At 38.6% G+C, this 1,153,433-nt stretch overlaps 10 protein-coding genes, 1 non-coding gene and 8 pseudogenes across 45 annotated transcripts; 9 read left to right on the top strand and 10 right to left on the bottom strand.

The window, feature by feature from the left end:
• The first annotated feature begins 40,754 nt into the window (after positions 1-40,754).
• LOC147828936 (calcyclin-binding protein pseudogene) lies at positions 40,755-41,394 on the top strand (annotated as a pseudogene).
• Positions 41,395-93,344: 51,950 nt separating this feature from the next.
• Positions 93,345-208,277, bottom strand: Col12a1 (collagen type XII alpha 1 chain). 3 transcript variants are annotated; one of them, XM_013065254.3, is made up of 66 exons: positions 208,138-208,277; positions 205,399-205,504; positions 198,340-198,456; positions 196,383-196,526; positions 195,902-195,961; positions 193,799-194,062; positions 193,461-193,625; positions 192,621-192,794; positions 190,213-190,503; positions 189,263-189,865; positions 187,865-188,137; positions 181,414-181,686; positions 179,533-179,805; positions 170,123-170,395; positions 164,069-164,335; positions 160,524-160,716; positions 159,267-159,388; positions 157,395-157,544; positions 157,193-157,312; positions 156,930-157,094; positions 156,193-156,339; positions 153,494-153,633; positions 152,849-152,978; positions 150,943-151,085; positions 150,515-150,644; positions 148,487-148,623; positions 147,277-147,406; positions 144,473-144,612; positions 144,122-144,254; positions 144,005-144,031; positions 143,169-143,311; positions 140,955-141,084; positions 140,419-140,558; positions 139,977-140,106; positions 138,499-138,641; positions 137,135-137,264; positions 136,090-136,232; positions 134,117-134,246; positions 132,228-132,347; positions 130,997-131,143; positions 130,023-130,139; positions 129,713-129,859; positions 129,175-129,249; positions 127,464-127,603; positions 125,567-125,690; positions 125,259-125,402; positions 123,764-123,928; positions 122,458-122,496; positions 122,224-122,362; positions 119,929-120,071; positions 119,539-119,648; positions 115,491-115,640; positions 114,192-114,269; positions 112,585-112,671; positions 110,931-110,984; positions 110,296-110,391; positions 109,726-109,779; positions 109,354-109,407; positions 106,056-106,109; positions 104,583-104,654; positions 100,054-100,089; positions 99,881-99,947; positions 98,487-98,675; positions 97,518-97,586; positions 96,391-96,561; positions 93,345-95,455 (listed from the first exon to the last, which is right to left on the bottom strand). In XM_013065254.3, exons 2-66 carry the CDS (start codon positions 205,469-205,471, stop codon positions 95,445-95,447), a joined length of 9,198 nt encoding a protein of 3,065 aa, XP_012920708.1. In that variant the 5' UTR covers positions 205,472-205,504; positions 208,138-208,277; the 3' UTR covers positions 93,345-95,444. The 3 variants fall into 3 exon arrangements, with proteins under 3 accessions (XP_012920708.1, XP_012920707.1, XP_087063888.1); XM_013065253.3 differs by having other exon boundaries at positions 93,345-94,282; XM_087207762.1 differs by lacking the exon at positions 208,138-208,277 and having other exon boundaries at positions 93,345-94,282; positions 205,399-206,018.
• LOC147828935 (sex comb on midleg-like protein 1) lies at positions 161,076-162,324 on the top strand. The gene has a single exon (XM_087207763.1). The coding sequence runs from the start codon at positions 161,343-161,345 to the stop codon at positions 162,309-162,311; it is 969 nt and encodes a 322-aa protein (XP_087063889.1). The 5' UTR covers positions 161,076-161,342; the 3' UTR covers positions 162,312-162,324.
• Positions 208,278-257,554: 49,277 nt separating the features above from the next.
• On the bottom strand, positions 257,555-263,664 carry LOC101723434 (uncharacterized). Of its 2 annotated transcripts, XM_004863958.4 has the most exons (4): positions 263,160-263,664; positions 261,834-261,923; positions 259,258-259,342; positions 257,555-257,754 (listed from the first exon to the last, which is right to left on the bottom strand). In XM_004863958.4, exons 1-4 carry the CDS (start codon positions 263,544-263,546, stop codon positions 257,696-257,698), a joined length of 621 nt encoding a protein of 206 aa, XP_004864015.3. In that variant the 5' UTR covers positions 263,547-263,664; the 3' UTR covers positions 257,555-257,695. The 2 variants fall into 2 exon arrangements, with proteins under 2 accessions (XP_004864015.3, XP_004864016.2); XM_004863959.4 differs by lacking the exon at positions 259,258-259,342 and having other exon boundaries at positions 263,160-263,603.
• Positions 263,665-263,799: 135 nt separating this feature from the next.
• Positions 263,800-279,880, bottom strand: LOC147828934 (uncharacterized). The gene is made up of 2 exons (XM_087207582.1): positions 274,844-279,880; positions 263,800-270,978 (listed from the first exon to the last, which is right to left on the bottom strand). Exons 1-2 carry the CDS (start codon positions 275,543-275,545, stop codon positions 270,973-270,975), a joined length of 708 nt encoding a protein of 235 aa, XP_087063708.1. The 5' UTR covers positions 275,546-279,880; the 3' UTR covers positions 263,800-270,972.
• A 699-nt stretch (positions 279,881-280,579) lies between these two features.
• On the bottom strand, positions 280,580-336,070 carry Cdc50a (cell division cycle 50 P4-ATPase accessory subunit A). Its single transcript, XM_004863960.4, has 7 exons — positions 335,636-336,070; positions 293,033-293,140; positions 290,466-290,573; positions 288,760-288,847; positions 287,538-287,687; positions 285,797-286,003; positions 280,580-283,265 (listed from the first exon to the last, which is right to left on the bottom strand). Exons 1-7 carry the CDS (start codon positions 335,870-335,872, stop codon positions 283,069-283,071), a joined length of 1,095 nt encoding a protein of 364 aa, XP_004864017.1. The 5' UTR covers positions 335,873-336,070; the 3' UTR covers positions 280,580-283,068.
• LOC101724046 (low molecular weight phosphotyrosine protein phosphatase pseudogene) lies at positions 286,318-286,804 on the top strand (annotated as a pseudogene).
• Positions 336,071-336,223: 153 nt separating the features above from the next.
• Positions 336,224-693,427, bottom strand: Filip1 (filamin A interacting protein 1). Of its 11 annotated transcripts, none has more exons than XR_015449838.1 (9): positions 616,356-616,422; positions 474,736-475,017; positions 417,963-418,136; positions 409,488-409,666; positions 383,501-386,207; positions 380,357-380,414; positions 353,368-353,543; positions 346,540-349,653; positions 337,792-338,280 (listed from the first exon to the last, which is right to left on the bottom strand). XR_015449838.1 is itself a non-coding variant. In XM_087207570.1 (9 exons), the coding sequence occupies exons 4-8, from the start codon at positions 475,009-475,011 to the stop codon at positions 380,208-380,210; spliced, it is 3,543 nt and encodes a 1,180-aa protein (XP_087063696.1). In that variant the 5' UTR covers positions 475,012-475,017; positions 501,414-501,752; positions 561,149-561,771; positions 562,196-562,352; the 3' UTR covers positions 349,871-353,543; positions 380,191-380,207. The 11 variants fall into 11 exon arrangements, 9 of the variants coding, with proteins under 9 accessions (XP_087063696.1, XP_087063697.1, XP_087063698.1 ...); XM_087207570.1 differs by lacking the exons at positions 337,792-338,280; positions 346,540-349,653; positions 616,356-616,422 and adding exons at positions 501,414-501,752; positions 561,149-561,771; positions 562,196-562,352 and having other exon boundaries at positions 349,871-353,543; positions 380,191-380,414; XM_087207571.1 differs by lacking the exons at positions 337,792-338,280; positions 346,540-349,653; positions 616,356-616,422 and adding exons at positions 481,269-481,318; positions 561,149-561,771; positions 562,196-562,352 and having other exon boundaries at positions 349,871-353,543; positions 380,191-380,414.
• Positions 353,552-369,260, bottom strand: LOC110345629 (serine palmitoyltransferase 2 pseudogene; annotated as a pseudogene).
• LOC147828933 (mitogen-activated protein kinase kinase kinase 7 pseudogene) lies at positions 451,368-453,407 on the top strand (annotated as a pseudogene).
• LOC101719692 (transmembrane gamma-carboxyglutamic acid protein 1) lies at positions 571,860-572,943 on the bottom strand. The gene has a single exon (XM_004864015.4). The coding sequence runs from the start codon at positions 572,737-572,739 to the stop codon at positions 571,972-571,974; it is 768 nt and encodes a 255-aa protein (XP_004864072.3). The 5' UTR covers positions 572,740-572,943; the 3' UTR covers positions 571,860-571,971.
• LOC101720044 (protein ILRUN pseudogene) lies at positions 603,902-604,911 on the top strand (annotated as a pseudogene).
• LOC110345641 (ribosome production factor 2 homolog pseudogene) lies at positions 677,809-678,978 on the top strand (annotated as a pseudogene).
• A 121-nt stretch (positions 693,428-693,548) lies between the features above and the next one.
• Positions 693,549-806,807, top strand: Senp6 (SUMO specific peptidase 6). 10 transcript variants are annotated; one of them, XM_013065221.3, is made up of 24 exons: positions 693,683-694,022; positions 716,473-716,566; positions 718,733-718,793; positions 728,813-728,958; positions 729,765-729,869; positions 734,545-734,565; positions 744,234-744,304; positions 750,571-750,713; positions 753,040-753,427; positions 759,983-760,212; positions 765,331-765,501; positions 770,226-770,259; positions 770,806-771,000; positions 771,974-772,197; positions 773,789-773,898; positions 774,009-774,125; positions 780,809-780,928; positions 782,366-782,458; positions 791,638-792,053; positions 797,745-797,848; positions 800,050-800,138; positions 800,916-800,984; positions 801,091-801,241; positions 805,391-806,807. In XM_013065221.3, the coding sequence occupies exons 1-24, from the start codon at positions 693,971-693,973 to the stop codon at positions 805,601-805,603; spliced, it is 3,417 nt and encodes a 1,138-aa protein (XP_012920675.1). In that variant the 5' UTR covers positions 693,683-693,970; the 3' UTR covers positions 805,604-806,807. The 10 variants fall into 10 exon arrangements, with proteins under 10 accessions (XP_087063706.1, XP_012920675.1, XP_021099454.1 ...); XM_021243790.2 differs by lacking the exon at positions 693,683-694,022 and adding an exon at positions 694,247-694,533; XM_087207579.1 differs by lacking the exon at positions 693,683-694,022 and adding an exon at positions 704,962-706,906.
• LOC147828932 (U6 spliceosomal RNA) lies at positions 706,766-706,872 on the top strand. Its single transcript, XR_015449978.1, has one exon. It is a non-coding gene; the product is annotated as a U6 spliceosomal RNA (small nuclear RNA).
• Positions 806,808-832,978: 26,171 nt separating the features above from the next.
• On the top strand, positions 832,979-997,436 carry Myo6 (myosin VI). 13 transcript variants are annotated; one of them, XM_087207756.1, is made up of 37 exons: positions 832,979-833,127; positions 851,509-851,540; positions 893,522-893,664; positions 897,930-897,999; positions 903,451-903,524; positions 905,864-905,993; positions 907,694-907,799; positions 911,635-911,690; positions 913,833-913,930; positions 914,733-914,897; positions 919,677-919,757; positions 922,399-922,579; positions 925,812-925,956; positions 929,297-929,454; positions 931,554-931,645; positions 937,905-937,977; positions 942,381-942,508; positions 942,615-942,710; positions 942,996-943,169; positions 946,902-946,940; positions 948,785-948,878; positions 955,903-956,033; positions 956,265-956,342; positions 964,075-964,204; positions 966,032-966,122; positions 967,014-967,164; positions 974,337-974,545; positions 978,223-978,301; positions 979,071-979,231; positions 981,458-981,484; positions 981,878-981,907; positions 984,479-984,517; positions 987,679-987,782; positions 988,782-988,913; positions 992,034-992,060; positions 994,501-994,719; positions 995,325-997,436. In XM_087207756.1, exons 3-37 carry the CDS (start codon positions 893,548-893,550, stop codon positions 995,522-995,524), a joined length of 3,885 nt encoding a protein of 1,294 aa, XP_087063882.1. In that variant the 5' UTR covers positions 832,979-833,127; positions 851,509-851,540; positions 893,522-893,547; the 3' UTR covers positions 995,525-997,436. The 13 variants fall into 13 exon arrangements, with proteins under 13 accessions (XP_087063882.1, XP_021099433.1, XP_004864024.1 ...); XM_087207755.1 differs by having other exon boundaries at positions 833,003-833,127; positions 851,509-851,599; XM_087207753.1 differs by having other exon boundaries at positions 833,003-833,127; positions 851,509-851,614.
• Positions 867,114-867,785, bottom strand: LOC101726727 (large ribosomal subunit protein uL16-like; annotated as a pseudogene).
• LOC106007692 (large ribosomal subunit protein eL21 pseudogene) lies at positions 872,460-873,074 on the bottom strand (annotated as a pseudogene).
• A 2,904-nt stretch (positions 997,437-1,000,340) lies between the features above and the next one.
• Impg1 (interphotoreceptor matrix proteoglycan 1) lies at positions 1,000,341-1,146,360 on the bottom strand. Its single transcript, XM_087207761.1, has 17 exons — positions 1,146,145-1,146,360; positions 1,122,604-1,122,837; positions 1,115,721-1,115,887; positions 1,115,455-1,115,483; positions 1,105,485-1,105,549; positions 1,100,930-1,101,033; positions 1,098,657-1,098,809; positions 1,092,914-1,092,972; positions 1,089,377-1,089,397; positions 1,087,813-1,088,060; positions 1,078,973-1,079,049; positions 1,078,056-1,078,134; positions 1,026,994-1,027,541; positions 1,024,336-1,024,555; positions 1,007,492-1,007,591; positions 1,003,205-1,003,274; positions 1,000,341-1,001,580 (listed from the first exon to the last, which is right to left on the bottom strand). Exons 1-17 carry the CDS (start codon positions 1,146,209-1,146,211, stop codon positions 1,001,503-1,001,505), a joined length of 2,319 nt encoding a protein of 772 aa, XP_087063887.1. The 5' UTR covers positions 1,146,212-1,146,360; the 3' UTR covers positions 1,000,341-1,001,502.
• Positions 1,146,361-1,153,433: the final 7,073 nt, after the last annotated feature.

Genomic DNA, 1,153,433 nt, shown 5'->3' with positions numbered 1-1,153,433 from the left:
CTTCCCCTTTGTGTTTAATTTTTTGTTGTGGCCCAATGGACTCATTCTGCTGGGCTTCCTGGGGTTTGGATCCTCATTATCTTTTTCTATGATATTGTTTAAAATTCTTCAGAGTGCTGGTTTTGTATTTGTGAAGTTCCCAAGGTTCTCTTTGTCTTGGAAGTATCTTATTTCTCCATCAATTTTGATAGATAGTTTTGCAGGACACAACAGTCAGGGTTGGATGTTGTTTTCCTTTAGGGCTTGAAATAAGTCACTCCAAACTCTACTTGCCTTGAGAGTTTGTGTTGAGAAGTTTGCTGTGATTCTGATGGTCTTTCCTTTTCATGTGATTTGCTTCTTTTCTCTACCTGCTTATTTAATTTTGTTCTTCTGTTGCATTCTGGACTCTTATCTATTATATGCCTATGTGTAGATTTTTTTTGATCATGGCTAGTTGGAGTCTTATATGCCTCACTTATCTCTATGTCAAATTCTTTTCGAGTGCAGAGGAGGTGAACCACTCCACGCACCCAGGCCATTGTACCACCCCCCTCTGTGCAAAGGAAGTGAGCCAGATGTGTGCCACATCCCCTGCCCCCCATCAAAATCAGAAGACATGCTAACAAGTCTCAAAACCAGACTTTCAGATCACCTATAGCAACCACAAAGGGAAAGGAGATGGAACAATCTAATACTCAACAACCTCAACTCCCTGAACTGGCAACAAAAGAGGATCTGGAAAAAGAATCTGAAATAATTGCTAAGATAACAGCAGAGATTGTACCCATAGTGCAAGATACGATTAACAAATCTAGAGAGGACACATAAAAAAATAGAGGAACTGAGGAACATGATGGAATCCCAACATAGGAAAAAAATGGAATCCATAAAAACAGATGCAAACAGATTTCCAGGAGATTAAAAACTCCATTGAAAGCTTATGCAGCAGAATGACCCAATGTGAGGACAGAATTTCTAGTACCATTTGCTGAAAACACTATCTTTTCCTCTGCTCTTGTGTTGAGTTTATGTTTTATAAAATGTTAATGGTAAATAATCTTTCAAAACTCAGTGGACCATATATGTGTGGTTCTATTTCTAGATGCTCTGTTTTATTCCAATGATCTATATGTCTTTCCTTATGCCAACACTGCCTTGATTACTGTAGCTTTAGAAGAAGTCTTAAAATTAGGTAATAAATGTCTTCCAACACTGATCTTTTTCTTTTTTTTCTTTCTACTTTTCTAGGTCCTTGTACTCCTACATAACTTTCAAATTTCAATATCCAATTCTTCATTTATGGCAAGTATACATAGACAACCATTCTCCAAGACCAAACATTAACTAAGATAAACTAGGTGGCTCATTAGCTATGACCTGCAAGATGACACAGGTGCCTTGTTAACTGTGACCTGTCCTTCACAAGCATACATAGTTACTCCCCTTCTACAGCCTGGCTCATTAGTATACTAGTATATTAGTATACTAGTTCTGCTATTCCTTACATCTGTCTTCTTCCTACCTGTGGGATGTATCTTCACTTTTCTTGCATCCTTCGCATTTCTTTTCTTCTTCACTTTTTACTTTACTTTAAATAAAAGTTGTGTTTACCTCTTCATCAGTTGTCCTGTCAATTCTTTGGGCAATACAGAAAGATCCTGAAACCACCAGACATTGCACCTTCCAGTAACACTTCCTAATCAAGCATTGTGTTAACTTTTGTAAAGCCATTGACATTGAAACAAAAACTGCAAAGATTCATTTCCTAGGTTTTATATCAATTTCAAAACCTATTGTCTTTAAAATAAATATATTTTGTTTCTTTGACCCCAAATCAAGAGAACATAGTTCTGGATAGATGGTCTGTCCTTACTCTGCCTGTCAGAAGACAGAATAAGCCTTCTTATGGGATATTTTATCATCCTAAACAAAGATGGGATTTACAGTGGCTGGCACCCAGTCAGAAATTATCACTTCTCCTAAGAAATAAGACCAAGAAATAAACTAAAACTAGACTCTTAGCTAATTCACATTTTAGTTATCAGACATGAACTTTAAAATAGGTTTGACTGATATCTTTAAGATAAATTGAAACCAGATAAACAAAATTTAAGTCCAAAATTGAAATATAAATTCTGGAACTTAAAAATAAGTATATTAGGAATGTAGTGCATGAGTTTAACCAATAATATGTCTGTAGCTGGAGAATGAACCAGTGAACTGGAAGACAGATCGGTAACAACTTTTAAAACTGAAACATTAAGAGAAAAATACAGAAAATGCAGAATAGAATGTAACTAATGTATATTTTAGTGAACATGTGTATACATGTGTCATTTGAGTCCCTGAGGGTAGGAGCAAAAATGGAAAAGAAAGCAGAAGTAAGAGTTAAAGAGTAGTAGTTTTTATCTAGGTTAACCAAGAACTAAAAAAGTGGAGAAGAATCAAATTATTAAAATCAAGATTGAAAGAGGAAATTTCCAAAGAATTTAAGAAAAGAAGCAGATTATATAAAAAATATTATTAACAATTATATGTTGAAAGTAGAAACATGAAATGATGGATTTCTAGAAAAACATAAATTTCCAAAATTAACTGAAGAAGAAATAGAAAATATGAGTAGACCTATAACAAGTAGAGAAATTTAATTATTACCTTTCTTTCTTTCTTTTGATAAGGTCTCACTGTGTAGTTCAGACTGGCCTTGAACCTACTATGTAGTTCAGAATGGCCTCAAACTTGTAGCAATTCTTCTGCCTCTACTTCCCAAGTGCCACCAAGCCTGACATAATTATGAACTTTATAACCTCCTAAACAGAAAATCCTAGGCCCCAATTAACTCCCTGGTAAATTCTACTAAGCACTTAATAAAGAATTAATACCAATTTTCACAAACACTCGTATAAAATGAGAAAAAATTACTATCTCATTATATGGTGTCAATATATTTCCCTGATGTCAAAAGCAGATAAAGATATACCAAGGAAAAAATTCACTACAGACCAATGGCTCTTACAAATATATAGGGGAAAAATCCTAGACAACTGAGTCTAGCAAAATATAAAATGGATTGCATATCATGATCAAGTGGAATATATTGTAGGAGTGAAAAGTTGGTTTAACCCTTATAATTATATAATATGACATATTAATAGAATAAAATACAAAAATGTTATTATCATTTCAATACTCACAGAAAAATATTTAATAAAATGTAACACTCTTTCATAGTGTAAGCATCCAAAAACTAGGAATGAAAAGAAACATTTTGGGCATGATAAAAACTACCTGTGAAAACCAGCAGCTGACATCATACTTGTTGGTGAAAGACTGAACACTTTCCCCCAAGGTAAGAAACAAAACAAGGTATTTGCTCTCTCCACTCCCTTTCAACATTGTATTAGAATTCACAGCTAGCATAAGCAGGGAAGAAAAATAAAATGTAGGTTTGATTTCCATATTTCCCAATTGGAATGGAACAAATAACACTATTCTTATTCACAGAGGAGGATGCCATATAAAGTTCCAAGTAATTTATTAAGAGATAATGAATGAGAATTTTCCAAAACTAATAAAATATAAAAATCACAGATTCAGGAAGTACAAGAATCTCCAAGAAAGATATAAATAAAACTATGCCTAGGTACATTATTTCAGCACAAAACAGCAAGAAAAAACCATGGACAAAGAGAAAACTTTATAATAAACTATACATAAAAGATATTTAAAGAAGCTAAATTAAGATCCCACTGACATCTGACTTCTAAGCACAAAGTATGGAAACCATAAGAAAAGGTAATCACAGCTCTAAAATGCTTGAAGAAAAGAAAACAATTGCCTAGAATTCTATACCTACCAAACATACCCTTTAAAATGAAAGTAAAATACAGATGTTTGCAATACAAACTTGAAAGAAGTATTTGCTAGAAGGTCTAAAGAAAAAAATTATTTAAAAAAATTATAGATGAATTCTTCAGGCAAAACCAAAATGATCCCAAATAAAACAGAAGTACAGAAAGGAATGAAGAATAATGGAAAGTACAAGCTGGGCATAGTAGTGCATGCATATAATCCCAGAACTCAGGAGGCTGCAGCAGAAGGGTCTCTGTGGATTCCAGGCCAGCCTGGTCTACTGCTTGGGTTGATAGCCCTACCAGTTACTGGGGATTCCCAGTCACCTAATGAGGGTACAGCAGGAGATGAAAGAACAATATACAAAGAACAAGGAATGAAGAATAACGAATGATGGGCTAGGGATCTAGCTCAGTGGTTCTGGCGCCTGCGGTGCAAGCTCAAGGTCCCAAGTTTGATCCCCAGTACCAAAAAAAAAAAAAAAAAAGAATAACAAATGATAGTTTATTACTTTGGGGGGCTGGGAATTGGTTTTTAGCTCTCTCCTGGCTAGACTGCCTGATCTTAGTGCCTTTTTGGCTAAGACAACAGGCCCTGAATTAGTCGGTATTTATGATTATACAACATAGCAAGGGGATGAGAAGGCAGATGTAAGGAATAGCAGAACTAGTATACTAATGAGCCAGGCTGTAGAAGGGGAGTAACTATGTATGCTTGTGAAGGACAGGTCACAGTTAACAAGGCACCTGTGTCATCTTGCAGGTCATAGCTAATGAGCCACCTAGTTTATCTTAGTTAATGTTTGGTCTTGGAGAATGGTTTCACAGAGTCATAATTCCTCAGCTGCAGTGTTTCCTTGCTATTTGAGGCATCACAACTGCATTCATCACTGAGACCTCATGTGTGACTGTTGGCACAGGGAAGCTTATCTCTGAACTCCAGCCAAAAGGTCAATTAGTGAATCACACTTAGGCCTTGAAGTGACTCATAATTTTAATCAATAGCTGAATTATAAGCCAAATCAATAATATCTAAAGCCTGCTCTGTGTGGTTTTAAGCTGTTCAAGCCCAGCCTGGGGTACATAGCAAGACCCAGTCTCAAAATCAAAAAATGCAAATATTTACTTGCCCTTCGGGCACAGTTACTAGAGTGGAACAAACACCTACTCTGTAATTAGTAATTTCAACTCTAGGTGTAACTGTCTTAAGAAATGCAGGCTATATGCATCAAAAATCATATCCAAAAATGTAAAGATTGCCACTATTAAAAATAAACCAATACTGAAAAGCTCTGATAGAAGTTTCCCAATTGTCCTTGCAAACCCTATGCGATGCTCCTATGCTATCCCCTTGGTAAATCTTACTAGTAAGTGGACTTTAAGTTGTGTGAAAGTATTAGATCTTAGATCTTTTTTTCCCTATACTGAGGATTGAATCCAGGGCCTTTGCACTGAGGTACAGCACCAGTTCTTTTTTTTTTTCAATGAAAGGCAAGATCTTGCTAAGTCTCTCAGTTGTCAAGGCTGGTTTCAAACTTACGATCTTCCTGCGTCACCCTTCAAGGGCACTGGGAGAAAGTAGTAGACTTTGATGTCTACTTCAAACACCTCTTTGGGAAGAAAGGGCCTGGAAACATCTTCTCCAAAAACAAGGTTCAGCCCTGCTCAAGATATTCATGTTTCAAAAAATATCTAAAGTGTGATTTACCTTATATATTTAATGTAGCAACCTCTTAAGCTTGATTGTACTCCATTGGAGAAGATAAGAAATAATGATCTTTTTATTAAAATTGTGAAATAGGGTTATATAATTATAGATACTGTCTTTAGGAGAAAATAGTCTATCAGTGAGGATTACTATTCTTATTGCACATGGATGTGGCTAATATTCATGCCAAAACCAGTTATTGTTCACTTCCTTTGGATCTGTGTCCTGTCTACAATAGATAGGGTGGTTCCTCACACCCCAGGGCTTTGCAGGTAGGCACAGGCCTCTGCTGTCTCTCAGCATGCAGATGCATTATTTGTGCCTTCCATTTGCAATGACTTTCTACACATTCAGATTCACACTGGAAGAGAAAAGAGAGATCCAGAACTCATAGGCCTCTCCTAGGAGCTGATCAGGTGTGTTGCACAGGCAGAGAAACCAGGGAGCCTACAGAAACCATTTGTTCTGCTCAGATCATCTTCTTGTTACATAGTGGATAGGAGTCATAGCATCCCCTTCAAGCTAGTTTGTTTTGGCTACAGAAAATAAGTTCACACTCTTCCAAGAGAGTAAGTGAAGGAAAAAACATCTCCCTTTTTCCAGTGTCAAAAGAGAATCAAACACTGGGCTGCCTCTTTTTGACATGTTCTGTTTGCACAATTTATTATATGTCAATTACACTTCAATAAAGATATTTAAATAAAATTGTAAATTTATTTCATTAAAACCCTTCTTCTGCCCAGGCCCTGTAATTATAAGAGTTTGCAATAGAAAAACATATGATATATTAGAAAAAATTACAGAAGACAAAGGGGAAGGATTTGCGGATATTCTTTAGTATCAAGTTCAGGAATTTGCACTTAATCCTTGGTAGGCAATGAATCACCTATAAAGGATTTTTTTTTCTTTGCAAAACATTGTATAGTCAGACTTATATTGAATACTAAATTTGGCAGGAGTATTTCTCATTATATTCAGCCCCTAAATACATGAAGACTGTTTCAGACACTTTTGTATTATCTCTAATTAATGGAACAAAAGTTGAACCAAAGTGCTGCCTGTAAGATCTGCAAAGAGGAGAAAGCATTCTTGCAGAAGTGGAGGAGGTAAAAGAGGATGCAGCTTTGAGCTTCATGATAAAAATGGAAATGTTCTGAAGAGAAATTTTCATAAGGAGTTGATTTGGGAACAGGTAATATTAATTGGTTTAAATTCATAGAAACACCTTCATTCATCTAGGAGTGATTTACATTTACACCAGTGTGGCTTATCTGAGAAGAGGTTCAATAGAAATGTACTGGTAGATTTCTAAAGGAAAATTGTTTCTCACTTTGCAGAAATATAATTTATCCCACCAAACCACTGTCTTACATAAAATATTCTGTATATCCATTATTTGTAGGTTCATCCAAGACCTCTCTCATTCCAAGTTCCTATTTTTGCTATCCAGGCCACTTTTTAAAACCAGAGCTGCCAAATATACATAAAGTGTCCATTGAGAATTTTATAGTTTCACTGTGAAGTTAAAGGAACTGGAGTACTTTCCATGCAGAAACCTCATATCCTGCCAGAAAAGATTATAGTCAAGTGCAACAGATGTCATCATGAAATATTATTGTCAATCAAAACAAATTTTTAATTTAAAAAGGCTGTATCACTCTCAGAAAATAAGAACAAGGTATTATTTTTAAGGAACATTAAGAAATGAAAAATGAACTTTTGGAAATTTAAATTTAAAATACCATAGCAAGGGCTGGGAATTTAGCTCAGTGGTTCTGGTGCCTGCCTTGTAAGTGCAAGGTCACAAGTTCAATCCCCGGTACAAAAAAAAAAATGCCATAGCAAAAATTAAAATTATGAATATGAATTAGAAGATATTTCTACAACTAAAAAAGATAGGCAGAAGGAAAGAAGATAATAACATTAAGGAATCAAAGTTGTCAAAATTTATCAGAGTTTTAGAATAGATGGAAAAAATAATACAAGAAATTTTTGCAAAACTATGAAGCATGTATTTCCCAATTGAACACATTCAGGAAAATAATGATTTCAAAAATCATTCTACTAACCTTCACCATGAATTTTTAGGGAAAGAGAGAAGATTCCAGAAGCTTCCAGAAAAAATAGAAGTAGGTCACAAGCAAAGAATCAAGAGGAAAAGTGTCAGTGAACTTCTCAACATCAATGTTGGAAGCTAGAAAGTAAGAGTGGTATCCTGAAAATTCTTGGAAAGAATATTTTCTATTTAGATGTCTATTTTCACCAAGATAAAAGTTAATATAAGGATAAGATTGAGACAATCTCAGATATTCAAGGTTTCTAATTATTTATTTTCCCTGCGCTCAGTATCAAGAAGCTAGTGGAGAATGAGCTTCACTAAAATGAGGCAGGGAAGACAGAAGAAAGACAAAGAAAAGGAACTGAGACTCTAACATAGATGTGAGGCACAGTGAATTCATGGAGCTTCAACAAAGGAGAGTTCCTGAATGACAGCTGTCACTCCACAGCAAACCCAGACTCAGCAGGAGACCAAGGCACCTGGGGATGGTGGCTCCAGAAAGAAAAAAACCAGAAATTACAGGCAACCTGATGAATTTGACCACTGAGGAAAGTGTAAAGAGTGACAAAGCAATTGTATGAGTGAGGAGGCTTAGTTTTAGGTTCAAAGAAAACTAAGTAAATGAAATTATTATTAACTCCAGGAAATATAAACAGAAGTCAAAGAAAAGAAACATAATCATGTCCATTAATTGGCTGGAGGATGATTAATAGGTACTATCATAATAATGAAAATACTGAATCAAAATTTGTGATATAATTATGCTGGTAAAAGTGATATGCAACAGTTAAAATCATTATATACCACAATAGGAAGTCAATAGATGATGTCTAAAAGTGCTGAATTCAAGAAAAGCTCTAAAAATGTACTGTTATCCAGAACTATGCTTCTTGAAGAAGCAGTGGAGTAAGTTAAAAATATCTGTGTCCTAGAAGTAGGAAGGGATGAGAAAATAATTGATTGGGACCTATATACATTGTTTTCACTATAAGCTTTCAAGCACTAGTCAAATGTTTAAATTACCTTTGAGTATATAGTTGCTTCATTGTTTCTGAATGCTTCTGAAAACTCCCTTCAAACTATATGAACCATTATTGATTAATAATTAATTCTTAATTTCTTTCCCAACTTTTGCCTAGTATACATTGAAGAGTTGCTTTTCTCACTCCATAGAAGTCTAATTTGCAAATTCATACCTTTCTTAAATTCTTTTTCAAGTTTTTGTTCACATGAATTTTCTGGTTTTCTAGTAATTTCTCCTGAACTATTTAAATTTCTGCTCTGTGATCACTGTCATATTTGGATTTACCCAGAAAGCTCTACTGAAGAAGTTCCACAATTCCATTGATCTTCAAAGCATCAACAGGAAAATTTATTTTAGGTACAGATAAACTTCAGCAACCTACCAAGGAAATCTGATTATATTTAGGGGCTTTGTTTTGCTTTGTTTTGTCCTATTTTTTGTTGTTTTGTTTTCCAGTTCTAACCAACTAAAATTTCTTGAGTTGACTCAGCTTGAGATCATCTTTTCCTTACAATTACTAATTCACACAACATCAGAAAACTGAAATTATGTCTACTAAATTTTTTTAATATAAAGTTACATTTTGTAAAAATTTGGGGCTGGGGATTTAGCTCAGTTGTTCCACTGCCTGTCTCACAAGCACAAGCTACTGAGTTTGATCCCTGGTACCCAAAATAAAAATCCCCTAGAAGTCACCCTCAATTTTTTACAATTCTTTGGTGGCCTAAACCCTTACAATGTTAACCAATACTGTCCACTAGTAGTGTTTTTACAACTAAAGACATAACATACCTTGTATTCAACTCAAAGAGCATGCTCAATTCAAAGTTTCACCTGAATTTAAGAGAGGGTATTTTACATTTTTGTTGTCTCTTGAAATAGAGATTTTTTGAGAGACTTGCTAGTGTACCAAAAGTCAGCAATGGATGGGAATGTGCTTTCCCCCACAGATAGAAAGATGTCTTAGAACAATCAGAGAGCTTAACATATATTTCCTGGAATCTAAGGGAAATCTTGCTATATGATGCTTAAGAAATCTAAACGCAAGTGACTATAACTATCAACTTACAGCAGTAAGTCAGAAACACTACAATATGTTAGAAACAAGTTACTTTTCACTGACAGCAAAGCCAAAGATTCTGAGTATCTCTCAAGAAGATGTGAGATATTAGACAAAAGCCAGTCTGAGCCACGTTGAGTTCTGCCAAAGATGAATGCAAAGGAAGGCAAGGACTAAATAAAAAGTCTATCATAAAATCAAAGGATGAGAGTAGAGTGGTCAGTTGAAGGAAAATACACCAGTGAATGCCAGAAATGGCAGGAAAACATTTTCAGTAGGTTCTCCCCAGAAGAACCTATCAAAATGCCCATGAGAGAAAGAATCAGTTTAAATGGCTATAAGATCCAGGGAAAATAAAATCATTTAGCTATACTATCAAGTAAGACTTTACATGTTCCCTTTATCTCCACTGCCTCATCATTTTGGCAGTGAGCAAACTGGGGGGCAGGGAGGAGGACTAAGGCAGGAGAACTCCACAAAACATAGGCACAGCCTGCAGCAACACCAGCTAGGGCTACTGCAGTGAAAGAGGGGCTACCATGAGATATAACTTAGAAAGGATTTCAGAGAGGACTTCTGCTGGTGATAAACTTCCTTGTAGCAGACTAATCCACTCACCACTCAAACAAAAATTAGAGAAGGCAGAAAGTGCATAAGTACAAAAATACATATTTGGAGTCATGGCTGAGACATCAAGGCCTCTAGAACTTAAGGGGTTAATAACTTAGATAAATGTAGGATACATGAGGTTACTCAAAAACTCTGACCTGCTTTTCCCACAAGGTATCCTGTTAAGTGAAATGACCCAACAACAGCAACACCAATACCTGAGAAGGGAAGCAGCTTCCCACAGGCTCATAGCACCAAGCAGACAGTTGGAGTTTCAGATCGCCAAGGCTGGGGAGTCTGAATTTAAAAATCCCAAAGATAACAGTGTGCAACTCTGCACCTCTTTCATTAGCCCATATTCTCATTCCTAAGTGGTGCGCAGGACCCTGCTAAGCACCCAGAATGTCTATTAGAACTTGTTAAGGACGGAATCGTGAGACGATGTCCTAACCAAACTGATGAGGCTTAAAGACTGAAATTCAGACTCAAGTGGCTGCATGTGTACAAATGGACCTTCTGCTACTCTAACAATCTGGCAGAAGCTGAAATTAATCCAGTCAGGAATAATAGCCTCCAAAGCCTCTATAATTCTTACACATATACACACACAAAATCAGATACCAAATTTTAAAATTACCAAGAATACATAAAAATGTGACCAAGAAAATGAGCAATAGAAATAGAGCCTAAAATGAATTATGTATTAGATTACCAGCCATAGACTTTAAAATAACCATGATTAACTTGGTAGCAAATAAATGACAAGATAGAGAAGCTTGTCGTAAAACTAGGAGTATAAAAAAATGAAAATTCTCTAACTCAAAGACAAATTAAGAAAATAATATATTTGATGAGTTTCAACACATGTTGGATTGAGCTAAGGGAAAAGGGAAGTGAATCAATTCAGCAGAAACTATGGGATCGGGCTGTGCTGAAAGTGGAGGGCCAAAAATAGAGATATTCATGACACCTAGGGAACAACCTAATATATGTGAAAGGAATTCTAGAAGAGGAATGAGTGAGTGAGGAAACAGCAATATTGAAGACATAGTATTTAATTTTCCAAAACTGATGAAAGTCTTTAAGCAATAGTATGAAAAATTCCACAGATGCAAAGCAGAGCACAAAGAAAACATATGTCCAGGAACATCAGAGTAAAACTTCTGGGAAAAGATCATCTTAAAAGCAGCTGTACATTAAAAAACAACAACCACAACAGCAACTAAACAACAACAAAAAACTCCTACTGCCTTCAAAGAACAACAATAAGACTTAAAAACTGATTCTTCCTTTTTTTTTTTTTGTACCAGGGATTGAACTCGGGACCTTGCACTTGAGAGGCAGGCGGTGGAACCACTAAGCTAAATCCCCGGCCTAAAAACTGATTCTTAAACAAAATGATGTAAGCTAGAAAATATTAGAATCATGAAGTTTGAGAGCTAAAAGAAAATAGTTGCTAACTTTAAATTCTGCACATTGGAAGATTTGCCCTCCAAATATTATGATAAAGCAAAAAAATGAAAGAGCCCTCAAGCAAAGGGAAAATAATTTTCACTAGAAATATGCCAATAAAGGAAATGAATAAGTTTAAATCAATATGGTAGCAGAAAACAATAATAATAATGTCATATGGAGTTTAAACTGTATGTAAAATTTCAAAGACAATAATAAAAATAGTAGGTGGTAGCTGGTCAGTGGAGTTCTAAGACTGTAACATTATACAGAATCTGGGGAACATGCTCTAAATATTAGACCAGCAATTGAAGGAAACATGTTTTAATCCTGAGTTGACAACTAAAAGAATATATAACTAAAATCTAATATAAGTAAATATGAATTTTTAAATAAATATTTATTCAGTAAGAAGTACACTGCTAAAAAAAATTGGCAAAGAAGAAGTCACAGTGGAAATGACAAAGCAGAGATAATTGTGATGGGTATAAAACAAGGGAAATTCCAAGTGCAGCGAAAAACTTGTTAGAGGGAATTTATAACCTAAATGCATATATTTGAAAAAGCTGAAAGGCAAAAAGCCAGTTTCCTTCTATTCCTCTCAAAAGTTAAAAATAACAGAAAGCAAACTCAAGGAAAGTAGAAGGAAATAAAAAGAGCAGAAAGTAATAAAATGGATAGCAAAACATAGAGAAAAATCAACAAAAATAAAGATTAGTCCCTCTATAGACTACTAAAATCGAACAACCATTAACAATTCTGTTCAAAAAACAAAAAAGGGAGAAGCACATCTGTCAATATCATGAATGAAAATAAGAAATATCACTACATATCTTACAGACATTAATAAATAATGAGATATTATGAATGACTTCAGACCGATAAATGTGACCATTCAGATGAAATGGAGAAGTTTTTTAAAGCAACCAAATTTTATGGAAGAACTAGAAAATGTAAATATTTCTGTTTCTATCAAAGAAGCTGAATCTATACAACTAAAAACTTCCAGACAAAGAAAAATCCCAGCTCCCACGAAACACCCATGACAGCCAGAAACCAAATAGATCATTCAAGTAGTTAGGCTGCAAAGAGTCCAAGGAGGATAGAGCAACAAATTTCCTGGCAAATGTAGATAAAAAGAAAAACAAAGATAAATTGTGTTTTGAATATGCTATTATTAATATCAATTAACTTGTGAAAAATATATTTTTCTTCAGATTCAGTAAAGATAAAAATTATTCTTAAATCGTTTCTATTTCTCATCTAGCACACAAATGTCATATTTTTCGTTCTTGTGATCTGGCTTATAGCTAGCAAACATGTGATGTTGGGCATGATTTCTTCTTTAACCTTTTTAATTTGTGACATTCTTAAAAACACTCTCATAGGACCTCTGCTTCACCATGGGAGGGATTGGTGCTGTGGGGGTTGCCAGGGACAACACACACACGCGAGTATCTCCGAGGAAGCAAGAGAACAAAAAGAAATGTTTGTGTGAAATGTTAGCTAGTTGCATTTGAGAGTCTTCAGATGGATTTGCAAAATGTTCCATTTTTACCTACTGATTTCCAGCTACCATTTTGTGGTAAAGTAATACAGTATGGATGCATGGACTAATTAAGCCTCAGATTCAGCTGGCTGTTCAGCTGGCTGTTCAGCTGAATTGAAATTCACACTTTTTTGCAATTCTTTGATCCTGCCTGGCTCCCATTTCAACAGTGGGCATGAGTTTACATTGGCAATCACTTGCTCACCACCAGAAGTACTGGAAATCACACTTAAAGACAGGAACTTTGGATTAAATTGAAGCCACTGATTCTTTTATACTGAAAGTTAGTGTCTGGATAAATCACAGTCCTCTATCCATTAATTCTTGAAACTTTAATCTTTACAGCAAAATACGTATTGCTCACCTCACTATTCACTACACTTATGATCTGGATTTAATAAATCCATTTGATTTGAAATGCTTAGGTTTTTATGTATTCCATCTCTTTTACAAGAATCAATAAAACTACATCTGAGAAAAAAAAACCCTGTACTCTCTCTATATGTATATATCTCAGAAAATGTGAAAGTAATTGACATTTAATTGATGGTATCAGTTAAAATGCTTTGTTTTTTCTGAAATTTATAAGGTAGTACACATTGGATTATGAGAAATAGTTGGATTCTCTTTAAAGGGCATAATGAAGTATTCCTTGGTTGCAACTGATAGGTAAAATTTAGATTTATAAAAGAATGGAGAGTGATACTCAGTACAAAACTGGCCAAACAAGGGGACCTGATAAATATCTTGTTCCCATTTTTCTTTGCAATATGTTGGAATTTAACAAACTGTGATTTATTTACTACATTTCTGAAACAAATATACTCCCATATACTGCATTATGATGTTTTGGTCAATAATAGAAAAAAAATTATATATATATATATATATATATATATATATATATTCCCAAAGGATTATAATGGAGCTGAAATAGTCCTATTGTTTAGTCATGTTGTAGCCTTTGTAGCACCCTAGCACAATGATTTCCTCACCTGTAGATGGGGGTGCTGGGTCAAACAAACCTAGCGCACTGGCAGCTGTAGAAAATACAGCACTACGGTTATGCATAGCACATATTATAATTGGGTTACTGGTCTATGAATGTACTATACTATATGCTTTATCATTACTTTAGATTGTACTCTTTCTACTTATTCAAAAAAAAAACAGTTTGTGGTAAAGTAGTGTGATGTGTTTTATCAGGAGTAGCTTCAGGAATTTCATAGTTACCACATCGCCGACTGGCATAAAGAGACCAGGCTGAGTGAGTGATATCTGCTAGGTTTGTGTGATGTCAGCTCAGTGGAGAATATCCAGCAACACATTCCTCAGACATATCTGTGACTCCCTGTGACTGTGTATGTGTGTGTACATAATACTGTTGTCTCCCTCACCATCATAACTAAATAACTGAAGAAAAGCATTAATACACTAAGTCTAAACTGTGATAAGTTTCATAACAGATACTATAATGATGGAAGTGGATTACAAGAAATATTCTAAAATTTTAAATACTTCCCTACCCTGGAAATCAAAAGAGTACTGAATTCCAAATTTAAAATAATAAAAAAATGAATAAATATGTCATAATCAGAAAAATACTTTTAATTATATGTAAAATTTTTAACAAAGATACAGAACAAAACTTGTTTTTAGGAGAGGTTGGTAAGGAGGAGGAAATGGAAAGGTGTAAGTCAGAAGATACAAAGTAGCAAATATGTAGGATTAAGAAGTCCGGAGATCTAATGAACAACATGAGGATTGTAGATAATGAACAAGTACCGTTTTGGGGATTTGAGCTGCAAAACAAAACAAAGTGAATAACTATAGTAGGTGAGGGGTATTTTAATGTGTTTTAATATAGTAACCATTTTACTATCTCTCCCTGTCTCTCTCTGTATATATGGAGAGATAGATATATGATATATATATATATATATATATATATATATATATTAACATCACATTGTATGACTTAAGTATACACAATAACATTTATTTTAAAGACAGACTAAAATTGTTTAAACATTGTTAATAAAAGCTTTGTCCCATACAGATTTAGGTATACATGTTGGGAATCTTCCTCTCAAACCATCTGAGTTTAATATGACCTGGAGCAGTATCAGCCTCCAACATATACCTGTGCGATGACTTGTAGGAGTGGAGGAGTAGAGATCTATCTCTCTTCCCCAGTCATTGCCTTAAAGTGAACACTAATAGAAACACAGAGGAATTCAGATGGTCAAAAAGAAAAATAGGATTGACCTACATTTGGAACTTCCTCTTCTGATTAATCCCTCAGCCCTCCCTGCCCCCTCCACCTCCAAGATGAACGCTTTTTGGAATATTTTCCCACCCTCCCCTCAGCTCCCATCGCCTCGGTGTGCTGCTTTGACACCCACCACATGCCATCTTCACAGGTTTTAAGACTCTGTGCTGGCTAAGGTGAGACTCATTAGGCTGGAGGCCAACTCTGTCTCCACCTATACAGCGTCTGGCACCAGGAGCATAAACACAAGCCCTGTGTACTCCAAACACATCAAAGTCAGACTCAGAGAAGTGTGGAAATGTTGTATTGGCTGCAACTGAGTTAAACACTGGGGCAGCCCAGACAAATGGAACCTGAGCAGGTCCTGTGAGGAGAAGGGAGCACGGAGAACACCTCACTTGGGTATGGAATAAGAGAAGTGTGTGGCTCTGCTTCATGGATGAGCACACGCCTCTCAGTGCCGATGAGAGCTTTGCCTTGGGAGTGCATTGAAAAGTTAGGTCAGGGTAAATGTGACCCCAAGAGAGAGTTCTCATGGTGTCTTAGTCCAGGCTGCTAAAACAAAGTACCACATATTGGGAGTTTAAGTGCTTGTCGCATTTATTTCTCACATTTCTAAAGTAGATTCAGAAGACCAACATCAAGGTGTTGGCAGGTCTAGTGCCTGGTGAGGGCATTCTCTCTGGTTTGCAGCTGGTGTCTTCTTACAGTATCCTCACATGAAGGAGAGCAAGGAGCAAAAGCAATCTTTTATGTTTTTCCTCAGGAGGGCTCTACCTTCCTCATCTAGTTGTCTCCCAAAATCCACCTCTCAGTATCATCACACTGGGGGTCAGGATTTGATCACATGGATTTGGGAGCACACATTCAATCTGCAAGCATTTATAAGAACTCAGGACAATTCAATAATTGGATTTCTATTTTGTTCTAATTCTACTCATTTGTAGAATGATTTTTAACATACATTCCTATGTTCTGTATTTCAAAATTTTGTTGCTTTAAACTTTTGGCTTTGTAATTTTAATAGCATATTTTGTATTTGTATAAAAATTTCATTGCTATATATTCACAATCTAAGGTATTGTCCAAATACCAGCAAAAAATAACTTCAGAAAGAATTCAGAGGTAAAGAAAGGTTGAGTATAATTCTAAAATTGATTGTACCTATTTGAACCATGTCTGGCCCTACAAAATCACAGACCCTAATTTCTCAGAGCTATGTGAGTGACACCCTTTTAAGTAAGGTTAGGAAGAGCAGAAAGAGATAACACTTCAAGGACTTCTCAGGCCCCATGATTCAATTTCAAAAAAGTTTTAATTTCTCATCAGATTTTCCTCACTCTGCCTGAGAAATAGATCATCCTAGCAATCAAATTAAGAAGCAAGTGAAATAGAACAAGTGCATTGTTTCCTGTGAATATATTTATAATATTGATTGTGAATGTAAAGACCATATGTTTAATTATTTACTACAGTTTACAAGCATGTTATTTTAAAAATTAAAATTGTGAATCCTTTGCTTACATGAAGAGACAGAGCCAATATCCAGTTTGTATGTTGCTTGTTAGGCCTGCAGATTCTGAGCTCTTCCTGTTAGCAATGTGAGACATCACGTGAACATGAAACAGCGGCAGGTATTAAGTAAAAAAAAATTTAAATCAACATGCAGTTTTTATATTCTTAAAATTTCCAGCATGAAGTGATTCCCATTTCCAAATATGTACATGATAGTTAAGACAAGATTCACACAATAATTAAGAAGACAAAGTTCACGCTAATGGTGTAGGCAGAGTTCAGTAGGTCTTCTTTGGAAAACTGAAGTATGATTTCAATGAAATCCATGCTTAGCATCTAGGAATTCAGAGAAGGGGAGACCACCAGGACTCAAACTATAAAGAACATGTCAACGTGGAAGAAGTGTGACCAGGTCTTAGTTAAGATAGGATTTTGAGAAGGAACCAGAATGAGTGTCACAGTGTGAAGAACGACATGGCTATCTGAACTGCTGTGCACACAGCAGCCAAGATCAGCAGCTTGAACAGAGGTTGCTCAAAGTCCGGATTTCCTGGTCTGTCTTCCCTGGAAGGATAGGCCCCAGGAAGAGGAGAGATGTGAACTTTGGCGGTACTAAGACAGTCAAGCTTGTGGTCATCAGAGACAAAATGGCAATGGCAACCTTGTACAGGATATTTACCTCGCTCATAAGATGAGAACACCAAAGGTCTGTAATCCACAGAGTTGTTGTGAATATGAAGTCTATTAGGACCTGACACATTAAAATCATGTAATGTATCTTATCTCCTATTAGCTATTTTATTTTTCTGAAAAAAAGATTGTATAATCAAATAGATTTAGGAAGACATATTAAATAAAAATCCACAGGATTATTTTTACATGATTTCCCAGAGACTCTGATATAATGATGTGTCTTGTGAATCACAATACATGCAGTTTCCTAAATTGATTAGGTTATGATACCCTTTTTCTGTACAGGTTTTTGGAAAACTGTCTCATATGCAATATAGCTAAGTGTCCTTATACATACACATGCCTGACACTTAAAGTATGTAGTCACAGCCTAACATATGGAATTATTTAATGCTATTTATAATAATAACTAATATGTGATAAGAATCATACTTGTAGTTCCCCTGGCAGCAACCCTGCATGGTAAGACACTGTTAACATCACTCTCTCTTTCCACTCAGTGAAACCAAGTCAGACATGTCACATTTTCTGGTCACTGATCTATTCAGGACAGAGCACAAATTCATGTTTAAAGTTCATCTGTGTAACCCACACCATACAGTGCGGTTCTGTTTCCCTTTGGTTTCCTGTAGTCTGTTCTTATACCCCAACCTGGCCTGTATCAGAGACTTTCTCCTGAAAAGTACAGAAAACAGTTAGGTGGTTACAATTTTAATCTCCATACAAGAATGAGAAATCACATTCCCAAAGCACACATTGTAGCATGTTTGGTGTGAGAGTGTAGTTCTCTCTTCAGCCTGAAGGAGGCAGGTTCTCACTGCTGTCTGCCCACTCCATGGATTTTTGAGAAGTGGGCATGGCTAAATTCTTTTCTTTCTACTGCTAACGTTCTACTCCACATCACAAGGGAAAAAATCTTTTCTCTTGGAAATTAAAAATACACATGGGAAATATGCCGATGACTATTCTCTTCAAAGTATGGCCCACCTTGTCTGGCACCACACCCTGGGCTCTTTGCTGCTATGAGATAAAATCAAGCTAGGTGTGGTGGCTCATGCCTGTCATCCCAGCACTCTGGGAGACTGAGACAGAGGATCACAAGTTCAAGTCCAGCACAGGCAACTTAGTGTCTTACAAGACCCTGTCTCAAAATAAAACATAAAACGGGGAGAAGGATGTAGTTTAGTACAAAGGCCCTAGGTTCTATCCTCAGTACCATAAAAAAGAAGAAAGGAAAAAAGAGTTTTCATCATATTTTACAAAGATGCTGGTCTATAGAAATGGGAGGGAACTGCTAGCCCTTTACTGTAAATAGTTTGATAAACATCTATCTACAATGCAGGAAATGACTTCAGAAAAAAATCTGCTCATTCCAGGCATTTTGCTGCAGTAGAATAGCCCTTTAGTATGCCCAGTTCCTGTCTGAAACTAACTACACAAAAAAAATTATGCAATCTGGAAAGCTGAGAGAGAGAGTCGTGCATGAAAGGAAATTAGATTACTTTTTATTTTGTTTTTTCCTCTTTGCAGTTTCAGTAGTTTATCCATATAGTTTACATAATATAATGAATATTCTAGTTCTAAGGAGTAATATTTAAGAACAAGGTTATTTGGGGAAACAGGTTTAGAAGTTGCATTTTTAATCTTTTGATCCTAGTACCAGCCCAGGAACCATGACTTTCTACAAAACACCCTTTGACCCTGCTACCACAAAGAGGATTTTGAGTGGATCAGACAACCGTCTGAACCAGGACACCAGGGCTGTCTTCTGTATCTCACCCAGATCGAAGTGTAGTCTCCAGAAGGAGGAAGTTCAAAAGGGTGGAGTGTGAGTGTTGCACACTGAGAGAAAAGGGCTGGCAGGGTGCAGGTCTGAGAACTAGGTGTGTGGCTGTGTTACATATGCATAGCTGAGGTGCAATAGCAAGCCAGGGCAGGGAGCCAAACCATCCTGGAGGGAGGAAAGCCAGAAGCAGTCATAAGAAATATTCCACTGCCCTCTCCTAGAAAAAAAGTGCCATAAAATAGTCAAGGAAATTCCTTCAAAATTACGTATTAAAACCAATTGTTCATTCTGGGAAATTTTAATTGAGAATACAGTGTCACTCAAGACTGAAAAAATTGAGGGTCAAAATGCTTCTTTCTTTATTGTTGCAGAATGAGATGAATAAGACTTGAGGGAATTCCAGAACCTCATTAGGTGCATTCCAGTATCAAAAAATAAAATCTGTTTTTGTGTGGCTTTAAATTTACTCAATTTTTCATTGGCCCATGAGTGGTTTGGCCTCTTTATTGTCAGTGAAATTGTTTGTGGATATTCATGTGCAATATACATCTCTACAAACTTGATGTATCATCTGCCTTTCTTTCTCCTGTTGGCTTATATGATGAACATATATTATTTTTTCTCATCTTATTCATTTTAAAATTAGCATTTCCAGTTTCTTCCAAGTCTAAAACAAGGACACAATACATATGATATAAAAATTTATACAATCCCAATTTTGAACAAATTACAGTAGCATTGCATACATGGGTCAAAAATATATCAAGTTTAACCCATGCTATAGTTTCCCTTTATGTAGTGTCTTTACCATAAATTACTCCCTTAAGGGGTTTTACTTTGAGTTCCCCTCTTTCTGACTGCTGTGTTTATACAGAGAATGTTCTTGTCAAATTATTTGTTGCCTTTTACTGTCCAAAGTTGCTTTCTTGTTAATTCAGAATTTCATGTTCTGATTTAATCTTGTGCATTCCTATAATTCCACTTATAGCTTCTATTTTCCTAACATTGCTTTTTGTTTGGACCATTCTGATAAGTTTTCCAGGGCTCTAAAACAAACAGAAATTACATTTAACTATATTCTTTCTTTTAGCAAAATCATGTTTGCCAGGGGCATTTAAAACACCCCTATGCCTCTGCTATCAAAATGACATCCTGTCTCTTTTCCACACAATCTTCTTGAAGCCTTCTGCCAAATGCTCCTCTTTGAAGCACAGCTTTCTGTCACTTTTCTAAGAGAAAATCTGTACTGTCTGGCTCTTCCCTTTCATTTCGAATATAAATCTCTCTCCCTTATGATGATAGTTAATGTAACGTCCCCCACCCCAGTCTAACAATATTTCTCCCGTTGTGTTTTCTATTCCAGACCTAAGCATCTTGCTGTTCTAGAAAACTGGTAACTGCATCCCTGCCTCTGTGAGGTGTTTGGGTTGTCTTCCTCTGGAATGTCCTTTGACTTCCTTATATTTCAAGAGCTGCCTTCTTCTTGAAAATTCTGTTACCTTCAACTTAATTTTTCTCTTGTTTATTCTGTTACTCACAAGTCATTTCAAGTGCATAAATCGTATTTCTTTAATTAAATTGAGAATCCATAAATTTAGAAAAAAGGAAAAGTAAGATTACATAGAGTTGAGGAGGGTCCCCATCAGCAGGCAAGGTGATTTTTTTGTTTTTTTCCAGTACAGGGATCGAACTCGGGACCTTGCAGTGACTTTTGCTGGTAGAAATGTAAATTTTTTTGCTATAACCTTAGAAATTACTTTGGTGTAGGGAGGGATGGAGGGTTTGCAGGGAGGGCAGGGGAAGGGAGAAGTTCTTCCCTATGGTGAACATTAGCATTATGCATATCTAAAATGTATCAATACATTTGTTAAAAAGAGTAAAGTTCTAATATGGAAAGATGTGAATGTAATTCATTCATTGTTCATTGTCTGTGACAAAGTCCGGATACTTCCTGAAATCAGTGGGTTGGTTAAACCGCAATGCACCTGGGCTCTATTGGGTAGTGAGATCAAAATAATGTGACCTTAGAGAATCCCGGACCTGCCCTGCTACTAACACCGGCAAGGTCAGGGTAGGCACACAGCGCGACGCGACGCGGGGCTGCGCCTTTACAAAAGCACGGGGGTGGGGGGGGAGAAGGGCAGTCCGTGGAGGACAAGTCTGCTATCAGGATCAGAGGAGGAAACTGACAGCTGAGAAGCGCGGAGCAGAAGACAGCGGGAGCGGAGCGGCCCGGCGACCCGCACCCTGGCGCGGCCCAGCTCGGGTGCCTGGACGGAGACCTCGGACTCCGGGGTCAGCGAGCACCGACCAGCGTTCGGCACCTCTGGGCCGGGCCGCGGTGGCCGGCAGATCCCCGAGTCCCGTCCCACGGCCGGGCAATTCTGGAGGTGCCAGGGATCAGAGAGCCAAGGACGCCAAGCACCTGCAGGCCCAGGCCGTGGGGGCTGAGAGCACACAGCCCTCCCTCCCACCCTGCCGCGTGCAACACGCGTGCTTTGAAATGTTTTCACATATTTGTAAATGTTATGTAGGTACACGGTTGAAAACTTCCTCACAGCCCTAAAAATCTGTTTAAAAAATAATCTTGCCTCTTACTGAATCTAGTTCCGTTCCGCAGAAGCAACTAATTTCATGCTTTTAGCAAATTTTATGGTACTCAGCTCTGTAACACTGAACAACTTCTGCCGCTGTTCCTTAATTTATCAGTTTTGAATCAAGTTCCTTCCTACCTCAGAAATCAGGTTTCTCCTCTCAAAAACCACAAGTCCCAGTGCCACCAACAATGTTAACTTTACTACACCTTCTCCCACTCTCCTCATTTAACTATGTCAAGTTTTTTACTAAAACGATCACAGTCTATTACACGCTCAGGAGTATAAAATAAGTGTTTACAAAAATATGTCACCCTCCAATATCCCATAGTGGCCACCCTGAAAACATTTACCTCCTCATGCCCTCTAGTTCCACACTTCTATTTCTTACATCCGCTCATGGTTTTTAAAAATTATTTATTAGCACACGTTTACACTACATAATGACTATTTTCATTATGGGTATTTGGTACACAACATGACACATCTTAATTCTTTTTATATCCCCTTCCCTCCATGTCTTGGTCCCTTCCCACTTGTAGTAGAACTATCTCACTGTTTCCTTTTATCTATCTTGTATTTTGATTTTCACTTTATTTATACTTCAGATGTGTCATATGAAAGAAACTATATAGTATTTAAGCTTATGTGTCTGATTTATTTCACTTAACATTATATTTTCAAAGTGCATCCATTTTCCTAAAAATGACTTTCATTTATCCTTCTTTATAGGAAAGTAGTATTCCCTTATTGTAAATACTGTATTTTCTTTATCTATTCATTTATTGATAAACATATAGGCTGCTTCCAAGATTTAGCTATTATGAATTGTACTGCTCTAAACATGGGCATGCACGGATTACTGTAATATTATGTCTTTAACTCTTTCGGGAAGATATCTAGTAGGTGAATAGAATGGGTCAAATGGAATTTCTATTTTTAGTTTTTGGGGGGATCTCATTATTGATTTTCATAGTGTTCATATTAGTTTACATTGCCACCAAGAATATAGGAAGTTTCCTTTTTCCCTACTACCTTGTCAGAATTTGTCATTATTTGATTTCTTGATGATGACCATTCTCTCTGGAGTAAGATGGCATCTCATCATTGTTTTAATTTGTATTTCTCTAATGGCCAGATATGTTGAACATTTTTCATTTATTTACAGGTCATTTTCATTTTCTTCTTCTGAAAAGTATCTATTCATTTTGCTTGCCCATTTTTTATCACATCTCTCACTTAGGGGTGTCTAATATTTTAAAGTTTTTCATTGTTGTTTTGTTCTGTTCTGTTTTGTTGAGGCAAGGTCTCACTATGTAGTTCAGTCTGGCCTTGAACTCACTATGTAGCCCAGGCTGGCCTTGAACTGATGGGGATCCTCCTGCGTCAGCCTCCCAAGTGCTGGGAGTACAGGCATGCACCACCATGCCCGGTTAATGTTTTTAATTTCCTAATATATTTTAAATATTAGCTGGCTGAAGTGTAGCTGACAAGAAATTTTTCCCATTCTGTAGGTTGTCTCTTCACTTGGTTGTTCCCTTTGCTGTGCAGAGGCTTTTACATATGATATAATACTATTTGTTAATTCTTAATGTTATTTCTTGTACAACTGGGGCTCTATTCAGGAAGTCCTTCCCTATTCCTATAACTTCAAGAGTTTTACCTATTTTGTCTTCCAGGAGGCTAAGTGTTTCTGTTTTAATACTTAGATTTTTGATCCATTTTAATTTCAGTTTAGTACATGGTGAAAGGTATGGGTCAAAGAACCCAGGGAAGATGACTTTTCAAGAACTTGAACAATCCAGTACTATAATTTCGAAGGAGGATATAATATTCCATCCTAATTTTGAAAATATACCCATGTCTTTCCAGCTCACAGTTCCTCTGAACAGTCTATACCATTCTGAGCTTGAATTGAAAATATGACATGCTTTTCAACCTAGATATTTTCAGGATGTTTTCTTTATTTCCTAGTAAATCTTGGTGTGGGTACTTTTTTTATTCTGGACATTTGACAGACTTTTTAATCTGAGAATGTGTGTTACTATATATTGATTATTTGAAATTTTGTCCTACTCTCTGTTCTTTTATCTCATAAGTGAATACTGCCTTCTAAGGACCTCTTAGGACCAGCACTGAGCCTTGATATTTTATTTCCTTTATCTTCTCTTCTCTATGTTCCTCTGCCACATTCTTCTTCCTTGGGCATTTTTTCAATGTCACCTTTCAACAGTTCTATTTAATTTAAATTGGACTCATATTTTTTAAACCCATGAATCTTCTTTGCTTCTCAATATTCCTCTTTATAGCATCCTGTTGTAATCCCATGGATGTGTTTTTTCTTTTATCTGCCTGAGGATGTTGACTCAGGTTTTTGTAAAGTTTTCTTCCATTCCTTTACTGTATTTATTTCCTTTTCTTTACTATGGTCTCAGTTCAGTGAACGAAGCTTTTACTAAGTGTATCTTGGTAATCCTTGGATGTAGGGATGAGGCTAAGGGAGGAAGACTAGATGCTGCTATCTGTGCAGGGGTGGAGCTGAACAAGGACTAAGAGGTTGGGGAGGAAGGGCTCTCTTAATAAGTAGACTTCATTTTATGGCAAAATGGGCTTCTTACTGAGGTTTCTCCAAGGATCAGAATGCCTAGGTCATTTCACTTCTCCTCAGTTTCCTGCCTGGCAACCATGCCAGGATTAGCAGGAAGACAGACAAGACAGTGTGACTTGCCATTCAGTGTAAAGACTTGATTCCTTCCGTCAGCCTGGCAGCTCACTCTTGCTCTCTTCTCTCCCTAAAACTAGAGCCACTCTGATATAAATCTTTCCAGAGAAACAAATTGCTTGGCTTCCGCACTATTCAAGGAATGCTCACTAAAGCTCTAGAAAGTGGAGAGACCTGGAGTTCATGTCTACAGAAATTTTCAATTGACCTTCTCAGTTTTAGCTCTGTGACTTTCACTGCACTTTGTTTTCACTACACTTTCCCTCCATCTTCTGAGCTTTTCCTAGGATCTGCAAGGAAATTTTAGCTCACTTTTCTGTGGAATTTTTGCTGTAGACACTGTCAGGTCCATCTTGGTTTTTTTTTCGGTGCTGAGCATGGAAGTCAGGCCCTGGCCTATGCTAGGCAAGCACTCTGCCATCCAGCTACACCATAGCACTACATCTCTTTTGAAATCAGTTAGAGTCCTCTAATTTCCAGCTTCCACAAACTTGTTGTCATCTTTCACTTGCTGCTATCCTGTCCCTTCAGGTTTATGCATGTTTTGTTCCCCTATTTTAGTAGGATTTGAAAGGAGAAAGATATGAACGTTTGTGTTACTTCTGCTATGGTTATTTACATGACAAATACAAATTTCTAAATAAAAAAACTAAAAAGAAAATTTCCAGCTCCTTGAGGACAGGCTCCTCCCCAGTTGACCCACTTGACTGTTTGAAGCAAGAGGCAGCAGGCATTGCTCAGCAGGAGCCCTGATGTGTCAGGAGGAATTAACAGGTTAGACATTTGCTACTGAAGCTGGAGCAGAGTTCTCAGTCACTGCAATGGGGCCTCTTCCTGGAGACATTTACAGTAAATTTGACCAGATCATTCTCCCACTCATTTTTCTATTTGTTTTCATGCAGGATAAAAAAAGAACATTTTGTTTAGTCTTTGGGAAATGGAAAAGGGGTTTGGTTACCATTACTCACGTGGGCTTACATGGACTGGAATCCCACACGTGTGTTCTGCCAAAACCACTGCCAGCAACCCACGGAGCACAAAGCTGCCTTTTCCAGTGTACCCAGGACCAGGTACATGCTAAGGATGTTCAAACTAAACCATTTTAAAGGACAGTGGTAGAAGAAGAAGGGCACATGTTTAAATCTGTTATTTGGCCCTATCACCACAGCATTGGCATCTTGGAAAAAGAAACCACTGAAGGAGGAATGTGGTTTTAAACTAATTGTACTTTGCTTTACGTCACAGCCTTCAGATTTAGATATCAAAGATGTCAGAACTTTTTATCTAAATAAACAATGAGGTATTGCTGTTTTATATAAGAACCATACAAAGCAATGTCTAAGAAATCGATCTCTCTATTGAGTGCCAGTTCCACCACAAAGCTTGTATATATAATCCTATTCTTGGGCTTATCATATTACAAGATGTAGAATTGATATTACATATTTCTATATAAACAAAAATCTTTTCCAAAAAAAGTTTACAACCAAATTTAATCAAAAGAGCATTCTTAGATTTATAATTAAAATTCCCAAAACAACCACAAATTAAGCTGGTTTCTTCCTCAATTCTAATCCCTTATTATCCTACCATAAAAACATCACTATCAGGGAGTGGAGGCAAAGGAAGAGTGAAGGGAGGAGAGAAAGATTCCATCATTTTATGTGCTCACAGGTAACTTACTCCCCTTTTCTCTACAATAATTTAAAAAGATGGGAGAATATGTAACCCACCTTTTATTGAATATTTTAAGTAGGTTAAGGTTTACCTTAAAATTTTTTAAATTCCATTTCAATGGGAGAAAGGCCAAGCATTTATTTAACTCTCTACTTTATGCTAAACGTTTGCACATTTTTCACTAAATCTTGCTCTTTTTATTTTATTTCATTTCATCTTCAAACCAATCCAGTAGAATAGGCATTAGTGTCCCTGTTTCAAAAAGGACAAGACACACCTGATTTCCAGAGTTACTCAGGGTCTAGCCAGGATTTGAATCCAAGTTCTTTTTAGTTTGAATTATGTGACAGACAGCATGTCACAGTGCTGAAAAGCCTGTATTCCAGATAAGGATGCCTGTATCTGAATCTTGATTGCATCTTTTCTAAATGACCTTAGGTAAGTTATTTCCCTTCTTTGTGCTTTTGTTTTCTGTTACATAAAATGGAGATGATCAAATTAATAATCTCAAAGAAACTCTGCAGAAATTAAAAGAAGGAAGTTCTGTAAAAATCCTTAAGAACAATGCTTTACAAATAGTAAGCTCTATTTCTTAACTATTGTTATTGTTGTAGTATCTATATCTATGAAAATATTTTTGCTTATTATTCCTAATCTATGAAAAAAGAATTTTTGTAGACAATTTAACCTATAAAAGAGCAGCAATTTCCTAAAAAGTCACTTCCTACATAATTGGAATTGAATTTGTCCAGGTACCTAAGGAAACTGCAAGTCACAAAGTCAATTTAAAGACATTATGTTAATTTCTGCATCCCAAAGGACTTCCAATATCTCTTTCACAAAATTTCAAATATTTTTATTGGGTCCTGAGGCACATATTTTGATATTTTAGGATTTGAACCACAAGATCTAGTTAGGAAACAGAGTTGGCAGACATTGGGGATAGAAAGCATTTCTAGTTATCCATATTAAGGAAAAAAAAAGGTTAAAATCTCAAGTATTGAATTTTAGACTTAAGAAGGACTATGATAGACAAAATAGTATAATGAAGCTCCATTTCTTAAATGCTTCTTTGACTAACAAAATCCAAATGTTTTCACACACATATTTGAAGAGATCTGTTATATACCTGACATCACTGTCTGTTCCCTTTTTGAATAATTCTAATTATGTGGAACTCATGACTTTGGTAGAAGAGGAGAAATTGATATTTCAAACACCATATCAAAGAATCAAGCAACTTATCAGAGACATTAAAGAAAATTTAATTAAATGTACCCCTCTCCATGAATCTAAGTTTTCTTGAAATTAAATAAATTGCACATTTATACTCTGAACACTATTTTTTCAACACATAGACTAGAAAATTAGTAGTACTCCCAGGATCACATAAATAACCAACATTGGCTGTATTAATTAATGTAAATCCAGTTTGATTAGCATCCAGCCAAGGGAGCAATGTAATAGATGACATGAAAACTTTGGAGAAAGAGGAAAGAAAGAAAGAAAGAAAGAAAGAAAGAAAGAAAGAAAGAAAGAAAGAAAGAAAGAAAGAAAGAAAGAAAGAAAGAAAGAAAGAGAAAGAAAGAAAAAGAAAGAAAGAAAGAAAGAAAGAAAGAAAGAAAGAAAGAAAGAAAGAAAAGGAATAGTTTTGGAGGGTGTCTTCCAACAAAAAAGTGTGTACATTTATATCAGATCAGATTTGTTTGTTAAAGTTTTCAAGAGAAGCAAAACAAATAAAATATATTTCTACTTGTATTTTATTTTCATAAAACATCTTCTTTGAAATTTAAAAAAAATGTAAATAACTGACTGTTTTGTATCTTATTTAAATATTTCCTGTTTGTATATCTATATGTTTGTTGTCAAAGTCAATCAAAGTATAGAGGCAAATCTCCATCCAAATAAAAGTTATTCAGAGAATAAAACAGAAGAAGTTTTTAATCCAGGACACATGTGCTCAGCCTAGTGTTTTGAAAGCAAAATTGACTCAAAAGGAACTAGAAAATTTCTTAGTCATAGAGAAAAATGAAATCCTGTCATTTGTAGGAAAAAGGATGGAACTAGAATCCATCATGTTAAGTGAAGTTAGCCAGACTCCAAGTTAAATATTACATGTTTTCTCTTATTTGAGAAACATAAAAGATGAGGGAAGGAGGGAGGGAGAGAGAGAGAGAGAGAGAGAACAGACAATCAGGAGTTACACTGAGAGAGAGAGGGAGAGAGAACAGACAATCAGGAGTTACACTTTTGGAGACAAGGAAAGCATTCAGTGGGGTGGGAGGAAGAAAAGGGGAAGGGGTATGGGAAATGATTGAGATATATTAAGTGCATGTAACAACTCCCCAAACAAATCTCACAACCCCACCCCTCTGTAATATTAACATGCAGTAATAAAAGGGGGGGAGAGATAACAAGAAAAGGAGACAAGGATATGCTCCTTCTTTGAAAAATCTAGTAGGGCTGAGGATTTAGCTCAGTGGTTCCACCAACTGCTTTGCAAGCACTAGGTCCTGAGTTCAATCCCCAGCACCAAAAAAAAAAAAAAGTGATAGCTGCCTCCAGCAAAGAAGAAGTGAACCTTCCATGCTGCCATACCACCACCCCCAGCACAGAGGAGGTGAGACAAGCCAGTACCCACAGCACACATCACCCCACCCCACCTCCACCACCTGTTAAACTGAGAAGACATGTAAACAAGTCTCAATACCAGACTTCCAGATCAACTAAAGCAACCCCAAGGGGAAATGAAATGGAACAATCTGATAGTCAACCACCTGGAATCCCTGAACTGGAAATGAAAGGGAAACTAGAAAAAATTAAATCAGAAATAATTTCTCAATAACAGCAGACATTGTGCCCATAGTACAAGACAGGATTAATAAATCTAAAATGGACACAGATAAAAAAAATAGAGGAGCTAAGGAACATGATGGAATCCCAACATAGGAAACAAATAGAATCCATAAAACAGATGCAAACTTATTTCCAGGAGATTAAAAACTCCACTGAAAGTTTACTCAGCAGAATGAGCAAATGTGAGGACAGAATTTCAGATATAGAAGATAAGATTGCAATAAGTTACCAGGAAAAGAAAAATTGCTTTAAAATAGTAGGGGTCCATGAGAAATCAATCCAGCAGCTGGTAGACAATGCAAAGAAGAATAACACAAGACTGATCAGAGTCAATGAAGAAACAGGAGAGAGTGCAGAGGACATTAAAAAACTGTTCACAGAAGTGATGGCAAAAAACTTCCCAAACAGGGAAAAAAAATTGATATATAGATAAGTGAGACATACAGACTCCAACTAGCCTTGACCAAAAAAAAAAAAACCTACACATAGGCATGTAATTGTTAAGATTCCAGAAACACAACAGAAGAACAAAATTCTACAAGCAATTAGAGAAAAGAAACAAATCACATACAAAGGAAAGCCCATCAAAATCACACCAGACATCTCAGGACAAACCCTCAAGCCAAGAAGAGTGAGGAGTGATGTATTTCAATCCCTAAAGGAAAACAGCCTCCAACTCAGATTGATGTACCCTGCAAAACTATCTTTCAAAATTGATGGAGAAATAAGATACTTTCATGACAAAGAGCACCTTAGGAACTTCATGAATACCAAACCAGCACTCCAAAAAATTTTAGACAATATCCTAGGAAAAGATAATAAGGATCACAACCCCAGAAAGCCCAGCAGAATGAATCCATTGAACACTACAAGAAATTATACAAAGGGGGGAAATCCAACAAAAAGAAAAAGTCATGACAATGATAAGTCAGTACGTATCACTTATAACCATCAATGTTAATGGTCTCAATTCACCAGTCCAAAGAAAAGAACTGGCAGAATGGGTCAAGAAGCAAGATTCAATAATATGCTATATACAAGAAACACACTAATTCAAAAAGACACTCATGGACTGAAAGTTAAAGGGTGGAAAACAATGCTCCACATGAAAGGAACCCAAAAAAACACAGGAGTAGCTATCCTTTTTGCAGATCAACTGGATTTAAAACCCACACTGATTAAGAGAGACAAAGAAGGACACTACATCCTTGTAAAGGGAACAATCCAAGAAGAAGAGGTGACAATCATAAATATCTATGCACCAAACACTAGTGCACCCAACTATGTAAAACAAATACTAATAGACATGAGAAACCATATAAGCACTAATACAAGAGTAGTGGGGGACCTCAATACCCCACTGTCACAAATAGATAGATCAACTATACAAAAAATAAACAATGAAATACTAGAACTCAATGGAACTCTTGAACAAATGGACTTAACAGATGTTTACAGAGTCTTCCACCCCACAAAATCAGAATATGCATTCTTTTCAGCTGCACATGAGTCATTCTCCAAAATAGACTACATACTCGCTCATAGAACATAGTTAGGTAAGTGCAAAGGAATTGAAATTATCTCCTGTATATTATCAGACCATAGTGTGACGAAATTGGAAATCAATAGCAAAAGAAACTGCAAAAATTTCATAAACACATGGAAACTGCACAACACACTTCTGAATAACCAATGGGTCACAGAGGAAATTAAAGAAGAAATCAGACAGTTCCTTCAATTAAATGATGATGACAATACAACATATCAGAATCTATGGGACACAATGAAGGTAGACTTAAGAGAGAAATTCATAGCAGTGAATACTCAAATTAGGAAAACAGAGCAAGCTCAATAAAACAACCAGATGCTAAACCTCAAACTTCTAGAAAAAAGAAGAGCAGGACAACTCAAAGCTCATACAAGGGAGGTAATTATAAAGATCAGAGCAGAAATCAATGCAATAGAGACTAAGAGAATGATACAAAAAATCAATGAAGCCTAGTTGGTGCTTCAAAAGAATAAAAAAAATTAACAAACCTTTAGCCAACCTTATCAGAAAAAGGAAAGAAACAGCCCAAATCCATGCAATTAGGAATAAAAAGGGTGAAATTACAATGGACCCAGCAGAAATCCAGAGGATCATCAATACCTACTTTGAGAACCTATACGCCAATAAGATGGAAAATACAGAAGAAATAGATAGATTCCTAGACACGTATGAATTACGAAAGTTGAACAAAGAAGACCTAAAAATTCTAAACAACCCAATATCAACCAATGAAATGGAAAACGTAATTAAAAACTTTACAACTAAGAAAAGCCCAGGCACTGATGGCTTCACTGCTCAATTCTACAAGACATTTAGAGAAGAACTACTGCCACTACTGTTTAAACTCTTTCATGAAATTGAAAGGGAAACAATACTCCCAAATTCATTCCTGGAAGCAAACATCACCTTGATCTCCAAAGCAGAGAAAGACCCAACCGAAAAAGAGAACTATAGGCCAATCTTACTAATGAACATAGATGCAAAAATCCTTAAGAAGATACTGGCAAATAGAATGCAGAAGATCATCAAGAAGATCATACACCCTGACCAAGTGGGATTTATCCCAGGGATGCAGGGATGGTTCAACATATGCAAATCAATCAATGTAATACACTATATCAATAGAACCAAGGACAAAAACCTTATGATCATCTCAATAGATGCAGAAAAAGCATTTGACAAAATCCAATGCCAATTTATGATAAAAACCCTACAAAAATTGGAATAGAGGGTCTCTGCCTCAATCTGATAAAAAGCATCTATGAAAAACTAAATGGTCAAAAACTGAAATCCTTCACACTAAAATCAGGAACAAGACAAGGATGTTCACTATCACCACTCCTGTTCAGTACAGTTTTGGAAACATTAGCCACAGCAATTAGACAAGAGAAAGAAATAAAAGGAATAAAGATAGGAAATGAAGAAGTCAAATTGTCATTATTTGCAGATGACATGATACTCTATATAGAAGACCCCAAGAACTCCACCAAAAGTCTTTGAGACTTAATAACCAAATTCAGTCGAGTAGCTGGATACAAGGTCAACACACAAAAATAAAAAGCTTTCCTATACACAAACAACGGACTCACTGAGAGAGAAATGGGGCAAATAATTCCTTTCACAATAGCATCCAAAAAACTGAGATATCTAAGAATCAACCGAACAAAAGAAATCAAACACCTGTTCTCTGAAAACCATAGCACTCTGAAAAAAGAGATCAAAGATGATATCAAAAAATGGAAAGATATCCCTTGCTCCTGGGTAGGAAGAATCAACATAGTGAAAATGGCCATACTTCCAAAACTGCTATATAGATTCAACACAGTCCCAATAGAAATCCCAGCAGCATACTTCACAGACCTAGAGAAATCAATCCAAAAATTCATTTGGAACAAGAAGAGACTTAGAGTAGCAAAAGCAATTCTAGGCAACAGACACGACTGGGGGTAACACAATCCCCAACTTGAAACTACACTGCAAAGCCATTGTGATTAAAAAAAAAAAAGCATGGTACCGGCAGAAACAGACCTGAGGACCAGTGGAACAGATTAGGAGATGCAGAAACAACTCCAGACACACTCAGTCACCTCATTTTTGACAACGCAGCCAAACACCCTCACTGGAGGAAAGATAGCCTCTTAAATAAAGGGTGCTGGAAAAATTGGGTTTCATCTTGTGAAAGATTAAAACTAGACCTTTATCTTTCATTGTTCACTAAACTAAAATCAAAATGGGTTAAAGATCTAAATATTAAAACAGAAACACTAAAATGGCTGGAAGAGAGGTTAGGTAGAATTCTGGAAGACATTGGTGTAGGAAAAGATTTTATGAACAAAACCTCAGTTCCCCTTGAACTAGCACAATCAACAAGTGGGATCTCTTCTTATTAAGAAGCTTCTGCACAGCAAGAGAAACCACCAGCAGTGTGAAGAGACAACCCACAATGTGGGAAAAAATTTTCACCAGCTGTCCCTCAGACAAAGGTCTACTATCTCGAATCTATAAAGAACTTATAAAAATCTGACCTCCCAAATTTAAAGATCCAATCAAAAATCTAAGCATCTGAAATGAACAGACATTTCTCAGACAAAGAAGTAGAAATTGCACATAAACATGAAAAAATGTTCAATATGACTGGTCATTGGGGAGATACAAATGAAAACAACGCTGAGATTCTAATTCACTCCAGAAAGAATGGCTGCTATCATGAAATCGACCAATAACAAATGCTGGTGGGGCTGTGGGAAAAGAGGAACCCTGCTCCACTGCTGGTGGGAGTGTAGACTGCTGCAACCACTGTGGAAGTCAGTGTGGAGATACCTCAAAGAACTAGGACTAGAAGTTCCATTTGACCCAGGTATTTTCCTGCTGGATATCTTCCCAAAAGCATTAAAAGAATCATACCACTGTGATGTATGTGTGCCCATGTTCATAGCAGCACAATTTGTAATAGCTAAAACTTGGAAAAAGCCCAAATGCCCATCAACTGGAGACTGGGTAAAGAAAATGTGTTTTTTTATAAAATGGAATACCACTCAGCCATAAACAATGAAAAATTAGAGACATTTATAGATAAATGGATGCACACTGAGGCAATACTCAAGTGAAATAAATAGAACACACATGTGTAAATACTGAATAGTTTTTCTAGTGTAAGATACTGAAAGTGTAAATAGAACTAAAATGTATAATAGTTAATGTGCATTAGGAAGAAAAGGGGTAAAGGGGAAGGGAAAGTGGGAGGGGTAGGGATGAAGAAGGAAGGAAATGGAATTAATATTGAGAAAATGGAAACAAAGTCTTTGTAAATAGGGAGGGATGGAAGGGTTGAAGGGAGGGCAGGGGAATGGGAAAAAATAAGAACCAAAAGAGATTATGTAAAGGCGTAAATTTCCAATGATGAATGTCATTATATTGTATACCTAAAATGTACCAATAAAATTAATTTTAAAAAAAAAAACCTTGCTTAAAAATAATCCAGCCAACTCAGGTAGTCTTATGGGAAATTTCTACTAAATCTTTGTGAAGTCAGTTATGTATCATATAAACTATTGCATAATGATTAAAAGATATAAAGTATCTTAAATCATTATATACTGGGTACCATAACCATTATACCAAACCAGACAAGGAGAAATATTCCATGCAAAAAGACAACCCATTCTCACTATGAACATTCTTAAAAAATTACTATGGAGAATAAGAGATTAAATTCAAATAAATATATGACATAAAGAGTATATCCATAAATTAAATTAAAGGAGGAAATATCTAAATATCATATCATCTTAATAAAGGCTAAAAATAATTAGACAAATTGGTAAGCCATATTAACCAATCCTGTTTTTAAATTTGAAAAAAACTAAGTTCAATACTAGTAGAAATGCCTTTAAATTCAAACTTAACTATAATAAACCCATAGGAAATATTACCCTTAATAGCAAAACATAAGAACCAATTCTAAGAAACCTGGGCTAAGTAGACTGCTGACTCTTACCTCTTTCATTTAAAAATCTAAAGAAGGCTGTAGCCCTTGAAGTAAAACAAAAAGAAGTAACAGGTACAATATTGTAACAGAAAAGACAACATGTCACTATTTGCAGGTAATTTCACTACCTAAAATAGGTAAAACATAACATAGGAAAAACATAACAAAGGAAAATTTGTCCAGCATAATGACAAAGAGAGAACACAATTCAGCATTTTCTTAAACGTGGGCAATGATTTACTAGAACATTTAATGAAGAAATAAAGTGCATTTAGCAAGCAATAGCAAGAAATGTATACAATAAAACATAAAACAACTAAAAGTCAAAAAAAAACAACTAAAAGTCATCTTTAAAAAATTCATGGGTAAATCCAAATAATATTTTATGTTCTCTAATAGAATCAATAGTGTAAAAATGTCAATTCTCCTCAAATTACATATGAAATGTACCAATGACATATTAATTTAAAATATATCATCTCAGTATCAACATTTTTAAAAAGAAAAAGAAAGATCAATGTAATGTAATAGTCTATAAGCAACTCTGTAATGTGGGTAGGTGGACTTTCTGGAGGCAGAAGAGTCACTCCCGCGTCCCTGAGCTTTGATCCTGCTCCCCCTTCACTCCTGTTCAAGGAGACTCCTGGCAGCTACTAAAAAGAAGGAGCTGCATCTGTTTCCATACATAAAACACTGGCAGCTCTTTAAAGACACATTGTTAACTACAAACTCGAGTCACGCACTAATAGATGCTAACAGGATTTTGATTGGATTTTAAATGAAAAACTTAGATTTTTTTAAATAAAAATATAAATATGCATGCAAACAAATACTCAGATAAAAGACAGATAGAAAACTGGTAGGGTGGTTACCACTGGGAAAGACAATCAAATTGGGCAGGAAAATGGAAGATGACTCTTAACTTACATACAACATATTTCAGTAGTATTTAAATATTTTAGAATTAAATGTAATACTTTATTACAATTGTCATTTGGGGGGAAAATACTTGAATTATTTGTTTTTGAGGCCTCCTTTCCAGAAATTCAAGAAAATCAGTAGCAAGAAGTACAAAATCACCTGGCTTCTGTTCTCCCTGTCTATTCCCTCAGGATTTGGCAGGTCTGACCTGGCTGGAAAAGTTGTGACACCTCTGATTATAGGGATTAAAATTCACTTTCCGTTCTTTGCCTGGCTTTACTTTAGTACAATTTCTGGGATTTTCAACATTTCAGACTTTCTATCTCTGTTGCTTCTTGAACATTTGTTGCTTCTTTGCAAAGACAAAACCTCAGAATATGAGGATCACTAAGAAATTACTTTTCCTTTTCATCCAGCCAAAGCAACCAAAGTGTTGCCCTTACTGGGTGTCATTATTTTGATTTGTTGAGGGAGGGGCTCTGGAGACCAATTTTGCTCTGCTGGAGGGTGAATCTCAAATGAGTTATGCTCTCTAAGGAGATAAACAAATGACTCTGTATTAAATTTAAGAGTAGAGACTTCTGGGAAGATGGTGGAGTGATGAACAGCAGAGAAAGAGCTTCCGAGATTTGGTGGACACTGGAATATAGTGGCCTGAGGGTGAGAAGAAACAGGGAAGTGGGTCCCCAGGACCCAGGAAAGATCTGAGGTGAGAATTGAAGTCTGAGGGAGAGCAAAGAGGGACTTTATTTAACAGAGGAGGGAGGTACCAAGGAGCGCTCTCTCCCAGAGCCCGGACTCTCAGCAAGGGAACAGCAAGTCAAACCTGCAGAACCAAAGTGACTATTAGGTACCCCAGAAGCCTCCACCAAGAAACACACCGGTGGAACTGAGCAGTAGATGAAGTAGACTGCAGTGGCTGGTGAGTTATCTGGGTTCAGATGTCACCCAAGAGAGGGTGATTGACCAGTAGCCATCTTGGAAAAGGCCAGCTGAGCTCAGAACTCAGATTAGCTGTAGGCTATTCCATCTAGTGGCTCCCAGTGCTTCAGTGTGGTTGCACAGTTCAAGTCAGTAGGAAGTCAGGGAGCAGAATTCAAGCCAGCAGGAAACACATAGACTGTTGTAGGCTCAATGAATCTGGTTCCAGCTTCATAGACAGAAACTGGACTGAACTTCAGAGGGACTAAAGAGACAGACTGGCTGGGATTGTCTGCTACTCCATCCTGAATCTGCAGCTGATTTGCTGGGATTAATCATTTCAGCTCTGGACTCTGTTTGCCTGCACTGCCTACCAGTCAGAGCAGAAACACACCTTGAATTGGATGTGGTTTTTTAAAAAAAATTTACCATGCAAAAATGGATCTTTGGGATACAAGTAGTATACAATTCTGTAAGTGTGATATACCACCTTAAAAAAAGGTTAAACTTGTTAAAATATCTACACTGTTGAATTGGAGGTTTTTGTTTTCTTTTTTTTCTTTTTCCTTTTCTTTTTTTTCTTATTTATTTCTTTTTTTATCCTTTCTGGTTCTTGTTTTGTTTTGTTTTTCCTTCATTGTTTGAACACAGTTTTTAGTTTGTTGTTGTTCTTGGTGTTGTTGTTCTGTTCTTTTTTTAATTTTTTCCTTTTCTCTTTCTCACCTGTCTTCTTCACCAGTTTCCTAAAGTTTGTCCTACAGCCTTGCTTCTGATCTCTTCCTCTTCCTCCTCTATTTCTGTTTTTATCCCCTAATTCCTCTTAAATCTTCTCCCCTAAAGGTAAAAGTTTAGTGCTTCTGTTTTAATATTTAGAACTTTGATCCACTTCAATCTTAGTTTAGTGCATGGTGAAAGATATGGGTCTACTTTTAATCTTTGATAGGATGAAATCCAGTTTTTCCAGCACCATTTATTAAATAGACTATCTGTCCCCCAGTGAGGGTGTCAAAGATAAGGTGGCTGAGTATGTCTGGAGTTGTTTCTGCTTCTTCTAATCCAGCAGATTAAAAACTCCATTGAAAGTATACACAGCAGAAAGAGACAATGTGAGGACAGAATATCAAATCTAGAAGACAGGATTGTGGTTAGCAATCATGAAAAGAGAGATTTCTTAAAATAGCAAGGGATCATATGAAATCAATCCAGCAGCTGCTAGATGATGCAAAGAATAACATAAAATTGATCAGAGTCAATGAAAAAGCAGGAGATAGTGAAGACATTTAAAAAAAACTGTTGTCAGAAGTAATGGCAGGGGCCAGGGATTTAGCTCAGTGGCACTGCACCTGCCTTTCAAGCACAAGGTCCTGAGTTCGATCCCTGGTACCAAAAAAAAAGAAGTAATAGCAGAAAACTTCCCAAATAGGGAAAAAGAATTTGACATACAGATAAGTGAGTCATATCTGATTCAAATTAGCCATCTTCAAAAAAATAATCTTCTCCAAGGCACATAATAGTCAAGATTCCAGAAATTCAACACAAGAACAGAATATTAAAATCTATTAGAGAAAAGAAACAAATCGCCTATAAAGGAAAGCCCATCTGAATCACAACAGACTTCTCAATGCAAACTCTCAAGTCAAGGAGAACTTGGAGTGAAGTATTTCAAGCCCTAAAAGAAAACAACCTCCAACCCAGATTGGTGACCTTGCAAAACTGTCTTTCAAAATTGATAGAGAAATAAGATACTTCCATGACAAAGAACACCCAAAGAAATTCCTGACCATGAAACCAGTCCAAAGTATTCTGAAGGATATTCTAGAAAGATACAACAAGGACTACAACTCCATGAATCCCAACAGAATGAATCCACCAGGCAAGGCAAGAAATTAAACAGAAAAGGAAAGAGGCATGTCAACAACAGGAAAATAACATGACAGAAATAAGACAACACGCATCAGTTATAACCATCAATGTTAATGGTTTCAATTCACCAATCAAAAGAAACAGACAACAGAATGGATGAAGAATATGCTGCAAAAATAAAAGAATATGCTGCATACAAGAAACACATTTAATTCAAAAACAAATTCATAGACTGAAAGTCAAAGGATGGAAAACAATATTCCATGCAACAAGAACCCAGAAAAAAGTAAGGGTAGCTATTTTATTTGCAGACAAAGTCGATTTCAAGCCAATACTGATAGAGACAAAGAAGGTCACTACATTCTTGTAAAGGGAACAATCCAAGAGGAAGAAATAGCAATCATAAATATATATGCACCAAATACCAGTGCACCCAACTAGGTAAAACAAATATTACTGGAAATGAAAAATCATATAAGGACTAATGCAATTGTAATGAAGAACCTCAATAAGCCACTGTCACAGACAGATCAACAAGACAAAAAAATCAAAAATGAAATATTAAAACTGAATCAAACTTTTGAATGAATGGATCTAGTAGATGGCTACAGAGTGTTCCACCCCAAAACATCAGAATACACATTCTTTTCAGCTGCACAAGGGATGTTCTCCAAAACAGACCACACATTAGTGTATAGAACATGTTTAAGTAAATCCAAAGGAATTGAAATTATCCCATGCATATTGTCAGACCATAGTGCAATGAAATTGGAAATCAAAGGCAAAAAAATCAGAAGAACTTCATAAACACATGGAAATTAAATAACACCCTCCTGAAAAACCAATGAATCACAGGTGAAATTAAAGAAAAAATCAGTTTCTACAATTAAATGGTAAGACAATACAACCAACATACCAGAACTAATGGATGCAAGGAAAGCAGTACTATGAGAGAAATTTATAGCAGTGAATACCCATATCAGGAAAACAGAGTGGTCTGAAATAAAAAACCTAATGTTGAACCTCAAGCTTCTAGAAAAAGAAGACCAAGTCAAGCCCAAAGCTCATAAGAGGGAGGAAATTATAAAAATCAGAGCAGAAATTTATGCAATGAAAACTTTAAAAAGTACAAGGAATCAAAGAGTTAATTCTTTGAAAGATTGCATAAAATTGATAAACCCTTAGCCAACCTTATAAAAAAAAAGGAAAGAAAAGACTCAAATCCATGCAATTAGGAATAAAAAGGGTGAAATCACAACAGATAATTCAGAAATCCAGAAGATCATCAATACCTACTTTGAGAACCTGTATTCTAATAATATGGAAAACACAGAAGGAATGGACAGATTCCTAGATACATATGAATTATCAAAACTGAATCAAGAAGATATGGAAATTCTAAATAAACCAATATCAGCCAATGAAATTGAATATGTAATTTAAAAACTACCAACAAAGAAAAGTCCTGGCACTGATGGATTCATTGCTGAATTCTATAAGAAATTTAGAGAAGACTTAATACTGCTACTCCTTAACTTCTTTAATGAAATTGAAAGGGAAGCAATACTCCTAAATTCATTGCTGGAAGCCAGCAATACCTGGATTCCAAAACTAGAAAAGGACACAACCAAAAAGGAGAATTACAGGCCAATCTCCCTAATGAACATAGATGCAAAAATCCTCAAAAAGATACTGGCAAACAGAATGCAGCAAATCATCAAGAAGGTTGTATACAATGACCCAGTTGGATTCATCCCAAGGATGCAGGGATGGTACAACACACTCAAATCAATCAATGCAATACACTATATTAATGAAACCAAGGACAAAAACCATATGATCCTCTCAATAGATGCAAAAAAAGCATTTGACAAGGTCCAGCACCTATTCATGATTAAAAAAAAAAATCCTACAGAAAATTAGGATAGATGGTCATTATCTCAATCCGAGAAAAGCCATCTACGACAAACCAATAGTCAACATCATACTAAATGGGCCAGTCCCCCAGCCCGTGCTGTTGCGGTCCACGCTCGCAGAGAGCGCGCTGGGTCCTGTCCTCACGTGCATGCCTGCAACTCTGGCCTCTGGTCTGATCCAGCTGCCATGGCTTCAGCTTTGGAGGAGTTGCAGAATGATCTAGAAGAGGTAAAGGTGTTGTTGGAAAAGGCTACTAGGAAGAGAGTACAAGATGCTCTGACAGCTGAAAAATCCAAGATCAAAACAGAAATAAAGAATAAGGTGCAACAAAAATCACAAAAGAAACCAGAATTTCCTGACAATGAAAAACCAGCTGCTGTGGTTGCTCCCATCACAACAGGACATACTGTGAAAATCAGTAATTATGGATGGGATCAGTCAGATAAGTTTGTGAAAATCTACATTACCTTAACTGGAGTTCATCAAGTTTCTGCTGAGAATGTGCAGGTGCATTCCACAGAGAGGTCATTTGATCTTTTGGTAAAGAACCTAAATGGGAAGAGTTACTCTATGATTGTGAACAATCTCTTAAAGCCCATCTCAGTGGAAGGCAGTTCAAAAAAAATCAAGACTGATACAGTTCTTCTCTTATGTAGAAAGAAAGCAGAAAACACGCGATGGGAATACTTGACTCAGGTTGAAAAAGAATGCAAAGAAAAAGAAAAGCCATCCTACGATGCTGAAACAGATCCTAGTGAGGGATTAATGAATGTTCTAAGGTAAATTTATGAAGATAGAGATGATGATATGAGGCGAACCATTAATAAAGCCTGGGTGGAATCCAGAGAGAAGCAGCCAAAGGAGACACAGAATTTTGAGACTTTAAAGTCCTTTTGAGAACTATTATGTGGAAATACTGCTATTTCCAATAAAGGAATGTTGGCAAGCTGCACATATAAATTTGACAGATAACTGCAAAGCCTTCAAAGTAAAGGCAATGAATTCTTCAATTCTTATTGGAGGATTTGTTTAAATAAGATATGCATATTAAACATTTCCTCCAAAGATGGTTTCATTATACCCTGGTTATTTTGTTTATGGAAGGGTTATATGTTATTCTCATTGAAATATAAAAACCAAGTCTTGAGGCCGGGGATTTAACTCAGTAGTTCCACTGCCCACCTCACAAGTGCAAGGACCCGAGTTTGATCCCCAGTACAAAAAAAAAAAAAGTCTTGTCTAAAGAAAATACATTATGTGTGTTTTTGTTCAACCAGGAGGTAGAAAACAAAAGTATTTGCTTGCCTGTAAGTTTCAGGTGTCAGCTCCCACTAATGTAAGAATAAGAGTAAAACTGAAATTTTGTATAAAATTAAAATTTGTGCCTGTGTGTAAAATTTGCTGTAAAATGGATGATCCCCTATTGCCATCTTGAGCAGTGCATATACCAGGGATTACCATGCATTAATAACCCAGTCACAAATGTTTCTCTCTAAATTTAAATATATTTGTTTATGAATATAGAAGAAAGAATAGACAAGAATCTTCATATAGTAGCAGTTCGTAAGTTCTACCATGGATCAGATACTAATAACTATAAAGCAAAAATAATTAATTTGAAAATCCATCTATGCCTATGTTCAATAAGGTTGGATTTTTATGTAACAGAAAAAAAATCATACTAAATGGACAAAAACTGAAAGCTTTCACTCTAAAATCAGGAACAAGGCAAGGATGTCCACTGTCACTACTCTTTTTCAATGTAGTTCTGAAAACACTAGCCAGAGCAATTAGACAAGAGAAAGATTTTTTTAAAGGAATAAGGCTAGGAAAGGAAGAAATTAAATTATCATTATTTGTGGATGACAAGGTATTCTACATAGAAGACCCCAAGAACTCCACCAAAAGTCTTCTAGATTTGATAAACAAATTCAGTGGCGTAGCTGGATACAAAATCAACACTCAAAAATAAATAGCCTTCCTGTACACGAATAACACTTTCACAGAGAGAGAAATTAGAGAAACAATCCCTTTCACAATACCATCTAAAATAAATACACAGGAATCAACCTAATGAAGGAAGTAACAGACCTCTACATTGAAAACTACAGTACTCTGAAAAAGGAGATCAAAGGGGATATTAGAAAATGGAAAGATATCCATTATTCTTGGATAGGAAGAATAGAGTGAAAATAGCCATACTTCCAAAATTGTTATACAAATTTAATGTGATCCTGATCAAAATTCCAACAGCACATTTCACAGACTTGGAAAAAACAATCCTAAAATTCATTTGGAACCAGAAGAGATCTAGAATAACAAAGTCAATTCTGGGCAACAAAGGCAAGGCAGGAGGTATCACAATTCCTGACTTTAAATTTTACTACAAAGCTACTGTGATAAAAACAGCATGGTACTGGCAAAAGAACAGACCCAAGGATCAATGGAACAGATTAGAAGATGCAGAAACAATTCCAGACAGACTCAGCCACTTTATCTTTGACAAAGGAGCCAAACATCTTCACTGGAAGAAAGATAGCCTCTTTAATAAATGGTGCTAAAATGACTTTCTACACTTGGAAAATTGAAACTAGACCCACATCTCTCACCACACACTAACCTAAAATCAAAATGGATCAAAGATCGAAATATTAAAATGGGAACACTAAATCTGCTGGAAGAGAGAATAGGTAGACCATTTGAGGACATAGAAATAGACAAAGACTTCATGAACAAAACCCAGACCACACAGGAAATACCACAAAGAATCAACTGGGATCTCATCTTATTAAAAAGCTTTTGCACAGCAAGAGAAACCACCAACAGGGTGAAGATACAAACCACAGCATGAAAAAAAATTTTTACCTGCTATTCATCAGATAAAGATTATTACTATTATCTAGAATATATAAAAAACTCAAAAACATCTGACCCCCTCAAATTTAAAGGCTCAATCCAAAAATGGGCATCTAAAATGAGAAGACATTTTTCAGATGGAAAATTAGAAATGGCAAATAAATGTTTGAAAAAATGTTCAACATCACTGGTCGTTCATGAAATGTAAATTAAAACAACACTGAGATTCCATCTCACTTCGGAAAGAATGGCTGCTATCAAGAAATCAACCAATAACAAATGGGGAAAAAGGAACCCTTCTCCTCTGCTGGTGGGATTGTAGACTGATGCAACCACTGTGGAAATCAGTGTGGAGATTTCTCAAAGAATTAAAACTAGAGGTTCCATTTGACCCAGGTATTCCTCTTCTTCTTATCTTACTGAAAGAATTAAAAGCATCATACTATAGCAATATATATATATATATATATATATATATATATATATATCTCCATGTTTATAGCAGCACAGTTTATAATAGCTAAATCTTGGAAATAGCCCAAATGCCCATCAACTGAGGAGTGAATAAAGAAGATGTGGGTTTTTTTTATACTATGCTGCCTTAAAGATGGATGAACTTCAGACATTTATAGCTAAATGGATGGACCTTGAGACCATACTCTTAAGTGAAATAAATCGGACATACATGTTTAAATAACACATTGTTTCTCTGGTGTGAGCAACCAAAAGTGGAAATAAGGACTAAAATGTGTAATAGATATTGGAAAATGGGAAATGGGAAGAAAATATTCAAACGGGAAGGGGAACAAGGAAGGAGAGAGGGAGAAATGAAGGAAGGAAGGAAGGAAGGAAGAAGAAAAAAGTGAAAATAGAAGGAAAAATGGAAATAAAGCTTTTGTACAGAGAGGGGAAGGGGTTTAAGGGGGAAATGGGATAAAATAAAATTTATTTTAAAATAAATTTAAAAGTAGAAATGAAGAACAGCAGCATAATTTTAGAAACAACCTTAATTTTCATCTAGTCAAATATCTCTATGTTTTATATTTTCTTAGGTTCCAGTTTGAGTTTAGGAAGTTTCCTCTACCTCAGGATAATACATGTACTCCAAATAATACATGCACCAGATTGTCTTGTAAAGTTTTATTTTTAATTGATAATCTATTTGAAATTTATATTTGCTTGTGCTCTAACATAAAAGTTTGATTTTTTCTTTCACATGAATAGTCAATTATGAAGTTCCATCACGTAGAAACTAAGGACTACTCACCTATTGTCTTGAAATAACAGTTTTATGAAATACCAATTTGATATTAGCTTTTCATACATAGTGGAAAATATTTTACTGTATCTACTTTATTCTTTCTACTTATTTTGTATTTTGTATTAATTTTTGATCATGAAGATTTTTAGCATGGTGAGCAAATCTAGGAAATGAAGTAAACAGTTAGACATTTTTTTCTGTATTTTCTGTCTGTACCAGGTATTGATGGATTTGGTCTAGGTTCTTCATTATTAAAATCCCTAAGTATTCCACACATGCAAAAGTTAATAACTAAATGTTTTTACAAACAATTGACAATCATGAGATAGCTTCAAATAACTAGAATCCCCAAGCCTGGTATCTGGTGATGTGTTGTATGGAAGGACTTGATACATCTCCCTGTGCTCACATCCCTGCTACAATCTCTGCTACAATAACATTAAGTGTTTACAGAAAAGAGGGTCAGGAAGAGAAACCCCACTCTGAAGGAAGCTTTTGGTCTAGTAGACATCTGAAAAGTTATTGTTGGGACTAATTCCATAAATGAGTCCATACGAAACTGAAATTGAAATATTATTTGTCCATGGATCCTATCTCCTAAAATAGTGGTTCTGACGAAAGCCAGACCTCTCCACACTCTCCTCTAGCAATGTATTCTGAACCAAATGATTGCCAAGTTCTAAAACCGTGCTTTGCCTTAGAGAGCTGGGAAGGTCCCAGCAGGCCAGGTCTCCTCACTCACATAATTAGACAATTGAAAATTGGCAGTGAGACAATTCAATGATTATTAAAATTGGCTTAATCTAAAGTACATTGTGTTTCAAACAATGTTATGAATAAACATAGATTTGGATAATGTTGGCTAAATCTTTCATCAATTAGGCATGTAATGGTTTTAAGGGAAAAATTTTGCAGCATGGTACACAAATTGAATTCGTCTTCATCATGAAATGTATCCACTTAGGACAGTCTGAGGCATACTCTGTAGAAATAAGATAGCTTCTACAGCTTATCTTCTTCTTTGCTGTTCTGCAATTTAAACTCCAAATTAAACACCAAAAGCACAGGCAACAAAATTTTAAAAAATAGACAAGTGAGCCAGGTGTGGTGGAACACACCTATAATCCCAGCACTCTGGGAGGCTGAAGCAAAAGGATTCCAAATTTGATCCCAGCCTGAGAAACTTGGAAACCTAGCAAGACTCTGTCTCAAAATAAAAAATAAAAAAGAGCTGGTGATGTAGCTCAGTGCAAAAGCCCTGGGTTCAATCCCCAGTACCACACACACACGAAACAGACAAATGGGACTACATCAAACTAAAACCTTCTGCACAGTAAAGAAAATAATTGGTAGAGTGAAAAGCCTATGGAATGAGAGAATGTTTGCAAACTAAGTATCAGAAATTGAGTCAGTTCCCAAAATAGGTATGAAATTTGATAGCAAAAATTGGATAATCAGATTTTGAAGTGGCCCAAAGACTTTAATGGACATTTATCCAAAGAAGATGTACAAACGGCCAACAAAGATGTAAGAAAAGAGTTCAGTATCATTAATCAGGAAACTGCAAAGCAAAACCACCAATGAAGTGTCACCTTCTACCTATTAGAATGGCCATCTCCAAAAACACAAAAGACAGCAAATGTTGGTGAACATGTGGAGAAATCAGGACCCTTCAACACCTTTGGGGGAAATGCACAACAATGTAGCCACTAGGGAAACAGTATGGAAAATTAAAATAAGAATTACCATGTATCCAGCAATTTCTTTTGGAGATATTCATCCAAAAGACTGAAAGCAGAGTCTTAAATAGACATGTTTTCACTCCAGTGCTCATTACAGCATGCCTCCCATGGCTAGGATGTGGAAAAACCTAACATCCACCAACAGGGGGACATAGAAAATGTATACATGGGACGTGGAACAATATTCAGCCTTAAAAACGATGGCACTCTGCAACGTGTGGCAACATGGATAAACCTTGAAAATGTGACACTTCAGAGTCCCAACTCTAACATTCTATGATTATGTGTTTTAAATATTCTGTATCTGTTGACATGACTCTCAGCAAGATTCTAAAGTATATCTTGTATACTTCATACAATTTTCAGATGGAAAACAATAAATTAGGTTTTTCTCTAATGTGTTCAGTCCCCTGATGCTCATTTGCCTGACAATTACAGAACCTAAGAATTTCCCAAGTTTTTATAATTGACACGCAAAATAACTGCAAAGTCAAAACAGTTTCTCTACTTCAGTAGCCAAAATATCCAATATATAACAGATATTATTATTGACAAGATAGCAATAAAGTATTTTAAGGAGTGTTTAGGTTTTGTTGATAACTTTAAAAACAACCCAAGAATAAAAACATTAATGAAAGTAATCAAATGCGTAAAAAATGTAAATAAATATATCAAGCCAAGATAAAGTAAATATTATGTCAAAAGCATAGAAAATAATGTTCCAAGTGAAAAAGAATTAATATCCAACTAGAAGGGCAGAACTCTTGATGGGATAAAAATAAGAAAGAGAATCTGCATTTCATATTAAAAAGATGAAAACTAGAAACTTTGAAATTTGATCTAAATCCTCTTATATCTTAAATCGTTCTCAAATCTCACTCTCTGTTGAAGAATCATAAAAGTTAGGGTAACATTTTTCCCTTTGACGAATACACTTAAACATTCATCCTTCACAAGACAAACAAATCTATGTTCTAAAATTAAGTATGACACATCGCCCATGGGAACCCTCCTTACCATGCCCCCTCTTGCTAGACACGTCTGTGAGACAGTCGCCCATTGGCACTGACTCTTAGTGGGAGGCTGGCACTCTGAGAAACCACTCAGAGTCAAGGCAAAAGGAATTTGGGGTTATTCCGCTCTGAACTCCTCATTGTCAGGAAACTAGAGTCAATGAGTTTGAAGTGCTGGTTTACACTGCTGCCAGGTAGCAGAGCCTAAATGTGAGCCTGCATTTCTCAGCCTTTGGCCTATTCCTCTTTCCACTTTGACCTTCAGCATTCGGGCTCCATAGAAAGAGTTTCAGACAACAGCTCATAAGTGGCTGCCAGCCATACTGTGATCATCAGGATTGAAGTCTGTGCTTCTAGAGAAAACGTGGGCACAGCAGTAACCACGAGCATACAGGTTATGTTAGTTTTCTATTTCTTTTGTAAGAAATCACCACAAACCTAGTGGTTCCAATAATATGATTTTGTTATCTTATAGTTCTACAGGTTAGAAGTCTAGCACAGATCTCACTGGCTACCAACAAGGAGTTACAGAGCCTCACCACCTCCTGCAGGGTCTAGGGAAGAACCAATTCCTTGCTTATCAGCTCCTGGAGATTCCCCGCATTGCTTGGCTGGCGTCCCCTTTCCTGTATTTCCCATGCCTGACCTGATACCTCTAACCATTCTCTCACAGTTGCACCCCCCTCTTGTTTTGACTACAGCCTAGAAATATCCTCTGCTTTTAAGGATTTTTGATGATTACATTGGACCATCTGAATCACTCATCTTCAAAGTCCCTTCTGCAACGTAAAATGCCATATTTTCAGGCTTCAGGATTAGAGCATAAGCCTCTTTAGGAACCATCATTCTGCCTATAACATAGGAATTTGGCACAATCATGCACACAGAAAGTTTGTTTTTATTTTAGCTTTTCTTACTTCCTTTTCTTCCCTTATGCTCATGACTATTTCTCATTTCTCTTGTCCCTAGCACCTGAAATCCCAGTAAGTGTTTTATTAAAATTTGGCTGGGAGGAAGGTAAGAAAAAAAAGATAAAAGGAAAGGAGGGAGGAATAAAAATTGCTACAATTCTATCTACGTTTTAATTTTGCATTAGAAGTGTTGAGACTCTGGCATCTGAAGATCAGGGCTCCTATGGAATTGCAAGCATCAACACTGGGACTTTCTTCTTTTGTTAGGTTGAATAGTATATTCAACTTTACATACATGTTGGACCTCGTCCCCAGATTAGATTAGCGACGAACTCTCAAAGCAAGACACAGTCCTGGGATCTTACTGGAGAACTTTATTTTCCGGCTGGGACCCATGTACACTCCAACCAAGTCAGAGGACAAAGGCACCAGCTGAAATGAGGACTGCATATTTAAAGGGAAACACCACAGAAGAAGTCCCTCCTCCCATTCCCCTCGGTTATGGATTGTTGCAGAAGCTGGTTACAGAAGCCAGGATAAGCACAGTTAGTTCTTCCCATTCCCCTGGGTAATGGTTTGTTGCAGATCACCTGAAACGCAGTTTCTGTTTATTTTACATGCATTGATTAAGGGTGGGGTTTTCTCCCAGGAGACAGAGTGCAGTTGGAAGTCACACATTTGCAAAATGGAGGAGAATGTTCTCAACATGGTGCTGGTATTGCTAAGTTGCTAAATTGGGTCTCGCAATATATATCACATCTTCTTTTTTGCATATTTCAAAACATATTGTTCATCATAAATACATATGATTTCTGTTTGTCAGTTTTTAAAACTTTTTTTTAAATTGGAGATGACTTGGGTGTATGGGAAAGGTAGCACAGTGGAATGTACCAGCTTGCCTGTGAGTGTTCCTACATCCAACCCACTAGTGGACGTAAGGCCATTCTAACCAGAGTTGGCCAAATTGTCTTTATTCCCCTTCCAGCTTCTTTAGCATCAGGAAAAGTGTTTTCTTCAGCCACTGAAGTGAGACTGCGCATTTCCAAATCCCAGAGAAGGGGTGCCTCTGTGGGAAATTGAAGCACATAACCACATATTCCTGCCTACCTATCTCTCCTGTCATGGAACTATAACTGGAGCAAAGAGACAGTCTTTAGCTCTGCCAGATGCTCATGTCTTTCAGATACTATTTTCAAAATCAACTGAGGTTCCTGGATCTCCAGTCCTGAAGGCCCTGCTGAGCCTCCATCATTCCCACATTTCACCTTCCTCACTCTATTCTTACCACTCACAGAGCCTGAAGAGTCACATCCAACCAAAAAAGAAAAAGGAAGTTGAAATTCAATAAAATCAGTAGATTCCAGGAATGTTAAAACTCAAACATAATGAAATTAATCCTTTCTCCTCTCTCCCCCTTTGTAGACAAACTCTTAACCCAGAAGTGTAGAGTTCCTTCCCAAGGTGAGTGTGCAAGGTGCTTAAAGATCAGCTTTTACATTTGCCCACAGTTACCTTTGGATACTGAAAGAAAGGGCAGGGCCCATAGCCTGCAGCTTAGTAAACCCCACCTTAGGGTCAAGGACTGGGGTGGGCCAGGGGATAATCTCATCCTCAGGCTCAGAGACAAGAGGATGCTCTGGAAAGGCTAAAATGGTGTCACCTTTAAGCCACACATTCCTTCATCTCTTTGGAACCTTTGTTTAGTCAGATAAATAAAATCAGGTTTCTCTGCTAATAAGAATTGTATGTTCTCTCCTCATGTTCAAAACCAGGCATTTGTTTGTGCTTCCGAGCCAAGCAGCATCTCGGAAGGCTTATGAAAGGAATTAACTTTAGATAACAAAGCAAACCAGTCATCTTGGGAAACAACCTGCTGTCGTACATTATTTGGCTTCAGAATAGAGGTCAGCTTTGCCTGACAGCTTCAGAAAAGGGAAGCTCTTGTCTTTTGGTGAAGTGGCTTGGAATTGTTCCATGAAGCTTGCATACATTCTTTACAAAGGTGGCTAGGCATTTGTGAAAAGTGTTTTAGTTTTTGCTAGAGGCGCATTCTCATATGTTGGCCCAAGACCACTGATATTTAATCAGTTATGTGATCTGCAGTGAAAACTTAAGTTAACTCGTACCAGGTTTAACTTATGCTAATAATTTATCACCTCTTAAACTAGGTCTGGTTCAGATTGCTGATGATTTGAGCCTGTGAATTCTGAGTGTTCTGGCTACATTCAGACCCAAATACTTTCTTAAATAGTACAGTATTTGATAAATAAAACAAATGTAAGCCATGCTTTTCATAAAGGTGTGTGTCTACAAAAAAAGCAGTTTGGTGTTCCCAGGCAAGAATATCATTAATTTTAAGTCAAAGTAGATGCCTTTTCCCAGGAAAAAGGAAACAAGTGTCTAGCTGATGTTTGCCTTGCATGAATCTAAAAAGAATCCCTTAAGGACTCCAGACAACGGTCTAACTTTAAGTTCTAAGTCTCATAAAACAACTATTTTAATTAAATACAGAGATTCTCCACCAACTTCAGTCCCCAATTATTTAAGATTTTAAGAAAAAGGCATTAAAATAGCATTAATAAAGATGTTGACAAACTCATGACCATGAAGAGCAGAAAATGAGTTTTCAATGAAAGTGGTGGTTATTGTTGCTATTATAATAAACGAGGTCCTGTGACAGGAAGGTCTAGGCTCTTCCCTCATGCTGTTTAAATTAATCTGTGAAACTCAACATATGCAGTTCATTCCACACATGCCCTGAAAAATGTAATTGCAAAAGACAATGTAAGTCCATATGTCTCTGGTAATAAAGAAGGCTCACTTAGGAATCTTTTTTAGCTGCCTGGGATATGCACAATTTAAAATTCATAATTTGAGATTTTAAAAAATCATGGATGCCTCTTGGCAAACTTAAGTGCTCAAAAACTCTCCTTGTCTTACATCTGTTGAAAGTAGAAGGAAAACAAAAGTCTATGCTCAGTAATGGTTTTCACAGGGAGAATTTCATTTCCTGGTTGTAAGAGCTCCTGTCACCTGTGTATATTATAGCCCCTGCAGGCTCTAATGTGTCTGAGGAAGAAATGGATGTCATTGTATGTAAAAAAATTATATTAACTTATTTGTCATTTTTTATTTTTAATCCAAACTTCAAAAAATTTACTATAAGTAGCTATTGAAAAACATTCTTTGTATCCAAGTAATACTAACTGGTAAATAAATAGAGTATGCTGCTTTTTAATAAATGTACCCCAAAAATTATTTCAACCAGGCAGGAAAAAATCCTACTGAAAGGAAATGATGTGGAAGAAATTCATTCTTCTTCCAACAAACACACATCAAAAGTTGGCATTCTGTAAAACTTAGGGAAAACTAGCATTCCATTAGGAATCAGAGATGCAAGCATTTTTTCCAAATAAATGAATTCCATTTTTGGTCTATTGTTTTGAAAAGGCTCACAACTTAGTTAAGTATATGCAGACTCATCCTAGTACAAGTGCAGGCTCAGTATCATCTAACAATCTCCACACCCCAACATTCTGAAGGAATAACATCAGTCCTTCTTCCCAATGTATTTTAATTATAACAAAACCATGAATTTTCTATTTCATTTCCAGGTCATAATGATATACTGCAATAACCTTATAGGAGCTATTTGAACATTTTAAAACAAAACTTGGGTGATTAACAGGAAGGACATACTATATTCCTAAAACAAGAGGGTTTCCTACCATTAAAATAATTTTATATGAATTATAAGATTTAAGACAATTCCAATTAGGATATCAGTGTTGCTTTGTTTGGAATTGACTGAAATAATTAGATACTTCCCATGACTGAAATGTGTGTGAATGAATAAATGAATGTGTTTGCCAATAAGTGTTTAAAAGGAAAGAGAGGGATGAGAGAGAGCAGCAGTTAGACATATGGGCAATACTTGGTACTAAAACTGACTGTGAAGCTGCCATAATCAAATAGTATTTTATCAAAATAAGAATGAACAAATAGATAAGCAAGGTTAAGGAGAAAGTCCAAATAGGGTCAGGGATTTAGCTCAGTTGTGCCATGCCTGCCTTGCAAGCTCAAGGTCCTGGTACCAAGAAGAAAAAAAAGTCCAAATAAATCTTAATACATGACAAACGTGGCGTTTCCATTCTTAATGGATGAGTTATTTAATAGCACAACTGTCATCTATCTGGAACATATAGTTGCACCACTTCCATAAATACATTTCAGATGGATTCAAAGCAATTGAGACAGAGTCTCACTGTGTGCCCTATGTTACTCAGGCTGGTCTGAAACTTTAAATCCTCCTGCCTTTACCACCCATGTAGCTGGAGCTATACGTACCTACCACCAGGCCTGAGTAGAAAATATTTTTTTTAGCCCATAAATATATTAAATTAAAGTATAAAAGATGTATGGAGACTTTCTTCAGGAAGACAGAAAACCTAGAATTCTCAAAATAAAAGATTGGCAGTTGTGACTTCATTAAAAAGCAAAATGGCAGCATGTGGTGTTGCATCTCCTGCTGAGGCAGGAGAGTCACTAAGAGGTCAAGGTCAGTTTAGGCTAATGCAGTAATGAATTCCAAGGCCAGGCTGAACTACATAGCAACACCTTGTCTCAAAAAACAACACAAAAGAAAAAACTAAAATGTTTCCATGATAATGGATGCATCTTTTTTCTCACTAGAAAAAAATATTTTCAATCCTTGTGTCTAACTTTCTTAAGTTCCTACATACACAAGAGCCACCTGAATTGGACAATGAAAAAGTATAGACAAAGGATAAAATACAGTATCCAGAAGAGGAAATTTGAATTACAAACATAAAACAAAAAAAAAGTGTCCTGCTTTGTTAGTAATCCAGAAATAGCAAAGGAAAGAAGAAGGAAGGAAGGAGGGAAGGAAGGAAAGAAGGAAGGAAGGTGGGAGGGAGAAGAGGAGGGAGGGGGGAAAGAGAGAGAAAGAGGGAGGAGGGAGGGTGGGAGGGAGGGAGAGAAAGAGAGAGAGGAAGGAAGGAAGGAAGGAGGGAGGGAGGGAGGAAGGAAGGAAGCTGGGAGGGAGAAAAGGAAGGAGGGGGAAAGACAGAGAAAGAGGAAGGAAGGAAGGAAGGAGGGAGGGAGGAGGGTAGGAAGGAAGGAAAGAAAGAAAAAGAAAGAAAGAAAGAAAGAAAGAAAGAAAGAAAGAAAGAAAGAAAGAAAGAAAGAAAAAAGAGGTCATCTTTTTTTCTTACCACATGGACAAAAAGTAGAAGTGGATAATGCCCAGTTGTAATGGAACTCTCACATACTGGCAGTGCATGAGTTTATATATTTCTAGAAAGTAATTTGGCACATTTATCAGAATTGCAAATGTTCATAATCTTCTATTCAGCAAGTCTGTGTCTAAATTTCTGTCCACAGAAGTGAGATGACTGTAGCTAAAAGGAAAGCCTAAATTCTTTTTGTAACAATGAGTAACAAAAGGTGGTAAATTACAACTCCACCAGCCACAGAAGAGCTGGATAAACTACCATATAATGAATATATATATATATATATATTTTTTTTTTTTTTTTGTACCGGGGATCGAACTTGGGACCTCATGCTTGTTAGGCAGGTGACAGAACCACTAAGCTAAATCCCTGGCCCCATATAATGAATATGGAATGACATTAAAAGATATTCATTACTTACGTTTACAGTAAAACAAGAAAATTAACAAATAACGTGTGTAGAGTGATTTTTTTAAAAGTCTTTATGTGGACAAGGGATATAGCTGGGTGGTAGAATTCTTGCATTACACGCACAGGATCCTGAGTTTGATCTCTGACACCATGGACAAAAGTTCCTTTTGTGTGGATATACTTGGATGTAAGCAGAAAAAAAAGCATGAGATAATATGTCCAAATGATTGGCATTAATTTCAGAGAGTAGGGCAATAGGTTCTGTAGACTGGAAACAGGAGGCAGAAAGCTAATTTTGATATGCTACATTATTACTTGGGGAATTTAAAAACACAAAGATATGTTAAAAGCAAAGGGGTTCGATTGTTTTCTGATACTCTTTTCATATAAAACTTTTCACAATGGTCAGTTTTACATGTCAGTTTGGCTGAGCAGAAGGATACCCAGAGAGCTGGGAAAACATCATTTCCGAGTTGTCTGGAAGAGGTTACTGTTTGAATGAAGAGACTAAGTTAAGGGAATCTGTCCTCACCCATGTGGTGAGCATTGTGCTATCCCTTCCAGGCCCCTAATAGAACAAAAATGTGGAGGAAAAACAAATTCCCTTCTCCTCCCTTAGCTGGGGCACCCTTCTCTCCTTGGCTTGGACATTGGTCTTCCTGGATGTCAGACCTTCAGGCTCAAGGGGGATTGACACCATGAGCCCCACAGTCCCAAGAGCTTTCCAGCTGGGACTGAAGCTGCCCTGCCAGCTTTCCTGGCCCCAGCCTGGAGGTGGCAGAGTCTGTACTTTCTCAGCCTCCAGGACCACGTGAGCGAGTCCTTCTCAGTCAGTCTCTGTGTGATGTATAAATCATATACTATATACACATACGCCCTTATAATGTATAGCAACATCCCACTTGTTGTTTCTGTGGAGTACCTGGACTCATACACTCTGCCTACCCCTTTGGCTGACACACGTCCCCAACTCTGTCATCTCATAGGTAAACCAGGTCATCATTTTAGAATCTAGTGTGATTCAAAACATTTTATTTAGTGAAATACTAACCAAGTCTGACCCAGTAAAAGCTCCCTAATAATTAATAGTTAAGAGGAAATTTCAACCTAATTTTCCTTCAAAGTATTTATTAAAGTGGGAAGGAAATATAATTCAGATATCTGATATCTTAGCTCTCAAAAATTGTGAAAAGCAATCTCTGATCTGAGATTTCTACTTACTGTAAAATTTGGCCTATGTAGAGAGTACCTCACATCAACTAACTAATAACCAAAGTATTGTTGGAAAGTATATCCATTGATACATGAGAATTTTTCTGCATACATACTTAAAAAGTTTTACTTACCAAGGTATAGGTATAATTTTCAAAAATTTAAGTACTTTTGTAATTAAAAAAAAACCAAACATTTATTGAAGGTTTACTTTGTATTCAGGCACTGACTAGTATACTGTAGGCACATTTCATTTCATTATCATAACAATTCCATTAGGTAGAGGTTATTACATGCTCCATTATACAAATGAAATAACTGAGGTTTGTAGGGACTCTAAGTAATCTATAAAAAGTACACACCAAGATGTTGGCGGAACCATTACAGAAGGCACTTTTCCCCATCTATAGCACAAGAGAGGTCCCAACTTGAACCTGACCTCCCTCAAAGTATCCTGAGAGCTGCTGATACAGATAAGCATCGAGTCTATCATTTAGACAGTACCTACCGTAGCTATTACAATAGATCCACTCATTGTTAGAGTGAACAGGCTTTGCTCAAGGACAATAAACCACCTGTCAGCCAATGAGTTTTGACTTTCTTACATAAGTTCTGGATCAAAGGTGCTGTGAAAAACAAGCAGGCAAACATATAAAGATGGAAATACGACTATTCCCACAGGACACTATGAGTAGGAAGCATCAGCAAACCCTCTGCATTTTGTGTCACCCCTAGGAGTGAACCAGTAGATACCAGAGACTTAGTTAGCAGGAGTAAGAAGTGTTATCCCAAGGACCAGAGCAATGAGAGTGGAGAAATGACCCCATGAAAACCCAGACTGTAAGCTTGTCCTATACCAAGAATAAACAAATTTCCCATTCAGCGGGAATGGTACACAAAAGTGTTTCATTGTAACTGTGGCATTTGTCTTGCTTTGAAAATGAGCCTCACCTTTTCTAGCTTTCCTAGACCTGACTATATTTTCCTACATACAGGATTCTAAAGAAACCTTCCTCATTTTTTAATTATTTTGGGGAATCAGTCTTTAAGGAAAAGGTTTGTTCTATTTAGAACATGTGGGTCAAGATGACGCTAAGTACTTCAGATTAACACATAGCTACAGCAAAGAGAACTACAAAAACCTATGGAGCAGACTCTTGGGACAAAGTTCTTTACCTTGTTCATGCTCAATGAACTTTGCAGATATGCCTAACTACTAGAAACACAAGTGCCCACGGGAAACACACGGGGGACTTTCCAGCTTTTTTATTCCCCTCAAGGATTAGCTGGTGAATTGATTTCAGTCTATGGAAGTCAAACTAAGAAGTATTATGGTGTGACATTGGAGAGATTTTCTTTTAAAGATTCGTTGATCCTTCTGTACCAGTTCAGGTCCCAGCAGAAAACGGAAGGCATTGTGAAAAGAAAGGGAAACACAAGCACAGTGTAATAACAAGAGTATTTGTGGAGGTACGGGAGGAGTATAGGGAACCACAAAAGCCTGAGGGCTACTAGTCCTAGTTACCACTCTTCAGCCTGAAGGGGGACGAGAAAGCAGTGGCTACAGAGAAAGCTGTGGGGAGAAGCCAAATTGAGAAACACAGAGAGCTAGGAACAGCAATTCTTCCTGACTGAGCGTCATCTGGTGCCTTCCTATTAGCCAAACACAACTGGTTCCCAAAAGGTCAGAGCACTGATGACGCTGACGGAGGGAGAGGGACTCTGAGGGGCGGAAGGTAAGATGCCCAGGGCACCATCTGACTTACAACGCAAAGTCTGTAGCAGTCTAGATTGACAATGATTTAAAACTAAGGGAACACACAGTATCTTTGGTCCCAGTCTGTGGAACATAAATATCTCATTCAGATAACAAATAGAGCAGCACAAACATGCCTTTGGCAAGGAGGTCAGAGGACAGGGATTCATTCACTGCTGGGGAATGTATCCTTCCCAGGAAGGAAAAGACCATTCATCTTGGCTTTCGCTTCTCCTAATCTGTTTGTAAGAAGCAAGTATACTACACGCATACGCATCTGTGGGGTCAGCCTAAACCTGTGACCCTATTTCCTCTTCCTCTTTTAAGTAAAACGAAGGGAAAATTAACTGTGAAGGGACAGAGAACATGGAAGATTAATGTCTTTAGGGTGCTTACACGCTATATGCATGTATTTTAAACATGACTTGTTTCCAGCAGGTCAAGAACATCAGTGAGAGTGTGTGATGGTCAGTAATCCTCCGCAGAACTCCTTCCCTCTCATTAGAGTATTCACGAGTAATCTCAACTCTCAACTGATGCCTAGGACTTGTGACTGTACAGTAGGTCACTGTAAGGTTTTAACATATGGTTCAGTTCAGGATGCTAACCTAGCTGTCGCGTGCATTAATATACGTGTGGTTAAATGTATGTCAGATTATATTTTTCATTAAGTTCTTCCCTACCTTTTTAAAATTAAAAAAATGAATAAATTTGTCTCACTTCTTATGCTAAAGGGATCTCAGTTCCATCTAGGCATTGCACAGAAAAGTTCACACTGTACCAGAAAGAATTCTTTCTCATTAATCAGATATGTACATATCTGCACAAACTAGTTCAAGAAGGCTGAATTAGAGAGGTCTTACCAAGCCCTTCTTCTGACTATTGTTATGCACTCCTGGTCCCTGGAGACTGGTTTGTGAAAGAGTTGTCAAAAGTGGACTGATAGAGAACTTCAGTTGATTTCACTGGAAAACTCTTCACAAACTGTTGTTTACAGTTTTGCACAATCTCTTCTAGGAAATAAAGAAGTATGAACACTTCTCCACTTACATTATCAAGCCAGTATTGCGCTGATACCAAAATACCCAAAGGCATTACACAAAAAGGAAAATTATAGGCCTTGTAAACATAAACCAAGGCTCAGCACACTAGTCTGTGGGCTCCCATCTGTAAGTAAAGTTCTGCTGGGACAGAGCCACATCCATCCATTTGCAGAGTTGAGCAGCTGCAGATGGGACACCAAGGCAACCACACCTACCATGTGATCCTGTACAGGGCTTTCCATCTTCCAATCCAGTTGCAAAATCCCTCAACAAAATAACAATGTGTGAAGTATAAAATACAGAGAAGCATAAAATATATGCTGACCACGTTCACACAGGGGAGCATGCAGCAAGGCAAGTACTAGAGCCAAGCAGAGTGAGGAAGGCACCTGTGCAGGTGACCAGTCCCACACGGGGTGCACAGGGCCTGAGCAGATGAGCATAGTTTTCCACAGGCTGTGTGGGGCTGCAGGCGGTGGCTGTGCTGCGGGAAGCAATGGCAGTAGGAAAATGGTCATCATCATGGGGAATGGAGACAGTATGTGCACATACAGAGAACGATTTTCCAGAAACTAATTGAAATTCCTAAATTTTAAAATCCTTAAAGTCCTAAAAGAAACATAAGCATGAGTCAAAAGGTAACAGACACCAGCATGAAGGACCTTCCACTCAAACTGAATAATTTGAGCATCAAAATAAATGATATTTATAGGTTATAATTTATGAAATAAAAAAATAGTTATCAATGAGTCCATACTAAAATACACACACACGAGCACACACACACATAAAAAGAGGCAAAAGCTCCTCTTCAGGATAGAATGTGAATTAGTAAGAGTAGGAGGAACATTAAATTATAAGGGGATAGAAAAAAGAAAAGAAGGGGGAAAATGATAAAAATAGAGCTTTTTCAAATGGGCCTGAGCAGGGAGGGAAAGGAGAAATAGGGGCTGAAAAAACAAGATGAATTAAAAGATGTATTATGTACGTGTACCAACTCCTCATGATAAACGTAATCCTTACGTACTGTAAACAGGTACTAATTTAAAAATTAACATTTGGCAGCCATCAAAAGAGGCAAGAAAGAGCAGCCATTCAGGAAGCAGAAATGTAACATGCTAAGGACATGAGAAACCAGAAAAGAGTTTCAAAAAGCAGAGAGAGGTTGAAAGTATTTATGCAGCAAACACCAAAGAGAATATTCAGGGAGGGAGCCTTTGTATTTAGGTTTGGGATCCTTACAAGAGGCATCTGAGCAAAGCTGGGGAGGAGGTGCCAGCCATATTCCCAGAACTCTTGACATAATTTTTGGAAAGGAGGTGGAAGCAATTGGTGAAGACTTCATATTTCAGGAAGTTTGATAGTAACAGGGAAAAGTGAGATATGGTCTGTAGGGGTATATATTTTTTTCCCCATTAATTTTATTGGTACATTTTAGGTATAAAATACAGTTACATTCATCATTGGGATCTTGTACCATTACATGAGTCTCTTGGTTCTTATTATTTTTCCCCTTCCCTTGCCCTCCCTTCATCCCCTCCACCCTTCCCCATTTGCAAAGACCTTGTTTCCATTTTTTTCCTCTTCTCATATTTTTTCCTTTCCCTTTTTCCCTTCCCCTATCTCTCCCAATTCCCCTGCTCTTTTAGACCTTTTCTTCCTGTTACACAATATCAGTTATACATTTTTTAAATTACAATATTAAGATCTAGGAGACATTACCACAGATTTTACAGAATTTAAAAGGATATAGAAAGCATATTACAAAAATCTTTTTTGAAATAAATTTGACAACTTCTAAGAAGTAACTTAGAAGACAAATTAATGAAACTAACTCTGGAGGAAATATAAAATTTGAATAGCACCTATTAAAGAAAGTATATTCCTAGCTTGAAAACCTACCTATATGACAACAGCAGGCTCATAAACATTTTAACTGATAAATTACATCAAACAATTAAAGCAGAAAAAAGAAGGAACACTTCTTCCCTCATTTTAGGAACTCAACATTGTCCTAATTCTAAAACTGGATAAAGATAATACAAGAAAAAAGTACAAACATAGATAGAAATTTGTTTAACAAAACAAACTATTACAAGTCAGATCTGGCAGTATGTAGAAAGTGGTTTTATTATAGGGATGGCAGTGTTGGTTCAGCATTGGAAGATCCACCCCCAAAAGTAATCATTTTTAACAGAGGAAAGGAGAAAGCCATATGATCCTGTCACTAGTTGGAGAAAGGGTATTGGACTAAATTCTACAGCTGTTCATGGTAAAAGCTATCAGGAGAATAGAAGTAGAACAGAACCTTCTCAACAGATCAAAGACATGTACTCCCTACTTCCAACAAAAACTCCTTCTATGAATGGAAACGATACAATGCTTTCTCCCTAAAGTGGGGAACAAGGGCATATATGCCTACTCTTCATCTGTCCATTAGACTTTGAACATAGGTCTAAACCAAAATAGTCTGGCAATAAAATGACACACTTAGGATAGGATTGCCACAGCAGAAGCAAAATCTTTATATGTAGATGAAGTGATCATCTACAGAGAAAATACTAAGAAATCTCTAGGAGCCCCTAGAACTTGTACTTGAATTCAACAGGATTAGAAAACACAAGGTATATATAAAAATTCAGGTCTGTGCATACTTGCTATAAATGAAGAACTGGATATTGAAATTTTAAAGGTATGTAGGAGTACAAAGGACCCAGAAAAGCCAAAAACAAAAACAAAAACAGTGTTGGAAGACGTTTAGCACCCAATTTTAAGACTTCTTCTAAAGCTACAGTAATCAAGGCAGTGTTGGTGTAAGGAAAGACATATAGATCATTTGAATAAAACAGAGAATCTAGAAATAGAACCACACATATATGGTCCACTGAGTTTTGAAAGATTATTTAACATTAGCATTTTATAGAATATAAACTCGATTCAAGAGCCAAGGAAGAGATAGTGTCTTCAACAAACGGCACTAGAACACCTGGTATCCATATATAAAAAATTAACCTCAACCCTTTATTTCCATACATGAAAATAACTTGAAGAGATCTATGAACCTAAATAAGAAAGCCCAAAAGTATAAAACTTTAAGAAGAAATTATAAGGGAAAATATTGATGAATTCAGGGCAGGCAAGAACTACCTAGGATACAAAAACCATGATGTATAAAAGAAAAAAAAATTGATGAGATTCCATCAAAATTTAGAACTTTAAATGACATCATTAAAATGAAAAGTAGTCCTTAAACAGACCATATTTACAATGCATATAACCTATGAGCAAAATATATAAAGAATTCTTAGAGGTCATTAATAGACAACCCAATTAAAATGTAGACATAAGAAGATGATAGCCAGTATAGCACAAGGAATGGTGTGCAACTCTAGAATCAGAAAAATAATAATCAGTACAATAACAAGACTGAATTATACACTCATTAGGGAGATGAAGTCAAAAGTTTTAAAAGCCTTGTCATGACTTTTTTCTTTTTGTTGGATTCTCCCCCTTTGCTTTTAATTTCTTGTCATGCCTGGTGGATTCATTCTGCTGGGTTTCCTGGGGTTGTGATCCTCATTGTCTTTTCCTAGGGTATTGTCTAAATTTTTTTGGAGTGCTGGTTTGGTATTCATGAAGTTCCTAAGGTGCTCTTTATCATGAAAGTATCTTATTTCTCCATCAATTTTGAAAGATAGTTTTCCAGGGTACATCAATCTGGATTGGAGGCTGTTTTCATTTAGGGCTTGAAATACATCACTCCAAGCTCTTGTTGCCTTGAGCGTTTGCATTGAGAAGTCTGCTGTGATTCTGATGGGCTTTCCTTTGTATGTGATTTGTTTCTTTTCTCTCACTGCTTGTAGAATTTTATTCTTCTGCTGAATTTCTGGAATCCTAACTATTATATGGCTATGTGTAGATTTTTTTTGATTAAGGCTAGCTGGAGTCCTATATGCCTCACTTATCTGTATATCAAGTTCTTTTCCCCTCCTTGGGAAGTTTTCTGCCATCACTTCTGTGAAGAGTTTTTCTATGTCATCTGCACTCTCTCCTCTTTCTTTATTGACTCCAATCAGTCTTACGTTTTTCTTCTTTCCATCGTCTAGCAGCTGCTGGATTGATTTCTCATGTTCCCTTACAATTTTAAAGCAATTTTTCTTTTCCTCCTCACTAATTGCAATCTTATCTTCTATATGTGAAATTCTATCCTCACATTGGTTCATTCTGCTGCGCAGACTTTCGATGGAGTTTTTAATCTTTTGGAAATCTGTTTGTATCTGTTTTATGGATTCCATTTGTTTCCTATGTTGGGATTCCATCATTTTCCTCAGATCCTCTATTTTTTTATCTGTGTCCTCTCTAGATTTATTAATCATATCTTGCACCATGAGCAAAACCTTTGCTGTTATCAGAGTAATTATTTCTGATTTCATTTTTCCCAGATCCTCTTTTGTTGCCAGTTCAGAGAGTCCAGGTAGTTGAGTATCAGAGTGTTCCATCTCGTTTCCCTTTGGGGTTGCTGTAGGTGATCTGGAAGTCTGTTTTTGAGGCTTGTTTATGTGCCTTCTCATTTCCATGGGGGGGGGCTTCTGGCGCCCACTTGGCTCATCTTCTGTGCCCTAGGAGCTTGGGATGGCAGCAGTGGAGATTCCTTCTGGGTGCTGGGACCAGCTGAGCTTCACTGCCCTAGGAGCCTGGGATGGAGGCAGGGAGCTTCCTTCCATGTGCTGGGACCAGCTGAGTTTCACTGCCCTAGGAGTCTGGGATGGAGGCGGGAGCTTCCTTCCAGGTGCTGGTACCAGCTCACCTTCTTGGCCCTAGGAAGGGGGTATATATTTTTAAGAGGGCAATCTGATCTACTCTCAAGCAGACAAGAAGAAATCAGTCAGTTGTTTGGCAATTGATAATCCCCTGGATTGTATTAGGCTGAAGAGTCTAGACAGTTAACTGAAAACTATTTGAGCTATGTTCCAAGTGATGTTACTTTCATCCTGTATGAGAAATTGTCTTATTCTGTAAGCTATGAATCTGTGAAGGACAGGGAGTGGCTCACTCATCAGTTTACCAAAAGAGGCTGATACAGTGTCTCTGAATAAACTAATTCATAATAAGAACATGTTCTACTTGAAACAAGGAGTTGGAGGTTTGCAAATTGCCCTTGGAAATCCTCAGAGCTCAAATCTTGATTATCAAGCAAACAGAAGCCAATAAAAACAAAATCAAAAGGAATCTCACCAAAGCTGGGAACATTCCATGGAGACACATATTCACTTAGTCCAGTCTTTCTAGCGGAACATCATGTTTATGTGTCCTATGACTTATTGAGTCACTCAGTTTTGAAGAGAACATTTGTCCAATCATTTACTCAACAAGCATCAGAATACCTACTGTGTGTCTCAATAATAACAAGCAACTGTAATGTAAGTTTCAAGAAGTACTTACACTGTATTTGTTTTTCAGCTAACTTTTTTGATTTGTTAGTGAATACTAAAGATATCAATAACTGGGAGAAGAGAGGAGGCTTCCAGGTCAACATGCCCCAGCTCGCAGTACAGAGTAAAAGGTCTCCCGGCCAACCTACCAAGGCTCCCAGCACAGAGGAAATGAGCTGTGCAGGCACCACCAGGACCCCCCACCCCGTCACAATGAGAAGCCACATAAACAAGCCTCAGAGCCAGACTTCCAGATCACCTAGAGCAACCCCAAAGGGAAATGAGATGGAACAGTCTGATACTCAACCACCTGGACTCCCTGAACTGGCAACAAAAGAGGATCTAGAAAAAATGAAATCAGAAATAATTTCTCACATAACAGCAGAGATTGTGCTCATAGTGCAAGACATGATAAATAAATCTAAGGTGGACACAGATAAAAAAAATAGAGGATCTGAGGGAAATGATGGAATCCCAACATAGGAAACAAATGGAATCCATAAAAGAGATGCAAACAGATTTCCAGAGATCAAAAACTCTATGCCAGAGAATGAGCCAATGTGAGGACAGAATTTAAGATATAGAAGATAAGATTGCAATGAATGACCAGGAAAAAAAAATGTCTTCACAATTGTAAGGAACCATGAGAAATCAGTTCAACACCTGCTAGACAATGCAAAGAAGAATATCACACTGATAGGAGTCAATGAAAAAACAGGGGAGGGTTCAGATCACATTAAAAAACTGTTCACAGAAGTGATGGCAGAAAATTTCCCAAGCAGGGGAAAAGAATTTGACATACAGATAAGTGAAGCATATAGGACTCCAACTAGTCTTGATCAAGAAAAATGTACAAATAGGCATATAATTGTTTAGATTCTAGAAACCCAACAGAAGAACGAAGTTCTACAAGCAGTTAGAGAAAAGAAACAAATCACATACAAAGGAAAGCCCATCAGAATCACAGCAGACTTCTCAATGCAAACCATCAAGGCAAGAAGAGCTTGGAGTGACATATTCCAAGCCCTAAAAGAAAACAGCCTTCAACCCAGATTGATGTACCCTGCAAAACTATCTTTCAAAATTGATGGAGAAATAAGAAACTTTCATGACAAAGAGCACCTTAGGAACTTTATGAATACCAAACCAGCACTCCAAAAAATTTTAGACAAAATCCTAGAAAAAGACAACGAGGATCACAACCCCAGGAACCCCAGCAGAATGAATCCACCAGGCATGACAAGAAATTAAAAGCAAAGGGGAAGAATCCAACAAAAAGAAAAAGTCATGGCAATGATAGGTCAGTACGTATCACTTATAACCATCAATGTTAATGGTCTCAATTTACAAATCAAAAGAAATAGACTGGCAGAATGGGTCAAGAAGCAAGACCCAACAACATGCTTCATATAAGAAACACACTTAATTCAAAAAGACATTCATAGACTGAAAGTTATAGGGTGGAAAACAATACTCCATGCGACAGGAACCTGAAAAAAATCAGGAGTAGCTATTCTCTTTGCAGATCAAATGGATTTCAAACCCACACTGATTAAGAGAGACAAAGAAGGACACTACATCCTTGTAAAGGGAACAATCCAAGAAGAAGAGATGACAGTCATAAATATCTATGCACCAAACATTAGTGCACCCAACTATATAAAACAAATACTAACAGACATGAAAAATCATATAAGCACTAATACAATAGTAGTGGCAGACCTCAATACCCCACTGTCAGAAATAGATAGATCAACTATACAAAAAATAAACAATGAAATACTAGAACTCAATGAAACTCTTAAACAAATGGACTTTACAGATGTTTACAGAGTGTTCCACCCCAGAAAATCAGAATATGCATTCTTTTCAGCTGCACATGGGTCATTCTCCAAAATAGACTACATACTAGCTCATAGAACATAGTTAGGTAAGTGCAAAGGAATTGAAGTTATCCCCTGTATATTATCAGACCATAGTATGATGAAATTGGAGATCAATAGAAAAACAAACTGCAAAAATTTCATAAACACCTGGAAAGTGAGCAACACACTTCTGAATAACCAATGGGTCACAGAGGAAATTAAAGAAGAAATAAGATAGTTCCTACAATTCAATAACAATAACAATACAACATATCAGAATCTATGGGACACAATGAAAACAGTCTTACCAGGGAAATTCATAGCAGTGAATACTCATATTAGGAAAACAGAGTGAGCCCAATTAAACAAACTGATGCTGAACCTCAAGCTTCTAGAAAAAGATGAGCAGGACAAACCCACAGCTCATACAAGGGAGGAAATTATAAAGATCACAGCAGAAATCAATGCAATGGAGACTAAGAGAATGATACAAAAATCAATGAAGCAAAAGTTAGTTCTTCGAAAGAATAAACAAAATCGACAAACCTTTAGCCAACCTTACCAGAAAAAGGAAAGAAATGGCCCAAATCCTTGCAATTAGGAATGAAAAGGATGAAATTACAATGGCTCCAGCAGAAATTCAGAGAATCATCAATAGCTGCTTTGAGAACATATAAGCCAAAAAGATGGAAAACACAGAAGAAATGGACAGATTCCTAGACACATATGAATTACCAAAGTTGAATGAAGAAGACCTAAAAATTCTAAACAACCCAATGTCAACCAATGAAATGCAAAACATAATTAAAAACTTACCAGTTAAGAAAAGTCCAGGTCCTGATGGCTTCACTGCTGAATTCTACAAGACATTTTGAGAGGAACTACTGTCACTACTGTTTAAACTCTTCAATGAGATTGAAAGGGAAGCAATACTCCTAAATTCATTCCCGGAAGCAAGCATCACCTTGATCCCCAAAGCAGAGAAAGACCCAACCGAAAAAGAGAACTATACACCAATCTCACTAATGAACATAGATGCAAAAATCCTTAAGAAGATACTGGCAAATAGAATGCTGAAGATCATCAGAAAGATCATACACCCTGACCAAGTGGAATTCATCCAAGGGATGCAGGGATGGTTCAACATATCCAAATCAATCAATGTAATACATGGTATCAATAGAACCAAGGACAAAAATCATATGATCATCTCAATAGACACAGAAAAAGCATTTGACAAAATCCAACATGCATTTATAATAAAAACTCTACAAAAAATCAGAATAGGTGGTCTCTACCTCAATCTGGTCAAAGCCATCTGTGAAAAACCAACAGCCAATATCATACTAAATAGTCCAAAACTGAAATCCTTCACACTAAAATCAGGAACAAGACAAGGATATCCTCTATCACCATTCCTGTTCAATATAATCTTGAAAACATTAGCCACAGCAATTAGACACAAGAAAGAAATAAAAGGAATAAAAATAGGAAATGAAGAAGTCAAATTTTCATTTTTTGCAGATGACATGATACTCTATATAGAAGACCCCAAGAACTTCACCAAATATCTGCTAGGCTTAATAACCAAATTCAGTAAAGTAGCTGGATACAAGGTCCACACACAAAAATCAATAGCTTTCCTCTACACAAGCAACAGACTCACTGAGAGAGAAATAGGGCAATCAACTCCTTTCACAATAGCATCCAAAAAACTGAAATACCTAAGAATCAACTTAACAAAAGAAATCAAACATCTCTTCTCTGAAAATGATAGCACTCTGAAAAAGGAGATCAACAAGGATATCAGAAAATGGAAAGACATCCCCTGCTCCTGGGTAGGAAGGATCAACATAGTGAAAATGGCCATACTTCCAAAACTGCTATATAGATTCCATGCAATCCCAATTGAAATTCCAGCAGCATACTTCATGGACCTTGAGAAAGCAATCCAAAAATTCATTTGGAACAAGAAGAGACCCAGAATAGCAAAAGCAATTCTAGGTAACAGAGACATGGCAGGGGGTGTCACAACCCCCAACTTGAAACTATACTACAAAGCTACTGTGATAAAAACAGCATGGTAATGGCAAAGAAACAGACTTGAGGACCAGTGGAACAGATTAGAAGATGCAGGAACAACTCCAGACACACTCAGCCACCTCATCTTTTACAAAGGAGCCAAATACCCTCACTGGAGGAAAGACAGCCTTTTTAATAAATGGTGCTGGAAAAATTGGGTTTCAACTTGCCAAAGACTAAAACCGGACCTATATCTTTCACCATGAACTAAACTAAAATCTAAATGGATTAAAGATCTAAATATTAAAACACAAACACTAAACCAGCCGGAAGAGAGTTTAGGAAGAACTCCTGAACACATTGGTATAGGAAAAGATTTTATGAACAAAACCTCAGTTGCCTGTGAACTAGCACAAATAATCAACAAGTGGAATCTCTTCTTATTAAAAAACTTCTGCACAGCAAGAGAAACCACCAGCAGTATGAAGAGACAACCCACGATGTGGGAAAAATTTTTCACCAGCTGTCCCTCAGACCAAGGTCTACTATCTCAAATCTATAAAGAACTTATAAAAATTAGAGCTCTGAAATTTAAAGACCCAATTCAAAAATGGGCATCTGAAATAAACAGACATTTCTTAGACGAAGTAGAAATAGCAAATAAACATATGAAAAAAATGTTCAACATCACTGGTCATTCCAGAGATGCAAATGAAAACAACACTTAGATTCCACGTCACTCCAGAAAGAATGGCTGCTCTCACAAAATCAACCAATAACAAATGCTGGCAGGGCTGTATGGAAAGAGGAATACTGCTCCACCGCTGGTGGGAATGTGGACTAGTGCAACCATTGTGGAACTCAGTATGGAGATACCTCAAAGAACTAGGACTGGAAGTTCCATTTGACCCTGCTGTCCCCCTGCTGGGTATCTTCCCCCCAAAATTAAAAGAATCATACCACAGTGATATATGCTCACCTATTTTCATAGCAGCACAGTTTCTAATAGCTAAAACTTGGAAGCAGGCCAATTGCCCTTCAACTGGAGACTGGATAAAGAAAATGTGGTTTTTTAATTAAATGGAGTACTACTCAACCATAAAAAATGAGAAATTAGAGATATTTATTGCTAAATGTGTGGATGTTGAGGCAATACTCCTAAGTGAAATAAATAGGACACACATGAGTAAATACCGAATACTTTCTCTAGTGTGAGAAAATGAAAGTGTAAACAAGGACTAAAAGATATAATAGATAATGTGAAATAGGATGAAAAGGAGAAAAGGGGAAGGGGAAGTGGGAGGGGTAGGGGAAAGGAAAGAAGGGAATGGAATTAATATGAGAAAATGAAAAAATGGAAACAAAGTCTTTGTCAATAGGGAGGGACAGAGGGGTTGAGGAGGGCAGGGAAAGGGGGAAAAACTAAGAACCAAGAGATATTGCATAAAGGTGCAAATGTCCAATGATGAATGTCATTATACTGTATACCTAAAATGTACCAATAAAATAAAATTTTAAAAAATAATAACTGGGAGAGTAATCTAGTCATGAACCTTGATATATTGTCAAATGAGAACATGCTAGGCCTAGATCTGCCACTGAACCTCTTTTCTGCTGTCCTTCCTTAAGGATAAGGCTGGCTTGGAATCACCACTGCCCATTTGAACAGTGAGCATAGCTGCTTGCTCGAGGACGCCCTTGTAGGTCTCTATCCACATAATGCTCATGACAAAGGAGAGAAAAATCCCCTCATAACACTGTGAGGTTCCATCAGGAGGACCTGAGTTTCCATTTAGTCCGAAATGGATAGAAAATTCGAGTGTGTCTTAAATGATACAACGGGCATAAAAACAGATGAACAATGAGGAAGGGCTGTGGCCTGTCTGGTCCACTGATTCTACACAAACATTTGAGAAGGTCAATGCAGAGAAGTGTTATGGTCAACTTTAGCTTCCCCTGGAATTCCGGAAATCAGCTGTCAGCCCCCAACAGGGATCGCACTCCAAGTACCTTGGAGCCCAGTCTCATGCTCTCCCTGCCCACTCCTGCTTGCTTTCCTGCTTCCCAGCCAATGTGGCTGGAGAAGGGTTCCTGCCTGGCGGGGGGATCATGTGTGCCAGAGACAAGCCCAGATTGAATAAACAGGCACCCCTGACCAAGACACACTCAGTCACATCTGTAACCCTCTTCCAATCACTTTCAAGCTCATCCTCAAAATGAACCTTTCTGAGCAGGACAGCTAGACCTTTTTCTGGGGGATCTGGAGCCCTTTTCTCTCTCCTGCTCCATGCTATTTCAGACCTTTGTACAAATGCTCCCACTGCCCAGCATTACCCTTCCTCTAGGAAAGGTGAATCTCTTTGTTATATTGCAATGTGCTAACTCAGAAAATAGTAAAATCCCAAAGTAAAATTCCTCATTAGGATGTCTTGCAAGGTACAAAATGAGCCTGAGTTTAACTGCAGAGCTTTATTTCGGGTCCTGTTCAGGTAAGCTGAAACTCTTATCTTCATCTACTTTGAATTAGTAAACCACTAGAATTCTACGGGAACAGGACCACAGAGTCCTGAACCACCAGGAGCATTACTTACCCTCATATGTACTGGATACAATTTGACCTCCAGCTTAACTGTATACTGGATTACATTATTATATCATATGTGAAGCCTCATTGCTGGCTTCTTTTGCTCAGATACATATTAATATCAATGAGTATAAAAACATAAAACATCATATAAATGAAAATAAAATCCCATTACTTAAAAGATCTTCTTTAAATGATACCTTAAGCTTCTGAGGCACTTGAGAGGTTTAAGAAAATTCATTTCAGCCCCCATGACTTTCACAAATCATTTCCATAAAGGCAAATAGAGCAACAGAATAACTGAAAAATATTTAAAGTCTATGAATTAGTAGAGCTAAGGATTCTAATATTCTAGGGAGACAGAAATTACTAGACATCCCCTCTAATCTGAGAAAATTATAAAGAAAAAATAATAATATTTATCAGAAGTCAGAGAATTGGTCCACTACTCTGTGTTTCTCTCGCACGCTTTCTATCCTTGCATCCCCAGGTTTTGATGGCTTCAACACTTAAAATCAGACTTTCTATTCACTTCCTTAAGCTAATTTCTTAGGGTTTTTAGAGAGGGGAACATGACCTATGAATAATACCACAAAGAAAGTGGAGATGTCAACAGAACAGAGTACCATGAATAATGAGTGTAAGTCAGTTCTACACACCAGTGAATCACATAGCCATGCATTCAACCAATCACGGGTTAGAGGGTGGAGGGTAATCTGTGCTGAACATGTACAATTTTCTTTCTGTCATTATTCCCTAAACAATGAGGTGGAACTACTATTTACAAAGCATTTGCCTTGTATTTGATATTATATTATATTCTAGTTATATTAAGTAATCTAGAAATAATTTAAAGAATATGGAAAGAGGTGTGTAGGCTATTTGCAAATACTCCACTATTTTATATAAAAGACTTGAGTAACTACAGATTTAGGTGTCTATAGGGGGTCCTGCAGCCAAAGAATAACTACGCATGCCAAAAGATGACCTACTAGTAGGATGGGACTTTGGTCTTGCTCCATTGTGCCAAAACTGAATTGATTCAAGCTGCTCTTGAAATGAGGGACCCTTGGATCCTTAATGTGCAGAGGAGGCTAAGTGGGAAAGCACCCCAACTGATACAAACTGGCAGAACTTCAGAGAGCAATCCACACATCACTGGTGTTATCAAGTTTCCCTCAGTCTTGGGAGCCTAGAGAAGCTATTCCAAGCATGGACATCAATTTAATTTCTGTTCCTTTCAGTGAGAATGCCTTTGCTCATTTCAACTGAAGTCCCTTCCTTGCTCTTGATGAATGGAAAAGAACGAAAAAAATCAGATGGAAAATATTATTCTTTTCTGTTCATATTTTCAAAACTCACCATGCTAAACAGCTATCCTTGAACCTCCTTCTAAAGGCATTCACCCAATATTCATATGAACATCATATTTTTTGTGTCGCCATCTTCAGGACTGGGGATGGGGGGGCTCTTCCAAAGTAAACATTCAATAAAAAGTTCTCAAACTATCACTAAGAGAGTTTTTCTTTCTGTTACATTGAGCCAGTGACCTAACATATCGTAGCCATAATTTTTTTGCCATTGTTAAACAGAATCCTTTTCTGTCTCTCTCCTCTCCCTCTGCCTTTCCCCCTTTCTTTCTCCCTCCACTGCCTCCCTCTTCAAGTATACATCTTTTCTCCATCAATTTCTTCATTTATTTTTCTCCACTTGCTCTCTCTCCACATTCTCCTCTCATTCCTATACCCAACAATCAGGGAGCTGGACTTCTGAGAAGTAGTCATACATTAGAACCTCCAGGGAAGCAGAACTCTGTAAGGACAGTAAATAAATCTGGTTTTATTGAAAATGTCACTGCTTGTCTCATGCCACATAAAGTATCATTGGAAAAAAAAAAGTATCATTGGTTTGTTTGTTTCTTCTTTCTGAGCCTGGGGACAGAACATATGCTTAGGAAGAGGTCCTCGGGAGTGGGACACTGGGATTTGGGCCTGAATGCATGACAGCCTAGGAGAGGGCCTGGAGCCTGGAAAGCAAGAGGCCGCTGGGACTCAGGGGCCTCAGGTGCCACTGCCAACACACTTCAGGGACACCTAGTCACTGACTCAGTTCTCCTGAGTTACAGCATTTGGGAATCTGAGAAAGGGCCAGATTCTTCCACAAGAACTCCAGACAGTTTCAGTTCTTCCAGCGCCCTGCACTCTGTGTCCGTTCTCCTCACCCTTGGGGAGCTTGGCCTGAGTTTTGGATGGCTAGGAAGAGTCTTCTGTGCTTCTCTCTCTCTCTCTTTTTGTTTTGTTAATAGGATTTTTTTTTCTTTTGTGTTAGTAAATATCTGGCATACATAATGATGACATTCATCCTGGGGAATTTGTTCTGTACAGAATACACATTTATTCTTTTTTTTTCCCCATTCCCCTGCCCTCCCTTCAACCCTTTTCCCCCTCCCAATTTACAAAAGCTTTGTTTCCATTTTTTCTTTGTATTTTCTCTCTTTTTTAAAATCCCTTTTCCCTTCCTTCCGTTACCCTTCCTGCTCCCTTGTTCCCCTTCCCATTTGAACAACTTCTTCTTACTGCCCAATATCTATCCTCCATTTTGCTCCTTATTTACTCTTTGGGTTTCTCACACAGAGAAATACTGTGATATTTAAACTGTGTGCCAAATTACTCACTTAAGAGTATGGTATCAAACTGCATCCATTTACCTAAAAATGTCTCAAATTTATCCTTCTTTATGGCAGAGTAGTGCTCCATTGTATACAAATACCAGGTTTTCTTTATCCATTCATCTGTTGTTTCCAAGATTTAACCATTATAAATTGTGCTGCTATGAATGTAGGTATGCATATATCACTGTGGTATGATGCTTTTTAACACTTTTGGGAAGATACCTAGAAGGGGCACAACTGGATCAAATGGAATCACTAGTTTTAGTGTTTTGAAGAATCTCCATACCGATTTCCATAGTGGTGGTACCAACAATGGAGAAGGATCCCTTTTTCCCCACAGCTTTGACAGCGTTTGTCATTGTTTGGTTTCTTGATGATACTGATTTCTTCTGGAGCAAAATGGAATCTCAGTGTTGTTTTAATTTGCATTTCCTGAATGACTAATGACGTTGGACATTTTTTCATATATTTATTTGCTGTTTGAACTTCACCTGAGAAATGTCTATTCATTTCAGATGCACATTTTAGAGCTTGCATCTTTACCCTCAGCACTGAAGAGGTGGCAGAAAATGTCCTTGTGAGAGTGGAGGAAAGACAGGAAGTACCAGCATGAGGTACAACGCAGAGGATACTGCCACCGCAGAGAGACATCAAAGAACAGTTGTCTCATCTCCCCCATCTCCTGTGGTGCTTCTAGTTGCCTGAACCCAAACCAAAGCCAACCAGTAAATGATTCCAAGTGATTTATTCCTAAGAAGTCAGTTTCTAGAGTCCAAGAGTAGAGAATAAATTTGAAGAGTAGGGTTGGACAGTAGGAAAAAGGACAATAACCAGCACATTTTTAGCCACATTTGAGAACTAATGATTCTATTTTTAAAGATCTAATTCATGAGTCAAGAAATGTGAATTGTTCTATTTGAGTGCACTTAATACTTAACTTGAAATTTCATCCCTGTGTAATCTGACTTACAAAAAGAGCAAATGACAGTTTGCTCCTAAGAGCGTAAGACAGTTTTCTGACTAACAAATTCTCTAGCATCCGGAATTTTGTATTAGTAAGACATGCACTTTCTAAAGTAGAGTATGAGCTTCCCTAGGAGTATCTATGGGAACCAGGCAAGAATTTTTAATGACCCTTCTCTCAAGAGGCTTCATGGGAAAAGCTCTGGAGAGGCCCAGACATGCAATCAACACCAGGGTTCCAAATACCAAAGTAACATTTCCCCAGCACCCCCAGTCTCTGAAGTCTGCATCTCCACTACTCAAAAAACTCAAAGGACCTGTGTGTCATCAAAGAGGGACATCCTTCTTTCCAAGACCTCTTTGTATCCCACTGGACTGTACCACGATTTATCTACATTTTCTATCCTACATCTCTAAGAATGCTTCTCATTCTATCCCCTTCATTTTTTCATCAACCAAAAGGAATATCACCTCCTGTGTCTGTCATTGATATATTGCTAACAGAATAATTACTCTGAACTTGCACTTTCAAATAATCGTGCACTGTCATCTCCCAAGTTCTAATAAGATTTTCACTCTTCCTCTGGGGGAAAATCCTCTCCCCACTAATTGAGAATCATTAACCTAGAGTCCTTGGGGAAAGCACTCAAACTGAATATATCTAAATTATGTTTTGTTTGTTTGTAACTTTGGAGATTGCATCTCCCTATGTAGTTCAGACTGGCCTTGAACCCATTATGTACCCCAGGCTGGCCCCCAGCTCACAGTGACCCTTTTGCCTCAACCTACCAAGCGCTGGGATTACTCTTTGCAGCCTGCTTTGAGCATAATCAATATTGCAGTCTACTGCACTGGATGGAATAAAAAGGGAAAGCAGTAGGAAGTCTTCCCTTTTCATTTCTCCAGAGGAGCTCCAGCCTTTGCCATTGCCTTTGGACATTTGTCTGCAGATCCCTCAGGCTTTGCTCTACAGCTTTCCAATGCAAACTCTTCAGCTTCCCAACACGAACTCATACCAGACTGTATAGTAGGCTCCAGGACTTTCCAGCACGCAGACAGCCATTTTGCATTCTTCCTCCCCTTGTTTCACAAGGAGCCATTTTAATATTACTTAGTAAATTCTTTATATGCTAAGTAGACTGCATTAGAAATGTTCAATTTTATTTTTTTGAAAATTTTGTTTTAAAACATAACATTAACTCTTCTGCATTGAAATCATCCGTGCCTAGGATTTTCTTTGTGAATAGCTTCTTATTATTAATCCAATCTCCTTACATTACCTAGGTCTATTGATATCATTTTTTCTTGAATCAGTTTTGATAGTATGTGTTATAGTTTCAATCTAAAATGTCTCCTCAAAGTCTCATGTATTCAGAGGCAGAATTTTTGGAAAGTGATTGGATCATGGAGGCATTATATCCACCAGTAGACTAATCTATTGATGAGTTTATGGCTAGATGTGCTGTTAGGAGGTGAGGCCTGGCTGGAGGTGTGTCCCTGGGGATAAGGCCTAGAGGAATATATGACACTTCCTGGCTTCTCCCTTCTCTCACTGCTCCCTGGTTGCCATTACATGAGCAGCTTTCCTCTGCCATGCTTTTCTACCATAATGTTTCTACCTCAGAGTCAACCAACCATGAGCTTAGTATCCCGAATTGTGTGAGTCAAATTAAATCTCTCTTTTACGTTGTGTGTGTTGAGTATTGTGTCTCAGCAGTATGTGTCCTTCTAAAGATGTATCTATTTCATTTAAATTTCAAAATTTGTTGACTTGCCATTGTTCATATTATTTCCATGTCTAATTCCTGAAAGTCAATAGTACTGTCTCTGTTTCAGTCCTGATATTAGTAATTTTAGTCTTTTTTCTTGATCAATTTAGCCAAATGTTTGTCAATTTTGCTGATATTTCAAAGAACTAAGTTTTTGTTTTATTTTTTCTCTCTTTTTTTCTACTCTTTATTAGTTTCTTCCATAATTTTAATTATTTCCTTTCTTCTGCTTGACTTTGTGTTTAGCTTTCTGTTCTTTTTTTAGTGTCTTTATGATGAAAGTTTAGGGTTTTGATTTGATATCTTTCTTTTCTAACATGAATACTCAGAAATACAAATTTCTTTGGAAGAACTACTTTACTTTTGATATACTTTACATTTATTTTCATCCATCTCAAAATATTTTCTGATTTCCCTTATGATTTTTTTCTTTGGTGATTTGATTTCCACATACTTGTGATTTTCCAACTTGTTGACTTCTAATTTCATTCCATTTGTTTTGTCAGAAAACATACTTTGTGTTTTTTTAAATCTTTTGAATTTATTGAGGCTTTTCCATGGCCTAATATTCCTTTCTATCCTGAGGAATGATCCATGTACACTTGTGAGTGTTTTGTTTTTGTTTTGTACCGGGGATCGAACTTGAGTCCTTGCGCTTGCGCAGCAGGCGGTGAAACCACTGAGCTAAATCCCCGGCCCAACTTGTGAGTGTTTTATAGATACCTGTTAAATCCAGTTTGTTTATAGGGTTATCCAAGTTTCTATTTTCTCAGTGACCTTCTTTCTAGTTCTGTCCTTCATTGAAAGTGGGAGCTGTTACTGTTTAATTGTCCATTTCTCCCATTATTTCTAAATTCTTGCTTCACATATTTTGGGGTTCTGTTCTTTATATTAATTAACATATTAATTAATATATTATATAATATATTAATTAATATAGTATTACTATATCTTTTCAATATATTACTATTTTCATCATAATGTATGTTCCCTTTTATCTCTGATGACACTTTTTTATTTTAATGTATTTTGTTCAATATTATTTTAGCCACCCAGCTCATTTCTGGCTGATGCTTGCATGAGTTATCTTTTCCATTCATTTGCTTTCAACTTATTTGTACTTTTTAATCCAAAATGTGTCTCCTGGACACAGCATATAGTTGGATCTTGTTTTCTTTCCTACTCTGACAATCTTTTTCATGGATTGAATTGTTCAATCATTCCCATTTAACATTATTTTTATTGTATTAGATTCATATCTCCCATTTGACTTTTTGTTTTCTGTATGCCTTTTTCATTCCTCTATCCTGTATTTACTTCTTCCTTTTATGTGTATATTTTCAAGTGTAATATTTTAATTCCTTTAATGATTTCTTCATTATATTGCTTGGACTATTTTCTCAGTGGTTACTCTAGGGCTTTACATCTTAGTGTATTAGAATCTGCTTTATATTTGTAATCGCTTAATTTCAATGATATATAGAAACATTACTCCTATATAGCTCTATTTCCTCCTCTCCCTTTTTTTTTTTTTTTTGTTCGTTTGTTTGTTTTTGGTACAGGGGATCGAACTCAGGACTTTTCACTTACGAGGCAGGTGGCAGAACCACAGAGCTCAATCCCTGGCCCCTCTCCCTTTTTGATACACACACACACACACACACACACACACACACGTATACATATGTATATGACATTAACAAACATTTATAATTCATTGCTGAAGTTATTGTTTCACATCCATGTCCTTTAAAGAAACTGAGATAAGATAAAAGAATAATTATATATTTATAATTTGTTATATTAAACATATTCATCATTTTTACTTCTCTTCATTTTTTGTGTAGATTTGAGTTACTATCTGATGTCAATTCTTTACTCTAGGACAGCTCTCCTCCCATTTACCTCTTTCGTGTATATATTACATTTATATTATATTAATAATATATTACATTTCTGTTATCCACCCAACAATACAAATACTGTATACTCATATTGCATTATACATTTATTTTCTTTCAGTCAAAAGAAGAAAGGAAAAGAAATAAGCATAGGAAATTTATGCTGTCTTTTAACTTCTATAGTTACTTTTATCAGGGCTTTAATTTTTCATGAAGATTTAAATTACTGTCTTAGAGTAGTTGCTTTCAGCCTGAAGAACTTTCTCAGCATTTCTAATAAGGTAGCCTTCTGCTATTGACTTTTGGATCCTGAAGTGATTTTGGGGGGCCAGGTTCTTGGTGTCCTGAACAAAGAACTGGACAAAATATACAGAAAACACAGCAAGAATTTCCATTTATTGAAGGTGGAGAAGTAATATGGTCTGCAGAGTAAGAGCAGACTGGTGAAAGGCTCACAGTGGCCACAAAGACAATGGCAGAGATCTTTTATATCTCCCATTCATAGATTGCTTCTCCCCATCTGAACAAGGGACTGGGAATGGTTGTCCTATCAGAAACTCACTTGGTCTAGACATCAGAACTAAGCCATCCCATCAAAGGCCCACTTGGTTTTGAGCCATAGGTAAATGAAGAATTGGACATAACACTTTCTGTACACACACACACACACACATACATACAATTTGTCTATTGCGCACAGATATAGTTGGATCTCCAGTTAAATCTGCAGGCCTTGGGATCTTGCATAGCCATTGCAGGTTCTGTGTTCTGCATATGTGTCCTGGGTCTCTATGACTGACAGGTTACTAGCACTCAAATAGTCAGCTCTGCTCTAATGCCCTACCTCAGAGCTTCTATTTTGAAATGTCTTTATTTCACCTTTATCCTTGAAAAAATAGTTTTGCTGCACATAAGGCTCTTCATTGACAGGATTGCTTTTCTTTAAGCAGTTAGAGTTTGTCATTTTACTGCTATGTGGCTCACTGTTTCTAATGAGAATCAGCTGTTGATCCTGCTAGAGTTCCTTTGCACATGTTTTTTGTTTTGTTTTATTTTTTACCTGGCAGGTTATAAAATTTTATTTTTCTCTTTAACTTTCAACAATTTGGCTACAATATGTTTTAGTGTGAATTTCTTTGCCTTTATACTTCTTGTAATTTGTTGAGTTTCTTGAGTATGTAGATTATCAAATTTGGGAAGTTTTGCTAATCCAATTTCTTCCTTCCTTTCTTTTTTTCTCTTTGTTTCTTTATGGCTTTCTTTCTTCCTTTACTCCTTTTTGCCCTCTTCTTCTGAAATTTCCATTATGTTACCCTTCTACACTAAATGGTGTTCCACACTTCTCTGAGGCACAACTTTTATTCTGCTGCTCAAAGAGCTTGCAATTTAAAATGTATGAATTTTTTTGTGTACCCGGGATTGATTGAACTCAGGAACTTGCTCTTGAGAGGCAGGTGTGGTGCCGTTGAGCTAAATGCTAGGCCCAAAATGTATGAATTTTTAACTTCTAGAATGTTCCATTTCATACTTTTGAACCATTGGATAATTGTAGGGAACTGAAACTGCTGAGAGAGATACTATAGATAAGGGGGAACTCCTCTAAAATCTGTGAGGTTTGCTGTTAGCTCTTTCCCCATTTTCCTCTGGTACACTAGCTGGCCTAGTGTTTATATTCTTGATCTAAAAAAGCTATGAGACTCACCTAACTTACATGCACCGAGATCTCCATCATTTTGGAGAGCATCTGTAGGCTTGAATATCCCTACAGGCAGGCAGTTCTAAATAAAGCCAGCTCCTTTACAGAGAACTGGATGGTCTCTTCAAAATGCTTGTTTCTGCTTCTGCTCCCACACCAGGCCAAGCTTCTGCATTACTGGTCTGGGGTGATGACAAACCCAACACACTTTTCCTGGAGTGGAATCTCTGCATCAGGCCCCAGTACCCCTTCTAGACTGCAGGAGATCTGCAATGAGGGCAACTTGCTGAGTGTGGGATGTGGTCCTCATCTGACCAGTGAGTCACCAGGAGACTACATTTGCCTAGAACATAGCATCTGCAACTTAGAAGTGGAGTGGAAAGGAAATTTATGTGGCTTGATGCTCCCAGGAACCTGCCTTAGTCCTTGACTGGGAGCTGGGAGATAAAAGCTTCCTGTCACCCCCGTCTGAAATATCACCCATCTAACTTGAGCCCAGAGAAGGTAAAAGAGAAGCTCCTACTTCAACAATCAACTCTTGCCATTCTAAACAAGATGAAGTAAATTCTCTTGAATGCTTGTATCTTCATTTCCTGTATGCCCTTGGGGCAATTTGCAATGATATTAAATGTTTGAGTTTTTAAATAATTTTTGTTATTATTATTTCACTGGGCAGCATAGCTAAGGCACTCCTCACACAACCACTCAAGAAGTGGATCTTTTCCCTACTTTGTTGTCATCTGTGCTGGAATATCCTTTCCCTCTATGTAAGAGAAACCATGAGACAAGCAACTAATGCTAGAATTTTAGTTTGATCAGAGCAGATTTGATGGCAAATATTAGAGATAATTTCTTAAAGCCCTAGAAATGAAGTAGCCTGAGCCCAGAACATTGTCTAAAGAGAAGCCTTCCATTTTCTAAGTTAAACTTAGTTCCCAAGGCTCTATCTCAGAGCATGACCTGTCAGCAGGAAAATATGGGTTATACTTTTCAAAAAAGATTTTTTGATTATTTTTTGACTTTCAGACTGAGTTATTGTCTGAGATTTTATTAATGCATCACAGGAACTGAAAAAGAAAAGAGTGAAGGAAAACAAAAGTGACTGAGGGCCACAGATTTAGCTCAGTGGTCCCTCCACCTGCCTCGCATGCGCAAAGGCCTGAGTTCGATCCCTGGTACCAAAAAACAAACAAACAAACAAAGTGACTGAGAGCTAGAGGGGCAAGTAAACAAATAATCAAAAATCCAGCACATTGGTTTTTCTGGAGATTGATAAACGTGGTCAGTCAGTTAAACTGCTTCAAGCTCCTCTGTCCCAGGATAGCCAACTGGCCCCTCTTTATCAAAAGGTGCTTTGGGTCCTAGTTGGTGCGTGGTGGTGTTTTTCATTGAATTTTTATGACTTGGATGCCCAAGGATGGTCTGCTCAGGTATGTACACAATTACTGAACTTCTCAGTGCCAGGGGTGTTGTATACTACATTTGAGTCCATTTGCTGTATTTACTAGGAGCTGCTGTTGTTTGCTGAGAGCAAACTGTTTGCTTTGTCCGGTTTGTTTGTGAAGGACTCACTTAAGTCAGACCTGACGTGAAGCTCTGAATTCATTGAAGTAACTTGTAGATATATGTTTACTCATCTTTGAATCTGAATATTTGCACATGGGATATCCTGGAAATCCAAAGAATAATTTACTTAATATCCACTTAATAGCCCTATTTGGGGGGCCTCTCAAAATATTCAAAATAATGTAAGAGGCAGTTTAGCTATTTACCTTATGAGTCAGCAGCTAGCCAGGGACAGGGCTTAAGGTGAAGTTTCTCTGGTCAGCATTATGATGGAAACAGTAGGTACACACGCACTGAGTTAAGCTTTAATTCAAGCTGCACAGATAGTTAAACTTAGAAATGTAAAAGCAAACACAGAAGAGATGATAAAGAGTTGAGATAAGGACAGTTCAGCACTCTGACTCCCAGGAAGGAAACTTGAAAGAAACTTCTCAGGCAGAATGCACCAAGGTAGCAGACTTCCCTACATCTGGGCTGAGGGTTGGTTTCAAGGAATTCAGGAACACTGAGTAACTGGTTTTTCTTTTGAACTCTACATTTAAAAACCTGAGTCTAGTAATAAAGGTAGATATAAAAAGGGGCTCCAGTCACTGGCCCCTTCTGGCAGTTTCTAGCTACACTATTAGCTGATCACAGTTATGGATCATTAGGAAAAAACTATTGTAGAATCTGTAAGAGCCAGCAGGTTACAATCACTATATCAATTTCTAAGTGTGACTTCCTTCCCAACCTGCCCTTCCATTCTAGTGCGCTCATGCTTAGATTATGCATGCTTTGATTTCTTAAAGGTTTTGTTTATGCTTGCCTAGAGGCTACCATACTACAGTCATACAAATGGAACCAATAACAAAAGTGCTAGAATTCTTTTACCGCGATCTACCAGATCAACCTTGTAAACAACTCATAACTGCTAAATTACTTCTATGATGGAGTCTGAAGTTCCCTGGGACTTCTCCTTATCCTCCCTGTGGAAGGCTATTACTAGCTCTTCCTGGTGGAAACATCTGTTGGCTATACTCATAATACTTCTGTTGGCTATACTCATAATACTTCTGTTGATCTTATTGTTTGGTCCATGTATACTTAACTGTCTTTCTGGCCTTGTCTCCTCCAGACTCAAAGCTATACCCCTACCCATGATGAAAACTCGTGATGCCTATCAAGGACCTTTTAGATAGACCTTCTGAAGGGTATCCCTGACTGCCAACCACAACTATGACCCCCTTCAGCCTGAAGTAGTTCGAGGAGTCATCACCCCTTGCCCCCTCACGGCAGTTCAGGATACTTCTTTAGAGTGGAGAATATTATAGATCGATGAGCTAGGTAGGAATATTATAGGCAGTCAGATAGGGCTAAGTCCTCGAGAAGGCCAGGACAAAGGTGAAACAAACCCCAGCACCAGATCAATTAAATTTCCTGGCTGTGCGCACAGAAAGGGACAGACCAACCTAAGCCAAGGGGGTTTGCTGGAAGGTTATTGGGGCTCTTGGTATTGTAGACAGCTAAGTTAGTTATAGACATTACAGCAGCTTATACAGGGCTGGGCCTTCAGCACAGAGGACAGTTGTGGCCCAAATCATATTCACTGAAGACCAGAATTGTAAAAGGAGAGAAACTACACACCATCGTGCTTCCCCTGGGGAAAAATAGCAGTGATTGATATTCTAAATAGGTATCAATCACCTGGGTGGAGGGTCAAGGTCTTAACCCAGCCTCTCTAGGAAATATCCCTGACCACCACCCTTAGTGAAAATCTTTGTAAGCTTGCTACATGACTTGCTTCCCAATTGGACACCATTACCTAAGTGACTATACTTGTAAACTTACTGGTTGTTCATGGCTGTGGCCCACGTTGTACCAACATGGGTTTCACCCTATAAAACTTCTCTGTGAAGTGGGATCCTTAGCTACCCACTCAGGACCCCTCCTGCCCCTCAGGAGCTTTTCTATCAATAAATATCTTCCTACTTAAAAAAAAAAAAAAAAAAAAAAAAAAGAACTGAGTCTCAGCTGGTTGTTTTGGACCCATGAGGCTACTTTTTTTGTTTGTTTTGGGGTTTTTTGGTACCGGGAAATCAAACTCGGGACCTGTGCTTGCGCTGCAGGCACTGGAACCACTGAGCTAAATCCCCTGGCCCCCATGAGGCTACTTTTGATGAGTGATTTCTGGGCACTAAATAGATTCCCATTCCCTGCTCATCCATAAAAGATTCCAGACAATGAGCCTGTGCTGCAAACCCACTCTTTTGTACCTACCAGGGGCTTTCTCTCTTCTTATATTTCCAATAAACAGTTCCTCCTTAACTACCTCCTTGCTGTCTTCAAGTTCAAAGACTTCATAAGACAATAGGCTCAGTTTCTATGGTGTTACTTACTATTTCAATAATATCACAGTGAAAAACAGATTGCATCTGGTTTAAATAGTAGGTGAAATTAACCCCTTGATGCCATTATCTTAATTATATTGACTTTATCACTTAGAAGGGTCTTATGAGGTATTTCCACTAGTAAAAACATCTAGCATTTCTTGAACACATGACTTTATCAATGTGATGGCACCTGATTCTTACATCACTTCTAGAAGTTAGCTTCCTTAACAGTCCTCCAGACTCGAGATAGATCTCTACTAAGAAATATGATATGATGTCTTTTTTATTACTAATACACAGCTGAGTTAGATGGAAATTAATATGCAGTCAGAGAGGGACTGGGCCCTCAAGAAAGTCAGCACAAAAAATGAAGATATCAAATTTGTGGCTGGAGGCAAATCTGAAGAGAGCCAGGCCTCAGGATGGAGATGCAACAGCCAGGTCTGTGAGCCTCCCCAGAGATAAAGAGAAAATTGAGATTATTCTGTAATTAGCACCATTTTATCCAGTGAGCGCTGACACCATCAGACTTAGAGGTTGGTGACCCAAACATCTGGACCCATTGCTTTCCAAGAATGCCTTTGCTCTTCCATGTACCCTTGCTACATGACTCCTTTCCCTATTGGATCAACATCAGCTAAGCCACTATGCATACTTGTGATCCTACAGGTTGATTGTAGTGTGACCCACATTGTACCCACCTTCTGACTTTGCTGTATAAATTACCCCTGACAAAGAGCCTCAGTGGCTATCCACTTTTGGGACCCCTCTTGTTTCTCAGGAGCTTTCTCTCAATAAACCTTTCCTATTCTATGGTTCTTGAAATTCACTCTTCCAATATTTAGGAGACAAAAACTCAGCATATCTGCTATCTAACAGGTTGGGAGTTATTTTTTTTCCATATTTTAGCTGAAAGGCATTCCATTGCATATATATAGCACATTTTCTTTACCCATTTATCAGATGATGGACACTCGATTCTGTATCTTGGTTATTGGAAGTAATGCTACATTAAACATGAGAGTGCAAATGTCTCTTCAACAGACTGATTTCATTTCCTTTGGCTATATACCTAGTCAGGCAATCACTGAATCATATTACAGCTCTAGTTTTAATTTGGGGCTTCTGTACTATTTTCAAAAAAATCCTACCATGGGCTGGGGATTTAGCTCAGTGGTTCTGGTGCCTGCCTTGCAAGCACAAGGTTCTGAGTTCAATCCCCGGTACCAAAAAAAAAAAAAAAAGTCCTACCATTTAAGAATCTCAGGCTGGTGCACACCTGTAATCCTAGCACTCAGGAGGCTGAGGCAGAAGGATTACTGGGAGTTCAAGGCCAACCTCGGCTACATACTGAGTTCAAGGTTGGCCTGAATTACACAGTGAGACCTTGTCTGGGTGAAAAAAAAGAATCTCTACTGAATTAAAAATTAATTATTATACTTAAGTGCTTATAAATGTGATATCTCTAATGCAACAATGCAAGGGTAGCATTACCCCCATTTTACAGGTTAGAACAGTTAAGCTCGGAGAAATTGAGTTGTTCCATCAAAGCAATTAGTAAGTGGTATATCCCAGCCTCACACCCTGGTTCTCTGGCTCCAAAGCCTGGCCCTTTTTTCACTATTCTACCACCAATCCACAGATGGGTTGCTCCCTTCACATTTTATTCTTAAAATATAACCTTTGGCTCCACAACCTAAGAACACAAAGTTACATGTAAAAGACATAATTCTAATGGCTTTAAAAATTGTGAAGCTGTCTTCATCAACAAATTTTGATAGGTGTTAAAACAAGCTATTCCAAGAATTTTCTTGGTTTATACGTCCCTTCCATTTTCCTTGTCCACATTCTTCCATCTGTTAAAATCAAGGAAAAGAGTATTAAATGTCCCTGGTGTAAACTCCTTACCAAAACCCAACACAACTCTTCACTGTGACTCCCAAGAAACACCAAGAAATCCAGCCTTGGTGCACCAAGGCCAGAGTCCCTGGAGGGCTGGAGGGGGAAAAGAAGGCAGCAGTTTCTTTGTAAGCAGTGTGTTCTTCATGGTCACATAATTGTCACCCCTCATTCTACTGATAAATGAAGAAGACAAGACTATACTGCTAAAAATGTAAAAGAAGAAACAGATGCTAAAACTCAAAATAATAGAATGAAAACTAAAAAGAAAGAACAAAGACTTCAGCTGGACATTGAACTGCAGCGACATTTTCATGGGTAGGGATAACTACTACAGAAAACCTTCAATGCCTTCATTCCAGATTTGTATGGAGCTTGATTTCTATTTTATTTTTTAATGTAGTAAACACTATTGTAAATACTGGCATTAATCTCCCCACATTCTAGAGTTAAGTATGAAATTCAAGCTTTCAGGACTTGGAAATAAGACAGATTAAAACACTTCTTAAGATCAGAGAAAACATCCACAGGAAAGTTGGAAGCCAGGCCCATGTGAGAGTGGTTTGCACCCAGGATTCCCACAGCAGATTCTATCCACATCACTCTGAGTAGCAGGGAAGGCAGCTAAGTGCAATAGAAAGAGGTGGATTAGAGTTTCCTCTCCTTTTCCACTGCAAGATATAACTGTTTAATTTTCTTGAAACTCTTATCTCCTCTGCACAATAGGAATAATAATACTTAAAACAACACTTAAATGACTGCTTACATGTCAGGCAGAAAGTAACAAAGCAGGTTTACAATTCTGTTTTTTTCCTGTCTTTAAAAACATGCATGAAAAAAATTTTATAACTTAATTAAAAGTTTTCTTAATGTAGACCTTAATATGATTTTGTATTGATTACATTTTGCATTCTGTTCCGAACATAAATTGAGAAACTAAGAAATGAATATTTGAAAATAAGCAAGAAAACTTTTGCTTGTTTGGGGGTTTTTTTGGTACCGGGCATCGAACTTGGGACCTAGCGCTCGCAAGGCAGGCAGCAGAACCACTGAGCTAAATCCCTGGCCCACAAGATAACTTTTATAAGAAAATCTAGCATTAAAGAGGGTATATAGAAGACAAAAATGTGGAAATTGTCTTTGTTATTTGGGCTCCACTCAAACAAACTGAAGTTAAGCAACATATTTCAGAAGCATTTGCATTGAGGATGCTAAACAGCAGAAATTTAAACTGATAAATACCTTTCATCCTCTTTAATTTGGCAATCTGAGGAAATGTTCTCATTAAAGGTATTTCCCATTTGAGTGGTTGGCTTTATCTTGTTTGGGGATAACTTTAGCTACAATCAAATGCCCCAGTGACTAACAAAAGTTTCCACCAGTACCTCTCTCAACAGAACCAATTTTTAAAAAGCTCCATTGTCTAACCATCCTGCCAGCTGTTACCTTCCATGTGGTTGGACAAGTAAACTCTTTTTATGAAGGAAGAGAAAACATACTTTCTTCTCAGTGGCATTTCTGGAATACCTCGAGCTTCTTTTATTAACAACTCAAGTTTTGGAGCAGCCTTGTATGTTATTTTCCAAGTCTCTACCATAAGAACAGAAGGTGAAATTTGTCCTGTACTCTGGCCAATCCCCCCCACCACCAAGTCGTCTTCATTCACAGTGCCTTCAATTCCCAAATATAGGGTAATGCCATTATAAGAAGCACAAGTGTATGGCAGCCCAAAGTAAGGAATAATGGAGCCTTCCTGTCTTTAAGGCTCACACTCAGAATAAAACCCCCCAGTGGTCCACTCTTTCATGCTGTGCATAAAAAAGTCCAATTACACTTGAATTACTCAACCTTTACACAGCATTTTGATGTGTTTTGAATTGAACTAAAAAGAAATAACAAAGACTTCAGCTGAACATTGAACTGCAGCAACATTTTTCATGGGTAGGGATAACTACTACTAGTATATCAGGGAAAAGAGTTTGTTTCACCTGACAATACTCATTCAACCTAAATGCCAGGACTGTGATGGATACTAGGTGTAGTAGGTATACAAGAATGAATAAAAATGAGAACCTAGATACATCACGTAAAGGTACAAGATCCCAATGATAAATGTAACTGTATTGTATACCTAAAATGTACCAATAAACTCAATGGGAAAAAAAGAATGAATAAAATAAATGTAGTACTTGTCCTCAAAGAAACTTGCCACCCAGCAGGGAAGACAGATATTGAACACAAATTTTCTAGTGTATGATAAAAGAGGTCAAAGGAAAGGAAGTAGTATTAATATACAATGCAGGGATCTTGGACTTTGCGAGCAACAGAAAAGGAACCTAATAAGAACCAATGTTACTGTAGCAAATTAAAGGATGTATAAAGCTTCACCAGATGAAGCTGTAGAGTATCCAGGAAAAAGAAACCGCACCTGTGAACATGGAGTTAGGACAAGATAGGACAGGAAGTGTGCTACAGTCAGAAAATTCATCTGAAAAGATAAGTGAGGTATCATGATATCAAAAAATAGGAAGAGCCAAATCTTGATGGTATATGAGTCTTCACAGGGCTTCTCAACTAGACACCACTGAAAAATTTTCAAGTATGCAATGACAAGATAACATTTGCATTGTTTTGGGAGACTGAACTCCAGGCATTTGCACTAAGCTACATCCTGCTCCCTTTGTTAATGAGACAGGGTCTCACTAAGTCTCTAAGTTGTCTGGACTAGGAATCTTCCTGCCTCAGCCTCCCAGAATACTAGGATTATATCCATGTGCCACCACACCTGCTGACATTTGTATTCTTAATTATTATTTTGGTGGCTGTGTAGTATGGAAAGAAAGGTAAGGGATTTCACTTGGCTTACATTAAATCTGAAATGCCTGTAAAACATCCAACTGGAACTATAACTAGGTAGATAGATATACACATGTAAAGGTTCAGACGAACATATTGGGCAGAAATATAATTGTCTAAGCATAAGGATGATATCAAAAGTAAAAGAAAAGAAGTGTAAAGTTCTCCCTCCTGGCTGATCACATGACTCACCTAAAGAGTATATTCTTAGGCCTCTGTCTCTACAAAGCTCTAGATAGTAATTTGGCACCTTGGCTGTACATTATGATACCTCAAGAGCTTTTAAAAATCCTCACCAACAGTCCTCACCCCAATAAAATTAACCAGAATTTATGAGGATGAAATTCAGATGTGAATATTTTAAAAATATGATTCCAGGAGATTCCAGTGTGCAGGGAAGGTAGAGATCTGCCATTCTAGCGGTTTAATTAATAACCCTTATAACTGCAAAAACATCCGCGTTATACAACTGCTGAACAGACTGAACCTCCTGCTTCCAGCCATACTTCTCTCAGATCTTCACTTAAGCATTTACTGACCTAAATTAGTACATGTACCTCACGCACTTGGCTCTGACTCCTGCCCTGCTTTATTTCCTCCATGGCTCCTATTGCCTTTTGACTGTATATGCTTTGCCTCTTTGTGTACTGTTGTCTGCTTTCCATTCCAAAAATGCAATCCTTGTAAGGAAAGAGGCTTTGTCTGTGTTTCACCAACTGAACAGCACTTAATGCTTGGTGGGTTTTTAATTCTTCCTTGTGAAAGAAAGGAATGAAAACAGAACTGGAGTTTTAGGAGTAGAGATGCTCTTTTTGTTAGAACAGGAGAAAAAGACAGATACAGAGGCAGGTTATTTTGTAGTGAGGTGTAAAAAGGTAAAGTTCTAATTCAGTTTCTCATTCCTATGTGAAATACTTCCATGAGAAGTAGCACGAAATCTTGTGATTGGGATGAGGTACAAGGTTGGAGTTTCAAATTTTAGAAGTAGTTGAGAGTAGCTTTTGGGTGTAGTTGGCAATATGGGCAGATTACTGAGTTGTGTTGTCAGGCAGGTTGAGGTTGGTCATCACAGATTTATAGACACAACAAGCTGTCCTGAGGGTGATTTCCTTCCACTGAGCTGTTCCTGGGATCAGCCACGGAAATGACAATCAGAGGGCTGAGGACATGGGAATGGTAGAAGGATAATAGAACAAAGGAGTTTGGCTTGTTTAGGTAACACAATACTAAATGGAACTTTTTTCTCTTGACTCAAAATCAGCAAATAGCTATAAATATAAAAGCAAAAACTACCACCCACATCCTAAAGAAATCCACAAATCACATATCCATAGGTCTCCCAAGAATTGGAAGAATTCTTGGCCCTGTCACCTGAACTATCACTCCATCATGCCCAACTAGCCTGTATCAGCAAAAGATAGAGAATAGAGAAGCAGCTACTGAATCAGGTAATCACTGCCATAGGGCAGGGTTGTGCTTTTACTTTTCACTGTAGGAAGAACACTTTAAACCCTCACCCACATGATTCATGTAAGGGTGGTTCTCAGAGAATCATCCCCACAAAACAAAGGGATGCCTACAAGACTGGTATGCCATCCCATGGTGGATATCCTGTGACACAAGAGCTGAGATTTCCTGACACAATTTACAGATTTGTGTGTAGAATAAGGAAAATAAAGGGGTCCCAGAAAGGCAAAGAGAAAGGCACTGATGGGAGGGTATCTCTTTCATTTGACTTCACAAACAAGGCTCCCTGAGTCTCGTGTGGTTAAATGGATACTCAGGAGGCATCCAGACTTGGGTCATGGACTCCCTCCTAAGAGGATTTCAGAGGGGATGAGGTCCTCAGCAACAAGTAGTTGTGATGTATTCCAAGAAAGAAAACCTGAGTAGACATTGAGAGATGTTGTGTTTTGGAAATAAATGGACAGTGGGCAGGGCTCCTGCAGGTCTCTGAGAAACATTCACAGACTCCTGAGAGAGGAGCAGAATCGGGCACCCACCTTTTGTGAGCACTGTCACCTGAGAGGACCTAGTATACAGGTCACATAAAGACACTGTTGGCTAGGGCTGAGGATGTAGCTCAGTGGTGCCCATGCCTACCTGGCAACCACAAGGTCTTGAGTTCAATCCCTGGTTCTGAAAAAAAAGACACTGTTGGCTTCCCTTTGCTTTCCCTTTCCTCTTCCCCTATCTGAACCCTAGAGAAGCTTAAGTGAAAAAGCTGACAGGCCACTTTTGTGCTCCACATCCTCAAGTGAAAGGTCTGGCTCTAAGATAAAAGGAAAATGAATGCTAAATTGGAATTGAGAATAAAGTTATCACATGGATTAAACCGGATTAAACTGAATTAGCATGTTCATTCTCAAAATGACCCCCACAAAAATGAGCTCGGTCTTCTGTATGATAAGAAATAGAATATTCATAGAGCACAACTAAAGATGGAAGTTAAAGAAAAACAAAATTAGTGTTGTATCCCTTTGGAGTTAAGGCTGTCCAATAAACCATATGCTGCTGCAATATGGAATCTAAGGAAGATAAAGAAGAAGTAAAGACAAGGAGAGGCTGATGGACGGGAAGAACATAGAAGGTTCCCTGCATTTGGTATCATGATGAAGCCACAGAACACTTGCAATTGACCCCTTGAGCATGAGAGCTGGAAGCCCGGAAAGGGTGGACGGTCTTAATGGTTGATTTTATAGTGGCAATTCATAATGAATTGACATTAAATTCATGGAGAGATTGAGTCACCAAGGCTGAGTAAAAGGAAAAGTGTGTGAAGATAAGAAAGTCAAGTAATTGAGAAGTTGGATTTATTCTAACACGGATGCTGAATCTCCCCAGAAAAATGGCAGACACTGGGGTGGAGAAGATCACTAAGGAGCAGACACTAACTATTGCACTGAATGGATGGATGTACTGATGTCAGGCACAAGGTGAATGGGCTGTAGCAACAGAGAGCTGAGTAGGAGCTGCCAACTGGAAAGGCTTTTTGTCAGAGAAGGAAGGATTACTGGTCAGCAAACACTGCCAACAAGTGAAGAGGATACACTCTCACACACCCTACTTCCTTCATGAGGATTTCAAAGGGTGTGCCACATCTTCAAAGCCTCTCTAGGAGGTGCTGGGGCTCATTCCTGAAGAGGCTCTGGACAAGAGGATTTGGAGGAGTTTGTTAACAATTGCAATGGGAATTTCAGATAGTCCGGGCATGGCTTGTGAGAATGGAGAATCAGGCGACTGGCAAAGTCAAGATTTATGGAGAAATGTGTTCCACACAGGAAGGATGTCATGCAGGGGATGTGTTTGACCAGGCTTGTGTTTTAGTTTAAAGACTTTAAGACATACAAAGACTTTCCTGAGGAAAGTCAAGTGTACAGGAAGGGAGATCATCTAGGAGACTTTATTTAATCATAACAAGAAATCCCGAAGGTCTGACATTGGATAATAATAAGACTGTTCAATATATATAGGAGCTCAAGATTGATTGGATGTGGGAAGTGAAAGAAGAGGTGGTTTACAATGACTCTCAGGTTTCCATCCTGAGTAACTGGATAGATGGCAGTGACAATGGAGGAAATCAAAGTTATGGGGAGATATAATCAGATTTGGACATTGTGTCAAAAACTGGAGACTTGAGTTGATTCCCAGTTGGCACTTTCCTTCTTCCATGGTAATAGCGTAGCTGATTTTAACTGAACACATGGCCAGCTAAAATAAAGATAACATTTCTCACTTCCCTTTATAGGTAGATGTAGCCAAATAGCTAAGTTCTCGCTAATGATATGTGGCATAAATTGTTTGCAACTTCCAGGAAGTATGTATAAAAGTGGGATGTTTTCTTCATAACTTTCTTTTTCTTCTGGAAAATGGATGTAGTAACTATAGTTATTTTAACTGTCATGGATCATAAGCTTAACTTGGCCACGAAATCCATGAAAAGCAGAGCAGCAAGTCAAAAAGATCCTGGGTCCTTGCCTTCTCAAACATGAGACATAAGGAAATTTCTATTTCTTCTAAACACTGTTATTTTGTAGTTCTCAGTTGTAGCTAAACTGAATCTGAATAAATACAAGATATATTAAGTTTAATGTTTGTGGAACTTTGAGGAGAGACCTGCAGTTAGGTACTGATGTGGAACTGAGCATGGAGTTGGAGACAGGACTAGAAGTCATTTCCCAAAATCAAGTGCAGGGGATTTTCTTTCAGTAGCCTTCAGCAGCCTGATCTTGAGGTTAATATTTGTTTGGATAGATATTTCCATGTAAATCATAAAAAGGAACTTAGGGGTCAATATTACTTTGTTTCTAAAAGGCTACCTTTTAAAATAAAACATTTATAGAGATTCTCACTGCCTAGTCTTTGTAAGGCACTTAGACCATATGAGCTCAGTCTAATAAAAATCCTTTCTGTTATGGAGAATTATGTCTAAAACCAAATAAGGGCAAATCTGATGTGTCAAATACAAGGTATGGGACATAATGGATAGTAAATATTTAGGAAAAATTATATTGACCTTATTTGTACAGAATGTAAGTTTGAGAAACTATATAGGCAGCATAATTTCTCCTAGACCCAAGAATGAACGCTAACATATTAGGGGAAATATGCATGCAACCTCTTGTTACACTAAGTCATTAATTTTATTGTACAAAATATTCTGTAAATGTACTCAGAAATTAGGATCTATGTAAATGTTATTTGTAAATCTTGCAACTTTTCCCCCTGTAGACCTCATTAGAAGCTCCAGCCTCCTCTCCCAGTAATTTCAGGTTGTTTTCTTAAAAGTAAAAGACTTACTTTCAAATATGTTATATATAGTAAATTTCTTTTAATGCTTCCAAGTTAAAAGAGCTAGGAAAAGTGTCCCAAGTTGTACTGTATTCTCCTCAGAGAACATTTAAATAAATAAACCAGCACCTCACATTTGATTTCTGGGATTTTTACCACGAGTCTTTGAAGCCAGGCTAACTAAACCACAAGACTCAGTCTCAGTCTTGATCTGATACTTCTTTTTCTCCCTACTGTTAGCCAGGGTTCGGATGGGGCAACATCTGCAGTCTCTTCTAGCTTTATAGTGCAAGCGTTGAGACTGAGGTTAGCAATCTGACGGAAGCCTCCTACATTCGTGTAGGAGTAAAGTACATCTGTGCTTTTCTGTCTCGGCCTCCAGGGACTACTTAATTCAGATATTTAGCTCTGTGGAAAATGTCTATCAGTCTCACTTTCCTTCTCTCCCATTGATGCTGAGTCTTTCAAACCAATGTTTATATTGTTTTCTTTGATGTTCAGAATCATACTACATTTGTAAGTGGGAAAAGGAAGGTATTGCTAAATGTAAAATTTTCCATTAAGGAATTTTCCTTTTTGCAGTGAAACTTGCTATTGGGCAGAGAACAGTATAGGAAAGTAATTAGATGCACACAAAACCCTGTGGGTTCTTAGAGATTGTTTGGTTGTTTGGGGTCTCCTAGGATACCTAGTTGTTTTCCCAACCCATACATCCTCTATGTTCCTAATAAAGCTTTTGGAATCTGCTGGGCTTTTTAAGGCTCTCTCCACTCTCTTCCAATGACTTCACCATATCATTAAAAATCTAAAGTTATTTAGCATAATTTAATAGCATTAGAAAGATTTGTAACCATATCCAAGGATTTGAACTTGTTTGTTGTGACAACTGCCTGAGCAGTCCAAAAGGCCCTTCAAAGAAAAAAAATGCCATGTCAAATTTTCAGTAGTTTTATTGAAAAATGCCTCTTTTGTTTCAGAAATAAATAATATAAGGCAGTGAAATTCACAATCTGCAGTTAAAATATAAAAGCAGCAATTCTATGTTCATAGTCTTGCAAACATTTTCCAACTGCTTTTGATAACTAAGAAACATTATGTTCTGGGGGGGGGAAGTTCATACTAAATATACAACACAAACATGCAATTCCATCTCTGCAGAGTAATATGCAATTCGGCATAAACGTTAGTGTGTCTAGAACAAGGAGATTTAAGGGGAAGTGGAATTGTGTCCAGCTGATACAATAACCTCAGCTACATGGCTTAAGGTCTGTGGTTGTCCAGGGAGATGCATGAGCGGGGTTTAGGGCCTAACATGTAACAGAAGAGAGAAAGGGAAGATAGGAAGTTGCATGGGGTGCCGCTTCTCTCCCGTGTGATTTTAGGAGGGAATTAACTTGTGGTGTAACTATTTGCAGACAAATACTGGGAAAGATAATCTGCTCTCTGGAAATGCACAGCAGCGCTGAGTTCCAGTTTAACCCAAGCGTTTCGCTGAAGCTGCCCTGCAGGGCACCTTCTCTCTGAGCAGCTTTAGTGAGCAGGCATTCGTTAAGCGAGTGGAGGCTGAGGCAAGTATATCTGCGGGCTGCACCTCGAGCTGGGATCCCGCAGATGCAACGCTCTCTGCAGTCAGAAACGTACCCGTGGGTGAAGCAACGCCTGAGAAACGTCACCGAAAAGTGGCACACTGCTCTCTACCCTGAACGCGACCCCCGACCTCCCTGCCACGCTCAGGCCCACCCAGGGCCCGGACGCGGCTCCTCGGGCTCATCGGCGCCGTAGTCTTCCTCGTAGTCCGCAGTCCGTTCGGGCTCCACCGGCAGGACGAAGGGCTGGCTCTCGGGCAGGTAGCCCTCTGGCACGAACGGCTCTGTGCGACCAACAGCACGGTTACAGCACTATCAGCATGGCGGGGACAGGGCCCAGCCCCAGCCCCTCACCCTAAGAAGGGTGCCAGGCTCAACCCAGGACCACAGACAGGTGACGGTGCTCTGGTCAGGTCCCTTTGCAGAGATAATTCGGTGATCAAATAATGAAATGGCACTTTTAAAAAAAAACCTTCAGAGATCCAGCAGTAAACACAATCATTGCACGAATACCTGGGAAGGATCAGAGACTGGGCCAAGGACCTGCAAAGGCAGAGAACCAAGGCCGGGTTGCACACATCCCCTCCAGACAAAGAACAACTTGGACAGAGGAGGAGGCAGAGGCGAGGAGTTTTATTGGCTCCTGGGAACTGAACTCGAGGTGGGAAGTGACTGTCACCAGGTAACATACAGTACATGACATTTCCTGTGGCCTCCCTCACCTGCCGAGTCACAGCTAGTGGGTGAAGGACACCAGGGACTACACCAAAAAAGGGGAAAAGGGGTGGTTTAAACTTTTGGTTGAAAATTGCAGTTACAAAACCCAAATGAGAGTACATGTACAAAACGAAACAACAAAAAAAACCACTGAAAGTTGTAAGCCCTGAATCAGCCACATCGCATCGCACATCGCTCACAAGCAAGGCAGGAGGAGGCGCCTCTGGGAGTTGTTACTCTGCAGAGCTCACAGCCAGCAGCTTTGAGGCAGAAGCTTATGGTAGAGCTGTTAAATGATTTTAGTGGACAGGATCACATACAAACCATGTACAAGCCACATTAGTTTATTATTTACATAAGACACCTCTTTTTAACCAGGTTAATTGCTTTTCTTAAAATGGCATGGTCTCCACTGGTTAGTAGTTTTATTATGCACCTCTTTCACAACAGAGGCTCTTCATGGCTTTGTGTTTGAACTTTAAAAATATATATATATGCTTTCTGCATTATTACTGAAATGCAGCAGACTGACACCACTGTTTTTGTCTCATTCAAGTTAGTATAAAGAGTCTCCACCCTCCTTTATGATGTTGACCCGGCTCGTTAACCATATCTGTGGTGAGATTTCCATACAGACTCATTTCCTAATAAGCACGTGCGCAAGACATCTCAGAAACAGGATTTTCATGTATTCAAACTGTAAGCAGCACTGGCGACTTAGAAAATTTGTTAGCCGGAACCTGAAACAGGTCAAAGATGATAGTTTTTAAAAGTCAAATTATTATGCAAAAAATATATACACATCCATCTACCTATGTAATGGTTAAAGTATATACATATATATCCATATATTTTCATCTACCCACACATGCCATAAGGCAGTGGTAATTTAAATTTACTTTGTACAAATTGAATAGTAATTTTCCAAATGGGTTGCATATGAAAAATACAGGAAAATTCATTATGACTTTTGGTCATAGGTGTACACATAAATATATAGATATATAGATATTTAGATATTCAACTACTCATGCACTACTTGCTAGTAGCATACCATATCAAACAGCAGTATCATTTTTTAAATTTGCAAGATGCTTGAAGGTGCACTAATGAAAAAGTCACTGTTGACCATAGCATTACTGTTTTATAGCCCCACGCACTTCTCTGGTCCTCATATCCCCCAGAGTCAGGCAGAGGAAACTTCTGTCCTCTATAAATGCCAAATAGTAGAATTTCATTAACAACACTTTAGAAAGAATTAAACCTCAAATTTATTAAGTATTCCACGGACAATGAATTTTTCATTTACCTGCACTATGTTATTAGTTTATCTATTCTGGACATTCTATAACTGTATTCAACAAATCCCTGTTCCTTTTTGGATTAAAAAAAAAAAAAGTTAATTGGCAGCATTGCTTGGACTCCCAGGAAAAATAAGAACAGATTTATGATGTGATTTGATAAATGGAGAAATACAGGAAAATACTGTAATTATTTTAAATCCTAATAATGAAACATTGTTTTATGCTTTAGAAGATAGATAGCACTGTTAATATACAAACAAAATACAAAACTGAAAGAGCTGATGTCTTCATGAAATCCTTAAACCAATCTTCCTATATTTGCATAAAGGTTCTTCAGCTGGATTTGGGTTCCTACAGTGGCAACAACGTACCTGGATAGCCTTGCCCATTGTATGGTATGCTGGTGCACTGGGACGAGTCACAGTATCCAGGAGGACCCGGGGGTCCTCGGATACCTGAGTTTCCAGGACGACCAGGGGGCCCAGGGGGACCTCTTGAACCTGTGGACCCTGGTGGACCTGTTCTGGATTCTCCTTGAGGACCTGGTGTGGAGTGAAAACAAATGTATTTCCCCTCTGGTTAAATATACCTCGAGAGGCAGTCAGAGACACTTTGAGTGGCACTGCACCATAGCAAGATGAGACTATTCACAACTGTGGTAAGAACTTGTTTCCTTAGGGAGTCCCCACTATGAGTAAGAGTATGGACCAACATGAGTGAGAGAACTTTCTAGCCAGTCACTCAGCAAGAGTTAATTTCAGAAATCTATTTTAACAATTCTTACCAAGGGGATACTGATAGAGCAAGAATTCAGCCAAAGTAAACATATCAGGGAGTTCTGTGCTTTGCCCCCTGTATCACAGGCATGGGAGGACCTGAGAACTCAGCTCCCATGGGACCACCATCAAGACACATAGGTGTCTTCCCCCCATCTCCAGATTACCTGAAGCGAACAGTGTTATTTCTACATCAAGTGATGCTTACTTATGATTAACATAAATGTAAAGATTTAACCATAGGGCTGACCTTGGTTCTTTATAATAAAGAAAAAAATTTGCTTTCAACCTACCAAAGTGCATAAAAAAGTGGACAATTGTTATTTCTTTGCAAAATATCATAAGAGGCTATAAAGGAAATTTTGCAGTATGTCAAGACTTTTAATACATTTTTTCAGCCTACAAGCCCCATATTGAAATCTACTAGAAAAAATAAGGAATGTATCCATCCTTAAAGGATTATGAAGCCAAACAAAACATGCACAATTCCCTAAAAACAAAAATAGCAGCCCTCTTTCACTAATGAGACATATTAAAGTTACAGTAAATGCCTAACACAAGACATTTGTTTTTTTGAACAGAGGGAACATAAAAATGATCTGCTAAAAACTTACTGTCATGGTATGGATGCCCCACAGCAAGATAAAGTTGTGGCTCCCTTGGGGACTGGGTGCTCTCTTACTACTTACACCATTACCTGTTTCTTATACTGGCAAACCTACCTGGGGGCCCAGGCAGCCCTCGAGGTCCTGGGGAGCTCATGCCCTTTTCACCCTTCTCTCCTGGCAAGCCTAAGGAAAGGCAAGAAGAGAAAGTACAGGGCAAGATTATCTGCAAACATGCAGTTCTGTCTGAAATGACAATACTCAATACGAGTAATTCAGTTCCTTAGTGAAAGCAGAAACTAATTTTTCACAGAAGTTCACTTTTGGAGCCAAGTTCTTTCTAGACATTTGTGTAATTCCAGATTCATGGCCAAGAAACAACTCTGGCTACAAATCAGGGGGAAAATTATTTGAAGGACACAAATGTATAATATATTTTAAATAGTAATTAGGAACAGAAATGTTGAACAAATAGTAATAGTTATTGAAAAACAATCTTAAATGGACCTTGTCTTTAGTAGCTCCATTAGTATGGCATCCAAAATATCCAAATTATAGAAATAGCTAAGCTTTCTCTTAAATATTAACTACTCTTTTGACCAAGATGGCCTCCTGAGTCCTAAAACATCTGGAATCAGAAAATTCTATTTTTCTCTTTTCCTTCAATTGCACTTATCTACCATGAAATTAAAGTCAAACAAACATACAAGACCCATGCCAAGCCCCAGAAAGAATCTGGATCTGAAACTACAGGGCTGCTTAAGTGAATTCCATTGCTGTTCAACTCTTGCCATGGTCACAGCAAGATTTTGGTGCTGGCTTTATTTTGCCAAGATTCAGTATTTCCCACTAACAAGAACAAAAAAATCAGAAAATGGCAACACATCTTTACTGGGAGCTGCGCAAAGCATCCTGGTTTCTAAGATACAGACCACTCTGGCCTACAACTCACCTAAAGGAGTCAGGTTGGCAGACAGGTGGCTTTAGGGACTGTCCAAACAAGACTAAGGAAAGCAGTCAACTGGCCTAGTTCCTCCACTTGCAAACTTCTCCCTGTATCTCTGTGTAGCAGCCAGAAAAGCCTACCTCGTTCCCCAGGAGGCCCCTGCATCCCCGGCGTGCCTGGGAAGCCAGGCCGCCCTCCGGGCCCTGGTTCTCCTCTTGCCCCGACGCTGCCAGGTGGCCCTGGAGGACCTGGTGGGCCTGGCTGGTTGCGGTTGGAGTGGTAATCATTGGGAATCTGATTCAGCATCTGATTGAACCTGTTCATCTGTCCTGCAAATGGAAATGAGGCTTGTGAGTAGGAGGCCCGATAGGCAGGGGTTAGAGAGTGACCCCTCCATGTCTAGTAAAACCCATCTCCATGCCTCTTCCTGCCACGAAACATTCTGTGATTAGCATCCCCCAAATTAAAGAAGACCCTCCAGTGACCAAGGCCTGGATCCCTGATAAACAGTCTCCCACAGAGGGATGACCTATAAGCTACAGGCATTGTTGAAGTGTAAGGTGGCTCGGAGATCATCCTGAGGGATGCCAAATAATGTGGCTTAACAAAGAACCTTTTTATTAAATTAAAAACTGTACCATTCTTCTATGTACCTAAGGCAATAATAATCAGATTTTGATGAATATTGGAATCACCTGTGGGTACGTTGGAAAATACACATCGCTGGACCCCATCTCCAAAAACAAGGACTTATCAGCTTCAGGCATGGCCTACAAACTCATCCCTAACAAACCACATAGGTGATTGTAGGTCAAGTATTCTTCTGGACCACGCTTTGAGAAACACTGATTAAAACTTCTTCAAGGAGTGGGCCTGAGGGTAAGGCTTGCACTCAGTCTGTAGGCACTGGGTGTTATTTTTAATAGGCCTCATGGAGTAAGACGAATCTGTGAAAAATAAGGAGCAAAAGATCCCCACCAAAATTTCTTTTTTCTTTTCTTTTTTTTTTTTTTTTTTTTTGGTACCGAGGATCAAACTCAGACCCTGAGTTTGCAAGGCAGGCAGCAGAACTACTGAGCCAAACCTCCAGCCCCCCCACGGAAATTTCTATGACCCAATTAATTATGGTGGTCCTCCTTCCTTTACATCATAGAACAGCTTAAAGGTCATAACTTGAAGGACCCAATGTCCTAGTACTTAAAAAGTCTGCTGCTTCCAGCCATACCTGATGAAACTCATTAAAAATCCTAATATGGAAATTGAAACTCTTTTTAAAAGTATGATTTTTGTACTGGATTGAATATAGAAATAACAGGCCATTATAGTGTCCTGGGTTATTCTTTTACCTTAGCGAAAATCTTTAAACTATCATTAGTTTTGTAGAATCAGATAAAAAACCAACACTGTAGAAATGCAAGCACTCACCAAGAGTGAAATAGAAATAGAATTCTTAGAAACTTTTTGACTCAAACTCTCCATTTCCCTGCAATTGATTTAAAAATCATTTGTGTAGTAAAAAGAAAGGAAGCTTTACCATTTATCATTTGTTCACAGACTTGTCTCGCAACTGCTCTCATCATGTTCTGGGAAGCGATGTCTCCCTGGTTAATCAAAGCGAGAGAATCGTCAGCACATTACTGCTGTAGCTTCAGACTTCAACATTTAATACAAAAAATAAATAAAAGTCAAATTTTAAGAAATACATACCCTATCGCCTTTCTCTCCTTTTAACCCTGATGGGCCCTGAAATACAGGAATTTCATATATCACAAACTCACAAGCTGAAACAGTCCTGCTGTCTAATGAACTAACAAAATGACACGTCACATTTATATCCATATTATTCACACTTTGCTTTTCTCTTACAAGGAATCTAACCTCTCCAGCTCTTTGGAGAAACACATGCCTTCCAAAATATGCTCAGACATGAATTTTATGGCCACTGCTAGAGAAGTTCTGTATCATGCATATGTCTTGTAATGCCATATACACAATGCAGGGCTGCAGCCAAGACACAAATGAAGATTACACCTTTGCCATCATGCTTCGCAGCATAGGGCTATTCAGATCGGGCTATCACTTGGTTATCATGGAATATCCAGGAAGTTAGTCTGCAGTCAGCTCCACTGAGAACCAGTGGGCTTTTTGTCAGACCCTTTGCTAAATATGTATCTCTAACTTCATCCAGGGAATCTTTGTGCACCAGGTAGCAAAGAAACCAGGTGTTCCCCTTATTAAATAACTCAACCCAGATGGTTTCACATCCTAACACAACCACTGAGTCTTTGTCTCTGCTCAGTCACAGGCATCTCATGGCCACAAGAGATCTTTGGTAAAGGTTTCTATATACGAAGGAAGTTTTTGTCTTTCGGTAATACAGTTCCAGGCTGCCAAAAGAAGGAACATCCAAATCCCTGACAAATCTGATGTTCAGACAGTATCTCAAACCAAAGCACCTCTTACCATCTTCATGGAAACCACTGTGAACAAAACCAAGATGCTTACCTTAACGATTCCAGTGTCCTGCTTCTCATTTTGCCCCTCCCTAGTTATCCACACAGAAGCCAGAAAGATTTTTTTAAAGCAAAAATTAGATCATGTCACTCCTCTGGCTCACCGGGTTTTCTACCCTACTTAGAATAAAGTAAAAGTTCCTTATCGTGGGTCAGATTGTCCACTCGGTCACCTCTGCCCAGCTATCTGACCCTGCTCTTTATCCTCCTCCCCTTGGTCCCCGTCCCTTCAGGTGGCCATGCTTCCTGGATGTTCCCTTCATCGCCCAAGCACACTCCTTACACAGGGCTTTAAGTCATGCTGGTCCCTCTGCCTGAACCCTCTTCCTACAGATCTAACAGCTTGCTCCCTTCCTCACTCCAGGGACACTTCTTGGCAAGGGCCCCTGCCTATCTACGGTGTCTGGAACCTTTTTGCCACCTCACTGCTGGCAGCCCTGTGCTGCCTCTCTTGTTTCTTCTTGCAGCATGTCCCCCTCACACTGGGATGCTCTGCTGTTCACTTACATTGTGCTGACTCTTAGGCCCCTCTGCGAGCTCTGTGAAGGCAGGGACTTGTCCTGCTCACTGCTCCATACCAAATTACAGTTTTCATAAGAAAAACTTGAGTTTACTATCTCCTTGCAAAAGTACTGGGAGTTTGTGGAAATACCAGTATTATTTAATTTGGAGTTTTTAGCAAATTGCAGGGAATATTTTTGATACTTGCTGCTATTTTGAGATTTTTCTCTTTTTTTTTTCTTTAAATTCTTTTATTGGTACATTTTAGGTATAAAATACATTTACATTTATCATTGGGAACTTGTACCTTTACATGATGTATCTTGGTTCTTATTTTCTCCCCACTTCCTGTTCTCCCTTCACCCCCTCCACCCTTCCCTATTTACAAAGACTTTGTTTCCATTTTTTCATTTTCTCTTAATTTTTCCTTTCCCTTCTTTCCTTTCCCCTTCCCCTCCCACTTCTCCTACCCCTTTAGACCTTTACTTCCTATTTCACATTATCAATTATTCATTATAATCATTTCAATCCTTATTTACACTTTCAGTTTCTCACACCAGAGAAACTATTTCATATTTACACATGTATGTCCTATTTATTTCACTTACGAGTATGGCCTCAATGTGCATCCATTTAGCAATAAATGTCTCTAGTTTCTCGTTCTTTATGGCTGAGTAGTACTCCATTTTATTAAAAAAAAAAACAAAAAAACCCCACATCTTCTTTATCCACTTTTCAGTTGATGGACACTTGGGCTGTTTCCAAGCTTTAGCTATTATAAACTGTGCTGCTATAAACATGGGAGCACATATATCACCGTGGTATGATTCTTCTAATTCTTTTGGGAAGATACCCAGCAGAAGAATAGCTGGGTCAAATGGGACCTAATTCTTTGAGGTATCTCCATACTTATTTCCACAGTGGTTGCACCAGTCTGCAATCCCACCAACAATGGAGAAGGGCTCCTTTCTCCCCATAACCCCACCAACATTTGTTATTGGTTGATTTCTTGATAGCAGCCATTCTTTCTGGGGTGAGGTGGAATCTCAGTGTTGTTTTCAACTGCATCTCTCGAATGACCAGTGATGTTGAGCATTTTTTCATATGTTTATTTGCTGCTTTTACTTCTTTGTCTGAGAAATGTTTGTTCATTTCACGTGCCCATTTTTTAATTGGGTCTTTAAATTTGGGGGGGGTCTCATTTTTTTAAGTTCTTTATTGATTCTAGATAGTAGTCCTTGGTCTGAGGTACAGCTGCTAAAAAATTTTTCCCACATTGTAGGCTGTCTCTTAGCTCTGTTGGTGATTTCTCTTGCAGTGCAGAAGCTTTTTAATAAGATGAGGTCCCAGTTGTTGATTCTTTTTGCTAGTTCCCATGCTACTATTTGTTCATAAAGTCTTTTCCTATGCCAATGTCTTCAAGAGTTCTACCTACCTTATCTTCCAGCAAGTTTAGTGTTTCTGTTTTAATATTTAGATCTTTAATCCACTTGGATCTTAGTTTAGTGCATGGCGATAGGTATGGGTCTAGTTTTAATCTTTGGCAAGTTGAAATCCAGTTTTTCCAACACCATTTATTAAAGAGGCTATTTTTCCTCCAGTGAGGATGATTGCATCTTCTAATCTATTCCACTGATCCTCAGGTCTGTTTCTTTGCCAGTACCATGCTGTTTTTATCAGACTAGCTTTGTAGTTTAGTTTAAAGTTGGGGATTGTGATATCCCCTGCCATGTCTCTGTTGCCTAGAATTGCTTTTGCTATTCTAGATCTCTTCTTGTTCCAAATGAATTTTTGGATTGTTTTCTCTAGTTCTGTGAAATACATTGTTGGGATTTCAATTAGCATTGCATTAAATCTATATAGCAGTTTTCGAAGTATGGCCATTTTCACTATATTGGTTCTTCCTACCCAAGAACAAGGGATGTCTTTCCATTTTCTTATATCCTCCTCCATCTCTTTTTTCAGAGTGCTGTAGTTTTCAGTGTAGAGGTCTTTTGCTTCCTTTGTTAGATTGATTCCTAGATATTTCATTTTTTTGGATGCTATTGTGAACGGAATTGCTTTCCCAATTTCTCTCTCAGTGAGTCTGTTATTTGTGTACAAAAAAGCCATTGATTTTTGAGTGTTGACCTTGTATCCAGCTACTCTACTGAATCCTTCAATTAAGTCTAGAAGTATTTTGGCAGACTTTTTGGGTCTTCTATGTAGAGTATCATATCATCAGCAAATAATGACAGTTTAACTTCTTCCTTCCCTATCTTTATTCATTTTATTTCTTTCTCTTTTCTAATTGCTGTGGCTATTTTGACATTTTTCTAATTTTTAAATTTATGAATACTCCATAATTGCCCTTTTGTAGAAATTATTTTTATTGCCAGTGTTTAGAGATTACACTGAAGTAAAAGCTGCAGATGCTGCCTTCAGGGATCTAGCAGCATCAACTTATCCATAAGTGTCTTAGGTGAAATAAATACATACAAATAAGGTAAGTGTGTAAAGGATATAAAGCCCAATAGTCATTACAAATAGTTCTGGACATTTTAGAAACTTTAAATTCAGTTTTGGAGATATTAATTTGAAAACCTGATCTCTACAGTACTATCTCAATTTTCAACCGAAATATCTGAGCAAGAGAAATTTAAATTGAGTGTAAATTGAGGAAGGACCATTAAAAAAAAGTTAAATGACCAACTAAAGTTGATAAGTCCCTTTTTTTTAAAGTGCTGGGAATCAAACCAAGGGACACACTAGGCAAGCAGTCTGCCTCTGAGCTGCAACCCCAACCCAGTAAATCCTTTAATTCTGGGATTAACATCAACTAAAGAGAAAAGAACAGACACTTGCAAAACAAGGATGGAGGCACCACACAACATTGTCATGTGCTTTCTTTTCTTAAACAGCATGCAACTTCTAAATAAAACGAATCATTTTGTTGATCCAGTTCTGAAGCACTGTTTACACAGTGCAGACATGTGCATCTTGGCTCATAATCCCATTCTCCTTTGAAAGAAACTCAATGACCACATCCCAGAATATGACATCAACCCACAGAGAAAAGCTTTACAACTGTACCAAGTCAGATCTGTGGCTTTAGGATAGGCTCAACAAATGTTTCAAACACATCCTCAGCAGATAGACCTACACATGCCTCCTCCCTGCAGTTCTCTTTATTTCTCAGTGCAGGGAAAGGAAGGTAGGTAGACAAGCAAGTTGCCCACTTACCGGTCGGCCATGGTCTCCGGGTTTTCCTGGTTTCCCACTTGGTCCTGTGACGCCTGGAGAGCCAGGGCTTCCCTACAACACAAGTCAACAAAGGCAATGACCAAAGGACATTATGACCAAGGGAAAATCCTGCATAGTGAACTAAGTAACTGTAGCCAAATTTAAAAGCTTTTAAAGGAAACAACATAATTACACATTAAAAAAAGAGTAAAACCAAATTTTAAGGTAACACAAAGGGAAAAAAAAAGTCTTGAAAGTTCCAGTTCAAGTTTTATGGACTGTGAAGTTCTCAAATATATCTTGAGACCAGTTGAAAAATTACTTGCATATTTATGATCAGTTTCACAATTTACAGATTCTGATCCCAGTAAATTGGTTACAAAGTGAATCTGCAGAAACCAATTCCTATTTGATAGATTGCTTCTACTTCAAAGCCAGAAAGCCCTTCCAAAGCCAGAGCGTGAACTCTGCTAAGTTAGCACAATGGAGGCTGCCTTCCCTTGTTTTCTGGTAATTTTGCTTGCAGCCTAGAAATTCCTTTTATTCTTAGGCACTTCTCCCTACTCCAGTTCTCTCCTATCAGGTCTGCGTTCTTTGCCTCCACAAACCAAAGAATTTCTCCCTGTTGCTTTCAATACAACTTCCAGACATTTTAACCATATCCTCAGTAGAATGTTTGTAATATATAATATATAATAGCCAATATATCATGTAATAATGCCTAAATTTTCCTTAAAATGGAATCATCAGATTTTATAAAACAATCCTGATCCCATTGATTGTGTATATTTTAAACTCTGTAGCAGATACCTAAAATGAAAGTTTACTATGCATTTAAACCTCCCTTACCTGAAAACATAGGTAATAAGCATAAATGATAAAAGTATTCTAATGTATTTCCTCAAATCTTAATATACTACCATATAGACATGGCTAGTATCCATCACCTCAAACAATTTAATTGTAGTCTCTCCTGAATGCAGACAACACCAATGCCAGTTTCACAGTCACTAGCTTCAGTGATTTCCCACAGATTTATATGAGAAGACTCTTTGCTTTAGTTGCAGATGAAACTTACTTCCTCAAAATGACTGATGGTTGCTCACTAATAAATGTACTTGATATTCAAATATCATAGCCTCGGAGTCTTAAAATTCTAGAAGAGGAGGCAGCCACAGAGGTCACACTACCCAACCATTTGCTATGAGGCACTCACTAATCAGTAGCTAAATTCGTTTGTGGTTTTTTCTTTTCTTTTTTTTTTTTTTTTTGCAATATAATTTGATTAAACACATCTGTTTTCTAGCACGTTTTTGATTTAGCAAAATGAAAACAAATGCCTCCCTTGACATTATGCCCCCAGCACAGATGCAATGCACCTCAGATTAAGCTCCTTGGCTCTTCTCTACCAAGATGGAAGCAGGGGTAAGAGGTTGAGGGACAGGAGGATGACACAAGCCATTCAGCTCTTACCGGTGGCCCAGGGGGGCCCCTGGGCCCCATTGCACCATCTTTTCCAGTGAAGCCCTATTGTAAACATAAAATTGATTACAGATTAGGGAGGTGATGATCAAATGACAGAGAGAGAAAAACAGATGATCCACAGGTCACTAAAGGTAAAAGGATGGTGAGAAGAATCTGGCCCAATTTGCTGTCAAATAGGTAAGCTTTCAACACAAAGACACGCATATCAAAAAAAAAAATTACTACAATTTACTTTACGCCTTTTGCTGAGTGACTAATTTCTATGTTCATTCGTGTATTTATCAATAAAACTATTTTAAAAGCCAAACTAATCTTCTCTGAAGAAGGCATTTCCTTCCATGAAGATATTGCCTTTTGCTTTTGTAAGAGTATAACAAAGGCTAAGGAAAGACTGACCCTTTCTACCAAGAAGTCACCATCTTGGCCCAGGAAGGGTCAGGGTTGGGTGACAGGAATGCTGCTGAGAAAAGCATGTGTGTCAGACAGGATGCAGGAGACCATGCTTAGAAAACACTGTTCTTCATTTCTGGAGCAGCTGTGAGACAGCCCGGGCAGGGCAGTTTGTCTCCAACCTCAGGAATGTGTCTCCTCCCCAGAGAGAAGCAAGGCTGCCTTACCTGCTCTGGACCCAAAGACAGGGAAGCTCTGTCCTCAGGATGAGCAAGTTCAACTTCCCAGCTGCCTGTTCCCACTCATCTCACACAAAATGCAGCCCAGGGCTGCATCTGCATCCCCCAGCTCACACTGAGCAGTCTCCCCACCACAGACTCTGGCCCCTGCACATGCTTTACCTGCAGCTTTTTATTTCCTCTCCCCACACGGTGCCAAATGCCCTCTGCCTGCAGGGAGTCACCTCTACCTAGTTAGCTTTCCTGCCAACTTCGGGTCTCTGAAATTCAGCCTAGGATTTCTGAGTCAGGTTATTGTTTTGGTTGATGCATTACTCAGCCAGAGGAGATCTGTCTCATTTTATGCAAAGAAGTGTGATCATTTCACCCATATGCTTGGTTTCTAGCCAAAATAAGTATTATATGGATTCCTGACTAATATCCACACTTCTTAGTAGTCCATTGATTTTACATAGAAGTTTAAATTAGTTCTTTAAAATTTGTTACAAATTTTCCACTATCCCTTCACCAAAAGATCTTTTCAGAAATGTCTAGGGATAAGATTTCAGGCTGTCCTCTGAAAGATCTAGGCCTACTTAACAAAAAACAGACCCGAAGTCCACCCACTATAGCATCAGCATTGCTTCTGAGAGCCACTTAAGGGAGGAATGTGCAGTAGTACTGCTTGGAGGGTTTGGATGGCATTTCTTCCATCTAAGTTTCTCCAACTGCTGCACAGTACACTTCTCTTCATTCTTTGGATAAGTATCATATTCCTGAATCACCTTTCTCCAGTTACCCAAGGAAATTCCCAAGCAATCATTTCCTTTAGAAGAAGCATGTCTAACTTGAGACGAGGAGGATTTGATTCTGGTGTCCTCAGAAGGTCCATCCACCCCTGCAGACCTTTGTGCTATAATTTAAATGGATTATTCTTTTATTTTTTCAAAGCCACCACGATGAGAGTCATGTCCTCCTGTGCGAGAGTAGCCACAGCCAATGATCACTTTCACATACAAGCAGATGTCTCTAAGTGTGGTTCTGTTGTTACTTTCTAACAGTCCCAAAGCAGTTCCTCATCTTGAAACTCATCTGTGCTGAAGACGACCCATGCGTCCTGCCCGCACCTGCAGTCATGGTGACACAGCCATGATCTTTCCTCACAGTGCTCCTGTACCCTTCTTCTCCCTTCCACCTCTGAGCCCAAGTTTCTTTCTTTCTTTTCCAACTGAGACTCCTGTTCCCAAAACCTAAAATCTGTGTCCCATAAGCTATGCGCCTCCCTCCAGGTTTCCTGGTGGTTTACTAAGCCTCAGTAGATACCCTGGCTGTGCGAGAAAGGGGAGAAGGGACTCCCCTCTGTATCCCAGGAGACCTGGGTGCTCTCACCATAGGTTGAACACAGATTAGAGAAGAAAAGCACAGTCCCTCCTGCTGCATCCTCTCCAGGGATGTAGGGGCCATCATGACAGCAGCCTGAGCGCTGCTTCCAAAGGGCTGTGTTGCATGGAAGGGTGTGACAAGCACTGGCAGCCTTGGGTCCACCCACCATCACTTCTGGGTCCTAGTATTTTTAGTGCCACCCTTTCATTCTCACTGTTGTCTTTTATTGTCAAATAATTTTTTGAAAAAACAGAAGTACCACTCTCAGAGAATAAGGAGAATGTATTCAGCAGTACCACTTCCAGGTTCCTGATCTGAGAGTATAATTTTCTCTTTGACCTCATCTCTCCACCCCCACCACTTCCAAACTCAAAAGAAGGCAAAGAAGTGAATAAAGTTCACTGGCATATCATCCACTGTTTTTCATTACCTAGGAAAATCTTCCAGCCCTCCGAATTACCTCCCCTCTCTCTGCCCATGGTGTCTCAGAGATACTAAGATTAACAAATCAACATGTTTAGTGACAGCTATTATGGCTCGGGCACCTCCAGGTACTGTCCCTACTCACTGTTATAATATGATTGGTCAAAAAAAACAGATGAATTTTAGACTATTGTCTCAACCATAAAATGCTAAAAAGCCTTTAGTTTTGTTTGTCTTGTTTTCTACTCTTTCAAGCAGTTCTAAAAGGTCTAGGCTGTTCTCGCTGAAGCCTCATGGTCTCCTGTGGAACCAAATGTTTCCATAACACTGTTGAACAGAATGCAGGGGTGATGGTCACTGAGCTTCTTATTCCCTTGTCCAGAAGAGACTAGGTTCCTCCCCTCACCTTTCCTCCTAAGTCACGGAGAACTTCCACAGCTGGACGGAGTACCTCCCAAACACCAGCTTTCTACCCATCGTCAAGGACCTAGGAATGATTTGGGAGTGCTTAGAGTGTCCAAACTTCATAGAAAATGTCATGGAAGGCAAGGATACTCTCCCAGTACATAAAATCTGCTTCACAATAAAGATTTTAATTTTCGGATTTAAAACAATTTGCTAAGGTTCTTGAATTTCTTTCTAATCAACAAAAATTCCTTTTCTGGACTTCTTTTTCTAGATCTAGTAAAATTTTTTAAATTCCCCAAATTAAAATTTTGCTAGAGTCCCATCAATTTCTTTCATAGGGCTCAAGATGGATCTGATGTTGGGCTTTGTGGCCTTCTACAACATATATGAACTCCATATTTGCATCCATAAAAACTGTGTGATATCATTTCCAATATTACTTCATCCTGCCCTAGAAAACTTACTCTGTCTCCTGGAGGTCCCATTGGTCCTGGTGGGCCAGGTAATCCTGGGGTCCCCTACACAGAAAGAAACAAGAGGAATGCTGTAATATATTGCCTTTGTGTGAAAGAATTCTAGTTATTTTCCAAGATGTTATTTTAAAAGTAATGTTCTAGAGACTCTGAAAAGAAACAGGAAATCAGAGCCATGCATAGTGCCCAGCATACAGGTATTTGGTTAACACAGAGATACAAACTGGAAGACTAAGACCAGGTAAGAAGCAAAAATGACACATAGCACACATCCAGGCTCTGCCCTGCTGCTGAACCCTGGTTCACCTTTCAGAGTGGCTCAGACACAACTTTCAAACAATGCATGACTAGTCAACAACTCACCGTCCGGCCTGGGAGTCCTGGCTCACCAGCATCACCCTTCATTCCCTGGCGACCCTGGAGAGAGCAATGGGAAGACAGTTCTCAGACACGGCACAGAGATGAAGTACAAAGGGGACGATGTTCCCATCACTTCATAAACACAATAAAAGGCTCAGTGATGGGCACATGAGAGAATTTCTGAAGGTAGATGAATAAGCCATTTTTTGGACTGATGCTCACTTTTTAAACTATAAATGTTGCATGATATTGCCACTCACATTGTGATATATAATTTTATGTAACTGTGGGATGATAATATTTCTTCTTTGAAAACTTAGCATAGTTTAACACAAGAGATAAATGCGTTACTTATAAGAACATGTCTAAAAGGTCAAGTCAGTAGCAATAATTATTTCTACACAGATAGTATTACACACATGATTTACACATCTAAAATACTCATCATCATAGACATCATCTCATTGACTAACCTTGGTGAATTATCTGAGAAAACATTTGAGCTTGGCAAAATGTAGAAAATGTTCCGGTTAAATTCAATTCCCACATACTAGACAGAGCCTTTGTGCTTACTTGTTCTCCCGGAATAGAGAGCCCATTGGGTCCCTGGGGGCCTGGAGGACCCTGGGGGCCTGGAGGACCTGTATCTCCACGAGGACCAGGAGGCCCCTATAGACAAGAGAGAGACAACCAAAAATGAAGGAGGGCCCCTAGTGCAAACAGTCAGAACCCTGTCTTCATAACTCTAGAACTCAATCCCATAATCTTCACACACATTTTAGACATCTGTACATCTGTGAAAGCATTTATTCATGCCAGTCTTTCCTTCCCTGTACTATTCATTAAAAAGAACAATTGGAAAGTGCAATAAATCACAGGAGCACTTAAATTTCCATAAAAGTCCTATTAAAAGCAGATTTTTTGAAAAATAAAATATATTGAATATATTAAATTCATATATTTACATTCATAGATTCATAGGAGCATAAAGCTCAAATATCATTGGATCAGATTTACAGTGTCCCTTTATGCTAAGGAGATATGATGCAAGACATGAATTCCTGAAACCAAGGAGATGAAGCAGACTGTCACCTGAGACACTCTACACTGGAACTGACTTGCTCACATCACATAGACTTTAGTGGGAATGTAAGCAAACAGACTTCAACAGATAGATGAACATGTAAATGAGCTCTAAATATACTTACAATTGCCCCATTGATACCTCTTTCACCTCTGGGACCTTTAGCACCAGGTCCTCCCTAAAACACATAGAATAATACATTCAGTGTGTTCATTTAGTGTGAGAATAAGAAAAGCAGAAAGAAATTGATTTACAAAAATTGCTTCAAGGAATGCATAATCCAGACAATTAATACTTTCTTGCAAAATATTAAAGTAAAAATTTCATGTCAGGCCTGAGGATAGAGCTCAGTCATTCAGCACTTACCTACCATGCACAAGGCCCTGAATATGATCCCAGCATGGCAAAAATATCATGCCATCCAAATATGGGGGGAGAGAGGGGTGTTCAAAACTTTGTACCTTCTAAGTGTCTTGTTTTTACCTTCTGAATTTGTAGTTAGCAAAATTTGAAGTTCACTTGAAAATGTGAAGTTTATTAGGAAAAACAGGCATAAATTGAATATAGTGAGGAGAAAAATGTGAAGTACATTCTTTAAGAAAAATAATATCCAAACTAAAGACTATCTTGAATCTCTCAGAACCTCAGACATATACTTAAATAAGAGAAATTAAAAGACTACTGAATAAAGACAAAATAAATAGGATAGTGACATCCAGTAATGTTACTTCACAACTAGAGGGAAAAAACTTCTCAAAATGTTGACAAATCCAGGATATAATTTTGATTATACACCTAAATCAGGTAAGTCACTGTTACTAAAAGAGATGGCAACCACAGTGACATTTCGATTCTGTATATAAGAAGCTGCGCCATAATTAACCCATAATCATTTTACATGATTTGCTGTCTCCCAAGTATAGCAAAATTTGGTATTCAGAGTATCCTTGAGCTGCTCCACTGATGCTGACCCATTTTCTTACAGAAATCCAGTAGTGCTTAGACAAGAGCTGTCTTGCTTGCACTCAAGAGGCCCTGGCTGGTCAGACGCTGGGCTACCTGGATCAAGAAGTTATACACTGATCCACAAGCTCTGTCATGGAAATATCGAAATCTTTCTTTCCACTATGAGTAGACTTGGTCTTAGCCTTCTCGCTCAAATTATTCTAAGCTCCAATACTCTCACCCAGAGTTTGTTTGTTTGTTTAGGTTTTGTTTTGTTTTGTTTAGACAGGGTCTCACTATACAGCCCAGGCCAGACTCAAACTCACAGTGGAACACAGGTTGGCTTTGAACTCACATTTCTCCTGCCTCGACCTTCTGAATGCTGCACAAGTAGGTACCACCATGCTCAGCTGGCTCAGCTATCATACATGCCAGAATCACCTTCTCTCTATGCTATGCTCATGATGAGGTACACGTATTCTAGATTCTAAGCAAGTTGTTCTTGGGTCAGCCTCTTAACTGTGCCTCTTTCGTTCATAGAAGAGACTTTCAGGAGACGTAAGGAATTTTCAAAGCCATGGAATTCGAGACAGAAACCTAGATTTGTATTCTTAAGAGAAGTCCAGCCAATGTCATTTTTCCTGTGTAGCTGGAATAATGTGTCAAATATCAGAATCAAATTTCCTTCTTGATTTACTCCAGTTCAGATCTCTAAACATACTATAAAAGATGGCTGAAATTTAGCTTGCACTATCCTAGAAAACACGGATGGAGACATCTTATGAACTCTATACTGGCAAAGATTCCAAAATAGCCAATTTCAGTTTCCTTACTGCAGGGCCTGGGGGTCCTGGAGGTCCAATGCTGTCCTGTGTACATGTGCAAGCATTTGGAAGAGCAGGGCATTTTGCTTCATCTCTCTGAAATTTTAAAAAGAATATTTATTTGGGCTGGGGATTTAGCTCAGTGGTTCCACCGCCTGCCTCACAAGCACAAGGTCCTGAGTTCGATGCCCAGTACCAAAAAAAAAAAAAAAGAATATTTACTTAAGGATTTGTGGGGGGAGATTTTCCATCCCCTACCCCACCTACACACAAAAGAAAGTCTGTTTTCTGGCTTGAAAAAATCATTACTAATTATCATTATCAACAGTCTTGCAATGAAACTTGATTTGCTCCCTTTATGTCTTTTTTTATATTTTACTTTAGGAAACCACACACTACAAAGAAATGTTTACGAGACCACCAGGGACACTGGTAACTTAATCCAATTTTCTATAATCCAGTGTTAAAGCAATGCTGTATATCTTGAATATCAACTTCCATTTCATTAAGAAAAAATCTAAAACCCTTTCCAAGCCCTACATCTTCTGCGACCCAGCCCTCCCCGACCTTGCCCATCTCACTGCCCACTTTCACGGTGCTCCTGCCCCATGGATCTACTTCCTACTTCTCACAAGTTCAGGGCACATTGTGGCCTTCAGGCTATGGACGTCCCTCCAGCTGGAATGCTCTTCCTTCTTAGCCACAAAGGTTGCTCCCTCATTTCACTGTAGTCTCTGCTTGAATCTCACCTCATCTCTGAGAGCTGACGGTGCCTGCCCTGACTCACTATGCCTGCACCCTGACATTTTGCTGTTCTAGGATGCTCTACAGCATAGCATGATCACCCCTCAGTATCCGCAGCACTGTTTCCCAGGTCCCCTGAAAATTTCAAAATCTAAGGATGCTTAAGTCTCTTATATAAAATGGTACAACTATGTATATATAATCTATACACATCCTCCTGTTTATTTTAAATCATCTCTAGATTACTACTAATAAATACTAATACAATGTAAAATGCTATGAATAGACACTATACTATACCATCTAGGGAATAATGACAAGAAAAAGAAAGCCTGACACAAACACTGTGTGCTATAACCCTAGCACACAGAATAAAAACTTGTTGACTCTAAAATGCACACTCATTTTGTGGGTGTATGTAGTTCTTTGAGAAAATTCAAACCCATTATCAATGTTCAACTTTGCAAACACAGATACTACAGGGGACAACCATCATCTCAAAAAGAAATGTTATTTCTAGCATCTAAAAAGCCTTAGATATCCAAAAAGGTGACTGTTTATTCTGTAAAGTGCTGATATTTTATAAGCAGTAGGAAGGTATTGCAGTGAGTATATTAATCAGACACACCGACTCAGCAGTACTTTCTGACTGCTGGAGAGAGCTTCCAGATAAGTTTTGTACATTCCTCACTCAAGAGCGAGGGAAGCCCAGGAGCTGCCCTGGGCTGTGGTGGCTGAGGAGCAGGCACACATTTCTGTCCCTTGGCTCCAATCTGGAGATGCAGCTTCCGAGTGCTACTTCCTGTCCCAGCCCATCTGCACCACAAAGGTTCTCCCTGTTCAGTCCCACAGGACCGTTCAGCTGCACTTACCTTAGAGGGAATATCACAGCATCTGTCTCTACTGGTCCACACGGGGCTGCAGACAATGTCAAAACTCTGGATTTGGAACTGCAAAGAAGCAACGGCATCATCAACTAAATATTCACAAAAACCATTTCCTTTTAATGTCTCTCCATTTAACCTTTGTTGATTTCTCACACAGACTCTCAATGAGAGAGCCCTTGAGACCAATATGACTTTTCCTTCATAAGGAAAGAACATAAAAATATACTCCTAAGAGACACAGTGAGAAGTGCGTGGGTGGAAGTCTGACTCCTGATTCATCCCTTTGGTTAAAATGAAATGTTTGAATGAATTTTGTTTTTCTTAAGAAAACATTAATTTTTATACTGAAATGAACTTGAAGCCTAAGCACATTTAAATCAGTTTTTAAGATACCATACATTGTAGAAAAATAATATTAATGAATCCGTTCCTCACTTAATCTACAATTGATGCACTTTTGCTTTAGAAGTTGTTACCTAAGGCCTGATGAATAACTTATCTCATGGTACTCAATTTAACTATTTCAATACAGCATACACCTTCATTCTCCAGTTTAAAAAATCACTCTTTTGACAAAAAGGAAAGGGCTGTATAGACATAATCATTCTTTTTAAAAACCCGATATAATTGTCCTATTTTCTTATCAAGTTCAGTATTCAACCAAAAGTTTGGGTTATAATCACAATCATATTAAATTTGAACTTCCTCTATATTGTAAACGAAAAACCTTCCTTTTTGAATCTAGAAGAAAATCCTGCCTATGGAAGCAAGCTAAATTAAATAATGACATAAAAAGTAGTAAGAAAAGCCAAAGAAATTAGGTTAGCTTATTAACATTCATTAATTGACATTTAATGTGAACTTAATTAGTTTGGTCCCATGAAAGCTTTACACTTTTGAGTCTCCATGACTGGATCTCATTGTGAACACAATTGGTGAGTTCCTGCCTTGAACTTGAGTTAAGCATCAGCTGTCTGCCCAGTGACACTGATCCTCCTGGGACAGACCAGGGACTCCCAGGTGACTGGAGAGCTGTAGTCACCATCACACTTCGTGTCCATATGACATACTTGCATTACCAAATACCATCTTTGAAGAAGAAACAAGCAACTGTTTTAGATTTCACTGGATATGGTGACAATTATTTGTGTTGTTTCTGACCAATGAATTTGACAGCTTAAATCTCACTGAGTAAAACATAAATAAAACACACTGAGCTATTTCAAAAATTTCATGTCAGTTCTTAACACAAGGTACCAAGAAATACAAACATCCATTACTTACTGTGGCTGATTTCCTTTCCCCTTTAAGTAGTTTTCCAAGAATTTCATAACCATCAGTTGTGATATTTCCAGCTTCCTTGATGTCTTTTTCTATAATTTCATAGCAGTCAATGTAAATCTTAACACTTTTTGAAGTCACTACAATATGAACCTGAAAAGATAATTTGTTTCTGTTGTAAAATTTCTGCCAAAAAATTAGCCAATTTCTGCATATTTCAGATCACAGAATTTTTTAAAAGTATTTCTGAAACCATTCACAACCCAAATGAAGAGTCTTGGACTAAAAATCCAAGAACTGGGTTGCAATGTCAATGATGTCATTTATTAACAACAGGAAGACAGATAAACCGAGAACCTCCCAGGTCTGTTTCTATCATCCGCTCATACAACCATCATTCCTTATCTTCCCACTATGGAGCCTTAAGGAGATGACCAGAGGTGATTTGTAGGTAAAATGACTTTCTAAACTATGAAGACCTACCCAATCAGAGGTTTAAAAATCACTTATATATTATACTCACTACAAAAGAGCCTTGGGTGTTTTCTACTGATTTTGCTAAATTAAATGTTTACTTTGAATTTCCCAATGTAAACCAAAAATAACCTACATACCATATGGATACCTATCATGTAAAGAACTAGTGTGTCCTCTTTAATGTTTCAATTCTAGGAATCAATAGGGCTCAGGATCCAATTCTTTTCAAGGAGAGAAACTTATGCTGATTTATTTTGTGTCTGCTACTGAACACAAAGAATGTTAAGAAATCTATTTCATATAAATAATTAATAAGACATTTGTACTTCAACAATGTAAAGAATAGTTTTGGATAATCTTTGACTTTATGATTATGTTCACAGAGTTTCCACTTAGCACAAATACTCAACTAAGCAATGGATGATTACTTTGAAAAGTTTGGCAGAAAGTTAAAAGGAACAGATATTCTCTTAAATGTTCCAAATCAAGAAGAATAAGAAAAATTTCAAAAGTTTTTTTAAAACTAAATATTTTTCCCACATGGAACCACCAGCAAAACATTAGTTTATCACATCTATGATAAATATGAATTACGTATTATTTTTATATGAAAGTGATAACTAGCTTACTAAAGTTTAAATGCCCCCAGGGTAATCAATTAACACTGTATTCAAGATGAACATCATACAATCATTTTCAGGGCATTTATTGTCTAATAAGAGTTAGAACTTTTTATTGGCTCTTATATGAACAATCACAGAAACAAGCATTCACAAACTATCTAGAAAATCACAGAATGCACAAAAATAGTTTCAAAATCAAAACTGCTTTAATTTGTATCAAAATCATTCCAAATACATTTGTCATTCAATGCTAAGCATAAAGAAGCACATTCTAAAAACATATTTTGCTTTATTTATTCAGTGTGTTTTATTGTACTTTAAATATGTGCAGTCACAAATTCCTCTGTAGACCACTGTCTCCAGTACTTAGGGAAGTCATCTTAGGATGGTGACCCTCAAACTCTGGGGGTCACAGACTAGTAGAAGGAAATAAAGGCCTCCTTTTCACACCCTTCCAGGCTCTACCAATTCCTCAGACTATATTTTTCATCTCCTCTAGTTCTTCCCTTTACTGTAAATTTCCCACATGGAGCCACCTCATCTCTTAGCAATAGAGGGAGCCACCAAAAAAAAAAAAAAAAAACCTTTTCAAAAGAATTCACAGGAAGTGATGGCTGTCACCCTAATTAAACTCTTGGGTATCCTCCTCTCTCCAGGGAGTCCTTTCCCTACCATCATCACTAATTTTCTTCTCTTGGAATACTGCTCATTCTCACCCAAGATTGAAGAACATCAGTCCAGGAAATAGATGGAAAGTAAAAGAAGAGTATGTAAATCATTGGCTTGGTAAAGAATGCAGTTGAAGGTAGGATTCAATTGTTGGAATAAATGAAGGAAGTTTAAAAAAAAAATGGGGTCAGAAACACACAAAAGTGGCAACTATATAGAAGTAATGGATATATTAATTAGTTTAATTAAGATCACTTTCTGATTTTTACTTATGTCAAAATGCTTCTTCATATACCTTGAATAGATGCAATTTTTATATATCAATGGCATTTCAATAAAGTTGATTTAAAAAAAAGAATGAAGCCAGACATGGCAACACTCCTTGTAATCCTCGCACTCTGGGAGGCTGAGTCAGAAGGATTGCAAGTTTCAGCCCAGTCTAACAATTTAGTGGCTTAGAGAGACCTTGTATCAAAATATTAAAAAGAAATTGAAATGCAGCTCAGGATAAAGGCCCTAGGTTCAACACCCAGTACCACACACACATGAAAAAAATGAGGTTAAGGAATGGAGGAGGAAAAAAATAGTGAAAAAGAACAGAAGAAAGTAAAAGCAGATTATGGGGGTAAAAAATAAAGGAGAGACTTCAGGGAAAGACAGAGCTAGTGAGGGGAAAGAAGGATGACTACATAAAACCCAAAAATGCAAACAGCTCTTTGGGGAGACAAATAGTACAAAGAAAGGGATGTCAAAAAATTATATTGATTCAGAATAATTAATTACTATTATTCTAGACCTCTGAAAAATACTACCTTTTGGATTAAGTAAAACATCTCATAAAAGTTGGAAAGTTTTAAATTGCTACTAATGGTTATCAGTTGTTTAGTAAGATTAGATTCTCAGTATCTCCAATGGGTATGGAAGGAAAATACAATAGGCTTTCTCAGCATATTACTCAAATGTAAATTTAATAGGTACAAAAAGCTGTTAGCTTTGCCAAATTCATCTATTATCAGATAAGGATCAGTAGAAGCCAATAACATTCTCCAAACTAGAATTTGCTTTCCCACCACTACATGGAAATCTAAAATTTTAATCTCAAGTATATAGAGATTGTTACTTTTTTCTTTCTTCCCACTTTGGTTAGCACCAAAGTGAACCTCACAGTCTCTTTGAGCCGTATGAAGAGAGTTCTCTACCATCCTTACCAAGAATCTGATTCATGAATTAAAAATAATTTTGGAAAGAAACCAAGCTTCCTGGAAAGTAGAAACAGAAATCATGCTGAACCTACTCAAAGAGAGGAACGTTCTTTAACTTCAACTTCAGAATCAGATTGAACTGGAAATATTTGTCTCTTATGTATGGGGCTAATCTTTCTGCATGTCGTACTTGGGGAAATTTTAGGCCATTTGTGCTCTACCTGGTACTCCTGTTAACAAATCTAAAGCATGAAGAAATATCATTAGAAGTCTCCTTTTCATTTCTAATGCTCTGTCAATAATCATCTTTAGAAAAGTATCTGCTAGATGCTAACATACAAAAAGAGATCACCAAGAAAAGACAATCCCCTAGAATGGATCTTAGAACTTTAAATAAGAATGCTTAGAGAATTCTGTGTAAAAATTAATCTCACTAACATTTATCTTAATTATTTTGATAGATATTGATAATTTTTGGACTGATAACATTTCACTGACATGCTTGTAACTTTTCAATAAAAGAGCAAGAAAAATAAGGTTTCTGTTCTCTACAAAAGAATATTTTCAATTAAAATATACTCCATTAAATTATTAAGCTTCCCAAACTAAGTGACATAAATATCCACAATATAATGGTAAGTAGAAAAACAGGTCAACAATATCTGATTCATATTTCAAAATTATAAAAACATTGAAAATATGTAAACATGTTTAAAGTAGTTACCCTCTGATTAGTAGAATTATTGTTTTAATTTTAATTTCTGGGGATTTTTGTTATTATTGTTTGTTTTTTGAGACAGGGTCTTGCTATGTAGTTCAGGCTGGCCTTGAACTCACTGCGTAGCCTAGGCTGGCCTCCCCTGCCTCAGCCCCCTGAGTGCTGGGATGACAGCCGTGCACAGCCATACCTGGCTAATTTTCTGTTCTGAATTAATCAAATTATGTCAAATGAGATTTTAAAGACATAGGATTCCACCAATTTAACATGATATCCTATTAAATAATAAAAGAAATGAGTTTAATTTTTTAGTTGTACTCTTTTTTTCCAAAAGTAAAACTCAGATAATCTTACATTTTTACCTTATGAAAACTTCCGTAAAATAATGTCTTTACTTCATCCGTGTCAAACGTAACAGTTTGTACCTCACCTTGGGCATCCTTATTAAAGAATGATAATGTCTTGCTAGAAGCTGCAATCAACATAAGGTTGTTGTTAAATCACATGCACGGTAGACTTGTCACTGAAAGTATTAGTAAAAAATTCTTGTTGGAGGAATTTCTAAAAAATTCAATAAATGCAATTGTGATAAAATGCAATTAGACTATTTACTGATGTGTTATATTTGAAAAACTTAAAAGCATATACCAAGTAAATAAATATATATTTTTTAAGAGAAAAGAGGAGAAAAAGACAAAAACATAATCAAAACTATGCATGCATGTGCCTTAAAGCAGGATAAAAATCCTTACGATCTGCAATCACTCCAACTTGTGGTTTGTAGTCTCTGTCTGTAATTTGCCAAATTGCGAAAGGGTCGCTGGGGGTTTCTGGGAGAAGTCTGAACAATAGTATAATTGTATATGAAGATGGGAGTCCATTTGGATGTACATCTCTGTGGGATAAAATAAAAGAAATAAATAGTGATGATTTTTCTTCAGAAACTGAGATGGCTTTAAGTCTTTAGACCACAATCTCATTATGAGAAGTACTAGATGCTGTTTACAGGAGAAAATTTTAGGAAACACATCAGAAGACAAAATACTAAAGGCCTGTTTTGTCAGTAGTAATAGGTTATTTATAATTTGATACTATCACAAAAGTCTAGGAAGCTACCAAATAGTCTGTTATCCTACTGTTAGTGACTAATTTCCTCTGAGCACATAGAGGATTTAAAAACTATGCAATAATTTTAGAGTCATAAACATTATAATGATAGACATCATGTGAAGAGAATAAATCTTACCAAATATACTGTACTTAATTTCCAATGTCAGTGTTGTGCAATCATAGGTAAAATGACGTAAGGTTTTGATTCTCTCTCCCTATCACTAACAGTTTTTACACTTCCAAATTCCTCCCCGGAAATCAAATAAATCACCTCTGGAAGTTTACATCTACTCCAAAATAAAACCAATTATAAATGGTGTAAATGGTATAGATGGCCATTTATATGTGTAAATGTTTAGTGATGATAAACTGGGTGTGATTCAGTTAAAAGGAAATGCTTCTTGGATCTAAGGCTGTGAGGCACAAAACCCAGTCCACTGTGTCCTTCCAGAGTTGAATCAACCACTGTTCTTATGGAATCTTTGGCAAAAATGATGCTTTTCTGAGACCATGTACCATGTTCTCCTCGAAGGTAGGAAAAAGGCCTAGATAATCAACTCTGAGAGAAAAGAAGCTGTTCCTTTACAAATTTTGGCAGAGGTTACACCATTGTCTTTTGAACCCAACAACATCTCCAGGCCTTTTTTCATTTTTTATTTTGAGACTGAGGCCAAGTTGGCGATGCTGGCGTCAAACCTGAGATCCTCCTGCCTCAGCCTCCTGAGTAGCTGTGATTACAGCCATACACATCCATGTCCTAGCACCACATCACTTGTACAATGTTTCTTGCTTCTTCAAATAAGCTCTGAGCAAGCTGGCATGATGCCTTTTACATGTTCAAGAACTACTGCGTCTTTATAATGTTCTATAGTACTGTATTTCCTCCCTATTGCCGCATCTCTGACTTAGCCCATTTTCTTCTTCTTCCCTAGTTAACTAGTGCTTGTGAAAAATAGTAATTTGTTTGCATTTCTGCTTCTCTCCTTCCGGTCAGAAGTTCCAGTCCATGTGAAGACAACAGGCTGTCATAAGGCAACTGCAGGAGTCACACCTTGAGGTGACTGAAAAGGTTAAACACTGGGTGTGAAGGTTCACTGTGAACCAGGGAGAGTTGGGCCCTTACATTGTGGTCAAACTCCTCTGCAATCTGGGCCTCCTTAACACAAATAAGCTCTGGTTTTAAAAGTCTGACTTTTCCATTAGCTTCCCCAGAGCATTTCAAATTTCAGACATTGTTTTCTAACACTGTCCTGAGTTTCTGAAAGCATTATTTCTTCTTCTTCTTTTCTCTCCATAAATTGCCAAACTCATATTCTTCAACACACACGTTTTCATCGTAATGAATAAGAAAAACATACCTCAGTTATTGTACCCAGGTGCAAACTCTCATGAAGTGAAAGAACAACATCTAGGGCTACCCAACAGATTTTCTAGAGCATTGGCCAATAAAAACCACCCACCACCTGCTGATTCCGGACGAGCAAAACTGCAGCAGCCCTTCATTTTCTAGGGTCTGAAATGCTAAAAGGAAAGCCTGTTCTCATTCTTCCTTTCTTCCACCCAGTTCTCTGTGCCGCAGGGGAGTGTTCAGAATACTAAGCTGCCTTCCTGTTTTAACAGCCTCCCTTTTAGAAGAAGCATGGCTACAATCCTAGCCTTAAACTCAGAAGGGTCAGGAGTCTGTCTTGCTGCAGTGCCAGGCTGAGATTCTTGAGTATGGGGACAGCGAGGCCTGAGTACTAGTTTCCTGCATGCAAACTGCTACATAACTTAGTGAAAGATAATTAACCCATTGGTATTTAAGGAAACCAAACTAGGTCATCCAGAATCAGTCGCTGAGAATTCTCTACAGTTCCGCGATGCCAGGAAGTCTGCACAGATTCCAGTGAACCTCTAGCCCATTCTAGGAAAGGGGACCCTTCTGTGTTCTCACTTACATGGTGGGCTGGTGCACAAAGGCGTTCTTCTGCAGCCGGAAAGCTGAGTAGCTGGGGAAGGACCCCGACTCCAAAGAAACTCCCTGTACAGAAGCGAAATTCTTCTCTGTCAGGTTATAAGCTTCAAGCATCTTAAAACCTTTGCACCAGAGAAGAAATGACTAAGGTGAGTACATTTCAATTATCTTATTCCTGAAATCTTGAATAAATTAGCCCCAGAATATAGACTCATACCTGGTGAAGTGTATCCATCCAGATAAATGAGGGGACAACCTGCGAAGAACAGTGGCTTTAAGTAGAGCTCACCAGCACCACACACCAACACAGACACACTCGAAGTAGCGATGGCCACACGTCAAGTCAGGAAACTGCTCATCCAGAAACTTAACTCAGCAATTTAACCTTTACAAGTTATCTTTTAAAAGGCTTCTTGTATAGAGAAAACATTATACTAGTAACCAGTGTAACACAGGTTTTCTGAATACTCTCCGATCCGCTTGGAAGTTTGCTATGTGCTGAAGAATAATAAAACGGCATTAAAGAGGCAATTTTCACCCACATGTCACCAGGTCAGAGAACTTCTCTCCTGGAGAATTTTAGATTTCTGCCAAGAGTCCGTCCATGCCAGTCCTCTTCTCTGCCAAGCCCCCGTGCCTCATACCGGCTACCAAACATCACCTAACATGATAAGTACCTAGCAGGCCCCCACCCTTGACTTCCTAGAGCCAGGGTACCACAGGGCCACCTTCAGGGGCAGGGAGATGGCCCTGGCCCACACCCACTCTCCCCACAGCAGCTCTATGCTGGGGTTCAGCATAAGCTGTCAAGTGAGCCCCCAAATCTGTTTCCTCCTGCCAACTCTAACCAGAGTTTTGAACTTGTACTATAATGTTTCATAATTTGAAATATTGCACTTGTAAAGCATAGCCCTGCCTAGGATTAAAGATCTAAAGTAGTCACGTATCTGTGTCCATAATCCAGTACCCCAGGAGCTCGGCCGGGAAGGAGATAAATTCATTTAGTTTGTCTTCAATCCTTCATTGTAGTTTAAAAGCTAAACCTGAAGTTCTGACATACAAAGAATCAAAACCAAACAAACAAATGAGTGTCAGCTGAATTTCAGTGGGGCACATATGCACGAGCCAGTTTTCACTGTACCCAGGAAGCACAGTTCTGACAGAGAACATTCCGATTAACGGTTAAAAGGGGAAACCTTCATCTCACAGACATGCTTCTATACATGCAATGCTAAGCTGAAGATTAATTTACTAAATATCACAGGCACTGGGGAAATGGGACAAGGATATGTTCAAATGCTTTTCTCCACAGAAGAATTATTACATCTTCAGGGCTAAAAATGAACTTAGGATGAGTGTGTATTTAGCATGATCTCAGCAGAACAATGATTCATCAGGTATTGGGATAATCTCCCAGTATTTATTTCCACACAGACTTGATTCCATATAGAATGAGTAATTGTCTCTAAGTGAACATTTTTGTAGATAAGTGAAACTATATGTCTATGTCAACCACAACTTACTTGAAGTAGCAGTTTCACAAACAAATGTAATGAGGTTGTCCTCGATCTTCTCGAAAGACTCGAAGTCGTCCACAATGAACACATGCCGCTCGCTTGGTTTGCTGGCAATGTTGGCGAGCTCGTTGTAGTCGACATCAGCCACACCAACCACGAAGACACTGAACCCTGAAGAGCAGTGGTTGTTTGAACAATCCAAAATAAACTATTAGAAAGGATACTCTATTTTCTCATCGCATACAACAAATCCTTTTATTTGACATGCATTTCCAGGGTTAAGTATGTTCCTTTTAACAAACATGTACTTTTTCCAAGTCAACCTATTTCCTAGCTTATCCAATTCAACTCATTGGATCTCCCAACACAAAACCCTAACAATTACAAGGTGAAGCTTTTAATAGCAAAAAGACCTTTTGTGATGCACACTGCCTTCCACAGAGCCTCAGTCCTAATATGCACATGGATTATGTAGCTCTCTTTATGACTCAGACACCAAGAATTAGCTATTTTAAATTTGAATACTTGAAACTGAATTTTCTCAACAAACTTGGGCTTAACAGCAGTACTTTGACCACCTTCAAAATAGAATCTACAACTCCCACAGGCAATAAACATTCCTTTATTTAGGTCAATACAAATAAAGTTTTCATTCCAAAAATTTAATTTGACCTCAGAAAAAAATAGGCTATAAAAGGAATTGGGAAATATATATATATATTAGGGAAGTAAGCTTTTATACCCTCCAACTTAAATTGGCTAGGAGCCAGAAAATATGCAAAAATTGGCTCAAAGTACATTAACCTAGTGGCAATAAATTATGCAAAAAAGAATAATCTCCACTGAAAAAAGACAGAATGACATAGCACTAATCACAATTCATAATTTTAGCCAAAGAACTATGGTTGTGAAGATGATGAATTCCATGTAATGAAATACCTTACCATTCACTGCAATAGATCATGTGTAGCACAGAATTCTTCCTAAAATATGTCTACCTTGGACTCAGCATGGGGTAGTAGGGGGAGGGTGTATATTGGAAAGATCTAGTTTCCTCTCTAATAAGGAAAGATCTGCCCAGAGATGTTTCCCTGGGACTCTGATCCTTCTCATCTACCATGTACCTTTCAACAACCTACATCTGCAAGATTAGCTAGAGCTTCAGGAATCAGCTTCAAGATTAATTTCTGCTACAGCAAGAAGTCAACTCTAGGATGGTCCCATTATTCCATCATCATAGTTTTCTGTGGCCCTCCAGCCACACTGAGGAGACTCAGTTTACCTCTCAACAAACCCTGCATCACATCTGATACAAAGAAAACATCGTTATTCTTGAGCAGCTGCCAAGCTACCCCATAATTAAATGTAAACTAAGTACAGTGGTGTAGAGTAGAGAATAAACAGAACAAGAAAGTAAATGGGCACTTTCAGCTTTTGGAATCATTCCTGCACATTTAAAAGTTACAATCAGGAATGCAATCGAATTCATGCCTGAGATTACCTGACTGCTGGATGACAAAAGCCGCCTTCTTGACCTCATCTTGTGACCGACCATCTGTGACCACAACCAGGACCTTGGGGACGTTCTTTCTCATGCCGCTTTCCCATGTCAAGACCTTCTCCTTGATAAATGTGAGGGCCTTGCCTACAGAGGGTGGCAACTTAGTATCACCTCAGTGAAAACTATACAAGCGCAACTGGCCATGCCCCCTGATAAGCAAGCGTCCAGACAGAAAGTGAGAGGACGCGCCCAGCCTCCACCTCGCTGACTTGGCAACGAAGGTCTACAGATGTTCCCGTGAACCATACCTGTCCTTGTGTTTCCTCCTCTGTACCTAATATTCTGGAGGGCCCCAAGGGCCAGGGCCTTGTCATTGTATGTGTTCAACTTGAACTCAGACTTGACCTCGTCACTGTACTGCACAAATGAAACCTGAAAGGAAACAAGGGTTAGAAATGGCAGTCACCTCATTTTATATTTCAGTCTTGGAATGACTCCTCCAGCTGCATGACCAGGAGAGATCTGTCTCAGACCTGATGGAATATTATACCCTTTATGAGCAGTATGACAACACTGGTTGCTGTTGTCTCATTAAATTCTCTCATTTCCAATCCTCAGTGAAATTGTCATAACTAATATTAATAATGAAAATGAATTTTATTCATATGTGCCTTTCCTGATGATACAAAAAGAGATGGCTAAATCTGGAGAAGTGAGATCCCAGCACTAGAAATAAGAACACACCATCTTGAGCTCAAAGGTTGGTTGAACAGTTGGTTCTCAGTCAACTGCTCTTTCTCATGGACTACACTCACTCTTCACAGTAACATAAAAAGGCTGCATGTAGGCTTTATAGTTAAGATTCACAGGACTCAACTCCTAGCTCTGTCAATAGCTAAAAGACAATGGGAAAATTTACTAAATCTCTGGGCAGTAGAGATAATTTACCATCTAGGGTTCTTTTAAGGGTTAATAGTTATATATACAAAGTAACTGATGCATAGAAATTAATAAAATATAATAGCTACTTTTATTAGAAACCCTCATTTCTTAAAAGGATGAAAAACAACCATTGATCTATTAAGAATATAAGCTTTAAAAAAAGAGAGAATATAAGCTTTTTTACTCTTAGGTTGGAACAAGGTACACAGGATTATCTGGGTATTTGAAATTCAGTATATTCCATGAAGTACTATTCCCTAAAGAGAATGTGGTTTGTTTATGAAATTATTTGTCATTTATTTCAAAATGTCTTTTTTGTATAATATCCCAGAGATACATCACAATGATGTACAATTGGCCAGTATGAGGAAGAAAATTCACTAAAAGAGAAGAAAAGAAAAAGAGAATTCTTTAAAAGACATAATCTCTTGATTTGGCTAGAAGAGGGTCACGTGTATAATGACAAAGCATAGTGATATTGGCTGTAATAATAACACAAAATATATCAGGAGTGTAGAATGCCTTAAGCCATCGGGTAGCCTTTCCAGGATTGGTGGATCTTGAAATAGGTCTTCAAGAAATTATTAAAAACAATAATCAGACTCTCAAAACAGTCTTGGAAGACTCCCCAAAACAGTTTAGAGCCACTAAGCCTGAGTGCTCTTCAGTCCAGGGTATTTGGGACTGGTGGAGGAGATTCTCAGCTTTATAGGCAGGTTAACACTAAAGGATAAATTACGCCTTTAGACTCTCATGGAAGCATAAACTTCTCTGAGTTCCTACTATCATACAACTAATGCATTTGAAGTGATTCCACAGAAGTATAAATGGTAGTTACCATTTTTGGTAAACAAAATATCCCTTGGGTCAATAGTCACCAGGATAACACCTGCCACATAATATGTAGCAGGTTCCACTCACCTACCCCACTCACGCTACAGGACAGGACAGTCACAATGTATCTGGTGTCCAGAACTTTCGATGACCTTTTATGGAAATTATCATTGTTGGAAGTTTTAAGCAGGAAATTAGAATCAAAATCTCATAAATTCTCCAACTGGAATATCATCTAGCCAATAAGAAAAACTAAAGGAAGATTTATTTTTCTATTTATTTATCCTTCACACCCAATTCCTTCCCAAAAATACACATGTAAAGGAAATAGCAAATAGCAAATAGTAAAGATCAAAACACTTAGCAGGCAAGTTCAGAGGAAACAGCAAGATACTACACATAAGCAGTCACTGGTAAAATGACACTCACCTGGATACCAGCGGGGCTGACTTCATCAAAGGCTCCAACAGTGTTGAAGATGAATTTCACAACTTTGTTAAAATTATCATCTCCAATGCTCCAAGAGGCATCCGTCAAGAACACAATATCTGCCTTGGCCCCTTTGCATACTGGAAAGAAAAAAAAAAAAACAGAGGTCTCCTAAATTCCTTTACAAATGACACTGCACAGCTGAGAAATGCAGTCACCTCCCTGTCACCCACAGTGTTAAGTGGCATCCACACTGCCTGGCATGGGTCAGGAGGGCGGAATCTTGGGCCTCATGCAGACTTCCTGAGTGCAGCAATAAGAGCCCCAGGGACTCAGATGCAGCATAAATTCGAGGAGCACTAGTCTAACTGACCCTAGATTCTTGCTCCAAACTTACTCATCTGTTTAGATCCACTATGTAGAAATACTCTTGCTTCCTGAAGCTCTCCAGGTAGCTTCAGCCAATAAGTAAGGGAGAAATCAAATGAAAAGCAGTGATGTCCAGAAAAGAAGGGGCCACAATGGGTCTGGAGAGTCTGAACATAATTATGAAAATTTGGTGAAAATGAATTTTTTTTAAATTATGAGTTTGGCCACTACAATCATAAGTGGGGAAAGGGAGGATAAATAAAATAGCAAAACATTTTAAATTTGAATCTTTTTAGACTTAGAAGTTAAGAAAATTCTTTTAAAAAAAAGAACTGACAAAAATTTGGCTTATGAAAACTTATCATATAAAATGTACAGCACCAAGAGTGAACCCCAATGTGAACTGCCAGGCTTGGTTGGTAATGAGGTGTCAGTGCAGATGTACCAGTTGTGACAAAGGTACTGATCTGAGGAGAATGTTGCCAGCTGGATAGACAGTTTTGCCATGAACTTGAAACTACTCTAGAAAATAAAGCTTACTAAAAAATGCCCCTCAGCCAAGATTATTTACTGAATTTTCTTTCAGCAGCCTATTTTTTAAACCCACTCTTATTTTATCCTTTAATAATACACATTTAATTTTTAATTTTACTTCTATACCAAATTTAATGAAGTTATAACTATCTAGAGCCTTCTTACATGAGAGAAAAAATACTTCCAAAATCTGAAATGATTTCTGGAAAATAAAATGTGGGGAAAAGAATAACTGGGTGGCTGTTTCCTTTAAATTTAATTTATGCAGCACTGAAGAATACCCCCTGAATAGGAGAGAGCAACTCAGTCTGTCTTTTTCACTAGTTCACTGCAACTGACAATTATGTCTCAAACTTTGGTTAATGGAAATGTTTTAGCCTTGTATAATCCAGAGCCTCCTCCAGTTAGAAGCCAGGAATTCCAGTGTCAAAGGCCTCAGGAATTTAGTTGCAGATATAGCAAAAAAGGCTCATGGCACCTCTTAATGCCAGGGGCCGGCAGGAGGAAATACCCGCCACGTGACTATGGGCTGTGGAAAGTATCACTAGGTCTTAATCTTCAAAACTGAGAAAACAGAGTTCCAACCAAAGAGCTGGAATAGTTTATGACTGATTTTATTCATACCAAAATATGCCCTGAGAGAGAGAGGAACAAAATACTGGTGAGCTTTTCTTTCTACCTAAAAACTCTTGCATAGAAATAAAGGATCAGAAATGCCCCATACTGACTGTAAATGATGTATGCAGCATGACTAAGAAGTCTGTGAATCCTCAACAGCTGAATGTGTGGCCTGGAGAGCTGTACTTACCATCCCGGGCAGGTGGAATGGTGGGAGGAGGAGGTGGGGTCGGTGGTGCTGTAGGAGCTTCTGTGGGTTTCACGGCTAGAATTTAAAAGTAATAATTAGAAAAATACAACATGTGCACATTTCATATCCCACAAAGTAAATTGTCAGAATAAATTTAAATCCTCAGTAACACTAGGGATTGTGTTCTGACCAACCTTGGTATCTGTGGTCATTCATCATCCCCTGTAATGACAGTCACAGAGCAAAGACTCAAAGAGAGAGCAAGACTCGAGGTCTTCAAAGAGGGTCACATGAAAGTCACTGTGACAGAGGCACGCTCACATCATCACTGCCCACTAGTGTCATCTCACCCGCCTTCAGCCCCTCCTTAAGGTACCTCCAACCCTGTAGCAGGAGTTGTTGCAGAGCCAAGCTCCCCTGCCAACACCCACTGCCATCACCACCCAAGGGAACGAGCAGGCTCAGGCTCAGGAAGTCCCCTCCCCACAGCTTCTGATCCCAAGCCCTGTGGAGACCTTCCAGACCAGTCAAAACTTACTGGTATGCTCTTTGATGGGGACACCCGGCCCCTCGAGATTGGGTGTCTGCACAAAAACAGTGACACCGTACTCAGCGTCTGGTGAAAGGCCAGTGAAGCAGTGGCTGGTTTCTGATCCCCGCACTGTGATTTCCTGTCCTCTTGTTCCTGATCATGACAACAAAGGGAAATGCAACTGTTAGCATCTGTTATATCTAAAGGCATTTTATATGTAAAATGAAATCTTCACTGAGAGTCCAACTGTTCCCACCGTGTGCTCCAGTTCTGTTTTTGGTTTGTTTTGTTCTTCTCCTTTTTGAAACATACATACCATCTGCAGGGCTCAGCTTTAGCCTGTAGGAGGTAGCTGCTCGGTGAGGTGACCATTTGACACAGAATGTATCCCATTCAACCTGGTAAGTTTTCAGATCTGTGACATTTAAATACACTACAAAAGAAAGAAAGAAATAGATTCACTTTCTAAAGAAAAGCAAGAAGGCATACTTCTAATCATCACATAATTTTCAAACTTCTACTGCAGCTAAAAAAATAAAATGCTTAAAATCTCATGTTTCAGTAAGAAATATATCAAATATGCATGACAGTGTAGCAGAGCCAAAACAGACCTTCCTTCCCATCATTAATTTTTAAGGAAAGAGAATTCCATATAATCCCTGAAAGCTATGAATGTCAAAGACATCTCATGACAAATAGTAAATTTTTCTGAAAGGCTAAGTGCTTATTTATCAAGGCACTTGATGACAACAAAGTTGCCAGGCTTGGTGGTGCATGCCTGTAATGCCAGAATTTGGGAGGCTGAGGCAGGAGGAATGCCATGAGTTCAAGGTCAGCCTGGGCGATATAGTAAGTTCAAGGCCAAAAATCTGAACTACATGGTGAGACCTTATCTCAAAAAAAAAAAAATCTATCATGGGCCTAATCAGTGTTTCAAAGATTCAATCAAATTACATCAATGAAAGCAGATAATATATGCCTTAACACCGAATGCCAAGAAAACTACCTCATCATAGAGCTCCATATAGATCTTTCATGAACAAAATGACAAATTCTGTAAGTTTTGCCTTTTACAATTCAAACTACAATATTCTATGTCAAACAATTTCCTCATGACACATTTTCATATATTCAATTACTTATGGAATTAGACATTTTGTTAAACTGGACATGAAATGACCTACCTACATAATGCTAAAAAATAGGCATACATTAAAACAATAAAAACACACTGGCCTGGTAATTTTTCCTACATTCTTTCTTCCATCCACATAGAGACGCATGACTCACATGTAGTCCCTTGATCTGTGAGGGGAACGCTGAGTCCAGAATCATACTGAGCATAGACGTTCACATCATAGGTAGTGCTGGGATTGAGATTGTGTAACGTGTAGGATGTCACCTCCCCAACAAAGGCTTCCATGGGTTCATTGGAACCTTTAGTAATGATCACAAAAATACACAGAGATATGTAATCACTGGTCTCAAATTTTACTCAGAATTAAAGATCTTAACACCCAATGGAATGAAGAGCATCATTAAGTCCTGTAGCCTTCATACACTTCACTGTAGTACACACCACATAATGTGGGGAATATCTAAGGCAAGACTGAGCTCTTCACTCCCCTAGCCTCACAGTGTAGCACAGGACCTAGAATTCAGCAGGTGTACTATCCATGTTCCTTTGGTAAATAACATTCTCATGACTCTTTCCTGAGCCCTATTTTGCCAGCATAGTGCTCTCCATACAGTAGGTGCTCAATTAACATTTTTTAAATTTGTTGTGGAGATTACTTAAACATTTCTGTCTTGAATCTCAATTTACATATTTTGGTTACTGAACGCCCTTGGATGTCAATTTCCATTTTCTCATTAAGTTCTCTGTTTATTTCTTACACAGGTTGACATTTTTTTCTCTTGCTTTCTCTCTTTCATTTGTTTCTAGTCCACAGTCTTCCTGCATACAAGAAGATACCCTAGGAAATTTGGTACGAAGAGTATATTTCTTCCAATTATGGTGAGCATACAAGCAGAACATAGAAATAAAGATAACAAATAGTTCAATGAAGATATTGGTTTAGGTAAAAATGTCAGTGAGGAGTTGAAAGTGAGCTTATCCTGAGTAAACTAAGATGCATAAAGTCTATGCCCAAATGGAGTAACACTTGGACATGATGGGAAAGGTATGGAAGTTTGTATTTTAAAAATACATATTGTTTCATAGTCATAAATGTAGTATGTCTACACACAAGCAGTTTAAATGTGTATAATTTTATGGGCCAGGTCAAACTCTTTAATCATGGAGTTTAGTAAGAGTCTCAACTACATCCTTGTAACAGCCGAACTTTATATCACTGACTTAAAACATTGATTCCAGAAACATTACTCTCTCAGTGTTAAAAAACTTGGTGTGATAAGTGAACCAACAGGAGAATCCAGTAGTAGGGGATGCAACAGAAAATACCCTCACATGCACATAATTTTCCAATACAGTTCTGCTATGACAAAAATGCATCCTTACCTGCTGGCTTATACACAATTTTATATCCAAGAACTGGAGAGGGAGATGGGTCCCATGATACCCTGAACCTCGTGTACCACTCATCGGAGATGTGTATGTTCTGCGGAGGAAGCAGTCCCACTGGAAACAAACATGGCACCTGTCATTCACTCTCCTCAGCACATAAACAACACAGAAATGCATGGGCATTATTGGAGCAGTCCTATGAGAGCAGCTTTCTGTACACTATCCTGTAATTGCCTCATCCCCAAAACAAGTCAAAGCCATTGAAGTGATTAACAAAAGCTTCTAGTTTTCAAACTCAAACTGCAGGTCAAATGGATTCAAGAACTGATGATTTTCTGAAAACCTCCTAAGCAGGAGACAAGATTGAGCTGGCACATGACTGGGTTCAGGAATACGGAAAATAGAAGAGACTGCAGATCTGTTTTAAAATGCTGTAGATTACTCTCTTGGAAGTTAGAGACTGGTGCCCAGAGAACCTCAGTATGTAAATAAGAATTCACCCAAAGCACACAGCCAACTAATGACCAAGGCGATGTTCTTTCACCGCCCCTCCCTCGCTTCCACCAACACAACCCAGCAGGTAAACTTCACCCTGAAGAGGTCCTGCCCCAAATCTACCAGTTGCAAAGTCTAGGCTGTTTAGCTGGTGTGTTAAGTAGTCACTCAGTTTCCAAAATAATTAATTCAACTTGAAAAACTTGTTTTCATAAGAGAAACTAGATATGATTTGGCCCTTCCTGGATATAGCTCATAATATTCTTCCTTTTTTTAACGTTTTGATAAGCACAAAATTATAAAATATGCCATTTTCCCCCAGAAAAGTACTAAAATATATTTTAAATGTAAGAGAAAGTGAAAAAGGGGAAGTTGTTAAATTAATATCTTTCCTGAGTCCCTAGACTATTTCCACTGACCCAGCCCTGTTGGCAACAGTAAGTATGCAGATATTCCTGACCTCCATAGACTGGGCTGAACCTAGTCTAGTCTTGCTTTTCCCTTAAGAGCTTTCAAATGTTATCTTTCCCAAATGCAGTAATGTTTTCCAGGACATTCAAGCACAAAAAGATTTTGGACAAATGAATGAAGAAGGAAACCTAAAATCATGCAACCTAAGTAGATTTTTGCTGAATGAAGTAGAAAATTGGAATGCCAATATTTACCAGACACAGACCTAGAGCCAAGCCTGCCTTTCTGCCACCAGTGACTCAGCCCTGGCTGCACACTAGACCCTCACAGGCCAAGGGCATGCCTCAGGCCAGTAACAGCAGCATCCCTCCAAGTGGGTCCTAGCTCTTGTATTTTCCAAAGCTCCTCAGGTGACTCCAGGGCGCAACCAATTTGTAAAATCTTTAAACCATAAGAAATTGCCATTGGTATAAATTAGAAAAGGGACCTGAACATTGATAATTCTTTACAAACTATTTGGTGAAATAATCTTTCAAAATACAGCTAAATTTTTAGAAAGAAGATGAATGCTCATTATTTTGCAATTTTTTATGACTTAAGATCCAATCACACCAGAGTATTTTTTAGCTGATACATTTAGCCTCTAAAACCTTCAGTGATACCACAAAAAAGATAACTATTTAAACAAGATGCAATAGTTTTCCAAAAAACAAACAGAATTACAGTATATCAAATAAAGAAAAATATGCAAATTTGTGTCTCCTTTTTCTTCTGTTAGGGGACCTTTAAAAATAAATTGTGCTCTCATGCCATCACTTTTACAAAACTCAATGTCTAACACAAATCTTAGTGCAATATTAACGTAGTATTTGAGATGCAGTGGTAAAGACAAAATTTAAATATTTTTAAAAGTATAAGAAGCAACATTAAGATCTTGACAACATCAAAGTAAAAATAAAGTAAAAACAGACACTGACCAGTTCTCCCATTTCCTACTAGGTGACCGCCATCTCCGTCTTCATAAACAGCAATAACAGTAATTTTATATGGAGTATCAGGTTGCAAGGACTGCAGTATGATATTGTTTCTTCTGCCTGGCACTGTTGTCTGTAGATGAAGATCAATCACACAGTTATTGCCAGCTACAGGACTTCCCAATCAAAAGCTAGCATTGTTTTATGTTTTCCCATAAATGGTAATGGTTTCTTTATATTTTCTTTTTGTTTCGTAACACTCCTGAAAGACATCACCTATATTGCTTCTGTGTAGCATGGAAAAATGGTTTTTAAGTTTGATGGATCTGGGCTCAACTCCCAGATCAACCATTTAACAGCCTTTGGACAGCATCTCAAAGAAAATGTGAGGATTGAAGGCGACGAATACAGTACCTCAGAGCACATCGCTGAGTACTGCGCTCTCAGGCTGTTCGTGTCCATCACCTCTCAGCACTGCAGTTATGTTTCCAGGTAGTCCTTCAGCCAGGACACGCCAAGGATCCACTATGGACCTGGCAGGATCCACTAATGAGCAACAATGGACTCAGCCTATGCCCTCAAGAGAATCAGTTTAGCTGACACCAATGAGGTGGAAAAGAGGAAGTGAAAGAAACATGCCATGTCCTCTTCAAAGAGGAAATGAGCCAGTCAACTCAAGGTGTCTCTCCTAACAACGTGGATCATCAGTGATTCCTGGCCTGGGAGCCCTATATCTAAAAGCAGTCAATCAGTAGAAGAAATTATATTTTTAATGTTTTTAGAAAATAAAAAAAAAGTTTGTACATTTGTCTGTGGTAAGGCTGAACAAAAACTAAACATGAACCTTCCTACTTGGGCAAACTAATTGTGGTAAAACTGTTTCTCGATTTTTTTTTTTTTTTTTTTTTTTTTTTTGGTACTGGAGATTGAACTCGGGTCCTTGCTCTTGCGCAGCAGGTGGTGAAACCACTGAGCTAAATCCATGGCCCTATTTCTCAATTTTTAATCAGAAACTCTAAATGGTACTTCGTTCTTAGTAATAAAACAGGAAGGCTTCAATTAAAGCTTACTATACCAAGTTCAAGCAGATGAAAGACTTTATCCTATGGAATTCATGGAAAAAAAAGGATCTAAGAGGATGTGTGTACTAAAAAGGTTACAAACCACAGACACAACTCCTTTTCAATCAGCATGATGGGTAATTTTCTGAGGCTATCACAGCAATTCATCACTAAGCCTCAATAAAGTGGTTTTCCATCCATAACAAACATATATGTATAGGGAGGGCTATAAGGAAGCTATAAAAACTTGAACCTGGATTCAGAGGGACAAAGTATGACACTCAAAAAGTTTGAGGGGGCTGGCAGGGGACAGACCTTGGAGGTAGAGCACTTGCCTCTTATGCCCAAGGCCTGAGTTCCAAGGGAGTCAGTTCAGTTCCAACACTGAAAACACACACACACACACACACACACACACACACACACACACACACTTTGGAGCTAAGAGGAGAAAATATACATTCCAAAATAAAACTGCACCATAAAATGTTAAGTTTGGAGGAAAGATAGATTACTTACTTAGCCCTGGATTATTGAAGAGACAATTTGTAGAGAAATTAGATTTGAAGAAAGGATAAGATTTGGATAATCACATCATCTGACCATTAACTTACGTATTCCAAAATAATGGGTATCATATTTCATTAGATGTTCCTATGATATAAAGAAGTGGCTAGAAATATGTGTATGATCATGAGATGAGGCAGTTTTACAATCTTCTTTTAGAACAGAAATGAATCTAAATCATTGCTTCCCTGTGATGGGGTGGTCCCCTATGATGTCAGAGAAAGCCATGAATCTGTCACACAAATGTCAACACTTCCTCTCCAATCGTGGCACATTTTTACCAGAAAAGTTTAACTCTACCCTGCAAGCAGCTAAGATTATAAGCATGCCAGTGAGTGATACACTTACATATTCATCAATTGGATCCCCAACAGTGCTAGAAAAAATGATTCTGTACTGCTGAACTGGCCCGTCAGCATGATCCCAGGTTACAGAGAGGGTATTGGTTGTCTCATCAAAGACTCTAATATTTCTTGGTCCACTGCGTGGTCCTAAATAAATACAATAGAGTTTGTTGCCCACCTCATAGCATTACACAGGTCAGATGTGTGCAATTAGATGTTTAATCATTTCTGATGAAATACACATCTTCTATGGTTCTAACCACTCATTAGTTCAATTCCTTAAATACAGGATGACCAAAAATTACATATTTTTTCAATAATTTTTATAACAGGGAATATAAAAATGACAATTTTATCAAATTTATTCAATATAAGAATGGACTGGTTTCTGGGCCTGGTGGCGCATGACTGTAATCCCAGCATTCAGGAGGCTGAGGTAGGAGGATCACCATGAATTTGAGACCAGCCTGGGCCACATAGTGAGTTAAAGGCCAGCCTGAACTACATATTGAGACCCTGTCTCAAAAAAAAGAATCGACTCGTTGAAATGACACCTGCCTGACACTCGGGATAGTCAATAGGTAAACAAATCCGCTGCCTGAGTAATATTTAGGATAAACTGTTAAGTGGTTAATGTGAAGCCAGAAATGTAAAAAGTACTACATTTCAGAGCTCCAGTGACCTGATGAACTCTCAGTGACACAGAGCTTGGTTTGAACCTAAATATACAGACTGGGAAAGAAAGAGATTTTTTAACCCTCTGTAACCACATCAGCTAAATGAAACAAAAACCGAGCTCCCACACTTCCGAAGTGCCTACTTGGTGAGGAGAAGGGAAGAAACCTCTCGTAAACTTAGGTCCCAGATGAAAAACAACTAAGTAAAGTTCATTCAGCCCAAGGACAGTTGCGGGCCACAGCGTTAGCCCAGAGTGTGGGTGTGGGTGTGGGAAGGGGAAAAGCTCACAACCTCCCTCCCACCACCACTCGCACCTCACCCACAGGGGACGCCCAGCCTGTCTAATGGGGAATAGGGTGGGGCTGCCTCACGTGTTCGGCCCTGGCTGGGGCTGGGCAGCCCCTCTCCATCTGAGTAGATAGCCACGATGTTCACGGAGTAGACCATGTCTGGGATCAGCCGCTCCAGCTGCACCTGGCGGATGTTTCCTGGCACCACAATCTGTGGAGTGAGAAAATGCCACGTTCTGCCTGACAGTAACCCAAACATTTACTCCACGTCCAGGTAGTCAGCACAGTATTTCTAATAAAAGGCTGGCCCCAGACACATCAGAAGCTGAGTGTGTGTCCCCATAAGGCCTGCCTGAACCACACCATTAGTTAAAATTTATCCTCAAAAATTCCCTTTTTAAAACTGTTAGTTTATCGTTGAGCTTTCAATGCTCCAACTATCTTCCATTTATGTTTATTATCAAGATCTGCAAATACAACATCTAGAGCTCGTGTTATTTATCCAAAGAATATCCTGAATGTTAGGCACACAAGAAGGAAGTAATCACAATGGCAGGAGGGAAATTTTGCAGGAACAAACAAAGCAATCCCATGGGCTAGGTAAGAATAAATTGCCTGAATGTGTTCTACCACACAAGGACATGAAAATCAATATATTTAAAGGATATATACATTGTGTATCATTTGGTTATCTTTGTTCATTACCATTGTTAATTTTTGCAAAGACCTGTAAGTTAATCTATAAATTTATTTTCTCATAGGTATTCTATGCTACTGTTATTCATATTAGTGATGTCTGAGTTCTAAATTATTAATCTCTTACAAAACTGAATTGTAGCCAGGCATGGTGGTGCATGCCTGTAATTCCAGCATTCAGGAGCCTGAGGCAGGAGGCTCACCATGAGTTCTAGGCCAGCCTGGGCTACATAGCTAGTTCTAGGCCAGCCTGGGCTACACAGTGAGTTCGAAGCCAGCCTGAACTACATAGAGACTCTGTCTCAAAAAAAAACAAAAACAAAAGAAAACTGAATTGTATTATGAAGTGAAGATAGATTGCAATTTACAAGAGCCAGTAAAGGCAAATTTTCATATATTTCCATAATAAACACATTTGTACTTTGCAAGAAAGCCCTATATTGACAAAGCCTAGCAATGATCTGCATCCATGGCAAGTTTTTAATCTCATTTAGCTAATTTGAATTCTCCATCATTCTTTTTTGCTAAGGAAATCTATAATGCACTGGCCTTAACTCAGCATAAATAATTACTTAAGTGTGACATACAGGTGTGTCTGTGGCTATATTCTTACAGGCCAAAAAACGGAACACAAACGTGATTACATTCCTCAAAAGACAGCAATAGCAGGCTTACTGTCCCAGCCAGCCTGTGCAGCAGACACCACAACAGACGCTAAGCCAAGAATCTACGACGACAAAATGACTTACAGACTCCGAGGGCCTTGTGCCATCTGCAGGTGAATACACGATGCGGTACTGCAGCACAGGCCCGGGCGCAGGGTCCCAGCGCACGTCGAGGCTGTTGGGCGTGGGGTTGTACACTTCGATGTTTCTTGCCAGACCCCTCACCACTGAGGAAGTGAAAGTCAATGCCTATTTCTTAAGTTTGTTTATGCATGTCAAGCTTTCGTCACTTCTCCACAACTTATACTCTGTAATAGCATAAGATACCATCTCTTTCAAGCCTCTAATTATCCACACACAAAAGCATATTAAAACTCTCCAAATCTAAATTCAGTCAATTCATCAACTATGGCCTGTGTCTACACAGAAGCAATGCTGTTTTCAATAACAAGAAGCCACCATGACAAGCAGAATTGGACTGGCACAAAGGGACATAGGACATGGGAAAGAAATAGGAAGAAGGGTTTCCATTTCCAACCTAGGTAATGGAGAGAGAAGAGTTTTATGGTTTGCCTTCTAAGGTAAATCTGACAAAAGCTATGAGGTCCAATTAATTCAGCTGATTCAGCCATGCATCCCTTCATTCATTCTAGCTTCATTCAACAAATAGCTACTCAGTGCCTTCTGTGACTAAGAAAAAGTCAAAAATGAAGAAAGGTAAGAAATATCCAATTCCCAGTTAACCGACTCAATAGGGACTTAGAAAAACCTGCAAAGGAAATTCACATACTAACCCCAAACTCTAGTTTAGCCAGTAACATCATCTGTCTAGGCCAACAGCATTAATCTTTTCCCAAAAGAAGCCATCTATGCCTGCTGCCTCTCAGCCATCAGCAAATGTGTCTTTAGAGCCAAAGGAATATTTGTAAGTATGCACCCAAGCCTTCAAGCAATAGTAAAAATATAGTAAAACCATCAAAATTGATTTTTTAATTTTGGTACCAGGGATCGAACTCGGGACCTTGTGCTTGCGAGGCAGGGGGCAGAACCACTAAGCTAAATCCCCAGCCCTCAAAATTGATTTTTTTAAATGTTAGTTGCAAACAAAAGCACAGATTTCTACCCTCAAAAGCTCTTCATTAACAAGCAAGAGCAGTGTGCAGTGCAGTGCTATGATGGATAGATTGCAGCAGCTTTCACTATGAAGGCCAAACCCAAAACAGGGCTTGACACAGATGTACAGGGCACAACGCAATGCTCCATGGATTCTTGTCAGTGAAAGAGAATAATGGAAGTAGCATATTGATGAGCAGATACACATTTACAAATACTGAAATTATCATTTCAAAAGAATATTACTGGATTTCAAAAGAATATCACTATAGAATATCACTATATATATCATATATTAAGACATTAACATTTGGTGGTGTTTGGGAGATGAACTACGGATAATGTTTATTTTTTTTAATTTTCTCAATTTTCTTTAGTGGGCCTATAAGGCCTTTAAAATGGAAAGCAAAATGTATGATGAAATGTCAGTTTTTCTACTTTTTGCTTACATGTCCTTCCAGTATCTGATGTGCGGCCCCCATCACCTTCAGGATAAACAGGCACAACAGTAACGGTGTACAGGGTATCTGGCTGTAGATTCCTAAGAATGGCATAATTGGTATTTCCAGGGATCGGCACCTAAAATTTTTAATAAACATAAAGCATTTGATTTGCACAACTTGAACTGTGAACTGCTATGAAGACTTCTGAAGAACTTATGAAGACCTCCCTAACTTCCTGAAAGAATCGCCTCTTCCCTATGCCCAATTCCACCATCTCCCCACTTCCCAAACTCTAAAGCAATGACTCCATCCCCTCTCAAATCCTGTGACCAGAATATGCATGCCGTCAGCTCTAAAGAGAGTTAGTTAACTCCTTCACTTCTACTTTTAAGCCACTCAGATGCACTTGAACCGAACTAGCACTTTTTACTACTGGAGAAATAATTACCAGTTCCTCTGCACCGCCCACTGCTGGTGCATAGAAGAGCTTGTACTTGCGGGGGTTTCCCTCTGCGTGGTCCCAGCGAACACTCAAGGCGCTGGTGGAGGGGTCATACACTCGCAAGTTCCTCACAGCAGTCAGAGGTTCTGAAAAATACAGAAGTCACATCACAGTCTGGCCCTAGAATTCAGGCACACCAGAAACCCATATTAAGTGACGTCTCTCAGGCACCATGGAACCCAGCAAACACCCCATACATATTTGGTCAAGTCGTGAATAAAAAAGTCTGTGTTGGTTTGGTGCTTATGTCTCATTTATCCACAAGACATGTAGCCCCAGCACACACTTTTTAATCCTACAAAGTACCTCTTTCTTCACAAATAGAAGCAGGTAATTTCAAGCAAGGATGTTAAAACAATGAACATCATTTGTGAAATGATTAGTAAAACTCTGGGTTTTAAAAAATTAGTAAGACTTTGGATCAGCCCAGTGTTTCTGGACAAAGACATGATGATTTCATGACAACAGCAGGTTTCACTTACTGGTCTTGCCTCTTCCTGTCATCCGCCCTCCTTCCCCATCTGGGTACAGAGAAGACACTGTGAACGTGTACGGAGTGTCAGGCTTCAGTTTCTGCACCACCATGCTGTTCTGTCGTCCTCCTACTGTGACCTTGATAAAATAGGTCTTGGTAAGCATTAGCCTTATTACTGCCACTTCACTAATCTGCTAGAAAAAGTTCTTCGTACCAAGGAGCTCTTTGTACTTAAGACTGTGGCCAAGTCCTGGAATCATGCACCACGGAGAAGGATTAAAACATATCTCATGGAATAATTTTAAATGTAAAGTATGCACTGGAACCATAAAAATGATCCCAAGCTTTAAACTGATGACCTCAAAAAGATCTTTCAACTTGCTAGCTGCCAGCGCTGCAAATTTTCATCCAAAACACATTTCACAGAACTCTTCCCTCCAAAAAAAAGCATTTATCATAAGTGAGCTACAAAGGGACTCTAAGATACCAAAGAACTGTGTAATTTTGGAGGCTCCACACCATTCAGTATTATTCTTACTTTTTTACAGATGTTTTTTATTTGCTTTAGAAACACATTAAAATAATTCAGCAAAGATCTAAAGCTCTTGGTGTTTCCCCCGAACACTGCCACTCTAGCTGTGTAAATGACGTAACTGGACACTTTGCCAAGCCACACTCAGACAGGGGTCCCCAAGGTTCTCCATGACACTAGCCTCATGGTATGAAGCTTTTCAATTTCCTCCAATTATGGAGTTTGAAGTTTCTTATTCATTGCTTAAGGCCATCTAGATATCTTGTTGAAAGAAAATTTGTACGATTTGTTAACAGTCTACCAAATTCAGATGTTTATGCCTAATTAAAATCATATGAAAATGGCAGGCTGCCCACATGAGCACACACGGAGATGGCTGGATGTGCCAGGGTAGACCAGATGTCTCCAACTTAGCACCCATCCACCCTGCAATCTTGGTTCCAGAGGGAACTTCGGTGAATCACTATAGCGATCCTCAACATTTGAACCACAATGTCTAATTTCAAAAAATTTAATGTTTGAGGTGAAAGAAGAAAATATCAATATCAGGACAAGCTGCTTTTATAAATTTTTCATACACAACAAATCTGAAAGCATAAAAAGAAAACTAGTCTTATGATTAAGTAGAGGGATGCCTTCAACTTCTCCCATTCAATTCTCCAAAATATTTCCAGCATTCATGATTCACTACTTTGATTATTTCATGAACCAACATTAAAATGGGTGGGGAGGGTTTTGATCCAGCTAAGCCTATTCACCAGGTAGGAGCAAAGACTGTTGAAACACTGTCAGCCTCAACATCTGCTAGCACCTGGACGCTGGTAAGAGGTATGAGACATTTGGCTGAGCTCAGCACATTTGATGATTTAGTACTCCCCCCTCCAAAAACCACCAACACTCTGGATCTCACCAAAAGTGATGTCTGAAGTAAAGCAGAAAGTATAACCCTATCTGTGTAAAAATCATGGTACTTCCAGACCTAGGATACTGTGCATTTCTAGTCATGCATTTCACAAAAGGCAAAGCTGGAGAAAGTTTGAAAACAGAGAGCTAAAGTAAGCAAGGTAAATGGACAAAGAGGTTATTAAATAAATGAGTATCAGAAGATACAGAAAATGACAGCTGAGTTTACAGTCTTATCATCTTTCTTGGGTATCTCCATTTAGATAATATAAAAATGATAAATATTTTGAATTAGGTGAAAGGACTTCCATATTATTTTCTAATATTTTGAATTAGGTGAAATGCCATGTTCAGGACAGACTCTATGACATGCAAAACCAAACGGGTTAAGATACAGAAAAGAAAATAAACTTTCTAGGTAAGCTTAGCAAACTTTCAGGGCTTGACTAAGAGAGGTGGATTAAAGATGTACATGGACTCAAAAACTATCTAGACATCTTCATGCCTAATGCAGCACTACATGTATGTAAGGGAACTGTGAATGTACTGAGGTGCATGCCTAATGCTTTGAAGCAGCTATGAAGAGAACAATCATCCCGCATGAGAATACCAGCTGGGTCTCCAGGCCCGCATCAAACATGGGTGCCTGCTGAAGTTGGATGAAGCCATTCAATAAAGGAAATTGTAGAACCCTGATAAAATTATGTGTAAACATTGAAGCTGAAAAGAATTTGAAGATGAATGGGTAGAACTTGTCCAAGTTACAGTGTTTACAAAACAAATTACCGTTTGTTCACTGCCTTCTCCTGTTGAAGGCTGATAAGTGATTCTGTATTTCTGCACACGACCACTAGCAGGATCCCACTTCACAGTCAGGCTGTTAGATGTTGCATTGTATACCTGAAGGTTCCGTGGGCCACTTTTTGGAGCTGAAATAGGATTGTTGAAAACACAGTAAGCACACAGAGCAACCCCCACTCCTCCCACCACTCAAAATATGTACAGTTCCCAAGGCAAAAAAGAATGGTGTGCATTAGTTTAGAATTAAGTTTGAGCCCATAATAAAGATGATTACTTAAATGACTACTTCGTACTCCAACTGAATGCTGGAGTCACCCAAACCTGGGTGACTGTTAAAGCACTAACGTGTGTTAACGCACTAACCCCCAGTATGATGGAATTTGTAAATGGGCCCTTGAAGGTCAGTGAAGTCAGGAGAGTGGAGCCCTTATAATGGAATTGGCCCTTCTGAGAGAAGATACGGGAGAGCTCCATTTCTCTCCCTTTGCCTTGTGACAACTCAGCCAGAAGACAGCTGTCTACAGGCCAGGAGGACAGTCCTCAACAGGAACAGAATTGTTTAGGAATTAGACTTTCCAGTCTCTGGAATTATGAGAAGATAAATTTTTGTTGTTTAGGTCATCCAACCTGAAATTTTATCATGGCAGCTGAACTGACTGATTAATATACTCCTCAAAAAGTAGTAGCAAATCAAGGTTTTTTCCAAAAAAGCTTATTTAAAGGAGGTGCCAATCAATAATGTAAAGTTAAAAGATGTATTTTAGGGTACTATTCATTCATTTATTTGTTCATTCAAACAACTGAGCAAATTAAACTCTTACCTTGTGTTGTTAAGGGTATCAAACGCACTAAAAGAAAATAGAATTTGAGGAAACATTACTAATGCAGCTGTAGCTCTATTTTTTTTTCAATTAACTTTACAATAGCTGAACACCCACGTGTGCGCTCACTGCCCACCAGGTCCTCGCTCTCCGACTCATCAGGGTAGATGGCAGTCACAGAAACCTCATAGAGAGTGTTGGGGTTCAGGTTATCAAACACCATGGTGTTTTCATCTCCATTTAGCATGACCTTAGGGAGAGAGGACAGAAACATACCCGCACAAAATTAAGTCTCCATCAGTATCAGACACGCTCCATAGCATTTTAGTGACATTATTTAGGCAGATGCTTGCCCTGTTTTGATGCATGCTATGAGCTAGCATTAGGAAAGAATGCTCATCTGGCAACAGAAGAGATGTGTATTTCAAACAAGCAACCCTATGACTAAATGGGGGGGGGGTGCATTACCTCCATCTTATCTGAGCTCCCCATAGGGGCCACGGTTACTCTGTAGAGAGACACGTCTGAAGCTCCATGATCCCAGGTTCCTCTGAAACTCTCTGGTGTTACTTCCGTCAGCCTTAGGTTTGTTGGAGCTGGAACAGCTCCTATTAGGAGGAAAGGAAGGACTGAAGTTTTGAACATAAGCTGCAAACTTAGATATAATAAAATTACTTTGTTTCATTTTAATGGACATGGAGAACTGATTGAATACATGGCTTAGAACCAAATTCAGTTCACTTGAAAAATAAATGTACCATAAAGCAAGAACTGCGTGAGAATCAGAGATCACTGCTGCGAAGATACCACTCTGTAATACTTTTCTATATCAGTATCTCTAACTCTTTGAGAATCTAGTGAGACAGCAATACCCAAAGCACAAACTCTGGCATGTGCTATCATAGAGTCCAAGGCTTTGTCCAGTCTCTCAACAACCCCAGAGACACACATCATCACTGTGTGGTAAGAGGTCCTCTTCTTACCCCAGAATGTCACAAAACTACATGTGCTGCTATAATTTGCTTCAAGATAATTCTCAAGAAAATAAGTATTCACTCATTATTCAGAATTTTTTGCTCTAGTACCCAAAAAAACCAGTTTTTGTTTTTGTTTTTTTATACCGGGGATCAAACTCAGGACCTTGCACTTGCGAGGCAGGCAGTGGCACCACTGAGCTAAATCCCTGACCCTACATTTTTTTTTTTAATGCACTGAAGTTTAACTATCACTGCAGTTTAAAAATGAGATGTACACCTTGCTTTAAATAACACTAACTTATGACACTTTGTCATTGGAGTAAAGCAAACCTGCCCAAACGCACAGTAAATTCTAACCCAGCAGTGTCACCACAGGTGGGCTCTGAACATGGTGAGATCTAGGTAATCCAAGCACAAGTTCTTCCCTAATAATTACTAAACTTAAGCACCAAACTGACACTCTCCAGAGAGTGGGAAGCCTGGAGCCCTAGCCAGTTTGTGAGGTCCCCTTCATCACCCCTCCATCAACCAAACCTGGAATGTCTGCCAAACCCTGTGTTTTCATTGTCAATTGTTTCCTTTCCTCCTGGGAACCACAGACAACTACATAAAATGGAAGTTCATCAAAAATGTGTTTCTAATAATGGCAACAAAAAGTGTCATTGGGCTAACAAGAGTGATGGCACTCTAGCACGCGTGACTGCAGAGCAAGCCAACTACTAAGGACGCACTTTGTGACTGTTGGGAACTTATCTGAAAATCTTAAGGACTGAGGCATGGATTGAGACTATTAATCTAATCCGCTGAAGTACCTATTTGACTCGTGTTGGCCCTGACTTCTTTTCCTCTGTGCCTTTCCTGCTTAAATGAAGCCTCAGTCAGCCCATGTGCACCAACTCTTACCTTCTAGTCATGATCCTTACCAGGCAAAAACTGAGGCAACTGAAATTGCTAAGAAATCTCTCACAGCAGGAAACAGCAGAGTCAAAGAGAGAAGCAGAAATGACTGAAGGAAGGGACAGGCTGTGACAAGAGCCCTGATCAAGTACAGGCAACGACACACTAAAGAAGAAGCTGTGAGGAGGCTGGCCCCTAAATTCCGGGAGGAGCAGAGCTCCTCCCAGGCTCCACCAATGGAGTCACGGCCACGTGGGATCTCTGAACTCATCAAATGGTGGCTAAGTCTGAGTTGAGATGTGCTGCAAATATGAAATACATACTGCATTTCAAACAATTATTAAAGAAAAAAGTGAAATATCCCATTAAAAACATACTGAAACATGCTGGAATGATAATATTTTGGATACATTGGGTAGAATGAGACATATTATTAAAATTAATTTCTTTGGCTCTTTTTACCTTTCTTGATGAGGATACTAGAAAATTTTAAGTTAGGTAGATGGCTCCCATTATATTTGTTTCCAACACTGTTGAACTAGACTTCGATTTTTATACCAGTAGTTGGATTCAGTTCTCAGGAGTTGATCAATGGATTAGATAGTTATATTCAAAGGCTGCATTAAGTAATTATATGCCTGCACTAAAGATGCAAAATCCATCAAAATCAATACTTCCACTTTCATTGAAGGAGCAGAGGGAAATAGGATAGCTCCTAAAAAGAACAGCAGGCAATTTAATAACTAAATTAAATGCTATAAACACCAAGAAAGAGAGAACCAACATCCATGGAAGCTAAAGCAGAATGGAGCAGGGAGGAGGGTCCCCGGCAGGCTGCCCGTTCACTGCCTTTACTGAGCAAGGCTGTCACCTCCGCCTGCCCTTCATTACATGACCCCATGCATTCTTAATTAATGTTTTTATCTCTACCACTAAATCATGATCTGATGAGGGCAAAGTAAATCTCCAACATTTGTCAACAACATACTTAGCTCCCCTCCTTACTGTGCATGGGTGCTTGCAAACACAAATGCATACACATGTGTGCACACACACACACACACACACACACTAGCTGAGTGATAAGAGGAATTAATGGAGGTGGCTGATACTATTATAAAAGGGTACAAAGATAGAAAATAGGACCCTTTCTTTTTTTTTGGTACTTGGGATCGAACATGGGACCTTTCGCTTGTGAGGCAGGTAGCGGCACCACAGCTAAATCCCTGGCCCAGGACCCTTTCTGATGAAAATAAGTAAAAAGACAACCTATGAACCCAAGCCCTGTTAAACGCTAACAAATTGAGCACTAAGAAATGAAACTCCCTAGTAAGTTGAATTACACATGTGTGCAAAGCACTTTTTCTCAAGTATCAATAAAGCAGGGATACAACTCACGCGTCGTGTCCTGAGCTGTCACTGGTGGAGACTCCCCCTCGTCATACACTGCGGAAACACTGACCGTGTACAGGGTTTGTGACTGCAGGTCTCTGAGGGAGGTGCTGGCCCTAGACCTGTCCACCTCCACCTGCAATAATAACAGAGCAGTGTGACTATTTTTACAAAGGGTTCGATTTTGGTGGATCTCTTGTTTACTTCTCAGAACAAGAACATAGGAATGATGACGCAAACAAAGTAGCATTACATTTTTATCCTGAAACTGAACTCAATTTAAATGTTTTCAAAGTAGAAAGAAATGCACATTGAGCCAAAACTGACTCAATTATCTGGTCAGTGATGACTGCCTGCAGATTTAAAACCCTAGCCACTTTTCACCTGTATCTCTTTACAGTGTTTCTTTCTGAAATGTTCCCCTGTGCAGTCTTATTTGCTATGCACAAGAACCTTTCAAGACCCACTGGCCCCCTACCCCTTTTGAAATGGAAACGTAGAACGAAACAAATACAAGTACAAGCCAGCTTTTGTATCATCTACAAGTGACCAGCTTGTACAAATGACTGGGTATTCGGAGGAACAATTTCTATGTTCCTAAATGCCTCTGAGATTCTGATATTAAAACGCCCTCAAGCACACCCAAATTTCAAACTCATTCACTGGTGAGGCCCTTCAATTTGCTCCCACTTCGAGTCAGGTTATCAGGGAAAGAGCTCTCCGTCCCAACACCATCTCAAAAATGTTCACTCCCAAAGAGGCCCTCTCTAACCTGTTCCTCCTTTCTGTCCATCCTGCTCAACTGTCCTATCTTCCTACTGTCTGAGGAACTCCCCCTTTCTTTTGCTATATCCTCTTGCTACCTTTTATTTTTAGAAACATTATAGCATTTTTTGGTCATTGATTGACTGGGGAGTACCGTGTAAGAAACCTGGATAAGAAGGAAATACCATTTAGACACTAAAACCATTTATCTACTAAGGGATAATGTTTCTTAGATTAATATCACACAGCAAAACATTTCTAAATTACATCCAATGGGGTGCAATATATTACTGAGTTTCAAAAAGTACTTTATTAATATCCTAAGTGTTCAACCTTATCTTAATAAATGACAAGTATTCAAAACATGCTATCATCTACACTTGGTAAAGTTATCATGCTAAGCCTTCTAGAAAGACAAACATTTCCATATCTTTTCTAATCTTTAACCTACCTCTTTGAAATCCTCATCTGGTGTTTTGTATCGGACGACATATTTCCGCACTTTTCCCAGCACAGGTTCCCACAAGACGTTCATGGTGCTGTGTGTCACGTCTCTGAGTCTCACATTCTGCGGTCTGGGCAACGGCACTGGAGAAGTGGGAGACATTAGGTCCAGATGTGTTCGCAGCCGCACTGCTCAAAGCATCCACACGAGTTTCCAATTTGGAAAAAACTTGAAGGTGTGCAGCAAAGTAAGTGAAAAACGACTATGATACTAAAAGTACCATGATCCACGAGATAGGGCTAAATTCTTCTCAAGTAGGCTTTTAAAAGATAGATATATACTTTGTATCAGTGCACACTTGTTATCCAGATTAATGGGCTTCAATTTATCTGATTTAGGATATATTTTTATCACAATGCTGACTTCTCATCTACATGTTAATTTTCCACTCTATGGACAACATGCTATTCAGCTATAATAAATCATACCTCATCCTAAATGTACAGCTTATGTTTCTTCATTAGGTATTTAAAGCAGTTAAGACAGAAAACAAAATCAATAGTTATTCTCTCTTTAAAATGTGATGAAGAATAGGACATTGAAAGATAAAGATGGGAAAACATTAAGCATCCAATAAGATTCTAAGAAAAGTCACAGAGACTAAATGACTAGAAGAAAATCTAAGATAAATTTTACCAAATCAAACAAAAGTTTACCTTAGAAGTAAAGAGGAAGACAATGAAGAAATGGTGTCTTGATACATGAGTGTGGGCATCTCCGCCTGATGCTCTCACTTGACCATTTTCCTGTTCTCTCATTCCAACTCTGCACATATCTCTTCCTGAATCTACTTCCACCTTCATGTTCCTGAACCTCCAACCCTTCAATATTCTCTGCACCATTCCCTGCTTGTCTTCCTCCCCTGCCACACTCCAGCATCATACCCAAATCTGGGTCTATGTTTGTCTTTGATCCCACTACAAATCTCAGGTCTTCTCTCTTGGCAATCTTAGAACTCCTGTCTCCAATCTTGGCTGACCTTCTATTCTTTCCATTGGCTATTACCCCATTTCCACAGAACCACCAGCCCTGGACGAGGTATAAATATAAAAGGTGATTAATAATTATTCACTTGTTGTCAATGAATTTATACTACAAAGGTTCTCTCTCTTATCTGCCCCATCATGCTTATGTCTCTTCAATTCCTTTTCCCCTTGAAATTCTTCCCATCTTCTTAATATTTTGGGAACACGGACTAAGGCTTGTTAAATTTCTGCCAAGCCATCTATCCCAGAACATCCACCTCTCCAAGTATGAAACAAAATGCCAGCTTGGTAAAGTCCTAAGTGGAGCAGTTGTCACTTTTCGAGAAAAAGTACCTCAATTCTCAGAGATATAACCCAGAAGGGCAAGGTGCTGACCCGCAAACAAGGGAGCACGACTCAAAAGGAGTCCACACTGGTTTGTGTTATTTAGTGGCGCATTTCCGACACCCAGCTCATGACAGTAACATAAGCAATCACTACATTTGGGGATTGGATAAATTGATTAATTCATTTAATTGAAACAGACATTCATCTGTACCACAGAGCATCTACTTCAACAAGAACTTGAAAAACCTGGATCTTAAACCTAAATGTCTGCCTCTGAAATTACACTCACCAATTTTCCTATTCTCATTGATCCTACATACACCGCATTTCATGGATCTTAAAAAACATCACTTGTAAGATGTACCTTTATTTCATGTTCTATACCTTGACTGACATCTTGCCAAGAGCAAGAGTAAGACACCATTGATTGTAAAATATATCCCAATATTATAAATGTGGGGAAAAACGCACATTCTAGCATCGATTTAAGATGCTTCCATAGGAATTAAGATGTTTACTTTCAAATTTAATTTTAAAAAGCAATAACTCTTTAACTTATGCATGTGTTATCAAATTATTGTTAGCATCATGTGAAACAAATATTCAAATGAATGTTAGCTTTAGAGCAACAAGAAGGGAAGGATAACCAGCAGTGTCTTACAGGTGACTTCCCGAGCGGTGACAGGCTCACTGGTGAGGTCGTGCAGGACGGCCTGGACTGTGACTTCATACTCAGTGTTGGGAAGGAGGTCAGTCAGTTGCACCTCATTCACTGTGGGCCCCACGCGCATCTGCATATGGAAACGCCAAACAGAAACAAGACATCAGCCCAAGTGCTTCCACTTACTGGAATATCCAATTGAAGCCTTTCTGTAACCACTAGGCTATAACATGCTTTTCTTTTTCATTTAGAAGAATTGCATTTCTTTTTCATGTCAATGTTTTCTAAATGTGTTGCAGGCCACAAACCTAATTTTCTGTTTGTGACTAAAGTTATAAATTAGCTCCTCAGTGATTGCAGTCTAAAGGCAATTATAAAATTGTGAGGCCTCAGGAAGTCCCAATGGTAAAGAAACGAGCATCTCTTACCTCTTTGGGTTTTGCTGGTTTGGTGGCCTCCGTGGGCTGGTGCGACAAGGTGTATCCAGTAGCTCCTCCCACAGGCTGCCACTGCACACTCATGGTGGTGGGGCCAACGTCATAGATATTCAGGCTGACAACAGGGACTGGCACTGTCAAAACATAAAAGCAGACATTAGTCTAATTCTCTTCATCGTATTTATTTTTTAGCTGCTGTTTTCTACTCTATTTGTATTTGTATATGTACAATAAAGAGTTGCAGGAGAGATCAATGAGAGTTAATATAATACTTCCTCTCCCCACTCCAAAAATCCAATCTTATTGTTCACTGCACTTAATACTTGGAACTTCATGTGACAACTATTAAACAGAGGGAAAAAAATTAAAGTTCATTTTGCAAATGGCACTCCAGAGGTCTTTGTGAAAGCCAAATACATACTAACTCCTGAGAGTTTAATTTCTTTGTTGGAAAATCACTAGGTAGACTATTTTTATTCTTTAGTCAAAGAACTTCAGAAAGAAGTAACTAACATGGTATTTAATTTCATCTTTATGGAAGAAATACATTTAAATGACAATCTTATACATTAATAATTGGAACTTAGGGGATGCATGGGGTTTTGTTGAAGACAAGATCATGAAACATAGTAAAAAGTTTACAATCTCTTCATATATCCATATAATTTTCAATTATTTTTAGTTCAAAGATTGATTTTAAAGTTTTAAGGAATTATCACATCCATCCCTCCAATTACCGAAATAGATTATTTCCCATGTCCTGTGGTCTGACATGAAGGGGCAGAAGAGAAGAAAGAAGCACTGGGAACTGAGCAAGCAGCAGCAGCAGCTCTTACGCACTCCCTCCTCTTATAAGTGGTTTCCCTTCCTTCCCCAGGTGCCAGCCAAGGAACAAGAAGAGGGAAAGCAGACTTTCCGATGGTCTTGGAAACACTACCAGGACCCAGAGCAGTGAGCGTCTCCTCCCAGAGCTCCACTCAGAGCCAGTACCATTGGGTAGGAACATAGTAAAGTCCAGAGGCAGACTGAGCAGGGAGAGGTCATTGCCAACAGAGAGCCTGGCCACCAGCAGGGGTGAAACAGGTTGCTCTGTACAGTGTTGCTCCTAATGTGGGCCCCTCCCACCTGCACATTTCCGATGTTATACCGAGGAGAGCTCAGTTCTCTAGGTAAATGTCCTTATATAACAACCGGAGTAAGATCTAAAGTTTTACTCTCTTGAAATGTGTATTTGCATTTTAGGAGATTTTCTTGAAAGTCCTGAGACTCTAAGAAGAGATAATGCTCCTAAAGGTATTTCTCCTCCTAGTGGGGCCTAGAGGGACAGAAGCAGCCTGCGAGACTGGGTAACCACCAAGCATTTATTGGGCACTTACCCAAAAAAAGCACTTGGTAAATATTCATTGAACAGATATTGAATCAAGACATGATTTCAAAGGGTGACAAAAATCCCACATGGGCTATCCTCTTTTTATCTTGGAAAACAAAGCAATAAGAAAATGTATGTGCATGTGTAAATACTGAATAGTTCCTCTAGTGTGAGAAACTGAAGGTGTAAATAAGGACTAAAAGGTATAGTAGATAATGTGAAATATGAAAAAAAAGGGGGCAAAGGGGAAGGGGAAGGGGTAGGGTAAAGGAAAGAAGGGAATGGAATTAATATGAGAAAATGAAAAACTGGACACAAAGTCTTTGTAAATAGGGAGGGATGGAGGGGTTGAAGGGAGAGCAGGGGAAGGGGAAAAATAAGAACCAAGAGAGATTATGTAAAGGTGCAAATTTCCAGTGATGAATGTCATTATATTGTATACCCAAAATGTACCAATAAAATAAATTTTTTTTAAAAAAAGAAAATGTGCACGTGTGTGTGTGCATGCGTGCATTTAATCTGACTTACAAGTTTTTTCTGTGCCCTTCAGAGGTTCACTATATTCATCTTCCACCACAGAATACACGTTCACAACGTACTCAGTTTCAGGCTTCAGATCTTTCAGCACTGTGCTGGTTTCCAGTCGACTCACATAAAACTGGGTGAGGGGACAAATAACAGCAACACATGGTACAATTAGTTCCCTTTTTCTATTATATTTACAAAGTAGTTAACTGCACTGAGCTTAGAAATTATATTCCAATGAGGCCACTGTCATTTGTTTTTGCAAACTACTAGGTGTTGGACAATTCTCATAATTTATTCATTCAGCTGTTGTTTTCCTTGTAAAATGAATGAATAAAAGTAGATCATCTTTAATATCTCTTGCCAAATCTATGATTCTAGGACAAACTCATGAATAAATCATCATCCAAAAATTAATTTTAATTTTAAAAACTCATTGAGATCCAGCAATTCTTAGAATCTATAAGAACATAAGCAAAGCTCTTCCCCTTTCATTAAGCCCAAATGTGTGAGTCTGCCTCACAGGGCGCAGAAAGCCCTGTTCCCTGCTCAGTTCTGCCCTCCCCACGTCCCTCTTGCCCACAGCCCTAGTGAGGAGGACCCTGTCTCAGTGCAAGAACAGGGTGGGTGGAGGTGCTGTCTACTCACTTCTTGGCGTTTCCCTCCTGAAACGGGGTAGTATTCCACCTTGTATCTGTCCACACTGTCCGAAGGAGGTTTCCAGCTCACTCTAAAAGAACGGTGAGTTCGCTCAGAAATAACCAAGTCAGAAGGCGCTTCCAAGTCACCTGCATGTGGGAATAAAGCACATGCACTCTCATTACTGCACCAAGGAATGAAGTTTGAAATTACACTGAAACAGTACTGATCTGGAACACCAGTGAACGCTTGTCTCAAGCTTTCACACGCTGCCTTTCACATAAGTAGAAAATATGTCTGTACAGAGGCCCACTACCATGGGGCCTCTCTGAATGAGCAAAGGGTCCTTTAGCTTCGGAAGATTCGAACCTCAGCTCATTTTTCCTTAAACTTGCTTCTCTTCTTCTCAGTTAAATAGTCACCTGTGCCCAAAACCTTGACATCCTCCTTGGACATATTCTCCTCACTCTGTCCACCTATGTAACCAGTAAATAAGGATTTGGGTCCTGCAAGTTCAGCGTCTCTGTTGTCTCCCTCACTGTTGAGACACTGCCCCAGGCCTTCACTGTCATCTTGGTTTCATGCACTCATGTCTTATCTCCTTAACTGAAAGTTAGGTTCTGTGAGGGTAAAAGTGGCTTCTAACTCATATTTAGTTCCATTACAGAGTTGGTTTCTTATTATGTGTTTAGTTCCTTAGTTCAGGATTAAGAAAACAAATAAGTATTTTGAAATTTGGAAACCATCCCACTCCCCATGGTTGTGCTCTCTGTGGATAGACACAGTGAGATGACAAAGACATACCACATCTGTAGTAAATATCAATGAAAATAGAAATATTAAACTCAACTTGATCAACAGGAAAATGTTCCAAATAATAAGTTAAAGAGAAAAGTGTTAGCCCAATGGCTCCATGAGCATAGCGAATCATTTTCATATAAATCCTTTCTCCTTTGTTTATAAGCCAAAACTGAGGAAAGCATTTCCATTCTTAGTAGCTTAACCTTTATTGTACTTGTGTCATAATCAAGCTTGCAAAATTGTGAAGTAGTTTTACTGTCTGGGAAACAGAAATGAATGCAACTATTACATAGTTGATTAAAAAAAGAAAAACAGATAAAAGATGTTTTCATCCCCATTCAAATTCTCTCCAATTGAATGAAACTACAAGTCTCCCAACTAATCCAGACCCAGGAACCTTCAGATTCTGGCTGCCCAGCTGGTCTGTTCTCCAGGGAAAAGGTCACCCTATTGTTCAAAATCCAAAAGAGAAAATCTGCAAAAGTTTGGAAAGAGAAACTCAAGGAAGAGCATTCAAAAAAATGTATCCCCAGGCTCAAAAGCACATGAACTATTTCTGACACATTGTTAAACTCATTCTGACTTTTCCAGAATCAGAATAAATTAATGGGTAATCTTTATCATAATCTATGTGGATTTAAAATGAATTATTTCTCATACAATAGGAACTATAATTTTTATCATTAATTTTCTAAAAACCTTCAACTTGGGGGCTACAATTTGACACTACAAATCCAGTTCTATAATTTTGTTTCTATATCCTAATTCCTTATCCACAGTTACTCTCTTCCAAAAACCCATAAAAACATCTTTAACCATTTTGAACCTGAAAAACTAATTTAAATTCTCTGGATCACAATTTCTTCACTGGTAAAGGCAAGTTATATCATTTCTAAGCATCCAACCTCTGGAACTATAACTGCCCTTTATATTCAGAGTTATAAATGGAAATTCCCAGATCTGATCACCTACAATTGAAGGCAGAGCAAATCAGACATGAGACTCCTCTTCCAATTTTATTCATATTAGGAAATCAATAAAGAAGATATTACTTTAGAGGAGAAAGTCTGTAAGAAACCATCTGACAGCAACATAGTGATTAAAGTAGAGACACTTTACTAGAGAATAGAAATTTACCAGGAAAGTAAGCATCTCTCTCCCTGCTCCCATTTATAAATGTGTGTGTTGGAATAAGCTAAAAGGCATTTTCTAGTTTTGTGCCACCCAAAAAACAAGGACTAAAGCAATGAATTTCAAGTAAGAAAAGCCCCTCTCCTCCATTTTGGAAACTTGGCAACAATAAAGAGAAAAATCTACAGAAGTGTGGAGAGAGAAACTCAAAAAGAAACATTCAAAAAAAATGCATCCTCGGGCTGAGAATGTAGCTCAGTAGTAGAGTATTTGTGTAGCATGTGCAAAGGCCTGAGTTCAAACTTAGATACGCCAAAAAATATATAAAGAAAAGGAAGGAAGCAGAGGAGGAAGGAAGGAAGAAAAGGTATCCTCAGGACAGAAAGCAAGCAAACCATTTCTACTGCATTATTTGTTAGACTCATTCCAACATTTCCAAAACCAGAATAAATTCATGAAAGGCCATTTTTAGCACAATGTACATGCACTTAAAAGGAATTTTCTCATATAATAAGGACCATAATTTAATTATCAACTTTGTAAAACCCCTAACTTTGGGTGCTTTCCCATGTATACACATAAATATATTATAAATTATAAATCTACTTTTAGTTGTCATAACTCAGGGGATGCTACTGTATCCCAAAGGCAGAGGCCAGCGATGCCGGTAAACACCTTATAACACACAAGACAGTCTCACTCCACAAGCAAAAAAATAATTACCTAGCCCAAAATACCAATAGTGCTCATAGTAAGAAACCCTGGGCTAAACTCACCTGGACCTTTGACGCTGTTGCACAAGTTAATGGTGAGGTCGTCCACAATAGTGGAGAGTGACTCAAAATCTGCCACATTGTATGCGTGGATATCATCGGGATCAGTGGCGATCATCTTTAGCTCAATCTCATCAGCGTTCTTAATACCTTGAAAATGAACATTTAAAAATTCAAAACATTCTCAGAAAAAAAAACTAATGGAATGAAGTACATATTTTAGGGTTTTCTAAATTGACAGCTGCTTTAGACAAACATGAAAATCTAAGAACTTAATAACTGGGACATATATATTATTTTCCTCAAGAATAAAATGATTTCTTATTGGTAGTTATAAAATAGAAAAAAAAGAATAATCTAATGTGAAATCTAATTATAAATTGCCTTCTTCTAAATGCTTCTAGCACCTATTTCCCAACAAAAAGTGTCTTTTCTGGAAAGTAAAGATATCAAAAATAAACAAGGATCTGTGCAAAACAAAACAGGAATTTTTCCCAAATCCTATTAACAGTATGTGTTTCCTCTTACTCTTGTTATTTTTCTTCTTCAAAAAAATACAATAAAAACATGCAGCTGTGTCTCACTGCAAGGCGAATTAACTCCCTGGAACATCATTTTGATGAATTATGTCTTGAGAAGATACGTTTGTTGGTTTTCCCATACTTTCAGCAATATCTTTAACTACACGAATATCCTCACCATCTCTACCCCAGGGCACCGCTATCCTTCTCTGTGCTTACCAACAGCAAACAGCTCCACGCCTTCGTCCTTGAGTTTCTTGGACGGTGCCTCAACATCATCTTGCGATTTTCCATCAGTAATGAGAATGCCAACCTTGCGAGCGCGAGGCCGCATGCCAGCCTGGGTCTTGAAGTTCTGTTGGCGAATAAAATTCAAAGCCAAACCTAGGGGGAAGTTAAAAGGGAGTCAGTCTAACCTCTTCTCTGCCAGGGCCTGTGGAAGGCTCCGTTGAGCGCACAGAGCCCCAGGGCGCCCGGCTCACCTGTGAGAGTGTTGCCTCCTTTGTAGGGTAAGTTTGCCACCGCTTGCAACAAACTCTTCTTGTCCCTGTGAGCATTTAACTGCCACTCCGTCCTGGGGTCTCCGCTGTACTGAGCAAGGCCTAAAAGAACACCATCAGTATTAGGGTATATAGAAAATCACAATGAAAATGTCCAAATCTCTTCAATTTGGGGAGAACCTACCAATTTGCACTCTTTTGGGGCCAATCTCAAAGACTTCCACAATACGAGAAATGAAACTCCTCACAGTTCTAAAATTCGCCCGGCCGATGCTCCACGATCCGTCCACCAACAGCACGATGTCGGCTTCCGCTCTGGTGAGACACTCCATCCCTGTCCCGGCAACCGCAGACGGGCCGTGAGGAGCAGGTTGCTGGCAGGTCGCTCCCTAGCCATGCCGCTGCCAACCCCCAACCCTCCGGGCTCAGTGTTTGCAGCTCGACTCAGTGACTCAGAGCACCAGACTCTGAAAATCTGTCCATGTGATTTATCACCCTCTAATAATATTCCTAAGACTCAGTTCTCCCAAAGAGTAATTTAGTAGCAAATCTTTCCTTCACCATTGACTATATTTCCTAGCCACAGGAATAGAACCTGGGGGCTAGAGTTAGACCATCACTGCCTATGTGAGAGGCTCACACATACAAAAGCTCAGCTAAATGAGAATGCTTAACTGTTTAACAATAAGTATTAAAATTTTAATAAAACTTTAATGCAATCTAAAGATAAAATGTTGTATTTTTCTATAATATTTATTAGTCATTAGCAGACAAGTGGACTAATTAAACGTATAAGCTAGAAATGGTTTTAGTGAGCCAATATATAATAAATAATTAAAGCTTAAAATAATTAAGCTCCCAGGTAACTATTACGTATATTATGAAGAATTAGATACACGACTCTTAAAATTAAACCTTTATAATATAAAGATACATTTTAAAAACCTGATGCACTATTATTTAATTATTGAACTTTATCACCCGCTATGTATAAAAAATCAGATAATACAGATGATGAAATTTGCACATGTAAAGAATCAAGAAAGAAGAAAAACAATTTAGGAAAGTATGCAAACAAATAAACTGAGAGGCTGTGGAGCCAACAAGCACAGACATGATACAAAGCGAGGGTGCTTTGGAGAGAGAGAAACAATCCCAATATCCTCAATGTACAGGCTACAAAATAAAAATACAAATCGGTTAATATCACCATAAGAGAAACAATCAAACATCAATGCGAAACAGCACAATTTGACACTATTTTATCCACATCCAACTTTTTAAATGTTCTTTCTTCTATGAGCTTGAGTTACCAGCTATGAATTTTCCAATGCCTTACACTGTCACATCTGATGAAAAAACTGGTCAAAAACTAACCAGTGCTCATCATGCTGCCGAGCGCAGGTGCCCGCTCTTGTTATGCATGTCAGGGCAGAGCATACCTAGGTGCTGACCCTCGACCTCAAAGTCTCCTCAGTGGTCTACTGGTTTCAATACATGATAAAAACACAGAAGCAAGCTCTTCCCACCCCTTCCTCCTCTAAGAATGTTAAAAACTAGCTGTGTTTGCACCAAGGCTGTCATCACGCAGGGCAGGAAATCTAAAGGCCTCATGTCATCTGTCGCTTCCCTAGTCAGTTTGCCCATTTTTCCTGTAACCTCACGCTGAGGTTCCAGCCCAAATGAACCACTGAAGTAAAGATACATAGCTCCCTTAACAGAAGAGAACTGCAACCTCGTCACTAAATAGAAGAAAAATGTTAGAAAAGTGTAGATATGGTAATCTACATTTAGAAAAAGCTCTTCTTTAAATAATGTATACTATGTAACTAATGCAATGCTAAAAAGAGAAGCCTAAAAATAAATATTATCAAAAGTACAGTTGACTGTCTTGAAGCAGTTTTCTTAAACATCAAACTATGCTAATTATTTAAATAAATTTTAGTGAAAACAATTGATAGCTACTTCTCACTCTATATAGTGACCTAAAAGTTCATATTTGAAATAGTTTCATAATGCTAAGTTTCTCCCAGGGGAATACAGTTCAATTTCTTACCGGAGGATAAAATAGGCATTACAGTTGTGTCAGAAAGGGTTGTCATTTCTTGTCCAACAAGAGGTGAACTTTCTCCTCCATCAAACATTCCAAAAACATTTACTTTATAGGTGGTGCCTGCCCTGAAATGGTAAAGTATATTGTCTGTATGGACCATTAGCTAAAAGGGTAGCATTTTTGCTTTGTTAAAAACACTCACCTTGATAAACTTTCACTCAGAGAAACTTAGAATGTATGGTATTGTAAGAGAAGAAAAATAATTTCCACCACATTGTAGTGTATGTTTACCGTGAGGACGCAAGAGAAAACGGCCTCCAAACACCCCAGAGCATTCTGCTCCGGGACGCACAGCCCCCTTGCAGCCTTGCCTTTCTACCAAGGGCAGAGTCCCTCCCTCACGATGTGTGTCCCAAAAGGGTCAGGAACGTGGCACTTGATGAGCCATGGGCTCTAAGGTCACGACTGAAGGGCTGCAGTGTAGACGGAGGGCAGAGCCCTGGCCTAGCACTCACGAGGCTCTGGTTCCACCCCCAACCCCACCACAAAAAAAGAAAATGATGCAAACGTTGCGCTTTACAAGGTGACATAAGGCCCCGTGCACAGTGCCTGGCAAGTAGCAAGTCCAGTATCACTCACCTCCCTACTCTGGGAAAGTAAATGCCGAGAGTGTATACAGATTTCAGGGCTATGGGACCCTAGGTGAGCACACTTCCCAGGAGGCCATGCTCGGGCTCCCCTCTTCCCACTGCCATGAATGTGGTGCTGGTCAAACTCAGGCGCCCTTGTTTTCCCACACACAGTCCTGAAGTGAACCTTCACTGGGCTCCCGTGCCCTTCCTGGCACTGCGCACCGAGTCCGGCCCGGCCCCTGGTGTCGCATGGGAGGAGGCTCCCGTGGGGCCTCAGCCTGACTCACAGGAGCCCCGCGTTTCCACACCACTGGAGTTTGGGGGAAATCGCGTAATACGGATTTTTTTAAAGCAATATTATTGAAAAATGTAATTCCTGATGACTTATAATTAAAAAATTATTCCAACATTACAAACACTTTGCCCAGGCTTAAATTCTGCTGCTGGCCTCTGAATTCTCACTTCTACTCTAGCAGCACCAAGCAAAGGAAGGAGATTAAGTTGATATAAAATACTCTGCTGGTAGACATATACAGATTTATTTGTATTAGGCTACTGATTTGTATAAATTATTTAACTTTTAACACAAATAGATTTGACCTTTAACACAAATGTGGGCAATTCCTACCGAAGTTCCTCCAAAACAACTGTGTTGTCATACGGTCCAACGACTAACTCCCCCAGTCTTCTGTCATCTCCCGTAGGATGGAATGTGACTTTGTAACCCTTCACTTCCCCTGGGGCAGGCTCCCACGTCACTCGGAAACTTGACATAGTTGGGTCAGATGTTTTGAGATTTCTTGGCGACTTAAATCGAGACACTATAACAATAAATAGATTTGTAAAACATTATTCCTAAGTCTAAGATTTCAGGGTTTTCTATTAGCCTTTTCAAAAATGTACATTTAGACCTGAGTTCGATCCCTTGTACCAAAAAAATAATGTACATTTATAAGAAGGATTAAGTCTGATAGGACAAGATATCTTGTTGAATAAAAATCCTGGTAACTCGCGCCGCTCCGCCCCTCCCGCGAGGGCGGCCACACTGGGCATGCTCAGTCGCGGGGGCAGGTTTCTCGGTCGGAAGTAGGAAGCTTTCTGCCCTCGGCCAGAGAGGGAGCCGCCGATCCCACCCCAGCCCAACGGACAGTGAACGCGGGGCCTCTGGGCGCGTGGCGCAGCTGCTCCTGCGCACAACCCCGCCGCGCCGGCCGAGTCGCCGCGGAGCGCGAGAGGCGCCCGGCCCGAGCAGGAAGCGCGAGCCACGCAGGACCAACTGAAACCAAGTGCGGCCCCGCTGCGCCCGCCGCCGCCAGGGCCTCCGAGGAGCTGTACGAGGAGTAGAAGGTTTGTCACTCTTAGGTGGCTAAGCAGTTTCACAAATAACCAGCAACTTTACAGATCATTAGGCTCAACTCAGAGGAAGTGGAATTTCTCCTGGTGCACAATGTGTACCACCGCCAAAAAGCAGGAACAATTTCAACTGAACATACCCCACAAAGAAGAACTAAGACAACTGGTGGTCATTGGCCAATGTCAGGTCATATATGATGCCGTTCAACTGCTAGATAAGAAGTGTGATGCTATTGATAGAAAGGTGTCAGAAATTCAGTGTTCACACGCGAAACACGATTGGGACTCTGCTAAGCAACTCACAAGACAGAGCTTCTCAGATTTGGAAAGAGCTGAAGCCGAGGAAATGGAGAGAATAGAGCGTCTCTCTTCATTTTCTCACTCTAAAAGTTATAGCCCAACTTCACCAGTTCGCAGACCAGAAGATAATGGTGAGGAAAACATAGCATTGTTGGATTATGAAGAATCACAAGAAATCGGGCAGGAACCCCTGCAGGAGGAGGAGCCATTCTATGGTGGTTCACCAGTTCCTAACCAGTGCTGTGGCCGTACTCACTGTACATGTGTGAGATATTCTGATACGCCTGCCAGCCCCAGGTATCCTGGCAGCAACAACATGTCGCCTGCAGAAATTTCCCCAATATCACATTCAGCAACTCTGACCCAGAGATATTCCGGCCTGAAACGTAACTTGGACATGAGCAGCTGTTCCGGGTGCCCGGAGAGTAAGCATCCTAGTACATCTTTCCAATACTCAGCTGATTTTGCTACAAGTTCTCAAATTGAATCTAAAACTGATACTGTGAAACAAACCTTCCCTGAAAACCCTTTAAACTGGTCTGTGGAAGATGTGATCCAGTTTCTGAACAATACAGATCCTCAAATATCACGCCCCCTCACCTGGCTCCTGAGGAAACAGGAAATTGATGGGAAAGCCCTGCTGCTGCTCAATAATGACATAATCATTAAGTATATGGGTTTGAAGCTGGGGCCATCCCTGAAGCTATGCCACTACATTGAAAAGCTTAAAGAAAAACAAGGTGTTTTCGGAAATGTAGATTGAGCTTACCAATTCATTTTCTTGTCCTTAGTTTTTGTTTTGCCGACAGTTCCTCTAAAACTGTTATATCCAGAATTGCAAAACTATGTTATAGTTAAGTCTACTTCTTGAAAAGCCATTTAACATGTTAGCATTAACATATTCAAACTGGAAGTTCATTCCTTCTGTTTTTATTATTGTTTATGTATAGTTTACAAATATATTTCATGCAAAAAATATATATTTCAAGCAGCAAAACAAACAACAAAACAAAACCAAAAATTTTTGATTTGGGAGAGGAAATACCAGGGATTGAAAACTTCTATAATTAAATCCAAGAGAATTTTACCTCAGAAGAGAATTTAAAGTTAAATCTGTGGCTATCATATCTTTCTCAGATATTCTGATACTGTAGTATACTGTTCGTGTTCTACCAATTTCCACAAAAGCAATAGCCATGTAAATTATTTGCCTCTCTATTACTTCTTTGTATAGTTTTATTTGTTCAAATTTAGTAGAGAAAACCATTTTTAAAGCATCATCAAATGTTCTTACCAGTTTTCAGATAAATTGTAGGATATATGGAATGACCATTTTATGCAAGAAATATACTGGAAGAGTAGTCTGGATGGAGTCTTATTATAATTTGTTCAGAGAAATACCTATTATTTTAAAGTTTCCCATTTTAGTTTAATTGGACATTCAAATAAGAACTCATTGTTCACATCGTTCTATTAGGATATGTATATCCCAGTTTTTAAAAGATACGTTTTTATTGTATGTTTATTCCTCATATGGGTACTGTTTCATATTTATATTTTATTCTAAAACAAGTATACATGCAAGTAAATCTTTACTTTTTGAATTTAAAATGGCACTTTGCACTGTTAACAGAGGTAATGAGGAACTTTTTCTTACTGAGATGTTTTTATACTTTAAAAAGTATATATGCATCATTTGCCATCCCTGGTACCTTTCAACTTAACTCTTCAGGGAATGAGAAACAATCTCTAGATTGATTTCCTTATAAGGAAGCTCTCTGTTCTATAGTGTTCCTAACTTGGCTAGTTCTGAGCCATTTATCCTTTTAAACTTTGGAAGATACATTAGTTCTAACTTATTGTTTTGAGCTATATTTCATAATTTAAAAATTTTAAGAAATATATTATTTTGTTATTTATTACATTGTTTAACTTTTGGAACAATGCAAGCTATGAAAACTGTTGCTAATAGTATCAGCCATTTGTTATAAATAACAATAGAATGTTCACCAAGTGCAAGAAAACCAAATGTTCTTTATATACAAGTGCAGCTATTTACTGGATACGTGTGGTTTAAAGGATGACTTAATTTATGTTATCCATTATATAAAATGAGATTCTAACTTAAACTTGGTCTTCTTTCCAATTGTTTATGTGAAGATGCTGTACTATTTCTCAGGTGTTTGGAAACACTGTTTCACTCTTTCCAATTTTTAAAATACAATAAAATTAGATAAATTCAATAATTAAAAAAAAAATCCTGGTAACAGAGTGCTACCCAACAAGGATAACTAATTCTTACCATTCGGGTTACTTCAGCATTAGAACATTAACTGTTCGAATCATTTTATGAGGAACTAGATTGTCAAATATAATATGCAAATGATGAATCTCATCTAATTATAATTTAATATACTACAGATTTGATTTTAAATATTTACAAATGCAGTAGATGTATTAAAGTCTTCTTTTAACATACAGCATACTTTCGCCTCCACAAAAAAAAGTCAAGATTTGTACCTGTTGTTCCTGATCCCTGCCTCAGCTTCCCTTCTCCTGTCTTGTAGATGGGGAGAACTGTGATGTCATACGTGGTCTGGGGTTGAAGTCGCTTTAACACTGTTGAAGTGACTGTGGATGGCACCTTAGCAACCATTTGTCTCCCTCCTCCTTGGGGACGATACACAACTCGGTAATTGACAACTTTTCCTGGTGCTGGTCTCCACATAACTCTCATTGTGTTTTCTGTTTCTTCATCTACTTTCAAGGTTTTAGAATCTTGGGATACTGTGAAATAAGAGGAAAATTAAAATGTATATCATTTTGAAAGAAAGCATGTATGTATACCTCTTCATTTATGTGAAAAGGAAATGTGATTTATTAAATATGTCCACTATACTACTGCCTAGCATTGAAATCTCTCATAAACTCATGATGATGTGGAAGCTTCATCTCAGCAAGACTTCAGTAAATGTGTTCTCTTTATTCTACTCATACTAAAAAGTATGAGGTCAAAATGCAGATTTTCTATTTGCCTCCTAGAGACTTTACTAAAAAAAAAAATCCGTTTCTGGAGATGAAGTGAATTTTTATTGTATTTTCATCTGCAAAGAATCCACCTAGTAGCAATGTCATGGAGAATACTAAAAATAATGAATGAAGAGTTAGAAATTTTGCTTAGGCCTTTCCAGAAAAAGTTGGAATCTATAAATGACCAGCCAGAGGCACTATGGTTAACATTATTTTTGATTGTTATGTGCATACAAACAAAATAGGAAAGACAAAATAGGAAACTGTAACACATAAAAGTATCTCAAGGGCTCGAAAGATAAATTGCTGTATGTGTCCAGTATTTTAGAAAGCACTACATGTTAATAGAATTTATGTAATGTATAATAATTATATTTATTAGATTATCTTTTTAAATACTATTTCACAATTATTGATAACTATCAAAGACAAGTCAAACATCCACAATCAACATCATTTCTTTTCTTATTTATATTTAGAGCTTATAAGCAGGATTATTTCATTCAGTTCAATAATTCTGCATTCAAAAAGCCATAAGCATTTTTATAGGAAGAGACTAAGCTGAAGGAAACTTTAAAGACTCTACCCTGATTTTAAAGGAAATTTTCATGTTCAAATAGGCTAGAGCCATATGAAACAATTGGGGAAAAAAGCTTTTTAAAAAAACAAGAGTTTTTAGACAGTGGGCATGAGTCAGCACTGGACAGGAGTCCTAGAGAGATGAGGAGCAAATGAGAGTAGACTGTATGGCTGAACTGGTTTGTTGCCTGGAGAGAGTGTGTGGGCATGAGCATGGAAGGGCAGACCCCACACCGAGCCCAGAGGTCTCCCTTAACTACCAAGGGGGTGTTGTGAGTCCAGGAGTCCAAGGCAACTGGAATGCACAGAACAGAGTACGACAAAGTGTGCCACAAAGAAAATGTTCCAAAAACATCCAAAGGGTCCCCTGAGTCTCCCTCTCAGGGAGGACACATATGTGAGGAAACTGCCCAAATCAGGGACAGAACTGCTCAAAGGCAATAAAGGGAATAACTCCTATAGCTCACACAGGCCTGGAAGAGAACTCCTAGCTCTGGAGACATTACACAAGGTGCTCAAGAGGCCACCAACTCAATAACACAGCAAGTTCAGTTAAAACTAAAGCAGAGCTTAAAACTAAGCTTCAGAAGGCTCAAACTATTTCCAAGTAACATAAATGTATTCCAGGAAAAAAAAAAACTTAAGAATATTTATAAGAATGTAAAAATAGCCATCACCTAACAACAAGGTAAAACTAACAATGTCTGGCTTCTAATAAAAATTCTAAATTCCTTCTGCCAAGAAGGAAAATACTATGACCTAAATTGTGGATGGAATGATCATGCTCCCTCAAAAAATTCATATGCTGAAGCCTTAACCCTCACTGTGTTGGTCTTTGGAGATGGTGCCCTTGGTGCGGGATTTAGGGTTAAATTGGGTTGTATAGGTGAGACTGATCAGATAGGATTAGTGTCTCCATGAGAGAAAGAGATACTGGAGAACTCTCTCTTCCTCCCCATCCCCAGACAGAGGAAAGGCCACATGAGGACACAGGAGAAGGTGGCCAACTTCATGCCAGGAAGAAACTCTCACTTAAAACCAAACCCTACCAGAACCTTGAGCTTGGACTTTCTAGCCTCCAGAACTGTGAAAAAATAAATTTCTGTAGGTTAATAAGCCAATGGTATTTGTTATGGCAGCCCAGGCTAAGACAATCCATAAGAAAAAAAGCAATCAATAGAAACCCAACTAGAAATATCATATGTAACAGAACAAAAGAGACATTTAACAATTATTATAATTATGTCCCACATGAGAATAATGGTGGAAGAAAGATTAAGCATGTTAAACAGATAGCATACAAAAAAAGATTCAGATCAAACTTTTAGAGATAAAAAATACAATGTCTGAGATGAAAATGTAAGGATTGTATTTATAATACATAAAAAAAATTTTTTAAATAATCTGTGAACTGGATGACCTGACAGCAGAAACTTAAAACAGAAACACAGGAGGCCCAAGAATTTAGCTCAGTGGTTCTGCCATCTGTCTCGCAAGCACAAGGTCCCAAGTTTGATCCCTGGTACCAAAAAAAAAAAAGGAAAGAAAGAAACACAGGAGAAAAATTGATTGAAAAAGTAAACAGAGCACCAGTGCCTGTGACAACTTTACATAGATTTGTACATGTGTAATCTATATAAACTACGTATGTATAATGAGAATACTTGAAGACAGTAGGGATGGAATAAGTAAAATATTTATAGAAATGATGGGCTGAGCTTTTTCTCATTCTACAAAAACTATAAACTCACAGATCTAAGAATCTCAGTGAGTCCCAAGCACAAGAAATACGAAGAGAATTACATTCAGATACATAATAACCAGATTGCTTGAAAATCAGTAATAAAAAGAAAATTGTGAAGGCACTCAGATGTTTCATAATGATACATTATGTATAGAGGACACAGATAGGAAAAATAAAACAGGCAAAGAAATTCATTATAGGATTCTGATGAAAGTTTCTCAGAGACGTGAAAGTATACTTTTAACCAAAAATAGATTAGTTGAAATTTTAATTTTAGTGTTTAAAGAAACTAAGTGAAATCTTGGCCAAATCCATTGATTTCTGAAAATATTAAAATTTGTTCAGATTAATCCTCAGTTCTCTATTACTATTCTCTGAGTGAACTAATCAAAGTATATAAATTTCTGAACAAAATACATAAATACTTTGCCTAGAGTTTTGAAAATAGTATGGGAAAGAATAGAACATAGAAAAATAATCTACTTGGATAACAGTCATTACTGATGTTCACAAACATTAAATAAATTAATCAGACTCTAACCCTTTTCTAGAAGGCATTGTGCTAAAATATGTTTTCTGACCTCTTGGTTCCTTCTTAAATTTTTATTCAGTGGAACAAAATATTCCTCTATTATGAAAAATTCTCAGACCAATTTCACTTCAAAATTGAGAAAAATGGAAATTTAAATCTTATGAGTGTTGGCTTAAAAAGAAACCTACATTCCCAAAAGAATGGAATTCCAAACTTTAAAATCTTTCCACACTCAAATATGTTTGAAAAACCACTAAAACGCTGTAGCTCATACCTTGACTTATTCTGTGGATCTCATTCATATTCCTCCCTTTTCATTAACTCTTTACAATAAAGGAACTGAATTTAAATAAATTACATCACATCTCATCTTAGTTTTCATAGGAAACTTGATTTTAGGGAAGAAAAAAATGTCTTGTTTGTTCTCCATAACTCAAAAACAAGATTTTTGGGGTCATTGCTAGGTATGTCCCATGCTATAAAATACTGTGACCCCCTCACACAATGAGTTCTCATGTTTTAGGAGCTCTTATTGGGTCCTTTCAGATTCTCTCTGTACCTTTGCTAACTCAGTTGCCCTCAGGAGGCACAATAGATAGCTTCCCCTCTGCTGGCTTCCAGTTCCAACTCACTTATCAGCTCTGTGGCCCACTCCCTGAGCTTCAGGTGGAAGCAATCCGAAAGGCATGTCTAGGATGGCCCGTTGGAAGTGCCCATGAAGTATGCAAGCCTGACCTGGGGCTCGGCAGAATCATCCACGCCTCAGGACCCCGGTGCCACCTAGAAACCAGAGCTCACTCACGGGTGTGAAAGTCCTTTCTGCAGGGCTCTGCTTCCCACACAGAGCAAAGTAAAACACAACCAAACAGCACAGAGGAAGGTTCCTGTCTGCTCTTACTTCCACAGACATTTACGCAGTTTTCATACACTCTAAGAAATGAACCTTTCATTCCTTCCAAGTCTATTTCAAAAGAGGCTTTTTTGTTCACTAATGTTTAAGTCAATCAATCACCCCCCAAAACTGAAAAGTTCTCAGGTGCCCATCTTCTAAGACACAAAATTTTATTTATAGTTTCTGCAAACATAATTGCTTTTGGCTAAAACACATCCCTTGTGGAGATTTTCAACCCTGAATAATTATCTGAAGGCTAAGTCATTTTTGGAAAAAGATACACTGGAGAAGGAAAGTACTTAATTCTTTTAAATACATACAGTCTTATAATTTCTCAGCTATATGAATTTTGTATTTAGACTTATAAATAATTTCAGCTATGTGTGTCATCTCTCTGGCCTAAGTTTACAATGTGGCTTCTCTTATAACAAAATTAATTTCCATCAGAAATAAAGAACAAATTTCTGCCAGTTTCTTAAGCTACATCAGCAAATATATTCCAGGCACAGATTTCGTGTGCCCCCATGGAAACCAATCATACATGCCTTTTCACATATTTAAATTTCCTGAAGGAGTTTGATTTTTCTTTTTTGAAAGCTGGTTAACTCAGACAAATTTAAATTTAGACATATCCAACTGAGCTTGCCAGTGATAAAAAAGAAAATGAATTCCTCAGACAACTCAGGCCAAAAGATTTTAGCAAAGGACAATTTGAATCAGGATGTGGGACTTAACTGAAAATCCGCATGGCAATTTCCCCTCTTTTTTCCCCAGGAAAAATCACCAAATTCTTCAACTTCTTTCTAACAGAAGAAAATACAAGAATGCTCCATTTCTTTCCCCCTTTCCTAAAATCCTCTGAAAACAAAAGCAATTAAGGTTTTTCCTACAAACGCTTAGAAGTTCCCATGCTTAATAAATGATTTTTTTGTTTGCTTAGGTTTTGTTTGGGTTTGTTCCTAATGGAATTTACCATTTAGAGCAGTGTTAGGTTCATAGCAAAACTGAGCAGAAGGTACCAAGATTCCCCGGATGCCCTTCCCTGCCACAAGCAGGGCCTCTCCCAGTATCAACATCACCACCAAATCTCTGACCCTCTATCAACACATCCTTATCACTCAGACAGAATCAAGAAAGCTTCATGCAACCTTCACCAGCCATGTAGTAATAAATCATGACAGATGGATTATAATTATTCATGAAAACGAATATTAATGAAATAAAAGTACTTGAGCCACCACAAAATTGAGTGGCCTTTTGATTTAACCTTACTAAATATAATAGTAATAAAGAGGATTCATTTAGGATTAGCCTTGTTGCATGAAAATTATAATCTCAATAGCCACTTTTCACTTATCAAACATTTCTAGGTGACTAGGCCCTAAACTTTGTGATTCATGTGTTATTTCATTTAATCCTCATGGCAAATCTAAAGGACAAGAAGTATTATCTGCATTCTACAGAACAGGAAACTGAGATGCAAGGAAGGTTAAGTAACCTGACCAAGAAAATAACAACTACTGCATAAATGTGTCTGAATTCTGTCTCCAACGGTCCTCATTTTTACTAGTTGGCTACCCTACCTAGTTGCTCATCCACCATGTTAAAAAGAAGAGACAACTATAGGTAATTAAAAGGGATTCAATATCTCAAAAATTTGTATTTTTACACATTAACCATTGTTCAGTCCTCCTCACATGATGGAAAAAATTCAATCGGTTAAGCAACATGTCATTCAAGCTGATGGCTGTACAGTCGCTCCCACACACACCCAAACACACTTGTGGCATTACTTACATTCAGTTGTGGCATGTCCAGTCAGAGGTTCTCCTTCTCCACTGTTGTACGTTGCAAAAACTGAAATTTTGTACTTGGTCTCTGGCTGCAGATTTTCTATTACAGTATGAATTGCATCCTCAGGAAGATTTTTCTCTCCACTGTCAATATCATCATAAAGCGATTTCCATGAGACCCTGTATCCACGAACCATTCCTGGAGCAGACGTCCAGTAAGCTCCAACTGATGTGTCTGTGATGTCTTTAGTGACTAAATCTTGAGGTGAACCACGTTCTAGAACAGAAATTAAAGGGGAATAACTTTTAAATGTCTACTAGATGTTTAAATATTTATTCATCTTGGCAGACATCCTAACTTGCTACATTCAAACTAGATGTGGTTGTTGAGTTCAATTATTTGAACTTGATTGGGTTGGGGAATGAGTAAAGCATACTTCTGGATGTGTGTGGTGGGTCGTGGGGAAGTGACCTTGGGGTCTTTACCTGGACCCTCTCCCTTACTCTTCAGTGCTGTTCTCTTTCTCTGCTTCTTGACTGCCATAACTTGAGCATCTTTGCTCTACCATGCCTTTCTGCTATGATGTTCCTGCCTTGGAGCCAGCTGACCATGGACTGAATTCCCTGAAACCATGAGCCAAATTAAGTCTCTCCTCCTCTAAGTGGCAGCTGTTGGGTATTGTGTTCCAAAGACACGAAAGTGACTAATACACTGGATTTGTCAAACAACCCATTTCTTCTTTCTGAGCTTTGCATGCTATTTTCCTAGTGGAGATTGATGGGATAACACTTCAAAATTATATTTGATTCCTACCAATAAGTCTTGCCCTGATACACCCAGTCAGAGTACAAGATCCTCTAAGACAAGGGTGACATCTAAATTTGAAGGACTATGTGTCTAAACCCCAAAATTTTGTCACATTTTTGTCTGCCTTATGACGTAGCCCATTGTTGATATTTCCTCACCATAATTTTTTTTCTATGATCTAATTTAAGCTGTTTTGATATGACTTGCAGTAACTACAACAACCTTATATCACTTGCAAGTCTTGGTTCCATCAATCACATTCTGAAGAAACTTTCATTTTTTCATGCAATTTAAAAAGTAGAAGTGCAAGTTTTCAATATAACTTAACCCTAATGAAACTAAAACCACCAATTCTGGAAAACTTAAAAGTGATTAGTCATCAAAATAAAACACACCACTTGTTGTAGCTGATTGAAAACATATGCTACTAAAGTTTAGCTCTTTCATTTAAAAAAATACAATACAATCCAAATGGAAAAAAATATAGAAACCACAAACTAATAGGAGGCACAGATGTTTACTAATAAACCCTCCTTTTCATATTTGAAATGTAAGATAAATATACAGGTCACTTTATATCAGCTACCCTTTCTAGGGTTTAGGCCACAGTATAACACAGCTATAAAACTATCTGCTTTCTCATCATACAATTTGCCAGTAATTGTATATTTATGCAAATGATATATAAATTTTTGTTGTATATTATGCAAATAATATATAAAGAATTTTGGAGGTCATGATTTTACTTGACTCAAAGAGTAAGAATGAATATCTTAACATTACTTATACTTAAACTATGAAATTTCAGCATACACAGATGACGAATGAAAAAGAAATGCTATAGACAAAAACCTATCATATGTGGTTGAATTTAGAGAGAAAAATAAATAAAACAGGAGCTAAACATTCTAACAGAGCCCAAGATTAAGAAAACAAATTCTAACTGCATTATAAATAACTTTAATTACTAACAGGACATCTCATCTCTTGAAGGAAATTAGATACATATTTTACTGTGACCAAGAATAGTTATTTTCTCTGGGAAATGTGTCTTAGTGGTGGAATACATGTCTGGAATGTGTGAGAACCTGGGTTTTATCAGCACAAGGAAAAGGTAGGGAGAAAGGAAGAAAAGAAGGAAAGGAGGGAGAGAAGGAGGGAGCAAAGGAGGGGATAGGAAGAAGGAGGGAAGGAAGGAAGGAAGGAAGGAAGGAAGGAAGGAAGGAAGGAAGGAAGGAAGTTTACTTTCAAGAACTTCCTCACTTTCTTCCCCAAATGCCCAAATTCTAATTCTCATTTGAAAATCTACTTTAGGAAATATAAAAGTGTATTTCAAGTTGTTTCTTTGGTTTGGTTCAGTTATGGAGCTGGTTGATTTGGTTGATTTGGCTGTTTGGTTGGTTAGCTGGTTTTTATTTCCCTAGGTAATCAATATGCCAACAGCTAGTCTCTAAGTTTAAATGTGCAGTACATTTTTCCTTTTGCTTAATATACATCATTTTCCCACATATTCCTCTTCCTCTAAATTTTGTGAGTTGTGTTTAGGAATGGTTGCTATGAAAAAAACCTTACTTGAAAGTGACCTTGAATTTAAATAAGCTAAACAACACATTAATAACATTCCAAAAAAGTATAACTCAAAATTAGTTAAAAATTGAGAATTGTCTTCCATATTTGTTTTTGGAGTAGTTTACAAACAATAATTGCAGCTTCTATTTTTCCTGTTATGTTTTTTATCAATTTTCTCCCTTTCTTGCTACAAAACTGAATTTGTGACATTGTTTGTTTCCATGACAACAGTTGTCCATCTCACAAACAAGCTAATGATTTCATTATGACAAAAAATAGTTGGAAGAGAATTGTGGTTGAAGCAAAAATACATTCACAAAGACATTTCTGAGCTTAAAATAAAGGGATTCCAGATCTCTAGGCACATCTCCCCACAGATTTCAACCAACTCTTTTAACACTTTCAAGACCTCTAAAGCTGGAAGAAAATACTAGTAAAATTGTGATAAAGACCTTCTCAAGGTTTACCAGTGTCCTGAAAATAATCTGCAAAAGCACATTTTAAGATGCAAATGAAATATCAAATAAAAAATACTGGAGTTCTCATTAAATGGCATAACAACATCAATTTCGGTGAGTAGTTTCTCAGTCACAAAAAAAAAAAATTCCCTGGAAGTCATAGCTTCTGCCCATGGTGTGTAAAGTCCTCATCTGAAGGCACCGACATTACAACATTCCATGTTAAAGAAAACTGACTCCAGGAAAGCGGAAAGATACCTCAGTTCAGAAGTCAAAAGTTAAAAGAAAATTGCTTCATATGGTATGTTACATGTCCATCCATCAGGTTGATAAGAATATTCTCAAATAAGTTTATAGTTTTATTAGACATATTCATGAATTTGTTTCTCAAAAAAAAAAGTCAGCAGAGCTGAGTGGTCTGTCACATCATAGCAAATAATTTTGAGGAAACAATATACTCATGAAAAATGTGTTTTGTCAGACCTGTAACCCTTGAAGTTTTAAACGCGGGACCTTGGCTTGGCCAAATATCAGATTACAAGAAAATGAAGCAACCGTATGTCACCTTGTGGTACAACTATCAGGAAGCAGACTGGAGAGTGCCCACAATCCTCTTGGGCTAGGAGTGCAGTCGGATGTGCAGTACATCCACAGCTATGTTGCTTCCCAGGGCCCCAGCCCTCGGCAGCAGACTGGTCTGGACCTGATCAGTACATAGAATCACCCTGCCCACATTGATTAAATCAGGGTATTAGAGCTGTGCCAAAAAACGAATACATCTGAAATCTTTGTAATATGCCATGTGATTTTTCATTACTCTATGTTTCTCTATTCTCCACACTCCCTATTTTCTGCTGCTCTCTGAACCACACAGAGGCCTCTATTTGGAAAGTGTGCTTGGTCTGTGTAGGGAGGACTCCTCCATTTATGTTAACTCAGAAATGTGGCTCCTTAGCTGGGTATAATGATGAGAATCCCAGTAAACTGGGAGGCTGAGGCAGGAGGATGACAAGTTCAAGCCCAGCCTGAGCCACTTAGTGACTTAGCAAGACCTTGACGCAAAAATAAGAAATAATAAAAGGGCTGAGGATACAGCTTATTGTGAAGGCCCTGGATTCAATTCCCAGTACTAAAATAGGAAGGAAGGGAGAAAAGATGTGAGGGAAGGAGGGAGAGAGGGAGGGACGGAGCGGGAAAGAAAAAAGTTAAAATAAATGTGGCTCCTTAAAAATGAAGACAGCTGTGGCTGAAGCAGGGCCGTCAGGACCCATGAGCAGGGCTCTGGAGCACTGTGACGGACCACGTGGTACAGTCGCGTTTCCATGCACAGGGGTCACCCCTGTGGACAGCAGAGCAACCTCGAGGCTGGTGCTTAGACAACACAGAAGGCGATTTCACTTCACAGCCTTTCTGCCCTATGAAACACGGACCAGGGCTCACTCCCTCTCCCTCCTCCATCCTGACTCCTCCTGGCTCTCCGCACCTGCTGAACACTGAAGAGTCGATCACATTTTCAAGTGAAGGAGGTTTGGTCAGAGCCAGTTATTTTCTCCTTGGTTTCCTATCTTTGTCCTCGATCTGAGGAACTCCAATTGCCACTGTATTTGGCTTTTGGGATAATTTGATTAGACTAAGTCTGGGCAAGAGTGCCTTTTTAGCAAACCCCAAAAGGGAAGAGCAGGTTAAAGGAAATATAGAAGTGAGAAGACCAGTGGTCTCCAGCCTCTCCCAGCAACGATTCCTATTCCCAAGGGCGGCCCCGTGCACCTGCCCTCACCTTCCCCAGGGCCTGGGTCTACTTCCGCCTCAGCAGTAGCTCTCTCTCTCCCTCCCTCCCTCCCTCCCTGAGTTCTTCCGGTCTACGTTTATGGTGCTGGGTCTGTTCAAAGTGTTCCCCAAAGTGAACGTTTTTCTCAATGATACTTAATCTCCTGTACTCGCTTTCTTCTCTTCGGGACCGCATATCCATGTGTCCTGTATTATCTTTATCTCGGATAATAACATTGCTGGCAATTATCTCAAGTGAGTCTTCATCTATTACGGTGGTATATAGCATTTTTATCCCTTGGTTCCACCTCAGTAGTTTTCCCATCAGCTCTCCTCTTTCTCCTACCGTGCCAATTAAGTTCAAGGAATAACAATGTATTTGCATCATAGATTTGAAAGTTTAAGGTTCTATGCAGTTTTGAAATTGTAGCACACGGCGTTTCTGTCCTGCTTATAAAATATACTCACAGATGCGTTCCAAAGGCATTTTCCTCATGCTGAAAGTCACCCGGACAGGTGCATTTCTCATGATCTGAACACTGACAACAGGGTGACTTACACACTTTTTTTCCACATACTGAGCCAGAGAACCAATGCCTCATTTAAGTAACTTTCCTATGTTTTCTTAGCCCTTTTCCATTTGCTTTCTGAAAAGCAAGTAATCATCCAACTCAAATATAATTATAACAAAAATTAGCCAATGATGATAACTGAAAAATTAATCATCATGAAATGAAACTGCATTTGTCTTATACATTGTTCCAGCCAGCTTTCACTGTGTTTTCACATACCACTTTCAAAAATAGAAGTTAAATTGAAAATGTAATGTAAACTTTCCTCTAAATCAATTTGTCTTTTCCGTTAGAGCTCAGCTCAAAAGTCATCCAAATTTCCAGAGCAGAATACATAAGATCTGCTCTGGGTAACATTCATGTGGAAATACATTTGATTTACAACCAATGAATTGCAGCCATCATTCCAAAGAATGAAGTTCATTGTTGTCAAGTTAACTTGGTTACTTAAGTAATATGCAGTTCTTAAAAACCTCTTAACAAATTACCATTCAATTATGGAGTCCACACAAGCAAGAAAGATTTCTTCCATACTCATTGCTTCTTCAATTTGATTCACATTTTTCTCTGATGTATCATTAACTCACAGGAAAGGACTTATGAGTTACTGTTCAACAATGTTGCTGTTACCTGCCAATGTCAGTGTTGTTGTACCCAGAATGTATGATTTGTAAATGTGTAAATCACCCCTCGTTGATGCTCAGATCATGAGAAATGCACCTGTCCAACTGAGACAGCAGTAAATCTAAGCAAACCCAGAGGTCTGTGTAGCCAGCGCCTTGGGGAAGCCCCGTGTTCCTCGACACAATGCGGAGTCCCTGTGCTGTGACGACCAATGTCAGCTGAGCTGGCCTGGTCATCAGTAGGAAGCCCTTGGTGTGTAGGACACAGCAGGTTGCTTCCGCAACCGAAACAAAGGAAATTCTGAAAAGTCAGTTTTCCACTGCCAGAAAACAACACTCAAAAATTTAAGAGAATTATAATATTCCCAAACTGATATTTTCACTCATTTGCGGTAATTTTCTGAATAAAAATAAACATTATACACTCAGCGGTTTATAAAAGCAGGCTTTCTTCACTCTATGTACTAACAATAACTGCTAAAAAGTTTCCTTCAAGACTTCAAGTGCATTTACATGTACGTGCAGTGTTTTAGTCATTACACTAAGCCTATCTACTTTAGCAACAACAGGGGGAAAAAACAGCGTAAATCAAGCCTAATGATATGTGCTCAGGTTCCTATGAAGTTTGGATCTGAAATAGTAATAAACTCTGCCTTTGTGATTCAGTTGCCTACAGCACTACTCTGCTGTGACCTTCCCTCCCCAGTGCCAGGGCTAACAAATCTCCCTTCCAGAGATGCAAATTTTCTCATCATCAGCTGGATTTTTTAAAATTTAAAAAGCAGAAAACAGATTCAAGTCAGAGATTATTGTAGACCATACTAAATTTTTTTTTTTAAAGAAACTTTTTTGTTCTTTGAATTCAAAGCCACACACACTTGGGGAAATCTACCTGAAATTTTCAACCTACAGAAAGCTCTTGTGGGTTGACTTGGAGCATCTGGAGAGAAGAAATGCTCCTTCAAGGTCTGCTCTTACCACCTCCTCTCCCAAGAGGAAAACAGATTAGAAAAGCAGCAGCCTCCAAGGCAGTTGCTTGGCTCTGTTTCCGGGCTTTCCACTCCCTGCGTTTACCATCATATCCTATTCCTGTGTATGGTATGTGGATTTGGCTAAGTTAAAATAATAAAATGAAATGGAATAACCAGGGGCAAAAATCTTCTATTATTTTAATTTAGTCACAACTGTGCTTTCACATACTTGTCGAGTTTACCACAGATAATGCAATGGGGTAAATATGTTAATAAAATCAGGCTGGCAGAATTTGTGTGTGTGTGTGTGTGTGTGTGTGTGTGTGTGTGTGTGATCCTTCAATGTCAATGGAAAAAAATAACTTTTTTTGAGACAGAGTCACTATGTACTTCAGGCTGGCCTTGAACTCACTATGTAGCCCACACCAGCCTTGAACTCACAGATTCTCCTGCCTCAGCCTCCTGAGTGCTGGGATTACAGACACGCACCACCACTCCCAGAAAAAAAATTGACTGGTATAATGTAATTACAGATTAACTATATTTCTAAGCAAATTTGAGAATCATCTACCTGTGTGTGTACATTTTATCATATAAGATTTTTAATATACTATTGGCAAAAATACTTTCATTTTTAGAATCAAGAATATTTTGACTGAGCAGCAAGAAAGTATAGATGAATATCAGAAGGATAAAAGCCACAAACAAAAGAAAAACTATTGAATTATTTCCAAGATACTCCCTATGCTTAAGACTTGTGGAAAACATATGAAAAAGGGGGCTTAAGAAGGTCAAAAGAGAAAGAAAAACTCCAAAATTCTGAATGCTGCTGCAGATGTAAAGATTACATGATTTTATTATCTGGGTTATATCTCGGTAGTTAAAGCAACTTCCATTTCAGCGTCTTATTGGCAAAGGTTGCATGCAGCCAGTCAATATCTCTGAAATATTTATGAAAGCTATGTTCTTGGGATTCAGTTGGAAAGTTAGTAAGTTACTTCCTCTCGATGAACTTTACATACATGTAGTATTTTACAGTTCCCTAGCAATGTCACTCACATTCTCCTACTTGATCTCCATCACAACCCCTGGGAGGAGGATGCCTCTATTTACTGATGGAAAAACTGCAGCTTAGAGGCCCAAGGTTTATTTCAAAGTCACACAGCTAAGAAGCAAAACCAGGCTCTTCCGGTTATCAGTACCTACACATTGAAATTTAGTCTTTTTTAAAAATCCTCTCACAAGAACAGATTGCATGGATTATTGGTAATAAACTCTTGATCACAGTTGTTTTGATTAGAATGATTTTTCATGTATTTTTAATTCTTGACTAAGTCTCTAAGTGTCCAATCAGAGCTTCTAACAGGCTCTGCCCCGCCAGTGACAATGTCTGCAACCCACCAGGCCCCTGCATCCATCAAATTGAATGGGTATTTTGTTTAGTATCACTATGATTTTTCACCCCAAAAGAAATTTATATGACTGTATCAAAATTTAAATTAAGGAGAAGTTTGGCTTATGCGGAGTATGCTAGCTAACTGGAGTTTTCTTTTCCAGACCACTTTGTTCAATGTTGGTTTTGGGGATCTTTCTGAAACAAATCACATCCTCTGGTGTCTTGTTGGTACTTGAGATATTTTTTAAGGTACATGGAAAAATGTTTAAGTGCTTTTCAGTTTAGTTTTGGTTGAGTTCTACTGTATTTAAATATTATTGTAGTTCTTTTTCCCTTGCATTGTTCTTCTTTGCATGGTTTTAATTTCTGTATGTGTGTGTTTGATAATAAAGTTTTTTTAAAAAAATTGCCTAGAAAACAAACAAAACTTGGGCTCTCATATTTTCACACTATTACAAGTGCCTTTGCACAGGGCAGATGAAAAAGACACCTGGAGACTAAAGGACTAAAGGACACCTAAGGACTAAAAGGTATAATAGATGATGTGAAATAGGAAGAAAAGAGGCAAAGGGGAAGGGGAAGTGGGAGTGGTAGGGGAAAGGAAGAAGGGAATGGAATTAATATGAGAAAATGAAAAAATGGAAACAAAGTCTTTGTAAATAGGGAGGGATGGAGGGGTCGAAGGGAGGGCAGGCGAACGGGAAAAAATAAGAATCAAGAGAGCTTATGTGAAGATGCAAATTTCCAATGATGAATGTCATTATATTGTATACCTAAAATGTACCAATAAAATAAAATTTATAAAAGAAAAAAGAAAAAGACACCTGGGAAAGTCAGAAAATAGCTCCTCTCTGGCCTTGGGTGACAGAAATTCCTGCTGCATGACCTCGTGCAGCCTGGAGAACTCTTAATCCTCAGAGGCCCCTGAAAGGCCCTTAGCCTCGGCCATTGCACATTTACTCCCCTGCCAGTCACCCATTGCACTATTAACACATTTCTGTGCCCTTACTATGCATTCAGATCCCCCAGGCTATTTCTTCCTAATCAAGTTTAACTTTCCTCTGTTGCTTACAATCTACATCTCTGAAAAACAGGCAGTTTTATGCATATTCATTTTTTTCAGTATAAATTCCTTTCAAGAAAAAAAGGTTGTATATTGCTAGACTTCATGCTCGGAACACAGTTTAAGCTTTTTCAATGCAGAATCACAAGCAAGTTCAGAGATATCCATAAAATGTGACAGTAATTACCTTCAAGAGTTGTTCCTTGTCCAAAAAGGGCATCTCCAGCCCCAGAGGCATACAAGGCTGTCACAGATAAGGCATATTCCGTCCCCTCCTTTAGTCTCCTCAGCACAGTGCTAGTTGTGTCTCCCCTCAGAGTGACCTCTTGAGTTTCTCCTCCTGCCACTGGGGTGTACGTTAGGAGATACTGTTTCACTTTTCCTGGTGCTCCACTCCAAGATAGCTTCAGAGTCGATGTTGTAGGGTCTGAAACTCTTAAGTCTCTTGGATTCCCTCTAACTTCATTTGTAAAATGACAAGAACATCAAAACCATTATTTAATAAAATTACTTGAAAAATGCTGGGTGCATTCTATGGATTCATATGTTACATGAATCCATAGTAATTTAAATTGTTGACCAGCCAACAAAGTGTAAACATTTCTAAATCAGGCCTTGGGTATTAGTAGAAATAAAAAGAAAGACATTTGATTCCTTCTCTGAGTTTACACAGGTTAAGATCATTTGTGCTAAAATCTTTTATGTAAAATGCTTTCCCTAAATTTCCCCTAAAAGTAGAACAAAGCACTATAACATATAATCATGTTGATTAATATTACAATGTAGATTTTCATTCCTCCAAAGTCTTCAGTGAAAATACCTTTTCAGTGTAATGTTATAAACACTTAAAGATAATAACCAGGAAACAATGCTGAGAGGATAAAAATGATAAATTATAAAAATGATGTTGACTCTAGAAAAGAAAAGTAAGAGAAGAAATCGGCTAAGTGAGACCAAGCTTTGGGCACAACTCCCCTGGGGGGACTCTTCCCTTCACAATGTAACATCTGAGATTTGATAACTTTCCTAGGAGACTGGCTTTGTCATCTCTGAGGTGTCTCAAGGTGCCCAACCCTCCCCTGGCACACAGCACCCAGCCAGTCTTCTGGAGGGAGGAAGAGTTACTGGGTTGTTTCATGGTGCCCAGAACAACAACAACAAAATAATCCCAGATGACCAGCAAAACAGAGAAAAGTGAAGCAGTGGCTTCCAAGGGAAGAAAAAGGAGGAGGAACCAGGTGGATGGAGAGTGGAGGAGGCAGGAAAGGCAGCAGGGCTGCCCAGGGAGTGGCTGTGGAGGAGGATACTCCCTGAGGATGCTCCCTGGGGGGTCTGGGAGGACAGTGAAGTCCACGGACCAGATTCACAACTACTTAGCTACATCATGTAGAACTATGATTTAATTTCCTTGGCTCAATTCCCTTGTAAAACAAGCACAATGATAATAGCAGCAACAACTTCCTAGAGACTACATGGGGACAAAATGAGAGAACATCAGAAAAGCTTTGCACAGAACCTGATGGAAACAAATGTGAACAACAGCTCCCTATCACTACTGTGTGCTTAGCATTTCCTTTACTATTAAAAATTGTAAAGATTAGGGATGGGGATTTAGCTCAGTGGTGCCATGCCAGCCTTGCAAGTGCAAGGTCCTGAGTTTGATCCCTGGTAGTGCAAAAAAAAAAAAAAAAAAAAAAAAAAAAAAAAAATAAAGATAGGGAGTAAAATGAAAAGTACAAATGACTTATTTTTTCTCAATAAAATGATATATTACAGTAGTATAGTACAGTTTGCAAGAAATGTGAGAATTGATTGTAGGAACATACACAATCATTTAAATAATAACAAATAACATTTTAAAAATCTTCCCAAAGAAGTAAAACATGATGCCAAGCAATTTGATTTTCAATCCCTGGCCATCCCTCAAATTATATTAAGATATTTAGTAATATTATTTTTTAAAAGAATATTTAGCATGACTTATGTTATCTGGATAGCTGTCAAGCTATCACTAGATCACTCCCATCTAAGATTTAGGTTTTATCATACAATCAGCGATTGCCTCTACCTTCTTCAGTGGCTGCATTTCCAGTCAGTGGAGAGCCAGGTCCTGAGAAGTATTCAGGGATAACAGATACTTCATATTTTGTGTCTGGTGTCAGGTTCTCCAGGGTTCTCCTCCTCTGATTGGCTGGAGTGGTAACTTCTTTGCTTTGCCCGCCAGTAACTGGTCTGTATATAATTCGATACCGTAAAACTTTCCCTGGAGCTGGAGTCCAGGTAATTTTGAAACTATCTGTAGTCTCATCTGTCACTTTTAGATTTCGAGGTGCACCTTTTACTGAAATTAAAAAAATATATGTTCAAAAATTTAGCTGATTTTAGGTGACAAATACAAACACCAGCTTTTTGAACACTAAAATATAGCATTCCTTTAATCCATGAGCAAGTTTTTAAAAAACAAAAATTTCCTGGCTACTGTATTTATTTAGTCAGAAATTAAATAGATTGTGAAACCCTTCCATGACTAACATTTTATCTGTGCAATCATTTAAGTTGGAGAACAATTAGATCATATATATGATAAAGCAGGTATGTGACAGGTACTTAATGAATGCCCATTAGCACTAAATGTTGAAGTTCAGTTGCAGTGTGGATGGATGGCACACATAGAGTCTTTGATGAAATTTTTTAAGGATCAAAAGAGAATGTCATTTGGATTTGTGTTTAGTAAACATGTTTAAATGTCCTAGTCATTCAAGACGGCAAACTGTGCATGCAGACAACACTTGTAGAAAAGGTGAATGCGAAGTTATTGTGATCTCATCCATAGAGGGAAACTATAGATACAAACTATTAGATGCTTACTTGAAAATTCAACACATCGGCCATTCCACCACTTGCTCCTAGGGCAGAGGAGGTGAGCCGCATGCACGCCCCCCTCCAACAGGGTGGAAATGAGAAGACATGTAAACAAGTCTCAAAAACAGACTTCCAGATCACCTACAGCACCCCAAAGGGAAATGAGATGGAGCAATCTGATACTCAACCACTTGGACTCCCTGAACTGGCAACAAAAGAGGATCTGGAAAAAATGAAATCAGTAATAATTTCTCAGATAACAGCAAAGATTGTGCTCATAGTGCAAGACATGATTAATAAACCTAGAGAGGACACAGATAAAAAAAAAAATAGAGGATCTGAGGAACATGATGGAATCCCAACATAGGAAACAAATGGAATCCATAAAACAGATGCAAACAGATTTCCAGGAGATTAAAAACTCCACTGAAAGTCTACACAGCAGAATGAGTGCACGTGAGGACAGAATTTCAGATATAGAAGATAAGATTGCAATTAGTGACCAGGAAAAGAAAAACTGCTTTAAAATTGTATGGGACCATGAGAAAGCAATCCAGCAGCTACTAGATGATGCAAAGAAAAATAACATAAGACTGATTGGAGTCGATGAAGAAACAGGAGAGAGTGCAGATGACATAAAAAACTATTCACAGAAGTAATGGCAGAAAACTTCCCAAGCAGGGGAAAAGAATTTGACATACAGATAAGTGAGGCATATAGGACTCCAACTAAATTGATCAAAAAAAATCTACACATAGGCATATAAATGTGAGGATTCCAGAAACCCAGCAGAGGAACAAAATTCTACAAACAGTGAGAGAAAAGAAACAAGTCACATACAAAGGAAAGCCCATCAGAATCACAGCAGACTTCTCAACACAAACCCTCAAGGCAAGAAGAGCTTGGAGTGATGTATTTCAAGCCCTAAATGAAAATGGCCTCCAACCCAGATTGATGTACCCTGCAAAACTATCTTTCAAAATTGATGGAGAAATAAGATACTTTCATGATAAAGAGAATCTTAGGAACTTCATGAATACCAAACCAACACTCCAAAAAAATTTAGACAATAGCCTAGGAAAAGACAATGAGGATCACAACCCCAGGAAGCCTAGCAGAATGAATCTGTTGGGCGTGACAGATTAAATGCAAAGGGGGAGAATCCAACAAAAAGAAAAAGTTATGACAAGGCTTTTAAAACTTTTAACTTCATCTCCCTAATGAGGGTATAATTCAATCTTGTTATTGTACTGGTTAGGATTTTTCTGATTCTAGTGTTGCACACCTTTCCTTGTGCTATACTGGCTATTTATCATCTTCTTGTGTCTACTTTTTAATTGGGTTGTCTGTTAATGAGCTGTAAGAGTTCTTTATATATTCTGGTCATTGGTTATATGCATTGTAAATATGGTCAGTTTAAGGACTACTTTTCATTTTAATGATGTCATTTAAAGTTCTAAATTTTGATGGAATCTCATGTTTCAATTTTTTTCTTTTATAAATCATGTTTTTGGTATCCTAAGAAGTTCTTGCCTACCCTAAATTCATAAACATTTTCCCTTATAATTTCTTCTTAAAGTTTTATAGTTTTAGACTTTCATATTTAGGTTCATAGATCCTTTCAAATTATTTTTATGTATGGAAATAAAGAGTTGAAGTTAATATTTTATATACGGATACCAGGTGTTCTAGTGCCATTTGCTGAAAACACTATCTTTTCCTCGGCTATTGAATTGAGTTTATACTCTATAAAATGTTAATGTCAAATAATGTTTCAAAACTCAGTGGACCATATATGTGTGGTTCTATTTCTAGATTCTCTGTTTTATTCCAATGATCTATACGTCTTTCCTTACACCAACATTGCCTTGATTACTGTAGCTTTAGAGGAAGTTTTAAAATTAGGTATTAAACATCTTCTAACACTGTTTTTTTTTTCTTTTTCTTTTTACTTTTCCAGGTCCTTGTACTCCTACATAATTTTCAAATTTCAATATCCAATTCTTCATTTATAGTAAGTATACATAGATCTGAATTTTTATATATATCTTGTGTTTTCTAACCCTGCTAAATTCAAATACTAGTTCTAGGGGCTCCTAGAGATTTCTTAGTATTTTCTCTGTAGATGATCATTTCATCTACATACAAAGATTTTGCTTCTACCTTGCCAATCCTATCCTAATTGTGTCTTTTTATTGCCAGACTATTTTGGTTTAGGCTTATGTTTCAAAGTTTAATGGACAGATGAAGAGTAGGCATATCTGCCCTTGTTCCCCACCTTAGGGAGAAAGCATTGTATCATCTCCATTCATATAAGGCATTCTCACTGGAAGTATGGAGTACATGTCTTTAATCTGTTGAGAAGGTTCTGTTCTATTTCTAGTCTCCTGATAGCTTTTACCATGAACAGCTGTGGAAGAAGCATACTTCTTCTCCAACTAGTAACAGGATAATATGGCTTTTTCCTTTCCTCTGTTAAAATGATGACTTTTGGGGGTGGATCTTCCAATGCTGAACCAACACTGCCATCCTTGTAATAAAACCACTTTTTACATACTGCCAGATCTGACTTCTAATAGTTTGTTTTGTTAAACAAATTTCTATGTTCATACTTTTTTCTTCTATTATCTTTATCCAGTTTTAGGATTAGCACAATGTTGAGTTCCTAAAATGAGGGGAGAAGTGTTCCCTTTTTTTCTGCTTTAAATGTTTGATATAATTTATCAGTTAAAATGTATACAAGCCTGTTGTTGTCATATAGGTAGGTTTTCAAGCTAGAAATATACCTTCTTTAATAGGTGCTATTCAAATTTTATATTTCCTCCAGAGTTAAGTGTCATTACTTTGTCTTCCAAGGTACTTCTTAGAAGTTGTCAAATTTATTTCAAAAAAGATTTTTGTAATTTGCTTTCTATATCCTTTTAAATCCTGTAAAATCTGTGGTAATGGCTCCTAGATCTTGATATTATAATTTGAAAAATGTATAATTGATATTGTGTAATAGGAAGTAAAGGTCTAAAGGAGCAGGGGAAGTGTGAGGGGTAGGGGAAAGGAAAAAAGGAAAAGAAAAACTACGAGAAAAGGAAAAAAATGGAAACAAAGTCTTTGCAAATAGGGGAGGGTGGAGGGGGTGAAGGGAGGGCAGAGGAAGTGGAAAAAAAATAAGAACCAAGGTACTCATGTAATGGTACAAGATCCCAGTGATGTATGTAACTGTATTTTATACCTAAAATGTACTAATAAACTTAATGGGGGAAAACAAAAAAGAAAATTCAACACATCACTAGGTCACTCCAGAGAGAAAAAAGAAAAGGGTAGCTTACACCCTGATTCATCTTGTATGGCAAGAAAAAAGATTAAATTAGTCAGAACAAATGAGGCAAATAGACCTACAGGTTGGAACCCTGCCTCTGAAGCTTAATGGACAGGTAATTTTGAGCCTCAGATTATCCAGCAGTAAAACGTAACTACTTACTCAATTATTGCAGTGGCTGGATGAGAAAATCCATGGAAAATATTTACCATAGCATGTAACACATAGCAGGAGTTCCAACATTGTTAGTTAATAAAAGGTTTGAATCAGAAACTTCCTTATTGACCAAAGAACATATGAATCCCAGATTTATTTTTAAATAGTAGACTTGGAAAGGCATTATCAAATACTACTGTAGCAGCTCAATGGCCAATCTACAGTATATATGAATACAGTGTCCACTACTCAAAAAGCCTTTACATTGGGATGGGGGTGGTGCTTAATGTGTTTATTTCTACAGTTTGTTCTCACAAGATGTTTTGTGAGGGGGAAAAAAGGATCCTATAAATAACCAAAAGGAGGAAAGTGCACCATGGCCAAAAGCAAACTGTCAATACATCTGTAAACAAGGTAAACTTGCTCAGCTAATTAAAAGCACAAAAATAAAACTCATGACAGCACAACTATTCAAGGGTTGGGAGTGGGAAGTGTTTCTTTCCAAGTTCTGGTGCTCTAACATGGCTGAAGTTAGAGGTAATTCTCAGTTTTTAAGCTTAGGTCATCTCTGCCTCCGCCTCTTACAGAAACCCAGAGCCAACACTGCTAGTGACACAGCCCTCAGGAGGATTAGCAGTCCAGGGGGAACGTGAAACAGTCACCAACATCATGCTTTTCTCTATTTTTACAGGAAGGCAAAGAAGTAAACAGGGGTATGGAGTTCAACAGCTGAGTAGAGTGTTTTACACTCAGTTTCAGAAACCTTTATACTCGAGTTTCTTCTTGGGGCAGACTTCCTGTCCCCATCCTGAAGCCCTGAGGGAAAAGGGCCAGGCCTATAAAGCATCAGTGGGCATCAGGAAATCAACAAAACACCATATTATAGATGAACTTCTAGGCTACAGAAGCACAAAAATCGTAAGAGAATGACATTTTGTTATTTTCCAGCCCTCGGTCAGAATTGCACCCAACCATTCACAAAAGAAAGAAGATACCAATCTTACTTGAAAAATGTTTCCGATAAAAACAGATTCTCTAGCTTTTACCAATAAAGTATGTCAATGTATGACAATTTTGTCAGCAAAATACTTCTTAGCCAAAGTCTTAAACCCCTCCTGCTGCTCCCTCCCTCCTATCTCCAGTCATAACAGAAAGAACAATTTACATCTGCCCTAATAGTAATTGCTTCCTCTTAATCTCCCTCTAATCAGGTTAAGCTGATGTCCTTTAAATATCAAATGTAATGAATCATGTAAAAAGTACCCTGCTCTACCCAGTAAAGAGAACACATCTATACAAATAGTTATTAAAATATTAGTAACATTAGCACACCAAATTCATAACAATATTAATCACAACAGCTGAAAGAAGGAAGCAAATCAAATACCCATCCATGGTGATCAAATAAAATGGGTCCATAGATACAACAGAATAATATCCAGTCTTTAAAAGAAAAGAAGCTCTGATAGAAACAGCAACATAGGTAAATCTTGAAGACATTATATCAAGTAAAATGAGCCATACACAAAAGGACAAATAAGGTATGAATGCCCTCCTGGGGGGCGCGGAGAGCAGCTGAATTCAGAGAGATGGAGAGTGGAATGGTGGTTGCCTGGAGCAGGGGCAGCAGGAAATGGGACTTACTGTTTAATAGCTATGGAGTTTCAGCTTTGCACCATCTGGAGACAGACAGTGGTGATGGTAGAATGACAAATAAATATACTTAATGCCACTGAAAGGAACATCTAAAATGACTAAAATAATAAATCTCGTTATATACCTTTTACTACAGTTTTTAAAAGGAAAATATATATGGAGATAGATAGAGAGAGATATAAATATCTGCCATTGGCTCCTTCAGCAAAGTCGATAGCAACATTTAAAATATGATATCACTGGAATGTAAGTCAGGAAGAAGATGGATGAGCAATACTTCCAAAGTGAATTCCATAATTATCAACAATTCTCAATGTCTCTGAACCTCAAATTCATCCAAATAAATCTAGAGGTTGTATTTGAAAGTCTTTTCCATTTTTAAAAAAGATATATGAGTGACTATTTTAAAGATGCCAAATCTTACAAAGGCATTCACAATTCTGGACTATAAAGCAGGCAGTAAGGCACATTGGAGCGCTGTTCTACAATAAAGGGCTAGTTTCTGAAACCCTCGGCAGGAGCCCCATCCCACCTTCTTGGGTTGTTTCTTCTCCCGCTGCAGGAACGCTGAAGCCATCCTCATACTCTGCGGTCACATTCACCAAGTAGAGGGTCTCTGGCTTCAGGTTGCTGAGAACCACACTGGTGCTCGAGGCCGGCTCCACCACAGTGATCTTGTCATCCCCAGTGGCCTCTTTGTATGTGATGTGGTAGGAAAACACGTTCTCCCCGGCAGCGGACCAGTTGGCTTTGAAGCTATATGAAGTCACCTCAGAAAAACTCAGATTCTTTGGAGGCACATAAGCTATTAAAAAAAACAGACATGGTTTTAAATTTTTTAATCCATAAAACAAAATGACCAATGACAATATGTTTCTGAAATGACATCTATTCACTTGGCAGGACGGTCATTGAAACCAATGTACTTCATAACTTCTCCACACATGACCATTTTGAGACAGTTGCTCATTCAGAGCCTTGCAAAGAGCTCCTAATTGTCTGTCTTACCATCCCTCATACTGCTAGAGATGCCTATTTAAAAATGAGTTTAAATTTTGAACTTTTTAAGACAGAGCAGTGGTAGACTGGCCCTTCCCACAAGTGTAATATTTAAACAGTAGCAGATCCAAAAGGAACCATCCGAGTTTTCCACTCACCCCTGGTACTTGAGTATTAACTTTGGTGCTAAGTAAACAGCTATCTCAGAGTAAAACTAAGGAATTTTTCTTAACAGAAGAATATTTATCAAACTAAGCCTTTAGTAAACTAAATCACAGTGTGTTTAACACACACTGGCTCTCCTCAGGGGACCAGCCATCAAACTAGAGAGATATGCGAGCACAAAGCTATTAACAGAGAAAGCAGTATATAAGAATGCTGTGTGAGTGAAAATGAGAGTGTGTGTTAATAATGCTAGAGCTCTTAAGGAAGGCTGCTGAAAAGAGCGGTACTTTCAACAGTATTGTAAAACAGAATGTAGACAAATGAAGAAAAGAGGATAAGGAACTCCAGATGTGTGGAATGATGCCCAAAATTGATTCAGGAAAGGAATCAATAAAAAAGAGTCAAAGGCCCATGACTATGTCCTGGTCACCTTTGGTTCAAAGGGCAGAGCTCAATCTCCAGGACAGAGTAGACACTCAGTGAGTGGTCACTGGCTACGACAAACAGGCGTGATGAAGCTGGCTCCAGACCTGCTGGAGGATCTAGGAACAAAACCAGCTCTTGACTCTTATGAGGAAGCAGCTTGTGCACCAGCAAAGAAATGAACCATACACAGAAGAAAGTCATACCTCACAAACAAATTAACTAAGTTCAACAGTTTTCAATAACAGGAAAGTTTAAAGAATTGAAGAAGTACATTATACCACAATATTACAATCAAAATGCTTTGTTCATGGAGAGATTACTTCTTACAAACTATACTAACCTTTTTTCTTTATAGCTGCCAATTCTTGCTCAATTCTAAGACAGATAGACTGTGTGAGTTCAAAAGATATCCTCTGAAAAGCATCAAAGTCTTCCACTGTGAACACATGGGTCTCGGCAGGAGGAGAGGCAATAGCTTCCAACTCTGAGCGAACTGCATCCTTCACACCAACTGCAAAGATTTCAACATCTGAATTCCTCAGTTTTATGGCAGGGTCTCTGAAGGCGTCTGATGATTTCCCATCTGTGATGAGAATCATGACCTTTGGTACATTACTTCTCGAACCCTTGTTAGGCACAAATATCTTCTCTCTGACATAAGTCATTGCTTTTCCAGTGTTTGTAGATCCTCCTCTGTAGGGGAAGGTGTTTATTGCCTTAATTATATCTTCTACTTTGGTAAATTCTTTCAAAGTGAACTCAGTGTGAGGATCCCTGCTATACTGGACAAGGCTTATCTGTACCCTATTTGGCGAAATCTCAAAACTTTTTGCAAGAACTTCCAAAAAGGCTCTAACTTTAACAAAATTTGCAATCCCAATGCTATAGGAGCCATCAACCAAAAACACAATATCGGCTTTTATATCCACACCACGTGAGCATTCTGTAAAGAGAAAGAAAGTCTGGTAAGCTCCAACAGAAATGAATAAATCAATAAAACTGAGATATCTGCCTTTCTCAGTAAGCACGCTCCCTTCCTTTTATTATAAATATTAACCCACATTAATTGCCCAAATTCAACTCCACACATGCATATCTCATGTTTTCATCAAATCCACTCTCCCTACAGCCCTCTCTTTCCTTTTCCTCTCTACCCTCTCACCCCAACCATGCGTCTCTCAAGGAAAACTGTTGCAGATGTGTTGTTTAGAACAAAGTCTGAGCCCGGAGGGCATACTGTCAAAAAGTCCTACCCATGCCCTCAACTCAAAGTTGTGCCTATTAACTTACCCACTTGAACCTTCATGGGCTGAGTCTTTTCCATTATTGAAATGGGTTCACTAGATGTCAGTCCCTTCATGGCAAACACACTGATTTGGTATTCCATGTCTGCAGAGAGGTCACGGACACTGAGCGTGCTTGTCTGTGGCCCCACACTCAGAGCATGCTGTCGGCTACCCGCGGCCATTGGGGTGAGAAGGATTTTATATCCCGTCACTGGGCTGGGTGATGGGTCCCACCTTAGTTTAATGTACTTTGATGAAACTTCAGTAGCAACCAAATTTGAAGGAGGCTCAACAACTAAAAAGTAATGAGCAGACAGTAGTTAATAGCTACTAGATTCAACTCTATTAATTAAGTTGTAGACTTCTGAATGGCTGGCCCTTGAATTCTCTATATTTGAATTAATGATGAATATATCAGGCAGAGTTTTCTGACACCCTCTCTCCCCTAATTCCACCTGCACCTAACAAACCAAAAGTAACCACAGTCTGGTTTTACTCGGGTTGCTGAAAACGTTAAAGACAAAGGAAGTCTTAGGAAGAAACTAGTGCCATCTGATATCTAATCTTTCCCTGGAACTAAGATTTCCATTCTGGTGTTGGCATTTCTCCCAAACCTCTGTTTTCACATCTCAAAGTATGAATGACCTAGGCTGGACATGTAACTCAGTGGATGAGCACTTGCCTAACTTGCACTAAGGCCCTGGATTTAAACCTCAGCAACACAAGGAAAATACATGAATACAAGCAAGGATCCCAAAATAGGTACTAGATAAGTATTTGTTAAATCAATGAATCACTCCATTATTTGGGAAGTTTTTCTCTTTTAATGTCATTAAAAGAATGTTATCTTTAAAAGATACTTTAAATACCAAGAAAGAGTATTCATTTAGCAGTTATGAAATAAGATATTTTTATAATTTTAACCAACTCTAACCCCACTTAATTCAGAGTAAGAAAAAAAGTTCAACTATGTTCAAAGCACCACCAGAGGAGAAATAATGGTTTAGGACATGTATATTGATATGTAAATATTGGTAATCTAAAATTTTTTAATTCTTACTATAGAACATAGTCAAGTATTTAACAGTTAAGTTAGTTGAAGACATTTCAGACAAGTTTTCAAAATTCTAGATACATCAGTGGAATCAACTTCCCTGAAAATATAGTATGTAAGAAGTGGCTACAAAAACAGGCCCAAGTTCATTCATCATCTTCTAAAAAGCAATCAAATGTAGTACATGAAGTGACATTTAAATAAGAAGTCAAGAGAGCACCAGACATGGCAGCTGGGTGTTTGGCCAAAACCCACTCAATGACGCAGAGGCAGAGCAGGGAACAGGAGACTCAGGCTGCCACCTAGAGGACAGGAAGGCCCAGGAGACAGGTGTGAGCACCTGTGAGGTGACCTGCTCCTTTAAGAAGGTTCAGTGAGTGCAGAACAAAGTTCAACTTAGCTGGCCTACATGCAACTGTACCTCAGCAAGGACTTAGCACATTTAAAGGTTGAATATAGGAGGTAACCCCAGGAAACTGGAAGTGGGGAGAGACTGATTTTATAATACAGAGCAAAAATTCAGGTATCAGGCCATAAAGAAAAAAAGAGTCAGAGTCCATGAAGCAATGAGAAGAAGTTCTGAGATAAAATTAGAGCCGGTTAACACTGCCAGAATTCTTAGGGGTTGGAGATCAACAGATTTATGTGATTGAAGATGAAGCTATTTAGAAATTATCTTTAATCATTTGTCAGTTCTCAGAATGGAGAACAATCATGGAAAAATATAAAAGGCTTTGAACTGTGACTTTTAATGTTCAAAATGATACTTATAAAATGTCTTTTTGAAATGCTTCTTCTTTATTTCATGTATTTAGAGGTAATAACTGATAGAATTTGGAAAACTTTTCAGATGTGGGAGTATCAAAATGATCTTTGAAATATTCTTAAAAGCTTTGAAAACATTAAGCAGAGTATGATGATGGAAAAATCCTTGTAATAGCCGACTAATAGAAACAAGGTTGTTATTAAGTCATAGAATGGTGAAATAAATGTCTCTCCAGCCTACCAATGTTTAAATCAGAGAGTAAGATAATTAAAGTAGCAGAAGAGCCTGACTATGGATGGACAATATGCACAAAAGGGTCTTTAAAAAAAGAGGAAATCAAAACTTGCTACTCTCAATTTTTAAGCAATTTACAATGATAGAAATACTTTATTGAATCTTTCATGGTGAGGGTATTATAAATGGTATTACCAAGCTGAGTTCTGAAAAACCAATGGAGTGTAAAGTTGGGTAGTCCCTGGAGCATACATGTAAGTAAGCATGTCTACTTCTAGGATACCTGTAAAGCTACAAATGCCGTCAAAGAATGGCAAATGAGAGGGCATGAGAAACACTCAGCAAACAACACACTCACCTTCTTCTCCACTAACCAGTTCACCCAGCTGCTCATCAACACCTGAGCACACCTGGGAGATGATCTCATTCTGAATGTCTACAATTCCATCAAAGTTGGCCACATTGAAAACATGGTTCAGAGAAGGTGTGGATGCAATTTGTTTCAGTTCTTTTGCATCTGCAGCTTTAATGCCTTAAAAAAAAAAAAGGCCAAGGATCTATTGAAATGGGAAAGGTGTCATCATGAAGAGGTTCTTGGCTTTCTTAATCCTTCTCAACTGAACACATCTTCAAATCCTTATTAAGTCATGAGCCAGAACTGCTGTACTTCATAACAAAATCATAATGGTTCAGATGGCAAAGGTGCTATATCACTGCACATAAAGTGGCCAGCCAAAGAGGCAATGAATGGTGAGCACACAGAGTGAGTTCTCACTCCAACCATGTCATCATTTGTCTCTGCCAGCATAACAGAAATATTTTCTTCTGTAGAGTCCTGAGTGAGTGGGAGCCCTCAGAATTCTTCAAGTATTACGTAATATAGGAAATGCTTAAAAAACGTTTAATGATGATACAAGAAGGGTCTTATTAGAACCACTGGCCCAGGATTCTTTGAAAAGTAGAGAGCTGGCAAAAAATGTAAATATCACCTCTACTGATGCATATGCTAAAGGAATTTACATGAGGGAACTAGATAAGTAGAATTTTTACTCAAAGACAATTTGGCTTGATATTACACTCTAAAACACAGTAAACACTTCCAGTAGCATCCTTGTTGGAGAAATCAATCCTTCATCTTCCTAAGCATTATGCATTTCTAAACAGTTCTAGAATAAAATAACTAGGCAAGCTAACTTACCCAAAGAGAAAACTTCAACTCCAATATCACGAAGCTCTCGGGCTGGAATTTCCACCTCATCCTGGGATTTGCCGTCCGTAATAATAATTGCCACTTTAGGAAAGCCAGCTCTTGCTCCAGAAGATTCCTTGAAAATGTTTTTCACTAAATAATCAATAGCATCCCCTAGAGGGAAAAGGAACATGTTCATTTGCCTTATCCTATTCAATCTTGCCAAAGTCAAAAGCTATATGACCAATTTCAAAGATATTAAATAATGATAATTGAGCAATGTTTCATTTCTTTCCAAAACAGATATTTCATTTACAACAAACAATAATGAAATCAGTAAAACATACCTGTCATTGTATTGCCACCTTTGTATGGGATTTTTTTAATTGCAGCAAGAAGCTCATCCCTTTGATAGTACTGATTTAAGTTGAATTCAGTCCTGATATCAGAGCTGTACTGAACAACTCCAACCCTCGTCTTCTCCTCCCCAATGTCAAAAGCAGACACAAGAGCAGTGATGAAGTCTAAAATGTACTTGAAATTATTTCTTCCCACACTCCATGAGCCATCCACGAGAAAAACTAAGTCAGTCCAGGCACTGACAGAGCATTCTGGAATATATTTGACACACTCTTTAAATAATGCATTATTAAATCAACCCATCATTAAGAAATATAAGCTAACACTGCAAAAATGTTGTCTTTTAAAACCATTCCATTCATTAGAGTATACTTAGCCATTGTTCTTCATCCACACGCACAAAAGAACATAAAATTTTATTAGCACCCACAGAAGCATGTTCAGAGCCTTCACCAAGATGCACTTTGGAATTAACTGTCTTTACATCACTTTACAAGATATTAGGCAAGAAGAGAAAACTGGAGATATGGTCGAGGAGAACACAATTTAAGGATTTGTGCTATCAACCTATCTATTTTATAAACTGTACCCTCACTCTTCTCTCCAAGTAAAACTTATATAATGCATCTGGGAGACATACAAAAATACAGGCAAAGTGTTTTAATTCCTTGGTATTTGCCAACAAATAAATACAAAATAATTACTGTGCTATTAAAGCAAATGCAATTAAGTTGAAGAAAAAAACACTTTTTAGTATTCTACTACATTTTTCAACATAATTGTGTAATGTTTGCAATAGGGTTAAATTCTAGACAGTTAATGGAGTCCAGTAGAAGTAAATATAAGCAGAAAATAATGCAAAGTAACCAAAATATCTTATCCTAATTATCAATGTACTCAAATTTGACAACTAAAACCTGCTGTACAACGAAAGAGAGAAAATAATCATTTTATCCAAAAATTAAGAACCCATATGGCTTCAATGCAGTGATCAGCTTTTATAACCAAATACATTATCCTTCCTTCTCTGAATGGTGTTGGTGGATGTTGATTTTTCTGGAAATCTGTATATGTAAGACAACACTAAGTGGATTTTCTAAAGATATTTTTTCCTTGTAGCTAGTTAGTAGATAATAAAAGATGTACTTGGCTAGGAAGAGAAAGGGTGTCCTGGAAAGTTTTGCAAGCCAAATGCAAGTTGCATGCTTCAGTAATTTTTTGCACTATTTAATAGGCCAACTTAAGTCTATTAAAAAGTCTGTGTTTGGCATGATTCTTTGATTTAGAATAAATATTGATGGCTTGAGGAAAGTATTAGCAATGTAATTTCATATTATAAACTTCATTTCAGATTACATATTAGACATCTCAAAGAATGATAAACAGATCCAGATAAAGAAGTTTGTATTTATAATCTTTTTATTGTCATTCTGGGACATAAACCCAATTTTCACAAAGTGGCAAAATCAGAAGTCCAGGAAACCCCCTTAAGAGTCCATCTTAGTAAGTCAGATAAAGTCATGTGAGACAAAAAGGGGTCCGGCTGGGATTTAGCTTAGAGGCGCCGCCAACTGCCTCGCAAGCACAAGGTCCCGAGTTCAATCCCAGGTACAAAAGAAAAAAAAGGAGGCTAATAACCATGAAACCTGCCCTAAATAAAATTGATTTCATCTAATTTCATCAATTGTACCAATTTATCAGAGTTGTCTTAGAGAAACTGGAGAAGGCTGGAAAAGGTGCCATTGACTAGACAAAGTCAGTGCCCCCGAAATCAGCACAACACCCTGCTAGGCCTTAGAAAAGCGCCTTCCTGCTAGTTTAGTTTCCTCATTTTTCCAACTTTGTATTTCTCAGACAATCGTAAGTGCCATCTGTTTCTATCAGTTTGTCTTAGAATGAAAAATTAGCTAGAAAGTTAGAACTAACCACAGTGACTATTTAATCATACATTTCTCATACTGTCTCTGCTCCTTCTAGAAAAAACTTACACAGATTAATGGAAGAATAAGACGATCTTTGTATATAATTGGAACATCTCTACATGTTACTGACTACTACAAATTCAAGTCAAAATATTGGAAAACACTCACTTTGGATCTCTGCTTTTCCAAGTTTCTTCTGCCCTGGCTTTGATGGACCACCTGTTTGAACTGAATGAAAACCTAGTTGTTACAAAAGAAAATGAAACCAAACAAATATTTCATAAAGAGAAAATAAATATGTTGTTTCAGCCCATTGTCTTTCAAATGGTCATGCCTGGCTGGTCAGACTGCCAAGTGAGCATTCATTTGCAAATTGATTGTTATTAGTGAAAATTTAGAGATATTTCAAAAAGACTTTAACATTATTGCCTAGCAAAGTTTAAGTTTTTAAATAATTTTCATTCAGAACATTTCTGCTACTTCTAGAGACCTGGAATGAATTATTTATATCCACTAATAACTAGGATCACTGAAAGAATTATTAATGCTGGTATAAATTAGCTGCATAATAGGAAATTAAATGTGACATTGGAAAAATCTTCTGCAAAATAAAAATATAAAAAATATTTGAATATATTTGTATGCTTACTTGTTAGTTGACCTATAACTGGTACACTTTCTTCTACTTCATCATATGAAGTTATTGTCACCACGTACTCTATTTCAGGTATAAGGTCTGTTAACAAAGTTTCAGTGGTACTAGCTGCAAGGGTAAATTCTTTGGTGGGACCACCTAGAAATACAGAAAAGAAAAATATGAACATAACAAATCAATTTTTTAGTATAACACAAGCCAATATACTGTAATCTTCAGATGTATTCAAAATCTGAAAAATTTAACATATACAATTTTTCAAGTCATCCAAACATTATTTTTAACTGTTTTCTAAAACCAGGATCTTGAATTTTAGAAATGTGCTGCCATTGCCTTTATTTGTTATAATAATATTCAATACTTTTTGAAGGCTCAGATGTCTTCTAGATTAAAGGTATACCAGAATACCAAATCAAAAACATCTCACTATTTTTGAAGACTAATGTAGATAACAAAATTTTTATGAATAAAATAAAACAGAAAATAATTTAATTTTCTACTGTACTCTGGAGAACAAAGAAAATGAATAGATTTAAAATCAAGGAAAATAAACTTTATAGGTTAAAATTAACCCTTAGTGAGAAACAATTTACATGGAAATAATGTATCTTACATGCTTAAATAAACATAAAGCTTAATAGGCAACCATGATCCTCTGAGTTGACTTAATTCAGTGTCAAATATTTCAAGCTACAGTGTACTGTTTATTATATGGAAAAAACATAATTCCTTCTAGATTCTGCTAATTTTCAATTCAATCCAAAAATGCTGTAGTTCCGAGGGACTGTCTGCTAGTATTTGCAATTACATTAAAGTTTCATTGAGACATTAGGAAAAGCATCATGTGTAACAGAATACTGAGAAGTGCTCTGGATTCACATGTGGAACATGCAAAACCAACCAGCACCCCAGAAAACAGGTACCAAGACACTGGGTACCTGCTGTATTGGGTATACCCAGTCCCAAGTTTTTTGAGTCCTGGGAGCTAGTAATTTCCAATACCTGGAAACCGAATAGACCTACCTCATTTGAACTTCTTTTCTGCTTTGGAATAACTGACTTACTTAACTGCAAATATATTTGAGAAGATTCAAAGAGGAAAAAGTAAATTTTTGATCCTTTTGAAAGGCCTACCATCATATTTCTTTAAAAGTTCCCTGATGAACTTTGGTATTTCTAAAGGCCAAAGTATAAACAAACACAGCTCTAGTGATAAGTTATTTTGACATTATCCATCTCTACCATCAGCAAATGAAGACTTCTTATGCTTGGCCAGTGGAAATGGTTAATTTCCCACTCTGTCTTATAATTAAAAGTTAATCAATGGACAGTGTTCTCTGTACTTGAGCAATATCACTAACACTAAAGATAAAATGCTTAAGAACAGTCAGAACAAGTTTGGTTTGGTTTGGTTTGGCTTGTACCTTGGTTATTTTCCCAAGTCCTTGGTTTTCCAAGGACTCAACCCAGGATCTACAGAATCTACCCAGCCAAACTACATTTTTGTCTTCCATCATTGTCACTCATCGTCACCCTAAAACAATGTGTCTTGAGTACTAAAATGAACAGGATGCTGGGTAAGGCATAACAACTTCATTGCTCAGTATGGACACCACACTAAATACTGAAAATATTAAAGTAATTAAAAAAGAATGACAAAACTAAGAATTCTATCTGATAATATCAAAGATTACTAGCAATATTATGGAGGGGGGTGTCCATTTGTAAAAACAGCAGCTTAGCACAGAAAATCATATTAATAAAGCTCAAAACCACAAAAATAGAAGAGTGGATACTGGGCTGGAATGCTGTAGTCCACCAAATATCTGGTTATGTTAACCAAATCCCTTAGACTTGCTAAATCCCAGTTCCTTCATGATGAGATGGGAAGAGACAGGATTATATCATCTATGAGAACTGTGTCCTAAATCCCCAGTATTTTGAAAGTTACCTGTGGTAGGGTCCACTGTTATTCTGTAACCCACAATTGGATCACCTGGTTTTTCCCATGCCATATGAACAGTATTTTCATCTATAATTTTAAAATTCAAATCTGAAGGTGGGTCAACTGCAAGAAAGAGAGTTGATATTAGTTACATTTTTCCAATGTCACAAAATGGTCAGTATAATGAAGAATTGTGTTGAGCAAAGCTTACTAAAGTTGTCTTTGCATAAATTTGTTTCCAACAAATATAAAAGAGATCTTGTTGGATATGAATAAAATTAAAAGCTGACAAGATATGACGAAACATCAGAGAGTATACATATTACAGAAGACAGCACAAAACAATTTTGATTCTTGAGTTGCTAGGTCATTCAAGAATGTCCAGCAAAATCAAGCAAAATAGAAACATATTTGGTTACACGTAGATACAAGTGCAATGTAATCACATATAATAACCACATATGCAAACAATTCACACAAAAATTAAAAGAATCTCAATACATGCTGAGTGCATTTTGAACAAGCATGCCAAATCACAACCTGCTTACAACTTTAGAAGTTAATTTAGAACATTGACATAATACTTTTTCCATAATGTGGAAAGGAATCAATGATTTTTTTGGTTCATTCTCTGCATTATTGTCTCATACATCTCAGTCTGTGGCAGAGAGAAAAACCGTTTTAATTAAAAGGAGAAAGCATAGGAAACAGATATGTCTCACATGGAAATATACATTTAAATGTATATTCACATTCTTATAGACAAATTTTCAAAATAATAATAAGGGATGTTAATTTATAAACATATAAACAATGGCATACAGATGTTTATAAAACCAATATTCTGTCTGTTTACACCAACTTGCTTGTCTGTGTCCAAGGTGTAAACCAACACTGTTATTTCCTTTGCAGCAGGTATATACTATACTAACACTGGCATTTTAAATTAAAATGCCAGGATGGTCCTTTACAAAACAATGGTTAATTATGAAAAGACAACATCAATGTATATTTATGACATTTATTTACAGAATTTAAAGAAAACAGTGAAAAAAGGTCAGCCATCTGGAGACATGACTGCGTGTAAAAATTTGGATAAGTCAATGACAGGAATAACTGAGAAATACAGAAAGGAACAGTTTACATACAAAACTGTACAGCCTCATGCATGTGCCAATGAAATGCTGACTTGTTTTTAGTTTCCCACAATGAACAAAAGCCTCCATGTACGATAGTCATTACACAAAGACATTTCTGAAATATTTTACAATGATATTCTCTCTACAACATTCATGTCTCAGCATGCAGCACTGTACTGGTCACTGTCCGTGCATGGCCAATGCATCAAACATTACTACAATGGAAGCAGAGCCCTAAGATGATGTTCAGCCACACTCCTCTTAAAAGGTTTTTGTCTGAAAGTGTTCCTTGTCAGTTGGAATTTTAGCATTTGTTTTGAGAGACTACAATCTCCTTTCTGATTTTTACAAAGGTCAATTAAAATACAATAGTAGCCGGAGACAGGAGTCATAGAATTTAACTGGGGTTAGAGATTGATAAAATATTAATAGTATGTTTTAATGAAAATAAAACAAATTAAGAAAATATCTGCTGTAATGAACTGCTGCTTCCAACTCTAGGAGATGACTTTATTTTTACTGGGTATACTAGTACAGAAATGAATGTTATTTTCTTATTATCCATGAACAGGCAGTGAGATTAGATTATTAATCTACATGCATATTTCAACAATTCAATATTCTTCTGTCTGTAATCATATTGCAGGGTTTAGCTGAAATCATCACTTAGTATAACAGACATGCAACAGGTGTTAATAAGACAATGGTATGAAGAATATCATTATAAAATATTTCTCCAATAGCAATGGCTCAGGACAAATTTAATGCAAAGGCAGACGCAACTGGCCTGAGCATGCTTTGAAAAAAAAAACCAACACATGGAAAAACGGTACCACCAACCTTGGAAATTGACCTGAAGCAGCGGACATTAGGCTAAAGCTGCTGAAGGTCAGCAGCAGCCCACCTTGTGGATGTCCAAATGGCCAGGATTCCAGATAAACTGAAAAATTGACTGTGGGGAAAAGTCTTTAACATTTCAGAGGATTTTAAGGTGCTCATAGAAACTCAGATGTGGTGTTTTGGAATCGAAGTTAGGAAAAAATGGCCAAGCAGCATGTCTAAAGCCAACAGCCCACTCCCATTTTCTCCTTGCTGATTTTATTACAGATACAATCTCTCTGGATTGCCATTTTACTTATACATTTTTTTTGTGGAAAAATAATAAAGTTAGCATGAGTGTGTGACCCATGTGTATTTAAATCAATGCACAAATATATTTTGATTAATTTTGAAAATCCTTCCTTTTATATGAGAATAACTCACACCCATATTGCATTGCCAGAGTCTACATGTTCCCTAAAACAATGCTGATGCCAGAATATTTTAAATAGGAAATAGTAACATGTAGCTTATAATTGCAAAAAGCCAGAGTCACACAGGAGAATCTGAACCAAGAGAAACAGAACTAAAATCGTAAATAAATAACAGTCTATCAATAGTCATAAAACCTGAATAATTATAAAGACTAAAACTTCATATATTTATAATTCTCGTAGTTTAATTTCATAGTTATAAATAATGTTTTTATATCAAAACACTGCTATGAAAGTCTCATTCTGATGAGATTTTTATACATAAATTGGCAGAATTTAGGACACTTTAGGATGGTGATACTAGAATAACCTTGGCTGAGTGTCTTCTATGTAATAAGCAGAGAGCTAGTCACTTGATGCAGTGTCTATGTTACTCCTATGATAACTGAGTGGTAGTTGTTATTATCCTTGTCTTACAGATGAAATTCAAAAGAGGCTAACACAACTAATAGATAGCAACATTTTTATTTCATGCTCAGACTCTAAAGCATGGTTTCTACTGTACTAAATTAAATGTTAAAAGAAGATTTCAGTCAGAATTGGCTTGAAAGCCCAATTTTGTATGTTTGTTGCTTGTTAATATATACATACATATATTTCTAGTCTGTGAAAAACTATTGGAAGAATAACGCTGGTAAATAGCAAATATATGCCATGCAGACTTCTCCAATTCAGATATAGATAGAATTTGGTATATTAAATTTACACATTTGTTCAAGAAATTTTAAAACTAAAGTGTCTGTCTTGATATATAATAAAGAAAAAGAATTATTTTTTTTCATTAGGGCACCCCACAGGAGACTATGTCCAAGAATTTGCCAAACATTGCAGGCAGGGTTGGGTGGTTGGATGGATGGATGGATGGATAAATGGATGGATGGATAGGTGGGTGGATGGATGGATAGGTGGGTGAGTGGATGGATGGATGGATGGATCAATGGATGAGTGTGAGGGAAAAATGCTAATAAATATTACTAAGTGTATATAACATGTTAAACATAAAGCAATGCTGAGATTAAACGGTGGAATATCATCTTGAGGAACTAGTAAGACCCTTGGTCTAGTACTTGATATAACAGTGGAAAGACACTACCTAATGGATAAAATCCTTTAGAAGTGTGCAAAGTGTAGAGTTTACTACATTCCATAGGGGTTATCTATGTTTTCTGTACAAAGTTAATATATATTTAATGCTATTTGAAATGCTATCAAAATTCATTTCATTTATGCTTACAAAAGACCAAAAATAAATACTTGAAACTCCAACGTTTCAGGCAAGCAATGGATTACTTTACATATGTTAGAAAATTACAAACTGTACTTTCACTAAACTGACAGAGTTGGCCAGTTGTTGAGTTCAGTGTGCCCAAATCGGATTAAACTCATACTGGAAGTCTTGTGTCTTATCTGTGCTTTGTCCCCAGGTGCAATAGTGGATAAATGTATTCAACTTCTCTGGGCCTCATTTCCCCACTTAGAAAATAAGAAATTCAAACAGATAATCTCTAAGTTCTCCTCTAGTTCGAAATTTCTTTAGTAATATATGTTGGACATGGGATTATAGAAATATGTAGTAGTTAGTTTCTTAACAAAGATGAAAGACAAAGTTTATGACTTCAACTCTCTCATAAATTGATAATACTCACTTGTTCATTGCATACTATAAACTATAAATATGACTCAAAAATTAAAACTGTTTCACAAAATTTGTGTCCATCTAACATTCTAGGTTAATTGGAAAGGTATTCAATTCTCAGGAAATAATGGCCATTTTCTTTTAAATGCAGCGTTAAATTTTCTAAAAACTAATTTACATACTATATGACATAGGAAACAAGAATATTTCACACACTCTGCACCACAGAAAGCACAGGCCAAGTTATTAAAGTCTATTCTGTAGCTAAAGATTATAAATGCTGGAGGCAGAAAAATTATTTTCACCCATATTTTTATATAACAATATACCACAGTATGAAAAATATAATTCCTCATATAAGGAAATAGAAGAAAAACAACAGAACAAAGGTATTACCACTATGAAAACTAAAAGAGGTGCAAAAGGAGAATGGCAAACCCTTTCAATTAATATCCAAAAGAAGATATTGGGTTTTCAACATATTAAAAATTAAGTAAGTAGACTATCGCTTTCTCACCATTGTACCACAATGATATATGCACGCCCATGTTCATAGCAGCAGTTTATAATAACTAAATCTTGAAAACAACCCAACTGCCCATCAACCAATGAATGGATAAAGAAGATGTGGGGTTTTTTATACAATGGAGTACTACTCTGCAATAAAGAAGAATGAATTTGAGGTATTTATAGCCAAATAGATGCACCTTGAAACCATACTCTTAAGTGAAATAAATCACACACATATGTGTAAATATCACTTTGTTTTCTCTGTTGTGAGAAACTGAAAGTGTAAAAAAGGACCAAAATGTATAATAGATACTGTGAAATAGGAAGAAAAAGTTCAAATGGGAAGGGGCATTAGGGAGAGGGGAAAGGGAAAGGAAGAAAGGGAAAAGGGAAAAAAAGTAGAAAAGCAGGATAAAATAGAAACAAAGCTTTTGTAAATAAGGAGAAGAAGGATTGAAGAGGGGAGGGGAATGTCTAAAAAATAAAAATTAAGACACATCATGTACAGGTAGAAATTCCATAGGATGAATGTGATCATTATGTATATATAAACTGAATCAATAAATTTAATTTTAAAAAATACTATCCAAGTACCAATGAGCTCTAGACCAAATTAACAAAAAAAAATCAAATGGCATAGTACCAAGCAGAGGTGCGAGCTGCAATTTTCAAATGTTCCAATAAAAAGATTTCAAAAATTCTGTTTCCAGCCTACTGTCCCCAGAAAGGCTTTGACCACAAATTTTGTTAGGTTTTCCAGGCCCCTGGGGCCACTTAGTTGGTAGTTAACACCACAGCTGTGCTGTCCAACACTGAGCAACCACCATATGAAGCTCTCCAGGACCTGAAAGAAGGCCAGTCCAAAAGAAAAAGTGCTGCAAGTCTAAATACACGCCCACCTCCAAAGAGTTGGTACATGCAAACTGTAGCACTATCGACTTCTATACTGGTTACATGTTGAAACAGTCACATTAAATCAAATAAAATATATCATAAAAATTGATTGCTCCTGTTCCTGCTTCTTTTTTAATACTAGAAAGTTTTAAGTTACCTTTGTGGCTTGCATTTGTGACTCATATTTCCAAGTGACAATGCCAAACTAGAAAATAAGGCACCAAAAAAATGAATCCTATTAAAATATACCGACTTAAAAGGGTAGAAGACAAGAGAAGATACAGCTCAAGAAAACAAAACAAAGGACTATATCCTATGGCAATTAGTACAAATTCAAAAGAAAATGAGAATTAAAGAAAAAAATCAGAATGAAAAGAGTAAAATATTCTTTTTAACTGTAATTGGCTAACTAGCCATTGTCCAATTCAGAATTGATTTTTTTCCTCTTACATCATTTCCAACCTAATACTTCTCCTAAGAATTCGCAAATCTTTTATTTTCAAAAAACTATTTTCTTAATGAACAATAAGTAGGCTGCTCCGGTGAATTACCTAAAAGTATCCGTAGAGCTGCTTCCAGAAGTTCCTCTAATAATACTCCTTCCTAAGGAGACCAGAAAGTGTCCCTAAAGGCCACCTCACCTGAGAGTTGAGACAGAAGCCGCTCCGGGAGGTGACCAAGCCGGTAAGATTCTGCTCTTCCCTCACCGTGCCATACCTCCTGGAAACTCTGCTGTTCCTAATCTCAGCGTTTTGTACCTGCCATTCTAAACTAGAATTTTTTTGAAAAAACCTCTGTCGTGAAACAGCCCTACCTTCCCATCGCTTCTGTAAAAGTACAGCCCACCCTGAAACTTGTACAATTGCGCATACAGAAGTATTCACCCCTCACTTCCTACAGGAATTAGCTATCTTTGATAACATCACTGCTTTTATCTTGCAGAGTACAAGACCAGTTTGTCTGGTCTCCAATGATAACTGAGAGAAGTTCTCATAGGATCGACATATAGACAGGGCTTGTCGGTGACTACTGAGAAATTAGAGGATCCGGTGTGCACAACAAAATGAAAGGCATTAGTCGGGGCGTCTTTGAAGCCCCCTCTTTCTCTGGGGAGACCCGACTGCGTCCTGGATCTGGCGTGGAGCTCAGACGCCGGAGGTCCCAGGAGGGGGCGGACCCGGTGGCTCCCCGACCCCGCGGGGTCATCTGCCCGGACCCAGCGGCGCCCGCAGAACGGGGAGCCCGGAGAGGCGTGGCCTGGAGCTCTTCGTCCTGCGCGTCCCCAGGGAGGTCGCCGCCGGTGCAGCCGTCGCCCTCCCGGCGGTCGGTCCTCGGCAGGTGTCTGCGTGGGTGGCGGCGTGGACAGCACACCGCAGGGACAAGCGCAAGGAGACGACAGCGCTGCACGGGACTCAGGACCAAGCAGGAGACAGGAAGGACCAGAAGCGCTGGACACAGACAGAGCCCAGAGGAGGAGCGAGAGCGCGCGGAGCAGGAGGAGCCAGGGACAGAGCAGGACAGAGCGGTCCCGTCCCTCTCCGCAGTGCGGTGGGGAGGGAGGAGGAGCCTTTACCTTCCGCCTCGACGGCCGACAGGAGCAGGGCCGCGCCCAGGGCGGCGAGCGCCGGGGGGAGCCCGGTCCGCATGCTGCTGACTCTGCGCTGCGGCGCTCGGAGGGGCTGCGGGAGGAAGCGGGGCCTTCGTCACCGGCCGGCAGCTGAGCCGGGCAGACCCGGAGCACGGACAGGACAGGGCGGGCCACACCGCCGGCCAGCACGTGACGGGACCGTGGGGCCACGGAAGACCGGGCCGGCGCAGCCAGGAGGGGGAGCTCAGGTTGGGAGGGGGATGCTGGATCCCCTGACCCGGTTCTGCAGCCTCCAGGACGGGCTGACAGCCCCGCGCCCCTGTACCCTGCTGGGTGACGCTGCCTGGGTCATCTCACCCCCCACTCAACCGCCGGCCTCTCTCCGGCCAGGGTTTCATTTGGCTGCTTTTTCTTGCTGGTGATCTCTTCGGGTAACTGCGCTTTACTGGTCTCAGAGTAATTTGGAAAGGCATAATAAACCTCTTTACTCTCCGTTTCCTTCATTTTAGATGGAAAATTTCGACCTGCGAATATGCAGGTCTTCCAGGTCGGAAATGGGTTACCCAGAATTATGAAAGGCCCAGCTGAAACCTGAAACAAAGATGAAGGTAACAACTCTGAAATACAACATAAAAAGGCACAAGGGAATAGGAGAGGAAAAACAGCCTTGTCTGTTTTCTCAAAATATTTTTGATAAAAAGTCCTAGTAATAAATAATATTTGCATTGTATTGTTCATTTATGTTGGAAGACCACAGTTATATATGCTCCAGAGATGTTCTATTCTGACTTTTCCTGATTCTATGACTAGATTATGAAATCCTCAAAGACAAAGCATCTTACTCATCTTCTGTAGTTTCCCAACACACAGTAGGTGTTTAATCCGGGTCACCAGAATGCACTCTCCTAAAGTATTCTAAGGTCCAATCTAGAGACAAGAGCTACTAGCAGTGCCAGTAGCAAAACATAAAGAGAATTGACTCTGAGGTGGAGTGGACTCTGTCGTAGGGCCACAGGCGAGGCTTCGTGGAAAATGCAGCGGGGAAGGACTGGTGCTCCGGAATCCAAAGGTCAAGCCTCCCTGAGAAAAGGAACTGACAGTCTCCAACCAAGCCTTTCCAAATTGCTGGCGCAAAGCATCCGGGCAACTTTCCTCTACCTGAGTGCAAATTGCGCTTTAAACATCTGGTGAGCCGGCTGCTAAATTGCCCGGGGCTCCCTTGCATGAGGCCAAGATTAAAGTTTTGGCGCTGCTCTGGGGATCCTAGGGCTCTCGCAATTCCTCTTTTCCCAATTAACTGATCCACATTTCTAGCCCTCTTCTACACCCGTGAAGAGCAAGAGGCAAGACTGGGCCATTGTTTCCCCGTATTCCGGCCTTAACTTTGGTATAAATAATTTCCAATTCAATTGGCATTCGTGCTCAGGAAAAGCTGAAGGATGATGATCGACCCACTAAACGCTGCGCACAGTCCTTGGTTGGTTTTTAGTCGAACTCAACAAAAGCTTGAGGCTGGAAGCACTTTTGTCTAGGTCTACAGCGCCGCCCACCGGCTGCTTGTCTGCTCCAAGAGCGAATCCTCCAGCGTTGGGGTAGGTAAACGCCGTCAGCTCAACCTGCCAGGCATCCCGTCCATACGTATTTTTTAAAACAAAAGATTTTCTGTTCTTTTTAGCCCAGACATTTACCTGCCTGCTTAGCAGCACTTCACTGAGCATTCTCAGACACCGGCGTCTGAAGGCGCCCGCTACGTGGCAGCGAGTGGGGGTTTTCCCCATGAATGACGATGTCTGGGAAGGGGATGCTTCGGATCGGCTCCTCTCAGGCTCACTCACCCCACCCCACCCCCGGCAGAGACCGATCCCAGAACTCTCTCGTCCAGGTAAAAAAGAAATCACACAGGTACAGGTGCGTACACGCAGGTCCTCAAAGTACCAGGCATGTCCGTTGCCCTCCTCCTGTCCCATCAGACCCTACTAAACCCGGGAAGAACTGAGTGCTCTTTTCCTGTCCCGCCCCACCCCACCCGGAAATTCTTTAGAAGTCTGCAGAGTTCTAGACTTGGCGGGGGGGGGGGGGGGGTCGCCCTCAGGGGCGCAGAGGAAGCCGGTTCGTTCCCAGGTCTCGGGTCCCCGCTCTGCAAATGAGTCCCCTTCCCCGCGCTCTGTGGTCCTCGTTCTCTACGATTGGAAATGGCAGCAATCTCAGAGATCTCAGGACTCCATGAAGAAAGAACCTCGCCAATGCTTTGGGAGGGTGCGGAGCCTAGAAGAGGGGTTCCCTGGAGCCGACCTAAGCCATCAGCTCGAGGCCAGGAAAGGCAACGGCCAAGGGGCCAGATCCCTGGGCGGGAATCCGTCTCCAGATGCCACGCGCGCCCGCGCAGCCTGGGCGAGCTGCGGAGCGCTTGGCGGCTCCGAGGGCCCCGCGCCGCGCGTCCTCAATACTCCTCCCCTCTAATGGCAAAGCCACAGCCTCGGGGTCCTAGGGTTCGGGGCGATCGCTCTGCTTCTGGGCACTGTCGTCGACAGCGTCTGTGGACCGAAGTCTTTCCCCGGCCAGAACACTGAGCAGGGGGTGCTGTGCGAGAGCAAGTCCCTGTGCGCGAGTCTTCATTCAGACACCTCCACTCTCATCGATCTACGGCGCCCTTCGCTAGAAGCAAGTTCCCTAGCTGTCTTTGGGGAGGTGGGATAGAGGGAAGTCGACAGAAACTGGACTTACCTGGGGCGGTGGAGACAGAGGTAGCGGGTGGCTCCGCGCGCCCTAGCGACAGCGCAGGCTCGGGGGACCCCACGCGGCCGGAGCGCGGACAGCAGCAGGGAGGCAGCGGAGGAGGAGCGGGAGGAGGGGGTCCCCGGAGGAGCGCGGACAATCGGGGCTCCGGAGGAGAGTCCCGGGAGGAGCGCGGGCAAAGAGTGCGCCGAGGCAGGAGGACGGCCCCAGGAGCAGCGCGGACGATCGGGGCGCCCGCCGCCGAGTGGCACAGGCTCGGCGACCGGCGCCTTAAGAGAGGGCTGCTCCCGGCTCTCAGCTTACTGGGTTACGAAACGCCGGGAAGGTGGAAGGCTGCCACGGGTGAGGTCTGCTCCTCCAGCGGGAAGGAGGTCCGCTTTGGGAACGCGTGCAGACTTCGAGCATTCCTTCGGCGTGAGGTGGCGGTCGCCGCAGAAGCTGCCCCCGGGGGCGGGGAGAGGGGGAGGAGTGGGGACCCCGCTGCCGGGCTCGACGCCAGGGAAGCGAGCTCCTGCGCCGGGGGCGGGCGGTGACGGGTTTCCCCATCCCTGCTCGATTCTTTAATAGATTTATTTTTCTAAATTAAGAACAATGGGAAAGGGGAGGGCTTCCGTTTTCAGAACTGCAGGATTCGTAACCCATTTGCCCCCCCACCCCACCCCCTCCTCCCCATCTTCCCGCCCCTACCTCCCTCCCCCGGTCCTGGGTGAGCTTAAACTGATCTCCGGGGTTTCCATGAACTAACTGCGCGCGAGGCAAGCTGCAGGCTGTCCCGTCTGCAGGCCCCCCGCAGGCTCAGAGCCGGGGTGGCCTTGCCCGGCTGTCTCCCCTGGCGCTCCACGAAGGACTTGTGGAGCTTCCGGGACCCAAGAGGAAGGGAGAGGGGAGCTGTGGAGCTTCAGGGTCCTCAGAGCCGGGGCCACTCAGGAATGAGGTCCATCCAGCCTGAAATTCTTCGCCTGGTTAGAAGCAAAACCTGGCTCCTTTTTACAGGCCCCCTCCTTCCAGCACTCACCCCCTACCCCTGAGCAAAAAGTCTAGCCTTGGAGGTTGCTACGGGGCGCAGGGAACAAAGTGTAAGCGAGTAGTCACTCCGTGGTAGAAGAACGTCGCTAGAGGCCCGCATAGGCCTACACCTTGGCCTCCCAGGGCCAGCGGGTCCCTGCAGGTGTAAGGCGCTGCCGGGGATGGGGCAGGGGTGACGGCTCCTAACAGAGAGGAGGTAGCCTTGTCTCCTCAAAGGCTCTCACCTTGGAGCTGACCTTCCCTCCTCTGGGCGCCATCACCTGGGAACTTGCTTTTAAAGTGACAGACACAGAGTAGCCGCCCTTTCTGCCCTCCCGCACGTGGCCCAGAGAATTAGTTGTCTCCAGCCAGGGCCCGGGAGCCGAGGCCTGGAGGAAGAGGATCGAGAAAAATGCACATTCTCCTCTCGCGCCCAGCCCACTCAAAGGCAGCCGGCAACGTGCCCAAAGAGCCTACACAGTGCACAGCGTCCACTCCCCATCCTCTGGCCCAAACGCCCTGATAGGGGGGAAAGAATATAACTCCCAACCTGCTAGATGTGAAATAGGCGGAGTTCCTGTTCCCCCAAATCGAAGAATGAATTCTGAGGAACAACGGAGGTTAAGAGTAGGAAATATTGGGGGGGGGGGGGGTAGGGAGAGAGGGAGAGAACGCTCTCCTGATTGACAGGAGGGGGCCGAAGGCACCGCGGGGCTCCCCGCCTCGGCCACATCCGCAGGTTTTGGTCTCCCCAGCCTTTGGTTGGATGCAAAGTGCGGAGGCTGTGGAGACCGTGGGATCCCCTTCAGCCCAGCGCCTTTCGGGTGCGTCCGGATCTTAACGCGTCTGGGGCGCTTTGGGGTCGCGTTAAGTTGCCGGTGTCTCCGTGGAGAGAGCTGCACGTATTTATTGTATTGATTCCGTCTGGCTGTTGCCTGCGCCTCCCGTTCCTCACGGTCCGCTTCCCTCTCCGCGCTGCTCTCCCGCTCGCACCTCGTCCCCCCTGGAGTCCCGGGTTCCCGGCGGCTCCCGCCTCGGATCTCCGGTCCCACAGCGCGACCTGGCGGCCAGCGCGGGCCCGGGTCAGAATGACAGATGGGAGCCCCGCGCCGCCTCACAGATTTACAAGCCCCGGGTGGTTTCTGAAACCCGTGTCCCTCGTCTGTCTGATCCTCGAGACCGAGAGGCGCAGGATGGGAGGCGAGGGGAGAGGGACCCAGAATCTCTCTGTGGCTGTTCTTTAGCCGCCCATAGAAACCCCGCGCCGAAGCCGTGAGGCTCTGGTCGCTCTCTCTCCACCGGAGAAGCGCTGGCCGAGGGAAAAGACCCCTCCAGGAGGAGCTCAGCGCCGCCCTAACTTCCAAACAGGCCAACGTGCCTGGACCGGCTCTGCCGGCTGCTCCAAGACAGGCGAGACGTTTCCGGGGCTCCCTGGGGTTTCGGCCTACGGCGTCGAGGGGCGTCGTGGGGCAGGAGGAGCAGGTGTCACCCAGAGCGTGGTGCCCCAGCGAGGGCTGTGAGGACCCGGGCAGGGAAGCCCGGAGCTCAGCCCCGAGGTAAGGTGAGCAGAGGCGCGACGCTCCCCCTGCTGGGATCCTGAGGCGAGGCCTGGCCAGCGCGAGCCGGAGCAGTGCGTGCGATCTGCGCTCTTAGGCACTGCGCGCGACTGTGCAGCTCGGTGCTGAGCACTGTCTGCTTAGCGGCATGGGGCTGAGCTCAGAGCCGCTGACAGGCGAATGAGACAAAGCCCTGCCCCCCACCCCAACTCCGCCGAGGAACGCCTGGGACACCCCGAGAGTGTGTTCTCAAAGTGTTTCACATCGAAAGTGAGACACAGTCAACAACCACCCTCTGCACTCGTGAAGCAAAAAGCACAGGGACCCCGCGCCCAAAGCTGTCCCTAAAGGCAGGAACTGGGGTGCGCTGCACACCTTGGGCCTTCTTGACAGGTTCTGCTCTTAAAGCACTTTTCAGGGAAGCCCGCAGGCCTTGTGAGGGTTTCACCCAGACCTGCTGGCAGGGACTGAAACACAGCCTCCCACCGACCACAGTGTGAGCAACTTTGGAGCAAAACGCAGAAACTGCGTCGTGTCTACCGTGTTTATCTTGCTAGTCAAAGTGGCTAGCTCAAACTGCATGTGACCAAAAAAAATCATGATTGCCTAGGAAACCAGGAAGTTTCAAAGCTGACTGCATCCCAGTACAATACCATCCAGCTCACTACCTAGTAGGTTGAAATGCAGTAACGGTGAACTCATGGTCAAAGAGATCTCAATTCTCTCGATCAGAATGTCTGTGTAGGATGAACTGTGACTAAATGCTCCCATTTTCTAATTTTTTGAGGTACCTTTACTAATGCATTTAGCTACTATTTCAGAGCACTGGTACTCCTTATTCGGCCAAGTAGAGAGATCCTGGACTTTGGAACGTCCTAACTCTAAAGCAGAATGCGCCCTCTGGTGGGAACTATGAAAAAGACTACCACCCCCTGATCAGACTGTTTAATCTATCCTGAGTCCATTCGTTCGCAAATGCTCAGTGTTCCCTAGGAGCCATGGGAGATTTTTTAAGGCAAACCAAAAATTGTCCGTAAGAAACTTAGATGTACTAACAAAGACCAGAAATAAATATTTGTGAAAGTCCAATTCAAGAGAGGTCTAGAGGAGGCTGGAGATGGGCACTGCACCACTGCCAAGCACAAGGTCGTGAGTTCAATTCCTGGGAGAGAGAGAGAGAGAGAGAGAGAGAGAGAGACAGAGAGAGACAGAGAGAGATTGAAAGCAGAAGGAACAATGTGGAAAATAATTTGGAAGGACAAACACGGGATAGAGGAACAAAGCAAAGGACATCACAGGAAGCAGTCAACTCAACCTAGGATGGCGAACACTCTGCAGGAAAGAAAGACCCACTTTTTCCTCAAACTCATGAAAAGAGTAGATTGTTTTGGAAAATGTAGGAGTATAGGAACTGAATAATAACAATAATAATTGTCACAACTGTGAAGGGGCTGAGCTTCGTATCCTGCTTGCAAGCTAACAGCTCAGCTACTGAAGTTTCATGGGTGCTGGTAGAATACAGAAGGAGTCAAAGACAAAGGACTGTGTTGTAACGAGCAGAAGCAGGAGTCACAGGACCATGCAAAGAACCTATGCAAAGTGCTGCATTATAGGAGCAGAATCTGAGCTTGGGACCTTTTATAAGGGCAGTGAGCCTCTGCCCAGGAAGGACATAGGGCTGCTATATCAGACAGCAAACAAACCTGCCCTTTGCTCTAGAGAGAAATTACCTGTCTTCCAAAACCATTAGTATCCCAGCACCTGGGGGAAAAGTCATCTAGAACAAAGGCAGTCCATGCCTCTGCTCAGTAGACCTACAGAAACAAGAGACACCAGGAAGAAAGGCTTCCCCACAGTGAGGGTTGCGGGGAGTTCACCAAGGAAGAAGGCACCGAGGGTTGAAGTGGATCCCGAAGAATTTGTGAAATGAAAACTTTAAAGAGCTAGAACTGAGCATTTCAAGCACAGAGATCAAAAAGAGAAGTTGAAAAAAATACCAAAGGACAGGAAAGTCTTGGCCAAGGAAGAAAGCAGGGTAGTTTCAGCAGAAAGTTTGTGAACACAACTGGAATAGCAGTGGAGCTTGGAAACAGCTACAAATCTGAAATTTCCTCTAATAGTATCAATAATTTACAGAGCATCTATTATATTCCATATACTACGCATTTCCACACATCAGTGCATGAAATTGAATGTTTTTTATCCTTTCACTACAGATAGGGAATTGAGACTTGGAGGACTCGAGTGACTTGCTATGAAGTTTTGAAATGAAGATTGAACTCAGAGCTCTCTGACATCTAAGTCCATGGTATTTCCATTATATTAAAATAAGTGATTGCTAAATGTAGGACTACTAATAAAAATCTTGTAAAAAAGAAGTCTAACCTGGTAACAGGATTCAGGGTAATTTCTAGGAAAGCAGCCTGCAAGCAAGGAGAACAGAGATGGGGAGGTGGTGGCAGAGTCAAAGGAAGGGAAGCTAAGGGCTTAGAGCAAGGTGCTCACAGCAGTAGCTCTCAGAGCAGCCCACTGGCTTTAAGAAATAAGGATGGACAGATAGAAAATAAATATATGAAATAATGTTCAATACCACTGGTCACTAGAGAGATGGAAATTAAAACAATGCTGAGATTCCATCTCACTCCAGAAAGAATGGCTGACTTCATGAAATCAACCAATAACAAATGATGGCAGGGATGTGGGGAGAAAGGAACCCTTCTCCACTGCTGGTGGGAGTGTAGACTGGTGCAACCACTGTGGAAATCAGTGTGGAGATACCTCAAAAAAATAAAACTAGAAGTTCCATTTGACCCAGCTATTCCCTTCTTGATGTTTTCCTGCAAGAATTAAAAGCATCATACCACAGTTATATATGCACATCCATGTTTGTAGCAACACAGTTTGTAATAGCTAAATCTTGGTAACAGCCCAAATGCCCATCAAGGGATCAATGGATAAGAAAGAAGTGGAGCTTTTTTTATACAACAGAGTACTACTCTGCCATAAATAAGGGTAAATTAAAGACATTTCTAGGTAAATGGGTGCACCTTGAGCCCATATGCTTAAGTGAAATAAATTGGACATATATGTTTAAATATTGCATTGTTTCTCTGATGTGAGAAACCGAAAGTGTAAATAAGGACTAAAAGGTATAATATATGTTGGGAAATAGGAAGAAAATGTTCAAATGGGAAGGGAAAGAAGGGAGGAAGAGAGGAGAAGAAAGGAGGGGAAAATAAAAAATAAAAGGAAAAATGGAAGCAAAGCTTTTGTAAATAAGGAGGGGAAGAGGGGTTGAAGGGAGGGGAGAGGGTTGGGGAGAAAAAGAAGAACCAAGATCGATCCTGTACAGGTACAAACTCCCTATGCTGAATGTGATCATTATGTATATCTAAAATGTACCACTAAACTTAATTCAAAAAGAAAACAAAACAAGGGTTGGGACAATATCTTGTGATGACAGGGGCTAGCCATGTGGCTAAAACAACGGTGATAGTGCTGAGGAGAAAGTTAGGGCCATGGACCAGACAAGCTTTTCAATGGCATGAAATGCCTCATGTATGATCAAAATCTTTGGATCTTTTCCCCACTAAAGTAAGTTTATTGGTTACTGTGTACTGAAATAATAGAAGAGCATCTCAAATTCAAGTTTTTTGTGAAGACACACACTCTTTTCGGGATTTTGCAAACATGAAAAACTACCAAAGAGACAAATGTTCACTCTGCGACAGTCATTCACAGGGAAAGGAAGCCTTTGCTGATCCTCATGGGTGGCGGAAAGCACAATGCTGCGTGCTGTACAACAGAGTACCTGGGAGCTGCGAAAACAATTTCCCACCTCCCATCTGTCCTATTCCTACCGCTCTACTTGGACAAACAGGGCCACATCACTCCTTATTTACACTGAGAAAATCATTTCAAACTCCTGCTACCATCTACTCTTTCAAGGAAAGAAAATTGTAGCTTTATTTATTGAATAGCTTCTTTGGGGGTATTTTTGGCTTTTTCCCAGTATTAATAATTTTGGAACCAAAGTACAAACTATTCCCCTAGTAGAAGTCCCTGATTTCTGAGGTTAAGAACACACAAGGCCGTGTTCACAGTAGGGAAGTAGTTAGAAAACCAGGTACTGGATATCATGTTTACATTTTTATTTATAGTTCTGTGAAAGAAAGTCTTTGGGGGGGGCGGTACCAGGGATTGAACTCAGGACCTTGAGCTGTCGAGGCAGGCAGTGGAACCACTGAGCTAAATCCCCAGCCCAAAAGGAAGTCTTTTTGCCTTTCTTTTTTGTTCCTGCTTAGGAAAGCAAAGCTGGAAAGTCTGCTCACCCTGTCCAAAGTGCCCAGCGTGCTCTCGGATGTTTACACAGGAGCCAAGGTGCCAGCTGAGTGGACCTGAGTTTGTCCCTGTGAGATTCCTCCCTCCTGCACCCCACTGAAGGGGCACTGAGTGGCACCAATGGCCCTGTGGGTGTAGGGCAGTGGGTCTGAGCCAGACTGCAAGAAAACGTCAACAGGGAAAATGAAAGATTTCCCAACCCATGCCTCCTCTCCATCCTCAGACCTTAAGTCCCACTCCTGCGCAAGGCCTGGGGATCTGCATATTTTGGACATGCCAGTCTGTGCTGAGGCCCACTGGGGACTCAGCTGTCCTAAGACCATGAAGGTATGAACTCCTCTTGCCCAAGCTGCAGCCCAGGCCCCTTGCAAACCCTTGTCAGCACCAGAAGGGGACCAAGGCCCCTGTGAACAGCCGAGGAGGGGAGGGAAGGCAAGGTCCGCCCGGCCTTTATGACTAAACCACCTCCAGCTCAGCAGTGCACACTAAGCACAGGCCCTGCAGCTGGCAGAGGCATGAGCCTGGGGACCCGTGTCTCCAGAGGGCGGGGCTCTTGATTTTGTTCTCTGATGTGTCCCAGGTGCCTGGAACAATGTCTAACACACAACAGGCACTTACTGCATTCAAAACAACCCCAACCAGAGCAGTAGAGTAGCTTGCTCCAGGCCGGGCTCTGGGCGCAGCCTGACCAGTTGCCTGGCTTGCTTTCTTTTTAGTCATTCCTGTACCCGCTTCGGGAGTGTCACTAATGCCGCGCAGCATCGTTACCTCACTGCTGTAGAATGGGGCTGGGGTGGAGCCGGAGACAACGGCTGCCTGTCAGGACCTTCTGCTCTGCGATCTTTCCGATCTTTCCGAGTCAAGGTGAAGGAGAGTGGCCGCACATGAGCAGTGACATAGACAACCAGGCACAAGACCCAGTGCCTCCCTGGCCCTAGTGACTGCTCCAGAGGAAAGAGGTGGGGGACGTGGGCCGGGGTCTGTCTGTTGCAGACACTAAGCAGCACCAGAGCAGCTTCCACTCAGCGCAGGAGAAAGGATGTGGGACCCGGGACCCTCGAGCATGAAACCCTTGAGGACACTGCCCTACCCACCTGTCGCCGCCCTTCTCCTAAGAATGCCCACAAGAGGCCCTCAGGGTTTCTGCTATAGCAGCAGTAAACAGAAATAACAGGGGTGGAAACCCTCTGACAGTCTTGAGCTGAGCAGTCCCAGCTCAGGGTTCCCGAAGGCCGCAGGCACGCAACTCTTTCTACCTCTTCGGTCCAGTTTTCTGGTACACAGGGTCCGAGGAGGACATGGCGGATGGATTTCAGCTAGAAAGGCAAGCAATGGACAAAGGCATTGGGGGAGGGACTCAAACGGTGGCGCTCCCTCTCCTCTTATAAAGGCATCGATGCATTCATGAGGGCGCCACCCTCGGGACCTTGTCACCTCCCAAAGACCTCACCTCCAAACACCACCACTTTGAGGCTAGGATTTCAGCGTGTGAATGGGGGCAATGGGGGAGCAACATTCAGCCCATAGCAGAAACATGTTCCCTTCAAGAAAGAAATGCCTTAGAGGCTCTGAAGAGATTGCAGCCCAGGAGGAGAGTGCATGCTTGCCTGGCATGTGAGAAGCCCTGGGTTCAAGTCTCGGCTCCACACATAGAAAATAATAATAATAATCAATGCCTTATATGTATATTACAAATTAGACTGAGACCTTTTCACGGACCCTTTGGTCATCAGTTACCTTCTGGGGACCACCGTGGGGGCCCTGGGTTGCTAAAGAGCCAGCTCAGAGAAATTTTGCTCCGTTCTTCTCAGCCTGAGAAACAGCTGCCAAGAACACAGGAATCTCCTTTGCGCTGCTGTCTTCAGAAATTCCTGGCCCCACTTAACATCGTTTTGAGATTGGCTGGATTTGAAAATGAAGCTATCCCGTGAGCTAGATGGACCACAGAGAGCAAGGGGGCTGCGGGCCCGTCGGCGGTGACATCAGTGCTTGCTCACGGGTTTTCCCACAGAAGTCATTTACTCCATTAAACATTCCGAACAAACTTCATCTTGCCTATCATGAAGGGCACTGAAAGGATTACATGACATCTTTTCTAGAAACAAGCATTCTTCTAGAAAGCACAGAAGAGTACACAAATGCAGTTATAAATCGGGAATACAGGCTTCCGGGGAAAACGTGGGCGTTTTATAAATGGCCGTGACTGGACAGCTCTTGTGAAAAGATGCTGTGCTTATTTTCTGGACCACAAATAAATCAGTATAACTCACCCTCCTAAACATTCAGAAAGGTCCTACTGGCACTTAAAGTTCCCGGAAGTATAATTTGAGTATTCCTTGATATATCACAGAACCGGAACCTGCAGGCCATGGTCCAGTCATGTCTAAATCTTCACAAGTTAGTTCTCGGGGTCTGAAGGAGCCACAGTGGGAATAAATTTATTACAACACCACAGATTACCTACACTAAAGCATGTAGGATGTGGGAAGGGGCAGGAAAGGAGACTAAATGAATCCTGGAAAGGAATGCCATTGATAGGGTTGGGATACAATAAAAGTCAAAAAAGTGAAACAGAAGAGAATTGAAGGAAGGGAAAGGATTTTTAAAACTTGACCCAATATAGGAAGACACTCAAGAAATATATATATTGAACTTAAAACACATCACAATGCAAGATCCATAGTAATGATTTGATGCAGATGGAGTTAGTATTATTTCTCCAACATTCTATTTTTTTAAAAAACTGATGTGGAAACAAGTTGCATGATTTGCTTAAAGCCACATAACCAGGACATGGTGCAGAAGTCCTCAGACTCAGATCAGTGGCTGAAGCTGGCAGAGTAACATGGCCTTTTGCTCCAGTGTCCTGCTGGTATAGAAATGATGTCAGACCTAATGATATAAGGGAAATATTATAACTCCCAACCCACTAGATGTCAGGTACACTGAGTTCATGTTCCCCAAATTTGAAGAATGAATTTTAAGGAACAACAGAGGTTAAGAGTAGGAAATATATTTATTAAGTGCCTGCTCTCTTGTCAGCTTTCTTTTGTAATTTTTGGACCCAGACAAACTCTTGGGAAATGCATTAAAAGATTTAAAAGTTAGAACATTTAAAAAATTATTCACTCTTTGGAAGCAGCACTACATCAAGCATATTAGAAGTGTTTTAGGGTAAAAACAATAGTAATTTTTACCAACAGAGATATAAATCAGAGAAAGGTTGTTCCTCAGCAATAAACTGGGGGCAGGTAGGACTTACCTGGGATGGAAAGTGATGTTTGAACTTGGGGCTCCTGCCTCTCCATGCTGGCATGTCCAGGCTAACTTCTGTCTTGTGGCTACAGAATGGATGCCAAGCAATGAGGTTAATTCCATTGCTTTTACAGACATACACTGTGGTGTATACACATGCTAGGTGTCTTGGTTACTTTTGTCATTGCTGAGACAAAATACCCAATACCTAAAGTTACAGGAGGAACGTTATTTTGGCTCACAGTTTGTAGAGGTTTCAGTCCAAAATTGGCTGGCTCCAAGGCAGTGTGGAACAGCCCAGGGGCATCAAAGAGGAGAAATAGTCCATGGCAAGCAGGCAAGAGACAACAAAGCAGAAAGCAGCAACAAGCAACTCCCAGCAGCCCTTTTTCTGTCCCTTATATACTGTCCAGGCTACCCACACTTAGGGCTTCCCATTATCCACTCCCAGAACTGTGCCAAACCAATAAGCGGACTAATTTAGTCATCACACATACTTGATCGCAGCACCACACACTCTAGATCCAGCCACTTCTGAAAATCCTCCCCTATAACTGCATGAGACTTTGGGAGACATCTAGACATAACACTGGGAAAAGGGCATTTCAACAAATTTCCTCAGAAAGTCACCCTCCCCTTCATCAGGAGTGCAAACAAATTGCAGGATTTCCATGAGACAACTAAGCTCATCAGCATCCTGCTTCCAGAGTATCCTGCAATACTTTATTAGAGCTCAATCCACTCATCTCCTCTGCATAGTCACCCCCAAGCATGTTCATTGTCCACGTTTTTCATGGATCCTGGCTGAATGGAGTCAGCATGAGATATCTAGGCAGCTGCATTCTGGCAGTGGTTAGGACAGGGAACATATGAGTCTCCTCAGGCTGGTTGTCCTGCTTTCTCTTGCCTACTCCTGTCTCAGGGAGGATAGATAAACTTGATAGGCAGTTCTGGACCTTGTTGGTGCAGGACAGTTTTCTCCATTGCTGGTTGGATGTTTTTGCACTTTACTCATCCTTTGCAGAACAAAATGTGTGAATGGGAAATAAGGCCTACAGGTTTACTCATTTGAAATACTGGTTTTGAGAGACTTTGTCCTTGCAGGATAGATTTTAGCTTTATCAAGATACCTAGAAATTAGCCAGATGAGCTGGTCCTTTTCCACAAAGACTATATATAGCCTCTACCTCCAAATAGTCCATCCTTGGAAAAGAGGGCTATGAAGTGAAAGTGAGAATTATCCACAGAAAGGACAATGAGAGAGGAGGGACTGAGGTTTCAGGTGACCACATGAAGCAGGAAATAGAGTCACAGGTAAATCAAGGAATGACTCAGCTGATGGGAGGGCCAACCTCAAAGAAGTAGATGGTAGTGTTCAAGGATGTCCACAAATTCTCTGACATTCTTTTATCAAGGGATGTAGTCTATGTTCTCTCTTCTTGAACCTGTCTTCCCATCTCTTGGGGAACTTTCTCCAGGCCAAAATGATCAGGAACAGAAGAAATTCACATGGTCCAAAGGAAGGAGCAAGGACTCATCAGTCTGGCCTCCACATACCAGCACTAGGTTGAGGTCTTTCAGCCACCTGAGGTTAGGACTCAACCCATGTCACAGGGCTACCACAAGGCCCAAAGGACTGAGAGTAGGAGACAAGAGTTTACAAAGAAGGAGCATTAGGTACATTAGTAGATACAGTCAAATGTGAAGTAAATATTGTCTTCCTCATGTAATTCTTTCTACTATACATCAAAACTGTAAGCACAGTTTCTTACTCTGCTTAAAATAATTAAGAAAGCTTGTGAGATTTATGAGACAGCATAGAAAAGAACAAGTTGTAAGGATCCAAGAAGAAGAGCAAAACAAAGAATAGGAAGCTTGGATTGAAAGTTAAAGAATAGAAGAAAAATATTCCCTGCCAATAGAAACCAATAGAGACCAGGAGTAGTGCTGGGTCTAGAAAATAATACCCCAAGTATGGTGCACTGACAGGATGAGCTAAGGCAGCAGCCAGCAGCCCTCTCTGACTTCCCCTCACCCCATCTCTCAACTGCCTTTACTTCCTGAGACACAGAGGAAGCCTTCTCTAAAGTTCCCTTACCTGTCTGCAGCCAAGATATGACAGCGGAATGCAATTGTCCATATTCTGACAGAAGACCAAGGAAGACGACTCGACTTGTCTCATAGAATAAGAGGCTAAACATGAAACACAATACCTATGGCCCAGATTTTGTCCTTTGAGCCCATCCATCTCCTGGAAAAATCAGTGTTTACCCTTCTAAAAGTGTCTGCACCTTCCACTTCCCTATGATGAAGCTATTTAAACTCCAGCCATCTGACCTTTTTTGAGTTTCATGTTTTGTGTGGCTCCCATGCATATCTGCACATTAACAAATTTGGATGCCTTTTCCCCTGTTAATATGCCCATTCAGCCCACTCAATTATAGAACCTTCAGGGGAAATTCTGAACTTCCCTACAGTAGCTATCTATATCATAAGCGATATTCTGTAAGTGAAAAACTGTAAAAGAAAACAAAGAAGGTTATAATATGTGATAAAAGGATCAAGTTATCCAGACAATACAACGATTGTAAATATATATGCACTCAACATCAGCACACCTAAATATATGAAGTAAATATTAATATATCTGGAGAAAGAGAGCAGGGGAATTCAATACCTTGCTTTCAGCAATGGAAAGTTTATCCAGATGGAAAATCAATAAGGAAACATTGCACTTAAACTACACTTTGACCAAATGTACCTAACAGTCATACTCAGAAAGCTCCAACCAATAATCACAGAATGCACATTCTTCTCAAACACGCATGGAACATTTTTCAAGAGATCATATGTGAGACTACAAAATAAGTCTTAACAAATTTAAGAAAATTGAAATCACATTAAGTATCTTCTCTGACCACAATGGTATGAAACTAGAAATCAGTAAAAGGAAGAAATTTGGAAAATGCACAAATATGTGAAAATTAAACAACATTCTCCTAAACAACTCATGGGTTAAAGAAGAAATTAAGTCCAGGCCTGGCCTTTCCCCCACCCCACTCTCTGTTGCCATTTTCCTGTCACCACTGGGTCTGCAGCCATGGCCAGTGCTTGCAAGACCTGTCTTCTTCCAGGTGGGGAAGGGGGGTCTTCTGCCACCCTGCACCTCAGCTGCCTCTTCACAGAGCAAACAGGAAGCTCACAGGAGATCTCTGCTCAGGAACAATAACCACTCATCTGCTGTAGCCACTGAAAAGAAGTTCACCGTAACAGAAAAAGGAGAAGACACACTTTTAAATTTAAAGATCCCATCCAAACCCCTGAGTTGCTCTTCACCATGATCACTGCAGGAGAAAGCTTGTACAGGAGAGTCGATTCCCAAATTGGTGACTTTGTTTCTGTGATGGATGAACAAGACGGAAAGCCCTGCCAACCTCAGCTCAGGGGTTTTATCCAGGATGTGGCTTGTACCCACTCCTCCAGCCTCAGACACCTATTTTATCCTGCACTGCACACAGTGCTAGAGGAAGGTCTTCCAAGGAGTATGGATCCTTGAAACGTGTTTCCTATGCTCCTTCTCAGTATTTCAGGGCCACTCTCCGCAGTCCCCAGCGGGCCAGAGAACAGCTCCATGGACTCCTGTTGGGCCTGTCCTGCAATAACTGTTAAGGAAACCACTGCCAGCATCGCCTGGTTACAAAATTAAAACTGGGGGCTGGGAACATAGCTCTCAGGAAGAGAACTTACCCAGCATAGGTAAGGCCCTGGGTTTGATCTCCAGCACCACAAAAAGAAAAAACAATTAAAATTGTGTTTCCAGTTTCTTTTGCATTCATACTACTATGAAATGTGACACATGTTTCTTTCGCAAAATTCTTAAGTTGAAAAATGACTAAAAATTTTTTCCCTTCTATCTAGTATTCATTAGCTTTGTTTATTACTTGTCAGTTAGAAAAGCTCAAGGGGCCTGGGATTAGCTCAGTGGCACCGCATCTGCCTGGAAACCACAAGGTCCTGAGTTCAATTTCTGGTACTGGAAAAAAGAAAAGAAAAGCTCAAGAGATAGAAAAGATGAAATATAATGCAAAGTAAATATTACATTCTGTATGTTTATCTTCCCAGGCAAAGACTACAGGGTGCAATTTCCCCAGAGACCATTAAGAGCAGTTAGCATTTTCATCTTCATAAGGTATTTCTAGAAATTCATAACATAAATCATATTCTGACACGAGTACAAAATGTTGATTAAATTTTAGATTTCTGATCAAAAGTTTAATAAAATAAAATGTGGCTATAACCCACAGTATCTGCCACAAAGCTAAAGTCTTAGTTTCCTCATCTGGAAAATGCTATGACATTCTGGCTGCTTAAGCACAAGGAGAGGGCCTGGCGGACAGCTTTATCAGCCCAGGCTTTTCAAATTTTTCAGTTTTCTGTAGCCAATGCACACTGAGACCCATCCCAATGCTCACAGCAGAGCTGCTCTCACTGTACACACACACACACACACACACACTGTGGTCAGACTGAGCCTTTGCTGACACCTGGCTGGAGATCCACACTACAGACATTGCCTTCCCCAGATCACAGCTGAGACCAGGCCTCTCAGGCCTCTGCATGAGTTTCTCCTTCAAACAAGTGATAGTCATAACAGTGGGTAACAGGTAATGAACTTTGACAGCTAAACAAAGTCTCTTCTGGAGTTAAGCCAGCTGGCCTACCCTGGTGACAGCATGCTCAGGGCTGTAAGGCTTGCTTGTACGCTTTAAGCACAGGTCAGGTAAGTAAGGGAACACACTTCCCTCCTCTTTCCTGACTTAACCTGCATTTTTCAACCCCAAAAGAACTTGTGAGAATCTGATTTGATCGTGATTTTCACTGTAGCACTGTTAATTCTTCCCCATTTTACTATTTGTGTGTTAGAAAGAAGCAACTGTATGCCTGTGAACTAGCACAAACAATCAACAAGTGGGATCTCTTCTTTTTTTTTTTTTCACTTTTTTTTTTTTTTTTGGTACCTGGGATCAAACTCAGGTCCTTGTGCTTGCACAGCAGGCGGCGAAACCACTGAGCTAAATCCCTGGCCCTAGGATCTCTTCTTATTAAAAAGCTTCTGCACAGCAAGAGAAACCACCAGCACCATGAAGAGACAACCCACAATGTGGGAAAAAATCTTCACCTGCTGTTCCTCAGACAAAGGACTACTATCTAGAATCTATGAAGAAGTTAAAAAAATCAGACCCCCCTAATTTAAAGACTCAATCCAAAAATGGGCATCTGAAATGAACAGACATTTCTCACACAAAGAAGTAGAAATAGCAAATAAACACATGAAAAAAATGTTCAACATCACTGGTCATTCGAGAGATGAAAATGAAAACAACCCTGAGATTCCACCTCACTCCAGAAAGAATGGCTATTATCATGAAATCAACCAATAACAAATGCTGGCGGGGGTGTGGGGAAAGAGGAACCCTGCTCCACTGCTGGTGGGAGTGTAGACTGGTGCAACCACTGTGGAAATCAGTATGGAGATACCTCAAAGAACTAGGATTGGAAGTCCCATTTGACCTAGCTATTCCCCCACTAGGTTATCTTCCCCAAAGAGTTAAAAGAATCATACCACAGTGATATATGTGCACCCATGTTCATAGTAGCAAAATTTATAATAGCTAAAACTTGCAACCAGCCCAAATGCCCATCAACTGGAGACTGGATAAAGAAAATGCGGGTTTTTTTTTAAATGGAGTACTACTCAGCCAGAAAAAATGAGAAATTAGAGACATTTATAGCTAAATGGCTGCACACTGAAGCGATACTCTTAAGTGATATAAATAGGACACACATGTATAAATACCGAATAGTTTCTCTAGTGTGAGAAACTGAAAGTGTAAATAAGGACTAAAAGGTATAATAGATAATGTGAAATAGGAAGAAAAGGGGCAAAAGGGAAAGGGAAGTGGGAGGGGTAGGGAAAAGGAAAGAAGAGAATGGAATTAATATGAGAAAATGGAAAAATGGAAACAAAGTCTTTGTAAATAGGGAGGGATGGAGGGGTTGAAGGGAGGGCAGGGGAAGGGGGAATAAATAAGAACCGACCGAGATTATGTTAAGGTGCAAATGTCCAGTGATGAATGTCATTATATTGTATACCTAAAATGTACCAATAAAATAAAAATTAAAAAAAAAAGAAGCAACTGTAATTAGGTAAATAGCTCCAGGTAGGAGCCATCTCTGTTCAGAGAAGTAGTGGTGAAACAGTTTCTAAATATCATTATAAATAATTTTCTAAATGCTAATGTTCAAAACTTTCATATTAAAATGTATTTTTCACAATTCAAGAAAAGAAGAAACTAAAAGGAAAATTTTTAATGTCTTAAAAAATGAAACACTGCATATCAAAAATTGTGGGATGCAGCAAAAGTAGTTCTAAGAAGGAAAGTTTCACTACAAAATGCCTGCCTCAAAAAAAAGAAATATCTCAAGTAACAACCTAAAATTACATCTCAAGAAACTAGAAAAAGCAGAACAAATAGTCCAAAATTGGTAAAAGGAAAGAAATAATAAACATCAAAACAGAAATAAATGAACTAGAGGCTAGAAAAACAAGAAAAAATATCAAAAAACTCAAGAGTTAGTTTTTAAAAATATAGGAACCAAAGTTAGCTAAGTAGCTAAGAAAAAGGGGAAATAAATAAAATCAGAAATTAAACAGGAGTTATTTTAACTGATGACATAGAAATAAAAAGGATTATAAGAGACTACTATGAACAATTTTATGACAATAAATTGGAGAATCTAGGAAAAATGTATAAATTCCTAGATACATGCAACCTATCAACACTGAATCATGAAGAAACAGAAAACATAAACAAACCAAAAGTGAGCAAGGAGACTGGATCAGTAACCAAAAATTTCCCATCAAAGGAAAAGTCAGGATCGATTGGCTTTACTAATAAATTTTACCAAATATTTAAAGAATTAGTACTAATCCTTCTCAAACTTTCAAAAACTTGAAAAAGAGATAAGATTTGCAAACTCATTTAATGAAGCCAGTACTGCCTAGTGTTATGGCTTGTATCTAGGTGTCTTCCCAAAGCCTAATGTACTCATAGGTGGGGTTTTTTGGAGTTGGCTGGATCTAAGGTATGGGATACGATTTCAGTCAGGGTTTTCAAGGGAATAGATTGAATACAGGACACATAATTTATAGGACTATTTTATAATATTCATCCAAAAAGTCAAATCCAGAGGACTGCAAGAGATCTATCAACACACTAGAGACTGGAAGAATTCAGCCAAGGGCTTGGATCCCACAGCAGTGTCCTGCACAAGTCCAACCAAAGGTCTAAAGCCCATAGCAATGTCCTCCATGAGTCCAACTGGAGGCCAAGAGCCCATGACAATGTCTCATGTAAGTCCATATCGAGGATCTGCATCAAGAAGGCCCAAGGGCCAATGGTGGAAGCTAGAAGGCCTATGCCGGTGGGGTGAAGGGTCTGTGCCACCAGGCTGAGGAGTCTGTACTGGAGCCAGGAAGCAATGCTCAAGGGGAAGACCAGAGCTCCCCTGAAGAAAACAGCAGCCATCCCCAGTGACAGTGAGGACCCAAGCTCCTCTCTGACAATGAGAACAGCCAAGTTCGTTAGTAAAACCAGCTGCAGCAAGCTTTTCCAGGAAAATCAACAGCATACAATCATCCCCTCCAGTTCTTTTATGTCATTGGCAACAATTCTCAGGTGGGTCTTCCACGCCCAGAATCATGCCGACTCAGTTCAGCTGGGCTTTTCAAGTTGACCATTAGTCAATCCACCTCACTGGTTTAAGGATGTGCAGCACTAAATTTGTCCACTGATTGGAATTAGCATAGTTCTAGGGTAGCTGAATGGATTTACTGAAGACAGATCCCCACAATAAATGTGAGTGACACCACTCAAAAGTCTTGTAGCCTGGCTGGGATAAAAGGGAAAGGCAGGCGCTTTGCTTCCTTCCTGTGTCCTGCTTACCCTCCCATGGACTGTTTCTTTGCTGCGATGTTCCTCTGCCATGCTGCTCTGCCTTGGAACCAGCCAACTATAGATTGAAATCTGTACAAAATCTGAGCTAAAATAAACCTTTCGCCCTTTAATTTGTGAGTGTTGGGTATTTGTTCCAGCAATGAGAAAGTAATTAAGGCATCTAGTACCAAGGAGGTCAGTAAAGGACACTACAAAAAAGAAAAAAAAAGAAAGAAAATTACAGGCCAATATGCCTGATGAGTATGCATGGGAAAATCCTTAGTGGAATACTGCCAAATTAAATGTAAAAGCACATTAGAAGGATCATTCAACACAATCAAGTGGGGTTTATCACTGGGATGCAAGATGGTTCAACATACAAAAATCAGTAAATGTAATATGTCACCTGAACAGAATGAAAGACAAAAAATCTGATCATATAAATAGATGCAACAAAATTCAACATTTTTATGATAAAAAAAACTCTCAACAATTTAGGTATGGGAGGATTGTACCTTGATACAATAAAGGCCATGTGTGGCAAGTCCACAATTAACTTCATACTTAATGGTAAGAAACAGCTAAAAGCTTTTTCTCAAAAGGAACAAGAAAAGGATGCCTACTTTTGCCACTGTTATTCAACAAAATACTGGTAATTCTAGCCAGAAGTATTAGGCAAGAAAAATAAACAAAATCATCCAAAACAGAAGTGAAGAAATTAGATGTTGTGTTTGCAGATGATATGCTCTTATTTCTAAAAAACCCTAAAGATCCTGCCAAAAAAGTTAGAACAAATAAATTCAGTAAAACTGGAGGATACAAAACCAACATATAAAATCAATAGCATTTCTATACATTAACAACAAACTATCTGAAAAAGAAATTTTTAAAACCCATTAATCATAGATAAAAAAGAAAATGCTTAGAAATAAATTTAATTGAATAAATGAAAGATCTATACATAGAAAATTATAAAATGTATAAATTGAAGACACAGATAAAAATGGAATGATGTTCATGTTCATAGACTAGAAGAATTAATACTGATAAAATGTTCAGACTACCCAAAGCAATCCTCAAATTCAAGACAATCTATCAAAATTCCAATGACATTTTTCATAGAATTAGGAAAAAATCCTAAATTTTTTTTTTAAAAGCCACAAAAGACTTTGAACAGCCAAAGTAACTTCTCTAAACCAGAGGCATCATATTGCCTGACTTGAAAATCCACTACAAGCTGGGCATTGTGCACTCCTGTAATCCCAGCACTTGGGAGGCTGAGGCTGGAGGATCGCCACAAATTTGAGGCCAGCCTGGGCTACATAATGAGTTCAAGGCCAGTCTGGACTACACTGTGAGACCCTGTATATTGACAGCTGTCCTCCACAGTTGTTGTTCTGCCTCAAGAGTGCCAGGTTGTCAGCATTCTGCTAATAGCCAGGGGGTATCCGGCCTTCTATATACTTCCCTTCCCCAAAGATGCAAGATAACACTGACCTGTGAGATCTAAGTTAGGTAGGTAGTCTCCAACACAATACTGCATGTAAGAGTTATGCAAATAAAAGCAAAGTCATCAAGTTGGATTTTCCTTTGACCATTTCTTTGTTCTGAATATTGTAATGTACATACTATCTCCAATTCCTCATTTAGCGACCAGTTCATCTAACAGCCTAGCCACCGGAACTTTACTCGGTTGTTAAACAAAAAATGTCTGTATTGTATACTTGCAAATTGCTATGAGAGTTGACTTCCTTTTTTTGTTCTCACCACAAAAATAGGCATACACAATAATGTTTATTTTAAATACCTTGATTTAGCCACTCCATAATGTATACATATATGAAAACATCGTGCTGTACACCATCAATGTATACAATTTTACTTGCCATTTAAAAACAAAAAACTTCAAAATTGTAGTCTTATAAAATTTTTCTCAAACATTAAGAACTCAATATTTGTTCAGAGGATGCTCACTGAATATTCATTCCTTCAATAAATATATGCAACATACTAAAGAAACATGTTAGGCTTTATCTTCAAAGAACTTGCAATTGAATGGAGGGAAATAACAAATACAAAGCATACTTGTTATTACACGGACGTGTAAGCAGTGCTCTGCAGGCTAAAGAAGTGGATGGCTTCAGACTGGCAGGATCCTGATATTTTAAATTTAAATTTACTGAAATAGTTTTGCAACAGGAGCAATGTAAAGTTTCCTTTTCCTCCTTATCCAATACTGCCCCCTGGTGGTAATATGGCTCCCTTGACGTGCCTCCCAATTTTAAAGGGTACAGGAAAAGGAACTAGGAAATTTCTACATCAACAAACTGCTACCAAATCTGAACTTCTTTGTTAACATTACTTTCAAGTTGAACTGAAACTTACTTTAAAAAAAAACAACAGGTTTTCCCTTGTAGAAAAACTGTCCAACCATAAAGGAACCGAGGCTTATAGATCCTGGCCTTTTATCACAGGATACAGTGGGAAAAGGCAGTGATCTCCAAACAACAAAATCCAGAAGGGAAAAGTAGACCTCCCCTTTCCTATATGGAAGGGCTGGTTTCTGGATTCCTGTCCTCAGGCTGCAGTGGGCATAGCTTCCTTGTACAGATGGCTAAGGGAAGAAAAGGCTCACAATTCCCTGAGTTTACATCTGATTGAAACATGGTCCTAAGAACTTTGACATCCAGATGCGTGTATCAAAAGTCCAAACTTCTGTTATGTCAAAAGTATAGCTGGTTTCTGTTTTGCAACAAGTGACAGCTCAGATACTTTTGGGAGACAGGCTCTTACCTATTTCTGGTCAGAGCCCACAACAGGGTGAGTAACTAAGTAACAAGGAAAAGCCTGAGGCTCTAGATTCAGGGTGAAAATGGTCAAGCAGCAGGCAGTTATATCTTTGCGTGTTTTGATTTCATCAATAAAACAAAAATGTGGACTGCTTTACCAGCATGTGTTGAGGTATTGTGTGCTTACCATGCTTTCTTCTTTCAGTGGTACCTGAGGATTTTATTAGGAAGGTGCTAGCAGGAGCCCAAGCTTAAAAACATCTTCACCAGAAACTTTGTGAAACTCCAGGCCTCACTGAGGAAGCATGCCTCGGAATGCAATTCACTGAGAGTATGAACTTTATCTTGTCAATCAATGTACAGCCCAAAGCCTTATATCTTTCCAGAATCATAGCCAGCATTTCAATGCTTGTTGAATAAATACAAGAAGAAAAATTGCTCTTCATTTCTCCATGCAGACCAATTCTGCCCTGGGAGACAGAGAAAGATAAGGTGGGAGTGGCTGAAGACAGAACCTCAAGCAGAGCAGTACTTGGGCAACCTAATTCCTCATGGTACTGATAAAGTACAGTGGATACAAACAACTTAGGTTACAACTGGAATTTTAGTTTTAACTTACAGTCTTGAGTTATGTTCCGAATGCCAGCCACTTGTGCTTGCAGATGGTCTCAGATACAGATTTAATCCTTTAAGAGTTCTAGAAGGTGGATTACAACATCCTTTCCTGTGTGGGTTTAATTGAGAAATCCTGTGCTAATGTCTCTCTAAGGACACTGAGATCTGCCTGGAAGAAAGTGTGACCGAAAATTATACAGGAGAGAGACTTTGAAGGCAATTGACCAACTTGAGTTACAATCAGCCCTCAGGAATGAATCGAGTTCATAAGTCAAGGGTCCACTGTAGATGATAGAAGAGGAGAAAATACAACAAATCATGTGCCCAGACATCTGTGATGTGCCGGTGACCAAAATGGCGTGGCGTAGTTTGAAGAGTAGGAGTGTTGCTGTGTGGACAGGTGGGAACTCAGGTGCTAATGTGGATACCACCTCAATGGGCTCCCACCCTGGTGTAGTGCTATGGTTTATGTCTAGATGTCCCCCTAAAGCTTCATGTGCTCAGAGCTGGGGCTTTGGAGGAGGTGATTGGATTATGGGGATTAGTCCACTGATGAGTTTACAGCTAAATGTGATCTGGGAGCTGAAACCTGGTCTGAGGAGGGGGGTCACTGGGGCATGGCCTGGAAGGGTCTATCTCCCCTCCTCCTCCCTTGATCTCTCTCTGCTTCCTGCTTCCATTCCATAAACAAGCTTCCTCTTCCATGCCCCTTTGCCATGATGCCATTTCTTGGAGTCAGCTGACTATGGACTGAAACCTCTACAACCCTCTCCTCCTTTAAATTGTGGGTGTCAGGTACTGTGTCCCAGCAATGAGAAAGTAGCTAAGACATGTGGCCTGAGCACTAACCATGCCATGTCTACCAGGCAACTCTCCAGTTCTGCCATTCTCAAGTTCTTAGACCCAAAGGCCTTCAAAGACGCATCCCCTCCCTTTTTATTATTTTTATTGGTACATGTTTGTAGTACATAACGATTACATTCAATGTGAGGAATTGGTGCATGTACATAACACATCTTAATTCTTAAATCCCCTTCCTCTCTCCTTCCCCAACCCTAACTTCTCTTAGTCCCCCCTCCCATTTGGCAAAGATCTGGCTCCCTATTTCCTATTGTCTATCATTTATTTTGCTCATTTATACTTTGAATTTCTCATAGAAGAGATACTATGTGATATTTAAGTTTCTGTGTCTGATTTTTTTCACTTAACATTTTCTCAAAGTGCATCCATTTTCTGATAAATTAAATTTGTCCTTCTTTATGGCAGAGTAGTAATGTATTATGTGTAAATATCACATTTTCCTTGTCCATTTATCCACCATTTATTGGTGGATATGTAGGTCACTTCAAAGATTTAACTATTATGAGTCATGGTGCTATAAACATATGTATGCCTGTATCACTAGAATATGATGGGTTTAATTCTCTCGTGAAGATACCTAGAAGGCAAACAGCTGTGGATGGAATTTCCATTTTTTATTTTTTGAGGACTCTCCATACTGATTTCCATAGGGGCTGTAGTAGTTTACATTTCCACCCACAACGTAGAAGGGTTCCTTTTTCCTCATAGCCTGCCACATTTGTTATTACTTGGTTTCTTGATGCTAGGCATTCTTTCTTGAGTACAGTGGAATCTCAGTATTATTTTAATTTGCATTTCTCTAATGGCCAGAGATTCTGGGCATTTTTTCATGTATTTATTGACCATTTGCAACTTCTTTTTCTGAGTCATTTCTATTCATTTCAGTTGCCCATTTTCTGCTTGGGTCTTGAGGGTCTGATTTTTTGAGTTGTTATATATTCTTGATATTTGTCCTCTGTCTGAGGAGTAGCTGGCAAAATTTTTTTCCCAATCTGTAGATTGTGTTGCTTTATTGGTTGGTTCCCTTGCTGTGCGGAAGCTTTATATTTGATATAATTCCATTTCTTGATTCTTGATGCACAATTTCTTTTGCAGATGTGTTCAATTCAGAAAGTTCTTGCCCATGCCTGTATCTTCAAGAGTTTTACCTATTTTGTCCTCAGTAGATTGTTTCTTTTTTTAATATTTAGATTTTTAAGCCATTTTTATTTTATTTTAGTACATGGTGAGAGAAACAGGTCTGATTCATTCTTTTGCACATGTATATCCAGTTTTCCCAGCATCGTTTATTAGAAGCATTCCTCCAGCCTGGGCTTTTTGGCCCCTTTGTCAAAGATCATAATGCTCAATGTGCCTGGTGTTTCTGCATCCTCTATTCCAGTGATGGCGAACATTTTAGAGGTGAGTGCCCAAACTGCAACCCCAAACCACCTTATTTATCGGCAAGTCACAACATTGCAATTAAACCTGAATACTAAGGTTTTAGTTCAGAAAAACAACTAACACCCATGTCATACTTTTGCCACCACTGCATTCTGTTCCACTGATTATCATGTCTGTTTTTGTGCCAGTACCATGCCATTTTTATCACTGCAACTTGGAAATATAATTTGAAATACAGAACTATGATGCTTCCTGTTTTGCTATTATTCCCCAGAATTGCTTTTGCTATTCTGGGTCTCTTCTGGCTCCATATAAATTTTAAGATTGTTTTTTCTAGTTCTGTGAAGAACACTATGAATGATTCTTTCCATGATTCTTGTTGCAAATTCAGTTAGATGAGAACCAAATCAAATTCAATGATTAGGTTCAATGTTGGCTTTATAGGGAAATTTGATTTGGTTCTCATCCAGTTCAATTTGCGACCAGAAATCTTGGAAAGAATTGACTTCATGAACTGAGGTGACACTGTATTTTATTAGGATTGCATTGTTTATATGTCAGTTTTGCAAGTATGGCCATTTTGACAATACTTGTTCTGCCAATTTAGGAACAGGGGACATCTTTCCATATTCTGACGTCCTTCTTGATCTCCTTTTTCAGAGTACTGTAGTTTTCATGATAGAGGTCTTCCACTTCCTATGTTAGGTTAATTCTTAAGTATGTGTTTAATTTTTTTTGAAACTATGATGAATGGTATTGTTTTACTAATTTCTTTTTCAGCGGATTCATTATTGGTGGTATATAAGAATGCTATTCACTTTTTTTTATTTTGAGACAGGGTCTTGTTATGCCAGTTCAGGTTGGCCTTGAACTCACTATGTAGCCAGGCTGGCCTCAAACTTGCAATTATCCTGCCTCAGCCTCCCAAGTGCTGGAATTATAGGCTACAGTGCCCAGAAAGAATGCTATTGACTTTGTTATGCTGATTTTGTATCATGCTACCCTGAATTTGCTTATTAAATCTCAGAATTTTTGATGGAATTTTTTGGTTCATCTAAAAGATCATGTCTGTGAATAATAATACTTAGACTTCTTCCTTTCCTATAGTAGTCCTTTTATTTCTTTCTCTTGCCTGATTCCTCTGGCTAATGTTTTAAGTATTTTATTGAACAGAAGTGGTGATAGTAAACATCCTAGTGGTGTTCTTGACTTTAGAGAAAAAGCTTTCAATGTTTCCCCCATTTAATGTGATGTTAGCAGTAGGTTTGTCATCAATGGCTTTTATCAGATTGAGATAAGGTCTTTCTGTATCTATTTTCGTCAGAGTTTTTATCATGGCAGGGATTGGATTATGTCAAAAGCTTTTTCTGCATCTATGGAGGTAATCATCTAATTTTTCTCCTTGCTTCTGTAAATTGTAAATGATATATTACATTTATTGATTTGTTTATATTGAACCAGACTTGCATCCTTGGGATGAATCCTACTTATTCATGATGTAAGATCTTTTTAATGATTTGTTGCATTCTGTTTGTTCTTATCTTGTGAGGACTTTTGCATCTATGTTTATTAAAGGGATTAGCCTGAATTTTTCTTTGTTAGTTAAGTCCTTGTCTGGTTTGAGATCAAAGTTATGCTATCTTCCAGGAATGAGTATGGCAGTACACCTTCCCTTTCAATTTTATTAGAGAGTTTGAGGAGTACTGGCATTAGATCTTTCCTGAGGTTCTTGTAGAATTCAGTGGTGAATCTGTCAGGTTCCTGGGGGTTTTTAATTAGTAGGTTATTTTTATTACTCCCTCAATTTCAATGTCTGTTAGTGGATTATTCATAATTTTTATATCTTTTTGGTTCAATTTTGATAATTCTTCTGTATCTAGCAATCTATGCATTTCTTTTGGATTCTCCAAGTTACTGGAGTACAGGTTTGCAAAATAGTTGCTAATAATATGGATTTCAGTGATATCCATTGTGATTTCACATTTTTCATTTTTAATTGCATCAATATGTGTCTTTTCGGACTGGGGATGTAGCTCAGTGGTTCCGCCACCTGCCTCGCAAGCAGAAGGACCCGAGTTCGATCCCCGGTACCAAAAAAAAAATATGTGTCTTTTCTTCCCTTCTTTTGGGAAGATTGGCTAAGGGTTTGTCTATTTTGTTTATTCTTTCAGAGAACTAGCTTTTCAATTCATTGATTTTTGTATTTTTTGTCTCAGTGTCATTAATTTCCACTCTGATCTTTATAATCTCCTTCCTTGTACTAGCTTTGGATTTGGAATGTTTTTGTTTTTCTAGGACTTTGATATGTATCATTAGGTTATTTATTTGAGCTCACTCTATTTTTCTAATGTGGACCTTCACTGCTGTAAACTTCTTTCTTAAGAATGCTTTCATTGTGTCCTATAAGTTCTCATACATTGTCGGGCATTACTGTTTGAGTCTAGGAAATATTTTTCTTATGTGACTTTTTCTGTGACCCATTGGTTATCCAAGAGTGTATTGTTTAACCTCCATGTGTGTGCATGATTTCTGCGGTTTCATTTGCCATAGATTTCTAATTTCATTGCACTATGGGATGATAATATGCATGAGATAATTTCAATTTTTTAGTTCAAGGATGCTTTAAGGGCTAGTATGTGGTCTATTTTGAAGAAAGTTCTGTGTGCTTTTGAAAACATGTATTCTGTTGTTGGATAAAACACTCTGTAGATACCTATTAAGTCCATTTGTTCCAAGGTGTGGCTCAACTGTGATATTTCTTTGTTGATTTTTTTTGTCTAGTTGATCTATTTGTGATAGTAGGGTGTTAAGGTTTTCCACTATAATTGTGTTTATGCCTATTTGATCTTTTATGTCCAGTAGTACTAAATTTATTAATTTGAGGGCACTGTTGTTCTGTGCATGTGCATGTGTTCTGTGCATGTTGTTACCTTATCCTGTTGGATTGTTCCCTTAAACCAATATGTAGTGACCCTCTTTGCCTCTCCTGATCAGCTTTGGCTTGAAGTCCACTTTGTCTGAAAATAAGATAGCTATTAGTGCTTGTTTTCAGGCTCCCATAGCATGAAATAGTTTTCTATCCTTTGATTTTTAGTCAATAAATTGTTTGAATTAAATTTGCTTCTTATATATAGCATATAATTAGGGTTTTTTAAAAAATCCAGTATGCCAATCTGTATCTTTTGATTGGGTAGTTGAGACTATTCACATTGAAATTTATTACTGAAAGATATTGACTTACTCCTGTTATTTCATTATTTTCCTATTATCCATTCCTTTATTTTCCCTTCTGCTTCACTGCTTATCCTATCTGATGTACTCATTCCATTAGACTTTTTGTCATTGTTGGTTTGATTGTCTCTCTCAAGGATATCTGAGAATTTTTGGAGTATAGGTTTGATGGTCATGAATTTCTTAAGGTGCACTTTGTCATGGAAAGACCTTATTTCTCCATCAATTTTGAAAGATAGTTTTGCAGGATATATCACTCTGGGCTGGCAGTTGTTATTTTTTAAGGCTTGAAACACTTCAGTCAAAGCTCTCCTGGCCTTTAAGGTTTATGTTGAGAAGTCTACTGTAATTCTAATGGGTTTACCTGTATAAGTGATTTGCTGCTTTTCTCTAACAGCTTTTAAGATTCTGTTTTTGTTGTGCTCCCTTCAGCAGCACATATACTAAGATTCTGTTTTTGTGTTGGACTTCTGGGATTTTGACTATGATGTGTCATGGAGAGGTTCATTATTTTTTTAATATTGAGAGATTCTTTTTTCATGTCTATTTGGGGTTCTATATGCCTCACTTATCCATATGTTAAGTGCTTTTCCCATATTTGGATAGTTTGCTATTATTTTGGTAAACAGATTTTAATGCCCTTTGTGCTGTCTTCTGATTTTTCACTAATTCCAATTAATCTTAGATTAGTCTTCTTTGTGTCATCTAGCAGTTGTTGGATCAACTTTTCATATTCTCATTTTTTTAAGGTTTCTTTCATTAGTTCATTACCAACAACAGTCCTGTCTTCTAGTTTTCACACCTTGTCCTCACATTAGTAATACCTGTTGTCCATATATATTTATTTATTTATTTTTATTTTTATTTTTTTTTGTACCAGGGATCAAGCTTGGGACCTTCCATTTGCGAGGCAGGCAGCAGAACCACTGAGCTAAATCCCCGGCCCTGCTGTCCATATTTTTGATAGAATATTTAATCTCCTGAAATTCTGTTTGATATCTTTTCATGGACTCTAATTCTTTGCTAACCTGGACAGTCACATTTTGTATCATTTTGTTTAGCCAGCTACCTTTTTACTAGTGTTTTCTATAAACTTACTAATCATTTTTAATATTAAATCCATTTTTGGTTTAGTTATATCATCTTTGAGGTCCCTGAACACCTTATTCATCTGTTTTTTTCTCTTGTCTTCTCCTTCATCACTAAGTGTAATTCAGCTATTTAGCTTTTGATATTCTCCCCATTGATGTCTTGTGGATCATGATGGAATTGAGAGTTTTGGGAGGCATTTTGCTGCCTTTTTTTCATGTTTCTATTTGTGTGTGTGTGTGTCTGTCTGTCTGTCTGTGCTGAACATCAAGTGGAAAGACTTTGTTTCTGGTATTTAGATCTCTTTAGGCAGTGTCTGCTTTCTAGTGGTATGTTGTGAGCATAGCTAACTACAGGCCTTGGCCTCTGTCCCAAGATCTGACAAACTCCATTACTTGGAGAGGAGAGTGTGCAGTGTAATTGGCCCAGCACCTAGTTATCCAGAAATGAATCACAGTATTGTTGATGACACAAAGACAAACCAGGTATTGGCATACAGTAAAAACTAATTAATAGCAACAACTATGCCACCCTGGCAATAGCAACAAAATCAGTAATAATAGAGTCAAATACAGACTAAATATTGATGCGTCATATGCTCCAATAAAGGCTATCACTGTATCTTTAACAATAGGAAAGAGATCAGTGAGTATAATATAGACACAGACAAACCCAATACTAATGCACAGTAAATATCTACTAAATGCCTCTAATAGAATAGAATAGTATAAGACTTCTAACAATAGAATAGAATTCAACAATAATAAGATAGTCAGCTAAATACCTAAAAGCTAACAAAAGCTTAATAGTAATATTAATAAAAATGGAGGGGGCACGCCCTACCAAGGTCCTGAGTCACGCGGAAGACACCAAATCACCCCGCTGCAGACAGGCAGCCACCTGGTTCCACACTACAAAGACACAGAGGACAACAGACCACCAGACCAAGGTACTGAGTCCCGCTGTTCCTGGTCCAGAGATAGGGGCTTCTGAGCCACCATCCCACTGCTCTTGGTCCAGAGGACAGGGCTTCCTGGTCACCATTCCTGCTGCTGCCCCCAGCCCAGAGGAAAGGGCTTTTGGGCCACCTTCTGTCCCGCTGCCCCTGGCCCAGAGGAAGGGGCTTACAGGCTACCATCCCTCCCACCACTCCCGGCCCAGAGGGAGGGGCTTCTGAGCCACCATCCCACTGCTCCTGGTCCAGAGGAAGGGGCTTCCCGGCCACCATCCCTCCCACTGCTCCTAGCCCACAGGAAAGGGCTTTTGGGTCACCATCCCTACCGCTGCTCGTGGCCCCTGTCCCACTTCACCCAGCTCAGAGGAGGTAATCCGTGCAGGTGCTAACAGCCCCCTGGCCCAGCCAAAATGAGAAAACACGTAAATAAGTCTCAAAACCAGACCTCCAGATCACCTACAGCAACCCCAAAGGGAAATGAGATGGAACACTCTGATACTCAACCACCTGGACCCACTGAACTGGCAACAAAAGGGGATCTGGAAAAAATGAAATCAGAAATAATTTCTCAGATAACAGGAGAAATTGTGCCCCTAGTGCAAGACATGATTAATAAATCTAGAGAGGAGCTCAGGAACATGATGGAATCCCAACATAAGAAACAAATGGAATCCATAAAACAGATGCAAATAGATTTCCAGGACATGAAAAACTCCATTGAAAGTCTACACAGCAGAATGAGCCAATGTGAGGACAGAATTTCACATATAGAAGATAAGATTGCAATTAGTGACCAGGAAAAGAAAAATTGCTTCAAAATTATAAGGGAACATGAGAAATCAATCCAGCAGCTGCTACACGATGCAAAGAAGAATAATATAAGACTGATTGGAGTCAATGAAGAAAGAAGAGAGAGTACAGATGACATAAAAAAACTCTTCACAGAAATGATGGCAGAAAACTTCCCAAGCAGGGGAAAAGAGCTTGACATACAGATAAGTGAGGCATATAGGACTCCAAATAGCCTTGATCAAAAACAATCTACACATAGGCATATAATTGTTAAGATTCCAGAAACACAACAGAAGAACAAAGTTCTCCAAGCAGTCAGAGAAAAGAAACAAATCACATACAAAGGAAAGCCCATCAGAATCACAGCAGACTTCTCAACACAAACCCTCAAGGCAAGAAGAGCTTGGAGTGACATATTCCAAGCCCTAAAAGAAAACAGCCTCCAACCCAGATTGATGTACCCTGCAAAACTATCTTTCAAAATGGATGGAGAAATAAGATACTTTCATGACAAAGAGCACCTTAGGAACTTTGTAAATACCAAACCAGCACTCCAAAGAATTTTACACAATAGCCTAGGAACAGACATTGAGGATCACAACCCGAGGAAGCAAAGCAGAATGTACCCATCTGCATGACAAGAAATTAAATGTAAAGGGGGAGAACCCAACAAAAAGAAAAAGTCATGGCAATGACAAGTCAATATGTTTCAGTTATAACCATCAATGTTAATGGTCTCAATTCACCAATCAAAAGAAATAGACTGGCAGAATGGGTCAAGAAGGAAAATCCAACAATATGCTGCATACAAGAAACACACTTCATTCAAAAGGAAACTCATACACTGAAAGTTAAAGGGTGGAAAACAATACTCCATGCAACAGGAACCTGAAAAAAAGCAGGAGTAGCTATCCTCTTGGCAGATCAAGTAGATTTCAAACCAACACTGATTAAGAGAGATGAAGAAGGACACTACATCCTTGTAAAGGGAAGAATCCAAGAGAAAGAGATGACAATCATAAATATCTATGCACCAAACACTAGTGCACCCAACTATACAAAACAAATACCAACGGATATGAAAAGTCATACATGCACTAATACAATTGTAGTGGGGGACCTCAACACCCCACTGTCACAAATAGATAGATCAACTAGACTAAAAATAAGTAATGAAATACTAGAACTCAATCGAACTCTTGAACAAATGAACTTAACAGATGTTTACAGAGTCTTCCACCCCACAAAATCAGAATACACATTCTTCTCAGCTGCACATGGGTCATTCTCCAAAATAGACCACATACTCACATATAGTACATGTTTAAGTAAGTGCAAAGGAATTGAAGTTATCCACTGTACATTATCAGGCCATAGTGTGATGAAATTGGAGATCCATAGCAAAAGAAACTAAAAAAATTTCATAAACACATGGAAATTGAACAACACACTTCTGAATAACCAATGGGTCACAGAGGAAATTAAAGAAGAAATCAGATAGTTCCTTCAATTAAATGACAATGACAATACAAAATATCGGAATCTATGGGACACAATGAAAGCTGTCTTACGAGGGAAATTCATAGCAGTGAATATGCATATTAGGAAAACAGAACGAGCCCAATTAAAAAACCTGAGTCTGAACCTCAAGCTTCTAGAAAAAGAAGAGCAGGACAACCCCAAAGCTCATACAAGGGAGGAAATTATAAAGATCAGAGGAGAAATCAATGCAATGGAGACTAAGAGAATGATACAAAAAATCAATGAAGCCAAGAGTTGGTTCTGCGAAAGAATCAACAAAATTGACAAATCTTTAGCCAACCTTGTCAGAAAAAGGAAAGAAAAGGTCCAAATCCATGCAATTAGGAATGAAAAGGGTGAAATTACAACAGACCCAGCAGAAATCCAGAGGATCATCAATACCTACTTCCAGAACCTATACACCAAGAAGATGGACAACACAGAAGAAATGGACAGATTCCTAGATACATATGAATTACCAAAGTTGAAAGAAGAAGACCTAAAAATTCTAAACAACCCAATATCAACCAATGAAATTGAAAATGTAATTAAAAACTTATCAACTAAGACAAGCCCAGGCCCTGATGGCTTCACTGCTGAATTCTACAAGACATTTAGAGAGGAACTGCTGCCACTACTGTTTAAACTCTTCAGTGAAATTGAAAGGGAAGCAATACTCCCAAATTCATTCCTGGAAGCAAGTATCACCTTGATCCCCAAAGCAGAGAAAGACCCAACTGAAAAAGAGAACTATAGGCCAATCTCACTAATGAACATAGATGCAAAAATCCTTAATAAGATACTGACAAACAGAATGCAGAAGATCATCAAGATCATACACCCTGATCAAGTGGGATTCATCCCAGGGATGCAGGGATGGTTCAATATACGAAAATCAATTAATGTAATACACTATATCAATAGAGCCAAGGACAAAAACCATATGATTATCTCCATAGACACAGAAAAAGCATTTGACAAAATCCAACATGCATTTATGATAAAAACCCTACAAAACATTGGAATAGATGGTCTCTACCTCAAACTGATAGAAGCCACCTATGAAAAACCAACACCCAATATCATACTAAATGGTCCAAAACTGAAATCCTTCACACTACAATCAGGAACAAGACAAGGAGGTCCACTATCACCACTCTTGTTCAATATAGTTTTGGAAACATTAGCCATGGCAATTAGACAAGAGAAAGAAATAAAAGGAATAAAGATAGGAAATGAAGAAGTCAAATTGTCATAATTTGCAGATGACATGATACTCTATATAGAAGACCCCAAGAACTCCACCAAAAGGCTTCTAGACTTAATAACCAAATTCAGTCAAGTAGCTGGTTACAAGGTCAACACACAAAAATCAATAGCTTTCCTCTACACCAATGACAGACTCACTGAGAGAGAAATAGGGCAAATAATTCCTTTCACAATAGCATCCAAAAAACTGAAATACCTAGGAATCATCCTAACGAAAGAAATCAAAGACCTCTTCTCTGAAAACTATGGCACTCTGAAAAGAGAGATTGAAGATGATACCAGAAAATGGACAGACATCCCCTGCTCCTGGGTAGGAAGGATTAATATAGTGAAAATGGCCATATTCCAAAACTGCTATATAGATTTAATGCAATTCCAATTGAGATCCCAGCAGCATACTTCATAGACCTCGAGAAAACAATCCAAAAATTCATTTGGAACAAGAAGAGATCCAGAATAGCAAAAGCAATTCTAGGTAACAGAGACATGGCAGGGGGTATCACAATCCCCAACCTGCAACGCTACTACAAAGCTACTGTGATAAAACAGCATGGTACTGGCAAAGAAACAGACTTGTGGACCAGTGGAACAGATGAGAAGATGCAGAAACAACGCCAGACACACTCAGCCATCTCATCTTTGACAAAGGAGCCAAACACCCTCACTGGAGGAAAGATAGCCTCTTTAATAAATGGTGCTGGAAAAATTGGGCTACAACTTGCCAAAGATTAAAACTAGACCTATATCTCTCACCATGCACTAAACTAAAATCAAAACGGATTAAAGATCTAAATATTAAAATAGAAACTCTGAACCAGTTGGAACAGAGGTTAGGTAGAACCCTTGAAGACATTGGTGTAGGAAAAGATTTTATGAACAAAACCTCAGTTGCCCGTGAACTAGCACAAGCAATCAACAAGTGGGATCTCTTCTTATTAAAAGGCTTCTGCACAGCAAGAGAAACCACCAGCAGTGTGAAGAGACAACCCACAAAGTGGAAAAAAATCTTTCACCTGCTCTTCCTCAGACAAAGGTCTACTATCTCAAATCTATAAAGAACTTAAAAAGATCAGACCTCCCAAATTTAAAGACCCAATCCAAAAATAGGCATCTGAAATGAACAGACATTTCTCACACAAAGAAGTAGAAATAGCAAATAAATACATGAAAAAATGTTCAACATCACTGGTCATTCGAGAGATGAAAATGAAAACAATGCTGAGATTCCACTTCACTCCAGAAAGAATGGCTGCTATCATGAAATCAACCAATAACAAATGCTGGTGGGGCTGTGGAACCCTGCTCCACTGCTGGTGGGAGTGTAGACTGGTGCAACCACTGTGGAAATCAATATGGAGATACCTCAAAGAACTAGGACTGGAAGTCCCATTTGACCCCACTGCTCCACTGCTGGGGATCTTCCCCAAAGAATTAAAAGAATCATCCCACAGTGATATATGTGCACCCATGTTCATAGCAGCACAGTTTGTAATAGCTAAAACTTGGAAACAGCCCAAATGCCCATCAACTGGAGACTGGATAAAGAAAATGTGGTTTTTTTTTATAAAATGGAGTACTACTCAGCCGTAAAAAAATGAGAAATTAGAGATATTTATAGCTAAGTGGATGCACATTGAGGCAATACTCTTAAGTGAAATAAATAGGACACACATGTGTAAATACCAAATAGTTTCTCTGGTGTGAGAAACTGAAAGTGTAAATAAGGACTAAATGTATAATAGGTAATGAGAAATAGGAAGAAAAGGGGCAAAGTGGAAGGAAGTGGGAGGGCTAGGGGAAAGGATAGAAGGGAATGGGATTAATATGAGAAAATGGAAAAATAGGAACAAAATCTTTGTAAATAGGGAGGACTGGAGAGGTTGAAGGGAGGCCTGGGCAAGGGTGAAAAATAAGAACCAAGAGAGACTATGTAAAGGTGCAAATTTCCAATGATGAATGTCATTATATTGTATACCTAAAATGTACCAATGATTAGAATGAATAATCAATAATGTAAAATAGGAAGAAAAGGTCCAAAGGGGTAGGGGTAGTGGGAGGGGCAGGGGAAAGGAAAAATGATGAGAAATGGAAAAAATGGAAATAAAGTCTTTGTAAATAGGGAAGGGTGGAGGGGGTGAAGGGAGGGCTAGGAATGGGGGAAAAATAAGAATCAAGATGCATCATGTAAAGGTACAATTCCCAATGAGAAATGTAATTGTGTTGTATACCTACAATGTACCAATAAAAGAATTTAATACAAAAAAATGGAGGGAATGGGAAAAGGGGAAAGGAAAGAAGTAAAATTTGAAAAATAAAGGAAGAGAAGATTAGAAGGGGAGAAAAGTGAGATAACAGGTCCAATTAAGTAGTAAAAGAAAATTAATAGAATTAGATAAAAGTAACAAAAAAGAACAAACAAGCAAAAGAAGAAAATAGGAAACAAAGCAAATGAAGCCAGGCATGGTGGCCCACACCTGTAATCCCAGCACTCTGGAGGCTGAGGCAGGAGGATTGCTGTGAGTTCAAGGCCAGCCTGGGCTACATAGTGAGTTCAGAGCCAGCCTGAACTACAAAGTGAGACCCTGTCTCAAAAAAATAGAAAATAAAAATAATTTTTTTAAAAAACAGCAAATGAAGTGAAAAAAAAAAAAGAAAGAAAACCCATCCACGCACCCACCAAAAAACAATGAACAGAAAGAGAACTGAGTGCAAAAAATTCCTCTGCATGTTTAGATGAGTGATTTCTTTCCAAGGTCTGCAGTATTGGAATCACTATATGGGAAAGATATAATGAGTCACTACTAAATCCTATTTTGTTTCCATACTCAATTTTGTGTGTGTGAATGCTGAGTTCTGTCCTGCCTTTCCTGTTGGGCCTGGTCAGTCAATGATGTCTACCCTAGGCCTATAGTCACTCCACCCACTCCCAGTTCCTGTGTCTGTGTACCCCAAGTCACCACTTTCTCTTCCTTGCTTTATAGCCTGTGGGTTTGTGAGGTACACTAACCCCATGCTCCAGAGGTCCCTCTGTCCTTACACCCCAGGCTGTGGCAATTGTCCAAACCAAGGCATATCCCTGATCATGTTAGGAGATGAAGAAAGCAAACAGACCACTGAGCTGTGTGCTGGATATAGGCAGTTTGTATGTGGGGTAGGGGTGAAGCAGTCCACTGAACTTAATGCCAGCACCTTCAAACCAAGCTCCCTCCAAAAATCACACATAATGGGCCTGGCTTGTCACTACAGAGAGTGGGACCCTCATGTCCATTTTGGTCTAAGATTATAAACTTCTCAGGGGAGTCTATTCAGTGCAGTCTCTTTTGGCTATCTCCCACCCAGTCACTGTGGTAGGGTGACCACAGAAACCCTGCAGTCCTGTGGCTTCTAATTCCCAGAGTAGCTCAGTCTTAAACAATTAACCCCTTCCCAAAATGACTCCTGATTAATCACTCTCAAACATGGCATGTATTCCACTGGATTTCTATAGCTTGTTGCACAGAGGGAGTTCCTTTCTGAGTACAACCCCACTCTTTTTGCAGCATAAAATAACCATGGGCTTCTCTTGGGGCTAGTGTTGCTGACCCAGTCTATTGTTTCTCCTTGGGCCTGCTGATCCTCTCTGGGCTTACCTTGCGTTAGTAGAGCCAGGTCCCACTCTGCAGGAGCCAGGGTTAGTGTTCCAGACTTGCTTTGTTCTTTTTTCCACATTGTCTTCAGTTTCTGTAGCTTCTCTGTAATTTCTAGTTTTCCTGTCAGCCCTTTCTTGATTTCTGTAGATCTTATTTTCACTAAGTTGTTTTCCAGATATCTCAAAGGCTGTATTTTGCTTCTGGATTTTACTCTGTCATTTTTAATAATTCTCATTCCCTTCTTTAAGGAAAATATTGCCAGTGTAAATTGTAACTGCAGGCCCTTGGTCATCTCTGCTGTCAACTTTCCTTTGTCATCTGATTACTGAAGGGTAAAAATGTAAAAAAAAAAAATCGTAGTCTATCCTCTTTACGTTTACCCATTTCCTTATAAATTCTTCATGGCAGTTACTCTGCTTCTCACATGCAACATAAGTTATAAGATATTAAGTTATTGTTAATATCCATACTAGCATCTCCTAGCACCCTTACTCTCATCCAAGATGACAATGCACTTTCCTCAATATTTTAAAATTTGATTAGCCTATCACTAGCCATTTTATCTTCACCTCACTCCACCTTTTATACTACCATCTAAATTTTCTGAATTTCTCCAATACTTCTTCCTACCAATAGTGCCCCATCAAAAAATCAAGAAATGCTGTAATGAATCTTTGAATTCTAAAATATCATATATTTCAGATTTTGTACATTTCAGAATTTCCCTTTCTCCTTCCACCAAAGCACTGAGCACAATAATCTGTACATCTAGAATTCACTTTTTTCATCTACTAAAATATTTTCCTTTGTTTCTCTTGAAAAATAATATCATTTAATTATGCTTAACTCCCACTCACCCTTGGTTGAATATGCCAAGTATATATACTGTTTTAAAGTGGAAGTTTCATCTGTGAGAAACTCTTCAGAGCATGAGCTTCTCAAACAGAAAAAAGCATCAACTGATGAGTGAGCTCTGCAGCAAATTGCACGCCTGACAGATTCCTTCAGTTGATGGAACCTGAGCCAGATGGAGCTTTCCTTTAGAATTTTTGAAACTGGAACCAGACAGCTCTCATTTCCTTTCAAATATAACTGAATAAAATTCATATAAAATTCAAAGACCAGTGTGGCCATATGTCAAGAGAGAACCTATAAGGAAGTAATAAAGCTTAAATGAGGTCATCAGGGTTGAACCCTAAATCAGCATTATTGGTGTCCTCATAGGAAGAAGAAGCAACACCACAGAGTGCTCTGTCTCCACATGCCAGGAGGAAAGCCCACTTGAGGAGAGCATGAAGGCTGCCCCCTACATCCAGGAGGAGAACTGTCACCAGGACCCATGTGGCCCAGCACCTTAGTGTGGGACTCCTAAGCTTCTGAACCTCTGAGGAGATACCTTTCTGTTGTTTAAGACACCCATGTGTGACATTCTGTTGTGGCACCCCAAGCAAATTAATACAGCCTGTGAAGCTGGAAAGAATGAGTCACCAGAAGGCATAATGATGCAGGTTGAAAGAGGTAATGGAGAAATGAACTGAGATGACAATGGACATCTAAAAATACATTTGTGCTCTAGTTATTTACACAGCACAAGGAGCAGACCACCACAGGAAGTGTCCTTCCTTTATTCCCTGTATACCTATGTGCATAAATGAATGAGTTTCAAAATCAGAAAATGTTTTCACATACAGGCATGCCTCACGTTTTTGTACTTTGTATGTATTTATTGTCTTTCTTACAAAATGGAGCTTTTATGGCAGCCCTGCACAAAACACACCATTTTTCAATAGCATGGACTCATTTCAAGTCTGTGTGTTACATTTTGGTTTCATGATGTTTTCATTATCACCTAAGTTGCTATGGTGATCTGGGAACAGTAATCTGTGATGTGACTGCTATGATTATTTTGAGGGCCCACAAACCCAGCCCATATAAAATGGCAAACTTCACTGATGAATTTATGTTCTGACTCCTCCACTAAACAGCCATTCTACCACCTTTCTTTTCTTGGGCCTTCCTACTTCCTGAGAAACAACAATATCTTGAGAGTAGGCCAATTTACTATAAAACGGCCTCATCAGCATTCAAGTGAGAGAGAAGAGTCACATGTCTTTCATTTTAAACCAAAAGTTAGAAATTATTAACCTTAGCAGGATGCACCAAAAGCCAAATAGGCCCAAGACTAGGCCTCTTTACTAGCAGGTTAGCAGAGTTGTCATTGCAAAGGGAAAGCTCTTGAAGGAAATTAAAAGTGCTACTCCAGTGAATAATGACTCATAAGAAAGGGAAACAGTTTAGTGCTAAGATAGAAAAAAGTTTAGTGGCCTGGTTAGAAGATCCAGCCAATCACAATATCCTCTTAAGGCAAGACCTAATCCAAGGCAAGGTCCAAACTCTCTTCAGTTCACTTTCATGACGGCTGATATAAGCGAGAAAGCTGCAGAAGAGAAATTTGAAGCTGGGAGAAATTAGCCAATTAGATACAAGGAAAGAAACTGCAGTGATTCTCTGCCTTTGCTACCCAGGAGCTGAGATTACAGGCGTGCACCACCATGCCCAGCTTCTTTTGCTTTGTTTTTTTGCTCTGCTAGGGACTGAACCGAAGTCCTTGTGCATGCTAGGCAAGCACACTACCACTGAATTACATCCCCAGCCCTTTTTATTTTATTTTATTTTTGAGACAAGGTGTTGCTGAGTTGCCCAGACAGGCCTCAAGCTTGTGATCCTCCTGCCCCAGCCACCCAAGTAGCTGCAATTACAGCAATGTGCCACCATGCCCAGCTAATGTTACTTTCATGGCTACCCCAACATCCATTCTGTAGCCCATGGATCGGGGATAATCTTACTGTCAAGAAATACACTCAAAGTGGAACCTGAAAAATATGACTATAATTGCTGCAACCTCACGATAAAATTTTTATGGATGAGGAATTGTTTCTTAATGGAAGAGCAAAGAAAGTGCCTCCTTGAGATGGAATCTACTTCTGAAGATGCTGTGAACATTACTGAAATGACAATGGATTTAGAATATTACATAAATTTAGTTGATAGAGCAGCAGAATTTGAAAGGACTCCAATTAAAATAAGTTTGGTAGGTAAAATATTATTAACCACCATTTCATGCTTAAAAACTCTTTGTGGAAGCTCAAGCCAATCAATTGGCAAACCTCATCATCATCTTAATTTAGGGATTTGCATAGCCACCGAAGCCTGCAGCATCCAGCATCCTAAGCAGTCAGCAGCCATCAGCAAGGAGGCCAGACCCCACACCAAGAAAGGATCCAACTCTGTCAAGCCACAAACAATCTCCATGATTTTCTAGTAATAAAATATTTTTAATTAAGGTATATACATTGTTTTATCAGACAGGATGCTATTGCTCACTTAATAAACTACAGTATAGTGTAGACATACCTTTTATAAGCATTGGTAAACCAAAACATTTACTTTGTCAATAAATGCTTTCTTTCAGTGGTCTGTAATATAACTCTCAATCTCTCTGAGATATCCTCTAACCATGCAATCTATGGATGGTACTTATTAAATGTTCCATAGAAGTCAAGACAACTTAGATATGTTTCTCAACATATTTAATAATTATCTATAGTGAGAAAAAACATTTCTAAGGCTGGGGATTTAGCTCAGTGGTTCTGGCGCCTGCCTCGCAAGTGCAAGGTCCCAAGTTCAATCCCCGGTACCAAAAAAAAAAGAAAAAACATTTCTACCAACTAACAGACTTGATTTGGAAACCAGTTATCACAAAATCATTACTTCAGCTAGGCTGCTGCAGTTTTGGGAAAGAAGCAGAGGTAATCTTTCAAGACTAAGTAATTTAAAATTACTTCTTGAGAAATATATCTTTCTGTTTTATTTGCCTTCCTTTCAATCTTGTAGAGGAATTTTGTTTCTTGCTCTTTGTCCAAACTTTAGTAGATAAATATGGACAGAGGACGAAAAAGAGACTCCAGGCTCCTCATCTTTGACCAGGACTAATTTATTTCTGCTTAGTATGCTAGGGTGGGAAGAAAACTTTTTCTTAATCATTAAGATGATCGTTAGAATATAGAAGAGCGGACATGCATTAAAGACCATGGGCCATTTAGTTAATTACATTAATTGAGGTAAAATGACCTAGAAAGAGGAACAACAAGGTCAAGCAAGGACATCAACCTTTAAACATCAATTAATTAAATAATAATCATCAATTAATCAAATAATGTTAATTATTTTCAGCAATTCACCAGAAGAGGAAGACCTCCCATAAAAGGTCAATAAAAATATGACATAATCTCAGATCAAGAAACATCCTATTTTCTATTAATGGCACATTTATGATTGGAAATCAATGCTCAAATTCAAAGTTGTGTGTGTGTGTGTATTTAGCACCAAGTCTGCAAAATCAAGTTCCCTTAATTTTAGCTGATTTCATGTATGCTTTGAAATTATTTCAGTGGGCAGTTTAGTTTCCAAGCAATCTAACTGTAAATATTTAATCATTTTCCCTCCAGTCTATCACAATAGGATAAAAATTTAGAAAATGTCTTGGATTTTGTTTTTCCTTATTAGGTGAGTCCTTCAAAATGCCCTTGACTTGTAGCTTTTTTTTTTTTTTTTTAGGAAAATAAGTAGCAGCTTTAAAAGTATAGAGATAGACATCAAAGCAGATACAAGGCCAGATTCACAGGAATCTGGACGGAGAGAAAATAAAAAATTGCTATTTGTTCTGAACCCCATTCATTACACATAAACTATGATATAACAGTGTTCAAAGAGAATGAAGTCTGTGGGGGAACCAAGTAGTGAAATTGTCCTACGTACTATTTTTTCTTTTCTCCAGTAGGAAGTAATGTGGTGCATAGTATATAAACACTGGGCTCCAAAATGAGACAGATCGAGATTTGGAATAAAGTTCAAATATAACTATAGTGTATTTGATTTCTAACTGCATTTTTGCAGCTTCTAATTCTCATTGACAGTAAAAATGAACTTCTGAGATAGAACATCTACATATTAGAGATTTGTGCTAAAACAATATTATGATTATCAAACTGTGTTGCATACTATTATGAAACCAGAAGAGATCATTGTAGGGGCCTGGCCACCTGTTGTGTTAGTCACTGAGGAAGAGATAACAATGGTTGCTTTCTCCAGCCTGGTCTTCTTTCATAATTCAGCCATGCAAAGCACTCTGCCCTTCCCTGAATGCCTGCGCCCTTTTGGCTGTCTTTTTCTGGACTCAATCCAAATGAATGTCACTTATCTTTGAGACATTGTAACTTCACCATTTCTTCTACTAGATCTCCCTACTGATCTGTACTTCCCACTATAGCATGTTATCATGCTTATGAATTTACTTGTCATCTGTCTGTCTATCTTAATTAGAATATAAGCTCCATAAAGGAGCTTTCTGGTCTAGCAGACTGTTATGGTCTCTGAGCCTTGAACAGTCCTTCATACAAAGTAGACTTTCAGGAAGACTTGTGGGATGGATAGATGGATGGACAGATGGATGGGGAAGGATTAGAGCTGGGTGATTGATAACGATTCTGCTGTGCTCATAATCTAGTCACATTTCATCTGCTCTCAGCCTCCAATATCTTTCATGTAAATTGCTCCATGCTTGGGCCCTTATGATCTATTTCAACACACACCTAGGCCAATCCTCTTTACACTGGTAAGTCACTCTTTTACTAGGGTAAAAGCCAAAAATTCTTCCAATAGTCTACATGGCCCTCCTTGATGTGACCTCCTCACTGCTCCAACTCTCTCCCTTGTGTTCTTCAGAATTTACTCTCCCTTCCTATTACTCAAACATGCCAAGCACCCAGGGAATTTGCTCCAGGCCATTCCCTTTCCCTCCAGTGTCTTTTCCCCATGTATCTGACTGGTATTCAGCTTCTACAGTCTCTATTGGAATCTGACCTTCCCACAGAAGCCTACATTTACGATCTTATTAAATACTGCAAATACCACCCCAATCCAACTTCCCCCTTTGTTTTTGTTATCTTCTAACATCCTGTACAGTTTACTTTTGTATTGACTGTCTTTGCTACTCCTGCTCACTACAATGCAAATTCTGTGAGGACAGGAATCTATTACTTTGTTCACTAGTGATTCCCAGAAACTTAGAACAGTGGTACACAGTAGGCACTCAGTAGCTGCTTACACAAATTATCAATTGTGAAATACAGATAGAAGGGAAGTCCTGGGTACTAGTTCCTGAAATGGTGTACTCCATACTGCTCATACTCAGCCCCAGAAAGGGGGGGGGGGCGCCCACATTGGACATCATGAAATTGCCAGCTTTGTGCATAGCTATCCCAGATAGCAGGAAGTGTTCTTTGAACAATAAACCAAACTGCTGATAGCAGCACTGTTATTCTTGTTCTAATAATTCTTGTATTCTTAAAGCTCACTTTCATTTTATTTCCCCCATTAGATCTCTTTGAAATATTTCTGTCTCATATTGAGCACCTAACTACTGTGTAGGGTAACTGGTAGAGTTCCATTACATAGGACTGCTGGGGCATCCAGGAAGCCCTACCTCGGTTAGTTCTTGGCTACACAATCCTACCTGAACTTCCTGCAAAATATAAATTACTGGCCAAAGGAAACAACCAATCCCGAAAAACAAACATGGATCTGGGCACCAGAAACAATTATAGCTCATACCCCAAATGCACCAAGGTCCTGCCCCCTGTTAACTTCATGCTGCAAGAAACAAACTGGTGCCTGCCACCATTCCACTGCTCCTAGGGCAGAGGAGATGAGCCAACCCCAGCACCCAGGACAAGGATCCCCCACTGCCATTCCACCACGCCCAGGACAGAGGAAGTGAGCCAATCCCAGCACCCAGGAGGAGGCTCCCCAGCCACCATTCCACTACTCCTAGGGCAGAAGAGGTGAGCCGCACAGATGCCAGCAGCAACCCCACCCCCACCCCCCGGAAATGAGAAGACACATAAACTAGCCTCAAAAAAAGACTTCCAGATCACCTACAGCCACCCCAAAGGGAAACAAGATGCAACACTCTGATACTCAACCACCTGGACTCTCTGAACTGGCAACAAAAGAGGATCTGGGAAAAATGAAATCAGAAATAATTTCTCAGATAACAACAAAGACTGTGCCCATAGTGGAAGACATGATTAATAAATCTAGAGAGGACACAGATAAAAAAAATAGAGGAGCTGAGGAACAGGATGGAATCCCAACAGAGGAAACAAATGGAATCCATAAAACAGGTGCAAACAGATTTCCAGGACATTAAAAACTTCATCGAAAGTCTATGCAGCAAAATGAACCAATGTGAGGACAGAATTTCAGATATAGAAGATAAGATTGCAATTAGTAACCAGGAAAAGAAAAATTGCTTTAAAACTATAAGGGACCACAAGAAATCAATCCAGCAGCTGCTAGACAATGCAAAGAAGAATAACATAAGACTGATTGGAGTCAATGAAGAAACAGGAGAGAGTGCAGATGACATAAAAAAAACTGTTCACAGAAGTAATGGCAGAAAACTTCCCAAGGAGGGGAAAAGAACTTGATATACAGATAAGTGAGGCATATAGGACTCCAACTAAATTGATCAAAATTATCTACACATAGGCATATAATAGTTAGGATTCCAGAAACCCAACAGAAGAACAAAATTCTACAAGCAGCAAGAGAAAAGAAATAAGTCACATACAAAGGAAAGCCCATCAGAATCACAGCAGACTTCTCAACACAAACCCTCAAGGCAAGAAGAGCTTGGAGTGATGTATTTCAAGCCCTAAAGGAAAACAGCCTCCAACCCAGATTGATGTACCCTACAAAATTATCTTTCAAAATTGATGGAGAAATAAGATACTTTCATGATAAAGAGCACCTCAGGAATTTCATGAATATCAAACCGGCACTCCAAAAAATTTTAGACAATAGCCTAGGAAAAGACAATGAGGATCACAACCCCAGGAAACCCAGCAGAATGAATCCATTCGGCATGACAAATTAAATGCAAAGGGGGAGAATCCAACAAAAAGAAAAAGTCATGACAAGGCTTTTAAAACTTTTGACTTCATCTCCCTAATGAGGGTATAATTCAATCTTGTTATTGTACTGATTAGTATTTTTCTGATTCTAGTGTTGCACACCTTTCCTTGTGATATACTAGCTATTTATCATCTTCTTGTGTCTTTTTAATTGGGTTGTCTGTTAATGAGCTGTAAGAGTTCTTTATATATTCTGGCCACAGGTTATATGCATTGTAAATATGGTCAGTTTAAGGACTACTTTTCATTTTAATGATGTCATTTAAAGTTCTAAATTTTGATGGAATCTCATGTTTCAATTTTTTTCTTTTATAAATCATGTTTTTGGTATCCTAAGAAGTTCTTGCCTACCCTAAATTCATAAACATTTTCCCTTATAATTTCTTCTTAAAATTTTATAGTTTTAGTCTTTCATACTTAGGTTCATAGATCCTTTCAAATTATTTTTATGTATGGAAATAAAGGGTTGAGGTTAATTTTTTATATACGGATACCAGGCATTCTAGTGCCATTTGCTGAAAACACTGTCTTTTCCTCGGCTCTTGAATTGAGTTTATACTCTATAAAATGTTAATGTTAAATAATCTCTCAAAACTCGGTGGACCATATATGTGTGGTTCTATTTCTAGATTCTCTGTTTTATTCCAATGATCTATATGTCTTTCCTTACACCAGCACTGCCTTGATTACTGTAGCTTTAGAAGAAGTCTTAAAAGTAGGGTCTAAACGTCTTCCAAAAAAACGTGCTTTTTTTTACTTTTCTAGGTCCTTCGTACTCCTACATAACTTTTAAATTTCAATATCCAATTGTTCATTTATAGCAAGTATACACAGACCTGAATTTTTATGTATACCCTGTGTTTTCTAATCCTGCTAAATTCAAGTACAAGTTCTAGGGGCTCCTAGAGATTTCTTAGTAGTTTTTCTGTAGATGATCATTTCATCTATATACAAAGATTTTGCTTCTACCTTGCCAATACTATCCTAATTGCATCATTTCATTGCCAGACTATTTTGGTTTAGGACTATGTTTCATATTTTAATGAACAGATGAAGAGTAGGCATATCTACCCTTGTTCCCCACCTTAAGGAGAAAGCATTGTATCTTCTCCATTCATATAAGGTGTTTTTGCTGGAAGTATGGAGTACAAGTCTTTAATCTGTTGAGAAAGTTCTGTTCTACTTCTAGTCTCCTGATAGCTTTTACCATGAACAGCTATAGAATTTAGTCTGATACTTTTTCTCCAACTAGTGACAGGATCATATGGCTTTTTCCTTTCCTCTGTCAAAATGGTGACTTTTCGGGGTGGATCTTCCAAATGCTGAACCAACACTGTCATCCCTATAATAAAACCACTTTCTACATACTGCCAGATCTGACTTCTAATAGTTAGTTTTGTTAAACAAATTTCTATGTTCATACTTTTTTCTCCTATTATCTTTATCCAGTTTTAGGATTAGCACAATGTTGATTTCCTAAAATGCAGGGAGACGTGTTCCTTTTTTTTTCTCCTGTAAATGTTTGATATAATTTATCAGTTAAAATGTGTATGAGCCTGCTGTTGTCATATTGGTAGGTTTTCAAGCTAGGAATATACTTTCTGATAGGTCTTCCACTACCTCAGCAGCCATTATGTATAGTAGCTGCCCTCTTCCTATGGTGCCTTGCCCCCTCCCCTGTGTGATGTCATGCCAAGATGGTTGCTCCCACCAAAGAACAAACCCTTCTTCCCAGCATGCCCCTGGTCCGACCTAGAGAGTAACCTAATACTGGCTCACCTCCTACCACCTAGTAATGTCACCGGCTCCTCCACTCCCTGATCACTACCTCACTCAACCCCGCCTCAGCCCCTATGAACCACACCCGTTTCTATAAAAGACTCTCCCTGCCCCGGCCATGTTGCTTTTGTCTCTCCTTTGTTCAGAGACAGCCCAGCAGATCTATTCCCCTAATAAAGGCTTGTTATGGCCTGGTCTGGTCTTGGTCTTCAGCACTTTTACCTGACACTTTCTTTAATAGGTGCTATTCAAATTTTATATTTCCTCCAGAGTTAGTTTCATTAATTTGTCTTCCAAGGTACACCTTAGTAGTCAAATTTATTTCAAAACAATTTTTGTAATCTGCTTCCTATATCCTTTTAAATTCTGTAAAATCTGTGGTAATGGCTCCTAGATCTTGATATTGTAATTTGAAAAATGTATAATTGATATTTTGTAATAGGAAGTAAAGGTCTAAAGGAGCAGGGGAAGTGGGAGGGGTAGGGGAAAGGAAAAAATATGAGAAAAGGAAAACAATGGAAACAAAGTCTTTGCAAATAGGGAACAACGGAGGGAGGGGGTGAAGGGAGGCAGAAGGGGAAAAAATAAGAACTAAGATACTCCTGTAATGGTATAAGATTCCAATGATGAATGTAACTGTATTTTATACCTAAAATGTACCAATAAACTTAATGGGGGGGAGGGGGAATGACTCCACAAGAACTGCAGGATACAACCTATTTTTTTGGTGGGGGGTACCAGGGATGAAGCTTGGTACCTTGCACTTACACAGTACCACTGAGCTAAATCCCTGGCCCCTAACCTGTTCTTACAAGAACAAATCTCAAGTATGCCTGGCAATGTGCACAGGGCATATACTTCCTGGCCTCATCACATCCAAGTGTGGTGATAGTACACAGTAACAGCCACAGAGAAAAGGGCAAGTTTGTGTTGAGCTTTAAGAACTCACCTCATTAGCACACGCTCTTTACCTGTCCTCCCTTCCTCTTTCTGCTGGCACAGGAACAAGGAGCTGGAGCTCAAGTAGCCATCCTGTAAGGATGAAGACCATGCAGTAAAGACACCAGAGCTGAAAGACAAAAGACACCTAGTGCATGCAGGAAACTGACCTGTCCTACAGTACCAACCTGACCAGTTGATAGTCCGGCATGTGCCAAGGATATGAGATAAAGACAGGGTTCCTGCTCTCAGAAGCTAATAGAAGTATCAAACATTTACTGCACACTGGGTATGTGCCAGACAGCATTTCTTGTGCTTCATATGCATCAGAAACCAACCATGTGCATTACATATCACCCACTCACACAGATGAGGATTACAAATTTAGCAAGGTTGGCTATCAATGGTAATCCAAACTTTGAAGCTAACCATTTTAACTACAAGGCAATAATGGTTTCTGGCCTTGTGAAAAATTCGCATTCAAAGGGATGAAAGTTTTGGATGGAAATGAGCATCAGCAATATTTGCTATATGCTGAACAAGGGAGAAAATCCAAGGTTCCCACAGAATCTGAGCTTTTCCAGGTGTGTGAAAAACATGGATATGTATACCAGGAAGAAGTCTCAGGGATGAGAGCTGGATACAAACGTCAGGCAGAAGAGACAGATACAGCTAAGTAGATCGCCAACTATAAAGACAAAGTGAAGTTGAATAAAACTAAAGGCAGTACTAATCACTCTTCCCAGAAGCTTGGCTGCACAGGGGACACAAAAATCATATCTGCATATATCGTTATCAACAGTGTAGTTATCATCAATATAATAACCCAGTCAACATCTAATTGAACCGGTATGATGTACACTGAAGACCGCAAGCTTGAAACAAATAAAACTGGACTCAAACTCTTGTGCCATAATGTATTTCAGCCTTGAATAAATTGCAAGAGGTTTTTTTGTGGTATATTTAGTATGATCAGGAATTTCTTCGTTAATAACAGATACTACTCTTGCAAAGCACAGTATGGTGTGATAAAGATAGAAAAATATTGGAAGGATGGTCACTTTGTTTCCTGAGGGCTGCATTCTCAACACTTCTTATAGATTCTTTTTCATGGTTTCTGGGTTAATCTTTGAAATCTACCAGTAATAACAGTTCCTTTACAGAAACTTCATAAGGTGCAGCAGGTATTTTCATAGAATTCTATGTAGCATCCCTCCTCTGAGATTTTGCCCTTTAAAGTCATCTCCAACTCTACCCATGCTCACACTGCAAAATTTTAGGGTAAAGGGGAAGTAGTAAGCATAAATTTAAAATTGTCTTAAAGTCTATTAAACATTTAACCTTAGTTTATCTAACCCTGCCGTGTTAACATAGCCCAAACATTTTGGCATGAAAACCTTACTAGATCTGTTTTATATACGGCTTCATTAGGTAACCCAGATACAGTACAGCAACCTGTCACAATATCAAGAGACGAAGGTTGTAGAGGACATAATCTGTCTTTCATATCAGGTCATAGAAGCATTTTAAAATCACATTTATAAAAGTGAACTAAATTCTCTTTTGTAAAGTGCTGATACAGTTTGTTTCAAACTATTACCAGTTGTTACTTTCCTTTTGTGGTACTAGGGGTGGTTACCCCTGAGAAAGATTTGTATCATAAACTTCAATGTTTTGATACCAACAGGTTTAATACGGCAATTTCCAAATATGTCTCAATTTTTCCAAATATATTTTTATCTAAATTGGTTTATAAAACCCTCACTTGCAGATTTCACGAAGATCTGACACAGCTAGCCTACAATCTTCATACAGCATTACTAACATATCTTACAGAGCAACAAAGTTTGACTCCCCGTGTTCCCCCAGAAGATAACTTAACAACGAACTAAATAACTTACAGTTTATATGACGGACTAAGTAACACAGGAAAAGCCCATTTTGAGGATAGGGGGTGGGGATAAAAATTGTTTTACAGCCATTCTAGTAAAGCCTAATTCTGAACTGCAGATTACAACCAATATTTAAACATACCTTCACACAGCTGAGATGAGAAAAGAAACTTAGACCCAGTGGCCAAAAAATAACCTGTTTCCAACCTCCTCAGGTTCCAGCATATCCCAGAATAAAGTGCAAAGGGAGGAAGAGAGGAACAGGCTTTCAAGTGCCACACTCACCTGAAACTAAAGATGTCCATTGTTTAATCTCAGCTATGTACACTAAAACTTCACACAGTAATGTCACAATAATGGTACTTAAGCAAGGTTAAGGGCACTGTTCTGCTCCCACCTAAGATTTATAAGTCCTGACCAAAAGCTGGCTTATTGCTGTAATTTATCTTAAAGTAACAAAATAAGACAAAGCACGGTAAAGACTGCTTTATTGGTGGTAGTTAGTACAAGTCAATAAATATTGATCCCCAAAGAAGAGCTCAGTTATTTATCATATTACTGGTCCAGGGAGCTGACTGGAACTGAGCCACGTGACTGCTGGTCTGACTGAAGTCATTCCGGCTTCTTGGGAAATGATGCCATAGCCAACTGATAGATGGCATATGCAGTTCCTACAAAATACAAACAAGAACTTACAAAAACTGTGAGACTTAAATATATATTCCAGCTCCAAAGTTATACAATCAGAGCAAAGCTGGCATTGATTACCTTAGTGGAACACAAAAATGCACTGTGATAGATGCTGGCAATATTTTACTTTTTTTCTGGTACCTGAGATCAAACTAAGGACCTTGCGTTTTTGAGGCAGGTGGCAGAATCACTGAGCTAAATCCCCTGGCCAATATTTTAAATAAATATATGTAAAATATATTTCATGTAGTTTTAATATTAGTCAATTTCTACAGCAAATGTTGATATTACACAATAATGTACCTGTCAACTTAAAAGTGTCACCAAAATTTTTAAATGAGATTAAGAACACATACAAATAAGAACACATATTTCTATATTAACCTAAGATTCCCTGAGAAATACTAAGGGATATTCAAAAGCACCCTCTCTCCAAAGAATCAAAAAATATGTATGCCTCCCCTAAAATGTGCCATCAACATAAAACCAAGTATGAGAATAAGTAGCCAAATTTAATATTAAAAATAGCTAATTGGGCCGGGGATTTAGCTCAGTGGCATAGCTCTTGCCTTGTAAGCACTAGGTCCTGAGTTCGATCCTCGGTACCAAAAATGCTAATAAATGGAATTTTATTTTTAAAACTAATAACCAGCCTAAGAAAAGATTACACTGACTAAAAACATTATAGGACATTATCTTATTAAGAAAGCTGAGCTGGGCATAGTGGTGCACACCTGTAATCCCAGCATTCAGGAAACTGAGGCAGGAGGATTGCCACAAGTTTGAGACCTGCCTGGGCTACACAGTGAGTTCAACAACTCCATAGTGAGACCTTGTCTCAAAAAAACAACAAAAAAGCCCAAATGCCACTATCTGTTTCAACCCATAAATGTCCCTTCCACTTATCAGAAGTATGTGACATTCCTATCAATATGATGAGGACAGAGTAATTATGCAAATCCTGTTTCCCTTCCTTCCTCAGAGACCAATCACTCAAATTCTTATATTCCCACTACTCCAACGTGTGACATGCTTGCTAATACTGACTAATGGACCTAAAACACTGAAAAAAAAAATACAAGTATCTTTGCAGATGTAAAAACTAAGTACTGTTTGGTACCAGTTTTATGTTAGTCATAAATATGTATGTACAGGTTTTTTATGCAAAATGTGTTATTCTATATCAGAGTTAAAATGTTTAAAAAGTCTCTGTGATAGGAGGAAGTGGATGTTTTGGGCTGAAAAACAGGATCCAGGGCCATTAAACACTCAGAAAGTCAGCTCTATCACAAGATGTCAGAAAGACATCAAAATGTTCTTATAGCCTATGTTTCAACTACCCTCTTGAATCTTTCTATCAGCCACAGTAAGATGTCACATATTAGAGGCAGACTGCCCACATTAAAATACTGTCACAGCAAAAGCAATGAAGTTATCATTACCACATTACCATTATTTTTCTACAAACATGCCAAATGTCTTACCACCAACTGTAAGAACCATAGTGGCTCTATACAAGAGGGCATCAGCTAGCCCACCCTTTAGGTGCACTGGAATTTCACTGTTCTCCTAAGTTAAAAAAAAAAAAAAGACATTAATAGATGTGGCTCTTATTTCCAATTAAGTTTCAAAAGATAGTCATTCATATAAAAATTAAACAGCTTCTGAAAAACATTTTAAATATCAAAATTTAAAAGAACTGTAATTTTCTCCATTTATTCTCTACTACTATTTTTAAAATAAAAACTTCTTTTGAAGTTAATTTAAGATCCAGTAAAGATTCCCCCTCAAGGAATATATAAATATTAAAGCAATAAAATATATTTGAGTTGAACAACTTATATATATACATATAAATATATATAATCAATTACCATCACACTTTAGATTTAGTCCTAGGGAAGGGCCCCACCCTTAAAAAAAAAAACGAGGACAAGGGATTTTCATTTTTGACCCTAATCTATATGCCTGGTTCCTAATCCAGGATCTGGCAAATAGTAGATATTTAGTATATCTGTTAAATATTTTATTTTGATGTAGTATATATAGTATTTTTATCACCTAAAATTTTACATGGGAAAAATCAGACACCACAAAAGACAACCTAAATTCTACAAAAATAAATTGCTCCACTTTACTAGATCTCTACATTTTAACACAATTTTTGTGTGTGTGTGTGTGGTACTGGGGATCGAATTTAACACATAATTCTTCTAAATTACACATACTTCTTTAATACACAAAATAAGATTATGCTATATTGTGACCTTCCATATACTATTTTTTTGCTCAATAGTACCTTAAAAGCCATTTTATTAGTCCACTTAAACTTATCCTACTCTTTTCAATAGTATTCCACCATGCAAAAATATATTAACTGCATTAATCAATTTTCTAATATTGGATATTCAAGCTCTTGGGATTTTATTAAAATAATCTTTCCTGTTTTTATATTCTTAGGCAATTATTTCTGTAGCAAAGATGCTTAAAAGTAGGCTTCCTAAGTGATAGAGTGATTTTTTTTTTTTGGTACCAGGGATTGAACTTGGGACCTTGCACTTGTGAGGCAGGCGTGGGAACTACTGAGCTAAATCCCTGGCTAGAGTGATTTGTTTTCAACAATACTCTCAAATACACACCAAAACTTTGTACCAATTATACTGCCACTTAGCATGTTGTATGTGGATAAATGTACATACATCTCACACCTAGTAAACATACCTACTTTAAATCCTTCTACAATCTTGCCAACCAGGAAAGGGTAAAGTAACCTATTTCCTGTTCATCTTTGTTTGTTTTAATAAGACTAGTGTACAAGATAGCTTTTTTTGTTTGAGACAGGGTCTCACTATGTAGTTTAGGGTGACCTTGAACTCACTATGTAGCTCAGACTGGCCTTCTGCCTCAGCCTCCCGAGTGCTGGGATTACAGGCGTGCACCACCACACCTGGCCCAAAGATAGCATTTTTATAGAAGCTACAATTTTTTCGTTCCAGGAACAGATAAAGAAATGGCAGTCCCATGATCTATAAGATCAAAGGGTAGTGATTTCAGATCAGGACCATTTCTCGGTGACACTGAGATGGCTAAGTTGGCCCACAACAAATCTATGGCAGGAAAAGAAAATGCAAGAGTAGCTTGGAAGTGCTGGTCAACCTCAGGGCTGCAAAATGCCTGGGCCTCAGGTGCCAAAGCATGGTGTTGCTCTTACTCCACACAGGTAGTGCAAGCTCAGCCAGTAATCCACCATTTAACCTGCTTCTAAGCAAAAGCCACAGCCCATGGCCATCAGTGCTTCCAGAAATGAGGCAGAGGGCAGGGAGAGGCAGTCAGGACAGAAAACCAGCCATGGTCCTCAGGAATGTGCATCTCCTATACCTTGGCTGTTGACTGCGGTGAGCTTAATTTGAATTTCCAATAGATCTGTAGGAGTTCTTTGCATGAAGAATATTATACTTTGAAAATTTCCTTTGAATTTGCTCCATCTTTAATATCTATAAATTTCAAATTTTTACGTTATCAAACATTTCCTTAGGAGACACCCCCAAGCCTAAGATTATAAGAAATATTCTCTTTATATTTTAATATTTTGAGAAGGTAACATTTATATATACAATTTATTTTCTTAGTGTACTATATAATAAAGGATGGAACTTTACTTTCTTTAAAATAGCTATTTTTTTCCAATACTAATTTATTATATTCATTCACACTGATAGGCTGTGTCCTTTAACACATATTAAATGTCCACATATGTATTAGATCTGTTTCTGGGTCTTCCCATAGTTTGTCTATTCCCATACAGTTATTCCCTTCAAGAATGCCAGTTCATCATAAACATCTCCAAAGAAATTATCATTGATCTACACCCCTTTCCTTTTCTCAGCTTACCCAAGGTCTCTTAGATTCAGCAAAAATGCTCAAGCCAGCTACCAAGGATTTTTTTTTTACTGCTGATATAAGAGGCTCATTAACAAGCAAATATCTCTAGATTTACTTCCTATTTCCACCTCCTGGTACTCTATTACAAATACCAATCTCTTTTAAACTATTTCAGTACCTGAAACAGCTTTTGCTTCTGTGGAACTTTATTTTCAAAATGCCTGCGTGAAGCAGTGCTGATGGTTCTCTGGGCAATCTGTCGAAGAGCCTGAAATGGGAAAACCACAAACATTAAGCAGATTTAGAGCCTAAAGAAACCTTTTAAACCAGCCATTTTCAATCCTTCATGTTACAGGACACTGACATCTGGTTTGTCAAAAACAAATCTATGAATAAAACACAAAGATCATTTTGCTGCAAAAAAAAAAAAAACAAATCTATGGACCAGCATTCTAATTTTTCAATTTGCTGTCCTTCCTCTGCTATTCTCCTCATATTACATTTCGCAGTCTCCAAATACTATATTCATGACCTTTGCCTGAGCTGAACCAGCAGCATTTTGTAATCTCCGAGAAAAACATTAATATGCAGGTATTATAAAAATAAATGGGCAACCAAACTAGACTAAGTTCAAACGTTTTCATTTAATACCCCCCCCATATTTTAAAAAATCTATTACGTGACACTAAAACACACTAGCATGATTCCTATTTAATTAAAATGTTCCCCTCGTTAAATTTTTGTGGTGCTCAGATCAAGCCCACACCCTTGCATATGTTGGAGAAGAGTTCTACCACTGACCTACATTCTCAGCCACCTAAGGAAATTTTAATAGGGTATAAATCTTTTAAAAAGGACTTGTATTACATACTGAATTGAATTAAGTGATGAAATGTGTGCTCCACTTTCTAAAGTAAATGACATTGAGAAGCTTTGTAAAACGTTTGTTAAATACAGTAATACAAAAGAAATTGATCACTGTTAATTATCCTTTTTTTCCCTAAAATTCTAGGAAATATTTCACGTGCCCAAAGTCGACAGAGGGATAACTGGTAATGTAATATGGGCTCATGAAGACAACACTACACTTTATCCACTGACTACACCTAAAATTGATGGACTTCTGATGCTTGCCAGAACCACTGAAACTTGCAACCTTCAGAAGCCGAGGACAGCTTTCCACCTAGTGCTTCCGGATGTCAGAAACCCAGCAGGGCCGGACCTTTACTCATTTCGGAGGGACAAGGCACCAAGAACCCACTAGCTGTGGTGGTGACGGCCACGCCACAACTTTGTGATCGCTCTCCGGCCTCTCTTCTCTGTTCTCATTAGCCCGGCGGCGGCCAGGGGAGAAAAATGGGCGAAAAGTAGGGCCGCAGGAGGACAAGAACCAAGATGACTTCAGGAACCGCCTTCAGCCCTCTCAGGAGTTTTCGTCCTCGCCCCTTAGCCTGTGCTCCCGACCCCTACCACCGTCGCGAATATAAACCCAGAAACTCCTTACCAGCAGATTCCGCAGCATCTTGGCCAGGTTACGAAGCACCAACCTTGACAACTGACCGCCAGAAACGAACGCCACCACAGGCCCTGGAACCGGAACCGGAACCGGAGCGACTTCCTGGTTTTGCGCAAGCGCACACGAATACAAATCCTTCCCGGTGCGGAAGACACTTGCGCTGCCCACCAAAGAGAGCGGAAGGCGAGTGCAAGCGCTGCGGGGCTTTGGTGCTCTAGCTGCCCGCCGCTCGATGCCCGGCTCGCCTCCCGGGGGTGGGCCTTGGAGACTGGGAACAGCGAGTCTGGGAGAACCAGTATGAGACCAGGCTGTCCTAGAAAATTGGTGTTTTGACCGAGGCGGCGTGAACGGAGCAACCTTCGAGCCCCCGCTCATCCACGAACTGTGGTTGGTGACGCTGGGGACACAGATGACTCTGCGCACGAGGATACGCGAGTCCCGCCGCAGACGACTGCTGTGCGCGCTGCTGACGCTGAGATTGCCGGGAAGAGCTGTGTCGGACCCACGCCGCCTTCGGGACGGAACCCGCGCGGTGTGGGGAAATGCTTCTAAGGGGGCGCACATCCACGGCTCGTCTGGTGGGCGGCGCTGCCCAGATTGGCAGTGCAGATAGGCGGTCGTTGTGTTTTGCATTGGTCTGGACTTGCTTAATTCTTATGACAGAGGTCTCTGTTCCCACAGGAAGGATCTCCACCTTTCCACAGACTTTACAGAGTATTCCATTGGCACTTGCAGTATAAACTAATGGTCTATGGCGCGAAAAAAAAATGAAATGTGTGGATAAAAACTGGTTAGCATTAAAATTATTCTTTCTGATCCTTAGAGGGGTTTTTTCCTCCACCCTCTACTTCATGTTAATTGGTCCACCAAATTAGCTGTCCCAGTTCAAATTCTCTTCCTCACCAAGGTTTACGAAAACCTAGTTCGTGTCTTCCTTAAGAGACTGAAAGGATCTGGTTTTTCTTCTCTCTTCTGTATTATGTACTGTAGCCAAACCTTTATGCATAATTACCACGTTAGTAGCTATTGAATGAAGACTTCCAAGTCTATAATTTGAACTTGTTAAAACTGCTGTTGTTTTCTCCATTAGCAAACTAGATTGTAAACATCCTAAGAACAGACTGACTTTCTCACCAATTCCTAGTAATGCTTAAAGGGAGGACAGATCTAGAAAGCTATGACTCTGCCTCAAAAGAACCAAGAATTTCCATTTAGTAGATCCTCACACTGATCTCATGCTGATGCAGATCCTGATCCTTAGTTTCTGTCACTTAGCACAGTGCAGTATTCTTTACTGGGTCATTCCGTCAATAAACACATTCCCAATTTTTTTAAAATATCAATTTCAAGTTACCATCCCATTTCTGTCCTTTGGAAGAAAAGACTTCTTTTACACTTATCTTTTCCTTCCTACTTTATTCTTGATCCCTTTGGCCAAGTTTTTACTGCTGTTGTTAGGAACTCTCATAGCTTCCATGTTGCTGAATAAACTATCCATTTCAATGTTCAGCTTCTCCATCTGTCAGGACCATGTAACATGGCTGACCACTACTTCAAGATATACATTAAACTTTGAAATAAACCATAAATACAATATAACATGGTGTACAGTTTGGGCTGTGAAAGCACATATGTGTCAGTCCAAAGTGACATTTCCCTTCAACTCAAGACAGGATTACAGAGATAGCTAAGGAGCCTCTCAAACTTAAAACCAAGATGAAGGGCCCAGGATTTAGCTCAGTGGTTCTGCCGCCTGCCCAGCAAGCGCAATGACCTGAGTTTGATCCCTGGTACCAAAAAAAAAACAACCCAAAGTGAATTCTACTTTCCAATCTTCGTTCTTAAACCTCCTCTGTACTTTCCTCATCAAGACTCAAACATTGACTTTTCAATCATAACCTATGATCAAGACACTAGAAAATTCTATTTGCTGCAATGTGAATCTGACCACTTCTCATTATTTCTAACACTACGATCACTATACCAGGCCATCAACATCTCTTTGCTTGGATTACTGGAAAGGCTTTTGTAACAGGTTCTTTATTTCCACTCTTCTACTAACTACCATCCCCTCATCAATCTTCCACACCACAATGATCATTTTAAGAACTTAAGTTCGATAATAAGACTATGGTCAAAACTGTTTTGTTCACTAGTTTATCTCTCCCCAGCACCTAAGATAGTAACTGGCACATAAAGAATGCTCAGTAAATGTTAGATAAAGTAACTTGAGACAGAAAATGCCTGCTAAATACTGGTCAAATGAACAAATAGTGCACTGCACAAAATAATTATTGAAAACTCAAAAAACATCTTAATATGTGGACGCTTTTTCAAGTATCAGTCCCAGGTTATACTACTTCTTCCTGCTTAGACAGGAAAATATGGCTGGAATTTGCTTGAGTACTTATAAAGATCTTCCTGGCCACACTTGATATTACCAGATTTCTGAATTCACCTTCTGAACCATAAATTACCTTCAAACTAGACTCCTTTCCAAAACATGAGTTTGGTTTTTTATTTTTTGCTTAAATTCTTTTATTGGTACATTTTAGGTATACAATACGTTTACATTTATCATGGGGTGCTTGTACCTGTACATGAGGTTGGTTTTTTAAATCCTTGTTCTTTTATAATATTTTAGAATGACTCTCCTGAAAAACAATGCCTCTAAAAGGTTCTTGAACAGTGTAACAGAATTGGCAGTATTCTATGTAGACATAAGGAAATTCTGAGGCAGATAAAGGTCTTTTCAGTAAGATACCAGATGTGAAAATACTGATAGCCAACCCGACTCCATCTTGAGCCTCAACACCAGTTTGTACATGTGGTTGGACAAAGCCCCCAAAACCCACATCCTGCTTGGCAGTAAACTTGCTGCAGTTGCAGGGTGTTCTGTAGCTCACCTAGTGTGTGAAACTTCCTTGTATCCCCCATTAACCTGGCATGATTCTGCTTCTGTAAAATCCCACTTGCTCTCCCCTTGAGCCCTCCCCAACTGAAAGCATGATTTAAAAGGAGAAATCAAACCGCTTCCTGATGCAGAGAGAACTTGCTGGGCACTCACCCCCTTTGTCTGCTAGCTTTAATAAACGGACTCAAATCTGGTAGAGTGTAGCCCATCTCCATTGTTCTAACTCACTCATCCATAACATTAGTTACTAATGCAAAGTTACCAAAGTAGTTATCCAGTTTTCCCTTTAAAAAACAAATAACGTGACTTTGATCCTGCCTAAACTTTCTTTAAATCACCAAAACAGAAGTCAGAAAGTTTTGTGTGATTTGGATGGGGGGGGGGGTGATTCTGGAACCACACAGCACAACTAAAATCTGCTTCCAATTTGACAAAAATGTAGAACAGTCTCATGTGAAGTTAAATGTATACAAACTTCTGGTTAAATAGATAATTCCATATATTCTTTGTCACACAGTTCTATGGATCACTTATTGGTATTAAAGAGTATGTGTCCTTTATTGACATTTTTATTATTAAATAAATTATCTAATTGCAAGTCTTAGCTTTTATATCACTTAAGGAGTTGGGCTGATGACTTATCTCTGCTTCCTAAGTCCTTATCATAAGCAATTTCTCAAAACATGAGAAAATGAGTCACTCTCCCTTGTAAAATGATTAGCTACTTACTCTGAGTATTAGTACTTTGCAATATCCTCAGAGGCACATCTTTTAAAGTCCCTGACCTTGTGGAGCATACAGTCTAATTAGGAATGTAATACACACATAATTTGGTGCAGACATAAATGTCTCTCCAGGTAACTGGTACAAAAAAGTTGGTATGAGAAATTCAAGGAAAGTAGTAGTCATTTAAAAGATTTTGAAAAGTCAAAATCTTAGCAGAGTTCAGTAAAATCAGAATAAATGGAACAGAGCCTAAAAGCATTTCAGACTTAGATTAAGAGTATGATTAATAACCTGAATTTGGAATCAAGCATAATATACTGCAGGAACTGTAAAAACAGAGGACTAGATTGGGTCCAAAGAGAAAACTTGTAATTAAGAACTTGTAAGTCAGATCTGGAGGCTGTCATTTAATAGTGATATGAATGAGACTGGGATGTAACTCAGGATGACAGCATTTGCCTAGCATGCATGAGCCTCTGGGTTCAATCACCACCATAAGAACGATGATAATGACTGAAAGCAAATTACATAATCTATTTATACCTCAGTTTCTTTATCCTTAAAATGAAGGTAACAGAATCTACCATCATTAGGTGACTATAAGGATTAAATGAGATAACTCAAATATTAGCTATTGTGGAAAGGCTGGCTAAGGAGAAACACATCAAGAAAAGAAAAATTCAGGCAGTAAGTGTAGCATATGCAGAGGCAAAAATGAGAGGGTAAACAGGTATCTTCGAGAATTACAAATAGCTCGGTTTGGCAGAAGGAGGAGGATTATAGTAACTTCAGTGATAAATATTATCTTGAAGGTGCCTTAGAGCTATTCCAAGGATTAAACAGCCAACTGTTCTAATGAGAACCCTAGTTTATAAAAACCACGTTAGTAGTAATGAGAAGCAGGATTGGAGGTTGTAGGGAACAGGGAAAGGGGATGTTACCAGAATTCCTGCAATGAGCCAGCTCACAGTCTCCTGTGAGCCAGGACAGCACAAGGCGAACAAATGAATAAAGACAGGAAATGAGATTTAGAGAAGCTGAGCTTTGGGCCTGATCAGTGCTACTCTGGGCAGCAAGGACAAAGGCACCCTGAGCTTGCCACACCTTCATTCCAGACATCAGGAGTAACAGATGACTCAGAAGGCAGCTGCAATAATCCTAGAACAATGAGGAATTTAGATGAAGATCCTAGATCAAGAGGACTTTGTATTGATTAGGAATTTGTCCCTCCCCAGGATGTCTTCAATTGAAGTAATCCTGCCTTGGAGCATCACAGGACCACTGAGGTTTTTAGCTTTGACATGAGGCAAAAATGGAGTTACGTCTGGACATGCCATAGCCGGCCTGTAGGCAGGAAAACTAGGCCTAATCATAATTTAATTGTGAAATGACTTTTCCCCCAAATTATGTAGAATTGCTCCCAACAGGAGGTAAGTTATTAGCCAGAGAGTCAGATGGCTGCTACACTAATCCAAGGAAGAAAAACTTGAACTGAACAGCAAAAGGACGTATATAAGGATATGGATGAGAGCGCCAATAAAAAGGAAGTACCTTCAAAACTCAAAAGAATGTAATAATTAGAGTAAGGTGGCTGGAGAGAAGAGCTAGGGTTTCCTCATTAGAACTGCTCATACCTTTTACTAAATGGAAGAATATGAAAGCCCTCTGGGGCTGGGGTGGAGTTCAATAGGCCCTGGGCTCAAACCTGGGTCCACACCCACTCCTGACAACAAAAATAAAAGAAACCCCAAGCTCACATGGGGTGGTTCCAAGTCTTGCCTTATTAACCTAGATTAATTCAATATTAAGCTATCAGTTAACCTTCATTTCTCAAGAGATAAACAATGAGTTCAGGTAAGATAAGGAGGCATAAGAAAAGATAGTGTAAATATGGTAATAGAAATGATAAGGAATTTAAGATTGCTCAGGGAGTTACGTGTAAAGTAAGAGAGCACTGAACATAAATGTCCAGACTCCCAACATTTTCTAAGGTTCCAAAAATCAGGAGTTACAGCCAGATACTAAAAATGGACAGGGAAATAAAATTCCTATCAGATGGAACAAAAAGATCAAGGGTAAGTTTACTTGGTGTGGAAATTGTTCACTGAGTGCTGACTTTTATATACTTAGAGCTAAATGCTTTTTATTAGTCATTTACCTTATTTCTCAAGACAGTATCAGTGGATATTAAACTCCCTATTTTGAACCAATCTGAAGGTGCAGTTGGTAAATATAAAAGCCATGTCAGCTGACTTCTAATGTTTTTCTGAAACCTTTTGGACACTGTAAGACCGAGGGCCTTACCAAACGCTCTGAGGAGCTGACTACAGTGACAAACATCCGGGAAGGAACACACCGGACAAGTTGGAAAACAAAACAGACCTTTATTAGTCTGGCCAGACAGCACTCCCAAAGCAAAATAGCTTAGAGAGGCACTGGCTCAGAGTCCGAGGCTGTTTTTTATAGGGGGTTGGGGGAAGTTAACATGCAGATCTACGAGAAAAGGAACAAAGGTTAGTGGTCGACTGTCACGCACTGATGGTCAGCAGACACACACACTAATGGTCACGACCATATGGTCACGACCGTCACGTACTGATGGTCGGCAGACACACTGATGGATTGTTTTATTGACAGTGGGCCCGGGAACATTAGTTCTCCGGACAAACAAGGGGTTGAGTAATTTATTTAGGAACTTTGTTTTGTTACAGATTTTATCTATTATCCCAGAACTAACAAGCACATTTTAACCATTAATTTTTAAATACAATAGAGGCTAGGGGAGTAATTGAATTTGGAATCATACAGTCCCACATTCCCCACTGATTTTTTGTAATCTAAGTAATCTTATGCATAAATGTAGGCATCCATTGTATACAACAGTATGATAATAATAAGCATATACATATGATTATAATGGCAATGAATAGTTGTCTTAACCATTGTAAATTGGGCAGCCATTTAGTTAGCCATTTAAACAGATCTCTGTCATCCTCATCATGTACTTTTTGACCCAGATCTTTTAATTGTTTTTATTTTTTAATCTTTGGACCATTATTGGTTAGATTGAAGCAACACATATTTTTAATTTTTTTGTAACCCTGGTGATGGAAGAGCAATAAATAGTCTATTGTAGCTCTATTATCCAAGATCACCTGTCTCTGTTTTTGTAGCTCTTGGTTAATTAATGTCAAGGCTGATAAAGTAGCATTTAATCCTTTGACCACCTTGTATGTTAATTTTTGTACTGTCTTTTTAGCATGGACTCCTATAGAAGGCAAGGCAACAAAAGATGTTATCATAGTTATTACTTTAGCATCTGTTACCAGACCTATATCATCATCATATCCCGGCGCAGTGTAAGGTGACCAACATTTAGTTTTATTAGGCACAATCAAATCAGTTTTATCTGGCAATACTACAGCTAGACAACTCAAGCAGCAAAGAGTCTTGGTTAAATTTGTTGGGATATAGTTGAAGGTTTTTTTTTTACAGGTGTAAAACCATCCTATTGGCAGGGAGATATGGCAATTGTTATACACAATTTTTTGTTTTACATGGCAGGGCATTTTTAATTGTTTTATTTTTAGACATTTAGTTGTACATCCTTTATATACAGTACATTTAGTCTTATTTGACATGATCACTTTAGGTGTATATAATTCGACAGCATTTTTAGGCTTATGACATGTGACAGGTCCCCAATTATAACTATCTATATAAGTAAGTGTTTTTTTTGGAATATCTTTAAACAGGGTATAGGGCTGTATTAACTCTAAAGGGGTGTATATCGGGATAAGACAACTTTTTAATACATAATGGAAATTTATATCAACATTTAAACAGAATTTAGATAGATTAAGTGAGTTTGTCAATTGAATCCATATATTTTTTGTGATCTAGTCCTCCTGAGGGCAATACTGTCAATGTCCTAGAAAATATTATCATGAAGGCGAAGCATTTTTAACCCGTTCCAATTTTAGCTTTTGGTCACCCGGTTGGCTGATAATCTTTTATTTGTCCTTTTTGACATCCGCGGGGGGTCCTGGTTTTAGATGGTTGTGATGTATCCAGGCAGAATGTCCAGTCACCTTTATTGTCAAAGGAGTTGACAGGACAACAGGAACTGGTCCTTTTTAGCGAGGTTCCAGGGTCTTGGAATCAAACCTGTGAATAAAAACCAAATCTTTTGGCTTATAGGGTAAAGGTCATAAAGGTTTTTTATTTGGACTTGTCATTTTCTTTTGTAATGTCTCATGTAGCTCTGACTGAAGCTGATGAACTGTGTTTAAGGATTTAAGGAGGCAAAGGTGGGAAAAGTTTTTTAAATTTTATATTTATTAATGGGATGATTGGGGGAGATCATCCATAAATAATCTGGAAGGGGGACAGATTGAGGGGGGGCTTGGGAGTACACCTTATTTGCAGGAGGGCAAATGGGAGGTCTACCCAACCTAGTTTAGTCTCCAAGCATAATTTAGTCAGAATCTCCTTTAAAGTCCTATTTGTTTTTTTTAATCTGTCCTGAACTTTAAGGCCTATAGGCACAGTGTAGGTTTTACTTTATTTTAAGAATATTACTAATTAATTTAGATATCTTAGCTGTAAAGGTTGGACCATTGTCGGACCCCAGAGCTAAGGGCAAACCAAAACGGGGAACTATTTTTGTCAGGAGCTTTTTAACTGTCATTTTAGCTGTCTTTCTCTTAGTGGGGTATGTTTTTATCTATCCTGAAAACGTATCCACAAAAACTAGCAGGTATTTGTACCCATACATGTCAGGCTTTATTTTAGTAAAGTCCAATTTTTAATGTTTTCCTGGAGTTAGTCCTCTGTGTCGGACTCCAGGGGGCCCGGTTACCCGATTAGCATTTATCTTGAGGCAGGTGGGGCATCGTCTCACCATGTCCTGGGCCTTTTGGGCTAATCCCTTGCTGACGAAATGAGGTTTTAGGGCAGCCATCATCCTTTTTTTGCCGAGGTGGGTGGACTCATGTAGTTTTTGTAGCAATGTATCTGTTACAGAGGCTGGGAGCACCACCTTTTTATCTTTAGTCATCCACCATCCATGTTTTTTTTGAGTCCAACGGGTTTTTTTTGTTTTTTTTTAATGTTTGTATTTTGGTTTTTTGGGGAGCACCGGTGTGGGAAGCAGAACAATTTGTCTCCCCACTGATTTTTGGGCAGCTTGTCTGGCTACCTGGTCAGCAGCATTATTACCAATCATTTCGGGGCTAAGCCCCTTCTGGTGCCCACTGCAATGGATGATGGCGATCTCTCGAGGTAACCAGATTGTTTGTAGCAATGTCAATATCTTAGTCTTATTTTTGATTTTTTTTTTTTTAGAGGTCAACAGTCCTTTATTTTGATAAATTTTTCCGTGTACATGGGCGGTGGCAAAAGCATAACGGCTATCAGTGAATATATTTATCTTTTTTTTTTTTTTTTTTTAGAGCCTTGGTCAAGGCAATCAGCTCAGCTCTCTGAGCTGAAGTCCCTTGAGGTAGCCCCTGTTTTTATTTTATCTGTTGGTCCTGGTTGACTACCGTCGCTCCAGCATATCGTACACCATCCCGAACGAAACTGTACCCATCAGTATAGAAAGTTATCTCTGTGTGGGGGAGGGCTTGGTCCGTTAGGTCCAGACGCCCTCCCCTCAAATTTTCAAGTCTTGAGACAATCATGGATGGGCATTTGTTTGTCAGATTCCGGGAGTAGAGTAGCCGGATTGAGGCTAGCAGTGGTGGCAAACTTAATGTGTGGCTGTTTTAATAAGGGTCCTTGATATTGTAACAGTCTGGCATTAGACAGCCATTTGTTAGGTGAGCTATTTAACAAGGGCTCAATGGCATGGGGAGTGATCAAAGTTAAATCCTGTCCAAAGGTCAATTTGTCAGCCTCTCCGGTTAAAATAGCTGTTGCTGCTACTGTCCTCAAACAAGTAGGCCACCCTCGGGCCACTGGGTTGAGCCTTTTTGAGAGGTATGTCACAGGCCGCTTTTATGGCCCCAAAAGCTGAGTAATCACTCCCTTAGTTACCCCATTTTTTTTGGTCACATACAGGGTAAAGGGTTTGTTCAAGTCTGGCAATGCCAGGGCTGGTGCCGATGCAAGTGTAGTCTTAAGCATTTGAAATGTCTGTTGGCAAGCCTCAGTCCATTTGAGGGGTGTGTTTTTTCCCACCATGGCCTCATGTAGGGGTTTTGCAATCTCAGCAAAGCCAGGAATCCAAATCCTGTAATAGCCAACCGCCCCTAGGAACTCTTGCACCTGTTTTTTTGAGCCTGGCTTTGGAATCTGAAGAATTGCGGATACTCTCAATTCTGTCAGCCTCCTCTTTTTTTTTTTTTTTTTTAAGAATATAGCCCAAGTAGGTTACCTTGGTCCTGCAGAGCTGGGCTTTTTTTTAGGACACCCGATATCCCAGTTCCTGGAGGGCTTCCAGGAGGCCCTCGGTGGCTGTAATGTATTCTTTATCAGTTGAAGTTGTCACCAGGAGTGACATACTGAAGAATAGTTGCCTGGGGAAACATTTTTTTTATCTCTTGTAGATCTTTGTTGAGAGCTTTCCTGAACAGAGTGGGGGAGTTTCTGAATCCCTGTGGCAACCGGGTCCATGTCAGTTGTCCAGTAGTTCTGGTATCTGGGTCAGTCCATTCAAAGGCAAAGAGGGGCTGGCTCACAGGTGTTAGAGGCAGACTGAAAAATGTATCCTTGAGGTCTAATACCGAGTACCATACATGATCAGGAGGGATGAAACTCAATAGAGTATAGGGGTTTCGTACCCTTGGGAAAATGGTCTCCACCCGGCTGTTTATTTTTTGTAAATCCTGTACCAGTCTGAAGTCTGAGATGCCAGGCTTCCTCACAGGAAGCAGGGGTGTATTTCATGTTGACTGGCAAGGGACCAGGATGCCAGCTTCCTGGAGTCAGTGGATGTGTTTGGATATCCCCACTTTGGCCTCCAGTCGGTGGGGGTACTGATGTACACGGGTGGGGGTGGCAGAGGGCAGCAATTGAACCACCACAGGAGCATGGTGTTTGGCCAGACCAGGTGGATTTGTTTTAGCCCATACTTGGGGAAACTTTTTTTTTAAGATAGTCCCATTTTTATTTAGGAGGTTCTGAGCCCTCTTTTAACAATTTGAATTTATCTTTAAGGGGAACCGTTACCATAATGGCAGAGGGTGGGTTAAATTTGAAAGTCCCTCCCTCAGGCTCAAAGGAAATAACAGCCCCCAATTTTTGTAGCAGATCTCTCCCTAGCAGCGGGTACAGGCATTTTGGGATAACTAAAAAAGAATGAGTAACAGTGCCTTTTTTCAGATTTACAGTTCTTTTAGTGGTCCAAGGATAAGAGGCTGACTTCCCTGTGGCCCCAGTGATGGAGGACTTTAGGGAAGAAAGAGTACCAAGGGGGGTCTTTAAGACAGAATGGGCCGTGCCAGTGTCTACAAGGAATTGGACATCTGTTTTTCCTATTTTTAAAGTTACCATAGGCTCATTGGGGTCAAGCAGCCATGAGCCCTGGCCCCGTCAATCCTCTTTTTTTATCAAGAGAACCCCATCTCTTTTCTTTTGGTCTCTTTTTGCCTCTTTTTAAAAAACTTTTTATAATCCTTTTTATAATGGACCTTTTTTTTGTAATATGTACATTGGTCCTTTTTTAGTAAGGGCCATATTTTATTATTTTTTGTTGTTGTTGTTGTTTTCTTCTAGACAAAACCTCCATCTGCCAAGGCAGCAATGTTTCTTTCCTATCTTTTTGGCCATTCTATTCTCAAAAGGATCTCTGTTGTTAAACACCTTTATTGTCACACTCATCAACTTTAAAAAAATTTTTTTTAAACCCCTCCATTCGCTGTAATTTCTTTTTAATATCTAGGGCCGACTGAGTAACAAAAGCCAAATTAATTGTCTGTCGATTAGCAGGGGCATCTGGGTTAATTGGAGTATACATATGGTATGCTTCCAACAGATGCTCCAGAAAGGCAGAAGGGGATTCCTCAGGTCCTTGAAGGACCTCGCTTACCTTATTCAGATTGGTAGGCTTTCGAGCGGCTCCCCTCAAGCCGGCTAGGAGATGCTGACAGTAGTTGTGGAGAGCTTCTCTCCCGCCTGAGGAATTAGCTTGCCACAGGGGACAGGTGGATGGAAGTTGTGCCTCAATACGGGCCCACTGTTGTTCATCAAGTGGGGCCTCTGATCCTCCTAACACCGATTTTATGGCCTGTCCTCGAATTCTTTTTCTTTCTTCAGAGGTAAAAAGGGCTTGGAGAAGTTGCTGGCAATCATCCCAGGTTGGGTCATGGGTATGAAAAACAGATTCTAGGAGGGAGATCAAAGCCTGGGGTTTTTCTGAAAAAGGGGGATTTTGATGTTTCCAATTATACAAATCACTGGTAGAGAAAGGGATATAGACATGACGACCCTGTTCTGTTTCCCTAAGAGGCAGAAGAGGAACTGAATTAGTCCCTTCAGTGGGAGCCCTGCTGGGACCATAAGTGGCTCCTGTTAGCGTGTGAGAAGGGGAGGTTACAGAATCTGGAGATTTTTCTTCTTCAGGAAGAGGAGGATAGAAGGGGTTCCGAGATCTGAGGCCAATTTTATCAGAGGAGGATGATGGCTCCACATAAGGTGGAGGTCTTATTTCAAGATCTAAGGGGTCAGGATCTTGTGAGAGCACCATCTTGGGAGCTCGGGCTTTTGCCTCTCGGGGTTTACTTGGGGTCATAACCAAAATGCAAGAGCTTGTTTGTAGGGAACAACGCTGCAACCAAGCCAGAGGCTCCTGACAAGCCTGAACCCAGATATTTATATATGGAAACTGTTCAGGATGGCTAGGGTGTCCAGTGACCTTTTTTCATACCACCCGGCAGAGGCTCGGATCAAAGGAGCCCTCTGCTGGCCATCCAACTCCAAAGGCCAGCCATTCCAACTGACATAGGGAGCGAAGTTTTTCACGAGAAAATTTAACCCCATATTCGTCCTCCTGCTCAGGGGGAAAAAGCCAATTTAAAATTAATGAGAAAACAATCCAACGGAGTATTCTTGGAGCTGGATCCTCCCATCTCTGCCCTTGATGATTTGGAAAAGAAGTAAACACAAAACAGATAGGACATTAACATATGATGAACAAGATGAACAGGCACCACAACAGAACCGAAACTAAATCTTCCCTTGTTCCTCGTCAGGAACCTTGAGGTTAGGGGAGGCTTACCGGCTCATCAGCCACCTCACTCAACAACAAATGGTTGCAACTGGCCAAAAACTTACCTCCGGAGGTTTTTCTGAGGTCTGTGCCTATGAGTCTCCTGCTGGATCCTGCCACAGAGTCTCGGCCAAACTGGGGTTCCTTACCCGGGGATCTCGCTGGGGCCTCCAAAATGTAAGACCAAGGGCCTTACCAAACGCTCTGAGGAGCTGACTGCAGCGACAAACACCCGGGAAGGAACACACCAGACAAGTTGGAAAATAAAACAGACCTTTATTAGTCTGGCCAGATGGCACTCCCAAAGCAAAATAGCTTAGAGAGGCACTGGCTCAGAGTCCGAGGCTGTTTTTTATAGGGGGTTGGGGGAAGTTAACATGTAGATCTATGAGAAAAGGAACAAAGGTTAGTGGTCGACTGTCACGTACTGATGGTCAGCAGACACACACACTAATGGTCACGACCATATGGTCATGACCATCACGTACTGAAGGTCGGCAGACACATTGATGGATTGTTTTATCAACAGTGGGTCTGGGAACATTCGTTCTCCGGGCAAACAAGGGGTTGAGTAATTTACTTAGGAACTTTGTTTTGTTACAGATTTTATCTATTATCCCAGAACTAACAAGCACATTTTAACCATTAATTTTTAAATACAATAGAGGCTAGGGGAGTAATTGAATTTGGAATCATACAGTCCCACAACACAAGTGATGGTGAATGGAGAACAGCGCAGATGTAGGGTAAAGGTCTGACTGAAGTTGAAGATGACAAAATAAAAGCCAATGTAACAGTTTTGTTGTGAAAAGGCAAGACAGCATACTTGCAGACATTATTTTAGACCAGAGTCTCAAGGGCAGGAGAAGAGCTAGGAGAGCTCAAGTACAACTGACACATATTTGCAAAGCTATTTTTTCTGCTTTCTGGTGGTTGAAACAAACTGGCTTGTCAGGCTTGAAAGCCATGCATGGTGAGTTCCACCTTTCACAATCCCCTGAATAACAAAGCTTGTAATATACAGACAGCTCCTGCTCACATCACTTAAAGTACTTAAGTTTATCTTTTAAGGTTTTTTTTAATGTTACAAATCATAAAAAGGTGAAGAGTATATTTGCTTCAAGGTTTTTCTGATTTGAGTGTGTACTGGCCCCAAGAGTTCCCTTCCATTCAAACAAAATGAAAGCAAAAAGAAGAAAACTGGTACACACACCAACTTACATGAATCTAAGGCATTATGCTAAATGAAATAAGCCAGTTTCAAAAGGATAATTTAGAATATTCTAGAAGACAAAGCTATGGGGATGGAGAAAAATCAGTGGCTATCAGGGCTTCTCAGTGGGAAAGTGGGTGACTATGAAGAGATACTCTATGGGAGTTTGGTGAGGTGATGGTACTGCTCTGTATCTTCTTATGGTCTTAAAAGTAACAGAAATATGCATTACAGAAAAAAGTAAACTTTACCATATAATCTGTGAAGGGGTCTAAGCACAAAAGGATAGAGAAAGGAGATCGCAACTGGTAAATGTCTTCCACAAGTTTCTGGAAGATGAAAACCAGGTGTACTATGACTTAACCTGGACAAAAGCCACCACAACCTAAAGCCACTGAAGAGGGATATCACTGAGAAGCATCTCAACTGGTCCAGACCACTGAAAAGCTCAAATACAGAGGTGAAGATTATAACAAAGTGGAGTCAAGGACAGGTCTGAAAAGGACCAGCTGGAAACTGCACAACTGAAAGCTCCAAGCTCCACAATCTGTCTTACCCTCTCTGCCACACACATGGTCTCCCACATTCATTCTGTCTCTCACACGTAGAAGAAATAGAGAATTTTTATCTGGAGGAATTAATGGGAGACAACTAAGTAGCAGAGACACAGGGAAGTAAAGGAAAATGTCAAGTACAAATGAGAAGATGGAAAAGCAGTAAGAAAACAGACCCTTCCTCAACCCATTTCCTTCTCCAGAAGACAAGAGAATTCTTCCTTAGAAAAACAAAATAATCCCAGAGAAAAGGCTACTACTTAAAGGATGGACTCCCTACCAATCATTCCCTGGTGAAGTGCTTCACAAAGTGTGGTCTATATATATGAATGCAGACTTGCCAACTATTTATTACTTATCTAAACTTTTTATCAGAAACAAGGTAACAAATAATTTGCCCAGTGGGACTGCGCTAGTGAAATCTATCACTTGTTAAGCACTGGCCACAAACACAGAGCTTTCAAATACTCTTTTGGGGGGTCTATCAGTTATTGAGACTAGCCAGAAATACAAGAAAAGTTGTCAATATGAACAAAAGAAAAAAAGACTGACCAACAATAACTAAAAATCTTAAGTCTTAACAAGTGAGGAAATCAAAGAAATAATATATACATCCATAAGTACTCTCAGAAAACATATTCTATATATGAACAAAGACTAGGAAATTATGAAAAGCGCAGAAATGAAAGTCTTAGAAATTAAACTATTTTTAAAAAATATATTACTAATTCAACAGAAGGAAGACAATTTAGGAAAAAAAATTGAAAAATTCTAGAAAGAATAGACAATAACATGTAAACAACGAGAGGAAAAAGAGAAGGAAAGGAGACACCAATCCAGAAGGCCAAACCTCTTAAGATCAGATAAGATTTCTCAGAAGCAGGAATGGAACCCTTAAAAGTGGGGGTAAACGTCTTCAAAACTTGGAAAGAAAATTATTTCTGACAATAAAATGTGAGGCAGCAAAAAGGCACTTTAGACATGTTAAGAACTCCAAAAATTTATCTTTCATATATGGTGGGAGACCGGATAGAAAGACTGAGGCCTAATTGGTGAGCCCTAAAAAGAAAAGCAGCACAGAAGCATGTTGACATGCTAGAGGAAAAAGTAAAACCAGTTGAGATTCTATTGTGTACCAGGGAAAAAGTACAACGGAGGGTGGGAGACAGATAATCCTGTATAACTCTAATTGCTTGTACTTGTGTCTGAGGGAATAAAGCCAAGGTATGCCACTCAGGGCACTCTGTTAAAGGAAGACAAAAGCCCCCTGGTCCTCCATATTTTAAACTGATTCTATGTCTTTTTACTTTCCATCCTCATCACCTCTTGGTCAGGTTTGAGCTCACAGGCTGCTTCCTACAATATAACACTTCTAAGGCAGATGTATGTTTCAGAAGGACTCGGTAAACATGAGAGTGAATCAGATGACAACATGCAAGAGTAACAAAGGGAAGTAATGAGGTATCAACAGCACAGCAGGCCAAAGGCAACCCGTGTAGACTGGCACAGAACTACTGCATAAGAGACCATCCTAGTGAAAACACATACATTATTACCTGTTATTTGTGCACAAAAACCCTTTGAGACTAGTGATAAGACCACGGTGGACCTCACAGAAAAGTAGGAAAATTTTAAAGATGGGTTTACAGAAAAATACCTACGTCTTCAGACTGAGACAAATATTAATACCAGGAAAAATAAAATTACACAAAGAAATGTAATCATGGTACAGTCTATAGAATATTATTTTTATAGTCAAACAATAATCTGTTTATTAGTTAATAAGATATAACTATGTAAGTGAAGGCAAGAAATGTTAGAAATTACCATATAACACTATCAAGAAGCTATCTAAACTTACATCAAACAAAAGTGGAATAGACATTGTTTTGATAGAGATTTAAAAAAATACAATTTTGGGGTCAATGTAATGGTCTCTGGGAAGGAAAGATAAGCTCAGGAAGAGAGTACCGTTTCATTATCATAAAGCATTTAGAACTTTATTATTTGAACTTATTGTGTATACATATTTATTTTATAGATATATAAAAGCAAATAAGGTCACCACGGACTGATTTGTTTTTAGAAAATATATTTATTGTGAAATTTCAAATGATATTAGGAGAAATCTGATTTTAGTTTACTGAATGGTGCATAGACTAAAAAGTGGTTCTATAACATTTACTAGATCACCCAAACTCTACCGCAGACATTTATGAATCAAACATCTTGTTAACAGCATCATGTCCTTATTCCTTCTACCAGGCCCTCAAAACTTCCACATTCATGAAGAACAAAATTTTACAACTTAACCAACAAAGAAGTGCATGTAATAATTCTAAGGCAATATTCCCATGAAGGCTTGAGGCAACAGGCTCAGACAGCATTCATTAACCTGAAGCTCTCAGCCTCCCCTTAGTATTCAGCCTTTTCACTTCCTGTGTGATCTTCATTATTTTCATTATGCATGCCTGTTTACTAAAGCTGCTTCTTGATATAATACCAAACTTAGCCAGCCTGTCTATAGCTCAGATAATAACCTGAGCACTTCTTAGTAAGAACAGATATTCCTCAGTTATATATATATACATATATGTATATATATGTATATATATATATAGTGATTTAGTTGTCAGAGTAATGAATACAAATAGCCTAATAATGAACAGCATATTAAATCTAAGCATGAAGTTGAAACCTGAACTCAGTGACCTTGACTTAAAGCTGAATGTTAAACATCAGCAACACCACCAGAACATTATTTTAGCAAGACACCCGAACACACCAAAATTAATTTTGTTCATTTTTATTAATGCAGAGCATACAAACAGAATGTTATCTTTTAATATACTCAAGGTTAAAAATAAATTGTCACTATCCAATAAATCATACCCACTTGACTCTTTAGGGTGAATGATTCTCTATTAGGTAGTACAGTCATTTTTTTCCCACTTATTTGTAAATCACCTCAGGATTTCAATGAAATTTCTTAGCTTTTATTTACTGAATATCTTCAACTGGAAAACTTTTCACGATAAAATACTTCCTACAAATTAATGCATTTTCCAAATCATCTACTTAACCTGATTGCCTTAAAATGCAGTAGGATTCCTTGAAATTTGAGTATGACATCAATGTTCCCAAAATTTAAGCATAAGATCTGTAAGAAGGAAATGTTTTCCCTTCCCCATGCTTCACATGGGCCATATGAATATCTTCATATGAATTTTCTTCATATTTAGGAAGAGGAATCCCTCAGAGTTCAAATAGCAGGAGAGAGGAGGGCCTTAAGCCATCAATACACTTGTACAATGGATTAAATTGAATTATATTTTAAACTTCTCTGGCAATGTGAAAATGTTGGAAGAGCTCTTCAACTTTTTTTTTTTTTTTTTTTTTTCTGGTAACTGGGATCAAACTCAGGACCTTGCGCTTGCCAGGCAGGTGCGGCGCCACTGAGGTACATCCCAAGCCCTTCTTCAACTTTTCTTTTATCTAGTCCCCCAGTTTAAAAAAGGGGTGGGGGGCAATAAACAGAGAAACGGACAGAGAGAGACACAGAGAGATGGATGCAGGACAGCAGACCTCCTTAAACAGCACAGACTCAATCTAGAAAGAATGAAAAAATCTCCATCCACCATGACCCAAAAAACAAACACTATGTGAAAAAAGGACAATTTTCAGATAAACAGCATTCCAAAGGACTGGCAAAACAAAGACTGTATCTAGATAAAGAATACTCTCTCTACTCAGAAATTTTAGGAGAATCATATACCAGGTAACTCATGGAAGTAATATTTTTATGAGTTAAAAGTCATGATGAATTACAAGTTCTCTTAACTAAGTTTCATGTTATACAAAACTTAATCTGTGGTACATTTCTATTAACTACTTTTTTTATTTCTTAAAAAAATATATTAATCAAAATTGATATATTACCCAGACCTTCTAATTTCAAATATGACTGAATGAAATTATTACAAACAGGCATTCTTCTATATAAACATGAGTTTTTAGTTTAAAAAGATGCAATTAAATCACCTCTATTAAATACATACATTTTTATGTATGTGGAAAAATAAGTTTGCATTTACTTCAAGAATAAGTTCCATAGCAAACAATTACAGCATTTATTCAATAAGGAATATTAAAATAATCCCAGTTAGCAAATAACTTCAACCATACACATTGTAATTAATCATGTACATATTCCCAAATCCCCAGAAATAGGATATTTATAGAATATCTTCTTAAAGCATGTCTTGGAAAACCAACCAAAACAATTGATAAATTAACTAAAGAGGCAGGCGCAGCGCCACTGAGCTAAATCCCCGGCCCTTAGAGAATGTATATCCAAAATACACATCCATTTTTGACCTGTACATAAAAATTGAAGGAAATTAAACTTTCAAACATTCTGGAATATAACGTTAGCACTTAAGCCAAAATACTTACCTGCAAAAGAAGAATAGTTTGAGGTATTTCCAATGCTGAAGTAAGTTTCTGAACGTTAAATACCACAAGAACAAAAACAGCCTTCTCTGGGCATTGACCTCTAGTCTACAGAGGAGGCAGAGGATGAAGGTCTGCCAGGGCATTTGCCCGTCACACCTATATTCTTTCTCCCTTATTAAGCAAAAGCTTCAAGGGAAAAGACCACATGGAAAAACATTTCAAATGAGCTGGGGTTCCCGAGTGCAATGTTTTAACAAGTGAAAGGAAGAAATTTTAATTCTCCTGTCCAGGACATGCCTGCCCTCTTTAGACATGAGCATTACCTTCCATGCCTTACAGATAAGCATACCCTTTGAAATCAAAGCTGAGCTTCACTAAACACTAGAATGGACAAACTGAATAAAGGAACCAGCTAAATAAAGATGGTACTTTAAGCCTTTACACATGACACATGAAAATGATGACATATTTTGTTTACATTTAGTCTTTCATCTTTCTGTGACTCTTGAATCTGAAAGGTTAGCAAGTGATTACACTTCTAACCCTTCTTCATGTAATCAGCACACATGTACAGCATTATATGTCAATATGATATTGACACAGCATCAACATTTAAGCAGTACATAAATTTCACATGAAAGAAGCTCTATGTATCATGTAGACTGGCCTAAAAGAAGCAAACATAAAAATGCAAGTTTAACAGTTACAGTATTGATATGAATCAATATACCTAATATTTATATCCATCATATATTTTATAAGCCATCCATAGCAAAGAAGCAAAGGACAAAGACTGTTCTTAAAAAAAGTTTTATGAGCCAACCTCAAAATGCTATGGTGTCAGCAGTGTTACTACTGTTTCTATACTTATGATTAACTACTAGCAGAACAACTCCCAGAAGGAAAGCGATTGATCCAACGGTGATGTAAGCAATCCCCAAAAATGGATTTTTTCCTCCCATCCATGAAATAGTGCTCAAGATCATCCGTTTTCGTCCATCAAAAGAATGTACTGGATAATCTGAGGAGGGTATAGGAAGCCTTTTCCAGCTCTGGTTACTCAGTGTTTAAAATACAAATTTTAAAGTTGCTATTTAGTTGCTTATAATTCATATGTATAATTCTATGACACACAGGTATTTTACTCATGTTCTGAATCACAAAAAATATCTATTTTTAAAGGATATATATTATATTTTACAAAAAAATAGGAGTTACATAAGTAGTTTCTCAGGTGGTTTTGCTCTTATTACACAGGAGGGGTAAAAAGCTTCAAAAGTAATATAGTATGAAAAAAATACTTCTGATGAACACCAATGAAGCCCACACAGGAAGGGGAGGTTAACAGAGCAGGAGCAAATGGAAAAATTAAGAAAGCAGAAGTATCTGCAAGCTCAAAGAGCCTGTGTAACAAGAATGTAGCTAGGAGACTGAGAGGGCTCTGAGCACAAGGACAAAAAGCATGGTACTAAAGATTTAATTTGCTGATTTGGGTAATGGTAAAATTCACAGTGTGGCACAGAGCTGAAGACTAGAACAAAGTAGAAGTGAAAGGTGGCTATGTAGGAAATTTAAGAAAGGGAACACTAGTATATCAGATGTATTTTCTGCATGGACCTGTTCTAAGATTCTGGTAAGCAGGTACAGAGAAGACAGGACAAAAAAGTGTGCATTTTTTTCAAAAGCATCATATGAATCAAGCATTGGGCCCCGTCTGTTTCTATAGTTTCTGCAATTCTCCACCCTCACAGGTGGAGCCCTGTGACTCCAAATGGCAGGCTCAGTTCTACTGATGTCTTAAGTCAATTCTACACTGAGGCAGGAATAATTTCAGGTGCTTTGCACAATCCAACACTCTAGGGACCCAACACAGCATCAAATCATCCATGCTAGGCTGTCTTTGCCTTTAAAAGATGGGCTTCTGCCTTAATTCCAGTATCTAGTTCCTATTTTACAGCCCATTTTGATCATCAACACTGGATGTTCACAGGCCCAAATTCCTGTCTTGTTGGTCTTCAAGAAACCCTGCACTCTTCCTGACAGTTCCCCTTCCGGTGCTTGGGACCCTGCTGCAGACTTCCTGCATCTGAACTGTCTGTCAACTAAGAACTCCTGCCACCCCACAGACTTCCCTCACTGTGCTCTGCAGACTACCAGCTGCTATTTATCCTTACTCTCTACTAGACCTTTTAGATGCTGTCAGAGCTGCCCTCTGCTGTGGCTTCCTCCTCAGGATGTTCTTTCTGCCAGTACCGGAAGTGCGTCTTGCGTCCAAAATTGTTCCTACATGAGCCTAGCTTCAGAAACTTGTCACTTTCACTCTGCCACTCTCAGGCCATATTCATTTATGTATTCAGGTGTAACATCAAAAGTCCAGGTTCTAAAAATAATCACTATTCTGAAACGTGTATTAATTTAATCAGTTACTAATTCATTATAGCAACAAAACTATACCCTTATGGCTCATTTGGATTATGAAAAAAAATGGAAATATCACCAAATATTTAAAATGCTAATATTAGGAATCTTTTCATTTACTATATATATATATATATATACAATGGACTAGTGATTAAAAGATATAAGGACTTTCTTTAGAACAAAATATTTCCCCGCTAAGAAAGACTCTGCATCTATGAAGGTACAGATTGGTCTGGCATCCTGGTGACCTAGCCAGGATGCAGCCTGTGGTGGTGGCTGAGGATTGGGTCACAGCCTTTGGAGTCAATCCCTTGGTCTGAACCCCAGCTATTCTCATTACTACCTGTATAACCTATGTCAGCTACATAAGTACAACAGGTTCCAGTATTCTTGTTTATAACATGAAAACAATACCTACTTCATATTACTACTTGAATTAAATACATGGAAAGTATCTAAAACAGTGTTGAAATATAGTAAGAATGGAATAAATATCATTAATGAAAGTGAACCTGATTTATTAATGTAGAATAATACAGCTGATAAAATGTTTTGATACTATAAATAGATCAATTAAGCATGAACAATTATGCTCATGTAAATTAATACATCTGTTTTTTTCATTAGTGGTTTTTGTTTCGTTTCTTATTATATAGTCCAGGCTGGGTCCTTTTTTTTGGTTTTTTTGAGACAGGGTCTCACTATGTAATTCAGGCTGGCCTTGAACTAGATGTGATCCTCCTCCCTCAGTCCTGGAATTCCAGGCATGTACTTCCACATCCAGCCAGGCTGTTTTAATATAACCTGTTTAATATTAGGTACACTCACTACCCTTTGTGTCAAGCCCTATAATAATTATAGTCTCCCTTATAAAAATATCCAGCTTATCAATAAATAAAGCACCTACATTTTAAGTAATTTTACCAAGTGATATGCTTGAAATCCTAGTACAAATCCAAGTACATACAAATTTGAGACCTTTCTAGAAGATATATTCCCTACATACACACATACTCATAAAAATGCAGGAATCAAAACTAAAGCACAGAGTAACACACTGCAGCACTGAAATGACTGCAGTAGATTCCTTTCAAGTTCAATGACTTCGCATACACAACCAGAAAAGGATACTATATGTGATATTCAAATAGTACTGTCCAGCTGGTAATGTTGGATGTAAATCGTTTTTCCATTCTATAAGACGATACAATTTTCGAAAAGTAGGCAATGCTGCAGTGCGCATCCAAACAATAAAATCCTCATTTATGAAGCCATTATTATCCTCTTCAGAATCCAGCATGTACACTGGTTTGAGCCAGTTTACTGGCTTTGTTGTTCCTTAAGGAGTGGAGGGAGGGGCAGGGAAACAAAATATTCATTCTATTGAATTTCAGTAAAAAGTCACACACTCTACTAATACATATGTGCAATACACAATCTGAAACTCTTAATTTCAAAGGCATATATATATTCATCTTCTAAGGAAGTCTTAAAAGCTAAGAAACCAATTCCTTGTGTAACAAAAAAAACTGACGACTTGGTTGGTATCTCAAGAGACTACAAAAACAAGAATATTCAGCATATACTAAAAGGGAGGTTACTTAGTGGAAAAATATGTTAAGAAACATATACAAGGGTGACCAAGCTGAAATATGGCCGAGTCCGGGTTGAAGTCCGTGCTGTTCGTGTGTCTGGGTAACATTTGCCGGTCACCCATTGCAGAAGCAGTTTTCAGAAAACTTGTAACTGATTAAAACATTTCAGATAACTGGAGGACAGACAGTGCAGCCACATCTACATATGAAGAGGGAAACCCCCCCTGACTATCGAGGGCAAAGTTGCATGAAGAAGTATGGCATCCCCATGAGTCATGTTGCCTGGCAGGTCACCGAGGACTTCCCAACGTTTGACTACATACTGTGTATGGATGAAAGCAATCTGAGAGATTTGAATAGAAAAAGCAATCAAGTTAAAAACTGTAAAGCTAAAACTGAACTGCTTGGAAGCTATGATCCACAGAAACAGCTCATCATTGAAGACCCCTATTATGGGAATGAGTCTGACTTCGAGCTGGTGTACCAGCAGTGCATCTCGTGTTGCAAAGCCTTCCTGGAGAAGGCCTGCTAGGGCTGGCTAGGCCCCTCCGCTGGCCCACACTCACCCCAGCCAACTCTGCCCTCTCATTCCCATGCTCAAGCCCCAGGCCCCACCTGCTTCTCCAAATGACTTAACGTTTCTTCTCTTAAAAATAATTGCAGGCACAGATCTGCTGTATTTGCAGAAGAATAAATAAACACGCTTGAAAAAAAAACAAAAAACAAAAAAACATATACAAGTCAGTTATCCAAGCACTCTGGGAGGCTAAGGTAGGAGGATGGCAAAACAATTATTTTTATTTTTATTTTTTGGTACCAGGGATCAAACTCGGGTTCTTGCGCTTGCGAGGCAGGTGGCAGAACCACTGAGCTAAATTCCCGGCCCAAAACAATTATTTTTAAAAAGTGGGGATGCAGTGGGCTCAATCCTCAGTACTGCACACACACACAAAATTACACTGTTAAATTAAGGCAGCATTGAAACAAAAATAAAATTGTGTTATAAATAATAGTCTTGTTTAAAACAAATTTTGCTATAGGTATAAAAGATTATAGCTGAAATGCTTATAAGAAAACCCCAAAGAAATTGGACTCACAATTAAAAGAATGTATTTCCTTTACTATTTTAATACATCAGAACTTATACCTAAATTGGCATGAAGTTGAGGAAAGACAAATTTTCAAAGCAAACATTTTAAGATTCTAAAGACAAAAAGTTAAGATAGTTCACTAAAATATCTGGTTTATCTTTTGTGATGGATATGAGTGCTTTTCACCTTTAAACCGTTCTTGCAGGGCTCCTTCTCCAGGAGGATTTCTGAACTTCACGTATTTGTCTGTCCACCAAGCAATACCTTTCCTTTTCAAATGAATAGGGGTAGGGGTAGGATCAGATTTATTGGCGACCAGAAACAATTCTAATGTATCTAACAAGAAAAGGAAAATAATAGTTAACATCTGCTAAAAATCCACAGCATCTGTTTTACTCTATGAAAAAGTGAAGACGTGGTATTTGCTCCCCAGAGTGTTTGTGACAGAGAAGGCACATGATTTACGTCTGCTCTTTATTCAGACATGGATCGGCTATGTTAACTTTATAATTCTAGATGAACTTCTCTTCCCTCAATACAGATCTAAGTCACTTTCCTCTAGGGCTAGCTAGCTAATATGTGAAAAGGTCAAGTGTTTCAATATTTAATCAAATAAAATTAAAAGGTAAATCTCCCTTTCTTCCTTTCTTGTCAATAGCACATTCCTGATACCTTCTGGCATATTAATTTCTGTCTGCACAAAGGCCCACATGGCTACTGAACCCTTCAAATGTGTTTGGTACAAATGAACATGTTCTGTAACACACATAAAGGACTTAGTATAAAATATGTATTAATTGCAGTAAGTTTTATGTACTACTATATACCGAAATAGTAATATTTTTGGCATACTGGGTTAAATAAAAATATTAACATCAATTTCACTTGTTTCTTTTGAGACTTCTTAATGTGAGTAGTACAAAATTAAAATTAACTATTTGGCTCAGGTTTATGATCTACATATTTCCATCACACTCCAAATGATTAATGACAGCTCCTTTCAAATGGTATCAGTAATCAAAGTCAATGGGAATAAGCAGCCTGGCTTTTATTATATACGGATTAGAATATTAGCAAAACATCTTCACTTCTTTCTTCTCAGAGACAGAAATCTATTCTTAAATACAAAGATGCTCAAAAGGAAGTCAGGGGCTGGGGATTTAGCTCAGTGGTTCCACTGCCTGCCTTGCAAGTGTAAGGTCCTGAGTTTGATCCCTAGTACGAAAAAAAGGAAGTCAGTCACAAAGCATTATAAACCCTACTCAATACTTAATTAAGTATTTATTGTAAAGTTGAATTTCTCAGTTTCATTCATGATTACTAGACTATCAAATCTGTAGGAAGATTGTACAAAGTGTCCTAATTATATTTGTCTATATCTGTATCTATGTTTGTATCTGTACCATACCATTAAACATGCTGTTGGCAATAGCTCCACAAGGAGCAATTGGTAGGTCTTCATTTCTTCGATAAGGCTCACATTCCTTACTGGGATTCTGGTTTTTAAAAGGAAAAGAAGAGAGATATTGCATAAGCCTCTGGAGGAACTATGAGCTATCTCAAATTACTGATTAAAAATTCAAACCCTGCCTTTTTTCACTTGTAATACATGCAAAATCAATGTGTAACAAAAATACATTATAAATAACACTACATTTAAATACTCAAGAAATGTATTCCTTAATACGACTGTATTACCTTTTCAATGCTACTTCTACTTGCATATCCTGTTATATATGCATACATCAAATTAGTATCTTTTTAATCTTAATATCAACATAGAAATCATAAAGAGTTTTCTGCCTGATAAAAATTAAAAAATAGTCTATTGTCAAACTAGCTGTAACATAATAAAGGGAATCAGAAACTGGAAGTAAATAGACTAAAGGTTCTCATTTCTTAGACCACTCCCTTGATTAAACTGAGCCTCACATATAAAATGAAATGCCCAACTAATTAGTTTCAAATTTTGTTAATCCTATGTCTAAAAAAAAAGAAAGAGTCTAATGCAGACTCTTAGGATATAATAGTAATATAATTGTACATCAAGCACCACTTGTGGGTCCTTGAACACATACAATCTACAATCCCAATAAACAAATTCAGAAAGGTCTAGGAACTTAGTATCTCTCACAGTAGATATGAATCCTAAAAAATAGACTCTATGTAGTAAATCCTACATGGGTTACAAAATATTACAGACCTAACTAGAACCCTGTGCACACTAGGGAAGATCTAAATAGACTGGTACTGTACTTCTTAAATCCCAGTCATTAGAAAATAGCAATAAAACCAGTCAGGATAACTTAATTAAGGCAGTTGTAAGTTTTCCAGGCCCATTCTGACTGCAATATAGTTTTACACTGCATTCTAAGACAGTCACCAGTTCTGAGATCCAAAATTGCTCTGTGTTTTTGAATGTTTGCTGCATTGAGGAATAATAACATAAACTACTTAGGCACTAATCACTACTTGGAAAAGTTGAATGGTCAAGAAACTAAGAACTCTTAGTTAACATTCCCAAATAAGGCTAGGCATCGGAAGGGGAGCTTATTAAAAACAGACATTCTAGACTCCACCCCTGCAGACACTGACATATAGCCTCTGAGCAGTTCTGGAATCTGTATTTGCAAATAGCTGCATAGTTTGTCAGTAATCCACCTTTTGGATTTTACTACTCAGGCTTTCCACAAGTGAAAAAGAAAGAAGAGTATCCCATTCAATTTTAAAACACAAGCCTAGAAATTAAAAGCAGGTTATCTGTACACTTCTACTTAGCATGGTAATAATGAACAAACCCAAAGAGAGTACATTTATACATCCAGAATGCTAGACTCACCAAAATACCATTACAAGCAGAATAGTAAAGCCCAAATCCCAATGATGACTAGATGCAAACAGATGCTAAGATGTTCTCTGGCTGTAAGAAGTAATTAACCTATGCAAATTCCCAGAAAAAAGTTTTAACTAAAAACCCTCACTATTCAAACTAGAATGAAAAGGAATGCTTTAATTTCATCCTAACATTATTAAATACTTTTAACATTTCTAACTCAGTGGTTACTATGTGTTATTTTACAGACATCAATTTTCATATTTCATCATTTTACTTACATGCAAAGCACTAGAATCTCCATTTAGCTGACTATCATCTCGAGATTTCACATAACGCCGGTGATTTTGATAAAAATTAGACAGGCCATAATACATAAACACATTGCCCTAGAGGAAATGAAAAAGGAACATTTTTTTTGTTTAAAAACTATTATGTATTAACTTGTTTCAAGTGCATATAAAACTGAGTAATGTGGGCTTTACTACTTTATAATTGGTGATAACAAATTAAAGAAGGTATGCTATAAAAACCCAAGAGTAAACTTTCGAACTGTCCTTAAATACTTCCAAATGTTACATTAAAAACAACTCTGAAATAATTTATTAGCCTATTTTGAGCTTTTATTCTTTATTTTCTGATTCAGACTGGTGTTTACCCAATTAAATTTTCAGAGGGATAATAGTCAAATTGTCATTTGTTGTCCAAGTAAATTCTGACTGAATAAGAATATAAAATTTGTCATAGCCTATTAGCAATTAATAAATGTAATTAGTAAAGTATATTATATAATGAGTCACTTTGTAATAATAAGTACTTTAACGTATTTAGAGGAGTCAACTTCAAATTAACTTGGGAAGAAAGGGTAAACTACATATAGTACACTGATTTGTGAACTGTTAAAACGCTATTCTCTAATAACTAAAGTTTTCAGAAGTAGCAAATCTATTAAGTTACATTCTCATTTCTGGTTGCTACTGCTATTTTTAAAATTATCTTCAAACAAATCAAAAGAAATTTAGTTACATTATGAGTTCTTTATTTGATTTCCTATTTTCATATTATACTATCATTAAAACTTGATTTTCAACTACGTCTGGTGGCATCCTAGCACTCTGGGAGGCTGAGGCAGGAGGATCACAGTTCAAACCCAGCCTGGACAACTAAGAGACTTAGCAAGGTTCTATCTCAAAATTTAAAATTGGACTGGGGATGTAGCTCAAGGAGAAGGCCCTGAGATCAACACTGCTCTCCCAGAGTAGGAGGGGTTGATTTTCAAATGTCAAGTTATGTAAACGTTCCTATTCTATATAAACTGTTTACATGGAAATCTTTTTACAAAAAGAGATATCAAAATTATATCACAGAAATCCAGAGGATAAATATGCTTTTCTGGGAAAAAATAGTATCGTTTTAAATTAAGGATCAGTATAGGGCCGGATATGGTGGTGCATATTAATAAGCCTAGCACTCCAGTGGCTGAGGCAGGAGGACTGTGAGTTTAAGACCAACCTAGCTACATAATAAGATCCTGTCTCAAAAAAAAACACCAAAGGGGGTGGGAATGGGAGTTCATCCTGTGGATGTAGCTCAGTGGTAGAGCACTTGCCTAGTATATGCGAGGCCTTAGGTTCAATTCCCAGCACAGCAAAAATACCAAAACTGAAAATAAGAAAGGGATGCTTCAGTGAACACTGAGACAAAATAACCTACTTCAAGATCACTACAATCCCTCAAAATGTTTTAGTCTAATTCAATTTGTGAAAAAACAAAGAACCTACAAAAGAATGAATCAGAGGTTAATCACATTTACAGAGAAAAGTTCTGAAATAAGTGTTTTTGAATGGAAGAGGAGACCAATGGAAGGAGCTTCTAAGTCACTCTAAGTCTCATTTCTTCAATTTTACCTGTTCTGACAAACCAAAAGTCTTTTTCTAGTTCTGCCATCATGATGAAAAAGCAGACTTTTAAAGATACACTGAATGTATACGTTATTCTTTTGAAACAAAGTTCTTTCCCAAATTAGTTTCCCTGGTTTTTCCAAAGGCATTACCCTGTCCTTTATCTTAATTTAAGAGTAGCTACAACAACTAGATGGCAACCTTCTCTCAGGAGCTGCTAAAGTATCACTACCTTTAGACATCTGAAATGGAGAAAATCTACAATGCTGGCCTGTATTAAAGCAGTTTTTTTCCCTGAAGACTAATTCTTTAACCTCAATGTGTAGGTAAAGGCAAACTGGTCCTTCTATGCCTATTCTGAGTCTATATGTCCTTCAGCCTCTGCTCAGTTACTAAGAAAGGGAAATCACTGTCAATGCAACACACATACACACACACACACACACACACACACACACACACACAGAAAGATGATTCAATGACTTAGCAAAATACAAGAAAAAATGAAAGTTTTAGTGTGTGCATTTTTGTAATCCTTCATATCTCAAAAAAGTAATTCAATAAAATAATAAAAATATTACTATTTATTTTCTAAAATAAAATCTATTTTATAATTAAAAGTATGCAAGACAATTTGAGCAATAATTTTAAAAATACAAGTACATGGAGCTATAAGTGACATAAAAATTGTACAGCTATAAATTTTTCCGGTGAAAGGATAAAATTTCACCTTAAATATTGTCCACAAAGTACTAAGTAAACCACTCAAATAAATGTAATTATCAGACAGCAAAATACAACAGCCGAGCATATCTTCAAAAGTATATGAATCCAATAAATTAAATGGTCTTCTCTACCAAAAAAAAGTACCTAGCTTGAAAAAAAAAGTACAGTATTAATATTGTGTAAAGCACAGCTCTTCTAAGACCTTACTTGGAAACACAGACCTCAAATGCCTTTTCCACTGTGAAGTTAATGGTGCAAACGCATGGTGTCACATCCGGAGACAAACATTTATTGCAGGGACTGGAAGGCTCTGTTCCGGTATAATCAATCTGTAAAAGAAAAATATAACTAAGTACTTCCTCAGAGAAAGTGGATACCAATGACAATCTGAATTAACTTGTTATTAAAAGGAAAAATAACCAACAAGGCAACCCATAGCCCAGACCAAAAAAAAAAGTTTTTTGAGACAGTCTCACTATATAGTTTGGGCTGACCTTAAACTCACTACATAGCCAAAGCTGGCCTCAAACTCATGACAATCCTCCTGCCTCAGCCTCCTGAGTTCCAGGATTACAAGTGTGCACTACCACATCCAGCTCAAATAGTGTTTTTAAGGTCATCTGTTTATTTTGACAGTGGTTGGTATTAAACACTGAAAAGTATCCTCTACTGTTCTACCTACTAATCTTTTTTTTTTTTTTTGTACTGGGGATCCAACTTGGGACCTTGCATTTGCAAGGCAGGTGCTAGAACCACTGAGTTAAATCCCCGGCCCTCTACCTACTAATCTTTACAATCAAAATCTTCTCTCCTTCGCACCAAAAGAAATATGTAAAAGGATAAACACAAAACTACAAACTGTATGAATGTAGACATACCTAAATAGCTATTAAGTCTAAACCACTATAATACTGATTAATAGACCAATAAATCAGATTTTCCTCATTTTTTTTTTTTGGGTACCAGGGATGGAACTCGAGTCCTTAGCTTTTCCTCTTGAATCAGAGCCTTAGACACTTTTAGTCACCTAAGCTTTCAATGGTATATTTTCAAATTTAAAAACAACCAAACAATTAGATTTTCAAGAGCTATTATTTTTCCAAACCCTGGTGTTGAATCTGCCTTCTCTTTGTCCTGGGCTCCTAACAGTGAATTTCCCAGGTGACCAATCATCTCTGTTACTTATAAAGCCCTGGACTCACACCCGAGTTTATGCTAACAAGATGGTTTGGGATGGGGGTTGGGCACTAAAACACCAATCGTGTGGTTGGGGCTCCGGCCCAGCCCCACCTCTGGGGAAGGGATGTTCAGTGATTCCCAACCGATCCTGGGATCCTGGCTTCAGTCTGGACACTGAAGGGTGGGGGCTCTCTGGTGGGTGAACCACAAATAAATAACTAAATAGCTAACATATTAATCACAATTTGTTGATTTTTAACTTTAAAATGTATTTTCAAATTACATGTCTTTTGATTTCAGGAAAATCGGAAAAGAGTTTTAGAAATCATTACCATTAATGTATTAAGCCTTACAATACCCTGTACCTATGAAGTAGAAAACAGGTACAAAGGCAATCATACTTTGTATTTAATACAGTTTACTTAGATTTCTTTCATACTCTTATTTTATCTGATCCTTATCAAATACTATATAAAATCTCCACTTCATATTGAAAAAAACCAACCACACTCAGAAACCTGTCCAAAGTTATAGGAGTACAACAGCTGGTGCTAGACTGGAACTAAGGTTTTCTGACTCTAAGCACAATGTTCCTTCTAGAAAAAAGCTTTTTCCCAAGACTCAGTCTCCTCTGCCCTCCAGCAAACAACTTTATCAAAGACAGCAAATGAATACAAAGAAAACCACTATAAAATGTTAAGTGTCAAACGGGATGGCACAGAGGGACAATCCATAGTAGATGGAGAAGAAAGAGGAATTTGAACAGATGAGGGGAAAAAAAAAGACAGGGCAGAAAGAAAGAAGAAAAAAAGTAGAAAGCACAAAGCACATTTAAGGACAATGAGCATAAATATTTTGGATTTGTTGTTTCATATTGGAAAGATATGAGACAAGGCTAAGAAGGCAAGCTGGAACCACAATGATATACCATGTTTTACTGGCTGTTAACAAATGTGTACTAGTATGTATAGGCAGTAAAGCATTTAATACGCATCGTCTCACTTAAAAAGTGCAATGGGACTGCCAAGTTTGTTTTATTTTCCTTATCCTAAATTATGGCAGGGCTGAAGTGTAGCTCAATGGCATGTGGTTAGCAGAAGCAAGGCTCTGGGTTCAATTCCCAGCACCATCATCACCCCTCCTAGAAAGGCTAGGAAACTGTCATTTAAAAAGAGTTAGTTAGAAAGCCCCGCCCAGGGTCAAGCAGCTGAGCCTTTCAGGCTGCCTTACAACCAACCCCAGCCCAGAGGAGCAAAGCCCGCCCAGTGCCAAGGAGGTCAGCCTTTTGGCCTACCATATCACCATCCCAGCACAGAGGAGCAGAGCCACCCCCCACTGAAATGGGAACACAGGAAAACAAGTCTGAAAACCAGACTTCCAGATCACCTAAAGCAACACCAAAGAGAAACAAGATGGAACAATCTGATACTCAACCACCTGGACTCCCTGAACTGGGAACAAAAGAAGATCTGGAAAAAATTGAAATCAGAAATACTTTCTCCAATAACAGCAGAGATTGTGCCCATAGTGCAAGACATGATCAATGAATCTACAAAGGACACAGATAAAAAAATAGAGGAGCTGAGGAACATGATGGAATCCCAACACAGGAAACAAATGGAATCCATAAAACATGCAAACAGATTTCCAGGAGATTAAAAACTCCATTGAAAGTTTACACAGCAAATAAGCCAATGTGAGGACAGAATTTCAGATATAGAAGATAAGATTGCAATTAGTTACCAGGAAAAGAAAAATTTCTTTAAAATAGTAAGGGACCATGGGAAATCAATCTAGCAGCTGCTAGACGATGCAAAAAAGAATAATATAAGACTGATCGGAGTCAATGGAGAAACAGGAGAGAGTGCAGATGACATAAAAGAACTGTCCACAGAAGTGATGGCAGAAAACTTCCCAAATAGGCAGAAAGAATTTGACATATACATAAGTGAGGCATATAGGACTTCAACTAGCCTTGATCAAAAAAAATCTACACATAGGCATATAATAGTTATGATTCCAGAAACCCAACACAACAATAAAATTCTACATGCAGTTGAAGAAACAAATCACATACAAAGGAAAGTCCATCAGAATCACAGCAAGAGTTTTCAACACATACTCTCAAGGCAAGAAGAGCTTGGAGCAATGTATTTCAAGGCCTAAAAGAAAACAGCCTCTAACCCAGATTGATGTACCCTGCAAAACTATCTTTCAAAATTGATGGAGAAATAAGATACTTTCATGACAAAGAGCACCTTTAGGAAGTTCATGAATACCAAACCAGCCCTCCAAAGAATTTTAGACAATATCCTAGGAAAAGACAATGAGGATCACAACCCCAGGAGGCCCAGCAGAATGAATCTGTCAGGTGGGACAAGAAATTAAATGTAGCTGGGGATTTAGCTCAGTGGTTCCAGCGCCTGCTGCGCAAGCCCAAGGGCCAGAGTTCGATTCTCGGTACAAAAAAAAAAAAAAAAAAAAAGCTTTGGGCTGGGGATTTAGCTTAGTGGTTTCGCCGCCTGCTGCACAAGTAGAAGGACCCAAGTTTGATCCCCGGTACCAAAAAAAAAAAAGAAATTAAATGTAAAGGAGGAAAATCCAACAAAAAGAAAAAGTCATGACAATGATAACTCAATATGTATCAGTTATAGCCATCAATGTTAATGGTCTCAATTCACCACTCAAAAGAAATACACTGGCAGAATGGGTCCAGAAGCAAGATCCAACAACATGCTGCACGCAAGAAACACACTTAATTCAAAAAGAAACTCATAGACTGAAAGTTAAAGGGTGGAAAACAATACTCTATATGACAGGAACCTGAAAAAAAGCTATCCTCTTTGCAGATCAAGTGCGTTTCAAACCAACACTGATTAAGAGAAAAAAGAAGGGCCGGGGATTTAGCTCAGTGGTTCTGCTGCCTACTTTGCAAGCGCAAGGTCCCATGTTCAATCCCTGGTGCCAAAAAAAAAAGGCGGGGGGGAGAGACATAGAAGGACACTACATCCTTGTAAAGGGAAGGATTCAAAAGGAAGAGATGACAATCATAAATATCTATGCACTAAACACTAGTGTGCACAACTATATAAAACAAATATTGACGGACATGAAAAAACAAATAAGCACTAATACAATAGTAATGGGGGGTCCTCAATACCCCACTGTCACAAATAGATAGATCAACTAGACAAAAAATAAGTAATGAAATATGAAAACTCAATCAAACTCCTGAACAAATGAACTTAACATGTTTACAGAGTGTTCCACCCCACAAAATCAGAATACACATTCTTTTTAGCTGCGCATGGGTCCTTCTCCCATGTTATAGACCACATACTTGCTCATAGAACATGTTTAAGCAAGTGCAAAGGAATTGAAGTTATTCCCTGTATATTATCAGACCATAGTGTGATGAAATTGGAGATCAATAGCAAAAGAAACGGCAAGAATTTCATAAACACATGGAAATTGAACAACACACTTCTGAATAACCAATGGGTCACAGAGGAAATTAAAGAAGAAATCAAACAGTTCCTACAATTAAATGAAAATGACAATACAACATATCGGCATCTATGGGACACAATTAAAGCAGTCTTAAGAGGGAAATTCATAGCAGTGTATACTCATATGAGGAAAACAGAGAGAGCCCAATTAAACAACTTGATGCTGAACCTCAAGCTTCTTGAAAAAAGAAGAGCAGGACAAACCCAAAGCTCATACAAGGGAGGGAATTATAAAGATCAAAGCAAAAATCAATGCAACGGAGACTAAGAGAATAATACAAAAAAATTAATAAAGCCAAGAGTTGGTTCTTCAAAAGAATAAACAGAATTGACAAATCCTTAGCCAACCTTATCAGAAAAAGGAAAGAAATGGCTCAAATCCATGCAATTAGGAATGAAAAGGATGGAATTACAACGGATCCAGCAGAAATCCAGAGGATCATCAATACCTACTTCGAGAACCTATATGTCAATAAGATGGAAAACACAGAAGGAATGAACAGATTCCTAGATACATGTGAATTACCAAAGTTGAACAAAGAAGACCTAAAAATTCTAAACAACCCAGTATCAATAAATAAAATTGAAAACATAATTAAAAACTTTACAACTAAGAAAAAAGCCCGGGTCCTGATGGCTTCACTGCTGAATTCTGCAAGACATTTAGAGAGGAACTACTGCCATTACCGTTTAAACTCTTCAATGAAACTGAAAGGGAAGCAATACTCCCAAATTCATTCCTGGAAGCAAGCATCACCTTGAGCCCCAAAGCAGAGAAAGACCCAAGTGAAAAACAGAATTATAGGCCAATCTCATTAATGAGCATACATGCAAATATCCTTAATAAGATACTGGTAAACAGAAAGCAGATCATCAAGAAGATCATACATCCTGACCAAGTGGGATTTATCCCAGGGATGCAGGAATGGTTCAACATATGCAAAACAATCAATGCAATACACTATATCAATAGAGCCAAGGACAAAAATCATATGATCATCTCAATTGATGCAGAAAAAGCATCTGACAAAATCCAACATGCAGGTTTATGATATAAACCCTACAAAAAATTGGAACAGATGGTCTCTACCTCAATCTGATAAAAGCCATCTACGAAAAACCAACAGTCAATATCATACTAAATGGTCAAAAACTGAAACCCTTCACACTAAAATCAGGAACAAGACAAGGAGGTCCACTATCACCACTCCTGTTCAGTATAGTTTTGGAAACATTAGCCACAGCAATTAGACAAGAGAAAGAAATAAAAAGAATAAAGAGAGGAAATGAAGAAGTCAAATTGTCATTATTTGCAGATGACATGATGCTCTATATAGAAAACCCCAAGAACTCCACCAAAAGTCTTGTAAACTTAATAACCAAATTCAGCCAAGTAGCTGGATACAAGGTCAGCACACAAAAATCAATAGCTTTCCTCTACACAAACAACAGACTCACTGAGAGAGAAATAGGGCAAACAGTTCCTTTCACAATAGCATCCAAAAAACTGAAATACCTAAGAATCAACCTAACAAAAGAAATCAAAGACCTCTTCTCTGAAAACTATAGCACTCTGAAAAGAGAGATTGAAGACGATATCAGAAAATGGAAACACATCCCTTGCTCCTGGCTAGGAAGAATCAACATAGTGAAAATGGCCATACTTCCAAAACTGCTATATAGATTCAATGCAATCCCAATTGAAATCTCAGCAGCATACCTCATGGACCTCGAGAAAACAATCCAAAAATTCATCTGGAACAAGAAGAGACCCAGAATAGCAAAAGCAAGTCTAAGCAACAGAGATATGGCAGGGTACCCCCATGCCATGTTCAACCCCCAACTTGAAACTATACTACAAAGCTACTGTAGAAACATATTGTAAAAACAGCATGGTACTGGCCAAGAAACTGACCTGAGGACTATTGGAACAGATTAGAAGACATAGAAACAACCGTAGACACCCTCAGCCACCTTATCTTTGACAAAGGAGCCAAACACCTTCACTGGAGGAAAGATAGCCTCTTTAATAAATGGTGCAGGAAAAACTGGATTTCAACTTGCCAAAGATTAAAACTAGACCTGCACTCAAACAAAATCAGAATGGATTAAAGATCTAAATATTAAAATAGAAATGCTGAACTGGCTGGAAGAGAGTTTAGGAAGAACTCTTGAAGACATTGGTGTAGGAAAAGATTTTAGGAACAAAACCTCAGTTGCCCGTGAACTAGCACAAACAATCAACAAGTGGGATCTTGTCTTATTAAGAAGCTTCTGCACAGCAAGAGAAACCACCAATGGTGTGAAGAGACAATCCACAATGTGGGAAAAAATTTTTTACCAGCTGTTCCTCAGACAAAGGTCTACTATCTAGAATATATAAAGAGCTTTAAAAAAATCAGACTTCCCAAATTTAAAGACCAAATCCAGAAATGGGCATCTGAAATGAACAGACATTTCTCAAAAGAAGTAGAAATAGCAAATAAACATATGAGAAAATGTTCAATATCACACCGGTCATTTGAGAGATGCAAATGAAAACAATGCTGAGATTTCACCTCACCCTAGAAAGAATGGCTGCTACCATGAAATCAACTAATAACAAATGCTGGCGGGGCTGTGGGAAAAGAGGAATCCTGCTCCACTGCTGGTGGGAGTGTCAACTTGTGCAACCACTGTGGAAATCAGTATGGAGATACCTCAAAGAACTAGGACTAGAAGTCCCATTTGACCCTGCTATTCCCCTACTGGGTATCTTCCCCAAAGAATTAAAAGAATCATACCACAGTGATATATGTGCACGTATGCTCATAGCAACACAATTTGTAACAGCTAAAATGTGAAAGCAGCCCAAATGCCCATCAACTGGAGACTGGATAAAGAAAGTGTGAGGTTTTTTTTATGTAATGGAGTATTACTCAGCCATAAAAAAATGAGAAATTAGAGACATTTATAGCTAAATGGATGCACATTGAGGCAATATTCTTAAGTGAAATAAATAGGACACACATGTGTAAATACCAAATAGTTTCTCTAGTGTGAGAAACTGAAAGTGCAAACAAGGACTAAAAGGTATAACAGATAATGTGAAATAGGAAGAAAAGGGGCAAAGGGGAAGGGGAAGTGGGAGGGGTAGGGGAAAGGAAAGAAGGAAATGGAATTAATATGGGAAGATGAAAAAATGGAAAGAAAGTCTTTGTAAATAGGGAGGGATGGAGGGGTTGAAGGGAGGGCAGCGGAATGAGGAAAAAATAAGAACCAAGAGAGATTATGTAAAGATGCAAATTTCCAATGATGAATGTCAGCATACTGTATACCTAAAATGTACCAATAAAATTAACTAAAGAAGAGTTAGTTATTTCCCAAGTCTACCCAGCTGGTGATCCTGAGTAAGAGTTTGAACCCAGCCCTTCGAGTCTCCAACACATTCCACTCACACAATCCTTCTCACCATCATGGACCCTCTCACAAGATTGACATGTCCTTTCTGACATACAAACTCAGGACCCTCAGATTATAAGAATGAAGAGAAACTTCTGATGGACAATTCTCTGAAAGGTATACTTACCTGAGTATTAAAATGTCCTGCAGAAAATAAGAGTAACCGTATTAAGCAGTTGCATTTAACAGATTGTATGGGTCCAGGAAATGGGAATTACTTTTCTTCCTGAATGCCCCATCATGATGTAATCACTTACTCACCTAACATTTAATGAATGCCTATATATTCTAGGCAATGAGGATTCATTCTAGTATCTGTCTACCCAGAGCTCAGCATCACTATATAGAAAAGTCATTAAAATAGAATAGGGAGTACAAGTACCATGGAAACATAACCTAGTCTAGTAGTCAGCAAGTGTCTCCAAGAGAGCTGCTGAATAGATCTTACCTACAAGAGACAGCAGTGTATAAAGCCCTACATCTGTGAATGAGGACTTAGCACATAAATAGACCCAAAAGGTACATGAACTTCAAATAAAGTTCTGAATTAGAGGTAAAGATGTGAGCATCAATCAGGGGTTCTCCAGGTATCTAATCATTATTCAGTGTACATTTATAAAACTGGCCGTCGGTAAAAAAGAAAAACTTAAGGGGGGAGGGATGGAATTAGATTACAGAGTAGAAGCTAATGATTTTGTAACTTTAAATCACTGTAAATTAGAGCAGACCACTGTAAACTAGCCCAGAAACAGAGTGACAGAATGGATGTGACAAAATGGATACTGCTGGAAGGACCATTCCAGCCCTCTCTCCATAACGGAACACTAAAAGCATGCAAATTCCTAGTAGTGTCCAAAAGCAGAAACCTTCTCATACATACTGGTACCCATTCAAGGAACAGAACTGCAGCCACAACAAAGCTTATTCAAGATATTACAGACAGCTGAGTTAGGTAGAAATTTTACAGGCAGACAAATTCGGCTAGGTCCTCAAGAGTGTTGGGACAAAGGTGAAACACACCACAGCTGTGGCCAGAGACATATCTGTTGGAGACTGGGCTGCAAGATAAAGACAAGATGACCAGACCTGTATACTTCCTCAAAGGACAAACACTGGGCCTAAAGAAGTCTAGATAGACATCAATCCCTCACCCCCATGGCTGACCAGAAACCTCTGGATCCACCATTTTCTAGGAGAAATCTTTGTACTTTCCATCCACGCTTGTTATATGATTTGTTTCCCAATTGGACCACTATGACCTAAGCAACTATACTTGTAACCTTATTGGATGGTCATTATACCCAAGTGGGTTTTGCTCTATAAAACTCCTCTGTGAAGTGAGGTCCCCGCACTTCCCACTAGGGTCCTCTCCTGCCTCTCAGGAGCTTTCCTATCAATAAATACCTTCCTACTCTTAACCTCAATTGTTCCTATAATTCATTCTTCAAGTTTTTGAGAACAAGAGCTCGGGGTATCAGACAGCTAACAAGTTGGGAGATCCAATTTCATATTTCATCTCTAGTATTATTTCCTGTATCAGAGGCACCAGGTGCAGCAGATATCAGCTAGAGGCTAGAAAGAGCATAACATTACCTCTGGTCCAGGTGATGTATGAGTTACACTAATGCCACTGCTGTGATACTAGAGCAGTGAATTTCTCTGCTTTGTTCCTGAGAAATCTCTGGGATAAAGAGAATTAACTGTACATGTTCTTACATCAGAGTAAGTAATATAAACTACATTGTTTCCCAACCAAGACTCCCAACCAAGTGAGGCATTATCACTGAAGTTTCCAGAGATTGCTATCAATGGACACTAAGGAATTTGTATAATCTAAACAAGACCTGGAAAAAAGGAAGGTTAAGTATGGATTCTTAAGAGGAAAATAAGAGGGCCACAATAAGGGAGCAGTGAACACACAGTGAACACCTGGAATAGTGAACACATTTTTTAGAAGTATTTATGCTCCCTTTTTATTAAATAGACAATATATCAATGTCAAAAAATACACCTTTCCCAAATACAGATAAGCAGGACAGCATCCAGAGTAACCTAACTGCTCTAAAAAACAACAACAACTATAGTTTAGTCTCCAATAAAGGAGCAAAGGAAAGAAATAAAACAAAAAGCTAACAGGAAAACTAGAGACACAGAGAAACTGAAGACAACACAGATAAAAGAAGAAAGCAGTCTGGAACACTAACCTCAACTCCTAGGAGGAGGGCCTATCTCTGAAAACACAAATGGGGTTGGGGATCAAGCCTTCTCGTACAGATAACTGGGCCAGAGATTTGGCTCAGTGGTTCTACCACCTGCCTCCCATCACAAGGTGCTGAGTTTGATCCCTAGAACCAAAAAAAAAAGTATGGATACTAAGAAGACCCTCAAATATTATTATGAACAGACTAAAGAGGGGCATGAACACCAAAACATAACCAAGCCCAAGGACACATCACAGGGAGACAGAATCTAACTAAAGAGATCTCCACAATAGTGAAAGAACTCCTCTACCCTAACTGATGTTCAACCCACAGTGCAAAAATGATAGAAACATGAGAAAGCAAGGCAACAAGATGCCCCCTAACTCCCCAAAAGCAGATCTCACAGACACTGAAGTACAGAAAGTTACAGCCAAAGAACTCAAAAACCAAATGGTCAAAATAGTTGAAGAGATAAAAGAAGAAATATACAAGCAATGCAGATGTTTATCAAGCTGAAAGAGGATCTACTTGAACAGATAAAGGGTTTTACTAATAAAATGTTCAAGGAACCTAAAGAAGAAACAAACAATAAACTGAGTTATGTATGAGCAATAGAAGACATGAATGACCACTTCAGTAAAGAACTATAAAGTATGAAAAGAAAGCAAGCAAAAATAATGCCCTGAAAAATTCAAGGTGGACAAGGTGGATAAAGAAGATCATAAACTCAATGATGCCCTAAAAATAAAATTATTTTTCATTATAACAGAATGCTATTATAACAACAGCTGCTAGATGCTAGAGGACCAACAGCAGCTAGATGACCAAAAACCCTCAGAATTATAAGAAAAAAGAAACATTAGATGACTCAAAAAAATATAAAAATTCATTTATTGAACTCATAGCAGAATAATTTCCAAATCCAGGGAGATAACTCAATATTCAAGCATAAAAGGTATACAGAACTTCAAACAGCTACAACCAGAAAAGACCCTCTCCATGACACATCATAATCAAAATTCCTGAAATTCTCTAAAACCTGCTAGAGAGAAACAGAAAGCAACGTATAAAGACAAGCCCATCACAAAAACTGCAGATTTCAGCAGAAACGTTAACACGTTCCTGCTGGCTTGAGCCACCAGTGGTACATGCAAGACTGCCCCATCGGGTGGCTTATACCGGTGGTGGAACATGAAAGTGATCTAATCACTTTCATCAGTCTTTTTACTAAAAAAATTAATGAAAAGTCTATAAACAGGCCAAATCTAGCTAGTTGCTTGGATCTGAATAATTACTGCCCCAATATAAATACTATTTATACCAATTTAAAATTATTATAATCAATAAATTTATTTCATTTTATTAAAAAATTTACTTATACTTGTGAATAGTTTATCAATAATTCTCTAAATGTTAACATACAAGTACCTCATTGCTGCTATATATAATACGCATTTACCACTGTTACACCACAAATTATTATAGCAGCTAACTTAGGTAGAAATTAATAGGCAGTCAGACAGGGACAGGGCCTCAAAGAAGTCAGTGCAAAAGATGAGAACACATCAATACCGTGGCTGGAGGTACACCTGAAGAAGGCAATACCTCAAGATTAAAGTAACAATGGCCAGGACAGGGGATTTAGCTCAGTGGTTCCGGTGCCTGCCTCGCAAGCGCAAGGTCCCGAGTTTGATCCCAGGTACCAAAAAAAAAAGTGACAATGGCCAGACATGGATACTTCCCTAAGGTATGAATGGAAATTTGAGATTATACTGTAAGTGGTACCACCCAGTCCATTAAATTCAGATATGCATCAGACATATGGTGGGGGGGTGGGCGACCAGAACACCTGGACCCACCTCTACCCAAAATGTTCCTGTTTTAGAAGTCTAAATAAGCCAAGATGAATGATGTCAGCCATGAGCCCTTGCTACATACCCCACTTCCCTACTAGATCATTATTAGCTAAGCAGGTATACTTGTAAGCTATAGGATGACTGTCGTTGACCCAAATTGTGCTCACATTGTAATTTCTGCTGTATAAATTACCCCTGAGAAAGGGCCTCTGTGGCAACCCACTCAGGATACCTCCTGTCCCTCAGGAGCTGTTTCTATTCCCCAATAAACCTTTCCTACTCTTAACCTCCTTTGTTCTTTGGAATTCATTCTTTGATTTCAGGGGACACAAACTCGGCATACCTGACAACTAGCAGGTTGGGAGTTATATTTGTCTTATATTGAAATTTGCTATAATGTGACTTTTTATACCATTTTAATGTTTTCCTTAATGAACCATATGACAACATCTGAGCTACTAAATCAACACCTTTCTCTGCTTCACTGTAATCAAAGACCTGCTGAGAAGCAGCATGAGCCGCCTGATGGGACAGTCATGCATGTACCACTGGTGGCTCAAGCTGGCAGGAAAGACAATTCAAATCAGAGATGTCCAGCAGTGAGACAAACAAATTATGGCCCCATCATGAGCGTGTTTAAATAGAAAGATTGGCAGACTAAATTAGAAAGCAAAATGAAATCATACGCTGCTTACAGGATACACATGTCATCCAAAAAGAGGTACAGGGACTGAAAGTAAAAGAATGGAAAATGGCACTCCATTAAATCAGAGCCCAAAAACAAGAAGGAGTAGCTATCTTATTTTGAGACAGTACATTTCCAGCCAAAACAGATCAGAGACAAAGATGGTACATAATGAAAAAGGGAACAATTCAACAGGAAGAGATAACAATTGTAAATATCTTTGCACAGAATTTCAGCTCACTCAACTTAATAATAATAAAAAAAAACTACTGGATTTAAAAGGACAGAGACACACATCAATTCAATCATAGTGGTGTACAGAGACACGCTACTCCCAAAATTAGACAAGTCAACCAGACAAACAAATCAACAAAGAAACATCAGTTAAGCCACACCATTGTACAAACAGACTTAACAGATACCTATCAAGTGTTTTATCCAACAAGAACAGAATACACATTTTTTCTCAACAGCATACAGAACTTTTTCCAAAACACACCATATGTATGCCACAAAGAATGCTTAAATAAATACAAATTACTGAAATAATCCCCTATACACTCTCTGATTATAGTGAATTGAAGTGAGAAACCAACAGCTAAAGCCATAGAAACTTTGCAAAGACATGGAGACAAAACAATAATATTGAATAATCAACTGATCACAGAAGAAATCAGGGAAGAAATAAAAAGTTTCTAGAATCAAATGAAAATGGAAGCACAACATACTAAAACTTATGGGACAGAAATTTCTATAACTGTAAATCTACACATAAAAATAGAGAAGTCCCAAATAAGCTAAAGATGCATCTCAAGGTTCTAGAAAGACAAGAACAATACAAATCTGCAATAAACTGAACAAAAGAAATTAAAGATCAGAAGAGAAATTAATAAAATTCAAACTTAAAAATTAGCACAAAGGATCAATCAATCAAATAATTGTTTCTTTAAAAGGATGGGAATGGGATCTGGGGACAAAGGAAAACAGAAGGGTGACAGGAGGGAGAGAATAGGAGGGTGTAAGTAAAAATGATCAAGATTCAATAAGTATATGTATCACATCCCCCAAGATGAATGTATTTACTATTTATCCCAAATATATATACTACTAAAAAAAAGAAAAATAAGAAACCATATTTAAATTATTTAGAACAATGTAGAAGATAACAGTAAAAATTTTCAAAATTCATAATCATGGTAGATCATTGTATTTTTGAAAGTTCATCCAAAAGGATCATCAATAGTTCGGTTAACCTTTATATCCTCAAAGAGTTCCATGGTTCTTACAAAATCATTGTGTAAGTGGGAACTATGAGGCAAAGTTCTACTTCTAGTCCAATCAGTGCATCATAATCGCACACCTGGAAATGATCTGTAAAAATAGGTAATACGTGAGTATAAATTGTCTTTGAGGACAGCAATAGCAAAGACAGCTATTATATCCTAAATGCATACTCCATGCCAGAAATATTCTTAGTGTTTTACAAATGAAAAAATTAAATTCAGAGGCTAAATGTGACTGCCCAAGACCAAGCAATTGGCAAGATTCTACATTAATTTTTCAGGGCTCCTCTAACAAACTGCCACTAACTAGATGTTTTAGAACACGAGAAATGTATCCCCTCATAGCTGGAGGTTACAGACCACAATTCCAGGTGTCAGAAGGGCCATACTCCCTCTGAGACTTCCCTCCTTCTTTCTAGGCTCTGGCCACTGTCAGCATCTGGAAGTTCTTTGGTCTCCAGTGGCATCACCTCACCTTTCTCCCTGCTGTTACATGGTGTTCTCTCCCTCTCTGTGACTTCACACCATCTTCTCTATGTGTGTCTGTTTCCTCTTATAAGCACACCACTCATACTGGATAGGGCCCATCCAAATGACCTCATCTTAACATGATTACCACTGCAAGGACTCTATTTCCAAATAATGTTACATCACAGATACACAGTTAGGATTTTGACACAGTATTTGAGGGAACACAATTCAACCCATTCAGAATTAGATCTGTCTAGGTCCAAAATAGTTTTTCTTACCATTAAACTAAACATAATGCTTCACATAATCTCAAATAACATTGCACCCCATGATAATTTAAATATGGAAGTCAATTTAAAAGACATTATATTTTTAAATAAAATAGGTATCAATTACTAATATGCTAATATTTTAAACAGTACAACAGCCAGGCATGGTGGTGTATGCCTATAATCCCAGAACTCAGGAGGCTGAGGCAGGAGGATTGCTGTGAGTTTGAGGCCAGCCTGGGCTACATAATAAGTTCAAGGCAAGCTAGAACTACATAACAAGACGCTGTTTCAAAAACTAAGAATTTTAGGGTCAGGGATTTAGCTCACTGGTGCTGCTGTCTGCCTCGCAGTGCAAGGTCCTGAGTTCAATCCCCAGTATAAAAAAATAAATAAATAAATAAAAATTTAAAATAAAAAAGGACAATTTACTCTTCACTTTTTTATCCAAAATACAGATTTAAAACAACTTTGTTATGATAAATAGCCATCATCCCAAGACCATTTTAACTATTAAATCTGAAATAGAGTTTTATAATACATTAGTCCCCTCCTCCCACATTATCTGTGAGGGAAACATTCCAAGATCCCCAGTGGATGCCCAAAACCATGGAAAGTACAAAACTCTACACACACACTATCATAAACTTTAATTCACAAATTAGACACAGAAAGAAATTAGCATTAGAACAAACATTATAACAATACTATACACTGTAATAAGAGTTGAGTGAATATGGTCTCTCTCAAAATAGTATCTTAGTGTACTACAGAACTTAGCAACATCAGTATATGCCCCCCCCCTTTTCTTTAGTAAGTAAAAAACTTAACCTTTTCACTTAAAGAAACACTTTATGGCTTCTTTTTAGTATACAAATTGCTAGCATCACTACTTTCATGATTTGGAGCCACCATTAAGTAAAATAGGTTACTTGAACATAAGCACTGAGCACCACAACAGTCAATCTGATAACTAAACCACCTCCTAAGTAACTGTCTGGGTAACATATACAGTGTGGATGCTCTGAAAAAAGGGACGATTCACACACCAGGCAAGATGGTTCAAGATTTCATCATGCTATTCAGAATGGCATGTCATTTAAAATATATGAACTGTTTATCTCTGGAATTTTCAATTTAATAGTTTCCAACCAGAGTTGAACATAGGTAACTGAAATCACAGAAAGTGACACTGCAGAGAAGGGGGTAACTGTGCAATTTCTACCCACAAGTTTTTATATACAGTATTTTATTCATTTCTACAAACTAAAAAATTAAGGCTTCTATGATGAAGTTTTAGTTTCTGTCTTACTAAGGTATCAAGTTATAAAAACTGCTTAAGATATAACTGATTAAAGGGGCTTTATGTTTCTACTTATACATAGGGAGGATCAAAGAAATAGATAATTAACACAATAAAAAAGGACTTTGTATTCGAGATTCAAAAACTCCTGAACTCTCAGGAGTGCATTTTGCCTGCTGATGAGATAAGGAGTGGCTGGGGTCTCCCAGATAGACAGGTTCTCACTATCTTAATTCGGGCTGGCCTTGAACTTACTATGTAGCCCAGGCTGGCCTCAAATTCATGGCAATCCTCCTGCCTCAGCCTCCCAAGTGCTGGGATTACAGGCATGCATCACTGTGAGACCTAACTAACTCCATTTTAAAGTTTGACTCCATCTTAAATATAAGACAGTAAAGTGGCCTTGACATAAATTCCACTTCACTGAAGTCAACTATTCCCCTAGTCTCCTTTGTGCCCATAAACTAATGATAAAATGTCCTTGCTGTGGGACAACAGATAAAAGAGACACAGCTCCTAACTCAATCCTCTGTCTGCCCAGAAAACAGATGCTCCCGGGCCCATTATCTATAGAACATTCTGTCAATGTGCTAATTGTTCCTTTTTCCATAAACTCTACATGTAGCCACCCCTCAAGCCCCCATGCTTGCTAAATATCAACCAATCATGTAACTGCTAAATGGAACATCCCCAAACCTTGCGGTAGCCACAATAAAAACCCTGCTGATTTGGAATTCTGGACTCTCAATCCTGATCTGCTGCATCAGTGACGGTTGAGTGCCCCTGCTCGAGCTTGAATAAACGACCCTCATGTGTTTACATCGGAAACGGCTCCTTGGTGGTCTTTGGGGACTTCGTGACCTGGGCACAACATTTGGGGACTTGTCCGGGATCCCCAAGACCCTCAGGATTCCCGTACCGGAGGGTTGACGCCGGCTGTTGAGTGTTTCTGTGTCTGTAAGGTCTGGGGCCCATTTTCTGGGAAGGTCGGCAAACGGTCTAGGCAGACGAGCTTCGAGGGCCACCGACCCGGGATCCTGGAAGACATTCCAGGATCTTTCTGGAGGGGGCGAAGTGCCCCGTGAGTACGAGTCTGTGGGACTCCTAGGGGGACGATGCAGGTTGCTCCCGCGGTACGGCGTGAGGCCGTCATCCCATGCTTTTTGCTTTTCTGTTGTGTCTGTTTGTTTATTGTGTTGACTTGGACTGAGACGATGGGACAGACTGTGACTAACCCCCTTTCCTTGTTAACAGGTCATTTCGGGGAAATTAGAAAGCGAGCACATAATTTGAATTTAAAAATTAAAAAGAGAAAGTTAATCACCCTTTGCAGATCAGAATGGCCAACTTTTAAGACAAACTGGCCACCAGAGGGTACATTTGACCTAGAAACAGTCAAAAGAGTTAGAGAAATTGTTTTTTGTCCCCAAACGGGACACCTGACCAGGAACCATACATTGTTACCTGGGAAGACCTGGTGCAGAACCCTCCCTCTTGGATCAAGCCCTTTTTGGCTCCACAGAAGCAGCCGCCTGCAGCAGTCCTAGCGGTGTGCAAAAGAACCACCAGAGGAGACTACCGGAGAGGACAAACCGACATCAAAGCCACGGCGCCGCTTTACCCAGTTCTTCAAGGAGAAACTGAGAAAGATCTCCTTTTTCCCCCTCCCTACCGCCCGCACCCTGCTCCTCCACTCCCGCCGCCCCCAGCGGGGGTGGAGGGAAGAGCCCCAGTGGCGGTGGCAGTGGCCGGGGCCGAGGGAGGAGCCCTGGCGGGGGCGGAGGGAAAAGCCTCAGCAGCAGCGGTGGTTGGGTTGGAAGAGCCCCGGCGGCGGCAGTGGCTGGGGCGGAGGGAGGAGCCCTGGTGGGGGCGAAAAGAAGAGCCCCACCAACGGGGAGGAAATGCATGCCCAGGCGGGCATTGCTAGAGGGGATGGCCCCGCCCAAAACACCCGCAGCCGCCGCGCAGCCTCGCTGATGGCGGGGCTGGCGGATTCCACTGTCCTCCCATTGAGGGCGACTAGACCCCCTGATGAACATGTCAATCAGCCTCTCCAGTATTGGCCCTTTGCCACTAGTGACCTTTATAATTGGCACACACAACACGCCAAGTTTTCTGACAATCCCAGGGATCTAATTCAACTGTTGGAGACTGTTTTGTTAACCCACCAGCCCACCTGGGATGACTGTCAACAGCTCCTCCAGATCCTGTTCACAACAGAGGAACGTGAAAAGATTCAGAACGAGGCCAGGAAATTGGTTCCTGGCAACAGTGGTCAACCCACCCTCAATGTTGACACTATCAATACTTCTTTTCCTTTGTCCCGGCCCGACTGGGACTTCAACATGGCAGAAGGTAAGAAGAGACTCCGGGTCTATCACAAGACTCTGTTGGGAGGCCTAAAAGCAGCGGCTCGTAAGCCCACTAATTTGGCCAAAGTAGGAGATGTTCAACAGGGTAAAGATAAAAGTCCGGCGGCTTTTTTAGAAAGAATCCTAGAGGCCTTCTGTAGATATACTCCCATGGATCCAGAGGCCGCCGAGACTAAGGCAGCTGTTATTATCCATTTTGCCAACCAGTCGGCGCCAGATATTAAGAGAAAGTTACAGAAAGTAGACAGGTTAAGAAAAAAGAGTATTCAGGACTTAGTGGCAGTAGCAGAAAGAGTATATAACAATAGGGAGACTACAAAAAAAAGACAGGCAAAGGCTAGTGATCAGCAAACTAGGAACCTAGCTTGGATCCTTCTTGCCACCACTGCGGGAGAGCCAAAGGAACGTGAACGTTGTCTGAGAAAGATTGCGACAGAAGGACAAGGTAAGGAGGAACGCAGGAATAGCCGATTGAGAAAAAATCAGTGTGCTTATTGTAAAGAAGAAGGCCATTGGGCCAGAGAATGTCCTAAAAAGCCAAAAAGCTGCCCCAAGGCCCCCATCCTGGCTATGGATGAACTGAGTTGCTAGAGGGGATGGGGTTCGGCAACCCTCCCCGAGCCCAGGGTAACCCTAAAAGTGGAGGGAAAACCTGTCGAGTTCCCAGTAGATACAGGAGCTCAACATTCGGTTCTACTTGAACCTCATGGCCATGTCTCTGACAAAACTTCCTGGGTACAAGGAGCCACAAGTATAAAAAAATATTCATGGACTACCCGAAGAACGGTAGACTTGGGAGTGGGCCGGGTAACCCACTCGTTCATGATCATTCCCGATTGTCCGTATCCATTACTCAGGAGAGATTTGCTCACTAAGTTGGGAGCCCAAAATCACTTCCAACCAGGGGGGTACGGAGGTCCTTAATCAAAAAGGCAAACTGATCCAAGTGCTGACTGTAAACATAGAAAATGAATACCAGTTACACCAAGGGCCATCACCACCAAACCCTGAGATGGACAAATGGCTTGCAATGTTCCTGCAAGCCTGGGCTGAAACTGGGGGCACGGGGCTGGCTGTACGCAGATCACCCATATATATAGAACTAAAACCAGGAGCGGACCCTGTCTGCATCCACCAGTACCCTATGTCCCTAGCAGCCTGACAGGGAATAACTCTGCACATCAGGAGATTACTTGCTCAGGGTATTCTAAGGCCCTGTCAATCAGCCTGGAACACTCCTTTGCTGCCAGTGCGGAAACCCCACTCAAATAACTATCGACCAGTGCAGGATCTCCGTGAGGTAAACAGGAGGGTCATAGATATCCACCCTACGGTGCCTAATCCATACACCCTTCTGAGCTCACTTCCCCCGAGCCATCAGTGGTACACGGTCTTAGACCTCAAAGATGCCTTCTTTAGTCTTCCACTGGCACCCAAAAGCCAGAATATCTTTGCATTTGAATGGAGTGATCCAGATCAAGGCCTCAATGGACAACTGACCTGGACCCAATTACCTCAGGGGTTCAAAAATTCTCCCACCATCTTTGACGAGGCCCTGCATGAAGACCTGGGTGAGTTCCACCTCCAAAGCCCGATTGACTCTGTTACAATATGTAGATAATCTCCTCATAGGAGCTGAGACACAAGAGGACTGCCTAGATGGAACCAAGAAACTCTTAACGGTTATAGGGGAACTGGGATACCGGGCATCTGCCAAAAAGGCCCAAATCTGCAAACCTGAGGTAAGCTACCTGGGGTACATACTTAAAAAGGGGCAAGGATGGCTATCCGATACTAGAAAAGAGACAGTTCTTAAGATACCTACATCAGACTCTCCTCAAAAAGTTAGAGAATTCCTAGGATCGGCTGGCTTCTGCCGCTTGTGGATACCGGGGTTCGCAGAACTTGCGAGGCCCCTTTATGAGATAACTAAAAACAATCAGGCCTTTCGATGGACAGAGAAACTACAGAAGTCCTTTGATCAAGTTAAGGCTGCTTTGTTGTCAGCACCAGCCTTAGGCTTGCCTGATGTCACTAAGCCCTTCTACCTTTACATTGATGAAAACAAAGGAGTCGCCAAGGGCGTCCTGGTCCAGTATCTGGGCCCATGGCACCGACCAGTAGCATACCTGTCCAAGAAACTTGATCCTGTTGCAGCTGGATGGCCCCCATGCTTGAGGATGATCGCTGCCGTAGCCTTGATGGTCAAAGACGCTGATAAGTTGACCTTGGGCCAGGAACTACATGTGACCACCCCCCATGCCATTGAAGGGGTTCTAAAACAGCCTCCAGAAAGATGGCTCAACAATGCCCGCCTAACCCACTATCAGGGCCTGCTCTTAAACCCAACCCGAGTTGTCTTCCAGACCCTGGGTGCCCTAAACCTGGCTACTTTATTGCCTGACCCAGACCTAGAGGCCCCACTGCATGACTGTGCTGACATCTTGGCTCAAGTACACGGGACCCAAGAGGATCTGAAAGATCAACCACGGCCAGAGGCTGAAGATACCTGGTACACCGATGGGAGCAGTTTTGTTCAAGATGGCCGAAGGTATGCCAGGGCAGCTGTGGTCACTGAGACTGAGGTCGTTTGGGCTGAACCCTTGCCCACTGGAACGTCAGCACAGTGAGCAGAGCTCATAGCATTGACCAAGGCGCTGACTCTGGGAAAGGGCCGAAAGCTAAACATATACACAGAGAGCAGGTATGCTTTTGCCACCGCTCACATACATGGGGCCATCTACAGAGAAAGAGGACTGTTGACAGCTGAAGGGAAGACTATTAAAAACAAAGGAGAAATTCTTGCCCTACTGGCGGCCCTATGGCTACCAAAAAATTGGCTATTATCCACTGTCCCGGGCACCAAAAGAATGATACTCCGATTGCCCGAGGAAATAATTTAGCCGACCACACAGCTCAAAAAACAGCCTTAGAGGCTGATCTGACACTGCCCATTCAGCTGCCTGATCCATGGGGCACTGCTTTACCAGAAAAACCTGAGTACACTGAGGCAGACTTAAAATGGATGAAACAATTACCCATGCCCCAATGCCTCAACGGATGGTGGAAATCCTCTGATTGTAAAATCATCCTGCCTGAAGCACTGGGAGAACAAGTTCTCTCCAAAATACACCAAGCCACCCACATGGGTACCCGAAAGATGCAGGACCTCCTGAGACTTGCAGAGATAAAGATTCGAGATGCCAACTCCAAAATTGAACGTATTGTTACCACCTGTAAAGCCTGTCAATTAACAAATCCTACCCACAACAAAGCCAACCCAGGCAATAGGCTGAGGGGAAACTGACCTGGGACATATTGGGAAGTGGACTTTACCGAGATAAAGTCTGAAAGGTATGGCTATAAATATCTGCTAGTGTTTGTGGATACTTTTTCAGGATGGACAGAGGCCTTCCCCACCAAACATGAGACGGCACAGGCTGTGGCCAAAAAGCTGCTAGAAGACATCTTGCCAAGGTATGGTTTCCCAGTAATGTTAGGGTCAGACAATGGACCCACCTTCATTTCCAAGGTGAGTCAAATTTAGCACAGATACTGGGGGCAAATTGAAAATTACATTGTGCATACAGACCCCAGAGTTCAGGACAGGTAGAAAAAATAAATAGAACCCTAAAAGAGACCTTGACTAAATTAACCTTAGAGACTGGCAGTGGCTGGGTGACTCTCCTACCCTATGCTCTCTATAGGGTACACAATTCACCCTATAAAATGGGACTAACCCCTTTTGAGATCATGTTTGGGATACCTCCTCCCATCATCCCTAACCTTCAATCTGCAGTATTTGCTGAATTTAATGATCAAAAACTGTTATTTTCCTTAAAGAGCCTCCAGCTTGTTCATGAAGACGTCTGGCCTAAATTAAAAGCCCTGTACGAGTCCGGACCACCACCTGAGCCCCAACGCTATTGACCAGGGGACTGGGTTTTTGTCCAAAGATATTGACAGGAAAACCTTGAGCCTCGCTGGAAGGGACCCTATGTTACTGTTTTAACCATGCCTACTGCTCTCAAAGTCGACGGGATCACGCCTCGTGGATACATTACACTCACGCCCACCCCGCAGATCCACATGCTGTTCTAGAAGACTTCATCCCATCATGGAAGGTGTCCAAAGACCGAGACAACCCACTCAAACTCAAACTGCACCATAGTCAGTCATAATTATGGTAACTGTACTTTTAACATCGGTAATGGGAGGACAAAACCCACATCCTCCTCTAAACTTAACCTGGGTTATCATTAGTACCTCCACAGGTGACATTGTTAACAGTCCATTTAAAGTGGCACGCTGCTGACCTGGTGGCCTGCTATAGACTTTGACCTGTGCCTGCTAGCAACAGGAACATGGGATATTAGAGACTGGGAAACAAAATCAAAGGGAAAGCCTAAATGTGGACAAAATACCAATGATTGTAAGATAAAAATGCCGACCTCTTCTGCCCCCGGGTGTAGTCACCCAGTCCAGACAGCCATTTTACAAGTCACCCCGTTCTATGCCTGCCCAGAGGGAGGACGCAAACGAGCTCAAGCCAATAGATGCAGAGGTCCTGATAAGTTCTATTGTGCAGAATGGGGATGTGAATCCACGGGCACTGTCTCATGGACTCCACCTGTCAAAGATGATTTAATCTCATTAAAAAAGGTCCCCGGGCCCACTGGCCTTCAAACGTGCCGCGGTAATGGTAAATTCAAGGTTGTTAATGGTACATGCTCAAGGTTCCTCTGTAACCCAGTTAGACTTTCATTCACCGATCAAGGAAAAAAATACACCAGATGGGAATCGGGCCAAACATGGGGACTCCACCTGTATCAAGATGGTTATGACAATGGGTTACTATTCACTGTAAAACTAAAAATAGAACTGTATGTTGCGGGGCCTCCCCAACCGGTAGGGTCAAATTCTGCACTGGTCCCACTGGACCCCCTAATTCCTCCTAGACCCAAGCCCCCTCGAATAACCCCACCAACATCCCCTCAGCTCCCCACTCAGGCTGTCACTAAGAAAACTAGCCAGGACCTCCTATGGGGGCTAATAGTTCACACCTTCAAAGCCCTAAACACCTCTAGGCCTGATCTCACTCAGTCCTGCTGGTTGTGTTATGATATCAAGCCCCCTTACTATGAAGGAATAGCTTACCTAGGCAACTTCACTGAGTCTGATAGCCCAACCCGGTGTAGATGGCAACAAAAGGGGACAGCCAGACTAACCCTACAATCTGTGACTGGGCATGGAATTTGTGTTGGCAGTGTTCCGGCCACTCACCAACACCTTTGCAACCAAACCTATCAGTCTAGTCCAGAAAGATACCTTGTACCCCCTTCTGATGGATGGTGGGCTTGCTCCACTGGACTCACCCCTTGTGCACATGGAAAGGTACTCAACCAGACTGGGGACTTTTGTGTACTAGTACAATTGATTCCTAGACTATTATATCATTCAGAAGAAAATATACTTAGTCATCTGACTGAGACCCCAGCTAGAGTCAAATGAGAACCTATAACAGCTGTCAGTTTAACAGTTCTCCTAGGTTTAGGATTAGCTGGGGCAGGAACAGGAGTCTCATCGTTAGTGTTGCAAAACAAACATTACAGTGATTTGAGAACAGCCATAGATATAGACATCGAGAGACTAGAAAGCTCCATCTCCCACAGGCAAGAGTCACTAACCTCCCTGGCGGAAGTAGTTCTCCAGAACCAAAGAGGCCTAGATTTAATCTTCCTACAACAAGGGGGGCTCTGTGCTGCCTTAGGTGAAGAATGCTGCTTTTATGTAGACCACTCGGGAGTGGTCAAAGAATCTATGGCCAAAGTCAGAGAAGGTCTCGCTAAGCGAAAACGAAAATGAGAGCAAAATCAAGGTTGGTTTGAATCTTGGTTCAATTCCTCCCCATGGTTGACCACTCTGATCTCTACCCTGCTGGGACCGTTACTCATTTTGTTAGTCCTGTTAAAATTTGGACCTTACATACTTAACAGGCTGATATCTTTCATCAGAGAACGCATTAGTGCAGTACAGCTGATGGTACTTAGGTCCCAGTACCAACCAGTTTTTGAAGACCTAACAAAATTGGCCCGGAGGCCCATGATTGGTCCTCTATAGCTTCATGAGAAGGGGGGAATGTGAGACCTAACTAACTCCATTTTAAAGTTTGACTCCATCTTAAATATAAGACAGTAAAGTGGCCTTGACATAAATTCCACTTCACTGAAGTCAACTATTCCCCTAGTCTCCTTTGTGCCCATAAACTAATGATAAAATGTCCTTGCTGTGGGACAACAGATAAAAAAAAGAGACACAGCTCCTAACTCAATCCTCTGTCTGCCCAGAAAACAGATGCTCCCGGGCCCATTATCTATAGAACATTCTGTCAATGTGCTGATTGTTCCTTTTTCCATAAACTCTACATGTAGCCACCCCTCAAGCCCCCATGCTTGCTAAATATCAACCAATCATGTAACTGCTAAATGGAACATCCCCAAACCTTACGGTAGCCACAATAAAAACCCTGCTGATTTGGAATTCTGGGCTCTCAATCCTGATCCGCTGCGTCGGTGACGGCTGAGTGCCCCTGCTCGAGCTTGAATAAACGACCCTCGTGTGTTTACATCGGAAACGGCTCCTTGGTGGTCTTTGGGGACTTTGCGATCTGGGCACAACATCACCATGCCTAGCCCAGACAGCTTTAATAAGGGGCTGCTCACTGACAGACCAAGCCTGATTTAAGGGATGGAATTTTTAGTCCCACTTCCCAACTTTTGAGGACAGGGGAGAAACTGAGGGTTGAGTTGATGACCAATGGCCATGATTTAATCAATCATGCTAACATAACAAAGCCTTCATAAAGCGCAAATGGAGCGAGCTGGAAGACCCTCCAGAGCTGAACACACAGAAGTGCCTGCCAATGGTGCACTCAGAAGAGTTGGAAGTTCCTCACTCCTATCCTACACATCTCTTCCATCTGCCTGTTCCTTTGCTAGATCCTCTGTAATATCCTTTATCATGGATGGGTAAAAATAAGTGGTTCCTGAGGTCTGTGAGACTCTCTACCAAATAAATCAAACCCATGGAGGGGTCATGGGAACCCTGATCTGTAGAAAGTTGGTCACAGTACAGGTCACAACCTGGAACTTAAGACTGGCATGGCGGGGGGGTGGAGATGTCCTTATAGGGCTTCATCGTTAACCTGTGGCACCTGATGCCATTTCCTGCTAGAAACTGACAGAACTGAATGAAGTTCTAGGACACCTAGCTGGTGTGTACAGAAGAATCTGGTGTCAGAACTGCTTGGTGTGAAGGGAAACCCCTCACATACCTGGTGTCAGTAGTATGGTACTAATTGATGTATAAGAAAAATGCTTCTGTGATTTCATGTCAGAAGTGCTCAGCTCTACTCTTATTCCCCAAGTAATACTACCATGATGTGGCCTGAAGCATCACTCTTTAAATAATGAGATTTTGTCATCTATCTGCAAAACTGTTCAGTGGCTTCCCATCTCACCTAGCGCTGAACCTATAGTACTTACAGTGGCCCATATGACATGCACCTCAAAATTTCACTGTTCTGACCTCACCTCCTACTATTTATTCCCCCACTTCTTCCTCTACTTCAGCCATTCTGGCCTCTTTGCTATTCCTCTTTCTACCAAGAACACTCCTCAGGACCTTTGCTCTTACTATTTCTTCTTCACGCAATAGTCTTCCCTCAGATAGCATTACATTTTAATCCCTTAACTGTTAGGACTTTACTCAAATACCATTGTACTGCGTCCTTTGCTGTTTACCCTGTGTAATACTATAAGCCATCCTCAACTCTTCCTGAATTTCTCTTCAAAGCACAATGTATTGAGTGAATTAAGAAGCAGCAAATTACAGAGTTAGTGGGAGATGAATAAGAACATTATCAACAAGTGTGTACCTTTTATTTTTAAAAAGACTGTGTGGAAAGGAACAGACTAACCTAGAGGAAACAAAAGGAGAAAACAAAGTAATACCTAGAGGAAATAACATAAGAGGTCAGGGCATTGAGCTTATTTAAGTGTCAGCTACATGATAGTAAGCAAAAGATATAAGCTCAGACTCAATGTACCCATCCAAAAATTTTTAAAAAGGTAACAAAGACAAAAACTGATATAATCTACAAAAAATTCTTAGAAGAGTGAATTCTCAAAAAATGTTACTATTAATAGTTTTATTATCAAATAGAATTAACACAGGATGTTTTAAGAGAAACTAGAACACATTTATATATGAGCAGAGATGAAAACAGAGGTTGAAAAAATGAAGGTGATATTCAATATTCCTTCTATAACATATTAAAAAACTTACCAGGAAAGCCACATGCCTAATTTGCTCTTTATATAAAAGACAACAGCCTTTTATTATTAAAGTTCAACTCAAAATTATATCAATGTAAAAATACAGTCCTTATTAATTCAGTATCTAAACCACTAGAATCTCACATCCACAGGATCTCTCATCCTGCCAATGTACCATTTTATCACAGATAAATCTTCCTAGCACAGGGTTCCACCTCTCTATGAAATGTAAACTTCCCATCACAATTTCCATGCTACCTCTCTTCAACAGTATAAAACTTACCAGCTGAAAGCCTTGTTATCAGAATAAAAACTACCTTTGCCAACTTAACCTCCAGTTAGTGTGGCCTTGTAACTAAGTGGTGTGGTGTGTGGCAGCTTCCAAGAACTGTCTACAAGTCCCTTTGTTCTTCATCTGTTTTTCTACATGGTGCCCAGAAATGGCAATGAGAGCTGTAGCCTCCATCCTGAACCCTTTAGCATGAGACCAAATCCCTCAGAATGTCAGGGTAGTAAAGCAGACCCAGTGAGGACTCAGTAAAACACAGCCTCCCTATCATTCTTAAGGCATTTTACATCCTTAAGGCATTACGATATACATGATAATTGAAAGCTTGATGACTCACTGCTGAACTCAATTCCACCCAATATATATGTGTCAATCACACAACTTTGCTAGTTCAGTACACTTGCTATCAGATACACAAGACTATACACAGTCTGGAACCAGCTAATCTGCCCATGCTCTTGTTTTCTCTGTACACCTGTTGATTTCCTACAACTAAATCACTCATATGAATCTTTTTTATTAAATGCAATGCAAACGTCTCCTTTAAAGAGTTAGTTGCCCTTCAAATTCCAGCTAGAAGGCCAATTTCTACACAAAGTTTTTCCCCTGGTCATAAGAGATACATGTAATCTTGTCTTTCTTTGAACTACTAAGGCATATTATGTGTGTCCTATTCAACACAGCAAAACTTAGTTTTCCTGTTACATGTTTGTCTCATCTTCCTGAAGATTCCAGGTTCCTTAGAAAAGGCCTCTGCTGAAGAAAGGGCAAAAATCATCCATTCTCAAACTTTTTCCATCACCCACTAGGCCCAAAGAGACACTCTGTATATCGAAAATGCACAGTATTGAATAAAAACCTTAATAAATTGAACTCTTGAGTGTTTTACCATGAAACAACCACTGTATCCTTTGTCAACTAAAATTCAAGGGTAGCCTGACCTGATGTCTAATTGCAATAAAATGTGTTGGGTACTAATACTTCAAATTTTAAAAAACAAAATTTACGCTAAAGCAATACTTCCTACCAATCTTAGAAAGAAAAGAGGCTACCAAGTGGAATAGGGGTCAGAGTTCCTTTATTTTTATTTTTTGGTACCGGGGATCAAACTCGGGACCTTGCGTTTGTGAGGCAGAAGGCAGCACTGCTGAGCTAAATCCTGGCCCCAGAGTTCCTTTATTAATGTTTTCCAATGTCAAGAGCACACAAGGCACAGTTCACAATACATTAACTTAAATTCAAATGACAAAGAACCAGAGGCAACACAGAACAGACACAGATGAGTCCATTACTGAAGACTTACCATATTTCTCAGCTTGGTTTTGCTACCTCTGTATCTGTTTCCCTAAGTCAAATAAATTCTCATTTCTTCCTCGAAATCCTAAAAATACATCATATTCCTAAGAAACAGAATGAATTTAATTCAGTGGGAAAGGAGGAATTTGAAGGGCATGGGATTTTTGTACTGTATAGGAGGATTGGGAAACTTTCATTTTGAATATAAATTTATCTAAAAGGAAATCAATATAAAACCTAAACAGGTCACCCAATAAAATGCTCAGTAGTAAGATAAAATCATTTGAGGAATTAATCAGACTAAGTTTAAAATGACATTTAAAAACAATTTTTTTAAAAAAAGTGTGAGGCCTGAGTGACTCCATTTTAAAATTTGGCCCCATCTTAGAGTAAGGTGGCCTGGACATAAATTCTTGTTCTAAGAAAAACCACAAGATGTACTTTGGCCACCTGCCTATGATAATGTTCAGCAGTCCCCTAGCAATTAGCCTAGCAACAGCTAATCAGTAGCTGCCTCAATGTCCCAGATGCTCTTCTCGATGGCCTGCAACAGCTAATCAGTAGTTACCCCAATACCCCAGTATCTCAGATGTTCTTTTCGATGACTTGAGCAGCTGTTGGCAGTTCAGCGTGCAAGGCCCAGCCAATCAGGTTTAAACTTTCAAAACTTGCTAAATGCTAGCCAATCGTGTGATTTGCATGAGATTTGAAACTCCGCGCCTTTTTGAAACCCCGCCCCTTGCTGTAACCTCTACAAAAACCCCTGGTGTTTTAGAGTCGGGGCTCTCAATCCTGACCTGCTGCGTCAGTGTCGGATGAGAGTCCCTGCTTGAATAAACGACCCTCATGTGTTTGCATCGGAATTGGCTCCTTGGTGGTCTTTGGGGACTTTGCGATCTGGGCACAACATTTGGGGGCTCATCCGGGATCCCCAAGACCCCAGGATCCCCATACCGGAGGGTCGACGCCGGCCGGTGAGTGTCTGTCTCTTTGTTTGTCTGCAATTTGGAGGTCCCAATTCTGAGTAGGCCGGCAGACGGTCTAGGCAGATGCGCTGCGAGGGCCTCCAACCCGGGATCCTGGAAGACGTTCTGGATCCTCCTGGAGGGGACAGAGTGCCCCATGAGTCTGTGAGACTCCTGGAGGGATGGTGCAGGTCACTCCTGTGGTATGGCGTGAGGCCATCGTCCCATTTTCGGTATTGCCTCCAGTTGGGCAGAGGCCGGTTTTGTCTTGCTTTTTGTTTTTCTGTTGTGTTTGTTTGTCTATTTATTGTGGAGACTTGGACTGAGACGATGGGACAGACTGCGACCGGCCCCGTGTCCCTTGTGACAAACCATTTTAGAGAGGTTAGAGAGCGCGCTCATAGTCTAAATTTAGAAATAAAAAAAGTCCAGACTTGTCCTTCTGTGTAGTTCGGAGTGACCTTCCTTTGAGAAGGGATGGCCCCCCCGAGGGAACTTTTGATTTACAGATCATATGCAGGGTTCATGGAGCTGTTTTCCATCCCTACACCAGACATCCTGATCAGGTTCCCTACATTGTCACTTGGGAGAGTCTAATCTGCGACCCACCCCCATGGGTAAAGCCCTTTTTGCCTCCACAGAAACAGCAGCTGGAGGTAATCCTGACAGCTAGTGAGAAGACTCCCAGAGAGAACGACGGGAAAAGGCAAACCGAAACCGAGCCAACCGCGCCACTATACCCGGTCCTCCAAGGAGGAACTGAAGATCTCATTGTCCCCCCCCTTACTCTCTCCCTTCTCCTTCACGACAACAGGCAGAAAGAGAAGACCCGGCCCCAGCCGGAATTGGGGAGGGAAGCCTGGCTCAGGGTGCCGGCAGCGGGGATGGCCCCACCCAGAACACTTGGCACCAGCGTGCCGTCTCGCTGGCAGGGCCGGCAGACTCTACTGTTTTCCCGCTGAGAGCGATAGGGCCCCCTGATGAGCATGGTAACCAGCCTCATCATTACTGGCCCTTCGCCACCAGTGACCTTTATAACTGGCGTACTCAACACGCCAAATTCTCTGATAACCCTAGGGATTTGATTAACCTATTAGAAACTGTTTTGTTTACTCATCAGCCCACTTGGGATGATTGTCAGCAGCTCCTCCAGATCCTGTTTACCACAGAGGAGCGAAAGAGAATCCAAAATGAAGCCAGGAAATTGATTCCTGGTGACAATGGTCAACCCACCACCAATATTGATACTATCAACACTTCTTTTCCTTTGTCCCGGCCCAATTGGGACTTCAACACAGCAGACGGTAAGGAGAGGCTCTGGGTCTATCGCCAGGCTCTGTTGGGAGGTCTCAAAGCGGCTGCTCAAAAGCCCACCAATTTGGCTAAGATAGGGGATGTACAACAGGGGCCAAACGAGAGCCCTGCAGCCTTCCTAGAAAGAATTCAGGAAGCCTTCTGTAGGTATACTCCTATGGACCCAGAAGCAAATGAGACAAAGGCAGCTGTAATAATACATTTTGTCAACCAGGCGGCGCCAGATATTAAGAGAAAGTTACAGAAAGTAGACAGATTAGGAGAAAAGAGTATTCAGGACTTAGTGGCAGTGGCAGAGAGAGTGTATAACAACAGGGAAACCGCAGAGGAAAGACAGGTGAAAGCTGACAACCGCCAGACCTGAAACCTGGCTTGGATCCTTCTGGCTGCCACAGCGGGAGAGACGAGGGAACGTGAACGTCGCCTGAGAAAAATTGCGGCGGAAGGAGAAGGTAAGGGGGAAGGCAGAGAGCGGCCCCCGTTGGGGAAAAAATCAATGTGCTTACTGCAAAGAGGAAGGCCACTGGGCTAAAGAGTGGCCCAAAAGGCCACAGGGGGGCCACTCAAAGGCCATAGACAAAATAAGTGATTGGGGGGACAGGGCTCGGAGCCCCTCCCTGAGCCCAGGGTAACCCTTAAAGTGGAGGGGGAGCCCGTTGAGTTCCTGGTAGATACCAGCGCTCAACATTCAGTCTTGCTCAAACCACATGGCCATATATCTGACAAAACTTCCTGGGTCCAAGGAGCCACAGACATAAAAAAAGTATTCATGGACTACCCAAAGAACGGTAGACTTGGGAGTGGGCCAGGTAACCCATTCATTTATGATTATACCTGACTGCCCCTATCCTCTACTTGGAAGAGACTTGCTCACTAAATTAGGAACCCAAATCCATTTTCAGCCTGGGGGCACGGAGGTCCTTAACCAAGAGGGAAAGCCCATCTAAGTGTTAACCATGAGCCTTGAGGATGAGTATCTGTTACATCAAAAACAGCCCCCTCCTGATCCTGACATGGAACAATGGCTTGCCAGGTTCCCGCGGGCATGGGCTGAGACTGGGGGCATGGGGCTGGCCGCACACAGGACACCTGTGTTCATAAAGTCAGGAGTGGACCCTGCACGGGTTGGCCAATATCCCATGTCCCTAGAGGCCCGCAAAGGAATAACTCCACACATCAGGAGGTTACTTGCTCAGGGTATTCTAAGGCCCTGTCAATCGGCCTGGAACACCCCCTTGTTGCCGGTATAGAAGCCCCACTCAGATGACTATTGACCAGTACAGGACCTCCGTGAGGTAAACAAAAGGGTCACAGATATCCACCCTACAGTGCCTAACCCATACACCCTTCTGAGCTCACTTCCCCCGAGCCATCAATGGTACACGGTCTTGGATCTCAAGGATGCCTTCTTTAGCCTTCTGCTGGCACCCAAAAGCCAACACATTTTTGCATTTGAATGGAGTGACCCGGAACAAGGCCTCAATGGACAGTTGACTTGGACCCGATTACCTCAGGGGTTCAAAAATTCTCCCACCATCTTCGATGAGGCCCTGCATGAAGACCTGGGTGAGTTCCGCCTCCAAAACCCCCAACTGACTGTTACAATATGTAGATGATCTCCTCATAGCAGCTGAGACACAGGAAGACTGCCTAGATGGAACCAAGAAACTCTTAATGGTTATAGGGGAACTGGGATACCGGGCATCTGCCAAAAAGGCCCAAATCTGCAAACATGAGGTAAGCTACCTGGGGTATATGCTTAAAAGGGGGCAAAGATGGCTGTCAGATGCTAGAAAAGAGACAGTTCTTAAGATACCCACACCAGATTCCCCTCGAAAGGTTAGAGAATTCTTGGGATTGGCTGGCTTCTGCCGCTTATGGATACCGGGGTTCACGGAGCTTGCGAGGCCCCTTTATGAGGCAACTAAAGACAATCAGGCCTTTCAATGGACAGATAAACTACAAAAGTCCTTCGACCAAATTAAGGCTGCTTTGTTGTCAGCACCAGCCTTGGTCTTACCCGACATTACTAAGCCCTTCCACCTTTACACTGATGAGAGCAAAGGAGTTGCCAAGGGCGTCCTAGTCCAATATCTGGGCCCATGGCACCGACCAGTAGCATACCTGTCCAAGAAACTTGATCCTGTTGCAGCTGGATGGCCCCCATGCCTGAGGATGATTGCTGCAGTGGCCCTGATGGTCAAAGACGCTGATAAATTGACCTTGGGCCAAGAACTGTATGTGACCACCCCCCACGCCATTGAAGGGGTTCTAAAACAGCCTCTAGATAGATGGCTCAGCAATGCCCGCCTCACCCACTATCAGGGCCTGCTCTTAAACCCGATCCGAGTTGTCTTCCAGACCCCGGCCACCTTAAACCCGGCTACATTACTGCCTGACCCAGATCTGGAAGCTCCACTGCATGACTGTGCTGGTATTTTGGCTCAGGTGCATGGAACCCGAGAGGACCTAAAGGACCAACTGTGGCCAGATGCTGAAGACACCTGGTACACCGATGGGAGTTTTGTCCAGAATGGCCGAAGGTATACGGGGGCAGCTGTGGTCACTGAGACTGAGGTCATTTGGGCTGAGCCCTTGCCAACTGGAATGTCGGCACAGCGAGCAGAGCTCATAGCGCTAAGGCACTGACTCTAGGAAAGGGCCGAAAGCTGAATGTGTATACAGACAGCAGGTATGCTTTTGCCACTGCTCACACACATGGGGCCATATACAGGGAAAGAGGACTACTAACGGCTGAAGGAAAGACTATTAAAAACAAGGAGGAAATTCTCACCCTACTGGCAGCCCTATGGCTACCAAAAAAATTGGCTATTATCCACTGTCCCGGGCACCAAAAGAACGATACTCCGATTGCCCGAGGAAATAATTTGGCCGACCAGACAGCTCGCAAAATAGCCCTAGAGGCTGATCTGATGCTGACCACTCAACTGCCCGATCCAGGAGGCACTGCTCTGCCAGAAAAACCTCAGTACACCGAGGCAGACTTAAATTGGATAAAACAACTGCCCATGACCCAATGCCTCAAAGGATGGTGGAAATCATCTGACTGTAAAATCATTCTGCCTGAGGCTTTGGGAGAACAGGTTCTTTCCAAAATGCACCGATCCACCCACATGGGTGTCTGCAAGATGCAGGACCTCCTAAGACATGCTGAGATCAAGATTTGAGATGCCAACTCCAAAACTGTGCATATTGTTGCTACTTGGAAGGCCTGCCAACTGACCAATGCTACTTCAAATAAGGCTAACCCTGGCAACAGGTTAAGAGGAGACCAACCTGGCACATACTGGGAACTGGACTTTACTGAGGTAAAACCTGGAAGGTATGGTTATAAGTACCTGCTAGTTTTTGTAGACACTTTTTCAGGATGGACAGAAGCTTTTCCTACCAAATGTGAGATAGCACGGATTGTGGTCAAAAAGCTGTTAGAAGACATCTTGCCAAGGTATGGTTTCCCAGTAATGCTAGGGTCAGGCAATGGACCTGCTTTCATTTCCAAGGTGAGTCAGTTTAGTGCAGGTCCTGGGGGCAAATTGGAAATTACATTGTGCATATAGGCCCCAAAGTTCAGGACAGGTAGAGAGAATGAACAGGACCCTAAAAGAGACCTTAACTAAATTAGCCTTAGAGACTGGCGGTGACTGGGTGGCTCTCCTCTCCTTTGCCCTCTATAAGGTACACAATTCACCCTATAGGATGGGACTGACTCCCTTTGAGATTATGTTTGGAATACCCCCTCCCATTATCCCCAACCTCCAATCAGATGTACTTGTTGAATTTGATGACCAAAAATTGTTATCCTCTTTAAAAAGCCTCCAGCATGTTCATGAGGACGTCTGGCCTAAACTGAAAGCCCTGTACGAGTCCGCCCCCCCCCCCCGAGCCCCATCGCTACCGACCAGGGGACTGGGTCTTTGTCCTGAGATATCGACAGAAAAACCTCGAGCCTTGCTGGAAAGGACCCTATGTTACTGTCCTGACCACGCCCACCGCTCTCAAAATCGACAGGATCGCCTCATGGATACATTACACTCACGTCCGCCCTGCAGATCCACACGCCATTTTAAAAGACTTCATCCCATCATGGCAGGTATCCAAAGACAACAACAACCCCCTCAAACTCAGACTCATTCAATGTCCTCAGAAAAATATTTTGTATCCCCTTCAGATGGTTGGTGGGCATGTTCTACTGGGCTCACCCCATGTGTACATGGAGGAGTACTCAATCGGACTAAGGACGTTCGTGTGCTGGTGCAATTAGTACCTAGACTGCTGTATCATTCAGAGGAGGAAGTTTATACTCACCTAGCTCATTTAGTGGAGGGCCCCAGTCAGATAAAAAGGGAGCCCATAACAGCAATCACCCTGACAGTAGTCCTAGGCCTGGGCTTGGCGAGAGCAGGACCTGGGGTCTCCGTCTTAAGACGCCAAGCAATGACCCCAGGCTCTTATTCACCCTCCAGCTAATAGAAAAGCCACTACGGTCTCGCCCCATCGGGCCCCTACCTGTACCAATCTTCCCAGCTCTAAAGCCTCCTACTACTCTGCCTCCTCCTCCTACTACTACTACTACTACTCTGCCCATTCTGCCTACTGCCCAGAGTACACAAAGCCAGGTCCAGGACCCAAACGACCCCCTCTGGGAGCTTATGGCCAAGACCTTTAAAGCCCTAAATGAGTCCCAGCCTGACCTTACCCAGTCTTGTTGGCTATGCTATGATATCAAGCCCTTCTACTATGAAGGAATAGCTTTCCCTGGAAACCTTACTAAATCAAAAAATGCTAGTCAATGCAGGTGGCAACAGAAGGGAACAGGTAGACTGACTTTACAATCTGTAGTTGGGAACGGCACTTGTATTGGTAACATCCCGACTATTCACCAACACCTTTGTAGCCAGACTCTCCAGTCTAATTCTTCTGGAGAATACCTTATACCCGCCCCCCCGATGGATGGTGGGCCTGCTCCACGGGGCTCACCCCATGCACACATGAAACAGTGCTCAACCAGACTAATGACTATTGTATATTAGTACAATTAGTTCCCAGACTGATCTATCACTCTGAAGAAGATATTTATGCCCCATACTTAGGTAAAGCCCCAACTAGGATTAAGCGGGAGCCCATAACAGCCATCACTTTGTCAGTGCTCTTAGGTCTAGGCCTAGCTGGGGCTGGGGCGGGGGTCACCTCAATTTTGAAAAACAAACATTATAATGACTTAAGAACAGCCATTGATTTAGACATTGAGAGACTCGAGAGTTCGATCTCTCACTTACAAGAGTCACTGTCCTTCCTGGCAGAGGTAGTGCTTCAAAATAAAAGGGGCTTAGATTTGGTCTGCCTACAACAGGGAGGTTTCTGCGCCGCCCTGGGGGAAGAATGCTGTTTCTATATAGATCATTCAGGTGCGGTCAAAGAGTCCATGGCAAAAGTCAGACAGGGCCTAGCTAAACGAAAACGTGAATGTGAGCTGAGCGGGGGATGGTTTGAGTCACTATTTAACTCCTCACCATGGCTGACTGCCCTGATTTCCACCCTGTTTGGTCCTCTGCTTATTCTTCTGCTTCTTTTGATATTTGGACCTTGCTTACTTAACAAATTGGCTTCATTCATTAAAGAACGTGTCAGTGCAGTACAATTAATGGTTCTCAGGTCATGGTATCAACCTATATCAGAAAACCCAATAGAATTAACCCTCTGAGACCCATGATTGGGCCTCGATAGTCTCATGAGAAGGGGGGAATGTGAGGCTTGAGTGACTCCATTTTAAAATTTGGCCCCATCTTAGAGTAAGGTGGCCTGGACATAAATTCTAGTTCCAAGAAAAACCACAAGATGTACTTTGGCCACCTGCCTGTGACAATGTTCAGCAGTCCCCTAGCAACTAGCCTAGCAACAGCTAATCAGTAGCTGCCTCAATGTCCCAGATGCTCTTCTCGATGGCCTGCAACAGCTAATCAGTAGTTACCCCCAATACCCCAGAATCCCAGATGTTCTTTTCAATGACTTGAGCAGCCATTTGCAAGGCCCAGCCAATCAGGTTTAAACTTTCAAAACTTGCTAAATGCTAGCCAATCGTGTGATTTGCGTGAGATTTGAAACCCTGCGCCTTTTTGAAACCCCGCGCCTTGCTGTAACCTCTATAAAAACCCCTGGTGTTTTAGAGTCAGGGCTCTCAATCCTGACCCGCTGCGTCGGTGTCGGATGAGAGTCCCTGCCCGAGCTTGAATAAATCACCCTCGTGTGCTTGCATCGGAATCGGCTCCTTGGTGGTCTTTGGGGACCTCGCGATCTGGGCACAACAAAAGAAAAATGGCACTTTAAGTATCTCCCTTGAACTGATTATTCCACACTGATCACCTTATCTGGAGCCTCAAATAAAGACTAAAGATAACCAAACAAACTGTTTAAAAGCAACTGAGTATAGCCTGGTTGACTTTTACCTGTGACAAGGAAATGAAGAGTGATGTTACCTGAACCAAGATGAATGGCAAGTATTTTATAGCTACTAAATCCACAAATATGGTAGAATACAAGCAATTACCAGGGATCAGTACACTTACTTCTAACGATTACTGAAGATTAAGACATGTAACTTAAACACAGCTGTCTTTGTATCAAATGCTAAATTTGCCAGTATGCTTCTTTTTTCTTTTTTAATTTTTGTTTATTTTTGAGACAAGGCCTCACTATGCAGTCCAGACTAGCCTTGAACTCACTATGTAGTCCTTCCTCAGCCTCCCAGGAGCTGGGATTTCAGGCATGCACCACCAGTCATGGCTTTTGTTTTTTTCCAGTACCAGGGATCAAACTCAGAACCTTGTGCTTGTGAGGCAGGTGCGGTGCTAGTATGCTTCTTTAAAACTCTGAATTAAAGGCATTTCTTTTCTGTAAAGAGCTGGAAAATAAATACTTTAGGCCTTGCAGACCAAGAAGTAAGAGGGCCAGGGATTTAGCTCAGTGGCTCTGTCACCTGCCTCGCAAGTGCAAGGTCCGAAGTTCAATCCTGGGACCAAAAAAAAAAAAAGTAGTAAGGTCAAGGATTTTATGTAAGTGCTTATGTAACAAGAGAGAATAATTTCTGTTGTTTTATTGATGAAATTAAAAATATAATAATAGTTCTGTATAATTTTTGATAGCATAGGTCTATTAATGAGAAGAATAGAATTTTGGGGAGAGGCAAAATTCAGCTTAATTGATGACATTCCCTATCCCAAACAGACTGCAAACAATCACGTGCAAAATCACGTCAGTTCCTGGGCCACATAAAACACTCAACCAGGCCATATTTACTTTGTCATCCCTAGCTCTAAGTACCAAAGTTGTCTGAAAAACAAAAACACTAACACCACAAACTTCTTAATCAAGGTCCACTTTTTAGTATCTACTATCAATTTGAGTATTAAAATCTTTAAGCTTCACAACATAAAACACCTAATCTCAGCTGTGCCAGTGTTTAGTGGCCCACACCTGTAATCACATCACTCTGAGACCAAGGCAGGAGGACCACACATTCAAGCCCAGCCTGGGCAACATGGTGATTTAGCAAGACCCTGTCTCAAAGAATTAAAAGTGGTGCTGGGATGTAGCTCAATAGGAAAGCCCTGGGCTCAATCCCCAGTACCACAAAATAAAATAAAATAAAATGAAATAAAATGCCTAATTTTTAAACAATTGTTTCTAAAAAGCAACTTGTCCTTTCCTGACTCCTAAATAAAAAATTACTAACCACAGATGAGAAATTTAATCTTTAAAATTTTACAATCTAAGAATTCAAATTACACAGATGTAAAAATATATTTTTATAAGGTAAACAAAATAAACAGGATTAAACTGAAGCAGGAAACAGTGAGGGCCCTAGATAGATAACTCTTTAACACAAAGACAGGAGCAAAAAGCAGCTTTTAACGGTGCCGGCAGCTCAGCAAGTGACTCCTGTCAGTCTCGAGAGCCCTGAAGAGAAATTTGGGCTTCCTTATATACCTCTTTTTACATTTAAAAAGCTTAATTCCATTGGAGTTTCCCTAGAAATACAGCAAGCAGGATGTATACAAAGTAGAGCAGTGGAGAGGGGGAGAGCAAAGAGTTCTGGCAGGACTTTCTGAGTCCGTAATGCTCCTTTGGTGACAGATTACAGAAGGTGTCATGGCTACTCAAGTACATTTTACAAAAAGCATAGTTACCTAATTAACCCATAGTTGCCTAATAACACAGTTAACCCATAGTTGCCCAATTCCATATGGAGGAGTGGTCTCCTTTCTCAAAACAACCAACAGCAGAAAATGAAACAGTAACATGAAGAAGAGGAAAACTGGGAGTTACTCTGTCAAATAGCAAAGTGAAACTAATCCAGTAAGATTTCAAGAAAATGTATATTGGCCTGGGCATGGTGGCACATGCCAGTAATCCCAGCACTTGGAGGCTGAGGCAGGAGGATCATCGTGAGTTCTAGGCCAGCCTGAGCTACAAAGTGAATTCATGCCCAGCCTGAACTACATAGCGAGACCCTGTCTCAAAAAAAAAGTATCTTGGTAAATACTGAAGTAAGTATTTAGTTTAGTTTCTAAGTTAATCCTAAATATTACTCTAAATAACATCTTCATTCTGATTCTAATCATTAATGTAGTTATTTAATTTTGAGACATGGTTTCACTATGTGGCCCAACCTGGCTTTCAACTCCAGAGCTCAGAACCTTATTTTACTCTAGAATCCAAATGGGTTTTTTTTTGGGGGGGGGGGGAGTACTGGGGCTTGAACTCGGGTCCTTGTGCTTGCACAGCAGGCGGTGAAACCACTGAGCTAAATCCCTGGCCTAGAATCCAAATGTTTTAAAGAAAGTTAAATATTTATTTCCATACTATACTTGGTAAGTAGTATCAGACGTTTTCACATAATTCAATAAATATTCATACAAAATTCCAAATTATTGCTACTTTTAATATCTAAAAACTTTAAATAAGGTGATTCAAATTACTAACATTAAATCTTCTAACATTAAACCCTGCCTCAGCCTCCTCAAGTAGTTGTGACTATAAGCGCACAACATTGGGCCTGACTTCCTAAACATTAATCTAAAAATACATAACTTAGGGTTGGAGATTTAGCTCATGGTGCTGGTGCCTGCCTGGCAAGCACAAGGTCCTGAGTTTGATCCCAGGTACTGGGGGAAAAAATTAAATAAACAAATGAATAAAAATACATAACAACTCTAATAAATACTTTTGCAAAAGGTAAGAAAAACTTCACTATATTTTTCAAGTTAGCTCCGTATCTCAGCCTCTCCAAGGGCCCTATACTAGAAAATCATTACCTTTGTAGTGGAAACAAGTGCCTGACTCCTACAGTTGTTAAATTAAAGGAAATATTCTTTACACCCAATATTAAATTCTAGTATTAAGTAAAGATTTAAATATTTAAGATGTTTTCTCATGAATGGCAGATTCTAAAAGCTTCTTTAATTTTTAAAATCTAAAAACCAAACAAAATACACAAACCTAATAAGGGGAGGAATGTTACTGACTATAAACATTAAAACGTAAAGCACCCTTATGTTTACTTGTTTTACACATTTTTCAAGAGACTCTAAAAGCACTTAAGTATAATAATTTTTAAGTCAAATATTTCTGGGAGAATGTGAAAGGTCCACTGGTTTTATTCTAAAACTCTGGATCTCTGATCTTAGCACTGTAAGCTAAACATTTTGATTTATATCTCCTTTGTCCTAGTAATTTGAGCTAATACAGCAGTGGGGTTTTAAATTTTCAAAAATAAAGAAACAACCTAAAAATACTGTAAATGAGCAACTTTTAGTACAGAAATCAATGCTGACAAGAACTTCCCACTATCCATTTACTTTTAACAGCCTCAACATATTTTAATCTAAACTAGTGGTTAACAAAGGGTAGAGGGTTAAGGGAGGTAGCCTAATGGTACAGCACATGCTGGAGATCCTGCGTTCAGTCCCCAGCACAAGGAAAAAAAAAATGTAGAGAACAGACAAGAACAAGCACAAATATTTGGGGAAAATTCCAAGTTTTTCTAATAACTTCAGACCCAATACAGAGCCACTTTCCCACCTATTTAATACTCATACTTCATATATATGATACACACATATGGATTTGATCTGTACAACTACATGCCAGTGTTGGCACAAAATTCCTAGTTATTTCTAATCTTCATTTCCTTTAGTTTCAATGATGATACAAGGTGAACATGCAGCATTTTTTAAAAAGTCATATTTAAGTCGAAGTCACAGAATTACAAGAATTGAACAGTATCTTAGTGATCAATCTTAGAGATTAGACTGTCTCATTCTACTGATTCATCAAAGAAGAGAAACTAGACTCAAAACCATGCCTGAGATCATGAACCAGAGTGAGAGCCAGAGCTTCAGTGCCCTTCTGAGCAGCCAAGCTGCAGCACACCTTCAGGCAACCTGAAATTAGGCTTATGCATGAGAACTGTTTAAGAAATGTCCACTTTTAACTAGACAGTGTAAAGAACCTTGTTTTACTCTACAACTCGAATGTTTTAAAGAAAGTTAAATATTTATTTCCACACTATACTTGGTAAGTAGTATCAGAAGTTTTCACATAATTCAATAAATATTCATACAGAATTCCAAATTATTGCTACTTTTAATATCTAAAAACTTTAAGGTGATTCAAATTTCTAACATTAAATTATTTTCTTCTTTACTAACACTACGGTAAGGATCTTAGTGTAATGTGAAAGCTTAAAACTGGGACTTAAGAGTCTTGGGTTTCTGTCTCACTTTTATAATACTTTTAACTAATTTACTGCCAAATCTCAACCTATCACTCATTTCCTGCTTTAACTTACTGGCACATCTCTTACCTGTATTGCTTCTAATCCTTACATCTTAGAAGATATGCATTATTCTATTTACTCTAGAGATGAAGAAACTGAGCTTCACAGAAATTACATTAATTTTCCAAGAATATGAGACAGTTAAGCGTTAGCCAGAATTTGACCCTGCTCTATGTGACATTAGCTAGAGTACATGCATGCATGCTCTTTGCATTATTCCACTTGGCTTATGTACTGATATAATGTGATCCTAGTGTGGTTGAAGAATAAGGAGTTCAAGTTGAGTAGTCAAAACTTTGAGGACCCAAAGTGTTTCAGATTTGAGAGATTTTCAAATATTTTCATACACTTCACCCCAATCTGAAAATCTGAAATTCAAAACACTCCAAAATCCGAAATTTTTTGAGTGACCAACATATCACACTCAAAAAGTTTTGGATTTTGGAGTCTTTTGGACTACATGTGCTGGACTAGCAGGGAAACAAAAACACACCATGAAAAAATACACCATGACACTTTGTGTGGTCATGACCCTATAAAGTTTAAAAATCAAAGAGAAAAAAAATGAACAATGGCGAATGTAGGGCATAATCATTAACGCAGCCTAAAAGCAAAACCAGAATTGAAGCTTCCAGCAAGCTCTAACCTGTATCATGCCCTAAAACAGGTAAGTAGCTCAAACTGAAAGGCACTGTGCACGCTTTAGTCATGCGTCCTACTATGTGCCCTGATGACATATGACTTCACTACTTTACGTAATACTTCACTACTTTACATCAATACTTCTGGGACTCCGGATCTTTTCCCAACTATGGCCAGTGTGTTCATCTGTGTCCTGGGATAATGCCCACATAGGTAATGACACTATCATCCTGTCGATTCTTTGGCAGTTACATCTTGACACAACTATTTTGTACTACTGCTCTTTTCGTCTCGATGAACAGCACCCAAATCCCGGGGATCACACAAACCGCCCGTTCATTAAGTTCTCCACCCACTTTCTACATCATTCATCCCGTTTTGCAGCCATTTAAATCCCGGGCAAGAGGAATGCAGAACATTAAGTACAGAAGCCGGGCAGAGGGAGAAAGCAGCCGCAGAAAGCAAGGGGAGAAGGGAGAGAGAATGTGCTGCCTGTCCCCGGGGAGGAAGAGGGAGGTCGCCGCCGTCCCCGGGAGGAGGGCCCTGCCCGCCGCTCACCTCGATCTCGCGGATGTTGTTGGAGGTGACGAAGATGCCGATGCCGATGGGGATGAAGATGAGGCCGACGATGAAGAACGTGGGCAGCACGGTGCCCGCCGTGAGGATGGGCTGCCAGGCGGGCAGCCGCTGCTGCTTGAAGGCCGTGTTGTCCGGCCTCCGCGTCTTCGCGGCGCCCCCCAGCGCACACTGGGGCCCGCCGTCCACCTCGCCCTTGGCGTTGCAGTTCATCGCCATCGGTCCCCGGGGCGCGGCTCTACCAGCTCAGGCGTCCCGCACGGGGATCCCACCCCAGACCCTGAGGAGACCCGGGCAAGGGTCTCCGCCACCAGCGAGACGGAAGGGGCAGGACATGGATGACCGGAAGCGGGAGTTCACTGGCGCCACCTAGGAGCGGGAGACCGGAAGACTGGAAAGGCGGGCGGGACTACGGTAGGAGAAAGGGGCGAGGGGATGGAGACGGCGGACGCAGGGGGAGGGTCAGACAGCTCACAATAGGCCCGGAAGTGAGGGCGTAGTCTCGGCGCATGCGTCGTAGGCTTGTCTTCGTGCATCTAGCGGACGACCTTCTGCGCATGCGTTTAGTTTAGCGCTTGTTGTCAGGGCGACAGCGGGTCTTCAGGGCAAGCGGGACCCTCCCGCCTGGCCTGAGCCACAGCTGTTAGCGACGGCCCTAGACAGATTTTTTTCTTTTCACCCCGACGCCGTCTCTGGAGGGAATCAGAACGTTTCAAAGGCCACGGTAGAGATCCCAGCCCGGTGCACTTGGTGCAAATATAAAGATGATTGACATCTTTTGTTCTCCATGGAGGAATCAATGTGACTTGCCTCACACTGAGAGATTCTCCGTACTTTTTCTCCGTTCATGGTCTTGTTACTTCGCTCCTTTTCTGGGTCTGCCATTCTCTTCTGCACGTTGACACAGGAAGTCCTTTGTAATAAACTGTAGTTTTGGGGTCTTTTGGGGGGGCGGGTACCGGGGATCGAACTCGGGACCTTGTGCTTGCGAGGTAGGCGCTGGAACCACTGAGCTAAATCCCCGGCCCTGGGGTCGTTTTTTAATGTTGGTAATTTTTAAAATACAGCACTATATAAAATGAGATACTACATGTCTTAAAATTTCCAAGGAAATGCTCAGGACATAAAAAGTGACTAAGGATACCAAAGTAGTATGGAGACAAGAAATACAGAGCCCAACTAAAATATAATGGTAACCTCCATTGACTGGAGAATTTTTTTCTGTTTCTTCCCACTTTTCTGTGTTTTCCAAAATTTCAACAATAAGCATGTATTTGTAAAATTTAAAAAATATTCAATCCACATTATTACAGTCTTTGAAATCCAGACCAGAGAGGAAATCACATCATCTAAAAGCAAATACTCAAACTTTATTTTTTAAAGACTTTGTCTACAACTATGCCTTTTGGAAGGGACACCTACTTAAAGAGAAACTAAAGAGTGCTTGGTCTTCATAAGTTGCAATTATTTTATCTTTTCAAAATCACTAGTCTCAAGCATATGAGTCAGTTGAGTATTTTGTTGTTTGGAGGAATGTAGTAGTTGGTGCTTTGTAATAACTGACTTTCTTGGGTTTGCTATTACACGATATCCATTATCTCTGAAATTCTTACCACCACTAAAAAATTAGATTTCTATTTTATTTTGGCTAATAGAAGTTTACCTACAACCTTACACTGAAATGGAAGTTGTCAGTCTCAGTTAATGGAGAAGGCATGGAGTCCTTTTATTTTACTAAGCTCTATTTGTTCATAAAAATATATAACAGTGTTGGGCATAATCCAAAAGTGTAAGATTCCCCCCCCACACACACACACTGCTACCTGTATCATCACACTCATTAAATGTAATAGTGCTTTAACTGATTTGCAATTGCAGCATTCTGTATAAATGGTCACTTGAAGGTTAACCCTCCTTGTCCATGAATACTGCACCCACAGATTCAACCAGTCCTGAATCAAAAATAGGAAAATAGTTGCCTCTGTGCTAAACATGTAGACTTTTTTCCCACCATTACTCCCTAAACAATATGGTATAATAGCTACATACATTGCACTTGCATTATATTAGGAGTCATAAGTACTGTAATCTAGAGATGATTAAAGACATATGAGAGGATGTGCATAGGTTATATGTAGACAACTAAGCCATTTTATATAAGGGATTGAGCACCTGAGGATTTGGGTAGCCACTGGGGTCCTGGAACCAATCTCAGATACGGAGAGAAAACAATATTTCACTTCAGTTTGTTGTTCTAGTGATTTGAGTGATTATGATGTATTTATTTACTTCTTTTTTCTTTAGTTCGTTCATAGAAAAGAATAAGTACTTGTCCCTTTTTTAGAAATTACATTTGACTGAAACATAAGTTTTTAGAATAGAAGTCTTATATTCCTGTATAAAACTTACATTTTCATATCAGGTCAAAATGGGTGAAATTACTTTTCCAGATCTCATGATATTCTTCATTTACATTCCACAATGTCCTTCTTTACCCAGCTAACACATTTTCTTCAATGCTACATCATTATCTCAGAGACTTGGAATTTTATGATTTTCTTGGAAATATTTTGTTTTATCATAGACTGTAATGGGTAGTTTTTCACTAATCTTCTGAAGTAGGAATTCTGGAAAGAAAAAGAAAGTTGTTTGACATTTATTGGACAACAAAAGAATAGTTGTTCTTGCAGTGGATTGTTGGTGTGTGCCTCTCCTCCCCCAACACTAGGAACTGAACCCAGGGAGTGCTGAGCTAAATCCCAATCCCTCCCACCTTTTTAAATTGTGAGGCAAGGTCTAGCAAAGTTGCCCAGGGTGGCCTTGAACTTACAATCCTCCTGTTCAGCCTCCTGCAGCGTTGAAATTACAGGCACGCAGTCCTGCACCCAGTTATATATCTGTATATGAATTTTCAAACTGGTGGCTAGGAGTAGCTAGATGCGTGATGATATATTTATATATCATTTTGTTTAAATGATGTTCGCTTGCTGATATCTGATAGAGGTAGAATTTACATGTCTAACTAATGAATTCTGATTATCAGATCAACATAGTAAGTATGCAGGGAATACACACTCACAGATGTAAATCCAAAGTGATAGAACAGATACAAACTCAACAATTGAAAAGGTGAAGATTTTAGCTTTTGGAGGGAGGGGAAATTTGATAACAGTTCTCACCTTTGTTCAATTGCTATGCTATGCCACTGAGACAGACACAGAAGAAAAAAATAAAGGATAACTTGTGTGCCTTCGGGAATGAGGAAGAGAAAACTAAAACCAGTCTTTTTTTATTACTTGGGCAAAGTGCCACGTAGTCATGTTAGCCTCCTCTCATGTTTGATGCTGCTTTCCCTCAACTTTCCCCACATTCAAACCATTTCATGCATGTCTGTAATTGAGGTTGTTTAGTGAAATTAAAGGGCGTTGAGAAATGTGCCATAGATTTTATAGCATGAGTTTTCGAGAAAGTTTTTGGTGACTGGAAATAGTTTGAAATAACTTTTGTCTTTTTTTCTCCCCTATTCAGTTAACCATGGAAACTTAGAGAACTTGGTAGGGCTACATGACTTTACTTTTAATTGCCTCCAAGGACTTTTTAAAAAAATTTTATTTTATTGGTACATTTTAGGCATATAATATAATGACATTCATCGTTGGAAATTTGCACCTTTACAAAATCTCTCTTGGTTCTTATTTTTTTCCCCATTCCCCTGCCCTCCCTTCAAGCCCTCTATCCCTCCCTATTTACAAAGACTTTGTTTCCATTTTTTCATTTTCTCATATTAATTCCATTCCCTTCTTTCCTTTACCCTACCTCTCCCACTTCCCCTTCATCATTGCCCCTTTTCTTCCTATTTCACATTATCTGTTATACCTTTTAGTCCTTGTTTGCTCTTTCAGTTTTCTCACACTAGAGAAACTATTCGGTATTTAAACATGTGTGTCCTATTTATTTCACTTAAGAGTATCACCTCAATGTGGATCCATTTAGCTATAAATATCTCTAATTTGTCATTTTCATGACTGAGTAGTACTCCATTTTATTTAAAAAAACACATTTTCTTTATCCGGTCTCCAGTTGATAGGCATTTGGGCTGTTTCCAAGTTTTAGCTATTCTAAATTGTGCTGCTATGAACATGTGTGCATGTATATCACTGTGATATGATTCTTTTAATTCTTTGGGGAATATACTCAGCAGGGGAATAGCTGGGTCAAATAGGACTTACAGCACTAATTCTTTGAGGTATCTCCATACTGATTTCCACAGTAGTTGCACCAGTCAACACTCTCACCAGCAGGGTTCCTCTTTGTCCACAGCCCCGCCAGCATTTGTTATTGGTTGATTTCTTGATAGCAGCCATTCTTTCTGGGGTGAGGTGGAATCTCAGCTTTGTTTTCATTTGCATCTCTTGAATGACCAGTGATGTTGAACATTTTTTCATATGTTTATTTGCTCTTTCTACTTCTTTGTCTGAGAAATGTCTGTTCATTTCAGATGCCCATTTTCAGATTGGTCTTTAAATTTGGGAGGTCTAATCTTTTAAATTTCTTTAGAGATTCGAGATAGTAGACCTTTGTCTGAGGGAGAACTGGTGAAAATTTTTTCACACATTGTGGGTTGTCTCTTCACACTGTTGGTGGTTTCTCTTGCTGTGCAGAAGCTTTTCAGTAAGAAGAGATCCCACTTGCTGATTGTTTGTGCTAGTTCATGGGTAGCTGAGGTTTTGTTCATAAAATCTTTTCCTACACCAATGTCTTCAAGAGTTCTTCCTATACTCTCTTCCAGCTTGTTTAGTGTTTCTGTTTTAATATTTAGAGATTTAATCCATTTAAATTTTAGTTTAATGCATGGTGAGAGATATAGGTCTAGTTTTAGTCTTTGGCAAGTTGAAACCCAATTTTTCCAGCACCATTTATTAGAGAGGCTGTCTTTCCTCGAGTGAGGGTGTTTGGCTCCTTAGTTGAAGATGAGGTGGCTGAGTGTGTCGGGAGTTGTTTCTGCATCTTCTAATCTGTTCCACTGGTCCTCAGGTCTGTTTCTCTGCCAGTACCATGCTGTTTTTATCACAGTATCTTTGTAGTATAATTTCAAATTGGGGGTTGTGATACCCCCTGCCGTGTCTCTGTTGCCTAGAATTGCTTTTGCTATTCTGAGTCTCTTCTTCTTTCAAATGAATTTTTGGATTGTTTTCTCAAGGTCCGTGAAGTATGGTGGTAGGATTTCAATTGGGATTACCTTGAACCTATATAGCAGTTTTGGAAGTATGGCCATTTTCACTATGCTGATCTTTCCTACCCAGGAGCAAGGGATGTCTTTCTGTTTTCTGATATCATCTTCAATCTCTCTTTTCAGAGTGCTATAGTTTTCTGAGAAGAGGTCTTTGATTTCTTTTGTTAGGTTGATTCCTAGGTATTTCGGTTTTTTGGATGCTATTGTGAAAGGAATTATTTGCCCTATTTCTCTCTCAGTGAGTCTGTTGTTTTTGTAGAGGAAAGCTATTGATTTTGTGTGCTGACCTTGTATCCAGCTACTTGGCTGAATTTGGTTATTAAGTCTAGAAGACTTTTGGTGGAGTTCTTGGGGTCTTCTATATAGAGTATCATGTCATCTGCAAATAATGACAATTTGACTTCTTCATTTCCTATTTTCATTCCTTTTATTTCTTTCTCTTGTCTAATTGCTTTGGCTAATGTTTCCAAAACTATACTGAACAGGAGTGGTGATAGTGGACCTCCTTGTCTTGTTCCTGATTTTAGTGTGAAGGGTTTCAGTTTTTGACCATTTAGTATGATATTGGCTGTTGGTTTTTCATAGATGGCTTTTATCAGATTGAGGTAGAGACCGCCTATTCCAATTTTTGTAGGGTTTATATCATAAATGCATGTTGGATTTTGTCAAATGCTTTTTCTGCATCTATTGAGATGATCATATGGTTTTTGTCCTTGGTTCTATTGATATAGTGTATTACATTGATTGATTTGTGTATGTTGAACCATCCCTGCATCCCTGAGATAAATCCCACTTGGTCAGGATGTATGATCTTCTTGATGATCTTCTGCATTCTATTTGCCAGTATCTTATTAAGGATTTTTGCATCTATGTTCATTAGTGAGATTGGCCTATAGTTCTCTTTTTCAGTTGGGTCTTTGCTTTGGGGATCAAGGTGATGCTTGGTTCCAGGAATGAATTTGGGAGTATTGCTTCCCTTTCAATTTCATTGAAGAGCCTAAACAGTAGTGGCAGTAGTTCCTCTCTAAATGTCTTGTAGATTTCAGCAGTGAAGCCATCAGGACCCGGGCTTTTCTTAGTTGGTAAGTTTTTAATTACATTTTCAATTTTATTGATTGATATTGGGTTATTTAGAATTTTTAGGTCTTTGTTCAACTTTGGTAATTCATACATATCTAGGAATCTGTCCATTTCTTCTGTGTTTTCCATCTTCTTGGTATATAGGTTCTCAAAGTAGGTATTGATGATCCTCTAGATTTCTGCTGGGTCCATTGTAATTTCATCCTTTTCATTCCTAATTGCATGGATTTGGGCCTTTTCTTTCCTTTTTCTGATAAGTTTGGCTAAGGGTTTGTTGATTTTGTTTATTCTTTCAAAGAACCAACTCTTGGCTTCATTGATTTTTTTGTATCATTCTCTTAGTCTCCATTGCATTGATTTCTGCTCTGGTCTTTATAATTTCCTCCCTTGTATGAGCTTTGGGTTTGTCCTGCTCTTCTTTTTCTAGCAGCTTGAGGTTCAACATCAGGTTGTTTAATTGGGCTCACTCCAGTTTCCTAATATGAGTATTCACTGCTATGAATTTCCCTCATAAGACTGCTTTCATTGTGTCCCATAGATTCTGATATGTTGTATTGTCATTGTCATTTAATTGAAGGAACTGTCTGATTTCTTCTTTAATTTCCTCTGTGACCCCTTGGTTATTCAGAAGTATGTTATTCAATTTCCATTTGTTTATGAAATTCTTGTGGTTTCTTTTGCTGTTGATCTCCAATTTCATCACACTATGGTCTGACAATGTACAGAGGATAACTTCAATTTCTTTGCACTTACCTAAATAGGTTCTATGAGCAAGTATGTGGTCTATTTTGGAGAAGGACCCATGTGCAGCTGAAAAGAATGTGTATTCTGATTTTGTGGGGTGGAACACTTTGTAAACATCTGTTACGTTCATTTGTTCTAGAGTTTGATTGAGTTATCGTATTTCATTACTTATTTTTTGTCTAGTTGATCTATCTATTTGTGACAGTGGGGTATTGAGGTCCCCCACTACTATTGTCTTAGTGCTTATATGATTTTTCCTGTCCATTAGTATTTGTTTTATACAGTTGTGCGCACTAGTGTTTGGTGCATATATATTTATGATTGTCATCTCTTCCTGTTGGATTGTTCCCTTTACCAGGATGTAGTGTCCTTCTTTGTCTGTCTCTGTTTTGTTTGTTTGTTTGTTTGGCACCAGGGATTGAACTCGGGACCTTGCTCTTGCAAAGCAGGCAGCAGAACCACTGAGCTAAATCCCTGGCCCTCAGTGGAGTTTTTAATCTCATGGATATCTGTTTCCATCTGTTTTATGGATTTCATTTGTTTCCTATGTTGGGATTCCATCATGTTTCTCAGCTCCTCTATTTTTTTATCTGTGCCTTCTCTAGATTTATTAATCATGTGTTGCACTATGGGCACAATCTCTACTGTTATCTGAGAAATTATTTCTGATTTCATTTTTTCCAGATCCCCCTTTGTTTCTAGTTCAGAGAGTCCAGGTGGTTGAGTATCAGAGTGTTCCGTCTTGTTTCCCTTTGGGGTTGCTGTAGGTGATCTGGAAGTCTGGTTCTGAGGCTTGTTTACGCGTCTTCTCATTTCAATGGTGGGGGGGGGGTTGCCGCTGCTGCTGCCTGCTTGGCTCACCTCCTCTGTGCTGGGAGCAGTGGTAGGTTGGCCTGGAAGGCACCTACTCTGCACTGGGAGCTGGGGCATGTTAACCTGGAAGCTTCCTCTGTGCTGGGAGCTGCAGCACGTTGACCCAGAACTCTCCAAGGACTTTTAAGAAAAAGAATAATGTTGAATTTGTACAAAACATTTAATTTCCTATAGCTATTGCATAAGATTGATCCAAACTAATTTTGAAAATTTTCTTTTAAAAATTAGCCTTCTCCTGTTGAACTCTTTCAGTATACTTAGGAAACCTTTTCTTCTCATACTGAAAGATTGTCTAATTATCCTGAGGTCATTCGTGTGGTAATGAAAGATTTTGCAAATTTTTGAGTGACCAGACAGTACTCAGAAATAGCAAATGAGATATTTTAATGGTTAGTGTCATTAGAGGAAAGAACAATGACACCCAAATTTCTTAGTAGACGGTCTAAGAACTTTCTTTTAGGAAGGAAATAAGCTTTAATTCCTCTTGATTCCACACTTTCCTTAAATGAAAGAATATAAGTCTAATGAGGCCTCAGAATTCATGATTCTATTGTGTAGAAACTCAGTTCATTACACCCCCAGGATGCATATTTTTTTCAATAGGTGCCATCAATTATAGATAAGGTCTTATCTTAAAATATGTTGCCACCTGTAGATTGACAGCCAGGTGACATCTGTTACATGCATAACAGAGAAATTAATTATTTAAAAGAAGCATTAGAGAAGAGAAAACAGACTTAGCTTATTCCTGGAGAAGCATCAGTAGATACAGGAAAGTAGATCTTTAAAAACATGTACTTTCATATAATATTACCAGTATTACCAGTATTACAAGTATTAGCAGGCTATAAGTGGCACCTGCTTCTTGCTTTCCATAATTAGGCTATATTGTTTTATATTAAGAGTCAGACTGAAGCTTTATGTGACTCAAAAGGGCAAGTCAGATGGTGTACTGGGCAAGTATAGCTTCTCCCCCAATGGCTGCCATGAAGACCTAAGACCTGGTCTGTGAAGTGGCAGGGGTCCTCTGAGTTAACATGCAGCTAAGGTCAGTCTGACCTCAATTAAAATCTTTTCCCCTGAATTATAGCTTCTCACTAACCTGATGGGTTGCTAGTTAATTGTGACCCAGTTCCAGTACTGGTTTCTTCTCTCTAAGCAAGATAAGCAGTTCCTCCCTTTTACAGCCCCCTGCTTGCATATCTGCTATCACCAGGTATTCTCTTTCCCTCCTTCCCATGCTTGTTATGAATAAACACTGGATATCCTTGGTGCCTTTTGTCTTTGCTGCCCAGAGCAGCTTAGAGCAGCCCTAGACCTGGCTTCTGCTCTCAACTCTCCATCCTCTCTCTCAGCTTGCATTGTATTGTAATGACCCCCTGCAGGGGTCATTGATAATGTCTCCTATATACTTTGTAGCCAGACTTGATGGCACATACCTGTAATCCCAGCACTTAGGAGGCTGAGGCAGGAGGCTAGCCTGGGCTACGTAGTAAGTTCAAGACCAACCTGAAGCTTGAACTACATAGTGAGACCCTGTCTCAAAAGTAAAATATTTTTTAAAAACCATGTACTTTATAAGTCATATATTTGAACCATTTTTAGACTTATTTTCAATTTACATTTTTCTAAGTTTTAAATTATTGGAGGTCTTGGGAGAAGGAGGCACATTTCATCTTTCATTTGTTTGTTTGTTTGTTTGTTTTTTTGGTACCTGGGACCGAACTTGGGACCTTGTGCTTGTGAGGCAGGTGGCAGAACCACTGAGCTAAATCCCCGGCCCCAGGCACATTTCATCTTGATTTATTTTTTGATAAACTTGAGTCACTATTACCTACAAAATTTTTGATTGTTTTAAAATAACTTCAGTATATTCTTGCAGGATAACCTGTACAAAATGGACTTAAATGTTAAAGTTGATTTTGCTGAGCCTCAGAAGTTGTTACTTTTTTCAGACAAAATACCCAAAGTTAGGGCCGGGAATTTAGCTTAGAGGTTCCACTGCCTGCCTCTCGAGCACAAGGTATGGAGTTCAATCCCTGGTACCAAAAAAAAAAAAAAAAGTTAAAGGAAAAAGGGTTTATTTAGCTCACAGTTTGCAGAGGTTTCAGTCCACAATTGACTGGCTCCAAGGCATAGTGGCACATGGCAGAAGGGTATCACAGAGAAGAAAACAATTCATGGTGCCCACATGGTAGCAAAAGCAGCAAAGGACCTTAACAGTGTCTTTCTGCCCCTTTTATCTTAGTCAGCCTACTTAGAGTGGGTAGCATTCATGCTCTTAATCCTAGTGCCCTCAGACAGCCCCACCATGAATCAATCACATACTCTAGATTCGGCCACCTCTGAAAAAGCATGCAGTTTTTGAGGGGACATCTAAACACAAGCCATAACAGAAGTGAAAAGCTTTCTCGAGTCAATGGTACTAAATACTGGTGACAAAAAAGACCAATGGCCTCGTTTTGAGGAACACACCATGAGGCACAAGTGGAGGCCAACAAACTGTCCCACGGCACCGTGGAGTCCTCTGGGAAGAGTGGTCTGTGCTCGTCAGCACCATGTCGCTCAGCAAATCACCACTGTCCGACTTAAGACCCCACCTCCACAGAAGCTGCCTTGTTCGCTAATTCCCACTTACTCTTCAAAATTTAGGTCAGTAGCCAGTGTGAGGAATAGTTCTTTGATGCCTGGGATGGAGCTGAGAGCTGCTCTCTGAGCTCAGAGTGACCTGAACGTGCCTCCACCCTTGCACATACCATTCAGTGCTGAAAAATACCTGTTTACACATGGCTTTCATACTAGATATAAGCTCCTTAAGGTCAGAGACTGTGTTTATTCATTTCTAAAGGTCTAGTACATGGCAAAGTGCCTAGGACATAAAAGGTGCTCAGTAAACCTTGTTAAACTTACCTGACCTATCTCAGCGAACTCACATTTTAGTGGAGAAATCACTTACCAATACCAACAAACAATTGAAATCCAATGAAGTCAGTGCTCTATGAGTGTGGAAGAGGTTGCAGAAACTCCAAGGAGGCAGCACATCTTAACTCCTGTAAGATGTCAAAAAGCAAACTTTGAAGACATGGATCCTATGGTCAGAGTGATATGATAGTTTTCCACCTGGGAAAGAACAGAATTGAAAAGAAAGAAATCCAGAGAAAGTTGAACCTTATACTATACATATTATTAATGCCACGTGAGACTGTGTTACTGAGGGTGATCATATTCTTTTTCTCAAGCAAGATTTTGGCAGGTTGTGGTTACCATGGAAACAGACATCTTTAGTGCTCTCAATTTCGAGAAGATATTCTATTCATTAGTTTATGCAGTCCACTTGTCCCACCACCTGCTGGCACCAGAATTTCATGTGAGAGTCAGTACTTCTTTGTGAAGAAAAATGAATGTGTACCTTTGCTTGTCAAAGTAGTATAGACTCTTTGATGGCCTCTTGAGGGCTCTTTGTCCTTGCAGACAGTATATCTTCCTTTAGAATCATGATTATTGAGGATCTTTTCTTGTTTAGTCTAGTAATCTACATCTAAAACTTAAAGTGGGCACAGGTTTCTTGGAAAGGAGACATCAGCAACCAGAACAATTTGATGAACATGTGTCATAGCTGAGGCGCTGCTCCCAAAAGAGCAATCCTTTCAAATTAGGAATCAATAATTAGGTGCCTACAAAACATCCACCATTTGTCTAAACATATGACTTATCAAGAAGGTAAAAAAATTGTACACAAATAAACAACAAAAAGACCAAAAAAAAAAGAATGCATATGTAGTAATGGAAAAGATCTGGGAAGATTGGGGAAAAGAAGTAGGTGGTAAAAGGCCTCTTCCTAGCAGGAACTGCCTTTCAAATACATTTATCCAGGGGCTGCGGATGTGCTTCAGTGGTACAGTGCATGCTTAGCATGTGCAAGGCCCTAGGTTCACTCCCCACCAACACACATGCACACACACACACACACACACACACCATTACCCAGCACCTGGTATTCACTGTGAGGAATATGCAAGTCCTCCTTTAAGAAGCTTACAAACCGGAGAGATAGATTTGTAAACCAATACCAGTTGCTATAGCTCGAGTTTACAATGTCCCCAGGGGCTTAGGTATTGGAACCTTGACCCCCAGCTCATTACATGGTTGGAGGGAGGTGGAACCTTTAAGAGGTGAGGCTCAGTGGGAGGAAGTTAGGCCTTTCGGGGTATGAGCTTGAACAGGGTGTCAGGGTCCTGGCCACTTCTTCTCTGTTGGTTTCTTGGTTCCCATTAACAGGGCTCCTCTATCACATGTTCCTGTCATGACATACTATGCTGCCACAGACTCAAAACAATAGAGCCAAGTGACCATGGACTGAAACCTCTGAAACCATGAGACAAAATAAACCCTTCCCTTATCAAGGTGACCATCTTAGGTATTTTTATTTTGTCACAGTAATGGAAAGCTGACTAACAAGCAGTTAATATAATATAAAATAGGACAAATGAAGAGAAAAAGATTTTCACCTTAGAGATGTTTATCTCTTAAAGAAATACCAGGAATAAATCTGGGAAAACTAAGGGAGGACTAGTTTTCATGAAAAAAAAAAAAATCTAGCACTCAGGAGACTGAGGTAGGAGGATCACTGTGAATTTGAGGCTAGCCTACATAGTAAAATCAAGACCAGCCTAAACATAGTAAGACCTTGTCTCAAAAAACAAAAAAGAAAAAAAGTGAAGTACAGTTCAGAATTCCAGCACATTATCTGTAGATCATGTTGCTGTATCTGGGACAACAAAGTTAGTGAGGATTGCTCCAATTCCCTTGAAGGTAGGTCTTAGTGCTTGACATCTTTCATACATCCCTTGGGATATTAGTGTTCATTTAAAAATATTTCAATGACTTTTAATTTTTAAGAGTATAGTACAAAGTGCCATATTACCAACAATCAAAGGACCAAGGGAAGTTGCTCTATGTAGAGAGCCACAATACTGATTATGCCCAAAGCAGGCTGTAAGCAGTGTAGGCTGTGAAGAGTTAACCCCACAATTGACTTATTTTGAGAAGCAAGTCCAGCCGAAGGCTACATGCCAAGGTCAGAGTAACTCGCACCCAAATTCTGTACCCACACCTAAAACCTTCTTACTGGAAGGTTACAATGTTCTAATTACAACCATATATTTGTCTATTCTCTTCCTAATTCAAAATGCTTTGTCTTGTCCTTTACCAGCCCTGTCTCCATTAGTTTCCACAGAAACCACACTACTGCACATCTTTTCACAGAGTCCTGCCCTTGTACATAGCTTGTCTTTACTAATTTGATTACTAATAAAAATGAATGGCTTGGATAGATCAGAGACTTTTGCTAAAGCAGCATTGGCTATCCTGGTGCCCCACTTTCTTTCTCTCCTATTTCTGTCTTTTAGGGGTTTTTTTCCTCAGGCTTGCATTGTACACTGAGCAGGAGACTGGAGCCTACTCCAGAGGTTTCTGGTAATGTTTCAGGGGTTTTCAGTAGTTCTGGTTTCCCTACCCAAGGGAAAACGCTTTCTCATTAAATGTTGTTATTCTAGCCCAGGACTGGGAGAAAAATATGTAGGACAAATACAGTATACAGCCTGAGCCCTTTTCTCTTGGGAAATCATAAGATTAACAGATAATGACTTTCTCAGCCAGCGCTCTTAAACCAAGTGTACCAAAAGGCTTCTGTCCAACAAGCAAGGAGAACTGTTCTGGGAGGTAAAAGTCCCTAACATCTGCAACTTACCTGCAGAACCCATCTTGTTTTAGATGGTTTTGGTTTGCTTTGTGATGGATATGGCTAAATACCAAGAGGAACCCATTCTTTGCTTAGTTCCATTAGGGGAAGATAATTTAGGACTGGATATGGCCATGACCAACATTTCTGACAGAAATAATGTGATAAATAAAAGAGGTGAAACATAATCCATCCTATCTCCATCCCACTTTGCAGAAACCATTGCCCACACTGCCTCTGGAGAAGCAAACATACCTGCTGGCTCTGCCTCAGTTGTGTTTGCTCTACTGAGTATCTGCCTTAGACTGACTGCAGAAAGCAGTGGCATATCTGAATGTAGAAAAAATGGGTGAGAGAATCCCCTTAATTAGTTGTAATTTTCATCTTAATAAACATTGAAACTATGGTATAACTCAGAGTAAAAGCATCCATTTTGGCATACCCTACTATACCAATTCTGCTTATCCATAGTAAAAGATACCATATGAAATGCAGAATTTAAAACTATTTTAAGGCAAATGATTTAAATAAAAAGAATGTTGCATACTTATTTTAAGTGATTTTAATTTTGTTAATATTATTTTCCAATTCAAAAGAGAATATTGCACAATGCTTTAATATTTTAATTGTTTTTTTTCACACTGATGAGATTTCTGTGAACATAGTTGACTTTGAAAATAACACAGAGTTGGTTAAATAATTTCAGTCACCTGTGAAGAGCTAAAAACAGGATATTACATTCATATAAATCACAAGTACATAAATTCACTTAGCTTCAGTGAAAAATAATTAACTTCTCATGTAATTCACAAAACTTAAAGGAGACAAAGTTAAGAATGGTGTGAAAATAGAATGCATTTCCAAAATTTTTTCTTAAATGTACTCTTTTGCTTTTGAAAATCCAGTAAACCTATAATAATTCTAAAAATACTTGACTACTTTTGTAAGCCTCTTTATTGGAGAAGCTAACACCTGATACTTTTAAAACAAAATCTAGATTAAATAAATACATATCTGCGCTATTAAAATACACATCTGTGAAGGGTAAGATAAAATTCCCCAAATAACATAAACAACAAAAAAAAATCCCAGAAAATAAATGATTACATCATGGAATCTAAACACATTTCTGTTTAAATCTGTGACTATCACATTTTCTATAGAGAATGAATACAGTTGTTATTCAATAACTATGGAATAAATGCTGCAAATTATAATGACCAATTTCCAAAACTTTATAAACCTATTACAGCAATTTTTATTCCTTTCCCTTTTTCCCTTCTAATTAGTATTTTCAGTAACTGCATAGCACTGGGCATGAAGAGGAGGACATGTGCCTCAGGTGACAAATGTGTGTTTCTTTTAAAGTTCTATTTTGCACATTTGCTGTTTTTAATGTTGACCACACAATGTATGAACACACTCTACTTTTGCCACTTATGTTTTTTATTTATTTCCCGGAAAATTCAACCACAGCATTAACAGAAAGGGCAAAAACATTACATTCCTGATATGTCATTTACTCTTGCTTTGCTACTGATCTGGAGAAGGCATGAATTATTTCAGTGGTGTTTGTGTCTGTTAATTCTTGAACTAGATATTCCACACTGTGAATTTTTTTTATAGTAATATACAAGTTCTTCACATTCTGTGAACATTTTAGGCATCTGACATCTGGTGTATTTTATTCTATCCATGCCTTCATCAAACCTCAATGCTTTATGAAATACTTGGAAAAAGTCTGCAGAAGATACTCTCAAATAACAGTCCTATCAAAAAGAGAAACATAAAATAATGATTTAGTGGAATTATTGTTCCTTCACTTGGAAACACAGATTCTTTTATTATATTTCAGGAAACATTTGTAATTCTACTCAAAATGATTCTCAATATATTGATGACTGGAGATTTATTTATAATCAAAGTTGAATACATTATGTGGTTATGGTCCTAGAGTAGTGCCAGGATTGCAAGTGAAGGCAATGTTTTCTATGATATATCCAAATGTTTTGCCATCAGAGTTATAAACATTGAGAAATAGGGAACTTAACTGTGAGTCAAAAAATATAATGATACAAAAAAAGTCTTCTAATTGAAAATGTCGTTACAGTTCAACATTTTCACAAAACAAAACCCAGTAATAGCAATTAAAAACATCTTCACACATACATACTCTAGTTTTCTGAGTCAGTAATCAGAGCCACAGGAGGTTATATGATGCTTCCACAATTATTCAAGGTAGGGCAGCCTACTATAGCATTTATTTTATTTTATTTTTTAAAAAACCAAAAATAAGGGCAAGGGATTTAGCTCAGTGGTAGAGCACTTGCCTAGCTAGCATGAGGCCCTGGGTTCAGTCCTCAGCACCAAAAAAAAAAAAAAAAAAAATTTAAGGTGAAAAGCAAAAATAATTTTAACAAAACATAGTTCTTTAATTTATAACATGTTGAATATGATTTGACAATTCCACAAAGTATACTTTAAAACCTTCCAAGGTTACATAAGGAAGGAAATTTAGCATGAATTTTTCTACTGCAGAGACTTGGTGGCCCCGTGGGCTTATGCGCCTGGGTACAGCATGTGGACTGGAGAGATGACCCAGTGGTTTTAACTGTGTGGCTGGCAGATATCTGTAACACTCGGAAGCATTCTCTTTAATCTCACTAAAGATATGTTGTAAATGTTTTCTTCATTAAGAAATTGATGTCTCAGCTCTTACTTTATCTTTAAATTTGTTTTTTGTGGGTTTTTATTAGTACATGTTTGCAGTACATAATGTTCACATTCTCTGCAGGGAGCTGGCACACATATGTAACACATCTTAATTCTTTTTCATTACCTTGCCTGGCCCTCCCTCCTCTTCCCTCCTCTCCCTCTCTTGATCCCCTTCCCATTTGAGAAAGCTCTCTCTCCCTATTTCCTATTATCTAGCTTTTTTATTCTACTCTTTATTTATATTTTGGGTTTCTCTTGTAAGACAAACCATGTGATATTTTAAAGTCATCTTTAAAAACCTCATTGAAAACATGTCCACACTAACAGTCTTTTTTAAGGTACAGTTTTTAAAACCTGAATTAGTAAAGTTTCAAGTAGACTTTATTGTCATATAAACCTAAATTCAACAGCAGCTCTGACACTGAGATTTGAATAATAGATGTTGTGCTTTTTAAATCTTTAATGAATGTACTTTTTATCTTTAAAGAATATATTTCTCTACCTGCATGTAGCTACAAAAACCTATCAAAAACGGGGTGGGGTAGGGGGAATTTATCTATCTTTGTATTTTTCTAACTTTTTAACAAGACACTAACATTATCTAGGTTGGCTTTTATTTGCAAGTTTCATTGGAGCAGAATGTGAGAAATATCTTGGCATCACAGTTATTACATCTTGTACATATACATAAATAATGAAAATAGAAATAGAATTAAATTGTCAGTTGAAGTTGTTCCTGTTTCCCTTGTTGGTTAAACTGGCACATCTCCTTTTTATTAATTTGTTACGCATGAAAATCAGTCTATCCAGGGATTTTGACTCAGAACACCAAGAAACGCAACTTTAAAAACTGGTTTTAAATATTTAAAATTAAACTCCCAAATCAGAGCATTATTTGTTGGTACTGCACCATGATCAGAATGATAGCCTTGTACAAGTGATAATAAAAGTTCTTCCAGCGTCTCCAGTGCCTAGATGTTACCTCTTTCATTTACCCTGGGAAGTAATAGTGTTGTGCTTTCTTTTCATCAGAAACAACAAATTAACAAAAAAAATTATGTTATCATTTTGAGTGCAACAATACCAATACTTTGGAGAGCTGACAGTGTATTCTACTGATACATTTGCCATAAACTATGAAAAAAGAGAAATCACATTACAGTGTATTATAAAAATAAATTACATATTATGTGCCCATGGACCTGAAAGCTTTGCAAAAGGAGGAGATATTTCTCTTGACACAAAGATTCAATTGCTCTTGCTACCTATTTTCATGTTATCAGTAAGGCTATTTTCAGCTTTTACATTATATCCTGAAAAAAAAATCACCGGAAGTAGTGAAATATTTCCAGTCGTAATCAGTAGAATGGAGGATCTTAATGATGATGGAGGCTGCAGAAATACTTTCCACTCAACAGGGATTCACAGGAAGCCACACGTCCAGTGTGTGCTGGGCTTACCAGCTCATCTAGAGTTCATCCGCAACTGGTGAATGATGACGCTTTCTAGAAGGAGAGGAAAGACAGCATTTTCAATTCATGTGCAACTCGACCGGTAGCTGATGTAAGGATCTACACCACAGCACTTCGCCAAAAGACTGCAAATGTTAAATGACAAAACAAACAAAACCAAATATATGAGCCCAATACTATCTTTGCAGTACTTTGCTATCTGGGGGTAACTTCTCTATATATCAGCTTATATACTTTCACTCTAAGATTCTTAAAGGCCTTTGGAAACCATGTCTGCTATTTTGCTAATATTAGGAAAATATTATCTAAAGAGGAAGAACTGAACATAAAGATAGTAATTACCATATATAATCCTCATAATGGAAAAACAGACTAAGAGTGGAACTTCATTTCACAAACTCAATTCTCTCCATGATTCTGGTTGCAAACTGAACAGGATGAGAACCAAATCAAATTTTCCCATAAGGTCAACATTGAACCTAACCATTGAATTTGATTCAATTCCCATCCAATTCAGTTTGCAAACTGGAAAGAACCAAATTCCTGAACCGATGTACCAGTTATTTTCCTGACCAAACTCTTTCTGTTCTGAAAAATATTCACACCACTTTAATTACTTTTTTATGTATGTGGATTGAAGTTTTAACAAGAAGATACTCGTTCTCTGTTTCTAAGAAGTCTGTTGACACTGATGACTCACTTTTCCCTGTGGCTCCTTCTTTTTGGTTAACAGTATATGCTTTTAAATCTAAATTGGTTCTTACCAGTAAGAAACAGTTTGAGATAATTCAGATAGGCTGCCACATTATAGATACTTAATGTCTATTTGATTGTTTTTGCTTTATATTAATTTTTATGCCTACATGGACCTGTATCATCATTAGTTTTTCACTCAGTCATTTGAAAACCTGGCAGTGGGATGGTACCCTGTGCTAGACATGGAACATCAGTGAGAAAAACGAGACTGAGTTCTACCACACTGGAATTACACAAAGCAGAGGAAAGAAAATAAGACTCAGGTGATTTTTCCACCTGAAAACTGTATTAGCTCCCTGTAAACATATGGCAGTGTTGTGAATGCAGACATTTATACCAAGGTTTATCAATAGCATGCAGAAGGTTCCACCTGTTATTTTCACTTTAATTTCAATCATCTATTTACATTTTGCACTTGATCTTAGCCAAAAGGCCAAGAAGCGATTATTTACATTTTATATTTACTTCAGTAATTAATGTCTAAGTAAACATTAATTTAATCATAGCAACACGGACCTAGAGGTTCATGCTAATTCTGCACAGTGGATGATCTGACAAAAAGAAAATGTTTCCTCAATTTGGCTTCATTAGTTTTAGCTCACAAAGACCACTAGGTAGCGATGTTTCCACTCTTTTCCTCAGCTCTTTGGCTTCAATTTGAGCAAAAACATAAAAAAGCAAAGTGAAATATCCAAACGTCATATTTTCTTTTTTTATCTTTGTGAATGCTTTATTAGGACAAATCAATATTCCTGCACAAGATGATTCTTATATCATCTTAAGAAGTTCTTTAGTTCTTTAACATGTGTTCTCAAAACTGATACACCAATCCCCAATCCACTTCACAGTCATCCAATAAAAAATAAAAATAAAAAACCATCGTCTGTCAAGAAGGCAGGGTAATGCAGAAAAAATGACATTTTAACACATTACCAAAATTTAAAAAACTTTTATTTACATTTCCCCTTCACTCACTTTCCCAGATTATACTAACATTACAGCAATGGAAGGAGTTAACATCACAGCACACCTTGCAAAGTCATTGACAGGTTAACTTGGTCAGTGGAAAAATACAGACCAACAAAATAAGACCTCAGCTCTCTCATAAGCATTGCTCTCTTCTATCTCTTTCCCCCTTCTCTTATTGTTAGCTGCCTTTCTACAGAGAGGGATCATCAAGACTGGGTATGCAGACTGGATTGGCGGGGTGATTACCAGTTCCAGTTCCAGTTCTGTGAAGCCCCAGCAAGGAAGCTTTTTGTAATTCCAGCTACTGGGTAAATAATCCTGAGGTAACAAACAGCGTTAAGGGTGAAAATGAGTTATCATTCCACCCAGTCAGTGGTATGCCCCTCTGCTTTCTTGGAAGGCCTTGACCAGTGGTGACAAACCTATGCCACATGTGCCACAGCAGACTGGCTGCTCTCACTGAAGGCTCTAAAAGGTTTGCCATCCCTGGCCTAGGACAAGTAACCAAGCTTTGCACAGAAACCTGGGAACTGTGTTGGAAAAAGCAAACTCAGAGTTGGCTCAAGTCTCCTTGTGCATGGAAAGATTCACTTCTTCACACAGATGTCAATGAAACAGACATAAAGCACAGCAAGCTTTCATTCAACCTCCCAGAACAGCACTAGAAGAACAGAGCTTTGGGTTTTGCTTCATTAAGAACACAGTGACTGGAGTGTAAGAACCACTGTGTTCTTTAGGGTCAGTTTATTACAACTCATCATACCAGAAAGAATAACAGCTTAAGGCCATTTGTCATGTGTACTATATAGTAAATCAAACCTTGTCCATGGCTCCCCCCAGGCCACCTTGCAAAAGTGGACCATGGATGTGCAATCTCCAGATGCAAGACAAAAGACTAATCACTTCCATGAGGGGCTGAAGCCAGTCCCTTTTGTTTCTTTCCCAGAAGACTAAATCTATAGCAAACAGTTTCTTGGAAAACAAATCACTGGAAATCAAAAAAGGAACAATAGCATTTTGTACACAAGTAAAGCCAAGGGGTCACTGGATAGTCCTAGCATTTCTTTTGTGTGATAAAGGAGGGCGCCAGCCCTCTACTTCAGCTGTCTGGCTGGACACAGGCAACTGGCTTGGAGCTCGAGCGAGAATTTCATGTGGATAAAGCAGAGAAGAGGAAGGGACACACTTTTCTCCACATGGAAGGTGTTTTAACTAACTGCCTTAATGGATTAAGATGCTTGCTAGGCACTGGGCTTCCATGTTAAGCAGAAAACCATACATCTATAGATTTTGAGGTCTGAAAAAGTTTTAATAGATTCTTGGCTAAGCAGCTAGAACGAATCTTTGATTTTGCTACTTCTCCAGCCCCTCTGGGCTGATTTTACCTGTGTAAAATGCTCAACAATTCTGATCTTCATAAGTGTAGGTAGTTAGAAAAGGAAAACTTCAGTTCTCCCTCTTTTTCTAACCAGCAGTGGAAGCAAATACAGATTAAACCCTTTGTGGCTTACCTAGAAAACACCAGGAGAGGAAAGGCACCCTGGGAATTAGGTCACAGTAATTCTTTATACAACAGAACAATTGCATTTAGTCTTTTCAAGGTACTTTTGCCACAATGTTACAAATCCAAACAAAAAAAGAATTAGCCAGATTCTCATTCTTCATTGCCTAGGTGTGACCAGCAGTTCTACACTAATATGCCAATTCAGTATCACTGGGGACCAGACATCTTCACTGATTTGGAAGAGAAAAACAGGGAGGTAGTGGTAGATCACATCATTTTTCCCCCCTTCCCTGAGAAGTCAGGAAATCTTTCCAAGTGAGCCATTCTTCCTCCTTGTTTTTACTAGTAGGTAGGAAGCAACGTGTATTACACACTAGAAAATCTAGCTAGATCGTATCAGTCATGAGAAACTTAGATACAGGCTCCTTTAATTAGGAGGGAGGACATAGTGCTCCCTATCTCCTCCTGAAACGTAAGGCTGAATGCACAGAGAACCAGGGCTCTGAACTACTGATCCTTGAAGGACAGGGTCACCATACATCAGTTTTCTCTGGAGCTGAAATTCTAAAAATCAGTAATTGGAAGATAAAGAAAAAAGGGAAAGCGAAGGAGGGAGGGATTACAGAGATAGCTCACTGGGAAAAGTTCCTTAGCATCTGAAAGAGCCATGGGGCAAAAGCAGAGCCCTTAGCGTGGATGCAGGGTGCTCCTGTTCACCTGTGACTACAGATGAAGAAACCAGTTCTGACCATTTAGAACCCGCACCCTCTCACGAGAACTTAAGGTAGTAACTAAAAGATTAAGATGGCAGGACTCCTCAAACTGGCACCACACAGAGTTCTAGAGACTGAAATCTCCTTATGAAGGGGATTAAAAAACATCTGAAGCAAAGAAAAAAGTTTTAAAAGATGCCCCCAAATCCTCATACTGCTAGGTTAAAGCTTTTAAAATAAAGATTGGAGAAGAAACACAAACACCAGTTGATCCACTCTTTGTATGGGATTTTGATGTTTCCTAGCTATGCATTTATTGATGTGATCTACTGAAAGAGGTCTCATAAACTGGAAATGGAAAAAAGCAATGGTAAATAAAAAGAGTGAGAAAACGTGGTGAGAATTAGTCACATTTCTATTGATTCACTCAGATTATCAAATTTGGCAGTAATGATTGATATACGTCTTAATCTCACCAGATTCTTGAATCAGGCCATGTTAAACTGTACTAAACACATTTTATAATGTGTATCATTTTATTATATGAAAAGAATAATGCTATTTTTATTTTGAAAAATAAACTGCACTAAACAGTATTTTTATGCCTCAGGTATCTACTCATTCTCATGACTTATTCATATATTCTTGTATTTCCCTAAGAACTTAGCTAATGATTCCTATAATATGACTGGACTCAGATTTACATTACAGTTTCAAGAAAAGAAAACTGGCCATATTTATTTATAACATTTTCTCTTCTAGAGAGTTCAGAGGTCCTGGATGGTCATAGGATTTTTGTCCCTTCAAAATAAACTTGTAACTTAGCATTGATCCTGAAATAATTTTGCACCAATGAAATATATATATATATTTTAAATGTCCACCCTGACGTTTTAATTTGGAGTGACTTCATGCAAGTTAAAAAGACTAGCAGGTAAGTTTATTGCTTAAAATCTTTGACTTTTATAAGCCTATATCTACACCATTAAATAGTAACTGCAGTGCCAAAGCTACCTGGTATTCCAGTAGGATTCTGCAGTGGGGGGCTAGACACATGGGAAAGTTAGCCATCTATTTTATTTTATAGGACTAGTTACTTAGTTACCTCAGCCTAGTAACTTTAACATGTACATGCTAAATATAATCCCTGTATCTCTTCCTGGTTCTTTTTCTCGCCCTTTTATGTTTTTTAAAAAAGTGATATAAAACCTTGGAATATCTCAAGGACTTAAGCTCTTAGATGCTGAGAGTGACCAAAGATAACTTTTATATGCAGGACATGGAAACAAAATTTCACAAACAATATTGCTTTCAACCTCCACAACATGTATTTGCACAAACATTCCACAGCTGATGACAAGATGCCTAGGAGGATGTGGACTGGGAATTTTTACCAATGAAAGGTGCAATTCCAAAAACAGAAATGTGAAAAACTACTTTTATACATCTCTTTTTCACTCTGTTCCCAATCCTTCCCCTATAATACTTGATGGCCACTAAAAGACAAGCTGATCTTGGGTACAATAAAGCCAAAAGTTTGCTTCACTTAAACTTTAGTCAAAAGAAAGAAATAACTTCAAAGTGGTGATTTTCAGTATGTTCTTTGGTCAAGCAGTATAAAGCTCTCTGAAAAAGTCTCCTTTACCTGGTTATAGTATGAACATAGAATCCAAATAGAGGATATTCTAGTTTAGGAAAGAGAAATGTGATTGGAATTTCTCAGGGAAAAAACCACATAATGGAAGCACAAGGAGCCTTTAGCCCCACCAGCCAGGTCAAGATCATGTCAGGACATCAGAAATAGAAGAATTTACCATTCAGAAAGAGGTCAGTGCAACAGCTTCTAAAAGGACTAAGTTAACTCTAATCCTGAAATAGGAACATAATAAATTATTTCTGAGCAGAAGAATGACCATTATTTTCCCTTATCAGTTTGAATCCTAATCTAGACCCAAATCTCACCAGAAGCTATCATAATTTTTGAAAAGTAGAGACCGAAACACGATCACAGACATTCTGCAAATAATCAATTCTTTCCACAGTGCCCCTGCCCCTTACCTCACGAGGAATGCCCAACATTTATTGAGAAGCTTTATACACAAAATGGTAAGAGTGAGTTTTTAACCACTGATGTTTGACCTTGATGGGACGTAGGTACTTCTAAAATGTTGACTATTTCAAGTAGGAGGTTGGAAGTATTATGATTACAGGTTGGGAAGAACCTAAAATTTGGGCATACCCTCAGACTGTGAGAAGACATATTTGATAGCGAAGGAAGAAATCATCTGGTGACCAGAGAGATCTCTGGCCAGGAGGAGTTACACATGACCTGCTTGGCACTGTTACTGCTTACTGTTTTTCTTCAAAGGCTGAACTGAAGACTGAAGCAAGAATACTTTAGTTGATTACATGACTGGTTGAATAAGGGTTCCAAGATGGGCAACCTGACACTTGGATGGAAGTAAGTGGAAGGCACTTGCTCCCTGAGGAGGAGGGCTGGTGAGTCAAGGCTGGAGAGGGCTTGGCCAAGCCCTCGAGGTGGCTGAAGAGGGAAATACCTATGTGGTTAGCCAGATAAGATAGGGTTAGTGGGACTTCACAAGTAGAATAGCTATAAAATAAAATGCTTTTTAATGGGCAAAGAAAGTCACTTCTTTTTTTAAGGGTAAGATTTAGCGAAGGAAGGATGTCAAGCGGTTGAGTATTTACAAAATGTCATTTAGAGTACAGGTGGCCGCCTACAGTAGTTGAGGAAATGCCTTTGACGTGAGGTGGCCACAGAAGTGTGGTTCCTAGACCTGGCTCAGAAAGGCCATACACTGTCCTGGGTGAGGGAGAGCTCCTCTAAAGGAGCACCAGAAAGGCTCAGTCTTCCATTTCTTCATAAGTAGTCTCATAGAACAGTCTGTCCAGTAGAGGCACCAATCAATGACGATAATTTTCAGCTGCAATAGGTCCCCAACTTCATCTATCTCCTTTAAAGCCATATCAAGTATTTCTTTGGTATGAGCTGCTGACAAGCAAAACCTGGCTCTAGACTCAATAATTCGGGTGGCAGGAAATCCGACCACAACTACACCAATGTTCTGCTTCAGCACCTCCTGCCCAAAGGTACCAATTTTGGCTGGCATGTAGAGCATCAAAGGCACCACTGGAGAATCTTCATTTCCATAAATAATGAAGCCCATCTCCTTCAGGCATCTCCTGAAATACTTGGTATTTTCATATAACTGCTGCACACATTCTTTGCCCAGGCTGGTGCCATCCTGCCCCATGATGTGCTTCGTAGAGGTGATGATCTGCTCCACTACAGGCAGCAACAGGGACGTGGCATACACTGCACTATGGGAGTGTGTGCTCAGATAGTCTATCAGCTCCTTCTCGCCTCCAATGTATCCTCCAGCAGCACCGAAGCTCTTTGTGAACGTTCCTATCATAACTTCTACATCCTCAGGATCCAGCCTGGAGTACTCCACTACACCTCGACCTGTAGGGCCAAGGGCCCCGATGCTGTGGGCCTCATCAAGATATAGGCAAGCCTGGTATTTCTTCTTAAGGGCCATCACTTCAGGTAGACGAACAATAGACCCCTCCATACTATATATACCTTCCACAAGGATCAGAATTTTCTTCCAGGGCCTTCATGTGCAAGGCTGACCACAGATAATGGCATCTTTCAACAGTTTCTCTAAACTTTGCATATTATTGTGTTTGAAGATTCGAATAGTTGCTCCTGACAGTCTGGCTCCTAGAACCAGTGATGCATGGTGCAGCTCATCACTTGGAATAAGGCAATCTTTGCCAATAAGAGCAGGAATGTTCATTGAATTTGTTGCAAATCCCATGCCATTTGCCATAGCAGCTTCTACTCCCAAGAACCTTGCTACAAGCTTCTCTAGTTCTTCATGCTTGTCCAGGTTTCCAATTTCTTGCCAAGTGCTGCATACTCCAGCTCCATACTCCTCTAGGACTTTGGCAGCTTCCTCTTGACATGAGCCAGTGTTCCATGCAAATCCAAGATAGTTGTGGGAACCCATGTTTATGACACCTTTAATTATATTCCCTGTATACTTGAATGACCAGTTATAATAATGATACTCTCTCTATGATGTCCATTTTGGCTCCAGGCACACTACAGATTGGTCTATTCCACTTGTCTCTTATCCTCATGCAGAGGTTCCTTGCACAGAAGTTTTCAAAATCCTGATACAGTGACACAAAGTCCTTTTGTTCCTCTCTTTGTGCTGCATGGTAACATTTTTCAATTCTCCAGTGCCTTAAGGAATCTTGAAGATATCCAAAGAGGGTGAGGACACTACACCCCACCTATGTGAGCACAGCAACCAGCATGGGTGTTTCTTCAAAAGCTTCAATAAATGGCCTTTTATAAAGTCCTCCATTTTCTGTAACATGATGGATCTGGCTGGCGGCGGTAGCCCAAAATGTCTTATTTTCTTGAGAATATTTGGCTATGAAAGTTTTATAAAGCTTTTAAGATACGTATACAATTTTCACTATAGTAGGAACTTTAAAATTATCTCATTTTTTTTACAGTGAAAAGTTATCCTAGCTTCAACTTCTTTAAATGCTTAAAAATATCAAAATCTTCAGGCAAAAGAAAAAAATTAAATTAAATTAAAAGCACCAAGTATTACATAGTTAAAAATCAGAGTCTAAGATCAAAATGTTATTTCTACTGGATATTTTTTTAAAACTTTCTATAGTAGATATCACAAAATGCAAAATGAAAACACCTATCAAATTCCCTTAATAGAATTAAGGTGTCTTCCCTGAAAGCACAGGAAACAAATTACGAGTGCAATCCATAATTGTCCTGACTGTAGATGTAATTTAAAATGTTTGTGCATTTGTTTCCTTTAGACAAAATAAGGGTACTAGAAATCATTTCTAATGTCCCCTGCAGGGTTAACATTTTGTATTTTTATGATATCTTCTTTCTTCTTGAGCACACAAGTTTCTTAATTCCTAGGGCCATCTTCTCTTAGTCCCAGCATTTTGCAATCACCATAACAACAACTATTGAACATCAATATTTGATGAAAATACATATAGCAAAGGGCTCATACACAGAAGAAAAAAATGTTTATTTCACCATTACATTTCAATATTTAAATTATCAAACCAGTAATCCATATATACGGAGATATAGAAATAGATATCTCAGAAATAGTTAATAATGCCCAATAATAGGTTATTGTGTATAAATTCTACTTTGATAATAAAATACAGTATTTAATATTTATGTATGTAAACATTATTTAAAAGAATATAATTAAGCCCAAATTATCTTGTTTTATATACATGGAAACATATTTCTAGGAAGAAAGAGACAAAAGCTATGATAGTTTTATAAATTGAACCTTATAAAACATATGTGTTAACCCTATAGCTGCTTATTATGCTTTCCCCAAAGCTCAGGTGAACTTACTCAGATAAGAATCACTCAGTTAATACACAAAATTGCGAGAAATAAATGTTTTATACCATTGCATTTTGAAGTAACTTATTACACAGAAAAACTCTGATAGCCGGGGATTTAGCTCAGTGGTTCCGCCACCTGCCTCACAAGCGCAAGGACCCAAGTTCGATCCCTGGTATCAAAAAAACCCAAAAAACCTCCCTGATACATATATGGAAGTCGTAGTTGTCAAGAAATAAAATAAATAAATGTTTTGGAGATTAACATCATTATAGTTCTGTAAAACGATAGGAAGAGCAGAATTTCCAAGTCTCTTTTTTTTATAATTTAGTATAAGAAAAGTATATTTAGTACATTTTATTGAAGTTACAAACTTAGCAAATTTTATTCCCTCTCCAACTCTGTCTTCATCTCGCTTCCAGAACAAGATCAAGTACAAGTCCTTTGGCCCTCCAACATGAGCTCAGTACAATCAGGTATAATTCTACTGGTAATGACTTTCATCTTTTTCTAAATACATTTTTCTGACATTAGTAATTTGTAGGCCATTTAATAGGCAGATTGAGACTAAAGATTCCACTTAATTACCAGCTTTATCAGCAACCTCTTAAAAGAAACACTTAAATTTGGAGCCTTTAGATACACATTTTAAAAATATAATTTACTTTTAAAAAATCAGAACAAAAAAATCCCAAACTCCTAGTCAGAATATATGTATGAGGGACATTGAATTTTTATGTGCTTTTGACATTAACAATTATCAAGATGGATTTACAGACATTTTCCTGTACTGTATATGGTTCTCCCAAGTGTTATCTTGCTCCTTTTTCCTTCAGAAACTTCAGGTAACACATTAAATACATTAGTCATGATTATGACATTATTGTGAAATGAAGTTTATTAACTCATTCTTTTAGACAAATCCCATGTAAAGGGAGTTCAACATATGTTCGATTATTAATTGCACTTGATTTCTGACCTTACTAACTACTCATCCCCTGTGGGTGGTATCCCAAACTGCTGGCCAGCCAGAAGACTTGAGTTCCAAAGCTGTGTACATGTGACAGGATTTGAGGAGAAGCTTGGGGGATGTCTCTTGAGTGGGTGGGGCAACCACACAACAAACTGGAATTCTGTTTCTTCCCAGGAGAGCTCTTTGGGTATGGAGTGGGAAAGATGTACTCCCTGGAAAGTCAATACTTCCCTCCCAAGCACTGCATGTGTTGTTACTGTGCCAAACTCTCAGCAAGGGAATGCTTGAGATCGAATTTTAAAGGTCTACTCAGTAAATTAGACCACATCACTTTAATAATTAGGCTCTGAGCTCGCACACCAAAGACAAAATACTTTTATAGCAGAAGCTCAACTTATCTGCATCAGCTGAGGGTGGCTACTTCATCCACAGGAAACTGCACATCAAGTAACAGAAAACATTTCCTCTTAGATGTTGACTGGGTGTAGCCTGCTTCCCTCGGCCCACGGCTCTGAATGCTTTGCCTGGGAGACACTGGGTCAGCTCAGGGATGTGCTGTTCTTCCAAACCTCAGCATTGAACTTGCTGCTCTTGGGACAATTTATCCACATGCACACATAGCCTACCTTCCATATACCATATGCCATTTAGAAGCAATATCTTCACCATAGTGCTTACTGTAAATTTCTCATTTTCATAAACTGCTCCAGGATGCAGGCTTGTTATTATCACATTCAGAAATTAATCAGAGTTCTAATAAAACATCTGTTTTAAATAGGAAGTTCAACAAACTTCCTCTGTTGACTTGGATTTGTATTCCTTCTTTTGGATTCAGCTCAGCTAATTAAAAATACTTCCAATAATCAGTTTTGTCATTTGTTCCGGAAAACTTTGGAACCAGATGATATAAACTCTCTTGGGGTTTCTAAGCCACCAAATTGTCTGTTTGCTTCCTCTCAAAACATTTCCCACTCCATCATCCATCCAAAGCATCATTATCTCCCCAGATTGCAGGACTTACGGATAGTTATAGTTATGACCAGTACCTTCTTTTTTAGGCAAGATAATGGAATCTCCAGTATACAATGCTATTTCCAAGTTCCAGGCAAATGTGAACTGATTATCTCCTACATAACATCAACCATAAACTAAATGGTATAAAAATATTTGAGCCAAGGATGATTGGGTTCTACTCTTTGGACACAGATGCTAAGTGTTTTACATCCATCTTTAAATTTATAACTAATTTTTGACCCTGGCTTCATCAATAAGATGGTCAGATATCTTTAAGCCTCAGGATTTTTTTTGTTTAATTTTTATTCAGGGGGCAGGGTTTTTTGTTGTTGTTTTTCTTCTTCAGTAATAGAGATAATTGTCATCTTGATTTCTAAGGCCTGGTTCAGCTTCATCGAGCTCTGTCATTTTGCAATTCTGTTCTTCACGTATACATAATATTGGCACAATTAGAGAGTACATGTACTTTTACCATATAAGCAGCTGCTCACTAGGAAAATTCATCATTGGGAAAAGTGCTATAGTAGGGTCTTGTAAACTGCTTTCAAACAACAGAGAAGCATAGCATATGGTGACTAGGGAGGAATGCTAGAATCATAAAAGATTATAGTAAATGCTAAACCATAAGCCAAGATGATTTGCCAAAGGCTATACGGCTTTTTGGTGACAGGAGAGAGATTATTCTAGTCCCTGGTTTACAGTCCTCTCAGTGATCTAGTATTGTTTATCAACCCACCTGCTCTGGATGTTCACTACAATATCTGCTCTAAATATAAATTCTGTTATTGATGTTGGCATTTGGCCTTTTAAAATATGAGCCTCTCTGTCCTGCCTTGGAGGATCCTTCATGAAACTGAAGAGTATGATCAACTCTGAGATTTTCTCTTTCCTGAAGTACCTTTGCACTCCTCTGGGGGTATAGTTAACAGGTGGTGAGGGGTGCTATGTGGATGTTTACTCTTCATGGAAACGTTGCTGTCTTTGTTCTACACAGCTGTCATAGTTTCAGAAGCAAGAACTCCCTGACCCAGGATCCTAGCTATTTTGAATCCATTATTCTCCATTATGCCTTTGCAAGGAAACAAAAAACTCCCACAATACAGAATGCTAGCACCTGGATTTCCTCAAATCTCACCATCTCTTCACCCCCATGTTGTCACTCAGAACTTGCTACTCTTCCTCTGACTTCATTGTGGACAAAGGGAGGAACTAAGAATACCAATTTGCCCCATTTCCTGCCACCTGTACCATCAGTGCCAAGCTTTTCACAGCAATAGACAGACCGTGAAACTCCTGGGTAGATTCTGAGATAACAATTTATCTTTTTAGAGGAGGCAGTGTTGGTAAAAAAGTTTAAACATAGGAGGACACCACTGCCAGAAAGAAAAGCAGAAGAAAGGACAGTGTAGGGAGGGGGAACAACTGAGATATTCCACAAGCCTGGCAGAAAGGGAAAGGTGTGCCATGGAATGAAGAGCTAAAAAGTCCAGCCACAGGAGCCTCAAGCACCATGCCAGGAAGTGGGCTTGTATCCTGAACGTAATGAGAAGGGAAAACTAGAGGAAGGATATGATCCACTTGCACTTTGGAGAAGGGAATGAAAAATAAACCCAAGAGTTTTGAGGCTGGAGATTGTGGGACCAGTACGGAGAGTATTAGAGTAATGCAAATGAAAAGCAATTAAAACCGAACTTTAGGCAATGATGACAGAAATGAAGAAGTGGGTTCAGCTACTGACTAGTTAGGGGGTTAGCATAAGCAGGGATTGCTGAGCTTACTTGGAGGCTGCGGTGGAAGAAGGAACATAGAGGGTTTCTAGCTGAGGTGACCGGGTGAGTCAGGTTAGCCCTGCCGAGCTGGAGAGAAAGAGAAGCCTTGCAGGAAGGGTGGAGCAGTGCTGAGAATGGTTTTTCATACCGAATACACACAGAGTACCAAGTTGGATACACAGGTAGAGACAGAGGTTTGGTAGTCATCAGCACACAGGTATTAATTGAAGCTACTAGTGCACGGTATATAAAATAACCAGAGCAAGCATAAAGAACAGCAAAAGAGCTTTTGATGGGGATGTGGAGAACATAAATTCTTAACCTGTATGCATAAAATGAGGAACCAGCAAGGAAAACTGAGGCAGCGTACCCAGAAGGTAAGAGGAACCCTAGAGGAGATTAGATGTCTTGATCATGAAGACAGAAGAGTACAGCTTAACCTCACTGTCACCAAAAACTAGGGGTTTATTTTATGGAAAAACTGCCTAAGGATTTCTGAACCTAAGCATGAGAATGGATGTGTAGACCGAATGCAGGGGAGTGGAGGTTTAAATATGGCACCTTGAGAGTCTCATCTCAGCCACCTGACTATTCCCAGAATGCAGGGTTCCTGCTTCAGGGAAGTCCCAGAGGATTTGCTTCTATGGAAACTACTGGAAAGTCCACTTCAAATCACAGATAGGTAAGTACATAAAGAAGTAGAAGATAAGCAATCAAGGAAACAGGATTCAGTCCAAGCAAAAGGACAAGTTGTAGGCCTAGAGGATGACCTGTCCAGATAGAGCAGGGAAGCAGAGGGCTGCACAAGGAAGGCTTCCACGGGAAAATGTGAAACCAATGTGTTTAAGTGTTTGGAAAAATTACCAATAAGTTTTCATTCAATCTAGTTGAGCATGTGAAAAAAATGAAGACAGATACATAGAAAACCAAACATGAAAAATTAAAGCAATTATTCTTTTGAAGGGGGAAATGTGGTAGGAAGAGAGCTCGCTCATAGTATACTACTTGGCTCAGCAAGGAACAATACTTAAGTTTATATTGTACACATATAAATCTATAAACATATAAATACTGGCTGCTGATGTATCCAAAAAGTTATGATGTAACCATGTTTGGAAGATGAGTAAGAAGGAAGAAAGGGAACAAGTGAGAGCTGAATCTTTAGGCATCAAAATAGCAATGGGAAGACAAAATACCTGAAATATAGAAATAAAAAGTCAGAGTATGTATTAGTCACTCACTTTCCCATTGCTGGGACAAATTACCTGACCCCCACAACTTGAGGTGGAAAGGTTTGTGCTGGCTCACAGTTTTAGAAAGTTCAGTGCATGGCTGACTGGCTCCAAAGCAGAAATAGCATAGGGGAAGAGCCTGGTAGAAGAATGCTGCTCAATCCATAGTAGAAAGGAAACAGAGAGGAAAGAGGCAGAGACAGGAACAACAACCTTCCAGGTCACGCTCTCAGTGACTGCTCTCTTTTAACCAGATCCCACCTCTGTATAGTACGTTCAGCTATGAACTCATCAATGGATTAATACCCATTGATGCCCACATGATCTGCTCACCTTCCCAGAGCCCCACCTCTGAACATGAGACTTTTGGGGGAAGTTTTAGATCTAAACTGTAGCATTCTGCTCCTTGCCCTCAAAAGGCTCATGTTCATCTCATTATGTAAAATGAATTTAGTCCATCTCCAAGAGTCATCAAATTCTTAATAATTCCAGCATTGCTCAAAACTTCAAGTCCAAAGTCTCCTCTGAGACTCAAAAACTCTCAGCTGTGAGCCCCTGTAAAAATCAAAAGCAAAGTTAAATAGTTCCAACTACAATGCTACATGGTAAACATTCCATTCCAAAAGAGAGGAATAGAGGACTAGAAAGCAATCAGACCAAAGCAAGACTGAAACTCATCTGAGAAAACATTAAATCCTGAAACTCCATGACCAATATCTGAGGCATGTGGAAGCAGGATATGTGTTCCAAAAGGCTTGGGCAGGCCTGCCCCCTGGCCTTGCTGGTTACTGCTCACATAACCTTTCTCTTGGGCTGGCTCCATTTGCTGCCTGTGGCTTTCTTCATCAGACTTTCCATGTTCCTGGCATCTGCAACTTCCTGGGGTCTCCACTGTTCCTTTGACTTCACTTTCACAGCTTCACATATCACCCTCTCAGGGGCAGACTCCCAGTCCTTCCGTTGAAGTCTGAGTAGAAGCCTCCATGATCTCAAAACTCTTGCATTTTGCATCCCCCACTGCTTAAGCAGTAGCCTGGCCCCATTGGCCTATAGCTGCTGCAGCCACTGAGTGCCTGGATTCATGAACTCAGGGCAACAGTTACCAAGGCTTATGTGTTTCTGAATGAGAAGGACGCAAGGGCTCTCTTGTCAAAGAAAAGTATTTTACCCTTTTACACCCTTGAGCCCGTGATGGAGTGGAGCCTGGACAATTTTTGAGATGTCCTCAAGCTATCTTTCTTCTTGTCCTGATTCAAAGTACTTGGATTCTTTTCAATGGTGCTAATCTTTACAGTACACTCTCATTACATGTACTTCCTTTCTGAAAAAATCTGCAAAATCTTTCAAATACTTCACCTCTGCTTTCTGCTCAATTTTCATTGTAGATCTGATTAAAAGCAGCTAGCAGTACTCATGCCACAGCCTGAATGCTGGGTTGTCTTGAAATTTCCTCCCAGATCAATTAGATTGCCACCTTTAAATTTGGCCTCACATTAAGTCTTAGGACAGACAAAATACAGACAAGCTCTTTTCCAGAATGTAACACAAATGGCCTCTAGTCCAATTGCCAATAGAGTCACTGTTCCCATCTGAAACCTCCTGAGCCTGTCCTTTACTCTCTGCATTCCTATCACCATTCTGGTCTTTTGAGTTTCCCCCAGAATCATCCACTGAACTCTGCTTACAGCATTCTCTGGCTTCTCTAGTTCACAATGTTTCCAAACATCCCTTGAAAGCCAGTTCCAAAGGCTTCTGAACCACACAGTCAAGTATAGTCATAGCAATGACCCTAGATCTCTAGTACCAGTTTTCTGTATCAACCACTTTCCTGTTGTTGGGACAAAAAAACAGACAACCAAAACTCAGAGGAGAGGTTTATTTTGACTTATGGGTTCAAAAGGTTCAGTCCATGGTCAGCTGGCTCCAAGACAGAAATGGCATGGTGGAAAGGCGTGGTGGGGAAAAGCTGCTCAATCCATGGGAACTAGGAAGCAGAGAGAGTGGAGGAAGTAGCTGGGGAGAAGAACATACCCCCCCGGTACACAGCATCAGTCACCCGCCTCTTTCAACTAGGCCTCACCTCCTAATAGCATTCAGCTATGAACTCATTAATGAATTAATCCTCTGGTGAGTATAGCACTCCCATGATCTAATCACCTTCCAAAGCCCCACCTCTGGACACATAGTTTGTATATTTTAGATCTGAACAATAACCGAGTAGAAGTACATTATTTAGTAATATGGAGATAAATGCCAGAAAAAACAGCTAAAAGTTGAAAAATATTTTTTGGGGGGGACTTACAGAGTCAGGGGAAGAAGTAAGGAACATCTCTTTTCATTGACTTTTACCACTGGCTGATATTTTAATTATGTGTATAAATCCTTAAGAAAATGTAAAAGTTATTAAAGAATAGGCCGGGGATTTAGCTCAGTGGTTTTGCCTCCTTCTGTGCAAGTGAAAGGACCCGAGTTCAATCCCCCGCACACACACACACATACACAAAAGTTATTAAAGAATAAATGGGAAGTGTAAAAATGCAGGCAGAAAATGTTACTATGTGTTCTGTTGACAGCTTAGCTGAGCATGTAAGGAGAAAGCACTGTAACTATATAGGACTGAAGAGCGGAAGGAAAGATTTGCTAAAATGGAAGATACTAGACAATATTTCTTTCTTGTGTGGGTACAACAGATGAAACGGCAGAGAACAAAGAGATAAGCAATGAAATCCTGGAGGAGGAAGTAGAAAGAAAGCTGCCTTTACTGGGGAAATTTTAGAATCATTCATTCCTATGCACTGGAGAATATTCTCTCCTCTCTCTCTCTCTCTCTCTCTCTCTCTCTCTCTCTCTCTCTCTGTCTCTTTCCACTCTCTCTTTTCTTCTCTCTTTCCCTTCCTGCCTGTGACACAATTATGATGGTTCTGCCCTTCTTTTCCTTCTTTTGCTCCTGCTCCTCCTCCTCCTCCTCCCCCTCCCCTTTGTGATACTGGGAACTGAACTCATGGCCTTCCACTGCTCGAGCATTCTACCACTGACTTACATACCCAGTACTCATGTGCTCTTCTGATCTATAACCTTGTGGCTTTCCTACTCAGGAAAGTCTCATTCTTTCTCCAGTATTCTGCATCAATGAGGGAATGTGAAATTCAGGCCTTTGAATTTCTTGGATATGTTTTCACTTTACTGAAATGAAATGTTTTTATTTCACTCACACTGTAAATCAAAGCTATTTCATTTCCTTCTTGAAGGCATTCAAGTAGTAAGAGGTCTAGCAACCCCTAGAGATCTCATAATACCCTTGATGAATACAAGACAATCTCTAGAGAGAGCCCAGCTGCACCCATCAACTGTAACAGAAATGCCAACAGAAACCAAATAATTCTATTTAAGCAGATACCCTCGATATGAAACTCATGTTCTTAAGACATGGCAAACACTCTTCTGGGCATGGTGCATATTGGAGCATTTCTGGCACTATCAATGTGAGGGGGTCACTGTCACAATGTGCTAAAATAGTCAACACATTACAATTATTCTCAGACAGGGAAGACCAGAGTCTTCTCAGCAGCTCTGTAGATCATGCCCTGCATGTCCAGAGAAGGAATCTAACATGGAACTGTGGAAATGGCTCACATGACCCACCCAGATCTCCAGACCCATAGGTTTTCAGGGTGGGATCTGCGTAGCAGCTAGATATCAGCTATGGTGAAACTCCTTTGATTTTACTACACAGCATGTTTCTGACAGAGAAAAGAGTCTAAACTTTTAATTCAATTCCCCTCTACATAAGTATAGTAAACCAAGTATATTAAGAATGTAATCACAAATGGAAGCTGGAGTCGGAGTACATTTAACCCTCTACCTCCTATCCCCAGTGGATGTCATTTCTAATATGTGGTTTAATACAAAGCTATCCAACAAATGTCGATTTGGTTCCAAAATTACAAAGAAATATTGCTGCAATTGTTACTCTTCATCATTTTTGAAAAGCAACTCTGGGTTGTGATGCCAAGTTTTCCTAGAAGTTGTACTTTGTGGATGCTCTTTGCCCAGACATCAATGTATAAACATCCGATTGTGTGCACTGCTAACCCTTCTGGGGCACTCTTGAGTGAATGGTGTGGACTCCTAGGTGGGAATAATGTCAACATGTGTGAGCTGGTAAAAGCAGAAACACCATGAACTGACACTAAAATTATGGTGAAAATCATTAAGGAATGGCAGATGGAATCTAAGGAAATAGAGCATGGTCCTTTTGATAGCCTCATTTGCTCAAATATTTCACAAATGCCAGGTAGGTATTACTAAAAACAGTGAATGCTCTTGTCTTTGAAGAGGCTAGATGTCCAGATTTTGGAAGGGGAGAAATTCCATTAAAAAATACAATTCAAAATGGCAAGCTATTTTGTGTAAACTCATTTAAAATCGTATTTATTAACCCCCCCATTTTGTCTGCCCCTCTTTGACCTTGCATTCTCATTACCATGGCATTAATATGGTCATTCAACATTTTTAATACATATGCTGAGAATGGATGAATAAATGGTGACAGGTCTGAGTGAAGTGCATGTGAACAACACCATGAGGGGTCTACATATATCATCACCACAGTTCAAGTCCAAATTCTTCAAGGCATGCAAAATCAGGTGTGGAAAACAATGCAGAGGAGCTTCTCTGTCATGAAATAAGTTGATCTGTGGATGTGACTGTTAATCTTGAAGTGTCAACTTCACTGGATTAAGAAATGCCCAGCAGACACCCTACCAAGGTCCCCAGTCCCACGGGACACAAGCCAAATCAGCCCGCTGCAGACAGGCAGGTCTGTGCACGCCCTACCGAGGTCCTGAGTCACGCGGAAGACACCGAATCACCCCGCTGCAGACAGGCAGCCACCTGATTCCACAATACAAAGACGCAGAGGACACCAGACCACCAGAACAAGGTACTGAGTCCCACTGTTCCCAGCCCAGAGGTACGGGCATCTGAGCTGTTGTCCCACTGCTCCTGGTCCAGAGAAAGGGGCTTCCCGGTCACCATTCCTCCCGCTGCTCCCAGCCCACAGGAAAGGGCTTTTGGTTCACCATCCCTACGAATGCTCGCGGCCCCTGTCCCACTTCTCCCAGCTCAGAGGAGGTAATCCATGCAGGCACTAACAGCCCCCTGCCCCAGTCGAAATGAGAAAACACGTAAATAAGTCTCAAAACCAGACTTCCAGATCACCTACAGCAACCCCAAAGGAAAATGAGATGGAACACTCTGATACTCAACCACCTGGACCCACTGAACTGGCAACAAAAGAGGATCTGGAAAAAAATGAAATCAGAAATAATTTCTCAGATAACAGGAGAAATTGTGCCCCTAGTGCAAGACATGATTAATAAATCTAGAGAGGAGCTCAGGAACATGATGGAATCCCAACATAAGAAACAAATGGAATCCATAAAACAGATGCAAATAGATTTCCAGGACATGAAAAACTCCATTGAAAGTCTACAGAGCAGAATGAGCCGATGTGAGGACAGAATTTCACATATAGAAGATAAGATTGCAATTAGTGACCAGGAAAAGAAAAATTGCTTCAAAATTATAAGGGAACATGAGAAATCAATCCAGCAGCTGCTCCACGATGCAAAGAAGAATAATATAAGACTGATTGGAGTCAATGAAGAAAGAAGAGAGAGTACAGATGACATAAAAAAACTCTTCACAGAAATGATGGCAGAAAACTTCCCAAGCAGGGGAAAAGAGCTTGACATACAGATAAGTGAGGCATATAGGACTCCAAATAGCCTTGATCAAAAACAATCTACACATAGGCATATAATTGTTAAGATTCCAGAAACACAACAGAAGAACAAAGTTCTCCAAGCAGTCAGAGAAAAGAAACAAATCACATACAAAGGAAAGCCCATCAGAATCACAGCAGACTTCTCAACACAAACCATCAAGGCAAGAAGAGCTTGGAGTGACATATTCCAAGCCCTAAAAGAAAACAGCCTCCAACCCACATTGATGTACCCTGCAAAACTATCTTTCAAAATTGATGGAGAAATAAGATACTTTCATGACAAAGAGCACCTTAGGAACTTTGTAAATACCAAACCAGCACTCCAAAGAATTTTACACAATAGCCTAGGAACAGACATTGAGGATCACAGCCCCAGGAAGCAAAGCAGAATGTACCCATCTGCCATGACAAGAAATTAAATGTAAAGGGGGAGAACCCAACAAAAAGAAAAAGTCATGGCAATGACAAGTCAATACGTTTCAGTTATAACCATCAACATTAATGGTCTCAACTCACCAATCAAAAGAAATAGACTGGCAGAATGGGTCAAGAAGCAAAAGCCAACAATATGCTGCATACAAGAAAGACACTTCATTCAAAAGGAAACTCATACACTGAAAGTTAAAGGGTGGAAAACAATACTCCATGCAACAGGAACCCGAAAAAAAGCAGGAGTAGCTATCCTCTTGGCAGATCAAGTGGATTTCAAACCAACACTGATTAAGAGAGATGAAGAAGGACACTACATCCTTGTAAAGGGAAGAATCCAAGAGAAAGAGATGACAATCATAAATATCTATGCACCAAACACTAGTGCACACAACTATATAAAACAAATATTAACGGACATGAAAAGTCATATATGCACTAATACAATTGTAGTGGGGGACTTCAACACCCCACTGTCACAGATAGATCAACTAGACTAAAAATAAGTAATGAAATACTAGAACTCAATCGAACTCTTGAACAAATGAATTTAACAGATGTTTACAGAGTCTTCCACCCCACAAAATCAGAATACACATTCTTCTCAGCTGCACATGGGTCATTCTCCAAAATAGACCACATACTCACACATAGAACATGTTTAAGTAAGTGCAAAGGAATTGAAGTTATCCCCTGTACATTATCAGACCATAGTGTGATGAAATTGGAGATCCATAGCAAAAGAAACTCAAAAAATTTCATAAACACGTGGAAATTGAACAACACACTTCTGAATAACCAATGGGTCACAGAGGAAATTAAAGAAGAAATCAGATAGTTCCTTCAATTAAATGACAATGACAATACAAAATATCGGAATCTATGGGACACAATGAAAGCTGTCTTACGAGGGAAATTCATAGCAGTGAATATGCATATTAGGAAAACAGAACGAGCCCAATTGAACAACCTGAGGCTGAACCTCAAGCTTCTAGAAAAAGAAGAGCAGGACAACCCCAAAGCTCATACAAGGGAGGAAATTATAAAGATCAGAGGAGAAATCAATGCAATGGAGACTAAGAGAACAATACAAAAAAATCAATGAAGCCAACAGTTGGTTCTTTGAAAGAATCAACAAAATTGACAAACCTTTAGCCAATCTTGTCAAAAAAAGGAAAGAAAAGGCCCAAATCCATGCAATTAGGAATGAAAAGGGTGAAATTACAACAGACCCAGCAGAAATCCAGAGGATCATCAATACCTACTTCCAGAACCTATACGCCAATAAGATGGACAACACAGAACAAATGGACAGATTCCTAGATACATATGAATTACCAAAGTTGAAAGAAGAAGACCTAAAAATTCTAAACAACCCAATATCAACCAATGAAATTGAAAATGTAATTAAAAACTTATCAACTAAGAAAAGCCCGGGCCCTGATGGCTTCACTGCTGAATTCTACAAGACATTTAGAGAGGAACTGCTGCCACTACTCTTTAAACTCTTCAATGAAATTGAAAGGGAAGCAATACTCCCAAATTCATTCCTGGAAGCAAGCATCACCTTGATCCCCAAAGCAGAGAAAGACCCAACTGAAAAAGAGAACTATAGGCCAATCTCACTAATGAACACAGATGCAAAAATCCTTAATAAGATAATGCCAAACATAATGCAGAAGATCATCAAGATCATACACCCTGATCAAGTGGGATTCATCCCAGGGATGCAGGGATGGTTCAATATACGAAAATCAATTAATGTAATACACTATATCAATAGAGCCAAGGACAAAAACCATATGATTATCTCCATAGATGCAGAAAAAGCATTTGACAAAATCCAACATGCATTTATGATAAAAACCCTACAAAACATTGGAATAGATGGTCTCTACCTCAAACTGATAGAAGCCATCTATGAAAAACCAACACCCAATATCATACTAAATGGTCACAAACTGAAATCCTTCACACTAAAATCAGGAACAAGACAAGGATGTCCACTATCACCACTCCTGTTCAATATAGTTCTGGAAACATTAGCCATAGAAATCAGACAAGAGAAAGAAATAAAAGGAATAAAGATAGGAAATGAAGAAGTCAAATTGTCATTATTTGCAGATGACATGATACTCTATATAGAAGACCCCAAGAACTCCACCAAAAGGCTTCTAGACTTAATAACCAAATTCAGTCAAGTAGCTGGTTACAAGGTCAACACACAAAAATCAATAGCATTCCTCTACACCAATGACAGGCTCACTGAGAGAGAAATAGGGCAAATAATTCCTTTCACAATAGCATCCAAAAAACTGAAATACCTAGGAATCATCCTAACGAAAGAAATCAAAGACCTCTTCTCTGAAAACTATGGCACTCTGAAAAGAGAGATTGAAGATGATATCAGAAAATGGACAGACATCCCTTGCTCCTGGGTAGGAAGCATTAATATAGTGAAAATGGCCATACTTCCAAAACTGCTATGTAGATTTAATGCAATTCCAATTGAGATCCCAGCAGCATACTTCATAGACCTCGAGAAAACAATCCAAAAATTCATTTGGAACAAGAAGAGACCCAGAATAGCAAAAGCAATTCTAGGTAACAGAGACATGGCAGGGGATATCACGATCCCCAACCTGCAACGCTACTACAAAGCTACTGTGATAAAAACAGCATGGCACTGGCAAAGAAACAGACTTGAGGACCAGTGGAACAGATTAGAAGATCCAGAAACAACACCAGACACACTCAGCCATCTCATCTTAGACAAAGGAGCCAAACACCCTCACTGGAGGAAAGATAGCCTAATAAATGGTGCTGGAAAAATTGGGCTTCAACTTGCCAAAGATTAAAACTAGACCTGTATCTCTCACCATGCACTAAACTAAAATCAAAATGGATTAAAGATCTAAATATTAAAATAGAAACTCTGAACCAGTTGGAACAGAGGTTAGGTAAAACGCTTGAAGACATCGGTGTAGGAAAAGATTTTATGAACAAAACCTCAGTTGCCCGTGAACTAGCACAAACAATCAACAAATGGGATTTCTTCTTATTAAAAAGCTTCTGCACAGCAAGCCAAACCACCAGCAGTGTGAAGAGACAACCAACAATGTGGGAAAAAATCTTCACCTGCTCTTCCTCAGACAAAGGTCTACTATCTTGAATCTATAAAGAACTTAAAAAGATCAGACCTCCCAAATTTAAAGACCCAATCCAAAAATGGGCATCTGAAATGAACAGACATTTCTCACACAAAGAAGTAGAAATAGCAAATAAATACATGAAAAAATGCTCAACATCACTGGTCATTCAAGAGATGCAAATGAAAACAATGCTGAGATTCCACTTCACTCCAGAAAGAATGGCTGCTATCATGAAATCGACCAATAACAAATGCTGGTGGGGCTGTGGGGAAAGAGGAACCCTGCTCCACTGCTGGTGGGAGTGTAGACTGGTGCAACCACTGTGGAAATCACTATGGAGATACCTCAAAGAACTAGGACTGGAAGTCCCATTTGACCCCGCTATTCCACTGCTGGAGATCTTCCCCAAAGAATTAAAAGAATCATACCACAGTGATATATGTGTGCCCATGTTCACAGCAGCGCAGTTTGTAATAGCTAAAACTTGGAAACAGCCCAAATGCCCATCAACTGGAGACTGGATAAAGAAAATGTGATTTTTTTATAAAATGGAGTACTACTCAGCCATAAAAAATGAGAAATTAGAGACATTTATAGCTAAGTGGATGCACATTGAGGTGATACTCTTAAATGAAATAAATAGGACACACGTGTAAATACTGAATAGTTTCTCTGGTGTGAGAAACTGAAAGTGTAAATAAGGACTAAATGTATAATAGGTCATGTGAAATAGGAAGAAAAGGGGCAAAGGGGAAGGAAGTGGGAGGGCTAGGGGAAAGGATAGAAGGGAATGGGATTAATATGAGAAAATGGAAAAATAGGAACAAAATTTTTGTAAATAGGGCTGGAGGGGTTGAAGGGAGGGCTGGGCAAGGGTGAAAAACAAGAACCAAGAGAGAGTATGTAAAGGTGCAAATTTCCAATGATGAATGTCATTATATTGTATATCCAAAATGTACCAATGATTAGAATGAATAATCGATAATGTAAAATAGGAAGAAAAGGTTCAAAGGGGTAGGGGTAGTGGGAGGGGCAGGGGAAAGGAAAGAAGGGAAAGGAAAAATGATGAGAAATGGAAAAAATGGAAATAAAGTCTTTGTAAATAGGGAAGAGTGGAGGGCGTGAAGGGAGGGCTAGGAATGGGGAAAAAATAAGAACCAAGATGCATCATGTAAATGTACAATTCCCAATGAGAAATGTAATTGTGTTGTATACCTACAATGTACCAATAAAAGAATTTAATACAAAAAAAAAGAAAAAAGAAAAAAGAAATGCCCAGCACGCTCTTGCAAACGTCTGGGTGGGTAGTGGAGGTGTGACTTTGGGTACTTCATCTGGTCCCTGGCTTCTTCCTCCCTGGCATTGTTTCCCTGCTCTACTTCCAGGCTGCCATGAACTGAGCAGCTTTGCTCTACCACACCCTTCCACCATGACACTCCTGCCTTGAAGCCAGCCGACCATGGACTATACCTCCTGAAACCATGAGCTAAATTAAATCTTTCTTCTTTTAAGTTATGGATGTTGAGTACTATATTTCAGTGAAAGGAAAACAAACCAATGCAATGGACTAAGATCTAACCTTAGGTCTTTTTTTATATGCCTTTTCCCAAATGTCAAGATCAGAGGCTATCCATATAATTTTGAAACACTAACAATTCAGAAATATAAAAACAAAAATCTGTAACTGTTCAGTTATTGTATTTTGTAAAAGTTCACCTACTTGGTTCAAAAATTTTGGCAAAGCTACAGCCTACATGAGACTGTGGTATGCTAAGCAGTGCGTTACTAGCCTTGAGCTCATTTGTGCTTATATGACTACACAGCACAAAGTCTGACATGGTTAATCTCACATGGACTCTCGGCACTTTGCATTCACACTCTTCTCATGCTTATTAAAACATGCTTAAAAACTAAAGAAAATGATTCAAACATGAGTAAAACTGGCAAGAATACAAATGTACTCCACACCACACACACATCCACTGCAAATCATGAACTGGTTCTATACTTGCAAGTAAAGTCCAAAAATATGTGCATCCAATTAAACTATGAATAATGTCACACACACACACACCCCCGCCCACCGGCATCAATGTAGCTGAATTTACTTTCTGCTATTTTCTATCCATCACAATTTCTGTTCGGCTGTAAAATGCCACTTGGCAGTTCTATTCAAACTGCTCCACAATTTACATCAATTGCATACTTGAATGGAGCATGAGTCTGACATTATGATTCTAAATTTATTGTCTATGAAATTCTGGGAATCTTTTGGAAGTGTCCAAAACTTCGACAGTACACAGAGACACACAAAGAAGTCAAACTCTGTTTTTAGGATTCCACAGTTATTTCCATTTTATTTCACATTCAAATTATTTCCTGAAATCATATTAAAGACTTTCTTTTTCCTTTTTGCAAAATTTTAGTGCTCCAGGCCCTGGAATAGCTATGAGACTTTTTTTCCTCAGCACATATATCAAATTCAGGATTTGGTAGACAATTGTTAAACTGTGTCCTACTTCATATAGGGTTTTTTAAAAATAGAAAAATTATTGTAGAACAAAGTCTTTTAAATTTTGCTTATGACTAGAAAATATGAAAGCCAGTCCTTAAGAGCATGTGATTCAGCCCCCAAACCTACTGATGGGAAACTGAGGGGTTCCTGACTGGAGGGCTGATGGACAGATCCAGTTGCTAGAAGCAGAACAGAGACTAGCAGTTGGTTCCTTCCTCCAGCCCAGCATCTTCAGCCTACCACATGGCAAACAGCTAATTCTGTCCCCCAGCATCAAAACAAATGCACAAAATAGGAAAGACTCGCGGCTATTAGTTGGTTATTTTATAAACAAAAATCTTTAAAACTTAAATTAGTATGGATCAAGAGTTGGCACGAACAAGTGAAGTTCGTTTTCGCAGCAGCAATAGCATCTGCACAACATACCCCCTTGGCCACTGCCCTCAGCCCTTCCCCACTCCAAGAGACGTAGTGCTGCTGGCTGCCGATTTCTTCAGCTCTATTTTCATAGACTGAGTCTCAGCTCGAGCCTCGAATTTGGTCAGATTTCCTGCTCCTGGGGCTGCCACTACTGGCTTTCCTGCTTTCATACCTTTTGACATAGGAATGCGGGTGGGTGCAGGCCGCTGGGATGACCCGTCTTGTCCTGACTGGAAGAGAACACAGAGACACAAGGGAGATGCTGGTGAGTTTCCCTTGTACAGGTCATCAGTCTGAACATCAGATGTCTCCTGATACACAGGAACACCCACAGGTAAAGGACTACAAGAAGCTCAGAGTCTACTCTGCTCTCATTACCTCCCCTTTCACTTTCTGTGCTGCACTTTGGCCTAACACCTACCTCCCAGTGCAAATACAGACCACCAGGGGTCAGCTTTGCACCTCCTTCACCAACTTGGTCCCCTCTCCCTCCTATCTGCCAGTTCAGATGAAGCAGCTCCCTTTCACCTCCTAAGGACACCGACTCGACTCCTGTTTTCAGGGTCACTGCTGACCACATCTTCCTTCTCAAAATGCTCGCTTTCTCTTGCTGTGCTTTCTGAGGTGCATCTCACTAGTTCCCTGCCAGTCTCTCATGACCGTTTTTCAGTCTCTTGTTCTCTCCCTTTTCTGCCTTGTCTTTTAAATGTGTCAAGATATCCTCTTCTCAGGGATTTCTAAATTTTTTACCTTTCCCCTCAGAACCCCTTAGTTATTTCCCTACCTGCCCAAGACCTAGACCTTCTAGCTTTCTGAAATACAGATCTGTATCTCCAGCTACACAATGGACTTCACAGCTGTCCCTGGCATCTCAAAGCTTAGTCTCTTCCCCACCCAGTCCTCCTCTGCTTCCCATCTCACCCACCTGACAACTCAACCAGAAGCCCCAGAGCCACCCCCCTACTCAGTTTGTCATGAAATCTTTGCAATTCTATCTTCACTATCTCTCTCCTCATTTTTGTTGCCACGCTTCAAGCCTGCACCATCTCTAACCTAGAGAATCAAACAGCATCCCTCTTTATCTTCTGTCCCCTCTAATTTATCCTTTAGACTGCCTTCTTGATACAGTATATCTTTCTAAAGTAAAAATAATGTTACATATTTTCAGGATCATTACCTTTCAAGGGTCACCTTTATCTACTCTGTGAAACTAAATTGCTACTCTGTAGCAATTTCATACTAAGACAAGGCCCATCCTCAACAGTTGGCTCCAGTTTGCATCTCAGTATTTTGCACCCCATGGCCCTCAACACCCAGCCACTGAAAGACACAGGGTGGCCCAGTGCTCCCCACCAGGCTGGGCTGCTCCACTATGTCCCATGTCTTGACTTCACATCCGGTGTTCTGCTTGCACATGCCTCCCCTGTCCCTTCTGGAATCCCTCCTTACGGTGAAGCCTTCTCTGGTGGTTCCTTTGTGCATGTTTCTGTCATAGAACCCCATGTAGATCCCATTCCTTCCTCTCCCACTCAGTCAAGAACTATTAAAGTCCCCTTTGCACACCAGCACCATGGCTGAAGTGAGGCTGACACTGAACGCATGTTGCATGAATATATGCACATTTGAAACTAGCCTCGCTACACTGTAAGAAGTGTGTCCTAAACCTTTTATTCTCTTCAATTTTATGGGATCTGATTTACCTAAAGTAAATGGGCCACCATTCAGGCCTTGGAAATCTTAGTCGTTCTGAAATCCTATTTTTGTATGGGGTTTAATCAGCAGTCAAAAATATTGCTACTAAGGCTATCTTGATTGGAACCTGAATATGGAAATAAGAACTTAGAGCAGAAAATCTGCTGTAAATTACAATGATTTATGCTTCTATTTTTAAAAATAAAATGAAGCAAAAAGAAGCAAGAGCCTATGCAAGCTATTATGCTGTTCCTAAAAAGCAGTACTGAGTTATTTGAGAAGGGTGAACAATTTGGAATGTGATTTGGCTCCTTAGGAACCAATAACTAAGAGCTTTACTGGTAAAAAAAAATAGTAATTCACAATCTGAAGTTTGTCTTGAGGCTGTGCTTGTGCACAGGGAATTAATATGTTATACTGACCATATGGGAAAATAAGCCATCATTGGTAAATTTAAATTATTAGCTTCCTATCTTCTTAAGATATTTCAATGTATGCTAATTTGTTCAGAATATAGTAGTCATAATTTCTAGTCTATTTGCTTTAATTAATATCTAAACAGTTCATGTTCTATAAGAATTGTAGCCTGTCAATGAAAACAATCACTGGAAATATATTAAAAATATGATTACTTTCAAGGTCTAGATTTTGTACTTTAGACATACTTTCTTATAATCTTGCCAGCTAGTTATGGAAATACTTTGTAGCATTTGCTCTTTGTAAGATATGATTAAATATAGTTTTTAGACATATAAATTCAGTTTTTTAAAAGTTTTTAATATGAGCCAGCATGGTAGCACATGCTTGTAATCCTAGTACTCTAAAAGGCTGAGGCAGGAGAATTGCAAATTTGAGCCCAAACTGGGCAATTTGGCAACTCAATAAGACATTGTCTCAAAATAAAAGGTGAGGGAGGGTTGGGGATGCAGCTCAGTGGAAAGGGCTTGGGCTCAATCCACAGTACCACACACACACACACAAAAGTTTTTAATATAGAAACCTTTTCGTATTTTTGGAATAAAGTATGACTATAGATATACATAACCACATATTGAATAGTCTGCAGAAATATCATGTAGGAAGTTTGTTTTGTTTTTCAAGACCGGGTCTCATATGTAGTTCAGGATGGCCTTGAACTCACTATGTATCCCAGTCTGGCCACGAATTCACAGCGATCCTCCTGCCTCAGCCCCTGGAGTGCTGGGATGACAGGCATGTGCCACCATGTATGACCAATTTAGGAAGTTTTATATCTTCAACATATTAACCAGTTTCCTCAGTCTCCAGCCTTCCCCCCCGCCCCCCTTAAATTTTCAGACAGCGTCTTGCTAAATTACTAAATTGCCCAGGCTGGGTTGTAATTTGCGATGTTCCTGCCTCAGCCTTTTGGAGCGCTGGGATTACAGGTGTGCACCACCATGCCGGGCTAAAAATCAAATTTTAAACCTTAAGATTATTCTATGCTGCCCTTTCCAAGACACAGCCGGTGCAAGTAGTTCGGTGGGTCTCCTTACTTGGCATGAATAAATGAAAATTTCCCTCAAACCCGGCCCAGTTTGTCAAGGTCTGCCGCCCGGTTTTCCCGGGTCAGAGTCCCCGGCCTGCTCCGGGAACCTGTGCTCACCGCCGCCTGGGTGCCCCGCGTGGCCGCGGCTGTGGCGGGCGTGATGGTGATGGTGCTGGTCACCTTGCCTGCGCTGGGCCGCGCGGCGGGCGCCCCGCGGGGTGCGCGGAGGCCGGGGCTCGGGGCTGCCTCCCCGCCCGCGGGCCGCACGGTGATCACGGGGCCCGCGCCCTCGGCCTGCGCGCCCAGGTGGATGCGGATCCTGTTGTCCTCCGTGGTGATGATGCTGGCGTTGGCGTTGTACCTCCGCGGGGTCGGCGGGCCCGGCTGCTTCTCGGGGGTGACCCTGAGCACCGTCCTCCCTGCGGGCGCCTCCTGGGGCGCGGGGGGGAGCGCTGGGCCCCCCGGGGTCCCCGCCGTCTCCGCGGGCGCAGGCGCCGTGGCCACCGTGCGCACCTGCAGGGGCGACGCGCGCCCGTCCGCCGCCCGCTCCCGAGACAGCGTGGTGATGGTGACGGGGGAGGCGGCGCGCTCGGCGTCGGCGCCCGGCGCGGGGACGATGGTGATGCGGGGCGCCTGGCCGCCGAGCGTGGGGATGACGGTCGTGCTGGAGAAGAACTCCTCGGGCGTGGGGCGCGTGATCTCCAGCGTGGCCGCGCCGCCCCCGCGCTCCGGCGTGACGCGGATGTGCAGCGGCTGGCCGTGCCGGGGCGCCAGCACCAGCCCCCCGGGCTCGGGCCGCCCCTCCTGCGGGCCGGGCTCGGGCTCCACGCGCCCCCGCGCCCAGGGCACCCAGGCCCCGCGCCGCGCGCCCTCGCCCGCCGCTGGCGGGTACCGGTCCAGCACCGAGCCGCGGCCCGCGGGCCTGCGCAGCGCCCCCTGGCGCAGGTGGCTCATAAGGTGCTTCTCCTCCTGGAAGGACTTGCGGATGAACATGGCCGGAGACTCCTCCTCGGCTGCCTCGCCGCCCGCGGCCTCGGTCTGCACTGCGGTGGACGCCACGGGCACGTCCACCATCCGGCGCCCTGCCACGCTGGGCCGAAGCGCGCGGCTGTAACGCTTGGACAGCTCCAGTTCCTTGCTCAGGTGGAGCACCTCCTGCCCCATGCTCTTGTTCTTGTTTTCTTCTTCCACAAATCTCTGTTGGAGGACCGAGTAGTCCACCTGCAGCTGCGAAAGCTGGTCTTCCTTGTTCATCAGCTCATGGATCTTCTCTTTGAGGGCCTGCACCTCAGCCTTCAAATCTCGACTCTTGGCCTCTTCCAGCCTGAACCTGTGTCTCAGTTCGGCCTCCTGGCTCACTATCTCCCCTTTCTCTATCGCCTTGTTCTTGGCGATTTGGTGCTTGATCTCCTCTAGCTGCTGAGAGAGGAAGTTGGCCTTGTCCTGCTCAGTTCGGAATTTCTGCTCTAGCTGGTCGTACTCGTCCTCAGTCTTCATCAGATCCCCTTCCACCACCTCCAGCTGTTGAAGGCGCTTCTTCAGCCTCTCGATTTCCAGTGTTAGCTCCTTGATCTTGTTATCCTCTGGGCAGGTGAGCTCAGGCCCTTTTCGAGACCTTCCTCTTCTTTCTCGTTCCACTTCCTCTAGCCCATCGAGTCTCTTCTTTAACAAATCCACACTGCAGCTTAATTCAGAGGACTTTTCTTCTTCACTTTTCAGCTTACCTATCAGCTCATCTCTCTCTTTGGTCAAACTGTACACTTTCTCCTCCATTTCAGACTTCAGTTTTAAGAGCTTCTTACTTTCTTCAATTAATTTTTCAGTTACATCCATAACCTTTCCTTGTTCCACCTTAAAATTTTTATTGAGTCCATCCACTTTTCTCTCTTCTTGCTTTATTTTCTCCATCATGTTTTTCCTTTCATCAACCAGCATCACAGTAAATGACTTTAACTTTGTAAGATCATCTTTGAGGCTTAGCTCAGCCTTTTCCAACCTACTTTCAGAACATTCGAGCTCTTTCACTCGACTCTTGACGACCTCCAATTCATTCAGCAGGTCTTTGGTTAAGTTCTTTTCTTTCTCCAGATTCAAGTGGAGCTGGGAGCATTCTGACTTACTCTTGCTAAACGCTTCCTCCAGTTTCTCCAGCTCGGACATTCTCTTTTGTAACTTCTCCACTTCAAGTTTGAGCTCCTTGCTGTGGTGTTCTTCCTCCTGTAGCCTCTTCCGCAGTTCCCTGCACTGGGACTCGGTTTTGGTGATCTCCTCATCTTTACCCTCCATCTCCAGTACGCGCTTTCGGAGATTTTCCACTTCTGCCATGAGGCTGGAGTTGCCACATTCTCCTCTGGCGATTTTGTCTCTTAACTCCTGAAGCTCTTCCTCTGCCTTCTGTAGATTTTTGTTGGTCTCTTCTAGCTCCTCGATTCTTTGAGATAAGCCGACCAGCTTGAGTCGCAGTTGTCGATTGTGAGACTCCTGGTTAGCCAGCTTAGCGTTCATCTCTTCATGCTCTTGAGTGAATCTCGAGGCTTTGTGTTCGAAGTCCACCTCTAACTTGAGCAGTTTCTGCCTGTCTTCTTTGAATTTGGAAGTGACAGCTTTGAGCTTTTCTTCTTCCTCCCTCAGTTTCTGGGTAAGATCCTGCACTTTCTGGCTTTGCAGGCCCAGTTGCTCGATATGCATTTGTCTTTCATCCACCAGCATGAGTGCGAAGGACTTGAGTTTGACAAGCTCGTCTCTCAGTTTATTGAGCCGCTTAGCATTTTCCTTTTCTTTGCGGGCTTGGTAAGCCTTTTCTTGTTCAAGGAGCTTTTTCAACCTAGCAAACAAAATATAGCCATGTTAAAAGCAGTAATCAGCCAATATGGTTAAGTCTTAGACATTTAAAAAGAAAACCTTACCAAAAAAAACCCCTTATTGGTTGCTGTACTATCAATTACAAATAACCACTAATTAAATGAATCAGAAGTGAGGATACTGCTTAACCTTAGACAGGGTAGTAACTTGAAGGGGCATGAGGAGTTCTGCTAGGATACTAGTTTCTGTTATGTGCTCATTATATAGGATTTTTTACTTTATGAATTTTTTCAGTTCTAGGATGGAACCCCGAGAGCCCTGAGCTACATACCAGCCATTTTTTATTTTGAGACAGGGTCTCTAAATCCCATTGAACTTGCAATCCTCCTTTCTCAGCCTCCCAAGTAACTGGGATTACAGGCATGTGCCACTGCCTTTGTGCATGTATATAATACTTTCAGAAAATAACCAGTAAAACTAGGTTGTGCAGTAATAATGACTATTTACATAGTGCTTTCTGGATTCTGAGCCCTAGTCTCTCTGAGACATGTATGTCTGCTGTCATCCTCATGAGGAAAATGAGACAAGGTGACCATGTCACCTGCCCCAGTCACACAGCCAGGAAGGGGCAGTGCTGGGATTCCAACTCTGCCAGCAGAACCCTTACCACTGGGTATCGTACAACCCCGAGAGAAATTAGGTAAGGAAAAGGGAAGGCCCAGAAAAGAACCTTTGGGTTTTCTTACTTTGAACCCTTGAAATAAACCAATTAGCTGATAGGGAGAATGCGGGAAAGGCTTTCTGAATCAAAAGCTGGTCTACATAAATGCATTTTGGCTGACATCAGAACTGGCACAGAATTTGGTCTCAGTTCCTGATTTTTAAAAAAATTAGAACTAAATAGAGAGGAGATCTAAATTATCATCACTACATAAATGTGGCAACCATGGGAATTATTATGTTTCATGTTTATGAAATAGTTTCTCTATGGTATTTATGTACAGCTTTAAAAGTAAGGATATGTCAGAGTAACAATGTATCATTCTTGGGTTGGTAGTTAACTTGTATCAATTGTAATGGCTAGCCTTCCAGTTCTATAAACAGATTTAAAACTATATTCACTATGTTAGTGTAAAAGTGCATTTTAGTCAATAATATGTTTACAAGAGAAGCAAGTTATAAACAACCACTAACATGTATGTGTTTTAAGTATACTTTATTCCTTCAGTATATTTGGTGCCTTTATTATTTAGACTCATTTATTTCATGTTGATGACTGCATTAGCTTTTAGCCAAGTAAATAGAATTTGTATCACATTTCGCTGTGTAAGAAATGGTTGGACATACACATGGCAGCTATTCATAATTAAAGCCATTTTCAGACAAATTTACCATAGAAATGGTTCTGATGATGTCATCGAGTTTTTTTAATAGAATTTTTTTTTATACAACATATCCTTGCGTCTAAGGTTTGTGTGTGTGTGTGTGTGTGTGTGTGTGTGGTAGGTACTGGGGACTAAACTATGATGATTTTATGTCTAAAGGTGTAGGGAAAAACTTTTCAAATCCTATGGGGTCATGTGAGCAATACTTAGTAGTTTCACTAAACATGGTCCTCGTGTATAAAAGGGCATTTGTTGACCTGAAGTGATTTGCATGTGTAGAAAACATAAAATTGGTGAGCAATCTTCAGGCGGAGGAGGGCAAGTGGAGGTGGGGAAGATAAAGGGAAGGGAGTGAGCTGACTTTCCAGCTAGGGGTGGGGTTGCCAACAAGAAACCTTGTTCTGGGGAAGAAATGTTTGCCAACCTAGAGCCTCCCTAGTCTTACCTGATTTCAAGTCTCTTAAAAGCTCACCCCAAACTCTAATTTTTGCCAATACCTAATTCAAAATAAATAGAAAAAGTCTCCTCTGTAATGTGTTAAATGCCTTATTATTTCTTTTAATTTTCACAGCAACCCTTTGAGTAAGGCATTATTATATCATTATAAACAGGGAAGTTATTGGAATTAAAGGAAGATGATTAAGAAGGGGTAGGCTGGAATTTTGAACTGAATATTAATAACAATGTGATTCCTCACATGGATATTGCCTGGACAGCTCAAATTTGCAAGGCTTTATGTTAACTTCATCTCCGTTCAATTCTTAGAATTGCCAAGTCCTTTGGACTCTACTTTTACACCTAACATTTTAGCTTATACCTAACTTTGTGTTAAGGGTAAAATGACCCGAATCATTAATAAAAAGGCAGGTCAGTAATGTACAGAACCTGACATCAATCCATTCAGTGGCATGGACATTGCCATTCAATAAGCTGTCAACCCCACTGCACTGTTCATTCTTTATTGCTTCTGAGCTCCCACTCTTCCTCTATCCCATCACTTGTCCTATCATTCTTGCCAGTTTTGTGGGGGGGGGGAGTTTTGTTTTTGTTTTTGTTTTTGCTTTTAATTTTTGAGACACAGGGTCTCTCTCACTGTGTAGTTCAGGCTGGCCTTGAACTCACTATGCAGCCCTGATGCCCTCAAACTCACAGCGCTCTTCCTGCCTCAGCTTCCCAAGTGCTGGGATTCCAGGCATGAGGCCCAGCTTCTTGACACTTTGTGAAATAGTGCTGGAAGTGCTCTTCCATGAGTGTTTTATGAGGTGTGATAAAAAGTACAGTGAATGCTGCTGCCTAGTGCCATCCAACAGAAAGGCAGGCTTATAAAAGCATTATGGTGCGTCCTCCTCCACCTTGCTCACCAGACCTGGCACGGTGCGACTTGCAGTTCTTCCCCAAAGTCAAAATGACTACAAATGGTAAACATTTGGAATAAGTCAGAACATCAAGAGAACCACAAAAGCTCAACTAGACATGAAAGAGGGCATCTAGAACTGCTTCAGAAAGTGGCAAGAGTGATGGGGTAAGTGTGTTGGGAGCGAGGGGGAGTATTTTGAGAGGGATTAATGGCAGTGTGTCCTTTACTGTAATTTATTTTTTATAAAACTAAACATTAACTACTGTATATTGTTTGATCACACCTCCTATTTTGAATTCGGTTACATCTTACCTCCTCCATTTCCATCACCTTGTCCCAAGCCACCATCATCTCTTGCCCGGATTATTGCAAAATCCACCTAATCTGACTCCCAGCCTCCATTCCTGCCCACTCTCAGCCCACTCTCACCCATTCTTCCTTCCCAAAAGCCTTAGTGATAAAAAAGCAAAGCAAAGCAAAGCAAATACTTGAAAAAGAAAAAGACAGAAGTAGATACAGAAAACAGAGCAGGAATGATATTCTAATGCATTTGTACATATACACAGATGAGACAGACATGAACACACTCCCTCTCCATGTAAAGCACATTGTTTTTCCTTATAGCAGTCATCTGGTTAACAATAAAGAAATAATAATAGCATGTTGCTGTTAATAAAGAAGTGATTATGGAATACCACCAATCTGTAATCACCAGTGAAATAATGAATGTGAATAATGCTCATCAATGTCTCCCAAGAACAGAGAATGCTGGACAGTGTATACTTATCTCCACCCAGGAAATACTCTTACCTAAAATACTGAGCCTGAATCATAGTAAGCTCCTAGAGCTAATTGCACACTTCAGGAAAGACGGGGCAAGGAACTGCTAAATGACCTCACAATGATGAATCTGAAAAATCCAAAAGGTGGGCAACTATATGGGATGAAAAACCTTGTTTCTTTAATAAATAAATAGCAAGATGAAAAAAGAACAGGGAGGGGGCCTATAGTTTAACAGAAACTTAGAATACAAAGCAAGCAATTGTAATCTTTTAGATCTGTTTCAAACTAATTTTTAAATGAGACAATTGGAAAAATTATATTGTTGATGAATTATTATTAAAGTTAGGTTTGATAATGAACTGTAATAGTACTTTTTTAAGTCTTCATCTTTTAAGGATATATATATATATATATATACACATTTCTGAATAAAATTTATAGCTGGGATTTATATCAAAATGATCCAGGGCCAGGGATTTAGCTCAGTGGCTCTGCACCTGCCTCACAAGCACAAGGTCCTGAGTTTGATTCCCAGTACCAAAAGAAAGAAAAAAGATCCAAAGGAACGGGAATAGATGAAACTAGACTGGTCATGAGTTTACTGTTGAAGCTAGGTGATGGGTATATCCGGGTTCATTACATTATTTTCTTCAACTTTGCAAATGTTTGAAATTTTCATAATAAAATTTTTTTAATTCCCTTTTAGAATCTTTAATTTCCCTTTCTCTTCTGAGTTTCAGCTCCTTTTGTCTTTGGTCAAATTTTTACTTTCCTTATGGTGCCTTGTAACTCTTCTATTTGTCTGTGGTTGTGGTTGATTCTTTCATTCTTTTCCATGTTAAAAAAAAATTGTTAGAAACTTTTACTTTTTCTTTCTTATTGGGATCCATTTGTGATGTTTAGTCAAACACATGCTGGACAAAGTATTCTTACTGTTCTGCTCCACAGATATTTGTTGTTTATCTTTCCTTTTTAAAGTCTAAGGACAAAAAAAATAAAATAAAATAAAATAAAGTCTAAGGACAAACCATTTGGGAGATGAAATGGGCAGTGATAGATTGGTTTTCACTTGAGGGCCTGCCTGCCTGTATCCATCCTCACTTCTCCTTGGAAGTCAGCAGTATTGGGTTTCGTGGGTTCCCCCCCCCCCAACTTTCTAGACTTTCCCACTTTTCAATCATTCCTCTGAATTTATCAGCCTTAGTCACAGGGCAGCAATTAGCTGTGTGTCTTCAAAACATTGTCCCTAGTCACCGTCTTAATCTATTGGACCCCACTTTGAACACTGATGTCACTGCGAAGCCATCCTAGGCTTGTTGCTCAGCCAGGCAATGCTAATTTCCCTTCTCAGCACACTAGTTTTGCTTTTCTTCAACTCTCCCTGTATGGATATCTCGCAGTCTTTCAAGAGAAAGAGCAGGTTAAAACTAGCAAGGGCATGGCAGTAATTAAAGATGAATGAATCTCAAAAGAGTCAAGCTAGCATGCATCTTGGAGTCTTTAATCACAGTGCATTTTTCCCAGCTAGAGCATAGTACAGAGCTAAGCCCCTTGTTAACATGAGCGGGAGTTCACCAAAAGACTCAGGAAGAAGTGTTACTTTTTAACAAATTATCTCAATTCTTCAAGCTGGATAAATAATTATCCTGAAATAATCTAATGTTCCCAATATAGTGTACAAGACTGGAATACGGGAGAGAGAGATAAGGCAGGGTTGTTTTCAGCTGCAGTTAGGTCTCATCTTCGTTTGAAGTTTTAGTATTTTCTTCATCATAGTGTTTTTTGCATTAATTTTTATTTTTAAATAGTGTATTTTTTTAAAAAGACAGGATCTCAGTATATAGTTCAGGATGGCCTTGAACTCATGATATAGTCCAGACTGGCCCCAAACTCTCAGTGATTCTCCTGCCTCAGCCTCCCAAGTGCTGGGATTACATGTGTGCACCACCCACTACCAGGAATAGTGGGTATCTTGATACTGAGTTTTGTGACAGCTCCTTAAATGTTACACCCAAGGTGAGTCTTGCTTGCCTGACCCTAATTCCAGCTCTGATTACTGAGTGCAAGAGAATCATTTTTTATATGTAAAGACATGGTGGAACATTTATAATAGGACACAAACTTTGGAGCTTTGTTTTTGTTTTATATTTCTTAGTAGTAAGGATGAGTTTACAAAAGCCACACTTTTTCCTCTTCCTCCCTTGTGAACACCAGCAATATTTTAGAGTATCTGATCAAAAACATTTTGATCCTAAGCTAGCATAGAAGAACAGAAGGCCTATCTCACCCATTCCCACTTCACAAAAGAACTTGGCAATACAAAATTTAAAGAAAAAAAAATAGTCAACCTATTGCTAAAAAGTTTTGTGAACTACTCTCCTTCATCAGAAAAGCTCCTATAATGACCTGAAAGGTCCTGTTCAAGATTTTATATTATAAAACTATACCCTATAAATTGAGAAATAATTTAGTGATGTTATTACATTTACTTTGGTAGTATAAAAATTTGAGCAATACAAATAGAACACACACAAATCTCAGATTATCACAAATGAAGGTGTATGCTTCATCAGATTTGGAGGGGATTAGGTATAATTCTGCTTCAGAATAGGCACATTAGTGACATGCCTTAAGGTCCAGTTGTTGAAAAGTATAAAGGAAGTATATGCATATTGACCCTCTGTAGGTTAGCACTATGGACACAGAAATGGGATAAAGGACAAAAACACTCCTGGGCCCTTGACCTGTAACTCATTAAATCATGATTTGTGTTTTCTTCTGTGGCAGGCAGGGACTTAAAAGTGTTCTTTGCTGAAAGCCATGACTCTTCACCTGGGCCTACAAATGCTCAAAAGGTAACTAAAAGCAGAACAAAGCTTGACCTTCATTTTATAAAACTGGGTCAAATCCTTCCCAGATCTGCATAGAGCCACATCAGTCATTTAGGGAAAATTGGTCTAAGAGTTGGGAAAACAAGGTCTGTTAGTCCTAAATTTACCTAGTCTAGCTCATCACCCTTCAAACCTAAGGACCCCAGGATAAGAGATTTATAGGGCAGTCATCTCTGTTATCCTGAACCTAGGGTCACCTTGGATTCCAGCAAAGCCTCACGTGAACAAGACTGCCCTTCAAGCCATAAGGACTCCTCCCATGGGAGTAGAATTCCCCTCAAGTCATGAGAATTTCTCCAGATTCACAAAACTAGACCTGAGATAATGATAGTCTGGCCCTTAGCTCACAATAGCACCCCATAAAACTGGTCGCTTTTCTTCTTTAATGGGCCAGTCTGATCTATCTCTTCAGACCTGCACCCCATTCCATTTCTCAAACTGAGACCCTTTTCCTATCTTTTCTAACTTTCCTTTGTTAGGGCACTAACTTGGTCTTTGTCAGAGCTGTGCTTCCCTTTCTTGTCTCTTTGTAATTGAAGCTTTTTCCAGTAAACTCATGCTGAATGCTTCAGTTTTCATTTCCATCACTGCTGAAAGAAGGACCCATACTGGCCAATGATAGGACAACTCACAACAAACAAAACTGATTGTGAAGTTAAACCCAGAATAACTTATCTTTAAAATGAACATGTAATAGCAACTAAAAACTATGAAAAGCTCATGACTATTAACAGATTACCTTTCACATAAATTGTGACTTTCCTCATACTAGCAGAGCACATGCCCTGTCAGCAAAGAGTAGGTAGCACCCAGGCTACATTGCAAAACACCTATTTAGTCTTCAACAAAATCTAGTAATGTGCTAATTTAAATAAGTGCTCTATTTAAAACCAAATTACTTAGTTCATTACTAATCAATTACTCTTAGTCATGTTAAAAATTAAAATCCAGGGAATTGTTAGTCATTTGCTTGTGAGAACCACAGAAGTGGTTGGCATTTTCTTAGTTTTCTGCACATCAGAATGCTCATATTTGAGAATCACTGAGGGGGAAATATCTGATCATATACTCTAGTATGAAGCTCCCAGATTCACAGAAATATATGATTCATTAATCCACTCAATAACTCAGCAGAGACTGAATGCCCTCTCCTCTTTATCAGTGTATTAGAAATAATAAAAAGTACATTAAAAAGTAATTATAAAAAAGGACATGATAAGGTGATGTAAAAAGTACCATTTATACTTTAAGTATAGGATATCAAGGGACACACAAACCTGGGAGTGTGGATGGAGGAAGCCATTACTTGTGGCTTTTGCAATTATTCCCAATACTTTTCTCCTGCTGTCAGGACTACAGCACATAGGCACCTTCATGAGATTAGATAAAGGTCCTCCTTCTGGGGAACTTGTCCCAGACTAGAGTACCTAGCTCCATAAGTAGAATGAGAACTGGATTTCAGACCCCGTCTTTCATAATCAGGCACTCATACAAACTGCAATCTGCAAAACTACAGTGGTCTGAGTGTTTTTTTATCCTGCCTAAATTCCAAAATCCTGACCCTGAATATGATAGCATCAAGAGATAGAGCCTTTGGGAAGTGATTGTGTCATGAGGGCAGAACCCTAATGGATAGGATTATTGCCTGTGGAAAAGGGACTCCAGAGAGCTCCTTCTTCCTCTCTCCATCCTGAAAGGATGCAAGGGAAAGGAAGCGATCTGCAACCAGGAAAAAGATCTGCACAGGGGCATGTCCCTGGTCTTGGACTTCCAGCCTTCAAAACTGTGAGCAACATTGTATGCTGTTTATAAGTGTCCAGCTGTGCTACAGCAGCCTGAGCTGACTGTCCAACAGTGAGCCAATCAAACGGGGGCTCTTCTTTCTCTTCCTCCAGCTTCAGTGCATGTGTCCCCTCCCAAGAAGGAACAGCAAGATGCCCTTCCTTGTGTTCTCAAATTTCCTAAGTTGTTCAAAGTACTTGGCAAGCACTGTCACAGGTTAGTCAGATGAAATAGTTTCAAGATAGGAGAAGGCAGGTATAATTCTTTCTTTTGATGGCCATTATAAAGAATCAAGTAAGTGAATAATTTTACTTAATATTTTCTAGGAGAATCAAAAAAAAGCCATAAACCATGCAAGTTTGTCACCCAAGTGTGTGGCCTCGGTCTGCCCCTCCCAGGTGCCCCTTCACCTTCCCTCTCTTCCTGCAAGAGGACTTTCTCAGCCCATTCCCAAAGAATGAGTGGCCCAAGTTCCTAATCTCTAACTATCAATGCTCAGTCTGGAAGACCCTTGCGCATGCCCACAGAGAGCTCTCTCCCTCAGAAAACAAGTTACACGGAGGAATTGCCTTAAGGAAACCAGAGAGCAGGGAGGATATTCAGACTTGAGTAGATTCCTAGGTATCAGGACACCACGGTGGGAGGTCATTCCCCCACATGCTTAAGTAGAGGGGCCTCTCCTCAGTGTGATGTACTTGTGATCACAAAGAACATGAATAAAGAAGGTGGAAGCAGGCATGAGATTTCCTAAGACCATGCAGATAAGTTGAAGATGATCCATAAAGACACTGGACATCTCTTTTTACTCTTATACATATATAAAATGGGGCACAAAAGTCATGGCTATAAGCTATATCTTATGGGAGTTCCCAATAGAAAAACATATTCAGATGTACAGCTGTTCATCAAGATATTATTAAGCTAATTTATCACTTGGGAAATCTACCTTCACAAATAAGATTTGTTTAAAATAATGACTTAAATTTACTAAAATAAAAAAAAATCATATAGTACTATATTTCCATTTACTTACATAGAAAAGCAACCTTCTTTCTTTAAAATGGGTTGTAGAACTTTTAAATGTAAGTTTATGTGAAATTGTATGAAATAGTATGTCTACATTTATCTAACAATTATTTTACCCAGCTTTGGGAAAACTTTAAAGGTCAAGCCAAAAATAAACAAAACTCCAAACAATAAGAAAACTCTAAAACCCCAGACTTGATTTTGTATTGATCTTGAGTATTGATAATCTAGGAAAGAAGGGAAGCGAGAAAGAACAGTCTTCTGTTGAGGAACAGATATATAGTTTTGCAAGTGAACAGAAGTTCCTTCAGTCACATGAAATTAAGAATCCAGGCATTTCAATGTAGTAAATCCAAGATTTTCATCATGGTTGAACTCAAGATTTTCATCACTTTAAACACAGAGACAAAATATTATTAACAATCAATGCTACACAAATTAAATCTATACAAATGAAAACCATGCCACCTGGCCTCCTGTTCAAATTGAATCTGAACTCAAACTATAAGAATTTGGTTATGGTCAATGAAGTTATTTTGTGAAGCACTCACAGTACCCCACTGCCCTAACTACAAACTACAGGAGGACTAACTCCAAACTATATTTTTATATACTCTGCTGAACTCAGGCAATGTTTCTTCAGCATTTTGAAAAATTGCTTAGAGTCGAACTCTTTACACAATTGTTTAACATAGTACAAACTTTAATTCCATCCCCACTTTGAAATGAAACCTTCTATGTGCTTTTGTATTCTTGTTATCACTGCACACTGCGTGTTTCAGAACAAACACAGCTTTCTTTGGATCACTATGCATTTTAATCCACTGCCAATTTTACAGGGCTTTTCTACTACATAGAGACAGATCTGCCAAGGATCACATAATAACAACAACAAACCTTTGAAAACAATATTTTACCTCAAATCTGTTTTTTGCTCATCAAGAGTTGCAAATCAGAAGATACATTTACAGTCACAAGCTATCTATGAAAAGCCTTTCAGAACACATTAGTTGGAGTGAGGGTAGTAAGATTTTCAGTTCTGATACCAACTCCCCACAGTTTTTGCAGAATGAGCTTACATGTTTCCCCTCCATAGAAAAACAGCAGCCCTCCTCATACCACAAGAAGGAGCATCTTGGTCGTCCCAGTCAATGATTCTGAGGCATCAGGCAAAGTCACAATAAGCTGGTGATTTTCAAGGGTTGTCACCATCCACACTCTGTAGAACCTGTAGCCGCAAGCGAAAGGTTGTCGAGTTCTTACAGCCCTCCTCAGATTAGTCAGGACCCTACAAATGTCCAAATCCAGCCTCCGAGATGCTCTTTACAGTAACACTTAGAAATGAGTTGACTGCCAAGCCAGACTATTAACAAATGGAATGCGCGTGGACAAGAGGAAGTAACGTTGCTTAAATCAGAACAGATCCTGACTTTCTTACCTTCATACTAGGAAGCATGGTAGCTTTTTCTGTTTTTGTTTTTGTTTTTTATAAGGGAGTACTAAAATTTGCTCAACGGCAGCAGGCCCCTCTCAACCTCCCACTCCACAGGGAATTAACCGTCACATTCCAGTCCTGTCATCAGAACAATGAAAGGTGAATGTTGTGCAAAACAGCTTGGGACCACGGACTGATGATGTCATTCCTTCCTTATATGGCTCATTATTGTGCAGATTTACTTTGGTCTGTGAGAAGGGGTGGAGCTGGGCTGGACTGGGAGGGGAGGCAGCTCTCCAGGAGCAGAGCCAGTGAGCGGGAATTATGCTCCACACTGAGGGAAAAGCACTGGGGAGGGGGGCCAACTTGGGGAGGAAGAATGAGGTAAAGAAAAGATATGCATAAAAATATCAAATGGGCCTCACTCTTGATTTTTCAAACTAGCTAAACTCTGTACAATTCTATGCAGCGCCCGCCAGAATTTACCAGAGCCTCCTGACGATTCAACCAACCGGACAGAATACTTGTTTCCACCCAAGTGCCTGCTAGTTTACTATCCCTGAATGAAAACACATCGATGTGGGCTACAGAAGGCCAAGACCTCTTTAGTTTAAAGATCATCGAATGCTTTTTACCTGAATGTTCCCCCTAAAAGTGACTGTAAATGCAAAATGACTGTCCAGATAAACAAAAGCGGGTGAATACATTCAGCCAGATTTTGGAGCTTCCGTGTCATAATTCATACAAAATGTCTCCCAAATCTTCCAGCTTCTTCAAACTAGTTTCCTGTCTTCTCCTTTTTCCTCTTCTTCCTTCCTTTCTTTTTTCCTTTTCTTCGCTCCTTCCTTCATGACTTCCAGCATGCTAAATACAGTCCAAAAGTCATTAGGTAACTTGAAAGTTCCAGTGTAATTTTTTCCAGCCCATATGCATAGAATATCTGACACTTATGTTGTAAAATTCCGCTTTAATTTAAAAATTTAAAATATAATGGCAGATAAGTTAAGTCAGCTTTAAGATTAGAATTAAATATTTGCAGAGCATTTTTAAGCCCTCAGACATATTTTATGTTACATAAATATAAGCCATTTTATTATGGCATAAAAAGAACATGATGAAAAAACATAAGTTGGAGATGACTAGTTGCTTACATCCCCAGCGTTCAAGCATGTGTGGAGCCTTAAGAATACGTCTAACTTCTTAATAACAACTGAGTAACAGATGAATAAGACATGTTTCTCAAAGCAGGTGTCTGAGGGCTGAGGCCTGCTCTCAAGAAACCTACCTGAACACAATGGCATCAGAGGCTGGAGGATGAGAAGGAGCCATCATACAAAGCACAGAAGCTGAGACACCAGACAGGGTGCAGCAAGTGCAAAGGTCCTGAGGTAGGCAAGAGTGCGGGAGGTTTGAGACACCAAAAGAAAACCTGTATATGATCAGAGTGTGGAGGGAAAAGTGAGACCTGAGGTCCACTGAATGACCAACAAGGGTAGTTAGTTAACATGCAACAAATCTTTATCAGGAATATGGGCTTCAGAGGCAGATACAAGGGTTTCAATGTGCTCTAGAGGGTTTTCTGACATAGGAAATGTTAGGAGTCATTTCTTATTTCCCGATAGGTGGTACCTCCATCCCTGGATAGATGGGCATCAGAACTTGGTAACCCAACAGCCTAATGTCTTTGGGAGTAGAGCTGTAGGTCTAGGCCTCCATTTGGTCTCTTCTCCCCCCAACAAAGGACCACTCTTACCCCAACCAGAAAGTTAGCTAATCCTGAAGCGAGTGTGGTAGTTCCCTCCTTTTCTGAATTTTAACTTTGTGTGGTTTCATTTACCTGCAGTTAATTTGCGGTCTGAAAATGTTAATGGCAAGTTACAGAAATAAAAAAAATTCATAAGTTTTAAACAACTTCTATTATAGTATGTTGTTATAATTTTTCTATTTCAGTATCAGCATTGGTAATATTTTGCTGTCTAATTTATAAATAAAAATTTATCAAATGTATATTTGTATAGAAAAAAAATAGGGTTCAGCATTGTGGTTCCATGTATCCACTGGGTGCTCAGGACATAGCCAAAGTGGGTAAGGGGGGACTACCTTATTGCTGTATCTCTCTGATTCAACCTTTCATGCAAGGAATCTGCAGGTACATCTACAGACAGAGGGCTAAAATGTCACCCAGTTACAAGGACTCCTTGCTAATAACAATACCTGAGGCAAAATGCAGTTGATATAATGACCCATCACTTGCCAGGAGTTACAAATAACTTCCAATAAGATCTGACCTTTGGAAATAGATAAGTTGATCTGGCCTGATTTACCACAGGATAGTGAGGAGTTAGATTTTATTCTGATGGGTCTGATTTATCTGACTAATATGGAGAGAATGTACTTCGAAGCAGGGAGGACAAGAATGCAATGAGTTGCCTAAAGCAAGCTACTATAACAGCCCAGGTAATGTGAAGGCAGATTGCAGAGCACTTTGCCTTGGGCTAGGGCAGCAGCAGCTATTACCTGGAGCAGGAGCAATATAACTTACTAGTACTTATATTTGGAAGGCTGAGAGAGAAAGAATTAGGATTACTAGGATTTTAGTTTAAGTGAGAAGATGCAAGTAGTGTTCACTGAAAAGCCACACCAGGAGGTGTAGAACTGTAGAGTGAAACCAAGAATTCCACTTTGGACACACTAAATTTGAGAAGCTTATTAAACATCCCAATTGGCTGATCAAGTATAGACATTTACTCAATTATAATTTACTTCATGAATTAAATATTTTTATTGAAGGAGAATTACTTCTATTTTCTACAAATCACATACAAACAAGTAGAGGCTTTTCCTTGTTAAACTTTTTACTACATAGTAACTGAAATGTGTACTACAGCATGATGGCTCATTATGGGTGGAGACCTACAAAGTGTCACCATTTTTAGAGCACCGTATCTCAGAGACAGGGCATCCATCTGGTTGTCATTGAGTGTCATGACCTGATCAAGTGACTCAAAGCCAAGTCTCAGAAATGCTCCTTATCCAACAGGCTGTGAAAAGAAAAGCTAAGAGGGACAGGATTCCCTAATGTCTATGAGAAAGCCCTAGCTGAGCATACAGTTACATGGGAAGTTTCTCCGTGTGTGAGAGATCACTGAGTGTGCTTTCATTTCAGGAGACAGTGGTTGCAGCAGTGGAGCTGAGCTGCAGAAGTCTGAGTAGTACACATGCAGAGGGTAGAGGGAGCTGCTGGGAAGACGTCATTCAATGGACTAGAAGCCCTGCCCTTGAGTTCTTTAGTTGGGAATGGGTGTGTTCTTCTAGGGTCTCTCCCTGGGCATCTGGGGTGGTGAATTATGCCTGGTCAGTAGTTCTGCACATGGTTATCTCCTTCAGAGAAAAATAATCTAGAACTTCTAGTGTGACACAGATTCCAGGAGAAGAAATCTGAGAGCATTGGAAAGTGTGAACAAATTAGAATGTATTGGAGGGAGGGATAGTGGAAATAAATAAACAAGTGAAATAAGAACAATTCCCTGATTAGAATGTAGGATTTGGTGCATGTCTGTAATTCCAGCACTTAGGAGGCTGAGGCAGAAGGATTGCTGTGAGTTCGAGGCTAGCCTCTGCTATATAGTGAGTTCAAGATCAGCCTGGACTACATAGCAAAATCCTGTCTCAAAAAAAAAGAAAAAAAAAGGATTTGGTGACATTGTAACCAACGATGGAGACTCAATAGACCACAGTGTGCCTCCCTTCTATTAGAGGAAGACACTGGATGCGGACCAGCCATAGTCCACTATTTCCAATTTCTTTTGTGCTTCGGATCAGATGCATGCACTTCCTTTAGCATTTAAAAATAAAATAAATACAAGCAACTCTCCATGAACACTTACAGGATGTTAGGAGCTATGCAGAAAACATAAAGAAAATCCTTAAGGCACAGCATTCCTGAATTTAAGAGGAATAAGTTAAGACTAAGCAAAGTTGACCTGTGGTTTAGCTGTGACTGAAGCTCACATTCAGCCCCCGAATATTATTTGAATAGTTTCTTGGCTAAGAGTTTGCATCCAAGAGCTGAATATATTATGCATTGAGCACGAAAGACTCAACTTTTGATTAATCTTTTCTGTTCAAACTTTTCACCACCAACAAGTACTTTCCAAATGCAAGCATTCTTGGAAAGAGTGCATACGTGTTCAAGGAACCAGAGAAGAGCAGCCTCCAGATACTGAGAACACAACCTTCCCAAGTTCCAGGTCCCCCCCACCCCTAGTCCAGGATCTGTAATGCTAATCTGAGTACTTTCTTCCACTCTGGAAAAAAAGTAAAAATATAAAACTAACATAGTTATTTACTCTGGTGCTAAGAGAGAACACATTTTTCCAGCACTTTCCTTTCTTAACCATGTCTTGCTATATGACTTTGTACAAAAACATTTATCTGGTGTTTATTGTGGTGATAAATGGCTGCCAATTGAGAGGAGCATTCCCAGAGTTGAATAATTCACTCACTACTTTTCAATATATTGTTTTGTCCACAGTGCTGAAATAATCCATTAACTCAATTCAAAACTCAACCCACTATTTTCAAATTAGAGGTCAAAAATTCCCACTCAGTGGTTGGAAAATTTCACCATTAAACTAGTTTCTATTTGCAATCCAGATTCATTTATTCTCTCTGGAATTTATGCATCTTGCTAATCTTCAATTCATTTAAAAAATAAATAAAAACTATAGGAGACTTTGGTTTTGCTTTTTTTTTGACATAAGAATGTCTGTCAGAATCCATCACTTGTCTGGCATTACAATTGACTGGATTACAAGTGATAGTTCAGTGTATTCGTAGATCAGAAACCATAAAAAACCTGTCACTGCGAAGCATGACACACCGGCTGCATGTCCCGTGTGCAGACTCCGCGGCTGTGCTGCCTGTTTTGCTACTTCCTGATGATTTTCACTGTGTGTTTCTTAACATCAGCTCTAGCTCCTGCGGGATCTCTGATTACAATGAAAAATAGGCTTGGATTTTCATTTGCATATATTTGTTGTATCACTCATGATCAACTTTTTTATCCAAAAATTATAGGGTAAATCCATATGGGACTTTCTAAATAAATGAATTTGGATCTGGAATCCACTAATTAGTATACAAAACTTTAGTGAAAAATACATCCACTTACACCCCTTAATTTTGTAGATTTACATACAGCTTTTCAGATTAGTTGGGGTGTTTTACCCCTCATTTAAAGCAGTTTGTTTTATGCAGCTGCTGGGAAAAGAAAATTATTCTCCATGTTTTTCTAATAAGTCAGTTCAAGCTGTGTTTTAATTTTTTATTCTTTTCAAGATATAAAGTGTCTCCTATCACTTCTTTTGTTTTTACTTCTTTTTAACATATTAACTTTTTAAATATAAGAAGTTATAGAAATACTGTAGTAAATTTATGACCTCAGCAAAATTACTACAGCCATTTTTTCTTCCAAAGGATGTTTATCATTTCCACATATTTTACTTCTATAAAATTTTATGTGGGTAAAAGTCCTAATAATTGTTTTTTTTTTTAGAAAGTAAGTCATCATTTTCCAGCTATGTATTTTATAATTATGTCTTACTCCTCAAATATATTTTTTTTATTGCATAAGATTTATCTGTTCTTTGGAAACTTCTCCTGACATAAACCAAAACTGTTATACAATGGTTCTCCTAAAATAATAGAAACCAGATCAAGCTAAAGGGAAATGACCCTCACTAAAATACAGCCAGTTGTTCCTACATCCCAGAATGTGGTATTTCCATTCCTCTCCTTTTTGATTCTCTAGGTAGACTTTAAGATGTTTTTTCCGGTTGTGGTGGTTCATGCCTATAATTTCAGCACTTAGGAGGCTGAGACAGGAAGATCGCCTTGAGTTCAAGGCCAGACTGGGCTACAGAGTGAGTTCAAGGCCAGCCTGAACTGCATAGGGAGACCCTACCTCAAAACAACAAAAGCAAAAAATGTTTCTTTATGTAGATCTTTCATATTCATAAGTTTATCCCAGATAGTTTACATTTAATATAATTTGCATTATCTGGTTGTTCAAAAATATGAAAACTGTTGATTTTTGAATATTGAGTCAACGTAGGTTTGTACCTTGCCACTCATTTTCTTGACTTCTCTAAATGTTTGTAGTAGGTTTTCAGTTTTCCCGAGTGTACCTACAATTAAATACAAAAAAATTAACCCGAAAAAATAAGAGTTTACTTTTCCAATACTTTGCATTGTTTCTCAAATGGCTCTTTGATAAAGTATAAATTATGACTTAGTGAAACGTACATAATTTATCTCCAAGTGTCTAATACTCAAGGGGGTAAAACAAATGATCACTTTTGGAAGTGATATACCTTGCAGAATGGGCTTTATATTCATTCTCTAATGAGGATAACTATGAGATAGATCCTCAGTTGTCCCATTCCACAGAAGAAAAAACAAGAATCAGAGAAGGTAATTTACCCAAGGTCATAGACCAATAAATAGCAGAGTCCAGATTTAAATTCACAGCTATCTGATTCCAAAGAAAATACAGAAGATCAAGAGAAGGACTGCCTCTATGCTGTAGATTCTGAGGGGGGTTGGCCTTATGTAGCTAGAACAGCCCAGGCCAGGAGCAGAGTGGAGGTCACAAGGCATGTGTAAGCCACCATCAGTACCCTGGAACCAGCCATGCTAGCTACACTATTTCCCCTTAGCACATGTATGGATTATTTTACTAATGAAAGAGTGTTAGGGTTTAGATCTGAAATGCTCCCCCAAAGTCTCACGTGTGTGGAAGGTGACCAGATCATGGCAGTAATATATTCATCAGTGGATTTGCTGACTGATGAGTTCAACAGCTAAATGAGCTATTAGGAGGTGGGTTTGGTTGGAGGCAGGTCACTGGGGCTGTGACCTAGAATGGTGTGAGTTTATCCTTGCTGCTCCCTTCTCTCTCTGCCTCCTGGCTGCTATGAGCTGAGCAGCTTCCTGCAGCCTCCACCATGCTCTTCTTCTACCTTGGAACCTGCCATCCATGGACTAAACCCATTAAGACAAATAAACCTCTCTTTCTTTAAGTTGTGGATACCAATTGTTTTGTCTCAGCACAAAAAAAGTGACTAAGACAAGGGGGTACTAATTGCAGGCCTCAAACTCATTTGTAAAATAGAATTTTAAGTTTTCTGTATCTCTTATGCATCAATTCTATTATGAGCTCTCACTCTACCAGGAGACAGAAAACTCTATCTTAGTTAACTCTGGCTAAGCTCACTCAAGGCAGGTTTCCCTTAGTAAATCCAAAGACTGCTGAGCAGTCAGGGCTTCCTGAGAAATTCCAGGGATTCAGGATCCCATTTCTGGAGTGGAGACTAAGTTCCAGGACTATTAGGAAGGAGGCTGGAAGGTTCTTTGCTCATCATCCTTCCACACTGCACACTCTGAGATACACTCTACGGTTGCGCTTCTTAGCTGACAATCTGCAAGGGTTGCTGATCAAAGTCAGTCCCCTGTTCTGTCCTCGTGCCCAGCCCTGCCTTAGTTATTCCTCATATTTTGAGGGTAGGAAGAATTGGGATGTGGAGTTTGATCCTGGCATTATTACAGAAAATCAACTGTAAAACATATGCTGGGTAGGTTATTGGACCTCTGAATTCTAATTTCTCTATTTTCTTAAAAATTGTCTCTTCCAGCAATTTCCTTGGTCAGTGGGATACCTATAGTAGGTGGCATATCTCATGATCATCTTAAGGTCTGTGAATTCAAGTCACAGGCCCGAGTCTCTGGCCAACTTTCCCAGGAACCTTTTCTTCTTCCACTCATTGAGGAAATGAGTGCTTCATTTCATTCAGAGCATAAGAACTTGGAAGTAGAAAAAGTTATTTTTCAACCTTTACTCTGCCAACTAACTATTGGCAAAAGACCTGGGTGGAAGGAACTTGACCTCTCTGCCTCCCTATCTGCTGATGAGCACAGTAATGATTGAAAAAGATAGCATTTTGGGAGGTCAACAAAATCAACATAGTTATCGAACAGCTTTCAGCAGAGTGTGAACCCAGAGCAGAAAGCTCTGTTGCTTTCTGCCATGCCCCACTTATTGACTACTTTCTGCTTGGTGAGACCTGGCCACTTACACAGCATCCGAAATCACTTTCTGTAGAATTCTTTATTGTTACCCTCTGAGCTACCAGTGAGAAAAGTCAATTTTGCCACCATGTTGTAGAAGATAAGGCAACTCAATCTAAGAAACTTAAGGGCACCACGCCGGGGAAGCAGATGTGAATCTTTTTCTACAAAGTAGAAGGAGAATATTCCCAAGTATTCCAGTCCATTAGAACAAGTTTTCAGAAACAGCAGGTTCTGACTGTTCATTCCCCCACATAGGCAAGGATGTAGGACATGAATGCAGCCGTCCCAAGGGGTACCAGGCACATCCTCAGCCCCTCCAAATGACACACAGGGACAGGACCACGGTGGACCTTGAAGGCTTCCCCTCTGCTCAGGCCCATGCTCCTGCAGTCTCTTTTCAGAGGTTAAAGAATTCTCCCGAGGGCCGGGGATTTAGCTCAGTGGTTTTGCCACCTGCTGTGCAAGCACAAGGACCCGAGTTCAATCCCCGGTACCAAAAAACAAAAAGAATTTCTCCCGAGATGTTGATTTGTACTTAAACAAACAAACAAAATGACCTTACATTTGGAAGCCTTGCTGCAATATTATATGATGATGTCATTATTTGTGTAGTCCTAGCTGAGCCTATAAAATCCAAAGGCTTGACAATCTGTACTTACAGAAATAGATTTAGCATTTTCCCACATCATTTACACACACACATGCACACACACCACACAGGCACACACATTTTTTTTAAGTCTCAGGCCATTTTTTGATGTGACTATTCTATTTTGACATTCTTGGAGCAGCTCTGGTGAAGCTAAAGATTAAAATCACAAGTCTTGCAGCTCAGACAGGGAATAAAGTACACACAATGAAGGTGATCTCATGTACTCATGATTATGCCCTTAGAGGTCAAGTTCACTTGAGCTATGAACCAAACAGAATACAGCATTTAGACCAGGGAACTTTCTTTACCCAATATTAATTAATGAATTAAAGACATTTTCATATTTATTATTAACACGCTGATTAAACCAGACATTTTTCATGCTGCTTCTTTTTAACTGGGGACTATTTGTAAAAATAAATATGCAGTACATGATGGCAAAAATGATGATGATGGCCTATTGACTTAAAATGACAGAAGCCCAGAGCAACATATTGCCCATTTTAGGTACTTAATCTCTAGAACTTTTATGCAAGATGAATTTAAGAGACCCTGAAAAGTGAAAAATAATTTCTGAATCAATTGTTTTTATACTTATAGGATAAGGTCAGGGCAATAACAAGGAGGTGGCTCTCCCCTGAACAGTATCAGCCTCCTGGCACACCTATCCCCACTGTGTATGCCATTCAAAGCCAGCCTCCCAACAAGTCCCAGGCTTCTCCTTCCCACAGACAACTGTGCTGAACTTCTGCCAACATGTCCACACCATCGTCATTCTGCCTTTCAGGGCCTATTTCATAGCTGGGGCAGAAGAACTTGGTGGGACAGCCCTCCCCCTCCCACATGAAACAAGCCACTTTCAAACGAGGTTCCCATTTGTAAGACAGCGCTAGCCTGGTGGCCCACTTTTTGATCTTGGCCAAGCCTTGTGATTGCTGGGGCATCAGTGTCTCCACCTGACCACTGAGGGACCTGGAAGGGCTGCTCTTGGAAGTCTTTGCTAACGGGGGAGCCTGGGTTTCCTGTTTGCTCATCTGGAGTGCTTATCAAACCTGCAGGTGATCCTGTAAGCCTGGGTCCCTTTTCGTCCTTTTTGTTTTTCCAGAGGATGTGAGGAGCCCTTCCCGAGCAGGACCAAGATCGACACTGGAGTTCAGATGCTGCTGGTGCCAGAGTCCTTGCTCTGAGTCCGTGCACCACTGCTTCACCACATCCAAGCGTCGCCTGGGGTGGAGACAGCTGCAGAGTGCACACGTGGTGGGGCCTGGCAAGCCAAGTGTGGGGGGGGGGACAAGCCCACCTGGGCTTCGTCCCTTCCTCCCATCTCACAGGAGAAGCTAAGGGAAGTGGTTTCCAAGGAAAGTTCCTGGCTCTAGTCTGGCTCACAACAGGGGCTTTCTGGGCTAACAGAAAAGGAGTGGAAAACAAAGGCGCCAGCTGAGGACAGACTCCCCCCTGGGCTCAGAGACACTGCGTCTTTCCCAGCTGCAGCACAGCCTTCTTTACAGGCACCTGGCCACGATGGCCTCCGGGTCAGCATCCTGCCAGCTCCTATAAGCAGATCTCATTATGACTGCTTACTTCAAAAAGAGGATTTAACCCAAAGCAGATTTAGCAGGCAGTTTCCAAAGGGCAGTGAAACCCCAGGCCTGACCTCTGAGAAAATCTCAAAGGCTGCACTGCCTGGGAGCTGGGGGCGGGGGTGGGGGTGTTGGAGGTCATCAGAGAAGCCTCAGGTTGCAGAGGACCCTCAGATAGCCCTTTGAGTTATCCAGGTCCTCCCGGGGGTGTGCAGTGTGGAGAGAAAGTTGGGGCTTAGTTGGGTACTGAGCCGAGGAAAAACTCCTACCCACTCCTACCAAGAAAAATCACTAAACTTTAAAGTGCTTTTAAAAGCTAAGCAAGAGTCAAAGTTCTCAGCTAAATTCTTACCTAAAGCATAAAAGTTTGATGCTATATCCCAGTGGTACTGTTCAGAGTATCAAAAGCCTGGTAAGGTAATTGCTTTTATAAAAATTACTTTATGACTTTTAATACTTTCTGCATAGTACTTTCTTTGCTCAGGAGAGGTTGCTGTAGTTTAAATGAAATTAAATACCTCCCCCAAAAGGGGGCAAAAATTGGAATTGTTTATGTAGAGAGGACCAATGTAAAGTTAGTAAATAAATGTATCTGGGGTGAGCTCATTGTATCATGAACCTAACATTACTCTGTGAACTACAAAGCTCTCTATCATGTGTTGTTATTATTTCAATTACTCTTACAGTTCACAAAAATTGGAAAAAAAAAAAAAGAAGAAACCACGGGGATCAACAGTCTACCACCTATACATCAAGGAGACTCGCTCTAACTGAATGGGAGCCACCTCAGGCTCCATAGGAAATTGTAATAAAGACTGAAACCTGTTTCGGAATAAAATGCTTTACAAAGTGATAAAAAATAATCCCCATAGGTGCTCTTTAGCATGATCTGATTTCAGATTTTTTAGAAAGTTATTATCGGACCAGTTGCTATTCTTTTACCTGAGCACATTCCACCATAGGATAACAAGCTAGATGACTTATTGTAGATACATACAATTTTTATTGTCCTAGAAGCCTTGTTTGCTGTATTTGTAGCTTGGGGTTGAAAGTTCTCAGAGATTTAAGGGGTGGGATTTATTCTCATTGGTTACTCAAAAATGTCAAACCACATTTTCATCTATTTATTCAAATATGAAGCTGGTCAACTTTAACTTAAAGGTGCTTAAAGACAAGTACAAATAAGCAATAAGTTAACGTTTTTTAATTTTTCCCTTCTCCCTCTCTTCCTTCCGTCCCTCCTTCTTTTCTTCTTTTTTTCCTTTCTTCCCTCCTTTATTTTTCTTAGTACAACAATCATCTGGTTAGATATTCTGCATTAGAATGTGGTCAGGTAATAAGGCAACACTTGTTGGACAGTACATAACACTTCAGCCATTGTTCCCTCTTTCATTTCTCCTATGCCAAACCCAACAACAAACATGTTGATAAACATTACCAATAATGTTCTGATTCATCTTTTATTTATTCTTATTAGAAAAGCTTTCCCTAGTGCTAAACTAACTGAAAAAAAAACTGGATCTCTTTTCTGGTAACTGAATAAATCGTGAAGCTGGAACAGATAAAGATGTTTGCCAGTGGCTCTCAGTTGCAAGCCCCAAACACAGAAGCAGACATACTGGCGACTCAAGTCACTGGAGTTCAATAACTTTGGTTCCAAAGACTGGGAGTCACAGACCTAACCAGTCAGCTGAGGGAAAGGAGAGAGTAATTCAAAACATGGTACAGAAGAGCTAACTACAAAGTTTTTCACTTCTGCTTCATATGTGGCAGTTCTGGTGTGAGAACACCAAATGTCTGTGAGAACAGGCTTAGAGGCAAAGCACATTCGGTTTTTATGTGGTTTGGGCTTGTTTTTATAAGGAGTTTTAAAAGGTATGCGGCTCTTAAAAAGTAAAGCAGGCTGTAAAGTCATCAAGTCATTTATATGGAACCAAACACTAAGATTTTTCTACACTAGTATGAAGAATAAATACTGTAGGATTTGCTTATGATGGTTAAGTTTAAAAATCCCTGAAAAGTAGATTTCAACCCGAAAGAGAAAAAGTGGATTCTTTCAAATAGAAGGTAATTCACAGGGAAGGTTTTCAAATGTAGACGCTTCATTGATCAAGTTCAAATGCAAGCTCCCTCGGTTTCTTCCCTTGTGGGAGCACCCTTGTGGGAACGTGATATCCCACACATGTGCACCCCAAACACATTCACCTGATAACCTCAGGCAAGAAAGGGGAACCGGGCTGCGGCACGGAGCAGGACAGACAGGGACAGGTGCCCGAGCTACCTCTCGCGCTCCCGCTCCAGCAGGTTGGTGAAGTCGTCGCTCTTGCTCATGTAGTCTGAGTGCTTGTGCTTCTCCGTCTCCAGCTCGTACACTGTCCGCCGGTGACACTTCTCTGCCAGCAGCAGCTGCTCCAACATACGCCGGTATGTCTCCTTCTGCTTCTCCTCCAGCCTGTCCAGCTGAGGAAGCAAAGATGGGGAAGTGCGACATTTTATTTCACTCACACAGGACTCCAGGGAGTGGTTCACATTTGTCTGGTGACTGATTACCTGGAGAGGAGACCACTGAATGTGGTGTTCTCCTCCATTTCCACCATCCCTGCGCTTTATGTAACTGACTTCATAAACAAGCCACAATGTTCAATAAATAATAACAAGCTATAGTTTAACTTCTGGCCCTCGGGTCCTTTTTCTGTAAATACAGTCATGGTTCCTAATCTTTCAGGAGAACAAACTCTTCCACAGTTTTAATGAGATAGCACAAAGAAAGAAACTGAAAAACATCCCTCTTGACCTCAGAAAAATTAAGGTCTCAGCATGTACAGGTACCAAGCTTCTCCCCTGGCATAATAATCTTTTTTTAAGGCTTAAAGCTATATCCATTTCTAGGAAAAACCCTATGAGGGATCCAAAATCCTCTTCTTTCAAGCGATGCAAAAAGAAAAAAAAAAAAGAGAGATGCTAAATATAAGGAGGATTTTAGAACTTGTAGAAAGTATATAGCTCTACAAGAGGTCTAGCAAATACTATTACAGAGTTGTTTGTTCCATTTTCTTTGGTCAGGGTATCAGACCTTTAAGGGATCATGCCTTGATCATCTTTTTAGTCCCTAGTACTGTACCTAGCACAGTACCTGGAACAAAGTAGCTGTTCAGTAAATGCTTGTTAAATTGGGCCAAATCTTCACTGGACTAGGCTTTCTCATCATTGGCACTACTGAGGCTACATTATTCATAATATCAACTAATAGTCTAATTAAAGATCTAAATAATTATCGATATAAATAATTGAGATAATGGGGATACTTTAGATCAGATTATTTAGGGAACTTGCTGCAGTAGAGAATGGTTAGCAGTATCCCTGGCCTTCCCACTAGGTGCCAGTAGCAGCACCTCTAGTTGTGATGTTTTATCCTGACACTGTCACAGGTCCCTTGGAAGGAGAAATCCACCCCTATGCCACTACCTCACTGCTGCTATAGTCCAAACAGACATTTGAAATCCTTGCTCAATCCAACAACCCAGTGGGGCATCTCAGAGTGTCAACATCAGAGCCGTTTGCCCTTCAGTTGTAAGAAGGATTGGACTTTTTCTCTGTTCCTGTACAATTCTCATCACAAACGGATTGCTTCTGGGGCCAAAATAAAACAGAAGCTGCCCCATCATCCTCAGTACCTTCTTCCCACATCTCCACTGCCTTTATTTAGGAACCAGTGGCCAGATGGAGAAGCCCACATTAACTGGCAGCTGATGATATCTAAAATCATTAGGATTTGGTGAAATATATTTCTCTATCTTCTGATAAAGTTTTGTTTATACAGTCTATACGAGAAGTTTCCTATTGAAATAGGTCCCTATTGCAAACTATTCTCCTCAGGAACACTCCCAACTTTCTACAAATGTGATTTTTACCATATTTAAGGAATTCATCTAGTATTGCTGATGCATCATCTTATCAAACATGGGGAAAGCTTTAGTAACTTTCCCCCTTTCTCACCCTACCTACATCACCATAAAATAGGACCCTCTGTCCTTGGAAGAATCTGAAGAGAACCTGCTGCCTGTTTGTCCACACCCTCCCCATCTCCTCTCTAAAGAAGGAGGGGTGATTGGAACAGGAAACTGGGCATCTGCAACTCAGCCTATCCATTGTTCTCTGAAGGACCCAACCTTCCCCAGCACCTCTCAACCCATCCAAGGAATGGTGCAGGGAAGATGTTGGCATTATTAATTGGATGGTTGACTGAGAAATCCAAAGAGACAGATGGACAAATGGAAATATCAAGAATTGTGGGAGGCAGCCTCCGCCTTCCTACATTCAGTCCAAGTGGGCCCCTGAGACTGAGGGTTCAAAGCAGCTGCTGTCCTGGGAGAGGCCACTGAAGCAGGATGCTCTGTGGACAATGCACTCTGGACTCAGCTTGGCCCACCCAGAATCACGTTATCAGGAAGGCCATGTTTCTGTCTCAATGCCTATGCTGCTCAAACAGTACTCAGGCCCAAACTTTAAACTGTGGAGGCATTAGTGTAACGATTTAACTTTTAATTTAAATTCTCCAAATAAGAACTTAAGCTGGTAGCAGTAGATCAGCCATGGCAGATGCTATTTCTTGCTATTTTATTTGGAAACACTCAGACATCGCGCTCCTACAAGAGAACTGTGGTGGCCTATCCTCTTGGCTCTCTGTGGCTTATGCAGAGACTCTGAAGACCATCCACCATAACTCTGGACCAGAGAGAGATTCATGAATCATATATACTGTGTATCTGGATTTTGGTGTTCAGGATCCAAGCTGTGGCTCGGCACAGAGGAATGGGTTTTACTAATGAACAGTGAAAATGGAATGGGCATCGATTGCTTTGGAAGCATAATGTCCTCTTGGATAGAAATAAAGGAAAATTGAATGAGATCATCATGAAGCCAAAGGCCAAAATTTTCCTAGGGAAAGAGAGCACCTGGAAATATTACTCTAATGAATCAAGTTGTCAGAGCGTGCAAGGCCTGGAGGTGGGAAACAATTTCAGGATATTTAGTTAAAAGGATCATGGGTCAGGACATGGTCATAGCTCTGATACCTGTAGGAATTCAGCAAGGGAGAAATCAATTTAAGAGGAAATATAAAGCCTTGAAGAGTGGAATAAGGTTACAAAAAGGGAAATGGATCTAAGTGCTAACAATGATGGGGCCAGAAGAGAGGTAGGTGTTTTAATCATTGCTGAATCAGAATGGGGAACCAGAGGAATGGGGGAGAGGGTGCAGAGTACAGAGCAGTATGAACCCCAGGAAGGAGGAGCCAAGACCCAGGAAACACCTGAGGAGCACACTGCAGATCTCCAGTCTTTCATGAGATCAGAAAGGGGTCTTTCCCTTAAAGATTATAACAGCTTTTCAAAACCATTATATATAATATGGGCCACTTTAAGAAACACAATCTGGGAAGATGAGCATAAGATATTCAAAGGCTTCATTGGTGAGTTCCAGGGTGTCAACCATTGTAAGTAGAGGTGTTGGTATTACTCAGAGCCTAACTGAACATGCACAAAAAACTTTGGGACAGAGGCTTTGAAGGAAAGAGGAGACAAACAAAAGGGGATCCATGCAGGAAAACAGCAGAGAAGTCTAAACATGGATGTGCTACAACAGGAAAAGGGCCCTTCATGAAAGGCATCCACATCAAGGACACAAGAACAGACACAATTTGTTTTAAGCAAATGGTCTTGGCCAACTCTGAGCAGCTTGACCTTGCATCTGTCACCGAGGGAGACCACACAGTGAGACTATGGAAGCCATATTTGAAAATAAAGGTCAGGCCTGAAAGCATAGGGAAACAGAAGCAAAAAAAATTATATCCCTCTGAAATCCATAAAATAGGAATGGAGAAAGAAGGGGAGCACTCAAAGAAAATGGTTAAAATGCTAACAATAAACAAATAAAAACAACTCAGCTGACCCTTCCTACCACAGGAAGAGATATCAGTGGCAGGAAATATTTTTGTTGCCTGAATAGGATGGGTTATATTCAAATATAAGGGAAGACTTGCCAAAAGTGGTAGTGTACTTGGGAGGCTGAATCAGGAGGATCATACCTACATAGTAAGTTTAAGACCAGCCTAGACTACAGAGCAAGACTCTGTCTCAAAAACAAAAACAAAGCCAGAGAGAAGGGTTAGTTCTGAAGAAGCACAGTACCTGGCTCCTCTCAGGGCCCAAGTCTCACAGACTTCAGGAGAGCCTCTTTTCAAAGAAAAGGATTGCTTAAGCCTGTGCATAGAAGCTGAGAAAAAATAGGATTCAAGTGGTTTTAAATATACAAGTGGAAAAGGGGAGCAGCTAAAATAGGAGGTATGCTTTGAGGAAGACAGCCGTACAAGTCCCAAGACTTTGCCAAAAGACAGGTATGTTGGAAATGTCACTCACTGAAGGCCAAGACAGTGCCTGCACACAGACCCTCCAGTGGACGTAGGGCACAACATTTCCTGTCATTATTAAGCTTCTGATGGTGACAGGCCCTCTGGTGTGAACACCTGCCCCAGCTGTCCAGGGCTTACTGCAGCTGAAGACGTTCTCTATCCTCCCCTCAAAGGAGCCCAAGTCTCTGCTCTGATCTTGGTAAGAGTAACATAGACCTGTGCTACACCAGGTACTAGGGTCAAGGAATGTAATGGTGGTTGAAATAAATTGATCTTGGAGTGGAGGACTTTATTATATATATTTAAATTTGTGAGTATAAATCGGTACTATGATAATTACATGTATCCTAATAAATCTTTGGATTATTTTATTAAAAGGATACGGGGTCTTTAGGACATATTAATGCCACTGTGACATGCTAATGAGGCCAGCTCATTTTACTGAAGGGGAAACCAAAAAACAGTTTTCAGTCAATTGAGATCCCTCTGGTTGAGGATAAGCAGAATAAGAAATTAGAAAGTAAGAAACCAAAATTTTGGTTAAGAATTATGACCTATGATATTCTGTACTTTAGTATACAAGAAAGTTAGAAGGATTTAATATTTGCTATTTAGCTTCTTCCAAGAGGAAAGAGCAGTGGGTGTACTGCTTAACCTCTGGTAAATTCTATTGGAAAATCTAGCTGGGCCTAATTTGGTGTGGAAATGATAATGAGCAGTGATCTGGGGGCTTGAGGTGCAGAATGGATTTTAGGAACAAGAGCTAGACTACTTGCTTGTGGTCCCAGGAACTTCAGGGGACTTTGATATATTGGGGTTCCCAATTTGCAAACTTGGAAGCAAGACTGCTCCCACATAACAAGAACTTGATTGCTAATACCAAAGGATTAAGAGACCAAAATCTGTAGATGGTGAAAGAAAACCTTTTCTCTATCATTCTGTTTCTTTCACAAGACAGGCTTTCATTTCTAGTACTGGGCACTGTGCTGTCTGTCCTTCTCTCTACCTCACTTCTACCCAAGGGAAGAATGACTCTTTGGATTGTTGAGAGGAGAAAGGAAAAAAGAAGCTTGCCAATTCCAGAACAAATGGTAAGTGCTTCTGCTCTGCTCCTCTGCCCACAGGAGGAATAGCTTCCGAAGGTAGTTCAGAAACTCCTCTCTGAACTATCCACAGAACTCATGGGGCTGAGGCATGGAGGTTGGGTAAGTATGTCTGTTCTGTAGACCTGACTCTCCTTTTGGGGGTCATCCTAAGCTCTCCCCAGGAGAGAAAAGAATCAAGGAGCCCTAATGAGTCCATTTATCCAAGTTGAGTTGTCCGATCCAGGTTATTTATTATGTTTTTTACCTCTATGTGCCCTTTTTACTCCTCAAATCTTTCCACATTCAGAACCAATTAAGGCCATGAGCACTGATCATCCTCGAGTCCTAGAGAACACTGTACTGATGGCAAAAATTTTTTGAGTATGTAGCCTGTGCCTGTGCCATGCACTACGTTAAGAATGATGTAAGCCTTGCTCCATTTAAACCTTATTAACTACTCTGTGAGGTGTACAGAGTGGTTTCTCCCACCTCACACATGAACAATCTGAGAAATTAGGAGCTTATGTGACCTGAAGAAGGCCATACACAGCTAGTGATGGTAGCTACCAGACATGGAAGTGGACCCATCCTGCTGACTGTTTTCTGCCACACAATCATCTCAACATTTTAGAAAAAGATGAGACTAGAGCTCCAGTTCATCTTTGTTGCATAAATTAGAAAATTACAAAAGCAGCAGTCCATTTTGAATAGTGCCTAAATGAGATCTTGTCTCAGATCTGTCCAACTGAGCTGTCCCACAGGCTTGATATAAGTTAAGATAAATTTATACTAGGCTTTAATCTTTGGCAAGTTGAAACCCAATTTTTCTAGCACCATTTATTAAAGAGGCTATCTTTCCTCCAGTGAGGGTGTTTGGCTCCTTTGTCAAAGATGAAGTAGCTAAGTGTGTTTGGAGTCATTTTTGCATCTTCTAATCTGTTCCACTGGTCCTGTTTCTTTGTTTCTTTGCCAGCACCATGCTGTTTTATCACAGTAGCTTTGTAGTATAGTTTCAAGTTGGGGATTGTGATACCCCCCTATCTTGTCTTTGTTGTCTACAATTGCTTTTGCTATTCTAGGTCTCTTCTTGTTCCAAATGAATGTTTGGATTGTTTTCTCAAGGTCTGTGAAGTATGCTGCTGGGATTTTAATTGGGTTGCATTGCATCTATATAGCAGTTTTGGAAGTATGGCTATTTTCACTTATTGGTTCTTCTGACTAGACCTATATCTTTCACTAGGCACTAAGATAAAATTGAAATGGATCAAAGATCTAAATATTAAAACAGAAACACTAAACCAGCTGGAAGAGAGGTTAAGTAGAATTCTTAAACACATTGGTGTAGGAAAAGATTTCATGATCAAAACCTCAGTTGCACGTGAACTAGCACAAAGGATCAACAAGTGGGATCTCATCTTATTAAAAAACTTCTGCACAGCAAGAGAAACCACCAGCACCATGAAGAGACAACCCACAATGTAGGGAAAAAATTTTAGCAGCTGTTCCTCAGACAAAAGTCTACTATCTAGACTATACAAAGAACTTAAAAAAATCAGACCCCCCAAATTTAAAGACCCAATCCAAAAATGGGCATCTGAAATGAACAGACATTTCTCAGACAAAGAAGTGGAAACAGCAAATAAACATATGAAAAAATATTCACTGTCACTGGTCATTCAAGAGATGCAAATGAAAACAATGATGAGATTCTACCTCACCCCAGAAAGAATGACTGCTATCAAGAAATCAACCAATAACAAATGCTGGTGGGGTTGTGGGGAAAAAGGAACCCTGCTCCACTGTTGGTGGGAGTGTAGATTTGTGCAACCACTGTGGAAATCAGTATGGAGATACCTCAAAGAACTAGGACTAGAGGTCCCATTTGACTCAGCTCTTTCCTTGCTGGGTATCTACCCAAAAGAATTAAAACAATCATACCACAGCAATATATGTGTAACCCATGATCATAGTGGCACAGTTTGTAATAGCTAAAACATGGAAACAGTCCAATTTCCTATTAACTGGAGACTGGATAAAGAAATTGTGATGTTTTTAATAAAATGGAGTACTACTCAGCCATAGGGAATGAGAAACTAGAAACATTTATAGCTAAATGGATGCACATTGAGGTGATACTCTTAAGTGAAATAAATAGGACACACGTGTAAATACCAAATAGTTTCTCTGGTGTGAGAAACTGAAAGTGTAAATAATGACTAAAAGGTATAATAGATAATGTGAAATAGGAAGAAAAGGGACAAAGGGGAAGGGGAAGTGGGAGGGTTAGGGGAAAAGAAAGAAGGGAATGGAATTAATATGAGAAAATGAAAAAATGGAAACAAAGTCTTTGTAAACAGGGAGCAATAGAGGGGCTGAAAGGAGGGTAGGGGAATGGGGAAAAAATAAGAATCAAGAGAGATTATGTAAAGGTACAAATTCCCAATGATGAATGTCTTCATACTGTATACCTAAAATGTACCAATAAACTTAATGAATAAAAAAATTTATAATAAGGTGCTTCAACTTTTAATTTCTATATTTTTATTCATAATACTAATTTTGTAGCTATGAACTTTTACCTGAATTTTGAAGAATCAATGTGGCTAGATCCATAAACTGGTACCCTAAATTGGCATTGAACTTCTGTTACTATGTGAGGATATTTTAATGTGGTAGCATGGGTAATGAATAACAATAGTCCCTAGCTCTTAACACAATCTTGTATAAAAATGGTTAAATATAGCCCTAATAAAATTCTTTTCATCTTAAAAGATTGCCCTAAGTGTTTCATTGGGATTTTCCCTCAATTATTGTATTTTAGCTACTCACATAAAAAATTTTAAATTATGACAGTCTTTAAGATACCAGAAAGAATGACTTTTAAACCATAAATATAAAAAATAAAATCAATTTAATTGTAAGCTACCAATTTGATTATAATTCTGACAACTCAATGTTAAAATTGATAAGCACTTCAAATTTTTACATACATTATTTCTTAGAGAGTAAAATAAAAATATACTGCAAGAGCTTGCAACTATCATAATGAAATGGAAAAATATATTTCACACTTGAATCATATTTAAGGTTCTGAAATTATCATTAAAACTTATCCACTATAGCCCTTCAATTATTTATACTTTCATACTATAGAAGTATACTGTAAAAATTTTGCCTTTGGAAGAAAATGCTAAGCTGTAAGAATAGGCAGCTACCTCTCTGTTGTTTCCTTCTAAGGAGACTTCTGGGTGTCGTATTTTACCTCTGAGATGGGCTTCTCATAGACATCATCTCCTAGGGACTTCTCTTGGGCCAGGATGGCATCTCGGTGCAGGACCCGAAGCACTTTCTCCGGCTCTGCAGATCCATAATGAGCCTCCAGAACCTCGGGTTTGGTTTTCTCCGTCTTCAGCATGTGGATCACATCTTCTCTGGCCTGTGGTAGAAAGTGCAGCAAGGTCAGATAATTAGTCATCTAAATCACACACGAGGCACAGAAAATTGAATGGAGATTATTGAATTGATCCCCACCTCTTCACGAGTATTGGCAAATTCACTGAGTATTCTGCTCTTATTTTTTACCAACAGCAGATTGGCAAGCAGATATTCTGCTTCGGGTTGCTAGCAAGCAGGCAAGTAGAAAAGGGTTTGTGCTAATATTAACCACATAAAAATTGCCTGATCTGAATAGCAGTGATTTGGGAGAGGGCAGGATAGAGTTGGTCCTGGGATTCCTAATCTGTTTCAGTGCACACGAGCTCAATGACAATGTAAAATCTTCTAGTTTTCTATTTATGCTTTCAATGTTGTATCTAAATCTGGTTTAAAGGAAAACCCTGCTCTGTCCATTCTATATAGCTCCGTGCTAATTATAGTTAGCTATAACTCCATGTATAATCAACAAATGTCCTTATTAGTGATTTCCTGTTTCCCATCAGATAATTCATTTTTGCACAGAAACACATGGCTGTGAACTCACATTATGCTGGGCTGGGCTTTGTAATCTAACGTATTCACCCTGAAAGTGAAATTTTACTCTTTTAACATCCAGATTGCTACCATGTGAGTCAGGTTGGTGGGATTATGCCTGTTATTTTAATTTCTTAGCACAACTAAGATCTTGCTGAAGCTCCAGAGGAAAACCATGTGATTGTAGGTTTTATATGGCATTATCTTTGGTCCTCATCACATAATGCAAACACATCTGGATGCATTTTTTACTGGTTGGGTGCGAAGCTGTTTCTAGTCATGATGGAGCTGACATTTACTGAATGTACTCCCGGGATATACCAGAGCTGTTTTTCCTGCAATGGTGATGGCCTACATATTCTGACTTCATTCCAACTTGTACTAAAGAACAAACTGGCTGGGAAGAGAGTTTCAGTCTGTGACGGTGGAATACAGTTTTCTCCTGTATTAATGCTAACTACGTGTCTGAAACAATAAACCTGGATCATTATGATGGCTGCCTAAACAAGAGAGAAACCACAAGTACTATATTCACAATATGACCATATGAAGTTTATGTTTCTTGAGGTTTCCCACTTTTACTGCATTTTCAGTCTCCAAATTAATCTAATTCCAGATGGCTGAAGACTGCTTTATTTCTGAGACATCAATGAACTGAAATTTGCATATTTCAGCATCTCTGCCACATATACATGTGCTCATTTCAAGACAAAAATGGAAAATATGAATTTTGAAGAACCTATTGATATGGAATGGTAGAATATTGTTGAGGTCAGAAAATAGGTTAATGAGAGGCAATGTGTCTCTTTGCAGAAGGAAAGGACCTACCCATTGTCTCAGAGGCAGGTCCATCTGCACCATGTCTTAGTGCAAGTTAGAAAAGGGTACCTGCTTAATCAAGAAGCTACATCCCTGAATCAGGGTGCAGCTTACCTGGTGAGAGAAGAGTAGGCCTAACTCCCTACTGTACATGGCAGTCCTGTACCAAAGGAGCCTCAAGATGTATACATCACTACTGGGCTCAAGGAAGGAAGGATTCCTAAGTTCACAGCTCACACAAGTGAACACAGTCACATCTTCTAAAGAAATAGTTCTCAACCCTGGCTGCACTGGAGTCTCCAGAGGAACCGCAGAAAATCTGAATGCCCAGGCCATCCCAAACCACCTACACCCAAATCTCTGGGAGAAGGACTCATACACTGGTACCTTTCAGAAGTTCCAGGTGATTCCAGGGTTGAGATTACTGTGCCCATTGCCAGGTGTGAATGTGACCCCCAAGGATTCGTGTGCAGGGAGCTGGGTTCTCATTGTGGATATGAAGGGTAGTAAAAGTTTAAGAGCTGAGACCTAGTGGAAGTTAAGTAGATCCTTGGTGGGTAGTTCTCCCAGGACCCTGGCAAGTCCCTGAGAGAGCAAGCTATAGAAAAGAACAAGTTGGCTCCTGGATCTCTCTGGCTTCCTGTCACGTCTTATGATGGCTTGCTCCCTCCCTCTCACACACTCTTCTGCCATGGTGCCATCTGTCATGCTGTGGTGCTGCCAATACTCCTCTCACAAGAGACCAAGCTGATGGGCTTTGGAACCTTCAGCTCCAAAGCTGTCAGCTGAATGCATTTTCTTTCATAATAAAGTACCCAGGCTCCGGCATTTTGTTACCGACACACTAATTGGTTAAGATACAGAGTAACTAAATTGAATATGAATGTAAATGTATGGCATTATCCGACCTAAACTTTCTATTTTGCTGCAAGTGCTTTTTTTTTTTTTTTTAACTGTCTTTAGAATGGTGCTGCAGCCTTTCTTCTTTATGTCATGCTCACATCTGAGGTCAACCTTTTACTTTGACCAAATTTTATCTTGAAAGGAGAAACTGCAAATTCAGTAATTTATGGAACGAGGAGGAGGAAAAATTTAGAATCACATTTGAAAGTGAAAAAATGGTAATGACAGAAGGTTGTCCATCTAGAAGTTTCCACAACAAATCATTGTCTTTTTCCTCATCTCTAAATCAGAAGTATGTGCTGTTTTCTAAGACTCACATTTTAACATGTTAACTACAAAGACTTACAGGGAAGACATAAAATATACTGTCTTGTGAAAACAAGGAGACTATATTGGCATTTGTATAATAAATTGAGATGTTGATTCAAAGTGAAATGTAAATATTTCACATGTTCTACTCCCTGCTCTCTAAAAAAAATTACAGTGGATATGTAAAAAAAAAAAAAGAAGAATAAAAATAGAACTCAAATTCTTCAGAAAAGAAATCATTGTAGAATCTTAGAAAATAGATTGGACCAGATAGTACTTTTATAATTAAAAAGGCTTTTGAAACACCAAAAGGATAAACACTAAAATTTTTGGTGGTAAGATTAAGGGCTATTTTTATCCTCGTTTTTGTTGATATGTATTTTATGAACTTTTAAGAGTGATTATTTAATTAATTTTATAAAAAGAAACAAAGTTGTATTTTCATAATGAAAGAAGAAATACTTAATTATTTCTATTTCACACAAATGAGACAAAAGAAATGGTTTAGTAGAAAGTTTTATTTCATATGCCTGACGGTGAAAAAGCATCATTCTGGCTATACATAAGCCCATGCACACTGCTGTGGGAGTTAACTAAGGTTGATATAAAACCAAACATCACAAAGATTATACTATACCCTCTAGGCATTGTCTTGATATCTTTTAGAATATGAATCCAGAGATGAGACAGCCACTAAGGTGAGTAAATGTACCAACAACTAGGTGGTGTAGGGAATATAGGTTTTCCAACTAACATTTATTCTGATTTAGTCATTCTAAATGGACAGATGAAGGAATCACAGCAGAACTACTTGCATATGGAAGTAGTGAAAAAACTGCTTGTCTCTAATTATGGATAAAAGTAATCAGAAAGTGGCTTTCAAGTGTAACTGGTATCAAATAATCTTAAGAGTAGAACCTGGACTACTAGTTAATACAAGTTTACATGTCCTGAGCATAAAAGAACCCACATAAATCTTAAAGCTCTCAGGCAAACAAAATTTGAATTAAAACATGCATATAATCACATCATGGTATGGTAGAACAAGCACATGTTTAAAGAGACGCAGGATTAATTTCCAATCATAGCTGTGCTGTGAGGTTGCTAACAATGATTTGACTTAATTTTATCATCTATGAAATAGGAGCATATTAACTTTCTTACAGGATTGTTGTTAGGATGGATTCAGATATAAAATGCATGCTATAGAATTCGGACACAGTGAATGTAAATCAATGGTAACAATGTAGTTTTTGTTGGGTTTCCATCATTAGATGACCTTAGGCATACAGGAAGAAAAGGAATTTTATAAGATATATTTTCCCTCACCAAATATAAAATCTAAGACTGAAAGAGTTTAACCATCTATACATTTCACAATTTGCTCTTATGTGTATTTTTTCCAAAGGAGTTTTAAGACCAGAACAGCTTGTTTCCAAATGTTATTTAATCTCTTTGACTCTGTTTCCTGTAAAGTAGGGAAGCTAAGCCCTCTCTATCATAGCGACTTTGTTATGTTCTAATAAGGTAACACAAATAAAATGCTTTGAAAACTGTAAACAGGTAGCTATTTCAGTTAAATACTTTAAGCTATTCAGTTTAAAACTTTGTAAATATTATTGGCATTTATCTTTTTGATCAAATCTTCCTGATTCTCTTAGAAGATAGCTTCTACTGTTTCAACTGATATGAAACACATATTACCTCTTACTAAAAATCCACTATATTAACTGTAATGTGCTGCATATACCACTTTTCTTCTTAGTTTAAGTATCCCAGACCAGTGATGTGAACCTATGACATACATGCTAGAGCCAGCTGTTTGTTATCATTGAAAGCTCTAAAAAGTTTGTTGTCACTGTCCTAGACTCTAATTACCAAGGTAAAGAGTCTAACATGATGTAATACTGTGTGTTATTTATTTAGAACCACACTATTCAGCATAAACTTACTACTGGCCTTTTAATTGTGACAATAATAATCACGGAAGGGAAACAATACTGTCTTTAAATTCCTGTTACAGTTTTAAATAGTAAATCATTAATTAGTAGTCCTTTTAATCAATGGATTAGTGAAGATGACCATGTGATCACAATACATTTCTTCACTACTCCAAACATACAATTCAATCTATGTAAAAAAGTTGCATTTTAAAAAAATAAAACCACTTCACATTTCAAGTTTGAGAAACTTGTTAATTTTTCTACAAAAGAATAAAATTTCAATCTCAGAAAGCTTGGCATCCTTAAAGCTTATTTTCACACAGAAGTTTAATCAAAAGCAAGTGATTAAAGTTCTGGGATTCTGGGAAGCCCCTAAAGAGACCCAAAAAGAAGAACGCTTTGAAGAGGATTCTCAAACTGAGCTGCCTTCTTCTATCCAAGAGCAGGAAGAGAACTGAGCGAAGAAGAGACAATGAAAATGTTCAATTTGTGTACTCTTGCTGATGTGGGAGAACAGCTCAGAGATCAGGGCATAGGAACAGACACATCCTGTTATGGGACCCAGTTCCTCTTTGCCTGTGGAGAAGACCCAGTGCAGCAAAGGGTTGTCCCTTGGCCATATAAGGAGCTTATTCCAAACATGTGGGGGCAGCAAAGAGCTGCTCTGTGAGGGTCAAGGCCAAAGGTGAGCAAGTGATTCATCTTACAAAGTCCAGGGAGGGCATCCGGGCTTTGTTGGCAAAGCAGGGGTCAGGGGAGACAAAATGAAAATAGGTTCAAAAGGAGGCCAATCAGTCACTCAAATACTTGTACATGTTTACTTCGTGTGATGCATTGTATTTATTATTAGAGATATAACTGCATCCGCAGGAATTCAAATCTGGAGTGATATAGACAATGCAATGTGACTTAATAAGGGAAGAAATACAGGGGGCCAAGAAGTTCAGCTAGAACACCTGACTTGAATCTGAGCTAACAGAGGAGGCTTCCTGGAGGAAGTGATCTGGAGTCTCACAAGGAGTACCTGACCAGAGAAAGAAAGGATGAGGTAAAAGAAGAGCGTTCCAGGCCAAGACAGACTGTCTGCAAAGGCCAAGTAGTCTGAGATCCATGGAGTGTGCAATATGAGTGATAAACTCATGAAAAGCCCTTTAAATCATACAATGAATTTGCATTTGTCATGGGGCAGAGTGAAACTTTGGACTTTTTAAGCAGCAGGACAGGGGCATGGTCAGAATAGAGTGGTGGGATGATCATTTATGTGCTATGGGAAAAACACAGAGACTCTGAACCAGCAGGTCTGTCGGTACAATCCAAGAACTGTAGTTTGAAATATCTCGGCAAGTTGTTCTAAAGCACGGCTACCATTGGAAACCACAGGTGTAGGACACATAGGCCAGTTCAGCGTAAAAAGCACTCAAACGGTCTTGGGGTAGTTCAAGGTTCTCAGCAGCAACATCTGATTCCCTGTGTCACCAGTCGCACTGATCTTACTTCACCAGACAAGTATGGTTGATTCAGATCAGCAGGCTACACCAGGAGTCCTTGGGGACAGTGGGAAGTACTCACTGGTTATGGACAAACCAGGGCTACCAACTGTCCCAATTTGCCTGAAATAAGGGGAGCAGAGTCCTGGGAAGCTGGACTTTTGAAAACCAGGGACAGCCGCAGGCAAACTAAAACACTTCAGTCACCCTATGGAAAATATTGAGTAAGAAGGAGACTGGATATTCCATGTTCCATAATATCTCTACATGTAGTAGTGCAGCCACAAACAGTCTTGCTATGCACAGGAGCTGAATTTTATTTTATTATTTTATTGTTTTCCCAGTATAGGGGATCGAATTTAGGACCTCATGCTTGCCAGGCAGTCACAATGCCACTGAGCTACATCCCTGGCCCAGGAGCTAAATTTTAGAACAGCTTTCTTTAAAAGAAAAATGCCATTATTGATTATTTTGCCTGGTGATAATTCTCACTGTATTTTAAACTTGATGAATTTTTCAATATTTGAAAAAAAAATACTATTAGTAAGAAAGAATGCTTAGTTCTCATGCCCTCCTGACATAGCTCTTTCTATACTTCTAAAACGGGGATCAGTAACCCTGGCAGCTGGACCCCGAAGGGAAATGGTGCCTTCTGCTGCAGCACTGGGCTTACTGAAAGGCTTGAGGTGAATGCCAAGTAGTTTTAAATGTTTTCAGAATGATAATACAATTTATTCATTTTTCAATGACATAAAAATGTTCATATTTATGGGTACCATGTGAAGTTTCAACACATGTATGTGTTGTGTAATGTTCAAATCAGGGTAAACATATCTGTCTTCTCACACATTTATCATTTCTTTCTTATGGAAATATTCAAAATCCTTTCTTTTAGATTTTTTTGGAATATATAGTACATTTTTTAAAAAAATTATAGTCACCCTACTGATCAATAGAACACCAGAACTTCTAACTCCTAACTATAACTTGGTACCTGTTACCTGTCTTTTCTCATCCTAGAATATTTAATACAATTTTAGTGTTTAGGAAAAAGCACAGATAAAAAAAATTCCTGGAGGCAGATAGCTCGGGATAGACTCCTAGCCATGCTGCCACGGCCCCTGGCACGCTGGTCGCTCACTGGGCCGAGAGGACACCTGCCTCTGCCTAATGACACTGAGCACTTGAAACCATGCATTCCCGCCAGGAGCTGTTGACTTTCAGGAGAAATTTATCTTGAGGTAAAACTAAATCTGCTCCTCTGCTTATGAAAGAACCAAAATGACACAGTCCGCAAACAGGGTCATGACTTCGTATTATTTAGTTAACTGATTAAACATGGCTCCGCTGCTGTGGTGGACAAGGAGCCCTACCACAAGAGATGGTTCTGGAAGATTGGACATGCCTCTCTGTGAATGTCTACCCAGCCTGGGGACTCAATTGCTCTGTATCTATTTACAGAAGGTCATTTATTAGTTTACTTGTCTGTTTCCTTAGGCCACCGTGAGGACTCAAAGAGTGCCTGCCACATGATAGGTACTCAATAAGTATTTGCTAAAATAAAACAATGTAAAATTAAATGATGTGAAGTCAGAAAGGGATAAATTGAGAATCTCAGAACAATCTTAGCTACTTATCCTTGTTCAAAAGACCTAAACAATTACATTTTGTCAACCTCTTTTCTCTTTCATCTGACATTTTTTCCTACAGTTTAGAAGACACTTTGTTCTTCTTAAGTTTATTCTAGAAAGAAAATATGTAAACTGAAAAAGAAACAACAGTATATTTCACCAGAATGTTGAAACAGGAAATGGACTATCTTTAAATCTCATACAAATTGTATTATACTACTTACCCTAGTTACATAAATACTAATATTATAAATGGATTAAAAGAAAAAACATAATTTATAATGTTATTAGTTACTCTTACAGAAATTAAACTCATTTTCTCCTGAATGTTAGAAAGCAAAGTTAACGTCATTAGCAATACAGCATACAAGGAGAACACTCAGGCATGGTTAGTTTAAAAGGCCATTGATGCTGAAAATGTGACTTTCAGTTTGTCTGGAAAAATTTTCCTCTACAAGTATATGGTCAATAGTAGCCTAAAACTGTCTATAGATCCTAATCATTAGAGACTAGCACTTCACACCAGACAGTGTTACGCTTTATATGTAGATGTGCCCAAGAGCCTCATGTATTGATGGGTGGGGCCTTGGGAAGGTAAATGAATCAGGGGGTGCTGCAGCCCTCTTGCTGTGAGGAGGTGAGGCCTAGTTGGGGACAGGTCACTGGGGCAGTGATGGGGAAGTGTGCACCTCCTTCCCAGCCTCCTCCCATGTGATTGCCATGAGGTGAGCAGCTTTTCCTCTGCCAGGCCCTTCCACGCTCTCCTGCCTTAGAGTCGGCCACCTAGGAACTAAAAACCTGAACCAAAATAAACCTTGCCTCCTTTAAGTTGTAGGTACATATTTTGTCCAGTGATGAGGAAAATGACTAAGATAGATATCATCCACAAGAAATCTTTTATTAAGGTATCAGTAGATGCTATTTTTCATCTTAAAATTTGCTTTTATTGTCACCATAACAGTTTGAGTTTTTAAAATTAAAACACTCAAAATCTCAATGATTTTTTTATAAAAACATAAAAATTGACTCTAAAATTTATATGGAATCTCGAGAGATACTGAATAGCTAAATCAATCTTGCAGAAGAACAAAGTTGGAGGTTTCATGCTTCTGATTCCAAAATTTATGACAAAACTCAACTAATCAAAATGGCATGGCACTGTCATAAAGCTGGACATATAGATCAATAGAGTAGAATAGAGATCCCATAAATAATCCCTTGAATATGTTGTCAAATGGTTTTCCACATGGTTATTAACGACTCAATGGGTGGGCAGTGAGAAAACCAGATGTCCACATGCAAAAGACTAAATAAAGTCAGACCCTTACTTTACAGCATATAGAAAAATTATCTCAAGTAATCAAAATGTAAGAACTAAAGCTATAAAAATCAAAAAAATATGGAGAAATGCCTCATGATGTTGAATTTGGCAGTTATTTCTTATGCAATACCAAAAGCACAAGTAAAAGAAAAAAAGTAGATAAATTTTACTTTGTCAAATTTTAAAACTTCCATGTATCAAGGAACACAACCAACAAAGTGAAAAAACAACTCATGAATTGGAAGAAAAATGTCTGTAAATCATATGGTTGATGGGGTGAGTATCCAGGATATTAAAGGACTTCAAAAGGATATTAAAGGAGTTCAAAAATATTTTTAAATAGGCAAAGAATAGACATTTCTCCAAAGAAAAATAGACAAATGGTCAACTAGTGCATGAAAAGATGCTCAATATCACAAATCTTTAGAGAAATGCAAATCAAAATCACAATTAGATGATACCACCTTCATCCATTTGGGTCGCTATTAAGAAAACAAAACTGAAAATAACAAGTGCTAGTGAGGATGCAGAGAAACTGTAACACTTGTATAGTATTAATAGACATGTAAAATGGTGCAATCATCATAGAAAACGGTACGGAAATTTCTCAAAAGTCAATAACATTATCATATGACTCATCGATTCCAATTCTGAATATATACCCCCAAAAATTGAAAGCAGGGACTTGAATAGACATTCATACACCACACATAGCAGCACTATTTACAACAGTCAGAAAGTGGAGAGAACCCAAGTATCCTCAACAGATGAGTGGGTAAACATATAAATGTAGTAAAAATATATATCATATTTTTCAGCCATAAGTGGAAAGGAAATTCTGACACATGCTGTAATAGCAATAGTACTTGAACATGCTATGCTAAGTGACATAGTCAGTTACAAAAGGACAAAGTACCATGTGATTCCACTGATGAGAGATACCACAGTTGTCAGATTCACAGAGACAGAGAGTAAAATGGTGCTTGCCAGGAGCAAGCGGGAGGAGGGAGGAAAAAAAAATCATTATTTAATGGGTATAGGATTTTCCATTTAGAAAATTTAAAAAATTTTGGAGGTGGACGGTGACAAGTTGCACAACCAGGCCAATATACTTGATGCCCCTGAACTGTGTACCAAGCAATAGCTAAGACGGTAAGCTTTACATTATGTGTATTTTACTGCCATTTTTACTTTTTTGTTTTTGGAGGCAGGATCTCACTATGAACTTCAGGGTGGCCTCAAAGTCATGACCCTCCTGCCCCAGCCTCCCCAATGCTGCCATTACAGTCATGGCTTATCCCAAGTTGTGAAAGAAGAATAAGAAGAACTTGTTCACCTCCAAACGTTCAATAAAGAGAAGAAAATTAAAATCATCCCCAATCTTCTCTCTAGAGATTATCATTTTTTAAAGAAAAATAAAAATACCCTGTAATAAATTTTAAAAGTATAGTGGTATTTCCTTGAGATTAGTCATCTAAACATCACTGCCATTCATAGATTTAGGTGTAGTTTTATTACTTAAGTGGGTTCTTTCTTTTTTCTTCTTTGCACACATCGGGATATTAATAGTAAAACAGCTGCTGTGTCCTGGACTAGAAATTAGATAAGGTCACCCGTTCCCTCACGCTGTGATCCTACGGTGTTTAATTTCTTCAGTTCCAAAAGACTGCAAGCTCTTTGTTCGGGGTTGACTGATGAAGGCCCTATTACCAACTGGGCGCTTCCAAGTGACATCAGCAGACGGGGTCCAGCTTTCTGGAGTTAGGTAAGAAGCCAGGACGAGCTCCCGGGAAGAAAGGAGAAGTCGTTACTGAGGCACAAGCTGAGGAAGTCTGGTGGTTGTTTATCCAGCTCAGTACATTTAATCCTCAGCGTAAACCAGCAGAACAAGACCTGGGCCAGGCATCTCCGGCACAACCCTGCCTATTCGGCCAAGTTCTCCTCACCTCCTTACTTCTGTGCTCGCCTCCTTTCTGGCTGGTCACTGGAAGACATTCCAGCTTGGCTGAAATCCTTCTGTGCAGCCCCATCTGCGGGGCCTACACAGAGCGAAGGACTCATCCGGAGGGAGGAAGGGCACCGTCTCGGTGCAGGACAATGGAGCAGGGTCAGAGGGGCAGGGTGAGTCTCAGGGCAGCCCCGCGCCTGGCCCCAGACTCCGCCCGACTCAGCCGCTCCCCACGCCTGGGGACTGCGAAGAAAACCCACATCAATGCCTGGGGAATCAGAAAGTTAGAATTCAAGGCATCACAGCCCGCGGGAGGGGAGGCAGGCGGGGAGGAGCATTTGCTCTCTGTGTAGCCGCCTGAGCAGCCCCCCGAGGAGGCTTGGGTGACAGACCAGGGACAGGCCAGGTCCCTGCTCACGGACAGCCTGTGGCCGCGCGTGGGAGCAGGAGGGCGGCGACAAGGCGGGCAGTGTGGCAGGGGACCTGGAGAGGAAGGTCAGGGAGCGGGGCAGGAAGGCTGAGCTGGCCTTATAAAGCCTTTGATCTTATTTTTATCCTCAGACTGTGAGGGCTGAGAAATATGGGTAGTACTTTTTCAAAAGAGAGACTATTTTAAGCAAACAAGATAAAACTACTACATTGTCCACTACTACATTGTCCATTGTACAGAATTTATACGGGAGGCTTATCTGAATCACATAAAGTTGAGGTCCCTCGGGTTTATTGTGTTTTCTAATCTGTTCATGTTAGCTTCTAACCTAAAATAATTCTATATTTGTAACATACATCAGATCAACTTAGCAACACTGCAGCTTAGTTTTATTCAACAACCACCACCACTACCACCTCTGCCATTCTAAACACACAGGGAATTCACACTGGATATTGTAAAAAAAAAAAAAAAAAAAAAAAATCAAGAGTCAGTACTTTAAATCACCTTCAGGGTTTGGGAATAAGATGCATCCTCAAATATGTTATAAATTTTTTTTTCTCTACTTTAAAAAATATAACATACATAAGTTCACATCTTTTGAAAACCCAGGGTGATTGTTATAAATATCAATTTTCTGAGGTATTGAAGATGTACATTGTTAAGTAGTTATGGAGTCCAGTTATTTTTTTTAAATCACAATTTCCTGATATAAACTTAGAGCTAGTTTTCTTTTGTTTTTCTTTTTGTTTTCCTGACTTTTATCCCTAGTCAAGAGATGAGTGTGGTAGAGAAATAAGGCCCTATGCGGTCTTGTATGAGAAGCAGGCACATTCGTGCAGGTGTAGCCTTCAGTGAGCAAGTCTGCCTCTGAAGTCAGTCTCTTCTTTCCCCAACCCAACCCTTAGGAGTCACACACATTGTGGCTCTGCTGTTTTCTATAGCCATGGGACTTGGGTCAGTTGGCTCTGAACTTCAGTTCCCCAATCTGTATGAAAATGAAATACATGTGAAGTGATTAATACAGTGCTTGGGATACAGTAGATGTCCAATCAAAAGCAACTTCTTCTTTCTGTTTCTCCTTCATTACAGTGACTGGCTGATGTGGAACAGCTGCATCTACTGGGTAACATAAACAAACCTTTCCATAACCTGAATCAATACGTCAAAGGCTCAGAGCCTTTTTCTCATTCCTTTGCTGTCAATATCCATTGACACTGGAACCACTTATGACCATAACTGCACTTCCTGTGCCACAAGCCTCACAGACCCCTGGCAGTCCATGTCTGCTCACTCTGCACTTGTGAGCCTCTTGAACTATTTGTTGATGTGATTTGAAGAAGTAGCTCCAAGAATTTGGACTACAATGTTTAGAGTCTGTAGTTCCTTCACCACGGTCAAAAGATTATATTACAGAAAAGACATTGTTTTGTTTTTCTTCTAATCTCTTCTTGGTATTCTATTTAAAACCCAGTATCAGTAAGAAACAATGTTAAGTAACATATCTTGAACTCACTTGTGCTAAAAGAAGGCATTGCCCATGGGTGAAGAACACAACTGGCCGGATGAGCCCTCCAATTTAGGAACATAAATATTTTTAAATTGCTTTTTAAATATTTAACAACATTGTTAAGTTTGTTTAAATATTGTTAGTTCTTAGAATTCCTTTTACGTTCAACAAAATCCAACATACATTCATGATAAAAAAAAAACCCTACAAAAAATTGGAGTAGACAGTCTCTACCTCAATCTGATAAAAGCCATCTATGAAAAACCAACAGCCAATATCATACTAAATGGTCAAAAACTTAAATCCTTCACACTAAAAATCAGGAACAAGACAAGGATGTCCACTATTACCACTCCTGTTCACCACTCCTGTAGTTTTGGAAACATTAGCCACAGCAATTAGACAAGAGAAAGAACTAAAAGGAATAAAGATAGGAAATGAAGAAGTCATATTGTCATTATTTACAGATGACATGATACTCTATATAGAAGACCCCAAGAATTCCATCAAAAGTCTTCTAGACTTAATAACCAAATTCAGTCAAATAGCTGGATACACGGTCAACACACAAAAATCAATAGCTTTCCTGTACATGAACAACAGACTCAGGGAAAAAGGAACTGGGGAAAAAACTCCCTTCACAATAGCATCCAAAAAAAAGGAATACCTAGGAATCAACCTAATGAAAGAAATCAAAGACCTCTTCTCTGAAAAAAGAGATCAACAAGGATATCAGAAAATGGAAAGACATCTCTTGCTCCTGGTTAGGAAGAACCAATATAGTGAAAATGGCCGTACTTCCAAAACTGCTATAGAGATTCAGTGCAATCCCAATTGAAATCCCAGCAGCATACTTCATGGACCTTGAGAAAACAATCCAAAAATTCGTTTAGAACCAGAAGAGACCCAGAATAGCAAAAGCAATTCTAGGCAACAAAGACAAGGTAGGGGATATCACAGTCCCCAACTTGAAACTATACTTCAAAGCTAATGTGATAAAAAAAAAAAACAGCACGGTACTGGCAAAGAAACAGACCCGAGGACCAGTGCAACAGATTAGAACAACAAAAACAACTCCAAACACATTTAGCCACCTCATCTTTGACCAAGGAGCCAAACACCCTCACTGGAGGAAAGATAGCCTCTTTAATAAATGGTGCTGGAAAAATTGGGTTTCAACTTGCCAAAGATTAAAACTAGACCTATGTCTCTCACCATGCACTAAACTAAAATTAAAATGGATTAAAGATCTAAATGTTAAAACAGAAACACTAAACTGGCTGGAAGAGAGGTTAGGTAGAATTCTTGAAGACATAGGAAAAGATTTCATGATCAAAACCTCAGTTGCCTGTGAACTAGCACAAAGAATCAACAAGTGGGATCTCTTCTTATTAAAAAGCTTCTGCACACCAAGAAAAACCACCAACAGCATGAAGAGACAACCCACAATGTGGAAAAATTTTTTTACCAGCTGTTCCTCAGACAAAGGTCTACTATCTAGAATATATAAAGAGCTTAAAAAAATCAGACTTCTCAAATTTAAAGACCCAATCCAAAAATGGGCATCTGAAATGAACAGACATTTCTCAGACAAAGAAGTAGAAAGAGCAAATAAACATATGAAAAAATGTTCAACATCACTGGTCATTTGAGAGATGCAAATGAAAACAATGCTGAGATTCCACCTCACCCCAGAAAGAAAGGCTGCTATCAAGAAATCAACCAATAACAAATGCTGACAGGGTTGTGGGGGAAAAGGAACCCTTCTCCTCTGCTGGTGGGAGTGTAGACTGGTACAACCACTGTGGAAATCAGCATGGAGATACCTCAAAGAACTAGAACTAGAGGTCCTATTTGACCCAGCTATTCCCCTGCTGAGTACCTTTCCAAAAGAATTAAAACAATAATACCACAGTGATATATATGCACCCACATTCACAGCAGCACAGTTTGTAATAGCTAAAACCTGGAAACAGTACAATTGCCCATCAACTGGAGACTGGATAAAGAAAATGTGGGGGTTTTTATGAAATGTAGTACTACTCAGCCTTAAAGAATGAGAAATTAGAGGCATTTATAGCTAAATGGATGCACATTGAGGCAATGCTCTTAAGTGAAATAAATAAATATTCTGTAAATACCAAATAGTTTCTCTGGTGTGAGAAACTGAAAGTGTAAATAAGGATGAAAATGTATTACAGATAATGTGAAATTGGAAGAAAAAGTGCAAAGGGGAAGGGGAAGTGGGAGTCTCAGGAGAAAGAAAAGAGGAAAATGGAATTAATATGAGAAAATGAAAAAATGGAAACAAAGTCTTTGTAAATAGGGAGGGGTGGAGGGGTTGAAGGGAGGGCAGGGAAATGGAGGAAAAATAAGAATTAAGAGAGATTATGTAAAGGCACAAATCTCCAGTGATGAATATCATTATATTGTATACCTAAAATGTACCAATAAAATTAATTTTTTTAAAAAAGGAATTCCTTTTAAAATATTTAACAATAGTCCTACAGAGTTCCTACTTGGAATGTTCTTTTTTTAGAAAAAGGAGATCTCCAAAAGAAGCACCAACTAATTTACAATTTGTGATATGCTGACTGCTTTTCCCAGGCAACTGTTGGCCTTAGAAGGCCAAGTCTCCGTTTGAAAGATCAAACCACCTTTTCAAAGAAAAACACATAGTCAGTTGCATCTGCTCATAAAATTATCTTGCCTTTTCAGCACATTCAAAAAATTTTACACAAGAACAGTCAAATGTATTGTTACCTAAGAGTTATTGTTTAGAAGTTATGTGATATTCTTACAGATTGAGAATGGGCATAAAATTTGTAGAACTTCCATTTCTGATGCCTGTTACTTCTTTGATCACAGTAGGTACCACCATGTAATCACAATTGCTTATTTTCTCCCGCCCTGCAAGACTTCGAGCTTAGCCATGACAGGCGCCTCCTGTTCCCTTTGCAGTTGTCACACAATTATGGACACAAGTAGGTGCTCAGTGAACCTTTCTTCAGTGAATGAATTGTGTGTAGTGCACACACACCTCCCACTTTTCCATCAACACTTTCTTGTGGTTCTTTTTCAAAGCAGTACATTTGCCTGAGGACAGAACCACTTTTTAAAAAGCTACCTTTTACACCTTTCACTAGAGAAAGTTTAGATTCCAAAAGATATTGGCTTATTGCTTTCACTTATGTTCACAAAATCCCAATCAAATCTCCTCCATGGTTCGGCTTCCTTATTGTAGCCAAACAACAAATGGGAATTGATTCTCATTATTCAAAGCTGAGTCTCATTTTTCACAGTAGCTATGTTCTAGAAAGTTTCTACAAACACCAGGTTAGCAAATATTGAATCACTGCTTTGCGGGAAATAGGTTCCTATGAGCTTTCTGCACATTTTCATCAATCAATCAATTTTTAAATGTATTTTCTGTTTAAAATTTTATTATTTAGTATAAATTCTTGATTGATTAATATTATATTCCCTGTCAATAACACTATGACTGATGTCTGGAGGAAATTTATTTAAGAGTATTTTCACATCACAGCCTTCTTACACTTAGGAAAACCAGACTTGGCACGATGCCTGGGGCCATTTTGAACAGCAAGACTCCAATAAAAAAGCACAAAGTGTGGAAAATGTAATGCCAAACACACCACAAAAGACACTAACTATGATATGAGAGCTGAAATGGAACAGCAGAGCAAAACCTTAATTCAATCCTTGTTTGGGAACACGTACACCAGGCAGCTCACAATTTTTGCTTCTCTGCACATGACTAAGAGGGGCCTCAAAGTGCTGCAATTATTGATTTGGATATTATAAAGAAAATTTAGCATGTAGGAAAATTCAGAGTTACAGAATCTAAAGACAGTGGAGATCATCTGTATTTCAAAGCCAAAAAGATGACTGGATGGAGGTATGACAAAATTACTGCTCATTAAGTATCCATAGGGACCCCCATTTCCCTGCCTCCTTATACATTACAGGAAGTCCTGAAAATAATTTGTCAGTTGATACACATAAGAGTCCTTAAAATATTAAATTAAAAATATTAAAATATCCATATCTCTTAAATAGTTTGACAAATATTGGTCCACAAGCATGTTATTTTTAACAGAAGAAAAATTGGAAAAAACAAATATCCAGAAATATTTGAGTAAAATATAGTATATTGATAAGATAAAACATTATATGGGATTTGACATTAAAGTTTTAAGGGATTTGAATGATGAGAAATGTCTACAATCAATATTAAAAGTTATATATTCAATGTGCTTGCAATTACAGAAAAAATACATGTGAAGAAAAATAGAAAAATATTTAAAATTATCCTTTCAGGTTAGTAGAATTATGGATGACTTATATTTTTCTTTATAATGTTTTAATTTTTATATATCAGTGTTTTCAAACTTTTACAGTTTTGTCCCACTGAGATTTTTTAAATAATCTTTCTCTCTTTTTTTTTTTTTCGGTACTGGGGATCGAACTCAGGACCTTGTGCTTGGGAAGCAGGTCCAGTGCCACTGAGCTAAATCCCCAGCCTAGAATAATCTTTCTCTGATCACACTCTCCCTTATAAAATTTTAACATCACAGGCATGTGTATACTGTATATGTGTTTGTGTATTGTGGTTCTTTTGACCACAATTAACCATTTTCACATCTAAAAATTTCTTCCCACCTCTCTTCCGAAGAACTCATTTTCACCCTCTTGGGAACAATAGTGTTCTCATGAAAAATGCATGTTCTAAGTGATCTATATAGAACTGGGTTTATTTAGATAATCAAATAAAATATTTTTAAAAGAAAGTTCTAGAGTAGGTGGTTTCAAATCAAAGGGACATACTCTAATAGAATATGTGGTCCTCTGATACCTGAAGTTTTGAAACAGTCATTTTCTATTATGCCTAATATTACTCATGTAATTAAACATCTGTTTTATCTAATGTGAGTCTAGATATATAATATACAGCTAATATACTTTTCCAGGAAGGACACAGTTGAAGTAATACCAACATTGCACTCTAGTGTAACTATTTTTGAGAGTGTTATTTAATTTATTTCTCTTAGCTCTGTTCTACATATAAAGAAAAGTCTCAAAGAAATTCAGTTGCTTGCCCAAGTTCACATTATAGGTAAGAAAGAGTTATTCGATTCCAACATACGTGTTGCTGTGGGGTCAGTGCCTCCCTGTGAAAACATGAGGTAAGTACAAAGCAAGGGAAAGCTGGGGACTGAGGCTCTTGGGGTGCTGTTTCCTGTCCTTACATTAAGCCACCAGTGACACTTCCACCATCTGCTCCCATTTCCCCACACTACAGAATTTGATTGGCTTGCCATGAGCTTGCCAACATTTTTTGAGCATTGTCATCCTTTTAGTAACTTCCCTAAGAACTGCACACAGGGATCTTCAGGCCAGAGCATGTGAGGCACTGAACTCAGTCCAGTAAACTTCCCTTCCCCTGGGGGGAACTCCTGGCCAAGCCGCTGCTGCCGAGACAGCCCCCCCCCCATATGGGAGGGGCTGACTTCTTGCAGTGCACTTTGAAGTAGATAAAATATGCACTTGTGGACATCTGTCTGTTATTTCCCGCACTCACAGCTTTGTTCTTCTTTATTGCCAGAGAATTCTATGGATGATGTCACTTTTCTCTGAAGAGAACAGGCCATCAGAGCTTTTCACTGACATAATTAATTATCTGTAGCTTGATTCTGGGCCAAAAAATTCTCAAGGCACAGCCTCTGAGAGAATTAACTCTACTGTGCTGGCTATTCTTAAACTTTTAAAGGGATGGGGTACCATATCTTTTTTTTCTCAGACACTGATAATGGTATTTTTGTTCAGTGATATCAAGTAACAGGAAGTGAACTGAGGCACTATTCTATGATTGCACAAGGAAGACCTCGGTTCAATGGACAGCAGACTCCAAAGGTCGCTACAGATCAAGTACACAAAGCAGAGCTTTTAGGGCTTTATCTTAAAGGCTACAGGAATGCATCACAATTACTGAATAGACTCTTCGGGGGATCTTGTGAATCTGCAGCCAGATGAATGAGATTGAAACCAAAGCTAGTCATGTTAAATGGCACACAAAGTGGAAGGCTTAGTTTATCAACAACAAAAGTCTAAGATATCAACATATTTAAATCTTAAAAGAGATAAGAAATTACCAGAATACTGACTATATATTTTGAGAGTTTTCACATATGTTTTTATATAGATCTAGAAATGAAGTTGCCAGTACACCAGAAGACTTTTCTCCACTGGATTTCAAGATTATGTAAATGAGCTGTTACTTGTGTCTTTCAAACTGGGGATCTAGTGGGGTGATCCACATCATAGAGGGTATGGAGCAGTGGAAGGGCTGGTCAGGCCACTTGTCTGTAGTTCTGGCCTTGCTTGTCATGGGTGAGGATTAGGTAAGACCCAGGAAGTCTGTCCACTTTCTCAGCTTGGGTGGGAATAGCAAAGATCCATCTAACTCAAAGGAGTAACTAAGACCTACCATTCTGTAACTGAGGGATCTGAGGTAGGTGCAGAGAAGTTCAGCAATTTTCCTAGTCACGCATCTGCTAAGTGATGTCTAGGCAATGTGTCCCCACTGCAAGCCACTTAGTATTTGTTATGGCTTGTATCTAGATGTCCCCCCAAAACCTCACACAGTCATGGCGGGGGGAGCTTTTCTGAGGTAGCTGGATCTAAGGTTTGTGCTGCTGGGATCAAGGATATGATGCTGGGATTGATTTATGGCGTGATTCGAGGAGTATGGGTGTGAGTGGTGAGATATAAGAGGTGGAAAGAGCTGTGGTCTTCTCTCTTGTAGACTGGTGCCTTGTCTTTTGCTTTCTATGAACTGTTTCCCCTCTGCAGTGTCCCTCTGCCATGCCACCCTGCCTTGGAGCCAGCCGATTATGGACTGAAGCCTCTACAGAATGAGCCAAAATAAACCTTTCCTCCTTTACTTTGGGTTTTGGGTATTTTGTCTCAGCAACGAGAAAAAGTAACTAAGATAGTATTATGCAGTATGAGTTTTCCATAAACGTGTATCTACATAGAGCCTCTCTAAGATCTACCACTTCATCTTTTTTAATTCAACAATAGAATGGAAGTGTCAAGGATAATGAAATTCCAATGACAGTCATACTCATTTCACCATGACTGTTATGCCTTGCTATTTCTGTTTTAACAAATTAATTCTGGCCTCTCTTTGTACATATCCATCTTTAAATTAATTTCCTGTTTTCTCAGTTTATTTTCTTACCTGAATCTATAACCAAAAGTTTAGAACAAACTTTACAAAAAAATTTCCCCCCAAGGGAAAGATCAAATACATAGTTGTATTTGATTGGATTCAAAGTGTTGAATGTGTTTGAAATAAAGATCTTTGCTGTGATTTGGTTGTAATAATTAAATCAAACCTTTATCAACACCTCAGATTTGTACTGCTCCCTTTTTAAAATAAAAGTTGAAGCCATTCTCCTTCCTTTACCACTTGCCCAGCACAGATAGACCAGTTACTTATTTCCTTTCTCCCTCCTTTAGTTTTTTCCTTCCTTCTTTCTTCCCTCCCTTCCTTTCTTCTTTCTTTCTGTTTACTAATTTATTATGTGGAAGGTTTCCATTAATGGTCATAGTGGGTCCCTCAAGAGGAGGACATAAACCAATGCTTATATGACTTTACAATCTACAGGTGAGATCTGGGAAGAGAACTCCTGTAGATAATTGTTTATCAAGCCATCTTTTGGAAGGAAGAGTGGGAGGAAATTTGTAGAACAAGAGAATAGCTTTGTAAAGTCATCAGGAATGAGCAACATCAGTTCCAGTTTTTTGACCAACCTACACAGCTCCAGGACTTAGCAGACTATTTGATTCATTTAATCTGGAGAATTTAAAATAGGAAAGAACTTAAATCTCTTCAAGTTCTAAGGAAACAGAGGTTCAGGCAAGTCAATGATTTCCCCAAGAAATACAACAAATTGTTTTTTGATTATATTGTATATTAAAATCCAAGTCTCCACATTCTCAGACCAGAGATCTCTCTATTCTTCTAAATCACTACTAAATATACTGCAATGAACTCAAATAGGAACTAACTTATATGCTAACTAATGTTAAAATTGTAAAGTGAGCAGGTGTTTTGCTAAATCAATATTTTAATATGCGTTTTAGGTGCATTGTAAGGAATATTGGTGTGCATGTCAATGGCAGTTCACGACCATGAAATCAAAGAAGGGCTTACAAAAAATAGACATTTTATGAAAAACTGTGTATTCAAATATAACATCTTTCCATTAGCAACAGGAATGTAGTTAATGAGGTCAAAGTATTTGATTCAAGATTTTTACTTTAATTTTTAGATGAGCACATTACTTATAGCCCCTTTGGATTTTTTATCATAATAGTCTACACTTACACTTTATCTGGCCACATGACTTTGAGTATGATGTTAAACAATTTCTGCCATACTGGCTTGTGTATACATGCACTGCATCTGCTCTTTTCAAAGTAAAGGACCAAAATCCACTGCCCACAACTTACGTTAAAGTTCTTTAAGAACTTTCCCGACCATGATAGAGCTGAGAAAATGGCTCAAGATCCCCCTAGTTTACTTCTTGCCATTCATTTGTAGTTACTCAGCTAGCAGGCCAGACACTGTTGCTTAGATGAGTGACCTGCTGGGTCTCTGTGGTCAGGAGCCTTATCTGCACTGTCAGCATCATGCTTTGTCACCCACAAGTGAATGGTCAGCTGGCAGCATGGGGACAATGACTGAATAGAGGAGGTGGGTGAGCCAGCACTGCTAGATTTCTCTGCACTGACCTCATCACTTTACCAGTGGCTGGTCTTGTTAGGGAATAATATGGGAATATCCCTAGATTCCCTTTCAGTAGTCTCAGTGCCCTCCTTCTGCTGCCACTCTTCACATGTGCTTAGCCTGGAGAGCTGGGCCAGGAGGATGCCACAGAGCTACAGAAGTATAGGTGCATCTGTTCCAGGGAAAGCCTAGCAGCTCTCTCACATGTGGTATCACATTCATGGGGCTGATTCTGAAGGACTCAAGATGACCAAACCACAGCAAAACCATAGCGTCTTCCTGAGGTATCTGCCCTTGCTTCTCCTAACTACACCTCCTAAGGAGTCACCAAAGCCACAAATGAGAGAAAGAATCATGTACTCCTGATATTGCAACTGCTAATGTGGAGGCACTTGGTACTTTTGGTACTGCCAGTAAAACCCAGAGAAAGCCCACCCCCCACCTCCACACTCCCAAACTCAAACCTGTACTGGGCTCTGCAATCATCTTTTCTAATCTTATATTTCATCTATCTTCATAAAACTTTCCACTGTGCTTTCTGAAACTCATATTTAATTGGAAGCAAATTTTCCTACATTCACGAACTCTTCTGAGGATATTCCCTTCACTGTTTTGATTGAAGGCAGGAACTCAAATTTGGCAGCACTGTAGAATCACCTGAAGCTTTAAAAAAACTGATGCCTGACCCCTAACTGCAGATGTTATTTAATTGGTCTGAGATATGATTTAGGCATTTAGAGCCAAGTTTGAGAAACACTGCTCCAAGACAACCCTCGCTCTCATGAGAACATACCTTGCTCAGGAGCTCAGAAGTGAATAATTTCTCTCCTACTCTCTTGCACCAGTTGACTTGGAGGTGGTACACATTTCCTCCTTGCTCCTGTTAGTACTTTGAGGTCATTCTCTTACCTGCCCAAAATGTCCTAGCTTTGAGTCTCATGTCATCAATCTAATGTCATTAATCTCCTTTCCCTTTGTGGCATCCCACCCTCTGAGTCATTCATTCTCCTCCCTTCCTGGAAGATTTTAGCTTCCAGATCACTGTGATTCTAACCTGACTTTTGTCAAATTTCTAGGTGAGTTCAATATTCTCCTAGGTGATTATTCTGATTGGGTTTTTTTTGTTTTTTTAGTTTTTTGAGACACGGTCTCACTGTGTAATCCAGGCTGGTTTTGAACTCAGTATGTAGCCCAGGTTGGCCTCAAATTCATGGCAATCCTTCTGCCTCAGCCTACCAAGGGCTAGGATTACAGGTGTGTGACACTATACTTGTCTATTCTGATATTCTAACCCCTACATCCTGAACTTTCCTTCCCAATGATTCTGTCCTTCACACCACTTCAGCCCTTGCTTCTACATTCACACTCTAATCCTTGTCATTATTATAAAAAGTTACAACCATCTATAATTTCAGCTTTTTACTTCTATCTCCTATAATTCCAGCCCACTCTCTCTAGAACCTTAAATCCAGCAATGCTTTGATGATACTCCATTGATTTTACCATTCTTTCTCTGATCTTCAGCCTCTCCTTTTCAATACACTCATTTTCCTTTTTCAATTTCAACCACATACTCACTCATTTTCATGTCCCTTCCCTCTTTTGGTCAAACTACAGCTTTGACTAAATATAACTCCTCATCCTGAATGCTTGAACCTATAGCTAGAGAAAAACTTATCATGCCAACTAATATAATTTTGAATTCATGATCATTAGGCTTAACTGGCCTGGTAAGGCTGCCAAAAAAATCATACTGTAGTCCTCTCTATTCCTCTCTATTCTGTATTCCACTCTATTCCACTCTCAAATAACTCATGTTATTTTATAACTTATGCTCCCTTGTCAAATTTTTCATACATCTTCCCCTTGACTACCTTGCTCACCAAGAAAGATATAACAAACAGGGATGAGTTTCCACAATCTCCCACCACCTCCATATACCTACAGCATCTTAGTCCATAAATGTAACCTTCTGCTACTAGCAGTGAACTATTTGTGCCTCTAGTTAATGTTAACTCCTCACCTCATCCACTAGATCCCATCCTCTGTTGACTACTTAAGACACTGCTGTAGCCTTTCACCAATTATCACTGTGTTCCTCCCATACCAGATCAAACCTATCAGCAGGTAACTGTCATAACAAGACCCTCTCATAACTCTACTTCCCCCATAACTTCATTCCAATTCTCTTCTTCCCTCTACAACAAAATTCGCTGAAACAGTAATTTTATTATCTCCAGTACTCTCTTCTCCATGATGAGTGGGATTCATGTGATTCCAGTCCATCAGGCTTCTACTCTTACCACTCCACTGATGCCGTCTTATCAAGCCAAACCAGGGTTTTCCTGTTGCCAAATCCAATGGTCAGCTTCCATCCCACATTTCTCTTAGTCCATCAGCAGCATCTAACACTTTTTACCTTTCTCTCCACCTTGAAAACGTCACTCTGGCTCTGGGACCCCCTACTTTGTTGATTTCTATCCTATCACTCAAACTGCTCATTCTTGTTCTCCTTTGCTGATTTTCATGGCTGATTCCGCATTTTCCCACCTCACATGCTGGAATTCCCCAGGGCTCAGTTCTTTTGACCTCTTATCTTTTCTATTTCAATGAATTTTTTTCATGATTTTACCCTATTCCTTTTAAGTTTATCCTGTCTGGGCAGCTCACTATTCTTTCACTCTTTCAGCCTTTTAACATCTGTGTAACCAAATCCTATTACTAAGTTTTTTCTATTTGAAATATCAAGTGAGCTTTCTGTTTTCCTGACAAAACCATGACTCCTACAGTTGTCATCTACAAAAAAGTAAAGTAGCATAATTTAAACCAAGTTGAATCCTAGATGGAATAATATTTAAATGGGAAAACTTGGGAGGGGGGGATGCTAGAAGATAATTTGAAAGACATTTTTCATAATCTAGGAATCCAAAGGGATTTCTTTCTCATTTTGACCCACACCAAAAATCCAAATAAAAGAAAAGATGGATATCTGACTGCTAATAGTAATTATGAATTCTGAAGATTCTGAAAGCAAAGCCAAAATAAAAATAATTATATAAATTACATAAAAATATTTGGTTTACAGCTCACATGACAAATAACTAACTACTACATCAAGAACATTTAATTTTTAAAAAAACACCAACAATTCAAAGGAAGAAAAAATAAGAACATACTAGTGAAATTTAAGAAAATATAAAATCTCTAAAAATAATGAAGATATGCTCAACCTCATTCATAAAAGAGGTATAAATCAAAACTAGCAAGAGATATCCATTTCGCCTTTCAGACTAGCAGAAGAATTATAACATTAAATTGGTAAAACAATGGATGTATTGTGCCAGCAAGAGTGAAAAAAATGACTTATTAAGGGCAATTTAGCACCATCTAGCATAACTGTGTATACTTTTAGCTCACCAGTTACAATTCCAAGGGTTTAACCAAGAGAAATTCTTTTACATGTATGATAAAATACATATATAATGTGATCATGCAGTGTTGGTTATGACTGCAGAAATCTGAGTATAGCTTAAATATCCATCAACAGGAGACTAGACTATACATGTAACTATCATATATTCTAGTGTTAAAAAGAATGTAAAATTTCCAGAGGAAGAGGCTTCCTGGCCACCATAGGACCGCTCACAGCCCAGAGGAGGAGGCTTCCAGGCCACCATACCACTGTTCCCAGAACAGAGGAGGTGAGCTGCACTGGTGCCACCACCCCCAACCCCCCCAACCCCCCCAACCCCCCTTAGAAATGAGGAGACACATAAACAAGTCTCAAAACCAGACTTCCAGATCATCTACAGCAACCCCAAAGGGAAACAAGATGGGACACTCTGATACTCAACCACCTGGACTCCCTTAATTAGCAACAAAAGGATCTGGAAAAAATGAAATCAGAAATAACTTCTCGGATAACAGCAGAGATTGTGCTCATAGTGCAAGACATGATTAAAAAATCTAGAGAGGAGCTGAAGAACATGATGGAAGCTCAATATAGGAAACAAATGGAATGCATAAAAGAGATGCAGATTTCCAAGAGATTAAAAACTCCACTGAAAGACTATACAGCAGAATGAGCCAATGAGAGGACAGAATTTCAGATATAGAAGATAAGATTGCAATTAGTGACCAGAAAAAGAAAAATTGCAAGGGACCATGAGAAATCAATCCAGCAGCTGCTACATGATGCAAAGAAGAATAACATAAGACTGATTGGAGTCAATGAAGAAATAGGAGAGAGTGCAGATGACATAAAAAAAAAAATTGTTCATGGAAGTATTGGCAGAAAACTTCCCAAGCAGGGGAAAAGAACTTGACATACACATAAGTGAGCCACATAGGACTCCAACTAGCCTTGATCAAAAAAAAAATCTACCTATATGCATATAATAGTTAAGATTCCAGAAACCCAACAGAAGAACAAAGTTCTACAAGCAGTTAGAGAAAAGAAACAAATCACATACAAAGGAAAGCCCATCAGAATCACAGCAGACTTCTCAACTCAAAGGTTCAAGGCAAGAAGAGCTTGGAGTGATGTATTTCAAGCCCTAAAGGAAAACAACCTCCAACCCAGATTGATGTACCCTGCAAAACTATCTTTCAAAATGCATGGAGAAATAAGATACTTTCATGACAAAGAGCACCTGAGGAACTTCATGAATACCAAATCAGCACTCCAAAAAATTTGATAGTATCCTAGGAAAAGACAATGAGAATCACAACCCTAGGAAGCCCAGAAGGATGAATTCCTTGGGTGTGACAAATTAAATGCACAGGGGGAGAATCCAACAAACAGAAAAAGTCATGACAATGATAAATCAATATGTATCCATTATAACCATCAATGTTAATGGTCTCAACTCAACAAACAAAAGAAATAGACTGAGAGAATGGGTGAAGAAGCAAGATCCAACAATATGCTGCATACAAAAAACACACTTAATTCAAAAAGAAACTCAAAGGGCCAGGGATTTAGCGCAGCAGTTTTGCCGCCTGCTGCACAAGCGCAAGGACCCGAGTTCAATCCCTGGTACCAAAAAAAAAAAATACTAAACACAAAAAGAAACTCATATACTGAAAGTTAAAGGGTGGAAAACAATACTCCATGTGATGGGAACCTGAAAAAAAGCAGAAGTAGCTATCCTCTTTGCAGATCAAGTGGATTTCAAACCAACACTGATTAAGAGAGATAAAGAAGTACACTACATCCTTGTAAAGGGAACAATCCCACAGGAAGAGATGACAGTCATAAATATATATGCACCAAATGCTAGTGTGCCCAACTATGTAAAACAAATGCTAATGGACATGAAAAGTCATATATGCAATAATACAATAGTAATGGGGTACCTCAATACTCCATTGTCACAAATAGTTAGATCAACTAGACAAAAACTAAACAACAAAATACTAGAACTCAATCAAACTCTTGAACAAATGAATTTAACAGATGTTTACAGAGTCTTCCACCCCACAAAATCAGAATACATATTCTTTTCAGCTGCACATGGGTCATTCTCTAAAATAGACCACATACTTGCTCATAGAACATGTTTACGTAAGTGCAAAGGAATTGATTTCATTCCCTGTATATTATCAGACCATAGTGCAATGAAATTGGAGATCAATAGCAAAAGAAATCACAAGAATTTCATAAACACATGGAAATTGAATAACACACTTCTGAATAACCAATGGGTCACAGGGGAAATTAAAGAAGAAATCAGACAGTTCCTTCAATTAAATGGCAATGGCAATACAACATATCAGAATCTATGGGAGGAGTCTTATGGGGGAAATTCATAGCAGTGAATATACATATTAGGAAAACAGAGCGAGCCCAATTAAACAACCTGAGGCTGAACCTCAAGCTTCTAGAAAAAGAAGAGCAGGACAAACCCAAAGCTCATACAAGGGAGGAAATGATAAAGACCAGAGCAAAAATCAATGCAATGGAGACTAAGAAAATGATACAAAAAAATCAATGAAGCCAAGAGTTGGTTCTTTGAAAGAATAAACAAAATTGACAAACCCTTAGCCAACCTTATCAGAAAAAGGAAAGAAAAGGCCCAAATCCATGCAATTAGGAATGCAAAGGGTGAAATTACAACAGACCCAACAGAAATCCAAAGGATCATCAATACCTACTTCGAGAACCTATATGCCAATAAGATGGAAATCACAGAAGAAATGGACAGATTCCTAGATAAGTATGAATAACCAAAGTTGAACGAAGAAGACCTAAAAATTCTAAACAACCCAATATCAATCAATGAAATTGAAAACATACTGAAAAATTTACCCAACTAAGAAAAGCCTGGGTCCTGATGGCTGCATTGCTGAATTCTACAAGATGTTTAGAGAAGAACTGCTGTCATTACTGATTAAACTCTTCAATAAAATTGAAAAGGAAGCAATACTCCTAAATTCATTCCTGGAACCAAGCATCACCTTGATCCCCAAAGCAGAGAAAGACCCAACCGAAAAGGAGAACTATAGGCCAATCTCACTAATGAACATAGATGCAAAAATCCTTACTAAGATACTGGCAAATAGAATGCAGAAGATCATCAAAAAGATCATACACCCTGACCAAGTAGAATTCATAACAGGGATGCAGGGATAGTTCAACACACGCAAATCAATCAATGTATTACAGTATATCAATAGAGCCAAGTACAAAAACCACATGATCATCTCAATAGACGCAGAAAAAGCATTTGACAAAATCCAACACATATTTATGATAAAAACCCTACAAAAAATTGGAATAGGTGGTCTCTACCTCAATCCAATAAAAGCATCTATGAAAAACCAACAGCCAATATCATACTAAATGGTTAAAAACTGAAATCCTTCACACTAAAATGAGGAACAAGACAAGGATGTCCACTATCACCACTCCTCTTCAATATAGTTTTGGAAACATTAGCCAAAGCAATTAGACAAGAGAAAGAAATAGAAAGAATAAAGATAGGAAATGAAGAAGTCAAATTGTCATCATTTGCAGATGACATGATACTCTATAAAGACGACCCCAAGAACTCCACCAAAAGTCTTCTAGACTTAATTACCAAATTAAAGAGAGTAGCTGGATACAAGGTCAACACTCAAAAATCAATAGCTTTCCTGTACACGAACAACAGACTCACTGAGAGAGAAATAGGGCAAATAATTCCTTTCACAATAGCATCCAAAAAACTGAAATACCTAGGAATCAACCAAACTAAAAAAAAAAATCAAAGACCTCTTCTCTGAAAACTATAGCAATCTGAAAAGAGAGATTGAAGATGATATCAGAAAATAGAAAGATATCCCTTGATTCTGGGTAGGAAGGATCAACAGTGAAAATGGCCATACTTCCAAAACTGCTGTATAGATTCAATGCAATCCCAACTGAAATCCCAGCAGCGTACTTCACAGACCTTGAGAAAACAATCCAAAAATTCATTTGGAACAAGAAGAGACCTAAAATAGCAAAAACAATTCTAGGCAACAGAGACATGGCAGGGGGTATCACAACCCCCAACTTGAAACAATACTACAAAGCTACTATGATAAAAACAGCATGGTACTGGCAAAGAAACAGGCTTGAGGACCAGTGGAACAGATTAGAAGATGCAGAAACAATGCCAGACACACTCAGCCATCTCCTCTTTGACAAAGGAGCCAAACACCGTCACTGGAGGAAAGTAGCCTCTTTAATAAATGGTGCTGGAAAAACTGGGTTTCAACTTGCCAAAGATTAAAACTAGACCTGTATCTCTCACCATGCATTCAACTAAAATCTAAATGGATTAAAGATCTAAATATTAAAATAGAAATGCTGAACTAGCTGGAACAGAGGTTAGGTAGAACTCTTGAAGACATTGGTGTAGGAAAAGAGTTTATGAACAAAACTTCAGTTGCCCATGTACTAGCACAAACAATCAACAAATGAGATCTCTTCCTATTAAAAATCTTCTTCACAGCAAGAGAAACCACCAGCAGTGTGAAGAGAGAACCCACCATATGGGAAAAAATTTTTACCTACTATTCCTCAGATGGAGGTCTACTATCTGGAATCTATAAAGAACTTTAAAAAATTAGACCACCCAAATTTAAAGACCCAATCCAAAAATGGGCATCTGAAATGAACAGACATTTCTCACACAAAGAAGTAGAAATGGCAAATAAACAAGAAAAAGTGTTCAACATCACTGATCATTCGAAAGATGCAAATGAAAACAACGCTGAGATTCCACCTCAACCCCGAAAGAATGGCTGCTGCAATGAAATCAACCAATAACAAATGCTGGTGGGGCTGTGGGGAAAGAGGAACCCTGCTCCACTGCTGGTGGGAGTGTAGACTGGGGCAAACACTGTGGAAATCAGTATGGAGATACCTCAAAGAACTAGGACTGGAAGTTCCATTTGATCCAGCTATTCCCCTGCTGTTTATCTTCCCCTAATAATTACAAGAAACATACCACAGTGATATATGTGCACCCATGTTCACAGCAGCACAATTTGTAATAGCTAAATCTTGGAAGCAGCCCAGTTGCCCATCAACTGGAGACTGGATAAAGAAAATGTGGTTTTTTTATAAAATGGAGTACTATTCAGCCATAAAATATGAGAAAGTAGAGACATTTATAGCTAAATGGATGCACTTTGAGGCAATACTCTTAAGTGAAATAAATAGGACACAGATGTGTAAATACCAAATAGTTTCTCTAGTGTGAGAAACTGAAAGTGTAAATAAGGACTAAAAGGTATAATAGATAATGTGAAATAGGAAGGAAAGGGGCAAAGGGGTAGGGAATAGAAAGGAAGTGAATTGAAGTAACAGGAGAAAACGAAAAAATGGAAACAAAGTCTTTGTAAATAGGGAGGGATGCAGGAGTTGAAGGGAGGGCAGGGGAAGAGGGAAAAATAAGAACCAAGAGAGATTATGTAAAGGTGCAAATTTCCAATGATGAATGTCATTATATTGTATACCTAAAATGTACCAATAAAATAAAATTTAGAAAAAAAGAAAGAAAGCAAAGAGCAGGAACCTGATCCTAAGACAAAGTAATAGGTTGAGAGAATTCAAAAAAAAAAAAAAGAATGTAAAATTTCCATATGTTCTGATGGGAAAGATTTCTAAGACATACTTGCTATCTGAAAAACGGTCTAAGATGTGACATGTATGTGTAACAACTACCGGTGATGAATATATTCATTTTGTGTCACAAATATGTGCTAAGAAAAAAGAAAAAAGGCCAGTTCCAAGATGGGCATGATAGTGCATACCTGTAATGTCTGGAAGGCTGAGGCAGGAAGATCACAAGTTTGAGCACAGACTAGGCAATTTAGGAAGATCATGTCTCAAAAAAAATTTTTTTTAATTTTTAAGGGAATGAGTATGTATGTATCTCAGTGTGAAGGCCTTGGGTTCAACCTCCAGTAGTGCAAAACAATAAAACAAACAAGCCAATTCCAAAATAGTGTACATTATATACTCCCATTATGTAGAGAATAGAAAATATATACATATCATATTTGCATATATTATAACCTTTCTAACCTTTCAGCCATATGTGTGAATTAGCCATTTAAAATATTAAATAATAGAATTATATTTTCATGTTTTGCCCGATGTTTGAACTCTGACTCATTACTAAATTAGAACGTGCTCCATCTGTATGCTTGTTTTGTATTTACAACACGAATCCTGAGCATGTCATTTGAATAAGACTTCATATTGGGAGAGATATAGGCATGGCAAAAGATAAAAATCTCCAAATACCTGGACAGAAGGGAAGTCCTCTCCCCTGCACTCTTATAAAAACATGCCAGGAAGTTATAACAAATAATGGAATAAGCTTTTAAGCACTGGCTTAACTGTAGGTGTTTTTGTGGAGAATTACTTTCTTCCTTAATGACCTTTACTCTTTGTGGAAACAATGTTAAAAATAAAATGGGACAAAAATCAATACACTGCCCTCATCAGCCAACCTGGGACGTTGGAAATATGATCCTTTTCCTCCAAATCACTTTTATAATATATAATGAAATAAAATAATTTCCAATAAAGAAGCCTCCTAACATTATTTAGAACAGAAAATATTCAGGGGGTTGCAGAACAGTCAGTAAGACAAGACCACAGAGTTGGTGGATACAGAGAGAGAGAGATGCGGCTGGAGTGGTGAGCAGAGGCCAGCCCAGGAGAGTCCCTCAGGCTTTAGGGCACTTCTGCAGACTTTAAGCAGAAGAAAGACTCAGTGAATTATGTAATTTTTAAAAGGCTATTTTGCGGTGATGTGGAAAGCTGGCTGAAGGGCAACAAGACTACAGGAAGACCATGCCAGCTATGGGGTTATTGGGATGAACCATGTGAAAGGATGCCTGAAGTGGAGCACCAGTTGTGGAGATGATGTTTCTGCAGCTATGTGAGGTCAGGGGCACTAAGGGCTTATTCTCTCCCCAGTTCTCTCCATTGCCTCACCAGCATTCCACAACTGCCCCTCTGTCTTCCCCCGTCAGTTGAATCAACTGACACATGATGGGAGATAATCAGTGAGCACAACCAAGCTGATGAGCCTACTGCTGACCAGACAGCAGTGTCCTGTCTGTGAAGGTCACTGCAAAGAGGAGATATGTTAGAGTTTAGATATAAAATGTCCCCCCAAAGTCTCATATGTATGGAAGGTGACTGAAACATGGGGGCACTATACTTATCAGGGGATTCATCCATTGATGAGTTCAGTAGTTGAATGTGCTTTAAGGAGGTGGGGCTTGGTCAGAGATGGATCATTACAGGTGTAGGTTGGAAGGGTATATTCTACTCCCCAACTCTCCCCTTCACTTTCTGCTTCCTGGCTGCCATAGAGTGAGCAGTGTTCCTCTTCCATGGCCTCTGCCTTGGAGCTACCAAATCATAAACTGAATCTCTGAAAATCATGAGCCAAAATAAACTCCATTAAGTTGTGAGTGTCAGGTATTGTCCCAGTGAAAGAAAGTGACTAATACAGATTTTGGACATGTGTTCAGAAGCCTTTGAAACATATCCTGGAGGAGTTTGGACAGGTTTGAAGATGCTGGCTAGAGAAGGCCTAGAATGGTGGAAGCAGAGATTGATGAGAGATTCTGGTCAGAGCTCAGAAGGCCAGGATGCTGATAGGAATAAAAATGGTAAAGGCCAGCCAGGGATTTAGCTCAGTAGTTCTGCCGCCTGCCTCGTAAGCAGAAGGACCCGAGTTCAATCCTTGGTACCAAAGAAAAAAAAAGATAGTAAAGGCCAGGCTCATGAAGTTTCAATTGAGAATGAAGACTCTACTGGCAACTGGACTAGAGGCCAGGTATGCTACATTCCGGCAAAAAGCTTGTCTACATTTTACCCATGTCCTAAGACTTTGTGTAAGGTTGAATTTAAAGATGGCAGACTAGTCAATCTGGTAGAAAAAATTTCAAGGCAGCCCAACATCAGGCTGAGGCATGGGTACTGATTTTAGCCTCATCTGTAGTAAAATGAGGAAAAAAGAGAACTGAATTATTTGAAAAAATTACAGCTTGGCCAGAAAGAAAGAGCCTGCAAAGATAGGACCATGGCTAATGTGATTGCTGAAAAGATGAGCATTAAAAGGAAATCAAGTGCTCTGCATCAGGACAGTAGAAAAGATGGCTTGGAGGCCTCTCAAAAATCAGCAAAATCAGGCGGAGCCCAGCAGACATCGGAAAACCCTGTGGAGGTGGAGTGGGACACAGCTGTCATTGCTGTCCTGTCCATCCACACAGTGCACCTGGTGTCAGGGCTGCATAGCTCCAGGCTGAAAGTTGGCTTGGGGCAGGTGAGTGCGGGTCTCATCTGGATTGTCCAGGCGACACTATCCCGGAGCCCCCTAGGTGCTTCAAGGGGTCATATCTACAGCCTCTGGCACTTTCTTCTCCTTCTCCCCCTTATCTTGGCCAGTGAGATGATCCAAGTCCTTCCCAGGTCCTTACCTTTGAAGAGATTGACTACAAGGAGATTGAGGTGGAAGAGGTTGTTGGAAGAGGAGCCTTTGAAGTAGTTCACAAAGCAAAGTGGTGAGCAAAATATGTTGCTAGTAAGAAAATAGAAAGTGAATCACAGAGGAAAGCTTTTATTGTAGAGCTTTGGTGGTTATCCCACCTGAAGCACCCTAATACTATAAAGTCGTATGGAGCCTGCTTGAATCCAGTGTGTCTTGTGATGGAATACACCAAAGGGGGCTCTTTATATGATACGCTGCATGGTGCTGAACCATTGCCATATCACACTGCTACCCACACAAAGAGTTGGTGTTTACAGTGCTCCCGAGGAGTGGCTTAACTACACAGCATGCAACTTAAAGCTCTAATTCACAAGGACCTGAAACTACCAAATCTGCTGCTCATTGCAGGGGGGACAGTTCTAAAAATCTGTGCTTTTGGTACAGCTTATGATACACATGATCAATAACAAGGGGAGTGCTGCTTGGATGGCACCTGAAGTTCTCCAAGGTAGCAATTACAGTGAAAAATGTGATGTCTTCAGCTGGGGTATTATCCTTTGGGAAGTAATAATGCACATCAGAAAACTTTTGATGAGATTGGTGGCCCAGCATTCAGAATCATGTGGGCGGTACTCCACCACCACTGATCAAAAATTTACCTAAGCCCATTGAGAGCCTGAGGACTCTTTGTTGGTCTAAAGATCCTTGTCAGCACCCTTCAATGGAGGAAATTGTGAGAATAATGGCTCTCTTGATGTGGTATTTTCCAGGAGCAGGTGAACGCTTACAGTATTCTTGTCAGTATTCAGGAGAAGGACAGAGCAACTCTGCCATCAGTACAGGCTCATTCATGGGCATTGCTTCTACAAATACCAGTAATAAAAGTGACACTGAAATGGAGCAAGTTTCTGCTACAAATGATACTATTAAACGCTTAGAATCAAAATTGTTGAAAAACCAGGCAAAGCAACAGAGTGGATCTGGCCATTAAAGCCTGGGAGTGCCCCCTCCATGGCAGCAGTGTGGAGAGCTGGCCCCCAGCCTCTGAGGGCAAGAGGAGGAGTCCTGACAAGTCTGAAATAGAAGGCAGGATTGCAGCAACCACAGGCAATAGGCAACCAAAATGTAGATCCATCTAAGACTTAACTGTTACTGGAACAGAACCTGGTCAGGTGAGAGTAGGCCATCCAGTCTTCATGTCAGAATGATCACTACCTCAGGACCAACCTCAGAAAAGTTAATTCAAAGTTATACATAGACTCCTGATGATTCCACAGATACCAATGGTTCAGATAACTCTATCCCAATGGCTTATCTTACACTGGATCACCAACTACAGCCTCTAGCACCATGCCCATACTCCAATGAGTCCATGGCGGTGTTTGAACAGCATTACAAAATGGCACAAACATATATGAAAGTTCAAACAGATGTTGCATTGTTATTACAGAGAAAGCAAGAACTAGTTGCAGAATTGGACCAGGATGAAAAGGACCAGCAAAATACATCACATCTGGTACAGGAACATAAAAAGCTTTTAGATGAAGACAAAAGGCTATTTACTACCAACAATGCAAAAAACAATTAGATGTCATCAGAAGTCCACAACAAAAATGCCAAGGCACGTCATGATTCTCTGGGACTGTCACATTTTAGAAAACTTGAAGAAAGACTTTATTATTTTAAGAAAAGAAAACTCTTTATGACAACTCGAGTGTTAGCTTTTGGGCATGTTCTGAATGTCAGTTGCTTATTTTTGCTGCATTTGTTCCATCACTTATTTTCTTTTCATGGTGGATCTGCAGTTTCACTATCTTGTGGCATATGATGGGATCTGTGACTTGTTTGAATAGCACTTCTCAACTTCAAAATGTGGCAGACTGTGATTGTAAATGCATGCTCATTGTGTGAAGGCGAGCCTAACAGAACACGGAGTATCAAATAGCTGCTATGTGCAAACATCATCTTTTTTCCCATATTAGAGGTGGAAGCTCAAGAATGATTTGTTTTTGAATCTCAAAAAAACTAATATCTTTTCCCAAAAGATGATATGTACCAAGTTAAAGATAGGGCACTATAAATCTAGAATAATTGATGGTATATTACAGACACACAGAAATCTTTAGGGTTGGTTCAAAGTGAGGGCTTTTGATGCCAGCCCATCCTTGGATCAGTACTGAGCTTATTTTCATCTGTAAAATATTGAAAGGTATATGGTGGCAGCTGTATTTAACAAGAGCAATTTTATCCTTTTCACTAGAGTAAAAATTGTTTATTGAACAAATGGAGAGCTCTCTCTCTCTCTCCTTTTTAAAATTTTGGTGGTACTGGGAGATTGAACCCATGGCCTTCACATTGAGCTACATCTCAAGCGTTTTTTTCTTTTTTTTGAGACAGGGTCTGGCTAAGTTTCCTAGACTAGGCCCAAATTATGATTCCCCTTCCTCAACCTCCTAGACTTCTGGGATTATAGGTGTGTACACACAGTTTGGAGCTCTTTCTTTTTTTTTTTTTTTGCAAGGCATAAATATTTTTAATTTTGTATGTGTGTTAAAACTGTAAAGCTTTTATAACTCTCATATTAGTATCTCTTAAATGAAATTAAAAGGCACAAGATCATGATCTAGCTTAAATGATCATTCCTTCTTACAATTATTATTGGATTGTTTGGGTATATTTTTTTTTTTAAAAAAAGACTAAAGAGAAATAATGGAAAATGGGAGTACTTCAACTAAAAGGCTTGATCTTAGATTTCTATTTTTGCTATTAAATGAGGATTAAACCAGGCAAATCAGGAGAAATTAGTAAAGAAGATAAAGGAGCAAAAATAAATACCCTACTTGTCCTTGATATTGAAATAATTGATTTCCTTGTAAGACCATTCTGGAATGCCTGCTGCCTTTCAACACTTTTAAGAGAATTTCAACACTTAACAAAGAGAATATTTATATTGTTAATGATAATTTGTCTACCAACCTTCAAAATAACTTAATAATGTCATTGAAATAATAAACTACACAGATCTTTTTTTTCAGTGGTACTAAAATAAGTCACATTTTGATACCAGTAAAGGGATGTACTTTAAATAAGGATGTCATCGGTCTCATTTTATAGCATTATTGTTTTATGAAGAGAAAATAAAAAATGAAAATATAATTGCTCTGATTATTGCAATGCTGTCATGGTTGTATTCTCATTGTTGCTCTGTTTCAGATAGGGAAGCTGATCTAAGAAGTTACCAAAACTATGCTTAAAATGATAAAGCAGTACCTTTTTCTTCCACTGTTTTTTTCCCCACTGAGTTTTATAATGAATTTCCTTGTCTATACAAGCAATAAAGGTAAAGGACAATTTGTATTTTAAATAATCAGCAAAATCTCCACCTGTCACAGGCTCAGAGGTGAAAAAAAATGTAAACATTTCCTTGAAAAGAGAGCCTCTAAGCTTCTTCTTGAGAACTTAAAAATTTAGTTCCCCATAATTCATTACACCATGGTTCTCTGGTGCATCCTGGCAAAGTTCCCAGGCCCCAACAGAGGACCACCCAAGAGAGAGGCTATAAGGCCTGCAACCATCAATGACATAGGAGCTGAGCACCTGCCTCTGGTGCTGGATATAGAACTACAAGATTTAATGTTTGGCATGCTGGGTTTGAGTCTTACTTTGGTCCAATTCCTTTGTATTTCCCTAGTTCTCCTTTTTGAAATAGGAATGTCTCTTCTATGCCATTGTATGATGGAAATATTTTTCTCTTTGATTTTTATAGGGCCTCATAGGTAAGAGTTTGCCTTGGGTCTCAGAGGAGACTTTGGACTTGGACTTTTAAGCAAAATTGGAACTGTGGAGTCTGGTGACTCTTAGAAATGGGTAAAATGCATTTTTCATAGTGAGATGGATAGGAGTCTTTTGGGAGCCAGGGGTAGAATGTTATAGTTTAGATTTAAAATGTGCCCTAAAAGTCTCATGTGTTTGGAAGATGATTGGATCATGGGGGCTCTATACCCATCAGTGGGTTCATCCATTGTTGAGTTCAGTACCTGAATGTTCTGTTAGGAGGTAGGACCTGGTTGGAGGTGGTTTATACTGGACATGATCTAGAAGGGTGCACTGTTGTCCCTGGATCCTCCCTTCTATCTCTGCTTCCTGCAGCCATGGGGTGAGCAGCTTTCCTCCACCATGCTCCTCTGCCATGATGTTTATGCCTTAGAGCAAGATGACCATGGACTGAATTATCTGAAAACTGAGCCAAAATAAATCTTTCCTCTTTAAGTTGTGGATACCAAGCATTTTGTTTCTGCTACTGGAAAAAACTGATACAAGATGATACTCAAAATGGAATGAGATCTTATAATCATTACTCTTTATCTCATAGGTAATAAAAGTGAAGCCTACATCCTTCCACTTAAGCAAATATAGCTAGAGAGAGAAAGTGCCATGTTCAGAGACTGCCATGTGAAGTTCTTTGGTGGTGCTAGAAGTGTTTCCCAGTCAGAATGTATAAATTTCTTTACATAAAGCTCTTTAGTCATGTACTTTTTAGTCACCATCCCTGGCATTTCAAGCTGATATGTTAACAGCACAACCATCCAAGTTATGTCAGATATTACAAAGATACCAAATACTCAAGACTCATACTTCATATCCAACCTGGATCTTATCTGCACCCAAATGTGTGACTTTTATAAACTGAAAGGGAAGAATACACATCCTTTTATAGAAAAATGAATATTTTAATTATTTCAAAACACTGTCTTACACATTGCTTTTAGGTGAAAAAGTTTGTTCTCTAATGAAAGCAGTGCGTTGATAATATCTGTGTGTGTATATATGTATCTAAGCATATTTATACATACACACAATACACACACACACAAAACCTTCATACAATTTTTCATATTATGGGCTGGCAAGAACTATAGCATGGCATCTCAGGGAAGACTCATTCAAGGTTCAAAAACAGTAAATACTTCTTTTCAATGGTCATTCACTTTCATTGAGCTAAGTAAGGGCTTGAGACTGTGAGATTATTTCCTAAATCTATTTAGGAGCATACACCTGGTTTATCACTAATTTTCTTCATAAAGTAATCTAATTTACTTAGTTAACTAGTAAACTAATCCCCATAGAACCACAGTGCACTTTATTACTGTTGGTAAAAGGTAGGGGGAGAGCAGGGAGTCTGCTAAAATTCATGCACATTATTTTATGTTTCCTTCCATGCCTTTGATGAGGAAATGTTTAACATCGGTGTAAGTGTTCCTACTCATTCATGGCTGCTGTTTGGAAAGGCTAGAAACCCTTTTCCTGCCAATACCAACATGCACAGATGGGTTCACAGAATTTCATGTTAGCTGAAAAGGTTCAACTGACAGAACTCTTCTTTAATGAGAGTTTACATCTTTCCTTTGGGTTTTGTACTAATAGTACAGTAAATGATTTCAACCATTTTCATCAGTGCCCTGCTTTCTCTTTTAAATAGGGTCAGTTTAGATGCAAATATTGCTCTGTCAACAGCCATACGGTGAGTCCCCTAAAACTTTTCATTGTTTTGAGGCTGACCTATGGGCAGTTTCTGTGGTTCTTATAAAATCAAACTTTATTTTGTTGTTGTTGTTGTTTTGTTTTTTGGTACTGGGGATCGAACTCTGGACCTTGCACTTCCGAGGCAGGCAGCGGAACCACTGAGCTAAACCCCTAGCCCTAAAATCAAACTTTAAATGCCACTGAACCAGTTAGCTTTACAAAGAGAAATACTATCTACACTTGTAACCACTCTGTGGATACCCAAAGTGCCCCAGCTCACATGAGGTTTGGAACACACTTTCCATCACCACTTACCTCTGGAGGACCAATAGAGGAAGAAATTCCTAAGAAAGAACCATCCTTTATCTTCTGTCCCTACCCAGTGGTTTTCAAGGATGTCACTGAAACTGCTCAGAAGAGAGAAGAATCAAAAAGAAGTAAAAGACAGGCCCAGACTTCTGTCTACAATGTCCAGATACTACACACTGTAAGTGACGCCAGTACTAATTTGGTCACCATCAATTTAAATTCACCATGATCTAGACATGCTGGCCTGCATTTTATTTATTTTTTATTTTTGGTGGTCCTGGGGATCAAATCCAGCTCATGCTAAGCACATACTATCTTATATTTTATTCTTTAAAACATTTTATAGGCATAAAAATGTTTTACTACAAAGTGATAGTGTAAACCAATGGGAAAAAATCTACCTAAATTACAGTGAAGATTTTACTTTATAGTTCAATGTTTTCAATCATCAATCTGGCAATGACATTGGCATAAGCTACTATCAGATTCAGTACAAATGATTTCTATTGTTCAGATTGTTAAAATCCTACTAAGAAGCATTAAAAAAAACAGGACATAGTTGGAAAGCTGAGGCAACCTATGAAGGGAAACTAACCGTGAATTCAAGCTACAATTTAGGACAAAGTTACCCAAAATTTTGTAAATTTCAATATCTGTTGTTCTATATGGGGGGAAATCCCATTGGCAAATAACTTGTGCTTCTTCTCCTCCTCTGTGGAGTAGGATCTTTCCAATCAGTTTGCATTTCAACTTGGACTGCTAAAACAACAGTGGTACAGTATTTTTCTGGCATATAATTGCCTTTAATACATATTTGGTGATTTAAAATCATTAGTTCACAGTATTTAGTGCAATTTTTTTTTGATACAGGATCTCACTATACAGTTTAGGCTGACCCTAAACTCACTATGTAGCCTGAAACTCGCAGCAATCCTCCTGCATCAGTCTCCCAACCACCACACTTGGCTTTAGTGCAAATATTAAAAAGCAAAATGTTGAAAGAGTATGATACTACAGGCTTTGAGGAGGCCTCCAAAAAGGAGAGAGCAGGTCTTCAGGATCAGAAGGCACAGCACACCTTACCCATAAGCTCATATGGGAGTCTACTCAAAGCCCCATGCCTCTGTTTACTCTTCATATGGCCCTTTAGGGTAACGGTGATGAATAAACAAAATAATGAAAATCCTGACATATTAGGCAGCAAAGGAAGGGCAAGATGGACATAAAGGCATTAGTTTTCTTTTGCTATTTCATATATTATTTATTTGTTTTTGAGATTTGTACTGTGGAAAAGCTTTAAACAGACACCAAAGTAAACAGAATATAGTATAATAAACTACCTATGTACCCCTCAGTTACTTTTTAGGGAGGAGGAGTGGGAGGATATTTAAGGAAATCCCAGACCCCTTCTTTTTCCCACTCAGGAATCAAGGGAGGGAGACTCCTCTCCTCTGACTGGGGCTGAGACAGTTCTGCCACTAGTCACTGGGCTAAAAAAGAAAATGCATGATGGGGCCAGGGGCTGGGGCAGGTAGAAAACCAAGCCAGAGCACCCATCATGACCCCATGTGTCTTAGGAACACTTTGGTCACTGTGCTAAAGGCTCTCCCAAAAAGAAACCTGCATATTTAATATGCCATACTTTTAGAAAAAAAAATAAAATAGTAATTCATTTATTTAACAACCCCTTTATTTTAATTAATCAGCACTGCAAAGTAATTTTCAAAAAACATTTGTCAAGGCCATTACAGATAGATCTATCCTACAAGGAGTTTACAATTTACAATAATTCTTTAAAATAAAGAGAGGCACAAGCAGAGGTTTTGTTAAAAATAGTCAAACAATATAGGAAAAGATGGAGAGTGGCCTGGGATGAGCTTGGTGGTATAGTACTGGGTGGAGCACCAGCATGTGTAAAGTTTTGGGTTAGAAGGGAAAGACGGAGGAAGGAAGGAAAGGGAAAAGGGAGGGAAGAAAGACCCAAGTGAGCATACAGAGACCTGAATAGGATGAAGGGAGAATAGAGAAGTAAGCATGTAGTCAGAAGATGGCTAGAATAAAGGGACCTAAATATTCCATGTCCAGGTTCCCTGAGGGACAGAGACCTTGCTGATGGTAACTCAGCTAAAAGAGCTTTGATTAACCTGGCTCCCTTCATATGGAAACTTTCCAGCCCTCAGCCCCCAACGTGATGGTGATAAAGACCATGAGAGAGCTTAGAGGGACAGGAGAGAGGAAATTCAGGGACAGAGAGGAGTAAAGAGACCTGAAATTAGTTTAAGAAGGAAGTAGGATCCAATCAACAGAACTAACCTTGCCAGAAAGAAGTATGTATGTCAGTCTTAGTAAAGGAGGACAGGAGTACAGGGAAGGCAATGAATGGAGATTTGGGAGAAGAAAAGGGGTTAAAAAGACCTGAATCTCTTAAGTAAAGCAGAAAAGCATAGCACGTGTGGGGGACAACAAGCAAAGCTAGGGCTGGTGATTATGAGAGGAGAATGTGTATCTCACATTTCGGTGTACACTTTAAAAAATAAACAAAAAGGCTTCCCCACTCCTACGAGCTTCTCAGATCCAAAGCTGCCATCTTCTCCCACTCACAAACTTCTGCAAAGTGAAATTTTCAGAGCACTCTGGACACCAGTGGCTTGGTGTCAACGTCTCCACTCCCTTGAAGTCACAGCTAGGTGCCATCTCAGAGAGTAGCCAGCTCTGTTTCCATCTTCCAGCCCTGCAGCAGTGAGGACCATAAGTGTCTCCTTTGTGGAAGAACACATCATGGCATTGCTCCCCTTCCTTCGCCTCTAACCGCAACTTCTTCCTGCCATGTCTTCTTTCCTCCTTGGCCAGTTCTTTTTCCCCCCCTGCCCTTAGCCACTGATGTTCTCTAAGGACCTATCAAGGACAGATTCCTCAACTTCCTCTTCAGAAGTGTGCTGTGGCCTTTCCTGCATACTCTCACTGTTCAATACAATAGCCATCAACCACCTATGGCTATTTGGATTTCAATTAATTAGCATTCAGTAAAATTCAAAATTCAGCCTAATTAGCTACATTTCAATTGTTCACAAGCCACATGTGGTTAGTGACCACCACAAATGTCAGAGCAAATATAGACCATTTCTTGTTTGGTTGGTTTTTTCATAAAAAGTTCCATTGAACAGCATGGGTCCAGATCTGACCTCTTCCCAAGCTTCATATCTACCAGTGTAGATTCTGCCTGACATATGTGCTAGAAGTCATCCTGGAACCACAAGCTTATCATGCTCCAAATCTTACCCCATTCAGTATGCATTGCTTATAACACTTATCTGTACAAACTCTACTTTTATTTGAAAATGGCTGCATGTAGCAAAAGCACATTCACAAATAACTGGAAAATAGATACATAGATAAGTTGGAATATTTAGATATAGTTTTGTTCACTGAAGTAATTGAGGTCATTTTCACTGAGAAAAATGCAAGGCATAGTCATCAAGGAAGAACTCTCTATCTTTTGTGTATTACTCCTATATATTTTCCCACATCCAGAAGTCCCATAAAATAATAAAAATATTCTTTATTTTTCAATAAAACCAAGACTAATCCCTACACTGTCAATAAATATGTTAATCTTACTACAGAGAAGCTAAGTTTTTGATTCTATCAAGAACATTAACAATGTTCTGCCTGAAACAATGAAAATCAGACAATAAATCTTTGTCAAAATACAGACAATACTACTGGACACATGAAACTCTAAAGCATTGAGTTCAGCAAAAAATCAAATCTGGGCCATCCATCCTGCCTCTCCCAGCCCAGAGGAAGGGGCTTCCCAGCTGCCATCCATCTCACCACTCCTGGCCCAGAGGTAGGGGCTTCTGAGCCACTGTCCCACTGCTCCTGGCCCAGAGGAAGGGGCTTCCAGGCCACCATCCGTCCCGCTGCTCCTGGTCTAGAGGGAGGGGCTTCTGAGCTGCCATCCCACTGCTCCTGGTCCAGAGGAAGGGGTATCCCAGCCAGCATCCCTCCTGCCACTCCCAGCCAAGAGGAAAGGGCTTTGGGGCCACCTTCCATCCTGCCTCTCCCAGCCCAGAGGAAGGGGCTTCTGGGCTGCTATCTGTCCCGCCACTCCTGGCCCAGAGGTAGGGGCTTCTGAGCCACCATCCCGCTGCTCCTGGTCCAGAGGAAGGGGCTTCTGGGCCACCATCCCTACTGCCACTCCCAGCCCCTGTCCCACCTCTCCCAGCTCAGAGGAGGTGAGCCACGCAGGTGCCAACGGCACCCCCCGCCTCCCCAGTCGAAATGAGAAAACACATAAATAAGTCTCAAAACCAGACTTCCACATCACCTACAGCAGCCCCAAAGGGAAATGAGATGAAACACTCTGATACTCAAACACCTAGACCCACTGAACTGGCAACAAAAGGGGATCTGGAAAAAATGAAATCAGAAATAATTTCTCAGATAACAGGAGAAATTGTGCTCCTACTGCAAGACATGATTAATAAATCTAGAGAGGACACAGATAAAAAACTAGAGGATCTGAGTAACATGATGGAATCCCAACATAGGAAACAAATGGAATCCATAAAACAGATACAAACAGATTGCGAGGAGATTAAAAACTCCACTGAAAGCTTACACAGCAGAATGATCCAATGTGAGGACACAATTTCAGATATAGAAGATAAGATTGCAATTATTGACCAGGAAAAGAAAATTTTCTTTAAAATAGTAACCATGAGAAATCAATCCAGCAGCTGCTAGATGATGCAAAGAAAAATAACATAAGACTTATTGGACTCAATGAAGAAATAGGAGAGAGTGCAGATGACATAAAAAACTGTTCAGAGAAGTGATGGCAGAAAACTTCCCAAGGAGGGGAAAAGAACTTGACATACACATAAGTGAAGCATATGGGACTCCAAATAAATTGATCAAAAAAAAATCTACACATAGGCATATAATAGTTAAGATTCCAGAAACCCAACAGAAGAACAAAATTCTACAAGCAGTCAGAGAAAAGAAACAAATCACATACAAAGGAAAGCCCATCAGAATCACAGCAGACTTCTCAACACAAACCATCAAGGCAAGAAGAGCTTGGAGTGACATATTCCAAGCCCTAAAAGAAAACAGCCTCCAACCCAGATTGATGTACCCTGCAAAACTATCTTTCAAAATGGATGGAGAAAGAAGATACTTTCATGACAAAGAGCACCTTAGGAACTTCGTGAATACCAAACCAGCACTCCAAAAAATTTTACACGATACCCTAGAAACAGACATTGAGGATCACAACCCCGGGAAGCAAAGCAGAATGAACCCATCTGGCATGACAAGAAATTAAATGTAAAGGGGGAGAATCCAACAAAAAGAAAAAGTCATGGCAATGACAAGTCAGTATGTTTCAGTTATAACCATCAACGTTAATGGTCTCAATTCACCAATCAAAAGAAACGGACTGGCAGAATGGGTCAATAAGCAAAATCCAACAATATGCTGCATACAAGAAACACACTTCATTCAAAAGGAAACTCATTCACTGAAAGTTAAAGGGTGGAAAACAATACTCCATGCGACAAGAACCTGAAAAAAAGCAGGAGTAGCTGTCCTCTTTGCAGATCAAGTAGATTTCAAACCAACACTGATTAAGAGAGATGAAGAAGGACACTACATCCTTGTAAAGGGAAGAATCCAAGAGGAAGAGATGATAATCATAAGTATCTATGCACCAAACACTAGTGCACCCAACTACATAAAACAAATACTAACAGACATGAAAAGTCATATATGCACTAATACAATTGTAGTGGTGGACCTCAATACCCCATTGTCACAAATAGATAGATCAACTAGACAAAAAAAATAAGTAATGAAATACTAGAACTCAATCGAACTCTTGAACAAATGAACTTAACAGATGTTTACAGAGTCTTCCACCCCACAAAATCAGAATACACATTCTTCTCAGCTGCACATGGGTCATTCTCCAAAATAGACCACATACTCACACATAGAAGATGTTTAAGTAAGTGCAAAGGAATTGAAGTTACCCCCTGTATATTATCAGACCATAGTGGGATGAAATTGGAGATCCATAGCAAAAGAAACTCGAAAAATTTCATAAACACGTGGAAATTGAACAACACACTTCTGAATAACCAATGGGTCACAGAGGAAATTAAAGAAGAAATCAGACAGTTCCTTCAGTTAAATGACAATGACAATACAACATATCAGAATCTATGGGACACAATGAAAGCAGTCTTAGGAGTGAAATTCATAGCAGTGAATATGCATATTAGGAAAACAGAGCGAGCCCAATTAAACAACCTGAGGCTGAACCTCAAGCTTCTAGAAAAAGAAGAGCAGGACAAACCCAAAGCTCATACAAGGGAGGAAATGATAAAGACCAGAGCAAAAATCAATGCAATGGAGACTAAGAGAACAATACAAAAAAATCAATGAAGCCAACAGTTGGTTCTTCAAAAGAATAAACAAAATTGACAAACCCTTAGCCAACCTGATGAGAAAAAGGAAAGAAAAGGCCCAAATCCATGCAATTAGGAATGCAAAGGGTGAAATTATAATAGACCCAGCAGAAATCCAGAGGATCATCAATACCTACTTCGAGAACCTATACACCAATAAGATGGAAAAAACAGAGAAATGGACAGATTCCTAGATACTTATGAATTACCAAAGTTGAACTAAGAAGACCTAAAAATTCTAAACAACTCAATATCAACCAATGAAATTGAAAACATAATTAAAAACTTATCAACTAAGAAAAGTCCAGGCCCTGATGGCTTCACTGCTGAATTCTACAAGACATTTAGAGAGGTACTACTGCCACTACTGTTGAAACTCTTCAATGAAATTGAAAGGCAAGCAATACTCCAAATTCTTTCCTGGAAGCAAGCATCACCTTGATCCCCAAAGCAGAGAAAGACCCAGTTGAAAAGGAGAACTATAGGCCAATCTCACTAATGAACACAGTTGCAAAAATCCTTAATAAGATACTGGCAAATAGAATGCAAAAGGTCATCAAGAAGATCATACACCCTGATCAAGTGGGATTCATCCCAGGGATGCAGGGATGGTTCAACATACGCAAATCAGTCAATGTAATACACTATATCAATAGAGCCAAGGACAAAAACCATATGATTATCTCCATAGACGCAGAAAAAGCATTTGACAAAAGCCAACATGCATTTATGATAAAAAAAAAAAGTACAAAAAATTGGAATAGATGGTCTCTACCTCAAACTGATAGAAGCCATCTATGAAAAACCAACAGCCAATATCATACTAAATGGTCACAAACTGAAACCCTTCACACTAAAATCAGGAACAAGACAAAGATGTCCACTATCACCACTCTTGTTCAATATAGTTTTGGAAACATTAGCCATGACAATTAGACAAGAGAAAGAAATAAAAGGAATGAAAATAGGAAATGAAGAAGTCAAATTGTCATTATTTGCAGATGACATGATACTCTATATAGAAGACCCCAAGAACTCCACAAAAAGGCTTCTAGACTTAATAACCAAATTCAGTCAAGTAGCTGGTTACAAGGTCAACACACAAAAACCAGTAGCTTTCCTCTACACCAATGACAGACTCACTGAGAGAGAAATAGGGCAAATAATTCCTTTCACAATAGCATCCAAAGAACTGAAATACCTAGGAATCAACCTAACAAAAGAAATCAAAGACCTCTTCTCTGAAAACTATAGCACTCTGAAAACAGTGACTGAAGATGATATCAGAAAAGGGACAGAAATCCCCTGCTCCTGGGTGGGAAGGATTAATATAGTGAAAATGGCCATACTTCCAAAACTGCTATATAGATTTAATGCAATTCCAATTGAGATCCCAGCGGCATACTTCATGGACCTTGAGAAAACAATCCAAAAATTCATTTGGAACAAGAAGAGACCCAGAATAGCAAAAGCAATTCTAGGTAACAGAGACATGGCAGAGAGTATCATAATCCCCAACCTGGAACTATACTACAAAGCTAATGTGATAAAAACAGCATGGTACTGGCAAAGAAACAGACCTGAGGACCAGTGGAACAGATTAGAAGATGCAGAAACAATGCCAGACACACTGAGCCATTTCATCTTCAAGAAAGGAGCCAAACACACTCACTGGAGGAAAGATAGCCGTTTTAATAAATGGTGCGGGAAAAATTGGGTTACAACTTGTCAAAGATTAAAACTAGACCTATATCTCTCCCCATGTACTAAACTAAAATCAAAAAGATCTAAATATTAAAATAGAAACTCTGAACCAGTTGGAATAGAGGTTAGGTAGAACTCTTGAAGACATTGGTGAAGGAAAAGATTTTATGAACAAAACCTCAGTGGCTGGTGAACTAGCACAAACAATCAACAAGTGGGATTTCTTCTTATTAAAAAGCTTCTGCACAGCAAGCCAAACCACCAGCAGTGTGAAGAGACAACCAACAATGTGGGAAAAAATCTTCACCTGCTTTTCCTCAGACAAAGGTCTACTATCTTGAATCTATAAAGAACTTTAAAAGATCAGACCTCCCAAATTTAAAGACCCAATCCAAAAATGGGCATCTGAAATGAACAGACATTTCTCACACAAAGAAGTAGAAATAGCAAATAAATACATGAAAAAGTGTTCAACATCACTAGTCATTAGAGAGATGAAAATGAAAACAACACTGAGATTCCACTTCATTCCAGAAAGAATGGCTGCTATCATGAAATCAATCAAGAACAAATGCTGGCGGGGCTGTGGGGAAAGAGGAACCCTGCTCCACTGCTGGTGGGAGTGTAGACTGGTGCAACCACTGTGGAAATCACTATGGAGATACCTCAAAGAACTAGGACTGGAAGTCCCATTTGACCCTGCTATTTAACTGCTGGGGATCTTCCCCAAAGAATTAAAAGAATCATACCACAGTGATATATGTGCACCCATGTTCATAGCAGCACAGTTTGTGAGAGCTAAAACTTGGAAACAGCCCAAATGTCCATCAACTGGAGACTGGATAAAGAAAATGTGGTTTTTTAATAAAATGGAGTACTACTCAGCCATAAAAAATGAGAAATTAGACATTTATAGGTAAGTGGATGCACATTGAGGTGATACTCATAAGTGAAATAAATAGGACACATATGTATAAATACCGAATAGTTTCTCTGGTGTGAGAAACTGAAAGTGTAAATAAGGACTAAATGTATAATAGATAATGTGAAATAGGAAGAAAAGGGGCAAAGGGGAAGGAAATGGGAGGGCTAAGGGAAAGGAAAGAAGAGAATGGAATTAATATGAGAAAATGGAAAAATAGGAATAAAATCTTTGTAAATAGGGAGGACTGGAGAGGTTGAAGGGAGGGCTGGGCAAGGGTGAAAAATAAGATCCAAGAGACATTATGTAAAGGTGCAAATTTCCAATGATGAATGTCATTATATTGTATACCTAAAATGTACCAATGATTAGAATGAATAATCGATAATGCAAAATAGGAAGAAAAGGTCCAAAGTGGTAGGGGCAGTGGGAGGGGCAGGGGAAAGGAAAGAAGAGAAAGGAAAAATGATGAGAAATGGAAATAATGGAAATAAAGTCTTTGTAAATAGGGAAGGGTGGAGGGGGTTAAGGGAGGGGTAGGAATGGGGAAAACATAAGAACCAAGATGCATCATGTGAAGGTACAAGTTCCCAGTGAGAAATGTAATTGTGTTGTGTACCTAAAATGTGCCAATAAAAGAATTTAACAACAACAACAAAAAAGAATCAGATCTGATCCTGGTTTTAATCAGGAAGCAGCTCATCTCTTTCCTGCTACCTAAACTTAGCAAAGACATACCTTTCCCAGCATGCTGAGCATTTTAGTAGTGTAAGTTTTCACTGGCCAGCCTCACTTCCGGTGACCTCAGTCTGATGTTCTGAGGACAAGTATTAAGTGCAGGTGAGTGGTCAATTTAAAGGCCATGGAGGGTAACTAAAAGCCTATTCTTCAGAAGCAGAAGGATTCTCTGAGAGGCCTTATTGTTTGACAAATGGAACTCATTTAGGAAAAGAAAAGTCATTTCTGAAGAAAAAAGTGATAAATGATACTCCTATAGGATCAGCGTATGGTACTTGGTTGCATTAGGTAATACCATTTAAAATGATTCTCATCATCCTCAACGGAGGATCCTCTTGTTAAAAATGACAAAAAAGTAGAAACATAGTAGTGTAGTGGGAATATCGTTGTAAATATCTGTGACCATTACAAAGGTCTTGCGTGTGGTTTTGAGAGTAAACACGAAGCTAATTGGAATTAATTAGGAACAGTGCAATTAGGATATTGGCTAATCTCCCATTAATTGTTGAAACTGCCTAGGATAATGGCAGGATTTGGAATGCAGAGCAAGTATATATCATTTGACAAATATGAGCATTGGGAACTAGAAGGTCAGTGAATAACTGCTGCCAGACTACTTTTGCTAAAGTTTTGCTCCTGATCATGAAATTCTGTTGTTTAGAAACTTGATTGAGATCTAAATTGCTAAGACTGGTTTGAAAAAGCTTTTTATTAACTGGGTCCCCTTAGCTGTCAAAACTCATCTTTAGTGTTCCCTTAAATGACCATTTCTATCTAGTTGGACAGTCCTATGTTCTTCCCCGATCCTAACGCACTCACACACACAAACTTAGACACTATCAGCACTCTAGTGGTAATTTTTTTCTAATATTTCTTTATATTTCTTTTACCTTGGAAATCCCTAAAAGCAGAAATTGGGGCTTTCTAAGAAAATCCCCTTATTTATGCTTGTCTTATTTATGTCTTATGCTTGCTTATTTATGCTTGTCCATGTTTGTCTCATCCCCTTATTTTACCTTGTCCTAGTCAATATTTCTTTAGGGACTTCTGTCTTATGCTTGTCTTATTTATGCCTTATGCTTGGTTATTTATGCTTGTCTATGCTTGTTGCATCCCCTTATTTTTCCAGGTACTAGTCAATATTTCTTTAGGGACTTCTGAAGGTGTGCCTCCTTTGTGGAGTCCCTCACACAGAAGATGAAGGGTTTCCCTCCTTTATAAGGTTGAAACTGAGGTCAGCCCCCATATCATACCTTTGATTTCCTTCCTCCTGCTTCCTCCAAGATGCTGTTGTCAGAATTCTTTCTCTGTCCTTTATCCTTGACTCTGCTCCTTTCAAGTCCTGTAACCTCTTTGCCAATAAACACAGTAAAACCTCTCTGAAGGTTTTACTCATCACGAAAGCCCTCCTTGAATCTGCATTTTCTTCTAGCTACTCTTCTATCTTTCTCCACCTTTCTTATCCAAACTTCTCCAGATTGTATCAATATTAGCTAAGTTTAGTACTCATGACAACCTCAGAAGGTAGAAAATGGCCCCACTCATTATACATATGGGGAGTATATGTCAGAGGCCCAAAGTAAAAACTAATCAGGTTATCACCCTTTGGATTCTACAACATTTCCCTTAGCACTCACACTCACATCACACTGTTTCGTCCTTTTAAATAAAGTTAAAGTGGAGGAAAGCAATATGATAATTTCAATTGAAAGATCAAGAAATAAATCCTAAGGGCTCACTCTATGCAAGACAAATAATTTACTGCTCAGCTAAGAAATGGAAATTACACTTCTCTGGCTATGTTTGTAAAAATAATAAGTATAACTGACTCATACCAAAAAAAATTTTTTTCTAAATTCCTAGATTTTCAACAGAACTTGTTAGTTCATTTCTTTAACTTCCCTTTTGAACCCAATGAAAATGGGTGTAAACTTACTGAAATTGCTTGGCAAATACACCCAGTGACTCCAGATTTACAACCCCAGAAAGACAATGTTCAATCCCATCCAACTGGATCTTTCTGCCAATCTGAGCAGCTATCTTCCTTTTGACAGTCTTGAAGTCATTGACTTCTACATTACTCTCCTCCCTGGAGATCTGCCCACCTTCTAACTTTGTAAAAATTGGATTTCTTTTTGTAAGTCTCCAAATGAGGGTGTAGTTCTACTGCCACCAAATACTTTTCCATGGAAGCTGAACTATTTACTGATGAGCATGGCCTATACTTTCCCAACCACTCTCCCTGTTCTCAAAATTACTATTCTTCAAGGTTCAATTTTTGTTTGTTTTCTAAGACATAGACTCACTATGTAGCCCCAGTTGGCCTTGAATTTGAGATCCTCCTGCCTGACCTTTGCAAATGTTGGGATTATATACATGTGCCACCTCAATTTTAAGTGAGGCTTTCACTCATCTTCTGAGATTTTTATAATTTTTCCTTTCTTTGTACTCCCACACTTTGTATTGAAACTACCTTAAGGAAAATTCATTCCTATATATTACCTATCCCACAGGTCACAAGTTCCTTTTAATAGTTACCGTGGTACCTAGTGCCTAAACATACACACTTGTCATGTAGTAATAAGAACTCATCACATTTTAGCTACAAGTGTTTTTGTTCCTCTTTACATTACTCAAACCCCTTGCCTAATAATCATATTTCTTAAATACAGTGAGAACAGTCTATTTTAATCAATTAATTGTTAATTAAAATTCAAAGAATGAATGAACACTGTCAGTGAAAGTGCAGGGAGAAGGCTTACCTGTAGCAGGTAGTAGCGTGGAAGGAGAAAACTAGTGAACAAGATGAAAGAAAATAGCTAGGAACACCAAGAGGATGGAATAAAGAGGCTTTTAACAACCCACAGGCACACTATCTATTTTACAAATTACCTTTGAAATATAACATCTCTACCAGTCCCCCAGGATGGAGAGACTTAGTGTGTTAACGGCGTTGTTCCTGACTTAGCCTGGAGAATGGCAAAGCCCACGGAAGCATGGTGCATTACCCAATGATTTGCACCCTAGTTTTCCCCGTGCTGCCTCCTGTGCAGGAGAAGACAGCTAAACAACAAAGAATAACTAGAATGACAAAAGGAGAAACAATGAAACCCAACTTGAGATTGTTTTTTCTAAAATATATTCAAATGGATACATCAGGGGAATGTACTATACAAAAGGTCTATTTTTTTGCATCAAGAAAAAGAATTAAATTCTGTCTTGTCTTGAATCATTTTACAAGAGTCTACTTTCACTAGGTCTTCTGTGTTACAGCTTTTTGATATACTAAGTGCCATTTCCTTTGAAGATTTGTTGTTTTTAGTACAGCCATGTGGACTGCCTTATTAAGAGTGCTATTAATCAGGGTGGCCAAGTGACAGTGTGGGTATATGATTTCATTACTTTCAGTTTAGTCTGGGAAATATGCAGGCAGCTTTTCACCCAAAGTGTAAAATATTTCAATTTATTAGAAGTACTTGTTATGGGAAGCAGTCAATAACAGAAGTGTAATAATGGAAACCATCCAAGCTCTTTCAATGGCAACAAGTCATTCTGCTGATACCCGGGGCCTGCATCTGCCAAGGTGTGTTATGAGAAGTCTGGAAGAGGTCTCTGTCCAAGACAAGGTTCGTGGTATTACCAGTTCTAAACAAGAGTCAACATTCCAAAAACCCCGGGTAGGGTCAACTCCATTTCTTTTTCTTTGGTAGCGGGGATCGAACTCGGGTCCTTGCGCTTGCGCAGCAGGCGGTGAAACCGCTGAGCTAAATCCCCGGCCCCTCCATTTCTAATACATATCCATTAAAGATGTAACTTAAGAGTTCATGGAATACTTGGGTTGGCAATCAAAACAGCGAACTCACAAATTCTGCAAAGAGTCAAAGTTAACACTAGAAGTTATGCTGTTTTTAATTTTTCTTTTTTTGGAGGTGGGGAGGGACTGGAGATCGAACCCAGGACCTTTACACTGAACTACATCCCCAGTCATCTTTAAAATTTTTAAATTTTGAGGGGCCAGGGATTTAGCTCAGTGGTTTCGCCGCCTGCTGTGCAAGTGCAAGGACCCAAGTTCAATCCCCGGTACCAAAAAAAAAAAAAAAGTCAAAATTTTTAAATTTTGAGACAAGGTCTCACTGAGTTGCTAAATTGGCTTGAATTTTCAGTCCTCCTGCCTCAGCCTCCCAGAGTGCTGAGATTACAGGTGTGTGCCACTACATTTGTCTGTTCATAATATTGATTCAACAAATTCTCATAGATCAGTTAAAATATTCTAGAGGTGACGGGCACTGGTATCCCAAGAAAACCCACAGAACTGTCTACAATGTCCAAAACAGTGGATTGAATTTGCAGAGAACAAGAGAAATCAAAAAGAAGGCTGAGGAGAAACTTAACAAGGCAAGCCTGAAGGGGTCTCCACATCCCTGCGTTTTTCCCAAGTCACAGTGAAACCTGCTCTTGGTCCTACCTCCCCAATACTATACACCCCTTCTTCTGTGCTCTACCTCACCCCTATTGACCTTAGATGTGGTTCCCCAAGGCTGCCCTGTTGTACCTCTTCAGGGAATACCACCCAGAGAGTAGTGATGTGAAGCACCAGAGTCATGCACCCAGCGCACATGGCCATGTGGACCCTGTTTTCCTCCCTTCCTCACACTCTCTGGATCCCAGCCAACTTCCAGACTCTGGTCTCATTCCATCTCCCCAGTGCCCAAGACTTCAATTTGTCTTATCTAAAAAGTCTTGTCTTTTCCTCAAAAAGGCTTTGGCTTGTGAGTTTACAATGTGAGTCTACATGGAGGAAATTCTGGAGGCCAAGAATCAATAGGAAAGTCTTGAGGTCCGATCATACCTGAACATCCCCAGAGTGTAGCAGAGATATCGGGACAGATGTTAGAGGACGAGGACCAGGAATTTGGATGGAGCGTGATTGGAACTGTGTTGCCACACCACATGGGGCCAGTCACATGACCTGCTTTAATATAAGGGTAATGGAGCTGAGAAGTCATCTCAGAAGTGCCTGACCACCACAATATTTTATAGAACCCTAGAACACCGTCTTCAAAGAAAGGCTGAGTCACACACAGCCACTCTGTAAGAGGAAGGCAACAGGCAGCCAGTGGAGGCCTGAGGGGCAACTCATTCAGTGCTCCACATATGCCAAGCCAGAGTGGAGGTGGCCACAGCTGAAGTCTTCTCCTGCCTCTCCTCTCAGCACCAGACCTTTCAGACAGATTTTTGCCCTGGGCAAACTCAGCAGATGGCTGCCACCTTTGCCCCACCCAGCAGCCCACTCCCAGCTGCCAAAGTGAGCTGCCTCCCACTCCTCCCTATGACAGCTTCTCCACAGTGACACCACCACAGAGGACAAGTGTCTACTACAAAAATATGTATCTGCAGCTCTAAATATAGGCACACTCTCATCCGAAACAGATTTAATACTGCAAAATCTGCATTTACAAATGTGTGTGACAGAGTATTTGCTTTGCAAATGAGCTCACCATGAGATTCCTTAAATACTAGATCCTTCATTTATTTCTCTTTCTCTTCACTGCCTCCCCTACAAGTGATACTGTATACTTTTTACTCATTGAGAGCTGCTCAAGAAAACATCTGTCGTGTAAGGAAGGTATCCTGTATTTATAAACATTAATGAAAAGCAAAATGCACTTCTTTGGGGCCTTCTAGCTAACTTCTTCAATTTTCCTGATGTGTGAACTCATATCTTGCATGGCAAGAGTTTATCCAGCACCACTGGGTACCTAAAAGCCACATGAATTTTAAATGTGTCACACTATCCATCATGCTGCAACAGCCTTCTGCAGAAAGGAGAGTCTGTAGGAGCCATGGGCTTCAAAAGAGTTGACTGGGCTGCAAAGGAGTGGGCAGATGTTGCTTTGAGATGACTTCTACTACATCAACAGCTGAATCTTCACTAGTGTTCAGGTTGATAGCTGTCAGCTAGGGGCAGCTTAAAGAGCTGGAGTGATCCTCCCTGTAGACACAGTTGAATGTTCACAGATCAAACACTAACCAGGTTCCTGGGAGTGGTGAAGCTATTTTTAGAAACAGTGACACTCTGGAAAATTTCACCTTTTTGTTCTGAAATACAAGTATGATTTTCCTTAATCTATAAATGCTACACTTAATCATGCTTGTTTGTTTGTTCAGACTTGAATTTTGTCTGTTTCCTATTTCTCTTTCCCCAGGGGCTTCCCCATCTGGATGCACACGGCTGAGAAGGGAGCAGAGAGGCCTCCCTCATGTCGGGGAGGTTGTCCGGGAAAGCCAAGAAGGCTTCAGGTCTCACAATTGGCACCTGTCCCCTGAGGCTCATGCAAGCTAAACACCCAACAAAAACAAAAGGAAAAGCTCCAACTCCACTCTAAAATCATACTGTCTTTAAAAAAAAGTTAATGTTCCCTTACTGCCAGAAATACAATTGTATAGAACTCAGAAACTCAAAAGACTCTGAACTGGATCCCTGAAAACACAGACTTAACTAGGGGGGACTCCACTCGTGACAACTGAGATGGGGGCAGGCAGTAGACTGAGCGCTACAGCACGAGTCAGGAGGCCCAGGATGAGGGCAAGACAAATCACATTCAGCCCCAGGACTCCATTTCTTCAGTTATAAAATACATATAACGATGCCCACACTTTCATGAGATCAAATGAGCTAAGACCTGAAAATGCTTTAAGAAAGTCTTAAATTCTTCCCTGTATCATGTTCTCTTCCTGCTGTACATCTTAATTCCTATAATATTGTACAAAATTGAGGCCGGAAGTTATAAAAAACAGAACAGACTCAGCAATAATTCTGGCTTCAACAAAGCCTCCTTCCTCTCCTGCCCCTTTTTCCTGCTATCTTTCTTTTACTCTACCTTCCAGAAAAAAAGCAAAACTATTGATCTTAACAGTCTATTTTAATAATTACAGCATTTCCATATTTTTCAACCACAGTCAATATCTAAATTAGTTAATCTAATTGACTACCTTCTAGGGCAGGAACCTATCTTAAATTATTACCAAAATCGTATCATGAAGAAATGGCCTGCTTCTAGACAAGCTTGAGGTTGGGCTCAGTCTCTTTCACATAACAAATACATGTTTCGTTAAACAAATACAAGTACAAACTTGTGCCAGGCCTCATGTAGGGATTTTAAAATGAACAAGAAAGGTTTATCTCCTTTCCTCATGAAGTTTGCAGTGCAGTGAGGAGGACAGATTCATAATCTCATTTTCTATTTATTAGGAACCAGAAAAAAAAAATAATGAAGTGTGGCTCTACCTGCAACTCCCCTTCCATTATACTGAGTAGCTGGATGAGATCTTCTTTGGATAACTCCAGACGTTTCTTAGTCTTTTGTTCACTTTCACCAGATGGTTTCAGGTGTCGTTTGACTGTTCCTGAAGCCATGACATCCTCCTCCTTCCTATTTGATTTGTTCTTCTTTTTTGCCTCTTCTGAGAGACTTTTCTCATCGGCATTACTGGTGTTGGAGGTCTTGGGGCAGGAGATATGCCCATTCGATGAACTTTCTCCACCTTGGTTTCGGGATCTCATTCCCACCTACAACACAGAGGGAAAAAAAAGAAGATATTATTTATTGCCACCAAAAATAGTTTTGTTTAAATTCTTAGGAACTCATAGTGGCTTTCCAACCATGCCAATAAACAAAAACAAACAGAACAGCAGCAGCTTTCTTATGGCTTTCATGAATATGTTATTAAAATCTCCAGGAAAATGCTTGGTTGATCTTCAAGGAAACATAAAATGGAAACAAAGCTTTTGTAAGTAAGGAGGGGAAGAAAGGTTGAAAGGAAGGTAGCGGAACGGGAAGAAAAAGAATCAAGATATATCATATTACAAGTACAAATTCCCTATGATGAATGTGATCACTCTGTATATCTAAAGTGTACTAGTAAACTTAATAAAAAAAAAAGTGAAAACATGATTCTAAACCTAACAAATGCTTTAAACCAAATGATCAAGGTCAACACCAACCATGATGGTGTATGTCTTTGACACATTGTGGTAAGAATGGCAGTTTACCTTTGTGATTTTCTTCCCTAAAAACATTATACTCCAGGGTATTTTGAGAAAAACATCAGACAGATTCCATTTCTACAAAATTCTTAACTGGTAATCTTTAAAACTATCAAAGTTACCAAAAGCAAGGAAATATGAAAAACTGTCACAACCAAGTAAAGTCTAAGGAGACATGAAAAGTAAATAAAATATGGCATCCTGAGTGGAATCTTGGAAAACAAAAAGAGTACATTAAGGAAAAACTGAGGAAATCAAAATAAATCATGGATTTTCATCAATAACAATGTATCAATATTAGCACACTAATTGTAACAAATGTATCATACTGGTGCAAAATGTTAACTACAAAGGAGACTGGCTGTAAGGCATGTACCTTTGGCAAAATTCTGTGACTCTAAAACTGTTCTAAAATAAAAGGTTCATTTATCTACAAATTTAAACATCGAACTTTGCCAAGAATCAGCTGAGCATTATAATGTGCAGAAATATTCCCAAAGGATCAAAGAAGGCTTGAAATGGACAGAGGAAAAGGGAAGGGCAAGGAGAGGGAGAAGGTGGTGCAGTTTTTAGTGATAATGGAATTCTATTTTTCCATAGCCTATTTTTTCAATGTTGAGATTTTTTTTTTAAATGTCAGTCACAGTAAAAAGAGCTCTAAAAATTGGGACAAAACAGATAAATTTCAAAATAAAAAATTTAAACAATATTTTGAGGTACAATGAAGAAAAAAAGATAACAGCAGCTAGGATCCTAACGTCCCATGGGAAGCACACTGGAGCCATTCCATGATGTCAGAAAAACACCCGACCCACAGATACCATTGTGGACAGACGGACTGGGCTCAAAGGCTGGAACTCAGTGTGCCGTGAGGAGATCGCTGATATCCTGGGCCTGTACTACAAAATTTGCCTAAGCTCTTAAAAATAGTAGTTTAGCACATGGGCTTATTTAAAACTCTCAATATAAATAGGTTTTTCCCTGACCAGCTAAGCAGCAAGATTTTCATCTTTCATTCCAGATAAAATACAAGGACTTTGTTGTCTGAACCCAGCCATACTTAAGAAACTAGGAAAAGTTTTTTTTTAAACATTAGGTTTGTAAGAGAAAAATAAACACCGTGTGATGTTTCCTTTTAGCGAATATTCAACTCTTTCAATGAATCTTGAAATCTACATTCATGCTCCTGCTTTGAATTGAATTCTTATAACCACATGGTCGTGTGTGTGCGTGTGTGTGTGTGTGTGTGTGATGTGAACTTTCCACAGCACGCTAATTGTAACATAAACCGAAGAAGTGATCCCTGACATTGATCTCTCACACCCTGCTTCCAGTCCACTCTGCAAGGGGCTCTCTATTTCACCAGCTCTTCTGTGCTTTGTTGGTGAACAGAGAGTACCCATTCATCTGTGCAGAAGCCAGAGCACTAGACCTGCTGTCTTTCACCACAGTTGTTTGTGGGCCGAGTAAACCTCAAGACCAAAGGGGCAAAGAAAGAAAGAAGAAAGGAAAAAGAGATGTGACAAACAGAGAGTCATAAACTTGACTCATGATCTGCTACACACCACAGCCCAGACACATGGGTTTCCCAAACTAAATCTGATTTTCCACAGCTCCCTACACATGTGAATTCCTTTTATCTGAAATAATATTCTTTGTAAGACCCGAAGGCTCTTTGAGATTATGAATCAAATATTAATTTGACAACTTCAATTTAGATCAGGAGTTCATAGAAATCCCAGACCATATCGCCTCAAAAAACAGGAAGTGAGTTTAAAAAAATTTTTAAATGTGATACAGGGGTTTAAACCCATGGCCTAGCACATGCTAGGCAAGGGCTTTACCATTGAGCTACATCTCCAGCTCTTTTTATTTCATTTTGATATAAGGTCTCATCAAGTCACCCAGGCTGGCCTCCAACTTGCAGTCCTCCTGCCTCAGCCTCCCAAGTACCTGGGACTACAGGTGTTTACGTACCACCATACCAGGCTAGTAATGTTTTAAATTTAACCACAGTTGTAATCAAACATGGTATTTGTATCTGATTGTATCATGTATTTATGCCTCATCTTCCTGATTCTATCTTTCACTGGGCTCATAGCATTGGGGTATTCCTAAAAAAGAAGTGGGTGTGGTCGTGCACTCCTATAATCCCAGCACTTGGGAGGCTGGGGCAGGGGGAATCACCACATGTTTGAGACCAGCCTGGGCTACAGAGTAAACTCAAGGCCAGCCTACCCTACCTAGTGAGACCCTCTCAAAAAAACAAAAAAGGGCTGGCATTCTCAAGAAAGGACAAATGTGTACCTGTCTATATGTTACACATGCTTACTAATCACAACTGTATTACAAACATACAGAAAGTAGAATCTACTTTGTATTAACTCTCTTTATAATTAGTTCTTTCTAAAGAAATTAGTTCTTTCTAAAAATTTGAATCTGAAGTTAACATTTTAAAGTAAGTTTTATTACAGTACCATATTAATGGCTTTTTACAAAAAAACCCCACACATTTCAGAATTATGTAATTATTAATCAGGTCAAAAGCTTGAGCTCCCTATTTCCTTCCATGTTAATTAACTTCGGCCAGTGGAAAAATCTCATTTGGTAGACCCGTGATGTTAATTCTCCTTGCAAATATTTTTCTTCTGTGTCACTGATATTTCACATTAATTGCTTTTCCTTTGACATGGCTGCCTAGATTTTCATCCTTTCTTGGTAAGCCAAATAGGATCATCTATCTTTATCTCCACATAAAAGTCAGCAATCAGCACCCGTTCTATCTCTGGGATGCAAAATTACTCATTGATAACACACAAGTCCAGAAAATTTAGGAACAAATCAAGCAGCATCTATGAGGCAAAAAACAAAATTTCTCAATGCAGTGTTGAATGCAGTCATGTTAGGCAGAAAGTCATTAGAAGGCTGAGAAAGGTGACTGGGGGCTTTTTGAAAAGCAAAGAAAACATCATTAGCTCTAGATAAGACCCACATGAGCTTCTGGTTTCAAACTAGCTCAAGAGAATGTAACATCTCTAAGTGTGCTGATAGTGTCCAGGTCCATATAAAGCTCAGATCATTGGTGAGGGCCTGGGAAAATCACCAAGTCTCAAACTAAATAGAGACATCCAATTATGGAATAATGCAGACCTATTTCTCCCTGGAGTGGGCTGACACAGCCCTTTTATTTGTACACAACAATGGCCTTGGAACAAGGAAGAGATATTCCTTAGGGGACCCAGTTAATCATATAAATGTAAACTGAAACTTCATCATGTTAGGACCCAGCTTCCAGGTAAGAATAACAGCAACGGGGATCACTACAAGGATGGGAAACAGGCAGAATCCTGGGCTTTTACCTGCTATACATTAACAGAATGATTTGTGTTTTCTCCTGCGACAGCCAAGGACTTGAAGGACATTTTTGCTATGAACCAGTGTGATTCCATTTTGTGCCTCATCACTGTTCCCCCTCCATTTTGTGTAAAGTCAGGTGATTCTGGGTGCTCGGCTCTCCCCTCTCCTTTGGAGGCCGCTCGGTTAATGCATGACAGATTGCTGCATCCCATTTGGTAGAGCAGTCTGCAACTGTAGGTTATCTTTATGACCTTCCCATTTGTAGAGCAGAGCAGTCTGAAGCTATGTTTTCTTTATGGCCATGTGAACAAAATACTCCACACCTGGGTGACATTTTGTTTCAACTAGACTGTGTGAAACTTCCCCTGACGCCCCCCCACAACTAACTTAGCAAAGTTCTGCTTCTATAAAATTCTGCTTGCACTCCCCATCCATGAGCCCTCCCCAACTAGAAGAGCCACTTAAAAGAAACCCACAAGCCACTTTTTGGAGTCAAGAGATTCCGAGTGCTAGCTGCTCTAGACCACCAGCAATAAAAGGACTCAAATTTGGCTCAGAGTGTTAGCGATTCTCTATAATCTCTCATGATTGAGTTTAACACCAGGTCTCTTCACCTGGACTTATAAATGCTCAACAGGAACTAAAAGCAGAACAAAGTTTTATTATCATTTTGTATCCTTTGTTACTATAAGCCTTGGGTCAGGTGTCTTCTTAGCTCTGCAGAGGGGTATGTTGATCGTTCAGGGAGCATCTGCCTAGGAGTTGGCCTGCCAAGGTTGTATTCAGGATTTCATCCCTCTTCAAGACCAAGGATGCCAAGATAAAAGGTTTACAGGGATAATCAGGTACACCTGGGTGTCTCCATTCATTGTCCCAAACCTGGGATCACCTGCATTCCAAGAAAGGCAGAGCCCCATCTGACTGAGATCATCACAGATAAAGGCAATCCCCTTTCATGGGAACATAACCATCCCTTAGCCATGAGGATTCTAGAGTTTTGACACCAGCACTGAGAATGATCAACTGGACCGCAGTCCATCAGCTACTCCTTAAAAGCTGGACTCCTGTCTTTGAGAGCAGGACAGTCTGAGTCTGTTAGGTGCCAGAGTGTCCTCCCTCCAGCTACCTGAGCTGGAGTCCTTTCCTTTCTTCCCTCTAATTTTCCAATTAAAATTTTTCCTGTAGATTTGTGCTTTAATTTTAATTCCACTATGACTAAAAGCAAGGACCCAACCTAGCTAGCGACAGTGTAACCAAGTCTGCTATCAATAAAGTCCACTTTAAACCACTTTATTCTATTTTGTAGGAGGAAAATGTCCAGATAATAATGGATTCCATGTACCTCATTCAGTGAGATTAATGCTTTTCCCTATTTTCAATAGTTTCCAATTACTCTTTCTTAAGTGTTATGCAATGTTTGAAACATTTTACATACAGCATCCCATCTGATATTTACATCAACCCTATGAAGGAGGTGCTTTTATTCTCAGGTTTACAGATTAGACCAATGAGGTTGAAAGAGAGTAAATCTCTTTTTCTGGATCACACAGCTACTCCATGAGAATAGAAGAGCTGGGATTAGAACCCATGTCTGATTCCAAACATGGACTCAGTGTACAACTTTCCTCTGAGTTCTTAAACAGGTGGAGATTAGGAGGGGGGCACTTTGTCAATCAGAGGATCAAGAAAACTGTATTAATGTGCACTGAAATAATGTTTCCTCTGGGCTGGAGACTTAGCTCAGTGGTTCTGCCGCCTGCCTCACAAGTGCAAGGACTTGAGTTCAATCCCCAGTACCAAAAAGAACAAAACAAAACAAAAAGAAATAATATTTCCTCCTCCATAGACACTCTCATAAAATTCCTATAGGAAATGAAATTAAGTTATTAAGCAAAAATATTCTTTCTAAAACCATTAATTTGTGGCAGAACTTGTAAAATGATGTATCATTCAAAAACCTTCCTGAGCAGCAATGGGATCAGTTTTCAGGGGTAGAGGCTATGAAAACAGGATACAAAGTCTGAACAGGGACCACTACAAACCCACTGTATGAAAAGCCCCAGAGCTGAACAATGGTAAACTTTTCACCTGAGTTGGCTGACTCCTCCCTATTGTGCTCACGGGCACAGCAGGCAGGCAGGTAGCCAAAGAGGACTCTGGGATCCCTAGGCCTCCTTACAGTTGGTGGCCTGGCAGCCAGTGAGGGACACACAGGGTACTTTCTGAAAGAAGTCAGGGGTTCCCCTGCTTCATCCCCATGTTCAACCTTTGAAGAAAGCTCTCCCCAAGAAAAGAGAGTAATAAACTAAAGGTGCATCCCAGGCTTTGTAACTTCTTTTAAAATCAGTATTATCCGAGGCCCAGATTCTTTTCTCTCATAAGAAATTATCCTAATATAGTTCCTGAACCATACTTACGTTTCCTTTCACAGTAATCGGTCAGCAATACTTTGCATGAAATTTGTTGACTAGAGTGGGAAGAAAAGAAAGAGTAAATATTATTCTGAACCTCCTCATCACCAGGCTCCCCCTTCATCCCCCTCCCATGTGCGGGCAACACCAGAGCAGAATCTCATAGGATCGGTATGGCAGGAATCGGAAAATGTAGCCTTGAAGACATTAATGCTGAACTAACAAGTATTTCCAGAGCATTTGAATGAGCAAAAAGAAAAAAGGAAGAAGTCTGCAGCAATTAAATGCCCCAACACTAGTTCCCAAGCTTCCCTGGCTCCTGAAAATCTTAACCCTGAACTTGACCTAGCATGCTCACGCCTGCCCTTGCTCCCAGCAGATTTGTCTTCTCCTGTTATGATTTAACATTGGTCACAATGCTCTCCATCCCCACCACCATCAAAAGCTTCTCTTCTGCATAATTAGGTTGTGGCACCTTTTCTCAAGTACCCAACCCCTGTCTCTTTCTGGTTTTATTTTTCCTATAGGTAGTTTCAAAAGCATACATAGTATATAGGATTAGAAGTCATGATATCACATACATGCACACAATTTCAATATTTAAATTAATATTATAGAAACGCCTATATTTTTCAGTGTGGCCTGGCTGAAGGCCTGTGGCAAGGGGACTTCCAGGGAATTGTCCTCAGTTTTTCAGGCACAAATGACGTTACTCAAAGCATCAAAAGATAAAGGCAAAAGAAAACAACTATTCTAGTCATAGGTTATCAGTGAATTTTAAGATGTAAATGACCAATTAAATCAACAAATTTGTTGCCAGCTTTCTTCCTCTGTTATACCTTTTTTTTTTCCCCATTAACTTTATTGGTACATTTTAGGCATAAAATACAGTTACATTCATCATTGGGATCTTGCAACCATTACATGAGTCTCTTGGTTCTTATTTTGTTTCCGCTTTCCTTGCCCTCCCTTCACCCCCTCCACCCTTCCCTGTCTGCAAAGACCTTGTTTCCATTTTTTTCCTCTTCTCATATTTTTTCCTTTCCCTTTTTTCCCTTCCCCTACCCCTCCCAATTCCCCTGCTCTTTTAGACCTTTTCTTTCCGTTATACAATATCAGTTATACATTTTTAAAATTGCAATATTAAAATCTAGGAGACATTACCAGAGATTTTACAGAATTTAAAAGGATATAGAAAGCATATTACAAAAATCATTTTTGAAATAAATTTGACAACTTCTAAGAAGTACCTTGGAAGACAAATTAATGAAACTAACTCTGGAGGAAATAAATAATTTGAATAGCACCTATTAAAGAAAGTATATTCCTAGCTTGAAAACCTACCTATATGACAACAACAGGCTCATAAACATTTTAACTGATAAATTATATCAAACAATTAAAGCAGAAAAAAGAAGGAACACTTCTCCCCTCATTTTAGGAAATCAACATTGTGCTAATCCTAAAACTGGATAAAGATAATAGAAGAAAAAAGTATGAACATAGATAGAAATTTGTTTAACAAAACAAACTATTGGAAGTCAGATCTGGCAGGATGTAGAAAGTGGCTTTGTTATAGGGATGGCAGTGTTGTTCAGCATTGGAAGATCCACCCCCAAAAGTCATCATTTTAACAGAGGAAAGGAAAAAGCCATATGATCCTGTCACTAGTTGGAGAAAAAGTATTGGACTAAATTCTACAGCTGTTCATGGCAAAAGCTATCAGGAGACTAGAAGTAGAACAGAAACTTCTCAACAGATTAAAGACATGTACTCCATACTTCCAGTGAGAATGCCTTGTATGAATGGAGAAGATACAATGCTTTCTCCTTAAGGTGGGGAACAAGGGCAGATATACTTACTCTTTATCTGTCCATTAAACTTTGAAACCTAGTCCCCACCAAAATAGTCTGGCAATAAAATGACACAACTAGGATAGTATTGGCATGGCAGAAGCAAAATCTTTATATGTGGATGAAATGATCATCTACAGAGAAAATACTAAGAAATCTCTAGGAGCCCCTAGAACTTGTACTTGAATTTAGCAGGATTAGAAAACACAAGGTATATATAAAAATTCAGGTCTGTGTATACTTGCTATAAATGAAGAACTGGATATTGAAATTTAAAAGTTATGAAGGAGTACAAAGGACCCAGAAAAGCCAAAAACAAAAACAGTGTTGGAAGACGTTTAGTACCTAATTTTAAGACTTCTTCTAAAGCTACAGTAATCAAGGCAGTGTTGGTGTAAGGAAAGACATATAGATCATTTGAATAAAACAGAATCTAGAAATACAACCACACATATATGGTCCACTGAGTTTTGAAAGATTATTTAACATTAGCATTTTATAGAATATAAACTCGATTCAAGGGCCAAGGAAGAGATAGTGTCTTCAGCAAATGGCACTAGAACGCCTGGTATCCATATATAAAAAATTAACCTCAACTCTTTTTTTTCAATACATGAAAATAGCTTGAAGGGATCTATGAACCTAAATAAGAAATCCTAAAAGTATAAAACTTTAAGAAGAAATTATAAGGGAAAATATTTATGAATTCAGGGTAGGCAAGAACTACCTAGGATACAAAAGACATGATGTATAAAAGAAAACAATTGATAAATGAGATCCCATCAAAATTTAGAACTTTAAATGACATCATTAAAATGAAAAGTAGTCCTTAAACAGACCATATTTACAATGCATATAACCTATGACCAGAATATATAAAGAATTCTTAGAGCTCACTAATAGACAACCCAATTAAAATGTAGACATCAGAAGATGATAAATAGCCAGTATAGCACAAGGAATGGTGTGCAACTCTAGAATCAGAAAAATACTAATCAGTACAAAAATAAGATTGAATTATACACTCATTAGGGAGATGAAGTCAAAAGTTTTAAAAGCCTTGTCATGACTTTTTCTTTTTGTTGGATTCTCCCCCTTTGCATTTAATTTGTCATGCCCAATGGATTCATTCTGCTGGGTTTCCTGGGGTTGTGATCCTCATTGTCTTTTCCTAGGCTATTGTCTACAATTTTTTGGAGTGCCGGTTTGGTATTCATGAAGTTCCTGAGGTGCTCTTTATCATGAAAGCATCTTATTTCTCCATCAATTTTGAAAGCTAGTTTTGCAGGGTACATCAATCTGGGTTGGAGGCTGTTTTCTTTTAGGGCTTGGAATATGTCACTCCAAGCTCTTCTTGCCTTGATGGTTTGTGTTGAGAAGTCTGCTGTGATTCTGATGGGCTTTCTTTTGTATGTGATTTGTTTCTTTTCTCTCACTGCTTGTAGAATTTTATTCTTCTGTTGGATTTCTGGAATCCTAACTATTATATGGCTATGTGTAGATTTTTTTTGATTAAGGCTAGCTGGAGTCCTATATGCCTCACTTATCTGTATGTCAAGTTCTTTTCCCCTCCTTGGGAAGTTTTCTGCCACCACTTCTGTGAACAGATTTTTTATGTCATCTGCACTCTCTCCTATTTCTTCATTGACTCCAATCAGTCTTATGTTTTTCTTCTTTGCATCATCTAGCAGCTGCTGGATTGATTTCTCATGTTCCCTTACAATTTTAAAGCAATTTTTCTTTTCCTCCTCACTAATTGCAATCTTATCTTCTATATGTGAAATTCTATCATCACATTGGTTCTTTCTGCTGCACAGACTTTCGATGGAGTTTTTAATCTCTTGGAAATCTGTTTGTATCTGTTTTATGGATTCCATTTGTTTCCTATGTTGGGATTCCATCATGTTCCTCAGATCCTCTATTGTTTTATCTGTGTCCTCTCTAGATTTATAAATCATATCTTACACCATGAGCAAAATCTTTGCTGTTATCTGAGTAATTATTTCTGATTTCATTTTTCCCAGATCCTCTTTTGTTGCCAGTTCAGAGAGTCCAGGTGGTTGAGTATCAGAGTGTTCCATCTCGTTTCCCTTTGGGGTTGCTGTAGGTGATCTGGAAGTCTGTTTTTGAGGCTTGTTTATGTGTCTTCTCATTTCCACGGGGGGCGGGGTGCTTCTGGTGCCCACGTGGCTCACCCTCTCTGCCCTAGGAGCCTGGGACAGAGGCAGGGAGCTTCCTTCTGTATACCTTATTTACTTGGTTAAATCTGCTTATAAATATCCCAACTCAAGGAACATGCAAACATTTCTCATGAGTTTATCATTCATTCTAACAGCATGTGCTATCAAGAAATGTTTCTAGTTTGCCCCAAACATTTTTTAGTTTTCTTCAGTTCTCATCATTATTTATTTAACAAGCCATATTAAATGATTTCTTTACTTCTCATTATCTACATTCACTAAACTCTCAAAATAACCATGTTTTTGCTTATTTAATTGTTTTTAATTCTATTATGGCAGATCTACCCAAATTAAAAATTCCTCTAAATAATCTCACAATACTTTAGAATCCAAGAAAGAGGATTCTCTTAAGAGACCCTGCAGTCATATTTTAATCAAAAGGTCAAAGAAAATATTATAGCTGTGGTGAAATAAAAAATATTATTTTACCCCAGCCTAAAACTATGATATGAAGCTCTGTTTAATATCCTTCAAGGATGAAATAAGCAGACCTAGGAAGGTTTTCCTGAAAAAAAAAAGATCAAAAAAAAAAAAAAACCCACAAAAGAATAGATCAGAGAACTGCCATGAAATAAAAAATTTTATTAAGTTTCACAACTGAGTCTGAAAGAACATACCATTAGAGTTTTACCTTTGAATGGCAATGTTGAGCAATCTCTTTTAAACATTTTGATAAGATCCCCAATTCACAAACTTATCAGAGTGTCTTCTGAAGCTAGCTGCCCTGTCCTTCTGCTTTCCCCTGCCAGCCTTGTACACGAGATCTTTCAGTTTCAGAAAATTGTATTTCCAGTCTTGTCTCCTAGTACTTCGCACACAACTGCCACACTTCTCCATTCACTGGCTACAAATTATGTCTGGCATAATTTGTTTTTATATCTTTGGCCTATTCTGCCCCTGCAGTCATTAAGTCTCCTCTGACTCTTCCAACAAGCACCATTTCTCCTTTCTCAGCAATTTTATACACTTGTTCTTTATATTAAGTACTCGGCACTTTCAGACATGCTTATGTGACTGTTACTATCCCAAAGATACAAACTCCTTGAGGAGAAGTAACATAACTTTTTCATATCATAGCAATACCACCTAATAGGCTATTTGATCATCTGAAATTGTAACATTTTACATGCTGGAATATAGGTTCATAGAACTTAGAATATGATCAGATGATATTTTTTCCTTTCCCTTCTTAGAAAGGAAAAAATATGAGAAAAGGAAAAGATGGAAAGAAAATCATTGTAAATAGGGAGGGGTGGAGGGGTTGAAGGGAGGGCGAGGGAATGGGGAAAAAATAAGAACCAAGATATATCATGTACAGGTACAAATTCCCAATAATGAATGTGATCATACTGTATACCTAAAATGTACCACCAATAAACCTAATGAATTAAAACAAAGAATATGACTAGATGAAAATATAAATACAGTCATACCTTGGTTCAAGAACACTTCTGTTTGCAAACAATTCAGTTCTCAAACAAAATTGTTCAATAAAATTTTGCCTCCATTCGCAAACTCCACATCAGGTGACAAACACAACCACAGCCACCTTCCCCACAGGAACATGAACACAGCCATCCTCCCCTAAATCATAAAACAGCCAAGTGTGGTGGTGCATGCCTGTAGTCCCAGCACCTGGGAGGTTGAGGCAGGAGAATCACCACAAGTTCAAGACCACCCTGGGCTACATAGTGAGTTCAAGGACAGCCTGAATTACACAAGTGAGACCCTGTCTCAAAAAAACCACCAGAACTGTAAAACAAATTAAGTTCGTGATCTAACGAACCACTGTAGAACCAAGAAAGATTTAGATACATTTATACATACTTAATAGATGTCAAAAACAATTAGTGGTATTTAGAGAAATTCTTAACACAAAAAATATTTTTAAAAATAAAGTGATGCATGTACTTTGAGATAAACACAATACATTAAGTATTTGCATTTGTTCCCATTCCTTCCTGAAACACTAATATAACAATAAAGAAAAGAAGACAGAAATAAGAGTGCAAATGACAGTAGATGAGAGAGTTCAACATGATTTTGGAGACTGGGAAGTGGGTAGATGACTGGGTACTGACTTGGACCCTGTGGAATCCAAAGAGGTGCAAATAGCTCTAATTATCCCAATTGCCTTCAAGCTAGGGAGGCATCAGCTCCACCGCAAATCACAGGACCTGAGTGGTTGCAGTGAGATTCCATCCAGATTCCTCCAATTTGAAGCTGAACTTCTTGTACTTCACCTCTGTTAGAAGCCCAGCCTGTGGTCTGTGTAAAATAACCATCAGCCTCGCCCCTGGCTGCCCCTCCACAAGATCTCCCTTCCTACTGCAGGGCCTGCTGACTTCCTATTCTTCTGGTGGGTGGCACATTTCATCTGCACCACCCATATAGCACTTAATTACATACTTTCTGGTGTGGTTCTTAAGTAGTTTCTGGTGCTTGTTTTGGTGACCTATCTAGAATATAAAGGACTTTTAGTGAGGATAGTTTCTATTTTATCTCCCTAAATCCATGAGCCTGCTAGCACCTCCACTTCTCCCACTTTAAATCAGGGGAAAGTGAGGCCCAGAGTCACATGGCCAGTCCAGGAAAGGGCTGGGACTGAGGACCCGAGTCTCCTTGTGCAGCTCCTTACATCCCATGCACACTCTGCCTTAAGAATCTGTGGCCCTACAGCTTGGAATCACATTTCCCGCTTGATATTAATTTCCAGGATCTATGATAGGGACTTTTTGCTTTTGTTTTTGTTTTTTTTCTTTCTCCACAGAAATAATGTCACAGTCAATTATATAAAAGAGAAAGCATTTAACTACTTAGGGATATACTGATATACACAGTAATGACAACACAGTGACATTTTTCTGGCATTTATGATATCAGTGATTCCTTCTCCAACCTCAAATACATTTTAAAATGTTTACATTTATATTTTATTATTGTAATTCTGCAGTCATTATTCCACTAGACATAGAATGCAATCAATAATCACTGATCACATAAAGGCTTTCACATTTAAAAGACTGAAAGTTCTTCATTTTTCTGGTAAACTTTACCTATATTTTTCCTACTTGACCACTATAATTCTTTCATACATTTTTATAGTATTGTACCACATTGTCTCTGAGATAAAAAGAATGTTACCATTTAGTTTAATTAAACTTGCTAAACATCCAGAAAATTGCCAGACTCCTAGTAAACCATATCTATAATTTCTTCCTGCATTTCAATATCCCTAAAAAGGCCCAGCTGCAGAACTGAATAAGGGTCGGCCATTTCTCCATCACTAACCAAACAGGCCTACCTGTAGCAAGAAAGAAATACCTTAGACTTTATCTCAGACACCCATATTTTCTAAGTTATTCTTAAATGTTACCTTTGCTCTGAATACCAACAGCGATAACAGCTGATGTTTACTAGTTTCTTATGTGCTGGGTGGATGTATGTCTGTATTAGCATCCCATCAAATGCTGAGTAACATCCCAATAAATCAGATTCTATAATTACTCCTCATTTAAAGATAAGGAAAGCAAAGGTCACAGTGATAGCCATTTGCAAAAATAATATGGTCAGTTCCTGGGAAACAGTGATCTAGAACTCAGAGCTATCTGGATTCTCCATATGCTCCAAGACAGGAGTACTCCAGGCCTCATGAATTACTTCAAAGCCGCTGTTTCAGGGAGCTAAAAAAGTTTAGTCATGGGGTACCCATCCCCCAAACATCCTTGAAGAACAATAACCAGGATAAAATCCCACTCTCCCAGTAGACTTTTTTCTCTCATTTCTACTCATGTAAAAGCTTATCCTTCTCGGCCCACTTTCCTTCCCACTGTCCCCAGACTCTGTCTTCGGATCACACAGGGCATGAACAGAGCTGACAGCTGACTCTACCTTTGCAGTCTTGACTCTGGACTCTGAACTAGAAAAGTCACTGAGGCTGTAGATATGTAACAGTTGATATGACAACTGGATATGAGTTGAATCAATTTTTTTTTAGTCAGCCAAATTAAGAAAGATTCTAGTTTGTGGATTAGCTAATTATTCTATTAACCCAACTGGGCAAAATTACCCAGGAGAAAAAAAAAATTGTCTTTACATAGCAAATATTCTGAGATAATTTTATTGTATTTTCAAGAAACATGAGGCAGAAAAATTAGTGGTCAGCGTTAGTCTCCATGAGAGAAAGACAGGCAGTGGTTTGGATGACGTCACTGTTTTGTGCCGATAAAGGACAAGAATGAGACAGTGCAGAGCCCCCCATCTGTGTGCCCACAGTGACCTCATTTATTCCTGTGGCCTGCCGTATGTCAGCTGAATCCAGGTGTCCCATAAATACCTTTCCCTTCAAATCCCTAGACTATTTCTTAGCATAAAAGAATAACTTAAGACCAGCTGTAATGGGTGGAATCAGGTTGAACCTGTTTTGAACCCCTGCTGACATCTGTCTCTTCCACTTGGCCCTAAATGTCTCTTGTCATAGGTGAGATCAAAGAAGAGACTGCCTAAATTAAAAACAGAGCAGGGCTACTTTATAAACCAAGTAAAGAGAGAAGTAAAAACTATGCCTATTAAAATTCATACTTTGAAGGCAACTGAAACTACATAAGTGTTAGAGATATTCATCGGATGTTCAAAGATGTTTATCACTCTGATACTATATTAAGAGGCTGCAGTTTCCGTATCAATCAACTGATCTTTATAAACTTAATTGCTATGTGTACACAACACTGGCAAGAGTCATCAAGTTGGAGAACTTTGTGATGAGCTCACCAAGAAACACTAACAATTTAATTTATCTGAAATGCCAGGCACAGCTTTTGGACTCAGTGTGTAAGCAGGAATTATGTAGGGAAATGAGTCATCTTTAGAAATAACTTTTTTAAAGACATAATAGCCCCTTGACATTACTTTTCCCCACCCTGCAGCCATCCTACCTCAGTACACCACCACCCAACCCAACAGTGGACCTTAGGGTGTCCCACGGCCTCATGCATCAACAGCTTTAGTGTTTTCCTGGCTGACTGAACCCTCCTGGGATTAAAGGAAATGTTTGCCATTAACCATGTGGAATCAGGAAAGCTACATTCCAAATACTACACACTTACTCTGTAATCTTAGAAAAGTCACCTCTCCAACCCACCACATCCTCATCTGGAAAATGGGGACAATAATGCACAGAGGTACTATACACTGTATGTAGGCTCTACTCTCCATATGTGTGCCACACTAGCAGTATGAAAGCAGGAAGGCTTAATCTGTGGCAAATTAACTACTTTGGCCATCAGATAGCTCTCGATACCCCAACACAGCACCAGGGATAGAGTTGTTTTACTTTCAGCTGTGCACATTTAGCACAGGGTTGGCAAGCTTCTTCTGCAAAAGGGTAGATGTTAAATATTTTAGTCTTTGTGTGACAGATGTGATTGATAGATGCATTTAAGCTGAAAGAAATGGAAATGGTTTCTGCCCCTCCCCACCCTGTCCCCCAGTTTACAGTAATTAGAAAATGGCTGGAAAGCATAGAGAGAATAAACAGGGAGAAGAGAGTGTAGTGGCTATGCTGTCTGTCCACCCACCCTCTTCTTTTCTTCCCGGGAGGAATGAACATAAAAGGAAAGGAATTCCCACAAAGCCCAAGGGATCTAAAGTAGAACTTGACATTGTTGCCTGGCTGAAGTTTTTGAGCAGTCTTTTTACTGACCTTTGTGGGTACCACAGGCAGACAACAGAGATCTTGCAGTACCCAGAAAGCATGGGATGGCAGTAGTGCCCACAAGGTACACGGGGGAGACAGTCCAGCCACGTGCCCAGCAGGCGTGGGAAGCAGCTCAGAGAGGGGCCAGAGTCATCCAGCCAGGTCAGCCAGGGAGGTGGAGAGGAAGATGCAGCCTTTCTTGAGGGAGTGTGGGGCACCAGTAAGTGGGTGGGGGGTGCCGAGACAGCAGAGGTGCAGGGCATTCCTCAGATCCCACCAGAGAGCACCAAGGGCCCTCCTTTTCCTGTCACCTGGGCTGCAAGATGACCACAGGGTACATACCCAGATGGCTCTGTAAGCGTGGGACCCAGGCATTACCCAGGCCCTAGGCTTGGTTTAGTGCTGTGCTGGTGCTGTCTGAAATTCTTCATTATTTCTGAACAAGGAGATCCAAATTTCCATTTCGCACTGGGCCCTCTTAATTACGCATCCAGTCCCAGAGCAGGGAAGGCAAACTAAACCAGATAATGGAAGGCTCCCTGGTGCTACTACTACTGTCTCTCCCATCCCACCACTGACACCCCAGGATGCGGAGAGAGCTGGAAGGGAGGGAAAGACTGGCTGAAATGGGATTTTGATCTGGTCTAGGACTAAGCTATACATACTACATGTTACCAGGTAGTATTCGGTTACCAGGATATATCCAGGTGAAGTTCTGTCCATCCGCACGGATTGGAGAAAGGAATATAGGAAGGCTAAGCAAAGAGCAAAGCCGAAGTGAGTCACAAAGCAATCACATAGTAGTAGAGCTGTGCCTCTGAGCTGTATGGGCTTCTTTGCTTTGAAATATAATACTGGTTACAGCTTTGTAAACCCTAAAGTACTAGAGGATTTTCAGGCAATGTATGTCAAGGTTTCCTTAAATCTTATTCCTATTCTTCCTGCTCTGGCTTTTAAAAAGAGAAGCAAGAAATAAGACCCCTGGGCTCCAGAGGCAGTAGAGTCTCAGGACTTCGGCCCAGGACACTGAACAGCATCTCTCAGAGAGGCTGGTGAGCTTCCGGTGAGGAGATGGCACCAGGGTCCTGGCCCCAAAACTCTCACCTTGCTTTCTCGGCCCCGCCCACCTCTCTCCTCCAGGCACCTTTACTATGTTCCCATCTCTGCTCCTCTTCTGCTGTTCACTGAAATATAAAATTGAGACCCCGGTGATCTCACTCTACTTCAATATGGGCCCTCAGGCCCCAGACTCCCTCAGGTATGACCCTTGCTGACCCCACTGAACTCTTCCTGTTCCAGAATCTAGGATGCTATCAAGGAATTCAGTCGGTTAACTTTCAATCATACAGCAGCATCACTGCCCTAACCTTATACTTCTCAAAGACTTGGCTTATTAAACCTAGTGAGTCTTTGAAATTAAAACATAAGTAGCTGTTTACTAGGCTGGGTTAAAGGTTGGGCAAAGATGGTATTTTCTAACCATACCGCTAACCCATTCCCCTATGTAAAATATGCTCTTTGAGAATGAGGACAAGAAGAAATCTGGAGATGTGTGCTTTTCCCTCCTCTTCCCCCTCAGCACGGTTAACTCTCATATATCCTTTTCTCTGTGAAGCGCTGATTCCCTCTTGTGAGTCTCAGTCCAATATTTCTGTCTCAGAGAGCATGCAGAGCCCTGAGCTCATACCTCAAACACCTCTTGGCTCCTACACCTGATGTGGAGGGCCAGGTGCTCCAACTGCTGTGTGCATCAGAGTTGCTCAGATCTTTCCCACCCTAGAGTTTGCGGTCAGGCAGGGATGGGCAGGGCCTGAGAAACCATTTCTAACAAGTATTTATGCTAACATGGAGAAACAATGCTCTAGGACAAGTGGGACTCAGGTCCAGGAAATTGCAGAGAGACCCTTGAGTATGTACCTATTTCAGTCTGCACCTTACTTCCCACAACTAAACTGGAAATACTTCACTGGGCTGGATAAAAACAATTTTTAACTATAACTGTTTACATGAACTGATTACATGCCACATTGGCATTCGTTTTCCAGCATGGCCTACAAGTTAGATTTGTGGGTTACAAAATGATGCCCTACAAGCCATAACCTCTGTACAGAGGTAGTTTCTGTACGTGCATGAGTGTGTAATGAGACTATTAAAAATCAGATTTAACACACAATCTACATTTTTAGACTGGGCAGCACTGGACCCACAACCCCATGGAGCTTCACTTAGCTGGCATTGAGAAGTGACTTATGTGTGTGATGGAGCACTTACCAGCTTGCTCACCACAGGCCTTGCCACTGTCCACTGCCTGGAAGTGATGAGAACAAAACTCAGTTTTAGGTGTTTGTACAGTGTGTTTTGTTTTGTTTTGTTTTGTTTCCAGGACTGGGGATCGAACCCAAGGTCTTCCTACTGAACTACATCCCTAACTTGCTTATGTATGTATGTATGTATGTATGTATGTATGTATGTATTTATATTTTGAGACAGGGTTTTGTTAAGATGTTGAGCTGTCCAGGCTGAGCTTGACTTTATCATCCTCCTACCTTAGCCTCCCTGAGTGCTGGGATGACAGGTATGTACCACCACTCCTGGTTCCATGTTTTTCTCAGAATAGAGAAATCTTTCTCTGTTCCTAAGAGGAAAAAAGAAAACTGCACCAAGGCAGTTTCACATTTCAAGAAAAAACAAAAGGAGAGAATATTTAGTTCATAGGGTTTTAATCCACAACTGCTCCACCAGCTTCACCTGTATGTGACCCACCTGTGCTCTGTAACCCTGGGAGTCTACATCCACCAGAACCTACCTGGATGGGAAGGCAAAATTCATGGGGAGGATGGGCTTGGAGGTGGCAGGAACAGGCTGTGTGGGGGGCAGTCAAAGAACCTGCTAGAAAGGAGGTGTCCACAGGTGCAAAGCTGCAGGCTGCCCATAAGCCTGATCACTCTGCAAGAGCAGAAGGTGTGTGGTGCACTGAAGGGAGTGGCCCAGAAGCCCTCCATGAGCAGGCTCAAGGGCTCAGCTCCCTGCAGAGGAATCAAAACAGTAAACAATAAAGTAAATAAACAATCAAACAGTAAACAATAAAGGTGTACGTGGAAACTCACACCAGGGCAAGCAGAAACGTGCAAGGTCAAATAGCTCTAGATTAGGACCAAGGCACAAGCTGTAAGAACCAAGTGTTTCTGTGGGGTGGGGGTGGGGGACTCCAGTTAACCCATCTCTGGGGTGGGAGGAGTGGGCTCCATTCAGGCCCAGGGATGAGCAGGAGCAAAGGCCCCTGGCTACCCAGGACCCATGGTGGGGGGAGCTAAACAGGAGGGCCAAGTGCAGCAAAACAATAAGCTCATGTTACACACAAGCTATGTTAACTTAGTCAAGTTGTACACTGTAAGGCCATAGTTTGAGTTCACATTTTCAGCCTTGTTTGTCCCTCCCAGGACGCCATTGCCCTTTCCTATCAGGAAAGGAAATAGTGAGTCTGAGCAGTGGCCATGGTAACCAAACACTGGGCTCAGGGGCAGAGAGAACTCCAGGAATGTTCTATGGCTACACATCTAGAAAGTACAAAATACAGGTTATTTTTAATTTTGGATATGCTTCTATAATTTTAACATCTAAAAATTAAGATGTACTTAAATAGTAAAGTCTGTTTCTCGTGTAGCCATGAGAAAAAATACTTTCCCAGTAATTCAATACTACCTTGTTGTTTTGTTGACATTTTATTTTCATCAGCTGCCATTCAAGCCAACAAAAATCCCCAAAGTGAGCATTTTCCAAATTTGCCACCAGGGAGGGTACCCCTTTTCCTTCTTCCCCTTGTTTCCGTCTACCTCTGTCCTTAGTATACTAGCATGACTCACCAGCCACAGGACACAAACTGAGAATTGCTTTTCCAGGAGTGCCATGGTATTTGCCTTAGACCATCCATATTCTCCTTCCTAATGACACTTGCGGCCAAGGACAAAGATTTGTCAGGCAGATGACAGACAAGACTGAGGCATGCACAGCCAGCTCTCCTGGGCAGAGTCAGCCTGAACTGTTTGACTCCTGAGCCAACTGAGGTGGTGGGCCTGGTACCCTCTGTTCTCTGTGTCTCTGTTCTAAGGTCAAGTGCCCAACAGCTGATAGGAATATAAGAAATATAAAAGAGGAAAAAAATCACAACCTCAACAATGAGAGGAATGCTTTCAAAAAAATCCTCTTGCATGACCATATGCAAAACTTATTGACATATGTAGATTGTGTAAAAATAGAATTTTTCTCTTAACAATTGTGAATAGCAGAATTTTGCTTCAACCTAAGTCCTGGCCAGGACTACAGATTTAGGAGTTTCCTGCTTCTCTGTATATTTCCCTTTGAATATAAACTAATTATACACTGAGTTGGGGAGATTGTTTTGATTTTATCAGCACACTCCCATTGTTTTCATTAGTTTTGTCACCTGTGTATTTGTAAGTACCAAACACCACTCATGAGTGGATCAATGAAAAGGAAAATTTAGAATAAACTTTTCTTAGTCACTTTAAAATTTAGTGCTCAACTCTGAAGACAGAATTGATGTTACTATTATATGTGCCATTATTTTCAGGATGTACTTTATTATTTATGATCATTGTACATTCATTGAGTGATTTCAAAGTGCCAAGTGTTGGTGAAAAAGAAGGAAAAAGAGAAAGGGGAAAGAGAAGGAGAAGGAGGAGGAGAAGAAAGAGAAGGAGAGGAAGAAGGAGAAGAGGAGGGGAAGGGGATAAATGAGGAGGAGGAAAGTAGGTAGTTATGTCACTGTGTATCTCACCATCTAGTGACATTGTTCCAATTGAGAAGGTAACTCAGGGAGGGAGCTGGAAGATGTAGTGAGAGGTTTTGCTGATGCCAGACAATTGATGGAATGAATTATTTCAGTCACCACTAAGAGAGGCCAAGTGGCTCCCACATCCTCAACTCCCTGCTCCTACTTTTCCATGCAGATGTAATCAGAGAAATTTTCCTGACTTTAGTTCATTGTTTTAAAAATGAGTTTACGTTCCTGTCACAAAGGCAATTCCACACAAATGTTATGGAGCACCTTCCCCTTGCAAGGCAGTGTGGATCTTCGCCACCACAGTTCAGGGAGAGTGAAATTTTAACGTGATCTATCAAAAGTCGAAAGAATGCTCTGTGTTCTAGCTGTTTTCAAAGAATAGAATTATATCACATATATGGTGGCAATTCAGAGGCCTCTAGAGCTTAGCACACTTGTCTCCAGAGGAGGATTCAAGTCATTAGAGGTTCTTCACATTTTATTTGTTTTGGAAAATGAATGAATTTATTGTTGGGATTTAGTAGAGTCATGTCTGATTCAACACCAGATTCCACATTTTTGTGCCTCTGCTGTTTCACAGAATGAGAACTTAAAATAAGGTCCCTGGAATAGCGTAACCCAAAGTAAATGTGGCCTCAAAAACTCTACTCAAAGACTTCACACAGCAAGTTCTAGAAATCTTTGAGGGGGGAAAACAGCCAACTGTGCTCCCAAATGTAGTGCTGATGCAGCTACCAAGAGACTTTCCTACATTTCCCTGTCCCTTCCGCCAAGTGGCCTCTCTTGTTTTAACTGAAGCTTCCAAGATGCTATCAAGGCACCAACAAAGGGAATTTCCAGAAGATACAGCAGCTTCTGGGTTCAGCCTATAGTGCTCTTGAACTTTTCATACATCAAAGGCAACACTGGGGCCAGGGTTGAAGCTCAGAAGCCACAGAAATGGTAAGAGTTACAGAAGTAACTGCTGAAAAAACTCCTAGCGTGACTGCGGAGGTCTCAAAGTCAGGAAATGGAGCAGCTCCCAAGTGTCTGCTGGGCATAGGAGACCTAGTGAGAATAAGCTGGTAGAAAATTGGAACAAGAGATCATCAATGGTCTTAAAGCTGCATTTGTTTAGAAAATACACTTTCATCATATCATTTACTTGGTAGAGCTTTAAAGGGTTGCTCAGGACTATTCTGGGACTAAGAAAGTCTTATGTCATTTGATGATGACACAGGTGGAGCAAACTCATCCTCCTATTTCATTCTGTGTTGTCACCTTGTATTGTCAGAAGTGCAAGCCACTGGCAGAAATTCTCTAGGTAGAGTTTCAGAAGGCAAAGGGCAGTAATTCAACAGTAAGCCAGCTCCCCAGAAAAAGAAAAGAAAAACCTTGATGAAAGCTTGGAAACAGCCCAAGTGTCCATCAACTGGAAACTGGATAAAGAAGATGTAGTTTCTTTATAAAATGGAGTACTGCTCAGCCATAAAGAATGAGAAACTAGAGACGTTTATAGCTAAATGGATACATACTGAGGCCATATTCTTAAGTGAAATAAATAAGAGACATGTGTAAATACTGAATAGTTTCTCTAGTGTGAGAAAATGAGAGTGTAAATAAGGATTAAAAGGATTAATAACTAATAATTGATACTTTGAAATAGGAAAAGGTCCAAAGGGGTAGGGGTGGTGGGAGGAGATGGGTAAAGGAAAGAATGGAAAGGAAAAATTATGAGAAAAGAAAAAAAAATGGAAACAAAGTATGTAAATAGGGAAGGGTGGAGGGATGAAGGGCTCACAGGTAATGGGGAAAAATAAGAACCAAGATACATCATGTACAGGTACAAGCACCCAATGATAAATGTAAATGTATTGTATACCTAAAATGTACCAATAAAAGAATTTAAGAAAAAAAAAAGAAAAGAAAAGCCTTGATGGGTTTTATTTGCAGATTTCCATAGTGTGTGTACCCATCAACGTGACTTCATGGAGAACAGAAGGGATGAGCACAGTCACCACAGAGAGGGCCCACGTGGCTCCCCTGTCCTCAGCTCCCTGCTCTGACTTTCCCATGCAAACGGAATCATATTGGAGAAATTCTCCTGCACTCCTAAGTATTACGAAGACAGTGCATGGAAAGACAGACCGCAGGTCAACCTGGCATCCTTGCTGAAACTTTCACTCAATGCTCTACCCCCTGGGCAAGGGAAAGCGCACTCTGATGGGCCTTTGCAGTCCCACCAGTCGGCTGCTTCAGAGTGACAGAGAAAAGCATGCAGAAGGACAGGGAAATCAGAAGGAAATATTGTTTTTTCAGTATATGACAACAAGCTAGGGAAAAATAAGTGAGTATGTATGGACAAACTTAAAACGAATGGCCTCTGTTAAGAGAGCAGAGCTGAAGTCAGTGTTTTCCTTTTGCTTTTCTTAATTTCATTAGCAGTAAAGCACGGGTACTGGCTCTCTTGCCCTCCCTGACTCCTCATGTCTGCAGCCCTCTGGCCAGAGGCACCTCGTGGGAAAGCCTGGGCCTTTGGTGTTTCGCTGATGTATGGATACATTTCTCCCTGCTCATGCCAGGGAATGGCCTCAAACACGGTCCAAAGAAAGTATGTCAGAGATGTGTGCAAATAAATGGTGACCTTGAACACTCCCGCCACATCTCAGAGGAGGAAGCCAAGGGGGCTCACTGGTCAGATTTCTCATGGTTTGTGGAGAACACATTTGATCCAGGGAAGTACTGTTGTCAAAACAAAGGATTAGTCATCGGTAATGCTGGCAAGGGGACTATCTGGGCATTCCACAGAAGTTAACTTACTACTTGCTTTTCCTCTGTTTCTATATCTAAGGAGGAAAACCATGAACTGTTGTCTATTTCAAATGGCAAGCTATGAAGTTTCATTCATTAATTTGTTAAAAAGAAAAATGTAGCAATCGTCCCTGTGTGTCATGGCTGTCATAACCACGTTGCACTGTGACATTCCTGCCATCTCTGCTACACGCCATTATTGTGGCACAGTGGCAAGTGAAAGACAATGTTACAAATTCCAGAACATGCTTCTTCCAGCTGGGCTTATTTGCATGCCTTTTAGTGGATCCTTTGGGGCAGGGCAAAGCTTCATCATAGGATGTGCATAAATAGTAGAGGTATAAAAGGTATAGTACTATGTTTTTGTCCTTCACTGGACTATGGTATAAATTCACATCTGGACTTCATACTTCAAGGCAAGCCTATTCAACAGCAACTCATGAGTATATTCAGCTTGGAAAGTTTGGTATTCTTTTTTACCCTCCTTTATTTTGCAAGGATCTGATTAGAAAGCTTAAAATAAATTTAACTCAAGTATAAAAATGGAAACAAGTTACAGTTATTTTTGTCTGCATATTACAGCTTTGCTGTACCTTACCAGTTCTTTCATCCTTCAAGATCAGAAACTGCTTGAGGGCAAAAACTGTCTAACTCACTTTTGTAACTCCTATAACAATTAGCACAGGACGTAAACACAGTGCACAAGCAATACATCTTTGTGTAAATTTGAATTGGGCTAAGGAAAACTAAAAAGGCAAGGCATGGGAAAATACAATGGACATATTGTACTTGATCTCCTAGAAAAGGTGACCCTATTTCTGGCTGAAATAGATCGAAGAATGTAAACTATGTGGTCTGATTTCTCAACAGTGCTCAGAATCATAATGCCCCCACTAGAATGGACCTAGGAGAAGCTCTTGGCTCTTCAATAGGATGATGGAGAATTTTTGAGATTTCCCAGAAATTGCAGAAAAGTCAGGAAAGTCACAAGGTGACTACAAGGTTAATAACTAGCATAGGCTGCTGACCAGTTTATCTGCCAATCTCACATTCTCCCTAGGTAGCTTCTACTGAATGTCCCTGAAGCTCTGAATTCTCCTCTGCGTGGCAACACAGAGGTCCTACATGAGGACAACCCGGCCCTGTACGCAGTTGACAGGAGGAAATCTAAGTTGCTGAAAGCTCTGAGAAAAGGAAAAGTGTGTAGTAACAAATATGATCAGGACTGGAAGGTGTAAACCCATGTTCTCTCTCTCTCTCTCTCTCTCTCTCTCTCTCTCAATACACAAAACAATAGTTTCAATATGCAAACACAAACAGAAGCCTTAAAACGATGAGGAAGGGCAGATACAGGACTAAAAAGTAAGCTGCTCTTAACACTATAGAATAAATGGAATATATTCACCCCTTGGAATGAGTCAAGCAGCTCAGGTTTGATAGGAGCTAAATAAATAAATGGATGATCCATTTATGTAGGATACTGAAAAGAATTCTGAAATATTGAGGCCAACGCTAGCCTTAAGTATAATGTTCTACAGAAAACTGCCTGAGAGGGAGTAAGGGCATGAGGAAAAGGGACATAAAAATGAAGTAAGATGTGTTGTGTACATGTGGCAAATACCCACAGAAAAAGCAATCATCATGTATTACAAGCATGTACTAATAAATTTTTTTTTTAACTACAAGGTAGAGTTTTAGAGACAAGGAAGCAGTTCAGGGGAGGAAGGAGAAAAAAGCAGAAAAGGGTAACAGGATTGAAAATGATCAAAATACATAATATATGGAGGAATATACCAAAACAAATCTCATTGTTCTATATTATTAATATGAATCAATATGAACGTGCAATATCCTAGGGCCTAGGGAAAACTTTAAAAGTTCATCAGGGGTTCAGGGTGAAGCTTAATGGTATACTGTACATTTGACAGGTGTGAGGCCCTGGGTCTGATCCCCAGCAATGCACTTAAAAGGAAAAAGATCACTGGGACTCCTGCTAAAGTAAAATTCTAGGTCATAGGGACCACACATTTGAATTAATGCATGGTAAGTTTTTCTTAACAGTGAAATACAAAGTAAGCCATTGCTAAGAAGTAACTCTCAATTTACAAAGGAAGACATAGCAGCAAATCTTTCCTATTGTGGTCCATAAGCCAGTTAATAAATATTTCTGGAACACCTAGTGCATTCAGAGTACTATGGTTATTCTACCTCATCTGAGTTAAAAGGAAAATACATGCATTTTTGTGTCTATAGTTTATTACTATGATGGCCTCTCTTTCTTGCCAACAGAGAAGTATCTTAGGAGTTTGGATTTAATAAAGTAATAATAATAATAATAGCATTGAGTAGATTGTATACACAAGATAAGGAAATAACTTTAGCATTTTAAAAAAAGAAATCTTGAAAATATATAATGGATTCTTTTGGTATCTTTTTATAAATCTAAAATTATTTCACAGTAACCTTCAAAATACATCGTGGCAAATATAAAAATGAAAAGCAAATTTGCACCCAAGATATGAGCTGATTTTTTTATATGCTTCTCCCTGAGTCAATTAAGTCCTAAGAACCCAGTAATTCAGGATTCCATCTATCTCCTCCAACCTTGATAGCAAATCAACTATGTTTACTGCCTTGGCTATGATAGTGCAGGAAGTGAAGGAGAAGTTGTAGGTGAGAATTTTCATTTGGATGAGCTTACTGAAGATACTAAACAACAGTTGTACTATAAAAGCCATGTACTTTGCAACAGAAAATGCTGTGACCTACCTACAAAGTGGAACAGCAGGTAAGATTGGCTTCTTATGATGAACAATCACATGACTGCATGAGACCAAATAGGTGAGGGCACTGGGGACCTCACCCCAATTTGTTACTCTGGCCTTTGCCTCGACTGACTTCTCCTTAGATATGGGTGTGATATGAGTGAAACTGCCTCCCTGCTTCAACTTCATTTCCTTCTCCTGCTTTCTCCAAACACATATTCACATACATCCATGCCAGAACACAGCCAGGGTCCTGAGCCAGAGATTCTGGGGAGCAGAGCTTCCTGAGCCTTCAACACCCCTGGTAATGGGTGCAGAACCAACCAGCTCTCACAGGTCCAGCCTTTCAACATTAGAGAGGAAACAAAAAAGAAAGGGAGAAAGCGTTAGGAGTTAACAGTACAATAACTCTACAATTTTGGTTCACAATGCAAAACTTGGAGTGAAAGTGGAAAACTTCTTCAATGCAAAAATGATTTTTGAACTTATTTCTCCAATGTCTAAGGCAAATGAAAAATGAAGAGTAGAGCAAAATTTTAGATTTTATTTTGCTCCTGAAATATCTGTTAAATGAAAAGGGAAAAAGTTAACCCATAGATTGTTTTTTTTAGAAATTGTATTCCCCCACTGGACTGTTAAAAAAAAAAACAAATGGACTATTTAAAGGTCTTTATAAAATCATTAAAGTAAAACAATAATCAGTAAGAAAATATAAATATTTATGCCAATGCATTAGTATCAATCCATTTTCAGTAGAATGTATCAAAGAAATAATATTTTTAAGTGCGTTCAAAAATCTACCAATTTTCTTTAATTTTTATGGAAAACAAATACATTGGTAACTTACAAAATAATAAGGGATGACTTAGCATAGCACTTGCATGTAGAAAGTGCTTAGCAAACAGTGTAATAACAATAAAGGCAAATTATGTTACATGACAGACATGATTGAACGATGGTCAATCCAATATGAGTCAAAATTAGCATGCTGAGTCTTCCAAATTCAACACTGGTCCCATTCATAAGTCAACTATTTGCCATCAACTTTCAGATACACTTTGCTCAGCTGATACTACAAAGGTGTGGGATTCCTAAAGGAGATGCAGCCAGTGAAAAGCAGTGCTCCTTGAGTGTCTCTGGTTCTCATATTCTCCACTTCTGGTTGAACCAGCTATTGACACTTGACTTTGGACAGCTTTGATTCTACTTATCATACTTGCTGGGTACACAGTCTACCACAGATTATTCTTGCTAAACAAACAACCACGTTAATGGAGAGCACATGCTGAGCTTACTTCTCCTCCAAAGGATCCCTCCTGGGACCCCAGGGGAGTTGCTGTCATTGGAGTCCCAGCCCTTTCAGGGTGTTCCAGAACCCTGTCACATATCACTCACTAGCTTGTTTCCTCAGCCACACCTTTCACCTGTTAATTACATGGCTTTATTAAGCGGACTTGCTCTGGTGTGTGACTGTCACAGATTTGTTCACATTCTAAATGATGTGTTTTAAAGTTAAATTTGACTTTTCACGTTCAAAGTACATATATTTGTAGAGAAAAAATGTGTACATTCTAACCCAACAATGCTATTTGCAACACAATTTCAGAAAATTAAAATAATTTGCCAACCTTCTGGAGTTTAATTGAGAGTTTTACATACAATGATGTCAATGTTACCAGTGTCGCCTCAACACTTGCAACTGATTAAAGAGAATCAGAGTAAGGGTGTTTTGCTGACTTGCCCTGCATCATACGGGAGGCTGAGACAGGATGTGAATGGAACTGCTGGAGATGAAGGGGAGATGCCTGTGCAGCCTGTTGTCCCCCTGCTTCTATCTCCTCCCCTCCTGCTCCTGTGTCACCCCTCTTCCCCCAGTGCAGACCCCACACACATCTGGCAGGGGTCTCGGAGCACTGTCTTTAACGCGGTGCTTTTGTGTCCATCCTCTGCTCCAAATTCTTAAGTCCTTTGCTGTTACCCAAATCACCTCCACAGTCATACACGGCCCAGACCCGTCAAGCTCTCACCTCCTACAGATCCCACTCTTCCCCTCTAAGAACCTAGTGCTCAACCCGTGCCCAACGGTGCCCCAAACACCCATGCCTTCTCGAGGCTTCTGGAGACTGCCTTTCTTCTTCCACTGTTCTCCCTACTCTTCCTGTACATCTCCACTCAAGCATGGCTTTCCCTGCCCCATCTCCTTAGGAAAATTCTCTGCTTCTTTCTTCGCTCTCCCTGGACATTGTTCACATAGAAATGTGGCAGCTGTCACGCTTATTTGCCTATGTGTGCACTTGTAGAACACAGGAACCATGTTCTTAAATTCTTTTGCTCCTAGTACCCAGTACAGTGCCTAGCACACTGTAGGCAACTGAGTATTTTTTAAATATTGAATAAATGGGCCCACTGATTTCCTACATGCTATATATTTGTATCTTCCATTCTGCAAAGTTGTAACATTATTCCTGCCACCACTATAAACTAATTAACAATACATTTTTTTGTTTTGGGTACCGGGGATCGAACTCTGGTCCTTGCGCTTGTGAGGCAGGCGGCAGAACCACTGAGCTAAATCCCCGGCCCCGATACATTTTTACACATTTTTTCTTTTCAATACATTTTTTCTTTGTTTACTCCTTGGGACAGCCCATCTGTTTGTATTTGATTTCTACTAGCAACAAACTATCTGGATCCCATCAATTTCATGAGATTATTATTTTGCTGAATCCCACAATTTCAAAATATTCTAGTATATTTGTTATAAAACTTAGAGTGACCATACAACAGACCATTTTGAAAACTGATTTATAAATATATAATCAGACATCAGATTACAGAGATAAAAGTTACAATTTTTTAGTTTTAATTACCCAATTTTCAAAAATCACAAAATTTTCATTTTTTATTTTCTAAAATTATTGATATAGTTATATTCTTATGAGTACAAATCCCTCCCTTGTTCTATTCACTATTCAGATCCTCCTCGTCACAGCTAAAGGCATGTACTCTGCTAACCACCATGGAGAGGTAGTGTCTGCAGCTGCAGTCATTACAAAATATGACAAAATTTTATACTAAACGAGGTGAAGCCCAAATTTTCTACAGTGTTGTAACTGTGTTTCTTACCAACCAAGTGCTGCGGACGTAGCCACAGCCCATCCTAGTGAAATCTCCCTCTTGCATATTTGGCCCAAAACCCAATGAGCTAACTGCATGGCCCAGTCATTCACAGAGACTGCAGCTTGTACAATGGCAGCTCCCCATTAATGCACTCCACACCTCCGTGGTTTCACATTCATGGTGGCTTCTTTTGCGGTAAACATTTGGTTTACCGGGGGAACACACCCTTTGACTTTCACTTGGACAAATCTGAAAGCTCAACGAAACTAGAACTGCCAACTTTTGCATAGTTTCTTCCCATAACCATCAATCTCTCCCTGGCAATAAAAGGACACTAAACCTTGCTTTGCCCCAGTGTCACCTGGGAAGATGATGAATCTTTTGCTGCACTGGAGCCAAAGGTGACGTCCTGCAAAGGTAAACTGGTGCACAACGTTCTACCACTTCTATAATTCGGGGAGTCAGTCTTCATGCCCAACCTGGCACATTTCTTGGACTGGCTAATTGGGCCAGTTGCTTCTAAAACTCTGGTGCCAAAAATCTGCCCAGTTATTTAAAATACCTTTACTTTGGCTTTTAAATATTCAATATTCATTTCCTTGGTTAACACTGGTGTCACATAAACTGAAGTCACCAAACCTCAGGAGGAGACCATTACCCCAAAAATGTAGCATGTTATTCAGAGGAGGTTTTTAGTCAAGACCAAAAGAGAAATTGCTATGGCACAACGTTGGTAAGAAGAAGCCTATAAATTTGAGTGTTTTCAGAGTCTATACACATTTTCAGCTAAAACAAGGTCTAAATGGAGCTAGGAGAAAAGGTAGAAAATGGCTATAAACATTTTTTAAAATATCTTTTCTAGATTTCCTTTAAAGAATTATTTTCTTTTCCTTTGAGAAACACTAGTAATAAAGTTTAAAACTGAATTCTCCAAAAATCAGTTACAACATACATTTGTCTTCTTCCTTGGTTTTTCATTGGCAAGGAAGGATTCTCAATGAAAACTGTACCTCACCACACATGTTAACTTGAGCCAAGAGCCGATTTTTCAAATCCCAGAGGAACTTTGGATGATGTCAGGGTCACCTAAGGAAACTGTGTGGTGGGGGCTTGAGATTCTAATGGCAGTTTGAAGAGTAGAGAAGATCAGTGCTCTCTCTAAGTAGGTTTTTAGATATGACATTTACTTTCAGAGCTGAAAATGTTTTAAATATTCACAGGATAGAATGAAAAATGGCATCTATTTGTCATCTATTTGTCTAGGGAATAAAGAGCAAATTCTGAAAGCTAATAATGAAGATTAGAAGGCGCAGAAGTTATTTTTGCATTTCAGATGCACCATGTTTTGATAAAGGAAACTTTGTAAAGATTATTATTTTTTTAAGTGTGGTCCACTGGCTCTGCAGAGTCCTCTCAGCTGAATGTCTCAAATGAAGCTATATGCAGCAAGTCATCGTCTTAGACAAAAACTGTTTAAAAACCTACACAGGGCTGGGGATTTAACTCAGTGGTTCCGGCACCTGCTTCACAAGCGCAAGGTTCCGAGTTCGATCCCCGGTGCCAAAAAAACCCCAAAAAACAAAAACAAAACCTACACACACCTACATGCCCTCCAAATGCAAGTCAGGCCTCTTTTCCTATTCTTTAAAGACTGAGCTCTTGAAATCAAAGGAGGTGTCAATATGGAAGACAGAAATTCCTTAGGATTCTTCATGGGCATTTTTCAAATAGAAAAAAATTTTAAATTATAGTATCAAACTATTCCTACAGAGAAAGACTCTCTGCAAATAGTGTAATACCTTCCACATATAGGAGGGAGAAAGTCCATGTACTTCTGCCTCAAAGATAGTATATCAGACACTAAATAAGTTTGAAATTTCTGTTTGTATTTGAACTTTCAAATTAATGAAATTTACATTAACCTGGCTGGTAAATCTACTGCATGAATTTTGTTTCCCCCTAGCTCACTAAATTATGTTGCAGCCTTTGGCTGCTGAGCCTGAATATATTCTCAGGATCCTTAATCTGTCACTCAAGCCGCCTCTACTTACAGATCAGAGGTCCTATTCACAAGAATATCTGTTTGTTTCTGCTCCCTATTCTTCTGAAGTGAGACACGATTGTGTGTTACTACTATATAAATGAGAGAGCAAATAAATCCACTTAAAATAAATGCCCAGGACTGGGAGCTCAGCTGAGTGTAGAGTACGTGCTTCACATATGAAAGCCCATGTTTAATCCCCAGCACTAATAAATAAATAAATAATGCTAAGTAGTCTGACTAAACACAAAGTTGATCAAAGAACAAGAGTAGAACAGTGCATAAAATAAATTGGAAAAGTACCAATGCTTATTTGATTGCTGTGGCAATAATTCTGAGATATTTACTCCCAGTTTACATCTAATTTAATCTCTAAAGTTATGAGTGTTTATGACCCCCTCAAAAATAATGAATGAAATTTGAAATTTTACTCAGAATAATACAATAGCCATTTTAAACTATTATTATTCTAGGTTAAAATGCACATATTTCTGTGTACTAAGTTGATATATCTGATTTTTGTAAAAGAAAATTTATCAGTGGGCTTAATGAACTAACACAGAATATTTCTAGAATAATTCTTAAAGTCAAGAATTAGTTGATATAAGTAATATAATTAATTTTTATCATTTTGGAGGTGATATAAGTTCAAATGGCAGTGGACACTTGCTCCATGTTGGGGCATCAGGGATGAAGTGTGTGGCAGGGAGAGGTGGTCACAGATTCCAGGACAATTTTGCAAACTCCAGCCATGTGTGCAGGCTCAGGAAGTGCTTGGAAATGCTGATCTGAATAAACATTACAAACAAAATCCAAAGGCAAGCTACAAAGTGGAGCAGTTTCTCATTTGTAAGTACTATGTACTGATAAACATTGACAAACTGATGATTAATCATTAATCTAATAATAAAAATATCAATAATTATACTATATATTTGGTCTTATAAATTGATATAAAGCACTAATGTAGAAAAATAGGCAAAGGATATCAATAGGTGACTCACAAAGAAGATAAATTTCTACTCTAACATGAAAATATATGTGTAATCTCATCCATATAAAAAAGTGAATTTAGGGGCTGGAGATTTAGCTCAGTGGTTACGCTGCCTGCTGCGCAAGCACAAGGACCTGAGTTCAATCCCCAGTACCAAAAAAAAAAAAAGTGAATTTAGAAAAATCAGTGAAATTTCCAGTAAATTATCATTAACAATGTGTTACAAAAGTAAAGGCTGGAAAGGGTATGGTGAGAGAAGCACCGTATCACAATTCATAGAAATGTCAATTAGTATGAGGTATTTCATAAAAGAAATTCCTTCTTTTCTTTCTGCAAAAAAAACTATACACACAGTCTTAAAATTTTGGATCAAATAATCAGATCTCCTGGGACTTTATCCTTCAGATGTAATAAGAAATGTAATGAGAAATTTATTGACAAGGAATTTTACTAAATTCTTAATTACAGGTTTGGATTCCAAATTCTACCACCTTGGAAACAATTCAGATGACCAAAATGAAGGGATCATTACATAAGTTACTCATTTATTGGAAATTTGCACAGGACATAAAAATCAGATATAAAACTACCTTTAATATAATGCTACTTTTGTTAATATAATATCTAAGTTATTGGAAAAGTAAAGATTTGGAAAATAAACTATTCAGCAGTTACTTATGGGCAGTGAAAGTGTGTATAAGTTTTTCCTTATCTTTTTAATTTTTTTCCCAAATAGTCTATAGTGAACATGTATTACTCTTGCATTAAACTTTATTTTTAAAAGGTAAGATATGACACCATTCCATATGAAAGTGTCATATTTTTATAAGAGGAAGATGCAGAAGAATAAAAGCACTGGTGAATTAAACCCTGGAAAATGTTATGTACTGTAAAATGTACCCTATAATTCCCAAAAAGGCAAGCGGTGCTGATGTCTTAACCACCACATTCAGGCCAAGCCTAGTCCACACCCAGATGGTCATATGGAATGACCTTGTGCAGAGTTTTCAGGGGCTGTCGTCTCTCTTTCTTTTGTCCTCTGCCCTTTGATTTGCTTCAGTCATAGCCATCTTCTTACCCAAAAGCCCATATCTTCTATGAAGTATATCTCCAGTTCACTACAAGCTGTATCACCCCAGGAATCTGAAGCATGTATTGTCTGTAACTCTCATTTGGCACTTAAATTATTTTGTGTTATTTTGGGGTTTTTTTGCATTGATATTTTGATGCCCCAACTGAAGTTCTGAACTCCACTAAAGAAAGAGATCATGCTGAAAATTCTTTGTACCCCTATTCAGTCACTCTAAGAAATATGTACTGAGCACATAGTGTGTGCTAGCCACTGTTTGAGATATATAGGGAAATATAGGTAAAAATTTTAAAAGAAAGAAAAATAAATCCATGTCATTGATGGCTTAAAGTCTAGTAGCAGAGCCTGATATTTGGTGGTATGTCATATGTGATGCAAATCCACAATAAATTATGACAGTGATGGTGACAGTAGTGAAGACAGAAACAATGACAAACCCTGTACTAGCTTCTGCTGCGGCCATAACAAATTATCATAAGTTTCATGGCTTAAAACAACATCCACTTTTTATCTCACAACCTCCGTAGGTCAGAAGTTCGGGAGCAGTGTGGGTCTGTTGGCCTTTGCATTCAGAGTTTCACAGGATGAACTCCAGGTGTCCAGGTCTGTGCTCCTTGTTGGGACAGGATCAGCACCCAGCCTCCTTCAGGTTGTCAGCAGAAGTCAGGTGCTTGTAGTTGTAAGACGGAGATCCCTGTGCTTTGCTGAGTGTCTGCCAGAGGCTCTTCCCTCCTGGAAGCCTCCCTGGATGCTCATCCATGACCCTACATCTCAACACCAGCAACAGGGCACTCTGACTTCTTTTCCCACCTCTCCATTGCCTTGAGATCAGGAAATTCTCTGCTTTTAAGGATGCACTGGGTTAGATCGGACCCACCTAGATGATGCAGAAGAATCTTCTCATTTTAGGTTCATAACCTTAATCACATCGGCAAAGTCTATTATGTCATGTGATATAACACATTCTCTAGAGCCAGGGATGCAAGTGTAGGTATCTTTGGGGAGCCATTCTATCTACCATGAGCAGTAATAAAAAAAATAAAAAAGAACAACTGTTTGGAATGCCCCTAACTAAAGTTTTGGACTCAACTCAAGAAGTTCAATTGGATTCCAGGAAGCTCAATGTCTTGTCTTACAAAGAAACACAGACAAGGTGCTATGCAAATTGTGAAGCAAACAGATTTTTAAAGGTGGTACTACTACTACTCTCAATTTCAAATCCAAACATTTCTATATCAGGCCTGCTTCTCGATGATCAGATCTGGAACACTCTGACAATCTTCTGCTTGCCACTGTTCTTAATTAGTAGAGGCCATCTTGAGCCACAGATGAGTTTTCTCCTAGTCACTCCTAGTCCTTTTTTATTGGATCAATTAATTTCTTATCTCCATCCTTACATCGGTCATGCATTGAGAATCCCAGAAAACAAGAGACATTGGTTTAGAGGTAGAGGGGAGAAGACCTCATGATGCCCAGAATTATGCACTTCTCTACAGGACTAGTCCTCTATGAGGACCACTGTGGTAAATAGAAAAGCACCTGGAGGGGGCAGCATTTGAAAAAAGTCTGGCCTCCTTGGGAATGGAAAGAACACAGTGGTCAAAGACTAATACTCTGGCACCACAAACAGACTTTCAAGAGATTGTAGAGGGGACAATGCCAAATTGAAGTGACAGACAGCTTTTTAAACACTTATACGGTGCCACTTATTCATCTGAAGAACAAAAGGAAATGCTTTCAAGCCAGATTCCAGACATAGAAAGGGGCCCAGGCTCCAACGCCCCTCCCTGCCAGGGACAGACTGTCACTCAAGCGTCTTTGCTGTGAGGTAAACAGCCGCCCAGCCTGCTGCTGGCATTACATCGTAAAGGCTGAAAAAATAGAATTCTAGAGGTTTTCTTTTTCCCTTTTTTGTTGCATGACATATATTCAAAGCTTATTTCTCATTGCGAGGTCCAAGGAGTGGTGCTAGTTGGGAAGAAAAATAATTTTAAAGTCTTATGCAATTGATATTGGATGGTGGGGCAATCAAGTTAGAAAATGCAGGCCAAGGGCTTTGTAAATTGTGAAGCAAAAAGATTTTTTAAAGGTCACTGCTATTCCTATTCTGAATGTCAATTCGTTTATCTCACTGATGAGAAAACTGGACTCAGAACAGCTTGACTTTCTCATGGTTATGTCATTCCTTTGCCCCACAAACCTTCAAGGTTTCTCAGTTGCCCACCAGAAAGGCTTTCTCAGCTTGGCACATTTACCTTCCAATCATATCAACTATTAATTACCAAACAGTCCCTGAGGTCAAGACAGCACAGCCGTGCATCACATAACAGCAGAGCCATGTCTTGAGAAATGTGTTCTTAGGCAAATTCTTTGCTGTGCTGACATTAGAGCATAGTTACACAAACCTCGATGGTCCCTCACTTAAACCTTTTTGATGCAATAAAAAGACACAGAAAACACAAGATATATGAGATCCCCTGCAAGTATAACATAATAGATTGTCAAGAAATTAATGTTTTATAATAGGTGTATATTTTAAAATGAAAAATAGTATAACAAACAAATCAATAACACAGACACTTGTTACCATTGTCAAGTACTACTGTGGACACTGTACATAATTGGATATGTTAGACTTTTATACAACTGGCAGCACAGTAGGTTTATTGTTTTTTGTAGGGTTTTTTTGTGGGGGGGTACTGGGGATTGAACCTTATGCTTTCGAAGCAGGCGGCAGAACCACTGAGCTAAATCCCCAGCCCAGTAGGTTTCTTTATGCCAGCAAAGGTGAGCAATGTGTTGGGCTAAATCACTGCACTACAACATTGCTGAGCAATTTTTCAGCCCTGTGGGACCATCATCATTGCAGGTGTGAATTGAAACATTATAAGGCACATGACTGTGGACACAGGCAGAATCATAAAATATGTTCTATTTCTTAAAGAACTTTCTAATCCTGTTTCCTGTATGAACAGTAACAATATCATTAAACTCATCTGCCCACTACACCCTAACCTAGGGGTGGTGAACCTATGGCACATGTACCACAACCAGCTGTTTGTGATCATTGAAAGCTCTAAAAGTTTCGCCATCACTGCCCTAAACCAGCCTACCACTTTTCTGTGTGTGTGATCTCCCTCAGCTAAGGTGCTCTTGGCCATCATTACCTCTTTCTTTGGAAATCTCACCAGTCCTCCCAGGCCCTGTTCAAATGGAACCTCTTTTGAGAAGTCTCTCACACCCTAATAGAGAAGCAGTTCTCAACCACTGAGATTTTCCTTCCCATGAGAACATTTGGCAAAGTCTGAAACATTTCTGATTGCTACAAAGGGGTAGGGGTTAGTATGACATCTATGGTTAGAAGCCAGAGATGCTACTAAATATCCTACAATGCACAGAAGAGTCTCCCTCAGGAAAGATGTATCCAGCCCAAAATGTGAGTATTGCTGAGCTTGAGACGGCCAGAAACAGTATGTCCTTGAAACTCCCACAACGTTAAATGTGTGAATACTCTATTTTAGCATACACTTACATGGCATTTCACACAGGTTAATTCTGCTTGGTTAATTCCGAATCACAGATGAAGGACAAATAAGTTTTCAATATCAACTATGTCCCACAGACATTCTTATTTTGGAAAAATTCATTCCTTCTCTGACATTTTCTTCACCACTTTCTCCCTGTCTGCCTGCATTCTCTTTCTAAAACATTTGGAAGTTTGCAAAAGAAAGGAACAATTTTATGCTGCTTGGCCCATAGTAAGCATTGAGGGGAAAAAAACTTTACTGGTAATACTGATAACATAGGGATTTTGTTGTTGTTCTCTAGTACATATGAGCACTTCAGGATTATAGTTATCATTGCTATATTTTACCAGCTTCAACATCCTCAAGATTCCCTCATCTTCATGTTGAGTTTTCACATGCCTTACTCTCATGAAGACAGGAAATCCCATGAAGAAAATGCCAGATCCTAAATCAGACAAGTGAGTATGACCCAATTTTTAAAAAGCAACATGTCAAGTTTGGCACGATATGCCAATCCTATCCTAGTTGTGTCATTTTATTGCCAGACTATTTTGGTGGGGACTAGGTTTCAAAGTTTAATGGACAGATAAAGAGTAAGTATATCTGCCCTTGTTCCCCACCTTAAGGAGAAAGCATTGTATCTTCTCCATTCATATAAGGTGTTCTTGCTGTAAGTATGAAGTACATGTCTTTACTCTGTTGAGAAGTTTCTGTTCTACTTCTAGTCTCCTGATAGCTTTTACCATGAACAGCTGCAGAATTTAGTCCAATACTTTTTCTCCAACTAGTGACAGGATCATATGGCTTTTGCCTTTCCTCTGTTTAAATGATGACTTTTGGGGGTGGATATTCCAATGCTGAACCAACACTACCATTCCTATAACAAAACCACTTTCTACATCCTGCCAGATCTCACTTCTAATAGTTTGTTTTGTTAAACAAATTTCTATCTAGGTTCATACTTTTTTCTTCTATTATCTTTATCCAGTTTTAGGATTAGCACAATGTTGATTTCCTAAGATGAGAGGGGAAGAGTTCCTTCTTTTTTCTGCTTTAATGGTTTGATATAATTTATCAGTTAAAATGTTTATGAGCCTGCTGTTGTCATATAGGTAAGTTTTCAAGCTAGGAATATACTTTCTTTAATAGGTGCTATTCAAATTTTATATTTCCTCCAGAGTTAGTTTCATTAATTTGTCTTCCAAGGTACTTCTTAGAAGTTGTCAAATTTATTTCAAAAACGATTTTTGTAATATGCTTTCTATATCCTTTTAAATTCTGTAAAATCTGTGGTAATGTCTCCTAGATCTTAGTATTGAAATTTAAAAAATGTATAACTGATATTGTGTAACAGGAAGAAATGGTCTAAAAGAACAGGGGAATTGGGAGGGGTAGGGGAAGGGAAAAAAGGGAAAGGAAAAAATATGAGAAGAGGAAAAAAATGGAAACAAGATCTTTGCAAATAGGGAAGGGTGGAGGGGGTGAAAGGAGGGCAAGGGAAGGGGAAAAAAAAAGAACCAAGAGACTCATGTAATGGTTGCAAGATCCCAATGATGAATGTAACTGTATTTTAGACCTAAAATGTACCAATAAAGTTAATGGGGAAAAAAAAGTTTGGCATGATAAAAAGATGTGAACCTACTGTTTTTATTTCCTTTGATCATCCCTTTACCCACATGCATACTTCATTACAGAACTCTTCATTTATGAATTCTCAGGAGCTCAGAGAAGAAAGCGGGGAGTAAGCTACCCAGGGCTATCTCTTTACTTTCTGTTATGGCCCACAGGGTGTAACAAGTCCTAAAATCAGGACAGAGTGCTACTGTAAAGATTATCCTTCATCCTACTTCCATATGGCATTCACATTAAGCTCAACAAAGTTCTAACTTCCCCAGTGTCAACTGCACTGGCATGTTTTTAAAATATCTAATGCTAACGATGTCTGGCTTTCATTGTCACCTGTTTTATCAACGCCCTCAGTGCACATTTAGTCTCCCCAGAGGGAAATCAGCAGTGGCTAAAAAGAGTGGTCACTGTATGACATCTACATCCTAACCACATTGAAAAACATTATTTTTTAGACTAGCTATTTCTATGAATGCAAAATCAACCAAACTTAAAAGAACAGATATGTTTTTAGTATGCCATCATTAAAATATTTCTAACATACTTATAAAAAAATCCATTCCTTATCTAATATACAAATTTAATCAGGTATCCTTTATTTCATCCTTCAACCTATTCCTTGTGGACATTTGGCACTATCCAGAGACTCTAAGTGTCAAAACTAGGGAACATGTGGCTGCATCTCATGAGTGGAGACCAGGAATGCCATTCAACATCCTGCAATGCCTATGGCAGCCCACCTCAACAAAAATATTCAGCTCAAATTGTCAATAACATTGAAATTAAGAAATCAGGGCCGGGGATTTAGCTCAGTGGTTCCACTGCCTGCCTCACAAGTACGAGGTCCTGAGTTTGATCCCCAGTACCAAAAAAAAACCAAGAAATCTAGAACCACCTTTGAGAATGTATAAGTTGGTCCCTGAACACATATACACATTTCCTTTTTGTGGTGGAGATTGAACCCTATGGCTTCATGCATGCTGAGTACACACTACTACTATAGCTCCCTCTCCCCAGCCCTGCCCTCTTCCACTTATCAGAGAAAAACTGAAGGCCTGGGGGAGTTAAAGTGGTTTGCTCTGAGCTTCACAACTAATTACTTTTAAAGTTGGTCACCATGGAGGCAAATCCAGAAAACGGGTTCCATTTCTGTGTGGTCTGGAAACATAACCTACTAAAGCAGATACACTTAAGCTTCCAAGAGAGGGTCCCTTCAGACTTCTCCAACAGAGAACGTCAATCAAGCCTCTGAGTGGCCTCTGAGGAGAAAGAAGGTGTAGGGTTTGGGGTAAAAATTTTTGTTCAAGTATTTTTCCAAATCTTTTCTCTTACCCCTACTTTTATTTTTAGGAATGGAAAGAAGGGAAGAGTGAGAAACACTGGCTGGAAATGAATTCTGATTATGAAATGAATTCTATTCCCTCTTCCTCTCACTTTTTTCTTTGACCTATAAAGATGAATTATTGGAGTCTTTTGGTTTGTTTTTTTAAGGATCTCACTGTTCCGGGATGTGGGGAAATTGCTTAAATACAAATCACTCAAAGAAGTTATTAAGTATTACAAAAGGAAAATGAAAGCATTGATGAAACCTACTACAGATTGTCTGAGGGTGGCCAATGTCAGAGGCCTCTGAAATAACACAGAGTGGTGAACTGAAAATGTGTTCCTACGTCAATTCTTGCCACATAAGGTTTGCTCGGAGGCCCCAAAGCAAGCAGCATAGCTCATCTAAGTGAAGAGCTGGCCAAGATCATCTGATGACCTCAGAATCGAATGACACCATACCCAGTCTCTGATCCTGCTTGGTTTTATTTTAACAGACTGATTTTTATTGCTTCTCTTCTGTGAGTGTCAGCGATGATTCCCTGCCACTGGTTACTGAAATATTTTCTTAACTTAGAAGCTGACTTTTTAAAATGTAGTTTTAAAAAATATTCATTCTGTGTGTTATTAGTTACTAATATGAACTTCTGGTAGGACTGGCCTAAATGGGAATAATTGCTTTCACCACATTATCTAACTAAGAAGATGCTCATCCTACTAAAAGAATTTTTACATGAAACATAAAAATGAATTTCTAAAGGGCATACCCTATTAGGGAGATACTGAGTTTGCCCTTTTCCCCCTATCATTCAGTCATCATATACTTTTTAGAAGAAACAAGGCTTTACCATTAACACTGCCCTTACTAGATCAGGTATAGCAAATCTCTGAACAAACTGCTTTGTAATATCCTCTTGGAACATCCATTCTGCCATTGCTTTTATACTAATGTCCACATTTCATTATGGACACATAATTTGCCATTGCCTTTTGTTTTTAATCCACCAATTTAACAGGGATGCATTTCATTTGCAGTCTTTCCAATTCTCAAATAGTTCCTGTCTCTTAATATTTAGCTTATCCACACTGTGTTCCCAAGAGAATTATAAGATAATTTTCAAAATTTTGAAGGCCCTTATGTGTTTCCTGGGAGCCCGCTTTCCCAAATATTTACGTTAATCCCTTCGAGTAAGTTATCATAAGTAATTCAAATCAAATGTGACTTGGAGAAAGGAAATTCTACTGACTGCTGCCTCTAATTTTCAGTTTCTTTGGGAAAGCACTTAGTCTCCATCATAGCTGACAGAAGTAGCAATGATCCCATGACTAAGAGTCCCCAGGGTCCTGCTGTCATTAGCTGTTTCCCTACATTCAACAGAAAATCCACCTGGCCCTGAATGGTGGCTCATGTCTTAGGATTCTTTGGTTGGAGCACATTAAACACCTGGTATGGTCTCTGTAACTGCAGCCTTCCTCAGGAGCTAACTACAGCCATCAGAACATCACTGCTACCTCTCAGCGAATATACAAAGGGTGAAGAAAATCTTCCCAGATCACAGTAGCACCTTAGGAGAAAGTCACCTTCTGGCCACTGCAACAAAACTAAGCTCTTAGACACATGTCATGACTTAAGGTCATTTTATACACATTAACATACTGTTTGGGGCAGGGAGGAAACTATCATGTCCTAAAATGGATAGCTGAATTTTATCTAAGAATAATATAAGATATAAAATAATTTCTGTAGGTGAGAATTCAGAATCAAGAAATTAGTTTGCAAATTAACTACCTTGATATTTCAGCTGAGGCTTGATTTAATCCTCAGGTTGGGAATGGAACTTCCTCTTTTATTTTGAAATTTCAATGTGAGTCCCAGTCCTAATTATGCAGTTTTGTGCAACTAATCTTAGAAGAAAACCAATGTAATATGGCCAAAGACACTGAAACAGTCTGAACTCTTTTGAGTGTTGCTGAAGAAATACACTGAAGTAGATTGCTTGCTAGCTTTTTCTGGCTTTGGTGGACATGATTTGTTTATAAGAGAGATAAGACACAGTAGTGATAAAACATAACTGACCCAAACAAGCTGATTTATGAAGAAATATTTAATACTTCTGGCTTTTTCTGGGGCCAAGATGTTGAGTATATAACTCATGTGGAGTCTACTGCAATAACCTCAATGGACTTTTCTCTCTGTCTTTTCATCTTTGAACAAATCACGTCATCAAATCTGACTCTAAGAAATCTGGCCTCTCTTACTTCTAAAATATAGGGTATAAAGACCTTCATTTCACAAAAATATGTAATAATAACAATAGCTAACACATGTAGCCTGACTGTGTGCTAGCCATTGATCTGAATCATCTTGCATCACTGTCAGACATAACATAAAATACTATCACTATCATGTTCATTTTTCAGATCACATGTCTGAGGCACAGAAAAGTTAAATAACATAAAATACTGACCTACTAGAATTTGAGATCAAGCAAGTTGGGCTAAGAGTCTATTTTTCACTGCCTCTCATGATACCACAGAATAGTTTTTTGGCTTGGACACAGAATTTTTCCTTTGCCCAAAATTATGTTTACATATACGTTTCAGGTGGGATGGTAGGTGTTTTTTCACTCAATATAACATAGTAAATATATTTCTAAGTCTTCAGGGAATAAAGAGAAAAACTAAGTCCATTATTCTCAAGGCACAGAGCCAGTTAAGGAGTTCGTCCTGATTGTCATGTCATTCAAGAAACTTTACTGGGGCCATCTCTCCCTTAGAAGTCAATCTAAGGGGATGATATAAAGTGCAGTCACTTCTCAGAGAAAGCAGCTAGAACTGCCCCAGTGTGGCAATCAGCTCCATTCCAGCATTAAAGTAAAACAGTAGACTCTTGGTGAACCTTCCAGGCCACTAAACCACGCCCCCCCCCAGCGCCCCGGAGCACAGCTGCCCCCAGTGCAGAGGAGGTGAACTTTCTGGGCCACAGTACCAATGCCCCCAGTGGGGAGGAGGTGAGCCGCACAGGTGCGAGCAGCACACACCTCCCCCTCCACGCCATTGAAATGAGAAGACACTTGAACAAATCTCAAAACCAGACTCCCAGATCACATAAAGCAATCCCAAAGGGAAATGAGATGGAACAATCTGATATTCAACCACCTGAGCTCCTTGAACTGGCAACAAAAGAGGACCTGGCAAAAATGAAACCAGAAATAATTTCTCAGATAACAGTAGAGATTGTGGCCATAGTTCAAGACATGATTAATAAATCTAGAGAGGTTTTATTCAAATGATCTATATGTCTTTCCTTACACCAACACTGCCTTGATTACTGTAGCTTTAGAAGAAGTCTTAAAATTGGGTGCTAAACGTCTTCCAACACTTTTAGTTTTTGTTTTTGTTTTTGGCTTTTCTAGGTCCTTTGTACTCCTACATAACTTTTAAATTTCAATATCCAGTTCTTCATTTATAGCAAGTATACACAGACCTGAATTTTTATATATACCTTGTGTTTTCTAATCCTGCTAAATTCAAGTACAAGTTCTAGGGGCTCCTAGAGATTTCTTAGTATTTTCTCTGTAGATGATCATTTCATCTACATATACAGATTTTGCTTCTGCCGTGCCAACACTATCCTAGTTGTGTCATTTTATTGCCAGGCTATTTTGGTGGGGACTAGGTTTCAAAGTTTAATGGACAGATAAAGAGTAAGTATATCTGCCCTTGTTCCCCACCTTAAGGAGAAAGCATTGTATCTTCTCCATTCATACAAGGCATTCTCGCTGGAAGTATGGAGTACATGTCTTTAATCTGTTGAGAAGGTTCTGTTCTACTTCTAGTCTCCTGATAGCTTTTACCATGAACAGCTGTAGAATTTGGTCCAATACTTTTTCTCCAACTAGTGACAGGATCATATGGCTTTTGCCTTTCCTCTGTTAAAATGATGACTTTTGAGGGTGGATCTTCCAATGCTGAACCAACACTGCCATCCCTACAACAAAACCACTTTCTACATCCTGCCAGATCTCACTTCTAATAGTTTGTTTTGTTAAACAAATTTCTATCTAGGTTCATACTTTTTTCTTTTATTATCTTTATCCAGTTTTAGGATTAGCACAATGTTGAGTTCCTAAAATGAGGGGAGAAATGTTCCTTCTTTTTTCTGCTTTAATTGTTTGATATAATTTATCAGTTAAAATGTTTATGAGCCTGCTGTTGTCATATAGGTAAGTTTTCAAGCTAGGAATATACTTTCTTTAATAGGTGCTATTCAAATTTTATATTTCCTCCAGAGTTAGTTTCATTAATTTGTCTTCTAAGTTACTTCTAAGAAGCTGTCAAATTTATTTCAAAAACGATTTTTGTAATATGCTTTCTATATCCTTTTAAATTCTGTAAAATCTGTGGTAATGTCTCCTAGATCTTACACTTGATCTTAGCCAAAAGGCCGAGAAGCGATCCTAGATCTTAATATTGTAATTTTAAAAATGTATAACTGATATTGTGTAACAGGAAGAAAAGGTCTAAAAGAGCAGGGGAATTAGGAGGGGTAGGAGAAAGGAAAAAAGAGAAAGGAAAAAATATGAGAAGAGGAAAAAAATGGAAACAAGATCTTTGCAAATAGGGAAGGGTGGAGGGGGTGAAGGGAGGGCAAGGGAAGGGGGGAAAAAAAAAGGACCAAGAGACTCATGTAATGGTACAAGATCTCAATGATGAATGTAACTGTATTGTATACCTAAAATGTACCAATAAAATTAATAGGGAAAAAATAAATAAATAAATAAATAAATCTAGAGAGGACACATAAAAAAATAGAGGAGCTGAGGAACATGATGGAATGCCAACACAAGAAACAAATGGAATACATAAAACAGATGCAAACAGATTTTCAGAAAATTAAAAACTCCATTGAAACTTTTTGCAGCAAAATGAGCCAATGTGAGGACAGAATTTCAGATATAGAAGAGAAGATTGCAATTAGTGACCTAGAAAAGAAAAAATTCTTTAAAATAGTAAGGGACCATGGGAAATCAATCCAGCAATTGCTAGACAATGCAAAGAAGAATAACATAAGACTGATTGGAGTCAATGAAGAAACAGGAGAGAGTGCAGATGACATTAAAAAAACTGTTTACAGAAGTGATGGCAGAAAACTTCCCAAGCAGGGGGAAAGAATTTGACATACAGATAAGCAAGGCATATAGGACTCCAACTAGCCTTGATCAAAAAAATCTACACATAGGCATATAATTGTTAAGATTCTAGAAACATAACAGAAGAACAAAATTCTACAAGCAGTTAAGAGAAAAGAAACAAATCACATACAAAGGAAAGCCCATCAGAATCACAGCAGACTTCTCAACTCAAAGGTTCAAGGCAAGAAGAGCTTGGAGTGATGTATTTCAAGCCCAAAAGGAAAACAGCCTCCAACCCACATTGATGTACCCTGCAAAACTATCTTTCAAAATGGATGGAGAAATAAGATCATTTCATGACAGAGCACCTGAGAAACTTCATGAATACCAAACCAGCACTCCAAAAAATTTTAGACAATATCCTAGGAAAAGACAATGAGGATCACAACCACAGGAACCCCAGAAGAATGAATCCATTGGGTGTGACAAAAAATTAAAGCAAAGGGGAGAATCCAACAAAAAAGAAAAAGTCATGACAAGGATAAGTCAATATGTATCAATTATAACCATCAATGTTGATGGTCTCAACTCACCAATCAAAAGAAATAGACTGGCACAAAGGGTCAGGAAGCAAAATCCAACAATATCCTACATACAAGAAACACACTTATTTCAAAAAGAAACTCACTTATTTCAAAAAGAAACTCACAGGCTCAAAGTTAAAGGGTGGAAAACAATACTCTATGTGACAGGAACATGAAAAAAAGCAGGAGTAGCTATCTTCTTGGCAGATCAAGTGGATTTCAAACCAATGCTGATTAAGACAGACGAAGAAGGACACTACATCCTTGTAAAGGGAACAATCCAAGAGGAAGAGATGACAAACATAAACATATATCCACCAAACACTAGTGCCCCCAAGTATATAAAACAAATAATAATGGACATAAAAAACAAATAAGCACTAATACAATAGTAGTGGGGGACCTCACTACCCCACTGTCACAAATAGATAGATCAACTAGCCAAAAAATAAGCAACAAAATATTAGAACTCAATCAAACTCTTGCACAAATGAACTTAAAAGATGTTAACAGAGTGTTCCAACCCACAAAATCAGAATACAAATTCTTTTCAGCTGCACACAGGTCATTCTCCAAAATAGACCACATAATCGCTCATAGAACATGTTTAAGTAAGTGCAAAGGAATTGAAATTGTCCCCTGTATATTATCAGACAACAGTGTGATGAAATTGGAGGTCAATAGGAAAAGAAACCACAAGAATTTCATAAACACATAGAAATTGAACAACACACTTCTGAATAACCAATGAATCACAGAGGAAACTAAAGAAGAAATTAGACAGTTCCTACAATTAAATCACAATGGCAATACAACATATTGGAATCTATGGGACACAATGAAAGCAGTCTTACAAGGGAAATTCATAGCAGTAAATACTCATATGAGGAAAACAGAGCAAGCCCAATTAAACAACCTGATGCTGAACCTCAAGCTTCTAGAAAAAGGTGAGCAGGACAAACCCAAAGCTCAAACAAGGGAGGAAAATTATAAAGACCAGAGCAGAAATCAATGAAATTAAAAAGCTTAATACACAAACTTAATGAAGCCAAGAGTTGGTTCTTCGAAAGAATAAACAAAATTGACAAACCCTTAGCCAAACTTATCAAAAAAGGAAAGAAAATGCCCAATTCCACACAATTAGGAATGAAAAGGATGACATTACAATGGACCCAGCAGAAATCCAGAGGATCGTCAATACCTACTTCGAGAACCTATATACCAAGAAGATGGAAGAGACAGAAGAAATGGACAGATTCCTAGATATGTATGAATTACCAAAGTTGAACGAAGAAGACCTAAAAATTCTAAACAACCCAATATCAATCAATAAAATTGAAAACGTAATTAAAAACTTACCAACTAAGAAGAGCCCGGGTCCTGATGGCCACACTGCTGAATTCTACAAGACGTTTAGAGAGGTACTACTGCCACTACTGTTGAAACTCTTCAATGAAATTGAAAGGGAATAAAAAAAGAGAAATTGAAAGGGAAGCAATACTCCCAAATTCATTCCTGGAAGCAAGCATCACCTTGGTCCCCAAAGCAGAGAAAGACCCAACTGAAAAAGAGAACTATAGGCCAATCTCACTGTTGAACATAGATGCAAACATCCTTCCTAAGATACTGGCAAATAGAATGTAAAACATCATCAAGAGGATCATACACCCTAACCAAGTGGGATTTATCCCAGGGATACAGGGATGGTTCAACATATGCAAATCAATCAATGTAATACACTATATCAATAGAGTCAAGGATAAAAACTATATCATCATTTCAATTGATGCAGAAAAAGCATTTGACAAAATCCAACATGCATTTATGATAAAAAAAAAACCTACAGGAAATTGAAATACATGGTCTCTACCTCAATCTGATAAAAGCCATCTATGAAAAACCAACAGCCAATATCATACTAAATGGTCAAAAACTGAAATCCTTCACACTAAAATCAGGAACAAGACAAGGATGTCCACTATCACCACTCCTCTTCAATACAGTTTTGGAAACATTAGCCACGGGAATTAGATAAGAAAAAGAAATAAAAGGAATAATGATAGGAAATGAAGAAGTCAAATTGTCATTATTTGCAGATGACATGCTACTCTATATAGAAGACCCCAAGAACTCCACCAAAAGTCTTCTAAACTTAATAAACAAATTCAGTAGAGTAGCTGGATACAAGGTCAACACACAAAAATCCATAGCTTTCCTGTACGTGAACAACAGACTGACTGAGACAGAAATAGGGCCAACAATTCCTTTCAAAATAGCATCGAAAAGAAATGAAATATGTAGGAATCAACTTAACAAAAGAAATCAAAGACCTCTTCTCTGAGAACTATAGCACTCTGAAAAGAGAGATTGAAGACACTATCAGAAACTGGAGAGACATCCCTTGCTCCTGGGTTGAAAGAATCAACATAGTGAAAATGTCCAAACTTCCAAAACTGCTATATCGATTCAATGCAATCCCAATTGAAATCCCAGCAGCATACTTCACAGGCCTTGAGAAAACAATCCAAAAATTCATTTGGAATCAGAAGAGACCTAGAATAGCAAAAGTAATTCTAGGCAACAGAGATAAGGCAAGGAGTACCACAAACCCCAACTTGAAACTATACTACAAAGTTACTGTGATAAGAACAGCATAGTACTGGCAAAGAAACAGACTCTTGAAGACATTGGTGCAGGAAAAGATTCTATGAACAAAACCTCAGTTGCCCATGTATTAGCACAAACAATCAACAAGTGGGATCTCTTCCTATTAAAAAGCTTCTGCACAGCAAGAGAAACCACCAGCACCAGGAAGAGACAACCCATAATGTGGGAAAAAATTTTCACCTGCTGTTCCCCAGACAAAGGTCCACTATCTAGAATCTATAAAGAACTTAAAAAAATTAGACCTCTCAAACTTAAAGATGCAATCCAAAAATGGACATCTGAAATGAACAGACATTTCTCAGACAAAGAAGTAGAAATAGCAAATAAATACAAGAAAAAATGTTCAGCATCATTGGTCATTCGAGAGACGCAAACAAAAACAATGCTGAGATTCCACCTCACCCCAGAAAGAATGGCTGCTATCATGAAATCAACCAATAACAAATGATGGTGGGGCTGTGGGGAGAGAGGAACACTGATCCATTGCTGATGGGAGTGTAGACTGGTGCAAACACTGTGGAAATCAGTATGGAGATACCTCAATGAACTAGGACTGGAAGTCCCATTTGACCTAACTATTCCCCTGCTTGGTATCATCCCAAAAGAATTAAAACAATCATATCACAGTGATATATGTGCACCCATGTTCATAGCACAATTTGTAATAGCTAAAACTTGGAAGCAGCCCAATTGCCCATGAACTGGAAACTCTATAAAGAAAATGTGGTTTTTTAATAAAATGGAGTACTACTCAGCCATAAAGAATGAGAAACTAGAGACATTTATAGCTAAGTAGATGCACATTGAGGCGATACTCTTAAGTGAAATAAATAGGGCACACATGTAAATACCAAATAGTTTCTCTAGTGTGAAAAACTGAAAGTGTAAATAAGGACTATAAAGTATAACAGATCATGTGAAATAGAAAGAAAAGGGCCAAAGGGGAAGGGGAAGTGGGAGGGGTAGGAGAAAGGAAAGAAGGGAGTGGAATTAATATGAGAAAATTAAAAAATGGAAACAAAGTCTTTGTAAATAGGGAGGGGTGGAGGGGCTGAAGGGAGGGCAGGGGAATGGGGGAAATATAAGAACCAAGAGAGATTATGTAAAGGTGCACATTTCCAATGAAGAATGTTACTATATTATATACGTAAAATGTACTGATAAAATTAATTTTAAAAAATAAATAAATGGAAAACAGTAGACACTCGAGTATCTGCCTCTCTGCATTACAGATTTGTATAGCACATCTCTATGAGACTTCTATTGTGAATGGCAGTTTGCCCTAGAATGTGCCACACAATTCTGCTGCAAAGAAAGGGCTTAGAGAGCTGTAAACATTGTCCTAAAATGTACTTTAGATTAGAAGCCAAACATACTTTTCAGAATGGTTCTGCAGTTTGAAGTGAAGTTTTCACTCCAACATTTTCCCTGGGGCATTTTCTCCCATAGAAGTCAATGAAAGGGGATGACATAAAGTGCAGTGACTTCTCAGAGAAAGCAGCTAGAACTGCCGTGCTGTGGCAATCAACTCCACATCAGGAATGAAGTCTCAAGTGTCTGCCTCTCTGTATAACAGATTTGTACAGCACATACCTGGTAGGTTTTTATTGTGAATGGCAGTTTGGCCATTCCACCTGGAGTGTAGTGAGAGACTCATCCTTGCATCTAACAGATTCAAGGATGTATTTCATTTCTTTTGTATTTCATTTCTTTCTTTAGAAAGAAATTTCATTTCATTTCATTTCTTTAGTTTCCATGTACTGAGGTGCTTGGAGACAGATAGTAGAAAACAAACATTCCGGAGTTCTTACTGTGCACCACATCGACAAGGGTAAACTGTATTTGTGGGATATAGCTGCTCAGCAGAAGAGAGCACTAAGGCAGAAGGGTCAAGCAAGCAGCAGGAAATCTCCTCTCAAAGGCACCCACAAGAGCTTTCAAGTGGGGTGGAGGCTTGCAAAGACTCAGCCAGTCCAGAAGCAGTCCGAGGACTTGTCTGCAGTGATCTTCCCTTCCTCCTCTATCCTCTGTGTCTGTCCTCTGTGTCTGTCCTCTCTTCCCACACTTTGAAGTCTCCTTTTTTATGCACCATTTGTTTGCACACCTTCAACATTTCCCTTTCTTCCCCTCCCTGTGAAGCCCACATGCACCTGCTCTTTCTGCTTTCTCCTATCTTTAGGGCCCCATCTTTGGATATGTAACAGTCAGAGGTGACATGTTAAATATGTACCAATCAACAGGAATGAGTGCCAGGTATTGTGCTGCAGTGACGTTCTGAGGCTCCCTCTAGCACCAAGTTTGAACCCTGTGGCTTCTGTTTTTGTAAATAGAGGGGAAAAAATCCCAGAAGAGAGTTTCACAGTTAAGGTGACTGGGTCACCAGTCAAACAGAAGTGATACTGGCTTAATTATAAGCAACTAGTTTGCCCATCCTGACATGTACCATTTAATATAAATCCTGCTGAAAATAAAAATTAATCAAAAGTAAGATTAAAAATAAAGAATGAATGGGAGAAAATATTTGCTAGTTATTCATCTGATCCAGAATATATAAAGAACTCAAAAAATTCAACCACAAAAGAACAAGTAATCCAGTCAAAATGTACAACTCATCTAAACAAATACTTCTCAAAAAAGGAAGTACAAATGGCCAATTAATATGAGGAAGATATGGGGAAGAAGCTCAACATCTTTGCCATTAAGAAAATGCAAACCAAGATTATACTGAGATTCCAGAATGTCTAGAAAAGAAAGAAAGAAAGAAAGAAAGAAAGAAAGAAAGAAAGAAAGAAAGAAAAAAAGAGCGAGCTAGCAAGGATGTAGAGAGAAAGAAAGCCTTATACATTGTTAGTGTGAATGTAAACCAGTACCGCCACTATGGAAAACAGTGTGGAATTTCCTCAAGAAGCTAAAAATAGGGCTAGTACATGATCTCTTGGGTACATACATATATTCAGAGGAAATGAAGTCAGCATACAAAAGACAGACTTACACTCGTGTCTACTGAAGCACTATTGACAATAACCGGGATACACAATCAGCCTACATGCCCATCGGTGATTAATGAATAAAGAAAATATGGTTATAAATACACAGTAGAGTATTAATCAGCCACGATGAAGAGTGAAATCTGTCATTTGCAGGAAAATAGATGGAGCTGGAGGACTTCAGGCTAAGCACAATAAGCCAGACTGAGAAACACAGGTATTGTGTTTTCTCTCATCTGTGGACACTAATTTGTTTTTTTAAAGATGACTTGAAAGTTAAAGATGGACTGTTAGAGTAGGGAAAGGGAGCCAGGAGACGGAGGGAGAAAGGAGATGGTCAGAGAGGAAGAGGAGGGTGGCTATGATTAAATTATGATACGAGAACATCATCCATAGATGACAATATCACAGTGAACCCATTAATTTGTAAAATTAATGTGCATTAAATAATATAATAAAAGCAAGACTGTATCTTACTAAATCTTATAAGTTAAATCACATATCTATGTGTATAAGGCATAGAAATACATACACAGATAAAGCGAGAGAAATAGCAACTGCTCCAAAAAAAAATCCCCTTTCTTCCTCACTCTAAACTTTAAAAAATTCTCTCTCAAATGCAAGCTAAGCACACGGCCCAGTCTACTTACTCCCCTGTGACCCCACAGCTCTCTGGGGTGCAAGATGGATGATTCTATACCAGCTGCCCCAACCCTTCCCTTGGTCCAAAGAAGTCACTTTGCAGCCTCTCCACTTCTCTCTGCCCCCACCAGGACCTCAGCAGCAAGAGCAGTGTAGGTGGAGATGGGAGGAGAGTCTGAGGAAGGGGTGGGGCTCAAAGCCTGTGGCCGCTCATTTATTTTTCACTGTCACTTGACTTCATCTCTACCTAAGATCTTCACAGTTGTACTGGAATAAAAAGTGAGAACACTGTGAGGGGAAAATGTGAAGTTGAAATATTTGGCTCCTGTCAGAGAGTAAACAAAATGGATTGGTGAGAAAGTGTGGCGCTAAGCAAAGGGCCTTAAAATCTGGGCAGAAGGGTCTGCATCAGGACCCTGTCCTGGGCGTGTGAGAGTATCTAAGAGTTGCTGCTCTCCGTGTACAACTCAGGCTCACACTCTAACGCCTAAATTATAATTTTATTAAAACAGGGACAGAGATACTGTGCGGCACTCAGCATTCCATACACAGAAAGACAACTAAATCTCGAAATACTTGAATTATCTTGTTCTATTCTAACTTAATTGGTCACAGTGTGTGGGTGTGGATGAGGGGGTAAGTGTGGATATATGGTGGGGGTGACACTAAAGAGAAACAAAAATAACTAGCTGGTCATGTTCAAGTGTAAACACAGCAAAATATCTTTTCTTTTCATAGACAGCTTTGAATTACTCAACTTAGCAAATCAGCTGAAAATAAACAGACTGAATGCATTTCCTATGTTAACTCACATGATTCCTCTGAAACATGTTCTGGGAATCATAAAATAAGGGTCTCCCATTTAACACAGGCCAATATAATACATTTTACCAAGAAAACAACCAAAGAGTTTTAGCAGAGAGAAATCTGTAAAAGCCTTATCAAAACAATGTCATTCAACCCAGAATAAACTATATAAAGTTATTTAATCTTATTCACATTAATTTCCTTGGATTTCATAACCCTAACTCCTGAGTTGTAAACTTTTTTCATATCACATTATTTTCTTATTCAGAGATGTATGCAAATGTTCACATTTCTAAAGAAGGTGCTAGTTGAATTGTTCACATTAGGAGTTAAAAGGGGTTAAAAGCAAGGTATGAAAAGGACAGTTGAAAAAATTGCTGCACTTCTGTGGCTTTGAAAAAACTCATATTTTATGAATTAAAACCATGGAAAACTATCATGATGTCTAAATATTTAAACGGAAATATTATGCTTTACAGAGGTTATTCTGGCTCAGATACTGGACTATTCCACGTCTGGCCTTAAGAATCCAAGACATCAGACCCCTGATGTCATCCTTGTAAGATTATAAAGCTCCACGATTTTGATTAACTTGTTTTTATGAGCCAGTGGCCTGATGCTTAAGTACTTACATTTTATGATTTCATTCTTTCAAATTAGCACCCAGAATTTCTTTCCTATGACTAAGAAGAAATTATGTTGACATGCTAAATAAAATATATTTAAAGTACAGTAATTTGTGTTTAACTTCTAAAAATATTACAGGGCTGGGAAGAAAATAATACCAGCAGGTATATGTCCAAACAGAGCCTTGATTTGAGATTAACAAAAAAATCAGAAACAGTTTGCATACTAAATATCCATGCCTGTGGGAATTTTTCCTTTTTTAAAGCCAAAATTAATGCCTGAAGGTTTTTTGAATGTTTGCAAACCAACATTTAGAAACAGATCTCCTGGGTCCCCGTAAGAACAAAATAGTATTTTTACCCCACCTCATGGCCAGCCAATTCGCACCCTCTGATGTACAAAGACTTGCAGTTAATTAGCAGAAAATATATTTGCTTACCTATCAGCAACACTACTTCCATCCTGGATTGCTCTCCCAAATCTACACTTTCATATTCAGCAGTCCATTTAATTTCTCCACTCCTATGTTTAATAGACATCCCAAACTCAACATGGTCAAAGCTCAATCTCTGCCTTATCTTGAACTGCACCCCCTGTAGCTTTTCCCACCTTCAGAAGGGTGACTCCATTCTTCTAGCTGCCAGGCAGAAGCTCTGACTGCTCCCTTTCTCTCACAGTCACTTCCAATTCATCCAGAAATCTTAGCTGTTTTTAGAAAACACGTACAGATCCAGACCCCTTTCCACAACTGCCATTGCTCCCACCTTAGACCATCCACCATCATCTTCCACCCTGAAACTGAAACAGCCTCCAATGGGCTGTTCAGCTGGTTTCTGCCCTTGCTATACACAATGTCTCCCTAACATACAAGCGATACTCTCTTGGATAACCTAAGCAGATTAGATTCCACCTCTGCCCCCACACTTTCTGATAAATAACAAAAATCTTGGGATGGCCTACAAGACAACTTGACCTGCCCATCTTCTCTACTACAGCTCCCTTCCCTCTTTGCTGACTCCATTTCTTCCAACAGGAAGCATGGCCCTAGCTCAGGACTATCTGAGCTGTTCCTCCATATGGATCATTCCTTGCCCAAACGTTATTCCTGATCTCTTTCAAGTCTTTACTCAAATGTTACCCTCTATAAAAGGTGTGTTATGACCACCTTATTTAAAATTACAATCCTTATTTCCCTATCCATACTCCACAGTCCTGATCCCTCTTACTTTGCCTTACTTTTTATTTTTCATAGCATTTATCACCTTAAAACTTGTGCCATGATTTACTTACTTATTCTTATAATTTACAATGGCCCTCATGCCCAGTATGTAAGTTCCACAAGGAGTAACACTGTCTATTTACTGATAAATCCTAAGTATCTAAGCAGGACCTGGCATATGGTAGGTACTCAATAAATATTTGTCAAATGAATGGATGAGTGAATACAGCTGCTTATCAAATAGTGAGAGTTTGGGCTGGGAATTTAGCTCAGTGGTTCCACTGCCTGCCTTGCAAACACAAAGTTCCGAGTATGGTCTCCAGTACCAAACACAAATAGTGAGAGTTCACCACTAGACTCCATTCAGGCATCCATTCTTCAATTATTTTATCAAACGCCCAGTACCTATTCTGCATTCACTTCTGGCTCTTCTCCAAACTCAAAATGACTATGAAAGGTGAACATTTTTATTCCATTCAGGACATTGAAGCAGCCACAACACCATAACTAAAGACAAATAAAAAAAGACTTCTGGAAGAGTTTCAGAAAGTGACAAGAACAATGGGATAAGTGTGTTCGAAGTAAGAGGAAATGTTTTGAGGGGGGGAGTGTGTCCTTTACTGTAATAATTTTTATGTAAATATTCACTGTATTTTATGGTCACACCTTGTATTGAGAAGATATTAAATTCATAGGAAATAATCAGTTTGAAAGCACAGCCACTAAATTTTTGATGTTTTTAATAGAATGTTGCATGTGTAAGACAAAACAAAAAGAAAATAATGTTACACTATAACATTAAACAAAAAATCTTCCAGAATGCAATAAAAAATAATGAAGGCATATAAAGAATAAAATAAAAGTTAAGAATTATGTAAGCAGACTCAAGTGTAAAATAATCCATCTAATTAGAGTTACTAAAAGAAATGTTTAAAAGAATGAAAGGAAGATGATATACGCATTAGTTTAGCCACAATTTAAGGCCCAACCAAGTGCTCACAAAAAAAATTAAAATGACAACCCACACATAGATGTTATACAGTATTAGTATTTCAGAAAACCAAAAATAAAGGAAACATATACTAAACTCTTTGGGAAAGAAAAAGAAAAAAGTCTGCAGAATCTCCCTGATAACATATGAATGAAATCAAAGGAAGAAAAAATCATATTACACATATAATTTTACACCTAACCAAAGTATGAAGCAGAAGAACGCAGGAAAATTTATTTCCCACAATAACTCTTTGATATAATTACACCAGCCAAAATTCAAATGAATATAGCAATAAAAACATTCTGGAACCAATGGTGAACAAGAAAACCATTAAATTACACTATTAATTCTAAATAAGTATCAATCTTTTAAAACAATAATGATAGTGATTTTGGGGATAACATGTAGAGGGCTGATGATGTAGCTCAGGGGCAGAGTGCTTGCCTAGCTCACACAAAGTCCTGGGTTCAATCCCCAGTGCTGAAAGAAATAATAATAAATAGAACTAGGGCCAGGGATTTAGCTCAGTGTCACTGAGCCTGCCTTGCAAGCACAAGGTCCTGAGTTTGATCCTTGGTACCAAAATAAATAAATAAATAAATAGAACTAAAGTTCCAAATTATGTCAACATAAGACAGAATGGAAATCGGTGGGAATACTTTAAGTAAAATTGAAAAATATAAAGATTGTTTCTTTGTTCAATTAATGTAGAGAAATACTGATTTCTGGTTATTAATATTTAGTTATATGTGCTATAAACTGAAATACAACTACTAGAAAAACTAATATGTAATTTATAATTTTTATACCATCAAAAAATATAAGAAAATTAAATCAATTCAACAATAGCACAAAAAATTTACAACAGTATTTAAACATATAACCTCCTCACTGAAAAAAAATTGTCAGAGCACAAAATTTTGTACCTAATGCTTCCAACCTTTTATAAAAACAGAAATTCATATGTTAAACAAATAAGCGTAAGAATTACGAGAAACAAAAATCTTTTAAATATTTCATAATCTTTCTAAAAATTTTAAACAAGACTGCATAAGGAAAGAAAACCTTAAGCCAACTTCACAAACATGGATGGAAATTGCTAAATAAAATATTAGAAATTTAAATTCATCAAGGACTATTTAAAGGAATAATGTATTATTATCTGGTAAGTTTTATTTCTGAAATGCAAAGATTGTTTGTTTGTTTGTTTGTTTTTGTGGTACCGGGGATCAAACTCAGGACCTTGCACTTTCGAGGCAGGCGCAGCACCACTGAGTTAAATCCCCGGCCCCTGCAAAGATAGATTTTAATAGTGAACAATCATTGTAATTTCCATACTTAATCAAATGACTTAGGAGAAAAATATATTTGTATATAATGTCTGTGTGTGTGTGTGTGTGTGTAAACCAAGAACAAAAAACTTTTTAAATTTGAGAAAGCATATCTACCCCAAATACAGTGAACATTGTACTTATTAGAAAGAATTATCTAAGATCAGGAACAAGAATGCCCACTGCCACTGTTACTATTCAACATTAGACTGGATGCACCAGAAAAAAGGAACAGAATAAAACCATATTAAGTGGCATAAACATTGAAAAATAAGAGACAAACTGCTATTATTTATGGAGGACATCATGATCTATCTAGAAAATCCAAGGTAACCAAATGAAAAGCTACTAACCAAGAAGAGAGTTCAACAATATGGAAAGATAAAAAACAACAATTTTCTACACTTTGGCATCAATTTTTTAAAAATGTAAGTAGGAGGAAAATCCCTTCCCAATTACAACAAAAATAAGAATGTTCTTACAAATCAAACTAATAGAAATAACACTTCTATGAAAAAATTATAAAACTTAGCTAAAAAACCAAAATGTCTTGAATAAGAAATGTACAACATCATAGCTTAAAACCGTCAATATTTTTTAAATGTAGATTCTTTCTCAAAGTACAAGTATTATTTCAATGTAATATTATTCAACATACAAATAGAATTTTTCATGAAGTTCTAAAGTTTATAGAGAAGATTAGTTAAACAATGATAACTAAAATCACTTCTTCTAAAAGACAAGAAATTTGTCCTAATAGAAACACAATTTAGATGCCTGTGGTAATTAAAACCATGAGATAGTAATGTAACAACAAATAAGTACTTTGAAGAAACAAATAGTCCAGAAACAGATTCCTATAAATAGGAATTTTACAGAATGTAATGTCATTAAAATTACAGGCTCTATCTTCATCCAGTATTTCATTTTTTGTTCCACTACTTCTTAACTACATGTTGTTGGATAAATTACTACTTCTTAACTAGATATTGTCCCACTATATTTCAGTTTCCTTGTCTGTAAAATGGGAAATAATCATAGAATCAATCTAATATGTTTAGTAAAATTATATATATATATATGTGTATGCATATATAAAATGCATATTTATGACAGATGATAAAGTACAAGTTCAAATCAATAAAAAACAGTATAGTATCTCAAATCAATAAAAAGAACTAGTTAGCTATTTGAAAAAATAGCTTTTTATTTTATGCCTCTCACAAAAGTATAATCAATGATTAAATTTCCTTGATGATAAGAAATTATTAGAAGAAAACATAAGCGAATATGTATAACCTTGGAACCAGGAAGGATGTCTGAAATAATACATAGAAAGCAAAAGGCATAAAAGAAAATGATGAATTTAACTATATCAAAACTTAAAACATCCTAATGACCAAAGCACAGAAAAGTGAAAAAACAAGTAACAGACGATCTCTAACCTAAGTTAACAGAAGATTAGAACCAACAAGTTATTTAAAGAAAGAAAACAATCTAATTTTTAAAAAATGAGCCAAGAATATAAGCTGGTCATTCACAGAAAAAATTTTTCAAATGATCAAGATTTGAATACACTGGTACTCAACTTCACATTAATAGAGAAAATGCAAATTCAATGATTATATTCCTACACAACTAGAGAAAATATAGACACAAGCAGAGAACTTTGCAAACCTCACCACTCTAAAATTCTACTGTATCTACCCCAGAGCCACTTAACTGTATGCCCAAAAAGGCAATCACGAGGATCTCCAATGCAATCTTATTTGTTAACTGTAAAAAATTCAAAACAACCTAAATATTCATGAAAATAAGAATGGATAAATAATCATTCATTCTTTCTATGCTAGACCATGCTGCAATTTCTTAAAATGAAGTGAACCTACTTGTGCTGACATGAAAAACTGTCTAAGCCATATTGTTAAGTGAAATAATATCAATTTTTTAAAACACAAACACACATATATCCTTTCTATAGGCAATGCTATGGAAAAGTCTAGAGGAATATACACTACATTATTAATGGTGACTATTTCTACAGAGAGCACTAAGAAAGAGGACATTGGAGAGGGAGATAATCAAAGGGCACTTGTTTCAGTATGATCTGTAAAGTTATAACTTTTCATAAGGAGAATTTATTAAGGTAATTTAAAATTAATGTACAAAGTATTTTCATATGTCATAAATGTGGAAGAGAAGAAAATGATGAAGTTATAATACAGTAAATAAAGTTGCTTTAAATTGTTAGAATCAAAGAAACAACAGTCTTTATAAAATCTAAACTATCTCTTCCTTACATTCATAGTACTAGAAAATCCAAAGATACCGTAGGTCACACCATTGTAAAATAATCAGTCCTTCAAACTCAGGGTTTATTAGACAAAAGATAATCTTGGGTGGTGTTTTATTTTTTCTGACTGTTTTAAGAGTGAAGTTTGAATTGCCTAACCAGACTAAATTTTCCTTAATTTCAGATATGATTTCTCTGGAAATAAGAGTCATCCTATTGATATAAATAGATTTGAGTGCAAATGTAATAGAATTGTCTTTCTCAAGTCTTAGTTCAATATTCATTAAGAGAAGTATTTTATAATCTAAGAATTATTCATTTTTTAAATTTTGGATTCCCATATTGAACATTTTGTGATAGGATATAATAGGCCTAATTGAATTTGGCTTTCAGTGTGAAATGTAAGACTATGATGGCCAAACATACCAACATTTTTCTTGATAACCACAAATGGCCTATGATTAAGACAGAACCTGATAATTTAAGAAAAATTAACTTGTCTAAAGTGAGAACAGAGAATAATTCATGAAGGTACTCATTTTTTTCTCCTTCCCCATTAATCTACATTGGTCTTTAGCTGTGACATGTACTGACCAGTGGAAAAACATTAACTATGGCTAATGGACTGAATGGATTTATTTAAGAAGAAATATTTAAAGAACTAAAAGGATCAAATTATCTCCACAACACATATATTGGTCACAGGGACATAATGTACACTATGCCATAAATCTTACCTCTTCCAAAAATCCATTTTAAGCCCCATAATGATTGAAAAAAATCTTTCTATATTTCTAAATCTCAAAGCCTCTTAGCAATATTTTTACTTTTCTTTTCTCAGTTCCTATTTCAATATTTTCCTACCTTTCTAATTAAGGTCCATACTCTGGAGGGAAGATTGTGGGCTTGGGAGAGCAGTCAAGTCTGGATAGGAAATTCAACTCTGACTACTTTCAAACTAGTTAAATTTGAGGAGATCGAGTGTTCTTTTTTTCTTCATGAACAACCTCTGAGGAGGAATTATTTGCTTTGTTCCTCCCAAAGTGCCTATTAATGATACAATAACATGGTAGGTCTTTAAAAATATGTCAAATAAATGAATAATGAAAGCCAAATCCAAATGAAAAGTTACTGAATATTCAATAGAATATTTTAAATGGGAAACTTCTTCATTAGTAATGAAAAAGTAATAGAACATTGATCTTCTTAATTAAAATGGCAGCAATGAGTTCACCACAATACCATCAAAGAAAAATAATGGAAAAGTCATATAAGGCATAAGGAAGAACTGGATCATAGGTGCTTTCTATCCTTAATGTGAATTTTCTGGGAAAAAAAAATCCATCACTCCAAATGTGAAGGTGCTAGTGACAGGGGATCTCAGTAAGATTCACAATCCTGTAACTTCCATTGTGTGAGAACCAGGGGTGAAGGGCATGGAGACTGCCACGGAGCAGGCCCTGGAAACCCTGCCAGGCTCTGGGCCAAGGCTCCCAGTCAGCACTGCCCCACAGACACCCAGCCTCCTCAGTGCAACCAAAATCGCCCCGCTGGACACCTTAAAGGTCCTTATATCCTCTTGCCTTCACTTCCTTCTCATAGGAGAAATCACTTAAGAAAGGTGGGGAAATTTGGAATAGCTGTAGAAAAAAACTAAAACTACAGCCTAAAGACTGAGCTGGACAATATGCTGTTTCTTTCTGAGGTCTGTGTTTGGGAGTCTTGGATCAGTATTTACCTGTGTACAGGCGTGATTAGTGACAACCTTGGCCTGCTTCTCTGAGTTTATTCTATGAAGGGATAAATGTAATATAAGTTTTCCAGGAATAGCCCTGGCCAGGAGGCCCAAGCCCCAAACCTGCCCCCTTTCCACTGACAAAATTACTATAGCTTGTATATACTTCATGAAAATATTAAGACAAAGAACCAATAGATATTAAAACCAGAAAAGTTAAATATTTTAATGAAAATCTCCCCCCCCCCGTCTTTTTCTACAGGTAAGCTTGGTGGAAAACTATCATATTCTAAAATACCTAGGCCAAGTACAATGATATAAGCCTGTAATTCCAGCTACTCAGGAGGCTGATGCAGGAGAATGGAAAGTTCAAGGCCAGCCTGGGAAATTTAGAGAGGTCTTATCTCAAAATAAAGTTTAAAAGGACTGGGATGTACCTCACTGGTAGAGCACTTGCCTAGCATGCACAATGCCCTGGGGTTCAATCCTCAATACCACAAAATAAATAAATGAAAATAATAAAACACTCAGTTCTCAACCACTCCCAGAAAAAGCAATTCAACTGAATCAAACACTCATTGAGTATTAGTTTAGCCATTGTTCTGGCTGTAGGAAACTTAGCTCTTCCTTCAAGAGCTTCTAATTATACAGGAACACAAAACCACAAGGTGAAATGAGAAAATATACAAAAAGATATAAAATCAAGTAAAATGAAACCAATTATTTCCCAAAAGTATGGACCAAATATTTGATTTGTGTAGTGTTCATTTATATTAACACTGAAAGATGCTCTAAGATTGGCTGAAACAGAAAAGACGACAGAAAGAGAATTCAGAAAAGAGAGAAGAGATAAGAAAAACAAGAAATGCATGGACAGCTGACTAAGGGCCTAACTCCTAAGCAGGAAGGGCCCTGTGTCGGGGAGGCAAAAGATGTTCACATAGGAGGTCCAAACCCAGAGGGAGAGGGAGTGGGGAAAACAGAGTTCCCAAAGCCTCCTGAGTCTACGAGCCATAACAAAAAGCTGGGCATGAGAATATTGCTGGATGAGCTGCTAAAAAGAGGAGGCTATGATCCCCCCAGAAATGAAATATCTAGGAATCAGTCTAATGAAGGAAGCAAAAGATCTCTACGTTGAGAACTACAGCACTCTGAAAAAAGAGATCAAAGAGGATATAAGAAAATGGAAAGACATTCCCTGTTCCTGGGTAGGAAGAACCAATATGGTCAAAATGGCCATACTTCCAAAACTGCTATATAGATTCAATGCAATCCCAATTGAAGTCCCAATAGTATATTTCACAGAACTAGAGAAAACAACAAAAATTCATTTGGAACCAGAAAAGACCTAGAATAGCAAAAACAATTCTAGGCAACAGAGACATGGCAGGGGGTATCACAAACCCCAACTTGAAACTATATTATAAAGCCACTGTGATAAAAACAGCATGGTACTGGCAAAGAAACAGACCCAAGGATCAATGGAATAAATTAGAAGATGCAGAAACAACTCCAGACATACTCAGCCACCTCATCTTTAACAAAGATGATTTCCTCAATGGAGGAAAGATAGCCTCTTTAATAAATGGTGTTGGAAAAACTGGATTTCAACCTGTCAAAGATTAAAACTAGACCCCATCTTTCACCATGCACTAAACTAAAATCAAAGTGGATTAAAGATCTAAATATTAAAGCAGAAACACTAAACTTGCTGGAAGATAAGGTAGGTAGAACTCTCAAAGACATTGGCATAGAAAACGACTTTATGAACAAATCCTCCGTAGCACAGGAACTAGCACAAAGAATCAACAACTGGGAACTCATCTTATTAAAAAGCTTCTCCACTGCAAGAGAAACCACCAACAGAGCTAACAGACAACCTACAATGTGGGGGAAAAAAATTTTACCAGCTGTTCCTCAGGCAAAGGACTAATATCTAGAATATGTAAAGAGCTAAAAAACAATCAGACCCCCCAAATATAAAGACCCAATTCAAAAATGGGCATCTGAAATGAATAGATATTTCTCAGACAAAGAAGTAAAAGCAACAAATAAACATATGAAAAAATATTCAACATCACTGATCATTCAAGAGATGCAAATGAAAACAATGCTGAGATTCCACCTCACCCCAGAAAGAATGGCTGCTATCAAGAAATCAACCAATAACAAATGCTGGCAGGGGTGTGGGGAGAAAGGAACCCTTCTCCATTGCTGGTGGGAGTGCAGACTGGTGCAACCACTGTGGAAGTCAGTATGGAGATACCTCAAAGAACTAGGACGAGAGGTCCCATTTGACCCAGCTATTCCCCTGCTGGGTATCTTCCCAAAAGAATTAAAAGAATCATACCACAGCAACATATGTGCACCCATGTTTATAGTGGCACAGTTTGTAACAGCTGAAACTTGGAAACAGCCCAAATGCCCATCAACTGGAGACTGGATACAGAAGGTGTGGTTTTTTAATAAACTGGAGTACTACTCAGCCATAAAGAATGAGAAACTAGAGACATTTATAGCTAAGTAGATGCACATTGAGGCCATACTCTTAAGTGAAATAAATAGAACACACACATGTAAATACTGAATAGTTTCTCTGGTGTAAAAAAGTAAAAGTGTAAATAAGGATCAAAATGTATAATTGATATTGTGAAATAGGAAGAAAAGGCCTACAGGAGTAGGGGAAGTGGGAGGGGTAGGGGAAAGGAAAGAAAGAAAAAGAAAAAATATGAGAAAAGGAAAAAAATGGAAACAAAGTATTTGTAAATAGGGAAGGGTGGAGGGGGTGAAGGGAGGGCAGGGGAATGGGGAAAAAATAAGAACCAAGATACATCATGTAATGGTACAAGATCCCAATGATGAATGTAACTGTATTGTATACCTAAAATGTACCAATAAACTTAATGGAGAAAAAAGGTGGCGGCTATAGATGGACTACATGACAAGCTCATTAAATAATATGTTGTTGGCTAAAGTAAAGTAGCTCCTTTACCCAAGGAAGGATAGGATTCAACAGCCCCACTGAATACATGGAACCATCAATAACACCAAACCCTAAATATACTATGCTTTTTTCTACACATATCTATGATAAACTTTAATTATAAATCAAGCACAATAAAAGATTAGTAACAATAAATAATAAAATAAAACAAGTACAACAATATACTGTAATAAAATTATGCAAATTTATTCCTCTCTCTCTCTCTCTCTCTCTCTCTCACACACACACACACACACACACATAAAGGAAGCACTTTATGGCTTCTCTTTGACACATCCTAATTGCCTGCATCCCTACTGTTGCACTTTAAGGCCACTGCTGAATCAGGTTCATTTGAACCCAAGCCCTATGATTCTGCAGCAAACTGATGGCTGAGATGGGTCCTGAGTGCTCAGTGAGCAGAAAGCCTGTATACCTTGGAGACAATGGACAAAGGGATGATTCACATCGCAACAGGACCAAGCTGGGTGTTTCAAGATTCCACCACACTTCTCAGAAAGGCTCACAATTTAAAACTTATGAATTGCTCATTTATGAAATTTAATAGTGTTAGACCACAGTTTACCTCAGGCATCTGAAATCACAGAGAGCAAACTACGGATAAGGAGGGTTGTACTTGGTCTGGCAATCAATAAATAGAAGTTGGAGATAACGTACAGTTGTCACCATTATGCAGACTTTGTACTTAAGAGAATGACATAAACCTGGGCTCCCTCCTCTTCACCTGCGGGTATGAGAAAAATAGGAAAGAGCTCGTTTGCTTGTGTTCAGTATAAGACAAAGAACACTCAGAAGGACTGAAGGGATCAAACACACCATTCGTCACAGCACATGATTTGCAACACAAAACTGCAAAGGTGATCTGAGAGGCCTCCTTGGCTTCAGGTGTTTCATGCTAGCTTCAGACTGGACAAACCTGCAGAAGAGGCTTCTTCCAAAGCAGCAGAATGTGCCTGCTAGGTCTTGGCGGAGATGTCCCTCGTGTCAATGCTCCCTGCGTTCACAAAATGTACCTGCTCTTAGCACATCGAGCAGCTGGGAACCACATGGCCCACAGCACGCCCAGGACTCCACTCCCTAACAAGGGCTTGGGTCAGCCCTGGGCTAACAAGCAGGATAGATGGCCCGTATGGTGCCAGAGGAACAATAAGACCAAAACCGTGAGCTCTTACACAGCGCATCTTTGGAACACACCCGACAGATAGAGCTCCGGGTCCTGGGAGGGTGTGTGGTGCTATGCTGGGGCTTGTCTGTGCACTTCCTATACCGGAATTCCAAGCCACAGGCCTTTGAGAAAGACTTTCTGTATCTCAGCCTCTCTCTAGTCTCTTATATAAAGGAGTCAGAGCCCATGACCTCTCAGCATCTACAAATGTTATAAAGAAAGAATATTTTTCAGAGTAATTCATAAATTGAGCAGATGGCTTAAAACTTGAACTTGAGCAGCTCAGTTTAACCTGAGATGCCTGGGCAATTTTGCACAAGGAATGATCAAATCAAGGAGGGCCTTGCTCCGAGTCCCCTTGGCCCTTCACTCCTGTGACCCAGTCCTAACTGTGTGCCTTCCACCCATCAGCTTATGTTTCAATATTAACATTACAAATCAGTTGCCTCCAAGCTTTCCTGCCCTTCAGAGATGGGCAGAATGGCCTCAGCACCTTCTTTCATCAACTCTAATCCAGCAAGTTTCCTCCCAGGAAATCCTACCAAGCCACTGAGGAAGGAGTGTGCTAGCTTTTTAAAAAATAAGACTCCAGTTCTGCCAAATTTTTAGAAGTCAATAGGCAAGATTTGAGAACAATAGGAGGAAAAGAAAACAATGTACTCTCAAAAACACCACATGTGATTCAGACTCTTTTACTTTTCAGAATGGAAGTGCACTCATTTTTCTTCTGACTATGTAAGAACTTCTGCTGCATATTGTTGGACTGTGATTTTCCCACCACCACCTTGCTCCCCACCACACCAGGCATGGGAGTTTTCTGAGTCCTTTGTTAATGTGTTGGTTGAAATAATATTATCTTCTTTTAATTTGGATTTTTAATTATCAGTAAGGTTAAACAGTTTTTTCACGTTTCTTGCAAATTATTTATGTCATTTGTCCATTTTTCTGTTGTGTTTTTTTTCTTTACTCATTTAAAGAGCTCTGCATGTTAAGCATCTTTGTTCTTGTCACAATTTGCTTGAGCTTAACTTTGTTCATGTGGGTTGTTGGGCTTTTGTTTTAGTTTTTCTGTGTAAGTTTTATTCAGTTTTTAGAGTCAAATATATTAGTCTCTTTTGTTTTACTTGATTGTTGTTTGTTTGTTTTTAAATCTTGCTTTTTTTTTTTTTCAGTACCAGGGATTGAACTCAGGACCTTGCAATTGCCAGGCAGGTGCAGCGCCACCGAGCTACATCCCTGACCCAAATCTTGCTTTTAGAAAGAACTTCCCCATTCCATCAACCCATCTATCTACAAACACATATTTGAGTATTTCATTTTCTTTTTTTTCCTCTCTTATATTTCTGATCCATCTACTATGTATTTTGGTATGACAAAGAAATTTAATATGTATTTTGACATGACATAGAAACAAAATTTCATTTTTTTCAGTTATTTCAACTCTGCTCATTAAATAATCAATAGTTTCATTATAGATTATAAAATGTTTATTTTGTAATACTTCTTTATAATAGGTGTATCACTTTCTGGAGTTCCTACTATTTTCCTTTGATCTCCTCATCTGACGTGAACTGATTCTGATACCATAACAAAGTGTTTCAATCTGTACGCTTTCAAAATTCATTTTAGTATGTGGTAAGACAATACTCCCAACTTGGGCTTGCAAAATTTCCCTGCTGTTAGGCTTATTGCCTCAGTAGCATTTAGGCACTGGAAGGAGAATGTTGAATATATGTATTTTTTCAAAGTGCACAAACTTGTAAAAGTCCCAAAGTCAATACTTTCATAGGAAGCATTTATTGCCCCTTTTTAGACATCATGAGAGCAGTCACTGTTTGGAAAGCGCACTCAGTAGAGTGAATGGCAAGAGTCAGGGATTTTCCAGTCCACAAGACACATATTTGCTTGCCTTGCTAGGGCCACTGAAAACTGAAGTGTGGTGAACCTATATGCATATATCAGATCTGCACCACAATACTTTTAAAACATTAAAATGATCTTGTAAGTGAACAGGTTCAGCTTACTAGTTCCCCTTTATGGAGCTACATGAACTTGTTGCAACAGATCGGTTACTTGAGCCTTTTGGTCACATTCATTTCTCCCTCAGACCTTGTTTGTCAGGCCTTGTCTCATCCTCAGGTTCTGCAGTCTCCTTCCCCAAAGTAAGAACCACTTCAGCCTCGTCCCATCTCTGGGCTCCTCGCTGGTCCCCTGAGGGTACGGTCCAAGCTTCTGGCTCCCATAGCACCGTTTCCTCACTGGGTGTGTAGCACCGAAACTGCCAACACCTCTTGGAGAGTAGATGCTATTTACTGTTGTATCCCACTCCCTAGCTTGGTGCCTGACACAGGAGTCTCCACAAATATTACAGTATGCATACCGAATGTGAAGCAGGAGAGGCACACAGGCCTCCCACCCAGTGCTGGTTCAGCGTCATCTTCACTGTTGAATTCTGGCTTCTCACAGTCTCCAGGACCACTCCTCTCCACAGCTTGGGTCCCTCCTTGCACTCCTTCCTCTCCTGCTGACAAGCTTGCACTGTGTCAGAGCTCAGCCATGCCCACCTGCCTGCCAGAGGACCCAAGACACTAAGGTGCCCACCGGGATGACCGGGCCAGCCGCTTGGACCCCTGCTCTGCCTGTCCAGCTCCCCAGTCACCAGCCCAGACCCTTTCCAGCCCAGCCGGATCGCAGTCCCAAGATGAGCCAACTGGGTGACCCCTCTCTGAAACCACCTGCTCCCACATAGCCCAAAGCCCTTTCCAGCCCCACCCAGTAAGTGACAGCACTGTGGAAGTCCAACTCCTATGAAAGTGTCTGGAAACAGAAATGGAAATAATAATATAATCTAGTAGAAATCAAATTGTGGGATTCTGGTCTTTCATTAATATTATGTGGGGAAAAAACACTCTGAGTTTTCTCTAATCGCCCTCTCAAAAGAAGAAAGTTCTTTACTTTCTGAGACCTTCATCTGGCCCCTCCCCACCTCTCAGCCCTTGTCCTCTCTTCAGTTGAGCTCAGCATTTCACATGCTCCTTTTGGTGAGATTCCACCACAATACATCACCAGGAACACATGTGTTCCACTGGGACTTTATTCCCTGGAAGATGTGGATGTGGTGTAAATAACAGCATCATTAAAACTTGAAGGAAGTGATGTGAGAGAGAGTGAGCTATGGTGAAGTAAGGCAAAATAAAGCAGCTATGATCCATGGTGTTTCTTGAAGTAATGCAGATAGCATGGACACCGATAGGGAAATTCAATAGTGTTCATCAGCTGGAACTGTCAGCAGAAACATTAATTAAACTGCAGCTGTTGCTTTAGCACTTGTAGGGGAGTGGAGAATCCTAACGCCAAAATAGATCTCTGAGGAGGAGAGCCTTTCCAGCTAATGAACTACGATAGGAGCCTGGCTGGGCGCTTTATGAATTTAAATAAAAAGCTGAGGGGTGAACAGTTGTGATTAAGTTTGTATCTAAAGTTCTGTCTTAAGATACCATTATTTTAAAGAAATGGTTCTAGCTTGTTCATGGAAATATGTGCTAATCAGGGCTACAGATTCCTACTATGCACTGGTTATTAGGTAATAGTAGAAAGAACATTTAAAAGGTTTGTTGATATTTAATTTATATGATTAGAGTATAACCATTAAAGATTTAGAAAACTGAGAAGCAGGAGAAACAATCACCTGTAGTCACTAAATGTTATTCTCATGTCTGTCAAGAAAAAAATAGTTTTGGTTCAATCCATAAAAATTAGTCGGTAATGTTTACTTTCTAGATTTCACGACATTTAATGGATTCAGTTTAACAAACACTAAGCAGTTGTTTTGTACAAGATGATTCTAAAACTAGTTGCAAGTCATAGCTGAATTTATAGTATTAATTTCTTATTTATCACAAAATGATTATAATAATTTTTGTTTAGTTTCTGTTGCTTAAGAAATCTATGCTGTCGATTTTTATTTTAGAAAGGTTCATTTAACCAATCATGTGAATTTTCTAATTATGAAAAAACTGTTCTGTAAAACTTGTAATAAACAGAATTAAACAGAATATTAGTTTCTATATGCCACCTAGAAATGTGGATTTTAAAGGCTTTTCCGAGTATGCTGACCTACTGGCTTCTTGATTTCACAGGAGAAACCAGCATTCCCAATGAATCTGCTATGAAAGTAGCGAAATGATTAATCCTTTCCTGTTGCTGCTGATATCATGAGAGAAGTTAGGGAACACTACAAAAGTCCAGACTAAGGAATGACAGGGAAAGGGGGAAAATGGGAAGCCAAACCAGACTCACAGGGTCAGGGAAAAAGTCAAAAGTCTACGCAGGAGGGTACGGTTTGTGGCTAAAATGTCTATGGAAAGGTAAACAGAATCTGTGCTCAAAAGTAAGGCATACAATATTATAGTGCCCCACAAGGACACTATACAAAGACAGGACATAGGAAACAAAGTTACTGGGAGAAGGGGAGCACTTCACGCTCTCAGCAAGGGCAGGCTCCTTCCAATTGGCCCACTATGGAGAAGACAGAAGGGGAAGCAAGGACCCAAGCGCTCATCACACAGAAATCCTCATTACTGGGAACTAAGGGCACAAGAGCCACCTGGCACTAGGCCCCTGGAGCTGAAACTGGGGTGCAGCTGCCATTCATTCAATACCACACACTCTCAGAGTGAGCCCCAGAACAGCAAAATGATTAAGAGGTAATGACACAGGCTAAGGAGCCCACTTTTATGGACTCAACCCAGACCTGCCAAGGCCTGCAAAGGAACCAGGAGCCAATTCCCTCAGTTAACCTGTCTGTAAACTACGGATTACATGGCAACTTCCTCACAGAGTTTTCAGGACCGAAAATGTAGAAGACATTCATTGACTGTCAGCTACTGTGATGTTTATCATAATCCTGTGACAGAGTCATAGACTGCTCTACTTCTAGTTCCATCCACATGATGCCTACACAGCATTGAGATCTAGTCACAGAAATGAACCCAGGACATTAAAAGTAATGGCCCTGGGGTTCAGTTCACTTGAGACAAGAAAACAGGCCTTCCAAGGCATGGAAAGTGCTCACTATCAAGCACTTGGTCAGCTCAGTTTCAGACCCAATTCTGCCAGCAGAGCACTTGGTAGCTTCTGCTGAATGACTTTCCTCTGAGGTGATACTAGACGATGACTTCTCAACCCTGAAAGCAAATTACATTCCCCTGAAAGCTTCTAAAATAGTCCAATACCTGGACACCCTCTCAAGCCAACCTGAATCAGAACTCAGGGCCAAAGCCCAGCACCTGCAGTTTGAAAGCAGCACAAGTGACTGATGCACAGAGCACCCTGAGAGGCCCAGGACTAGATGATCTGACAGGCCCAGGGGAGCTGAGCAGAGATTTGCACTCCCTTGACTTTCCTGTTGGATGACAACAGCCCCATAGCTCCCATCCCTGCCGGCAAGCAGACCAGGGCATGCCAAGAGAACAAGGAAACCTTACCGATGACTCCAATAACTCTTGGAAAAATATGATAAATTGTTAATGTCTTCCATTGAAGAGGCATTAGCTGAACACTAATGTGGAAAGTATAACTCAGTTTGTTGCCAAGAGAAATTTAGAATAATTGAATGAGGGGGAAAAAAATACTTCCGGAAGCTTTTTGTCAAGCCTTTTGTCTCCAAAGGATTCAGCATTATTTTCCTCCTTTGACCCTGTTACTTCTTTTTGTCCATAAAGACAGGAAGGAACAAAGGGGGAATTCTGAGTTTATTGAAAGGAAATCAAGAAAGATCCTTTCCATAAAACAGAACCTTGATGAAGTGTAATCCAGCTCTGCCTTTAATTTTTTCCACTGGTTTGCATTACACAGGTCTATGAAACTCCACAAAAAGTATATTTGCTTTAGGAAGATGGTCAGCCTGTCAAGAAAGTAGCACAAGCCTTGTTTACTGGCCAGGGATGAACACGTGGGTGTGTCGGGGAGGGAGTGGCAATATAACGATAGTGTTGTGAGGAGACATTTTTCACCTCAGAGTGGAGATTCTTTCTGTTATACGTGTTCACTTCACATGAAACATTCAATTTGGAGGGGAGGGATAATCAAATACACCAGAAAAGTATAGTTATGTCTAAAGGCATAAGAAAAATCAAAACAGGGACGCCATAGCAATGTCACGAGTTGCACTCAACGCGCCGAATCAGCCTGCTGCAGACAGGCAGGTCTGTGGGCGCCGTAGCAACGTAGCGAGTCGCGCGGAACCGCACCAAGCCACTGGAAACCACCCACCCACCACCACCACCATCCCCCACCCCACCCCCCACCCCGCTCCTCTGTACAGCCACCTGGTTCCACACTACAGAGACGCAGGGGACACCGGGCCACCAGACCACTGTACTGGGTAAGTTGGAGTCATCTTCCTTCCCATCAGGACCGGGACTATCTTCAGGGGAAGGGCAGCTGGAACCTGCAATACAGCTCTGCAGAGATCAACCCTACAGGAGGACAGGGAGCTCAACTTGGGACTTGCAGCCAGAAATCTGCCTGAATCTCATGGGTCTGCGACTAGCTTGCTGAGACTTATTGACTTACATCTGCACACTGCAACCCACGTTGTCTATTGTGACAGCAGAGACATACCCAGAAAGAGGCCCTTCATCTTCATGGTTATTTTTTGTTCCCAAAATTAGTTTTACTATTTTGTTTTTTCTCTTTTCTTTTCTTTTGCTCCTCTTATCTCTAATTTTTTTCCCTACTCTTTGTAAATATTTTTCTCTCCTTTTTTCTTTTCTTTTCTTCTTTCTTTCCTCTTTCCTTTCTCTCTCTCTTACACTCACTCTCTTGTTCTCCCACATTGTACATCTTCCCTTTTTGTCCCTGTTTTGGTCCTCATTCAGAGTTCTTCTTTATTTTCCTATTATTCTCTTTTTCCTTCTCACCTGTGTCCTCTGGCCACACTGCTAACCTTCCCCTATCCTTCTTCCCATCTGTCCCTCCCTCCCCAACCACTTCTAACTCCCTATCCCAAAGGATAAAGTTGTTATATTGAAGAGTTTATTCATTATATGTTGGGTTGGTCCTCGATCTTGATTTAATTCACACAGCTAAAGGTGATAGATTAATAATTACCACAAAATGTCATTTTCAAAAATGTACTTGATGCAATGGTGTTGCTGATTGTATCACTTGGACTAAGGTGTTGGTATTGATCTAGTCAATGAACCTTCCTAGTATAAGGAAAATGAGATAGCCTTAGAGTCATTAGAGACTCAAAACTTAAAGACCACCTATATCTGGAAGACACCTCTGAGAAGCAATCATTCCATAAGAGTTCTAATTACAAGCAACAAAGATACCTACAATAAGCAATTTCAAACTATCAACCCAGGAGTTAAATCAAGGACAGTACCAAAAATAAAAGTGAGAAGACATTTAAGCAAGGCACAAACTCAGACTTCCACCCCACCGAGGGTAAATCCTGGGGGAAATGAGATGGAAAAGTCCCATAACCAACCACCTGGATGCCCTGAACTGATAGCACAGGAAGTAACAAAACAGGTGAATGAGGCTCTAGAAAAATTCAAAGCAGAAAGAATCTCCCAGATATCCGTAGAGATGGTGAGCAGAGTGAAAGACATGATTAGAGGATCTAGAACAGAAACAGATCTAGAACAGATAAAAAATAGATGAGCTCAGAAACATGCTGGAAGCCATGAATACCCAGCATAAGAAAGAAATGGAAACCATGATCGCCCAACATAAGAAAGAAATGGAATCCATGAAACAGATTCAAACAGATATTCAGGAGATCAAAAACTCCATTGAAAGTATCCACAGCAGATTACAGGAATCTGAAGATAGAATATCAGATATAGAAGACAGGATCATGGTTAGAGACCATGAAAATAGAGATTTCTTAAAAATGGTAAGGGACCACGAGAAATCAACCCAACAACTGCTGGACGATGCAAAGAAGAATAACATAAGACTGATAGGAGTCCATGAAAAAACAGGAGAAAGCACAATTGACATAAAAAAACTGTTCACAGAAGTAAGAGTGGAAAACTTCCCAGACAGAGGTAGAGAATTGGACATACAGATAAGTGAAGCATATAGAACTCCAACTAGCCATGATCAAAAAAAAATCTACATCTAGACATATAATAGTCAAGATCCCAGAAACCCAACAGAAAAACAAAATTCTACAAGCAGTTAGAGAAAAGAAACAAATCATCCACAAAGGAAAGCCCATCAGAATCACAGCAGACTTCTCAACACAAACCCTCAAATCAAGGAAAGCCTGGAGTGAAGTATTTCAAGCCCTAAAAGAAAATAACTTCCAACCTAGACTGTTGTATCCTGCAAAATTATCTTTCAAAATCAATGGGGAAATTAGATACTTCCACAACAAAGAACATCTGAGAAATTTCATGAACACCAAACCAGCACTACAAGCAATTCTAAACAATATCCTAGAAAAAGGCAATGAAGGTCACAAGTCCATGAGGCCCAACAGAGGGAAGCCACCAGGCAAGGTAAGACACTAAAGGGAAAGGGGGAAAAAAGAAGAAATAAAAGAGCCAACAAAAGTAAAACATCATGACAAGGATAAAACAATATCTATCAATTATAACCATCAATGTTAATGGCCTCAATTCTCCAATCAAAAGAAATAGACTGGCAGAATGGATTAAAATGGAAAATGCAACAATATTCTGTATACAAGAAACACACCTAACTCAAAAATAAACTCATAGACTGAAAGTAAAAGGGTAGAAAACAGTTCTCCACACCACAGGAACCCAGAAGAAAGCAGGGGTAGCAATCTTATTTGCAGACAAAGTAGATTTCAAACCAAAACTAATTAAGAGAGACAAAGATGGTCACTACATCCTTGTGAAGGGAATAATCCAAGAGGAAGAGATGACAATCCTAAATATATATGCACCAAATACAAATCCCCCCAACTATACAAAACAAATATTAATAGACATGAAAAACCAAATAAACACTAACACAATTGTAGTGGGGGACCTCAATAGCCCACTATCACAAATAGACAGATCATCTAGACAAAAAGTTAACAAGGAAATTCTAGAACTGAACCAAGCTATTGAACAAATGGACTTAATAGATGTTTACAGAGTGTTCCACCCCACAAAATCAGAATACACATTCTTTTCAGCTGCGCACAGGTCCTTCTCCAGAATAGACCACATGCTAGCTCATAGGACATATCTAAGTAAATGTAAAAGAATTGAAGTTACCCCCTGTATATTATCAGACCATAATGCAAAACCTCAACAAACACATGGAAACTGAATAACACCCTCTTGAACAACCAATGGATCACAGAAATAATTAAAGAAGAAATTAAACAGTTTCTACAAGTAAATGAAAATGCCAGCACAACATACAGGAATCTATGGGACATAGTGAAAGCAGTTCTACGTGGGAAATTCATAGCAGTGAATGCCCATATTAGGAAAACAGAGAAAACTCAGATAAATAACCTAATGCAGAACCTCAAGCTCCTAGAAAAAGAAGAGCATAACGAATCCAAAGCTTGTACAAGAGAGGAAATTATAAAGATTAGGGCAGAAATCAATGCAATGGAGACTAAGAGAACACTACAAAAAAATCAATGAATCAAAGAGTTGGTTTTTTGAAAGAATAAATAAAATCGATAAACCTTTACCCAACCTTATCAAAAAAAGGAAAGAAAAGGCACAAATACATGCAATTAAGAATGAAAAAGGTGAAGTCACAACAGATCCAACAGAAATCCAGAGGATCATCAATACCTACTTCAAGAACCTCTACTCCAATAAAATGGAAAACACAGAAGAAATGGGCAGATTCCTAGATACATATGAATTGCCAAAGTTAAATGAAGAAGACATAGAAATTCTAAACACCCCAATTACAATGAGTGAAATTGAAAATGTAATAAAATATTTACCAACAAAGAAAAGCCCAGGTCTGGATGGCTTCACTGCTGAATTTTACAAGACATTTAAAGAAGAACTAACGCTATTATTCTTTAAACTCATCAAGGAAATTTAAAGGGAAGCAATACTTCCAAATTCATTCCTGGAAGCAAGTGTTACTTTGATTCCAAAACCATGGAAAGACCCAACCCAAAAAGAGAACTACAGGCCAATCTCCCTAATGAACATAGATGCAAAAATCCTCAACAAGATACTGGCAAACAGAATACAGGGGGTCATCAAGAAGATCATACACCCTGACCAAGTCGGATTTATCCCAGGGATGCAAGGATGGTTCAACATTCATAAATCAATAAATGTAATACACCATATTAACAGAGTCAAGGACAAAAAACATATGATCATCTCAATAGATGCAGAAAAAGCATTAGACAAAATCCAGCACCCATTCATGATATAAAAAAAAAAACCCTACAGAAAATTGGAATAGAAGGTCTTTATCTTAACCTGATTAAGGCTATCTATGAAAAACCAACAGCCAATATCATACTAAATGGTCAAAAACTAAAAACTTTTACGCTAAAATCAGGAACAAGATAAGGATGTCCACTATCACCACTCCTGTTCAATATAGTTCTGGAAACAGTAGCCACAGCAATTAGAAAAGAGAAAGAAATAAAAGGAATAAAGATAGGAAAAGAAGAAGTTAAACTGTCATCATTTGCTGACGATCTGATACTTTACATAGAAGACCCAAGAAACTCCACCAAAAGACTTCTAGACTTAATTGACAGATTCAGTAGAGTAGCTGGATACAAGGTCAACACTCAAAAAACAATAGTCTTCTTGTATACAAATAACAGACTCACTGAGAGAGAACTTAGGGAAACAATTCCTTTTATACTAGCATCCAAAAAAATGAAATATCTAGGAATCAATCTAACAAAGGATGCAAAAGACCTCTACACTAAAAACTACAGCACTCTGAAAAAAGTGATCGAAGAGGATACAAGAAAATGGAAAGACATCCCTTGCTCCTGGGTAGGAAGAACCAATATGGTGAAAATGGCCATACTTCCTAAACTGCTACATAGATTCAATGCAATGCCAATTGAAATTCCAACAATACACTTCACAGAACTAGAGAAAACAATCCAAAAATTCATTTGGAACCATAAGAGACCTAGAATAGCTAAAGCAATTCTAAGCAACAGAGACATGGCTGGGGGTATCACAATCCCCAACTTGAAACTATACTACAAAGCTACTGTGATAAAATCAGCATGGTACTGGCAAAGGAACAGAGCTAAGCATCAGTGGAATAGATTAGAAGATGCAGAAACAACTCCAGACATGCTCAGCCACCTCATCTTTGACAAAGGAGCCAACCACCATCATTGGAGGAAAGACAGCCTATTTAATAAATGGTGTTGGAAAAACTGGATTTCAACCTGCCAAAGATTGAAACTAGACCCATAACTATCACCATGCACTAAACTAAAATTGAAGTGGATTAAAGATATAAATATTAAGACAGAAACACTAAACTTCCTGGAAGATAAGTTAGGTAGAACTCTTGAAGACATTGGCATAGGAAAAGACTTCATGAACAAAACCTCAGCAGCACAGGAACTAGCAGAAAGAATCAACAACTGGGATCTCATCTTATTAAAAAGCTTCTGCACTGCAAGAGAAACCACCAACAGAGCTAACAGACAACCTACAATATGGGAAAAAAATTTTAGCAGCTGTACCTCAGACCAAGGACTACTATCTAGAATATATAAAGAATTGAAAGAAAAATCAAGACCCCCCAAATTCAAAGACCCAATTCAAAAATGGGCATCTGAAATGAACAGACATTTCTCAGACAAAGAAATAAAAGCAGCAAACGAATATATGAAAAAATGTTCAACATCACTGGTCATTCAAGAGATGCAGATGAAAACAACACTGAGATTCCACCTCACCCCAGAAAGAATGGCTGCTATCAAGAAATCAACCAATAACAAATGCTGGCGGGGGTGTGGGGAGAAAGGAACCCTTCTCCATTGCTGGTGGGAGCGCAGACTGGTGCAACCACTGTGGAAGTCAGTATGGAGATACCTCAAAGAACTAGGACTAGAGGTCCCATTTGACCCAGCTATTCCCCTGCTGGGTATCTTCCCAAAAGAATTAAAAGAAGCATACCACAGTGATATATGTGCACCCATGTTCATAGCGGCACAGTTTGTAATAGCTAAAGCTTGGAAGCAGCCCAAGTGCCCATCAACTGGAAACTGGATAAAGAAAATGGGTTTTTTAATAAAATGGAGTACTACTCAGCCATAAAGAACAAAAAACTAGAGTCATTTATAGCTAAATGGATGCATATGGAGGCCATACTCTTAAGTGAAATAAATAGGACACAGATGTGTAAATACCGAATAGTTTCACTATTGTGAGAAACTGATAGTGTAAACAAGAGTTAAAATGATTAAAATTAATAATTGATAATTTGAAATAGGAAAAAATGTTCAAAGACGAAGGAGTGAAGGGAAGGGAAGGGGAAAGGAAAAGAGGGAAAGGAAAAACTATGAGAAAAGAAAAAAAAATGGAAATGAAATCTATGTAAATAGGGAAGGGTGGAGGGGGTGAAGGGCGCACAGGTAATGGGGAAAAAAATAAGAACCGAGATACATCATGTACAGGTACAAACACCCAATGATAAATGTAAACGAATTGTATACCTAAAGGGTACCAATAAAATATACCAATAAAATTAATTTTTAAAAAAAGAAAAATCAAAACATTATCCACTCCATCAAATTTTTATTAGAACTGTTCTTTTATTTCACACAATCTGGGAGTTAGGTGCCAGGTACGCAAATAGAAACTAAAAATCCTACTTATTTCCAAATAGACATTTAGCATCATGTAGGCAATTCTTGGATAGAAAGACAAAAGAATGAAATAAAATATTCAGTAAAATATGACTGCTCCTCAGTAGCAAACCACTAGCTGAAAAATATCAAGCAATTCTCCTTAAAGTATAGCAAGCTCTGTTTTGTTTTGTTTTTTGTCTTTGGTTTTGTTTTGATAGAACAACTTCCCACCAGATTGACAACTCACTCCCTAAACAAAGTTACTGGGGGCCAATAAGAACCTCTTATGTGGAAGAGACTCCTATCGTTTTCCTCACTGCCTCCTTGAACCAACACACACACACACCACACACACCACACACACACACACACACACACACACACACACACAAACCTTTTCAAAGGAATGTTGTTACCAACAGCTGGGATGAGTATTTTGAAGAACTCCCTCTTGAACCTACTTTACAAACTAAATGTTTATGAACAAGACAGAGACGTGAGGAGCACTTCAGGTTTTACCATAGAACGTGGGGCTCCTAATTGTCAATGGGAGCAAATATAAACCAAACCCCCCGAGGTATCAAAAGATGAGGCCACAACAGTGGCCACAATAAGTCATAAAATCAAATGTTCCATGGCCTCCTTTTCCAGGGAATTAGCGAGTACAGAAAGCAAGACCAACATTGCCCTATAGTTAACCCTATTACTTACCTCTCTGCATCCTAGTACCTCAGGCCTGGCTCTTCCTGAGTCATCCAAACTCACTAGCCATTGCAGCTCTGGCTTCACTGGGACCCTGGAAAAGAGCCCGTGCTGTCTCTTTCTCCCTAAATCTCTCTACTCTTTGCCCTCAGCTGCAGAATCAGCTGGCCTCCTTCAGAGTCACAGGCTACTGTCTCCATACACATCTCAGTCACACAGGTGGAGGTGTTCCTTGAATGGCTGCCTGCATCACAAAAGGTGATTGAGAACAAGAGCTACATAAGGTCAAATCAGATGCATTTGAATTTCAAATCTACCAACCGGGCAAGTTACTTCATATTGATAAACCTCACTGTCCTAATCTATAAAATAGGAATAAGAGCTAGTCATGGTGGCACATGTCTGTTACTCCAGCTACTCAAGAAGCTGAGGCAGGAGGATCAAGAGTTTGAATCTTGCCTGGGAAACTTTGCAAGGTCCTGTTAAATAAAAAATAAAGTCAGGGGGCCGGGATTTAGCTCAGTGGTTTCGCCGCCTGCTGTGCAAGTGCAAGGACCCAAGTTCGATCCCCAGTACCAAAAAAACCAAAAATAAAGTCAGGGCCAGGGATGTAGCTCAGTGGTGCCACACCCTCTTCACAAGTGCAAGGTCCTGAGTTCAATCCCCAGTAATAAATAAATAAATAAAGTGCTGCAGATATAGCTCAGTGGTGGAGAGCCCCTGGGTTTGATCTCCAGTACCGCGCGCGCGCACACACACACACACACACACACGCATGCACACACAGGCAAAAACAGTACCTCACAGGGTTGGGGATGTGGTTCGGTGGTAGAGTACTTGTCCTGGGCTAGCATGCATAAGCCCCAGGCTCCATGCTCAGCATCAATAAATAAATAGCTCACAGAGTTGTTATAAGAACCAAATAAAATCATCCAGGTAAAGTGCTTAGCACAATGCCCATACTCATATACATTGGCTATGATCACCCTCATTCACACATAGTAAATATATGTATCAACATATAATGTACCAATGAATTGCATGTTATTCTATATTATCTCATTATAACAGATTTGGAGTTGAGATGACCCAGACATTGCCGAGCAGTGACCTACGGAAAACCGAAGGCCTCGCCTAAAGCTGCAGGGCCCCTGAGGAATGGACAAATGTAGCTGGCTCACTGGAGGAGCCGAACAAGCAGCAGGCTGCGGCCAGCGTAGTTGGCTTGGTGATGCCAAAGCAGAAGGTGATATCTAAAAAGGCAGCACGTGTAAGGCCACTCCCACCTCCAAGCACCAGGCTGCCCCTCAAGCATGTGTCACTTGCTAAACAGTTCATGAAGTACAAAGAGCCTTGAATACCTCCAGTGTTACATTTCAGGACTTATAGAATGATCAGAAGTCTGAGCAGGCAGCTCCTACTGGCTGCCAAGTGAGCAGACCATCTTTGTTTTCCTCTGGTGTCACCACGGTATAACTGCCAGGCTCCCACCGCTGGCCTGGGTGTCATTTGCCAGCATCCTGAGGCCACCATGCTGAAACAGCATTATGATCTCAGCAGTGCCTCCTCCTTTCCTGTGCTACCTCAGTCAAAGAAGCTCTGAGATGAGTTACTTAAGACAAAAGTGTATTAAAGAAAGATCAAGTCTATTTATCTGTGTTACTGTATCTCCTGTGACTCACGTGGGTACATGAGTGTGTATGGGAAAATCTTATTTTTGCAAAGATCTTATAGATAAACAAGACAAGTTGGTTGTAACTTGATTGTCTTGATGATGTCAGAAGTCTACTGTTTTCCATCAAATCAACTTCTGGCCTTAAATCTTCAGTAAATATTTTTTTAAAGAACGCTCTTGGACAACTCTGATATGTCCATTCCAGAACTTTCTTACATCTTTCCTCCAAAAAGATAAGCAGCAGGTAATTCACTTCTCCATAGTAAAGTGGGAGGATTGCAGTTACAATGATGACCGCAGGAAAAGAGAAACTGTTTCCAAGTGCAGACACATATGATCCTCGTCCAGTGAAGCAACAATTGTCAGTTTCATCTGTGCTTTGGTGCAGAAGGTGGGTGACAGCATTTAAGAAAAAACTAAAACCACCAAATCTTTAAACCTTCAGGGTTCCATTAAAGTCAGATCATTTGAAATAAATTTTGCATTGGCTTTAAAAATTCTTTTTCAGTTTGTCTTTCACAGGCCTCAGAAACATATAAATCACCCAGTATTATGCTCAGTGACACCACTGCCCAAAAAGGAAAAGCAACACAAACCTTCTTTTGACTTCTCAGCTCCCAGGGACAGAGGAGCATGGAGGGGTGGGGTGCCACTTAACACCAATCTGAGAGTCTCTCAGATTCTGCAATCAGCTGGTTCACAGCCAGCTAAAGCTGCTCAGCTTGTGTTTGACTTTCCCCATTCTAAGTTCTTCCACAACCGGCTGCCTGGCCTTTTGAATTCAACTGTCTCAGCTGCCACCACAGAGAAAGCTGTTTTCTGCCCACAGCCTCTTCCCTTTTCTCATTAGCTAAAGAGTAAAACTGACCATTCAAGGAAAAAGGACATAATTCATGATATTCTCCTAAGCTTCCTGTACTTTTATTTTAGAACTTCTACAATGTATTCTGCAAAGCCAAGAACACTTCTTTATTTCTTTCACTTTTTTCTTCTTTCTCCCTTTTTTCTTCGTTCTTTCCTCTTTCTCTCTAGAAGGTCTTCACTAGAGAATGACAGTTCTGAAACTCAGTTTGTCTCATCTTTTACAGACTTCATTTCAACTGGAAAAAATAAAGTGAAACTGACAGGTCTAAACCATAGTTCTCCGGCATAAAGTTTATTGTCACTAAAGCTACTAAGTAACTCCCTTACTTTTTTATTACATGTTTGCAGTACGTAATGATTACATTCAACATTGGGAGTTGGTACATGTACATAACACATCTTAATTCTTTTTACATCCACTAAATGCACCCACTTATAAGGGTATTTCAAATATTTTGGTTACATTAAGTACACAGAATATTAAGTATCCCAGCATTTACACGTACATCTTTATAACGTTTTTTGTTTGTCTTGGAATGTATTTTTTGTCATGTTTAAGACTGAATAGGATTAAGGGCAATGAATAGCAAGAATTCATTTCTATTTAGTAAGGTTGAAATTAGCATGAGATGACCTTTTTGGTCTTCATTTTTATCTGTTACTAGGTTAGTAAAATAAAACAAATCATCTAAGGGAAAAAATAAGAATGGTAAATATAATACCATATCCCTCCATGGAAGACTCCATTGCTATACATTACCCAGTATAGTTGGCAGTAAAAGAGACACCCAACCACTATGTGTAAACACACTTTATCTTCGAGTGCAAATATAGAATCCATAGAACAGTCTCTGCTGTGGGTGATTTCTTAGCCATTTTAGTAACATTTCTATAAGGCAGAAGGCTGCTGCACAATAAGGAGGTTTTGAAACATAAATTCCATACTAAATTATTGGCTGCTGTTCAACCCGTGTCTGCTCAGAGTACCCAGCAGCAAAGTATGTCCCAAACAAGATTCCAGATTTAAACAATACCTTCTTCTGCCTTTCCTATGATCTATAAACTTGAGCTCACAAACTATCAGCACCAAGAATTTTGTGTGCAACAAACTTTAAAATAAACAAATAACTACATTTAAAGTGTGGTAATGAAGCAATAATAGATTAAATTTATTGGAAAATCTTAATGTTTTATTCCTCAAACCAACTATATGAACCTTCAACCAAGTGTATGAAGAAACAGCATTATAATCTTCATTTTGCAGTGAAGAAACTGAGGCACAAAGAATAATTTGCCCAAGGTGACAGTGAGCTAAAATCTGAATCTAGGCCATCTGGCTCGCCTATGCTACTAGCTTTTCCTGACTCCCCTTCCATGACCTTATCCTTGTTACATCTTCAACCCAGATTTAAAGAAACAAAATATACTCGTATCCGTTTATGATTTATTCTATTGCTATATGTATTAAAATAGTTAATGTATAAACAATTTTACATTGCAGACTTTTCAGTCTCATTTATCTAAGCTGTTATCAAGCTTTTTTCTCTTAAACCTTCTTTTGCAATAGACCTCAGCCTGTTTGACAAGGTGCTCCCTTCCCATATTGTTGCCTTTCTAAAACTCACAAGTTTAATGACATAAGAAGACTAAACAAATGAATGAAAGTGTATATTAAACAAGCTCAGCAATATTTAAATCTAAGGCAACTGTTTTACAAAGAAATGCTCCTCTGCCTGAAAAGGAAAACACAATTAGCGCTATTTAGAATGTGAAAATCTCACATTTTTACTTCTAAAGAATAAGTAAAAATTATAGCCATGGGGAAATCATTGCTTAGTGAATATATTTCACAAGTTCCATTAGAAAAAATCCATAGTGATTATTGCCAAATACCCACTTGGAAGAGTAAGTTTAACCTCCGTGACCATCTGAGAATATAAAAAGAATGTTTTTCTTTTGGTGGATACAGAACAAATTGCTTCAAAAGCATGAGTCATGCTTGCTCTCACACAGTGAGGGTACAGGTTTCATAAGTGAGTAAAGATAGTACTGAGAAATATCTCACTTTTAAATGTCTAGAAAAAAGAACAGAAAAAGGATCATAACATAGTTAAATGTTTCAAAATTCCAGAGTCTAATCCATGACCCCCAAAGAGAAAGAATTGTGATTTAGATGAATCATACCAAAGGTAACTATAAATAAAATCTGGTAATGGAGGATGATAAAAGTCTGTGAGTGTTTAGAAATGTAGAGGTATAGATGCATACCCAAAGGATGGATAGATAGATAGATAGATAGATATCCTTTCAATTTCATTTTTGAGAGCTACAATATCATCTCCACAGTCAGGTACATGATCATAGTTAAAATTATATCTTTTTTGTGCATAAGAAAACTCAGAAATCTCCCCAAAGAGTTTTTGAGATAAAAGCTAATAATCATACTTGATTTTATACTGATCCATACTTTTTCACATACTAGTCAACAGAAAACTAAAGCTACAAGAGTTAATAGAAACCCACAGTGTGAATGGGGCTAGGGAGCTCCAAAGTCAAGGGATGCTTAGGATAATGCATCTAAATGGTCCTGGATTTAATGAGATAAAGCCTACTCCAAAGCACCCTAACTCCTAAAGAGCATCAAATTGTCAAACTAGGAAGGAATCAATCACTTCCAAAAGGTACAGTCTGGGCAGGGGAATAAGATATAGTGTTGAAATAAATGTTCACTGGGCTTGTGTTTGGAGAATGGTCCATATCTGAAACACTTGAAGCCAAGGGACCTTGCTGCTAAGCAGTGGGAGCGAGACAGGAACAGTCAAGTAGGTGCCAGATGATGGAAGGTTTCAGAATACCCAGCCGAGATGTCTGGCAGAAAACAGAAGTCCCAGTAGATAGCTGAGGAGTAGATAGACAAACACAGCAATGCTACAGAAGCATTAATCCTGGGGTCACGGGCAAGATGACCTGATGACCTGAATGGCATTGAGGGCTGGGAGAGAGCAACAGTAATACATTCCAGACACAGGGTGAAGAGGACAGGCCTCATGTGGTGGGAGACAAGGCAGCAGAATAAATCTTACAGAGAAGGAGAAATAGAAAGTTGAGGAAATGGGAGAACAGATCTGCAGAGTCATGGAGTTTGTTCATCTACTGGAGGGAACCATGTGCTCCAACCTGAGCTCATCTCGATTTTCAAGATTAAACTTACAACCATGAAGACAATTAATAATACTCAAAACTCCACTTCATCAGCAAACATGATTTTCACTCAGGGCCACATACAGTGTTTGGTTATCTAAAAACTGTTCAAATAACACCGAAAGAAATTACATGCCTAGAACTAATGGTAGATTTTGGCCTTACACAGGCATTTATAAGCCAACAATGTGACCCCTTCCTAGGATAAAGACAAGAAAAATGTAAGGTATTTAGTTCTGAATTTTCAAAACTCCTTTAAGACAAAGATACTTCATCCTTAGCAAAGCTCCAGGAGTTTGTTCTCCAATCCCAAAATCACCAGAGTATATCTGTACGATTCTTTGTATATATTCATTATATATGATTAGCTTTGCTTACTTTGAAAACTACTCAAGTGATAAGAATTACAAAATAAAATACATATCAAAATATGTGTGGCATTTCATTTTCCTGAAGAAATAGTTTTAAAAAACTAATTGGCTTTCCTTAAATTAGGAACATTGACATTCTTATTTGTCAACAAACAATTTGTTCAAAACTGGTTGTGGATAAATTCTTTTTCTTGCATTGACAAAATAGTTTCAAATAATTTTTTAAATGTGCTTCTATATCTTCTTCGATATTATCCTGAGGTTAGAACATTCACTCAAATTATTATGTTCATTTAAAAGAATGTTCCTTTAAATGAAGAAATGCAGTGACAGACCAGTAGGTGTCGATGCCCACCACACCATGGACACGCAGCCATAACCTGCCAGATCCAACATGCAGCTGCCCACTCTGAGCAACTCTGACAGAACTGCATGGTAACTCATGAGAAAGAGACAGCTGACCATCGGACAGAACGAGGACTTCCTTCCCACTGCAGTGAACATACTCGTACACACATCCATGCAACCTGAGAGAGAATTTTTTCCTGATAAATTCAGTTTAAGTTTTGTAAAACAGAATCTATGTCAAAGTCATTAATCGATTTATTTTAAGCTATAGACAACTTTCTCCTGAATTCTTATATTCAACAACTGCAGAAGCAACGATTTAATACCAGACATATTTTGTGCCAGCCAGAAGCATGGGGCTGACCGGTGCAGTGAGGCCGGAGCAGCACAAGGTGTACTGGTGTAATCAGAGACTCAGACACAGGCAGTCCGTCAGAAGTACAGCAGCAAAACACCACGCGGGACTTTTCTCTCCTTCACACACAGGCTGCTCAGCTAGTTTCAGTAAATGAAAGTTACTTTGCTTCTAAGGAAACATTCCTTCCCTTGCCTAACTACCCTCACAGCAAGCAGAGCTGGGGAATTGTCCCATGTCATATTTCTGTTTCCTACTGAAGAGGGATAACTTGGCAGAAATATTTTGACAGCTATTTTGATATCAAAAATTCTTTGTATTGAAAAAGGAATCGATACAACTCTAAAAGCTAAAGCTTCTGGCTTTTTAAAAAAAGTTCACAATGACTACACTAATTCCTAACCATGTTATCACGTGGTGGAACAGGAAGAATCAAAGGACACAGACAGAACAGGATCAGAGAGAACTCTGAAATTTCTTAAGAAAGGAAGTAGCTGTTTGTTTTGGTCTTACCTGATGGCAGCTTGTTTAACCCACGGGATGTCCTTTAGGAAGGTGGCTTATCCTTTGAAGAACCCAGTGGCTTGTCCTACAGCCCAAGGCAGACTCAGGTCCTGGCAAACTATCCAGCCCCAAAGAATACAGAGGGAAAAGCTTTTCCCACTTTCTTTGCTAGGACCAGCCAATAGCTGAAGTCATGCAGGAAACAGTGCTGGGGGGCCAGCAGCTTCTCCCTGAAATCCCGATCAGCACAGATTCGTAGTCGTATGTCTCCCACCCAGACTTTTGTTTAAAGTTTTTTCAACTGTTGCTAGGTGTTGTTGGGTTCTGAGATTGGGTTTCTCTGCTCTGTTCCCTTCACAGCGCTGTCAGAGCGATGGCTTTGCTGAGGAGCTGAGCTCCAGCGTGCTATATTTATCCAGTGTTCTCAGCAAGTCACGCCTGTCAACAGCTGAGGAGTTTGGAGCCGGCTCCTCTCAGTTCCCAGGCAGCTGGGTTATCAGTGGATACAGCCCCACTCATCCTGGGAAGATTCGGTGAGGCAACAGACCCTTTCAAGGACCTCTGCTCCCCGCACAGAGGTAATTACTGTTGGAAGCTCTTCAGGCTGTGATTTGGGACTTAGGTTTTAAAATCTGAAAAGAAACAGAACTGCAGTTGTCCTGGGCAGAGCAATTTACCAATGCAATATTCTTCTCAATTAGGCTCTCTCAGATAAGTGTTCTTGAGGTTATTTTTTTTTAATGCTTTTAAAAATGTATCACAACTGTTGGGAAATTTTGCAGTTGGAGATCATTTCCAAGCAGCTTTTGACATTGGGGTGCCCTATTTACAGTGAGATCACTTACCCTGTCACAAAAGACTTAACCAGCTGTCTACCCGCATACTACTAAAAGAAGTCTACCATAAAGTAATGTCTACAATGCTATGATTTTGAAAGGAGTACAGTTAAGAATGTAAATCTCAGCATTCTCACTCGGTCATTCATTCAAAGTAACACATGGCAAACACTCCAGCAGAATCAGAACTTCAGACACCTCTAGTGGTAGGCACGCTCACCTCAATCTTAACTCTCCAGCCTCCAATCCAACGAAGGATCATTTCCACCCAGAGCTTCCACATAGAGAATGTCTCAAGATAATCTCTTTGTGGGCCAGGGATTTAGCTCAGTGGTTCCGTCGCCTGCCTTGCAAGTGCAAGGACCTGAGTTCGATCCCTGGCACCAAAAAGAAAAAAAAAAGATAATCTATTTGCTTCATTCTGTATTATAAAAGAATATGAATCTGCCAAGATTAGGAGATAAATATACAAATTGGGGAACTGTTTTACTAATTACATATATAAACAGTAGGAGGGGTGTTGAGAGGTCTTTTCATCCACAAGTATAGAGGGAGGGAAGGAGAGAAAGAGAGAGAGACATTGCTGGTTAGCAACCAGAATATTCCCCTGACAAAAATATCACCAACATTGTTATTGATTGATTCCTGAGATCAATTTATAAAAATATGTTTTGCAGTGCTAGGGATTGAATCCAGGGAAAGACACCCTCTTTTTGAATGCAAACACAAGATGGATCACAGAGATATGTGAAGGCACAGATTTAATATTTTTAAGAATTGCATTCTCGCAATATGCTGAGGAACCCTTGTGTCTTTCTGGGAAAGTTGACCATTTTATGCAGAAGAAGTGTGTGGGTAGGTGGTTGGATGTGTCCTTTATTTTTAAAGAAATGAGGGCCAGGGATTTAGCTCAGTGGTGCTGCCACCTGCTTCGAAAGCGCAAGGTCCTGAGTTCGATCCCCGGTACCAAAAAAAAGAAAGAAAGAAATGACCTTCACCTTTACAGTAAGTGGACCCCCACACCCCAAGCCATTGGAAAAGATCTTGGCTCTTCCCATCCCAGCCAACACACTAACAGCATGTATCTTTTCCCCTTAATTTACGTGTTACTACACACATGTAAAATTGCCTTTGTTCAGGCTCAGTCTTTCTGGAGCTAAGCCAATCTTGAACTTAATTTTTTTTTTTGTACCAGGGATTGAACTCTGGTCCTTGCACTTGCAAGGCAGGTGGCAGAACCACTGAGCTAAATCCCCGGCTTGAACTTAATTTTAAAAAGAAATTCTATTACGATGAAGGAGCACTGATGTGAAATGAACTGACTCTTCTGGAACACTAATGGATGCTTTTAAAACAACCTATTCCTAGTCCCTGAAAGTGGGTTCTGATAAGAGTAGGAAGTATGTGACTGAGCTATCACATAGTTCAGAATCACCAGGAGAACGTCTTCAAATATCATGAAGAGGTGGTGAGTGTATTATGCACACTCTTGCCCACACACATACCACATGCAACAGCCCAGGTGGGAAATAACGGAAGCCAACTATGAGAATATCACTTCTCCCCTGCTGACACTCACTCCATGAATGTATCCAACCCCAAACAAAGCAGGAGAATGGAGCCAAATGTCAAGATCTTGAGAGGAACAACCCTCTCTCCATTTATGGGCCTAGCTAATCCCACTGAAAGAGCAAGAGTTATTTCTTCTTTAACCTTTAGATTAGCTGTCCATTATTCCTGGTAGTTTTCTAAATGTGGTGACTAGCAATAGCATACAAAGTGCTGCATATAATTAGACACTGTTGTTACCTTCAGATCATGTTCTTTAATTGCACTAGGCATATGTGTATGACTGGCTAGTACACTATTCCACAGTAATCAGTGTTCTCCCTCTCCCGCAGTCACACACACACATGCACACACACACTATAAAGTAAAATTATTTTGAAGGCTTTCCTCTCCTGGGAACAATTATTCAGACTCAAGCATTTCCTACGGAATCCACAGAGGAAGTAGTGCCATTAAGAACGATTAGGAGTTTGTGTTTGGTGTACAGTAGATGAGGAACTGATTTTTCAACACATATTGTTAATATATTACCATTCAGCTGTACCCTTTCCCACAGCCTCAAGTGTGAGCATTCCGAGGACCTCTGGTAAACTGAAGCTCATTTCCCATCTCCAAGGATGAGTCATGATGAAATTTTTAAGCAAAAAGATAGATTAATGCTATCAGTGGGATGGGGGGAAGGCAAATGAATGAAAGTCATTATCTCTACAGCCATTTCTCAAACCAAACTTTCCCACCTTGTTCATTTCTTAATTCATAGTGATCTTTTAAACCAAAAGTTAATAAGTTTTTTAATTTACAGTAGAGAAAAATAGATATTTAATAGTTATTTACTTCAAAATAATGTTTACAGGAACAGTATTCGGGCCTGGGTATCTAAAGACTTGGATAGGAGTTCCTAAGTCACAGAGAATTTTTCTGTTTTTCCTTACCAAATGCCCAAGACTATAGTAACTGTTCAATAAATGGGAATGACTGAAAGAGCAAATTAACATACAAAAAATTAAACAGAAGCATACAGAAAATTCCCTCAAGCCCTCTCAAAACTTAGGTCATCATCACTTATGTATTAAAGTAGGAGAAAGAAATTCTTTGGTTGCAAATTAATTATCTTGACTTTATTAAAATTCTAAGTGAAAGATTGGATAACAATAAAAATGTTTATGCAATACTTACTAAAAGCCCAGCAGCATTCTAAGGCTTTGACATACACTAACCCACTTAATTCTCATACTCATCTTATAAGGTAGGTGTTATTATCATCTTTCATTTTACAGGCAAGAAAATTTAAGCACCCAGATGTGTGCTCAAGGAAGTTGGCCAAGGTCACATGTTATTAAGTAGCAGAACCAGAATTTGAACCAGAAAATCTGGTTCCAAAACTTTGCTATAACCACTTAGCTACTTCTGTATATTCAGTAGTCACAGTAGCCTATTCTTAGCGATCTTCAAGGTAGAGCAGGTGGACTCCATTCTTCAAGTGTATATCCTTCCAACCAAACGCATACCTTTTTTTTTGAGTGGAGGGGTGCTTGGGATTGAACCCAGGGCCTTGTGCATGTTAGGGAAGTGCTCCACCACTGAGTTACACCCCCACTCTTAAAAAATACACTGAAAGTTCCACAGCTTTGGAGGCAGATAGAAAAAAAGTGGAATAATTTTGTGTTGAGCATAACAAAATAAAAACTCAGTGGAACTGAAGTCCTGCAGAATATCAGAGAAGAGTATATTGGACTGAAAAAAGGATATTATTGTAGGGGAAAAAAGTTTTTTGGGGGGGGTTAAAAATAGCTTTATTCAACATACCAAAAACAGAGATATAAGAAAAATCCTACGTAGTATAAACATAAAAATAGTTAACATAATTTAATATAAACCAAGCATTTAAAAATGTGAACTATTATAATAAAACACATGCTATTTATACAGAACCAAGTTAAAGCTATTTCAGCAATTATTGGATCAGATCAATCTTCAAGAAGTCATTAGCAATAAAACAAGCACAAAATCTTTATTTGTATTGGTCAATAGGAAAAGAAAAAGTCATTTTATTTACTTTACACAAATACAATTTATTGTGACATTTAAAGCAGAGACGCAAAAAGTGCCAGTTCTAGGATTCCAGGCAACCACTTCATGCGGTGGTTTGTAAATCATTCTACTGAAAAACCACTGAGCCTATTCTTTTATTTAAATACAAACTGGTTGATTCAATTAAGTTACTGCTTAAGAAAGGTACTAAATATATACTGCAAAAATAAACTTTTATTAAAAATGATCAAAGGTAAATGGAATATCAATCAGGTAAGAAAGCCAAAAGCATAAAAATTTATATATTTTTCCAGACAAGCCCCATAGTTATAATAAAAGTTAAGAAACTCAGTTTACAAAACCAGATGGGATATCAAAAGAGATTTTAAAAATATAAAACCCAAACCATATCCAAACAAACAAACCTAAGATAATATTTCTTGAAGAAAGTGGTATTTTGTTTATTCTCTCATTATCATGCAAAGCTCCCAAGAGATCTGTGGCTGATGTAACTATTTCTATGGAGTAGTGTTATCTTTAGTCAATAATCTAAAAAATCTGTAGCTATTGATCAGTTAAACATTTGGCTTTTGTTTCAAAAGTCAGCATTCATTCTTATACTGTAATTCAGGTACCTTTATGAGGCAGCATTAAATCTAATATTAGGAGTTTAAAATGTAAAATAAAGTTGTAAGAATAGATACCTAGTTATAGAATTTCTTATTCCTTTGTCTAATCCTGCACTGCTCAAACTTTTTGTCTCCAGGCCTCCATCCCAGGCAACTAGGGCAGAGAAGCTTAGCCGGTCCCAGCACCAGGAAGGAAGCTTCCCCACCATCACCCCAAGCTCCTAGGGCAGAGAAGCTGAGCCAGTCCTAGAACCCAGAAGGAAGCTCCCCTGCTGCCATCCCAAGCTCCTAGGGCAGAGAAGGTGAGCCGCAAAGGCACCAGAAGCACCCCCTCCCCCCCCCCATGGAAATGAGAAGACACATAAACAAGCCTCAAAAACAGACTTCCAGATCACCTACAGCAACCCCAAAGGGGAACGAGATGGAACACTCTGATACTCAACCACCTGGACTCTCTGAACTGGCAACAAAAGAGGATCTGGGAAAAATGAAATCAGAAATAATTACTCAGATAACAGCAAAGATTTTGCTCATGGTGCAAGACATGATTAATAAATCTAGAGAGGACACAGATAAAACAATAGAGGATCTGAGGAACATGATGGAATCCCAACATAGGAAACAAATGGAATCCATAAAACAGATACAAACAGATTTCCAGGAGATTAAAAACTCCATCAAAAGTCTGCACAGCAGAATGAACCAATGTGAGGATAGAAATTCACATATAGAAGATAAGATTGCAATTAGTGAGGAGGAAAAGAAAAATTGCTTTAAAATTGTAAGGGAACACAAGAAATCAATCCAGCAGCTTCTAGACAATGCAAAAAAGAATAACATAAGACTGATTGGAGTCAGTGAAGAAAGAGGAGAGAATGCAGATGACATAAAAAAAAAAAAAACTGTTCACAGAAATGATGGCAGAAAACTTCCCAAGGAGGGGAAAAGAACTTGACATACGGATAAGTGAGGCATATAGGACTCCAGCTAGCCTTAATCAAAAAAAATCTACACATAGCCATATAATAGTTAGGATTCCAGAAATCCAACAGAAGAACAAAATTCTACAAGCAGTGAGAGAAAAGAAACAAATCACATACAAAGGAAAGTCCATCAGAACCACAGCAGACTTCTCAATGCAAACCCTCAAGGCAAGAAGAGCTTCGAGTGATGTATTTCAAGCCCTAAAGGAAAACAGCCTACAACCCAGATTGATGGACCCTGCAAAACTATCTTTCAAAATTGATGGAGAAATAAGATACTTTCATGACAAAGAGCAACTCAAGAACTTCACCAATACCAAACCGGCACTCTAAAAACTTGTAGACAATACCCTAGGAAAAGACAATGAGGATCACAACCCTAGGAAACCCTGCAGAAAGAATCCACTGGGCGTGACAAATTAAATGCAAAGGGGGAGAATGCAACAAAAAGAAAAAGTCATGACAAACTTTTTTAAAACTTTTGACTTCATCTCCCTAATGAGTGTATAATTCAATCTTATTATTGTACTGATTAGTATTTTTCTGATTCTAGAGTTGCACACCATTCCTTGTGCTATACTGACTATTTATCATCTTATGTCTACATTTTAATTGGGTTGTCTATTAGTGAGCTCTAAGAATTCTTTATATATTCTGGTCATAGGTTATATGCATTGTAAATATGGTCTGTTTAAGGACTACTTTTCTTTTTTTTTTTTTTTAGGTACCAGGGATTGAACTCAGGTCCTTGCGCTTGCACAGCAGGCAGTGAAACCACTGAGCTAAATCCCCAGCCCTACTACTTTTCATTTTAATGATGTCATTTAAAGTTCTAAATTTTGATGGAATCTCATTTATCAATTGTTTTCTTTTATACATCATGTTTTTTGTATCCTAGGTAGTTCCTGCCTACCCTGAATTTATAAATATTTTCCTGTATAATTTCTTCTTAAAGTTTTATACTTTTAGGCTTTCTTATTTAGGTTCACAGATCCCTCCAAGTTATTTTCATGTATGGAAAAAAAGGGTTGAGGTTAATTTTTTATATATGGATACCAGGTGTTCTAGTGCCCTTTGCTGAAAACACTATCTCTTCCTCAGCTCTTGAATTGAGTTTATATTCTATAAAATGCTAATGTTAAATAATCTTTCAAAATTCAGTGGACTATATATGTGTGGTTCTATTTCTAGATTCTCTGTTTTATTCCAATGATGTATATGTCTTTCCTTACACCAACACTGCCTTGATTACTGTAGCTTTAGAAGAAGTCTTAAAATTAGGTACTAAACGTCTTCCAACACTGTTTTTGTTTTTATTTTTGTTTTTAACTTTTCTAAGTCCTTTGTACGCCTACATAACTTTTAAACTTCAATATCCAGTTCTTCATTTATAGCAAGTATACACAGACCTGAATTTTTATGTATACCTTGTGTTTTCTAATCCTGCTAAATTCAAGTACAAGTTCTAGGGGCTCCTAGAGATTTCTTAGTATTTTCTCTGTAGATGATCATTTCATCCACATATAAAGATTTTGCTTCTGCCATGCCAATACTATCCTAGTTGTGTCATTTTATTGCCAGGCTATTTTGGTGGGGACTAGGTTTCAAAGTTTAATAGACAGATAAAGAGTAAGCATATCTGCCCTTGTTCCCCACCTTAAGGAGAAAGCATTGTATCTTCTCCATTCATACAAGGCATTCTCACTGGAAGTATGGAGTACATGTCTTTAATCTGTTGAGAAGTTTCTGTTCTACTTCTAGTCTCCTGATAGCTTTTGCCATGAACAGCTGTAGAATTTAGTCCAATACTTTTTCTCCAACTAGTGACAGGATCATATGGCTTTTTCCTTTCCTCCGTTAAAACGATGACTTTTGGGGGTGGATCTTCCAATGCTGAACCAACACTGCCATCCCTATAACAAAACCACTTCCTACATCCTGCCAGATCTGACTTCCAATAGTTTGTTTTGTTAAACAAATTTCTATCTATCTTCATACTTTTTTCTTCTATTATCTTTATCCAGTTTTAGGATTAGCACAATGTTGATTTCCTAAAATGAGGGGAGAAGTGTTCCTTCTTTTTTCTGCTTTAATTGTTTGATATAATTTATCAGTTAAAATGTTTATGAGCCTGCTGTTGTCATATAGTTAAGTTTTCAAGCTAGGAATATACTTTCTTTAATAGGTGCTATTCAAATTTTATATTTCCTCCAGAGTTAGTTTCATTAATTTGTCTTCCAAGGTACTTCTTAGAAGTTGTCAAATTTATTTCAAAAACGATTTTTCTAATATGCTTTCTATATCCTTTTAAATTCTGTAAAATCTGTGGTAATGTCTCCTAGATCTTAATATTGAAATTTAAAAAATGTATAACTGATATTGTGTAACAGGAAGAAAAGGTCTAAAAGAGCAGGGGAATTGGGAGGGGTAGGGGAAGGGAAAAAAGGGAAAGGAAAAATATGAGAAGAGGAAAAAAAATGGAAACAAGGTCTTTGCAGATAGGGAAGGGTGGAGGGGGTGAAGGGAGGGCAGGGGAAGGGGAAAAAAATAAGAACCAAGATACTCATGTAACGGTACAAGATCCCAATGATGAATGTAACTGTATTTTATACTGAAAATGTACCAATAAACTTAATGGGGAAAAAACCCCCAACTTTTTGTCTCCAGAAGTCCCTTTATACTTTTAAAATTTACTGGGGGTCTGGATGCCAAGAGCTTTTGTTTATGAGAGCTATATCTACTAAAATTTATCATATTAGAAAATAAACCAAAATTTTAAGTGTTAATTCACTTAAAAATTTATTATATGCCAACATAAATAAAATTTTTATAAAAAATAGCTACATTTTCTAAAACAGAAAAAAATGTGTGGGGAGACATTGTTTTCCATTTTCAAATCTTTGTTGAGAGAATTATAGTGAAAAGACAAATAATGTCCTAGTAGTATGATGAAAATATTTTGGCCTCACAGATCCTCTGGAAGGTTTTCAAGAATTCCAGGGCTCCATGGGCCATACTTGGAAAACTGCTGGTCGAATGTAAAGCCTGTTGCTACCGACCGAAGTCTACACAAAAAGAGCCTTAATTTTCATTTAAAAACAAACCAAAATTTCACATATACATAAATCATTGCTGGATCAAACACTCTCACTTTTAGGGTTAATTAGAAACCGAAGATCACCATGTATGCATGGCATAATTCAAAATAATTGTCATTTCTGAGATCATCATCAAGACATGACCATTTTTTAGTCTATGAAAGCTATGACACCTATTGTCTCAACTCACACACTTTAGTTTATTTTGCAACATTTCTTCACTCCACTTTTGCTGGGTTAGCAATCATCTCTAAATTGCCACAGCTATAGTGTACATTAGTGAATTGGAGGATTAAGTGAGAGTCCACCCACACAGATCAGCAATGTTAACCATTTATGGAGCAGCCTGCTCCATTTTTCACTATGTGAAAGCTCCACTCAAGTTTGGAGCAACAAGGAGAAAATTCCCTCTAAAGCACAATAATAACACAAGGATCTTACATTTGAATAGCTCTTAATATTTTACAAATTGCCTGCACACAAAATGTCTCATTTGATCCTTTTTTTCTTTCTGAGTCAGTTTATATTGGCAGTTCATTCATGGCCAGTTCCCTCTGCTCCAAAGAAAAAGTAAAACTACTGTAGTTTTAAGAAGTTTGATGAAAATTCAAAATGAAATAGCAACAATAATGAGATCTATGTGTGACTATAATTTAGTGTCCATTTGACATAACACATTCTTTACAATATTTTTGTACCAATTGAAGAGGATTAAAAAAAAAATCACAGCTCGTAATGTAATAGAAAATTGTCTCCTAATAATCTTTAGGCAAAGACTTCAAGAAAACAATCTCAAAGTTTTATTTTTACTAAAATCTTGGGTGACTGAAGATTGGGTGATAGGAGACAGTGTAAATAGGAGACTAAAAGGCAATAAAATGGGAAGAAGAAAATAATTATTACTCTCCCCAGAAGCAAAGAAATAATCCATATCTATTGCTTGTTATTAAAAAATATATATATATATATATATCCACTTAGAAATTATTCTATTGCCAGAAATCTTCCCTACTGAGATGTTAATATAAAGAGCATGAGACATTCAAAGATGCTAAGCTAAGCAAAGTGTTTCATTTGGGGGGGAATAAAAGCCCTAGCATAAAGTGAGGCACTGATCACACTTGACCAGTGATTTCCTTTCTATACACTATAATGAGTTATTCCTCACTGTGTGTATATGCTTTCTTTCTGAGACACTCCTAAAATCAAGAGTGACTCCACACATTTTTCCCTTTTTAAGGTAGATGAAGAAACCAGAGGTAAACAAAAGCCTATAAGAATTAGAAAACACACTAGGTACATGTGCTTGGCAAAATTCTGTAACATGTTGCTTGCTGTTACATAAATTGTCAGTGCCTCTTTTTTCCCAATTTTTGTGGGTTATGTTCTCTTTGAAAGTGGTTTAGATAGAAGTTAATAGATTTTTAGAAGTTGCTTGATGTATATATCATCACATGAATACACCCACTGGTGTGTTTTTCCTTTTCAGATATTCCCTCTACCAAAAATGAGCATGTATAATGATTTTATAATAGGAAACAAAATTTTAAAAAAATTAGACACGTAGGGGTGAAGTGGTATGCTGTGTTTAATAAAATAAGTCAATGTATATTTATGTAGTGGTAAAGTGCTAGAAAGTTCTTTCATTAGTATTTTAAAAATGATTAGAGTAAAACGTTTGTAGCTTCATTTGATGGTAGTGACCACAGGCACCATAACAATGGCACTGGCTGCCATTGGAGCTATGTCTTCATAGTCCAAGGGTGGATCTAAATGGGGTTCTGTTTCACTCCTCTGCAGGTTCACCTGGCCGGTGGCTTCCTCATAGGTCGGTGGTGGATCACAGTTGGACAGGCAAGTGGAGACAGAATCTGAGTGCCCAACTACATATTCCAGAAAGCCTGGAGACAGTCCACTGCTACCGAACACTTCATCTTGTGGTGGAGGAGGAGTGATAATATTAAGGTGCTGAGGGAAAGGAATGTGGCCTTCAGTCACTGTCTGTCTACGAGTTTTGTTTCTTAGGAAGCATCTCCAGATTAGGAAAATGACAAGGAGGATAATGAAGAGGCCAAAGATTAATGGAAAGGTAAGGTAAAACTGAAACCAGTTACTTCCTCTGTTAGTCCCTCCTTGGTGTGCTTTTGTGTAGGTGTTCCAAAACTCCTTAGTTTTTTCATTATTTTCAAAAGCTTCTCTGGCTTCTTCAAAAGTGCAGACTTCTTCTTTGCACTCACATTCAATACTGCCCTGTCTGATTTCTTCAAAAAGCATGTTAGCTCTTTGGTAGGGTTTTAATACAGAATTGGCCTTTTCTTCTGTGAGGGAAAAATTCTCCTCCAAGTAATGCATAAAGACAGTGACTGGTTTTGCCTGGGGCTTCTGTGTTCCAAGATAAACAGGTCTTGTCCCCAAAAAAGAATTTTTAACCAAAGGATATGAGTTGTTTAGCATTCTAAAACAAGCGATGCATAATGCTTTATGATGAATGAGTTTACTGCTTAATTAAATTTTAAAATTACGTTCTGAAAATATACTTTTGGTCTGTGATTTGATAAGCAATTTTAACATGTTTGGAGCTATGTATTCACAACCAAAACTTCTCAAAGATACAAGTAAAAAAAGAAACACACACCTACACAAAATGGAGGGAGGAAATTAGCAACTTCCTTGGCATCAAAATGATATTGTGTTGCATTGCATATAATCAGGTTTTACAATTTGAAAATATAGTGCTTGGATTTTCTACTAATATAGTTATACTTCTATTTAGGTTTTCACAACATTTTAAAAAGAAGCAGTGCTAATGCTTTGTAGTAACTATAAATATTCATAAAATAACTACTTGTCCTGCTGATAAATAAAATAAATAATATGACACAAATAATCACAAAATACTAAATTCTTTATTTTTTCAACTGCTTCAGAAAAAAAAAAGTGAGACTAGCTTAAAAAGTAGTTTTAGCACAATATTACTTTTGCATTTGCCTGAGCAAAGTAAGTACTTACATGCACATATTAGACATTAAATTCCCACAGTCCTGCCTGTGTGCTTGAAACTGGGTGATTAAAACTTAACCCTGAAAGTCATTATAGGCACTTGCAGGTCACAAACTTCCTCCTTTTCAATGGAGTTAAATAACATTCTCCTGAGTGTACTTTCTGCTTCCTTTCCTATGCCAAAGTCATGGCCCACTCTCACCTAATATTCTAATTCTTAATTGGAACAAATGGCTTTAAACAATTTTTCTAAAGAGAGTGAAACTTTTAGTCTCTAAGAAATGGGCACAGGATGTAAAAAAGTCAAGGCCACATGTGCATTTTTCTCCACAGCGTCTACAGGTTTGTACATAAATATCAGATAGATAACTATAGTTAATTCGGAAAAATCGGTTTTTATGAAAGTGTCGTCATTAAGATTTCTGCTTCTGCATTGGAGGAAAGATAGCCTATTTAATAAATGGTGTTGGAAAAACTGGATTTCAACCTGCCAAAGATTGAAACTAGACCCATACCTATCACCATGCACTAAACTAAGATCAAAGTGGATTAAAGATATAAATATTAAGACAGAAACACTAAACTTCCTGGAAGGTAAGTTAGGTAGAACTCTTGAAGACATTGGCATAGGAAAAGACTTTATGAACAAAAACTCAGCAGCACAGGAACTAGCAGAAAGAATCAACAACTGGGATCTCATCTTATTAAAAAGCTTCTGCACTGCAAGAGAAACCACCAACAGAGCTAACAGACAACCTACAACATGGGAAAAAATTTTTAGCAGCTGTACCTCAGACCAAGGACTACTATCTAGAATATATAAAGAATTGAAAGAAAAATCAAGACCCCCCAAATTCAAAGACCCAATTCAAAAATGGGCATCTGAAATGAACAGACATTTCTCAGACAAAGAAGTAAAAGCAGCAAACGAATATATGAAAAAATGTTCAACATCACTGATCATTCAAGAGATGCAGATGAAAACAACACTGAGATTCCACCTCACCCCAGAAAGAATGGCTGCTATCAAGAAATCAACCAATAACAAATGCTGGCGGGGGTGTGGGGAGAAAGGAACCCTTCTCCATTGCTGGTGGGAGCGCAGACTGGTGCAACCACTGTGGAAGTCAGTATGGAGATACCTCAAAGAACTAGGACTAGAGGTCCCATTTGACCCAGCTATTCCCCTGCTGGGTATCTTCCCAAAAGAATTAAAAGAAGCATACCACAGTGATATATGTGCACCCATGTTCATAGCGGCACAGTTTGTAATAGCTAAAGCTTGGAAGCAGCCCAAGTGCCCATCAACTGGAAACTGGATAAAGAAAATGTGGTTTTTTAATAAAATGGAGTACTACTCAGCCATAAAGAACAACAAACTAGAGTCATTTATAGCTAAATGGATGCATATCAAGGCCATACTCTTAAGTGAAATAAATAGGACACAGATGTGTAAATACCGAATAGTTTCACTATTGTGAGAAACTGATAGTGTAAACAAGAGTTAAAATGATTAAAATTAATAATTGATAATTTGAAATAGGAAAATATGTCCAAAGACGAAGGAGTGAAGGGAAGGGAAGGGAAAAGGAAAAGAGGGAAAGGAAAAACTATGAGAAAAGAAAAAAAAATGGAAATGAAATCTATGTAAATAGGGAAGGGTGGAGGGGGTGAAGGGCGCACAGGTAATGGGGAAAAAAATAAGAACCAAGATATATCATGTACAGGTACAAACACCCAATGATAAATGTAAACGAATTGTATACCTAAAGTGTACCAATAAAATTAATTTTAAAAAAAAGATTTCTGCTTCTGGAATCAAGCAAAGCTGGTCTGAATTTAGACTTCATTACTTACTAGCTTCAGACTATTCACAATAGCCTAAGACCAACAGCCCTCTAAATTCTGTCTGTAACTGAATGGTTAAATTGTGAGATAGTCCCACGATTGAGTCCTATGTAGCATTAAGCTTGACAGTATGGAGAAATCTCTGAAACACAATGTTAAGTGAAAGCACACTGCGTGATTTCATACGTGTCGCGCTCCAAACTAGACAAAGCTACCTGTGCGGTGAGGACAGGAGCCGCCGCGCCCCACCCCAGGTGAGGTGCGCACACATGGACAAGAGAGAGGCTCCACGGGCACAGGCACTGTCCTGTTTCTTGCTAGTTACACTTGTGTGTTCAAGTCCTGAAAATTAGTCTGAGTTACTTAGGGTTTGTATATTTTTCTGTCTGTAGGTCATAATTTAATGAAAAATTCATTAAAAGTAATTAAAATGTGTAATGCCTAAGGATCCTTGCCCTCTGAAATACTGACAAGTGAAGTAATATAAGGTCGGGGACTTGCCTCCCAACCACCCGTGGAGAGAGGCAGACCATGGGTGACGGAATGGACAGTAACACTGGGCAGCAGCTGGAAGCCGTTAAGCGGGAGACAGGTAAACAGTGCGCTAGCTTCCTAATTTCACATAGGCTTTAAGTTTCCTATAACAAAGTGTATTGACGCAGAAATCACATGAAATTCCATGGATGTCATGAGAGAAGTAAGAAGAGAACTGGATTTGTAATATTAATAGACACTGTTAGCGACTGAGATAAAATAAATAAATAAATAACAAGAAAAAGGGAAATTGGAAAGCCCTGTCTCAGGCAATTAGTTCACAAACCACTGGAAAACAAGCTTCTTCCTTGCTTTCATTAACAAAACTCATTGGTATATTGTTTTGCCTACCTCATAATCAAAAGGGAAAATGGAAAGAAAATGAGGCCAGAAGAAGCACTAACCAGAGGTAGCGTCACAAGGTCAGACCTGAAGATGAGAAGTTCAGGTGAGAAATGTTCAGAAACATTTGAATTCGGTGTTCATCTTATAGCTGAGTGAGCCTTCATTGCTTAATGTGTATTTCTTCTCTCATCTGATAATGTGCTAATACTTCACCTCCTACGAGGGGTGGGACCAATACTCAGACAGGAAAGTGCTTTGAAATGGGAATGATCTGAAAACTTCGTCCCTCCACATTTTTCTTCTGATAACCTACCTAGGAAGTAGCTCAACCACATGTTGAAATAATTTCTTTTAAAAGCCTTATGCTAAATAAATATAAAAATGAATGTAGAAATTGGAATCAGAGGACAAAAAAGTAAATGAAAGCTATAAGCAGTAAATTTTTGAAAACAAAAATAAGCTCCATAAGCTGATTACAAGTCCCTTGTTGACTCCTAGCCACAAAAATAACATTATAGAAGAATATTAAGTTATTTAGTGAATTGGAAAGAAATTCTCTGAAACTTAAGTGAAACAACAGGTCATAAAAAAGCATGGAATATATTATTGTGTCATCTTATTAGTAAATTGGTATAGGCCCAGATATTCCCTCTCTACCCCATGAACTGCATTTCTACAGAAACATGGGAATACCAAGATGGATAAGTAGGGGGTATGTGTATGTGTTCTGTGTGCATCTGTCTGAAATACATAAGCCATAATGATTACTATGGTTTTCTTTCCCTCTGTTTTCTAAGCTTTGTGTATTGACATTTTGTCCTCTTAATAGGAGAATAAAAGATCCTGTAAAATCATTTCTCATTGGGTGGTTTTCCCGTAGTTTGCTGGGGTGAACACTGGATTTATGCTTTGTATAGTTTGCCTTTTTTTTGTTACTATTTGGGATATCAGTGAGTTTGCCTCAGGGGAATGTAAAAATTAAGCAAATGAGCACAGTTGAATTTTGTCTGGTGTGGGTCTAGCATTCAATTTCACTAATTTAATCCTTCTTAATAATTGCTCACAGAAAAAAGAAAAAAGTGACCTCATGGTTCTTCAAAATGAACTAAGGCTGTTCCCTTCACTTCTGGGGATTTATATGGATTCTCCTGCTCTTTTGTCCTTACAAACATCTAAACATTACAGTGTTTCACTTCTTTGTGCAGCTTTCTCTTGTGACACTTTCTCCCTGAGCCATAAATTGGGTTTAAGTTCTACCTGGCAATTCTGCCTTGCGCGGGGAAGAAATATTTGCTCCATCTAGCTATTCTGTTGCTGTTGACCTCAAGTCAAAAGGAGCAGAGCAATCCTTTTACACTTCCTTAGCAAGAGCGGGAACATGACATCACTATCTGAATATGTCTTCTAGAAAGAACCCTGGGAAAAAGGAGACTTTGCTCTGACCTCAACCAGCAAGACGATTTTTTTATATGATTTAATCCCTCTCAGGCTATGTCCTCAATCGTCCAGTGAGGATAATGAAATTTAATCTACACTCCTCAAACCCCTCTCATCCCCATTGCTCCAGTCAGGGGACAGAGATGCAGGAGAAGCTGCACCATGCGTGCAGAAAGGGAGAGCCAGACAGAAAAGGTCACTGTGCTTGCTGCTGCGCTCACCCCACTCAACTCACTGTCTAAAATTCCCCTAAATTGAGTTTCAGTACCTAAAATGCGTTATTAGTCAAACTTTGTTTCTAGCATCAAGAACATATTTTATTGCTTAGGTTTTTCTACATAATTCTAAACTGTTGCAAATATTGTCAAATATGTGAACATAAGAAAGCAAGAATGTTTATTTTCAAAAACTGCTAATTTAATTAGTCGTAGCCTTGCTAAAGAGAAGAAAAATGTTACAGTTCCAAGGCCAAATTTTGTTTGTTTATGCCAACAAATAATATTCTAATATTTGGGGTCAGAGATTTAGCTCAGTGGCACTGCACCTGCCTTGCAAGCGCAAGGTCCTGAGTTCAATCCCTGGTACCAAGAAGAAAAAAAAAAGACTAAATGAGAGAATAAAAGATACGTGTGTACAAAAAAAACCAATTGTTTAAAAAAAATTCTAATATTTGTGTCTATGTCTGCTTGGACATGCTGTCATCTATAAAACAAATGCATTCAAATGGAAATTGATGAGCAGTACTTGTTGGAAAATGAACACACGTTACGGAAGCAATGAACTACTCACCTACTCACCGGTATCGTAAACCTCCAGGGAGCTGACCATGAGGAGGGGCAGAAGGGTAATCCTTGTCAGACCTACAAACCACAGGACTGGCCCACAGTGAGCCAGTTTTCTCAAAAATACCTGAGTCACATGTTTGTCTTTGTGGGATTCAGTTAAAATCTGCCTTAGAATTTGTGCAATGGACAGATGTGGTGCACTTATGCCGTGCCTCCAAAGCACTGTTTCCTGGTGGAAGGAAATTTTGCCCCCCATGGGACATCTGGCAGTGCCTGGAGGCATCTTCAGTTGTCATGACACAGGGCTGGACTTTTGGCCAATGGGCAGAGGCCAGGGATGATCCTTCCATGCGCAGGAGAGCTGCCCAAAAGGAAAGGGCTTTCCAGCCCAGGATATCAGTAGTGCCAAGGTTGAAAAGCCCTACATTAAAAGATTTTACAAACTATAATAATCAGACAAGACTCCCCTCTGGGGCGCAGAATTTGGCAATGACCTTGAGGCAGATACATAAGAAAATGGGAAAAGCCGAAAGAGGTATAAGAAATATAGTGACAGAATTACTTTAGGATCAGGAAGATTTTTGGAAGATAAAAATGTAAATATCTATCCTAACATTTTTCCTAAAATAACTAAATTTAAAGGAGCTAGTGATTTTTATAATTCCTTTTCAGTAAAGATGTAGCAACCACCAAACATTTATAGAAATATTTGTTTTACTCCTGCAACTGAATTAAATTCTGTGGGAAGACAAAACTGAGTGAAACAGGGCTGGGGATTTAGCTCAGTTGTTCCGCCGCCTGCCTCGCAAACAGGTTACTGAGTTTGATCCCTGGTACGAGAAAAAAAAAAAAAACTGAGTGAAACAGAGTCACTATTCTGTGCCTCTCAGAGCATAGTCATATCTCTCATTCCACATGAGAGCCGTTCCTTCAGTACGCACATTACCTACCCCATGTGTGCCGATGAATCACCAGCGCACTGCGAGGCACAGGAGCCAAGAGAGCAGGGCTCCTGCTCACTGCCTCTCAGAGCAAACAGACAAAAACTTCACAAGGGCATGATTTCAATGCAAGTTCTGTTTTCAAAAATATCAGACTGTGACCCAATAACCCTGAAAATCTCTCCTCACCACAAAACATCTAAAAATTCTAGCTAAAAATATCACATTATTTTAGAAACCCAGCTGAACATGAAAGAAACAACAGGGAACACATAAGGGCTCAAAACACAGAGAGAATGAAAAGCAGGTCACCACGAGGCAGCAGTGAGGTTCTTGGGGCATGGGTGATGGATTAAATCCAGGAACTCATGGATTTTAATGATCAAATGGGGGAAAGATATATATGAAGTGTCTGCCCAAAAAGATTTAGGAGCCGAGGGCTGCGGGCATAGCTCACAGGTAAGCACTTCCCTAGCACGTTGGTGACCTTAGGTTTCAACCTCAAAACTGAGGGGGGGAGGATCTGAAACAAAGATCCCTGAATAAAGCCAAGCTCTTAGAACCTTTAAAAAAAAAAAAAAAAAAAAAAAGCATAGGCCTAGGGAAATAAGAAGGAGACTTATCTGTCTTGTTCTGGTTCTGTATGAAGAAAACAAAATAACCTATGCTAAGAATTCATTATCACAAACCAAGTTTCAATAGATTTGATAAGCAAATAAACACTGCCCATGTTCTCTAAGACCCCCAATTCAGCATGTTAAAAATCAGAAGCACCAAATTAGTATTCAGCAGGGTATACCTAATGAAGAAAGCATCTATTCCTACAATCACAGCCTTGTGACCCGCTGTCCTTCCTGGCTTATCATACAGTAGTGGGCAGCAATGCCTCCCCCAACCCTGCTTCCCATCCTCTACCCCCTTCTGCAACTCTTTCACTGCCCAAGAAAAAAATTAGGACATCGTTTTTGTTTCAGCCTCTGCTTTCTAGGGAAGCTGAGCTAAATTAGAGACTCCCATAAAGAAAGCCTATTTGAAGAGCTGCTGTTCTGTCCTGAACCCTGAAGGAAAAGATGATTATGCAAAGGATGGAGGGGAGAGTGGTTCTGGCAGAGGGAATCATGTGCCCAAAGGCTCTGATGTGCAACTGAGCACAGAACCTTCAGGAAACACACAGAAGGCAACGGTGGGACATGGGAAGGAGTTGGCAAAGCTACCTAGGAGCCAAGTGATGCAGAGCAGAACTCTGCAGCCTGATCTGGCCCATGTGTATTCTTAAGATAACTGTCAGAGGTTGGAAATAAAGAGATATCATACAATAATTTATGGACTTTGAAAAGTTCAAAATATCTGTCAGCAATGGGCCTGCATTCTCACATGGCTGCAGTCAGGTGAGTCAACCCCCTTGATCCAAGACCTGACCTCATGTTCACCACTGTTTGGCCTCTGTGGACTCTTGAATTCCCAACTCTTGATTGAGGATAGCTATGGTTGAGGTCTAAAATGTCCCCCAAAAGTCACATGTGTTCAGAGGTGGGGCTCGAAGAAAGTGATTGGATCCTGAGGGCTCTAACTTCACCAGTGGATGGATCCACTGACGAGATCACAGGTGCTGGTCCTATTAAAAGGTGATGGAAAACTAAGAGGTGGGACCTAGTTGAAGGCAGTAGGTAATGAAAAATGGGTTGGGGACTACATTTGGTCCATGGCCCCTTCATCTCTGCCTGGTTTCTCTGCTTTCTGGTTTCTTTTCTTTCTCTGCTCCAGCATGAGGTGAGCAGCTTTCCTCCTCCATGCCCTTTCACCATGGTGTTTTCTGCCTCACCACAGGCCTAAAAGGAATGGAGCTAGTGGACCTTGGACTGAAACATCTGAAACCATAAGCCAAAATAAACCTTTCTTCCTTTAAGTTGTTTTTCTCAGGTATGAAAAGTGATGAAAAACTAACACAAGGATCTTACAGGTTCTGGTTTTTAAAAAAAGGAAATTGGACTTTTTCTAAAACAAAGAACAGCCTTGAAGAACTTTAGGCAAAGAAATTATATGATCTTATATATACGTTCCGTTCACTGTGTAAAAACTAAACTGGAGAGGACTAAGAATAGAAATAAGGATACAAATGATACCATTACATGAATCCAGTTGAAAGACTATGGTGGCTTAAAATAGAGTGGTAGAAATGAAAATGAAGTGATGTAAGTGTATTTAAAGTTTGTCTTCAAAGCAGAAAATATGATATTTACTAATAAATTGGATATTAAGGGTGAGGGAAAAAATAAAAATCACTTGAATTCTATTATCAATATCTGGAGTCTTCTATAATTGACAACTGAAGGAACAATATTAATTGATAATCCTCATATAATTAATGAAAAATTTGACACATGCAAGATGCATACAAAAGAAGCTCTGATGCCTTCAGGAGTGTGAATCCTATAAAGACTAATGTAAACATATGTACATGGGGTGATAAAAATATACAGTGAATAAATTTTTTTAAATTTATTATAGTAAAAGACACATTGCTGTTAATCTCCCTAAAAATACTCCTGGGGGTTTAACTCAGTGGTTTCACTGCCTGCTGTGCAAGCACAAGGACCTGAGTTCGATCCCCGGTACCAAAAAAACAAATAAACAAACAAAAAATACTCCCCCTCACATTGAGCACACTTAGCCCATCATTCTTGCTGTCAAGCAGTTCTGGAAGTTCTCTTTCATGAGCATCTTTATGAGATGTGATGAAAAATACAGTGAATCCTGCTGCCTCGTACTATCGATCAGAAAGGCAGGCTCATAAAAATATTACAGTGTGTCCTCGTCCACCTTATTCATCAGATCTGGCATCGTGCAACTTCTGGGACTTCCCCAAAGTCAAAAGGACCATAAAAGGTAAATGTGGTGAATCAATTCAGGACATTGAGGTACTCATGATAGTGCAACTAAAGACACAAAAAAAGACTTCCAGAACTGCTTCAGAAAGTGGCCACAACAATAGGATAAACGTGGTTGAAGTAGAGGAATATATTGAGGTGGATTAATAGCAATGTGTCTTTTACTGTAATAAATGTCTCAAAACTTAAACATTCACTGTATTTTTGGATCATGTCTCATAAGTGACCAAACTAAAAGATATACAATGGTAAATGATAATAATTGATAATAATAACTGACATTTGTGGAAGATGCATCATATATCCATATATTTCATTTAATTTTCATAATATGTAGAGTTAAGCATTATTATCACCCACACTTTAAATATGAAAATGAAGTCAGGGAAGTTAGATAACTAGCCCAAGATCATATAGGTTGTAATTGGCATTTGGCTCAAGCAGACCAATCCCACTGCCCATTTTTTTCAAATCAGTACACTAGATTGTTTAATACATGTAGTGGGATCACAAATTTACCTGCATACTGAAACTTAGATATTCCAAGGAAAACGTAATTCCTTTAACTTGGCTGAAATGCTTCAATCTTCCTCACAAATCTCCGTAAGACACGGAAATTAATTTTTATCAATATTGTTTAAAATTTCACCCAGTTCAGTAACTAAAACAGTCCCTACACGTAATGTTCAGACCTGTCTAGAAAAGAAATGCAGATTCTGAAGGTTTCTCAGCCTTGCACCAGACCTATGCTTGCAGTACCCGTGTACAGAGACTCACACCTGTACTCCAACATGGTATCAGGTGTGTGAAGAAAGCTATGGTTTACATGCATGTAAAGAATCATTCAATTTTTCCAGCCTGGGCTTGGTGTCCAGGCCCACCTGGTTGCTGCTCGCCCTGCTGGCTTTCATAACTGAACTCCTTTCCTTCGGTCATCCTTGACCTGGGCCCTGCTTGCTCAGAGCTTGGTAGCATTCCCTGGCTAGTGAAGACTCAGCACAATTCTCAGCAGTGCTGTGGAACTCCTGTGACATCTCCTATGTCCTGCCAGCCAGCCCAACAGTCCACTTCCTACCTCTGTGTCAGCACAACTTCCATCTCAACAGGCACACTGGCTGGGCTGACAATATAACCTAACAATCAATCAATCAATCAATTCATCAATCAATCAGGATATTTGTGTGACTGAGGGGCAGACCTATTATAAATACATCAGAAGAACAGGAACAAACCAAAACCATTTCCACTGGAACATAGAGTAGACCTGCTGGTTCTGAACTTTGTTGTCTTGCAAGTTCCCCTCCCAGAAGTTTCAAGAACTCCTGGATCCTATTTATGTCTCATAGGATTTAAAAGCAACCCAAGCGAGGTACTTTACAAACTCCCCCAGGCCACACTGCATAGCTGAGTTTGGTTTGTCGTGGCTGAGTCTCAGGGTGGTTAGGGTTGCCCAAAGGCTGTATCTTTCTGATCCAAAAGGAAACTAGCTTTCTGCACAACTGTTTAGTGCACCTCTTGCCCTTCAGGCCAGAGTCCAGAGAAGGAAATGGCTCTGATACCACAGGGGAAGGGATACCTTCTCTTTCTTACAGAAAACTCTGACACAACTTCTGCAGATTTTCCCTGTGACAGAAAAAATCTAAAAATAAATGAATCTGGGAGTGGGGTAGGGAGGTCGCCAACTCCATAAACCTTGCTTTCAACCTTACTGTCCTGTTAAAACAGATCCACTGCCTTTCTTCTCATTCTTAGCCCTATAAGCCTCAAGCCCCAGGTTTAGAAGAAGTCTGTGAATGAAAAATAATGTAAGGGTTGCCATAGTACCACTCCCAGCACAGAGGAGGTGAGCCAATCCCAGCACCCAGGAGGAGACTCCTGGGCCACCACAGCACCACTCCAGGAGCAGAGGAGGTGAGCCACGTGGGTGACAACAGCACAGCCCCCCCATCAAAATGAGAAGATACATAAACAAGCCTCAAAACCAGACTTGCAGATCTCCTACAGCAACACCCAAGAGAAACAAGATGGAACAATCTGATACTCAACCACCTGGACTCCCTGAACTGGGAACAAAAGAGGATCTGGAAAAAATGAAATGAGATAATTTCCAGATAATAGCAGAGATTGTGCCCATAGTGCAAGACATGATTAATAAATCTAGAGAGGACACAGATAAAAAAATAGAGGATCTGAGGAACATGATAGAATCCCAACATAGGAAACAAATGGAATCCATAAAGCAGATACAAACATTTCCAGGAGATTAAAAACTCCATTGAAAGCTCACACAGCAGAATGATCCAATGTGAGGACAGAATTTCAGATATAGAAGATAAGGTTGCAATTAGTGACCAGGAAAAGAAAATTTTCTTCAAAATAGTAACCATGAGAAATCAATCCAGCAGCTGCTAGATGATGCAAAGAAGAATAACATAAGACTTATTGAACTCAATGAAGAAATAGAGGAGAGAGTCCAGAAGACATAAAAAACTGTTCACAGAAGTGATGGCAGAAAACTTCTCAAGCAGGGGAAAAGAACTTGACATACACATAAGTGAGGCATATAGGACTCCAACGAAATTGATTTAAAAAAAATCTACACATAGGCATATAATAGTTAAGATTCCAGAAACACAACAGAAGAACAAAGTTCTACAAGCAGTTAGAGAAAAGAAACAAATCACATACAAAGGAAAGCCCAACAGAATCACAGCAGACTTCTCAATGCAAACGCTCAAGGCAAGAAGAGCTTGGAGTGATGTATTTCAAGCCCTAAAGGAAAACAGCCTCCAACCTAGATTGATGTACCCTGCAAAACTATCTTTCAAAATTGATGGAGAAATAAGATACTTTCATGACAAAGAGCTCCTGAGGAACTTCATGAATACCAAACCAGCACTCCAAAAAATTTTAGACAATATCCTAGGAAAATACAAGAAGGATCAACGCCCTACCGAGGTCCTGAGTCGCACGGAAGACACCTAACCACCCCGCTGCAGATAGGCAGGTCTGCCCATGCCCTATCGAGGTCCTGAGTCGCACAGAACATGCTGAATCAGCCCACTGCAGACAGGCAGGTCTGTGCACGCCCTATCGAGGTCCTGGGTTGCGTGGAAGATGCCGGGTGGCCCCGCTGCAGATAGGCAGCCACCTGATTCCACACTACAAAGACGCAGAGGACACCAGACCACCAGACCAAGGTACTGAGTCCCACTGTTCCCGGCCCAGAGGGAGGGGCTTCTGAGCCACCATCCCACTGCTCCTGGTCCAGAGGAAGGGGTTTCCCCGCCACCATCCCTCCAGCTGCTCCCAGCCCAGAGGAAAGGGCTTTTGGGTCACCATCCCTACCGCTGCTCCCGGCCCCTCTCCCACCTCACCCAGCTCAGAGGAGGTAATCCATGAAGGTGCTAGCAGCCCTCCACCCCAGTCAAAATGAGAAAACACATAAATAAGTCTCAAAACCAGACTTCCAGATCACCTACAACAACCTCAAAGGGAAATGAGATGGAACACTCTGATACTCAACCACCTGGACCCACTGAACTGGCAACAAAAGGGGATCTGGAAAAAATGAAATCAGAAATAATTTCTCAGGTAACAGGAGAAATTGTGCCCCTAGTAAAAGACATGATTAATAAATCTAGAGAGGAGCTCAGGAACATGATGGAATCCCAACATAAGAAACAAATGGAATCCATAAAACAGATGCAAATAGATTTCCAGGACATGAAAAACTCCATTGAAAGTCTACACAGCAGAATGAGCCAATGTGAGGACAGAATTTCAGATATAGAAGATAAGATTGAAATTAATGACCAGGAAAAGATAAATCACTTCAAAATTATAAGGGAACATGAGAAATCAATCCAGCAGCTGCTAGATGATGTAAAGAAGAACCACATAAGACTGATTGGGCTCAATGAAGAAACAGGAGAGAATAGAGATGACATAAAAAATCTCCTCACAGAAATAATGGCAGAAAACTTCCCAAGCAGGGGAAAAGAGCTTGACATACAGATAAGTGAGGCGTATAGGACTCCAAATAGCCTTGATCAAAAAAAATCTACACATAGGCATATAATTGTTAAGATTCCAGAAACTCAACAGAAGAACAAAGTTCTCCAAGCAGTCAGAGAAAAGAAACAAGTCACATACAAAGGAAAGCCCATCAGAATCACAGCAGACTTCTCAACACAAACCATCAAGGCAAGAAGAGCTTGGAGTGACATATTCCAAGCCCTAAAAGAAAACAGCCTCCAACCCAGATTGATGTACCCTGCAAAACTATCTTTCAAAATGGATGGAGAAATAAGATACTTTCATGACAAACAGCATCTTAGGAAATTCGTGAATACCAAACCAGCACTCCAAAGAATTTTACACAATATTCTAGGAACAGACATTGAGGATCACAACCCCAGGAAGGAAACTAGAATGAACTCATCTGGCATGACAAGAAATTAAATGTAAAAGGGGAGAACCCAACAAAAAGAAAAAGTCATGGCAATGACAAGTCAATATGTTTCAGTTATAACCATCAACATTAATGGTCTCAATTCACCAATCAAAAGAAATAGACTGGCACAATGGGTCAAGAAGCAAAAGCCAACAATATGCTGCATACAAGAAACACACTTCATTCAAAAGGAAACTCATACACTGAAAGTTAAAGGGTGGAAAACAATACTCCATGCAACAGGAACCCAAAAAAAAGCAGGACTAGCTATCCTCTTGGCAGATCAAGTAGATTTCAAACCAACACTGATTAAGAGAGATGAAGAAGGACACTACATCCTTGTAAAGGGAAGAATCCAAGAGGAAGAGATGACAATCATAAATATCTATGCACCAAACACTAGTGCACCCAACTATATAAAACAAATACTAACGGACATGAAAATTCATATATGCACTCATACAATTGTAGTGGGGGACCTCAACACCCCACTGTCACAAATAGATAGATCAATTAGACAAAAAAATAAGTAATGAAATACTAGAACTCAATCGAACTCTTGAACAAATGAACTTAACAGATGTTTACAGAGTCTTCCACCCCACAAAATCAGAATACACATTCTTCTCAGCTGCACATGGGTCATTCTCCAAACTAGACCACATACTCACACATAGAACATGTTTATGTAAGTGCAAAGGAATTGGAGTTATCCCCTGTATATTATCAGAACATAGTGTGATGAAATTGGAGATCCATAGCAAAAGAAACAGGAAAAATTTCATAAACACGTGGAAATTGAACAACACACTTCTGAATAACCAATGGGTCACAGAGGAAATTAAAGAAGAAATCAGACAGTTCCTTCAATTAAATGACAATGACAATACAAAATATCGGAATCTATGGGACACAATGAAAGCAGTCTTACGAGGGACATTCATAGCAGTGAATATGCATATTAGGAAAACAGAACGAGCCCAATTAAACAACCTGATGCTGAACCTCAAGCTTCTAGAAAAAGAAGAGCAGGACAACCCCAAAGCTCATACAAGGGAGGAAATTATAAAGATCAGAGGAGAAATCAATGCAATGGAGACTAAGAGAATGATACAAAAAAAATCAATGAAGCCAAGAGTTGGCTCTTTGAAAGAATCAATGAAATTGACAAACCTTTAGTCAACCTTGTCAGAAAAAGGAAAGAAAAGGCCCAAATCCATGCAATTAGGAATGAAAAGGGTGAAATTACAACAGACCCAGCAGAAATCCAGAGGATCATCAATACCTACTTCCAGAACCTATACGCCAATAAGATGGACAACACAGAAGAAATGGACAGATACCTAGATATATATGAATTACCAAAGTTGAACGAAGAAGACCTAAAAATTCTGAACAACCCAATATCAACCAATGAAATTGAAAATGTAATTAAAAACTTATCAACTAAGAAAAGCTTGGGTCCTGATGGCTTCACTGCTGAATTCTACAAGACATTTAGAGAGGAACTACTGCCATTACTGTTTAAACTCTTCAGTGAAATTGAAAGGGAAGCAGTACTCCCAAATTCATTCCTGGAAGCAAGCATCACCTTGATCCCCAAAGTAGAGAAAGACCCAGCTGAAAAAGAGAACTATAGGCCAATCTCACTAATGAACATAGATGCAAAAATCCTTAATAAGATACTGGCAAACAGAATGCAGAAGATCATCAAGAAGATCATACACCCTAATCAAGTGGGATTCATCCCAGGGATGCAGGGATGGTTCAATATACGAAAATCAATTAATGTAATACACTATATCAATAGAGCCAAGGACAAAAACCATATGATTATCTCCATAGACGCAGAAAAAGCATTTGACAAAATCCAACATGCATTTATGATAAAAACCCTACAAAAAATTGGAATAGATGGTCTCTACCTCAAACTGATAGAAGCCATCTATGAAAAACCAACAGCCAATATCATACTAAATGGTCAAAAACTGAAATCCTTCACACTCAAATCAGGAACAAGACAAGGATGTCCACTATCACCACTCTTGTTCAATATAGTTCTGGAAACATTAGCCACAGCAATTAGACAAGAGAAAGAAATAAAAGGAATAAAGATAGGTAATGAAGAAGTCAAATTGTCATTATTTGCAGATGACATGATACTCTATATAGAAGACCTCAAGAACTCCACCAAAAGGCTTCTAGACTTAATAACCAAATTCAGTCAAGTAGCTGGTTACAAGGTCAACACACAAAAATCAATAGCTTTCCTCTACACCAATGACAGACTCACTGAGAGAGAAATAGGGCAAATAATTCCTTTCTCAATAGCATCCAAAAAACCGAAATACCTTGGAATCATCCTAATGAAAGAAATCAAAGACCTCTTCTCTGAAAACTATGGCACTCTGAAAAGAGAGATTGAAGATGATATCAGAAAATGGGCAGACATCCCCTGCTCCTGGGTAGGAAGGATTAATAGAGTGAAAATGGCCATACTTCCAAAACTGCTATATAGATTTAATGCAATTCCAATTGAGATCCCAGCAGCATACTTCACAGACCTTGAGAAAACAATCCAAAAATTCATTTGGAGCAAGAAGAGACCCAGAATAGCAAAAGCAATTCTAGGTAACAGAGACATGGCAGGGGGTGTCACAATCCCCAACCTGCAACTCTACTACAAAGCTACTGTGATAAAAACAGCATGGTACTGGCAAAGAAACAGACCTGAGGACCAGTGGAACAGATTAGAAGATCCAGAAACAACACCAGACACACTCAGCCATCTCATCTTCGACAAAGGAGCCAAACACCCTCACTGGAGGAAAGATAGCCGCTCTAATAAATGGTGCTGGAAAAATTGGGCTTCAACTTGCCAAAGATTAAAACTAGACCTATATCTCTCACCATGCACTAAACTAAAATCAAAATGGATTAAAGATCTAAATATTAAAATAGAAACTCTGAACCAGTTGGAACAGAGGATAGGTAGAACCCTTGAAGACATCGGTGTAGGAAAAGATTTTATGAACAAAACCTCAGTTGCCCATGAACTAGCACAAACAATCAACAAATGGGATCTCTTCTTATTAAAAAGCTTCTGCACAGCAAGAGAAACCACCAGCAGTGTGAAGAGACAACCCACAATGTGGGAAAAAATCTTCACCTGCTCTTCCTCAGACAAAGGTCTACTATCTCGAATCTATAAAGAACTTAAAAAGATCAGACCTCCCAAATTTAAAGACCCAATCCAAAAATGGGCATCTGAAATGAACAGACATTTCTCACACAAAGAAGTAGAAATAGCAAATAAATACATGAAAAAATGTTCAACATCACTGGTCATTCGAGAGATGCAAATGAAAACAACACTGAGATTCCACTTCACTCCAGAAAGAATGGCCGCTATCATGAAGTCAACCAATAACAAATGCTGGCGGGGCTGTGGGGAAAGAGGAACCCTACTCCACTGCTGGTGGGAGTGTAGACTGGTGCAACCACTGTGGAAATCAGTATGGAGATACCTCAAAGAACTAGGACTGGAAGTCCCACTTGACCCCGCTATTCCACTGCTGGGGATCTTCCCCAAAGAATTAAAAGAATCATACCACAGTGATATATGTGCACCTATGTTCATAGCAGTGCAGTTTGTAATAGCTAAAACTTGGAAACAGCCCAAATGCCCATCAACTGGAGACTGGATAAAGAAAATGTGGTTTTTTAATAAAATGGTGTACTATTCAGCCATAAAAAATGAGAAATTAGAGACATTTATAGCTAAGTGGATGCACATTGAGGCAATAATCTTAAGTGAAATAAATAGGACACACATGTGTAAATACCAAATAGTTTCTCTGGTGTGAGAAACTGAAAGTGTAAATAAGGACTAAATGTATAATAGATCATGTGAAATAGGAAGAAAAGGGGCAAAGGGGAAGGAAGTGGGAGGGCTAGGGGAAAGGATAGAAGGGAATGGGATTAATATGAGAAAATGGAAAAATAGGAATAAAATCTTTGTAAATAGGGAGGACTGGAGGGGTTGAAGGGAGGGCTGGGCAAGGGTGAAAAATAAGAATCAAGAGAGACTATGTAAAGGTGCAAATTTCCAATGATGATGTCATTATATTGTATACCTAAAATGTACCAATTATTACAATGAATAATTGATAATGTAAAATAGGAAGAATAGGTCCAAAGGGGTAGGGGCAGTGGGAGGGGCAGGGGAAAAGGAAAGAAGGGAAAGGAAAAAATGATGAGAAAGGGAAAAAATGGAAATAAAGTCTTTGTAAATAGGGAAGGGTGGAGGGTGTGAAGGGAGGGCTAGGAATGGGGAAAAAATAAGAACCAAGATGCATTATATAAAGGTACAATTCCCAATGAGAAATGTAATTGTGTTGTATACCTACAATGTACCAATAAAAGAATTTAATACAAAAAAAAAAGAAGGCTCACAACTCCAGGAAGCATAGCAGAATGAATCCATTGAATGCAACAAGAAATTAAATGCAAAGGGGGAGAATCCAACAAAAAGAAAAAGTCATGACAATGATAACTCAATATGTATCAGTTATTACCATCAATGTTAATGGTCTCAACTCACCAATCAAAAGAAATAGACTGGCAGAATGGGTCAAGAAGCAAGACCCAACAATATGTTGCATACAAGAAACACACTTAATTCAAAAAGAAGCTCATAGACTGAAAGTTAAAGGATGGAAAACAATACTCCATGTGACAGGAACCAAAAAAAAAGCAGGAGTAGCTATCCTCTTTGCAGATCAAGTGGATTTCAACCCAAAATCTGAAACACTTTTGGACCTGAGAATTTCAGATAACGGATAGCCAATTTGTATGTACAAATCTATTGTGAACATGTGTTTTCATTCCTCTGAAGTAAAAAACTGAAGAACAGAACTGTTGGTTGTTAACAGTAACACAAGTAATTTCTATATTGTTTTCCAAAAAGGTTTTATCATTTTACATTCACATTAGCAGTATTCAAAAGGTCTAACTGGTTCACACCTAAACTAACATCTGTTCTTTTAAAACTTTTAACTTCATCTCCCTAATGAGTGTATAATACAATCTTGTTATTGTACTGATTAGTATTTTTCTGATTCTAGTGTAGCACACCTTTCCTTGTGCTGTACTGGCTATTTATCATCTTCTTGTGTCTACTTTTTAATTCGGTTGTCTATTAATGAGCTGTAAGAGTTCTTTATATATTCTGGCCATAGGTTATATGTAGTATAAATATGGTCTGTTTAAGGACTACTTTTCATTTTCTTAACAATGTCATTTAAAGTTCTAAATTTTGGTGGAATCTCATTTATCAAGTTTTTTTCTTTTATACATCATGTTTAGGAAATTCTTGCCTACCCTAAATTCATGAACATTTTTCCTTATAATTTATTCTTAAAGTTTTGTAGTTTTAGTCTTTCATATTTAGGTTCATAGATCCTTCCAAGTTATCTTTATGTATGGAAATAAAGTGTTGAGGTTAAATTTTTACATACAGATAACAGGTGTTCTAGTACCATTTGCTGAAAACACTCTTTCCTCTGCTCTTGAGTTGAGTTTATTTTCTATAAAATGTTAATGTTAAATAATCTTTCAAAACTCAGTGGACCATATATGTGTGGTTCTATTTCCAGATTTTCTGTTTTATTCCGATGATCTATATGTCTTTCTTTACACCAACACTGCCATGATTACTAAAGCTTTAGAAGAAGTCTTAAAATTAGGTAACGAGGGCTGGGGATTTAGCTCAGTGGTTCAGCCACTTGCCTCACAAGCACAAGGACCTGAGTTCGATCTGCGGTACCAAAAAAAAAAATTAGGTAATAAATGTCTTCCAACACTGCTTTGTTTTCTTTTTTTTCTTTTTTTTCTTTTTACTTTTCTGGTCCTTTGTGCTCCTACATAACTTTTAAATTTCAATATCCAATTCTTCATTTATAGCAAGTATACACAGACCTGAATTTTTATATATACCTTGTGTTTTCTAATCCTGCTAAATTCAACTACAAGTTCTAGGGGCTCCTAGAGATTTCTTAGTATTTTCTCTGTAGATGATCATTTCATCTACATATAAAGATTTTACTTATACCTTGCCAATCCTATGCTAATTGTTTCTTTTTATTGCCAGACTATTTTGGTTGGGCCTATGTTTCAAAGTTTAATGGACAGATGAAGAGTATGCATATCTGCCCTTGTTCCCCACCTTAGGGAGAAAGCATTGTATCTTTTCCATTCATATAAGGCATTTTTGCTGGAAGTATGGCATACATATCTTATCCATTGAGAAGGTTTAGTTCTACTTCTAGTCTCCTGATAGCTTTTACCATGAACAGCTGTAGAATTTAGTCCAATACTTTCTCTCCAACTAGTGACAGGATCATATGGCTTTTTCCTTTCCTCTATTTAAATGATGACTTATGAGGGTGGATCTTCCAATGCTGAACCAACATTGCCATCCCTATAATAAAACCACTTTCTACATACTGCCAGATCTGACTTCCAATAGTTTGTTTTGTTAAACAAATTTTTATCTATGTTCATACTTTTTTCTTCTATTATCTTTATCCAGTTTTAGTATTAGCACAATGTTGAGTTCCTAAAATGAGGGGAGATGTGTTCCTTCTTTTTTCTGCTTTAAATGCTTGATATAACTCATCAGTTAAAATGTTCATGAGCCTATTGTTCTCATATAGGTAGGTTTTCAAGCTAGGAATATACGTTCTTTAATAGGTGCTATTCAAATTTTATATTTCCTCCAGAGTTAGTTTCATTAATTTGTCTTCCAAGGTACTTCTTAGAAGTTATCAAATTCATTTCAAAAAGGATTTTTGTAATATGCTTTCTATATCCTTTTAAATTCTGTAAAATCTGTGGTAATGTCCTCTAAATTTTGATATTGTAATTAAAAATATATATAATTGATATTGTGTAATAGGAAGAAAAGGTCTAAAGGGGGAGGGGGAGGGGAAAGGAAAGAAGGGAAAAGAAAAAATATGAGAAAAGGAAAAAAATGGAAACAAAGTCTTTGCAAATAGGGAAGGGTGGAGGGGGTGAAGAGAGGGCAGGGGAAAGGGAAAAAAATAAGAACCAAGATACATCATGTAAAGGTACAAGATCCCAATGATGAATGTAACTGTATTTTATATCTAAAATGTATCAATAAATTAATGGAAAAAAATTTTTAAAAGAAAAATAATTTAAGGAAGGAACTGGAAATAAAATATTAATTTAATTCCTGCAAATAACATATCCCTTAGCATATGGAAGGCTGTTTACCCTTAGGGATGTTCTGACAACAATGAGAGAAGTATTTGATGCCACTCAAAATTAATATTCTTGACTTGATACACCAAATTGACATCTCTGTGAGATGTTAGGTCAGAATTATCAGATCTTCGGAGGTCAAAGTTCAGCTGTTTCTAGCTCTAATGTCCTGTTCTAAATATTATACCATCCTGTGATTTTTATCTTTGAAAAGCCAAAATCTATTATACATCAGGTTTCCACATAGGGCTTTTCTTACTCATTCAAGTGTCTTAAACCTAAACTTCGAGTCTTAATGTTTTACAGCAGAACTAAATGGCTTTCCTATATTGAGCAGAGATTATTTGAGAGGTCCCTAAAGCTTGTGATGTCCGCAAGGGTCTTACAGGTTTACTGTTCTTTCATTCCACTTAGTTCCAGGCAATGACAACAAATGCATCTCAGTGTACATCATTACCTAAGTTGATTTTTGGATAACCTTAACCAAAAAAACTTCTGCATTTCAAGGCAGTCTCCAAACACAAGCACATATATAAATGCTGAGTAATCAGGGTTATGAAAAGACCAAACAAAAAGAAGCCAGGTGGAGTTTGTCTGAAGAGGTTTTATGTTTTTACGATTAGCAAAACTAATGGAAACATCTGAAGCTTCTTTGCAATGTTAAGAATGAACTAGTGGAGAACAACTGTGCTTCAAAGAGTGCTGAAGTATGCAAGGGTCAGGGTGGGGGAACTTGTACACCCAATAAATTATTTAGAAAGGAGCAGAAGGTTGAGTTCAACAAGTTTAATAGAATTTCTGCTAACTCATCAAGCTAAACCACTTCTTCCAAACTCTAAATCCCTAAATTTCCAACATAGTTTCTTGGGAATTTGTATTGCACAATTGAATATTCTCAGAAATACAGCTCCTTATTGCATGTACAAACAAGACAGGACTTAGCAAAAGGAAACTGTGAAAATCTGGATAGTTCTATAAAACATCTCTAGACTTTTCAACTTGATGAAAATGGTCTTCAAAAGCCAACTAAAGAGCACCTGCCTGGAAAGTGCGAGGCCCTGAGTTTGATTCCCGGTACCATAAAAAGCCAAGTAAAGAAGACATTCTGCTCTATAAAGTACAACATTATCACACTTGAGAAAGAAGGAAAAGAGTATATCATCAATATACAGCCCTTGAGTACCAACAGAGAGCAAAGGATAGAGTTATTAGGCATAAAGAGTTTTAAGTCTGACCCTCCATTCAACAAATTTTATCTAATTGATGTGACAGACATATAATTAGTACATACACAAAATTATCATGAGGACAATATAAACAGTACAAGGGAAAAGATTATTAACATTCTCTAGTTAAAGAGCTTGTAAGGATGACAAACTCTTTTTTGGAAGGTTTTAGATAAATCTGAGATGTCAGAAAAGAATATTAGACAAAGAATATATGTCATATAAAGTACAGATTAGCCAATTCTCAATTTTTCAGGATTATAGAGATAGGAATTATGTACATGATTGAAATACACTTTTTTGAGACAGGGTCTCGCTGGTCTGGAATTTGCCGTGTAGCCCAGGCTGGCCTTGAACCCTCAATCCTCCTGCCTCATCCCTCCCTCCCAAGTGCTGAGATTATAAGTCTGCACCACCATGCCAAGCTGAAATACATCTGTGAGATCAGGTCTCACATATTCAAATTTCAGATACCCCAAACTTTTATACATAACGCATCTACCTAAACCACAGGGTCTAAATCAACCATTTATAAATCACTCGGCTAGAAATTATTTCACACAGTGACGTGGTAGTGCAGTGTGTAAGCTGTTACTCCTGGGAAAGAGGGCCTGGTCTCCAGCCACATGGCACGTGGGAGTTTGTTCATGAGAACGGGCCTATGAGTTTAGAAGCACCTGCCCTGGCCCCCCATGCTTCCTAAAAGTCACATACATCCCGAATAAGGGTTCTCCAAAGAAACAGAACCAGACAGATAAAAAGATAAGACCGACAGACAGAGATACATAGACACGCAGATCAGTGATCTATTATGAAAACTGGCTCGCACAATTACAGTAGCCAAGACCTCCCTTAATCTGCTGCTGAGAGGTGGAAAAACCAGCAAAGCTGCTAATGTAATTCAGTCTGGTTCCAAAGTTCTAGGAACCGAGCATGGGGAAAAGATCCTATAAATCTGGTCGGAGTCTGATGGCCCAGTAGCCAGGAGTGCTGATGACCCAAGGTAGGCAAAGATGAATATCCCAGAGTCACCTTGCTTTGTTTGTATTTGGGTGCTCCTCAGATGAGACAATCCCCTCCCACACTGGTGGAAGCGATCTTCTTTACTTGGTCTACTAATTCAAATGCTAATATGTTCCAAAGACACCACAGGCACAACCAAAAACACATTACCAGCTCTTCAGCTTTAGCACAGTCAGGTTGACACAGAAAAGTAACCACCTCACACCTCTCGAGTGAGCAGAAGACCCCTCAGCTCCTCCTTGGAAGCTCATAACAGCTCCATCCCAAAGCCCAGGGTCAAAACTGCTTGCTCTCCTGGTGCCCTGAACCATGGGCGACAACTTTCCATCCCACCCCTACATGTCACCCTCCTCTCCTTCCTCCATCTGCGAAGGCAGGACAAGCAAATAAGCACGCACCACCTTGGACAGAGGGGGAGAGCCTTACTGGGTTCGTCAGCACTCCCTTGCTATGAAAAAAGCCTGAGAAAATCAAGTTAAACAAGGAAAGGTTTACTTTGGTTCAAAGGTTCGGAGGCTTCCACTGTGGCTGGGGCCTGAGGCGAGGCGGAACATCATGGCGGAAGGGCGCGTTGGAGCAAAGCTGCTCACCTCACGGCAGCTGGGAAGCAGAGAGAGGGAAACAGCCCAGGAGGAAGGGTCAGGGCCAACCACTCCTCTCAAAGGCTGCTGTGCAGTGACCCACTTCTCCTAACAGTCCATTCAGCCACTGAACTCACTAATGGATTAATCCACTTGATGAAGTTCAGGCCCTCGTGACCCAATCACTTCCCCTTTTCTGTGGAGAGATTTACAAGAAGCTGCATCAAGCCTAAGATAGATAATATACTACAAATATGTGGCAGTTTGGTTTCACACAAAAACTCATTCTCCTTTTTCTTATAATAATTAAATTACATTTAAGTGCCTGATTGCCCAGATAGATGGTATTTCCCAAACTCCTTTGCAATGAGATTTGACCTTGTGAATAAATTCTCCCCATGTACACAGGAGTGTAGTGTGCCACTTCTGGGTCCCGGCCTAAGACAATGGTAGATGCAACTTGAATCTCTAAACTACCACAAAGAGCAGACCTGTACCACTCACCTGTAGACTGTTGTATGAGAGAGTAACTTCTCTATTCTTTAAATCACTATATGAAGTTTGATCAAAAGAATGCCTGTGGGGTTTTTTTAAATTTTTTTACAGTAAAAGACATACTGCCATTAACAACCTTCAAAGTACTCCCCTTCACTTCAAACACACTTATCCCATCATTTTTTACCACTTTCTGAAACAGTTCTGGAATTCCTCCTTTACAAATGTCTTTAAGTGTGTTGTCCTGGTTGCCTCAATGTCCTAAATCAATTCAAAATGTTTACCTTCCTTGGTCATTTTGACTTTGAAGAAGAGGCAGAAGTTATATGGTGCCAGATCCAGTGAATAAAATGGGACAAGGAGACACTGTATTGCTTTTACAAGCTCACCTTTCTCTTGGATGGCACTTGGCAGCAGCATTTACCATATTTTTATCACACTTCATGAAGACAGGAAAGAGAACTTCCAGAACTGCTTCAGAAAGTGACAAGAGTGATAGGAGAAGTTTGTTTGAAGGGGGTGGGGGGGGTATTTTGAGAGGAATTAATGGCAATGAGTCATTTACTATAATAATTTTTTTAATTTAAACATTCCTCCTATATTTCTATCACACCTCATATTTTTCAATCTCAGTAGCTTAGCCTTGTACTTACTAATTTGGAAAAGGAAATATGTTACAAAGGGAAAGATATAGTATTCAACAAGAGTATCTTCTACTAAAAGGTAAATTTACTTCTTTATTTTAATATGGGTTGAGTATACTTTCTTTAAGGTGCTTGGGATCAAAAGTGTTTCAGATTTCAGGAGTTTTTGTTTTTTGGATTTGGGGATATTTGCATATACATAACGAGAGACTCGGGCAATGGGACCCAAGTCCAAAACAAAATTCATCTATGTTTTGTATACATCTTATACATACAACCTGAAGGTAATTTCATACAGTTTTTAAAGTGCATTTGTGTTTTGCCAAGGTGAGGTGTGGAATTCTCCACTAAGGGTATCATGTTGGCACTCAAAAAGTTGTGGGTTTGGGAGCATTTGGATTGCAAATTTTTGGACTAGGGAGGCTTAGCATGCAGCTATCTTTTATGGAACCCTGGCCAACACCACTCATGTCAGAGACATGTTAGTGCCCACTCCATGTTCACTGAGCTCTCCATGAGGCTCTGGTGAAATCCCAACTGCCAAACCTGCCTCTCTGTGCCCCAGCATGCTTCTTCTAGCTCTGTGTAATTATGGACTAAATGCTAAATAATTCATATTTCCCAGAGTAGCCCCTCTCTGTTGTTTGGGTATAAATATCCCAGCTCCTTCACCCCTCAGGTGGAATGATTCCAAGGCATGTGCTTCCCACCAGTTTTCCAAAGCTTCAGTACAGAATTCAGCCCTAGTTGAGTTTCTGAGAAGGTAAGCAACTCCACCAAGGTCGGGGGGAGAACGAGAATTAGTTCCCAGTTCTATCTGCCTCCAAAGCTTTCACACCTTCCAAAGGAAGCAGACTTTCCACTGGAAGTGCAAGTTCTCCATTTCCTACTGGAGCAACTTTCAGGAGGTGGTGAATTTGGAAGTTTTATGACTGAAAGATATGTATAAATGAGACAAAATCTATATAAATAGGAGAAAATCAACTTACATTAGCCTAAACACTTTGTGTTAAATACAGCTCTAATATTACATTTTTTAGCCTGAAAATGGAAAAAAAGGTACATTTAGGCCATTTACTTATACAAATTTATTCAGTATTATCAAAACTAGCCAACAGAATCCTGACTAGAGCTGATTCTCCAGAACAAATCTGCTTCTCAAGATGGTTTGCACATGCTCTGATAGGGTCCCAGCTCTTCGCACTTCCCTTTCAGGACTTAAGTAGAGAAAAGGGTGACAGGTAAAGACACATTGGGGTGTGCACAGCTTATAAGGCTTAAAGGGATCAGCAATTTTTATATCTGGACAAAGAATTCGATCTACCTGGGAAACTCATGAAATTTTGGTTTTAGAGTTTCAGTGATCGGTCAAAAAACAAAATGTAGACATAATTGATGAGACGAAATTATCTCCTTTATGCTTTTTTAATTGTACATAAAGCAGAGTGGGCACACAGAGAGAAGAGTGAAAATCTTTATTCTTATTACTTTAGCAATTTGATCTGCACATTCTTTAATGGACTTTTTTGGTCTGTTTGTTCGTTGGTTGGTTGGTTTGAGACAGGGTCTCTCTGTAGTTCAGGCTGGCCTTGAACTCACTATGTAACCCAAGCTGACCTTGAATTTGCAGCAATGCTCCTGCCTCAGCCTCCCAAGTGCTGAGATCACAGGCATGAACCAACACGCTCTGCTTCTTTTATGTTTTAAGTTAATAACTTGCGGGGGGGGGGGGCGGGAATCCTACAAAGCTGTCACACATGGGCAATACACTGAGTTCAAATAATGATATTATAAATAGTGTGGAAGAATTTCAAAATGTTGAAGAAAAAAGGCTGTTTACACTTCAGTGGCTCTAGATATAATCTAAACATCACATTCCTAAAAGAATATGCAATATCACTCCCAGTCAGCCCAGGCAATTGCTTTCCTCTCCTGGTCAGCTGGACTCTGCAGCATGATCATCAGTTTTGGCTGTTTGAGGTGACAAGCCCTGTGGCCGAAGCTAATGTCAACAGAGGTGGTGATGGAGGAGGAAAGTAAAAAGCTAAAAACGCTGACTACCTCCAGTCATTTCTTAGTCTTTATGTCAGGTTTTAATAGGACACATTACACCATGTGAAGTCTAAAAATGTACGAAAGCCAGAATAACCAAAGCTGTGCATCAAAGCCTTCAGTCTCACAGCAGACATTGTCAGCTCATGTGGTCACACACAGTCATACTATTTTTTATTCAGGCAGACTGCAGTAACAAAATGGAAGTGTGCATGCTGGAGCTAGGCACTTACCTAGCTCATAAACTGAAATATGCACTTGTCTAACATATGACGGTGTACAAAATTTTACACGCACATACAAATAAAGACCTTGGCTGTCTTTCACTTGTCCCATGACCTGCCCAGGAGATACATACATTTTAATTAGGTCATGAAATGTAGACTATATACACAGTAAATATACTTCATCTTTAAAAATCTTCCTGCCTGTTTGAGTATTTATTCAAACTGTCACAGCATATCCTGATGTCGAGCTCTCAGGACTTTGTGTGACTTCACAGAGGCTGTCATACGGCCTCCAGTTCTCTTTATTGCAACACAAATGGGAGATTTACAGCCAAAATGATGAGAACTCCTAGGGTGGCTTTAAAAATATTCCAAATGCTTTGTAACACTAAAGAGAAAGAGTCTAGATGATGTAAAAATGCAGAATGGTGGTAATTATTAAATGTGCACAGGACTCCCTACATCATTTTCTCTTCTTTTGTATATAACTAGAAATTCCCAATAAAAGCAAGAACAAGGTAAGGGTGATATAATTTTGATTTTTCAAACTACCATCATAAGCATATTCTCTGATAGTATTCATTCAGCATAGATCTAAAAGATGTTAATGACATATAAAACTGCCGTTTTTCTTCAATGTGTTCAGATGCTATTTTCAAATACTTCTAAAAATTAATTTCGGGCATAACAATATGAACTTTGTAGAAAAGTATATCCTCAGACTCACCATTTTCCATATTTTGGAAGAAGTCTGGCAAGGTGGACAGTTTTGGGGATGAAGAGGAGACACACACACACACACACACACACACACACACACACCCAGTGATGCGCATCTCAATGAATGGGCACATCTCAACGGCCCAGGAACCGGGTCTGCAATCTCCTTCTTAGTGGAGAAACTCTGGTCATGTTTCTAACAGAATATTTGAGGCATCATTTATTGTTAGATGTTTTCTAGCATCTGGTCAGTAGAAACAATTGTGATAGTCCATCTATTTTGTAGCAGGTAAGGGAAACAAAACTATGTATTCATGGAATTTTACTTTGCTTCAGATGAATTTTAATAATGCGGTTTGTCGTTCTATATTAGAGTTCATCCACATATAAAGAAAAAATCTTAAAATTAAGTACTTTAGTTTTTCAACAAAAGTGGCTCTTTCACCATCATACCCTGACCTGAATACTCGCTGTTCTAACACCGATGGCGAATGGTGCGTGAGCGCCACCTGGTGGCTCCCCTGCGCTACACAGCATGAGTCTGATTCTGGCATGAGGAAACCCTGGATCATCACATCTGCCTCGAAGACAAGGGGTCCCCAACTTGGATTACACCTCCATATTATGAAATAACCAAACAGGAATAGAATTAATTCAAGTGACTTCTGAACTTATTATCATAACTACACATCCTTGGTGGGATATAGTCTCAGGCCAAAAAGAAAAGAAATCTTAAACTATACTTAGTAAATGCGTTGTTAGTATGATACTGTATTGAAATTTGAAAACATTCCATACATATTGTAAGACACTCTAAGTAAGTTAACATATTATTGCTACTGTAAGATGATATTTTGATTGTTCAGATAGATACATAAGTAGATACATAGACAAAGCCCCCAAAATTTGAATTACATTATTTTCAAAATTAAATTAGAAATAAGCAATCTCTAAGACACAAAAATAAATTGTATCACATTGGTGCTAAAGCAACAGAGAAATGAACTTTCACAAGAAACTTTAAAATATAAAACATGATTGTATATCTCTAGAGGGGTATACTCTGCAGAAAAAAAATTTTTTTCTTTCTCTACTGAAGATGGAATCCAAGGTCTTTGCACTGAGCTGCAACCCAATCCTTTTTATTTTGCAACAAAGTCTCATTGAGTCGCTAAAATTCCCAGATTGGGTTCAGACTTGCAATTCTCCTTCCTCAGCCTCCCAGAGTGCCAGGATTTTACAGCCATGCACCACCACACCTATCTGATAAAAATATTTTTGTAATTATTTCTAATAATCATATTGTGGGTAATAGTGTTTTTTGACATTATTCTGCATATAAACATGGTAAAGCAAATGAGTGATGTTCCCTGTAATATATTATTGAGAACCAGGATTCTTAGCGTGGAAGAGAAGAAATAAAGATATGAAACAGAGTGGTTGGCAAAAATCCTGTAGCCCTATATTTGAACTAGATATATTAGTAAAACAAGATGTAATCCATTTGAAAAAGAGATGTCTAGATCTCTCCATCTAAGACTCCTATACAATTATTATCCCATTATTACCCAATGACAGTGAGCAACCCTAGCACCTAGACTGTGTAAATTGAAAGACTATTTCACACTAAAAGAAACAAAGGCTTTTTGAATTAGTTGGTTCCAGATCTGGACAGAAAAAAATAAATGAGTCCAGAGTATTTTGTGGCATATGCAAGGAAGTGCTCAGTCCAGTGAGGTTATATCTTGATTTGAAGAGGATTCTACTAGCTAAACCTAGGGTAATCTGAGCACCAAGAAAGACTGAAAACAGGATTATAACATGTCCAGTTAAAAATGCAGTCCCTCCTGATACTCAAAGAACTTGGGGAGAGGGAGCTCTTGATACAAGAATGACAACCAATAATTGTAAAGAATAAAAGAATTTTTAACAAATAATCACTTTGCCTCCCCTCAATGTAATGACTGATTGAGAAATGAATCACCAATGGATGATAAATCCATTGGTTGAAGATTAACAGTGAACAACATATTCACACAGTCTATAAATATCACCCCATGATACCCTTACTAATTTCCAAAAAAAATATACTCTCAAAGTGGAGCCATCTGGTTGTTTGCTCTTAACTAAATAATTATAGTCTGCATCACCAATAATAAGACAAACTGACCTAATCAACTTCCTGATGCAATGCAGTAAGTGTACATCATTTATGAATCAGTCTTGCCAGAAATGCTTATTCCAAATCTAATCACAAGAAAATCCTAACTCAAGTCCAGAATTTGAGACATTCTAAACAATTAGTCTGTACCCTTCAAAAATAACAATGTCATGAAGATTTGAAAAAAATAGGGGAAACGTTCTAGGTTATGTATAATGCTGGGTAAAGTAATATGAGCTGTAGGTTAGATGATATTATGAAAGTACTGTTTTTTGTTTTGTTTTGTTTTGTTTTGTTTTGTTTCTGATTCTGAGGCTCAACCTCAGGACTTCACACATGGGAGGCAAGCAGTCTACCTTGGCTGCCTCCCAGTCCTGAACACATTGTTTATTTTAGACGTGATAATGGTAGTAAGATGTCCTTATTCTTAGAATATGCACGTTGAAGTGTCACAATGCCTTCAACTTATTCTCAAGTGGTTCATCTAAAAAGTGTGTATACTTTATATATGTGTATATACATACATAAATCTATCAATATATGTTGTCTATACTCATCTACATATTGTGTTTAGATAAAAATAGATAAAACTTTCTTTTATACATAATGTGTTTTATGTAATTTAGAGATAGATTGGTGTTTAGTTATACTTATCTTTCAAATTTCCATAGGTTTAAATTTTTCAAAATAAGAAGTTGGAGAACAAATGAACCACTTTATCTGCTAAAAATGTTATAAAATAGATGATATAGGTTTAAAAAACATAAAGCACACAAATATCATGACTCTTTAAGAATTAAGATGTGGGAGGTGGCGGCTGCGGCGGCGCTGGGGGGGGGGGGGGGGCGAGAGTGAGTGAGTGGCTGAGTAGTTTACCTCTGTGAGGCGGTGAGAGGCCGGGCCTACCTCCGAGGAGCGGGTCGCGGCGCCGCCTAGCAGCTGGCCCTCTCAGGGTTCCCGGGCCCGGTGGCGGGGCGGCGGCTCGGTTGTGAGGAGGCGGGGAAGCAGGTGTCCAGGCCCCGCCATGGAGGGCATGGACGTGGACCTGGACCCCGAGCTGATGCAGAAGTTCAGCTGCCTGGGCACCACCGACAAGGACGTGCTCATCTCTGAGTTCCAGCGGCTGCTCGGCTTCCAGCTCAACCCGGCCGGCTGTAGGCCTTCTTCCTGGACATGACCAACTGGAACTTACAAGCAGCAATTGGCGCCTATTATGATTTTGAAAGCCCAAACATCAGTGTGCCCTCTATGTCCTTTGTTGAAGATGTCACCATAGGAGAAGGGGGGTCAATACCTCCCGATACTCAGTTTGTAAAAACATGGCGGATCCAGAATTCTGGAGCAGAAATCTGGCCTCCAGGGGTTTGTCTTAAATATGTCGGGGGAGACCAATTTGGACATGTGAAGATGGTGATGGTGAGATCCCTAGAGCCCCAAGAGATTGCAGATGTCAGCGTCCAGATGTGCAGCCCCAGCAGAGCAGGGATGTATCAGGGACAGTGGCAGATGTGCACTGCTACCGCACTCTACTATGGAGATGTCATCTGGGTCATTCTCAGTGTGGAGCTGGGTGGACTTTTAGGAGTAACACAGCAGCTGTCGTCTTTTGAAACGGAGTTCAACACACAGCCGCATCGCAAGGTAGAAGGAAACTTCAACCCGTTTGCCTCTCCCCAAAAGAACCAACAATCAGATGAAAACAATTTAAAAGACCCTGGGGGTTCCGGGTTCGACTTGATCAGCAAAAACACATGGGCTCCTGCTCCTGGCCAAACCGAGCAAGATCAGGACAGACTCTCACAGAACTCTGTAAATCTGTCCCCCAGCAGTCACACAAACAACTTATCAGTAGTGACTTACAGTAAGGTAGGTGCCCTCGGAGAAGAGGACAAGGGGTAGGCGGTGGGCCTTGGGATCTGTGCTACCCTTCGTGGCAAAGTACACCCCTAGACTGCCACTCCCAGAGGTGCATCTAAGACTGCTTAGCTCTCCTGCCAACAACAGCAACACAAAACTCTCCCTCCTGCACCCCGTGCCTGTGGATGTCGCTTTGTCCACACTTGCAATTCACTCCCGTCTCTCTGCTTTGGTTTGGGTGTTGAAAGGCCAGGTTCTTTACCTTTAGCATTAAAAGAAATATCAAAATATAAAAAAAAAAAGAATTAAGATGTATTTCCAGGTGTGGTGGTACACCCCTGTACTCCCAGCACCCCGAAGGCTGAGGCAGGAGGATCGCCAAGAGTTCGAGGCCAGCCTGGGGTACATAGTGAGTTTAGGGCCAGCCTGAACTACAAAGCAAGACCCTGCTTCAAAACACCAAAAATAAAAATAAAAAAGAATTAAGATGCGTTACAGATACACACTAACTCTCCATGATGAATGTAATCATTATGCACTGCAGACATGTACTAATAAAAATTAAAATTAAAAAGACTAAAACATTATTTCCTGCTGCAGGCACCAGGACTTCCTTGGAGGAAATGCATTTTAAAATGTAAAGGCTTAGAAATCATCTAACTCAGCTCCCTCATTTTGTAGATGAGAACACCCACTTAGGAGGATAACTGGCTGGTCCAAATTCAACAAACATAGACTCCCCCATCATTTTGCATTAATCCACTTGTTTAGTAATTACTTACTGAGCAGCCTCCACAAGCCAAGCCCTCCTACTTCTCAATCGACCAAGAAGGATAAATTAAATAAGGAAATGTAGAAAGAACTCAATCATTTCAAGTTTTGAAATAAAATTTAAAACTGATTGGCAAAGAAGGCAGAAGAGCAACTCACTATAAAAATGGAGGGAGAGGTTCATGAGCCAAGATACCAGAAAATGCTACCAAAGCTGGAAACACCTGCAGCCAAAGCCAGCTAGAAAACACTTCATTCCCACCACTGCGAGGAACTGAATTCTGCCAACAACTTAAATAAGCAAAGAAAATGATTCACCCCATATTAGTCAGCTTTCTGGTTGCTGAACACAATTACTCAACACCCACAACTTAAAGGATGAGAAGTTTAATTTGGCTCATGGTTTAAAGGATTCAGTCTATGGCTGAGCTGGTCTCTCCTGAACTTCAGCTACACACCTTTTCACTGCTGATTTTAGCGTACATTCTTGCACTGTAATAAACCCAAATTAGGAATATGACAGTTTCTCTCATTTCTATGGGTCCTTCTAGTGGGTCATAAAGCCTGGGGACCCTGACATGAGAGCAATTCAACATCATAATACTTTCAATGTGATTGTAAATTCCACTAAGCTTAAGAATTGTTTAAGTTGACACTGTATTGATTTTTTACTGTGTTGTTTTTTGATCCAATATTTATTAGAAACTGACTATAAAGAAATAACATAAAATAAGAAAAGTACTATATGAATTTAAATATGTATTATAGTGTAATAAAAATTGAAAAAAGTGCCTAAATCTCAAACTTTATAGGAACAATTTAAAGAGTGATAAATGTCCACTTAGTAGAATAGTGAATAGCTATTACAATGTTTAATTAGGTCAGGTATGGTGGCACATGCCTATAATCCAAGCACGCTAGGGGGCTGAGACAGGAGGATCACTAGTTCAGTCTAACCTAGGCAACTTATTGACTTAGCAATAACCTGTCTCAAAATAAAAAATAAATAAATAAAATGGTGGGAGATGTAGCTCAGCGCATAGGCCCTAGATTCAATCCTCAGTAAAACACACACAAAAAAGTTTCTAAAATGTTTAATTAAGGAACATAAGTCTTACTGAATTGTGTATACATATGGACACGAAAGAGATGATTTATGGTAATGATTGGATATTTTTAAATTTTTTATTGTTGTAATGACATTGTTTGGAAATACTTTTAATAAGGAAATACTTTTAAAGGCCAAATTGTAGTCTATGGTCATACCACCCTGAATATGCTTGATCTCGTCTAAAGGCCAAATTGTAGATGTCATTCTTTGGTTTATGGGATTAATTTATGTCTTTTAAATTGGACTTCTTGCCAAGACTAAATCATGAAAAAAAGAAAACCTGAACAGACCAATAGCAAGTACTAGATTGGATCAGTAATAAAAAACCTCTCATCAAAGAAAAGCTCAGTACCAGATGGCTTCACTGCTGAGTTCTGCCAAATATGTAAAGAAGAACTTATGCCTATTCTCATTAAGTTATTATAAAACATAGAAGAGGAAGAAATTCTTCCAAACATTCTGAGGCCAGCTTCACCCTGATACCAAAACCAAATGGAGAGAGAGAGAGAGAGAGAGAGAGAGAGAGAGAGAAACTGCCAACATAGATGCACAAATCCTCAACAAAATATTAGCAAACCAAATCCAACAGGGCATGGAAAAATATTATTCACCATGATCAAGTAGGATTCGTCCCAGAGATGCAAAGAGGATTCAATATGCACAAACCAATAAATGTGATACACTATATCAAGAGAATGAAGGAAAAAACCCATTGGTCTTCTCAATTGAGGCAGAAAAAGCATTTGATAAAATAATTCTGAATTAATTGAAACAGAAAACAAGATAGCAGCCCAATTCACAATATCTACAAAAAATAAAATACCTAGGAGTAAATCTAATCAAAGAGGCACCACTGCTTCCAGTGCAGAGGAAGGGGCTTCCGGGTGGCTGTACCACCCCTCCCAGTGCAGAGGAGGTGAGCTGCTCAGGCACCAAAAGCAACACCCCCCGTTGAAATGAGAAGACACATAAACAAGTCTCAAAACCAGACTTCCAGATCACCTACAGCAACCCCAAAGGGAAATGAGATGGAACACTCTGATACTCAAATACCTGGACTCTCTGAACTGGCACCAAAAGAGGATCTGGAAAAAATGAAATCAGAAATCATTTCTCAGATAACAGCAGAGATTGTGCTCATAGTGCAAGACATAATTAAGAAATCTAGAGAGGAGCTGAGGAACATGATGGAATCCCAACATAGGAAACAAATGGAATGCATAAAACAGATGCAAACAGATTTCCAGGAGATTCAAAACTCCATTGAAAGTCTACACAGCAGAATGAGCCAATGTGAGGACAGAATTTCAGATATAGAAGATAACATTGCAATTAATGACCAGGAAAAGATAAATCACTTCAAAATTGTAAGGAACCATGAGAAATCAATCCAGCAGCTGCTACATGATGCAAAGACGAATAACATAAGACTGATCGGAGTCAACGAAAAAACATGACAGAGTGCAGATGACATAAAAAAAAACTGTTCACAGAAGTAATGACAAAAAACTTCTCAAGCAGGGGAAAAGAACTTGACATACAGATAAGTGAGGCACATAGCACTCCAACTAGCCTTGATCAAAAAAAATCTACACATACACATATAATAGTTAAGATTTTAGAAACCCAACAGAAAAACAAAGTTCTACAAAGCAGTCAGAGAAAAGAAATAAATCACATACAAAGAAGAGCCCATCAGAATCACAGCAGACTTCTCAATGCAAATCCTCAAGGCAAGAAGAGCTTGGAGTGATGTATTTCAAGCCCTAAAGGAAAACAGCCTCCAACCTAGATTGATGTACCCTGCAAAACTATCTTTCAAAATTGATGGAGAAATAAGATACTTTCATGACAAAGAGCACCTTAGGAACTTCATGAATATCAAAACAGCACTCCAAAAAATTTTAGACATTATCCTAGGAAAAGACAATGAGGATCACAACCCCAGGAAGCAAAGCAGAATGAATCCATTGGATGCAGCAAGAAATTAAATGTAAAGAGAGAGAATCCAACAAAAAGAAAAAGTCATGACAATGATAACTCGATATGCACCAGTTATAACCATCAATGTTAATGGTCTCAACTCACCAATCAAAAGAAATAGACTGGCAGAATGGGGCAAGAAGCAAAATCCAACAATATGCTGCATACAAGAAACACACTTAATTCAAAAAGAAACTCATAGACTGAAAGATAAAGGGTGGAAAACAATACTCCATTCAACAGGAACCCAAAAAAAATCAGGAGTAGCTATCCTCTTGGCAGATCAAGTGGATTTCAAACCAACACTGATTAAGAGAGACAAAGAAGTACACTACATCCTTGTAAAGGGAACAATCCAACAGTAAGAGATGAAAATCAGAAATATCTATGCACCAAACGCTAGCGCGCCCAACTATACAAAACAAATACTGATGGACATGAAAAGTCATATATGCACTAATACAATAGTAGTGGAGAACGTCAATACCCCACTGTCACAAATAAATAGATCAACTAGACAAAATATAAGTAATGCAATACTAGAACTCAAAAGAAATCTTGAACAAATAAACTTAACAGATGTTTACAGAGTCTTCCACCCCACAAAATGAAAATACACATTCTTTTCAGCTGCACACAGATCATTCTCCAAAATAGACCACATACTTGCTCATGGAACATGTTTAAGTAAGTGCAAAGGAATTGAAGTTATCCCTTGTATGTTATCAGACCATAGTGCAATGAAATGAGAGATCAATAGCAAAAGAAATCGCAAGAATTTCACACACACATGGAAATTGAACAACACACTTCTGAATAACCAATGGGTCACAGAGGAAATTAAAGAAGAAATCAGACAGTTCCTTCAATTAAATGACAACGGCAATACAACATATCGGAATCTATGGGACACAATGAAAGCAGTCTTATGAGGGAAATTCATAGCAGTGAATACGCATATTAGGAAAACAGAACGAGCCCAATTAAACAACCTGATGCTGAACCTCAAGCTTCTAGAAAAAGAAGAGCAGGAAAACCCCAAAGCTCATACAAGGGAAGAAATTACAAAGACCAGAGGAGAAATCAATGCAATGGAGACTAAGAGAATGATACAAAAAAAATCAATGAAGCCAAGAGTTGGTTCTTTGAAAGAATCAACAAAATTGATAAACCTTTAGTCAACCTTGTCAGAAAAAGGAAAGAAAAGGCCCAAATCCATGCAATTAGGAATGAAAAGGGTGAAATTACAACAGACCCAGCAGAATCCAGAGGATCATCAATACCTACTTCCAGAACCCATATGCCAATAAGATGGAAAACACAGAGGAAATGGACAGATTCCTAGATACATATGAATTACCAAAGTTGAACGAAGAAGACCTAAAAATTCTGAACAACCCAATATCAATCAATGAAATGGAAAACATAATTACAAACTTACCAACTAAGAAAAGCCCAGGTCTTGATGGCCTCACTGCTGAATTCTACAAGACATTTAGAGAAGAACTCCTGCCACTACTGTTGAAACTCTTCAATGAATTTGAAAGGGAAGCAATACTCCCAAATTCATTCCTGGAAGCAAGCATCACTTTGATCTCCAAAGGAGAGAAAGACCCAACTGAAAAGGAGAACTATAGGCCAATCTCACTAATGAACATAGATGCAAAAATCCTTACTAAGATACTGGCAAATAGAATGCAGAAGATCATCAAGAAGATCATATACCCTGACCAAGTGAGATTTATCCCAGGGATCCAGAGATGGTTCGACATATGCAAATCAATCAATGTATTACAGTATATCAATAGAGCCAAGGACAAAAACCATATGATCATCTCAACAGATGCAGAAAAAGCATTTCACAAAATCCAGCACACATTTATGATAAAATCCCTACAAACAATTGGAATAGGCAGTCTCTACCTCAATCTGATAAAAGCCATCTATGAAAAACCAACAGCCAATATCATACTAAATGGTCAAAAACTTAAATCCTTCACACTAAAATCAGGAACAAGACAAGGATGTCCACTATCACCACTCTTGTTCAGTATAGTTTTGGAAACATTAGCCATGGCAATTAGACAAGAGAAAGAAATAAAAGGAATAAAAATAGGAAATGAAGAAGTCAAATTGTCAGTATTTGCAGATGACATGATACTGTATATAGAAGGCCCCAAGAATGCCACCAAAAGTCTTCTAAACTTAATAACCAAATTCAGTAGAGTAGCTGGATACAAGGTCAACACACAGAAATCAATGGCTTTCCTGTACATGAACAACAGACTCACTGAGAGAGAAATAGGGCAAACAATTCTTTTCACAATAGCATCCAAAAATACTGAAATACCTAGGAATCAAACTAACAAAAGAAATCAAAGACTTCTTCTCTGAAAACTATAGCACTCTGAAAAGAGTGACTGAAGATGATATCAGAAAATGGAAAGACATCACCTGCTTAGGGGTAGGAAGGATCAACATAGTGAAAATGGCCATACTTCCAAAACTGCTATATAGATTCAATGCAATGCTAGTTGAAATCCCAGCAGCATGCTTCATGGACCTTGAGAAAACAGTCCAAAAATTCATTTGGAACAAGAAGAGACACAGAACAGCAAAAGCAATTCTAGGTAACAGAAACATAGCAGGGGATATCACAACCCCCAACCTAAAACTATGCTACAAAGCTACTGTGATAAAAACAACATGGTACTGTCAAAGAAACAGACCTGAGGACCAGTGGAACAGATTAGAAGATGCCAAAACAACTCCAGACACACTCAGCCATCTCATCTTTGATAAAGGTGCCAAACACCCTCACTGGAGGAAAGATAAATGGTGCTGGAAAAATTGGGTTCTACTTGTCAAAGATTAAAACTAGACCTATATCTCTCACCATGCACTAAACTAAATTGAAATGGATTAAAGATCTAAATATTAAAATAGAAATGCTGAACTGGCTGGAACAGAGGTTAGGTCGAACTCTTGAAGACATTGGTGTAGGAAAAGATTTTATGAACAAAACCTCAGTTGCCTATGTACAGCAAAAAGAATCAACAAGTGGGATCTCTTCTTATTAAAAAGCTCCTGCACAGCAATAAAAACCACCAGCAGTGTGAAGAGACAATCCATAAGGTGGGAAAAAATCTTCACCTGCTCTTCCTCAGACAAAGGTCTACTTACAAAGGTCTCAAATCTATAAAGAACTTTAAAAAAATCAGACCTCTCAAATTTAAAGACCCAATCCAAAAATGGGCATGTGAAATGAACAGACATTTCTCAGACAAAGAAGTAGAAAGAGCAAATAAACATATGAAAATGTGTTCAACATCACTGGTCATTCGAGAGATGCAAATGAAAATAATACTGAGATTCCACCTCACCCCAGAAAGAATGGCTGCTATCATGAAATCAACCAATATCAAATGCTGGCCAGGCCATGGGGAAAGAGGAACTCTGCTCCACTATTGATGGAAATGTAGACTGGTGCAACCACTGTGGAAATCAGTATGGAGATACCCCAAAGAGCTAGGACTGGAAGTCCCATTTGACCCAGCTATTCCCTTGCTGTGTATCTTCCCCAAAGAATTAAAAGAATCATATCACAGTGATATATGTGCACCCATGTTCATAGCAGCACAATTTGTAACAGCTAAAACTTGGAACCAGCCCAACTGCCCACCGACTGGAGACTGGATAAAGAAAATGTGGTGTTTTTATAAAATGGAGTACTATTCAGCCATCAAAAATGAGAAATTAGAGACATAGCTAAATGGATGCACATTGAGGTGATACTCTTAAGTGAAATAAATAGGAGACACATGTGTAAATACTGAATAGTTTCTCTAGTGTGAGAAACTGAAAGTGTAAATAAGGACTAAAAGTTATAATAGATAATGTGAAATAGGAAGAAAAGGGTCAAAGGGGAAGTGGAAGTGGGAGGGGTAGGGGAAAAGAAAGAAGGGAATGGAATTAATATGAGAAAATGAAAAATGGAAACTAAGTCTTTGTAAATAGGGAGGGATGGTGGGGTTGAAGGGAGGGCAGGGGAAGGGGAAAAAATAAGAACCAAGAGAGTATGTAAAGGTGCAAATTTCCAATGATGAATGTCATTATATTGCATACCTAAAATGTACCAATAAAATAAAATTTTTAAAAATTTAATCAAAGAAATGAAAGACCTGTTCAGTGAAAAGTGTAAAAAATTGATGAAAGAAAGTGAAGAGCATACACAAGAAGTGGAAAGCTATCCCTTGCTCAATGGTTGGAAGAATCAACATTGTTAAAATGTCCATACTACCCAAAGCTGTTTACAAATTTAATGCAATCTCCATCAAAATATCAATGGCACTGTTCACAGAACTAGAAAAAATGAATTCTAATAGTGATCTGGAACCACAAAAATTCCAAATAGCCAAAGCCACTTTAAACAAAAGAACAAAGCAGGAGACATTATGTTACCAAACTTTAAAATACACTACAAAGATATGGCATGTACAGGAACCTAATAACCTCAATAAATGTAAACATTGTATACCATCAATGGGAGCTAAAACTAATAATATCAACAAGAATGAAAACAGGGAAAGGGGAATTAGAGAAGCGGGGGAAGCAAGGGAATTTAAAAAACAAACAACTTGTATTATGCACCTGTACCCACTCCCCATGATGATGTAAATGCCATGTATTGCAAACATGTACTAATCTCTCTCTCTCTGGATATATATATATATATATATATATATAACAAAGCTATAGTAATCAAAAGAGCACAGCATTGGTATGAAAGACACATCAGCCAATGGAAAAGAATTGAGACTCTAGAAGTGAACCCACACATGTACAGCCAACTGATTTTCGGCAAAGGCACCTAGAACAAGTGTTGAAGAAAGGACTGTCTTTTCAACAAATGATATTGGCAGAAGTGGATATCCTTATGCAGAAGAATGAAGGTAGACCCCTGTCACTGGCCAATAACAAAAACCAGCTCAGAATGGATTCCAGACCTATGTGTAAGTCCTGAAACTACAATAAACTCTAAAAGAAGATACATAGGAAATGCTTTAACATTAGAATATTTTAAAGGAAATTTTTGACAATACCCCAAAACCATAAGCAACAAGGTCAAAAAATAGACAAATGGGATTAAGTCAATTAAAAAGCTATTACAGGCCGGAGATTTGGCTCAGTGGTTTCGCCACCTGCTGCGCAAGTGCAAGGACCCGAGTTCAATCCCCCGTACCAAAAAAAAAAAAAAAAAAAAAAAGCTATTATACTACAAAGAAAACACTCAACAGCATGCAGAGACAATATATAAAATGGTATTGATATCGAGACTATATAAGGATCTCTAGACACTCAATGCCAGAAAAACAAATGACCCAACTTTAAAATGGGCAATAGGGCTGAGGGTTTAGCTTAGTGGCACTGCACCTGCCTCACAAGTGCAAGGTTCTGAGTTTGATCCCCGGTACTGGGGGAAAAAAAGGGCAGTATACCTAAATATAGACATTTGTCAAAAGAACACATAGAATGGCCAACAATTATATTAAAAATGCTCAACATCACTATCAGGAAAATCAAAATCACTATATCACCTCATCCCACTAAGAATGGCAAATATAGGTCTGGGGATTTAACTCAATGGTTCCAGCTCCTGCCTCAAAAGCGCAAGGTCCCGAGTTCAATCCCCGGTACCAAAAAAAAAAAAAAGAGAGAGAGAGAGATCATCTCCAAGAATGGCAAATATAGAAAAGACTAAAGATAACAAGTGCTAGCAAGGATGTTGGAAAGAGGGGACACTTGCACACTGGTGGTAGGAGGGTAAATTAGTACAGTCATTACAGAAAACATCAAAAATAGACCTACCATATGATCCACCAATCCAATTACTGGTATATATCCAGGGAAATGAAATCAGTACATCAAAGAGACATCTGCACTCCCATATCTATTGCAGCACTAGTCACAATAGCCCAGGAAAGAAAACAACTGAAATGTCCATCCACTAACAAATGGATAAAGAAAGTGTGGCAGATTGTCATAATGGAATATCACTCAGCCATAAAAGGTGAAATCTCAACATTTGTGACAACACAGATGGAAGTAGAAATTATTATGTTAAGTGAAATAAACCAGGCATAGAAACACAAGTACCATATGAGCTCACTCATATGTGGAATCTAAGAAATTGACCTCTGAGAAATTGAGAGTAGAGGGTTGGTTTACTAGAGCCCGGACACACAAAAAGAAAGGGTTGATCGATGTGCACTCCTGTTTACAGTGAGACAGGGCCAAGGAGGTCTGGGGTGCTATTGTACAGTGGGGTGACTACAGGTTATAACAATGTGCTATGTTTCAAAAAGCTAGAAGAAAAGAATGTGAAAGTTTTCACCACAGAGAAGTGATAAATGGGTCTGGGGATTTAGCTCAGTTGTTCCGCCGCCTGCTCTGCAAGCCTAAGGACCTGAGTTTGTTCCCCTGGTACCAAAAAAAACAGAAGTGATAAATGTTTCAGGAGATAAATAACATTAACCTCACTTAAACTTTATGCAGCGTATGCAGGTATTGAACATTACATGGTACATTGTACCCATTCGTATGTATATTTTTATGTTTTGTTTATTAATTTTCAAAAAAGTAATAATAAATTTTAACTTCTGACATGCCCCATCTGTTAACAAAAATAGAAATTCTAGGCTTTATGTGGAACTAAGGATTAGGAAACAGGAGATGAAGCAATGGACAGATTGGGCTGGATTGGACTCAGTCAAACTCACCCAGGGTGAGCACTCACTGGCTTTATCCACTACAAGCTACACATCCCGAGCAATTTCCTTCACTTTGCAGATCTTGAGTGTATGCAGTGAGGACAATAACAACAATTGTTTCATATGGTTATTGCAACAAGTGAGTAAAGTATTTAATACAATGCCCGGCATTGAAGAAAAACTGAATATACATCAAAGATCCTATGTGCAGAGAGAAAGAGAGCAAGCGAGAGAAAGACGGAGACAGAGACAGAGAGAGTCAAAAATGTATACATCAGGAAAAGGAAAAACTTGTATAAATAATTTAATACTAAATTTATTGTGACATCATGAGACTAATACAAGTTATCTTTGGCCTCTACAATTACAAGAGGTACTCAAAGTGCTGGCCATTAGTTTCCAGACATTTATAGTATGGCAAACTGCTGAACTATGTATACATTCTTTGGTCGATTCTTATATAATTTTTTTAAATGTCATTTTTTTTTTTATACTGCGATCAAACTCGGGACCTTGCGCTTTCAAGGAAGGTGGTGGAACCACTGAGCTAAATCCTTGGCCCAAAAATATGATATTTTAAGTGTTACTGATCCCATGATTGCTAGTTAAAATATTATATAAGTTATAAAGCAATATCATCTCCATGGTATAAACATGAAGCAATAGATCCAAAAAGAAATGGTGATTGGTGTAAGACTTGATAAATATAAATATATATATATATATATATATATATATATTACATTGGTTCTTTTCCTTTTAGCTAAATCATAAATTAATTTTGAAAATCAATCACATCCAAACCTTTGCTATTAATTTAAAAGTCCAAAATAAAGCAGCATTTGCATAAGAAATATTATTCAGAGGTAATTCATTAACCAAAAACAACAATAATAAAAATAATAAAGTAATGGATGGAAAATCTCACCACAGCCACTGTCAGTGCCTTCCAAAAGCTTCTGGGCATTGTATTTTGCTAAAGAATTCAAAGGTGGAAAATGTTAGAAATCATTTCTCTATTTTTAAGTGCACAACAGAAAATTATGTTCAAATTGTTTTTCCTTAGTTCAAAAGCAAAATAAAAAATCGTAGATCATGTTTTCCTCCAGTTTCCAGCATTTCGCTGCACATCCGACCTCTCTGAAAGTGTTGCTTTGATTATGTGTGTGTGTAGGAGCGCTCTTTCCTACCAAAGCAGGCTCTGTATTTGGTCGGACGGATGATGGAGAAAAAACAAGTAAGACAATTTTCTTTTGCTTACTGGTGGGATTCAACTATGCATTGAGGAAATGTTTGTCATGCCCACCTCATTTTTGTCATATACTTGTCTCACAGAGCCAGGGTACAACCCAGAAGAAAGAAGAATGGCTGCTGTGTGCAGGGCTGGAGAAACCCAGCCTGCCGCCCGTCTCCCTCCTACAGGAGTGCCGGGACGCTCTTCCCCAGACACAGCCTTTTCTTTCTGAATCTTGCTCAGAATTTCATCAGGCCTCCTCCTTTGTCTCCTGCTTGATAGTCAAGTTCTCCAGCCTGTCTCCAAAGATCCTCCCCCAAAACACACCAGTAATGGGGCCAAACTAGCCAGACCTATGCTTTTGCTCGTCTCGCTGTCACTGCTTGTAGTGACACTTATCCAAACTCTCGTCATCTCTCAGGACCCAGCTCAAGCCATCACTCATTTATAAAAACTTCCAAGTCCACAAGGTCCGTACTCTCCAAATGGCCACAACAGCTCTTGTCTGAGTTCTTCTTTTGACATTTAATAAAATGCACCTTGGACTCTTGACATTTCAAGTAGCCATGTCTTTTTGTGACTTGTCTTCTACTCTAGTTGTCGGAAAGTAGTGACTACTGTAGGAGCAAAATTATTATATCCATGGCAGTTTGTATTATTATTTGCAATTATTTGTTCCTTTCTTTTTTTGTGAATAAAATATTTTTCCCTATCCCATTAACTTGTAGATTTGGATATGTGACCTTTGCTGAATGGAATATTCACTATATATCACTCCCAAAGAGAAGATTTTAGAAAGATTACAAGGTAATGAACGTCTCCTCGCTCCTGTGGCCTCTGCCATAAGTAAAGGAAGTGGCACCCAAGATCTTCCTTTAGGTCCTGGAAGAGGGTGATACACAGAGCAGGCTCGGCCCTCCTGTCTGAGTGGGCTCACGACAGAGGCAAGAAGAAAATACTTGCTATCATAAACCACTGAGAATTTGAGTGCGTTATTCAGTGAAAGCTGCCTGATCAAATACCTAATATTTTGCAGACGCTGTCATACACCTATATTTCATTTTATTGACAATCCTATGTTGTGTACTTTACTGTTCCCATTTCATAATTCTTCAAGGAAATTAGGATAAGAGGGGTAAAGGAAGTGGCCCAGAATACACAGCTCTGTAAGTCTTTTTGTTTTTTGGGTTTTTTTGCGCTCTGTAAGTCTTAAGAAATATCTGATTTAAAGTCAGATTCTGCTACTTATTGAATATGGTATTGTAGGCAAAACATGATCACACTAAAACTCAGTAAAATAAAGGCAATATTTGAGTTCTTCTAACAGTACATTTCTAAGATTGAATTAAATAGTGTGAGTCTTACTTTATGTCAGCCCTGAAGCAGGCCCTGAGACGAAATACTGGATCCGGAGAGTTCAAGAAGCATGTATGGGGAGTGGGAAAAGAGAAACAGAGAATCAAAATGTCAGTAAAATGACCAGGTAACAAGCGGAGGTAACAGGCTCAATCCCACTAAGATGACACATAGAAAATATCTCAGATGGCCAAGTAAATCCGATAAGGCCGAACCCTTTCAAAAATAAGGGCCCATGTTATTGATAAGCTCTGAATAAAAACAAAACCATGCAAAAGCAATAACCTGAAGTCACTGGGAAACAAATAAAAAGCAAACCAATTCTGGAAAAATAATATTAGGAAGAAGGAAAGCTTGGAAGAAGGACCAGAAAAGGATGAGTTTCTCACTGCTTCAGATTTTAGCCTGAAAGAATTCTAAAACCAGCATATATCATGTGGCTAAAATTCTAATAGAAAGCAGTTTTTCTGGCCCAAAAAACTATAAAACAAAACTCAGAGCAACTGCATTTCCTGGAAAGTGTGTAGGGAATCTGAGAAAGGAGAGAGACAGAAACTGAGAGAGGCCCGAATTCTGTTTATAAACCCGACCTAAGCCTCTAACCTATACAGTTGCAGCTGGATAAAAGTTTACAGCTTGAGTTTGACCTTGTTAATTTCCATTTTTAAAAAATTAACACTCTGGAGAAATAGGATAGAATCTAGAGTCTTAACTACATGCTATTTAACAATGTCCAGGACACAGTCCAAATGCTCAACATGTTAAGAAACAAGAAATGTGACCCATTTTCAAGAGACAAGACTAGGAACCAAGAGCAACTCCAAAATGATCCAAATGATCCAATGAGCAGACACAGATTTAAAAGTGGAGTATATAACTTTGCTCACTGAAATTAAAGAAAATATGTTGGTATTAATGAAAACATAAATGATCTCACCAAAAATATAGACACCATATAAATGAACACAAAAGAATTTCTTGAATTGAAAAAAACTTAACTTTGAAAATAAAAATCTAACCTAATAGGCATAAAAGCAAATTGGGCATGCCAGAAGATAGAATTGGTGAACTTAAATATGGGCCAATAGATGTCACCCAACCTGAAGTACAGATTTTTTAAGACTTAAAAAATATGTAACCAAGTATGGAATGCACACCTGTAATCCTAGCACTCTGAGAGACTGAGGCAGAAAGATAGCAAGCTGGAGCTCAGCCTGGTAACTTAGCAACTTAGTGAGACCCTGTCTCAACATAAAAAATAAAAAAGGGCTGGTGTAGCTCAGTGCAAATGCCTTGGGTTCAGTCCCCAGTGCTGGCAGGAAAAAAAGACTGGGTGATCTGTGGGATAATAATAGAGGATTTAAAATACATGTAATCATGGGCCGGGGATTTAGCTCAGTGGTTTCACCACCTGCTGCGCAAGCGCAAGGTCCCAAGTTCGATTCCCGATACCAAAAAAAAAAAAGTGCTATAAAATACATATAAAAAGATTCCCAGAAGGAAAGCAGAGAGAGAATGGGGGAAGAAAGTATTTTAAATACAATAACCAAAATTTTTGAAATTTTGTGAGATGTAATTTACTTACTCAAGACACTCAGAGGGATACAGAGGAAATCATACATAGACACATCAGAGTCCAACTGTTCAAAGCAACAATAAAGAAAAGATATTATAAAGAACCACAGAAAATGCCACATTGTATATGGAAGGACAACTACTCAAAGACACACTAATTTCTTAGCAGAAACTATGGCAATCAAGAACAGGGAAGTGTGTAAAGTGCTAGCAAGGAAATTTATTAACTCAGAATTCTATATTCAGTGAAAATATCCTTTCAAGTATAAAGGTAAAACAATTGTAAGGATATTTTCATGCAATAGAAAACTCAAAGAAGTGGGGCCTGGGGATTTAGATCAGTGGTTTCGCCGCCTGCTGCACAAGCACGAGGACCCGAGTTTGATCCCCGGTACCAAAAAAAAAAAAAGAAAGAAAACTCAAAGAAGTACACTGTAAGAACTACCAAAGAAACATCTATAAAATAAAAGAAAAATGAAACTAAGTAAAAACTCAGAGCTTTCATGGTTTCCATATTTTTACATGAAACACTCATGGAAATATATATATATATATATATGTATACACATAACACAAAGTGGTCTAGCTAAAAAGTCATTAGATAAATAAAATTATTTTTTTATTTAATAATATGGAATTTTAAAAAATATTCAAGTAATTTAAAGGATAATAAAGGAATAAAAGAGAGAACACAAAAAAAATATAGTATGGCTCTCTTAATAACTACAGTAAATGATAATGAATTGAAGTCCAGCCTGAACTTCATAGTGAGACCCTGTCTCAAAAAAAAACCAATGACAAGGACAGGCAGAGATTATAGAACATGTAAATACTGAAAACCTAACAATATTACCAGAGATGCGCTTTCAATATAAAGGCATAGATTAGAAAGAAAAGACACACCATGCAAATAGTAAACATAAGAGGGTTGCAGTGGTGGGACAGTTAAGCTTAGTTGTCAGCTTGAATGGATTAAGAGACCCAGAGAGGCTACTGGATCATGGGGACGACACATTCATTAGTGACTGACCCACTGATGTACACAGTTGAGTGTGCTGTCAGGAGGTGGGCTCCACTGGAGGAAGGTCACTGGAGTGAAACTTTGGAGGGTGTATCACTCCCTGGCACCCTTCTCCTATACCAGTGGTGAAGAACCTATGGCACATGTGCCACAGCCAACTGTTTGTTATTGCTGAAAACTCTAAAAGGTTCGCCATCTGCCATAAACTGAGTAGCTTTGCTCCAGCAGACCCTCCACCATGGTGTCTCCAGCTAACCATGAACTGAACCTCTGAAGCCATGAACCAAAAATAATACAAGTGACTATACTAATATCAGATGAAGTGGATAAAAATCATCCCATGAGAGAATGAAGAAGTTAAAATTGCCTCTGCCTTCAGTGGACCTAGCGTCTAGAGTGCAGAAAAAGCCCCCAGGCAGAAAAACAGCAAATGACCGTGGTCCCCAAAATTGTCTGCTGTTGTAATAAATTTATAGAGTCAAGAGAGCTAGGAAGACATCAGTTGCTAGCATCTGCTAAGGAGTGAATTCATAAATAGTGGCCCCAGCAAAATAAATAAGTAGAAATACTTCTGTTACAAGCACGGAACAACTAGGCAAATGTCACAAAAATCTCTTTTAAATGCATAACCAAGCTCTCAATAAAAATACCAAAAATAAAATCTGAGCCACAATCAAGTGATCTGATGCTACAACTGCAGGGGAAAGTGGTGACATCTGCAGGTGGATGAGAATAGATTTTGCAACTCAGCAGATCTCCAGCTCTTACATTGACCTATCGTGGAGCTTGGTCTTGTAATACTTATCTGCAAATGATTGCTTTCTGCTAAAAAAGACAGTCTGCAGCTCCTTCATTCTTGGAGGCTGATGCAATCTGAGAGAGATTCTGTGTCTGTTGTACAGGAAAACCTGGCTTGCAGTAGAGAGGATAATGTAGAGAAGAAGAGAATTCTTGGCTCGTTTAAATGAGGCTTTTTGGATATAACACTGAAATATCAGTGCTCTCTGCTCTCCCTCAACCCCTCCATTCATCTTCCTTCTGCACTGGCTTTCCTTATGGAAATCCAGTTCCCAGGGCTACGAGACAGTAGCATATCCAGCCTTAGGTCTTCATTGCTTTTTGTGCAGCAAATAAGAGAGTGTCTCTTTTACTGTAGGCAGGCAGAAGTCTTGAGCCTGACCCTAATCAATCCAGATAATGGCATGGCCCTTCCTAAGCCACTTACCTAGGAAATGTAATATTCCAATTTGCCACTTGAATCATATTCCCATTGTTGGAAGGCACAGTGAAATCAATATCACTTAAACTCCCGGAACAGACTCTCTGGTACCCTGTGTCACTTTTCCTGTCCACCTCTGATCAGCTGTGGCTGTGCTACAACATTCTGTGCACAACAAACCTCTCCCACCCAAGCACTCCAGAAAGCCAACCTCAATCCATTCAACAACTTCCTACTCCCCCAAAGTTCTACTGTACACTCCTTTGCTTAGTTATCGCTGTAAGAAATCACTTCCCCATGGAGAGAGCTCATCTTCTCCTTAACCAAAATAGTGTGAACAGTCCTTACTGTGCATACTCACACACTTTCTGGAGCATAGCCTAACCCATCAGAGAGAGATACACGGCAATATATAAGCTGTTTAGAATGGCTGGTCCTTGCTGGTTAGGCACTAGATCAACTCAAGGTCCCAAAAAGACTCCCAATGGGAACTGTTCATCTGCCAATCAAAGCAGGCATCCAGAAGCACCAAGATAATGCCAGCGTGGTTCTATTTTGCCAGAGACTCCTGCAATAAGTCTCTAGTCCCCACCTGCCCAGTGTGCAATGCAGGCCAGAGAAATACATACACTAAGAGACAGAACTAAAAGAGAGAAAGCGGGATACCAGGATGACCAATGCTAGCGCAACCGACAAGGTGCAGAACAGTCCCGGGCACTGACTGTTATTGTCAATCAATGGGTGTAAAGGCGACATGTGGTTTCTGTGGAAATTAATGTAAACAAGGTTTATAAAGGACAAGACAAAGCATTCTCAAATTAGGAACAGAATAGACAAAATATATGATTGTAATTAGAACATTGTGCTTCCAGCCTGAAGGTTTAGTTGTGGGAATGGAATTTGGATGCGAGTTACTCTGACCTCTGCATGTAGGCTTCAGCCAGACTCACTTCTATAAACAAGCCAATTGTGGGGTTAACTCTTTACAGCCTACCTTGGGCATAATCAATATTATGGTCCTCTGCACTATTTTATGTCTCAAAAGCTGCCTCAGCCCAGGTCTTGGTGTGTACTGTCACAGGCATATGACCCTTCCCTCCTGCAGTGGTCAGATAACTCCCACTGAAGTCAACTTACACAGGCATCTTAACTGTGAAATACCTGACACCCACAACTTACAGGAGGAGAAGCTTATTTTGGTTCAAGGTTTCAGTCCGTGCATGGTTGGCTGGCTCTGAGGAAAAGATGGTGGAGGGTGTGGTGGAGGAAAGGTGCTCAATCCTTGCCAAGCAGAAAGCAAAGAGAGAAGGGAGGAGCTGGGGACAAGACTACATCCCTGCAGGTCATACCCCAGTGACCTTCTCCAACCAGACCCCACCTCTTAACTGCACCCTCAGCTATTGAAACCACCAATGGATGAATCCCCTGGTGGGTATAGTAGTACCCTGTGATGCAGTCACCTTCTGCACACCTGAGAGCTCCAGGGGACGTTTTAGACCTAAACTATAATACTGGGTTTAGTGTGCATTGTGTTTGGTGGGGGTGTTTTGTGGGGTTTTTTTTTATTTTTTGTTTGTTTGTTTGTTTTTTCTTTTCGGTACCAGGGATCGAACTCAGGATGTTGCGCTTGCGCAGCAGGCGGTGGAACCACGGAGCTAAATCCCCGGCCCCTATTTTCTGTTTTGTTAGAGGTTCTTGCTAAGTTGCCTAGGCTGAGCTGGAACTGGTAATCCTTCCGTCTCAACCTCCCAGAATGCTGGGATTACAGATGTGGTTTAGTGTGTTTCATCTCAAGCATAAATGATACTTCTCTCCTCCAGCATTGCCAGATAAGTCGTACTTTGAGGGGAACTTCCTCCACACAGAGCACACAATTCCCTAACAAGCTTTCCTCAAAAAAAAAAAAATTACTTAATACAAAAGAAATATTTTCTGATTCATTTTCCCAGCACCTGGAACAAAGGTAAAATCATGTATCTGGTACAAATATACAATAAATTTATGTAAAATATTTTAACTTATTAAATAATGAGAGAATGATCAGGATGTTATAACCAGGCAGGTATGGTGGCACATACCTATAAGCCCTGTAATCTTTCTTATCACCTGTGAGCATGGGATCTCATAAACTGGACATCCAGCCAAGTTTCCTGGAAGGTTTTTAGACATTTGCTCCCTAAGTCAAGTCAAGTTTGTTTCCTACAAAGTGCATGATCAGGCTCAACTGAATAAGTATCATTCTCAAACATGATGCTCCAGTGAAGGTTTTGCTGCCTAATCAAGCTGTCTTATTATATTCTGGTAAAAAAAAAAAAAAAGAGGACAAATTCTTAGTGAATATATGCAAATAGTATATTTCCCTAAAGAGTAAGGCACCTCATACATTGCTGCTAGGAATATAAAATAAAGCAGCATCACTGGACACTCCCCATTCCTCCTCAAACAGTGAGGGTATTGACAAATTACCAGGAACTTACATAGCATAGAATTTCTGAATTATTTAATTTAACAAATTCAACCTAGGTAAAGTGATTCCTCTTCTGATTAAAAATTTTTCCCATGCAATTCTCATGATTGGAATACATTAAACAAACAATGATCTCTAATATCATTTTCATACAATTAGTGAAAGAGCAAATCTTTGTGACTTTCAAGGAGCCCTCTGATAAATCTCAAAGATAGTTTTAGATATAGAATGAATTACATAAATTGTATGAATACACATAATATGTGTATATAATTCATTTTATGTAACACACACATATATGTACATAAAGGAACACAACTGTGAAGAAGCTTAGCTCCTTCCTAAATGAAGATTTATTTTCTTTAAATAAGGATATATAAAGTCAATATAAAATACAGAAAAATGTTGGGCAAGGTGGCACATACCTGTAATCCCAGTATTTAGGAGGCTGAGGCAGGAGGATTGCTGAGAGTTGGACATCAGCCTAAGCTACATAAGTGAGTTACAGGCCAGCTGGACTACATACTAAGACCATTTCCCCACTTCCTCAAAAAAACACAAAACTGGCAGACAGGCAGGTCTGGGCACGCCCTACCGAGGTCCTGAGTCACGAGGAAGACGCCGAATTACCCCACTGCAGACAGGCAGGTCTGCCCACACCCTACCGAGGTCCCCAGTCCCACGGAACACATGCCGAATCAGCCCGCTGCAGACAGGCAGGTCTGTGCACGCCCTACCGAGGTCCTGTGTCACGTGGAAGACACTGAATCACCCCACTGCAGACAGGCAGCCACCTGATTCCACATTACCAAGGCGCAGAGGACACCAGACCACCAGGCCAAGGTACTGAGTCCCGCTGTTCCCGGCCCAGAGGGAGGGGCTTCTGAGCCACCATCCCACTGCTCCTGGTCCAAAGGAAGGGGCTTCCTGGTCCAGAGGAAGGGGCTTCCCGGTCACCATCCCTCCCGCTGCTCCCAGCCCAGAGGAAAGGCTTTTGGGCCACCTTCTATCCCACTGCTCCTGGCCCAGAGGAAGGGGCTTCTGGGCCACCATCCCTCCCACCACTCCCGGCCCAGAAGGAGGGGCTTCTGAGCCATCCCACTGCTCCTGGTCCAGAGGAAGGGGTTTCCCCGCCACCATCCCTCCGGCTGCTCCCAGCCCACAGGAAAGGGCCTTTGGGTCACCATCCCTACTGCTGCTCCCGGCCCCTGTCCCACCTCACCCAGCTCAGAGGAGGTAATCCATGCAGGTGCTAACAGCCCCCTGCCCCAGTCGAAATGAGAAAACACATAAATAAGTCTCAAAACCAGACTTCCAGATCACCTACAGCAACCCCAAAGGGAAATGAGATGGAACCCTCTGATACTCAACCATCTGGACCCACTGAACTGGCAACAAAAGGGGATCTGGAAAAAAAGGAATCAGAAATAATTTCTCAGATAACAGGAGAAATTGTGCCCCTAGTACAAGACATGATTAATAAATCTAGAGAGGAGCTCAGGAACATGATGGAATCCCAACATAAGAAACAAATGGAATCCATAAAACAGATGCAAATAGATTTCCAGGACATGAAAAACTCCATTGAAAGTCTACACAGCAGAATGAACCAGTGTGAGGACAGAATTTCAGATATAGAAGAGAAGATTGCAATTAGTGACCAGGAAAAGAAAAATTGCTTCAAAATTATAAGGGAACATGAGAAAGCAATCCAGCAGCTACCAGATGATGCAAAAAGAATAACATAAAACTGATTGGGCTCAATGAAGAAACAGGAGAGAGTGCAGATGACACAAAAAAATCTCTTCACAGAAATAATGGCAGAAAACTTCCCAAGCAGGGGAAAAGAGCTTGACATACAGATAAGTGAGGCATATAGGACTCCAAATAGCCTTGATCAAAAAAAAATCTACACATAGGCATATAATTGTTAAGATTCCAGAAACTCAACAGAAGAACAAAGTTCTCCAAGCAGTCAGAGAAAAGAAACAAGTCACATACAAAGGAAAGCCCATCAGAATCACAGCAGACTTCTCAACACAAACCATCAAGGCAAGAAGAGCTTGGAGTGACATATTCCAAGCCCTAAAAGAAAACAGCCTCCAACCCAGATTGATGTACCCTGCAAAACTATCTTTCAAAATGGATGGAGAAATAAGATACTTTCATGACAAAGAGCACCTTAGGAACTTCGTGAATACCAAACCAGCACTCCAAAGAATTTTACACAATATTCTAGGAACAGACATTGAGGATCACAACCCCAGGAAGTAAAGCAGAATGAACCCATCTAACCTGACAAGAAATTAAATGTAAAGGGGGAGAACCCAACAAAAAGAAAAAGTCATGGCAATGACAAGTCAATATGTTTCAGTTATAACCATCAACGTTAATGGTCGCAATTCACCAATCAAAAGAAGTAGACTGGCAGAATGGGTCAAGAAGCAAAAGCCAACAATATGCTGCATACAAGAAACACACTTAATTCAAAAGGAAACTCATACACTGAAAGTTAAAGGGTGGAAAACAATACTCCATGTGACAGGAACCCAAAAAAAAGCAGGGGTAGCTATCCTCTTGGCAGATCAAGTGGATTTCAAACCAACACTAATTAAGAGAGATGAAGAAGGACACTACATCCTTGTAAAGGGAAGAATCCAAGAGGAAGAGATGACAATCATAAATATCTATGCACCAAACACTAGTGCACCCAACTATATAAAACAAATACTAACGGATGTGAAAAGCCATATATGCACTAATACAATTGTAGTGGGGGACCCTCAACACCCCGCTGTCACAAATAGATAGATCAACTAGGCAAAAAATAAGTAATGAAATACTAGAACTCAATCGAACTCTTGAACAAATGAACTTAACAGATGTGGACAGAGTCTTCCACCCCACAAAATCAGAATACACATTCTTCTCAGCTGCACATGGGTCATTCTCCAAACTAGACCACATACTCACACATAGAACATGTTTAAGTAAGTGCAAAGGAATTGAAGTTATCCCCTGTATATTATCAGACCATAGTGTGATGAAATTGGAGATCCATAGCAAAAGAAACTCAAAAAATTTCATAAACATGTGGAAATTGAACAACACACTTCTGAATAACCAATGGGTCACAGAGGAAATTAAAGAAGAAATCAGACAGTTCCTTCAATTAAATGACAACGACAATACAACATATCGGAACCTATGGGACAATGAAAGCAGTCTTATGAGGGAAATTCATAGCAGTGAATACGCATATTAGGAAAACAGAACGAGCCCAATTAAACAACCTGATGCTGAACCTCAAGCTTCTAGAAAAAGAAGAGCAGGAAAACCCCAAAGCTCATACAAGGGAAGAAATTACAAAGACCAGAGGAGAAATCAATGCAATGGAGACTAAGAGAATGATACAAAAAAATCAATGAAGCCAAGAGTTGGTTCTTTGAAAGAATCAACAAAATTGATAAACCTTTAGTCAACCTTGTCAGAAAAAGGAAAGAAAAGGCCCAAATCCATGCAATTAGGAATGAAAAGGGTAAAACTACAACAGACCCAGCAGAAATCCAGAGGATCATCAATACCTACTTCCAGAACCTATACACCAATAAGATGGACAACACAGAAGAAATGGACAGATTCCTAGATACATATGAATTACCAAAGTTGAATGAAGAAGACCTAAAAATTCTGAACAACCCAATATCAGCCAATGAAATTGAAAATGTAATTAAAAACTTATCACCTAAGAAAAGCCCGGGCCCTGATGGCTTCACTGCTGAATTCTGAAAGACATTTAGAGAGGAACTGCTGCCACTACTGTTTAAACTCTTCAATGAAATTGAAAGGGAAGCAATACTCCCAAATTCATTCCTGGAAGCAAGCATCACCTTGATCCCCAAAGCAGAGAAAGACCCAACTGAAAAAGAGAACTATAGGCCAATCTCACTAATGAACATAGATGCAAAAATCCTTAATAAGATACTGGCAAACAGAATGCAGAAGATCATCAAGAAGATCATACACCCTGATCAAGTGGGATTCATCCCAGGGATGCAGGGATGGCTCAATATACGAAAATCAATTAATGTAATACACTATATCAATAGAGCCAAGGACAAAAACCATATGATTCTCTCCATAGATGCAGAAAAAGCATTTGACAAAATCCAACATGCATTTATGATAAAAACCCTACAAAAAATTGGAATAGATGGTCTCTACCTCAAACTGATAGAAGCCATCTATGAAAAACCAACAGCCAATATCATACTAAATGGTCAAAAACTGAAATCCTTCACACTAAAATCAGGAACAAGACAAGGATGTCCACTATCACCACTCTTGTTCAGTATAGTTTTGGAAACATTAGCCACGGCAATTAGATAAGAGAAAGAAATAAGAGGAATAAAGATAGGAAATGAAGAAGTCAAATGGTCATTATTTGCAGATGACATGATACTCTATATAGAAGACCCCAAGAACTCCACCAAAAGGCTTCTAGACTTAATAACCAAATTCAGTCAAGTAGCTGGTTACAAGGTCAACACACAAAAATCAATAGCTTTCCTCTACACAAATGACAGACTCACTGAGAGAGAAATAGGGCAAATAATTCCTTTCACAATAGCATCCAAAAAACTGAAATACCTAGGAATTATCCTAATGAAAGAAATCAAAGACCTCTTCTCTGAAAACTATGGCACTCTGAAAAGAGAGATTGAAGATGATACCAGAAAATGGACAGACATCCCCTGCTCCTGGGTAGGAAGGATTAATATAGTGAAAATGGCCATACTTCCAAAAGTGCTATATAGATTTAATGCAATTCCAGTTGAGATCCCAGCAGCATACTTCATAGACCTCAAGAAAACAATCCAAAAATTCATTTGGAGCAAGAAGAGACCCAGAATAGCAAAAGCAATTCTAGGTAACAGAGACATGGCAGGGGGTATCACAATCCCCAACCTGCAACTCTACTACAAAGCTACTGTGATAAAAACAGCATGGTACTGGCAAAGAAACAGGCTTGAGGACCAGTGGAACAGATTAGAAGATGCAGAAACAATGCCAGACACACTCAGCCATCTCATCTTCGACAAAGGTGCCAAACACCCTCACTGGAGGAAAGATAGCCTCTTTAATAAATGGTGCTGGAAAAATTGGGCTTCAACTTGCCAAAGATTAAAACTAGACCTGTATCTCTCACCATGCACTAAACTAAAATCAAAATGGATTAAAGATCTAAATATTAAAATAGAAACTCTGAACCAGTTGGAACAGAGGTTAGGTAGAACCCTTGAAGACATCAGTGTAGGAAAAGGTTTTATGAAGAAAACCTCAGTTGCCCATGAACTAGCACAAACAATCAACAAATGGGATCTCTTCTTATTAAAAAGCTTCTGCACAGCAAGAGAAACCACCAGCAGTGTGAAGAGACAACCCACAATGTGGGAAAAAATCTTCACCTGCTCTTCCTCAGACAAAGGTCTACTATCTCGAATCTATAAAGAACTTAAAAAGATCAGACCTCCCAAATTTAAAGACCCAATCCAAAAATGGGCATCTGAAATGAACAGACATTTCTCACACAAAGAAGTAGAAATAGCAAATAAATACATGAAAAAATGTTCAACGTCACTGGTCATTCGAGAGATGCAAATGAAAACAATGCTGAGATTCCACTTCACTCCAGAAAGAATGGCTGCTACCATGAAATCAACCAATAACAAATGCTGGTGGGGCTGTGGGGAAAGAGGAACCCTGCTCTACTGCTGGTGGGAGTGTAGACTGGTGCAAGCACTGTGGAAATCAGCATGGAGATACCTCAAAGAATTAGGACTGGATACCCCATTTGGCCTCACTATTCCCCTGCTGGGTATCTTCCCCAAAGAATTAAAAGAATCATACCACAGTGACATATGTGTGCCCATGTTCACAGCAGCACAATTTGTAATAGCTAAAACTTGGAAACAGCCCAAATGCCCATCAACTGGAGACTGGATCAAGAAAATGTGGTTTTTTTAATAAAATGGAGTACTACTCAGCCGTAAAAAATGAGAAATTAGAGACATTTATAGCTAAGTGGATGCACATTGAGGCAATAATCTTAAGTGAAATAAATAGGACACAGATGTATAAATACCGAATAGTTTCTCTGGTGTGAGAAACTGAAAGTGTAAATAAGGACTAAATGTATAATAGGTCATGTGAAATAGGAAGAAAAGGGGCAAAGGGGAAGGAAGTAGGAGGGCTAAGGAAAAGGATAGAAGGGAATGGGATTAATATGAGAAAATGAAAAAATAGGAACAAAATTTTTGTAAATAGGGCTGGAGGTGTTGAAGGGAGGGCCGGGCAAGGGTGAAAAACAAGAACCAAGAGAGAATATGTAAAGGTGCAAATTTCCAATGATGAATGTCATTATATTGTATACCTAAAATGTACCAATTATTAGAATGAATAACTGATAATGTAAAATAGGAATAAAAGGTCCAAAGGGGTAGGCGTAGTGGGAGGCACAGGGGAAAGGAAAGAAGGGAAAGGAAAAATGATGAGAAATGGAAAAAATGGAAATAAAGTCTTTGTAAATAGGGAAGGGTGGAGGGCATGAAGGGAGGGCTAGGAATGGGGAAAAAATAAGAACCAAGATGCATTATGTAAAGGTACAATTCCCAATGAGAAATGTAATTGTGTTGTATACCTACAATGTACCAATAAAAGAATTTAATACAAAAAAAATAACTATTCTGGCAAAAAACACAGAAACTCCGTTATCTAGGAAGATAAAACATAAGATAATGAAAAATCTTTTCTAATATAGGCAATAAATCAATAAATCAAGGAAGACACTGACACTTTAGGGTTCCCTTTTACATTCTTAACTTCTCATCAGTATACAGTGAAGTTCTCCAGGAGATACATAATATGTAATATCACAGATTGAATGCAGGAGGTGTGAGATGCTAGCTATATTCTGATAGCCAGATGGAGAACACAGACATTTTATTACAGATATTAATAAAATAACTCTGGGAAGATTTTTTTAAATACTAACTCTATCAGTTGTCTCTGGCAAAAGAACAGGGTAACTGGGGACCTGTGATAAGGAGAAACATTTCAGTATATGTAAACTGTGTTTTAGAATTTTTACACTTGAGATTATATTGTCTAGTCAATAGATTTATTTTTTAAAAAATGACATTGAACCTGAGTACCTCTGGCTTCCTATTAATCATGAAAATCTCCCTTTTCTTTTCTTTTCTTTTTTTTTTTTTTTGGTACTGGGGATCAAACTCAGGACCTTGCGCTTGCAAGGGAGGCACAGTGCCACTGCTAAATCCCCAGCTCTCCCTTTTTTAGAATTTCTTTTTCTTACCTGTTTTATAAATCTTCATGTTTGTTTTTAGATATATAAAATGAATATGATTGAATAGTCATATTCTTATAAGTCCACTTCAGTAAAATTTCATTGCAAAATCTTGATACTAACATGTAAATTCTTAATAATATCTTGAAAACTAAAGTGGTAAGTTGTATGTTATGTATGTTTTATCACACTTTTTTTTTAGTTTAAACTATATGTTGAAGCCAAACATGGTGGAATGCCTGCAATCTCAGCACTTGGGAGATTGAGACAGGAGGATGACAATTTGGAAACTAGCCTCAGCTACATAACAAGTTCAAGATCAGCCTGAGCTATATAGCAAAACCCTGTCTCCAAAAAAGTACCTTGAGTTTTCCAGGCACCAGGATGACTCTTTTCCCTGCAATATATCTACACTGAGTCTTTCTCTTCATAACAGGTAATTTTCTCCCTTATTTGTCAAACTCAAGGTGTGTAAGAAAAACTGGCATAGAGAGAAGCTCAGCGTGGACAGGGAAGAAAAGTAGGCTGATTCTAGAGAAGTCTTCCCAAACCAGGGCCTAGCACATTCGAGCAGATCAATAAATTCTTGTTGAATAAGTTAATGAGTCACTTTTCCTTAAGCACTGTTTTCCTATTTGAAATACCTGATCATTCATCCAGTATTTATCCTGGTTCTCTGACCATCAGTCAGAGATCAGGCTATCATAAATCTTGAGAGGTAAATCCTCGTGAATTCCATTTCGAGGGAGAAATATTCAATTAGTTCCTATAGAGTGGTCTAATCTGAGAGACTGACTTACTCTTCTGTCCTGTAAAGATTAGAAAAGGTCTTCTGAGCCTCCAGGAATTACCTCAAAATCCGTGCACATTTACAACAGTAACCTTCCTGCAAAGGTAGTTTCACCTAACAATACCAGAGGAAAACAAAGCAAATGTTCTTCTTAGTCATCTCTCAAAGAATGCAGGTATGTTCTAAAAAATTTCTTTTAACAGAGAATAAAGTGCACGAGACTCAGAAAGAAACCTCGCAAGAATTCCCAGATGGTACAACTCTGACACCAAGTGGCAAAAACTGGTATAAGCTCATTGCCTGTAACTGCTGTAGAGGATGAAGTTATGGACATCTGGTAAAAAATAAATAAATTATGGGGGCCGGGGATGTAGCTCAATGGTTTCACTGCCTGCTATGCAAGCCCAAGGACCCGAGTGGAATCCCCGTTACCAAAATATAATAAATAAATAAATAACAGCCTTTCAGTGTTAATTTACCATCTAAGACCATCACCATACTATTCTTCATCCAATCATTAAATAAAGACCATTAGCATGCATCCACACATACAGTTCCTGTGAGGATTAAGTGTGTCAATAAAAGAGTAAGAAATGCCTGGCACACAATAAGTGCTAAGTAAATGTTAGCTCCTGTTGCTGACTCATTTCACGTCTGCTGGGTGACAGGGACAGAGAGCCAGCTGTGCTTGTTCTCCAGATGCAGGAGCTCCTAGGGGAAGCAAAAAGGAATCACATGTGATAAAGTGCTAATAGGTACTATGAAAGATATGCACAGTAGATACAGGGAGGCCACACAAAAGGGAGGTTCAGTACTTTTTCCTCAGACACAGCATTAACAACTAGATTAGTAATCAGTACCCCCCATTCTGGCCATTATGATTGACCCCAGATTGGACACCTGTCTTAGGCTGGATCAATCAAATCTTGTCTCCTAGGAATTGGAATTTGAAATTTTGGTACATATATCAGTCTGAGAGGTTCAGCTGAGAGAGGATGTACACTGAGCTATAAGGTAGTCATGTGTACAGGAAAACAGGAAAGGCTAGCAGCTGAACATGGTGGGGCACACCTGTAATCCTAGCACTCAAAGGCTAAGGGAGAAGGATCACAAGTTCAAGCCCAGCCTGAACTACCTAGCAAGTTCAAGGCCAACCTGGACTACAAAACAAAACAAAAAACAAAAAGAGAACAAAAAAAGAAAAAGGTTTGCCTACAGAAAAAAAAAACAACAGAAGTTCAGAGAGAGACAGAAAGGGAGTTTATGTGTCTCCAGAGAGACACAAAATCTTCTTCTAAGGAAAAAGACCACCTAACCTTGTGTCCTGATGGGTTTTCTACTGCTTGGTATAAGACCTGAGACTCTCAGACTGCATCATTGCCCTTGAATGGTGACAGATAGCTCTGTAGCCTTAGAATAAATTTCCACTCCTTGCTAGGTCTTGCCCTAATGACTCTGTCACTTTCCACTGCAGTGATCTTGGCTTAGACACTAGGTAAACTCAAGCATTAATTTCTCAATTAATACTTATGCTGAACAATTAAAATTGTATTCTTTTTAAGACAGTATTTGGTGCTACTGTTACACAAGGCCATTTTACACAATAGGTGAGATACTATTTGTCACCAGTGGAGCAGCAATATTTTTATAGGATATAAAAGGCTATCAATTTTGAGCTTTTGATTAAGATGAAAACAGATTTACATGAAAGTACAAGGACCTCGGTTCCAAAAAAAAAAAAGAAAGAATGGAGTTGTTCTTTATGATTTGGGGCCAGGGATTTAGCTCAGTGGTTTTGCTGCCTGCTGCACAACCACAAGGACCTGAGTTCAATCCTGGTACCAAAAAAAAAAAAAAATGTGCAGGGAAAAGGACATTTGAATTTTAAACTCTACAAATATATAAATTGAACATTTTTCTTAATTAATAAAATTGGCATACTGTGCAAATGTATGACTCACAAATACAAATATATTAAGGTGAAATTGTAATAAAAAACAAATTTCATCTGGTGTAGAGATGAAGTAAAGAAAGCTGTTAAATTCCTGGTAAACCAGCTTATATGCATATGTGCCAAGGTCATTGTAATTTAAATATATATATGGTCACAGTCATATGATCATGACTATGTATATATGTATAAATAATATAATTACTATATATAATTTTGAAAGATTTATTTAAATGTAGAATATACAGAAACTTTTAAGGAAAAAAATCACTTAACAGCCCACCACCAAGATATCTCCTTTGTCTATTTTCCACTCAAGTATAATTTTTACTTAGATCATAATAAATTTACAATCTCCAAAAATATCATTTTGACAGCTGAAACATGGAGGTGGTAGGAGAAAAGAGGTTTGTCCATATAATCAGAGCTCTATTCAGCCACCCTAAATGTCTTGTCTTTAAAGTGCAGTACAAAAGTGTTTAGAGTTACATGGGACCAAGCATTGTGCCTCCAATACATTTAGGTATTCCTCTACATCATGCAAAAATGGGACCAACATGCAGGACCACATTTCTGAGTGGTCTGCTAATGACACAGGAATAGAAAGGTGAATACATCAAACCATTTTTCTCATCTAACTTTGTATTATGAGTCCCTCAAAAGTAGGGCCGTGTTTTATGATTGTACCCCACACACAAGCATCCACCCTAAATTATACATGAATGGAAGAATATATATCCTCAATTTAAAATAACTTATCTTAAAGATGTCTATTCAAGTCCTTCCAATCCCTTTACATCTAGATAACATCAGCTAGAACTGCTATTCCATATCACATGTAAGTTCCTAACCCTCCTCCATCTTTCTGCATATCTACGGTGGCAACTTTGTTTTGACATTTATTTCCACACAATTTATTACCATTTTGCACTAAGCAGAACTGGGGGTGAACTCTGACATTGCCTCTATTCGAAACACACATGCATGCATGAATTTCTACATCACATTGCTCATGATTCTAATAGAATTTACTGAGGATTAAGAGGAAGAATTTTCATAACATAAACATAAATTCAAGTAGCATAGTGGACGTCAGTCTTGTTAAAAGTCTTCAGCAATTGTTTTGCTCCTTTGTTCTTGATCCATTTCCATTATCTCAATACTATTTCTCATTTCCTCCTTTCCAAATTGCCCCAAGAGTTCCAAAATATTATCCCTCTATTATGGAATACTAGTCATAAACCTAAGAAGTGAATAAACGGAATAATAACTCCTTCAACTTAATAGGATTTAAAGTTCTAGTTTAAAGAACAAAGAACAAAGTTAATTGCCTCTTCTCCTTCCAAAAATCATTTTAAAACCTCTGAGATAAAAAGAAATACATAATTAACCTTTTATGAAACTAGAGAAATCTCCTATCTGACCTACAATATAGTTAGAAGAAAGGCCAAAACCAGAAAAGATAAAGAGGAAACAGAAAGAGGCTGTCTGTAGCTGCAAAGCTCAGAAATTATTTGCAATGTATATTTCTTTCCTTTTCTTTCTCTTTCTTTTTTTTTTTTTTGGTACCTGATATCGAACTCGGGAACTTGCACTTGCGAAGCAGGTGGCGGAACCACTGAGCCCTTCAATGAGCCCCAGCCTTGCGATGTATATTTCTTATAGGTGAAGGACATTGCCTTAGGGTTTTCTAGAGAAACAGGACACACATATATCTATATATTAATATATTACAGCTTTATATTAGTATACAAATGTTCATATTTTATATGTGTATAATAGAGAGATCCTACTAGTTTTATATATATATAGTTATGTATAGATATGTAGATATATCATTACATGTAGATTACTTGTAGATTATATCATTTTGTGCACACAAAAGATGTGTTATAAGGAATTAGTTTATAAGGTTATGGAGGCAGGTGAGTCCCAAGACCTAAAAGATGAGCTGGTAAACTGGTTACTCAAGAGAACTGATGGTTTAATTTCATTCTAGTCCAAAAGCCCGAGAACAAGGAGACCTGCTGGTGCACTCCCCATACAAGGGCTGGAGGGCTCTGGACCCAGGAAGAACTGATGTATTCATTCAAATTCACAGTCAATTGAGCAGGAAGAACACTTTACTCAGATACAGTCCGCCTTCTTGTCCTATCAAGCCATTCAGCTGATTATAAGAGGCCCACTCACATTACGAAGAATAATTTGATTTATTCAGTCCACTTATCTAGATATTAATCTCTTCCAAAAATGCTCTCACAGAAATACAAAAATATCTAGGCAGCCTGTGGCCCAGTCAACTGGACACATAAAATTAACCATCACACTGAAATATAAAATTGAATTCATTTGTCAAAAACAGTAGACATAGCATGCACAGACTAATAACAAAAACACTGCTTTTACCTCAGAAAGCAGAACAGGAAGAGCTAAATGATGAACAACACAGATAAATGATATATCTAGGACATAGCCTTCTCCTGAGCCAGTGGGACTGGTGAGAGGTAAAAACTAAAGGAGAGAATTGAGAGAGGAAAGGGAAAGAGGAGAGGAGAAGAAAGATTTGGTCTCAAAGGACAATGTTTTTAAACCTGGAATATAGCCCTAATGCCTTTACTAAGTAGGCCTCCCAAAAAACCTGGACCTCGAGAAATTCCCTTGCTTCACAGATCAAAAAAGAATCAAAAAAGAACCAGCCAAGAATTCATCTATGAGATATTGTATCTCAAAAAAGGAGGTTGAAGAAATGAATAGTAAAAATAGAGCATATGAGGAAAGCTTACCAGAAGATATTGCCATAGAGCATATAAGAATTGTAGTTAAATATTTTGTTATAAATTTTAAAACATATTGATGTAATTGTAGCTATTAAGCAAGAATACAAAGTAAAGATAGGAGAGCTCTGGAAAGAGATAGTGACATTATAATAAACTATAAAGCTTTGCCAAATAAATCACTAGCCAGTCTAATGAAAACAAGGAGATGGAAAAAAGCATATTTATAGAAAGTAAAATAAGAAGAAAATAATCATAGGTTGAAAAAAACTGAAACTAATTTGTTCATATCACATACATTTAAAAAATTACTATCTTCTAAGACAGTAAGATTAACCAAAACAGATCTCAGAAAAAATAGAAAATCTAAAAAAACCAATTATCATTGAAGAAAAAGAAAACTGTTAAAGAGAACTCTCAAAAGAAAGTGATGAATTCACAAGAAAATTTTAGCAAGACCCTGTTTCAAAATTTTAAAAAAGAAAATTTACTTTTAAAAGAGGAAGCTACTCAGTGTGAAGGCCTTTGTTTCAATCCCCAGTACTGAAATAAAACAAAAAACACTAAAGACATATTGAGAAAATATTTGCAACTCATAACATGAAAAAATAATTATTGTATTTGTACCTATATCATTTATAAAGAAATTCCAATAACCCTGTAGAAAAATAAGAAAATTTCTGGCCGGGGGTTTAGCTCAGTGGTTTCGCCACCTGCTGCGCAAGTGCAAGGACCCGAGTTCTGATCCTTGCTACCAAAAAAAAAAAAGAGTAGAAAATTTCATGAAGGGACAATTCAGTAAGGAATAAATACAAATAATTTTTCTGCTACTACAAAAAATTCTACCTGCCTTATAAGATAAAAATAAAACAACTCTGAATTATTCTTTCATCTATCAAATTGGCAAAGATAAAAAATTGACAAACTTCAAGAAGCTTGATACATTACTTCTGGCAATGTAGTTTGGTAAACTTCTGTGGAAGGCAATTTAACAATATGTACCACAATCATAAATGTTCCCATTCTCTGACCCAACTATTTCACTGGTGGAATTTATCCTCCAAATATACTCAAGTATTTGCAAAATGTTGAATATCCAAACTTAATCACAGAATTAGCCTCAGTATTATCTCATGATAACCTCAGGTTATCATGAGGTTAATGATAACCTTAATGTGTACCAATAGGGCCTAGTCAATAAATCATGGTGCGTTTATCTAATGCAATGCTAGGCAACCTGAAAAAGGTGGGATCCACCGTAACATGTAGCAGAGCATGTTGCATATAGGTCCTAAGTGAACAAATTACTGAGTGAAAGGAAGGAAAAAAGAAAGAAAGAGAAGGAAAAAGGAATCATTCTATGTGCTATTTAAGAAACCTCCAAAAAAAAAAAAAGAAAAGAAAAGAAACCTCCACTCTATATTGTTAAGTGGAAAAATAAGACAAATATATGTATTGTATGCTGTTTAAAGGTGAAAATGTCTTATAATTATTTTTGCTTTAGTAAGTCTGTGTTATCTCTAGAAGAACATAAAAAAACTGATAACAGTGGTTGCTTCCAAGGAAGGAACTCAAGGACTTTTGTATTGGAGTAGAAGAGATGCTGTTTTCATTTTGAATTTTTAACAACAGAGATATATACCACATCACCAAAAGACTACAATTAAAATTATTTAAATAATTTTTAAAAACAAAAAGACAAAATGTACATCCACTAGAAGGTAGTTTTGGTTATAAATATACATTAGGTCTAAAACAAACTAGTAGTCAACTCCCATTTGCCTAGATCTACCACTGAACTCCTACAAAAGTTAAGAGGCAGGTGAGCTGCTGCTTGCTTGTTTGCTTGTTTTCAAGTCAGTCTGTCCCTCCAACTCTTGATCCCAGGTGCAGGGCCCACAGAGGAGACCTGCCATGGCGATGAGCTTTGCAAGTCCTCTCTGTTAGGCTTTGCCACGGTTCTGCTGTGGAACTAACAGTGATGGGTACTCTTCCAGTCCATTGTGTACTCTTCTGTCCATGCCAGTGGGAGAGCTGAAGGGAAAAGCTTAGTGTGATCTGGGTATTTTCCTGGCCCCTGCCTTTCAGAGTCATATCAAAAGAGCTGCTTTTGCCTACCATGAGCCACAGGCCCTGTCAGGAGAGCCACTGTGTGTCCCTATTTCATATCAGCTTCTTCACTCCCCAACTCTACCCCACCACACCAATCACAGGGACAGAAGCAGTCCTCTTATGACCACAGAAAACTTCCCAGAGCATGGAATAAAAAGGCAAAAAATGTGAGAGATAAGACAGAAAAGAATACGAAAATTAAAGGATCAGGATAGAAGACTCAGCCTACAAATACAAGTTCCAGAGGGGGAGGGGGGGACCAGATTACTGCTCTTTTCCTTGTAGGTTCCTTGTACCCTGGACACAGCTTTGTAAATAACTTCTTTTTAAAACTTTCCTAAAAATTACACACTTTGAGGATGCCATTTTATGCCAAACCTTGACTGATAAGTCATTTCAACCTTTAACTTTATTTGTACTTTCTATTTAAACTCTTTGCTCCTTGTGATGGTTTATATTTAGATGTCACCCCAAAGCCTTATGCACTCATAGGTGGAACTTTTCTGAGGTGATTTAATCATGAGAGCAGGGGAGGGTGCATGATGCTCATCAGCAGATAGCTAAGTATGATGTTCAGAGGTAAAGCCTGGTTGGAGGAGATAGGTCGCTGGGTGCATGGCCTAGAAAGGCGTATCTCCCCTCTCTTCCTCCTGCCACCATGTCATTATTAGAGACACTAATTAAAGTAAAAATATAATAGGTAGTTAGATAGGGCTAGGCCCTCAAGAGAGTCAGCAAGTGTACACCCAGTGGTAAAAGGAAAGCATCTACGTTTATTGAAGATCATAGGAAGACATGTTCAGGGCAAATTCATGCTGACAAAAATGTGGCACAAACAGAAAAGTGGTGCCAGGATGACAGGAAAGTGAAAAGCACAGCACGGCCCAAAGATAAGTCAGGGTTTCAGATTTTAAAGGATGTGCACCCCAGCCCTTGTGCTTCCCGTTGGGTCTCTAGGTGAGATTGACAGAAATGAATGACAGGGTGCTGAATCATCTCAGGGGCTGTCAAAAAGCATGTGTGTTCCATAATTTGCTCTGATTACTTTACATGTGTGAGATGAGGTCCATATTTATGAACTTTTAACAAGGTTAGAGTGGGGAAAAATTATTGAAGGACAAGCCAGGAGCTCTAATACACATATGCTCTGGCCTGGAGTCTCAGAGATTTCCTGGGACTTTGCTATTTTATTTTCTGCCTTTCTTAGGATAGTGGAAGAAGGATTGGTCCTGAGGTGTTGCACAAATTTAAGTGAGTGGAGAGGAGTGATCTCCCAGCCCCCATTGTGTTGCCTGTACTAATTGGACACATAAAAAAATTCTACATAAATTATCTAGTTAGAATAATGAAGTCTGTACATAACCTTCAACAGCAGAGGCCTAATCTTTGGTGTAGATATTTCCAAATTTGAGCAATATTCATAGAATAAGTGAACTAAATTGCTATAACATCTTGAATGTAACCAATGAATATTTGCCCAGAAAGTGTTTCCTATTTTAATTGACTTAATAAAGTTCCTCTTCTTTGAAGATCTGGGGTGGAACAATAAGGAGAGTAAACTAAAAGTTTAGTAGAAAAATTAGACTATAATGGTGAGAAAATCTCCCAGGGCATGAAAGAAAAGAGCAAAAGAAGTAGAAAATAACAGAGAAAACATTTTTTTTGCTTAAATTCTTTTATTGGTATATTTTAGGTATACAACATGTTTACATTTATCATTGGGTGCTTGTACCTGTACATAATGTATCTTGATTCTTATTTTTTGCCCATTCCCTGTCCTCGCTTCACCCCCTCCACCCTTCCCTATTTACAAACACTTTATTTCCATTTTTTCCTTTTCTTACAATTTTTCCTTTCCCTTCTTACCTTTGCCCTTCCCCTCCAACTTCCACTACCCCTTTGGACCTTTTCTTCCTATTTCAAACTATCAATTACTCATCTTAATCATTTTAATTCTTATTTACACTTTCAGTTTCTCACACCAGAGAAACTATTCAGTATTTACACATGTGAGTCCTGTTTATTTCACTTAAAGAGTATGGCCTTAATACGCATCCATTTAGCTATAAATTTCTCTAGGTTCTCATTCTTTACGGCTGAGTAGTACTCCATTTTATATTAAAAAAAAAAAAACCCACATCTTCTTTATCCAATTTCCAGTTGATGGGCACTTCGGCTGTTTCCAAGCTTTCACTATTACAAACTGTGCTACCATAAACATGGATGTACATGTATCTCTATGGTAAGATTCTTTTGTGAAGATACCCAGCAGGGGGATAGCTGGGTCGAATGGGACCTCTAAGCCTAGTTCTTTGCGGTATCTCCATACTGACTTCCACAGTGGTTGCACCAGTCTGCACTCCTACCAACAATGGAGAAAGGTTCCTTTCTCCCCACAACCCCACCAGCATGTTATTCGTTGATTTCTTGAAAGCAGCCAGTCTTTCTGGGGTGAGGTGGACTCTCACTCAGTGTTGTTTTCATCTGCATCTCTTGAATGACCAGTGATGTTGAACATTTTTTCATATGTTTATTTGCTGCTTTTACTTCTTTGACTGAGAAATGTCTGCTCATTTCAGATGCCCATTTTTGAACTGGGTCTTTAAATTTGGGGGGGGTCTGATTTTTTTCAGTTTTTTATATATTCTAGATAGTAGTCCTTTGTCTGAGGTACAGCTGCTAAAAAATTTTCCCACATTGTAAGTTGTCTCTTAGCTCTGTTGGCGGTTTCTCTTGCAGTGCAGAAGCTTTTTAATAAGATGAGATCCCAGTTGTTGATTCTTTGTGCTAGTTCCCATGCTACTGAGATTTTGTTCATAAAGTTTTTTCCTAGGCCAATATCTTTGAGAGTTCTACCTAGCTTATCTTCCAGCAAGTTTAGTGTTTCTGTTTTAATACTTAGATCTTTAATCCACTTTGATCTTAGTTTAGTGCATGGTGATAGATATGGGTTTAGTTTTAATCTTTGGCAGGTTGAAATCCAGTTTTTCCAACACCATTTATTAAATAGGCTATCTTTCCTCCAATGAGGATGGTTGGCTCCTTTGTCAAAGATGAGGTGGCTGAGTACGTCTGGAGTTGTTTCTGCATCTTCTAATTTATTTCACTGATCCTCAGGTCTGTTTCTTTACCGGTACCATGCTGTTTTTATCACAGTAGCTTTGTAGTATAGTTTCAAGTTAGGGATTGTGATACCCCCTACGATGTCTCTGTTGCCTAGAATTGCTTTTGCTATTCTAGGTCTCTTCTGGTTCCAAATGAATTTTTGGATTGTCTTCTCAAGGTCCATAAAATATGCTGCTGAGATTTCAATTAAGATTGCATTGAATCTATATAGCAGTTTTCAAAGTATGGCCATTTTCACTATGTTGATTCTTCCTACCCAGGAGCAAGGGATGTCTCTCCATTTTCTGATAGCATCTTCAGTCTCTCTTTTCAGAGTCCTATAGTTTTCAGAGAAGAGGTCTTTGATTTCTTTTGTTAGGTTGATTCCTATGTATTTCCTACATTAGAAAAATATACGTGCCTATTAATAAATCACGGGACTCCCCTTGCCAGTTAAAAGGCAACAGGTTTCACTGAAACATTCCAGCTCAATCCTTCTCTATACTCTAGAGAAAATGTTGGGCCTATTTTGCCTCAGTTTCCTTTCTGTTCTGATCTTCCACTGGTGAAGAAGCAATCTTAGCTCTTGAGAGTCCCCATTCTTGCCTTTCCAGCTGAGATTGATGCCTCAGAAACTCACTGGGAGCATGAGAACAAAAGATCTCCTTTCCTGGTCTCATTTCTGATCTTTCCCTGCCACTTTACACTTTCCTTATAAAGGCATGTAAAATTAGAAAAAAGAAGGATCTCTAAAACTGCCCCAACCTTTCAAACTAAGGACTTTTAACTTGAGCCCATAAAAAACAAGTGTTTTGCTAACACCAAAGAAAGGAACATCATCTTAGATGGGAAAAACATTTAATTTAAGAGAAAACTCCAACCTTCTCTCTCTCCCCTTCTAGGTCTGGTTTTCATCATTTATGTGTATGTAGGGGAGGAAAATACCTTTGCTAATAAGTTCTGGATTTTAAAACCTCTACTATAAATTTGCAAAATGCTATGTAATGATGGGGGTGGGGGTGGGGGGGTAAGAGGCTTAGGCTTTTACTTCTACAACTTGTTGGAAGTTAACTTTAGAACCACCTTGTCAGGCTGCCCCTCCTTCCAGGAAGTCAGGCTAAGGCAACTGGCAACAACTGTTTTGTCTTACACGGAGGAAAATAGCAATCAGCTAGCAACTTGCATTTGTGTTTTTATATGCCACTAGAATAAAAAGGAATTTTAGTCAGCCTTTCTCTTCCTCCATGTGTGCATAGGAAACCGATAAATGTGCCTTTACTAACCACTGAATTGTGGTTGCTATGCATTGAATATAAGCTTAACCTGTGAGTTTCAGATAGTGATTTTAGAAGGGAACTTGAATGATGTGTAGCCTTGTCTTGCCATTAAGGAAAGTTACCTGAGTGAATTAAGTAGGCAATCAAAATGTCTTAGAGGCTTCTCTGCCCCAGGGCCCAGGGCAGAATCCCTCCAAGCCATATACTTGACTCTTCCTGTCTCTATAGGTGATCTCTTTTACAAAAAAAAGTGCTCTAATTTGACCACTGACCTATTTTCCTCACTCTTTCAAAGAACTAAAAGGTAGTAGTCTAGATTTCTTGATTATTGGTTTTGCTAGCAATGCTTCCTTATTTAAAAAGTGATCCGTTAGCGCTCAAATCAATTGTAATTTGTCCTTTGGGAATACTTACTGGGGTAGGAATACAAGATTCCTGGGAAGATAAGATTGAGTGCTGGTAAAAGAGTCAGTCCAATTTTATCATCTGACTCTCCAGATGGCAGCCTTGCCCTGGAGCGGAATCAACTTGGGGAACAACTCAGGGACATAGGAATCAAGTAGAAATTATAGGGATGCCATTCTTTCTCTTGGATTTCTTCTGGAAAACTCAATGTCAAAGTCACATGGTCTGCTTACCCCCAGAGCCAAAATGGAACACAGAGGGAAATATTGATTATGATGCTATTTCACAACTAGGATCATACTGTAAGAAAGATTTAAAAAATGGTCTAAATTGCTTAAGTTCAGGCTTTCTTTGCATTAAGAAGTAATCCTTGCTTGTGTTCAAAATGTAAGTGTAAGCCACAGGAAAACCAGGCACCAGGCCCTTAAGGCATTCACTACCACTGAGCCTGGGGCTACTCCTTGCCCTTTGGAACCTGAGGATGAGGTTTTGAGGACAACTTTCATCAAAGCCTTGATCACTATTACTGAGTCTGAGGCTTCCTCTTAGGGTGGGGTTTCAGGGGCAGCCATAATTAAAACCTCTACGAGGCTATATTCATCCTTAGCTAATTTGTTCAAGCCTCTCAAAGAAAATATCCCTTACAGGAAGTACATGGCAAACATGGGACTACTTGTATTCATATGTCTTTTCTTCTCAGTGACCTAAGACACATAAAACAAGACCTAAAAAAGTTTTCAGGCAACCCTAATAAGTACACTGAGGTCTTTAGAGGACTTGCTCAGACCTAAAAACTAGATTAGAAAGATATAATGTTACTCTTAAATCAAACATTGACTTCTAGTGAGAGACAAGCAGAATTATAACCTACTACTACATTTAGAGATGAACTTTATCTTAATTTTAGAATGTCAGAAGACAGGTAGCGAGGGGAACAGCCAGTTCCTACTGGAGACCAAGCAGTACCTATACAAGACCCACACTGGCTTGCCAACCAGACCAAAGACTGGAATAGAAGACACTTTCTTGAAGGTCTAAGACTGATGAGAATTAAGCCCTTCAGATATTTTAAATTGTCAACCATTTATCAGGAGAAAAATGAGAACAGTCCTAGCTCCTGATTTGATAAAAGAAAACACTATAGTTTTTCTCAAGTCACAGTCTTGCAATGTGTAGATAGTATACTGTCATGTGCCCCCTCAGAAGAGCTTGCTAGCCAAGGTATCTTTGCCCTGCTGAATTGTCTAGCAGACAAGGCTTATAAGCTTTCTTGATCTAAGGAACAACTTTGCACCCTTGAGGTAAAATATTTGGGCCTTATCATATCTAAGGGAACCTGAAGGCTAAAGGAAGAAAGAATTAAATCAATTCTTTCCTTCCCATAGCCCAAGACTGTAAAACATCTAAGGAGATTCCTAGGAATTACAGGCTTTTGTTGCCTCTGGATGATAGGATATAGTGAGATTGCTGACCTCTCTATCAGTTTATAAAGAGATCCAAAAGACAGATACCCATATTTTAACCTGGGAACCTGATTAACATTTTCATTTTCTCTCCCACTCTCTTTCAAGGGGTGAAAAATCAGCCATTCAGGTTCTTTGATTATTGGTCTAATTTTCTGCTTGGCAGTTGGGTCAACCATAGCTCTTGTCTCTAAAGACATGTTGTGCTAAAGATTAGAGATCCAGGTGTGGTGGCTCATACCTTTAATCCCAGCACTTGGAAGGCAGAAGAAGAAGAATTGCCATGAGTTCAAGGCCAGTCTGGGCTACACAGTGAATTCAAGACCAGCCTGAACTACAAAGCGTGACCCTGTCTCAAAAAACAAAAACAAAACAAAAAAGGAAAAAAGACTCAGAGATACATTTTGGGAAAAGCTTTTTGTCTTAATTTTCTTTCTTCACCTGAAGTGGTTAAGATTTAGTTCTTGTGCCATACTTAGAGACCCTCTTCTGTCCCTTCTCCACTGCCCTGCCCCTGAGAAATAATGCAATTTTCAACAGTATTTGGTTCAAGGCAATTCTCTCCTCTTTGGCTGCTGGATTTCAGGACCAAGCTTGCAGAATGGTGAGTTTCCCCTCCTTGGGACCCTTCCAGAGTGAAGCTGACCTTCACTTATTTCTGGGCCATACTCAAAAAACTGGTCTAGATTTAACCCTAAAATTCTCAAAAAAATAAATATAAAAGTTTTAGTCCAAGTCTTTTCAGTCCTTAGGCAGAACTAGAGATTAATTCCTCTTACTTCCCTCTCCCTCAAGAACGATGCTGACTGGTTTTTATAGCACAGAATAGACTGATTTTTTTAACACAGATAAGTATATTCATAGAATGAAACATTCCTAGGGAACTTTATAAGTTTAACAACAGTTGTAAACAAAAACAGAGATTAAAGAATAGGCACAGCTCCAGTCCCCAGAGGACTGCCTCTCTTGTCATGATTTCTCTCCAGGACATCTTGCTAGGATGGCCACTATTATGCAAGATATGCTAACTGACGCTCTAAAAAAGAAGGCCTAAAGCTAAGTATGGTCCGAGGGTCAGCGGTAAAATGTGAAAAACTGTCATAGGCAAGCATCTGCAGCAGGACAGGTTAGAACCCTGTTTAAAATACATATTTAGCTCCAATGGTACCACCTAGTCTCTTTCTACACCCAGACCTGGCTTACATACCTACCCCTAGAAATAGTTAAAATTACCTTTTAACAGTCTGCCCCTCTAGAAGGAACAATTACATGTGGCTCTCAAAACTGCAGTTTTGGCTACCAGCTGTGACTATCCAACAACTATGGGTATCAAAGCAACAGTGACAAACCTGAATAACTAGATATTCCAATCAGATAAACCGGCAGCCTAGGGACCATCTTAAAAACTGTCTTTGCTTTCACAGGTGTAAAAGATTTTTATTTCTTCTGATTCTTATACAAGAGACCTCTGTTAATTGACCTAAAAAATTTCTGGCTAGTCTTATTTATAGTTACAAACCTAAAAATTATAGAAGGGTTATTATAATTTGACTTGGTCAAATTCATCTGAGTGCACTCTGTTATTTTTTTTAAACAAATTGTCTTATGTGTGTTTGTCCTGTCTGTGTAATCCGTCTAACAGCTGTTTTGAGCTCAACAATTTGTTTTATTTTTTTTGCCTTTGGATTTTTTTTAATTTGCCTATAATTTAAGTTGGCTTACAGATAAATGTCATTAGAGTTAAAAATGTGCTTCTACCCAGGTGACCAGCTGATCAAACTGATGTCAAGACTGGTATTACAAATGCAATGAATATTGTTGCCTGTGTATAATAACTCAGAAATCTTTTATCAGTCAAGAATAATGTGTTAATTGTTTTTATCTGGTTCTCATAGGTCATCTAAAAATTTGTTAAGATAATTAAATGAGGACTCTTAGGATTAGGGAAACCACTGGACAGAAATCCCCTTGGCAAATAAAGGAGCAGCTGCCTGGAAATATCATTTGTTCCAGCCTTTGTTCACAAAGGGGACTCCAGTAATTTCCATAGCCTTATGGGAGACTCACTCCAATGAACATCAGTAAATGTATTATTGTGGGACCGAAGATTTAGCTCAGTGGTGCCACCACCTGTCTCGCAAGCAGAAGGACCCGAGTTCAATCCTCAGTGCCAAAAAAAAAGGGTATTATTGTGATATGTTTACATTGCTCATTGCCAAAAGGTTAAGTCTTCTGTGGGAAAAACACTAAGGTTTTATTAAAAGATACTCAGTACAAAACTAAATTAAGGGACAAAGGGCTTCATATAGTTGTGATACTCATTATTGCTAATTTCATGGTGTACTAAATGTATGAGTGCCTTCCAGGTGTACAGGTCTTCAAAGATATTGTTTATGGTAATAACTTTTTTTTTTTTTCTGGTACCAGGAATCAAACTTGGGTCCTGTGCTTGCTCAGCAGGTGGCGAAACCACTGAGCTAAATCCGAGGCCCTGGTAATAACCTTTTATTTAACTCAGGTATCTGTCTTTCTCTTGTGCTCCAGCTACTTGTGATAAGAGGTAAATATCAAGTGACCATTAGATCAACAATTAAATAATAGTTCTTTGGTTTTTGCTTTTTTAATGTAATTATATTTATTGCAACATATAATGTAATGCAGTGGTTTTCAAACTGTGTTCTAGGTTCCAACTTTACATATTTTTACACGTTATATTTCTAATTAGAGTTTTGGGGTTTGGGGGGGTTGTTGTTTTATTAATTTTATTGATACATTTAGGTATACAATATAATGACATTCATCATTGGAAATTTGTACCTTTACATAATATATTTTAGTTCTTATTTTTCCCCATTCCCCTGCCCTCCCTTCAACCCCTCCACCCCTCCCTATTTGCAAAGACTGTTTCCATTTTTTCCTTTTCTCATATTAATTCCATTCTCCTTTTTCCTTTCCCCAACCCATCCAATTTCCCCTTCACCTTTGGACCTTTTCTTCCTATTTCACATTATCTATTATACCTTTCAATCCTTATTTACATTTTCAGTTTCTCACACCAGAGAAACTATTCAGTATTTATGCATTTATAGCTAAATGGATGCACATGGAGGTGATACTCTTAAGTGAAATAATAGTTTTTTTATGCTATATATGTTATATGTGTCACTACATTTAGGGATGCTCAGGTACCAAACAGTCCAAACAATGTCACACACTAAAATTAGAGGCTAAACATTATAAACTTCTAAGGTACATTTATAGGCTGGTATATTCTCCTTAGATGACATCCTATGAAAGAATAACAATTTAAATGAGAATTTTCATGTGATTTAGTATCTTGTGATCAGATAGTGATCTTTGACTAAAAGGTTATTCTATACTAAGATACACATTTAAGTGTGTTGCAAAGATAATGTCATCATGATTATCATGCTAAAATACAATATGTGGGTCTTGACCTCAAGTTTACTCTATAAAACTATATAACTGGGCACACCCTACCGAGGTCCCAAGTCACTCGTAAGAAGCCAAATCAGCCCGCTGCAGACAGGCAAGTCTGTGCATGCCCTGCCAAGATCCCGAGTCGCGCAGAAGACGCCCAATCCACTGGACCCCCCACCCCCCGCTCCTCTGTACAGCCGCCACCTGATTCCACACTACAAAGACGCAGAGGACACCGGACCACCAGACCACGGTACTGAGTCCTGCTACTCCTGGCGCAGAGGTAGGGGCTTCTGAGCCACCATCCCACTGCTCCTGGTCCAGAGGAAGGGGCTTCCCGCTCACCATCCCTCCCACTGATCCCAGCCCAGAGGAAAGGGCTTTGGGGCCACCTTCTGTCGCACTACTCCTGGCCCAGAGGAAGGGGCTTCTGAGCCACCATCCCTCCCGCTGCACCCAGCCCAGAGGAAAGGGCTTTTGGGCCACCTTCTGTCCCGCTGCTCCTGGCCGAGAGGAAGGGGCTTCCAGGCCACCATCCCTCCCACCACTCCCGGCCCAGAGGTAGGGGCTTCTGAGCCACCATCCCACTGCTCCTGGACCACAGAAAGGGGTTTCCCAGCCACCATCCCTCCCGCTGCTCCCTGCCTACAGGAAAGGGCTTTTGGGCCACCATCCCTACCGCTGCCCCCAGCCCCTGTCCCACCTCTCCCAGCTCAGAGGAGGTAATCTGTGCAGGCGCTAACAGCCCCGCCCCAGTCAAAATAAGAAAACACATAAATAAGTCTCAAAACCAGACTTCCAGATCACCTACAGCAACCCCAAAGGGAAATGAGATGGAACCCTCTGATACTCAACCACCTGGACCCACTGAACTGGCAACAAAAGGGGATCTGGAAAAAATGAAATCAGAAATAATTTCTCAGATAACAGGAGAAATTGTGCCCTTAGTGCAAGACATGATTAATAAATCTAGAGAGGAGCTCAGGAACATGATGGAATCCCAACATAGGAAACAAATGGAATCCATAAAACAGATGCAAATAGATTTCCAGGACATGAAAAACTCCACTGAAAGTCTACACAGCAGAATGAGCCAATGTGAGGACAGAATTTCAGATATAGAAGATAAGATTGCAATTAGTGACCAGGAAAAGAAAAATTGCTTCAAAATTATAAGGGAACATGAGAAAGCAATCCAGCAGCTGCTAGATGATACAAAGAAGAATAACATAAGACTGACTGGAGTCAAAGAAGAAACAGGAGAGAGTGCAGATGACATAAAAATTCTCCTCACAGAAGTAATGGCAGAAAATTTCCCAAGCAGGGGAAAAGAGCTTGACATACAGATAAGTGAGGCATATAGGACTCCAAATAGCCTTGATCAAAAGAAATCTACACATAAGCATATAATTGTTAAGATTTCAGAAACTCAACAGAAGAACAAAGTTCTACAAGCGGTCAGAAAAAAGAAACAAATCACATACAAAGGAAAGTCCATCAGAATCACAGCAGACTTCTCAACACAAACCATCAAGGCAAGAAGAGCTTGGAGTGACATATTCCAAGCCCTAAAAGAAAACAGCCTCCAACCCAGATTGATGTACCCTGCAAAACTATCTTTCAAAATGGATGGAGAAATAAGATACTTTCATGACAAAGAACATCTTAGGAACTTCGTGAATACCAAACCAGCACTCCAAAGAATTTTACACAATATCCTAGGAATAGACATTGAGGATCACAACCCCAGGAAGCAAAGCAGAATGAACTCATCTGGCATGACAAGAAATTAAATGTAAAGGGGGAGAACCCAACAAAAAGAAAATGTCGTGGCAATGATAAGTCAATACGTTTCAGTTATAACCATCAACGTTAATGGTCTCAATTCACCAATCAAAAGAAATAGACTGGCACAATGGGGCAAGAAGCAAAATCCAACAATATACTGCATACAAGAAACACACTTCATTCAAAAGGAAACTCATACACTGAAAGTTAAAGGGTGGAAAACAATACTCCATGCAACAGGAACCCGAAAAAAAGCAGGAGTAACTATTCTCTTGGCAGACCAAGTAGATTTCAAGCCAACACTGATGAAGAGAGATGAAGAAGGACACTACATCCTTGTAAAGGGAAGAATCCAAGAGGAAGAGATGACAATCATAAATATCTATGCACCAAACACTAGTGGACCCAACTATACAAAACAAATACTAATGGAAATGAAAAGTCATATATGCACTAATACAATTGTAGTGGGGGACCTCAACACCCCACTGTCACAAATAGATAGATCAACTAGACAAAAAATAACTAATGAAATACTAGAACTCAATCAAACTCTTGAACAAATGAACTTAACAGATGTTTACAGAGTGTTTCACCCCACAAAATCAGAATACACATTCTTCTCAGCTGCACATGGGTCATTCTGAAAAATAGACGATATACTCACACACAGAACATGTTTAAGTAAGTGCAAAGGAATTGAAGTTATCCCCTGTACATTAGACCATAGTGTGATGAAATTGGAGATCCATAGCAAAAGAAACTCAAAAAATTTCATAAACACGTGGAAATTGAACAACACACTTCTGAATGACCAATGGGTCACAGAGGAAATTAAAGAAGAAATCAGACAGTTCCTTCAATTAAATGACAATGACAATACAACATATCAGAATCTATGGGACACAATGAAAGCAGTCTTATGAGGGAAATTCATAGCAGTGAATACGCATATTAGGAAAACAGAATGAGCCCAATTAAACAACCTGAGGCTGAACCTCAAGCTTCTAGAAAAAGAAGAGTAGGACAACCCCAGAGCTCATACAAGTGAGGAAATTATAAAGATCAGAGGAGAAATCAATGCAATGGAGACTAAGAGAATGATACAAAAAAAAATCAATGAAGCCAAGAGTTGGTTCGTTGAAAGAATCAACAAAATTGATAAACGCTTAGCCAACCTTATCAGAAAAAGGAAAGAAAAGGCCCAAATCCATGCAATTAGGAATGAAAAGGGTGAAATTACAACAGACCCAGCAGAAATTCGGAGGATCATCAATACCTACTTCCAGAACCTATACACCAAGAAGATGGACAACACAGAAGAAATGGACAGATTCCTAGATACATATGAATTACCAAAGTTGAATGAAGAAGACCTAAAAATTCTGAACAACCCAATATCAACCAATTAAATTAAAAATATAATTAAAAACTTATCAACTAAGAAAAGCCCGGGCCCTGATGGCTTCACTGTTGAATTCTACAAGACACTTAGAGAGGAACTGCTGCCACTACTGTTTAAACTCTTCAGTGAAATTGAAAGGGAAGCAATACTCCCAAATTCATTCCTGGAAGCAAGCATCACCTTGATCCCCAAAGCAGAGAAAGACCCAACTGAAAAAGAGAACTATAGGCCAATCTCACTAATGAACATAGATGCAAAAATCCTTAATAAGATACTGGCAAACAGAATGCAGAAGATCATCAAGAAGATCATACACCCTAATCAAGTGGGATTCATCCCAGGGATGCAGGGATGGTTCAATATACGAAAATCAATTAATGTAATACACTATATCAATAGAGCCAAGGACAAAAACCATATGATTATCTCAACAGATGCAGAAAAAGCATTTGACAAAATCCAACATGCATTTATGATAAAAATCCTACAAAAAATTGGAATAGATGGTCTCTACCTCAAACTGATAGAAGCCATCTATGAAAAACCAACAGCCAATATCATACTAAATGGTCAAAAACTGAAATCCTTCACACTCAAATCAGGAACAGGACAAGGATGTCCACTATCACCACTCTTGTTCAATATAGTTTTGGAAACATTAGCCACAGCAATTAGACAAGAGAAAGAAACAAAAGGAATAAAGATAGGTAATGAAGAAGTCAAATTGTCATTATTTGCAGATGACATGATACTCTATATAGAGGAGCCCAAGAACTCCACCAAAAGGCTTCTAGACTTAATAACCAAATTCAGTCAAGTAGCTGGTTACAAGGTCAACACACAAAAATCAATAGCTTTCCTCTACACGAATGACAGACTCACTGAGAGAGAAATAGGGCAAATAATTCCTTTCACAATAGCATCCAAAAAACTGAAATACCTAGGAATCATCCTAACGAAAGAAATCAAAGACCTCTTCTCTGAAAACTATGGCACTCTGAAAAGAGAGATTGAAGATGATATCAGAAAATGGACAGACATCCCTTGCTCCTGGGTAGGAAGGATTAATATAGTGAAAATGGCCATACTTCCAAAAGTGCTATATAGATTTAATGCAATTCCAGTTGAGATCCCAGCAGCATACTTCATAGACCTCAAGAAAACAATCCAAAAATTCACTTGGAACAAGAAGAGACCCAGAATAGCAAAAGCAATTCTGGGTAACAGAGACATGGCAGGGGGTATCACAATCCCCAACCTGCAACTCTACTACAAAGCTACTGTGATAAAAACAGCATGGTACTGGCAAAGAAACAGACCTGAGGACCAGTGGAACAGATTAGAGGATGCAGAAACAACGCCAGACACACTCAGCCATCTCATCTTTGATAAAGGAGCCAAACACCCTCACTGGAGGAAAGATAGCCTCTTTAATAAATGGTGCTGGAAAAATTGGGCTTCAACTTGCCAAAGATTAAAACTAGACCTGTATCTCTTGCCATGTATTAAACTAAAATCAAAATGGATTAAAGATCTAAATATTAAAATAGAAACTCTGAACCAGTTGGAACAGAGCTTAGGTAGAATCCTTGAAGACATTGTTGTAGGAAAAGATTTTATGAACAAAACCTCAGTTGCCCATGAACTACCACAAACAATCAATAAGTGGAATCTCTTCTTATTAAAATGCTTCTGCACAGCAAGAGAAACCACCAGCAGTGTGAAGAGACAACCAACAATGTGGGAAAAAATCTTCACCTGCTCTTCCTCAGACAAAGGTCTACTATCTCGAATCTATAAAGAACTTAAAAAGATCAGACTTCTCAAATTTAAAGGCCCAATCCAAAAATGGGCATCTGAAATGAACAGACATTTCTCACACAAAGAAGTAGAAATAGCAAATAAATACATGAAAAAATGTTCAATGTCACTGGTCATTCGAGAGATGCAAATGGAAACAACGCTGAGATTCCACTTCACTCCAGAAAGAATGGCTCCTATCATGAAATCAACCAATAACAAATGCTGGTGGGGCTGTGGGGAAAGAGGAACCCTGCTCCACTGCTGGTGGGAGTGTAGACTGGTGCAACCACTGTGGAAATCAGTATAAAGATACCTCAAAGAACTAGGACTGGAAGTTCCTTTTGACCCCACTATTCCACTGCTGGGGATCTTCCCCAAAGAATTAAAAGAATCATACCACAGTGATATATGTGTGCCCATGTTCATAGCAGCACAGTTTGTGATAGCTAAAACTTGGAAACAGCCCAAATGCCCATCAACTGGAGACTGGATCAAGAAAATGTGGTTTTTTAATAAAATGGAGTAGTACTCAGCCATAAAAAATGAGAAATTAGAGACATTTATAGCTAAGTGGATGCACCTTGAGGTGATACTCTTAAGTGAAATAAATAGGACACACATGTATAAATACTGAACAGTTTCTCTGGTGTGAGAAATTGAAAGTGTAAATAAGGACTAAATGTATAATAGGTCATGTGAAATAGGAAGAAAAGTGGCAAAGGGGAAGGAAGTGGGAGGGCTAGGGGAAAGGAGAGAAGGGAATGGGATTACTATGAGAAAATGGAAAAATAGGAACAAAATCTTTGTAAATAGGGAGGACTGGAGGGGTTGAAGGGAGGGTTGGGGAAGGGTGAAAAATAAAAACCAAGAGAGACTATGTAAAGGTGCCAATTTCCAATGATGAATGACATTATATTGTATACCTAAAATGTACCAATGATTAGAATGAATAATCAATAATGCAAAATAGGAAGAAAAGGTCCAAAGGGGTAGGGGTAGTGGGAGGGGCAGGAGAAAGGAAAGAAGGGAAAGGAAAAATGATGAGAAATGGAAAAAATGGAAATAAAGTCTTTGTAAATAGGGAAGGGTGGAGGCGGGGAAGGGAGGGCTAGGAATGGGGAAAAAATAAGAACCAAAATGCATTATGTAAAGGTACAATTCCCAATGAGAAATGTAATTGTGTTGTATACCTAAAATGTACCAATAAAAGAATTTGATTTTAAAAAACAACTATATAACTGTTGTCTGTTAGCATTCTAGAGGGACTGAACTACTAGAAATAACCATGGTTGACAAAAAATAACAGTCCTCTAACTGTATTTTATATTTCAAAAGTGCTTGATGTTCAGATAAAATTATAATAGTTAAGCTCACTGCTCTTCCTGTCATACTAATTTCACTGATCTTCTCTTCTGGGTGTTCAACAACTCAATTTTAGAGATCAGAACTATAAAAGTAACTGGGCTAAGAGAACAGACAATATTTTGACCCTGGCCCCCCAAAGTCAACAAGGATATGAGGGAACCTTTTCTACAGGATCCTACAACTGTGGTGAGTCATACAACCTCCTGACCAGGGAGATTGCTGGACCCCAAAGGATAAAAATCAACGAATGTAGTGTTCCAAAGAAGGGTCACCAAGAGGAAAACATCTTCCATGCTTTTATAGACAGCTACATGTTCAACCAAGCCTATGACCCATCCTGATGGCTGACACTGACAGAGGAGCTGACAGGCTCTATACGTGGTTCCAAAGTAATGCCTGAGGAGACTTAAATGACATTGATAGGTTAATTTTAATTGACACAGGTCTCATTTTAACTTGGTCTTGAACACCCAGTAGAAAAGTATAACTGAAGATATTAAGTCAAGGGCTGGGTATGTACCTCAGTGGCATCACACCTGCCTGGCAAGCGCAAGGTCCTGAGTTCGATCTCTGTTATGGAGGGAAAAAAGATATTAAGTCAAGACTATAGTAATAAAGCTAACTATAAAAAGGGGCTCCAATTGCTGACTCTTTTTGGCAGTTTACAGCTATACTGGTAGCTGACCACTGTTATGGGTTATTCTACTATGGTTATTCTACTACAGTAGAATCTGTAAGAGCTCAACAAGAGTTTTTAAATTTCTTAGCTAAAATTGTCCTTCAAAACCACCAAAAAACTAGAGAGACTTATGACAAAATATCAGAATTACAGATAACCTCCATCAGTAAAGGAGTGCAAGAACCAGCAGGTTGCAATTGCTATTTCAGTCCTTTAAGAACAGTTTCTAAACATAGCTCTTTCCCCAACTTTCCTTTCCATTCTGGTGTTCATGCTTTGATTATACATTTATACTCTTATTCCTTGAAAAATTTGTTTATTCTTGCCTAGAGACTGCAAACTCCAAGTGATCATACAGATGTTGGAACCAATGACAAATGTGCTAGACTCTTTATACCAGACTTCACCAGAACAACATTGTAAAGAAAGTTCGTAACTGCTAAACTGCAACATGATTTCTATCTGAGGCCCATTAGATTAGCTCTCTGGAGAGGGGCCCTGACTGTGGTCTACTCTACAATGTCCTTTCTCCCCTCAAAGCCGTTAGATAGAAATTACATCCCTTCTTCCCTAACTGCAGTTAGGGATACTTCTTCAGAGGGGAGAATATTATAGACAGCTAAACTAGTTAGAAAATATTATAAGGCAGTTGGGCCGGGCTGGGCCCTCAGCACAGAAGACAGTTGTAGCCTAAGGTTCATTTATTGAAGGACAGGATTCAAAAGAAGAAGTACACCCACATACTACCCCTAGGGATGAACAGCAGTGATTGATATTCTATATGGTATCAATCACCTTGGGTGGGGACCAAAACCTCCCTAGCCCATTCCTTTTGGGAAATCCTTGTTCCTTCTGTGTACACTTGCTAGGTGAGTAGCTTCCCCATTTGATCCCCATTTAATCATTATTACCTAAGGGACTATCCTTGTAATCTTATTAGTTGACTGTAGTTTTCTCCCACCTTGAACCTACCTCACCTTGTGGCTTTGCTCAATAAAACACCTTTGAGAAGCAGAGTGGGCAGGCAACCCACTTTCTGGTCTCCCTTCTGTCTCTCTTAGACAGAGCTATCTTTCTCTCAATAAATTCTCCCTACTCTTAAGCTCTGTTGGTCCTAGAATTCATTCTTTGATTTTAGAGAACATGAACTCGGCATTTTGGATATCTAGCAGGTTGGGAGTTATAATATTTCCCCTATATTATTTGGATTATTTGAAGAGCCTATATCGTACACTCTATATCAACTGTATTTGTAACCTTATTGGTTAATCACAGCTGAAACTCATATTGCACCCACGTGGGTTTTGCTCTGCAGAACTCCCCGGCTACCCATTTGGGACCCCTCCTGCCTCTCAGGAGCTATTCTGTCAATGTCTTCCTACTGTTAACCTCTGTTGTTCATAGAATTCATTCTTCGATTTTTAGAGAACATGAACTTGGCTTATCAGACATCTAACAGGTTGGGAAATACAATATTTTCATATTTCATTTCCTGTATCAATATCAGTGTAGAAGTTGCAACTACCAAAAAATTTCAGAAAGAACAGACAAAGAGAGAAAAGAATTTTTTCAAAGAAATAATTAATGAAAACTTTTTTTTTTGGCGGAACTGGGGATCAAACTTAGGACCTTGCACTTGCCAGGCAGGCACAGAGCCACTGAGCTAAATCCCTGCCCCTCTAATGAAAATTTTCTCTAAGTTTCTACATTGAAACAGACAAATTTATCCCCATAATAGCAAATGAATAAACAAACCCATACCAAAATGTATCATAAAATTTCAGAACACCAGAAAAAGAAGGTCCTAAGAGATTCTGGGATGGAAGAAAGACATACAAAAAGAATCAGAAACCAAGATGACTGATTAAATGCAACTTCAATGCTTTCAAAATTCAAGGTAAATTCATTTACATCACAGAGTATACACCTAGCCAAACTTCAAAATAAGTATGAAGATGTAACAAAATTTTCAGACATTTCATAGCCAGACAAACTTCCAAATAATTGTGAAGATAAAGCAAAATCATTTTCAGACATGTTATATTCTTTTGTTTTGTTTTGTGAGACAGAGTCTCACTATTGTAGTTCAGGCTGGCCTTGAACTCATTACAGAGCCCAGGCTGGCCTGAAACTCACAGTGACCTTCCTGGCTTAGCCTCCCAAGTGCTGGGATTATAGGCATGTGCTACCACACCCAACTTTTCAGACATTTAAAATCTTGAAAATTTATCATTCACTGTGTTTAAATTATCTATTGCTGCATAACAAATTCCCCTAAGGGCTGGGGATTTAGCTCAGCAGTGCCTTGCCTGCCTGGCAAACACAAGGTCCTCAGTTCGATTCCCAGTACCGGGAAAAAAATTCCCCTAAAACAGCTATTAAAAGCAACATTTGCTATCTCCCAGTTTCTCTAGGTCAACAATCAGAGGTACTTTAACTGGGGCTCTAGCTAAGCCCCTCTCACTTGATTGTAATTCAATTCATCAGCCAGGGACACAGCTTTCTCCCCAGAGGCACCCCAGGGACTAGAGAATGTGCATCCATGCTTAATTACAGTCTATGGCTAGTTGCAGGGCTCAGTCTCTCAGGGGCTCTTGGTGTGAGGCCTTACTTCTCAATACACAGGCCTCTTTGTTAGGGCAGCTCAAATCAAGGCAGAGAGGACTACAAACGCTGCTATGCTTATACTCTGATCTCAGAAATGAGATTCCTCACTTCTTTCATGTGCTTCTGAGAGAGGGCTGCACAAGGAAGGATGTCCAGCCTATCAGTAGGCAGGAATCAGTTGGGGTCATCTGGGAGCTAGTTTCTACAGTCTTATCCTGGGAGCTCCCAGAGGATGTATTCCACAAAAATAGGGAAGTAAGCCAATAGTTAGGAAGATGGGACCAGGAAAAGAGAGGGAAAGGGAATCTCTAAGAAGGAAGTGAAATGAAACCCCAACTTGACAGCTAAGATCAAAACAACATGTAAGCCAGGCATGGTGGTGCATGCCTGTAATCCCAGTGCTCAGGAGGCTGAGGCAGGAGGATCACCAAGAGTTTGAAGCCAGCCTAGACTATATCGTGAGTTCAAGGCCAGAACTACATAGTAAGACCCTGTCTTTAATTAATTAATTAATTAATTTTAAAAACAGGTAAAAATTGTATTGGGAAGAAACAGATCTCCAGGAAAATGGCTTAAGAAGATCACAGACTATTGAATTGGTGGTATCTAAACATAATATGCAAAGATTGCTTTCTACTTCTAACTACATGAAGGGGGATAGATGACATTTGTGAAAAATATTTTTAAAACTCAGCAACTAAAGTCAATTTTAATTCAAGGAAATATAATAGAAAGGAGGTATGGTTCTGATACGCCACATGAATAAAACTATACTAATTTAAACTCTAAACATTGAGCTAATAGACATCATATAACTAAAACTTGTGGTGGTATGAAAAAAGGGAACTATTTGTCAGTGTAAGGGTATATTTGCAAAAGAGACTAATCATCATCTTTCAAAGCTACAGTCCTGTAGAAAGCACTAATTCAAAATTTAACAAAAAAGGCTTAATATAATATTGAGATATATGGAGGCAAATGTCAAAAATAAAGACAAACACTTATTAAAAATATTAGCCTTTGGAAAGGAGAATTGTGTGTTGAAGTAGTTGGAAAATAAACTGCTTTCTTTTACATTATACAATTCTTTGATTTTACTAACTGCTGTATATATCTATAACTTAGATTTTAAATATAACATTTTTATTTATTGAACATAATTTTACATTCAATTCAATTTTAAATTAAGCACTAAATTAGGTAGTCATTGGGATTTTTTGTTTTATCCATAATAAAACAATTTTACTTTAATAAAATGTATTGCCAAACATAGTAACAAATAGGAAATTATCTTAAGGTGAATTATATTATTTATAGTAGTATTTAAAATATATTATTATACAGCATATACTATCTGAAAACTGATCATTTTTTAAATGGCATTACAAAACAAGCAAAAACAGGTACTATCATATTCGTTGTTCATGTAGAAGTTAAGAAAATATTAATTATGTTGATCCAAATCCTTCATTATATTATTAGAATATGATTCAGTCTTTTCTAAACTCCTTCCCAAGTGACAGTTTACTGAAGAAAAAAACCTTAAGTATGCGTTGCCTCTTTTATAAGTCAAACTTTATTTTATATTTGAAATAATCAGACATTTTGCTCATTTTCTTTGATGTAACAGAATTTTTCATTTATTTGGATACATAGAAAAATATCTGGAATCATGTAAAGTGCTTCTATGTAAAGCATAAAGAGAGAGAGGGTGGGGAGCAGGAGGGAAGGAAGCAGGAGGGCTGGATGGGAGGAAGAAAGGAGATGTTGTGGCTTGTGTCTAGATTTCCCCCCGAAAGCCTCATGCAGTTATAGGTGGGGCTTTTCAGAGGTAGCTAAATCATGGGTGTGTGATGCTGGGATCAAGGGTGTGTGATTACTAAATTAGTTCACTGATTGGCTTGCCATACTTCTGGGTAGGATTAAGGGTGCCCCACCCTGGGTGTGAGTGCTACCCACCTGGGCAGCCTGGATGAAATATAAGGGACAGAAAGAGAGTCATTGCTTGTTGATTGCTGCTTCTACTTTGCTGCTTACTGCTTTGTTGCTTTCTGCCCACCATGAACTGTTTCTCCTCAGCGATGGCCCTCTGCTTTGGAGCCAGCAAACTATGGAGTGAAACCTCTACAAACTATGAGCTAAATAAGCCTTTCTTCCTTTAACTTTGAATGTCAGGTATTTTGTCTCAGCAAAGAGAAAATTCACTAAGACAGGAGGGACAAGAAAATATTTCAGAGTATAAATTCTTGAGTGTAGGTCAGTTCATTCCCAAACAACTTAGAGAAGAAAGCTCTTGCTATCCTACCCTATCCAACTGTCCCCCCCCAACCACCTCAATCAAGCCTCAGTATATCAGAACACCAGCAGAAACCATGGGCCAAGAAGTAAAAATATGTATATTACCCAAAAGGTTCAATCAAGCAATAGAGTTGTCTAAGTCACCAAAATTCACACAGGTTAAGCAACAAGGCTTGCAGTTCTCTTATTTCCAGAACTTTTAGAATCATCAGGAATCTTGTTTATTTACAAATTGAATTATTCAGCCCATTGTTTTCTTTTTTATTTATTCATGTATTTATTTATTATTTTAACTGATACGTAAAAATCATGTACATATTAATGGGGTGCCATGTAATGTTCTATACAGTTATACCTTGCATATTTTTTAAATGAGGTTAAACATATTTATCTCCTCAAATATTTGTCAGTTCTTTGTAGTGAAAACTACCAGAATTCTTTCTTCTAGCCTTTTGAATTGTATAGTACATAAGTATCTGTAGTCATCATAGTATGTAATGGTACCCTAGAGGTTCCTTCTCCTATCCAACTATAACATAGTACACACCAATCAACCTTTCTCCATTTCTCTCCACCCTCTAAAATCCCCTGTCTCTTGTAACCACCATTCTACTCTCCAAGAAGATGAATTTTTTCAGACTCCACATATGAATGCGATCATGCAGAACTTGTCTTTCTGTGCCTGCCCTATTTTACTTAACATAATGAGCCATGTTCCATCCATGTTATTGTAAATGACAGGATTCCTTTTTGTGGCTGAATAGTATTCCACTGTGTATGTGTACCATGTTTCCTTTGTCCATTCACCAGTTGATGGACACTTGGGTTGTTTCTATTTCTTGGCTGTTGTAAATAGTATGGCAATGACCATGGGAGTGCAAATGTCTTTTCAACATACTGATTTTGTTCCCTGGAGCACATGGTCATTCTATTTTTAATTTTTGATCCTCCATAATGTTTTCTATAATGACTAGACTAATTTCCATTCCCACCAACATTGTGAAAGAATTCCCTTTCCTCTACATCCTCCCCAGCACTTGTTATCTGTTTTATTACAGCTATCCTACCTGGGATAAGGAGATATTTCACTGTGGCTCTGATTTGCATTTTCCTGATGGTTATGATGACATTATAGTCAGCTTATTGTTTCCTTAAAATCACATGAAAACCTTACTCTCTTCTATCTCATTTCTTGTCCCCTCCTTTTCCCTTTCTATTAGGTTTTGTTTCTCTTCTTCCCCCCTCCCATTCCTTCTCTTCTTCTCCTCTCCATCTCAGTTCAAGATAAGGATGAAGGGAAAGGGATGCTGTGCTAAGATACCTCAACTGTGGGACCCAAGGAGAGAGTGCAAGGCCGGAACCAGAGACAGGAGCCATTGGTGGTGAGCACACTGACCCCAAAGATGGGGTGCCTGGCACAGAGATGGTTAGGGAAAGGCTATGAAATCAGGAGAATGATGAAATGAGGAAACAAATAAATCAACATAAACAATGAGTAGTTACCCTGAAAGTAATGAGAACTACTTTCCCATGGGTAAGGTGTTTACAAAAACAGAAAGGGGGAAGACCAAAAAGAGCCTTCATATGTTGGACTGCAGTTGGAGGTGAGGGGGGTAAAGGTGTGGTCCTAGGATTGTTCGTAACAGAGTTGTCCTCTGTCTATTCTTCCCCCTGTGAGTAGCGAGCCAGAGGTCACTTAAGGTGATGTCTACAGAGATCTTAGTTACGGTAGAAGAGGGGTTAATGATATTTTTCTTCTTGTTCTCTCTCTCTCTCTCTTGCAACACCGGGGATTGAACTCAGGACCTTGCACCTTCGAGGCAGGCATGGCGCCACTGAGCTAAATCCCCACCCCTTCTTGTTTTCTCTTTAAAATCACTGAACAAAGTCAAAGAATAAGAAACAGAATATCTTACATAACATTTTTAAAAAGAAAATAACCTCAAAATGATAAAGCTTTTTAATTTACATTTTAATTATCCAGAGAATATGAAAATCAATGTGAATACAATTTACTTCAGAGTCTATGTAATACACATGTATAATTCAGTATATATGCAGTATGTAATAAAATATACATCAGTATATGTGCCATGCTGTGAAAAATGCAGGAGAAAAAACAGCCTGCAGATTGAGCACAAGAAAAAATGTCCAGGAAAGTTGAAAACAACATTTTGGCTGGCAGTAAAGTTGCACAGCTGGTGCCATTTGTGGAATAAAAGAGAAAAACATTTTTAAAGACTAGCAATTTTTAGAAGGCTTTCAAAAATTTACTCGAGTTCTTTAAATATTTTTTTCATTTGAAGCCTCATGTTCTCTATTTTCCCTGTAGACTTAATAATTCCAATCAATTTTCCAAGTAGATTTTTATCTTAAAAATTTGAAAAATATGATTCTAAAAATTATATAGTATGATTAGAGTAAAAATAGAAAGCGACGTAAGAGAAATTAGCCCTACCAATAATTTACATATATTACTTCTCAGATGAAGTAGAAATGGCAAATAAATATATAAAAATGTTCAATATCACTGGTCATTCAAGAGATACAAATTAAAACAACACTGAGATTCCACCCCTTCCAGAATGGCTGCTATCAAGAAATCAACCAATAACAAATTCTGGTGGGGCTCCACTGATGGTGAAAGTGCAGACTGGTGCAACCACTGTGGAAATCTGTGTGAAGATTCCTCAAAAAACTAAAACTAGAGGTTCCATTTGACCCAGCTATTCCCCTTCTTGGTATCTTACCAAAAGAATTAAAAGCATCATACCACAGCAATATATGCACATCTATGTTTATAGCAGCATAGTTTGTAATAGCTAAATTATGGCAACAGTCCAAATGCCCATCAACCGATGAATGGATAAAGAAGATATGATTTTTTATACAATGAGTACTACTCAGCCATAAAGAAGGATAAACATGAGACATTTATAGCTAAATGGATACACCTTGAGCCCATACTCTTAAGTGAAATAAATCAGACACACATTGTTCACATTGTTCCTCAGTCTGAGAATCCAAAAGGGTAAATAAGGACCAAAATGTATAATAGATATTGTGAAATAGGAAGAAAATGTTCAAATAGGAAGGGGAATTATGGAGGGAGGAAAGGGAAAGAAAGGAAGGGAAAATAAAAAAAGAGAAGGAAAAAATGGAAACAAAGCTTTTTTGTCTTTAAATTCTTTTATTGGTACATTTTAGGTATACAATACATTTACATTTATCATTGGGTACTTGTACCTATACATGATGTATCTTGATTCTTATTTTTTCCCCATTCCCTGTGCTCACTTTGGAAACAAAGTTTTTTTAAATAAGTAGAAGAGGGGTTGAAAGGAGGCTAGGGCAATGGGGAAAAAAAATAAGAATTAAGATATATCCTGTACAGGTACAAATTACCTATGATGAATGTTATCATTATATATATCTAAAATGCACCAATAAAATTAATTTTAAAACTTTTATATTTCATAATCATACTATTGCAGAAGAAGTAAAGAAAAACATTACTAAAAAATAACCAAAAAATAATATATTATGGCATGACAATAACCTAATAAGTATGGTAATAACACTGGAATAAAAGACCATTAATGGAATAAAATGTAGAGCATGGAAACAGACCTTGTAATAGTTTTGCTTGTAAGATAAAGGAGAACACACAAATCAATGAGAAAGGAGAAAAATGTTTAAAAAATAAGGGCAAATTATGGATTTTGGAAAAAAATCAATTTCAACGTTTACTTCACCTTGTAGTCCCAAACAGAATCCAAATAAATTGAGTATTAAGGCCTTGAGAAATCAAAACCAAAGGAGAAAAGTGAACATTTGTCACACATCCAATGAAATGTATTAAATACATAAGCAACATAACAATGACAATAAAAATGCTTCACATGTGCACTCTGAACAATTTACCCGAGAGATAAAAGAAAAAAATAAACTGGAGAAAGAAGTTTGTTAGTAAAGATGCCCCCAAAAGTAGGCTATTTCTCTACGAAAAGGTCATACAAATCAATGAGAAAACTGCAACTGAACAAATGATACTGGGCCAAAATCCTCAAGTGAAAAAAAAAATAGCCAAGCATACATTAGAAAAATGTTCTCGGGCCAGGGATTTACCTCAGTAGTGCTGCTACCTGCCTCGCAAGCACAAGGTCCCAAGTTCAATCCCTGGTACCAAAAAAAGAAAGAAAAATGTTCTCACAAGTAGTTACAAAAATGTTGTAACTTAAGTAATAACACTTGTATCTCAAAAACCAAGGATCCAGGAGTAGTCGTGCATACTTAGAATCTCAGCTACTCGGAGGGCTGAGCTAGAAGGAAAGTAAGATCTGATTTCAAAATTAAAAAATAAAAAGGGTTGGGTATGTAGCTCAGGAGGGTTCAATCCCTCCAGTACAGAGAAAATTTTTTAAAAATTTAAAAGGGCTTGAAGGAGCTCTGTGCACCTTCCAGACACCAAATCTGTTGGCATTTTAAGATTGGACATGGCAGAACTGTGGAGTTTCTCTTTGTATAAATTACCCAGTTTATGGTATCTTATTATAGCAGCCCAGACAGACTAAGACAGGACATGTCTTCTTGGAATATTCCTCTGGGAAGTCACTGCCATCCTCAAAAGTGATATAGACCTCACACGGTTGAACATTCAGCTAAACGGAGACACCAGCTACCTGCAGGAATTCAGCCAGATGATGTAGAACAGGACCTTCCAGAGATATAATACATTGTTATTGTTTTAAGTCACTGAGTTTGGAGATAGTTACAAAGCAGTAGATACCTGAAACAATTTTTCCCATATCATCAAAACAAAAATTAACAAAAAGAAACTAAATTCTGATGGGAGAATAAATTAGTACAGTATACTTTTAGGAAGTAATTTGGTAATAAGTTTCAACAACTATTCAAATGTTAATTAAACCCACTGAACTCAATAAATACACTTCTGGAAATCTATTTAGAGGGGGAGAAACACCAAAGATACTCATTGCATTATTATATGTTGAGAAACTATCTCTACATCATTTTACTGCTCACTATCTTCATTATCAAGATTTTACTAATCTAAGAAATTCTTGGAAGATAAAGTAGAAATAACATTTGCTTATTTTGGGGCATCCCAGAAACACATTCAAAGAAATATCAAACTGCTCAATTTTTTACTGACAGCACCAAACTGTTTTCTCTTCCAGTCTCTTTCTAAAAAGAGTGTAAAACCTTTGCCTTGCCTGTCCTCCAATTAATTGTAAACGATTGTATCATGAGTCTTAACCTCATCTCAGGCAAACTTGCTTTTTGAAAGACCTGCTTTAAGCCAGATCCTCCAAAGGACTTGTAAATATTCCAAGTTTGCCCTCATCTCTCTGAGATGCTACTGAGATGCTGTCAAGGAGTGATCTCCTTTACTGCAGAGAGCAATAAATTCACCAGATTATGTTAGCAGTATTGGGGGAAAGCAGTATTTGACAATATGAAAGCAAAAGACTGGAAATAATACTTATACTTAATGTCTAATTAAAGGAAAGGGGGTTGCTTTTGTTTCATTTTGTTTTGTTTGGTTTTGAGACAGGGTCTCACTATGTAGTTCAAACCGGCCTTGAACTCACTGTGTAGCCCAGGCTGGTTTCCCAAGTGCTGGGATTACAGGCACGGGTCACCATATCCAGCAAGGAAAGTTATTAAATAAAGTATAATATATTGTTTAAAAGAAATCAAGAAATACAGAATAAGCAAGAAATGCTTAGGTGATAAGTTGAAGTTAAATATAACAAAGTTATGACCCCAACTATGGGTTTCATAAAAGTATGTTAACAATAAAGGAAAGAAGGGCTGGGGATTTAGCTCAGTGGTTTGTTCCAGCACCTGCCTCGCAAGCACAAAGTCCCCAGTTTGATTCCCAGTACCAACAAAAAAAAAAGGAACAATAAAGGCAAGAGTGGGAGGGAGAGAAGGAAAATAACAGGAGAGAGAGAGCTATGTATCTGTGTAAAGCCACTGTGTGTGAGTATTGAATTATAGATGAGACTTTGTTTTGTTTTTCTTATTTTCAAATTTTCTTTAATAAAAAATGTAACAATGAAAAATTATCAGGAATTTAAACAGCTATTAGCTAAAACCAGGATTTGATGATCTTTCTCAGTTTTGTGTGCAAGGAGTACACAGAGTAGCATGGCACATGAATGCAAGGGACGTGAGTCATGTAGTAGTCCTCACAGGACCAGCAACAATCAAAAGTAAAAGATCCCTGGGCCGGGCATTTAGCTTAGTGGTTCCACTGCATGCCTCGAAAGTGCAAGGTTCGGAGTTTGATCCCCAGTACCAAAAAAAAAAAAAGTAAAAGATCCCAGGGAGTCCTAAAGGACTCCTCGTGAACTGAAACCGACAAGATAATGCAAGAAATTGGGGCCATTGAGGTCAAGCAGTTACCCTTCTTTGATTATAAATAATCATCATATTACACCCTCTAAAACCAAGGCCTCTCTTACTGTCTTGTCTATGTGACAAAATTGAAATAATTAACACAAGGGATGCACAGCTTTCTTACCCGCACTCAACCACCACCACAAAGGTCTCAGATATGTCCTGCTTAAGCTTCTTATTTCCTCTCTTAGGAGTAGAAAAGAAAGACCTAAAGAGGATCCTCCTTGTTCCCCAAGGGTTTGTGGAAATACACAGCATGGGGGCTTAGAAGGAATCAGGGAACCCAGACTGTTCTTTTAGGGAAGAGTAAGAAAGTCCTGGGAATTCCCAAGTGTTGGAGTTTGGAATGCACTGAGTGTTTTAATAAGTTTCCATAAACTAGGGAATTTGGAGCCCCTTAAACATTTGAGAGTGATCTGACTCAAGACCAGAACTGCTTTTGGAGCTGTATTTTAAGCGTAACACCAACACCACGGAGAACCACATGTGCCTTCTTTTGCTTCATTGCTATTATAAACATACTTTAAACTCTGAATTAGTAATGTCAATGATTTCCTTTTAAGTAGGTATACTAAAACAGAAAGGAAAAGCAGGATTGACTGGATTTGTATGTTTAGTTTATATGAATAGAAGAGAACTCCTGTGTCTGATACATAGGAGTACAGTGATGGTAAAGAAGAAAGGCTCCTTCATCTGGATCTACCATGGTCTGGATAAAAAAAAAAAATCTCCAATATCCAGGTTCAATTTATTTTTTTTTTACTTAGCTAAACAACATTATTTGGTTTCTTAGCTACATTATTGTGTCAACAAATGAGTGCTAGGTAACAGATGGATGTGATCCAGCTGATAGATTATTTGCCCCATTGTTTCTTGTGGTGGAAACTTACTCTTTTTAAAATTACTAATAACATGATCCTCCAGAGCATGCAGACACACACATACACACGCACACACACACACACACACCCCTATCATGTAGTTGTTTAAACTAGTTATTTGGAGAAATGTGATTATTAAAGTTTCAGAGCTCTGCATAAGAGAGACCGCATCCTGGCTCTGTGGTCATTGACCAGAACTTAATATCGGTCAATGTGGGTCAAAACATTGCTACAGATCTGCTAAAACATCTACCACTGATACTTTTATGGACATTACAAGACTACGAAATATTGATGTAAAATTCAGAGAATTGCTGTGGAATGTTGGACAATAATACAATCAAATTAACATGTAGCAAAGACTATGATTATTTCTTTGAAGAAATTTCATACACTGGGTGAGATAATGCTGGTATCTGCCAAACAAGCAACCCTCTTCATACACTAAAGCCTATTAATCAACTTTTGCATGGCACATGAATACTGTGAACAATAATCACATTAATATCAATTGCATCAATAATAAAAAGTCACATCACTATTCCTAGTATTAACAACCCCATCAGCTTGGGTTGAATAATATTTGATGTTTATGTACATATAGGTGTATTTTCATTATCCTCTCACATAACACACTAAACATGGACTAAACCCTATAACCGATTTAACTTGAACTTGAAGCTATTCAAATGTTTTTGTTTTGTTTGTGTTTGTTCTTATGGTACTGGAAATTGAACCCAGTGTGAAGCTAGGCTACATCCCCATCCTTATTTTAAATTTTATTTTGAGACAGGGTCTCACAAAGTAAGTAAATTGTCCAGGCTGGACTCAAATTTGCAATCCTGCTGCCTGTCTCCCAGGATAGTGGAATCACAGGCAGTGCCACAATGCCTGTCTGGGTTTGTTTAAAACAAACAAACAAAAAACTCTCATTCACTACTGTGTCATCTCTAATACTCTGGCTTGAATCTAGGATAATTTCACACATTTTTGTATATTTAAAGCTCATAGGTGACATACTAAATAAATATGGTTGAGTTGTTTTCTAAAAAAACAAAGACTGAATTATAATAAATATAAGCACATTAAAAGAAATTGTATATGCCAGGCATAATGTCACAAACCTGTAATCCCAGCAATCAGATTGCCTCAAACTCACAGCAATCCTCCTGCCTCAGCCTCCCAAGTGCTGGGATTACTGGCATGTGCCACCACACCCAGCTGTATGTTAAAATCTTGATCCCTGGGGTGATTAGAAAAGAGGTAGGCTCTAATGAGAAAATGTTAGGTCACTGAGGGCTGTGACCTTGAAGGCATTGTAGGACCCTGACCTCTTTTTTTTGGCTCATGATATAAGTGAGTTTTGCTTATTATAGGAAGTTTTTTCTTCTTTTGAAGAGAAATAAAGAGGCTTATTAGGCAAGATTTAAAGTATACACTCAAAGAAAATAGAAGCTGGGCCCTCCAGAGAGAGGTGTGTTACAGTCGTGAGACTATTTATGTGGTTTTAGTGGTGGACATGAATGGTTTCTTGTTGCTTAGTGATGGTTTTATCTCTGAAGAACATAGTCTAACACAAATATTGACTATTTTCTAAAGTTGTGTTTTTCCAAAAGCTGATTTCATGACCAAACCTTTGCCTACCATCCCAGTGACATGGGCTATAGTGTTTTCAGATATCATACTGATATAATAAAATAAGGACCAAAAGATGTATTTCAAGGATAGAGAAGTGATCAAATATATTACAGAACCTCAATTTAACCAGTGAAGCAGATCCATTTGTGTTGTTCAGGAAGGCATTTATGATTAATTAAAAAGAACATTCATTCAGCCAAGCATCCTGGTCCATGCCTGTAAACTCAGCTCTAGGAGACTAAGACCTGAGGATTCCAATTTCAAGCCCAGCCTGGCAACTTGGCGGCTTAAGAAGGCCTTGTCTCAAAGTAAACAATAAAATGGGGAGGCTAGGAACGGACCCCAGTGAGAAGGCCCTGAGTTCAATCAGTAGTACTGAAGAAAGAGAAAGAACATGGCACAGACCAAATTCAACCACATTTTATAAAAATAAATAGGTAATGTTAGAGGAAAAGATTAGAGGGTTGCCATTGAAGAATTCCATTTTTATGGAATTTTTAATCATTTTTTGTTTTTAGGTAACTTGCTTTTTCCTAATGTTTTTCACTATTTGCAAATAATTTTAAGCTAAGAAAGGAAGCAATGTTTTAGAGGTTTTCTTTGAAATACCAAAGTTTGATGGTGTTACCTTACACATTGTGAAGGGATTCAAATTTTAGGTATTAAAAAACACATGAGTTCTATAATTACAAAAATAGGAAACTATTTTATGTACCAATTAAAATTTAATTCTAGATAATTACAGTTGAGTCTTCTATCTTCTTTTTTATCATTGATTTTGCACACCTTATTCTTAAAATCACCATAGAATTTGGTGGAACCAAATGAAATTGCTGTTATTATGGGAGAAAATGGTCAATTATTGGTATTTCTCATAGTTCTACCTAATAATCAATAATTGTCTTGAATTAAATTATGTGACATCTTTTCTTGATCCTGGCAATTGAACCCAGGGCCGCATTCATGCTAGGCAAGAAATCTACTACTGAGCTACATTCCCCAGACATAAGTCATGTGCTGTCTTTTTTAAATTAGTACATGTTTATAGTACACAATGATCAGATTTTTCATGGGAAGTTGGTACATGTACAAAAGACATCTTCACTTTATCCCTTTCCCCTCCCCCCCTCCTTTCCCTTCTCTCTAGATCTCCTTCATATCTATCTTATTATTTCTTATTATCTATCTTTTAATTTCATCTATAATTATATTTTGGGTTTCTCATATAAGAGAAACTATGTGATATTTAAGCTTGTGTGTCCGATTTGCTTCACTTAGTTTATGATCTCAAAGTGCATCCATTTTGTTACCAATGACTCAAGTGTATTCTTCTTCATGGCTGAGTAGTACTCTATTGTGTATAAATACCACATTTTCTTTACCCATTCATCTGCTGATGAACGTATAGGCCACTTTCAGGATTTAGCTATTATAAATTGTGCTGATATACAAAAGAATGTTCATGTATCACTGTAATATGATGTCTTTAACTTTTTTGGAAAGATACCTAAAAGGAGAATAGCTGGGCCAAATAGAATTTCTTGTTTTAGTTTTTTGAGTACTCTTCATACTGATGTGCACAATGATGATACTAGTTTACATTCCCACCAACAATGCAGAAGGGTTCCATCCTCCCGTCCTCCCCCCCCCACCCCCCGCAGCCTCACAAAACTTATTACTGGATTTCTTTTTCTTTTTCTTTTTCTTTTGGTACGGGGGATTGAATTTGGGACCTTGTGCTTGCAAGGCAGGTGGCGGCACCACTGAGCTAAATCTCCGGCCCTATTATTGGATTTCTTGATGATGGCCATTCTTTCTGGAGTAAGATGGGATCTCAGTGTTGTTTTAATTTGCATTTCTCTAATGGCCAGAGATGTTGAGCATTTTTTATATATATATTGGCTATTTGCATTTTTTCTTCTGAGACGTGTCTGTTCACTTCAGTTGACCATTTTTTTGATTGGTTCTTTTATTTTGGTAGGGTCACTTTTTTTAGTTCTTTATATATTCTAGATATTAGTCCTCTATCCAAGGAATACTGGCAAAATTTCTTTTCCTATTCTGTAGGTTTTCTCTTCACTCTGTCAATTGTTTCCTTTGCTGTGCTGAATCTTCTAACTTTGACATGATGCAATTTATTGATTCCGAGTTCTTTCTTATGCAATTGGCATTCTGTACAAAAGTCCTTGCCGGTGCCTATGTCTTTAAGAGTTTTGCGTTTTATCTTCCAGCAGATTAAGTATTTCTGTTTTAATATTTAGATTTTGATCTATATTGACTTTAATTCAGTGTGTGGTGAGAGATATGAGTTTAGATTCAATCTTCTGTATGGGGATAGCCAGTTTTCCCCGCACCATTTGTTAAGAGGCTGTCTTTCCTCCAGGATAAGTTTATGGCACCTGTGTGAAAGATCTGCTAGGTGAACGTGCTTGGAGTTGTTTCTGAAACCTGTATTTTATTCCATTGACCCATAGGTCAGTCTTTTCTGCCAATACCATGCAGTTATTTATTACTGTAGCTTTGTAGTATAACATGAAGTCTAGGATTGGGATCCCTCCTTCCTTACTCTTGTTACCCAAAATTGTTTTACTATGCTAGGTGTCTTCTAGTTCCATAAAAATTTTAGGACTGTTGTCTGTAGTTCTGGGAAGAATCCTATTGGTATTTTTATTGGGATTTCATTAAATCTGTATACCAGTTTTGGAAATATGGCCATTTTGACTGTATTGGTTCTGCCTATCCAGGAATAAGGGATATCTTTTCATATTTTGATATCCTCTTCAATCTCCTTTTTCAGAGTACTATAGTTTTCATTATAGAGATCTTTCATTTCTTTGTTTAGATTAATCCTATTTCACTTTTCTCAATGCTACTGGGAAAGAGATTGTTTCCCTAATTTCTTTCTTGATGAGTTTATTATTGATGTAGGGTATAGTACTGATTTTTGAGTGTTGACTTTGTATTCTGCTATGCTGCTGAATTTGGTTATTAATTCTAGGAGTCTTTTGGTAGAATTTTTTGGATCTTCTATGTCATCTGCAAATAATGATCATTTGACTCCTTCCTTTCCTATTATATCCCTTTTATGTTTTTTCTCCTGCCTGGTTGCTCTGGCTGATGTTTCGATAACTATATTGAACAGTACTGATGATAGTGGAATGAATGTTGGATTTTGTTAAAGGCTTTTCCTGCACCAATTGAGATGATCATGTGACTTTGTCTTTGCTCTTCTTTACGGGATGTGTTACATTTATTGTTGTTCATTTATTTTTATATTTAGAGACAGAGTTCTGCTAAGGTATCCAGGTTGGGCTTGAACTTGGGATCCTCTTGCCTCAGCCTCCTGAGTGCTGGGATGACAGGCTTGTGCCACTACACCTGGCTCTTACTAACATTTGAACAAGAAGCCTTTCATGTTTATTTTGCACCAGGGTCCACAAATTATATGGTCAGACCTGCTTGGACTCATGATGCTTTCTGTGGCTATACCAGTGTGGGGACCCCAGCCAGGATGGTAGGGGTCACCAGTGTGCTGGGCATGGCCCCTATAGAAAGGACCTTACAGCCTGTGGTGGTGACACACATCTGTCATCCCAGTACTTGGGAGGCTGAGGCAGAAGGATCGCTTTGAACTTGCCTGGGCTACATAGTGAGTTCAAGGTCAGAGTGCACTACATAGTGATGATATAGGGCATATAACATAGGACCTCCAAATATGAGGGAAATATGACTCCCAACCTGCTCAATGGCCAATACACTGAGTTTGTGTACTCCAAAATCCAAGAATGAATTCTAGGAACTGTGGAGGTTAAGAGTAGGAATATTTACTGAGAGAGAGAGAGAAATGGCTCCTGCCTAAGAGAGACAGGAGGGGACTGGATTGCCTCTGTATTAGATTTATTGATTTGCATATGTTGAACTATCCCTGCATCTCTGGGATGACTCCCAGGGTGAGAATGTATCAACTTTTTGATGAGTTCTTGTATTCTCTTTGTCAAGATTTTGTTGAGGATTTTTACATCTATGTTCATTAAGGAGATTGGCCTATAATTCTCTTGTTTGGTTGGGTCTTTCTCTGGTTTCAGTATCAGTGTAGTATTAGCTTCCAGGAATGTCTTTGGGAGTACTTCCTCCCTTTCAATTTCATTACAAGAATTTGAGGAGTATCAGAGTTAGATCATCCCTGAAGTTCTTGTAAAATTTGGCAGTGAATCCATTGGGACATGGGCTTTTCTTAGTTGGTGTTTCTTTTTATTACTTCTTCAGTCTCATTGCCTGATATTGTATCATCCAGAGTATTTATATGTTGTTAATACTTTATCTAGGAGTCTATCCATTTTTTTCTGAATTCTCAGTTTTATTCGAGTACAGTTTCACAAAGTGATTACAAATGATCTTCATGATTTCTGGGCAGAGTCCATTGTGATTTTGACTTTTTCACTTCTGATTGTATTGATTTGGGTCTTTTTTCTCTCTTTTTGGTAATATTGGCTAGGACTTTGTCTATTTTATTTATTCTTTCAAAGAATCAGCTATTCAAGTCATTGATTCTTTGGAGCCTTCTTTTAGTCTCAATTTCATTAACTTCTGCTCCAATCTTTATAATTTATTTCCTTCTACTACCTTTGGATTTAGATTGTTCTTATTTTTCTAGGACCTGGAGGTACATAATTAGATTATTTATTTGGACTCAGTCTATTTTTTTGATTTGGGCATTCATAACTATAAACTTCTCTCATAGGACTGCTCCATTGTGTTCCATAGGTTCTAGTATTTGTACTGGCATTATCATTTGATTCTAGAAATTGTCTAACTTCTTCTGTGATGCATTGATTATTCAAGAAGGTATTGTTTAATTTCTGTGTGTTTGCATAATTTCAGTGGTTTCTTTTTCCATTGGTTTCCAGTTTCATGTCAGTGTAATCTGATACTATACATGGGATAATTTTGATTCTTTTGCATTTACTTAAGCATGTGATATGGGCTAGCATGCAGTCTATTTTGGAGGAAGTCCTATGTGCTGCTGAGAAGAATGTATATTCTGTTGTTGGGTGGAATACTCTGTGGATATCTATTGAGTCCATTTATTCAAAGTTACACTTTAATTCTCATATTTCTTTGTTGATTTTTTTGTCTAGATCTATTTGTGACAGTAGGGTATTGAGGTCTCCCATTATATTTGTGTTGGTGCCTATTTAACCTTTTATGTCTATGAATGCTTGTTTTATTAAATTGGGAATGCTCCATTTTGGTGCATACATGTTTATAACTGTTACCTCTTCCTGTTGAATTGTTTCCTTAACAAATATATAGTGACCTTCCTTCCCTCTTCTGATCAGTTTTGGCTTGAAACCCATATTGGAGACCCCTGCAGAGAATCCTGATTTCCTGCTTGGTGTTACAATGCAAAACAAAAAGAAAGACTCAGAGTCAGAATTAAAGAGAGAGACGGGGAACTGGGATGGGCAGTGCTGAGAAAACAGCAAAGGTTCTGAATAGACAGAACTGTAGATATTTATCGGTGACACAATCATTGTTAAGTTGGGGTAAGGGCTATGTGTGGTTGCTAGGGATATGTTGTTGATGTAGGCAAGGTTTGTAAAAGAAGAGACAAAGCATTCTTTTATTAGGAACAGAACAGAACAGATATACATTGTGGTTAACAATTAACCTTGTCTTTTTAGTTAAGGTTTTAATTCTGGGAATGGAATTTGGGTGTGAGTCACTCTGACATCAGCTGTTGTGTTATCTCATATTAAGCCTCACAATTTCATGGGCTGTTTCTCTGGCCTCTACTTTGGCTATTGATGGACAAGTTGTGGTAAACTGCACCCCATCTGTAGTGCTCTCATGAATCGTAGCCTTCGGTCAGACTCACATCTTAAACCAAGCCAATTGTGGGGTTAACTCTTTACAGCTCCCACTGCTTACAGCCTGCTTTTAGGGATGGTCTCCCAAAAACCCACTTTATCTGAAATTAGGATAGCTGCTCCTGCTTTTTGCCAGTTTCCCATTGCATGGAATGTTGCTTTCCATCCTTTTATTTTTAATCTGTGTATTTCTTTTTGGATTAATTGTGTTTCTTGTATAGTTGGGTTTTACTTCTTGATCCATTCTGACAATCAGTGTCTGGATTGGGGAATTGAGACCATTCATATTGTGAGTAATTACTAAAAGGTACTGACTTATTCCTGTTATTACATTATTTTCTTGTTGCTTAGCTCTCTCTCCTCTCTCTCTCCTGCTTAACTGTTCACTCTGACTGGTATAGGGGTTTTTTCCCCACTTTTGGCTTCATTGTCTCTTTCTAGGATATGCTTCAGCATTTTTATTTTGTAGTCCTGGTTTAGTGATCATGAATTTCTTGAGGTGCCCTTTGTTGTGGAAATCCCTTATTTCTCCATCAATTTTGAAAGAGAGCTTTGAGGGACATATAAGTCTGGAATGGAAGATCTTATCTTTTAGGACTTGAAACACTTTACTCCAAGCTTTTCCAGGTGAGGCTTTTCAGGTTTGTGTGGAGATCTCTGATGTAATTCTAATGAGCTTACCTCTATAAGTGATTTGCTGCTTTCCTCTAAACAGCTTTTATGATTCTGTCCCTATGTTGGACTTCTGAGATTTTGACTCTGATGTGAGGTAGTGAGGTTCTCTTCTGATTGTGGCTTCTTGGGATTCTATATGCCTCACTTATCTGGATATTTCATTCTTTCCCTATCTTTGGAAAGTTTTCCGTCATGGTTGCGGTAAACAAATATTTTATACCCTTGTGTTGTTTTGTGATTTTTCACTTATTCCAATTAATCTTAGTTGCTTTGTGTTAGCTAGCAGCTGTTGGAACCATTTTTTATATTCTCTTATTGTTTTTAAGGTGTCTCTGAGTAACTGGAATTTGAAAGCATCCCTATCTTCTAACTCTAACATCTTGTTCTCATATTAGTCACTTCTGCTGTCCATTCTTTCAATAAAATTTTTAATCTCCTGGAATTCTGTTTACAACTTTTTCTTGGACACTAATTCTTTGCTAAACTGGTTATTCACATATTGTATCATTTTGTTTAGCTTAGCTAGCTTTTTTTTCTTCTTTAGTACCAGGGATCAAACTCAGGACCTTGTGCTTGCCAGTCAGCTAGCTTTTTATTAGTATCTCCTGTAAGCTCCCTGATCATTGTGTTTATTACATCCTTTATCTGTTTAGTTATAGGTTCTGTGAGCCCACCAAGCACTTTATTGATCTATTTTTAATCTCCTCTGTTATATTTTCGAATAAATCAGCTCTGTGGCTTTTGTTTTCCTACTCCTCTCCCTATTACCTATGAATTGGCCTTTGGAAATTTTGGAGGCATTTTGCTACCTTGTGTCCTCAGGTTTATATTGTTTTTTGTTTGTGTGTTTGTTTTGTTTTGTGCTTAGGTTTGCCATTGTTTATAGTGGAAAGACGTGTTGCTAGTATGGATATTTCTTTAGTCAACTTTTCAGTGATGTGCTTAGGGTGTGGCTAACTGTAGTCCTTTGCCTGTCTCCCAAGATCTGACCACCTCTATGAATTTTGGAGGGAAGGATGCAATGTCATTGCCCCAGCATGCAGTTCTCCAAGACTGGACTACAGGATTGTTAATGTCTCAAAGATAATTTGGGTATTGTATTCAGAGAAAACCTATTAACAGCAATAAAAATGAGACCCTGGAAACAGCAGGTAAATCAACAACAATAATATTGTCCAAGACAAAGTGGATATTGGCATACCATAAGAACCAAAAACATATCACCTTTAGCATTAGGAAAAAAATATCTGTATCCACTACATACAACAATTATACCTCCACTAATGATAGAAAAGGATTCAACAGTAGTAACATACAATTAACTATAAAAAGATTAACAAATCTTAATGGTTATACTATTAAAGATATAAGGAGTTGGGAATGGCAGAATGCAAGAAGATGCTTTGAAAAAATAAACAATGGGAGATGAGAGGGAATAGTCTATTAAGGACTAAATGAATATTTACAGAATTAGATACAGGTAACAAAAACTGAGAGATATAGTAGTACCTTGGTTCACAAATGCTTTTGTTTGTGAATAATTTAGTTTATAAATGGAAGCATTTGGCAAATTTTGTTTTTGTTTGCAAACTCTACATTGGGTGATGAACATGACCACAGCCATCTTTTCTGGAATCATGTAATGAATTAAGTTCATGAACCAAAGTACCACTGTAGAAGTAAAGAAAAAAAGAGAGAGAAAAGAAATAATATGGAGAATAAAAAGTGAAAATATGAAAAGGAAAGAAGAAAGAATGCAGAGAAACAAAGAAGAAAGAAAGAATGGGGTAGCAATGGACATCTTGGACCGAGTTATAAAACCGAAAACAAAAGGGGCCAAGAGATTCCTTGAGAAGAGAGAACCGAAACTTAGTGAAAATAATAAAAATGCTATGCTGATCAAAGGGGGAAATGCAAATGCAACAGTGACACAAGTACTGAAAGACGTGGAAAAATATTACAAGACCATTTGAGGATCAGACATCACTGGAGTTCTTTTCAAAGAAGTCAGATTGTTCCTTATTCATGTTTGGATCCCATAATAAGAAGCGGCCCAATAACCTAGTAATAGGTCGTATGTATGACTACCATGTGCTGAATATGATTGAATTAGAGGCCCCACAGTAGCAAATATCCACCTGGCTGGGTTAGAGTATGTTCTGCACTTTGCTGCTCTGAAGGGGAAGGTTTATTTTCAAAGCTGTAAGTTGCTGTTGAAGAAATCTGGTTGCAGAACACCTCAGATTGAGTTAGAAGAGATGGGACCTTCATTGGATCTAGTTCTGAGGAGGATACACCTGGCCTCAGATGACCTTTATAAGTTATCTATGAAAATGCCAAAAGCTCTCAAGCCAAAGAAGAAGAAAAATATGTCCCATGATACTTTTGGCACAACTTACGGAGGGATTCATATGCAGAAACAAGACCTAAGCAAACTACAAACAAGGAAAATGAAGGGATTGAAGAAGCGACCTGCAGAGAGGATAACAGATGACCAGGAGAAAAAGTCAAAGAGACTTTTAAAAAAGTAATGGAACTTAGCCAACAGCTAGAGTTTTATTGTAATCTATTTACTATGGGAATCATCAAGCTTCAATACAATTCAATTTCTGTTTTTGAAAGAAAAAAAGAAAGAAAGAAAGAATGACAAAGGGAAACTCCCCACACCCCAATAAACCAATGAAGAAGAAAGAGTTAAGAACAATACTGAATCCAAAAAAACTGAAACAAAAATATTCTCTGTATTTTTAAATGAGTGGTTTCCTTTCAGGAGCCATAGTTTTAAGTCCAGCAAATCATGGTTTTCTCCACCTAGCCTTATGGCCTGTGGGTTTGTGAGATGTGCTCCTATTCTAGAGTGCCTTCTGTTTACCCCAGGCTGTGATGATGTGTATGCTGAGATGTGCCCTTGTTCACATGGATAGAGAGGGGAGGCAAACAGATCTCAGGTATGTGCTGGATGTAGATAGCAGGGCAAGGGTTCAAGTACTTAATGCCAACAGGCACTTTCATATCCAGCCATTTCTGAGTACAGCTCAAGCCAAGCTGGCTTCTCACCTTGGGATATTGGGCTCATGTCCTTCCCAGCCTGAGCTTCAAATTCTCAGAGGATCTCTTTCTAGCTTGCTCCTTGTTCGAAGCTGTCTCTCAAGACTTTTACCCAGTTACTATGGGAGGGTAACACTGGGAAACTGGTAGTGAAGTTTTTTGTTTTGTTTGTTTTAGGTGTTCTGAATCCCAGATTTAAATAATCAGTCCCTTTCTGAAATAGTACCTGAGTAAGTACTCTCTAGTGATATGGTGAGTGCCTGTGCTGGAATCCTTCGGCTGTTGCCTGCTGTGTGGAAGATGTCCCCATGGAGCAAGATCCCACACTGCTTTTGCATTTCACAACAGCTATGGGCTCCTCTTGGGGCCTGTGTTACCAACCCAGCCCACCTCCATTTCTCCCTGGATCTCCCAGCCCTTGGCACTTCCCCTGCTTCTGCAGAGCCAAACTCTTCTCTTCTTGAGCCAGTGAGAGAGTCCAAATTGTTTGTTTTCTCTGTGTTGTGGACAGATTCTCCAAATTCCCTGCAGCTTCTGCTTTCATTTCAGTTCCTTCCTGATTCCCAGTGATCTACTTCTCCTTTCCTCTTCACCAAGTTGTGGTTTTGCAGTGTCTGGATTCCAGATCTCAGAAAGGCTGAATTTTGGTGCCAGTCAATGCTCCACCATTTTCTCTATCATGTGATATCTTTACAAAGTAAATAATTATGGAAAAATTTAGATTTATCTTAACATTATATAATAAACACATGAAAACAATATTAGAAAGTTTAGTTTAGCAAAGGTATATAACTTACATAATGACTATTAAACCTATAATACACATGAATTACTCAGCTTCCCATCATTGAGACTCAATACCTAACACTCACAACTTAAAAGCAGAGAGGTTTAATTCAGTTCTGTTTCAGGGGACTCAGTCCATAGTCAGCTGTTTCCAAGGCAGGAACATCATGGTGGAACAAAGCTACTTCTTTCTCAGTGGCTGGGAGAAGAACAGAGGAGCAATGAAGTACCACAGAAGAAAGGATGAAAACTAGATATGGTAACTCAGGTCACACATCCATGGCTCACACAGACCCACCCAAAAGTGTGCTCCACCAATCCTCTGGGAACTTCCCAAGTCAATCAAGTTAACATTATCTTAATAGTCACATCCCACCTCTTGTCAACTTGACACCCAAACAAATCTCCTTAAGCCATACTTAATCTGCAAAAAACACAAGGACATAATTCTGCTTAACATGATTTAACTATCCTCAATACAGCCCAAAATGCAATAATCCCTTCTACAAAGTCTCAACAGTTCCAGCACTTTTAAAAAGTCCAAGTTAAAGTCTGTTCTGAGATTCAAGACAAACTCTTAGCTATGAAATTCTGTAAAAATCAAGAACAAGTTGTATGATCTTAAGGTACAATGGCACAGGGTAAACATTTCTGATGTAAAAGGAAGGAATAGGGTGAAAAAATTGGACGAAAGCAAGGCCAAAGAACAGTAGGGCACACATCAGATCCTATTCTCCTTATCCAGCATCCAAGGGCAGGTTGTGGTAGGTGCAGTGAGTTCCAGAGGGCTTGAACACCCCCACTTCTACGGCCTTGTGGTTTCAGCCCAAATGGATGCTCTATTAGGCTATCTTGGCTCACAGATTATAGTTTTCCTTGGCAAGACATTCCATGTTTCTGGCATCTTCAACTTCCTTTGGTCTTGTATTAGTCAGCTTTCCTGTTGCTAAGACACAGCTTAAAGAGGAGTTGTTTAATTTGGCTTATAGTTTCAAGGATTCAGTGCATGTTCATCTGGTTTCAAGGCAGGAATATCATGCAGAAAGTTGTGTAAGAGCAAAGCTCTTTAGTTCATGGTGGTTGGGAAGAGGAGCAGAGAAATAGCACTGGGGGGGGGGGGGGCAGGGAAGATGTAAACTCCAAAGTCACAAACCCATGACCCATCCAGATACACCCAGAAGAATGTTTCTCCAAGTATACTCCTTCCCACAATGAGTGGAGTATGGGATCCTCACCCGAATGGATCCCAAAACCAATCAAGTTGACACTCCACTCTAACTGCCATAACACGGACATACTACCAGCTAGGTTAGAAAAGCAAAAGATAAAATGTTATTAAGGATAGATACTTACAATTATCTGTAACGTGTCAAATCGGAGATGTACGTTTCTATGACACGGGCTTATTTAGGGAGATGAAAGAAAGGGAAGCTATATCAGAACTCTAATGGGAATTCCTTAAAGAATATTGTTTATGATTATTTCTTCTAGAGAAAACGAAGACAAGTAAAAGTTACAATTTAGTTTGGAATGTATTAGTGAATTAGTGTATATTTGGCAGTGATCAGGACCTTACGCTTATGTATTTTATTTTTCACATATTACTAAACTTTGTCTTCCTAAGTAAGAAAATATATTTTGGTATTTGGTTCTATGAATAGGTCTTCATTATACAAAAGTGCCTAGTTTTTGTTTTGTTTTGTTTTTTGTTTTTGAGGCAGGATCTTGCTGTGTAGTCCAGGCTAGTCTGGTCTTGAGCTCACTGTGTAGCCCAGGTTGGCATCAAACTTGCAGCAATTCTCCTGTCTCTGCCTCCCAAGTGCTGGGATTACAGGCGTGCACAGCTAGTGACTACTTCTGACAGAGAGGAGCAGACTGAACACATTGTACAAAATCTGAACTACATCTAAAAACACTGGTCCTAAGAATGTACCTTTCCTCTCCAGTCCTTTTCCCAGAGAGGGCTTTGTAAATAACACATGAAGAACCCATTGTCCTGCAGGAGTTTTTGATACAATATCAGCAGCCAGAGGAGGAGAGTGGATGGGAAGATCAGAGCATGCTGAGGCTGGGCTAGAAAAAACAGATGAACAGGAAATCATTGGTATTTTCTTCTTACTTGTTAATATCTCTAAACTGATGATTTATTTCTTTGCAATACTGAAATTGAACTTAGGGCCTTCACACTTAGCTACAGCCCTTTTTACACATTTCTGAGACAAGATTTCACTAAGTAGGTAAGTTGCCCAGGCTAGGCTTCAACTTGCAATCCTCCTGTCTCAGCCTCCCTGTAAATTGTTTTATTAAATAAGACTCAATGGTAAACAAGAATTAGAAAACAAAGTTGGGCATGGTGGCACATGCCTATAATTCCAGCACCCCGTAGGCTGGGAGAAAAGGATTGAAAGTTTCAAGCCAAGCCTGGGCAAATAAAGGACTTAAAAGACCGTTTTTTTAATTTAAAAAAAAAAACAACTGGGGATGTATTTCAGTGTGAAGGCCCTGAATTTGGCTCCCAGTACTGCAAAAACAAATGAATAAATAATAAGCCAAGTTACCTATTTTGTTTAAATCATGTAGGTAATTTAGGTTGCCTTTAGTGTCATTAACAGATTTTAAATCTATCTGGAATATGCAAGTTTAGAAATGAACTGAAAATATATGAGTTTATATTCTTCAGGATATCTTTTGCTAGGTGTGGTTTTCCTGCAGGGAAATTTTGAGTTCAAGATCAATTTGGACAAAAGGAAGGAAGGAGGGGAAAGGCAAAGAAAGAAAAAAGAAAAGAAGAAAAAATACCCATGGTGGCATTCACCTGTTGCTCAGCTACTCTAGAGGCTGAGGCAAGAGGATAACAAATGTAAGGCCAGCCTGGCCAACTTAATGAGACGCTGTTTGTCCTGGTCAGCTTCTCTTTGCTGGGACAAAGCATTTGACATCCACAACATAAAGAAAAGGAGTTTTATGTGGCTCACAGTTTCAGAAGTTTCAGTCCATCGTCAGTCATCATGGTTGAAAGCCATGGTGGAAGAAAGCTGCTCCACTGATGGTATCCAGGAAATAGAGAGCAGAGGAAGAGCATCAGCGAGGAAGGGGCCAGGGGCCAGATAGAGTCCCGAAGGTCACACTTCCGTGATCCACAAAGACACACCCACAAGTGTGTTTCCTAATCTCCTAGGAGACGTCTCTCAAGCCAATCAAGTTGACAGTCAAGGTGAGCCACCATACTGTCTCAAAATAAAGTTTTTTTAAAAGGCTGAGAATGTAGCTTAATGCTAGAGTGCCTGCCTACAATGATCAAGGCCATGGGTTCAATCCCCAGTAGCAGAAAAAAAATTTTTTAAGTCTTTTTAAAGAATTCTGCTTAAAACTCACTCTAATGATGTAAAATCTACAGTTATGATTCCATAATGAAAGGGGGGAAAGTTGTGGCCCTCCAGTTGAATCTGCTACTTGAAAAAAAAATGAGTTCTCTAGTATTACTGAGATAGATGACCCAGTTAAGTATTATGGGATTCTGTACTTTACCCTCAAAAATGTGTGTATTTCACATGGGAAATACCAAATGTAAAATGTAGATACAAGAATCAACTGGTCGTTTTCCAGGGTCTGGCATGGTGATGAGTATTTAGTAGGTATTAAAGTACTGGCTGAAATATCTTGTAATTTAAAGTACTTTACTTTCATTTGGTGGGCGGGGGGGAGTCTGGACATAGTGTAGGTTTGTTTTGTTTTGTTTTGGTACTGGGAATCAAACTCACGGTCTTGTGCTTGCCAGGCAGGTGCTGTACCGCTGAGCTATATCCTGGTGCATAGTAAGGTTTTATAGGCTCTGGCCAAGTTTACTGGACTGAAATTTCAATGAGGCCTGTCTTTTCTCTTGGTGCTAAAACAAAAATACTCAACAGACAAGGTTAAAGGGGGCAAAGGCTTATTTAGCTCACAGCTTGTGGAGGTTTCAGTCCATAATTGACTGGTTCCAAGCCAGGGAGGAGTGTCAGACAGGACTTGCAGAGGAGAAGCAGTTCATGCTGGTCAGAAGGTTGCAAAAGCAATGAGAGAAAAGTAACTAAGACAAGATTTGGTACCATAGAAGTGGGTTTTTTGCTGTGAATGTACCTGACCATGTGGTTGAGGAAACTTTGAAACTAGCTTGTGGGAAGGGGAAGAATTAGGAAAGGTTTGGAGATGCCAGCTGAAAAACTAGAGCTGGAACACCTTAGACAGTACTTTATGGGAGATTTTGGTGGCGCTGAGAGACCAGAATGCTGATAGAAATCCTGAAGGTAAAGTTCAGGCTCAGGAGGTTTCTTCTGGGAAGAAGGGTTGAACTGGCTATTGGACTCCAGATGATATGTATTATGGCTTAGCAGAAAGTCTGTCAGCATTTTGTTCATGTCCAGAGATTTTGTCTGGACTGAGATTAAAGGTGGCAGATTAATCTTGCAGAAGAAATTTCCAGGCACTCTAACTTGGGGTGGTGGCATGGCTACTGTTGGGGGCTTTAAGCCTGATTTATGTTGAGAATCAAGAGCACAGAGCCTATCAGAATGATTTAAAACATTTTGAGTTTTGCCAGAAAGGAAGCTCCAGTAAAGTTATGGCCTGCAAAGATAGAGCAGAGGAGATCTGATTGCTGAGAAGGAACAGGAGAATAGAAAAGATGGCCTGAGGGCATCACAGAAAGAAGCAGCATGACTCCACCCTTTGCAGCCTCAAAATTGCAAAAGCGTGGGCTAGGGATTTAGCTCAGTGGTGCCTTGCCTGCCTGGCATGTGCAAGGTCCTGAGTTTGATTGCCGCTACTGGAAGAAAAAAAAAAAGGAAATTTGCAACAGTGAAAGACTTTGCTTTGAGAAGAGAGCCCCAGAGCACTGTTCCAGAATTGTGGTGGCCTAGGGAAGTTGTTCTGCAGGATGTGGTTCATATGCACTGGACCCCTATAGCCAAGAGAGAAGGAAGCCTGGCTACTGCACCAGCTGATAGCAGACCTTGGCACCATCCAAGTGGTGCTAGTTTTAGGTGCATACAGAATGCAAGAGTTGTAGGGTAAGGAAGGCTTCCACCCAGATTTCAGAAGGAGGTCTGGAAGGTCAGGCAGTGTGCCCAAGAGGGCTATGTGTGAAACTGTGAGTGTGAAGCCAAAGGTACAGAGGGGACCCCAGAAGTAAAGCCAGCGCAAGAGAGAAGCCAAGAGAGCTACAACCACTGGAAGTGCTCTAGGGGCAGAGCCACCCAAATCCTCTGGAGTTCACAACTTGCCACGGATTGCTGGGTATGCTGGAAGTGGAACTGTGGGATTCAATGTTTGCCCTGATGGATTTTGGACTTGCTTTGGTCCCATTCCTTTGTATCCCCTTGTTTTTAACTTTTGGAATGGAAATGTCTATCTTGTGCCACTGAATGGTGGAAGTGTTTAACTTTCTTTTCATTTGTACAGGGGCTTATAGCTAAGAGTTTGCCTTAAATCTCAGAGGAGACTTTGGACTTGGACTTTTCAGCCATGCTGAAACTGTTAGGACTTTGGTAACTCTTAGAGATGGGCTAAATGCCTTTTTCATAAAGGGATGTACATGAGTCTTCGAGAAGGCCAATGGCAGAATGTTATGGTCTGTGCCTAAATGTCCCTCCAAAACTTCATGTGGTCAGAGGCGGGGCTTGTTCAGAGGTGGCTGGATCTAGAGTGTGTGATACTGGAAATGATTCATGGTGCCATACTAGGATCAAGGGCACTAGGATTAGGGGTGTGAGCGCTGACCACCCTGAGTAGTCTGGGTAAGATAAAAGGGTCCGAAAGATGCAGTTAAGGTCCCTTGTTGCTATGCTACTCTCTGCCTGTTATGAACTGTTCTCCTCTGTGATGCCATCCCTGCCTTGGAGCCAGCTGATTATGGACTGAAACCTCTACAAACTGTAAGCCAAATAAACCTTTCCTCCCTTAACTTGAGGGTGTTGAGTATTTTGTCTCAACAATAAGAAAAATAACTAAGACAAGGCACAATTGTGCATGATAAGTAGAAGACAAAACCAGACATGGGGGCATGTGTCTATAATCTCAGAATTCTGGGAGGCTGAGGCAGGAGGATTCCAAATTTTAGTTCAACCTGGAAACTTATCAAGACCCTGTCTCAAAATAAAATAGGGATGGCAATGTAGCTTAGTGCCAAGGCCCTGGGTTTAATCCGCAATACTTAAAAAAACATCTGGAGGACAAGTATATAGCTGTGATACAACAATATGTTCTTATGTGGTAATAGGATACTACTTGAATTCTGACTCGGCCTCTCCCTACTAACCACTTAGTCTAGGACATACCTCCCTTAGAAAAAAGAAAAGTATCATGGATCCACTTTCACTCATTTGTGCCTTTATAACGTCTTTAATATCTGTATTTCTTTTTTTCTAGTGTAATAGTTAAAGTGAAATCAACCCTAACCAAGACCAAGTCAGCAGTCACAGTAGGCTTCTAATTTAGATGATTAAGTTGAACACAAAAACTGAGCAGTCATCTATGTACTTCTTATGTCATCAAAAGATTATGAATGATATTAAGAGGAAGCTAGTACTGAGACTTTTAACTTCAAAAAGCAGTCCAAAACTCAGAGGGCTAGTTATTCCTTACATTTTTCTGAAAACTTGTTTATTGACCTGCAGAAGAGATAGAGTAGTTCAAATTGCAAAGTGAAGTTAATTTAAAATGCAAGAGGGGCCAGGGATTTAGCTCAGTGGGGCTGGGAATTTAGCTCAGTGGTTTCGCTGCCTGCTGTGCAAGCACAGGGACCCAAGTTCGATCCCCGGTACCAAAAAAAAAAATAAAATAAAATAAAAAATAAAATGCAAGATCCTACTTGGCTTCAGTTTGGAGTCAGCATCAGAGAACAGTATTTTCAGAAAATTATGTTATAAGCTATTGCTACATTGCTTTTGCTGTTATTAAATGGAGACAAGAAGTGAAGCATAAATATCTACAAAGAGGAAAGCCAATAGCAGACTAGGAGAAACAGCAAATACAGTAATAATGACAGAGGTCATAATCGGGTTACTATTTTACTATTAACTCTTAAACTCTACCAGCATAGAATATGAACCAGTTTGTCCAAATAGTTTTATACACAGCACTGGAAATCTGACTAAAATAGAAGAGACACCAGTTGTGATACAAAAAGGATTTGTGGCCTTAGAGAAGAAAGCAAACAGAAAGGAAACTTTGGTATTATGTGTATATAACTAACATAACTCTTCTTCCTGTTGATTCCTAGACTCCTCAACTCAAATTATTTCAGCACTGTAATTGCCAAAACCTATGTTCACACCTGGGTTGCTGATACTTTCAGAAGTATCTTTTTTAGATTTCTACCACAATGTTATTTTGGGGCAAAGACATTTCTTTGGCTTCTAAGATTGTATTACGTGCTCTGTGAGGAGTCTGAGTTCTAGAACCCTATGATTCCAAATATCCCTCGGGAAAAATTATGATGGTTTATCTCTTTATTCTGTTGACAGATATGTACTAATGGGTTCCATTTCGGCAAAAAGTGTATTGCAGACTGAGGGTAAAATATGGTCAAAGGCTGTGATGTAAGAAAGATGAAGCACTTAAAGAACTTTAAAAAGTGAAAGTGGCTGTAATGGCTTTTATCTAGTTGTCCCCCCAAGGCCTCATGCACTTATAGGTGGGGCTTCTGGGAGGTGACTGGATCATGGGTGTGTGATACTGGATCTGGGTATGACATACTAGATTAAGGGTTTATAGCAGGGTATAATGTTCAAAGGTGAAGCATGGTGGGAAGAGGCAGGTCACTGGTGGTGTGGCCTGGAATTTTATATCCCTGCTCTTTCTTGATCTTGGGCTGCTCCCTGCCTGCCCTGCTTTCCCATGGACCGTTTCTCCTCTGTGATGCCCCTCTGCCATGCCACCCCACCTAGAACCAGCCAGCTATGGACTGAAACCTCTACAAACTGTGAGCTAAAATAAAATCTTCCTCCTTTAATTTGTCCGTGCCGGATATTTTGTCCCAGAAACAAGAAAATAACTAAGACAGTGGTGCTGGGAGATCTTTTGCCTAGTGTTCAGAAGGCCCTGGATTCAACCTCCAGAACCACAGACAAAATAACAAAAAGGAACCAACAGACAAAAACCCCTGGAAGTGGCTGGAACTTAATGAAGCAAGAGAGAGTGCTGCAAAATAAGGTTGAGGCAGGCGTCAAGGGCCTTAGATCTTAGAATCTCATGAATGGTGTTAGAAGAAGGTGGTGTGATCTCATTTACATTTCCAAAAAAAAGTATTGTGGCTTTTATATAAGAAATGGATGAGAGGAGAGGAAGAGAGAAGGAACAACCTGTTTGAAACTGTTATTTACAGTAATATATAGTTGAAAGGTTATAGTGGAATCATTAGAATTAGAAAAATACATATGGATTCTAAGAGATGTTTAAGAGGGAAACTTTATTTGACAAGAGTGCATATCGATCACGATTTGTACCTTTCTGGTTTGAGAAAGTGAGTGGATGGCAAAAAGCTAATACTCTCAGAGAGAAGCAGCTTTTGGAGGGGAGGGTCCACACTCTTGCATCCTTCCTGAAGGATCCTGCAAATCATCTCAGTTGTGTTTTCCTCTGAATTCTGTTTGCATAGGGATGGTGGTGCAGCCCTGAGAATGTTGATTCTTCAATCATTACCGTTTTTTGGGGTTTTTTGGTACCAGGGATCGAACTCAGGTCCTTGCGCTTGCGCAGCAGGCGGCGAAACCACTGAGCTAAATCCCCGGCCCTAATCATTATTGTTTATTGTTCTTTCTTATAGGACTTACACAGAAAACTGAGGTGCTACTTGATATGGAGACTCCTATCTTTAACCCATTTAAGTAGGGTACAGCAGCGCTGGTAAATTGTTTGGAAATCTCTCAGATGTTGTAGCCAAACATCCTAAAGATTACTGGGGGCTAACACGCTTTTTCTTTTTTTTAATATAAATTTCATTTTATATTATTTCATTTCATTACATTTTGTTTTGTTTGTTGTTTAAAACCCGATCTTGCTATGTAGTCCAGGCTGGTCTCAAACTCAAGAGCCTCCTGCCTCAGCCTTCAAACAATCACCACGCCCAGCAGAAGGGCCAACACTTTCTGCCTCTAAGAAAAATTCTAGTGAACTGAAGGAAGTGGAAATACAGAATTGAGAAGGCACTGACATGGAACTCATAGGGACACCTAAAGGCATTGATTTAAAGGAGGAAGGTCTCTGTTTCTGTTATAAAGTAGGAAATAGAGTAAGTGGGTACAGATCAGATAGTTTTGATAAACGAAAGGAATGCCCATCTCATATCATGTATTTCTGTCTGAAGTTGAGAGGAAGGAATTCTGGGAAGAGTCGTGGGGAAAGGACTGAAGAAGCTGTTCGGGACATTTGAAGCACACGCCAACCAGAGAGCACTGTGGGAGGCCGCAGCCAAAGGCTCACGGGAGGTAGGGGCTGTGATGTTTTAGTGGATCCGTTGTCAAACCCAGGGCTGGAACTCATCCTATGACAAAACTTATGTCAAGAGACAAGGGCTGGGGAGAAAGAAGGGCTTTATTCAGTGGCCAAGGAATGGAGAATAGGGAGATTTGCTCAAAAATCAGGTTCTCAGCTCCAGGGAGATATGGGATTTGAGGGTGAGAGATGGGTTAATAAATAGGAGAAATCTTTGTGTCTTTGCTGGGAATCCGCAGAGATCTTGCAGAAACTCGGTACCACATCTTTCCCCTCCCTCCCACCATATACTGGTGTTTCTGATAATGGCAGTTGTGGGGGTCTTTAGCCTACCTTCAAGCAGGAAGAGTTGAACATATAATCAAAAAACAGGAAATGAAATAAGGTACTATGAAGGCTAAACTAGAGAGAAAAGATAGAATATGGAGGCATCAGTGGTTTAGAGACCACAGTAGGACTGAAAATGGCCTAGGGGTTGTGGCTGTAGATGGGATGTTTGAGCTTGGAAGGGAAGTAGGTCCAGGGTGCGACATTGGGAACAGATGATCTAAGTATATTAATAAAAAGACATTAGAGAACATATGGCATTGGGCTTACATTTTTTGACTGGAAAAAATTTTTGATTGGCAGGACCTTGTTTTTCCTTTCCTCTTTTCCAAATCAATCTCTCTCTCTCCCTCTCTCCTAAAGATTGAACCCAGGACCTCAAACTTGCTGGATAAGTACTCTACCACTGAGTTGCCTCCCCAGCCTTCCAAATTCTCTTTAATGGAATCATTAGAAGAAAACCAAAATGGCTTATTGTCTTAGTTACTTTTCTCATTGCTGAGGAAAAAAATACCCAATACCCACAAGTTAAGGGTTTATGTGGCTTACAGTTCGTAGATGTCTCAGTCCATAGTTAGCTGACCCCAAGGCAGGGTGCCACATGGCAGAGAGGCATAGCAGAGGAGAAACAGTTCACTACATTAAAGTCAGCAAAAGCAACAAGGGACCTTAACAGCATCTTTCTGCCCCTTTTATCTTATCCAGACTACTCAGGGTGGTCAGCACTCACACCCTTATCCCAGTGCCCTTGAGCCTAGCTTTGCACCATGAATCAATTCCAGCGTCATACTCTAGATCCAGCCACCTCTGGAAAAACCCCACCTATGACTGCCTGCATGTGGCTTGGGGGGGGAACCTCTAGACACAAGCCATAACACTTATTTGCCCATCTATTCAAACCTAAAATAGTTTAACTTTTTTCCATTATGCTTATTTTTTTATGTTAATTAAAGTTTGAGGGCTGAGGATGTAGCCCAGGGTGAAGGTCCTAGGTTCACTCTCCAATACCACCAGAGACAGAGAGAAAAGAGAGAGAGAGAGAGAGAGAGAGAGAGAGAGAGAGAGAGAGAGAGAGAGAGAGAGAAGAGGAGGAGGGAAAGGGAAGGAAGGGAAGAGAAGGGGAAGAAATGCACTTTCTGTGGTCTCACTCCAGACCTACTGAGTCACACGCTTTGGAGGTGTGGTAATGTTTCAACAGCCCCACCCCTTATTATGCTCACTAAAGTTTGAGAATCATAATTCATACCTCTCCTTTACAATTGGAATTATGGGGCCCCATACATACTAGCTGAAATTGATAACACCCAAAAATAAAACCGTAGATTTTGCCTAAAAAAAATCTTATTCAGTTTGCTTAAAAGGCAACTCTACCGGGCTTACCATTCCATGTGTGTTAGTTTTCTATGTCTGCTATACCAAGTGACTTTACCACTAATTTGCCAATTTCCCACAGATTTATTATCTTAAAGCTCTGTAAGGTCAGAAGTCCAACATCTGTCCCATTGGGCTAAAATCGAGGTGCCAGTTTTCCTTTCCAGAACCTGTCCCAGGAGTCAGTCTCCTGGCCTTTCCTTGCTCCCTGAGGCCAGCCATCCACATTCCATAACTCCTGGCACCTGCCCTTTAGCAAAGCCAGCACACGCATACTTTAAGTGAGAGGTTAATTCTCTTTACCTTTGGGAGTCTATACTTGCAGCTGCCTTTTATCTATGATACCATATTGTCACCAGCACAGACTGTCACAGAGCACCACAACAGGACCGTGCAATTCCTCAGGCAGGAAAGGTACATTATAATACATACATTCATTCTACTACTCAACAAATCAGGGAAAGATTACTGACTCATTAGCGGAAACGGTATTAAAAGAAGTTTTAAACAAAAAGGCTCTCTGCCTAAGCCTTGGTTAAGAGGACAGCTGAATTAGAACAGTTCATTCCCTGAAGACTGTGATCTGTTTTCTACAATCATTTCAATTGCTGTAGACTTTTTACTGATATGAGGATTTTTTTTTTTTTTTTTTTAAACAGGTCTTGCTATGTAGTACAGGCCGACCTCAAACTTGGGATCCTCCTGTCTCATTCCTGTCTGGAGTGCTGGGACCTGGGCCATCAGACCGGCTAATGTGTGTATTGGGGGGAGGGGGGAGCGGTTACTGGGGACTGAACACAGGGCCTTTGCGCTGAGCTCCACCCCTAGACCTTTTAAATTTTTTTTTCTTCAGACAGTGTCTCTCCGAGTCGCTAAACTGCCCAAATTGAGCTCAATTTGCAATCCTCCTGCCTCAGCTTCCCAGAGTGCTAGGATTAGAGGTATGTCACATCTCCTGGCTGAAATTTGGCTCCTTAACATATATACAGTTACTATTCCAATCAGCACTTTTTTTTTAAGTCCTTCAATATCCATTCTCAAACAAAAATAAAGCTAGGCCCGGTGGCACAGGCCTATAAGCCCAGCACACTGGGAGCTGAGGCAGAAGGATTGCAAGTTTAAACCCAGCCTGGGTAATTTATAACTTATTGAAACTCTGGCTCAAAATTAAAAATTTTTTTAAGGGGGCCCCCGATACAGCTTAATACGAATGTCCTAAGCCAGTACCACTCCGCTCCTTCCTCTTATAAAGGAACTGAGTTTCAGTGGAGAGACTGGGGTAACTTCTCATTTTCTCTATTTTCCAAATTTTCATGGATGAAAAGAAGAACCCTGATGCGACAGAATTGTGGTTTACTGTGCATCTAGGCATCCTCCAAAGCTTCATGAGCTCTTTGGGGTGCTTTGGGGAGATGACTGGGTCGCGGGGTGCAGTACTCAGAGTGGATGCGTGCACCGATGAGTTGATAGCTAACTGACCTGGTGGGAGAAGGTGGGTCGCGGGGTGGCTTGGAAGGGCGCCGTTCCTCCTCCGGCCTGGTCCCCAGCAATTACTCTCTGTCAGAAGCCAGCCAGTTGGGTACTGAATCCTCTACGAGCTGTGAGCCAAAATAAGCTTCTCCTCCTCACAGTTGTGGGAGTCGTAACTGTGTCTCAGGGAGGAAAAAGTAACTAAGACAGTCATCATCTCAGCTTACAAGTCCCGACTAAAGTAGGCTGCGGTTCTTGCAAGGTCAGGCACATACTGCACACCACCAAGGTCCGCTTCCAACACTGCCATCGCTTGCACACCGGCAGGGTCTTTTCTGAACGGCTGTTTTGGAAAGTTATTTTGGCACACACAGGGGCGCAACTCCTCTGAGGGCACCTGTGGTCATCCAGCTTCCCCAGCGGCGCCCCTCAGGCCTGGGCCGAGAAGTGCGCTCCCGACACCCACACAACCCGTCGCCAGAGACGCTCCCAGCGCGGACCCCAAGGACCCGAGAGCCGGGGCGGGGGCGGGGTCCTGAGGGGCGGGGCCTTGCGGGGCGCGGACTCGCTCTTTACCGGCCGGCCTGGCGCTCACGCCTGGCGGGCGGGGCTTCGCGGGGCGGGGGGCTGTGTGGGCGGGGCATCGGGCCGACGGGGGGTTTTTCCGCACTGGCCGGCCGGGCTCTCTCGCCGGGCTGGGGCGGTGACGGGAGGAGCGAGGGTTGCGGCGCCCAACGGCCGCGGAGGCCTGTTCCTGGCGCGCGGCGCGGCCATCTTACGGCGCGGACTGGGCGTGCGCGCGCACGGCCTCCTCTCATCCCCTCCCCGTCGCCTCGGCCCGGGTGGCCGTGCATGGGCGGTGGACGCAGGGAGCGACCGGATCGGGAGCATAGTCGCCGTCGCTGAGGCGCGCGGCCGCGGAGGCCTGAGGAGAAGACGGGCGGGCTGGGGCCGTCCGCGCGCGCGCCTTTGTGTCGGCGCCGAGCCCTTGCCCCGCGCCCGCAGCCCGCTGCGGCCCCAGTTCCTGGCGGGCGGCGGCGAGGCCGGGCCGAGGGCGGCGGCGTGGGCGGAGGAAGATGGCGGCCAGCCGGAGCGGCGGCCGCGCCGGCGAGGTGGCGTTCCTGGAAGGTGCGTCTGCCGCGGGCGCCGGTATGGGGCGTGTGCGGCGCGGGGCGCGGCCCGGCGGGCGTCGGGGGTCGGGGGGCCTGAAGGAGCCACCCAGGCGGACTGGGTGGAGCGGACCGCGCTCGGGGTAGGCGCTCTGCGGCGCGGCCGGATCGGGCCGCTCGGCGGGGCGCGGGCCTCCTTGTCGGCCCGGCCGGCAGCAGCAAGTGCGCTTCCCCAAAGACGCCTCCGCAGAAGTGAGGCGGTGGGGCGCGGCGGGAGCGTGGAGACAGTCGCCGAAAGTTGGGGTGTTCCTCCGTTCCCGCGGGAGGGAAAGTCAGACCCTGGCCGTAGGTGGACCGAGCCCCGCTTGAAAAGCTCCTCGGTCGGTCTCTCCGTCGGGCACCGTGGTAGCGGCCACAGTGTCGGCCTTTTGCCCGCGCGTGTATGAGGACCGCAGAAACACAGCTCAGTTTCATGGTTGTGGGCCAAGAACTTTCCCATTACTTTGACGACGGATGCAGTATTTACACTGGTAACTGAGTTGATAACTGTGTTCAGGGAAATGAATCTGGGAGTATTTGTTTAAAATAATTACTCTTCAGATAATTTTGCAGAGTTTGTTTTGTGTGTATGTGTTGGAGGGTTCTTTTTTGTGTTTTGAAGCGGTTTGAAACTTAAGTTGCCCGGGCTGGCCTGGAATTTACCGTTCTTTCTGCCACAGCCTCTTGAGTATCTGAGATTACACTGTTTCTGGTTGCGAAAATTTCTTACACATGCAGTGTATCTACATGATAATTTTAATAGTATCCATTTAGAAACATTACTGAATTAAGAAAGTAAAATTTAATTTAAAAATTAAGAAAGAACATTAGGCCAGGCTTGGTGGCATACACCTGTAATCCCAGCACCCGGGAGGGAGAGACAGAAAGATCGCTACGGAGTTGTAGGCCAGCCTGGGGTATGGTAGACTTAAGTTCAAGACCCTTCTTGACATAATGAGACTCTGTCTCCAAAAAGAATAGTACTAACAGATTCTGTAAGAGTGTTAGAAATGGGTTCTCAGTCTAGTGGTTGAATAGAAACTAATAATGTGGGGGAAAGTAATTTTCTTTAATTTTTCCTGCTAGAGCATAGCAAAGGAAAGAAAAGAAAAGCGAGACAGCCTTTATCTAAAAGTGGTGAGAGTTTTTATGTGCGATTCCAAATAAGATAAGGAGAGATTGTGAGTTTTTCCTCTGTTCGTTTTAAACTACCACCATTCCTGTTTGATCAGAATAGTCCTGAGAGTAATGTAGTTTGTGTTACACATGATGCTCTGTGTAGTGTTTTTGATTTTGAAATTGGAAACTCAAAAGATGACTTTCCAATTGTTAACTGTATTCGTTGTGGAGATGACTATACTTTTGTGTTATGGTAAATCTCAGGTTTCTATGAGGTTCTGATTCAGTTTAAGTTCTGATGGGATAAACTAGGGAGGATAAAAGACTACAGTAAAGCCAAATGATAACAGAGCAGATGTAAATTTTAAACTATTGCTTTTATTCTTCCTTAGGGTATAATACAATGTGAGCCTAGGAGAAGGGAAGAACTTTAGTTTCTTATAATCAGTGTTCATATACTGACCTGAATCTTTCTAAATAAATGAATGATATGGTACTAATACTAATTTTCCATGATTTTTTGATTCCTTAGCCTTTTAATAATAAAAATATTCCACTATAGTTTGCCATACATTTTGTGTTTTCATTATAAGTTTTTACAATATTCCCCGCATAGGTTTTTAGGATTTAATGTTAAAGCATTCACATTATTCATTCTCTCCAGACTTATTGAAAAGGTGAAGTAGGTGTTCATTCACTCATCAAATATTTATAGAAGCCTATACTGCTAGGCACTGTACCAAGGTGAATACAAGAGAGCATAAGATAGTCAAAGTCCCTGCTTTCCTAGAACTTATATTTTAGTAGGAGAAGCTGTCAATAAGAAAAAAATAATCCATTTAAAACAGTATTACCTAAATAATGTACCCTCTTTATGACTGTAAAATATCATGGTATCACAAGTACGCATGCACACATGTACAAACGTGGCATAACTTGGACTTTTTTTTTTTTATATACTGGGGATTGAACCCAGGACCTTGTGCTTGCCAGGTAGACATTGGTGCCACTGAGCTAAATCCTTGACCTGATGTTTTATTTTTTATATCAACACTTTGCATAGGTTTATTTTCCTTATTTTTCAGCCCTACTAAAATATAAGCTCTGTCAAAGCAATGAGTTCTTTTTATCATCATATTTCTTGTACCTAGAATATTTTCATTATTAATGAAATGATAAATTGTAAAGAGTGTGATAAAGGCTGCAGGAGAATGCAGAGCAATAATGAAAAATTGTTTTATAGTGTTCAAGTCAGGAAAGACATCCTTGATGAATTTGATACTTTAACCAGGTTAAAACCTTAACTGTGAGACTTCATAACAGAGCAGACTTCAGAGTGGTATAGGTGATACAGTATATGGTTCCATTTGTTAAATTTAAAAAATCATTAGAGCTGAAATGTAGCAGGCAAAGGAGAGAGTGACGTGAAAGGCCCAAGAGCTGTTGGACAGGATTGTGCATTTTTATTTCATTATAAGCAGTAGAAAGTCATTGAAGAGTTTGAGACAATGGGGTGTCATGATTTATCTTGAAAAACCACTACTGCTGGTGCTTGAGCAAGAGTAAAAGTAGGGAGATTACAGTAATTAGGAGGACATTGTAGCAGTCTAGAAGTGAGAGTGGCTTGGATTAGGATGGTGGCAGTGGACATTGGGGAAGAGAGGTGGATAGATTGATATGTTTGTATGTGGAGCTTGCAAGACTTATTGATGGATTGTATTGTGAGGATCAGAGTAAGGAAGGAATCAAAGATGCCTCATGGTTTGGGCCTGTGGCATTGGGAGATAATGCCATTTTTACTGAAGGGGTAGACTGTCAGAGAAATGAGAAGGAAGTTAGTGCTGCTTGGTTATGTAAGTTCTGAGGTGCCTGTTTGACGTCTTTGTTCTAAAAATATGTATATATCCTTCAAGCTACTAAATGAAATTCTAATTTTAATTCCTTTTATACTTTAGGGAAAAGGACACTCACTGTCTACTATTGTACTTTAGTTTGTGAAACTCAAGTTGTATTTTTTTTGTTGTTTGTTTCAATATTGAGGGTTGATCTTGGGGCCTTCACAGTGTGCTTTTTTTTATTTTTTTCAAGGCAGGTTTTGCTAAATCTATAAATTGTTTAGCCTGGATTTAAGCTTGTAATCTTCCTGTCTCAGCCTACCATAGTTCTGGGATTACATGTGTGTGCCACCACACCCAGCTAAAGTTGCATGAATTTCTTTAGGCCATGGTCTGTATTGAATTTTTTGTTTTTTCTCTTTGATGCATTTCTTTTCCATCTATTCACTTACCTTTGCCTCATACCCCTTTTCTACTTGTGGATTGTTTTTGCAGGTTTTTCTTTGTACATTAATTCAACACATACTTATTGAGCACCTGCTATGTTGTAGGCTCTGCACTGAGAGGCACAACAGTACAGGAGACAGGGAGAAGAAAGCATGTTTTTTCCGTGGAGTCTCCAGTATAGTGAGAGTCACTAATCAAATAACAACTTGCAAAATTACAGCTTTCATCTACAACAACGGAGTTATTTATAAAATTGAGAATTTGATCTAATCAGGGTGGTTTGAATAGGAGACTTTTAGGCAAAGGAAATCAAATAGAAGCATGAGATGTTTGGAGAACTGAAAAAGGATACTACGGTGTAGTTGGCTACCCCATGGAGAAAACTTCAGAGGGACAAAAGGTAAGGGAAACCAGTTAAGGAGATGATTGCAGCGTAGGGGAAAAGGTGGTAACTTGTTCCTCTAACATTTCTTTTGATATTTTCCCCCTTTTCTCCTTTTTGGATGTGCTAATAAGTCTGCTTACTTGACAACGTTTGTTTTGTTTTGAGACCGGGTCTCACTGTGTAGCTCAGACTGGCCTTGAACTTACTATGTAGAACAGGCTGGCCTTGAATTTGCAGTGATCCTCTTACCTCAGCCTTCCAGAGTGCTAAGATTAGAGGCATGCACCACCACATCCAGCTGTTTGTTCTTTCTTTCCTTCTCTCTTTCTCTCTCTCTTTTCATACATACTTATTGGTATCTAGCTTTCTTTGCCCTTTTCCCCAACATCTGAATCGCTTTACCTGTGCTCTTCCGCCCCCCCCCCCTTTCTTTTTTGAAACAAGGTCTCACTATGTAGCTCAGGGTGGCAGCAAACTCACTGAGATCCTCCTGCCTTAGCCTCCTAAGTGCTGGGATTACAGGCATTCATCGCCATGCCTGGCAGGTTTTTTTTCTTGAAATGACTTTCTACCTTCCCTTTCTAAGGTACATAAATTACTACTTGTTTTCCTTTAGTTTCAGGTCTCTTTCTATTTGTGAACTTTGTCTCCCTCCTTGAAAAGACTGATGTCAAACTCTTGCACAGTTGTCCTCTACACCAGTAAAAATGCTTGTCAACAAATGAACTGTTTACAGTGACCCCTTAACCATACTCTTATATGTAAATTTAGTTCAGAATCCAAGCAATTTGCCAGTTTTACTGGTGGCAGTAAACACTTCATACTATCTCAACTAAAGCAAAATTTCATCTAAATAACTGGCAGTGCACGGAGGATGAGCAAGGTCTTTAGTTTCTGACTACTCACTGGGAAATACACTTAAAACTCCTTTATCAAAACTGTTCCGGTATCATTCCTTATTTATTCCTCAGTAGGTGTGTTTACTTCCTGAATGTATCCCTGTTGAAGCGATACATTTTATAACAGTTTTTGCTTTTTTTGTAGTACTAGACATTGAACCCAGACTTATGCCCAGAGCCCTGAGGTGATACATTGTACTTATCATTTGATACATTGTACTTATCATTTGATTTTATGTACTCAAGTGAAACTGGAGAATAGAGTCTTGCTTAGAAATAAAATGATTTTTACTAGAAATATATTGACAGCATGAACTCAGGCCAGAATGCTGAGGTTCTACATCTAGCTCTATTATTACTTGGCGTGACTTTTAATATATTTCTTATCCTGTGTTTTCTCATCTGTAAAATAAGAATAATTGAATTATAGTTATTAGTCAGCTGTCACTGACAAAAGTAAGCTGAGCTGATCAGTTTAAGAAGAGGCTGGGTGTGGATGGTGCACGCTTGTAGCCCCAGCACTCCAGAGGCTGAGGCAGGAGGATCACTGAGTTCAAAGGCAGCCTGGGCTACATAGTGAGTTCAAGGCCAGTCTGAACTACATAGCAAGACCTTATCTCAAAAAGCAAAAACAAAAAAAGAAGAAAGGTGTATTTCAGCTCACAGTTTTGGAGATTTCAGTCCATGGTTGGTTGTCCTGTGACTTTTGGGATTGTGGCAAGGCAGTACATTATGGTAGGACAGCATGGCAGAAGAAGATGCTCGTCTCTTTGCAGCTGGGACAGGAAAGAGAAGAAAGGAGAGGCACCGGTTCAGTATTTCCTTCGAGGGCATTCCCCTGGCTACCTAATTTCCTTCCACCAAGTCCCACCTCTTAAAGTTCCACCCCTTCCCAATAGTGCCAAAGACCAATGATCAAACCTTTAGTACATGGCCCTTTGGAAACACATATCCAGACTAGAGCAGTTACTTCCCATAAGGATTAGATGAGTTAATATACACCAAATACGTAAAACAATTTCAGGCATGTAAAGACAACTGTGTATTAGCTGGTGTTACTATTATATTTTTTTCTTTGCATAGATAAAGAAGTTCTTTTCCCACCAGGCGTGGTGGAGTACACCTGTAATCCCAGCCCTGGGAGTTTGAGGCCTGAACTACATACTGAGACCCTGTCTCAAAAAAAAAAAACCCCAAAACAAAACAGAAGTCTTTCACTTATTACCTTTTCTTCTAAGTAGTTGCTGATACTGATATTCTAGGTTGACTGGCATATTGAGAAATGAAAGAATAAAATTAGAATATATTTCCTATGTCTAAACTTCTATAAAGTGATTGTTCTCTCTTTTTTGTTTGCTTTTTTTTTTTTTTTTTTTTTTTTGAGACAAGGTCTCGCTTGTGTAGTTCAGTCTGGCCTTGAACTCACTATGTAGCCCAGGCTGGTCACGAGCTCTGGGCAGTCTTCCTATCTCAGCTTCCTATGTCCTGGGGTTACAGGTGTGCGCCACCACAGCAGCTTGATTGTTCCTCTTGCCATTACAAAAATATGTTGAGGACCAGGGATTTAGCTCAGTGGCACCGTGCCTACCTTGCAGGCACAAGGTCCTGAGTTTAATCTCCAGTACCAAAAAACAAAATTATGTTGAATATTTGAGGAACTCAGGTACAGAAGAGTTATGTGACCCAGAGCAAATTAGTGGGGAAATCCAGCTGAAGTGAGGGACCTGATTGAGAGTCACATCTCATTTCAGGCTCGCCTGAAACTCTATTTGTAGCCCAGGTGGCCTCAAACTCAGTGTTTCTTTTTACTTCTCCTCCTCCTGAATGGGTGGGGACTAGAGAAGGAAAAAATAGAAGGTAATTATGACGAATTATCATTTATTGATAAAGTAGCATTATAAGAGGGCAAAAACAGAAAGCCGCCAATCTTTGAAGGCCCAATTTTAGAACTTATAGCATCACAGCGCCAGCCTAGATTCAAGGAAAGGAAGTAGATCCCACCATTCAATGGGGAAAATGTAAAGAATTTTTAGCCATTTGAAGCATACCCAATCATCTTTCATGATGTATATTTTTTCTTGTTAATTTATTTTGCAGTACTGGGGATTGAATCCAGGGCTTTAGCAGTGATCTACTCCCCCCACCCCCCACCCCCCTTTGAGACAGGGTCTCATTAAGTTGCTCAGCAGGCTGGGTTCATACTTCGAATCTTCTTGTCTCTGCCTCCCAGGGTACTAGAATTACAGATGTGTGCCACTGCACCAGCCCCAGCCCCAGCCCCCTCCCCCCATTGAGAATTGAACATAGGACCTTGTGAATTCTAGGCAAGTGCTCTGACACTGAGCTACATCCCTAACCCTTAACTTTTTTTTTCTTTAGAATGGGGATTGAACTCAGGACCTTGTGCTTTTGAGGCAGGTGTGTTGCCACTGAGCTGTGTCCCTGGCCCAGCCCTTAACTTTTTTTGAGACAGGGTTTTGCTAAGTTGTCCAGACTGGCCTTAAAATTGTGATCCTTCTGCTTCATTGCCTGAAGAGTTAAATACTCTTTTTTTCCATTCTTTCAACAAAGTCATAGTATAGTAGTTCCCTGTTATTTGCAGTTTTACTTTCTTTGGTTTTGGTTATTTGTGATCAACCACAGTCTGATAATATTAAATGGGAAATGCAAGAATAAACAATAAGTTTTAAATTGCCCTGTGTTCTGAGTAGCATGATGAAATTTTGGCACTGTCCCTCTCCATCCCACCTGGCATGGGAATTACATATGGTACAAACCAGTTTCGTCACTTAGTACCCATCTTGGTCATGAGATGGACTATTACTGTCACAGTACTTGTGTTCAGTTTTACTGACAAATGACCCCAAAGTGCAAGAGTAATAATGCTGGCAACTTGAATATGCTAAAGAAGCTGTCAAATGCTTCGTTTAGGTGAAAAAGCTAAAGTTCTTAAGGAAAAAAAATTCTTATACTGAGGTTGCAAAGATTTACTTTGTGAGTAAATGTAAGAAAGAAAAATTCATACTAGATTTGCTGTCACACCTCTAACTGCAAAAGTTATGGCCAAAGTGTGTAATACGTGCTTAATTAAGATGGAAAAAGCATTAAATTATAGGATTGTGATGTTGTCCGTGGCATGATGCATCATCCTCTGGGGGTCTTGGACCATATTAGGGATAAGGGTGGGGGGAACTACTGTATTTCTCATATTGAAAATAACAGTCCTCTCCTTCCCCTCACTAAATTGCCCAGGCTGGGCTTCAATTTTAGATCCTTCTCCTGCCTCAACTTCCCAGAGTGCTGAGATTACATGCATGTGTCACCACATTCAGCTGAAAATGACAGGTCTTGTTACCTGGTTTTGGAGTGCTGGAGTCTCCTTCTAGAGGTGGTTTCTAGGTTCTTTTTGTCCTGAGGAAATGGTAGTTTTATTAAAGGTAGGAAAAGAAACAAGTTCTGCAGAATGAGTTTGGGCCAAGTAACAGTAAGAAAAGAAGTACACCCTATAGCGTGAGGGTGGGCCACTTCGGAGAGAGATTACAGTGGCAAAAACTCAATGCAGACGGTCCTTTTTTTATCACCCACTCCTCAGGCTGACATCAGGTTTAGGCCATCCTATCGAATACCTGCTCAAGTTCTTGTGAGAAGTCCACATGCAGGGCTTTGGGAATTGTTCTGCATGTTTTCTGTGACTTTGTAATTATCACGTCACCCCTACTTACCCAGCCAGTTTTGCCACTCCCTAATCTCCCGTCTCATGAAATCCAAGAGTTTCTTAATACTGGGCAGTTTAGGAATCTGAAGACAAAAAAAAAATGTAGGCAGCTGGGCACTGTGGCACACATCTGTAATCCCAGCATGCTTGGAGGCTGAGGCAGGCAGATCCTAAATTTGAGCCCAACCTGGAAAACAGCAATTTAATGAGACCCTGTCTCAAAGAAAAAAGGAAACATATTCAGAACTTTTCCTTCCATTATTTGTTTCATGCAGTAATGTCTGGAGTTACCATAACTCTCATTTTCATTAAACAGTATCTTGATAAGAAAACACATTAATCACAAAGACTGTTAGGTGCTCACAATTATAACACATTTCACTTGTACACCTAAATCCTATTAGTTGGAGAGATGAAATAATGGATGATCCATTGTGAACTATAGATTAAGGTTGTCAGCCATATTAGTCAGGGTTTCATTGCTATAATGAACTTACCTGACACAGGCTACTTAACAAAGAAAGTTTATTTAACTCACAGTTTTGGAGACTGGAGGCCCAAAAAGCATAGCACCAACTTTAGGAACGATCTCATGGCAGTTAGCAAACCACGTATAGAAGGAAAGATCAAATCTCAAAACCAGGAAGCTGGAAACACGGGGTTTCCATCATCTCTTTGAGAGCATCCCCTCAATGACCTGATGACCTCTCATGAGGTTTTAACTTCTAAAGAGCCACATTGTCTCTCAGCACTGTCACCTTGGGGACCAAGCTTTCAATCCACAAACCTTTGGGGGAAGAGGGACACTTAAAATTATATCGAAACCATAGCACCAATGTTAGGTAAAAAACAATGGCAGCAATTACAGAAAGGGATGTGTAGTCTGTATGGGATCATTTGACATGAAAAACAGTGTTGCTTTAAGCCCGTTTGTTTGTCTATATTAGGTTTTTATACTTCTCGGAACCTTTTGCATCCATTACCAGTCATTAGGACCTGTCCTTTCCTATGGATATGGGGCTTTTCACTCCTAAACTTGAGACAGTCCCAGGCAAACTATGGTGTTTGGACATGGCCTAGTCTCAAGTTAACAGTAGCTACCTTGAAGCTGTCTGGAATTTACAGACTAAGGTCAAGGCTATGTTCTTATCTTGCCTTTGGAAGTTGTCTTTTTTTTGAGGAGATCCTGTTTCAAGTACATTTCCTGCTTAGTTTTAAAGATATTAAGGATGTGATTTTCCCCCATCTTCAAAATTAATGATTTCTTTTTGTCAAAATAATTACCCAAGTATTATCAAAGAATATTTTCATTTTGTCATAGTAGCAGTTCAATCTGAGAATCTTCATTAGCATTTCCTTCATAAGTTTGAGTGTCAGCTCCTTAGTTTCCTTTGTCTTCACCATTTACAGGTTTCATTTGTTTCTCAGTAGTTTGGATTGGTTGGTAGCTTTTGGGTTTTTTTGAGACAGGGTCATGCTATGTAGTCCAGGTTGGCCTTGAATTCACTGTTTATCCCAGACTGGCCTCTAACTCACCATCTTGCCTCTGCCTCCTAAGTGCTGGGATTACAGGCATGTGCCATCACGCATGGCTCATGCTGTCATTTCTGAGTTGTTCACTTTCTGGCTTTGGAACTTTGTGTGTATAAGTTGAGAAAATTGTTTTTCTGCTAACTGTACTACTTGAGAATGAGATACCACTGCTTAATGTTTCCAATCCATAGACAGTAAGGAAGTTTACAGCAAAACCAACATGGTGAACTGTTGCCTAACTGATGGGTTTGGGCTTAGCTGATTTATGCCAGCCTCCTCCTGTGATTTCTGTTTGCAACAGTGTATTCTCACTTGTTACATGACAAGTGGGGGAGTCTATGCCTTTGAGGACTCTTGACAGTTTTCAAGAAAGCCTGTACCTTTGGAGAATCTTGACAGTTCTCAAACAGTAAGCTGATAGCCCCAAAGAGCCACCTAAAATTGTTTTATTGAGAAGTTTCCTGGGTTTTACAGTTCTCTTTATATTTTTGTTACTGTTTTTATATTTCTAAGTTGCAGAGTTTAATGTTCCTCTTAGCTGTCCTTTAAAAATTTTTGTCATAAGTATTGTTGTAAAAATCTTATTAAAAATAGTATTAGGAAATATTTCCATTTTCTATGAACTGTAAAGTATAATGCAGCAGATACTTGTGTTCTATTTCCTAGCCTAAACAAGAAAACATTACCACTACAGTAAATAATGGGGTGAACCCTTCCTTTTTTTCATCCACCTCCCCAACACAGGGAGTCTTTAATTTGGTGGTTATCGCCCCCATGTATTTCTTTATACTTTGCTCTTTATGTATGTATTTCTAAACTATAAATACATATATATGTATATATATCATATGCAAGTATATATAATTGTTTTGCATGTTTTAAAAATTTATAAGTATGGGGCTGGGGATTTAGCTCAGTGGTTTCCCAGCCTGCTGTGCAAACTCAAGGACCCGAGTTTGATCCCCGGTACCAAAAAAAAAATTTATAAATATATCATATTGCATTTTTGTGCTACTTTTTATTCTTCTAGCATTGTTTGAGATTTACCAATGTTGAGAAATCAATTTTTTTTTCTTATACTGTAGTGTGGCTGTACAATGATCCCTCAGATTCCTCGGGCAATAGGCTACAGGACTGCCTCACTCACATACCAAAGTCCTTGGATGTGTGAGTCCCTTACATAAAATGACATTGTATTTGCATAGAACCTATGCACATCCTCCATTACACTTTAAATCATCTCCATATTACTTATAATACAGTGTAAATGCTATGTACATAGTTGTATTGTTCAGAGAATAATCAAAAGTTGTATTGTTCAGAGAATAATAACCAAAACTCTGTACTTTTCTCAGTAGTTTCTCCCCAGATATTTTCAACCTGTACTGTAGTTGGTTGAATTTGTGCATGTGGAGCTTGAAGATACAGAGAACTGATTGTAAATCATTTTTTAATCATTCTCCCCTTTGTGAAGGTTTTGGTTGTATGCAGCTTTTTACTGTAACATACATTTCCACTATGTGAACATCGTATTGCTACTATAAAAATCTGGACAAGTTATTTCCTTATGCACACATGTGTTTCTGTACAGCTGTTATGCCTTGTGTTTAGATGGCCCCTCAAAGCCTCAGGCAGTCATAGGTGGGGCCTTTACAGAGGTGGCTGGATCCAGAATGTGTGATGCTGGAATTGATTAATGGTGTAATGCTAGGCTCAAGGGCATAGGATTAAGGACCATGAGAGCTACCCGCCCTAAGTAGTCTGGATAAGATAAGGGGCAGAAAGACAATGTTAATATTACTGTTAAGGTCTGTTGTTGCTTGTGCTAACTTCTGTCCTCCCGCAATGTTTCTCCTCTGTGATCCCTGTCTGTCCTGCCACCCTGCCTTGGAGCCAGCTGATTATTGATTGAAACCTCTACAAACTGTGAGCTAAATAACCCTTTCCCCCTTTAACTTGGGGTATCAAGTATTTTGTCTCAGCAAAGGGAGAAAAGTAAGATAACAGCAAAGGTCAGCCTCTTTTTTTCTGTAAAGGGACAAACATTATCTTATTCTTTGTAGGTCATAAAATCTCTATCAAAATTAGTCAGTAACTGCCATTTTAGTGAGAAAGCAGTCGTAGGTATTACAAGAGTATAGCTGTATTCTGATAAAACTTTATGTCCACTTGAACTTCATATAATTGTCTTGTGTTATGAAACATTTCTTCTTTTGAGTTTTCTTTTCCCTCAACTGTTAAAAATGTAAAAATCGTTCTTATAAAAACAGACAACAGGCCACATTTGGCTGAGTCATAATTTACTTATACCTAACCAAGGATATCCTTTGAGCAATGGAATGATTGGATCTTAGACCATGTGTGGCTTAATCTTCATTCTAGGTATTGGCAAATTCATATCCAAAATGGTTTCTGTAGCACTTTTTAAGTTTTCTTGTTTCTGTAAATCATCAGCCTCTTAATGCTGATATTTTAATTTCTGCCATTCTGATTTGATTAACAGGTGGTAGTTTGAGCCTATGATACTCTATTCTGAGACTGAATGTCTTTGTTGCTGTATTTAAACTTCATCCAATGTTCAAAAAATATCAAAGGCCAACTTAGTGTAAAACATTGTTCTATGTGATGATGGATTATGGAGTGTGATCTTTGGATGGAATTCTTACCAAGTTATTTTGCAATTTTTAAAGAACAGAATGATTTTATAAACAATTACTTAATGCAATCATTTAGTTTTCCTTTAGTGGCTTGTTGTGGGGTGTGTTTGTGTGTGATTTAAGAAATATTTTGGTGCTTGCTTCAGCAGCATATATACTAAAATTGGAACGATACAGAGAAGATTAGCATGGCCCCTGCGCAAAGATGACCTGCAAATTCATGAAGCGTTCCCTATTTTTCAACTGCCGTAAAATTATAAACTTTTATACTTGGGTAAGTCCCCTAGGAGCTAGTCCTCCGCTCTCAGAGGCAGGCATGATTCCCACCACTCAGAGCTGCCGGTAGCCTCTAGCTGGCTGTGCTGGCTGTACTGGCTGTACTGGCTGTACGAGGAGAAAATCACTTGCCCCTCCCACCCCTCATCTGGTCTCCTCAGAACCTGGGCTGTGTTGCTTATGAGCCTCAGATCCAAAGTCAGCTAGTGTCTCAATTCTGCATCACTTCCTTTGTGTTTATATGGTGTTTTGTCTGTGTTGCTGTTTAGAGTAAACTGTTTATATAAAAAAAAAGAAATATTTTGGTTTTATTGGTCCTTTGAGTTATAATTTTTGTTCATTTCTTTAGTTTTTATGTCCGAGCAGGGGAGTAGCCTTCAGTATAGGAGGAACAGAATTTGACAATCTATTTGTAGTATGTATATTCCTTATATTTTAAAAAAATTTTAACATTTGAAATAATTTTATAGGAAAGTTGTAAGACTACTACAAGGACTTCTCATTTATCCTTCAGACGTTTCCTCCAGTATCAATGTTTAAAACTGCTTTATCATATTGTCTTTCAGATATTTATGTATATCTACCTAAATATATGTTATTTCTGAGCCATCTGAAAGTAAATTTCAGATGTAGTACCCATTTAACCCTCATTAATTCAGTATCCCACCTCCAAACTTTTCTGAGGAACTGTACATTCTCTTAAATTACTGGAGTGCCAGACAGGTATGGCTTAAACCCATCACTTTGGGAGGCTGAGGCAGAATAATTGTGAATATAGAGCCCAGCCTAGCCAATTTAGCAAGACCCTGATTCAAAAAATGTATAGAAAGGGATGGGGATGTAGCTCAATGGGAAGGCCCTGGATTCAGTCCCTATACTGTAAAATGAAACAAAAAACACCAGCTTGCAGATACAAAATCAGAAAAAACTGCTTTAATACTGTTACCTAATCTACAATTTTTTCTCAACTTTTTTTTTTTCTCAACTTTTACTACTTGACATAAGAGTGTTTCTTAATAGTAAAAGGAAAAAACTCAAGTTCAGGATTCAATATAGAATCATGTATTACATTTATTTCTTTTGCTTTTATCTCCCTTAGTATGGAAATGGCTTTTTAATTTTTTTTCTTGATTTTGCCACTTTAAAGAAAATGGGACGGTTGTTTTGTAGTTTGGGTATATTTCAATTTGATATAATTACCACATGATTAGATTCGGGTTATTATTTGTAAAGGAATGCTATAGAAGTTTTGGGTTTTTTTTTTTTATCTCAGTATGTCATATCTAGAGGCTCATGATGCCGCTTTTTCCTTTGTAATTAATAAATGCTGTGTGGAGAGCTCCTTTGAGACAAGTAAATATCCTGGTTGTTTTTTGTTTTGTTGCTGTGTTCACATTGCTGTTTTGTGGTACTGGGGCATGTGCTCGCTGCTGAGCTCTCCATCCATCTATCTGAGACAGGGTCTGGCTAAATTGCTTGTGCTGGGCTGGTCTTGAACTTTTAAATTCCAAATGAAGTTTTGATCTTCCTGCCTCAGCCCAGTAGCTGGGATTACAGGCCTGCACCATCACACCTGGCTAATTTCTTGTTTCTCATCAAATTTTACCCACTAGTTTTAGCATCCATTGATGATTCATGACTGAGTTAATACTGTAATCATTCCCAAACGATGAACTTCCAGGTACATTCTTCCTTACATATTTATTAGTTCACATTTTACTAATAAGCTTTAAGATAAAACAATTTGTACTTTCATCAGTACACCTACTGTAGCCAGTTATTGAGCCTTTCTGTACATAAATAAGTTTTATGTACAGAGTTCAGTACATAAATAAGTTTTTTTCTTGCTGGTTTTTTCCTCAACCTTCCTAGACATTTTACACCTTTGTCTCATTGCACCAAGTAGGACCTTCACTACATAGTTGAATAGATTTGATGTGGCTTATTACAGGGTGATAAGTAAGATGTTTGCTGGAGGTTTTTATAGTTAATGTTTTAGATTAAGGATGCTCTATACCTAGTTAAAGATTTTTTGATCTGTTATGAATGAGTATTTTTATTCCATCTCATTCTTTTTTTTTTTTGGTACGGGGAATCAAGCTCAGGACCTTGCACTTGCGAGGCATGCGGCGGAACCTCTGAGCTAAATCCCCGGCCCAATGAATGAGTATTTTTAATTACTCATGTCAAGTGTTAACTTTTGCTTTTTTAGAATAAACCCTTTTTAATTTTAATGTATTCTTGTTATATCACTGGATTTAATTTGCTAGTCTTTTACTTAAAGTTTTATGTCTGTCTTCCAGTGAGATTGCTCAGTACAATAATTTCTTGAATGCCATTGTTAGGTTTGGGATTAAGTATTCTGACTTCATAAAAAGAGCTGCAAAGTGTTTTTTTAAATTTCTGGAAAAGTTTAGGTAAGGTTGGTGTTATTTTCTTAAAAGTTTGGAAAAAGATATTGGCAAAGATTTCTCAGCCTGAGTTTTTCTTTGTGGGAAAATTTGTAGTAATGAATCCACTTTCTTTTATTTGATATACTGTATTTGAATCTATTGCTTCTTGTATGAGTATGGTAATTTATGTTCTCACAGACATTTGGTTTTTTGCCTTTGATCAACTGAATCAGTTCCTATCAGGTTATCACCTCTTATTAATTGTTACAGCTCTTAGGTACTAGTATTTCCTCTTTGGGTTCTTTATTTTCTTATTGAGTTTCTACTTTCCCCTCCTTTTATTATTATCATTTTATTGGAGAGTATGAAGAAGTGTGTATGTTGGAGTAGGTCTCAGTGGTGGATTGCTTGCCTTGCATGTGTGAAGACTTGGGTTCCACCCCTAGCCCTGCAAAAAGAAAAAAAAAGTGTAGTGTGTGTTACTTAAGTGGAATCTTCTTTCATCTTTTTCTTTCTCTTCCTTAATTTTGTTAGTAGAATTTAGTAGAAACAGCTTTCCACTCATAATTACGATTATGAACTAGAACACCATGCTCAATTATGTTATACACAGGGACTTTTTGTTTGTGTTTTATTTTTATTTTACTTTGAAACAGAGTCTCACTAAATTGCCCCGGCTGGCAATCTTTCTGCCTCAGCCTCTTGAGTAACTAGGATTACAGGTGCACACCGCCACAATCCTCAAGAACTTTTGAGGATTTTGTTTTTTCTTTACTTGAAGTTGCCCTAAACTTTGTTTTTAAAATTTGTTGCTTTTTGTAATTTATTCTTCCTTCATTAGAAATTATATCACTTCTACAGGTTATGCTGGCACGCACCTGCAAATCCCAGCACTCAGGAGGCTGAGGTGAGAGGATCACTTCAAGTTTGAGGCCAGCCTGGACTACATAATGAGTTGAAGACCAGCTTGAATCTAGATTCATATATTTCACTGTGTACTAAATTAAAATCCTAGCTGGCTGGATGTGGGGGCTCATAACTGAAATCCTAGCACTCAGGAGGCTGAGGAAGAAGGAACGCCTCAAGTTCAAGGCCAGCCTGGGCTGCATAGTGACTTCAAGGCTAGTGTAAACCACATGGCAAGACCCTGTCTCAAAAAATCAAAAATAAATATAGTAATTAACTAAATAAAATCAAAATAGGTCAATGTGGTATTTATACATAATGGAGTACTACTCTTCCATAAAGAATGATAAATTTGAGTCACTTATTAGAAAATTGATGCACCTTGAGAGCATAATGTTAAGTGAAATAAATCAAACACACAAGCTTAAATATTGAATGGTTTCTCTCACAGTATATGAGAAACCCAAAATACAAACAAAGACCAAAATAAAAACAGATAATAGGAAGTAGGGAGATAGATCTTTTTCAAGTGGGAAGGGGATCAAAAGATGGAGGGAGAGGCCTAGGGATGAAATTAGTATTTTTCTACTTATTTGTAGTTTCTAATGTGTTGTTGATTAGGAAGTTGTCTGATCATGTTTGTTGGAATTCTGTATATAAAACCCCAGTTCCTTTAATGCATAAATACTAGGTCATCTCTTTGGCTTATGAAACAGATTTACTTTACATTCAGTGTTTTATAACTTTTTATTTTGGAATACTTTTAAATTTATAGAGAAACTTCAGAGATGACAGAGGGCTAGTTTTGGTAACACCTTTCACCTGCTGCTAAGGTTGTCACTCTTTGGGGGAGATTGAACCCAGGGCCTTCACACTGAGACACATTTCTAGCTCTTCAACAAACAGTTGTTTATTTTTGAGACAGGGTCTCACTAAGTTGCCTGGCTGGGCTCAAACTTGAAGTCCTCCTGCCTCAGCCTCCCAATGTGCTGAATTACAGGTGTGGGTCACCATACTTAACTGATATTTGTGTATTTGTTGAAACTCAGAAATTTAACATTATTATAATACTATTACTTTCACTACCAATTTTATTTGGCTTTCACCAGTTACACCATTATTCTCCCCCCCCCATTAAGTTTATTGGTACATTTTTGGTATAAAATACAGTTACATTCATCATTGGGATCTTGTACCTTTACATGAGTATCTTGGTTCTTATTTTTTTCCCCTTCCCTTGCCCTCCCTTCACTCCCTCCACCCTTCTCTATTTGCAAAGACCTTGTTTCCATTTTTTTTCCTCTTGTATTTTTTCCTTTCCCTTTTTTCCCTTCCCCTACCCCTCCCAATTCCCCTGCTCTTTTAGACCTTTTCTTCCTGTTACACAATATCAGTTATACATTTTTTAAATTTCAATATTAAGATCTAAGAGACATTACCACAGATTTTACAGAATTTAAAAGGGTATAGAAAGCATATTACAAAAATCTTTTTTGAAATAAATTTGACAACTAAGAAGTACCTTGGAAGACAAATTAATGAAACTAACTCTGGAGGAAATATAAAATTTGAATAGCACCTATTAAAGAAAGTATATTCCTAGCTTGAAAATCTACCTATATGACAACAGCAGGCTCATAAACATTTTAACTGATAAATTATATCAAACAATTAAAGCAGAAAAAAGAAGGAACACTTCTCCCCTCATTTTAGGAGCTCAACATTGTGCTAATCCTAAAACTGGATAAAGATAATAGAAGAAAAAAGTACAAACATAGATAGAAATTTGTTTAACAAAACAAACTATTGGAAGTCAGATCTGGCAGGATGTAGAAAGTGGTTTTGTTATAGAGATGCCAGTGTTGGTTCAGCATTGGAAGATCCACTCCCAAAAGTCATCATTTTAACAGAGGAAAGGAAAAAGCCATATGATCCTGTCACTAGTTGGAGAAAAAGTATTGGACCAAATGCTACAGCTGTTCATGGTAAAAGCTATCAGGAGACTAGAAGTAGAACAGAAACTTCTCAACAGATCAAAGACATGTACTCTGTATTTCCAGCAAAAATTCCTTATATGAGTGGAGAAGATACAATGCTTTCTCCTTAAGGTGGGGAACAAGGGCAGATATACTTACTCTTTATCTGTCCATTAAACTTTGAAACCTAGTCCCCACCAAAATAGTCCGGCAATGAAATGACACAACTAGGATAGGATTGGCAAGCTAGAAGCAAAATCTTTATGTATGGATGAAATGATCATCTACAGAGAAAATACTAAGAAATCTCTAGGAGCCCCTAGAACTTGTACTTGAATTTAGCAGGATTAGAAAACACAAGGTATATATAAAAATTCAGGTCTGTGTATACTTGCTATAAATGAAGAATTGGATATTGAAATTTAAAAGTTATGTGGGAGTACAAAGGACCTAGAAAAGTTAAAAACAAAAACAGTGTTGGAAGATGTTTAGTACCTAATTTTAAGACTTCTTCTAAAGCTACAGTAATCAAGGCAGTGTTGGTGTAAGGAAAGACATATAGATCATTTGAATAAAACAGAATCTAGAAATAGAACCACACATGTATGGTCCACTGAGTTTTGAAAGATTATTTAACATTAGCATTTTATAGAATATAAACTCAATTCAAGAGCCGAGGAAGAGATAGTGTTTTCAGCAAAGGGCACTAGAACACCTGGTGTCCATATATAAAAAATTAACCTCAACCCTTTTTTTCCATACATGAAAATAACTTGAAGGGATCTATGAACCTAAATAAGAAAGCCTAAAAGTATAAAACTTTAAGAAGAAATTATGCAGGAAAATATTTATGAATTCAGGGTAGGCAAGAACTACCTAGGATACAGAAAACATGATGTATAAAAGAAAACAATTGATAAATGAGATTCCATCAAAATTTAGAACTTTAAATGACATCATTAAAATGAAAAGTAGTCCTTAAACAGACCATATTTACAATACATATAACCTATGACCAGAATATATAAAGGATTCTTAGAGCTCATTAATAGGCAACACAATTAAAGTGTAGACGTAAGAAGATGATAGCCAGTATAGCACAAGGAATGGTGTGCAGCTCTAGAATCAGAAAAATACTAATCAGTACAATAATAAGATTGAATTATACACTCATTAGGGAGATGAAGTCAAAAGTTTTAAAAAAGTTTGTCATGACTTTTTCTTTTTGTTGGATTCTCCCCCTTTGCATTTAATTTGTCACGCCCAATGGATTCTTTCTGCAGGGTTTCCTAGGGTTGTGATCCTCATTGTCTTTTCCTAGGGTATTGTCTACAATTTTTTGGAGTGCCGGTTTGGTATTGGTGAAGTTCTTGAGGTGCTCTTTGTCATGAAAGTATTGTATTTCTCCATCAATTTTGAAAGATAGTTTTGCAGGGTCCATCAATCTGGGTTGTAGGCTGTTTTCCTTTAGGGCTTGAAATACATCACTCGAAGCTCTTCTTGCCTTGAGGGTTTGCATTGAGAAGTCTGCTGTGATTCTGATGGGCTTTCCTTTGTATGTGATTTGTTTCTTTTCTCTCACTGCTTGTAGAATTTTATTCTTCTGTTGGATTTCTGGAATCCTAACTATTATATGCCTATATGTAGATGTTTTTTGATCAAGGCTAGCTGGAGTCCTATATGCCTCACTTAACTGTATGTCAAGTTCTTTTCCCCATAAATTGTTTCCTCCTATTTCATATTTTTGGTTGTGGACTCATGTTTTTTTCTCTTTGATTTTCTTTGATGTTTTTCTTTGATGTTTTATGTATTTTTAGAGAGGATTTATGTTTGCTCGTGTTGCTCACATTGAGGCTTCCTCCCTTAGTTTTTTTAACTGTGATAAAATGTACATAACATAAAATTTGCCATTTTAATTATTTTTAAATATTGGCATTAAGTACATTCACAGTGTTGTATAACCATCCACCATCCAATTTCAGAACTTTTTCATCATTTCAAACAAAAACTCTGTATCTATTTAAAAAATAACTGTATTCCACTCCTCCCTCTTACCCCTGGTAACCTGTATTCTACTTTCTGTCTCTATGAATTTGCCTATTCTAAGTTCCTCATAAGTGTCAAATTACACAATATTTGTCCTTTACTCATTTCGCCAAGGATAGTATTTTCAGGATAATTCATGGTATAGCATATATTGAATTTCATTTCTTTAAGAGCTGAATAATATTGCAGTGTGTGTATGTATGTATGTGTGTTTTATTTACACATTCACCTGCAGATAGATATTTAGATTGTTTCCGCCTTTTGACTTAATGTGAGTAATGCTGCTGTGAACATTGGTGTACAAAATGAGTTCATGCTTTCAGTTATTTTGAATATATACCCAGAGGTATTTATTTATCCAGAATTGCTGGATCATGTTGGTAATTCTGTGTTTTAACTTTTTGAGAAACCGCCAGACTTTTTCCATAGTGGTTATACTATTTTACATTCCTACCAGCAGTGCATAAGAGTCCCAGTTTCTCCCAGTCCCAGCTGAAACCACTTCCCGTTAAAACAAAAAGAGGCCATCTTAATGGGTGAGATGTAGCATGTCATTATGATTTTGATTCACATTACCCTGTTAGCTAATAATGTTGAGCATCTTTTCATCAGAGGGTTTTGGATTTTGGGTTTTTATTATTTAGTTATTTTTAAAAGCTGAAACATTTGCTTAGCCAGTCATTGAAATTCTCAACATTTATCTAGATGCTACAGTAGTTGCCCTCATGGGTTTAGGTGGTATTCTTTCATGAAATCTACCTGAATCTGTGGCATACAATTTTTAGGTGCCTCATTTGAGTAGTCCTGATGGTTATTTCGTCTTTTAGCCTTGGCACTCCCAGTGTACTTTCTCTTATGCTTGGGAGGGGAGTCACATTTGCCACAGGGCAACTTCTGAAAGTGATAGGCCTTAGAGTCACTACAGTGTTCCATTGTGGGTATTTTGTCACAATGCTTTACAAATAATAACATTCTTTTCATCTTGCTTCAGCATCTGAGACCAAAGAGGGGACTATTTTAATTACAGACTTTTCTGTTCTTTTTAGGTTGTGAAAATTCTGGCCTCAATCTTTAGTAATTGTGGGCTTATGGTTGGAAATTTCTTGTTTTAGTCTATTTGGACTCCTGTAATAAAGTATCATGTACTGGATTCCCTTTAAACAGTAAATTTCTCATGATTCTGGAGGCTGGGAAGTCAGAATAAAGTGTCCAAATTCAGGATCTGGTAAGGGTCCACTTTCTCAGATGGCACCTTCTGACTGTGTCTTCCAGTAGTGGAAGGGCAAAGAAATTCCCTTAGGTTTGTTTTATAGGGGCATTGATCCCATCCATGAGGACTCTGTTCCATATCTCCCAAAGGCTCTACCTCTTTTTTTCTTTTTGCAGTACCGGGGATCAAACTCAGGACCTTGCACTGCTAGGCAGGCACGGCTTCTCTGAGCTAAATCCCCAGCCCTCTCCCTCCATCTTGGAGGTTGAGATTTCAACATCTGAGTTTTGAAGGGACACAAATATTTAGACTGTAGCACATACCATAAGATAGACATATTTTGTCTTTAGATCAATTCGGAAACCCAGAGCCAAGGGTAACACATCAGTTATCCCTATTGTCTTTTCTTTTGTGTTTCCTCTTTAACCTCCCTCTGGTTCACCCAATCAGGATGCTGCTCTTTGGGTCCTCTGATTTTCACCCTGACTTCTCTCATCTTATTGCTACTCTAAACTTAAATACCAGGTTCTAGGATAGCAGGTTTTTGTCATGTAGTTCCAAGACAAATGCCAGCTTTGGAATGTCATTTGTCTCACTTTTGAGTTTCCCACTTTGTGGCTTTAGGGCAGCTGGGGGGAGGGGGTAAGCCGTGTACTTAGGACATTTTTTTAACATTGGTATGAGCATCTTTGATATTCTGATCTAGAGTATTTCTGGTCATAAAATTAACCACAGTATCACAGTGTGATACAAAGAACCTTTTGTTTGTCTTCTGTTAAAAGGCAAAGATCATTGAATTTAAGGCAAAGGCTAACTACCTGGCTGTGTTTCTCATATGGATGACTGTAAATTTTTTCAAAAACAGATTTTAATGTGTTCTTTTTCTCTGTGGAAGTAAAATGTTTACAAGAAGTCAAAAGTAACCAAGTTAAGGAAAATCTAGACTAATCAAAAAGCTTGAGAAATGCTCAAATTTATTATATACTGAATAATTCTATTAATGAATACTTATCTCAGTTTGTTTTTATTTCAGCTTTGACTAGATCAGAGTCTAAGAGAGATGGAGGTTTTAAAAATAATTGGAGCTTTGATCATGAAGAAGAAAATGAAGGAGATACAGATAAAGAGTAAGGATTTTTTCCCCTCAATTATTTTATAAGAATGGAACTTTTTATTACAAAAACAATTTATATTCTGTAGAAAGATTTTTTTGTTTTTATTGTTATTTTGGTTTTTTGAGACAGGGTATTGCTCTGTAATTCAGGCTGGCCTTGACTTGCCTTGAACTCACTATGTAGTCCAGGCTGGCCCTGATCTCATGGTGATCCTTCCACCTCAGCATCCAAGTGCTAGGATTACAGGTGTGTGCCACCACACCCAGCGGAAAGACTTTTGAAGTATGGTACTATTCTTCACTTATGAAAACATTTCAGCTGGCTATGGTGGCACATGCCTGTAATCCTGGCACTCTTGGAAACTGAGACAAGAAGATTGCATATTCAAGCTCAGTCTGAGCAATTTTAGAAACTTAGCAAGACTGTGTCTCAAAATTTAAAAAAAAATTTTTTTTTTTTAAGGAACTAGGGATATAGCTCAGTACAAAGGCACTGGGTTTAATTCTCAGTACCGGGGAAAAGGTGGACATTTAACTCTTACATGGTATTATTAAGGAATGACATAGCGGTTCTTTACTGGTAAATTATTTTGCTGTTATATTTCTCAGTCTTTTGAAATGTACAAATATAATACATGTAAACTTGTGGTTCAAAAATTGATCATACAGGGGCTGGGGATTTAGCTCAGTGGTTCTGCCGCCTGCCTCGAAAGCCCAAGGACCCCAGTTTGATCCCCGGTACCAAAACAAAAAGAAATTGATTGTACAACAGATTTCAAATTAAGGACATGTTTGTTAAAAAAAGAAAAAGGCATTCTGTTTGGGGAGCAGTTTGAAAATCCATCATTTATTTTGTGTAACTGAACCCAGATTAAGACTCTTCAATTTTGTGTGAAGATTTTAATCCTGTATCTTTCTTCCCTTTTTGTGACACTACTACCACTACTTTGATCTTAGATGAGATTCCTGTCAGAGAAAGCACCAATGTAAATGATAAACCCAAGTGTTTACCCAGACCGAAGTTAAGCAGAATTTTCATTACACTTTGTTAATGTAATGGGAATGAATGCTGTGTAAAAACTTCAGTTGCAGTAGAATTTATTGCACATCCTGTGGCATGCTACAAATTCAGCAGCTTTTAGTTTTTTCCTGCTCTGATTACTTACTGACTAGTAAATAAATTTAGAGAAACATGAATATACACACAAAGTTCTACAAAATTATAAATATATTCTAGAAATCTTTACACAAGTCATTCAGAGCATATTGACTGAATATATTTAGAGACCTCACATCTGTCTGGGCAGCAGCTCCATTCATTGTTACCACTTTATGTGCCTTGAAGTTTTATTTGAAGGAGTTTTGAACTAGTAAGTTTCTCATTTAAAGTCACTATTTTATGGTCTTCTTTCTGTTTTTGTTTTGATTTTTAATTTTTTAACTTTCTGTTAAGGACTTATTTTTATAGTTCAGAAAAAATAGAAATAAATAAGAAATTCAGCTGAAGAGAAAATACACTCCCTTTCAAACATTTTTACAAAATGTAAGAATTTTTAACATTAACAAGTCAGGGTATATATGAAAGTAGTGAAACAAAAATTTTGCATTTTTTTAAATAGCTAGAATTTTATTATAAAAAACCTACCAGAATTGTCTTCAAAAAGGTATGTTTGATTTTGATCATCATGGTTGTATTAAAAAATTTGTTTTAAGGTGCTGTTTTTTATTAGTTGTTTTTTTTCTTTCTTTAACAGTGTATTTTCTTCTCCTGTACTGTATTTTGTTTTCCTGTTCTGCTTCTTTAAATGTCGGTCAAAGACAGAAAGGAAAAGTGAATGATATAATATACAAAATCCATAGTTAAAAAACAAGATTTATTTGTGGCCTATGGTCTCAATCTTGCCTGCCACCGACCCGATCGTTAAAAATGTTATTGGAATACAGCTGCCTGTAGTTTGTGGCTATTTTCATATTGCATTGGCAAAGATGAGACCATAGAGACCATGAATGTAGCCTGCAAAGCCTAAAATATTTTACTATCTGGTCCTTTACTGATTTCAGTAAACTGAAAAAGTTTACTGATTACTTGAATTAGGTGAGCATAGAAGATAAAACTTCTGAATTTAATGTATAGATTATAATTGTTACTTAAAATTCTTTCCCCTTATTTTCTATGTAGTGGGGCAAATCTGCTCAGTGTAGAAGATGATAAGGATTCTGAAACCTCAAAAGGAAAAAAGGCAAGTGTTGCTATAAAAAAATTTTTTTAAGTTATATTCTACAAATTTCCACTTTGAAGAAAGATGTTTTTAAATTGTAAGCCCAACCCCAACTTCCCCACCCCAGAGGCAAATAGTATTACCAACTACTTTTTTATCCCTATGGAAATACTTGTTAGCTAGCTTTGTGTTACATTTCTATCATAATAAGATCAACCTTTTAATCTTTACCAATGAAAATAGTATCATATAGTCTTCATTTGCACTTCTTTTATTATGGATGAGGTTGAACACTTTCATATATGTAGTCCATTTCTGTTTCCTTTTTTGATAATTGTCAGTTAATATCTTGTGTCCATTTTTCTATTTGGTGTTTACAGTATTATTCGTAAGATTCTTTTTATGTGTCTAAGACATTGACATCTGAAATTTATACATTTTATAATGATAGATGACATGGTTTAAACAATAGTACATCTTACAACAGTTTCTTAGGTTTGATGAAATACAATTTTGGAGAAGCTGGTCCTTTGCCGTGATACTAGTTGCTGATATAGTCATGCATTGCTTAATGGCAGAAATAAATTCTGAGAAATGTGTTCTTATGCACTTTACTTGTGTGAAAATTGTAGAGCTCACACACAAAGTTGGGTGGTATACGTCAGTCTCTGGACTTGGGCTCAATGTAGATCAAGAGATGCAGTAAATACAAGATGTAAGAGGCTGCTGTGGGGTATGACAGCATAAAGTAAACATTTTTAAAATTTTTTGTTATGTAACTAGGAGTTCATTCTAAAAATAAGAAAAGGTTCAGTAAATATGCAAGCCAGTAACAGTTGTTTATTATCATTTTAAAAATTATATATTAATACTTAATACATACTTAATTGTATGTGTTAAACTTTTATACAACTGGCTGAACAGTAAGTTTGTTTATACAAGCATCACCACCAACACAGTATAATGGCTATTCTGTCAGTAGATGACAGTAAGTTTTCATCTCCATTATAATCTCATGGGACCATTGTATATGCAATCTGTCATTGACTGAAACATCAGTATTCAGCACATAGCTGTATTTTAACCCAGTTACTTCACTGGGCTTTTTTTTCCCCTCTGTTTATGATAACTATTGGCTTTGAGAAAATGTATTTCCTTATGCCATCAAATATGTCAGTCTCTCCCCCTACCCTTTGGTGCTGTGGATTAAACCCAGGGCCATTACACTGAGGTATATCCCCAGACGCCCTCCCTCCCTCATTTTTAAATTTTTAGACAGGGGCTCTCCCAGGTTGTCCAGATGGACTTTCACTTGGAATCCTGACTCAATCTCCCAGAGTGCTGAGATTACAGGTGTGTGCCAACTCAGTCGTTTTTACGGCTTTTGAGTTTATTCTTTCCGGATATTAGTTGAATTACTTACTTGCTTTGTCTTATTAAAAATATAAAATATTTCACAATGTTAATACTGACTTAATTTCTAATAAAATGATTTAAGAATAGTTTTCCTTATATCCATGCTATTTTTGGTGGCATCACCAGGCATATCTCACTAGGAATGTGTGGTTAAATTACGGTTTTGAGATCACATGAAATTGCTTATTCTTCATTGGTACTTTGTCCAGCTGAATGGAGAGTTGGGTTTTTTTTCTTCCATTTTTTTATTTCAAGAAATTGCTTTTTTATTTTCATTTTGGTTTAATTTATAATTCTGTAAAAGAAATTTACATGGTTCATGTCACAGCTACAAAAGAAATTATATTCTGAGATGTTTAGTTTTTGTCCAGATTCCCTCTATTCCTTTTCACCCCTACAATCAACCTGGTTTAAAAATTGCTTTAGGACAGGTCAGGGATTTAGCTCAGTGGTTCCGCCCTCTGCCTCGCAAGCACAAGGTCCTGAGTTCAATCCACAGTACCCCCCCAAAAAAATTGTTTTAGCCTTTCATTATTGCTATTTTTAATACAAACATACACCACTGGTCGGGGGTAGAGATAGGATCTTGCTATGTAGTTCAGGCTGGCCTTGAATTCACTGTGTAGCCCAGCCTGGTCTGGAACTCACACTAATCCTCCTGCCTCAGGCTCCTGAGTGCTGGGATTTATATCAGCCTTTTTAGAGAAAGTGTCTGTACTTTTTTAAAAACTTCATAGTATACTGTGCAGATCCCTCTGTAGAGAGATCATTATCATTCCTTTTATTGTTCTGTACCCCACTCAATGGATATACAAGATACTCAGCCCTCTGCTGGTAAACAGATATTCCTAAGACTTTTACTATTATACGTAGTGCTTTAATAAAGCTTTGTATTGTACATGTATTTTTAATCATATCTTTATGATATATTTGTGGGATAGATTGCTAGAATTGCATTTGCAATTTCAGAGGGGAGATTCACATGTAATTTTGCTAGCTTAGCTATTGCCTAATTTATCACTCAGAGTCGTTAACATGTGACATTCCCACTAGCAATGTATAAAAGTTCCTATTTCCTTAAAGTATTGCAGAGTATGTGATCAGACTTCTGCCAGTTTGACATAGTGCATTCTTTACATATTTCCTGAACTAAATAATTTAATAGTATTTAATTTTGTTTTGGTTTTTACTTTTTTTTTCAAGGACTTTTAAATTTACTTTTTTCCAAGGCTGGGGATATAGTTCGATGATAGAGTGATTACCAGCATGTGTAAGGCCCTGCGTATCAATCAGTTCTAGCACTATGAAAAATAAAATAACATTTCTCAGAAAATTTACTTTTTTCCCTTTATTTCTGTATTTTCTCTTTCTGCAACATCTCTCTTTTGTCATAATTAAAGATTTCTTTTTAACATAAGGATTGAAGAATTTACTGCATTGGACATTGTTTCTCTCAGTACTATGGAATTTTCCCTTTCTCCCTCCACCGCTCCCTTCCTCACGTACTGAAGGCTGAACCCAGGGCCTCACACATGCTACGGAAGTGCTCTGCCACAGATTTGTATTCCTAGCCTCTTTTAAATTTAATTTTTAGATAGGATCTCACTAAGGCACCCAGGCTGGCTGTGAACTTGTGATCCTCCTACCTCAGCTTGTTGAGTAGCTGGGATCACAGATATGTACCAACATGCCTGTTCACATAGTGAAACCAGTCTTTTAGATGTAAAAGTCTGTTTTTCATTTCAATATAGATATAAATTCACATCTTCATGGTAATCATTTCATGTCAGAACTCTGATATAGAAAAATATGGCTTTGGTTTTAAGCTGTTTTTTTAAAATCTGGTCATGATAAGGCACGGCAAATTTCAGTTTCTGGTTTTTTTTGTCTTTGAATTATTTTTCCTTCATTTTCCCTTGGAGCAATATTATTCTAACAATATGAAGCTAGCAAATGCAAATTTTCATCACTTTTGCTTTTCTGTTTTGCAGTATAGCTGAATTAACCAAATCTTGCTTTGGCCCAAAATACCAAACTTTTAACCCATGCTTCACCTTTGACAGAAATATATGTATAAAATATGGAAAGGCACAAAAAACTGTTTTGTACAACAAAAGAGATTTTAGATACGAATATTTCAGATTGTCTTGAAGGTTTTTGGACTCTAAAACAGGTAGATCTTTGTTTTGTAAAGTGGAAAGGGGGTTATTGGGAAAGGAAATACTGTATGATACTTTTCCCTTTTTTTTGGTAACGGGGATCAAACTTGGGTCCTTGTGCTTGCAAGGCAGGCGGCAGAACCACTGAGCTAATTCCCCAGCCCTGTATCATACTTTTTCTACAGTTAAGTTTTACAGTAAATCAGTTTTTAAGGTAGAAAAAAGGACATTGAGAAGTTAATTTGGCTGAATGTTTCCATGCCTGTTATGCTTTAGAAAGTCTTTGTGCATCCAAGAAACTCACATATCCCTTGATTTTGAATGGCTTGTGGGTAATGTAGGTCCATATGGGTCATTGGTTTAAACTAATACCTGATGGCCCTTTTTCTATATTTGAAAATGAGAATAGAATTAGGAAAAAGTCTTTATTTTGGTTCACAGTCTTAAAATATCCTTTTTTGTTCCACAGAATAATTTTTGCCTTTAGAAATAGTTTCACCATATCTTGTTATATAACACATTCATGTTTTGTTGTGGAAAAAATATTGGCCATTATCTCTGTGAATGTTGCCCTTCTACATTTATTGGGGCAAGGAGCTCCTGGTAGACATAGTAGGACCATCGTTTGTTTCATAACCCTTAACCCACATTTTATGTTGAAAAAGAAAAAGATAAAGGAACACACACTCAAAATCATATTCTGGATAATTTCCTCAAGTCTGTCTTTCAGTTCACTAACTTTTATCTTCAGCTATATTTAATCTGCTGTTTAATCCATTCATTGATTTCTTTATTTTTTAAAATTACAATGGTATTTATCATTTGTAGACCTTTTTCTATTGGTTAACTCTTACACTGTGGGTTTTTTTCATGTAGCATTTAGTGCTTTCTGTATTATTGTAATTTTGCTTTATTTTTAGAATTTATATGTTTTTAACATACTTTTTTTTTTTTGGTACTGGGGAATTAAACTCAGGACCTTGAGCTTGCAAGGCAGGTGGTGGCACCACTGAGCTAAATCCTCGGCCCTAACATACATTTTTAATGCTTCTAATAATTTGATATTTTAGATTTTCTTATCTGAAATTCATATTTGCTAAACTTCCAGAATATTCGTTCTTTACTTAGATTTATTATGCAATATATGATAATTTTGAGTGGAAGATACTACATTGATAATTTTTGTACATTTAGCACTCCCACTGAAATATTCATGCAGCAAATATATATTGAGCAGGGTGTTCTAGATGCTAGCAAACAGATTTCTTTTTCTGTGGAATTTAAATTCTAGTTAATTGGCTGTTCTCATTAGTTACTGAATGATTTATGTTAAGTTTAGGAACTGGCAAACTAAAGCTCATGACCCAAATACAACTTGCAAATAATGGTCTATAAGCTAGAATGGCTTTTATACTTTTAAGTATTTGGGGAAAAAATCAGAAGAGTACTATATCATAAGTAAAAATTATATAAAATTCAAATTTGTATCCTTAAATGAAAATTTGCTGGAAAACAGCCATACTCCTTCATATATTGTCTTTGGATGCTTTTGTCCTGCACCAACAGATGTGAATATTTGGACAGAGTTGTGTAGATGGGCAGAAACTGGATGACAAAAAAACCTATAATATTTACTATCTGCCTCATTACAGAAAAAGTTTGTCGATCTCATTGTTGCTGTTTATACTGTATAAATGTGTTGTACACATTATGATAGAAAAACAGCCTTTTTAGCTGGCTGGCATATTAATCAGACAGTATCACAGTCTAAGCTCAATAACTGTCCACTTTATAGAATTGTTGTGAGGTTTATGAGAGAGACTGTGTAACTCACGTAATGCATGACACCAGTAGTCATCCATAACAGCTGTATTTTGTTAGCATTATTAAGTGCAGTTATTGAATCTTTGCAGATTAGTTTTCTTTTGCAAATAATGATATATTTATAGTTGCAAAATTGACACCAGTGAAGCCTGTGTTTATATGGTTTTCAAGTATGATCGTTTTATACTTAGTCATCTGTTCACAGTAGTTCTCCTGATGCTGTGCTTGCTTATCTGGAAAACCTGTTTTAGGCTGGGATGGAAGGGCAGATAAATTCTGGATAGAATGTATCATCTTGATTTTATTAAGTTTAATCCATAAAATGAGTCATAAATGGCTCAGCTTTTACTTATTTTCACTTTATTTTTCCCTAATAATTTGATGTAGGTTACCAAATTAGGAGCACGGAATTATGGAAAATAAAAACTATTAGAAAAGTAGATGTGCCAGGTTGTCGTGTTTTTTTGTTGTTGTTTTTCTTTTGCCTTTTGAGACAGGTTCTTGCTCTGTAATCCAGGCTGTCCTTGACTGGGCTTGAACTCAGTATGCAGACCAGGTTAGTCTTGAGGAAATCCTCAACCTCCCTGGGGTTGTAGACATGTGCCACCATGCCCATTTTATAATGTTTTAATTCAGCAGTTATTTCTGAATTTTCTGGCAGCTGGAATTATGCTTTACCATTTTTAAATTGTGTGAAAGGAGGATCTCTACAAATATATATTCCGTGATTCTCCTGTAGAATGATCACAGTCCCAGCCACATTCTAAATGTAACAGATGGTAGGAAACCTATCTGACTAAGCTAGAGTTACTAGTTGTTTATTGCTGATTAAAGTTATAAAGCATATAAGCAACCTGTGAAAAACAGAGTTGGGAATTTAAAGAATTTTACTAGTACAGTAGATTCTCTTGCTTTGATTGTAACGTCTGAGAAGAGGTGTACACCACCCCCACGCCGTCCCACAGCTCTGCTGGAACATGCAGCTCATGGTGATCCTAAACCAGCATCCATAAAAGAACTAAAGAAGCAGACTTTAAAAGCAGATGATTTATTTGAAGGTGGGGGGGGGGAGAGAAAGAGACTGACAGACAGACAGACAGCTAGCTCCTCTGGACAAGTAAGGAGCATTTGAAAGGGAAATGGGGAAATACTCCTTCTGGAGCAGTGGGGAGCTTTGTAGTTCCTTTTATCAGGTTTCTTCTCCTTTTTTAGGCTTCTGGAATCTGATTGGCTCCATGGCTGCTTTTGGTCCTCCCCTTGGATTTCTTCGGGTCATGTGACCTTTCCTGTTGTTTGATGGAGACTAGGATTATGGAGGGGGGTTTAGGGACAGGTAGTTTAGATTTAAGGGTTAAGTAAAGGGGTTCATGTTAATCTACTTGGGACCTTCCTGAGCTTAGTTTCTTTGCCTGTGTGAGTCTCACTGCCTTGCCTTTGTTTTTCTAATTGCTTGAGTCTAATCTACAGGGGCAGAGGCCACCCCTAGCTGCCCTTAGTAAATCTCCATTAACTTCTAACAAAGTTCAAGGAGGCCTTCATTCTATCTTTTCCCTACTTATGCGGTATCCTGTATGTACCTGATAATGGGCTTTGGGTTGTCTGTAGCTATGCCCACATGCTTTCTCAGGAAGAAATTTTGAACCCAGGTGTGGTGGCATATGCCGGTAATCCCAGCATTTTGGGAAGCTGAGGCAAGAGAATCTCAAATTCAAGTCTAACCTGGGCAATTTAGTGATTTAGGGAGATGCTGCCTCAAAATAAAAAATATTGAGCTGTAGTTCAATCCCCTGAGTTCAATCCTGAGTACCACTCCCCTCTCCTCAAAAAAGGAAGGACCAATTGGAATTGATTCCTTAGTGAGAAACATGGCTGAGTGCCTATATGTCGATGTAATCTTGACTTAAACAATTCATTCTTAAGAGGAAGGTTTAATTTCCACATTAAGAAATTTCTAGCATAGATCCATTTTTCTTGAGGTGTTCTGTATCCTGTTGATTTCAGTTTTTACTAGCATAGCATTGTTTGATATTGCCTCTTGTTATAAATTAACGTTCACGTTTTCTACGAACAACACTATAAAATTTCCTCCCTCGGGGTGGTATGGGAAAACAAAAGCTTTGAAATCAGACCAGTCTTTGTTCTAGTATAGTTCAGGCAAATTACCTTGTGCATGAGTTTGTTTGTTTGATTGGGGGTTTTTTGAGACAAGGTCTCAGGCAGTTCAGGCTGGCCTTGAGCTCACTGGAGTCCAGGGTGGTCTTGAAGTTGCAGAGATTCGGAGTGCTGGGATCACAAGCGTGGGCCACCATGCCTGGCCTTACTTTGCTTTTTAAGCTTAATGATCTTTAAAACATAGAGATAAACTTCACATACTATATGAGAGATTTTGTTGAAGAAAAGAACCTATGAGGGAAATTTGAGTGTTTTCTGCCCATCACTCATTAAGGTCAAGTAATTGACCTGATATTTGTAGGTCCAGTTGCTGGATCCCAACCTGAAGAGCTCCTATAATGTATAAAATAGGGAGATTAGCCCAGATGGTGGCATCTGCCTGTAATTACAGCACTTAGGAGGTAGAGGCAAGAAGAGCATGAATTTGAGGTCAGCCCCAGACCTGCTGGGGCAGAGCAGTTTGTTTTAACTCATCCAGGTAATTCTGGTATAAAAAATTTGAGCATGTTACTTTAATCCACCTGAGAATTCATATTATTAGAAAGAAGCTGGATTTCCTCTATGAGGGCTGTACTATTTCTAATTTATACTTGTTCTCTATGATCCTCATTCATATTTTTTGAGGTGTTTACAAGGCCTTCTGTACCTGGTAGATTTAAAACTTCAATATTTGCCTCCCTAGCAATGTGAGTATGTTGGAAATTCACTTCTACTTCTGTGGAACTCTGGCCTTTGTCTCCCTAGTTATGTGAATATGTTGGAAATTTATTTCATTTTAGCTTCTCGGCTGGATCTTCTGGGATCATAGGTGCTTTATAGGAAAATAGCCTCAACTCTTGGTTTAGCTCTTCTGGTTTCTTGTCCCTGAGGATCTTTTTACCCAGGAAAGACAGTGGTAGCGAATGTATGGCAGGCATGAGGCCGCAGGCTGTTTATATCATTGAAAGCTCTAAAAGGTTTGCCATCACTGGATTAAGAAGCAATAAAATAATGGAATGGAATTAATATGAGAAAGTGAAAAAATGGAAACAAAGTCTTTGTAAATAGGGAGGGATGGAGGGGTTGAAGGGAGTGCAGGGGAAGGGGGAAAAATAAGAACCAAGAGTGATTATGTAAAGGTGCAAATTTCCAATGATGAATGTCATTATATTGTATGCCTAAAGTGTACCAATAAAATATTTTTTTTTAAAAAGAAGCAATGAAATGTCTTGAAAAGAAAGTAAGCAATGTGTCAAAAGTAGATATTTTGGATTATGTAATGTAGATATGTCAGAAAATAAGAGTGCTGGCTCACTGAATGCTTTCCTCAAGAGGACTCTTTGTGAGAGATATTTTTTGAGATACTGTGGTGTTTATATAGAAATAATTAGGGGATGGGTCGGGGGTTTAGCTCAGTGGTTCTACCGCCTGCCTCACAAGTGCAAGGTCCCGAGTTCAATCCCTGGTACCAAAAGAAAGAAAAAGAAATAATTAGGGGGAAAAGTCCAGTTACTATCTTAGGAGTATAGTTTCTTATGAAAGAATAAAAAAAAATTTTAAACTTGTCTTGAAAATGAAAGTAATGCTGTCATGGTGGCACATGCCTATAATCAGCATTCTGAGAGGCAGAAAGATCAAATATTCAAGACCAGTGAGATCTTAACTCAAAAAAAAAGAAAAGTGCCAGGCACAGTGGCATGTAACCTGTACACCAAACTACTTGGGAGGCTGGGGCAGGAGCATCCCTTGAGCTCAGGAGTTTGATGCAAGCCTGGGCAGTATACTGAGACCCCAACATAGTGAAACAACAGAAATTAGAGTGGTTTTTTTTTTTAATGTCATTTTTGGGGAATTATCACTAAGAACTGAGGACTTTTGCCCGAGTGTGAAAGCAACTTATAAGTGTCTTGTGCAGTAAAAATAACCAAGGAGGTTTCTTTGTTAAGGGATTCCCAAGGGGAGTGGGACAGCCTATGACACCGTGATCTCCCCCAGGTGATTATTATTAATATGCTTATGTTAACAGTTCCACTTGTGAAGGTATCGAAGCCCTGTTTCAGTTTCTGTGTTTCTATAAAAATTTTAATATAAAGCAAAAATCGTTACAGAAAGGCACCTGTTTAAATAACAGCAGTCACATTTTTCAGTACTGCCCTGTAGATAGCACCAAGGCCTTCTGAGCAGGGAAGGCTTGCTTTTTACTCTGGAGAAAGCTATCCTGAGATCTGCTACCCTTAGTTTTTTAGATATCTTTGGAAAGATTTATATGAAAAGAAAATAATATATTCCCACGTTCCTACAAATTTGCATTGTCTTTAGAAAAAAATTATAACAACTGAATCACTCTCAGGTCCATACCACAGTTGTCACCTTACCCCTCCATCCCAAAGAGTTGTATATTTTTTAGTCATTTTTCTAGTGAGTTTTCAAATAGTTGTTGATATATTGTGGTGTTAATTGACTCTTTAATATTTATGGATCTTTTTACAGTTAAATCGTCCATCTGAAATTGTTGCTACTAGTTCTGGTGATTTCATCTTGAAGACATATGTGGGACGAAACAAGAGTGAAAGTTTTAAAACTTTGAAAGGCAACCCAATTGGACTTAACATGTTGAGCAACAATAAGAAATTGAGGTATAGGTGCATCACCACACTTTCCTACAGAAAAGATGAAGAGTTTGGCACGAAATAACGATCTTTGTGGCCAGTAGGCCCACCCTATACCTTTTTTTAATTTGTCAGTAAGCCGTGAGATACGATGGTCTCAGTATATGGATCTTTTGCTTTGAATCTGGGGAGTAGGATTGATTGCATTGGTTGCTAGGTTTTGAATAAAACATATCACAAGAAACATTTCGGTAGGCTGGCATCTCATGCATTTGCTTTCATATATTTAGTAGAATCTCGGTCATAATATTAGAAATGGAAGGCACTATGAGCTAGAGTGGTCATCTCATTTAGAAGGTAACTACAAATTTAAGATTATTTTAACAAGGGCCTTTTTTTTTTCTTAAAGATTTCTTGCTGCTCTAGTCTTCCAGATATAACCCAGCTTTCTTAGTGGCTATCATAGTGAACAACTTCTACTTAGTATTTGGTTATCAGTAGCAACCCATATATCAGATTAAAATTATATTTATAGATAACTGAGAAATTGTGAAGGCTAATTTTCAAGTTAGTAGTGGGATCAGAGTTAAAATTTAGGAATCCTGATTTCTATTGTAATGTTCTATTTTTCCTTGAACTGGATTGGAGACATTTGAAAGAAGAATTAGGGAAATAGAAGATTCCTAGTGAACAATTTTACATGGCTAGATTTTTTTTTAAGTGGTAAAATAAAGATTTTTATATATGTACTCAGATTTTAAAAAAATTTTTTTGGTCAACATGTATGTAATTTTTCCCCATTCAAATTATTCTTTGTTTTTTGAATTTTGCAGTGAAAATACACAAAATGCGTCATTATGTTCTGGAACTATAGTTCATGGTAGACGTTTTCATCATGCTCATGTACAAATACCAGTAGTAAAAACAGCAGCCCAAAGGTAAGGATTGGAATTCTCTTTGTTTAGTATCTCCATTCCACCCTCCTTAAAAAAGGGGTATTTTACTTTAAAGTAACAAAAAAAATTTTTTCTCCTTTGTGAAACTTTACTATTTTCATTCTAAGAGATGTATCTCTGAAATAATTTATGACCTGAATTTTTTTGTAGTGTATCTGCCTTTGAAATAATCACATTCTATAGATAAATAAATTTAAAATAAGCTGTTCTGTTATTTTGCAATCCAGATCTAAGAAGATACTTAAATTAAGCTAATTTATAATTTGAACCTTAAGTGTTTGCTTGAGATATCCTTTTCATATTGAACTCTGAAAGGTAAAGCTGCTATAATTAGTGCTTTACTTGCTAAGGTTTATAAAATTTCACAGTACTGAAATAAATCTCATCAATTTTAAATTTTTCAGAAAATTTTTATTTAAATAGTTTTATTCATTTAAGGTTCTTGTTGATCTTGAAAGTATTGCTTCCATGTTCAAATAATGAAAGTAATAGTTGAGAGTTTGGTATTTTAAATGCTTTGGAGATTTTTTTCAGAACCATTTTTGGAATGTTTATATTCCCTTTCAGTTGACTCAAATTGCTAGGCTGTAGCAGTTAAATAGCCTGTTGGATTATAGTTTCCAAAAAGTAAAATTTTAAAATTAGTTGTACATTTTAGGTGTTGTTCTTCATTTTTTAAAAATGTCAACTAAGGCTGCTGTTCACTAAGGAAATGTTTCAGTTTTATGGTTTGCTTTTCCCCCAGTACTAGGAATTGGACCCAGGGAGCACTGAACCCTTTTACTTATTTATTAGATTTTTTTGTTGTTTTATTTTTTGTGTTTGTTTTGGGTTTTTTTTTTTTTTTTTTTGAGACAGGGTCTCACTATGTAGTTCAGGCTGGTCTTGAACTCACTATATATCCAAGACCGGCCTTGAGCTTGCACTGGTCCTCTTGCCTCAGCCTGCCCCTGCCTCATCCTCCTGAGTGCTAGGATTACCAGTGTGCACCACCATGCCAAGCTGTTTATTTTTAATTTGAGACAGCATCTTGGTAAGTTGCCCAGCCTGGCCTTGAACTTGGGCTCCTCTGCCTTAGGAGAAAAATGTGTCTGAACCTTAGTAATTTTTGCTCTATTTGATATTTACATAGATTTGCTGTAACATAAAAGTCTTAAATCTCTCCTATACTTAAGAGTTTTTAAATCCTTCTTTCGCTCTATTGTTTGTTCTATCAGAGTTTTTTCACAAGATATTTGAAAAATTCAGTTAAAAGACAAAAAATAAATGATTACACATTGGCTTTTGCTAATGTGTAAAGTACACGAAATAATTAAGCTCTTTGGCCTATGTGTGGCTCAGAAGATAAAAGGAGGATAATTAGGGGAAGGGACGAGGAGACACAGGCTCATACATTAGTCACAAAAACAGAAACTGTTGCTGAGGAGGTACTGTCTTGATATTCTGATAAAATTAATTTAAAGTTTATAATCAAGTTGTGATACATTTTATGACCAAAATTATTAAATTAATAGTGCTTTTGAAGCTATCTGTTCAGAATTATTTACGTACTGACCTATTCTTTTTTTTGGTACCGGGGATCGAACTTGGGTCCTTGAGCCTGTGAGGCAGGCGGCGGAACCACTGAGCTAAATTCCCCGGCCCTTACTGACCTATTCTTTTATCCTTTATTTCCTCATTGGAATATTTAAAAAATGATTACATTCTGGAAACTGGATTGTTGTATTTTATTATAGGTCTCGGCACCTATTATACTTTAAATGTATGCCATTGGTCATCTTTGTAAATGACTAGATTCAGTTTATAAGATCTAGTGTTTAACAGTAAAATAGTGTTTCTTAAAAAACAGCAACAGGGACAGCGATTTAGCTCAGCAGCACAGTGCCTGCCTGGCAAGCTCAAGGTCTTGAGTTCGATCCCTGGTACCAAAAACCAAAACAAAACAAAAAAAGCAACGACCCAAATTAATTTGTATTCAAAGAAGCAATCCTGAGTGAAAATACTTGACAAGAATGATTAAAGGCAATAAATAAAACTGTGGAGTCAAGTAAGCAGGACAGATTCTACTTGTTTCTCTTTTACTTACTCTGTATAAGAAACATTTCTTATTCCATCTGCAGTGTGACTGTCATTAAAAAGATTTTGAATTCAAAGACAAGTCATTGAGAGGTTTTTCAGTTTGCTTGCTGCAGAATCAGTGATTTTATGTGATATAGCCCGCATAGATGAGTAACAGTATTCAAAGATAAATGTGACAAAGTTCTTGCCCTTGATGGTCAAATTTAATTAGGAAAGACAAAAAGACAAATAAATACACAATAACTGCAGTAGTAGAGATATACAAAGTATGTGTACTAGTATTACTGATAAGAAAGAAGTCACAACAAAGAAAGCGGTAAAAGGAGTTTTGAGTGTACTGGATAGGTGAAAGAGGACACTCATGCCACAGCAACCACATCTTCAAAGGCATGGAGAGAAAATTCATTTACGGTATGTGGCACTGAGCAGAATCGTTAGGGTTCAGGTGAAAGTGAGGACGAACACACTGACTTTTACAGGTTCTGATAAAAATTCTCATGTCTTAATTTGAAATTGAAAGAAATGCTACCAATTTGGTAATTCACACATAGTATTCTTGGGGTAACAGTATACAGTACTGTTAGTTTTGAATATATACAGCTTACTTTTTAAAATGAATCAGACCTGAATACTAAGTCCTTTGTAACTTCTTTAGTGAAAGATATGGGGAACAAGTTCTTCACACCTTTTTATCTAAAAAGCAGTGAGTGAGTCTGGTGTGGTGGTGCACACCTGTAATCCCAGCACTCGAGACTGTGGCAGGAGGATCACTGAGTTCAGCCTGGGCTACATGGTGAGTTCAGGGCCAGTCTGAACTATGTACGTACAGAGACCCTGTCTCAAAAAAAAACAGTGAAAGCAATGAGTGAAGATTGTTAAATATTTAGCTAATCTTTGGGAGATAATTAAAATTCCAGTCTGTTTTCTCACTGCTATTCCAGATATTATTAATTCATATTTAAAAGATAGGTTGGGTCGGGGATTTAGTTCAGCGGCACCATGCCTGCCGGGCAAGCATAGAGTCCTGAGTTGGAGTCCCAGTATCGAAAAAGAAATAAACAAGAATAAAAGGCTGCTCATACACTAATAGTGGTAAAAGAGAATAGTATTAGTATGGAAAAAGAAATGTAGAATTTAAAAAAACATATAATTCTATACCATCTGTACCCCTCAAATCAGACTTAAAGAAACAGAATATCTTATGGGCTTGTTTTATTTATATTTTCACTTGGGGGGGGTATTAAAGGAGAGCCAAAAAAATTTATAAGGGGAAATAAATGTCTGCAAAAACAAGTATAATCAGTGAGTGAGAAAATGGACTCCTATATAAGCTAAATTTAACTATTTACAAACAGCACCATCTTGAAAGAATTTAGTTTTAAATCGACATGGATACAAAAACTGATGTCTTTTTTTCCCACCTTAAAAAATGTTAAGATACTAGAACAGCACTAGTTCAAGGTAAATTTTCCTTTCCATTTTGTGTGAAATAGTCTGAGAATTAGGTTGACACTTTTACAGACTTACATGATTAATAACAACCTCCCTGTTACAAAAAAGTGTATGTAAGCTCCTGTAGAGCAGGACTTCACAAACTCATTGAAGCTGCATGTGGAATGCTGTGACTTGTAAATTAGGTATCGTATAATAAATTTATTTTTCTGAAGAAAAAGTTGAGAGAAAGAGAGAATTTTTCCTTCTTCCTAATTTCCTTGGCTTATTGGGAAAACTCAGTCTGTTTCTTTTACCTCTGTTGTGTATTCTACCTCTTCTCTGCACCAGGTGAGTTTAAAAAAATAACAAATCAGAAAGACTAAATTTTCACTTTTTGGGCCCAATACTGTAAAGTTGAAATGACTAGATTAGGTATTAGGTCTAATTTAAGAGTAAATTTTCAAATATATGTTAAGTTTATGGTCATTCTTTCCTTCATTGTTGAAAAATTTTTAATATATGTATTTTTCTTGAATGTAAAGATGTTACCATATTTTTTCTTAATACTCTTGGATTAAGTTGTTACTTGTGTGTTCCACATGATGGGAATACAAGAGTCAATATAGAATCTGGAGATTTTTGTAAGCTGTGCTTTGCTTATTGTTAGTTCTGAATATTTAATTCCTTGATTAAATAATTTCAGGATGTGAATGTTGGGCTTTATTCTAAATTGCACACTGTATAGTTCCACTCTTGAGTAATTGATGTTAATTGTTTAAGTTTCCGTATACTATGTAAAAGTGTGGAACTTTTATACATTGGACTTCTGATAAGAGGCCATGATTTTAAGTCCCAGGCTTTTCCTTGTTTCCCAAATAAATACACACTATTTATTCCAGGATTTTTGTGTATAAGTTTCAGCCTTAAAATTTTTTTTCTTAATCAACAGCAAATAATCATACCTGATGATAGGATTGGAATCAGTAAATTTTATAAAACGTAGACTATAATATATACAGGATGTCTTTAAAACAAATTAATCACATTATAATTTTGCCTTATTAAGTACAGTTACTACAACTACAATGATATATCAACAATGAGGTCTTGCCTCTTACTTTTTTTTTCTTTTTCATGTTTTAAGCAATCCGGACCGAAAAGAAAGGTAAGATTAATACTGATGAAATGAGAGCATGGGTATAGCAGTAAAAGTCTAGATTATTTATATGCTTTGGGAAATATCTATTGCATTAGAGTTTATCATTAGAGATAGTGGTGGTGGTGGTGGTGGTGATGGTGATGATGATGATGATGACGATGATGATGATGATAATTGCAGTGATGGGGATGGAAGTAAGGCCTTGTGCATGGTAGGCAAATGCTATACCTCTGGGCTGGATCTCCAATCCTTCAGGCTTATTGTTTTAATGCAAGGAAACCTATTAATATTATAATGTATTTGGCTTCTTGGGTGGTGTTTTAGTATAATTTTCTACATATATTTTTTCATGAATAATTACTACTTTATGTTAAAAGTAGACTATTTCCATGCCTTGGTAGTAAAGTTGCTTTCAGTTGTATCATCAAAATCTTTTTTGTTTGTTGCCGCGCCTGCCTCACAAGCACGAAGTCCTGAGTTTGATCCCTGGTACTGGGCAGGGGGAATCTTTTTTGTATTTCATTGATAATGCTGCTGCTTTTAATACCTTACTGTAGTAAAGAGCAGAGGGAGAATAGAATTAGAATACTTTAAGCCAGAGTTAAAATCTTAAACATCAGATGTTTTCTATTCTGACCCCCCAAAAAAGAAAAAAAAAGTGTAACAGAATTTTATGATTAACTTTCTCCTCTATCTGTATTTGTTCCTTTGTGAAAACACTGGCACCACGTAATCTTTTAGAAGAGAGTTGAGTAATATAATAACACAGTAAAAGGATTTTAAGAATATACATTTCTTTGAATAATGGAATGATGATATGTTCTAAATAAAATTATTCTAAATCAAATGACTCTACGAGTAACTGTCCCCAGTAATAAGTATGAGAAATCTGTTGTGTATGTATTTGTTCCATGTTTTCATGAGATTTGCAGAAGTCTTTTGTGAACCCTGCCTTCCCATCTCCCAGATAGGTTAGGAGCCCTTGCATTAAAGCAGTCCTCTTGGGACGTTCTATAATTTTTTTTAATTCTGTAATTTCAACCCTATAATTGTATTTAAAGATGTAGGGGAAATAAAGAAAAATCTGCAATAGTTTGTAAAATGTATTAAATTCTACTTCATGAACACTGAATTTGAAAGATACAAATTTTAAGATGATCTTTCCGGGCCAGGGATTTAGCTCAACAGCACAGCGAGTGCCTGGCAAGCTCGAGATCCTGAGTTCAATCCCCAGTACCAAAAAAAAAGATGATCCTTCTAGTAAAAAGATTTAAACATTTTGTAATTCCGAAATATTTCACGTCTGTGAGCTTTAATTGAATGGATTGTGCAAATATTATATCTTTAGTTTTTGACTTATCAGTGACTGTGTTTTTAGTAAGGATGCTCTAATGCAGTATATTTAATAAAATTGCTAGAAATATACTGTACATTAAATAACTTCATATAATTATACATATGACTCTTGTTTTATCGAAATGAACACATTCATCCTGTATGCTATGCTACAGTAATTAAAATGTAGGTACTGTTATATTAGTATGATAAAAAGGTCTTAGGTTATTTCCTTTTTTGCACTAGTCATGTTTTTATACTGATTCTTTTCCACTGCTTTGATGTCTTATGCATATTTATATAGTGAGAGTTTATTAACTGATACATACAGCAAATATTTAAATACCCATATGTGACAGGTGCTCTTCTAGGAGCAGAGAGAAATTTGTTTACCCTCTTGTAGCTTACATTCTCATTGGAACAATGCTAGAGTAGTGGTTAGAAGATTGATATACCGGCATAACCAGCAAGTAGGCTCTTTGCTTGCTTTAAAATGGCAGTAACGGTATTTATCCAATGTTAAGGTAGTCTTGTGAGGAACAAATAATTATTTAAAATTGACTTACTGTAAACATGTGAAACTTGGGCCATGGATTAGCTCAGTGGTGCCGCTACCTGCCTCGCAAGTGCAAGGTCCTGAGTTCGATCCCCAGTACCAAAAACAAAAAACAAAAAAACATGTGAAACTGGTGGACATTAATAGTAATAGGTATTAAAATTCTTTCAGTCTGTGTGCTGAGATTACTTGTAAGAACTTTAAAGCTCTTGAAAACTAGATTAAAGAAGCCACAAAAAATAAAAAAATAAAAAAAAAATTTTAAAACATAAGAAAAAAAAAGAAGCTACTGTATCAGTGATCCTACAACAAATATATCTGAGCGCTTTACTAAGGCTAAATTTATAGCCTATAACTCTTTAGATCCTTACCTAAAGTTATTTTGTGTTTATCAGAGCTCAACTAAGAACATTTATGTTACCAGATTTTATATAATAAAATTTTATTCACATAAGCCTCCCTCTGTGAACAATAGTGTAAGCCAATGAAATAAAATGTAAACCTCTAAGTGAAATAAATGTAATGTAATTTAAATGAAATAAATCTAAACTTCTGAAATAAATTCATAGGACAATGGTTTATCTAATAAAAACTAGGTAGTTGTGGCCGGGGATTTAGCTCAGCAGCACAGTGCCTGCCTGGCAAGCTCGAGGTCCTGAATTCAATCCCCAGTACCAAAAAAAGAGAAAAAAAAAACCCAAACAAACGAGGTAGTTGTAAAAGATTAATCTTTCCAGGATGTTTTTCACTTGTACTATATACTGAGTACCTTGAGGTATGTTAGAAGCGTAAACCCACGCTAAAGTAAACAAATAAATTACAGTATTAAGCTCCAGAGCCTGCAGAATTTTAAAAAAAGAAACGTGTTGCCGGTTCTAAAAGTGTGGGTCACTTTGATCATTTGAAGGATTCAGATTCTTTTCTGACTGATGGCCAAGTGGATTGTAAATGTACTGTGAGTGTTAGCACGAACAACCAGGAATATGTGCTCCAGTATTAGAACTGTTGCATTTTTTTTCCTCTCCCTGGATAAAGAATCTATTGACACATTATAAAACTGAAACACAGGATGATTTTTTAAATTTAGAATTTGTTTTTAATATTTTTATTGTAGAAAATATATTGTAGAAAATTTGGAAACAGGAAGATGAAAAGAATACAATCAAAATGTGGGAAATAACAAAAATGTTTACTTACAGGGTGCGTTTGAAAAGCCAAATACATTTTAAAATTTTACAATTTTTTAAAAAGTTCTTAGAATATTGCATTGTTAGGATTTTGATGTGTTTCTTTTTATCTTATTTCCTATGCACTTTTTAATATACTTAACACTGTGTCATCATAATGAAAATATAACTGTGTGTTCTGAATTTTTACCTAACAGTATGTTCTGAGTACTTCCCTGTATCAAGATGGCTTCTGAAAATTAATTTTAATAACTGCATAAAAACTTACCTTACATATATACATAATTTATCTGCCCATTTGGTTATTATTCACTATTAGATAAAACATATTGATGAATCACTTTTCATATAAAATCTTTAACTGCATCTCTTAGAATACATCTCTGAAAAAGAATTCTTTGGTTACAAAAATAAATTTCAGATACTTTCGATAAGAGCTGCTAAATTGTAGAAAGATGGAACCAGTTCATAATAACTAAATTGCTGCTTCAAGGTATCTGAAAATAAAATTATATTTACATAATACCTTCTTTCTTAGAATTGTAAGAGTCATTGAAATTTTTGAATAAGATGCTAGACCAGTGGTGATGAACCTATGGCATGCATACTGCAGTGGGTCGTTGGTATTATTGAAAACTCTAAAAGGTTGCCATCTTGTGATAGACTATAAGATTAATAATAATTTCACTTGTAATCAATTGAAGTGTATATTGAAAAGGCAGATGATCTCATTCACAGCACCTAAAATTGAATACCCAGTTGTGAAATTAGTTATCTAACCCCTTATAAATACATTTAAAGAACCTAATCTAAGACATATATTATGTTTCTGCTTGGTAAGAATTTGTATTTGAGCCATTTTTTCTTAAAATAAGGTGAGTTTAATGCAATTCTGTTCAAAGTCTCTTGTCAGTTTGTTATTTCAAGACATTTGATTCTTAATTTAGTAGATTACTTGAGAAGAGCAAATTAAGGACTTTTTCTAAACAAAAATAAATAAGGGTAAAGAATGACTTGACTTGCTGCATAATAAAGCCTACTGTAAAGAAAATACTAATTGAATATGGAAACACTAGGGAAGGACTAGGTAGTAAAATAGTGAACAGATTGAGTATATTCAGCTACCAGCCAAGCTGTCAAATCCATAAATAGAAATAAGTTCACAGTACCTTGTGTGTGTGTGTGTGTGTGTGTATTTCTGTTTGAGACAAGGTCTTGCTGGCCTCAGACTCACAATCCTTTTGCTTTAGCCTACCAAGTGTTGGGTTTACAAGTTTGCAGGCATGCACACCATGCCCAGCTTTCCACAGTACCCTTCAAATCCTCAAACTATGACATTTGTACTTTGGCTAACAAATGAATGTTTTTAATTATTATAGGCCTGCATAGTGGCCAGTGGTTGTTTTGACAACATTGGTATCCTTATACAGTTGTTTATAAAATTAAATACACTTCTGATTATGTACTACCTTTTATATATACACTTTTTTTTTGTATTTTTCAAGTGCTGTGCTCTAGGCATAAGGATCTAGTGATACACAACTCTGTAAAAGAGCTGTAGTTAACATTCTGATGGGGCAAACACTAATACTGTAAAAGTAAAAGTTAAAATCAGTGAAAGTTAAAATGTAGAGAAGTATAATTGGAATGCAGTGTGATAACATGACACTGTGGTATTCTTTAGATCACACTTTGTTACAGAAATTCTTAACTATTACATGGCTAATGTTTGACCAAGGACTAAATAAGGACTCAGCTGTTTTATGATCATAAGAGTGGCTTTTCCAGATTAGTTATTAATGCATGGGATAGGTTCAAAGAACAGGAAAAAAAAGGTGGGGGCTACTGTAACTGAAGGGTAGAGCTAAAGGAAAAGAATGTTTCATGATTAGCTGGGACCTAGATCAAAAAAGACTTTCCAAGCTGATCTGAAGAATTTGGATTTATATTTAAGGAATAAAAGCATTCTGAGCACCTTTGTTAGGGAATTGTTATTGCCTAATAAATATTGTAGAGTCTAAAACACAATCTTTTATATAAATTATTTACAATTGGCACAAAAAGATTGAGTGACATTCAGTTAAAACTCAATATATTCTACTGTCTAAATAGAAATGTGCTGTAAAGGAAAATTGGTCCTACTCTCTAGGTATCCAAAACTGTCTTACTAAAATTTACAAGTCGGATAGGTAAAAAAGCAGAAGCAAAAGCAGTCATTTTTGGGAAAGGGTAAGGTGGAAAAATGAAAAGCTTTATTTTGGAAGAGACCTTTCTTGAGAGGATAGGTAGGAAAATAAAAGTATTTTGAAGGTCCCATTCTATTAGAGATGTGATACACCAATACAGGTGTTTGAGGAAATAGTTGTAGCCTTACCACTGAACTATACCCTAGCTTCTGCAGTGATGTTAACATGTTAATGCAGCAGAAGTCCACAAGTACAAGAAGGGTTGAGAGAAAGAAAATAGCTAGTCCTTTGATAAATTAACCATGGGGGGAGGGGCATGAGGGATGGACAAATGAATGCAAAATTGTATAAAAATAAGAGGGAAAAAAACAGTGAAATATACAAATCTAAAAATAAAATCAGATGAAAGCAAAACAAGAATCCTGTTAACTGTTACAGTAATTGTAATCCAGTTGAATATATTTAATAAGATATACTGGTTTGATTAAACTTCATTGTACTGTATTGCTTACAAGAATCATAAAATAACAATTTGCAAGTAAAGGCATGTTTAGATCCACAAGAGAAGTGCAAACAAAGCTAGAGAAATTCTTTTTTTTGATGGTACTGGTATAGATAAACACAGTTTGTAAGAGTATAACAAGTAAATATAGGAACACACCTAAAATATGTAAAATGCAACAACCTTTTGGTTAGAATAAATTTTTAGAGATTTTAATACTTTTTTTAAAAATTAAACTGCTTTATCAGTTAAAAATGATTAGAATAAGAGTTTCTAACTGATGAATAGTTTTCTTCGTAGACATTTATGTCTTTTTTTTTTTTTAAGGCAGGGTCTGACTACATAGTCCAGGCTTGTCTTGAACTCACTATGTAGCCTAGGCTGGCCTGGAACTCAATATACTCCTCCCTTGCATGACACCACCCAGCAGAAATTTGCATCTTTTGACATCGTTTGCAAGTGATGGAAATACTAATAAAAGAGCTACCTTTAAAGCAAGGCCAAAAAACAAAACATTCTCCAGATCCTGCCTTTATAAAGTACTTCTTTGCAGTAAAAGGAATGTGAAGAAATGGCTCATTTTAGGAACTTATTAGGAAAAAGGATGGTGGTACCAGAAACACTGCCTCAGCAGCACATCTACTAAATTGGAATGATACAGAGATGATTAGCATGGATGACCTACAAATTAATATTCTGTGTTTTTGTGAACTTTGCATTATGTATGTTTTGCCATAGAAGAAGTTTCCCTAACTCTAGTTGGTTTGGGGTGGAAAAGAAATATCCAGTGAAAAAGTTAAATTCTAGGCTTCAGCTTCTTAGCATTTTGGAGATTGATATTTGTGTCTCTAACAGAAAAAAATCCCTCAGATCAAGAAGTTAGCATACAGAGCCAGGTGTGGTGGTGCATGCCTGTAAGCCAGCACTCGAGAGGCTGACGCAGGAGGATTGCTGCAAGTTCGAGACCACCCTTGGTTACAGAGTTCAAGGCCAGCCTGAACTATACAGCAAGACCCTGTCTGAAAAAAGTTAACATACATTTTGATTTTTGGATCACTAATAAAAAATTAAAAAATTTTTAAAAAACTGAGTTTCAAAAGAGATAAGATAGCTTATGATTAGAAAATTATTTCAATTCTTGTACCAAACACTTTTTTATCTTAAACATCTTATATTCTTGTATTAAATTTGAGATGCCTTTATTTTTGCAATTCATCTTTTAAAAATAAAACTTAATTTTTTCTAGCTGTATAGGAAAATGTAGCAAATATTAAAAGGGTGGTTATAAAGTCGGGAAATAGAAACAGGTGTACATAGTAATTTAATATTAAATTACAGTTCGTGCTAAGGTTTTAGATATTACATGATGTATTTATTGTGGTAATCCTCATTAGTAATGCACTGTGTGTCGGACTGCAAAGTTTGTAGTTTGTTTAGTTTTTGCATTACTAGGGATTAACAGGGCCTTTACACTGAGTTATAGCCCTAGCCTTTTGTTGGAAACAGCCTTGCTATGTAGTTCAAGCTGGCCTTGAACTCATTATGGGACAGTACTCCTGCCTCAGCCTCCCAAGTGCTGGGATTACAGGCGTGTGTCACCATGCCTGGACCCTTTTAAAATATTTTGTTTTGAGACAGTCTTAGTAAGTTGCCCAGAGTGGACTCAAACTTATGATCCCTCCTGCCTCAGCCTCCCAGAGTGCTAGAATTACAGGTGTATACCACTATATCTGACAAAAAAATTATAGTTTATTAGTGCAGCATTTTCATCAATCCCTGTACATGTCTATATGATTTACTCTTTCAGAGCATTTGTGTTAGTTATTTTCACCGAATAAGCCTGTGCTTTTGGCATATCCTAATATAAAGTAATTAAGCAAATTAAAACTAAAAAAAGAAATCTGTATTTTCAGACTTCATAGCCACCCTGTAACTTGTTAATAATCTGTAGTACTTTAAAATATCTACTTTTTTGTGGTCCATATATATATTTTTTTTGGTACTGGGGATCATACTCCTCTGGTCCTTGAGCTTGAGAGGCAGGTGGCAGAACCACTGAGCTAAATCCCCAGCCCTTTAATTTTTAAAACTATAAACTTACTGGGGAGTTTACCATAACAGTATTACTGTATTTGCTTCAGATTCACTGCTTCTGTGTTACATTTTAAAGTTAGCATTTTTATTTTTTCAAAATGTAGAATTATAAAAACTGGGCATTAGAATGCAATTATTTAAGAGTAAGACCATTATATCTGTATATAATTCTTGTGCCCCCCACCACCACCACTACCGGAGATTGAACTCAGGACCTTGCACTTGTGAGGCAGGCACGGTGCCACTGAGCTAAATTCCCAGCCCTATGTAATGCTTTAGCGTGAAAATGTACACAGTATAAAAATACACATTTTATTATAGTTCTAAGATTGCAATTAGGAGCTGAAAATGTAACCTTTTTTTATGGCACCTACTACATCTAAGGTAATTTTTCATCTTCAAAATTTGTATCCTCACAAATCTTAAAATCTTACCAGAGTGGAAATTGTCTGGTTGGACCTGATGTTGCCCTCAGTACTGATGCAATTTGACAATATTCAGATTCTGATATTGCCATTTAATTGTGTGACCATGAGCAAGTTCGTTAACCTAATTGTACCTCACTTTCCTCATCTATAAAGTGCTAATAGTATGCACCTTACAAGATTATTTTGTGCAGTAAAAGGATTAATAGATACAAAGCACTTAGTCCAGTACTTGGCATATGATACTCTATATTTGTTGCTTTCCAGATACACTATCAACACTGTTAATATTTTCTCCTTTTGTGGTTTTCATAGTTTGTTTTCATTTTGCATTTTGACTTATAACATAGGAATACGAAATCCTTTCAAGAAAAATTTTTGGGATATTTGATTAATTGAAATGTCATGAATAGAAAAATTGGTCAGTAGTGTAAATAGATTTATAAATAAATAAAATATCTTGATTTTCTGATGCTTTCAGCAGCTTTTATTTAGGATGGGAAAGTAACTAATTGTAGCTCCCTAGTCTGTCACACTTCTGTAGTTTTCCTTATATAATGCTTTTATTCCACAGCTAGATATAGGGCTTTTGCTTTTTCCCAAAATTAGTGGATTTGAGATATATGGATATAGTATTTTGGACATCTAGCTACTAAGAATTCTATTTAAAAATTGATTGTACATGAAGTTTGACAAAGTAATGTAATATTTTAAGACAAATGGGAACTAGCTATTTGGAAGGCCGAGGCAGGAGGATTGCTTGAGCCCAAGAGTTTGAGGCCAGCCTGGGTAACATGGCAAGACCTTGTCTCAAAAAATAATTTTTAAAATAGAATAAAAATAAAACAGTGACTGTTATGAAAGGATGATGATCTGAATTTATTTTTATTCAACTGTCTGCCTCTTATGGTGTCTGATAGATTGACAATTTGAGTAAAATAATCATTGTTTGTTAGGGATCTCGTAATGCTCTAAGCTTTAGTATATTTATATAACGCAGTTTTTTAACCTTTTGATTTTTGGGTTTTGGTTTTTGATTTTTCCTTATGGGGCTGAGGATTAAACCCAGGGCCTCTCTCACGCTAGGCAAATGCTCTACAACTAGGCTACATTCCCATCCCTTTTTAAATTTTATTTTGAGACAGGGTCTTACTGAGTTGCCCAGGCTGGCCTTCAACTTGTGGTCCTACTGCCTCAGCCTCCCAAGTACCTGGGATTATAGGCATATGTCACCATATCTAGCTATGGTTTTACTATTTTGTAGTATCACTCTATATGACAAAGAAGCTAATTTACTTTTAGTAAATGTATTGTAAGTATCCCCTTAACTTTTTCACTTTGAAAACTGCATTTCCTGTTTAAGTAAACTATATAAATTTCCTTTTCTAGGAAAGAATACCCACCTCATGTCCAAAAAGTTGAAATTAATCTTGTAAGGTTAAGTCGGGCCCAAGGTGTTGGTAAGTATATAGTTTTGTTACACTTGTTCAGAGTTTTGTGTTGTGAATGAAAGGTATAAGTAGAAATAAGACTGAGTTTAGAATGTTCCTACATATAATAAAAATATATTAAAAAATTTTGATAAATGATTTGAGAATTTTAACTTGGATGTGATACTGTTGTGGTGATTGCGGTCCTATGAATACAACACAGTCCTGTGAGTATGATTTGTGTTTTTTTAAAAATTGAGTGTAGAAGACCTGGAACTGTATTGCAATGTTGTCTTTTCAGTTAATGATTTGATCCTAAAATATAGGTTGCATTAGGGAACTAAATTAAAATGAGGACATCTCATGAAAAAGTGTTAATAATAGATGTTGGAGAAACAGTGTGAATAGAAATATGTTTGTAAAAATTATATACATATATTAGTATATATGAAATACTGGGTTTTGTTGTGAAATAGTTTTCAATAAACTCATTAATGCTAAAATAAGGACAGATGACATTTATGAAAAATATTTCACCATCAAATGGATTTTCATTATCTAAAATATTGATTCCTTTTTTTTTTTTTTACTGGGGATTGAATTTGGAACTGTGCACTTGTGGGGCAGGTGGCGGAACCACTGAGCTAAATCCCCACACCAAAAATATTGATTTTTTTTTTTTTTGGTACTGGGGTTCAGACTCGGATCCTTGTGCTTGTGGGGCAGGTGGCGGAATCACTGAGCTAAATCCACAGCCCAAAATATTGATTCTTAATATGTGTCCTCCTTGATTTTCCCAGGACTTTGCTTGTTTAAAAGGTTCTCATGGCACTAAGTTCCAAAATCTAATTATTTTTAAATAGCTAGGTTTTCTTAATAGCTAAGTTTGTTTTGTGAAGCAGGCATATTTTCTACTTTATTGCACCCACTTTGAATATGAATTATTATACTTTGCAGTACATAATTATGCTCATATTTATTTAGTTTGGTAATAGTGACTGCCTTCAACATTCTGTTACACTTTCTATCTCTGTTAAGCTCTTCATCTGTACCAGATGCTAAGTCTAATGTTTTACATTCATTATTTACTGTTATCCTGACTTCCATCCCAAAATCTCTACACCTGAATTGATCTTTTCCCTGTGTTTTGTACAGAGGAAGAAGCTGAGACTCAGGGTGATTATATAGCTTGCTGAAATATGCAGAGCTAGCAAATGGTAGAACTGGTATCAGAACCTAGGCCTGTTTGATGCCAAATCCCATGCTTTTGTCATTGTATTTTATTATTATTCAATCATATAGAAATTATTATTTCTCATATTATTTTTCATATAGAAATTATTATTCATTTTTAATCCTCAGAATTGTGCAAGTATTATCATTCCCATTGAACAAATGCATTATAGAGAGTTTAAGTGATAGAATTTTAGATACTCATAATTTAGTTACAAATAACTAATTAAAGACCATTCATGAAGTAATAGTATTAATCTTTGTTGTTGTTAACTTTATTTTAAAATATAGTGATACCTCAGTTGTAAAACTCAATTCATTCCAAATTCAGGTTTGAACACTGAGAAGTTCAAGAAGTGAACATATTTTTCCCATAAGAAATAATGAAAAACCAAATTGGTTTGGAGCCCAAAAATTACACTTACAGATTTATTTTTCCAGGAGTTTAACAAATTTCACAATTTCTTTCTTTGACTGTATTGTGGTTCTAACAGTTTTCCTCTTAGCTTTACTGTTGGTATCACAAACTTTGGAGCCATGGTTATAGTTTATGCAAATAAAGAGGGAAAAAAAGCCCAATGGCGAATGTTTTAACACACTAACACAAGCACTCACTGTATGTTGTCTGGGCGAGAGTGGCCCTGAGGAAGTGTCGTTCCTTTCTGTCCAGTGAGACGCAACAAGTGACTCACTCTCGCCCCATACAGGATTTTTCAAGTCTGAATTTTAGTTGGACTGTCAAGCAAAGTTATGAACTCTGAGCAGTTTTTCAAACTTTGCTGTTCAAGCAGTGGAAAGTTTGAGCTTGAAGCCTTTCACAACCAAAGAGATGACTTTTTATCCTTAACCCAGCTTTCCCTGATGCAAACATCTTTCTAATCAGTAGTACATTTATCAAAACTAATAAATTGGCATTGGCGTAAGATTAACTATTGTTCTTGTTCACATTTCATCAGTTTTTTCCTAATGTCCCTTTTTCATTCCAGGATCCAGTTTCATTTAGTTGTCAGGTTTTCTTAGTTTCCTTCACAATTTTGAAGACTCAGCTGCTTTGGGTAATGCCTCCTCCATTTGGGTTTGATGGTGTCTCATTATAAGATTGACTGTATGCATTTTGACAAGATTCACAGAAGGGATGTTGCACCTCTTCTCAGGGCATGATATCAAGGATTACATGACATTCATATGCCTTACTACTGGTGATGCATACCTTGATCAGTTGGTTAAGGTAGTTTATGCTGGATTTCTTCACTGTAAAATAGTTTTCCCCTTGGTCCTTAATAAAGATACTAAATGAGATGTTCCAAGACTATGGAATTATTCTACTTTTCCTTAAAAGTTTCACCCACTGATTTTATTAGCATCCATTGGTGGATCTTTATTTTTTTATTCTATTTTTGCAGTACTGGTGGTTGAACCCAGGTCTTCACACACACTAGGCAAGGGCTCTGTCACTGAGCCACATACCCGGCTTTTTTTTTTTAATTTGAAACAGGGTCCTGCTGCATTGCCCAGGTTGGCCTAGAACTTGTGAACTAGCCTCAGTCTCCAAGTAGCTGGAAGTAGAGACATGCACCACCACTCTCAGCTTATTGGTGGGTCTTGCTGGCAGCAGTTATTGGTTGATGTTTGGCTAATGGTCATTTTCTACTTTCATCTCTTATATTTATTAATTCCTGTGTAGGGAAGAGTTGTATCTCTTTACATGGTTCTTTATATCTGCAGGCTGATAAATAAATGAGGTTCACATGGGCAATACTTGCAAATTCAGGAGAGAGATGTTGGTACATTTAACTTGTAAATTTTTTTGAAAGAATTACATTGAGATACTGCATCTTTTATTTAAATAGAGTCCACTGAAAAATGTATACATCAGGAAAAGAAAAACATAAATATTTTAATACTAAATTTATTGAGACATCGTGAGATTAATACAAGTCACCTTCGATCTTTACAGTTACAAGAGGTACTCAAAGCAGTGGCCATTAGCGTCTAGACATTTATTGGTATGGCAAACTGCTGAAGTGTGTATGCATTTTTTTGGTGGACTCTATATTGAAGGGCAACAGAGCCCTCTCTTTTTAGCTTCTCTTGTGTTGTGTAGGTGAAAATATATTTGGGTGTAGGATGAATAGCAGTGTCATAATACTGAATATATTATTTCATGAAGATTGCAATTTGTTTTAAGATTAATTCTATTTGCCTTTATTTTGAATTTAAAGAGGCACTTCATATGAATTTTGATAATTTGTAGACATACATCAGCACTTACTAGCAATTTTGTAGTTAAAAAGCTTGCCAGGTGTATTGGCATACACCTATAATACCAGCACTCTGGGAAATTGAGGCAGGAGGATCACAGATTCAAGCCAGCCTGGGCAATGTAGTGACTTAACAAGACTGTCTCAAAAAGTTTCCCAGACTAAGCTCAAACTTGTATCCTCCTGATCTTAGCCTCCCAAAGTACTGGAGTTGCAGGCATGTGCCTCCATGTCTAGCTTGATTGCATTTTTAATGAAATTATATTGTGTGATTATAGCTCAGTCACCTGATTTATTATTGTAACACATATACAGAAGAAAACAATCCTCTCATACTCCACAAGGGCTGCTATTATCATTTTAATATAATACAACTTCGGACCTCTTCTCTCTATATACAGGCAGCTCTATACATTTATAATGTGTATTAGGTGTTATAAGTAATGTAGAGATGATACACATTATACAGGAGGTACACAGGTTATATGCATCCTATTTTCTGTAAGTAATTTGTGCATTTGCAGATTTTGTTATCTTTGAGGGGTCCTAGAGCAAGTCCCCAACAGATAGTAAGGAAAGACTACACACCCATTTTTTAGTACTATGTGTACTGTTTTGTACATTGTATGGTGAATTTGCTTGTTTTTAAGATCTGACAGATACATATTTGAGCAAAATGATGTACACAGGTTTTGTATAGCTTACAAAGTTTAGTAAAATATGTTTATGAGGGAAAAGGTTTCTTTTGCATACTAATAATTTTAGTAAGGCCAGAAAACTGGAGGAGGATGTGTGTTTTGGGTTTTGGTTGGTTTGTTGTTTTGAGATAGGTCCCCTCTTTGTTGCTCAGGCTGGTCTCTAGTTCCTGGGGTCAGTCAAATGGCCCTCCCAGCTCAGCCCCTTAAGAAGATGGAACACTGTGCCCTGCTTGGGTGGCTGAGTTTTAAGACTGCTCTGTTGTAAATTAAATTTCACAAATAATTGGTATGTTCTGGGTAACTGCATTTGCATATTTTCTGATTTTGTAAGAATACTTTTTGCCTCTGTTGTTTTACTCATCGTGCCACCTTGGAGTGCTTTAATAATCACTTGTATGGAAATTGCTTGTTTATATCCAATTAATAAAGTAAGCTAGCCCTCATGGAAATAGTTAACACTTGAATGCTCTGCATGGCCAAGGCCTCTCTGTAACCTCAGGTGAAACATCATGGGAGGGAAAAAAAAAAGCATCTTTGGTTTGTCTCCATACCAGCAGGCTGTTTGTAAGATTCTAGATCTGTGCGTGAATCATCATCTCTGTGTGACAAAGCGTAAGCCACATTCAGAGATGACATGAGAACATCATGTCTTACCCCCACTCGTGTAGTTTAATTTTTTTAATGTATCATACAGTGTTGTCTCCCATGTGGTTCACTAATCCATGTGGTTGTCTAATCCATACCATGTGCAGTTTCTAGATGCTAGGAAAACATGTGACTAAAACATGGTTTCTGCTCTTTCAGAGCTATTACTAAGGAAAACAGATCAGTACAAATAAATGCAACAAAATAAAATGAATGCTTATGCATGCACAGATAAAGTGTTATGGAAACTTCAAGGATTGCTTCTTGTGGCAAGGGTAGGACTAAGACAGCTTTTTAGCAAAGAAAGCTTTGCGTTCACCAGATGGATTGGATTGGCCTTGCTTGTGAAGAGAACATGTGTAAGAGGGTAAAAGAGAAAACACCATGGAGAATTGTACCTCTTTGAGGTAAAGTTTGGAAGTAGGACTGGAGCATCATCAAGAATATTTGTTTGCCAAGGTGGGATTTAGATTGTTTTTCACCTTAGCTGCTGGAATGAAATACTTTAATTGTTAGGACAACAGCATCAAATTTTTGTGTTAGAACACTTTGGCAATAGTGGGGAAGTACTTTTTTTTTTTTCATTTTGGTTTTAGGAGACAAGATCTCCCTATGTAGCCCAGGCTACCCTCAAACTCCTCCTGCCTCAGCCTCCCAGATGATGAAACTACAGATGTGCGCCACCATACCCAGCTCCTTAGTGGAGAAGAATTTGAAAAGAGCAAAAATGGAGTTTGGGCAAGAGTTAAGCATCTGAAGTAGAGGATTAAGAAGAAGCAAGGAATAGTCCATGGTTAATATCTAGCTCTGTTCATTAATACAAAGCTGCAAAAGCTGAGAGGATGGTAATCACTTAGCCTCTGTATGGTTTCGCTGAGCAAAAATGATTTTATAGGCTTCTAAATGGAACTGAATATCAAAATAAATATTATGAAATGTTTTATTCTTAAAAAAGAATATTAAAGATAGGGCATAGAAGTATTTAGCAAGGTTGGGATTATGTGGACAGGGCATTAAAATTTACAGTGAAAGAATGAGGAGAATTATCTTCTGTATTTCTTAAATTCAAACTGTTTGAACTTAGTTTTGTTTAAACAGTTGCACCCAAAGTTTGAATTCAGATTTTTTTTCCCTCATTACTAAGGATATGTATGTGGTTCAGTGCAGGAATGCTTCTGTAGTTTTAGTAGCACACAGTAACCTGAGGAGAGCAACAGCATACGTGATGAAGTGGCCTGGAGTGTGGAGATCCTGCTGAGGAGCTAAAAGTGCAAGAGAAATAGGCCCTCTGCTGACTTAAGCTTCAAGTTCTGCTTATTTTTTATTATGCACATTGAGACACTACTTTAACTAAAACAGTCTTTAGGAATATAAGTTAGTGGTTTTATTTTTTAAAACAGGAATCATGAGAAATTTGTTAAATTTAATTTCAACACTTTTGTGTTTTTCCTTCCTTTAGAACGTACAATGAAGAAAACAGAACAGTCTGAATCACATGTAGAGCCTGAAATTAAGAGGAAAGTACAACAGAAACGGCAATGTAGTACATACCAGCCTACTTCTCTGACTCCTCCTTCAAAAAAATTTTTAACCCATTTAGAGGTGGGTAGAGAAATTATTCTTTGTTACTAATCAGGTGGAATTTTTATTAATACTACTTTTAGTGCATATTAAATTCCAGATGATCTTTTATCATAGGACCAGAGAAAACCTGGAAAGTTATTTAAGCAAACTTTTCTACTTTCAGTAGACTTTTTCTTTTTTTTACAGTGCAGTGTTGGGGATCAAACTCCAGGATCAAACTCCTGCCATCTAACTCATGCTAGGTGAAGCCACTTCTAGTCAAATACACCATTTTTTATCTGTCCAGAATATGGAATTTTTTCTGAAAAAAACAATTTATCATTTTATCCCTGTAACACATTACAATAATTTGTCTACCAAAATATTTTTGAATTCATTTTAAATTTACAGAGTGTTGGTGGGAATAGACAGGATATCCACATATTCTCTTCTCAAATTCCCATTTTCCACATTTGCTTTATTGTCTTCCCTCCTTTTTTTTTCTCCCTTTTTCTCCCTCATACACATATACCTAGATGCATCATTTTAGTGTAATTTGTAGGCATGATGCCCTTCTAACACTTAACCCATTTAACACTTAATACTTGTGTTTTTGTGTGTGTGTGTGTTTAAAAGGGAAGTTGTGATTCTGTATTAAAAAAGTTCTCAGCTCTTGCAATTGAAAAATAACCATCTGTTTGACAAACCTCATTGAGATGTCACATAAATAATGTCCTTTATGGGTACTGGATCCAATTCAGAATCATATGTTACATTTAATTGCCATGAATCTTTATGCTCTGCATTGGGAATGATTGCCAACCTACACTTGGCTAAGACCATACTGGCATCTTCCACTGCTTGGCCCTGGTGAAGGAGAATGAGGAAGGAGGAAATACCATCATAGCAGCATTCCTCCACTGGGCATATCAGCTGAAAACATTTTTTAAAGCCTAAAATCTTCCTTTTTTATTCTTTATTTCCATGTCAATTGTCCTTATTTTTTTCTTAGTGGAAATTAAGTATCATAGCTAGCCTCTAAGTAATCTTTGTTAACAAAGGTAGTGATTTTTCCTCCCATTTGTAGTCTGTGAATCTCCTCACTATGTGCTTCTTATAAGAAAATAAGATCTTTGAATTTAATGGAGTTAAACATCTTGATATGTACTAAAAATGACATTGTCTTAGTGTTGTCTCATCAAAGACAGGCTCCTTTTTATTTAATGGAGTTGTGTGGAGAGCTGTAGATAGTTTGTGATATTTAATTTGTAACTCCTGCCCCACCCCACCCACTCCTACCAGTGCTGAGGCTCAAACCTTGAGCCTGCTAGGCAAGCACTCTACCACTGAGCTACACCCACATGTTTGTATTTTGATGTTGTTTAATTAGTACAAGTTTTCCACAGACCAAAAGACAGGAAATGAGATTTTAGTCTATTTTTGTTTTCAAAAGGAAACTATACTTCAAATAAAGTTTTTATAAAAATTTACTTTCATATATATTTTACTAAAACTAATTGAGCAGTATTAAGATACTAGTTTTTAAATCACTAGGTTGATAAAATACTTTTTATTATGAAAATTTTAATATTTTATTCAGTTCAGCTGATAAGCATTTTGTTCCTAATTCCTGGAAATAATTCCAAGGTACATGTTCCTATGCTAATAGTTCAAAATGTATTTGCTTCTATATCTTAATATTGGGCATTTTAATCATAGGGATGTGCTTTTTCTGTTTTAGTATCAATTGTATAAAAGAAATACCTGGAGCTGGGGATTTAGCTCAGTGGTGCCGCCGCCTGCCTCGAAAGCGCAAGGTCCTGAGTTTGATCCCTGGTACCAAAAAAATAATAATTCTTTTCCCTTAAATGTGTCCTGTTTGCCTTTATTATGGGATAGTGTTAGAGCCAGTGGTCACCTGACTGTACGATGCTCTCACATACCCTGCCTCCTCAGACTCAAAGATGGAGTTAGCTTACCCATACCTGACTGCTGAAATCCTGTGATCTTGACATTCTTACCAGCATTCTGATGCTGAATTCCAAGTATCATAACTTATTTAGAGTCTCCTCTTAGCCAAGGAAATAAAACAAGAACTGATTTTTTTTTTTTTTTTCCGCTTTGGTTTTTTTGAGACAGGGTCTCACTTTGTAGTTTAGGCTGGCCCTGAACTCACTGTGTAGCCCAGGCTAGGCTCAAACTCGCTGTGATCCTCCTGCCTCTGCCTCCCGAGTGCTGGGATCACAGGCATGTGCTACCACACCTGGCATAAGAACTGAGTTTTGAGACATTTTTAAGGGAGTATCTTGACTTTGAAGTAAAATATCAATATCTTTTCTTTCTTTTGTTCTTTTTGGAATTTAAGGTTTCTAAACAACGTGAATGTTGTCCAAAATGTGGAAAGGAAAAAGAAAATCAAACCAAATGCCAAAGTTGTGGTATTATTTTTCATAATGATTTGCAAAGAAATTGCAGACAAGCTGTAACTTTGAATGAATCTACTGGACCATTATTAAGAACGTCAATTCATCAAAATGCTGGAGGACAAAAGTCACAAAACACAGGATTAACAACCAAGAAGTTTTATGGGAACAATGTGGAAAAGGTTCCAATTGATATAATTGTGAGTCATGATGGCAGTAGACATAATTATTTACAGACTAATGGAAAAGTCATTTTACCAGGGGCAAAAATACCCAAAATTACAAACTTGAAAGAAAGAAAAACAAGCCTGTCAGACCTAAATGATCCAAGTAAGTGTTTTTGCTCTTTTTGGTTTTTCCAAGGCTCAGATTCCTGGGCTCAAGTGTTGCACCTACCTCAGACTCCTGAATACCTGGGACTGTAGTTGTGTGCTAGCTACCACACCTGGGTTAATTTTGTTCTTTTTAATAATACTTATATCAACCTAATAAACAACTGGGGACTGATTGAATAACTATTGAGTGCATGACTATAAAGGGGACAGGAGGAGTGGTGTGATAAAATCCTGTGTAGAATGATTTCCAGGATTTTAATTGAGTAAAGCAAGGTGCAGACAAGACTACATTATACAGGTTGAGAAAATGAATGCAGTTTTTATTTTTGTTCGTTTTTTTCTGAGACAAGACCTTGCTGTGTAATCCAGGCTGGCCCTGAGCTCACCATGTAACCCAAGATGTATTGATAATGCAAATTAATAATTACGTCATTGTCCTGTCACCAAGGTTTGGGGCAGTCCCCCAAGGAGTAGATGGGAACCTCAATTTTGCCCAGGAGTACATTTGTTCACTCTTGTTATATAAAGGATTTTAAGGCCCATCAGTGTGGGCACAGGCAGAGTTAGAAAGAAGAAGTCCAGCTTGAGCAGCACACTCTGATGATGAGGTTCAGACTGACTGCTCATAAAAGAACAAGGTCAGCCTTGTGGATTTGCTGGCATGGGCTCGAGTCTTCTTGGCCACTGTCTTAGCTCTGGTTGTGTGGCTCCAGAGGAATCCTTACGGCATGAAGAGCAATTTGATTCCCCTAAGATGATTCTTGCTTGGGAAGGAGGGAGAGTTCTGTTTTGGGATAATTGCTCCCATTTGGGGAGGTGACCTCATGGGGTGAACTGGGAGGGTCTGGTTTTCCTAGAACCCAAGGTAATTGTAGGTTTAGGAACAATGACTGGAGACTTCTAGTGGTCACTCCTGTGGATCTGGAACTGGACATTGTAAAATCTGACAATTGCATGTCCCTGAAAATTACTTTAGTTACTCTTATTGTGGTGTCCTGAATTTTGATGGGGGATAAGATAGGCTAGGTAAATCTAGGGCTAGTAAATCTTGTAATATAGACACTCCTTAAGTAACCACCATGCCTATATGTAGAGTTGAGCAGGAATCTAACCTAAAGTTTAAGGTAGTAAAAGTGACCAAAAAATTGAAGGCAGAGATGCCAAGCTTTGTCCTCCTCTTGGTTACTTATTGCTCATCTGCGTGTCCAGCCTCTAGGTCCCTGCTAATCCCCCTTTTTCTAAGGAAATTAAGACATTGACCAATCTGTCTTTATAAATTTTCTAGCCATAGTAAACTAACACATATATGAGAAGGAGATAGGCTGAGTCTTAAGTTTCTAGAATGCCTGGTCCCAAGCCTAGGGAGTACGGATATGGTGACCTTAGGTAAATTTGATCAAACGTAAAAACTATAGTTTCCTTGGCTCTTTTCTACCTTTTTTTCTTCTACCTCAGTCACAGTGTTAAAGAAATAGGGCCAGCTCTGCACAAGGAATGTGATTATGTTCTGCAAAGATGCTAATAGAAAATAAAAGTTGAAAAAAAAAAAGAATGCAAAAGTAAAATTAAAGAAGTAAAAAGTCATTAAGTTGAAGTTTCATTTGGAGATAATAGTGTAAATTTATTATGTATTTTATCTTCAACATAAAATACGTATTCCCTAGCTTTACCCAAAGAAAATACGTACTTAGTGCAAACTCTTAAGGGAAAAGAAAATAAATTAACAACTCTTTTGTTTTATATATATTGTATTTTTGTATGAATGTATTTTAAAATGCCATTTTGTATAAAAATAACTAGAGCTGCTCAAAGAACTACAGTAGCTTGCTTCATATCTGGCATGTAACACACATGAAGGTAATCTTCCATCTAGCCATAATTTGGATGCAGGGAAGCAGTCAAAAAGTACTATAAGCTTGTCAAAAGGACACAGGAACTAAAAAAGTCACAAAAACAATCATAAATACTGAAATATATTCAAATCAACAGTTCACTGTAGTACTCCCTTAGTCCCTCAAGAAAGGGGAAAGGTAGAGGAGAAAGCTCTTCATTTGTTAATATATAGAGGTTGCTTGAGGTTCCAAAGCATTCTTTTCACAACTGGTAAATAATGGGGGAAAATTATGAATTTTTTTCAATAGCTCAGAAATATGCCAAGCTCTATTTTAATTCAACGCAGTGTGAAAGCCTCAGACCATTCCCGTGCATTACTTTTTTTTTTTTCCAGTAAAGAAAAGAAGTAACTATTATGGCTGTCCAACCAAGATACTTTGTTATGATGAACCCAGGCTCAGTGGTACATACCTATAATCTCCTCAATGGGTGGCTGGGCCAGAGGGATTGAAACTTTGAGTCCTACTGAACAATTTAGTGAGACTCTGTCTCAAAAATTTTAAAAATGAATGAATAAATAAATAAATAAGACTGAGGATGTAGTTGAGTGGTAGGATGCTGCTGAGTTTGATCCCCAGTACTGCAAAACATTGGCTAAATGGATGGCCGGACGGATGGACGGATGGATGGATGGATGGATGGATGGAGCTGGCTGGTAGAATACCCCTGGATTTGATCCCCACTACTGCCAAGAAAGAAGATATTTCAATGATAATACTTGGCTAAATAGCTTATGATACATGTTGGTGGTATACCTCTACAATAGTACATGTTGTTAATATCATTTGAATCTTTCCTAATGTTGAGGTTGTTTATTAAAATAATAATAATAATACATGAAAAGAGCTCTCACTTATTAGGCAGTTACTATATAATATCACCAAACCAAATTTAAGATCCTGGGAGATTACCAGTATGAGGAGAATTAGAAATTGGTAAGTCGAAAGGGCTGGGTGGCGCCATGCCTGCCTTGCAAGCACAAGGTCCTGAGTTCAATCCTCGGTACCAGAAAAAAAAAAAAAAAGAAAGAAAGAAAAACAAATTGGTAACTCAAGGTTGATAAGTTAAGGGGAAAAAACTAACTATGTCTTTAATCATATAGATTAAAAAATTATTATATTTTCAACCATGTAGGTTGATAATATAAGGAAATAAAATTCATGTGATTCTGAGGTGCCTTAAAACAGTTTATATTTTGGGGCTTAGTATGGGATAATATCAGCCATGATTTAACGCCAGAAAGCATAAATTTGCTCTGTTCCCATGCTTAAAAAAGAAGAAATGAAGCACCAGGCATGGTGGTATATGCCTGTAATCCTAGTACTCTGGGAAGCTGAGGAGAGCCCAGCCTGGGAAACAGTAATTTAGTGAGCCCCTTATCAAAAGAAAATATTTTATGCCTGCCTCACAAGTGAAAGGTCCCAAGTTTGATCCCTGGTACCAAAAATAAGAAAGAAAAGAAAATATTTTAAAAGGCCTATTACTACAAAAAAAGAAGGGGGGGAGGCTAAGTATTTTCCATTAAATTATATGGAAAAATATAGTTCACTATAAAAATATGTTATATTATAAAAGACGTCATTTACACATTTGTGTGACCTGCTTTGGGATAAAGATTTGTTATATACTCCAGTTTTAATTTAATTTTCACAGTTGTGTAAAGTAGGTTCCAATATACTTCCAATTTAAAATGAGGCTTATGGAAATTAAGTAACTTCATAATGTTACATACATAAGGACTGTTAGAGTTTGGTTTTTAAAAAGAGAATTTTCAGCTTCTTTCTTAATATGCTTAACCATTCTTAAATTTGTATCTATTTTTAGTTCTGAAACGGTCTCACTCAGTTGTCTAAGTGGAACTCACACTGATCCTCCTCCCTCAATCTCCTTAAGGGCAGGGATTACAGGTGTGTGCCACTGCTCATGGCTGGAACAGGCATCTTTGATACAATAATTCTGAAGTAGAGCCCAATATTAAGTGAGCAGGAAAAAATGCTGATGGATATAGATACGAATGAACATTTAAAAAATAAGCACGAAGTACCCTGTATTAGTTGCTTTTAGGTTGCTATTACAGGAAAACATTGATTAGGTGACTTAAAAAAAAATTGTTTTCTTTATGGTAGCAGGAGATCTTTGGTGTCTCTTCCATTTCTTAGAAAGACACTATTCTGAGCTGGGTGTGATGTCACATTCCAGTAATACTGACACACTAGGTGGCTGAGGCAAAAGGATTGCAAGTTCAAGGCCAGCCTGGGCAATTTAGCAAAATCTTATCTCAAAATGGTTTAAAGCGGGGGGGGGGGGGGGGGGGGGGGGGGGGTGCGCTTCACACTGGGTATGTAGCTCCTGTGAAGGCCCTGGGTTCAATCCTCAGTACCACACACACAAAGATACTAGTTCTGTTGGATTAAGGCCCCACCCTTAGGAACTCACTTGGCCTTTTTTTACTTCCGTAAAGGCCTTATCTCCAAATATAGTCGCATTGTAGGTCAGGGCTTCAAAATATAGATTGTATGGGAGCACAATTTAAATTCATAGCATATCCTGAGACAAGATCATATGTGGTTTTTTTCATATAGAATCAAAGCAGTTGGCCAGGGATTTAGCTCAGTGGTTTTGCCACCTGCTGCACAAGCACAAGGACCAGAGTTCAATCCCTGGTACCAAAAAAAAAAGAATAAAAGCAACTATGAGAACATTTGTTGAATTATATAACATCTTCGTACATTATTCCTATTTGCTTTGTAATCATGGCAACATTAATCACAACCCTTACTTATTGTAATACAAAACTGTATTATATCATCCTCTGAAAGCATTGGGGCTTTAAGGGTTTTTTGTTGTGGTTTGTTTTATGGCACAGGGATTTGAACCTAGGGCCTTGCACATGCTAGGTAAGCATTCTGACACTGAGCTACATCCCAACCCCTTTTTAAATTTTATTTTGAGAAGTTCTCATTAAACTGCCCAGACTGGCTCAAATGTGAGATGCTCTTGACTCAGCGTCCTAAGTAGTTGGGATTACAGGGCTGCATCACCACACCTGGCTGAGGTTTTAAGTTTTTGATATACAGTACAGATTCAGAAGTTTTAGTGGCTCTCAGGTATCATAAAACATTCTTGACAGGACACTGGGCTTTATTTTTAATATATACTTCTATGTAGGTTTTCAAAATATAGTCCATGGACTTTCTAATAGCTATATTAGAGACTGTACATGTGTGGTTGTAAAAGTACATATATATTTACATACACACATAACATGCATACATATCAGACTCTGTGCCAAGCATTATATATATCATTTGCTCCTTGCAACAATTATTGTCCACAATTTCATAAAGAAGAGAGACAGCCACATAGCCAGCTCTGAAATATATCCAGCATCTGCATTTGCTTCTGAAACTGAACAACAAAAGAAATAAGCAGAATGATGTAAGTCTGATAGCCTGGAAAATGTACAGTAATCAATAAATATCAAGTCAGATTTTTGTATAGGAAACTTAAAGACTGTACTTACAAGTTCATGTGTTCTTCACATGATATTTTAATGTGCATGTGTGTACACATGTGTGGCATGTTTTAGATTCTTGGTATATAGCACTGAATAAGACTGTCCTAATGTCATGGTTTGTATGTAGAGAGGAAAGACAAGTGAGTAAGTAAAACATTCACAACAAAGAGCAACAAAATTTGAATCAGTTGGTGTGACTTGATATCTCTGGGTTTACTTTAGACTGAGTTGTCAGAAGTGACATTTAAGCTAGTGTTTGTTGATAAAAATACAGAGAGTTGGAAGGTAAAGGGAACAAGCTTGTGGTGTTTGAAAAACAGAAATACTGATTGGCTAGTATTCTTTGAGCATAAAGAGAGAATTGGAGTAGATTGGGAAAGGTATACAAATAGGGGCCAGGTTTTAAACCATAGTGAGAAATTAGGATTTTACTCAAATACAGTATGGGTGGTTCCAGGGAATAATATAGAGATGGGTTTGCTAAGTTTCAGTAATGACTATAAGGTATAAGAGCAGAGGGCCGGGGATTTAGCTCAGTGGTGGTGCTGCCTGCCTCATAAGCACAAAGTCCCGAGTTCGATCCCCAGTACCGGGAAAAAAAAAAAAAAAAAGTGTAAGAGCAGATTACCTTCATAATGTATTTCTTTCTTTCTGTGTTCATTTGCTCAACAAGATTTATTGAGCATAGGCACTGTATAATTTTAGCAATTTCTTTTTGTGATAAATTTTTTTGGTCACATGAAGTTTCACATATTTAAGAGATGTGATTTTCAGAATAATTTGTATATATAAATTACTGTTACACTTTCAACTTACTGGAACTCTGAAATAGACTTAACTGATAAACATTTAATTCTTGTAAATTACTGATGTCTGTCTGGGTTAGTGGTAATGGGCTATAGAATGAACTTAACATTTGTGTATTTTTTAAAAGATGCCAAGTTGTATGCTTTCTTCTAATTTAATTTTTGTCAGATAAAGGATTTTATCTTCATTTTTATTAATTTTGTCTGGAGGAGATTCAAAGTAAATCGGGTATTTCCCACTGATTATTTACTTTTTAACTGATAGAAATGAATTATAAAATTACATTGCAAATAAAATTTTAATGTAAATTTTGAATTTTCTTTATACTCGTAGTCATTTTGTCCAGTGATGATGATGATGACAATGACAGGAGTAACAGAAGAGATAGCCTATCTCCTCAGCCTGCCGACTCAGCGTGTTCTTCTCCAGCACCATCCACTGGAAAAGTAGAAGCAGCACTGAATGAAAATTACTGCAGAGCCGAGCGTCAGCCGAAAAGCATTCCAGCAGAATCAGAGCTAAACACCATCACATTGCCAAGGAAAGCAAGAATGAAGGACCAGGTAGTCTTCATATGTGGACATTGGTTCAAATGAAAGTCTCCCCTTTGGAATGTAAATCTCTTGTTGTTTGGCAACAATTTGAGATTATTCATTAATTAGGGCTTAAATACCACTTAGAAGATTATTCTGGAAGACTAATCAAAAATACCAGTTAAACTAAAGGATTTAGTGTGAAAATTCAACAAGAAAAAGTATTAACCTGACAGCAAAATGCCAGTGCATGTTGAATGTCCCTTATCTAAGATGTTTGGACCAGAAGTGTTATATTTCTTTTCTTTCTTTTCTCCCCTTTGGATTTTGGAATATTTACATAATGAGGTATCTTGGGGATGGGACTCAAATCTAAAGAGGAAATTCAAGTATGTTTCATATGAAAATTATGCATGTATCCTCAAGGGTAATTTTACACAATATTTTCAGTGCGCCTACATTTCCATTGCAACTCATCACTTGAGACCAGATATGGAATCTCTTACTTGTGACGTAATATTGGTGCTCAAAAAAATAACAGAGAGGGTCAGGGATTTAGCTCAGTGGTTTCGCCGCCTGCTGCGCAAGCACAAGGACCAGAGTTTGATCCCCAGTACCAAAAATAAAACAGATTTTGTAGCATTTTAGATTTCCTGTTAGGGATGGTCAATCTGTATGTGTAAGGAGATTCCTAGTAAAAGCTAATAGACAGGAAGAAGTCATTTTAGTTTGTATGTATTTTACTATAATTGAGTTTTAAATTTTTTTATATTTTACTATATAAAATTTTCAAAATATTCACAAAGGAACAGGTAACATGAATGATGTAAATTTATGAACAGATGATCTAGACAAATGTTTGTAATGTAGATGACATAAAGATACTTTAATGTCTGTAGTTGCAGGGAAAAAACTACAAAGGATAGGAATAGACAACAGTGGATAGGCCAGGGATTTAGCTCAGTGGCACTGCGCCTGCCTCATAAGTGCAAGGTCCTGAATTTGATCCCTGGTACCTCAAAAACAAAACAAAACAAAAAAAAACAGACAACAGTGGCTATTCAGATAGGAAACAACCACATGAAAAGTACAGATTACACTCTGGAAGTCTGAGGCAAGAGGATAGTTTGAGCCCAGCCTGGGCAGCCTGGAAACTTAGTGAAAGCCTGTCTCAAAAAGGGAGGGCGGGTGGTACGAAGGCTCCGGATTCATTCCTCAGTACTTTTCCTGCCCCCATTTTTTTTTTTTCAGTAGGGAAGACCAATTTAAAGAAAATGGAACATAGCTATATAATAAACAGACTTGCTTAATGTAAAATAATATGTGCTGCTGGCAACAGTTCAAGGAAAACGGTCCTTTCCTAATTTGCTGATGAAAAAGTTATGCCCTTTGAAGAAAAGCAATATAAAAACATTTTTAAAAGTTTTTTTAACTATGTACTGTTTGACCAAATAACAGATTCCCTAGAATCTCAAAGGAATTCCTACCCTCTTCCCCAGTATGTAAAGCTGTATATATTGACATGATTATGTATTAACAAACAGCTGCAGAAAGAATCATTGACCACTGATATGGATGTAGCTGAATACATCATGATATAGTTATATGATGGTGGCCATTAAAAATAAAAACTAGAGATATGTCAGTGACTTTTAGGATTTCTACAGAGAATTGAGTAAGAATAGCAAGATACAGGAATGAGTATATATTATCCTACTTTTGTAAAAATAACTTTTTAATAAAACTTGATGTTAAAAAGTTAAATATGCATGTATGTATGTCAAGATTCCTAGGAATATAGAGAAAATATGGAAACAGAACACAATGTACCAAAGTACCATAAACAAGACTTTGATAGGTAAATGCAAATGGAGGCGGAATAATATATTGTGCGACAAAAAGTTGACATGTGCAATTTTAATATCTTAGGAGCAAACCACTTAATAATTAAGGAAATGAATAAAGTACAACAGAGCTAGCAATTAAAGTAGTGAATATGAATTTAAATATTGTCCAGGTTGCCAGCAGTTTTTAAAGTATGACTGTGACTCATCTTAGTATTTTGATAAATGGTATGTTAGGTTTATAAATTGGTATACCGTTGTTTTGGTTTTGGTTTTTGGTACCAGGGATGGAATTCAGGACCTTGCGCTTACCAGGCATGCGTGTCGCCGAGTTATATCCCCGGCCCTAAATTGGTATAACTTTGCTGGAGAACAATTTTACAATAATTCTAGCCATATACTCTGATTTGGCTGTAGAAATGCTCATTGGAGATAGTTTATAATGGGGAAATATTAGAAAGGTCTCAAATACAGATGTCCACCATAGAAACATTCAGTTTGATAAACAATGGATTTCTATGTAATCAAATTGTTACTTGAACAGTTTCCAGGCTCTCAGTTATCACACTGAAGCACAAAGGCATGCCCAGTGCTCTTGTCAGTCACTCTGTGGGAGGGTGGGGACCACTCATATTGTAGACCCAAGCCTTCTACTATAGAAGCTCTTCTCTGCTGGAGCACTTTTTGGGGGTACTGGGGATTGAACCTAGGACCTTTGCACTGAGCTATATCCTTGGCCTTTTTTTTTAACTTTGAGACATGGTCTTGTTAAGTCCCAAAGTTGCCCATGCTGGGCTCAAACTTGTGATCCCTCCTGTCTCAGCTTTCCAGAGTGCTGGGATTGCAGCCGTGCATCATCATATCCAGCTCAACTAGACCACTTTTAAATTAATCTGTTTTATTAGTAAGCCAAATAGCTCTCAAAGGGAGGGAAGCACTAAACCAAAAACAAGCAAAACCCAACAATTTAAAAACCTCTTTAATAGGTTTCTATTAATAATTTGGGGAAATGTTCATGCTGACCTGTTAGTAAGCCTGAAAAAAGCAGTTTACAAAATCAGAGATATATAATCACATTTGCTTTTATTCTTTTAATTTTTTAAACTGATATATAAAACAAAAATTTTGCATAATTATGGGGTACTGTGTGATGTTTCAATACACATGTACATTGTATAATGTTTAAGTCAGGTTAACCATACCCATCTTCCCAAACATTTAACATTGCTTTATGCCAAAAACTTCCAAAATCTTTTCTTCTAGCTGTGTGAAATGTACTATATATTATCATCATCAATAGTCACCTGCTATGCAGTAGCAATACCAGAACTTTTCTTACTACTACTCCTTGACCCATCCTTCCCTATGCCACACACTCTTCAGTCCCTGGTAGCCACCATTCCATTTTCAGCTTCTGTGACAGCAGCGTTTTTAGGTTCCACATATGAGTGAGATTATCTGGTACTTGTCTTTCAGCAACTGGCTTCTATAGCATGATGATCTCCAGTCCCATATTTTCATAAAAATCAAGATTTTATTCTTTTTTATAGCTGAATAATATTTCATTATGTACATGCTGCATTTTCTTTACCCATTTATCAATTGATGGACACTTAAGTTGTTTCCATTTTTTGACTATTGTGAATAGTGATGCAGTAAACGTGAGGGTTCAAATGTTCCTTCTTCAGCAGACTAAATTTCCTTTGGATATATTCATTTCACTTTGAGGATTGCTCAGTCATTTATTTAGTAGTTCTACTTTTAATTTTATGAGAAACCTCCATACTGTTTCCATAATTGCTGCACAACTTTATGATTTATATTTTCATCAGCAGTGTGCAAAGGTTCCTTTTTCTCCATATCCTTGCCGTCACTTGTTATCCTTAAGTCTTTTTGACAGTACCTATTCTTACAGGAGTGAGATCGTATCTCATTGTGGTTTTGATTTGCATTTCTCTGCTAGTGATGTTGAACAGTATTTTATATACCCATTGGCCATTTGTGTGTCTTCTTTTGAGAAATGAGTTATTGAGGGGTTTTTTGCTATTGTTTGCCTGCCTTGTGTATTTCAGATATCAATTCTTTTTCAGTTGTGTACATTACAAGTATTTTCTTCTGGATATTGTCTCTTTCCTATTAATAGTTTTTTTTCTAAGTTTTCTTTGCTATGTGAAAGCTTTTAGTTTGATGTAATCCTCTTTGTCTTTCTTTAATTTTTTGCTTGTTTTCTATGTTTTTTGACTCTGTATTTTTTAAATCTGTGTTCATTTCAACATTCTGAAGTATTTTCCCCATGTTTCTTTGTGCTAGTTTCATAATTCCAGGCCTTACATTTAGGTTCTTAATCAATTTTGAATTTTTTTGTATATTGTGAGAGGTAGGGGTCTAGTTTCATTGTTCTACTTGTGGATATTCAGTTTTCCCTAATGCAGAAATCCAAAATCTGAAATGCTCCAAAGTCTGAAACTCTTGAGTGCTGACATGGTACCCCAAGATTTTAAATTTTAGGTTTGGGATTAGGGGTGTTCTGTTGGTAAAATCTATGCAGATATTCAAAAAATTTTTTTAAAAATCCAAAATCTGAAATACTTCTACTTCCTAACATTTTGGAGAAAGTATCTCAATCTATAGTGTAATTGTTTTTCATTAAAGTTATAGACACAGAAAATAGTTTGTATTATGATTAATTTGCATTTGGAAATGACTACAAAATCATAATTTAACAAATCAGGTAAAAATATGTAAAGCTAAAAATATGTAAAGTTAAAATATGTAAAGCATCCTTTTGTATTGCAGATAACTATTTCTATAATTGCTTGTTTTGTAAAGTTTGATGATTTAAGTACTACCGCTGTCACTATTAATTGCTAACTTTTATTCAGCATTTTATTGTGCATAAAGCCCTCTGCAAAGTCCATTATGTACAATGGCTAATGTGAATAATCTTTATCCTTCATATTTTTCTTTTTAGAAAAGTAAAACTTGTTTTTATTGAATTTTACCAGTTCATTAACAGGTGGTTTGGCTGTGATTTGAACCCAGTGGGTCTGATTTCTGGAATACTATACCCACCTGCTCTGCTATTACTTTCATTTCAAATAACTGAAATATTACTAAATAAAATAGAAAGTATTGACTTTTATTTTAGACCTACAAATTTTTGTTTCCTCTAACATTCTTGACGGAAAATAGATTCTATGTTGTAATCATTTACATTTCTTTATATGGGATCTTGTTTGTATGTGTGTTATGTTTAAGTTTGTGACCTTGTTATGGTAACTTAAGTGAAAATTTTCTTTTTCAGTTTGGCAATCCTATTATCACCACACCCCTAAAACGTCGGAAAGTCAGTTCTCAAGAAACTTTAATTGATCCTATACCTTTAAGCTGCCAAAGTCCCTTTGAAAGTGTCATTTTAAGCTGTCGAAGTATACGAGTAGGAACACTGTTTCGACTATTAATAGAGCCTATAATTGTAAGTATATTCTTAAATTATTATGCTAATCACAAGATTCAGAATTCCACTGTCAAGTCTAATTTGTAATAATTAAATTGTTAAGTTAATCAAATATCAAATTGATTTCAAGATTTGAAATTGCTTTGAGAGTATGTATTTAAGTATTCATTAAAAATTAGTAGATTAAAATTTATCATAGTATAATGTTTGAAGTAGGTACAAATTCACTGTAGAAAGACACATAAAACTCTTAATAAGTTAGAAAACCTTTCAGTATATTTTATTCTCATTTCACCTTAATTTATGAAAAAAATATATTGAAGAACAGTAGTAAGAGAAAGAATTTAAGCTTTTTATCGTAGCTTTAAGACTTCTAGAAATTGGTTGTAGGATTACAATGGACCTCCACAGGCACTATGATTTAGACTGATTCAGTGTCCACAGCACCTAAAGGATTTTCTATAATCCTTTATCCTTCCTGTTGTAAGTGTCTACTTGTTACTTTACTGCCACTAATCCCATTCAGGTGTACATCTTCTATTTGAAATTTTAATATAAACTCCCTAACCAGTGTTCTTTGTCATCAGTTTTCTTGTTTCTGATGTGTTCCAAACATTGTTGGTAGGTTTATCCTCCTAAAACTATGCTTATTCTATAATGCCTTAATTTGGTGTCCTTTACTATATTTTCCATCTCCTGATATTTTAAAGGATACTTTATACATAAAGTAGTATCCTTGAGAGCACAGAATATCACAGCATGAAAGTTAAAAGGTTTCATTTTTATATAAATTATGATAAGTAATTTATTTTCTGCTAAAGTTTCTTGGTTCTGAGGATACACTATAAGTAAAAGAAAAATTTTAACAGATGAGTTTATAGGAGCAAATGAAATATGAACATAATTTCTTAGCAGAACAAAACTTTGTGGGAATTCAACATTTTTTTGTTTCCACCAAAATACTCCATCTTATCACAATTTAAAAACTAGAAAATTTCAAAAGTATCCCAGAGATTTAAAGCAAATGAAATATACACTATCAGGCCGGGGATTTAGCCCAGTAGTTCCGTCGCCTGCCTTGCAAGCGCAAGGACCTGAGTTCGCTATCCGGTACCAAAAAAAAAAAAGAAAAGAAATATACACTATCATTTATTGCCCAATAATATTGTAACATTGTTTTTTCAGTGATTGGTAAAATTTGTATTTTGCTACAAATTTTCATACTGTAAATTATGTTTCCAAGTTTTTTCATTTGATAAAAATGTCATTGTTGGGCCTGGGATTTAGCTCAGTGGTTCTGGCACCTGCCTTGCAAGCTGAGGACCCGAGTTCGATCCCCGGTACCAAAAAAAAAACAACAAATGTCATTGTGTCACTTTATAGCTCAAAAATTTCCTGGAGTACTTTGTAGATTTATGACTTTCTCTCATATTAACAGTATTATAACTCTTCTGTATGATAAATAAAGTTTTGTTGGTAGTTTATGCCTTTAATGAAAGTAGCTATAGATAGCTTTTAGTCTCAAATCTATCAAGAACTACATTAATAATTGGATAATTTTTTTCCCTTACAAGTTACAGGTTGGGTTCTATATGCTACAGTGAATTAATATTAAATTTAATGCAAAAATGTAATATGCACAATATAAAATGTACTAATACAGTTTTTTTTTAAATTAAAATGCTAAGTAAAGTATTTCAGCCAAAAAATGTAATGGGGAAATTTGCTATGTGGTATTAATTTTTGTGGCATAGGACTTTTGCAAAAGACATCTTCCATTGAAGTATACTGAATCTATCATTTCTATAGATGGTATAATTAAAAAGACAAATATTTTATTCCTGCATATAACTTAAATTTAATCCAATCAGTGGTAGAAATGCCAAGCTTATTTAAAAGTAAATATTTAAATAAATGAATTTATTTAAAAGTAAAATGGTTTACATTATTAGGAATATCACATATGCCCAGATATGACATTCTTCCTTTTTTATTTATCTTTTTTTTTTTCTTGTTTTTTGCTTTTTGAGATGGTCTCACTGTGTAGTCCAGGCTGGCTTAAAGCACACTATGTAGCCCAAGCTGGCCTTGAACTCTCAGTAATCCTACTGCCTCAGCTTCCTGAGTGCTGGAATTATAGGCGTGGCACTTGACACAGTAGTATTTATTTGTTTATTCCAGTACTGGGAATTGAATTTAGGACCTTGGTGCTTGTCAGGCAATTGCAGCTTTGCCGAGCTACCTCCCCAACCCATTGACACTCTTCCTGGTTTTTCAAATGAAAAAATAAAATCTGAAATCTAATTTTTCAGTCAGTTTAATTTTAAAAATGTTTTGGGATATAACCCAGTGCCTACTTGTAATGTTAGTATTAATACCCCCAAATTTTAAATTTTTAAATTTTAAGACACTTTTTTCTTTTTTTTTTAAATTTTGGTAGAACTGAGGATTGAACCCAGGGCCTTTACACTGTGCCACATTCCTAGTACTCTTTTTTTAATTTTTTAAGACAGGTTTTCTCATAGATTCTGAGGCTGAACTCAAGCTTACAATCCTCCTGCCTCAGCTTCCCAGAGTGCTTAGATTATAGGTATGCACCACTATGCCCAGATAAAAGTCTTTAAATTCCCTTATCTTGTGCAACAGTTTTATTCAAATATTTTATATCATTATTTAGTATATTTCATTTTTATTGCTACTTTTTGAGTCATCTAACATTTTTCTTAAGAATGCAACTTTAGCTTCTGTGTATGTTAAAGTTATATAGGCTGGCCTCAGCCTTTCAGTCATCTTGCCTCCTAGGCCTGAGTAGCTGGGATTACAGCCTTGCGCTATTGCTTTGAAGCATCCAAATAATGTATTACTTTCCAGTTAAGCCAATTAACCTGTTACTTGCTTTTTAAAAATTTTTTTTATTTTCATTAGTATGTATTTGCAGTACATAATATATATTCATCATAGGGAATTGATACTGTACATAGCACACCTTAATTCTTTTTACATCCCTTCAATTAACATGTTGCTTTCAGAGAAATCTTTAAAACATATGTTTAGTAACATTCTAGACTTGGTAATTGGTTTAGTTATTACGAACTTTATATTTTCTTGTTTTGTTTTTTACATTATGAAAAGCTTCCAATTTTTCAAAGAATTTTACAGTGAATATATATTTCCAGTTATGTTTTACCATTGGTGTCATAGTATACAGATTAAGCATCATTAACTGAAAAATCCATGTTCGAATGACACTCAGTTTTGGAGAGCATGATGGTACGTGCCTGTATTTCTAGCTGCTTCACACACTGAGACAAGAGGAACAATCACTGCATCCAGGAGTTCATCACCAGCCTGAGCAAATACTAAGATCCCATTTTTTTTAAAGTTGGATGGGTGCTAGAGGTGTAGTTCAGTTTTAGAGCTTGTGCATTAGCATGTGCAAGGCCCTAGGTTCAATGTCCAGCAGCACAAAAGTAAAGTTTTGGAATTTGGAACATCTAGAATTTCAGATTTTCACATTAGGGTTGCTCAGTGAAGCATAGGTGAATATTTTAAAATTCAGAAATCTCTAAAATCTGAAACACTTCTGGGCCCAAGCATTTTGGACAAGGAACAAACTGCACATGCTTTTCATATATCTTGTTTATTCCTCTGTATCAATCACTCTTATTTTTAAAATGCATTTCAAAGTACTTTCCTCCTTTCTATAAACATAAAAATGATTATTCAGGTTGGAGGCTTAATGTTAAGTCTTCTTTACATTGAAATAATTAGTTAGAAAATTACCATTGTTACCAGTTATAACTGAGTTCGGCACAGATTTTCAATGAAATAACACCATTGAGTTAATTTGGGAACAGGATATTTGCTTTCAAGTGTCTCTCTTCATATCATTTAATTACAAAGGGAAAATTGTATCTTTACAGAGTAAGAACCCAGCAGTTACTGCCTTGGTCAATTGATTTAATCAGATAACATGTGCCTTCTGATTTTATACTTCTTCAGGGGAAGTTTCAGCACATCACCTGTATGCTATATTTGGTGGAAATATATGGCTTGAATTTTTAAATTAGGAAACAGAGATCCAGGATGTTGGATGTTTTGCAGAACTTAAAGATCATGTCATGAAGAACAAAGAGGCAGATTACTCATGTAGAATGGAGCAGACAAGAGAAATAAGTAATATAGCCTTGACAAAATCATGTCTTGGGGAAGAATTAAAACAAAAATAAAAGCCAGTTTGGCCTGGTTTTAGAAATTTAAGCATGAACTGTATGTTGAATGAAGTTAGTCTTGATTTCTTAAATGTATTACTAATGTTTTGATTGCATAGGAGGTCTTTGTTCTTCAGAGATACATGCTAAATTATTTGGAAATTAAATATTACAATGTGTTTCTTGCTTGGTGAAAGAGCAAGCAGTATGTGTATAAAGAGCAATGTGGCAAATGTGCCAAAATATTAAGTTAATGACTCTAGGTATGAAATACTATAGCCAGGTATTTGTTGTAATATTTTGTCAGCTTCTCTAGTGATAAGCTAGTAATGCAATAAAAGTTCTAAGTACTTTAATAAATTGAAGCTTCACTTTCTGATAATTTTGCAATATAAATACTTCATCCTAATTTTAAGTATGTAGTAAATGTCTGTTTTTTTGCCTTCTGTAGATGTAAAGCACATATGTCACTTATGTCTAACAAAATCTTCATAAGTGTATGATTAGTACTAATTTATCTTAATTTTTTAGTTTTCTGTAGATTTTATCAAGATACATCTGGATGGTAAGCTATTTTTTATCTGTTTATACCCTAAAGTTTTGTTTATACTGAATCACTTTGCAGTAATAAAAGATTTAAAAATATTTACAGAATTCATTAAGATGATTAGTCATTACATAAATCTTCTTACACATCTTAGTATGATTTCATTTTGTAACATAGCAAAACCTAATTTGTTTTAGTCCCCTTTTTATTTGGAAAAAAATGTAGAATCAATCTTTCCTTCCTTCCTTCCTTCCTTCCTTCCTTTCTTCCTTTCTTCCTTCCTTCCTTCCTTCCTTCTTTTTTCTTTTTATTTGTTTTGTTTTGAGACAGAGTCTTTATATGTAGTCCAGGCTTGCCTTGAACTCAAGGCAGTCCTTCTGCTGCATCCCCCAGGTACTTGAGTTATAGGCATGGGCCACCATGCCTGGCTAGAAGTTTCTTTAGTATGTTTACACATTATTTACAAAGCATATTAAATAACATGATTAAACTTGTATTTCCTCCACTTAGGATTCTACTGTCCAAGAATTGATTCCTTTTCCATTTCCATTTGTTTTCCTCCAGAACCAGAAAGTGATCCTGTAGAGATCATTTTAAATACCTCTGATCTAACTAAATGTGAATGGTGTAATGTCCGAAAATTACCAGTAGTGTTTCTTCAGACGATACCAACAGTTTATCAAAAGCTGAGCATGCAACTGCAGATGAATAAGGAGGATAAAGTATGGAATGATTGTAAAGGAATAAATAAGTTAACAAGTAAGTTATATACAATACTTTGTAGTATGATAATACAATCTGTTGAATACTAAGAGTATGAGTACACCAAGAAATTGAAGACTGAGTCCAAAGCAGCATGACTGCATACGTATTTTGAAGCAATATTTCTAAGGTCATTCACATCATTTATTAGAATGTATTACAACTACCTTGCAAAATAGAATTACTGCTTCCATTTTTTTAGGTGAGGAAATGCCTATAGAAAACAAAATTGAAGATAAAATCCAAGTTTACACACTAGAAAGTTTTCAAAATGGATTAAACTCAAAAAGATCTGTACTCTTTATAACACTCAAATCTGAGTAAAGTCAGTGTCTTTAACTTACAGGACTGTTAAGTATAAATCAACCATATAAATCTGGAATCATTAAAATGAGGCTTAAAATGTCTCCAGGTTCATAGAAAGAGCCTTTATCTTGTACAAGCCATAGATGTGTTTCTCCAGTTTGTTTCCTTTAACCTATGAAATGGGTCGTATGGCACAACTGCTTATAAAATAAATACATCTCAGCAGTAATTGCTGTTTCAGCTTAATGATGAATGAATACTATTAAAGCTGCAAAAGTTGACACATTAGTGAATAGCAGCTTTGGAGTTAAATTCCTGAGATATTACCAGTTCACTTGGCAAATTTCCTATTTGAGTTGGACAGAATATAAACTGATGTATTTAAGGTTATAAATAGATTTAGATCCTATTCAATAACACATTAGTTACATCATGAGTAGATGTATTCTTAAGCTGCTGGGTGGTTTTATTTTTTGGTTTGTTTGGTTTTTTTATAACTTAGATGACATTGTCAGGTAACATTGATCTTCCTTTTATTCCAGTATTTATTTTATATCTATTATATGCCAAAGATTGTTTTGAATATTTATTCCAGGACTTATGATGATCTTGGAAATTAATTGTTAACTCTTTTTGTACTTATTTTAGTTTTATTTCTTTTCAGATTTGGAAGAACAGTACATCATTTTAATTTTCCAAAATAGCCTTGATCCTCAGACAAATGTGATATTTGAGAACATCATTAATAACATTGGTATAAAGAATAATGTTCCCAATTTTTTTGCAAAAATTCTCTTCGAAGAAGCCAATAGCAGACTTGTTGCATGTACAAGAAGCTATGAAGAGAACATCAAAGGAAGTTGTATGCAAAAAGAAAAAGTTAAAACTGTAATTATGTTTAAATTTTTAAAAAATAATTTTAAAGTATGGATTGTTTAAAAGGGAAATGCTTTATTATAGTGCTGCTCATTTTAATGCTTTTAAAATTCCATTTCATAATTTGTTTTTATATATGATGTGTAAACTGTCTTGCATCAAAATATAAATGATTGGGGCCGGAGATTTGGCTTAGTGGTTCCAGCGCCTGCCTCAAAAGTGCAAGGTCCTGAGTTCAATCCCCGGTACCAAAAAAAAAAAAAAAAAATTAATGATGGCCAAGCTGAGTGGCACATTAATCCCAGTTCTTCAGAAGGATGAGGCAGGAGTATTACAAGTTTAGGGCAACTTAGAAAGACGCTGTCTCAGAATGGCTGGGGATGTAGCTCGGTGTTACAGTGCCCCTGGGTTGGATCCCAGTTGAAATAAAAAATAAAAAAGATGGATAAGTTTTAGAAGCATTTTTAGTTCCTCTTCACACTCTGTTCTTTTGTCTTCCTTTTCTCTCATCCTTTTAATTTACACCCCACTCCCTACACATATATGTGTGTGTCTCTGTGTGTGTGTGTGTGTGTGTGTGTGTGTGTGCGCTTTGACATTCACATTGTTGCCCTGTGTCTTAGATTTACAGGAATTTTGTCATTTGTGGATGGTGTGATATATTTATAGTTGATGTGTACATAGTTGAAAACTTGGGAACTAAAAAAATATCTATTGTTTGAATTTGTCAAAATATGTATCCAGCTATATAGAATCTTCTCAAATATTTAAGTGTGAAACAAAGGCCAGAGTACTACCATAGCTGCTGAATTTTTCTGACTTTATCGGGTATAAACCTCAGCCTGGCTTACAACTTAGAAATGTGGCTGTGCAAGGCACAATCTTGATAGTTGAACAAAGCATCACACACAGTTCATGGATTAGGGAAAAGGCAGAAGGAGAAAGGAGACTCATTCTCCTTTTGCAGAGTTGTAGGTGGGAGATAATGCCAGAGGAAGAAAAGAGTAGGTGAAGCCTTAAATCATCTGTGATGGACTCAGATTTCAATAGAACGCTCTTCCCTGTAAAGACCCTCTGCTTAATTTACTAGTATAAATTACTACTGAAACTCAGTAGACAGTGTCCCTTAACCTCTGCCCCCACATCCCGTGATTAACTGATTTAGGTAGCTCTCTACTGCTAGGAGAAAAATATCACTTTGATTTTTTAAATGTTCCTTGAATCTTACTAGCAGAATCTAATAAGGAATAGTAGAAATCTCATGGCAGTAAGTCACTGGAAAACCATTATTAACATTTTTGGGGGAGAATATCATCTGAAAGCTACAGAAAGTGGCCCTTGGTCCTGCCTTTTTGTCATTTTTTATTTGTTAAATATGCATCCTCGTGCCAGGCATTTAGCTCAGTGGCACCGCGCCTGCCTCGCAAGCACAAGGGTCCTGAGTTCCATCCCCGTACCCCCCCCCAAAAAAAAATCATGTATCCTTTGCTAGATTCATATTTTTAATTCTTTCTATTTGAAAAGCTTTCTATGCTTTGCCCTTGATCTTTTTATAGAACATTTTCCTAATCTTGTGAATTAATACCTTAATTTCCTTTACCAGATGTCCTTTGAATCTAAAATACAACTTAGAAACAAACGGGAATTCCAGTTTTTTGATGATGAGGAAGAATCTGGAGAAAGTCATACCATCTTCATTGGGCCTGTGGAAAAGTGAGAGAATTCTTTCACATTTGCAATACTTTAAAGCTTTGTCTGTATTTCCTTCCATTTAGTTACATAGATACATAAAGCCTTATTTATTTGCTTTTTTTTTATTATAGGTTGATAGTGTATCCACCACCTCCTTCTAAGGGGGGCATCTCTGTTACTAATGAAGACCTACACTGTCTAAGTGAAGGAGAATTTTTAAATGATGTTATTATAGACTTTTACTTGAAGTAAGTTACTTTTCTGCTCACCTTCTAACACATTTTTAACAAAAATCTTTAACATTCCAACATACGTTTTTGTTTTCTAAAGTTAAATTATTTGGATTTTTAATTTAATCATTGCCACTTCCTGTGTGACGTCTGATAAATTATTTAATCTGTCCATACCTATTTCCAAATTTTAAAAGTGAAAGTAGTATCTAAAAGTATTGTAAGAATTAAATGAGGTAGTGCGTGTCAGGTATAGGCAAAATGCCCAGCAGGTAGAAAGTTTTCCTAAATAGTAGCTTATCTTTGCTTTTACTGGTTTATGCTATAAAATAGGCATGCATATGAAACAGAACAGAATGTAGCATCATTATATTCATTGCTGTCTAGTTTGTTTCAGTGTATTTCAGAAAACAGTGTTTAAAACATGGTTGTGGAGACCTGCTGAATTGATTTTTATAGCCTACTAGTGATTTTACCTGGCTGTTTGGGGAAAGCAGATGAAATTTTCATCAGAGAAATAGTAATTATAGTTGAATTTCTTTAAGGCTATTTTGGTAGGCATGTGCATTTTGAAAGTCTTAATGGGAGATCATTTAAGGAAATGCAGGTGATTGAAGAATCCCAATTAACATTTTTCTTGGAGTGAAGAAGAAACGATAAGATATTTTATGAGTAAGAGTTGCATGGCACATAGCATTAGGACTCCAGAACTGGTTAAATGGATGCCAGATAACTGAGTTTTCTGGCTCATAAGACCTGGTAAAAAACATTGGAAATATGGTTTCGGCGCCTGCCTTGCAAGCACAAGGTCCCGAGTTTGATCCCCAGTACCAGAAAAAAGTTGGGACAGACTAAAGCAGTAGTGCAAAAGCAGAACAGACTTGGGTGGGGAGGGGATAAGTTCCCTTTTAGATATCTGTGTTAGAGCCAAAAAAAAAAAAAATGGACTGTTCCAATACACAGTTGAATATATAGTTCGGGCAGCCATGTCCAACCTGTAACTTGCCACCCTCCCCCTTCATCTTTTTTGAGTGACAAGGAATTGTCATAGGCCACAAGTAAAATACATAATATTGTTAAAGAATGTATATGTAACAATGCTTTCTTTAAAAAAAAAATTTTTATTATAAATTTTAAAAGGGGAGGAAAAGGCAGGCCACAGGATTTACACAGCTAGAGGTTGGTTGAATTCTGAACTGAAGATACATCAATCTAGGAAGGTTTATTTTATAAGTAATTTTAATTGTAAGAATGAATGGAATTGCTTAAGTAGGGATATAGAAAAATAGCTATAAGCACAGGCCCTGTAGAGTAGATTTTAAGATATAATAGAGGAGTTTAAAAGTCTCATGAATAATTTTCAAAGTAGGAAGAGAAATTCAGAGGATGGTGTCATAAAATTGTGGAAAGGATGAGCTTTGATGAAGGCTATATATTCATTAGTAGTGGTTCAGTAGAGGTGAAAGGCAGATAAAGACTAATAATAACTGTCAAGTCACAGTTACTGTACACAGAGCCTTGATGAGTCAGTCCTTGGCAGTATCAAGTCAGTCCTCCCTTCAGTGGAGGCCTTTCACAGGCAGCCAACGGTAACAAGTGCTTCTGGACAATTTGCACTTCCACTGCTGCCTAACACTAAAGTGTAGTGCCAGAGGAAGCTACCAGAACACAAGAAAATAAGATCCAGAATCTTAATATTCAGGATGTCCAGACTGCAATTGAAAAGTCACTTTTCTTACCAAGAATCAAAAAATCTTCAATTGAAAGGCAATAGACATCAACACCCAGGAGACAACAGATATCTGTATTGTCTGACAAAAGATTTTAAAACATTCATCATAAAAATGCTTTAATGAACCCTGTGACCACTTAGGAAACAAATGAAAGCATGAAAAAATAAAAAGAAGAAACAGTGGCAATTTTAGAACTAAAAATACAAAAGCTGAAATAATAACTTGAGTAGGTGAGCTCAGAAGCAGAGTGAGGGGACAAAGGAAAGGATCAGTGACCTGCCTACAAAAAACTCAACTTCAGATATAATGAACTGAATAGGCTGGAAGGGACAGGATGGAAAAAGACAGACTATACAAACATTACTTTAAAAAATGCAAGATCGCAGGCACAAGGTCGTGAGTTCGATCCCCTGTACAAAAAAAATGCAAGGGTTACTATATTAGTATCTGATAAACATCTAAGTAAACTACCAATAAAAGAGACATTATATAGCAAGAAAGGAGTGATACAGAAAGAAACAGCAATCCTACATTTATTTATACCATACAGTAGAGCCATAAATATGTGAAGCAGAAACTAGTAGACATAAAGCTATGAAATATGTGAAACAAAAACTGGTAGGCTTAAAAGGGGGAAAAAAGACAAATCCATAGATATAATTGGAGATGTCAGTACTCTTTTAAGAGTTGATACAGGACAGAGTTCCTCGCAGCACTGGAACGCTTTGCTCGTGGCGCTCTCTCTCTATAAAGTTGTTGTTGCGTGGGTGGAGGAAGATGGCATTGGGAGGTGGTTGGCTGTAGCGCTGCGGAGAGACTCCCTCCGCCTTTTCCTGGCCTGGTTCCGCAGTCCGCGGGGGCTGGGGGTTCACAACCCGAGGCTGGGGACAGCGACACTGAAGGAGAGGACATTTTCACTGGCGCCGCGGCGGCCAGTAAGCCCCAGTCTCCAAAGAGAACTGCATCCTTACTTCCCATCAACACTGGCTCCAAAATGGCATTCATAAGGAACAAGACCAAGAGCCACAAGATCTCTTTGCAGATGCCACAGTGGAACTATCCCTGGACAGCACACAAAATAATCAGAAGGTCACAGCCAAAACACTCATTTCTCTGCCTCCACAAGAAGCCACAAATTCTTCTAAGTCCCAGCCAAACTATGACGAGCTAGAGGAAGAACAAGAGGATCAATTTGATTTGACAGTTGGTATTACTGATCCTGAGAAGATTGTTCATCATAGAATTCAACAATAGATTCCTTGCTATACCTAACTTCACACAAATGACTGCATCAGAATTTAGGCCCCAAGATCTCATCTTATTAAAAAGCTTCTGCACTGCAAAAGAAACCACCAACAGAGCTAACAGACAACGTACAATATGGGAAAAAAGTTTTAGCAGCTGTACCTCAGACAAAGGACTACTATCTAGAATATATAAAGAATTGAAAAAAATCAGATCCCCAAATTCAAAGACCCAGTTCAAAAATGGGCATCTGAAATGAACAGACATTTCTCAGACAAGGAAGTAAAAGCAGCAAACAAATATATGAAAAAATGTTCAACATCACTGGTCAGTCGAGAGATGCAGATGAAAACAACCCTGAGATTCCACCTCACCCCAGAAAGAATGGCTGCTATCAAGAAATCAATGAATAACATGCTGGTGGGGTTGTGGGGAGAAAGGAACCCTTCTCCATTGTTGTTGGGAGTGCAGACTGGTGCAACCACTGTGGAAATCAGTATGGAGATACCTCAAAGAACTAGGACTAGAGGTCCCATTTGACCCAGCTATTCCCCTGGTGGGTATCTTCCCCAAAGAATGAAAAGAATCATACCACAGCGATATATGTGCGCCCATGTTCATAGCGGCACAGTTTGTAATAGCTACCATCAACTGGAAACTGGATAAAGAAAATGTGCTTTTTTTATAAAATGGAGTACTACTCAGCCATAAAGAATGAAAAACTAGAGTCATTTATAGCTAAATGGATGCATATCGAGGCCATACTCTTAAGTGAAATAAATAGGACACACGTGTAAATACCGAATAGTTTCTCTACTGTGAGAAACTGATAGTGTAAACAAGGGTTAAAATGATTAAAATGAATAATTGATAATTTAAAATAGGAAAAAGGGTCCAAAGACGAAGGAGTGAAGGGAAGGGAAGGGGAAAGGAAAAGAGGGAAAGGAAAAACTATGAGAAAAGAAAAGAAAAATGGAAATGAAATCTGTCTAAATAGGGAAGGGCAGAAGGGGTGAAGGGCGCACAGGTAATGGGGGAAAAATAAGAACCAAGATATATCATGTACAGGTACAAACACCCAATGATAAATGTAAATGAATTGTATACCTAAAATGTACCAATAAAAGAACTAAAAATTAAGAGTTGATATAGGACAATTAGAAAATCAGTAGGATATACAAGAACTCAACATCACCATCAACCAATAGAATTTACTTCATATCAGGAAGTCATATATTCCTATTCAGGTTAACTGTACTCACTTTTCAAGAACACAGTTTTTCCTTTTGAAGATTTAATGGTAATGGAGTATGCTTTAGTGAAATAAAATGTATCATGTGCTGTCCAACAAAAGAAACGGCCCTAGATTTATACCCCTAACTTTGTAAGACCCCTTGGAACCTAACATGCGTTCAAGGACAAATTCAAAGAAAGCTCTTCATCTCTTAATTGCTAGATGAAAAGATGATATTTGGTGCTGGGGCTGTAGCTCAGTGGTAGAGCACTTTCTTATCATGTGTGAGGCCCTGGGTTCATCCCCAGCACACACACGCACACACACACGCACACACACACACACACACACACACAAAACTGTGTTTCACATAAATGGCCAATAAGAATATGAAAAGATGCCCACCATAACTAATCATCAGAGAAATGCAAACCAAAACCATAATATGATATCACTGCATGCCATAAGGATGGCTATTATCAAAAAAAGAAAAAGAGCAAGTATTAGCAAGAATGAATAAATTTGATTGTGGTTGATAGTATTATGAAATAATGCAGCCACTATAGAAAATAATATGGAGGTTCCTCAGAAAATTAAAAATAGAACTGCCACATGATCCAGCAATCTCACTGCTACATAAATATCCAAAAGAAGGGAAAGCAAGGTCTTGAAAACATACTTACGTACCCATATTCATAGCAGCACTATTCATAATAGCTAAGATATGGAAACCACTCTACTGTCCATTGATGTATAAATAAGCAAATTGTGGTACTGTATATACATATAATAGAATATTCTCATAAGGGAAGGAAATCCCATCATATACTACAGTAACCTGGATATGAACCTTGAGGTCACTGTGCTAACTGAACCTTGAGGTCACTGTGCTAACTGAAATAAGTTAGTCATGAAAAGACAAATGTGTGATTTCACAGATATGAGATTAGTCAAATTCATAGAGACAAAAAAATAGAATTATTGGTTGCCAGAGAGTAAGAGACAGGAGAAGGGAGTCTGTGAATTTAGAGTTTCACTTTTACAAGATGCGAAAGTTCTGGAAACCTTCTGTACAACAATGTAAAATGTGTTTAGGATGATAAATTTTATGTTTTTATTATAATGCTAAAATGTTATCTCAGTCCACATGTATATACTGTACTACCTTGAAACCCAAGTACCAAAAAGCCCATGGTGAACATATAGAACAACATTGCTATGGGAAGGAATATTCCATGAATGTCAAATAGGCCAGTTGGGTTGATCTTTCAGTTATTGAGAAGGGTTATTGAAATCGCCAACCAGGATTATGAATTTGTTTTCCTCCTTTCAAATCTATCAGTTTGTGAAGCCAATGTATTTTGAAACTTGGGTACATATTTCTTCTTGAAGAATTTACCCCTCTATAATTACATAGTTTATCTCTTACTCTTTGGTAATCGTCCTGGTTTGTTAGTCTGTATTTTGTTCAGTCTTTATATTTATTTATTTGTTTATTTGTATACCTGAAGTTGAAGTCATGCATTTTTTTTTTTTTTTTTTTGGTACCAGGGATTGAACTTGCAACCTTGCACTTGCAAGACAGGCAGCGGAACCACTGACCTAAATCCCTGGCCCAGTTATGTATTTGGTTTTAGTTTTGTCTGTTTTATACTGAAACAGTCTGTACTTTTTACCTTACACTAGAGATTTTATTACTTCTTTATCCTTATTTTGTTTTCAGGAAGCCACTCATATTTTATAGTTAGAATTATAAAGCAAATTATTATAAAACAAATAATAGAAAAGGTGTGAATTTATTTATATGAAGTATAGTCAGTTTTTTAAATCACATTACTTTTTAAATTGATTAAAATTCATTTTGATAAAAATTTGATTATCACTGTACTTATTCAGTTCACTTTTATAAAGTAGCCATTGTAGTTTGAGCTAGCAAAAATAGTGTGGTTCCTCTTTTTTATGGTATAACCCCTGAATTTAAAGCTAGCTCACTACATACTCTGTTCTTAGTGTATTATTGTAGAAATCAACAATTTAGGCTGGGCATGGTGGTGCATACCTATAATCCCAGTACTCAGGAGGCTGAGGCAGGAAGATTGCTGTGAGTTTGAGGCCAGCCAGGGCTCCATAGTGAGTTGAAGGCAAGCCTGAACTACACGAGACCCTGTTTCAAAAAAAAAAAAAAAGAAATCAGCAATTTATTCAGTGTCCTGGACTGAAGGTAATCTGATAATTATCATTGTCAAGAGTATGAAGTAGGGCCAGGGATTTAGCTCAGTGGCACCGCCACCTGCCTTGCAAGCACAAGGTCCTGAGTTCGATCCCTGGTACTGGGGCAGAGAGAATATGAAGTAAATTTTGTCAATAACTTCTTTCGTTGCTAAGGAATAGAGATTTCTGGTAGCCAAATAAATATTTCATCACTACCTGTTTTTAATATAAAGTCAACTGTTACAACCCTTATATTGGAATTATTTTTGCTTAAATAGATATTTGGTGCTTGAAAAACTGAAGAAAGAAGAAGCTGACCGAATTCATATATTTAGTTCTTTTTTCTACAAACGCCTTAATCAGAGAGAGAGGAGAAATCATGAAACAACTAATCTGTCGTAAGTCAGACCCAGAAAATATTTAACAGATGTAGTAAGCCACTAAAGATTAATTTAGTGAAAAATATCACTTAACAGTTCTCCTTCAGTATCCGTGGGTGATGGGTTCCATAGTTCCTCAGCTCCACAGTTAGATACCCAAATTTCTAGATGCTCATTGTCTGGGTACAAGATGGCATAACCTATGGGCATCCTTTTTATATCTTAAATCATCTCTAGATTACGCGGAATACAATGTAAATGCCATTAAGTAGTTGTTATATTGTGTTCTTCAAGAGTAATAACAAAGAAAATAATCTGTACATGTTCAGTGCAGATGGCAGGGTTTTTCCTGCAAATATTTTCTATCTTCAGTTGAATTCATGGATTCATGAATTGGCTTAATGAAGGGCCAGCAGTATTTGAAAGAAAACACTGATCTTTGTGGTTAACTTGCTTCTATCTTAAATTCTAAAAGCCAGTAAGCGAATATTCCACATTAATCGGATTAATTTTCATTTTTCACAAATTCATGTTCAGCTACCTTAAATAATCTTCACTAGTTTTAGGGTGTAATTGAAGAGATCATGTATTTATATAAGGCAACTTCATTTAGTTCTAATGCTTTTTTGCTAAAAGAGTATAATTCATAACATTCTAATATCGCCAGAACTCCTGGAATTTATAAATGTTAGAGGTTTAAAATTTAGACTAGAACAGTGTTTTCCAACAATGACTGATTTTTTTTTTTAGAAATTACTTAGCGGAACCTGTGAATCTGTACTTTTAAAAAGCTCTTTTGGATGATTCTTCTCAGACAAGTTAAGGAAATAATGTTCTGCATGTCACACAATGGCTCTCCATACAGTAATAGAATCTAGCTCTAACACTTGCTGATGATTGGTCAAAATATGCACAATAGTTGGTACCTTTTCTTCTGACTACCATTAAATGTCTTGAATTGATGGTTGCTGTGCATGATATAAATAATATTTTCTACTATTTCAGCAGTTTCTAATTTTGCATCTTTAATAGTCATTGATTTTTGGCCAGTGCTCATAATCTACCCTGCTTCACCTACCGTCAGATAATGTTTACTTTTCCTGGTCTCTTCTCCTTAGTTAGAATAAATCTTGGTCTGATACACCTCTCGGTATATTGCTAGTACCAATTCTGCAGGAATTTTAAAAAAAAAAAAAAATTGTAGAGAAATCCAGGCAAGAAAATCCCTGGGACCCCTAGAATATAGTAAAAATTAAATATCTCTCCTCCAGATTCAATGATGGGCGGTTCTATGCTGTCCTAGTTTAAGAAGTTGTATTCTCTTTTTCCGTCTTGTTAAACCATCTTATATAACCATTTGAGCATTTGTATCTGAATTTTCATAATTTATAAATCACTGCATGTAAGCTAAAATAAAGATTTTCAGTAGCTTATAATTTATCTCTTTCTTAACAGAATACAACAAAAACGACATGGGAGAGTAAAAACGTGGACCCGGCATGTAGATATTTTTGAGAAGGATTTTATTTTTGTACCTCTTAATGAAGCGTGAGTAAGAATGTAAATGTGATAGTTTTTTTTTAATGTGTTTATGAGGTGAAGCATTCACTTTAAAAATACTTTGTTGGAATTTTTATATGTAGTGAATATGCTGTTTTATGAAAATTAATGCAGTTTCCTAGTGAACCATGTAAGGTTCTTAACTTTGCAAACAGAAAACCAGATCCCTTTCTAATTTCATTTTTTTAAGTCAGTGTAGAATAAAGTCATTACTGGGGTATAGGCCCAGAAATATGCCCATATTCCCAGCTACTCAGAAGGCTGAGGCAGAAAGATTGCAAGTTCGAGGCCACCCTGGGCAACTTAGTATGATGCTGTCTCAGTATGAAAGAGCTGAGAGTTTAACTAAGCACTCCCTGCATTCAGTCCCGTGTGTGTGTGTGTGTGTGTGTGTGTGTGTGTGTGTGTGTGTGTGTGTGTATGTGTGTGTATGGGCAGGGAGGATTAAACAAAACAACTGATGCTGGTGGTCTAGAAAATATTCTGTAGGAAAGGTTACTTTGCTCAAAAATAAGATTTAGTGACATAGAAGAATTTGCTTGATTGATTAATTCTTTGTTTGTTTTTTTGAGACACAGTCTCACTATGTAACCCAGGCTGGCCTTGAATTTGCGGCGATCCTCCTGCCTCAGCCTCATGGGTGCTGGGGTTATAGGCATGCACTCCCATGCTCAGCTGAATATTGAGTTTAAAACATTCTTTTTGCCTTTAACCAAAAGGGAGAAATTTGGCTAGATTTGTGCCATTTGCTAAAATTGAAAGCTTTGCTGACTGCTTTCCGTAAAACCATTTTCTAAGTAAATGGAGATGTTTAAATATTTTTTATTACTCCCTCCTAGGACTACGAGTAACATCCTAAAATCTTTTTAAGTTTTATTTTTTGTTTTATTTTCCTGTACCCTCCAACCAAAGACCACTAAGAATATACCTGTAGTTGGACAACTTGGGTTTATTTCATCAAGGGACATCATACTCCATTGCAACTGGAGTCTCTCAGTAAAAGAGTGATTTAGGGCCAGAGATTTAGCTCAGTGGTTCCACCACCTGCCTTGCAAGCGGAAGGTCCCAAGTTCAATCCCCAGTACCAAAAAAAAAAAAAGAGAGAGAGACTGATTTAAGGGAGAGTCTCTGGTGGCAGTGATCTGCTTGGGTAGAGAAGTAGCATTCATACAATGAGGCAGGATGATCACAAGTTCAAACCTATCCTGTAAAACTTATCAAGAGCCTTGTCTTAAAATAAAAAAGAGCTGGGATATAGCTCAGTGCAAAGGCCCTGAGTTCAATCCCCATTGCTGCCCCCCTCCCAGTAGCATTCGTTTGTTCAGCAAAAGAGGGAGATATTTGGTATTTTGTGGGTTGCATTGTGGCTTAATGTCCTTTGTTTAGATAAATTACAGAATGGATTTACTTTGTCTCATTTTTATCATGATTGTAGTAATTTTGAGGTTAGTATTCTATGAGATTATGTTTAATAAGCCTAACTGTCCCAGGCTACCTTCTGAATGTGCTCCCCCTCCCCTATGAAACAGAAATTCACACTGTAAGATGGTCAAACACTTACTTAAAAAGTGTTTTAGTGCCATATCCCTGTAATCCCAGCTGCTGGCAAAGATAAGACAGGAGGATGTCTAGAGCCTAGGATTCTGAGGTCATCTTTGTCATCAACATGGTGAGATTTTGTCCAAAAGAAAAAAAATCATGTTTTAGGAGTTAGGAGTGTAGCACAGTGGTAGAGCATTTATTATCATGCACAAGGCCTTGGGTTCCATCCCTAGCACTGCAAAAAATAAAGAAAATAAAAATTACGAGACCTGCATTCTTCACTTTTTCTGTCAAAGATAGATAACCTAGGTCAAAACAGTAGTAATGCCTATAAAGTATAATTTCTCCAAGCTATATATTTTTAAGTCTTAGTGTCGTAATAGAATTTAAAGCTGAAGTTTCAATTTCTTCGTTTTCCCTAAAATAAGATTTCTTGAAATGTATTTATTATATAATGTGAGCTCCCTACTAGGTGAAAGAGAAGAAAGCTGTTTTGGGAGGAAAGAATTATAGAAATTCAAAACAAAAATGTAAGTTGAGGTACACACACATTAGGGATAGAGTCACATGCCTCTCAGTCACTGTGCATATGGATGGAAGCAGCCAGTGGTACTCGTTTTCTTCATGGGAGGTGAGGAAGAACAGTAATGGGAGTCCAGGACAGGATCTGCCATCGGGTGCACTGTTTAAAGATGGGAAGATAGGGGGCCCGGGATTTAGCTCAGTGGTTCCAGCGCCTGCCTTGCAAGCGCAAGGTCCTAAATTTGATCCCTGGTACCAAAAAAAAGAAAAAAAATTCTATAAAGATGGGAAGTTAGTCAGCAAGTCATGAGGTCTTGGTTTGCTTTTTAAAAAGGTAAAGCCAGGGGCTGGGGATTTAGCTCAGTGGCACTGCGCCTGCCTCGCAATCGCAAGGTCAAGTTCGATCCCTGGTACCGCCCCCCAAAAATTAAATAAATAGGTAAAGCCAAAAATATTTATATTCCACAAATTTTATTGGATAGGCTGCCATGTATTTGTTATCTGTTTTATCTTCTGAGGATGCTAATTTTTAATTTGCATTTATAAACTTTATTAGAAACTATCACAGTAATTGCCTAAGAGCACATATTTGATACTTGGATATAATCCATCATAAGTGATATTGCCTACTTTAGCATCTTCTATTGGTGATTTAAAGTTAATGTAGCTGATATTAAAATGGTTCATAAAAGGAAAACTCTTATTCTTTGACATTGGAAGTGATCATCTGATTCAGCTTTCCCCTTTCAGCCAGGAAAAAAATAAAATGGGATTTTTCCTGGTTTTTTAAGTGAGGCAGCAAAAAATGTATGGCTCATCCATATTGACATTATTAAGAAATGTTAAAGCTGGTTGTTGCGGGGCATATCTATAATCCCAGCCCTCTAGGAGGGTGAGACAAGAGGATCACAAGTTCCAGCCCAACCTGGAAAATTTATTTAGCAAGTTCTTGTTTTAATATTTAAAATGATCCCCAGTACCACAAACAAACAAAGCAATTTAAAAAAGGGATGAGAATACAGTTCAGTGCCAGGACCCTAGGTTCAATCTCCAGTACTGCCCACCCCCCAAAAAGAGAAATTTTAAAAACATACTGAGGTAGCTACAGCTTTGAGAATCACTATATAATGCCATATTTTATCAGTTTTGGGTTTTTTTTGGTACCGGGGATCGAACTCGGGTCTTTGCGCTTGCGCAGCAGGCAACGAAATCACTGAGCTAAATCCCTGGCCCTTTTATCAGTTTTTAAAACAATTTTTCCATATTTCTAAAATTGAGATGTGACTTAATAAGCTGTGTCTCAGAGTCGATGAAATGAGGAAATTGGTGTGTTCTTTCTCCTACCCCAGCTTGACCTAAGTCCATTGTATACTGAGAATTAATAATTAAGAACAAGAAAGAAGAATCATCCATCCACCTGGCCTTACAATACTGAGGATAAAACCTGTCTTCATGACCTTTGTATTGGGTGCTGTCAGATAAAGAGAGAGTTCTGTTTCTTAGTACTACAGTAGCTTGCAGATATTCTAACACTTTGCAGAAATAGGAATGTGGAATAATTTGTATCTGTCAATATGTTTATTTTTTTTCTTTCAGCAGTTATTTGTTGAATCCCTACCACATGACAGATACTGTGTGACTAACAAGCTGACATCTATAGCCTGTCCACTGTCTCCTGCATGTAACTTTATGCCTAGTAAATAATAGGTCCTTAAAAATTTTTGTTAGTTTAATGAATATTAGCTAAGACTGTGCAGCTTCTTATTTGTGGCCCATACTTTATGTTGGAAGCTGTATGTTTGGTATGTTTTTAAAATAATGCCTTGCCAAAAAAAAAAAAAATCTTAAAATGCAGTGAGTAAAGACAGAAAAAAGGCAAAGATATATGAAGTTATAAATTAAGATATTAGTTATGAAGGTATCAAAAGGAATGACAAAAATAAAGGAGGTGACTGATTTTTATAAAAATTGTCAGGGAAAACATTTAGGTAACATCAAAGGCATAAAAGGCAGTCTTATCATTTCCAAGAGTCAGAGGTACGGAATTTGTGTGTGAACAAGTATGAGAGCTGAAGGTAAGAAAAACCTTATCAAGGAGGAACTAGTCATTATATCTTGAGTAGAAAGCAGACATAAGAGAGGCTTGAGACAAATGAGACAGGATTGTTTAGAACTAGTAGAACCTAATAAGTAATCCTAAGAGAAATAGGAAGTCATTCTGTTTTTATAATTTTTTCTAATAACATAAAAAATCTACAGTATTAATGTAATTTTATATTTAGAATAGTATATAACACCAACTAGTACCAACCCAGAACCTGAAACACTTTGGGTAATTTGGATATATTTGTGAGTTTCTCCCCTGTCCTATCATTCCACCTATTTCTCACAAGTTAAAAATGTACATGGAGGGCTGGGGATTTAGCTCAGTGGTTCCAGCGCCTGCCTTGCAAGTGCAAGGTCCTGAGTTCGATCTCCGGTACCCAAAAAAAAAAAAATGTACATGGATTTATTTCTTGCCTTTTGAAAACTGCTTTTTTAAAATGTCATGTATGAGCTGGGCATGGTGGTACACATGCCTGTAATCCCGGCACTGGAGAGGCTGAGGCAGGAGGATTGCTGTGAGTTCAAGGCCAGCTTAAACTACACAGCAGGACCCTGTCTCAGGAGGAAAAAAAAAAAAAGCCATATGTAGGATACTTAAATAATTTTTTGATTTTGCTTATACCACTTATTATGTTTCCAAGATTCATTCTGGGCATTTTTTGGCATTTAAATTATGAATATATTCCAATTAAGTTTCATTAGTTCACCAGTGGTAATTAAATATATTAGCTTTGGGGCTGGGGATTTAGCTCAGTGGTTTGGCTGCCTGCTGTGCAAGTGCAAGGACCCAAGTTCAATCCCTGGTACCAAAAAAATAATAATAAATAAATATATATATATTAGCTTTATATTACTTAATAGCAAATTATCACCAACTTAGTTGTTTAAAAAAGCATGACTTGTTTTCCTGTAGTAGATCAGAAGTCTAGGGAGAATATGATTGGATTTTCTGCTCAGGATTCAGCAATACTGAAGTACGTATGTTGGCTAGCTGCATTTTCTTTTTTTTTTCACTTTCATTTGGAGGAGTCCTCTTTCAAGCTTATTTGGGTTGTTAGAATTCATTCCTTGTAATTGTAGGGCTTAGGGCCCCATTTTTTGGTAGTTGTCTGTTCCTACTGGTCGCTCAGATACTAGCATGTGGCTCTATTATAGTATGCTAGTCTGCCTCTTCATATCAGTGGGCAGATCTCTTTGTCCCCACTTAAAATCAATTTCTCCCTCCCTTCTTCGGGACACACACACACACACCACACACACACACACACACACACACACGTGCGCACTGTCCTGAACCCATGCCCTATCACTGAGCCACATCCCCAGCCCATTCTTTTTTTCTTATTTTTGTACTTTTGCAGTATGCAATAAAACACATTTGTCATGTGGGAATTTATATATATATATATATGTTCCACCTTGAGTCTTTTTCTACTTTCCTTCCCCTCCCTCCTGTCTCCCCATCCCCAGATGCCCTTCCCATCCTTCAGAGAATCAACTCTTGGATTCATTGATCCTTTCTAATTTTTCTTAGTCTCAGTTTCATTCTTTTTCCTCTAGGACCTTGAGATGCATCACTTTGTTATTTATTGGGATTGCTCTGTTCTTTTATGTTTGCATTTACAACTATAGCTTTCCCTCTTAGAACAGCTTTCATTGTGTCCTATAGGTTTTGGTGTGTTGTGCTTTCATTGTGATTTGATTCTAGGAATTTTTCATTTCTTCCCTGATTATTTCTGTGATCCATTGATTGTTCAATAACATTTAATCTCCATGTGTGTGTGTAGTTTCTGTGATCTCTTTTGCTGTTCATTTCTAGTTTCATTTTGCTGTGATCCAGTGGTACACAGGGTATTCTTTTGTATTTAAGCATTCTATGTGGTCTGTTTTGAAAAAGTTCTGTGTGCTGTTGAGAAAAATATGTGTTCTATTATTGTTGGATGAAACATTCTTTAGATACCCATTAAGTCCGTTTGTCACTGGTGTGGTATAACTCTAAGATTTCTTTGTTGATATTTTTGTCTGGTTAACCTGTCTGATTGTGAGAGTGAGGGGCCATGGATTTAGCTCAGTGGCACCGCGCCTGCCTTGCAAGTGCAAGGTCCTGTGTTCAATCTCCAGTACCGCAAAAAAGAAAAAACATTTCCTACTCTGATTGTGAGAGTGAAGGGCTGAAGTCCCCTTCTATGAATGTATTGGTTTCTGCCTGTCCTTTTAAGTCCAGGAGTTACGCCTTCATGCAGTTGGATATACTGACACTTGGTGCTTTGGATCATTGACATGAAGAGTTACTGTTGTAAGGTGTTTATTGAATCGTGTCATTGCATTATTTTTTTAGTGCTGATTATTTTTTTTCCTTTAGTTTTACTACTGTCTCACTTAGATATGTCATTTCTTTTGGACTCTCGGGTGCTTTTGGCCTGTGTCTATCTAGGATTCCCTTAAGTATTTTCTGCAATGCTGAATTAATGATCGTGTACTTAGGTTGTCTTTATCCTTGAAAGTCTTTACCTCTCTGTTGATTTTTGAAGGCTAGTTTCTCAGGATATAAAAGTCTGGATTGACAACTCTTTTGTTTTAGGGCTTGAGAAACTTCTCCCCAAGTTCTTACGGCTTTCAGATTTGTGCTGAGAAATCTAGTTATTCTGATAGAAATGATAGGTTATTTGCTCTTTTTCTCCAACAGCTTTTAGTTTTTTGTCATTTTGTTGAATTTCTGAAATTTTTATTATGATGCATCTTAAAGATATTATATTCTGGTTGTAGCTCTCTGGGGTTCTATATCCCCCTTATACTTGGATATTGATGAATTCTTTCCCTAGATTTGGGAAGTTTTCTGCTCTGATTTCAGTGAATACATTTTTTATTCCTTTTTGAGTCATCATCTGATTTTTTCATTATTCCTGTAATTCTTATGTTTTTAGTTTTTAGTCATCTAGCAGCAATTGGATCCTGCTTGTTCTCTTGTAGTTTTTAGCATATCATTTTTATGATCCGCTGCATCCACCTTGTCCTAAGTTTCTGAAACTGTCATTGTATTGTCACATCTGCCACCCATGCTTTCTATAGAATTTTTCCTATGTTGTATTTCTGCTCTCTTTCTTTTCATAATTTCTAATTCTTTACCAAACTGTTTGTTCATATCTTATATTGTCTTGTTTAACTGGGTTAGTTTATTGTTTCCGCAAGCTAGTTGCACATTTTACTTATAAAATCCTCTACATGATTAATAAAATCTTTACGCTCACTAAATGTCTTTTGAATTTGGTTATGTGTTTCTTCTTTGAGCTCAACAAACATTTTCAAGTTCTTTGCAGCTTCCTGCATTTCAGTTTCCATTGGGGAAGTTAAGGGTTTTAGGATATATCTGTTGCCTTACTTTTTCATATTTGTCATTTCTGTGGTGCAGATTGAAGATCAGTTAGGGTAGAAACACTGTCACTACTGTGGAGGTATCTTTAGTTAAAAATCTGTTACTCTGTGTTGTGTTCTTGTGTTTATGTATTGATGTTTGTGTCCCTCTTCAACCTACTCAGTGTTATATTTGAGGGCCTCTTAATATCCAACTTTTTTCAGGGGGCTTCATCCTCAGCACCACACAGAAGTGGAGAAAATGAACCACAGTCTTGTTGATAATACAGAGACAAACTAGACATTGGCATACCATAAAAACCAATTAATAGCAATAACTATCCTACCACTGGCAGTAGTGAAGAAATCAGTAATGGTAATAGCGATAGAGTCAAAGACAAAGTAGATATTGGCATATATAAGAACTAGTGAAAGCTACCACTGTACCACCCTTAACAATAGAGAAAAGATCTGCAATAATAATGATATAGACACAAAGGCCTACCAAATATTGACGTACAGTAAATAGCTACTAAATGTGACAGTTATCCCACCATTAACAACAGAACAGCCTTCAGGAATAGTAGCATAGAGTCAACTAAATGTCTAAAAATTAATGCAGATTAATAGTAATATTAAAATGGGGGTAGAAAAAGGGAAAAATGAAAAGTAAAATTTGAAAAAGAATAGGAAAGTGAGGAAGAGGAGAGAAAAGTGAGATAAAGAATCCAATTAAGAATAAAAGAGTTAACAGAAGTAGGTAAAGGTAAATTTAAAAAAACAAAATGAAAGGGAAGGAAAAATAGGAAGGTATTAACCACTATGGTAGAGTGACCCCCAAAACTTTCTAGTGTAGTTCTATGCTGGGAGTAGCTCAGTCTCAAAAAATTTAACTTCTTCCCAAAATGGCTCCTGATTAAACATCCCAAATAAGGCAGGCACTGCAGTGAATTTCTTCTCTATCTCTAGCCTGCTGTATACAAAGAGTAACTTTCAGAGTAAAATCCCATACTGTATTTACTGTGGAGTAACGTGCCCTTTTCTTAGGGCAAGCTCTGTCGGCCATTCCATTTTTTGTCCTGGGTCTGCCGACCCTGACTGAGCTTACCTTGTGTTAGCAAACAGGACCTCCTTCCCAGCAGCCAGGATTTGTCCCAGACCACTTCCTTTCTTTCACTTCCTTTTCTGTTTCTCTGATTTCTAGTTTTCTTGTCAGCTCTTGATTTCCAGAGCTGTTCCTTTTTTCTTTGGTAATTTGTTTTTCAAGTGTCCCAATTCCAGATCCTGGAACAGCTGTGAAATGCTGCCTTTTCTCCTCCCTACTTTATTAATAATAAAAACAGACATTATTAAAGTAAAAATAATAATAATAAAAACAGTTTTGCAGATTTGTTTTCAAAGTGAATGAAGGCAATATAATTCTAACAGAAATTATGTTCTTCTTAAGTACTGTATTATAAATAAGTTCTGTTAATCAGCAATCAAATGAAGTAAGAACAATTATAAACAATTTGAGAATTGGGGAAAATGAAGCATTGTTAGTAAATTTTTCACAAAAGCTTTAGAGCAAACATTTCAATTAATATTTATTGCCAATTACAACTACCTTTTCTAATATATTTAGTAGTTTCATTTGTTTTTTACAGTGCACACTGGTTTTTGGCTGTTGTTTGTTTCCCTGGCTTAGAAAAACCAAAGTATGAACCTAATCCTCATTACCATGAAAATGCAGTCATACAAAAAAATTCAATTGTAGAAGACAGTTGTATTTCTTCTTCTGCCAATGAAATGGACAGTTGTTCACAGAATTCTTCTGCCAAGCCTGTCATTAAGAAGGTGCTAAACAAAAAGCATTGCCTAGCTGTAACTGACTCAAGTGCTGGACAGGAAGAAAGCAACCTTTGTGATCGGAGAAACATATGCAGTGTGAAAAAAGTAAATCCTATTGCAAGTGAAAATGAAGAGTCAAATAAAAGAGAATCTTCATGCCAGAAAGTTGTTGATAGGACTAAAAGTGAAAATGGCCTACAGGATGAATGTTTAAATTCTATACATCATCCAGGTATGTACCTATGTGTTTTGAAGGAAAAGAAGAATTTCAAATCAGAACTTTTAAAAGATTATACAGTTTTTTGAAGGTCAAGTTTATTAAGGTATAATTTACTTACAGTAACATTCACTCATGGGTATTTCTTGAGTTGTAATTGTTCACAGTCATGTAATGATTACCACAACAATTTCAAACCTTTGTATCACTCTAAAAAAAGCCTTTTTGCCTCTTTTGCAGTCAATCTTTTCCCTTTATCCCTAAAAATGAAATTTTAAAAATGCAGTGCAGGTTGAACATTCCTAGTCTGAAAATCCAAAATGCCTCAAAATCTGCTTCAGCCACCACTGTTACACTATAAGTAGAAAATTCTACACCTGACTTCATGTGACAAATTGCAATCAAAATGCAGACACACTAAAAATGTGTGACATTACCTTTGGGCTATGTGTGTGAGATGAATGTGAAACAAATGAATTTTATATTTAGACTTGGGACCCATTTCCAAGATACTCATATATTCTAAAATCTGAAAAACGAAGGAATTCCAGTTGCATACATTTCAGATAAGGGATATTCACCCTGTACATGATTTACATTTTCCATTTATGAGAACTTGGATCTCCCCCAATTGAGAATTAAACTCAGGACCTTGCACTTGCCAGGCAGGCCCACTGCCACTGAGCTACATCCCAGCCCTTGGATTTATTTTTGTACTCCGAATAAATAGTTGCATGGTCTTAGATCCATAAAGCAGATAAATTTCAGTGTTCTCAATATACAGATTGGTAAAGAGAGTACAGCTGGCCAGAAGCAGAAATCAGTCCTTTCTCCTCTAAGCAGTTAAGGCTTGAATCCTCTTTTCTCATTGTCCTTCACTGTTCTCAGTACGAAGGACACTACTCTAACTACTGCTTTTTTGATTCTCCTTCATCTCTAATAGACTAGTTTTCCTTGAATCAGTTTCTATTTCTAGCTACTCTTATAGAAATACAATTTTCTCTTAAAATCCTTCAATTTAATATCAAATCAGTTGTACAGTTTTTTTCTCCAAACCACAAATAAAATAGTTTACTCTCCATACCCTGATTTGAACAATACATAATGTGTCATGTATCAAAACATGACCGAGATACCCCCTAAATATGTACAAGGTTGGGGGGGGGTTGTTTTGCAGTACTGGGGATCAACCCTAGAGCCTTATGCACGTTAGGTAAGTGCTCTACCAATGAACTACATTCTCAGCCCCCAAAATATGTACAAGTATTGTATGTCAGTTGAAAAAAAAATTGTCTACTTTTTTAAACTATAGCATGCTGTAGTATGTGGCTTATGCAAACTTAATAAGCTCTGAATAGATTTAACACATTTTCTTTGGATGAAAAGAGTTAGTATAGACCATAGAAAAAAATATGTGGATTCAGAAAGAACCCATTGAAAATTATGAATACTGAACAAACTCTTGATACTACTCCCAGCTTATATGATTTTAGTGGGTCAGGAAGCTATTGTGCTCTTGTAAGAGTATTTTGATTTGTTACCCATACTAAGTTGCATGAAGGTGTAATTAGCCCTAGAGTGATGATCTTTAGAGATATGAGGTAATAGTGTTAGCAGATAGAGCAAACAAAGTTCATCAAAGACCACATCGATGCTGTTTCCATTCTGTTTCATTAGGACATAGAATACAACAAACAGAATAGGTAATCAACATTTGCCTGTAATTTTTTTAACTTTAGTATTTTAATACTTGAGTAAGAAAAAAACTAATCATTTGTATAGCATCTCCAGAACAATAAAATCTATAAAGTTAGATCAGTGACTGCTTAGGTCTTTTGGGGGCCGAGGAAAGGAGGTGATGGGAATGTGGGGAGAAATAAAGAATATGAAATTTATTCTTTTTGCAGTTGTAAAAACGATTGTGGGAGATGAGGATATAGCTCAGTGATAAGCACTTGCCTAGAATGTGTGAGGCTCTAGGTTCCATTGTGAGCTCTGAAAAAAAAGTGATGATAGTTATAAACAGATGTGAATATACATTTATCCTTAGAGGATTGGTTTCAGAACCTCTTCTCCCCTCAGGAATACCAAACTCCATGGATGCTCAAGGTCCGTAGAAATAAATGACATAATATTTGCATATAGGCCCGGGGATTTAGCTCAGTGGTTTTGCTGCCTGCTGCACAAGCACAAGGACCCGAGTTTGATCCCCAGCACCAAAAAAAAAAATTTGTGTATAAGCTGCGCACATCCTCTCATATACTAAAGCATTTGTGGATTACTTGTATTACCTGATACAATGTAAATTCTATGTGCATAGTTGTTCTACTATATTATTTATGGAGTAACTAATGACAAGAGAAGAGTGTACACATTTAGTACAGATTTTTTCAAATATTTTCGATACATAGTTTTTGAATCTACAGGCCCAGAACGCATAGATACAGAGGGCTGACATACCCAAACCAACAGGTTGTACACTCCAAGTGAGTAAATGTCATATGAATTGTATCTTGTCATTGCTGTTAAAAAATAAAACTGGGAATATAGTTTAGTAGTAGAGAGTAAGGTACTGGGTTTGATCCTCAGCATCCCCAAAAAAAGGCTTCTTTTGATCCATTTTTTTATACCCATTAATGTGAATGTAGGTAAGAAGTAAAGTGTATGACTTAAAGCAATGGAACAAAGCTTCAGGCTTTCTATACAGAAACTCTAGAGATAACTAGTACCCTCTTACACAAATTAATGTTCTGGTTGAGTAAATAGCTTACTAAATTTTAGAAAATAGCCTCAAAACTCTAGTGGAGACCAAAGTAAAAAATAACTTGCTTTATATGCAGTTTGTCTTACTAATATGTTTGTCCCATTTATTAATCTTTTTATTACAGTTTGTGCATTTGTTTTTGTTTTTAGTATGTATCTCGATTACTTTGTCATTACTGGGACAAAATACCCAGCAGTCACAAGTTAAAGGAGGAAAGGTTTATTTTAGCTCAGTTTGTAAAGGTTTCAGTCCATAGTCAGCTAGCTCCAAGGCAGGGTGGTGTGGCACTTCATGGCATGGCAAGCAGAAGGCAGCAGCAGGCCTCCGTTTTCCTTTTATCCCATCCAGGCTACATGTCTTTTGGGGAGTGCCACCGATGCCCAGGGTAGGCCTTCCCAGTATCCACACCCAGAACTATGCTAAGCCAATCCGTGGACTAATTTAGTTAACACACACCCTAGATCCAGCCATCTCTGAAAAGCCCCACCCATGTATGAGAACTGAGACTTTGGAGGGACATCTAGATACAAGCCATAACAGTACATGTTTAACCACATCATTATGTCTTCCTGAAACATGTTTTATAAAACATCATTTTTATATGTGAAGTAGTATGGATACTTTTCTATTCTTCCAGTGATGATAGCATCACTATACTCTAAAGTGGGTCCATACGTTTTTCAGTGAGCCTCCTTTACTAGATGTTTTCAAGGGATCATTGGCCCAAAAATACCTTAACTGAGTGCTCTCTAGATGTGCCTTTACCACCTCAGAGAGGATCGCAAGGCAGTCTGTCCTGAATGTGATGATGGCATGTTAAATGTTACGATGAGAATTTGTAATGATTTTTGTGACATGATTAATAACTTCTGAAATTAACTTCTGTTTGATCTGGTAATCTACAGGATTTAAATGATGTATTTTAAACAGCTTTAACATAATTTTAACTATCAAACACATAGTAGTTACAGGCATTGACTACTAGTATCAGATAACATGCTATACAGCAGTGATGACGAACATTTTAGAGAAAAGTGCCCAAACTGCAACCTACTTATTTATCACAAAGTGACAAAAATCACAATTAAACCTGACTACAAAGGTTTTAATTTTTAAAACCATTCATACGTTCAGATCTTTGTCTTGAAAGAAAAATAACACGATACCATAGGTTTGCCACCACTGCTATATAGTAAATAAGTGCAGTGGTATCTTATCCCAGAGATTGGTTTTTAAGGTCAACTGTAGGAAAATAACATCTCACTTTTTTTTTTCCTGTTGGGCACCGTAGGAAATGATTGACTTGCTAGGGTGCATGAAAAACTGTGTCTTTTTAAACTTAAGAATCATACTCAGCATCTTCAGAGGTTCTCACTGCATGAGAAACTGTCACTGAAAGAACAAATGATTGAGTTGTCACCTCTGTTTACTTCACATCATTTGTTAATTCAGGGAAATAATGGGGGGTAGCTGTATCCTTTAAATTGTTCTCTTGTTTTTGAAATGCACAAATAGTTTAGTTGGTGCAAGATAAACAGCTACTTATATAACCACTTTCTGTAGATAATAATGATTTACTACTAGAAATAGCCTCAGTGTTATTAATTCTTAATTGAGAATTTAGATAGATTTTATTCAAATATAGATGCTTTAACTTTAAAAAACAAAAATGCAGATTTTTTTTAAAAATTGAAGACGATATTTGTATTAAAGGATTTAACATGCTTGATTAGTTATTTAAATAGTATGTTTCTGATACCAACATTTGGATTTATATGAATCTTTTTCAGGGGTGTACTTTTTTGTTCCTTCTCATCCCATCTCCTTTATACTAATATTTTTAGCCCCTTATAACTTAATAAGTAGTATCAAATTAAATTTATCTAAAATACCTAAAAGGCATACATTTTAACATTTTGAAATGGTAAGCTCTTTATTAAACAGTATTGATATATTTGATATTTCACTGCCTTATTGTAAATCTTACATTTATTTGAAACATTACATATAATAAGCTTCTTTCAGCAAAAGAATTTATTTTTAACCATTTAGAGTCTTGGAATAGACCTTTAAAAGTATGCATTTCCACATTTTCCTGTGAGTTATTTACTTTTATACTGCCAGCAGCTGCAATTGACTTGTGTGATTTTATGTAATTGAAAAGTATGAATATACATGAAGGAAAAATACACGAGAGTTAGGGGGACTCAACTATAAATACCAATCAATGATTATGTGGATGCTAATTATGTAATATATGATTATATAATGATACTAATACAATGATTATCACTTTTGTATTTTTAATTATCGAAAAGCAAAATTATTATTTTTAATCCTTTTCACCCTTTATAATTGTTCATATTTTCACAGTTTTAAAGTTGTACCTTGTTGGGGATGTAGCTCAGTTGTGCTGCACCTGCCTGGCAAGCACAAGGTCTTGAGTTTGATCCCCAGTACCAGGGAAAGAAAAAAAGAAGTTGTATCTTATTTCATGTTCTACAATTTACTGGGTGTTACTGAGCATTTATATTATTTTCAGACTTTCATAGCTTTTTTTTCCATTAAGTTTATTGGAAAGGTAGGGGAAAGGAAAGAAGGGAAAAGAAAAATATGAGAAAAGGAAAAAATGGAAACAAAGGCTTTGTAACTATCATAGCTTTTATTATGAATTAAGGATGCCTGCCATACCTAGCATGCAAATACTTATCTCCTTATATTTATATAGTTAAGGGTACATACATTTAATCCTATAACTTGATAACCTAGTTTTTTAATTTTAACGGACTTCAGCCTCAGTTGAAATAATTCTGTAATTTATATGTCAACCCAGGTTTTTATTTAAAATAACTTATTTTGTAATTGCTAGCATAAATTTCAGTATTGTATCCTATAGTTAAAAGCATGACCTTTTTATTATATAAAGTTTCTTATTGGTACAGATGGCTTAAGCAATATCAGAATGAACTATAATGATGAGTCAGCTGAAGGTAGTAAAATGCTTGAAGATGAACTCATTGACTTCTCAGAAGATCAAGATAACCAGGTAAAATCTTATGGCTGAATAATGTTCTGGGTTTTTGTTTTGTTCTGTTTTGATTGTTTAAGTTTTTCTTCAGAGTCTTGTAATTCCTTCAAACACTAATCATAGCTTCTGGATTTGGTCATCTCTTCAAAGCATAAATTTAGTTTTCAGCTTGTAAGTTCCCAGGATATATGTGTTAGTATTATTCTTTTTTTGATGAGATAGGGACTGAACTCTAATATTATCTCAGAGTGTTTTAATATAAAATTAACTCTAGACCCAGCCGAGCCACCAACAAACCACCTCCTACCCTTCCTCTTTCAAAGCATTTATGGACCACACACAACTATTAGTCTTACTTGAAATATTCAAGAGGAAAATGTTTAAATTTTCAATTACCTAGTACATGAGTAAACAAAATTATATTATTTTTTCTACATTTCTAGTGGGTTTTTTTCCTTCTAATGTGTGTGTATTGTGGCAGGAGCAAATTATATTTTGTTTTTTGTTTTTAAGACAGGATCTCGCTATGCAGTTCGGGCTGGCCTGGAACTCACTATGTAGCCCAGGCTGGCCTCAAACTCATGGTGATCCTCTTGCTGGGATTACTGGCATGCACCACCATGCCCAGCCTGGGAGTAAATTTTATTTGATTAACATTTAAAAAGGTGAATTCTAGTATTTCCTTAGTCTTATTTCTCTTAATAATTAACACTTTGAACACCAGTCTATTTTTGAACATATGCTATTCTATAATTTCAGTTAAAAAGGTCTTTACAGTGGTACCTCGGTTCACAAACCTGATTCTTTCCACAATTCTGGTTGCTAACTGAGTGGACAAAAACTGAATCAAATTCAGTGGTTAGATTCACTGTTGATCTTACAGGAGAAATTTGATTCAGTTCTCATCTAGTTCAGTTTGCGACCAGAATTGTAGAGAGAATTGAGTTTGTACTGATGTAAAAAGTCTGTAAGAATCATACAGCATACCATTTCTTTAGTGTTATGACCTTTCTTTAGTTGTTAAAACAAACTTTGAGTTGTTTATGTAGTAGGGAAGATGGCTTTATATTACACCATTTTTCCTTTTTGCTTAAGTCATATTTTTATGATTCCCTTGGTTTATCGCCTATGGCTATAAAATAGGGATCTTTTTTTTTCTCCCAACATACACAGATTGAGTATCAGTAATCTGAAATGCAAAATGACACTGAAGAAGTTTCAGATTTCAGATTTTCAGATTAGGAATGCTTATCCCTTAGAGTCTCTGCAAATATTCTAAAACATTTTGGGGGCCCAAGCATTTTAAATAAGGGATATACTCAAGCTGGGCATACTGGCACATGTCTGTAATCCCAGCAATCAGAAAGCTAAGGCAGGAGGATCACTATGAGTTCAAGGCCAGCCTAAACTACATAGCGAGACTGTCAAAAAAAACAAAACAAAACAAACAAATAAAGGATACTCAACCTAAGATTAAAGGGTTATATTCACAGTTTATAATGATCACTTGTACTTGAGCTCTTTTGATTATAAAAGTTACCTGTTATATCTGCTGTACTAGTTAATCTAATTGTTCATACTATTGATTATTCCATTAAGTTGTGAAAAGCTTTCTCATATTACAAAGAAGAAAATCTGTAGAATAAAATATTCTTAAGCTGTTTTCTCTCAAGTAAATGTATGGTTTTCTCAAGGAAAAGTGTTTCGAAAACTCCTTTAAATATTCCTAGTATGGAACAAATTACTCATTTAAAAGAATAATAAATATGGGTTGTCCTACTGTGAAACAGCTGTCTTAGCTAACAAATGAAATTTTTATTAAAGTAAACTAAAATCAGGGCCAGGAATGTAGCTCAGTGGCATCATACCTGCCTCTCAAGCACAAGGTCCTGGTACCAGAAAATTAAACAAAAAACCTAAAATCAGAGGAGTACTATTTGACAGAAGAATTAGTCATAGTCTTCAAAGATTTCTTTTTCTAGATTGTGTGTAGATGTAATAATTTTTAGTAAATTTGTGATTGGTAGTTTCTGAAATGCCAGTGTTACAACATTAGATAGTTGGGATCCAGTAATATGCTACATTTTCTGTGTTGATGACCTAAGTAGAAGTTACTTTTCCACGTTACAAGGATTTTTGTCATCAGTGGTGCTATTTTGTTAGGTATTAATTATTTAAGTAGTATATTTTAAATATTAACAATAGGCTGTCTCTTACAGGATGATAGCAGTGATGATGGGTTCCTTGCTGATGACAACTGCAATTCAGAAATAGGACAGTGGCATTTAAAGCCTACTATCTGTAAACAGTAAGCATTACCTATATCTCTTGCGTGTTAATTTTTATTTAAATGCATTCATAGAATAAAGCATAACCAGACAGTTTTTATTTAAGCAGAATTCACAAGTGTTGTCAGGCTCCGTGAGGAAAAAAAGCAAGACAGATATCCAGGGATCAAGGAGGGGAGAATGGGTAATCATTTCAGCCCTCCTTTACCAACTTTCCCATCCTCTGCATCCACAGATGAACGTGTCTTGATAGCAAACCCAATTCCTTTTTTATATAGTGTTTTGGAGCAGAAAACCACTGTATATCAAAACTAACATGAGATTAGAGTTGATACTAGTTACATACCTACTCCATGAAGGCTGATTTACACATGGGAACCCCAAATGAAAGTGAGTCAGGGTTAGTTTTCCAAAGTACATATGCATTCTGACATCTCTCTAGAGGCTCCAGACATAGATCATGAAATGTGACCTATTTCTGGATTTAATCTCCTTTGACTATTGTAGATAATTTTGGCAGACGTTCTAATAAGGCATACTGAAAAGCAAATTTCATTTATAAAAGAAAATATAGAGACTTATTACAGTTAAGAGATCTGTTCCAGAGCTGGGGCTTATAGCTCAGTGATACGGTGTGTGCAGAGCACGCATGAAGCCCTGGATTCCATCCTTGGCACAGGAAGGGAGCAGATGCTCCAAATCCCAAAAACTGTTAGCCAAGAAGAACCAAGATCTTCAAACATTTCAGTACTTTTGGCATTGCAAGTATTCAACTTTTCGTCATTTCTACCCCACAGACCTTGTATTCTACTTATGGACTCACTCAGAGGCCCCTCTCGATCAAATGTTGTAAAAATTCTGAGAGAGTAAGTTCAGAATTGCACCTCACATTTTATTTCATATTGTGGTAGGAATGAGGCAAATTTGTGTATTTACATATATACCTGTATTCTTATGTATCCATTCTTGCAGATATTTAGAGGTGGAATGGGAAGTTAAAAAAGGAAGCAAAAGAAGTTTTTCCAAAGATGTTATGAAAGGCTCTAATCCAAAAGTACCACAGCAGAACAACTTCAGTGATTGTGGCGTGTATGTATTACAGTATGTAGAGAGCTTTTTTGAGGTGCGTTTCAGTTTTTTAACTCTGACCTAATAAATAACAAAATAGTGTATTTGACCTTATTTGTATATAAACACGATGAGCAAATATTTTAAAGAATTTGAAAATTTGTTTGAAAAATTATTCCATCTTAAAGAGATCTCTCTTGTGATTCAGACTACTTCTTATAACTCTTTTCTCTCCACATATATATTTCTTGAGCAATAATGTCCAAATTGGAGAACTTTTAAGACAAAAATACTATTGGTCACCAAATCCAAGATTTGTTGTCCTCTCTCCATTACTGATCAGCTCACTCTACCCACTGGCTTTTTCCACTTACAAGATCTCTCCTGTGATTCAGACTGAGTTTTTCCCCCTTCACACATACATGTATTTCTTGAGAAGTATTTATATTTATCATCTCCTTTTCTACAAGTCCTGATTGCTTCTCAGATCTCCAAAATACAACATTGTCTTTACCTTTGTATTAAAATTGCTCCTGGCCTCCCAGCACTATTTGCTGCTGTGGACCATTTCTTTTTCACTCTCTTCCTTTGACTGAAGAGGTCAAGTACCACACATACCCTTCTTAGATATTCTTCCCAGTTATCTTCACTGCTTCCTTCTTCACTTTTTAGTGGATAAACTACTGTGTCTGGTGAATTCTGTCATTTAATGTCATATATGTACATTACCTTATTCCTGCTGTCAGTTGCCAAGTCCATTGTGTGAGCATCACAATTACAAACTGCCACACCAATCTATAACAGGTTCTCATACTTCCTGCCTTTTATTTTTCAGTTTTCCAAAAACCCCAGATCCAATCATGTTGATTTCCTACTTTAAATGTAACAATAGCTTCCTGTTGTTGAGTTACAGTCCAAAACGCTTCATTTTTTTCTCCTTTTTAAATTAGTATATGTTTGTAATATATTGTAAAGGGGGAATTGGTACATACACACACTGCATCTTGATTCTTTTTATGCTTTTCTCTACCTTACCTCCCATCTCTCCTCATCTCCAGGTATCCTTCCTCATCCTTTCAAAGGACCAATTCTTGGATTCATTAATCCTTTATATTACTTTTTTAGTCTCAATTTAATTAATTTCCACTCTGAGCTTTATAATTTATTTCCTTTTATTAGTTTTAGATTTGAATTGGGTTTTGTTTGTTTCTTGATCTTGCACTTGCCAGGCAAGCATGGCACCACTGAGCTAACTAAATACTTGGCCCTAGATTGATCTGTTTTTTTATATGTGCATTTATAGCTATAAACTCTTCTCTTAAAATTGCTTTCAGTGTGTCCCATAGGTTTTGCTGTGGTGTGCTTCCATTGTCTTTGACTCTAGGAACTTTTCATTTCTTCCCTGATTATTTCTGTGATCCACTGATTATTCAGTAACATATTATTTAATCTCCATGTGTTTGTATAGTTTCTGTCATCTCTTTTGCTGTTGATTTCGTTTCGTTTTGCTATGATCCAATGGCATGTAGAGGATTCTTTCAATTCTTTTGTATTTTGTTCAGCATGCTATATGGCCTGTGATATGATCTATTTTGAAAAAGTTCTGTGTGCTGTTGAGAAAAATGTGTATTCTGTTACTGTTGGATGAAATACTCTATAGATACCATTAAGTCCATTTGTCACTGGTGTGGTGTAACTCTTAAGATTTCTTTGCTAATATTTTTGTCTGGTTGACCTGTCTAATTGTGAGAGTGAGGTGTTGAAGTCCCCCGCTATGAATGTATTGGTTTCTGCCTGTCCTTTTATGTCCAGGAGTTTTGCTTTCATCCAATTGGATGTACTGACGTTTGGTGGTTTGGATACTTACAATTGTTATCTTTTCTTGCTGAATTGTTCCCTGTACCAGTATTCAGTGGCCATCTTTGTCTCTTTTGATCATTTTTGTTTTGAAGTCTGTTGTGTCAGAGAATAATTACTCCTGCTTGTGTATTCTGGTTCCTTTTGAACGGAGAATCACTTTCCATCTTTTACTTTCAGTCTGTACATCCTTTTGGATGAGATGTGTCTCCTGCAGACAACATATGGCTGCATTTTGGTTTTTTGTGGGGTTTTTTGGTACTGGGGATCAAACTCAGGACCTTGTGCTTGCGAGGCAGGCAGCAGAACCACTGAGCTAAATCCCCGGCCCTGCATTTTGGTTTTTTTATGCAATCTATCAATCTGTGTCTTTTGACTGGGGAGCTGAGACCATTGACATGGAGAGTTACTCTTCCAAGGTTTTTTTTTTTTATCATTTCTGTAATTCTGAGGTTGGTTTTATATGTTTGCGTGTGGGGCAGGGGGGAAGAGTGTGTGTTATCTAGCAGTTCTTGGATCTAGCTTGTGTGATGTCTTGCAGGTTTTGGGGTATTACTGAGTTTATGATCTTCTGCATCTTCCTAGTCTTCTATTTCTGACATTCTGTCCTCACACTGTGGTCTTTTGCTACTGATGCTTTCCACTGAATTTTTCCATGCCATGTATTTCTGATTGCTTTCTATTCATACATGCTAATTCTTCACTGAAGTGGTTATTTATATCTTATATTGTCTTGTTTATCTCAGTTAGTTTAAGTTCATTGAACTTATTGTAAGTTTTATTATTTGTGAAATTCTTTATCTGTGTAAATCCTTTTTGAGCTCATTAAGCATCTTACACATTTACTTGTTTCTTCTTTATCTCTTCTAACATTTTAACCATTTGTTTTTTGAGTTGCTTGTCTATAACTTCCTCTTTTTCAGTGTCTGTGAGATCAGCTTTTGGGGAATAGGGGCTTTTTGAGACATCTTCTTGCCTTGCTTTCTCATTTTTCTGTTGTTTCTCACTGTGATTTGAAGATCACTTTGGGTAGAAAACCTCTGTCACTACTGTAGCAATCTCTTTAGATTCTGTCTCCCTGTGGTGTATGCTTGGGTTTGCTTATGTTCTGGTGTTTATGCCCATCTTCAACCTATTCAGTATAATATTTGAAGCTCTTAGTATCCAGCTTTCTTCTAGGGCAGTGATGGCAAACCTGTAAGAGCTTTCAGTGATAACAAATAGCCCACTGTGGCATGTATGCCATAGGTTCGCCACTACTGTTCCAGGGGCCTGATCACCAGTGTCACTTGTGTTTGCAGAGACAGGATGTCCTCCTCCTCCTCCCTGGGAGCTGGGGTTAGCATACCAGCATGCTTCGTTTTTCCTTTTGTGAGGGCTTTGGCTTAGCTTGGCTTTGCTTTGTTTCGTTTTCTTGAGACAAGGTCTCACTGCAGTTCAGGATGGCCTGGTACTCACTGTGTATCCCAGGCTGGCCTGGAGCTCAAAGCAATCCTCTTACCTTAGCCTCCTGAGTGCTACGATTACAGGCATGTGCTACCACACTGATCTCATTCTTCCTTTTCTCTGGATTTTTTCCTGTTTCTCTGTTGGCTCTTTCTTGATTTCAGGAGCTATATTTTTTTTTCTCTTCGCTAAATTGTTGTTTTCCAGATCTCAATTCCAGGTCCTTAAGCATAAGTTCCTCTTGGAATTGTTTTAGGCCCCTAAGTATTTATTTCTCAACATTACTGTATACTTCTGTCATAATATTTGCCATATTCATTGTTTGACTTGTTGAATTATCTGTCTATCCTGGGCTGAAAAGGGATATAAAGGGTAAAAGAATAAATATTTAAGGCTTTTCAGCCATACACCCTGTGTTCCTACTCTTAGTTCTACTGTTTGTAAAAACATTCATAGACCATATTTAAATAAGTTAGTGGTCTGTGTTCCAATAAAACCTTATTACAAAATCAGGCAGTGAGCAGACTTTGGCCTGGTGGCTTTAGTTTGCTAGTCACTTACGTTTTTTGAGACAAGGTCTCACTATATAGTTCTGGCTTCCCCTTAAACTTACTGTGTAGCCCAGGCTGGCCTTGAACTTGCAGTAGTCCTTCTGTCTCAGCCTAAGTGTTGAGATTACAGGTATCTGCCATGCCTGGCTGCCAGTCTCTAATTTAGGTTGTAAGATCTGTAAGCAGAAACTGTCCTATACCTTCATTGCCAAGCACACTGCTTATCATATGATAGGTAATGAATCAGTGCATATTGATATTTTCATGTTAACTTTGGAGTGGTTTTTGTGTTTGAAATGAAAATGTAGTTTGTTAAAATTTTAATAGGCATGTTATCCTTTTATTTTCAGAATCCAATACTAAACTTTGAATTACCTATGAATTTGACAAACTGGTTTCCACCCCCACGAATGAGAACAAAAAGAGAAGAAATCCGAAACATAATTCTGAAGCTGCAAGAAAATCAGAGCAAAGAGAGGAAGCAGCATAAGGACACTTCCTCCACAGAAGCATCTTTAGATGAAGGAATAGAACAACAGCATGTCAGCAGTGTCTCAGTTTGACCAAAAGACTGTGGCATGTCACTTCCACCATAAGGGACTAAATGACTTTCAACTGTGGGTATAGACAGTAAAGAACTGGAATGCTCACTACTCAGTGATTGGGAAATGTTAATGCTTGTATAAATGTCACATAGTTAATTTCCAAAGGAGTATGTATTAAGTAAAAGTCTGTAAATAATGTTAATGAGGCCAATTTTTCCAGCATTTATAATTATTTTTTTCACTTGTTAGGAAACATTTGTTATTTTCTGTTAATAGTACTTAAAACTGCAACTTCTAAACACAAAATAAAAAGAAAATATTTATAGGAGGAAATTATTAATTTGATATTCTTTAGTGAACTTGTATAATACCTCAAGCAGGTGTGGTTTATTTCCTCAGAATATTCAAGTATCTTTGATAATCTTTTGACCTTTTACATTTATTCTAAAATAATTCAGTGTGAGAATAAGATTACGTATAAGGCATTTTGAACTAAGAAGACATCTTCATGTGCATGCATCGCAGGAAAAAGGGCTTCATGTGCCCTCCTGTGTTCAGAGAACCCAAAAAATGCAATAAGTATTTGTAATTTTACACAGATATTTAAGTAACAATATTAAGAATTCAAAGAAAACTACTACTAAAAGTAATACTACTTGCACACATTTTTGTCAAATGCATTTCTAAAGACATCAGACTCAGGTTAAAACTATCTTGGTAAGTGCAGCTTGAATTTCAGATAGCCCATGTTACTATCCTATATTATACCGTAAAGTATGCTGCATTCTGTGTGATAATTGATAAATATTTTTAATCTGTGTAAACACAGGAATTTAAAAAGAGTTTACTATTTTTTTAATAGCTTTTGCTATTTTTTCATTGGTAATTTTGTTCTTGTTATTTTGATAAAGTATCAGACTTTGAGTTTTTAGTGTAAATTATTTTAATGTGTAAAAGTTACTGTCTTTAATTACATAATGCAGCAAAAAATCTCCTACTTTGAATTTCTCTTTAAAAAATACTAAACTAGGGCCGGGGATTTAGCTCAGTGGTTTTGTCGCCTGCTGCGCAAGTGCAAGGACCCGAGTTCGATCCCTGGTACCAAAAAAAAAAAACCATAAAAAATACTAAACTGTGGGGCTAGGGTTATAGCTCAGTGGTAGAGTGTATTTTTAGCTCCTAGGTTTAATCTCTAGTACCAAAAAAAAAAAAAATACTAAAATGTGTAGGCTTTGATGACATATTTACAACATATGTAGAGATCTTGCATATATCTGTAGAAATTACTAATTTTTCAAATGAAGTGGTATACTTTTCTTTACAATTAATTTTTGAGACTTGAAATACATATTTTAAGTTATTTTTCATTGAGTAGTGAATTTTTAAATGTATAAGCAGCACAAATAATTGAACAAAAGGGCCATTTTTATCATCAATAATTATTTTATTTCTAACTTGGCCACCTCTGACATTGTGACCAACAGTTTAGGCCATTTCCTTGCATTTAATAAAGTCCATGTGTGTGCCTGGGGTCATTGGGAATGCTGTTAACAGAAAAAAGTTCTATTCACACTCATTAAGTGAAATATTAAAATGAAAGCTTAGGAGTCACCATTAGTGGTATCAATTACGTGTTTCTTCATTACATTGAACTATTTAACATTTTTTTATTTCTGAGTTTTTCTTTATAATAATGCCTTGGAGCTGCTAGGTCAGATAAATAGCTCAGATATAAAAAGAAGAGTTTAATTTTATTACTAACTATGGTAAAATTCTTCTGGATCAGAAAAAATGTTTAAAGCTAATGTAAACAAAATTGACATACTTTTAAAAAACGAACCACTTTTTACAAGAACTTGATGGTAATGAAAAAATTATTTTAAAGGCCAAACATGATACACACTTATAACCCCAGCTACTCAGGAGGCTGAGTCTGGGAGTTAAAGGTCAGCCTGGGCAACATAGCAAGATTCTGTCTCTAAAAACAAAAAACTACACTAAAATGCTTACTTGTTTTTCTTTTAATTTCTAATGGTTACATTTGATACTTAATTTTTGATAATTAAAATGATAACAATTCTTGGTCCAACTCTCATTGATACTTATTACCTGAAAAATATATATATTGATGCATTTCAACTTTTTAGAGGTAGAACACTCAGCAGGTTGATGGTATTTGTCCCATCCTATGTGAAATTTTATTTTTAATGTTATGCTATTAATTTTGGAGTATATATCTTTGGAGGCTCTCAGATTATGCTACAAAACTAGACTTGAGAATCTTTAGTTTATGCATCTACTTGGTAATTGTGTATTCTTTTATATGTAGTTTACAGTGGATATCAGACTTTAAAAATGTGATTAGCAGAAGTTGTGAAACAGAACTTTAAGGTCTGAAGGTTTGTTACTAGACACTGAAACTGCATGACGAGTATCCAGTGTCTTAACTAATTAGGTAGATTTGTTGTATTGGTTTTCTTGTTGGATAGAATAACAGTTAATCATTTTTAGAAGAGTTTTAGATTACCTACCATAAAATTTGTATGTGTCTCAGCTCTCGGTAGTTTAAGAGAAAGGTCGTGTTTAGTCCTTTCCCTTTGATGTCGCTGCATCTACGTCTGCAGCTGAAAGCTTAATGATACTAAATTCGCCTACACCTAAAATAAGTAGCTTTTCTTTGCATTTATAACCTGTGCTTAAACTCTTAGTCAATTAAATGTAGGTTTTATTTGAAAGCATAAATTGATTATCTAAATTACATCTTGTTTTACGTCAGCACAAAGAAGTCAGTATTTTTTTCTTTAAAATCTGTCCATGATCTCTGAAGACTGTAAAATATAGTGTAAAAAGAAAAAACAATTTTAATTTCTACCAAATCAAAAGTTGTAAAGTCTGAAGACAGTTCACTGGGAATAATAAAGGGCTTATTTTAACATGTAGAGTACAATCGAGTTGGTGGAGTAAAACTCCAGGAGTGTAACAGTGGAAGGAATGACCTGGTCAGAAGAAACAGGACCCTGAGGAGATGAGGAATGTAGTACTGAATGTCTAGAAGAGATACAGCCCAAGTAACAAAGCTGCTCTGTAGATCACTAAGGACAAAAGTACAGGAAGGGGATTATTGTCTGATTTGTTTCGTGACAGACTCAAGCCAAATGGAAGTAAATGATCGATAGTTTACCGGCAAAACAACTGAATCTGTGGAAGGAAGACCAGACTGCCCTTGGAAATATTACATGCTAAAACACAAATGTGCTAAATTACTCCAAAGGGGTTTCTGGTACATTTGTTGTTTTCCTGCTCTCAAGGAGTCATGAAAACAGCTATTCTGAAATTTAAATTTACTCATACATGAAGAACCCATTGATGAAGCTGAATCAATGTAAACTTCAGGGGAAAGAAACCCCTATCTTAATTCTGATTGTGAGATCATCAAGGAATAATGGCCAGGCTACTGTTGAAATTAGGGCATAGTGTACTAGGAAAAAGACGCCATGACCTGAAGCACCCAGAAAAGTCACAGGCTTAGCTTTATTAGAAATGATTACAGTTAAATTATTCTGACTACAGATGATTACAGAATTTTTATGAACCCAGCTTTAAGAGTTCACAAACCATACATTTCATGTTTCACAGACCTATGATGATTACAGAACTGTGTGTTAAACTCACCTGGAAAGTTTTTCAAACTACACATGGCCACAATCTTAACCCCAGAAATCCTGTGTATGTTTTAAGAATTTCCCCCGGTGTTTCTGATGCACGTGTCTTTGTAGAAGGCATTGATTTTGAAACAGGGTCTCACTAGTTCAAGCTGACCTTGAACTCACTGTGGAGCCCAGGCTGGCCTTGAACTCATGGCGATCCTCCTGCCTCTGCCTCCTGAGTGCTGGGATTACAGGCATGTGCTACCATGCTCAGCCTCAAGCCATTGATTTGAAACAATCTGTGTCTGGCGGCTTTGAAGTTGCTGGTCCCAATAATAATACAGCTTTGTATTTTTCTCCCCTCATATCCTTTAAGACAGCACTTTAACTTCCTTTTCCCCAGTTCCCATTAAAAATTTGATTGATGTCATTAAATTTTTACTAAGCCTTGAGAAAGTATTAAAGTATTACAAAGATTAGAGAATAGCAATTATCCTGGTTTTCAAAGGGAAGAAGTACATAAATTCTGCAAATTACGAAGTAATATGAGTCGCTGAGATTTTGGGGTGAATTATAACATGTATGGTTTGGGAATTCTTAAAAGTGAGGCCACCAGGAACCTTGAGACAACTAAAAACCAAGGTTGTGTTGTGTTCTTAATAGGATTCTGAACTAGTCAATCTGTAGGATGTAGACGGGCTAGCAGTTGTCAAAGTGTGTTTGATAACTAGTTGTGGATAATTAAACCTAGGATCAAGTAAGTTTGGAAAAAGTTTAAATCAAGTTAGGTGGGTTTCTTAATGGATTTCTCAGAGCCTTTAATAGGCTAATGTGCAGAATTATTCAGAGGAAATTATAGACCATGCATGCAGTAGAATTTAACCACGTCTGGACTAAACTTTCTTTTAATACTACCCTTCAGAAGGTATAAACTATTTGTGACATTTGTGAACTGAATTTCAAGAGATGATGCTTTTGAAATAGGGTTTTTAAAAAAATATTAAGAGGTGACTAGTTGTATGATCTAGAAATCTGACAACAGCTAGTGTTTCGGTGAAATAGTTTTATAAGTAGCATTTTTCTTTAACCATTACGATGAAAATAACCATTGTAATGAAAAATTTAAAAATTACCTTAATACAAGTGAATTCTAGGGGAAAAGTAAATTAGGATAATGACTTTTTTTCTCTTCAGAATAAGAGATTGAACTTTGGGCCTGCCCACTGAGCTGCATCCCCAGCCTTTTTTGCTTTTGCTTTTTCTTTTTTCAGTTGTGTTTGTTTGTTTGTTTGTTTGTTTTTGAGGCAAGATCTTGCTAAATGGTTAAACCCACACTGGGCTGAAACTTTTGAGTCTCCTGCTCCAACCCCCAAGTAGTGGTACAAGCATATGTCACCATGCCTTGCTGATAACTAATCTTTTGTAAAGTTAGCAAATCCTCTAAACCAGCGGTGGCAGACCTTTTAGAGCTTTCAGTGATACAAGCAGCCCCCTGTAGCATGTGTACCATAGGTTTGCCACTACTGCTCTAAACTCACAAGTGGAAATTCTGTCAAGATATGAAGGTGAGTTCAAAGGTTATTTGGGACCTTTTCGTTCTGTTTCTGTTGTTTTTTGCTTGTTGAGACGGGGTCTCACTAGTAATTCACTGGCCTTGAACTCACTATGTAGCCCAGAGTAGCCCAGCAATCCTTCTGCCTCAACCTCTTAGTGCTGGGATTACAGGTATAAACCACGACAATATTTTTTTGGCACAGATTTCTTTTTTTAAAATGCTTTAGGTAGAGTTTATTTATTTTAGCTTAATTCTAAATAAAGGAGGTTCAGATAAAAGGAAAAAGCTGGTGAGAGTTTGAGACTAGCCTGGACTTTGGTGAGACTCCCATCTCAGCCAAAAAAAAGGTATTTTTTGTAAATATTCATACACTTTTTCCAAAAAAATTCTTTCAAACTTCTCAAGAGTTCAGACCTATTACAGAATTTATGTTACAGCTTTATATATGGTAACAGCACAGGATTTGACCAAAAATTAGATGAACTTAAATATTGAATAAATGTTCCAGCTGTGATGGCACGTCCCTGTAATTTTAGTGTTCTGGGAGGCTGAGGCAAGAAAATGGCAAGTTTGGGTCCAGCCTGGGCAACTCAGTAAAAGTCTGTCAAAAAATTAAAATGGGAGATGTAGCTCAGTGCAAAGGCCCTGGGTTGATTGAGTGAATGTTCTAAGTGCCTGCTATGTACCAGGTGCTGGGGATAAAACAGGAAGCCAAACATAACCATTTTCTCCTCTCCTCAGAGCTTCCTTATAGTATGATGGTAAATATACTTGTTAATCTCACAAATTGATAATTTTAATAAGTGCCATTCAGGAAAAGCATAGAATGTATTAACTGGTTAATCTGAAGATTAGAGACTTACAGAAGGTGTGATATTTGAACTACTAGTAGACAACAGTCTTGGGGGAAGAGAGACTGTACAAAGGCCTTGAGGTAAGAAATTGTGTGATTTGTCCTAAATAATAATAGCGTCATTTATTAACTGTATACTAAGCGCTACACAATGATCCAAACATCTTAGACGAATAGATTCCTTCATTCCTGGCAGTGACCTTGTGAGATATGTATTGTTACTGTTACTGTTCCCAGTTTAATGAAACAGGTCCAAAGGATTTCCCCAGCAAGACTGGGCTTTTGAGTTCAGTTTTACTCAGAGGCTAGATTAACTTGTACTAGATAGGGTGAAAGTAAGTAAGATGGCCATTTTATAAGAGACGCAGTGTGGCATCTCCATTACTAAAACTGGTTTCTTGGGAGGGGGGTTCATTGAGCTATTGTATGAACAGGTTTAAGCACATGTGTAGTTTTTTACAAGGCCTGAGTAACTAGAATTCAACGAGATAGGAAAGGAGTCTGAGAGCTAATCATTCAAGCCTTTGGTGATTATCCCAAAAACTCATCCTTTAGCATTTCAGGCAGAGAAGTAACCTGAGGAGATGTTAAGTGTTGAAAAGATCATGGTGGTGGTAATGAGATCATCAAGGGGGCAAGAATGAGTGCCTCTACCGTAATAATTATACTGAATTGTTATAATTAGGTAAAAGATGCAATTATGCCTGTGATCATAGGAATACACAAGAAGACATAAATTGGGAATTTACTTTGAAACTTTTCTTTCAGAAATGGAACAAGAACAAGAAAGGGTTTTCTTTTGTCCCATCCAGAACTTTGGGTTTTTCTTCTTTAAGAGTGAATGATTATCAAAGTTAATGTTGTGTACAGCTAAAAAATGGAGAGAAAATGACTGAAGACATTATTGACAAAATCGATTGTTAAAGTCAGTCAATTTTTTTTCTCCAGTACCAGGAATCAAACTCAGGACGTTGCACTTGCAAGGCAGGCGCAGCGCCACTGAGCTAAATCTCCCACTCATGTAAAAGTGAAATTATAAATAATACAACACTACCAAAGAAAAATAGCATTAAAATTTTTTACCAAAGCTTTATATTTTAAAAATATAAATGTCATGAAACAAATACCAACATTCCATTATTTTCATAAGAAATGTATTATATGTGTATAAAACTGAAGGAATTTTTTGGAAGCAATTTATTGTACTTGACCTAGCTAGGCAATATTTCCAAACATGTCTCTTAAAGGAACTGCCCAGAGTACCTGTAGCATAGCTAGTTGTATTTTCTCCCTCTTGCTCTCCCATCCTATGCTTCTGTCTCAGCTAGTTGGATTCAGGATGGATGCCTGATCTTATAGAAAGTTAGTGTAGTCATGGCCTTGCAAATAAGCAAACAAAATAGGCCAAGCAGATCTGCTCATTGGGAATTCAGATTGAAAGTAGAAAAGAATTCGCAAATTAGTTGAAAAATAACAGTTCAATAAAATTACCTTGTATCCAAGTTGCATTTTCATATTTTTTTTTTATCTCCAAAACAAGGCTACATCTTACAAATAAAGAAGCACACAGAAATTTTGTTAAAACGCAGATTTCTGGACTTTCTCCCAAAGTTTGTTTCTGGAGATCTGCCGTAAGAAATTATAAAATTTAAATTTTTAATATAAAATTATAAATTTCTATGTAAGGCATGCTGCCTTAATGAGTCTTTTCAGTCAGTTGTGTGAAAATTACTTGATGCAGATAAGACCAAGAAAGCATCAAGCCTCAGCATCTGGGTTCAGTGAAATACTGTATGGAGTTGTTCTGCAGTGTTTTATTTGTAATTGTAAGTAGATGAGAATAAGCTGAGCGTGGCGGCACACGCCTGTATTCTCAGCACTATGGCGGCTGAGGCAGGAGTGCTGAGGTTTCAAGGCCAGCCTGTACTACCTAGCAAGAGCCAGTCTTAGGGGAAGAAAGTGAATAACAAGCATTGTGATAACACCATAGTTTTGCCTTTTTTGTTACAGATTTTTCTTTATAACCTATTTTAAGTTCAACTCTTCTTTTTTTTTTTTTTTTTTTTGGTACCAGGGATCAAACTCGGGTCCTTGCGCTTGCAAGGCAGGTGGCAGAACCACTGAGCTAAATCCCCAACCCTTTATAACCTATTTTAGCGATAAAGATAAATTTGTTAATTCATTTTCTTATAAAAACTAGGGGTTTTTTATGTGCTGGTAATTTCATTTCTTTACAATAGATTTCCAGAGGCTTGATTAAAGGTTGTATCGATTTTTTTTTCATATTGAGAGCATTCAGTGGCATTTTTTGACATTTTCACCTCTGAAGTAGCTGTGGTTCCTATTGTTCTTTTTTTCACCCTAAACTTGGAGTTGTTATATAAATGTTTGCTAGGATTCAACATTTTTTGCTTTAAAGTATGAAATTTTTAAAACTTATTGAATCATCTTCTAGCGATAGGCAGCATTTATTACATTTATACATTTTGAAACATAATGAAACAAGTATTTGAGATAAGACATTTACCCAAATGTACAATTACTATAGAAATTTTAAATTCTTGAATATGTTACATTTTCCACAATGATAAGGAGACAATATATTTTTCCTTTTATAATACCCCTTATTTCTTCATATCAAATTCTTCAGCACATTTTTCTATTTTCAAAAATACACAGCTCTTTTTGTTTTGGTACCGGGGATCAAACTCGGGACCTTGTGCTTGCGAGGCAGGTGGCTACACGCAGCTCTTTTTAAGTTCCATACCTTAATACCATCCAAGAACTCTGTGACTATATTGCCAATGCTGACATTTCCTTAGAAATTGGATTCTCTTTCTCTTCCCCCAAACTCTTTTTTCTTTCAGTGTTCAGTATTTTCTATTTCTTTGTCAGAGTATTGTTTAATCATTTTTATAATTCAGGATTTTACAATTTCATGTCCAAATATTGCAAATTGTAATATGATCTGTCTTCATCTTCTTTAGTACATGGTCTTTAAACTCTTAATTTTATGTTTCTAACTATGGCCTTATTTGTCACAATACAAAATAATTAATACAGAATAATTTAAGCAATTAAAACTATTTCATTCTTAATGTCAAAATACTATTTCACCAAGAATGACTTAAAACTGTATGAATACAAGACATATTTAAAAATAAAAGATACATTTAGAGAAGAGGGGACACATTTTCCTTTTCAAAAATAATTTTTAATTTTTGTAGATGTTATCAAACTGTTTTCCAAAGGGATGCAAGAATTTACATTTCCTACTGTGATTTATTAAAATACAATTTTTCTTCCATTCCCACTGATAATGTTCTTATAATTCTTATAAATTTTTGAGTTTTGCACATAACACTATTTTTTTCTTTTTTCTTTTTGGTACCAGGGATTGAACTTGGGACCTTCCACTTGCGAGGCAAGTGGCAGCACCACTGAGCTAAATCCCGGCCCTGCACTATTTTTTGTTACCATTTTGATTTGTATTTCTCTGATCATTAGTTTAAATTTGAGCTTTTTTGTGTGTGTGTGGTGTCTGTGGCTATAATTTGTCGATTTTTCTATTGGATTAGTTTTTCTTTCCCATTAATATTTAGACCTTCTGCAGATTACATTTCCATCTGCATTACAAATGTACTTTTTCAATATTTATCTGCAGGTTTTGTTTATATTTTCCATAGCAGAATTTTATTCTTTTTTTTTGGTACCAGGGATCAACTCAGAATCTTGTGCTTGTGAGACAGGTGTGGTTGCCACTAAGCTAAATCCCCAGCCCCCTGCAGAGTTGTATTCTTATAACATCCTTTCAAGCTTGGTTAAGAAGCTCCTTTTTCACTTGGGCTTATACATATAGTCCATATTTCCTGAAAGACTTAAAATTCAAAGAATGAGGTTGGAATTTATTTTTGTACATGTCAAAAATGTATTATATTCTTAAAGCTTTCCTCAAGTTTATCATTTGTACCAGCACCATTAAAAATCCTACTTCACATTAAATTTCCATCTTTGTCATAAATTATTATATCATTGAAATTTATTTTGTTTTTGTTTTTGAGACAAGGTCTGACTATGTAGTCCAGGCTGCCCTTTGAACTCAAAGGTAATACTCCTGCCTCAGCTTCCCAAGTGCTAGGATTAAAAGCATGTACCACCACGCCCAGCTTGAAATTTATTTTTGAAATTTCTATTTTGCTTGTTGGATTTGTCCTAGTTACTTCATTATACCTGGTAACTATGAGGTATGATTGAAAAAAATTTTTTTTTATTACAAGAAAAGGCACATTACCTTTAATTCCCTTCAGAATACTCTCTCTCACCTGGGGAGGAGCCAGATCCAGGGAATAAGGTAGATGAGGACGCACCATAATGCCTTTATGAGCCTGCCTTTCTGTTGGATGGCATGCAGCAGCAGCATTCACCGTATTTTTGCTCACACTTTGTAAAGACAAGAAAGTAGCAAGAATAATGGGATAAGTATGTTTGAAGTGAAGGTGTGTTAAGGAGGATTAATGATAATGAATCTGACAATAAATTTTTTAAAGATCTAAATGTTAACCATATATTTTGATCACCCATTGTATAGAGCATACTAAAAGCTACTCCAAAAATTTATAGATTTAAATACCTTCATTCAATTAGACAAAATGGAAAATAAAGAAAATAAAATTTCATGTTAAAAATCAGAAACAGCCCAGAATGGTGGTGCGCACTTGTGATCCCAGCACTTGGGAGGCTGAAGCAAGAGGATTTCCATGAGCTTGAGGCCAGCCTGTACTTCACATAGTGAATTCAAGGGCAGCCTGAACTACATAGTGAGACCTTGTCTCAAAAAATAAAACAACAAAAAAAATCAGGAACAAGACAATCATATTGTTTTCAAAACTAGAAAAAACAAATTAAGAATGCAAAAGTTAAATTAACAAACTGGAATTTAATTCTACCATGCTACCATATTCTGTCCAAAAATCACAAAAGTGTTTTGTTTTTTAAGATAAACTTTTTAAAAAAATATTATTTTATTGGTACATTTTAGGTACACAATATAATGACATTCATCACTGGAAGTTTGCACCTTTACATAATCTCTCTTGGTTCTTCTTTTTCCCCTTTCCCCTACCCTCCCTTCAACCCCTCCATCCCTCCTTATTTACAAAGACTTTATTTCCATTTTCTCATATTAATTCCATTCCCTTCTTTCCTTTCCCCTACTCCTCCTACTTCCCCTTCCCCTTTGCCCCTTTTCTTCCTATGTCACATTATCTATTATACATTTTAGTCCTTATTTACACTTTCACTTTCTCACTCTGAAGAAACTATTTGGCATTTACACATGTGTGTCATATTTATTTCACTTAAGAGTATCGCCTCAATGTGCATTCATTTAGATATAAAGGTCTCTAATTTCTCATTTTTTATGGCTGAGTAGTACTCCATTCTATGAAAAAAAAAAAAAACCACTTTCTTTATCCATTCTCCAGTTGATGGGCAATTGGCCTGCTTCCAAGTTTTAGCTATTACAAATTGTGCTGCTATGAACATGGTTGCACATGTAGCACTGTGGCATGATTCTTTTAATTCTTGGAGAAGATACCCAGTAGGGGAATAGCTGAGTCAAATGGGACTTTCAGTCCTAGTTCTCTGAGGTATCTCCATACTGATTTCCACAGTGGTTGCACCAGTCTACACTCGCACCAGCAGTGGAGCAGGGTTCCTCTTTCCCCACAGCCCCACCAGCATTTGTTATTGGTTAATTTCTTGATAGCAGCCATTCTTTCCGGGGTGAGGGGGAATCTCAGCGTTGTTTTCATTTGCAACTCTTGAATGACCAGTGATGTTGAACATTTTTTCATATGTTATTTGCTATTTCTATTTCTTTGAGAAATGTCTGTTCATTTCAGATGCCCATTTTTGGATTGGGTCTTTCAATTTGGGAGGTCTGATTTTTTTAAGTTCTTTATAGATTTGAGATAGTAGACCTTTGTCTGAGGAACAGCAGGTGAAGATTTTTTCCCACATTGTGGGTTGTCTCTTCACACTGTTGGTGGTTTCTCTTGGAGTGCAGAAGCTTTTTAATAAAAAGAGATCGATCCCACTTGTTGATTGTTTGTGCTAGTTTATGGGCAACTGAGGTTTTGTTCATAAAATCTTTTCCTACACCAGTGTCTTCAAGGGTTCTGCCTAACCCTGTTCCAGCCGATTCAGCATTGTGATCCTCAATGTCTGTACCTAGGATATTACCTAAAATTTTTTGTAGTGCTGGTTTGGTATTCATGAAGTTCCTCAGGTGCTCTTTGTCATGAAAGTATCTTATTTCTCCATCAGTTTTGAAAGATAGTTTTGCAGGGTACATCAACCTGGGTTGGAGGCTGTTTTCCTTTAGGGCCTGGAATATATCACCCCATCTCTTCTTGCCTTGAGGGTTTGCATTGAGAAGTCGGCTGTGATTCTGATGGGCTCTTCTTTGTATGTGATTCATTTCTTTTCTCTAACTGCTTGTAGAACTTGGTTCTTCTGTTGGGTTTCTGGAATCCTAACTATTATATGCCTATGTGTAGATTTTTTTTTTGATCAAGGCTAGTTGGAGACCTATATGCCCACTTATCTCTATGTCAAGTTCTTTTCCTCTGCTTGGGAAGTTTTCTGCCATCACTTTTGTGAAGTTTTTTTTTTATGTCATCTGCACTCTCTTCTGTTTCTTCGTTGACTCTGATCAGTCTTCTTATTCTTCTTCGCATCACCTAGAAGCTGCTGGATTGATTTCTCATGGTCCCTTACAATTTTGAAGCAATTTTTCTTCTTCTGGTCACCAATTGCAATCTTATCTTCTATTCTGAAATTCTATCCTCACATTGGTTCATTCTGCTGTGTAGACTTTCAGTGGAGTTTTTAATCTCCTGGAAATCTGTTTCTATCTGTTTTATAGATTCCATTTGTTTCCTATGTTGGGATTCCATCATGTTCCTCAGCTCCTCTATTTTTTTTATCTCTGTCCTCTCTAGATTTATTAATCATATCTTGTACTATGGGCACAATCTCTACTGTTATCTGAGAAATTATTTCTTATTTCATTTTTTCCAGATCCTCTTTTGTTGCCAGTTCAGGGAGTCCAGGTGGTCAAGTATCAGAGAGTTCCATCTCATTTCTCTTTGGCATTTCTGTAGGTGATCTGGAAGTCTGGTTTTGAGACTTGTTTACATGTCTTCTCTATTGGACAGGTGTGGGGGTTGCTGTTGGTGCCCGTTGGGCTCACCTCCTCTGGGCTGGGAGCAGTGGAATGGCAGCCTTTAAGATAAACTCTTGATCCCAATTACAAAAAAATAAACATTTTAAAGGAAGAAAGAAAGACATATAGACACAGAAAAGCTTTAAAAAGAGACATTAATATGCAATTCTCTGTCACCGCAATTTGAACATTTGAAGGAAATGGTTGAACTCTTAGAAAATATCAGAACTGATTGAAAAAGTAGATAACTTGATTATACAGTACATTTAGAAGTTATTGGCAAAATATTCAAGAGCTACTACTGAAAAAGCACAAGAACAGGATCAATTCTCATGTTTGAACTTTTAAATCTGAGGCAACTTCAAGCTATTGCAAGTTGATTCTCCCTGGTGATCTAGTGGTTAGGATTTGGCGCTCTCAGACTGTTACAGGTGATAAAAGTGGTTGAAAATATCTCAATTTGTTTATGAAGCCACTGTACCTACAATTAAAATATCTAGTAAGGATGGTGCTTAAAAGTAAATAGGATAGGGAAGTGCCTCAGGAGTGGAGCACTTGCCACTTGCCATGCATGTGCAAGGACCTGAATTCCATCCCCAGTATCACAAAATGCTAATAATTATTTTTATAAGGTATGAAATCTATGGCATGGTAAACACATACATTAATACCAAGAACTGATAGGGTCTCTTCTACTTATACCATTCAACACTGTTTTTGCAATTACAGCAAATGTACTAAGAAAAATGAAATAACTAGTAAAAACTTCGGAAAAATGAACATGTCTGTTGACTAGGTGAGTATTTAAATAGAAAACTGAAGAAGCTCATTTTTTAAAAAACAGGATTGAAAATAACCAAGATACATTATATGCATGTACTGGTTCCCCAAAATAAACACCACTATTTCATATTATGTACATGCACTAATTTTTGAAAAACTCCAGGAAAACAAATATGAACATTGGATATAGTATCTGGATAAATACACCAAACAGTAATTCTAGCAATGAAATTAGGAAACAAAATTATTCACAGTAATGACCAAGAACTATAAGCATAATTAGGAATTTAACAAGAAAGGCATATGATCCAAATGGGAAAAATACACAATTTCATTGATGATCATAGACAAAGACCTATCAGATTGGAAAGACATAGATAATCATAGTCTTAGATGGAAAGATATAATGTTTAAAAGGCCAATTTCTTCCTAATATTATACTGCCCTAATGTTTACATTTTTTCCTTATTATCTGTGCAATCCATAGCATTTCCATCCCTCGTGTGGAGCTGGTACATGTACACAACACATCTCAATTCCTTTTTCCATCCCCTGTCCCTCCCTTCCCTCTCCTCTCCTTCCATCAAAATTAGACTGAAGGGGAAAAAAACCAAGAGGAGACAGAAAAGATATTTAGCATGTACTGCAAAGCCACTGTAAACAAACCACTCTGAAACCCAGAGAGGAAGACAGAGTGCACATGAAATGAGGTCAGATTGTATGCAAAAGAGACACTGAAACAGACAAGGATGAAAGAAAGGGGCACGGGCAGCGCTGAAGTGAGGCAAAGCTATAATGGTCCACGGTGAGCATGCCTCCACCTGTGCCCTTTCAGCTTGTGGGTTTTAGAATAAATCGCTTCTCGTCAGCAGTACCTGAAATGCTAATTAGCAGACTATTGTACTTTTTCTTTTTTTAGTTGTTTTTATCCTTAAATCTTGAGCTTGCCTATAAATAGGATAACCCTAAGACTCTTGGTCAGAAACTATTCTCTAGATACAGCACTGCTGGGTTATAATTTCCACAAGTTGTCATGAAATTTCAAAAGCTTAAGGCAAGACTAGTTCCATAAACTGGACACTTAATACTTTCTAGGGTAGGCAGTGGCCATCAGACTTTCTGACATAGAGTTCACTGATAAATGTATTTTTAGCTTTTGCACCCACAGAAAATATACAGTCTGCTGTTATGGTTTGGGTCTAGATGTTTCCCTAAAGCCTAATGTGGTCAGAGGTGGCTTTTTCAGAGGTGCCTGAATCCACAGTGTGTGATGCTGGGATTAAGGGCGTGTGATTACTAAACCAGTACATTGATTGGTTTGGCACCAGCCTAATCCCAGGAGTCTGGATAGGATAAAAGGGGCAGAAAAATGCTGTTCAGGTTCCCTTGTTGCTTTTGCTACTGCATGGGCACCATGAACTGTTTCTCCTCTGCAACGCCCCGTTGCCATGTGCCATTCTGCCTTGGAGCCAGCCAATTATGGACTGAAACCTCTACAAACTGTGAGCTACATAAACTCTTTCTCCTTTAACTTTAGGTGTTGAGTATCTTGTCTCATCAAAGAGAAAAAAGTAACTGAGAAATCTTCCAAACTGTATATACACTTACAGAAAAGAAAAATAGTATGATGTTTTTTCTTTTTTTTTTTTTTTTTTGGTACCAGGGATCGAACGCGGGTCCTTAGCTTGTGAGGCAGGAGGTGGAACCACTGAGCTAAATTCCCAGCCCAGTATGATGTTTTTTCAACAGATTGTGCTACCCTTGTATGGGGGGCCCTACAGAATGTTGTATATTCACTACACTGTCAGGACTCAGAGAAGAAATTGAGAATGCCCGTGCTGCAATCTCAGTGACCAAGTTTGCCCAAGCAGCAGTTTGCCGTACTAGTAAATGTCTGGAAGCTCATGAGTACCACTTTGAGCACCTCTTGTAATTGTAGACGCCAAAGGTAACTTGTATTAATCTCAGGATGTCTCAATAAGTTTAGTATTAAAATATTTATACAAATTTTTTTTCTCCCTGAAGTGTGTGTACATTTTTTGGGCAGAGCCTGTAGTTCTCTGTATAGTTTCCTCTCTCTCACCCTTTCTTCCCTCTGCACACACAATTGAAAAGTTTCAGGAAATAATAATTATTCATTTAAAAACCATACATTCTGATAATTTGTTTTCTTCTACTTTTTAAGTCTTAAAACCCACTACATAATATTATATTATACATTATATATTATACATATGTTATATATTACATTATATATAATAAAAGGAATTGAGATGTGTACATATATTTATTATATTATATTATATTCTACAGAAGATTTAAATGCACAAGAGTTGTTTAGTGTCAGCATGGATGTGTTGATATACCCTGGTTGCATAAATTATAAAAGCTATTTCAAAAAGTTTCCATTTTTGGTTTAAATAATATAATACATGTATGAGAAGGTAATTTTGAACTGTGACATATTTGGAGTGTATGTATCGAAGCAAATTGTTTCCTAATTCTCTGCTTAATTTTATCACTGCTGTTGACATGATCAATTTTTTTCTTCTTTAAAAAGGTTATCCCTGTGTTGTCCAGGCTGCCCTAAATTCCTGGGCTCATTATTCTCTTGCCTTAGCCTCCTGGGTACAGGTCTGGTACAACAGGTGCTTGTCCCTGCACCTGTGCAAGATCAAGTATGCCAATCTAAATACATTTTTCTACAAACATTTGTTTTTCAATATCAAAAGCAAAATTTTAAATTTTGATTGCACCCAGAAATGACCTTAGAAATTTTTATGAATTAGCTTAACTCACTCGATCTGGTTATCTTCACATTATCAATAAGTATGCAAATATGTTTCATTTTACATCAGGAATACATATTATGTCTTTGGAAAAGTATAAATCTTCTCACAACAATTTGTTAAAGCAATTGTTCTTGTCTGTCGGTTCAGGTGGAGTTTCAGCTTGATTGGTTTTGGGATCTGCCCTGCTATCCTTCATAGTAAATGTAAATGTTTCCCTGAGTTGTGAGTCATTGTAACAAGTTATCAAACTTAAGGAGGAGATCAGGGAACCTTCCATTTTAGTGGGTTGGTCAGAGTACAGGCAGAGACCTAGGATTTACTAATCCCTCCCTAGTGGAGGCAGTCTCCTGGTCCTGTGCCAGGATGGCTTCAATATCAACTCCAGGAAGGCAGACCTGGAATTGAATTGAATCTTGGGACACTCGGTTGATTTTGGAGGAGCCGGACAACTGCATAATGTGCAGGAAAACCTCACATATTTGGTGTGAGAGCCCCGTGAGAGGGGCCAGGGGCAGCTCAGGGGTACAGTGCAACGTGCAAGACCCTGAGTTCCATGCACAGCCTGCACGTGCACACCACACACGCATCTATGAGTGTACAGGAAAATAGTTTTCCTTTTTTATTTGTACACATACTGGAGAAATGCACAAAGCCAGGCAGTGCCTGTAGTCCTAGGTCGTTGGAAGGCTGAGATGGGAGGATCATTTGAGCCCAGAAGTGCAGAACCAGCTTGGACAACACTGATTCCATCTCTAAAAGAAGAAAACAAAAGTGCATGGATCCTGAATAAATGTACAGCTTAACGAGAATCACAAAGTGAACCCACCTGTGTAATCCATCACCAAGGTTAAAATATATATATATCTCAGTATTCTAGAAGCCTCCACATGCCTCTTCTTTTTTTTTTTTTTGGTACCGGGGATCGAATTCGGGTCCTTGCACTTGCGCAGCAGGCGCCGAAACCACTGAGCTAAATCTTCAGCCCCACATGCCTCTTCTTAAGCTTTTTTTGTTTTCTTTTCTTTTTTTCTAGTATCAGGGATCGAGCTCAGGACCTTGAGCTTTCAAGGCAGGTGCGGCACCACTGAGCTAAACCCCCAGCCCCAAGCTACTTTTTAATATATCATTTTAAATCACTAACTGGGTGAAATATTAAGTTGTTTAGGTTATTAGGTCACCGTTCAGCAAACTTTCCATCCCCACACACCCATGATAAGACTGTCCTGCCCCACTAGTGCTGAACGTGGTCATCTGACTTTATTTGACCTCTGACACAGGAAAATAAATTGGAAGCTGCTTCAGAATGAGTCACGTAAGACAGACTGAACTGATAAGCAGCCTGAACCAGAATTGCGCCAGGTACCCCAGGTACTTTCCAAGGTACTGGGGATCGTACCCGGGGCCTTTATACTGAGCTATGTCCCAGCTCTTTTTATTTCATTTTTTAAAAATTTGAGACAAGGGTTCACTAAGTCTTTAAGTGGCCCAGGCTGGGCTTAAACACCCGACCCTCTTGCCTCAGCCTCAGCCTCCCAGAGTGCTGGGATTACAGGAGTGTCCCACCACTTCTTGCCACAATGAATTCTTTTTGTACATGTCATTGAGATCTTGTCAGCCACCAATATAATAATTGTCTGGTAAATCTCAATAAAGCCTAAATCAGCAAACTAGGGTTATTTATCTGTGAATTCCTGTAATGCTTTGTTTACTTCATCATGAGTATTATTCACTGTAGCATATTAAACTCTGTTGACTTATATTTAATGAGAAACTTCCTGGTCAGTGATTCCTCGACACTTCCTTGATCTATTTAAAAATATTATTCCTTTTTTTTTTTTTGTACCGGGGATCAAACTCGGGTCCTTGCACTTTTGAGGCAGGTAGCAGAACCACTGAGCTAAAGCCCCGGCCCAAAATGTTATTACTTTTTTTTTTTTGGTACTGGGAATCGAACTCGGGACCTTGCGCTCGCGAGGCAGGCGCCAGAACCACTGAGCGAAATCCCCGGCCCCAAAATAGTATTACTCTTAAAGCAAGGAAACCAGCTTGGTTCCAAGCTTTTCCTTTAGTTAACAAACATTCTTCAGAATACTGTGTATCACTAATTTATTCAGATCTGTCTACATACTGTCTTTTCTTGGTTTTTATATAATATGTAGTAATTTTCGTATTACATACTATCAACTTGGCATACTTCACTTATAACCTTGAGAGAGAATACAATTGATTTTCATCTTTTATATATTTTGTAAACATACTAACATCGTGGAACGTCTTACACATGTGAAACTAATGGATAATGGTAAAAATAAAAATCACAAGTACTGTGAAATTTCATTTATAGAAAAATGAGATAAAATGCACATAGATTTGATAAAAGATTCAGTCACCTGTGTAAGGAGTTTAATTTAATTTATTTTTTAATTCAAAAATTTTTTTTTTGGAACTGGGGATTGAACCCATGGCCTTATGCATGCTAGTCAAGTGCTCTACCACTGAGCCACATCCCTACTCCTTAAATTTAAATTTCATGCTCCCATAGAGAATTAAGCAAAGCCTACTCTGTAACAAAGCTCTAAAATATTCTAAGCATGTTCATTTCTACAGGGCCTCCATTGTCAAGAATATGAGCTTGAGAAAGCTAAAGTTCATTCAGCCCAGTCCATTGCACAAGAGTTTACTGAGGATGCCCTCTAAAATGCCCCAGCTGGCTGTGTTTATCCAAAGAGAAGCATGACTCAGTAGGAAGCCAGGTGTGGTTGTGCTCACCTGTAACCACAGCACTATGGGAGGCTGAGGCAGGAAGATCACAAGTTTGAGCCCAGCCTGAGTGACTTAGTAACTTAGTGAAACTCTGTCTCAAAATAAAAAAACAAAAAAAGGGCTGAGAGAGCCAGGTGTGATGGCATATGCCTGTAAAACCAGCCGGGGGGGGGGGGGGGGGGGGGGGGACACGGGGATTTAGCTCAGTGGTACCACGCCTGCCTTGCAAGCACAAGATCCTAAATTTGATCCCCAGTACTGAGAGGACAAAAACCAGAATTTGGGAGGCTGAGGCAGGAGGATGATTGTGATTCAAGGCCATCCTGGGCTAGACAGTGAGTTCAAGGCCAGCCTAAACTACATAGTGAGATCTTGTCTCAAAACAAAACAAAATAAAACAAAACACAAACTGGCTATGAGTATAATTCAGCATGGAGGGCCTGAATTCAATCCTTGGTACCAAGAGAAAAAAAAAGAAAAAAGAAAAAGAAAAAGAATGTCAGTAAGATCACAGACTTGTAAATAAATCCAGGGAGAAAGCTAGTTTCCTTCTCTTCTTGGTGGGTCCTATCATCCTTCCTCCTAGTATTCATTGGATATTAAAAAACCAGTGTCCTTCATCTCATGGAGGCTGGACTCCAGGGCCCCATAGACACTAAACTCTGGGGATGGTCTAGTCCCTTATAGAAAATGAGATAGTTTCTGCATGTAGTATAGTCACATGGTCCTGAATAGATTCATTCATCCCTAGATCACGTTTCATACTTAATATGATGTAAATGCTGTGTAAATAGTTACAATACTGTATTGTTTACAGACCAGTGGCACGAAAAATGATGCAACCCTCATAATAGGCCTAACAATATAATAGGTGGACTCCTCACCCTCTGAAGATTCAGGACTTGTGCAAAGCAGGCTGACTCTATGTCCTAATAGAACATTCATCCTCTAAAATGTTTTTCATTCACTTGCTTTCTTTTCATTTCTACAACTTGGTCAGGTTATATTTGGTTCTGAGTAGTCTGCAAAAAAATGATCATCTCAGTCTTTCAGTTACCATGCTGAAGCTAAAATTCACAGGCTGGGCCAAACTCAGGGAAAGATTATTATGAAGTCATTCAGCAGCTCAGTGAAAGTGACTGAAGGGGCCATCTTGGGTCACATCTTGGGTGGTGGTGTTTTCAGTTTAAATTAGAATCTGTGACAACCATTCAAAATAGCTAAGTGACATCTTCAGGAGCTAGGATGCTAGCAGATGCTAGAAAATTTCTGATTCAGCAATTTTTTGTTTGTTTATTTGTTTGTTTGAGACAGGGTCTTGTTGGGAGCAATGCTACATAATTCTAGGGAAAAATCATTTGATTAGGCCTAGTTCTTCCAGCTACAGGCCAGCTATGGCATTCCGAGACATAATTCCATTTTGGCCTTGAGTCCTAACCGATACTTTAGTCATCCGGTGATGCTGTGATGCTCCAGGGCAAGACCACGCCTGCGGGAGACACCCTGGGAGGGACCAAATCTTCATCTGCATGGTTCCTCGTTGTTCTTAGATTTCCTCTGCCCCCCAGTCTTTTGTTACACCTTGTTTATCCCAAGGTGAAGTACTGAACTCTACATATTCATTTGTTACTTTTGTTTCTCCCATGTACTGAATAAAAGGTGCTGCAAACTAGGGGTTTTTGTCTTTGCTGCCCAGAGCAGCACTGATCAGACCCGAAGCTCAGCTTCTTCTCAGTCTCATTTTTCTACCTTTCCTGTAATTCACCGTGTGCTGCCTTAGGTCGCAGGAGACTAGGACTCACTGCAGAGGTTCTGGTAACGTCCCTTTCCCCTGTTCCCTACAGAGTCTCACTAAGTAGCCCAGTGATCCTCCTGCCTCAGCCTCTTGAATGCTGGGACTACAGACATGTGCCACCATGCCTGGCTTGACTCAGGAATTTAAAAAAAATTATCTATCACTAAGTGACATTTCTGCTTTTATTTTAGTCTTCTATATTAAAAACTCTTTCTTAATGTGTCAGCCTACTTTCTAGAGTAAATGCAGGAGAATAAACATATACTTAATTATTTTAAATGACTGATGATTTTTAAATGATTACCTTAAACATTATTAAGGTTGAATATTTTATGGGTTTTTTTTGTGGTACAAGGGGTCGAACTCTGGTCCTTGTGCTTGCACAGCAGGCGGCAAAACCACTGAGCTAAATCCCCGGCCCTAAAGTTGAATATTTTAAATTTAAATTAGACATATTAAAGTATTAAACTTTAATAAAGTACAGTACATGCAGGGCTGGGGATTTAGCTCAGTGGTTCTGCCATCTGCCTTGCAAGAGTTCGATCCCCAGTACCAAAAAAAAAAAAAAAAATTGTGCATAAAGTATAGTACATGCAGATGTTGATGGTGTGTAGGTGTAGGTTAAGACACATTCTAGGAAAAAAGATGTGAGAGTATTTCTTTAGGTGCCTGCTTATTTCCTGTCTTTATTTCTCTATAAATTCCAAATGACTGATACTGGTGCATATTTATTAATAACTGCGAAAATAACCAAAGCTTCTTTTAAAAGTTATAATATTATTCAACATGATTCTTTTGTAAAGTAGAAATTTTCTGTATCTACTAGGGCTCTTGGTTGAAGACAATAGAAATATACTCTGGGTGGGTTGCCTGGAAAAAGTATATTGGGAAAACATCGTGCAGCTCACAGAGTCACTGGGAAGAGTGGGAATCAGGTGCGTGTACAGAGCCATCATTAAGCTGCCACTGTTGAGTCTGTGCCTTCACAGACTCAGGCACCACAGCCACCCGCAATGCTGTAATCATCTCTCCAGCTCTGCATCTTTGCATTACTTTACTCAAACCCTGTTTCAGGTGAGATCTGTATTCACTGGGCTTAGTTAAGGTCAGTGCCATGTTGGGGCCCCAAATGTCAGGTAATAGAGGAAAAGAACTTTGGTCCAAATCAGTTTCAAAGTGTGAAGTGGCCTCTGCCTCCACTGAGACTTAAAGGTAAGGATTTTTGGTCTGGGGATTTAGCTCAGTGGTTCTGCTGCCTGCCTCCCAAGGTCCCAAGTTCGATCCCCGGTACAACAGAAAAAATAAATAAATAACATGGAATTCAGAAGCCAGGTGGGCAAAAAGCAAATGCTCATTAATTTTTTTTTTTCAGGTACCGGGGACTGAACTCAGGACCTTATACTTTCGAGACAGGCACAATGCCACTGAGCTAAATCCCCAGCTCCAAATACTCACTAATTTACTCATAGGAAGGTAAAGCTTTAATGGAACAATCTCTAGAGTGCTCAGCACAGTGCTAGCAGTCAAAAAGGGTTGGGATTGTCATTTTTATGAATTCATTGACAGAGGCTGTGCATTAATACTTGTAGGTAAAGCAACAGACAGTGGAAGTTTTGGCTTTTTGAGACAATCCTAGTAAGTTTCCCAGGCTGGTCTCCACTTTCTGGGCTCACTGACAACCCGCCCCCCAACCTCCCCAGCAGCAGGGACTGCAAGTGCAAGCAGAATTTTTTTTTTTTTTTTTGGTACTGGGGATCGAACTTGGGACCTTGCACTTGCAAGGCAGGCAGTGGAACCACTGAGTTAAATCCCCAGCAGAATTTTTAATTTAAACAAATTCAGGGTTTTGAGCTGGGGATGTAAGTCAGTAGTAAAGAGTGTGCTTTGTGCGTGTGATGCCCTGGGTTCAAGCCTTAGGTCTGCAGAAAAGGAGCAAAACGAAACAAAATCAAACTCCAATTCAGGCTTTTGAAGGGTTATTAGAGGTAGAAAGTGATATAAAAACATAACTAAAAGACCACTTACCAAGTGCTACAGTGTCGGTATGGAGTGGGTCCTGGAGAGTTAGGACAGAAAAAGCACTAGTCGAACGGGGTTTGGGAGGTTGACAGTTACATGGCGACATAGCCCCGGATGTCTGTGTTCCTATGGCTGTGGGGCAGTGCAGGGTTGTGAAGTGCTCTTGTGAGCTTAAGCTAATCTGGAAGGAAAAGACCAACATTATTCCATGATATTTGTTAAAGTGCAATAAGAATTGATTCGGTATCATTGTGACATGTATAAGCATCATGGAGTGGCACTTTGCACCAGGCAAAAGTCTGAACACAGCATGGGTGTCTTAGTTACTTTCCCATCACTGGGACAAATCCCTGACCCTCACAAGTTAAAGGAAGAGAGGTTGATTTCAGCTCACAGTTTGTAGAGGTTTCGATCCATAGTGGGCTGCTTCCAAGGCAGAGCAGCAGGGCAGAGGAGAAACAGCTCATGGCATGGCAGGCAGGAAGCAGAGCAAGGGATCAAGGAGAGAGGAGGGAAAGATAGACCCTTCCAGGCCACGCCAACAGTGATCCCAACACTGCACCCAGCGATAACCCATTGGTGACCCAGTCACCTCCCAAAAGCCCCACCTTTCAGTGCATGAGGCTTTGGGGGGACATCTAGATATAAACCAAGTGGGAATTTATAGCCATGGAGCAAGATGAGGGCAGGGGATTGAAAATTACTGAAGGATAATATCAAGGATAAAGGCTAAATCAACCAAATAAGATTCTAGTTGGAGACGGGCCTGGTGATCAGATATCACTGGCAATATCACCATGCTCAGTGACAGTGTCACAGTTTCTTGGGGTTGCCAAGTATCTAGTAATTGGTTCACTCATCCACCCACCCCACTTATTCCACAGCAGTGCTAATGCTGGGCACCGTTCACTGAATGCCTACTGAATGAAGCCACTGTGCTTGGCAATAGGAGCACAGTCTCCTACCACAGTCCCCTTGGGGGAACTCGTGTGTAAACTTCAGCAGCAGCAGTGCCGTATGTGTCAGGAGAGACATTTGGGGAATGGGTGTCAAGTGAGAGCTGGGAAAGAGCAAACTGCACCCTGGATTTATCACAAGGGTGTCTAGGGGCAGCTTCTTGGATGGGACAAATCAGTTTTATTCTGAAGGGTTAACTGGGTTTAGCTTGGCATGGCTCCCATGTAATGAATAGCGTAAGTGTCTGTTCTGGAACACACAAGCACTTCAGATTGGTTTAAATGTAAAGAACAAGAAATGGAGAAAGGCAGTTGGTAGAAATGAGATGGGAGGTATGGGCACGGATAGGACAGTGGTCCAAAATGCAAGTGATTCCAAAGGTGACACTGTACACAGAAAACTAATTTAGGACAGCTTTGCGAGTTTTAGGACAGTGATGAACCTGGGACCATATGACAATAAAAAGACATTTAAATTCAGTTAAAAAATAAACAAAAGCCCCACTGGACTGCTCAAACAAAACTAACCAGTGTGGTGACTGTGGTTAAATCAAGAAGGCTCTTGAGGCACGGAGGGTATAGCTAGGCGGAGAGAGCTTGCCTAGTAGTGCAGAGCCCTGGGTTCCAGACCCGGCACCACAAAACAAATGAACACAAAGGAAGCCAGAACCCATTTTAAGGGTTTGGACTTTAGATTCAGGGTAGTGGAGGGACATCATGGGATAAGGAGTAACCGGACGCTCATAAAGGATGAACTGGTGGCATCGTAGGCATAGTGACAGAAGGAGACAAGACTGAAGCCTGGGAAATTGGTTAGGTGGCTGGGGCAGTAGGCAGGACTTGAAATGATGGAGTCCTGAAAGAACTGGGCAGAGCAGAGAGATATGGAGCCAGAAGCAAAGGCACTCAGCAATAGATTGGAAGTGGGGGACAAAGGAGAAAAAAATCACAAAAATCATTAGTCTCACAGACACACACACACGCGTGCATACACACACATACCTATGAAATATAATAGCTTCCTTTGTTCTATTGGTTTGCCAAAGTGATCTTCATCTTTTTCAAAGATTTACCTCCTGGTACTCTGGAATTAAATTTCTGAGATTGCTGTAAGTTATTTCCTTTATTGGTTTCTCTTCCTCTTTCTTACTTCCCTGTTTTATTCTCAATATCTTACTGTTTTTGTTGTTAGTTAAATTTTCTCATCTGAACCTAGCTTTTTGACCAAAAGAATTGTAGGGCCTCCAAGTATCTGCAACTTGTCTCCTTTTCAAGTCCTACAGATTTCCCAAAGTTTCCAAGTTGCCTTTTATAAATATTGTGGAAAAGGGTCATTGTCATGTGTAAGTATTCTGCCTTTTTTTTTTTCAGTAGAGATATTTACTGTTGTAGTCAATTCTTTCATTTTCTTAGAGCTTCTTTTCCATCTTAAAGTTGATATATGTTTTCATCCTGACTCAAATTTGCACAGGTAATTCATACTTAATTTTAAAAGATGACTCACAGATAAGTCACTTATAAAGACAGTAAAATTTAAAACAGAAAGATAGAGGCTCTTAAAAGTAAATAGGGTGAGGCCCAGGGATTTAGCTCAGTGGCACCGTTCCTGCCTAGCAAGCACAAGTTCCTGAGTTTGAGTTCAGGGGGTGGGGGTGGGGGAGTAAATGTTCTGTTTTTAAAATTTTTTTATTTTTCATGGTTTTCAGGTTCTAAGTTTCCATTTCAGGCCCGGTCCTCCAAAGGACTAATATGTAAAATACATAAAGAGCTAAAAAAAAATCAGACTCCAAAAATCAAAGAACAATTTAAAAATGGGCAATTGAAATGAATAGACACTTCACTCAAGTATCTTTGGCCACCAGAGAAATGCAAATCAAAAGAACACGGAGATCCTCCCTATTCCACTAAGAATGGCCATCCTCAAAAACTCAAAAAACAACAAATGCTGATGAGGTTGTGGGGAAAAAGGAACAGTTCTGCACTGTTGGTGAGAGTATAAACTTGTACAACCACTATGTAAATCAGTACGGTTTCCTCAAAAAACTAAACATAGAAATTCCATTTAGCCAGCTATTCTTCTAGGTATCTTCCTAAAAGAGTTACAGGAATCATACTACACTTACACATGCATATTCATGTTTATAGCAGCACACTCAAGGTAGCTCAGTCTTGGAAGCAGCCTACATATCCATCAACAGATGACTGAAGAAAATGTGGTGTCTATATACACAATGGAGCCATGAAGGGTTCATTTGAATCATTTGTAGGGAAATGAATGCATCTTGAGACCATGAAGTTAAGTGAAATAAATCAGACACAGAGTTTTTTTTTGGGGGGGGGCAGGATCTTGCTATATAGTTTATATTGGCCTTGATCTCACTATGTAGCCCAGGCTGGCCTCAAACTCGCGGCGATCCTCTGCTTTAGTCTCCTGAGGTGAGCGCCTCCGCGGCCAGCTCAGAATGTTGAATATTGCATGGTTTCTCTTATATGAGAAACCCAAACTATAAATAATTTAAAGAGCACAATAAAAGATAAGAAACTGGGACTGTGGAGATGAGAAGGCGATCTCGGCATGGAAGGAGGGAAGGAAGGGGGAGTTCTCACTTGTACATGTACTAGATCCCAAGATGAAGGCAATTATTGTGTATCACAAGCACACACTAAAAAAAGCAACCGGCACTGGAGGGTCACCTCGCCCCACGTGGGCGACCCAGCAAGCCGGCAGTGCTGGGTGCTGTCCTCCACCATCAGCAGCGCTCCCAGCCCTCGTCCCACTCGTAATAAGTTTCAGTCTTTTCCGCCCGATTCTCACAGGGGCAGACGCAGGGTCGCAGGGCCAGGCGAGAACTACCCAGCGCGGAGTGGAAGCCCTTATTCCCTAGCACCCGCGGTGGGAGGCGGGGCGGAGGCGGGACGGGCGCCGAGTCTCCGCCCCAAACACCGCCCACCAGCGTCCCGGGCCCCTCCACTCGGAGGCCACGCCCCCTCGGGCCCTCCGTAGCCGTGACGTGCGTGGCGGTGGGGGCTCGCGGGCTCCGGGCGGACGCTGACCCGGCTCTGTCCGAGCAGGAAGCGAGCAGCCACTGTTCGCCTCGTCAGCCTCGACCCTCGCGCAGCGCAGCCCGAGCACCTGCCCTGACCCGCGCCGGTGAGTGTGGCGGGCCGTGGCCTGTCCTCCTCCGAACTGAGAGGGTTCGGTCTTCCCCCGGGTCCGCGGTGGGGTCATTCCTTTCCTGGGACTGAGGAGGAGTCAGTCCTCCCCCAGGTCCACGGCCGGTCCTCTGAACCAAGAGGGCTTGGTCCTCCTCCGGGTCCGCGGCCAACACTCTTTCGCCCTGTGCCTCTAACCTCTCCCCGGCCAGGTAGAAGCCGGCGCTCAGGTGCTCAGCCCTGCGTACGCTCTCTGACCAGCACCCTGAGGTTTCGTGTTTGCTCTTTTGTTAACGCGCTTAAAATTTATTGCGGGAAGAGAGCGGTTTGTTCTCGGCTGTGAAGAACAGGTGAACCCATTAGTAATCTACTCAAGTGGGCGACCAGGATGGCATTCTGTAAAGCTGTCCCGGGTGCCCATTACCTGGACTGTGTCCATCTACGGATACGGTACTGAACCAGAGCATAATGTTTGTTAGTTTGCAAATGCTCCTTAAGACGATTAAAAGGCTCTAACTCTGGGATTTTAATTTTAAGTAGGAAGTAATTTCATAGGGTTATTGCCTTAACATCCTCGTGAGAAGTATTTCCATACAGTTTCAGAAAACGCAGCACGTTTTATGTGGCATAAAGTATGTAGTGGAGAGATGGTTAAATCGACCGGAGCAGACACTGCCCCAGTTTAACAGCCTACGGGCTGATAAATGTTTCATTTGCTGTTATGCTCCAGAGGAGTAGATACATTGTGTCCACATATAGGCAGCGTTTGTTTTAAAAACTCTTTTAAGGTTTATCTGAAACTAGCTTCATACAATGAAATGTGAATCTTGAACTTGCAGTGTTAGTTGCCATGGTACAAAGGTTGGCAGCAAAACAGCATTTCTTTACAAATTAACTGTGGTTAATTAACTGTGGATTTACAAGTGGCAAATGTTCAATGAGAACATCACCTTAGTTTCTACTAGCATTAAGTATAGCAACAGCCAGGAATGTTACAAAGTGGGCTATACCCAGAGCCTGAAACAATGCCGGTGTTCAGAATAGCTCATTGACTTTAAAATAATCTAGCTCATTTTTAGCGTTTTCAGTTGCGCTGGAATTACATGCGTCGTGGTAAACAAATCACTTTAGTTGTGCAGATTTGCACATTGTATTTATATTTTCTGTGTGACATGTTACATGTTCTCTTAGCTTTTTTTTTTTTTTGGTACTGGGGATCGAACTTGGGACCTTTCACTTGTGAGGCAGGCAGTGGAACCACTGAGCTAAATCCTTGGCCCTCCTTAGCTTTTTTTTTTTTTGGTACCAGGGATCAAACTCTGGTCCTTGCGCTTGCAAGGCAGGCGGTGGAACCAGTGAGCTAAATCCCCAGCCCTCTCTTAGCTTTTTTAAGATACACTATTTTCAAAAATAAATTATAAAGGAGAACATAAGTATGATCTTTAAGAAAAGATTATTACAATTAAAACTATAATACATAAAACTATATAATGTATATAAAGTACATAGATAATTAGTGAAGAGATGTGAACAAGAATCATGATCAATGAACGTAAAACATGAGCAAAAGAAATAAACAACACTAATATTTAAGGCAGACTAATGCAAGGTATTAAAATCAAAGATCATAAATCATAACATGTGGGGGTTATCAGAACTGGATTTTTTTCCCCTGTTTATGTTTGTAGTATCCAGTTTTAAAATAACAGAGGCCAGGAAATGTGAGAGAGGCTGAACGCTCTTTCCCATCCTGTTGTGACTTTGCCTGGAGTCTGTGGTGTATCATGTAGCCCATTGTTTAGACAACTAGGCTGTATCTGGGTTCTAAAATGCAGCTTTTTAAAGAAAGTTTTAAAGATTTTGACCATGTGAGATTTAAATAAAGGTAAGCATGCAAACATTTCAAAACTTAACAATTCCAATTTCTGTTGATAGTGGAGGCTTTGTGTAAAATGTTGGTTTGAAAAATTTTGGGGGGTTTTTTTTGAGACAGACTTTTTTGCTCTGTAGTTCAGGCTGGCCTTTAACTCACTATGTAGCTTAGGCTGGCCTTGAACTCTCCTTGATCCTCCTGCCTCAGCCTCCCAAGTACTGGGATTACTAGGCTGGGATCACTAGGTGTGCATTACCACAACCAGCTAAAATGCTTTTTTTTTGGTACTGGGGATTGAACTTTGGACCTTGCGCTTTCGAGGCAGGTGGCGGAACCACTGAGCTAAATAAATCCCTGGCCCCAGCTAAAATGTATTAAAATGCTAGGGATGTAGCACTTGGCTACTATGACCCTGGGTTCAAACCCTAGTATGGCAGGGGGAAAAAGTTTTTTTAACCTCTGTGAATTTTTTATTTCTCTGTATGAAAACATCTTACTGAAAAATAAAAGATTGAAAAAAATGTTGCAATTTATAAATCTATCACAATCTACTGTAATTGTGATCCTCATGGTGAAATCCTTTGTAATAGATAATTTGTAGGTTGGCCATGTAGTAGTTCGAAATCATCTCACTCACTGGGGATCTGCTGTAAGGGGAACACAAACTAAGGGGCTTGATCTAGAAAATAATTTTCCAGGAGGGTCAGCTTGTTTTTTTACAGAGAAGAGACTGAGGCTCAGAGGATTGAAGTTTGCTCAATATGGTGGCGTTCCAGAGGGGCAAGTCTGAATTCGTACACCAAGAGTCTGTGACACCCCCTTCCTCTCCCCCAGAACTGGTGTCCTTGATTTCAGTTCACTTAGGGAACTGTTCAGATAAACCTGTAGAACTGGTGGGCAGGTTTGAAGAAGGCACCAGGAGTAGACGTGATGGGAAGGTCATGAATGTGGTTCTGGGACTATCATTTCAGATTCTGTGAATTCATTCTCAAGGTGGCCCTGAGAAATTCTAGGATGCTGTTTTATCATTTCGGATGCAGTTTCTGAATGTTATACATATTATGTGCTGTTTATTTTGATAGAACTAGAATTACACTGTAATCTAACCCTGGATTTCATTATAGCTAAAATGAGTAGTATAATGTTCCTGCTTAGAATAGAACTATATAGAATTTTCCCCAAAGGAGATAAATTATTGTTCATAAATGCAGTAGCTATCTTTTAAATACTACATAATTAACTCAGATCTGAGGGAGGGAAACATTGTTTTAAGATTATGATTAAATCATCTCCTATACTTTTGTTGTTGTTGATATTTTGAGACAGGGTCTCGCTATGTAGTTCAGACTGGCCTTGAATTCACTATGCAGCATAGGCTGGCCTCAAACTTGCAGAGATTGTCCTGCCTCAGCCTCCCAAGTGCTGGGATTACAGGCATGTGCCTCCACACCCAGCACCTTTACTATTAAGACATCTTTTTGGGAGGCCTGGTGTTTACTCAGAAATATCCCTGAGCTGTAATAGACATAAAGGAAAAAAAAAAGCACATGAAGTCCCTCTTTTGTAACAAGTAGGAGCCTTTCATTGCAGCAGTTAAGTAGAAGGTAGTTAAATGAACAGGAGAAAGGAAAGTTGAGTTGCTTGGCTACATTTTTACTAATGGTTTCATTATTTGAATTAGGAATTTTGCATCTCAGGGATACTCATTAAAATGTAAATTCAGGGGCGGGGATTTAGCTCAGTGGTTTCCCAGGCTGCTGTGGCTGCTGCGCAAGAGCAAGGACCTGAGTTGGATCCCGGTACCAAAAACAAACAAACAAACAAACAAAAATGTAAATACAAAACCATCATACAAGGACTTACTATCAGTTATTAGTGGGCAATCTGCGACAAATGTTTTTAAGAAAAAATGACTGGTGTAGATAATCAAGAACTGATTATAGTTAAATGAGCTTAAATTCTATTTTTGAGGCATCATACAATGTTCAGAGGCACCAGGTCTTATGTATTTAAAACAAGTATGCTTTTATTTGATAAACTTCAGTGGATTGGTAATCTTTTTTTTTTATGGTACTGGGGGTTCGAAACTCGAGTCCTTGCACTTTCAAGGCAGGCAGCGGAACCACTGAGCTAAATTCCCGGCCCATGGATTGGTAATCTTAAAACATAACTATTAGAATATCTTTATGGTTTTCAAAAATAAAGTTTTCGATTAGTATGGGAATGACTTGAGATTTGAGAATGATTTGAGAATGATTTGAGAAATAACCGCAAACTCAACCTAAAGTTTTATCTTTGAGTAGTGAATCAAAGGAAATAAAACCCAAAGGACAAATTGGGCATCTTTAGAAATCTTCCTAGTGTTTAAGAGAGGAAATAATTTTCTATGTGGAAAGCATTGTCGAGTGAAACCAAAACACTGAAGCACATTCCTTCAGTGTATACTCATGGGGGGTGAATATTAACAATCATGCTGAGTAATGCGTGTGAAGGAAGCTCCCGAGAAAAGCACAGGCATCTTTTATGTGTGTCATGTCGTTTGTTATTTGCCTTGAAAGTAACCAGCTGACTAACCATTACAAGGTGAGCTACTTTGTGTGGCCAAATTTTGATTTCTAATCTATGTGAATGAACATCTTTTTCAACAAATGCTTAGCGACAGCCTGCTCTGCTTCAGATATCTCTATGGGTTCCTTTCACTCTGGCACATCTTTGGGTTGAGGAGGTAGGAAGTAGGACAAGTAGCAAATATGTGGAAAGATGACTAGCAACCGTCCATTTAGAATCTGAAGTGAGTGGGGCAGTGGCGCACACCTGTTGTCCCAGCCACTTGAGGCTGAGGCAGGAGGAGGATCCCTTGAGCACAGGAGCTTGTGGCTGGCCTAGGTAACCTAGCAAGACCTCATTACAAAGGAATAAACAGTTAAAATCTGAAGACGTTTATGTCAAAAGTTAATAGCTTATGTTTGTATGCCATTTTAGTGTTTTGAAAATCATTTTATGTTCATTTAGTCCTTAAGTTTTGACAGTTAAAAAAAAAAGAAATGTTTTTGGGAAAATTTCCGAATAGCTGTCATTACTCGATTACTTGGTGCATTGGTATTGATCTGATGATTATGTCTTTTTTAAAAAGAATTGCTATGGTCTGTGGTAGTTCCTTTTTTCATTAAAAAATATTTGAGTGTCTGCCAGAGACCAGGCACTATTCTGTGTACTGGAAATGCAGGGATTACATGAAGTCCAAGCAAGTATTTTATGTACCTTGGCTCAGGCTTCTTGTCACCCCTGAGTTTGGCATTGTGATTCTAGTTTTACAGATGAGGAAACTGAGGCAGAGATCTTCAATATGCTCAGTGACATTTCACTGTTGTTTTGATTTAAGTTAATTATAGGCCCTTCACACTAGTATGTAATCAACAGGGCTGACCCTGCTGCTGAGAAGCAGGCAGTTGTCAACATGGTGCAATTTGAGGGCCAAAGACTTGTTTGCCCCGAAATACTGTTCTTGTCTGCTGAAGATGCCTAGACTGTTGATTGTAGCACTGGTGCCATCCTGTTCCTGACAAATTTGAGGATGTCTCATTGTCTAACACAGTCTTAGGAAACAAGGCTGAGAAGAAGTAAGTGGTACCTAGGACACATGTGTTGGTGTAAGACTGGAGGTTGGCAAAGCATAATTTTAATAGAAGCTGTTATTTATTGAGCTTTTGCTGTGTGTCAGATACTATTGCCAAGCAAGTATTTATCTACCTTAGCTGAGTCATTATGTCACCTCTGGGTTTGGCATTGTGATTCTGGTTTTACAGATGAGGAAACTGAGGCAGAGATCTTAAATTTGCATAAGCCCACAGCCCACAGTTAGTAGCACTGGCATTTGGATCGCTCCTAGTACTTAGCATGCAATAGTTACTCATGAAGAAAGAGTGCTTATATATGCACAGACTTTTGAGGTCCTCCATGCAGCAGATCTTGTAGGCAGGGGGGCTTAGGGAGGGAGCATCTGGGGAGCTGCTCGGGTGAATGATGGGCACTGGGGGAAGTCAGAGGGGAGGGTATGCTTGCCTGACTGCTAGCGCCTCAGGCTTACTTCTCCCTGCAACAGCCCTGAGGCTCCAGATTGGTGTTTAAGCTCAAACATTACTTGTTCACTTCATGAGGGCCGGGATAGGCACAACTGAGGTGTCTTAGCCTTGCCAACTCATTAACTTGGTCCAGTGGATTAGTTTCTCTGGGCATCAGTTTTCTCATCTGTAAAATGGAGACAACAGTATTACCTACCTGGTGTGCTTCCTGTGAGCACTGAGTTAGATGATACCACCTGCAGTCACCTGCCACACTGTCTGCTGTGGAATGCACGTTTTTATTGTTGTTACTAGGTGTTTTTTTGGCTTTCTTTTGGCAGCAGTTTAGAACAGAAATGGTTCAGAATGGCCCTGTGTAGTTTTTCTTTGTTCTTTTGCCATGTGTAATGCAGAGTTTTCATCCAAAAGGAACAAAAGCAATATATTAGAGATTTGGGTGGAACCTTGAAGTCGGCCACTGTAAAGTAGTTCTGGAATTGAGGTGTGCGTCAGAATTACCTGGACAGCTGGTAAAAACACAATTAGGAAGGTATGGGTGAGGCCTGATCATTACCACGTAACGAGCTTCCCTGTTGCTTGCCATGTGCACCAAAATTGGGGAACTCCTGGTTTGAGCTTTTGAATTGCTTGGATTAACCATGCAGTGTAATTGGAGGAAGTAAATATCAGTTACCAGAATCTCTTCATTGTTTTTTTTTATTTTAAAACCTTATTTGGGGCTTAGAGCATTTATGTTGAGAGGACAATGCAGTATTAAATTTCACACCTAAATTAAGTTGTAGAGACCATATTAGCTTATTAACCAGCTTCATTAGGAAGTGAGTTGTATTTAATATTCAAACTATTATACAAGTACTATACTATATAGATACATACTTGTATAGATCTTAAGAATTTAAAAAACTTTTAATTGGATTTATTTAGAAAGCTCACTGTTCAATAAGCAGACTTGGAGGTGTTCATGTATCAGACAAAGCACAAACAGGAAAGGGATTTCTCCCTTGTTAGCTTAAGTGAAGAGACTATTTGCATAGGTCGGGAAACAAACAAGGGTGGCAAAGCACCCGGGCCTAGCAACAGTAAGAAGCCCTAATCTTTCAACAATGACTAGAGCTGCTGTCACTGTGGAGGAGGCCCTGAGGGAGCTGTGGCTTTCAGGCTGCTCACACATGGCCTCTCCAACTCTGCTTTCAGCTCTGGCCAGTGACTGCCATTGGTAGACCCCGCTTGGGAATCCCGAGCATTCTCCAGGGCTGGAGCAGAGTGGAGGATGCTGTGCAGTAAGAGGAGAATACCTGCATAGTGGAGCAAGGGGAGAATACCTACATAGAGATGGTGAACCTTTTGGAGCTTTCAGAGATAACAAACAGCCCGCTGCAGCATGCATGCCATAGGCTCATCACCACTGATTGGACATTAATTACAACCTTTGGGAGTTTGTAGCATATCCTTGGTGGGTATTAAATAACTTTTAGCATTGTGATACATCTGCAAAATGCTTGGGACTACACATTATATACATGCTTTCAGAAAGGAGTTTATCCACACTTGGCATTTAACTCAACTTTTGGTGACCCACATAACCCTATGAGAAACATAATGTAGGTCTGTTAACATATTGTGCTTTGAAGAAATATCCTAGAATTTTCTTCATTAGGTAGTCTTAGTTTCATTTTTTTTTTTGGTACCGGAGATCAGATTCGGAACCTTATCCTTGAGAAGCAGGCGGCGGAACCACTGAGCTAAATCCCCAGCCCTAGGAGTCTTAGTTTAATGGAATAAATGGTTTTCATTAAGAAATCTTATAATGAATAAAGATTTTTTTGGCAAGAGAAGTCTTTTGTATTCTGGAATTTATACTTCTGTTCATCTGGACTCTTGATAGCAGTGTTAAAATAGTAATAGTTAATAGAAGTAAGATTGAAGTGAAATGATTATTCCTTTTTCCTAAATCCTTTTGAATACACATTGCATTTCTATTTAAATCTATTTCGTTCCTGTTATTCATCTGTCTTCTGTAAATTTCACCTAATCTTTTTTTTTTGGTTTGTTTTTTTGGTGTTGGAGATTGAACCTGAGTGCACACACTACCATTGAACTATGCCTTCCAGCCCCCTAGTTCATGTTAATTCTAGTTGAAAATTCAGGTTATTTTACATAAATTCTTGATGGCTACTACAGAAAGGGTTCCTCTCCTTCAAGAGATGGTATGAAGGACCCTAGATGATAAGCAGTACTTACCCCCAAACAGTTAGATTATGGTTCATCTTTCTTCTCTTGAGGGTTCCAGGGGGAAAAAAAGTCCAAGATCTTGTTCAAAGCTTTCAGAAAAGGAAGAGCTAGATTGTCTATCATCTGTCTGTCATCTCACTTTCAGAATTGAGCCTGAAAATAAAGGATACTTTGGTTATAAATGTTTTAATTGAAAAAAAATGTTTTTAAATGGTACTGGGGACTGAACTTAAGACATCACACAAAGCTACATCCTCAGCCCTGTTGTTTATTTTATTTTTCTGTTTTGAAACAAAGTCTTGCTAAGTCCCTAAATTGCCCAGGCTGGTCTTGAACTTGCAATCCTCCTATCTCAGCCAGCTTCCCAGAGTGCTGGGATTACAGGCATTCACCATCATGGCCAGTTTATAATAGAAATTAAAAAAAATAAATATTGTCTCTTAACTTGTCTTTTAAAAACGAGTATGGTGAAAATGAGAAACAGACTTGAAACTAGCTGAATAGTACCTATGCTTACAATCATACATTTACATACTTTCTTTGGTAACTGATTTTTTTTTTTAAGGGGAGGAGATTTCATACTTCTGTGTGATCTTCTAAAAGCGTATTGTTTATTTTTATTGATACTGATAGAATTAGTAACCCACAGGAGAGAATTGAGGCTGTTGGTTTTTCTGTATTATGTTCGTTGAATTTCCCTGATTTGAGGATTGAGTTATTCCAGAGAGAACTTTTCTTCTCTTCCTTGTTATTTTTCTTCTAAAATTAGATGAACCAGCTGTGTTTTGGTTTGTGGGCATGATTTGCTGTCTCTTATCCTTTGGTCTTAGTATTTGGGGAAAGAACAAAAAACATGTGTGTATTTTGAATAAGAATGTATTAGTTTCTCTGCTTTTCCTGACATCATTGTTGACCTTGAAGAGTAGGATGATTTATTTATCTATTGTGATGGTGCATGTGATGTCAAAGGAAACATGGTTTGTACTGGCCACTGAGGTAATGGAAAAAACAGATGAGTGAAGAGTATAAAACAAGGCAACATATACTCATATGGCAAATTGAGAAAGGGTTATGTTTAAGAGGGGTTTTTCTGTTGTGGGGAAAGGAAAAGGAGGATGGCAACTGAATGAGTTTGACCATTTGATTAGGTGTCAGATGTTTTAGAAACCAGAAAAAAAATTTATTTCAGTCATAATTTTGTATTTCATACATTTTACTAATAAGTTTGTGTTTTAGAAGGAAAGGCACAGACCTTTATAAATCAGTTGTATAGCTTGATGATTTTAATGAATCATTAGGGAAAATAGAGATAGCTCGATAGTTGCATACAACAGAAAGTGGGCTATTGCTTATTAAAGGTGCGTATCCGGAACTGACCCAGAATGTTATGAACTTTGATCCTGTTCTCTAGGACCCAACTGTTTGACATGTAACATGAACATAGATTACTTTTTTAAAAAAATTGGAAAAAACCCACACAGTTTATTACATATCTAAGTAGGGGAGTGTTAGACTCCTAAATCAGCTAGTTTCAGGATGTAAAGATAACTGAATAGGTCAGTGTGACTGAATGCTGAAGGGTTTAGGTCCATTGGGTTGGGAGTGGCATTACATGGTAATGGCAGATTGAATGAGTGATCTAAGATCACCTGCGATAGTTGTAACAGTTCTTGAGGGCCAGTGATATGCCACCATTTTAAATGTCTGGCAGTCATTTTCTCACCTGATTCTTACATTTACCCTATAAGGTAACTATTCTTACCTTGTACAGCAAAGAGAGCTAAGGTCTAAGTAACTTGCTGAGGTGATAGAAATAATAATGCACGGAGCTGAAAGATCCTTTCAGGTGGTCTGGCCCCAGAATCTTTGCCTACCTTGGAACTGTTAAGTTCCCTTTTTCTTTATGTTCTTTTTATGTCAGAGCTTTGAAAACTCCTTTAAGGACTGGTGTGTTCTGCCTTTATTTGTCTGCACAAGGGATGATAAAAACGTGACACTCATGTAGCTCTGGCCCACTTTAAAGTGCTAGGCAGACAGCGCTCTGTGATAGTTGCTTCCTCCTGGGTCTAGACTTGCCCTCAGCCCTGTCTGCACAGGCTCCACACTCCTGTGCCAGTTGACGAGCGAGGAGAGACCTTTGGACCTCAGATAACAGCCGTTCCTTACAAGCACTCATTTTAATGACATACTTGATGCATATGCTTTAAACAAAAGCATTCCTGTAAAGTTATGTGTGTAAAGTAAATAATGAATTGAGTTAGAATTTTTAACTATACTGAGAAACCTCCCCATTTATTAAAGGACATGTTTTTTGGGGGGGCGGGGGTGCTGGATATTGAACTGAGGGCCTTGCACTGAACCACATCATCAGCCCTTCTTTTGTTTTGTTTTGAGACATAGTCTTCCTAAATTGCTAGATTCCTCAGTGTGGGCCTGAACTTGTGCTTCTCTTGCCTCAGCCTCCCAGAGTGCTGGGATTACAGGCTGCATCACACCCTCAGCTAGGGATTTCTTCTACAGAACCTTTTTTTGTGTGTGAAATAAATGATTATTTTCTAGATTGTACTAACAACATGTATTTTTCATACATTAATTTTGCATAAACATAGGACTAAAGGATAAATGTAAATAAACATTTGTTATAAATATGCTAAAGTGAAATTTAGTCTCATTTTGGGCTGTTTATTATCAATAAAAAAGAATTGTATAATAGCTTTTTCCTTAAAATTTTTATTTTATTAACAAATTCTATTTGTTGAACTTGCACTAAAAATGTACTTTAGTAGGCTCCTCTACAGTATGAATAATACTCTTTTAGTAGATTGAGGTTCACTACATGGCACAATATTAAATTCTTTTTATGTGGTAAAATTTATGAGGTAAATGGTAGCATTTCGCTGTTTGTGCTAAAATCAGTGTTTTGCATGACTCAAATTAACTGAAAATAGATAAATTTTAGTGAGAGAATTTATTTCAAAACCATTGTAGTTGAAAAGCAAACAAACTCTTGTTTGGAAAAAATTTTCATGTAGCACTGGGTAAAATAGTCTCTGTATGTAATATCATGCTAATGAGGCCTTGATCCCAGATTCACTGTAGTGCGTGTTCTGTCCCTAAACACTTAACAATGACTGCTCTGTGAACTCCTAATTAATAGATGTGGTGGCCTTGTTTAGATTATTATTCTTTTCCATCCTTCACCTGCTGGCCAGCTAGGCCCCTTTAACTCTTTCCTCCTGGCTGCTGTGGTCATGCACACTTGAGGCTTTCTGACTTTTCCTTTTTTTTTTTCTTTTTTTGCTGTTTATTTTCCTCTGCCCATGCCTTTGCTTGTTCATGCTCTTACGCTGTTTTTATTTCTGCTCATTATGTGAGCCCTGTGGTTCAAACTGTCTTTGTGTAGATTATTCCAAAGTCACTTTCTGTATCATCCCGACCAGTGTTACAAACTGAAGCAAGTTAGACATCTTACAACTTCACAGTTCCCATCACATCAGCCTGCTTCCAGAAACTTGCACGTTTTGGTTTCCCATTTAACGCCCTTATTGCCCTGGAGCAGTGATGGTGAACCATTTAGAGACGGTGCCTAAAGTGCAACTCCAGACGCACTTACTTATCTCAGAGTACCAGCGTAGCAATTAAACCTGAATACTGCAGTTTTAGTTTAGAAAAAAAACCAAACTCATATGTTAACATCTTTTGTCTTAAAAAAAAAAAAACCCCAAATAACTTGGTACCCTAGGCTGGCCACCACTGCCCCACTGCCCTAGAGGGTTTCTGCTCGGAACTGGAATTCACTTTTCCCCCCTTCAATTGCAGATTCTGCCGCTCAGCCCTGCTCTGCCTCGGGCCAGTATCTCTTTCACTTTTTATGCTTCTGAGGGCAGAGTTCCTTACTTTTCCTTCCAATTACATCTTCCAAGTACATTCTCCGTGGCTCTTCTCCTCAGTATGCAGTCCTGTGCATTGTCAATAGGATTATATTTAAAGGAAGAACTGACTGTAATAGTCCCCGAAATAAGCAATCCTTCCTAAATACATTTTATGGTGGGATTTGAAACCCCTTCTGACCAGGTAGGTCTTTGAGCACTTTCCTACCACAGCATTCGCCTTTCCTCTGAGGATCTGTGCTCCATCCCCTAACCTGGTCCCCAAACGAGTCCCCATTCTCCTTTTTCTTCTCTTGCTCAGACAGACCCTTTGTCAGAAATGAGTCATTGTTACCCATCCTTTGGATCTGCTCGAATTAACTCGTTCAAAGTAGCCTTTCTGATTGGAAATACACCTGCATTATGACGTCCATCACAGATTCGGTGATGTATATGTCATCCTTCCCTTTCCCGCCATCTCACTAGGTCCCAACTAGAGGTGTGAACTGCATAGCTAGATGCTTTGTAATGCTTTATGTAGATTATTTGGTCCCAGGTTTCTGGACTCTTTTGGACTTTTAAAAATTACTGAGGGGGCCCGGGGATTTAGCTCAGTAGTTCTGCCGCCTGCCCTGCAAGCGCAGGGACCCGAGTTTGATCCCCGGTACCAAAAAAAAAAAAAAAAAAAAAAATTACTGAGGACTGTACGAAGATTTTGTTGATGTGGGTCATATTTATGGATATTAACTGCTACTGGAAATTAAATCTTAGATATTTTAAATTGTTTAATTAATATCAACAATTGCATATTAACAGGAATAACATTTCATGAAAAATGACTTAAAATTAGAAGAGTGGCATTATTTTGGATTTTTATGTTTCTTTAATGTGTAACAATAGAAGACATCTGGATTGTCATATTTCTTTATACTTTCAGTTGGTTGCAATATGTTGTTTGGGCTGAAGTACTGTATGTGAGGAAATTGTGGCCTCAGACAGATACATTTTTGGGAAAGGGAGAAGTATTTATTTGACCTCTTCAGATAATTATATGTATTCTTCTTTGATCCTTCACCCAAACTTAGCAAGTAGTAATTTCTTAAAGTTTGAAAGGGGAGTCTTAAACAGGATCAGTAAATTTTTTTTAGCTTTCACATTACAGCTCATTGGTCTATTTTGCCCTTTGAATTGATGCTTTATCCATGCATCATTTTATAACATGAGGTGTTGGTCATTAGAACATAATATTTCATGAGTTACACAGGTCTTCCAGATTTATGTAATATTAAAAAACCATATTCTGATCTCATCACAAACATCTTTAAGTATTGGAAAGGTGTTATAGTGACAGAAATAAGTTCTGCTTTTCATTTGAAAATTTGAATTTTACATGGCTAGCAAAAACAGATACCTGCTTTCCTTGAAGTGATAGGCTTCTCTCAAAACAAAAAAACCAAGATAGTAAAGAATACCAGTTTGTCAAAGACTCAAGGTTTTTTTTTGGTACCGGGGATCGAACTCAGGTCGTTATGCTTGCTCAGCAGGCAGCGAAACCACTAAGCTAAATGCCCAGCCCCTAAAGACTCAAGGCTTAACAGCTATGATTTGTCAGTGCTTTTCAGTAAAAATGATGTTTTTAAATATCACAGCTCAAAACAAATGTTTTCCTTGAAGCAAAATTTATACTTTAAGCAGCAGAAGTTATGTACACTTCACATTTAATCATATAGAATATTAAAAAGGTGTATATTCATGGATCAGGATGTAATAGCATTGATAATTTTTATTACTTCATCAAAGCCATGCTTTGATGGAACAGCATTTTCTTTTCTCTCAGTGCCGTGGCTGTTGCAACAGTTTGGTGTTACTACCTTGATACTAGCTAAAACTGTAGAAGTTTTATCCATCATTGCTTCTACATCATTAGTGCCAGTGTAGCCACAGTGAAAGAGGCAGATGTCCTGATCTTGTTATGAAGTCGTTTTTGACCTTGTTATTAGCATCTCAGGGATTTCCAGGAAGTCCCGAGTGGAGAGAACCAACTGCTGGTCAAGATCTTTGTCCCCTTACATTGGGAATGTGTTTAGGTGTTGTAGAGACTGTAGACCCCTGGAATATTAAAACTGGACATTACCTCAGAGTCAACGTAACTCCAGTTTCCTGAAGGAAATGGAAGCTTCGAGAGGTTAAGAGACTTGATGAGGTTCTCAAACAAATTAGTGGCAGAGCTGAAAGATAATTCACATGGCTCAAAGTTCAGAGTTCATTTTTTCTGTCGTTATTGTTCAGTTAAAAGTTTAGAGGTAATTTCAGATACATTTTATATAAAACTGTGACTAGAAAATAGCATTTCTTTTTGTTCTATAATATGAATATTGCCAAAATTACTAAGAGAATTTTGAACCCTCCTTTGAACCCTCAGCCAGAACTCTATCATCTGTTTTTTCACCTCTTTTAAAAAAAAAATCTGGTTGATATGAAATTACTTGTTGTGATCAGATGGAAGATTAAGTGAGAAACTGAGATAAGTGGGCATGTAGTGTATAATCAGTTTCCAGAGAAAACCCCTCAAAATATACCCTGGGAAAAGTAATTATCATCAGTTTGATATCTAAGAGACTAGCATGTGATTATATTTAAGAGTTAAAAATAATCGAGGTGTTTTTGTTTTTGGGTGTTGGGGATTGAACCCTGGGCTTCACCCATGCTTGGCAGCTGCTCTGCGACTGAACTGTACCTCTGTCTCCTCACAGGGCATTTTAAAGAGAGGATTTCTTTTAAAAACCATTTTATTGTGAAAAGTTTTAAGCATGTTCAGAAAAGGAGATAACATACAAACCACTGTGTTCCCATCATCCAGATTCAAGTTATCAATTCAAGCTAAACTTACTTGGCCTTTTTCTTTATATTTTTCCTTCCCATGGATGATTTTGAATGAAATCCCAGATATTATGTAATTTCATTATTATAAACATTTGTCTTTGGGTGAGAGTATTTCTTAAAACTTGTAATTAGGCCATGTATAATGAAGTCAGGACTTGATATCTAAAATAAGTGTGACTTAATCTTTCAGAAGTTTTTTCTAGCTGAAACAACAAAAATTACAAACAAAAACGTCCCCCCTCACTTTTTCTGTGGTATTAGCAATTGAGTCCCAAGGCCTTTCCACTGAGCTATGTCCTCAGCCTTTTTTTTTTTTGGTACTGTGGCTCGAGCTCGGGACCTTGGGCTTGCGAGGCAGGTGGCAGAACCACTGAGCTAAATCCCCGGCCCTCCTCAGCCATTTTTTAAAATTATTTTTTATTTTGACACAGGATCTCACTAAACTGCCGGGTGGGGCTCAAACTTTTGATCCTCCTGCCTCAGCCTATCAGAGTGCTGAGATTGCAGGCGTATGTCACCACACTCAACTAGAAACACCTTTTGGTGCTGTCATCCTCTGTCCCATGGCCTTGTGTCTCCACCCTTACCCTAAATTTCTGGAAAGAGAAGGCTCTATTAGCTATTTCTGTCTGACTCACTGAGTATCATTTCTGTCTCAGTGACTGTGATGAAACTGTCCCAAGGTTCCCAGTGGCTTCCCATTTCCAAACCCATTCACCACTTCCTGCTGCTACCATCTCCTTTGGCATAATACTCCCTCCCAAGGTAGTCTACCTTTCTGTTTCCTTTTTTCTCCATTGATCTCCTTCTTCCTTAAAAACACCAGTTTCTGGCGTGGGACCTGTTCTGTTGACTGTTGCACAGGGAGTGATTTTCTCAGGACTGGAGCTGCCTTTTTATAGTGATTTTGGAACACCCTCTTTACTGTGCCCAAGTTAATAGGCAACTTACCTACATGTTGTATTTTACACAATATATTCATACACACAATTTTAAAAATTAACAGAGTACACATGAGGAAGTTAGTAAATTATTAATTATGTCTTATCAGTTAATTATAGTAATTAGGTTATGCATTTCAGCCTGCGAAGGCTTCGGCATTCCTGTACCACAGGATGAAGTAATCAGGCTGATGTTGTTAGGCAGAACAATCATGAACGCAGCAGCGGCAAATGAGATTAATGAATAGGTGTGTTAAATTGGCAGTGCAAACAGTGATTAACATTGCTTTGTAATATGATTTTGCCAGAATGATGGACACCTTTTGGTAAGCTTCCAAATAAAGGACAGTCTTTTTCAGTTTACATAGTATTATATTTCTGGAAAACTCAGTGTATATTAAAGCAGTGTAAAACTCTTTTGAATGTATGCCCGCATATATTTTATTAGTTCTGGGATCACCTGTCTTTTTCTCTTTAAAGTTTGCTCTTCATTTTGCTTTCTGTGCATTATTAATGGTGTCAAAATAATTTGAAAATTGGACATGAGAAGTAGAAAGTCTGTGGCCCCCATTTATAGGCATTAGGCACGTTTGGAGCACCTTTGCAGACATTCATTTTAGCTGCGGTGCTTTTGTTGAGTCCTCTTTCTGCATGAATTCTTGAGTGTTCCGTGATTATTCAGCAGATATGCCAGAGCTTTTACATTTTGACCAAAAAATACAAAGAATAAGTGAAAAAATAATATTTCATTTACAATATATTGCTGTAAACCAGAAATTGTAACAGTATATTTTAAAAAATATATACTATATGATTTACAAATTCCATTCTTAAATAAATTGGTGGAACTATTTTTCATTTGTAAAAAATGAATTTACTACAGAAATTATATTTTACCTCCCTACAACACTTTACTATCAAGCATTTTTAAAAGCCGTATCTGTTGCAAATACATACATATATATTTTTTAACCTGTAGTTTTAGAATATCGGGGTATCATTAATCTGATTTTTTTTTTTTGAGACAACAGCTCGCTGTGTAGTTCAGGCTGGGCTTGAACTCACAGTGATCCTCCTGCCTCAGCCTCCCAAGTTCTGGGGCTACAGGCCTGTGCCACCATCCCCCGCCCTTATCTCTCTTTTTTAAAAATATTAAATCTGTGTAAAAATTTCTGTCAAGTATGAAGGAAACTCTAGTGATCAGAATGTTTTAAAAATTCAGTTTTTGTGCATCAAACCTGTGTAAGTTAAATTTTCTGTCAGATATAGAGGGAGCCCTTATGACCAGGATATTTAAAAAATTAAATTTTTCAACTGGTTGTGGTGGTGCATACCTGTAATCTAGAACTCTGCGAGGCTGAAGCAGGAGGATCTAATTGAATCCAGTCCTGTCTCAAAATAAGAAATACAAAAGGGGCTGAGGATATAGCTCAGTGAGAAGGCCCTGGGTTCAATCCCCAGTAACACACACACACACGTTTTTGTACATTAACTATTAAATATGTGGTGTCTGGTAGAGGAGTTGAAAAAACAGAACACATTCTGTGGTGATGTAAGAGTTATTCAAATTATTAAAATGGTACATTCAACACAAAATGTGAAAGTAGAAGCTAATTCTGTTGAATATCTTTTTATGTTTTCTTTCTTTTTTTTGAGACAGGGTCTCGCTTTATAATGTAGGCTGGCCTCAAATTTATGGTGATTCTCTTGCCTCAGCCTCCAGAGTACTGGGATTACAGAGGTGCACTGCCACGCCCTACTTATCTTTCTGATTTCTGCAGACTGTACCTAAACCACTTAAAACATGTCGAACACTTGTTTTATTCTTATTTTGAAGAGCTCCTGAAATGAAGTTTCTGTAACTTATTTTGTCACCTCTTCTTCAAAAAGTTCTTCATGTCTAATCTAATTGCTCTGTTTGTATTCTGTCTTCTGGAGGTGTGGGCTGTTTGCCCAGTGGTGCACACAGCACTCTGAAGTTCTCTTCTGTACGCAAACACATTTTCATCTTTATCATTCATATGCTTAGAGACTGAAATTGTTTTTAAATATTAATAGCCTAGTTTAGGTAAATGTTTATTGTTCAATTAGAAAAAATCTCCATTTTGATCACTTGCCTAGGTTTTACTGTAAAGAAAACATTTTCTTTTAGGCAGGTTTGATTAACCTTACTGCTCAAAAGAAGGTGCTGATGAGGAAGTGATGAAACTGGCTCGGACGGGGTGGGCACCCTGATCAGGAGGGTGGGGGACAGATAGAGCCAGTGATGTGTGTGGAGAAGTCAGTTCTGACAGTTTGGAGGCCATTAGGGATGGCTGAGGCAAGCGACAGTCTTATCTTTAGACAAAGACACAGTTGTGAGGAATATTGTAACTTACTGTGTTGTATTTTTCCATCAGGTAGGCATTAGGTCATCATGAATTCTTACAAGACAGAAGTGATATTGGGGCCTTTCGTGACATGTTAAAATTGTTTTTTCATTTTCTTTTGTTTTTGTAGTGCTGGGAATTGAACCCAGGGCCTCACATGCGGTAAATGCTTGACCTCTGAGCTACATTCCCAGCCAGAAGTGCGAAAGTGTTGAGACTGTGTATGAACTGTGTTGGTAATGTTATAATTTTAGTAATCTACGAAGTCTTACAGTATATTGTTCATTTACTCTGTTCAAAGAGTTGGATTATTAAGTATATTTGCTTGACTTTTTAGAAGATATTTGAACTGATTCCCTGTGGTAGGAAAGGGACACAGTAGACTCCCGTTTCTGGGAGGAACACCTTCCAGGATCCCCAGTGGATGCCTGGAACTGGGTAGTAGTGAGCTGTGCCTGTGTGTGTTTTGTATATGTACATATCTGTGCCAAAGTTTAACTCAACAGTAATAAAATTGAGGTATTATAGCAGTGCTCTAATGACTCATAGGGGGACGGCCTCATTACCGTCCCCCTATGAGTGATTTGCTGAGCTGTGGTGGCGGCTGAGTGACTGCTGGGTGTGGACAGCAGGGAGGTGAAGGGTGAGGGGATCCATGTCAGCGTGATGGAGCAGCGTCACGGCTGAAATATCATGCTACTCAGAGAATTACATGAACTCGAAAACTCTGAATTGTTTCAAGAAATAGAATTTTCTGTTTAATATTTTCAGGTTGTGATTGAGTGCAGGAAAATGAAACCATGGAAAGTGAAGCCATAGATGAAAGGGGGGCTACTGTATAAGTGTTTCTGTTTGTAACTTGAAAACAGACGAAATGCCATAATTATGATCCAGAATTCATCAGCAGTGAAGTAATAAAATTGGTGCAAATGCTCTGCTAGTGTTAATGGTGAATGTGAGAGTAGAACAGTGTTCCTAACTTGAAATTGTATATTCTGATAGGGCAGGCTGTTAACATGTGAGTGGTATTGTAAACACTTAATTGATTATGAACATTCTCCTGTTATATTTAGTAGAAAATGTGAAGCGGGATGTTTGACTTAACATTGAACTGTACAACTGAACCATTGTGGAGACACTTGGGTTTGGAATGAGAGCAACGTAGTTGGAGATTTTAGGAAGCTGGAATTGATTGAATTGAAAGAAGGGTAAAGAGGTGATGTAGACATGTTTTTGGATACTGTAGGTAGTCATGTATCAATCAGTATTTTTAAAAATTAAAACAGGGGAAGGCTTGATCTTTAGCCGCATTCTGAGATTTTTTTAGACCAGTTTGTTCATTTATTAATTTAAAGCCTTTTGCCTACTGTGTACAGGCACTGTGCCAAGTTGTAGAGGTGCATTTGTGAACAGTACAGATATGATTCCATCATCTTCAATCTTGTTTTCCAGTAGAGAGACAGGCATTAAAATCTATATATTAAGCTGGGCAAAGGGGCTCACACCTGTAATCCCAGAGGCAGAGACAAGGCTGGACAATTTAGTACTTGTCTAGCATGCACAAGGCTGCGGGTTCAGTCCTCAGTACTACAAGCAAACAGACAAACCCCCAAAACAAACTACTGTACAAAAAATATTAAGCTATCATGCTTTTAAATGATATTAACATTGGAAAAAATCATGAACATTTTATTAGGTAAAATCAAAAGCAATATATATATGTATATATATATATCTATGAAAACACATTTGCTTTGGACTCTCAATGAACATTCACCTACATATGCATTAAACAATTATTAAGATAGGTTATAGCAAGATGTTACAGACCTATAGTAAGAATAATTACTCTTTTTTATACTAGAACAAAGGTCAGAGAACCCAAGAATCATAAATTCTAGGTCCACAATGGAAATTTCCCAGTTAGCTTATAAAAGATGAAAATGCATTTAATTTTTATGCCCTTTTCCCCTCCTTCCCCCAAACCAGTGATTATCTCTATATAGAAATATCAAAGATTTATATTTGTTTTATTTTGGTTATATGAATTTTCTGTAATTGGCAACAAAATTAGTTGCTTTTGTATGGGGGGGGGTCCAGATTTTTAAAGAACTGATTATGCAGGTAGGTATTTTTCTTCTTTTTTTTTTTGTACCAAGAATCGAACTCAGGTCCTTGCGCTTGCAGGGCAGGTGGTGGAACCACTGAGCTAAATCCCCGGCCCAGGAAGGTATTTTTGACTCCTCTGAACGCCTGACCACCGTGGTATGCTGTTCTTCCTCCTGTCTCTTCCCATCATATACCCTTAGAACACAGAGCCTTTCCTTTGAAGTGAAGCCATGCAGTAGTTTTTTGTTTGTTTTGGGGGTTTGTCTTGCATTGATATTAAACATAACCCAGGTTTAAATAATTGATGGACTCCCAATGACCAATCATGTGAATAAATTTATCTTTCATTTTGGGATTTTTTTTCATGGATTCATGTACCTTATCAGCAAATTGCTGATATCTTTTTAGTTTCCATTGGATTTTTTTTTTCCTCTTAGAGAATGGATGTTTTATGTGACTTTATTGAAATGGGCTGAAGTAATGGGTCCATTTTGACTCCTTTTTTTTTTCTTTGAGACAAAGTCTCACTTTGTAGTTCAGGCTGACCTTAAACTCACTATGTGGTCTGAACTGGCCTTGAACTTGTGGCAATCCTCCTGCCTCAGCCTCCCCAGTGCTGGTATTACAGGTGTGCGCCATGATGCCTGATTTATTTTCACTTTTTATGTAACACTTGTCTGCTGCATTTAAAAAATGACATTTTAAGTAATAGTTAAAATTTTGATGTAGTTCCTTGAAATTTTCCTTAGGAGGGCTGGGATGTAGCTCAGTGGTAGAGCAGCTGTCTGTGGAATGTGAGAGGCCCTGGGTTCAATCCCCAGCACAACCAAAAAAATTTTTTTTTTCTTCTTTTCTTTTTTTTTTTTTTGTACCAGGGATCGAACTCGGGTCCTTGCACTTGCGAGGCAGGCAGCGGAAACACTGGGCTAAATCCCCGGCCCCAATTTTTTTTTCTTTAGGAGAATTAATGAAAGGAATTCTTTCTTTCCATTAACCTCTTGATCTGACTTCCCCCTTTGTGAAGTACTACTAGGGCTTAAAACTTGTGGAAGCACTTAGGAAGGGAATTATTTTATGTATGCAAGATTATACTTTTATATTGTTTATGCATGGTAAAGAAGGTGCTGTTTGTGTAGCAGTTTTATCCCAGGGGACCAATGAGTTCTCTCCAATAAATACGATCCTCCTGGGACTTAGTCTGCAGTGACCACGTTGCCACTGGTAAGGTTTGAATGTGCATAGTAACTGGGCTGAGCAGATTCTTCTGTGTCTTGGGGCAGGTGCAGAAGGTGTGGGGCACCTCTGGGAGGGTGCAGGAGGCACTGCCTGCTGCCTTGGCTCTGGGCCCGGGAGCTGGGTTGGCCCCGGCTGGGAGGCTCCCAGTGAACCGACACTGGCCACAGTCCAGGCTAGAAAGGTAACTCCTCAGGTTCCAGGCCGGCCTTGGCCTGCCTGAGGGCACTGTGTGGGCACAGCAGGTACCTTGGGAGGACGGCTCCTGTGGAAGGTCTGGGAGCAGACTGCCAGACAGGTCAGGTGGTGTGCCTACCCCAAAAGGCTCGCTCCTTTTCCAGTTGGGCTGTCTGCAGAGCTTTGACGAGGTTTTGTTTAATATTGTTTTGTTATTGTTAACAACTTCCATACCTAGTTGTTAGTGGTGAATTTGTTTGAGAGAATATGACCTACATCAGAAATTACAGTGCTACCTTTATTAAGGAATGGAGAGTGGCTTTTTATTGGAGTTGATTAATTCATTCTTTTTTTTTTTTAATTCTAATTTTCTCATTCTTAGATGTTGACAAAATTGCCTTCTTTTTTTTTTCTTTTTTTCTTTATTAAATTCTTTCATTGGTACATTGTAGGTGTACAACACAATTACATTTCTCATTGGGAATTGTACCTTTACATAATGCATCTTGGTTCTTATTTTTTCCCCATTCCTAGCCCTCCCTTCACCCTCTCCACCCTTCCCTATTTACAAAGACTTTATTTCCATTTTTTCCATTTCTCATCTTTTTCCTTTCCCTTCTTTCCTTTCTCCTGCCCCTCCCACTACCCCTACCCCTTTGGACCTTTTCTTCCTATTTTGCATTATCAATTATTCATTCTAATCATTGGTACATTTTAGGTATACAATATAATGACATTCATCATTGGAAATTTGCACCTTTACATAATCTCTCTTGGTCTTATTTTTCACCCTTGCCCAGCCCTCCCTTCAACCTCTCCAGTCCTCCCTACTTACAAAGATTTTGTTCCTGTTTTTCCATTTTCTCATATTAATCCCATTCCCTTCTATCCTTTCCCCTAGCCCTCCCACTTCCTTCCCCTTTGGCCCTTTTCTTCCTATTTCACATTACCTATTATACATTTAGTCCTTATTTACACTTTCAGTTTCTCACACCAGAGAAACTATTCAGTATTTACACATGTGTGTCGTATTTATTTCACTTAAGAGTATCGCCTTAATGTGCATCCACTTAGCTATAAATGTCTCTAATTTCTCATTTTTTATGGCTGAGTAGTACTCCATTTTATAAAAAAACCACATTTTCTTGATCCAGTCTCCAGTTGATGGGCATTTGGGCTGTTTCCAAGTTTTAGCTATCACAAACTGTGCTGCTGTGAACATGGGCACACATATATCACTGTGGTATGATTCTTTTAATTCTTTGGGGAAGATCCCCAGCAATGGAATAGTGGGGTCAAATGGGACTTCCAGTCCTAGTTCTTTGAGGTATCTCCATACTGATTTCCACAGTGCTTGCACCAGTCTACACTCCCACCAGCAGTGGAGCAGGGTTCCTCTTGCCCCACAGCCCCGCCAGCATTTGTTATTGGTTGATTTCATGTTAGCAGCCATTCTTTCTGGAGTGAAGCGGAATCTCAGCGTTGTTTTCATTTGCATCTCTTGAATGACCAGTGATGTTGAACATTTTTTCATGTATTTGTTTCTATTTCTACTTCTTTGTGTGAGAAATGTCTGTTCATTTCAGATGCCCATTTTTGGATTGGGTCTTTCAGTTTGGGAGGTCTGATCATTTTAAGTTCTTTATAGATTTGAGATAGTAGACCTTTGTCTGAGGAAGAGCAGGTGAAGATTTTTTCCCACATTGTGGGTTGTCTCTTCACACTGCTGGTGGTTTCTCTTGCTGTGCAGAAGCCTTTTAATAAGAAGAGATCCCACTTGTTGATTGTTTGCGCTAGTTCACGGGCAACTGAGGTTTTGTTCATAAAATCTTTTCCTACACCGATGTCTACACTTTCTGTTCCAACTGGTTCAGAGTTTCTATTTTAATATTTAGATCTTTAATCCATTTTGATTTTAGTTTAGTGCATGGTGAGAGATATAGGTCTAGTTTTAATCTTTGGCAAGTTGAAGCCCAATTTTTCCAGCACCATTTATTAAAAGGGCTATCTTTCCTCCAGTGCAGGTGTTTGGCTCCTTTATTGAAGATGAGATGGCTGAGTGTGTCTGGCGTTGTTTCTGCATCTTCTAATCTGTTCCACTGGTCCTCAGGTCTGTTTCTTTGCCAGTACCATGCTGTTTTTATCACAGTAGCTTTGTAGTATAGTTGCAAGTTGGGGATTGTGATACCCCCTGCCATGTCTCTGTTACCTAGAATTGCTTTTGCTATTCTGGGTCTCTTCTTGTTCCAAATGAATTTTTGGATTCTTTTCTCAAGGTCCATGAAGTATGTTGCTGGGATCTCAGTTGGAATTGCATTCAATCTATATAGCAGTTTTGGAAGTATGTCCATTTTCACTATATTAATCCTTCCTACCCAGGAGCAGGGGATGTCTGTCCATTTTCTGATATCATCTTCAATCTCTCTTTTCAGAGTGCCATAGTTTTCAGAGAAGAGGTCTTTGATTTCTTTTGTTAGGTTGATTCCTAGGTATTTCAGTTTTTGGGATGCTATTGTGAAAGAATTATTTGCCCTATTTCTCTCTCAGTGAGCCTGTCATTTGTGTAGAGGAAAGCTATTGATTTTTGTGTGTTGACTTTGTAAGCAGCTACTTGACTGAATTTGGTTATTAAGTCTAGAAGCCTTTTGGTGGAGTTCTTGGGGTCTTCTATATACAGTATCATGTCATCTGCAAATGATGACAGTTTGACTTCTTCACTACCTATCTTTATTCCTTTTATTTCTTTCTCTTGTCTAATTGTCATGGCTAATGTTTCCAAAAGTATATTGAACGAGAGTGGTGATAGTGGACCTCCTTGTCTTGTTCCTGATTTTAGTGTGAAGGATTTCAGTTTTTGACCATTTAGTATGATATTGGCTGTTGGTTTTTCATAGATGGCTTTTATCAGTTTGAGGTAGAGACCATCTATTCCAATGTTTTGTAGGGTTTTTATCATAAATGCATGTTGGATTTTGTCAAATGCTTTTTCTGTATCTGTTGAGATAATCATATGGTTTTTGTCCTTGGCTCTATTGATATAGTGTATTACATTAATTGATTTTCGTATATTGAACCATCCCTGCATCCCTGGGATGAATCCCACTTGACCAGAGTGTGTGATCTTCTTGATGATCTTCTGCATTCTGTTTGCCAGTATCTTGTTAAGGATTTTTGCATCTATGTTCATTAGTGAGATTGGCCTATAGTTCTCCTTTTTGGTTGGGTCTTTCTCTGCTTTGGGGATCAAGGTGATGCTTGCTTCCAGGAATGAATTTCAGAGCATTGCTTCCCTTTCAATTTCATTGAAGAGTTTAAATAGTAGTGGCATTAGTTCCTCTCTAAAGTTTCTCTCTAATTGTAGAATTCAGCAGTGAAGCCATTAGGGCCTGGGCTTTTCTTAGTTGCTAAGTTTTTAATTACATTTTCAAGTTCATTGATTGATATTGGGTTGTTTAGAATTTTTAGATCTTCTTTCAATTTTGGTAATTCATATGTATCTAGGAATCTGTCCATTTCTTCTGTGTTTTCCATCTTATTGGTGTATAGGTTCTGGAAGTAGGTATTGATGATCCTCTGGATTTCTGCTGGGTCTGTTGTAATCTCACCCTTTTCATTCCTAATTGCATGGATTTGGGCCTTTTCTTTCCTTTTTCTGTGTGAACTTTTTTTTTTTTGGTACTGGGGATCAAACTCGGGTCCTTGCACTTATGGGGCAGGCGGAGGAACCACTGAGCTAAATCCCCGGCCCTTTTCTTTTTCTGATAAGGTTGGCTAAGGGTTTGTCAATTTTCAAAGAACCAACTCTTGGCTTCATTGATTTTTTTGTATCGTTCTCTTAGTCTCCATTGCATTGATTTCTCCTCTGATCTTTATAGTTTCCTCCCTTGTATGAGCTTTGGGGTTGTCCTCCTCTTCTTTTTCTAGAAGCTTGAGGATCAGCATCAGGTTGTTTAATTGGGCTCATTCTGTTTTCCTAATATGCATATTCACTGCTATGAATTTCCTCATAAGACTGCTTTCATTGTGTCCCATAGATTCCAATATGTTGTATTGCCATTTTCATTTAACTGAAGGAACTGTCTGATTTCTTTAATTTCCTCTGTGACCCATTGATTATTCAGAAGTGTGTTGTTCATTTTCCATGTGCTTATGAAATTTTTCGAGTTTCTTTTGCTATGGATCTCCAATTTCATCACACTATGGTCTGATAATATACAGGGGATAACTTCAATTCCTTTGCACTTACTTAAACATGTTCTATGTGTGAGTATGTGGTCTAGTTTGGAGAATGACCCATGTGCAGCTGAGAAGAATGTGTATTCTGATTTTGTGGGGTGGAAGACTCTGTCAACATCTGTTAAGTTCATTTGTTCAAGAGTTCGATTGAGTTCTAGTATTTCATTTCTTATTTTTTGTCTAGTTGATCTATCTATTTGTGACAGTGGGGTGTTGAGGGTCCCCCACTACAATTGTATGAGTGCATATATGACTTTTCATGTCCGTATTTGTTTTACATAGTTGGGCACACTAGTGTTTGGTGCATAGGTATTTATGATTGTCATCTCTTCCTCTTGGATTGTTCCCTTTACAAGGATGTAGTGTCCTTCTTTGTCTCTCTTAATCAGTATTGGTTTGAAATCTACTTGGTCTGCAAAGAGGACAGCTACTCCTGCTCTTTTTTGGGCTCCCGTCGCATGGAGTATTGTTTTCCACCCTTTAACTTTCAGTCTATGAGTTTCATTTTGAATTGAGTATGTTTCTTGCATGCAGCATATTGTTGGATTTTGCTTCTTGACCCATTCTGCCAGTCTATTTCTTTTGATTGGTGAATTGAGACCATTAACGTTGATGGTTATAACTGAAACATATTGACTTGTCATTGCCATGACTTTTTCTTTTTGTTGGGTTCTCCCCTTTACATTTAATTTCTTGTCGTGCCAGATGGGTTCATTCTGCTTTGCTTCCTGGGGTTGTGATCCTCAATGTCTGTTCCTAGGATATTGTGTAAAATTCTTTGGAGTGCTGGTTTGGTATTCATGAAGTTCCTAAGGTGCTCTTTGTCATGAAAGTATCTTATTTCTCCATCCATTTTGAAAGATAGTTTTGCAGGGTACATCAATCTGGGTTGGAGGCTGTTTTCTTTTAGGTCTTGGAATATGTCACTCCAAGCTCTTCTTGCCTTGATGGTTTGTGTTGAGAAGTCTGCTGTGATTCTGATGGGCTTTCCTTTGTATGTGATTTGTTTCTTTTCTCTGACTGCTTGTAGAACTTTGTTCTTCTGTTGAGTTTCTGGAATCTTAACAATTATATGCCTATGTGTAGATTTTTTTTGATCAAGGCTATTTGGAGTCCTATATGCCTCACTTATCTGTATGTCAAGTTCTTTTCCCCTGCTTGGGAAGTTTTCTGCCATTACTTCTGTGAAGAGATTTTTTGTGTCATCTCCACTCTCTCCTGTTTCTTCATTGACTCCAGTCAGTCTTATGTTATTCTTCTTTCCATCGTCTAGCAGCTGCTGGATTGATTTCTCATGTTCCCTTATAATTTTGAAGCAATTTTTCTCTTCCTGGTCACTAATTGCAATCTTATCTTGTATATCTGGAATTCTGTCCTCACATTGGCTCATTCTGCTGTGTAGACTTTCAATGGAGTTTTTCATGTCCTGGAAATCTATTTGCATCTGTTTTATGGATTTCATTTGTTTCCTGTGTTCGGATTCCATCATGTTCCTGAGCTCCTCTCTAGATTTATTAATCATGTCTTGCACTAGGAGCACAATTTCTCCTGTTACCTGAGAAATTATTTCTGATTTCATTTCTTCCAAATCCCCTTTTGTTGCTAGTTCAGTGGGTCCAGGTGGTTGAGTATCAGAGTGTTCCATCTCATTTCCCTTTGTGGTTGCTGTAGTTGATCTGGAAGTCTGGTTTTGAGACTTATTTACGTGTTTTCTCATTTCGACTGGGGGGTCAGGGAGGTGCTGTTGGTGCCCATGCGGCTCACCTCCTCTGAGCTGGGAGAGCTGGGACAGGGGCTGGGAGCGGTGGTAGGGATGGTGGCCCGGAATCCCCTTCCTCTGGGCTGGGATCAGCGGAAGGGATGATGGCCGGGAAGCCCCTTCCTCTGGACCAGGAGCAGTGGGACAGCGGCTCAGAAGCCCCTACCTCTGGGCTGGAAGCAGCGGGACAGATGACGGCCCATAAGCCCCTTCCTCTGGGCTGGGAGTGGCGGGCTCCACAATCTTTTTAGCAGAGATGGCCAAAGACTACTTAGAAGTGCAAGGTGCAGAATAGCACATTACAAATAGTAATATTAATTGTCTAAACATTCTCTTTTGGAAATATATTTGATAATAAAATACATAAGGAATATTTTAACATGTTTGTGTTTTATGGCACAAAATGCAGCACTTACAATTTGTTTATGATGCTTATTTGTGCGTTTCTGGAGTGTCCAGGGTAGAGTTGGTTCTGTAAGTTGCCTGTGATTCACTCTTAGCCCCTTGGGCTGTACATTTGTGGGCAGCTTGCCACGTCCCTGGCTTCAGCATAGGTAAACATGGAAGTGAGGTGGCCCATTGTCAGGGTGCTTTAGTTCAGTGGGAAGAACGTGAACAAACACCAGTGGCACCGTTCCCTTGGGGTCTGCTGGGAGAGCCTATGGGGTATGCGGGGAGTAGAGGCAGAGAGGAGTGGGAGGGGGATCGGGGTTTCCTGGAGAGCCCTGGAGCCGAGTGCAGGGATGGCAGTGCCCTAATGGACAGGATGGGGAACCTGGAGTAGTTGAGGGGCCAGAGAATGTGAACTTGAGGTGAGATAAGGAGTCACCTGAAGAACTAAGCATTTGCCACGCAGTTAGACAAAACTAGGCAAAACAAAATGCCGAGACAATATGATACTTCTTCATTCACAGTCCATGCTGCAAATAAAAACAGTAATGAGTACCATTCTGTGCACAGCTACTTGCAGCTGATGCAGTAAAGGATCTGCCGAGCTGGGTGTGGGCTCACTCGGTGTCCAGGGGGTCACTTCAGGTCACAGCCCTGGGGGATGCTGTCACCCATATTTGTGCTGGGCTCTTCAGTCTGTTACAAGGGTGTGTGGAACCTAAAACACAGCAACTCTGTGTATACAGTTATTTTATAGAAAAAACCACTGCCAGTTTTAATTTTAAATATGTTAACGTGAAGGAAGTGATGCTAGGATGTTTGAAGTATTTGGTATTTCATTTAATCCCCACAGCAGTTTTGTGTAAGTGTTCCTCACTGTAAGACTTGGCTTTTCACTGTAGCTCTTACTGAATAATCAAATCTGTGATTGTTGTTCTTCAAATGTTTAATTATATCATATTATAATTTAGTTAACTCTCATTTATTGTTAAATATTTAACATTTCTAAGTTTTTTCGTTTTTCTTTTGTTTTCTCCTATTCCTCTTTGGCTTGTACATCTGCCTCCTCCCTCAGTCCCCTCCCGCTTCCTTCCTGTCTTCCCATCTCTTCCTTCCTACTACCACTTCAGAGAATATTTTGTAGATAAACTTCTCATTTTTTTTAAGGATATTTGCCTAGAAGTAAGAATGCTAGGCCAAAAAGTCTGAATAGTCTTAAAACTTGATGAAGATATATAGCCATATTGTTTTTCAACACAATGTACCCAGTTTACATTTTCACAACAGTGCTTAAAGGTAGAAGGTACACCCCACTTTCATCTGTACTAATTGTTATTACAATAATTAAAAAAAATTATCTGGCAAGATAGTATCTCATTTAAGCATTGATAGTTATACTGGATACTTACATTAAGTTTTATAGGAACCTACACTGGTGTAGATGTTTCTGGAACTTTTTTGTGGTTATTTGTAAACAGGACATTAAGTACAGGTATAATTCTGCAGATGCCTTGGCATTTAAAATTACTAGATTAATTTTTCCCTCATAGTTGCACAATGTTTGAAATTGTAATGAGTAATTGATGCAATTAAAAAAATCTTGGAGTCCCGTTGAATTTCTTTTTGTTTGTTTTTTGGCTTTTTAAGACAAAATTGGGTTAAGTGGTAAAGGTTCTACTATAGCCCTTTCTTTCTGAGTTTATTCCATTCCTGAAAAGATCTTGATCAAAGAGAATTTGGTTTTTCATTTGATTTAAAAATGAAAACAATTATGTATAATTTGGTCTTTCATAAAAATTTGATTTAATATTTGTGAAGTAGGCATTGGGTAAATATTTTCTTTTTATAATTTAAAACAAAAAAACGGTTTCATTATGTACTACAGGATGGTCTTGAACTCATTATGTAGCCCAGGCTGGCCTGAAATTCACAGCGATCCTCCTGCCTCAGCCTTCCTGAGTGCTGGGATTACAGAAGTGCACCACCGTGCCCAGCCTGAGTGAACATTTTGTTGCTTTTGAACAATGCTAATTCTATTTCTTTGGCTTTCAGTAATGTATTTTGCAGCTCATAATTGAATCCTTTACATTTTTGAACAAAAATTGGATGTTGTCATATATATTAAAATTTTCCTGTGGCAAAATATTTATACCAGTGTACTCTGATAGGAATAGACTTTTAAAGAATCAGAGGGTTGGTACAGTTCAGGAGACAGCCAATCTGATTGCCACAGGGGAGCTTTATGCTGTCTGTTATGTGACCGTTGATGAGCCGTTCCACTTCCCCGTCTCTGCTTCCCCATCTTTGCAAAAGAACACACTGACATGTTACTGATTGTTCATCCTGTAAAAGCAATGAAATTCTGATATTCTGCTGAGAATTTGACTCATTGGTCAGTTATAATCACTGTTGTTACTTGGCTCAAAGTTTTTATTTTACTTTATTTTATTAGTTTTGGTACTGGGGAGCAAACTCAGGACCTTAGGCCCCTGCAGGTGTGGCGCCACTGAACTAAATCCCCGACGCTTGGCTCAAAGTTTTTAAATTTTGGATTAAGATGGATTTATTCCATGCATGATCCAGTCCAGCACATTTTAAATAATTTTGCTTTACTGATATGAGTTACACTGGGTAATCATATGGGGTGTCTAGTATCTTCTTAATAAAATAAGCTGTTACTTTCAAGAATATAGCTTGGCCTGGAAATTAGGAGAATTTGTGCCACAGAAATTAAAATTCTAAATGTTTACTTATGTCATTACCAAAAAATAGGAGCAGTGTTTTTTTCTGTGGCTTATTCAGAATATAGACCTTTCAAATTTCCTATTTCTATGTCTACTTCTATCTAGCAATGGGACTTTTCATTTTTTTTGGCACTGGCAATCAAACTCGTGTCCTTGTGCCTGCATAGCAGGCGGTGAAACCACTGAGCTAAATCCCTAGCCCTGGACTTTTCATTTTTTTTTTTTTTTTTTTTGGTAGTGGGGATCGAACTTGGGACCTTGTGCTTGCAAGGCAGGCGCCGGAACCACTGAGCTAAATCCCCGGCCCTGTGGACTTTTCATTTTTAATATAGCATTTGTAACTATTGAAATGAAGCAAAAATATTAGAAAAATTTGTGGGATTGCTACCATGTGTGGGTATAAATGTGGAGAATGATGAGCAGTAGTAATGGTTCTGATAATTTGGGATGCTTATATTTTTCCTTTATTGGGCTTTTTAATTTATAGTATATAAGTGGGCATTTGTTAACATTTCTATAAAACTTATAATTAAAATTACAAATGTGAAATGCCAGGTTAGTAAACTCTATTAAATATTCCCAAAGTAATGATGAAAATAATGAACATTGAATTATTCTATAAAGGGGTTTTCCTTGCTCAGCTTTGGACTTGTTAACATGGACAGCAGTATGCAACCATTTGTATTTTCTCTCTCTGTCTGAAACTTCCATTAAAATGAAAATAAATGAATTAAAATAGAAAGAGTATGAATCTACAAAAGCAAGATTAGAAGAATCCACAACAACAGATGAGAAATTTCAATGCATTTTGAAAAAGGGACAGCAGGATGGAACAATTTTATTTGATTCAGTTAAGCAAAGAAATCTTAAGTTCTTGATAAAGGGAAAACCAGTAAGAAGAGATTGTAACAAATTTAAGAATTCTTGAAAAGATTTGGAGTTCTGGTTTCTACAGAAGATGAGAATGAAGGCTTAAAGTGGAAAATAGTAATTGAAAAGCTATATGTAAAGATGTTAGTTAGGCTCCACATACTTACAAGTCAGAGTCTACAGGCATTGTTCTCTTGAAAACAACTTTATTAAGAGAAGATAAACAGATGCTAACAGTTGGGGACATCTCTACAAAAATGTTGGGTGCTGCCCACACCCACAATAAAGTTTGCAAGGTAACAGTCTTGATCTACTACATATAGTGCTTTTTGCTGGTTTTTTTTCCCCCAGTGCTGAGAATTAAACCTAAGACCTTGTACATACTAGGCACATGCTCTACCCCTCAGTTATATCACCAGTACTTAAAAAAAATTTTTTTTAAAAAAAATTTTGAGATAGGGTGTTGCTAAGTTGCCCTGGCTGGCCTTGAACTTTAGATCCTCTTGCCTCAGCCTCCCAAGTACCTGGAGCTATAACTATGAAATGTCATGCCTGGCCACAAGCTGCTTTTTAGTGACAACTAAATATGAATCAAAGACCAGATGCATTGAGGAAAAGCTTTCCATAAAAGAGAAGAACCAAACAATAGAAATAACCACAAGCAAAAAATAAGAAACAGTGGGGGAGGGAATTAAAAATATGACTGTAGAAATAAAATTTTCAACTAGAAGAATCAGAAGGGAAGTTGCATTAGTTTCTGGGCTGGGATTTAGCTCAGTGGTTCTGCCGCCTGCCTCACAAGCGTGAGGACCTGAGTTGAATCCCAGGTATCAAAAAAACAAAAAAAACAAGTGAAGTTACATTAGTTTCCCATTGCTAGGACAAAATACCCGACATCCATAACTTAAAGGAAGAGAGGCTTATTTTGGCTCATAGTTTTGGAGGATTCAATCCGTGGTTGGCTGGCTCCAAGGCAGAAATGGCATGATGGAAGGGCCTGGTGGAGGAAAGCTGCTCACCCTAGGGCAGCAAGGAAGCATAGAGAGAAGAGAGGAGCCGGGGACAAGAACACACCCTTTCATGTCATTCTCTCAGTGACCTCCCTCTTCTGACCAGGCCCCACTTCCACATACAGGAGACTGCTAGCAGACATTTTATATCTAAATGTTAGTTATTTGTCCCTGGCCCCCAAAAGTCTCATGTCCATCTTATTATGAAAATATATTTAGTCCATCTTTAAGAGTCACTGAAGTCTTCATAGTTCCAGCATTGCTGAAAAGTCTCAAGTCCAAAGTCTCTTTTGAGACCCAAGGTAAACTCCTAGCTGTGTGGCCTCTAAAGATAAAAAAGAGAGTTAAACACTTCCAACATAAAATAGCACGGGGTAAGCATTCACATTTCCAAAGGGAAGAATAAGGGAATAGAAAGGAATCAGACTCAAGCAAGGTTGAAACTCAGCAGGGAAAACATTAAATCCTGTATCTTCTTGCCCAGCACCCAGGGCAGTTTGTGATGAGATGTGAGCTCCATATAGTTTGGGGAGCTCCACCCCTTTGGCATTGTTGGTTGAACCCACTTTGCCTCAGGTGGTGGCTGCTGGCTGTCTGTGGTATTCCTCAGCAGAGGTTCTACTTTCCTGGCATCTCCAGCTTGCTGGGATCTCTACTGTACCTTTGGCTTTATTCTCAACAGCTTCACATATTGCCTTCTCATGGGCGCTAGTCAGGGACTGTGATCCTGTCACACATTTTCACCTGCTCTGCTAGGCTTTCTTCTGAAAAGAAGGCTCCATGACTTCATAACTTTTGCATTCTGTAAGCCAGAAAAAAACAGCATCTTGTGGAATGATATCAAGGTCTACTGCCAGCTCTAATAGTAGCCAGGTCCAGGACCAGTGCTGCAGCAGTTTCTTGCATGCCTGGGTGGCTAAATTCCAGGAAACAGTTTCCTAGGTATCCTTGAATGAGCAGGGATAAAGGAAAATCTTTCAAAGGTGGCTACCCTTTTAAACTTGTGATGGATGGGGTCTGGGGATTTCCTGAGATGCCCTAAGGCATCTTTCCTATTGTTCTGATACAAAGTACTTGACTTCTTTTTTGCGGGGGGTGGGGGGGTGGGGTGGGGTGGGGTGGGGTGGGGTGGTGGTGGCGGTGGTGGTGGTGGTGGTGGTGGTGCAGAGATACGATTTATTGTTGAACTTGTTAGAGGGGAGGGGTGGCACAGTGGAAGCCTTCAGGAGTGCAAGGCCCACCACTTGTCCAGGGGACTGCGGTTTAAGATGTATTTCACCCCGCAGCCATCAGGGATGAGGCGCTTCTCAGCCCCCATGTCTTCAAATTCATCTGCATTGAACTTGGTGAAGCCCCACTTCTTGGAGATGTGAATCTTCTGGCAGCCGGGGAACTTGAACTTGGCCTTGCATAAGGCTTCAATCACATGTTCCTTGTTCTGCAGCTTGGTGCAGATGGACATGATGACCTATCCAATGTGAACCCTTGCCACTGTGCCCTGGGGCTTCCCAAAGGCACTTTGAATGCCTGTCTGGAGCCTGTCAGCCCCAGCACAGGACAACATCTTGTTGATGGGATGACATGGAAAGGGTGGAGCTGCACCCAGATATGGAAGCCGTCTTTGCTGCAGCTTTTACCAAGTACTTGTTAGCGCAAATCCAGGCAGCCTCCAGAACTTTGGAAGAGAGCTGCTCATGTTCGTCGGATACCATATGGGCACACAGTGGGAATTCATCCACTTTTGCCTTCTTCTGCCTCAGGTCAAAGATGCAGATCTTAATATCAAGGACACCTCGACAGAAGTGGGACTTTGAGTACGGCTTGTTCTTACAATACCGGTAACACTGGGCAGGCCGGTGTCCCATGGCGACACCAAGGGTCTTCCAGGTTGAGCTGAAGGAAAAGTGGACTTGGCTTCTTTTTAATGCTGATCTTTTCAGCAGCCACACTGTCCTTGGCTGGAACTTTATAGGCATATCTTCTCTGTCTATTTTGCAAATTTTCCAAACCATTGAGCTCTTCTTTTTGCTTCTACTTTTCACTGTATGTCTTGCTAAAAGCAGCCAGCAGTATCCATGCTACAGCCTAAGTGTTAGGCTGCCTTGAAATTTCTTTTGCTGAGTTACATAGTCTGACACCTTTACATTCAGCCTCACGTAAAGTCTTAGGAATGAGCAAAATATAAACAGGTTCTTTGCCAGAATGAAACTAGTATGTCTGTGAGTTCAGTTTTAAATAGAGTCCCCTTCCCAACTGAAACTTCCTAGGCCTGGCCTTTACTGTCCAATTCCTGTCATATTCTGGTCTGAGCTTTGATCAGTATTGCACATCCACAGCATTCTTGGGCTTTTCTTGCCTGTGTCTCTAAACTTTTCCAGACTCCTTCTGTAAAACAGTGTTGGGTCTGATGGGTCTGGGGTCTTCAGCTCACCCTCAAAACGTTCCTGGGCTTGTCTCTCTTTCTCTGTTGTAGAAAGAAGAGGAGTAGTAAGACCAATGAAAAGCAAAGGTAACTTTATTTGTAGAAGGAAGCAATATAAAGCCACTCTGAGGAGTGGGGGCCCCAGAGCTGGGTAACTGCTAAATCAGGGCCGTGGTCCTGTTTTATGGGGAAGGGGGCCAGTCTCCACCTCCCTAAGGGTTGGTACTTGATTGATTGGATGTGGGGCTTGGGTTTGGGTTGATTGGATGTTGCTAGGGGTTTGGATTTTGTGGGCTAATGGGGGAACTTGGATAGGCATGGCAACCTGCAAAAGGAGGAAATAGGGTAGACAGTGTTGCCTGCTTCAGAGGCAAAACCACAGACTGACTGCTTCATAAGAAAAACTACAAAACCTCTTGAAAACTGCTTGTCATTTATAGCCACAGAGAGCTCCTGTTTCTACCCTTTGAAAGGGCCTGGGTAATCCTACCTAAGGGGTCCCTTCTGTCTCTTTACCAGTTCCAAAGGCTTTTGAACCAGATGGTCAGGCACAGCCACAGTGTGACTTTACTCCTGGTACCAGTTTTCTATATTAGTCACTTTCCTGTTGTTTGGACAAAATACCAGATACTCACAACTTAAAGGAGGAGAGGTTCATGTGCCTTACAGATTTAGAGGATTCAGTCCTCTAAACGGTAGGTTTTAAAGCAGAAATGGCATGGTGGAGGAAAGCTGTTCAACCTATGGCAGCCAGAAAGTGGAGAGAGAAGAGAGGAGCCAGGGCCAAGAATACACCTTTCTAGGTCAACTATTTGAAAAACTTATCCCCCAGTGATAATGCTTCTCCTGATCATGCCCTACCTCTGGACACATAAGTCTTTTGGGGGATATTTTAGATCTAAACCATAATGCAAGGGAGGCATTTCCAGGAAGGCAGAGTAAAAGGATAAATGAACAGCAGAAGAGAAAAGAGAAAATAAGAGTAGTAGTCTTGTATAAGCACATCAGCAAATTATCAGACTTCCAGAAAGATTAAAAAATAGAAATAATATGAGAACATTTCTTAGCATTGTATGACTTGTGTCTCTAGAATGAACACACTTTCAGAGTACCCAGGACAATGATTCATGCAATGCAAGCTGAACCATTTTATCATGCAAGTTTAGAGCACCCGGGATGGATACAGGATCCTTCAAACTCTCAGGTCATAATGGAGTGACAAAGGCAGGGTGGGTGGGTGATAAACTGACAAGAAATTGAAAGACATGGCAGTTCTGGATGATAAAAGTCAAATCCAAAAAGATTTGCCCTCAAAATCTTAAAAAAACAGGATTTTCAACCCAGAATTCAATTGTATGTTCTTGTTCATCCTAATAAGTATGAAGGTAGGATAAAGAGCTTTATTTTATTTTATTGGGACAATGAAAGAACTCAGATATGTACTCGAGAATGTGGTGAAGTCCCAGAATGACAGCTGGATGGCAGGTCTAGCAACCAGACATGGAAGAGGCACTGTTATTGGTTACATAAGCTTTTCTTTTCTTTTCTTTTTTTTTGGTACCAGGGTTCAAACTCAGGACCTTATGCTTGTGAGGCAGGTGGCAGAACCACTGAGCTAAATCCCTGACATGGTTACATAAGCTTTTAAAAACACAGTGTTTGGCTTCTTAAATAATTCACGGTCTTCTTTTATCACTTTCATAAACAATATAAAAGTCCACCTTCAGGGCCCGGAATTTAGCTCAGTGGTGCCACTGCGTGCCTCTCAAATGCAAGGTCCTGAGTTCGATCCCCGGTACCAAAAAAAGAAAAGTCCACCTTCATGCACCACAATCAAATTTCACTGAGACATATGAGAGATTGTAATTATGAATACTACTTTAATGTGAACAACTAGATTGAAGAAAAAAAAGCAGGTGTATTGAATGCAAAAATATATTCTTCCTTCAGAGATATTCAGTAATTCTAACAGTTCATCTCTTGTACGATGGTAACTCTTGTGAATTGAGACTAAATTGTAGCTGAGTTGAATTTTAATTGTTGAATAATCATTGTATAATTAAGTCCAGAGAATGAGATTATGAAACACAATAATTGAGTTTTTGAGGCAGTCTGATTTAATTTTTTTTATTTAGCTGGCCTTAAAGCTAGGAACTTTAAATAAAGTTGATAGTGTAAAGACTCAGATTTTGGTGTAGGTGGAAGGCAGTAGCTTTAAAGGCAGTCATGCATACCCGTATTAGTGGTTAAAAGTAAAGGCAAAATGCCCAAAACACAGTGAAGGAGGTTTTCATTGTGAGGTCCACTTAAAAATCAGCAACAGAGCTGACGGTTTGCTTTCTTTTGACTCCGTTTAAGCAAAGTGAAGCCCTATAACCCTGTAAAGAGCATTCCTTGGAGATACTGTCATACTTTATGAGCGAGCTGGAAGGTATGTGGAAGTTTGGATCATATAATAATATTTTACATTTTATGGTGATTATTTTTGTTTTTGAGACATTAACTATTTGAAAAACTTTAAAGTGCTTGACAAAACTGTTGTGCTTTCATAAAATGGTTTTTAATAAATGAGCATTATTAAATACATAAGTTGTATTTGTCTCTATTTTTGCTCTAAAAAATTACAGGTCCAGACAGTTATTCCACTCAGAAATTCTTATGACTGTTTGATGTATTTGGCATTTAGCAAAAGTTTATCAAAACCTAAAAAACCTCCTTAACTTACCTAAACTTTGGTTAAACTATGGATTTTTATCCATGTTTTGAGAAGGTATTATCATGTTTCCTGAATTTTATTAATCCAAAACATTTGTATGAAATGTTAATTTGGATGACAAACAGGGAATACATCTGATTTGAAGGATATTTACTGTCTGATGGAGTGAGCAATCAGAAAAATCTAGTTGCTGAATAGTAATGTTCAAAAATGATTGCTATACTATTGCTATTTAGTGGGTTTATGAGACAAAAATCCCATGTAATTTATGGCCAATTAATAATTTTCTTTTTCAGGGGCGGGGTTTGAGACAGGGTCTCGCTTTGTAGTTTAGGCTGGCCTTGAACTTGCAGTGATCCTCCTGCCCCAGCCTCCCAAGTGCTGGGATCACAGGCATGTGCCACCACACGCAGCTAATAATTTTTGTACATAAGGGAATAAATTTTTCATATGTGTACATTTTTCTTTTAAGTTGTATAACCATCGCTAACCTTGTTTAATGTTTTGTACTCACCGGTAGCCCCTGTCTAGTATCTACTTCATTCTATCATTCTCTCTGCTATCACCCTATTTTTGTTGGCTTTTTTTTCTTTTTCGTAATACCCATTCTTGCATACAATCTCTTCCACAAGAATACCCTAATATTTCTTCACATAAGTCTAGATGGTGATTCTTTACTTGTAGGATAAAGAACTAGAGTTAAGGCCTTTCACACTTGGACATGCATCTACTTTTCAATTTTATCTTCCACTAAGCTTTTTATGTCTCCTCTTCTCCCACTCAATACACACTCAAATAATACCAAATAATATTTGTATGTAATATTTCAGCATTTAGCTTCACAACATTTTTTTGCTTTTGCTATTCATTTGATTAGAAAAATCTGTGGAAATCCTTTCAAGATGAAATTCCTCTCTTTCTAAAACCTAAGTGTATGAATGATGTCAGTTAGGCAATCAGAATAATCCTGTGTTGATGATCTTATGTAAAAGGTGTCTTTGGTCCCTTATTAATGTGGGGCATCTTGGTAAGAAGGATAAAGATGTTTGTGTGGTAGGCAACGGAGGGGCAGGATAGTAGATTGGAAAAAGCCATGTGGACATAGTGGAATTAGAACTGTAGCTTTTCACTAATGCTTGAATTTTTAAAATTAGTATTTTTTTTTTGCTTTAAACAATTTATTTAATTGAAATGCCATATACTGACTTCCATGTATTTTGATACATCTTGTCCCCAAGGTGATTTAGAGGATCTTCAAGCCAATATAAATATTTCATAAATATTTGGCCATTTGGGTATACATCTGCACAATACCTCACATATCTTTCAGCAAGAAAAACACTGAAGAGTAAAGACCTGACACAGTTAACTGGGTATAATGAGATTCTGCTCCAAATATTTGTTTCTATGGGGTAAAGGCACCACACACCTGTTCAATTAAGAAAACCATCCTTACAACACAGGATGATTTTTTAATTTTGAAGTAGGGATTAGGGCATTCAGCCGCTAATTAGGTGCTGCATGGCAGAGCTACATCCCCAGCTTATGCCATGAATTCATAGGGAATAGGTTCCCACAACTCAGGCTCCTTCCCATTGATTCTCACAAAGTGTGCTTCTCTGGGTGGGGCAGGCTGGCTCTTCAGTTGAATCCAGGTACCTTTCTCTTTGGCTTCCTTCTTTTTCTGATCATTTTCCTTGACCTGTTTCAGGAAGCTATCTCGACTCGTTGAGTGTTTAATATGCTCAATACGCACATTAATCCTCTGGCAAGTATTTTGCCCTTAACTTGCTTGTTTACAACAATGCCAACAGCATGCTGGGTAACATTGTAGACTCTTCCAGTTTTGCCATGGTAACATTTGTGTGGCATTCCTTTTTGAACAGTACCTATTCCCTTGATGTCTACCATATCACCCTTTTTGTAGATTCGCATGTATGTGGCCAAAGGAACAACCCCATGTTTTCTAAAAGGCCTAGAGAACATATACCAGGTTCCCCTCCTCTTTCCCTTTGTGTTCGCCGTTTTGGCAAATTACTGGAAGATGGCAGTTCTGGCTGAAAGGCTAAAATTAGTATTAAACAAGTATTAGCCCTAACAAGTATTGCGTTAGTTAATGAGGAAAGCGAGTGTAGATTTGTTTATAGGGCAGGCTGGACACTGCTTCAGGTACAACTTCCGGCCCCCAGGCATCTGGGGACCTGAGATATTATCACATTAGTTATTCCTTCCTCTCCCAGATAAGTAATTTAAATTCTTTTATGGTAGTAGGAAATAACTTGGTAATTTTATGTTTTGGGGATCTTATTTGTATATGTGTATTTTATAGGAAAACTGTGCTTTTCTTGTTTAGGATGAGAAATGTTAGTTAATTTTTTTCTGGTGCTGTGCTGGGTGTATAATAGCAATTCAGTAAACACTTGGGAGAGTGGATTTCTAACAATTCCATTTTCATGATTCAGTCTCCACAGTTTCACTATAAGTGTGGGACATTATGTATTGAAGAGATGATTACATTTTATAGGAAGACATATATTTAATGTAGTCATACAGTCTCATCAACCTGTTGCTAAATAGTTCTTTAAATTTACAATCAGAAGGTGAAGTCTGGGTGTGGTGGCACATGCCTATAATCCCAGCACTCTGGGAGACAGGCAGGAGGATCACTGTGAGTTTGAGGCCAGCCTGGGCTACATATTGAATTAAAGGCCAGCTTGAGCTACATAGCAAGACCTCATCTCAAGTCACCCTCCCCCCAAAAAAGAAGTTCCTCGGGGAGTTATTTCAGAATGAATTTGTTAGAAATTTAACATTTTAATGTTTTTTATAGTTACCTATCCTACTGGTGATTGATAGTTGAGAAATAAAAGTTCTTCCTGAGGCCCATAAATATTTTCAGTTTGTCTTTCTAAAAGTTAGTGAAATTACTATTACCCACAAAGTTGGAAAATAATCTTAGGACACTAGGCAGAGCACTAAATTATGTGAAAAAGGTTTACTGATTCCATAGTACATGCTTGCTTTATTTTTTTAAACTCAAGTGTCTGGAGGAGACAAGGACAATATTTACTATATGATTTTAATTAAAAGTTAGCAAAATGTATGCCTTGTTGCAAAACTTTTTCTTAGAAGCCTTTCTAGTTATCTAAGAATGTTCTATCGAGAATCTATCTCAGGGACTGGGGGTGTGGCTCAGTCCTAGAGCAGGTGCTTAGTATGTGTGACGCCCTGGCTTCTGTTCCCAGCACTAGACAGAAATAGCAGATGGATGGATGGATGGATAGAAAGATAGAATCCACCTCAGTAAACCATGAGCTTTTGCAGAGTCCCCTGGGAAGTGGGAAGGCTTAGCTAACCATGAACACTAGCCTTCTTTTTTCTTGGATTCTTGTTTGTTTGATACTGAATCCCACAAAACATGTTGCTAAGGTCTTGCTGGCTCATTTGGCCTCATCAGCCCTTACTGAATCTGAATGAATCTGAGAGGATTCAGCACAGTCACTAGAAATGGCATGAGGCATGTTCCTCATCCAAATCAAACGGAGTCAGGACCTAGGAGCTGTTGAAGAATACTGTGGTTCCTGTCTCAAGGCCTTAGGTGTAGCAGGTCTCTTTAATCTATTTTCAGTATTTCAGAAAGCTGTGATTTCAATCACAGCCATGATTTCTGTGGCTCTAGGGGTAGATCCTAGTGATAATGCTTGGGTTCTGTCTTATGTGGACACCCCTATATCTTGTCATCACTTCCTCAAAAGATAGTATTTCTTTTCTCTTAATATAGTAAAAGGAAAAAGAGAAAGAAAAAAAAATCGTGATGATGGAGTTTCTGTTTTAAATAGTCTAGGCAGAGAAATCTCCCTGAGAATAAGATAAAGGGACAGAGACAGAGGAAGATAAGGGAGGAAGCTTTACTGCTGTCTTCAGGCAGAAGAATTGAGTCAGCACATGCCACAGCCCTGAAATGGACTTAGCATTTCCAGGGAGCAGCAAGGAGCCCATCAGGGCTCAATAGAGTGAGAAGACAGAGAATAAGAGTAATCAACATCAGGTCTGTTATAGGCAGGGGCAACAATTTGTGGAACATCTTAGGGGCCACTGTTAGGAGTTAAGATTTTATGTGAGGGAGATGGGAGTATTGGGAGGGAGTTAAACTGAGATATGCCATGACTTAGGTTATGAAAGGGTCCAAGTGACCTGGTCCCTAGAACTGACTGTGTATTGGTAAAAAACGAGGCAGGGATACAAATCAGAAGCTACTGTGTAATTTTGGTGAGAGATGTTGAGTAGGGCCAGAATGGAATTGGTAGCACTGATGAAATCTAGCCAATTACTGGATAAAATCTGAAAACAGAGGCAATCGAAAGATTTGCTGAAAGATTGGATATAGAATGTGAAATTGGGGAGTCAAGAATGCCTTCAAAGTTTTTAGCATGTGCAAGTATCAGGCTTAAATTGTCATTAATTAATGAGAAGAGGGTTGTAAGAGGAACAGATTTAAAAGGTAGGTGGAGGTCAGTTTAGGATATGATAAGTTTGGTAGATTGTTGTGTCCTAAGTGTTGATGTTGAATAGTGCATGAGCTCTGGAGGTCTGGAGTTCAGGGGGAAGGTATCAGTCAGAGCTAGAAATATGGGCATTATTAGCATATTAATACTATCAGTGCCTTTGTTAACCATTTTTAGAATGTTTAAAGCCACAAGACGGGAAGGTATGTGTAAAGCCAGAAGATGAGAGTAGATAGAGAAAAAGTCCAAGAATTCATCTCTAGGAGTTTCTAATGTTAAACACAAAGGAGATGAGTGATCAATTATGTCAAATGATAGTTCATGTTCAAGTATAAAAAGATTGAAAATTGGTCATGTGATTTAGAAGTGTGGAGGTCTTCGGTGATCTTGATGGGATGGGAATGTATGCCTGTTAGGAATGGGTTCAAGGGAAGAAATGAAGTGAGAAAACAATGGCAGTGAGTATAGACAGCTAATGGAATGATCTCAAAGTAAAAAGGGAAAATTGGTGATGCCATGCAGGGGAAGAAGAGGTGGAGAGGAGAGGAGAGGGGAGGGGAGGGGAGGGATGAAAAATGAAAAGGGTGAGGGAGAAGGGAGAGGAGGGATTAAAATTGTCTTCTTTGACTGAGAAGGTACAGGATCTGGCAGTGAATGGAGAGAGATGGGTCTCATAGAACAGAAGGTAGCATATATGGATGCACATCCAGGATGGTAAGTAGTTATGGTTGTGGGAGCTTGAGGAATATTTAGTTACTTTTTAAAATGAGAAAATTTGCATTTGCATTTTTAGATAGAGGAGTAGATACTGTCTTCAAAGCATGTTGTGTAGTACGGTTGGAAGTAAAGATGGCCCTTGAAATTTGAAAAGATACCTTATGTTTCTGTCTGTCTGTCTGTCTTGCTCTGTGTCTGTCTCTCTCTCTCTATATATCTATATACATAAAAATATGTTTGTTTTGATGTTTTGTTTTTGTTTTCATCCGAGGTTCCCAACTCAGAAACTAGAATTTTTCTTCTCCAGGTGCATAATTGAAACTAATCTTCCACTGCCTTTCTGTTTTAGATCTGACCTTGAAAAACATTCTCTGACCTACCCTGTTTGACCACAGTAGGAGGGACCTTGCCCTTCATGCCAGAGGAGCTTTGTTGAATTTCCCCACCCAGTCTGTCACTCTTGGGTCAGAGACAGTTTTTTGTCCAGTCACATTTTTTTTTTTTTTTTTGTCCTGGGGATCTCGGGTCCTTGCACTTGCAGGGTAGACAGCGGTGTCATCACATTTTGATAAGGTTCTCCGTACTTCATCATGCTTATGCAAGTCTCCGTTAAGAATCCCAAAGGACAGTCTGTATAAAACCCCACAAGGGAGTTTTCGTACTTCACTTTATGCATCTGTGTCCTTTGTAATATCTTTTGATCATAAGCCAGTGAATGTGTTTCTGAGTGCTGTGAGCTGCTTGAGCAAATCATTGGAACCCAAAGGAGGTCAGAAGCACGGGTGAAATAACCTAGGGCTTGTGGCTGGCATCAGAGTTGGGGGAAGTCATGGGGACAGAGTCTTCATCCTGGGGGACCTGACACTGGTTCTCTATGGGGTGTCAGAACTGAACTGGTGTCCTCTGCTTATCAGCTGGTGGGGAGAAATCCCTGAACCTTCTGAGGTCATAGAAGTCTTTTGTGTTCATTGTGGTTTGAGAGCAGATCAAAAAAGAGGCAACTTGTGTTTCCCGACACAGTACTTATTACCTATTAACAAAATGAAAAATTACAGTGAATACTCAAATCCTTATAGACTATCTCTGATTCTGGGCTAGTTGTTTAACTGTAGTATGAACTGGAAAACAAAATTAACTCCCTGTGAAAGGTGTTTATCTTTAGCAGAGTGTAGTGGCTGCCCGATGGGAACAATGAGAGCTGAACTCCTGTTAAAGCCTTTGGAAACAAAGAGCTCCAGTTAAAGGGATCCTGCTCTGGATTGGTGGTCTGATAAAACAGCAACAAACCTTTGATGTAAGGCCCATTCTTTCCTCTCAAAAGAGTCTTAAAGATATTTGTAGACCTTTTTATCACTTTCTTATCTAAAGCTAAAGACCTGAGGGAGTGTTCTTGTAAAAATTGCAACTGTAAACAATATTAACATAGTACCAGGGCTCCAGGAAGATCTACCGGGTACTAAAGGATCCAGGTAAAGACATTTTTTAGATAGTGCTTCCTAGACCCTTTCTCCGGGTCCTCAAACCCTTATAAAAAGCCCAGTCTCTTGCCCTGACTATCCTCCTTGACAGTGTACTGTGATCTAAATGAACTCTTGTCTTTTCTGCACTCCCAGTCTATTAGTAAATTTGTTTTTTTACCACCTGTCACCGGCCCTCTGTACGCCCTTTCTCCTGGCACACAAGCCAGTCAAACCAAGCAGTTCTCCTGTTTACTTTTTAGTAATCTACTCATTAAAGAATTTAAATCCAAATAAAAATTAAGACTCCATATGTAAGAAATAATAAACATTTTATTATTTGTGAAAGAAATGATTTGGATTAAAAAAATCCTTTATACTTCTTTTAAATTATACTTATTTTTTATTTGATTAAAAATGGGTTAGGGGGTTGAGAGTGTGGCTTAGTGGCAAAGAACTTGTCTAGCATGTGTGAGGTCCTAGGTTCAGTCTCCAGCACTGCAAGAAAAAAAAAGTTACAACAACATGACGTTAGATAACTAAGTCTTTTTCTGGACTTACTGACAAATGGTAACCACGGTGCAGATAAGAAGCTCAGTTGGGCAAAGCTGTTTAATGCAGCCATTACAAGTTTGGACTTGGGGTCATATGAGATTTAAAACCCTGCTTTTACAACTCATTTCCTGCTTGTCTCTTTTTCGGCAAGTAGCCTTAAACCTCAGTTTCCCATATTGCATGGTTTCTCTTATATGAGAAACCTGAAGTATAAAGAATGAAATAAAGGATAGATAATAGAAATAGGGGGAGACAGCTTTCTCAAAGGGGAAGCAGTTCAAGAGATGGAGGGAGGGAGAGAGGGAAAGGGAATGAGTAAAGGACTTAAGATGTGTTATGTACTATACCAGTTCCACACCAGGAATGCAAGCATTACGTACTGCAAACATGTACCAAAAAGGGGGGGCGGGATTAAGAGATGAGTGGAGGTTAGAGGGAAGGGAAGGAAAGGGAAGTACTACAAACATATATACTAATTAAAAAACACCAGGGGTGCTACTTACCTCCCAGAGATTTAAACATCAAGTGAGACAATAAAAAGTGCCTTACTGCAATGCCCAAAATATAGTGAATAGCTTATGAAACGTTGTGAATTGATTTCCTTTGACAAGCTAGGAGAGAAAATTCTCTTCAGTTCCTGTTTTTGTGTGTTATGCATATGTGTATGCTCACATACACAGCCCAAGTTAGTAGAGGTAAGAAAACCTTTGTCTTGTGGATTACATGAGAACTTGATTGAATATTATAGATTTTAGTGGCTTGCTTATAAGGCAGTGATAGAGTAGCTGTTGAACGACACATTCTAGGCTTCCTTTTTGATGTGTATATCCTTTTTATAAGGGATTTTATTTGAGTTTTTGTTTTTTCCTATTTAATTCTCTCAGAACTGTGTTGTCTGAATTGGACAACACTTTGTTAAATGACCCTCTGCTTCTGGTCAGAGTCTTCCGCTTCTTTTGGGGGTGTTTACAGAGAGGAGAAATGTCAGATATGTATTTTAAAAGACTTGAGATTTGATCAGACTTCTTACCACCTTAATGATGAGTACCATCTCAATTGTAGTTTCGTAAACCTTCTAGTCTTTGAAAAATCTCATTAACATTGACCCAGGCCCATGATTTAAGCAGCAGACTATTTGAATTTGAGCAGAGTATGAGCATTATACATAGGATCCTTGTGAAAAGTGGCCTTTCATTGGTCTAACTTGGTTTCTGGAAATTTGATTATTCTTTTCATTTAGCCAGTTTTGGGGTCTGACTGTCTCTTAGTGGAAAAATGAATTAAAATCTTGTCTTTTTTTCCAAAAGACCAACAGAACTTTAAATGTAGCATAACAATAGCTATGTAATTTCCTGATTTAATCATTGGATAATAAATTAATGGAAAGCATATGGAAAACTTAAGAATCACCTGGAATAAATTAATACTTCACTGTTACCTATTACATTCTGGTATTTTAACATCTGTGAAAGAAATTTTGAGTTTTTGAAGTTAACTGGGATATTTAGTCTCTGAAGAATACAGGGCTTTTTCTAAAATAGTGTATATTTTGGCCAGCTTATCTTAGTAAAGATTTCATGCATTTGAATCTCTTCTAAATTCAGTTCTGATTTGTGATAGTAATTTAGGCAGGAGTTTATATCTGAAGTATAATTTATCTCACCTTATCTTAAAATCTGAAAGAAAATTGTATAACCAATTCTAACAATTCAAGTTGTATAGTGTTTGTAGTAATTTTCCAGACAGTTCTGGAATCATTTAAAACTACATAATAAATTTATTAGTGAAATATTTGCTTTTAAAGAAATCTTTCTTGGCTATCATACTTAATATCAGTTTAGTAAGTTAGTGTTTGTGTTCACTATTTCTAAGAATCAAGTGATAAAAGGCTTAGCTTTAAACATTGATTGATTCATAGGCATTTCTTAGGTTATATTTGGAAGTTGCTTTGTAAAAATGATCAATCATTAAGACCAGCAATGTGACTGATTGAACTTGGAGAAGGGGAGGTGTAACTGGAATAGGTATTGTTCTTTTTTCTTGCTTTACCGTGAGAAACAATTGATCTCTGTATTTTCCCATTAAAATATAAACCTAAAGTAATGCCTGGAGTATAGTAAGTGCTCAATAAATATTCTTTGAAAAATGAATAAATGGATGTCAGTCAAAATTACTTAATTAAATTAGGTAGTCCATTTTTGGAATTTATTAATCTTGAGATGTTTTCATATTTCTTTGTCCTAGGTTTGGACTTGGTGGTGATATTTTCTACTCATTATTAATGAATCTTTATTTCTTTTAAAACCAAAGTATTCAAAATAATTTCCAATACTGATGTTTCAGTAAGGCATGATACTGTATTATAGTAATTAAATAATACCCATACTTTGTATAACTAGCTGAAGAAGATTAACTTGCAAATGTTTTCTGGAAAGGACTTTCCAGAGGTTATTTAGTGATAAAGGGAATCCTGCTGAAAAGTTTAAAAAAATTTTTAAATTTTACTTTTATTAAAATTTTGACACAGGGTCCTATAAATCACTTAGTTGCTTAGGTTGGGCTCGAACTTGCAGTCATTCTGCCTCAGCCTCCCAGAGTTCTGGGATTACAGGTGTGGGCTACTATGCCCAGCTTGGAAAACTTTGAGAAATTATTCCTTCTCCTTTTCTTGCAGACTCTGGTTCTTCCTCCTTTTTCTTCTTCCTCCTCCTCTTCTTCCTGCTTCTGCTTTGTCTTCTTCCTTCCCTCCTCTTCTTCCTCCTTTTCCTCTCTTCCTCCTCTCCATGGTACTTCTCATTTTATTATTTTTAGTGGAGTCTCCTTGTGTTGCCTGGGCTGACCTTGAACTCAAAATCTTCCTGCCTTAGCTTCCCAAGTAGTAGCTGGGATTACATTTGTGTGCCACTGCACTTGGCTGTTTTTGAGGATTTTCTTGTACAAACAAGCGTCTATGGAATTGAAGCACTGGATGAGAGATTGTGTGAGGTGCATTTGCAATGCACCAGCCAAGGCCAACTGTTTATTTGGTGCCCAGTCTTCTCACAGTGTCTGGACATGTGGAAGCTAATAGCCCTCAGGATACACTGTTACTAGCGAGCCGAGTCATCAGTTTAAAGCTGTGTGCCAAAGGTGCATGGAATGTTGTTTTTATCCAGGAGGCCAGGGCCTGGCAAGATGAGGGAGACATCTTTTCAAAAGGTAAATTTGATGCATCTACCTTATTTCTTTAACACCTCCCCTGCTAGAATTTAAGATCTGTCTGGGATTTTGCCAATTTTGTTTACTCTTCTATTCCAGTGATTATTTTCTTGATAGATAGAAAGCTCCCTGAGGCCAGACAGCTTGTTTCTTTTTGCTCAGTACTATAGTCCCAGAATCTAGCAGTATGTGGCACATAGCTGGCCAAGTATGATTGAACAGAGTAACCAAGGTGGCCTTGGAAGGGTCTGCCTGCCCTGCTTAGCACCACTTTCATCCTTACTGGTTTCTTTTTTTTTAGCTCTTTCAGCCCAACACCAAATTACTTTTAGCTAGTCCTCAATTTCTAATATCCTAGCTAATAAAATGTAAGGTGGTGGTGCTGTACAGTACTATATCACAGCTGTACTTTTTAGAGGGTAATCTTTAAACGTAATGGTGGCCTGGCAGCTACTGGCTTGTATTTTACGGTATGAATCATCCCATTTTGCCCATCGATGTTAATGGGACTGTCACTGGAGTCCAGAGGAAAAGTGTATGGATGTGTATGCACTTGTCACATTTATTTACAGTGAGTTGCTCCCTAGGGAGCCTCCTGATAATAGCCTTTTCTCCTTTCCACAAAGAATAAATGAAAAGTTAGCATGAAACCATGGAAAAGAACAGATTGCCTTCTGCAGGTTCCCTAGTGCTTCTAGTGTTTATTAATCTTTCAAATTACTGGAGCACTGACTTTAAAAAGACAGTATCAGTAGTCAAGTAAGTAATAAATATGAGATAATTTTCAGTTGGTGGTAGGGAGTTAACACAGTCTCACTTTCTCTCCCTGGAATAACTAGGAATTTTTAAAAATTTAAAATTTCATGTCGAGTGTGGTGGCGCACACCTATAATCCCAGCACTTGAAAGCTGAGGCAGGAGGGTCACTACAAGTTTGAGGTCAGCCTGGGGTACACAGTGAACTCAAGACCAGCTGGAACTACACGGCGAGACCCTGTCTCCAAAAATAAATAAATAAATAAATAAAATAAAAAATTTCCTTAACACCACTGATTCTTGTTGTTTTTCCCCCTCTAATATTCCTGCAGTGCATATATAATTAGGCTTTAATGTGTCTAAGGCTTCCAATGGGAATTGAGACTGTCTTTTTGCAATTCCCATTACAGTGTCTTTTAAAGTACTCTTCATATGCAAGTATGCTTAGTAAGAGTAAGTGTTGATTGCAGGAGTTTTCCACGGCTTTCCGGACCAGATAGTAACCTGTCTAAAAGGTTTTTATCTTCCTTAGTGGATGACTAAATAAGGCCTCATTAATGAGGGCCAATTTATAGTACAAATATTTAGGGTTCTAAAAACTATTAAATGAAAACTTATTTAGCAAGTGTATTGCCCTGAAGACTTAGCATTATGTAGAAAACAGTCTTGTATCTACCGTGGTTGGGTGAGGTGCGAATCCTCTGCTCCCTCTGGTTACCTCCCGCATCTTCGAAGGTTGCCATAGGGAGGGCAAGTGCGGGTGAGAAGCCAGGGACCAGTCACCGATGACGGTGCTCAGTGGTTCTCTCAGGTTGTGCTCATCTAGTCTGGCATGCTAAGTTTGCCTGCATGTGGAGTTTTAGGTTGAAAACAGCTTTCTTTCAGGATTTAAAAAGCATGGGGATTTAGCTCAGTGGTTCAGCTGCCTGCTTCGCAAGCCCAAGGACCCGAGTTCGATCTCCGGTACCAACAAAACAAAACAAAAAAAGCATTGCTTTATTGACTCGATACTTTGTTGCTGCAGCCATTCTCTGATTATAATTCTTTGAATCCTGTTCTTGCCTTCTCATGTCTCGGTGTTCTGAACTTTGACAGTGGTGTCCATCTGTTTTTTACTTGCTTTGTTGAGGATACAGTGGATATTTTAGCCAGACTGTTAGAAAATCATATCTTTCAGTTGTGAATTTTCTTTGGATATTTCAAAGCTTTCTATTTTGGGGGACAGGAGGGTTTTTTCCTGGTATTTAGTGCTGATTCATTTTACATGTATTATTTTCATATATTTTTCCCCTCCATTCCACCCCCCTACTTTCTCTCTTACTTTTTTCTTGTGTCTCAAAGTGTGACTCAATTTTTTTCTGTAACGTCTAATGAATATTTCATTTCTACTATTACGCTGTTAAGGAAAATATACGCTGACACTTTTTAAATTGGTAAAGAACACTTTCTTCAAAACATTGCAGTAGGGCTGTCTTGGACCGCAAGCAGGGTGGCTTAAATAGCAGTTCATCTTCTCATGGTTCTGGAAGCTGGCAGTCTGATGAGGCCAGTCCTGCTTCTCAGGTGAGTTCTGACGATGGCGCTTTCCTGGCCTGCCGACCGTTCGCTGCCTTTTCTCCATATGCTGTGTGGTTTTCCCTTGGTGCACGTGCAGGAAGAGTTCCTCTCTCTCCCTCTTTTTATAAGGCCACCTCTCTGCTTAGAGCCCTACCTTTAGGACCTCATTTATCATAGTTACGTCCTAAAAGCCCTGTCTTCAATGATAGTGACATTGAGGTTAAGGTTTCAACAAATGTACTTGAGGGGAGCTCAGTTCACTATATGCATTCAGTTTATAAAAAGGGTGTTGCAATCTGGGAGAGAGATGGGGCAGAACTGTGAACAGAGAATGGACAGCTGGGAATTTATAGCTGAGGACAGTGGGGAGTAGTGGATAGAAGTTACTAGGAGGAGGCAGAAAGGGGGTGGTGTTCTTGCTGAGCCAGGTCAAGGTTTTATTCATCCAGATGGGGGTAGGAACTCAAGCAGATACTTAGCAGGAGGATTGTCTCTAACTGACTTGGAATTCTTGCTACAGCTGGCTTATGCAGATCTGGGGAGTATCTGCCAGAAGTTTGTCTACACATATTTTATTGTTCCTGGTGATTCTCAGTCTGGAGACCAGGGACCTCCAGCAAATAAGCTCTCACCTCCCCTTGGCCAGGTGTGGGGATGGTACATTTGCCTAGGGACGTGGAGTGTATATGTGGTGGTGTTATGAAGTCTCTTTCTCAGTTTCACCTACTCTGTTTTACCTTTCTCTTTAGATCCAAGGTCTAGAAGTACCTTGTACTATAATTCTTGTGTTCTTTGAAGGTTTTATAGTAAATTGGATTGGTTTTCATTTTCTCTAATTGCAGATTTGGGATTCAGGTTGTCTTGGGTTTGATATTTTCTCTCAATCATTCAATTCCTAACTTTCAGCACATTGCTCTTTTCTTCTCTTTGGTTCTCCCATCCTTGTGGGCTGATGTCTTTTTAAAGAGCACCTTTATTATAGACTGAAGGCTTTGATGAAGGCGCAGCATTAGATATGTGCCTTTAACTTTGTAGCACTAGGAAGCTCAGTGCACCATTTAGAATGAGAAAGCAAATTGAATAGTTGAAGGGAATTGTCTTTTTTTTTTTTTTTTTTAACTTTGAGAGGGTTTTGCTCTACTGTGATTTTATTTTTTTTAGATTTTTTTTCAGGTAGTGCTTCTAAATCATCACTCATGGCTATTCTGTAATTTCTTTTTGTGTCTAGACCTACCTTTTTTCTTTTTCTTCCCCTAGTACTGGAGAATGAACCTAGGGCCTTCATACTGAGCTACATCCTCAGCTCCTTTTAAATTTTTAAAAAAAATTTGTGATAGGCTCTCACTAAATTACCAAGTTGCCCAAGGTGGGCTTGAATTTGTGATCCTCCTGTCTCAGCCTCCCAGAGTCCTGGGATTACAGGTGTGCACTGCCATGCCTGCCTATATTCTTTGTCTTGAAATTGTCTAATGGCTTCAAACAAAAGCTATGGGGGATTTAAGGGGGGCAGGTATGATTAGCATCTATTGGGTGCCATGAGAGCGGCGATCTCAGTTTTATGTCACTTAATCCTCACAGCAATTCTGTAAGGTAAGTGATATTATCCCACCATGTGGATAAGGATAAAGATAAAGATCAGAGAGGGTAAGTAACTTGCTTAAGAGCCAGTCAGAGAGTGGGGGAGCTGAGTTTTCAAGCCTGGGTTTTCAGAGCATTCAACTTTTTTTAGTCTACCCTCTCCTTTTACGCCTTACTGAACAATTCATTCATTCACCAGCAACTATTGGGTTGCCTATTGTGTGTTGTACCTTAGGAGCACAGGGAGGAACAGTCCGTGCCCTGTTGAAACCAGAATGACCTGATGAGATTTACCTTCCAGTAAGATTACGGGTGATCTGTGGAGTGGCAAGAGAGGCCTTGGTAAAAGGTGACGTTGGTTGGACTAGCAGGGCAGAGGAGGCACGGGACACAGAGAAGTGGGTGGATTTGAGATGCCACTTGGAGGGAAGCTAACATGGTGGGGTGAGAAGAGGCCTGGGGATATGGCTCTGTGGTACAGTTCTTGCCTAAGGGGTGGTGTAGGCATATGGAAGGAGCTGGAGGAATTGTGTTTCATGCCAGGTTTAATTTGAACTGAGTGCTGTTTACTGATACAAGGAAGAACAGGCTGGGATGGTGGCCTGAGTAACAGAATAGTGTCTCTTTTAGGTATATCCATGTGGAGTGAGTTGTCCATAATTCGGGTAAACATTTGGGAGCACTGTGAGGGTCTGGGCTGGAGAAATAAATTTAAGCATCACTCATATAAATGGTATTTCAAGCCATGAGGCAAAAAATGATTAGGGAAAGCATGCAGATGTATGTATGATAATAGAAGTGAGAAGCAGTGTTATTGCTTTGCTCCTATGGAGAATTTCCATTTGATTTGTTAACTCAGAGTTACACCTGAGCCTCGTAGCCCTTGCTGGATGGGGAAAAGAGCCCGCTCTGTGGCCGCTGCATGGAGGACATTAACCACAGCACACCACCAGTGTGTCGGCAGTCAGTGGCCTTTCCAGATGTCCTCGACTCTCCTGAGAGACTCATCTGAGAGCATCCGCATGGGGATCCCAGATTTGAGGAGCATTATAGCACATGAATCAACTCTGCATTAAGTTTAGATAAACAGTGAAAAAAATAAGTTTCAGCTGAGATATTGAAACTAAAACATCTGGGATCACTCACTAGCTGATTCACTGTTATACATCAGTTGGATACAAGCTTTAAAAACAAAATATTTTGGATATCATACCCTCTTTGGGTTGGTAGAATTATAAATGTTATATCTCAGAGGGCCAAGTTTAAAACAAGCCTTATGGGAACAATTGAAAAATTAGGTTGAGATTTCTGGCCCAGAGGAAAGGGCTTTTGGGCCGCCGTCCATCCCGCCACTCCTGGCTCAGAGGTGGGGGCTTCTGAGCTGCCGTCCCACTGCTCTTGGTCCAGAGGAAGGGGCTTCCCGGACACCATCCCTCCTGCCGATCCCAGCACAGAGGAATTGGCTTCCCTGCCACCATCCCTCCCCCCGCTCCCAGCCCAGAGGAAAGGGCTTTTGGGCTGCCCTCCGTCCCACCACTCCCAGCCCAGAGGTAGGGGCTTCTGAACCCGCATCCCACTGCTCCTGGTGCAGAGGAAGGGGCTTCCTGGACACCATCCCTACCGCCGCTCCCAGCCCCTGTCCCAGCTTTCCCAGCTCAGAGGAGGTGAGCCGCATGGGCACCAACAGCACACCCTTGCCCCCCCAGTTGAAATGAGAAAACAAATAAGTCTCAAAACCAGACTTGCAGATCACCTACAGCAACCCCAAAGGGAAATGAGACGGAACACTCTGATACTCAACCACCTGGACCCACTGAACTGGCAACAAAAGGGGATTTGGAAAAAATGAAATCAGAAATAATTTCTCAGGTAACAGGAGAAATTGTGCTCCTAGTGCAAGACATGATTAATAAATCTAGAGAGGAGGCTCAGGAACATGATGGAATCCCAACATAGGAAACAAATGAAATCCATAAAACAGATGCAAATAGATTTCCAGGACATGAAAAACTCCATTGAAAGTCTACACAGCAGAATGAGCCAATGTGAGGACAGAATTTCAGATATAGAAGAGAAGATTGCAATTAGTGACCAGGAAGAGAAAAATTGCTTCAAAATTATAAGGGAGCATGAGAAATCAATCCAGCAGCTGCTAGACGATGCAAAGAAGAATAACATAAGACTGATTGGAGTCAATGAAGAAACAGGAGAGAGTGGAGATGACACAAAAAAATCTCTTCACAGAAGTAATGGCAGAAAACTTCCCAAGCAGGGGAAAAGAACTTGACATACAGATAAGTGAGGCATGTAGGACTCCAAATAGCCTTAATCAAAAGAAATCTACACATAAGCATATAATTGTTAAGATTCCAGAAACTCAACAGAAGAACAAAGTTCTACAAGCAGTCAGAGAAAAGAAACAAATCACATACAAAGGAAAGCCCATCAGAATCACAGCAGACTTCCCAACACAAATCTTCAAGGCAAGAAGAGCTTGGAGTGACATATTCCAAGCCGTAAAGGAAAACAGCCTCCAACCCAGATTGATGTACCCTGCAAAACTATCTTTCAAAATGGATGGAGAAATAAGATACTTTCATGACAAAGAGCACCTTAGGAACTTCATGAATACCAAACCAGCACTCCAAAGAAATTTACACAATATCCTAGGAAGAGACATTGAGGATCACAACCCCAGGAAGCAAAGCAGAATGAACCCATCTGGCATGACAAGAAATTAAATGTAAAGGGGAGAACCCAACAAAAAGAAAAAGTCATGGCAATGATAAGTCAATACGTTTCAGTTATAACCATCAACGTTAATGGTCTCAATTCACCAATCAAAAGAAATAGACTGGCAGAATGGGTCAAGAAGCAAAATCCAACAATATGCCGCATGCAAGAAACATACTCAATTCAAAATGAAACTCATAGACTGAAAGTTAAAGGGTGGAAAACAATACTCCATGCGACGGGAACCCGAAAAAGAGCAGGAGTAGCTGTCCTCTTTGCAGACCAAGTAGATTTCAAACCAACACTGATTAAGAGAGACAAAGAAGGACACTACATCCTTGTAAAGGGAACAATCCAAGAGGAAGAGATGACAATCATAAATACCTATGCACCAAACACTAGTGTGCCCAACTATGTAAAACAAATACGGACATGAAAAGTCATATATGCACTCATACAATTGTAGTGGGGGACCCTCAACACCCCACTGTCACAAATAGATAGATCAACTAGACAAAAAATAAGAAATGAAATACTAGAACTCAATCGAACTCTTGAACAAATGAACTTAACAGATGTTGACAGAGTCTTCCACCCCACAAAATCAGAATACACATTCTTCTCAGCTGCACATGGGTCATTCTCCAAACTAGACCACATACTCACACATAGAACATGTTTAAGTAAGTGCAAAGGAATTGAAGTTATCCCCTGTATATTATCAGACCATAGTGTGATGAAATTGGAGATCCATAGCAAAAGAAACTCGAAAAATTTCATAAGCACATGGAAAATGAACAACACACTTCTGAATAATCAATGGGTCACAGAGGAAATTAAAGAAATCAGACAGTTCCTTCAGTTAAATGAAAATGGCAATACAACATATTGGAATCTATGGGACACAATGAAAGCAGTCTTATGAGGAAATTCATAGCAGTGAATATGCATATTAGGAAAACAGAATGAGCCCAATTAAACAACCTGATGCTGATCCTCAAGCTTCTAGAAAAAGAAGAGGAGGACAACCCCAAAGCTCATACAAGGGAGGAAACTATAAAGATCAGAGGAGAAATCAATGCAATGGAGACTAAGAGAACGATACAAAAAAATCAATGAAGCCAAGAGTTGGTTCTTTGAAAATTGACAAACCCTTAGCCAACCTTATCAGAAAAAGAAAAGGGCCGGGGATTTAGCTCAGTGGTTCCTCCGCCTGCCCCATAAGTGCAAGGACCCGAGTTTGATCCCCAGTACCAAAAAAAAAAAAAAAAGTTCACACAGAAAAAGGAAAGAAAAGGCCCAAATCCATGCAATTAGGAATGAAAAGGGTGAGATTACAACAGACCCAGCAGAAATCCAGAGGATCATCAATACCTACTTCCAGAACCTATACACCAATAAGATGGACAACACAGAAGAAATGGACAGATTCCTAGATACTTATGAATTACCAAAGTTGAAAGAAGACCTAAAAATTCTAAATAACCCAGTATCAACCAATGAACTTGAAAACGTAATTAAAAACTTATCAACTAAGAAAAGTCCGGGCCCTAATGGCTTCACTGCTGAATTCTACAAGACATTTAGAGAGGAACTACTGCCACTACTGTTTAAACTCTTCAATGAAATTGAAAGGGAAGCAATACTGCCTAATTCATTCCTGGAAGCAAGCATCACCTTGATCCCCAAAGCAGAGAAAGACCCAACTGAAAAGGAGAACTATAGGCCAGTCTCACTAATGAACATAGATGCAAAAATCCTTAATAAGATACTGGCGAATAGAATGCAGAAAATCATCAAGAAGATCATACACTCTGATCAAGTGCGATTCATCCCAGGGATGCAGGGATGGTTCGACATACGCAAATCAGTCAATGTAATACACTATATCAATAGAGCCAAGGACAAAAACCATATGATTCTCTCCATAGATGCAGAAAAAGCATTTGACAAAATCCAACATGCATTTATGATAAAAACCCTATAAAAAGTTAGAATAGATGGTCTCTACCTCAAACTGATAAAAGCCATCTATGAAAAACCAACAGCCAGTATCATACTAAATGGTCAAAAACTGAAATCCTTCACACTAAAATCAGGAACAAGACAAGGATGTCCACTATCACCACTCTTGTTCAGTATAGTTTTGGAAACATTAGCCACGACAATTAGACAAGAGAAAGAAATAAAAGGAATAAAGATAGATAGGTAGTGAAAACTGTCATTTGCAGATGACATGATACTCTATATAGAAGAGCCCAAGAACTCCACCAAAAGTCTTCTAGACTTAATAACCAAATTCAGTCAAGTAGCTGGTTACAAGGTCAACACACAGAAACCAGTAGCTTTCCTCTACACGAATGACAGACTCACTGAGAGAGAAATAGGGCAAATAATTCCTTTCACAATAGCATCCATAAAACTGAAATACCTAGGAATCAGCCTAATGAAAGAAATCAAAGACCTCTTCTCTGAAAACTATAGCGCTCTGAAAAGAGAGATTGAAGATGATATCAGAAAATAGACAGACATCCCTTGCTCCTGGGTAGGAAGGATTAATATAGTGAAAATGGCCATACTTCCAAAACTGCTATATAGATTCAATGCAATTCCAATTGAGATCCCAGCAACATACTTCATGGACCTTGAGAAAAGAATCCAAAAATTCATTTGGAACAAGAAGAGACCCAGAATAGCAAAAGCAATTCTAGGTAACAGAGACATGGCAGAGGGTATCACAATCCCCAACCTGCAACTATACTACAAAGCTACTGTGATAAAAACAGCACGGGACTGGCAAAGAAACAGACCTGAGGACCAGTGGAGCAGGTTAGAAGATGCGGAAACAACGCCAGACACACTCAGCCATCTCATCTTCAATAAAGGAGCCAAACACCCTCACTGGAGGAAAGATAGCCTTTTTAATAAATGGTGCTGGAAAAATTGGGTTTCAACCTGCCAAAGATTAAAAGTAGACCTATATCTCTTGCCATGTACTAAATTAAAATCAAAATGGATTAAAGATCTAAATATTAAAATAGAAACACTGAACCAGTTGGAACAGAGGTTAGATAGAACCCTTGAAGACATTGTTGTAGGAAAAGATTTTATGAACAAAACCTCAGTTGCCCGTGAACTAGCACAATCAACAAGTGGGATCTCTCCTCATTAAAAAGCTTCTGCACAGCAAGAGAAACCACCAGCAGTGTGAAGAGACAACCCACAATGTGGGAAACAATCTTCACCTGCTCTTCCTCAGACAAAGGTCTACTATCTCAAATCTATAAAGAATTTAAAATGATCAGACCTCCCAAATTGAAAGACCCAATCTAAATATGGACATCTGAAATGAACAGAGATTTCTCAAACAAAGAAGCAGAAATAGCAAATAAATACATGAAAAAATGTTCACCATCACTGGTCATTTGAGAGATGCAAATGAAAACAATGCTGAGATTCCACTTCACTCCAGAAAGAATGGCTGCTATCATGAAATCAACCAATAACAAATGCTGGCAGGGCTGTGGGGCAAGAGGAACCCTGCTCCACTGGTGGTGGGAGTGTAGACTGGTGCAAGCACTGTGGAAATCAGTATGGAGATACCTCGAAAAACTAGGACTGGAAGTCCCATTTGACCCTGCTATTCCACTGCTGGGGATCTTCCCCAAAGAATTAAAAGAATCATACCACAGTGATATATGTGTGCCCATGTTCATAGCAGCACAGTTTGTGATAGCTAAAACTTGGAAACAGCCCAAATGCCCATCAACAGGAGACTGGATAAAGAAAATGTGGTTTTTTTAATAAAATGGAGTACTATTCAGCCATAAAAAATGAGAAATTAGAGACATTTATAGCTAAGTGGATGCATATTGAAGTGATACTCTTAAGTGAAATAAATAGGACACACATGTATACATATCAAATAGTTTCTCTGGTGTGAGATACTGAAAGTGTAAATAAGGACTAAAATGTATAATAGGTAATGTGAAATAGGAAGAAAAGGGGCAAAGGGGAAGGAAATGGGAGGGCTAGGGGAAAGGAAAGAAGCAAATGGGATTAATATGAGAAAATGGAAAAATAGGACCAAAATCTTTGTAAATAGGGAGGACTGGAGGGGTTGAAGGGAGGCCTGGGCAAGGGTGAAAAATAAGAACGAAGAGAGATTATGTAAAGGTGCAAATTTCCAATGATGAATGTCATTATATTGTATACCTAAAATGTACCAATGATTAGAATGAATAATCGGTAATGCAAAATACGAAGGAAAGATCAAAAGGGGTAGGGGCAGTGGGAGGGGTAGGGGAAAGGAAAGAAGGGAAAGGAAAAATGATGAGAAATGGAAAAAATGGAAATAAAGTCTTTGTAAATAGGGAAGGGTGGAGGGGTTGAAGGGAGGGCTGGGAATGGGGAAAAAATAAGAACCAAGATGCATCATGTAAAGGTACAAGTTCCCAATGAGAAATGTAATTGTGTTGTATATCTAAAATGTACCAATAAAAGAATTATAGAAAAAAAAAAGAAAAGAAAAATTAGATTGAAATTAACAATAGAAAAAAACTGGAAACAGTTCAGATGTCCATCACAGGAACAACAGATAAAGAACTGTGGACAGTCATTCAGTGGACAACATGGTTGGTTATGTTGAATATCAAAACATATCGTTAAATGAATGAAGGCAGATACAAAAGAACACATTGGTGTGATCTCACTTACATGGAGTTCCAGAACAGGCAATGATAAACAGAGCAGTAGGGATGCCCGTGAGGTGGGGAGTAACCTAAGGGAGGCATGGGGCAGCTTTCTGTGCTGATGGAAGTGTTCACTACATTGACTAAGGCACTTGTTAAATAGGTATATTCATTTGTCCAAACTCATCAACTTGTGGACTTAGATTTGTCTGTGTCACTGTAGCTAAGTGTTTATCTCAAACAGCATCAAAAACAGTATGCTGAGGAATTCTGTGAAGATGAATATAGGGAATCTCTCTTTTTATCCCTTCAGACGCAAAATGACTTAATTTTCATCTCTTAGCTAAGCCTACACTATAACATCTGTTCTGATGATGACTACCTAATTTATTGTGCAAAATAGAGTACTTCAGGTAGTAAAGGGAATGGAGTTGTAAATTACACTGGGACAACAGGTAGAACCTATGGCCCTTTCTGTTTCTGTACTGGTCATGTGTGGTCCTGCATTGCAGGCACAGCCAAAGGCAGGCGGTGGTGCAGCCTGAGGGAAGAGTGGTAATGGGGAAGTGGGTAGAGGGAGCAGGGCAGTGAGTTGAGAGGGAAAAGTGGGAATTATCTGGGGTAAAGGCAGATGTGTTACCCTAAATTGCCATTAATGAGCTTTTAAAAAAGATTTTTTTTTTAATGTTTCAGAAATTACTCACATTGCTTTCTTTGTTCCTTTGAAACAGGAGATAGTGGATAGTGCCTTCCAGACATGGAGGACGGGAAGCCCGTGTGGGCGCCACACCCCACAGATGGGTTTCAGATGGGCAACATTGTGGACATCGGCCCTGATAGCTTGACAATTGAGCCCTTGAACCAAAAAGGCAAGGTGAGTTTCTCAGAAAGATTTCAAAATGTGATTCCTTGTTAAAAGTAGATATATTTGCAAAAGAGATACACATTTCTCTTCTTACAGAAGTAAGATATTCCTGGCAGAGTAAAGGGGGAAAAAATTCTCCTAAGTTCATCTTAGTTCTCTATTGACTTCTTTTATTAAAATCAGAAGTACATACCCTAGGGGAAAAATGGTGTGCTACAGTAAAATCAGACAAATTTAGTGAGCCTTTCATAGTCATATTCTTAAGGAGCTCTGTGATGAAGTTGAAACAACATTCATATTCCTTATGCTACTTTACTGAAATTATTGGCATACTTGTGATGTATTCAAAATGTTATGAAGTAAAAATATGAAAGTGAATTGTGCTGTTTAATCAGGGCTTGCTTTTCGCCTGGTCTTTACATGTCTTCCCTTTTTTGAACACTTTCTATTAAACTTGTTAGTATGAGATTTGAATAAATGTTTCTACTGAGTAAAAATACTGAGTCTTAAATTTCATCTATCACTATTTTTGTGATAATGATGCCGTAGGAGTATGCTTTAATTCTGTACATGTGCAATTTATTTCCTTTTATGCTTAGGCACACCCAGGACAGTGTTACAAAATGGAAGTTGGGGGGGCGGTGACCAGGAATTGTGAGCTGCTTATGGAGAATGAGTCCATTGTGAATACTCTCTTTTAGTCTCCTTGAGGATGGGTAGGGTCTGTTTGCATAGGACAGTTTTGCTCTTTTCAGTTTAACAAATATTGCTGTCAAACTTGCCTTCTGACTAAATTAGACTTGTGGATGTCTTTTCTGTTTACTTTACACTCTGCAAGTGTTCATGAATGATTTATATTCTACCAATACATGGTTAACTAATGCTGAATGACTGCCATCCTTCTGGGAACTTTAGAAAAACAAGGTAGATCTCTCATGAGGCTTTTCAGAAAGAAAACTATTCTGTTACTGTAAACAACCCAGGAACCAAAATGCATTATATATAATGTGCCATGTTAGAGGAGGCCAATTAAAGATATCTTTAGGGAAAGAAAGAAAAAGTGTTTCTAGATTTTCCTCTTATTAACAGGGACCTATTTGTACTTACAGTGCAATACATGTTAAAAAATAATTTTTAGAAGTTTAATTATTTTATGTATTTAAAGCATTTGCTTTTTATTTAGTATATTTTATAAGCACAGTAAATCAGAAGGTGAAAATTAAATGAAAATTATATTTCCTAGGTATATCCTATTACATCTACAAGTAACAAAATAATTTAGTTCAAGCATAAGAGAAACTTGATTTATGAGGATGTGTTTTTCAGTATTTTAATGTGCTTTAAATGGTGCCTTATTCGTATTAATCAGGTGCCTCTAGACCCAATAGTAACAGTTTAAATTATGGAGTCATGTAACTTTTATGCATTTGTGGGTAATTCTGTAATCTAAAGTTTATATTTTTCACAAAAATATTTTTGAGGATTAACAAATTATTAAGGATTACTTTTAATCTTGGTTTCCCCTCTTTCTGATGGAGATTTTAATAAATTGCCAAGTGTCTTAATAACCAGATGCTTAAAATGATCCCTAAGAGAAATAAGATTTTGCTGAGATAATTCATGGTCTAGAGATCATCAGCCTTTAAATATTATATGAAAAGTTCACGAAGTGGTAGACCAGTCACCGTAGATGTGCAAGTGCCACGGAAGCATAGAAGAGGGAGAGGGGTCAGCGCTGGTGGGGATACATGTTTGATGGTAGTAGTGGCTTTCACGGTTCTCATTTGTGCCCCATAGCAAGAAAGATTTTACTTTAGGTATGTGTATTGTGTATGTTTGAATGTATGAGAAATACATTTTACATGTCCACACATGTATGTAGAATATGTGTGTTTGTGTATGTAACATAAATAATACAGTTGATCAAATGAAACATGGTCGGCACAGGGAATATTCTGTTGAAAATGCTGTCTTGACCCTCTGAATTGGTTTCATGTCCCCTGTGTGCAGCACACTGGCCTTTAGGTCAAAGCCCAAAGCACGTGGCTTATAAGGGCCTGCATTTCCTTTCTCTTGCCCGCTTTGCTGGAGTTGGACTTTTGTCAGCCAGCAGTTTCCCCCTTGATAGTCTTGCCTTGCCCTTGTGCGCCTGTTTCTTTGCTGTTTCTTTCCTTCTACCAGTGTTTATCACAGAGGGTGCTGTGTCCCTGCCCGCAGTTCTCCTTTTGCCTGGTGTGCCACTCTCTGTAGCTCTTTACTTAGCAAATGGTTATTTATCTAAGACTGAGGTTACCTTCTTTGTGGAAATTTTCCACGGACACCAAATCTTTCTCTCCCATGAAACAGAATTAACCGTTGATTACTTTTTCCTCTGAGGGGAAGTGTAGCTTCTCAGCTCTCCTGTAGTCCTTGTCAGAGATCATTGTTTATGCAGGTCCCCCTCCCTCTTGAGTTTTCTTGTCAGTGCAGGGGCTGCTTTATTTGTTGAGTCTCTTATTGGAGGTTGATGTGCTGTATTTTCTGTGGGGTTGGTGTTTTATGCTAGGTGATCAATGTGTTGTTATTGGTTCTTCTTTTGCTAGGAGGAAAAATCCTCCCTTTAAAAGTTGTCAGGAGGAAACAGATGTTTGTCCTGGAGAGGAGAAGAAAATGAAGGTCATAGGTAATTGAGGGTTGAAGAAGTAGGAAGAGAAACCCTCTTTGAAAACTTGTTTCAGCATGTGCTGTTAACTTTGTAGTAGCTCTGTCACCACCCTCCTCTGAGCTTCTGTCCCTGTGCTCTAACTTTCTGGGGTCTTTTTCACTTAGCATGGGTCCTACCAGGCTAGCCCCAAACCCTGGAACAAGGGGTCTTTATCCTTATTGTCATAGGTGTGACAAGTGGGGACATAGTTTTCTAATGTTAGAGTTACTTACCAGTGTGTTTTTCTGTAGAATCGTTGTGATAGGTTGTGGATTGCTTTATGTTATCATTCATATAATTAGTGTACATTATGGATTAATTAACGTTTGTGCTCTCTTCTCTAAACTTTTTCACATTATAACATTGAGAACATATGTACTGGGTTTGAAATAATTAACTTCCAGAGCTTTTTTTTTTTTTTTTGGTACGGGGGATGAAACTTGGGACCTTGTGCTTGCGAAGCAGGCAGTGGAACCACTGAGCTAAACCCCCGGCCCTCAGAGTTTTTAGAGCATAAAAGTTTTCTAAGTTGAATATGACTTCAAATTGAGGTAGTACTTGCAGCCTGGATTTTACTCTGTAGAGTATAATGGCAGCCTTGTCTTATGTAATGTTCTTACATAAGACATATACCCATGCACACATACATGCATGCACAGACCTGCAGATGATATTTTTGGTGGTAGAGATTAAACCTAGGGCTTTGCACATGCTAAGCACATGCTATGCACATGCTATACTTCTCTACAAGTATTATTTTAAAATAATTGAACCATTTTTCTTCAGAGTTTTATTTGATATGTTTGGAAACTTTAGCTATAAGGGTAATTGTAATTGTTTAAAGGTATAAATTTATAAGTAACTGTTAGACGAGCAAGGATTAAAATTTAATTCTCTTTTGATGTAGTTTGAGATCATTTGTTCTCCCTTACAAGATGCTATCTTAATTCTGCTGTCTACCATAGAATTTAAATAGTGGGCAGTGGATTTAGTTCAGTGGTGCCACTGCCTGCCTCTGAAGGTTCTAAGTTCTGTCCCCAGTACCAAAAAAAAAAAAAAGAATTTAAGTAGTAAATTTAGTGCAGGTTTATTTATGGATACTTTTTAATGAACCAAATATTTTCTGATACTGTATATTTCTGACACATCTTTGCACAGGAATTTGTATCAAATATGTTTTATTCATATATTAAAATTAATGTTTTATTACATTTTTATTGATGCTACTTTTCGGTTTTTAAAAACAAACTTGCTGTGTATACAAACATTAAACATTTTATTTTAAAAAGAGTTTTTGCATAGTATGCCTGTTAAAAAGTTAACATTAGTGTGTCACTCTTGGTGTAAGAGCCTAGCGTCCTTATTTACTGAGTTCCATTATTGACTCAGGTCCACAGTAATAGTGGGAACTATTTTTGAGGAAAGTTACCTGTTTTGGGGTTAATGTCTTGTTAAATAATAGGATCTGTATTGAATTTTATCAAAGAATATATTGTTGCCAGCATAATGTATGCAACCAATTAAGCTCCTTTGTTCTTTTTTTATCATGCATAAGCTTACATTTAATGAGGTTTTTTTTTATGTTTGTTAGACATTTTTGGCTCTTATAAACCAAGTGTTCCCTGCAGAAGAGGACAGTAAAAAAGATGTGGAAGATAACTGTAAGTATGAAGTTCAAGTTAGTTCTTAGCACAGAAAAAGAAACTTTCCTCCCAAAAAGTAAATTAGTGGTTGTATTGCTAGTTCATTATACTGGTTCAGAAAAAAATGTAGCTTTTTGATATGAAAGTTCATGCAAACGGAGGAACCTGAAAGGCCAGAATTTATCTCAGGTGTGCATTTTATTGAGTCTCTTGATTGTCCTTTAGTGTTATTTCCGCTGTGTACGTGGGGGATGGTAATAATTTACTGTGAGGCTTGAACTAAAGCTCTTCTGTTAGCAGTCTTGAGTGTTAACTTGAATCTTATCTAGAGTCAAGTAATTTTTATTGCAGTATCTATGACTCAGTAATTTGGAAGTTGAGTCAGTAAGAGTCATTTAACATCATTATTTGAAGCAAACCAACATTAAAAAGACTAATAACTGCTTATTGAAAATTTTATTTCAGAATATTTTATTAAAATACAACATCAGCTCTGGGCATGTGGTTCACACCTGTAATCGCTGCATTCTGGGAGACTGAGGCAGAAAAATTACAAGTTCAAACACAGTCTGAACAACTTGGTGGCTTAGCAAGTAAGACCCTGTCTCAAAATAAAAAAGTAAAAAAATGGCTCGTTTAAAGGCACTAGGCTTAATACTCAGTACCACCCAACAAAGCAAGACATAACACAACAAAAAATGGCACCGATTCAGTTTATAAATACCTTAGCATGTTTGGTGAAAAAACCTTTATCTAGTGTACAGGCTATGTTTATTCTTACATTTTCAACCTTAAGTAATCATGTTTCAATTTTTTAAAGGGGGCTGTTTGTCATATTTTTGGTTATTAAAAAAAAACTCCAAGAAAATCAAATGAAAAAGAGGAAAGTTTTATTTTACTCAGAGTTTCGGAGGTTTCGGTCCATTGTTGCCTTTGGGCTGTGGCTGGGCAGGACCTCCTGGGGGGTTTGTGGCTGATGAGGTTGCTCAGTCATGGCAGCTCAGAAGCAGACCTGGGGAGAAGCTGCATTCCCACTGTACTAATCGACTTCCCACTAAGCTCCAACTCTACTCTCCCCTCTCCTCGACCTATATACTGAGCCCAGGGCCTTTGCATAAGCTACATCCTTGCCCTTTTTATTTTTTACTTTTTTATTTTGAGACAGGGTCTCACTAAGTTGCCCAGGCTGGGCTTAAACTTGTGATCTTCCTGCCTCAGCCTTCCAGAGTGCTAGGATTACAGATGTGTGCCATCACACCCAGTCAAACATTTTAGTAAAATGTTTTGAAATACATTTTCAATAAGTAGTTATTAAATAGTAGTTTTTTAAATGTTAGGGTGTTTGCTTCAAATAGTGATGTTAAGTGATTCCTACTGACTCAACTTCCAAATTACTGAGCCACATATACTGCTGCTAAGCCCTGCCACCATCTTCCAGGAGCATGGAGCTAAGCACCAAGCCTTTAACACATGAGCTTTTGGAGTATGTTTCAGTCCAGACTATGGGACGGGGACAGTATTTAAAAATCATGTCCAGCTGTCCTGGTGTTTGACATTAAAAACTCTCTATTTCAAGAAAAAAGGTGAGACAAAGGAACAAGGTTACTCTACCGATTTTCTCCAGAGTTCACAATTGAGTAAGCCTGTGTGATGCCCATCTGTACACAGGGCATGGTGGGTAGCTGGGTGGTGAGAGTGCCCTGGGCTGTAGGCAGGCAGGCCTCAGTGAGAGTTCTGACTGCAGTTAGCATGCTTATGTGCCCGTGAGCAACTTAACTCTCTCTTGAGATTCTCACCTATAAAGTAGGAGTATTATTATTTTTATATGTTATGAAACCCTTCATAAATGCAGCTTTGGTTGATTTTAGAATGTAGGTTTTCTACCTGAAGTTGTTCTTTAGTCAGTTTTGTCACGGTACTACTGAGCTGTCTGAATGACACACTGGGATTGTCCCTTAGGGTCTCACATGTATGTCTTTGCACCTTTCTATATCATAGTGAAAATGTGATTAAATGATTGATGTCTATAGAGTGTGTTCTGAACTGTGTGATAAAGTTTCAGTTAAAACCAAGGTATATGTTGTCTTTAGGCAGAGCGTGGTGGCACATGCATGTAATCTCAGTGCTCAGGAGGGAGGAGGATGGCTGAGAGTTTGAGGCCAGCCTGGCTACATAGTGAGTTCAAGACTGGCCTGAACCACATAGCGAGATCTTGTCTTAGAAAACAAAAAACAAAACAAAAAAATGTTATTCTTAGGTGGTACTATAGCAATGTATTTATTGTTTATATATTTAGTAAAATTTATTATCTGCTTTAGCTCTAAGTTTTCTGGTAAAGGGTTTTATATGTAGGAATGGGTGTGTTTTGCCTTTTTTACTTGAATTTGGGCATTAATACCAAAATAGAAAAGTAATTTGTGGATATAACATTAGTAATTAAAAAGATAATAATAGCATATTTTCCCACTGATTTTGAGCTATTGTTGCTTATATGACATACAATGTTCTTCATGAATTTTATAAGCTATTAGGTGTTGAGAATAAATACAGGGTATTAAATTGCAAAGAATTCTATAAGTTGGCTTATTCTTTTTTTCAGTAATGAATGACTTCTATAACAATATAAATCTGGAATTAATTGGCTTCTACTGTGTTGAAATTATGTCTCTTTTTCTTTCAATAAACTAGGTCTGTATTCAATAAGCAGGATCCTAAAAATACTCAGTTAATTTCCTAGTCAGATTTAATAATGAAGTTATACCTGTTCTTCTTAGAAACTTTTGGTGTGTTATGTACTTGTATCACCTAAGTGTTTATAAGAAATAAATTTAGCTCAGTGGTTCCACTGCCTACCTCAAAAGTGCAAGGTTCCAAGTTTGATCCCCAGTACCAAAAAAAGAAAAAACAAAACAAGAAACAAATTATGTTTATGCTTTTGGTCTCTATCTTTTACATATAAGTGTATGACTAATTAGGCACAAAAAGTAAACAATTCATATAAAAATGCATATAAAATAAACAATCCAAGTAACCCTAGGGATAGGGCTTAGTACCAGGAGAATTGCGTGGGGCAGGTAGCTGTTCCTGAGATCCTTGTATATATTCCTAGGTCTCACCTTCAGATAGGTGTAGGCATGTAAGACCTAAATATTTCTCACTTGGGCAAATCGAAGGCTACAAATAATGTCCTTTCTTTTTCTCCATGTTCTCGTGAAAATGGAGCAGCCTGAGTAGTGTCATGTAAGGACCGATCCCCCTTGCAAATTCTCACTGACATTGGCAGATATTTTACCTCCTAAGAGATCTGTTTGGCTTAATGGACAGCTATACCTGAGAATGCAGTGGAGAGAAGAGCTAGCAGTCATTCATGTGTTGGCACAGGTTTATAGGATAGCTCTCTGTAGTTCTTCCTTAGAGTTAAGCAGATGATGCCACACAACAGGTATTTCAGAGGAAAGCAAGAAATGGGGGAGTCATTCAGCAGAGTCCTTTGAACAAGGAAACACCAACATGTAGGCCAGATTTCCAGGAGACCAGGGAGGAAGATGAGTAGGAGCAGAAAAAGACAGGTGACCCTGTACCCAAACCAGATATACCTCTGCTGCTTACTTCAAATCCTCCCTCAAGTCAAAGGAAACCTGCTGTTCAACTACTGTGAGGCTTCACCCACTTCTTACTCTTATTCCACTTTAAGTGGCATTAGAAAACAGTGAGGCCCTTGGAAGATGAATTTACTGTCATATGAGTGCAGAAGTATGGATTTTCTTTGTTGAGATAGGTATACCAAAAGACTCTTGTTTGGCAGCATTGACAAGTGTTGAATTGTATGCCAGACATAAATGCAGAGTAGGCTCATATACAGCGTCAGTAAGAGGTCCAGCACAACAAATAAGTGAATCAAGCACCATCTGCTCTCAAGGCCCTTATAGCCAAAGCCTGGTACGTACATTATCATTTTAATACAGGCAGTATGTGGGAAGTAGCATAAAGAAGCCACAGAGAAGAGAGTGGCCCTGGTGGGGGTTGTGGGAATGGAGAAGCATTGTGAGATAATCCCTGAGATGGCCTTAAAGGATAGAGCAATTCTTGACACTCAGAGAGGCAGAGGATGTTCTAGGCAGAAGCCAATGCTCGAATGGTGTCTGGGTTAGATAAACAGTTCAGTCTACTCATAGGTTAGTTTATATTATTACATTGTAAAAAATTACAAAGATTATTTGAATGTAGGTTTATTAAAAGCTTTGATCAGACTTGAATGTGGATACTGATAATTGATAGAGACCCACTCACTTTTTCTTTTTAGTTGAAGAGAGATTTAACTAGAGCTCTGATTTAGTCATTGTGCTGAGCAGTCTCTATTACAGAGGAGAGAGACTGGAGCAATAGACAAACACTAGGCTGCTGTAATCATACAAGAGGTAATAAGAAGAGGTAGGGATTTAGCTCAGTGGTGCCGCCTCCTGCCTTGCAAGCGCAAGGTCCTGAGTTCTATCCCCAGTACCAAAAAAAAAAAAAAAAGAAGTAATAAGATTGAGGTGGGACAGTATACATGGACAGAAAAGAGACATTTCAGATATTCAGATTATGCTAACGTTGGTGTGCTTACCGTGTGCTGTACTTTTTACATGCTAACAGACTTGCAAATTGTTTTAGAACAAGGAGGATGAGAGAAAGTGGTTCTGGTATTGACTAAAGTTTGTGGTTTGGATGACCAAGAAAGTCGTGCTGCTAATAATAGCAACAAGGTGGTTGAGAAAAGGACTGATTGTGTCTATTCTAGCATCGGTATTAATGGAGCTCAGGAGATTGGAGGGCTTGGAGAATAGATTGGGAAGAAACTTTGATGTATCACTAGAGCAGACATCAGAAATGCGAGGTATCTGTACTGATTCTGCCTTAATTAGTGTCATATCCACATGGGTTAAGGCATATGTAATTTGTCCAGGATTCTTACCTGGCCATGTCACCTAGGAGGGACTGTATGATCTGACTGTCCCTTACCATTCTAAGTCTTGTCTTCTGTGTTTTAACTGTATGATTCTGTGCATCATGGGAGTAGTGTCTCATCTTCATGTTGAAGTGTATTAAAATCAGAGTCCCCGAAGTAATCCTTTCTGTCTGGACAATACTTGACTCCTTCACCAGGCTTCATCAGTGTGTACTCTCAATGGTACTCACAAGATGGACTTTCTAGTTGGAATTCATCACTTAAAAATACCACATTACACATACGTAAGCTAGATTTATTTTAGGCAAGCATTCAACTGCTGTATACTTCCCCTTCCAAGCTGGGTTTATTTTAAATTAGTCCCTGGGGCTTTACATGTACCTGGGTTTTAAAAAGATGGAATTAAATCTGACCTAACAAGTTGAATTTTAGCTTGGGTCAGAGTTATTCCAATTAATACAATTTTGTTTATTTTACTTTTTTAAAAAACTGTTTAATGATTCACCAATTTTATGTTTTAGGTTCACTAATGTACTTAAATGAAGCCACATTGCTCCATAATATCAAAGTTCGATACAGTAAAGACAGAATTTATGTAAGTATTTTAGTTAAAGCTAAAGTATTTTACTGATGGTTTAAATTTTTGTGGTAGTCATTATTTTGCCTGTTTGCCTTTGTCAGGCTTGACATTTTTCTAACAGGAAATCCTGCTTCTCTGAGCCCATGGAGTAGAATGAACTCCAGGAAGACAAGGTTCTTTCTAATTTATTGCTCCACCTGCTCAGGATGTGCCTGGCACACTGTGAGCACTTAATTTGTGGAGTGAAATAATGACTTCAGAGTCTCATTTACTATCTTCCCGACTTTAAAATGTCAAAGTTGAATATTTACAAAAACAATTATTTTGGATTTTGATTTGTTTTTTCATATATGTTTGTAGTTCTGATTAATTAATTTCACTTTTCATATTATTCTGCAGAGAACTGAAGGCAGCCTATAAGGATTATATATTGAAGTTAGAAATTTGAAAGAGGAAAAAATAAATTAGAATAGAAGGCAGTATCTCAGAAAGTATCAACAACATAAAAATGCTGATCTTAAAGCCTAAACTACTTTACTACTATGTTTTAATTGTAATTATTCATTGGACATGTCTGAGATTTTATGTTCTAAAATCTCCCAGTCTAGATTCTTTTGTTGGCTGGAGATAGATTTCCTCACTGTGGTTCTGCTAGAAAGATGGGACTCTTCATTATTTTCGAACGAAGAAAACACATGGCTTCTTTGACACTTCGTAGATCAAATGACAGCCTTCATCTTTTATATCACTATCAGTTTGCCTAATTGTACTTTCTTAATTCTGACTGAATTACATCTAGTCTTTGCCATCTGTCCAAGTAGTGACAGCTGGGAAGTGGAACTAATGTAGTCAATTCCAAGAGTTTACCTGTGGTTTACACAGTGTATCTTCTGATTATGCACATAGATTTTACCTTCCTTCTTGAAGATTTTTCAGAATTAACTAAATAAAGAATATATTCAGGTTTAGATATTAATATTCTTGAGTACATATATGTTTAGAAGCAAAATTATGTCGAATAGAATCTAATGTGTGTTGAGTGCCATTTTTAGATCATGAAATGATACAAAAATTTGTTAAAGCAACAAAATTTTGTTTAACTTACAACAAATCAATGAAAGATAATTTAGAAATGACTAGGAAACATCATCTTTGAAGTAGAAGTATGACGTCGGTGTTTTCAAGGTTAACTGATTGGTGTGTTCCCCTCCCCGACAATTACATCCTTTACTTATAAACTATTAGTATCAGCAATACATAAATATAATTATTACTATAATATATGGAGAAAGTTACTATAATAATAACTGAAGGAAAATATTTAGAATAATAGTTTAAATTTGATATTTTATGTTTTTTACCCATGAGATATCACTATTCTTTAGGTTTGGGTAAAATAACAGCCTACATTTAAGATTTTTATAGTTACTAAAATCTCTGATACTTTCCTTTTGTCTCCCCTGGAAAGACTATGATCTGGAAGTTCTTATTTTTTACTCTGTTCCAAGCATTCTCTACATTCTAGATTAGTCATCTAAGAGTTCTGGGTTCCCACATAATTTCTCTTCCACATTTAGAAGCAGACAAGAGAAAAATACAGCCCTTTGTGCTCTAGTTTTGCCAGTATTACTTAATCACAACCCTCCAGTGAACTAACCAGGAATTTTATAAATACTACTGGTGCATTTTTTTGATCTTTTAGAGCCACAGTTAAATTCCAAATGTAGAAGCAAGCTTAGGTTGTTCATTTAGACGTTTAGCCCATCAGTGTTCCAGTCAGTGGTTAATATGTGTTGTTTTGCAGAACTCTGAGACCAAGAGTCACCTAGTGCTAAAGCCCTCTTTGGCATTCACCACTGGGGATGGGCCCAAAGTGTGCCATGAGCTATATTATACTATTCAACAGCAGGGTGAATGAGGTAGCCTATGTGAAAATTCATTTAACTAAGTTCAGGTGTAGGAATCAAAGGAGGGGAGTAGATTTGATAAGTGGAGTCAACAGAAGAAGCCTGGCTGAGATAGAGGCCTTTAGAAACTCAGATTTCTGATGAGGGTGACTTGGTGGTGTCATGTACTGGGGGAGAGCATTTTGGTTTATTTTCTCTGAGGCAAGGGAGTTGGAAGAGATTATCTTACCTTTGGATATGCTGAGTTGGAGATGACTGGGACAGGACAAGATAAAAAGACTTACTGAGTTGGAGAAATAATGAATCCTATAGAGAGTATTTAGTGTAGATATCGGAATCCTGGATATCTAGAGAATTGAAGGGATCTTTTGCCTTAATGTTACCCTTGATCAGCTTTAAATGAGAATAGTAATCAGAAAAGTTTCATGTTTATGTCTTTCCTTTTAGACATATGTTGCCAACATTCTGATTGCAGTGAACCCGTACTTTGATATACCTAAAATATATTCTTCAGATACAATAAAGTCTTATCAAGGAAAATCTCTTGGAACAATGCCACCTCATGTCTTTGCAGTTGGTAAGGGATTTAATTGTATTTTGATTCTTATCTTTGCTCATAATATGCAAATTTACTCAGTTTTCATTTTGAGTTAATAAAAGGTACCATGAATTGAACACATGTTTTGGGAGGCCTGTGTATCTCGGGTTTTCAGCATGTGCATTGTCAGGAACAGACATCTTTCACAGCGTGGGAATGAATGCTTTGGCAGCCAGTGAGTGGGACCGTCACTTGTCATTATGTTTGGTAAATGCCTGCATCTCCTTAGATTTTCCTGCCCATTGAAAGTGTGACATAAAAAAAGCAGACCCAATGATTCTTTTGACTCCTCAGTAAGATGTACTTTATCTTACAAGTATCCTTCACAGCTCTGAGGCCCAGGCCTTCCTATCCTAGGCTGCCGCTTGCATGACCTGGGCCAGATGTGAGCTATGAGAGCAGACTTCTTCGAGGCATTACCTTGCATCAGGGCTCAATAACATGAAGGGGCAGAAAGCACTACCTGCTTCCTATTGCTGAAGAATCTGTGGGGAGACAGTAGCCTTAGTCTTCCCCAGCCACACTCATCTTGAAGCCCTCTAGCTTCCAGGCTCAGTGAAATGGAGTTATTTGATCAGAATTAGAATTTACTCCCTACCACTTTCCTACCAAGTTCAGAGATGTCAGCTGGCTGCTTTGCAGCTGGAAATATCCCAAAGTTGAGTGTTGTTTCAGTGCAGTAGGCTTCTCATTGTGCCTTCCCTTCATACTGCCTGTGGCCTAACCAGGCCTCACTTGCAGATTTGGTTGCTCTGTGTGCCATATACTGCTGGGTAGAGTAAATACACCAGCCACGCCCAGCAGATTGACTTTTGGTGCTAAGATGCTCTGGTGAGCATTGGTATATGCTTGTGTCAGGCTACAGAATGTTACACAACCCTTAGATCCTGAATATCAGCAGGCTGGGCTGATTGCTGGAGAGAAGTTAGTTACATGTTTAAATTGTAAATAAGGTAGCTTTTATTTTTAGCCTTTGACTGCTAAAAAGTGTTTTGAATGATTCTATAGACGTGAGTGTAACAGGTTATTGATAAATTAGACAAAGGAATAGGTGTACTCTTAGCATGATGCATTAGTCAGCTTTGCATCACTGTAACAAAGTGTTTGACAGGACTCCTTGGGAAGAAGAGGTTGTTTAGCTGCTAGTCACAGTGGACCTTTGGGGACACTGGAACCATATCCAGGCCAGGTGGCTGTATTCTCTTCTTAGAGAAAGAGACATTTGTAAAGCCTTTCTCAATGGTTAGCATACATTTTAGGTGAGAAATAGTTGTCTTACTGAGCCAAATTGGTCAGAAACTTAACAATTTTGAACTTAAAACAATTTTGACTTAAAATTGTTTTAATTTTAGACCACTTTAACAATTAAATTGTGCTTAATTTGCCTGTATAGTCTTAAAATTTAATTTTTGCCCCAGTACTGGGGATTGAACCCAGGTTGTTGAGCATGTTAAGCAAGCACTGTGTTACTGAGCTATATGGCCAGCTCTTTTTCAAAAATTTTATACATTTAGAGACAAGGTGATGTTAAATTGCCCAGGCTGGCCTTGACTTACCATCTTCCTGCCTCAGGCTCCCAAATAGCTGGGATTATAGGTGTGTGCTAAAGTGAGCCTTCTACATTTCCTGACTTTCTGCCTGATACATTGTTGGTCACTAATGTGTTATTTTGACCCTAGCTGATAAGGCTTTCAGAGACATGAAGGTGCTCAGGATGAGTCAGTCTGTCATTGTATCTGGGGAATCAGGAGCTGGCAAGACAGAAAATACAAAATTTGTTCTAAGGTGAGTATTCAGTTACCCTGCAATATTTTGGAACAGGGTAATATTATTTTGGAGGTTAAAAACACATAACATAAAATTTGCCACCTTAACCTTTTCTGAGTGTGCAGTTTAATAATGTTACGTACATTCACATTGCTGTGTAGCCAGTCTCCAGCATTTTCATCTTGCATAACTGAAGCTCTGTGCCCATTAAATAACAACTCTGCCTTTCTCATTCCCCAGCCCCTGGCAACCCCCGTTCTACTGTTTCTGTGAATGTAACTACTCTAGGTAGCCCAGATTCGTGGGATCACATAGTATCTTTCTAGGACTGCCTTGTATCATAAAAAATTTCTCAGACAAAGAAGTAGAAACAGCAAATAAACATGAAAAAATGTTTAACATCGCTGGTTACTCGAGAGATGCAAATGAAAACAACGCTGAGATTCCACTTCCAGAAAGAATGGCTGGTATCGACTGGTGCAACCACTGTGGAAATCAGTATGGGGATACCTCAAAGAACTAGGACTAGAGGTCCTATTTGACCCAGCTATTCCCCTGCTGGGTACTTCCCAAAAGAATTAAAAGAATCTTACCACAGCGATATATGTGCACCCATGTTTATAGTGGCACAGTTTGTAATAGCTAAATCTTGGAAACAGCTCAAGTGCCCATCAACTGGAAACTGGATAAAGATGTGGTTTTTTTTTTTATAAAATGGAGTACTACTCAGCCATAAAGAATGAGAAACTAGAGACATTTATAGCTAAATGGATGCACATTGAGGCCATACTCTTAAGTGAAATAAATAGGACACATGTGTAAATACTGAATAGTTGCTCTGGTGTGAGAAACTGAAAGTGTAAATAAGGATTAAAATGATTAAAATGAATAATTGATAATTTGAAATAGGAAGAAAAGGTCCAGATGGGTAGGGGAAGTGGGAGGGGAAGGGGAAAGGAGAGAAGGGCAAGGAAAAATTATGAGAAAAGGAAAAAATGCAAACAAAGTCTTTGTAAATAGGGAAGGATGGAGGGGGTGAAGGGCGGACAGGTAATGGGGAAAAAATAAGAACCAAGATGCATCATGTACAGCTACAAGTACCTAGTGATAAATGTAAACGTATTGTATACCTAAAATGTACCAATAAAAGAATTTAAGAAAAAACGAAAGAATGGCTGCTATCAAGAAATCAACCAATAACAAATGCTAGTGGGGTTGTGGGGGGAAAAGAACCCTTCTCCATTTTTGTTGGGAGTGCAGACTGGTGCAACCACTGTGCAAATCAATATGGAGATACTTCAAAAAACTAAGATTAGAGGTCCAATTTGACCCAGCTATTCCCCTGCTGGGTATCTTCTCAAAAGAATTAAAAGAATCATGTCACAATGCTATATGCAGACTCATGTTTATAGCAGCACAGTTTGTAATAGCTAAAACTTAGAAACATCTCAATTGCCCACAACTGGAGACTGGATAAAGAAGATGTACTTTTTAAAAAATAAAATAAGAGTACTACTCAGCCATAATGAATGAGAAACTAGAGACATTTATAGCTAAATGGATGCACATTGAGGCCATACTCACAAGTGAAATAAATAGGACATGCATGTGTAGATACCGACATTTCTCTAGTGTGAGAAAATGAAAGTGTGAATGAGGATCAAAATGTATAATAGATAATGTGAAATAGGAAGAAAAGGTCCAAAGGGGAAGGGGAAGGGGAAGTGGGAGGAGTAGGGGAAAGGAAAGAAGGGAAAGGAGTGAATATGAGAAAAGGAAAAAACAGAAACAAAGCATTTGTAAATAGGGAGGGGTGGAGGGGTAGAAGGGAGGGCATGGAAATGGGGAAAAAAATAAGAACCAAGATAATATTATGTAAAGGTACAAATTCCCAATGATGTATACTGTATACCTAAAATGTACCAATAAACTTAAAGAATTAATAAAAAAAGATTTCACCCATGTAATACATGTCCCATGTTATAGTATGTGTTAGAATTTCTTTCCTTTTAAAGGCTGAATAATATTCCACAGTAGGTACATACTACATTTTGTTCCTCCACATCTTTGTTGACAGACATTTGGGTTACCTCCACCTCTTGACTATTGTGAATTGTGTAGTTATGAACACAGGTGTGCAAATATTTCAGTAGTTTGACTTTTTTTCTCAGCAGAAGTATTTATTATTCATGTGAACAGCTGTACAAAAATGGTATCACTCAATTTGCTTAGCACATATTCATTTATAGCTAATTCTGAATAGCACGCTGTTACATATTTTAAGTGACTCATGTTCTACGTAGAATGATACTCCTTTAAGAACATGAGCTATCTGGAAAATTAATGAACAGGAAGAACTTTTTACATATTGGAATTCTAGCAACCTCTGCTTACTAAAACTCTGCTGATTTTGTTTTATATCTGGTCTTTATTGTTATGTAATCATTACTGTTGATAGCAGAAAATTTCCTAAGATGATCAAAAGTACCCATTTAATCCTGGGATCTGATAATCAGCTGACAGGAAGTAGTGCTATTCCCTGGTTTCTCACTAGGTTGACTTTTAATATATTTGCATACTTTAGGGCATAGTTTGGAATGGTAGGCTCTATCATTTTAAAGAAACAAGCACTTTTTATGGAAGCTAATCCGTAGGTTGTTTAAAGTCAGCTCTGAGACTTGAGGATCCTGGAAGAGATCAGTGCTGGTTAAGCAAAAGGAAATCTAGGAATGCTCCTTCAAAACCCAGAATCCAAAAGGATATTATGCTCTTAATGTTCCTTATGTTCGTGTGTTTGAGATCATTTTTTACTTTGAGTTTCTGACAGCTGCCTTTTAGTTTCTACCTCCCTACACTTTCTTCTAGCCTATCTCCTGTGCTGCCATCAGACCCTTCACACTTTGCTTAAAATCCGAGCATTTAAAAATGAGAGGAGCTCCCACACTCATAGTTTAGTTCTTATGTACCCAAAGAAATTAACCTGGTGGTGACACTACTGCTAGGAACAGGACATGCTTAAATTTCACCAGTATTACCACTGTGTTATTTGAACTTATTACAGTTCTTGGTTGATTGCTGCACAGTGGGACCTTCTTTGAAATTTAGTTTTTGCTATATAAATGTGTGTGCTACTCAGAGTTATTTATGTAAAACCAATTGAAGAGTTTGTTAATGCCCCTTATGTATATACTGTTCTCGTTAAATGACTATGTTCCAATATTCTTAGATTTCTAGGTGGTTCAATCTCTTATTCTTTTCTGTCCTACAGGTAATAGTCAATGGTAAATCTGTGGTGAATATACAGAAATGAATACAAAAAGATAACTATAAACTTGTATATTTCTGTTATAACTCAATGGTTTCTGTGTGTTTTGAAATATGCCAGGCAAATAGTTGTTCTGTTGTATCTTACCGGTTAGTGTAATAATTCTAAGAGTGGTAACTGTCCAGTTGTTCAGTGGCAGATTACCTTATTTTCTGTAGCCATAAAGATTGAATTAATTGGCTGTTGCAAAAGGCTTTGAAATTTCATAGGTGATGAGTATTTCCATGTGAAATGAGTGATATATTTAAAACCAAATATGTTAGTTGGTTAAAATTAGAATATTTCTAAAAACAGCTTAAAAAATAGCTGATTTAGATGTTAAAGACAATTTAAATAGAATTTTAAATAAATTTAAATAAATTTAAAGCTATAATAAAATATATTTGAACATAAATTTGTAAGTTTCAGTTATAAGGATGATACAGGTTTTAGTTTTATATGTACTAAAAAATACTAAAATTATAAATATATGGTATGCAGTATTACTGCATTCTAATTGTTTTTTTTTTGATCTTATGTTTTAAACAGATACCTGACTGAATCCTATGGGACAGGTCAAGATATTGATGATAGAATTGTTGAAGGTATTGTTTATTTTTATTTTCTGTCGTTTAGCATGTGTTGAAATTCACTAATAAGGATATTTTCAGTGGTCTGGAAAGATCTAGAGATGCAGAAGACTCCCCCATCTCCTACAAGTCTTTGCTCAAGTGTCATCTTCTCCCTTATTATCTCTCATCGCCTGCTTACTCCACATAAATACTAGAAGGCAGGGATTTCTGTTTGTATTTTATGCCCCTAGAATAGTACATAATGCATAGTATACATACCCACTGAATGAATGGAGGAAAGGAAACTCTTTGGCTTCCTGTTTGTTTTTTGGGTCTTGTGTTTCTGTAAAGAAGGAAAGAGGGCACATAATTATTTGGTGTAGAGGTGCTTTTTTGGGAAAAGTTTTAACCAGAGTGTCCTCTCAGCAGGAAGGAATGTGTGAACTGATTTCCTTAAGCTGTCCTTGTTTGCAGACCACTTAGAAAGCTCCTTGCATCCCAGTTTGGAGCCAGTTGGCCTAGACCGTTGTCATGTTGAGTCAGCACTCCTCTCTGCTCTGCTCACTGCTATGCTTGCTGCTGTCCATTCCCTTTGGAAGTGGGATAAGCTCTTTTGCTTTCAGTCTTTTAACAACTTTGTATTGCTTTCGTGATAATGCTCCAGAACCCTACTCTTAGCTACACTGCACTCCTCAGCCTGGCCCCAGGCCCTCTCATCTGGTCTCAAGTTTTTGTTCCTCTATATCATTGTGCTTTAGTGCTGCTGATCTTCTTACAGGTCCTGGGGATATTTTAGGCTTCTCTATTTACTCTTCCTTTTCTCCTCTTCCCTTGTGTCCCTCATGATGTATTCAGTTTCACCCTTAAAAATTGAATAAATAAAAAACCATTATGAGTTAACTCAATAAAAGACTAGTATTCTGATTTATTTACTTGAGAATTGAATATAAGCCTGATTTCTTCTGTGGCAATGTGCTATGTAGTGTATAGTGTGTTCTAGTTGAGAAAAGTTGAAAAGTGTTATTCTAAATGTTCCTGCAGCCTTGTAGTAGATGTAGCTGGATGGTTACAGAATTGTTGGATACATTCATAATGAAAATTCACTTGTTTTGGGAACGTGTTTATTATTAATAGGATAATTAAATGCGATTTTCTGATGGAGCATTTCTTATCCCATTTTTGGATAATTTATGTATATTAAATTTTTAATAAATTATTTTGTAGGTCATTAGGGAGTTTGGGAGGCCTGGGATTGAGTCCTTTTTCAGGCACCAGCAAGTCCTTGGTCCTTTGAGAATTAGTTGACCTTACTGGCCCCAGTTTTCTTGCCCATCTGAAAAGTAGGATATATGCTAACACTTTTTGTAGTTTTAATACTTTCTAAATTATTTTGGCAAGTGAAATGGCTAATGATCTTTAAAAAGGGTTGAAGACTAGCTTTCTGGCATGGAAAGAATAAGGAAAATGGACTTTAAAGGGCTTCATAGGAAATATTTGGATGATTTATGAAGCAGTTGAGGTTGATGGTGAAGAATATGTAAGATTAATACTAATGTGTGTTTAGAATTGAGACTTTGGTGAGTACAAGTGTAGATTCTAGTAACTCTTATCCAGTCAGTGGGATTATAAGAAAATAACTTAAAACCACTCTGAGAACCTTTCTGAATTTTATAAACTTCTAATTTGTTAAACTGAATTGGATATGTATATAAAAATGTTTAATCTGGAGGTTATAACAACATATAAATATTTTAGAAAAGTAAGTTAAGTAATAACTTTCTTGCTTGTATTTTTGCTATTTTATCCGTTATAATCAGTAGTCCTCTAGCGTTGGTGTACTTGTTACAACTGTGAATGTCATAGGGAGTAATTTTAAAAACTGAATTCTAAGTTTTGTAACCTAGTGACTTTTAGAAATTTAGTCTTTCCTATAACATTGACATTTTCTTTTCATATATTTTGAGTAATTTTTCCATTTCTTATTCTTGAGTAGTACCTGAACATAGTGGGTAATCATTAAATATTTGTGAACTTTTACATTGTATAATTTCTCCATATTAATATTTTTTAGAATATGTATCCAGTATTTTTCTAAGGAGATATACTATAAATATCATTTTGTAACTTTCTTTCATGTTCATTTATTGATAGATGTTTTCATTTCTTTCTTAATAGCTAATCCACTCTTAGAAGCCTTTGGAAATGCAAAGACTGTTCGCAACAATAATAGCAGTCGATTTGGAAAATTTGTAGAAATACATTTCAATGAAAAGGTAAGTGAAAGCGAGTTTTGGAATGATATGTTTGGGTAGTGATAATGGAAAATATAAGCATCTTATTAGAATCTGTCCTGTACTGGAACTCAGGATGAATTCCTTGAATTGTTTTTTGGTTACTTTTTTTTTCCTCTCAGTACCAGGGATCGAACTTGGGACCTTGTGCTTGCGAAGCAGGTGCAGAGCCACTGAACTAAATCCCCAGCCCGTTTTTGGTTACTTTTGATAGGAGAATATATGTTCACTATGACTATCCAAAGCTCTTTTCACTGTTTATAACCCAAATCCTGGATTTGACTGCATCATCGAGTACTAATTGATATTTATTCTTTTTCCTCCATAATTTATTCTTTTGTTGTTGTCTTGATCAACATGCTAGTAACTGTACATATTTAAAGAGTGCATTGTGATATTTCAGTAGTGTGTACCAGTGAAGTCATAGTAATGAGTGTTTTCGTCCCCTTCTCAGTCCTTTGTTTGGAGCTGTGAGCTCCTGTCTTCTAGTTCCTCCCGTCTAGAACGGGCCATGGTGGAGACATGCACTGAGGCACAGTGCAGTCAATTCTGATTCTGTAGGGACTCGAAACTTAGAAGGATCTGGGTTGGAGACCACATGAAGATGTTTAAAGTGAAGGTGACCTCTGAGCTCACATTTCGTTATGCTTTTCCCTCTGTATTTGATGAGTATTGCAATCTCTTTGATAGACTGATGTTTATTAGAAATGATAAATAATTTAACATTGTGTTCTGCTTTAAGAGTAAATGGAAAAATGTATTTTTTCTCTATTTTGATTTTTAGAGTTCAGTTGTTGGAGGATTCGTTTCACATTATCTTCTAGAGAAGTCTAGAATCTGTGTTCAAGGCAAAGAGGAAAGGAATTACCATATCTTTTATAGGTTGTGTGCCGGTGCTTCTGAAGATATTAGGGAAAAACTTCATTTGAGCTCCCCAGATAATTTTCGGGTAGGTTGGAAAAAAATAAATTTCACACAGTGCTTGCAAATTGAGTTGCCTTCATCCCGAAAACTTAATTTAGTGGATTTTGAAACCTAGGTGTGTGTGTTGAAAACTTATATTACGTCAAGCCTAGCTGGCCCTCTGTACCTTCTACCTCTGTGGGTTGGAAGTGTCACTGGGATGAAGGGTGAGGGGCGGGAGGCTGTGACTTTGCTCAGTCTGTACATTAGTACAACAACTGTTTACTTAGTGTTGACATTTTATTAAGTATTTTAATAATCTAGAGGTGATTTACAGTGTATATCAGAAGATATGTGTAGGTTATATACAAATAGTCTACCATTTTATGTAAGGCATTTGGGTATCTGCAGGTTTTGATGTCCAGTATCCATAGTGGGTCAAGGAATCGATCCCCCTGGATGCTTAGGAATGGTTGTATGATGTGCTAGAATGATTGCTATACCAAAGAGCTCTCTATTAAGATTCATTTCTGAGTTTATAGTACAGGTAGTTGAGCATCTCTCATCTGAAAACCTCAAATCTAAAGCATTTCAAAATCTGATTTTGAATTTTGAGATTAGGAAAACTCAACTAGAAAATATATACAGATGCTCCAAAATTAAAAAAACTCCAAAATCTGAAACACTTGTTTCAAATATTTCAGATAAGGGATACTAATGTATAGTACTATATGAGAAAGTATAAAATGCAGTAGCTTAAAGGATAGCTGTTAAGCCCCATTTTAATTTAAACTTAATTAGAAATTTATAATAGTTCAGTAATACTGCCTTTAAAGTTACCTTTGACTTACACTGAATTAATATTAATAAAAGACATGTGGTTATATGCCTTAATTCACTTCAATAACATATTTATTTCCTGCCCGTTAGGTACCAGGCATTGTGCCAGGATTAAAAAGATAAGATGCAACCCTTGTTCCTGAGCACCTAGATTGTTGTGGGAAATGCACACAAGCGTCTGCCTGATCTATTGAATAAGAAAGAAGAATATGTAGAATGATGTATAGCCTACAATGATGTGGTAGAATGATGTGGTACCTAGGGTTATTGAAAGGCTTACTGAAGAATGAATTATTGGATCACAATCCTGAAGGATTTTCAGATGTTCAGTAGGTGAAGAAAGATGCAAAAGGTATTCCTGGTGGATGCCAAAAAGATGAACAAAGAAAGGCAGGAAACATATTAAGGAGTAAGGCAGGAAGTAGTGGGAGAGAGACTAGAGAGCTACTTGAAGTGCTTGGATAGAAAGACACCAAATTTGTGCTTGTCTTTAACTTTAGTATGGAGGATGGTTTTAAGGGGAGGGAATGGATAGAAATTGAAATCATTGGTAGATTGGTTAGGAACTGTAGTTGAAGCAAGAGTTGCTAAAGTGCCTAAATTGGTTTAACAATGACAGAGTTATAGAGGAGGAACTGTGCAAGATATTAGAATGTAACATTGATAGGACTTCAAGATTGACTGTAATAAGGAGAAGGAGGAGTGTAGAATAGTTTTTTAAAATTTGACTCAGATAACTGGGTGGATGTAAATACCACTATTGGGTCAAGAGGTAAGGTTATGGCATAGAGAATGCATTCAGTTTTCTTCTATGTGGAGATACCTAGAAGACAGAAATACTAATGTGAAGTTTGGTAGATTCCAGTACTCAGGTGATAGATGGCAGTGAGTGCATGAGATTGTCCAGGCATAATGTAGAGAAACATGTGGCAGGATTCGAGCTCTGGAGCTGATAGGGATAAACAGACAAAAAGTTGCCCAGGAAAGGCAGCACATTTGGAGGGAAGTATGAGGAATGTGGAGAATCACAAGCCCAGGGAGTAGAGTATTGAGAAGTGATGGTTGGGATGGTTAACATAATGTACAAAATCTCAGAAAATTGCATTCCTGTACAGTGCTGTGACTGTCGTGGAATGGAAATGAGGGATGTAGTTTGTGCCAAGTTCCCAGGTGATTCTGATAGTCCTCTTTGGGTGAGAATGGTCTATTTGAGAACCATTACACACTTATTATTACATTTAATTATTACTTTCTGTGTTTGTTTTTGCAGACAGTTTCTCTTTCACTTCAAGTAGCTTCTTTTAAATGTATTTGGAAATTTTAAGAATCATCTTTGCTTTGTAAATGCATCTCTTTATGTCCTTCTAAAATGTCCACCCTTGACTAGAAGTCTCCATATTAACCACTTAGCAGTCCAATTACTTAAATACGGGATGACCAAAAATTGCATATTTTTTCATTAATTTTTATAAGATAATATAACAGGAAATATAAGAACGACAATTTTATCAGATGTATTCAATAATTTTTCTGTGTATGGTATATCTTAAAACATTCAACACCTGCCCGAGCAACACTTGGGATAGTCAATACATAAATGCGCTGCCCAAGTGATGTTTGAGTAAACTGTGAAGTGGTTAATTGGAATTTGAAGTTAGTTGCTAACATTTTTGTCTTCATGAAAATAGAGACAGTTTCTCCTATTGTTTTTAGAAAAGGAAAATAATTTACTTTGAATCATATAACCAATCATAACAATGACCTGGCTTTGTCAACCCATTGAGTTTCTCACCTTTGTAAAGTGAGGCAGCAGGCGTGATTTCCTTTGTTCAGGACACTCCTCAGGATAGGCAGAGTGGGAGAACTTCCACATTCCTCTCGTGTGAGCATACAAACTCTCCTTTCTCCCCTTCCCCAAATAATTCTGCTTTAAGTAGACTTGAAAGTGTGGATAATTTTATCAGTTTTTCTACAGTTAAGCTTTCTAGTTACACCTGATATCATGTATACAAAGGAGAGGTCTATAGTAGGGTGTATGCTTCTAAAATTGTTGAATTTTTTTGTCATTATTTTATCCAAATTGGCACATAAAGAATTTTAGAAATACACTTGTTTGGAAAAATTTATCTTAACTACACATGCACTGTATTTTAGAAAATAAAAGATTTTAAATGCTCATCTTATTAGAAGTTTTAAAATATTTTTCACATTTTATGGAAGAGTTTGCTATAGTGGTACAAACATCCTTGAATATAATGAAAGCTGGATAGAGTATGAGTGGCAGGAATAGTTAGTTTTCTAATGTAGCTAAGATGGAAGAAGCAAGTATCTTTCTGGGTCATTATGTTTGTGGGGTGCTGGGGCTTGATCCTGGGCCCTCTACAAGGACTAATGCTAGTTGAAACTGTCTATAATTCAAATAGCAGAGTGAAATATTAGCATTAAACACTTTCTAGCAAGTATAACTTTTGGCCTTATGTTACAGTTATTCTATTAAGTAAGAAGAAGCAGTCAATTGAAAATGCTTACCAGTCTTATATTTCCTCTCTTTTCTTTTTAGCTTAAAGATTCAGGGAAGAAAAAAATTGTGATGTCTCTGTCTGATTTTGCTGTATTTTAGTATTTAGTTATAGTGGAAGGGGAGAGACAGATTGATCACCTAAAATTGACCATCTATAAAATATTTATCCCATAAATTATTCAAATTTATAATAATTTTTTCTGGTGTATATATGTGGTATTTTTTAGTCTTGCAATTCATGCTATTTTATAGTGGAATCCTATTGACCTGATTTAAGAGAAGCCAGTGTTTAAAAATGTTTTTTCCATTCTATTTTCTGTATATTTCCTTCCAGACTCCTTCATAAATGTGAGTAATAGGTTCTGTTTGTGACAGTATGTGACAGATTGAGTAGCCTTTATCTAAAATGATTGGGACCAGCAGCATCAGAGTTTTCTGGGTGTGTTGGCACATGTCTGTGATCTCAGCACTTGGGAGGCTGAGGCAAGAGGAGTTTGAGCCCAGCCTGGGCTACATAGTAAGTTCAAGGCCAGCCTGAACTACATAGGGAGATCCTATCTCAAAAAATAAAACAAAAAGTCAGAGTTTGGAGTTTTTTGGATTTTGGAGTATTTGCATAGACTTTACCAAGTGAACATCCTAATATAAAAATCTGAAATCTAAAGCTCAACCTCTATTTTCATCCAACAGCTTTCTTTGTTCTATGTTTTATGATGTGCCTTTTTTTTTGGTACCAGGGATTGAGCTCGGGACCTTGCGCTTGCAAGGCAGGCGGCAGGACCATTGAGCTAAATCCCCGGCCCCTGTTCTATGTTTTAAAAGCATTTAGGTTTAAAATGCTTTGGGGAAGCAGTGTAAATAATTGAAATAAGCAAACTGAAATATTTGATCCATAAAGCGCATACTGTAATTTATAAATAGTCACTGTTAATTGTCAGTAAATGTGAAAGACATTTTGAAGAATGTAGTCTAAATTTCAGAAATTAAGAAATGAAGATGGTCCTTAATTTTTCAAATTCAAGATATTACTTGAAGTATAAATAAATCATCATGTGCAGCCTTATTTGAGAGTTACGTATTTCATGGAAGGTGATTTTCATTATTATCTGTAGTGCTTAATGTTATGAACTATATTTAAAAAAAGATGCTTGAGACTAGAAGATGTAAAATTGCAGCCCTATTAAAGTAGAGGATTATGGGTATTGATCTTTATTTTTTAAATTATTATATTTAATCTACTTTCAAGGGTTAGGAATTTTAAATATTTTTGTTTTATTTGTAGGATTAAAATGCTTATAAAATATAGAAGTATTGATTTTTTTATAGAAGTATTGATTTTAATTGAGACTAATACTTGTGTTTAGAAATTCATTAAGTTGACACTATTTGATAAATTGTGTTTTCTTTTGTATTATTTCTCTGTGGATCATATATGTTAATAATATTTAAATTTCTTTGTCATAGTATTTGAACCGAGGCTGCACTAGATACTTTGCTAACAAAGAAACTGACAAACAGATTTCACAGAACCGCAAAAGTCCTGAGGTACAGTAGACTGTTTTTTAAAAATTGATATCCTCAATGCAGAACCATGCTGCAAGAAACATTTTTACTGCGGAGCCCAGATAAGATTTCATACTTTTAGGGTTATCTGTGCAAAGCCTCAGTCCCCCCTCTGTCAGGCCCTGCTTGCCTCGTGCCGTGTCACTCGGTGGCATGTGCGGAGCTGCAGAGCTTTCCTCTTACCCTCTCACCCAGTAATCATCATCTGGTAGATGTTGAAGCTGCCTTTTTTATTGCCTGTTTGGGATTAAGTGTGAAATATGTCTTTAATTTATTGTCTGCTTCAAGGCTGGAATTAAGTTTGAAACCAGCAAGAAATAGACTAAACATTCTTGTGAAAGGGTGTTTATGTGTGATAGTTTCTTTGTTTAAAACATTACGTTCTGGAATATATTATGAAAAGTTTTGTATTTTGGTCTTGCTAAATTATTCTAAGAGTAATTAACTATAATTATACATTAAGTATTACTTTAAAAAAGAGGAGGCAGGGGGCTACACCACTGAGCTAAATGCCCGGTCTCAATAAGACTATACTTTTAAAAGACATCAAAAATGTAGAAGTTATGTTCTTCCCACTGAGATGATCAAGACACTTCCTAGGACATTGCAGCTGTCCGAAAGGACAAAATACACATTTTAGACATATATAAAAATAGATAAATATAGAAAATTTTATATATGAATGTGATCTTTTGGCATAGAAATTAGAAGAAAGGACAGAAAACCAGCATGTGCTCCCCAGAGAGGAAGTGCATTCTTTCTTCTTCTAGAGTCAGATACTGTGTCAGAAATCTTATTCACATTACTGAGACAGGGAAGTGGGGGTTGAGGGAGAGAAAGGGAGAAAGAAGGTGAGAGAAAATGGGTGTGTATATTATATGCAGTTGAACAGTGCATTAATAATGTTTAAATTACTTTTTATGTCTTCTTTATCAGGAGGATGAGGTGATCATTTGACTAATTAAATCTTTCCCTAATTTCATTTGAATGTCTTTACGCTGTGTGTAATTTTTAGGAGGATGCAGTATTTTTAGTCTGCCATACAGCAAATGTATTTATTAACATTTGATTAGAAACAGTTTTTTAACTGAAGCAAATATTCCATTGCAAACTAAAAATTCTGCATGTGTGTTTTTTGCTAACTCTGGCTGCATGTGATTGTTTCCTTTGCTTCTTTCTAAGAATAAATTGGAATTTCATGTTTTAGACATTTTCCAGAAATTTCACACCTAACTGAACATTTTAAAGAATTTTGTGGGCTGGGGACAGTGGTGGCAACATGCCCATAATCCCAATACTGTGGAGACTGAGCCAGCAGAATCACAGATTTGAGCCCAGCCAGGGCGACTCAGATCCTGCCCAAAAATAAAATAAGGGCTGGGGATGTAGAAGGCCCTGGGTTTAACCCCCAGTGCTGCAGAAAACAAGAACAAACCAGGAAGAAAAAAATAAAAAGAATTTTGTGGAAAGACGATTACAACTTTAGCTGTGAAGAAAAAAACTTGTTACTTGTTTACTGCTAAGAGAAAAATATCTGGAGGCAATTTTAATGCTAATTAATGGTGATGCTGTTTCCCTATTTTTAACTTCTTCATTCTCAAGTTCTGGAAAATTCCTAGACTATTTATTATTTATTCTGCGTCCAATAACTTTTCATGTTTCTCTTGCTAGCTTTTGCAGGCCTAATCTTCATCTTTTTTTCTGAGTTTTTGTAGGTTCTAACAGATGAATACTTTAGATGCAAGTTCTTTAGGAGAGAAAACATCTTTTCTTCATTTTTTTCTGAAATGTTCTAAGTTGTTGTATGAGTTCTTAGAGTAATCATACCCTTAGTAATATACTTTGCCCTACATGTATTTACATGAAAAGGTTAAAAGAAATTCTCTGGCCCCCAACCTACACCACTGCCCACTGCATGCTTCTGTTTAACATTGGTGTAGTTGGTGGCAGTTAACCTAAAGTAGTGTCATGCGAATAGTCAGATTTAAATTTTTATTATAAGTTTAACCTGTTTTTTGTTTATTTTTAATTGACAAATGAAAATTGTATATATGTATAAAATATATTAGGGCACATTGTACTCTTTTGGTATTGTATCAAATTGTGAAATAATTAAATTATTGGGGTTTTTTTTGGTACCAGGGATTGAACTTGGGACCTTGCACCTGCAAGGCAGGTGGTCGCACCACTTGAGCCAAATCCCCGACCCCAATTAAATTATTGATATATGCATTACTACCTCAGTTCTTTATAATCTGAGGATGTTCATTTCAACCATAGATATTTCCTCCTTTTTCTCTGAATTTATATCTTTATCTAATAGCCTGGAATTACAATGCTTTAAGAGTTAAAATTCTAACTTAATCACAAATCATCTCATTCCTTCTTTTAATTGAAAGTTTTATGGAAATATTTATCAATTTCACATGCAGTTTTAAGAAAAACTAAATAGAGGTCTAGTGTTCACTTTTAGTCAGTTTTAGAATGTGCTAGAAAATGATTGTTTTTCCCTTGACAGATTTTATTTTTGCATGTTCTGTATTGCAGTAATAGATATGTTACATCATTTCTCATTTGCTAGGTAATGTTAAGACCAGTTAATTGATATCTTCTTGTCCTGTAGTATCTTAAGGCAGGCTCCTTGAAAGATCCCCTGTTAGATGACCATGGAGATTTCATTCGAATGTGCACAGCCATGAAAAAAATTGGCTTGGGTGACGAAGAAAAGCTGGATCTATTCCGAGTTGTAGCTGGTGTCCTGCACCTTGGAAATATTGATTTTGAAGAAGCTGGCAGCACTTCAGGTTTTGTTTTGTTCTGTTTTAGAGGAACAAAGGTAGCATTTCTGTCATTTCTTGGTCGTATGAAAATCAAATCTAATATGCAGGTTTGTTAAAATTTCTAGAAATTTCTAGAATATATTGTGTTATACGATGAATCTGGCAAATTAAATGCTTCATTGTGAGCTTTGTTTTGAACAGACAGTAGCTCTTACTAATAGGGTCATATTTAGTTAAATTTTCCAACTAAATTATACTTTTAATAATTAACAGATTAATTCTCTATCATCAACTAAGATGTTTTTGAAAATTTTCTGGTTCACTGTCTAAACTTGGATCAATTAATTCATCAAGACAGTGTAATATGTAAAAGCCCATGTACTTAATTGGGTGTGGTACCTCATGGCTGTAATCTCAGCATTCTTGGAGGCTGAGACAGGAGGATTCCAAGTTCAAGCCCAGCATGGGCAATTTAGGGATTTAGCAAGAGTCTGTTTAAAATAAAAAATAAAAGAGGACTGAGAGTGTAGTTCAGTGTAAAGGCCCTGGGTTCAATTCCTTAGTAATGGGAAATGAAAATAAATTAAATTTTTCATTCTTAATGGAATTTGGAGAGTATCTAAATACCTAGTGAAGAGTGACTTTTCTGCTCTTATGTTTCAGTTTCTAATAAACAGTAGGACTTTGCCAGAGTCTAACTGTGATCCATGAAGGCAGGATTGGCAAACGATGGCCTGGGAGCCTTGTCTGCATCAACACTTGTTCTTATAAACACAGTGTCCTGGAACGCAGTCACACTGTCCGTCCAGAGATGTTGTGTCTGTGCCGCCTCTCACGGATGGCACACCGAGTAGTTGCCACATGGATGGCACGCATCCTGCAAAGCCCAGAATATTTACCACCTGGCCCTGTAGAGAAAAAAGATTGTCAGCCTGCATTAAGGCATTGCTCAGAATTTTATACTAAGATTGAGTTAGAGACAACCTGTGGCACCACCTCATGTAGCGGTCCAGGAATGTGGGTTTCTGTGTCAAATCCCGAGGCTCCTTGAGCCTTGATTTGATTTTCATTTACAAAACGAGATAATCCATTAGAAGTGCTTTGAAAATAAAAGACCTGGCAAGAATATGCCTCAAGGGGCACTCAAGGAAAAAGGACATTTCAAAGTGTGTCAGGGATGGGACTGTCTCAGCAGTAGAGCACTTGCATGGCATTCTTGAGGCCCTGGGTTCAAACCCTGGGACTGCTGAAAAGAAAAAAATAAGTCCACTCTGTGCAGGACTCTCCATAGTCTATATTTCGTGTAAAATAAAACCATAATTGAAATGTTATAGAAATAATGAGGGAAGTGATATCATTTCCATTTTGCAGAAGTGGAACCTATGCAGAATTTAAGTAATGTGTGTGATTATTGATGGTATTTTAGGTGTGCAAGCTTGGTTCTACCCCAGCCTGACTCGTGATAATTGTCCCTTAGTGCCCAGGCTACTGTGGCTTGTGATCTGTGGGTGAGCAGACCGAAATAGACAGTCTTAATGACTTTCAGATTTAGTATCCTGTGAAATCAGTAATGTGGGAGACAGGCAGCATAGCAGATGAGTGCCTGTGCTCTTGAATCAGATTGCATCGCCATGCCCCGGCTGCTGGGTGACCTTGGGAAGGAATTTAACCTCAGTTTCCTCACTAAAGGGATAATCAGAGCCCCTACCTCAGGTTGTGAAGATAATAGATGAGCTAACTGTTTATTCAGTGATTCACATACTTGTGTTTGGCACATTGTAATCACAGTAAAGGCTGTGAACGAATAAAGATTAGTCCCTATTTAAAATGAAAAAAATTCAAGCAAAATTAGGTTATTTGAAAATGTGCTTTAAATTTTATCAGTTTTTTAGAGTAATTGGTAAATTCATTTTGAAAGTTCAATGAATGTTAATGTGCATTTCATTTGTTCTTTAGTATTGTTATATGAAGGAAGGGTGCATTTGAGAGACTGAAAGCAATACACAAAAAAGATTTTGAGTGTACAGAAATGAACACGCTTGGAAGCATTAACACACTTGGAAAGGATAGGTGGCATTTTTATGCCAGGAGTTTGTGATAATTGTCCCTTACTCTCCCAGACTACTGAGCCTTGTGACGGGCGATCTTATGATTGCCCTGTGGTGGATCATGTCAATGTATACAGAGTATCACAGATGTCACATGGTCCAGTTAGTTGAAGAAAACTTAATAATCAAAGAGACATGGCACATTGTCCCTTATTTTTCTTCTCAAAGTTCCTTCTGTTGCAGGAGAGATGAGAATCGGAAGATTGGAATAAGGCAGTAGATCAAGAGAATTAATAAACTGGATTATTTTAATTTAAAATAGCTAAGGTTTTATTATATTAATTCTAATCTTTCCTATAACTCCTCCCATAGGTCCAAATGATTTCTTAAATTAGAACTGGTTTCCCTCCCTCCCCCAGAGAGCTCAATTTTGGCATGTCCTACTACTTTGGAAAAAAAGAACTCAATATTTTTATAATTATTTTATTGGAAAGTTTATTTTTCATAATAAGACCATTAACAGTCATTTTAAAAACCTTCTGCATGATGGAAAGGTAGAATGTACCTATTGGGACTGCCTATGGTTTTAAAATTCTCTGTAATGAAAATGTATGTTATTATAACATCATATTTTAAAAATGTTCAAAGAATTTTTTTGGAAAGGCAGTGACATGAAGACCTTACATTATTTTATAGCCTCTTCCCTTTTTAAGGCTATTAAAAAACCCCAATTGTTTTCTTATCTTAGCATTCATAATTCCTGGAGATATATAAGAAACTTTGCAATATGGTGAAAAAGATATATTTAAATGAATTATTGGCAGTGACCTTTTTGAGAATGATGTAATTTTAGCATGAATGCACTAAACAGTGGGATGATTCAGGTCCCTGGAGGGATGGCACAAGATTCTGTCATGATGCTTGGAAGGGGACAAATTTAAATCTTACTAGTTGTTTATTTCTGGGATTTTCCATGTGGTATTTTTGAGCTGCACTTGATGGCAGGTAGCTGTCCCTGTGGAAAGCAAAAGTGCAGAGCTGGGGTCTTTTGACTGTGTTATGGGAGGATCGGATGAGAGTGGGGAAAAGTGAGGTGGGTTTGAGAGTTCGAGTGTTCCATAGTTTTATATAAGTGAGGTTTAATTCTAAACTTAAAAGAATGGTTTAAATAATATGTATTAATTTCAAATTAAAATGTATTTTGTTAGGTGGGTGCAATCTGAAGAACAGATCTACTCAGTCATTGGAATATTGTGCTGAGTTACTGGGTTTGGACCAAGATGATCTTCGAGTAAGTTTAACCACGAGAGTTATGCTAACAACAGCAGGGGGCACCAAAGGAACAGTTATAAAGTAAGTTTCCTCACGTCTTGCTTTACCAAGTCTTGCCTTGCAGTTTGTTAAGGGAAAAAAATGTGTTTGAGAACACTGAGATTTCAGGTTGATCTTTTTATGTCACTCCTTTTTTTCATTTTAATATTTTAAAAGCTGTGCTTGGTAGATCAAAATTCTGTACATCTGACTCCAGCTATCTGCCACATAGAGGTTTGCAAAGTTGTTTTTTACAGATACGTATTCTACATGCACGGGTTTGGAATTTATAAGGCAAGAGACAGGTTTACACTTGGACGACTGTGAATATCTGACTGTTTCAGGCAGTAGGCAGTTTTACTTTAAAAGTGATTTTCCATGCAAATGATAAGAACTAAAACCTTTACTAAGTGGAACTCACTTCAGCAGAATATTCAGCAAATGGAATTTCTCCTTACTCCTGGAATTCTTCATTTAGAGGAAATTGCAAATGGCAAGTAAAGAAAGGGTCCAGCCTAGACTTTTAAAACCAACAACCAAGAGCTTCTAGATTATGCCAAGGTATATGTACAATTTGGGCTCAATATCCTATATCTTATGCATTTTTATATCTGGTATTGTAGAATGAAAATGGTATTTAGGCTTCATTTGTAAGGAAAAAGGTCAGGTCCCTCCATCCTTTGCGAAATAAGGCAGATTGAACCAATGACATTTCAGAAACACTTTAAAAAATTAAAACAAAGACTTTCTTTTAGTGGATGACATATTTTTGTTTTATTTTTTAAGAGACTGAGCCTGGTTAGTTTTCCAGGCTGGCCCTGAACTGTTGTGCTCAAGCAGTCCTCCTGCCTCAGCCTCCTGTGTAGCTGGGACCACAGGTGTGTGCCACCTCACCCAACTAAAGATTTTTTAAAGGCTTTCAAGCATTCAAAAATTTTGCTACCTCTTACACTTTTCGAGGTATTAGGAAGATGTGCTTAGTCTGATTTTTTCTGTTTTTGCTAATTCTAAATTATTATTAGCATGAAGAAAAGCTTTGCATGGAGTTTACAGTGCAGTGCCTGAGTCAGTCATCTTTTCATCTCTGTGACCGAATACCTCTGAAAAACAACTTGAAGGGGAAGGATATTTTGGGCTCACTTTCAAAGGTTTCAGTCTATGGTCAACCAGCTCCATTGCTCTTAGGCCTGTGGTGAGGTGGCAGCATCATGGCGGAACTGTATGGCAGGCGGCAAGCAGACAGGATGGCATGGGGTGAGACTTGGTCTCCGGTGTTGGTGTCACAGGCCCGTGACCCGCTGCCTCCCAACTGCACCCACCTGAGTTTCTGTACCTCTTACTGCTGCATCTGGCAGTGGTCCTGTCAGTGGGTTGGTCACGTCCCCCCAGCCCCGCATCCTGTGAGCACCCAGGACTCAGGACATCTCAGATCCATGCTGTCACAGGTCCTGCATCTGCTGGCTCCTTGAAATTCCCCTTGGGTTCTAGGGAAGGCCCAGAAAGGCCATGGAGGGTCCTTAGATTTTCACCCTTCCCAAGCAGTTCTGTATTTTCTGGTTGGGGTACCCACATGAAACTTGCTTTTATGGGTTCCATAACAGGAAATATAAGCAGGAAAGGCACTATTTAGTGAGGACTCCAGTGTCAGGCTGACCTAAATGAGTTTTAAAAATACCTTCAAGTTTCTCTTTTTTAGGGCAGAAACTTGACCTTAAGAAAGACAATGAACTGGTGCCCTGACTTCCCCTCTAAAGTGGGCCATCATTTTACTTGTGAAATGAGCCTTTATCTTCCTACCAGTTGGTGGGTCTTAGTCTTTCTCCTGTAAAGCAAGCCTAGAGTTTCTATAGATTGACAGATTCTGCCCCCAGAACACATAAGTGTCCCCAGTTCCAGACTGTAGCACCTCTATCTCTGGAGGACCCACGCTCTGTTTCAAACATGTTTTCTAAAGTCTTTATTTACATAATTTTTATTAGCACATATTTGCCATACATAATGATCATATTCATCATAAGGAATTTGTGCGTGTATATAATGTATCTTAATTCTTTTTTCCCAGTCCCCTCCCCTCCCTTCAGCCTTTCTTCCCTGCCCCAATGGGAGAAGCTTCATTTCCATTTTTTCCCTTCTGTTTTTTTAATCCCTTTCCCCTTCCTTCTCTCCCTGCCCTCTTGTTCCCCTCCCCATTTGAACATGTTTTTTCCTGCTTCCCAATATCTATCTTGTTTACCTTTTTGAGTTTTTCACACAAGAGAAACAATGTGATGTTTAAACTTACAGGTTTGATTTATTTCACTTAAAATTTTGGTCTTGAGGTGTATCCATTTACCTGCAAATGACTCAAATTTATCCTTCTTTATGGCAGAGTAGTACTGTATTGTATATAACCACACTTTCCTTATATATTTGATCTATTTATCTGTTGATCGGGATATGGGCTGTTTTTAAATTGTGCTGCTGTAAACACGGGTGTACACATATCTCTGTGGTATGATGCTTTTAACTCTTTTGGGAAGATGCCTAGAAGGGGAATACCTGGGTCAGTTAGTTTTTTGAGGAATCTCCACACTGATTTCTATAGTGGTTGTGTCAATTTACACTCCCACCAACAATGGAGAAGGGTTTCCTTCTCCCCATAACCCCACCAGCATTTGTAACTGGTTGATTTCTTGATGATAGCCATTCTTTCTGGGGTGAGATGGAATCTCAGTGTTCGAATTTTTTTTTTTTTTTTTTTTAAGATTCTGCCTAACCTCTTTATGTCCCTTAAAAACAAAAAACAAATCTGACTTTTTTCCCCTTGGGCCTCCCATTGGGCCCCGTGCTTATCAATACACCATTTAGCCCTGTGTTGGGAGATTCTCTCTGTCCCAGTCTCTGCTCATGAGGTTATCATTTTCCTCCAGACAGCGGGCTTTGTATCTGCAGATCTAGTACTGTGGTACCGTGTAGTTAGTTATGTAGTAGAGTTGGGCAGTTCAGGTTTTCAGATAATGAACTTTTCTTTTTCCTAAACAAGGTAAGTAAATTATCAAAATTAAAAGTCATCTTGAATTAAGCAGTTTCTCTTGCACTTAAGGAAAGTCAGAAGGAAGATTATTCCTGAGTAGTTTTTACATACTCAACATGCAACGTGAAGTGTACAGCCTGTGGTTAGTTTACCCTGGGCTAGATGTCTGATCTGAAGTTAGCCGATCCTTTTAGGTCTGCTCATGCAGTTTTCTCCTTAGCCCCGTGCCCCTGTGCCCTCATGCGGGACTCTTGGGGCTGTGTCCTCATGATGCGTTTGTGCAGATGCTCCTGACTGGGCACCTGGCTCCCCTCACAGTGCCTGCCCCATGGGGATGCTCACTGGCAGTCTTTTCCTGCTTTCCTTCAGGGTCCCCCTGAAAGTGGAGCAAGCAAACAATGCCCGGGATGCCCTGGCAAAGACTGTCTACAGCCATCTATTCGATCACGTGGTGAACAGAGTGAACCAGTGTTTCCCTTTCGAAACATCCTCCTATTTTATTGGAGTTTTGGACATTGCTGGCTTTGGTAAGTACAGATTCTTTTGTGAGTTTGCATTTGTTTGGTATTTCTTTTCATATATTAAAAATACTTTTAAAAACTCTAATGTCTTTCACTTGATCTATTTTCAGTTATATGCTCATATCTGCCTCTCATAATATGCTTTACATAGGAAGTCAGTGCTCTTGTGGTCTCACCTCTTTTTTGTTAGTGTAGATTTGCTATTTGTGTTCGTAGGTTCCTTTTTGGCAGATCCGTGCGTGTACATAACCTACCCCTTCACTCTTCTTGTCCCACCTCACTCCTTAGTTTTATATTTTTTCCCTTTTTTATTAATGTATGTTTGGGATAGATACTAAACACATTCCAAACTGGTTCATGTATGTATTGCATCTTAATCATTTTTCCTTCTCCTTCTCCTACTTTTCCTCCTGTCTCCCTCATCCCTCAATCCCCTCCCCATCTCTGCAAAGTTTACCTCCCTGTTTCCTATCATCTAACTTTTATTTTGCATTTTAAATTATTTGTATTTTCGGTCTTATAGGAGAAACTATATTATATTTAATCTTCTGTGTCTGATATATTTCACGTAGCATTGTGGTTTAAAGGTGCATCCATTTTCCTACAAATGACACAGATTTATCCTTTATGGCTGAGTAGTATTCCATTGTGTATCTATACCTAATTTTCTTTATCCATTTATCTGTTGATGGGCATATAGGCTGAGGAAGCTGATGCTTAAAAAAAAGACTCCTTGCAGGTAGTTTTCATCACACTAAAGCCAAGATTAAAACATGTTGATTGAAATCAGTATAGTTAAGATGCCTGTATTCCCTATTAACATAACTGAAATAAAGATAAACTTTTGACTCTTACTAATTAAGATATTAAAGTCACTAAAACCATTGACTAACATGATGTGCTGAGTTCAGGTTAATGTAACATTTAGGCCAGTGTCAGCAAACCTTTTAGAGGTTTCAATGGTAGCAAGCAGCTGGCTGCAGCACATGTGGCAGGCATAGGTTCACCACCACCGATAGAGGCCATCCTCACAACCCTGTGTAAATTCCACTGCTAGTGTTGTCAGCCAGTAGCTATTTCCAGTTCATTCTCCATCAAATGAAGATAGCAAGGTAAGTCCTTGTGAATAACTTTGGGAGTGTTCAACCAGAAATTAAGTGGCCCACTAAATACAATCCGGATTCTCCTATGTTCTGAATAACTGTGTTGCAGAAATCTTGAAGTAAATTTGGTGGTTTTTACATTGGGCTCTGCCAATGTGGGGGTTTTTTCGGGCCTAAAGGAGTTGGTGTGATTCTCCTTTGTGGTTTGTTTGCTTTTGTCAAGGGAAGAGTGCTTACATTTTGAGAGGGACAGAGTTTTGCTTTTGATTTGATATGTATTTGAAAATTTACAATAAGTTATTATCTTTAGTTCAGAGGCAGATAAAGCCCCTCACTGACTTAAGACTTTACTGTCTTTCGTTGTTTCTTGATCTTCAACACATACATACAACATCATAAAATTTCAGAGCTTTGTAGATCTTAGACATTATGTATGACAGTCTCTTAATTTCTGAAATGAATCAGGATCCATAGTGTTTTTTGATAACTATAGTTTTACAGATAAAGCACAAAAACATCTTTAGAAGAATTGCATTTTAAGTCATCTGTGCTTTAGACTGCTTTTATACACCTATATTTTTAGAAACTATGAATGGCTTCCATTGTAATATATATATATATATATACATGTGTGTGTACATGTATATTTTATTTATTTATTTTTGTACCAGGGATCGAACTCGGGACCTTGCGCTTGCGAGGCAAGCAGCGGCACCACTGAGCTAAATCCTCAGCCCCATTGTATTATATTTTTACTATATAACATTTATCTCCTCTGACCAGCGTCTTTTTTGTCAATTAGAGCAAGGTTGTTTTTAGTACTTAGTTTTAATGGATAGCAAAAATTGTCATGAAATAAGAATATTTGGGGAGTGTACAACAATTATATGTGTTTTTTAGCCTAATGTTAAATTGTCATTGCTACAATAATGTTTTATTCTAAGATAAATTTATATGAATTTGCTCTGATGATGGTGACCTTGGTTCTGGTTTTGTTTTCAGAGTACTTTGAACATAACAGTTTTGAACAATTTTGTATCAACTATTGCAATGAAAAACTCCAACAATTTTTTAATGAAAGGATTCTGAAGGAGGTAATTGCCATTGTAATCTATTTATGTTGCATTATTATTTTCAGTTTCTTTTTTATTAGTGTCTGTTTGCAATACATAAAGTCACCCTCATCTTGGGGAGTCAGGATGTATACACAGTGCACCTTAATTGTCACTCTTCTCCTCCTTCCTGCCCTCCTGTCTCCCCTTGTCCCCACATTCCCTTCCCATCTCCACAGAGTCTTTTTTTAATTTCATTGGTACATTGTAGATATGCATAATGATAACATTCATCCTAGGGAATTTGTACCTGTACGGGATATATCTTGCTGCTTCTTTTCTCCCATTCCCCTCCCCTCCCTTCAACCTGTTTTCCCCTCCTTATTTACAAAAGCTTTGTTTCCATTTTTACTTCTATTCTTTTTTTCTTGTCCCTTCCTCCCCTGCTCCTTTGTTCTTCTCATTTGAACATTTTCTTCCCATTTCCCAATATCTATTATTATGATGTCTTTTATTATGCACTTTAAATTATTTATACTTTGAGTTTCTCATATAAGAGAAACTGTAGCTTTTTTTTTTTTTTGGTACTGGGGATCGAACTCGGGACCTTGTGCTTGTGGGGCAGGTGGTGGAGACACTGAGCTAAATCCCCGGCCCCGAGAAACTATAACATTTAACCTTGTGTGTCTGATTTATTTCACTTAGCATTATAGTTCTCAAAATGCATCCATTTTCCTACAGCTGGGTTGAATTTTTCTTTATGCCTGAGTAGTACTCATATATATATATATATATATCTCTATCTCACATATATATATATGATCACATATATAATATATGTAAATAATATATAACATATATAATACATATACATAGTATATATAAATATATAACATATACATAATATATATTATATAACACACATATATAATATATATAATATATAATGATATATCAATCTATCTATCTCAATCACATTTTCTTTATCCATTCATCTGTTGATGGCCAGGCCATAGGCCACTTCCTATTTATCTTTTATGAGTTGTGCTTCTATAAACATGTACGTGCATCACAGTAATGTGATGAGTTAATAACTCTTACAGGAGAATACATAGAAGAAGTATAACTTGGTCAAATGGAATTTCTATTTTTTGTTTTTTGAGGACTCTTCATACTGATTTACATAGTTTCACTAGTTTATATTTCTACCAAAAATGTAGAAGAGTTCCATTTTCCCCACAATCTCGCTAGCATTTGTTGTTTTTTAAGTTCTTTTTTAAAAAATGATTTAATTCATTGTGGGGAGTAGGTACATGTACCTAAAAATATCTTAATTCTTTTTAACCTTCCCCACCTCTAGATCCTGTTCCATTTGCCAAAGATCTATCTCCTTGCTTCCTATCATCTGTCTTTTCTTTTATTCTTTAAATTATGTATACTTTGGGTTTCTCATGTAAGAGAGGCCGTGTGATAGTTAAGCTTGTGTGTTTGATGTATTTGGCTTGTAATTATGGTCTCAAAGTGTATGTTGGGTGTGGTGGCACATACCTGTAATCATAGCACTTGGGAAGCTGAGGCAGGAGGGTCTCAAGTTCAGGACCAGCTGGGCCTACATAGTGAGATTCTGTTTCAGAACACAAAACAAAACAATACAAAATTTAAGATCTTGTGGATAGCTTTTCTTTCTAAGATAGAATTTCAGTGTTGTTTTGATTTGCATTTCTTTAATGGCCTAAGATGTTCAGTATTTTTTCATGCCTTATTAACCATTTGTACTTTTCTTTTGAATTAGTCATCTTATTCATTTTAATGACCCAGTTTTTGTTTGGGTCTTTTATTTTTGGAGGGTCTAATTATTTGAATTCTTCATAGATTCTAAATGTTAGCCTTCTATCCAAGGAATAGGTGGCAAAGTTTTTCCAATTCTGTAGATTGTTTTTCACTCTGTTGGTTGTTTCCCTTGCTGTGCAGAAGGTTTTTAATTTGATATAATCTCATTTGTTGATGCTTTGATGTCATTTCTTGTGCAATTGAGGTTATTTTCTCAAAGTCCTTGGTTTTACTCATGTCTTCAAGAGTTTGACCCATTTTATTTCCTGGCAGATTCAGTGTTTCCGTTTTAGTAGATTTCTGTTTCATAATCAAGGTCTTTAATCCATTTTGATTTGATTTTAGTACAGGGTGAGAGATATGAGTCTCGACTCATTTTTTCCTGCATGTGCATAACTTACTTTTCCCAGCATCATTTGGTAAATAGGGTATCTTTTGTCCATGGTATATTTTTGGCCCCTTGAAGATCACATGGCTGAATGTGCCTTGGGTTGTTTTTGCATCCTCCATTGTGTTTCATTGATCTATATGTCTGTTTTATGCTAGTACTGTGCTTTTTTTTTTTTTTTTTTTGAATCACTGTAGCTTTAGAATCTGAGATTGTGATGCCTCCTGCTTTGCTCTTGTTGCTTAGGATTGTTTTGGCTATTATTGGTTCCATATAGATTTTAGGACTTTTTTTTCCCCTGGTTTTGTGAGGAAAGCTGTTGTTATTTGATTGGGGTTGCATTATCAGTTTTGAAAGTGTGGCCATTTTATCTATCCAGGAACAGGGAATATCTTTCCATTTTCTGATCTCTTTTTTTCAGAGTTCTTTTTTTTTTTTTTTTTAGATAGAGGTCTTTTACTTTCTTTGTTAACTTAATTCCTAAGTAATTTTTCTTGAAGCTATTGTGAGTGGTATTGTTTACCTGATTTCTTTCTTGGTGGGTTCATTATTGGTGTACAGAAACACTATTGATTTTTGTGTGTTGATTTTATATCCTGGTACCTTGCTGAATTTGTTTTAGTTGTAGGAGTCTTTTGGTGAAATTTTTTGAGTCATCTATGCAAAGATCATATCATCTGTGAATAAGGATAGTTGATTTCTTCCTTTTCTATACATACTCCATTTATTTCTTTCTTTTGACTGATTGCTCTTGCTAGAGTTTTGAGTACTGTATGTGTATCCTATTGTTGGATGAAATGGTCTGTGTAGAAATTTGTTAAGTTCATTTGTTCAGTAGTGTGTTTAATTCTAATTTTTTTGGTTGATTATTTTTTGTCATGTTGACCTGTATATGTGTGATAGTCAGGTATTGAAGCTCCCTTGATTTGACTGTATTGATGTCCATACTTTTATGTCCAGTAGTTTCTGTTTTATGAAATTGGATGTATTGACATCTGGTGTATAGATATTTACAATTGTTATCTCTTTCTATTGAATTGTTTTCCTTGCTAGTATGTACCTTTGTCTCTTCTGATCAGGTTTCACTTGAAGTCTGCTGTGTCTGAAAAATAAGATAGTTATTCCTGCTTACATTCATGCTGTAGTTGCAGAGAGTATCATTTTCCAACTTTTCACTTTTAGTCTGTGTATTTCTTTGTGGATGAGGTGTGCCTCTTTCAGGCAACATATGGTTGGGTTTTGTTTTTTTGATCTAACCTGCCAGTTTGTGTCTCTTTCATTGCAGAGTTAAGACCATTAACATTGAGAGTTATTACTATAATGTATTTACTGAATCCTGTTATTACATTATTTTTCCAGTACTTACTACTTTATTTTCTCCCTTTTGTTTACTGCTCTCCCCATTAGGTATATACTTTTCTTTGGGCTCTTTCCTGCTGGTGGTCTTCCTAGCTCTGTCTTGGTTGCCTTTAAATATTTTCCACAACTCTGATTTAGTGCTCATGAATTTCTTTAGCATTTCTTTGTCATGGAAAGTCTTTATTTCTTCATCAAATTTGAAGACTAATTTTGTTGGATATAGATGTCTGGGTTGACAGTTACTTTCTTTTAGGCCTTGAAAAACTTTACTGCTAGCCTTTTTGACCCTTAAGGTTTATGCTGAGAAATCTCCAGTTATTCTGATAGTCTTGCCTTGATATTACATGCTGTTTTTCTCTAACAGGTTTTAGTACTCTTTCTTGGTGTTGAATTTCTGGAATTTTGATTATGATTTGTCATGGAGAGCTTCTTTTTTTGGTTGTGGCTATTTGAAGTCCTATGTGCCTGTTGCACTTGAATTATGAATTCTTTCCCTGAAATTTTCTGCTATTATTTCACTGAATAAATTTTCATACCTTTTGAGTTATCTTCTAATTTTTCCTTTATTCCTATAATTCTTATGTTTTTTTGTGTTTTTTTGAGTTGTCTCGTAGCTGTTGGATCCAGCTTCCAGGGTGTCATGTTTTTAGGGTATTACTGATTACATGATCTACAGAATAAACCTTGTCTTAAAGTGCTGACACTGTCTTCACATTGATCAAACCTGCTACCCATGGCTTCTGTTGAATTTTTCATGTCCCACACTTCTACTTGATTTCTTCCTGTAATTTCTAATTCTTTACCAAAATGATTATTCATATCTTGTACTGTTTTAACTCAACCAGCTTATTGTTTGTTTCTTTTTTAAGCTCTCTGAACATTTTATTAATTAAATCCTTAATTGTTGTTTGTTTAAATTTTCTTTAAGCTCACTGAATATTTTATGAATTTGCTTATGGTTTTTTAAATTTTTTGATATCTACAACCATTTGATTTTTGACCATTTGATTTTTTAGTTCTTTGCCTGTAACTTACTTTAGTTCCTATGAGATCAGCTTTTGGGGACTTAGAGTTTTTTAGAGGCATCTTGTTGCGTTGCTTTCTCATGCTTTGCCATGCTTTCTATAGCTTTTGTGCTGAGGGTTGAAGATATGTAGGGTAGAAAAGCCACTGTAGTTTACATTTAAGATCTTCATTAAGTCATTTTAAATTTCATGGTAGAGCGATATGCTGCAGTTACCTGGATTGATGGGGCATAATGTCAAGTGGCCTAGGGAATCAGGGAAGTCCAGGAGGTGTTAGTAATTCAGGGAAGTTTAGAGACCTGATAAGAAATCTGATGGGCTCCTCTTATAAGTAAAACTCTGTGATTTTCTGCTAGTGCCTTTTACTACATTTGAAGGTCTGCTTGTTTCTTCTTCTGATTCTGGGTGTCTCTACTTCTGACACGGCTGAACAACTTTCTACTTTCATCTCTGGCATGGGTCTCTCCTTTCTTCTTCCAGGTGTTTATTTCTGCTCATTTTGCTACCTGCTTACCTTGTCTCTGGGTGTAGCAGCAAAATTGCCAAGTCAGGGGATTCCACACACCACTGGCCTGGGTGCCTCTAGCCAGTACTTTCCCTTCCATGCTATCTGTGGCTGCCAGCTAGCTGTCTGTGAATGGTCTGTCATTGGTCAGTCAGTATCTCTGGTCCAGTGAAGAACTTCCTGCCACCCTGCTTCACTGGAAATACCTACAGGCATGGCAAACCCTCAGAATACCAAAGCTAAGAAAGTTATTTTATAGTTATTTAAAGTAGAATAAAAGTAAAGGTAGCTTTGGACAAGATAATTTATGATTAGGCTCATTATTTTTATTTAAAACTGAATTCTCCAGTATTTCCTTCCAATATCCTTGTACTTTCTTTGTATTTGTACTGCTATCTTCTGAGTTCCATTTTTCACTGTATTTTCTTTTCTTTTCCCATTCCATCTATCTTTTCCAATAATTTTATTATATTTTTGTCTTTATGGGCTTCCTAGCACATTTCAGCTTTTGTACATTTCATTTATATGCTATAGGTAAACCACTTCTGTCATAAACAAAACAGGTGAAATAAATATTTATCAGTGAGAGTTTCTCTGAAAATATTTTATCCAGTCAGTCACATTAGTCCTTCCATTACCATATGAAATTTTACATTCGTCTTCTGCTTTTAAAATTCCCTAATCCTCCTTTTCCATGCCAGTTGAGCAAGAAGCTTTACACAGAAACAGGAGCTGTATAAAGAGAAGACACCTTCCTGATTTCTATTTACTTTTATAATAATCTTTTAATATAAATGTGAATTTTAAATAAAAATTGGGTTTTGATGGACAGCATAAAATCTTTTTCAAAAAAATTTCAGAAGATACTAGGTTTACTTCTAGTGATCAGTTTTCATTTATATATTATTCTTACAAATTGCATAGTTTTCCACTAATGATTCATGTCTTATATATGGTATATCACTGTGAAGGTTTGATCATCCGTTTGCAGGTCATTGCTCTTTCCGTGATATTAATGCCTGTCTGCAAATGTTCAAAATTTGTTCTATCTTTGGAAACCATTTATGGCTATATTAATTGGTATAAACCTTTACATTTTCATTAATAAGTATTATGATTAGAAATGGCACAAAACATTGACTTCATTTATTATAATATTTCTGTATCTATAATTATGACTATTTCATATTATAGGAACAAGAACTCTATCAAAAAGAAGGTTTAGGTGTTAATGAAGTGCATTATGTAGATAATCAGGACTGTATAGGTATGTATTTTTTTATTATACCTTTGGGGAATATGGGAAGATGCAGTAAATGTGTTTATTATTCATTTTTCTGTGCTCTGTGATTGATGTTACTAGGAAACTGTGAAAACTGTTATATTTAAGATAACTTGAAAGTTATTTTTCCTGCCAAGGCATGAAATTCAGCTTTGTTAAAAATTAAAAAAATTTTTCTTCTGTTTATTATGATGTGTATTTTTTCTACCTAAAAAGCTAGCATGTAAACCAGTTAAGGGGCCATTTAGTTGCTCGGCAGCTGATGGACCCATCATCTCACGTGATGAAGCCTACACTTAGGCCTGGCTGCAGGGGAGGTTTGCCTGGGATTTCTGGGGTTGGTTATCCTGTGAATGCTAGCAGCATCCTCTTCCTGGTTGCAGGTTGGTGTCAGCAGGTCCCATATCATTTCCAGTGTGATAGGGCATCAGGAGGGTAGGGCCTCTGTTTTTTTTCAATGATAAAGAAACCCCTCTCTTTCTAGCAGCTTTCAGCCTTTTCCTTTTCTACCTCACCTCTAAAATCAGCTGTTGCACAAGCCTGGTTTTGGAAACTCCATTTAATAATCAAGTCAAGAACTTGTGTGCTAGACTGGGACATGCAGCATAATAACAACATCACATCAGTACAACTTTTAATCCATTTCCTGTTGAGGAAAGTGCAGCTTGCTGCTATTCCTCATTTAATTTTACAAAAACATGCTTTTTGAAGCTGAAGCAAATCTGACTGATTTTTAGTGTGAAAAAGAATATAAAAACAATTGCTGGCGTTATTTCTAAATAGAAATGACTTCTTTCTTAACAAAATAAATGCTGTGGTGCAAGCACCGCTGGTGGGTATTTTCTGGGCAAACAGGAAATGGACTGAAGCACTGTCACATCCCACTTTGTTCTCTCTCATTCTCTCAGCATGCCATGTCCTTCTCACCTCTGTGCCTTTCACTCTGGGCTTGCCATTTGGTTTGGGCTCCTTCCCTTTGGTTTACCCTGCAGGCTCCTGCCCCCACAGAGCGACCTCACTCACAGCTGGGTCCCCATCCCCCTCCCCCAAAACCATTCATTGCTCAAGAAGCCTCCTTTTCTGATCAGTGCAGTTAGAATCTTGACTTATCTTGCTGTGTCTTAGAGCTCTGCCTCACTCAACAGTTTTACATACTGTTTTTAAGAGGTTTTAAAGTTATTTTGGACAGGTGGGAAATCTAAACAACACAAATCAAAGGAGCATAAAAATGTGCTCCTATGGGCGCAATGGTGAACATCCGCATCCCAGTCCCTGCGGGGCCCGGATCACTTAGGCCCAGGACCTCAGGACCAAAATGGCAGCAGGAAGACACTTGTCTGAAAAAAAAAACGGTGCATGTTGAAAAGTTTTGCTTAAAAGCACTAGAGTCACTTTTTTAAAGTGTTTTACTAAAAAGTTGTGCATGGAGAAGCTCCTCTAGTTTTCTTTCTTTTTTTTTACACTTTATTAAATTCTTTTATTGGTACATTGTAGGTATACAACACAATTACATTTCTCATTGGGAATTGTACCTTTACATAATGCATCTTGGATCTTACTTTTTCCCCATTCCTAGCCCTCCCTTCACCCCCTCCACCCTTCCCTGTTTACAAAGACTTTATTTCCATTTTTTCCATTTCTCATCATTTTTCCTTTCTCTTCTTTCCTTTCCCCTGCCCCTCCCACTGCCCCTACCCCTTTGGACCTTTTCTTCCTATTTTGCATTATCGAGTATTCATTCTAATCATTGGTACATTTTAGGTATACAATATAATGACATTCATCATTGGAAATTTGTACCTTTACATAATCTCTCTTGGTTCTTATTTTTTACCCTTCCCCAGCCCTCCCTTCAACCCCTCCAGTCCTCCCTATTTACAAAGATGTTGTTCCTATTTTTCCATTTTCTCATATTAATCCCATTCCCTTCTATCCTTTCCCCTAGCCCTCCCACTTCCTTCCCCTTTGCCCCATTTCTTCCTATTTCACATTACCTATTATACATTTTAATTCTTATTTAAACTTTCAGTTTCTCACACCAGAGAAACTATTCGATATTTATACATGTGTGTCCTATTTATTTCACTTAAGGGCATTGCCTCAATGTGCATCCACTTAGCTATAAATGTCTCTAATTTCTCATTTTTTATGGCTGAGTAGTACTCCATTTTATAAAAAAAACCACATTTTCTTTATCCAGTCTCCAGCTGATGGGCATTTGGGCTGTTTCCAAGTTTTAGCTATCACAAACTGTGCTGCTGTGAACATGGGTGCACATATATCACTGTGGTATGATTCTTTTAATTCTTTGGGGAAGATCCCCAGCAGTGGAATGGCGGGGTCAAATGGGACTTCCAGTCCTAGTTCTTTGAGGTATCTCCATACTGATTTCCACAGTGGTTGCACCAGTCTACCTTCCCACCAGCAGTGGAGCAGGGTTCCTCTTTCCCCACAGCCCCGCCAGCATTTGTTATTGGTTGATTTCATGATAGCAGCCATTCTTTCTGGAGTGAGGTGGAATCTCAGCGTTGTTTTCATTTGCATCTCTCGAATGACCAGTGATGTTGAACATTTTTTCATGTATTTATTTGCTATTTCTACTTCTTTGTCTGAGAAATGTCTGTTCATAGATGCAGAAAAAGCATTTGACAAAATCCAACATGCATTTATGATAAAAACCCTACAAAAAATTGAAATAGATGGTCTCTATCCCAAACTGATAGAAGCCATCTATGAAAAACGAACAGCCAATATCATACTAAATGGTCAAAAACTGAAATCCTTCACACTAAAATCAGGAACAAGACAAGGATGTCCACTATCACCACTCTTGTTCAATATAGTTTTGGAAACAGCCATGACAATTAGACAAGAGAAAGAAATAAAAGGAATAAAGATAGGTAGTGAAGAAGTCAAACTGTCATCATTTGCAGATGACATGATACTGTATATAGAAGAGCCCAAGAACTCCACCAAAAGGCTTCTAGACTTAATAACCAAATTCAGTCAAGTAGCTGGTTACAAAGTCAACACACAAAAATCAATAGCTTTCCTCTACACAAATGACAGGCTCACTGAGAGAGAAATAGGGCATATAATTCTTTCACAATAGCATCCCAAAAACTGAAATACCTAGGAATCAACCTAACAAAAGAAATCAAAGACCTCTTCTCTGAAAACTATGGCCCTCTGAAAAGAGAGATTGAAGATGATATCAGAAAATGGACAGACATCCCCTGCTCCTGGGTAGGAAGGATTAATGTAGTGAAAATGGACATACTTCCAAAACTGCTATATAGATTTAATGCAATTCCAATTGAGATCCCAGCAACATACTTCATGGACCTTGAGAAAAGAATCCAAAAATTCATTTGGAACAAGAAGAGACCCAGAATAGCAAAAGCAATTCTAGGTAACAGAGACATGGCAGGGGGTATCACAATCCCCAACCTGCAACTCTACTACAAAGCTACTGTGATAAAAACAGCATGGTACTGGCAAAGAAACAGACCTGAGGACCAGTGGAACAGATTAGAAGATGCAGAAACAACGCCAGACACACTCAGCCATCTCATCTTCGATAAAGGAGCCAAACACCTGCACTGGAGGAAAGATAGCCCTTTTAATAAATGGTGCTGGAAAAATTGGGCTTCAATTTACCAAAGATTAAAACTAGACCTATGTCTCTAACCATGCACTAAACTAAAATCAAAATGGATTAAAGATCTAAATATTAAAATAGAAACTCTGAACCAGTTGGAACAGAGGTTAGGTAGAACCCTGGAAGACGTCGGAGTAGGAAAAGATTTTATGAACAAAACCTCAGTTGCCCGTGAACTAGCGCAAACAATCAACAAGTGGGATCTCTTCTTATTAAAAAGCTTCTGCACAGCAAGCCAAACCACCAGCAGTGTGAAGAGACAATCCACAATGTGGGAAAAAATCTTCACCTGCTCTTTCTCAGAAAGAGGTCTACTATCTCGAATCTATAAAGAACTTAAACTCCCAAATTTAAAGACCCTGTCCGAAAATGGGCATCCTCTAGTTTTATTTCAATTTGAATATAGATGCCATCTATGAAAGGGGGAAATTTCTGATTCCTTAGCCTTTTATTCTAGTTTACAAATGGAATTGTTATTGTATTAGTTGCCTTCTCCATGGAATTGTTTTTCTAAAACCTTTACTGAATCTACGATGGTACCTTTTAACAGATGACCAGGTTTCAAATAAAAATCCATCTGTTCACAATAGCCATTGATAAAATATTTTCACAATTATCTGTTACTCTGTTTCTAACCAATCCTTGAAATGTGAGATCAGTAAATTGTTCACTGCATGTTTAAAATATTTTTACCCTATCATGAATTCATTTTTATTTTTCAAAATAGATTTAATTGAAGCAAAATTAGTGGGAATACTAGATATTCTGGATGAAGAAAATCGCCTTCCTCAGCCAAGTGATCAACACTTCACATCAGCAGTTCACCAGAAGCACAAGGACCATTTCCGGCTCACTGTGAGCTTTATGATTTCATGTATTTTACACCTTAAATGTTGTCTAAAGGAATATTATGTAGCCTATTTTTGAGAATTTAATAGTGCCTGTATGAACTGTTTTTCAGATTCCCAGGAAATCCAAGCTGGCAGTTCATAGGAATCTCAGAGATGATGAAGGCTTTATTATCAGGCATTTTGCAGGGGCCGTGTGCTACGAAACAGTGAGTGTGTCATTTTAAGGAGAAAACCACTTGAAATTGAAGCTGCACTGCACAGTGCACTAGCCTCTAGCTGGTTTGGAGTGGCTATTTAAATTTAAATTTAATAAAATGTAAGAATCAGTTCTTCAGTACAGTGGCCACATTTCAGGTACTGGTAACTGTGTTGCATGGTGCAGAGAGAACATTTTTGTTACCACAGATCACACAAAGTGCCACTGGACAGCGCGGAGTTAGGGGTGTGTATCACAAGATGGACTGAAACATTCTATTTGATTTATTTTTCAGACCCAGTTTGTGGAGAAAAATAATGATGCTTTACATATGTCCCTTGAGTCCTTAATATGTGAGTCCAGGGATAAATTTATACGGGAATTATTTGAATCATCCACAAATAATAACAAAGACACTAAACAAAAAGCAGGAAAACTTAGCTTCATCAGTGTGGGAAACAAGTTTAAGGTATTTACTTTGAAAACATTTTAAGTGTATTTAAAATAAAATATATTATTTTATATTCTAAAGTGGGTAATGTAGATCGCTCACTGTCAGAAATCCCATAGGTGAGCTTCAAGAGAAGACCTTGTACTTTTGGTTCTTATGTGTAAAATACCACGGTCACTGAATGTGCCAAAATGATTGTAACTTCCTAAATGTGTTCTTTCTGGTGCATAACATATCTCGTTGATTCTCCTAATGACCTTGCTTCTTCATACTGTCTAGTTGACCTTTACACCTTCTCTTTTCCCACATGTTTTCTGTTTCTTTCCTCGTTCAGCAGTTTTGTTTTAGCTGCAGTAGGCCAGTTCGGGATGGCTAGAGAGGACTAGTTGAGTTGAGAGGAAAAGCAGGCACAGCCAGGGCCTTCAGGTAATGATCGCCTTCATGGACTCCTTTGCTAGAGTGGCTGCCATGTCACAAAGAGCCATTTGAGTTAATGATTCCATTTGTGCTTCATTTTCAATGCATTTCCTCTCACAGTGGCATCATCGGCATGCTTATGACACTAAACCTCGATTAAAGCTTTTGGTAATTTCTTGAAAGATAAGTGCTCGCCGGGCATTTAGCTCAGTTGTTCCAGCGCCTGCCTCACAGGCGTAAGGTCCTGAGTTTGATTCCCGGTACCCCCCAAAAAAGATAAGTGCTCACGTGTGGTAAACTCTTCAAGTTGTTTAACATTAGGGAATATACATTTATTAATTTAGGGTTGGGAATTTATCCTTTGAAATCTGGCAAGGCATTGTTACCAAGTGTGTTGTCTTAGAACATGCAGGGTGTGGTGCCACATGCCTGTAATCCCAGCACTCTGGGAGGCTGAGGCAGGAGGACCGAAAGCTAGAGGCCAGTGTGAGGAGCTTTAGTCACTCAGCGAGATTCTATCTGAAAAACAGAAAAAGGGTTGGAGACATAGCTTAGTGTTAAAGCCCTGGATTCAATCCCTAGTACCACCAAGAAAAATGAAAATAAAAATAAAAAATGAACTCTACTAATTGGTTATAATTTTGAGTATTTAGTATAGACAAAGAAACACTTATGTTACAAGTTTTATGAACAGAGAAGTACAATATTGTACATAGAAGAAAAATTGAATTAACTTTTACACATTTGCACAAAGTAGTAATATTATATTTACAGTAAAACTGTTTGCCTTTTGAAATATGTACTTTATCAAAAGTGATATAATTAGAAAATGTTTATCGGAATAGTATAATAGTAACTGGCAGTAAAAGCTTCAGATCCCTTTTGGATTGAATTGGGCTCTAAATAACTTGATAAAAATCATATTTCTAGGGCTTTGAATGCTCAGTGGTAGAGTGCTTGTCTAGCATACATGAGGCCCTGGGTTTGATCTCCAGCAGTACCAAAAAAAAAAAGTCTTATTTCCAAAAGGTAGATTAAAAATATATATATAAGAGAAAATTAGGTGACTGAATTTTAAGTTACATTCATTCATTATGAGTTCCTAATTTACTCAATAGGCAATATTTTTTCTGTTTTATTCTTCCATTCCTGATTAGACATTTGATAACAGATTGCTTTAAAAATAGTGCATTAACTTGATATATTGGTATGCATTTATAGTCCCAGCTACTTGGGAGACTGAGGCAGGAGGGTTGCTTGAACCAAGGAGTTCAGGTTCACTCTGCATAACATAGACCCAATCTCAAAAAAAAGAAAAATTACATTAATTTATAAAACAAATTCATCAAGTATTTTCCTACTGTAATATTAAAGAAGTACTGCTGGTGAGAATATACCTGAATTTTAGACAATATAAACGAAAACAAAGCATTCTTAAAATTCCTCTGGTTTAAAGAATCTTGTGTTGAGCCTTGAAAGCTTTATAATTATTTATACATAATATATATATTTTTGGTTTGAACTCTTGAAAGCTATAACTGATATTTAAAATATTAGTTTGGAATGAAAATCTTAATGATTGTTGGTTTTAAATATGGTTGACTGGCTCATCAAGTTAACTTTGAAGTATGTAAGGTAATAACACAAAACAGGTTATCATTTGTAGTAATAGTTCAGTTGTCCAGCATCGTGGGAGACGAAGTTTTCCTCAGAATAGTGACATTTTCAGGTTATTGAAACATATTTCTCTTATTGTTTTAGAAAAAGTAATTCTTTTTGATAGAAACCATATTCTGTTATAAATATGAATACTTATGTGTTTTTCCATAAAAGTACAAATGGAGCCAGAGTTTCCTAAGGCTGTTTACCCTATGCCTTACGGGTTGTTTTATTTTTGGTACCGGGAATCAAACTCAGGACCTTGTGCTTGCAAGGCAGGTGCAGTGCCACTGAACTAAATCCCCTGCCTTATGGTTTTTGACAGCTTTTTTGATATTTGGCCTTCTTTTCTCTTTTCTCACTACAGTTAGTTTATTTTTGTTGCTTCCATTGTTCTCACTGTATCTCCAGTTGGGGGAAGAACACCAGGCTCAGTCTGTGGATTAAAGAGCACAGACTTGGCAACAGTTGTTTTCTTTCAAAATTTGGGGCTCTCGGACTTGTTTTTGAGTTGTATGGGGGTCCAGAATGATTAGGTTGTCAGGACTCTGTCAACCAGATAAGTTGGGGTATGACTGTGTTTCTTCGACCCAGTGATGTTCCTTTTATGTTAGTAACTGAAGCCTATGACAAGTGCAGTGTATTGTGGGATCAGAGAGGAGAACAAAGTCTGGTGTCAGGCCTATATTGGAATTATGACTCCATTAGCTTAGGCAAGTCATTTATCTTCCTTGGCCTCCGTGTCATGCCTGAAAAATGAGGCTATTAATGTATCCTTCATTAGGATTGTTGTGTTACTCTTAATTGGATTAAGCTTGATGATATTCATGAAATCCTTTGAGCAGTGCCTTACAGGGAAGCATTCCGTAAAGTGCCTGTTTGTATCAATTATAGTTATGACCAACATAATATTAATGTAAGAATAACATTTTAATTTCTGTCTTCTAAGCAGTATAATAAGATCTCAGTGTAAAAGCCATATACAGAATTTTACATAATTGATTTACTTTGCCAAGTAGTAAGGCAGATAAATGATTTTAATGTACTGAACCAGAGTACATTATAATCAATATTTTAAAAGCAGGAAAGCATAGTGTCTTATATTCATTTTCCATTTTAAAAGAAAATTGTTCAAGTTTTAAAAAATAATTGAAGTGTGAAATGTTTTAAAATAATAGGAGAATTTCTGTAGCTAGGTAAGACAGTTTGGTTTATGCTGAGTGTTATGTAGAATAATCCTGATAGGTATCAGTAGTGCATATTTTAAACGTGTCTTCATTCTTAATAGCTTGTGACACAAACTATGCCTGGTTTGCCACACCTTGAAATACTGCAATGCTATTCTCATTTTGATTACTTTCCCAGCTTTCTCATTTACTTCCCTCATTGCCGATATACTTTTTCCTCACTCATCCCACTTGCAAATCTGTGTATGATTATTTTTAGTATACTAATTTTCAGTCTTTTAATTATACAAGTTCTGTGTAGTTACAGCCCTTGACATTTCATTGGCCATATTGCATGATGCTGTTAAAGAGTTTGTGTACAGAAGTTTGTTAAGTTCCAAAGTGTTATATGTGGATGTTATTGCATGTCATTTTATTTTAATATGGAGAATTAATATTGCTGTGTACTTTGACTTCTTGAAATAATCTGATTTCCTTTCTTTCACAGACACAGTTAAATTTGCTTTTGGATAAACTTCGAAGTACCGTGAGTACACTTAAAGGTCCAAAGGGGTAGGGGAAGTGGGAGGGGAAGGGGAAAGGAAAGAAGGGAAAGGAAAAATTATGAGAAAAGGAAAAAATATAAACAAAGTCTATAGGGAAGGGTGGAGGGGATGTAGGGAGCACAGGGAATGGGGAAAAAATAAGAACCAGGATACATCGTGTACAGGTGAAAGCACCCAATGATAAATGTAAATGTATACCTAAAATATACCAATAAAAGAATTTAAGCAAAAAAAAATACATTTTTAAACAGTCTTCTAACACTATTATTAATATTTACCGAAGTAAACATAGTAGTAACCCTGGAATAATTAGAAATATATTTTAAACCAAATTCCCTTCATTAAAATATGTTTATGAAAAAAATACATTTATGAAATGGTTACTGTTTTGGTTAGGTGTGTTCTGAAGAAAGGTCAAATATGTATGTGAAGTTAAACTTTTACAAAATACAGAGCTCTTTGAATGTTATTGAGATTAGCCGATAGCTTCACAAAGGTGAAGATACTAGTAAGTGTGGAGGAAAATGTATTTTTTAGGATTAAAGATAAGGAATGTAATTTAATTTCATTTTATTACTCTTGTAATGTCTGAACATTCTTCAGACATGGCAATGTTGATATGGAAAAATGGACATACTTTTTATGGCAAAATTTTTATGGCAAAAAATATTTTCAGGCAAAATTTATGGGAACCTATTTTTTTTTTTAACTATACATCTTAGTGACTCTGTATTATTAAATAAAAAATAAAAACTGCCACAGAAAGAAAGTTTTTCCTTTGAATGTCCTCATTGGCTGCAAACATTTACCTCTTAGGGACTAAGCTGATGAAGAGGGCCTTTTACTTTTATTTCCTTCTGCGGTTTATAGAAATATGTTCTAAAAGTGTTTACATTGAGCATCCTTGTTGAAATAGCTGTTGAGTTTTTCCAGGTTACTATTTTGAAGAGAAACAGTTATTTGTAGGTCTAATATATTAACTTCAGTGCAAGATAGTTTCACTGCATACATAATCAGTATTCTTTTGCCTCATTCAGGATAATCAGATAGTCAAATGCATGTCTTTTGGCTTTAATAAATATTGTTTAACAAATTAAACTTTTCAGCTGGGCTTGGTAATGCACACTTGAAATCTCAGCACTGTGGAAGGCTGAGACAGAAGAATTAAAAGTTTGACCCCAGCCTGGGCAACTTAGTGACTTAGTGAAATCTTGTCTCAAAATAAAAATATTATAAAAGGGATGGGGATGCAGCTCAGTGTGAGGTCCTGAGCTCAGTTCCCCTTTACAGCAACAGCACTGCGGCAGCCACGCCACTGCCACCACCATCACAGACCAGAACTGAAACAAACAGAAAAACCCCAATATTTTTGAAATAAAATGAAAGGGTTGGTGGATTTTGTGTATGTGTGCATTTAAAAAAAATGTTTTGGTATAAAAAGGGCATAATTTTATTTAATCCTCTTATGCTAGAATAATTTTCTTACCACAGAAATAGTATATAAGTACTTATACATGAATATAGAATAAAATCACGTGTATGTCAACCTGTAAAACATATTGTTTAAATATGATACATATTTTATAATGAAAGACTTTAAAAATAAATTTTATCATTCAAATCTAAAATTAATATTTTCTGCTATTATAATGCAGAAATTTACTTCAAGGTTCAAATTATAAAAGTATACCAATATGTTTTTAAGTTCTTTAGTGGTTGTTTTAAAAGTTTATGTATTAATACCTTTGAGAATTGCTGGTATTCATAGAACTAGAAAACTATGGATATTCTCTGTATTATCTCAGAACTGCTTTTATCTTCCTAGGGAGCGAGCTTTATTCGTTGCATCAAACCTAATTTGAAGATGACGAGCCACCACTTTGAAGGGGCTCAAATTCTGTCTCAGCTTCAATGCTCAGGTATTTTTATGTTTTCACATTCGTGTCATCATGTGTCAGGCACAGTTTAATAGGGCCCATGTTTTCGAATAATTCACCATAAGCTTGATTATTTTTGCATCCAGTAAGATTTTTATCTTATGTTTCCTTTAAGAAAAGCGTGGATGTTGACATCATTTACATTCATGGTCACTGACCTTTCAAGGCCCTCAGACCTGTCCTGCCAAGGTTCCCTGGTCAGCACTTTGTTTCTCCACAGAGACCCGTCAGGTCACCCTGCTGTTCTCACATCTGAGGCTCTGCCGCAGATGACTGCGCCTCTCAAAATTTAAAGCCACCAAGCACAGCTACCTATCTGCGCACCACGCTTCCTTCTTGTCCAGAAAGCAGGAATTCCCTTTTTCCTAGTTGAGGCTTACATTGCCTTGAAATCCATCTCTTCCCATTCTTCGATTCTGATGATTTTTTACCATTTCTCTTGCCATTTAAACACTCTAACATCTCATCTCTGACCCACATTCCCTCCCAGCTACTCCTTTCTTCCTCACTGTGTTTCTCCAGTTGTTCTTTGCTCTCCATGAATAGTCTATTTCTGATTTCTCAGTCCTCTGTGTTTTACTCACTCTTTAACCCCAAGAGAATTGAGCTTCTGTCCTGAGGTCACCAGTAATTGCCCTGATCTTAAATCAAATGTCCATTTTTCAGACCTTAAAGAAGTCCTCTTAGTGGACTTCACAAGCATTTGGCCCTGGCCAATCCCTTTAATGTACCCTTTCTTTGGCTTCTGAAACAGCATGTGTCTCTGTTGGTTCTGTCAGCTAATTTTTTTCTACCTGGGTATTATTTGTCTCAGGGTTTAAATTAGACCAATTTTATTACTCACTGTTGATCAACTCTGCCCAATAGAACTTTGCATGATGCTGGAATTCCTCTGTATCTGTGTTATTCAGTATGACGGCAATTAGACACTTTGGAGGCTGAGTTTTAGTTAATTTTAATATTTTTAAATTTAAATAGATATGTCTAGTGACTGACATGTTGGACAGCGTAGGTCTCCATTCTCTAAGTGTCTCTGACTCCCATTGGTGTGACCCTTTAATACTGTGTCCCGTTACACTCTAATCCAAGCTGTCACCCTCTCTGCCCTGGCCTTTTGCAAGAGCTTCCTTTTCTTTACACCTACTGTTAGCGTATGAGGCCCCGAGTCATCTTCCCTGTGTGTCCCTAGCTTCACTTCTTCCCAATGTTGTGCTCCCCCACATTGGCTTTCTTTCCTCCTAGTGTCTGAAGTGTTCTGCATTCCATCCTGTCACAGGGCCTGTGCACATGCTGCTTCCTGTGTTTAGGACACTCGCTACACCTTTTTCTTCATCTTTCACATCTCAGCTTGATTGCTACTTCCTATGAAAGCCTTCCCTGATACTCCTATCTGAGAATGGGGTCTTAGTTTATGGTTCTGAGTTCTGATGCCTTTATTTCATAGTCATAGTTACAAATTTTGCATACACTTGCATAATTATTTAAATTTTTCCTTTTCCATTTATGAGCCCCATGAGAGCAGGAAATGTATCTGTTTTGACTTCATAAAAATCTCACTTCCCTGGCATATACTAAACTCAGTAAATATTTGTTGAATAAAACATGTGATCTGGCAAATATAAAAATTTGTTACTAATTCCGACGTACTGGAAAATTAAATAATTCATATTTACTGAATTCTTGTATACACTAGAGATGCATTTTTGTGTATTGTTTTTAGGGTGTTATGGCTTAGAGTTTAACTTTTTCTCATTTGAATTCCTTTTTAGGATTTGTTTAACATAACGCAATTCATTTATTTCCTAAGTGAACATCTATTGCCCTAGCAAATGAAGCATGTTTAGATTTAGCTAGATGTGCTATTAGATTAGCAGAGTATGAGCTCACTGGTGCTAGAAATGTGAGCAATACACCTCAGAATGTTAAGATATTTTGGCAGCCTAGTAGATGATACCAGCTCATAAAAGTTTGACTTGTTGAAGTACTATTAATAGTATAATGATACAGAATTGGTTCTAGTCATGTAGCTAGGTAATGAGAAAAACAAAAAATAACAACTGGTAAAAGTAAAAATATTTATGAAGTGTTCCAAGATGAAGATAATTGAACATTTAATTGTTTTACCTTTTCATTTCTACTTTTTTCCTTTTTAAAGACAAATAATTTAAGAAATATTCCACTAAAATTATCCTCTTTTTACCAGCCAACACCAGGGCAAAGTAGGGGAGGGAGAGAGAAGGTTTTCTTCCCCTGTAGCCTCAGGGCTGTGCTGTCTGTGGTAGCAAAGAAGGCTTCTGAGTACAACCAGCCAGCACTGTACCAAGCAGGTCATGGGAATTTCTAGAAGGAATAGAGTTTTATTATTTTTTGCATTACATAAGATCTTTTTTTTTTGGTACTGGGGATCCAACTCGGATCCTTGCGCTTGCAAAGCAAGCAGTGAAACCACTGAGCTAAATCCCCAGCCCCTGAATTACATAAGATCTTAAGAGTGAATTAGCCTCAACTGCTGAGAAATCAGTTGTAGGATAGGTAATTTGTGATGCTTCATGAAATTCATAATGTTCACATTTTGCAGTTGTAGGGCAAGCCAAGAAACACTGTGGTAGTGCATACATTTTTCCAAGGATACTTGATGTAAATGCGCAGAAACTGACAATACTAACAAAACCTTACTTTTTTCTCCATGCAGGGCCTAGAACTAAATCTACTTCTGGAATTTTGTTTTTCCTCATAAGAAAGATGTTCTTTATGTGTTTCAGTAATTTTTAATTTTTATATATATTGGATCTATTTATACTAGTTTGATGAAGCTTTGCTGTATTTTTAGTTAATGTATCATATTACATTATATATTTGTAACATAATTTAATCAGTAGATATTTAAAATATTTCTGATTTTTTTCTACTGCAAACAGGTACCTAGTGGACATTTGGACATTGTTTACAACTTATCTCTGTCCAAATGTGAGAAGTTGTAGGATAGATTCATAGAAGTACAGCAATTACTGGACCAGAAGTATAAATACTGTATCCAAATTGCTGTGCTTAATTGTTGCACTGGTTTACATTCTCACTAAGAATGTATGTGTGTGTTTTCCTGCACTGTCATAATCTCTGAGTACATAGTGGTACCCCAGTTCTACAGTTTTGGAAAAGATGGCCACATTTATGTTTGTGTGGGAAAGATGGCCATGGTCATGTTTGTCACCTGAGTTTGCAAACAAAAACAAAATTTTCCCAAAAGCTTCTGTTTATGACAACAAATTGTTTGCAAACACAAGTGTTCATGAACTGAGGTACCACTGTATTACTATTTTACATCTTTTGCCAGTCAGTTAGGTTAAAATTCAATCTGACTGCCTAGAAAGGCCATCTTTCCTATGAGATTATTTTAAAATAAAAATTCACTTATTTGAAAGACTTTCATAGTTTTTTTATTTAAAATTATTTTACTAGAAAGATTTATTTTAGCATAAGAAATGAGATAAGATCTGATGTTATTTTTGTTTTCCAAAAGACTGAGTATCCATTTGTCATAAAACTTTTTAGTGAATCCTATTTTCTCCTTGATTTGAGTAGTCCCAGATACTGAAATCCAAGTCTTGTTGTGAATAAAAGTCTCGCAATTATATTTAGCAATTGAATCTTTGTCAACCTATTTTAAACTTTCCCTGACCTGAAAAACTCACATTGATTCAGGGCTTGGATTTAAAATTTATTAGAATTATACTGATAACAAATATTTATTCTATGGACACATCATTCCAGTAGATTAGTTTCTTTGAGAAGAGTCTTTTTATTTAAAACTTTTTTTTTTTTTTTTTTTGCCTTTTGCTTTAAGAACTGGAGAGAATTTGGAAATATATTTTACTACTTTTTGGAGACTATCAGGAATCCTGTTCTAAAATTAACCTCAGGACTTAAAAAGTGACAAGGTATAGGGTATATTAGTCAGTTTTCATGTTGCTGGACAGAGGACCTGGCATATACAACTTAAAGGAGGAGAGGCTTAATTTGGCTCATGTTTTAAGGGGAGTCAGTCCATGCAGAAGGGTATGATGAAGCAAAGCTACTTAGTTCATGCCAGCTGGAAAGCAGAGCAGGGGAAAAATATGCCAGAGAGGAAGGATGGAGGGACCAGATATAGACCTCAAGGCCACACATCCATGACCCACCCAGACACACCCAGAAGTGTTCTACCAATGCCTTGGGTGGATCCCAAAGCCAGTCAAGTTGCACTCTACCCTGATTGCTGCATCCCAACCCTTGTCAACTTGTAACCCAAACATATTTCCTTCAACTATACTTAAAATCTCCAAATAAAAATAAAATCTCCAAATAAAAACAATAGCAAGGTCCCAATTTCATCTAACATAATACAACTATTCTGTTGTACAACTGGAAATGCAACAATCCATTCCCCAGAGGCTCAACAGTTCCAGTCTCTTCTGAGACTCAAGGCAAACCTTCAACCTGTGAAGCTTTGTAAAAATAAAAGAACAAGTTATGCAATCTCAAGATACAGTGAGTGGTCCTCCCAATTCCAAAAGGGAGGAATAGAGCTATAGAAAAGGAATAGGTCCAAAACAAGCCTGAAACCCAGCAAGGAAAACACTAAATCCTGTAGCTGTGTGTATGGAATCTGGGACACAGGGTATAAGATGTGAGTTTTGGAGGGCTTGGGTGGCCCCACTTTCATGACCCTGCTGTTGGTAGTGACAATGACTTCTCTCTTAGGCAGGCTCCACTTAGAGCCTGCAGTTTTCTTTGGCAAATGTTCCAAGTTCTTGACATGTCCAGATACCTGGGGTCTCCATTGCCTTTTGGCTTTATTGGCACATCTTCAAACAGTACCCTCTCAGTAGCTCCTTGCCTGGCCTGCCAAGCCTTTAAAATTTGAGTAGAATCCTCACCAAGCCTACAGCTTTTGCCTTCTGCTTGCTGGTAAAACCTGTATCATGTGGATAATGCCTAGTTCTGCCACCAGTGCCGACAGTAGCCAGGCCTACTTGGACCTTGGCTGCAGCAACCTCTTGAGTGGCTGAACAGAGTGAAATGAATCTTGGAGAACTAATTCCTTAGGTCCTTCTCAAGCAGGGCACCCAAGGACTCACTTCTTAAATGAGAGGTTTACACTTTTACACCTTTGGGTCTGCAGTAGGTGAGGTCATGCTTATTCCTGAGATGCCTTCAAGACATCTTTCTTCTTATCCAAATAAAAAGTACAGAAAGTCTTTGACTTACGTTCAGTTGCAAACTTTCACAGATATGAATGGGCCTCCCATTTGGTATTTTTATGCTTTACATTGTATATTTGTGTCAAAGGTGTACAAGTCTCACTTTGTCAGACATACAAATATAAATCTGATAAATAAATCTGATTTAAGAATGTTCTCCCAGACAGAACTTGTTCATAAGTTTATTACTCTATAATAATACCTTGGTTTGTGAGAATAATTTGTTCCTCTTGTAAACTAAAGCACTTGTGTATTAAAGCAGCAAGAGAGAGAAGAACCATTTATGATCATGTGACATTTGGCATGGTATACTATTTATAAGACATTGCTTGTTTATCAAGATAAAATTTCTTAGAAATATTTGCTTGTCTTGTGGAACACTTGCGGACCAAGTTACTCGCAATCCAGGGCTTGACTGTATTTGCTTTCTTCTTAATGGTGCAGATCTCTTCAGCAGCCATACCTCCTTTGACCCCAACTTTACACATAGTTCTTTCTGGACCAAAATTTAAGTTTTTCAAATTTTTCTTCTCTGCCTTTTGGCCCTAATTCTCACTGTAAATCTGGCTAAAAGCTTCGAGTTGTCCACATGCCACATCCTAAATGTTGAGCTCTCTTGAAATTTCTTTCACCAGATAAATTAGTCCACTGGGCTTTATCTCAGTTCCCTGCAAAGTCTCAGTACATGGGCAAGATGTAGACAAATTTTCTGCCAAAGTGTAATACACATGGCCTTTAGTCCAACTGCCAGTAGAGACCTTCTTCCTAGCTGCAATCTGAGCCTTGCCTTTACTGTCCATGTTCCTGTCAGCATTCTGGTCTTCTGAGTTCCCACCAGAATCACCCATCAAGCTGTTTACAGCATTGTAGGGCCTCTCTAGCCTGTATCTCCAAACTTTCTTAAACTTCCCCTGCAAGGCATTTCAAAGACTTAAACCACATGGTCAGGTACAGTCCCAGCAATGACCCCATTTCTCCAGTACCAATTTTTTATATTAGCTTTCTTGCTGTTGGAGGCAATGTTTGACATTCAGAACTTAAAGGACAGGTTTCATTTCATTCTGTTTTAAGGGAATTTTGTCCATGGTTATCTGGCTCCAAGGCAGAAACGATGAAAGGGCCCGTGGAGCAAAGGTACTTAGTTTATGGTGGCTGGGAAGTAGAGCAGGGGAACAGTGCCAGAGAGGGAATGGTGAGGGACCGGACATAGACTTCAAGCTCACATTTCCATGGCCCAGCCAGACTTAACTAGGAGTGTGCTCCCGTAATCCTCCAGGTGGATCCCGAAGCCAATCAAGTTGACACTGTGCCCTGATCTCCAGACAGTGCTTGTTCTGTATGCACATCAACCATAAAAATAGATACAAAGTAGACTTGGAGCTTTCTAGAGATCCATAATTTAAAAAAAAATATATTTTATTTTATTCCATTCCCCCCCTTAAGCCTTCTCCCCTCCCTATGTACAGAAGCTTTGTTTCCAGTTTTTTCCTTCTATTTTCACTTTTTTTTCCCCAGAGATCAATAATTTACCTCTAAGAATGGTTACTCATGCTGGTTTTAGATGGAATTTGATTAGAGTAGTTCTGGGTGGATAAGTTGGAACACATTGACTAGAAGTATATTTCTTATGTAATTTTTCATTGTTGACAATTCCTCTTTGTTGTCCCTTCCCAAACATTAATGTGTGAAATTGTTTGGTCATTCACAAATTATTTTGGACTTCTGTACAGTGATTGGCAGTGATTTGTGTTTATTTATGAATCTAGGTATGGTATCCGTTTTGGACTTGATGCAAGGTGGATTCCCATCACGAGCTTCATTTCATGAACTGTACAACATGTATAAAAAGTATATGCCAGATAAACTTGCAAGATTGGACCCAAGGCTGTTTTGTAAGGTACAAATGCTGCTTAAATTGATTTCTTTTTTTTTTTTATTGGTACATTGTATTGGTACATTTTAGGTCTGCAATTTGTTTACATTTATCATTGGGCGCTTATACCTGAACATGATGTATCTTACTTCTTATTTTTTTTCCCCATTACCTATATAAATTGATTTCTTGTCATTGAAATCTTTCCTATTAATTACTAGTTGAAATTTAATTTTTTAACTTTTATTTTTTCAGGCTCTTTTTAAAGCATTGGGCTTAAATGAAATTGATTACAAGTTTGGATTAACAAAAGTATTTTTTAGACCTGGCAAGGTAAATATATTTTTATTTTAAACTTTAACATCATGCCTATGGGCACTTAGCTTTACTAAATGTTTTTAAGTAATTAGCGATTTGTATTATTCTTGAATTATATGGTTACTTGAACAACATAGACTATACACATGTCATGTGTATGTGTTCACATACAGTTTTCTTATTTGTGAGAAATTTATAATATTTAATTCTACATAACTTTTGCAATATTTTTCAGTATTTGAATCAGAGCATTGTTTAATTGACTTTTTAATTTACTTAGTAAGAGGGTTAACCAGAGAATACTAACATTTCAAACAAATTGGAAGATTTTCTAAAGCATTAATTCAGTCTTCAGTGATTTGAGATTTCATGGTACTTTGGAGTTCACTGTGATGTTTTACTAGGGTATGGTAGATGTACAAGGTATAGGAAATTGTACTGGACTTTGTATTGACAAAGCCTAGAATGACTTAATGTATAAATACTTTGGAATGTAACAGGATTTTTTTTAGGTTAACACATAATCCGACAGTTTTAATATTTATAGTTTGTATAGTAATTTATGACTAAATGCATTAAATAAATGTCCAGTGCTATTTACAATCTATCAGTAATATTTTCACATTCCTAATTTCTTTAATAGTGGTTTAATAATTGCATCTTCATTTTAAACATAATTGTTATTATATTTAAATAGCCAGTAATACTAATTGGATTAAGCAAAATCATTAATAAATATCTTTAGTGTCTTGAGGATAAATTAATTATAATAAATCTGATTTTACATTTTTTTTTTGTTAAATTCTTTTATTGGTACATTTTAGGTATACAACACAATTACATTTCTCATTGGGAATTGTACCTTTACATAATGCATCTTGGTTCTTATTTTTTCCCCATTCCTAGCCCTCCCTTCAACCCCTCCACCCTTCCCTATTTACAAAGACTTTATTTCCATTTTTTCCATTTCTCATCATTTTTCCTTTCTCTTCTTTCCTTTCCCCTGCCCCTCCCACTGCCCCTACCCCTTTGGACCTTTTCTTCCTATTTTGCATTATCGATTATTCATTCTGATCATTGGTACATTTTAGGTATACAATATAATGACATTCATCATTGGAAATTTGCCCCTTTACATAATCTCTCTTGGTTCTTATTTTTTACCCTTCCCCAGCCCTCCCTTCAACCCCTCCATTCCTCCCTGTTTGCAAAGATTTTGTTCCTGTTTTTCCATTTTCTCATATTAATCCCATTCCCTTCTATCCTTTCCCCTAGCCCTCCCACTTCCTTCCCCTTTGGCCCTTTTCTTCCTATTTCACATTACCTATTATACATTTTAGTCCTTATTTACACTTTCAGTTTCTCATACCAGAGAAACTATTCGGTATTTGTACATGTGTGTCCTATTTATTTCACTTAAGAGTATCGCCTCAGTGTGCATCCACTTAGCTATAAATGTCTCTACTTTCTCATTTTTTATGGCTGAGTAGTACTCCATTTTATAAAAAAACCACATTTTCTTGATCCAGTCTCCAGTTGATGGGCATTTGGGCTGTTTCCAAGTTTTAGCTATCACAAACTGTGCTGCTGTGAACATGGGCGCACATATATCACTGTGGTATGATTCTTTTACTTCTTTGGAGAAGATCCCCAGCAGTGGAATAGAGGGATCAAATGGGACTTCCAGTCCTAGTTCTTCGAGGTATCTCCATACTGATTTCCACAGTGGTTGCACCAGTCTACATTCCCACCAGTAGTGGAGCAGGGTTCCTCTTTCCCCACAGCCCCGCCAGCATTTGTTATTGGTTGATTTCATGATAGCAGCCATTCTTTCTGGAGTGAGGTGGAATCTCAGTGTTGTTTTCATTTGCATCTCGCCAATGACCAGTGATTGTTAGTGGTCTCTCTAGAGGGAGACCTAAAACCCCAGAAATGACTTTTAAAAAAAGAAAAGGAGACAGCCTGGGGGATGAACAGCAGTTTAATTCCTCTGGCACTATTCGACAATCACAAAGGAAAGAAGCAAGGCTTTCATACATGTAGGAAAGCAGCTTAGTTATTCTGGCTATTGTCTTTCTGATTTTAACCTCTGGTGACAAATGACTTTAAATGACTCATAAAAGCTACAGGCGAATTCACAAGTCCCCTGTTTCTGTTCACCAATCCCGTACATCAAAGAGCACACCTCAGCCCTCTTCTTATCAGATAGTATCAAGAGAATAGGATGACTTTAGCCAAAACCAAGCCCACCGGCCCACCATAAACATCACAGATGTGCTTAGTGAGTCATATCTCTCTCACCACCCCTAGAGTCATTGGGTCATGGTCCTCTGATCCCAGAAAATGGTAAATAAGAAAACCAGGAAAACCTATTTTTCTCCTGTGAGACTTTTACAACATCTCTTAAAGTTTTCTGGGATTCCTTTAACAAACAGACTTGTGGAATTTCCCAGAAACTTAGTTAACAAACTTCTTGTGATCTATTCTTACAACTAGATAGCTAAATTCTACCATTTTCCACAAGTGATGTTGAGCATTTTTTCATGTATTTATTTGCTATTTCTACTTCTTTGTCTGAGAAATGTCTGTTCATTTCAGATGCCCAGTTTGCAGTTGGGTCTTTAAATTTGGGAGGTCTGATCATTTTAAGTTCTTTATAGATTCGAGATAGTAGACCTTTGTCTGAGGAAGAACAGGTGAAGATTTTTTCCCACATTGTGGGTTGTCTCTTTACACTGCTGGTGGTTTCTCTTGCTGTGCAGAAGCCTTTTAATAAGAAGAGATCCCATTTGTTGATTGTGCTAGTTCACGGGCAACTGAGGTTTTGTTCATAAAATCTTTTCCTACACCGATGTCTTCAAGAGTTCTACCTAAGCTCTGTTCCAACTGGTTCAGTGTTTCTATTTTAATATTTAGATCTTTAATCCATTTCAATTTTAGTTTAGTGCATGGAGAGAGATATAGGTCTAGTTTTAATCTTTGGCAAGTTGAAATCCAATTTTTCTAGCACCATTTATTAAAGAGGCTATCTTTCCTCCAGTGAGGGTGTTTGGCTCCTTTGATTTTACATTTTTGAACATGAGGGGAAATGAATGCTTCATTGTCAATGTATGCACTCAATTGTTTATTACAGAGGACCCATATCATTTTTTATATCATTTCTTATAAAAGAATAAAATATTAAGAAAAAATGAATATATAAATGTTCATAATTGGCTCAGTTTTAAGTATACATATTTATTATAAACTCAGCATTTCCCTTGTTTCAGAGCTATAGTAATTATTTAAGAATTACATTCTTCAGAAAAATTAGTAAGGATTTATTGAAAGCCTAAGGCAAAGATTTAGAGATGTCTAATCTTACTATATTAGGTTTAATTTAATTTTGATTTTAAAATCAATCTTTCTTTTCTCTCCTTTTCTTTAATTAGGTTTTTCTTTTTTTTCTCCATGTTATTTATTTATTTTTTATTTTTATTTTTCCGATTAAGTTTATTGGTACATTTTCAGTATAAAATACAGTTACATTCATCATTGGGATCTTGTACCGTTACATGAGTATCTTGGTTCTTTTTTTTTTCCCCCTTCCCTTGCCCTCCCTTCACCCCCTCCACCCTTCCCTAATTGCAAAGAGTTTGTTTCCATTTTTTTCCTTTTCTCATATTTTTTCTTTTCCCTTTTTTCCTTTCCCCTACCCCTCCCACTTCCCCTGCACCTTTAGACCTTTTTCTTCCTATTACACAATATCAATTATACATTTTTTAAATTTCAATATCAAGATCGAGGAGACATTACCACAGATTTTACAGAATTTAAAAGGATATAGAAAGCATATTTCAAAAATCTGTTTTGAAATAAATTTGACAACTTCTAAGAAGTACCTTGGAAGACAAATTAATGAAACTAACTCTGGAGGAAATGTAAAATTTGAATAGCACCTATTAAAGTATATTCCTAGCTTGAAAACCTACCTATATGACAACAGCAGGCTCATATACATTTTAACTGATAAATTATATCAAACAATTAAAGCAGAAAAAAGAAGGAACACTTCTCCCCTCATTTTAAGAACTCAACATTGTGCTAATCCTAAAACTGGATAAAAATAATAGAAAAAAAAGTATGAACATAGAAATTTGTTTAACAAAACACACTATTAGAAGTCAGATCTGGCAGGATGTAGGAAGTGGTTTTGTTATAGGGATGGCAGTGTTGGTTCAGCATTGGAAGATCCACCCCCAAAAGTCATCATTTTAACAGAGGAAAGGAAAAAGCCATATGATCCTGTCACTAGTTGGAGAAAAAGTATTGGACTAAATTCTACAGCTATTCATGGTAAAAGCTATCAGGAGACTAGAAGTAGAACAGAACCTTCTCAACAGATTAAAGACATGTACTCTATACTTCCAGCGAGAACACCTTATATGAATGGAGAAGATACAATGCTTTCTCCTTAAGGTGGGGAACAAGGGCAGATATGCTTACTCTTTATCTATCCATTAAACTTTGAAACCTAGTCCCCACCAAAATAGTCTGGCAATAAAATGACACAACTAGGATAGGATTGGCAAGGTAGAAGCAAAATCTTTATATATGGATGAAATGATCATCTCCAGAGAAAATACTAAGAAATCTCTAGGAGCCCCTAGAACTTGTATTTGAATTTAGCAGGATTAGAAAACACAAGGTATATATAAAAATTTAGGTCTGTGTATACTTGCTATAAATGAAGAATTGGATATTGAAATTTAAAAGTTATGTAGGAGTAAAAAGGACCTAGAAAAGTTAAGAAAAAGCAAAAAGTGTTGGAAGACGTTTAGTACCTAATTTTAAGACTTCTTCTAAAGCTACAGTAATCAAGGCAGTGTTGGTGTAAGGAAAGACATATAGATCATTGGAATAAAACAGAGAATCTAGAAATAGAACCACACATGTATGGTCCACTGAGTTTTGAAAGATTATTTAACATTAGCATTTTATAGAATATAAACTCAATTCAAGAGCCGAGGAAGAGATAGTGTTTTCAGCAAATGGCACTAGAACACCTGGTGTCCATATATAAAAAATTAACCTTAACCCTTTATTTCCATACATGAAAATAATTTGAAGGGATCTATAAGACTAAATATGAAAGCCTAAAAGTATAAAACTTCAAGAAGAAATTATAAGGGAAAATATTTATGAATTCAGGGTAGGCAAGAACTACCTAGGATACAAAAGACATGATGTATAAAAGAAAACAATTGATAAATGAAATTCCATCAAAATTTAGAACTTTAAATGACATCATTAAAATGAAAAGTAGTCCTTAAACAGACCATATTTACAATACATATAACCTATGACCAGAATATATAAAGAATTCTTAGAGCTTATTAATAGACAACCCAATTAAAAAGTAGACATAAGAAGATGATAAATAGCCAGTACAGCACAAGGAAAGGTGTGCAGCTCTAGAATCAGAAAAATACTAATCAGTACAATAACAAGATTGAATTTATACACTCATTAGGGAGATGAAGTTAAAAGTTTTTAAAAAGTTTGTCATGACTTTTTCTTTTTGTTGGATTCTCCCCCTTTGCATTTAATTTGTCATGCCCAATGGATTCATTCTGCTGGGTTTCCTGGGGTTGTGATCCTCATTGTCTTTTCCTAGGGTATTGTCTAAAATTTTTTGGAGTGCCGGTTTGGTATTCATGAAGTTCCTAAGGTGCTCTTTATCATGAAAGTATCTTATTTCTCCATCCATTTTGAAAGATAGTTTTGCAGGGTCCATCAATCTGGGTTGTAGGCTGTTTTCCTTTAGGGCTTGAAATACATCACTCCAAGCTCTTCTTGCCTTGAGGGTTTGCATTGAGAAGTCTGCTGTTGAGTCTGATGGACCTTCCTTTGTATGTGATTTGTTTCTTTTCTCTCACTACTTGTAGAATTTTGTTCTTCTGTTGGATTTCTGGAATCCTAACTATTATATGGCTATGTGTAGATCTTTTTTGATTAAGGCTAGCTGGAGTCCTATATGCCTCACTTATCTGTATGTCAAGTTCTTTTCCCCTCCTTGGGAAGTTTTCTGCCATCACTTCTGTGAACAGTTTTTTGATGTCATCTGCACTCTCTCCTGTTTCTTCATTGACTCAGTCTTATGTTATTCTTCTTTGCAACGTCTAGCAGCTGCTGAATTGATTTGTGTTCTTTTACAATTTTAAAACAGTTTTTCTTTTCCTGGTCACTAATTGCAATCTTTTCTTCTATACCTGAAATTCTATCCTCACATTGGTTCATTCTGCTGCACAGACTTTTGATGGAGTTTTTAATCTCCTGGAAATCTGTTTGTATCTGTTTTATGGATTCCATTTGTTTCCTATGTTGGGATTCCATTATGTTCCTCAGATCCTCTATTTTTTTATCTGTGTCCTCTGTAGATTTATTAATCATGTCTTGCACCATGTGCAAAATCTTTGCTGTTATCTGAGGAATTATTTCTGATTTCATTTTTCCCAGATCCTCTTTTGTTGCTTGTTCAGAGTCCAGGTGGTTGAGTATCAGATTGTTCCATCTTGTTTCCCTTTGGGGTTGCTGTAGGTGATCCAGAAGTCTGTTTTTGAAGTTTGTTTACGTGTCTTCTCATTTTGAGAGGGGTGGGGGTGGGGGTGGAGGTTCTTCTGGCGTCCGTGCCGGTCAGCTTCTCTGCCCTAGGAGCTTGGGATGGTGGCGGGGAAGCTTCCTTCCGGGTTCTGGGACTGGTTTACCTCTGCCCTAGGAGCTTGGGACGGCGGTGGGGGAGCTTCCTTCCGGGTTCTGGGACCGGCTCAGCTTCTCTGCCCTAGGAGCTTGGGATGCTTGGGATGGCGGCGGGGGAGCTTCTCTGCCCTAGGAGCTTGGGATGGTGGTGGGGGAGCTTCCTTTGGGGTTCTGGGACCGGCTCACCTTCTGTGCCCTAGGAGCTTGGGATGGCGGCCCGGGAGCTTCCTTCCAGGTGCTGGGACCAGCTCAGCTTTTAATTAGGTTTTTTGAGTCAGGGTCTCACTATGTAGTTCAGGTTGGCCTTGAACTCACCATGTAGTCCAGGCTGGCCTTGATCTTGAGGTGATCTTTCTGCCTCAGCCTCCCAAGTGCTGGGATCACAGGCATGCATCACCACACTCAGCTCAAAATGTCACTTTATTAGTTGGTATGTAATGTCCTTAATACTCTGGTAGGATATTTGGAAATGGATAGAAATCATTTTGGAATTTGGTGGTAAATAATGTTTTATTCATTAATTTTATTTGTGCTGTTCATTCTTTTAGTAGCAAGTTCTTAATCTTTTTCCCAAATGGGGTCGGAGGTTGGGAGAGACACAGTAGTTTTGGTGGTACCTGATGTGACATAGCTGACCCTCAGTTACCAAAGGCTGTCCGTGGACACCTGAGAATATGGGTGAGCCGACTCAGGGATACATTCGTTCTCTTTTTTTCCTCAATAAAACCTTTCCCAATCCTCTGAGGAAGTTTTTCTGCTTTTATTACTGAATCTGCTACTTAACAAAAAGTAACTTGCCCTTCCTCCCAAAAATGATACTGAAGGAAAGGAAGAAAAGGGCAGTAAAATGTTTCAGTTTGCTCTCCACCCCACTGAGATGTGTCTGCAACTGGCATACAGCCATTTTCAGAAAGTTGGGTCTGGGATATGAATTTATTTATTTCATTTTTCCTGTGTGTTTAAATACATGTATCTTTTAGTGCTGATACTAAATTACATTACCTTCTAGTTTGCAGAATTTGATCAGATCATGAAGTCGGACCCCGACCACTTGGCAGAGTTAGTTAAGAGAGTTAATCACTGGCTTGTCTGCAGTCGCTGGAAGAAAGTCCAGTGGTGTGGGCTCTCTGTCATCAAATGTGAGTGCATCCTCTCACACCTAAGCTTTGTTACTTTGGAACTGCGATGGTTTGCAGATTGCACCAGGCCATCTCGGGAACTCTGGGCAGCCGGCCCTGGGTCCCTAACTCCTCAAATGTAGTGTGTAATAAGCTAGCTTTTGTAGACTTTGGATTTTTCTTTATTTTTTGAATTTATGACACTTATTTCCTTACCTGACTATATTATTGGAGTATTAGTTTCATCAGGTCCTAAACACAGCTCACTATCTTTATTCTTTTTCTTTCTGTCTCCCCTGACTTGCAACACCATCCCCAGGCTCTCAGATGTAAACCTGAGCTTCCCTCTTTCTGCCTGCTTGCCATCTACAGTGCACATGCCGGAAATTTCAAGACTGTAATTCTCTCTCTTTTCTTACCCCTGAAATCTTGTCAGTTATCAAATTATATTGATTTCTCCTCCAAATATCGTAATTCTTTGCTTTTTGTTGCTAGTGTCTCAGTGGATCTTCTTTCTCCCACTCGTTCTGTAACCCCAGTAGCTCCCAAGCTCAAGACTAAAGCCTTTCCTGGCCATCTTTTCATAGTAGGCAAAGCCTGAGTTCTTCAAATGTTTTTTAAGAACATGTAAATGGGATTTCAGCAGTCATCACCACCCTGTGTACCCAACTTTTTAGTTCTCACTGGGGTGAGGGCAGAATGTTGTTGAATTACTTGAAGGTCTGTGGCAAACCTTTAATTTTTGGGGGCTACTGTATTTGGGAATCCATAACTTCATTAAATTTATAATTGCTGCCCATACAAGAGTACTTGAAATAGTGCTAGGTACATGAAGAGGATTTAGTAAATCATTTGGCTAAATGAAAAGGAACCACGAAAACAAAGATTATTATTGAGATCCTTTGTTAGACACTTGTGACTGTGGATAAAAGAAAAGTATAATAAAGAGATAACTGAACCTCTGTTTCCCTTCATTTCCCAAGTGAAATATAAGGATATTTGTCATGGTAGTTCAATGCTTTTACTTTTATATATTGCATTGCGATGGAGAACACATTCTGTTGACGTTACTTGCACTGTCCGCTGTGTTTGTGGCCGGCATCGTGGAGATGCACTGAGGTCAGGAAGCAGACAGGTGTGCCTGCAGAATGCTAATAAGGATGCTCCAAAAGAATCTTTCAAGGTCAGATCAGTCAGGGAAGTTCTGGGTACTTGAAGTTGAAAAGATTCCTTTACTGTAGGATTCTCAGAGGCCTAACCCAGGATGTTCATTGTGAATTTCCAAAAGGAGGTGTATTGTCTTTCCTACGCTGATGTTCCAGGTAAATCCTTGCATAAAGAGGTATCTATTCACATTGAATAGAACAAATGCTGTATAGCACAGTTTGGGAGTCAGTAATGCAGCATAATAAGAAAATAATGAATTTAAAGTATGAACCCAGCTACACCCTTGACACACTTTTTATTTTTAAGAAGTATTAAGAAACCAAGAGGGGCCGGGGATTTAGCTCAGTGGTTTCACTGCCTGCTGTGCAAGTGCAAGGACCCAAGTTCGATCCCCAATACCAAAAAAAAAAAAAAGAAACCAAGAGAATTTTAAAACTTCATGATTTTCATGTCTGGTATAATGTGTTCATCAAGATTTCATATTGTGGGCCAGGGATTTAGCTCAGTGGTTCCGCCGCCTGCCTTGCAAGCGGAAGGATCCGAGTTCGATCGTTGGTACCAAAAAAAAAAAAGATTTCATATTGCTTGAGGATTGCATTTGTGGAAATGAGTAGTTTTTTAAAAAAATAGATATTTGTCCAATTTCAGCTAAATTTTAAAATTATTTTGTTTTACTCTTAGTGAAAAACAAAATAAAATACAGAGCAGAAGCTTGCATTAAAATGCAAAAAACTATTCGGATGTGGCTTTGCAAAAGGAGACACAAACCTCGGTAAGATAAATAGTACCCGAATAACCCCATGAAACTGAGTCACAGCTGGGCGTGGTGGTGCATGCTTGTAATCCCAGCACCAGGGAGGCTGAGACAGGGGGATCGAGAATTTGAGGCCAGTCTGGACTACATAGTGAGATCCTTTCTCAGACGACAACCCCCAGACCTAGATATCCCAATATAAAATGGCAATGAAGTCATAATGAAAAGAAAGCAGTTTAGATCTTTGTAAAGTGTGCTGTTTGTAAAATATTTTAGTCTAGGATTTGTAATATTTATTTGAAACTAGCTAACTTATGTTTCTTGCCTCATTCTATAAGATTTGGAGTGGCTTATAAAAATGTAAATAAATACTTTTGCAGGTTGAAACAAATGATTGAGAGGAGCTGTTATTTCAGGGTTTTTTTTTTTAGTGATTTAAGTTTCTTAATGTTAAATTGATGTTTTAAAAATATTAATATTTTGACCATAATTTTCAAGATTGTCCATGTTTCACTATAAACTTAATTTTTAAAAAACTTTCCAATTTAAATTTTTAGTATTAATTTAGACTTTTAAACTTACATATATGAATAACTATTAAACTTGCGTGTATGAATAATTAAACAGCATCACATCTTTTCAGAGATTATTAGAAACCTTCTTAAAATTCCAAGTTTGAATGTTTGGTTTTCAGTCTAAACATAGAAGACAGGCATCAGTGTCATTCCTACCCATGTTTAATTCTTTTCACCCTCAGTAAGACATCTGAAAAAGAGAATGCTAAATAATAATGAAAACAGAGTGAAATATCATATTTAGTAATATGTGTTCAGCAGTTTTATTAATGAAAGAAATGTACATAAAGCATTAATGGTGAAGTTGATCTTTGGTGGAATGGCTTCTTTCCAGCATTGATGGCCTGGTTAAGGTGGGCACACTGAACAAGCGACTGGACAGGTTTAATGAAGTAGTAAGTGCATTAAAGGATGGAAAACCAGAGGTGAATAAACAGATCAAGGATCTTGAAATTTCCATTGATGCTTTGATGGCCAAGATTAAGGTATGTAATTTTAGCCAAAATGACTTTGATTTTTTAAATATAATTTAGTATCTTGTTGTTCGTACTGGAATGGTATAAAAAAGTCTTCAATTTTTCAAGATACAAAATGTTGACAAGTGGATGGTCAGATTACTACTTCTTAATGAGAAGTAAAATTTCGTTAGTAAGATAAAAAAGACAATTTTTATGCAGTTTCATCTTTATTGGAAATTTGCACCTTTACATAATCTCTCTTGGTTCTTATTTTTTCCCCATTCCCCTGCCCTCCCTTCAGTCCCTCCATCCCTCCCTATTTACAGAGACTTTGTTTCCATTTTTTCATTTCTCATATTGATTCCATTTCCTTCTTGCGTTTCCCCTACCCTTCCCACTTCCCCTTCCCCTTTTCTTCCTATTTTCACATTATCTATTATACCTTTTAGTCCTTATTTACACTTTCAGTTTCTCACACTAGAGAAACTATTTGGTATTTACACATATGTGTCTTATTTATTTCACTTAAGAGTATCGCCTCAATGTGCATCCATTTAGCAATAAATGTCTCTAATTTCTCATTTTTTATGGCTGAGTATACTCCGTTTTATTAAAAAAACACATTTTCTTTCTTTTTTTTTTTTTTTGGTACCCGGGATTGAACTGGGGACCTTGCATTTGCAAGGCAGGTGCCAGAACCACTGAGCTAAATCCTCAGCCCAAAAAAACACATTTTCTTTATCCAGTCTCCAGTTGATGGGCATTTGGGCTGCTTCCAAGTTTTACCTATTACAAATTGTGCTGCTATGAACATGGGTGCACATATATCACTGTGGTATGATTCTTTTAATTCTTTGGGGAAGCTACCCAGCAGTGGAATAGCAGGGTCAAATGGGACTTCCAGTCCTAGTTCTTTGAGGTATCTCCATACTGATTTCCACGATGGTTGCACCAGTCTACACTTCCACCAGCAGTGGAGCAGTGTTCCTGTTTCCCCACAGCTCCACCAGCATTTGTTATTGGTTGATTTCATGATAGCAGCCATTCTTTCTGGAGTGAAGTGGAATCTCAGCGTTGTTTTCATTTGCATCTCTCGAATGACCAGTGATGTTGAACATTTTTTCATGTATTTATTTGCTATTTCTACTTCGTTGTGTGAGAAATGTCTGTTCATTTCAGATGCCCATTTTTCAATTGGGTCTTTCAATTTGGAAGGTCTGATTTTTTTTTAAGTTCCTTATAGATTCAAGATAGTAGACCTTTGTTTGAGGGACCGCTGGTGAAAATTTTTTCCCACATTGTGGGTTGTCTTTTCATACTGTTGGTGGTTTCTCTTGCTGTGCAGAAGCTTTTTGTTCACAGGCAACTGAGGTTTTGTTCATGAAATCTTTTCCTGCACCAATGTCTTCAAGAGTTCTACCTAACCTCTGTTCCAGGTGTTTCAGTGTTTCTGTTTTAATATTTAGATCTTTAATCCATTTTGATTTTAGTTTAGTGCATGGTGAGAGATATAGGTGTAGTTTTGATTTTTGGCAAGTTGAAACCCAATTTTTCCAGCACCATTTATTAAAGGGGCTATCTTTCCTCTAGTGAGGGTGTTTGGCTCCTTTGTCAAAGATGAGGTGGCTGAGTGCATTTGGAGTTGTTTCTGTATCTTCAGATCTGTTCCACTGGTCCTCAGGTCTGTTTCTTTGCCAGTACCATGCTGTTTTTCTCACAATAGCTTTGTAGTATGGTTTCAAGTTGGGGATTGTGATACCCCCTGCCATGTCTCTGTTGCCTAGAATTGCTTTTGCTCTTCTAGGTCTCTTCTTGTTCCAAATGAATTTTTGGATTGTTTTCTCAAGGTCTGTGAAGTATGCTGCTGAATTTCAGTTGGGTTGCATTGAATCTATATAGCAGTTTTGGAAGTATGGCCATTTTCACTATGTTGATTCTTCCTACCCAGGAGCAAGGGATGTCTTTCCATTTTCTGATATCCTCCTCAATCTCTCTTTTCAGAGTGCGATAGTTTCCGGAGAAGAGGTCTTTGATTTCTTTTGTTAGGTTGATTCTTAGGTATTTCAGGTTTTTGGATGCTTTTGTGAAAGGAATTATTTGCCGTATTTCTCTCTCAGTGAGTCTGTCGTTTGTGTAGAGGAAAGCTATTGATTTTTGTATGTTGACCTTGTATCCAGCTACTTGACTGAATTTGGTTGTTAAGTCTAGAAGACTTTTGGTAGAACTCTTGGGGTCTTGTATGTAGAGTATCATTCATCTGCAAATCATGACAATTTGTCTTCTTCATTTCCTTTCTTCCTTTTATTTCTTTCTCTTGTCTAATTGCTGTGGTTAATGTTTCCAAAACTATATTGAACAGGAGTGATGATAATGGACATCCTTGTCTTGTTCCTGATTTTAGTGTGAAGGATTTCAGTTTTTGATCATTTAGTATGATATTGACTGTTGATTTTCCATAGATGACTTTTATCAGATTGAGATAGAGACCATGTATTCCAATTTTTTGTAGGGTTTTTATCATAAATGTGTGTTGGATATTGTCAAATGCTTTTTCTGCATCTGTTGAGATGATCATATGATTCTTGTCCTTGGTTCTATTGATATAGTATATTACATTTATTGATTTGCATATATTGAACCATCCCTGCATACCTAGGACAGGGTGTATGATCTTCCTGCATCCCTGGTCAGGTTGTATGATCTTCTTGATGATCTTTTGCATTCTATTTGCCAGTACCTTATTTGTATGGTTTTTTTTGGTACTGGGGATCGAACTTGGGAACTTCCCCTTGTGAGGTAGGTGGCGGAACCACTGAGCTAAATCCCCAGCCCTGCCAGTATCTTATTAAGAATTTTTTCATCTGTGTTCATTAGTGAGATTGGCCTATAGTTCTGTTTTTCGTTGGGTGTTTTTCTGCTTTGGGGATCAAGGTGATGCTTGCTTCCAGGAATGAATTTGGGAGTATTGCTTCCCTTTTAATTTCATTGAAGAGTTTAAACAGTAGTGGCAGTAGTTCCTCTCTAAATGTCTTGTAGAATTCAGCAGTGAAGCCATCAGGGCCCGGACTTTTCTTAGTTGATAAGTTTTTAATTATGTTTTCAATTTCATTGGTTGATATTGGGTTGTTTAGAATTTTTAGGTCTTCTTCGTTCAACTTTGGTAATTCTTGTATATCTAGGAATCTGTCCATTTCTTCTGGGTTGTCCATCTTATAGGCATATAGGTTCTCGAAGTAGGTATTGATGGTCCTCTGGGTTTCTGCTGGGTCTGTTGTAATCTCCTCTTTTTCATTCCCAACTGCATGGATTTTGGCTTTTTCTTTCCCTTTTCTTTTTTTTCAATACTGGGGCTTGAACTTGGGACCTTGCCCTTGCGAGGCAGGCAGCGGAACCAATGAGCTAAATCCCTGGCCCTCTTTCCTTTTTCTGATAAGGTTTACTAAGGGCTTGTCAATTTTGTTTATTCTTTCAAAGAACCAACTCTTGGCTTCATTGATTTTTTTGTATTGTTCTCTTAGTCTCCATTGCATTGATTTCTCCTCTGATCTTTATAATTTCCTCCCTTGTATGAGCTTTGGGTTTGTCCTGCTCTTCTTGTCTAGAAGCTTGAGGTTCAGCCTCCAGTTGTTTAATTGGGCTTGCTCTGTTATCCTAATATGTGTATTTACTGCTGTGAATTTCCCTTGTAAGACTGCTTTCATTGTGTCCCATAGATTCTGATATGTTGTATTGTCATTGTCATTTAATTGAAGGAAGTGTCTGATTTCTTCTTTAATTTCCTCTGTGACCCATTGTTTATTCAGAAGTGTCTTGTTCACTTTCCATGTGTTTATGAAATTTTTTGAGTTTCTTTTGCTATTGATCTCCAATTTCATCACACTATGGTCTTATAATATACAGGGGATAACTTCAGTTTCTTTCTTTACTTAAATATGTTCTATATGTGATTATGTGGTCTATTTTGGAGAAGAAACTGTGTGCAGCTGAAAAGAATGTGTGTTCTGTTTTTGTGGGGTGGAAGACTCTGTAAACATTTGTTAAGTTCATTTGTTCAAGAGTTTGATTGAGTGCTAGTATTTTGTTGCTTATTTTTTGCCTAGTTGATCTAACTATTTGTGACAGTGGAGTATTGAGGTCCCTCACTACTATTGTATTAGTGTTTATTTGATTTTTCTTCTCCGTTAGTATTTGTTTTATATAGTTGGGTGCAGTAGTGTTTGGTGCATATATATTTATGATTGTCATCTCTTCCTCTTGGATTGTTCCCTTTACAAGGATCTAATGTCCTTCTTTGTCTCTCTTAATGTCGGCTGGAAATCCATTTGATCTTCAAAGAGGATAGCTACTCCTGCTTTTTTCGGGTTCCTTTCGCATAGAGTATTGTTTTCCACCCTTTAACTTTCAGTCTGTGAGTTTGCTTTTGAATTGTGTTTCTTATATGCAGCATGTTGTTGTCTCTTGCTTCTTGACCCATTCTGCCAGTCCATTTCTTTTGATTGGTGAATTGAGACCATTAATATTGATGGTTATAACTGATGTGTATTGACTTATCATTGCCATGACTTTTTTTTTGTTGGATTCTCCCCATTTGCATTTAATTTCTTGTCATGCCTGATGGATTCATTCTGCTTGGCTTCCTGATATTGTGATCCCCGTCTTTTTCTAGGGTATTGTCTAAAATTTTTTGGAGTGCTGGTTTGTTATTCATGAAGCTCCTAAGGTGCTCTTTGTCATGAGTATCTTATTTCTCCACCAATTTTGAAAAATACTTTTGCAGAGTACATCAGTCTGGGTTGGAGACTATTTTCCCGTAGGGATTGAAATACATCACTCCAAGCTCTTCTTGCCTTGTGGGTTTGCATTGAGAAGTCTGCTGTTGAGTCTGATGGACCTTCCTTTGTATGTGATTTGTTTCTTTTCTCTAAGTGCTTGTAGAATTTTGTTCTTCTGTTGGGTTTTTGGAATCTTAACTATTATATGCCTATGTGTAAATTTTTTTGATCATGGCTAGTTGGAGTCCTATATGCCTCACTTATCTGTATGTCAAATTCTTTTCCCCTGCTTGGGAAGCTTTCTGCCATTACTTCTGTGAACAGTTTTTTGATGTCATCTGCACTCTCTCCTGTTTCTTCATTGACTCTGTTCAGTCTTATATTATTCTTATTTGCATGGTGTTAGCAGCTGCTGGATTGATTTCTTGTGGTCCCTTACAATTTTGAAGCAATTTTTCTTTTTCTGGTCACTAATTGCAATCTTTTTTTCTGTATCTGAAATTCTGTCCTCACATTGGCTCATTCTGCTGCATAAACTTTCAGTGGAGTTTTCAATCTGGGAATCTGCTTGCAGCTCTTTTATAGATTCCATTTGTTTCCTATGTTGGGCTTCTGTCATGTTCCTCAGCTCCTCTTATTTTTTTATGTGTGTCCTTTGTGGATTTATTAATCATGTCTTGTACTATGGGCACAATCTCTGCTGTTATCTGAGAAATTATTTCTGATTTCATTTTTTCCAGATCCTCTTTTGTTGCCAATTCAGGGAGTCCAGGTGGTTGAGTATCAGATTGTTCCATCTCATTTCCCTTTGGGGTTGCTTTACGTGATCTGGAAGACAAGTTTTGAGACTTGTTTACATGTCTTCTCATTTCAGCGGGGTGGGGGGAAGTATATGTGCTGCTGGTGCCTGTGGGGCTCACTTCCTCAGTGCTGGGTGGGGCTGTGCTCCTATGTGCTGGAGGTGGTGGTATGGTGGGCCCAAAGGGTCACCTCCTCTGTGCTGGGTGGGGCTCTGTTCCTCTCTCAATTTCATCTTAATAAAGAAATATGTTTTCCTCTCCAGAGAGTAAAAATAGTATACTTCATTGTTAAGCTTTTGCATAGTTATGACTCAGGATTCATGCAAATTATTTTATTTTATGCTCTTTTACCTAATGTTTAAAATTTTTATTTTATTTATTCTTTGTGGCAGTGTTGGGGATTGAACCTGGGGCATTGTAACATGCTAAGCAGACACTCCAGCATTGAGCTGCACCCTCAGCCCCCGTGGGAACTGATTTTTAAATTACTAACATAATTGAAAGCTTGAAGAAAAGGAACAAAAACCTTTTATGCCCCCATACTAACATAGTCAGCTAGTATGCTATGTTCCATTTTTAGTCTCATTTTATATGTATGCATGTTTACATAATTCTTAACCATAATACACATTTAATTTTCTGTCTGTGCCATTTTGTCATATGCTTTGTCCATGTTAACACATTATCTCGTAGAGGCTATGACATTACTTAACTTATAAAAATGCTCATTAATTTCATTCTCAAGTTTGTAGGTGAAAAATAGGGCCATTTTTTTGTATGATTTTCATTTATTCGATTACTGTTCATTTGAAATTTTTTCTATATGCTTGTATCTTAATCATCTTTCATCTTTCCATATGTTTTCCTCAATTATATTTTAGGGTTTTACTGTTTTTCTCAACTAGTTTCATAGCTTAGTACAATTATGTGGCTATTAGTACCTTAAAGTAAGCACAGTGTCGTATTTTATGCAGATATTTAATGTAGATAATGAGTAGTCAGTGATAGAGGTAGATAGGAAAGTGATGACCAGGAGGAGAGTGAAAATGCCAGTATGGACGGAGTTGCTTTTACACATCTGCCATGAGCCATCCCTATTTATGAGGTATCAGTATCAGTTAAAATTAACCCAGCCACATTTTTTGAAAGCTAACTTAGGAAAATTATCCAACAATTTTAGATGCATATAGTAGTTTCTAACATATTTCTTAGGTACTATTTGAACAATATTATTAAACCAATTTTGGCTAACTGGACAAATCACTCCTTACAGAGAATTTTTAACTGCAGTTATATTACTTTATTCGCAGTTTTATATGTTCAGATATTGATGATTTGATTGATAAAAATAGAGTCAAATATTTGTGTGCAGGGTTAATGTGTAAGTTTGAATGTTATGAATTGTACAAACAGTACAGCAAAGATAATGAATTTATTGCTTATCAGTTTTTCCATTTTTTAAAAACTTTTATGTACAAATTGGAGTAGTTTTTTAAAAATAAAACTGTGGTGGAAAACATTACATTTATCTTAGTTTTCAAGAATACATTTCAGTAGTGTTAAGCATATTTATTGGTGTGCAATGGAAGCAATAACTTTTTAAGTGCATGCTTATTTGTTTTTCAAGTCTACTATGATGACAAGGGAACAAATACAGAAGGAATATGATGCACTGGTCAAAAGCTCTGAGGAGCTCCTCAGTGCATTACAGAAAAAAAAACAGCAGGAAGAGGAAGCTGAAAGGCTAAGGCATATTCAAGAAGAAATGGAAAAAGAAAGAAAAAGACGAGAGGAAGAGGAACAGCATCGAAGAAAGGAAGAGGAGGAAAGGAGAATGTAAGGCATTTATGCTCTCGTTTTGACTTGGAAACCTAACAGAAGGGTGGCTTGGTGTGGACAGTGACTAATGACTATTCTTAAAATTGCATTCTGATTTTAATGAATTAATTTTAGAATAAATTTGAATTAGAAAATAAGGTAATGTTATAATAATTACTTAAAATGTTATAATTACTGAAAATCATTTTAACTATAGGCTGAGCATCCTTAACTCAAAAGTCGGAAGTCTAAAATGCTCCGAAGTTTGAAATTTCAGTGTTGTGTTGGCGCTCAAATTTCACATCTCATTTTGTTTATTTTATGAACTCATATTAATTGTATATATTGATGGGATTCACTGTGGTACTTCTGTATACTCGCACAGTGTGTCTGCCTCATATCCAGGCCACCTTCTTTCATTCCCTGTGCACCCAGTCCCTCATAAGCTATTGGATTTTCAGGTTGATGTTTCTTAAAAAGCTTCCAGTATGAGTGAGGACTACAGCACTTGTCTTTCTCTGTCTGGCTTGTTTCCTTTAACAAGATGGGCTCTAGTTCTATCCATTTTGCTGCAAATGACAGATTTATTTCCCTCCCTCCCTCCTTTGTTCCTTCCTTCCTCCCTTCCATCCTTCCTTCCTTTATTTTTTTTCCTTTCCTTTTTTCCACCCCTCCTTCTCTTCCCCTCCTTCTTCGCAGTACTGAGCATTCAATCTAGGGCCTTTACAGTGAGTTGTATCCCCAGCTTCTTTAAAAATATTTTTTATTTTGAGACAGGTTCTCACTAAGTCATTCTGTTGCCCAGACTGGGCTCAAACTTGCCACAGGCATGTATTACCATGCCTGTTGTCTTCTTTATGATTGAGTAATATTCCATTGTGTATATATATACCATATTTTCCTTACCCATTTATCTGTTCATGGGCCCCTAGAGTGATTCCATATCTTTGCTACTAAGTTGTGCCACAGTGAGCACGGGCACACAGCTGTCTCTTTTATAAGCTAATTTCATTTCCTTTGGATGTGTACCTAGGAGTGGGATGCTATGGTAGTTCTACTTTTACTTTTTAGGGGAGCCCCCATACTGATTTCTGTGATGACTCTGCTAATTTACATTCCCATCAGTAATAGTTCACAATTACTTTTATCTCCACATCCTCACATTTTGCTTTTTATAGTGGCCATTGTAATTGGGGTCACATAGTATCTCATTGTATTTTTGTTATGCATTTTTCTGGTGGCTAATGATATTGAACATTTTTCCATATATTTCTTGGTCATTTGTGTTTCTTCTTTTGAGAAGTGTCTTTTTTTTGCAACAAAAGTTGAGTATACTTTTATATGAACAGAATAATTTTTTTCCTATGCCTTTTCCATACTTATCAGTCAGTTTTGATGTGGTCCAGTGGTGGTGGAGACAGGCCTCTTTCCCATTTTTCACATGTGGCATCTTTCCTTTGTTATTCTTGGGCTTTGGATTTTAATCTCTTTTTTGGAAAAATCCCATAGGTAGAATCTAACGCTGGTTCTGGTATTAAACATGCAAAAGCATCTCCAGGTCATTCTCCAGAAATTGAGAAGTGTCTTTTCAGATCATTTGTCTGTTTTAAAATTAGATTACTTTGTTGTTGAGTCTTTATATATCCTAGATATTAAGCCTCCCTTAGGTAAATAGCTGGTAAATATTTTCTCCCATTCTGTGGGTTGTTTCTTCAGTTTGTTGATTATTACTTTTGCTGAACAGAAGTTTTTTGGTTTGATGTGATCCTAATTATCTACTTTTGCTCCCCCAGCCTTTTGGAGTCTTCCAGAAAAATCAGTGCCTGTACCAGTATCTTGAAGTGTTTCCCCATGTTCTCAGAGTTTTAGGTCTTACGTTAAGGTCATTGGTCCATTTGGAGTGATTTTTTTACAGGGTATGAGATATAGGGGTCAAGTTTCAGTGTTCTACATGTGGATATCCAGTCTTCCCAGCACTATTTGTTAAAGAGGAGGCTGTCTTTTCTCCCATGAATCTTTTAGCATCTTTGTAGAGAATCATCTGGCTATCGAGTTTAAATATATTTAAAAATATATTTAAAAATATATTTCATATATTTCTAGATTTCTCTGTGTGTCTGGTTTTTTGTTGTTTCTCTTTTTCTTTTTTAAAGACAGGTTCTGGCTATGTAGTTCAGGCTGGCCTTGAACTCACCATGCCTCAAACTTGTGAGGATCCTTCTGCCTCAGCCTCCCAAATACTGGGATTACAGCCATGTACCACAATGCCCAGCTTCTCTGTGTTTCTGGTTTTGTGCCAGTGCTGTACTGTTTTGGTTACTGTAGTTTTGTAGTGTGTACTGATATTAGGTGTGGTGCTGCTTCTTCCTGCTTTGCTCTTTATGCTCAAGATTGCTTTGGCTGTTCACAGTCTTTTGTGCTTCCATATATATTTTAGAAGTGTCTTTTCTAATTTTGTGAACAGTGTTATTGGTGTTTTGATGGGGATTGCAATGAATCTGCAGAGTGCTTTGAATAGTCTGGACATTTTAACTATATTCATTCTTCCAATCCATGAAAATCCATCTTGTAGTATTGCCTTCCATTTTGTTCTTCAGTGTTTAGTGTTTTTTCACTGTAGAGGTCTTTCACTTCCATAGTTAAAGTTTATTCCTAGGCATTTTATTTCTTGTGTGGCTGTTGTGCATGGGATTGCTTTCATGATTTCTTTTTCAGGAAGTTCATTGTTGGTGCATAGAAGAGCACCTGAATTCACTTATCAATGCTCACAGTCTCTGGATGGAATCTTTTTAGTTTTTCTGTATATGGTATCATATCATATCATATCATCGGCAAACGAGGGTAATTTAACTTTTTTCCTTTCCCGTATTCCCTTTCCTGTATTTCCCTTTCCTTTTATTTTTTTTCTCTTGCATAACTGCTCTGGTTAAAATTTCTACTAGTACATTGAATAAGAGCAGCAAGAGTTCCTGATTTTACAGGAAATGCTTACAGGTTTTCCCCATTTATTGTACTATTAGCTATGGGTTTGTCGTATGTAGCCTGATTTTTGGATTAGGGATGCTCAACTGGCAAAGTATGAGAAAATATTTCAAAATTTAAAAAATTAAAATCTGAAATGTTTTTTGTCCCAAGCACTTCAGACAAGGGAGTCTTTAGCTTTTATTAGCCTCTTTTACCAGGGTATAGCTTAACTTTTTTTTTTTGGTACCGGGGATTGAACTCCAGTCCTTCTGCTTGCAAACCAGGAGGCAGAACCACTGAGCTAAATCCCTGGCCATCTTAACTTTTTAAAAAAGCAATGACCTGGTTATTATTTTATAAGGTAGAAAAAAGGCACTTGGACTTTTCTGCAGTTTTAAAGCATTTTGGAAGATTCCCATGATAGGGTCAACAGAGTGAGTATGGACTGTCTACCTGGAGAGGAAAGAGAAGGAATTATTATAATTAAGATCTTACAGGTAGGCTTCTCAACCAGATTCACCTAGAGGCAGTAAGGGTTATAGAATTTCTTTGATTTACTTAAGAATTACTGTCAGTAGAGTTAGATTTTATTTTATTCAAAATAAGTCAGTAGTGTATGTGGCCAACAGGTTAAAGTCCCACGCTGTTACTTTTGTTTATTAATAGTTATTTGCCTAATGAAGAATTTCTTATTTGCTGTTAAATTTGAAGAATTTTTGGGTTTTTGTTAGGAAACTTGAGATGGAAGCAAAGAGAAAACAAGAAGAAGAAGAGAGAAAGAAAAGGGAAGATGATGAAAAACGTATTCAGGTCTGTACTCCCAGAACTGAATTTCTATCAAAATATAATTAAAAAGTGAAAGTCAGATTTTGATTTGCTGGCCAAGCTGTCACTGTGGTTCTTGGGTGGGGCTTTGGAGGAGTTCACAGCCAGGCTCCCGTCACCATGGAAACTGAGGCAGCCAGTGAGCAGATGAGCCGATTTCCTTTGTGGTCGGGAATGAATAGTGGTTACCTGTGAGAGCATTTAGCACAGTACCTATCCAGTAAACATCGGTATTGTTCCATCCCTGGGGGAAATTAGGGAAATACTTAGAACATGATTTTTATGTTTTAAGATGTTTTATAACTGCAGGTGCTGATATTGATAGGAAGGATAAAGGTATTTCTCCTCCCCTAGATTTTGGAAAGGCTGTTTCTGGGAATAACCGCTCGTGTATTTGAGTTGTGTTTGTCTAGGCTTTCACAGTCCATCCTTCAGCACAACCAGCACCCGACTTCCTGATGCCTGCAGTGTGGGTGTCGGTGTTAATTCAGCACCTAGTGTACTGTGTCTTGTTTGACATGCTCACGCTGTAGTCACAGGATGTGGAGTTAGGGTTTTTGTTCATACTCTTACTTTGGGGGAAGTGAGGTTTTGATAATATAGAAGAAAACTGAGACTGAAGACATTTATGGGTGGTAAGGAAGGTCAAAAGGAACTCGGATGGAGCATTAAGGGTTCCATTTACTTTAAGCAATATGGCAGTGAGCAAGTAATCAGTGAAGGGCTCTTGGTGAGATGCTTTCTGGGCTCGCAGGCGGAAGTGGAGGAGCAGCTGGCCAGGCAGCGGGAGGAAGAGTCCCAGCAGCAGGCGGTGCTGGAGCAGGAGCGCAGGGACCGGGAGCTGGCTCTGCGAATCGCCCGGAGTGAGGCGGAGCTCATCAGCGATGAGGCGCAGGGCGACCTGGCGCTGCGCAGGTACGGGGCTGCCGGGCGGGCTCACCCCTCCGCTGTCTTCACCTCTGTCCCAAGGGCGGGGAGAGAAGTCTTGCTTCTCAGCCCCTAGTAGATCCGAGGTAAATTCATTTCAACATTGTTTGTATCTACTTTGATAACCAAATGAATTGATTTTTTTCATAAAATCGTTACATTCTTGAAAAGTAAAACGGCAAAATTTCAGCTGAGTGCTCTCAAGAAAATATTTCAGCTTGAACTCAGAAATTGCCTGAAGAGTATGTATATTGGGTAGACAACTAATTTCTAGGTACAGAAATTTAACACTGAGATAGAAATTAATGCAGTTTAATATATTTGAGGTTAGGATTCTATTTTAACGTTTCATACTCCTGAGCACTTGAAATGAGGAACAATTTACCCCCGCTGTGAATGGATTTCCTTTTCTACAAGGGAGGTTAATCATAATGAAGTATTTTGGCTTCTCAGATTTCCGAATTATCTCTAACCTTATAGGGGAGCAGGAAGAATATGGAATTTCTTAATACTTTGTATGAAGTTATAGGAAAAGTTTTAATATTTTTCATGTTAAAAATTTAGAATATAGAAACAGTTATTTTGATTTTTAGGGGTGGCAGGCAGTACTACAGACTGAACTGAGCCTTTGCATTGAGCTACATCCCAAGCCCTTTAAACTTTTTTTTAATATTTTGAGAGAAGGTCTCTGTAAGTCATTAAGCTGTCCAGGCTGGGCTTGTGATCCTCCTGTCTCAGCCTCCCAGAGTGCTGAGATTACAGGTGTGTGCCATTGTGCTCACCTATTTTGATTTTTTTATTTGTAAAAAGAAGGCAAGACTAATTTTTAGAGTTCTTCCACATATGTGCTGTGTATATACTGAGAATCATGTGTAACCTCAGAATATGGTTGATGACGAAAGCCCAGGCATGGTGGTGGATGTCTGTAATCCCAGCACTGGGAGGCTGAGGCAGGAGAATCGCTTCAAGTTTGAGACCAGCCTGGGCTACATAGTGAGTTCAAGATCAGCCTGAATTTCATAGCGAGATCCTCTCAAGAAACCAGAAACAAACAGAAACAACCTCTACAGTATTGTTAAATCACAACCACTAGAGGGAGCCATTTTCTTTTTAAAAGAAAACAAAAAACCCTGGGTTCAAATTGTAAGGTAACTGCAATTCAAATTGTTAGATTTTATTTAGCTGAGAACATAGATGGGGAGGAAAAGGGTTTGTTAAGTTGCTTCTGCACATTTTTCTAGTGAGTAAATCTTGGAGAATCTCTGGGTTTTAAAAGCTGACTTGTCATGCTATAACTGAACCGAGCAGGCCATGCAGACAGAAGGTATTATAGCTGTTAGCTGTTAGCTCTTGAATTTGAGTCCAGTGCTTGGGCTCTTCACTAATAGCTCATTGTTATTGAACTTTTGGGCCCCACTGTTACTCCTGTCCTTGTCCCTGTGTTTGCCAAGATGGCTGCTGGTGCCATTGTATGTCACTGCCCATTAGCTAGGCAGGCTCAGGAGGACGCTTCCCCGTGGGGCTGCTTTGTCTAGGGCCGTGTTCACTAGCCATCATTGGTATGCACTGTTGAGCTTACACATGTGTGGTTGAAGTAGTGAGCTTACATCTGGTGCTGTTCCGCACGCTGTGCACAAGTCACTGGCTGTCTGCAGGAAGGTGTGCAGTTCCAGGGTGACTGGACCCAAGGAGAAGGTGGCCCTGAAGACCTTCCATACAAGTGTAGAGTTACCCTGCTTTACTGAGGCAGAGTAATTTGGTCATAGGAGCGTTATGCAGTAAGGAGGTATTCCAGCCTCTGCTGCTGGAAAGGCAGAGTGAGTCGCAGTTCTCCTGTGTGGTGGCCCTATGGGCCATGTTCTTTTCTCCACATCCCTTTCACGGCCTCCCCACCAGCCCTCCTCTCCAAGCCTGGGGCCTCCTGAGCTCCTTCCTTATACTCCATACCATGAGCATGAGCACTTCATTATGAGGATGTACAGACATTCCATGTTTGCTAGTTTTGTCTTATTCTGTGAGCTATAACAAAAGGTTCTTGAATATGTATTTTACACCTGTTAACACTGAGTTCTTTCCATGGCATACTTATGAAAGGTAATTCTTTAAGGAAACCTGTTAAGATAATAGCATGAGAGGTTGTTCTTGGGCTCTGTGATGTATTAATATGTGTGATGGATTCCGCTTCAGTAAAAAACTCTTAAGTTACTTTTCCAGCTTGGATTCCTGTCCTGTAACTTCTAAGTAAGAACTGTTTTCCATATATGTAATATGATTTAAAATATAATCTTAATCAATTACATATATGATCCTTGATGCAAAGTGATGATTGAAAATTGCTTGAAATTATAATGTAATACCCAGATTCTTTTAAGAATGAATCTCACAGTATATGAAATTTCCAATCTAGGTGTATTTGCTCTTTAATTTTCATTGAACATCTTTAATTTAGTCCTTTATAATGTAATGAATATTTTAAAAATATACCAAAATTTGGAATGATTTTATGTGGATTAAAGGTGATTGAAGTTTTTAAATCAGTGAGTAAAATAATTACCACACCACAAATTTACATAGTCCAGATTTTTACAATTCAGTATTGGTCATGATATTAACTGAAATATATTCTTTCCACAGAAATGATGGAACAAGACCCAAAATGACACCGTACGTCATCTCCCTTTACATTTTTAAAAATAGGTTGTGAATACTTTGGAGGAAAAAGTAGTTTCTTTCTTGGAGTAAATTTTAGGTTATTTCCTTTTTTTAAAAAAGAGAACAAGATAACTCATTTTTTTATTTCCTAGGGAAAATGTTCACTACTTAATTATAGTAGTTTATGATTTGGTTTCCTTTTTTGTGTTGTTTTTGTTTAAACTTTAATACTGGTTTGTCTTATGTGTTTTTAACTCTCTCTTACATCTTTTAGCAGCAGGTGTGGAGGAATAAATTAGAATAAATAGTATATTTAGTTTTTAGTATATATGATAGTTAATTCTACTACTATCTAAAGTAGACATAATCTGAAGTTATCTTTTTATAATGTAAGTCTTCCTGTAGAGATAGAATCCTATTAACATTTGGAATATAAATAAAATATACCTTCTGCATAAATAAAATATTTTGGAATATATATAAATCTGACATCTGACAGCTTTAAGGACTCCAGTGTAATCTTTATAGTGAAGGTTCTCAACTGTCAGGCATCAGTGTGAATAAAAAATATTTTATAAATGTTATAAACTATGTAAATACAGTAATTCTCTCCAGAAGTACTCATAAAGGAGAAATAAAAAGATCATTTATAATAAAATACTGATTTACTTTGATATGAAAGTGCTTGTGTGTAGTTGGACTGGAAGACATAATCAAGTAATCAGATATATTTTATTCATACGTGGAATCACCATGAGTGCTATAGCTGCAAATGAAAACTGATACAGACGTGCTGCATTAGGTGCTCAAATGCCAGGAAGTTGTGAACAATTCTTTTTTATGTTCCAAACAGAACTAAGTATAGATTTCCCCTCAATTACACAGCATCTGCATTCCTAGAATTCTGTATTAAAACTACATGTAAAGCTTTGTTTACATATGAAGTATTTATATGTGTGCCTTGCCTTTCTGTGTCTGGCAGACATGTTAAGATACATAGGTTACGGGACTTACTGTGCAGGACATTTAGAATTTCTGATCCACACCTCAACACCCGCCAAGAGCACACGCGCACATCTGACCTCAGCAGCACCAAAACTTTCCAAAGTATCTATGAGTAGGCACTGTTTGTCCTTTCTCCATGGGACAGCTGCTTTATAGTTACCATTTGAGCTTGAATTAAGTAAGCCTGGCAACAGTGTCTAATATGGAATTGTGAGTGTTTGCCTGTAGTTGAGTGAAATCAGAAGGAGCAAAGCCCTAGACATGCAGGGGCCTTCTGCTGAGTGAACAGGTGTAGTGTGGTATAGGCTGGATTTGCTGACACGGGTCAGTTGGGGTGATGAATTGGGAGGGAGTGACTGGCACACACAGGAATCACTGTACATCAGTCAGTACAGCAGGTGCAAGGGGCTCTGAAAAGCTGGCTCCCTGGAAACCTGCTGTGGGAAAATGAGTGGAGAAGGCTTAGAAAAAGAGAAATCACGAGGTAGGGTGATGATAGCAGTAAAATTCCAAAATTGCTCTGAATTTGAAAGTTAGAAAAGTCTGAGAAACTAGCAACTTCAAGAGAGATTGATGAGTTTACGGCTCAAAAGACACTTTGTACTGCATGGTATTTGTGTGTTTTTTGTTTGCTCTTCTTTCTCATCAGTTTGGAAAGATTTCTTTTTCTCTGACTCTGCTGGCTAGGATAGACCAGTGTTGGTTATAAGGAAGGAGGAACAGGAGACTGCTGCTCCTGTAATCTGGCCAGCTCTGCCCAGGCTTCCGGGAAGCAGCCATGCCCCATTTATCTCCTTGTGACTTTGACCAATTTGTGAGGTTTTGAGGTCACCAGAGTCCAATTAATAGAATAAAGGAGAAATGATTAATTTTGAAGGAAAGAGCAAAGGCTAGACAAATAAAATAACGAACTTAATTAACAAAGTGTTCGCAAACACCATGAAACTATTTCAAAGAACTAAGCAAATACTGAGAAAAGTTACACTCTCCTGGGTAATATAAGAAAAATAAATTTTTGCCTTTGGAAAATATTTATCCTTAGAAGGTTTCACTTAAGTGCTTGCATTGATTTTCTTTTTCTTTTTTAAAGACATGCTTTGATTTGGAATTTTAGAGCTTTGAATACATCAGACTCTTGTTTAAACTCTGACACTGTAGAAGACATCAGAGTGCTTTACCACTGTCCCGCCTTACCTAGTTAATATTCACTGAGCAAGTCTGGTGCAGAAATCCTTGTATAGCATCCATATTCTGCCAGGCTTCTGGTGTGCATTTAGAATGTGCTACTTATATTCTCTTCATTAAAAAGCACCACAGAAGCAGGATGGCTTTCATGAGGTTTTCCCTAAAAGTTCTTACTGCAAAAATAGAGATGCATTCAAACAATTTTAACTATATTTAGACAAAAGTTTTGCCATACTTTATTGATGGATTTGTCGAAAAGTATATCAAGCTTTTACAGAGTAAAATAATTGTGAACGGCTAATGAATTAAGATAATAAAATATAGAATTTTAATTATACTTTAGGTGTTTTAAGTAATTTATACTATGTGGTGTGTTAATCATTTTTCTTATAGGGAACAAATGGCCAAAGAAATGTCAGAACTTTTGTGTAGGTTAGTGCATTGTATTTGGGGAAATACGTTCATCTCAAAATTATATGTTAAAATTACTTTTGATTATTTGGACTAGAATCTGTTATATGAATAGCCCACTCTTTCTATGTAAATTTTGAACAAGAAATGTTACTTCCCTCCTATCATCCTGCCATAAAAAAAGAGAACATTCCACCATTCCTGTAAATTGGTGTTTCTCAGTGGGGAATATTACTGACACTGTGGGAATGCTGCCTGGCTGGTGCTCCTGTCCTGCTTGTCTTGGGCGCAGCAGCTTCTCCAGCTCCGCAGAGGCCCCCTCCCTTCCTCTCCCCGACAGAACCCCCCAGGCTGGTTGGAGGGGAGAAAGGGAGGAGTGTGGTTGCCCAGGAGCTCTGCCCCACAGCCTTCCTTAAAACCACCAGTTTAAATTGAGTTCCCAAAGCACGGGGCTTCCTGGCAGAATCTGGTCCATTTCCTTTATAAATGGGTGTAAATCAATAACATCTTAATTGCTAATTTCGAAGATACAAGTTAATCAAAAGTGTTAAAGTATATTTGAAAATCAAGTCAATTTTGCTATAACGTTTGTTATTTACATGATTGTCTGTGTAGCTAGTTTAATAATCAGTAAATTATACCTTAACTTTCCTATTTTACTAACTCCAGAGATGAGGGCAGAGGAGTATTTAAATACACTGCCTTCATGTGCTGCTTCTGATGCTGAATGTGTTTTTAGTAGGTGTATTTTTTTTTTTTGGTACTGGGGATCGAACTCAGGACTTTGCGCTTGTGAGGCAGGCATGGTGCCACTGAGCTAAATCCCTGGCCCTAGCAGGTGTATTTTTTGTTTGAAGTAATGTGAGTGAAAAGCTAGTGCTATTAAAATGATATTTTAAGCAATAATAATTTGGATTCAGTGTCTTTTTAAAAAATGTATGTTCTGACAATCTGTAAAACTGTATATTATGTAAATCAACTTTCTCTTTCAAAAAAAAAAAAAAGACAAAGACAAAGCAACAACAAAGCCCATCATTTTCAGCTGCCATCCAGAAAAGACTCATGGAAGAGATGGGGGAAAAAAAGAGAAAAAACTTTTTGGTCAGTTGATTGAATGGCAGTTTAAGATATAGAAAAGAAAAAAGAATGTTTGAATAAATGTTGAAGCATGCCTTATTGTTAAGGGCAACAGAGAGCTTGCTGACACACAGCTGGGTCTTTTGAGCAAAGCAATTAAGAATAAAAAGCTACATGGAAAATTGCCAGTTACACAGCTTAGAGAATATAGACTCTGCAGTAAACCTAAACCGGATTTTGGCCAAAAAACACAGGAAATACCTAAATTGGCCACACATTGCTATTTAGCCAGTCTTGTATGTAACTAACAATTATGATATCAAACAGAAGTACTGTATGCAGTGTGAAATTTGCTATTTTTTATCCTCTAAAATGAAAGCACACACATAGGCCTTTTAAAGAGGCAAAGATTCCTTATTTCCTTCATTTTATGCTTAATATTGAAAGTAATTTCCAGTACTTCAGGAAGACAGTAACATCATTTTCAGATTTCTGTTTGTGTGTGTGTGTGTGTGTGTTTGTGTTTGTGTGTGAGTGTGTGAGGCAGATCTAGAGATTGAACCCAGGGCCTTCACACTGAGCTGTACCCTAAGCCCTGTTTTGAGATAGGATCTTGCAGAATGACTGAAGCACCTGGGCTGGCCTGAACTTTGTGAGTCTCCTGCCTCTGCCTCCTACAGTGCCAGGATTACAGGCTCGAGCCACCACACCTAGCTCCAAATTTAGTTTTTCAGTAACATTTGTCATATTAAGTAATCTGTATCTTGACTGTTTGCCAGGATTGATGCTATCTTTCAAAATGTGAAGTCGTGAAAAAGTATATGGTAATTTTCAGGTAATTTTCCTCTTTAAGAGGAAGAAAATGTTTTTGAAGTAGTAGGTGATGAAGGAGACTTTCCTTGTGTGTTACCCAAGAAGTAGTGTTTTATTTCTTCAGTACTTACCTATTTTAATATTTGTGCCTCCTTCCCTTATTTTGAAATCTGATGTGCTTGATCTTTTCATGTGTTACATTGAGCTTAAAAATCTTGTGACTTGATCCTAAGTTTCTGTCTTGCGCAATGTATAATCTTTTGCTCAAAAATAATGTACGTTATTACAGAAAAGAAATTGTTGATGTGTTTTCTGATGAATGGTCTCTGAGCGCATAAAATCCCAGCCGAGTGCCCTGAGTAGCACGGTGGTGATCAGCTGACTGTGTTGAGTGCTGCAGATGTTTGTCTCCCTCTTTCTTCGTCCACATGTTCCTCCTGCCAGGGAGAGACGGCACATTCGACCCCTTGAGATCACACTCGTGAATCTCCTGACCTAATGCCTCTTCCCATAGCGCACTGGTGGTCACACTGTGGCTCATTAAGTAGGAGGGTGTCTGTCTGCTTCTTGAACTCTTCTGCATGTCCCAGTGGCCTGTCCTGCGGCTCTGGTGCCACAGTGAGCTGCGCAGTTAGCCTCACTGGTGCACCCCAAGGTTGCAGGCCAGCAGTGTCGGGGAGTGGGGCCCTCAGCATCCCTGCAGCCAGGGACTGTGAGGCCCGATGGTCACAGACAAGCCACCGTGGCACATGCTGCTCACCACCTTTCCTGTCTGCTGAGAATTTCTCTCTTGAGTTTGAAAAGTATATATAAGGGTATTTTTAAACTTTAATGTTCATACTTAACAAATCTGGGGGAAGTCTGTGGTACTGTTGATATAAATCCTAGTGTGTTTCAGGGCCAGGGATGTAGTTCAGCTGCACCATGCCTGCCTGGAAAGTGCTAGGCCCTGTGTTCAATTCTCAGTACTGGGGGAAAACCACCCCCCAAAAAACCTAATATGTTTATTGATTAGCACACTGGGAAGTTTTAATTTAACTGAGCATCTTTTAGTATACTTTTTTTTGTGTGTGTGGTACTGGGGAAACTCAGGGCCTTGTGCATGTTAGGCCGTGCTTTACCACTAAGCTATACTCCCAGCCATAGTACCATTCTTAATCTCATCTCTCAAAACTTAGGTTTTTCTAGCGATTATATCCAGTTCTCAAATTTATTTACATTTTCTTGCTTCTTTAGTCAGTGTTTCATTCATGTTTCCACTTTCAATATGCAAAATTGTATAATAATTACAGAGGCCCTGCTGTGCAAGCCACTAAGGCAGCTGCCGGAACCAAGAAGCATGATCTTAGTAAATGGAAATACGCAGAACTGCGTGACACCATCAATACTTCTTGTGGTAAGTGTGTGGAGAGGATGAAAGACAGGAAGGGCCATACTGAGTTTTTCTTCTCTTTTTTCAGCTGTGCTGTGCTGGAGAGTAAACCCAGAGCTTCATGCATGCCAGATAAGACCTCACCACTGAGCTGTACCCCAGCTCAGGGTCCATACTGATTAGTAATAAAATAAATGCCTAGGTTGGAGTGTCATATCTATGTAAATTAGCTTAAGCCACTCTTACTTGTTTCCTTGAAATGAAGTCACGGTTTTTTTCACAAAGCCAAAAGAAAGACATACTTAGTAAAATTAAATGCATTTTGCTTATTTCTTACTACGTCAGAGAAGAGGAATTAATACAGACTGTATTGGGCCAGAGTTACGTCTGGCCCTTCTAATATTACTTGTAATAGTTTAATGCCTGTATTATCTGAATCTTTTGACCTATGAATCCAGAGTAACAAATAGCAATGCAGTCATTTCTTCTTAAAGCTATTTTTCTTCAGGAGAACTGTTGTGTAAAACAGTATTCAGGAGGTCCCGTGTAGTTATGTTTATGTTTAAATCAGTGTTGGAATTCAGGATGCTGACTAGGAGTGAAAGCATCATAAATGTAATTTCACACTGTGTTCTTTTTCCTCCTCACTGAATATGTCTGCATAATTACAAACCAAAGGGAGGGTGGGGGAGAGGAAGAGAGGGGATCTGGCTTATATTTGGGCACAGTGACTTTAATCTATTGTTAACCTTTCTGATTCAGTGTCTTCATATTTAAGACTTGTTTAGTCCAGATTTCTTATGTGGAACAAATAATATGATAGTAATAATGTTTGAAAAAATGCTCTGAAAATATACAAGATAATTTTATGAAGTTTTCATCTTTATGAACAACTTGATTTTGTACTATTCAGTTAAAAACAAAAACTTTATATATATCTATGCCATAGAATAATTATGTTAGATGAATAAATTAGGATGTTAATCCTTTTTTTATGTGTGTTTCTTTCTGTGTAATCAATAGATATTGAGCTCCTGGCAGCTTGCAGAGAAGAATTTCATAGGAGACTAAAAGTGTATCATGCTTGGAAATCTAAGAACAAGAAGAGAAATACTGAAACAGAGCAACGAGCTCCAAAGTCTGTTACTGATTATGGTAAAAACAAATCTGTACTTTTGAGTGTTCCAAAGTGTATGTATATAAATATGTAACTATACATAAGATATTTGGGTAAAATAGTCAATATAAGTGATCTCCATTGTAGACTGTGATCTGTTGAACCCAACAGAACCATGATGGCTTGTCTTTTATATCATATTTTAAAGTCATATTTATTAAGATTTATTGAATTTACTTGTTAATATAAATTCTGTGTTTTTTTGATGGACTGAAGAGGGTATGCAGTATTGCTATAAGTACATAGTTTTACATACACACACACACACACACACACACACAACCAAGATTACATATGAAAATGTAAAGATTACCATGATTTTTTCACTTTACATGTGAAATGAGTTTTACCTATGCAAATGAGTATTTTTACACTTGCCAAGAAGATATTGTTTAAATTTTTCCTTTAAATTTATCTTAGAGTAGATTTTTGGAATATGTCCCTTTTTATATGTAGGCATAAGGGCCTTTTGATTCCTCCCACAGCAGGATTATAGCTGGAAAAGGAAAAGAATTGTTTCATGGGTTATCCATTTATACTCTTGGTCTATGTTCAGAAAGTTTCACTGCGAACATTACTTTCTAATAGTGTGAGCATATGAGCATGAGAAATGTTACCTGGGTTCAGACTAGAGTTTTCCTGGTCCGTGATACGAGTTTTTAACTGGGATATTGTTACACGAAAGTCCAAGTGTATACTTGAAATTAGAAATAGAACATAGTAAAAGTGGCACAAACTCCAACATTTACTGAGAATCTGTCATATATAATCTTCAAAGCAATAATTGGAATTTTATTTGTTCAACTTGCTTTTATACTGTCATAATTTATTAGCTTAATTCCAGGTAACATCAAGGTGACAACAGGTTTAAGGTCTTTTTTAAAGGGATGTCTTCTCAATACTTGACAGTATAGTTTACTAGTGTAAGACCAAAGTTCATTTAGAAAATGAGCTTTTTGATATATTTTGCTTTACTCACAGTGTGCCAAGTAAATGAAAGCAGTATTTGTTTGTTTTTTTGGCTATTTTGAGACAGGGTCTCACTATGTAGCCCAGGCTGGCCTCAAACTCACAGTGATCCTCTGGCCTCAGGCTCTGAGTGCTGGGGATGATTATAGGCGTGCGCCACCTTGCCCGGCTTGAAAGCAATATTTGAATTAGTTTAATTAAATAGTAAAATGCCAGTGTTTCTTAAGTTGTTGCAGGGAGTGGATTGAGGGCACTGTTATTTTTAATGAGAAAGGTGTTGGTGGCAGTGGTTGTTCTAGGGGTAGCCTCAGGCCAGAGTGTAACCCTCCGGAGGAACCGGGAGAGATTGCAGTTGGAAGCCAGCTAAACATTGCGACCAGCACTCCTCCTCTAGTTTAATTTTTTTTCTCTGTGTATTGAAGATGACTGGATTGATTCCATCACCTGTTCATTTTGTGTGTACTAAGCTTCTGCCAGAAGTTACCTTTGTTCTGTAAAAAATACCAATGGGAAAAAAAGAGAAAGAAAATAGCAATGGGCTATTTTTTTGTTTGTTTGTTTGTTTTGTTTTGTTTTTGGTACCAGGGATCGAACTCGGGACCTTGCGCTTGCGAGGCAGGTGGCAGAATCACTGAGCTAAATCCCTGGCCCCTATTCTTTTAAAATATGATCTTTTTAGCCATAAATATTATAATTAGTACCTTTGGCCTGACAGACTTTCATTGTATTGAATTTAAAAATGTATACATCTGAGTGGTCACAGTTCTTAAAAGAAATAGACATAGGGCCGGGGATTTAGCTCAGTGGTTTCCCCGCCTGCTGCGCAAGTGCAAGGACCTGAGTTTGATCCCCGGTACCAAAAAAAAAAAAAAAAATAGACATGTGTATTGGACATGCAGATTTTTTTTTGTCTTTTTTGGTACCAAGAATCAAACTCAGGGCCTTGTGCTTGCCAGGCAGGTGCAGTGCCACTAACCCACATCCCGGGCCCAGTCTATGTATTTTTAAATCAGTCTTTGATGCCTGTATGTCTAATTTTCCCCAGAAAGATGTGTATAGTATGTGGCTCACCTAATTGGTACAGATACTGTTTCCTTTCATAATTTAGTAAGGGGGAACAAAAGAGTAGATAAGAAAAATTTTCCAAGTCACATTCAGGTGTATGAATAAATTTAGGAATTTGATGTGAACACTATCCATATATGGTTGGCCTTCAGATAATTTGATGATGAGCCATTTTCAAGATACAGTCTTAATTTCTGTACATTACTTAACCTTGCTTTTTTTGTATTTTTTTTCTTATATAATACTCGGTCTGATCCAGGAATGTAGTTTAAAAGAAAGGCAGTAGGGATCAAGATGCTCAGTTGAGGAAATTCTGTACCTAGGTAATCTCTAATGGGGCAGCTAAACACCCTTTACAAGAAACTATTTTGTAGCCCAATATTTAGAAGGATTAGAATTCATTCTTTGAGAAAGTAAGATGACAGTGTGGGGTTAATGCAAATGTAACCTGATGTTACTGATGACAAGAACAGAGCCTGGCCAGTCGCGGTGAATTCTGGCCATAGGGACACCCAGACCGTTCCTGGGCCCTGCAGTAGCTCTCATCTCACTCACTGCAGAAAGAGATTTTCAAAATTAAGTTTTGAGGCAATGGCAAATTACTCAATAAATATTTATCATATTTAATTGCCTGAAGTAATGATTTTAGAAATAGTTTTACATTTCCTAAAAGAAAAATGACATATGTTTAAAATTAGAAAATTTCAAGAAATTAAAACAGATTGAGTATATGAAAAAGTTGAAAAAGGTGCTGTGTCTATTAAGTCACTTGTATTAAGGTTTTGTTTGGCTATTACTGTGTCCCAAAGTTACAAATTAAGTATAATTTTCATGTTTTGGTCCTCCTCACATGTGCCTCAGACATGGTTTCCTAAAACACGAATCAAAGCCTTTTTAAAAAAATCATAAAGCAATACCTACTTGTAGGTAATTGAGAACATTTGACTTTTGAACAGGATATTTACTTCTTAGTCACCACCTCAATTGATGGGATGGCTTTATAAATAGAAAAATGCTCAAACAGCTTTGGCATTTTTTCTTCAACATAAAATATTTGTTTACAGATTTTGCACCATTTTTGAACAATTCACGTAAGTCAATGGGTGGTAACTCATCAGCTAACTGGAAAATGGGTTAAATATTTTATAAAGTACTAACTTCTGTTACACGTTGTTTTGCTACAATTTTAAGTGGAATTGTTGTACATTAAAATTGGTTTATCTGTGTGAAGATACATTTTAACTTAAGATGATTCTTTTTTTTGGATCATTCCAAAGTATATATTTTGAACAAAATGTAAATTGTTGTTATATCAAATTCCTTTTAAAAATAGCATTTTAAACTGTGAGTGTACACAATTCTTATTGTAGCAAGACTATCTTAATGTAGCAGCTGATCTGAGAACAAAGACTAACTTTTAGGTGCTGGTTTCAGACACTCTATTTTCAAATACTGATGGTGTCTGCATTTCTAACCAAAGAAATTTGAGTTTTATATGGTAATATGCACACTTGTTTTGGGTTGGTTTTTTTGGTACCAGGAATCAAACTCAGGATCTTGCACTTGCAAGGCAGGCGGCAGAACCACTGAGCTAAATCCCCAGCCCCACACTTTTAATAATGAGATTATTTTGTTACTTTTGTGGCTTCATATGAGGCATATACTGTTGTAATTTAGAAGCTTTGGGCCATCTTAGTATTCAGTATATTTCATCCAATCAGCTGAGCAGTAATGATCTGATATAGTGCCACATACTGTACATTAATGGACTGATCGGGCCTGCTTTTTAAAGTTCTTCTCATAATGTATAGGGTTATGTTTGAAACAAATTTTATACTTCAAGATGATACAACTGGATATGAAAGAAAGTTTAGATACTCTTCAAGCTTTTAAGATCTCTATTTTTGAAATTTTCCAGATAGATACTAGTTTCTAGTCTTCCTCAATGTTTCAATTTGTCCCTTAGTAGAAAAGCCTATCAAAGACTGCTTGGTTTTTAAATTTTATTCAATATATCAAGTAACAGGAGAACGTTATTTTAAAATTTAAAAATAGGTTAATTAGTGGATGGTTGTCAGTACTACAGTTAACATTCAATCAACTGGATGTTAAGTTCTAATTCTTAAGATGGAGGGAAATTTTTTTTAATCCTCTTTGAAGGTTTTAATGTTGAATATTTTCTGCAAAGGTAATATTTAAAACTTAAAGTATAATCTCTGAGCTGTCCATAGCTTTAGGGGAACAGGAACAAAAGAATAAATAAATACATTTCTATTAATATGCTAAAGGTGATGCGGGCTTTTAAAATCACTAACAAAATTCTTGACTTCTTGTTCTTTCATAGGCATATGTGGCTTTGCTGATTGCCTTTGCTTTCTCTGATTTGAAAAGAAATATATTCAACTGCTACAACCCTTTTGCTCTTTCTAGGTGTAAAAAGTAGAGTAAGAGTATTTTCATTCTTTCAGTATTTGCAATTTCTTACAAAAGCCATATAGCTATTCTTGATTTTTGTATCCTGTATAAAAGTTATATAATAACATACTTTCATTTCTGTACTGCGATTCTTGGAACTGCAGTAAATGATTGATGTGCTTTTACAATTACGTGTATAAAGCATATTAAACAAGCTTACCAAAATTATGCTGCTAAAGATGTAAAATCATTGCTCCAGGGAAATGTTAATTTTTGCAGATAAAACAATAACCCAATTTTTCAGTAATGAAAATTGAGCAAAAAATGAAAGATTGCCATGAGTGGAATGCTTCATACAGTACTTGCAGGAAAGTAGACTTTTCTTCCCTATTGTCAAGGAGAGTATTACACCCTTTCCTCTTATCTCAGTGGATCTTATTCCAAAAGAACTCTGATTTCGAAGTAAGTAAAAACATTGGAGGGAAAGTTTGTTTACTGTTAGAGATTTTATTTAGTCATTGCCTATTATTAAGATCTGTGTTATTTTGGCCACTTAAAATCCTCAAATTTGTTGGTAAAAGAAAATTTTTACATGGCTTCCACTTGTGGTAATTGTGATTACAGCAGATTTTTAAAATTCCTATTTATTTTGTTTTATTGTAAATGGTTCAATAAAAGTTACTTTGCAACTTTCATTTGAAATCTTTGGAGGAAAAATATAAATCTAGTAAATAATACTAGTTTGCATTCCTGCCATTTGTCTATTTCAAGTTACTGGTAACAATCCTGTGTGGGAGTATGGTACAGTTTTGTTTCTCCTGGTTATGGTGGGGGTGTGGTGGCGGCGGTGGTGATGGGTTGTGTGCGTGTGTGTGTGTGTGTGTGTGTGTGTGCGCGCGTGCGCGCACGTGCAGTGCCAAGGAAGATCTTTAGGAAAAGACAAAGACAGTTCTAAGAGATCATACTCTGAATTGTATTCAGTTATAGGCAATCATTTTATTATTAGGAACCTCTTCCCCGCCCTTTGGGGGGTGTTTCTTGGTGCATTTTAGGAGTGAAAGGCTGTTTTCCCCTCCCCTGAACTGCTGCTCTAATGTTCAGTCTTCTGTGTAATAGCTCAGCAGAACCCTGCCGCTCAGCTTCCTGCCAGGCAGCAGGAGATCGAAATGAACCGGCAGCAGCGATTCTTTCGAATCCCATTCATCCGCCCTGCTGACCAGTACAAAGACCCACAGAATAAGAAGAAAGGCTGGTGGTATGCCCACTTTGACGGGCCTTGGATCGCCCGGCAAATGGAGCTCCATCCCGACAAGCCACCCATCCTTCTCGTGGCTGGTGTGTATCACAGGAAAAACTGTGTGAAACTAAAAAGGTTTAAAAACCCTTTGTTACATTCTGATGTATAATTAACTAAATTTCAGTGTTGGATGATGGCGTTTTGCTGTTAAGTCACATTTTCAGCTAATTGAGGGTTAACTGATTTATAATGTGAAATTGCTTAATTATGTCCTTGTAGAGCACACAGAAAGTTGTCTGTATCCTAAGAAACTTTCCATCGATGTTTATTTATATCTGCTCTCTTCTAATAGCTTGAAGATGTGTATCGTTTTTATTAACCCGATGACTTTTTTTGGGGGGTGGGGTACCAGGGATCGAACTTGGGTCCTTGAGCTTGCGCAGCAGGCGGCGAAACCACTAAGCTAAATCCCCGGCCCCCGATGACTTTTTTGATCAACTGTGGTGTTCAAAAATTTTTAAAGGGTCTTTAGTGGGGGCAAATTTGTTTTCTGGTGAATTTATTAAGCACATTTCCGACCTAGAGAAAATAAAGTCTTACAAAGCTCTCAGATTTGTGAGAATTGATGGGCATTTCTGGAAGAAAGCTCATAAAATCACTCTGAAAAGAGAGAAGGTAATTTTTCGATGTCTCCGGTGTGCAGGTAAGGATGACATGGAGATGTGTGAGCTGAACCTCGAAGAAACGGGCCTCACTCGGAAGCGGGGCGCTGAGATTTTGCCGAGACAGTTTGAAGAGATCTGGGAGCGCTGCGGAGGCATCCAGTACCTTCAGAGTGCTATCGAGAGCAGGCAGGCGCGGCCCACCTATGCGACAGCCATGCTGCAGAACCTGCTCAAGTAGTGCTGCCGCTGATCTGGCTGCTGGCCGAGGCCCAGGGAAGGAAACGTGCATACCCGGGGAGTGAACCCTCCCTTGCTCGCGTTAGAATAACTCGCGCAAAGCGAATAGATTGTACTAATCGTGGTCTTTCGTTAATTTAAGCTTAATTAAGGTTGTGGGAGTGAATTGGGGACCTGGCAATTGTTTCCTTTATCCAGTTATAGCTCTTCATCCCCACCTTTTTCTGAAGCTTGTCAGGCGTGGGCAGATTCCACCCTCTCTCAGTCTTTGGCAGCAGACCACCTTAAGTCCTTCGGGATTGTTCTCAAGGAAAAGAGAATTTTACAAATATTTCAAAAGACATAGTACCTTATAACTGGAGTAATGCAACATTAGCTTAAATTCCTTCAAAGAATTAAGGCATTTAAAATGATTACAGCATTGATGTTTGAAAAGCATCTTAAAAGCTGTGTATTTTCTCTGCTTTTTCAGAAATTTACAGATACTACCACCGACAGTAGAAATTCTGTCCCTCCCCCCTCCTTTGCAGTGTGTCTTAGTTTGGTGAAGCAGTTCTTATTAACTGCTAGAATTCTGGAAATACCTTAATTTATTTAGTATGTTCTGTGATAAAGGAAGTACTACTCACAGTGCCCAGCACTGATTTGGTTTTCTTTTCTGTCAAACTGTGTGCTGCCATCAGAATATTCTTTTGATATTTCACGTACAAATAAAGAAAATTCAGATTGTTTAGACATTTAAAAGTTTTGGGATAAGTTTTGTTTCATTTAGAAAGGGAAACAGCTTAGGTAGCACTTGGCTTAGCTGGACCGAATTCAAATACTCTTTCAGCTTCACCTCAATTGCGTTTTTTGTATGAGAATCTCATATGTTTTAAGCTGGTGTTTGTTTCAAATATCTTTTTAATTCCTAGTGTCATTTTTTTGGCCTTTTGAGATTTTGGTAAGTGTAGAGCTGTTTTATAAGCTTTGTAATTCAAAAGCCCATGTACTTAATAATTGCTTGTTTCATGTAACAGATAATTTAAAAAAAAAGTTTTCCTTGCGTGTCGTTAGTTTTGATCAAATGTCAGCAGTTTTAAGCCTAATATTTATGACTTTCCATATTAGGAATTTAGAGACAAAAGTCCATCAGGGAGTTATGTTGACACAATCCTAAAGAGTCTTGTTTGTATTTTAGAATAAAACTAGAAAATAAAATTATTCTCTGCACTTTTTTCCCTGATTTTTAAATACCCCAACTTTTGAAATGAAGTTTCAGTGATTTTTTTTTTTTTTTCCTAGAAAGATACCTCAGTTAGGAAAATATTTTCCAGCTGACTAGATTAATGTTTGGGAGTCACAGATAGTTTTCAGAGTTGCTCCTCTCTTAATAATGTCTTACTACAGAAATATTTATTTATTATCATACTGTACCAATGATTGCCTTGTGGTAAGGAAGTCCAATGGCCTTGTCTGTGCTGTTAGCGAAAAGTGTGAATGTGATTATCTTTGGTGGCTGTTTTACTGCTCAGACTCACCCATCCTTGGGTCATTTGGTGATTGGGGACATAAGGTGTAGCTACTGAAATAAACGACCTGTTTACTCTCTCCTATTTTATACCTTTAATTGGTGTTTTTATTTGTGTAGGAAAGTGAGTGGCATGCTTTATTTCTTAATCAGTAATAAGTAAATCCTTGAAAAAAAATCTAGTAACCAAACTGATTTTTAACGACCTGTCTACTGTTTTCAGAAATTGTTTTATGTATATCCTAGATACATGAATTGGCACTAGATGAAAAATTAAAAAGGTTAAAATATTATAATGAGAGAACTTAATGTTTTTGTGGCATTTGTAAGAAATATAGTAAAAGATTGTTGAAAGTCCTTTTAGTTTTTGACTGATAGTTAATAAAATCATACTTAATCTTAAGCTCTTTTGTTTCTAATTATGTCACCCAGCTGACCTAGAAGTTGTCTGCTTAAAATTGTCTCTTGAGTTAGTTTTGCATTGCCATGTAGGAAAACTGCCCTAATTCAGATAGACTTAGGGTAACCTACATACAATAGATGAGCATTCACCCTGGAGACACTTTGGTGGGGAAACTTAGGACCTTGACAGCCTTGTAGGGGAAATAACAGAAATGGTGGTCATGTTCACAATCAAACCTACAAATGCTTGAAAACTGTAAGAATCAAGTTAATCAGCTCATATTTCTAATCATTCATTTTAATTGAAGCTTAAAAGTTTAAACCCATGTCCTGCATATAAAGAACTAATCTCATAATGTGGTCTCACCGGTCTTAACACTTGTCAGTACTAGTTCCTTCAGTTCCTTCCATGGTGTATGGGAAGCATAAAAAAGTAGGCATGATGGAGCCGGTGATTTAGCTCAGTGGTTCCAGCGCCTGCCTCACAAGTGCAAGGCCCTGAGTTTGATCCCTGGTGCTAACAAAAAAAAAAAAAGGCATGCACAAAATATTAGAGGGCTGGTGCAAAATGTTTTCACATTCAATTCAATTATAATGTAACCCTAATTACACCAGCATGTCTGACATATATGTGTGAAATAGGAGTTCTCACTGAAGTAGGAAATTTCTTCAGTCTACATGTGCTTAAGAACACAGCTTTCTTAGTTTTAAAGTTGGGGAGATGTCCCATTCTCAAGATTAAGTGATGAAGAAATAAGGTGGGAATGTAGGCTGACACAAAAGACATTCTATTATTGCTCTTATTCGGCTTCTATCTTGACTTTTTTAGGTCATTCTCTTTCTAGTACCTTTAGTGAATTCTTCTGTTTTACAGGTAACCAAGAAAAGATACTATGGAGAGAATGGATGATGTTAGTGGAAGTTCAGACAATAGAAGCCCTCAGGCAAGAATAATAATAATGCATATTTATTATTTGTAGAGCTTATTAATTGGGTGTGTTTTTGTGCACACGTGCATGTGTGTGCATGTGTGTGTGTGTGTTTAAACCCAGGGTCTTGCATATGCTAGGCAAGTAGTCTACCATTGAGCCACATCCCCAGCCCCTGATTTGATATTTTTGAAAGATATTTTCACTCACAGGTTACTACTGTGGTTCTCAGGGGATCCACATACGTAGCTCTCTGATTTCTTTACCTTAAATGGTGGAAGAGTGCTTGGATCAGCAGAATATTTGCTGAATGAAATCAGTTAAGTCAGTGTGAGCGACAGACCTACTTCCTTACATGCAAAGAAATCCTTGGAGGTAAAGTAATTTAGTTCTAGACTATGGAAAAGAAAAGAATGCCTTTGTTCCACTCATGTATAGTAAAAAGAATCCCGACAAGCCAGCACTTTTTAGCACCCCTTGGATTTACAGAGAGGTTGCTTCTCTGTCGTTTCACTTTGTTGGGGGGGGGTAGGTTATCGTTCCCTGCTTATCATGACCATAGTAACAAGAATTGAGAGTCTTCTCCCAGAAGATGCACTTACAAGGGTGAGGGGAGGGGTGAGGGGAGGGCTGAGGGGCCCTAACAGTGAGAAGGACAGGTAGGGGGAACAGGTGGGACAAAGCAGCGAGTTGTGCTCTTTGTGGGAGGCTCATGGTAGGCAAAGCACAGACACTTCGAGAAGGAGCCCTCGGTTGTGTCAGGACCAAATGCCAAACACAGTTCAGCCCAGTTCTAATCAGTGTGTTCTTCCTGATAGACTAACATTGAAGCGACTTTGGTTGTCTCAGGAGTTTTTTTAGGAGAAAAATTAATGGACATTCAAATAAAGAATCTCTTAATTTGTACCAATGTAGAATGTCCCCTTCAAACCACAAGTAGGTTTATTAATTGGCTACTTTTCACTTCTAGAATTTGTTTGCAACTGTTAATTTTTTTCTCATTTTATGAAAATGTATATCTAATAATTTCCTTAATTCTGATGTACTACTAGAAATACAAATAGAGGCTTCTTACGTAGAATTTTGTTGTATCTTGTGCTTTTATTTTTTGTATTTAAAATTTTATATTGGTATATATTTGTGGTACATAATTACATTAGTTGGGGGCTGTATATAATATAAATTTTGATAAATCTTGGTCTTCCTCTTTCTATCCTTTCCTTTCCTCCCTGATTCCTTTCTCAGTCTTGCAAAATTGTGAATGTTACACTTGTTGGAAAACAGAATGTAAAAACTGGGGTCCCAAAAGGAGTCCTTTCGAAGGCTTTAAATAGACTTTGTCTCCCTAGCCTGCTCAGCCTATTGATCTTCTGGGATTGGGCTAGAGAGGAAGAGGCATTCCATCAAAGACTAGAGTGATAGTCCACAGAGAAAATCATGTTTACCAAGTTTTCTTTCTCCATAAACCATATTCGCTGCACTTGTTAGACCAGGACTGAAAGTAGGGTGTGGAGCCTATTGTGGGGAGTGGTAGACACCTTTTCCCTGGGTGCAGCCTGTTATGCTCCTGGCGAGTTTGCTTTTCTCTGGGAAGTTTCCAGGACATGGCAGTGGGCAGGCACAGCCCTAACCACCAGTTTTTTGTTGTGACACCTTGTTACTGTAGTCCGATTTGAAGTCCTTATTCCACGTTCTAGATCTTCACAATTTGGGAGGACTGGGGTGGTGATTAAGGGTGAAAGCTGTGCATGCGTGAGACCCACAAGAATGTATGTTCAATGCATGTATCCCTTCTCCATGGGGGAATGCTTCCCAAGAGATTGTTTCCACCATTAGGAAACATTTTATTTTTATTTTGGTAGCTGCTGTTAAATGTTCCTCTTAGTGTTTACTATTTGCTGCTGTCTTCTGGCAGCATTAAAATATTCTGCTTAAAATTATTTGTCAAATCCATAAAGCAAATCCAGAAAAACTATTAAAGCACAGATTCATTTTATTAGAAATTTATGAAAAGATTTTGCAGCAAATATATTTGATAATGAGATGTTTGAAAGAGCTGTGGAGGCCTTAATTGTTCATTGACTAGCACAGTAAAAATGGGATGAAGATATGTTGAAGCCAATCTAGGTATGTGCACAGCAAAATTAGTGTGAGGAAGTATTCACTGAAGTTATTTTAGGAGGACATTGTTCATCTGGTGAAGACAGGAATTAATCATGTCATAGAGTAAAACCATCTCTCCACTACTTGCCAAAAGTGGTCCTTTAAAACAGTGTTGTGTATATTTGAACTTCAGTTCCTTTTTAAAAGAACAATTCAGAAATTATTGTCAATAAAATAATCTGTAAGCAGTACTTATACAAAGCCCTTGTACCTAAAAATGACTGACGGGGCTGTGTGTACATGTGTGTATCAGACATTGTAGTGTGGAGCATGTATACACTCATCATTGTGCTTCTGTACTACCACACACTCGTGCATTCAGAGACCTGTGTCTCCTTGCATAAGTGATCATCTATATATCATCTATGTATCTATCTACTGACTTTATTTTTTTGTGTTGATACTGTGGATTGAACCCAGAGCCTTCACCCTAAGCTATAGCTCCAGGTTTTAAAATTTTTAATTTTGAGACTGGGTCTCCCTAAGTAGCTCAGACTAGGCTTGAACAACAATCCTCCTGTCTTGCCCTCCCAGAGTTCTGGGATTATGGGTTTGTATATATATATATTCTATTAAGACCTTGCTTCCTGATATATTGCTCAACTCCCAAAACAGTGAATTGCATTTGTTGCACATGATTTTTGAATGATATTTTAAAGGCATCTAGAAGAAAACTTGGCTTACTATCACCTTAATTATCATCCAACAATAATTGAAATATGTTTCACTGATTATATTCTGGATTTTGATAAAAAGTGTCTTTTTCTTCAGGGCTTACTAGTTGTCAGGTAAATGACTTGCATACTCAAAAGCTGGTATGTGCTGATTCTGGGTTGACTATCTGTCCAGATTCTGGTGACTGTTGAATATGCCTGCCTGTTTCCACAATTTTGACAGACTAGCTATGGTTTTCCTTGGGAAAGCAAATCATCTGTCTTGAGATAGCTTAAGTGGTAATTTGTACATTTCCAGTGGTTAATTTCTTTCCCAATCTTGATGGTTAAATTCTTCAAATCCTGCAGCCAGTAATTCAGAATTTCTTTTCTTGGTTATCTAGAAGAGAAATACTTGTAAGAATTTCAGAAAGGCCACTCACAATCAAAGCATGGTTTATTCTACATTCGCCTCTCTGGTGGGTGTGAGGGTGTGCTTGCCATGCAGCAGATCTTCCTTGAAAGACTGGAGCTGTCCTCCAGATGTTCTAGGAACAGATATTCTACCAGAAATGTAACCTATCTTTTCTTACACCTATTTAGATTTTTGGACTGATCCATCTCTTGGAGCAGGGATGGCGAATAGTCTGTACATGCAATCCACCATGTTCCCTTCCAACTGTAGCAGGATCATTCACCCATTATGATAACCCTTCCTCAAGGGACACAGTGTCCTTTGACTCTTGCTCAGCACAGTGGTCCAGCTTGAATAATCAGCATTGGCACTTAGCCTTTGTCATTACTGCCTTCAGCTTAGATGTAGTTCTTCAAGTGTGCTTCCTACCATGAGAAAAATCACTCCCTTTGTTAGCGGCAAACCTTCCTTATTTGAGATGTGGTTTTTAACTCCATTCAAGATGTGTCTGGTGTCTACGTTTTCCTGAATATGTTAATATCAGATCCTTGTGTCCTATCATCATTATATAGTCGTAGTCTAAACTTCTTATGTTTTTCTAATTTTCTTAGCTCCAGAAAGTTAAAAAAGTGTGTGGTATTCCAGTATGCAATTGGGTCTCTGCAGTTATGGTCGTATTTGGTGTGCTCGGTCACTGCACCCTGGCAGCTTTCTCAGGTGCAGGCTCTGAAGCTGTGTTTTGTCCAGCACTGCAGATCTCGGGTAAGGCAGACATTGTTAGCATCAGAGGCCAGTACCAGTTTTGAAAATAGGTAATTTTAGGCTAAAAATGTCCAATATTTTTCAGAAAGTTGTTTTAAAAACTCTAAAGCTCTATGTAGGCTATATATAACCTGGCAGTATACAAGTTATTTCCCTTTGTAAGACGAAATTACCTTAGTAAAATAAATTGACTAACTGGATGAGTATAAAAGACATCTAGGACGTGAAAACATTACCTGAAGTTTGGAAACTTTTGAAGTTCCTCATTGTTCACAAATCATGTTTCTTATACATATTTTTCAACATGTTTTTGTGTTTGGCGATTATTATTTGATATTAAATTTCAGTAGTTCCTATGAAATTTTTCAGTGCTATAAGAATATTATTACTGTGAAAATTTCAGCTTTGTTGAAACATATTTGATTACCCACACGTATATTTTTACAAGAAAAGGCTGGGAATGTTATACTTGGATTGTTTCTGTTATTTTATGTACTTATTTCAGTTAATGACAGTTTCTGTCTCTTGCATGAAGAAAAAACTGTTTCCTCTTAACAACACTAAATTTAAAAAGTCTACCAAATAAAAGTGCTTTATTCTTAAAACAATTAAGTACAGAAAAGTTTTAAATTTACTTCAAAATTCAAATTCAGTAACTGAAACCAAAATGTAGAAATGCTGGGTGTGGTGGCAGTTGCCTGCAATCCCATCATATGGGAGCTGAGGCAGGAGGATCACCACTTTGAGACCAGCTTGGGCTGCATAGCAGGTGGGGAAACACTGTCTCAAAAAAAACAAGATAAATTTTAAAAACCAGCTTATAAAAGAAAGGAAGGTAGAGTTTTACCTTATTTTGCAGATGTTGGAAATTTTTACCATGTGTTTCATGTACTTGGTTTTTAGAGTGATCTGTTGACCTATAAAGGAAAACAAAAACATGACATCCAATTTCCTGGTCTTATCAACAACATTAATCCTTGGAGGTTGAGGTTGATTTGAGAGATACAAATTCTTCTTGCATATTGTTAAGGGATAATACCTTACTTCTGGGGATTAATAGAGACTACAGCTCTCTACTACTTTATTTTAGAAATTGTGAAAAGTGAATATGAATAGCATAGTTTTGCATGTGTCTTTCATTAGAGCTGGAGGAAAATGCTTTCTACACTCAAACTTTTGCTTTCCTTTTTTTAAACTAAGATTTCTTGGTCAGTGGTCTCAGAAGGATTGAAGGAAACTGATGAGAGAGATGAGAGGACAAATTCATCTTGCAATGAGGAGTTGTTTTTCAAGTCAACTTCTGAATTTAGTTGCTGAAAAACAATTACAATAGTATTTTGTTCATAAAATTAAAAAATGAAAATTATTTTAAAGTTTGATGTATATAATTCCATATGAATGCATTACATAATTTCTGTGATGGTGCATACATATTTTGCATTTTGTATTTTTCCTCATTACATAATAGGCATAGCGTTTGAGGATACTGTCCTATACATACTCCCTTACTGGTAGACCATTTTATTTCTCACAACATTCTGTCCAGTGTAATTTCAGGGAAAGGGGGAAGGAGGGAAAACCCTATCCCACTCCCATTGCTTGGTGGAAAGAAGACTGGGGTAGGGATTGGAAATGTCCTAGAAGGGGGTTGCTCAATAAGTTCCTTGTTCCCCCTTTCACCCTCAGAGGCAGCACTTTTGGTTCCTACTTGCCCAGGTTGAGAGATATGAAAACTTTAACAATACTAGGGGACTGGTAGATGCCTGGGATCAGAACCAAGAGATTCCAAGTGAGGGGAAGACAACACTAGAAGCTTCTCAAATGACCTGGTGACCAGGAGAAGCACACCTTCACCTTTGCCTAACATGCTCACATTATTAACCAGATGAGGTTTTAAAACTGGAATTGAACTCTACTGAACCCCGCCACTTCCCTCTTCCCCAGTCTCCTCTTTGTCCAGTGGAGAAAGCTCTCCAAAGGAAGTTAGGAACAGATATCTAGAAGGAACAGTGCACTTCCACCTTCCCAGCACCACCTGAGTTCTACAATGTGGGCAATCATGTGACTGCCTTGTAGTTTAATGCTTCCATGATTATTAAAACTTCCTCATAAATATCACTTTCTACTGTGATTTACTTAAGTTGGTCCCTATATTGGAAACAGTTTCATTATTATAAATAATGCCACAGATCAGATGAGCCTATTAAAAGACAAAAGTGAAAATCTTTGGATTTGAAAAGTCATAATTTGCTAGATGTAGCTTTGCATTTTCTATATATGTGTAATGATAATTGTGATTAATGAAAGTCAAACTCATTAAGCAAAAAAGACCTTTGAAAATGAAAGTTTTGTTTATTCCTGGGAGAATTTTGCAAGGGAATTTCTAGTATATCAATCTACTGGTAATGTATAGAACATCTGAATTGAGGGAAACAAAGGTGTGGAGTCTAGTCATGAATACTGAATGAAAGAAAAGACTAGAAGGAAAACCATAGTGAAAATATAATGAATGACTGTGACTTTGCAGTAGAATGACAACTGAACCAACTGAAATTTCTCTTGGGTTCTCAGTAAAGTACTTGCGCTCAATATTCTTCTCCTATCTCTTCACTTCCACGTAGAACGACAAACTTCTTTAGAGAATGCTTTCTTCACAGTTACATGATGTTCTGACATTTGCTTCTGAGTTTAAAGTGCCAGCTAGGAAATTTAAATTTTTTTTTTGTAGTTTGTTATCTTGATTTAGAATCTTGCTAAGTCACTAAATTGCCTAGGGTGGGCTGGAACTTGGTATCCTCTTGCCTTAGCCTCCCAGAGTGCTGGGATTACAGGTGTGCACTACCATGCCCAGCTAGGGGAATCTCAGCATTACCTTACATCGCTGGTCTTTGTTGGTAGAATCAGCCCCCATAATGCTAGTAGCTGAGTACTTTATACTGAGGGGTATCTAATTTATTCCTTACCTAAACCCACAAATTTATTCCTAATACCCAGTTATATAGACAAGAAGTTTTAAGCTTAAAGGGAAAAATGTGTGGCTTAATGTTGTACCTAACTCAGGCCAGAGCTCAAATTAGGACTTGGCTCTAACTTTACAGTCTCTAGTTTTAACCAATGTCTGATCCATGATTGATTATGCTTTGTCAACTGATGCTTATATAATTGTCAGAGTCACATAAATGATGGCATCTTGTGAGGAATAGAAATGAGTGGGAGCAGGTCACAGGATCCAGGAGGGACACTCAACAATGGAAGGGTATTTTTGTAGCTTATATTTATTTTGTTTACCTATGGTCTGTCTCCATGTCTTAGTCTCCGTGCCTACTTCAGTGTCTTAGTTCTAAGTACTATTTTATGTACATTTTGCTGTCTTACAGAGAAACCCCTCATCATTGTACTTCAAGATTTTTCTTTTGTACTTTTCATTTCCAGAGGAACTTTAGAACCAGAATGCCACACTCCACGAAGGGCTCAAGCTGTGACTCACTTGGGGAAAATTCACAGAAGCAGCAGCATTTCCACTTCCCTGAGTGCATACTCTGTGCTTTCTAATCTTTGTAAAAACATTTGCTAAGCATCACTTCATATATTTCTTGAGGTAATCCAACAGATGGGTGGTATGAATCTGAGTTACAGAATGAGGAAATTGTGGTTTAGAGAAGTTAATTTGTCCAAGGGCACTTGATTATTAAATTGCTAGGCTGAAATTCTAACCACAGTCTGACTTCAGAATACTGCTTCCTAACCATGATCAGGTGCTTGTTTTTAAAGTGTTAAGACTTCAGACAAACAGGATATGTTTAGCCAAGACAGAGGCTAAGTCACTTTAGCTTTTTGTGGCTCCATTTGAGTCCCTGTGGTGGGAAATAAGGGCCTGTAGCCACTAGAGCGAGCAGTAGCAAAGCGAACCAGGCCGATCTGATCCTGCTGTGGGTCCAGGCAGTGAGCCCCAAGCAGCACCCTGATAAGTGCTGGTTGGTGGCAGCTACTGGGAAAGGTGGGTGGCATTCTCGCTGGAGCAGCACTCTGAGGGAAGGGCCAGTCCACATGCAGTCCTTGTTTCCCTCACAGGACAGGAGAAGAAGTGGTGGTGTTGTGTTGCATGGTTGTCCTAAGGCCACCTACTACTCACTGAGGTCTGGTTTGTGCATATAAACACACTTGCATCCCACCTCTTTCTCTTCTCCTCCTTCCAAAAAGCTTCTGTTACCCCTTCTGTCCAGGAATGAATGTCTGGCTAAACACATCAAGAGACTTCTAGAAAACCAACTCCTAAACCAGGCCTGGTAACCCAAGCCTGTAATCCCAGCACTCTGGGAGCCTTAGACCCTGTCTCAAAAAAAAAGAATAGAACAGGAAAAAAAAATTGAAAAGGGCTGGGGATGTAGCTCAGTGTGAAGGCCCTGGGTTCATTCCTCAGGACAAGAAAGAAAAGAAAAGAAAAGAAAGAGGAAGAAAGGAAAGAAGGAAGGAAGGAGAGAGAAAAAGAGAGAAAGAGAAAGAAGAGAAAGAGGGAGAAAGGGAGAAAGAGGAAGGAAGGAAAGAAAAGAAAGAAAGGGAATGAACTAATATAGGATTAAAATAGAAAATATTGAATAACAGGTGGAAACATTCTAGGTTGAAAAAAGCTGATTACAAAACAAGTCAGTCTGATTCCATTTTATATAGTCAGATTCCAATGATATAAATATGGACATCAAAAGATAGCAGTTAATGTGATAAATTACACAAAGCATTTATCTTCTTATAATTTTCTGTATTTTTTTTAGCTTTCTTATTTTGAAAGCTGTCATGCTTGCAAAGAGGGAAAACTCTTTGCATTTTAACACACATGCACAGTGTAGGGTAGACACATTCTGTCTGCAGACTGTCTGGGGTCTCTGTCTCCTGTGTCACCTAGGGAAATCCTGCCCTGAGCCTGGAGCAGGGCTCCATGTGGCAGCTGTACTGCGGTGCTGCCTCTCCTGAGTGCTGCCCACCCCACTGCCCTGCAGAGAAGTGCGAATCTTCACATCTCCCCTGCAGCTAGCATTGATGCTCAGGGCAGCTGGGAATCCTAGTCAGAGGGATTTGTTCCCACACTAGGGTTCTTGGAAGTAGCATGTAGTGAGTGACATCAGTGCGCTTGACCTACCTGCATGGAGCTCCTTTTCCCTGAGCCCCAGTCTGCTCATTCTTCACACACTGGGCAAATTCACCACAAGCCAGGGATCTGCAGGGATCTTCTGGGTCATCTGTAAGAGATGGGCAGAGTTTGAGGAATGTTTGAGTGGCTGGCAGCAGTTAAAGGCAAGAGACCAAAGGTATTTGGCATCACCCACTTTGGAGTGGGTCATGTAGTGGTGATAACAGAAGAGAGTGAGAAGAGAACCAATTACACTTTTATCTTTGAAAGATGAAATTATAGACATATGATAATACATTTAGTTCCAACTATAATTACAGACTTTAGGATGCATCAGAATCATCTAGAAACCTTGTTAAAACAGATTGCTTTAGGGCCAGGGATTTAGTTCAGTGGTTCCGCCTCCTGCCTCAAAAGTGCAAGGTCCTGAGTTCGATCCCCCCAAACAAACAAACCCAGATTGCTTTGGAAGGCAGATAAATCAAAACATGTCAGAATATTCAGCTCCAGGAGGCCAGTGGCTCCTTCCACCTCCCTTGTTTTTTTAGCACCGAGGTCACAGAGCTCTCAGCAGAGAAGCAAATGGACAGAGTCTCCTAGTAAAGCAGGACTTAGATAAGTTTTTCTCAGCCTTGGGCAGTCCCCCCCTTTCAGATCCCCCCCCCCCCCACACTCCCTTTACCTGTAAGTCCTCATTCTGGTACAGATAAAATTGGCAACTATGTCCCTTAAACAAAGTTTATGACACTGTTTTCACAAGATTCTGAAGGCTCTGTCTTCTTTCAAGGATAAGTTACAAGGCTATCACAGAGTGACTGTTTTGTCTCACCTCTATAACCTCACCCCCTCCCTCCAGTTTCCCACCAACCGAATATATAAAACTGGAGCCTTTCTTTTGTTCTGGGCTTGGCCTTTGGACATTAGTCCACTGTACCAGTGTACACCTAATACCTGGAATAAATCCTCCTGTATCACCCATCTGCCTCTTTGGTCTCTTGATATCCCGAAACACTAGTGTGGATGGCAGAACTGCAACAGGTCCTGCATTCACTGTTCTTTCTGCTTTCTGTTTCTGGTTTCATTACATCAACCATTTGCCCTTCACACTATTCTTTTAATTAGCATCTATTATGTGCAAGTAAAACTGTCCATTTAAGAATTCTAGGGGAAGTGAGTCATGTATAGGATTAATTCTTCACAAGGACCCCCAAGACCTAGTCTAGTCTAAGAGCTCTCAATATAGAGAAGTGTTCATCCTGGAGGTGGTGGCTTTGAACACAGTATATGAAGTGGATTGTGTTTGTACACACAAAGACTGGGAAAGACATTTCCACTGAAGATGGCAGCATGGACAGAAACCTGAAAAGGGATCAGTGGAAACTGAGTTAGAAGGAAACAGAAACCTGTGAATGGGAAGGAAAGGAACTGAGACCAGAAAGGTTTGTTAGGGCTGTGTTGTAGTCAGAGTTTACAAGGGAATAGATTTAATATAGGACACATAATTTACAGGATTGTTTTATAATATTCACCCAAAAGGTCAAATGCAGAGGAGTGCGAGAGATCTGTCCATGCACCAGAGACCCGAAGGATCCAGGCTTGGGCCTGGATTCTGTAGCAATATCCCGCACAAGTCCAGCTGAAGGTCTAGATCCCAAGGCAATGTCCACGAGTGCAAAGGCCTAAAGCCCACAGCAGTGTCTCCTGCAAGTCCATATGAGGCTCTGCACCAGGAAGGCCCCAGGGCCAGTGGTGGAAGCTAGAAAGTCTGCACTGGCAGGGTGAAGGTTCTGTGCCATCAGGCTAAGTGATCTACATGCAGCCAGGAAGCGATGCTCAAGGTGAAGACCAGAGCTCCCTCGATGAGAACAGCAGCCATCCCTGGTGACAGTGAGGACCTGAACTCGAGCTCTTCTGATGATGAGAACAGTTAAGCTTGTATCAGGAAACCCAGGCACAGCAAGCTTCTCCAAGAAAATGAACAGCATACAATCTTCCCTTCCAGTTCTCTTTTTATGCCATTGTCAACAATCCTCACGTGGGTCTTCCACACCCAGAACTGTACTGACTCAGTTCAACTGGGCGTTCCAAGTTGATCATTAGTTAATCCACCACAGGTTGATTTTGGAATGCCCAACTAAGGAATTTGGACTTTTTTTTTGCCCTTCCTAACTGCCACCTCTAATGCCCCCCAGAAATTTGGACTTTGCAAATAGGTGGGAATCACAGAAGAGTTATGAGCAAGGAAAAAAATATGATCAGAATTATGCTTTAGAAGATATATAAACAGGATTTAGAATTTTTAGAATTAGGACAACTTCAAAGATTGTCTGGCCCAATATTTTCCAAGTGGGAACATTTGCAAAAGTCTAATTCAGCAGGATTTAATAACTTTTATACTAAAAAGAGGTTTGATAGCAAAATACATTCTAAAAAAGGCTGTGTGACTGTTGGTGAGAATGTAAATTAGTACAACTATTATGGAAAACAGTATGGAAGTTCATAAAAAATTTAAAAATAGGACTACTAGATGATCCAGCAATCACACTACTGGGTATATATCCAAGGGAAATTAAATCAGGATTTTTTTTTCCGGTACCAAGGATCAAATTCAGGACCTTGTGTTTGTGAGGCACTGAGCTAAATCCCCTGCCCTATGAAATCAGGATATTGAAGAAAGATTTGTGCTATTATGTTCACTGCAGCACTATTCACAATTGCCAGGATATGTTATCAACCTAAATGTCCACTACTAGAAGAGTGGATAAGGAAATTGTGGTGCATATATGCAAAGTGAAAGGCTAATCAGCCATAAAATGATGAAATCCTATCATTTTCAGAAGCATGGTTGAGCCTGGAGGACATTATAGCAAGTGAAATAAATCAGGCACAGAAGACAAATAGTGCGCCATGTCACTCATACACAGAATCTAAAAAAGTTGATCTCATTGATGTTGAGAGTAGAATGAGGCTCCACATGCTGGAGAGAGTGGAGGGAGGACAGGATGAGGAGAGGTCAGTTCATAGGTACAAAGTTGCAGGTGGGACGGGGTACATTCTATGTGTCCTGTTGCACCGTAGGGTGACTGTAGTTAACAGCAATGCAGTATGTATTTAAAAATAGCTAGAAGATTTTTGATGTTCTCATCACAAAGAAATGATAGATGTTTACAGTGATGGACACATTCATTACCGTGATATGATCATTACACAATGGATCCATGTATTGCAACGTCATATTATAACTTCATAAATATGTGCAATCATTATGTGTCAATCGAAAATAAAAATAAGGCCTCAGAGACATGTGCATGTCATCCCCGGTACTCAGAAAGATCAGTTGTGCTCAGGAGCACAAGATTAGTCAGAGCTACACATTGAGAACCCCCCCATCTCAAAATAATACAAATAGAAATAAGAAAATAAAGAAAAATATGTTTTAGGACATAAATATAACAGGTTAATCTTTCCCTGTCCTCTTCCCCCCCCTCCTAAACTCTCCCATCCTCTTCTCTTTTTACTTTTACATTTCTTAGGGTTATTAACAAGCTCATGTCTCTTGTACCATATTGTGACTCTTACAGCAGTTCCTTGGCCAAATTTACAGACCTGGAAACTGTATGGGTGGCTAGGGGAGAATCCAAAGGACACCTCTGTTCACTGTTTCCTTGGGGTGAAGACACCAAAGTGAGGGAGACCACTGTGACCAGCCCAAGAGTTGGGCAAGAGCAGGTTCTTGAAAATGTGCTTTGGGACATCTCAGCAAAGTATACTGCTAAAGCGGTTTTGTGAAGTTGTATTTCTCTGCAGCTTTGGGAATGGATACCATAAATTGCCTTGCCCTGCCTCCTGGTTCCTAATGCTGGCCGTGCCACTGTTTAGGAATAACTTGTTTACACTGACAACCCAGGAGATTGCATGTCCAAGGCCTGGTTTAGTAAATAACAACTGTCAACCACTTTACACTCAGAGCTGTGTTCTTGAAAACAGAGGCCAGGAGGGAATAGTCAGGAGCTCCATTTCCCTCTGCAATAGAGAAACATAGTTAACCTGGACAGCTGCATGCAAGGGTTCTTCTTCTTTGAACAGAAAATAGCAAGTAACCCAAACCAAGTTTCCCTGTGAAAATAAATGTTTCCATTTTACCATGATTTCCATGAGCCTAGCCAGGCACAGTCCATGAATCAGTAAAGTTTCACATTGCACAGGGAGGGAGGTGGTGCTGAAGCAATGAGTTTATCCAATTTTGGGGCCCCAAGTCAGGTATATTTGAAGGATGGATGCAAGCAGTTTAGGAATCACTTCATTTGTGCCATACCAAACATTTGTCCCATACTCAGTACCAGGCAGTAGAGAAGCAGCAGCTTATTTGGTTGCTGTGTGTGCCATCCTGCATACACGACAACATTGATTCATTCGACAAATAGCCACCTGGCCTTTCAGAACTTGCAGCACTTCTCAGACTGGGTAATTGCTTTAAGTTTTATTTTATCCATATATAAAAATGTAGAGTTCAGATAGAATTTTAGAGCTAGAGGGCATTTTGGAGACCTTCTAGACTAATTTGTTCACTTTGCACATGAGGAAGCCAAGACCCAGAAAGCAGACGGTCTCTTAGATTAAGGCCTTTTGTTTGTGTGAACTCTACTCTGTGGACTGTGTGAGAGCGAGGGAAGGGAAGAGCCCCAAGAGGGCGCCGTTGGACCACTGCTGATACTGCAGATGAAGGTGACCAGGTAATTAGGCTCAGAAGAGACCACTTCGTGAAGCGACTCATATTGCTTCCACTTGCATTACCTTAAAAACATTTCCTCTAGCTATTCTGGTGACTCTCTTTACTTCCATGTCATCTTTCAATGAACATTGGGTTTTAGGCAAAGGCTGACAACTGGGCTGATTCTAGGGAGGACGAGCCACAGATGAGATAGAAGAGGAAAGACTGGCTCTCTGGTGAATGAGTTTAGTAGAACTTCTGTAGGCAAAGACATCCCTGCATTGTCATCACGTTCGGTCTTTGTTTCTCCCCAGCTGTGTCGCTTTAGAATGATGCATTCATTCGTGGGTTGGCCATACAACTCTTTGCCTCTTCCTTTGCACATCCCTGGACATTTATACAAAACAGATTAGCTCAAACTTCCTAGTCATTGCTCTAGATTTGGTCAGTGATAAAAATAATTATACATTATGTAGCAACAACCTAAAACCCTCTGTCTTCTGTCTGAAGAGTGTCTAAAGCCTGAAAGAGGAAGGACAAGAGACTTGAAATCAGCAGTAGACTAGGATGGAAAAAAAATCAGATGCTGTTTTCCAGAAAAAACGTTTTCCAGTCATATAGATTTTATGTAGAGCTGAGGAAATGAAATCCTCATGGTAAGTTTGTGGACTGATTGGTCTATAACTGCCTCAGCCCCCTGAATGGGTGTGAATTCCTTGTAAATAGATTGTTTTTACATTGGCACCATAGAAGACCCTCTCCAGGAGCCTGCACTATGCTCAGCAGCATAGGCTGTGATTTGGGTCATCTTCTGGGCGTACTAGGATTGTTCCATGGCACGATGACTTAACTTTTTACCTTAGCTTATGTGGGTGGCTTTTCTGAAGGTGGGACAGCCCAGTGCTCTAGGTCTTCGTGAGTCAGGTGCATCTCAGGGACTGGTTGGCAGCTGGTGGGAAAGGTTTAGGTCCATCCTGGCACCCAGATGGCCTGGCCTTCTGTTGAGCATCCCAGATGGAGTCTGGCTGCAGTCAGAGCACTTAGGACTTGTTCCTGAAGTGTCCCCAGGGATGGTGACCCTGAACTTCCAGCTGTGCCAGGAGCAGAAATGGCAATCACTTCCATGAACGAGAAGCTCACATTCATTGAGCACTGTTACCCATTTGGCACTGTGCTGAACTATTTAAGTGTCTTCATTAATATTTCCATAATTTTTCATTACACACAGATGTTTCTGACACTGTTTTCACAGGCGAGGAAACTGAAGTCCTTTGTAGCTATTATGGCCAAGGATTTGGGCCATTTGAGTTTTCATCCATTCTGGTGGTTCTCCCGGGGACACCCTGAGGGATGGATGGGGTGAGGGGTGAGTGGGAACCCCCAGGCAGACTCCAGGACTGCTGTCCTTTGAAGAGAGCCCAGGCAATGGAGCTCATGGCCTGCTGCCTTCCTCATAGGCAGGAGGCCCAGTGGACTGCAGAGGCTCCGAGTTCAAGGTGACCTTGGTGACAGGAGGCTGCAGAGGGTTCGGGAACACTGCTGTTGCATCGTGGTCTCTGGGGTGGGCACGTCCTGTGTGCTGGGTCCCCTTGGGGTTTCCTCGATTGAGGTGTTGGTCCTTGGGGTCAGGCGCAGCAGGTCCTGGGGTCACTGGTCCCAGACCCCAGGATGCTGGGCTTGTCCCTGTTGGTGGCAGTCAGTGCAGGGAGAATTCTAAGGGCAGGGGTTGGAGGAAGGACTCCAGGAGCATCTGGAGGAAGCTCTTCAGGGTGGCTGGGTGTGGGATGAGGGTCCAGGTGGAAACCCAGGAGGGGCCAATTGTCCTGGGCAGTGCAGCCAGTGCTGGTGCTCCCTACTGGGAGCAGCAGGAGCTGAGCAGAATCCCTAGTGATGACGTCCCAGGAAGCAAGGAAAGGAGATGGCTGGGACACAGAGGCCAATAGAGGGGACAGGGAGGCTCTCCTGGAAAGAGAGTTCCAGGAACTGTCCCAGCCGGGAAGAGATACTTCTAGCAGAGGATAGAAAGGGGCATTTGGAAGTTTGAGACTTGTTCCTAACATCAAAGCCTTTTTTTTCCGCTTTAGGAAGGGCTATGACAAAACATTATAGGAAGGCCGGGGATTTAGCTCAGTGGTTCCGGTGCCTGCCTCCCAATTGCAAGGTCCCGAGTTTGATCCCCAGCACCAAAAAAACCCAAACAACATTATAAGAAATTTCCCTTGGTGAAGTGAGAAAGTAACACAGTTCATTTAGGGTTAATTAAAATGTATTGTTAGTTTTTCTAAATAGATTAAACAGCCACTGAATACCCAGTAGGGGGGGTTGTAAGATTCCTTTCTGTGTTGAGGCCGCAGGGCAGAGTCAAAGGAGGTGGCAGTCCTTGGTCTGAATTCTGGCTCCAGCACTTGGCAAGTGTGTGACCATTAAAAAATAAATTATTTACACTTCTCTGAAACAGTTTCTCCAACTGTACGAGAGGGAAGGGGGTTCTACCTACTGTGTGATATTATTAAGATTCAAAATAGTGTCAGTGAACAGTAGCTCTTATCCGTTTTTATCATCTTTATTGTGATGAGTGACATCTACCACCTCTCAGAGCTAAAGGGAGTCTGACAATGCATTTTCCAGGGAAAATGAGTTTGTCCATGCACGTCTGTGCTGAAAGCATCCTGTGTGCCAGACAGTAATGAATCCCAGTGCTTACCTTACCATCCACAGCTGGGAGGTCTGCCTGCTTTTGAGGAGGTGTTAGGTAGGAGAGAATAAGTTATATGTGGCTTTGCATTTTTGAGATCTTCAAGCTGCACAGCTCACTGGTATAAAAGCCCTGTATATTTCTCAAGAATTTTCGTAGCAGCCTAAGTGAAAGACAATGCTGGTTGCTGGGAATGCCGGGAGAATACCGAGCAAGCCATAATTTATTTGGTTTTTCAGTTGGTAAATCACAGTAAGTTCTAACATTGGTTTATACTTTTACATCACAGATTCATTTCTTCAGAGTTTTCGAAAGGTGAGCGGCAAACCCACCGCTGTCATAACAGTGTGGGCTTTTCTTCTATTGAGGCTATCTGGCCTAACGGACTGCTGACCCCCGTTTTGATGGTACTGTGGGATGCTGATGCTGACCTCGAGGCCTGAGACAGCTCCAAGAGCATTTTCAACCTCTCTTCCTCCTCTTCCTCCCCCTCCCCTCCCCCTCCCCCTTCCCTTCCCGTTCTCCTCCCCCTCCCCCTCTTTTGGTGGTGCTGGGAACTGGACCAGGGCCTTTCCCCTTCCCAGCCTTTACTATTACAAACTACTTTCCTACTCTGACATGAGGCAAAAAGAAAAGACTTGATTGGACTTTGTTTCAGATTTTACAAACAGAACCAAGTAAATGGGCCATGTGGGGCAGAGACAGGAAGTATTCTCATCTTCACTGGCCTTCAGGCAGGCTTCTTCCTGACTCAAGTCCTCTGACTGCCCCTTCCGCTTTTCAGAGGCCCCCTGGTGGCTGCAGCTCAGGAACACCCTCCTCAGAGGCCTGGGACCGGTGGCTGTGCAGGCCGACATCAGGAACCTATGCCTGGTCCAGTCTGGCCTCTGCGCTGCCTTCTGCAAATGGTTCTGGTCACCTCTGGGCTGTGCTCTTCAGCAGCCTCCACCCATTATTTCACTGGAAGCCTTTGAAGCTGCTGCTCGCCTCTGGCTTTTCTCTCTGACCCAAGCTCGTCCTCTCTTCTGTCCCCCTCGGCGACAGTCCTCCTTCCCAGACAAGTTCCAGTCCCTGCTTTCTCTTCCAGGGCACTGTCACTGCCCTGAGTCATGCTAACCCCCTCTCTGAAGTTTCTACACCACGTAGCTCAGTCCCAGGCCATTTCATAGGCTGTGGGTCAAGTCACCTAATGCCATTTTCTTTAGCATGGATTCCTCCCCTCAATATTTTCAGAATCTTTTTAAATCCTTAAGTAATCTCATTAATTTTGCCTTATATTTTTGCATTAAATTTTTTTTCTGAATAAGAGTGGCATTCACAAAGTCACCCTCAAACTTTTTACCTCAGCAAAGCTTTGAAAAGAAGCATTAATCTATGTGCCACCCTTTTAACCTGTTTATATATTTGTATTAGGTACTTTCCAAAAATGTAGCATTTTACAAACGATAAACTAAACGTTTTTAAGAACACTTTCAGGACCATTGCGTACTTACTTTAAAGAGTGCTTGAGTTTTGCAAAAATTTTAGTCTAACTTTAAAAAAACCCTACGTCGTGGGAGAGAAAGAAAGAAAGAGGACACTGAGGTGGACACAGATTTGGCAGGTTTGAGAGAAGCCTGAAGACCAAGCTGGCTCTTCCTGAACTGGCTCAGCCTGCTTTCTCTTCTAGTCTGAACTCTCCCCTCCCTCCTCTGTGCCCGCAGGTCTATGACGGTGGACACCTGGGCTCCTCCCTACCCTTCCCTGCCCCGTCTCCAGCGTCATCCTCCAAGCCCGGTTCAGCGACACCATCTCTCTGCAAAGCCTCCTGGGTACCCCTCACCTCTGTCCTCTGAACTTGGCAGCATTACTGTGCATATTCTGGTTATAGCATTTCACAGCCTTTTGTGTTTGCTCTATTTCTCTTGCTAGGCAGTTAGCCGTCTGTGGACAGAGAGAGTCGATTCATCTTTGGGTCCTGGTGCTTATAATAGTGTCTGACTCGTGGCAGAAAATCCATAATTGTTCAGAGAGTGTATGAATAAACTCGGAACCCAAGTCACACTTGTATTATCATTTCCTTGCCTACTTTTCTGTAATGGCAAAGATACAGGCCAGAGGAGCAGGAAGCTGGGTAATCATTGATGTTTAGGAAAATTATCCAACATTTGGAAATAATGAAAAAATTGCCAGGATGACTTCAAAGTCATGTCAGCACACTGAAATGCCACCAAGTAAATAGGGACCACCTGTGGGGCCACTCTGACCAGCTGTCTGCCTTTGTACAACCTGCAAGTCAAAAGAAGGAATTGTACATTTTAAAATGGTTATATAAGCACTTGTATCGTGTCTTTCACTTTGCCTTTTGGCTTGCAAAGTCTGAAATATTTACTATGTGCCCCTTGAAGAAGAAGTTTGCCAATACCAGGAAGGCAGTAACTATGTTTGACTCACTGTTTACTACTGATTACAACTCAGACATTTTACAGCTCTATGAAGTTAGACGTTAATGCACAGGACATTGCTCAGATCCAGGAACTGTGCTTCCTGCTTTCTATTTACCAGTGCTCTCCATTATTCTCTTTTGGTCTTTGGCTTCATAAAACCACAGCTGCTATATGTTCCTTACCCTATTTTTACCCTAATAACTCATGGGTTAAAACTTTGGCATACAGTCAGTCTATTTTTGTGACAGGTATGTTTTTCATATTTGGGGAGTGATTCATTGCACAGGTTGGGGAGACAGGCAAGGAAGATAGGGAGTCTGGAGGCGGAGGCTCTGGGCGGGGTGGGAAGGCCTCACTCTTGGGGCACCCTGACCCTTGTCTGCTGTTTCCCTGAGAAGGTATCGAGAGAAAGGCAAAAGGGCGGACGTCCAGCAGCTCAGTTTTGCTATGTGTTTTAGCCCCCCTACCCAGGAAAAGGTTAAAATTGTAGGATGCCTTCTTTATTTTCAAGGATTCTCTCCCGTAGACAAACCTAGGTATTTCTTTTTAACAGTAAGGGTTGATCAAAATATAAGGCCAACGTTTAAACTATTTATTACAGTAAAAGACACATTGCTGTCAATCCCCCCTCAAAACATTCTACCTCTTTTGCAAATTCAAGGGGACCAAGAGATAAAGGGAATGGAAGGGAAAGGGGACATAAGAAGAATTAAGATGTATTATGTACATGTAGTAACTCCCCACAGTGAATGTAATCATTATGTACTGCAAACACGTACTAATAAAAAATAAAAATTAAAAAATAATGGCTTAAAAATACAGTAAATATTTTCAGTTTAAAAAAATATTAAGAGTGAAAGATACATTGCTATTAATCCCCCTCCAAATACTACCCCACCTTCTTTCGAACACACTTATCCCAGTATTCTTGCCTTTTTCTGAAGCAGTTCTGGAAGTGCTCTTTTATGAATATTTTATGAGATGTAATAAAAAATAGGTGAATGTGCTGCTGAGTGCCATCCAATGGAAAGGCAGGCTCATAAACACATGGTGTGTCCTCATCCACCTTATTCAGAGGCTCTGGCACCATATGACTCTGGCTCCTCCCCAAAGTTAAAATGACCATGAAAAGTAGTGTTTTGAATTGATTCAGGACATTAAGGCAGCTAGGACAGCACAACTAAAGACCTCACAAAAGAGGACTTTCAGAACGGCTTAGGAAAGTGGCAAGAATGATGAAATAAGTGTGTTCAAAAGAAGGGCAGATAGTATTCGGAGGGGGATTAATGGCAATGTGTCTTTCACTCTAATACTATTTTTTTTTTTTTTGGTTTGAGAGGTATTTAATTAAAACTGCAATTCTACATGTATTTCCACAGTCCAGTGGTTTATTTTAAATTGGAGTAATTTCAAATTCCACAAACAAAACTGAAGAACAGCAATATTTTGTTTGAATTCTCTCTTCTGTACACTCAGTGATCTAAAACACCACAATATCCAACATACACAAACCTCAGGGAAGGGTTAGTAAATACACACAAGATTGGAATCATCGTGCTCTTTGTTCCTAAATGGAATGGTCCCACAGAAAAAGCACAGGATACAGCACAACATAAGGGCAACTGTTACATACGAAGTGAGCAAAACACACTAGCATTTTCTATAGGCGTAATGGGGAAACCTGCATAGGTTAGAGGGCCTTTTATGCTCATTTAAAAATCAGTCAAGTTGTTTGTATGCATTTTTCAAATAATTTGGAGAGCACTGCAATCCAATGTAGGATATGCTGATTAGTGTTGTCTGTGTTGGCATTGACAGTCTTGTGTGATCACATACCAGTATTTTCACTTTAGCATTCCTTCGAGTAAAAGAGATTTAAATGCATTTAGACAATACATATTATAAGCTGTTTACATACACTAAATTTAAGAGATTCAGTGTTAGTGCTTGCTTCTTTAAACACTACAGAGTGCAAATCAGGATCTTCACAATAGATTGAATATTAAGCAGTTCTTCAAAGAATGAAGGGGAAGAAAGAAGCCCACATGAATACTATTCCCCTTTGAAAATAAATTCTAAAATGATGTAGAATGTATAGTGAAAGATAGGGGTCTATTTTTAATCTTCAAGTTTTTCTAGCACCATTTATTAAAGAGGCTATCTTTCCTCCAGTGAGGATGTTTGGCTCCTTTGTCAAAGATGAGGTGGCTGAGTAGGTCTAGAGTTGTTTGTGCATCTTCTATTCTGTTTCATTGATCCTCGAGTATGTTTTGTTTTGTTTTGTGAGTACCATGCCATTTCTATCACAGTAGCTTTGTAGTATAATTTCAAGTTGGGCATTGGGATGGGCCCTTTCTTGCCTTTGTTGCCTAGAATTTCCTTTGCTATTCTAGGTCTTTACTGATTCCAAAAGAATTTTAGGATTGTTTTCTCTAATTCTGTGAGATATGCTGTTGGAATTTTGATTGGGATTGCATTAAGTCTATATAACAATATTGGAAGTATGGCCATTTTCACTGCATTAGTTCTTCCTACCCAAGAACAAGGGATGTCTTTCCATTTTCTGATATCCTCTTCTATCTCTTTTTTCTTTCTTTTTTTTGTATTAAATTCTTTTATTGGTACATTGTAGGTATACAACACAATTACATTTCTCATTGGGACTTGTACCTTTATATAATGCATCTTGGTTCTTATTTTTTCCCCATTCCTAGCCCTCCCTTCCCCCCCTCCACCCTTCCCTATTTACAAAGACTTTATTTCCAGTTTTTCCATTTCTCATCATTTTTTCCTTTCCCTCCTTTCCTTTCCCCTGTGCCTCCCACTACCCCTACCCCTTTGGACCTTTTATTCCTATTTTACATTATCGATTATTCATTCTAATAATTGGTACATTTTAGGTATACAATATAATGACATTCATCATTGGAAATTTGCACCTTTACATAGTCTCTCTTGGTTCTTGTTTTTCACCCTTGCCCAGCCCTCCCTTCAACCCCTCCAGCCCTCCCTATTTACAAAAATTTTGTTCCTATTTTTCCATTTTCTCATATTAATCCCATTCCCTTCTATCCTTTCCCTTAGCCCTCCCACTTCCTTCCCCTTTGGCCCTTTTCTTCCTATTTCACATGACCTATTATACATTTAGTCCTTATTTACACTTTCAGTTTCTCACACCAGAGAAACTATTCAGTATTTACACATCTGTGTCCTATTTATTTCACTTAAGAGTATCGCCTCAATGTCTAATAATATTTTAAAAAAGTGAAAACATTCACTGTATTTTTTAATGACAGCTGCACAGTGTTTCCAACAAGTGCCCTTTTTTCTCCGTGATGATTTCCTGTTTCAAGTTCTCTTTCAAAGAGACTGGACTAGCATCATTGAGTTCAGGCAAAGACTCAAAGGATCAAAACCTAAATCAGAGAAACTTCTTGTCTTTGTTAAGAGGACCTTCTGGGCTGTCAGGGGTTTTGATTATCAGTGTCCCTGCAGCCTCTTCCATTCCCTGCTGGAGGATGGCACTGCTGTATCTTAGCCCCAGCCCCCCATTCTCATACAGGCAATTGAGCCAAGAGCCATGAAAATTGGAATTTGAGCCCTTGTTCTCCAGAACCTAATAAAGTTCTCCTCATCCAGGGTCTAGGAACCTGAGAGGCAGCACAGTCACTTGGTTGCACTGGTTAGTTCTACTAGGAGGACTTTTTAATCAGCTCACTTGTCAGTCAGCACGACAGCTATTCCTCAAATATTCCCCCAAGAAAGTCTGGAGCAGCCAGTCACCATCAAAGACTACACCAAAAGAGCTGTCATATTGCTAGATAAAAAAAGAAGAAAATGATGGGAAATCTTCAGCATATGTATCCTTTATTTTAAAATTTAGACACCTATTTCTTCTACAGTCAAAATAGGGGGCTGGGGATATAGCTTGGTGGTAGAGCATTTGACTTGCATGCATAAAACCATAGGTTCAATCCCTACCCCTAAAAAACAACAAAAAAGAGTAATTATATATTTATCTGCCTAAATCGAAATTTTACAGGAGTGTCAGAAATATTTTACTATAACAGTACAGGCTTTTTTTTTTTTTTAAAGAAAGAGCAATGTTTTAGATTTCATATTGAAGATGTTGTATAAGATATGCAGATTTATAGAATTATAAAATTAATTGTTCAGGAGCAGAGTGGGGAGCTGGGCTGTGTGCTGCCTCTGGCCTGGACTGAGGCAGTGTGGTGAGCAGGAAGGGGATGATGACAGGGCTGGGAGTGTTCCTGAGTCTGTCCCAGTGAGTGCTGCCTGGTCGCTGCATGTCCGTGGTCACAGGCTGAAGCCCAGCAGCCTGTGCCCTGCCATGTCCTGACCCACAGCCCGGTCCTGTGTAGCTGCTGCCACCAGCTCAATCCTCCCTGTCACCCACTGTCACAGGCTGCCTCAGAGGTGGACAAGAATGCTTCACATCATCTCCTGTTCATACTCCTGGGTCTCAGTGAGCTGAGATTTAAAACTCAGTAGTGCTTATTGGCCACTCTCCCAAGCCTACAGGGATGTGCACAATGCCTGGCACATAAGAAAATGGTCCTTAAAAGTATTTTTGAAATAAAAAGTCATCAATTTGATCTCAGTACAGTGTTAAATGTCCCTTGTCCCTTTTCTGCATCTCCTTTGGACCAGGCCTTTCATGCATGTGACGTGCTGTGGATGAAAACTTACAGTTTTGGATTAAGTATGCTCCAGGTCCCAGTAACCAGCTCTCTGTCCACTTGCTGGTTACGTGCTGAGTCAGCCCTGTGCCTTGAGAAGTAACACACCAGGACTCCCCCGCGGTGGGTAAGGAAGCCCATCTGGTCAGTGCCCCTGTGCCCTCCCTGCTTGCTCCAGCCTTCTCCCCGTCCCTCAGGGCTGACCAGAAGGAAAACATTTGGCACAGTTTCTCATCTCACCTACACACACAGCATCAATAGGAGCCCTTAGGGATACTGAATTTACACATTTTGACGGAGAGAGATGAATTCAGTTTGTTGTGGATTTTGTAAGTTGTATGACTATTTTTTACTTTCTAATTCTGTTCAACCTTTTGGTTGAAGTATTGCTCATGTCTTTTGTTTTTTGTTTTTGGTACCGGGGATTGAACTCAGGACCTTGCGCTTTCGAGGCAGGCATCAGAACCACTGAGCTAAATCCCCGGCCCCATTGCTCGTGTTTTAATTGGCTCACCACAGCCATTTCTTAGCAACTTGTTTCATTCATTCATTCATTCATTCATTCATTATTTTATGAATTTTTCATGCATTAAAAATTTAGGTTTTCTTCCTAGTACTCGGAAGGCTGAGGTAGGAGGATTGCCATGATTTCAAGGCCAGCCTGGGCTACATAGTAAGTTGAAGGCCAGCCCAAACTGCACAGTGAGACCCTGTCTCAAAAAAAATTAGGTTTTCTTACTGTCCAGGTACCTAGGCAGGAGCAGAGTGTGGACTGTGATATCATTGTCAAGCTTAGGGTAGCGTTCCACCTGCATTTGCAAAGAGCCTCCCTTGTGGACACCACGAATGGTCATTCACTCATTCAGTACATTTCGCTCGGATCCTCCGCTACACCTGGCTTTAGCATGCCTCTCTCTAGAAGCTTCTCAGCTGGTCAGGCCAGAGTTGAGCCAGCTCTGGAAAGCAGGCAGGGGACTCCCCAGGCTGGCCAGCATGCTATGGCTTACCTTATTGTTCCACCACTGACATACAAATTGGCCAAGTATCCCACAGCATGGTGGGCATCCCGGAGGCATTGTTATATTAGGTAACACAGCTTGCCACATTTAGCAGGATTTTCATTTCTGGGGGTCTGGAGGGCTCGCTTTGTTGCTCCTGTTTGGCAGTGACTATGTGGGCTCCATGCCTATGGGTGCTCTGTCTTTTTAATGATCCTGTTTATTAAAGCAGAGAAGCAATTTTCTTCAAGTTGCTCAAAAGCCTGATCTGTCAAAGATAAATGTTTCCTCCTGTGCCTCCTGGCTTGTATTTTTGCTCAAGGCCTTTTCTCTCTGCCTTCTTTGTTAGCTCACAGAGAGCCAGAGAAAGTGTTAAAGATTCACTTCACTCACTTATGGCCAATTAGGAAGTTTTGCTTTGGATCTGCCTGAAAGAAAAGTCTTTGGCAGCAGGTGTGGAACCCTCCCCTCTTGCACTCCAGAGAATTAAAAAACAAAAACAAACAAACAAAATCCCTTTCAGTTAGTTACAGAGCAAGTGTGAAACTACTGGTGGAAACAGTTCCGGATTTGGAAGTAGCTGGTTACAATAGTACCAAAGCTCTGCTGTATCATCAGAGTCACACAGCTTTGGGCTGAGTCCCTTTTCTTTAAGATCATCTCCATGCCTAACTCTGTCTTAATGCTACACATAGGAGCTGATCTCAAGTGTACAGCTGGAACGTGCTTTCATTGGTGGTGGTGGGGTGACTTTCCCTAAGTTTGAAGTGTGATCTGATTGTTTTGCTCTCCTTGGGGTGCTGCTAGATCCCATCCTGAATTGTAGGATGAAGAGGCGGTTCTGCTGGTTCCTACCTCAGGTTGTTGCTGATCACCAAGAAAGTGTTTTGACTCCCAGCAGAATATAAATGAGCCTGGCTGTGGGCTACATTTAAAACATTTCTCAAGCACAGCAAAAGTTTTGCTCTGAAATCAAATTGAAGCTCTCAGATTGTGAAGTCAGAGGCATGCTTGCTGTTTTTTTGGGTTTTTTTTGGTACCAGCGATTGAACTCGGGTCTTTGCGCTTGCGTAGCAGGTGGCAAAACCACTGAGCTGAATCCCCGGCCTGCTGTTTGTTTCTTGATGTAAGAAAACTTCAACCTGCATGTTTCAGCCCTCTCCCTGCCAGATAACATGACCTGGAGCTTCCAAAAGGTGTTATACAAAGTGTAATTTAAATTTCATCTCTGTGGCTTGACAGCTGGACAATATGCTCAAAAACAAACAAAACAAAACAAAATGAACCAAAGGTTCCCATAACTTTCTTTGTCAGATTCTTTACCTGGTTTGATGTTCAGAGAGAAGCTGTCTATTTCCAGATCTAGCTGTTGGGATGCAATGGAACAAAGATCCTCCAAGACGCCATGCACAGCCTCGGCGAGGTTGTATGGGATGGACTCAGCAAACCTCATCTTGCTGTTCACGATCACACTACCGTTTCTGAAGTTAAGTATTTCAAGTTGCTTAAACCCCGTGAGATTGGATCTTAGATATGGAACCAGCTGCAAAATACAAGGTAGTTTATTATTAATTGCTGGTGTGAATCCTGTTCACACTCCTCACTGTCTGAGGCACATATTTCAGTTCCTTTCTGTTGATTTTTGTTTCTGGATTTAACGGGAGGCTAGAACACCTTGACTTAATGATCTATTTCTAGTATTTGTGTCCTTTATTTCCATCTTTTTATCTTGGTAATGATATGGGTGGGATCTTCATGATGAAATGTGAAAACAGATGATGTTTAAGAACCCAAGCCAATGCTATCAGCAAAGCTTGACTGCCAGGTTTAGTTGTTAAAAGAAAAACGAAAGTAAACAAAAACAGCTTCCAAACTAAGCTCAGGAGCAGTCTGAGCAGTATAAATGAGACTGCTGTTCGGAAGAGACAAATTTGATATGACCTATTGAAATCAGCATCAGCTTGGATGCCAGACACATTTCACCATTTCATGGCCAACACAATGTGCTGGGGAAAGAGCAGGGAACTGGCTGTTAGGAGACTTGGATCTTGTCCTGAAACTGTCCCTAACTAGCCTGGTAACCACTGTGCTATGCCTCAGTGCATATGAATTGGAATGGACAACCAAAAGAGATGCCCTAGGGATTCCCTTCCAAAGGATAATTTAATAATCTCCAGTATCCCTCAGGTACGCCTCACACTACCTCCTGTGAGGCACAGCCCTTGTGGAGATCATTTTCCAGAGATATCTGAAGCTCTGTGGTGTCTACTTGTCTCTGGCTGCAGGAGTGAGTCCCTCCTGATGGATGAGCTGCCCACCTGACAACCCAGAGAGCCCACAGATGCAAGCTGTGGTCTCCTGGCTTGACCCAGACCTGCTTTGTCTTTGCTTCAGTCTCTGCCCCACCAGAACTTTGACTGATTCTGACCCACATTTTAGTTTCTCCCTCATGAGATTATTATGAAAATAAAAGAACATTTTACATAGGGGTTGGAACTGTTTTCAATTTACTCTGTCCTGCTTTCTCCTACATACTTTGAACTTTTTCTTCATTTGTTAGCATAGCTTTGGCCTTGGGTAGGGGTTTTCTGTATTCCCCCAGTTGGTATGAAAATAGCTATCTGCCCCTTCTTCCAAACAGATTCTCCAGTTCTTTTTGTCATGTCATCCATTTCTTTTTGTGTTTTTTTGGTACTGGGGATCGAACTTGGGTCCTTGCAGTTGTTCAACAGGCGGCGAAACCACTGAGCTAAATCCTCAGCCCAGATTCTCCAGTTCTTGGTGGGATCGAAGTGGACCCCATTTCCAGCTTCCTGTGTGAGGGTGTGACCATAGCTCTAGTCCACCAACAGAATACAAGTAGAGGGGTCCCGGGAGCCTCGGAGTCACTCGCTGACAAGTGTGTCGTTGTCCCTCAGCCTCTTCTTATTCCCCTTCTTCCAAGTGGAAACACCTACCAGTGACCTGGCTTTGACCACGTCTATGAGAAAACACCGCTGAGGTTGGCAGAGTTGCAGGTGGAAGAAATGTGGATCTTTGAATGACACTGTAGAACTGAGCTCTCCCACCCATCACGTAAAAGAGAAATTACCCTGTAGCTGATGCAAGTATTTCTCTTCCTGATCTCTTGATTACAGGAACTCAGCACAAACCCGTTAAGAAGTGGGCTGGGTTAACTGAGACTGTTACTTGAGGCTGTCTCGATATCTACTTACCTGGTAGAGAGTGTGTGTGTGTGTGTGTGTGTGTGTGTGTGTGTGTGTAAGGTGGCACAGAATGTCTTAAAAGCAAATGTTCACCCGAGATGTTGGATTGTGTGTGGATTTTCATTTGTATAATGATTTACCTTATATGAAGCAAGTATTTTCCCCTTTATTGTCAGACATGCATTGTGTAGCTTACTTTAATTGGCCACGACTATGCAGAGGTATTATAGTACAGCATTTCTTATTGTGTATCTATTTTTTATTGTACTTGTAGAAATCAACATGTGGTTTGGGGGTTTTAATCAGCAAACGTGTGAGCCATCACAATCATTTGCTCACTGTCAGGGACAAGGGGCCAAAAGAGAAGCCTTTGCTTGGACTCTCCCCCTCAGCTGCGCTGAGCCCCTTAGGCTCTGGGCCCTTGATCAGACAGTTACAACTCAGGAAAAGTTGATTAGACTGCTTTTAGATTCCAAATTCAGTACTAGAATGGTTACAGATTATTTCTGGTAGAATATTTTAGGAGGCATTGCAATGAGGATATTTTAGGGTACATTTGTTTCTAGGAGAAGAGCGTTGACATCTCCCCTGAGTGTCCACAACAGAACTCCCTTCCCTGCCTGGGTCTAAATCCATCTCAAAACTCTAGCTGACTCTCCTCAGCTTCAGCTATCCCAGGGGCTTGTTTCTTCTAAGTATGCATTGCCCAGTGTACAAAAATGAGAGGGAAGAAAGAGACACAGATAGTTGAGAGTAGTAAGCAGTGCCCACTCACCAGCTGTGTGAATCGTTGCTCCAGAGCTTGGTACTCCAGAGAGCTCTTGTTGAACAGGTGGTCGGAGAAGGGCATGTTAGCAACACGCAGACTGAAGAAGACTACCAGCTCTCGGCCCTCGGTGGCAATGGTCATAGAGCCAGTGGTGATGTACTGCAGTGCTGGGACAGGAGTGGTTCTCTCCGGGAAATGATCTGGGGAAGAAACATATCCATGCAGTCCCAGTTCTTCCAACAGGGCACGAGTGTTAGACACTGCCATTCTATCTTGGTCGCCGGTCACATCTTGGCCAGCTGTACTCAACCTGCCATCATACGGAGATACAGGCGAATGTGGACTTTCCAGAGCCAACTCACCAACGGCAGAAGAATCACGAGTGGGGACGGTGACCTCTGGGACTAGCACTGTTTGGTCACTGGACTTTACGTCTGTGGTGCCTTGATCAGTGAGGGAGAAGACGCTTGATGTGGAAGAGAGTGGTAGAGTTTCTGATAGGGAAGTAGAGACCCCTGCCGGTGAAGTCCAAGAACTGCCGGTGGAGGAAGCGCCTGTGACCAATTTCGTTGTCCACGTGGTTCCCAAAGAGGAGAAAATAAAAAAGAAAATTCAAAGTTAGGCTTAATTAAAAAAAAAAAAAAAGATATTTGCATTGATAATTTAAATGGTATTTTTTTTTAAAAAGAGAAATTGAATGGCAGGAAATGGTGTATCCAAAACTAGGCAGACAAAGGGTGGATCTCTGCCTAGAAATATGAGACTAAAAAGTATTAGGTACCTAGAATTTTTGGAATTACATAGCCCATGGGTCAAGCAACACAAAGTGACAAGTCACTACTGGAATACATTTAGATCCCAAACCATAGCTGGCACTGAAATAGATTTAAATCCCACTTCCCCTTCGGCAGTTTTGGCCCTGAAAAATTATTCACCTTCCAACAATACAAATCTGCATTTTATCTAACTGAAGTTTTTGGATTCAATGACCACATTTTGGTCATTTTACCACTTAAAATTTAATTTTTCTCATTCAAAACTAGCTAAGCTTACTGAATAACTTACCTGTTTACAAAATGGTATTGAGTATAAACATATCAATGCCACATATAATTTGAACTTTATATTGACCGTACAACTTGCTAAATATTTGATAATGTTTAAAACCCTTGCCACTATTACATTATCACACTCTGATAATTTTCACACCTTGGCATTGGTTTCTTGGGTAAGTACACATTGAACTACTGAAGTGCACTCCATTTTTGGTATAAAAATAAAATCAGTAAGTATTTACAAACTAAGATAGTGGTTATATGAAACTTTCAATTAAAAAGATTGATGGATTATTAAAATACTCCAAATAATTTTAAATTCCAGAGCTACTGACAATATTTAAGGCATTAGGTGAACAAAACAGGGAGCTTTCTGTGATTATTTCAGTGGCATTTTGGCAAATGTATGGGGAAGCTCTGCTGAGACCCAAATGCTAAGCATGATGAATGGTCTGTCTGGATGCAGATATAATCTTTGGACTTGCAGTTAGCTAGTTTACTACTGTGCAATCACCAGAACTGAAACTGTAAGTGATAAACAACTCTGAAAGCTAGAATTACATTAGTTTTATTACTTTCTTAAAATAAAACCTGGCTATAGGTGAGCTATGCCCAGATTTCAGAGAATCACCCTCTTTTCTTTCACCTGAGAGTGCCTAGGTATGTGTAGCCACACTTCATCAGACTGTCAGAAATAATATTTTCTAACACCCAAGGTGTCTCTGTGTGTACACTTAAAGTCTCATTCAAATCTCATTGCTATGGACTGAGTGTGTCTCTCTCGGGTTAATTTGGTGAAGTTTTAATCCTTAATGTGATGGTATTTGAAGATGAGGCCTTTGTGGGATAATCTGGTCATGAGAGTGGAGTTCTCATGAAAGGGATTCAGATTAGCACCCTGAAATGAAGGGCCATGAAAGGTATCATCTCTCTTTTTGCCCTGTGAGGTTACAGCAAGAAAGCATCTGTCCGCAAACTAGAAGTGTTCTCATCAGAAACAAAATCTGCCAGCACTTTGATCTTGGATTTATAAATGTTTGTGTTTCATCCACTCAGTACATGGCATTTTGTTATGGCAGCTTGAGCTAAGATACTCATGAAAGGATCTGGGATGTGTAAATTTAAAGGCGTCTAGTGTTATCTGTGGTTTGAGTTGACATCTTGCCCTAGGAAATCCACTTGGCCGTGGGCACCAATGGTGGGCTCTCCATGCCCCTACAGAGGATTAAGGGTCAGGAGACTCTGAGGCAAGAATCACAACGATGGATGTCTTCACGCTGCTCTGGAGCCAGGGTCTTATTACCTCTTCTCTCTGGATAAACTTTACTCAGCTTGGAATAGTCTGGTGCATTATTTCACCAGTCAGTGAATTTCTAGCCTCTTTCCTTTGTGGCATCGTAATATTAACAAATATTCACATTCACAACAAACATAACCAAGTTATTTCATTGATATCACAGTTGTCTATTTAAAGATACTATACAGGATGTCACTTGGAAAATATATGTGGTAAAAGCTAATTAGATTTATGTGGAATTCAAATTTAACTGGATATTTTATATTTTTCTTTGTGGAATCTAGCAGCCCTATTGAAGTGTGATTTTAAAAGACTGCTATTTCCTTTCTCTCTCTCTCTCTCTCTCTCTCTCTCTCTCTCTCCCCTTCTTTCTTTGGCTCAAGACTGAAGCTGCTGAACCAAGACTCAACTCCTTGGGGGGGAAAATTGTCATCTAAACCTTACTACTATTTGTAAGTACATATATAATAATTATGTGTTCAACTAATTCTTATGTAAAAATTAGTCATAGGAGCAACATAGGACAATGCAACATTAAGTTTTCCACTCTACAATGGTTAAGTCAAGAGTTGAAAAGCCAAGGCCATTTATTTTATCCTGAAGAATGAAAAGTAGACTGACTCTAACTGTTGTGCTGGAGTGTGTGGGGGTCTCGGGAAGGGTGGAGAGTGTTTATGTGCATGTGTATGTGGCAGGAGCGCGAGCCACAGGCCTGGCTCCTGGGTATAGAGTAAGTGGCTCATCTGATCACCTTACAGATAAGAGGTCTGCCAAAGCCAAGGCCACAGATGAATTGGTCCAGTCCAAAGTAGGAGGTCTTGGGCCCGCTGAAGCCTAAAGTGAAATAGCCAGCCATAGATGAAGAGGGGCACAGTGTGGGGTGGTGTTTGCTAAGCCCTATTAGTGACCAGAGGTGAACAGGGCATGGAGGAGAAAACGGGCAGATGTGAGGCCACTTTACATGCTGCTCAAAGGGTCACCTATGTACAGGGAGCCATAAACATCAAGTAGCAGCCTACTTCATGTTTACAAAGAAAAACCTAAAAAGAAGAGATTCCACAACCTCCTTCAAGTGGCATGACCAGCAAGTTTTTAACTTTATATCTAGCAAATCCATTCTTATTTATTTTGGAGTCTTATAGAGATAGAAAGTAAGTGTTTATTATCAATTCATTCAGTGAATAGATACTGATATCCTACTATGTATTATGAGGCTTTATCCCAGGTGCTGAGATGCATCTGAGCAAGATAAAGTTTCTGACTGTCTACAGCATATTGTTTAGTAAGGAGGGCAGAAAAACAAAACCTAAAATGAGCAAAGAAAAATACATAGTAACCAGGTGGTGATAAGTGCTATGGAAATAAGATGAAGCAGGAAAGGGGAGGGGAGTGCAGGGCCTGTGACTTTGTAGAGAGTGGTCCCTGGGATTATTTGAGCACAGACTTGAAGGAGCCGAGAATGAGAAGCACAGAGGAAGAAGAATGTCTGCCGTGTTCCAGGGACCAGCTAAGGGTCACTATGACCTGTGTGGAGTTCTGTACCACAACCATGTGGCTAAAGATGTTTGCAAACACACAAGGTCTCAAGACATTTCTCCTGGGGATTGTTGCTTAGGGTGTGTTTACTTAAAATGAGGGCGCGCGTGCGCGCGCGCACACACACACACAGGAAAATGGGATAGGATACCAGAAAATTTATGAAGAGCTCCACAAAGATGGTGAAGCAATCTCTCAGAGAGACAGGTGTCGTCCCAGGTGTGAGGGCAACTAGTTAAGTCTGCTTTTGTCTCAAGAGACAAATATATATGAGATGCTTGTATCCTCATGCCTTCTGCCAGTTAAAAATATTTTCCAGCTTTATTAAGGCATTATTGACAAGCAAAATTTGTGGACTAAATTTTTTAACATGACAAAACTACTAGAGGAGTACTCCACAGAACAAAAGCATAAACCCAGAGACAGCAGTGATCAGAGCTTCCAGCTCAGGAGGGGACAAGGAAATTCTAAAGATGTCTAACAAGGAGTGCAAAGTGATGGTCTGTGTCTTGCCTGGCCTAGATGATATCCTCCGAGCAAACATCCGGCCCGCAACAATCAACAGGGAGCTACTAAAAGGGCCACGTTACTCTCAGGAAGCAAAACAGATGGCCATGAAGAAAACTGAGGATGGGATCTGCAATCTCCCCAGCACTGAAAGATCCAGCGCTGTCTGCACACCTGTGCTGTCCATCCTTGGACCCTCAATCGTAAATGTTTCACTCCAGGTGCCTCAGCCCCTTCAGTACCTATATAAACCCAATTTCCTGCCCACGTAGCTGCTGAAATTTGCTCCTAATTTCAGTCTCTGTTCACACAGAGACAGGAATAAAGCTTTTTCTCAAACAAAGCTTGTGTCCCAGTGGCCTCACACAGGCTGTTTATAACAGCCTGAAGAGAGGCAGAGAGAGGTCCTGAAAGCAGGAACTGATATTCCCTGACGGAAAAAGTTATACAGGAAATTGTGGAAGAAAGTTTGGGGAGAATTAGCAACAAAATTAAAGAAAACTAAGCAAGTGGAAAGAAAAAACAAAAACATTAACTTCAGGGAAACAGAAAGGAAAAAGCACATATATCACCTGTGAATATAAAATCTTAACATTAGCTAGTGATTTACTAATAGCTGTAATATCACTAAATTGAGAGAATCGAGGGGAGGCCAAGGGGATGATATTGTAAAAACTTAAATTCTTATCTACCGTTACAGGAAGTCAATAAGTGATGTATAAAACTGTCTTTTTTTTTTGGTACCAGGGATCAAACTCTGGTCCTTGCGCTTGCAAGGCAGGCAGCAGAACAACTGAGCTAAATCCCCAGCCCTGGTATTTTGGTTTTTTTTTAAGTATTTGCAAATGCTAAGACAAAGAGCTAAGAGCAACTGGTTTTGGTAGGTAGGACTGCAGGGTAGGAGAATGTGAGATAACAAGGGTCTTTTTCTATTTCTCAGAACACTGCATACTATGTTTCACTTTTAGGAAACTGAACTTTTAAATTTTGAGATAATTATAGATTCAAATGCAGTTATAAGAAATAACGCAGGGAGTAGCATCAGTGAGAACTAAAGAAAGGGTCCCTTTCCCCCTTCTCCAGAAGCAACAAAAACTGTCAAAATTCCTCTGGAAACTATTACAAAATGTGTGGCAGTCAGGAATGCTTAGCTAAGAAAAATGGGATGAATCTTGTGAAGGCCAGTGAATGCTGGGGGATTTTTTTTCTCCACGTATTTAACCTTCTGGCCGCTCCTAGATCAGTGGTAGTCTTGAAAATAACTGTCCTCCTCCTCAGTACCAGGAGCATGGTGGGGCTGAATGGACTGCAGTCACCAAGAACTTCAGTGATTTATTTTGGCTTTGACTCCCTGAAGACACATTCAAAAGGGTCGCCTGCCTTTATCTGTCCTACATAGGAACACTTCTGAGACAGAGGTGGCCCCTGGGTGAGTCTGGAAAAGCCACAGGCAGATGTACTAATGGCTGTGTGTGGGGCAATGGGTAAGACCCGGGGCGGGGGACAACAAAAGCAGCAGACAGCTTGGAGAAAAGGCTGGGGAAGTAGATTATCTGGGGAATGAGTGCCTTCCAGAGCTCTGACATTTCCCAAGAAGAGGGTGACCCTTGTGCTTAGGACTGTGGCACACCCAGGAAGAACTCTCCTCTGGACTTAGAGCTCAGACTTTGCAAAAGCAGGAAGTGAAGCCTCAGGGGCGCGGTTGCTTTGTGGCTACAGGATTTCCTGTAGGGTGATGAACAGTTTCTGGAATTATACTGGTTTGGAGGTGAAGTTGTATAACATGGTGAATATACAGAAACCCACTGAATTGTCTAATTAACAGTGACTAAAATGGGGAATTTTATCTCAATAAAGAAGAAAAATATATACATGAGATCCTGTGTCCCCCTTACATGGATTCCCCTAATGCTAACATCTTGCCGAAATGAAGTACAGCATCAACCAGGTTGCGACGCTGAGAGTCTAGGCATAGGAAGTTCCCATCCTGTCACCATTTTATAGTCAGCCCCAATTCTCCTGCATCCCATCTCTTTTTTTAAAATAAAATTTAATTTTTTTCTGGTTTAATTTTAATTTAATTTAATTTTATTGGTACATTTTAGGTATACAATATAATGACATTCATGATTGGAAATTTTCACCTTTACATAGTCTCTCTTGGTTCTTATTTTTCACCCTTGCCCAGCCCTCCCTTCAACCCCTTCATCCCTCCCTATTTACAAAGACTTTGTTTCCATTTTTTCATTTTCTCATATTATTTCCAGTCCCTTATTTCCTTTCCCCTACCTCTCCCACTTTCCCTTCCCCTTTGCCCCTTTTCTTCCTATTTCACATTATCTATTATACCTTTTAGTCCTTATTTATACTTTCAGTTTCTCACATTAGAGAAACTATTCAGTATTTATGCATGTTGTGTCATGTTTATTTCACTTAAGAGTATCGCTTCAGTGTGCATACATTTAGCAATAAATATATCTAATTCCTCATTTTTTTATGGCTGAGTAGTACTTCATTTTATAAAAAAACCCACATTTTCTTTATCCAGTCTCCAGTTGATGGGCAACTGGGCTGCTTCTAAGTTTTAGCTATTACAAATTGTGCTGCTATGAACATGGGCGCACATATATCATTGTGGTATGATTCTTTTAATTCTTTGGGGAAGACACCCAGCAGGGGAATAGCTGGGTCAAATGGGACTTCCAGTCCTAGTTCTTTGAGTTATCTCCATACTGATTTCCACAGTGGTTGCACCAGTCTACACTCCCACCAGCAGTGGAGCAGGGTTCCTCTTTCTCCACAGCCCAGCCAGCATTTGTTATTAGTTGATATCATGATCACAGGCATTCTTTCTAGAGTGAGGTGGAATCTCATCGTTGTTTTCATTTGCATCTCTCAAATAACCAGTGATGTTGAACACATTTTCATATGTTTATTTGCTATTTCTACTTCTTTGTCTGAGAAATGTCTGTTTATTTCAGATGCCCATTTTTGGATTGGGTCTTTAAATTTGGGAAGTCTAATTTTTTAAAGTTCTTTATAGATACTAGATAGTAGACCTTTGTCTGAGGAATAAGGGGTGAAAATTTTTTCCCACATTGTGGGTTGTTTCTTCACACTGCTGGTGGTTTCTCTTGCTGTGCAGAAGCTTTATAATAAGAAGAGATCCCACTTGTTGATTGTTTGTGCTAGTTCATGGGCAACTGAGGTTTTGTTCATAAAATCTTTTCCTACACCAATGTCCTCAAGAGTTCTACCTAACCTCTGTTCCAGCCAGTTCAGTGTTTCTATTTTAATATTTAGATCTTTAATCCATTTTGATTTTAGTTTAGTGCATGGCGAGAGATATAGGTCTAGTTTTAATCTTTGGCAAGTTGAAGCCCAATTTTTCCAGCACCATTTATTAAAGAGGCTATCTTTCCTCCAGTGAGGGTGTTTGGCTCCTTTGTCAAAGATGAGGTGGCTGAGTGTGTCTGGCATTGTTTCTGCATCTTCAAATCTGTTCCGCTGGTCCTCAGGTCTTTTTCTTTGCCAGTACCATGCTGTTTTCATCACAGTACCATTGTGGTATAGTTTTTTGTAGTATAGTTCCTGCCAGGTCTCTGTTGACTAGAATTGATTTTGCTGTTCTGGGTCTCTTCTTGTTCCAAATGAATTTTTGGATTGTTTTCTCAAGGTCTGTGAAGTATGCTGCTGGGATTTCAATTGGGATTGCATTGAATCTATATAGCAGTTTTGGAAGTATGGCCATTTTCACTATGTTGATCTTTCCTACCCAGGAGCAGGGTATGTCTTTCCATTTTCTGATATCATCTTCAATCTCTCCTTTCAGGATGCTACAGTTTTCAGAGAAGAGGTCTTTGGTTTCTTTTGTTAGGTTGATTCCTAGGTATTTCAGTTTTTTGGATGCTATTGTGAAAGGAATTGTTTGCCCTATTTCTCTCTCAGTGACTCTGTTGTTCGTATAGAGGAAAGCTATTGATTTTTGTTTGTTGACATTGTATCCATCTACTCTACTGAATTTGCTTATTAAGTCTAGAAGACTTTTGGTGGAGTTCTTGGGGTCTTCTATATAGAGTATCATGTCATCTGCAAATAATGATAATTTGACTTCTTCATTTCCTATCTTCATTCCTTTTATTTCTTTCTCTTGTCTAATTGCTGTGGCTAATGTTTCCAAAACTATATTGAACAGGAGAGGTGATAGTGGACATCCTTGTCTTGTTCTTGATTTTAGTGTAAAGAATTTCAGCTTTTGACCATTTAGTATGATATTGGCTGTTGGTTTTTCATAGGTGGCTTTTATCAGATTGAGGTAGAGACCATCTATTCCAATTTTCTGCAGAGTTTTTATCATAAATATGTGTTGGATTTTGTTGAATGCTTTTTCTGCACCTCTTGAGATGATCATATGGTTTTTGTCTTTCACTATATTGATATAGTGTATTACATTGATTGATTTGCATATGTTGAACCATCCCTATATCCCTGGGATGAATCTCACTTAGTCAGGGTGTATGATCTTGATGATCTTTTGCATTCTATTTGCCGGTATCTTATTAAGGATTTTTGCATCTATGTTTATTAGTGAGATTGGCCTATAGTTCTCTTTTTCAGTTGGGTCCTTCTCTGTTTTGGGGATCAAGGTGATGCTTGCTTCCAGGAATGAATTTGGGAGTATTGCTTCCCTTTCAATTTCATTGAAGAGTTTAAACAGTAGTGACAGTAGTTCCTCTCTAAATGTCTTGTAGAATTCAGCAGTGAAGCCATCAGGACCCGGGCTTTTCTTAGTTGGTAAGTTTTTAATTACGTTTTCTATTTCATTGACTGATATTGGGTTGTTTAGAATTTTTAGGTGTTCTTCATTCAACTTTGGTAATTCATATGTATCTAGGAATCTGTCCATTTCTTCTGTGTTTTCTATCTTATTGGCGTATAGATTCTGGAAGTAGGTATTGATGATCCTCTGGATTTCTGCTGGGTCTGTTGTAATTTCACCCTTTTCCTTCCTAATTGCATGGATTTTGGCCTATTCTTTCCTTTTTCTCATCAGGTTGGCTAAGGGTTTGTCAATTTTGTTTACTCTTTCGAAGAACCAATTTTTGGCTTCATTCATTTTTTGTATCGTTCTCTTAGTCTCCAGTGAATTGATTTCTGCCCTGATCTTTATAATTTCCTCCCTTGTATGAGGTTTGGGTTTGTCCTGCTCTTCTTTTTCTAGAAGCTTGAGGTTCAGCATCAGGTTGTTTAATTGGGCTTGCTCTATTTTCCTAATATGTGTATTCACTGATATAAATTTCCCTCATAAGATGACTTTCATTGTGTCCCATAGATTCCAATATGTTGTATTGTCATTGTCATTTAATTGAAGGAACTGTCTGATTTCTTGTTTAATCTCCTCTGTGACCCATTCGTTATTCAGAAGTGTATTGTTCAATTTCCATATGTTTATGAAATTTTTGTGGTTTCTTTCGCTATGGATCTCTAATTTCATCGCTCTGTGGTCTGGTAATAAACACGGGATAACTTCAATTCCTTTGCACTTACTTAAACATGTTCTATGTGTGAGTATGTGGTCTATTTTGGAGAAGGAACTGTGTGCAGCTGAAAAGAATGTGTATTCTGTTTTTGTGGGGGTGAAACATTCTGTTAACATCTGTTAAGTTCATTTGTTCAAGAGTTCTATTGAGTTCTAGTATTTTATTGCTTGTTTTTTGTCTAGTTGATCTGTCTATTTGTAACAGTGAGGTATTGAGGTCCCCCACTATTATTGTATTAATGCATATGTGACTTTTCATGTCTGTTAGTATTTATTTTATATAATTGGGTGCACTAGTGTTTGGTGCATAGATACTTATGATTGTCATCTCTTCCTCTTGGATTGTTTCCTTTACAGTGATGTAGTGTACTTCTTTGTTTTAATCAGTGTTGGTTTGAAATCCACTTGATCTGCAAAGAGGATAGCTACTCCTGCTTTTCCTCGGGTTGCTGTCATATGGAGAATTGTTTTCCACCCTTTAACTTTCAATCTGTGAGTTTCTTTTTGAATTAAGTGTTTCTTGTACACAGCATATTGTTGGATCTTGCTTCTTGACCCATTCTGTCAGTCTATTTCTTTTGATTGGTGAATTGAGATCATTAACATTGATGGTTATAACTGATATGTATTGACTTATCATTGTCATGACTTTTTCTTTTTGTTGGATTCTCCCCCTTTGCATTTTATTTCTTGTCTTGTGCAATGGATTCATTCTTCTATGTTTCCTTGGGTTATGATCTTTGTTGTCTTTTCCTAGGATATTGTCTAAAATTTTTTGGAGTGCTGGTTTGGTGTTCTTGAAGTTCCTAAGGTGCTCTTTGTCACAAAAATACCTTATTTCTCCATCAATTTTGAAAGATAGTTTTGCAGGGTATATCAATCTGGGTTGGAGGGTGTTTTCCTTTAGGGCTTGGAATACATCACTCCAAGCTCCTCTTGCCTTGAGGGTTTCCATTGAAAAGTCTGCTGTGATTCTGAGGCTTTGCTTTGTATGTGATTTATTTCTTTTCTCTAACTGCTTGTAGAACTTTGTTCTTCTGTTGGGTTTCTGGAATCTTGACTATTATATGCCTATGCATTGATTTTTTTTGATCAATGCTAGTTGGAGTCCTATATGCCTCACTTATCTGTATGTCAAGTTCTTTTTCCCTCCTTGGGAAGTTTTCTGCCATCACTTCTGTGAACAGCTTTTTTTATGTCATCTGCACTCTCTCCTGTTTCTTCATTGTCTCTGATCATTCTTATTTGCATCATCTAGCAGCTTCTGGATTTGTTAGTCATGGTCCCTTACAATTTTAAAGCAATTTTTCTTCTCCTGTTCACTAATTGCAATCTTATCTTCTATATCTGAAATGCTGTTCTCACATTGGCTCATTCTGCTGTGTGGACTTTCAATGGAGTTTTTAATCTCCTGGAAATCTGTTGGCACTGTTTTATGGATTCCATTTTTTTCCTATGTTGGGATTCCATCATGTTCCTCAGCTCCTCTCTAGATTTATTAATCATGTCTTCCACTATGAGCACAGTCTCTGCTGTTATCTGAGAAATTATTTCTGATTTCATTTTTTCCAGATCCTCTTTTGTTGTCAATTCAGGGACTCCAGGTATTTGAGTATCAGTGTTCCATCTTGTTTCCCTTTGGGGTTGCTGTAGGTGATCTGGAAGTCTGGTTTTGACAGTTGTTTATGTATCTTCTCATTTTGACAGTGTGTGTGTGTGTGTGTGTGTGTGGGTGCGCGTGCACGCGTATGCTATGGGCACTGGCTTGGCTCACCTCCTCTGCATTGGGACCATGGTATGGTGGCCTGGAAGCCTCCTTTGCACTCTGTGCTGGGAGCTGTGGTATGGTGGCCCAGAAGCCTCCTCTGTGCTCCATCCCATCTCTTTTTAACATCTGGTGGCCACTCATGTGTTGTCCATTTATGTAATATGGTTAACTTAAAAGTGCCATAGAAGTGGAATACAGTATGTATTTGGAATTGGCTTTTCTCCCTCACATAACCCTCTGCAGATTCATCCAAATTGTGGTACATATCAATAATTTGTTCCTTTTCATTGCTGAGTAGCATTATGTGTGGAGAGTGGTGTGTGGAAAGTGGTGTTAGCCAAAGAGGCTCCATTTTGAATCTTACCTTCCGTTGTATAGAGCAAGGAGACTATGTTATGAGGAACTGCATCCTTGCTGAATTAGATTGCCCTGGAACGTGATGAATGTTCTATAACCCTGAGAAACAAGGAAGCCCATGAGGGTGGGGAATTCCCAAAGAACTAGAAAACAAGGAAGCAGGTGTCTCTGGACAAGGGTCATGATTCACAACCAAACTCACCTGCTGTATAAAAGAGAGGAGAAAAATAAACTTGGGCGCTCGGTCTCTGGGAGCCCTCCTGACTCTATCTTTTTGTCTTTCTTTTTCTTCATCCTCACTCCCCCATTCAGGTACTGTTCGACAAGTGATGGCTGGCTCTGTCACAGGTGGCGCCCGAACAGGGACCTGAATACGGGGGACCAAGTGAAGGACACTGCGGATCGTGAGCTCGGATAAGTAAATTAAGGGTGGCGAATGCACTCGGGAGTAGCAAGATGGGTATTAGTAATAGCCGGCTGCTTTTTGTACATATGCTTAAAAAAATGCTTTGTTCTCATGGAGCAAAGGTAGGGCATCAACAATTATGTGATTTTTAGAATTTGTAGAGAAAGTTTGTCCTTGGTTCTCTGAAGAAGGCACAGTAGATTTAGAAGTATGGAATAAGGTGGGGAAGCAACTTCAGGACTATTACGATGGTCATGGACCCACTAAAGTCCCTATAGATACTTTTAGTTTATGGGCTTTAATTAGAGATAGTTTGGATCCTCGGCATGAGGGAGAGCGGGTTGAAGGACCCTCCTCAAGTCCTTCCTCGGAGGAGCCCGACAAGGCTGGTGTTCCCGAGGTTGGCCCTCCGCCTCCTATAGAAAGTGAAACTAAGCCATCTGCTCCGCCAGTGTATGCTGATGCGGAGCCTGCCCTAAGGAAGGTTTTTTTTCCGGATGAGGGACCCCTAAACCCGGGAGATGCTGATGATTTGGAAGAAGAGGCTGCTAGGTATAACAATGAGGACTGGCCCCCCCTCCCTATCGTAGCCTTGGCCAAGAAAACCGAAAAATCCAGACAGCCAGTGAATGAGGACGTGACTGAAAGGATTACTAGATTGGAAAAGAGATTGGAGTCTCTTTGTCAGCAGTAGTAGACAGGCTTAACGGTGGAAGGGGAAGACCAGAAGCCTCAGGGCGAGGGAGGCATAGTTCCTAGTATAATTGCTGGTCTTGATCCCCTGCCGGTTGCAGGTCCAAGATTAATGAAAAAAACTGACCCTCTTATAGCCATGATCAAACATCCCCCAGGACCCAGGCCTTTGTCTGTCAATTCTCAGTCTCTGTCGCCATTACAAGCTACCCTGCAACATGCGGTTGACAGAGGGGAAGATACCCAGGGCTTTCATTTAGCTTGTCCAGTATTTGAGGAAGCTGACGCTCAAGGGAATATGGTCAGAATCCATTGGCCGATATCTTTTAAGCAACTCAAAGAGTTAAAAATGGCATGTGCACAATATGGCCCTACCGCACCTTTTACTCAGGCTATGTTAGAATCATTGAGCATGGAGGCGTTGCCTCCTGGAGATTGGAAACAGCTTGCTAAGGCATGCCTGTCTGGGGGAGATTACCTCCTTTGGAAAACAGAATTTTCCAAGCAGTGTCAAAGAACAGCTGAATTAAATCGGGCTAATAGAATTGTTAAAGCTTTACAGGTGCTTGAAACAGTTGCTTATATTGATGCTGCCAATAATCAAATACAGGAGCTCTTTGCTCAGATACAACGGTGCATACCTGCCCGGACCTGTCCTTGTTATGTGGGTCGCATTAGGTCTCATTTTGGGCTTCCCGGACCCCTGGCAAAGGGAAATGATCTTGCGGATCAGGCTACACGGCTAGTAGCTTTCAGTCAATTGGAATTAGCTCAGCAGTCTCATGCTCTACATCATCAAAATAGCCACAGTTTAAGGAAGCAATTCCATATAACTCGAGAAGCTGCTTGACAAATAGTTAAGCAATATTCTGCCTGTCCTACACACCATTCTGTCCCTCATTATGGGGTAAATCCCCGCGGCCTTAAAGCTAATCAGTTATGGCAAATGGATGTTACCCATATTGCTGAATTTGGAAAGTTAAAATATATACATGTAAGTATTGATGCCTTTTCAGGATTTATTATGGCCACCGCACAAACTGGAGAAGCTACAAAACGTGATAGCCCATTGTTTAACATGCTTTGCCACAACTGGGGTCCCTACTGTTCTTAAAACTGATAATGGCACGGGGTATACTAGTAAAGCTTTTCAAATCTTTTGCAAGCAGATGGGTATCACCCATAAAACAGGTATTCTTTATAACCCGCAAGGCCAAGGGATTGTGGAAAGAGCCCATGGTGCTCTAAAAAATCAATTGCAAAAAATAAAAAAGGGGGAGTTATACCCTTTATCCCCACAGAATTATTTACATCATGCTCTCTTCTTGAATTTTCTGATTGTGGATGCTCATGGAATGACCACAGCAGAACGGCTGTGGCATCCTAAAACTAAATCATCATATGCTCAAGTGAGGTGGAAAGATCCCCTCACAGGTGTATGGAGTGGCCCTGGCCCAGCATTAATATGGGGACGAGGGCATGTTTGTGTTTTCCCGCAGGACGCTGAAGGTGCCAGGTGGCTGCCTGAAAGATTGGTCTGTTTTGCAGGAAATTTTCCTGCCCCTTAGGATGATCCCGACAACTGTCCTGCCGATAAATCTAATGATGACACTTAATGAGGTTTATTGGACTTATGTACCTGATCCACCTGTTGTACATCCAACGAGCTGAAAAAATGGAGAAGTAATGGTATGGGTGAACAATACCAGGCTGTTGGATGAGCCGGCAGCACCTGACAAGAACGAGGTCCGATTGTTCAACTATAAGGGATCAGAAACCGGAACCCCCATATGTTTCTTCAAAATCAACAGAACTGATTGTATAAGACTGAGTGCTCGCACCCTGACAGGAAGGCAGGTAGATCAATGCAAAGGTGGGATCACTGGAGTCCATCTACTTCTACCCGTGGGTATAGAGACCACTGGTGTAGTGCCTCAGACTTTTAATGCTCCAATAAGACTATTCCATGGAAGAGATGTGTGGCAGATGCCTCTGTGAGATATAATATTACTGGACTTGATACTTATGTTTTGGACTGGTCTGAATATTCTTGTCATCCCAAAAGAAATGTCATTGCATGTGTCATGCGCTCTTATGTATTGCTTGTAAGAAATATTAGTGTTCAGAAAGGTTATGATTATTATAGTGTAATTTGCTTTAATTGTCAAATAAGCAGTTGTGTCACCTGAACAGAAAATCAGATAATGGTTTTGCGAATGTGTTCTTAGAATTTGGTATTATAGATCCCCCAAATGCAGAACCCCTGGAATTTGATGCAGCCCAGGCTGCACAGGATTTTATCGAACAAATTAGAAAAGTTCTGCCATCTACATCTGCATTTATGCAGTAACTCATTTCCATAGTAATTATTGGAGGAGGGCTGCCTCTTAGATGCATGATCCTTCCGGCGCTACTGCAGATGTTTGTGCATTCTTTAATGAGGGTGGCTGGAAGTATTCATGGTCTATAATTACATGCTACACCACCTAAACCCATGGTGTAATTCCCTGCAGAGGCTGGTAGTCAATGACGGGTAAGAGGAGTATAGGAAATCACCAACCTAAGACAAAGCAAGAGTACTGTGATGCTCTTGACTCCATGATGGGTAAGGGATTTCTTTATATTCCTCACCTAAGACAGGGACAGTCTATCTGCGTGATCAAGGAACCTTAATCATAATACATAAAACAGGGGGAGATGTGGAGAGTGGTGTGAGCCAAAGAGGCTCCATTTTGAATCTTACCTTCCATTGTATAGAGCAAGGAGACTATGTTATGAGGAACCGCGTCCTTGCCAAATTAGATTGCCCTGGAACGTGATGAACGTTCTGTAACCCCAAGAAACAAGGATGCCTATGAGGGTGGGGAATTCCCAAAGAACTAGAAAACAAGGAAGCAGGTGTCTCTGGACAAGGGTCATGATTAACAACCAAACTCACCTGCTGTATAAAAGAGAGGAGAAAAATAAACTTGGGCGCTTGGTCTCTGGGAGCCCTCCCAACTCTATCTTTTTGTCTTTCTTTTTCTTCATCCTCACTCCCCCATTCAGGTACTGTTCGACAAGTGATGGTGGGCTCCGTCAATTATGTCCTATAGATTCATCTTAGATGGTTTAACTACTTATCCAGTGAAAGGCACCTGGGTTGTTTCTAGTTTTGGCTACGGCAAATACAGGTGCTATGAATATTCATGCGTAAGCTTTATTGTATACAGTTTCTTATAATAAAGTTTCTTTATAACAAATGCTCATGACTATAGTAGTTCAATCATAGCTGCATGTTTGATTTTTGAGGAATCTGCCAAGTTGTTTTACAGAGGGTCTCTGTCATTTTACATTTCCCCCAGCAACATGAAAAAGATCAGGCTCTTCAGTACTATCCCGAACCTGGTGGTGTCACTGTTTTTTATTTTGGTTGTAGTGACAGCTCACTGTGGCTTTAATTTGCATTTCACTGACAAAGATATTGATCATCTTTCCATGTGGTTATGTGCCATTGCATATCCCAGTGGGCAAAATGTCCTTCTGGATTTTTGGTCATTTTTAATTTGATATATGTTTTAACTATTGAGTTTTGAGAGTTACTTGTATATTCTGGCTATTTGTCTTCTGTCAGATATGGGGTTTACAGATAGATGTTTTCTCTCAGTTTGTATTTTTACTTCTTGTCCTCTTAGCAGTGTTTATTTCAGAGTCCTTGTTTCTTCAAGTACTTTCAGAAAGAAAATGTGGAAGCTCACAGTATCACATCATTCCCAAGGGCCTCAGGGCCTCGAGCGGCCTGCTTTCCTTCTCTCCTTTTAGTCCTCTCAGCCTTGTATTGTGTCTAATGTCCAGTTCATTTAATTGTACTTAGCAGGAGGCAAAGAAAAAAGTACATTTATTCCATTTTCCTGGAGATGCAACTCTATTTTACTTCAAAAATGTCCTTATTTGAAAACTTAATAAAATAGGGAACAAATGTGACTGAAGACAGCCAGGCCAATACTGACAAGCTTACCACCAAAATGATATTAAAAAGAGCAAAGTTAAGAAACTGATCATAAAAGATATCATAAATATAGAAGAAAGGTAAATGAGAGCCAACATTTATATTATCCATGTTCTTAAGTTAGAGAATGAAAGAACAATGGATCAGAAAAAGACTTGAAAGTTATGACAGAAAAAAAATTTCTGATACATTAAACTTGAATTTAGAAGTCCAAATAATATCAGAAAATTATTCAAAATGAACTAGTCATGGCAAGATATATTTCTTGTTATGGTCTGGATGTTCATCTTCCCCACATCTCAACCCTCCAGGTGGGTTTTAGAGCGGGGACTTCAGGAAGGGACTGTCTCTCCTGATTGTGACCAGTGTTCCTTCCATGCTGGGAGGACACAGCAAGAAGGTGCTTGAGGAATGGCTCTCACCTGACACCAACCTGGCAGTGCCTTGATCTTAGACTTCCCAACCTCCAGATCAGTGAGAAATAAAATTCAGTTGTCTACAAGTTACACAGCCTAAGATGTCTTGTTATAGCAGCCTGCATGGACTAGAAAGACAAGTATTGCATCTCAAGAATTGAAACAAAGCAAAGCTAAATAAAACATCTAGGTATCTAGTTTGAAAAAGGAAGCCCTTTAGAAATATTCCCTGCCCAAGAAAAGCAGAGAAAAAAAGAGAAGTCATGCCACAGTGAAGTCAGCTGATGACACAGCTAAAGGCAGTGGGGCAAATTTATGAGTGAAAGTGATGAAGGAGTTTTATATTTAGCCAGCTGTCTTTCACATATGAAAGTCACAGGGAGTAAGCAGCCCAGCCCTCAGGAGCCATGGCATCTGAAAGCTCTCTGGAAACCAATATCTGATTACATATTCCAGTCAATCAAGAGAAAAATCAGAGAACTCGGGAATCGAGGGCTTCAATAGAAGGTTCAGAGGTGAGCCTGAATCATTTAAATATGGAAATCTCTCTGACAAGCTGTAGAAGTTGAGACTATAGAGCCAATTCTCAACCTTCACAATGGTAGAGTCACCTAATTACTGGCACTCAGGGTGTGGGGCAGTGCTGATCAGGAGAATGAATATCCATGTTTGAACAATTTTACCACTTACAGCATTACATTAAATATCCAGTCTAATGCTGAAATACGTAGCATACATGAAAATGACTTCACGTTAATCTTTAAATTTTGAGGCTCGTTGAAAAATAAATAGCTCATGAGGTAAGGAAATGTTTAACTGAAATGCAAAAATTACTTGAGTGGCATTTTAGTTTCTTTTTTCTTCTGTTAACATCAAGTAAAATTAAGTAGACCAAATTTTTTTAGAATTGCAATATGGAAAACTACATTTTTGTAGGGCTACATCTATCCTTTTATCATTTAAAAATTTTCACTATGCTAATCTTTTTATATTAGGAGATATCTGGAATGATAAATATCAGTTTTTCCAAGTGAAAAAAACATTAGCATTATTTTTTTCAGTTCCTTTTTTCAGTATTTTCTCCACTACTTCACATTTTAAATGCCTAGTGTATATCACTTGTTATGAATATGATGACAATTACTATTTTGAAGTCTAGTCATTCAACCCATCAAGTTTTTCTCATAGATATTATTTTTAGGTTTTTGTTCAGTTCAGCATTACTGTGCTTACTGAGGCATTTTCACAATGTAAGTGTGCCTTGGTGAGTGAGTGGAGAAAGAAAATACAGGACTCATCATGAGGAACACTGCTCAGCCTTAAATAAAAAATCCTCCCATTTGTGACAACAAGGATGAACTTGAGGATTATATTGAGATCAGCCAGGCACAGAGTGGCAAATACCCCCATGATCTTACTTTTATGTGGAATCCTGAAATGTCAGAGTCATAGAAGGAGACAGTTAATGGTGGTTACCAGGAACCTGGTGTGTGTGGGTTAAAGGGGTTGTTTATCAAAGGACACAAAATTTTAGTGTCTGCTTTACTTTACTTAACAGTATGGTCTCAAAGTGCATTCTTCATGCAGTCTCTAAATCAATCCGGACACACAGGAGGCTTAGGGAGGAATAAAAAGGAAAACTGCTGCCTTAGCTCACAGATCTCCGCTTATGAAATGAGAACTGTTTTGCTTGCTATGGGAACGTAGTGAAGAACAAAGCCAAACATGCAATAAGCAAGCAAAAATTAACACATGTAATTATTTGTATTTTGAAGGAACTCAAGCTGTGATCATTTTTGAAAATCAAACTAATCTATGTTGGAGATACTAGTCTGTCTTCTAGAGCGTCTTTTCAAAGAATGAATTTAAGCAATTTTGACTGTGAACTGCAAAGATCAAAGTAAGAGCCATTTTTAAAATAATGCAAACATTTTATACAAAATCTGAGATTGAAGCAATTAAGTCTTCAGTATTGCTTAATTTTCCTGTTGTTAGGACAAAATACCTGGCAGCCATAAGCTAGGGAAGGAGAGGTGAATTTTGTCTTTTGGTTTCAGAGGGTTCAGCCCATGATGGACTGGCTCCAAGGCAGAAGTAGGATGATGGCAGCCTGGGGTAGAAGAAAGCTGCTCACTTCATGGAGACCTGGAAACAGAGTCCAAGAGAAAAGCCCAGGAAGAAGTGGCCATGGATGAATTATAGTCCCCAGGGTCATGCTCTCTTGACCAATTTCCTCCAACTACATGGGCTTCACCTCCTAATACCCATTCAGCTTCAAAGTTAACCTGTAGATGAAGTCAGTACTCTCATAATCTGGCCACCTTGCCAGGAATCTCTAAATCCAGTCAACTTGATAATAAAGATTATCCAGCACATTTCCCATTGAAAAAATTCTAGGGTCTGCTGGCTTTACAGCTGAATTCTACAAAACATTCAGAAAAGAACTAATTCCAATTCTTCCTGAACAATTGCAAAAATGAGAAAGGAAGGAATTCTATCAAAATTTTTTATGAACTATGCATTTTCCTGATGCCAAAAGCAGACAAAGACACAAGAAAACTTAACAGATCAGTATTTCTTTTTTCTTTTTTTGTACATCAATCACTGAATGTGATATACCATGTCAATAGAAGGAAAACCAGAATCTGTATGATTCAGTAGATGTAGAAAAAGTGTGTGATAAGATTCCATACACTTTCATGGTAAACCCTCTCAATATGTTAGCTATTGAAGGAACATACCTCAAAATGCTGAAATCTCTGTATGAAAAATTCACAGGCTATATTAAATTGAATGGGATAAAGATGGAAGCATTTCCTTTAAGATCTGGAATAAGACAAGGCTGTTCACTTTCACCATACTTGTTAAATACAGTATTAGAACTTTTAGCAAGAATAATTAGGCAAAGAACTTAGGCAAAGAAAGGAAAAAAAAGGGGCTGGGGATTTAGCTCAGTGGTTCCAGCACCTGTCTTGCAGGTGCAAGGACCTGAGTTCGATCCCTGGTACAAAAAAAAAAAAAAAAAGCATCAAAATAGGGAGGAAGTCAAATTCTTCATGCTTCCAGCTGGTATGATTTTATAGACAGAAAAACCAAAATATTCCACCAAGAAGCTATTATAACTAATAAAAGGATTTGGTAAAGTTTCAGTACACAAAATTACCGTATAAAAAACATGGTAGCATTTTATTCACCAATAATGAACTTGCTAAAAAAGAAATCAAGAAGGTAATCCTATTTATAATAGCTGCAACAAGTTAAAATATTTAGGAATATTTAACAAAAAGTTAAAATATTTCTTTAACTAAACAAGTGGAAGATTCCTACAATAAAAATTATAAAATATTAAAGAAAGAAATTATAGATACAAAATTAAAAAGTTCATGGATTAGAATAATCAATACCATTAAAAGGATTGTACTACCCACAGTAACCTGTAGATTTAATATAATCCCCATGAAAATACCAATGACAGTCTTCAGAGAAATAGAAAAAAAAATCCTAAAATTAATGTAGAAGCCTGAAAGGCTAAGAATAGCCAAAGTGGTGAACAACAACAACAACAAACCTGGAAGCATCACAAACCTGATTTCAAAACATACTACAAGGTTATACTAGTAACCAAAACAGCATGGTACTGGCATAAAAATTGACACATAGACAAATGGAACAAAATAAAGAACCCAAAAATGAATTCACTTACAGCCAAAAGATTTTTGGCAAAAACACCAAGTATATGCTTTGGAGAAAGGACAATGTGTTCATTTAACATATATACATTTGTAGATTATACAGAAAAACTATATATATGCAGAAGAATTAAACTAGATTCTTAACCCTCACCATACATAAAATCAGCTCAAAATGGATCAAAGACTTAAATGTAAGACCTGAAATGATAAAATTCCTATAAGAAAACAAAGAAATTGGTGTAAGCAAAGTTTTTGGACAGGAACCAAAGCACAAAATGGGAGATAATTTCAAAATTATTCATCTGATAAGGGATTAATATCCAGAAAATACAAGGAACTCAAAAACAACAGCCCCCCCAAATCCAATCAAGAAATGAGCTAAAGACCTCAATAGCCTTTTCTCAAAGGAAGACATATAAACAGCCCACCAGTACATTATAGTATATGAAAAATGCTTAATATTACTAATCATCAGGAATTGCAAATCAAAACACAGTGAGCTATCATCTTACCCCATTTGAATAGCTATTATCAAAGAGAAAAAAATGCCTGCATGAATGCAGGGAAAAGAGAATTCTTGAATGATGTTGGTGGGAATGTGAATTAGTATAGCTTTTATGAAAAACAACATAGAGATTCCTAAAACAACCCAAAGTAGAAACACAACGTGATCCAGAAATTTCACTACATATCCACAGGAAGTGAAATCATTACATTAAGGAGTTATGTACACTCCCATTTATTGCAGTGTTATTCACAACAGCCAAGATCTAGAATTAACCAACGTGTCCATCAGTGGATGAATGTATATAATTGAATGTTATTCAGCCATAAAAGGAATGAAACCCTGGCATGTGCAGCAACGTGGATGGAACTGGAGGTCAGTAAGTGAAATAAGTCAGAAACAGACAAATACCTCGTGGTCTCACTTATTAATGAAAACTAAAAAGTGGATGTCAAAGATAGAGGATTGGAGAGTAGTAGTTGTACTGGAGACTGGTAATGGTGGCCGGGACACAGAGGTAAATAGGGGACAGTAAAACACCAGTAGATGGGAGGAATTAGTTTTGTTGTCTATAGCACAGTACAGTAACTATAGGCTACAAAAATCCGTGATTTATTTAAAAATTAGTAGAAGAATACAGAGGTTCCCAGTGCATAGTCATGACTGTTTGAGGGAATGGAAGTACTCATTGTCTGGATTGGACCACTGCGCATTATACGCTGGTATTGAATTACCGTGGGATAAACCATAAAGATGTACAAACTTTGTTTCTCAAAAAGATTCTGGAAGTCCTGTTGGAACAAAGCACTGTTGTATAGCATTGTCCTGCATATTACAGAATTCCTCTCATCACTGTATGTCACCAGTGCTCCCCATTACTGCAGCAGTTTCAATGTGCTCCCACAGGGCTGCTGTGCAGCTTGGTGGTAGAGCGCTCAGCATTCACGAGGCCTTGGGCTCCATCTTCAGTACCAGGACCACAGCGAAGTGTTCTCACAAGATACACTGTATGGGAAAGTATCGGGAACTGTGGGACCTCATTGAGCTTTTCAGGAAATGGCTATGTTAAAAAACTCCCATCCATTCTAACTTTTTTACTTTTCTGAATGTTCTCACTCTTTTTTGTTCTGGGAAGGGAAGGGCTAACTGCAAAGAACCATCAGACATGACTCCTAGGAGAATTGTGGAGCGCTCTTGTGTTTATCTGTCTCTACAAGCCCTGCCCCACTTCTTTAGACATGTCTCATTAATGAGCAGTCTCCCTACTGTTATTATCTGAATAAAAAAATACACTTTTTTGAGACAGTCTCACTATGTAGTTGAGGCTGGCCTTGACCTCACTATGTAGCCCACACTGGCCTTGACCACACAGCGATCCTTCTGCCTCAGCCTCCTAAGTGCTGTGATCATGGGCATGCACCATCATGCCACCGGGCTAATCTGAATATTTTATCCTTCCTCAATTGTCTAGTACATTTTGGTTTGCTCTGAGCTCTGCCTCCCCCAAATTACATGTATATGTGCATTCTTTTTTTGATTACATTTAAAAAAATAGTATGTTTGCAGTATAATGTCTACATTCCTTGTGTGGAGTTCGTACTTGTACATAACACATCTCAACTCTTTTTTTTCATCCCCCTCCCCTCTCCTTCCCCCATCCCTCTATCTTTTGATTCCCTTCCCATTTGAGAAAGAGCTATCTCCCTACTTCCTACGATCTACCTCTTATTTTTCTCTTTACTTATAATTTGGGTGTCTCATGTAAGAGAAACCATGTTATATTTAAACTTGTGTGTCTGCTTTACTTCACTTAACAGTATGGTCTCAAGGTGCATTCTTCATGCAGTCTCTAAATCAATCCGGACACACAGGAGGCTTAGGGAGGAATAAAATGGAAAACTGTTGCCTTAGCTCACAGATCTCTGCTTATGAAATGAGAACTGTTTTGCTTGCTATGGGAACGTAGTGAAGAACAAAGCCAAACATGCAATAAGCAAGCAAAAATTAACACATGTAATTATTTGTATTTTGAAGGAGCTCAAGCTGTGATCATTTTTGAAAATCAAACTAATCTATGTTGGAGATACTAGTCTGTCTTCTAGAGCATCTTTTCAAAGAATGAATTTAAGCAATTTTGACTGTGAACTGCAAAGATCAAAGTAAGAGCCATTTTTAAGATAATGCAAACATTTTATACAAATTTGGAAAATTGTTTACTTCACAAAGGTTTTCATGAGAATATCATGAAAACACTGAAGTCATGCTAATGAGGGTTTTCCTAATTTTAACAAATATTCAATAGTTTAGATGAACCTAAAGTTGATGTAAAAGTCAAAGATGCATTTTACAGTATGTTCAGAATCTTTTTTTTTGGTAGAGTTTTTATCTTCCAGGAAATGAAAGAAATGCAGTGTGGGTAGGCATTCTGGAAGAGAATGAATTTAATTTTGAAAAGGCAGGAAGTTATAAAATCCTGAGTGAATCCAGTCTACAATGGAATATTTCTCTTTCTTAGCTCAAGTGTGCCTGTGCCAGGAACATGTGCTCCTGGAGGGCAGAGCCTTGATCTCTTCAGTAGCCCTTGCATAGAGCACTTACTTAGCAACACGTCCCTAAGGATCTGTGTTTGGTCTGTGAATGAGAACCTTGTAATTAGGAATCCGCTAGTTCCACCCTGTCAGTGAGTGCCCAGTTCTGAGATCAGGCAGAGAAGAGGTATAACAAAATAGCTAAGGACCTGGACATGTCCCAGACACATGTGGAGCAAAGTGTGTTCTGGTCAGAGTGTATCTCTGATGTCCTGAGAAAGTTATTAGAGTTCAGTTTGTGTCAGAAAAATTGTGAAAAAAATTTGGCATGGGTTTAAAAGACTATTGAGTGTCTTTACAAGAGAATGCTGAACATTGTGGAGCAGGCTGTTGGGGGTTATCCAATTTTAGAGGATGCTGCACTTTTCATTTTCTCTGACCAGAATATTTTACAACCCCAGGGCTGTAGACAATGAATTATGGACTAATTCCATTCTATGGAGATGCAAGTGAATTTTATCTGATGGAGATATTTTATTGCCCAGTGGATTTTGACCAGCTTTACAAATTTGTATCAGCATTCCTGATTGCCTGTATTGAGACTTGGCAAACTTTTTGGAAAAGGGGCAAACAGTAAATATTTTAAGCTGTATTGGCCATATAATACCTATTACCACTACTCAAGTGTGGTGTTGTAGCTCTACAGGAATCATAGACTACATGTAAACGGAGATGAGTGTATTCAATAAAACTTTCTGGGCACTTAAATTGAATTAAATATAATTTTTACATGTCAGAAAATATAATTTTTAATCTTTTTTAATAATATGGAAATGTAAAAAAAAATCATGCCTAACTTCCAGGCTGTACAAAAATAGGTGGTAGTCTGGATTTGGCTAATGGGTCTATAGTTTGCCAACTCCTTGGCTTATATTTAGTCTACTGCTTGGATTCTCTTTGGAACTAATAATAGCACTTTACAAAATTCTTTATTAACTAATGAGGTAAATAAAATCTTCAATATGCATTCATTCTATATCGGGATGAGTCATGATTTTACTCCTTTAAAATTGGTTTTTTGAGATGGGGGTGTAGCTCAGTGGTAGAGTGCTTGCCTAGCTTGGACAAAATCCCAAGTTTGACTTCCAGCCCCGCAAAAAATAAATAAACAAAAACAAATTAAGAAGAATAAAAGATTATTTTTGAGTACTTGCCAAAGGCAATGACTGAAATTCAGTGGAGGTATTTGTAGACTATGAATTAACAAGCTGAGAGATTCTCTGCCCTGGGTGGAAACTGGCACCCTGGAAATGTGCAGGGAATGTCCTGGGAATTCCTCACTATCTGCATCCTTCTGCAAGAATTGAAGTTGATTTCAGGAGAAAGACTGCATGGGAGTGCATTTGAAAAGCTTTCCATGTAATCCTAAAATGTGATCAGGATTGAGAGCCAGTGAACTTGAGGGAAAGGTATTTAAAAACTTTTGATATATTAAAAGTAAGTTGTTATTGTTGTATTTAAAACATACAACAAGTGTGAGGCTTTGGGCTTGATTCCCAGCACTATAAACAAATCAATAAATAACAGAACTCCTGTGATATTATTAACAATGTGTATGATATTCTTTTAGTATAAAAGAGAAGATTAATTAATTAATTAATTAATCTTCCCTTACAGTTTTTCTAATTGGTTGGAACTCCATAATTTAAGATCACTGCTAAAGAATTAAGTATATATTCTATTTATTTAAACCTCCCTTCATTCCATAAAGATTTTGATGAGAATTAAAGACCTGGTATTGCAAACAGCAAAGTGTGGGGGTTTTATGATTTTCTACTTCCTCAGATTGTTCTCGGTTTTATGAAAGAGAAGACTCGGAGGATCTTTTTTTAATTATTAAGCAGAGGCTCTACATTCTCCAAATTTCAAAGTTTAGAGTGACTTCATGGTACACTCTTTAAATGTAATGGCTTAGCTACAAAATATCAAGTAATTTTATCCTTTGCCTAGGAATATATTTTTATACCTTGAGTGTTTTCATACATTTCATAAATGTTGTAATACATATTTATATTGCATACAGTTTGTAATTTATTTCCCATACCAAACCAAAAATTTCCTCATTATTTGTTTCAGTCTTAGTTTCACAGATACTTGATACATTCAAGCCTTCTTTGGTGTTTTGCCTTCACTTTTCTCCTTTTGTTTCTTATGTTCTGTGTCTCTGGCCCCAGCTCTATACATTTACATGCCCTGCAGCTCTGCAGCACCTCAAAGTCTTGGTGTCCAAGATTACGTACTTCATGCTTTCTCTACCTTTCCAGTATACTTTCATTGCTGATATATTTTGCTACTGCTTTTCTATATGCTTGTTCTTTGCTTCGTTTCTGTCTATTAACATCCCTCTGAGAAAGGCAGGTAGGCGTTGTTACATCACATACAGATGAGACATCTGAGGTTCAGAAAAACGAAAAGTCCTATTCAAAATTAACTTATGGCAGGATCAGTAATAAAGTTCAGTTTTTTTAACACATCCATTTTATTTCCACAAAAATCCCCAAAGCTCTCCTTTTCTTCTTTGCCCAGATCTTCATGCATTCATTCAATAAAATTATTGAATGTCTATCACCTGCCACATACATACAAGGCACAGTACTGGGGCAACAGCAGTGAACAAGATAAATACATTTCCTTCTTTGTGCACTTACAGCAGCTGAAAATATTACAAAAAGTCAAATTAATCGAGCACTTTCCATATTGGTCATCATACCCTAAAGTCACAAGCAGTTTAGGTGGTGTTTGCACTTCCCTAGTGCAGATAAAAAGCTGAGGCATGGAAAGATTTAAAACTTCTTAATGTTGTATCAGTGGCTAGTGTCCTTACTAAGGCTGGCATTGGGGCAATATTTGCATGGTCTCAGAAAACAACCTGTGGGTTAGCAAGGTGCTAGAACTAATATTTGTTGTGAGAAGTTGGATGCAAAGGAGTGAGGGGGAGTTGCTGAACCTTTGTAAATTAATGCTACACAGAGCACAGAACCCTGAGCCTGCCTGCCAGGAGAACTCGGTCTTACTAACACATCATATAGCCCCAAAAGCCAACCTTTTACCTTTCAATAATGGAGCTGAAAACCTCTTCAATCCTGTTTTCCAGGTTGTATAACTATTTTCAAGTGCTGGAAAGGGTGGGTTTACCAAGGCCCTTCCTCCCCTCCCTGTTTTGATGAAGGAGAATTTGGCAGCTGCACTGTGAGTAATCGCCAAGCATAGTCTACAGAAGAAAGCTTTTTAAAAGGAAGATGCAGATTGTAGATATTTCAAGTTGGGGAAAATTACATCAGGTGCATTTTAACACTAGTGAGCCTGGCAATTTAGCAAAAGTCTAGCTTGCATTCTTCATAAAATTTCACAAAAAAGGAGTAATTTTATTTATTAGCAATAACTTTTTCTCAAAAGAGCAGCTCACCTTGTTAGACCACAGCTTTGATGAGTCTGGTGCTGAAATTAAGGAGCCAAGTGGAGAAATTTAGAAATATAAGAGTGAAAAGTATTTGGGAAAACGCAAAGGAGATTAAATCAAGTAAGAAAACTGGGAATCAGATTCCATACTCCGCTGGAGGCTTAGCAGTTCATGTTCCTACCTGAAGAGTTCTCACCCACGGTGCCTAACATGCTTCAAGTAAGACAGTTCCAGACAACAAACACACTTAATAATTAAAAAGTCATGCCACAAAATGTGCACAGTTGAAGGAGAAAATGGATCCATGGACATTAAAAAGATAAATACATTAGCTCCGTGTAAAAAGATAACCTTTCTTGGGCCAAGGATTTAGCTCTGTGGCACCGCACCTGCCTCTAAAGTGCAAGGTCCTGAGTTCGATCCCTGGTACAAAAAAAAAAAAAAGATAACTATTCTGATTTAATATATTCTAAACTTTATGAAACATTGTCTTAGAAAAATTTAAACATGAGTATCAAGTATATCCGGAAGAGAAAGACACAGACACAGAAGTGGAAGGGAGCAGGACATACATAGCACAGGACAATGGCAGGATATGCAGGGATTAAGGGGACTTCGGTGTCTGCTAGATTTCTGTCAGGCACATTCATGGATGGTGGCTTTGTTCATTGAAACAGGGACTACAGGAGGAGAACCCACAATCTGTAAAATGGAGAGAAGTATAGCTATTTGCTGCATCTTATAGGATGGTTTAGAATCAAGTTCATTAAATAAAAAGACTTTGACTATGTTAAAGCCCAAATCTGAGTAATTACTGTGGAACAGTGACTCACCTGGCTCCCCTCCCTCACATAAGAGGTGCTTGTGAGTTGGCCAGAAATGCAAATTTGCCCCACTCAGACTTGCAGAATCTCAGTAATTAGTGTCTTAAGAAGCCCTCCTCCAGAGGCCTGATTCATGGAAAAGTTTGAGATCACTATTTGAGGAACAGCTCTACAATTTGTAATGGGAAAATTTCATGACCAAAGTATTGAGATGCAGTACTAGCCCTGATCTATTCCTAGTGCAAATAGGGAACAGTTTTCTTCTTCCTCTAAGCCTCTTAGATCCTGCTCCATCCAGAGCTGCCTCTTGATTTTGCTAGTAAAGACTGGGGTCAGGGACTTTAAGAGATTTACAAATATTAACATTCAATACCAAAGTCTAGTGAGGTCCACAAAAGAAAAACCCTGCTTTAGAACTAATTTAACTAAAGGCAAAAAAGTTTTGAACTTTAGGCAGTAGCTTTATACTTTGAAGAATAAGAAATTATAACACGATCACGTTGAGGTTCCTTTAAAAATGTTCTCCCATTTGACATTTAAAATGCTTTTTATATCAATGAGTGTCATTTGGGAAAAACAAATCACATTTTCTGCTATAAATCTAAAGAGTTTGTTAAAATGCAAATATATGTTAAAAAACATGCTTGAATTTCTAGGTCATTGTCAGTCCAAGCTGGTTAACATCTTTCTTTACTTAAATCTTAATGGAATATAAATTCCCAATAAAAAGAGAACAGGTATGATAACTTTTAATGGCTTTTGCCAAGTTACAGTTGCAGAGCATATTTGTATTCTGGCCTCTTAGAATAATCACTTCCTGTGTCAAAGCATTATATAACTTAGTTCTGTAAATATATAAATATAAATGTACGTATAAGATGAGGAGCACCCTCAGCCATTGTAAATACATAGTTTGAAGACATTATGATAGTATATCACACTAGCTAGAGGAACTCTGTTATGGCTCACATCTAGCTGTCCTTCAAAGCCTCCTGTGTTCCCAGGTGGGACTCTGGGGGGTGACTGGATCTCGGTGTGAGATACTGGGTCAGCCCACTGGTGGGTTTATAGCTGGGTGTGAAGCTGGGAGGTGAAGCCTAGTTGCAAGAGGTGGGCCACTGTGGGTGTGGCCTGGAGCAATATATATCCCTCCTCCTCCTTCATCCTTTCTGCTTCCCGCGCCACGCCCCTCTGCCATGCCGCCCTGCCTTGGAGCCAACCAGTTGTGGATCTATACTCTGTGAACTGTGAGCTAAAAATAAACTTTTCCTCCTTTAATTCACTGGTTTTGGGTATTTTGTCGTAGCAAGACAGTGACTAAAACAGAATCATTAGGGCCGGGGATTTAGCCTAGTGGTTCCGCCACCTGCCTTGCAAGCTCAAGGACCCAAGTTCGATCCCTGGTACCAAAAAGCAAAAAACAAAAAAACCCAGAATCATTTTGTGTAAAGTAGGGAAGAAGGTAAGTCTCTGGTCCTAAATTTTTATTTTTAAAAGATGATTTAGAAACATGAACTTTTGGGGGGATAACTTAATAGTCCCAATGGTAGCTATTTCAAATTCTATTTTCTAAGCATTACTCATCTTTAAGTGACCCAAAGAAGGCACATGAACTGACTTGAGTGCCTTAGATGCCTGATTAGTTTCAGGGCCTTGATATTAACAATTGTACCTGAAATACGGTATTTTATCTGCTTTTATTTTACAGAAGATTTTGAAGAGTTTGCAAGATTTTATTAAAGGGAATAAACTGTGTTTCAAGAAATCAACGCCTCATTATGTATTAACAGGAAGTCATAAAACATTCAACTTTGTAGGGCATATTGTAGGGTAAGAGGGTGTGAGTCTAGGGGAGAATTTATAACATCCTACAAGGCTGAATGCATAGGAAATGTGAACATTACTAAGACCATCCAAATGATTCAGGCTATAGTTTATTATTTACTAGCCGAATAAAGAAGATACATTCAAACAACTCTTTTCACCTGCAGTGAAGAATGCCCTAATGATGACTACTTTTTTGAGCAAATCACCTCACTTATGTTCAACATTTCAACGGTGGTTTTGAAGATAAAATATTACACAGAGGAGGTTCATATTTTGCATCTATGACTCTGCATCAGCCATACTAGAACTTTGTAGTTCCTCCTGCCATCCAAAGACAGACTGGGGAGCATCCCTCTGTGTAAGATCCTAGAACATCATTATTAACACTAATGTCTGTCTACTCTCTGTTGCTTATCCCTCTACTTGTTTATTCGTTCATTCATACATTCATGCTTCTAGAGAATGTCTCTGCGATAGAGGAAAGCAAGAAAATGGATAAGAGTTAGGGTAAAAAGAGTGAAATTGATTCAATTCAAAGGCAGCAAACATGGATGACTACATCAAGATGTCGGCACTCAATGGGAGCTACTACAAATGACTGCTATTTATTACTTTATTGAAAGCAATAGATTCGTTTATTGCAACTGATAGGTAGATTACTTATTACCTGGGGAGAAATCCTCTTGATTTTCATTAAGTTCAAATAATAAGGGGCAGTTTTGAAGTATAATAACCTTGTGTTTTGACCACTACAATCTTGGAAGTGAGGTAAAGAGATTCCAAGCATTCTCAGCCAGTGCTGTCTGAGCTGTGTGCAGTGAAGGCACTAGAAGGGCCACACTGCTCCCTGACGATGGGGCCCCTGCTCAGGCTGGTCTGGTGCTGAGCCTAGTTTCCCTCCTGCATTCCTTGCCCTTCCCTTGCTCTTCTGTTTTGGGTGGAAGGATGGGAAACAGACACTGTTGCTCACCTTCAAAGGGTTCTGTACAGCGAGCTTTTGCCTGGGATCAGGCAGTGTGAGACTGTGGTTGTCTCACCTTGGCTCCTGTGTGTCCAGTGATCACTGTCTGTGGCTGCAGCTCCTACTGGGGAGGGCCCTGGACTCTTGGCTTTCCGCAAGTCACCTGGTCCCTGGCACTCCTTCTTTCTATTGACTCGCTAGCCCTCGGGAGGCAGAAGTGTCCTGCTCTTTTTAATCTCTGGGGTCCCCTCTTCTTGCCTTGCTTTCTTCACTCCTCCATGATGTATCGTATCCTTCCTCCTTTCTTGTGAATGGCAGTTTGATCCATTTACAGTTGCTGATATTTGACTGCTTTTAGCTTACAAAATGGCAACTTAATGCTTACAATGGTTTTGTTTCTGTGGTTAGATTCTGACTGAGGAAGGGACTTACCCAGAAAGAGACTTTAAAATGCTGGCCCAGGCACAGGATATGTGGAGAAAGGCATGGAGACAGGAGCCAGGACATGAAGCCGGGGTTGTGAGGCAGAATGCCCTGTTAACAAGGGATGCACCAAGGCCTCCTGTGTTTTATGGGTGGGATCAAATCAGACCACAGCCCAAGTCTGATTGAGTCACCAGGGAAAAGAGAATAGAAAGCAGTCTCAGAATTGCACTGAAAGTCTTTATATTTCAGTGAATACATGAAGAAATTAATACATTTTTATCTAAATGCTTTAGTGGTTTATAGCAAATGCTTTTTTATCCCCATCAATACTCCTGTCCATCTTGTTTATTTGATGTCTGGACCAGCTCAGCCCCCCTCATGCTGAGCCACACTGGATCCTGGCACGATGGGAAATGTGTGCTGCTGGGAACACTTATCTAAATACCTTCTGCATTTTGAATCCACAGGAAAAAGTTAACAAAAGCTCTGAAGTAAAAAAAAGTGAATGCTTTTGAAGCCCCATGTTGCCCAGTCTGTTTGCACTGTGGCAACCCATACATCCCCGCCTGAATGGCCAGAGACCGAGGCAGCTGGGAGATGACTGCTTGAGGCACACAGGGGTGTGATGTGAACGAACAACAGCCTTTATTATTTATTTCACGTTTGATATTTAAAAGTTTATATTTAAATGTTTGATATTTTTTCATCATGAATTGTTTGTACTGACTTCCACTTTTTGAAATATTGCATTTTAATATTATCTTAACCACCGAGATTCTGGCTGCCACTGGACCTTCACACCCAAGGCCAGTGTCCTGCTCCTGCACCTTCTTCTTGCCCTACGTGGGGGTCTCCTGCTACACACGCATGAGAGGGGTGTTGAGAGGAGGGGAAAAGGGAGAAGCAGGAAAAAGGGTCAAGCAATCCCTGGCAGAAACTCATGATAGGAAGATTCTAAGGAGTTGAAGAAAGAAACATCCCAATGTAGACAGAAGTCTTCATAATTATTATTATCACAGGGAAAATCAAGGTCCATCAATTCAGGACCCAGGTGATGAAGTCTCTGAAGGCTCAGAATTAGATGGGAATCCATGTGATTAGATGGGAATCCACGTAAACATGCCTTATGAGATACCTCATCAGCTTGCAGAGAAAGTTTGAAATCAGGAAAATGGCCTCAGGGTAGAGGAGAATGGGCCTGTAATGCAGCTTGCCCTTATCAAGAAGAGGAGTTATCAATAGTGAAGGTGGGAGAACACCACTGTTATAAAATGCATAAGACGTCAAAGTGGATATTGCCCAGCATGTGGCACACAAGCGGAAGCAGGACACATTAGCCATCGAGCCAAAAAAGAGATGAAATGAGAAATGTATCATTTTATGTGTAAAAATTGCAAACTTAAAAACAAAAACAAAACAAAATAAGCAAACAAACCAACAAAACTTCAGATGATTGTAGTGAAACAAGAGGGTTTTATACGTTTCATATATAATAAAGTGATAGATCAAGTTGTTCCAGAAGTGAGAATATTAACATATATGAGATGTGATAAAAATACAATGAATGTATAAATAAAAATTTAAAAATATGTGTTATAGTTAAAGACACATCACCACTAATCCCCCTCAAAAGACTTCCCTTTACCTTGATACTCTTTCCACTTTCTGAAGCAGTTCTGAGATTCCTCTTCTGTGAGTGCCTTTTCACAGTAGCTGTGACGTCCTGAACTGACTTAAAATGTTTATGGCAATTTTTGTCAAATAACTTTCCAGTTTGTCTTCACTTACCTAATTCACCAGATCTGGCACAGATCTGGCTCTTCCCAGAAATGATCACGAAAGGTTAACATTCTGAACTGATTCAAGATGCCAAGGCAGCCAGGACAATGCAACTAAAGACACTCAGGAAAGAGGACTTTCGGAAACGCTTCAGAAAGTGGCAAGAATGATGGGTTAAGTGTGTGTTAAGTGCGAGGGAGGATTTTGAGGGAGATTAATAGCAATGCCTCTTACTGTAACACATTAAAACAAAAGGTTAAGCATTCACCAAATTTTTGATCATATTGCATAATTATGTCTCAGAAAAGTTTTCTCAAAATCATTTTCCCTGTTATTTTAAACCAGGAATTCAGGGCACAGATGAACCATGCCAGGCAGCAGATGCTATTTTCCATAACAGCCTGGCAGTAAAGGCCTAGGGATTACCAGGCTGGTTTCCTGCTTTTCTTTGGCTCTAAGCTTCTCTTTGCCAAGCAAGGCAGATATCTCACTGGGAACACACTCACCTAGTATGGAACATATCCAAGCCCTCAGCAGGGGCCCTCCATTCTTCCCCCCACCACGCCCCAGGAAGACTGGGGAGGGTCTTTGGACTTCAATCTGATGCTGCAATCTTGTTGCTTAAATGTTTTCAGCATTTTTCCCATGGGAAGCCACTCAAAATACTGAGCATCTTAGAGCAAGGCAGGAATGGGGAGTGCAGCTCATAGGAAACTCAGCAAATCCCAGGTGCACAGCACAGGAGCAGCCTGGTTCTCTCCTAGGTGAAAAGCAGAGGAGCCTGTGTCCTTTTATTCATTCTGCTTTTATCCTTTCCCAGAGGCCGTAGACACTCTTTCCCACCCAGGTCCCGGAAGAAGTGCAGTCCTTTACACTGATTCTCCTGAGGCAGCACCCATGTGGCAGCCTAACCCCCTTTCTGTAGGCCTTGGTGTCCAGCCTTGCCCTTTCCATTCACTTTGGAGATCTTGCTCAGGGGTCTTCACTCTGGCTCTGCCTCCAAGGACTTGTTCCACTTCTCCCCTGCTGCCCTCTGCATCTTAGGACTCTAAGAAATATTCCCACATTTCAGTTTTATTCTGCCTTATTTTCCCTCCTCTGGACTTCTTCCTCCTCTCCACTGTCCAGTTTCCCTGCTATAACATTTGTTGCAGGGTTTCTTAAATATAGCAAAGCATCATGTACAACTAGCTCTATTGAAATTAACACCTGTTATGGCTTGTGTCTCAATGTCCCCCCAAAGCCTCATCTGGTCGTAGGTGGAGCTTTTCAGAGGTGGCTGGATCTACAGTGTGTGATGCTGGAACTAAGTGTGATGCTGGGGTCAAGGGTGTGTGAGTATTAAATTAGTCCACTGATTGGCTTGGCATACTTCTGGGTGCGGTTAATGGGAAGGCCCACCCTGGGTGTGAGTGCTACCCGCTCTAAGGGCAGGTAGCTTGGATAGATTATAAGAGACAGGAGGAGGGCTGATGTTGTCCTTTGCTGCTTGCTGTTTTTGCTGCCTTCTGCCTGCCATGAACTGTTTCTCCTATGTGACTCCCCAAGGCCATGCCACCCTGCCCTGGAGCCAATTATAGACTGAAACCTCTACAAACTGTGTACTGAAATAAACCTTTCCTCCTTTAACTTTGGGTGTTGGGCATTTTGTCTCAGCAATGAAAAAAGTAATGAAGACAAAAACATCCATAAGATGCTTACAATGCGAGAGGACTGAGTATCTCTGTCTTTCCAGATTGAAGAAATTTACTGAAAATTATTCAAGAATCTCACAAATAAACAATCTGTCCAAAATATTGCAAACATTCATGTAAAACTCCCAAATCAATGGAAATTTGCCACTCTGTAGAATGAAGTTGATTTGAAAATCTGAAGAGATAAATTTTCATAAACTCCAAATATATGCAAATCTTGTGTTCCTACCACATATACACAAAAGGTAACTCTGTAAAGAGATGAAATATTTAGCTTTCCAGAAGTCATCAGCTTACTATATATATGCATATTAAAAATAATGTTGTTTACTTAAATATGTGAAATTTTTTATCAGAAAACTGAAAAAACATATTTGTTTATTCAAAACAAACTTATAAATAAAATACATTCATTCATTTAGCTCTCTTCAAATGTTTTCATTTGTTCCATCAGAACATTGGGCAGGAGAGAGTTTGGCAATTTTTGGTTGACTTTGGTTTGATATTTAGTAAGTATTTTATTAAAATCTTGTGGATTAGTACTTGCTTTAACATTTCAAATGGCATAAAGCTAATCCACATGCTTTGGCAAGGGTTTTGCTTAGCCTGACAATACAGAGAACTTGCCAATTAGTAATGGAGAGCTGTTGCTTTTCTCTGTCTTTCATTGCCAAGCAAAAAATTGAAGTAGAAGAAACTGAAAATCCTCTTATTTATTTATTTTTGGTTTACTCAGTGGTCCAAACATGTTGAACTCTCTCTGAGTCTAATATGATCTATTTAAAGAAAAGTTCTCATTTTTCTGACATTGATGGTTTTAAGGTCAGGTGGACTTGTGCCGTGGTTACTACCTTAGAAGGTGCTGCAGGTATCGGTGTAGACTTCTCGTCTGTGAACTGACCGCTGCATACAACTCACCAACTACTGATGCTTTTAGAAACGCTGTGCCACCTTATTAAAACTTAAAAAAGAAGGGGAACTATGAGCATTCCTGTCTTTGTTTCTCAATCCGTTTGTAAGCCCTCTTGTTATTTCTACCTTAGTACTGCTAAAGTGTGACTTGTCCTCCGTGCAGGAGCTGTTTCTTGGATTAAAATGCTCTCACACTGTGCACATGTACAAATGCAATTCTCCACAGGGCACAAGGAGACCGTCCTTCTGGAAGGTCTCACACAGCCTGGTTTTCCTTTCTGGCCTCAAACTGTTCACACCATCAGAATCTCCCACTCTTTGTAAAAATGGGCTAAGAGGGCACAAACCCTTGGCTGTCTGCCCTAAATCTCATGTCAGTTTTCAGGGCTCAGAATAAGGGCACACAAGGCAGAGTCTGTAGCTGTGACCATACCACATCACAGTCCCTGGAGATGTGATACATGGGCAGTGGAGACCTTTGGACAAGGTTAGACGTCACTTTGACCACCCATCCCGGAGAACCTTCTGCCTCTTGCTTTCTGGCTTTCCTCCAGACAACTCTCTTCTCTTTCCATCACTGAATGCACTTTTCCTGCCCTTTATTCTACTGTGGGCTCCTTACAATTCCACAAATAGCGACTACCTCTTATGACCAATGGCCAACACACCATTTGTTATGACTAAGGGCATTCTGCCAGGTAAACCCACTTTATCTTTGAACCAAATGGATTGAATAGTTACCTGATTTTGCCTGTTCTAGTCTTGGCTTTCCAACTTTCCTGCTGACTAAAGATCTAAAGTACCTCCTGTGTTTAAATCTATGTTGAGCTCATTCAAGACATAAGATGATGATTAATTTTATGTGTCATCTTGGCTAGGCCACAGTAACCAGGTATTTGGACAAACACCATTCTAGATGCTTTTGTGAAAGTAGTTTTAAGATGAGAGTAATGCTCAGGCCAGTGGACTTGGAGCAAAGCAGTGCACCCCGTATAAATGGGTGGGCCTCACCTAATGAGGTGAAGGTGTCAACATGGAAAAGCAGGCTCTCTCTGGAAAAGAGGGATCCCTGCCAGTAGATGACCTTTGAACTTGAACTACAGCTCACCCTTGTGTCTTCAGCCTGCCTAATATCCTCCAGATTTTGGATTTGCTTGTTCTCTCAATCACAGAAGCCAAGTCTTTAAAATAAATCTCTCTCTCTTTGAGAAAGATTATGTCATTCATTGGGTTCCATCTGGTTTTCCACTCCAGGGTGGTAAGAAATTTGTTGTCTCTGGTACAGCATAGGTGACCACGGGGTGTTCAATCTCAAGGAGGTTTGATGCTTTGACCTACTCTTTTCCTCTATCCAACACTATCCAAAGTAGCCCTGGGTTATTTTATTTTTACAAATAATTTATCCTGTGTCTTTTCTTTGTTCTTTTCTTCTTCCACCCTCCCATAGCATGACTCCAAAACTTCACACCAAAGACAAAACAAGATCTCCCATGGTCTTGCTTTTTCACTCATCAAGCTGCAGGCAGACTAAATTTCCTAGCGCCCATGTCATCACCCCCTTTATTTTCTGAAAAATAAGGACAAGCTCCTCTTCCTGACTTTTAAAGAACTGCTCAATATCTATCTACTTGTCTATTTATCCACCTATCTATCCATCCTCTTATTTCTCTGCACTCTTTCCTGAAACTCACTCCCTCTTTGCATCTTTGCTTATGAAACTTCTTCTCCCAGGGGGTCCTTTCCTTTTCTTCAGCCAATCACTTCCCCTGCCGCCCACAGCAAGCTCACAGCGTGTCTTTGATACCACTGCTTCTCACCTTCTTTTCTGACATATGTGTAGACCATGTGAACTTCTCTATGTTGCCATTATATTTTATACATAGAACCTTACATTGTTCACTATTTCCTGCATGTAAGTCTTGAATGAAGGCATCTGGTGGAAAGCACACCCAGCTCCAGTGGGAACTGAATCTCTGGGCTTGCTGAGCAGGCTTGCCAGAGTTCCAGCATTACTGCAATGAAGAGTTCTCCAACGTGAAATTCTAACTGGCTCCAAACCTAAGCCTTGGAAGCATCACAGAGGCATGTAATATGGATTATTACTCTGTCCATAGGATTGCTTCCTGGATATGCTGCCCTCACAGCACGTCACAGACCACCTCTGTGGTCTCGAGGTCTTGGAGGCCTTGAAAGCATTGCCCTGGCCAGTCCAGGGTCTGGTGAGGATGCTGTTCCTGGTTTGCAGATAGCTGTTCTGAGAGGGGGAGGGGAAGGGGAGAGGAGCAGAGGCAGAGGGAGGGGGAGGGGGAGAGAGAGAGAATATCTCTCATCTCTTGTGTTCCTTCTTGTAAGGGCTCTGCTCTCATCATCTCTCATAATCTAATCTCCTCCCCCCAAATGCCATCACACTTGGGATTTAGGATGAACTTTGGGGGACACAAACAGTCCATAGCAGCAGTGATTTATTTCCTTCAGTATGTTTCCCCTGTGATGTTTGTTGTCTTAACCATTTTTCCTTAAGTCTTACAGTACATTTTCTTATCTGAAAACTTCAATATTTGACATGTAATTACTGAGTAATATGTTCAAATTTCGGCTAAAAACAATGGCTTAATTTCAAAACACACAAGGGTTTATTCACACAGAGTCTTCCTCCTGTTCATCCGACCTGTTTACCACTAAGGGTGATACAGGCAATGATCTTGATAGTTTCATTCCAGTGGTCTCAATGCCCCTGAATGTGAAGGGAAGAACAGCGGCCGGCTCCCAGGTCATCGGAGGGCCCATAGAGTGCCGCCTGCTGGCACACGCTTCACTTCCTGTGCAGCTGAGCTGCTGCCCTGGGTCAGCTCAGATCAGTAAAACACACAGACAACTACTTCAGGGACAGGCGAGAAGGGACAGACTGGAGATGCTAAACCAGAGGTGAAAAATATGACAGACAGCCCAAGCCGAAACGAAATGAAATGAAAAGAAAAGAGACAAAACAAAGCAAAGCAAAGCAAACCACTGGATTGTTGAGCAGTATCACTAAGCTAGGATACTTAGGAAGATTAAAACGCCCCTATGAGCTGTACAGATTTAAAGAGATTTTGGTGACAGAGTCCTAAGGATGGTTGTAAAGAGAGATCTTGAGCTCCTATGAGTCTTTCTGTTAATTGATTTAACTTCTTGCATTTAGTGACCTCTTGTTTTCTCTTTTCTGTCAAATAATAGCAAGATTAATAAGAGGCATCACTCACAATGGATACTTAACATCTTTCTCTTTGTGTAACTGTGAACTGACACCTTGGATGGACATGATAAAACTGCTTTTGTCAAAGAACCTGAGGACCAGGAGAGCCTGGCATCTCCCACAGTGTGTTCACATCACATGACTATGAGGAAGGAAGGGAAGGTGCTCCTTGGACATCTACCACCCATGGCCCAAACCAGTTCACTGCCAGGAGGAGAAATGCAGAATCCTTTCCAGGCCTCAGAACTCTCCATCCTGTATCTATCTTGTAAATATCACTCCAATCAGTCTACTCTGTCCATCTGCCCTTCTACCACTCAAATCCTGTCTTCTAACATCTCTAGCCTGGATTACTGTTAAGACTTCTCTCTTGGTCACTTGCATTTGCCACTTCCAGCCAATGATCCGCAGTGAGGCCAGAAGAATTTATTTAAACTCAATGTGTAGTGTCATCCTCTTCTTTAAAACCTTTTCATGATTCTTAACAGGGTTCATAAAACTGTTCATTTCTAGGGCTTCATTGTTTTCGAAGTCCTCTCACTACCCTGCCTCTCTTCACCTTCCTTCAGCATGCTGTACAACTTCCAGCCTCAGCTTTCCCTGCTGCCCAAATCACTGTTCCCCACTGCTAAGTTTTTACTTCTGCCTTCCTGTCAGCCAGGTCTCAGTTTAAACACTGCTTCCTGAGGAGAACCAACCAGAGATACAAGATTGATAATACAGAATATCATGTATTTTATTTTTTGTAAATTTCTACTTTGTCTCAGCAAAATTTTTATAGTAAACTTATCTATGCATAAGTATGACACTTTTTCTTTCCCTTCTTTTTTTTCCTTCTTCCTCCTCTTCACTTTTTCTTTTTCTTCTTTCTCTTCTTGCTCTCTGTTTCCTCTCTCCCTCCCTCTACACCCTTCTTCTTCTTTTGACTGGCTGTTGAACATTTACCAGCACACTGCTAATGAACTCTGTGGTCACAGAGGTAACTGGTATATTGGTTTCCTTTTCTTCTCTGCTTTATCTCCCCTGCCGGGGTTTCCTGGGGTCACCTCTGAAATAAATGTCTTGCAATTGAATTCTTATTTCAAGAGTTGTTTTTTGGGGAGCTCAAGCTGCAGGAGTCAGGGAGTGCACCTGCTTTGTGCACTATTTTATCCTTTGTCCTAATAAGTGCAACACAAATATTTGTTATAAGAAAAAACTGCAAATGAGCACAGCACCCCAGAGAGATGGAGCTCAGGAAGGAAATTCATTGCCATCTTCCTTCCTCTGTGGTCTCTTGGGACAGGAAGAGGTTTACCCACCTGTGGCCTGCAGAGATCTGGAATTCACCTGGGCCGGGGTGGTCAGGGTGGAGTGTCCACTTCATTGGCATCTGCCCAGGGGGTTGGTGGGACACACTTTCTGGGTGTGCCTGGGTGGCCATGGAGATGGGACTGTGTGTGGTGTGTGTCTGGTCCCTGGTCCCTCCCTCTCTCCCCTGCTCTGCTTCCTGGCCACCATAAATAATTATCTGCGCTTCACCAGGCCCTTCCACCATGATGTTTCTCTCTTGGAGCGGACCATGGACTGAAACCATAAGTCAAATCAAACCTCTCATCCTATAAGTTGTGTGTGTCGGGTGTTGTGTCCAGCAATGGGTAAGCTGACTGATTCATAAGCAGCATCCTGGTGAATGAACTGGTCAGTACACAGTGCATGGTCTCACCTGAATACGCATGTGTGAGCGTTCATGAGAAGGAGTGTTTGTGTAGGAGGACACGAAGTGCAGAGTTTCGAACTACACTGCTGCTGGCTGCTTTTGCCCCCACAAAAGTGGAAGAATTCATCTTAGCAATGTGTGGTCAGTGTTCAGTACAGTGCTGGAAAGAGATTAAACAGACCACTGCTTTGCCTAACAGTTGGACCATAACTCAAGGAGGGGATTGGGAACAGGCAGGGAAGGGGGTGCCTTGAGCTCAATGCAGCAGGCCTGGCCCAGGATCCACAGAAGCAGTGCTGGTCTCAGGGGCTGCCAGAGGGGGTGAGAAGGATGTTTGTTTAACTTGAGGTAACCTGCTGGGTGGGGCTGCAATGTACCTTCCCTCCATCCTCTTCGCCTCAGTACAGTCCAATCCATTCATAGAAATATGCTCAATGAGCCATACAAGGGAGGATCATGGAAATCTAGACCATTAGCCTCCCAGATGGGGATGGGGACAGAAAAGGGAACAGGTTCAGTTAGGGAGAAGGGGTAACGACAGTTTTGTAGAGGGCAGAAAGTCAGAACAAGAAATTTTGGGGAAATGCCAAGATTTGTAGCAATTCCTGCAATTTCCCAAAATGAAATCTAGAAGGACAGTACTGTTTCATCCAGTATCAAAGTTAGATTTAGAAGGAGTAAAGTTTGAGAGTTGGAAGAATTTCAATTTACTTCTGATTTTCTCTAAACATTATAAAGATTGTATCTGGGGACAGCCTATAGTTGCAAGTCTTTGCTGAATGGCTACTGTTTCTTTCTTTAGATGACATTTGCCACACAGACCTCTCAGAACTTTGTTTTTTTGTTTTTTTGGTGCTAGGAATCAAACCCAGGGCCTAATGAATGTGCTGTAAACACTGAACCACATTTCCAGCCCTCAGACTTATTATTATTATTATTTTTTGCCTCCATAAATTATTTTAGAGTACACTCATGCTAGGAAAATTTTCTTCTCTGGTAAGGAAGAAAGGAAAAATACTGACCACAAGAGCTAAAAGTTAACGGAGTTTTTCTTACAAATCTTTTAAAGTCTTATTATTATCCTTTTATTTTTAAAGTGAAACAATTTAAATAACATCTTTGCCAGGCCTTCCTGATTGAAAGTTAGGATATGTAAATTTTTTGGCTAGGAGAGTGGCTTATTGCAGATTTCTTTCACTTCATGCCTACATTTACATTAATCAGGGTGGTAGTTGTTCTAGCCTGTGAGTGGGAGCTGATTAAAGTTCCTCAGCACTTTCATTTTGACAAAAGCGTTGACCAGGAAGGGGCACTGCCCTCCCCATGCAGCTCACATGGGGTGGCTGTCCTTGCAGGGTTTACCCTCTAAGAGCACTGGCAGACACAACACAAGCCTGGTGACAGAGGGAAGAAGCCATAGTCCCATGCCACACACTGTGCTCAGCACAGGAGTTTCAAAAAAGGAAGAAGAACACGTCTTTTCGCTCCAGGGATTTGGTCTGGGAGAGATCCCAGGCACACACAGCAGTGATCTCATACTGCGTGGAAGAATTCTTATAGAGGTACATGTAACTTTTTGTGGTGGAACAAGGTACAAATGGCATTTATGAATCCTTTCCTGGGAGCAGAGGAAATGTTCGGCTAACTGGGATGGATAATACAAGTTGGAGGTCATCAGGCTTGGTTTTTCAGGCAGGAGGGAAACTAATTGTGCAAGAGGATAAAAGTATGACAAGGGGGCACGGTTTCTGGGCTATAGATTTGGCTCTGAGCTTCTTAGTAGACAGATTAAAAATGGAAACTAGATTATTTTTTTCAATTCTGACTTTCATGGAGGCATTAAGATTCACATTCGTTCATTTAACATACATCAATTTCCTGTCTAGTTTATGTCAAGCATCTGCCTGGCTCTGCGGATACGGCAAGAAACAGAGACACCGTTGGCCTAGTGCAACATCAGCAGATCGGTTCTCTACTGAGTCTTCCGACTTAGCTCATCTCACTGATTCTTTCTGAGAAAGTCAAAGAGTGAGATGAGATTAAGAAAAGTTGGAAATGTGTGCGGATGTTAATGTATTACCGGGACAGGAAATAATGTCCAGTGTGGACTGTCTCTCCCCAAAGTATGCTTCTTCACTTAAAATACTCCAAGTTACAAAGAGACCTGGATTACATTTTATATGGAGTAACTTGTAATCGAAAAGTGTGTAATTTGGACAAGAGTACACTGAAGACCTTCTTTTGATAGACCAAGATGATCATTCTAATGAGAGAGAACAGAAACGTATTGCTGCTCCCACACAGCCAAACCAGGCCACAATAATTCCTACATAAAAGATATGACACCATTTCAAATGAGATGGAAGCCTACTGTGTGGGGCATACAGTGTAGAATTTCTTCTATATGTTTATAACTCTGCTTTTTATGAAATAGGAGTGATTTTAGCAGATAACCGGCTATGCAGGAAAGAATGACTTGGGATTAATTGCTCTAAAAATATTAATAACAGAAGAGCTCACAGTTCTACACACCATGCCAATTCACTTTGTGTTCTAGAGGCATATTTTGCAAGTACTTTATCTCAGAGAATTAACTACTAAATTAAACTGCTTAAACTAAAAGATTTCTATGAGTGCTTTCCTGAAATTTTAATGGCTTAGTGGGCGTCTGGTGACATCGACTTTAAAAATTTTTCCAGACTAAAATTATCTTAGTAATATCACGATGCAGAACTTTGAAGCCCTAATTCTCATTTTATCCATGCATAAGAGGGACCTAGAACTGTTTTATGAGGGATAGAAGCCTTGGTCTTGTCCAGAGTGCTATTCTGTCTGCTCATTTCCATGGGTAAGTGGGATATCTTTTTTTATCAGGCATTTTCCTGGGCAGGGAGGAGACCTGGTTAGATATGTCATCTCTATTCCCAACTGGGCTGATTATGAAAGCATATGGATCTGCCCTTAATTGGCAACACAGACTATTTGCACTCCAGGTCTATGTCACCAAATATAACTCTTCTTCTCAATATGAATCAAAAGCTCAATTATAAGACATAATTTTTACTTATAGAGCATTTACTGAAGGTTATGCAGCACATCCACTCCTTCTAATTACTCTCAAATCAATCAGTGAAGGAGGCAGGCTGTCATAACTAGGCCCTGAGAGTTGCTGTAATGAAGTGGCATTGCCACATCTCCAGTGGGAGGCTTCAAGGAAGCACCAGGCACCTGCTTTATATTTTTTCCCCTTTAAGTTTATTGGTACATTTTCAGTATAAAATACAGTTACATTCATCATTGGGATCTTGTACCATTACATAAGTCTCTTGGTTCTTATTTTTTTCCCCTTCCTCTGTCCTCCTTTCACCCCCTCCACCCTTCTCTATTTGCAAAGACCTTGTTTCCATTTTTTTTCCTCTTCTCATATTTTTTCCTTTCCCCTTTTTCCTTTCCCCTACCCCTCCCAATTCCCCTGCTCTTTTAGACCTTTTCTTCCTGTTATACAATATCAGTTATACATTTTTAAAATTACAATATTAAGATCTAGGAGACATTACCACAGATTTACAGAATTTAAAAGGATGTAGAAAGCATATTACAAAAATCTTTTTTGAAATAAATTTGACAACTTCTAAGAAGTACCTTGGAAGACAAATTAATGAAACTAACTCTGGAGGAAATATAAAATTTGAATAGCACCTATTAAAGAAAGTATATTCCTAGCTTGAAAACCTACCTATATGACAACAGCAGGCTCATAAACATTTTAACTGATAAATTATATCAAACAATTAAAGCAGAAAAAAGAAGGAACACTTCTCCCCTCATTTTAGGAACTCAACATTGTGCTAATCCTAAAACTGGATAAAGATAATAGAAGAAAAATGTATGAACATAGATAGAAATTTGTTTAACAAAACAAACTATTAGAAATCAGATCTGGCAGGATGTAGAAAGTGGTTTTGTTATAGAGATGCCAGTGTTGGTTCAGCATTGGAAGTCACCCCCAAAAGTCATCATTTTAACAGAGGAAAGGAAAAAGCCATATGATCCTGTCACTAGTTGGAGAAAAAGTATTGGACCAAATTCTACAGCTGTTCATGGTAAAAGCTATCAGGAGACTAGAAGTAGAACAGAACCTTCTCAACAGATCAAAGACATGTACTCTGTATTTCCAGCAAAAATTCCTTATATGAATGGAGAAGATACAATGCTTTCTCCTTAAGGTGGGGAACAAGGGAAGATATGCCTACTCTTTATCTGTCCATTTAGCTTTGAAACATAGGCCCAAATCAAAATTGTCTGGCAATAAAAATAAACTAATAGCATAGGATTGGCAAGGTAGAAGTAAAATCTTTATATGTAGATGAAATGATCATCTACAGAGAAAATACTAAGAAATCTCTAGGAGCCCCTAGAATTTGTACTTGAAATTAGCAGGATTAGAAAACACAAGGTATATATAAAAATTCAGGTCTACGTGTACTTGCTATAAATGAAGAATTGGATATTGAAATTTAAAAGTTATGTAGAAGTGCAAAGGACCTAGAAAAGTTAAAAACAAAAACAATGTTTTAAGACGTTTAGTACCTAATTTAAGACTTCTTCTAAAGCTACAGTAATCAAGGCAGTGTTGGTGTAAGGAAAGACATATAGATCATTGGAATAAAACAGAGAATCTAGAAATAGAACCACACATATATGGTCCACTGAGTTTTGAAAGATTATTTAACATTAGCATTTTATAGAATATAAACTCAATTCAAGAGCCAAGGAAGAGACAGTGTTTTCAGCAAACCGCACTAGAGCATCTGGTATCCATACATAAAAAATTAACCTCAACCCTTTTTTTTCCATACATGAAAATAACTTGAAGGGATCTATGAACCTAAATAAGAAAGCCTAAAAGTATAAAACTTTAAGAAGAAATTATAAGGGAAAATATTTATGAATTCAGGGTAGGCAAGAACTACCTAGGATACAAAAGACATGATGTATAAAAGAAAAAAACTGATAAATGAGATTCCATCAAAATTTAGAACTTTAAATGACATCATTAAAATGAAAAGTAGTCCTTAAACAGACCATATTTACAATGCATATAACCTATGACCAGAATATATAAAGAATTCTTAGAGCTCATTAATAGACAACCCAATTAAAATGTAGACATAAGAAGATGATAAATAGCCAGTATAGCACAAGGAATGGTGTGCAACTCTAGAATCAGAAAAACACTAATCAGTACAATAACAAGATTGAATTATACACTCATTAGGGAGATGAAGGTAAAAGCTTTAAAAACCTTGTCATGACTTTTCTTTTTATTGGATTCTCCCCCTTTGTGTTTAATTTGTCATGCCCAATGGATTCATTCTGCTGGGCTTCCTGGGGTTGTGATCCTCATTGTCTTTTCCTAGGGTATTGTCTAAAATTTTTTGGAGTGCCAGTTTGGTATTCATGAAGTTCCTGAGGTGCTCTTTATCATGAAAGTATCTTATTTCTCCATCAATTTTGAAAGATAGTTTTGCAGGGTACATCAAGCTGGGTTGGAGGCTGTTTTCCTTTAGGGCTTGAAATACATCACTCCAAGCTCTTCTTGCCTTGAGGGTTTGCATTGAGAAGTCTGCTGTGATTCTGATGGGCTTTCCTTTGTATGTGATTTGTTTCTTTTCTCTCACTGCTTGTAGAAGTTTGTTCTTCTGTTGGATTTCTGGAATCCTAACTATTATATGCCTATGTGTAGATTTTTTTTTGATTAAGGCTAGCTGGAGTCCTATATGCCTCACTTATCTGTATGTCAAATTCTTTCCCCCTCCTTGGGAAGTTTTCTGCCATCACTTCTGTGAACAGTTTTTTTATGTCATCTGCACTCTCTCTTCTTTCTTCATTGACTCTAATCAGTCTTATGTTATTCTTCTTTGCATTGTCTAGCAGCTGCTGAATTGATTTCTCATGTTCCTTTACAATTTTAAAGCAATTTTTCTTTTCTTCCTCACTAATTGCAATCTTATCTTCTATATGTGAAATTCTATCCTCACATTGGTTCATTCTGCTGCACAGACTTTTGATGGAGTTTTTAATCTCTTGGAAATCTGTTTGTATCTGTTTTATGGATTCCATTTGTTTCCTATGTTGGGATTCCATCATGTTCCTCAGATCTTCTATTTTTTTATCTGTGTCCTCTCTAGATTTATTAATCATGTCTTGCACCAAGAGAAAAATCTTTGCTGTTATCTGATTAATTATTTCTGATTTCCTTTTTCCCAGATCCTCTTTTGTTGCCAGTTCAGAGAGTCCAGGTGGTTGAGTATCAAATTGTTCCATCTCATTTCCCTTTGCGGTTGCTGTAGGTGATCTGGAAGTCTGTTTTTGAGGCTTGTTTATGTGTTTTCTCATTTCCTTGGGGTGGGGGGATGTGCTTCTGGTGCCCTTGTGGCTCACCTTCTCTGCCCTAGGAATTTGGGATGGCGGTGGGGGAGCTTCTTTCTGGGTTCTGGGACCAGCTCACCTTCTCTGCCCTAGGAGCCTGGGATGGAGGCGGGGAGCTTCCTTCTGGGTTCTGGGACCGGCTCACCCTCTCTGCCCTAGGAGCCTGGGATGGCAGCAGGGGAGCTTCCTTCCGGGTGCTGGGACCAGCTCAGCTTCTCTGCCCAGGCACCTGCTTTATACAGCAGAGGGGAGACTGGTGCTGCTGGAACCTGACTCCTTGGAATCCAGCCTGCCCTCCTGATGGAACTGTTAGGCAGTTTCCATGCTGGAAGCCTGTAGATCTAAATTCTATGACTGTGTTTTCGTTCTTGCGCAGCCTGCTTGGAGCCTCAGAGCCATGTTTGTGAATGACATAAAGGAAACTTACAGAACTTTATGATGGTAATTTTAAATACAATTTTCTTCCAGTAATCTGATTTCTATTTTTTTGGTACTGGGGATTGAATTCGGGACCTTGTGCTTGTGAGGCAGGTGGTGAAACCACTGAGCTAAATCCCCAGCCCCTGAAATCTGGTTTCTTTAAAAAAATTTGTTGAGGGGAAACTCATACTACATACAATGAGCAATTTTATTTTATTTATCACCTTTTTAGCAATGCTGGGGATCAAACTCCAGGGCCTCAATGCATGGTAGGCAAGCACTCTACCACTAAGTTGCCTACCCAACCCTAAAATAAATAATTTCAAAGTGAATGATTCAGTGTCATTTAGTACATTCACAGTGTTGTGTATCCATCACTGTATAGTTCCAAAGCATTTCCATTTCACCAAGAGTTATCTTACTCTTATCCTCTCTTCCATTTTTCTTTTGCTTCTTTGCACTAAAACCATATTGTATTGCATGAATTTCTGTAAATCATTACAAATCTTTTAAAAAAATGAGGTAGATTCTAATAAACATATCCCCCAAAATCTAAAAGGAGCCCAACAGTACCAGGGAGCATAACAACCAGGAGTCACTGCAGGGAAGCTAAATGAAGAAGGAGTTTCAAGAAGGGAGAGCCCCAAAATGTCAGATAAAGCGAGATGGAAATGATGCTAACTAATGGGGCAGGAAGTCACCTGTGGCTTCACCTGGCTTTCACCTGTAGTGAAAGTGAGGGTTCTTTAAGGTGGTTACTGGTAAAGGTGAGAATCCTAGACTATTTTAAATAGTGAAATAGAGAACAGCCTGTGACTTAAGGGTATTTTAAAAAAAGGATGGGGCAATTAAGTGAACTGTGATGAGTAAGTGGAGAGGGCATGAACAATGGCCGTGTGCAATGACCATCTATAGTGTGACCCTGAGTAGATCACATCGAGCTCTGGCCTTGGTTGCCCCCCCTGTGAAACAGTGACTCCGCATGCTCTCTGCAGTTCTTTGCAGCTGTAGTGTTCTGCTGCATGTTCAAGAATGGAAGGAATGTGTAAGTAAAATGAGAACAGCAAAACAATTTTCAAAATACGGTAATGCTTTTGTTACAGAGACACTATCACTTACTAATCTTATTGCAAAATTTTATGTTATCATAATGAATGAAAAGAATCCAGTGAACATTTAATTTGGATTGGTTCACTAAAAGGTGTGTTTCCTTCTCTCCAACCAGCTCTCAAATGATTGGGCAGTCAATGCAATGGTCGATGTGGATTGTGGTTGATTATAAATGGGTAAAAATCCTGTACTCCCACCAGGAGAGACAGAAAGGTCTAAGATTTCTAACCTGAGTCTAGAGGAGCTCTGTGGCCCCAGAGCCATCAGAATTGAGGAAGGGATGCCATCTCGGGTCTGTAAGGGACTGGGACACTGACCCTCAGCCCTGCTGTCAGGCAGTGTGGAAGTCCAGGTAGAGGAGAGGTCCGCAAGGGGAAGGACTGAAGTGCTCGCAGGAGCCCTGGCTGAACACATGTCTTCGTCAGGGAAGTGAGGCATGTTGAAAATGGATCATCAACACCAGCTAAGAAATCCAGCAGCAAACAGAGAATAACTGTCCGATTTTCAGGAAGACTCAGTGACCATTTGTAGCTATTGACTTTAGGAATGGTAAGCAATATGTGACATAGCTGCACCATTAGCATTTATTCTATGGCAATCAAATACACCAAACCCAACTCGTGTAGGTGGTTCTGCTCTCATGACATATACATACTCCCGAAAAACCTTGTATTCTATAAAATTGCACACAATGTTCATGAAGAGAATAGAGTTGAGGTGGAAGTTTGTAGAGTGCCCTAACTTGAATAGTAATAGCCCTATTAAAATTATCAGCCACAACAAATCTCCACTGGCACTTGAACTTAGAACCACATGTGTTCCTACCAGCCCGTGTCCTGGAACTTGGGTTTCCTAAAAGACATTGCTACTTGTAGTTTCACTTGAAGTCTTTAAGAAGTGATAAGAATAGGGTTTCTTAGGGTTCTAAATCAGCAACTTCTTGTATTAAAAAGACTCTTCTACAGGAGTTTTAAGGCCCCCCCCGGCAAGTCTGCCAAAGTCTTTATGTATCACTGAAGATGGCTTTTTCACTGAGAAGGTTTGATCCTATTGCCTCAAAATGTAGCTTGTTTGGAAATTCAAAGATGGATCAGGAGTACTTCAGTGACCACTGCCTTTCCTGTCTGTCAATTGCACAGGAGGGAACCACTCTAAAGACACAGGAGCAGAGCAGACAGTGCCACCAACCAGCCTTGGGTATGGACCATAACTGGAGAGCAAAGGCCCAGCCCCCTGCAGCCATAGCCCAAGCCATGGACCTGGGCCTCATAACCTGCCCTGTCCCAGACAAGACTGCTGCTCTGGTTGGGTGGCAGGTGCAGCTGCTCTGCTTTCAGCTTCCTTTACCAGACTCATGAGAAACAGGTTGTGGGTCCTCAGCATGGGACTGAGAAGGACCCTGGGGGTGTCCTGCTCCTCAGAAGGGGGCTGCTCATCCACACACAGCTCTTCTGTTGGAAATGCTGGTGTGAGCAACCTTCTCCCGGGGGGAGGGTGACTTTGTCACTTGTCCTTGAGGAGAGTCACAGTGGGATTCCTCAAAGAGAACATTGTGCAGAGGAACTGATAAAGAAAACATGGTTTACACAGTACAGTACTACTCTGCCATGAAGGGTGAATGTGAGCCATATGTAGGAATGTGGATGCACCCTGAGACCATAATGTTAGGGGAAATAAATCATACACACAAGATTAAATATTGCATAACTTCCTTATATGAGAAACCCAAAGTATAAGTAATTTAAAGGGAAAAATAAAAGATAAACAATAGGAGACAGGGAGTTAGATCTTTTGCTAATGGGAAGGGGAAGGGGAATGGGGTCTTGAGATGAAGGGAGGAAAAGTGAGGGAAGAAGAATGAAAAAGAATTAAGTGTTAGTACATGTACCCACTCTCCACGATGAGTGCAATCATTAGGTACTGCATGCATAATAAAAAATAAACACGTAATTAAGACAGAGAACTCTGTCATTTAGCACTGACTGTGTGGGAAGAGACTCACCCAGGAGGTCGTATCCTTTTCTGCCCCCGGTCTCCAGCTTGGGCTCACTAAGAGCAGGTTCTGGACTCAAAGTAGCCACCTGAAGAGTGAATTTGGAGAGTCAGAGTTGCCAAGGGGCATTTCTCCACACGAGAAAGGATGCACTCTGTGGGTTCAAAAATTTCACTACCATTTTAGCAAATCATCTGTAGTTGGCAGGAGTTTACTATGGAGGAAACTCTGGACTTTTGTGAAAGGGTATGGATGAGGATACAGTGATCTATTCCAGGACACACTGCTTCTCACCTAGCTGGTGCCTGAGTGCGGCTAACAGCGAAAGTGCTCTGGATTGTGCCAGTTCTGCTTCCATTTAGGAATTTCCTTCATTTCAAGAGAGTAGAGTTCAGTGCCTGCACTTAGGAACCCCCATGACAACTTCTGACATAAATAAACACAGCTTTCAACTAAAAACGAAACTCTCTACTGCATTTAATTATTTTTACTTTCTAGGACACCATTTCAGATTTCCAATTTCAAATAAATAAATATGTCAGCTAGACCTTAAAAATAAATTTATAAGGTATTTTTATACTTATGTTTCTTTCTCAAAGTCAAAGTTAAATATATTCTGCTTCATTCTTTTTAGTTCATAAAAACTTGCTTTTATATAAAAAAGAAGCACTATATGACTCTAATGAAAATAAAGGTCTAACTAAATTTAAGGAAACTGAATTTTAGGATATTTGAAATGCAAGTTGAACTATATTGTATTAATATCATTATTAGAAGTGGGTTAACCAAGTACAGCTTGTAAAAACAGAGAATGATAATTAACACTGCAAAGGGGATTTGCCCTTATTCAGTCCTTAGGCTGTTTTTTGATGGCAGGTTTTGGGGCGTTGTCCTCCTCTAAACTGCAGGATGGCCACTGGCTTTACCTTTGCAATGCTGGGCAGGGGCGGAGGCAGCCCTGGGCGGATGTCTGGTCCAGAGACGGGCAGGAACCCAACAACTTCTGTGGGGCAAAATCACAGGGTTTGGGTGTTTATTTTTTCTTTTACGTTTGGATCAATAAAACAATCAGGGTTTAAAAACATGACAATAACCGATGCTTAAGGAACAGTACAATGAATCATTAAGAAATCAGCATCATACGGACAAATGGCCATTAATCTGAAGGATGCATTGAAGGGCAGATACAAGGGTTGAATCTCGCAAGTTTATTGATGAGAATGAAGAGATGGATACACTAATTACCCCAATTTGATCACTGCATAATATATACATGTGTCAGATCATCATGTTGTACCTCATGAATATTTATAATTATTGTGTCAATTAAATAGTAAAAATTAAAAAGAATAATTATTAAGGTAGATTTTTAGGAATTTCAGTTTAACTCTTACAGTTTTGGACCAAGCTGTCAGAATGACTGGCTGCTCCAGTGGGAACAAAAATATGATGAAGCTGTTGAAGAAAGAAATTATTGCAGGTAGCTGAGTTAGATAGCGATGGACAGGAAGTTAAAAAGGGACTGGGCCCGAGACAGAGTCACCACAGAGATGAAGCTGACCAGGCACTGTGGTTGAAGGCTGAGTTGGTAGAGATTAGCCCCAGGATGGAGACAGGATGGTCAAGCCTTGGAGCCTTCCCAGAGAGAAACAACAGCTCGAAGCTGTGCTGTAACTAGCACCACATGGTGCAATTAGCCTAAGCAACATAATAAACAGAAACAACATATCAAACATGCAGACCAATGATGATACCACTCTGAGCCTCACTACTCCTTCCAGAAATGCCTTTGTTCTTGGCACTACACACCCTTGCTATGTACCTTGTATTTCTATTAGATCAATATTAGTTAAGTGACTGCTTGCACTTGTAACCCTGTAGGTTGATTGTAGTTTGACCGAAGGTAACCTGTGATATGATTTTACTCTATAAAAATCCCTACACAAAGCGCCTCAGTAGCAACTCACTTTTGGGAGACCTCCTGCCTCTCAGGGGCTTTCTCTTGATAAACTTTTCCTACTCTTAACCTCCTTTGTCCTTGAAGCCATTCTTCAGAGTCATGAGACATGAATTTGGCACATCTAACAGGTTGAGAGTTACTTCCTTGTAACAAAATGGTTGGTGTTAAGTATGTTAAGTAATTAAAGGAGTATTTGCAGAATTTTACTTCTATCCTAAAGTCTGTTTCTCAGAATACCCTAGAAGGCTCAAGAAAGAGACAACCAGTGTAAAATAGTCTCTGAGGTGAGGCTGAAGGCTACCTTCTCTGATCCTGGATCTCTTGTTGCCCTTCGTCTTGTCCCAAGGGACCTTTGTGAAGTTTTCCAGTGTTAAGAGTCTACATCTCTGAAGCTGCGGCGACGGGCCCCAGTGAGACAAGACAAGCAACTTGAAGCTCCTGCTGCCGTCCCCAGCCACGCCCACGGCACGGTGAGGTCCGCTCACTCAGTCCCCCCCCCCCCCCCCCCCGTGTGCTGCCTACCTTCTGGCTTTTCTGCTACCTGGTCCTACTCACACTACAGAGGAACAGGAGATTATAAAGACCCTTGTCCTGAGAGTCACAAGATAGAGCAGAAGTTAGTAACAGAAAGAGGGCTTCTCAGGCTCCTGGATGGAAACTGAAGCTCAGCGGAAAAATAAAGAGAACCTCTACAATAAAGGCACATCAGACCACTGTACTTGGTCTGGTGCTGGCTTGCTGAGACTCATTGACTTGTATATGCACAAGGATTCCTATGTTGCTTACTGTGACAGCAGAGACATACCCTGAAGGAGGCCCATAATTTCTATTGCTACTTGCAAAAAAGAAAAAAAATTTTTTTCCTTATTTTTAATTCTTAATTTTTACTTTTTTTCTACTCTTCAAAGTTTTACTTTTCTTTCTTTCATCTTTCTCTCTCTCTCTCTCTCTCTCTCTCTCTCTCTCTCTCTCTCATTCTCTCACTGTCCCACATTGCCCCTGATCTCCCCATTTGTTTCTTTCTGCACTGAAGTCGGATTTCTCCCTTACTGTTCTTTTCTTCCCTTTTTCCTTCTCTTGATTATCATTAGGTTTAAAGGAAAGTAAATTTAGTATCTAGCCTCCCTGTTGCTGTTAGGTGATTCTATTCACATCTTTGTTCTTTCATTCTGCCATTTTCTCTTGCCTTTAACAACCTCTTAGAGTTTGTGTGATCTTTCTGTGTCTTCTGGCCTCACTGCTAATCTTGCCTGTTCTTTCTACCTGTCCCTCCCTCCCCAACTCCTTTTAACTCCCCACCCTGAAAGGGAAAGATGGTATATTGAAGAGTTTATTCATTATAAACTTATGTTGCTTTGGTCCTTGGTTTTAATTTAACTCACATAGTTAAAAGTGATAGATTAATAATTACCACAAATTATCATTTTTTAAGCTGCGCTTGATGCTGTGGTATTGCTGACTATGTCATTTGGGCTAACATGTTGTGATTGATCTAATTAGTTTTCCTTCCTGGTATAAGAAAAATATAATAGCTTCAGAGTCATTAGAGTCTCAAAACCCAAACACAAGCCATATCTAGAAGACACCTCTGAAAAGCAATCATTCCACAAGGGTTTTAAACTCAAGCAACAAAGATACCTACATTAAGCAATCTTGAAATATCAACCCAGGAATTAAATTAAGGACAGTACCAAAAACAAAAATGAGAAGACACTTAAGCAAGGCACAAATGCAAGTTTCCACACCACAGAAAGGAAATTCTGGGGGAAATGAGGTGGAAAAGTCTGATAAGCAACCACTTGGACACCCTGAACTGATAGCACAGGAAGTAACAAAGAAGATGCATGAGGCTCTAGAAAATTTCAAAACAGAAATAATCTCCCAGATAAATACAGACATGATAAGCAGAGTGAAAAACATGATTAGAAGCTCTAGAGCAGAAACAGATAAGAAAATAGATGAGCTCAGAAACATGCTAGAAGCCATGAATGCCCAGCATAAGAAAGAAATGGAAAACATGATCGCTCAACATAAGAAAGAAATGGAATCCATGAAACAGATTCAAACAGATATTCAGGAGATTAAAAACTCCATTGAAAGCATGCAGAGCAGACTATGAGAATCTGAAGACAGAATATCAGATATAGAAGACAGGATTGTGGTTAAGGACCATGAAAACAGAGATTTCTTAAAGATAGTAAGGAACCATGAGAAATCAATCCAACAGCTGCTAGATGATGCAAAGAAGAATAACATAAGACTCATAGGAGTCCACGAAAAAACAGGAGAAAGTACAACGGACGTAAAAAAACTGTTCACAGAAGTAATAGTAAATAACTTCCCAGACAAAGGTAGAGAGTTGGATGTACAGATAAGTGAGGCATATAGAACTCCACCCAGTTATGACCAAAAAAAATCTACACCTAGACATATAATAGTCAAGATCCCAGAAACCCAACAGAAGAACAAAATTCTACAGGCAGTTAGAGAAAAGAAACAAATCACCTACAAAGGAAAGCCCATCAGAATCATGGCAGATTTCTCAACACAAACCCTCAAATCAAGGAGAGCCTGGAGTGAAGTATTTCAAGCCCTAAAAGGAAATAACTTCCAACCTAGACTGTTGTATCCTGCAAAATTATCTTTCAAAATCAATGGGGAAATTAGATACTTCCACAACAAAGAACACCTGAGAAATTTCATGAACACCAAACCAGCACTACAAGCAATTCTAAACAATATCCTAGAAAAAGGCAATGAAGGTCACAACTCCATGAGGCCCAGCAGAGAGAAGGCACCATGCAAGGTAAGACACTAAAGCGAAATGGGGGGAAATAAGAAATAAAAGAGCCAACAAGGGTAAAACATCATGACAAGGATGAGTCAATATCTGTCAATTATAACTATCAATGTTAATGGCTTCAATTCACCAATCGAAATAGATTGGCAGCATAGATTAAGAAGCAAAACCCAGCAGTATGCTGTATACAAGAAACACACCTAACTCAAAAGGAAATCCATAGACTGAAAGTAAAAGGATGGAAAATGGCTCTCCATGTGACAGGAACCCAGAAAAAAGCAGAGGTAGCAATCTTATTTGCAGACAAAGTAGATTTCAAGCCAAAACTAATTAAGAGAGACAAAGATGGTTACTACATCCTTGTGAAAGGAACAATCCAAGAGGAAGAGATGACAATCTTAAATATATATATATATACCAAATACAAATGCCCCCAACTATACAAAACAAATATTAATGGACATGAAAAACCAAATAAGCATTAATACAATTGTAGTGGGGGACTTCAACACCCCTCTATCACAAATAGATAGATCAACTAGAAAAAAAATTAACAATGAAATTCTAGAACTGCACCAAGCTATTGAAAAAATGGACTTAATAGATGTTTACAGAGTGTTCCACCCCACAAAATCAGAATACACATTCTTTTCAGCTGCACATGGGTCATTCTCCAAAAGAGATCACATGCTAGCTCATAGGACATATCTAAGTAAATGTGGAAGAATCAAAGTTATCCCCTGTATATTATCAGACTGTAGCGTAATACAATTGGAGATCAATAACATAAGAAACCACAAAACACCCACAAACACATGGAAATTGAACAACATCCTCCTGAACAACCAATGGGTGACAGAGGAAATTAAAGAAGAAATTAGACAGTTTCTACAAGTAAATGATAATGCCAGTACAACATACAGGAATCTGTGGGACACAATGAAAGCAGTTCTACGTGGGAAATTCAAAGCAGTGAATGCCCATATTAGGACAACAGAGAGAACTCAGTTAAATAACTTATTGCAGAACCTCAAGCTCCTAGAAAAAGAAGAGCATAACAAACCCAAAGCTCGCACAAGAAAGGAAATTGTAAATATCCAAGCAGAAATCAGTGCAATGGAGACTAAGAGAATGATACAAAAAAATCAATGAATCAAAGAGTTGGTTTTTTGAAAGAATATATAAAATCAGTAAACCTTTAGCCAACCTTATCAGAAAAAGGAAAGAAAAGGCTCAAATCCATGCAATTAAGAATGAAAAAGATGCAGCCACAACAACTCCAGCAGAAATCCAGAGAATCATCAATACCTACTTTGAGAACCTGTACTCTAATAAACTGGAAAACACAGAAAAAATGGACAGATTCCTAGATACATATGAATTACCAAAATTAAATGAAGAAGATATAGAAATTCTAAACATCCCAATAACAATGAGTGAAATTGAAAATGTAATAAAAAACTTATCAACAAAGAAAAGCCCAGGTCCTGATGGCTTCACTGCTGAATTCTACAAGACATTTAAAGAAGAACTATCATTACTCTTTAAACTCATCAAGGAAACTGAAAGGGAAGCAAGGCTTCCAAATTCATTCCTGGAAGCAAGTGTTACTTTGATTCCAAAACCAGGGAAAGACCCAACCCAAAAAGAGAACTACAGACCAATCTCCCTAATGAACATAGATGCAAAAATCCTCAACAAGATACTGGCAAACAGAATACAGAGTGTCATCAAGAAGCTCATACACCCTGACCAAGTCAGATTTATCCCAGAGATGCAAGGATGGTTCAACATCCATAAAACAATAAATGTAATACATTATATTAATAGAGTCAAGGACAAAAACCACATGATCACCCCAATAGATGCAGAAAAAGCATTTGACAAAAATCCAACACCCATTCATGATAAAAACGCTACAGAAAATTGGAATAGGAGGTCTTTATCTCAACCTGATTAAGACTATCTATGAAAAACCAACAGCCAACGTCATACTAAATGGTCAAAAACTGAAAACTTTCATGCTAAAATCAGGAACAAGATAAGGATGCCCATTATCACCACTCCTGTTCAATATTGTTCTGGAAACATTAGCCACAGCAATTAGAAAAGAGAAAGAAATAAAAGGAATAAAGATAGGAAAGGAAGAAATGAAACTGTCATTATTTGCTAATAATATGATACTTTACATAGAAGACCCAAAAAACTCAGTCAAAAGTCTTCTAGACCTAATTGACAGATTCAGTAGAGTAGCTGGATACAAGGTCAACACTCAAAAAACAATAGCCTTTTTATATGCAAATAGCAGACCCATTGAGAGAGAAATTCGGGAAATAATTCCTTTTACAATAGTATCTAAAAAAATGAAATATCTAGGAATCAACCTAACAAGGAAGCAAAAGACCTTTACACTGAAAACTACAGCACTCTGAAGAAGGAGATGGAAGAGGATATAAGAAAATGGAAAGATATCCCTTGTTCCTGGGTAGGAAGTACCAACATAGTGAAAACGGCCATACTTCCAAATCTACTATATAGATTCAATGCAATGCCAATTGAAATTCCAACAATATACTTCACAGAACTAGAGAAAACAATCCAAAATTTCATTTGGAAGCAGAAGAAACCTAGAATAGCAAAAGCAATTCTAGGCAACAGAGACATGGCTGGGGGTATCACAATCCCCAACTTGAAACTATACTACAAAGCTACTGTGATAAAAATAGCATGGTACTGGCAAAGAAACAGACCCAAAGATCAATGGAATAGATTAGAAGATGCAGAAACAACTCCAGACATACTCAGTTACTTCATCTTTGACAAAGGAGCCAACCACCCTCATTGGAGGAAAGATAGCCTATTTAATAAATGGTGCTGGAAAAACTGGATTTCAACCTGTCAGAGATTAAAACTAGACTCATACCTATTATCATGCACTAAACTAAGATCAAAGTGGATTAAAGATCTAAATATTAAATCAGAAACACTAAACTTCCTGGAAGATAAGTTAGGTAGAACTCTTGATGACATTGGCATAGGAAAAGACTTTATGAACAAATCTTCAGTAGCATGAGAGCTAGCACAAAGAATCAACAACTGGGATCTCATCATATTAAAAAGCTTCTGCACTGCAAGAGAAACCACCAACAGAGCTAAGAGACAACCTACAATGTGGGAAAAAATTTTTAGCAGCTGTACCTCAGACAAAGGTCTACTATCAAGAATATATAAAGAATTGAAAAAAATCAGACCTCCCTAATTCAAAGACCCAATTCAAAAATGGGCATCCGAAATGAACAGACATTTCTCAGACAAAGAAATGAAAACAGCAAATAAATATATGAAAAAATGTTCAACATCACTGGTCATTCAAGAGATGCAGATGAAAACAACACTGAGATTCTACCTCATCCCAGAAAAAATGGCTGCTATCAAGAAATCTAACAAATGCTGGCGGGGGTGTAGAGAGAAAGGAACCCTTCTCCATTGTTGGTGGGAATGTAGATTGGTGCAACCACTGTGGAAATCAGTATGGAGATACCTCAAAGAACTAGGACTACGGGTCCCATTTGGCCCAGCTCTTCCCCTACTGGGAATCTTCCCCAAAGAATTAAAAGAATCATACCACAGCGATATATGTGCACCTATGTTTATAGTGGCACAGTTTGTAATAGCTAAAGCTTGGAAACAGCCCAAGTGCCTATCAACTGGAAACTGGATAAAGAAGATGTGGGTTTTTTTTTTTTATAAAATGGAGTACTACTCAGCCATAAAAAATGAGAAACTAGAGACATTTATAGCTAAATGGATGCATATTGAGGGCATATTCTTAAGTGAAATAAATAGGACACACATGTGTAAATACCGAATAGTTTCTCTAGTGTGAGAAATTGAAAGTGTAAATAAGGATTAAAATGATTAAAATGAATAATTGATAATTTGAAATAAGAAAAGGTTCAAGGGTTTGGGGATGGTGGAAGGGAAAGGGGAAAGGGAAAAAGGGAAAGAAAAAATTATGAGAAAAAAAGTGGAATCAAACTCTGTGTAAATAGGGAAGGGTAGAGGGGGTGAAGGGTGCACAGGTAATAGGAGAAAAAATAAAAACTAAGATTCATCATGCTCTGGTACAAACACCCAATGATAAATGTAAATGTATTTTATACCTAAAATGTACCTATATATATATATATTAAAAAAAAGAGTCTACATCTCTAAACCAGAAAAGCAGGACTGGTAAAGAATAAGTTTCCACTAAGATGGCATGTCCACTGTTCAGCTATTACCCTGTCCACTGAATCTGCTGGGCACCTCTGTGGTGCTGAGTGGCTCCAGGTGCCTTCCAAGGATCCTGAATATGTCCGATTATCTTGTTGATCTCTTTAGACTCATTCTCCTCTCCTGCCTCAGTTAAATCCTGTTTCTAGAGGTTGATGTATAGAGACTGTTTCAATGGTTCCTTGCTTTTTGTCTTAGGGATAGTTTGGATCATTAGGCGACCCTTCAAGTTTGGAGGTAGTAATAAGGTCCTGCTGCTTTTAGTCCTAGGGAACTCTTCTATTCCTTTGGGTATAAGCAATCTCTTACAAATAGCACCTTTGTCTAATTGTCCTTAAATGATTCTAGTTTGATTAGTCATCTGTTTCTTGCTAACTTGACCAATTTCCTATATAAGGGGCTCAGGGTAAGTTATGCCAGGGGAATGGAAGTGTCCATGGGTTCTTCTCTCTCCAAAAGCTATGTTGGCTGAGCATGGTTGAATTATAGTGAAGTGAAAAACTTGGATTATCTCAGAAATACTCTTGGTACAAAATAGTCACCAAAGGCTCACTGAATAAGAAGCAAGATGGAGTGAGGATAGACAGAAATGGTACCATATTTGATGTACCTGTCACAGTAATGATTAGTTTTACAGGGCCTAAAATAAATGACAGTTTCCATGAGACATTCACACTTCCTAGCCTCTCTTGTCAGAATTTGGGTAAACTTGGAATTATGAAATCACCAACCGTCAGGGAATTGAATGGTCCCCATATCCAAGGATTGTTCTTCCTCTAGAGCTCTTCTAATCAGCTTTTTGAAGTCTATAGCTGTAAGATCAATTTTTGGTTGCTTGTCTTCCTCCATTGTTCCTTGATGGACAACTTCACTTTCAATTTTGTTGGAATCAAAAGGCAGGAGGTCACTTGTGGGGCTTTTTGCTTCTGCATCATCTCTCTTAAAGATGGCCACAAGTCTCATCTCTATGGAGCTGGAACTGCAGACAGCAGAAGACACATTCCACCCAAAGCCTTGTTACATCCTGCTAGTGAGAATTAATATATTGCTACCAGCATTCAGGACAGCTTCAGCCTCTTTTCTGATGGGCTCTTAAGGAACATCCCTCTTAAAACATTTCAGTGTTTACTAGAAAACTGAAGTGTGGAAAAAGAATTGACATGTATTTTAGTTCTGAAATAGAATTTGAGCATGTGTGTTAAGTTTAGCTTGAAGAAAGATTATGAAGTGAATCCATAGATTTTTTACTTTAGGTCTTTTGGAAAAAGTGTTAATTGTCCAATGTAATTTGACCAACATTTTTGGAAGTCTTAAAAATCAGGGAGTGCCAATCAGGAAGAAGGATGAATTGTTCTTTTCTGTACCAATGGCCTCCTTTTATGAAGGTCTATGAAAAAACAATGAGTATACAGCAGGCGATGCATGCTGTAATCAAGTCAAAGCTTCAGTTCTTAAGGCTATTTTTCCTCTACTTTTTTTTCCATGAAGTATTTTTTAAATTAAAAAACTCATCTAAATAAAATAAGCAGAAGGAAGAAATAACAGAAGAGAGATGTGAGAAAAGAGGAAGGAAGGTAGTCCATGATTAATTTATTGTCATATTTTGCATATGAAATGAAAAAGATTCTCTACAGCTCTGTCCTAAAAAAAAAATCAGATTTTTCCTGTGGTTCATGCCATAAATCTACACAGAGGGACGCAGAAGTGTTTTAAAGGCCACAGGAACTGATAATGTGTATTCTTGGCAGCTCTTCAGAGCACACAATCCGTCAGAGTCTACAGTTCATTATTTCACTAGTCAATTACAGGGGCCAGAGCTGGATTCTTATTACAGAGCTTGCCAAGGTATAGTGGGCCCTTTTCCCACTTCAAAAGGATGACCTTGGAACCAGGAGCAGATTAGTCTCTCTGCTGTATTGTAGACTTAGGTTGGAAGCATGAGTGTGGCACAATCAGATAGACAACCTCCCTTTACAAACAACTTTTAAGAAATAGTTAAATATGCTTGGACCATAGACATGTATCTTCATGCTTTTTTCTAATTAGATATTGAACTTTATAGAATCCTTTTGAGCTGATCAAGTCAACGTTTATCTGTTTATCTCCAGTGATTTTGAATGGAGGGCTTTTCTCATTACTAAGTAACCAATTACCTCCAGTTAAATAAGAAACCAGTAAGAACTCATTGCCTTATCCAGACATTAAATGTAAAAATTATTTGTACAAAATCAGCATATATATTTGTGGAGGAAAACATACTGTGTTTCAAAAATTTTTAAAAAATGTTCAAATTACCCATCTCTTTCTTTCTTTGGTCTTCATTTCATCACACACAATGGAAACATGCAAGGGAGAAAAAAATTATTGTGATATTTATTGAGACATTCATTGAATTACTTCATCTCCAAAAAAACCTTTCCTTGAATCACCTCTTATGTTTGCTCAGAGTTTTGAAGAAAACATAGACTGCCATCAGAATTTGGATGGAAATTCTGAGCCATATGAATCTCAGGATGTACATGTTACGTGATGTTTTGGATTAGGGTTGAATCTTAGTTCAAAGATTCATATATATTTGTGGTCTTCTTCCTAAACTCATTGATTTTATCATATTCTTAAAAAGGCTGCAAACATATCCTATACAGCTCATATTTTTGGTGGTGCTGTAGCTAGGGAGATTTTAGAGTATTCTTGCATTTCTGTATTTACATTTTGGTATTTATTTTTTCACCTCTGGAATGGAATTTAAAGATTGGCTTATTCCTGAAGGAAATTTATCTGAGACTGGCCCCTAGAATTAGTGTTTTGTTGACTATTTTTTTGAATTGCTTTAATCAGTAAACAGAGGAATTGGTCCCATTTGCCATGTGGGACAGCTTGGAAGAAAAACCTGGTTTCCTAAGAGGGTGGACAGCACCATGAAGTTTACACATATTCCTGTGTAATCATTTCAAGAATACAAAGTCTACCTTACAGACCTGGGAACAGGCAGAGAGAGAGAAGGTGTCTTTTGGAAAATGACAGATTTAGGATTCCAACCCCAGACTACCTGTCCTCAGGCCAGAGCTCATTTTGCCAGGTAACGACCTGCTTGTTCCTAAGAAAAGGTCCTTAGGTCACTGAACTGACGGATACATTCTGGAAGTATATATGCACTTACTTTATAAGCTACGTTCAGATTTCTCTTTATACATTTCACATGGTGGTTGCTGACCAAGCTTTACCCATGTGATGGGATTAGTGGCATTGATCTCTCAATTGGGCTAATGTTCAGCCTCTGATGTAACACGACTGAATTGCATGTGCCTCAGACACTCTACCCCTTCCTGTCTGTGGAGGCCGGGGAGGATCTCATGACTGTAACTAGCACTGCTCTGTTCTACCAACCAGATATCAATCCAGGGCCTGCCTCTTGTTTATTTTTGTCAATAGTTTATAATCTATGAAGCTTAGAAGAGAGACCAGGTAGCCTGGGGTAGGTGCCTAGTCCTGCTAATTTAAAAAATTTGTTTGGTTAAGGTATAATTAATCACAAAATAAAACTTGACATATTAGAGGCACACAGTTTGATAACACACAAATCCATTTTTGTAATTGAAACAGGGTATATTCACCCCCTGAGCTTTATCCTTCCCCTTGGAGACCCTCAGGAACTACCACCCCTCTCTGCATTACCCTCTTTTAAGTAACTATTGATCTGTTTTTCTATCTCTAGATTAGTTTGCATTTTCTAGAATTCAGTATAAGTGAAATAATTTACTTTTGTCTGGCTTCTTTCATTCAACATAGTTATTTTGAGAGATATTCATGCTGTGTATTCCAAAAGTTCACTGCTTTGTTGAGAAGGAGTTTAGACTAAGAATACACTACAATCATCTATTGCCCTATTGATGGATATTTTGATTGTTTTCTGTTCTTGGCTATTACAAATGAAGCTGCTATGGACATTTGCGCATGTCTTTGAAAGAGTACACACTCCAACTAAGTGAATTGTTAGTAGTTTCCCACATTTTCTGTAAGAGGTAAAGCAATATTTAAAGTGGACTGTTACTGCTCATCCTTACTAATAGATATCCTAAGTCCTTTCTACTTGTGTTGAGAGAATTGAATGAGGTCAATTGATATTAAAGTACTTGTGAAATTGTAAATTATCTTTTCAAACAAATGACCCAAAGGGAAGACAGAACAAGACCAATAGATTCATGGGAATCTCAGTCTTCTACAGAAATCTGGCCCCACAAAAAGGAAATTTCCTTCACACTAAGTTTGCTTTACAATATCCTGAGTGTTGTTACTAATGACCGAATGTTTTTCCTGCTCACAAGCAAATCATTTGTTTTATTCAGGAGCCAAGCTATTTTATGGGGGTCTAAAGTTCTCATGACATAATGAAAATCACTGGGGAAATGTGATCAAAGTTACTTTCTAAGCATCTTTGGCAGAAATAAGTATAAATCCTTACAAAGATAAACATGGGAAAAATTCATCTTTTAGGGATATAACTTTAAAAGTTTTATCTTAGAAAATTTCATCAACTGACATTTTGGTTTTCTTCTGAAATAGATTTTTAAAATTAGTTTCTCATTTATTGAAAGGTGATAATGTGCATTTGATCCTGTCTCCAAACTCTACCCATTGTTTCCTTCAGGTTTAAATTAAAAATTTGTTCAACTGCAGTGATTTATTCAGAAGACCTTGCCATCTATGCAAAAGTTTTTCCTATCACCTTTTATTTTCCTCTAAATCCATCTGATTTCACATGAAATACTGCAGAACAGAGTCTTGAAATAAAGAGAAATGAGTTTGCTTTGGTACATATTAAGATTTTCATCTTTCATAACACCCACTGTGCAGTGTTGCTTCCCCTGGAGTCACCACTAACAGAGGGGGCTACTACCTGTGCCCCTCTCCCCTTTCCAGCTCCTTCACACCCTGGCACCTCCTTGCTGTGAGACGTCAGGAGTGGGCAGGGCTTCGGTGGCCTGCTCTCCCTGGGCCACACCCCACTTCCGGTCCAAAAATCTCTTCCTCTTCCAACAGCACTTGCGCTTACCCTTGGCATATTGTCAACAAGTAGCATCTTATAACCTGCCTATAAATGTTTGGGTTGAGAACCTAAAAAAGGTGTAAAAATTCTTGCTCAAAGCCAAGCATTGGGATGTTAATGAGCACAGGTCCTCTTGTGCCAAAGCCATGGGAACATGGTGTCACCCTGCTCTAGTGTGGGATGGTTTTATGATTTCATTTCTTTTATTTAAACTCTTAATTTAATAATTTTGAAGGGCCATACATCACTATGGTTCAGATTAAAATGATATCAAAGGTATATTTTGAGTCGTTTCCCTTCTACCCCGGTCCACCCCATTCCTTCAACCCTGCTACCCCCATAAGAACTACTTTTTATTAGGTTCACCTGTCTGCTTTGGGTAATATAATTTGTTAAAATGTTGATGATATTTAGCCTTTGATAGGAAACCAGGCAATCCAACATCAAGGCAATTACTTGCTACTCCTTTGGTCTCTCTCTACTGAGGCATTTTTCTAAGAGGTTGGTCAATAACACTGGCAAGGACAGCAGACGAGCTCTCTGCCGAGGGCACTATTTCTGGCTCCCAGATGGAGCAGTACAGCTCCTGAGTATCCCCTTAAAATCATCCAGAGTCATGTTCTAATTAGACAGTTTCTTTATCTGAAATGTATTCAGCCTTCAGGACTTGGCAGAGCTAAACAATTGAGGGAAAAGGGACCTTATAATCCTCATGACATCGCTTTTAAAAGAGGAGAGGAAGAAAGTAATTTAAAAATTGAGAAGAGTCTGATTCTTTTGCTTACCTAAATCCTAACACATGGAGTTCTTTGAATCCTGGAAGTTTCTTAAATACCTTTTGTATCTGCAGAGAAAAATAAATTTATGAAATAGTCTTTGGTTCTACTGGGTCAGATCTCATCTAACCGAAAAAGCCTAAATACCTTTGATGAGTTAGGGGAAAAAGGAAAATGGAAAATATGAAACAATGAAAGAGGTGAAACTCTTTGTTCTCAGGTATTTTTGAAGCCTAGAGGAAAATATTTTGCTATTTATTTAAAAGCCATAATTGGGTGACTCTGACCTGCTGCAATGCTTACTTTACATAAAATATGACATAACTTTAAGATGGTATTTAGTGGAAACTTTATTTAGCCCCAGGGTTTTCACTTGCATAGAGCAGTATGATATTTTATGATTACAACTATAATTTTTTTGAATGGAGTTATATGGCTTCTGTACCTAAATGAAATGGTAGAAAGAGATTCTAATCTAATAGAATGGATTTGTTCTCAGATTTGGGTAGACCTTGCAGATTTTAAAATTTGCCCCTTTTAATGAGATCTGTTATGGAAATATCTTGCAAGTGCTATACCTAACGACTTCCCAACCCACCATAGCCTTGTTTCGGCCCGGGCTCCCCAGGATGGAGGGCTTTTTCCAGGTCACTGTCTCTTGGCTTTCTCCAAATCCAGTGGTTTTTTCCATTCTTCTCTCACAGATTCCTGCTCTTTCCTGGCTTCTCTCCCATCTCTCTTTCTAGTCTCTCAATCTTTGCTCCATCCTACTCTTGTCCTTACTGTCTACAAATAAGGAGTCTGCAGCTTTCCACCCTCCATCTCCTCACCTCTTCCTCCTCTTCCTCACCCTCTGAAGACCAGCACTGCCCCATCTAGCTTTCCTCTAGGTGCTCTGGGAGGCCAGTGGGACCACCAGGAAGGAAGAACCACTTAGTAGTGAAGCCTGGGCAGAGGGGAAGAGGGAGGAAGGTGAGACTCTACAGCTGAGCGAGAGCTGGGCTCTGTCCTCCCTTCCCTCTGTCCTCTCCCCCTTTCCCCTCCTTAGAAGAGTCCCATTTTCCTCCATGGCTTTAGTGATCACCTGATATAGAGTCCTGAATTCTCCACACAAAGATACCAACATCTTCCACTAAATAAATCTGCCCAGACCAGGGTCATTCTCTTCCTCCCAAATTTGTCTTTCCTGCTGGCCTGTCTGTCTCAGTCAAGGACAGGAGCCCCTATGGTCTCTGTGCCAGGGCACGAAGCATCCCCAAATACCTCCTCCCTAGGACCATCACATGCAGCCACCAACTCTTTGCTGGAACTCCATGAAGAAGTCTTCTGCCTCCACCACGTTCTGTTATTTCCATGGCTGGCTCATCTTCCTTATCTTCTCTCCTGCACTGCTGAAATGAATCTTTGGGTGTGGTGTTGGTGGGGGAGGAGGAAAAATGTTTCTTTTCCCCCTAAGTTAGTCATTCTACATCTTTGCTCATAATTAAAAGCCACCTTGATCTGCTTATTGAATAAGATCCAGTTCTTTCGAAAGGCATGGAAGACCATCCTGACTTTGCACCCGTCTCATCAGCTGTCCTGACATTTGCTCTTCCTGCCACTACTATCCCCTTGGCCAATACAGTGTCCTTTTGTGACACTAAACCAACCCCCTCCCCCACCCCATGTACACCCTGCACTTCTACTTCTCCAGGCCCCTGTAGATTCCTCTCTCTTAGCCCAAGATACAATATGTATCCCCATTTTCCCCACTGACTACTTCTCTTTCCCACACCCATTTCCTAAGGCTGCTGGAACATCTTGTCTACTGAAAAGCATTTTGTAGTGCTTCAGTGTTAGGTACAATTGTTCCTTCTCTGCTACTCTAGATCTTCTTACTGGATACTGCACAAAGGTCTGTGAAGGGCACACCAGTTTCCTTCACTTAGAATATGCTCCTTGGTTCAGGGGAGCACATCCTGTTTATTTGTCTTTCTCTCCCTGCTCTTATGATTCAGCAGTCTGTTATTCGCATAGTAGGGACTCAGCAAATGCTGTCTGAGTTGAGTGCATCTCTTTATTTTCTAAGTTTATCAGGGTGCCACTGTGTCGTCACTGCATCTAAAATTCCTGCTGACTACATTGCTGGTGCCAAGGCCCAGAGCACTGATAATCCCCAAATCGCTCGTATTGGGCTTTGGACTGCTTTGTGGAATTTTTTTTTAATCAGTCTGATTTACCTTCTAATTACATTTTCTTGTGCTGGTATTAAAAATAGTTTTCATTTCCTGAGCATGCAGGAACTGCAGGGGTGAAGGTAGCGTAGCATCGGGTAATAAGGAGATAGTTGTGTAGGCCTGGTTTCAATATTGGTTCCACTGCTTTCTAGCTGGAAGATGTAGAGTTCATTGCTTCATGCCTCTGGATCTTGGTCTCCTCAGCCAAGTGGGATAACCATGCCTATGCCATAGGGTTGCTGGAAGGAATCACTAAGAAGTAACAAGTGCCTGGTTCACATCTGGCAGAGAGCCAGGAATATTGTGCTATTGATTGGCTTATTCTCTACCTCTCCTTTGGGATGACTTGCTCCATGAGGGCTCAGTTTTCTCTCACTTCCCCAGTGGCCACACTCTATGGAACCTGACCAGGGCAGTGCCTACCTCCAGTAAGTTTTTTTAAACGAATGGAGAGGGCAGGATGAGGGTCCCTCTAGAGGTCAGGGGCAGGGGGCCTGGGTAATGAGTTTCTGTGTCTCTGCCCTGACCCTGTCATGGGCTTAACAGAGAAGGACTAAGAGGTCAGATGGCAGGACTGAGCTGTGCATGTGCTTCTGGTCTGCTTGGCCTCCTGTGATGAGCAGGAATGGGCTACAGGGAATCTTCCTGCTGTTCAAGCGGAAGCTCAGAGACTGAAGGTTTAAGTGTGAGCTGCACAGTATGAGCAGGTGATTCAGATTCAGAATCAGATTCAGAATCATCCCTTTTTCAGAGATGCTGTTGTCCACATGGAAGCAGTCAGGCGAAGAGACGCCTCCGTAGAGGCTGTGGCTGCAGCATGGCGGGGGTGGTGGTGGTGGTGGTGGTGGGATGGATCAATGCCGTATCCCCCACCCCAGTGCTCCACAGCACTTGCTCTGGTGAAAGGGATTTATCATTTGTGTCCATGCCCTCTTTGTTAAGCTGTCTGTGATTGATTGAGAATCAGCTCCCCTTAGGAGGCTGCAGATAGAGTGTAGAGGGAGAAGGTGACAAAAGCCTTCCATTAATTCTGCGAAATAATCTTGTGGAGGATCTTCTAATCATGCAACACTAACTACTAAATTGCTAATTAAGTGCCCAGTTAACCTTATTAATAATACTAAATGCACAGGAGTCTCCCTGATTCTGCCTGAATACATGTTAGCAGGGCTATAAAAAGGCAGCTGTGTTGAGTTCCCAGGAATGTTTGCACAGGAGAAAGCATTCAGACCACAAGTACGTGATTCCTTCTGACATTTGTATTAAATTGCTCATTAGTTTTACTGTGAAAATTAAATTGCTGCAAAGCACTGTCCATCAATTCCTGATCAGGCCTGAATGGTTGTGCTAATGCAGAGACGGGGCTGTGGTGCGCTATCGTCTACTGATGTAGGTCTCGGAGGTCCTGCTCAGGAGTGGGAGTGGGACAGGGGTCCCCATCTTGGAGAAAGTGACTGTGAAAAGGGAGCCAGCAGGACAATGTGACGGGTTTTTGAAATGGGCCGGGGAAGGCACACTTTTCTATGCCTGGTAACTTCCACCGAGGCTGGGTGGGGCAGACCCGTGTGATGATAACTCTACAGCAGCTTCTCCATAAATAGGTGGAGGAGGACAGGAAGCACAGCATAGGTGTTAGGATTAAGAGCTTTATGCGGTCTGCCTGGGTCGGAATCTTGGCTTGCCAGATTGTGTGTCATTGTTGGGGATATTAGTTGGTCTCCTCAGTTGCTCCACTTATAAAAAGGAAAATAGTATTATTGATAGCATTGGGTGAAAATTAAATTAGTTAATACACAGATAGTCTTAGAACAGTGCTAGCCTGTTGTTCCTTTACACAGCAGCGAGAAAGTTAGACATGGAAGGGGATTTTGAAGTTATCTTTTCTAATTCCTAAGTGAGGAAACTAAAGTTGGAGAAAGTAAGGTATCCTCACGGCTAGTTTTTGGCAGAAACAGGAACTAAAACTTGAATTTTTAAAACATGCCAATGTATTTCCATTGTTTAAGGTGCTTAGAAAATAAACAGCAGGCCAGGGAAGAGTTTATGGGTACTTACCTGATTATATTAAGGACTTACTGAAAAGAATGTTTCAAAGAACATTTGGAAAAGTTAACAAACTATTCTTGAATTCATTTTGCTTAATGACCCATGTCTAAGTACTTGCGTGGTTCATAGACACTCCATGATGAATCTTTCTCTTTGAAATATGTAGAAATGATGCTTTATATTTATTGACTGAAAGTTGGTGTGGGGAGGAGCTGGAGGGTCAGAATAGTTCCCCATCTCTCTTATCCCAGGGAGGAGGTGAGTATGGAATTCTCCAAGGGTTGGAAGCATTCACTCTTGTTCCTTGGTCATGCTGAGAAGACTCATACAGCTCCAGCTATTGTGTGTGCCGCTCATGGTTACAAGTCTCACTACACCTCTACTTCTCAGTTGCATCTGTATCAATATCTGTCCCCCTTGCATTAGGCTTCAGAGATGAAAGAGACAGTTCTTCCTCTCAAAGGGAAGCTTGTAGTTCCCTGGGCATGAGGGTGGTACACGAAGAGGGGCAATCAGATAGAAAAGGAGAGACCTGTAAACCAGACATCTGAGGGCAGGGTGGTTGTGTGGGTCTGCAGTGCCACCAGGGACTGGTGAGGCCTAACTAAGCAGCAGGAGCTTTGTATGATGGTGTCCCCAGAATGAGACGTAGGGAGAGACATTCTAACGGAGGAGGTAGCACATAGAAAGGTTAAAAGCGAGGACAATTTACACATAGTTTGTAGTTTTGCAAGCTCGAGTGCCAGGGTGAAGAATGAAAAGGAACAGAGGTAATACAAGACTGAAAAGGAAGGCAGGGATCTCATCACAGCATGTAGATGCTACCCTGAGTGCATGGGTCGGATTTATCTTGAATTAAAGAACATTTGTATCCATCCAAGACACACAGGTATGATGAAGGGTGGAGATGGAAAAGATATCCTTGGAAAACTCTTCTGTTTAGTAATGTATGAAATGAACAACGTAATTGCTTTCCACTTATCACCCATGAAAATGTCATGTCTTTATATTGCATCAAATTGCAAAAGTGGAAATATTACATAGAGACAAAGCATTATGAATTTAAAATTCATTTTTCAATCCATATTCTCTAGTAGGTGCCTATGTGGTCTTTTGACTTTATGCTATTCTTTTAAAATTTTATCTCACTTTATTGACATGTAAAAAGCTGACCATGTTTAATGTATACATCTCAGTGGATTTTGAGATAAGTATATACTCACAGAACCATCACCATAATGATCATTTAGACATATAGAACACATGTGGCTTTCAGTTATATGAGATTTATGACTTACTAATAGTTAAAGAAAATCTAAATGTAAAGGACATTTAAGAATGGACGAGCTGGAATGGACACTTTGTTCTAACATGTTGGGACCCATTGCAGTGTTGGCTTTCTCTTTAACAATTGAAAATGGGTGCCTGGTCACAAGAAGTTGAAACTATGATCCAAAAGGATGTATATTCTGCTGGGTGGATCCACTTACCTGTATCTGTGACTTTCCTGCCAGCTCCTGGTAAGAGGCAGACCGGTGGTCAGCAAGCTCTGCTTTGAATCTCTGGTTTGGTAGGAAGATGATGAACTCGACCTTCTGCTCCTGTGGGCTCTGGGAAACATCAGTGATGTCTGTTTCTCTGTCCTGAGTTCAAAAAGCAAAATGTTGTTTATTAATGTAAGCCACAAACAAATGGCTGTATCATAACATGCATGGATACTGTATCAAAAAGTGGACCATGCAGGCTCAACTGCTTTTAGAACAAATTTCCTATTAATTAAAAATAGCCTCTGAATTGCAGTGAGAGAAGGTACCAAGCTCCTATGAGTTAACCATTCAGAGTCCTTGGGAGCACTGTCATTTTATGACTGTGTGATTTTCAAGCAAAAATTCACACACACACACATACACACACACACACACACACACACAGACTCCCACCCCCACCCCCAATATGTAAATATATATGTTGCTGGTACATGTTGTATCATTGGGGTTGTGTCACATTATTGTGTGACTTTACAAATGCCCTTTGTTGAAGACTGGATTAGACAAAGTAAGTTAAACATGCTGAGATATTATTTAATATAATCCTTTTTAAGAGAAGAGTCTAGACTGATTTAATGAGTACATTTGTGCTTGAATTTCACATTGCAATTAGTTAGACAGCTTTATGAAGCCAAGAGAGAGGTTGACATTCTCTCAGAAGGAATGGCGTAATTGGACCACCATTGGAGGCATGCGGCTGAGAACTGAAGTGCTGTTGCGACTGTAAGGGTTTGGCCTGGATTGCAGAGAGCCAGCGGCCACACTTTGCACTTGAGCAGAGGTCTCACTGCTCTGAACTCCAAAGGGTTCTTAGGAGAAAGCAAAGTGTGGAGCTGGGTTGCAAACATGCGGGTTGACAGATTTTCAGTCTTGGGTATTTAGATGATACTGGGCTATGCACAGCTTTCTCCAAAAAGTGAGAAATACATTCACAGGAAACTGAATGACTCTTTGGCTATGTACATAGTCTTTTGTAGTGAAATGAGCATTCAAGAAGCTGAAAGGGAGAACAACCAATGGGAAGTGCCACAAAGAACAGAGAACAGCTGGGTGGCAGTGGGTATATTTCCTCCTTATTTCTTCTAGTTGCCTCTTTCATAGGTGTACACAACATGGCTTCCAAATTTAGTAAGGCGTCTGGAGGATGTGGATCCACACTTAACAGGCTACTGATGTTTGTTTAAAAGATTTTCATTCATTAATTGAAAAATATGCCCCTTGAACATCTGCGTGGGTATAACACAGTGCCAGCATTGGAAGGTCACACAAGCCACTTAGATACATTTTAAAAATGTATTACTGAGAGAGGATTTTTCAGAAAAACACAGTATGTTTGTTCTCTTTTTCACAGCAGTAGCTGAACCGAGCCTGCAGCCATCTGGAGTGAAGGGCGTGCAGTGATTTCTCACTCAGAGCTGATGAGGCTGGACTTTGTGCTCTTGCCCTGCAGCTAGCTATGCCTTGGAGGGAGGTGGCAGGAGAGAAAGGGCAGGGGGACCTCTCACAGGCCAAGGTGCAGCGCGGGACAGGAAGAACCAGGTTCTGGTTTGTCGTTCCTGGTCAGTCTGCTGTACCCGGGGGGTACCTCAGCTCCACCAGGAGAATTGTATTGAGGGTAGCATCTTCCTGCTGCAACACCGAGTTTCTGGTCTCCCAGCTTGTTGAGAAGGCTCACATTTCCATGTTTTGATTATCAACATCACATCCTTGACAACCCTTTCATCTTCATATCTCTTCACTCCAAGAGGTGCCCAGTACTCTTCTTTGCCCTAGTTTTAATTTTTTCCTAGACTGACATGGATGATTTTGATTATCTTGAAATCTACCTGACCCATTCATGCTGAGTATGACTGAGACAAAACTTTTGCTGTCAGTCTGGGATTACACTTCAGTGGAGAAGGAGCAGCATTGGTTGCTTGATGTATTTGTTCTCATGCTTGGCCAGTGTCTACTATACATCAGCTTCTATTAGATTCTGCGGGAAGGACCCTGTTTCCTGGAGCTTATGATTAAATGACCTCTTGTTATTCCCCCACCTTCTCCTAGTTCTCAACCTGTTCTCCCTTCATCCTTAGCATGATGTGAGTAGAGCAATCGCAGATTTCCTCACAAGAATGCAGCCCTGATTCTACTGGGTGCTCAGTCTACCTGTTCTCCCTGTTAGTTGAGAAAACTGAAGAAGGTCTGTGAAGAGCTGGAGAGACTGCATTTCTTACCATTGTAGGCTTCTTGGTACCCTTCAAGGAGTCATCGAGGGATTCATGGATGTGTGTGTCATCAGGAGAGGGAGAGAAGAAACCAAGTGAGACGTTGGTAACAACTGTGGAAATTAAAACAATCACAGACACAAAAATAAGATGAGAAGAGTTGAAATTAGAAGGTCAAAATTCTATACGCCTTTTCTGGTAGTGTGGACTTTACAGATCTTAAATGCAATCTGAATTCATTTTTAAGAGATCATATAAATATATTCTTGTAAAAGATGTTAACCTGATTTTCAACCCAAGCAAATTCTGGCTTCTAGGACCCAAGTTTGATGAGCTGTACATGGGGCATGGTTAAAAGTTTTTAATAAGTTTTTCTTTTTTTAACTATTTAAAGGACCCAAAGGCAGAAATTTACTTTGAATTTATTCTTCTGAATGCTTTTTAAGGATACTATCCAAGACTTTAGAATTTACATTGCTTTGGCAATTACTGAGGCATTAGAATTTTAATCATACAATCCAAGGAGTGAAAGAATGTTGAGATGCTATCGATACTTCCCCTTTCAGAACAGATCACTGTAAAGCACTTCAGGTCCTGGAAAATGTTTGGATGTATTTAAGGACCTTGTGGAATGGAAGTGTAGGTTCTTTTCATGGAAAGAAAAAAAATCACCATAATATACATGTATTACTATTTTATAATAAATTATTATTGAAATTTGTTTAGGGAAATAGTAGTATGATTAATTGGTTTATATTTAGCTAGAAGTCGCTTTCTACTTTAATATTAATTAAGCAAGAACATAGACTATGTTAGTTTCTTTTTGAGGTTTAGAATACCAAATGTAACAGAAAATTGAATTGATCTTTCAGTTTTGCATGGAAATCAGCAGTCACAAGTAATCACTTATCACTGTGTCTGTGAAGTCATTTTTTACTGGGTGTGCAACTGGGTTCCAGTGGTTAATGGAGTCAACTTGGCAGTGGTTAATATAGTCATCTGGGGAAGGGCTTTTTTTGTTGTTGTTAAAAAAGGATATTTATGATTTTAAACTGACACAGAAATATTGTATCTTTTTACAGAGTACCATGTGGTGTGCTAATACATATACACATTATGTAATGTTCAAATTAGGGTAAATATATCTATGTCCTCAAACATCATTTACTTGTGATTAAAATACTCAAAATCCCCCTTTTCGCTATTTTTGAAGTATACAGTAAATCATCATTATTTATATAGTCACCTCGCTAAGTGCTAGAATACAACAGGAGGGGATTTGGGGTTAAAAACACATATCGGTGGCATATCAGCATCTCAAAGGATGTGGTCACTCCCATCTTCCTCCGCAAGCACCCTGCTATAAGCAGTTGGTGTGACAGTATCTATGCCCTGGCCATCCCAAGACTATTACCAATTAAAATGTCTTGAAGCTTTATTATTCCATGAGTAATCAATTTATACTATATTTTTTGTAACAACAAAATTTGTTCTTCTGTTATTATTTGGGTATCCTATTTTATTACCCTGAAAAGATAAATTATTCAGACTATTAAACAATTATTAGATAGACTGGGTTCATCTTCTAGTCTGTTTAACCCCCTCTGAAGATTTCTCTCTCTTTTTTCATGCCTCAGGTTCCTAATAATATGTCCTATTAAAACATAATCTCAGGAAATTTATAACTGAAAAATTCAGTTGCAATAAATGTCTGACCCCATTTAATATTCCCCAAAGTGTTACATTTGCATTTGAAGAATTCAAGGTTTAGCTCAAAAGTGGGAGAATTTTAATTTTTGAATTCCAAACTTATATATCCACGTTCTACTACATCTGTAAAAATTATCAATAATGATGGTGGGCAGGGCTGGGGTAGAAAGTGAAGGATGGGAGAAGAGATGGTCTCCTTTGGAGCAAAGGGTCCAAAGATCCTTCCATTCGCACAGTTGAGAAGCTTCCCTACACTTGTTCTGCTAAGATCACCGCAGATGCCAAGTGTCTGTAGCATGATGAAACTTCTTCTCATTGTGGTTAGGACCTGGCAGTTCTTTTAAACTGCATTTTGGAAATAATCTAACTGCAGAAGAATCTGTGCGCAGACTTCCTCCTTGGGTGTTCCGGAGTGCAGGAAACATAAAATTAAAACATTTGTGGCTGGGACTCAAATATATACTAGTGATACATTTTATTATGCTGTATCATTTGTCTACTGGTATCTGAAACTTTTTGTAAAGAAGAATGGGCAACAGTTTATGAGAAGTTAGTTTTAACTTGCTTTTTAATTTATCCTGCTAAATTGAATTTTATTGCAAAAGTGTTGGTCAGCTAAATTATACTAACTTAAACTTTTAAAATAGAAATACTAGTTGCAGACAATATGGTCATTTATATAGAAAACCCTGAACACTTCAGTAGAAGACTCTTACACCTAATAAATCAATTCACCAAAATGGCAAGATACAAAGTCAATACACAAAAATAAATAATGAACCCTTCGAGAAAGAAATTAGGAAATCAAGTCCACTCAACAGTAGCTTAAAAGGAAAAAAAAATTATCTAGAAAGCAACATAACTAAGGTGAAAGAGCTCTATAATGAAAATTACAGAACACTGAAGAAAGAAATTAAAGAAGACATTAGAAAATTAAATGACCTCCCCTGTTCAGGCATTGGGAGAACCAATATTGTTAAAATGACCATATTATCAAAAGCGATCTACAAATTCAATGTGACCCATATAAAAATACAAAAACCATTCTCTATGGAACTAGAAGAAATAGCCAGAAAATTCATACAGAAGTAAAAAAAGACCCCACACAGCACAAGCAATCTTAAGCAAAAAAGATCAAAGCTGGAGACATCACAATACCTCATTTCAAATTACAATACAGGGCCATAGTAATAAAAAGTGTGGTACTGGCACAAAAATAGACATGTAGGGCCGGAGCTTTAGCTCAGTGGTCCCGTCACCTGCTATGCAAGCGCAAAGACCTGAGTTCGATCCCTGGTACCAAAAAAAAAAAAAATAGACATGTAGACCAATGGGATAGAACAGAAGACACAGAAACAAATCATGGGGGCCTACGTCATTTGATTTTTTTTTTTTGTATTAAATTCTTTTATTGGTACATTGTAGGTATACAACACAATTACATTTCTCACTGGGAATTGTACCTTTATATAATGCATCTTGGTTCTTATTTTTTCCCCATTCCTAGCCCTCCCTTCACGCCCTCCACCCTTCCCTATTTACAAAGACTTTATTTCCATTTTTTCCATTTCTCATCATTTTTTCCTTTCCCTTCTTTCCTTTCCCCTGTGCCTCCCACTACCCCTACCCCTTTGGAACTTTTCTTCCTATTTTACATTATCGATTATTCATTCTAATCATTTGTACATTTTAGGTATACAATATAATGACATCCATCATTGGAAATTTGGACCTTTACATAGTCTCTCTTGGTTCTTATTTTTCACCCTTGCCCAGCCCTCCCTTCAACCCCTCCAGTCCTCCCTATTTACAAAGATTTTGTTCCTATTTTTCCATTTTCTCATATTAATCCCATTCCCTTCTATCTTTTCCCCTAGCCCTCTCACTTCCTTCCCCTTTGCCCCTTTTCTTCCTATTTCACATTACCTATTATACATTTAGTCCTTATTTACACTTTCAGTTTCTCACACCAGAGAAACTATTCGGTATTTACACATGTGTGTCCTATTTATTTCACTTAAGAGTATTGCTTCAATGTACATCCACTTAGCTATAAATGTCTCTAATTTCTCATTTTTTATGGCTGAGTAGTACTCCATTTTATAAAAAAAACCACATTTTCTTTATCCAGTCTCTAGTTGATGGGCATTTGGGCTGTTTCCAAGTTTTAGCTATTAAAAACTGTGCTGCTATGAACATGGGTGCACATATATCACTGTGGTATGATTCTTTTAATTCTTTGGGGAAGATCCCCAGCAGTGGAATTAGTGGGGTCAAATGGGCTTTCCAGTCCTAGTTCTTTGAGGTATCTCCATACTGATTTCCACAGTGCTTGCACCAGTCTACACTCCCACCAGCAGTGGAGCAGGGTTCCTCTTTCCCCACAGCCCCACCAGCATTTGTTATTGGTTGATTTCATGATAGCAGCCATTCTTTCTGGAGTGAAGTGGAATCTCAGCATTGTTTTCATTTGCAATTTGATTTTTTTTTTTTGGTACTAAGGATTGAACCCAAGCCCTTCACAGTCACCTACATACCTAACCCTTTATAATTTTAGGATGTTGAGTCAAGGTCTTGATAAGTTGATCAGGATGGGCTTGAACTTGTCTTGATGGCAGGTGAGGGACAAAATGCTGATGACAGTTGCATCCAAATTGTAGGATAATTATTTGGGGTTAGCTTTTTAAAACGTGTTTCCCAATTTTATAAAATAAATTCAAACTATGTTATAAGGTTGGAACCACCAGTTAGAACTGAGAAAGGACATTATAAACATTGTCTACTTCACTTAAGGATTCCTTTGTAAATAACACGCCATCATGATGACTTCAATTAAGGTTTGGAGGCAGCTTACCTGTTGGGCGCACAGGAGTCTCAGCTGGCTCCAGCAAGGTGAGCTCGGTGGGCTCTTCATCTGTCCTATTACCATGATGGAAAGGAGAATGGGGTGAAAAGGAATGACCACGGAGGATACCACACTTACATTTGTCTACATGATAGATCTAAAACTGAGAGAAAAAAGCACAGTTCCAAAAAAATTAAAATATTTTAAATTTATGTTCATGTATACTTTCATGTTTGTTGTATATAACAATTACATTCATCACAGGGGTTGGTCCATGTACATCACCCATCTTAGTTTTTTTTTTACTACTCCTTCCCTCCCTTCACTTCTCTCTTCCCTTCATCTCTACTTCCCCATCCCAATTGCAAAGGTTCTATCTCCCTATTTCATAAGAAAGTACACTTTAAAACTGGATTTAGCTGATTTTTGTTGTAGAAGTGGTATCGGAGTATCTTCCCACTGCAGAAGACTTCACTCAGCCCCATGCACGTGTGTGGCTCCAGGGCTTTCTGTGAGGACCACAGTGTTCCATGGTCATGGGGAGCCTTGTATGGCAGATAGAGCTGGTCTGGGCATCGGAGGTTGTTAGTCTGATGATGCTTACACTGTGTTCTTCATATCACAGATAATGGGTAACAGCATCTGCGAATGAAATATTCTTCCTGCCGAGGATTTAGCTCAGTGGTTTCACTGCCTGCTGCACAAGCACAAGGACCAGAGTTTGATCCCCAGTACAAAAAAAAAAAGAATTTCAATTCTTCCCAATATCTCAGACCCTGAAGCTTGCCCGTCCAGAGAATTATTAGATCTATCTATTAACTTTTTCTTTATTAGTGTATGTGAGTAATACAGAATATTGCAGGGTGTGGTGGCTCATGCCTGTCTGTAATCCCAGCACTTGGGAGGCTGAGGCAGTAGGATCACTATGAGTGCAAGATCATCCTGGGCTACATAGTGAGTTCAAGGGCAGCCTGAACTACACAGTGATACCCTGTCTCAAAAAACAACAACAAAAAAATTAAAAATAACACAGAACAGTGATCATTTTGTTGACATGGTAAATGCTTAGATCTTGATCATTTTCCATCCCTCTACTGCCTTTCTTTTCTCCCATACCCCTGATCTCCTTTCCCATGTCCAAGTCTGCCTTCTAATTTCCTATCATCTCTCATTTGTTAATTTATGTATTTATTTTTATATGTAAGCATGTATTTATTTTAGAGATCTAAAATATAAGTTTCTCATACAAGAGAAAATGTGATATTTAAGTTTTTGAGTCTGGCTTATTTTGCTCAACATGATGGGCTCCAGCTCCATTCATTTTCCTGCATGATTTCATTCTTATTTTATGGCTGAAGAATACTCCAGTATGTATCTATACCACTTTCTTTTCTCCATTCATCTACAGATGGGCAGGTAGGCTGTTTCCACAGCTTAGCTACTGTGATTGTATTCCTATAAACATGGGTGTGAATGCATTGGTGTAAAATACTGTCTTCAGTTCTTTCAGGAATATGCCCAGAAGTGGTATAGCTGAATCAAGTGGTATTTCTATTGTCAGTTTTTGAGGACTCTCCATACTGATTTCCATAGCAGTTGTACATGCCCTCCAAAAATGTAGGAGGATTGCTTTTAGCCCACATCTTTGCCAACATTCATTATTTTTCGTATTTTTTATGATATCTTACTAGGATGGGATGAAATTTAATATAACTTGGATTTGCATTTGCCTAATGGCTAAAGATGTGGAACAGTAAGTTGGCCATTTGTACTTTGTCTTTAGAGAATTCTCTGTTCAATTCAATTCAATGATGAAGCTATTTGTTCTTTTGAGTTCGTTTTATAGTCTAGATAGTAATCCTCCATCAGAAGAGTAACTTCAAAGATTTTGTCTCTTCATTCCATGAATTGTTTCCTGTGGCATGCAGAAGCTTTTTAATTTGATATAGCTCTATTTGTTGATTATTGATATTATTTCTCATGCTATTGGAGTTTTATTCAGGCAGGAAGTCATTTCCAGTGCCCATGGCTTCCAGTGTTTCCCCTAAGTTGTCTTCCAGCAGTTTCTGTTTCTGGTTTTATATCTAGGTCTGTGATCCATTTTGATATGATTGTAGTACCAGGAGAGATAAGAATCTAGTTTTAGTCTTCTGCAAGTCAGCATCTAGTTTTCCCAGCACATTTGTTAAAGAGACTGTATTTTCGGGCCAAGGATTTAGCTCAGTGGTTTCGCCGTCTACTGCGCAAGTGCAAGGACCCAAGTTCAATCCCCGGTACCCCCCCCCCCCAAAAGACTGTATTTTCTTCATCACATGTTTTTGGCCTCTTTGCCAAAAATCAGCTGGCTGTAGGTGCATTGTCTGGGTCTTGTGCTCTACTGTACTGGTCTACATGTCTGTTTCTTTGCCAGTGCCATGTTTTTGTTACTGTAGCTTTGTAATGTAACTTAAAGTCCAGTATTGTGATGCCTCTGTTTTGGCTGTTCTGAGTCTTTTCTCCTTCTATATGAATTTTAAGAATTTATTTTGTTCTGTGAAGAATATTGTTGGTATTTTGATGAGAATTGTACAGAATCTGTACATTGCTTTTTAAAATCTGACCATTTTGACAACATTGCCTCTGCTTATCTGTCGACAAAGGACGCCTTTCCATTTTCTAACATGTTCTTCAACTTTTTTCTTTAATGTTCTGTAATTTTCGCTGTAGACATCTTTTGGCATTTTGGTTCAGTTGATTCCTAGATGTTCATTTTTTCTGAAGCTATTGCAAATGGAATTGCTTTTCTGATTTCTTTCTCAGTGGGCACACTTTTGGTGTATAGAAAGACTATTGATTTTTGTGTGTTGATTTTGTATTTGGTCACTTTGTTGAATTTATCAGAATTAAAAGTTTTCTGGGTTTTTTGGGCTCTTTTATTTGAAAAATCTTGTCATCTGCAAATAGGCATAATTGATTTCTTCTTATTTGATTCATATCCCAGTTACTTTTTATCTCTTTCTGATTGCTCTAGCAAAATTTCAAGTACTATATTGAATAGCAGTGGTGAGACTGAACACTTTTTCTCATTCCTCATTTCAGAGGAAATACGTTAAATTTTTCCCTATTTAGTATGATGTGTGCTGTGAATTTGTTATGTATGACATGTATCAAGTGGAGGTAAAGTTCTTCTCTGTCTTCTCATTGCGGTGTTTTCTTTTGTTAAATTAATTTTATTGATACATTTTAGGTATACAATATGACATTCATCATTGGAAATTTGCACCTTTATATAATCTCTCTTGGTCCTTACTTTTTCCCCATTCCTCTGTCTTTCCTTCAACCCCTCCATCCCTCCCTATTTACAAAGATTTTGTTTCCATTATTTCATTATGACATATTAATTCCATTCCCTTCTTTCCTTTCCCCTACCCCTCCTACTTCCCCTTTCTCTTTGCCCCTTTTCTTCCTATTTCACATTATCTAATATACCTTTTAATCCTTATTTACACTTTCAGTTTCTCACATTAGAAAAATTATTCATTTACACATGTATGTCCTATTTATTTCACTTAAGAGTATCGCCTTAATGTGCATCCATTTAGCTATAAATGCCTCCAATTTCTCATTTTTTATGGCTGAGTAGTTTATAAAAAAACTACATTTTCTTTATCCAGTCTCCAGTTGATGGGCAATTCGGCTGCTTACAAGTTTTGGCTGTTACAAATTGTGCTGCTCTGAACATGGGTGCACATATATCACTGCGGTATGATGCTTTTAATTCTTTGGGGAAGATACCCAGCAGGGGAATAGCTAGGTCAAATGGGACTTCCAGTCCTAGTTCTTTGAGGTATCTCCATACTGATTTCCACAGTGGTTGCACCAGTCTACACTCCCACCAGGGGTGGAGCAGGGTTCCTCTTTCCCCACAGCCCTGCCAGCATTTGTTATTGGTTGATTTCATGATGGCAGCCATTCTTTCTGGAGAGAGGTAGAATCTCATCATTGTTTTCATTTGCATCTCTTGAATAACCAGTGATGTTGAACATTTTTTCAGGTATTTATTTGCTATTTCTACTTCTTTGTCTGAGAAATGTCTGTTCATTTCAGATGCCCATTTTTGGATTGGGTCTTTAAATTTGGGAGGTCTAATTTTTTAAGTTCTTTATAACTTCTAGATATTAGACCATTGTCTGAGGAACAGCAGGTGAAAATTTTTTCCCACATTGTGGGTTGTCTTTTCACACTGCTGGTGGTTTCTCTTGCTGTGCAGAAGCTTTATAATAAGAAGAGATCCCACTTGTTGATTGTTTGTGGTAGTTCACAGGCAACTGAGGTTTTGTTCATAAAATCTTTTCCTTCACCAATGTCTTCAAGAGTTCTACCTAGCCTGTATTCTGGCCGGTTCAGTGTTTCTGTTTTAATATTTAGATTTTTAATCCATTTTGATTTTAGTTGAGTGCATGGAGAGAGGTATAGGTCTAATTTTAATCTTTGGCAAGTTGAAACCTAATTTTTCCAGCACCATTTATTAAAGGGGCTATCTTTCCTCCAGTGAGGGTGTTTGGCTCCTTTGTTGAAGATGAGATGGCTGAGTGTGTCTGGCGTTGTTTCTGGAACTTCTAATCTGTTCCACTGGTCCTCAAGTCTGTTTCTTTGCTAGTACCATGCTGTTTTTATCATGGTAGCTTTGTAGTATAGTTTCAAGTTGGGGGTTATGATACCCCCTGCCATGTCTCTGTTGCCTAGAATTGCTTTTGCTATTCTGGGTCTCTTCTTGTTAAAAATGAACTTTTGGATTGTTTTCTCAAGATCCGTGAAGTATGCTGCTGGGATTTCAACTGGGATTGCATTGAATCTATATAGCAGTTTGAGAAGTATGGCCATTTTCACTATGTTGATTCTTCCTACCCAGGAGCAAGGGATGTCTTTACATTTTCTGATATCATCTTTAATCTCTCTTTTCAGAGTGCGGTAGTTTTCAGAGAAGAGGTCTTTGATTTCTTTTGTTAGATTGGTTCCTAGGTATTTCAGTTTTTTGGATGCTATTGTGAAAGGAATTGTTTGCCCTATTTCTCTCTCAGTGAGTCTGTCATTGGTGTAGAGGAAAGCTATTGATTTTTGTGTGTTGACCTTGTAACCAGCTACTCTACTGAATTTGGTTATTAAGTCTAGAAGACTTTTGGTGGAGTTCTTGGGGTCTTCTATATAGAGTATCATGTCATCTGCAAATAATGACAATTTGACTTCTTCGTTTCCTATCTTTATTCCTTTTATTTCTTTCTCTTGTCTAATTGCCATGGCTAATGTTTCCAAAACTATATTGAACAAGAGTGGTGATAGTGGACATCCTTGTCTTGTTCTTGATTTTAGTGTGAAGGATTTCAGTTTTTGACCATGTAGTATGATATTGGCTGTTGTTTTTTCACAGTTGGCTTTTATCAGATTGAGGTAGAGACTGTCTATTCCAATTTCCTGTAGGGTTTTTAATCATAAACACATGTTGGATTTTGTCAAATGCTTTTTCTGCATCTATTGAGATGATCATATGGTTTTTGTCCTTGGCTGTATTGATATAGTGTATTACACTGATTGATTCACTTATGTTAAACTATCCCTGCATCCCTGGGATGAATCCCGCTTGGTCAGGGTGTATGATCTTCTTGTTGATCTTCTGCATTCTATTTGTCAGTATCTTATTAAGGATTTTTGCATCTATGTTTATTAGTGAGATTGGCCTATAGTTCTCTTTTTTGGTTGGGTCTTTCTGTGCTTTGGGGATCAAGGTGATGCTTGCTTCCAGGAATGAATTTGGGAGTATTGCTTCCCTTTGAATTTCACTTGATCTTAGCCAAAAGGCTGAGAAGCGATTCCCCTTTCAATTTCATTGAAGGGTTTAAACAGTAGTGGCAGTAGTTCCTCTCTAAATGTCTTGTAGAATTCAGCAGTAAAGCTATTAGGACCCGGGCTTTTCTTCTTGGTTAAGTTTTTAATTACGTTTCCTTTTTTTTTTTTTGGCACAGGGGATCGAAATCGGGACCTTGCACTTGTGCAAGGAACCACTGAGCTAAATCCCCAGCCCAATTACGTTTTCAATTTCATTGATTGATATTGGGTCATTTAGAATTTTTAGGTTTTCTTCGTTCAACTTTGGTAATTCACACATATTGAGAAATCTGTCCATTACGTCTGTGTTTTCCATCTTATTGGCATATAGTTTCTCCAAGCAGGTATTGATGATCCTCTGGATTTCTGTTGGGTCCATTGTAATTTCATCCTTTTCATTCCTAACTGCATGTATTTTGGCCTTTTCTTTCCTTTTTCTCATAATGTTGGCTAAGGGTTTATCAATTTTGTTGATTCTTTGGAAGTATCAATTCTTGGCTTCATTGATTTTTTGTATCATTCTCTTAGTCTCCATTGCATTGATTTTTGCTCTAATCTTTATAATTTCCTCCCTTGTATGGGCTTTGGGTTTGTCCTTCTCTTCTTTTTCTAGAAGCTTGAGGTTCAGCATCAGGTTGTTTAATTGGGCTCGCTTTATTTTCCTAATGTGAGTATTCACAGCTATGAATTTTCCTGGTAAGACTGCTTTCATTGTGTCCCATAGATTCCGATATGTTGTTTTGTCTTTGTCATTTAATTGAAGGAACTGCTTGATTTCTTCTTTAATTTCCTCTGTGCCTAGTATGCTGCCTGGAAGGCTCACCTCTTTGGTGCTTGGGGCAGCTCTGCTCCTTGGCCCTGTGGGGGTGGTGATGGTGGTATGGTGTCCCAGAAGTGTTTTTTTTCTTTTTAATCACGAAGGGGTGTTGGATTTTGTTGAAGGCTTTTTTTGCATGTATTGAGATGATCGTGTGTTTTTTTAATCCTTGATTTTTATTTATGTGCTGTATTATACTTATGATTCATGTATGTTGAACTTTCCTTGCATCCTTGGGATGATCCCAACTCGGTCATAGTGAGTGATCTTTTCAATGTGTTATTGATTTATTTTTGCCAGTATCTTATTGAGAATTTTTGCATGTATGTTAATTAATGATGTTTATCTTTAGGTTTTTGGTTTTTCATTGATTTCTTGTCTGGTTTTGGTATTAGGGTAATGGTAGCTTCGCAGAATAAATTTGGAATCTTTCCTTTCCTTACAACTACATGGAAAGTTTTCAGAAGCATTGGTATTAGTTCTTCTCTATAGGTCTGGTAAAATTCAGCAGTAAGTCCATCAAGTCCTGGATTTTTCTTGGTGGAGTTTTTATTATTGTGTCAATTTTGGTCTTTTAAAAAAATTCTTCTTGGCTTAATTTTGATGAATCCCATGTTTCTAGGAATTAATCTTTTGAATTCTCCAATTTATCAAAAATACAAGTTTTCAAAGTAGTTTCTAATTAGTCTTCTGGATTCCAGTCGTGTCTGTACTAATTTTGTTTTTTTTGTATGTAATTTTATTAATGTAAGTCTTCTTTTCTTAAATTTGGCTAAGACTGCATTAATCCTGTTTATCTTTTCAAAGAACCAACTCTTTGAATTATTGATCTTTGTATTATTCTGTATTCTAAATTTTTAAATTTCTGCTCTGATCTTCATTTGTTTTCTCTTTCTGGATTTAGGTTTGGTTTGTTCTTGTTTTTGTAGGAACATAAGACATATCATGAGATCACTTCTTTGGGATCACTCTATTTTTCTAATGAAGGCACTCATAGCTATAAACTTCAATCTTAGAATTGCTTTTATTTTGTCCCACAGATTCTGAAATGTTGTGTTTCCACTACCATTTTATTTTAGGATTTAAAAAATTTCTCCTCTAATTTCTTCTATGATCAATTGATTATTCAGGAGTATATTATTCAATTTTCATGCATTTGTGGAGTTTCTATGATTTCTTTTGATGGTGATTTCCAATTTCATTCCATTGTGATCTGATAGGACACATGAGATTATTTCAGTTCTTTGTATTTATTAAGGCTTACTTTATGGCCTAAGATATGGTCCGTTTTGGAGAAAGTTCTGTGGGTTGCTGATGAGAATATGTACAGTGGTATCTCAGTTCACAAATGCTTTTGTTTGTGAACAATTTGATTTTCAAACAGAAGCATTTGGCAAAATTCTGTTTTTGTTTGTGAATTCTGCCCTGGGTAATGAGCACAAACATGAGGATCTTTTCCAGAATCATGGAACAAGTTAAGTTTGTGAACCAAGATACCACTGTATTTCTTATTTTTCTTTGTTTATTTTTTGTTTGGTTAACTGTCTATTTGTGATACTGGGGAATTCAAGTCCCCCACTATGATTATATTTTTGTATGTCCCTGTATGTCTAGTAGTGTTTGTTTTATGAAACTGTACACTGACATTTTGGTGCTTATATATTTACTATCATCTCTTCTTGGTGAATCATTCCCTTTACCAATATGTAGTGACATTTTTGTCTCTTCTGAACAGTTTTGGTTTGAAGTCAATTTTGTTAGAATAGTATTCCTGCTTACTTTCTGGCTCCAGCTGCTTGGAATAACATTTTCTATCCTTTTACTTTTGGCCTATGTATGTCTTTTTCTTTTTTTTTTTTTTATTCTGGGAATTGAACTCAGGACCTTGCACTTGCCAGGTAGGCACAGTGCCACTGAGCCATATCCCCAGCTTCTCAGTCTATGTATGTCTGTGCAGGTGAGGTGTGTCTCTTGGATGCAACATGTAGATTGGTCTTGTGTTTTGATCTAATCCGCTGGTCTGTTTCTTTCAAATAAAGAGCTACGATTATTTACATTAAATGTTATTGAAAGGTATGCATGAATTCCTGTCATTTTTCTGTTTTTACGGGGTTTCATTCGTTTCTGTTTCTATTCATTTACTCTGCTACTGAGATTTTACTCTTTCATATGGCCTCATATTGTTGTCCTCATTGTGTCTGTTTAGGATTGCCGTAAGTATTTACTGCTATACTGGCTTGGTGGTCATGAATTCTTTAGTTTATCCTCTCATGGGTTGACAATTATTTTCTTTCAGGACTTGAAAAACTTTGTTCCATAGCTTTGTGCCAGAGCAGGGGGGATGACCATGCTGCAGTTCATTCTATTCAGCCTCTTGTGTACAGATGTGAGTAGAGAGATGGGCAGAGAGATGTTCAGAAGAGCAGAGGGAAGATATGGAAATCTTTTGAATGCTTTTGGATGGGCTCAATGGAACAAAAGGAATATCCCAGATGTATTAATTTAGCAGCTGTTACACAAGCAAAAGAAGTTACTGGCAGAGACATCCATTAGGGAAATCAGACTTGGCATTTTTCATGGACTAAGTTAATAAGGTCCTAGAACAGGTTGGTGGCAAAGAGAACAAAAATAAAATAACAAATGTGAAAGGCATTATAAGGAATTTCCAGTAATTCATATGGCCAAGTTTTGTGTCTTAGTAATATTACCTTCAGATTTCTAAGTTCTATAAAATGTATATAATTTGTGAGTTTACAGTTTAGCAACAATATCTTCCTCCCTTAACTAATTTTTAAAAATTTTTCTTTCTTTTTTAATTTTAATTTTCTTATTTTATATTCAATTCTATTTGAGGATATAGCTCAGTGCTTCAGTAATTTACTTTGAGAAATACTAACACTTTACAGAATACCAAATGAGAATTCAAAATTCAGATTGCTTTCTGATTGTATTAAATATTTTCCCAGTGTAACCAATAGTTTACCATAAATTCTAAAACCTAAACTGTTCTAATTGCTCTTTATCTTATAAGTGAAAATACCAACTACACACTATCATAGTGATGAATTTCTTTTTTTTTTTTGTAAAAACTGCAAATGTCTTTCTCAGTCCATGAGGTCTAACCATTTTTCTTTTATATGGTCATTTATCTTCAGTAAAATATGTGGATAAATTGTCAGAAGAACCTACACAGATCTTGGTGGCTGACATAAAATCATAAAAGTATAATAGCTTAGTCTCACTCCATTATATGATCTTTTGAAAGTCAAGAGCACGCAGCACTCTATTTTGGGTACTTACTTCTCAGGGAAGCTTCTCTGTTTTATTCTCTGCAAAAAGATAAAAACTAATTTTACCAGGAGATAATGCCAACTGAAGAGCTAGTCTATTTTCATTCCTTTCTCCCTTCAACTACATCTCCACCTGCCTGTACAATATTATTTTGCAGGAATAAAATTCCCACTGGTCTTATCAGATATGCTGAAACATGTCTTCAACAGACCCTTCTACTGTGGAAACCAGTTACCAGGGGGTCTGTTCCACAGCCCCACAGTGTTTAGGCTCACCTGTTGAAGAAGATCCAGGTGCTCCCGTGAGCTGCTGAAGTTTCTCCCAATGTCAAAGAGGCGGAAGGTCTCCTGCTGGCAGGTGCTGACCCAGTCCTGGTATTCCCCTGTGTCAGGGATGCGATCCAGAAAGATCCGGTATGCTTCCCATACTGCTTCCTGGCACACTGCAATACAGAGCCATTGGGATGGGTGGGAGTCGGCCTCACCATAGGAAAAACCCTACCCCCAAAGCATGCTCTCCTAATACAGACAGTTCTTTCCTGCTGTACATTGACGCATAATTTACAGCCCATGGAAACTAATTTGTTGAGTGCCTACTTTGTGCTATGAAGAAAAGAAAAGAAGGTATGGATATGGGCTATGTATATTCATGTGTAAGACTGTAGGGTAAAACAGGGCTGCTGAGGCAGATCTCGCTATAAAGGTGACTTTTGTGCAGTTTGGGAAAACAAATCCCAAAGTTAAAAGAGCGAGGATATCAGTGTGACCCCCATTCACCCATCCCTAATCTTACTGTAGCCTAGCATCCCTAGGTTGTCATTCAAGGAAGGATTTTATTTATTTATTTATTTTTGGTACTGGGGATCAAACTCCAGTCCTTCAGCTTTCGAGGCAGGTGCCAGAACCACTGAGCTAAATCCCAGACCCTCAAGGAACAATTTTAAATAACAGTACTGACATTGAGAAAGAGTGAACTTCGTTGCAGAATAACACAACCTTTGGCTGCTCAAGTGATTTCTGATTCTTTGCTTTCAACAAATTAGGTGGAGTTGACAATTGGGCATCAAAACAGTGACAGATTATGATGTTGTTGTTGACATACAATGCCAAAGGAATTTAAAGAATGAGGACATTATTACAACAAAATTTTGTTCCCATTCACTTATTGATGTAAACAAGTTTTCTTGGCATGTAAGTGAAATTAAGTCAAAGAATAAGGATATAATTGATGCTAAATTCTATCTCATCTTAGTAATGCACAATAGAAATAATGACTAGTGGTATATAAGCTGATAGGGGAGGAAAATCAAAGCATCCTCATTGATCCAGAGGCAGAAGCTGAGGAAGTTACACTTTGTTTACAATGGTTCCTTCCAAAGTCCTGTTTTTAATTTTGCATATCCCATTTTGTCTTTATAAATAAGAGTACCTATAAAAACCACTTCACCTTATATTGTCCATCAGTAAAAACATAAGGAAATTCTCAAACTTATATAGTTATTTTAATCAGTTATATATTCAAAATTATTATAAATGCACTTAAATTCAGAAGAAATTTCTTTTTACACATAAAGCCTATAATCATGGGAAATTAAAATATCATTTCAATGTATATACAAATTTTTGTTACAGAGAAGTATTTTGGAGTAATCAGTAACAGATTTTAAAGCATAAACATAAACTATATTGAAAGAGGACTGAAGGGAAATGGAATGGAAATGTGGCCGTGTGCAGAAAAAGGAGGCATGGGACATCTCCGTCTCTTAAGGAGAGTTTGGTAATACATTTGATAGAATAATTTGATGGCTCAATAAGAATATTCAATGGCAATGTGGATTTCACTGGACATACGAGAATGATTCAATTCTTGTTTTATTCAATTTATCAACATTTACAACTCCCTAAACTTTATATCCCTTCTATTATTTACACTTAGAATGAAAAAGTTTAGATGTCAACTGCAAAGTGTGCAAGAGGGGACATAGCTTAAAAGTCATTTTACGGGTTTAAGTGAGCCACAAAATAGAAGAAGACTTCCATATAAACAGTTGTAATATGTTGATTTTTACTTCTGGAGGGATGGAAAGCAACTGGAAGCTGTAGGCAAAGGCTGGTATCACCTGACTTTCTAAGGAATCCCTTGATACTGCCATGCGGAGACAGGGGTAGGAGGAACGAGGAGAGGCAAGACCAGTTTGGAGACTCTTACTTCTATGCTTTACCCTCACACCACTTATTCTGTCTGGATTTCTCTAAGATTTCCATTTTCACAGGCAAACAATTCCAGATCAACAGAAGCACAAGTCCTTTAACAGCAGCAACCTGACCAGAACCTTTGAGGTAACTGATCTTTTAATTGGTAACTCACCAAACAGGATCAGGTGTAGCCCCACCACTCTGAATGTGTCACCTTGCTGCCTCTATTTGGGCAAATATCAGAGTCAACCCACATGGGAAGCAAGGGAATAACTTCACTCTGGAAAACCCAGCCCTCTCCTGCTAGGCAGGGATCAAGTATCACTTTCAGAGCCTTTGCTGATACCAACCATCAAGCAGTCTCCAGAGTTGGATTTCTTGTCGAAGGTTTACATGCCATGGGAAAGGAAGCAACATTTGTATGTTTTCAAACCTATCTAAATCCTGAGTTGTGTGTCCAGTCTGCCCAAATCAACTGCCCTTTGCTACCTTGTAACTGATGTAATTCAAACCATGTTTGGGGATGGTCTTAACCTTCCATCTTTTTTCGATAGTTTAATTCAAAACCCATCCAAGTGCCAGAAATACAACAGTAAAGCAAATTAGTATGGACTTTGAGGGTGTAGTTTTGGTGACTTTCACAGATAATATGTGAACATTTGGGAAAACAGAATATGACAATCTCATCTCTATACCAATTCATCACAAGCTTGGGCCTCTTGCTTTTGGACTCAGATTAAGTCTTTCTTTTATTTCAGTCCAATTTAAGTTTGAGCTAATTTTGTTTGAGCCTAGTTGTTCCCAGTTGAGCCCAAACTCAATCTTGCAAGTTCATCTTCCTGCTCCCCTCAGAGCATTATAGGCTGAGGACACATCAATAGTTATGTGGGGACTTTTGCAGGCTTCATCCTGTCATATGGTTGGAGAGACTGAGCCTGCACTGTGAAGGAGGAGGTGCTTATTTTTGGTGCCTGTGTCTTCCTTGTTCTGCTTCTTTTCCTGATGCCCTTTCTCCCACTGCAGGACCCAGAACTTGTTCAGCTCCCATCAATACTTGCTTTAAAGAAAGGCCCTGGGAGAACTTCCCCTGGAAGCACAAGGAAGCTTCTTGAAGGACTGTGTCCCTGGGACTGTGCAGTTTCTAGGGACCATGTGTTAAGGATGAACCAGGAGCCGGGGATTTAGCTCAGTGGTTATGCTACCTGCCTTGAGTTTGATCCCTGGTACAAAAAAAAAAAATGAACCAGTGGATTCTCTTTAGCTTCTTTTCTGAGGTGTGGGTGTGCGTGTGTGTGGTGTGTGTGTATTATTTGATGTTATTATTTCTGGCCTTCTTGGAGATTCCCACAAGCTAGGTGGTGCAGAATTATTTTGTGATTGGGAACAGCAGCCATGAGAATCCCCCATTTTTATTGAAAGAGCATCAAGAAGCAAAGCAAAGCAAAGCAAAGCAAAACAAAACAAAACAAAACCTTCTAAAGTTGAAGGCATCACAGTGCTGGGAGTGGCTGGAAAACTCAAAGCTGGGTTACTCTGACCCGTCAATTTACCTGTTCAGTCCCATCCTCTTCTGGCCCACTGGGAGGGCTTAGCCCAGGGATTCTAGGGAAATCAGCACTGTGGCTCCCCTATCTTGCCCAGCACCTGAATCTGAGCACAGAGCCAATCTCTGTGCTCCTTGATCACATAGGAAGCAAGAGCACTTGGCTTAGAGGCCAGCATGGATGTCCATAACGGAGGTGTGGGCCTGTAGATGGTTACTGTTCACAACTGGGAAGTATTAACTGGGACCAGAGGTATGGAAAAGCCCAGAATACGGCTGGCACACATTGGACAGAGAGATACCCTGGGATGGGAATCTAGTCCTGCCCCAGCTCTGCTACCAACTATGCCCCTGAGCACTTCACTTTATGTCTGCAGATCTCAGTTGATTAGATGTTGTCTAGATCAGTGCTTCTAGAACCTTAAGGCACAAAAAATTACCTGTTGCTGGTGTTAAAATTCAGATTCTACAGTAGGTCTGGGGTGGGATATGACAGTCTGAACGTCTAATGAGCTCCAAGCTGCTGCTGAGCTGTGGTTAGCACTTGGATCAGCAAGAATTAGAGCCCTATCCATTTTTAATCTGCTCTAGATCACACATCACTGAGAAAAACCTAGCTTTTGGTCTTTCATGAGGAGTACAAGGCTTGATATTTTTGATGTTGTGATTGGGGGAAAGGGGAAAGGAAAGATAGGGTGGGTCATGGAATGAAATGAGGTGAGAATCTGAGGGGAACCATGCAAAAAGTAGGAAGCTTGGTTGGGAGGAGGACACAGTTCAGCCTGGAGACTTTGGAAACAAATTTGCTTTGTTTGCATTTGTGCTTTTAAATGAGCGTGTTTATGAGTCTACTGCAAAGATCAGAACATTTTCACTTGCGTTGCTTTAAGCATTGGGAAAAGAAATAGTTCAATATTCCATTTGATTTCGGAATATTGGAGCTTTCTTTCCTGAGTTTGAAAGATGTCAACAAATACTTTTGTAAAGACAGTGACGAGAATGGTAAGTGGGTAACTCCATCAAAGGCATATGCTTTGCAACTGGGTCTTTTTCTTGTTCCTTTGTGAAGCAGTTTGTTAGACTTAAGAAATCCACACTGATGAATAGTAAAATTTTGAACCACCCAGTGGCAGCCATAAAGATAATGGACTGTCATTGCTTCAGGGAGAAAAACAATGGTTTGTTTCCTTCAGAGAAAGGAGAATGAAAGAGGCAAACCTAATCAAGAATAAAGAGCTAAGAATAAAAATGCAAGGCTAAAAACTTGGTTGTAGCAGTAGTCCCTACTACAAATACCTGCAGCAAATTCTGTTTGTGGATGTTGTAAAAGAATTAGAAGCTGCATGAAAATGGTTAGCAGCAGTGTTTGTTTCAAGGTGATACAAATACTGTATCTGTTTGTATGTTCATAGATTTATCTATGAACAAACAATATAGAATGTACCTGTGTCATTATCCGATCAATCTGTAGACATACTCAAGTAAATAATTTACACACCACTGTCTTTTCTTTGCCTTCCCAATGAATGGGCTCTTTGCCTTTTGTGTCCATCAACCGGCATTTACTGAGAACATGCTTTGTGGAGATGCTATGCTAAGACCTCAGGATATCAGTACAGAGCATTTCTTTTCTACAACTAGAGTTCTTTTGACTGATTTAATACTTTTCATTTTTCTATGGGTGCAACTTCTATCAGAAAACATTTTTTTTTACTTTCACATAAAATGACACACATGAGGAAAATAAAGCTTGATATTTTTGAAATGATGAGTTAATAATGTCTTCAAAACCCAGTAAGCACTCCTCAGATTAATTTAACCCAGTAGACATCTTAAAGGTGTAGACAGCCAAGAATTTTCCTGGATGTCAGTATCACAAAGTGCCTTGGTTCTCAGTTGTCAGAATGCGCAACATTGCACAGGTGAAGGTTGGACTAGCTTGCTCTAGTCAGCGGACTTTAAGTAGAGCAAGGAGGCTCCACATTTTGGAACAGGTAGTCTGATCAGGCGGAAATCAGTAAACCTCTGCAACTTTCACAGGTAAGATGGATTGAACTTAGGATTCAGAGAGACAAGATACTTTGCATCACTTGGAGCTACCTGGAAAATTTAACAGAGGTACAAAGGTTATTTTTTCTTTCAAAGAGGGAGCCATGGGAATTTTTTCATCCATGCTAAATAAATGCAAAGGAAAGCCACTGATGGCTGTGGTGTGATTTAATTCTTTATTGATTTCTGGGAATGTTGTGAGAATCCTGTTACTTTGTCTTGGGGATACAATTTGCATTTTGCCTCTGCTGGAAATCACAGTAATATCCCTGCATTCTATCTTGGCAGCCACCTTACTTTGTGGCTCTTTGGCAATCCAACCTGCTACCAAGTCCCCAAACTTCAGAAGCTTCTTCTGAATCTGCAGTAAATGACTTAAAATTATTAAGAAGAAAGAGAGAGAAAATCTAGATTGTAAAGTTGCTTTTGAAAAATGAAATCTTGAGTTATAAATCAACTTGCTCAGATTCCTGATGTTGCGATAATCTTGCATTTTTTATTTCACAAGAACACCATTAAAATTCCATATTGGGCTTTGTAAAAAACAAAACAAAGAAGTAAAACTCACGTTTCAAGGCTTTCTGGTGACTTGTCAGATGCTCTAATGGTTTGGTGTTCCACAGTACAAGGAGTGATCAAAATATACAGTGAATATTTAATTTTAAAAAATTAATCACAGTAAAAGATATGTTACCATTAATTTTGCTTAAGATAGTCCCCTTCACTTTGAACATATTTATCCCATCATTCTTGCCACTTTCTGAAACAATTCTGGAAATCTGGTCTGATGAATGTCTTTATTAGATGTGATAAAAAAATACAGTGAATGCTGATGCCAAGTGCCATCCAACAGAAAGGCAGGCTCACAAAAGCATTACAATGTGTCCTCATCCACCTTATTCACTGAATATGGCAACATGTAACTTCTGATTCTTCCCCAAAGTCAAAATGACTATGAAAGGTAAATGTTTTGAATCGATTTAGGACATCAAGGCGGCTACAACAGTGCAACTAAAGGCACTCATGAAAGAGGACTTCCAGGAGTTGCTTCAGAAAGTGGCAAGAGTGATGGGATAAGCGTGTTTGAAGTGAGGGGGAATTTTCTGAGGGTGATTAATGGCAATGTGTCTTTTTCTGCAGTAAATACATTTAAAGAAAATTACAGACACTGTAGTTTTTGGCTATACTTCATTATTTTAAGTGGCACAAGCTGATCTGTAGCATAATTGTGAATGTTGTATTTGTGCTGATTTTTATAACTTTTGTAGCTGAGAGACCCTTGGAATTTGGGGCTGAGGACTACCTATGAATGAATCCAAGAGAAGGGGTGAAGATAATGAAGGGCTAAACAGGTTTCATCTCTGTGCTTACCTCTCAATCTATAATAAGCTTGAAGACTGGCTAAAATCTGTTTCATGGACTCCTGTGGACAGACATTAACCCCGGCTGGGAAAAGTACTGATCTTTTTGTTCGAAGTTTTGCCAAATCGAATATTCGTCTCATGGTTGACACTTTCTGCATTTTTGCAGTACTTTCAGTTGTTTCGATTCTTGGGACATTGTCTATGTCTTCGGTTTCCAAATGGTTTATTTTAATGGAAGTATCTGTAAAAGAAAGATTGATTTCCTGTGAATATATACATTTATGTGATACATGTGTTATATATGGTTAAATGAATGAAATAAACTAAACATTACAATCCTCTGGTTTATGAAACTGGTGCAACTGCCAACTGTAATATTCCAAAGACAAGATACTTTTAGAAATAAGAGAATAGGATAATGATCTGATCAAGTATATTTTTAAAATGCCCAACATCTCAAATCATCTTGCCTTTAGGAACTGACAAATATTGAAACCATTTTCCACACATCTCTCTGAGAATCACTCTCCACTTAGCACTCACACCTCCCAAGAGAGTCTCCTCTTGATAGACATTATAATTCAAGTTGGGAATGATAGAGCATCACTGTACTCAGAGGTATACTTTTGATGGGGAAGCAGAGTGCTTCTGAAACCCTAGGAGAAAGAAAAATACAACAAAATAACTTGCCTGCGATTAGTGGCAACCCTCAGATTTCTATGTGACAGGGCTCAGAGAGCAGCGATCTGACTGAAAGTGAGTCGTAGCAAAGCTGAGTCTCGGAGCTGTATTTACAGAGCAAACTTGTGATTTTATGAAAGGTGCTGGGAGGAAGGAAAAGGGGAGGGAGGAGTCTGCTGCAGAATGTCCTTGCCTGTCAGTCTCACCCTGTCACACAGCTGTGTCTGCTAGTGTAGGGATCAGATTTCATTTTTAACCTGGGCCTCTCCTAATAATAGCTTAATTCCCTGAACACTTTTTATTTTGAAAATTTTCATACATTTTATTTTGCATCATTCTCACCACAGCATACATGCTCCATTATTTTTCTCAGTTTACCATGCCATGGGGTGCTGAGGCTTACACGTAACAGAACGTGCTAATAGGGGGTCGAGCCTTCAATCTTTCACACTTCGTCTTTTTCCTTTTACCCATTCTGTCAGATGAGAAGGAACTGCTGGGGAATAGTGGTCATTCACTGTGAGGTGGCCGCTCTGTGGCCCCTGAGACTGCAAGTGTGCAGTTATAGAGATTCCTGTTGTGCCAAGGAAAGGTCTTAAACTCACGTCTTCTGAAATGTGGCACGGATAAGACAATCAAGCAGAAATCCAAGCTAGTCAGTGGCAGAGCAATTGAAATCCTGTCACAGAGTGCACATGTTCCTTCACGAGGGGAAAGGGTGGGCAGAGTCTTGGTGGGAGCAGTGTTCTCTGTCACTTAGAGCAGATTCCAGTATCCACCGGAATGGGAGGTGGAGAATTCTTGGGAAAGACTCTCCAGGAGGGAAGGATGCTGAGAGATTAATTGGCTCACCCAACCATATACCACACCAATAAATCGCAGTCCCTGGGCAGAGCGCAGGCATCAGCACTCGGTGAGAGCCTCAGGTGATTTCAATATACAGACAAGTTGCCAACCAGTGTTTCATGGCTCTATGAGGATGCTGGAGTCAAATAGGCCATCTCAAACTGGTTTATACAGCAAGGAAGCCATTACCCCAGGACAGGGACTGAGGTCACCTGGACTGGCTCATTCTTGTGTTGGAGGTAGAGTCAGGGTAAAGCAAAAGGGACCCCTCTACCCCTGGGGCATGTGTAAAAGGGACAGCATCTGGGAACATCCTCTTAGGGCCCACTGCAGGGGGTGAATGTGAATTTTGCTCACAACTTAATAACTTTTGAACACTTTAAGTGTAAGTACAATCATACTGTAATAGCAAAAGTTAGCTTTTTGGGATTATATTTTGATTGCCATTTAGGATGGAAGATGTGTGCATCAGATAAATCTAGGCCTACCTGGTGTGGCACACGTTCCCCAGCACTCTCCATCCTCCTCAGGGTGTCCCCGGTGTGGGGCAGCTCTGCTGTCCCACTGACCCTGCTCTCCCCTTGTCACCCTCCACTTCCAGTCCCTTGGGTTTGGTCCTACGTTTACTGGTTTATGTTACGCTCCATGGAACTCTCGGCTTGGAGAGAGTATTTCTCTCCCCCTGGCTCTAGGGGCCCTGTCTCTGTCTCGGAGTTTCCCCCAGGTGGGTCCTTCTGGACTTATACATTGGCTCCTATCAGGCTTGTTCCTACAGATCTTGTTTGTCATAGGTCTTTAGATTTCGTCCTGTCAGGGTGGGTTCACAAGGGGGTGAGAAGGTCACAGATCTGCCCTGTTTCCCAACATGCAAACAAACCCTCACCTGTCCCCTTCCCCCTGCTTGAGCCAGGCTCTCCTCAGCCCCTGCATGGCACCACGTCCTGGCAGTAGGAATTCTGGTCACACGTGAATCAATTTTCCTCAATCTCCAGGTCCATGGCTACCACTCTTTCACTCTTAATTGAGTGTCTGTTTGGAAAATGAATTATAAGACCATCTCGTCCTAAGTATCTCGCTCTTAGAGGACATGGACGACAAATACTCTCCAAAGGGCTGCTTCTCACCTCTAGGGAGCCCACCGTTTCATTTTTTTTTTTTAAATCTCTGCTTAGACAATTCTTTCCTTTGAGCTGAAAATTACCTTCTAGTAACTTCCACACATTATTCCTCCCATACCAATATAGTGAAGGCTAAGGTAGAGACACTTACATAAACAGTTGCTCGTATTTTCGCTATTCTAGGTAGTTCTCTACTGTCGCCTAAGCATTCTGCACCGTTCTTTGGCTTCTTGTATCACATGAGCACTACATACCTCTGCTACTGAAAGCCCACCACAGGGGATTCCCTATGGTGACAGACTAGCTTGGGCGTGGGATCAGAATCTCTCATCTGCGCCCTGTTTCAAGTCATTGTTAGAGAAGAGGAAGGCAAGGCCTCTGAGATCAGGGACCCACGGTTACCTCAGTCCAGGGAGAGTAGAGGGCAGGCCACGCTGACAGTCAATTGTATCTTTCTCAAGGATTTCAAATAAAACAAACAAAACAAAAAACAAAAAAAGAGAGAGGAATTGAAACAGATAATGTTACAGATTTCAATGAGGTAAGAAGAAATGACATTTGCAGGAGCTAAAGAAGATGCTCTTAGTTAAAGCAATGAGATCAGATTAGATGCTATTCTTCAATGCTACATATATGGGAATGTTGGTGTTGAACTGAATTTATATTCTTTGAGTGCATTTTCATGAGTTTGGTAGTTTTGAGTTATGTAAGTATTTGGAAAAAGTAGGTACATGTTTTTTCCTTAAATTCTTTTATTGGTACATTTTAGGTATACAATACATTTACATTTATCCTTGGGTGATTGTACCTGTACATCCTGTACATGATGTATTTTGGTTCTTTTTTTTTTTTTTTCTTGGTTCTTATTTTTTCCCCATTACCTGTGTGCCCTTCATCCCCTCCAGCCTTGTCTATTTACAAAGACTTTGTTTCTATTTTTTTCTTTTTTCATAATTTTTCATTTCGCTTCTTTCCTTTCCCCTTCTCCTCCCACCACCCCTACCCTTTTGGACCTTGAGAATGAATTGATAGTTGGAAAGTCTGCCATGAAAATAGGGTATATTTATTAGAAGACTGGGAAATATTTTGAGGCAGTAAATATTTCTCCACGAGGAAGACAAAACATGAGTCTAACCTGCATGATAGTGACTTGGCTGCCAACCATAACTATCGCTGAAGGAAGTGCAAAGTTATAAGAGAGGAGAAGAACAAAGTGATTTCAAGAGAAAACAAACTTCCAAACCACTTTTCCTAGAGTAAAAGAACATTAGAAAAATGAAATATAGTATGCATTTGGAAACAATATACAATTGTAAATGCCAGGAAAACAAGCCTTAAGTCAATAATTTTGGGAAATGGTCTCATCATTGAATAAAGAAAAGACAAAAATAAAATTAATACATTAGAATATTCAAAACTTCTAGATGCAGATAAGGAGCAGCTATAATATTCATAGTGTTTACTTTCTGAATTTAACTTTATTCATTATTTCTCAAAGAAAAAGGTAGCAGCAACACAAATCAAGTATCACTCAACTATTTAAGATATTTTAATGGTACCAATGGCTCACAGGACACTGACTCTTCCACCTACTTACTGCTTAACCCGGGTCTACTTCATGGCCAGCTACATCCTGTGTTTACTTTATCTGTGAAATGGGGACAGTGACTCCCTCCTTTATAGCGTTTCTGTGACATTAAATGAACTGTCTCATGAGCAGCCGAAAACCAGTGCTGTGCACGGTGTAAGTGCTCAGTAAGAACCTGTGCACTTGAGAAGCCAGGTACCCGCTTCCTGTTGCTGCCTGTCCCTTGGGACCTGACCTTTCCTATGGCTCCTCCGTCCACATTCAGGATTCTCTCTTCGCTTCTTCATGTCCTACTGTGTCTCCTGTCTCTATGCCACTTACTGAGTCACTAAGCACCTACTGTGTCTCGGGCCTTTTGCAGTAGATTAGTAAATACCAGTAGATTAGTTAATGCCAGTAAATTAGATGAACCAGTGTCATGGCACTGATGTTGCAGAGCTCACTTTCTCTTGCTTTGCATAATAATTTGTTATAGATATGTGAGTCGCTCCCTTTAGACTTCGAATATCTTGGGGTCTATGTTGTAGCTCCAGCCTCCTCTCCCTAGTTCATCTTGATTCTTGTTTAGCATGTACAGTGTTTTGTACATGATAAATATGTGTATTAATCAACATATATTACATGATATATACATATATGATATATATTAATCAAAAGAATAAATGAAAAATGCCTAGAGAAATGTTAACGGGGCTTTTGTAGTATATGTATGATTTCGACTTGTTTTAAAACCATTAGACCATGAAAAATAGCTTCGTATGTCTTACCCATGTACAGTATTACAAAGTCCTTTTTTCAATTTCGGCCCCTCTGAAGCTTGGTACATGCTGTATTTTTAAAGATAATACCCCAAATAAGAGACAAATAAAAATTTCTCTTGTGTGAACACTGAAAGAACAAAAAGGAAATGTCTTATATATGAAGTATATTTTACTAAAATCGACATTCCCATATACTTCAGGTATACCAATGAAAAGATAAATAATGGAATCCATTCAAACTGTAGGTATCAGTGGGGGAGAATGTCAGAATTGTCTGGCCCTTAAGATGACAAGTCCTCAAGTCACGTGGCCCCTAGTTATTGGCCAAACCACATGCACAGTTAAATCCTACCCCCTGCCTGCCTTCCCCTCCATCCTTGCAGATGTGTGTGACTGGAGTTAAGCACTAAGACTTGCTTTACCTTTGCCATCCTTATAAAGTTCCACTGTTCACAGCGTTTGCACTGCTCAGTTCCCACTCCTCTGGAGAGCTACACACAACTTTCCTCAGAAGTCCTGTACCTCCTTGCTGGGGTTTCCACTCAGGTAATGACTTGATTTCACATTTGAGCTGGAGTCCATCCTTTCTCACCTCTCAAGCACTTTCTATCAGAAACTCTCCTCTCACTTTCTTATGGCATTACTTTTCGTCCTTCTACTGCATTATTCCTGTATGTACACAGACACGCCATTACTTTTTCTTCTGACAGAAACAAACAAAGAAACAATCTTGCTTCCACACTTCCTCCAGCTACTGAATCAATTTTCTATTCTCACTTACAGCAAAACTCTCTGAAAGATCTGCTTTTAACTTCCTTTTCAGAACTCAAAAGTATGGCGCACGAGTATGGCACCCTCATACACATGTGTACATACACAAATTTGACACCTTTTTCCTCTTAACTAAGCATGGATACCCTGTGTCTGGAACTGCTGCAGTGTGAGGTGTGACAGGAAAACCAGCATGACTTTTTCTTCGTAATTTCAGGGCTAGAAGATGGTTATTGTAGATCATAGCGACCTCAACATACAGTATCTTTTTCCTTTCTTAAGTGGAGAACTTTTACTTTGTAAGTGGAAGTACTTTATGCCTTCTCTTTGGCATATCACTACTCTGGCACTTGGGACCATTATGAAATAAAATCAAGGTTACTTTAACATAAGCACTACAAAACTGTGATAGTTGATCTAACATTCAGGACGGCTCCTACATGATGAGTGGGAGGGCAGGAATGCGGTGTAGATGTCTGGATAACGGCAGACTGAGGTCCAAGGAAAGTGGAGCAGGAGAATCTTACACTACTATCATACATGCTACTCAGAATCATGCACATTTAAAACTTATGCTTATTTCTGTAATTTTCATTTAATATTTTTGAACTGTGGATGACTCTACATAACAGAGACCATGGAAAACAAAACTATGAGCAAAGAAGACTAAACTTACTGAAACTGAGTATTGTATAATGCCAGTGATTACATCTGTGAGTTTGAATATGGACAATTGCGAATGGGGGCGGCAGTGAGGGTGGAGATTTCATAGAGAATAGAGAACTTAAGGAATGGCTGAGATTTAGCATTGTAGGATGGATTCTCCCTCAAGCTGGGAGGGTCTCATGAGAGGCCCGACAGACAGTAAATATTGAGGTGGGCAGGAAGGCCGAGAGCATGTCTAAGGGAGGGAAACGTCCAGGAACTAAGGAAAATGACCCATACTGAAGGCTTTAGCTATGGAGGGTATTTTTCTTCTCTCTTTAGCCACTCTCACCTGGAACTGACACAGATTCTAAAAACCAGGGTAGCTATGGTAAGTTTGGAAAAATTTGAAATATATAGAGAAGGAAATTAAAGTAACAATCCAATCACAATCTTTAAACAATAAACTAAGGGGCAAAAGCCTAGTAATTCAGAGCTGTTACTCCTGTGTCTGGCCAGATTTAAATTTTTCATAGGATAAAGAATGTTTCAATTCAGTGTTTGCATTCATTGCTTGTTTGAACTCCTCACCAAACTCTTTCTTCTAGAGGAATATGTTTTAGCCATCTGTTGCCACAGGCTTATAATATATGCTTCCTACACACATAGAGTGACAACAGCAGACAACAGGGGCTGGAGAGCCTGGCCTCCCTGATGGAAGCACTTAGCAAACCCATTAAATCTCCCCTGGGAAAAGCCTCAGTGTCTTAATGAATGAACTGATGGAAGCAGAGGCAAAACTTCCTGGAATTGCCACAGAACGAAATTTATTTGAAGACTAGCACTCCATAGAGACAAAGGAGATAACATTTCAAGTCCAAATCAATGAGTGAAAGTTTTTAGAAATAATAATTTAATTTTGCACAACATTTTCTAACCTTATTAAAAACGTGAGGAGGCTGTGGCCTCCATACACATACTCTGCGTGTTTGTGATCCATTATACCTGGCTCTCCCCCTACTTTAAAGAATTCTTAATTACACACCTGAAAATTTTTTTCCAAAGGGCAAAGGCAATTAAATATACACTGTGCTTAACATAGCTGAATATGCATCAACAAATTATGCAGATTTTCTGAACACTTTGTTCTGTGCTATGTCAGAAAATTGCATACATAATAAGCACTCTGTTTCCTGGATGACCAAGTGGAGAGAGCACAAGTTGCTTTTCCACCTGTCCTCCTACACCCACTTTCCAATAAACTTACATAGTGCCAACCCTAATCCATAGCCTGAAAATAAAAGTATGTTGGGATAAATGATGCAAAGACGACAACAGAAATTAAGGAAATTTTCAGTTATTTCCTTTAATGAATTATGAAGTCAATAAACGTTCACAATAGTCAGGATGCAGGCAGATTATCAATGATGCAAGGAGTAGATGCTACATCTTTTCCGTTTGAAGCTTTAGGAAATTATATACCATTGCAGCTTCTCTTACCTTCAAAATTGGTTTCTGTTCAACAATAGACCCCCTAGCCCATGCCATGAGATGAAAATCAGCAGTCCTTTTTTAAAAAAGGACTAAATGGTTGCATTAGCTTTGTCTTCACAGTAAAACCAGGCTTAGTCATTAACTTGCTATGTCAGAAAGACAAAGGTTGGGATCTTGGTAAACCATTCCAAGAAATAAAGGTTACAAGTCTTAATTTTCTAGTCTGTACATGCATGCATGCATAGAGCCTCTCTTTCAATGCATTCACTTAGCAAAAAAGAAAGAACCAAATCTGTGGGTGAGATGCTAATTTGCTGAGGGACAAAGCCATAGTTATTGAGGACATCTACCGCTTGATGAGAGGGCAAGAACAGAATGGAAGTTGAAGGGAGAGGTAGAAATCAGAAAGGAGATTGTCTTTTTGTGCCTAGAAAGGGTGACCTTTTGAGCCGGTGGAGTTGGTAGTAAATTGGGTCTGGAAAATTTCAGGGAGTAAAGTGACAGGAGTCCAGCAGGGCTGTGTCCTGAACAGTACCTAGAACAGGATTGTATGCTGACTCCCATCCCCTCGGCAGGAAGAGAGGGCAGAGTATGCTGAGAAGAGGTGCTCTGAGCCCCAGGAAGGGGGAGAAACACATCGGAAGTGCTTTTTCTGGGGTAGTGAGAAGGGACAGGACCCGACTGCCTCCATCTAAGGCCTGGGTCTCTCCCTAGCACAGCCTTGTGGCTGAGCTTACTTCTGGCTGCCAGCCCCAAGCCTGCACCTGCTTCTGCTGCAGGAATGTGGCCTCCGCCATGCCTCCACCCCTAATTAGGGGTGGGTTTCCCCTTAGGGTGGACAGCACTGTGCTGGGGTGGTGAGAAGACACACGGTCCATGTGTTGCTTCTTCACAGAACGTATTGCTTTGGAAAAGTGGTGAGTGGAATTGGAGTAATGCTGAGGTGGAGCTGAAGTAAGCAGGATGAGAAACTGAGGTGCGAACAAGGGTGGTGAAGGTGCAGCTGCACTAAGGGCTGGGTCAGGGCTGCCCTGTTTCGTGGGCTGAGTCTGAGGCGCTGGAGCTCTCTTTCCAGCTAGACTGTTTAGTACCCCAGTCACCTAGCTGTCTTCTCCTCAGAGTTGCAGGGCCAGCTCTGTTGCGCCATGGCTCCTCTCATCCCTACGTTAGCTTAAACTCCACGAAGTTTTTGCTGCCTCTCCTTCCCAGTTCTTAACCCACTATGAGGACCTTTTTGGTTCCGTTTCCACTGGTTTCAGGAAGTGGAGTCGAAGTAAGTGCTCAGGTCACTGCTCAGAGACCCAGAGTGCAGTTTTACAAGCACACCGTGGCTACATGGATGGTGAGTTACAACAGTACTCACAGTATGGAATTTTCAGACCACCTTTATGGCCTAGCTGGATACAGGGCGGAAACCAAGGGGGCTGTGGCAGAGGCTACAGGTGATCCAGGAGCAGGAGGCAGATTCAGCCCAAGGCCTGTGAAGCTGATTGGGAGAAAGGTGAGGAAGGCAAGCAGCAGGGATTCACAGTCTTTCACCAACAGCTTATTAAAAGCAATTTTAAACAATACTATTTTTCAGGAAGAAGCTGACTTCAGAGGCTGGGGCACACTGAAGTAATACGATGAGCTACATTATTGATTTGTGCCAAATACTCACTTCCTTGTGGCTCCAGCAAAGTCATGGGGCTGAAACACAGGGTATCTTTCATTTAGTGGTTGCTGGGGGTGCTGCCTATTTTGGGGCATAATTGATCTCATAAAACTCTTACCGTAGCTGAAGCATTTATATCAGGATCAGTTCTAATTTACCACAGCATCTCTGTTTTCTGAACTTTGTGCTGTCTGTGATTCTAGTCTTGCACTGCAGAAGGCATGACTCTGGCTTTGTGCAGACGTACGAGCCTGAAGCTGGGTTGTGCTGGGCAGTCTGAACAGAGAGTTGCACATATCACATTGCTTTTGCATGTATCCCCACAAAGGTAGATACTAACTCCTCCTCATGGAGGGCAGACTTGGACCACATTAAACAGACAGAACTGCACATCTCTGCTGGTTAATTTTCTGATGCATAAAGGTGTGCAGAAAAGTGATGTGAACTTTATTTTGTGTATATATGGTTCCAAGGCTTTGCCACTTTCTAAATCACTTCCCGAATTTGGACAAATCATCTTGATATGCTCTGGTTTCTAACCTAAAAGGGAGGTAATGATAATAATAATCTCAAAATTGTAGTTTTTAAAATCACACTTGCACATTATGTAGCTCTGGTTTGTTTTGAAAATTAAATGAGAAAATAGCTATAAAGAGTTTAGTGGAAGGTCTAGCACAGTATCATTATGATCTCATGCCAGCCTATTACCAGGTAGGCTTGGACGGAATAGCTGATTTAGCAAATTAAAATATAGGACCCAGTTAGATTTGAAAATCAGATAAACAATGAATAAATTTTTGGTAAAATATGTCCCATGTAATATTTGGGACACATTAGATGTACATAGAAAAAATATTCCTGTTAAAGGACAGAGATTGTCAGATTGCATTTTTACAAAAGGTCCCATGATATCTTGTTCTAAGAGCGACATTAAACTAAAAAGATTCAGAGAAATTAAAATTAAAAGAATGGAAAAAAGTTATAACATGCAAACACTAACCAAAAGAAATCTGGTATTGAAATATTAATATCAAACGAAGTCAGAGCGTTGTTGCAAATGTTTAATAACTGGCTCTGAGGAATGGGTGAGATTTGCATATTCGCTAGTTTCCCTGTGTTAATCTGCTGCCATGGCTGATTTTAAGGCACCAAGGTGATGGAAGTGAGAACTGCATTGAGAAGAGCTCTTGTACCACTGCCTCTATGACAGTACAGCCAACCTCATTGCCAGCTGAGAAGCATCACAAAGGTGAAGACAGACATGCCATGGATAAAACTTAAAGGTCATGGAGAGGTGTGGAAAATTAAAATTGTATGCACTTAATAATCACGTAAATTACAAAATACAAATGAATAGAAAACAAAGCCCACAACAATATTAGGTGCATTATAAGCTATTTTTCTTGACTGATAGAATGAGTAAATAAAAATCCATAAGGGCAGAGAAGATTTAAAAATATGCTCAAATTTGACGTAATGGACATAGATCACATACTATTTCTTTCAAGCAAAAAATATACTCTCTTTAACAGGACAGGGGAAACAAAAATTAATATATATTGGACTGGAACACAAATCTCAATGAATTTAAAAGGAGTGATACCATGACATTATATTTTTAGATTAATGGAGAAGCTAGAAATTAGCTTTAAAATCAACTGGAAAATTTCCATATATTGTAAAATGGAAAAACCAATAAAATAATCCTTCTAAATAATCCATGAATGAAAGAAAAATCATTATTGCTATTAGAAAAAATTTTTTATCACATGGTAAAAAAAACTATAGAATAGCTGGGGATTTAGCTCAGTGGTTCCGCCGCCTGCCCCGCAAGCGCAAGGACCCGAGTTCAATCCCTGGTACAAAAAAAAAAACAAAAAAACTATAGAATAAAAATTATAGGTTGAAGCTAATGCAGTGTCTAAAGGCAAAATTATATTGTTAAATGCCTAATTTAGAAAAATTGTGTGTTGTGTAGCCATCTCAAAAAGTTAGTGTAATAAAGTAAACCTTTCTCCAAACAAGGAAAAAATAATAAAGATTATAGCAGAAAATTAAAATATGTAATAGAAAAGGTTATAAATCTAAATGAGAAAAAAGACATATAAAAGCCAAATATTTTTCTTTGAAAATACTAATAACAAGAACAAACAAACAAGAGATTGATAAAGTAAGGAGAAAACAAAATGAACCAATAACAGGATTAAAGGAGGAAAACAATGTATTCTTTACAAAATTTTGGTAAACATGAAAAATATAAGAAGATATTCTGAATAAAGTTTTGTCAGTACTTGAAATTTCTCATGAAATGGGTAAAGTTTTAGAAATATATAACTTATGTAAACTGAGGAGGAGATAGGATAACTAAATATTATCATGACTCTTAGGAGTCAATTCTTTCCACAAATATGTTTCTCAGGGCTTAACAGAATGCTCTAACAAACATTTAAGGAAAAGATCATTCCCCTTTTTTTGGTGCAGGGAGTCAAATGCAGGAATTCATGCATGCTAGCAAGTGCTCTACCAAAGAGCCATATGCACAGCCCAGTAGCTCCATGTTTATGCAAACTCTTATGAAACATGCTAAGAGAAGTAGGAGAAAAAAATTCAAGGTACAAGCTCATTTATGAACATGAGTGTAACAATTATAAATACATAGCACATAGTACATAGAATCCAGCAATTTATGAACAATGACCAAGTTGAATCTATATCAGGAATGTAGGATTGCTTTAATATTTGAAACCCAATTAAAGTAACTTATCACATTAATGAATTAAAAGAGAGAAGCCATTTGCTGATCTTAATAGATATAGAAAGAAGAAACCCAGTAATTTTCTATATTTACTCATAATTAAAAACTCTTGGTCAATTAGGACTAGGAATGAAATTTTTTGCTTGGTAAAGGGCATTTGTAAGAACAAAACAAGCCCAAAAAGCTAAAGTAAGGATCACACTTAATGGTGAAATATGAAAAGTGACCCTTTAAAACCTGCAACAAGATAGGAAAGCCTGCTACTACTGTTTCTATTCCAGATGGCCAAGGGCAGCAGTAAGAAAATAGAAAGAAATAAAAGACACAAAGATGGAAAAGAAAAACCCACATGATCTTCTTCAAAAGTGATTGGATTTTTAAAAGTGGAAGATTCCAAAATTGCCTAGTGAATTTTCATAACTGAGATTGTTTGGCAAAATTATTGATTATAAAACCGATATGAAAATACCAATTGCATTTCTACATAAAAATGCCAGAAGAATACAATTTCTATGGTTATAATAAATATAAAGAGTCTAGGGAAGGATAAGTCTAAGTGCGGAATCTCTTTATTAAAATAATTATGCAACTTTATTGAAAGGTATTAATTAAAGGAGAGAGCCTCCATTTTCTTGGGTAAGAAGACAGTATTAAAAAGGTAATGATTCTCCCCAAAGTGACCTATAGATTCAAAATAAGTTCAGTCAAATAGCAACAAGCCAGATGTAGGCATTTTACAATGTATATATTTCAAAACATCAGGTTACACACAATAAATTTCTACAATTTTGTCAATTTAAAAAATAAAAAAAATCCCAACAGAGTGTTTTGTGAAAACATTTTTGAGTGACTTATAGAAGAGCTTAGGTCAAGCATAGCTTAAACACTCTCATAGGAAGAGAAAAAAGCAAAACAAAGGTTCTGTACAAGGTAGCAAGATTATTATTATAAGTTTGCAATACTTTAAGCAAAGTGATTTGGCTCAGGTGAATAGGGTGGACAAACAATAGGTAATAACTTGGACAAACTCATGATCATGACGGAAGGGGCATTATAGGGCTGAGAACAAAGGAGCAGCTGTCCGGTGACTGATACTAAAACAAACGATCGCATGTGCATCAAAAGTTATGTTGTATTTCACTTCAGGTAGACACATGTGAAATATGTAAGGCAGGCCTATACAACTTTTATAAGATAATATTGGAGAATATTTTTGTGAATTTGAATTGGGGAAGGATTTCTTAAACGAAACAATAACAAAACACAAATCCTGAAGTTAAAAGGCTAATAAATTCTGAAGAATGTCTATTTATGATAGACTATTGTTGAGAGGAAGAAGATAAGCTACAAACTGGAAATGGCATTTGAAAGATATGCATCTGCAAAGTAATATTTATTTATTTATTTATTTACTGGTACCAGGGATCGAACTCAGGACCTTGCGTTTGCGAGGCAAGTGGCGGAACCACTGAGCTAAATCCCTGGCCCTGCAAAGTAATTTTTTTTAAAGAAAACTCCTTTATATCAACAAGAAAAGACAAACATCCTAATAAAAATAGGCAAAACTGGGGCTGGGGATTTAGCTCAGTGGTTTTGCTGCCTGCTGCGCAAGCGCAATGACCTGAGTTTGATCCCTGGTACCAAAAAAAAAAACTCCAACAAAAACAAACAAAAAAAATAGGCAAAACTTTTTTTTTTTTTTTTTTTTTTTTAGTATTTTCTAGGTTAGAAAACACAATGGACTCAAAATATATGAAAGTGTGTTTAACCTCATTAGTAATTAGGAACACATAGATTAAAACCTCAGAGAGGTAACATTCATACCATTCCCCCCCATCATATTGTTCATGAGAAAATAATACTTATTATTTATTTAAAATTAAAAAGCCAGACAATACCAAATGTGGATGAGGATTTGGAACAAAAAGAACTTTCACCAACTGCTTCTGGAAGAATGAATGGTACAAACTTAGGAAAAGAGTTTGCTGTTACCTGGTGAAACTGGAAGCGTTCATACTTGTGACCCAGTAACTGCTCTCCTAGGTAAGAACCCCAGCAAGAACCTGGCCTTCGAACCTCAGGTGACACCGATAGGGTGTTTGTCCCAGTGCCACGCATGACAGCTGAGTCCGTTGGCAGAAGAGGGACTGAACTTGGTATGCCTCAGACACCTCTTTTAAAAAATTGTTCTATTGTTTATTCATCATTAACTGGTTTATATTAATATTATTTACATTTATCCATACTTACTGGGTTTTCTGATTATTCTTTCATTTTTATACATGTTCACAGTGTAACGAGTCCTACAGCCAAGCAAACAAAGATACCCATCTCTATGCAGTTACCTGTTTTTGCTTTGTGCTAAGAGCACTGAAATCTGTTCTCTTAGCAAATCTCTGCTCTCCTGTACAATATTGTTGGCTACAGTCCTTATCTGTATATTAGATCTCTAGGATTATTCATCCTACATAAACTGCAACTTTGTACCTTTTCACCAGCTTTCTTCCTTTCTGTCCCTGGTCCTCACCACTCTACTCCATTGCTATATGCAGGTTTTGATGCTTTAGACTCCACACGAGGGAGATCATGCAGTATTTGCCTTTCCATGTCTGGCTGATGCTACTGGTATGATGTCCTCTAAGTTCACCCATGTGGCTGTAGATAGAAAGATTTCCTTTTATATATGAAGAAAGCTGTGCAGTGCCTCAGACCCCCTTGCCCTCATCCTCTTTGGCTAGATCTTTGCAGGCACTGGCTCATTCTGGGGGACATGCAGCCCTGGCTCCTCTCGTGGTCATATAATGGGACCTGGTTTCCTTCCCTAGGATTGTTTTGCTGGTTCTGGGGTGTAGGAAACATCAGTATCTATCTGCTCGATGTCCACAAGTTAGCATGCTGGAAGGCAGGAAGGGTGATGGAGACCACCCTGACCGAGCTACAAATTCATAAACTGGCTTTTCATATTAAAAGTCTGAGTCTGCTTGTTAGCCCTCAGTGGCTTGCCTGAAGAGCCAGCAGTTGATGGGTTGGAAAGGAACAACTCCTCACACCAGTGGTTACAGCAGAGGTCTCAATGATCTGTGATGCTGGGATGTCTTGGATGGCAAGGCAATAGTACATAAGGGCAAGGCAATAAGGGCAGCATGACTGGTATAGAAAATTACTATAAAGGCAAAAATCAATCCATGGGAAGAAACAAATTTCCCATTAATCAGTGATCTGTTCCTACTAGAATATCTGGTTCCCTTGTTGCTAGGACCCTGCTCGGGTCAGTGCTCTCCACCTCACTGTTCCCTGTACTGCCTCACCCCCTCTAGAAGCTGCATGATCAATAAATAGTGGCAAGCTCCAGGAGACAGTGTCTTAGCCAGATAAGAGCTTTGACCATCCTGGGCCCCCCCATTTATGCATTAAGATCTTGTCTTGTCTTTGGTAATCCATCCACGGTACCCTTGGTCAGGGGATTGGGGGTCCGATCAGCCTCCAATAGAAGGGCAGGAAGGCAATGTCCTCCAGGAAAGAACTTTTCAGAGATCTCTGGGAATCCTCTCCATTTACAGGGTGTGATATTCTGTAGTCATGTGGTCTCAGAAGAGGATCCTCTGAGCTCAGCAACCGTTGCACTTTGTAGCAAAGGTGCCCAGTTCCACAAGCCATCCTTATGGGAATGCCTGTCTCTGCCAGCTCCCCATTTTCTTTTACTCCTGACTCTCTGAAATGCACTTCTCAATGAACAGTAGCAGGTAAGTTTTGACCCCTAATGAGAATAGCTATCAACAACAATGAGGAAGAATCTTGAAATATTTCATATGCCTTTGATGCAGGGAGATGCGTCAGGCAGTGAGTGTGGCCCGGGCAGGTACTTGTGAAGTCTGTACGGTGAGGCTGGAGAGCAGGGTGGGGGCAGGCATGAAGGGCTCTCATGAAATCACTGGGCTTTATTTTAAAATTTATTTTAATTTTCTTATTATTCTTTAAATTGACAGACAAAATTATAGTTATTTGTTATGTACATGATGTTTTGAAGTATATATACATTATAGAATGACTAAATATATGCATTATTCTCCCACAGTTATCTTTTTGGTGAGAAAAGTTTATATCTACTCTCAGCATTTTTCAAGAATAGACTGTATTCACTTTGTTATACGATGTATTTCCCAAATTATTCCTAACCGAAGCCTTGTGTCTTTGGCTAATAACTCTCCATACCCCGATCTCTCTGGTAACTCTCTCTCTCTCCCTTCCTTTTATACAATGTCTCCCTATGTTGCCCAAGTTGGCCTTGAACTCAAGATCCTTCTGCCTCAGTCTGCCGAGTAGCTGGGTTATAGGCATGCACTGCTACACCTACCCTTCTCTACTTTTATGAAATCAATGTTTTGAGATTCCACACAGATCACATGGTACTTGATTTCCTGTACCTGGCTAATTTCACTAATGTTTTCCAGATTCATTCATGTGGTTACAAATGGCTAGATTTCTTTCTCTTTTGTCGCTGGTTAGTATTCTATACTACTGGAATGAGGAGTATTACTACTCATGAGCAGTGACACTACTGCTGAGTAGTATTCCGTAATGTGCAAGCTCCCCGTTTCTTCATTCTTTCATAAGCTGACGGGCTCTGAGGTTGTTTCCACTTGTTGGGAAACATGCGTGGGAGTGCAGATAGCTCTTTAATACCAATTTCTGTGGCTTTGGGATTTATTCTGAAGGCTTTGGGGGAGGCCTTGGGAGTTCTTTTATTGCCCTTTCCTTTCTATCTCTTTTATTCAAGAAGGAAAAATGTGGTAAAATTGATAATGAAGCTAAAGATTTAGTAAAAGGGGGGAAAAAAGCACATAAAGGCAGACCCTTTGGTGGTCCTTAATATTATGACCCAGATCTCATCTTTTTCTAGCAGGTCAATAAATCATGCCTTTGAGACCTGCTGCACAAGAGAATTGCCAGGGTAGCTTTAAGAATTGCTCCATCTTGGGTCCCACCCTCAGCCAATGAAATCAGAATCTTCAGTGCTATAGCCCCAGCACTGGTGTTACCAAGTCTGAGAACTGCAGCATGAAAGCTTTCAGTCTGGAAAGCCAAGTGAATACAAAAGGAGACTGGCAAGGTAAGGTCTTTAGGGAACTGGTGGTGAGTGGATTTAAAGTCACGGTAGATAGGAATAACATTAGCAAAGACATGAAATCCCTGAATTCTCTTTGAAACAAAAGAGAATGAGAAAAGTTTGGATAAAGTCAGAGAAACTCTGAAGGAGAAAGAAGAGACAAGTCAAATGAAATCAAATGACTGCAATCTTCTCAGAAAGTAGGAGAAGGTGATAGTAGCAATGGGGACACTCATCATAGCCAATTTAGGGTTAGCATTTATTGACCATTGTTGTAGCAGATACCTCACTAAAAGTCCTTTGAGGCAGACACTGCTGTTCTTATTTTACAGATGAAAAAACCATAAGAGGGAGTAATTTATGAGATTGAGCTATTTTCTCAGGTCATATAGAGAGTGACTGACTCCCTGTTCTTTGCAAGCTCAGAGCTTTGCTCTTCATGATGCTGCCATCACTGCTTCTGTGGAGTGGGGGCGTCAGGCTGCAGATCCACTGGGAGAGGGAAGATTTGAGAAGTGAGCAGGGCACTAAGGGAATCAGAGATGGCTGGGTCGATGGGATAAAGACAATAGTGCAGTAAGTTATTTCATGGATACACTCCATTTATTTAGGTTTTTCTAACATGCAACACTTGACATCTCAAGAATGAGAGCAGAAAAGTTAAGTTTTCTCAGGTGAGATTAAAAAGCAGATGGGATAGAAGGTCAAAGGACAAAGTTCACATTGCTTTAACAGGAAGACTATTGGGTTGTGTGAGTGCAGCTCAGGGGCCCCAGTCAAAAAAGGTCTTAGGATTAAAGTGCAGCACATTGAGACCCACACAGGCAGAAGAACCCCAGCAACAGGGAGAGGCCGAGGGACTGGGGTGTTTTGATGAAAATAAGATCAGATCCAATAGAAGGAAAGAGAGGGAATTGTTAGAAAGTAGTGCTTCAGAATTTTCACAAGGGCCTAAAATATTGCAGACTTAGAGGTGAAATTTTGGTGTTTTGATGCAGGTGGTGGTATTACTTGTGGTTTACAAGAGGCTTTCCCACTTTGCCAAATAATACCCACTAGGCAAGGCACTGCTTTTAGACAATAACACAGTCTTAAATAAGTCACTTACAACTAAACTGAGACTTTAATGGTGGCCATTTAAGGAGATATTATGAAAAGTTCTTTGAAGAATCCATAACTTTACATCTCTTTTTAAATGTACAACTAGTTCCAAGATAGGTACTCCCATTTCTAGGGCATGGATTTTCAGGATGAAGGATACAAACAGCTATTCTGAGATCAACCATGATAATAGATGGTAGCAGTGGCTCAGAGCTAGAAATCATCTGATGCTGCTTGTAAAAGAAAGTTAGCTTTTAAATGAGCAGGAAAAACTATATTAGTTCCATTCGTCATGTTATACTGCACTGATTATTAGAAGGAGTGGATGTGAAACAGGACTGGATACAGCTCAAATCTCAGATTTGGTTCTAATTCTTCTCTCTCAAATGATTGTAGCACTCTCTGTCTTAGGTTTCCAACTACAAAGGAACACATTGCCTGTCACCCAGCTTGAACTTTTAGAGAAAATTATATTATGCTAAATGATTCCTGACATTTGTCAGCATACCTGTGTCTGCAGTGTTGTGATCAGGTCGGCACTGACCTGAGCACATTGGGTTGATGATAGCACCACGTGCTTCAGAGTGGCTAAATTAAATGTAACTTCTGTTTATTTGTAAATGCAGCAGAAGCCCAAAGATAGACAAATTTGGCCTGTACATGTTATTTTCTGTATAGAGTTAAAAGTCTTTCTGATGCGGGACTTTTCACTGATTTTGATATCCTGACCGATCTCCCTCAGATTCCTTCCCGTTAGCTTCCTTTACCTCTTCTCTGGGGCAGGGTGATTACAGAAAGAGATGCCAGGGATAGAAAAGAGACCCGAAGGGCTAAATAAGGAAAGCCCGGTTGGGGTGAATCAAGGTGGCTTTGCAAAGGCTCTCGGGAAGACACCGGAAGTCACCGTTTCATTCCAAGTGAATGAATGTAAATGGGGGTATTTTCTACTGAGTACAGTCTCATGCTTAGAAGCAGCCTTGTGTCCTGTAGCTCTCTGATATTCTTCCTGCATTTGCTGTGGTTGTGAGACGTGCAGGCTTGGGAAAATGTTCTCAACAAATAACCATAGCACTGCCCACTGCAGTTCCCAGGCAGATGGAGGCATTTCCGTACATGCACGCTCATCTCCATGGCTGTGCTAGGAGACCTCATCAATTCATTTTGAGCTGGCTTTGGCATTCACACTGCGTTGGACCCAGAACACAGAGCATACCCTCTTCCCTTATTAAAGTGGTTCCCTCTGACTTGGTACTCTTGTTCTGTGAGGCTGAAATTTTAGTCGCGGGTCCTGAAAACTTCCACTTTGGGAGGTTAAGACTCACATTCTTGTTAGAAGCTTTTCTTCTTTCCAACAAACTGCTTTGCATTATTGTAAGGGTTGGAAAAACCAGTTCTCACCCTACAACTACAGAAGTGTCTTTCCTGTTTTTAAGTAAGAAGTAATGTGGGGTGAGGGGGACCGCACTTACCTGGAGTTTTGCAATTCACAACGCAGTGAGGAGACCAGTGCTTTTATTATAGTCCTTAAAAAATATAGGTTAAATTGTAATGTAAATCTAAAAACTCCTGTAAAAAGCAAACTTTTCTGCCTCAGATGGATTGTTTAGAAACAGAATAAAGTCTGTGAAAATGATTGTGGCAACAAAGCACTACATGATTAGCATGCAAATGGAGTTGGTGTTTAATATGGTAGCATGCTCATGATTGCCAGAAATGGCCAAAGGAGCAGTAGGGGATGTCAGCCCTCTAATTAGCTTACACATACAATAGTCTTCTAATGTGTTCAGTAAAACGAGCAGAAGGGGGCCACAGGCAGCAATTGGTTTTTACTTTTAAAGCCAGTATGTAATCTGATAACACTTTAGATGTGTTGCCACCATTTGTTTAATTCAACACAGTCATCTTTAATTTACAAAGTTTTGATTTTAAGAACATCTCAGATATAATTGAACACAACCAAAAAATCTGAATTGATGCTCTTGAGTTACACTGCCTTGAGACTGTAGCATAGGGAACAAAGTATAGGAGCTGCGAAGTACATGTGACTGCCGTTGACAGCTATCTCACGTATACAAATGCTCTCTGTTAATGGAGCCACAGGAAGGGAAAATAGCTTCCTGGATAATGTTATGGAATGAGCGCATGTCCCAGTAGTGCAGGATTAGCAAGAAGTGAAGTATCTTCAAATGTAAATTTCCTGACATTTCCAGCTACTAAAATAAGTATCCTGCCTTGGTGAACTAATAATAAGTTAGTTAAATGTTTCATTTAGTATAACCAAATGTAAAGCAAAAAAGACATATTAAGATAAACACAGTTTCTATTTTAGGACTTGCTAAGGGTGAGTTTTCGCTCTTCTCTTTCTCCCACACATTGAATGTCACAAGCAATAAAATGAGATTAGTTCTATGAAAAGGAAAGGTAAGAGCATAAAGCCATGCCATGTGTCCTAGGCAGAACTGGCTTCCCTCTCATCAATCCCAGAGAGCAGAGCCTTTGTCTTGAAGTAATTGTCTTTGAAACATTGGATTATCTTTTTCGTGTGTGCTTATATGTTAAAACAATCTTATTTAATAAATGCTTTGAAATTGAAGCATTTTGCCTTTGTGCATCTATGGACAAACTACATTCAGAATCTTAAAGGAAACCATTTAAAATATTGACGTGTTTTGAATCTTGTAGTTTGTGTCTAGCACAGCACTGTGTATGTCGTAAGCACTCTGTGGAATCAAACTGGAAAAAATCACTGAAAAGTATAGAGAAATTTAGAAGCAATTTGTCAATATGAATCACATGCCATAAAATTGTTTATATTGCTCTAACTCAGCCATTTTATTTTAGTGAATTTATGATGAGTCTTAAGTACTGAGAAGCATATGTGCAAAGCTACTTGTGTTTGTTGTAGTGTTATTTAAAATAAAATAATTAAAAGGTAATTTTCTTTTCTTGAGTATTCAGATAAAGCAAATCTTGATGTACCTCTTAAAGAAACAGTATATCATCAATAAATTGATGTTTGTCAAAACTAGATAGCAGTGGGCTGGGGATTTAGCTCAGTGGCACCGTGCCTGCCTTGTAAGCACAAAGACCTGAGTTTGATCCCCAGTATCAAACAAACAAACAAAGAAACACTAGATAGCACTGTAGAAATTATCTAATGAAACAAAACTGCCAAAAACCTGATATAGTGCGTTGTAGACCTAAAATCATGTAGAAATTAAATAAGCATACCTAGAAAAAGGCTGAGGAAACCTGGAAAACTGCAGGTTGTATTCAGATGAAATATTTTAGATACTCTCTTAAATAATTTTTTGATTTTTCAAAAACTTTTTGAAAAAAGTAACTGTTAAATTTAGCTAAATACTCAATTGTTATGCTTAACAGCTAGTTGTATTGAATTGAACATTGTTTTCTTCTCTCTAAATCAGTTTCTAGGTAAATAGTCTCATGATGGTTAATTAGTCATAAATATGAAACCAGTCTGGCTGAGGTACATAAACTCTAATTAATACAGACTCCACTAATTGAAGAGTAAGAGATAGTCACAAGTCTTGGATTCAGATAGAATAAAAAGCCCAACACTGGTAGTATGTTGGGATTTTTCATTATGAAATTGCAGCATATCATTCCCTTGAAGTAAGAATATAACATATTGTTGCTTTTTTGTGAGCTTGTTTAATTTAACTGATTGTATATAACTAAGCTAGTTATAATTGTTTGTAATGGCTAATATGTAATATATGAAAATAGAAAAATAGTTCAATTAATTCACATGAGTAATCAAACAAAAGAGCAAAACTGATTTTCTTGATTAAGTTTATCAAGCAGATAAATTGGTGTGCTTCAGCAGATTAAGCTCAGAGTGTATTGGAATACTATCATTTGTTTCCAATTAAAACATTTTTTATAAATGTAATCATTTATGCACAATTGATAATTGAAAGGAAAGGTAAATAAACTTTTGCTTCACCTACCATCATTTATAGTTAACAAAACACTGAGGTAACTTTAGCACAATCTTTTCCAGGAATCTTTTCTCCCTCCAAATGCAACCACTGAGAATTTATGTATAAAATAACAGATAGAATCACAGTTATTTTGTGACTTACAAATGCAACAACTATTTTACTTTTCTGCGGCCATTTTCAAATCAATACTTCTATTAAAATTTTCATTGTCAGAATGTTTTAATGTCATCCTTAAAGAAAAACCTAATGTTGATTTCAAACATCTCAAAAAGATTGAGTATGTTATGATGATTAGACTTATCCTTCAACAATCAAGCTTTCTTTAAGAGGATTTTAAAAAATAAAATACATTATTTTTCTTAGGTAGCTTGTTTTGTGGCTTGCTTTAATTTCAGTTCAGTTGAAGCTCTGCCATAGGAACCTACACTGCCTCATTCTTTTCTTCATAAACTTCAGAAACAACTACATTTCCAAGCTTGTTGTCATCACGAATCCTGAATCACACATGCTATTTCCTAAGCAGAAGCAATTCATGACTTACTCGGGAGAAAGTAAGAAGTACACTTTGGTCTATTATATCTCTTAAAAACTAACTTCAGTTTTAAGTTGTATATGTTGAATTTAGGTGGATAAATTGAATCGGTTTCATAGTCCTTATCTGTATTAATGATATGAATTTGCATTATATATTTTACAGTACCAAGTAGGATGCATCATTGTACCTCTTTTTTTTGGACACAAATACATGCTTGTGTAGTCAACATAAATTATAAACTAACACTTTTTTTTTTGGTACTGAGGGTTGAACTCAGGACCTTGCACTTGTGAGGCAGTCACAGCGCCACTGAGCTAAATCCCCGGCCCATAAACTGACATTTTTGGTAATGAATCATACATCCAACCAATCAGCCAACTGGTAAATCAATCAGTCTTCATTTGGAGCCTCCCATTTACTTACTTTCTAAAATTCAGTGGTAAACTTGTCCATTCTGGATGTTCACTGCTATACACAGAATTCTAAGAAAAGCAATTTGAAAAATGAACATTTAAACCACTCACCTTTGGTTCCTTGAACTTGGAGAAAAATCCAAAACACAAAAATAGCCCTTCTAATTTCCAAATACATTCTGGCTTTTGAGCATCAGCAATTCTGAAAATTGCAGAGCAACCCTAAATCTCATTTAAAACAATAGAATGTCAGAAATAGGAACAATAATAAACTATGGGTTCCAGCTGAGTGAGGCTGGCCTTCTTGGTTTGCCTTTACAAACGCTCATCTAGGAAGAACCCACACTGTGTCTATTTCAGGATAATCTGCTTAATTTTCCTCTCTGGTGTAAGCGCTGCTTAAGGACCAGCTGGAGGAGCCTTTATCTCATTAACCTTCCGAGGAGCATCTGTTGGCCTAGCTCCAGTCTCTGAATGCCATTAAAACCAAGGGTCTCTATTGTGTTTTTAGCTTTTCAACTGTTCCAGTGACACAGAGGGCCAGGGGAGGTCCTTTGCAGTGCAGAAGAAGGCTGAGAGTTGGGGTCAGATGTTTTCCAAAACATAACATACCCAAGAAACATTTGTTGAAAGAGCTTTGTTGCTTTCCCTAAAGTATTTGGTTATTGAATGTGTGTTATTCTCCATGGACAGAAAAGCTGTCTCCATTCTTGTCCATGTGCTGTTTTGTTAATCATTTTCATTCAGCATTACATTCAGGTGGCTCGCTTTACTAATTAATTAATTAATTAATGTTTAATTTTGGCACTGGAGTTCGAACTCAGGACCTTGCACTTGCCAGGCAGGAGTGGTGCCACTGAACCCCCACCAATGGCTTAATTTGTTTTAATCCTGAAAATCTGTTCATGCTCACAGTTGAATAAGTCAAACACCTTTCTACAAGGCGTGTGACTAATAACTGTGGCTGCTTTCTACCCATGCCTCCATTCAATGGGCAACCATTTTTGATTCTTTAAGGAAATTCTTCTAGTATTCTCATCCATACTTCTAAATAGTATGCTTTTACTACTACTTTTTTTTTTCTCTTTTAGATATTATCAAATAATAGATATTGAAGTGTGGCATGGTGGAATACACCTGTAATCCCAGCACTCAAGAGGCTGAGACAGGAGGATCACTGTGCATTTGAGGTCCATGTGAACCACACAGTGAGACTCTGTCTCAAAACAAAACAAAACAAAACAACAATTGGGAATATCATCCTGTGTACACACACCCCTTTTACTCACCATAAATACTTTCTCGTCTCACCTTTCTATTCTACTTCGTTAGTATTGTACTCTCAGCTTACTGAGTATTCATTTTTTATTATTATGAGTGTATGTCACATATATTTGAGCTATGAAGCATATGTTACCGATATGTATTGGGCCCTTGTAGATAGACACTGTTTTTAGAGCTTTCCATTGATTATCCATACATTCCTCAATACAATACTACGAGGTAAATTATACTGTGATCCTCTCTGCTTTACAGGTCAGGAAAATAAGGTGTGTGTGGCAGAGCCAGGACAAATAGTTTGGTTCAAAAGCCTATACTTTATAAAAAGTAAACTGTTGTAATTATGCACGTTTATGGGGTGCAGTGTGGTATTTCAACCCACGTGAACATTGTGTAATGATCAGATCAGGGTAATTGGTATATTAATCACCTCAAACACTTATCATTTCTTTGTGTTAGGAACATTCGGAATCCTCTCTACCAGTTATTTTGAAATAAACAGCTGTTGTCAACAGTGGTTACCCTCCTATGGCATAGAACACGAGAAGTTACTCCTTCTCCCCAACAGCACCCCAACCCATCAACCATCCTGCCTTAGCACCCCTTTTCCAGTTACAGGCCTTTGGAGATCGTTGTTCTACTCTCTCTTCCTACCATGTGACTTTCTATGCTGCATAAGAATGAAAGCCTGCACTGTTTGTCTTTTTAATGAAGAGTTTATACTCTTAACACCTTTTGTCAAGCATCTCATACTTAAAAATGTTTTTTCTTCATTTTCTAAACATAAAGGAATAAATGACCCCCAAAGGTTCCCTCTGATGTGTAAATTTTCTCTTCCTATTATTATTATTATATTTTGCTTAAGTTCTTTTATTGGAGAACCTGTACTCTCTTCATATAATTACACACTCGAGAAAGTCTGTCTTTCTCAGGCTTTCTAAGCCCTCCTGTCTGAAGTCCTTATCGCCACTCTTCACAACAGTCATCTGGGGCCTCCTGGCACAGCCACCTTGAGCTTTCCTCTCACCTTGCTCCTTTACTGCATCCCAAGCTTTCTCAATCTTGTGTTGTCTTCTTTCTGAATCTCTTCTTAGTAGAGCACCCGTTTCAGTCATTACTAAAAGTTTATGGAAGATAAAATTGACATCTTACATATTTCAAAATGGTTTCCATCTACCCCCATTGTTTGGCTGGATAGAGAAACCTAGGTTGGAAATAACGTTCATTTAGAATACCGAAGGCACCTGTTGCAGTAATTCTAGGCCTTTCTTACTATTATAGCCTTTCTCATTGTTTGGTGTGCCCTCATATTTTTAAAAAGTTCTTTAAAATTGCTTTTTATGGGGGGTATTCAAAGGTCCTGAGGGTTTTGGGTTTAGCTCTCATCTTTAATTGCAGATTATTTTGGTTATATTTAAGAAAAATTATCATCAAATTGCGGTAGGCTCCTATTTATACGCAAAGTAGAAATGAACTAGGTAGAAGATGAAGCTGCTTTAGATAACCATATCTAGGAAAATGGTATGAGAATGAAGTAGAATAGACGCATGCTCATGTGTAATTTATATTTGGGGGACTGGGAGGAGCCAGTGAAACATTTCTCTCCTGGTTGACTAAGTAGCCCTGCGTTACTCTCTTTTTTTGGTATCAGGGATCGAACTCAGGACTTTGCGCTTGTTAGGCAGGCTGCAGAACCACTCAGCTAAACCCTCGGCCCAGCCCTGTGCTGCTCTTATGGTTCCAGTCCTGATGTGAAACGATACTGCTCTTTATCTAGGAGACAGGGAAAAAAATTTCAAGTTATGAAACAATTTCCACTCAGCTTTCTTAATGAAACATGCTGCTTAAAGAAAACTGTGGTATAGACTAATTTGTCCTTAAAAGTTTCCTGCATCATAGTTATAAGTATAAATGTATTTACTTTAAAGGGACATATTCAAAAGTTCTTTTGACAGCAATACTTTGTGCATTGTTTCCATTTTCAGTTAAAATTTTGGGTAACTAATGTTGATAACTGCCACTTAGGAAGCAAATAAGAATGACAGACACTCACTGTTCTTGAAACAATGCTTTCTGGGAACATCAGGTCTGCCTCTAAGTACTGTTGTTTTTAATTATGGGTCACTGCAATTAATCCAAACTACTTCTTCCGGCCAGTTGGCTGTCAACAGTAATTATGTATTCTTAAAGAGGTGAGTCTCCTCCTTCAGTTTCTGGAAGAATTTCAGTGGTGCATTTAAAACGTACAAGGTAAGGTGGAGAGGTCAGTATGCCTTTGCTGTTGTATTCCTTCATCTGAGATCAGTAGATAAAATGAAGTAATTACCAAAACGAATCAGTTAATATCATGAAGGAACAGTTTTGTTTGTTGATGGAAATAGAAACAATTTTTGAGTTTCCACTGTCATAATCACGATTAGGTGATTTATATACAGAGTATGACTCTTACCAGTACTCCTATGAGTTAAGTTCTACTTTTATTTTCACTTTACAGATGAGGAAATTGAGACTCAGACAGGATAAGTGAATTACCCAATTAAGTAACTAGTTAGCTGAAGCAGGGTTTCCAACTCAGGTCTCTATTCCAAAAGCTTTGTTGTTGTTTTTATTGTTGTGCACTTTGTTTCCTTTATGGGGAAAGCAGATACCAAGAAAGTAACAACTCTGAACAAGAGAAAAGTCATGGAAAATGGGAGGATCACATTCAAAATTCACTCTTTGTGTTGAATGTGTATATATATATATATATATATACACATATATATGTATATATGTATGTGTATATATGTATGTATGTGTGTGTATATATACATATATATATATATATATATATATATATATATATTTGTTGTTGTTTGTTTGAGACAGGGTCTTGCTACATATGTAGCCCAGGCTGGCCTTGAGGGCTCAGCAATCCTTCTGCCTTGGCCTCCGAGTGCTGGGATCACAGGCGTGCGACAGACACCATGCCAGGCTTTCCCTTCATAAGGCATTTATTCATTTGGAGATAGGTAGGGTAGCTATGTAAAAGTATGAGAAGCTTCTATCTCTGAAATTGTTGCCTTTTCTTTTGCAGAAGGACAGTTTTTTAGTGTTGTAGGATTGTCTGCTCACATTATTGATTGCTGTTTAGTCCTGAAGGCAGAGCATACTCCTGAGGTTTTTCCATCACCATCAAAATGTGTGATTCATCAGGAGCAGCAGAGCCACTCCTAGGAGTAGGCAGCCTAGGAGGGCAGTGTCCTGAGGATAGAAACTGATCTGTTTGGAACACCTTCTATCCCTTCTGAAAAAACTGTCTGTCCTCAACTCTACTTCTGACTGTTTGAATAAGTGCTTTTCTTGTTAACACAAGGCTTAGGCTGTGTAGCTCAAAGAACTTCCCTTGCATTATTATTCACATGTCCAGAAAAAGAGAGATTATAGGTAGAATTGGGGGAGAGGCAGGGAAAGTTAAAGGGCCTCAGTGAGGTTTCTGGCAAATAAAGAGTTAAACCCTTGCCAGAGAGAGTAGCTAAGAAAAATAGAGCTGATAAGGCCTCCTGGCCTGGCTCACTTCGGATCAACCTCAATTCCCTCCCTCCTTTTCCAGTTAAATGTGAGAAAAAACAAAGTGAGGAGCAGGGCTATATTACAAAAAACTCGGTATATAAAATATGCACTAACACTTAGACATTCACACACTTACATATATATTATTACAACATGCACACCTATATAATTAAAATGTGTGCACATATATTTTATTATTCTCTCAGCATATTAATGCACTAAAATGTACATGTATCTCATTTTGCTAACTCGTCTTTGAATAGGGGGCTCTGCATAAATCTCACAAGGTAAGCACCCGGACAGCACAAAGAGACTAAAGAAAGGCTCATCCAAGAATGTGGGCAGTGGAAGGGACAAATCAGGGGTCTCAGAGCCCCAAATAACCGATGAAGTTATAACAACTCCTGGGGAGTAGAGTCCCTTTCTTGCCATGTAATAAAAGGGGCTGAGAATGAAGACTCGAGCTCTGGCTCTGGATTCCATACCTTACTCTGACAAGGTAGTTCTCTATCTCCTTATTTCGCTTCCTTTTCCAATAAAGTGATCTTGTTTCTCCTTCTGAACTTAGATCTCTGATTCTTTTATGGATGTAGGTGTTTTTATGAACCCCAGATAAACATCACCCCTCGTGAGAGGTAACAAACAAGATGATACACAGGAAGAAGAAACACGGTAACACAACTGGAACCTCACTGAAGGTGTTGGCTTCCGTCTTCTCAGTTTACCCCCATCCATCTCAGTTTGATTTTCAGTGAACAACTACAGAATTAAATAAGAGAGAGGTGTTGCCGACACAAAAAACCAGGCAGAGCAAAACACAGACTCTCCCCAAAGTTGACTGCATCAGGGCAAGAGGGAGGGAGCAGTTATAAGGTCACAAGATGGTTGTTTTCATGAGGATGGGAGGATAGCAGCACAAGGCTGGGGCTCATGTCTACATCCAGCCTCATTATTTTCTCAGAGAACTTCTGGCTGCATCATGGTGTGGGAGGACCTGAATGACCCCATTCTCTGGTCAAGAAAAAAACGGGTCAGCCTTCTTCCTGGTTTATCCTCAGCACATGGGCACACAGGAGCACTGAAGAAACACTGTTGTAACTGTGATAGTGAGGAATTCACAAAACCTTTGGCAGACTATTTCAATAGGGGAGGAAGTCAGTCTGCAGTGCGTAACAGAATAATTGGTTAGTGAAAAAGGGACGTGAACTTGACTTCTTTTTATACAGCCTAGTGGTGAAGGATGAAAATTAGTTTTATAAGAGAGTTTGCACAAAGCACGCTTATAAAAGATTGTTTAGAAGCAGACCAGGAGGAGTGGGAGAGGGGGTGTGTTTGTAGCAGAACTGAAGAGAGAAAGACAAGACCAAGAGAGGAGAGAAAAGGAGAGGAGGAAAGGAGAGGACACCAGTTAGCACAAAATGCTATCTGCCTGAGAAGAACTTACTTTAAGGGAAGTTTCTGAATTGCTTCATCTTTGTAAGGCCCAAAGGAATGCTAAAGCATGAAGTACAGGCATCTGCCCAGGAGGGGCTTGCAATCTACAAGTGACAGGATGCACATGGAGATAGGAGATAAGGAAATGGGCCTACAAGGTCAGCACCTTTCAAAGAAACACCAACCAGATTTTATCCTAAACATTTTGAATACCCCCTGAAAAATGTCAGGGACTCTCCAAAGCACTTTAGATGGCTTTGTTCAACTTTTATATTGACCATAGTAGGTAGGCACTATTATCATGTTATGTATGAGGAAAGCTGAAGCAGGCTAAGGAAGTTCTCAGTATCATATAGTTAATAAGTGATTTAAGTCTACTCTCTGATCAACAAGATAGACCCCCACCCCTAGTAACCAGTAATAAAGAAAATGAAGTTCATGACCGCAAGTCTCAAATGGGAATTTAAAATGTCTATATTATTTTATGTAAGATAATGTCTGTATCTTACTTTAAAGTACTTTGGCACATGCACATGTGTTTGTATGAGTATTTGCCTGTGTGAATTTTAGCTACATTGTATCAACAATTGTCTAGTCATCAATACAACTCTACACTGGGAGATGTAATGGTCAGCATTTAATAAAAAAGGCTACAACCTTCAGAGATGGTTACTACAGACTTCAGCAATCTATAATTCCCATTAACACCATATTTAAAAATATTAGCACAATGAAAGGTAAAGATAGACATTCATTGGTGAAATTAGTGATAATTAAAATTTGTGAACTGGTTGAAATATTTTAGAATCATTCCTTGCCCCAGCCTGAGTCTACTATGTCAGCCTTCACCCTTGGGATGAAGTTGGAAGCTTGACCTTCACCATTATGTACAGCATTTGCCCTGCAAATTCACTTTCCTGTCCTTACAAGGAGCTAGTGCTCCCTTTCCCCTTCCTCCTCCCCGCCAATGACTTTCCTCACTTTTCCTCATCAACTCTAACAATCAACCATTTGCTTGAATTTGGTGTTTACACACCAGTACACAAATATACAGCCACAATGGACATCCTCTATTGTTTTTAGAAGTGTTCAAATGTTATATAAACAATATATTGTACATGCCATTCTACGAC

This window comes from Heterocephalus glaber, unplaced genomic scaffold, assembly GCF_053883595.1.
Source record: "Heterocephalus glaber isolate CG9 unplaced genomic scaffold, H.glaber_assembly_v1.0 deba00000818, whole genome shotgun sequence".
Lineage (NCBI taxonomy): Eukaryota > Metazoa > Chordata > Mammalia > Rodentia > Bathyergidae > Heterocephalus > Heterocephalus glaber.
Note: the sequence above shows the minus strand (reverse complement) of the source record. Positions and strands in the feature narration are given on the sequence as shown.

Excerpts from the sequence above, each read along its gene's own strand:
- Myo6 (XM_021243774.2), top strand. The coding sequence starts at position 893,548 with ATGGAGGACGGGAAGCCCGTGTGGGCGCCACACCCCACAGATGGGTTT. Across the intron at positions 893,665-897,929 it reads CCTTGAACCAAAAAGGCAAG|ACATTTTTGGCTCTTATAAA; the intron begins GTGAGTTTCTCA and ends TATGTTTGTTAG. Across the intron at positions 994,720-995,324 it reads ACCCATCCTTCTCGTGGCTG|GTAAGGATGACATGGAGATG; the intron begins GTGTGTATCACA and ends TCCGGTGTGCAG.
- LOC147828934 (XM_087207582.1), bottom strand. The coding sequence starts at position 275,545 with ATGACCCCAAGTAAACCCCGAGAGGCAAAAGCCCGAGCTCCCAAGATG.
- Filip1 (XM_087207569.1), bottom strand. The coding sequence starts at position 616,394 with ATGCCCAGAAGCTTTTGGAAGGCACTGACAGTGGCTGTG. Across the intron at positions 475,018-616,355 it reads AGGCACTGACAGTGGCTGTG|GTGGGAATGAGATCCCGAAA; the intron begins GTGAGATTTTCC and ends TCTGTGTTGTAG. Across the intron at positions 386,208-409,487 it reads CTGGAGCGGGAGCGCGAGAG|GTTGAAAAAGCTCCTTGAAC; the intron begins GTAGCTCGGGCA and ends TTTGTTTGCTAG.
- Cdc50a (XM_004863960.4), bottom strand. The coding sequence starts at position 335,872 with ATGGCGATGAACTGCAACGCCAAGGGCGAGGTGGACGGCGGGCCCCAG. Across the intron at positions 293,141-335,635 it reads ACAACATCCGCGAGATCGAG|ATTGATTATACCGGAACAGA; the intron begins GTGAGCGGCGGG and ends TTTCTTTTACAG. Across the intron at positions 286,004-287,537 it reads CCTGCAAGAACGGTTTAAAG|GAACAACAAAGCCAGTAAAC; the intron begins GTGAAAAGCACT and ends CCACTCCTTAAG.
- LOC101719692 (XM_004864015.4), bottom strand. The coding sequence starts at position 572,739 with ATGCTAAACAACTCATATCCTTTGGTTAAAAATTCTTTTTTGGGGACA.
- LOC101723434 (XM_004863958.4), bottom strand. The coding sequence starts at position 263,546 with ATGAGCGGGGGCTCGAAGGTTGCTCCGTTCACGCCGCCTCGGTCAAAA. Across the intron at positions 261,924-263,159 it reads AGATGCTGCGGAATCTGCTG|GCTCTTCGACAGATTGCCCA; the intron begins GTAAGGAGTTTC and ends TTCCCATTTCAG. Across the intron at positions 257,755-259,257 it reads TATGGTTCTTACAGTTGGTG|GAACTGCATATGCCATCTAT; the intron begins GTAAGACATTTG and ends TGTATTTTGTAG.
- LOC147828935 (XM_087207763.1), top strand. The coding sequence starts at position 161,343 with ATGTGTACCACCGCCAAAAAGCAGGAACAATTTCAACTGAACATACCC.
- Senp6 (XM_021243790.2), top strand. The coding sequence starts at position 694,446 with ATGAGGACCGCAGAAACACAGCTCAGTTTCATGGTTGTGGGCCAAGAA. Across the intron at positions 780,929-782,365 it reads CATGAAACAACTAATCTGTC|AATACAACAAAAACGACATG; the intron begins GTAAGTCAGACC and ends CTTTCTTAACAG. Across the intron at positions 800,139-800,915 it reads AAGCCTACTATCTGTAAACA|ACCTTGTATTCTACTTATGG; the intron begins GTAAGCATTACC and ends TCTACCCCACAG.
- Col12a1 (XM_013065253.3), bottom strand. The coding sequence starts at position 205,471 with ATGCGGACCGGGCTCCCCCCGGCGCTCGCCGCCCTGGGCGCGGCCCTG. Across the intron at positions 140,107-140,418 it reads TGGGCGGTGCAGAGGAACTG|GTGCCGATCCCTGGAAATAC; the intron begins GTAATTATTTCT and ends TAAAAATTTTAG. Across the intron at positions 130,140-130,996 it reads CACAGATCAAGGGACTACAT|TGTATTTAAATGTCACAGAT; the intron begins GTGAGTCATGCG and ends TTTCTTTTGTAG.
- Impg1 (XM_087207761.1), bottom strand. The coding sequence starts at position 1,146,211 with ATGTATTTGGAAATTAGAAGGGCTATTTTTGTGTTTTGGATTTTTCTC. Across the intron at positions 1,122,838-1,146,144 it reads CCAAGTTCAAGGAACCAAAG|ATACTTCCATTAAAATAAAC; the intron begins GTGAGTGGTTTA and ends TTTCTTTTACAG. Across the intron at positions 1,089,398-1,092,913 it reads CTCCATGTGTTAGGATTTAG|ACCAAAGAAAGAAAGAGATG; the intron begins GTAAGCAAAAGA and ends GATGAAATGAAG.